The sequence below is a fragment of the Panthera pardus genome, unplaced genomic scaffold (assembly GCF_024362965.1).
Source record: "Panthera pardus isolate Hobbes unplaced genomic scaffold, ASM2436296v1 HiC_scaffold_16, whole genome shotgun sequence".
NCBI classification, from domain to species: domain Eukaryota; kingdom Metazoa; phylum Chordata; class Mammalia; order Carnivora; family Felidae; genus Panthera; species Panthera pardus.
The window spans coordinates 44557670-45662926 of NW_026526721.1; the positions used below are offsets into that span (position 1 = coordinate 44557670).

The window sequence follows — 1105257 nt, forward strand, 5'->3', positions numbered from 1 at the left end:
AAATTATTTTTACTTATATTATCATTAACTCTTTTCTGAGTGAAGAGAACTGACCACATAAAAGAAATCAACAAATGTTTCAGAATGAATATCAATATACACATTGTGTGTGTATATATATGTGTGTATATAAATATCTATGTATTTGTATGTACATATAATGTAGCACAATGGTCAAATAGTTATGGTAATTCTTTTGGAATCTCACTAGTCAAAGGTCATGATAACTGCACTTCAATTCATGTTCTTTGAGGTGAGTTTTTTTTTTTTTTTTAAGAGGTCGTTATTTTCTAGACATGCAATTGACAATATCTAAATATATGAAGCAGTTTTTATTTTAATATTGATAAAAGTCTTGTAATGTTTTTCTTAAAAATCAAAACCAGAATATAACTATCGATTATCTGACCAGAAAGTAATATGCTTCACTATGACTTATTTACACAAACAAAAATTGTGAATTGCAGATGAATTGTAGGTAGGGGTAAAGATCCAGTTTAAAAATTCAAATCTAACTTTAAAAAGGTCATGGAAGTCTATTCTTTGGCAATAAAGAGATTGTTTAAACAAAATATCAGCATAATGAATCATTAACACTTCTAAGACTATTTAGACATAACGATTTATATTATAATGCAGCCTTTTACTTTTACAGTTGGCAAATTATAAACTGAATTTGCAAATGCCCATGTGGTCAGTCAGTATCAGTAAGAGTGGTAAAATCAAATTTTACTCCTTTAAGTACCAATACATAAACTCCATACTTGGCTATCTTTTCAGCAGTGATTTGCATACGTTTAAACTGGCATGGACACCTTTAAAGAGAGGCAGTGTTTGAATTCGTAAGGAGAGTGAAAGTACAGTCACCAATCAGAAACCTTCCTTACATTCTCAAAATCACTTGCATTTTACATTTCTCTCCACGCAGCTGAATTAGACGTGGGGCCTCTTCAGCCACACTTCCCTCTGCTTCCAGTAGACTTTAGCCAATAACTGAACTTCAACTACCATATGTGATAACAAACATCGCAGGGTGGAAACACATCGAATGAGGATCCTTTCTCTCCCAGAATTCCGTAAGCGTCAAACGCCGATCCTTTGCTCCTTCATCAGCTATTTCCTCAACACTTGCCACTGTGCCATTTCCCTCTGCCCACTTTGAAAACATCGTCTACCCTTTATAAGAACACTGTTTTCTCCGCTCAGCATTCTCCATTGCCATAAATACGTTCTGAGTTTTAAGGAGGGCTTTTCAAGCTCACTCGACTGTGACAGGCTAAGTCCCTTCAAGAAAGAAGATGATGATGCTAAAGAATAACAGCAAATAAAGTATTACAGAACCCCCATGCTAGCAATATGGGTTGCTCTGCGCCACCCTATAAAAACGCATTAAGTTTAGTCTGAGAGCCTTTCCTCCTTGCTTTTTTCTTCCTCGTGTGAGCAGTCGCCTCCACCGGCGAGCAGTGGAGGCATTTTTGTTGTCGACTAACCCCCTCTAGCGCCGAACTGGCAGCATCCGAGCCGCGGCTGCCAGGCGGGCCGAACGCAGGGCTTGGCGGAGCTCAGGAGAGCTCGCGGCTCCGGCCCTGCCCTCTGCGCCCGCCGCGGCCGCGGGGCGAGGGCACGAGGGCCAAGGACGCGAGACCTCTCCCTGTTAGCACTGCGTGTTGGCCCGGCCCTGCGCTGAGAGCCGCGTGATCCTACCGAGTCGCCAGTGAGTCTGCGGCTTCCCACCGACTCGAGCGCCGGCGGGGAGTGGGTGCCGCGAGGGGGCGGCTTGCGTGGGGAGAGCAGTCCGCTCGCCGCGCACCCGGCGCCGCCGTGGATGTTGCCGCGCGCCGCTCAGCCCTCGGGCCGCTTGGAGCGCACGGTCCGACGCCGCCACGCCGGGGGCACGCCAGGAGCGCTCCGAGCCCCCAGAATCCCAGCGCCCACGACTGCGACAATGCTTGTGACCTCCACCGCGAAGTCACCGCCGCACGGCGACGCGAAGACCTCAGTGAGCCCCGGCGCCGGGCACCCGCCCGTATCCAGCCTGATGTGACTCTCCTCAGCTGCTGGCTCGCTCTTTTTTGCCTTACTAGGACCCGAAACAGCGAAGGAGGCCACAAAGTTGAGGCGCTCGCCCTAGTGGGCAAGTTTGGGCGACCCGAGCGGTTGGAGTGGTCGGCCGCCGCCAGGCTCGCCCCACACCGGGAGCGCCTGCCCACAGCACTCACCCCCTCCAGCGGCGGAAATGTGGAGAAATCAGGGAGAAACGGTGTCAGGGGCTGATTAGCCCTAACACGCTCGGCGCTGCTGCCGCGAAATGGGAAGCAAAGTGTTTGGGGGACTAAGTTCGGCCTTAGAAATGCCCGGAAAGAGGCTGCCAAGGCCGAGGCTCAGCGCGGACGCGGCGGAGTCGGAGGTGTCCTCTGTGCTAGCCGCTGCCGTTGCCACCTGGGCAAGGGGCTGAGGGCGCAGCGCGCACGTAGCTCGCTCGCTCGGACCACTCGCGGCCCCGCCGAGCCACTTCGTTTCCTTAGCTCTCGCCACACCGGCCGAAGGAGTGCCCGCGCGGTCCCCGCGCCCGTTCACAACTGCTGCGCCTCCTGCTTTTGGCTCTGCAAGTGCCCACTTCAGTCCGGAGAGGCGCTCGGGCCGCCGAACTGCCCGCCGCACCTGGTCGTCCCTCCCCCCACTTCCCCCCCGTGAGGCGCCCTCCCCCGCCCCCTCGCTCCCCTCCTCCAAACCACAGCCCGAGCTCGCTCCTGCGCGCGCGCTCTCCCGGGCCCAAGTGAATAGTCCTCGCGCGAGCGGGACACGGTGGTGGATGCAATTCCGCTCCCTTACTGCCGCCAGGAGCTCCCTGGCGCCGCAGGCAGCGTCCTCCTCCGAAGCAGCTGCGTCTGCACCTGGGCAGCCTGGACCTTCGTGCCCTGCCCCCGGGGCCTCGCGCGGGGGGCGCCCCGGGACACCTCCTGAGGGCCGGGTGGAGGAGGAAGAGGAGGAGGAAGAAGACGTGGACCGGGACCCCTACCCTACGCAGGACACCTGGTCCCGCTGCTGTCATTTCTCTTTAAGTGGGAGAAGAGAGCCGGGGAGAGCCATGGGGGGCTGCGAAGTCCGGGAATTTCTTTTGCAATTTGGTTTCTTCTTGCCTTTGCTGACAGCTTGGCCAGGCGACTGCAGTCACGTCTCCAACAACCAAGGTAAGGGACGGGGCGGAGAAGGGGGAGGGGGGGCGGGAGGAGGCGGGTACTCTGACGACCGGTGCATTGGTCGCCTCCTGCAGGTAACTTTGTCCCGGGGTAGGCTTCTTCGGGTTCGCCACATGAGGAGGTCGAGGTTGTTGTCCCCTTTACCAGAGCGCCAGGAGCGGCAACCTTCCCGAGTTGCGGTCCCTTTTGCTCCCAAATGTCTTTAAACGGATGTGTGGGCATCAGCAGCAGTTGGGTCCCACCGCTGGCGGCCGCGGGACCGCTCCCCGCAGCGCTGTCTCCCCAGAAGGTCAGGCTCCGTGGCATACGCTTAATGGACTTCTGGCTCTTCGCTGTGGCTAACGGCGCGGTTACTCGTAGGTTCTCACTTGCTTTCCTGAAAGCGGATAGCTCCCGCTGTACCCTGTGACTAAATACCAGCCTTGTGCCTGTGGTAGCTATGTTGCCCTCGCCCAGCCGCAACCCCTTTAGCCCATCCAGACCGAATGTAGACTTGCTGGAAATTATTCCTGGACCAGATGCCCAGATTTTTGTGGTTTCTTTATTGCCGTGACGAGGTGGGGGGGGGGGGGGGGTCGCGGGGAGAAAAAACGTTAAGTGTGAATTTCCAAGTTGTGAATATCCTACTCGTAAAGTGGAGTCACTGACAGATTTTTTAGGAGGAAGACTTTGGTAGATAAAGTGGTAAAGTGAAACTGTATAGTGTGTGAAAAGTGAAAGTCAGGTTTACACAATGGAAAGCACTGAGAATTCTTGAACGTTTTCTTTCCTTCTATTCAGTAGTCTTTATGAGACATACCTCACTGGATATCTGCTGTGAATATTTAAGGTTCTGTAAAAATATCACCTGCATAATCTAAATTCCTTGAACTAAGTGGCGAACAACCATAAAAGTTTTCCAGCATGTACCTGGCTGGATGTTCTCATTGGCGCCGTGATGACCATCAATATGTCACCTGTTATGTCACACGTTTCTAAAGACCTCAAATGTAAAACTTCAATTATAGTTACAATTTAACATCTAAGGCTTTGAAATAATTTGCAGATATAAAAATGGAGGTCAGATGATATGAGTGTGCACTTGCTTTGTGAGGATGAGAAGGTAGAGAGAAGGCAAGTAAAACAACACAGCCCTCTTTTGTGTCATAAACATATGACCATTTTATTTTATTTGGAAATATAATTATTCAGAATAAGAATTCTGTTCTTATTTATACAGCTGCTACTTTTGACAGGTTTTCCTAATTATTTGGTTTTTTTTTTACCTGCCAGATTGAAATCATACATGCATATGTAAATTTGGAAATCATACATAACTGTCATGTCTTTGAAGATCTGTCACAAAAGTGCCACCTATAGTACAATACTTGCCTGTGTTGGTGTATACCTTCACACACATTCCTCATTTGTTTTCAAGGGCAATTGGCATTAAATATTGAAGGAGTAGTTACTTAATATACCTCTGTAAGAATAGAAGGTTTTAAAAAATAGCATAAAATTATTTACTTGGACTTTTTTTGTGGGGAGACAACGATTTTTAATGATCAGAAACTCAGACGTTTATATCATAGTATGTGTTAATATTTAGTATGTTAGTATACATGTCTTTAGTAGCCACAGTAGACTCATTTACTAGAAATATTTAACAGTTATTTCCATGCAATCATATCCCTAAATCAACATTTAGTTTTTCATTAAGTATCTATGATATACCAGTTACCATACTGGGCCCTGGGGAAACTAACATAAATAAAACACATATCAGAATCTCCAAGTGACTAAAGTGCCATTCTACCAAAATGTGTCAAGTGTTAAAATACCACCTTTCAGATATTCATGTTAAATTTAAGGGCATTGAAGAGTTATTTGTTAACCTCTTGCAGTAATTTTTATTTTTTATGAGTTTCCCATGCTTTTTAAATACATTTTACCTAAAATATTTACCAATATATGTATTATATGTGTGTTTGTGTCAATTCGCTTAACGTTTGTGAACATTACTTAGTTTACCCATCAGTTAAGGAGGATCTTAATTTGAATTTTTATTATTATAATAGAAACGCAGGCTATGCATAAGATTACACTTGAACAATACTGTACCTAAAGGCTAAGTTGGATAAAATTTAGAGTTCTTCAACAGAAGATTATAGAGAAATATGCTCCGATTTTTTTTATCAGACACAAGGGATTGCTTATAAAATGGTTTATACAGCCTAAATTCATAGTGATTAGAAGTTAAGCCTTATGTTACTTTAGGATAATATTTGAATACTGAAATCATCACACTAATGGTTAATAAAATGTCAGACTTCAAAATGTTATTAACATTTTGGAGATTTTTTTTAATTTGTAGTTTCATGAATTAGATAACATGAATCAAAACATTCCTTAACAATTTTTTAACATTGAAAATATGGGGCATTACAGTATGTGTACAATATAAAAAGAATAATGTAAAACATAAATTAGATTTGTTATACACATGATAGTAAATATTAGTAATATGATTAATGTTTAATTTTAAGGAGGTAGTATTTATTTTCCTAGTAATTTGTCTTATAATGGAATTTATATTTTATTTTAAAAATTTGTTAGGGTAAAATTTCATTTTTATATAATTTGTCTTCTGATTAAGGATATTTACAAAGTAATTTTTTAAATGTTATTTATATATTTTTACCAAATTATATAAAATCTTCCGTGGTGAGTAGATTCACCTTTCCCTCTCCGTTTTTCTATTACTTAGCCAGGGTAAAATGATGATAATGACAAAAAAGTGAACTACTTCATTTTTAATATGATGCTTAACAAGGTACTGAGAGTAACTTGACTATAAGAAGCATCTCTTGTCCTTTAACTGGATGTGAAGCTCTGCACTATAAAGACAAAATAAATCAATTTGACGCTCTCTTCCTATTACCTAAACCTCCTTGAATCGATCAGAAAGTAGAGTTGCTTCCTAGATCACTTCATCTGATTAAGTAAGTGAAAACATGATTTGTGTTCAAATTTCTCATATTCCATTAATTTTCTCTGTATTTAAAACCACAATATTTATTAAGTAATACCAATTTTAATTTAAAAATAACATTTTATCTTCTTTATAAGCTTTATTTCTGTACTGGGCATTTAGGTGAATATAAAGCATAATCTTATTTCATATGTAAGTAACCATGTCTGTCAATTACAGTGGTTAGTAGCCACCAGGGGTCCATTTATTCGAAGATTACTCTGTTTTAGCTAATAGTACTGTATAGCCTAAAAGTGTTGATTTATTTCTCAGATCATGTTTCCAAAACTAATCAGAGACTAAAGTAATTGATTAAAGCAAAATATGGTTCGCATACAAGAGTCTAGTGAACTCATTTTACTACAAAGATTGTGTGAATTGATCTTTTTTTTTTCCAGGATACTTAGGAAAAATTAAATAAACAAGCAAAACAGTAGTCTGACTCATTACTATCACTGAATTTCTTAATTTGAATGCATTGACTGTAAAATCCCCTGAGTTGTATGTGAATACAGGTTAACATACCTGAGCAGAAAAATATCGGCTTAAGAAAAGTCATAGCCTAAAATTAGTTGAACTTCCATCAGTATTGTTCACAAACTGTAAAAGTAAATATTGTTCTTATAGAAAGGGATGAATTGAAAGTTTTTTAGAAAGTTTGAGTGAACTTTATCGAAAATATTAAAAACTTTGTTAAATAAGAGAAACTGGATGATTTACAAAGTATGTTTCTAAAATACCTTTCACCTAGATAAAATTCATTTGCAGGGGTAAGCTGTTCATGGTTGTAAAGGGGCAGGAGTTTGTAATCACATGCCTTCTTATTACCTATAAGTATAAAAACAACCTAAAGTGTCATTTTATAATACATTTACAAATCAGAAAAAATCATGTGTAATTAGTCATTATGATTAGTACTCAAAGTAGAAAGATAAAATGTCATTGATATGTATTGATCATCTAAGTATTGTTTGCTCTGGGTTTGGGATAAAAGTGTATCTAAAAACTTTTTCATGCACGAAAGTTATACAGTGTTCTTTAAGGGTCTCTTTAAAGTAGAAGTAACATGAATAAAATGGTTTTATTTCGATTTTCCTAAGAGGAAAAAATACATATCTAGGAGACAAGACAAAATTAATGTTTCCATTACATCTTTTATTTATTTATTTTTTTACATTTTCAAGCTTTTCTGTATGGAATTTGTATTACTTTCATGTTACAAAATTAAATATTAAGAAAAATATTAGAGTAGAATCCTTCTGTTTCTTCACTCATTATTGCCAGCATAAACTAGTACAAAAGGCATTATGTATTTCTTGTATTTCCTTCTCCTAAGATCTTTCCCCATCAGAGGCACCACATCTCAGTCAGTCTCTACCTTTATTCACACACCCGAGTACTTCAGGGTACATACTGCATTTGTCCCAGATGGCAAGAGAATGGATTGTACTTTATACTGTACATCAACCAGACTCCAGCAGTAATAGAAGTTAGCAGTAATAGAAGTTTCTTCTTTGTGTTTGACTCAACATTTTTTGGGAGCGTAAATTGATAGAGATCAGTACATATAGTTAAGTAATCAAAATGGGTTGACTTTGCCTAAAGTACAATATAATCCAACTAAATTTATAAAGAAGGATTAAGTTGTTTATGCATCTACCATGTTCTTTTCTAAAATAAAAAAATATGTATTTGAAGTGTGCAATATAATTTGATATACTACGTCTACAGCATTTTGATCAACTTATAATTTCATTAGACTGGGGAAGTGACATTTGAGCCAAATTCTAGGGAGAAAAAATGTAGAAGTATGGAAGGGGAAGAATTGCATTCTAGGTATAGAGAACTGCCTTGGCAGTGATCTGGAAAGGAAATGAGCTTGACACATTTGAAGAACGGAGTCCTGTGTGACTGGAGTTCACTGAAAAACAAGAGAGTAGCACAGTGGGCGGTCTGAAAGATGGCTAGGAACCAGATCCCACAGAGAAGAAAAGGAGTCATGGTAATGAGTTGTGTTTTAATAATATTCTAGGTAAAATGGGAAGCTTTTGAGAGATTTTAACCAATTTTCATTTTAAGAACATTATGGCTGATGAACAAAGAAATGATTGGAAGATGGCAAGAATAGAATTAGGGGTCTGTTGCAGTTGTTCAGGAGAGGGGTTATGGTGGCCTGGCCTAGAGTGGTGGTAGCAGAAATGGGGAAAAGAAGACGGATTTGAGATACATTTTGGAAGTAGAATTTGTGGGACCATCTTATCTTTACAAAGAAATAAGTGTAGATATTCAGCATTTATATCTTTTTTTTTTTTATTACCAAGGGGCCCAAACAAATTTTTCATTACTCCCCATAAAAATTACCTTGCCATATAATTACTGATACTTGACAGGGACAGGAGGGGTGATTATATGATATTCTTGGGGGCAGGAATGAGGGAAGGAACATACTTTCCACTAAGCAATAGTAAATTGCATGTCATTTAACAAATTTCTTTGACCAGTTAATTATCAATTGTTTGAATTCCCTTTTAATAATATTATATAGGTGCTGTTATTAAATATATAGAATCATAAAAAGTCTTAACAGTCCTATATATTTAGTCTGTATTTAGAAAATTCATACTCTGGAGAAGCTTCATTTAAACATTTCCAAATATTCTTAAATATATATTCAAACATAGTAAATCTTAAATTTTACTTTACTGCTTAAAATTTTCTGAAAAAAAGGCTACTGTTACAGTTATTTCCTTTCAGTAAACATTTTGACTTATGTAATATACAGCCTCAGTTTTCAATGATAAATATTATAACTGAAAGGAAACATCCACTCTTTAAAAGATATTTATTGAAGGCCTTCTGTTTGATAGGGTGTTTACTTGCCATCTATAATGGATAAAGGAGAAGTTTCCCTTCCAAAGAATATGACCCAATGAGGAGTTTCCAGTCTCTTTCCAGATCTGACAGGAACATTTTGTTTCCTTAAAATGAGGTACAAAAGCGATTAGAAAAACTTTGAAAACACGTTTGTTATGTGATAAGGTATAGCAGTACTGACAATAAACCCTCATAGAACATGTATATATCATTTATTTGAAAGTGATATCTAAGATTACATTTTATCTCAAAATGAGTCACTCGATAATCATTAAGCATCTTGCTTGTGTCAGGAATTATGCTAGGTTCTGAGGCTACATTGATGATTATAGTACAGTCTCTGTTCTTTAGAAGCTCAGTCTGCACTGTTGATGTTGTATATCTTTGAATCATCTTTAATTACTTGGTGATTTTTATAAGATGAAGAATTTTATAGTAAATGAGATTATGAGGGAGAGAGGGAAGGGAATAAAATACTATCAACCTTTTTACACATTTTACTTATAAAATTGCTTCACAAGAATCTTCTAATGTTTTATGATGGGTATATATTTAATTATATAAGAAAAAGCATAAATATACATCTTAAAAATATATTCATGGTATAAAAACATATTTCATATACCTAATGGCTTTCCACAGACTGACATATGGAGTGAGCTTTTGTTCAAGCTGGCATATTTTGTTTTTTTAAGGTGGACTAATTATTGAAAACTGTAATTTATGTTGAAGATGCCAGTTTCAAATAGGAGCAAGCATACCTTTTAATTGAACTTTGAGTGAGAATTAAGGTTAAAGTGTGTATTTTCAGTCCATGTCCTGAAAAATACTTCAGCTACTTTCCTAGGATACTACTGAGTCCTCTAACTGTTGGCCTGTTTGATGACCTGTACTTGCATAAAATTGAAAAGTCATCACTCTTCCTCATATTTCCTTTCATAACTTCAGGTGTAAAAGTCATACTTACTTTTTGATCATAGGAGATACAAGATAATATCTCCTTAAAAATTTGATATTCAGGGGGTGGAAATAATGTTATTTTTATCTTGTAATGTTAGATATCTTTGTGGATCTCTGGAGCTGATAAAAAGTAAGCGTATGTGTAAATATAGATGTAACTTATTTATTATGCTAATTTACAAGTAACATAAGACTAGGATAATTATATATTCTTTCAGGTTGTACTGTACTATGATACTTATATTTTGTGGTACATGAGCATCGCAATGAGAAACACGTTCTAGTACATAAAGTGTAATATGTAGAATAAAGATAAAACACTTGTCCACAATTAAAAAAATGATCAAATGGAAATTTTCCTACCTATGATAATTATTAATAGGTATATTTTAACTAAGTTAATCAATAGAAATATTTTGTGTACTTAGAAATGAAAAGTATTACATTAGTATGTATTCCAAGTAAGAATTATCAAAACTAATTGAAATTGCCCTGAAATTTGAGTTGAATTATATTTTAATATCACCTTAGTTTTTACTTTAAAAGACAGGAATTTTTTTGTTATGTTGCTGAGAGATGATACTTTAATATTGTTGAATATAATATAAATTAAATGTATAGAGAATTAAAATGAACAATGTGTGCTATTCTAAAAATCGATAGCTTAGACAATGACATTTATTTTTAAATATGATTCAGTAGTTCCATAGTTTATACAGACACCAAAATGAAAGAAAAATAGGGATAGAAGAGAGAGATGAATTATGGCTCTATTGAAAAAATAAACCTGTTGGTTAAGGAATCTTTCATTATACATCTCTCATAAAGTTCCGACTTAGATTCCTTAATCTCAGCAAGTAGAGAAGTGCCCATTGATGACAAACAGTCTTAGCTAAAACTTAAACCCAAAACTACAAATTTCCCTCCACACTACCTCTGAATTTAAAGTATGCTTAGATAATGTTTATCTTGTGAATGCAAGTGAAAATAAGTAGTAGCTGCCATTAAGTGTGACAGGAAAGAGCTGAGCAAACTAGTAGCTAGCATGGCAAAAATCATGAGAGTTTTGTCAATTTTCAAAATTAAGTAAAATTTCTATATTGGTCCACTTGTTACTAATTAGTATGTCTCAACAGCAACAAAAAGACAAGTGGGTAATAGGACAATTTTAGGATACTAGAAAATTTAATGAGGAAAGTTCACCCTTAACTTAGCTATTTGTCACACATAATTTAGTGAGGAAGCAGTCAGGAAGAGATCTCAATTTTTATCTTGAAAAGAAACCCAAAATTTCAGAAGTATATATTATTGTTAAAACATATTGCTTAGTATAGTTCAAAGTAAGTAAAAATTAACATGCTCCAATTTTATTGTTATATTTATGATACTATATTAGAGCAAAAATGTATCTGTAGTAGACGCAATAACTTACTATCTTACAGTGTTATAGTATAATGATTTCATTTTATAGGTTAAAAAAACTGTAGTTCACCAAGGTTATTAAAAGCATCAGTTTGGTTCTTTGTTTAATAAAAATTAAATGTGTAAGAATCTTTATAATACTCACTAGTTTAGGATCAGAAATCTATATATGTATGCGTTGTTTTTTAGATTTTCCAGAGCCCTATTACCTAGTAAAGCAGAATTAAAATATAAGAATTTATTTTAAAGGTTAGTATTCCAAAGTTTTAATATGCTTATTAAGGCTAAATGAAGCTTTTTTTCCCCTAAAAATGTAGTGAAGCCTTAAAATCAGATGAAATTGTTAGCCTGTTTCTATAATAAAGTCCTCAAATACTTTTTGATTGGAATATAGCTGTTGTTACCTTTGGATTTTTTATTTGTTCATTTATATTTTTATTACTTAGATATATATGGTTTATTTTTTTCTAGAATTCTCAAACTAGTTCAACAATAAGGGTACATTCATCCAATTTTTAAATGAAATATATTGATAACTCTTATTTTTGTTTTTTTTCACTGTGCTGGGCACATGAAATACAAAGGCAGGTTATTGCCAGGAACTTCTGAGAGCCTAAGATCTAGTTAGGCCATTTATATGTTATTGAATAAGTGAAGCATTAATTTATATATCAAGGTGATATGGATTAGCTGTTGCATAGATAAGTTCACATCTATGAACTATTGTATACAGAGATGAAAAGATAAAAGTACTGCCTTAAGGGTCTATGGATTGATATATGGAAACATTGAAAATAAATATTCATTCCCTATATTGGCCATGACTTTATGTGACTGCTAGAAATGAGATAAGTTAAGATCTGCCTCCTGACCTTAAGGACAATGTTATGAAATTGAAGAGAAATACCAGACAGTTAAACATTAGTGATCTATTATTGCAAATATAAAATGAAGGGAAATAACATCAAGTTTTACGAATAAATGAGTCACACATGGAAAATAAAAATGAGCTTCACATTTATCAGTTTTCATCATCATGAATATATGAAGTTATTAAGAGAATTAAAATGAGTAGCTGCTCCAGAGATCTCAATTCTTTAAAAAAAATTTAATGTTTATTTTTGAGAGAGAGAGAGAGAGCAAGCAAGTGAGCATGAGCAGGGCAAGGGGCAGAGAGAGAGGGAGACACAGAATCCGAAGCAGGCTTCAGGCTCTGAGCTGTCAGCACAGAGCCCGATGCAGGGCTTGAATCCAGGAGCATGAGATCATGACCTGAGCCGAAGTCGGACGCCCAACTGACTGAGCCAAAGTGCCCCAGAGACTTCAATTTTTAAGTTACTTTGAATAGTTATTATGCACTTAAAGATTAAGATTTATTCTACATACAAATGCAAAGTAAATATCCAAGTAATATCTTACATTGAGCATAAAACTTTTAAGTTAAGTGGTACAACTTGGCTTTTTCAATAGAGTTTTATCAGGTTCTTTAAGAAATATATTTAGTGATGGTGGCTGCTTTTATAAAACCGACAAAATCTAAATTTTAATGGATTACTATGATTTTGTCTACTGAATATTTTATCTTTAGATGAAGGCAAAATTGGAAATACCTGTATGGTTTATATTATATTTAATTTAAAGATTAAAAATCTTTTTGTAGGTTCTTTCCATCTCCTAGTATGTTAATTACTTGTTTTATTATATAATTCTTTTCCCTAACTCTATTAAATATTTGTTTTTAGCAGTGTTTCATAACTTTGAAATTGCTTTAATATCTAAAGAAATTAGGTAAATTGCTGTTTTATTGATTTCATATTTGAACAATGTGCCTGTAGAAACACATAGAAATAGAAATTGCTGCCAGAACATGGTATTTTTAAACAGAGAAAAATCAATAGCAGATTATCCATGATTAGCTGTTGACATTTAGATTTGTATATTTAGAATGTCAAAATCTCTGAAAACTGTCAATTTAGTTTCTAAATTACAACAGTATTCTCAAATATAACATTTTATTTTTTTATCTTTTTAAGTTTATTTATTTATTTTGAGAGAGAGAGAGAGTGGGGGAGGGACAGAGAGAAAGGGAGAGAGAGAATCCTAAGCGGGCTCCACGGTGTCAGCACAGAGCCCAATGTGGGGCTTGATCCCATTAACTGTGAGATCATGACCTGAGCCAAAATCAAGAGTTGTCTGCTTAACCGACTGAACCACCAAAGCACCCTTCAAATCTAACGTCTTGTGGTTCACATCTTCCCTCCAACATAAAGGTGTACTTATAAAAAAACAATTAATTGAAATAATTATAGATCTTTTGACAAACTGGACTTTAATTAATTAAAAAATTAGAGATCTGCCAATAAGCCTAATGGATTACTCATATCTTTGCATGCATCTACGTTTGTTGTTATTATTATTACAATATGCTAGTATAGGCATTATTTCTATCTTGTGAAAGTAAATGTATTTATAAGGCACATTATAATTGGATTAATATATTCTCCTTTAACCATTATACAATACCTGGAATATGGTTATTGCTATGTCATAAAAATTATTTTGATTCTATGCCAGAGTATATGTCATATATCATAAGTCTTCAAAGTATTTTCGCCCACAGGAGATGAACCTAGGCTAGGCTGACCTAGGCTGTCAGAATGTAACTTGTTGCCGGACTTTACTAGACTGATGATTTTTTTGAGGTTTAATATTTTAATTATATAAGATTATGATTTTATAAACACTATACCACACACACACACACACACACACACACACACACACACATTGCTTATACATGGATCCCATTCTCCAAATACACCAGTAGCTTAGTGGAAAGTTCTATCCCTGATGTGGCACTAGAATTTACAAAGCTTATATGGTACCTGTAAAGATAATGAAAAATCAGAGAAATTTCCTTTTTAATATGTTTGTCACTGATATATATTAATTCTCCAAGTCCAAGATTATTCTGTTAAGTGCAGTTGCTCTCAACTTCCAATTTAAAAACATGCACTTAATTCTTTCAGTGTAAAAGTAGCAACTATTCCATGTGAAGTGGCTATTTTTAATTTATTTCTTTTAGCTATTAAATTGGAATGATTATGATTTTTGCTTTTGTTACGTATAAATTCTTAATATACTACTTATATATGTCATTTTAACTCCAGGTGTTTCCTCCAAGTTTGTCTTTAAATAAATGTATTAATATTTGGATATCAAGATTGGTTTCAACCTTCAAATTTTCCCACTCACTATTCCTTTCCCTTTAAGATTGCTTCTGAAGGCTGATGTACACATTGATAAATAAGCAGTTGGGAAATAAGATGTCCATTTGCCAATGACTACAATAGTATTTTATATACCAATGATAAGCTTCCTGGCAAAAAGTCAGTTATAGAATTACAACTAATAGAAGTTATTCTGAAGTGGCGTTTCTTACCTTCCAATTTAAATCTAAATCATTCTAAGCCCATTTATGAATATCCACATGAACAAGAATGGCTGATACTTACCTAGTTGTAGATGGAAAAGAGGGGGAGCAAAAGGTATGCTCAAGTGTAGAGATGTTTACTACATGGAATGAGGCTGACACAAAAGCAGATTCATGAGGCTTTACTGCAAGTGTAACTTTATCTTGAATCCACACATACATACACAATCTTGTAATGTTTAGCTCTAAAAAACTCCTTGGATGAAAAAACCTAGAAAACAGTTGAATGGGGGTTAAGAATTTGACTAAGAGCTAAAGCTAAATCCTTAGCTAAAAGCAACAAAGTTTTCTTCCCTACTTCTCATTTCTTTTTTCTTAAAAAATTTTTTTAATGTTTTATTTATTTTTGAGAGAGAGGGTGTGAGCAGGTGAGGGGCAGAGGAAGTGGGAGACACAGAATCTGAAGCAGCCTCCAGCTATCAACGCAGGGCCCAATGTGGGACTTGAACTCACAAACCACGAGATCATGACTTGAGCTGAAATCAGAAGCTTAACCGATGGAGCCACCCAGGTGCACCCCTAGCTCTCATTTCTTAACAATTAATATTTTTGGAGAAGTTTACAATTTTATGGAATTATGTCTATTGATCTTTTTCTTGATTAATTTTCTGAGTTTTTTTTTTTTTTAAATGTGTAGAGAATCTTTGCACATCCTATTTAACTGTATTTTCTAGTATGTTATGTCTTCAGGTTAGTATATCCTGCCTCTAATGATGCTGTGACAACAAACATTTCTTTTGAAGATATAAAATGTTCCAGAAAGCAATTAAGCAGAATATTGAAATATAGTCGTATGCTTGGATCCATTAATTCTGTTTTCATGAATTTAAATTCTAGGGAAATGCATAGGAAAAGAGGCTAACATTTATATACAAGGATTTTTTCTGTCTTATTTATAAAATTGAAAAATTGGAATCAGAATACATGCTCCCAAATAGAAGAGTCCTTATAGAGACATAACTTGCTTTATTTGGAAAAATTTCTTTCTTCTTTTTTCTTTTTATTTTTTTTTTCATTTATTTTATTTTTGAGACACAGAGAGATACACAGTGTGAGCAGGGGGGCGACAGAGAGAAGGGGAGACACAGAATCCGAAGCAGGCTCCAGGCTCTGAACTGTCAGCACAGAGCCTGACATGGGGCTTGAACTCACGGAGTGTGAGATCATGACCTGAGCTGAAGTCAGACTCTTAACCGACTGAGCCACCCAGGTATCCCTGGAAAAAAATTCTTAAATGAGGGCATGTGAATCAATAGGAGCCCCAAATTCCTCTGTGTGAGACAGTGGAAAAGTCTGTTTTGCTACTAAAAAGAGAACATTGGAGAGATGGTAGGAGAACCAGGAAAGAAGCCTTGTAAGAAACAGTGTAGTGTAGTGCTCGCTTCGGCAGCACATATACTAAAATTGGAACGATACAGAGAAGATTAGCATGGCCCCTGCGCAAGGATGACAAGCAAATTCGTGAAGCGTTCCATATTTAAAAAAAAAAAAAGAAAAGAAACAGTGTAGTGTAGATTCGGGGGTCAGTTTAGCTTAGACAAGAGGAGAGTTTAAAAATGATGGTGACTGCCATTCTATTTGATATTGTTTGCATGACTGAGATGTTAACTGATCACCCCAACTTCACCTGCACAATTTTATCAAAATCTGTTACACTCCAGAAAAATGATAATAGAAAATAGGAGTAAAAATTCTCTGAGAAAATAAGAACAGTTAGATAATCAACCACCCTTCAAAATAAATTCCTGGAGATACAAGATTTAGCTATTCAGCGAAATGGGGTTTGGTTCTGCAGAAACTTTGCCCTATTCTTGTAGGTGGTTAAGAAAAGCAGCTGGGTCAGGAATTTTATTCTCATCTAGTCCTAAAACGAGTCTCTAATCCCTTCAGAGGAGGCAGCATGGATCCATCTAACATGACAGCATTCCCACAGAAAATTTATAGAGGGCAAAGAATTTAAAAAAGAAAAGAAACAAAGCTTCCTCTGTGTTTGCTATGTGTGCTATTTCTCTCATCAGGAAATACAGGTCAAATGTGTAAGAAATGGATTTTAGAGAAGTAAAAGGGAAAGTGGTAACTTTAACAGTATGTAATCTTGTTTCAGATGCTTTAAACACACTAGCTTCACTTTCATTTTTATGAATGAACAGAATAGCTTGGCCACCTGTACTTTGCTCATGGAAATGAGCCCTGAAGTCAGGGATTTGGCTATAGTTTCCAGCTGAAGTGAAAATGGGGGAATGTTTTAGCAAAAATGAAGGAATGGGGTGGGGCTCTGTTTGCCTTCATCCCCTTTTTCCTGGGTGATAAACACTATATCATTTCCCAGCACCTCTATAGCTCCATCATTCTGAGCTTTCAAACACATTTTGTGGTAGCAGCCACCAATCCTATTCTCTCTTTGCTGCCTGATATCCAGCCAAGAGCTGACTTTACATTCTCTCTGATTTTTTGCAAACAGGATTAATTTGGTCACATGCTATCACTGACAAATTAATCTCTAGGAAGGGTATATTTTGAATGGCAACATTTCCAGGTTTGGAGAAATTGTAGAAAAGAACAATGATTCGTACAAACTGGTTGGGATTACCAGGGTCAGGAAATAGATCCTGCATCATCTCATAAGGAAAGCTTCAGACTCAGATTATATTTTTGGCTGTATTTTGGAGGTTGCAAGCTATCCCAGTCCACCTTTATAATGGTTGTAAAATAGGGCACACTGCAGCATGCGGACCACTCTTAGGCGTATAAGTGTCATTTGTTTATCAGGAATACTGTTGCTTAGAGTAACAAATGTTCCTTTAAAAAAAACACATTTGATGAAGAGGTGGCATCATTGCTTTCACTTTTGGAAATTTTATGAAAGGGAAAAAATGAGCCCACGTGGTACAATAAGAAAGGAATACAATTAAATACAGTCATTTCCTTTTACTCCAGGCAGTTTTATTTCTGTCAGTTATCTGTGCTCTCAAGCACCTTGGGATGCTCCCTTTCCAATAAAAGCCTACTAGAAATAGCTGGCTTAGGAGGAGTCTGTGTTCCTCAGAAGTACTCAAAGGAAGAGAGGTGTGGTTATTTGCTTGCTGTCCTGTTCTTGGACACTACTTTAGTATTTTGGCAATTAATGTGTATTTCTTCTTAAACTAAGTATATGGCAATCCATAGAAGGATGAGAGCTATCTTCCAATCTCATGGGGAAACAGAGAGAGCATCTGCTTCCTCTCCCCTTCTTCCTTCCAGCATTCTGACTTGATGATTGATATCTTGTATTAAATGCTTATGACTGTCATATGTAGGGAATGGAATATATTTGAAATAAATATATGTTTAGCTTGAGTTACTGTATTTTGTTCAAAAGCTTAAAATAGCTCTTATAACCTGTTAGCAATTATTTCCACTCTGACTTACTATCTGTCCACACACACACACAGCCTAAAACACTATACTACTTGCTCTATAAACTTTTTTTCACTGGTGCGCAATGGTTCACATAATTCCAAGTATCCCATTTTAGTGCTATAATGAAAAGAACTATAAATTTAAAGTGTGTGTACATTTTTATCTTTTTGACTGTATTTCAAGTCATATTACATTAAGTATTTGAAATATAACCTGTGTGAGCCTGTAGTTATTAGGAAAATCAGTTCTAATTTAAGTTCAAAATAAATGGATAGCATCTTTGTGCTAAATGAGGATATTTTTCTGAAAAACTCAAACATGTTTTACTTTCAGTAGTCTCTCCCATTAATGCACGTATAAAAATGTATCTCCAGTTGATGGAGGATTTGGCATACTAGGAAAAATAAAGAAAAAGACCAAATGCTTCTCAACTATGTATATTAATTTAATTCTACCACTTTATCGTTTTTATTCCACCTCTCTAAGGTAAGTAAGCAGCATAAATTACTGCCCTTATTTTACTAATGGAATTTATATGGACATTAAGTTACTTGGCAAAGCTGATAGACCAAATTAGTAACCGCAAAGGAAAAAAGAAAGCCGATCTTAAGCCTGTGAGATCAGTGTACTTTCTAAGTGAGAAGGAGAATTTCAAGCAATGTCTGGAGTATTAAAAATGCAAAGATATTAAATTTAAATATTGTTTCTCAATATTAATGTCTTGAAAGCACTTAAAAACACTGAGCCTATATCTCTTATAAAATAATTAAAATCTGTTTTAAAAGAATAGAAAATTATTTGCAAAGAGTCTTTATAAAGAATCTCTAGATAGCATGCCTGGCTGGCTCAGTCATTGGAGCCTGTCTCTTAATCTCAGAGTTGTGAGTTCAAGCCCTACATTGGATGTGGAGCCTACAAAAAAAAAAATCCTTGGAATATACAATTTTTTGTTATTAGCAATTAATAGTATGGCTTCAAATGATACTGTTATTTTTACTCTCATTTTCTGTATATATTGTTTTTTCTTGCTTTTTCTTTATTATTACTCTTTCTGTGGCTCTTGTTTACTAATTTGTCTTGATATGTTTTAGCCATTTGTGTAACTAGCCTTGATTAACAAACAATAATAAAGACTAAGACTTTAGTACCTAATGAGAGGCTGTATAGTTTGAATCTCCAGTTCCTGATGTTCCTCTGCATGGGCTACTTTTCATTTTCCTTCAAATCAGATCTAGCATAGCAACTACCAAGTCTTAGTGTCTATAAGAATTGCTGCAGAGCTTGCTGCCACTATTAAGTGGCACATTTCTGGGCCCACTACCAATGAATTGGATTTAATGTTTGAGATAGTGTTTAGGACTATTCATTTTTAATAAGCACTCTCCAAAATTTAGATGCAGATGGCTTGAGACACTCCAACTTACAGATCCCCATCTGTATCCATTCTAGTTCTTTGTTTGCAAGCTGTAGGAATTAAAATAAGCAGAAAAGGAGCTTTAAAAATGTTGAATAATCCACAGAAGCAAAGAGAATCCTAGAGAATCAACTTTAGAAAAAGATGGAAACCAAGGCAGCACCTGGGATCTAGGCATCAGGAATTAATTATTAGCCTCATTGGGCTGAATTGATTTCAGCCCTTTTTCTTCCTATAATTTTATCATTCAGCTAAAAATCTTATTCCTGCAAAAGTGAGTCTGATTGGCTAGATTGTGTCATGAACACCAGCATCATTGAAAGAGTAGAACTCCTTGATTGACCACCTTACCATGACTGGACACTATATGGCACAAGTAATTTTTTAAAAATGCTGTCAGTAAAACAAGTGGAATGGGTAATGGGTGGCCCAAACCCAGCACATGTCCAATGATTGATCATGTAATATTATTATCCAAATAACTTTTTAAAAGAATTTTAGCCCTTACACTAAAAGCTTAATTATGAAGTGAATATAAGTTTATATAATTAGAGTCTGTAGAGTTTCCTGGTTAAGTAGCATCAATTTTGCTACTATCCTCAGTAGAGTATTATTGATTTAGGGGGCATATTTTAATAGAACCATTAAGCCAGTCTCCCAAAATGGATAGTATATATTTGCTTTTACTCAAGTATACTTTAAAATGTCCCTTGAGGGGCGCCTGGGTGGCTCAGTCGGTTAAGCGTCTGACTTCGGCCCAGGTCATGATCTCACGATTCGTGGGTTCAGGCCCCGCATCGGGCTCTGTGCTGACAGCTTGGAGCCTGGAGCCTGCTTCAGATTCTGTGTCTCCCTCTCTCTGCCCCTCCCCCACTCATGCTCTGTCTCCCTCTGTCTCAAAATTAAACATTAAAAAAAATGTCCCTTGATAAAATTCTTATTTTACAGTATAGGAAACATAGGTGACCTGAACTAAACTTTGCTTTACAAGAAATTTGATCTTTTAATGAATGACTTAGTGCTATTATGTTCAGACTTTCAGTGTATTAATATAGTGTACAATATTTTTGGTCATTACCATTTGCTTGATTAACATGAGAAAATTTGTAACACAAAGTATTGTGCCCAATATTGATCCAACTTCTATATACAACTATTGTACTTTTTTTTTAAAAGTTTATATATCTTGAGAGAGAGAGCGAGTGAGCAAGCCTGTGGTTATACGAGAGTGGGAGAGGGGGAGAGACAGAGGGAGAGAGAGAATCCCAAGTAGGCTCCACAATGTTAGCATAGAGCTTGATGTGGGACTCAGTCTCATGAACTGTGAGATCATGACCTGAGCCGAGATCAAGAGTTGAATGTTTAACTGGCTGAGCCACCCAGGCACTCCTACAACTATTGCACTTTTGAAAATAAACATATTCCTAAACTATAGAACAAAATTGATATGCATCTAAACCTTATGTTTTTAAAATATCCAATTACTGACATTTAAGGGGCTTGGATTTTCATTTTAAAATAATTACTTTTCTGTAGCCCATTTCCCCAGAAATAGCTGCTTAAATGCAGTGGTATAAACTTTGAGTTTTTGAGTGTTCACTCCTTGCTGGGAACTGTACTAAGTACTTTAATGTATTTAATTGTATAATCCTCACAACAATCCATAAAGTAACCAGTATCATTATCATCCCCATTTTATAGGTGAGGAAATTAGGACACAAACTAAGTAGGTAACTTGGCATAGTGTTGAAGTGTATTAGTTACAGAGTGTTAAGGGTTCATTTGTGTCTCCCCCCCCCCCACTCCCATCCCCCGCACCAAAATCAGTTGTTTTTAACCCCTATTGCCTCAGTATATTGTATATTACCTTCTTTGGGAAATAAGATTGTTGCAGACATAATCAGTTAAAATGAGGTTATACTGGTGTAGGGTGGGTGGGCCCTTAATCCAATATAATTTGTGTCCTAATAAAAAGAGGAAATTTGGACATAGACATGTATGTAGGGAGAAGCTACGTAAAGACGAAGGCAGATATTAGAGTTATGCATCTGCAAGGCAAGCAACACCACAGATTGCCAGCAAATTGCCATAAACTGGGAAAGGACCATGAAATAGATACTCTCTGACAGCTCTCTGAAAGAGCTAACATCTGTGTCTCAGACATCTAGCCCCCAGAACTAAGACAATACATTTCTGTTATTCTAGAGTCCCCTTTTGTGATACTTTATTATGACATCCATAGGAAACTAACAGAGTAAAGGATTTGGATTTCTGGAGTTTACATTCTTTTTTTTCCCCCCTAAATGTATCCATCCTAAGTATATAGTCAGTAAGGTTTTTTTTTCCTCTTAAGTTTATTTATTTACTTTTGAAAGAGCACAAGTAAGGGAGGGGCAGAGAGAGAGGAGACCCAGAATCTGAAGCAAGCCCCAGGCTCTGAGCTGTTAGCACAGAGCATGACTCAGGGCTCGAACGCACAGACCAGGAGATCATGACCTAAGCCGAAGTCAGAGGCTTAACCGACTGAGCCACCCAGGCACCCCAAGAAGTTTATGTTCTTAAGCAACACACTATATTGTTGTCTTTCTGAGGTTAAGAGAATGAATAAACACATCATCTCTTGGCATGTGAAAGAGATCTCAACTAGGAAAGCTAATCTAGACTAAGAAGCTGGTAGCATTTTTTTGGAGCTTAAAGTGCCTCTTTGCAAGCACTAAAGAGGAGCCTAAAGTACTACTTTCCTTTAAACTGACAACAAAAAAGAAACAAAAACTGACTAAATATTGTTGGAAAATATCTGAGAATTTAATTATAAATTATAAATTTATATGAATTAAGTCTATTTAAATATATTAAAAAGTATCCCCCTTACTAAATGTCTAGGGAAAGATAGAAAATCTTCAGGAAGATTTCTGTGGTTGCTGTTTGGCTGGTAACTGTTTACATATATCTCAGCTCATATAGAGTACGACTTTTCCATAAACCCAGGCCTGATAACTAGTGAATTTAATAGGAAAAAATGTAGAAGAAAAATATGATTCTTATTCTACAAACCGTAATGGAGAATGTGCATAGCCTTCTGCCCATAGCTTTTTCTAATTAAAACCGACAGCTGTAGAATAAAGGAAAAATCATGCATAACCTAGGTCTCTTCTGTTCAGAAATAAATGCAATGAAAGGTAAAATGAGAAAGAGTTAGAAGTAGGAAGTCCTTAGAAGGTACATTGATACCTCAATTCTGAAATAGTAGAAGCAATAATGAAAATCTCAAGATGTCAGAATGATGTGAATTGTCAAGGATAGAAAAGTAAAAGAAGGCCTAGAAAATTTGGTATTTTTTTTTCTTCCAACTTCAAGAGATTAAAGATGAGTTAAGGGGAGTTTTCTGCATGTATCCAGTAGAGGAAATAGCTTACTATTAAAGTTTGGTCAATATGATGCTTGATTTTCTATCTCCTTATGTTTCTTAAAGTTTTACTTTGTTCAGAGCTGCGTAATCAAATAAGCTTGAGACTGAATTCCAGTCCTATGTTTATTAAGAATGAGTTTCTTAGAAACTGGCTTAATACTTTGGCCTTGCTTTAAACCTCTAAAAAATAACAAAAAGAACACTTAATCAGCTTTGAGAATTTATAGATGCACCTGACCACACAATCACAATAATAGCTATTATTAATTGAGTTATTAGTATGTTTTAAGGACTTAGGTGCACCATTTCATTACATCCTCTCATCTGAATTAGGAAGTAGGTCATGTTGTTTATTCACACTCAACATCTGAAAAAACAAAGTCAGACTTTGGGGAATTTACTGAAGGTCACAATCTAGTAAATTATCTAAAGATTTTGGAACCAAACCTAGATCACTACCTTTGAAATAGCACACATAGTGTTTATTAATTATATTGCTAGTGGCCTTATATCAAGAATACAAATATGAGTAAACTTAGTTCTTTGAGAATTTACTAATGGGAAGAGAGAGTTAAATGGGTGGAGACAACTTGCTATAGATGTTGTGATGGAAATATGAGCAGGTTACCAGTAGCTTCAAAGGAAAAGATGGTCACATCTACTTTCAGGCACTAAAAAGGACTTTATATAGGCAGTGAAGCTTGAGCCGAGTGTTGAAATATTAGTTGCTATTCATTAAATGATTGGTGACTACAAATCATTCCAGACAATGGAAGTAATAAGTACAAGGTCATGGAGAACACATATGATAGCATTTTGTGGGGGACCAGTAAATAGTTAGGAATGGGTAAAGACTATGAAGAGGAGTGAGGTAGGAGATGAAGGAAGAAAAATAGGAGTCAGGACAGGAAGAGCCTTGAATGCTGTGCTATTAGTGGTTTGTTCTTAATCATGAGAACCCAGAGGTTCTTAACGCTGGCTATATATCAAAATCACACTGGGAAATTTTGAATAAGTGCCCCAAATTTAATGAATTTTGAACATCTTTCTTCCTGCTCTTGTTAACACTCATTAAGCATATAGTAGGATCTTAATAAATATTGGTTGATTGATCTTAGTAGTTAGCTTTTATTAGCTATTACAACCCTTCAGAAATATTTTTAATTATGTTACTGAGTTACATGAAAGGAATTTTTTTCATTATTAAAAAGTTTCATTTTTACAGGGGTGTTCAAGAATTAAAAAAAAAAAAAAGAGAAGTGTCTGGGTGGCTTAGTTGGTTAAGCATCCAGCCTTGGCTCAGGTCATGATCTCATGGTTCATGGGTTTGAGCCCCATATCGGGCTCTGTGCTGACAACTCAGAGTCTGGAGCCTGCTTCAGATTCTGTGTCTCCCTCTTTCTGTTTCCTTTTTCCACTCACACGCTATCTTTCTCTCTCTCAAAAATGAATAAATGTTAAAAAAATAAAGAAAAAGAATTAAAAAAAGATATTAAGTTAATTATGACCAATAGCCATCAGTGTGATATGTTGATATATTTATTGGTGATTTACTAATAAATAGCCAAAGGGTACATTTTGTGAGCAGCACATTCATGTATTCTTACCCTAGTTATACCACGTTAGCATGATATGAGGCACACTGAACTTTTCCATGATACTGAAGCTGACAATCTAGTTATTTCTCTATTTCAACTTCTAATATAGAATGAATATTTTACCTATGGGTGTTTTGTTTTGTTTTCTTTTTGTTACACACAGATTTAGTTTATCATTAGTGCTTCAAAGACAGAAATGAATTAAACTAATCTAAAAAAACTTATCTAGGAATAAAAAGAAAAGCTATTCAGTTTCACATATAATGAGATTGTAATAAGTCACTGAGTCCTAACAATAAGTGAAAAGCTTAACAGACTGAAAAACCAACTCCTCTTGGACCTGTGGGAGAGGGGTGGATACTGGGCAAGTTGTTGCCCCCAAGATTGGAAAGAGAGGCAAATATAGGGAAGTCACTTTCTCAGAGCGGAGACTCACAAATGGAAACAACCACAGGAACTATTGCTGGTACATCATGTCTGGCTTTCAAGAAAAAAAAAATTACAAAGTATATCAAAAGGCAAAAAACACAATTTGAAGAGACATAGCAAACATCAGAAGCAGACATGGTTGGAATGATCAAATCAGGATTTTTTTTTCTTTTAAGTTTTTACTTAAATTTCAATTAGTTCACATATAGTGTAATATTAGTTTCTTGAGTAGAATTTAGTAATTCATCACTTAACATACAACACCCAGTACTCATTGTAAGTGCCCTCCTTGATACCCATCACCCATGTAACCCATCCTCTTGCCCTCCTCCCTTCCAGCAACCCTCAGTTTGTTCTCTGTAGTTGAATCTATTTTATGGTTTGCCTCTCTCTTTTTCCTCCCTATGTTCATCTGTTTTTTTTCTTAACTTCAAATCAGGAATTAAAAAAAAAAAGTTTATTTTGAGAGAGGGAGTACATGTACATGAGTGGAGGAGGGGCAGAGAGAGAGAAAGAGAGAGAGAGAGAGAGTCCCAAGTGGACTCTTATGTGGGGCTTGAACCCATGAACCATGAGATTATGACCTAAGATGAGTCAGTTGCTTAACCGACGGTACCACCCAGGGGCCCCTCAAGTCAGGAATTTAAAACAACTGTGATTAATCTGCTAAAGTCTCTAATGGATTAATTATACACCATGTAAGAGCAGATGGACAATGTAAGTAGAGAGATGGAAATCCCAAGAATGAGACAAAAAGAAATGCTAGAGATTCAAAACAGAACAAAACACCTCAAACAGGAATAAAGAATGCCTTTAATGGGCTTGTTGTTAGACTGGACACAGAAGAACAAATCTCTGAACTAGAGGATATGTCAATAGAATCGTGAAAAAAAACAAAGAAAAACAAAACAAAAACAGCACAGACTATCCAAGTACTATAGAATAACTACCAAAGGTACAACATACACATAATGGGTATGCCAGAAGGAGAAGAAAGAAAGGAATGGATGGAATATTTGAAGTAATAGTGTTTAAGAACCATAGATCCAGGAAGTTCAAAGAATACCATGTAGAATAAATGCCAAAAGAATAATAATAACAATAAACACTGAGGCATATTGTTTTCAAACTACAGAAAATCAAAGAGAAAAAATCTGAAAGAAGCCAGAGGCAAAAAAACCACTCACCTATAAAAGAACAAAGATAAGAGTTGTATCTGTCATCTTCATAGAATAAGCAAGAAGAGAGTAGAATGAAATAGTTAAAGTGTTAAAACACCACTAACCTGTAATCCTGTATCTTATGAGATTATCCTTTAAAAGTGAAAGAAAAAGATATTCTCAGACAAAAGTTGAGAGAATTTCTTGGCAGTAAGCCTGTCTTGCAAGAAGTTTTAAAAGAAGTTCTTTAAAGAGAAGGAAAATATTATACGTCAGAAACTTGGATCTTCATAAAGTAAGGTAGAGTATCAAAGAAGGAATAAATAAAGGTAAAATAAAAACAGAAAACATTTTTTCAAAACAATTATAGCAACAATGTAATATATATACACCTACACAGTTATTTGTATTATATACTGTTAGTATGTAATTGTATATTCATGTATGTGTATATCTAAGTGAAATAAATGACAGCAACAGTACATGGGACAGGGGAGGAAGTAGGATTATTTTGCTGTCATAAGGTACTCTACCTACAAAGAGATATAGTTTAATTTGAAAGTAGATTTACATTAGTTGTAAATGTATATTTCAAACTCAAGGGCAACCACTGAAGAAAAGTAAAAAAAGTATATCTGATATGCTAATAAAGGAGAGAAAGTGGAATGATAAAAAAAGCTTAATTAAAGTCACAAAAGGCAGAAAGAGAGTGAAGACTAAAATAAGAACAAAGTACAAAAACAATAAACAGAAAACAATGAGTAATTTAGATATTAATCTGATTATATTAATAATCATGTTGAACATCAGTGATCTAAATGGACCAACTAAAAGCGCTTGCTGGAATGGATCAAAAATCAAGACACAATTATCTTTCCTCTACAAGAAAACCAGTTTAAATGTAAATAAACAATGCATTAAAAGTAAATAGATGGAGAAAAATATACCATTCTAACACTAACTAAAAAAAATACATTAGTAGCTACACCAATTTTGGACATAACAGACTTTGCAGCAAGGGAAGTTAGGGATAAGGAAGTGCATTACATAATGATAAAGGGACCAGTTCTTCAAGAAACCCTCTCCAAGAAATCCTTAACATGTATGTGCCTAACAACAGAGCATCAAATTTTGTAAGACAAAAATTGATGAAACTGCTGGGAAAAATGAATGAGTACACAACCATAGTTGGAGTCTTCAGTATCCCTCTATCAGAAATGGACAGGTCCAGCAGGCAGAAAATCAGTAAGGACATGGTTGAACTTGAGAAAACCATCAGTCAACTAGATATAATTGACATCAGTAGACTACTACATCCAACAGCAGCAGAATACATATTCTTCTCAGGTTCACATAGAACGTTCACCAAAATAGACCCGATTATGGATCATAAAACATACTTTAACAAATTTAAAAGAAGATAATTCACACAATTTCTGTTTAGGTAACAGGATCAAACTAGAAATTAATAACAGAGAAGTAACTGGAACCAAGTCTGAATCATGAGGGAATAGAAAATCTGAACAGAGTAGTTACTACTAAGGAAATTGAATCAGTAATAAAAAAAACCTCCCAACAAAGAAAAGTCCAGGACCAAATGACTTCACTGGTGAGTTCTACCAAATATTTAAAAAATAATAATACAAATCTTTCTCACACTCTTCTGAAAAATAGAAGAGGAGGAAACAATTCCAAACTCATTTTATGAGGCCAGCATTACCCTGATGCCAAAACCAGACAAGGGCATTACAAGCAAAGAAAATTACAAACCAATATCTCTGGTGAATATAGGTGTGAAAATCCTTAACAAAATATTAACAAAACAAATTCAGCACTGTATTAAAAGGATCATACACCATGATCAAGTGGGATTTATTCCAGGGATATACAGGTGGTTCATCATTTAGAAATCAATGAATGTGATGCACCACATTAACAAAATGAAGGTTAAAAATTATGTGATCATCTCATTAGATGCAGAAAAAGCACTTGACAAAAAGTCAACATCCATCCATGATAAAAACTCTCAGCAAATTGGGTACAGAGGGAACATACTTCAGCATAGTAAACACCATATATTATTAGCCCATAGCCAACATTATACTTAATGGTAAAAAGTTGAAATTATTTCCTATAAGATTGGAAGCAAGACAAGGATGCCCATTCTCACCATTGTATTCAACATAATAGTGGAAATCCTAGTCAGAACAATTAGTCAAGAAAAATAAATAAAAAACAAATGGAAAGGAAGAGTAAAATTATCTTTATTTGCAGATGACATGGTATTATATATAGAAAACTCTTAAGACTCCACCAAAAAGTATTAGAACTAATAAACAAATTCAGTAAAACAGCAGGATTCAAAAATCAATATACAAAAATCAGTTGCATTTTTATACAGTGATAACACACTGTCAGAGAAACTAAGAATTCAATCCCTTTTACAATTGCATCAGAAAGAATAAGATACCTAGGAAAAATTTAATCAAGGAGGTAACAAATCTATACACTGAACACTATAAGACATTGATGAATATAATTTAAGAAGACACAAATGGAATGATATTCTGTGCTTATGGATTGGAAGAATTTATATTCTTAAAATATGTGTGCTACCCGAAATAATCTACAGGTTCAATGTAATCCCTATCAAAATGTCAATGTCATTTTCATAGAAATAGAAAATCACAAAAAACCAAAAGACCCCAAATAGCCAAAGCAATCTTGAGAAAGAAGAACAAATCTGGAAGCATCATCTGTCCTGATTTCAAGCTATATTACAAAGCCTTAGTAATCCAAACAGTATGGTATTGACATAAAATATACACACATCAGTGGCACAGAATCACAAGCCCAGAAATTAACCCACATGTATGTGGTCAATTTACAATGTAGCAGTCAAGAATATACAGTGGGGGAAAGAACAGTCATTTCAATGAATGCTGGGAAAATTTGACAACCACATGCAAGAGAATTTAAGTGGACCCCTATCTTACTCAAGACAGATTTGAGACTTAGTTATAAAACCTATAAGGTAAAGCTCCTAGAAGGAAAGATAGGGGATAACCTCCTTGACATCAATCTTGGCAATGATTGTTTGCGTTTGACACACAAAGAAAAGGCAACCAAAGCAAATAAACAAGTGGGACTACATAAAACAAAAAAACCTTCCGCACAGCAATGGGAGCCATCAAAATGAAAAGACCACCTATGGAATGGGAGAAAATATATGCAAATCATACATTTGATAAAGGGTTAATATCCAAAATGTATAAGGAACTGGCATAGCTCAATAACAAAAACACAATCCAATTAAAAAATGGGCAGAGGAACTGATAAACATTTATCCAAAGAAGTATAAATGGCCAACAAGTATATGAAAAGATGCTCTAAATTACTAATCATCATGGTAATGCAAATCAAAACCACAGTGAACTATCATCTCACACCTGTGATAATGCCTATCATCAAAAAGATGAAATAACACGTGTTCACAAGGATACAGAGAAAGGGATTCCTTGTTCAATGTTTGTGGGTATGAACATAGGTGTATCAATTACAGAAGTAGTATGGAGCTTCCTCAAAAAATTGGAAGTAGGACTACCATATGATCCAGCATTCCCATTTCTGGGAATATGCCCAAAAGAAATGAAAACAGGATATCAAAGAGATATCTGCACTCCTTATCCATTGCAGCATTATTCACAACAGTCAAGATATGAAAACAACTAAGTGTCTGTCAACAGATGAATAGATATGAAGATTTGGTGTATATATACAATGTAATATTATTCAGCCATGAGAAAGAGGTAAATCTAGCCATTTGAGACAACAGGGATGAAACTTGAGGGCATTATGCTAAGTGAAGAAAGCCAGGTAGACAAAGATAAATAATACTGCATGGTATTGCTTATAAATGGCATTATTTTATTTTATTTTTATTTATTTTTTTCATGTTTTTATTTAAATTCTAGTTACATAACATGTAGTGTAAATATTGGTTTCAGGAGTAGAATTTAGTGATTCATCACTTACAACAAACACCCAGTGCTCATCACAGCAAGTGCCTCCTAAATACCCATCAACCATGTAGCCCATCTCCCTCCCAACTCCACCATCAACCCTCAGTTTGTTCTCTGTTGTTAAGAGTCTCCTTTGTTTTGTTTCCCTCTCTCCTCTTTTCCACCCCCTTCCCATATGTTAATCTTTTTTTGTTTTTTAAACTCCACATGAATGAAATAATATGGTATTTTTCTTTCTCTGATTGACTTGTTTCACTTAGCAGAATACATTCTAGCTCCATCCATGTCATTGTAAATGGCAATATATCATTTTTTATGGCTGAGTAATATTCTGTTGTATATATAAATCACATCTTCTTTATCCATTCATCAGTTGATGGACATTTGGGCTCTCTCCATAGTTTGACTATTGATAATGGGTCTATAAACAATGGAGTGCATGTACCCCTTTGAAACTGTATTTTTGTATCCTTTGGGTAAATACCTAATGGTGTTTGCTGGATCATAGGTAGTTCTATTTTTTAGTTATTTGAGAAACCTCCATGCATTTCTCTCAAGTGGCTATAACAGTTTGCATTCCCACTAACAGTGGAAGACCGTTTCCCCTCTGCATCCTTGCCAATATCTGTTGCTTCCTGACTTGTTAATTTTAGCCATTCTGACAAGTGTTAGGTGGTATCTCATTGTGGTTTTATTTGTGCTGCTCTGATGATGAGTGATGTTGAACATCTTTTCATTTGTCTGTTGGCCATCTCTATGTCTTCTTTGGAAAAGTGTCTATTCATGACTTCTGCCCATTTCTTCACTGGATTGCTATACATTAGTAGCTAATACACTAATACATTAGTAGCTATACCAATTTTGGACATAACAGACTTTATTATGATATAGTGCCCTTCTTCATCTCTTATTACAGGCTTTCTTTTAAAATCTAGCATCTCTGTTAGAAGTATGGCTACTCTTGCTTTCTTTTGATGTCCATTAGCATGATAGATGGTTCTTTATCCCCTCACTTTCCATACGCAGGCGTCTTTAGGTATAAAATGAGTAGGCAGCATATAGATGGATCTTGTTTTTCTTAATCTATTCTGATACCCTGTGTCTGTTGATTGGAGCATTTAGTCCATTTGCATTTAGAGTAATTATTGAAAGATACAAATTTAGTGCCGTTTGTTATCTGTAAAGTTGGTGTTTCTGGTGATATTCTCTGTTCCTTTCTAGTCTTTGCTGCTTTTGGTCTGTTTTCTCCACTCAAAGAGTGGAGAGTCTTGCAGGGCTGGTTTATTGGTCATGATCTCCTTTAGTTTCTGTCTGGGAACTCTTTATCTCTCCTTCTATTCTGAAGGACAGCCTTGCTGGATAAAGTTTTCTTGGCTTCTTATTTTTCCCACTCAGCATGTTGAATATATTATGCCACTCCCTTCTGGCCTGCCATGTTACTGTGGAGAGCTGCTGCAAACCTGATCTGTCTTACCTTGTAGGTTAAGGACTTTTCTTTTTCCCTTGCTGCTTTCAGGATTCTTTCCTTATCTCTCTATTTTGCAAATTTAATACAATATGTCGTGGTGTTGGACTGCTTTTGTGGATTTTGATGGGAGTTCTCAGTGCGTCCTGGATTTGAATGTTTGTTTCTTTCCCCAGATTAGGAAAATTTTAGTTATAATTTGCTCAAATAATCCATCTGCCCTTTTTTCCCTCTCTTCTTCTGGGATTCCTATGATACAAATGTTATTACGCTTTATGGAGTTCCTGAGTTCTCTAAGTCTGCATTCATGATCCGAATATAGATCACATACCTTTCTTTCTGTCTTCTTTTCAGATTCATTATTTCCCATTATTTTATCTTATATATTACTTATTTATTCCTCAGGTTCTTCCATCCTTGTGTCATTATGCCAGTTTGGTTTGTATCTCAGTTATAGCATGTTTTACTTTGGCCTGACTAGTTTTTAGGTCTTTTATCTCTGCAGGACTGCCAACTGTCTTCTATGCTTTTCTCAAGCCCAGCTAATATCCTTATGATTGTTATTTTAAATTCTGGTTCAGGGATATTACTTATATCTGTTTTTTTATTAGATCCCTGGCAATGACTTCTTGTTCTTTCTTTTGTGATGGGTTTTTCCATCTTGGCATTTTATCTAGTTCTCTGTCTTTTGTGTGTTAGGAAGACCTGTTCCTGAGAGTAATGGCTTTATTAAGAAGAAGTCATATACTGTCTGGGGCCTGATGCTTCAGGAAATGCTTATAGTATATGTTGTGTCCACTCTGCTGTTGTGTTTTGGCTGCTCTTTCCCTCAGAACAGTCCTCTGCAGAGTTTCTCCTTGTCTGCTATGGGGAGTGTTTGGACCTTGTCCACTGTGTGGTGAGTTTTAACTAGGTGTGTTTTGGTCTGCTTGTTAAAAGAATCTAGATCCTATTTCCCCTAGAGCTGAAGCTTTGTAGCACTCTCTGGTCAGTAGACTTGGCTTTTTTCTGGTTGTCTGAGGGAGGGGCCCAATGCCTCTCTAATTGTCAGGCACACTCTAATTCAGAAGTACCCGCCTATCACAGGGGTTTGGGGCTTGGTGTATGTGGCTCATGCTTCCTTATGGACACTGTGCTGGTCATTGAAGTCTGTGCTCATGGCTGGGGTGAAAAATGGTATCATCCGCTTCTCCTTTCCCATGAGAAGGGAGTTCTCACCTGCTGGGGTTCAGGAAATCCTCACAGAAGAGCACACAATCTCCCCTCATTTGTCCCAGGCTTCTGTCAGATCCTTGCCATCACCTTGTCTGTGTCCAAGTAGTTGCCCATCCAGCAGTGTGGTGCTTCTGTGTTTTACATCAGGCACTCCAGCTGAGTTCAAAACTCCAAATTTTAGGGACCTGGCACAGTATAGATCATGCTGATCTTCTGGTGGAGGGTTTTGCCAACTCTGTGGTTGGTGCCAATTTGTCCCAGAAGGGCAGTCATGCAGACTCGCAGGGGCTTGGATTTTATAGTAAAGAACAGCAAAAAAAAAAACTGGTGTCCTCAGTAGTCTCTATTCCTGTGCTAATGAACGGGGCAGCTCAATGGTGCCTGCGGGCTCTATTGTCCCCTGAGATGCAGGGCTACCTCTCCCAAATGCACTCCAAGAAGGGGAACTGTCTCTCCCAGTGTTACCAGGGGGATCTTCAGAGCACGCTCTCTGCTCCAGGCCTCTGCCCTTCTTCTCCACAAGAACACCTCTATTGCCACCAGGCTCCACCCCGGTGATGCCACAGACTTCTAAACTTCAGACCTTGAGCTCTGCTACTTGTACAAACTTAAGATTATTAGTCTTCCTTGTCTTCCCTGTCAGTGCTTTTTGGGGAAGTGTTTTCTTTGCAATGTCTGGCACCCTGCTTCCTCTCTCTGTCTCTTTCTCTCTCTCTCTCTTCTCTCTTCCCCTTACTCTCCCTTTTTCCCTCTCCCCTCTCTCCCTGGTCAGGGTTCCCTCCTTTCAACAGTACCAGTGATTCTTTTCTCCCTCTAATTACATCTTACATCTCTGTACCTCCTACCTTCCATGTGTGGCTTCTTTTCTCTCTCTGGTTGTGCAGTTTGTTTTCTCAGTCCTCAGATGAATTGCCTGGGTGTTGTGAATGATTTGATACTTATCTAGCTGTATTCAGGGACGAGGCAAGCATAAGGTCCTTCTATTTCTCTGCCATCTTAACTCCATCCATATATGGAACCTTAATAAAAAAAAAAAAAAAAAAAAAAAAAAACCTTTGGCACCTGGTTGCCAAAGGTGGGAAAGTGGGGAAATTGGGAAGAGAGGTTGGTAAAAGTATGTAAACTGTTAGCTATAAGATGAATTAGGTTTGAGGATCTAATGTGTAACATGGTGATTGTAGTGGATAACAGTGAATTTTATAATTGAAATTTGCTAAGAGAGTAGAACTTAGATAATCCCATAAAAATATATGAGGCGATGGATATATTAATTAAGTAGATGGGAGGAATCCTTTCACAATGCATATAGATATCAAATTATCACAATGTGTATCACCTTATGCATTTTTACCTATCTCACAATTTTATTTGTCAATTATACCTCAATAAAGCTGAGGAGAAAAAAAGAAAACAGAGGAAGATGATAAACTGAAAACATAGTAATTGACCAATAGTAAAAATTATGTGTTGACCTTAAATATAGATCTTGCTTTCATTCAAGTATTAATGTTTTCCTCTGTATTCTCAAATATATGGTATGTCTATATGTCATTTCTTATCTATATCATTTCTATGCCATAGAAGTGCTAAGTAGGGAAAAGTTTATATTTTTATTACAGACGTCTTCTGAGTTAAAGTATTTTTATTCAATTAAACATTTTTAATATTAATACAATAAACTATTTACTTTCAAGTGATGCTTTTAAAAAGTGGAGTTTTTTGATACTTTAATCATGGAAATATGGCTGTAACTGATGTTTTGATTTCTTAATGTAATGTTGTGCTTTCTTTTTATTATTATATTTGTATTGATTTATTTGGGCAATTGGGTGTATAAAATAGGAATTTAGAGGTATGTGGAAAGCCAGAAATCACTAGCAAGACTCTGTAATTTTGATCTGAGTGAAATGAGACTGAAAAATATTAACTGATTTGTCCATGGTCATTTAGCAGTTATTGGCAAAACGAATACAAGAACCTCTACAACACACTGAAACTTCCATATACGACATAAGTGATTTTCATTGATTTTCCAAACAAGTGTGATGATGGGATAAACCTTGCCATTTCTAAATGGAGATACACAAATTTGGAGATGAAAGTTATACAAAAAATATAGCTAAGAATTTCACAGTATCAAGGGGAAATAAGTGTCAGTAATTATTTCTCATACTGCTTGTATAAAATTTGTCTCATGTTCTATATGATGGAGATAAATTCAGTAGGAAGAAACTCAAACCATTGAGAGACTATATAGTTAAAAAGTGAACTAACTTTGTGCTATGTAAACTGTGCAACACTTGACACTGTCCTTAAGTGTGCAGCTTTGATCTCTTTTTCCATAAACAGGATAGTCATATATTCCCTCTCTCATTCTTTAAAATTATTAAATCCCTTTTCCCACTTATGGGTCTGGTGCATGAACAACTATCAGGGAAAACCATTTAGGCCATTAATATTTAATTCATATTTTGCTAATTTATTGAAATCATGAGAAAACATATGAGTAGCTTAAGGAAATAACCCTCTTGCTTAACTCCCTTAAGGAAACACCACACAGACTAATTGGCTGGCTGATATTGCTTTTTTTGTGGCTATGGGAAAATATTTCCATCTCTTTGAGCCACAGTTTTCTCCTTGGGAAGGTACTGATAATCCTTAAAATTTCATTTTACCATGTTATTGCAATAGAATGTAGTTTGTCAAAATCTTTTTAAAATTGTGAAGTGCTGCACAATTGTATTATTTCATTACTTTCATCAGCAATGTTCGAACACTTTTAAGTAGTGTTGATCAAGTCATTTAATCATCCATTCCACATTTATTGAAGAAACACTAATTGAATTCCAGAAACTGTGATTCATGTTGGCATTAAAAAGATGAACCATCCTGCCTTCCTTTTAAGTCAAGAAGAACGGTGGGAGAGGTAAGGGCAGGTGAGCCAGTTGTGTTCAGGTGTTGTCACTGTGATTGTACCTGTGCACACTTCAGCCTTGCTGCAGCACATAACAGTGTACATTGGTCTATTCTATCAGTAATTGGCTGGTCCTAGATTATCAAATTGACATATTGCCAAAAGGGGAAAGGAAGCCTGAGTAGATTATATACACTTAATTTCCTTTCAACGTTGGGAGATAGGTAGTGACACTGTGCCCTTTTTTGTAAATGAGGAATCTGAGGTACAGAGAAGATAAGTAATTTATCAAAGATTACTCATATAGGATGAGAAAATAAAAGGAAAACAGCAATGTCTGAAAGTATCTACATTGGGCAATATAAGATGAGGAGGCAGGGAATGGTGACTTTTCATATCTGCTGTTGTATAGCAAGTAGAAGTGTGGCCTGCATCCTCAAATCATATTCTAGAAATAGATGGAAATAGCTTCTCATTAAGAAATTCAGAGTGGAGAAATATTACAATGGTAATTATAATTAAATACGGTAAATATTTTCTGGTAGGAAAATTCATAGGATTTTCTGCAGGTTGAGGAAGGGTGGTGCGACTTACTCTCCATGCAGAAATCAACAAAGGCTTTTCACAGGACATATTGCTTGTGTAGTATTTGTGTGTGTGTGTGTGTGTGTGTGTGTGTGTGCGTGGTAAAACTGTATACCACAGTTCAGTGGTATTAAGTGTATTCATACTATTGTCAAGCATCACCACCATTTATTTTCACCTTGCAAAGTTGAATCTTTGTAACCCATGAAACGGTAACTCCCCATTACCCTCTTCCCAGCAGCCCCTGAAAATCATCATTCTACTCTTTTTTTTCTTTTTTCTAATCTCTCCTTTTCCCTCATAACTCAGTCTTTGTTAACTACTGTTTTACTATATTGTTGCTGTGTTCACTTTTTTTACCCTCCACATATAAGTGGAATTATGCAGTATTTGCCTTTCTCTGTCTGGCTTATTTCACTTAGCATAATGTCCTCCAAGTCCATCCATGTCATTGCAAATTTGATTTATTTTAAAGTTGATTAATATTCAATTGTATATATACCTACATATATGTGCAGTATAGTCCATCCATTGATGGACATTTAGGCTGTTACCATATCTTGGGCATTGTGAATGATGCTGCAATGAACAAGGAAGTGCTAACATTTCCTCAAGATAGTGACTTTATTTCCTTGGAGTATACACCTGGAAGTGTGATTGTTGAATCATGTGGTAGTTCTGTTTTTTAATTTTTTGAGGAAACTCCACACCATTTTCCATAATGGCTGTACCAATTTATATTCCCATCAACAATGTACAGAGGTTCCCTTTTCTCCACACCTTTTCCAACACTTATCTTTTGACTTTTTGATTATAACCATCTTAACAGATATGATTTAGAAAAATGCATTTCAGGTCCTTTGCTGAAAAGGATCTGAATAACTTGATTTTTTTTGTTGTTGTTGTGATCGAGTTCTAAGAGTTCCTTATATATTTTGAATATTAACCCTTCATAATGATTTTTAGATGTTTTCTCCCATTCTGTAGGTTGACTTTCATTTTGTTGATGGTTTCCTTTGCTGTGTAGAAACTTCTGTTTGATGTAGTCCCACTTTTTTATTTTTGCTTCTGTTACTTGTGTTTTAGATGTCATATCCAAAATAGCATTAACATAACCAATTTCAAGGGCTTTTCTTACATGTTTTCTTCTAGTTTTACAGTTTTAGATCTTATGTTTAAGACTTTAATCTTTGAGTTGATTTTTGTGTATGGTTAAGATAGGGGTCCAATTTTATTCTTTTGTATGTGGGGATCCAGTTTCCCAACACCATTTACTGAAGAGACTCTCTTTTCCCTATTATGTATTCTTAGCACCTTTGTTGAAAATCAGTTGACTGTACATGTGTGGGTTTATTTGAAGGCTTTCTATTCTGTTCCGTTGATCTATGTGTTCGTTTTTATGTGCAGAGTCTTGAATGACATTGTTTATGATGAGGGAGAATCAACATAAAATGGCTTTTCCAAAGGTTGAAGAGGCCATTCCAAGATGCAGAGAGAGCTAAGAACCTGGCATTTCTGCAGAAAATGCAACTAATTTGGTATAGTTGACTTTGGCGGGGTGCAAAAAGGGATTGGAAGTACTGGACAAATTGGAAAAATGAGGTGGTCCTGAACTATTTTTTTAGTCAGCATGCTTCAATTATATTCTACTTTTGTACCCTTTTCATTATGTTGTGATATCTTTAATACCTTTAAATAATAGCTTATTTAATAATTTTTGGTGTAATATGACAACTTTGGATACAGACATCTTATTTTGATTGCTATAAAATTATAGTAACATTAATAATTAAATTGAAATTATACAAAATAATTTATATATAATGTTATATTAGTTTCAAGTGTACAACACAATGATTTGACAATTCTGTATATTATGCGATATTTACCACAGTAAGTATAGTTAGCATCTGTCACATATAATGTAATTGCAATATTATTAACTAGATTTTACCTTTTTGCTTAATAATTAATAGTATTTAAAATTGTTATGTAAGATAAAATTACGATTTTTACATAACTCAAAAGTATATTTTAATATATCAGTTATAATGCATTTACTTGATATGCTATAAAAATCTATTAATATTTTGATATTTGGAATTTATCAAATTTTCACTAAATTCTCAGTGGTAATTTTTATAATGGTCATATTCTAGCTCTACATGATAAAATAAACAAGTGGTCAAATTGCAGTTTTACATACTTATCTGCAGAGAACACATTTTGCGTGTTGAAAGCCTCCCCCAAGTAAATAATTAAACACAGTTTTTACCACAATTATCTCTTTAATGTAACTCTACATTAGTATTCTTATTGTTCCTACTTTAATTGGTGGTCATTTATGGGTAGATATTTAATATATGTGACTGAGAATGAGCTATAGCTAGTGGAGCCTAAGAGAAAGGCTGATTGAGTGCTAGCTTTATCTCTATAAACTGTCACTTGCTTGCATCCCTTTGACTTTCATTTTAAGGGGAAAATTTTGAATAATTTTATCCATTGACTTTTTAAAAAAGCAACTGGAAAGCCAAAATTATATGTTTTAATTTGTACATTTAATATACAAGCATTTAATATAAAGCATCAGAGACCCAAGGGTTTTAGTTAGAATATGTTGTAATTGATTAGAAGCCATTAATAGATTTTTAGAAATAAGGAGTCTATAATGTAATTAATATTTTAGAATACTCTTTCTGGAAGTGATTAAATGTTTTGGAGACTAGAGCCAGTGGTATCAATTAAAAAAGTAATTTTACAATAGAATAGGAAAGAGGAAACAGTGATTTCTAAGAACCTTGTGAGCTTAAGATTTGGTATCTTGGTCCTGATTGTTGGGTTTTGGTTGGGTTGTTGATTTTGTAGGCACTTACTAGGCAGTGGTTGGCACAGCAATGAAATGATTGGCAGGTGTTAAAAAGGAAAGGGATTAAATAATCCAGTTTCTTTAAAAAAAAAAAAAAAAAAAAGATTATTCTGGTCCCTGGATGAACAGTGTTTGGATGTTTGGAGAGGGCAAGAGTTGTTAATGGGACACAAGTTAGGACACTATTGCTGTTATTCAGGGGTAAATGATGGTGATGTGGACTAGAGCAGTGGCAGTGAGTGTGGAGAGTGGATAGATTTTAGAGGATCTTAAACCAGCCAGTGAGTCGTCCAGGTCAGAAGTGCTATATGACTTAGCCAAAACTGATTGGCTAGAGCTAATAACACCTTTAGGGCCCAACCATAAAGGGATAAGAAACACAATTGTACTTTGTGCCTGGAAGTTGGAGATCTATATATACTTTGTGAACAGCAATAATGACTTTCTTAGTTTGTCCTCTGGTAACTGAATACTTGACTCATTCTGCCTCTTGTCAACAAAATACACACTTACCTTGTGGTGTTCAGGAAAACTGTTATTTCTCTACTCTTAATCTATTCAGAATTATTCCTTTTTCTTGAACTATACTGGGATGGTAGTAATAATTTATCTCCCTAACTCAGACTTGACCCATTCTTGTGGGTGAAGGTGGAATATTGGGGAGGGTAGGAAAAGTAACAATTGAAAACAAAAGAGAACTGAACCCTGATTACTGGATAGTGTTTTGGGGTTGGACAAATCAGAATTTGTTAAAGTTGAGTCATTAGAATGACTGTTTAGAGGAGAAAAAAGGAAATATACTTCTTTTGGCTTCATTGTGGCAATCAAGTAAGTCAATAATACTGGATTTTGAGAAAGAATGAACATTTATTTCCAAGTTGTAGTAGCTAATGTCAACATTCCTGGCTCTCCATTTTCCAGGCACACAGTAGCATTGGATTTCCTAGCCACCTTTGGGGTGGGTGAGACCACGTGGCTAGTACTGTCTAATGAGTTTAGATCAGAAATGATGTGTATGTTACATTAAGTGCCAGTGTAACACTCTCTAGAGGCTTATTTTCCCTCTTCCATGGCAGCGATCATGTTTATGCCTTCTTGTTCATCCTTGGATTCTAGCTACCATGAGAAGGGCCTCCATCCAAGAGCACAGTGGAGCTCATTGAACTTCTGGAGTTTTTTTTCCCTACAGCATAGCTTATTTTAGCCTATTTTAATATACCTAACAATAGTATATATTGATATACTTTTTGATCTTTATAATAGGTAAAAGTTAGCATCTCAGTTTTATTTGTATTTATGAGGAATATTTAATATCAGTTGCTGGCAGCAGTGCCACGAGAACACCGAACGTTCTGGTTTTGCCACCAGCACTGAAATTAATTCAGTTTATGCTTCCTGCTGTCCCTCACTCCAGGTTAAACATTTCATTAAGTGCTCCTAGGTCATGGTGCCTGTGATACAGCTGCCAACAAGCCAAATATCTGCCTTCCTTCAGATTCTCTCTTGAGGGGCAAACTCCCATCTCTAGCTGCAGATTTCTCCCTAAAGAAAGATAAGATTCATGTGAAGGCATTATTCTCCAGATCTGAGATCAAAGGCATGAAAATGTGATCTCAGAAAATCTTAAAGCATAAAAGAACCAGTAGTGCTACCAGTGTCATACAGGAAAATGGGGAACCTTATCCCAGGGCTCAGCATGAGTTAATGTTTACACCAGTAAGAAGTAAGATTATGTCTACTAAGCCAATAATAGGTGTTAATTGACCTTTCCTTGATGTGTTATATTCCCATAATCCATGAGGAAACATAAGAAATACAGGGGGAAAAAAAGGTGATGTAGCTGCTCTCCAGATGACTATATCTGGAAGGCTACACTTTCTGCACAGTGTTGCTCCCCTACCTCAAGTCTAATTGTTTCTTTAGCACTACATTCTAACTCTAACCTTACAAACAGGTTTAGATTATTATCTTAATTCCTTTAAAACACATTGTAAGTTTCAACTTCATGGTAACATTCTCTAAGTAATTAATCCATTACATATGGTGATGGTATTAAGACCTTTAAAGGTTTATTGCACCTTAATTGGTTTTACTTTCCCTCTTAGAAAATCTTTAATTTTATTCAAGATATACTTCATTAATATCTTACTCTTTTTCAATATAATTGGAGAGAATTCCCCAGAAAACAAAACCAGAAGCATCACTTTGTTCCGATTGGAGTGTTATGTCTAAATATCTTTATTTACTTAGCATCTTGAGTTGAGGGTGGTTTGGTTTGTGTGTGATAGCTGTTTACTCTTAATATCTATTTTTTAAATATTTCTATCAGCCAATTTTTAACTCAGTATGTTTTTTTTTTTTTTTTTTTAAGTTAATTACCTTAAGAGAGAGTGTGAGCAGAGGAGGGGCAGGGAGAGAGACAGAAGAAAGAGAATCCCAACCAGGCTCCACACTGTCAGCACAAAGCCCAATGTGGGACCCAATCTCATGTCCCGCAGGATCGTGACTTGAGCTGTAATCAAGAGTCAGACACTTAACCGACTGAGCCACCCAGGCACCCCTTAACTCAGTATCTTTAAAATTTGGTGCAATCATAAAACTTAAAGTGGTGTTCTCTATTAAAACACTAATTTTAAAAAATTAAGTAAAGGATAAAAATGCTTTCATTATAGCAGAATTCCTACTTAGTTAGCTTCTGCTAAGCATCTCCATGTAGGGATCTCCTTTGTGCAAGCCAATATGCATTGCCCATCATCTGCAGTATGTTGTCAGAGAAGATCTGTCAACATCTAAGGATTGTCGCTGATCTCATATTTTGGTTAATGAGAATATAATGTCGAGAGGTTGAATTGAACAAAATATTTTGCCTTTAATCTGAGGTTTTTGTTTTTATTATTTTTTTAATCTTGCAAGAATAAGGATTCAATGTTTAGTTTTCAGCTAGAAATGAACATTAATGAAAATATTTGGGGACTGGATAGCTGAGAGTGTATGTGAAGACCTGTGAATGTTTGTGTGATGTACGTTGTTTGAAACATGTTCATTTAATAATATTCCTAACTTATAGATTAGAGATATTTATAGAACTCTTTACTAAAGTCAAATTTAGTTTAGGTTAGTTAGGAAGAGAAGGATGTTTGTCAGTTTTATGAGGCATTTCTATCTGTCAGGTGGCAGTGAACAAGCAGAAAGGGTAGTAATGAAGTTGGGTTTTATTCTTTAGAAATCATGAACTCCTTTCTCTAGCAAGGGAAATTTGGCTATGAGTGTTCAGAATAAAGGGATTACTTACATGAGGAACAAGGGATATGTACAAGTACAATTATCACTTGGAATGACAGCCAGCCAAAATAGGCTATCTTGAGAGCATATGAATTATCACTTTCAGCATACCCTGGAGTGTCTACTGTTTATATGACACCTTGATAAAGTGTGTACTTTAGTGAAAACAGTACTTTAAGAAATTTTTCATTGTCCACTTCTTTAACTTGTAATTCTTATTATTTTTTAAAGAAATCAATATTGATCAATAGATGTGCTTTATAAAGTGAGCATATTTATATTTATATAAAATGCACAAAGCATATTGGAGTCATATTCTTTTCCACTGAATTCTTCTTTGCTTGAACATGGACCCATTTGAGCCCTACAGGTAGGGTATACTTCCCATTCAGGCTGAAAGGTAGGAGTAGCTTTGACTTAATAGAAAAATTTCAGGAATCTTTAACACTGCAGCATAGATTGCTATATTAGGTTAATATTTTATATTTGTTCTAATATCTAGGCTTCTCTGTTTTTCCTAAGGTCAAATTTTGGTCTAGTGATGGAAACTCTGTGCTTGACCCCTTACTTTTGTCTATAAGCTTTATTCCCAACTAGTGTTTGTGGTATTCCCTGTATATCTATAGTTAAACTTCCCACGAGTGACCCTGTGACTAGACACAAAAATGTATGTCACACATTATTCTTTTGACCTCCTCAGTTATTCATATTTAAATTGAGACTAGCCTCTGGATATATGTTACTCTCTCTAATTATGCTCTGACATTCAATGTTTTTACCTACTAAAGATATAGGTCTGCGTTATCTGGCTTATCATACAGAGACATCAAATATGATGAAGCATTTATGATAAATTACAAATTGAGTTTATGTAGGTATAATGAAAAATATATCTCAAAGAGGATTGGGATATTTGGAAAATAATTTAAACTTAAATGATTAAATTTAAAAAATCTGTTTCTGAGTGACCTTAAAGTATCTTTATATATGAGACGTGAGTTATTAGTATACTAAAAGTCATTTTGCTATTACTGGTTTGTTTACTTTGTTAAGAGTAAGGTAATTGAATATCTGGGTTGTGATTAGCCAGTTGAGAATTGTGGCACAATTTTTTCTCAGAATAATAAAATTGTGATGAAATGTGTGTCAAATCATCCTGTGAGGAATAAAAGTGGATAATTTCTATAAGCAAGTATGGGATACATTTGATTTTGATTCCAGTGGAACTTGGCCTGTGAAAAAGTGAGAGGCAAATGTGAAAAAGTGAGAGGCAAATATAAAATACTACAGGGAGGGATGAGGTACTGAGTGTGAGAGAGAGATCAAGATAGGTAGTAAGAATGGGGAACACCAGCTAAAATAAAATCAACCAAGATGATCCTAGCTGATCTTCAGTGCATCCAGTCTGTGTGAGACTAAATAATTAAGTGAGATATAAAGCATGGGCAAATTAAGATAAAAGAAATATATTCTACTTTCAGTGAAGGTGCATTTATTTGTTATATTCTCTACTGTGTCCCTAGCAATTAGCACAAAAACTAATGTAAAGGTGAGACAGATATTTTTGAATTAATTAGTAAAATTTTTTAAATGAGGAAAGCCTGACTTTAAGAAAGTAGCTTATATGATCAAAGAAGAAAATTAATTTCCACATCTTAATAGATTTTCCGCCTTTAGATAGCATGATTAAATGGAAGAATGTAAAAAAAAATATGTTATACTTATCCAAATATAATCAATCTGTTAGAATTCAAGGTGGGGGCATAAAGGAGATTTATTAATTTGGTGAGGAGTTGTGTTAGGATTAGTCTCATGCTGTGCCCAGTTAACTTTCATTCAGCAATGTAGTTCATGTGCTGTAATACAAAGACTTAGTATCTGGCTCAAAATGAAAATAAACTCCTCACATCTGTAATGTTGATGATACCTCTCTGCTGATGTTCATCCAAATGTCTTGGTGATTGCTCTCAGTAGATTACTAAAGATGTTTTTGTCTTACTTCCCTCTTTGTTTTGTCTGCTCTAACTTTCTGACCATCATTAGTGAATTCTCATAGTAAACTTCTAATCTTTACCCACAGTGAAAACTGATTAATTATCTTATCATTTTATAAGGTCTGACTTAATTTGAGTTAACCAGGAAAGGGAAACCTAGCACATTTCTATATATCCTTCATAGATCATAGGTTGAGGAGTTTGTTGGTGTAAAGGGTAAGGTCCTACTGGCCACACCGTATTTTGTAGTATCTCTTCGTTCTCCTGATTCAGAGCTGGCTTTACTTTTCAGTCCCAATTCCAAGACATATATTGTGAATTTAGCTAAACTTACTAGCTAATTACAAGATTAGTTAAATTTGTACTGTTATGCAAAATAGAGTATTGCTTCTCTTGAGAAGAAACATAGTCTTTTAGAATTGACCTTACATGTAAATAGATACAGGAATATGGATTATAATCCATGAGATGATGAAACATTTAATAGATGATATTCTTCAACTCTAGGATTATAGTCTTTAAGAAAATTATTATATAAGAACTTATTTTTGCTAAGTAGATTGGGGGTAAATTATATCAAAAAATGAAATATTTATATATTTTTGGATATTTTGGACCTGTGTGCTATCAAAAGCTAAAATATAATTTACCCCAAAAGATATACAATGAAGTTATTATAAGCCACTTAAAATTTGATTTGATTGGGTAATTAATATAGGGGCAAGTATAATAGAAAGAGTCGTGTTTATTCATTTAGTACATATTATTGATTGCTTATTAGTCACTATATCAAATATCAGTGTTAAGAAGATGGGAAGTTTTGTTGAGATATGTTTTATAATGCTCACAGTTTTCTTGGATGTAGCAAACAAAAATAACTTGGAGTACTATCAGCAGTACTACAACTTGGAGATGTATTAAAAAATCGTCTTTCAAGATGGTTTTATGTTTACCTGTGTATGGGCAAACATTCTTATGTATATGTATACAGTTCATTAAATTAGTCTTACAAGTCAGATTTTAATATTAGTTTTTAATATTGGTTTTTAGCTTTTTTCCCCTATTGAAATTTTACTAATGTGTATTAAAATTCTAAACAGGTGATGAGGATCATAGATTATTTTAAATTATTTTTAATATTTTTACTTTTGTAAAAATTTGTTCAAATCTAATTTTTTCTAAGAATACCCAAGAAAATATCTTAAAATAAAGATTTGTGAAAACTATCAGGTGACCACATCAAGTTTTATCTGAAAATTAAATTAACACACTTTATTATGCTATATAATAGTTAATGGTTTTAAAAAAATGTTCAAGAATTTCTTGTGATGGGATAAATTGGACAATTCATCCTTTAAAAATAAGATGTATTTTAAGCTAGACCAGACTGCATTTTTTGTTATTATTCTTAGATAATCTGAATGAATAACTTTATGTCTATGTATCTTATAAAAATCTTCAAGATTCATAATCCCATTTAGATACATACAAAATCCTGGTGTTAATATATTTTATTTGTTTAATGTTTTAAAATTTATTTTAAGAGAGCGACAGCGAGAGTGCAGGTGGGGTAGGAGTAGAGAGAGAGGAGAGAGAGAGAAATCCAAGCAGGCTCTACTTCAATAGAAATGTGAATGACTCTGGCTTAATAGTCATTCATTTCACACTATGGGAGATTGGGCAGTAAATGGGACTCCTTATAAAATCAGTTAAATTTAATATAAAGTTTCATGATATTTACTTCTAAAATTTTAGATAAATATAAATGTAATTATTTTGTTGGTTGTATGTTAGGAAAGACCCACAGAAAATAATGTAAACTTTTGCATCTTGCTGTGTTAATTTTCTGTAGCTGCTTATTCGAATCCTTAAATCAGAAAACCAGGAGTTCAGGATCCCTGTAAAATCTCTTAGATATGTTCTCCCTTTCACTCTGCTAGCACTACAGGCTGATCTATTTCCTTTTCTCTTAAACTTTCCTATTCACTTGTTCTTGATAAGATCAGAGAGGCCTTAGCGTAGTGGTTAGGTCCTTGAGCTTTAAAAAAACCCAGCAGGCATTAAATTCAAATGCTTGTGCATTGTATTAGCTTTGCTTCCTGGAGTAGGTTTGTTTCTTTACCTCTTCAAGACTTTGCTTTCTTAACTGGTAAAGTGGAGGTAGTAATAGGAACTTAAAAAAAAAAAAGGTTTGAAATAAATAGCAAATAAGGTAATGCATGTAGAACATGTTTATTTAGCTAAGTGTTTGACTTATAGGATTTAACAAATGTTAGCTAAAATTACTATATTACAGTATAGGATTTTAAAATGAGACTCATAAACTCAGGTGAAATTCCAAAGACAAGAGCAATGTATAGGTACCAATACCTACATGTATGAAAATGAAGCACTAGACGATTCCCTTTGCACCTCATGGCTAGAAGTTTTTAAGAACCTATTTTTCCAGCACTTACAGTCGACTAGTTTCAAGTATTGTAAGTGGTTGAGTTTGGGGAGATTGGAAGGACTTGCATTTTGGGGTTACAGAGGGGATGCTCTAGTGCAGGGGACATTAAAGGGACAACCTAAAGGTTAATATATGTTCTGGGGAGGGGGTAGAGGATGGTACAGGAGACAGCGACTAAGTGGCCTAAGACAGGAAAGCAGAGGCAAAGACAGGGCTGCACCAGGAGGGAGCTACATAACTGGTATGTAGAGGTAAAATGTGAGGATTTCCATGTCTAATTGTGGACCATTAGGAAAAGAACAGTTCTGAAACCTTTTGGAGAGGGTTAGGGTTAGGATTAGGCCTAGTAGTTTCTGGACAGGATGCTATCAGGTAGGAGCTGAGGAGGAAGTTGAAAATAATTAACTAGAAGAGAAAACGTTTTCTTCAGAATTGGGGTTTCCTAGCAAGAGAATTTCCATAAAATGGTCATCTAAGGTAAAGTCAGTTTTGACCATATTCCAGTCCCAGAGACCACCAAAGCCAGATAAAGACTGAACTGAAGCAGTCATGAAAAACTGTACCACTGTCTCCTTAATCGCTTGGCTTGATCCTGGTGAGTCCAGAATAGCAGCCTGTGAGTGGCAGATTATGAAGGGAATCTAAACACATTCTCTTTCTTGTACTGCAAGCTTCCAGGCCTTAAGCAAAACCAAACTGATGGAGAAGTGCAAAGTAGTGTGAATTTTAAGTTTAATTATTTTCTTGAACTGAATATTTAAAATTTTTGAAATACAACATGTTAAAAGGCTAAATAAAAAGGCATGGCAAAGTAATGTTATCTGCCCAAGATTTCAGTGGAGGATAGGGTAACACTATGTTTAAGGATAGCTGGCAGAAAATTAAAATCAAATAAAAATACACATAAAATAAATATAATGCATAATTACCTAAACTAAAATGTAAATATAAATACAATTCAGTTTTTTCAATAAAATCATCACTTACTGTAAGTTTACTCTTAGCTATATGACACAGGATACATATCTTGCTGCCCTCTGGAAGCATGAATGCTAGTTATGGGAATGTAATTTTATGGTGTAGTAGGAAAAGCAGTATACCTCAGGAAAGATAAAGATTTTTTTTAGAGAAGAAGAGTTGGCATATAAGATTATATTAGTTTCAGTTGTACAACATAATGGTCAACATTTATTATACATTGCAAGATGATCCCACCAGTAAGTGTAGTTACCATCTGTCACCATACAAATTTATTAAAATATTATTGACTGTATTCCCTATGCTGTACTTTACCTTCCTGTGAATTATTTATTTTATAACTGGAAGTTTGTACTTCCTAATCCCACTCACTTATTTCACCCATTTTTCCCACATTCCTCCCCTCTGGCAACCACGAGTTTTCTGTATTTATGACTCAGTTTCTATTTTATTTATTTATTGATTGATTGATTGATTGATTTAAGATTCCACATAAGTGAAATCATACAATGTCTTTCTCTGCGTGACTTATTTCACTAAGCTTACTATCCTCTCTAGGTCCATCCCTGTTTACACAAATGTCAAGATTTCATTCTTAGGGTTGGGTATGTTGTTTATATTACCACATCTTGTTTGTCCATTCATCTATTGATGGACACTTAAGTTACTTCCATGTATTGGCTATTGTAAATAATGCTGCAGTGAACAGCGGGTGTGTGTATCTTTTTAAATTAGAGTGGGTAAATACTTAGACATGGAATTGCTGGATATTATGGTAGATTTTTTTATTTTTTATTTTTTGAGGAACCTCCATACTGTTTTCCACAGTGGCTACATCAGTTTACATTCCCAACATAACTGTATGAGGGTTTCCTTTTCTCTACATTCTCACCAACACTTATTATTGCTTGTCTTTTTGATACTAATCATCATGACAGGTGTGAAGTGATATCTCCTTGTGGTTTTGATTTTCATTTCCCTGATGATTCGTGGTATTGAACATCTTTCCATCTGTTTGTTGGCCATCTATATGGCCTGTGTCCTGACAATTTTAGAACATTGTGTTTCTGTTTTCATCTGCTTCAGGGTATTTTTTATTTCCTCTTTTATTTCTTTTTTGACCCATTGGCTGTATAGCAGCATGCTGTTTAGCCTCCATATCTTTGTGTTTTTCCTTTCTCTAAAAATTGATTTCTAGTTGCATATTGTTGTGGTCAGAAAAGATTCTTGTGATTCCAGTCTTCTTAAATTTATTGTGAGTTGTTTTGTGGCCTAACATGTGATCTATCCTAGAGAATGTTCCATGTACACTTGAAAAGAATGTTTATTCTGCTGTTTGGGGCTGGCATGTTCTGTATATATCTATTAAGTCCACATGGACTAATGTGTCAGGACACTGGGTCCATATTGATTTTTCTGTCTGGATGATCTATCTAGTGAGTAAGTAGTGTTAAAGTCTTCTGTTATTGCATTATTGGAAGTTTCTCCTTTTATGTCTACTAATATTTGCTTGATATATGTAGGTGCCCCTACGTTGGGTACATAGGTATTTACAAAGATAATACTATTTTCTTGTTGGATTGACCCCCTTAAATTATGTAATACTCTCTTCATCTCCTGTTACAGTCTTTGTTTTAAAGATTATTTCTTCTGATATAATATTGCTATATTGCTACCCCAGCTTTCTTTTTATTTCTATTTGCATGAAACATCTTTTTCTGCCTCCACTTTCAGTCTCTTTGTGTCTTTAGGTTTGAAGTGAGACTCTTGTAGGCAGCATATGGATGGGTCTTGTTTTTTTGTTTTTGTTTTTCATCCATCCAGCCAACCTATGTCTTTTGATTGTATTACTTAGTCTATTTACATTTAAATAATTATTCATAGGTAGACATTGGCATTTTCTTAATTGTTTTCTGGCTGTTGTAGCTCTTCTCTGTTCCTTTCCTTTTCTCTCTTGTGATTTGATGACTTCTTTAGTGTTATTTTTGGCTTCCTTTCTTATTATTTTTTGTGTATATGCTATAGATCTTTGCTTTGTGGTCATATATCATGTGTGGTCATATGAGTTCATATATCACACCCTATGTATGCAGCCATCTATTTTAAGTTGATGGTCACTTAAACTCTAAAGGCACAACATTTTTACCCTTACCACCATATTTTATTTTTTACATCATTTTTTTTTGTGTATCCCTTATGTAGTTATTGTAGATATCTTTAGTTTTGTACTTTAACCTTCATACTATCTTTTTAAGTGGTTGATCCATTATTTTTTACTACATGTTTGCTTTTACTGATAAGATTTATTTTCTTTCATAGTTTTTTTTTTTTTTTTACTTACAGTTATGGCCATTTATTTATTTGAAATATAATTAACATAGTGTTATATTATTTTCAGTTGTACATTATAATGATTCAACGATTCTATACATTAATCACTGAGTACTCATCAAGATAAGTGTACTCTGAATCCCTTTTATTTCATATGTATACATGTACATACATATACACACATACCACACCTTCTTTATCCATTCGCTTATCAATGGACACTTGGGTTGCTTTGATATTTTGGCTATTATAAATAATGCTGCAATAAACATAAGGGTGCATTTGTCTTTTCAAATGATTGTTTTCATTTTTGGTGGGGAATAATGCCAAGTAGTGGAATTACTGGATCATATGGTAATTCTATTTTTAATTTTTTGAGGAACCTCTAAACTATTTTCCACAGTGGATGCACCAATTTGCATTCCCATCAACAGTGCATGAGCGTTCCTTTTACTCCACATCCTCACCAATACTTTTTATTTCTTGTGATTTTTATTTTCACCATTCTTACAGGCATAAGGTGATATATTATTGTGGTTTTGATTTGCATTCCCCTGATGAGTGATGTTGAGCATATTTTCATGTGTCTGTTGGCCATTTGTATGCCTTTTTTGGAAAAATATATATTTGGGTTCTCTGCACATTTTTAATCATGTTCTTTGTCTTTTTGTTGTTGAGTTGTATACGTGTTTTTATATGTCTTGCATATTAATCCCTTATTGGATATATCATTTACAAATATCTTCTCTATTCAGTAGGTTGCCTTTTCATTTTGTTGATGGTTTCATTCACTCTCCAAAACCTTTTGGTTTGGGTTTATTCTCAGTAGTTTATTTTTGCTTTTATTTTCTTGCCTGAGGAGACATACCTAGAAAAATTTTTCTATGACTGATGTCAAAGAGATTATTGCCTGTGTTTTCTTCTATGAATTTTATGGTTTCAGGTCTCACATTGAGGTCTTTGATCCATTTTGAGTTTATTTTTGTGTATAATACAAGAAAGTGGTTCTGTTTCAGTCTTTTCCCTGTAGCTATCCAGTTTTCCCAGCACCATTTGTTGAAGAGACTATCTTTTCCCCAATTGTGTATTCTTGCCTCCTTCATCATAGATTAATTGACCAGATAAACATGAGTTTATTTCTGGGCTCTCTATTCTGTTCCATTGATCTATGTATCTGTTTTTGGGCAAGTACCATACTGTTTTGACTACTACAGCTTTGTAGTATATCTTGAAATATGGGATTGTGATACCTCTAGCTTTGGTATTCTTTCTAAAGATGGCTTGGCTATTTGGGTCTTTTGTGGTTCCACCCAAATTTTAGTATTATTTTTTCTGGTTCTGTGAAAAATGTTATTTTGATAGGGATTGCATTAAGTTGGTGGATTGCCTTGGATGGTACGGATTTTATCAGTATTGGTTCTTCAAATCCATAAGCATGGAGTATCTTTATTTTTGTGTTATCTTCAGGTTTTTTCATCAGTGTTTATGGTTTTCAGAGTATGGGTCTTTTATCTCCTTGGTTAAATTTATTTCTAGGTATTTTATTTTTGGCCTTTTATTTTTGGTTTATAGAAGACCCTTTAACATTTCTTACAAGCTTGGTTTAGTGGTGAAGAACTCCTTTAACTTTTGTTTATCTTGCCACATGGAGTATTCCTCATTTTAGTGGGTTTTTTTGTTTTTTTTTTGTTTTTTCTTTTGGCACTTTGAATGAATTGTCCCTCTCCCTTCTGGCCTGTAAAATTGCTGCTAAAAAAGTCAGCTGGATAGTCTAATGGGAGTTCCTTTGTAAATAACTAGTTGCTTTTTTTTCTTGCTGCTTTTAATATTCTCTTTAATTTTCAGCACTTTATTTGTTATGTGTCTTGGCATCAACCTCTTTGGGTTCAATTTGTTTAGGATTCTGTTTCCTGAACCTGGATACCTGTTTTTTTCCTTAGGTTAGGTTGTTTTCAACTGTTATTTTTTCAAATAAGTTTTCTGCCTCATTTCTCTCCTTCTTCTGGAATCCCTATCATGTGAATGTTCTTACATTTGCTGTTATTCTAGATTTCCCTTACATACTTTTTTATTTTTAAAATTCTTTTTCCTTTTTGCTGGTCAGCTTGGGTGATTTTCATTACCCTGTCTTTCAGATCAGTGATTCATTCTTCTTCATCCTCTAATATGCTATTGATTTTCTCTAGTGTATTTATTGTTTCAGTTACTGTATTCTTTGACTCTGATTGTTTCTCTTTTATATTTTTTATCTCTTTGTTGACATACTGTGTTCATATGTTCTTCTCCCAAGTTTGGTGAGCATCTTTATGACAATTGTTTTGAAATGTTTATCAGGTAGATTGTTTATTTCCATTTCACTTGTTTATTTTTCTGAGGTTTTGTCTTGTTCTTTGCTTTGGAACACATTTTTCCAGTGTCTCCTTTTCTGTGATTCTGTTTCTTCAGCTCAGAAATGGATTTTAATCTGGTAGGAAACACTAACTCTCTGAGTGACCTTCAGTAAGTCTTCTCATATTTCTGGATCCTATATTCCTCATCTGTGATATGATATAATATATAAATAATATAAACTGTCATATGGTAAGTTTCGAGTGAGAAGCAAAAATTAGCCAGGCATGCTAAGTATATTTAGAGGAAGTAGAGTTTATTGTGGTCTTGATCAGTTGGGGAAATTTTTTATGCCAAGGCTACTATTATTTCTCATTTGGACTTTTACTGATAGCTTTCTGATAGGTCATTCTTCTAGGTCCTAGAAAAAGTTTGCTGAACAAGGTGACTAAGGTCCCTAAACTTACAAAACGTACTCTCTTCTTGGAAATATATGATTGAACACTTACAGTAAATAGTTACATGTTTTTCAGCTATAAAATATGCATTAGTCTAAGGAGGCCCATTAAACATGACACTTCCTCATCATTAGGTAAGAGAGATCAGGAGACATTCTAACAAGAATTTCATGGAAACTGTGACCAAGGGTGAGTGGGTAGTTACCAAGATGAGATATTAGTTTGTGAGAAGGCCCAAAGAATTTGAGGTTTTTGAGAACATTAAATAAATTTAGTAAGGCCTGGAGCACTGGGTTTGAGGGATAGAGTGCTAAGAAAAAAGGCTTGAGATGACTGTCAAGAGCCCGTTAGGGACATATGACATGTTGGTCACTTGAGAGTTCCTCAGAATTTTTGTTAAATTTAGGTAATACTCAAGAAAATATCATCTTAAAGAAGAATATAAGAAACACTTAGTGAATAAATACAGATTTGCAAATTGTATTTTGTTTTTTAAATTGACTAAATGTTTTAGCTTAGTCACATTTATGATGGTATGGTAGGAACATTTCTTTATAATGTGTGACATTTTGGAGTTGGCCTGGAGCAACTGGAATATTAATCTTCTAGAAAACTAGAAATTCCAGTTCTTATCCACATGGGTCCAATACTATGTCAAGAGGGTATTCATCAAAGTTTAATCTTTTGGACAGGATGAATTCAAAATTGTTTCCTTATCACTCAGTTTCATGAGTTTGGGTCAGTTTAGTAAATGTTCTCAGCCACCCTATTTTGAAGAATTTTATGTGCTGCAGTGGCATCTCAGTGGCACAATCAGTTAAGCATGTGACTTGTGATCTCAGTTCAGGTCTTGATCTCAGGATCATGAGCTCAAGCCCCATGTTGGGCTCCATGCAGGGTGTGAAGCCTACTTAAAAAAAAAAGAATTCTATGTGGTACTATATATTTCTTAGTTTTTGAAGTATTCATCTCACAAACCATTTTCTAATGGAAAATGGTTTACTTTACCTTGACCTATTCCCCTCCATTCCATATGTACTTGAGTCCCTCAAAAGTTCTTGGGTTTACTAAGTACTTGATAGATGATTGACAAAGGTGGTGATAAGGAGACAAATGACTGTTTATGGTGTTTCTCACATCAGTAGCTTATATATCTGGGATTAGGGCCTCAGGCAAAACTATTCATTCAAGAGGTTTCTCTTACAGTTGTTTTTATGGAATTTCTTTGAGATAAAATTGTTTCAGTATATCATCCATTTCTCTGTAAACAAGATGACTATGATATTACTGCTCTTATAATAGAGGGCATATGAGATAATTGTCACTGACTCCAGGGTCAGAGTAGCCTACCTCTTCCTGATTATAGTCAACTTGGCCCCCTTGTTTAGAAAAGAAAGGAGTCTTTCCTTAGTAATAATGTGAAATCTTGACTCTGTTGGGACTTCCATATTTCCTAATATCTACAATTTGCTCTTCTAAGACACAAAGACATGTCATCAAAATTTATAACTATGTCTTAGAGCAATATTAGGTATGGGGATTTATTAATATCCCGTTTTATTTTCTGAGGTTTTAGTATAGTATCTAATAAAAATAAATTTCCTGGAAATTTACCTGAAAACCCAACCAAATAAGGGCTCTATAAAATTGTGGTATCATTCTGGTTACTTCAAAGTGAAAGTGTCAAATCAGTAGTATTCTTATATTTCACTGCAAAGATGTTGTAGCAGCTTCCATAGCTCTTTTAAAATGTTTTTAATGTTTATTTATTTTTGAGAGAGAGAGAGTCAGAGTGAAAGCAGAGAAGGGGCAGAGAGAGAGGGAGACACAGAATCTGAAGCAGGCTTTAGGCTCTGAGCTGTCAGCACAGAGCCTGAAGTGGGGCTTGAACTCACAGACTGTGAGATCATGACCTGAGCCAAAGTCGGATAACTTAACCAACTGAGCCACCTGGGAGTTCCTCTTTTAAAATGTTTTTAATACCATCTGATGTTCCTTTCCTAGCTATTCTTCAATTCTAGTGGCCATAATACATCAACTTTTCTTAATCAAGAGCAACAACTGATTTATTTTATTCTGAGTGGATGATTCTCCTTTTTCATGGGTATTTTTTCCCCTTCTATTTGAGTGTATTGTTTTAGATTAGTTACATACATATTAATTAGAATACATATATATTACATATATATTTTTGTAATCTTAAAATGTGTTCAAGAGTACTTCAAATATATTTTATATATATAAAATCTCTCTACGTGGTTTCCATGGAAATTTCTTTTGCGTAAGTAGTTGAAGCTCCTGAATCGTTATGATTTCATTTAAGTTGTAATTTTTTTCTTTCCAATATGATCAGGATTTTGGATTTTGTGACTTTGCCAGTCCTTTAACTCTGCTCTAGTAATTTCTTTTTAACAATCTGATAGAAAAGCAGAAAGTTATTTTATTATTTATTGCTTTTGGAGCAGTGGATTTATAATCACAGGACCTTAACTGCTACCTCTTCAGTGTACTCCAGTGTACTTTGTAGCTACTGAAAGTGTACTACTTTTTTGTGTGTGTGCTCTGAGTTGTCCATATTTATTGACCTTTTGAACCATTTACTAATTGTGGCATAGTATGTATTTTGTTATTCTGAATTTCTCATTTATTTACATTCATTTTGCTAATCCATTCAGTTATTCATTTTTGTTTATATGTTTTCTTTTTTTTTAAATATTTATTTATTGAGAAAGAGAGAGAGAGAGAGAGAGAGAGAGAGAGAGAGAGAGAAACAGAGTGTGAGTGGGGGAGGGGCAGAGAGAGAGGGAGACACAGACTCTAAAGCAGGCTCCAGGCTCTGAGCTGTCAGCACAGAGCCCAACTCAGGGTTCAAACTCATGGACTGCAAGATCATGACCTGAGCCGAAGTCAGATACTTAACCAACTGAGCCACCCAAACACCCATATTTGTTTGTTTTTAACCCCTTTTCACCACTCCCACTGCCCCAACTCTTGTCCAAGCTTCATCGACTCTTGCCTAGATTATTGAAATAGCTTCCTTTTTTTTTTCATATACAGAGTTTATTTTTTATTCTCTTTAAATCCTAGTTAGGTAACATATAGTGTAATAATGGTTTCAGGAGTAGAATTTAGTGATTTATCACTTACATATAACACCCAGTTCTCTTCACAACAATTACTCATTTTTAAAATAATGAATTCAGGAAAAGTGTGGGGGGTTGAAATAGACAGTTTTAGCCTTTAAGGATTTTAGGTTATATGGAAGAATAGTTACACCAAGAAATATATACGTTGTAGTAAAATTAAGTGAGGTGAGTACTGTCTGTGAAGTATGTACAAATTTCAATGGGGCATAAGAGTAAAAGCATGTATATATTTTGGGAATAAGTTTAGGAAGGTTCTGTAAGACATCACATTTAGGCTAAGCCGTAAGTGATGACTAGGAGTCTTTTTGCAGAACCAAAACAGTGAGAGAATTCCAGTAAGAAAGGAATAGCATGAAATAGAGAGAGGGGAGAGGATGAAATGAGTTTGAGCATTACCAGTATATCAGAGTAATGTAGGGCAGGGATGGGGTACTATAGAAAATGAAGTAGGACAGATAGATGGGATCAAGCCAGGAAGTATCTTGCATGCAGTGGAAAGGATCCCTTGTAAGGCAGCAGTTACCTTACTGTGTTTTCTTGAACATTTTACCATAGAATGTTAATGTATATTCAGTGTCAAAGAGGTTCTAGTACCAAAAAGGTGAGAGAAATACTGGGTTAAAAATAATAAGGAATATCTTATTTCATGTCTTCTCCAATTCATTATTATATACTTTGCATCATTAATCTAAAAGAAATATAGACAATAGTTCCACTCTATAATCATGACTCTTTTTAGAGGCTTTCCATGAGCCTAAAATATAAATTAGATTCATAGCACTTCTTATAATATAGGTCTATATTTATTTTATTTTTTGTTTAATTTCTGTTTCTCATATTAGATTATAATAACCCTGAAAGCATGTGCTATGTTTATTTTGATTCATCTTTTTACTCAGAACCTGCTAGAATGTTCAGTGTATACATTATGAACATTTCTTTTGCACATTTCTGGCAAATACTTTGGGAGAATTCTCTAAGTGATAAGGTGAACCACTGAGGAATTTTGAAAAAAAAGAAGGGAAAATTTGGATTTATATTTTAAGCAGATCACTGAAGCTGCCTTGTGGAAGTTAAATGAGAGGAAAAGGACCAAGGGACCCTAGTCCAGTTGAGAGGTGAAATGGGTAGTGGAGAGAAAAACTGATAGATTTGAAGATGATTTAGGATGTTTAGTGTACTGGTTCCTGGTTGGTGTTGTAACAAATTACCTTCAATTGAGTGGCTTTAAAAAACCAAAAATTTATTCTTACCAGTTTGTAAGTTAAAAATGGGACATGGATCTCTTTAGGCTAAAATCAAGGTGTCAGTGGCACTGTGTTCCTTTCTGGAGGCTGTAGGGTAAAGTCCATCTCCTTACCCTTTCTGGCTTCTGGAGGCTGCCCACCATCCTTGGCTCATGGCTGCCTTCCTCCACATTCAGCCCAGCAAGGTTGTATTTCGCTGCACCTTCTTCTGTAGTCGCATCTTCTAATGACGCCCTCTTCTACTTTTAAAGACCTTTATTATTACAGTGGGCTCACTGGATAATCTAGGATAGTCTCCCTATCTTCAGGGTTAGATGATTATCTAATTCAGTCTGCAACCTTAATTTACCTTTGTCATGTAACATAGCATTTTCACAGTTTCCTTGGATTAGGAAATGAACAACTTTGGAGGGGGGGGGTCATTATTCTGCCTACAACATATACTTTGCAAAATTATAGATGAGCAGTTAAGGGTGAGTTAGGGTTGGATACAGATTCCTAATTTGTGTACTTGGGCAGATGCTGTGTGCCTGTACCTCAAATAGGGAAATCAGGAGGTAATATCTGTTCATAGGAAAATAATCGAGTCACATGTGGACTTGTTAAGTTTGAGGGATATTGAAGGAGGTAATCCAGAAGATATGGCTAACAGTTGACCTGTGAGATGGACCTGGGTGATCAGAGGCTTCTCGCCCCCTCCACTGTCCTTGGAATGTACAGTTCTGCCCATTATTCCTGCAGTGGGAGCTGTTCCAAAGACATAGCCTTGAGAGAGTAAGGTGTTGTTGAGACCATCTGGATGGTACACTTGTGAGAACCCATTTGGGGCTTCTGTAAACTTAAGATCTGGCAGGGAGATATGGAGGTCCACTCATCTTGTGGCTGCCTAAGACAAGCCTTGTTTATTAAAACCTGCCACCTACTAACCTGAAGGCTTTTTGCCTCTCTTTCTTTGGTCTTTCCCTGCCTTCCCTTTACAGAGGCCAGTTTGTGAACAGGTAAAGGGCTTGTGAATTGTGTCTGATGGGTAAGAGAGATTTGTTCAGGAGATACTGTTTTGGAGGTGGGTAGAATTGAAATAATAGTTGAAACCCTCTAACTGGTAAGTTTTTTTTTTTTTTTCTGAAAAACATGAAGACAGAGAAAACAAGAAGTAACAGATTTCTGAAGAACATACAATTGTTCATTATTCAGAATATGGCAGTTTTAGATTATATGATCAAATAACGTCATCTAGGTAGGAGAAAACTATTAAGTTTCTCAGAAATAATATTAAGTTTCTATGTATTGACAAATCAATGGTTTTAAGTTTTTAAAACTTCTCTCATTTTTGGCTGATAAAAATAAGGATTGTAGTAAAGAGCAGTCTAAGACCAAAACAATCTGTCCAACCAACTATGGACTCTATGCCTAAAAGTTTAGATTCTTACCAAATTGTGCAGCAAGGTTGCAAATGTTATTCCCTGTCCTTATTTGAAACCATATAAGAGTCAGTAATTGGAATTTATTTTACTCACATGTGAGAATCTTTCTTGGGAAAAATACATAGTACTTTGTTATTAACGAGAGTCTATAGATAGAACCATTTTTTCCCCACAAAATAAAAATTAGTACTTCCAAAATTTAGCCAATACTAGGCTATAACCATGGAGACTGTAATATGCCTTGTAAATAGTGTTTGAAATGCCAAAGTTATAGTTGGCAATATGTATGTTTGAAAAATAATTTTTTGGAAGTAATGAACTTCCTATTGTTTCTTCCACACTGTTAAAGTTAAGTGCTTTAAAATGAGTAGATAAAATTGTTTGTTCCTTACATGGAAATAGACGTAGAGGACTGTAAAAGTGAAACAGGGGTTACTCCTTTTCAGTAATTTAGTACTTTCCTAGAAATCTTTGATCTGTAATTTAGTCTCTTGAATGTGTTTACCTGCAAGGAAGGAGATTCCCTGGGGAGATAAATCATCAGTGAATAAATCGTCCTTCTCATTTATAAATTAGTCTCCTGTATGTCTGATTACCAGGAATAAGTCTCCTAAAATATAATCACTCCTCCTTGGAATGATAAAAATCGAGCTTCTCAGCCATGGCAGTTGAAGATGCAGTTTGGATCCTGATGACTTCACCAAAAGAATTTCTCAACATTTTATATTTCTTACCATAATCCATGTCTTGGGTAATCAATAAATTAAAACTGATCACTGCCTTATGAAAGCCTATATCTGCTTTCTTATGCTTAATTATGGTTGGGAAACCTGTGTTGGATAAAATATTCTCCATTTGCCTAAATGCTAAAATGCCATTATCCTCTTTATTGCATAAGATCCTGGTGATAAACACTTTCACAATAGCACTTAATGACTTGCCTTCCCTACAGGATAATGATGATAATGCCATTTTTTGTTGTTGTTTTGCTTTTTTCTTTTATTTTTTCTGCCAACACTAAAGTGTCCATCTGTCATTCTTTCCTATATACTGAAGCCATGCTGCTCTTGGCATGGGTCACATTTGTAAATGTTTCATTTATGAACCATTCCTCCTCCTGACTCGTCTGCAGTACAGAAATATGCAACAGAAGATCAGCTGTCTTTACAGTTCATGTGCCTCTAAATCTGGCATCACATTTGCTCTCTCATTTCCTCAGTAGTTTCAGTAGGAAATTGTCCTACATAATTCTCATGACATTATTTATCAAATTTTCCTAAAAAGCTGTTTTATGTATAAATGATACAACAACTGGTTGTTTTAATATTTTATTTTTCTTCACATTTTTCCTGCCCATTTCTCTCATTACAGACTTTTCTCTTCCACAAGCAATACTACTTACTAAAATTCTCAGTACAATTCAATTTAGTGATTCACGAGACAACACACATTCCTTAGGCAGTCAAGGATGGTGAAATTATGGGAAAAGGGTTAAAAATTACATTTTATTTAAATTATTCTTTTACAGCATCTCTCCCAAAATATATATTATTATATGAACAGATTATCAAGTTTTATGACATGACAATCATGTTTTATAAGCAGTTGACTGTTTAAGTGTTCATGGATGGTTTAGTTAGCTGCTTTAGAGGAGTCTTCAATTGGCAATTTGGCTGTACCTTTTTTAGAAACTAAAGCGAGTATGGATAATATTTCTGTAAGCAGCTGGAGGGAGTAGATGGGGAAATCTAAGGAAGAAAATAAAAACATTTCTCTTAGCTTTCTCTTGAAGAAGACTCTTCAAGTAATCAATAAGAGAAACTCAAAGGGCAAAGAAGAGACAATCATGACCCATGACACGAAAAGCAAACTTTTGTTTGTTACTCTTGTTTTTACATGCTAAGTCATACATGCTACCCTGGAAGAGTGGCTAAGACCAGAGTCTGTCAAGAGCCAGGTTAGAGTGGATACTAAAGCTTAGGGAATTACTTGGTTTATGGCAGAGCAATTCCCAACAGTTGGTAGAATAAGAATTATGACTTGGCTAAGTTTACACAAGCACATCATATATTCTAAACAGAGGGTAATTTATTTGAATATGGTAGAAGTTGGAGTTTTACACTTGATCTTAGCCAAAAGGCCAACAAGCAATTAGAAATTGGAGTTTTAGGAATTCTTTTGCAATATAGTTCTATGAGAAATTGCTTATGCCGTGTGATTTTAGCTATGCCATGGAAGAGTCCCAAGTTCATTGTCACCCAAAAGGTGCTGTAATCAATTCAAATTTAAGTCGGATAAATAAATAATGTAGGAATGGATAAGGGGAAATGAGTATTCATAAGCACATTTGTGTGCTATTTTACTTAAGATGTTTTCTTGATATGATGAGTGTGTTCAGTGGGGCAACAGATTAGAAGGGATAATTTGAACATTGTGCACTGTGAGAGATGAGATTAGATGCACAGAGTTTGGACTGAGAGCAAGCAGCCTAAGGGTACTCTTTGATGAAAGGGTAGGGGTAGGGATGGAGCAGGGAAAAGGACTCCAAAAGGTATGAAAATGTTTGTCTTCTGACAATCCATTATGTGCTCAAAACAAATGCCTACTTTAACTATATTTTTCCAAAGACCACTTTGTCCCTTAACCACTTCTTAGAGAGATCATATGTGAGCCTTCTCCCTTACAAAGTAAGCACAATGACTATATAAATTTTGTCCAGTGCCTGCCTTCCCACTAATCCTGCACTATTTTTTCAGTAGTTGGTTAAAAATGTTTCCTCGAAGGCATGAGTTTTTTGTGCATGCTCCTTCTACTCATCTGTTCCTTTGTTCATTCATTCATTCATTCATTCATTCATTTTATTCAACAAATACATGCGTGCGCGCACACACACACAGACCCTGCCCTTGAGGAGCTCATACTATATTGGGAGAACTAATTTTTAAATTGATACTGATAATTATGTCTTGATTTGGCCATAATTTTAATGGAAAAAATGAGAATATTGTCCTTTCACCGTTGTCTAATATGTATATTTTACAAAATTTTAACAATACAATTAAGATTTTTACTGGATAATTTTTTAAAGCTGATGACTTAAGCTTGGGTTAGTAAATGTTTACTTATAGTAGTGTGTAGTTTAATTTTTTAAATTCGTACTCTAAGTAAAACACTATCTCTTCTGAGAAATTTAGCAGATATTTCTTGTTCAGGATTGTTTTGAAGAGTATTCTTCAGGTAGAAAATTACTATTTCCCTTACTGTTGACTACTGGGATATATTTCTACAATCTATTCATTGTTTGGCACTTCTGTAGAAAGTGAGATAAGTTGTCCAATTATAGTTTATGGAGATGTTGATTTGCTATTGGATGTTTGCCCTTTTGGAACAACAATTTAATTCTACACATTCTACTAAATAGCTGCCGCCTTTTCTGCACCTTCTGAATAAGGGCATTTTAAGCCTTTTTGCTATTTACATGTTTGAATAAACTATGGCATGTGAGTTGACACAAAAATCCTAACAATGGGAGTGAAAAACATGACATCAGGTATACTCCTTGCGGCTATACATAGTATCCTATAAACTTTCTGTAGTCTGTAATAGCTAATACAGCCTCTGGAATATAACAGCCTCAATAAATGTTTGTTGAAATAATATCAAAATGTCTTAAAGTAAAATCAAGTAACATTTTTATGACTGTATGTCCTAATGAAGGAGGTTAAAAATGTTTTACATTATGTCTGTGTAAATGAAATGGAGAAAAAAACCAATATTGCAAAGGGGAAAAAACAAAAACAAAAACAAAAATTCCTTTCCATTTTCCAGGGGAAAAATAAAACTCTGTTTTACTCATATAATTTTTTCTTAGATTCTAGTAAAGGTCATTTTTTTCTTCTCCGTGCAAAGCTACTCTTGTTTCTTTTTAAAGTAAGGGTTTCAATACTTTATTTAGACTGTTCTTCCATTATGTAGAAGTGGCTTTACATTATTTTATTGTAAATAAGACTTTCAAAAAGTATTCATAATCTATTTTGACCAGAGCTAATAAAATAATATTTAAGTGCATTTCAAACCTTGAGTTTCATAATATTCTTCCAAAAAAAATAGAAAGTGTCCAAAGCCCATGGAAGACAAGTGAAAAATATAAGAAAGGAAAGCACTAGAAAGCACTAGAAAGAAGCATCTCTGATGCTGTGTAAGTGATGGGGAGAATATTTAGTGGTTTGGGCTAACTGGAGTATATATAGTAAATGTTGTGAGTTTCTGTGACAGATGAGAAGATCAACAACATTTATTAAATGTATGACTAGCAAATCTGAAACCAAAGCCAAATAGTCTTTTCTACTATTTAATCCCTATGTAATTGAAAAAAAAATGGAAATAATACAGGTCCTAAACAAAGCTACTTAGTTGATTTATAGATCAAAGTGATGAAGATGTCAAAATGGAAGAATTATATTTGCTGTTGATTAGGAATCTGTCAAATTTCTTTTCCTTTTTTTTAATTCATAGAAATAACTAAACAACTTGATGGGGAAAGCAGGACTTGTGAGGTGACTCATTGATAAGTCTTAATGACCTTGCTCAGGAGCCTAGGAGTAAACCTGTCATTTGGTGACCTTGTCATGGATCAGATCTATACTTGGGTTCTCCTTGGGTCTTTGGGGTAAACTAGCCCATCTGAATGGCAGGCATTAAAAATTATTTAAGACTAAAGCAAATAAAGCTGTGTCAAGCAGGATAACAGTATAGTTCTTTTGAGGAAAATAGGTGTGGAAGTGATAAGGATGAACACTACTAGTTATATTTTTAATCAAATACTATTGATAAAGTTTTCACTGGCAGTACTTGACTCTGAGGTATAACTTGCCTTCTATACAGCAAACTGGCTTGAATTTTTTTTTGCTCTTTTCTCTATTTAAGGTAATAATGAAGGAATAATTTCTCTGATTATTAGAGCTTATTTTTCCATCATAACTAAAAAAAACAAACAAAAAAGTGATCTGTTTTCCAGAAGGGACAGAGGCAGAGAGATTTGAACATGCTTTCTAAAAAAGATAACATTTTCTGGAAGAGTAGGAAGTTGAAGGGTATGAATTCAAAAGTTCTAGGCTTGACTTCATCCTATAAATTTGAGAAAGGTGCTTAATATCACTATGTTCATGTTATCTTTCAGATAGGATTTTCAAACTCTCACATCGGGTAGAAAAAACAATCATGAATAATACCTATATTAAAAACAGTTATAGGGGCGCCTGGGTGGCTCAGTTGGTTGAGTGTCCAACTTTGGCTCAGGTCATCATCTCACAGTTAGTGGGTTCGAGCCCCGCATCAGGCTCTGTGCCGATGTCTTGCTCAGAGCCTGGAGCCTGCTTCAGATTCAGTGTCTCCTTCTCTCTCTGCCCCTCCCCCGATCATGCTTTGTCTCACTGTTTCTCAACACTAAATAAATGTAAAAACAAACAAACAAACAAACAAACAAAACCAAACAGGCAGGTAACCACAGAATTAAGAAAGGCATGACAAAACAAAATGCTGTAAGTACACCTAATGAACAAATAATTGTTCTCAGTTTCTAGACAAAAGTAGTTTTGTTAGTTTTAAGAAGGAATGATTCTCTTTGGAAAATGTTGGCTTAAAATAATACCAATACACAAAGGGACATAGGAGTAAACTTAATAATCCTACATTTATTTAAATCAATCTGTGGTTGATTTTTAGAAATTAAATATTGATTTTGACTCTATGTGAGGGTAGATACCCATTGTATACAGATCTGGAAGTTACAGCTGTGATTTTTGTCAATCAGAAATATACGATTATGCCAAAACTGGTAGTTAATGTAGTAATCTGAATGTCAGTTTAAAGCAGGATGTAAACAGGATGACGTTCAAATAGACTAGTGCTAATATACACACAGATATATATGCATGTTTATCTATAATTCAAAGTATTCTCTGACTGTATTATATTTGGTCATGATGTCAGAAGTATTCCTTTTGTTTATTTACTAGTTTGTTTGGAGCTATGGGGGGTTGTAGGGTATGTTACAGTCAGTGGAACATGACTGGAATTTACTATGAAAAGCCTCTACTACTATGTTACTAAAAAACTTAGTAACTTATGTTACCTTTCTGGGCTCTATTTGTAAAATAAGACTCTAAATTGAAGATTATAAGAAGAAATTCCTTTTTCTTTTTCTCATAAAGTCTATTGGAGAAAATCCCAAACTTGTGTTTACTGGTATCTGAACTTTAAAAAATACTGATAAATATTTGGACTCAATTCACATGCCATTAACTTGAATTTTTACAAAAAAATTATCCTAAAAGAATAGCTTAGTGGGTTGATTGATCTCTTCTTTGCCTAATTTGTCAAAATGGCATACAAATAAAATCTCCTCCTTTTTTATTGTACAGTTGGAGTAAAGATGATCTAGCATATATGATAAACCTGTATGCTAATTGCTTTAAAACTAATATCTTAAATTCATTAAAAGGGATGTAGATAAAGACTTGATAAATTATTTAAGGCAAAACTTAGCATTGAGCTTTTTTATCTTGGATACTCATCAGTCTCATTTAATTCAGTATTATCAACTTTGCCTTTATCATTTCATATCTTCTTTTAGAACATAATGAAATTTTCTTAAAACTTCCAAAATAATGAGTAGAGGGAGTACTAAAAATTAAGAGATATTTTCAGACAGAAATACAATATGCTGGAAATTTATTTCTGAAGGTTAATAGGAAAATTGTATGTGGTATAGCAAATATATTCTATGCATTATGTTGCTTATTAAACAAAATACACATATTTTCAAAACTTTGGTACCACCAACCTAGTCCTACTTCCATTTATTTTTGACTTATCCAACTTCTCATTATGATGTGAATAAATAATTATATTTTCATATGTACTCCTTACATAAATAATAAGTATTGTGCTATATTTAAAAGCTTGCAGTTAAATTAAAAATAAAAAAAGTATTGACTTTTTACTGAGTTTATGTCGACATCGTGGTTTTTTCCCTGTTTAAGTTTACAGTATTTTTACACTCTGGTAGGAACTGGATAACTCTTGTTTAAAACCAGTAGGAGGAGCTCTCACCTTGCTGGGTTCAATGCAATTAGTGAGCCTGAAAAACCTGAATTTGTGGGGTTTTTACATATAAAACAAATAGTAAAATTTAAACATTTATCACGTTTCATGGTATTAAAAATCTCAAAACTCCTTAGTTTTATTTTAGTATCAGTTTATCATTCACTTGTCAGGAATGCAAATTTGGAATTTTACTGTTCTTATGAATTTTTAAAAGGTATGATTGCAGTTTAAAGAGGAAAACAGAGCAATAATATAAATCTTGTTTCTTAAAGCTAATCTGAAATAAAAAAATTCTAAGGATTTACACTTTTGTAGGTATACATATTTTACTTTTTTGTTTGTTTTGAAATTAGTATACTTCACAGTTTACAAATGCTAATTATCGAAACCCAAGCAGCCTAACATTTTAGAAAGTATATTTATATCAACTAATCAATTAATTAATTTTCCAGTCTGTGAAAAATAAATCTCTATTGGTAGACTTCAATATTAAGGATTTTTGAACACTCTGCTCCAGTAAACCTCTTGACTTAAATGGCATGATTTGTAGGTAGTACTAGTGAATTTTCTGTAGAAACTATTCATGAAAAACTAGGATAAAAACTTACAAAGATTTGGGTGACTGGGTGGTTCAGTTGGTTAAGCATCTGACTCTTGATCTCAGCTCAGGTTATGATCTCACTGTTCCTGAGCCTGAGCTCTGTGTTGAGCTATATTGGGCTCTGCACTGAATATGGAGCCTGCTTGGGATTCTCTCTCTCTCCCTCTCTCTCTCTCTGCTCCTCCCCTGCTCTCTCTTTCTCACTCTCTAAAAAGTAATCAATAAATTAAAAAAAAAAAAAACTTACAAAGTTTTTGGATCAGCAAAAGAAATAGTGATGTTTTTCTGCATCTACAGAAATAAAAGAGAGGGAGGCAGACAAAGAAACAGACTCTTAACTATAGGGAACAAATTGATGGTTACCAGGAGAACTGGGGATGGGGATGGGTTAAATAGGTGATGGGGATGAAGGTGTACTTGTAATGAGCACTGGAAGTGTTGAATCACTGTATTGTATACCTGAAACTAATATTATGCTATATGTTAACTAACTGAAATTTAAATAAAAACTGTAAAAAAAAGGTAAGAAAAACACTTAAAATTGAAAGACTTTAAGTGTTTTACAAAGGACATTCTAACATCACTGTCCTTGATTTGAATCCAAATCTGTCAGTTTGTGATATAAAGGAAAATTACTTAACCTTTTTGAGGCTCAGTATTCTCATTTGTAAATTGAGCATTTAGAAAAAGACACACCTTCTAGGATGATGTGGAGATTACTTGAGGAAGAAAATACATAGAAACTTCTTCCAACAGTGACGGTGAATTAGTATCATTATTTTTCTAGCCTTCAGGGAAATAATGATGTATTTAAAAAAATATAAATGTTCTAGATGAGGGGTACCTGGGTGGCTCAGTTGGTTGAGTGGCCGACTTCGGCTCAGGTCATGATCTCGCAGTCCGTGGGTCCGAGCCCCGCATCGGGCTCTGTGCTGACAGCTCAGAGCCTGGAGCCTGTTTTGGATTCTGTGTCTCCCTCTCTCTGACCCTCCCCTGTTCATGCTCTGTCTCTCCCTGTCTCAAAAATAAATAAAACGTTTAAAAAAATTTAAAAAAATGTTCTAGATGAGTAACATTAAACTTTTGTGTATCCCAAAGTGCATACTGGTAGTAAATACTTCTGAATTCTTTATAATAGTGTATATCAAAAATGAAAGTAACTTTCATTTGATAATGAGATAAACTTACAGCTTTGAATATTATTATAATGATATCTTTAGCTTCTTTCTCTAATAAATGAGATTATTTTTGTTATACTGAATGAACCCAAATGACATCAAATATCATTTTATGTATTTGTGTGTGTGTATGAGAATGAATGTATGTATATGTGTGTGTTTGTGTGAATATGTATGTATCATCCTTGTATCATCCTTAGTGTACTTTCTTTTACTTCCAGGCTTCTTAGAAATATATGTTAATATGGAGTAGATGAAACTATAAAGAAATCCTTTTAAAAAGCTTTAGCCCTTTGTGTGTCTTTTTTTTCTCTTTAGGTGATGTTTGCAGCCATTGAAAACCATTAGCTAAGTCTATTAATTCATTAGGGGTTAGAAAACGGTATAGCCTAGTTCAGCCATTCCTTCTTCATTTATTAACTGAACTACTTCAATAAGAGCAATGTTCCTTCTTTAACTGTTTTTTTATTCATAAGTAGTTTATATAGCAAAATCAAAATAAGGGTGCCTGGGTGGCTCAATTGGTTGAGTGTCCAATTCTTGGTATCAGCTCAGGTCATGGTCCCAGGATCATGGGATCAAGCCCTGTGTGGGGCTGTGTGCTGAGCATGGAGCCTGCTTAAGATTCTCTCTCCTGCTCTTTCACTCTCCCCCACTCACGTGTGTATATGCACTCTCTCTCAAATAAAAAATAAAGAAACAAAGAAAAAACAAAATAAAATGTTTTATTGTTTTCATATTAGTTACCAGTTTTTAAAATAATGGTGTCCTAGTATTCTATAAAAGTTGTCAGTAGGTATATTTTATCATTATGAATGCATGGATTTGAGCATATTTGTGAAGTCCCTATAGTCATTAACCTTGTATATGATCAGATTATCCATTTTTGGCCAGTAGAAGCCTATCCAGGTTGGTTCCCAAGTCTTTTTGACACAACTCTAGTAAAACATTGATATCTTCCTTGATTTCTGTATAAGCATTACAAAACATCACTAATGAAGTAATTTTACAAAAAAAATAAAAATAAATTGAACTTCAGTCTGATCAAGTTACTAAATATATCTACCAATTTAAAGAATATAAAGGGAATGGGGGGCATGTTCAATGATATCTTACAATTAGAAAAATCTAGAACGTAGGACAAAATAACCTTTTTTTTTCCAGTAAATTTGATTTCAAGTAATGAAAAAGATAACTGGCCAGGCATTAAGGAAATATATTAAAACAACAATGAGATACCATTATACACCTGTTGGAATGCCTTAAAAAAGACCTGGACAATACCAAGTCCTGCTGAGGATGTGAAGCAACTGGAAAACTGGTATTCTGCTAATGGGAATTTGAAACATCATAGCCATTTTGTAGTACAGTTGGACAGTGTCTTCAAAATGAGGATTCTCCATAAACCCAGGAATCCCTATTTACCATGAAGAAATGAAGGCATAGGGTCATATAAAAACCTGTACATAAAAGTTTATAGTGGCTTTATTTATAATGTCCCCAACAGGAAATAGCTCACATTTCCATCAAGTAGGGAATTCCATACAATAGAATACTTTTCAACAATAAAAAGGAACTATTGATACATGCAGCAACATAGATGAATCTCAAATGCGTTATGCTACAAGAAAGAACCAGTCTTGAAAGACCCCATGCTATACTATTTCGTTCATTTGACATTTTGGGAAAGGCAAAATCATAGGGACAGAAGTTAGATTAGTAGTTGCCAGGGACTGGGCTGTGGAAGGGATTAGCCATATTGGATAACAAAGGAAGTTTTGGGGGTGATGGAAATATTCCATAGCTTGACTGTAGCAGTGGTTACATGGATGTGGGTGTTTGTCACAATTCATAGAAATGTACATTTAGAAAGGGTAAATTTATTGTAAGTAAATCATACCTCAATAAATCTAACAAAAAAAGTTAATGGGATAAAGTGTAGATTAAAAAACAAAAGTAGATTGTCAACTCAGTGTAATGAATAGGACTTATTTAGAGCTTGATTTTTCTATTCAAGTAAGTAGAGACAATAGGGATATTAAACACTGGATATTTGATGGCATTAAGGAATTACTACTTATAGTAATGAATTAAGTTACTGTAGCTATATAAAGAGGAGTCTTTATCTTAGAAATATATACTTAAATTTTTATGGATATTACTGGAATTTGCTTCAAAGAAATCCTGCAGTGGGAGAGAGTAGATAAAAACATGTGGGTGAAGTAAGATTGGCTATAAATTGGTAATTATTGAATCTGGATGATGAGTACATGAGGGTTCATTTTACTGTTTTCTCTACATTCTAAAATATGTTTGAGAATTTTCCACAATAAAATTTAAATAATTGAAGCTTAGTTCTACAAACGTATGTTTAATGAATTGATTTAAACAGTACTGAAAGAATATTCTGCAATGACTAATGTTACTCTGTCAAGGTTGTGTCCCTGAAATAGCTCCCACTATGGGAACAGTAGGCAGAGCTCATATTCTGAGAATAGGGGAGGGGGGTGGGGGGATGAGGAGCCTACAGTTGCCTGAGTCCAGCTCGAGGGTCAAATGACAGTCACATCCTCTTGATTACCTCCTTCAACACTTGTCAGTTTTAAAAGTCAGCTATTAAAAATAACTTAATTCTGTTATTCAGTTATCTGCCTTATTTAGCATTGTTAAACACAAATTACATGTTTTGGAAATAAGTTAGGACTACTTTATGTTATTTTATTATTAATATTATTATATATTAGAATTTAGTATACATAGTTAATTTTAAAGTAAGTAATGCAACTTATTAAAGCTAATGCAATGAATAATAGTAAAGGTAGTTAACATTAATGATTTAAATAACATTTTTTTCATCAATTGAGATATTCATGTAAGTTTTTTTTTTTTTTTATTTAATTCCAGTTGTGTTGCTTGATACAACAACTGTGCTGGGAGAGCTAGGATGGAAAACATATCCATTAAATGGGGTAAGTTTAATTATGTTTTTAAAACTTTCATCCTTACTAGGTTTTAGAATTTGTTATAATAGTTAAAGGAACAGTGAATTTTGGCTCTAGTTACCATGAATTTTAGCACATAACTAAAATCTCTTAGAAAAGATTAAAATACAATTAGAATTGGTAACCAATGAGAATGATGTATAAAAATATTTGCTTTTCTTTAAATTATCATTATTCTTTAATACAGTGTTTATATAATATTAGACTGTCTCCCCTATAAATATTTTTTTCATAGAAAAAAATTCTATGTATAAGAGGTTTTTGTATATAGGTTTATTAAATTTGGTAACCTCAGTGAGTATTTGTCCATAAACAAACTTTAGATTGTTATAAAAGAAGTGGATTTTACAGATATTAACAATTTATTTTTTATTAAAACATATGAGTGTAACAAACCAGTGTATGTTTTTGAACTTGACCAAAAGAAACATTATGATTAGGTTTTGTTACCTGAGAGTAGTTGCTTTTGAAAGGCATGTGTAATTTAAAGATGTGTAATTTACAAACTAATTTTTCAAGTCCTGATATCATTTTAGCTGTGGTTATAATGGACTTTTTATGTGGTTTAATATATTTTGCACATTTTCACATTGCAATGTGTTTCTACTTCTTTTTTAATTTTCACTCTTACGTGGATCCTGACAAACTTAATAGAAGACCATGGGGTAGGGGAAGGAAAAAAAAAAGTTAGAGAGGGAGGGAGCCAAACCATAGGAGACTCTTAAAAACTGAGAATAAACTGAGGGTTGATGGGGGCGTGGGAGGAAGGGGAAAGTGGGTGATGGGCATTGAGGAGGGCACCCGTTGGGTTGAGCACTGGGTGTTGTATGAAAACCAATTTGACAATAAATTCCATATTAAAAAATTGTTTCAAGTAAAAATAAAAGGATGGTTTGTGAAGCTTTTTGTATAGATTTTGCCGAATTAAGGAAAATTTATAGTAACGGAGGTAGTCAACAGTTATTCAGGTGTACTTGGGTTAGCTTTTCTTCCTTTTTTTATAAATTATATTTTTCTCATTCATCAGATTCTTAGTTGATACTTTTATATTGTTTTTTTTTTCCATTACATCTGCAAATTTAAATTTGAAAGGAGAAGTTGACTGAAAAACGTTTTCTTTTTAGAATCATTCAAATATTGCTGTTTGAATTTGACTTTTTATATAAATAGTCATTAAATGTGTATTTTCAAGTATACATTTCTGTAAAGAGTTAACTTTTCTGTCTGTTCAGCAGGCTTTTTGTTTCCTTAGATTTGTTTGCTTTACAGACTGATTTTATTTTTTTGAAATTTTCCTTTTATTTTCATAGAGCTCTCATCAAACCATTCCTGAAAATATATCTTTGAAACTATATTTGTACATTCATCATCTTATTTTTAGTAAACATCAATATTTATTGATTGTATTAAACATGTTAAATTTATTAGTTACTTTCAAGGAATGAATGATTTTTTTTTTCTAAAATACCCCTCCAAGATATATACATATCTGTGTTCTCAGTGTACAAAGTAATTTATAAGAACGTATAAATCCTTAAAAAGTTTATAAGAATTATTTTTCCATTGTTGAAAAAAAATGACAAAAAGGTTAGTGATTATATATTATCACTCACCTCATGGAGTCATAGCCAAAGAATCCTGTGAGGAACAGCAGTTACACCCCTGCTGTCGTGATTGTATTTGTCTTGATCAGGCTGTTTCAAAACAAACTGGTAATGAGGAGACACACGGACTTAGTGAGTTACAAGTAAACTTACTGTAAAGAACTATTGTTCTTACAATGATCTTGTCATAGGTGTTATGAAAGTGAGATTTTTTTTCTACTATATCTAGTTTATTAGTTTCGAAGAGAAAGGGCAGAATTGTCTGAAAAGTAATGCTTACTCCATAGTTTTCTATTTGCAGACACTGCACTAAGAATTTTACATTTTATTTCCATAGTAGCCTTATGAGGTATATCTGAGTTCTGGTTCCCAGTTGGAGAAACCTCTTCTTAAAGAGAGTAAGGAACAAAAAATACCAACAAGTTATAGGCTAAATCGTGACTGATGGGATTTATTTCAAAATAAATTATTTCTACTAAACCCTATATCTTTATCATGGCACTGGTAACAGAGAGGAGCATTGGAAACTTCATGAAAGGCCGATTAATTATGTTGATATTTGCATAATTGATTCAGATTTCTTTTCTCCCCTTGCCAAACATAGTAGTTGACTGAGATGAACATTTTGGACACCAGCCATGGATTTGCAGGAGGAAAGAGAGAAAGGAGAGGAAGGAGACAACAGTAGAAAATATGTATGATAGAATAAGGTGGAAAAGGGAGAAATGGTTAACATTTATCAGGCATTTACCATATGCTAGGCTTTGTTCAAAGAAGTTTATTCACATGAGTCCTAGAAATCAAGAATCATTTTACCCTATTGAAACATACGGAAATTGAGACTCAGGTACATTAAATAACCTTTACAAGGTCACAGAGCTAGGAATTAGTGCAGTGAAAATTCTAAGCCAAACAGATCCTAATTTTTAACACATATATGTGCTTCTTATTTCCTTTAAGATTCTACCTTGTAAATATAAAGACCAGTGACCAATATGTATAAACTACAGAGGGAAAAGTAACACAAGGATTCAGGCATTAACACATAAATTGAATACTCAATTGCCTTGGAATGTCACTGTTGGGATGATCTATATTACTTTTAGATTATCCCTCAAATAATAATGCATATATGGAAAGTGAAAGCAGTAGGAATAATTGAAAATGAGAGTATATGGACATAGTTTATAATAGGTGCATGAATTAGAGGAAACAGGTTAATCAAGGGATACAATAAAATGGATAGATGACTTAAGTAAGTTTTAAAGAAAATATATAGCTTCAATTTCTCTTTTAATGAAGGGTGTATATTACTGACAAGAATGGAGTTTACTTAATGCTCTTGATAGGTAAAAACAAGTAAGGAAATAATCAAGAAGGATGAAGAACTTTGAAAAAGGCTACTAAAGATGGCAAGAGTGAAAATCATTTAGACATCAGTAATAGTCAAATAATTAAAAGCCTATAGAAACCGTTAATCAATTTATAACATTTAAACTACCATTTATATCTGTATATTAAAATTATATCTATTTGAAATTGTATGACTTTTTTTCAGGTTGTCACATTTATTGAGCCATGCTAATATGAATGGTCATTTTAACTAAAATTGACTTTTTTCACTAAACTTGACTACTTAAGTTGATTTTACAAATGTGCCACAGGTAGAAAAGACAGCTAGATGTTAAATTGGGTAATTTTATGATATCAAGTATAATTGGTATTTCTCTAAATGAAGTATTTTCTAGGAATAACATTTTAATTGATCATTTTTTTCTTTTTTTTAAATGTTTATATTTGAGAGAGAGAGAGAGAGAGACAAAGTGTGAGCGGGGAAAGGGGCAGAGAGAGCGAGACACAGAATCCAAAGCAGGCTCCGGGCTCTGAGCTGTCAGTATAGAGCCCAACATGGGCCTCGAACCCATGAATTGTGAGATGATGATCTGAGTTGGATGTTTAACCAACTGAGCCACCCAGGATCCCAGATAAATTTTTTTTCTATAAAGACTTGAACTAAGAGACATTTTTGAAATTATATACTATTTATATAAAATAATGTGATTTAATAAGTTATTTAATAGTTTTTTTTTCTTTTTACTTAGAATAGCCATCCCACCAGTAGTATCATGCTAATGTGGTTACAGGAATAGACATTTGCAATGTTGTAAACACAACCATTACTGGTTATTTGAGTAGTAAGTAAGCACCTCTGGTTACAGAATGTGGAAGATAGGTGACTGAATAGTCTTGAGCAAATGACCTTTAGGCTTGCAAAAATGAAAAAAAAATGTATATATTTGCTGAAATGCTTGCTTGTCAACTCACTTGTACTAACATTTAAAATATGTGGTGTCCAGGATTCAATTTAAATTTTTTTAAATGTTTATTTATTTTTGAGAGAGAGAGAGACAGAGCATGAGCAGGGGAGGGACAGAGAGAGATGGAGACACAGAATCCGCAGCAGACTCCTCGTTCTGAGCTGTCAGCCCAGAGCCCAACTTGGGGCTCGAACCCCCAAGCCGTGAGATCATGACCTGAACTGAAGTCGGATACTTAACAAGCTGAGCCACCCAGGCGCCCCCAGAATTCAATTTAACAAACTTTTCATTTTATGCTCTTTGTGCCAAGTACCCTATTAGGGTGCTTAAAAGTATGCTTACATAACTTGCGGAGTCTTCGAGTATAGAGCTAATTCTGCACAATTATAAGGCCAAAGAGTGTCTTCAGGTAGTTTTGAGTAATGGTTTCTGAAAAAATAATAAAAGGAGGGATTAATTCTGGTCAGAAAAAATGGTAGTAGGATGTGACATCAGCTCTTTCTTATAAACTGTGAAGGAATCACATATGGGCTGGATGAGAGGGTGGAAAGCATCTGTTAGGCAAAAAGAATAACTTGAGGAAAGGCACAGAATTCTCAAATGTGTGTGCATTATGTTATAGGAATGTTGAGAATAATTTGTGTGGTTGGGTGAAGGGTTTTGTGGGAAAGGAGACTGTGATGATAGGCTAACCATATTGTGGAAAACTTAGAATTTCAGCTTCTTAACTCATTTAGATAGCGTATGTCTCACCCCCAGTAAATAGAAGTAAAAGTAAAAATGTTCTGGATTCAGTTAAGCAAACAAACAAAAATTCATAAAGCTTTCTTTTGTTTTAGATAATAACATAGACCCTTGGAAATGAAAGGTAAGCACCTTAGAAAATCGTTAGGAAAGGATGTTCAAAATATAGACAATATGACATTATTGATATATTGAGAACAGAGTACAATTGAATAGTTACACTTGTATATATGCTGGAGCTTGGTTTTAGAAAAGAATGAATACATCAAAGATTTTGGTAACCAGTGGTTGTAATTCTTAACACTATGCTCTCAGTGCCTAATGTCAAAATTTTATGTCTACATAATTTAAAAATCTTAAGAACTTTATCCTGTAAGTGTCCCTTCCATCCTTAATCTGTCAGTGTATTACACTAACATAGTGAAATGATGATGATATAACAAAGTAGTTAATAGTGCTATGGTAATCAATGAAAGAATGCTGAATATAAATTTTTACATAACATATGGAAGTTATTAGTGAATAGTGGAGATTTTTTTTTCATAAATATTAAGTACAGGGCATATGCCCTTGATTTTCCTTTTGCTGTAAATCACTAATAACTAACTAGTTAATACTAAATCTTACCCAGTGCAAAAATGAAAGACCCATTTTAACTTTGAAAATCTTCTGGGAAGGAGATAGTCTTTAAGAAGTCATGTTATTGTAATGCTAATGAGAAAAAAGGAAACATGAAGGATACTGTTCATGCAATAACTTTGTACAAAAGAAGAAATTAAAAAATACATATCTCTTGAGTTCTCATAATCTGAAAAAGAGTTAAAGAAAAATCACATAAATTTTCTTGAAATACTCGTGGTTTACTCCTTTCAACTGATAGTTTTATTTATTGATAGTTTATTTATTACAGTTTGGTTTTGGCCAATATAGAACATTGTAGATGAAATAGAAAAATACAGTAAGACCTGTAGTTGACTGTGACATTCAAAATCCGTAATACTCATTACAGATCAGGTTCCATTCAATACTTCCCAGCAGTGGGTATATCACAGTGGGGCATGCTGGCTCAATATTAATTCTGACTAATAAAAAGTAACTGGTACTCACCAGAAAAGTAAAAGACTTTTCATAATATAGAAAAGAAATTTCATGATTAAAGACATACCGTTTCCTGTGAGCTTTATTAATTATATTTGATACTACTTAAAATGTAATAGCTATGTGGTTTTTAATTTTGATACTGTAATTGCAAAGATAAATGACTTGTTTGGGTAGCCACATACTGATTATTAACAGTACTTATACCTGAATAAATCCTGATAGTTGAAAGGTAACATTTCATAATAATAATTCCATAAGGTATTATTTGATTTATATTCAATATTACACATACTTAATGTTGGGGTGCCTGCATGGCTCAGTTGGTTAAGTGTCTGACTCTTGATTTCGGCCCAGGTCATGATCTGTGAGATTGAGCCCTGCATCAGGCTCTGCGTGTACAGCCTGGAGTGGGCTTGGGATTCTCTCTCTCCCTGTCTCTCTGCCTCTTGTCTGTGCTCGTTCTCTCTCTCTCTCTCTCTCTCTCTCTCTCTCTCTCTCTCTCTCTCTCCTCCCTCCCTCCCTCCCTCCCTCCCTCCCTCAAAATACGTAAACATTTAAAAAGTACTTATTGTTGATGGAAAGAACTTGATTTTTAAGTTTTTTAATGTTTATTTACTTTTTAGAGAGAGAGAGAGAGTGAATTGGGGATGGGCAGAGACAGAGGGAGAGACAGAATTGGGTGCAGGCTCTAGGCTCTGAGCTGTCTGCACAGAGCCTGATGCAGGGCTGGAACTCACAAACCACGAGATCATGACCTGAGCTGAAGAGCTGAAGTCAGGTGCTTAACTGACTGAGCCACCCAGATGCCCTGAAACAACTTGATTTTTAATCACCCCATCAACTCACCCAGAAGATTTTAACTATTTATTTTTATTCATAGTAATAATTTTAGCAAGAAAATGAAAGTTTTGATTTTCCCAGTTTTTTTCTCCCACTCTTCTGATTTGGCTACTTGTAAAACATAGTAGATCAGATCTTTGTTACAGAGTTGTAGTGGACATAGATATAGGCACACCAATACTCAAAATCAAACTTCTTTTCAACAGTGAAGTACACTGTAACAAAAAGAAGACTGAATGCTAGTAGAAAAAAATTGCTATTGGATATTAAGTTGTATTTTATATTAGTTATGACAATTAGAGGTTAGAAAACTTTGTTTCTGAGATGTCAAATATTAATTTCAAATACCATATATGTATTTTTTGCACGTTGTGACTTAGATGATCTTTAGGGTTTGAATAATCCAAGATGATACAAGATATGTGATCTTATCTGTTAAATATAGTGAATTACTATTAGGAAATTTATTCTGAAGCAATTAGGAAAATAGTGATTCAGGTCATTCATGTCTAAATAAAAGCTATAAGTGAACATAGTAATTCCATTACTATAATAATTTTTATAATGGCAAAATGATTTTTGTAATAAAAGAGTCTTCTATTACAATTAAACTGTTTGGAAAGGCACTGTATTCCATATATCAGAGCCTGTTTTAAGGCCAACCAGGAAACATAAAATCCATGGAAGGTAGAATTTCCTTGAAGAGAACACAGGAATATGAATTACCCCAGCTACAGGCCCTCTTTTAGCAACTTGTGCTTGGGTAAATGACCTCCCCTGCATGTGGGCAATGCGAGGAAACAGGTGAATAAATATGCATAGCTTATTAGAGTCCATAAATTTCCAAATATTTAATATCTGAGCCACTGTGATATTTTTTGTTTTTTTTCTAAGTTTTTATTTAAATTACAGTTCATTTACATACAGTGTAATATTAGTTTCAAGTGTAGAATTTAGCGATTCATTACTTACATACACACCCAATGCTCATCATACCAAGTACCCTCATTAATAGTCATCACCCATTTAACCCATGCCCCTGCCCACTTCCCCTCCAGCAACCCTCAGTTTGTTCTCTGTAGTTAAGTCTTTTTTCTTGTTTGCCTTTCTTTTTTCCCCGCTATGTTCATCTGTTTTGTTGCTTAAATTCCACATATAAGTGAAAACATATGGCATTTGTCTGTCCCTGACTGAGTTATGTTGCTTAGCATAATAGTCTCTGGCTCCATCCACATTACTACAAAAATGACAAGATTTCATTCTTTTTTTATGTCTGAGTAATACTCTGCTGTGTGTGTGTGTGTGTGTGTGTGTGTGTGTGTGTGTGTGTGTGTATACATACCACAACTTCTTTATCCATTCATCAGTTGTTGGACATTTGGGCTCCTTCCATAATTGGACTACCGTTCATAATGCTGAGCAACTGTGATTTGTGGCACTTTTCTGTGAACTATATCAGACTATTCCTTCCTATATAGTAGCATCCTCTCCAAAATAAGTAAATATGTGGATTACTTCCTTAGTTTTTACCAGTTGAAAGAACATGTATTGAGTAGTGATGCAACTAATTCTATGGTGAGGAAGAGAAGTAAGAGTAAAGCAGATAGTAATGATTTGGGAAATCAGATGTGAAGTATTTACTGATCTGTGAATATATAATTAGCTTCATATTCTCTGGGCAGCTGAAAATAAGTATGTATGCAATTCATTTTTCCAGTATCTCTGCGGTTTTTTATTGTATATTCTTGTCGGTGTCTTCCCATAAGCATGCATATATATATATATATATATATATATATATATATATATATATATATATATATATATGTATATATAATGGTATGGGTCACTTTAAGCCAGTTACCTTTGATTTATATAACATAATCTTTCCTTTATTCTCTTTATTTTTTACACTATTACTTAGAAAGCTTTAACTTCTAGTCTCCTAGTTCCAACAGAAGTTTACAGTTGTTCTTTTAAAATAACTCCCATATTATATAATTTAAACTCAGTTTCTGGTTTTATCAAAAAGTTCTAATTGTTTTAACCAGAATAATTCAAGCTATTTATAACTGTTTCATTTAGGAGCCCCTGGTGGCTCAGTCAGTTAAGCATCCGACTCTTGATTTCAGCTAAGGTCATGGTCTTATGGTTCGATTTGTGCTCATGTTGGACTCTGTTCTGAGCACAGAGCCTGCTTGGGATTCTTTCCCTTTCTGTCTGTCTTCCTACCTGCATGCACACACATACAAGTTATCTCTGTCTGTCTCTCTCTCTCTCTCTCTCTCTCTCTCAAAATAAATAAATAAACTTTAAAAAACCCATTTCATTTATAAACAAAAGAGTCTACATCTAAATCCAAAGCAAGCACATACAAATGCTAAATTCTCTTATGAACTCTAAGGGATTATTAGTAAAATACTTAACAACTAGATGAAATATAGTCAGCCAGATATTCTTATAATCTTGTTTGCATTTTAAGTGATTGACTCATTCTTAAGCCCCACCTCCAATCTCCAAATCCTGTTGTTCTACCTCCTTGAAGCTCTTTCAGATCATTCTCTATCATTACCGCATCAATTTGGTTCCTCATCACCTCCTCCACATCAGCATGGTTATGTTTTAAATTATCCTCTTGCTTTGGGTTTTTCTCCAGCCCCTTCCACCAACCTTTCAAACCCATCCTTTATCCTGTGGCCAGACTAATCTGAAAACTGAAGATCAAATCTTGTTCCTGTTTAATCCCTATTCCCCTTATCTACCATTTGCCCCATGACCCACAGCTGCTTCTCACTTTTCACCTTCTGATGTTCTCTGCCCTTTAGCCATGCCCATTTTCCAGCTTTTTTTTAAAAGAGACTTTTGTAGTTTCTTCTATGTAACTTTCTGTTACTTTCGTGTAAGACTATGCTATTGAGTTTATATGGAACGTTCTCTTGTCAACCCTTATCTTCTCTGGCTTTTTTCCTGTTGGTATTTTAAAGCAAAGAAGATTTTCCATCTTTTCTGTGTAGACTTATTACTGCAGAAAGTTGAATTTTAGGAAACTCCTTTTTTTTGGGATACCCAAAACTCAATACATATCATAGCATTTATTTCACAAAATTTAAATGTCTGCCTCCTACCAGATTGTGAACTCTCAAAGAAATGGATTGCATGTGTCACCTGTATCAATTAGGCAGTATAGTGACTGACCTTTGACATGTTCAGTAAAAGTTGGTTGAATAGCTACATAGATATACAAGTAGCAAATTATTGGTTAAGATATCTTAGATAAGATATTGGTATTACAACTCTCACTGGAGCTGGAACAGTTTGATATTACCTTTGGGCTGAATCAGCTATGAAGAAAAGACTAAATGCTTGTGATAATTGAACTGAGTTCTTATTTAGCATTGGTCTTGAGTATAGGCAGAATGGTTTATATATTTATTCTCATTTTTGTATTTTAGGCAATCCAATCCATTTTCTCATCATGAATTTTTTTTTACATTAAAAGTAAGTTGAAAGGTGGGTGGGAAAGATACTTACCTATGAAATAAAGACTATAAAAGAGCTTAAAAGGTATTTAAGCAACCCCAGTCAAGGCATAATACACTTTCAAAGAATTAATGACTGGTTTAGAACAGTTGATGATCTGAATCACGTCTGGGAAGTATTAACCCCAGATGGATATTAATCCTGCACTGTGTTATTAAAGAGGAAGATAAAAAATACAACATATGGATTTTTAATGGTTGATAGATGGACTGCAAATTTTAGAAAATTTATGTTAACCAGTCAAGCTTCAAAAAGCATAGGTCAGCATTAAATGTTAAATAGGTTTTTGTAATCTGTATTCCGTGCAATTAGTATTTTGAACTAATGTATCATAGTAAGCAAAATAGGTGTTTAATGTGGTTTAACTTTGTTTTATCTTAGGAAAGCAAAACCTGTTGTGCCCATAAATGTAATACTTGACTTAGTCTTCATCTCTCCCATAATTAGGAAGCAATAAATATCAAAATATTTCAACATAATTTAAAAAGTCTTTCAAATGAAAGCATGAAACTAGGATTTAAAAATATACACACACATACACACACACACACATTTTATCCTTTGATGTTAGTTCATTCTATAGACCACATTTGGAGAGGTAAAATTAAATCTGTATTGTTGATTTAGATTGCTCAATTTAATAATTTTATTCATTTAATCAAATTATATGCTTTCCTTAAATGCAGTACTTTCTGATGCACATTAAAAGGGATTTCTTCATGGTTCCTAATGAGAATTGCTCTCAGAAATACCCACATTTTAGGTCTTACAGTAAAGAAGTAGGTACAGAAAACATACAATAGTTATTTTTTATTCTTTCATTTATGAACACTGGACTAGTTGTTTGGATTAATGGTTTGCCTGGAATAGTCCTGGTTTATTTTTGTTGTCCTAGAATAATTATTAATTGTGTCCTATTCATTTTTGTTTGGTTGTTTGTTTGTTTTGTTTGGTTGGATCCTTGTTTGGTTGGTAAATTGTATTGCTAGTGTTCAGGTAATGTTAATTATATTACAGATAAACCCCAAATATATAATTCAAGCACAAAAGAATATTATTCTCCCTATGTAAGAGTCTAAAGTGAGTATTCTTTAGTTGTTGTCATGAGTTCCTCCTTCTCTTCTCCATGGAGAGGATAGTCCTTTTTAAAAGTTCAGAAGTGGCACATAGTATATTCCCTCATATTTCATTGGCTACAACCCGTTCACATTATTATACCCAACTACAGAGGAAGAGAAAGTATAAGTTAATCTGGGAAGAAGAGAAAATGGATTTTAGTTGAATGGAGTAAACTACTAGTTGTCATGTAATATCCATTCTCCTTTTTCTCTCTCATTAATAGAACCTTTTAAGGCAGCAGTGTGAGTAAGGAAACTCTGAAGTGTCTAGTGTATTTTGCAGCCAGTTGTGGCCAAAACATTATGTTTTAGCCAATGAGATGTAAATGGAGATGTTTTGTGTAGGATGGCTGCTTAAAATGAGCTCTATCAACTAGAGGTCAAATCTTTTTAATAGATACATCCCCTTTTGCTATCTAGAATGCAGATATGATATGTAGAGTTTTACAGCCATCTTGAACCTCACTCAAGCTGAACTTGAGGATGAGATCACATGCCAGGATGTTGCCTGTTATACAACCATTAAACTTGTATTTACATTGTAGACTTAAATAACATTGGAATGTTGTCTTATATAATACTGAGTGAAATAAAGAAAAAAAAATTGGTCTTTATTTTAAACTGTTAGTGCTAGAACAAAAAAAAACATGAAAGGAAATAAAAACACTAAGAATATGTTTCTCTAGGTCATGAGAATATGGGTGATTTGGTTTTTTTGTTCTTATTATATTTTTTTTGAAAATTCTCTATAATAGGTGTACCTTTCTTTTATTATTAAAAAAGAAAACATGTAATAAATATATATTTATTTATGCTTCAACTTAATTAATGTGTAATTTTATCAATAGTGTGATTTAATATTGATATTTTCCCAACAATCATAAAATGACTTCGTTACCTCTGTAATCCAGAGTTGATATATAAAATCAATATATGTTATATGTATGTAGGAAAATACCTTAATTTTGTTATATGCTTCCTGAGCTTAGAAAGAGGAAGACTAAGAATCTGGTTTTATTACATCTCTAAGAGATGTTACCTATTAATTTATATAAAAAATAAGAAAGACTGCCTTGATGCAAATGATTGACATTGTGATTCAGAGAGAAAAAAGAATTGTCAGTGTTTATTCAACAGTCATTAATTTATCTTTTTTTATCCATCTATCCGCCCATTTAGCAACTATTTATTATAAGCTATATTGTTGGCTATAAGACTAAAATAATAATGAAAATTTGGTCCTTGTTATGGAAGCAGATAGACATTAATGAAATAATCATATAATATGGTAAGTGTAAAACTCAAAATGTGATAAGTATAAGTTTTATGAAGGAGAGATGCCACTGGACTTTATAATAAGGAACTTAATCTGATCAGAAAAATCAGAAAACACTTTCCTAAGGGACAGTGGAGAGGAGACAGAGGGTAAGCATATGCTGGCAGGAGAAAAGAAGGAAAGAAAGCACTTCTCAGAAAGTGGAAACAGAATTTGCAAGGCATATGAGACTAAATTAATGAAGGTCCTTGTGGGTAGAGATCAGAAAGAGAGAAAGAGTGAGAGAAGGAGGGAGGAAAGGAAGGATACAGGTTAAGCAAAAAGAAGCAAAGAGTAAGTCAAGCAAGAAGAGAAAGAAGGTAAAAGAGGCTAGGAGCATTATTAACAAACAAGGCCTTGTCGGCCATAGCAAGGTATGTAATCTAATTATCTTATCTCAATGTAAATTTATTGGAGTGTCGGAAGCAGACTTATATTTTGAAAAGATCACTTTGTTGAATGTGGGCAGAGTAGTTAGAAAGCTTAAAATCAGGGACAGGGACTTAACAGGCTAGTTTTAGGGTCGTAATATTGTGCATATGGCTGCTAAAGCTATTGTGATCTAATGCCATTAAATATTATCATATGTATTCTGGCTATGATTTGTCTGTCTAGATATATAAAGGTTTGTATCAGTCCAGTAATGGTTTATCCCTTACATGATATTCAATGATGCTTTTCAGTAGCTTTTTAAGATTTGATATCTCTAAGCACCGAATCAATTATAATCGTTTACTAGAGAGTAGGAATAAAATATGAATGATAAAAAACATAAAGTTAACCTTCACAAATATTGTCTACCTTGTTATTAATTGATCATTAGTATCATTAATTTCTAGTACACATATTAGTTTAAGGGAACTAAATAAATTGATTTATTATTTTTGAGTGTGTATTAATATTATTACAGAAAAACATACTTCATAAAACTTCACTTACAGGGCACTTAATATGTTATTAATGTTGTGCTTTATTTTATTATGAGGTATTATCTACCCTTGGGTTTAAGGCTTTGTAAGACTATGTTTTTATCGTTTCAGTGAAAATCTAAAATGCAGATAAAACTTTCCTTGGATGAAAACTATAAATATTGTGCTTAAAGTGTCCTATTCATAATTCCTTATTTCATTAATGATCCATTTCTAGTGTTAGCTTTTGTAAAAGAAATGGGGGTAAAAATCAATGAGTATAATAATGGATACAAGGTCAATATATAAAAATTACTTTTGGGGCTCCTGGGTGGCTCAGTCAGTTGGGCCTCTGATTCCGGCTCAGGTCATCATCTTGCACTCTGTGAGTTTGAGCCCCACGTTGTCGGGCTGTGTGCTGACAGCTCAGAGCCTGGAGCCTGTTTTGGATTCTCTGTCTCCTTCTCTCTCTGCCCCTCCACCTCTCATGCCTCTCTGTCTCTGTCTCTCTCTCAAAAATAAATAAACAATAAAAAATTACTTTTATTTCTGTATACTATCATTAAAAAATAAATATTTTAAAGTATCATTTTTAATAACATCAAAAACTACAGATATTCAGAAATAAATCCAAAAAATTATATGCAGGGACACTTTGCATTTGAAACCACAAATAGTCTTTAAAGAAAATAAAGACGTACAGAAATGGAAAGTATATATGTTCATGGAGTGGACAAAACACTATTATATATTAGTGAATTCTCTCAAAATGCCTTATAGACTTAATGAATTCTATCAAAATAGATACTTCATCTAGTTTTTGTTTTTTTCCTTTAAAAAAACTGAGGTGAAATTGACATAAAATTAACCATCTTAAAGTGAATTATTCAGTGTAACCACCACAGTATTGTGGAACTATCACTTCTACCTAGCTCCAAAACATTTTCATCCTCCTAAAAGGAAGCCCCATATTCATTAAGCAGTTCCTCCCTGTGCTTCCTTTCCCTCAGCATCTGGCAATAAGCAATCTGCTTTCTATCTCTATGGATTTACCTATTTTGGATACTTCATATAAATGGAATCATACCATGTGTGACCCTTTGTGTCTAGCTGCTTTAATTTAGTGTAATGTTTCTGAGTTTCATTCATGAGCTTCATCTATGCAGCATGTACCAGTACTTCATTTCTTGTTATGGCTGAATAATATTTCTTGTATGTGTATGCTACAGTTTGTTTATTCATTGGTCCACTGATGGACATTTAAGCTGTTTCTCCCTTTTAGTTATTATTAGTTCTGCTATGCATATACATGTATATGAATACCTGTTTTCAATTATGTAGGGTGTATACTTAGCAATGGAATTTTATGTTTAACTTTTTGTGGAACTCCCAAACTGTTTTCCACACTGGATGAACCATTTTGCATTCTCATATGTGATATTAGAAGGGTTCTAGTTCCTCCGTCTCCTCATCAGCTCTTGTTATTTTCCATTTAGTTTTGTGTGTGTGTTTATGTGAAAATTGATAAGCCAATTCTAAATTTTTTTACAAAATCAAAGAATAACCAAGGAAATCTGGATAATAAAACAAAATATTGAGACATTTATAGCATAAAACATCTAAACTGATTATAATGTGTAGTAATTAATGCAGTATGATATTGGTGCAAGTATAGACAAATTGACTAATAGAACAGACTAGAAAATTTAACAATAGACACCATATATTAGGTTACCTGATTTGTAATCAGGTGACATTGCAGTAATATGTTTTCAAAAAATGTTCTGGGGTCAATTGAATAACTATATGGGAAAAATGTATCTTGACCCTTCACATAATACATAAAAAATGGATTGGAGTTCTAGATGTGAAAGATAAAATTATAAAGCTTTCCAAAGAAAATACTTATAAGTTTCAAATGGGAAAATATTTATTAAACATGACCCCAAATTTAATGAACAAACACAAAAATGTAAATTGATCTATATTAAGACCTTTTGTTATTGAAAGAAACCATCAAAAATAGGAAAGGACAACTTAGATTGGAAGAAGGTATCTGCAGTACAGCCACCAGACAAAGGATTCATCTGCAGAATATATATTAAAAAAAACTTCTTACAAACCAATGAGAAGACAGTTGACAGGAAAGAAAACTATGCAAAAGACTTGAATGAGTATTAGAGAAAGAAGATAGCCAAATAATCAATAGACCTATGAAAATGAGCTCAATTTCTTCAAAATGCATCAGAATATAAAACTTGAGATGATAGAGGGATTGATAGGTGATTTTAAAAAGGTGTAGTAGAATGCTGGGACACCTGGGTGGCTCAATTGATTAAGCATCTGATTCTTGACTTTGGCTCAGGTCATGATCTCTGGATTTGTGAGTTTGAGTCCTACATCGGGCTCTGCACTAACAGTGTGGAGCCTGCTTGGGATTCTGTCTCCCTCTCTCTTTGCCCCTCCCCTGCTTGCTGTCTATCTCTCTTTCAAAATAAATAAAAATAAACTTAAGAAAATAAAAAATAAAAAGATATAGTAGAAGGTTAAAGTATCAAAGTGGTGGATATATGGATGTTCATTGTAAAGTTCTTTGAACTTTTTTATATTTTTGCTGTTATAATAGAAATGTTGGAATAATAACATAATGAGTTTTTAATATATACATAACAGAATGGCTAAAGTTTTTTAAAAGTCAAGTTTTAGAAAGGATTTGGACTCATACACTACTGGGGAGTGTGAAAATCATTGTCAATACTCTGGAGAACTGTTTGGCAATTTCTGGTAATTGTTAACACTCCCATTTCCTACCACCTTACCTCTGGATATAAATGCAGTAGAATTGCGTAACATGTTCACCAAGAGACGTGAATGAATGAATGTCATTCAAGAATAAAATAAATAAATAGTGGTCCACACCCCAAAGGCAATATTACAAAGCACTGAAAATGAACAAACTATGTCTTCATCCAACAGGATGGATGAAGCTCATAAATATAATGTTGAGTGAAAGAAACTGGAAACCAAGGAGTATATACTGTGTGATTCCATGCATATATAGATTCAAAATAGGCAAACTATTATATTAAAATTCAGGATAGTAGTGACTGAAAGAAGGAAAAAGAATGTCTTCTGAGATGCTGCTAATATTCTGTTTTTGATATGGAGATGATGACATGGGTCTGTACATTTACCCATACGCTTGGTTCTGTTCCCTAGGAGAAACTCCCTGGTTTGTTTCGTTCTGTGACTCTGGTTCTACCCTTGATAAAGTTTTTTCTCATCCACAACCACAACTGAGATGTCTTGGGGGATGCACAGGTTTCATAGTCTACTGGTGTAGTTTTAAAGACTCACAAATGGCTTTAGAGCTGTGAAGGCTTGCTCATTGCCAGGTATATCATTTATTTGAAAACAACATTTTCTTCTAAACATTTAGGCTTAAGTCAGTTTCACATTTGAGTAACTATAGCAAATGATCTCAAATAGATGGTACATCATAGAAGGGTACCCCTATTCTGCCTGCATCATAGCTTTGGCCCAAATTTGACCTATTCCTTCTTAGAGTGCATTCACCAGAACTAGCTGCATGCCCTCAGCTAATTTCAGTGGGAGTAAGCTATGTAAGGAAGTGCATGGAGTAATTGTTGAACATTATTTCTCTATAACATCCTCTCATTCTCAGAATTTACTTTTAATTTGAAGACTCGTGGGTTTTTTTTAAAGTTATTTTTAATCCTCTTGAAGAAAATTCACAACTATGATCTCAGGTATTCTATTTTATTGTCATAGGACAAATACTAGAACCTTTCAATCCCTTCTCTCTATTTCTTAGCAGATCTTTCACAATTTTGAATGCTTTTCTTGTAGGTAAACCAGGATATGTTTCTATATATGTTCCACTATTTTAATCATTTTGTCAAGTCAAGTGGGTAGCCTGTCCCCTGATTTCATAGCAATAAATATATGTGTGAATCTGTGCATATTTATGATTCTTTTTGTAATCCTCTCTTTTTATTTCTTTTCACTCTTTTTGTCTACCCCTACGTTTATTTTTATCTTCTTATGATGGAAATTATTCCAACATTTATATCATTGACATCTTAAATATATTTATAATTTTTTTCAGACTATATTATTAACCTATTTTCTTCCTTTCTTTCTTTCTCTTTCTTTCTTTCTCTCTCTCTCTCTTTCTTTCTCTCTCTCTCTTTCTTTCTTTCTTTCTTTCTTTCTTTCTTTCTTTCTTTCTTTCTTTCTTTCTTTCTTCTCTTTCACTTTCTCTCTCTCTTTCTTTCTTTCTAGAGTCAGGGAGGGGCAGAGAGGGAGAGAGAGAATCCCAAGCAGGCTCCATACTGTCAGCGTAGAGCCTGACACACGGGAATTGTGAGATCATGACCTGAGCCTAAATCAGCAGTTGGACACTTAACTGACTGAGCCACCCAGATGCCCCTGAATCTATTTTTATCCATGTTTATTTACTTTGTCTCATTATGATTCTATTCACTAATCCCTAGCATTAGATTTCTACAGTTTGGTTCACTCCTTTGTTGCCAAGCTGGGCCTGCATATTGCTCAGCAACCATGTTTGTTTGGTTTTAGCTTCCTATCCTGAGTTGAAGTGGGCAGTGAAATAGTGTAAAAAGTCAATCTTGAACCAATAAGCCTCTTCTGCCTTCAGCCTCATGTAAATGATTTTTAGTTCTTTGCCCTCTGAGGACAAAGAGTTAAAACTACCAGGCACAAGTACTTGTTTTCACATCAAGATGTCAGCAGCCCTGTGGCATCAGGTCTCCCTAATACTTTGCATCTTTGTTCACTTTTTCTTCCAAGGACTTCTTACCTGGTTTTCACCTTGGCTATGGTAATTTTGATTATCTAGTTTTATATTTTATTTATGACTTCTCTATGTTGAATAGAAATGGATTATCAAAGCAAGGGGTTATGACATCACTTGACCAGAAATTCAACATAACAAAAGTTAACTTTCACTCACCTGTTGAATGGAGGACCTTATATATACCTGTTAGTGTTTTGTAAACTTTTCATTTATTTATTAAGGTTGAATAGGTTTTAAGTTATCTATATAAAATTTTAGAACCAGCCCTTTGTCTGAAAGGCATTCAAGATTATTTATTTTTTAAGTGTGAACAATATTTCTGTCCTTTATCTTGTTACTCATTAAAAAAAAACACTACAAAATTATAATAGCTATTTCTCTCAATAGCTCTCATAGTATTTCAGGGAAAAAAGTCATAATCAAATAACTGTTACAGTTTTATTGTAATAACAAAATAGTATGATTTTTAGAAATATATTTTGTCATTCTCCAATAGGGTCTCTACAGATACCAAAAACAAAGTTTTTTACAAACACCGGTTCCATCCAATGCCAATTACCTATTTTATGTGTTTTATATTTAGCTTCAGGTGAATTTTCTCTCTCTGTTTATTAGCATTCTTTGATGCTGAGTAGTGATTTTGCTATGTGTTTATTAGCAGACTAAATTTCTTATGGCATCTATTTACTCATTATCTAATTTGCTTTCAAGTAGATCTTGGTGGGTGCTAGAACAAGATCACACTGGATAAAGAAAGAAGACAAGCTACTCTTTGCTTCTGGTTCTTCAGGTTTATACCTAGGAAGCAGAGAGGATGTTATTCAACTAGAAGTACATCTTTCTGTAGTCTTAGTCCTGGACTGGCTCTTCTCTTCACAGACTCACTGTCTGTCTAGAAAAGCAGCCTTCAGTCAGTGTCTTCAAAATATGCTCTTTTGTAGCCTTTTCCTTCTATATGTAACTAAATGTGTCATTTATCTCTGAGTAGATGTTAACAAACATAATCATAAATTCTAATGTAGCTACATATTTGGAAAGAACAGCAAAGTAAAGGGAGAGGAATGCTAATTAAAATTAAAATGTAGTTCAGTGACTTCCTTTATGTAAGAATTTTTCCAAATGGGTTCCAAAATTCGCAAGTTTTTTTGTTAGTGACCTGACAATGTGAATAATGTAATAGAAATCTTCATGACAGGGGTGCCTGGATGGCTCAGTTGGTTAAGTGTTGGACTCTTGATTTCAGCTCAGGTCTTGATCTCAGGGTCATGAGTTCATGCCCAGTGTTGAGTTCCATGTTGGAGGTGAAGCCCACTTTAAAAAAAATACATCTTCACAACAAATTTTGGCATTTCAGTACATGTGATTTGACAATTTCTCCCTTTGCCAATGGAAAGAATAGTATGGGGCAATGAACTAGTCTTCCTTGGTGAATTAACCAGTGCTTCCACTTAGTGTTAGGCAGTTCTCAAGGCAAAATGTTTTCCCCTCAATGCATAATGTTTAACCCTAAAACCATAAGACTTCAAAACCTAAAGCAAATGAAAATAGAAATTGTTAGTTTTATAAAGTTTTACACATTACTTGGGTTTTGAGAAATCAGTGTTGGTTTATTTACCTGTTTGGAATGAAATTTTGCTAAAGAAAGAAAACATCTGTTGAAACTAATGGTACATAATTGAAATTTAACCTTTAACTAGGACAGTGCCTAGAAATGAAATGCTGACTTTCCATATGTTACTGTTTTATATTCACTATACAAACTATTTTTAATATTAAAGTAATTAAATGTGTCTATGTATTTAATATTTGTAATGTGACTTAAATATTGTTATTGGGAGCCATAGTAAGGATAAGACATAGATTTATATTGAAACTGGGAAAAGATAGCTGATAGAAGAAATCTGTCATTGCATGAACGGTAGAGAAGGATAGTTTTCCCAACCGCAGCAATACTTTCCTGCCTTCCATCTCCTAACCCTCACTTACCAACTATCTCATCTAGGGATTCAGAGTAATCACTCAAAGCTTCAAAGTATTCTTCTATTGCCAGAATTTAAGTTACTTAAATAATATGTATGACCAATGAATCTTTATTTTTACATGTAAGACATGTAAATTATTAGTCAATTTTATTACCCAGTTATGACTAGTTAAAAGTACAACCTAAATAGGAATTATTACTATATATCATAGCATATGTCATATCATGTGTTCATTTCCTAGGATTTTTGTGACAAATTTCCACCAACTGGTTGGCTTAAAACAACAGGAACTTATTTTATTTTCTCATGGTTCTAGAGACCAGAAGTCTAAAATCAAGGTGTTGGCAATATCACATTTCCTCTGAAGACTCTAGGAAAACATCCTTGCTTGTGTCTTCCAAGCTTCTGGTGTTTTCCAGCAATCCTTGGCATCCCTTGGCTTGTAGCTGCATTTCTCCACTTTCTGCCTCTGTATTCACATGGCTCTCTTCCCTCTGTGTATGTCTTCTTACAAGGACACCAGTCATTGGATTTTGGTCTGTTGTTATACATTTTGATGTTAACTTGATTACATCTTCAAAAATTATATCTCTGTTTCAAAATAAGGTCATATTTACAAGTTCTAGATGGAATTGTAAGGTGGGGGGGCACTATTCAACCCAGTCTGTGTCAGCATATTAATTTTCACAGTGGTATAAAAGGTATACTCATGATTTAAAGTAAAACAATGTGACAGATACATAGATTAATTCAATATGAAGTCAGTACAGTTGTTCAGTACCTGTTTCTTTGAGGTTAACATCTGACATTTTGAATAAACTCATTCTCACTGAGAAGTAGTTGAGATGCTAAAAATGTTTGATAGTTATGTGCTGGTAGAATAATTGCCCTGTGTCTTCTGTCTTTTAATATTTCTTTATAAGCAGAGTCCTGTTGCCATGGAGGAGCCTGTCTTTAGTGAAATCTGAAGAAGCACTGTTAAATACAATATGGACAATAGAAGAAACAAAGGGATTTGAGAAATTTGCAAATGTTTTTTTGTAATTTCAGGAAATAATCTTAATTTTCAATTTAAATATGGTCTCCAACAGCCCTTATATAGATCTTGAAAAAGTTTATGAAATTATGGGAATATATAATCATTTTCTGTTTACTTGTAATGGTTTTTCGGGTGCTTCCCATTGTCAGACTTTGGTCTGCTCTATACTATGAATCAGTGACAGTTGAAGTAAATTAATATGCAAACTGTTTTTTTTTTTTTTGAAAATGAAGTGAGCACTATCAATAATTACTCTAGAACAGTAGTTATAAACAGTGCATACAGTCCTGTTAGCTATTTACCAGCTTACTGATCTCTTTATTGGTAATTGGAATAATTGTGTCTCTCACATGCCTCAACATGGAAAAAAAATAATGATCAAACATAGTTTCTCTCAGTCATGGCTAATGTTTCATAGTCATTGAACTAAGGAGGAGAAGGGTATTAATTCAGTAAGAAGACTGTGCAAATTGGTGCTCCCTGTTTTGCATAACTCCCTAGACAGGTAAAATGACATATGTAATTGGAGGAAAACATAAAAGCTACTGTCTGTTTAATTTAAAATTTCACATGTAACATATTACATATTATTCTTGTGTACATGTCTTTTTTATCCCAGGTACTTGGATTACTACAAATGAAATTAAATGGTATTGAATATCATTAGATTGTCATTGTAAATATTCTGAAGAAGACTTAATTTTTTTAAAGCACCTTAATCTTGGTGATACCTTTTTGGCAGAGAAGGATCAGAATTTTCTTTTTAGGATCCTCGATTTTAAATAACTTCAAATTGAGTTATGTAGATTAATTTGTTGAGTCTTACTTATAATACAGATATCTGAAAAGATAGATGTTTCAGGGATATGTTTTTCAGTGTTCAGGTATAAGAAAAAGCAAAAAAAAAATCAAAACAGAGGAAGAAGGAAGAAGATAGTGAATACAGTAAACATAAGAAAACAGGAATTGGAGAAGGAAAGAGATGAGGCTTTTGAGGAATACGGAATACAGCTGTAATAACAATCATGGAAAGAGATGTTTAGTTTTTAGAGATTGTTTATTATATATAGAATGTTACTAAGAAGCTTTACATGGCATGTTTTTGCCACAGGAATAGGCTCTGGCATGTGCCACTGCGATTAAGCATCCTATTTATCTCTGTCAGTCGTGGCCCTTCAAAGACTGATTTCAGAGAATTGCCTGTTATGAGAGGGAGGACATGAGGAAACATTTGAAAGAACAAGTGATTAATGGCATCATTACTGAGTCCTGTAGCCATTATGCAAAACCTACAGTGTTTGTGTGAGCAAAATGGAAAAAACTGGAATATCCTTGGATTTCCACATTCTGAATCTTTGACCCAAAATGCATTAATATAACAGGTCACAGGTTAAAGATAAACTCAAGTGCCCGGCTAAATAGGAAGTGGTGATCAGTGTTGATTCTAACTACACATTTTCCTGGGAGTAAAAAAGAACTAATGTTATTTCTTTTGCATGAATTATGACATTTGTTGCTTAGAGGCAGCATATTAGGAGAGGCTAAAACTCATGGAAAATGAGGCGTTCAGTAAGACAGGACAGTTTTTATTAATTCATGAGACTCCCATCAGCTAAGAGATTCTGAAGTTCTCTGTCATGGACACTGTTAACCCAATTATTTTCATGAGGCTTGCAGCAGGCCTAAATATTTGAGTATGCTAATGAGGAAATAGTACATATATTGGCAGTCAAAGAAGAAAATAGATACATATCTGCAGGCTTCTGAGGATAGCCATGACACACACACACACACACACACACACACACACATGTATACACACACACACACATCACATGTATATATATATGATTAAATGAAAAAAGCTATTACAGGACTATGTCTATAACACTACCTTATTTTTAATCTTGAAAAAGTACCTACAAAAATTATTGGCACTATATATGTATGCACAGTATACATACAATCATAAATACTTGGTGAGTGATTTCCAGTTGGTTATATTGTGGCAGTCCCAGTTACCTCCCAGATTCAGAATCAGATTAAGAGGACTCTGGTAGAAGATGACATTTATTTACTCTATACCCTTTTGTAAAAAAGTAGAATTATACATGATATTCACATTAATTTTTATTTTTTATATCACATTCATTTTTATGCTTTTATATGAAACAAGGAAAATGAGTTTCTAAAAAGGGACAGTTATTAAAATTTTAGTGGTCATAACAGAATAAAAATAAAGTCACATGATTTGTAACTTAAACTCACATTGAGGGAACAAAAACAGCCTTCGTTTGTTGCCAAATGGATGAGAATGGTGTCCTGTTCCTAAAGGAAAAAAAGTAGAGGGGAGTATGTTACAAAATTCATATTGCCAAGGAGAACAGGGAGGCTAGATCATGCTTCATTTTTTGGCTCAGAGTCTACAAGTATAATTATGATTTTGAAGAGTTTCAAGTAATCATTACTCAACTTCCAACGAGTTATAGAAATGGTGGTATTATAAATTATTTTTATATACAATCATTTCCACTAATCACTCATTAATGTGTCTATTCTGCCAAACATCTATTAAATATGAAGATTAAAAAGTGCCAAAAAAAAGTTTGAACATTGTCCTGGAGGGCATATTGTTAATTTTAATTTTAATTCCAGTTAGTTAACATGCAGTGTAATATTAGTTCCGTGTGTGTGATATACCGACTCAACAATTCCATACATCACCCAGTGCTTATCACAGTAAGTGCACCCCTTAATCCCCATCACCTATTTAACCAGTCCTCCCAACCACATTCCTTGTGGTAACCATCAGTTTGTTCTCTAGAGTTAAGAGTCTGTTTCTTGGTTTGTCTCTTTCTCTCTTTTTTCCCCTTTGCCCATTTATTTTGTTCCCTAATTTCCATATATGAATGAAATTATATGGTATTTGTCTTTCTCTGACTGACTTATTTTGCTTAACATAATACTGTTTAGTTCCATCTGTGTTATTGCAAATGGAAAGCTTTCATTATTTTTTATGGCTGAATAATACTCCATTGTGTACATAATATACCACATCTTCTTTATCAGTTTATCAATCAAATGATACTTGGTCTTCTTCTATATCTTAGCTATTGAAAATAATGCTGCTGTAAACATAGGGGTGCATGTAGCCTTTGAATTCGTGTTTTTGAATTATGTAGGTAAATACCCAGTAGAATGATTGCTGGATCATAGAGTAGTTCTATTTTTAAATTTTTGAGGCCCCTCCATACAGTTTCCTACAGTGGCTACACCAGTTTGCATTCCCACCAACAGTGAACGAAGGTTCTCCTTTTTCCACATCCTCACCAAAACCTGTTGTTTCTTGTGTTGTTGATTGTAGCTGTTCTGACATGTGTGAGGTGATATCAATTTGTAGTTTTGATTTGTATTCCTCTGATGTTGAGTAATGTTGGACATCTACCTTTTCATGTGTCTGTTGGCCATTTGTGTGTCGTCTTTAGAGAAATCTCTGTTCGTCTCTTCTGCCCATTTTAAATTGAATTACTTGCATTTTTGGGTGTTGAGTTGTCTGACCTTTTATCAGACATGTCATTTGCAAAGCTCAACTTCCATTCTGAAGGTTGCCTTTTAGTTTTGTTGTTTTCTTACAGAAGCTTTTTATTTTGATGTAGTCCCAATAGTCTATTTTTGCTTTTGTTTCCCTCAGAAACCTCAGGTCTCACATTCAGGTCTTTGATCCATTTTGAGCTTGTTTGTGTATGGTGTAAGAAAGTGGTCCAGTTTTATTTTACATTTTCCTGTTCAGTTTTCCCAATACCATTTGTTGAAGAGACTGACTTTTTCCCATTGGATATTCCTTTCTGCTTTGTCAAAGATTAATTGGCCATATAGTTGTAGGTGTATTTCTGGGTTTTTTATTTTGTTCTATTGGCTATGTGTCTGTTTTTGTAACAGTACCAAAGTGGTTTGATTATTACAGTTAAAAAAAAATTTTTTTAATGCTTGTTTATTTTGGAGAGACAGAACACAAGCTGGGGAGGGGCAGAGAGAGAGGGAGACACAGAACCAAAGCAGGCTTCAGGATCTGAGCTGTCATCACAGAGCTCAATGCAGAGCCCAAACCCATGAACCACGAGAGCATGACCTGAGCTGAAGTTGGACGCTTAACTGACTAAGCCACCCAGGCACCCCTGATTACTGCAGTTTTGTAATATAACTTGAAGTCCAGAATTGTGATGCCTCCAGCTTTACTTTTCTGTTTTAAGATTGCTTTAGTTATGGGGTGCCTGGGTGGCTCAATCGGTTGAGCGACCGACTTCGGCTCAGGTCATGATCTCGTGGTTTGTGAGTTTGAGCCCTGCGTTATGCGTCAGGCTCTGTGCTGACAGCTCAGAGCCTGGAGCTTGCTTTGGATTCTGTGTCTCCCTCTCTCTCTGACCCTCCCCTATTCATGTTCTGTCTCTCTCTGTCTCAGAAATAAATAAACATTAAAAAAAAAAATAAAATGGAACTTAAAAAGTTTAAAAGAAAAAATATTGCTTTAGTTATTTGGTGTCTTTTGTGGTCCCATACAAATTTTAAGATTGTTTGTTCTAGTCCTGCGAAAACTGCTATTGGTATTTTGATAGGAATCACATTAAATGTGTAGATTTCTTCGGGTAGTGTAGACATTTTAATGATATTTGTTCTTCCAGTACATGAGCATGGAATGTCTATTTCTTTGTGTAATCTTTAATTTCTTTCATCATTGTTTTATAGTTTTCAGAGTACAAATCTTTCACCTCTTTGGTTGGGTTTATTCCTAGTATCTTATTATTTTTGGTGCAATTGTAAATAGGATTGTTTTGTTAATTTCTCTTCTGCTACTTCATTATTGGTGTATAGAAATGCAACAGATTTCTGTACATTGATTTTGTATCCTGTGACTTTACTGGGTTCCTTTGTCAGTTCCAGCACTTTTTGATGGAATCTTTTGGGTTTTCTGTATACAGTATCATGTCATCTGCAAATAGTGAAAGTTTTACTTCTTCCTTACCAATTTGGATGCCTTTTATTTCTTTTTGTTGTCTGGTTGCTGTGGCTAGGACTTCTAGTACTATGTTGAAAAGATATGTTGAGAATGGACATCCTTGTCTTGTTCCTGATCATAGGGAAAAGCCCTGTGTTTTCCCATTAAGGTCATTGATTTTAGCTGTAGGATTTTCATATATGGCCTTTATTATGTTGAACTATGTTCCTTCTAAATCTATTTTGCTGAATGTTTTTATAATGAATGGATTTTGTGCTTTGTCAAATGCTTTTTCTGCATCTGTTGAAATGATCATATGGTTATTATCCTTTCTGTTATTAATGTGATGTATCATGTTGATTGATTTGCACATACTGAACCACACTTGAAACCCAGGAATAAATCTCACTTCATCTTGGTGGGTGATTTTTTTTTTAATGTATTATTGGATCTGGTTTGCTAGCATCTTGTTGAGGATTTTTACATGTGTGTTCATCAGATATATTGTCCTATGCTTCTCTCTTTTTTTTTTTTTTAATTTTTTTTAACGTTTATTTATTTTTGAGACAGAGAGAGACAGAGCATGAATGGGGGAGAGTCAGAGAGAGAGGGAGACACAGAATCCGAAACAGGCTCCAGGCTCTGAGCAGTCAGCACAGAGCCCGACGCGGGGCTCGAACTCACATACCGCGAGATCGTGACCTGAGCCGAAGTCAGACGCTTAACCGACTGAGCCACCCAGGCGCCCCTTATGCTTCTCTTTTTTAGCGGTATCTTTATCTGGTTTTGGTGTCAGGATAATGCTGCTCTCATAGAATGAATTTGAAAGTTTTACTTCCTTTTCTATTGGACTAGTTTGAGAAGAATAGGTATTAATTTTTCTTTAAATGTTTTGTAGAATTCACCTGTGAAACCATCTGGTCCTGGGTGTTTCTTGGGAGTTATTTGATTACTGGATGTAATTTCTTAGTTGGTGATTGATCTGTTCAAATTTTCTATTTCTTCCTTTTTCAGTTTTGGTAGGTTACATGTTTCTAAAAATTTATCCATTTCATCTAGGTCAATTTGTTGGCATATAGGTTTTCATAATATTCTGTTATTGTATTTCTGTGATGTTGGTTGTTAATTTCTCCTCTCTCATTTGTGATTTTATTTTTGAGTCATTTCTCTTTTTTGTTGCTAAACCTGGCTAGAGGTGTATTAATGTTATTGATTTTTTTCAAATATTCAGCTCCTGGGGCGCCTGGGTGGCTTGGTCGGTTAAGCGTCTGACTTCGGCTCAGGTCATGATCTCACGGTCCGTGAGTTCGAGCCCCGCGTCAGGCTCTGTGCTGACGGCTCAGAGCCTGGAGCCTGCTTCTGATTCTGTGTCTCCCTCTCTCTCTGACCCTCCCCCATTCATGCTCTGTCTCTCCCTGTCTCAAAAATAAATAAACGTTTAAAAAAAAAAATATTCAGCTCCTGGTTTCATTGATCTATTCTATTGGTTTTGGTTTTTGTTTTAGTTTCCGTATCATTTATATATGCTGTAATCTTTATTGTTTCCTTCTGCTGATTTTAGGTCTTCTTTGTTGTTCTTTTTCTAGTTCCTTTAAGTGTAAAGTAGGTATCTAGAAAGTATTTTTTATTTGTTGTAGTTACAAGTAAATATGTATGAAAACTTAAAAGACATCACTGTTTCCTATGGAGAGTGGGATGATTATGCCAATATCACAAAACTTATTGCTAATTTAATATGCCAGAGTATTATATTACCAATAAGAAAGACAAAAGATGGGAAAAGACCATGGAAAGAGCTAGGGCAGTGGAAACCTCTTGGCATTGTTTAGCACCTTCTGGGATTGCTGTATTGGAAATATGGGCACACTTGCTGTTAAATTGAGCAGGTATTTGGCAGAAAGTTATTTTTAAAGCAATGGGCTAATCTTGTCTTGTAGGAACACAAAAACCTCTCTAATTAATTCCAACACAGAAATTAAAACAGGAAATGGTTTACAAACATATTTGAAGGACTAGAGGAGTAAAAGATGGAAAAACCCTAGTACTGAAGGGGCAAAAATAAGTGATTATCCAGAGTCCCATGACAGAGAGCTCCTGTGGCTGCTTCTGTTGTTCAAAGTACTGACTCTCCATTTTTCAGCAAGCCAGGAGTCACACATCTACCCACACTGGCAGAATTTTGGCAAGCACATTCCGGCCAAAGCTCTTGGCATTCATCTATGAAGTGGCTGGTGTCCACATCTCAGTTGATGCTGCTGCATTGCCTGTTGCCAGAGCCAGTGAGGCTGTCCTGCTAAGGACTGCAGGACTACCCCTCCTCTGCTGCCAGAGCCAGAAGTAGACTAGGGGAGTAACAATGCCTTTTTTCCTGCTTTCAGTCTACCATCAGTGTCTCTCACTGACAAGATCCAACTGGAAGTTAGGCAGCAATTGATTCTGGGAAACTGCCACTTCATGTGCTAATTATATTAATTTAACAAATAGATATTGAACATTTTCTGTGTGTCAGATATATTTTAAACACTTAAGACTCAAAAATTAGCAAAACAGACAAAACCTGTGCCTCCTTGGTGCTTATATTTAAGCCAAGAGAGGAAATAATTGCATGTGTAAGTTACTATGATGTAAAGTGGTGATTTGTGCTAAAAAGAAATAAAGTAATGACAGAAGAGTGAAGACTGTTAGTGAAATGGTGCTGAAGTTGGGGAAGATCTCCCTGATAATATTTGAGCAAAACTCTTTAAAAAAAAAAAAAAAGAATGGTGAGCCATGTGGACATCAGAAGGAAGACTGTTCTTGGGAGAGGTATCATCTAGTGCAAACCCTTTCAAGTTTGGATGATTGACAAATGTAAGGAAAAACATGGGAGCTGGTATAACTAGTGTGAATGGAGCAAGGGCATGAATTATAGGAGTTGAGGACAAAGATATCATTCCCTTCCTCCCTGCATTTATGACAGCTCATTTGACTCAGATATTCTATGGAACTCTCTTTGAGAGACTCTGCTTAGAACGCATGATAGAAATTTGTAGATATTTGCCAGGATTCCAGCATTGGCAATACTTCTAAATTTGATGTAGAGGATGATGTTATTCATGAAATTTCTGCCAAATACAATTAGCTCACACAATACATGAAAACGATAATATTTTACTTGTCAAATTAAAGTTGTAAACAGACAATAACACTGACAAAAAAGCATTAAAACTAGTGTTCTTGTTCAGGCTAATATCACTGTATATATTGGAAAATAGGTACATACCACAAACCATAAAATCAGTAACATTCTTACCTAGTATTACCATTTATGAGAATCTTGACTAGGGAACGCAAAAAGTACATGTGACATGGGCTTTAAGATGTTAATTGCCTAGTTATTTAACATTTCTAAGAGAACGAAGAAAAATGGCTTTAGAATTCAAAGTACATTAATATTTATGATAGTACAAATAGTTTCACTAAATCACAGATGTTTTATGGTGACTTGGGTCTATTAAGAACTCCAAGGTCTTAAGATCTTTCCTGTTCTGTGAATAATTTTATAGGAATATTTAGTTGTAAAATTATTTGAAAACTATTTTAAATAGGATATAGAAAGTTCTTCCTGTGTTTAAATTTTCAATTACAATTTTAATGTTCACAATTATTAGTCTGAGCATAGAGGCCTGAATGCATCTAATTAAGGATGAAAATACAGATTTAAAAAAATCATATGGAATATTATCATATCTTTCTACAAAGAAAATAAATTAAATTAAAAGTTATTAATGTTATCTAAACCAAATTAAGTATTTTATAGTTCTGTGAACACTGGGTTCAAGAATGGTAAATATACTTGAACCGAAATACCTGACATGCTTTGTCACTTGTAGAAAGACTTATAGCTTAGAAAAACTTGTAACATGTAGGAAATAAGACTATTAATTATTTTTATCAGGTTTTACTTACTATTATAGGAATCACCAAGAGTGACAGTCTCTACAAATGCTAGAGAAGCGAAACTGGTTTTAAGTTACCATATATGGAAGTTTTAAATATAGTAAATTGTAGTCTACAAGAGTTACTTTTATCATAGATTACTTACGGTTTATAGAATCTCATATTTAAGATGTTTTAATTAGAATAATATTGTAAATATATACCTAACCTATGTAGGAATGTGTGTGTGCATTCTCTCTCTCTCTCTCTCTCTCTCTCACACACACACACACACACACACACACACACACACACAGATTAGTAGTTCAAAACTTAAAACTACATCTTATAAAATCTGAGTATGATAGGTCTGCTGAGTACAAATCATACTGAGAAATCCCAGAGAATTGCCCCCCAATGTTATTTTTCTCCCCCTCCCCCCCTTTTTTTAATAAAAGCTAAATTGTCCAGATTCACTTACCAAGAAATTGCTAAGCAAAGCTGCAAGAGAGAGGAGTGGCAGGCAATATAACTTCCATTCCCCCTACTTTCTCTCTCTCTCTCTTTTTGTTTTTACTTTTATTTCTGCAGATCCTGCAGTCTCAGATTTCTACTCTGTTCTGACCAACACTGTATGTGAAGTGGGTCACGTGTCAGCCATCTTTGGTAAGTTTCACTGAATCCCAGGCTTTTGTCTTCCTTGGTTCTCAGTTTCTTTATTCCTGGATCCTATTCCTCATGCTCTAACATCTGCTTCACAATGCATCAAGATCCTCTTGTCTCACTTGTTTACCCACTGAGTACCTTGAACACTCTGATCACAAGGGAACTCATATCAAAGCTATTTCCATTCACACATCCTGTCATGACATGTGCCTTTGTGCCCTGTTATATCTTTCTTCCTTTCTTTCTTTCTTTCTTTTTTTTAAATATCTTTGTGTCTTTGCACCTTTGTTTACAATTTCTAGTTTGTTCTTTGTCGTAATTTTCTATGCTACTTCTTGTGGTCTCTCAGACTACAAAGCAGCAGCAAACTTTTTACAGTAGCTGGCTTAGGACAACCATTGAGTTAGGAAGTAAGGAGTTTTCAAGATATATTTTTCTCTAGAAAGTTTAGAGTACAGAAAGGTCATGCAGAATTTGGATCACTGGAAATAGAGACTGGAAATAAATAGAGACCAGGACATGGGAAGAATACTGATAAGAGAAAGGATAAGATTATTAGGTCTAGATTTGTAGGACACTGAGATTCCAGATAAATGATCCTGGATTCCTGGTAGGGGCGGTAGGCAACAAAGGAAGAAAGAATTGAGCACTGAGGAAATTAAGATACCTTGGTTGGGTTTACAAATAAGACTTATTGCTACTTATCGTACTCTTGATGAAATATCAAGGAAGGTGATAATTAAAAGATCTGTAGAAGTAAAGTAAAAATAGTAATAAAATGACAAATGACTTGCATTCCTGTGATTTCTATTATGTATCATTTATTAAAATATGTTTAGCATTTCCTTGAGACTTTTACTATAAATACCTTGAATGCCAAGATTTTAGGATTGACCACTTAAATATTTTACCTTATTTCCTTATTAACATTGTGCACCTCTTGTGTTCAAGGAACTGTTACAGGTGTTCTTTATTACATACTCTCCAGAAAAGATGTTTATTTACTTCTTTTTATTCAAGTTATCTGTTCATTATGAATATGGAATAGTTGCAAATAAGATTAATTAGCTTCTAGTATCTTGCAGCTATTTCTAGACCTTTACCTATTTTTGATAACAAGGGGAAAATATTTTGATATTTTTCTCCTGCTATTGTTTTATAATTATTACTTATTTTTTTCATTTTTTGTTTGCATTGATATATAATCTTTTATTGGCATTAATAGTTTCAATTTTTGTATCTTTTATATTCAGTAAAAGATGTCAGTTTCAAGAGAGTATACAGGGATATTTTATGTTTTTGACTTTCTGTAATTAATGATTATTTTATAATTTATTTTAAGATATCAGTAGTCCCTCCCTAAGGTCATATGTCTGGTACAGCGTAATGAAATAATTTACAGTATATCCTGAGATAATCAACTGTGAGAAAATGTCAAAGTTCGGTACCATTCAAACAAATGAGTTAACTTTGTTTAGTTTTCTTTTCTATTAGTGTGTTACATGTTTATGTATATTTTCATTCCAAAGGCCAATTTAGCCTTATTTACATAACAATTTCTATTTTATTCTACAAACACAGGAATACAATTGAATAACCACAGAATTTTTGCAAAATTTTTTCAGATATTTTGCCATATCTGATCACCAGTGATAGAGTGTGGCAAAATGAAATATTGAACTGGATAGCTTTTTTGTGTATTGGATAGCTTATTTTTAGTTCTCAACTAAGATCAATAAGTAGGGTAAAAATTGTATTTCTTCATTCCTTTTTTATTCAGATTTAGCAATTTCATTTCATATTCTGAGATAACAATAACTATTATTAACTGAGTGAGTCAGTGAAGTACAATGGAATCTAGGGGCAGCTGGGTGGGAGAGTTGGTTGGATATGAGAAGATAGTTTTATACTGAGAGAAGGAAGTATTTGAGTCTTTTTAAAATTTTACAATAAAGAAAACTTTTTTTTCTGTATTTTTATTGTTGTAAACTGTTGATGACTTTGAAAGCAAAAGCTATTTGAGTTTATTTGGAGGCATTGAGATGAAAGGATCATCTTAATCCAGTTTTAAGGGGATGGCTTTGTTGATGTTAATCTACTATGAGCCAGAAATAAAGCTTTCAGAGATTTGTAAAGTAATTGAAACACTGGGAAAGATGAAAAACAGGAGCCAGAGGTTTCTTTTGCTTTATATTGATTCAATTAGTGAGACACAGTTTTCAAGGTTTCAGCAACAGTGATAGAGAGGTGCAGGCTTTGATGGTAGATAAGATATTTTTTCATGTTCCTTTAACTGGTTGTTTTTGTTCTAAAAATAGTTTGGAGAGTTTTTTTTAGGACAGAGCTAATGTGGTATGTTAACTTCCTAAGGAATTAGTTTTTATTTTTTCTATTTTTATTTTTTTTTTAAGTTTATTTATTTTGGGGGAGAGAGAGAGAGCAGGAAGGTCAGAGAGGGAGAAAGAATCCCAAGTAGGCTCTGCACTGTCAGCGCAGAGCCTGATGCAGGGCTCAGACTCACAAACTGTGAGATCATGACCTGAGCTGAAACCAAGAGTTGGATACTTAACAGACTGAGCCACCCAGACACCACAATAATTGGTTTTTAAACTAATATACTTAGTGTAGATGAGAATTATTTGGGCACTCACTCAGATTATTAAGAAAAAAATAATTATTTTTAAACTTTTTAGGCTGGTCCACTAGATTCAAAATCTTTGAATTAATTTTTAAAAGTAAGTTCCAGTGAAACATTTTGGTGTAAAGATAAACATAATAGGAATTTTCACAAATATCTTTAAATATTTGTTTGATATTTATTCTTTTCTGCTGTCTTCCTCCCATTGACATTTCAGAATGGCTAATATCTACATGTGAGATCTTAGAAGAACTGTATAATGTGTGTATGTTTGTAATAAAAATAACAATGTATCTGTGGTTTCACTTACTAAGTTTATTTATATTTTACCTCTTTCCATAAAAGGTATGAGGCAACTTATCATAGCACTATGGAAATTAATTTATAACTTTAGAATTAAATATGGAATAACTTTTTAATATATTCTAAATATTACATCTTAAGAAGACTTGAGTCTTTTATGTTCAAGGGACTCAATATATGTTTTTTATATAAATTAATGGAATGAAGTAAAAAAAAAGTGATAAATCTTCAGTGAATTGCATAACCCAACAGTTATATGACTAGAATATCATGGCCTAAAATCCAACTTTCTTTAACAGGAAACTGTGGATGGGAGTTATGAATGTTGATTTTGTTGCAGAGTTTATGCCTGATCTGGGCATATATTTCTTCAGTCCCACAATGTGGGAATTGGTCTAAACATAATCTAAGCTTCCATCCTTACATCTGGTGTCCGTGAATAGCCCATTGGTGCTTATACCCTCCCATAAATAGTTAGCTTGTTAATTCCTCAGTATGCCCAACTCATATCTGTGTAATTCCAAATGCCAGTAAAGTTTTTCTTATACTGAGATGAAATCTGTCTTCATAAGTTTTGTGTTGTTCGTAGTGCTAAGTGTGCCCTCAGTATATTCATAAAAATTATTGATGAAAATATTATGCAGGACTGGACAGGGCATTTTGTTATGGTCACAGTTTTTAACCACAACAACAGACATTTTTAAGTCCTTTTTAATCAGTACCTTTTGAACTTGGCTATTCAGTTAGTAGTAATCAAATAATTGTCCTTTTAGTTTCACCAACATTTTTCCATCGTGCACAGTAGGACATTGCAGAAACTTGACAGATGCCTTGCAAACTGATTGATTTTGATGGCTGCATTTTCTAAGAAGGAAGGAAGTATGAAAGGTGGGAGGGAGAGAAGGAAAAGCAGAAGAGAGGAAGGAAAGAAGGAAGGAATTCATTTACATATGTAAGATTTGCTATTAGAGAATCCATAGGATTCTTTATATGCAGGAATTTTGCTTTGCATATATAATTCCCTTTACATGTTCAGTTTCTCCATGTGTGTCATGAACCAATTGCCAATAAAGAGTGAAAACAACAGATATATCCTCATGAAATTTATAGCCTAGCAAGAGATAGAGAAAAGTGAACAGGAAATTCCAATATTGTGAGATAAATGTGTTGATGTGATAAAATACAGAGTACTATGAAATAATAGAGGAAGTGCCAACCCCTGTTATACATTTATTCTTGGGAGAAGTAGCATCTATTGAAGACCTGAAGGTTGAGTAGGATTTATTTAGGCAAAAAGTGGAAAGGCAAAAGTTTTTTAGAAATAATCAGAAGTCCTTCAGAGAGAGAGCACAGTAGTGACTTAAAGAAAGGAAACATGGTTGAATATTCTAGCAGCATGGTTTTTGAGAGAGGGAAAAGCAGTGTAAGATGGAACTAAAGAATATCTAAGAGGAGTTGTAAAAATTTTTTTAATTGAAGTATAATTAACATACATTATATTAGTTACAGGTGTACAACATATTGATTCAGCAATTATATATATTACTCAATGCTCACCAGGATAAGTGTAGTCACTATCTATCACCATACAACATTACAGTATTATTTACTATATTCTCATATGCTTTACTTTTTATCTGTGTGACTTATTTATTTTATAGCTGGAAGATTTTGCCCCTTAATCCCCTTTATGTCTCCCACCCATCATCCCACCCACTTCTCCTCTGACAACCAGGAGGTTGTATTAAAGAGTATGTATTCTGTATTTAAGACTCTTCTGTATTTAAGGGTCTAGGTTTGGGGCACCTGGGTGGCTCAGTCGGTTGAGCGTCCGACTTCAGCTCAGGTCACAATCTCACGGTCCGGTCCGTGAGTTCGAGCCCCGCGTCGGGCTCTGGGCTGATGGCTCAGAGCCTGGAGCCTGCTTCCGATTCTGTGTCTCCCTCTGTCTCTGCCCCTCCCCCGTTCATGCTCTGTCTTTGTCTCAAAAATGAATAAACGTTAAAAAAAAAAATTTATAAAAAAAAAAAAGAGTCTAGGTTTTTGTTTGTTTCTCCTTTTGTTTTGTTTTTCAGATTCTGCATATAAGTGAAAAGTATTTCTCTTTTTCTGTCTGATTTATTTGCTTAGCATAATATCCTCTAAGTCCACCCATGCTGTCACAAATGGCAAGATCTTATTCTTTTTTATGGCTGAGTAATATTCCATATATGTGTGTGTCTTTTTTATCCATTCATCTGTCTATTAGTCCATCTATCATGGACACTTCTGCTGATTCTGTATCTTGGCTGTTGTAAATAATGCTGCAGTAAACACAGGTGTGCATGTATCTTTTTTGAACTAGTGTTTTCATTTTCTTTGGTAAATACCTAGTGAAGGAATTACTGGAAGTATGGTTATTTCATTCTGCAATTTTTTTATTCAAGTATAATTTACATAAAGTGTTGTGTTTTTTGTTTAATTTTTGTTTTTGTTTTATTTTTATGAAAGAGAGAGAGAGAGAGAGAGAGAGAGTGAGTATCTTAATCAGGCTCTACATTTAGCCTGAGACCCTGGGGTCATGACCTGAGCTGAATTCAACAGTCAGATATTTAACTGACTAAGCCATCCAGGTATCCCCACATACAGTATTATATTTGTTTCAGGTATACAGTATAATATATATTATGATATATATTTTAATGTATTTAATATATTTTTAATTTTCTGAGGAACCTCCATACTTTTTCCCCCAGTGGCTGTACTAACTTATATTTCGAGCAGTGGTACACAAAGGCTCCTTGTCTTTTGCATCCTCACCAACACTTACTATTTCTTGTCTTTTTGATTCTAGCCATTCTGACAAGTATAAGGTGATATCTCATTGTGGTTTCGATTTGCATTTTTCTGATGATGAGTGATGTTGAGCATCATATCATGTGTCTGTTGGCCATCTGTATGTCTTCTTTGGAAAAATGTCTATGCCCATTTTTAATCAGATTATTTGTTGGGTTTTTTTGTTTTGTTTTGTTTCTTTTTTTTTTTTTTTTCTTTTGGTGTTGAGTTATATAAGGTTTTTATTTAATTTGATATTAACTGTTATGGGAAGTATCATTTGCAGATATCTTCTCCTATTCAGTAGGTTGCCTTTTTGTTTCATTGATGGTTTCCTTCACTGTGCAAAAGCTTTTCTGGTGTGGTCCCAGTAGTTTATTTTGCTTTTGCTTTCCCTTATCTAAAGAGACATTATCTAGAAAAATGTTGCTATGGCTGATGTCAAAGAAATTACTGCCTGTTTTCTTCTAGGAATTTTATGGTTTCACATTTCACATTTAGTTCTTTAATCTGTTCTGAGTTTATTTTTGTATATGGTGTGAGAATGTGGTCATGTTTCATTCCTTTGAATGTAGCTATCCAGATTTTCTAGCAACATTTATTGAAGAGACTGTCTTTTCCCCAGTGTGTATTCTTGCCTCTTTTGTTGTAATTAACTATATAAGTATGGGTTTATTTCTGGGCTCGCTCTTGTTCCACTGATCTATATGTCTATTTTTTTTTTGCCAGTACATAGTGTTTTGATTATTACAGCTTTGTAGTACATCTTGAAACCTGGGATTGTGTTTAGAAAGGCCTTGTGTATGTCACATTAAAGAACATGGACTTAATTGTAAGGGAGTGGCTTAATCCACTTTATATTTATGGAAGATCACTGTTGGCTGCAGACCTGGCTGTATCTTACTATGTACTATTCACTTTAAAACTTTTAGTAGGGGTGGGCGCCTGGGTGGCTTGGTCGGTTAAGCGGCCGACTTCTGCTCAGGTCATGATCTCACGGTCCGTGAGTTCGAGCCCCGCGTCGGGCTCTGTGCTGACAGCTCAGAGCCTGGAGCCTGTTTCAGATTCTGTGTCTCCCTCTCCCTCTGCTCTTCCCCTGTTCATGCTCTGTCTCTCTCTGTCTCAAAAATACATAAACGTTAAAAAAAAAAAATTAAAAAAAACTTTTAGTAGGGGAGAATTTCCCAACTTTCTAAACCTGATCATATTCCCCTTGCATATGCTCTTTAACACTTTGCACATCACCTGCAGAGTGCATGTTATAATTATAATAGAATAATAATATATGAGGTTAGATGTTCAATGTTACATTCTCCTCCTGAATCATAATCTCTGAGATAATAGAGGCCAAACTGTCTGGTATATTGCTGTATCACCAGCACCTGTCTCAGTACGTTTTATGTAGTAGGTATGCAATAAGTATGTTTTGAATGAGCGATCTATAGGAATCTAAGTACCATGAATAAGAAAGCCTTTAAGATTAACTAATAACTTAGCTAAAGAGAACTAAAACTCAATGATGATTTTAATCTCTTTTTTTTTCTCATTCTTATCTCTGTAAGACAAACAGTCGTTGAGGACCTTTCTGTGCCAAGTATTGTGATAGAAAATAAGGAAGATGGGGTGCCTGCATGGCTCAGTCGGTTGAGCATTTGTCTCTTGATTTCTGCTCAGGTCATGATCTCCCTGTTCATGAGTTTTAACCCCATGTTGGGCTCTGTGCTCACAGTGCAGAGCCTGCTTGGAATTCTGTCTCTCCCTCTCTCTGCTTCTCCCCCACTATACACACATACTCTCTCTCAAAATAAATAAACAAACACTTCAAAAAAAGAAACTAAGGGAAATAAATGATAAGGTGTGTGAATAATAAATATTTAAAAAAAATAATGGCTACAATTCAAGAAAGGTGTATTGTAGAGGTACAATCAGCAATATTAAATAAACAGCTAAAAGTATAGATTTCTTCTCCTTATTACATCTTAAGAAAAAGCTTTATCTTTTATGGATCTTTCATATCCCTGAAGCTGCATATTAACTTTAAAATGTCTTTTATACCAAAATAGAAAGAATTGCCTGAGTAGAGCTTCTTTTAAAGTATAATTAGAGACTTGCTGTTAGTGATTTATCAACAAAGATAAAACACTAGTCTAAAAGATTAGGAGATATTGATGAATTGGAAATAGCTACCTTGTTGCTATTCTTAAAAATCTACTTAAGTTTTTTGATCAATGATAAGTGAGTGAGTATCTATTCAGGAAAATTTTAAATTATGTATAAATAAATAAAATCTTTCTGCTTTTAAGCCAGAAAAATCAATATTATTTTAAATACTGTTTGTAATTACATATTTCAAAAAGCCATTGTAATTACAAAAAACAGCCACAAATATACTCATAAAAGTACCTAATTCAAAAGGATCCATGTAGAATTTTGGCTTCCAAAGCAAATATTAAATTGAAAATTTTCTGGTAAAATTAATTTCAGCTCTTTAAGTTATCATTTGTGATTTAAAAAGAATAGGAATTCCAGAGACCCCAACTCAGTGAAATTTATGCAGTGTGTGAAGAAACTACTTCATAATTTTTGGCAGAGTTAAATGGCAATATGGCCATTAAGTAGAGAAATTCCTAGTAAAGGATATAGGTATTAACCAGAAAGAAAAGCAAGTTGAGAGAATCTTGTTTGCCAGGGAAATAAGATGTATGGATATTCTAGAATAAAATTCTCTATTTTGATTCCCCCCACCCACACTCTTTTCGATATTGAAATAAAACTTAAAAGAATGTTGAAGAAGATTATCTAAATTCTTTTGTGAGATTTTGAGAGAATTGTGAGGTTAAAAAAAAATCAAATTTTAGTTGACTAAAATTGCATATACAGATTGGTGAAAAACAGTGTTAAGAAGCAAAACCTTGGGGCGCCTGGGTGGCGCAGTCGGTTAAGCGTCTGACTTCAGCCAGGTCACGATTTCACGGTCCGTGAGTTCGAGCCCCGCGTCGGGCTCTGGGCTGATGGCTCGGAGCCTGGGGCCTGTTTCCGATTCTGTGTCTCCCTCTCTCTCTGTCCCTCCCCCGTTCATGCTCTGTCTCTCTCTGTCCCAAAAATAAAATAAACGTTGAAAAAAAAAAAAATTAAAAAAGAAGCAAAACCTTTAGATAGGTAAGTCAATTAAATATTTTTTGTCTCTACTATTAAATATGGGTACTGTGGATTGAATATAAAAGTTTATAAAGTTATGGGAACATTGAGGCATCAATATTTGCACTGTGAAGAAATAAGATATGTCTCCTTGAAAGGAAAGTAAGGGAAAAGGAAGTTAAAATAAGCCATAGTAGCTACCAGTTAAACTTTAATGTAAGGAAAATGTCACATGTATTAAAATATGTATTTCTTTATATTGCTTTAAAATTGAGCATTCCTTTATTCATGTGTATTATTAATTATTTACATTTTAATGTTAATAAGCTGTTTTCTGTTAGTGGTACATAAAGTAATTTAGGCTAATCCAACATATCTATACTGGAGAAAACGATTGTTCCTTAATGGAAGCCATAGAATTACTGACTTAATGCATAAGCATGGTTAAATTGTTAATGTTTGGCTAGAATGAGAAGTGATTAAGGTAATAAATTCTACCTACTATGTACCTAATGCTTCACATATATTTTGAAATTCATTCTCACAAAAACTCTTTCATTAATTGATATTCTCATTTTGTAGCTAAGGAACCTAAAGCTTATAAAGTGTAAGAAAATTTCTTACATAATACAAGCACTTATTTTTCAGGGAGTCAAGATTTAAATAAAAATGTGTCTTATTCTAATCCATGTTCTTCTCTTTATACTGCAATAGCCCTCTCACATGATGTTGATAACAGTAGCAATTGCAGCAGCATTAGTAATAATATAGTGATAGCATATACCTATTGGGCTTACTGTGTGCCAGACACTGTCCCCAGCACAGTGGGGACAGTATTAATTTAATACATTAATTCCATTTAATTCAAAAAAGAACTCTGTGAAATATATGCTGTTTTGTCATATTTTTATTGGTGAGAAGAAGAAACCAGGAAATAGGAGAAACCACGATTGTATGGGTGTATGTAGGTTTGTGTGATTCTACAGATGCAGGTAGAAATGCAGGCTTTTAATAAATTAAAATGGTATAGTACTTTGTATTTCAATGTGGTTTTAAATAAATTTCATCCTTTTAATAATTTATGATTTAAAAATGCTGATAATTGAGTCCTTGAAAAGGTTGTAAAGTATTCAAGTCCTAAAGAAAGAGAATAGACCTATCCATATTTGTGGGTGGGTAAAAGACTGATGTGGGCGTATTTGAACTTCTTGGTCCCAGGGTAGCCTAAAAGGCATAATTAAATTTGATTTTTGGTTTAGGAGTTTGAGAACAGAACTGTAGGGAACCAGTTCATTCATATGAACTGGTAAACAGTTACAGTTGCCTGTAAACAGATGTCTAACTGGAGAGAAAGAAGTGGTGATTTTGATTTCTGTAGAGGAGAAAGAAATAAAAGCATACTTGGTAATTCTCATAATGGTAAGTTCCAGGAGTAGTTGAAATCCTTTTGTAGGCTTTTCCTTATGTCATCTTTACCATTTGGTAGTAGTAGCATAGTAGTATTTTTGACATTACTTGGTAGGTTAATAAATATCCTTCTGTATTTACTGAAGTTCTGAGGGGGAAAAAATGTATGTCTTGAAGGGACCAAAGAAAAAACAATGAACTCCACTGTGGAATGGTAGAAAGTAAGTTTGGTCTAACATGGCAGAATGCTTAGAAGATGGTCCTTTTGATTAAAAGACTTATTACTACATGAGGAGACTATTATTATTATTATTATTATTATTATTATTATTATTATTAATATGAGTCTCCAGGATCAAGGGGTCAGTGAGTTCAAAATACTGGGCAATCAGAAAATATAAGAAGCTCCCCCAATCGCAAAGACTCAGTAACTTCATAAAATTTGCAAAATGAGAAATCAGTACATTTTTATTGATTAACTTGTGTAACTTCGTACTTAGTAATCTTCAAAAGTATGGAAGATTTAGTATTTGCGAATATCTACAGTGCCATTAATGTTTTCAATTTTATAATTACAGATAAAAAAAATTTTCCAGTGGAATTTCTTTGATTCTTCTATATGGTATCTTTCAAATTTTTTTGCCATTGACAGTATAATTTTTATATTGCAACCCCATATTATAGAAAGTTATGAAAATAATACTTATTGTTACTATTTTCTATTTTACTTTTTCTAGTGTTTCCCCCTCCTCCTCCTGCTTTTCCTCCTTTTCCTCCTCCTCCTTCTCCCCTCATCTCCATTTCCCCTTCCTGTTTTTCTCTCATCTTGGTAGTCGTGACCCACTATCATTACATATTTTTTAAATGTTTATTTTTTGAGAGAGAGAGAGAGAGAGAGAGAGAGAGCATGCACAAGCCAGGGAGGGGCAGGGAGAGAGAGAGAGACAGAATCCAAAGCAGGCTCTAGGCTTCTAGCTGTCAGCACAGAGACCGACATGGGGCTTGAACTCACAAACTCTGAGATCATGACCTGAGCCAAAGTCGGACACTTAACCGGCTGAGCCACCCAGGCACCTCATGACCCACTATTATTTTGATGACCCAGTCATGATCGAGATTTGCAGTGCATTGAGATTGGAGCACAAAAAAGATTATGAGTTGTAGATAATTATTATTAAATTTGCATATATGCTAGAGGTTAAAACAGGTTTGAAGGGAAAAACAACTAATGGTATACTGTTCCAACTGGGCAAAATTATGTTTTAAATTTACATATTAAATATTTATAGCCTTATGTTATTAAAATATGAAAAAGTAAAAAAAATATGAAAAAGTATCCTTTTAAACCCTTACCTTTAAGATTTCAAAAGTTGTGCTGTGATAAGCTAAGTTGCATAATAATGGATAGTCAGTATATAAAGGCATTGCCTGATGGCTAAAATTTCTTTGCCCATTCAGTGATGGAAGGCAAAATACAAGACAGCAAAGAGATATGAGTAGGAAATACATTAAAAATTATGTATGGTAAGGGTTTATAAAACATTGGGACCTTACCTTATAAGGCTTTTTGAAATTGTGTTTTAACAGTATTTTAAATAATTCATGGTTGGCTTTCATGTTTTTTAGTAAAAATAAATAGACATTTCACATTGTAAACATGGATTGAAGTGTGTATAAAAACATAAAGGAAGATATTACCCTAATTTAAAAAAAATAGATGTTAGATGCTTGGTGTCTATTTATAGACTCTAGAAATAGGATAGTCAAAACATGTTTTAGGCTTTTAAACGAATTTTGAAACAGTGTTTTGTACAAGTTCCGATTAAGAAGGTTAATATTTGGGGAGCCTGGGTGGCTCAGTCGGTTGAACCTCCGACTTTGGCTCAGGTCATGATCTCACGGTGTGTGAGTTTGAGCCCCGCGTTGGGCTCTGTGCTGACAGCTAAGAGCCTGGAGCCTTCTTCGGATTCTGTGTCTCCCTCTCTCTCTGACCCTCCCCTGCTCTCTCATGTTCTCATGTTCTGCTCTCTCGGTCTCAAAAATAAATAAACATTAAAAAAAATTTAAAAAAAAAAGGTTAATGTTTGAGTTTATAAAGCAGATGACCAGAATCCTACTATGAGTTGCCAGTTCTACCCTACTAGGAAGCAATATTTATGACTGTAAAACTTCTAAATTATTTATTATTTCTATGACTAAGATTATGACACTTTATGCAGTCTGTAATGGGGAAGGTAGAAAGCTAGTTAACTACTTTGAAACCTTAAAAAAATTGAATATTTTATAGAGTTAACCATAAGTTGTCTTGATTTTATGAAATGGTGCATTCAGAATTATTTAGCATTTTTAAAAGTAGTTTAATTCAATATATTATGCAGTCTTTATTTGAAATACATAGCAATTTAGTAATACTTCTTGTTTTTTTTAAATGTTTAGATTCTCGCTTATATATGAGGGATGACCAAAAAAAATTGAGTGATCTGAAAGCATAGTATATTACTTTTGATTCATTATTTTATTTCACATTCTTATATACTTAAGTGTCTGACTAATAAATAAATTTCTAGTGGGGAAAGGAGTTTCTGTAGTTATAATACTACATAATGAATTTAATGTGTTTTTGAACTAATTTTTTAAATAAATCAAATACATAAACAAGGAAATATTACTTTAATAAAATATGTCACAGTTTCTTAATATAAACTGGGAAATTTTATAGTGAACATAAAATGAAATCTAGGTTATTCCTTTTCATTCTACTACTTTATTCATAAATAAAATATGGGCAACAATTGAATATGGCCATTTTTTATAACTATGTATTTGAAAAAATGTCTATTCTTTACAGGGTTTAAGGATATGTTATATATATTTTGCATTAATATCAAGAGTAAATAATTAGATAATCCATTACTACTACTCTGCAAACCAGAGGAAATACGAAGTATCATGAATATCAAAGTTAGAGAATCTTTTTGGGAATGACAAAAGCTCATAAATTCAGGTTTGAGATTAAGGATTAAATTTACATGTCTATATATAAAATACATTAAAAAAAGAAGTTTTAGGAAGAATTCAATTAAAGTTTGTGGCAGGATAATAGATTCCATAGAAATTCATAAAAGTACATTAATATTATCTACAAAGGAATGTTATGTTGTCTCTTGCTTAAAAATGACTCATTTAGGCACTTCATTTAATTTGGCTTTAGGGAATTTTTTATGTTTATGTCTATTTCAGTAAGAGAAACTATCTTTTTTCAGGCTACTGAGGCAGGGATTTTAATTGACTTTAATAACTTTTAGGTATTGGATACTATTTAAAGTCTCACAGATGTAAAAGCCTATGCCTTTGGCCAAAGTAGAAATGTGTGTCCATCTCTAATAATACTTTTCTTAATATTTCTTTACTTGACAAATCACTTTGCTGCAAGCTCTTTGTGTTAATAATAAGTACACTGTGGATTTTTTTTTCTTTTTTTCCATTCTGTGTTGTGTAAGTGTTACACTACTTTATAGAAGAAGAAAAGGAGGGCATACAAATCATAGTATGTCTCTGAGTGTAAATCTGTAATTTGTAAAGCTCTCCTTTGGTAAGTACCCACTTATTTGATATAAATACTCATTAAAAGAATAAATTTTTAACCAGTTGCATATGTAAAAGCTAAAAACATAAAGCTTCCTGGAAACAAAAACAACAGGAGAATACATGACCTAAAAGTAGGCAAAGATTTCTTAAAGACTACTCAAAATCCTTACATTACAAATTAAGTTAAGGAGACAAGGGAAAGGCAACAGAAGTTGATTTTATCTTTTGCTTCTCATTATAACAAATGGTTGGTGGAAGAAAATAATAAAAATAAAATTGCCAAAATAGTTTTGTGTTATGTAAGTTTTCTTATCAGTGACATACTTTCCTGTAACAAAAGATGTTTAAACTTAAACTTTAAATTAATGCCAAATTAATTGGTGGAAAAAGGGATTAAGTGATGGAAAAGCACACAGGATTTAAGGGTGTAATTTCATCTACCTATCATAAATTAGAAAGATCCCCTTTCATTACAGTGTAAAGTACAGGACATATTAAACAAAATGAAAACATGCCTTCATTTATTCATTTATTCAATTCACAGTATATTTAGTGAACGTTTATGTAGTGCCAAAGACTTGCTCTTCAGGAGTTTTTAAGAGCTAGTGTCAAATTTCTCTTGGCCAATTAAGTTGTATTTACAATGACAAACAAACCAGCTAACATTTCCACTTAGATAAGCTATCTTTGTATTAATATATAGATGTTTCTTTTGCAATTTGATTATTTCAGAAGCCTTTGAAGAAGACTTCTTATAGGATTTTCTTTATAATTGTGTGGGTATATGTATGTCTATACTATATTATATTTTTTAGGATGTACATATATGTATGTGTATATTTGTGTCTTTCTGGGAAGACATCCCTTTATTTTATTTTATTTTTTATTGAGAGAGAGAGTGCAAGCAGGGGAGGGCAGAGGAAAAGGGAGAGAGAAAATCTTAAGCAGGCGCCACCAGTGCGGAGCCTGATGTGGGGCTCAATCTCACAATCATGAGATCATAAGCTGAAATCACAAGTTGGATGCTTAACCAACTGAACCACTCAGGTACCACAAGACCTCCATTTTTAAAAATAAAAATAAGTGCGCCTGGGTGGCTCAGTTGGTTGAGTGTCCAACTTCAGCTCAGGTCATGATCTCACAATTTGTGAGTTTGAGCCCTGCATTGGGCTCTGTGCTGACAGCTCAGAGCCTGGAGCCTGCTTCGGATTCTGTCTCCCTCTCTCTCTGACCCTCCCCTGCTTGCACTCTGTCTCTCTCTCCCTCAAAATAAATAAACATAAAATTTTTTTTTCAATAGACCCGTAAAATGACTTCAACTTAAATAGAATTTCTTGTTCTCTGTAGTGGAAACCTAAATAATTAAAACTTATGTTGTAGAATAAAAATAATTTCAGTTTTGAGTAGAATTTGAAATACTAATTTATGTAAGCTTCAAGAAAAAGAAAATTTTATATAATGCAAGATTTTATGGATTATAAAAGAGCATTAAATTTAGCCATCTTTTGTCTGGAATTCTTTAAGGCTATTATCTATATAAGAAAAAAAAAGTTAATTCTAATACATATATCCAGATTATGTTTTACTTTAAGACTGAGAATTATACATATAACTTTATCTATAAAAATAGGAAAATATGCATTGTAAAAACTCACTGGTGATAATGTTACAGGTGATTGCAAGTTTCTTCATGATTAGCATACAATGAGAACATTACTTTGTAAAAGTTATTAAAATCATCTGATAATTGAAAATTGGTAAGCACTTATTTTTCTTTTCCAGATCAAACATATATAGAGGAAAATATTAACTATATAAATCATCTTACATGTTTGCTTTTTGTATTATTATGATTTTTTCCAAGTACATATATGTTTGGTTAAATTTTTTAAACTTCAAAAATATCCAGAAAAATCAAATGTATCATTTCTAAAATCATATATTTTTATGATTGTTTTTCTCCTAATGTAAAATATTTAGGATTATAAATATTTTTGGCTAATATTGGCAATGGTGAATCTCTCAATGCTTTCATCAGTCTCCTCAATTAGAATAGCTAACAAATACTAAATAAATTAATTTCTAGAGATGATTTTGAAATTTATTGAAAAGTCATGACGCTAATGTACTGTGTATATTTGTGATAACATTGAAATCAAGTTAATGGAGCTTCTGTTGGTCAAGATTATGAAAATTTAAGCATGAAAAAGAATAATGACTGAAGTTGATTGAAACATATTAAGTATATTAAAATCCATTGGTCTACTTTGATGTGAAAGAGAGAGAAAACAGAAAAAAAAACTATTATTTGATAAATATTATACCAAATCCTGGGGTGCCTGAGTGGCTCAGTTAGTTGAGCGTCCGGCTTCAGCTCAGGTCATGGTCTCACGGTTTGTGAGTTCGAGCCCTGTGTCGGGCTCTGTGCTGACAGCTCGGAGCCTGAAGCCTGCTTCGGATTCTGTCTCCTTCTCTCTGCCCCTCCCCACTTGTGCTCTGTCTCTCTGTCTCTCAAAAGATAAATAAATGTAAAAAATTAAAAAAATATACCAAATCCTTACTCTGAAAATTTGTAATTAAAGAAAGGTATTAAACATTTATGCTTATTTTTGTAACAACTCTATTTCTGGGTAACCAAATAGTCTCAGTTCATGAGGTACAGGTTTTCATTACAGAAAAATGCCTTCTACTAAATAAAGAAGGAATGGTAGTATTAGAAAAATCACCATTTAACAAAACTTAGTGGAATAATTAATTCAGCACATACTGTCAAAGGATATTAAACTCATAGGTAAAATATTTGCGGTAGCAAATTGATTGGATTTAAAAAGTAGAATCATAATCAAATGCAAGATGTACACCTCTATTGAAAATGTCAGTAAATTTGAAAATAGACTGTGTATGTAGATAACATTAAAGAATTGGTGTTAATTTTATTGAATATGATAATAGTATGATGGTTATGAAGGAAAATATTTTTAGAAGAGTCTAGCTAAAGTATTTACAATGTTATGTATAAATTAAAAATGATAAAAAATGATATTTGGAAATAAATCTAAGTGATGTACCTCCTCCAACTTTTTATCCTCCTGAATATATTTTGGGCAATGTTTTTTTTAATATTTTAAAAACCATTATAGAGTGTAGGTTAATTATCTACCCATCTTTTTCATTTTATTACTTCATCAAAAGCCTATAAAAAGAAAACCTTTATCCTAGTATTTAACATATTTCACATTACTTAAACCACATGAATTAGAAATTCATAATGAATTTGATATAATGAAGAAAATGATGAATGTCTAATAGGATTAATCTGCTGAATTTAAAAGGAAATTAAATTGCCTTAGTATATCTCCCTCTACTAATGATATATTTAATTAATGGATTTCCAAGTTTCAAAAGTTGCCGACCTTCCTTTGTTATTTATATATTACTAAATTTCTTTAAAGTTATTTACAAAAATGTTAGTTTAAATATTTGCATACTTTCAAAATTCACACTTTGCCATAGACAGATCTTAGTAAATAGTAAATAGTATAGTTTCTTAGGATTCCACTAGCTCTACTTTGGTTTTTAAATTTCCCCAATTAAAATTAGTATGTTATAACGTAATTCACTTGCAATTCTACAGTTTCATTAGCACCTTGCATTAAGAGGGAAAACAAGAAAGATTAGGGATCAAGAAGACAGACATTTTGGGAGCACAAGTACGTTTAGGACATGGTAGTTTTTTTGGAAGAGAAGAATTTAGTATGAAATTATAGGGATACAGATTTTATGACTATTTTTTAATTTTTTTAAAGTTTATTTATTTTGAGAAAAAGAGTTTGAGTGGGGGAGGGGCACAGAAAGGAGAGACAGAGACAGAGAGACAGAGAGACAGAGAAACAGAGAGAGACAGAGAATCCTAAGCAGGCTCCATGCTGTCACCACAGAGCCCAACATGGGGCTTGATTTCATGAACTGCGAGATCATGTTCTGAACTGAAACCAAGAGTCAGACGCTTAACTGACTGAGACACCCAGTTACCCCCAGAGTTTGACTATAAATTGAAATTGGAGGAAAGTTAAATATGTAAAACAACTAATTGTGGATTGATGAGTCAGACAAGGGAGAGTGTATACATACTTGTTTCTATTTGGGGGTATTATAAACAATACTGTGATGATCATCTTGTCATACAACACGAAATGACCAGTTACCAGTTGTTATTATTTATAGGAAATGGCTTTATTACTGTAGTGTTTTGTGGCAAATTTTTTATAACAATTATGAAGTAGGCTCTGAAGTAGTAATTTAATGTGGAGAACCAACAAGTTTAAGATTTCTTACACCAAAAATCATATTAGTTGGTGTGTCTGGGTGGCTCACTCCATTAAGCGTCCAACTCTTTATTTCAGCTCATGTCATGCTCTCATGGTTTGTGGGATCGAGTCCCACATTGGGCTTTGTGCTGGCAGTGTAGAGCCTGCTTGGGATTCTCTCTTTCCCTCTCCCTGCCCCTCCTTCCCCCAAAATAAATAAACATCTAAAAAATGATATTACTTGCTAATATTTTTACAAATATCTAAATATTAAGGTGTTTTCCTTTCCCATACATCCCACTTCAACACACACACACACACACACACACATAAAACAAATTTTATCTTGTAGTTTGGTTTCCTTGAAGCAGCAGAATTTATGCAAGTGATTTTTTTCAAGGAAACAACTTTTGCAAAATAAGGGTTTAGAGCCAATACTTGAACTTCATAAGGATCAACAATAATTTAAAATGCTTTCCTCAGTAAGCCTTAAAAATACATTTTAGGTACATCCAAATGATCTGCAAATTGTAAGGCTTTTGATACCAATAAGTGCTAGAATTAAGTTGTACAAAGGCAGAGATTTTTATGTGTTTTGCTCATAACTATACCAAATGCCCAAAAATTACTTGGTGTATAATGAGCATGAAATTAATCATTATACTTCCATTAGCACCATATGAGTCTACTTTACCAAAGCTAGTAATTTTTTTTTTTTTTTTTGGTGTGAAACCTTGAAGTAAGATTTCTTGAAATAATGCTAATATGGATTTCCACATTTGAAAATGGTTCCCATATATACACTATGCTCACCCTCATCATTTTATAAACTTGTCAGTGATGCAGCCAACATTTTACTTGGTCAGTGTTTTGGAACTCAACATATATAATGTTGGGCTTTATTTTATAAACCAATTTAATAGACTAAAGATTTTGATCTATAATAATTCTTGCTAATTGGTCATTGGAATTAATCATTGGTATTTCATTTTTGTAAATCATCTGAATATAACTTTTCTTAGCTTTCAGAACTTCTCCATGGTCCTTACTTTTTTAGATGTTCTCCATGTGTGTCTTTGAACTTCAGAACTTTCATACAATTTTAATGAACATTAGCTAAATATTTCATTCTATGACAGATTCCATATCTTCATCCAACTCTGCCATATCAAGAAAAAAATTATCTCTACCCAATTCTGAAAGAAGAGTAGCATAATGCGAACGATGATATTTTAAAAGTTTATTTATAAAACGCACAAAAGAAAAAAAAACAGAAGCCACCTCATTAACATCACTTGGTCAATTATAATATTTAACTTTTTAAGAAGTACTTTAAGGTTGTAATTTCTAATTGAGTGCCCTAACTTTTAAATAACTTAATTCTGTAATATTTTCTAGAAGTTTTAATTGAAGTATAACTGACATGCAGTTTTATTTTAGTTTCGGGTATACAACATCATGATATATTTTTATACATTACCAAATGTAAGTCTAGTTACCATCCATAACCATACAAAGTTACTACAATATTATTAACTATATTCCCTATGCTGTATATTATATCCTCATGATTTATTTTATAATTGTAAGTTTGTACTTCTTCATTCTATTTACCTATTCTGCCCACTTCTCAACACATTCCCACTCTGGTACCAGTAGTTTGTTTCCTATATCTATGAGTCTGTTTCTGGTTTTTGTTGTTGTTGTTTTTGTTTTGTTTTTTAGATTCCACATATAAGTGAGCTCATATGATAGTTGTCTTTCTGTATCTGATTTATATCACTTAGCATTATGCTCTCTAGATCCATCCATGTTTTTGCAAATGGCAAGATTTCATTCCTTTTATGGCTGAGTAATATTCCATTGTACATATATATCACATCTTCTTTGTTCATTTACCATTAATGGACACTTAGTGAAGAATGCTGCAATGAACATAGGGGTGCATGTATCTCTTCAAATTAGTACTTTCGCTTTTTTTTGGATAAATACCCGGAAGTGGAATTGCTAGATCATATGGTAGTTCTATTTTTAATTTTTGGAGGAACCTCCATACTGTTTTCCATAGTGACTGCACTATGTGTGGTATATAAGAGTTCCCTTTTCTCCACATTATTGCCATCAGTTGTTATTTCTTGTCTTTTTGATGATAGTCAATTTGACAGGTATGAGGTGATATCTCACTGTGGTTTTGATTTGCATTTCTCAGATAATTAGTGATGTTGAGCATCTTTTCATGTGCCTATTGACCATCTGCATGTCTTCTTTGGAAAAATATTTAAGTCCTTTGCCCCCATTTTTTAGTCAGCTTGCTTGCTTATTTATTTATTTATTTATTTGTTTATTTATTTATTTATTTATTTTTGGTATTGAGTTTTTTAAGTTCTTTATATTTGGATTTTAACTTCTAATTGGATGTAAGATTTGCAGATATCCTCTCGCATTCTTTAGCTTGCCTTTTCATTTTGTTGATGGTTTCTTTTGGTGTGCAAAAGCTTTTTAGTTTGATATAATCCCATTTGTTTATTTTAGCTTTTGTTATCCTTGCCTGAGGAGACTGTTCCAAAAAAATATTGCTAGGGCTGATGTCAAAGAACTTACTGCCTATGTTTTCTTCAAAGACTTTTATGGTTTTATTATCTTACGTTCAAGTCCTTAATCCGTTTTGTATATTTTCCACAATTTAATGTTCTTGTTAATTCAGCAACAAACTACTATTCCAACAACTTTAGTACTTTTGTAACCATTTACAAAATGATTTATGTATTAGTTTTTAGTTTGTTTTCCTAGCAAACAACTGATGTCTATAATTAAAATCTTCCAAGATCCTAATTAAAAAAGAACCAATAGTTTTTATTTATCCTGCTTGGAATTTGCTGAGCTTCCTGAACCTGTGGGTTTCTTTATGATGGAACTTAGAAAAAATTTTGTCGTAATGTTTTTGAATGTTTCTGCCCCAATCTCTCTCTCCTCTCTGAGATCCTAAAAGGTGGATGCAGGGTATCTTCATATTAGCTCTCAGGTTATTGAGGTTGTATTCCCTTTTCTGTTTTTCAGTCTTTTCCCTCTGTATGCTTTAGTGTGGATTATTTCTATTAACCCATGTTTCACTGATTCTTTTTCTATTTTGTCCAATATGTTTTTAATTTAAACTAATGGATTTTTTTTAAATTTCTGATACCGCATTGTTCAGTTCCAGAATTTCTGCTTAGCTGCTGTCTTGTCTATTTGTTTCAATTGACAGATTTTTTTTGATACTGATTCACATTTTCTTGTTTTTCCATGTTTAGTAAGTTTTATTATATACTGAACATTGTGAATGATGTATTTTAAAGACTGGATATTGAAATTTTCTTCTGAAAACCTTTGACTAGTCTTCTAGCAGGCAATTTAAATTACTTGTAGATTACCTTGATTTTTTTTGGAGGCTTGGTTTTAGGCTTTGTTAGGGCTATTCAGTCTATTAATTGTTTTGCACTTAGTTGTAGAAACAATCCCTTAGTCTGCAGACAAGGACAGCTGGAGTATTTACAAAGTCTGAATTTGTTGAGACTTAACTGTGAATTCACCTCCCTTGGGGTACTCAACTGCTAAAATCTCTGCTAAGCTCTTTCAAGGCTTTCAGTTTTTTTCCTCTGGGCTGCTTTTAGCCTTGCTTAGAAAAAGAGCAGTTTGAGTGATGTGTATGTGCAGCTTTTGGACCCCACCTTTTTTGGCTGTCCACAGTCACACCCCCAGCCCTCATTTCCAGCTGCTCTGAAAGTCAAAAGTCCAACTTCTGATTCCTCCATAGAGATTCAGTAAAACAGCTTTCTAATTGAGCTCTTTCTATTCCCTTCCAGTCGCCCCCCTATATTAAGAGACTGTGGGCCCTCACTATGAGGGTGTCTGAAATCTGACACAGCACCAGTGTCACCAGCACTTTTCTTTCAAAAATCTCATTCATCTCCTTTAGATTCTGCCTCCCTTAAGTCTCTTCCAGTTTTTCCCCAGAGTTTATTCTTACTATTAGTAGAAGACAATTTATCAGAAGCTAGCCTACCTATATCAAAGGCTGAAGACATGCCCTTGTAATTTTTTTAATAGTCTTTCTAAATAACTAATATAGTAACATTTAAAACCGTGGACTTGTGAAATTTTATTTATCCTTTAAGATTTGTGACTCTTATGAGGCTATATTTTTGAGGTGTTCCCCTCCCCCCACTTGGCCATCCTGTCATAACTTCATGTTACTTTTACCTTCTGCCGAAAGTATATGTAGATATTCTTTTTTTTTTAATTTTTTTAATGTTTATTTTTGAGAGAGAGAGAGAGACAGAGCACGAGCGCGAGCGGGGGAGGGGCAGAGAAAGGGAGACACAGAATTCTAAGCAGGCTCCAGGCTCTGAGGTGTCAGCACAGAGCCCTACATGGGGCTCAAATCCACTAGCTGTGAAATCATGACTTGAGCTGAAGTCAGACGCTTAACCAACTGAGCCACCCAGGCACCCAATATTCTTTATTTTTAAAGTTTATTTGAGAGAGAGAGAGAGAGAGCGAGCGAGCATGCTTAACCAACTGAGCCACCCAGACATCCCTATACATAGATATTCTTATATATCTCTCTTTAATTTCTTCTTTTCTGGGAAGTTATGGGTATCTTTAATACCATTCTGTACAAGCAAACAAAACTCAATCTTAGAACATTTTTTTCCCTTTATTTTAGGCTAGAAAAGCAGTTCACCAGGAGTGCACTGGAGTTACCATTCTAGGATGGTTATATTTAGAGTAGAAAATTCCAGGGTTCCAAGGATATTGCTGCACCCTATCAGCAGTATCATAAGGGGAACAAAAGGTGGGATAGGTTAATGACCTTTCATACCCTGGACTTAAGGACTATTTTTACCTGAAAGCATGTCAAAACCAGCAAGCACTTTTATAATCTCTTATCCCTACCCATTACTAAACTCAATATGTCCATTGAGTTAGATTTGGAAATGTGCTGAGGGAATCCCAGTATTTTCAATGGCAGCTCAACAGAAAACTTTGCCATTTTTTTACCATAAGTCTCTCCCATTGCCACATATTATATTTTTCAGTGTAGGCCACTGTTATCTAAAGTCTACACTGGGGAGAAATGTCCCATGATGTATTTCATCAAAAATAGAGGCATATCGGGGCACCTGGGTGGCTCAGTCGATTAAGCATGCAACTTCAGCTCAGGTCATGATCTCAGGGTTCATGAGTTCAAGCCCTGTGTTGGGCTCTGTGATTACAGCTCAGAGCCTGAAGCCTGCTTCGGATTCTGTGTCTCCCTCTCTTTCTGCCCCACCCCTGCTTGCACTCTGTCTCTCAAAAATGAATAAGTGTTAAAAATTTCGAAAAAAAAAGGAATAGCATACCCTTCCTAAGTTAAAATAGCATTTTAAAGACTGAAATATTTTTAATTATAAAAATAAATAATCCAACACAAACATGCAGACAACACTTAAATCTGATTCTCAGGTTTCCCAAAATTTGTTTCACTGAGGAATTCTTTTTTGTTATTATAGTTCTCTCATTTCTTCCTGATGCTGTGCAAAATTATTTTGCATGTCTTCAATAAATTCAGATTGGTGTTAGTCCCTCCATGTAACCTTACCAGTTGTTTTCTATTCATTCTTTATTGCTCTCTAAGCTAATTAGATACTCACTGGGAACTTTAAAACCCTTTATTTAATAACTGAATAATTGTATTAATCTTTATTTATGCTATAATGAAGTTTATAATTAAGGATGTTCATGAGCTGCTACCATTCTTCTGCTTACTGATCTTAATACTTGAGGATCTATATACTTAGAAAATTTCACTTTCTTTCCTTTAAACTGAAGTACATACTCAATCTTTTATAAGACATTGCCTTAAATTGCCTAAAACAGTTTGATATTTAAAATTTTGCTAATAGCAACTAGTACATATGTGTGGCATGTCTATTTAATTATGTGGTGTAATAATCTTCCAGGAAGAAAAAAGAATTTGCCATTTATGAACCCTGTATTTCATTACTAAATCATGGAAAATGAAGTTTTTACTAGTTTCACCTCTATAATATGCCTGGTTTATCTGTCATAACTTTGAACATGTTTCTCTTAGACTGCTTTTGTTCAGACCAAACTTTTCCCTGGTTCAGTTTTTTTTTTCTTTTTCTTTCATAGTTCGCTCTTTTCAGTTTTGAATTCTTCTTGCTTATGCAAAGTGCCAACCTATTAGCCAGGAATTTGTGAAAATCAAACTAATTTTATTATTGTTGTATGTTTTAACTTTGGCACCTTCAAATTTAAAAGACATATTTAAATTGAATACTTAATGAACACTTGGGAACTCTGCGAACTCTTATTTTTGTAGATATCTTGGAAAGATTTTATTTGCTTATGTTATAGCTGATCTTAAAGACAACACAGCTTCTATTTTGTAGGTTTTTGTCACAGCAAGTTGCCTCTGAACATACCTTCAATTCTGCAGGTTTTCTTATTGTTCATAATCAGGTGTTCTGATTACATATGATTTTCCTTAAGTCTTTGCAATATTGTATTGGTGAACACCTTCACCTTAGAAGTTTCTGTTGTTAAATCATCGGTTCCCCATCCGGTATTTTCTGTTCATTCTGAGTAAGTTAAATAGAGCTTCTCTATCAAAATGTGAAATATATTTCCCTGTTTTAATGAGTTCTTTTCCCACAGGGAGAAATAAATTTGCAAACATTTAAGCCACAAAGACGGATGTTTATAAATCGACTCTTGTGATTTTTAACTTAAATTTAAGTCACAGGACAGTATTAATTTCTCCCAGATTTTCCTTCCTTGAATCAAGCTTTGGTCTTCATTTTTGTTTTTAGAGTTTATTCTTAAAGGTTAATTCTAATTTTATTCTGTCATTATTATTAAAGAAATTATATTAACACATTTGAGTTTTATTATCTTAATTGTAAACTATCATTTGTTTTTTAGAGTCAATTTTTTCAGCATACCTTATTATTTTTGAAATGTGTTTCGAAATAACCAAATACAGAATCCTAGAATAATCCAACAAAATATATCAATATCAAGCAGAAATAGACATTTCTACTGATTTTGTGTTTCATTAAGCAAACTACATATTGTGTAACTGTAATTTCACTATATGTATAACTATGTCACAGTCATATGGTAAGTGGATATAAGAATATTTGTAGAAATTAATTTATAGTATTCATATTAATTTACATTGTTTTCAAGTATTAGTGAATTTTAGATAAAGTTATAAATTTAGAGTACACAAGTGGGAAGGCAAATGACATTGAAATAAGTATTAACAAATTTAAGTACCATAAAACAAATAATTCAAATGTCTTTTTCCTAAAGGACCATCAATCCTAAATATGAAAACATCAGCTAGAAAATGTTTGTTTTGAGAGAGAGAGAGAGAGAGGGAGAGAGAAAATTCCAAGCAGGCTCTGCACTGTCAGCACAGAGCCTGACATAGGGCTCAGTCTCATAAACCATGAGATCGTGCTCTGAGCCAAAATCAAGAGTCCGATGTGTGACTATGCCACCCAGGTGCTCCCCACAAAAATCCTTTATTTTTATTTATTCATTATTATAAAGTTTTTTTATATATTTTGAGAAAGAGAGTGAGAGAAAGGGGGAGAGAGAGAGAGAGAGAGAGACTGTGTACAAGTGGGGGAGGGGAAGAGAGAGAGAGAATCCTAAGCAGGCTCTGTACTGTCAGTACTGAGCCCAGTGTGGGGCTCAAACCCATGAACCTCGAGATCATGACCTGAGCCAAAGTCGGAGGCTTAACCGACTAAGCCACCCAGGTGCCTCCCAAAAAATCCTTTAAATATGATCATTTTAGATATTGTATTGGTTTCTAGCATTACAAAAGTATTCTCCATTACTTCTTTTTTCTGTATACTAGCACTATAAAAAATGGTGATACTGTTTACAATTTATATCCACTTTCAATTATACTACAGAAATTCAAATTTATTGGCTCTCTAGTGTCCATCCAAGCCTTGTAAAGTTTAATCCAGTAACATTGAGTATTTAGATTAATAGTTACTGTTTTAGCAACCTCTCTTTTTTAAAAATTTATTACTATGTTCGTTTTCACTAAACCAGAAGATAATACCCACATTACCAACGTTTTTATGGATTTTAGAAAACAACTATAACTAAATCATCCAATAGTTTTACTACATGCCAGGTAGTTAATACTGGGGAAGAATCAAATCAAAATATATTTTTCATGTTGTAACTAATTATGCTGATCATTTTAACAAACTAAAGATGATATATATATTTGCCAACATATAATCTTATCTTTTTCATTCAATTCATTAGAAATGTAATTAGTGATACTTTCATTTTCGGTAAACACAAATCTATAACTATTTCATATATATGTGACATATGTATGTAAAATTATTATTACACATGGAAATAATTCTTATTTATCATCATTAAACAATGCATTTCATTTTTTCTGGACTGTATAGGGCCATATACTATTTAAATATTTTTGAAAATGTAGCTTATAAAGATAACATATCAAAAGTTTTATATTGTCCTAAAGCATCATATTTCATTTTTTATAAAGGATACCACCCTAAATACTTCAGTTTTTCTTAGAAATCATTTTTATGTGTGTGTAGTTCTAAGGATGTTTCTGATCTGACTCACACAAGCATAATTTCAAATATAGCCTGATTTGAATTAATACAATGTAATTATATTTTTCTTGAGGATATTGTTAATTTTACATGAGAGGACTCATTAGTGAAAATGAATACGTGTGTCATACCATATAACACCTTCACCATGCAAAGTTGCTAAAACAGTATGGAAAAAACCTCATAAGGAAAATTTGATATAGCTTTCCTATGCTTTTCCAGACCTATTTCCAACACTGCTAAAAGGGGGGAAAATTCGAGAAGGCACTGAAGAGACCACCTCACCAGACCCTGATGTTACTTCTCCTCTGGATGTACATGCTGCAGCTCCATAGGAGCCAGGTTGGAAAAGTTTCTAGGAAAACAACATATTCCTTAATAACATATATTTTTAAGTAGAAAGATTTTTTTTTTCCTATTTGGCAGTTTGTCTTTTTAGGCCCCAGAGTTGAGTACATGAAAAAGTCTATACTTTTAGTTTGAACTTAACATTTGTTTCTTCATTTTTTAAAAATGAAGTGGAAAACATCTGGCTTCTCAAAAATATTTTTGAAATGTAATGGTTTTAAAGTATGCAAAATTAGCTAATTAAAAAAATCATGGTTCTGTTTTATACATACTATAAAAATATAAAGCTGTTTCTAATCCATTATACTAGAGTTTAGTGTTAAATTATTATAAAAATGATATCAACTTTTTCAAGCACTTCTGTATATACTACATAAATGGCAGTAGATAATTTCTATAATGCTCTTTTTTCTAATATCTCGAGCTCAGTATATATTATCGCTCTTAATTCTAAGTGAAACTTTAAACGTAACTAAATATTCATATAATGTTGTTAATTCTCTATATCTGGGTGGACTCTGGAGATACAGGTCAGTGAGTTAGCAAAATGAACATAAAAGGGCATTTTTTTTTATAAGACTAATCTCAGAACCTAAATTTCAGATTTTGTATATTTTGAAATATAATGAATCTCTACTCAGGTTATTGAAATGCAATTGCAATAAAGAGAAATGATACATTTCACACCTGTAAAGATAATTCCTACTTTTGTGCACTTATTTCAGAATTAAACTGTCAGTGGTATAACCTATAGCTTTTCTTAGATCTTTTATTAAAAAATTAACCTCATTTATTATGTTCCCATAGTTAAATTATGTTTTTCATTCTTTATTAATATATTTTTTGATTATTGCTAGGTGATTATATCTTTAAAAAGGCTTGAATGTGGGGTGTGTGTGTGTGTGTGTGTGTGTGTATGTGTGATAGTAATTCCATGAATAGAAGTTGCATATTGTAATTGTAACTGACGTATTTTTTTAAAAACAGTCAATTGCTTCTTGGCCTTTTGGCTAAATCATGTGTAGTATTTGTTCTTATTAGCTTAGTATCTGATATGTCCTCTATTTAAAGATAATATATTAAATAGATTTTTGGAGGAGGGAGGGGGCATAGTAGCTTGCTCCATCCATTCCTGTGCGTTGATCTGTTATTGCAGTACTTCCAGGAATGGTGCACCTCTACACATACACACACACACACACACACACACACACACACACACACACCACATTCAAGCCTTTTTAAAGATATAATCACCTAGCAATAATCAAAAAATATATTAATAAAGAATAAAAAACATAATTTAACTATGGGAACATAATAAATGAGGTTAATTTTTAAATAAAAGATCTAAGAAAAGCAATAGGTTATACCACTGGCAGTTTAATTCTGAAATAAGTGCACAAAAGTAGGAATTATCTTTGCATGTGTGTAAGGTAATATTACAGTGGTATATGTCTACATGTCAACTAAATCCCAGCGTGTTACTTCTAAAGTTTGAGATATCTTTCTAATTGTTTATAATTGTCTTGCCAACTTTTTCACAGAAAAATATACAGTAACCTATACTTGGTTTAAAGCCTTCCTCTCATTTGCCTTGTATTACAATTATTATTTCAGGGGATTTTGTTTTGTTACTCTTGTTCTTCTTTCCCTAGTATTAAGTTATAAACTCCTTGATAGAAGTGATCATATGTCAATGTATCATTATGTTTCTGTCTCCTGTGAAGTGAGATAAATTGATTATAAAATATTAATTACATAGCAAGTTTGTTGATAGAACTAAATGTACAAATTCAAACGTTAAAAAAAATACTTGGCCTAAAAACATGCTTTATATATAAAATAGGCTATTGATTCCTAATACGTTGTGTTTATTAATTTCAGAATCATTTATGGGTTCACCTGCCTGGAAACTGTAAAGCAACTTTGGCATATGTGGCTACTGTCTTTTCTTAATGGTCTAACAGACTGCTATTTTGGATAGACTAGAATGGTGGTCCAAATCATATTTTTAAAAATTCTAACTTTTTCATGTTGCGTTGAATAAACATTCAGTGAAAGTGAACTGTTTAGTATCAGCCTACATAAAATAAGTAATTAATAAAAATAACCCTAAAGGAAGGAAAAACATAAACCCTAAAGTAAGGAATAACGTAGGGTTATTTTATTTTATTTATTTTATTTTATTTAAATATTTTTATTTAGTTTTGAGAGAGAAAGAGAAACAGAGCACTAGTGACGGATGGGCAGAGAGGGAGAGGAAGACAGAATCTGTAGGAGGCTCCAGGCTATGAGCTGTCAGCACAGAGCTGGATGCGGGGCTCAAACCCACAAACCATGAGATCATGACCTGAGCCAAAGTCGGATGCTTAACCGACTGAGCCTCTCAGGCGCCCTGGGTTATTTTTTATAATGAGAGCATCATTGACAAATTTAGCTGCTCTAACTTCTTTATAGTATGGATTAGCAAAACTGAAAAGAGGCAGCAATTGTTAAGAGAAAAATGGACCAAGGAACAAAATTTTCTAACAGGTTGAGATAGAGAAAAAAATAACTAATCTTATTAATCAATAAATAATTTTAATTGAAGTGCCAAACATATTTTTTCCAGTCAAGAAGAAACGGTCATAAGTAGATCATATTTAGGAGTTTATAGTGACAGGTGAAGTTTAGCAATAGCTCTCTGCATAACTGCTCTCAATGAATGAAGCAAGTCTCTGGAGAGGCTGTAAGAAAGGATTATAGTTCTTTAAAAATAGTCTGGGGACTAAGAGATAATTTAGTTTAAACCTGTCATTTTGTCTCACAGTACAGACCATATTTATATCTGTATGTGAGTATACATACAGGTGTGTGTATATATTAATATATGTACACATACATATATATGTATGCACATAATCATATTAAAAATTGTAGATGAAAGGTGAGCTAGAAATCTTTATTTTCCTGGGGAATAAACTATAAAAATTAACTATTAACATAAAGGAGATAACAAAGAAAGTGAATTTAAGATTTGGGAAATTATCATTGAAATATAAGCAAGGTGAATTATGCAATTCATGATATGTATTCTTTAATATTAGTAGTATTAATCTAATGCATCATCAATTGTAATTGTATTATATATGTGTCCATATAAATATACTGCCATATGTTCATCCCCTTCAGCTACTATACACTTCTCTAAAAAATCCTTGAACAATTATCTATATATTATCTCATTACTTCTCCATGAAAGAGCTATCTGTATTCCCCATCTTTTCTCACAAAACCATTCCAGTCTGATTTTTGTCCAACTGTTCTGCCAAAAAATCTCATCTTAAGATCACCTATAATGCTCACATTGTCAAATTTGGCAGCCTTTGTCTTACATGAGCTATCAACAGCATTAATCATATATAATAGTTACCTCTTTTTGAAACAATTGTATCAGTTGGTTTTCATAACATCACTCTATTTTGTTTCTTTTCTTATGTTTTCTATTTCCTTGGTTGATTTCTCCTCCAAGGATCAGTAACTTGACTATTATATTGCCATTTAGTCTTCATGTGGTTTTATTGAGCCTTAGGATTTTATATTAACTAAATCCTGAATTTATATTCCAGCCTAGATTTCTCCTCTGAACTCAGACTTGTGCATCCAGAATTGTACCTGCTCAGCTTGGATGTGTGTCAGGCATCTTATATAACTTATGCAAATCTGAACTCCTTATTATCACCTCTTCCTGTTCCTTCCACAGTAATCGCTGTTTCATAAAAGGGAGATCCAGCATTCGAGTAACTCTAAACAAAAACTTGGAGTTATATTTGACTTAACATTTACCTCAAACTTTACAATGGGTTCAACGGCAAATTTCTGTGGCTTTCCTTATAAATATGTACAGAAGTTTTTCTTTTAAAATAAAATTTTAATTTTATTTATTTATTTTTAAGTTTTATTTAAATTCCAGTTAGTTAACATACAATGTAATATTATTTTCATGTGTACAATATAGTGATTCAAAGCTTCCATACAATACCTAGTGCTCATCACAACAAGTACACTCCTTAATCCCCATCACCTATTTAACCCATCCTCCCACCTCACCTCCCCTCTGGTAATGATCAATTTGTTTTCCATAGTTAAGAGTCTGTTTCTTGGTTGCCTTTTAAAACCATTATTGTAACCACTCTGGTTGGTGATAGCATCACCTTTCCCTTGGATTAGTAGAAATAGCAAGCGCTAAGTAGATTTTGTGATTCCTTATTTACCATCCCCCCTAAGAGTCTATTCTACTTATAGACCTGTGTTGTCCAGTATGGAGCCCCAGAGCTGACGGGTTCCCTGAAATGAAATAATTTTCACTTGCCCTATGTTGTCTGAATTATACATGTGGACAAATTGAATGAGCAGCTAACTTGTATATGACCAAGGCTAATGAAGGTTGTGTAAGCCAGATATTGGAATTAGGATGGGTTCTCAACTTATTCTAGTAAGTAGCATATACTCCCAGACTGAAAAAATTAGAATATAGATCTGTATGACTATCAGAGCACTTAACAATTCCATATTTAGTTTTCTTATCTAAAATAACAAAAATAATGTTACCTAAACTTTGTAGATTTTTTGAGGGTTAAGTAAAAAAAAAATGTAAAAATCAGTGCAGCACAAAGCTGTACTTACAGATTTATATCTATAAATGATGAAAAATATATGAATCTATAATTACTAATAAAATCAATAGATTTAAATTGAGAACTTTAAGCATATCTTAAAGGCTGCAGAAAAGTGAAGGAGAGCAAATTTGCAATTATTAAAACCATTATGATTCTGATGCCCAGGAAATAATATCAGCCTCCAAAATGTACGTGGAGAAAAGAAAATATAGAGCAAAACTGTAATAAGTCAACATTTTCTCAATAAAATTCATGTGATTTAAAAAAAAATGAAAATCTGTACATGTTTTAGATAATTTTTCCCAACCATTTTAAAATAAGTATGAGGGCAAAAATTGGGATTTTCATTTGTACTTTGGTAAAATATAACTTGTATGTTTCTTAAAATAGACATACTCATTTAAAAATTAGGTTGTTTAAAGATCAATTGCTTTCATATGTACTTTATATGCTTGGTATGTCCTATAAGACATCAAGGACATTTTCTGTTATTGCTTGTCAACTACCACACAAAAGAAACTGAAGACATTTTTTTAATGTTTATTTATTTATTTTGAGAGAGAGAGAGAGAGAGAGAGAAGGCAGGGGAGGGGCAGAGAGAACCCCAAGTAGGCTTCAGGCTGTCTGTCAGTGCTGAGCCCAACACAGGGCTTAGTCCACAAATTAGTCAGACTCTTAACTGACTGAGCTACCCAGGCACCATGAAACTAAAATTTTTTGTGACTACTCAGTCTGTATTCTGTTATAGTTCATATTTGACTTTGGTGTAAGTTTAGGTGTTTTGGATATTTTAAAATATATTTCAAATATTAGGGATCAGTACACTCTTTAACCTATAGGAAAATGTAGCAAATCAGTAAGATTTTACTTTGATGTTACTTTGCTTCCCTGAAAGTTAAAAGAGGTTAAATATCTTAAAAATCAATTAAATTTTAAGAAAAAGTCAATAAGCATTTAACATGTAATTACATTTTAATACATATTAATTAAATGAAATAATTTCATATTACAAATTATAACATGGAAGAAAGTATGAATACGTGGTTAGTCATCTTTTCTCTATCTCCGGAAAGCCTCCTTATACCACAAATTCAAGGAATTTGTAGTATATACCAGATCCAAGATAAATGAGAACCTTGCCAAGTTACTTTTTAAACCAAATGCCTGTACCGATTGTTGAGATGGCTTACTGGGTAATAATTACCAATATTGATACTCAGAGGATTAGAGCAACGTGTAAAAGCTTCAGGGGCCCCAGCGCTGATTGGTTTTCTGAAATGAGGTTGTCTTCACACACCCTGCATTGCCTCTTTTGACTGTGTGTGCTGAATTATGAGTGAGTGGGACATTTGGAGGCCATGCTGTGCTCTTGCCTCTTGCTATGTATGGAATTTTGTTGTGTGCCCTACATACTGTCATAACACCAAACAAAGATGGTGTTACATGAAACTTTGGTGTCGGATTATTATGCCTGTTGCACTTAATTATTAATTCAAAACCAAGAACACTGCTGTTTATTCATAGGTATACACCAGGTCCAATATAAATGAGAATCTGGCAAAGTTACAGATTAACAGAGAGGAGTTGTAGGTGGTTTTTCACTTCTTTTAAATATAATTATAGAATTTAACTAAAGTGATTAAAGTGAAAATGATAACATGAAACAAAAGTAACTACTTGTAATAAATGATATAAAATATATAGAAGTAATGTAGTTAATGAGAAGGTGGGCTATCGATTGAAAACTCTGCTCCATTATTTATTGTGTCACTTTGGGGATATTACCTAACCACTCTATGCCTCAGTTTCTATATAGTAAGGTTTGGTTCATAATAATTAATGACTTCATGGGATTATTTTGAGAATTAAATGATTAAATTAAACTAAATGCTAAATAGTACTATCTATTAGTATAGCACATGACATTAAACCTCTATAATTATTGGGATTATAAGAGAATGATATAGGATTAAAATAGGTAACAATTTTAATGACTAAAAAACATTAAAAAGGAAAGAAAGAAAGAGACATGAGGAGAATTAACTCTGAAATGTTTGACTCTATGCACATACAATTTTAAATTGTATTTTTTTCTTTTCTGTCCCTACTATTTAAATATCAGTGTGTTTAGTGCTTTTTCCTCCATTTTTCCTCTACTGCTTAAACTTACTCCCTCTAGAACGTCTTGTCTGTGGCTGCCATAATCATAGAAGGCTAGATATTAATCAAAATATTTTCTGTTGCCCTGAAATTTTATCTGAGCCTCACCCATGATCCACATTGACTACTGGAAATTCAGTCTTAACATTAGATGCTTTATATTCACAAATTTAATGGTCTTAACGTTAAAATATTTGTGTCCTTCACTTCCTAAAATAATGTCCTTTTCATTCAGTGTCTTTTAACTAATGAAGTTCTATCTAGGCTGACCTCAGTTTTATTTTATTTATTTATTATTTATTTTTGAAAGAGACAGAGACAGAGCCTTAGCCCTGAGCCGGGGAGGGGCAGACAGAGAGGGAGACACAGAATCCAAAGCAGGCTCCAAGCTCAGCACTGTCAGCATAGAACCTGACGCAGGGTTTGAACTCAGCAACCACAAGATCATGACCTAAGCCAAAACTCATTCCTTTATTTACAAAGACAGAAAAACTGTGCACTGAGTACATTATAAATGCAAACTTGGTATCATAGTCCATACATTTATAGCATTTTAGAAAAAAGAGATCTCTGTGACCTGAGGTAGTCATGAAACAGCATGGTCTCTGGTGAAGATAGGAATTAAAGAGTAGAGTTCACTTACTATTTCTTAGCAACCTAGGAAACTGATTTACATGGTTTGAGCTAAAGGCAGAAAAGGGAGTAGCCCTAATCCTAGAAGCCAAGATTCTCGGAACACTTAATCCTTTTTTATTACCCAAGCTGAGTACTTGTCCCCATTCTTCCACACTATACCAGGCATAGACTGTCATCATTTAGCATCCTCTCCTACCCCCCTCCAGACAAGAAGGTGAGCTAGTTATTGTTGGAGCCTTAGTTGAATAGCCTGGTAAGCACCACTGACCACAGTGACTAGTACATAATAGATATGTTTTCTAAGCTTACTTTCTATTTAGTATCAGGGTCAGTATTTGAATTCAGGATTTTCTGGATTTTCCATAGCCTATGTTTTCCACCATACCATGTAACTTAGGTTTGCCATGCTTTGTTGTATGCCAATCAAATATTTAATTTTTTAACAAGAAATTGCATTTGGAAATTCATTTATATCATTGAAAAATAAAGTATAGGATTTACATTTCAAATTATTAAATCACTATTGAGAAGTTGTATTTGTAAATATAATATTTACATTATTGAAAATTATAAATGAATTAACAGAACTATAGTCACTTCTAATTTTAAGGCTCATTTTACCATCTCTCCTTTCACTACAGAAACAATTTTAAAATTGCTTTAAATATTATACAAATTATATGTTAATAATAAAATACTCAAATGATATCAAAGTCCATGAAGTAAAAAAATGTGAAGTTTTTAGCTCCCACTTCCTCTATTAGAGTTAACTACTATTAAAACTTAGTATTGTTGATGCAAAATAAACAAACATTTTAAAATTTCTATGGGGTGCCTGGGTTGCTCAGTTGGTTAAGTGTCCAACTTTGGCTCAGGTCATGATCTCACGGTTCATGGGTTTGAGCCCCACCTCGGGCTCTGTGCTAACAGCTCAGAGCCTGGAGCCTGCTTGGGATTCTGTGTCTCCCTCTCTCTCTGCCCCTACCCACCCCTCTCTCAAAAATAAATAAAACATTAAAAAAAAAAAAGAATTTCTAAAAAAAAAAATGGAAGAAAATTTTGTTTGAGCCCAAGTGACTGCTCTGGGAAGGGAACATTTGGTGTAGGGCCATATACGTTTTTTTAAATTAAAATTTACAAATTATTACATAAAGACCTTTTTCAGAAATTTGCAGACCTTGTTTCTACTGTGTTCAGGGATGTATGACTCTAATCTTATGGGAACCAGGGAAGTCTCTTACTTTTTATCTTTTGTATTTAGAATGCTCCTTTTGGTTATTTTCTTTAAGCACATGTACAGTTAGTGCCTGGGGCAGAAATAGAGCCCATGCTTTGAGGTTTCATGGAGTCATTTTGGCTTTGCTAAATGTTAAAGTATAGCTTCCCAGGGAGCCCAGGAACAGGGCCCACAAACAGTAAAAGTTGAAAATTCCCTTTATATGTATCTATCTTTCCAGGCCCCGTCCCCTTTTTTTAATGGTCTGGTTCTGCACAGTTTTAGGCAGATTTCTTCACTCTCCCTTGATAACATCATGGGCAACCTTCTGTATCAGCATGTGCTGATACATCTCATACTTGTCATTCCTGCTCTCTTATACCTCCCTCCATATCCAAATGATTAGCAAGTCCTATCAGGTCAGCCTTAAAAAGATATCTAGTATCCATTTACTGCTGCTATTTTAATCTAGATGCTATTTTAATCTCCTCTCACTTGAACTATTTCAATAGCATATTCACTGATACCCTCCTTCACTTGCCTTCTGCAGCCTATTATCCATATAACCAGAATGACCCACTTAAAAGGTAAGCCAGATCTCATCATTGCTCATGACAAAACCTTCCAGTCATTTGAAATCTTATTAAGAGGGAAAGTCAAAATCCTCTAATACCTGCTTGAGTCTTAGTGGTCTTTCTTCTCAGCTTTCTCTTTGAATTCATTTCTTTACCACTCCCTGCCTTGCACACTGAACTCCAGTCACACTGGCCCCTTGCTGTTTCTCAAATAAGTTGTGCTTCCTCCCAACTCATGCAATTTGATCTATTTCCTACTCCTTTCATGCTCTTCCCCCATATTTCTTCTTGTCTTGCCCCCTCAGTTAAGTTTCAGATATCACTTGGTTATCTTCTATAAAAGAAAACCTTTCTCTTTCACTCACTGCCCCCTTACCTTACTTCACTTTATTTTTCTCTATAGCAGTTTTCACCAGTGATATTTCATAATGTTTCTTCTTAATTTCCTTCAAAATAAGTTATCACCTAATAAACATTCTGTGAAAGCAGAGTTTATCTTATATTTTCACTGTTGTGTGCCCTAAATAGAACACTATCTGACACATAACAGGTTCTTAAAAAATATTTATTGAATGAATTATTGAATTATATGAATGATTAATGAGCTATATTAACATTTCTATGTATTCTAAAGTATAAATCAACCATAATTTATCCATTGACCTATTATAGATCTTTCATTTGTTTCTAATTTTTCCCTAATAGAAGTACTTCCCAGTGAACATTCTTATGATGTATTTCTATAGCATATTTCTAAAAGTAGACATATCAAAGGGTATAAAAATTTAAATTTGATATATGCTGACAAGGTATCTTTCAAAGATGGATTATATGTATCTTTATAATAATGAGTGTTTTTATCCATGGACATGTTATATCTGTTACATATATTCAGGCTCCTTGTATTTTAATGAGTTTTATTCATAAATGTGAATAGACTTGATATTCATACTGTTTATGGTTTTTCAATGTCTATGCAAAAAATATTTATTTAGTACTGTATGTTTTCCATGGAGGCAGAAGGGAAGCAGTTTTGGTATGTGAAGAATTTCCACTTAACTTGTGGAAGTTAGGATTAGTTCAATTTTATTTTTTTTTAAGTTTATTTATTTATTTTGAGAGAGAACAGGGACCACACATGCAAGCGGGGGAAGGGCAAAGAGAGAGGGAGAGGAGATTCTCAAGCAGACTCCATGATGTCAGTGTGGAGCCTGACCTGGGGCTCGATCTCACAAACCGTGAGATCGTGACCTGAGCTAAAATCAAGAGTCAGATGTTTAATCTGACTGAGCCACCCAGGCGCCCTGGATTGTTTTTTTTTTAATACTTGTATCAGTATTCCCAGTCCCTTAACTCCTTTTTGGTAAATTTCAAGATTAATGGCAAAAGGAATACATGACCTAAGAAAAAGATACTATGGTGTGAATTTATAGAAGCAGTCAGAAATTTTAAGAAATAAGGGTTGAGTGGTACTTTTTATTGAATAATCTTTATTTTAACCATCACAGACAGAGTTCAATGATTTAAAAAGGTATATAATGAACAACACTCATTTTATTATCATGTTAGTAAATCTCGTATTTCCCACCTTCTTACACATTATGCTAATGACTTTTTCAGATGAGTGCACTTTAATTAAAATATAGGAGTCACTTGAAAAGTGTTATAAGTAAGAGCAAATACAGACTGTGTTTGTGTGATATGAAAAATGTTTTGAAGAAATCAGCTGAAGAATCATTTGCTGGTAGCGCTAAGGGATAAAAATGTTTAAAACACATGCTTTTTTCATAGTTATATGAATTAGTATTCAGTAGGAAATGGGGTAAACATGCCCTCTACATTTCTGAGCAAATGTTTCAGCAGGTTAGTGTCAAAGGTTGCTAAATGGAAAAATGTTCCATGCTGTAAAAGGAACATGAAAATAAATTTTAGAACATTACTCAATACATATGCACTTCTTTACAAGTGCCTTCCTAAACCTTCTGAAGAAATAACAATTTATATACAGAGAAATGGCTTAGAGATTGGTAATTAGAAGCAAAATTTCTTTCCTTGAAGGTTATTGAGAAACTGCTAATAAGAGGTTACATAGGTGATAGTAAGTAATCCTGATGAGTGAATCACAAAGTTTAAGCATATTCTGATAGCTATAACCCATTGAACTGACTAGACTGCTTCTAACCCAACATAATTCAAATGAATACAAATAATGCACTTAACCCAAAGCTGGGAAACAGCTCTCAGGTTTTTGAGATTCTGGGAGGAAATCTGATGGACTCTGTTAGCTTTTTTTTTTTAATTCCTTCTAGTTGAACGTTATGACTTTGGAATGAAAAGAAGATATGTTAAGTAAACAGCAGGTGACAGAACTTAGAATTCCATACAGAAGCATTCCTGGAAAGCTAGAAGACACGTTTTGCAAAGACCTGAATGAATTAATTTGGCAGGAGAATTGTCCTTGTGATCAGGAGGGCATGAAAATAAAATTTTATAAAAAAGAAGAGAAAATTGTTCAGGTAATTCCACAAACCCAGTTCAAGAGAGGAAATACGAGTGTAGAAAATTTGAATCAGTGATGAGAAAAATAGAAATTGAATGAAATAAAATACTTCTGGACCTAACTGTAAGTGTATTGAACAGAGGAGGAATAATGTGCAGAGTGATTTGGAAAATAACAAAGAGTCATTAAAAGGAATTTGGATAACAGCAATGCAATGTTTTTGGTGGATCAAAACATAAGACCCAAAGGGAGAGAGTCTATGAAGCTGAAGAGTATTTGGAGACATTAAGAGAAGAAAAAGTAAGTGTTGGCAGTGTTGGATGGCTAAGGACATTGCCATGTTACACACAGAGGTTCTCAATTTAATTTTGAAAATTTGAACCAAATGAACATACAAAATGGGACCTCTAGTTTCTGGATCTTTTCATATATGCAGAAGCGTGCTTTACTTAATTTTAATGAAATTCTCCTATTTCTCAATGTAAAGAATCTGTAATGGGGAATGCATTATTGCCTTGAGTACCTTGTAACTACAAAGAATAATAGAAGTTATTAAATTTTAATCACTTGTTAAGTTCCTGTCAACATAGCACTAAATGGCATTGTGAAAATATGGAATCCTTGGCCTGAATATTATGTTTTTTGAGTTTTGTTTTTTCCAGGAATGATTACATTGCTCATGAAACCAGGAGCAAAACTCTACTTGGGGTGATTAAAGAAGCTTTAATATGTAGCCTTTGTAAGTTTCTTGAAGTATGAGTAGAATTTGGATGGATAGAGATATAGTATGGAAGAAGATGATAAGCAAGGTGGAAAAGACAAAGGAGCAAAAAAGTTAAAATAATGATTTCATTTTGGCAAGGTTTGCAGAGATCTTAAAACCCAAACATAAACAGACTCTGAGAAAATGGTTCAAGTACACGAAATGTCTTTGGGAGTTACCTTGGGGTTATCTGCCACCGGACACAAGTGACCTGCCATATTTGTAAACTAATTTTCTAGAATCCTTTGGTTGAGGATTTCTTGAAGTATGTGTTGATTCCCTAGAACCTGTGATATCCTCTCTGGTGTTATAGATATTTTTCTCAAAGGGACTTGGCCTGCTATTTAGTTGATAGGCTTGGGGTATGAGAAATACTGTAGTGCAGAATGTGGGTCTGGTATAATAACTTCACTGTCAGCACTGATATTAGCTTTGATGTGTTCTGGTCTTGAAATTCCTTGGTTTTGATATCGAACAATGCTGGCATGGTGTCTCAGCTATCTCATTTCTTAGAACATCACGATCTTTTAGCCAATGCCACAGATCCCTGCATGTGCATTTCCTCTGATTGCCATTCAAGCTTGGCTGCCCATTTTGGCACTTAGAACAATTACATCCACCTTTCATCTTACATTTAAGTGTTACCATCTGGCTGCTGCTATTCCAAACTCCCATCATTACTATTCTAGCTAGGGAACCAGTTTCATAAGCAGACCTCCAACTCTACTTTCAGATCTGGTCTATAAATCCCAACTGAGTTTCTCAAGATGAGGCTATTCTCATTAGCACATTCCTTTTGGCTATAGGGAAATGTGCCTTTAGGGCTGTCCCAGGAATATAGTCAACTGGTGGATTCTTTACTGTTATTTAATGCAGCTAGTGTTGTATGTTTATCTCTCTGAAGTTTTGATCCCTTCATCAAAACTTGTCATAGGTAGTTTTACCTTTTTTACCCTAGATTATTATCACCCTCTCCCCTAATCCCTGCTTCGAATAAGTATCCTAAACATCCTAACAGCATGTAATGACCACTCTAGGTGTCATTAAATTCCGGGTTACAGATGAAGGGTCCCATATTAAACAACTCTCTTTTATCTGGCCTTATATTATGCCCTTCCTTGTCTAATTGTCTTAAGATCTATTCCCAGGCATCATTTCACAATTCCACCTATACATATTAGCCAGGGCTTATAGTTCTTTTGATCAATAATCCCTTCCCTCCCAGTGAAGGGGGAGTACTTTTATAGTTGGGTTACACTGAGAATTGACTGTACTTGTTGGCCTAGAAGCCTTGAAGAAGGTGGAAAAAGAGATCTTGAAGAAGGCTGGCCTCATCTTACCAGATATCTACCTGAGAAAAAGCCACGGAATATTCCCCAGGCAAAAGGAGGCTGTTCTCCTTTAGCAAAGGTGAATGAGCTATTTCTGCAGGCCCACCCATTTTAGGAAAATCTGGGGATTCAGGTTCTCAAAGATTTCCATTCATCTCCTTCTCTGAGTCTTAGATCCTTCCATATATATGCCTGACTTTATTTAAGAGACACAACTAGGCTGTGAAATCATTCTTCTCTGCAGTTTTGTTTCTTGCACAACCAGGTCCTAAGCTTGCTTTGCATTCCTGACTGCCTTTACACTACAGATTAGTATCTTTATAAATACCATTTAAAAAAAAAAAAAAACCCTTTATTTCACTCTATTCTCCTGAGTTGCATGCTACTGAGTTGAGTATATCCTTTTTTTTTTTTTCTTTCAGTGCATTGATAGCATTTAACAGTAACCATTCTTCTTATAATTACCTTTGCTACTGCAGTGTCATTCAAATCCTGGAGTTACTACATAAACTAACGTAATAGCTCCACCTTATGACATCTTAGTTTACCATAGGTAAGGATGTTAGTAATTTAGATACTCTAGAATCCAGGGGTTGTCATTACCCCAATCATTGCCAGTAGTAGAATCCTTGCAACCATTTGGCCAGTGAGTAATCCATTTACCGAATCATTTTTTGTACAAACTAACTTAGTTGCAGTTCCCCTGTAAGGTAATGGTGAGAGGATAATTCAGGTAGTTTATTTGGGAGCAGGGTTGGGAAGGAAAAGTGATGCAGAAAAAGGATGACAGCAATAAAAGATATTTTATTAAGCTAGTGAATACCATGGATAACTGGAGCTTAATACCACCAGGACATTCAGGGAAACAGTATAAAACACATGTCTCAAACCCTAAATTTGATGAGTTATTTGCTGAGGGCTTTTCCCATAGGGATGTTAATTTGTCAGCACTTCTGATGTGGTGTGTACATAGAGCTTCTGTAGTTTGAGGGGGTAAAAAAAAAACAACTGTCATGCACAGAATTGATGTTAGAACATCCCAAAAGGTCAGAGGAAATGGGCAGAGCATTTTACAGAGGAAATAGGAGGAGCATTTACTTCCTCCTACAGACACAACAAATATATAGCTACATATGGACTAATTCCCTCTGTAAAGAACCTGAGAACTAGCTTAACACCTCCATAACAAAAGATAAAAGGGACCACCATACCAAGATGAATAGAGTCAGAAACATACTCTCAGCAGAAACCCCATACCTGCCCACAATGAGGAGGGATCTCAAAAAACAAAAACAAACAGATATAAATGGAGTTTCTCCCTAAGGAGAAAAAAGGTTTATGCCCCATACCAGGGACCCTAGCTTTTGAGTCCTGGACCAGAGAGATGAGCCCCTGAAATGTCTCATTTTGAAAACCAGTGAGGATTATGTTCAAGGCAAACACAGGGCTGTAGGGGAAAAGATTTTGCTTTCAAAGTGCCCACATGCAAACCTATTCACCCTGGTACACAGTGCAAAAAAACCAGCAGTTTGGAAAAAGCCTAGGCCATAGGTGAGGAGATTTACTTGCTAAACTTAAAGCACCTGCCAGATGGGCCAAAGTCTGCTGGAAGTCTCTGAGTATTCAACACTGGTAGATGCTATCTTTATAGCCTCCCTCTACCTTGCTGGCACCAGTACTGGCATGCATCATTTTTTTACCCTCCTAACTGCCTAACAGCACTTGGTGAACAGCCCCACCCCTATCACACCTCACTTGTCCTGCTCCAACTGACACACAAACCTACCCCAAACCCCTCTATACCACTTGCACATGCCTGTCAGATACAGCAGGTGAGCCATCCTGTCTCCCCTGCCCCCATCACTCTTGTAACCCTGCTAGAGCCAGTGGCCATGTTCAGACACAGAGAATGCCCCTTGAGCACCAGGCTCAGGTTGTCAGGAAGGATTGTGATTTTGGACTCCATAGGTCTGAAATAATTGGGGAGACAGCTCAGTAGACAATCAAGAACTAAAGCAAGGTTAAATAACATTTATGTCTTACATAGAACCACTCCTTAAAGACAGGGAGAGAGATCACTATTTCACATAATACACAGAAACAGAGAAAATCAAGCAAAATGAGGAAATAAAGGAACATGTTCCATATGAAGGAACAAGATAAAACTACACACACACAACCTTAATTAAGCAGAGCTAAGTAATTTATCTGATAAATCTGATAAATCATCAAAGTAATAGTCATAAAGATGCTCACTGAAGTTGGGAGAAGAATGGATGAACACACTGAACACTTCAACAGAGAGATATAAAATAAGAAGAAAGTACCAAGTAACTCATACAGTTAAAAAATGTAATAACTGAACTGAAAAATGCACTGAAGAATTTCAGCAGGAGACTAGATGATACAGACAGCAGACCCGTGACTTGGAAACAGGATAGTGAAAATCACTCAAATAGGAAAGAAAAAAAAATGAGGATAGCTCAGGGATCAGTGAAGCTACAAGTATACTAACATTTGCATATAGGAGTCCCCGAAGAAGAGAGAGATAAAGGGGCAGAAAACTTGCTAGAAGAACTAATGGCTGGAAACTTCCCTAACCTAGGAAAGGAAACAGACATCTAGGTCCAGGAACCAAAGAGAGTCCCAAACAAGATGAACCTAAAGTGAGCCCTAAACAAGATGAATCCAAAGAGATCCAACCAAGTCACATTATAATTAAAATGTCAAAAGTTATAGAGAGGATCTTGAAAGCAACAAAGGAAAACAACTGATTATATACAAGGAAAACCCCAGAAGGTTATCACCTTAGTTTTCAGCAGAAACTTTGAAGGCCAGAAGAAAGTGGTATGGTATACTGAAAGTGCTGAAAGAAAAAATAATCCAACCAGAGTACTCTACCTGGCAAGATTATCATTCAGAAATGAAGGAAGGATAAAGAGTTTCTTAGACAAGTAAAAACTAAGGGAGTTTATCACCACTGAACTGACCTTACAAGAATTATTAAAGGGACTTCTTTAAGCTAAAAATAAAAGGCCCTAAATAGAAATAAAAAATTTATGAGAGGAAAAAAATCTGACTGGAAAAGGTAAATATACAGTAAAGATAGTGGACTAACCACTTATAAACCTAGTATGAATGTTAAAAGACAAAACTAGTAAAATCAACTATAACTACAATAATATGGTAAGGGATACACAAAATAAAAAGAGATAAAATATGACATAAAAACATAAAATATGGAATGGGATGGAATAAAAATGTAGTGCTTTCAAAATGTGGTTAAACTTTAATGACTATTAAAATAGACTGCTATATATAGGTTATTATATAGGAATCTCATGGTAACCACAAACCAAACTCTAATTGATACACACAAAAAATGAGAAAGGAATCTAAGCTTAATACTAAAGAAAGTCATTAAACTACAAAGGAAGAGACAGAAGAAAGGAGCAGAGAAAAACTATAAATATAGCCAGAAAAAAATTAACAAAAAGGCAGTAAGTACATGCCTATTAATAATAATGTTAAATATAAATGGGGTAAATGCTCTAATCAAAAGACATAGTGTGGCCGAATGGATGAGACAACAAGACCAATCCATATGCTGCCTAGAGGAGACTTACTTTAGATCTTAAAGACACACACATACTGAAAGTGGAGGCGTGGAAAATGATATTCTACGCAAATGGAGCAAAAAGAATGGGGTAGCAATAATTATATCGGACAAAATAGATTTTAGAACAAAGACTATAACAAAAGACAAAAAAGAACAATACATAATGATAAAGGCACCAATTCAACAAGAGAATATAACATTTGTAAATATTTATGCACTCAACATAGAAACACCTAAATATAAAAAAGATATTAACAGACCTTGAGGGAGAAATTGACAGCAATACAATAGAATTAGGTGGCTTTAATACCCCCACTGACATCAATGGGTGAATCATCTAGAAAGAAAATCACTAAGGAAACATGAGCCTTAAACAACACATTAGACCAGATGGACTTAAGAGATGTATACAGAACATTCTGTCCAAAAGCAGCAGATTCCTTTCAAATGCACAAAGAACATTTTCTAGGATAGATCACATGTTAGGCCACAAAATAAGTCTCAATAAATTTAAGATTGAAATTAAGCATGTTTTCTGACACAGTGTTATGAAACTAGAAATCAATTACAAAGAAAAAAATTGGAAAAAAAACCCACAAACATTTGGAAACTAAACAGTATGCTGCTAAATGACCAGTGGGCCAATGAAAATATCAAAAAGGAAATCAACAAATACCTTGGAAATGTAAATGGAAATACAACATTCCAAATTCTATGGGATGCAGCAAAGGCAGTTCTAAGAGGAACATTCTTAGCAATACAGGACTACTTTAAGAAATAAGAAAAATCTCAAATTTACAATCTAGCTTTATAACTAAAGGAACTAGAAAAGGAAATGAAGCCCAAAGTTATTAGAAGGAAGGACATAATAAATATCAGAATGGAAATAAATGTAATACAGGCTTAAAAAACAATGGACAATATCAATGAAACTAAAAGCTGATTCTTTGAAAAGATAAACAAAATTGACAAAACTTTAGCCAGACTCATCAAGAAAAAGAAAAAGAAAGGGCCCAAATAAATAAGATCAGAGATGAATAAGAACTTAAAACTAATACTAAAGAAATACAAAGGGTCATAAGAGCCTACTATGAACAGTTATATGCCAACAAATTAGAAAACCTAAAAAAAAATGGATAAATATCCTAGAAACACACAGTCTTCTAAAACTGAATCATAAACAAATAGAAAATCTTAATAGACCAAATACTAGTAATGTGATTTAATCAGTAATAAAAAATCTTCCAACAAATGAAAGTCCAGGACCAGATGTCTTCACAGATGAATTCTACCAAAACTTCAGAGATCTAATACTTATCCTTCTTAAACTAGTCCAAAAGAATTAAAAATGAGGGAATATTTCCAAGCTCATTTTCAATGCTAGCATTATGCTGATAACAAAACCGAAGATACCACAAAAAAATTACAGCTAATATCTCAAATCAACATAAATGCAGAAATCCCCAATATATTTGCAAACCAAGTTCAACACTACATTAAAAGGATCATACACCATGATCAAGTGATATTTATTCCAGGGATGTAAGAATGGTTCAACATCTGCAGATCAATCAACGTGATACACCACATGAACAAATGAAGGGTAAATTATCTAAATAGATGCAGAGAAACCACTTGACAAAATTCAAAAGCCATTTATGATAAAAACTCTCAACAAAGTGGTTATGGACAGAATGTACCACAACATAATAAAGGCTGTAATATGAAAAACCCAGAGCTAATAATGTCAAGCTCAAAGATAAAAAGCTGAAAGTTTTTCTCTAAGATCAGGAACCAGAGAAAGATGCCCACTCTTACCACTTTTATTCAGCATGTTGGAAAGTCCAGCCACAACAATTAAGAAAGAGAAAGAAATAAAAGCCCCAAATTAGGAAGGAAGAAATAAAACTCACTATTTGCAGGTGATTTGATAGTATATATAGAAAACCCTGAAGACTTCCAAAATACTTAGAACTAATAAATGGATTCAGTAAAGTTGCAGGATACACAATTAATATGCACAAATCTATCATGTTTCTGTAAACTAGTAATAACTATTGGGAAGGAAATTAATAAAACAATCCTATTTACAATAACAAAAAATACCTTGGAATAAATTTAATGAAAGAGGTGAATATGTGTGTGTGTGTGTGTGTGTGTGTATGAGAGAATATATAAGAAAAGACCATCTCTTCAATAAAGGGCATGGGTAAGTGGGACAGCTTCATGAAAATGACACTAAGCTACTAGGTTATACCATATACATAAATTCCCTCAAAACAGATTAAAGATTTGAAAGTAGGACCTGTAAATTTATAAAATTTATAAAAGAAAACAAAGGCAGTAAGCTCCTTGACATTAGTCTTAGTATATTTTCTGGACCAGACTTTACAGAAAAGTGCATGAAAAGCAAAGTAAACAACTGGGACTACATTATATTGAACAATCTTTGCACAGTGAAGGGAACTATCAACAAAACTGAAAGGTAGCCAACTGAATGGGAGAAAATATTTTCAAATCATATACCTGATACGAGGCTAATATACAAAATATATAAAGAACTCATATGACTCAATAACAAAAAAAAAATCTGATTTTAAAAATGGGCACAATATTAAATAGACATTTTTCAAGAGAAGACAGATGAGCAACAGGCACATCAGAGGCTCAACATCACTAATAAGGAAATGCAAATCAAAACCATGGTGAGATATCCCTCCACACCTGTCAGAATGGCTAGTATTAAAAAAAAGAAGAAGAAGAAACAAGAAATCTGAAGCTGGTAAACATGTGGGACCCCTCATGCATTGCTGGTGGGAATGTAAATTGATGTAGCCACTATGGAAAACAGTATGGAAGTTGCTCAAAGAGTTAAAAATAAAGCTACCATATAATCCAGCAGTTTCACTTCCAAGTATTCATTTGAAGAAAATGAAAACACAAATTTGCAAAGATATATGCACTCCTATGTTTATTGTAGCATTATTTACAATAGCTAAGGTATGGAGGCAACCTAGGTGCTATATAGATGAATAAAGATGAGCAGACATGCACATGCTGTCTCTCTTTGTTTATGATGGAATATTAGTCATAAAAAAGAACAAAACATTGCCCTTTGCAGCAATATGGCTGGACCTTGAAGCCATTCTATTAAGTGAAATGAATAATACAGAGGAAGACAAATACTGTTTGATTTCATGTACATGGAGCCTCTAATAAAACAAATGAATAAGCAAAACAAAACAAAATCAGACTCACAGATACAGAGAACAGACTTCTAGTTGCTAGAGGAGATCAGGGGTAGGTTGTAGGCAGAATAAGTGAAGGGAATCAAGAGGTACAAATTTCTAGTTATAAGATAAATAAGTCATGGGGATGAAATGTATAGCATGGGTAATATGGACAATAACACTGTTAACTTAGTATGGTGACAGATGATAATTAGACTTATGGTGATCATTTTGTAATGTATATAAATGTTGAATTACTATGTTATACATCTGAAACTAATAATGTATGCCAGTTTTATCTCAATAGAAAGAAAGTTAACTGATGTCAGATCTGAAGGTCATTGAATGCCATTTAAGAAAATATTTAGGCTTGATTTTTTCTTGGGTGAAAATGTTGCACATACATAGATTGGGGAACAGAGACTTAATTGGGTAGTGCAATGCAAGGGGGATGCGACATGATAATATTCCTTCTATTTCAGTTCTGATCAAGACTTACACTCAGTTCTAATACTAAAGTCACATTAGAAGCATTCACTTGAGAGAATAGCATTCTGAGTGTATTTCAACAATACTATTTCTACATAAAACAAGATTCCATTCTAAAAAATTGGCAACTTACAATGTAGACAAATATTCCTAAGGTTCTTTCCTGTATTCCATTATGAAGATTCACAGAAAATGTTATCCTCACCTTTAAATTTAAATATATTATTTTAGCTAAAGCAAATTAGCCTCATTCCAGCATAATCAATTTCACATAGAGAGACACAACACGGTCCATACCTGCATTTTCTAGTCTACTGTATTTTTTTCAGTCACCTGTATGTGCCCTTTGAATTCCATTTAGTAATATGTCAGTCCCAGTAGTGGTTTGCCAAAGACAAGGGACAGAAATTAGATGCATAAGAAGAAACAAAAAAAGAAGGAAGCATTGAGGAGCATTTTTGGAATAATCCGAAACCCACTTAGAAACAAAAGTGTAAAGGGGTGTCTGGGTGACTCAGTCAGTTAAGCGTCCAACTTTGGTACAGGTAATGATCCCAGGGTTCCTGGATTTGAGCCCCATGTTGGGCTCTGTGCTGACAGCTCGGAGCCTGGACTCAGAGCCTGGAGCCTGTTTCCGATTCTGTGTCTCCCTCTCTCCCTGACCCTCCCCTGCTCGTTCTCTATCTCTTTCTCAAAATAAATAAACACTAAAAAATACAAAGAAAAAAGCATAAAAACTAAGAAAATGTTTTTGTATCTTAATCACTAATCTAGTAATGGTTGCATTAATTTGTTATCTCTACATAGAACACCAATAGGCATATTCAAATTAGGCAAACCCAGGTCTCTACCCACTCATAAAAACCCCTACAGATTTTGCTGTTTCTGGGACTTCTAGTCAGAAACTTCCCTCTACGACTAAGGTTGAAGATTTTCTTACTGGGTCAAATGTAGGCTGGCTTTCTGTTTCTTTCTTTTTAAATTTTTTTTTAATGTTTATTTATTTTTGACAGAGAGAGAGACAGAGCATGAGCAGGGGAGGGTCAGAGAGAGAGGGAGACACAGAATTGGAAACAGGCTTCAGGCTCTGAGCTGTCAGCACACAGCCCGATGCGGGGCTCGAACTCACAGACCGCGAGATCATGACCTGAGCAGAAGTCGAGATCATGACCTGAGCAGGAGTCGAGATCATGACCTGAGCAGAAGTCGGACACTCAGCAGGCTGAGCCACCCAGGCGCCCCCTGGCTTTCTCTTTCTTTTGGAGGAATTCTCTACTGGTTTTCACAGGTTATTTCAATAAATCTAGTAAAAAGACTTCTGTAGGATGCAGCAGATTGCCAGACATGTTTCAGTATTTATGTGTCTACAATGGAGACAGTTTAAGTTCATTTCCAGAAAACTTATCATGTGTCACACAACTGAGTTCTGATGTCTCCTCCTTGTTTAACAGAAGTGATGTGCAAAAACATCAAGTACTACAAAAAATACTACAATTTAAGCACTAATCTCGCCTACATATGTTTATATAAAGTAAAAAACAGCATCTGTGAAAATGTAAACCTTTAGCTTTGGGTAAAATAATATATCATATTACCAAGGTATTATAACCCTTGCCCAATTTGCCAAGGTTTAAAAGAATCATTCTTTTCATGCGGCTCTCACCCATGTTTCTCTCCCAGATTTCCAAATTTTTAGGATGGCTTATTCATGTATAAGAAGTGAGATCTAGTTAAATTTTTTCACTTTCTGGAAGTAAGAAGCCTCTTGAGGCTAGAAGAACCAATTATGGTTGCCTCTTAATTCTGACTGCTTAGTTCAATGATACAATATCATCATAATTCTATGTAAGTCCCCTCTTGCTTTGTTTAATCCTGTTTCCTACTCAAACTCCTTTTACATAGACATCTATTCTGTTGTATTTAAGGTGAACACCTTTAATTTGTATATGTTCTTAGACATGTAAATTGTCTTATTAATACATTTTGGTTTTCGTAAATTATATTTTATTGTAGATCTCAACTTGATCCTATTTTTTCATCAGCCCTGTGTTTTAACAGCCCTGTGTCTTTGTTACTCAAAATACATTTAGTCTTTCACTACTAACTTCTGTGAATGTATTCTGTCAGTGTTTGGTTCCACTACATTTTACTTATCTCTAGTGATTACCTCTAACTTCCAATTACCATAAATCATGCTATGATGAACATACTTATACATTTCCAGTTATGGACCTGAATATTTCAGTGCAGTTTATGTATTTGTGAATATGTATGTGCATGTACATGTCTTATGATATATGCATACTTAAGTTTCAGAAAATTGTCTATAGTAGCTTCAAGAATCTACTTCTTTATCAACGATGTATGAAGTTTCTTCCTTGTCTACCTTCTGAAAACACTTGAAAAGATAGAGCTTTTTTTATTTTTGTCAATCTTCATGAATCTAAGATGTTATTCCAGTACTGTTCCAGTTTCTTTACATTTTAGTGAGTTTGTGAATATTTTGATGTACTTGTCTTTATCCTATATCCTCAGGGATTATTTTTATTGAGGTTGCTGGATTTTTATTATTGATTTGCAAGAATCCTTTATATAGTCTGCATATTTTTCCTTTCTAAGTATTACCACTGGAAAAAACATATCCAAATCTGTCACCTACCAGTTTTGACCATGGTGTCCTTTGTTGAGTAGAAATTCTTATTTTTATATAATCAGGTTCACCAGCTTTTCACTTTATATTTTGTACTTTAGATTACTGTTAAATAAGTCTTTCTCGAGCCCTAGGTCACAAAGATATTTGTTTATATAGTATATTAACTTTGAAGTTTTATCTTTTATATTTAGATCAGTTGTCTTTGGGGATCAACATTTTTATGAAGGATAATATAGAAATCTAGTTTTATTTTTCTTTATACATTGAGTTTTTCTACTGAACAGCCATCCATTGAAGTGATTGTGTATACACTCTTTGATATTTACTTCCCATATAAACATGGTCTTTGAACTCTATATTCTGTTTCATGACCCATCTGCCTATTACTATGTTAATATAAAAAAAATTTATAACTGTGGAATTACAATATATTGTAATAGTAATAGGAAAACTCACCACTGTAGGACATTTTTTTTAAGAAATAAGTATTTTTGAAATTCTTTCCTGTGTATTTTAGAATAAGTTTACTGAGTTTCTTAAAGATAATTAGCTAGTATTTATTCTATAATTCAATTTAACTTAAAGATAAATGTGGAGAAAATGGACACCTTTAGCCTATTAAAGTATCCCATTATTATCACAGATTATAGTGTCCCATCTAAGAGCATTAGATGTGCCTCCATTTATTAAGAACTTCTTTTGAGACCCTCGCAGGAAGCCAGCTGAGCTGGCAAAGCAAAAATGTGATTACAAGGGTCAAGTTCTCATACCACAGATCACAGTACAGAAGGTTACCTCTGAAGCTGAGAGACAGTACTTAATAATGTCTCAGATAAGAATTAATTGCTCTTAAAGTTTGGTTGAATTTATTTAAGTCTATTAGACTAGGGATTTGAGGCATTTATTTCTGCCCTCAAGTTTGAACCATATTTCTGTTGTTGCTATTGCTATTACTTTTTTTAAGGAAGTAATTTGTTGATTTTTTGTAGTGATTAAGATTGTTATATTTTTATTATCAGAAGTATGTGAATTAACTAGAATTAATATGGAGAATTTAGTTTTCTGCACTTGGAAACTATTTTTTTTTAATTTTTTTAACGTTTATTCATTTTTGAGAGAGAGAGAGAGTGGGGGAAGGAGCAAACAGAGAGGGAGACACAGAATGTGAAGTAGGATCCAGGCTCTGAGCCATCAGCACAGAGCCAGATGCGAGGCTTGAAATCACTCACCACGAGATCATGACCTGAGCTGAAATCAGATGCCCAACCAACTGAGCCACCCAGGCGCCCCAGATTTATCAATTTTAATTGATTTTTTTTCCAAAGAACCAGCTTCTGGTTTCAATGGTCTGTTCTGTTGTTTTTTTCTTTTTGTTTCTTTTCATTTCTTAGTTTCTTTATCCTTTATTTCTGTTCTAATTTTTATTATTTCCTTCCTTCTGCTGATTTTAGGTTTTGATTATTGTTCTTTTTCTCATTTCTTTAAATGTAAGCTTAGGTTGTTTATTTGAGATTTTTCTTGCTTGTTGAGTTAGACCTGTATTGCTGTAAACTTCCCTCTTAGCACTGCTTTTCTTGATCCCAAAGGTTTTGGATGACTGTATTGTCATTTTTGTTTGTTTCTATGTACTTTTTATTGGTGGACCCCTTTCATTGTTTTGAAGCATGTTATTTAACCTCCATGTATTTGTGGTCTTTCCAGGTTTTTTTCTTGTGGTTGACTTCTCGTTTCATAACATGGTCAAAAAAATGCATCATATGACATCAATCTTGAATTTGTTGAGGCTTGTTTTATGGGCTAATATATGATCTGTTCTGGAGAATATTCACGTACACTTAAAAAGAATGTGTATTATGCTCTTTTAGGATGGAATGTTCTGAATATATCTGTTAAATCCATTTGTTCCAGTGTGACATTCAAGGCCATTGTTTCCTTGTTGATTTTCTGTTTAGATGATCTCTCTCTTGATGTAAGTAGGGTGTTAAAATCCCCTACTATTATTTTATTATTATCAATTATTTCCTTTTTGTTTGTTATTAACCATTTTGTGTATGTGGGTGGTTTCATGTTGGGTACATAAATATTTAAAACTGATAAATTTTCTTATTGGATTGTCCCCTTTATTATTTTATAGTGTCCTTCTTTGTCTTTTATTATAGTCTTTATTTTAGACTCCAGTTTGTCTAATATAAGTATTGCTACTCTGGCTTTCTTTTGACAGCCATTGTATGTTATATCTTTCTCCATCTCTTCACTTTCAATTTATAGGTGTCTTTAGGTCTAAAATGAGACTCTTGTAGGCAGCATGTAGATGGGTCTTTTTTTTTATCCATTTTTTTAATATCAGGTTTTTTTTTAATGTTTATTTATTTTTGAGACAGAGAGAGACAGAGCATGAACGGGGAAGGGGCAGAGAGAGAGGGAGACACAGAATCGGAAGCAGGCTCCAGGCTCTGAGCCATCAGCACAGAGCCCGACGCGGGGCTCGAACTCACGGACCGCGAGATAGTGACCTGAGCTGAAGTTGGCTGCTTAACCGACTGAGCCACCCAGGCGCCCCTCTCCATTTTTTTTTATCCGTGTGTTTTGTGGTTGTTACTGCAGATTTTCTCTGATCCTTTCTTGTCTTTTTCTCTCTCATGGTATTCTAATTTTCTTTAGTGACATATTTGGATTTCTTTGTTATTTTTTGTATATTTATTAGTGGTTTTTGATATATGGTTGCCATCAGGTGTGTATATAACCTCTTCATATAGCAGTCTATATTAAGTTGATAGTCATTTAACTTTGAACTCATTCCTCTTCTTTTTGAACCCATTTATTCCTCTTCTTCCCATGTTTTAGATATATGTTATTTTACATCCTTTTATTTTGTGAATTCCTTGACTGATTTTTATTTTTTAAAGAAATATTCATTTTTTTGTTTCCTACTTTTATACTGTCACTTTTGATCTCTCATTTCCCCCTTTATTTCTTGTAAGGCTGGTTTAGTCATGAACTCCTTTAGTTTTTGTTTGGGGAACTCTTTATTTCCCCTTTTATTCTGAATGATAGTCTTTCAGGATAAAGTTTCTTGGATACTGCTTCTTCTCATTCCACTCTTTGAATATATCATGCCACTCCCTTCTGGCTTGGAAAGTTTCTGCTAAAAAATCTCTTGCTAGCCTCATGGTTTTCTACTGTAGGTTACTGTCTTCTTTTGTCTTGCTGCTGTTAAGATTTTTTCTTTATCACTGTATTTTGTCAGTTTAATTACAATATGTCTTGGTGAGGATCTGCTTCTGTTGATTTTGATGGGAGTTCTCTGTGCCCCCTTGATTTGGATGTCTGTTTCCATCTCCAGATTAGGTAAGTTTTCAGCTATTATTTCTTCAAACAAATGTTCTGCCTCCTTTTCTCCTTTCTTCTTGTAGGACCCCTGTAATACGAATGTTGTTACATTTCCTAAATCTATTCTCGTTTTGTATATTTCTTTTTACTCTCCTGTGACCGACTTGATTACTTTCCATTCTGTCTTCTAGGTCATTAATTCATTCCTCTGCTTCTTTTAGACTGCTGTTCATCACATTAAGTGTGTTTCTCATTCCATTTATTGAGCCCTTTATCTATACTATTTTATACTATCTATACTATTTTATTCCTTATTTCTGTATTAAGGGTCTCACTGATGTCTTCTATTCTTTTCTCAAGTTGAGTGAGTATCCTTATGATCATTGCTTTAAATACTCCATCAGACATGTTATATCTGTTTCACTTGATATTTGGCTATGGCCTTTTCCTGTTCATTCATTTGGGATAATTTCTCTGTCTACTCATTTTGTCTAAGTCTCTGTGCATGTACTGTGTGTTAGGAAACTCAGCTATGTCTCCTGTTCTTGAAGGTAATGACCTTCTGAAGAACCGGTCCTGTAGTGCTCTGCTATCTAGTGTTCCCTGTTCCCCAGGGCCTGGTGCTTCTAGGGGTGTTGCCATTGTGTGCTGTGTGTTCTCTGCTGTATTGTTTTTACCACTTTATCCATTAGGCCAGTCATCTACAGAAGCTGTCTTTGCCTGTTGTGGAAGTGTTTGGTTCCTGGCCTGAATGTGACATGTTTTACTAGATGTGCTCTGGTATGTTTGTGAACTAAGATCTATCACCACCACCGCTGGAAGGGATGATCCACAATACTTTCAAGTAGGGAGGCACAGTGTGAGCATGAGTTTGGGTCTTCTGGGGGAGGAGGGCTGGCTATGAGGGACTGAAGCAAGTATGACTGGGAGGGGCAGTGCCACCAGAGTGGGGGCGGTGGGTGTCAGTGCTTGGTATAAACAAAGGTAGGTAGGAAGTGTCACTGCTGTGCTAGTTCCCTTAGGTGTCTCTGCATTTATGTTAGTGGGGGGGAAGGAGGGAAGGCAAATGGTATAGCCCCTTTCTTTGTTGCTAGAGAAGTCTCCCAGTGAACACTGTCTCTCTGGGATGCGGTCTGAAAAGGGTGAATAGCCTCTCCACTCTGCCCCAGATGCTCTTCAGATCACTCTTTCCATGCTCTATGTTCATGGGTTGTTTGCCTTCTCTTTAAGATCAACACATTGTCCTCCAGGCTACATCTCAGCTAAGCTCACTGACCTTTAAAACTCCAGGCTTTAAGCCCCACTGGTTGCCATAAGTTACAAACTTTGGTCCTTCTCACTTTCCAAGTCAGTTGTTATGGGGATTCATTTTCCCTTGTGCTTGCCTGTGTGTTAGTATCCTTCTCTGTGACTGCAGCTTCCTCCCCAGAACAGCAGCTTTCTCTCCCAAACTGTGTCTCCACACTATCTACCTTCTTTGATATGCCTTCTACTCTGCCTTTAATTTGTGGAATTTGCCTTGTCAATCTTGAAGTCAATTTCTGGGTTTTTTAGTATCATTTGATATTTATCTAGTTGCATTCATGGGAAAGGTGAGTCTATGGTCCTCCTACTCTGTTGCTGTCTTTCAGCTTAGTTAACTCATTTTATAATTCTATTTTTCCACTTAATAAATCATGGATATTTTTCTAAGCCATTAAGTGTTCTTTTCAAAATGAGTTTTAATGACTAAATGGCATTCTTTCATCTCACTATTCCACAATTATTTTTTAAACCTTATTATGATAAAATTCTAGAAGTGGAATTACTAGACCCGTGGCTTAAATACATTCTCAGAATTCTTCAATATATTGCCAAGTTTTTCATGATTGGCCATTATGCCAATATTTTTTCTAGGAAGTCCTTTTACTCTTAACTTTTTGGTGTTATGTTGATTAGTTGTTACTCTCATTAACATGCAGTTGTGTGAACAATTAGTTACTCTTTCTGGTGGGTGGGGGTGTGTGTTTTAGTTACTGGAAAATTCTTTATTTTGCCAAGCATTTTTATGGATTTTTATATTTAAGTTTTGAAACAGAGGTAACAGTGTAGGGCTAACCAATCTAATTAGTAAAAGAAATTAATCTAATGTGCTTTAAGAAAATTTGAAATAGGGACCATGGATCCACAGCCAATATTTGAGTTGTAGTTGGATTTTGTTTATTGTAAAATCCAGGAGTCTTTAAAAGTAGATATTTTTTAAAAGTAGATATTTAACAATTATTGTTTGGTAACGGACATGTATATTTTGTCTTCTGTCATGAGCTATTATATACCTTCTATGTGTATGCTAGTTTACAATTTTTTCTTTTCATTCTCCTTATGACACTCTTTTCTGGAATTATTCTATCTCCTACTTTACTATATTTCTACTTTCTCAAATGTATATGTTTGTTGATTGTTTTCTAGTAGTTTGTAAACCATTGAGTTTAGTTTAAATTATTACTCTAAATATTGACTATTTTTAGTGTATGTTAAATCCTTTTAAGTAAATGTTAGTGATGATACTAATTTTGAATGTACTTCTTAACTATGGGAACCATATCTATTTAAGTATATGTAGTACTTTGCTTAATTCTATGACCTTTTGATTTTTAGCTACTTAGGAAATGCAATATTTTGCTAATTGGGTTATGAATTATAAACTTTCATAGAAAAAAGGTAATATAAGCAAACACAAAGAGGCACATAATATTTTCATGTATTTTCAGAGAATATCCATGTAAAATAATTCATAAATATTTACTGACAATACACTCATGTTCTTCTGTTTCTTAAAAATATCAGATTAATCAGAAGTATATGTGATAATTAACATCCAATCATTTTTGTCTTGTAAAAAGCACCTCAGTACAGAAGTACCTAAGTTCATTGGGTCCATATAATATATTTCAGAGCTGAAAGATTTATGTTCCCAACATGACCTTAAAATTTTGTTATGCATCATAAGTTTTATTACTATGCTAACAGCAATTTTAGTTTATTATTCTGTAGAATATATGTAATATTCAGGGATAGTTTTTTCCTTGAAGTTTGGAAGGTGAATGGTTGTTAAGCATTGTTATTTGGTTAGCTTCAAATATTGTTTTGTTTTGTTTTGTTTTTTTCCTAAGAAAAGATTAATGGAACTTTTTAAAAGGTTGTTTAACATAAAGGGCAAGTTTATTATACTCCCTGGCTTATTGCACAGTAATGATTGTGTCAGATCCTATATAAAGCCATGCAGTTCTTTTAAATAGTTTAACACAAAGAATATGATACATCTAAACTATACTGTAGTTCATTAATAATTTGTGAGATTAAAAAGAGGGTATAGGGGAAAATTCTCAACTTGGCTCAATAGTGTAAAACTTCCCTTCTAATTACTAATAATTTGTTGTTTTAAAATAATTTTTAATAAATAGAAATCAGTCCCACAGAGTTATTCAAAAAATAGTGCCTATGCTTTTATACTTTTCCCATTATATATGCACTTATATTCTGTGTTCAAGAGTCATTGAATACAAATATGCAAAATAAGTAAGTATAATCTATTGTAGTTTTATTCAAGTCAGAAATACACATATGGCACATGTCAGTTAATGCAGAAAAATCTCAGTTTGAAGCCTTTGAACTTGCTGACGATCATTAGTTTTACCTGTAAGATTTTGATATCAAGTTTTGACCTACCAGGAACAATTCCCATTGAAATGTAGTCCTGGGTAGAGTTGTAGCTTGTTTTTGTGTTTTGTTTTTTTTTTTTTGGGGGGGGGGCAGGGAGAGAGAAAGAAAGAGAGCGTACATGGGGGAGAGGCAGAAAGAGAAGGAGACAGAGGAGCTAAAACGGGTTCTGCACTGATAGCAGAGAGCCTGATGCAGGGCTTGAACCCAGGAACTGTGAGATCATGACCGAGCTGAAGTCAGATACTTAATCAACTGAGCCACCCAGGTGCCTCTAGAGATAGTTTTAATTGAATTGTGAAGGTCTACGTATTTTGAAAAAACAAGTCAAAATAGATATTTTTGTGAAGTGTCAAACAACATATGGACCAGAACATAAACTAAGAAGATATGTACAGAATCATCTTCTTACTTTGGAATAATCTCTACAAATTTATTTTACACATTACATGTCTATAATAAGAAAGCACTTGTCTCCAGATTTCTGCTTGAAGATTATGCTTCTGCCCACACTGGCACTGCACCAGGCCTTTTCTTGTCATAGCTGCCAGAACTTCTCCATTAACAAATCCAGTAGATATTGGGCTGTCTTTATTTTACCGGACCTTCAGCAGCATTTGATGTGCCCAAACACTTTCTCCTTTGTTAATCATTTTCTTCTTTAACGTGTACAGAATATCCGGGAGGTTTCTTCTGCCACTTTGTATTAACACGTAGAGTTTGAATATTCATTTATTTCATACTTCATGTTTGCAAGAATTACCAATTCCTAATTTTAATATACTTAAATATTATACCTTTTACCTAAAGTAGAAAGTTAATCAGAATCGGGGCTATAGACTTTATCAGTAATTAGAGCAAAGGTAATTTGACTGGATCAGTAAGTAGTCCTTTTTATCTCAAAGTCCTTTTCTATTAAAGGATAGCTTCTAAGCAGCCTCGGCACTATTTCACCTGGTCATTTCACTCTCTCTTCTGGTATAGACACATTTTCTTGATAACATTTTCCTCTCCTCCTCCCTCTGTCTTGAAACACACACACATACAGACAGAGCATCTCCCAGTTCTAAACCTGAGTCTTCATCCTAACTTAAAGTCTTGTGCACTAGCATAATGCTGGCTGAGTCATCTGATGTTTGCAATTAAGTCATCTGATATTTTTATGTTCAGCTAAGTCATTATGAAAGTTCTAAAATAAGATTAGTTTAGGAGATTGCTCAAAGTGTATATATCTCTCAATAATGTGTGATATTTAGAATACTGATTTAAGAAGTAGTAAGTCTCAGAAGCATTAGCAGAAGCATTCAGGATTGGTTTAGAATTCAAGCCTTCTATTATTCATTTGTACATTCAGCAAATATAGAGAACCCACTCTGATCCTGGTGTTGTATCCCCTCGTACTAGGGATGCAGTGATGGACAAAACAAAGAGCCTTCCCTCACAGAGAATACAAGCTACTTAAATTTAGTTCAGAGACTTCATATGGGCCAATAGGACTTTTCAGATACTTGTGGTGTTGACTTTTCTGTTTTCTCTCTAAATTTAAGAAGTCAATCCCCTCGTCCATAAAACCAGGATGATATGATTTATTCTACCATACAGAAATGAAATGAAATTAAATATAGTTTGTAAATATAGTTTGTGAGATTATTTTTAAGTTTTCTATATTTTGCAAGGTATTTTATTTAAAGTATTCTATATTTGCAAGGTATTCATGTATTGTTGAACATAAGAGAATAATTAAGATGAATACTTACATCTTTTTTGTAGAAATCCTATTCAAAGATGATATTTACACTATGTTATTCATTTTTAAGGGAAAATCTCAACTTTTTATAACAATTAAGACTTTCAGACATTCAGAAGATAGACTCTAAGAAGTTTTAATCTTCATATGACAATGTTTTATGGGAAGAATTATTCCTTCTTAATGGAAATTATCCTTTTTCCTATAATATTTTGATCCTGTTAATAGGACAAATGCACCAAAAGTAATAAATTTATTTATAAAACTTAGTCTCAGCAGTTGTCTTCCAGACATGCCATTGAGTTCGTACTTTTTTTTTATTAAATATCTTTGTAGTGCTAATAAAAAAGTTTTATGTTTGCCCAAAGTGAAATAGAAATGTATCTGCACATGATACATTTTGCTTCTTGTTTTATTCTCTGAAAGTAGTTATCATTTAAATGCAGAGCCTTCACTTTTCTGCTGCAAAAACAGATTTATGTTATTAACTACATGCCTAGCAGCAGAATTCAGGGCACTAATTTTCTAAGTTTATGTCAGTATATTGACTCAAAGTGAATATTTAAGTGGTTCTGAGGAAAATATCACATTAGAATAAGAAGGCCCCTTTAACAAGCTTTTCGTTGATTGAGAATATTAGATACTTATGACTTAAAAATTAAGCCATTACAACGTTACCTAATGAGATGCCTATGTACGTTCAACTTTAGTTTATTTGGATTATGCATGGTAAGAGGTAGAATGTTTGGAACAAATCAGAGATTCACCAAATGAAGGCTTGTCTTCATTCTCAGCTCTTCTATTTTTATCAATCTTAGAATGATGTTGAAGGTTTTCTCCCCTTGTTTCCCTTTCTCATTTAAATTTGGTTCAATTTTGAGGAATAATTAGTTATAGCCACATACTACAAAACACTTGGTAAGAAGTTATACATGGAAACTGAGAATATTAGATTTATCATGGTTTTATTGTTTCTTTGTTTTACTTTGTCCTATCTTTAGATTATTTTTTACTTTTAGAAAAAATCTGAGTAATAGGCTATCTCATTTATTTATGAATTAATCAAATGGCAATGTAATGGTAGCTAATCTAAAAAGGCATTTGCTCTTTTGGATTGTATATCTTTGAAATAATCTTCTGTTATATTCTAACTTCTTTGTATATATTCTGTCTATATATTTATCAAAACTGCATTTTAAAGAAATAAATCAAGAAAAAATATTTTTCACCACATATTTATCTCCCTTTTAGCTTATGGCTGGGATGTGTTACAAATGGGGGCAGATATAAGTTTAAGACTTATCAATTTGATACTAGAGTGTTTAGTAGTATTATTACAGTAAATGATTTTTTAAAAGGCAGAGAGAAAAAGAAAGAGAAGAACAATTTCACATATATACAAAAAAGTACTTATTCATTGAGGAAGCACAGGTAAAGGTGAAACCCAAATTATTATTATTTTTTAATGTTTACTTATTTATTTTGACAGAGAGAGAGAGAGAGAGGGAGGGAGAAAACATAACCACCAGTGGGGGAGTGGCAGAGAGGCTGTTAGCCTGGAGCCCAGTGCAGGATTCAATCTCAGGAGAGATGCGTGAGATCAGGACCTGTGCAGAAATCAAGAGTCGGATGCTAAATTGACTGAGCCACACAAGTGTCCCCCCAAATTATTATTATTTTTTAATATTTTGTTCTGAGAGAGAGAGAGAGAGAGAGAGAGAGAGAGAGAGACAGCGAGAGGGGGAGGGGCAGAGAGAGAGGGAGACACAGAATCTGAAGCAGGCTCCAGGCTCTGAGCTGTCAGCACAGAGCCCAATGCGAGGCTCGAATCCACGAACCGTGAGATCATGACCCGAGCCGAAGTCGGACGCTTAACCGACTGAGCCACCCAGGTGCCCCCCAAATTTATTTTTTTATAGCTATTTCATTCTTCAATGTTATTAGAGTGCTACTTTCCCTAGTCACAACTATCAGCATATTTAACTTTGTTTCTTACTAATTTGTTTTTCTTTTTGCCAAAAAGCAGACCAGCCCTGAAGCTGGTTAGTGTCCTAAGGTATCTAGGATATGATTTTCCCTCTCCCTTTTCTGTCTGGAGATACAGTAGTGAGCATGGTAGTATGAGGGTAATTCTCTTCTTTTGCTACAAGTTTTCTTGAACTGTGGTTTTTGAGTAAGTAATCAGGACTTAATACTGCTATTTGAAATTACAATTAGGTTACAGCCCTTTCTATGCTGAGTAACAGACTATCTGCTTTTATTTTAAAAATTTAACAGTTATTTTTGAAATAAATGTTTATATTCCTGATGAATTCCAAAGATTTTTCAGAGAGAAGAAGGTATAAATTTGAAAGATTTACATTAGCAGTTTAGATGTTTGGGTCAATTTGCCAGCAAATTGTCTGAATATTCTTGCCTAGAAAGGCTATTTGATTGCTTTATTTTGTTCTCTGAAAAAAGAAAGAAATCTGATTCCACAATGACTGCTAGTTGCTTTAAGAATTAATTTTCTTGTTCTAATTTTCTATGCCCAAAAGGAATCCAGCTTTTTGGCCTAGTTTATTTAGCTTGCTATGGAAACAAAAATTCTCTGTGTGTGGGTGGGGATGGGTTTTTAGAGAACCTCAGGCATAAAAGGATTAAGTACTGTTCATAGCTGTTTGTACTTCCTGTCACTTCTAAGAAACATTCACTTTAAATGAGGCTGCCCAAGAGATCCATCAGTGAAGAAATATTCTTAGGTGCTGTAAAGCACTAAGCTGTATGCACAAACTTTTGGTAAATGTAACCCTCTACTAAGTTTTTCCAGTGTGTAAAAGTTCTTGCTCCTATTTACAACAAGCACATGCATAACATTCTCTAGTGTAAAATATTTAGATGTACATAATCTTTATACCTGTAGAAATTGCACTATGAAATAATCAAACCTATCATTAGTTCTGCAGTTGAAATTAAGTTGATTAATTCTGTCAACTATATGCTTTTACATAATAGGAACTTAACTGAAAATATTTTAACTCCTCCATCTTATGTTGTTTAGTTTTCTATATTTTCATGTAAGACTTAAAATACTAAGGTATAAAAAAATTCACTGGTAGGCCACCTGGGTGACTCAGTTGAATTATCAGTGGCTTCAGGTCATGATCTCACAGTTCCAGAGTTCGAGGCTCACATCAGGCTCTCTGCTGTCAGGGCAGAGCCTGCTTCACATCCTCTGTCTCCCTACATCTCTCTGCCCCTCCCCTGCTCGCTCTCTCTCTCTCTCTCAAAAACAAACACTAAAAAAACACAATTCACTGATAATATTATTTATAGTAGATCAAAACTCAAGTTATGTATTAAAAGATAAACTGAGGCATATTAACATTTCTAAATGTGTATTTGAATAAGCATTAATTTGAAATCAAGCAGTGTCAAACCAAAAGTGATTAAGGGTCATTCTGCTAATAGGAGCTAGGGAAAAGGCTGTTATAGAGCAGAGCAGAAGTCAAAGGAAAGCGAGGAAAAAAAAAGGAGTGAATATATGAATTATATGTAATGAATAGTAAAAGCTTTGCAACTTGAAGTTTCATCTTGCTCAGTGAAAGCTTTTGGTTAAGAATCAGTTGTCCTCTGAAGGGTTGTCAGGAAGTATGTCTCAGGATCCATGACTATTTGTTCTAAGGATGTTAATGTTGGATATGGTATGGTGAAGTCCATGTGGCCACTGGGGGAAACAAGAACTAGACTTGGAAAAACAAAGTTTATTATATTCATCGGACTCAGTAAAGGAGTAACCACATGCCACACAGGGCCACAGGGGAAGTGACAAGTTTTGGTCAAGTGGCAGAAGATGGGGTGAGGGAAAAGCCTGAGCCAGAGCCTTTATTGGGTTTTCTGTGGGAAAGGCAAGGTAGGGCAGGGTAAACAGTTTAGGATTAGCTGGTTAGTATAATTCTGTGGGCTTTAGACTATAGAAGTGCTCTCTAGTTGCCTGGCATCTATCAAGCTCTGGGATAATTTAGGGCAGGGGAAATATTAGTTTGGTACCAGAGTTAAATAAGAAAGTAGCTGGGGCTATAAACTCTAGTTTGGTTGCTTTCATATGCAAATGAACATAATTTCAAATGCAAAGGCCCAGGCCCCTTTGCTGTCTCTAAGAATTGGCTAGCCCTGGGAGGGGTAGTCTCTCCCAGGCCAGTAAGTATGCCATCAAAACAAAAATACGGAAAATAAAATTAGAAAGCTTGGTTTCTGTTATGCCCAGAATTCGTGATCCCCAAAGACCGCCAGGGAGCCGAGTCCGTGTAAAAGCAAAAGAGCCTTTATTCGAGCTAGCTCCAGCTCAATCCCCTACCTGCACGGACGCAGCGGTGAGATACCAGGGAGAGAGAGTTTCAAAAGGACAAAGGTTTTATTGGGGCCTAGGGACAGTTGGTGAGGTAATGGCTGTGGCCTCAGCCGATTGGCTGGGGAAGGGTCCGAGTCCTGTTAGGCAGGTGATGGGGGATTACTCAAGGAGAGGATGCATGGTCAAGGTGAAGGACACAGAACAAGATGGAGTCGGCTGGCTTAGGCCCGCCCTTTCAGTTTCAGTCCTTGGTCCATGCGGCACTGGGCAAGGACTAATTCCTAGGTATTGGGTTCCTTATCTGTAATATGAAAATGAAAATATTTGTTTTGCTTTACTGGATTGATGTGAAATGAATGTAAACATTTGTAAAAAATAAAATTGTAAAAAAGCTTTGATAAATATAAATTCAATATACAAATAGTTTCCCCTAGGAATTAATGAATCCAAGATACCCTCGAAGATTTTATTTTTTTTTAAATTTTTTTTTAACGTTTATTTATTTTTGAGACAGAGAGAGACACAGCATGAACGGGGGAGGGGCAGAGAGAGAGGGAGACACAGAATCGGAAGCAGGCTCCAGGCTCTGAGCCATCAGCCCAGAGCCTGACACGGGGCTTGAACTCGCGGACCGGGAGATCGTGACCTGAGCTGAAGTCGGACGCTTAACTGACTGAGCCACCCAGGCGCCCCAGCCCTTGAAGATTTTAAAAGAGAGAACCCTTTGGTTTACAACTGATTCTTGCTTAACCAAAATTCACTGAGCAGAATGAATACTCCCAAGTTAAAAAACTTTTCCACTCATCATTTTGTAAGTTATCTATCTACTCCTTGATCCAAAGAAAGGGCTTTTAAAACTAACGTGAAAAAGAAGCTTTCTGTTCTACTCGTCCAGGCCATAAGAACAGATATAATTTGCAAAATACTTTACTTTGCAGAAGCATTTATGGTTTATTTTTTGTGGTACTGAGCTCTTTTCTATATTATATATTAGTAAACTGTTTTATATATTGGTATTTCAAGTCCTATATGAAAATATTTTTACAAACAGCATGAGATTAAGGAGTCATAATATTTTGGGTTATCTATTATGTAAAAGCAAACAGCTGACAGAATTGACCAACTAAATAACAGAATTAGTAACAGGTTTGATACATATTTTCATCTTGTAATTTCTACAATTTCCAGGTATGTGTACATCTAAATATTTCACAGCTGTAGAATAAATTGTGTGTTTGTTTTAAATAGGGGCAAAAACTTCTACCCGTTGAACATATGTGGTACAGTTACAGTTGCTAATAAGTGTATGTATGTAGATTAATCTTATATATTAATTGCTCTTCATTCTTCTTCTTGCAAGAAGACTTGAAGCCATCTGAGCAAGGAATTCTGGGGTCTTCCCTACAGTGTGGTACAGAAGGAAAGTGTAGGATCTGATGAGGGAGCATAAGACCAACTGACAGGCTGCAAACACTACCCCCCCCCCCCCCCCCCCCCCCGCAAGTTGGGATATGTGTGATATTCCTAGGGCATTCCTGGCTGCCCAGGAACAAAGGGAAGGGGAAAAACAAATGGTTAACTGATAGAGATCATAGTCCTGCAGGTCGTGAGTCTCCATCGATTTACAAATATCTTAGTAAATCAGTAAATCACAAGAAAAAGGCAATCCTATCAAATAGCCTAATCTCCAGAAACCTATAGACTCCTTTTCCTGGAGCCCCAAAATCATGACCCTTCATAGTGATGTGGGAAACAAAGGCAGAAAGAAATGGCAGATAGAAGTAAATTTTCTTATAACCTGCAGCCCATTGACAAATACTTGAGGCTGGAAGAGTAAAACTTTTCTGCAGGAACTCCCTTCTTACTTAATGCTAATGCTTTGCTAGAGGGAAAACTTTAGCTTGACAATAGCTAGACCTCCAGTATCCTGGGAGTCTTCTTTAGCATATGAAAATCTCATTGGAAACTTCCCCTGGACTTTACCTCCCCCAGCTCCACAGTATATAATCATGGTCCCAGGGCAGCTGTTTTCTGCCCACAGGTCCTGTCCCCGTGCTTTAATTAAATCACCTTTTTGCACCAAAGATGTCTTCAAGAATTCTTGAAGAATTCTTCAAAAATTCATTGAATTCAACGAGTTCAATCCCAATTATCATGCAGGCAAAACTTTAAAGTTTCAGATTACCAAAGACTGAAAGCTATCTTAACAATTACCCATGAAAACTTTGCAACAGAATTAACCATCATTTAAGTTGCCTTTTTGCTAACAAATTGCAAGAGACAACACAAGCTTATTTGACTTTTCAGCAAACCTGGATAAGAATAATAAGAGTTTCATGTTTAATGCTGATAGGTCTATCTTAGACCAACAAACTTAAATTAGCTTAAACACCAAAATGTTCCACCTGCATCCATTTAAAAAACAGTCTGTTCCCTATGGTCAGTTCTTACCTGGAATCCCAGTGGGAAAATCTGAAATGGGCGGTCCAAGTGGGTGCTCTTTCCTCCTTGACACAGAGGGTGGGAGGAGGAATGAATGAGGAGGTGGAGGATGGTATAGAATCAGTTATGTAGGCCACATCCTAGGTGATGCAGAAACAGTAGGAGGCAGAAGAGGTGAGATGCCACCAGGAGGTGAGAAAGAGGGTTCCTAGTCTTACATCTCCTCAGTTCAGACAGAGGAGCAGACACCATATTTGTATTCCTTTCCACCAACAAGTGGGAAATGTGCAGTCCATGTCAGACCAGAGAAGACGGAATTTTCCCAAAACAAAGGGAGTTTCAGCAGCTGTTCTGCTTGGTAATATTCCTTAAAGTCCCTGTCCTGGGGTAGACTAACCACAGGTGGCTCCCATTAGAGCCATTAACCAGGAAATGAATGAGCGAGAAGCCCCCACATCTATTAGAGGGACAGAGAGAGAGAGTCAGATAACCATTTATTTTGCCTCTTTCCTTTGTTCTTGGGCAGCCAGGAGTGCTTGAGGAATATCACACATATCCTATCTGGGGGGAGGGGCATGTTTGCAGCCTGTCAGCTGGCCTTATGCTCCCTCATCAGGATCTAAGTTCTTTTAAAGAACTTAATGACTTCTTGTTGGGGTCCATCCTCCAGTGGGTATATTGTGCCATTGGTATGTTCAACCTGAGTTGATTGGAAGGCCAAAATTGGCAGCTTTTTGTAACAGGAGAGGGGCACAGCTTGGACTTGAGGGCTGGGATGCTGTATATATGTGCATATGTGAAGACTTTCATGGTGTGGGAAAGAGCTAGAGTCAGGGAAGGAATTAGAAGTGGGATTGGTTAAAGTTAAGGGCAGTCTCTCTATGGAGAGATACCAGTGTAGATAACATACAATGTTATATTACTTTCAAGTGTACAGTAATGATTCCATAGTTCCGTATATTTCTCAGTGCTCATCAAGATTAAGTTTACTTTTGATCTCCATCAACTATTTCATCCATCACCCTACCAATCTCCCCTCTGGTAACCATCAGTTAAGAGTTCGCTTTTTGATTTGTCTTTTTTCCCCTCCCCCCTTTTGTTCATTTGTTTTGTTAAATTCCACATATGAGTGGAATATGGTATTTTTCTTTCTCTGACGTGCCTATTTCATTTAGCATTATACCTTATACATCCATCCCTGTGTTGCCAATGCCAAGATTTCATTATTTTTTATGGCTGAATATTTCATTGTATATACCATATCTTCTTTATCCATTTAGCTATAGATGGGCATTTGGTCTGTTTCCTTAGTTTGGCTTTTGTAAATAATGCATAGGGATGCAGGGGGCATCTGGATGGCTCTGTTAAGTGTCTGACTTTAGCTCAGGTCATGATCTCACAGCTAGTGGGTTAGAGCCCCCTCATTGGGCTCTGTGCTGACAGCTCAGAGCCTGGAACGTTCTTCGGATTCTGTGTCTCCCTCTCTGTCTGCCCCTCCCCCGCTCATGCTCTGTGTGTCTCTCTCTCTCTCTCTCTCAAAAATAAACATTTTAAAAAAATAATGAATAGGGATGCATATATTCCTTCAAATTAGTGTTTTCAAATTCTTAGGGTAAATACCCAGTAGTGCAATTACTGGGTCACAGAGTAGTTTTATTTTTATTTATTATTATTATTTTTTAAATTTATTTATTTATTTTGAGAGAGAGAGGGAGAGCACTTGTGCATGCATGAATACACTCAGGTGAGGGGTAGAAAGAGAGAGAGAGAGAGAGGGAGAGAGAGAGAATCCCAAGCAGGTTCCATGCTGGCAGCACGGGACTCGACTCATGAACTGTGAGATCATGTTAAGAGTCGAATGCTTGACCGACTGAGCCACCCAGTCGTCCCTATTTTTAACTTTTTGAGGAACTTTCTTACTGTTTTCCACAGCGACTGCACCAGTTTGCATTCCCACCAGTAGTGCACAAGGGTTTCCCTTTTCTCCACTTCCTCACCAACACTTGTTTCTTGTGTTTTTGACTTTAGCCATTCTGACATGTGTGAGGTTATAGCTTATTGTAGTTTTGATTTGCATTCCCCTCATGATAAGTGATCTTGAGGACGTGTCTGTTGGCCATGTGTATGTCTTCTTTGGAGAAATGTCTGTTCATGTCTTCTGCCCATTTTTAACTGGATTGTTTGTTTGTTTGCTTTCTGATGTTGAGATGTATACTTTTTTTTTATGTATTTTGGATACTAACCCTTTACTGGATATGTCATTTGTAAATATCTTCTCCTATTCAGTAGGTTGTCTTTTAGTTTTGTTGGTTGTTTCCTTTGCTGTCCAGAAGCTTTTTATTTTGATGTAAGCCCAAAAGTTTTTTCAAAAGCCAAGTATTTTAAATTTGAACTTGGCCTTCCATCTTTTTATGAAGGTATCTTTGCAATGTAGGCAAAGAGAACATACTTAGAATTTGATATGATTTAAAGAATGATTTATCATTTTAACATATTTAGACGCATGCTATATGAGCCCTCATACTACCATTCTTACTATGGGCCCCACAATTTTAGAGGTCTTACTTAACACTTGAAAATTATAACAAAAAGATTATGTAACTACATAAATGCAAATATAATTATGTGTAAATGCAGTATTTCTGAAGGCTATATTATGATTAAATTGTCATACCATTTCTATATCTGCTAATGTTTATATTTTTTAGTAAACTTCATAATCTTTTAGGTATACCAATATTGAATTTATATTCTAGTTTTAGTTAGATTCAGATTTAAATATCTAATTTCAATTACTTTGAATGTTTTAGATAAGATAGAATTTAGCAATTGATCTGTTCTAATTATTTCGGTACTCAAATCTAATTCTGACTTTTTTTTTAATAAAAGAAAGAAAAAGCACTAATGACCATCAAATATCACAAATTTAGCCGAGAAAATGAGGTACCATTTTGTTAAGAATCTTTATGCAGTGTCTTTGAGAAGAACCACGTTTTTCATTATCCATGTATATTTTGTCATTTCCTTATCCCTTGCTTCAGCTCAGTTTTAATTCAGTGAATGTATGTTACATTCTTCTCGTTCCTGACCTTTCTTTCCATCTAAGTATTTCCCCCACACCCAACACATTTTAAATAAAGATATAAAATGATTTCAGAATTTATTTTTGTCACAAGAGGCCATTTTTGACATTTTAGTTAAATTTCATATTTTAGGAGTAGTTGTGATGACCATGATTAATACTTTTTATTAATATGAAGAGATATAGTGTGAAGGTTTTAAGATGTAATATTTAAACAGAATTCATTGAGAATATAGCCCTGTCATTCTATATGGAAAAGTTCAGGATGTGGTATAGACATGTATTTCCTGAGAAACAAAATCAGTTCTTATTAGAAATTATCTAAAATAAGAATAATCATTTGTTGAGTACCCTCAGAGGCTCTCCAATGGGTGAAATGCTTGGAGTTTTAGATACTGCTTTTGATATTTCACAAATTTTATTATTTGCATCTTGCTTCACTGCTTATATTCAAAATGGTTACTTTGCTTATTAAATAAGCTATAAGAGGGGCACCTGGATGTCTCAGTCGGTTGAGTATCTGACTTTGGCTCAGGTCATGATCTCATGGTTCATGAGTTCAAGTACCACATCAGGCTTGCTGCTGTCAGCCAGTCACCGCAGAGCCCACTTCAGATCCTCTGTCCCCTTCTTTCTACCCTCCCCCACTTGCAGACTCCAAAAATAAATAAATATTTTTTAAATATGAGCTATGATAATGCTTGTTTGCCTTAAATTCAAATGTAAGAATTACATAAGACCCATGATTGCTAGGATGAAAATCATTTAGATGAGTAATTGCATGTATCTTTATGAGATTATTGGATCACTCCTATGTTTATCAGGGGTGTTTTGCAAAATTATATCCACAGTTCCAAAGGAACTTATTGTTTTTTCTGGATAGTATCCTCTCAATTTAAAGCTAGCAACTTGTAAATGAAATTTCAGATACAGATTATTTTTAAGTTTGCTTGAGAATATAATTATTTTTTCATGGAAATGTACAGTAGATATTGAAGACATTTAAGTGTCATAACTGTCCTGTAGACTGAAGAAAGTAGTCAATCTGTTAGAAACTACTAATTGAAATTCAACGAATCTTGATTAAGTGACTCTCTACTGCCAATTAGAGTAAGAAACTGCAAACAGAATGTGTTAAATAATCATATTATAAATCACTGAAGTCTGGTATTAAGAAATAAAATACTTATTCACGATAGAAAATAGTTTATTATTTCCAGTATATATTAATAGAAATGAGAAATTATGATAACTAGCATGTTTTTCCAAAAAGGCTATAAAATTAACAGAATGGTTTGTTTTTAATCTATTGAAAGTTATCACTGTTTCTATACAAATAAAATACAATTACAACCTAAATTTATAATGTACAATTATCAATATTATATGTGTAAATGTGGACGATGCCAATTTACTTCAAGATACTTAGAGATTTTTATTAATTTTTTAAAAAAGAATCAACAAAGTTTATTTATTTTTGAGACTGAAACAGAGCATGAGTGGGGTAGGGGCAGAGAGAGAGGGAGACACAGAATCCAAAGCAGGCTCCAGGCTCTGAATTCACCAGCCACCAGTGGGGCTTGAATTCACCAGCCATGGGATCATGACCTGAGCTGAAGTTGGACGCTCAACTGACTGAGCCAACCAGGCACCCTTCAGAACCTACATTCTTAACCAGAGGTTCATGGTTAAAATCCTGCTGCATTATTGGTTTGAATAGCTTCATTTGTATCCTTTTTATTCATGTTTCTTTGCTAAAACTGAAAATATCAGAAGTAATCATATCTGCTTAACCACTGTGGTTTTATAATCACTTAATTTTTTTTTTCCTTCTTGCAGTGGGATGCCATCACTGAAATGGATGAACACAATAGGCCCATTCACACGTACCAGGTATGCAATGTAATGGAACCAAACCAAAACAACTGGCTTCGTACAAACTGGATCTCCCGCGACGCAGCTCAGAAAATTTATGTGGAAATGAAGTTTACATTAAGGGATTGTAACAGCATCCCATGGGTTTTGGGGACTTGCAAAGAAACATTTAATCTGTATTATGTGGAATCAGATGAGTCCCATGGAATTAAATTCAAGCCAAGCCAGTATACAAAGATTGACACAATTGCTGCTGATGAAAGTTTTACCCAGATGGATTTGGGTGATCGTATCCTGAAGCTAAACACGGAAATTCGTGAGGTGGGTCCTATAGAAAGGAAAGGATTTTATTTGGCTTTTCAAGATATTGGGGCATGCATCGCCTTGGTCTCTGTCCGTGTTTTCTACAAAAAATGCCCCTTCACTGTTCGTAACTTGGCTATGTTTCCTGACACCATCCCAAGGGTTGATTCTTCTTCTTTGGTTGAAGTAAGGGGCTCTTGTGTGAAGAGTGCAGAAGAGCGTGACACTCCTAAACTATATTGTGGAGCTGATGGAGATTGGCTGGTTCCTCTTGGAAGGTGTATCTGCAGTACAGGATATGAAGAAATTGAAGGTTCTTGTCACGGTAAGAAAGATGCATTCAAATAATTTATCATGCATTTAAATAATGTTTTTAAAAGGTAAATTTATTATACATTTATTTTCAAGTGATAAATTTTTAAATGCTATTACTGGTAGAATTAATTGTGCAAGAAATTATTAACTATAAGATAGTTTCTTATTACTTTTCCTCCTGGAGAGGATATATGAAAATATAAAATAAATTGTATACCATGACAAGTGTTGCTCCATATTGAATTCAGTAAACCAGTTAAACTATATGAATGGCTATATTCACCAAATTTTTATAAAGGAAAGCAACATTAATAGCAGCAACAAAAACCAAAAGGGATTCAAAATGAACATTTGCTCAACTTTCAACATTTGCTCAATGATGACCTATAGAGAATGTGGCATTTAAAGATAGTTTAAAAATAATTCTCTCACGTTTACTGATAGTAATTGTATAGTACATAGAGAAAATGAACTTATATTTAAATAAGTGATAAATTCACATATATGTTACAAAAACATATAGGATAGTTTATGCAGGTGTTGTGTTTGGTGATTGAGTAGTGACTATACTAGAGCTTAATTTATCTTTTGAAACTATTAAGTACAGTTTTCCACCATATAACAAATTACCTTTTAGTTGTAATAATAATATTTCTATAAGATCTGTCAGGAAATATTAACACACACAAGGGTAATTAAGTTAAAGCCATACCTTTCACATTGTTATGATAATAAAATACCTGTAATTTTCAAGGTAGAACATTTTTTTCTTTATATATGAATCATTTTGTAAGGGCTTATTAATCTAATAAATTTATACATTAACAATTTTTACATAAAGATAATATATATCAATTGTGTTTGGATTAAGATTTTATAATCAAAATATAAATATAGAAATAAAATTATTGTAGATAAGTATTAACATAGTGCAGATATTTCCCTCTTGATGGTAGGTGATTTATAAGTTTCTTTTCTGTAGTACCATATTAAATTTAGTGATTTCTTTTTTTGTGGTATATTCATGTTCTTTAAAAAGGATGATAATAAGAAAAAACATACTTGTATGCATGTAAGGGTCATGGGAAATATATGTGTTTTTTTTTTATTTTTTTTAACATTTCTTTATTATTGAGAGACAAATTGTTAGCAGGGGAGGGGCAGAGAGAGAAGGAGACACAGAATCTGAAGCAGGCTCCAGGCTATGAGCTGTCAGCACAGAGCCCGACACCGGGCTCAAACTCACAAACCTAGAGATCATGACCTGAGCCTAAGTCAGACGCTTAACTGACTGAGCCACCCAGGTGCCCCATGTGTGTATTTTTAAAGGTTTTATCTATTTATAAAACACTTGGGTTCTTGAATGTTCAAAAGTTCACTAACTCTGGTCAGTTCTAATGATTTTATTTGGTTGTTTAAAAATATTTGTATAGAATCTGTGGTATATTTTTTGTAAAGCATGAACCAGGTTTCTTCCACTATTTAATTATTAAAAGATGTTTCATTGAAGTTTATCAATATAGATTTAATTCCAAATTTTTATTTACCCATAACAAGGATTTACAATGGAATAGTCAGAAATGATTCTTTGAAGGAATTTTATAAACATTTCTATATGTTGGAAAATAAACTAAAGAAAGATTAATATAGATGAATAATTAGTGGGATTAAGGGGATAATAAGTGCTGAGGATACTGATACTAATCATGTAGTTTTACCACATTTTAAATTAGGTAGAAACTAGTCATTCATTGGTAAAAATAATAAAGATTTTAAAATACGTGAAGAATAATTCCCAGGATTTATGCGATTAGCTTTTATTAAATATTTGTATTTTTGTGGCATTAATCACAGAATAAAAGGTAGTGTCAATTATTGATGACTAGATTCTTTTTTGGTTAATATGTTTGCTCTGTGAATTTCATTCTTATTTATATACCTTAAACTCTTCCAGTTGTTAGATAAGGATGATTTTGGACAAATGATAATCATTATCAGCTTATGTAGAGCTACTTCTAGACTCATCTGTTTTTATAGCTTGTTATCTTTATTTTAATTTATTTGATTGTAGAAATGCAGGAGAGTGGGTATAGTACAATGTTCATCATCTTGTAGTGGATGGCAGGAATTGGAAGAATTAAGCTTGAATTATAAATCCATGGCTTATTAACTTTGAAATCACAGTTGCCTTATCCATAAATAAAGTACTGGTTGTCATCAACTCATGACAAAGTATATAGAGAAATATTAAAAAATGCACATATGCTTGTTCCAATTAAATACAATAAATTGCTATTTAAAAACACAGGGGAAGTCAGAGTGGATGCAGAGACCTCATTTTTAGGGAGAGGTATCTTGTACTACCACCAGTCTCCATTTTAGAGTATTTATATAAGTGTGTGTTTTGATGCATTGCATTGCCCTTTTATTTTCTGTGATAATAATTTTTATCAGATTCTGTTGCCATCTGTCAACAACTTATTTCACAACCTAATCTTTGAATTACATGTAAACTAAATGGTAAATTAATTGGAACTTATATGAATAAAACCATAGCTCAAGGAAGTATATGGTCACATATATAATGTATATGTGTGTGTGTACATACATACATATATACACACACAATTGATTTGAGCTATTAACATTTTTGAGTATTTATCTGTTAATCACTTTTGGTAGGTTGGTAGAGATAAATACTGATAAGCCTTATGTTTTACTTATCTATTGTTACTGAGTGATAAAACAACCCAAAATGTATTAGCTCAAAACCACACTGATTTATGTTTTCTCAGGCCTCAACAGGATAATTCTTTTGCTGTAGGTTAAGCAGAGGTCAGCAGTGCAGCTAAATTCAGCTGTTGAGGTTGACCAGAGCTGGAACGTCTAAGACAACCTCTTACCTTCCAGAGTTCCTTTCCATATGTTGTCCCATCATTTAAGAATCTAGTTTAAGATATTTTACAGTATGGTGGCTACCTTAAGAGGGAATTTTTCACATGGGCAGGTAAAGAGTGGGTATATGAGGGGGTAATAACACAAGGGGGTGAATACCTGGAAATATGTTTATAGGGAGCTGGCAATGTGACAGTATATCACAGTCCACTCTCTGGATTCTCAAGATTAGTGTCTCTCCTTCATGTACACAACCCCACATTCTCCTAAACATTTATTCCATTATGGCATCATGTTGAAGTCCAGAAGAGCACTGTTAAAACCAGCTCCAGACGTAAATGAAGCTTCATAGCTCAAGTTCCTCTTGATCTGGAGAAATAAGAACTAAAAAGATAAATTATCGTTCCTTACACAGAACACATTGGGATAGGGACAGGATTATTGTAAAAGATTTTCCCATTCCTAAAGGCTGGGAACACAGCAGTTACTGGTCCATTGTGATTCTGAGATACAGCTGGATGTTGTCAAGATCTCTTATAATAAGGGAGGGTAATGAATGTTCTTTGATTGGAGCCCAGTTCTGCTCCCTGGGATTGGTTCTCTGTGGTACTTAGTTTCGTTCTGTGGTTTCTGGCTTTGCCTTCTGAGTCATCCCATCCCTCCCTCCCTCCCTCCCTCCTTCCTTCCTTCCTTCCTTCCTTCCTTCCCTCCCTCCCCTGTCTCTGTTTATTTTCATCTTCCTTATTTATAAGAATTATTTATGTGTCTGTTTCACAGGGCTGTCAGATAAAGGAGTATTTTAAAAGCATGTGTGTAATTAAGGGTAAGAAATTTATTGCTATGAATGACCATAGCATTGAGAACCAAGCTCTGCTGATAAATGTGGACACTAGTGGTATACCTATGGAGTGCTCTGTGTCTTCTCATTTCTGTGAAATAGGAAAGTTTTATTCAAGGAGGGTTACAGTAGATCTGGTTGCTTTAGATCTGGAAAGCCCTAAAAATATCTGTATCCCTCATTTATAAATCAAAATGTTAAATTACTGAGAACAGAGTTTTATTCCCCAGGGCCACTCAGTAACTAATACCAAACTAAGAACTAAAGCCTAAATATTTTTAAGTCTGGTCTTTGTGTTTTTCCTCCCTACTTTGTTCCTTCTCCCATTCCTCAGTTTTCTCTTTCTTTCTGTTTCTCTTTGATTTCCTCATTCCAGGCATCTATACCCTTAATCTTGATTTAACTTTTCCTGCCTGTCCACCAGTGCAGAGGAGCCCTAAGTTATTATTGATCATTCATTAGGGCTTTTTTTCCTGTGTTTATATTTTGGAATCTGATATGAACACAGAACAGTATCTACATATCTGTTCTGAAATTCAGGATACTGATAATGATGGAAAAATTTATAGGCTTACCTGAACTTTGCTGTTACATACGATAAACAGGAAAAATTATAATGAGGTTTTAGGGATTCTGATAATTTACTTGAATAGATTTGAGAACTCTTGGTCTGCTATATAACAAAAACACGGTAAGCTGGTTTAAAACAGAATTAATCTGTGTTTACTCATACTGTCAATTATTTATGAATGATGTGTATTTATTTGCATTTAAATAATTCCTCATTATATTTTATCCTAAAAGTTATACTACTCAATATTTGAACATGTGATTCATTTCTCTGTAATATTGTTAAGGCATATCTAGATCCAAATGCTAGGTGCATAAAGGGGAGAGGTTCTTTTATTCTTGCTATCAATCAGGTTTAAATAGACATAAATATTATATTATGCAGATATGCTAAAATTTAAAACCAAACAGTCATTTAGGTTATTCTGTTATATATAGTAAGCAGTATTTTATTCTCGGCACAAATCTCAACTTATTTTTCATAACTATTTTAATTTTATCTCATAGGTTTATAATTAAAACTATCATACTTAGGCATAGTGGTGTTACATGTTTTATTTTTTTAATTGTCTTAATTTATTCCACAAAGAATTTGAATAAAAAATAATGTTGATTCATGAACCATTAATTTACATCAAATAGTCTTTCACTGCATATATCTAAGAATATCTTAACACTATGGAAGAAATAATTGGAAACAATTAACATGAAAAATTGAATGCAATTTTTGTTCAGTAGTGAATTTTGAAGTGATATGAATTTCTAATAAATTCCTCTTGGATATTAATTTAAAACAAATCTCATTAAGACAGTGGCACTTGTACTTAGAGATAATAGAGTTCGGGCTTTTACGCTTATGTATGTACAAACACATGGCAAGGATATATTCTTCCAGCCTTTAAGTATCACATGATGTAATTTAACAAATAACACTTGACTATGGAAATAAAAGTTCTGAAACATGGAGAATTTTTTTAAACACTCTTCCTCTTTCTACATATATGCTTTTACTTATGTATTTTTCTCTAGTGCTGCTTTAAAATTCAGGAGGAAAGGATTCTGGCAGTTCTCAGACCATTGCGTTACTGTTCACTGAATGAATGGGATATACAGGGCCTTTGGTGACATAGCTATTGATTTGATCTCCTGAAGAGTGTTGTTATTAAGGCTTCATGGCTCTGTCCTCTGCTGCAGTTCAGAAACATTTATGCTCTGTGTTATGATCTTCTGTCTAATCATGTTATCAGAGATGATTGTGGAAGCAGAGAGCATAAAGAAATTTTGAGACACCAGGATTTGCTGACATTAAATAAGGGGGTTTGAGGATATGATGGAAAGCTGAAAGTTGAGATTGGGATCAGAAAAAAAGGGCATACTTATTGGCCCAAATAGTATCTTCACTTTCTAAAGGTTTTCAAAACTAAATATAAACTCTTACAATATAACCTTCAATTCCAAATAAAGCTGCTTTTTCATGAAGCAATTCCTGACTTTCACCCAGCTTGAGAAGAATATGAAATCAAGAGGCTCCAAGGAGTCTAAAAATAGAAGGTATTCTTTCCAAGAAAGATAGAGTAAAGTTAAATAATTATATTTTGTTCTTTGTCACAATTTTAAAAATAGGTTAAAACATAAGCTGGCTTGAAATGATCATTTTTAGTATGTGATTTTAACTAAATTTTAACTTCAAATTTAGTAACTATTTTACTCTCTGCTGACTTGAATGCTAAAACTACTATTTCTATAGGGGCTATCCTTAATTTAAAAAAATCCTTTCTTAATACATATATTTAAAAAAAGATATTGGGGAACCTGGGTGGTTCAGTCAGTTGGGCGTCCTACTTTGGCTCAGGACATGTTCTCATGGTTCCTGGTTCGAGCCCTGTGTCGGGCTCTGTGCTGACATCTCAGAGCCAGGAACCTGCTTCTGATTCTGTGTCTCCCTCTCTCTGGCCCTCCCCAACTCATGCTCTGTCTCACTCTCTCTCTGAAAAATAAGTAAACATTTTAAAAAATTAAAAAAAAAAAGATAGAATTATTTAGCATCTCTATTCACTTTTCAAACAGTATACTATGCCATCTACTGAAATTGCTACCAATCTTGAAATTTAGTTCTACCTTTTAAAGAAATAAAATTAATAGGTTTATAAAGTCACCCCTTAGATACATCAAGATATATTAAGTTTTTATACTTGCTAATTTTTTCTTTATTATCTCCTGTTACCTGGGTTCATTATGCTATTTGCTGAAGTATATTTCTGATCTTTTGGCAAGGTACTATAAGTGTTTAAACTCTTCATTTAGTGTATATTTAAAAATAGCTTTATTTTAACCTCCTTTTTCAAAGATTATTTACTTGGATACAGAATACTAGGTAACTATTATATTTCCTTAACATTCTGAAAACATTATTTCCCTGTCCATGAGAATCTACTGAAATTGTAGTTGCTAATGTTCTTCTGACTAATTCTTATTACTTGGGAGATTATAGGTTCCATAGTTTTTCTCTTCTATAGATTCTTTATGGATCTTAGTCACATTAAAATTAATTTTGAAAGAAATTTGTTCTAAATTAATCTCCCAATCTCAATGTATTGGTTATATATTTAAGCATTAGTGTCTTTTTTTATTTTTTTCTTTTTTTGGAATTGTTACTTGTAGGGCTGTTTTCTATTTCTCTCTCTCTCTTTTTTTTTTTTTTAAATTTGGAGATGTTGTAGTTGGTCTAATTCTGCTCCCTGAGGCTTTATATAAAGCTATAAAGCAAACTTAAGAGCATTAATAAATTTACCAAATAATTCATATTGGAATTCTTGGTTGATAGGAGTTACACCCAATGCAGTGATTCAAGGATCTAGGCTTCTTGCATTTAGGGGACCCGCCATCTTTTAAGAGTTTTGTAGTTATCTGTGTCCAGAAATTGCAACAGGAGATCGGAAAGGTACAGGTGATTTTTAACCAACTCAGATATGAAGAGATACATCATTTTACGTACCAACAGTAAGAACTGATTATATAGTCACACCTAGCTGGAAATAGAGGTAAGATGTTGTTAAGTGATGTCCCTGACTCAGTAGTTAACTTTCCAACAATACTTCTCTATTATAGAAGAGGAGGCCCTAGTTTCTGTAGCTACTTGGTCATCTCTGCTGTAGTCTACCACTTTACCCACAAAATGTGTATGCTCATTCTCATATATCTGGTAATACAAAGTTTTCTCCACTAGGTTCACATATGTTTTGTCAACTGGTGACCCACAGATTGAATGAAAACCTACCTACTCCTAACATAAAATATACAATAGTTGAAATAAATAGAAAACCTTTCTTTCTTAAGAAAGAATAAACCCAGCCATAGCCATGATGGATAGGCATTGTAAAGAACAGATCTGGGCATGTGAGTTCACTGGGACATTATTACCCATTGTTCTCAAAGGCCATTGACTCCACTGTGAGCCTCTTTTATCATCCTGACAACTTCTGAAGTAGTTATTGGTGGCTGAACAGCTTTCATACCTGTTTTATGATAATGTTTTGAGAGCTTGATGATCATTTCATAGCTATAGGAGACCAGACCAAATTTGTTGGCAATAAAATTTCCTAAAAGTCAAATTAGACTTTTAATCTATCTGTCAATCCATGTGCCAGAAACTACACAGAAGTCTACACCCAAAGTTCTTTCTTGGACATAGTTTTCAAGTATGAATACTTAACTAATGTATCTACTTGCTTCATTATTCATATGCTTTGTTAACCTAATGGCAAGTAAGTTGAGGTCATTATAAAATAGGGGTGGGTAGATCTTGGACATAGGTCTGAGTCTTTTTGTTTAAGATGTCTTAATCTGTTTTTGGTGCTCAAGCTGCTTTTTCTTAATTTCCTCTCCATGTGATGGAGCAGAAGTGATCTTTTATAATCCTGAAAGCACTAAAGTTCTATACTCTTCTTTCCTTTTCTTTGAAACTTTCAATCCAGCCAATATTGATTGAGGTCACCTGTTCCTGGAAATAACTTGTTAGATGCGTCAAGTTTCAGTCAACACAAATAAATCAGTAGTTTACCTGTTTCCAAATTATTGCAGATAAAATTTTACAAAGAAAGTTACTATTATATAATGTGGTCTCCCATCAGTGTAGTCTCCTATTAAAATTTTACATATCACTTGTCTTCTGACTGCTAAGCTAATGCAATATGTTTTAGGTTTTGGTTTTGGGTATATCCCAATTGAAGAGGATATATATATATTTATATATATATATACATATATATATATATATACACACACACACACACACACACACACACACACACACACACATATATGAGGATATATTTGTAGATAGATATTTAAAAGCTGAGAAAACAAAATTCCAAATTCTAGAGTCTAACATACAGTTTATTTTTCACATACATTAGACCCCAAAGTGTTCCTGGTTGTTGACAGTTTTCCCTCATACAAAGAATAGAGAATTACACCATTTCCACTTGTAGCTTCATTATCACATATGCCTTATAGTCATCTGTATCTAATAAGTGGAAGAAGGAGAGCATATACAGTACATACCTTTTTCTTAAAAGTTTTGGCATAAGAGTGACTTATAAATTTTACCTACAGTAGCCACATTTGTAAAAATTACATAATCCATAGAGTAAAAACTTTTCAGTGTGAACCTTAATATTAAGCTATGTATGTCCAGTAAGTATAATCAGGATTTTTGTCTATCAACAGACAAGCAGAAGCTGTGTAACAATGTTACATCAAAGCAGATACAAACTGAACTAATTATGCTAAATTAAACAGTAAAAGAAAAGTTATTTGTATGTATCCATACCTTATTCTGTTTTCATAGAAAAAAAATAGGATTCAACTATTTTGAAGAAGGGGGTGATTATTTCTACATAGCATCCACAAGTAAACATTCAGCATAAACCTTACACTGGAATATTATGTAGTACATTGAAGACATAATGGCAACATTTTACCAGAGAAGAAAAAGATCTTACTTTTCATTTTATAGAAATATAATAAAATAATAAAGTATTGCATTTATTAAATCTGTATATAATTCAGATTAAATCATATTCTAAGCATCAAAACAGCTATAAATAGTACAATTATAATATGCATATTAAAATTTGGGAATAATTTCATGTTAAAAATTTTTCATTATATATTCATAGCTAGCTTTGGAAGTACAGAGGTATGATTGACTATTCTCTATATGAACAAAAGTGTAGTAATTTGCATTTTCAGATATTTACATATTTAAACTCTAGGGAAGTATATTTCAAAGGACAGCAAAATTGTAAGAAAAACAAGCATCAAAGGAAAAACTTGATGCAGAAAAAGGAGTGGGTGAAACAATGTAGAGATACAAGTACATTTAATATGTTTATTTGGTTTAAGAAATCTTGTGATCCTTTGTGAGAAAAGCATTCTTGATTTCATTTATAATAAGTTACTATAATTACCTAGGAGTTAGTGATAAATACACATTGTGATGACATTGGGGGACATTAATATTTTTGAGTCTTTGGAAATAACAGTATTAAAGAGATCACTTGTGTTCTCAGTTATGCACATGGCCTTTTTAAGAAGTAAGTCTTCTTTTGTACTTGAGTTTTTTTCTTTTTTACATATAATAGTATACAGTAAAAGAATTTAGTGTTAGAAATAGCTTTCTATCATGATTCTGTATGAGCAATAAACTTTGATAACCAGTTACTATTTTCAATCTGAGCTTAGGACAAACTATCTGTTTTCGGAATGAGTTCCAATAAATAAGGAATGTGGTATTTAGTCTCAGTTTTACAGGGAACTGTAGAATGGTGATAAATTTAAAGGGATGGAGATTTCCAATTGCCAGTTGCTATATACAAGGACTATCACCATATAAAGAAGCATGCAATACCAAAATTGATGGGAACTCTGGGAGCGTAAAAACAAGTGCTGCTTTATCTTCAACAATGGACAGGGAAAAGGCATGATTTATTCCTATTATTTGACAGCATCAAAAGTGACTGTTAAAAAAGTCATGAAAACCTCTTAAAAGATGCAAACCCTGTTTCTTTGGACAGAAATAAACAACCATTGTTTTGGATAGAATTCTTTAAGTAGAATCACTCCATTTTCTTTTGTCTTTTTATTAAAATGACTAATATCTGTATTTCTTTGTTTTATTTCTATTCTTGTTTTAAAGTTAACTATTATCCAGGGTGGGTTGTTTTTTACCCTATCACAGTGAAAAATCTTATATTCTTTATCTCTATGTTGACCAATTAAATATTTTTAATAAAATTAATTGTAAAAATTTTAATTGGTAAAACTTCGAAATGGCAATAAATATGGATTATGTGAGAGCTTTTTAAAAGACTTTTTAAAATTAATTTACTAATTGCATTATGACCAAGAGCATACTCTTCTTAAAGTCTAATTATATGTGACTATATTCACAAGTAATTCAGATTGCTTAATGTGAATGAATTTGCCAGGCAGATGAAATGTTATATTTAATTGTATACTTTTCAAAATTATTCTGTAAATAGCATACATTAATTAGATGATATTTTTGTTCATGATAGTTGCTGAATATTTAAAAATTTCACAGGCATCTATTTAAGGGGACTATAAAATTCCTCTATAAACCTATTGATGAGGTATGTTATAACAATATATTTCCTTAGATGACCCATCTTTGATTCATTAAATTAATTTGGTGTCAATGCATTTATTTAATGTTGAATTATACGTTTTTCTTACATTTTTAAAAAATTGGTCAGAGGGTATCCTAATGCAATGAAGTAAAAATGTGTTTTGAGTGATGTAAAGAAGAATAGAATAATTCTTAGATGAGAAAGTGTGTTTGTGGATGAGAAACTGAAACATTCAGAAGATATAAATATTAATTTAGAATCATAAATCACATTCAAAATTCTGATTTATCATTGTTTTAGCTACTTTGAACTCAGTAAAAATGATTATAAATTTTATGTGAAATAATAAATGGAATGACATGTGGATTATTTGAAAAGAACAGTAAAGGTGAGCAAGAACCCTGACAGATATTAAAATATATTTATGGGAAATTATTTAAAATACATAGTTATTAAGTCCCAAAGAAAAATATTTTGTCAGTGGTACCAAGTAGAAAGAGAAAGAAATAGACGAAACTGCATAAAGTAGTTTAATTTGTGGTAAATAGAGATTACTAATGGGGAAAATTGATGGATTATTTAATACAGTCGTTCTTAGTTAATAAGGGTTCAGATTGGCGAGGGAAGAGCAATAATGATTTGGGTGTAGGGTTATCACTATCACTTCTTACTAAGCCTAGAGGAATTACCTTAACTGTTGAGGTAATCTTTCTTTAGAATGTGTGTAATTAACCTCCACCTACCTTAGTTTAGGGAACTATGGGAACAACAGGAATGCCACAGAGAATTTCTTGTTGCCATAAAATGAAGCCTAAGGCAAAGTTACAATGAAAAGATGCTGATTTTTAAGATACATATTAGATTTTTCATGGAAATTCACTACTATAATGAAACAGTAATTTTTTTTAAGAATTAAAAAGGCAAAAGAGAAACATTACTAAAGTACTAAAGGATGAGACTTTACAGCAAAAATTGTTTTTGTTTTTCATTTGTGTTTTAAAGAAGGCATCATCTAGGTATTAAATATGGAGTTTGGTCAATCAAAGGAAAATCTTAGATTATTTTTGATATTGTGAAAGGAAAAATGATCAGACATTGTTAAAGAACTGTAAGGCAGACATTATTTAAGGGGACTACTACAAAGGAGTTTTGGAGTAGAGGAGAGGAATTGAACTCTGAATTCAACAAGGAAAAGTGGGAATTTATGGACAAAGAACAGGGTAGGGGTCAGTGGTTGGAAAATTATTAAGAGGAAACATCAGAGGTAAGGGATGATTCTGGCTGGACTGATCTAACGGGATTCTTGCTAATGGCAGATTAAGGTGATCAAATATCAGGAGATAAGGAAGTGGCCAAATATTGGGTTGAGGGATTCTCTCTAAACTTAAGACTTAGCACGATTCTTGTTAAAACATTTTTTTATAGATAATGTTTGCAAAACTCTTTCCTATAGGCAGATTAAAGCATACTGAGAAATATGAAAAAAATTATCAAACTTTTTCTTTCTGTTACTGAAACCCAAGTTCAGCTGCCCGTCATTTGTAAGGCCAGTACTCAAGAGATAAGTTTTGATTGGAAAGGAAACAGTTTTATTCAGGAGGCTGGCCACCTCAGGGGGAAGGCCAAAGGCCAACTGTGAGGTTTCTGCCTGGCCCAGTGGTTTTTAAATGAGTTTAGGGTAGTTAATCAATAAAGGGAGTACAGTGGTCTGTGATATTTCTTGATTATGTGCAGACTCCCATCAGTGCCAGCTACAGATGTTATCTCAGTGCTTGGAGGTTGTGCAGCAGGGTCTGGTTCCTGAGTGCCTGTGGGTTGTGCAGAGGTACTCTGTTCTTTCTAGAAAAGAATGCATGATCTATAGATACACAAAGAACGGTTAGTTAATCAATCACCTGGGCTAAGGGTGTTGCTAAAGCTTAAAGAATACTAGGTTGGCCAGAGGGGCTTAGGCCGTTTCATTTTGAGCCAATTATTAGGGTGTAACGTTTTTGCAATTAAACATAGAATAAAACCTCTAGTGGAACGGTTTTCCTCCAAAGTTAGCCATTTTTTTTATTCATTCATTTATTAAAGTGTCTGTGCTAAGGAATATAATTTCAAAAGCATTCAGTGGAGGATTTCATATTGATTTATTTTGGGGAAACGAGATTTTTATTAAATATCTGAGAGAACAGATCAGTTAGTAAAAAATGTAGGGATTGTGTGTGCTTTCATTAGAGGAGAATTAGTTCAGAGCTGTTTGCTTATAAGACCTTTCTCAAGGACTCTCTTTGATTCTAGCTTGTTAATTCTTATTCAGCAATATCTTGACTGGTTCCCATACTAGACACTGAAAGTGTATTTGTTAAAAATTGGCAAGTTGATTGTTTATATTCTTTGTGTAAAATAATACGCAGGAGCAAATGATAAGTAAAAATCGGTTTGTCTTAGAAATTACAGTTTTACTTAGAAATTACAAGAAAACAGACTTTATGTGAACTATAAGGTACAATTTCCAGTGGTTCCCCTTTTTGCTCCTGATTTCAGATTTTATTGAATTTTCAGCAATGGTAGATGTATGTTTATTAATGTAGGCTATAACCTTAACATTTATTGCATGCCTCTTATATCCTAGGATCTATGAATTGCTATGAATTACCGTGATCTCCGCTGCACAATACACACAGACCTTGCCATACAATGCTGTTCAAACAATTGAGCTGTTACTTTTATGAAGGCACATACACTCGCATAGCGCCCACAATTTGATATATTTTGCTTGTTATGTTATAAAATATATTTAGAATGAGTATTTTTAAAAAGATTCTCCCCAATTTTTGATAATCCTGAACAAGTATCTTTTTACACACACATTTCTAAAGTAAGCAATAAATTATACCTGTTAAAGAATAATAAAACCTTTGTTTTCAGCTAAAATAATAGTTTCAAATTATAAAGGGTGTTTTGTATGATGCTTTATGTATGTATATGAGTTTTTTTGTGATCTGTATCTTCAGTTGTTCCCCCTTGCAAATTTATTATTACTTTATTTTGTCATTTACTTATTTTTGTTTCTCTTTCTTGCTGTCTACCCCCTACCCTCTCTCTTATTTATGCCTTTAAAGAAATTAACTTACTGAATATTTTATTTGAATATTTTACTGTAGAATTGTGATTATATTTATGCTCTTCTTATCTTGTCTTTTAATATAGCTAGATATAGATAGATAGATATTCTAGTTATTCATTATAATTCATCACAATTAAGAATTTAGAAAAACCATTTGGCATTTAATCTTAAAATATATTTTCAGTATTTCACAGTGAGCATTATCATCTCCTTTTTAAGGAGTGTCGGTCTGCCTTATGTTATTTACTATTTGAATAGTCTTGCTCTTCAAATAGAAGAGTTCTTTCCTTTCTTTCTCCCTTCCCTCCTTCTCTCCCTCCTCCTTCTTTCCTCCCACCTGTCTTTCTCTCCCTACCTCCTTTGTTTTAATAATGTCTTGGAATAAATACAGAAAAACTTGATTGGAAGAAATGGAGAAATAATTGCTTAATACATCATTTTCTGTTAAGACTCTTTATTGTGTGTATAACTGGCATTCTTAAGGAGACTATGATCTTTGAACTATAGATATTAGTGATACTTATACAATTTAATGGCCTGACTGCTAAATGGAAAACATATCATACAATTCTTATACCTACTAATGAAACGCTAAAGAAAGTCTAGCACTGCATCTGAAATGTATCTTTAAATGAGTATTACTTCAAAGGCAAGATCAAAGTATAAAATAATTCCTCAAGGAGATAGCAGTGTTTTTTTGAGAGAATTTTCCTCTCCATGTGATAACAATGAACGTTTATTTACTGTCTGATAGCCATGGAGTAGTAGTATTTCATGAGAAATATCTCAATTTTGCCATGACAATTTGACGGAATTCCCACATGGCCAGCATTTCAAAGTTTGTCTTCTATATATATTCAGAAACGTGATAAAAAATGTTAATTCTAATTAAAATTATGCCTAGTTCATTAGTAGGTCTAATGAGGCCTCCAAGGATAAGTAAATCAAAATTGAAGATTATTGACAGAAGTTTTATTATTGGAGAAAAAAATAATTATCAAATCATTGACTTTGTTGGTTATCTTCACTCCTTTTCATAGAAAATTATTAAAGTTAGGAATTAAAAAGGGAGTAACATAAAACATCATTCTAAAAATATCAGTGGAACTATTTCCCCAGAAACATCACATACGTCTATATTCTTTCCCAAAATATCTGGGAGGGCTTGGATTATAGCTAATTTCATTTCTTGGGGTGCTTGGGTGGCTCAGTCGTTTAAGCGTCTGACTTTGGCTCAGGTCACAATCTCTCGGTTTATGAGTGTCAGGCTCTGTGCTGACAGGTCAAATCCTAGAGCCTGCTTTGGATTCTGTGTTTTCCTCTATCTCTCTCCCTTCCCTGATCATGCTCTCTCTCTCTCTGTCAAAAATTAATAAATATTAAAAAAAATATATAGCTAATTTAATCTCTTCATACAGAAAGACCATCAGGCTCTGTCTGGACCATCTTAATTTTTTTAAAAAAATGTTTTTATTTATTTTTGAGAGGGAAAGAGACAGAGTGTGAGCAGGGGAAGGGCAGAGAGAGTGGGAGGCACAGAATCCCAAGCAGGCTCCAGGCTCGGATCTCTCAGTACAGAGCCCGACGTGGGGCTCAAATTTGTGGACCAGGAGATCATGACGTGAGCCAAAGTCAGGCTCTTAACCAACTGAGCCATCCAGGCACACCTGGACCATCTTAAATGCCAAAATAAATATGCTTTTAGAATAAGAGTCTAAGTGTTGTAAGGACAAAAAGTCATTCTAGCTGTTCCCACCTCTAGTTGTAACAATTAAAATGTTAAAAAGAAACATATATATATCTTTCTATAATAATATAATAAGCATAAATATAAATTGTACATATATATATGTGTGTGTGTGTTTGTGAAAAGCTATGAGCTCATGATGATAATCAAAAGGGATAAGTTAAAATAACCACATGTACAATGGAAGGGGCTAGAGAGAAGTGTGGACAGTATTAGCAAGGATGGTACTGGAGAACCTGGTCCCACATCCCAAAGGTACAACTTCCCAAGTACCTTAAGTGGCTCTGGGTCACTGAGAACATTACTGGGCTTATTTGGTTCACCAAAGCAGGTGGGTTTTTTTTTTTAATTAGAAACTGAAAAATTTCACTGCTTTAGAAGATTTGTCAGAAGTGATGTTTTGGAATTAAGAGGATTTTTTTTCTTTTTTTAATTCAACCCTTTTACATTAAATTTCAGAATGGCTTCAGTTATGGCCTTTTTCTTTTTTTAAGTTTATTTGTACTACTTGAGTATCTTGTACTTTGTTCTTCCTAATGAAAAAACAACAGCTTGATTAATCTTAAAATATAAAAGGCAAATCCCAAATTGGTGAATAAACATTGGAGATTGTGTCTTACTGCAGTGGCTTTCTGTAGGGGTTGGTTTTTCTTAGAAGTTCCCTGCCTGTGATGGTCCACATAAGAAACAATGAATTGAGAAGAAATCATGTAGATCCACTAAAACTGAAGAAAAAAAGTATAATTATAATAAACTGGGATTAGATTCAATGTGTGCTGTAAATTTTATAATAGTATTATCTCATTTCTTATGTACAGAAAATCTAACTGGTGGTCTTAATTATGGCTACTGGTTGAATATTTCTGCCATTTTATTTTTAGATACATTACTGTTTATATACTTTTTATATACTTTTTATATTAAAATAGTAATTCATATAGAAATTAAATTATGCAGGCACCTTATGATTTTAAACAATGCATCTTCAGTAATAAAATGAACACTTCTGATCAAGTAAGTGAGAAAATCTAAAATTTTAGTAATTTTGGTCCAAAGCCATTTCTCTGAATATCAGTAATTTGAACAGAATCTGTACTTTAATCTTTTCCCTAAACTTTAAATATATTATTTTCCAGATTTTTTTTTGTTTTGATCAGTTGAAGTGATTATTCCCTTTTGACCTTCCATTCATTTTAGATGTATAAAAATATACCGCTGTCAAGAATTATAGTTGGCCCTTCAACAACATGAGTTTGAATTCTGTGGGTGCACTTAGAAGCAATTTTTTTTAATAAATACAGTACTGTAAATGTATTTTCTTTTTCTTATGATTTCCTTAATATTTTCTTATTATAAGAATACAGTAGATAATTCATATAACATACAAAATGTGTTATTCAACTGTTTATGTTTTTGGTAAGGCTTCCAGTCAAAGAAGACAATTAGTAGTTAAGTTTTTGGAAAGTCTAAAGTTATATACAGATTTTGACTGAACCAGACCATTGTTGTTCAAGGGTCAACTATGCTTGAGTTTTCACAGAGATAAACTCTTTATTTTAAAGAGATGATCAACTATTTAATAGAAATATCTTGATTTCGAAAAAGAAGTAAGCTAGATATAAAAATATCTAACAGCAAAGAGTTATTTGCTTTCTAAAAGATTTGTGTACTTTAAAATAAAATGTGTAGAATTCAGTTAAAAATCAAGAGATAAGGTACCTGCGTGGCTCAGTTGGTTGAGTGTCTGACTTTTTTTTTTTTTTAATGTTTATTTATTTTTGAGAGAGAGAGAGACAGAGTGAAAGCAGGGGAGGGGCTGAGAGAAAGGGAGACAGAGATTCCGAAGGTAGCTCCAGGCTCTGAGCTGTCTGCACAGAGCCTGATGCAAACCTGAGCCAAAGTCAGAGGCTCAAGTGACTGACCTTCCCCGGGTGCCACAAGTGTCTGACTCTTAATTTTGGCTCAGGTCATGATCCCAGGGTTGTGGGATTGAGCCCTACATTGGTATCCACACTGAGTGTGTAGCCTACTTAAGATTCTCAATCTCTCTCTCTCTCTCTCTCTCTCTCTCTCTCTCTCTCTAAGATTCTCAATCAATCTCTCTCTCTCTCTCTCTCTCTCTCTCTCTCTCTCTCTCTCTCTGTCTTCCTCTGACCCTGTCCCCTCCTCATACTCTGTCTCTTAAAAAAAAATCATGGGATAAATATAAAACTTCTACGTAACAACTTCATGCAGTATAATGACATACAATAAATAATACTTTAAAGTGTGCAGTTTGCTAAGTTTGGACATATGTATATGGCCAAGAAACCTTTAGCACAATTAAGATAATGAACATGTCCATCATACCCAGATATTTCCTCATCAACTTCTATAATTTCTGTCTCATCTGTCTTGCCTATAGCCAGTCACTATAGGCTCTATGCTTTGGTCCATATTTTCTAGAATTTTATATCACAGGGATTATATAGTATGCAGTCTTTTTCCTGGGTTTTTAATTCCACATAATTATTTTAAAAATTATTTATATACTTGCATGTAATACTTCATTAATTTTTTTGTTGAGTAGTACGGTTTTTGGATTAACCACAAGCTGTTAATGCATTCATTTGTTCATAGACATTTTGATTTCTGTTTTGGGCTATTATGAATAAAGTTGCTGAGAACATTTATGTACAGTTCTTTATGTGGACATATGCTTTTATTTCTCTTAGGTAAATACTATGAGTGGAATATCTAGGTCATATGATGAATGTATACTTAAATTTTAAAGAAAATGATACATTTTTGTAGAGCGGTTCCATTTTATACCCCATTGGCAGAGTATGAGAGTTTCAGTGGGTCCACATCCTTGACAACATTAGGGGTAGTCATTCTCTTTAATTTTACACATTCTGAAGTTGTGTACTGGTATCTCATTGTGGTTTTTATTTCCATTTTCCCAGTGGTTAGTGATGTTGGAAATCTTTTCATGTGCTCATTTGTTCTTTCTGGTGGAGTGTCTGTTTAAATGTTTTGCCTATTTTTAATTATGTTGTTTACATATTATTGAAATTTGAGAGTCCTTTATACATTCCCAAAACAAGTCCTTTGTCAAATATGTGATTTGAACACCATCTCCCTTATTCTGTGTCTGGCCTTTTTATTCTCTTAACAGGATTTCAAAGAACAGAAGTTTTTAAAATTTTGATTAAGTTCAATTTATTTATTTTATGTCTCCTAACTCCAAAATCACAAGACTAGTTTTCCTGTATTTTATTCTAGAAGTTTTATAACTTTAGGATTTTATTTAGGTCTCACATTTACTATAAGTCAACATTTTTTATAGGGTGAGAGGTATGAATAAAAGTTTATTTTTTGTTCATTATGGATATCCAGTTGTTCCAACACCATTGATTGGAAAGGCCTTCCTTTCACTACTGAATTGTCTTTGCATGCTTGTCTGATATAAATTTAACATATGTGTAGGTATAATTTTAGACTATTGCTATGATCCATTTGTCTATTTTTATACAATAGAACAATGTTCTTGACTAATGTAGCTGTATAGTAAGTCTTGAAATCAGGAAGAGTAAGTTTTCCAACTTTGTTCTTCTTTGAAACATTGTTTTGGTTAGGTTTTGCATTTCCATATGAATTTTTAGAATCAATTTGTAAATTACTACAAAAAAGAGAAACTACTTGGATTTTAATTGGGATTGAGTTAATTCTATGAATCAATTTGGGGAAAAATGACATTCTAGTAATAGTAATTCTTCTGATTTATAAGTACATTATATCTCTTCATATATCTTCTTAATTTCCAATAACAATATTAAAAAAAAACATTTTTAGTGTATATATCTTCCGTATCTTTTGAAAGATTTATTTCTAAGTATTTCATATTTTGATGCTCTTGTAGATATTTTGTTGATTTTGACTTCCAATTGTTGTTCACATACAGAAATGCAAATAATTTTTGCACATTGATTTTGTATCTTTCAAACATCCTAAACTCACTTATTCATTCTCAAACTATTCCAAAAAATTAAAGATACAGGAACACTCCCAAACTTATTTTATGAGGCCAGCCTTTCCTTGATACTAAAACCAGGTAATGGTATCACAAAAGAAGAAAATTATAGGCTAATATCCCTGGTGAGCACAGATACAAACTTTCTCAATAAAATATTAGTGATCTGAATTCAGAAATACATCATATACCATGATCAAGTGGGATTTATTCTGGGGATGTAAGAATGGTTCTGCAAATCAGTCAACATGATACACCACATCAACAAAATGAGGGATAAATATTGTAAGATTATCTCAGTGGAGTCAGAAAAAACATTTGACAAAATTCAACAGTGATTTATGATAAAAACACTCAACACAATAGGTATAGACAGAATGAACTTCAGTGTAATAAGGCCATGTATGGCAAGCTCACAGCTAATATCTACTCAACAGTGAGAAGCTGAAATCTTTTCTTTTAAAGAAGAAGAAAAGGATGCCCACTCTTAGTACATTTATTCAACATAGTGTTGGAAATTCTAGCTAGAGAAATTATGCATAAAAAGGAAATAAAAGGCATCTAAATTGGAAAGGAAGAAGTAAAACAGTCACTTTTGTGGAGAAAATGCTTTTATATTTAGAAAACTCAAAAGACCACCAAAACCTGTTAAACTAATAATTAAGTAAAATAAATATACAAAAATCTGTTGTGTTTTCATACCCTAACAATGAACTGTCAGAGAAATTAATAAAAGAATTCAGTATACAATTGCACCAAACAAATACCTAGGAATACATTTCTCCAAAGAGGTGAAAGATCTTTATACTGACAAGTATAAGACATGGTTGGAAGAAATTGAGAAAGACACAAATAAATGGAAAAATAGTCTATGCTCATGGAGAAGAAGTAATATTGTTTAAATGTCCATATTACCCAAAGCAATCTACAGATTTAATGCAAACTCTTTGATAATGCAATATAAAAATTCCAAAGTCATTTTTAAATGAAACTAAAGCAAAATTAAAATGTGTATGGACCCACAAAATACTTCAGAGAGCCAAAGCAACTTGAGAAAAGAGAAAAAATCTGGAGGCATTATATTCCCTGATTTCAAACTATATTAATAATCTATAATAGTCAAAACAGTGTGGTATTGGCATAAAAACAAACATGTAGATCAATGGGACAGAGTAGAGAGCCCAGAAATAAACCCATCCATATATGGTCAACTAATTTTTGACAAAGGTGGTGAAAATATATGATAGGGAAAGGACAGTCCCTTCAATAAATCGTGGGAAAACTGGACAACCCCATGGAAAAGAATGAAACTGTATTGCTATCCTACACCATACACAAAAGTTAGCTTAAAATGAATTAAAGACTTGAATGTAAGACCTGAAACCATAAAACCAGAAGCAAACCTATGCAGTAAGCTTGTTGACGTTGGTCTTAGTGATATTTATTTGGATCTTTCTCTAAAACAACAACAGCAAAAATAAACAATTAAAACTACATTAAGCTAAAAAGCTTCTGCACAGTGAAGGAAACCATCAAAAAAATGAAAAGGCAACCTACTGAATGGTAAAGATATTTGCAAATCACACATCAAGTAAGAGATTAATTCCAAAATATTTAAGGAACTCATACACTCAATAATTTTTAAAAATCCTATTTAAAAAAACGGGCAGAGGATCTGAATAGAATTTTTTTCAAAGACATGGCCAACATGCATATGAAAAGATGCTCAACACTAATCATTAGGGAAATGCAAATCAAAATTTCAATGAGATACTACCTCATGTCTGTCAGAATGGGTTTTATCGAAAGGATAAGAAATAACAAGTTTTGCTGAGAATGTGGACAAAGGGAAACTCTTCTGCACTGTTTATGGGAATGTTAATTGCTACAGCCGCTATGGACAATATTATGAAAGTTTCTCAAAAACATGAAAGTACAACTACTTATGATTCAGCAATTTTACTTGCAGGTGTTTGTCTGAAGAAAATGAAAACACTAATTTGAAATATTTACCCCTGTGTTCATTGCAGCATTACTTACAGTAACCAAGATATGGAAGAAACCTAAATGTCCATTGAAAGATGAATAAAGGGATGTGGTACATGTATACAATGGGTTACTACCCAGCCATAAAAAAAAATGAAATCAGACTGCGACAATATGAATAGACCATAAGGGTATTATGCTAAGTGAAATAAGGCAGAGAAAGGTACCATAGATTTCACTTTTATGTGGAATTTAAAAAAGAAAACAAATTAACAAGCCCAACCCAGATTCAGAGTACAGACCCATGGTTGCTAGATGGGAGAGAGGCTATTGAGGGGGATGAAATGGTTGAAGAGGATTAAGAGGCATAATCTTCAGGATAAATAAGTCACAGGGATATGATGTACAGCATGGTAACTATAGTCAATAATATTGTATTGCAAACTTGAAAGATACTAAGTAAGTCATAAATATTACCATCATAAGAAAAAATTGTATGTGATAGATGGTAATGAGACTTACTGTAGTGGTCATTTCCCATTGTATACAAGTGTTGAATCATTATGTTGTACGCCTGAAGCTAATGTTGTATGTTAGTTAAACTTCAATCAAAAATAAAAAGATTTACCATTCTAAAAAAATGATGTGAATTGCATTCCCATGATAAAATTTCTCTTTGTCATGATTTAATATCCTTTATAAATATTGTTGCATTTCATTTCCTAAAATTTTTAAAAGAGTTTTTGCATCTGTGTACATTAGGGCTGTTGACTTATAGTTGTTCTGTCTAGTTTTGGTATCATAATAATATTGAATTTATAGAATGCATTGGTTAGTATTTCCTACTTTTCAATATTTTAGAAATTTTCAGAATTTATATTATTTATTTTTTAAATACTTGGTAGAGTTCAGTTCTGAATCCATTGTGTATGGATGTTGGCTTATTTTCTTATACATATATGCTGATCATCACTCAACTGAGTACCCAAGGGGTCCCTCTGTAAATCTTAGAGTTTTGTCTTATTTCATCAATCTCCTCTCCAGTTATATGCATGTATATATTATGTATGTGTATATCGATATATACATATTTATTACATTTGCATTTTTTGAAATAAGTCTGTGTCTATCATGATTAGTTATACACTTTTTAAAAATCTGTGTAATTAGAGAAGGGTGAATACCAGTGTGATATATGAATATTGGTGTGGCAAATTGAATTATTGCCCTCAGTTCCTTTTTTTTATTTTTTATTTTTTTAATCTTTATTTATTTTTGAGAGAGAGACGAGTGTGAGCAGGGGAGGAGCAGAGAGAAAGAGGGAGACACAGAATCCGAAGCAGCCTCCAGGCCCTGAACTGTCAGCACAGGGTCCTATGTGGGGCTCGAACCCACAAACTGTGAGATCATGACCTGAGCCGAAGTTGGACACTCAACCGACTGAGCCACCCGGGTGCCCCTGCCCTCAATTCTTAATTCCTTGTATTCAAGCTCATTCCCTTGTAACAGAATAAGAGCCTAAGGTAAAGTTGCCAGTTCTGAGCCTACATCTCAAGAGGCCTAGCTTGGGTTTTGTTTGTTTCCTTGCACCTCTATCAACACCATGAAAAGTTAGTATTTGCTGGAGTAGAAAACCCAAGCTATAATGAGGAGCCAAATCCAGCCAAATCTACAGATTGAAGCAGGGTCACCCCATAAAGTCCAGGCTAGATCAGATGACCTCAGCAAATCTCCACAATAAATATTAGGAGATGAATAATATAGATAAAGCCATATCTACTGAGAATGATAATATATGAATAATGCATACAAAAAGCTAATAGATCTGGTCATTACATGAAAATGACAGGATAACACATCATATAACCCTGGCCAAGCTAGAAAAATATATCATTTTTAGGGCAATCCAGTTTACAGTAACCTGAAATGGGCTGCACATTATCTCAGTCTGTTGGACCATGGATAAAGGGTCAAGAAAATTCAAGATGGGAATACAAAGCTATAACAATCAATGCTAACAAGGATAGAAACTAAAGAATTATATTATTTCTAGACTATGATGAGAGAAATAGGTATTCTATTATCTAAGCTTCTGGAGTAAAAGCTCTATCTAGTCTATTGGAGAGGTTTCACAAGCATATGCTTAACCCTTCCCTGTTCCCATGATCTAACTCCTCCCTTGACTGCCTCTATAACTTCAACTCCTACATTTGCCACACTTGATGTGACTACATTCCTACTGATATCACTTGATTTGTAGAACTCCCCAAGCTGCTTTTTTCTTTAAGGATTTTACATTAGTTGTTTCCTCTGTCTGAAGTATCTCCCTTTCTGTATTATTCTTCTAGAGGTGCCATGATAAAATACCACAGACTAGGTGGCCTACAAAACAGGAATTTATTTTCTCATAAGTTTAGAGGCTGGAAGTCCAAAATGAGTTGTCAAAAGAATTGGTTTCTGGTAAGACATCTCTTCCTGGCTTGCAGATGGCTGTTTTCTTGCTGTGTCCTCACATAGCCTTTTCTCAGTGCATATATACTCCTAATGCCTCTTCCTCTTCTTAAAAGGACATTTGTATTCTTGTATGAGGGACCTGCCCTTATGATTTCACTTTACCTTAGTAACCTCCTTGAAGGCTCTTTTTTCCAAATACAGTAACCCTGGGGGCTAGGGTTATGAATTTTGGAGGACACAGTTCAGTCTAAAACAACTTCCCTCCTGTCCCTACCGTTTAAATCATAACATGGCTGATGACTTTTTATTCAGGTCTTATTTCCAATATCACGTCTTCAGAGTGTTCCTCTTAGACTATGGTTTATCCCCAGTGTAATCTAACAGAATGGGAACTGGGACATATCTGGCTCTGTTCACTCATCACTAAGCTCACTATAACAAGAATTTTGCTTGGCACATATGAGGCGTTGGAAAAAAAACATTTGTTGAATGAATGCATTTTTCCAATGCTCTGGTTTATGGGGCAGCATAATTATTTCTGGGTGTGCTACACACTTTAAGAATACATTTATTGTGCCTTTTCTCAGAGATAAATACACGTGAGCTGCATGATCCAGCAAGATAGAACTCAATAATGTTATCCTAAGTATACCATTTAATAGAGTGACTGGTTTATTAAGGAGTTACAATGTGCTATTTCTTAAGTAAGATATTGTTTTAATTTTTTCCAGTAATTGTCCTTAGCTATGTTATAATGGAAATTCTCCCCGTTTTTTTCCTTACGTGGGAGCTCTTCCTTGACTCTTTTTTGTACAGATACCATAACTTCTCAGACACCTGGGTTATTAGTTTATTCTATTATGTATTCATTTTAAAATGTCAATCTCCAATTCCAATCAAAGCTTTTCTACACATACCATCTGTGCTGACAGCTCTTACGTTTTGAGAGTACTGGGGTGTGGGTTGGCTTCCAGACACCCCTTTTCTCTCCCACTTCTAGATACCAGCTCCATCTGTGATGTGACAGGAACAGACAAATGTGTTTTTATAGGACTCAATGAGATTGCAGTCTTCTTTTTGTGGGTTGTTGCTACTTCTTAGACTGAAAGTCACCGTAGATATCCTCTGTGTAGCTGACCTCCCAGTGCTAGTGCTTACCCTGTATGCTTTCCTCCAAAAATTATGCTATTGATGTCCCATTTCTTGGATCACTGAAGAGGCAGATAAAGATTCAGCTTCATTTTTTTCTTTATTCTTCACTAAACCCCCCAAAGACTACTCGTTAGGTTGAATCACTATATTGTACACCTGAAACAAATATTACACTGTATGCTAACTAACTGGAATTTAAATAATAATTAAAAAAAAAAAGACTTCTTGTTAGGGTGACTTTTCCTTTTGGTAACTTACTTGAGTGGACATTAGCAGGTTAGCTTAGGTTCAGGAGCCTTATTCATATGCGTACCATGCAAGGAAAGTCCACAAAGAATAAGAGGACAAGTTACTCACTAGAGCTTCTTGTTTCAGCACCTCCCTCTCTCTATTTTGGTCATTATTTTCATGCATGGACAGCATTAAGCTATCCATGGACCCACCAACTTTTTAGAAGAGGGAATAGATCTCATTTAATAAATTTGAGGGGGATACTTTATGCTATTTAATGTATGTTTTAAGGATATTTAACCTAACATTTATGAAAAATTCTTTTGACTGTCTTACTTCACATCACCTCGAAAGACCATTCTCTCTTTTCACTCATTATTGCTGTAATGACTAGGGGCATTGAAACTGGTGAATCCTGACACTCCATTTTTTGAGATAGCTGGCCCCACATGTTGACGTTTGTGAGATAAGAGCATAGATTCCTAACAATGATTAAATTCCAGTTGGCCCTTTGTTGGAATTTCTGGCTATGGGATAATTCCCATTTAACATTATATTACAGTAGCATTTTACAGAATAACAGGCTTTACAGTATATATCTTGCCTAAATTAAGTATTTTATATGAAAAAGTTTTCTTCTTTTTCTCATTTTCTATTTTTAGTTTACTTGTGTCATTCATACTGTCAGGTTTTGTAAGATTAAGTTGTATAAAATATTTTTATACTTTTCCTTTTTAATCTGTGTATTATATATTAAATATATTATGTGTTTTAAGTTACAGTATAATTTTATTTTGCCTTTATATATATTTTTTCAAATTTGAATTTCTTTCCCATAAGGGATTCCTCATAACCAGAACCCTATTTAGATTTCAAGGACTTTATTCTTATATTATTCACTTTTGTTGTTATAATTTGCCTTTTAAAATCTATTTTTCATGTTCTGATATTATTAATATATATTAATTTGGTGAAATGTTACATATAAGCAAGCAGAACTAAAAACTATTGTCAGAGGAAATACATTTTTCAATTTTGCGTTATATAACCTTTAGAAATAAATTCTTAGGGTTTTTAAAAACTTTTTTATGGTGCTTCTTTTAAAGTTAGTTTCTACTTATGTTCATTTAGGTAAAGAATCTCAAATAGAGAAATATCTCATTTTCTGTGCTAAAGAGTTATAAAATTCAATTATTCATAAAGACAAATATCAGCCTGAGTAAAGAATCATCTGTAAGACTAGCAGAATGAATCTATTGCAACATTTACACTTTATACCCTGGAATTGATTTTTTTATGCATTTTAATGTAAGCAGTATTCTGCATTTGAGTACATTACATAGGAAAGTAAAATGTCAAAGCTTATCCCTCTCAGAGTTCACAGTCTCCTCTCTCTCTCTCTCTATCTCATAGTTAGAAGAATTCTCTTATGAGAATATTTGGTGGTCAGTTCATTTCTGATTCTTTTAGAACAGAAATTTGCATATCAAAGTCATGATACAAATAAACATATTCTATCATGGTCCCATCTGTTTCTCTCATTCTACTGAGACCTAGTGTAGAAATAAGGTAGTAGATGGGAGAAGACAGCTAATACATCACCTATATGCCAGTCTGTTTCAAATGACAAAATACACAAATGTTTTCCATATGTTTGAAGTTTTGCTTCTTTGAAACTATTAGAGACAAAATATTGATCTCAGTCATGGGTAGGGGTAGTAAGGTGTAATCAGCTATGATTTCATATAAAGAACATTATCGTTTTTACTCCTATAAACTATAAGCATTATGAGTAAATCAATTTTTAAGCTTTAGAATTAGCACATATATTCTGACATTTTATTTCTAATTGATCTGAAAGAAATTCTAAAATTCAACACCTTAAATTCTCAAACATGAAGAGCTTGAACAAAGCATGACACGAAGACAGGATTTTTTTGTGTGTTTTTCTCTTTGAAGATGTAAAACTAGGAATCTAAAACATAAGAAAATCTAGTCCAAATTTTGAAAATTCAAGTCATTGTTTGCTGGATTCGTTTAACTCCCATCTTCTGTGAACCGAGTGTTACACTGAGAGATACCACACCAAATAAGACACAGTGTCTGCCAGCAAAGTTAACATTTGCAAAGCTGCTCACTAATTGCTTCCTATCTTTTCTTCCAATTTTACTGTTAGATTATTTTCTCAGTGACTCTTGATTCTGATTTGTTTTATTTGAAAAATTACCTAAAAAAATCTAAAAACCAACCACTATTTAATGACAAGTTTTCTGGTTTCTGAAATCACTGCAAAATGGAAACATTTTTAAAGACCATTAGCCTTTGTACAAGATTGGTTATGACTTAATTGAAAATGTTGCTTCCATAGGTAAAATTTTAAGACAAGGCAGTATAGTCTGGTGATGAGGTTTGCAGGCTCTGGAGTCTGAGCAAGGTCAAAGCTCATTTCTGCTACTCACAGAGTAAAGTAAGCTGTTCAACCATTAAAGCCAGGGGAGAAAGCAGTGTGTGTCATGTGGTTCTGTGAGTATTAAAAGAGATAATGTACCCAGAAGATTTAGCATTGCCCCTCTGACATTATAAGTATTTGCTATGTTAGCTGTTATGGTTATGCAAGTTTTCAAAAAATTTTAATAAAAAATAATTCAAAATCCTACCAGGGAGGAGGGAAAGAGAGAGAGAGATTAAATGAGTGAATGAATTGGGACTAAAGAGAGAGATGATTTGGGAAAACATGACATTAGTGGTTTGAAACTGGGCAGAGAAACTTTATACAAGTGAAGGTGTTGATGCTGCTTGAATAATATTGGTCTCAGTAGAATTTTAGCTATTTTTGGTCTGTTAAGAATTGGGATGAATAAACATTAACAGGTTAATGAAACCTCTGTCTGAAAATAAGTGAATCCAGTTGCTTGTTTAATGTACCAAAACCCAACCTTCTAATGCTTTATAATGGTCTCAGTTCCTGTTAAAACTGTGAGGAAATAGCTTCTGTCCCAGAGGTATACTGCCTTTAAAGGAAAGTCTATTTTTATTAACATCCCTTTGTGGCCATAACTACTGTTATGTGGTTAGAGTAAAATATTTTGCTGATGACCCATTTCTGTTTCTAATAGTTCTTAATCAAAAATGATATGCAATACAGACACAAATCTCTTTCCTCATACTTACTCTTAAATCCCATATCCTGATCCCCAAATGGAATTGGGTCTCTAGAATTCCTGTTAAAGCTGTAAGTGGCCAAATTTTCTTTCTTACTATCTATCATTTTAAACATGTTTAGCATCATTTCAGAGTTAAGTTTTATTTTGGTATTCTAAAAATGGGAAGTAAAAAATTTAGAAAGGATACAGAGGGTAGGATTAATGATGCTTGATTGAAGGAACTGGTTTATTTTACATAGAGAAGAAAAAGTCAAGGACTAGATTTAGTGACTATAAAAGGGGCAGAGCTAAATTGCAACTTTCATTGCCTGGATGAATTTGTGGAACTTCTTTAACCACTTTAAACAACAGCTTCCTAGTTTGCAAGATGAAGATAATACTTCTCTCTCATGACTGTTGGAAGGCTTGAATGAGATAATACAGATAAAATGTTGAATGTAGTACCTGGTAATAAAAGGAGATCAGTGAAAATGTCCTTTTTTCTTTGGTCTTTCTAATAGATGATGTGATCACCATGAATATCAGAATAGGAAATCACAGTTGTGATTACCTAAACTTTCAGGATTATCTGTGCCATAATGGTTAGCTGTGGAGTTCTCTCTCTTTCTCTCTCTTATTCTCTAAAGAAAAAAAATGAAAAATTGATTTCTTTTTCTGGAATAATTACAACGCTCTTTGCAATTCAGTTACTTCCAAAGAGCTTAAAAGTGACTGTGATGATTTTCCATTTTATTAAGACTGTGTTGTTTATAAATGTTATTGATAGTATATTCCCTAGAAAGGTGCTGAACTGAAAACAATAGAAGTTAATATAATTTCTCATTTACATGAACATAACTAATAATAAAATATTTGTATTCTTATCGATCATAATTAAATACAAACTTATGTCACTTAATAATTTTAATTCTTGAACTGATAAAAGCTTTTTCCTTGTCTGAGCATTTACCTCAGATCAGCTGATATCTTTTTGTTGCCTTTAGTTGAGTGTTATAGGGTCAAACATTTAAAAATAAATAAATGAAATATTGCAGATTTACAAAGTAAAAACAAACAAAGATTAGAAAATTGATTTCATTGCCCATATGTCTCAAATGCAGCTATATTCCACTTATTGCAAAATAACAACAAAAAACCCCTCCAGTATGCATGGAGCATCGTACTTTACTTTTTGACTGGATGTATACAGAATGATTAAATAATTACTTCCTTTAAAACACTGAATTATCTAAATATAAATATGATAATATAGTTTTATAAAAATTTTTCCAAATTTTATTTTTATGGCTTCTAACAGGATTTAGTTAGTATAAGAAGGGAAGGTAGTAACATCTTATTTGCTGTTTTAAAAATACTAAATTGATATCTTTAATGAAATGTAATGGCATATACTGAAAAAGATTTGAAAGTAAATGAGAAAAAGACTCCAAGTAATTTATATAAGAGAAATCCTGATACTAAATTCTCAAAAATTATAATGCTGAGTGAAAGAAGTTGGGAAAGAGTACATGCTGAAGCACAAAGAATACATATGAATGATACGTGAATTTTTAGATTGTAAACTCTTCTATTCTGATAGAAGCAAATCAGCAGTTAACTTGGGGCTGGGAAGGATGAATTGCAAGGAAGCACAGAAATTGGTAGGGGTGATGGTAAGATTTTGTAACTCTTTTGTGGTGGTTTCATCAGAATTCATCAGATTGCACACTTTAACTGGCTATAGTTCGTTTTACAGAAATCGTATCTTATTAAAGTTATTTTTTAAAAAGAACAAGGACAGTAGTTTCACTTTGCTAGTTTTGAAGTAAATAAATATAAAAAACTATAAGGCACTATTTTTTTACCAATGGGCTATAAAAACTAAAAAATAAACCAAACAACAGCAATAATGGTGTCATTTAAATCTAGTGAGGATGTGATGATCATGGCAATTTTATTGGTCAAACTTTTGAATAAGCAATCTGGTAATACCTTTCCAGGGTCATAAAAAATGTTCCTACCCATGGACATATCAATTCTACTACCATTAAATTGTCAATGAGATAATCCAGAAAGATAAAGTGATGTACAAAAAGATTTTCTTTTCAGAGTAGGTTATTTAGTGGTTTTGAATCTTAGTCCAAATATTTAGCTATGTAATAAATATCTCTTCTTTTATTTTTCTCAAGTCAATCTAATTCTATTCTTGAGCCACTTTTCTACTGAAAAGGCAGGAATTGAACCTGAGTTGTTATTACTGACTTCACCCAGTTGTGCCAAGTTGTTGAAACCTAACTCAATACCTATGAATTAGGGATGACCCTCAAACTGCCATTGTTCTGCACTGGACTACATCCCAGGCTGTACCATTCAGGGGTCTGCTACTTTCTTGCCACTTTCTGTGCAAGGCTGTCTTTGGACAGAATGAGACACCCTGTGTCTAAAAAGCCAGTCTCTTTGGCGCCCTAAAGAGCCACCCCTTTGATGTCTTGCCATCATCCAGAGTTAGAGCCATGCAACAGGGCTTATATCCCCACTAGTTCTGCAACCCCTTCCAGTCTTTTAGCACCTTTTCATCCCCCTTCTTAGTCCTGAAAGTTCTCCTAAGCTCCCTTCCCCTTCCAGAGATTATAGTATAATCTTTTCAATGAGTTTGGCTACTTCTTAGAACTTTGGTATAGAGTTATGTGTTGTGTCTAATTACTGCCTCTTAAATTACCATGACAAATTCATTTTACTGAAAAACTATAAGGGAGTTAAATAGTCAAGGAATGAGTTAGAAAAGTATCCATTAGATGAAATATTATGGTTATGTTAAAATTTTAGGAACTTGTATAAACCATAAATGTGATTTCATAAGAATCAGGTATACTTATGATGAGAGCATTATGGGAGTTTTTCCATGTTTTAAAGTTATGAAAGTGTGTATGTGTGTGTGTGTGTGATTTATTAAGAAAATTACATGTGCATTATTCAACATAAAAAAGTATGATGTGGCCAATTTAAATACAAAGAGCTAGAAAATCCTGAATAACTATAGTTGTCCATATTGTGAAAGTTGTGCACAATAGAAGGAGGGACTGAGAAGCCTTGAAGAAAAGTTAAGGGGTTCTTAGGAATGCACCAGTTCCTCTACGAAGGAACATGGAAAATCCTAAACAAGGAGTTGTGTGAGGAGGCTGTCAGAGACTCAGTGCATATTTTCATGAAGGGTGCTATGAACTGGCTTTAGGAGATAACAATTTAATTTTTGCTATGTATACTGTTTTATTCAAGTTGCATATTTAATCACAATGATTGTTGTTAAAATGTTCTAAGTGTGCACTCATGTTATTCAAATTTTTCTAAGTTGAAGAAAACTTGTCAATAATTATATGTACAAAATTTAACCTAGGAAAAATTGCAACAGTTAATTTTAATGTTATATGTGAAAAGGTGGTCTATCTGTCACCATAAATAAACAATGAGGTAACATCTTGAATTCATCATGACATATATCATGGATTTTTCAGAAAATTCTAGAAGTTATATTCAAAACAAATTATTTAAAAATCACTAGTGAACAAACTAAAAACATTCTGATTTTAACTATAAAAAGTTAAAGTATAGTAGCTATATGATGGTGCTTGGCTGAATATAGTATGATAATGCTCAACATATTCTATAAAAAATTGATCATATTCTCATTAATAACTAAAATATAAGATGGTGAAGACTGTCAGGTCAGACCAAAATAAAGCAAAACCCTTAATTTCTAAGATGGAAGACTAGTGAAAACCCCAAGTTCATTGTTATGAAGGAGTATTGAGGTTCAGTGAAGACTACATTAGAAAAAAGCCCCAGTCAAAGCAGCATAGTTTCTGAGAACACACAAAAACTGCTATTATGCCTAATTCTCCCCCAAAATTATAATACATATTTTTGAAGTAATGAGATCTTGCTACAAAAAATATACAAGTGTTTATTGTAGTTTTATAAATCACATAACATTTTCTAAGAATTATTATGAAGTAAAACAATTTTTTTAAGCTCTGCCTTTATATTTCAGGGAGTTTACCTTAGTTGTTGTCTAATTCATTTGTAAACTACCTATTGACCACCATTCTGTCCCTTTATATCATAGGATAAAATTGTATCCTAAGGTGACAGTCTAATCCACCTACACTGGCACTTTAAAAACAAAAAAACACTTTCTTGACAACTTTTAATTTGAACATTCTTTTCCCAAATAACATAATCCAGTTGCTCCAGCTGTTTAAATGAAAATGTAATTCATTTCTGAATTATAATTTCACAATTTGTATGAAAACAAATCATCTTATTATAGTGCTGAGTTTTGTACTTCTTGACCTCCAATGAGATGTTAATGTGAACAGAGCAAACTGAACTCTGCTTCTGCTCCTTGGGGAGAGTTTTACAATCTTTGTAATGATCAGTGCCATAGCTGTAGATTATCACAACCTCAGTATTTTCTTTTTTATAGACTTAATATATAAAGTTATTTGTTGTCCATGAAAACACCATTTAGTATGATGTGAATGGTTCATCTAATTTTCTAAATAGAAGTTTCCATTCTTATTAGAATCTCTTTTAATCTTTGTGTCAGCAAATATGTTATTTTAAAGGCATTATCCCTGGTTTGAAGTCACCCTCAGTAACATTTAGAAGTCAGCTGTGTCTGAGCAGATTTTTTTTCTTTTTACTTTTCCTTTACCTAATTGCTTTAAATCTTTCAGATTTAGCTGAAAACAGACTTAGATTCATTTTAGTAGATTATTTTACACCTGTTGTTTGCAAAGTAGCATAAGCAGTCTACTAAAAATAATATGCACACACACAGAGTACTGATTTTTGGTTTCAAAACAATTTGTTCATGGAACTATAATATAAACAATCACATGCAGAGATCCTCTTCCTCACTTTGAACTTTTCTGGAACTCAGCAGCTAAGATTCCTCAAATTATAGTTTGGAAACTTCTTTGACAATTGTTGTACTGCATGTTAAAAATCCTTTTGAAAGAGGGGCTCCGTCAGTTAAGCATCCACCCTTGATTTCAGTTCAGGTCGTCATCTCATGGTTTGTGAGATATAGCCAGTGTCCCTCTCGGCCCTGACATCATGGAGCCTGCTTGGGATTCTCTCTGTCTCCCTCTCTCTCTCTGTTCCTCCCGTGCTCATGCTTTCTCTCTCTCTCTCTCTCTCTCTCTCTCTCTCTCTCTCAAAAATAAATAAATACACTTAAAAAAATAAAAAAATCCTCTTGAAAGAAATAGAATTACAGGCATATTTCCACATGTAATTACATTTTCAGAGTATAATGCCAGACTTCTAGGCAAAATGTAAGAGTAAATGTAAACTCCATTCTTTCTTTTTCACAGTCCTGTTTCTTGTTTTGCTTTCGATTAAGATTTAGAGTATCTACAAAATCCCTCTAGAAATGAGTGAAATAATTATTTATGTAGTTAATTACTATAGGTCACAAGCACCCCAGTTTGCCCCCAAAGAAGAGCACAAGCATTCTAACCATTGTTGGAATCACTGTTATTTTGGCTTATCCCTCTCAGGTTTCTACTCTCTTTTTCTGATGCTAGAGCAAGCACTTTACCTTTTCAGCAATTCAAGTCCCTCAGCGGGATGCTTTGCAGATAAAATTTCTCTTTTGTATAGAATACTCAGTGAAGAGGTAAGCTCTAGTGGTACATAACTTTTATAGCCACTAGAACTTTTTACATGATGCCCTTTTATCATCCTTCCCTTCTTAATATCTCCCCAAGTGTATTTTGAAACAGTGATATGCCTCTTCTTGTATTGCAAGTAGTACTTGTTCTTTGATATTTAATACTTGATTCATGTATCTAGAAATCTGTATAACAGCCCTTAAATTTCCCTTTTGAAAAAGGAATGGATTTATTTAAAGCAATGGATTGTACCTTAATAAAAGTCTTCTCTATTTTTAGTTCTATTGTTGCCAATTTAGCTTTCAAAATTACATGATTTTTGTAGCATAATCCATATTCCAAAATAATTTTATTTATATTTTCAACTTCTTATGTATAAGAGGGATGTTTCTTCATTTGTTGTCAGAGATTTCTCCTTTTAGAATTATATCTATTTTTCTCTTTTTCAGTTACTTGATGAGTGTCTGAATTTTTCTTCACTTGTTATGACAAAACATGATAGTGCTTTGATTTAATCCTTACCATATTTCAGTAATTAGAGTAATTTTAAAAATAAAGTGTGAAATATGTCATTAAGTTTTTATCACTGAGTTATTTTGTTCTATTTCTCTCATAAGACTTTTGTCCTAGATATAGAATAATTTTGTTATGTACAGAATTAGATACATCAATTCATTTTGCCATTGACATCGATTAATCACAGAATCTAGTCACTACACAGAATCTAATATCAGGGTGTCCTAGGTTCAAGTCCAAGTATGTAACTTCCTGGTTTATGACTTTGAGCAAAACAAAAATTCTGTAGCTTGCTTTTTCATCTATTTAGTAGGAATAACAACAGTATCTGTCCCATCAGGTTAGAAAGTATTAAATTTGAAAATACCTTCAAAGGTATCAATCAGCATGATTATAAGTAGGTAGCAAACACCAAATAGATGCTAGCTGGTATTATCCCCATTATTATTATGGTGATTTTCCTAATGCTGAGCAGAACAAAATCATTATTAAAACCCGAGTCATTAGTGTTTTTATATTTTAATGTGTGTGTGTGTGTGTGTGTGTGGCAAGTAAATCATTGTTTCTGTCCTCCAGTTTAGAGGTTCTTCACTTCTCTAAGGATTTCTTTTGCAATGTAAAGCAGATTAAATGGGTAAAGGTTTGGTTTTAGAATGAAAGTCCTAGATATGGTTCTGGGCAGTATCCTGTGCTGGAGTTTTCTCTTGAACTAATCATTTAATCTTTTACGTTTAATTTTGTCATCATAAAATAGGGATGATAATCTTCTTAGATGGATGTTAAAATGAAAAAGTATATGTAATGGCACTCTAGATACCTTATCCAAATCCCATTTACTGAGCAATTGCAACCATCCCTTAACTGCTGAGTATTGGCTGCTAATGGCTCACAGCTGCCCCTCCTCCAAGAGTTGCCCTTGGCTGAGAGCTGCCTGGCCAGGGAAGGTATATCCACTGCAAACCCCTGGAGAAACCCGTAGCCATTAATGGATTTAAAAGGGGTTTCCAAAGTCCATACTCCTTCCCTTAAAGCAAGAAAAACTCTGTAATATGATTCACATTGTATAGTTCCTTGTCGGATTCAACCAAAGCAAGACTGTGAGACCACATCGTTGCAAACCTTCCCCTGTCCTACTCTGATTCCTCCACTTTATTTGAAAACACATTCACAATATATCACATGTGTCTAAGTCTTTGTTTCTGGAGAGTAGGTTTAACCAAATATATGTGAAATGCTTTGCCATACTTTCCTGGTAAATACTTTTTAAAGGTAACACAATAGACCATCAGGAGGTTCTTAAGAATACCTCCAATACTGAGAATTCTTAAGTAGGCAAATTATTTACATTTGTTAAAAAAATTAAAAGTACAGTAGAATTTAAAATTGTATTTAAACAAAGTAAATGGTAGATTTCTTAACCAAATTTATTAAAGTACCTACAATGTGCCAGATCTGTGCTAATTACTAAGGGGAAAAAAAGATAAATAAGACAGGGTGTCTGCCTTCAAGGACCTTTTATTTCTGTGGGCAGTTATCCACAAACTAACTCTCTCTGTCTCTCTCTGTCTCTCTCTCTCTCTCTCTGTCTCTCTCTCTCTCTCTCTCTCTCTCTCTCACACACACACACACACACACACACACACACGAAAATTACAATAGCTCTTGACATTTTCTACGAAATATAAAAACAAGGAATAGAGAATAAGAGTAGAATATAGGTGTAGATAGTTTTATTTGATTTCAAATATTTCTCAGTCTTGAACACTTTATTTTTAGTTTCATATCCTGAAGAAGTAGGATGATTTTTAAATGCATGTTTATATAAAACTCACAGGTAGCAGATAGTAAAGAGTTAAGAGAAAAAGTGGCAGCTGTTTGCTACAAGTTTACAGCTTTTGATCCTGGCTGTTTTGTTGTAGCCAGGGGACATTTTGAAGTAAGCTGTTAGGCAGTAAGTCCTTGTAATATAATTGAATACTGAGCAAATTGCAGCCTCAGAGTGTGCCCTTGTAACCTTTATACTACTAAGTTCAATAAAACTGCAGAAGACAATGAAGAGGAAACATGGCTCAGAAAAGAGAAAGAGAACAGAACAACCCAATTTGATCTATGAGCCTGTTTGATACTATAGACTCCAGTGGGAAGCAATAGTAGTTAAAAAGGGAAGCAAATCTGTTAATTCTAGTGATAATAGAATATTTATTACAAATATATACATTTATCAGCACTTAATTCTTGATGTCCACTTTGAAATAATGCATCTAGGCATTCTGAACCCTTATTGCCTTTATTATTAATAATTTTCAGATACTATCCAATTGGGTCTCAAGTCTCAAATAAGTATGTGGAGATACTAATTAAAATATTCATCATATAAATGAGCTAATATTATACAATGGGAATTCTGATAAGGACTTTAAAATAATATTCTAAGTATTGATCATATTTCATAACAGAACAACTTTGTTTTGTCTGATAGTTTATATCAAAATAGGTTATTAAAGTAAGAAACAACCAAAATGATGAAAGTGTGCAAGCCATCTTCAATTTATAATGGCCTTTGCTTTTAAGGATAGAACAGCTTACTATGAATTCTTAATGTTATGGGAACTTTGGGAACTTGAATTGCTTGGAGTGTCTTCTATATTATTATTTCTACTCTCTTTCTCTGATCAATCCTAATTGATTTTAACATAGTTGTAAAGATCCAAGGATTCTTGTTCTCCCTGGAGATGATTCCTGAAATAAAATAATTTAATTCGTGGGCTATGTCATATCCTTTGGAGATAATTTATTTTATAATCAGGAACACCAGACAAGAGATGCGGTTGTTTACCATGGAGTGGAGAAATTAAATTAACCATTTGTTTTCTAAGTCTTACTTGTATCTTATGTATGACTATGGATTCAAAACCTTATATATCATTGTTAAATATATCATACTTATGGTATTTAGAATTTAATGCTGACAGTTTAGGACTATAATGCCAAAGGACGGTTTACTTAAGAATTCTAATAACCTTTATTCAGATAACTGTCTCATTTTCTTTTCCTCCTCCTCCAATTACTTCTTGTTTCTACTTTTGCTTATTCATAAAAAGTGGAGATGAATTAACATACTATCTTCAGTTTATTTTCTCTGTAGCAAGAATTCTTAGGCAACAGCATCCAAACAGATGAACCCGTCACTACTGGACTGACTCTCTCAGTGCTCGTCTGCATTCCTACAGTATTACATTCACACCTCATTTAGGGCATTTGTTCCATGTTCCTGTGTTATAATCATTACCTGATCATTAATCCTTGAAATCAGATACCCTTCCTGTTTGTGCCTATCCATGTCCCTCTGATTTAATGCATGACGGGTGTAAATGGAACTGATATTTTTGAGTCTGTTGGACATTACTCCTGGAAGCCTTGGATGTGCCCTTGTAATGACATATGTGTAATGGTGTAATGTGAATTATATCATTTGGGAGAACTATGCCCTGCTTATAACCTAGATACAAACCTTCTGGGAAAGGGTGCCTCTTCCCAAACCTTCACATATTTATCGGACTCTGTTTCAGTCCTGATGTTTGCCTTTTCATTTACCGATTGAGTTGGTATGTTACACCTCAGGGAGCACAAACTTTAATGGCCCTGGATATATAGATAGGTCAGATTCATCCAGGGTATAATATCAAAGATCTGGGTCCCTCTCCTGAGTTGGCCTGTCTCTTATCTCACCTTACCTGAAGTCCTGATATTTCACATCACCTCACTCCCACTACTGAAGAGGAGTATACCCGTTGCTAACGTTTGTTACGCATCTCCATGCCCCAGAACTGTCTGTAGGACTAGAAAATCAGTGCTATATGTTTGTCTTCCTGTAGATCCAATCGTGGGTCCAGCCATTAGAGAACTCCTCTGCTTTCAAGCAGGCAAGGTTACTCAGCAGGAGGGACTGTGAACTTTTTGAACCTCAGACTAGGCTCTGAGTAGAAAAGTGTACACTTGTCTACGTCCAAATACAAGCAGTAAGATCAGATGTACTGCCCTGTGTACAATCAGATCAAACTAAAATCTTGACAACCCCTATACTGCTCGCATTCTCAATAGCAGGCAATCTAGGGCCTGGTGTGATGACTTGGCCTAGCAGTGTAGCTTTCTGCAAGCTTGATCTCAGCAGGCAAGCCCTCAGAGCAGATAGTAGGTAACAGAAAGGTAGCTGTAATAGCAGACTGGCAAAGTAAAGCAACTCCCTGCTGCAGCCACTGACTCACATGAATACTGCTTTGATCTTGTATTTCATCCTTTTTTGTCTAATACTGTAACCTTTTTGTTTTTTTGTTTTTTGTTTTTGTTTTTGTTTTTGGTAACGCAGGCTAGACTTTTCTTTGTTTTTGAAATTCCTTAGTGTGTGGAATTAACCCAAGAGTCTTACGTTCTAGAAAATCATGAGCCAAAGGCAAGATAGCTCATGCCCAGTCCTATGTTAGAACCAGAAGGAGGACGTACTATCTCAGCAGTAGTTCCATAGACAGGCCAAGTCTCCCTTGGCAGGGGCAGCCAGTCAGCTACGTATACGCAGATCAGAGCTGCCTGCTCTCCCCTTTTAGAACTTTGTTTAGCCATGTGTCCTAGAGGGATACTCTAATCCTCTGGGCAGCAATATAATGGACATTTGTACAATAGAAGTGAGTCATTCTGTATCAAGAACCCTGGAATACCTTTCTAAGAATAGAGGTATTTTCCATGCTGGTACTCTTCAGCAGACACTAGGGTACTTAGTTTATACCAAACTACAGGAGCTACAATGAAATGCCCCTTTTCAGAGCAGTCTCTTCAGTGGGATCACTTTATTTCCACCCTCATACCCAGGGTGAGTTGGTTACTCTGGTTATGACTCTTTTCATTTATCTGATTCCTGATGTCCATTGCTTTTTCCAATGTCCCATCAAGATAAGAATCATCTAAAATTTAGCAAGTATAAAAATCCAAATCTTTATGATAAGGTCTATATAGGTATTTCCAAGCCTTTTTAATATACTGGAGCATGAAAATGTATCTGTTCAGCATACTGGGGTCAACATGCCTCTGTTGCTAGAGGTGATTGAACCCAAAGGATGCGCCCGGCCCTGCCAAAAGCCTTGATGGCTGAAAGAATCAGTATCCGCCCTGGCTGGGAATCCCTGGTTTATTAACAATACTCACTTCCTTAGCATTGCAGTCATGCTTTTTCACAGACTACTAACTTACCTCACCTCTCACTACTTCTCCAAGATACCCTGTTCTCTAGCCACATATAGTGTCCGTACATTTGTAATAGTTTTAACTTCCACACATTTGTAGATGCTGCTTTCTGTACATGGAATACCTACCCTATCTTTCTTCATCTGGCAAAGGCCTACTTAGCCTTTAGGATTCAGTCAAATATTCATAACCTATCTTTTGCTGAAAGATTTAGTCATTTCTTCTTCTGTGTTTCTTTAGCATTTTGCTCATACCCGCATCCTAAAATGATTCATATTGAATGTAATTATTTCTTTGTTACTCAGTCATTCTGAGCAAGAAAATGAAATTAACTTTCAATTAATCAACTTCTGTATGTCAAGTATGGTGCTTAGTGCTTTTGTATAGACATGATTGAGTTTAATCCTCTAAACTGTGTAAGTTTTTTTGTTTCAAAACTGTTTTTGCATAAGAAAACAGTGTTTCGAATCATTCTACAGTTTTCCTAAGGTGAAGTGTCTGGTAAGTGATGAAGAAAGGATTTCTTTGGATGTTCTGATACTTTATTGGCAATGCCCTTCTTACCGGCACAGTTCTTTACAACCCAACCTAATATGAAGATGCCAATTAAAATGCTTAATGAATAAAGGAAGGAAGGAAAGAACAAAGAGAGGAAAGGAGCAAAGAATGAAGGAAAAAAGAAGCAAAGGATCAATATGCCAATTATAGACTACCAAACAAAAACCCCAGGGCTTGTATGTAATATGCAGACTTAACCAGATTTTCAATTTCAGATAATGGTTGCATGATATTTTAGACTTTAGGGATATAGTAAATATAATGAAAAAGTGGAGTAAACTATTAAAAGTTTGGTGGCTCCACCTTTTTAAAAAAATTAAAGTGTATGTATTAAGGTAAACACCAAGAACTTCATCTAATTCAAGAAAAAGTCATTAGAAATTCTTTAAAAGAAGCTTTCTCACGTGGATAAACTTACAGAAGAATATAAACTAAAATTGGATATTATCAAATTTATCTAATTTGAACATGTTGACATTTAATATGTAGTTATGGATATATTTCAATATCTAATATTATACACTTAGTTTATTCTGTGGCTAAATTGGATGTTAACATTTTAGTAAATTATGCTATTCTTAAGATGTAATGTGATACATTCAGTAATATATAGTTAAAAAATGCAGATTCTCTGTTTTAAATGTACCATATTAAAGAAAATATCTAATACTGATATTTCATACCCTTGTAGAGTTCAGTCAAGATTATTTTCCTGGCAGATGGCAACATGCAAAACTAATTACAATATGATTAAGAAGGGTTGGAATGTCACAAAATGATAAATTACCATAAATAGGATAGAGGAAAAAAATCACATAGTCAGCATTTTTCTGATAGTCTTTTTGTAAAGGGTATGAAGCACTAGTTTATTTCATTTTTCTTTGACTTCCTTGGTTTGTCTTCTTTTCATTAAAAATATGGGTAGTCAAATATTCAAAATAATAGTATCATAAGTAACCAGAAAAAAGAGATAAATCTAGTCTGACATTATAAGGTGCCTGATTTCATTGTTTTCTGATTAAAAAGGAATATGTATATTTCTTTAGAAATTTTATGAAGAATAGGAAAAAAAACAAATTACTCATAGCCCCATTACACAAAGACAATATGTTTTTCCATATCTTTTTTAGAATAGTTGTAATGTAAAATTGTTTGTCAGCAGTTTTTGACTACTCTTTTTCTTAAAAGAAGGTGGGTATAGATGTATTTATATGTGAGTACTTGTGATGATTGAAGTTTATAGACGATTTCTTTTGATTGACTTCATTTCTACAATAAAACAAGAAGCAAGGTAACTATCTGAGAGTCATAGGAGATTTGAAAACATAAACAGTATGAAATAGACATCCAGGAATCTGTAAATGAATGGACCAGGGAGCACAATGTGATTTCTGGGAAGCGTTAAAGTCATCTAGAAAGGAAAATCCTATTTTATGTAAATTCCTCCATTGATTAAAAAAAAAGGGGGTGATTTTTCCTAACTCATAAAGCAAATACAACCTTAATACTAAATCTACACAAGGGTAGTGTAAAAAAAGATAAATCAAGCCATTTTCTTATTTGAACAAAGACATTACAGTCCTAAAGAAAACTGAAGACTGAGTACAACAATGTGTAAAAAGTAATACAGTGTGACCTAGTTGGTTTTATCTCAGGTATTCAAGGATATTTTAACATAAAATCTTTTAATGTAATTCATTGCCTTAGCAGGTTAAAGGAGAAATATGATCATCTCAGTAGATGCAGGAAAATCGTTTGGTAAGATTCAATGCCTATTCATGACAAAGACTGTTGGCGTAGGAGGAATAAAATGTAATGTTAACGTGAAAAAGGATTTTTGAATCAAAAACATGCTTTATTATGAAATTCTAGATGAGTTGAAAGACCTGACAAGATACCCACTGTCTTTATTTTGTCTTGCATTTTTCTAGATCCACTCATTCTAAGGATAGAAAACATTTAAAATTGAGAAGGAAGAAATAAAACTTGCCTTTTTTCAGTGATATTATTATCTGTATAGAAAATCCAAGATAATAGGGCAATAATCTATACAAATCAATGAGAAAACTCAGCATTATCACTGAACACAATCATTTTATAAAAACTGATAATGTTTCTACCTTCCAACAAGAAACAATTAGAAATTATAAATGAAAGGAAGTTTCCATTTATATAATCAAAAACTATAGGAATCCTGGAAAAAGATTACCAAGAAAAAGTTCTGCAAAAATTTTTAGAAAATAATTAAAAACTTTATGAAGAAAAAATAAAACTTTATTGAAGATCAAAAAATAAAATGTAAGTAGATTACTATATTCAGTGATGAGAACTCTCAATACTCAAAATATGTAAATATATATCATGAATGTTGACAAACTGATATATAATTTGTCTGAATAAGAATTTAGTTCAAATTTTTTATTTAAAATTTGTCTTTCTCAGTGTTGTTTTAAAAAATCCATATATACCTTATCATCATAGATAACTTTATATATTATATTAAATATTTTGACATATTTGATTTTCATACTAAGTTTCTGTGAACCTGGATTTGAATTTATGTATGGTATGATGATAGGATACATAAAAATTTCCTAACAAGACCCCTCAAGACAAACTATAGAAAAACTATTGAACATAATAATTTTATCAATATCTGAAGTTCTCTAAGAATATAAAAAAAATTATAAACATAAAAATATTATCCACATTCTAAATGAAGAGATTTGTAGCTCATATCACAGGCCCGAAATCTAGAGATAGGAAAACTTTGTACAGATTACCAAAAAAAAAAAAAAAAAAAAAAAAAAAAAAAAAAAAAAAAAAAAAAAAAAAAAAATCTTCAGTGCAATGTGCTCAAATCTAATATTTGTTATATTATAGGATGGGCCATTAAATAATTGGTTTGTATCACTTCAGTTGGAAGGAAAGAAGCAGTAGTCAGTGGAAATATAAATTCCCTAAAAGCGAGGATTATTAAGGTAACTTAATTTTCCTTCTAAAGGAGTTACTGGAGAAATGCTGTAGTTGATGTCAATTTCAGGATGCTTGACAGTCATTCACATTATCCTTATAGACAAATGAAGAAATTATAAAGTTTCAGGACTGTTAAATTATGGATCAATGTCTACTTTAATGGAATTCTCTAATGGATGTTACTAAGCTCTACTCATAGAAATATCATTTTTAGCTTGATCAATACAGTTGATAAAGATATAAACATGTTTTTGTTAAAATCAAAAAGAATAAAAACATGGAACATATAAATAATTCAATAAAACAAACTACTAAGATGAGGATTTACTTTGACACTCTTGGTAAAGAGTTTAAAAATTAATAGGAAAGAAGAGACAAGCAGATTTAGTTGTGCTACGACTGGATCTGTTGAAAGGAGAAAATTAATTTGGCTGGAAGAATAAAATATTAGGAATGTAATAACTGAATGTAAAGCCTTACTGGAAAGGTAGGGTTTTATAAGCAGGGACTGGAGTAAGAGCTGTTGCAGGTGGAGGAAACTGTATGTGAGTAAAGGCATAGAGGTGAGAAATTATGAGACATAGTCACAAATGGCTTGAATATGACATCTAGGGTTCCAGTTAGAAGAATCTTGAATGCCAAATTATGGAGTTGCCGCTTTATTTGTTAAACAATGTCACAATGTCAGTGAAGGTAGTTGAACATAAAGATTATTCTTACAGCAGGATGTAGGATGTGTTGGATCAGTGAGAGATCTTGTAGTAAAGAAAACAATAATTCCAGTAAAATGTAATGTCATTCTGAGCTGTAACATCAGTGGTAGATGGGATTGATGGAAGAAACACAGTAAGGGTCAATTCATCAGAACTCTAATATGTAAACATGGGGAAATCATTCATTTGATAAATGCTTATTGATTGGCAGGTACTAAAAATAAAACAGTGAACAAAATCAGGCAAAAATCTCTACTCTCAAAGAACTTATTTCTAGTGGGGAGAGACACAGGTGATAAATAAAAACCACAAAGGTAATGTATAATAAGTTAGAAAATAAATTCTATAGAGAGACACAAAGCAATGAAGAGGGAATAGGAAGTATGGTGAAGGCAGGGGAGTGAGAAATTTTATAATAAGGTGAACAGAAAAGACCTTGCTGTATAGGAGATATTTGAGTGAAGACATAAAGAGGGTAAAGGAAGAAGCCATAGGGATGTCTTGAGGACAATTTTTTCTATAGAAGGAATGTCAAAAACAGATGCCCTGAGACAGAAGTATGTTGGAAGTACATGGGGGCCAGTGGAACTAGGAGGATTGAATGAATGGGATATAAGATCCAGAAAATACTGGAGAGATGTCTCCTGGGTAAAGCCAGAGAGGGGGCTTTGGTTTTCACTCAGTGGGAGATAGGAACCATTAGAGAGCTTTGCTCAAGGAAGTGTCATGATCTGACTTATTATATGTTAACAGAATCCTGTTGACACTATTATCTTATGATTATTCTGGTTACTGTGTTGAAAATAGATTGAAGGGAACAAATTGGAAGTAGGAAGACCAGTTATGAGGTTACTTGAATAAGCACCCAGGAGCAGTGAAACACTATCCTGGCAATTTAAGTTGGAGAAGGTATGGTTGTCAGTTAGTAAATCCAACAGAGCAATTAGCAAGAATGCCAGATTTTTGATGAAGATGATAATGCTGTTGTTGGGTCAGGTTAAATTTTAAGTCGAGATAATGCTTGTAATGCTCACAAGTGAATTGATTAATCTAGATTTAGAAGTCATCTGTGCCCAGGGATTATTAGGACAGAAATTATTTGGAAAATGTGCTTTAGTAAAAAACCATTGAAATTTCAAAGGAGTTAAAAGAGGAGCATTAGGGGTAAGACTAACTATCTTTGAATCATTTGAAAACTGTCAGGTCAAATCCGGTATTTTCTTCTGGAGTCTCCCTCTCCTTGACAAGTAATCTAGGGCACTGGACTCAGCCTAGGTCAGGTATGAGAGTCAGCATTACTGAGAGGTTTGGATGAGAACCCTTCAAATAAATATTAAATACGAATGACACAAGGAAGAGAGAGACTCTGGGTGCAAAATCAAATGTTATGTCCAAGAGATCTTTTGTTTTTAAAATTTTTTTAAATGTTTATTATTTATTTTTGAGAGAGATAGAGTGCAAGCAAGGGAGGGCATAGAGAGAGGGAGACACAGAATTGGAAGCAGGCTCTGATCTGTCAGAACAGAGCCCGATGTGGGGCTCGAACCCAAGAACCGAATCATGACCTGAACTGAAGTCAGACGCTTAACCGACTGAGCCACCCAGGTGCTTCTCATGTCCAAAAGATCTTAGTTAGTGAGAAGATTTAAAGCAAAAAATGAGAAACAGTAATTCATTTATCAATTAGTAGATAGATCCAGTGACTTTAAAAATATTTTTTTAATATTTATTCATTTGGAGAGAGACAGAGAGCAAATGGGGGAGGGGCAGAGAGAGGGAGCCACAGAATCTGAAGCAGGCTCCAGGCTCTGAGCTGTCAGCACAGAGCCAGATGCAGGACTCACACCCACAAACCAGGAGTTCATGACCTGAGCTGAAGTCAGACACTTACCCAACTAAGCCACCCAGGTGACCCTGGACTCAGTGACTTTTTATGTGCTCTTGGGCTAGATGGGACTTGGGCTGGGAAGTGTGTCAGAATGTTGAAAGGCACAATCAGTAGTAAGCCTAGAGGAAAATGTAAAAATTGAAATATGTGGGTTATTAGAAAATTTCATGCGCATACCAGGAAAGACATGTTTCCGAAAATGGAGTACATTGCTTTGAGAAGCATTAGAAAATGACCATTAAGCTGAAATGGGGAGCCCCACATCAGAGAAGGTTTTCTTTTTTCAAGCCAGGGTGAGGTAATAGTGTTTTAATGATCTCTGTATTATTCTCTAATTTTAAAAATATATGATTATGATACTGATACTTAGTTGGAACACAAAGCTTGCCTGTGATAGCTGCTGCTTTTTATGATTCTTCCTTTATTTGTCTGTTTATAACTTCTCACAGCCTTAGAAAGGAATAACTGAAAGATTGCTGCTCATTTGTTGGGTACTACCCATGCAGAGAACTTTACCATGAAGGCATCAGCATTCTATATTTTAGCCTGACTTTTTAGGGATATAGTAGACTTAAAAATGTGATCCTCAGCATAACCTTGGAATTCACTCAATAAATTTATGTACTAATATAGAACTTGAATTTACTTAGCCCTGGTATAAAGAATCCTTTTGAACGCGACTTCTATTGATTGAAAATATGGATCTTGTCAGAAAGAATAAGTTTATCCAGGAAACATGTCCTGTGATACTATTTCAGACGGGCTTGTCAGTACCCTCAGAGAATTGTGGAAATTGAGAATGGCAATAGCCTACTGGAGGCAATCTGAGAGACAATTAATAAGCTATGTATCACTCATTCGTTTATCATTAAATAGCCTGAATAATTTTATTTCTGCTGACAAAATATCTTAAAAATGACCCCTGGGGATGTAGAGTTTGGAAAGTATCTCTAGAGAGCTGCCTTTTTTTTCTCTAATAAATTGAAACAAAGAAGTACTTATTAAATCTCCTCTTAAAAGAAATAGAGTATGCATGTGTATGTGTGGCCCAGGGTTTCTGGTGCTTAAGGCCTGGCCCCTGCTCTCCAGAAAATGCTATTTTGTAAAAGAGGTAAAAATGTATGTTATTACTATAGCACAAGGTATACTATAAACTGTGTGTCATATGGGTGACATATAATGTTACAGGAAGTCTGATGTGGATGTAACCTACATCAGAATAACCTATAATACTTTTTAAAAATAAAGATCCCTTGGTCCTGTCTCATATAAAGCCATAAAACCAAAATCTCTGGGGTAAGACTTAGGAGTGTATATTTTTAAACTCAGTGGATATTAGATTTGGCACCCAAACGTTATTTGACAAGTGCTATAGTAGCTCCCTGCAAGAAGATCCACTTCCAGTTTTCCTCAATTCAGTCAAGTTCCCTAATCCTGTTATGGTTCTCAATCTTGGCTTTACAATGGAGTTAGTTGGAAAGCTTTACTGATGCTTGGGTCTCACCCACAGGGATTCTGGTGATATTCCGGTTTGCAGCCTAGGCATTGGGATGATATCCAGCCAAACATAGCATAGTTGTGTTTCAGATGTTAGAGCCTGTTTGTAAGGCCATTCATGACATACATCTTACACTCATCTGCTAGCCATAGTGACTACCTGCAGACTTCTACATGATGAAGAGGACGATGATCAATATAATAGTGACAGTCAGTATAAAATGTTGTTATTATTCCCATTTTACATATGAGAAACAGAGCTAAAGTGACTTGCCTAAAGCCACAGAGTTAGTAAATGACAGAATTGGGGTTTGAACCCAAGGAGGCCAGATCTCGAGTTCTCACTATTAATACTACCGCACCTGCACATGTTTTATACGCTACCTTTCATGCCACTCTCATGTCACTGAACTACATCATATGTGTTTACACTGCCTTGAAATGCCTCCCCCCAACCTCTTATATGGTGAGTTTTCACCATTTTTAGTTCACAGTTCAAATGTCACCTCCTACAGGATGTCTTCCCTACTTCCCTACCTGGAGAACTGATATTCCCATTGTAGCTTTTGTCAGGGTCTGTTATTTATTTATCTGTTTATTCATTTATTTATTTTGTCTGTCATATGAGTGTGAGCTCCTTGAGAGAAGGGAGTGTGCTATGTTTTTGTGGTTCTCCTAATAATGTCTGGAATATAATAACTATTCAATGTATATTGAATAAGTAAATGATTACATGGAGGAATGCATCACTGAGTATATGGGAAAGCAAAAGTGTATTTTAGTCTTATAAGTAAATTAAGTTAATTGAATTGATTAAGAGCCAAAGCCAAAAATGTGTCAGAAGCTGTTATAGAGCTTCCTGAATTCCTGAATGAGGTGTTTGGTTTCATTTGAAGATAGTGGGGGATTTTAGAAGATTTTAAGTAAGGAAGTCATGTGATACATCTTATTTCCACCACAAGGACTTAAGGAAACTCAGGGGGAACAACAGGGAAATGTTGTAAGCAAGTCTAACCATTCCAAATCATCCTGGATACAATTTTATCTCTATCCAGGGAGATCTACCTCCATCTAACCAAAGTCAGACACATGATGAATTGTGGTGAGAATGGAAGTGAGGGAAATGTGAGGAATGAAGGAATGATGCTAAGCCTATATTCAAGAGGTAGGATAAGGCCATACTGTGTATAAAGTGTTGCAAGTGCAGTAGTCAGGGAGGTAGAGTACATGTTTCAGGAGAAACAAGAGTAATTCAGAGCAGAAGCCAGGAACACCATCCAGGAAAAAAGTCTGCTTTTAGCTGATGCTGGGTGAGTGGTGAGGGGGAGAACATGGAGGTTTAAGGAACCCAGAATTACTAGTAACAATGAAAGAAGTGTTTTCTGATGGTAAACCCAGCAGTAGTGTGCAAGATAGTCTAGAGCAAGGATTGGCATCTGGAGAGCTAAGAATGATTTTTTTTAAGTTTTAAATGGTTGAAAAACAATTTTAAAAAGAATATTCATGGACGCCTGAGTAGCTCAGTCAGTTGAGCCTCCAATTTCCGCTCAGGTCATGATCTCATAGTTCATGAATTTGAGCCCTGCATTGGGTTTGCTGCCGTCAGCGCATGGCCCCCTTCAGATTCTCTGTCCCCCCCTCTCTGCCCGTCTCCCACTCATGCTGTCTCTTTCTCAAAAATAAATACACATTAAAAAAATAGTGTTCATGACATGTAAAAATTAAACAAAATTCGAATTTGGCTGAACATAAATAAATACAGATGTATTGGGATACAACCATGGTCATTTACTTAAGTATTGCCTATCATTCTTTTATTACACTATGGTGGCACAGATGAGAGTTGCAGCAGAGACACATGTGGCCCAGAAAGCATCATGTATTATCTGGCCCTTTGCAGAAAGTTTGATGAGACTGGAGAAGATCAAAGCAGAGATTGATTAGGAGTCTTACCTTAAGACTATTACAATAGTCTTACATATTGTAAGGTATTATAGTAGCCTGTGAATGAAATAAAGATATTTTATCATGTAGCCTATGTATTTTTTAAGTTTATTATCTTGAGAGAGAGAGAGAGTGAGAGAGAGAGAGAGAGAGAGAGAGAGAGAGAGAGAGAGAGAGTATGCCCATGAGGGGGGTTAGGGACAGAAAGAGAGAATCAGAATCCCAAGCAGGCGCCTCCAATGCGGGGCTGGACTCAGGGCTCAAACTCAGGAACCATGAGATCATGACCTGAGCTGAAGTCCAGAATCAGATGCTTAACAGACTGAGCCACCCAGGTGCCTTTAAAGCTTTTAAAGTTGAATCTGTTGAAAGTAATGTTATCTCAGGGAATAAATTGGAAGGGTGTGGGTCCTAGGAGAAGAGTTAAGAGTTAGAGTGTTATGATAAGGGCAGGGGTTCTGTATAGAGTAGACACTTGGGTAAGTCTGGTCTGGAGAAGGACTAAGATGCTGAGTTTGAGCAGAGCTGCAGGACCAGGAAGTGCAGAATGCTTTGGAATGGGAACATGTTATAAGTGCTAAGATAGAACCAATGAGTGAACCAGCATTGGATGTAAAGGAAAGGATAAGAGCTAGTTTCTTGACCACAGTAGGCATTTAATTACTAAATTGACTAACTAGAACTGATAGAACAGCCAAGCATTGGAAAGTAAAGCACTAAGAACCAAGAAAGGCAATGCAAAAGAGAGCACATTCCAAGGAACTTAGTTTCAGGGTCTAGCAGCAGTCAGTCTTAATACTGATCTATTATTTCCCATACAACTTGGATTTGCAAGACAGTGAACTTCCACATGTTATTTTATTTAAACCTCTTACAACTAATCTGGTAATGTAGATTAGGTAGACATTTGGACTTCCATTTTACATTTATCATAATGGAAAATCTGGAGTATCTCTCCAGATGCAGATTTTTTATGTCGCTAACAAAGCTTAAGCTTTAGAGCTCCCAATTTTTATGGGTCCCTTTCCCTGTCTTGATCTTAAAGGGAATCTCAAATTATCTGATTTCAAGATTAATAAAACCTTGATCTTACCTTGTGTTTTACCTAACCTAGATGGAATTGGTTGGGGCTGAAACTTCAAATCCAGGGTTTTGGTTTTTTGTTTTGTTGTTTTGTTTTTTTGTTTTGTTTTTTTGTTTTTTTGTTTTCTGTTATACCTTGTTGCCCACTGGCTGTCTTTTGTATCTTTCATGGCTAGGAGGTAACCAATTCCTGTGGGGCTCACACTACAGATGAAATGACAAAATTCTAAGCAACCAGCAGATGGAAAAAAGCATGTAGACAGGGTAAGCAGCAGTTTCTGACATAATATTTGACAACCAAAAACAGATGAAGAAAACTGCCTGAATCCCTAAAAATAAACATTGCACCAAGGCCTGCAAATTGAATATTCCTTTAGAATGATTTGTTACATGAATGGCTAACACTAGGTTTCCAGATGCTCTCCGTTATTCACAAACACATAGTTATTTTAAAGCTATTGAACATAAATATTAGTGTAGAGAAAAGACTGTTTAGGTTAGCTTACAAAAAAGCAGCATTTCTATTCCACTTCCATTTATTTTTCCTTTAAAACAATTTAATAAGTGCATCATTACAGAATGGTATAAAATATGACAGAATAGTCACTGAATTGATTTAAGCAACTACTTATATAAGGGAAGGCATAAATGTTCACTTTAAAAGTAGTTTTTCTTTATGCACCAAAAGAGAGTAAAATGTTTGCTTTTCGTTTTGAAAAAAATTCTTGAATGTAACAGCTATCAATGATATGAAATAAATCTTCTAATTAGTGCTTCAAAAATGTATTATTCTCAGAAAATTAAACCCTCTTTTGATTTTTACCAGATAGATAACATTTTATTTATATGACACATTTAATTCTACTTTCCTTGTGATTTGTTCAAGAAGGATATTTCAGATGGCTGTCAGTTGAGTGTCCGACTAGCTCAGGTCATGATCTCATGGTTCATGAGTTCGAGCCCCATGTCAGGCTCTGTGCCGACAGCTCAGAGCCTGGACCCTGCTTCTAATTCTGTGTCTCCCTGTCTCTCTCTGCCCCTCCCCTGCTGGCACTCTGCCTCTGTCTTTCTCTCTCAAAAATAAATAAACATTAAAAAATTTTTTAAAAGAAGGGTATTTCAGTTTCCATGAGAATCTATTCACATGTGTCTGTGTGTGTGTGTCTTTTGCCCATGTGTGTTTGTGTGTGTATTAAAAGTTTCCAGCTTTCACTGTAACTGAGTAGCTATTATGGCTTCTCCTCTTCCTCCTCCTCCTCCTCCTTCTCCTTCTTTATAAACCTTTTAAGGATAATACAGCCTATACCTCCTTCTGCTATTGCCCTGTCCACCATTTTCCATTTCTGTTACCCTTTGCCCTCCCTCTTTGAGAAATAATGAGGATGATTCTGCTTAGCTGTGTTCCTGAAAAATGGAATCTAAATTGCATATATACTTACTTGATTCTAAGTAGTTGAATGGGAACTAGGCTGACATATTTACTTTCCTTTTACAAAATGTTGCAGACTAACTCTCAAAAAGCACTATATCAGAGATACACTTGAGGGCGACCTTCATCAGAATGATTTGGATTGCTTGTTAAAAATGCAAGTTCCTTTGTCTTAGCCAAAACCTTCTAAACCTGAACATCTGAGGTTCTAGAGTAGGGATAAATATTTTTAACAGACTTCTCAAGTGATTCTTACATTAAAGTTTGAAAATACAGGCTTATATATAGCCTACCTTATTTAAGTCCTAGGAGTGTTGCAAATGGATTATGATATAGTTGCTAAGAATAAAAGGATATTCTTCATCCATAGAGGGAACTTGGGAAATCTTACTTTTAAAACCTCTAGCTAATTAAGATTCATGAGTAGAAATGGTTTGTTTATAGAAAGACTTTTGCTTGGGTCATTAATTTTTAGAAAGGCTTATAATCTTTCAAGAATTAGATTCATCTGGAAATACACACGGGTTTGCAAACTGACACTAAAATGAACAGCTGAGTGCTTGAGTGTGGTAAAAGACATAAAGGAAACAGAATGAGTTGTTAGATAAAATGTAATGTTGGGGAAAAACTGTCCTCCAGGCATCTATTTCCTTATAAAACACTTGAAAATGATCTTTTCTAATAACAAATCATATATGCAGTTTTTTCCAAGACTATAATTATATTAAATAGAATTCTCATATTTTTCCTTTAGTGTTCCTTTGATTTCTCTATTTTTTAAATAAAAATAATCTATTTCCTAAGGGATGACAATAATGAAAAGTTGTAGTACTTAAAAATATAGTAAAGGTTAAGAATAGAGCACTCCAGAAAAATAAATTTTGCATTTTTAACTTGGCAAATTTGACTATGACATAAAATATGATATTTTAATTTCAAATTTAATTTCCCATGCAACATAAAATATATTCTGCACTTACCATATGATTTTCCTTGTATTATTAATATGTTCTTTTACTAAAGACATGTGATATTACTATAACCAGAATGCCACTCTTCCAGTACCTCAATCATTTAGAGAAAATTGAGATCAGTACTTTATATAAATATTTGGAAATGTTACTCATCTCATGATGACTAATATCATCACCAGAGTAGATGATCCCAAAACTATGGGTGGCATCCCCAAACTACCTTAAATCCATTGTAGCTTTTATGTATTTCAGTATGCTTGAAATAGTCAAAATTTGCACCTATTATCTCAGCCTACGTAGTAGTTCCCCCTTCACTCTCAGTTAACGTGATTTAGATAACAGATTATATGCTGATTCTAAATTTGAGATTGTTATGTGCTGGTAGGTAAAAGCCCCTCTCCCATTTAAACATTTTCACAAATTCTTTCATCACTATCCCCATGATAGGTAGCAGAAGCACTGCCCCAAGAGATGAGAGGAATAGCTCTTCTGGCTTGACCTTCTCCCTCAATTTGGAGATGTTTGTGCTCACAAGTCTCATTACTCGTTGGTTCCTGACCTCGTGTTGTATAGCATTTTCTCAGAAGTGGAAAAGTTTATTTAGACAGAAGTGTGCTATTGCTGCTTTGGTAAAAGGAGAATTTCTTGTACCTGGACCTAGTGTTCACAGATCCATGTACCAATACTACAGATAAATATAAAAAGAGTGAAAGTGTTTTAGCCCAGTGGTTGAAAACAGCCTCTGGAGTTAAATAGATCTGAATTTGCAATCCAGCATCCTCATTTACTTGCTATGTGAACTTGGACAATTCTTTTAACCTTCCCAAGCTTTAGGTTTTCTGTAAATGGGGATATTAAAGGTCTTTTCTTCCTTTTCTCATAGATCTGTTGTGAGGTATGATGGAGTTAAGATATTTATCACAGTGTATTACACATAGTACCTATTGTTTTGACTGATACTATCACCAGCACAACTATTGCTGCCAATACTATTGCTTCTTCTAGATAAAATGTACACTTCTAATAGGGAAATATGAGGAAAAACTCTAAAGATAGAATGGATATGTGTGATCACTATTTCTATTTGTTGCCTTGCTCAAAAGTTAAAAAATTGTAGGGCGTTACCTAACCCATTCATACATTCGATCAACCAATACATACTGCTGAGCTAGAAGTAGTAAAAATGAAAAGAATAGTGGTCTAAGTATTATTTTACTTTAAACACCTTTCTTTTCAACTGGATGTCCAGGATACTGCATCACAGTTATTTTCAACTACCCTCCCACCTTTTTTCTTTCCCCATATACATTAATATTTAAAATAGAAAACTTAAAGAAAATAGAAATTTTTGATAACTCTACCTTATCTCATCCTGCCTAATGGAAGCAGTATTGACAACAGTCCTTTTATCAGTTCTGTGTTGCTGGCCTCCCTTGGGCTCATTCTTGCAACTGCATATAGCAGGCCACTCACCTGGGAGCTGGGTTCAGCTGAGGTGGCTGGGATAGCTTGCTCTTTCTCTTCATGTGGTCTTTCCTCCTCATGAAGGAATTTTATGGAAACAGCAGTGTTATAGGAGGGCAATCCTCAATGTGAAAGGACATTTTAAGCTTCTGCTTAGGTCATGTTTGATGATGTCGCATTGTTCAAAGCAAATCAGATGATCAAGCCCAGAGTCATTGTGTGACAAAAATACAAAATGTAGAAGTATCAGGAGGGCTAATACATTGAGAGTCATTAATATAAGACCCTACCTCGACTATCACACAGTAGTTTTTTGACAGAATGAAAATACTCCAATATGTGTATGAGTAGGGTACTTTCAGCTACTATTATAGCTGAGCAAGATATTAATTCTCTCATCTACTTCAGGCATGAAAGAACTTCTTGTCTTATTTCTTCGAATGGAAGGGAGAATTGAGCATTCTTGTAATGCAGCCTTGATTTAGACCCTGATCCTTTATCATTGGTAGGCACTAATGTTTCTAGCTCTGTACATAAAGCAAGATGAATTATCTAGTTTTATTGTGTTCTTGTGCTTATTATATGTTGTACTCTCATTTTTTCCTAAATAATGGTATTGACTTTTCTATGGATTTCCTATTTTAATTTAAACAGTATGTGAATCACATTTTTTAGTTGCAAGAAAATTAGAATAATTTGTAGTATTAAAATGCATTGCAGCAGAAATATTGGTAATTATTTTACCTGTCATTCTAAAATTTGATACTCTACATTTTTTTCCAAAACATAGCCACGCACATCTACATGTTCAATGTATGTCATTGTTTTCAATATAGGTATTCAAATGATCAAGGAATAGTTTTTGAAATCCATAATTAAATCAATAGCTTGACTTTTTCCTTATATAAAGGACCACACAAACCACTGACCTTCTCCTTAATCATTTTTAGCTTAAAACTGGACTTTAAAAAATCATTAAAGATATGTGAATCAAGTCTACTGGTTTAAAGAATGAACTAATAGAGGTAGCTTGAGCAAGTCTTCTTAGTGATGTATCAGTAAGATTGTGTTTATTTTTTCATATTTGAAATGATTTCTCAAAAATACAAAAGGCTAAGAATAATGCTGGAGAGAAAATATCTGCTCTTAACTGAAATCTAACCTCAAGAGCTTGGGATTTTCATTCTATAGTGGGGTGGGGGGGGGGGCTTGGTGGGGAGGAGGAATTATCTCTGTCTGAACAGTGGAGTCTTTAGATCAAATACTAAGAATAGATAAAAAGATAAGCCTTAAGTAAGATAAACAAAAGTGAAGCAAGTGGGAGAATAAGAAAGCTATTGTTTTTATGACTGTAGTAGCAAAGAGAAGGAAGCCCAGAAGAGAGGCAAGAAAATAAATATCTGTAAGTGTCTGATTTTCAGAGTTGTTGAACCTGATATCTGAGAATCAAATTTTTTCTCTCAAATGGCTTTTCTTTATAATAATAGCCTGTGAAAAATAAAACTAGCTGTCTCAGAGGAAAACACACTTCTTTCTCTTGCATTCCAAATACTTTCATTTAAAAGCAAACCTCAGACACCTTAGGGCAATCCTGTCTCTTGGGGAAGATAATCATTTTAGGATTTGATACTAGTGTAACACCCATTGAAGGTTTTGTAAGATGTTTCACTAGTAGAGCGCTTTATTTTTTTCAGTCATTAAGATGCATAAATTATTCCAGATATATTCTCATCAAGAGTGTTATTATGTGTGGGTGCTGAAAGATATCATTTTTACCTATATGCATTTCTGAAAACTATAACAAATTAGGTCATCACAAATTGGCTCATATTTTCACCTTAACTATTTGATGTTGGAAGTTTTATTCCTGATCCAGAATTTAGCAGCAGATAAAAAATAATTGATAGAATATTTAGATTGTAATAAATACTCATTATTATTGAAATTCATTTCTCAAGTACCATAAAATAGACAAATATGTTGAACATATCCGTAGTAAAATAAGAGCTTATATTTATTGGACACTTCCCGTATTCAGAACATTATATAGGATACTTTTATTATATTAATGAGTCTTTTATTAGATGTTATCCTCCTATTATAGATGAGAAAACTGGAGGGGTTAAATAATAGGAATACCTAAATTAATGATATTAAGCATCGGGGGGTGCCCGGATGGCTCAGTCAGTTAAGCGTCCGACTTCAGCTCAGGTCACGATCTCACGGACCATGAGTTCGAGCCCCGCGTCGGGCTCTGGGCTGATGGCTCAGAGCCTGGAGCCTGCTTCTGGTTCTGTGTCTCCCTCTCTCTCTGTCCCTCCCCCGTTTATGCTCTGTCTCTCTCTGTCTCAAAAATAAATAAATGTTAAAAAAAATGATATTAAGCATCATATTATACTCTGTGACTTATAATTTAGGAAAACTAATGTATCACAGAGTATATATACAGAACATAAAGTACTTTCATAATTTTACCAAATAAGCATACATATTATAATAAGAACTTTTATGTAATTAACAACAGTTGAACTTGCCTTATAGAAATAAACCCTGGGATAGACACCCTGGAGTGGAGAAACAGATAATGATGGCTTGGTTGAATTCGAGATTTCAATAGAATAAAGAATTATAGAAACTTGGTAACCTACATTAGAAAATTATATGAAGAAGTAGCTAACAGTTTTCTTCTAGGACCCAAACGCCAAGAAATGAGATAACAGGAATTCAATGTGTAATGTGGATTTCAGAATAGGTAGACATAGACAGGAATTGGATGTGGAGCAAGTATTGGTCAAGAAGGGGAGCTATGTAAGTTCCCTTCTTGGCAACAGGACTAAGATCAGAATGGAGTTGTGAAAGAGATTAGAGTGGGGAAAAGGAACAAAAGTGAACTGGAGAGCCAAATGAAGGAGACACTGCCATTGTAAATGATTTTATCCAAGTATGCAATAAACAGAGCCTGTACTTTGAGCCCAGAGTCCTCGTCCTCTTGGTGTTTACCTGAAAGAAATCATGAGAAGTTCAACAAGTTGCAAGGAAAGGTCAGTCTTGTGTTTCTGGAAGCTGATAGAATTGGAAAGCATTCTCAAAGAACTATATATAATCAGTTAAAAATGGAATAAATCCACTACTCTGTTTATCGTGGGGAAAGTACAAGGAGATGAGAAGGTAAAAAGTAAGAACACTGAGCTTCGGATACTCCATCCCTAGAAGTCACTACTACCTGGGAGGGAGCCAATGTCAGACTCAGACAGGAAATAGGAAGGAAAGAAGTGATTCACTTAGCAACCTTATAAATGCTCATATTATGTACTATATACTCTGCTCTGTGCTGGAAATACAGACATAAAAAGACACACTGTCTACCTTTATAAGGTTCCTGATGTAGTTGAGGAGATAGAGAAGTATAGCAGAAATCATATGGAGACCCTTTAATAACCATGTACCAGTAGTCACAGGATGAATGGCTAAAGAAAAGAAAGACACTAATTCAGACTTAGTCCTTGGGGACTGGAGAGAAGAATGGAAGTGAGGACTCCCAGAGCATATATTCTTGGTTGTATCTTGAAAGTTGGATAGGAATCACACAGGTGTATAATGGAGAATAGTTATTCCAGGAAGATGGTGACAAATGAATCATCCTTTAGTTGTGATGTAGCCTCGTATGTTTAGTAATTGAAAATATGGCATTGATGGAGGTATTAGTCAAGGTCCGATTAGGAGACAGAAGCCACACAGTAAGTTGGACAGGAAAAGTTTAATATGAAGAATTATTAACTATAATAGGATTTGATTAAGAAGGGATTCTCTAGTAAGAACTAAGAGAACTGTAAAGATAAAAGAATAGCTGATGTAAGGAGTATCTTCTACTCCTAGAGCTGAGGAAAAGCTCCTAATAAAACCCCTCCAGCTTCCTGAACCCTGTACCCCCAGGGCTGAGACCCAGACCTTGCAAGAGAGGGCATCACTGTGGATCAATCACTGCATGGCAGAGAAGTTGCTGGAATGCTAGTTGGTGGAATTTGCTGAAAATTTGCTTTCCGAAACTTACCACAAATTGGTCCTCTAAGGTGTCAGAGAAAGTTGTTCACAGAGAGATGTCTCACTAGAGGCTGCCAAACTCTGTGTGTGGAGGGGGGCGGGGGTGGAAGCATGGGGGAAGATGATGGCTGCTGCTGGCCACTGTGTACTGTGGGGTCAAGTGCTGGAAAAGCTCTCTATACTGTAGGAAGCTGATGCTGGACAAGGAGACTTCTGGCACTGTAAGAGCCTAATGCTGGAGCAGGTGCTGGACAAGTTGTATACCTAGTAGGAGCTGTGCAGAACATATACCAGACCAGGAATGAAAATTCCTTCCTCCTCCAGTGCCTCTGTATCACCCTGTACTGATAAAGATTATTAACCTTCATCACAGCTGATAAGGAAAACTGATCTAAATGGCTCAGCTTAGTCTTCACAAAGCAAACAATGAAGAATGAATTTGGAGCTAAAGGGCAATAAATCATAACAGCACAATGGGCTAACAATGGATTGCAGAATACTTGGGGGTGTGGTGAATGGTGTTGGAGAAGGAAGCCAAGGTCAGATGGTTATGGATACATGGAAGGAGCAAGGGATTAGGGAATACTGTAGTCCATATTCTATAATGTGTGATATAATATTGGCTCTGGATACAGCACCTTATGAAAATAGGTATCCAAATGCTACATTTCTGCATAAATCTTGAGACTGTAGAGAGAAATCCAAAGAAGACTCATAGACTAAATTTGTCATGGAGTTAATTCTATTTTTTTTTTTTTTTGTCAATTCATATAGAATCCTCAATTGCTTATAACCAGGGGTGGCATAATATAAATATTAGATTTTACTATAACTTGGGCCAAATAGTGTAAATAAAATGAGCCAGGATTAAGGGTGTGCCCTTATCAAGTTTTTAGAGAAGCTTACCCCATTCAACAATCCTAAAGAGATCCCTTTCTAGCAAAATACTCCCCAAAAGTCAACTCCCCTTCCTTCTTGGCATGTATCTTAATTTGTAGTTATGTATTAATACACAGTACTTGATTAAACCTGTATAATCCTCACTAAACTGTAAGCTTCAAGAGGACAGAGATGTGTTTTGCTCTCTGAGTAGTTCGCACAGTGCTTGACATAGTAGGACATCCATAATAAATGCTTCTTGAATGGGCAGTTGAATGAATCATTTTAGATTTTGCTACGATGGTCTTGATAACCCAGAACATTTTCTGTCTATTCTTCTCAGTGCCTTTCAGATAATGATATCTTCATTAATCTCATTTAAGTCTGGAGTGCTTCTGATATACCAAAAAGTGACACTGGTCAAGGGTTTTCCAATTTAGGTTTTTAAAATTACATTATCAAGCATTTTTATTTCCCCCTGTTACTCTCAGAGTTGCCGAAATCTCTGCTCCAGCATTGCACGGCTCCCCTTCCTCCAGCCACATTTGTTACGCCATGATTGCTGCTTCAGGATTCCTCCTTTAATGGCTGTTCTCTTCCCGGAAAGCAAAATAAATGGGAAGGAGAAAAGACTTGATTAAATTCTCAGGTTGTTTTTTTTTTTTTTTTTTTTCATGGTTGTTTACTGCTATAACCTATTCAAAATACATACAGTCACAATTTAGGTAAAGTATATTTGAGTTGAAAAATTTACTGCCAATCGAAAATATATATCTGGTATGAAAATTAATACCTTGAGCTGTGACTGTCAGATTCTTTGAACTAATGGGCCTTTACAGGGAGTGCATTATTCAGAATAGTTTAAAATATGCAAACAATGCACAAGGAGATTCATAAAGCTATAAAATTATTCTAAGCCAGAACAAAATTTCCCTGATCTTTAAAGGGATTTAGCTATTAATTTTTAAATGCTGAACATAGTTGACATTTCAAATTGAATTGTTACTGAAATAATCACATTGAATCTCTTGGTTAAATGTTCAAAGTAGAGCCCATGAAATATGCATGTTACCAAATCAAGGCAAAGGGACTTTCTTCTGAATACATGATTTTTATTTAGATAAAATGCTAGATGCTTTTTATTTAGAAATAAAATAATCTCTGAAGAGTAAGATATGTTTACTGTTCCAAAAAAAAATTCTGTGTGAAACTCAAGGGGTTTATGCAGTGTTTATTCTGTAGTTAACTTCTTGTGTTTCCACTGTTTGTGAGGAAGTAAATTTAAAAAGTTAGGAAAGTCAGTTTCTGATGTCAAGATAATTAGACTCTGATGGTTAATACTGGGAAAATATACTATTTTAAGGCTTTTTTTTACATATCAGCAATATTTCCCATAACCAGATTTCTCAAAGAGTGGTATTTGTATCCTTATTGTCTCATTAAATGAGTTTATGTGGTACCTGGATGAACATTTTATAATTTCATTCTATTTTTAATTTTGTATGCCTGGTTTCTACTCTATTCAGAAAATACGATACTAGTTTATGTTGTAGTAACTATATAAAGTTTACTTTTTATATAAATGTGGGTTTGTGAAAGCAGCTTTTAAAAAATCACATATAAATAATAATATATAGAGAACACAGATGTTCGCAGCCATAAACATGGTAGGTGTTCAATAAATATTTGTTGAATATGTGAATAAATGAGTAGTGTATCCGTATTAGACCTTTACATTTCTAATAAATGAAATCAAGGCGGAAATATATCTAGTGCATTTATTTTCTAGTTAATTCTTTATAATTTATTCCTAATCAGGAATGTTTTCCACTTACCATTGTCAAAATGCCTCATTTTCCAGGAATGTCTACACAGTTTGTTTTGCCGTGGGATCTCTCTTATAGAACTTACACAGAAGAAAGAATTAAGAAAACATAACATTTACAAAGTAATTTCAAAAGTGAAAACTTGTTTAGTGAAAAATAGATGTAGGGATTGCTCAATATGTGAATTAAATGTACTTTTAAATATATATGAATATGAAAAAGTCACTTATACTGTTGACTTCAGTTATAAAACAGACTGAATATTCTAGGTTTTAGGAATCTTAGGAGACAGAAGGATTTTATAAAATATTTCCAAGTGAATTATGCTAGTGTTCCATTTGGGATGAGTTTCTGTCGATGAGACACAAGAGGAGATAGGTTTACCTTATCAGAACAAATGTCTGTGGCTACTGCCTTTTCATACATTTTGCTATAAATAAGCTGCCTCACTGGGGCCTTCCCAGCACATCAAATATCCAGTCAGCTGTGTAGGGACTATAGAGATTTTAGAGTATAGATTACTTACAAGTATGTGTTTTCATTTTTTGTTTTAATAAAGCTAATTCAAAACTCAAGTTTTTACATGTCTTGAGCTCTAAATGTTTTCTGAAGTATACCCAAGTCAGTGCAGTAGGCATACTCATTCAGGGATTAAACAGAAAAGAATCATCACCAGATAAAGCAAATTAATCTGAAAAGACAGAATATGGAGCAGAGACCTACTTTAGCAATTTAATAGGCCAGGAGGGATGTCTTTGTTTTTTGCATCAGGATATCTCAGAATGATATTTAACACTATAGAGCTCTCTAGACTGAAGACTATTTCTTCTTTATAGTACATCTTCCATTTTGGAATTCTTTCCTTTTTTTTCTCACTTTCAGTAAATAATGATAAATTTCAAAAGTGTGTATTTAATTTATGCTGACTGCTGTTGCCCATCTGATTTAGCAGAAAACCTAAATAGCAAACTCTACATCATAAATTTATATCATATAATCTCTTGAATGTTAAATTTGTTCAAATATTTATTCAATGTTTGCCATGCAGTAGGTAATATCGTGTTGTATCAGAAATACAAATATGAACAAGATGTAATTCATGATCTATGGAACTTCAAATTCAGGAGGGGAAGCTAATGTCTTCCATCTTATACATTTTAATTGCAAAATGAGACAAAGGAAAGTGCATGGTAATAATGTATTTTTTATATATAATTCTAATAACTGTGTTTCTGAGAAGTACAGCCTCCTTCTGTTTCTCCAGCATCCCTAACTCTTTCAGGCTGTGTGGCCTTGTTCTTGCTCTTTGCTCTGCCTGGAATGCTCTGCTATTGATATGGCATGAAATATCAGGAAAACCTTCCTTGACTGATCTAAAAGAGCTTTCCTCCTACCTCACTACTCACTCCATTGTATCTCTTGGTTTTCTTCAGAGCTTTTATCATTAACCAAGGCTGCCTTGGTCATATGTGCTTGTTTATTGTGTGTATCTCTCAACCACCCTATAATTCTAGGAGGGCCTGGAATATTACAGTGCATAAATACCACTTAATTAATGAATGAGAAAAAATTAAATAACATGTATTCAGTATTTTATAATTGGCAATGTGCTTAGCTAAATGTATCTGTAACATGCCGCATTTTCCTAAAACATAGGCTACTATGTCAGAAGAGGATGTGGAGTTGGGGGAGTTGGGAATGGGAAGTCATGGGGGCTGAACCAGAGGAACTAAACCTTAACCTCATGGCATCTGTGGCATCTCTGGTTGCCTCATCAGTTGTGAGGCAATATTAAAAGCAATGTAGTGTCAATAATAAATGATTGAGGTTTATGAATGATTTTCTTATAAAATATTATAGAGCTGACAATACTATCTCTGTAATATCCCTCACATATTCCTGTGTGGGAGAAGAGGAGGCATTAGGAGGAATCAGTGTAGCATCAGTGACTATTTCTCAAGATGTTAATATGATGATGATGTTGAATTACTGTTGTATTTTTACTCTAAATTTTTTTGATGTTTTAAAAACAACTTATATGTGTTTCTGGGAATGTTTTGTGCATGGTAGGAATATCTTGCATGTATGTCAAAATAAAAAATAGTTTGAGAACTACTACTCAGAGTTACCTTTGTAGGAAAACAGGTGTTCTGGGTAGGCTCAATAACTTAAGCTATAATTTTGCTGAGAGGAGAGATGATCAGTGTGTCTTTGTATCCACAGTGTCTTATAAATGTCTGATACACTGAATATGATCTCAAAATTATCTGTCAAATAATAGAATTAATCAAATAGATAACTGATGTGATTTAACTGGCATAACAAAATCCTAAATGATGTTTGCCATCAGTTGATAGAATTAAATTTGGTAGTCTAGACTTTTTAAAAGTGATTATAGTGATTATTTTTCCTGCAGTACCCCAGCATTAATTTAGGCATCTCCCACTAGAAAAATGGGATTAGATCTAGTCTTTGTTAATAATTCCAACAAGGTGGGGAAGACTTTCCTTAGTAGATATTGTGGTTTATAATAACCTAAACCATTCTTTTCAAACTTCCCCATATACAGCACTATTCCTTTTTTGACTTACTACCATTTTCTGTACTCCTACAATAAAAACAATTGAAGTAAACTATGTTATTTATAGGAGTTTCTTTCCCCTCCAGCCTTTAGGGATTGTTATGGGTTGAATTGTGTCCCACATAAAGATGGTGAAGTCCTAATCCCTGTTATGTGTGAATACGATCTAATTTGAAAGTAAGATCTTTGCAAGTGATCAAGTTAAAATGAGATCATTAGTTGGGGAGTCTGGGTGGCTCAGACTCTTGATCTCAGCCGAGGTCGTGATATCACACAGTTCATGAGATCAAGCCCTGCATCAGGACTGCCAGTGCAGAGCCTGCTTGGGATTCCCTCTCTCCCTCTTTCTCTGTCCCTTCCCTGCTCACACACATGGTCTCTGTCTTACAAAATAAATAAACATTAAAAATATTTTTAAAAGAGATAAGTCTTTTAAAAAATGAGATCATTAGGATGGACCTTAATTCCATATGACCCATGTTCTTATAAAAAAAGTACAGAGAGGGAAGACAGTGTGAAGACACAAGGAGAACACCATCGATAAGCCAAGTATCTAAGAGGGAGACATGGAACAGATTGTCCCTTACAGCTCTTGGAAGGAATCAGCACTTCAGACATCTTTATTTTTTTATTTCTAGTCTCTAGAACTGTAAGACAATATATTTCTGTTGTTTAAGCAACTCAATATTTGGTACTTTGCTACAGCAGCCCTAGGAAACTAGGGAAGGGACAGAAATTAATTGAGAATCATGGTAATAGAATCATAGGTAATAGAATAACTGATTGGAATAATTTTAAAAATATTTAGTTATTAGGGCTATAGTTAGAAAAGTATATCTTTATCAATGATTAAAGTAACTTGAAAATATCTTTTTATAAAAATTACTGTAGACAAGGAGAAAATAATTTCAGGAACTATAATTTGCCAACAAGTGGCAGATTTTTGTCTCAATGTCAACTATTATGAAACACTAATTAATCTAACCTTAGATTTTCCCATTGGGCAGGTACTAATCTGCACTTGAATTAACCATGAATTTTTTCTCGGGTTCAGGAACCTACTGTGATGTGTATTTTGCTCATAGCGTATGGGTCTTCCACTCCAGGCTTCAGATTACCTTTGACATCAAAAACCTTATAACTTCTTGCAACATAGTAAGGCAATGTACCCTCTTCTATTATCCTATCTTCCATTATCTTTTTATGAGGAGGGACTGCTTTCTTTTTTACATAGGGCGTTCGATGCCACATGTGATGTAGATTTACAGCCAAAATAAGAAGATATAGATGTATGATAATACATCTGCTGTATGAGCTTACCTTTTTTTTCCCTCAATCAGTACAGGAATCCTTGGCAGCTGAATTGTGGACCTTTCATCAAACTCATTCATTCACTCAACTCCATGTTTCTTTTTGGTAAATGCTATATGAACTGAAAAGAATTTCTAAAATGCTGTAACACCTTCCTTAATTTCTCTGTAATCTGATTTGTTTTGACTATTGCCTATTTTTATTTCTGAACATTTAAAAAGACTGTGGGGGCACCTGGGTGGGTGGCTCAGTCGGTTGAGCGTCCTACTTCAGCTCAGGTCATGATCTCATAGTTTGTGAGTTCGAGCCCCGCATTTGGCTCTGTGCTGACAGCTCAGAGCCTGGAGCCTGCTTTGGATTTTGTGTCTCCCTCTCTCTCTGCCCCTCCCCCACTCATGTTCACACTCTCTCTCTCTCTCTCTCTCTCTCTCTCTTTCCCCCCAAAATAAATAAATGTTAAAAAAAATAAGAAGACTGTTAAACAGGAGATATAAAGAATACAAAATTATTTCCTGAAATCAAGGCTAACCCAAATGTCTCTTACACTTAAATTGGAATTTCTTTGTTTTTAATGTTTACTTATTTTGAGAGAGAGAGAGAGAGAGAGAGAGAGAGAGAGAGAGAGCGTGAGCAGGGGAAGGGCAGAGAGAATCCCAAGCAGGCCCATGCTGCCAGCACAGACCCCAATGCAGGCCTTAATCTCAGGAACTGCAAGATCATGACCTGAGCCAAAACCAAGTTGGATGCTTAACCAACTGAGCCACTCAGGCACACCTTAAATTGGAATTTCTGACCTTTAGAGTGATTCCTTCACTTAAAAGCAAATACTACTTGAAAGAGACCCAAGAACAGGTAGTATCAGGAAGGAGAAAAATTAACTTATTCAGTCCTATTATTCACTGTCCTAGGATCACCACATATTTACATAAAAACTAGGAATAAATATAATGTCAACGCTATGGACTGAATGTTTGTGACTCTTCAAAATTCACATGTTGAAACTCCAATGTGATGGCATTTGGAGGTGGGGCCTTAGGAGGTAGGTAATTGGGTCATGAAGGTGGATCCCTTATGAATAGGATTGGTGCTCGTATAAAAAAAGGGAGAGATGGTCTCTTTCTACTATGTGCAGATTGAACAAGAAGGTCACTGTCTGTAAACCAGGAAGATTGCTGTCACCAACAGCCTGATCATGCTGGCACCTTGATCTTATACTTTGAGCCTCCAGAACTGTAAGAAATAAAAAGTCTGTGGTATGTTGTTATAGCAACCTGAACTAAGATAACAAGTAAACCAAGAAAGACAGCGTCCTCTTCTTATTCCTGAAAAGAAACTTCGGTGATTTTTGCCACACAAAGGATTTTGCTTTAAGAACATTTACACAACTGATATTGTTGTGTTAGAAAGATGCTATTTTACTCTGACTGCACAGGGGGAGCTATATCTAATTTTTGTCAATATGGCAATTAAACTTTTTAGAAATAAATTTTTAATATAATATCTCCTCTTTATAAAAACAAAATCCAAATAATTCAGAAGGGTATATTGTAAGATACAATATTTCTCTTTGATCTTGAATATGACCCTATATCTCTCTCATAGAGAAAAAAAATGCTGAGATTTTCTGGAATATCCTTTGGAAAATAGTCTGTGCACATGTAAGTGTATATATGAATGATTACTACTATTTATAATCCATTTATGAGTAAGTATATTTGCCTCCCCTTTGGTAAAAGTATAAATTATTGTTACTTTAAAGAAAAATGTATGCCAGATTCAGAAAAGGGAAAATCAGTATCTCACTATTGGATTAATTTACATTTATTTGAACCCTAGCAAAATTGTAGATTTTCAACATGTTTATTGGCATTTATGTTTTTCTTTTCTTCTTTTATGAGTGACCTGTTCATGTACTTTATTCATTTGTCTATTGTTGATAAAGTTTTTATCAATATGAGAAAAATATATACTATTTTATGTCATTTGAAGCATATTATAAATACATTTTAAACTTAGATCCATTTCCATAAATATATAAATATCTACAATATATACCATGTTGAATTTTACAAGGTGCCACCTTTATTTTGCCAGTCTCTCTCTGATGGGCATTTAGATTGTTTTCTTTTTTCCCCCGACAATTGCAGATATAAAAAGTCAACACACTTGCATCTGTGTACTTATTTGATGATGTGTGTAGATTATTAGTAAAATTGTGTGTAAAATTAGTAAAATTGTGAGTACTTGCATTTCAGATTTTTATAGATATTCCAGTTTTTTCTTTCAGAAATTGATAGCAACTTACACTCCTTACAGCAGTATTGGAGAGTTCTTGTTTTCCCATACCTTAAGGAGCCCTTAGACCTATGAAATATTTTATTCTTGAAGAACTTGCTAATTTAAATTGGTAATTTAATTAGTAAGGTTTTCATTTTTAATAGTAGGAGTATGATTGGGGAGCCTGGGTGGCTCAGTTGGTTAAGTGTCCAACTTCGGCCCAGGTCATGATCTCATGGTTTATGAGTTCAAGCCCCGCGTCAGGTTCTGTGCTGACGGCTTGGAGCCTGGAGCCTGCTTCAGATTCTGTGTCTCCCTGTCTGTTTCTCTGCCCCTCCCTCACTTGCACTCTATCTCTGTCTGTCTCTCAAGAATGAATAAACGTTAAAAAAAAGTGGGAGTATGATTGATCTTGAGATTTTTTTTCTGTTGCTAATTTAAATGAAACAAAGATTCTCAAACTCCTCATTTGAATAATGACTCTGTAGAGTCACAGGATTTATTTTGATTTTATGCAAAAAGAAGCAAAATCCAAAAACTTATTTCTTTCTTATAACTTCAAGGAAACAGAGATAAATATGATTTCTGGGATCAAAAAATAATGGAAACAATAAAGCAGTGTTGCAGACTTTTTAGAAATCATTCTTTACACAACTCACAGCATCATTCTCTGAATTCTATCTAAAAATGATCCTCAGTTCCAAGTTCTGTTCAATGATTGGTAACAGAACAGGATTATGCATTTCCATACACATCTCCATAATGGACTGGAGAGCACAATGGACAATTCTGGGATGTTCTCAATATACCATGTTTTTAGGACATATCATATCATGTAGAATGGTGTCTTTTCTATAGCTTTGGGGGAAAAGGGAAGCTTTTTTCCTCAATTTTCCGTTATTTATTTCTTCAACAATTAGGACAGCCTGCGGCTTCAAGGCAAAATACGAGAATTATATTAGTATAGAGAGGGTGAAATGAAATCAATTATGAGAGGCTTAAATTATACATATTCAAGAAGGGTAAAGAGAGTTTTAACATATGGATTATGAAACACGATGTTTTACATCTATTTTGCTCTTGGCTGTTTGAGTTTTTTGCTTATTTAAAAATAAAGATAATATTGATATGTATGTTAGGAAAACTGGGTTAATTACATGTTGTATGTTCCAAATATTTTTTCCAATTTTTTATTTGAACTTTGACTTTTGTGGGTCATATTTTTACTACTGCAATAATTTGAACTTTTATGGGGTCTCTAGGTTTTATGCCACACTTTAAAACTATAATATAAGTTTGGCTTTTAGAAAATCTGTAGCACTTTAATTTATAAATTTCTATTCCTGAATGAATACTGAAGATTTTCAGTTTAATATTTATCATAAAAAAACAACTTATGTAGTGAATAGCAAACTATATTTCTCCCCTTTTACTTTGGTCACAATGGATAAAATAATGTACCAGTGTGTATTATCTGCCACATTTTAAAGATAATATAGTCTTGGGGCACCTGGGTGCCTCAGTCAGTTCAGTGTCCGACTTTTGATTTTGGCTCAGGTCAAGATCATGTGGTTTATGAATTCAACCCCTGTATTGGGCTCTGTGCTGACAGCACGGAGCCTGGTTGGTAATCTGTGTCCTCCTCTCTCTGCCTCACCCCCTCTCATGCTCGCTCTCTCTCTCTCTCTCTCTCTCTCTCTCTCAAGATAAATAGATGCAGAAAAATCATTTGACAAAATACAGCATGCTTTCCTGATAAATACTCTCAAGAAAGTAGGGATAGAAGGAACATTCCTCAACATCATAAAGGCCATACATGAAAGACCCAAAGCTAACATCATCCTTAATGGGGAAAAACCGAGAGCTTTCCCCCTAAGGTCAGGAATGTGACAGGGATGTCCAGTCTCACCACTGTTGTTCAACATAGTATTGGAAGTCCTAGCCTCAGCAGTAAGACAACAAATGAAATAAAAGGTATACAAATTGACAAAGAAGAAGTCAAACTGTCACTTTTCACAGATGACATGATGCTCTACATGGGAAACCCTAAAGACTCCACCAAAAAACTACTAGAACTGATATGTGAATTCAGCAAAGTCGCAGTATATAAAATCAACGTACAGAAATCTGTTGCATTTCTATACACCAATAGTGAAGCAGCAGAAAGATAAATCAAGGAATTGATGCCACTTACATTGGCACCTAAAACCATAAGATACATAGGAATAAACCTAACCAAAGAGGTAAAAAATCTGTATGCTGAAAACTGTAGAAAGTTTATGAAAGAAATTGAAGAAACAAAGAAATGGAAAAACATTCCATGCTCATGAATTGGAAGAATATTGTTAAATGTCTCTACTACCCAAAACAATCTACATGTTCAATGCAATCCCTATCAAAATAACACCAGCATTCTTCACAGAGCTAGAAAAAAAACTCCTAAAGTGACCCCTGAATGACCTCGAAATGACCCCAAATAGTCAAAGTATTGTTGAAAAAGAAAACCAAAGTTGGAGGCATCACAATTCCAGACTTGAAGCTATCTTACAAAGCTGTAATCAAGACGATATGGTACTGGCACAAAAACAGATACGAAGATCGATGGAACAGAAATGGACCCACAAATATATGGCCAACTAATCTTTGACAAAGCGGGAAAGAGGCTCCAATGGAAAAAAGACAGTCTCTTCAGCAAATGGTGCTGGGAAAACTGGAAAGCAACATGCAGAATAATGAAAACTGTACTACTTTCTTACACCATGCACAAGAATAAATTCAAAATAGATTAATGACCTAATTGTGAGACAGGAAACCATCAAAATCCTAGAGGAGAAAACGCCAACATCCTCTTTGACTTCGGCTGTAGCAGCTTCTACTAGAGGCTAGGGAAATAAAAGCAAAAATGAACTATTGGGACTTCATCAAGATAAAAAGCTTCTGACCAGTGAAGGAAACAATCAACAGAACAAAGAGGCAACCTTTGGAATGGGAGAAGATATTTGCAAATGACATGGCAGATAAAGGGTTAGTATCCAAAAACTATAAAGAACTTATTAGTCAAACTCAACACCCAAAAAACAAATAATCCAGTGAAGAAAGGCAAACACACAAATAGACACTTGCAAAGAAGACATCCAGATGACAACAGACAGATAAAAAGATTTTCAACATCACTCATCATCAGGGCAATACAAATCCAAATCACAATGAGATACCACCTAACACCTGTCAGAATAGCTAAAATGAACAACTCAGGAAACAGCAGATGTTGACAAGGATGCAAAGAAGGGAGAACAGTTTTGTACTTTTGGTGAGAATGCAAACTTGTATAGCCATTCTGGAAAACAGTATGGAGGTTCCTCAAAAAATTAAAAGTAGAACTACCCTACAACCCAGCAGTTACATTACTAGGTATTTATCCAAAGGATACAAAAATGCTAATTTGAAGGGGCACATGCACACCAATGTTTATAGCAGTACTATCAACAATAACCAAATTATGGAAAAAGCCCAAATGTCCATCCACTGATGAATAGATAAAGAAGATGTGGTGTGTATGTATGTGTGTGTATATATATACACAATGGAATACTACTTGGTGATCAAAAACAATGAAGTCTTGCTATTTGCAACAACATGGATGGGACGAGAGTGTATTATGCTAAACGAAATAAGTCAGAGGAAGACAAATATATGATTTCACTCATATTTAAGAAACAAAACAGATGAACATAAGGGAAAGGAAAAATAAGATAAAAACAGAGAGGGTGGCAAACCGTAAGAGCCTCTTATACACAGAGAACAAACTGAGGGTTTGCTAGAGGGGGAGTGGGTGGTGGGATGGGCAAAAAGGGTGATGGGCATTAATTAAGGAGGGAACTAGTTGGGATGAGTGCTGGAAGTTATTATGTAAGTGATGAATCACTGGGTTCTACCCCAGAAACCAATGCTACACTGTATGTCAACTAACTTGTATTTAAATAAATAAATAATATAGTACAGTCTTCTATATATATCTACAATAACATTAGAATTAATGAGATAATGTTACCTTCAGAGACATGATCATAAAATGGATTGCAAAACTCTGGTACTGGAAGTGATCACTTTGTTACTGAAATTGCCACAGCTTAATCTGTATTCTTGTGCCACAGGTCGGGAGGTCAGGGGGAAGATCAATGGCAGGATAGGGAAGATATTTCATATTTGGTGTTTTCTTTATAATGAGTCATGTTTCCAAAGTAAGCTTACCTCAGAAAGTATTTTTTTCATCTAAAGCCAAAAATCTCTCTAAAATTGCCTCTCTTACTATTTTTTGCAAGCAGTGTCTAGAAGAGAATGTTCCAGTAAGGTATACAATGAACCTAAACTCAAGATTATATAAAAATGTGTAATAATAGTAGGAATAGCAATTATTAGGTCTATAGAAATACAGTTGATGACTTGACATTTAATAAATTGAACATCAAAAAATCAGCTCACACTGAGAAATGAATACTCTCCCAAACTCAATTTAAGAATATATAGTGCTTAGGGGCACCTGGGTGGCTCAGTCAGTTAAGTGTCTGACTTCAGCTTGGGTCAGATCTCATGGTTCATGGGTTTGAGCCTTGTGTCGGGTTCTGTGCTGACAGCTCAGAGCCCGGAGCCTGTTTAAGTTTCTCTGTTTCTCCCTCTCTCTCTCTCTCTGTACCCCTCCCCCACTTGTTCTCTGTCTCTCTCAAACATGAAAAAATTGTAAAATCTAGAATATGTAGTGCTTATATATAAAGTATATACATGTACATTTATTGGCTTAATTTGAACATCTGTGACAAAATACATAGACATATGCATTATATATTTTCATAGTTATATTTATAGTATAAGGTGAGAAACAGGCTTTAAAAAATAATGACCTTTTTAAAAAAAACTAGAGGCGTTTTACTGTACTTTTGTGCATACTATTTTTATTAAAAAAATAGAGGGTTTCTTTGGTGTAGTTTTGTTTTGTTTTCTTCAATAAAATGCTACTATCATATATAGAAAGCAAACATTTCTGTCAAACTGGCATTAAAAAGAAGGCCCGGGAAGCAGAATTCAGAACATTCTTGGCCTAATCAGAAATTCAACAGGTATTAATGTAGAATTAATATAGTCTACATTATTATCTCTGATTTAATTATTGGGTCTATTGAAATTAGGCACAAACATAAAGAATTTTAAAATATCTTGCAAAAATTATAAGAAAATTTAAAAATAAAGTATAACATTACAGAGGAAGAGTTAAAATTTTTAATATGTAAAGGGCTTTCTTTTATAAGCTATGTTAAAATACTACTTTCCCATTCAAAAATTTGACAAAGGACAAAAACAGGTAGTGCAAACAAGCATAAGAAAATTAAAAAAAAAAGCTAATATCTATAATAAGAGTGCTCAAACTCACTATAATCAAATATAATTTAATACCTATTGAGATAAGTATTTTTCCTTATCAATATAATGTATATGTTGTAAATGATTATACTTTCTTTTTTCTGGACAGAGTATATTGAAACTCACACACTTAAACACTTCTAATGTGAGTAGGCATTAAAACAGTGATTTCAGAACAATATAGTGCTGTGCCAGTATAGCAAGAGACCTTCAATAGTTCATATATTTTGACCATGTGATTCCACTTCTACTCTAAGGATATATTCACACATAGAGATTAGAATGTATGTTTACTATAATATTATTTTGTTTTTATTATTTTTAAGTTTATTTGAGAGAGAGAGAGCTCACATGCTTAACCAGCTGAGCCACCTAGGCATCCCATACTATAATATTATTTTAAGTTTATTTATTTATTATTTATTTATTTATTTATTGTTTGCTTTTTTATTTATTTATTTATTTATTTATTTAGAGATAGCAAGCAAAAGTGGGGGAGGGGCAGAGACAGAGAGAGAGAGAGAGAGAGAGAGAGAGAGAATCCCAAGTTATGTGGAACTCAAACCGAAGAACTGTGAGATCAAGTTGGATGCTCAACAGACTGAGCCACCTAGGTGCCTCTGATATTATTTAAAAGAAGAAAAGAAATTATCTAGGTGTCCAAAATAAGATTGCTTATCAAAATTATGATATACCATAATAACAATGAAATTTTTATGCATCTATTAAAATCATATTTTTAAGTAGTATGAGGCAATGCTGCCTACATGTTGATAAAAGAAAATTTTAGGGGGGGTACCTGGGTGGTTCAGTTCAGCATCAGACTCTTGATTTTGGCTCAGGTCATGATCTTACGTTCTGTGGGATAGAATCCTGCATCAGGCACTATGCTGACAGTTTGGTTCCTGCTTGGGATTCTCTCTTTCTCTCCCTCTCTCTCTCTCTGCCACTCTCTGCCTCCCACGCACTTGTGCACACTCTCTTTCTCAAAATAAATAAACATTCAAAAAAACTTTTAGACAAGAAAATTTATATATCAACCTAAAATAATATTTTAAAATTTGCATCAAAAATTCTGAAAAAATACAAAATATTAGCTGTTTGCCTTTATGTGTTTGGCTGTTGTGTAACTTATTACATATTTTATACATTATTTCCAGTTTTCAAAATGAGCACATATTGCTTTTAATATTTGAAAAATACAAGAAAAGCTTATAAAAACTTCATGAATTAGATATGGGATTCATACAAGTAGAAATCAGAAAATAGCCTACATTATTTCACTTGATTTTTAATATCATTTATGTATAATGACATATATGTAATTACAGTGTATATAATAATTATAATCATAATGTATATAATCATATACTTTTAAATAAATATGTAATATTAAAAGGAAATATTCACTTACTGTACATTATTTTTTATAATTTTTTATATTTAGCTATTATTTTATTTTGTTTTTTATATATTTTTTCAAGTTTTATTTAAAGTCAGGTTAGTTTACAGTTTAATATTTCAGGTGTAGAATTTAGTGATTCATCACTTATATAGAGCACCTAGTGCTCATCACAAATGCCCTACTTAATCCCCATCACCCATTTAACACATCCTCCCACCCACTTGTCCTCCAGCAACCCTCAGTTTATTCTCTGTAATTAAGAATATGTTTTCTGGTATTTTTTACTATTTTTAAACTGTTTCCAGCATCAGTTTTTCAGCTATATTCAATTTTTCCCCTGTTTTCATTTATTAGTATCATATATTGTTAGGGTGTTGGCCATGTATACAGTCCTTTTATAACTTTAAATTAGAAAACCCATATTTAGTTTCAGCACAAAGAATTTACTGCTTGTCACGTTAGTATAAAATTCTATATATGTTTATTGATTTTGTTCATGATCTGTCAGTTGTTTATAAGAATGGGTGACCATGCATGCAACACCTGTAAAATAAAAATACTCATGAAAACTTACTCTAATCTTTGGTGTGTGGCATAATCAGTAAGCATGTTTATTTTTTCTTTTACCTTTTGTCATAACTGCCACTACATACCATTAAATTTATTCAGTATTGACTGACAACTTTTTTCACATTTTTAAAAGTGTAGTAAGTGTTTAAGTTTATAGTCTTCTATAACTGTTTGTTGAGAGCAGTCTGGTAAAATTTAACAGCTCTGAATTCCTCACTTTTTTTCTCATGTTACAAATATTTGAATTAGAAAATGCTTTGGCTTTACGATTTATAACAAAATATCTCCAAATTCCTTTTTGGATTATATCAATTAAATATTTAATATTCCATTCTATAACTCAGATCTATCACGTGAGAGCACATCATTTTAAGACCACCTAATTCATGTTATAAGAATTATTTTGTGCTCAACCTCCTTTAATGTATTTCAACAAATGTCTTTTATGAAGACAGATGCTGTCTCAAATCTACTTTCCCTACAATTACCATCCTTTTTTGAAACATGTTTCTACTTTCACTTCCCTATCTCTGCCTGGTCATTCCTAATTTATATCTTCATCATGAGTCTTTTACAAAACTATTCCTTAGTGTGACTGTGATCTCATGGCTAATCTCAGTATCACCATCCTCACCACTCCTTTTTAAGAATGAAGACTGTAGGGGTGCCTGAGTGGCTCAGTCAGTTGGGTGTCCGACTTCATGCTCAGGTCATGATCTCACGGTCCGTGAGTTCGAGCCCCGCGTCGGGCTCTGTGCTGACAGCTCAGAGCCTGGAGCCTGCTTTGGATTCTGTGTCTCCCTCTCTCTCTGTCCCTCCCCTGCCCATTCTCTGTCCCTGTCTCTCTCAAAAATAAATAAACATTTTAAAAAAATTTTTAAAAAAATGAAGACTGTTAATTTTTAATAATTAAAGATCGTTAACCACTTGTTAGTTTTGATTCTTTAGAATTTGCTTCCTGGCCGTTTATCTTTTTCAAATCACAACTGATTATGTTTATCATTTATGTTACTTCTATAAAATTTAAGAACAGGATAACAGGACTTACCCTTAACTTCTTTCCTTTGTGTTTCTATCTGCCACATTTCTGTACAGTGCTTTCATTCAGCTATATTTATGTTCATAATGCTAGGTCTTCTTTCTATTCCTAAACTTGTTCCCTCAACAAAAATCTATACTTACGCTTAGAACTATGCACAAATGTTTACCACCACTTTAAATCTTTCTTTCAAATATAAATTTCCAGCCTTTCCACTTTCAGAAATTCATTCAATAATCATATTCACACAAATTTTCAGATATGTATACACAAAGATAATCACAGAATCATTTTTTGTGACAGTTAAATGAAAAAATCTAAGATTTTCTCAAAAGAAAAATAAGTAAGTTAGACTACTGTACATATATACATTGAATTCTATAAAGCCATTAAAAAGCAACAACAGCAACAACAACAACAACAAAAACAAGGTAAATCTGAGGTTGAAACTATCCATGATACGGTGCAAAGTGAAGAAATCAGCATAATAGTATAACTAATATGAATTCATTTTTGTTTAAAATAGGTATTATATGTATGTGTTATGTGTTTGTAGGTGGGTATGAATGCATAGATAGGAATGGTGCTTTTTATTAAAGTTCTTAAAAATATAGAGAGATATTTGTGTATCTATCTACATATATGTTAAAAATTATTTATATATATATATATATATATATATATATATATATATATTAATATAGATGCAGGGCCCCTATTATAGTATGGAGAGAAAAATTAAACCCTTATAGTAAGCTCTCTTTTTTATCCAGAATGTCTCTGTGGAAGAAATTTTATCCTGCTTTTCACCCATTGCAAAACATCAATTGCTAAATTTATTTGCATCATTCACAACAAAAATGGCAGAGCCAAATATCTGACTTTTTTGAGGTGATCACAGTGTATACACACACTCTCTCTCTCTCTCTCTCTTTCTCTCACTCTCACTCACATACTTCTGCTTCCCTGGAATAACTCAGACTCTTACAGCTTTTCATTGTTATACTAGAAATACTTTTTTGTGCAGTGTTCTCTGCTTTTTGCGTTCTGTGCAAGGTTCTTTCATCACTGAGTCTAATGTAACCACAGGTTTTACTTTAAATTTGTCCTGACCTCATTTATTCTGTGCAGTTACCATTCTTAAACTGTCTGAAATTACTCTCAGTTTTTGTTTGCCAGTCATTTGCTTTTCCAAACAATACTCATCCAATCAAAAAACTTAACCAACTACTTCCAGTTGGTTCCAATTACATGATTTGTGCTTTCTTTATCGTTATTTATGTGTATTTTGAGATTGTTCTATTTTATATTTAATCAGTTTTCCAGATAATCTTGTCCTGTCTTCTTTTTTTATTATAAATTCTTTAATTTAAAGCCCCATTTCTAAAAAAAAGGTTTTAATGTTTATTAATTCATTTATGAGAGAGCGAGAGCATGCGAGCGCATGCACATGAATGAGTGGGGGAGGGGCAGAGAGAGAGGGAGACAGAGAATCCCAAGCAGGCCCCAAGCTGTCAGCACAGAGCCCAACGTGGGGCTTGAACCCACAAACAGTGAGATCATGACCTGAGCTGAAGTCAGATGTTTAACCACCTGTGCCAACCAGACAGCCCCTAACGCCCTCTTTCTTAATCTATTCATGTTGCTATTTTACAGACAATGTTGATAATAGGATTTAAAAAAAAATATTTCATTAGTTCATAAGATGCTCTAGAGCATGGACTTTCTGAAATATATGACTGTAACTTCATAATGTCTGACATCATTTTATGTGCTTATGACCACAGGATAAATATGTGGTAATGATACAATAAGTGTGAAAGTAATGTATATGCCACATTTTTGGCTGTCATTATTTTTTTAATGTTTATTTATTTATTTATTTATTTAGAGAGCTTACACACTAATGGAGGAGGGGGCAGAGAGAGAGGGTGAGAGAGAATCCCAAGCAGGCTCTGTGCTGTCAGCACACAGCTCATAACTGGGCTCGATCTCACAAACCTTGAGATCATGACCTGAGCTGAAATCAAGAGTTGAAAGCTTAATGGACTGAGCCATCCAGGTGCCCCTTGGCTGTCATTATTTTAAAAAAACTTATTTATCTAAATATTACAAAACCACTTGTAAATCTAAAGATAGTTAAGAAAGCTCTTAGAATCATTAACAAAATAATACATTTCATGATTTAAGTAATTACATAGAAATCCTTTTAGTACTTCAAAGTTTTATGAATGGTACCAGTTTAACTTAAAAATATTTTAAGATCATAAGACACATGATTGCTTCAAAATATTCTACCTTGAAATGACTTCCAATAACAATTTATAACCCACTCTGGTACTTAACATGATATGACAAAATAAATCAAAATTTTATAAAGAAATGTTTCTTTCACCAGACAACAATTTGCACAAGTTGTGTGTATGGTCAGAATGTGAAAGTTTAATTTTACTTTTAAACATAATTTCACAAACTCAGTCTTAGGAAATACATGTCCTCTACTCACCAGCTCTCTTTTATTCTCAGAAAGTCTAGTTTGAGTAATGGAGTTAAAAAACTTTGACAAACTGAGTCATAAAATCTGTACAAACTTGAAGAAATAATACTATAAACATAAAGTGACACAGCACATGGCCAACGTGTTCATGCACAGTGATTCTTTGAGAAAATGGCTGCATGTGACCTTAAGCAAGTTACTTTGAGTTTACTGAAGAGTATCCAGTGTTCTGTGATACATGCTTTATATGAGTCCAATATCATAGTTGCTTGTTGATAGCCTAATAAAGTAAATTTCACAGATTTACATTTCATTTATAGACCATCTGGATGTTATCAAAACAAATTTGCTATACAAATTCAGATAAAACAGAATGATAGTATGAGTTAAATATTACGATTGGATTTGTTGTTTCTGTTACATTTATGCTTGACTGTTTATTGTAGGCCTCGGAAACACAATTGAGCTTTGATTTGATTTCTATTTTTATTTCTTAAAATACTTTCCATCTCTTTTTTAGTTAGCCAGACTGAGTATATTTCTTTCATATCAATAAAATAAATCAAGTCCTCTCTTTGAAATCGATGAGATAAAATTCCCATTTGATAGCTATTTATCGGTATGATTACATTATAAATTACAATTATTTTTAAAATTCTCTGGAAATTATTGGATTAAGGTAAAATTAATATGTAATAAATATCTTAAATATATTGAGCTATAATATTGTCTTCTTCATGCTGAAGCTTCACAGTTCCATGTGTAACAAAGATCTCACCTTTTTTAGTATTTATATTCAACTCTAATTTACTTATGTGTCAAATAAGCATTCCCCAAATTATAGTTTATCTTTATTGTAATTACCATAAAACGATTTTGAAATTCATTGGTTTTAAATAATATTGAATTTTATAGCAATACAAATATTAAACTTTATGTAGAGTTTATCAAATTTTTAATTTAGTTGTACAATACTAAATTTATTGTCCTACTCTCTTCAGTGATACACTTAAGAAATGGAAAAGGTATTAATTTACATGGGCTTACCAGGAAATATAAGAATACACACAGACAGGGGTGCCTGGGTGGCTCAGTTGGTTAAGCGTCCAACTTCAGCTCAGGTCATGATCTTGCGGTTCGTGAGTTCAAGCTCCATGTCAGGCTCTGTGCTGACAGCTCAGAGCCTGGTGCCTGCTTTGGATTCTGTGTCTCCCTCTCTCTCTGCCCCTCCCCTGCTTGCTCTGTCTCTCTCTCTCTCTCTCTCTCAAAAATAAATAAACCTTAACAACAAAAAGAATATAAACACATATACATACATATAAACATACCTACATTGGCAGTATTCTTTAACATTCATTGGTTATATTTTTTAATATTTTGAACATCCTAAAGATTTAAATATCTACCTAAATAACAATCATTCAATGTATTTATATCGCAAAGGAAAATCAAGGTTTTCTACATGAGTAATTTTTTATTCTGATGAAGAAATTTTAATGACTTATTAATTTTCATATTTAAAGAGTTACTAATCTATAATTTATAGCTATCTTAAAAGTTTCAATTTTAGTCTATCATCAGATTGTATATTTGTAATTTTAGGAGCAGTTAAATACTGTGGAATTATTAGTGGAGAAATAGAACTCATGGCTTTTGAGATCACCACAAACCATGCTGAATATAGTTCAGTAGAAGAAAGACTTATATTGTTTTCCTGTGGGCATGTCACAAAAGAGCCCTGCCTTCTATCCAGGCACTGCCCTTGCCAGAGGGCAAAAGTTTAATGGCTCTTTTTAGGAATGTCTAAACTATGGGAAGAAAAAGACCTAGATTACTTAAAAGAGCAAGAATTGTGCTGGCCCCAGATGAGGTGGATTTTTGGAAACTGGGGACAGTGCATGGATGGTGTCTCCTCCTGTCTCCATCTATACTGCAACAATCATGGTAGGAGCTTGATGGAATTATTTCTGTTGGAGGTAAATTTCTGAAGACTGAGTCTCAAATTTAGGAGATTGGAAATAACAACAGAGGCTCTACTGACTAAAATTATCATTGGAAAGTGGGCAAGATGGTCAGACCAAAGAGACATGGATAATGAAAATCTCAATTGAACTGAAAAGTCATCTCTTTTCCCAAGATTTCTGGACTGTGTAAGAAGCCAGAAACATTTATGACCTTAACAAAGGGGAAGGATCCTGTCAGCTAGGCAGGTGGGGTATTCAGAACCAGATTTGATTGATTCAGAAAGTGGAAAACTAAAAGGTTAAAGTTATTTTTCATCTGAGTACTGTGGTGTATATTTATACTCATTGCAGGAGTCTGTGTATTAAAGTAGCATGTGTTGATTGTTTCACCAGAGTGTCATCTCAGATAATAGTAATGAGTAGTCAATCACCTACGTTCATATCCTCTGGATAGAAACGGAGTTTTAACTGGCAAGATAGCAGAGACTGCTGATGAAGTTTTCTTACTATTCAATGCAATCATTATTGGCATAGCTTTTATCGGCTCAATACTGACAAGTCCAAAGTAACTTAAAAATACCTGTTTCCTTATATCCCATTAAAACATTTTTCAGTTAGGAAACATATTCAGAGATGTTAAGTCACTCCTGAAGTCGCAGAATTAGTAAGTGGAAACCCTAAGATGTGAGTTGAAGTTTATGTGACTTGTAAGTCCATACTAGATTTTCAGTCACTGTAACTTGCTGGGAAATTGATCTTAATCGGCTTTTTTGGGCAAATACTGAGCAAGGATCATCCCTGGGACTCACTCTAACTCTAAGATACCTAGAGCTGTTCAGTTGGCCCGGTCTGTCAGGTATCCGGAGAAGCATACCTGAACCCTAGTTGTATGGCTGTCATGTATTTTCATGCCTCATTTCTGTCCATCTTTTTTCTCATATTTCCCCATGTGATGGATACAGATTTATTGGAACACATTTTGTGTTGATTTTTGTTGTCTCTGCCTTTACTGTACTTTTAACTTCTCTTTCCCCCTGCTCTTCTGGGTTATTCCCCACCATAGATCTCAGTGTCTGCTTGGGAGAGCACTGGGTTTCCTCTATCCCTTTTTGCTTTGATTGTCCGTCCCTGACATCTCTTAGCAGTGTCTATGTCCTTAGATTCTGCTAAATGCTAAATGCCAGCTCATTCCATCAACATTGGTTTATTCGACATTACATATGGAAATGGTCTTAGCTAAAAGCAACATCTATCCGTGACATGCCAGACACTAAGAAAGTTTGAGGAAAGGTTTGCTGATGGTTTAGCGCAGCATCTTTCCAAGGGTGTATTCACTATGTTTTATAGCCAATAAGGCACTAAATAGATGCTGGCTTTATGACAGTAGTAGTGTCCTTGACACCTTCTACATCAGGGTTATTTGCTGGATCTTAGAGAGGTTAGAAGAAGAGAAAACAGGATAAACATCAGTGCAGCAAAATGGTAACTCAGAAAGTTTGGATACCAGGTATTTACCAATTGGTAGAGAAGTACTTCACATTTTAACAACTTACAGTGTTTTACTAGGGAGTACTGGCTTAAAAATTATTAAAAACAACAAATATCAAACCTGTTAATGAGATGCTGAGTATTATATAATCTTTTCACGGTCCACTTTTCTAGGTATTGGTGTCATACTGTAATTTTTACAATGTAATTTAGTTTCTGAGTCATTGGTCTGTGGACTTATTTTTCTGTAATAATTTTTATTGAGTGGTGTTTCTTTCTTTGTTTTAAATTTTTTAAATATTTATTTTATTTTTGAGACAGAGAGAGACAGAGCATAAGTGGGGGCAGGGGAGGTGCAGAGAGAGGGAGACATAGAATCCAAAGCAGGCTTCAGGCTCTGAGCTGTCAGCACAGAATCCCAACGCGGGGCTTGAACTGGTCAACCACAAGATCATGACCTGAGCCAAAGTCGGATGTTCAACTGACTGAGCCACCCAGGCGCCCCTATTGAGTGATGTTTCTAATGCTGGAATGTCAACAATCTGAAACTCATGCAAAATAGATTTCCCTTGACTCCCCTACTAAGTGAGAATTTTGGAGTCTCAGAAATCTATCATTTTCTACTTCTGTACATTGTTTTCCAAAGGGAGCTACCCAAACAAATGGAAATCAGAATTATTCAGACCTATTTTGTAAATGAATATCAGTAGTATCTGAGTGTCCACTTTGAAGCCTGTGATGTGGAAATGGCAATAAAATCTGTCACTATTCATAGGTTCCAAGGCAGGGCCAGCTTCCATCGTAGGAATTTCTAGAAGTAGAAAAGTGACTTTTCTAGAGCATTTGGTAAAGCCATCAAACTACGGCCACTAAGAAAGTTCATTGATTCATAAGTTTTATGACCTCTCTAGCTTCGAAAACTGATGTAAAACTGATGCAATGCTGGTTTAATTGAAAACACACAGGGAGATTATTTTCATCACTTCCTGAGTAAGGAACAGAGCAATATAAATTATATTGAAATTTTGTCTGTGTGTTTAATTGCTGAGTAGAGCACTGCAATTGATAGTTTAAGTACTAATTATTTTAATGTAATTATATTTAATTATTGTAATTGCTATTCATATCTTATGTCCTAATAGAGAGACATCAAGGGCCTTTTTCACAAAATTATTATGTTCTCCTCACGCTAGAAAGCAGAATAGGGAATTTATCTTAGTTTAGTTGAAACAAGCTATTTGCTACTTCATTTATTTCAAAATGAAATAAGTTACTTATTCTTTTGCCTTTTTGGTTAGATTATTTGATGAGGACATTTTGTAACAGATTCTGTGAAACCCTTTAAAATTAAAAAAAAAAAATAGTGTGGATTCTTTGTTTATGAATCATGACTTTGAACATTGTATACATTTACTTATAGATCACACTATAAATTCACATCTTTTTTTTTTTCCTGTTAGGCATTACAGTATAAAGAAAGGGGTGGTTACACATTGCAAATTTCTTTTTTTACTCTCAATTTATAATGTGTGGCAATATATTCAGCTCAGTAAGTGTGTAAATTACAGCATGAACAAGATTTGAAAATTCAAGAAATGGAAGGGAAAAGGCAATCTATAGTAACTAAAGAACAAATTCTAATTTATTGCCTCATATGATCTGAGTTTAATTTGTTTACATTTCACAAGGGAAACACCTATTTACCATGTTCTCTTTGATATAGTACATATAAAGCTGAAATATTGTGTTTCAGCTTGGATAATGGAGTCATTATCTCAATTGTAAACATTCTGTACCTGAAATTGGGATTCATGATGGACTCATTGGCTAAACAAAATTACCATAAGTAAAAACAATTTCTAGAAACTTTAAAGACTTGAGATTTACTTTTAAAATTGCTTTCTTAGTTACTATGGGGAATAGAACTTAGGGAAATGATAAATATTATACTTTTAGAACTAAGAAAAATATAAAATTATCTGCCATAGAGAATAAAAGAGCTAGATGTTTATAACACCTGGAAATAGCTACTAATAATTATAATAATCTCTAATGCTAATACCATACTTAGCAGGTATAGCCATTTGCCAGAAGCTTCATGTGTATTATTATATTCAGTCCTCTCCACAGCCCTGTGATTAAAACATTACTCTTTTTTTTCATTTGACTGGGACAATAGGCACAAATAACAGTGTCCTAAGAAAATTGAGCTATATGATTTCCTGTTCAGACCAATCTTCTGACAGTGGAGTTATTTGCGAAATAAATTGTCCCTTGATGTTCCTCTCAAAATATGAAAATAGTCTTGGAATTCTTTGTCATTTTCTATTCTATACATTGTTTCCAAAGGAAGCTACCCAAAATAATGGAAAACAACAACATTAAGAGATTTTTTTACTATAGGGGCACCTGAGTGGCTTAGTTGGTTAAGTGTCCAACTTTGGCTCAGGTCATGATCTCATGGTTCATGGGTTCAAGCCTGGCATCGGGCTCTGTGCTGACAGCTCAGCGTCTGGAGCCTGCTTCAGATCTGTATCTCCCTCTCTCTCTGCCCCTCCCCCACTCATGCTCTGTCTGTCTGTCTGTCTCTCTCTCAAAAATAAATAAACATTAAAAAATTAAAAAAATATTTTCTGCTATGGATCAGAATAACAGTAGTCCTAAAAACAGACAAAAATTTGTGGAAAACTATGTACACTGGATCATGTTTTTTGGATGGGGCCAGTCAGACCAGTGTTGCCCTCAGAATCTAAGCAAAATACACTATGCAAAGCAAGAGGACAGCTATTTGTGTCCTATTGCATAATGACTTTGTGGCCTTGGGAAATGTGCTCAATTTCTCTAATCTTCAGTTTTTCATTCTGTAAGATTAGCTAATATCTATGTTTAATTATTGTGAAGATTAAAGGAAAAGAATGGCCACACTCTGCTTAGTATGGATGCATTATACACTCATTGAATGTTAGCTACTTCTTATTTTAACATTTTAATGATAGGAACTATATATTGTTTCTTTCAAGATGGCTCTTATGCAAAATAGAGTTTGGTTGTCTTAGCATCACTTGTGGTACTTTTAAGAAAAAAAGAAATGTAAACCTTTAAAAAATAACTACCCAGGTGTCTTCTCTGTAGCTTCTGAGTTAGTGCTATGCTGTGCTGGGGCGGGGGGGTGGGGGGGTGAGGTCGGGGCAGGGGTGGAGGGCAAGGGAAAGGTCCAGTTCATTATGATGGGAGAACCACTGTGATAGGAAATTTGGTGTTTCAGAATAGACTCAATTAAAAGTTTTTTTTTTTCTTTTTAATGTATTATTTCGTTAGCAAGGTTTTGTGTGTTTGTTTTTTAAATTTAACATATTATCACCACCACATTTAACTAAATGAATAATAAATAAAGCTTCTTACCTGGAAAGGCAGAGCTTGGACATTACAAATCCTTGCTACATTACTCCTTTCTTTAATTTAACAATGTGTTATATAAACCCACATCTTATTCTCATGTCAAGCAATGGGAATGTCATTACTGGAATGGGAGTGATGATAGCAATTAAGGTTATAGACAAAATATTAATATTCAAATGGAGATCAGTTTCAACTCCATATACACATACATATTATTCCCTAACCTTCTAGTGCATAGCTCCTATAAATTGTCTTCGAGGAAAAGGCTTACACCTAAGCAAAAAGAGACCTGATACTTCTCCTTGAATATATATTTTGGGGTCTGTTTTACTCAGATTTTTAAAAAAAATTTTTAAGATTTATTTATTTTTGAGAGAGAGACAAAGCATGAATGGGGGAGGGGCAGAGAGAGACGGAAACCCAGAATCCAAAGCAGGCTCCAGGCTCTGAACTGTCCACACAGAGCCCTATGTGAGGCTCGAACTCACCAGCCGTGAGATCATGACCTGAGCCAAAGTTGGACGCTTAACTGACTGAGCCACCCAGGAGCCCCTACTCAATGAATTCGTAGACAAAAGTGTTTCTACAAAGTAGTCTGAATCAATCTTTTCAACATATCTGTTATTGTTACTATTGTCATCATCATCATTATTGCTTTGACGAGTTACTAATATTCTCTTCTCAAGATATAAAAGAGCTGGTTACTAATGTTACTGGTACTTTGTTCTGTTTGCAGTGTGACTCCTTCATGAAAGAAAACATGTTATAATATTGAACAGTTCTATTCAAATCTGTCTAGGAACATCAGGAGGACATGGTGTGAGAAAATAGTGAAGTTTCATTCCCCTGCCTTTAGCTGCCAGTTTTCCCAGCAGCATTTGTTGAAGAGACTGTCTTTTTCACATTAATATTCTTTCTTGCTTTGTCAAAGATTAACTGACCATATATAGGTGTGAGTTTATTTCTGGATTTTCTATTCTTTTCTATTGATCTATCTACTTCTGTGACTGTAGCATACTGTTTTTATTACTGTAGTTTTGTAATATAACTTGAAGCCCAGAATTGTGATTCCTCCAGCTTTGTTTTTCTTTATCAAGATTGCTTTGGCTGTTTGGGATCTTTTTGTGGTTCCATGCAGAGTTTAGAATTGTATGTTTTAGTTCTGTGAAAAAATGCTGTTAGTATTTTGATAGGGATTGAATTAAATGTGTAGATTGCTTTGGGTAGTATAGACATTTTAACAGTATTTGTTCTTGCAGTCCATAAGCATGGAATGTCTTTCCCTTTCTTTTTGTTGTGTTCAGTTTTTTCATCAGTGTTTTATAATTTTCAGAGTACAGGTCTTTCACCTCTTTGGTTAGGTTTATTCCAAGGTGTCTTATTTTTGGTGCAATTATAAATGGGATCGTTATGTTAATTTCTCTTTCTCTTTCTGGGTATATGGAAATGCAATGGATTTCTATATGCCAATTTTGTATTCTGTGACTTTATTGAATTTATCAGTTCTAACAGTTTTTTTGGTGGAGTCTTTTGGGTTTTCTATATATCATATCATGTCATGTGCAAATAATTAAAGTTTTACTTCTTCCTCATTGATTTAGATGCCTTTTATTTATTTCTGTTGTTTGATTGCTGTGGCTAGGACTTCCAGTACTATGTTGAATAAATTGGTGAGAGTGGACATCTCTGTCTTGTTCCTTACTGAAGAGGAAAAGCTCTCAGTTTTCATTAAGGATGTTGTTAGCTATGGGTTTTTCATGTATGATATTTATGATATTGAAGTATGTTCCCTCTAATACCTACTAGTTGAGGGTTTTTATCATAATGGATGTTGTACTTTATCAAATGCTTTTTCTGTGTCTATAAAAAGGATCATATGATTCTTATCTTTTCTCTTATTGGTTTGATGTATTACATTGATTGATTTGCAAATGCTCAACCACACTTGCAACCCAGGAATAAATTCCCCTTGATCATGGTGAATAATTTTTTACTGTATTTTTTATTTGCTTTCCTTGTATTTTGTTGAGGATTTTTGCATCTTTGTCATCGGAGTTTGGTCTGCAGTTCTCTTTTTTAGTGGTGTCTTTATCTGATTTTTGGTATCAGCATAATTCTGGTCTCATAAAATGAATTTGGAAGTTTTCCTTCCTCTTCTATTTTTTAGAATAGTTTGAGAAGACTAGGTATTAATTCTTCTTTAAATGTTTGGTAGAATTCTCCCATGAAGCCATCTAGTCCTGGAGTTTTGTTTGTTGGGAGTGTTTTGATTATTGATTCAATCTCTTTGCTCATTATTGGTCTATTCAAACTTACTGTTTCTTCCTGCTTTGGTTTGGCAGTTTGTATCTTTCTAAGGTTTTATCCATTTCCTTTAGGTTGTCCAATTTGTTGGCGTATAGTTTTTCATATTATTCTCTTACATTTGTTTGTTATTTCTTTTTTTGTTTAAAACATGTTCACTTTTTTTAAAGTTTATTTATTTTTGAGAGAGCACGCATGAATAGGGGCTGGAGAGGGAGATGCAGAATTAGAAGCAGTCTGCAGGCTCTGAGCTATCAGCACAGAGCCCAACATGGGGCTTGAACTCATGAGCTACGAGATAATGACCTGAGCCTAAGGCAGATGCTTAACCGACTGAGCCACCCAGGCATCCCTGTTTGTATTTCTGTGGTGTTGTTTGTTATTTCTCCTCTCTTGTTTGTGCTTTTATTTATTTGAGTCCTTTCTCTTTTTTTCATGACAAGTCTGGTGAAAGGTTGATCAATTATATTGATCTTTTCAAAGAACCAGTTCCTGGTTTCATTGACTGTTTTAGTTTTTTGTTTTTTTTTTTTTTTTTTTTTTTTTTTAGTTTCTATATCATTTATTTATTTTATAGTTGTTATTACTTCCTTCCTTTTGTTGGCTTAGGTTCTGTTTGTTGTTCTCTTTTAGCTCCTTTAGGTGTAAGGTTAGGTTGTTTATTTGAGATTTTTCTTGCTTCTTGAGGTAGACTGTATTGCTATAAACTTCCTTCTTAAAACCACTTTTGGTACATCCCAAAGGTTTTGAACCATTGTGTTTTCATTTTCATTTGTTTCCATGTACTTTTTTATTTCTTCTTTTATTTCCTAGCTGACCCATTCATTGTTTAGTAGTATGTTATTTAACTTCCATATGTTTCTGGTATTTTGAGATTTTTTCTTGTGGTTGGCTCCTAGTTTCATAGCATTGTGGTCAGAAAAGTTGCATGGTATGACTCTTTTTCACTCTTTTTTCAATTTATTGAGGCTTGTTTTGTGGGCTAATATGTGATCTGTTCTGGAGAATGTTCCATGTGCACTCAAAAAGAATGTGTATTCTATGCTTTTAGGATGGAATGTTCTTAACATATATTTTAAATCCATCTGTTCCAGTGTGACATTCAAAGCTACTGTTTCTTTGTTGATTTTCTGTTTAGATGATCTCTCTGTTGAGGTAAGTGGAGTGTTAAAATACCCTACTATTATTTTTATTATTACGGATTTTTTCCTTTATGTTTGTAGTCAACTGTTTTATGTATTTGGGTGCTTCCATTTTGGTTGCATAAATATTTACAACTGTTACATTTTGTTGTTGGATATTCCCCTTTATTATTCTCTAGTGTCCTTCTTTGTCTCCTGTTACAGTCTTTGCTTTAAAGTCCACATTTTCCAATATAAGTATTGCTACTCTGACTTTCTTTTGACAGCCATTTGCATGATGCATCTTTTTCCATCCCCTCACTTTCAATCTGTAGATGCCTTTAGGTCTAAAATGATTTTCTTGTAGGCAGCATATATAGGGTCTAGGGTTTTTTTGTGTTTGTTGTTGTTGTTGTTGTTGTTGTTGTTGTTTTCCCAGTGTGACACCCTGTGTCTTTTGATTGGAGCATTTAGTCCATTTATGTTCAAAGTAATTATTCATAGATATGTATATATTGCCATTTTCTTACATGTTTTGTGGTTGTCACTAAAGATTTTCTCATCCTTTCTTGTCTTTTTCAATGTTTGCTGATTTTCTTTAGGAATATATTTGGAATTCTTTCTCTTATTCTTTGTATGTTTATTAGTGGTTTTCATATATGGTTGTCATCAGGTTTGATCATAACCTATTCTGCATATGGCAGTCTGTATTCAGTTGATGGACGTTTAACTTTAAATAATCCTTTATTTCTCCCCATGTTTTAGAGATATTTTGTTACATATTTTATTTTACATCCTTTTATTTTGTGAATTCCTTGACTGTTTTTTTGTTTTTTTGTTTTTTTGTTTTTTTTACAGAAATACTCATTTTTGCTGCTTTTTGTTTCCTACTTTTATACTGTCACTTTTGGTCACTCCTTTCCACTCTTAGCGTTCTATGTAATATTTCTTGCAAAGCAGGTTTAGTGGTCATGAAGTCCTTTAGTCTTTTTCTGGGAAAATGTTTATTTCTCACTGTATTCTGATGATAGTCTTGCTGTATATAATATTCTTGGTTGTAGATATTTCCCATTTAGTACCTTGAATATGTCATGCCACTCCCTTCTGGCTTAGAAAGTTTCTGCTGAAAAATCTGCTGGTAGCTTTTCTCTTATGTGTTACTGTCTTCTTTTGTCTTGCTCCCTTTAAAATTTTTTCTTTATCACTATATTTTACCAATTTAATTATAGTATGTCTTGGTGTGGATCAGCTTTTGCTGATTTTGTTGCATGTACTATGTGCCTGCTGGATTTGGATGTCTGTTTCCTTCTCCACATTAGAGAAGTTTCCAACCATTATTTCTTCAAATAATGCTCCCTTTTCTCTCTTATATTTTTGGGATTCCTATATTAAGAATGCTATTACATTTGATGGAGTCACTGAGTCCCTGTATTTATTCTTGTTTTACATCATTTTTTTCTCTATTTTGTGCAGCTTGAATACTTTCCATTACTCTACCTTCTAGGTCATTAATTCATTCCTCTGCTTCTTCCAGTCTGATGTTCATTCTATCAAGTGTTTCTCATTTTGCTTATTGAGCCCTTTACCTCTGCTGTGTTATTCTTTACCTCTGTTAAGAGTCTCACTGATACCTTCTACTCTTTTCTCAAGTGCAGTGAGGATCCTTATGATCATTGCTTTAAATATCCCATCAAGCACATTTCTTTTGTTTTGCTTAGATCTCTGGCCATGTCCTTGTCCTGTTCATTCATTTGGGATAAATTATCTTCTCATTTTGTCTAAGTCTGTTTGTTTCTCTGTTTTCAGAAAGTCAGCTATATCTCCTGTTCTTAACAGTAATGACCTTATGAAGAAGAGGTCCTGTAGTATTCTGCTGTGTAGTATCCCCTGTTCCCCAGTGGACTCGTGCTTATGGGAGTGTCTCCAGTGTTGTGTTATGTACGCTCTGCTGTTTTGTCCTGGCTGCTTTATCCATTAAGCAGAGGCTCTTTTGCCTGTTGTGGACATGGTTAGGTCCCTGGACTGAATGTGGCACATTTTAACAAGTTGCAGTCTGGTATTCTTGTGAAATGAGACCTATTATCGCCATTGCAAGAACTGAGGCTCTGCAAAACTCCCCGTGAGGAGATGCAGTGGGAGTAGGGGTTTAGGCAGGTATTTTGAAGGATGGGACAAACTGTGCTGGCACTAAGGAAAGGGAGACTGAAAAGGGTCTCAGAGTATGGGGCGGCAAGGCTTGCTGTAAGGAATTTAGGTAGTGAGTGTAGGTGTTGTTCTGGTTCCTGCCAGTGGCCTTGTGCTTATGCTGAGGGGTTGGGAAGGGAAATGATACCTGCCAGTTTCTTTGTTGCTGGAGAGGTCTCCCTGTGAATTCTATGTCTCTGGGACACACTATGAAATAAGCAAGTAACCTCTCCACTGTGTAGCCCAGGAGCTCTTCAGAATGCTGTTTCTATGATGTATGTCTGCAGGATGTTTGCCTACCCTCTATCCAAAGGTAGTATAATGTCCTCCAGGACTTATCCCTGCCAAGCCTGTTGACCTTTAAAACTCCAGATTATATGTCTTGCTAGTTGCCAGAAGCCACGAAATTTGGCCACTCTCACTTTTCATGTCAGTTGCTATGGGCTTTTGTTTTCCCTGTGCACTCCCCTGTGTGCTTATCTGTCTCTTGCTCTTCTCCACAACCGTGGCTCCCTCCCCACCACAGCAGTCTCAACCCTTTCCCCTTCAAACCTCATCTCTGCCCTTCCTACCTTCATGGATGTGGCCTCTTCTCTGCCTTTAGTTGTGGAGTTGTTCTGCCACTCTTCAAGTCAATTTCTGGGGTATTTACGATGATTTGAAAGTTATGTAGTTGTACTCATGGGATGAGGTAAGTCTAGGGTCCTCCTGCTCTGCCACCATTTTCCAACCAGCCCAGCTTATTAAATATCTTGACCTAGAAGTGACATAGTCACCTTCATTCATTGGCAAGAATCAGTCAACATACCTACCCTCATAAAAAGAGGAGCTGATAAATAAAATCCCTAGTTGGACAGCTACTTCCTAGCTGCAATGATACATTTGGAAAGGGAATACAAAATATTGGTGCATATCCAGCCATCTTACCAAGCTAACTGTATGACTTAAAAAAAATGTATTTCCATCATTCTGTTTCCTCACAGAAAAAAAGAGAATAATACCCCTGAAAGATCAGTAAAAAGAGTAAATGAGATAATGTACCTTAAGTATTTGATGTATGGTCAGGTGTAAAATTAATTCTCAATATATGGTTCATGCTATTATTATTTTCGTCATCATGTGCTCTGTGCTTTGTATACGTAAGATGATTACTTACTCCTCCGTCTCTTTACTTTAGTGATGTAATACTTCTGTCCCATTTATTAAAGTGATTAAATCTCATAATTTTATAAAGTTACAACTATTTGTGTCCTTATTTTATGAGCATTCTTTCCTACAGGCATAGGAATAGCAAATGCTTTTCTTTCATGGCTAGGGGCTCTGTCAGGGAAATTCAGCTACTTTTCTGGGACTGAAAAATGGCCCTTTTTGGTCAATAACTATGCAGCTTCAGACAAGTCATGTAATAACCAAATGGGTGTCCTCTGGGTTTGTCTAGGTCATGGCCAGAGCACCCTCCATGTTGATTACTCTCGTTGCATTTCAAAACTTATGCCAGTTAGAACATAAGGACTGCTCTTCAGCATCAGTAAAGCTTCTTTTATTCTGTGTTCTAGAATCTATGCTGCTGTTAACACTGTGCTACATTGATTATGTTGTATGTATCTTCATATCTGTAAGCTATGTACCTTGTTTTCATATGGAAGTTTTAACATGCTGGAGCAAATCATCAGATAGTTTATTAAACTCTGGCAATAAATGTTTCTAAAACATTAGAGAAAAGAGTCAGTGACTTGAATTGAGCTGAATATTCTGATCAGAATATCAAAAATAAAGAGTAACTTTTAATCACTTTCTACTCTCATTATAGTTCCTGTCATAACAACTATTTTCTCGGTTTTTTAACGGAAGAACAAGCAAGCAACAATTTAATGTCAATTGTCCCGGTCTCTTAAAGATTGCATTGTCACATTAGTTTAACTTCAAATCAAAGTTTAGAAATATTAGTGCTAGGCAGCTATTTATCTTGAGTTATTAACATTTCTCAGTTATTAAAATCCAGTTACTTCTTTTATGTTTCAATGATTGAAATATAAACAAGAAATAGAGGGAAATGTCAAGTGTATCTCACTCTGATTAGTAGTATAATTGTAAAGTTCTTTTAGTATGGCTGCATAAACTATTATTTTAGCCTTTACATTTTAAAAGACTTCAACATTTTAATGGGCAAGATTCATGGGAAGAAAGTATTTGGAGGGACAAAAAAAGGAAAGTTGAAAGCTGAGGTATTGAAACATTGAAGATAAAGAGGGTGGCCCTCATTAAATAAATGTGATATAATGTAAAGGGTAAAGAACTTTGGGTAAAGAAAATCTGATTTCTAGGTGTGACTCTTTCTACCAGTGAGTTTGTGAGTTCCCGAGTAAGAAATTTATAATTTGAAGCTTTCAGTTTCCTTATCTTCCAAAGAGGGACAAAATTGATCCCCATTCTTTATGATTAGTATTTGATTTAAAAATTGAATAAAGAGAAAAAGGCTGTCATTAAAATGAATAAATACCAAGAAAAATAGCACTCTCTTTTTAATCAAAAACATTTTCTTTTCCTAAGAAAAGTAGAATTTTTCACTGGAAAGAAAAGGAAAACAATACATAACTTCCTACTTTCTGTAGTTGTAGTTTCCCCCTCCCCCTTTCCTTATAAAATTATGTGACACAGGCTGATAGTGTTTCCCCTTATTCCAACTGTCCTTAGACTAATGAAATCCCTGATGTTTAGCTGGGCTATTGCTCCTTAAAACAACAGCTACATTTCCTTGCCTTCATAGCTACATGTGGCCATGCAACTAAAATCTGGCTAACCAAATGTGAGAGAAACTGATGTGTGTAACTCCTTGGTTACATCCTTTGAACTTGCTTCAAACTTTATGTGTATCATCATCACTTGAAAAACTTGTTAAATAAATAAATAAATTCTCAAGCCTGGAGAGGAGCTTGAGAATTTGTATTTCTAGACCAGGGGTCTCTCCCCTTTACAGCACCTGTGATCCATTTCTCTACCAAACCGTGTGTCTGCACTTCATACCTTACTGGATGTAGTGTTTGTTCTGTCAGTCTTCAGGTCGATTTCTTGGGTATTCAGAATGATCCTATAGTTCTCTAGTTGTATTTGAGGGAGTTGAGGAGCCTAGGGTCCTGTTAGCATCCCCACTGAGAATTTGCATTTCTAATAAGTTCCTAGAACATGCTGGTGCTGCTAGTCTAAGAGCTACACTTTGGGAACCTCTGCCTTGTCCTTTCGTCCACTGTAACGCTTGGAATGTGAATGTGATGGCTAGTGCTGCATCTGGATCCGTAAACTTGAGGGTCCTGGGAATGCAGATAAGAAAGCTGGAAGCCTGATTTCAGAAAACTGCAGAGCTACTATATCAACTATGAACTGCCTACATGTATATTTTTCTGTGAGAGAGAAATAAATGTCTCAGTTGTTTGTTAACTTATATTTTCTGTCAAATTCAACCAAACCTAATTAATAGCAATGAAATGTATTAAATAAAATTGGATCACCACTCTCCCCACCCTTCCTACACTTAAGTTTCTTACAGTGGTTGATGGTGGTCTTTCACCCAAACACTTGTGCACACCAGGGAATTTTAAAACTAATATTTGTTCCAAAACTGAGGACTGAGGATCTAATATGAAATTCATTATTTAGCAATTAAGACATCTTTGAGCCGATGTAATGGGTTTTGCTTTAATTCCTGTTATTTCCAACGTTGGTCTAATAAAATGATTTTATATGTATCTGGCTATATGGAGGAAAATACTTGTAAAGTATGTGTTTGTATATTTAACCTCAGGATATACAAATACATCTTACCCTTGCGTATTAAATTTTTGTAGCAAAGCTATATTTAGAGTAGTTTAAAATTATGTTATTGTATACATATATTTTAAATCTATGAGTATTTTATAGTAGTACATAAACATGTTCAAGGATAATGACTAATAATGAGATTTACTGACTTTATAAGTTTTGAGAATGCTTGGCCTTTAACCTCATGACTTTCGATTTTCTGAACTACTGAATATAACTCAAAAGGAGACTATAACCTGTCATGGGTTATGCTGACCAAGGCATTTAAATTCTTAGTGAGACATGTAAGAATAGTATATTCAGGTATTTTTTAATGCTAAAATCATTGGTAAATTCTGGCCTTTATTTACACAACCTTAAATTTCTTAATGTTTGAATAATCAGGAGTGGTTTTAATGATAGAAATGTCCATTTTAATTGAAAAGTGAAAATCAGAAGCTAGTATTTACTTCAACATAAGGGCTATAGAGCAAGCTTTTGCTTTTATGTTCAAATTTAGACCTATATTAAGAAAAAGAAATAAGTCAAATAAAGCCTTTATCATCTCTGTTAACCAACTTTTTAAAATTATAAGTAACTCAAAGTTAAATTCCCACATCTAATGTTTTTCTTCATTGTAGTTCCCTGAGAATATGTACAGTAATAAACACTTAAATGAAAATTCAAATTCCAACAGAAAAAATCCAACTTTCAGATATTTCACTAATGCTTCTCATTAAAGCAATTATATTTTGATATTATGAGAACAAAGAAAAAAAGATAAAATATAGTTTAAGAAGCTACAAGAATTCTTTAAAATGTAAGTATTGAGTATTTATGGTTATATATGTTTTATGAAGAATTAGGTGACTTACACATAAGTAAATCAATAATAAAAGGGAAATAAAATGTATAAAAGGAAAAATACAATGAAAAGTACAAGCTTTTAAAAAATGATGTAAAGAATAATTTAAATGCCTGGACATCATTGCTATATTTTGTTTGCTGGTAGTCAAAGCAAACAAGTCATAACCAGCTACATAATTGTCATTCCTTTTTTTATGGAGGAAGGAGATATACCAGCATTAAAAATAATAATAATAAAATTAAATTTAAAAAACTTTGGATTAAAAGCTTTGAATTTGAAAACCAGAAAAAAAATTGTGGATGCTAAAATGTTACTTGTACTCGAGTGACCATGTCAATTTAGATAAAATCACATTGTTTTTTTTATAATGAAATTACCACGTGACACTTTTAATGTATTATTTTATAGTTATTTGATTAAAACCTAACATGTTAACTGCCAGAATAGAAGATCCTGAGTACTAAAGTATGTCCCATATTTTGTGACACATATGTCAGATATCAAACCTGTGTTTACAATAGGTAAATGTTTTTTAGTAACTGATGAATTGTCAAAGTTTATGCTAAGAAATACCAATATTTTAATCACATAGTAGATAAATGAGAAGAATGCATGCAGCTAACATATCTAAAATGAAAATTCAATGTATGCAGTGGTTATTAAATTACATTTGTGGATAGGAATTATATCATTAGAGATGTCACATCTCCCTTCCTGTCAAATTAAAGTTTTTTAATACCAGTGTAAAATAAATCTTGTTTAGGAATTTGAATTTGGATAACTCAAGTTATATAACTCAAGTTAACAATGCTATTTAGGACTTTTCCAAGTGTTTCATATATAGAAACTAGCATATGTCTCACAAAAACCTTTCTTTTTTTTTAAGTTTATTTATTTATTTTGAGGGAGACAGAGAAAGCATGAGTGGGGGATGGGTAGAGAGTCAGAGAGAGAGACAGAGAATCCCAGGCAGGCTCTGTGCTGTCAGTGGAGCCCAACATCACGCTCAGTCTCACGAACTGTGAGATCATGACCTGAGCTGAAATCAAGAGTGAGACACTCAAACAAATGAGCCATGCAGGTGCCCCTCACAAAAACCTTTTAAGATGGCATTGTTAATATCCTCATTTTGAGGATATGGCTACTCAAGTGCAGAAAAGTTTACACAGCTAGCACGTGGTAGAACCAAGGATTAAATCAAGTCGGACTCCAGGGTACATGCTTTAATTAGGCCTTTGTTCTAGACCTCTAAAACATCTAAATAATTCACATTATTTTTTATTTTTATTTCAAATTATTTGGATGTTATTAAATTTCTGGGACTGTTGGAAATTACAAACTTGAATTGCTGACTTAATTTTTGATTTGCAGGATTACTTAAATCTTCCTGCTTTTTATGTTACCTTTCTTAGGTATTACATCTGGGTAGACAACACAGTTTATGGGAGAAACAAAACAGTTCCAGGAAAAGTAGGGCAAGATAAATTAAAACAGGTCTGAGTAGATTTTAAATATGAATCGGTTTAAACATGAATCATCTAAGTTTTGATGTCATGTGATTATGGCATATTACGTGAAATATCTTTGCCTAACTTATGATTAAAAAGTAGTTGAGCCTCTTAAGACTGTTTCTAGGCCCCTTAAGATAAAGAAGTCAGTAAGGTGGGAAAAGATAATACTTCTGTTATAGATCTACAAAAGAAAGGGGTTATCTGGAATACCTTGAAGGCTACATCATAATTTATAATCTACTATATTTATCAAGAAAATAGAGATACCATTGTTATGCTGTTCTGTCCACCATTGATGAATGTGTTTGCTGCTGTTTGATGATTGCTAACAAATTGGTGGCTTCTGCTGTCAGCATTACTATCAGAATGCAGTTCTATTATATTCTCATTAACATAATGATAAAATTAACATTAAGAAAACAGTTTCAGTAAGAATTTATGAGATTCTGTGCAATTAAGCATGTAACAATATGGACAGAGAATTTGCAGAAGGATGTATAATAATAAAAATTAAAAAAATATATATTTGTAGTAGTCAGTGACCTGAGACTTTAGACTGTTTATTGCTGGCTTGTTGATATGTTAATGTGAAGTAATTATTCCAGTGAATTGAAGCTTAAAGTCAACATGTATATTCATTAATTTAGTTTAAGCTTCCTTATTGTTAATCACAGTTGGGGAATCTATTTTCAGAAAACTGATCCACAACTTTCCCATCATGCTTTGCCAACCATAAAATTTAAACATTCTTTCCTGTCAACTTTATAATTTCTAACTAGGAAATTTTTGATCATTTAAAATGTTAAAAACTTGTCTTTAAAATTAAGAAATTATTTTAGTCAGAAATCTGTTTAATATTGCATAGAATTTGTGTTTTGGTATTCACAAATATCTTCACATTTTTTTCCTGTAAGCATATTTATTAAAGCATTAGATATTTCTTAATAAGTATCTCTTACTAATCAGATAGTGTATTATGTCAGAAACAATACTATATGTTTATCTAATTCTCATTTTTTTCCTCTTTGTCACCCACCTGGATGAAATTTTCCAGCATTCTTTGTGCTGGGTAGACTCATGTAATTTTTCTGGCAACTGAGAAGATTAAAACAATATATAACACTTGTAGGCCTGGTCCATTAAATGGCTTCCCATATTATCTGCCAGTCTGTCTCCCATCTTTCTTCTCACATCCTAACGACAGAAATCCAGTGGAGAACTCCACGGCCACAGAGATACGGAGAAACACAAGATGAAATTAGCCTAGATCCTTGAATGTTCATATGGAACAGAGTCCCTTTACTGACTACACAGAACTGTAAAGTGACTGAGAAATAAATCTTTGGGACTACCAAAGAAAGTGGTATAAGAAATGAGTATAGAAAATTCACTAGTCTTACATCTTCAAATCTACCACCTGCCTTGTTCATTTTAGGTATTCAAAGGTTGAATGGATGAATGAATGAATTAAAGCACCCGTCACATACCATACTACTTTTCAGAATTCTGTATATATTAATACTATATTTTATTAAGTGAATATTGAAAATTACATGATAATTACATTGAGATGTATCTTATATGGTGGGGGGCAGTCATGGAATCTTCCTGAAGATCCAAGAAGTTGATAATAATTAGAAGACCTGCTTCCACATTTCATCTGGATTTCTTAAACTGGTTTTCTAGCTGGGGTCCCTGCACCCATTCCTATTTTCTTCCTTACACAAGTCATCTTAGATGACACTGTCTATGTTTGTTTTATACCACTTTCCTCATTTGACAACTTTGTTCAAGACAATATGTTGCTTACCTATTGTCCACTGAATTAAGTCTATATTCCTCAACTTTTACTGCAAGACCTTTCATAAACTAAGCCTGTTTTCTCTCCAGCTCCCATAAGGTTAGTTCTTTGTAATTGGCTGAACCTCATGTTTGTTTCCTACACAAATTATCCTAACCCTGTTTGCATACTTTTGATTATGCTGTTTCTGTTCTGGAGTGCTCATGTACAATCTTATTCAGTCTTATTTCATGCTCATGTATTCCACAAGGATTTCTTTGATTCTGACAGATTACAAAGACTGAATTTCTAGACAGTAAATAGGGCCCATCCTACATTATTTATCATTTAATGGATGTTATCTTTTGGTGTTCTTCATTGTTTTTCTCTATGTATTTCCTCAAGTAGATTGTGAGTTCTTTCAGACTAGGCATCTCATTTTACTTGTAAGCAGGTCATTCCTTTTAAAGTCAGTTATGTATTGTATATTTTAAGGTTTTTTTTTTTTTATTTTATTTTAAAGCTTATATTCTCAGGTTTTCAAATAAAACTACATGATACTTTTCAAGTGCCGGCACTGTTATTGTACATAGGAGACCTAAGTTTCCCTCGCTAAGTTTGGCCTCATTCAAAACATAGCGGGGTACCTTTTCTTATCTCTGAAACCTTTATAATTCTGGCTAGTACTTCCCATATCATGTGGTGCAAACCTAGGTAAATTGCATGCTAGGTAAAAGCTGCCGTAGTGTCACCCACAATAGGAAGTAGTAGGAAAGGAGTGTTAGTAGAAAGTCACTGGTGAGCTCAGTAGGAGATAGAACACATGAAAACAGTATGCTTGTTGTTATCAGTAGTTAAACTAGATGGCAAAGGTTCCCATTTAAAATCAATCAATGGACGCCAAAATAGCTTAGTCAGCATGAAACATTGATATTTGCAGATTTTGTTCATTCTAACTCTATTTTAGGATTGGACAGGAAACAGCGATGAAGGAGCTTCAGGAAATGGCACACCTATTGTTATATTTATAGATCCTAAATGCCCATTTCTTCAAAATATGGCTGCAGTGCCAAGAAAGAAAGGCAGTACACAGGAAAAGAACACAATGGTTGGACCAAAATACATGTGTAATACTACATTATATGACATTACAGACAGGTGTAATGCTATATTATATGACATCACAGTTCTAGGAATTAAAGGGAATCTTTTCCAATAAGTCACCCCCCCCCCCACACTCTGTATAACAAAAATCACTGCCTGAGAGGATCTGAGCACAGAATTTACTATCTTATAAGATAGCATATCCCATTTTTAAATAGTTTTCATCTACAATCTGTATTCCCCAAGCTATCCCAAGAATAGGTGGACAAGGGAAACATTAACAAACTATTGAATTTCTGGTGCTACTCTTACCCTGTTTGGGATATTTGACTTCTCCAAATACTCCTTGTTATTTCTTGAAATTTCTAAGGGTTCACATGAATGTGCTCTGAGGACTCTTTTTCATGTTAGCAATACTGCAGTCAGCATTTTCCTTTGTTGCTCTTACTTCCAATGTTGATGTTCAAGGCTCTGATGAACACCAAATGTAGGAGCCATTCCAGTGGCAATTATAACATTCCTAGGGCATAGGGCAACCACAGCAACAGATGAAAGGCCAATATTTATAACCACCTCTTTGTCCTATTTCATTTGGCACAACAGTTATAAGGAAATGTAACTATTGATTTATTGTCAGGATTTTCCTATCAGAGTATGAGATGAGTGAGAGCAAGCACTGTGATTTTTTTTAGTTCAAAAATATTTTTTGAATGAATGAACAATTCTAAGCTTCTGTACTCAGCCAAAATTAGGCAATATTCACTTTTCTTTGGGTGAGTTCTTTTTTCCATTGAAAGCTGCCTAATCAAACATATAAATGGATATCTTTCAGTCTAGCTTTTGTGGACATCCATGGCTCAAATTTAGGGTGAAGGCTGTTTAGGCTTAAGGTAAAAAGTAGATTTATGAAGTTAGTTTTGGTATAAAATAAAACCATCTCCCATGGGCCTAGTTCACTCCAGTAGAGCTAAATAGGATAAAACTTAACTCTTGCAGGGGAAGGAGAGTGCTTTAAGGTCTTAAATGAAAAGCTTCATGAACACTTTCAAGTGAAATTTTAAGAAGACTTGGAAAAATAGCTGTCAATAATGCCATTACTTGTAGTAAAAAAAAAAAAAAAAAAGAAGATGCTAGGAGCTTCCACTTTTTCAGCTTTTATACAGTACAGAGATTTTTTTTGTGCTCACAGAGAAGGACGCTAGAAACAAAGTCATATGAGAAGCAGAGACCTTGGAGATGAGGATGTCAAGAAGATGTGTAGCATTCATTTATTCATTAATTGCAGAATATTTATTGAGAAAAGGCAAGGTACTGTGACAGATACCAACAGTAGTAAACTGGATAGACAAATGCTCCTGGCCTTATGAAGCAGATGGTCTAGTGGAAGAAAGACAAAAATTATAATTATTTTAAGTCATTAATGATAGTCATAATAAGTATAGATGTGATCATATGCTAACCTGATCATTATTCAACCAAAATAATCATTGTCACTGGAAGTGCTGGTGTATATGAGACACATCATGTTGAAAAACATATTTTAGATCAATAAAAAATTAAATTTTAGGAGATATTAAGGAGCATTGAAATTTTATTCATTATATTTCTTACTTCTTGAGGAAATGAAAACTAACCATATTTTAATCTTTATATGAGATAGATACTTAACATATTTATTATATTTTAAATTAACACTCTTCAGTGAAACAGGTAGATTTACCTTCATATGTAGTGATTAGAGTGACTAAGATATTTGCTGGTGGGGGTGGATAATGGGTGCAAATTACTTAGACATGGTAATGGTACTACCTCCATGATATAATTTGCCACTTACACAACTCTCTCAGCAGAAATGTCAGATAACCGCCCACAGTTACACAGCTAAAGGGCAGCTGGAAATCATACTATTTGATTCTATTTGATTGTTGTGTCTGTTTCACTTTCTTTTAATTTTTTTCCGTGTTAAACCACATTGTTTCAGATTTCATTTGTTACTGTTGTTGTCGATTTAATTTAGAAACCCAGAAATACTAGATCACCAATGTAGATCCTTCATTTTACAGAAGAGGAAATTGGAATTCAGTGAGATAATGTGACATGCTTCAAATCTTACAAAGATTAGACCAGAGTTGTCATAATTTGTAGGAAGCACTGAAAAATATATAATTACTGAATATATTTATATTTATGTAGTTTGTATGATAGTAAGAAGGCAACATTTTTCCTGAAAATTTTATTATTGGAGATCTTTAGAAAAAGATTTAGAGAGAGCTTTGCATATAAAAATGATACCATCTAGTGTGCTTCTGTGACTGTTAGTTAAAACTCCCCCAAACTCAGCCAGGGATTAAAGGCTCTGAGTTATACACCTAGAGATTTTCATCATGTACAGACTTAGAGGTTATGTACAGCAGCAATGATAATCCATTTATAAATGTGGAATTTTCATGTGAGAAAATTTAATTTTTATTCATGAATTTCTTCTTTGCATGTTATAAAATATATCCTTTGAATTAAGTTTTTAGTATCTATTATTGTGGTGTTCATTTGTTGTGAGTGAATTTTTAAAACTTGTATTTGACATGTACCTAGTTAAGTACTTGTTTTCGGCTTTTAGCATAATAAGCAATATGTGCTATCATAGCTTCAATTTTCCTGCCAAGTAGAGAGTGACAGCTGTGTGGCAATATGTAATGCATATTTTCATCTACAGATAAATTGGAAGGAAGGAAAAACAGCTTCTGGGTGGGCAGGTCACCATCATTTAAATGAATCGTTAAAATTATATTTTTCCCCAGAAACAAAAATGTAATTGCTTTTCTGGTTAGATGCACACTGAAAGACCTTATTTATATTATTGTAACATATTTTCTTGCAATTTACAACTTTCCCAAGATCCTTTGGATTTTTTTCATTTGTGTTACTCTCTTTCATTCAAGCAATATGCACTTATTTCTCAGTAAAGCTCCATGATATTTGCTTAAATTTATCCCTGAAGGACAGAATTACTCAGTACATAGCATTGTAACTGAGACCTTGTTCTTCCACATTCATCTGATTGGCAAGCAAGGGAATTTAAGCTGTGACTGCCACTTAAGGAAGGTTCTCCTGCTCACCCGGACGGAGGAAAGATTACAGCCCTAGACTCAATATTTTAAATATGCTATATTTTAACTTCATTTCCAAGTAAAATAAGAAATATCATTTATTTATTACTTGTTTCCATTTTGTATTATAATGTCCTTGCCTGTATCCAAGAAGGCATAGAGTACCTTAACTATATTTCCACATCATGTGGTTTTAAATTTTCTCACCAGTATTTCACTTTACAATATGTGATTTGTAAAGATACGATGTTTATTTGATGACTTCCATGAATAGGAAACAATGAGAAAATTTTAATCTGTCTTTTCCTACTCTCCATTTGCTTGTTTATAAGTGATTTTTGTTGTTGTTGTTTTCATTATTTTATGTGTTGGCATGTCTTTATTGTGAAACTTCTAAAAGTTTAGCTTGGGTTAATAGCTTATGTGAAAACTATTGCTTACAAAAACAGCACACTATTCATGAGTTCTTTGGTATCCTAAGTGCATTTAATTCCACTTTGGACTTGAATGATGTCATTTGCAATGAAAAGAGTATTAGAGAAATAAGTCTGATACCTTTGATGATCATTTCTACAATATTTAGACCTGTCAGAGTAATCACATTTGGGGACACTAGTCAGATTTGGGGATGTTAGAAAGGAAGAGAAAAGCTAAGTGCTTTTTTAGGATTCAAGAATTATATTGGTTCAAAGTTGATAATAGTTTTCATTGTCCCCTACGTGCATGAAGAAGTTAACTTTATATATGAAGCTTAGTCAACATAGTCTAACTTTCTGTCTGGAACAGTATACCATGGGAGAGTTTCTTCTAGCCTAGCCTGATGCTTTACTAAACATTTGGGAAGTTTTTTTGCCTAAACAATATTTTATAGGTCTTTATTCAGAGGATTCAGGTATGGATCTGTGTCCCTTTTATACAGGATTCTTAATGCACGCTTTCAGTTTTATTGTGTTTTGTTTTGTTTTCCTTCTCTTGAAGTTTGCACCATAAAGTTAATCCCACTGTCTGCCCTTCACCATCATTACCAATAACTGACAGGACAGCCTCCATATTTCTTTAATGATTCACATAAAAATAATTGTTTTTCTATCTATTCAGTCATATTTGTGAGCCTCAAGTTCAACATCCTAACTTACTGTCCTTATACTTCTAACCTACTTGGCTTGTTTTTAGTTACTCATTCCAAAGCAACTATCAGTTGGAGTCTCCACTGTGTGTCAAGCTCTTGTCTTGCCTACTTTTGCTTCCCTCTGGCTTAGCAGTATCCTATAGATAATAATTATCCAGAATTGTAGTCTTTCTACATTATTGTACTATAAAAATTACTTGTATAACCCTTGCTTTGATTTTAGTGATCCTGTCTGAGGTCGGATTTACTGGAAACAGACTTAGAAACAACATTTGAGTTCAGGACGTTTACTAGAAGTGCTCCAAGGAACAACACCTATGAGGGAGTGAGGGAAGTGTGACTGGGTGGATGCAGATGTTGAACTGAGATGCATTTGCAAAAGTGGCTTCACCCAATCCAACAGATTGCTCTGGAGCTAAAACAGCCATTCAGAATTGCCCCTAACTGAGGCAAGAGGATCCCCTTGTTTCTACTCATCAACAAGCCATTGATATATACTGCACACCACACCTTGTATGAGAAGCTCCTCCTTTTCTCAAGGGCAGTTCCCAAGGAGGTAGTCAGCTGCATTCCATCAGCAGCCAACACGCTTTGCAGCTGATGAGGCCTCAGTCCACAAAAGGAGATCTGGGTGGCATACCATAGTACCTACAAAAAAACTGTCTTCCCTGGCTTTTCTCTTTTTTTCCATCTGGAAGTAATACTAATCAAAGTCAAACCTTTCTCTTCCCTTCCCTTCCCTTCCCTTCCCTTCCCTTCCCTTCCCTTCCCTTCCCTTCCCTTCCCTTCCCTTCTCTTCCCCCTCTCTATCTCTCTCTGTATCCCCCTCCCCTTAACCTTCATAGCATTTCATCTATTTTTATATTGTAACATTTATTACATTTTCTACTTTATTATACTTTTTCTAGTGTGTACGAGTTAAATTCATAACCACAGCATGGGCACTTTAAAGGTAGAGGCTGTTATAGTAATTCTCCCTTCCTTTCTTTCTTTCTTTCTTCCTTCCTTCCTTCCTTCCTTCCTTCCTTCCTTCCTTCCTTTTAATATAATTTATTGGCAAATTGGTTTCGATACAACACCCATTTCTCATCCCAACAAGTGTCCTCCTCAATGCCCATCACCCAGTTTCCCCTCTCCCCACCCCCCATCAACGCTTAGTTTGTTCTCAGTATCCAAGAGTCTCTTATGGTTTGCCTCCCTCCCTCTCTGTAACTTTTTCTCCCCTCCCTTCCCCCATGGTCTTCTGTTAAGTTTCTCAAGATCCACATATGAGTGAAAACATATGGTATCTGTCTTTCCCTGACTAACTTATTTCACTTAGCATAATACCCTCCAGTTCCATCCACATTGCTGCAAATGGCCAGATTTCATTCTTTCTCATTGCAAAGTAGTATTCCATTGTATATATAAACCACATCTTCTTTATCCATTCGTCAGTTGATGGACATTTGGGCTCTTTCCATAACTTGGCTATTGTTGAAAGTGCTGCTATAAACATTGTTTGTTTTTCAGGTGTGGAGTTTGGTGAGTTCTTTATAGAATTTGGATATTAGCCCTTTGTCTGATATGTCATTTGCAAATGTCTTTTCCCATTCCATTGGTTGCCTTTTAGTTTTGTTGATTGTTTCCTTTGCTGTGCAGAAGCTTTTTATCTTCATGAGGTCCCAATAGTTCATTTTTGCTTTTAATTCCCTTGCCTTTGGAGATCTGTCAAGTAAGAAATTGCTGCGGCTGAGGTCAGAGAGGTTTTTTCCTGCTTTCCCTTCAAGGGTTTTGATGGTTTCCTGTCTCATATTCAGGTCCTTCATCCATTTTGAGTTTATTTGTGTATATGGTGTAAGAAAGTGGTCTACTTTCATTATTCTGCATGTTGCTGTCCTGTCCTCCCAGCACCATTTGTTAAAGAGACTTTTTTCCATTGAATACTCTTTCCTGCTTTGTCAAAGATTAGTTAGCCATACATTTGTGGGTCCAATTCTGGGTTCTCAATTCTATTCCATTGGTGTATGTGTCTGTTTTTGTGCCAATACCATACTGTCTTGATGATTACAGCTTTGTAGTAGAGGCTAAAGTCTGGGATTGTGATGCCTCCCACTTTGGTTTTCTTCTTCAATATTATTTGGCTATTCAAAGTCTTTTGTGGTTCCATACAAATTTTAGGATTGCTTTTTCTAGCTTCAAGAAGAATGCTGGTGCAATTTTGATTGGGGTTGCATTGAATGTGTAGATTGCTTTGGGTAGTATTGACATTTTAACAATATTTATTCTTCCAATCCATGAGCATGGAATGTTTTTCCATTTCTTTGTGTCTTCTTCAATTTCCTTCATAAGATTTTTATAGTTTTCAACATACAAATCTTTTACATCTTTGTTTAGGTTTATTCCTAGGTATTTTATGGTTCTTGGTGCAATTGTGAATGGGATCAGTTTCTTTATTTCTCTTTCTGTTGCTTCATTATTGGTGTATAAAAATGAAACCAATTTCTGTACATTGATTTTGTACCCTGCGACTTTGCTGCATTCATATATAAGTTCTAGCAGAGTTTGGGGGGAGTCTGTCAGGTTTTCCATGTAGAGTATCATGTCATCTGTGAAAAGTGAAAGTTTGACTTCATCTTTGCCAATTTTGATGCCTTTTATTTTATTTCGTTGTGTGATTCCTGATGCTAGGATTCCCAACACTATGTTAAAAAACAGTGCTGAGAGTGGACATCCCTGTCATGTTCCTGATCTCAGGGGGAAAGCTCTCAGTTTTTCCCCTTGAGGATGATATTAGCTGTGGGATTTTCATAAATGGCTTTTATGATGTTTCAGTATGTTCCTTCTATCTCTATTTTGTCAAGGGTCTTTATTAAGAAAGGATGGTGTATTTTGTCAAATGTTTTTTCTGCATCTATTGACAGGATCATATGATTCTTATCTTTTCTTTTATTAAAGTGATATATCACATCAGCAAATATTTAACCAGCCCTGCAGCCCAAGAATGAATCCCATTTGATCATGGTGAATAATTCTTTTTATATGCTGTTGAATTTGATTTGCTAGTATCTTGTTGAGAATTTGTGAATCCATATTCATCAGGGATATTGGCCTATAACTCTCTTTTTTTGCTGGGTCTCTGTCTGGTTTGGGAATCAAAGTAATGCTGGCTTAATAGATGGAGTCTGGAATTTTTCCTTCCCTTTCTATTTTTTGGAACAGCTTGAGAAGGATAGGTGTTATCTCTGCTTTAAAATCTGATAGAATTCCCCAGGAAAGCCATCTTGTCCTGGACTCTTATTTGTTGGGAGATTTTTGATAACTGATTCAATTTCTTCACTAGTTATGGATTTCTTCAAATTTTCTATTTCTTCCCATTTGAGTTTTGGAAGTGTATGGGTATTTAGGAATTTGTCCATTTCTTCCAAGTTATGCAGTTTATTGGCATATAATTTTTCATAGTATTCCCTGATAATTGCTTCAGGGAATTGGTTGTAATAATTCCATTTTCATTCATGATTTTATCTATTTGGGTCCTTTCTCTTTTCTTTTTGAGAAGCCTGGCTAGAGGTTTATCAATTTTGTTTATTTTTTCAAAGAACCAACTGTTGGATTCATTGATCTGCTTTACTGTTGTTTTTTGGTTTTTGGTTTTTTGGGGTTTTTTTGGATTCTATACTGTTTATTTCTGCTCTGATCTTTATTACTTCTCTTCTTCTGCTGGGTTTGGGGTGTCTTTGCTGTTCTGCTTCTAGTTCCTTTAGGTGTTCTGTTAGATTTTGTATTTGGGATTTTTCTTTTTTCATGAGATAGGCCTGGATTGCAATGTATTTTCCTCTTAGGACTTCCTTTGCTGCATCCCAAAGCATTTGGATTGTTGTATTTTCATTTTCATTTGTTTCCATATATTTTTAAATTTCTTATGTAATTGCCTGGTTGACCCATTTATTTTTTAGTAGGATGTTCTTTAACCTCCATGTTTTTGAAGGTTTTCCAGACTTTTCCCGTGGTTGATTTCAAGTTTCATAGCATTGTGGTCTGAAAGTGTAAATGGTATGATCTCAATTCTTTTATATTTATTAAGGGCTGTTTTGTGACCCAGTATGTGATCTATCTTGGAGAATATTCCATGTGCACTCAAGAAGAAAGTATATTCTCCTGTCTTGGGATGTAGAGTTCTAAATATATCTGTCAAGCACATCTGGTCCAATGTATCATTCAGGGCCGTTGTTTGTTTACTGACTTTCTGTCTAGATGATCTTTCCATTGTTGTAAGTGTAGTATTAAAGTCCCTGCAATTACCACATTCTTATCAATAAGATTGTTTATGTTTGTGATTAATTGTTATATATTTGGGGGCTTCCTAATTCGGTGCATAGACATTTATAATTGTTAGCTCTTCCTGATGGATAGACCCTGTAATTATTATATAATGCCCTTCTTCATCTCTTGTTACAGCCTTTAAAGTCTAGTTTTTCTGATATAAGTATGGCTACTCCAGCTTTCTTTTGACTTCCAGTAGCATGATAGATAGTTTTCCGTCCTGTCACTTTCAATCTGAAGGTGTCCTCAGGTCTAAAATGAGTCTCTTGTAGACAGCAAATAGATGGGTCTTTTTTTTATATATAAATTCTGATACCCTATGTCTTTTGGTTGGAACATTTACTCCATTTACATTCAGTGTAATTATTTAAAGATATGGTTTTAGAGTCATTGTGATATCTGTAGGTTTCATGCTTGTAGTGATGTCTCTGGTACTCTGTGGTCCTTGCAACATTTCACTCACAGAGTCCCCCTTAGGATTCTTGTAGGGCTGGTTTAGTGGTGATGAATTCCTTCAGTTTTTGTTTGGGAAAATCTTTCTCTTTCTATTCCAAAAGACATGCTTGCTGGATAAAGGATTCTTGGCTGCATATTTTTCCTGTTCATCACATTGAAGATTTCCTGCCATTCCTTTCTGGCCTGCCAAGTTTCTGTAGATAGGTCTACTACTACCCTTATGTGTCTACCTTTGTATGTTAAGGCCTGTTTATGCCTAGCTGCTTTCAAAATTCTCTCTTTATCCTTGTATTTTCCCAGTTTCACTATGATATGTCATGCAGAAGATTGATTCAAGTTATGTCTGAAGGGAGTTCTCTGTGTCTCTTGGAGTTCAATCTCTGTTTCCATCCCCAGATTGGGGAAGGTCTCAGCTATGATTTGTTCAAGTACACCTTCAGCCCCTTTCTCTCTTTTCTTCTGGAATTCCTGTGATACAGATATTGTTCCATTTAATTGAATCACTTATTTCTCTAATTCTCCTCTCATGATCCTGGAGTTTTTTTATCTCTCTTTTTCTCAGCTTCCTCCTTTTCTTGCAAGCACTGCTATATTAAAAATGGGTCCTACACTGTCCAGGGCCTGGCCCTTCAGGAGGTGTTTTTTGGAGATTGTTACTTGGTCTCTGTTGTTAGTAACTTTGGTTATTTTATTTCCCTACTTGAAGTGATGTTTTGGACCCTCCACCAGGTATGCTTTGATTTGTTCCTTGAAGTAGCTCTGGAAAGGAAAACAGACAAACAGGAAACAAAAATATGTAAACACACAAACAAATAAAACAAACAAAAACAAAAACTAAAAACAATCTAAAAGCAAACATCCAGAAACACCAGCTACAGGTAAAGAACAGGTTGAAGGTGGTGCTGATGGAAGAGCACGTACAAAGAGAGAAATGACAGTGGCGGGGAAAAAGAAAAAATAAACATTGGCCAGGCAGAGAGACTAAAAGTCTTAATCTAACATAGAGAGAGAAAGGAAAATAAAGAAGGAGGTGGAGAAAAAGAAGCAAAGATAAAGTTACCCAGACAGAGAAACTATATGGCTTGATTATTCCAGAGAGAGAGAAAGGAAGGTGTAGAACATGTATCAAGAGAATGGATTAAATATGTCTATTTAAACAAACCAAATAACCAGAGTAACCAGCCTAGAGGAGGGAAGAGATAAGAAGGAGAAATGGAAGGGAGAATATATCTATATAACAAGAATTGTCCTAGAATTAATCCATGCAATGCAGCAGAGCTGGTCTGGAGGATGGAGCCATCTGGTTCCACAGCTTCTATCCTGCTCTAGTAGATACGTAGTTACCAGGCTGTAGAGGGGTGGGGTTTGGTGTAGGCTGGTCCCGCTTCCACTGTGGATCCCAGTCCCTGCCTTGGTGGTGATGGGGAGAAAAATGGCGCCGCCCCCCCCCCCCCCCGCCTCCAGTCTCTTCTCCACCAACTGGTGTCCCAAATCACTCCTTTGGAGCCATCCTCACTGTGCCAGGGCACAGATGAAGCTGTCTGTCTCACTCCACCGACTCCTTTGCCCAGGTGCTTGGCTGGAAATTAATCTCCCCAGTACTGGGGAAGCACCTCCCAATATGTGGTCCTGGCTGGTTTTGTCCTGGTCGCAGCACTTCAGGGAGGGGACTGGTTTCTCCAGCTGCAGACTGTGCCCTTGATCTACCACTGAACCCAGAGGTGGCTTCCCTCCTCCCCAAGTGCACAAACAGGGCAGCTGGCCCCAGTCTGAAGATGGGATCTGTAGTTAGAGATCCTCTAACCTGCAGCTTGAGATGGGAATCCCTCTCCATCCTCGTCCAACTTTTTATCCCTTGTCCAAATACAGTCCTATGCTTCCCCAGCTGCTCTTTCTCTTCTCTTTATCTCTCCACAAAAGGGGATCCCTCCCTGCGTGCCTAAGTGGCCTGTTTTATGTCCCTCCAGTTTGCAGTCACCCACCTATGGCCTCTCAGGTTGTCCCAGTTTCTCCCTGGTAGACTCAGTCTCTTTTCCTCCCAGACTCTTGGGATTCAAAGTACTTTGGCTTCCACCCTTCTTTGTTTGAGAAACACAGGAAGTACAGATCCCTCTACTTCTCCACCATGTCAGCTCCTCTAGCCTCTAATGGTATTTCTTACTGCAGTTTGCATAGAGTAAAATCTTTTAAAATATATCTAGTGGAAAAAATGTTCTGTAGACTTGTTCGTTATAATTTTACCTATAAATAAAATAAAACAAAGACAATATTTTATGTATATCTAGTCATGAGACATATGATGAGAAATTTAATCACTTTTTATTTCATTTATAGAAATAAATGCCTAAAGACTAACTTTAGGCATTCTCTACACTAGAATTCTGCAGAAATATCACTGGCTTTGCGTGGGGTATCTTGGGACAGATGGCCAGTTCCTGATCACCATGAGGAGGTGATTACTACTTCTAACATAACATCTGCTGCTATTATGCTATTCATTCAGAATATATAAGTGAAAAATGGATGTAACAAAAGCAGTTTTGTTACAGGAGCTCCTTGATGAACAAGCCCCCTTACCTTCCATACCTTCAATTACATTTTATAAACTTGAACCACATTTAGGAAATTTTGTCACATCAACCATTTTTTTTATAATAATTAGCTTAGTTTACATCAAAAGGAACCTAAAATTTTTGCTAAGGATCTTCAGGCAAATAACAAAAGGCCATTTGATGGTACAGACAATTCCTTACATTTAAAGATTCTAATTTCACCAGCAAATACAATTGAATTTAATATACTTAGAACTGTTGGATTAATTTCAAAATGTCTCTTCTCATTGTTACATCACAACAAAATGTTATCACATGGTAAGAGATCTGTGTAGATTATTTTCAGTGCTCTTTTATTATTTTATAATTTCAGAAGTGTTCTTTGATGATTCTAGGTTTAGTATAATTTTATTTTCACATTGTCTCTTCTCAGTAAATATAAACAAATGATGATAACTAGGATCCTATATGTTCTCACTTAAGATATATTTTTTTACAACTCTATAGCTTACCATTTTTGTCTTATTTGATTAAGATCATAAGAAGAGAAAAAAACTTTTTAAATTGTGAATCCACTTATTTATTTAAAAACCATCTTGGAAATGGTGCTATAAACATTGGGGTAAATAGCAATGCTCCCAAGAGGGTATTATGCTAAGTGAAATAAGTCAGTCAGAGAAAGACAGATGTCATATGTTTTCACTCACATGTGGAACTTGAGAAACTTAACAGAAGAGGGATAAGGGAAGGGGAAAAATAATTTCAAATTGAGAGAGAGGCAAACCATAAGAGACTCTTAAATACAAAGAACAAATCAAGGTTGATGGAAGGGGAGCAGGGGAGACGGGAAATGGGTGATGGGCATTGAGAAGGGTACTTGTTGGGGTGAGCACTCAGTGTGGTTGTATGTAAGTGATGAATCATGGGAATCTACTTACAAAGCCAAAAGCACACTGTATACCCTGTATGTTAGCCAACTTGACAATAAATTATATTAAAAAAAAAAAAAAAAAAGAACCATTTTGGAGTTGTTTTGTGTACAAAGGGGTTGAAGGATGAATGGGATGCTTTTTTCCTCAAAATTTTCACAAATGTGGTTGAAGAATCTGATATACAAGTGGCTCTAATGCAATTGGATAAATGCTCTTTGGTACTGTGAAAAATGCTACTTGGAACACTTATAATAGAACTAATTCTTGACAGATTTACTAGAAAATAAAGTGAATGAAGGAGGTTGTCTTTGAGCAGATCCTTGTCAGATAAGCCTGATTTCTGATCTGCATAGAGTATGCATGAACAGTACTTCCAGAATAGCTGGGAAATGGGCTGTATCATGAGTAGTAGAACATGACAGAGACCAAAATTAAGGTCTAATATTAAAGGGCCTTAAAATAATTTTACCTGTATTTAATAGATAGCTATTTAAGGATTTTTTTGTTTTGTTTTGTGTTGGTTTTGAGAAAGGGAATAACTTGATCATATCTTTATTTCAGAAAGGAAGTTTTAATTTTATGTGTAGGCTAGATTATCAGTGGAACCCTAAATGAGAGGCAATTTAAATAATCTAGCTATGAAATTCTTGCATTATGAATGAAGGCAGGGAAAACTATCAGATATTTATTGCCAGGCAGATGAAGAAAATGTGAGAGAAGTGGGGAATTTACTGGAGTTTCTAGCTTGAATGACTGAGTGAATGGTGATAGAGTAATTAAAGTTTGCAGGAGAAGGAACTGAAAGTGGCAGGAAATATTAATTCACCTTTGAAATGTTGTCTTCATCCATGTGTCTGTGGCACAACCAGATCTTTTTATTCTACAGAAAGCTTCAAATTTGCATCTGTAACTCAGCATCAGGAGTATGTATGCAGCCGCTGAAATCATTGAAATGAACGGGAATTCTGAGGGTTTGGAGGAGGAGGAAAGAAGGGAGAATGAGAATAGAGATTTAATTTTTTTTTTTTAATTTTATATTTGAGAGAGAAAGAGACAGAGCATAAGTGGGGGAGGGGCAAAGAGGTAGAGGGAGACACAGAATCTGAAACAGGCTCCAGGCTCTGAGCTGTCAGCACAGAACCCAATGCAGGGCTCAAACTCACGAATCATGAGAACATGATTTGAGCGTAAATTGGACGCTCAATCGACGGAGCCACCCAGGTGCCCTGAGAATAGAGATTAAAAAAGAGTGAGGACTCATATATTACATTCTTTGTGGCCGTATGTCCCTTTATGTAATTGCAGTCATTGTATGCACTCATTTAACATTATGCCCTAAGTTTATTCTCATTTTGTTATGGAATGAAAGGCCTTTAGGATGCTGGAGTTAACTGTATTATAGGGGCACTATCACTATATTTTATCTAAACATATCAAATAACTATATATAAAGGACACTTTTAGAAAGAATCCCCTTATTAATTAACTCCCTGAAAAAGAATCACAGAATCTAATGGTCTAGTTTTAAAAAATGATCAATTATATAAAAAGTTTTTGAATTTTGGCCCAAAGGCAAACAGAAGGTGAGTCAGCACTGGAACTTTTCTTCTTAATTTCCTTTTACATGTAATATTTTCTTCTGTAGTGAAAGCATATAGAGTAAAAGGGAAAAAACTAAACATCTTATTATTTGCATGCATCCAATTTAAAAATCCTAGCTGATTTTAAATATTTTAGATTAGAGGATTATCCTCTTTAAATTAAGGTTGCAAGCTTGACTGTGTTCATTTGCAATCAACTATGCATCTATATCTCACAAGATTTCCTATGCTAGAAATTAATTTGGTTACAAGGAGAAACCAAAAGTTAGACGAATAGTACAGCTTAATTATTTTAGTCTTAAAAGGATATTAAAATATATTTCCTACATTTGGTATCACTTCGTATACAAAGAACCATGTATTACTTAATATTATGTTCACCTCCTTTAGTGTTTGGCACAATGTTGGAACACAATGAATGTCTGTTGAAAAACATCCATGAAAGAAGTATTATGTATTACAAACTTCATTTTGGTCTCCAAATACTGTATCAAATAAGTAGGATGCTAAGAGTTCAAATTCATTAATTTGAATAAAATCATTAAAAGATTATACTGGATTAAGATTTGATTTTAAGTTACTGGTACAGAGCAATTTTATATACAAAGGATTATTGCAAAATCTTCTGGTTCTTTCTAAACCATTTCAGGGTCCCTGTCAACTTCTGATTCAGATGCTGTATAGGCTCAGTATGCATATTACTGACATGTACACTGGAATATCATTTATCTTCTTTTCTCATACTTAAGCTTTCTGCTTCAGTTTTGGAACTCTTTCAGTTATAAATATGCTAGAATCAGAGATTCTTTTAGTTGAAAACTACCTTAAAAACTACCTAGTCCAAATGCCTGTCTGACATGAACAGTACATTTCACAAATGTTCATTCGGCCTGCGCTAACTCTCCCAGAGACCAGTAATTCTCTACTTCTGAAATTATCTCGATACAAAGATCTTGTCTAATATAAATCTTCTCTTCCCCAGTCTTAACACGTTAGTTCCTTTTCTATTTTGATGAGGAAGTGGCTTCCAGTTTGCTCACCACATCCATTTCAGTTTGACTACCCAGATCCATATGTATGGTGTCAAACCCATATGTTTTAGAATCATATAGACATGGCTTAAAGTACTATTTCCAGACTTTAGTACCTGTGATCTTGGCAAAATTGATTAAATTCTCTAGCATTCTGTTTTCTCATCTGTAAAATGGCACTAGCAACAATATCTCCCAGAGGTCGTTGTGAGAATTAAATGTGAAAGTGTCTAAAATATTTCCATACAATACCCTAGTAGTTTAATACATTTTAATTTCCTTTTCTGACTTTTTATGGTTACTGGTAGATCAATACTATCACTTCAAGTACTCTAGATATGGCTAAGTAATACAAAGATTACATTTGCTTTTTGGCAGTCCAATTATGCTATTTACTCACAAGGAGCTGTCAAGGAAAATTTTAAATCCTTTTTGTACAGGAGCTGCTAGCTTTCATATCACCCTCGTGTATACATTTTTTTCCCCTCTTTTTTACACTATAATTGGTATAATGCTTCATGTTAGAGTCTGCTTGTGGCTCCAACTTGTTAAGCAGTCTTTTGGATCCTTGTCCAGTTAGCCCAGGTATCTATTGGCTAGGTTCCCAAATTTGATTTCTGAGAATTTGGTAATAGTTCCCCCTGAATCAGTGATAAACCACTGAACCTAGGAGGGGAGCACATGTAAGCCAGGATGACAGCAAACTATGTACTGATCCATTACTCTGCACCTGCTTATGATTCATCTTACCTTAGCATCTAACATATTTTTTAGCTGCATGTTGCCTACAAAGTTACCATGAAGAAAAATCAGCAAATGTCAAATGGATTTTGGTAAAACCATGCTGGTTCTTTGCCATTCTTCTTCTGCAGAAACTCTTAACCATCCCATTTATAGTATATAATTTCATTTAGGATCAACATAAACCCAGTTGAAGGCTGAGACTCATTTGCTCACTGCCAGTGTTGCAGTCTTAGTCCAGTCTCACTATTTCCCAAGGGCCGCTGATAAAATCGTACACTCACATGGATGTCTCCTTGTAACATTGGGATATAGTTAGTCTGTGTAAGAAAACTTGAACTATATTAGAGTAGCAAGATATCTTCTTAAAATCCCTTATTCATTTGGAGTTCAAATTCCTTGTCAGTTTATCATATATTGTTTTGGGGTTCAAAAATTACCCTTTCTCTATATAAAGCAAAATATGAATTTAGATGCTTCTTTTGCATCTCATAAAAATTAGTGCTTTGAAGAAGTAAACATGCTATTTTTTTTTAGTTTATAATTTGTATAATTTTAAAATAAACCATAACAGTCCTTGTTTTCTTAGAAATAGTAATTCTTAGAAACTGGATACAGGTGAGATTTATTAAACTTGGTGTGCAAATGTTACATATTTTTATAAAAATGTGTTTATAAAACATTGTGTGGATATTGCTTATACTGTTTAGTCACTCAGCTTTGCATGATTAGGAAAGTGCAGAAGCATGAAAATTAGTAATTGCCCAAGCAATTTAGAGAAACAGATAATGAACTGACTCAAATCTTCTAGGCAAACTGCTAATATGTGGAATGGGTTTAAAAAGAGAAATATCTTGGTTGAAAACCATGGTTGTTTTCTAAAAGGGTATTATCTAAAAAGGTTGTCATGTTTATGTTAACAAACAATTCATAGGTCATGAGTTTTGTCTCATAACTTATCCTTAAGCTGACCTAAAAACAGATGTGTTTAAAAGAATGCTATTTTCTCTATGATAAAACCATGATTCTGTGGTTTCACAGGATAAGTGTATATAATTATTAGTGTTTATTATCACTAACCAAATAGAGTTTTCAGCATTCCTGGTATATTAATTTATAAGTGTAAACATACCATAGTATATTGGCCCCAAATGATTTTATAGTATAAATTTAAAAACACTGGCTTCTAAATAATGTTTAATATGAGAAAGATAAAATTACTCTAAATTAAGATGATAAATACCTCTTCTCAAATGCTTATTAGTTTGGAATTTTACAAATGACAAAAGAGATTCAGAAATGTTATGTTCTGCAAAAGATCATGTAACTATTGAAAGAAAAGGCAGTTAAGCCAAAGTCCATATTCGTTTCAGTATAATAAGCTGCTACAAATAGAAGATGTTCCCATTTCCCTTGTTACCAATTTAAAGAGTGAGTCCTGATGATATCACCCAGTTTCACAATACCCTAAGAAAGTAGTTTCCAATTATTTTGAGATATGAGCATCTTAGCAAAACTGACAAAGAGCTGCGTGTCCTTGCTCTAGAAAAATTCACAAATGCACATTCATGATCTAGATTTATTAGTGGCCTGCTGAACAGTTACTCAAGATCCTAATCTAAAAGTAGCCCTAACATGACACTAAGAATATGTTGAGATAGAGAAGAGTTGCTTTAAGAGAGTTCTTCTTAGTTCTTCTATGTAATCCTGTACATAGCCAGAAGAATTACTTTCATAATTCTCTTGAGGAAGGAGAGACGATCTCCAAGATTTGGGCCACCTCTAGCCTATGTGGCATTTTGGTGCATACTCCCTGCCTTTAAGTAGATCCAGTTAGACATGTTGGTCAGCTTCAGGAATCTAATGACAAACTAGTTTTCCACATGTATTTGTCCTATTGGCTGGGTGCCATTGTGACCATACCATAGAGACCTTGCCCAAGGGCAGAAGTTCATACAACAGAAGGCTTTATAACTGCCTTCTCAAGAGGTTGGATTCAGTTAACAGCAACATTCAATATTTACTGAAAGGATTATACTAGGGTAGGGCTGCAATCCAGGACAGAAGACAAAGGATGATTGTTGCTGCCTGTGCTTCATTACTTTCCCTGAAGCAGAGTAATCTGTTCCAGCTCTACAATAATGCTGGGCAGATATATTGAGAATATACTGAAGGACACCAAATCATAAGCCCTCTCTAGTTTTCAAACTCTCTGGGATGTTTAGGTGTATTTGTCTGACCTGCACATTTATTAAATATTTTTTGTAAATTTTCAGGGAGTTTATAACCCCTTGATGCCTATAGATGTTGCTGTCTTTCTTCACTAATTATTTATTCAGTGAGAACATAGGTGCCAGGAACTAAACCTGTTTCCGGATATGTCTTTAATAACAAGTGAAATAACTAGCATATTTGATAATATTTGACGTAAGTTATAATCCAGAAATTATTATAAAATTCACATGAAGTCATGATGTCCCACTGAAAAGAAAAGAAAAAACAGAAACAATGAGTAGAAACTTACATTGGTCCTCTTTCATTTTGAGCTATTCTCAATTGCTTCTCTGATATTACCAAGCTCTGTGTAGGAAGAATCAGCTTGAATTTTTTGTTTCTATACTTAACAATATCATCTGTCTGACACATAATCATAAAATGAAATGCCTATGGCTTTCAATTGAATTTACACATATTTAAAAAAAAATCAGACTGTTTTAATGGATTTCAGAATTACTTGCTGTTATACATCATGTTGATTTGGCAAGCATGGAAATCTATTGATTTTATGTGTTCCAATTTTCTACTGAGTGGCTAATCCTTTTTAAAAACAAAATGTATTTCAGTGGGAAGAAAGAAAACAGTACAGATATCTTTAGGCTGACAAAATTCTTACAGAATCAAAGAAATTGAGTGATTCATTATTAGATTGTATACAGCATTTCATTGCTGGACATCTAGCAGTGATTAGAAGCTGAAAGATACTTGGTAAGAGACTGTTTCATCCATATAGAAGATAATGTGTTTCTGTCACCAATAGCCTTAAAAGCAATTTATGAACAGTGTTAATTATTATGAACAGTATGAAATTATTTATATAAAAGCTTGTAAAAATGGAAAACACATAATAAAATCATATAGTTAAAAATATATGTATAAAGAATATATATGTGATACATTGATAAAGGAAATCCTACCATTTCTAAAAATAAAAGTCATGACAATGTTATTTGATGTTGAATTTGAAAAAATATTTATAGCTATCTTATTTATATTTCTATGAATACAAACTGTTGTTCTTATGTATATGTAGTTTTTTTTTTCCAGAATATTTTTATCTGATTTAGAAATAACTATAAGGTATGCTGCTTTTAAGTTTGATATAAAAAAAGAATGCTAATGTGTGTGGTTATCACTTTATCACTTATCCAGGGGCAAATGAAATCACAAATTAGACACAAATTCCCAATATTTTTGATAGTTTAAATAGGTAAATAATAGCACATGTAGCTAATACCATTAGTTATCCTAATACTTGAATTGCAGTGTAAGATTCTTGTCTTCAAAATTCAGTAATGTATTTAAAAACGCACATGTGCTGCCATAATAAACTTCCATAGCTAATTATTAATATGTACAATGCCCTAGCTTCTCATCTTCTTTTTTCTTCTTATATAATAATATTCCAAGAAAGGAGTTCAGTCTGCCTTAAATAGCACTCAGGTTGTGGCTATGTATTGCCCAACTTTATTGCTATCAGCACCTCACGTTTCCTTAAATTTAGCAACACATGAGGAATAGGCTAATCCAATGAAATAACTCCTTGAAATATTGAAATTAGGAGCATAGTCATTGAAATTTTAACTGATGCAGAGATGGGACTGAGACAGCCATTTTCAGGCATGTGCATAATGGTAAATCAGTATAGAAAACAGTCTTCAAGGAGAATCAGAAAGACCAGACATATAAAAAAAAAAAAAAAAAAGAATAGATCATTGTGTCCTAGAGCAATAGTGTACCGAACTCACCTTATTCCATTTCACAAGAACCAGTTGCCAAACTTTAGGGTATTTTTGCAGGTAGTTTGAAATCTACCGTGGTGGTACATTTATACTATGGAACCAGGCAAGCACTCCAAATCAGAGCTTCCCTGTCCCTGAGAGCTAGTAGTTATTTATACGTTTAGCCACAAACACTGATGGAAAGAGAGCAAAGAGGAGAGTAGTTCCTTAGATAACTGACAGGTCACAGGTTCCCAGCTGTAACTCCTTGCTTTATTTCTGGGAATGATTTCACAGCCTTCTAATAGACCCACATTTATGTCATGCTCATTTTACATAGTATGTACACACACACTCACACACACACTCACATACACATACACTTTGAGCAAGATGCCTTAGAAAAGGAGCATCCCAAATAATGAACTAAATGCCACAATTCTATTCTATACAAGTGGAAGATAAGAAACCTGAGAATGGTAATTTATCATGTTCAGCTGAAATGTCTTATATATACACATGTTTAAATCTCTGTGCTTCTTTATTGATCCTATACAATTTAGAATTAACCCCACTAACATTGAATGGCAATTCTTCTGGCATTAGGGTGAGACATTTCTTCATGTCCATTTTATTGTTAATCTGATCATCATAAAGAGAAAATTTAAGGAGGGATGAATAAAGAGGATAAGTGTAGTATCTTAAAAGATATTTGAGTATTTTATTAAGGACTCTGTTTTTTTTTAATAGAGTGCTGTACCTAACATCTATGTTGGATTTGGTAGTTTGGAGAGTCAGCCTGATTTTAAAAAAAAATGGAAAAAAGAATTATGCTAACTTGGATTGCCTTTCTGGATTTTTCCAAGTCTTGCTTTCACACTACTTGCTCTAATGCCTTTTAGATTAAAGTTAATCAATATTTTGTCACAAATTACCTTAAAAAGACTCATTCTTGGACATTATTTTGAAGAGAGGCCACCACTCCCCCCTTCTCCCAGTTCTATTATTCTAGCTAAACTTCTGGGTAGAGATAAAATGTAAAATTCAGTGATACTGAGACACTATTATTGATTTTGGCAAGACATATCCAACCTTATGCGCATGATCCTAGGAGTTACTAAAGCCCAATATCTACTGCAGGTCCTGTCTTTATTGACCTCAGAAATTTTATAGTTAAGGTATCAAATGTCAGTAAGGGACATTAGCAGTTCCAGATCTATCTTTTGACTTGCTGGAAACATCTTTACTAAAAAAGTAATTGACCCACTTTTTAAAAGCTTTACAAATCTTAATTGGGAGCAGGTTGACCCCTCCAAGTGCCAAAGAATTTTACCTCATTAGAAGAAGTCCAGTTGTATTGCTTAGAAAAATGCAGGGTGTCATAACAGACTCTTGGAAAAGGACATGCCTTTGAGCTATCAGATTTAAAGACAGAAGAAACCAATGATATGCCTTGTTTTGTGTGTTTCAGTGTGTGTGTGTCTGTGTGTGCGTGCACACTCATGTTCGTGCGTGTTTAATGTCATCAGAAGAGACTAATACTTTCTTCTTTTTTGAATTTTTTAACATGTTTATTTATTTTTGAAGGAAGGAGAGACAGAGCGTGAGTAGGGGAAGGGCAGAGAGAGGACACAGAATCTGAAGCAGGTTTCAGGCTCTGAGCTGTCAGCACAGAGCCCGATCCGGGGCTTAAAATCACAAACTGAGAGGTCATGACCTGAGCTGAAGTTGGTCGCTTAACCGACTGAACCACCCAGGCACCCCACTTTTCTCTTTGACCTTAAAGTCAAATGATGTTTAGGTGTTAACCTTTAGCTGAGAAAATATTTAGTTTGGATATTTATTGAAACATGCTTCTATTGACTGTCTCTGGCAAAATACATAAAATACAGAACATGGAAGGATACCTATAGAAGAAGGTGACCCAATTCAATAAGGCTGTTTTCTTTTCAGTTATACTAGTATGGAATTGTGATGTTTTACTAATGTATAAATAAGTAGAAATGCTTCTAGAAAATTTAAGGTCACATCTGTTATTGGGTTACTTTTTTTCCACTAATGCAATATGGACAGGTATTCATTGGAAGGCAACACAGAGCAGTATAATTTGTCTTTGGTATTGTAACAATTTAAGGCAGATTACTTTTTGGTATTGTAATTATTATAAGTTTAAAATAGGTATCAGGTTATTCTTTCCTTCTTTCAAGAGAAATAGAAAAATGACTATAAAGCCCTTATAGTTATGTTGATAAATAAATGATCAAACTGAAAACTTTCAGATAATATTACTTACATACATAAGTGGTTAAGTTTTAATTATTAGCAGAATCACAGTAATTCTGGGCTGATCAGTTAGCCCAGAAAATAACCACACACACACACACACACACGCACGCACACACGCACACATGCACACGCATATATCTCTTTTATTGAATTTCAGACCCAGTTATAAATGCTTTAAGATTGTTTTACAGTATTCACTCCAGTTCTAATAAGGACATAAGCAAAGGCTATTGATGTAGTTCATCTTTGTAGAACACAGACACGGCTTCAATCACAGTCACACTTCCTACTGTGCTTTGGTTTAGTGAATGGGTTACAAAATGAGACTTATTCAAGATCAAATGGCAAGCAGGCTTGAATCCCAAGGCTGTGATTATATGACAAAAGCCAATCTTAGTGCAGGTCTGGGATTTCCTACTACTTTAGAAGACAACTTTTTTTAACCTTCACAGTATTGCTGGTCTCTTAAACTTTTGAACAGGCACCGAGGTTTCTTGTCTTGACCCACGTTTGAGATTTATGGATTTAGACCTGGTGGCCATGTCAACAAGTTATTACCACCACCTGATTCCAATAGCCAGGGGATTGCAGTTCTGTTGTCTCTGAATCCACACATAGCACTGGCAGCATGGAGCACAGTTCAGGAATGCTAACTCCAGGTGTGAGGCTTCAGCTGGCATCCCCTGAGTGCTGAAGAAAACAGTAATTTTCTTGCTTTCCTGAATAGCTGTGTCAGTCTGAGAGCAAGCAAAAAAAAAAAAAAAAAAAAAAAAAAAAAAATATATATATATATATATATATATATATATATATATATATATATATATCTCCAAGATCGCTTTATTTTTGGCATTTAGCACAAATAATGCAATTTCACAAAACTGCAAATAATTACATAAAGAAACATAATAAGAAATAATTAGAAATAATTTATTAACACCTCGCTACTAAACAACTTTGTCCTGGGAATTTAGATATTGTTAAGAAAGATATATTGTTAAGAAACATTTCTTAATAAAGAAAAAATTACGACATCTTGTTAAAGATGGTAAGACAAACTCCAAGGAGCACTATTGTGATGGGAATGCTGGGGGTTACTACAATGGGGTTTTGTAATAGGAGAGAGAAATTGGGTTCAACTCCAAATAGAACAAAGAAAAGTGGTAATTCATAGCCCAGGAGAGGGTCGGAAATTTAGTAGATGGGAAATTCTTGGGATCTGGCTAAGGTGACCTAACAGGATTCTTGTGAAGGCAGAGTCAAGATGATTATATGTTACATAGGGATGGTGGAGGATGAGGAACATTAACAGACATTGAAGATGACCAGATATTGAGGGTGAGGGGCTCTGGTTGAATTGACTTTGAAAGATTCTTGCTAAAATTAGGTAATGCACAGACGACCATGGAAGCCCAAAAGTCGGGGACTACTTGAGAAGAGAATTCAGAGAAGCCTGAGTAGAGTTTGGTGACATAGAGAAACTTTATTGATATGCCACACCAAAAAATGACAGATTACTTCCCATGACACTCAGATAATTGCTACTAGGTTTTTATAAATGTTACATCTGTTTTTGCTTTGTACTAAGGGACAGTGAAAATTCAGAGTCCTTACCTGTGTCAAACAAGATAACCAAACTAAATACATCAGAACTGAAGCTAGTATATATATTCAGTTTTTTTTTTAAGTTTATTTCTTTATTTTTAAGAGAGAGAGAGACAGAGTGCAGGAGGGGTAGGGAGAGAGAAAGAGAGGAAGAATCCCAAGCAGGCTCTGCACTGATGGCATGGGGCTCAAACCTAGGAACCGTGAGATCATGACCTGAGCTGAAACGAAGAGTCAAACGCTCAACTGACTGAGCCACCCAGGTGCCTCTATACACTCAGTTCTGATGCTTAAATGATCAATATTGGTTTATTGAAAATCAGTTCTTTAAGAGCATAAAGAAGAGGATGAGCCAAAGGAGGAGGCATAAGAAAAAGCAACAAAAAGCTTAGATGTACTTGCAAAACAAAAAATAAAACTGAAACAATAACAAACATAAAATATTAAAGAGAAAAATATCATTTTATAATAATCTTGATGAAAGGATGTGACATTATAATTTACCTCACCTCTATGCCACTCTATTAGGTTAGATTACTTCATAACTAGCTTTGTTGGATACAGAAAGTGTCTGAACTCTATAAACTGAAAAATGTCTACTTTTATTTAGATATTTTTATATTTTCCTTTCTTCTACTACCTGAATTGTTATGTTCCCATTGGAATCAATGAGCTATAATCATTCAGAGATAATTTCCTGAGTGTCTGTTGTACACAAAGGTGCAGTGGTAAATTATGTGTTAACAATGTGCAATAAAACTATCATGGAACTTCAAGGTCTATCATTTGATCAAAATGAATATTATTTGGTGTCTGTCACAGTGGGTTTTGTTAGTGAAATTATTTATTTTCCTTTAGTAGTGGTACTGGAGACTATCACTAATTTCCTCAACCAACCTTTGTTATTTTCCCTGCCAGGTTGTGTGTATCTCTTCAGTATTCTGTTTGCCCTTCCTACATTTTATTAACATCTCAAGTTTTTTTTTTCTTCATTTGCTCTCTAGTTGCCATCTGTCAAACTGAATTTACAATTCTTCTACATATGGATGGTTATGTCTAATTTGCTTTTATTGTAAATTGATTTGGCCATAATTCAGATATAATATAATTTTTATAGCATCCTATTAACTTTTTTGTTTTGTTAACATCTATGGTCTATTTGATTATATAGGTATTTCTGATTTACTCAAATTTTCTGACTCTCTCTTGAATGTTATTTTTGTCATCTTTCCATACTAGTTACAATATACCCATTACCTTAGATAGAGTTTACAACATTAATTTAAGAATTTCCATTCATATTTATCCTAATTTATCATTTTCCTTGCATATTCATGTGTCATTCCAGAATGACAAATTCCTTAGCTATTCTCATGACAATATGCACATTAATTCGTCTGACATTAGGGAAACATTAAGGAATATACACATGAACAATGCTAAGACTACATAAGGCTTCTAATAAAACTATGTCTATCCTAGGCAGTGTGTATATCCCTAGATATGCAGTTAAAAGTGGAAGTATTTCAGTTATCCTCCCTGCAATTCGCCCTGATTATAACCAAACTGTCTTTTTTTTTTTTCTACTAAGAAGGGCTAAATTTGTTTCTGAGAGGATATGTTACTGCAGAGGTTTGTTTTTACTATGATTATTTTATTACAACCATTCATATGCACTTAATTTACACAAAGTGATCTTTAATTCAGTAGTTAATTCTTCCATGATTCCATGGGAAAAAGAATCAATAGTGCAGTTTATATACACCTGTGATACCCTGATACTGCAATGGCAGATTAAAATTACCATAGCAGAAAAGAAAAAGAACTAGTATTTGGAGAAGTATTATTATGTAAATTGGTACCCAAGTGTGTGCTTTACTTCACTTTTAGACATATATGAAGTAAAATATACAGAAGCCTTTATTATATGAATGTAATAGTTGTGGATGTGGGAATTTAAAAAACACAAATGAAAGCAGTAATATATATGTAAGTTTATATAAATATGGATAAATAGAGAGTGAGAGAAGATAGATAAATAGGTAATACACACTTGTTAATGTCCCCAAAGAACTATATAAAAATAGAAATAGATCAAGCCTACTTAGAATATTTATTAGTCATAACAGTGATTAAACTGAACTTCAGCAGGGGTGCCTGGGTGGCTCAGTTGGTTAAGTGTCTGACTCTTGATTTCAGCTCAGGTCATGATCTCATGGTTTGTGGGATCAAGCCCCATGTCGGGTTCTGTGCTGACAGGGCAGGGCCTGCTTGGGATTCTCTTTTTTCCTCTCTCTGCCCCTCCCCTACTTGTACTCTTTCTCTCTCTCAAAAGATAAATAAACATTAAAAAACATTTAACTACAGCAATAAAATAATTATAATAATAAATTTTTGGTGCCAGATTCCATAATAAAATAATAAAGATGAAATAGGAAAAATCTGTGAGTTTTTATAATATTTATTTTTTTGTACAATATTATCACAGAAATATAGTTCCTTTCTTCCTCCAAGAGAGGACAGTCACGTCCATATGACCTTATTTGCAAATGGAAAGCTAAAAATGACCCAACTCGATGCCTGGTGTATTATCTAGGGCACCTGTCAGGATATTGGCAGCAAACAGCTAACAGACCAGAAAAGTTCTCATTTCAGTCAAGGTGTGTGAAGTAATGAATATTCTCTTGTTATTGTACTCTTATTTCTAAAAATAGTAAGCAAGAGAGATGCTATCTTGATCAAAGTGTGTGGCTGTCTGCTTATACATTTGTATACAGGCTGTTTTGTCAGCAAATCAGCCTCTGGAGGTAAGCAGCCTGTGGTGGTTTCAATTATAATATAAATGATATGCCATGTTTAAACTGGTATGTTTTCCGCCGAAGATTAAAATAAAATTAAACACATTTAAAGTGTATAAAAATTGTATATTACATGGTACTGGAACAATGTAATACTACCCATTTGTCAAATATCTGTGAATGCCATTATACTATTCAAAGAAGCTAGCCCTCAATTTAATAATAATGAAAGCAAAAATTATATATAAATATATATTTAATTAGTTATAGAATTAAAAACTAATCAAAGCCTTTGCTTTACAGAGCTGTCATCCATTTTCTAATCAATGTATATATTTATCAATTCACAAAATAAATAATTGATAAGAACTATCCATGTGTCAGGGACTGTTTCAGGGACTTGAAATATACATACAGTACATTCCAAGAGAGGTACTTTACAAAGTATAGGAGGTGGAAAACTGTTAAGTCATTCACTCTACCTGTTGTCTTTCTTAATTTCTTACTATACCCCTATTAATACACTCCTGTATTGGGGCACCTCAGTGGCTCAATAGTTCGATAGGTTGAACATCCGACTCTTGGTTGTGGCTCAGGTTCAAGCCCCGCAATTCACTTTCCTTCTTTCTCTCCTGGGGATTCTCTCTCTCCCTCTCTCTCTGCCCCTCCCCAGCTCATGCTCCCTCTCTCTCTCTCTCTCTCTCTCTCTCTCTCTCTCTGCCCCTCCCCAGCTCATGCTCTCTCTCTCTCTCTCTCTCTCTCTCTCTCTCTCTCTGTCTCTCTCTCTCTCTCTCTCAAAATAAATAAATAAAAATTTTAAAAAAACTGTATCTGTCAAGGTAGATAGTTCCTTTCATGATTATATTTAAGGATATACTGACATGTTTACTTGCTCAAAATGATCTTTCACCTCCTTATTTCCCTGCTTAAATGGCACAGTGAATAAATATCCTCTAAAATCACAGTACACCTTGCAGGGCTTGACACATCAATCTGTTATCAACTTTATTCTACAATCTCTAAGATGTTAGTTTATCAGATTGCTTTACTCTTAGCCAATTGAGAATCCAAAGCTGAGCGAAGGCACAATTGCACAATATGGGGCATCACCTGGAGAGTGGGTCTAAGTGGAACATTGTCATGTAGAGAAGTAGATAAATGAATACTCAAAGTAAATTTACAGGAAGTAATCAATGTATACTTTCTCCCAGGCCTAAAATTGCTACAAAATTCAATAGATATAAAACAATAAAATAAAGAAAATATTGTTTTCCCTTGAGAATATTGCACCATAGCCACTCAAGGCAAATTTTCCCTCTTGTTGTAGCACAATAATATTATAAAATGACATATACACACATACGTATACATACATATACACATACATATACATATACATATACATATACATATACACACACACAGTTTTAAAATAGAACATTATATAATTAGCCCATAAATGTTGATAGCATGGAGAAAAGATAACTGGTGTTCTTAAAGCCTTCCAGTGATTGGTAAAGGTTGAGACTTGTATTAAAAGATAATAGACGTATATTGTAGAGGCATGACACCCAGTAGTAGTGAGCAGGAAGCTTACAGTGACTGAAATAGAGATGTGGATAAAGTAGGGAAGTACTTTATGTTGGGCCTAGAATATTGGATTAAGTCATGCATATTTGGCAAAGTCAGCTTTTGACAAAATTGCTCAAATTTTCAGTGACAAATTTCTCTCAGATTTTAAAGCATTTTCAAATTGAACTTGTAAATTGGCACAAGGTAATTATGACTAAATTTTTCAAATGTTCATATTTTCTTTGTCTTCTGTTTTCTTAGAAAAAAATAATTATCATAATACTTATTAAATATTTATTAGAACAAAGCACAATTGACAAAAATGGTCAGAATGACTCTGAAGACCGTAAGTATTTACATTCAACAATTAGAAGATAGAGTTACAGTTATCAGGAAATATTCCTATACCTAATGCTAATTTGCAAACATAAAATCATAATGTATTTTGTAAAATGTCTTTGAATATACAGACTAGGTATTTGAATGGCATAATGGTGTTCACTTATTGGAATTTGTAGTAAAATTTTTAGTATTAGTAATTGAGACTTTAGCAGTATGAAAGTGATGAGAATGCCATAGGAATGCCTATACCATGTAGGAGATCAAAGAGGTCAAAAGTATCTTCTCTAATAATAAGTTTAATTTGTTTCCAAGAGGGAATTCTAAATTTTATCCTTTTAAGTGTATCAACGTAACTGAAGCTCTTAATTCTATAGCAGATTACTGATACTGAATATGATATATAAAATCCTATTAGCAGCTCAGAGTGTGATTTTAGAAAAGTAACCTCATATTTGAACTAAAGAAAATTGCTTTTGCCCTGGTTTGTTTTCATGAAATTAAACACACACACACACACACACATAAATATAACACACTGCAGAAAATTACTAGAGTCAAATATCAGTTAAAAACAAATGAAGAATGATTTGATATACATTTAGTTTAAACTTCATATGCATTATATTTAGTTATCCACATGAGGTTCTCCCACTGGATAGGTATTTTATCAACATAAGAAAATAACATCTCTTTTAATAGTATAGTATTTCAGAAGCTATATATTTAGATTGTTTCTTTGATATTTTTTTCAGGCAGAATTGTTTTTTGAAACTTCAATGAGTAAGATAGATCAGTGGCTTCTAACTCTAGATAAATGTTAGAATCATACAGGGAAATTTTAGAAAATACTGATATCTGTGTCCCACACTCAGGAGAATCTGAGGTAATTGAGGATGTGAGCATCTTGGACATTGGTATATTTGCAAATCTACTCATATGGTTGAGTAGTGCTGACCAGACTGCAAACAATGAAGAGAAATCAAGTATCATCTGTTCTGAAATATGGGCAAATATTTGCAGGATCTTAATATTGGATTTGATTTCAAAGAAACTAACCAAGTAAAATTATCTTCTATTAAAATGATTTCCCATAATAATACTTTAATGCATATTTTTAACATTAAAAACTGAAAAATCAACAAATACATTCTAAGTTAGGGGAAAATCATTACATTATAGAAAATGTATTAATATAAAGAAAAAAGGAAAATAAAATTTCGTATTTACTGATTTTTAACATATTTAACTGAATAAAAAGAAATCAAGAACTAGACTATAACTAGAATGAAGGAAAAAAAAATTGAAATAATAGTACTGAATAAATAATGACCCATTTATTTGAATTTAGAAATGTGTATCTTGAAGAGTTTTCAACATAACTGAGCACATGAATCACAATTTTAAATATTTACATTTATTTTTTATAAATTTCTAATTTTAAATGTTTAACAGATATTTAAGAAAAAATTGAATAACATGTTTATTGACTTTTCACAGTTTTCTTAGTATCGCATTTGAGATGAAAACACATCAGTCTTTATAGCTTTTAACTTATGTTACTAAAATACAAATGACTAATTCATTTTAATCTCTTATGGACTAAGTTTAGTTTGTCCAGAAATACATTTTTGTACTGTGTAAAACATAAAAAGAAATGGGAAAAAAATGAATGTTGGTTTTGTTTTCTATATTTCATAAGAATTTGAGTATAAAATAAGTACTTCTCTTATTTCCCTAAAGTTAGGAGGGAGTGCAATCAGAAAGGTAAAACCTGTATGACACTCAAAACCTTGACAAAGACACATATTTGCATTTATTTAGCCTGTGGCCAACACTCAGGAGGATATGACATGCTGACTGTAAAAAAACACCTGGATTCAGGGAGCCTGGGTGGCTCAGTTGATTGTCAAACTTCAGCTTAGGTCATGATCTCGCAGTTCATGAGCTCGAGCCCTGCATTGGGCTCTGTGCTGACATCTCAGAGCCTGGATCCTGCTTTGGATTCTATGTCTCCCTCTCTCTTTGCCCCTACCCTGATCATGCTATCTCTCTGTCTCTTTCTCCCTCTCTCTCTCTCTCTCTCTCTCTCTCTTTCTCTCTCAGAAATAAAAAAAAACATTTAAAAAAGGTTAAACAAACATACACACACACACAAAAGAAAGAAAACCTGCATTCAAAGCTTGGCTTTTTCAGTAACAAGCTGCATGAAGTTGAGAAAAATCACTTAATCTATGCAAGCTATATATTTCTGATCCAGTTGAACTTTCTAATCTTTGAGCCCAAAACTTCATTGATTGTATCTCAACATCCACCCCTGGCATTTCTCTTTGGAACCATCTCCATTTGAAAATTTGAAAAATCATTTAAAAAAATTTTGCTGACACACAAATAGAAGGTATTGAAAATAAATACTAATTACTAAGTGAAAGTTGGAAAAAATTTACCTAAACTTCGATTTCTGTTCATTCATTCTTAAGATATTTAATAAGTATAAGGGAGGGTCTGTTAGAGCCGTGTTTCTTAAACTTTAAAGTGCATTCAAGTTACTCGGGAAACTTCTTAAAATGCAGATTCTGATTCAGAATGTCTTAGGTGTGACCTGAGATTCCACATTGCTAACAAATCCCCAGATAATGCTAATGCTCTTGATGTTTTTAATCTATCTTGAGTAGCAGGATATAAAAGAACTCACACTTTGGCTATATAGATAGGTAAACACTCTGAGAGAACTTTTGTATAAAATTCAACTAGATCCAAGATCAAATGCAAAAAACATTTAAGTATTACTGCATTTCTGAGTTTGCTGGAAAGTAAAAGAAACCTACACATACACACACACACTCCTACCCATCCCAGCAAGCTGAAACTATAGTAGAAAACTGTGAGTAGTAAATACTAAATGGGGATGTACACACACACACACACACACACACACACACACACACACACACACAACCAGCAAGCTGAAATTCTAGCAGAAAGCTATGAGTGGTAAACATAAAATGGGGTTGTACTGAGGCCAAAGCAGGTATCAGTGCTGCATCACATAGATAAAAGTCTTGGATTCCTAGCAAGGTAGCAGATCTGGACCTGAAATTTTTATATTGAAGCAGGAACCCTCAAAAGGGATTAAAGTGATCTCAGTTTTTTTAATACTTAGAGACTCCCCGAAGAATCATTTCTGCATTTTCTGTTTAGGAAAGCATTCCCAATTATGCCTTTATGATTCCCACAGATGACATTCAATGAAATGTGGGCTCCTAAACTAAAAGTACTCAACATTCATAGAACCAAGCTATTATGATTCAGCAGAAACAAAACTCAAGCAAACCTAAATGGACAATGACCTAGATAGTATATAAAATATCTAAAGAACTTAAAGATGTAAAGAGGTAAAGAAACTTAAACTTAAACTTAAAGAGGTAAAGAAACCATCAAAATGAGACCATATGAAAACTTCTAAAAATAAAAAAAACAAGATGAAAATAAAAACTCAATAGATAGATTAAATGACAGACAGAATAAGAGAAGTGAATGGGGGATAGATTTGAATAAATTACTCAGAATGCAACACAGATAAGTAGGTAGAAAATATAGAGACCTACAGAGCAGAATGAGAAATTATGCTATCTAACTACATGGTATCCCAGAAGTAGAGAATATGGTAATTAAAAGTACTTAAAGGCATAATGACTAAGTATTTTCCATAATTGATTAAAGATACAAATCAACAGTTCAGGAAGCTCCATATATAATAAGCAAAATAAGTATACACATAGACACGCTGGGAAGAAATTTCACAGCAAAAAGAGATCTTAAAAGTATCCAGAAAGAGGCACCTGGATGGCTCAGTTGGTTGGGCATTTGAATTCACCTCAGGTTATGATCTCACAGTTCATGAGTTTGAGCCCCCCATCGGGCTCTGTGCTGGCAGCTCAAAGCCTGGAACCTGCTTTGGATTCTGTGTCTCCCTCTCTCTCTGCTCCTCCCCTGCTCACACTCTGTCTCTGTCTCTCTCACAAAAAAAAAACATTAAAAAAAAAAGGATCCAGAGAGGAAAAGGGCATATCACTTAATATCACTTACAAAAGGATGACTATTGACAGATAGGAGACTTCTGAAAGCTTTAATGTAAGACAGACATGCATAGGGTGGTATATTTAAAGTACTAAGAGAAAATAACCATCAGTCCAGTATTAATTATCCAACAAAATGATCTTTAAGGTAGGAGGATTAAATGACGATACTTTCATTTAAAAATACATAAATTATGATACAATATTTCTTCATTAGTGGAATTTTTGATAGTATTCCTTAAGAAGGTAATAAATCATATTCAAAAGGATACCCTAAACAATAACATAAAAATATCCAAATCTCAATCTTAGTCATAATTATATGTAATAAAATACTATCAAAAGAATTTCTATTTCACATGAAAAGAATTATATCTGGAATGTAAATATTCTTTACAACTAAAAAAATAAGTATAAAAATATCAATACATAAAGGTAATTTAAAATTTTACATTATGTAAGTCACATTTATGAATTCACTGTACAGACAGGTGGAAAAGACTTGTCACTTTTCAAATTATTTGGAGGGCTGCAATTTAAAGTGTGTTTCTTTATTTTGTATGAGTTCAGACAATTCCTGTATCCTTTCTCTTCTGGGTCTTTGATTCTCCATTTTGTACAGTCTCTCTGCCCTATGGTTGCTTATTCTACATTCTGTAGAGTTGGCTTTTACTTGCCAAAAATGTAGGCTAGTGTCAGATTGCTTGGATTCAAATCTGGATCTAACATTTGAACTTGGACAACTTACTCTCCCTCTTTTTCAGTTTATATATCTGTAAAATGGAGATAGTGATTGAACCTACAAAATTGAAGTTGTTTTGAGGGTTAAGTGAGGTGTAATAATGCTAGCACTCAGAGCAGTGCCTGAAATATGACAAATGCTCAATACTGTTTTTTTTTAAATTATCAAATATTCCAATGCCTTTAACATAGAAATTAATTTAGCAAGAATTTTTTATAAAACTATATTGGTATTTATTGCTAAAAAAGAATTAAATCGTTTGCCAAGTGCCAGTAGTAGACTAGGTCTAGAAACTTGTTTTGCTATTTTTCTTTCTTCATCTACATCTTTATGAGTAAGAAAAAACTGTCTGCATTCTTATGTTTCAGCACTTATGAATAATCAAAGATTAACTTCCTTAAAATATGGAATAGTTAGAAAATCAATTTAAAAATACTGTAGGTTACAGATTGCACCATGACCATATTCTTTTATGATGCTATACTACATGGAAAAGGTTTTCACTGTGTCTGATTCAATTCTGTTATGCCCGTTGGAAAGAGTACTGAGAATGACTGCTCATACAGCTACCTCAAAAGCCTGCTAGATATTAGGTAGCAAAGTTATTTTTTGAACAGTACTAGTTTGCCAAAAAGTAGTACGATCAAGATATATTATAATCTTATAAGCATAATGTTGTTATTCTCCGTGGTTTAGTCAGTAGTTTACTTTGTGTGTTTGGGTGAATTTCTAGTATCCCCACCAAAAATAAGTGTTAGAAAACTATCCATTTTTGTTAATAGAGTGGGTATAGGTGGTCTCATACTGCTTTAATTTAAATTTCTCTGATCAACAGTGAGTTTAAGTATCTTCTGTTTTTTTGGAGTTTTCTATGTTTTCATTTAATATACTTTATACATTTAAAATTATTTATATGCAAAAACTTTAAAATCATATAGGTACTTAGGTTTATAACAAAAATAAACCAGTCCCTATGTACCCCCACCTCATTTCCTATCCCATTACCCAGAGGAAATCATTTTTATCTTCTTTGGCATTTTTTTCTAGTTTTTTATCTGCATATATCTAAATAAAATGCATATGCCATAATCTCAATTTTAGACATTATTTATATCTATTGTAGTAGATTTACAGCACTTTAAGTTAACTTTCCCCTTCTCAAATGTTGCTAAATCCATATTCAAGATTTCTGTTGTTATAATGCTACAACTATTGTTCACTGCTGGACCATATAATGCACAAGGAAATGAAAATTTTTCCTCTACAGTTTTTTTTTTAACTGGAATTACTGATCTCTTCATATCTTTCTTAGTGTAGTTAATTGTCTTAAAACATGAAAGTAATTTACCTACATATCCTATGTGCCGTATTTTAATAAAACTTTCATACACTTAAATAGCTCATACATTTCTTCCTTTCCCCCTGTACATTTTTGTTCGGTGGATCTCATTTTGTTTTTGCTTTTGTTTTAATGTCTGAGGCACAGTTGTTGTCCTAAGACTACCTTTTGCTGATTCTTGGATTTCCTTTGCCTTGTTTCTCTGCTGAATTCCGGTTTTGAAACCATATGTAGAGCATTTTCCTGTGTTAATGCTCTCATATTTTTATAGTCTGAATTTTATCAAAGCTTCTTGAGCACTTGAGAAAAAAAATTATGAAACATAAATGTTTACTCTTGGTGGGAATGCAAACTGGTGCAGCCACTCTGGAAAACAGTGTGGAGGTCCCTCAAAAAGTTAAAAGTAAAACTGCCCTGCCACCCAGCAATTGCACTGCTAGGTATTTATCCAAAGGACACCAAAATACTGATTTGAAGGGATACATGCATGCCAATGTTCATAGCAGCGCTATCAACAATAGCCAAATTATGGAAGTAACCCAAATGTCCATTGCTTGATGAATGGATAAAGAAGATGTGGTGTATATATACAATGGAATACTACTCATCCATCAAAAGAATGAAATCTTGTCATTTGCGATGACGTGGATGGAACTAGAGTGTGTTAAGCTAAGTGAAATAAGTCAGAGTAAGACAAATACCATATGATTTCACTCATATGTGGAATTTAAGGAACAAAAGAGATGAACATAAGGAAAGGAGGGAAAAAATAAGATAAAAACAGAGATGGAGGCAAACCATAAAGAGACTCTTAACTGTAGAGACAAACTGAGGGTTGCTGGAGGGGCTTTGGGTGGGGGATGGGCCAAATGGGTGATGGGCATTAAGGAGGGCACTTGTTGGGAAGAGCACTGGGTGTTATATGTAAGTGATGGATGAATCACTAAATTCTACTCCTGAAACCAATATGCACTATATGTTAACTATTTTGAATTTAAATAAAATTTTGGAAGAAGAAAAAAAACACAAATATTTCGTTTTTGTATATCTGTATCTGAATAGGGAATAAAAAACATCATTTTAACTTAATGTTAAGTTTACTTTTTTCTTAATTTTTATTTTACCTTGAAAATGTGTTCATTGTACGTAGTAAATAAAATCAAGCAATACAGACAGATATGCAATGAAATGTAACTCTCCCCTCTGAATTTTTAATTTTTTTCTTTTAATGTTAATTTATTTTTGAGACAATGCAAGAGACAGAGTGCAAGCAGCAGAGGGGTAGACAGAGACACAGAATCTGAAGTGGGCTCCAGGCTCTGAGCTGTTAGCCCAGAACCCAACACCGGGCTGGAACTCACAAACTGTGAGATCATGACCTGAGCCGAAGTCGGACACTTAACTGACTGTGCCACTCAGGCACCCCCCACCCTCTGAATTTTTAATACATGAGGGAGCTTACTCTAATTTTTCTGCATTTGTTTTCCAAAGTTAATCATATCTTACAGGTCTTTACAACCCTCATTGTGCGTAAGATACAGCCCTCATTCTCATATGAATGAGAATGTACAATACCATCTATACCATGTAGATGGTGTCTTGGGGTATTGTCCAGAAATTCTCACTGAAAGTTAAGTTGGTCAGTACTTCCTAGATATTCTGAGCTTTTAGATTTGATTTTCTCCTGTTCTAATTGGTTTTATTTTCATTTTTTAAACAGGAATATTTTTAGTATTCAATATGTTTATTTATACCGTTGCCTGTTATCCTTGCATATAGCTTTTTCTTATGTGTTTTTATTTCTCTTGACTTTCCTAATTTTAATTTTAAGACAGCATCGATAGCTTTAGGAAATGATAACAATAAATAAAACATTTTAATGCACTATGCTAATGTCCTATTTTACAGTTATATTACCACTTGTTCTCATTTTTACAAATGGCATTTATTTTTTAAATAAATTGTAATAGGAAGAATTTGGCAATTCCTAAACAGTCACGGAACTCTACTACATAGATCCTTTATTTTGTATCAAACCACATTTATTGAAGAATTTATTTTTTTAATGTGAAGATTTTTTGTTAGCTGAAATAAAACCAGCAAAGTGATTTTTTTGTCTTTAAAAAGCAGTATTTTGAGTGCAGACTATAGCTTAAAAGAGAACAGCAAAATGCATCATATAGAGAGTTGAGTACTTTCCAACAATTCCATGAATGTATTGGTTGTAAAATTCTTGTTACCTACTTTTTAGCAAGTCGGAAGATCTCTAGTATACTTTGGTGAATTTTCTAGCATTGTGCTCTGTTTTTTATGGAAACTCTCTTTGGTTATTTGAAGCATTGTTGTGGAGTACATAATAAAACAGTGTTAAAATCTCCACGTGTGCAAATGTTACAGAGTATTAGTTTTTCCATAATTTTATTCCTTTTGCAGATGTTTGAATCAGTTTATTCTCATATATTAGCAAATTTGTCCTAAAATGTACAGTTTAAAATATAATGTTTAGTATATTCTTTGCTTGCTTATTTAAAACTAACCAGTAGAAACATCCTGTGAAAAGTTATTTTAGAATAATATACCTATATAGACTGATATATTTGTAGCTTTGGCACTGTTGACCCTTTTCTGCTTTTAGATTTCCTTTCCTTGAATGTTGAACCTCCTTCCTGGTTTCTGTGAAAAAGTTTTCTTAGTTTTACCCTATTCTTCCTTGCCATTCTTTCTTAGTATCCTTTGTTGGTTAGTCTACTTCAGCCCATGCGTTAAATGTGGGTGTTTTCTGAGAGCTCCAACAACAGCCTTCATTTCTCATTCTATATGCTGCTGGAGGGTATCATCTAGTTTTGTTATTTTCAATACCATCTATATGGTAATGCCTCCCAAACTGTATCCCAGTCTGTCTCCTTAGCTTCATTTCCAATAATCACGAGCCTATTGGGCACCTCTACATTATGTCTTCCAACTCAGGCATCTTACACCTAGTCTGTTCAAAGCTGAAATATTTTCACATCTCTCAGCCCCCTCACTCTGCCTGTATAAGAGACAAACTCACACCAGCAGGTCACCTTATCAGCTATGTAGAAATTCAAAAGCGATATTTTCTCTCCTCTTATTTTCCATATTCATTTTGTACATATCCAGCAGATTCTACCTCTTTTTAAAGACTCTTCTTCATCCCTAGTTCATAATCTCATTATTTTGTCCTGATCATATTAACATTTTTCTGATAATTTCCTGTTTCTAATTCTTTCTACCTCCAGTTTGCTCTCCATGTTGCTGACCATATAGTCTTTCTAAAATGCAAAGAAGTTTAAAAGGAAAAAAAAAGTTGCAATATGTGAAGTGATGTAAGTTGCTCTTTTAAGAAAAATAATTCAATAAATTTAAAAATGCAAATCTTATTTGTCAGGCTTTTACTTAAAATAAGTAGGGAAAATAATCCTCTCTTAACTTTTCATCTTCATTTCGATGAAATTCAAAAGACAGTATCAAAGCATGCTAGTAGCATCATAGGCTCTGGCCACACTAAAACATTTACTTCCTTACCTAAAACTTTTTTGCTCACTTCTTCCCCTGGTGAAACCCAGCTCATCTACAAAACTTACCTTGGATGTTACCTCATGACTGAACAGATATTTTTTTTTACATCTTTTTACAATAGAGTGAAATGCAGATAACATTTATAGAGGTGATGATATATATTTGAACACATCTGATAGTTTTATAGTTATAGATACCTGCCTTTATGGGTGTTACGGTCTGGGTATGTCTCTGACATTAATTCCCACCCAATCCTCCATACTTGCTGTGGTAATTTTTTGCTTATTTGATTTTTCCCTTTTCTTGACTATGTCCTCCCTGAAGAAAGAAACTGCATGTTTTATTTTTGTGTTTTCTTTGCAGGGCACAGTGCCTGACACAAAGTAGTCATTCAATAAATGCTTACTGATTTAATGAATTGATCTCATCTTGATGAAAAATCTTATTACAAAGCTATTTGACTAGTAGAAAAAATTGTAATAAGTCTTTCTGGAAGGACAACTTCCTCCTTTTTAGTAACGAAATACAATATTCATCCATTAGTTTGTCTATTCATTTAAGTGATTAGTTGTGCAACAATTATACATAGCAAAACTATACAAACATGCATCAGATTGATAGGATTAAAGAGCAACTGTGAAAGTCCATATTTGGGGCATTCTACAGACTATCTGACCAGTAATTCTTGAGATTGTCAAAGTCATGAAAGTCAAGGAAAGTCTGAGAAACTGTCACAGACCAGGAGTGAGATGACAACCTAATGCAACGGGGCAACCAAGATTGGATCCTAGAAAGAAACTGAAAAGCTAGGAGAATCTAAATAAAGTGTGATAGTTAATAGTAATGTGCAAACATCAGTTTCTTAGTTTTGACAAATGTACTAGAAGGTATTGATGCAGGAAACTAGGTGAAGGTATATGAAAACTAACTCTTCATAATGTATTTGCAACTTTGCTATAAATCTAAAATTATTCCAAAGTAAAAGTTTATTTTCAAAAATGCAATCGTAACAACAAATGGCTTAGTTGTTAACATAATACAATATACAGATTTTCTAAACAGTATGTGCACTCAAAGAACACTTGCAATAAAAACATTTCAATTTTTACAAATGTGTATCTTTTTCAAAATTTTAGTGGAAGTTGTAATTGTTTAAAAATGCAATTTTTCTTTTATTATAAGCTACTTGCTATAAGGTTGATTTTAAATTGAGGAGATATAAATGCTTTTATGATCGCACACTACATGTTAATGATCTGTTCTATATCAAAATTTGAAGACATTATTTTTCACCTGATTTTGTCAATTTTTTTTGTAAATCTCTGACCTCGAAATCAATGGAAATTCATACTGACTTTGACTACCTGAATATTACGGACCATTTTCAATTTTTATATTTTTAAAATTCCTCACAGCAAAATATGCTTGAGCAATTGGTCTTTTCATCTATTACAAACATAAAACATCCGTTTTCTGATATCAGGGGACACATTTGAGGGGTGGGCAAGCACACATTTGTTTTTCCCTTTTTATTAATGTTTTGCTGGAGGGCAAATGTCAATGTAGCCACTTTCATTTTTTTTTTTTACCCCTCTTGCTGAAAGCTCCTGTAGGGAAATTCTGCACATGGGTTTCTTTGATGGTTCTTTTCATTTTTATCTCCTGCTGTGACTTTGACAGTCAGACTGGCAGTAGGAGACAGAAATAAAAGAAGAAGCCTTAAAGAAATGTTATAGCCTCATGCTGTGAATTTAGAAGATGACAAGGGTTTTTTGGCTTGCTTCCTCTGGCCCATGACTAAAAGAAGAACTGTCACCAGGTTACAGTGCTAAGGGAAGTAATGAGAACATATTTTCTCATGCAGGCTACCTACAGAACTTTGATGCTCATGGCCCGCCCAAGTCAATATGAAACCCTGAGGCTAAAAACTGCAGAGGCTGGGTACAAAACCACATTACTAGGGAAGAGGCTTAACAATTCTCTGTGTACAGCTTCCATGCAGTAGGCATAAAATAAGCACTTATTAATGATAAGGCATGTAAATTTACCTTTCACACCACTGCACCAGCAAGAATCTATAATTGGTCAGTTTGTCTATCCCTACTGTAGCTAAGACACTCTTAAAAAAAAAAAACAGTTAAATCATATTTCTGTAGAAAGGCATTTCCAACTCCTTGTTAACCAGCAAGGGATTCCATTTCCATTAATGAGAATCCTCAGGGCTATGCAATAGCTAATAATATTTCTAATTAGGAAATTCAAGAATTTCCTGTAAAAAGATTTCAAAATGTGAAATTCTTTAAGTTTACAATAAATCTTGAGAAATAAAATTAACCTCTGATGGATATAAAGTGATCAAATTTATCATTTTCAATAAAATGATATGAAGGAATCAAATTTATCATTTTGAATATATATTTTTAGGTAAAATGTGATTAATTTGTAAAATATTTTGTCCATAAGATTGATATATATTTATCTTTAATTAGAAAGATGAATATGCTTTATTTCAACTGAGATGTAGTCAATCTTGTTAATTTTTTAGGAAAGTTTAAAAATGTATTTGTAAAACGGATTCTAGAATTTCATGAAATTATACATATATATATACATTCATATATATATTTAAATGTATATTGTAAAAAGTAAAATATAATGTTTCCTTTACATATTAAAATATGCAAATCAAAATTTTGAAATTGCAAAAATGTAAAATATGTTCTACAAAAAGATGAAATATTATCTCCTGAATATAAAATTTCTAGAGTTGGGAACTGTGCAAAGTTAGAGATAACACACTCCACACAAGACCACCCTGATTTCTGACATCATCTGTATGTTCAGAGGTTCCCCAAACCACCATTACATTAAAAAAATCAGTAAAGAGATTCATAGAATTCACTGGAAGCTGCTATACTAATGGTCATTACACCTAAAGGATACAGATTAAAATCAGACAAGAGAAGAAGGGCATAATAGAGTCCAGGAGAGTTCCAAACATGGAGATTCCACTTGTCCTGTACCTAAGGAGTCAAGGTATCTTTACCCTCCCAGTATCAGTATGTTACAGTACACACAGGTATTGCCAATACAAGATGCTAACTTGAATTTTTATGTCTAGAATTTTAACTGGGGCTCCATCACATAGGCATGATTGATTTTCAATGGGGCTGATCTCAGTCTCCACCTCCTCGGATATCAGCTAATACCAGGTGACCCAAAATCCATCCTAAATCACATTGCAACTACTTGGCTGGCCCAGGGCTCCCCTGAAAAGATACACCTGTCAAGCATGACATCATAAAGACTAAGAGATAACCTCTCAGAGGTCAGGTCAAACAGGCCAGATCTCATTTTAGGTAAGGCTAAATTCCTTGCCACAGGACTTAATAAGTGTGTGTTCATGTTGCTTCTAGTTATTTTTTTTACAGCCATTGTTATATTCACAGCTCAAAACAAAGCATATTGACTCTGATTTTTGAGTTTATATGATAATAAAATTTATTCATCTTTTTTTGCTATGTTGTTTTTTTAATTCATATATATATATACATACAAATATATATGTATCAGTATATATACTGATATATATATGTATATGTGTATACACACACACACACACACACACACACACACACACACATATGAGTTTGTCAAAGATGACAGAAACTCTCCTTAGAGGGGTTTTGAATAAACACTGAATTCTGTGAATTTAACTCCCTTCTTCAAAGCTTAGAAGTGCTCAAATCTGACTTATAATTTATTCTTATGAGAAGTCAACATTTCCCTCCTGAGTTATGATGAACTGTGATATAGAAGCAATAAAGTATTATCTTTTCTACTAGTCTTGAAAAAAAAAGCAATATAACAAGAAACGTCTCTTTCTCTAGTTAAAAATTTTGACCTGCAGACTAAATAAAAGCACAGAAACCTTCATGAGTATGGTGATTATTTGAATGCAGTTTTCACTACTACATCCTAAATTCAGGCCTTCACTATTGGGAAACAATTCTCTATGGGTCTCTCATGTTTCTGCACATCTTTTAAGCTGTCTTTGTTTTGGATTACCTTTTCAAGGACGTTTGTATAGTTAACAGCCTTGGACAAAAAAGACAGGGTCTCTCTGGAGCAAAGAGTAGCTTTGTTTACTTTCCAGTGTAATAAAGTTCATCTACCTCTGGAACAAAGTTTTGTCAGCCTACTACTTGATGTAAAAGATTTAGTTTCCTCTACTGTAATGCAGCCCACTGGGTATGCATATGCCACCTATCTCTATGGGAATTGCCACTTGATGAAACAACACAATTGCTGATATTTGATTACCTCTCTACCTGTTAGCAATAAAGTCCTTTGTCTCTGACCCAGGAATCTGTTGTCTTTTGCCAGTGTTCATGAAACTGTGGCAAATAGGTAAGCTTTCAAGTAGGAGAAATTTCAGCCCCTTCACAGTTCCTGACACTCAAATCCACAAAAAGTGTTCCTTTTAGTTTCTCGTCTTGTAATTTCTGACCTCTTTAATCCACTGATCATTGTTTCTAATGTGCACCTTTGACTCAAATCTCTTGGCTACCCATTGCTTACTGATTAAAGTACAACACTAACTCATGCATTTATCAAACATCTTAAAGCACATTTATGACTCACTTTTTAGGCTATGATGGATAGCCTAAACTTAGGATGTTATGATAAGTTAGCTATGCAACTGGCCCCCATAAGCTTGAGGACAACTGCAGTGTTTTAAGATAGAACATTCCAGTATTGGCTTTCTTGTATTACTTTATACTCTTTAAAGAACATGTGTTCCAACATCCTGGATTGAATCACAAAATAGATCCTATGACTTCCAACCCTATGCCTGTGTTCATTCCTGTACCTAAAATACTGTGATTCTGGATCTGCACTTACTAAAAACTAGTCTGTGCTCTAAGCCCGTTTTAAATAACAATTTCTTTATAAATGTTTCCCTTTTAACTTAGAAGTGATCTTTGTCTTTGTCTCCTTTTATATGACACTCATTTATATTGTAATTGTTAAATCCATTCCTTTATCTTATACCAAATGATACCTGCTTGAGGAAATATAAAATATCCTATATATCTTTTATTTCTTACATTGCTTCCTACTTAGGTGCTCAATGAAATTGGAATGAATAAGAAACTAAATACAGATATGAGAAATACCCAAAGCTTCACAAGCCAAACCCAAAACTTTCTTTAACTACCATGTTCTGCCAACCAAATGCAATTTAAACATATACTTTCTTCCTTCAGACTTGGCCATTTGAGCACCAGCAACACAAAGCATAGGTCTGCTAGTCTGAGTTTAGCATGGCTTGGGCCTTATTTGCATCATTTTTAAAAACTAAATAAAGATTATAATTAGACTTTGTTCTTTACTGAGAAGATTCAGAGCTCCTAACAAGTAATAAAATAACCTGAAACATAAATTTAGACAATCATTGCATGACAAAGTTCCATGACAAAAAGTGAAATAATTTATTTCCATTTTAATCAGTATAATAAATATAACTCTGGTGGCATCATTATTAAAATTACTATAATTCATATTGATAATATTCTATGATTAATTTATATTGTGATCAACTAACATTTTTATAATATAATATATAACACTCTCATATTATATGATTATATTTAGTATGTATTAATAATAAATAAAATTTATTACCCATTTACTGTGTTAAACATTTATATGTTCACCATAACTCCAACAGGTACATTCTGTTATTATTTCCATATGTAATGTGGGAAGAAAAATTAAATCTAGAGACATTAAGTAGCTTGCCTGGAGACATAAGTAGCCTTTGAAGATTAATGGCCATAAAGATTGAGTAACAAGGTGTCAAGAATTAAGCTTGATTTGGAGATTATACTCCTTTACAAAGTCTGTGTTTCACTAAGTATAATCCTTGACAAAAGAAGCAGAGAAGAGTTATGCTAACACACTGTTTAGGGTTGTTTCTCCCAAGGTTTTTTGAATCAAAAAAGGAAAATAATAGTTGTTGTTAGCAGAGTTTATATTGATAAAATTCACTACTGCAACAGCTCTATCTCTTTAGCATTTTTTAAAAGTTTATTTATTTATTTTGAGAAAGAGAGAGAGAGAGAGAGAGAGAGAGAGAGAGAGAGAGAGAGAGAGAGAGAGAAACAGTTGGGGAGGAAGAGAGGGGGCAGAAGCTCCGAAGTGGGTTCTGTGTTGACTGCAGAGAACCTGATGTGGGGCTAACTCATGAACTGAGAGATCATGACCTAAGCTGAAGTTGGACACTTAACCGAATGAGCCACCCAGGAGCTCCTCTTTGGCATTTTTTAAAGCTTTGACTGAAATTCAGTTAACATATAATGTAATATTAGTTTCAGGTGTACAATATAGTGATCTAGCACTTCCACACATCACCTGGTGCTTATCACAAGTGCTCTCGTTAATCCCCATCACCTATTTAACACATTCCCCCACCCACCTCCTTTTTGGTAAGCATTAGTTTGTTCTTCATAGTTAACAGTCTGCTTCTTGGTCTGCCTCTTTCTCTTTCTCTCTCTCTCTTTTTCTCTTGGCTTATTTGTTTCTTAAATTCTACATTGTCAGTGAAATCATATGGTATTTTTGTCTTTCTCTGATTGACTTATTTAGCATAATACTCTTTAGCTCTATCCATGTCGTTGCAGATGGCAAGATTTCATTCTTTTTATGGTTGGGTAATATTCCATTGTGTGTGTGTGTGTGTGTGTGTGTGTGTGTGTGTGTGTGTGTGTGTATACACATACATACATATATATACCACCTCTTCCTTTTCTATTCATCAATCAGTGGACACTTGGACTGTTTCCATAATTTGGCTATTGTTGATAATGCTGCTGTAAGCAATGGGGTGCATGTGCCCCTTCAGATCAGTATTTTTGCATCCTTTGGATAAATACCTGGTAGTACAATTGCCAGATCGTAGGGTAGTTCTATTTTTAACTTTTTGAGGAACCTCTATACTGTTTTCTGGAGTGACTGCACCAGTTTGCATTCCCAGCAACAGGGTAAGAGGTTTGGTTCTCTTTTCTCTCCATCTTTGCCAACATCTTTTCTTTTCCTGTCTTTTTGATTTTAGCCATCTTGACAGATGTGAGGTGATACCTCATTGTAGTTTTGATTTGCATTTCCCTGATGATAAGTAATGTTGAGCATCTTTTCATGTGTCGGTTAGCCATCTGTATATCTTCCTTGGAAAAAATGTCTATTCATGTTTTCTGCCGATTTCTTAACTGGATTATTTGTTTTTTGGGTATTGAGTTTGATAAGTTCATTGTAGAATTTTGAATACTAACCTTTTATCAGATAATGTCATTTGCAAATATCTTCTCTCATTCCAAAAGTTGCCATTTAGTTTTGTTGATTTTTTACTTCACTGTGCAAAATATTTTTATCTTGGTGAAGTCCCAATAGTTTATTTTTACTTTTGTTTCCCTTGCTTCCAGAGACATGTCTAGTAAGAAGTTGCTATGGCTAGTGTCAAAGAGGTTGCTGCCCGTGTTCTTCTCTAGGATTTTGTTGGTTTCCTGTCTCATGGTGTGGTGTTGGTTGCTATTCTTCTCCTCATTTGTAAGAGCAGAAATAAATTAAACAGAAACCAAAAACCAAAACAAAACAATAGAACAGATCAATGAAAACAGGAGCTGGTTCTTTGAAAAAATTAATAAAATTGATAAACTGTAGCTAGACTTAACGAAAAAGAAAAAAGAAAGGACCCCAATAAATAAAAGCACACCTTCACAAACAATCTTTAAGGTTTATTGATTTTTACTTTTGAGAGAGACAGAGTCAGCAAGAGTGGGGGAGGAGCAGAGAGAGGGCGAGAGAGAGAGAGAATCCTAAGCAGCCATCACGCTGTCAGCACACAGCCTGATGTGGGGCTCAAACCCACAAAGCCATGAGATCATGACCTGAGCCAAAACCAGGAGTTAGATGCTTAACCAACTGACGCACCCAAACAGTCTTTCTTGGGTACTGTCTAGATTAGCAGTTCAGGAGACCTAATCCTGACATCACATGGGATGAATGATGCCATAGCCATCTGAATTAGAAGTTTAGGCAATTGGATTAAAATATACATAATTCATTCATATTATTAGACCACATTTGAATATGTAAAATAGATGACCATACAAGGAAACAACCTAGTTCTATATAAGATGTATTTGAAATAGAGGTTATACTGCATTGTACTATTCTGTTTTCTCAGGAGTTTTAACACTTTGAGATTTTAATTTATGGTTAACTTTTTTAAATAGCTGAGGGGAAATTAGAAGATTATTTTTTTCCTTATCTTAAAAATAAGAATAAGTAAACACTAAATAAAGATTCCTTTAAATTGTCAAGAAAGGTAGTATTAAGAAGTAAAATTCCAACTTCTAATGTTGCTCTGCATTTACAATCCTGTTAGGTCCTCTTTTTTTGTTAGAGTGAAGACTTTGAACCCAAACCTAAAAGACCTGGGTGGGCTTTGTCCCTTGGCAGTATGTTGAACAGAATCTTTCGGAAGTCATTCAATTACTCTGAGACCCATTTTACGCATTGAATAAGCGGCCTAATAATGCCCTTCCCAAATACCTGGATGATTAGAAATAAACTTCATAATAAATATGAAAAATGCTCAATACAAAAATGCTGTAATGCTGTGTATTTGTTTTCTGTGTATTTGTATTACTTCCATAAAAAATATTCACAAATTTAGAAGCTTAAATGCAAATTTTTAATCCCATAGTCCTTTTACATCAGAAGTCCAGGTTGATGGGACTGGTTTCTTGGCTCTGTGTTGCATAAAATAGAAACCAAAGTGTTAGCTGGCCTGGGTCTTATTGAGAGACTCTAAGAAATCCAGTTCCTTATGGTTGTAGGTCTGAGGTTTCATTAACCTGCCTACAGAGGTGAGACTGCCCTTATTTCCTGTCTGACTAGAATGCTTGCATTTAGGAGCCCACATCTCAGAGCCAGCAATAGCATGTCAAATTCTTCTCATGCTTGGAAGCTCTCTGATTGCCCCTTGTGCCACCATTCTTTTATGCCTTTTCTACTCCATATCTCTTTTCCACCTAGAGAAGGTCCTCTATTTTTAAGGGCTTGTGTGATTACATTAATCCCACTCAGATGAGTGGATAATCCAGAGCAATTTCTATTTTAAGGAGTATGGACTTAATGATATCTGCAAAGTCCCTTATACCATGTTACCTTATAACATACTCATAGGTTCCAGAGATTAGGACATCAGCATTTGGGAATGCCACTTTCTGCCTGCCACATACTGTAAAACAGAAGTGAAGTTATTTTATTAGCTCTGAGAATGGAAACAGGAGAATGAACCTGGAGGATTTAAACACTATTGATCAGAGTCAAGGAAGTATTAATTTTAAGACTAGAGTGACTAAACTTTTAATCCAATAATGAGTTTAGTAAAAAATCTTATCAGAATGCAAGAAGGAAAAGGGACTTGTGGAATAAATGGTCACAGCTGAAGCAGATTCCATATAGAGACTAATTCTTAACATTTTTGATAAAAATAAATATACTTAACAAAAATTTCCCCCAAAATGTAACTTATTAAAGCAAATATTAACTAAGAAGATGAATATAAAGATATCACTTATTGCCTATGGTGATTCACTTTGATTAACAGAGCTACTGATCTAATTTAAAACAACCTTGACTAGGATGCCTCAGTGGCTCAGTTGGTTGAGCATCTGACCCTTGATTTTGGCTCAAGTCATGATCCCAGGGTCATGGGATTGAGCCCCTGTCTAGGCTGTTGCCTTAACTTCTAGTTCAGTGAAATCATTTCTGTATCTCCTAGTATGAGCATTTCTCCTTTTGGCACTAAGACTTCTAGGCTAGTAGAGTACCAGGTTGTGGGAACAGAAAACAAATGCTTTTGCTGGTAGGTCACTAAGGGTAATAATGAGTTTACCACTCCCATTTCAACTCCTTGATTTTTAAACTCATTTATTCTAGCTGTGGGAGAAACAGCACCATATTATGGATGCTGACTCAGAGCATTTGCACCCTTCTGGAGAGCATTACCCCAGTCTGCAAGGTATTACCATCTAGCTGGCACTGTAACTGAGTTTCCAAAAGGCCATTCCACTGTTCTGTTAAGCCATTCAGAGAGATCTGTGCACATATCTCTTCCCTAAATTTCCTTGTGACTAATTTTCCAATCATGTACCTTCCAAGTCCCTGACCATCCAGTCAAAACATTGGCCACCACCCATGAATCACACAGCTGGCCCTTTCTCCTTCCAAGCAAAGTGAAAGCCAGGTACACTGTCCTTCAGAGTTGTGTCCTTTACTGTTGCCCTTCAGTGATGTCCCAGAAGGGGGTCTGTAGTGCTGTAGCTGTCCACTCTTGGAGACTGCTTGCATATCATGCAGAACCATCTGAAAACCAGGCTGTATTCTTCTCTTCCTCTGTCAACTGATTGTAGGAAACTCTCCATTGGGCCATACATGCAATTTAGGACAGAGAAGGTAGTGTATCAAGAGTAGGAACCATGGGCATTTGGGCCTCTTTTCATACAACGTGTGCCTTCAGCACCTTCAGACTTGATAGCATATGTTATCACTTCTATTTGATAATAAAGCGTTGCTGTGCACATTTGACTTTATGGCTTGGTAAGTCAGATAACACCCATTTCTTGATGGTCAGCTCAGATTTCATGGTCACATGGTAGTTCATGTTTAAGCATTCAGTCTCTAATAAGGCCTAGCATCAGACCCAGAGCTGTTTCTTAAAAGAGGAGTAGTTATTCATTATTCAGAGGATGGCTGGACATTGTTCCAAAACCCTAAGGGCCTGCACTCTTTTTTTTTTCCCCTGAAGGGACCTGCCAAAGACTACAGACAGCATCCCTAACTGCCATTGACACTTGATGTACTATTGGATCTGCTAGATCATACAGCTCAAGTGACAGAACAACTCAGAGTAGTCTGGATCTGTTGCAGAGCCTTTTCTTGTCTGGGCCCCACTCAAAACAAGCTGCTTTTGAGTCACTAAGTAAATGGGGTGGAGTGACACATGCAAATGAGGAAAATGTGGGACCAGATGTAAGAACTTACTCTTCATCTTATAAGGAATATCTTAACATTCCCCACAGGACCACTAGATCCCTAGAAGTTTCACTGAGGTATAAGGCCCCTGAACTTGTCAGATTTATTTTTTACCCTTTAACATGCAAATGCCTTAGCAGTAAGTCTAGATTAGTTGCAACTTCTGGCTCCTGAGGTCCTGTCAGCATAATAGCATCAATGTAATGGCCAATGTGATATCTTGTGGAAGAGAAAAGCTATCAAAATTCCTTCAGATTAAATTGTGACTGTGTTGTTGGCCTTACCAGATGTAAGCTAACTGCTTCTATTGGAGATTACTGACAGGAATGGAGAAAAAGGCTGATCGATAGCTGCATATCAGGTTATTAGGGATGTATAATTTTGTTCAAGCATTAAAACCATATCGGGTACAGCAGCTGCAATTGGAGTCCTCACCCGGTTAAGCTTAATCTAATCCATTGTCATTCTGTAGGATCCATCCATCTTCTGCACAGGCTAACTGGGAGAATTTGAATGGGGATATCATGGGAATCACCACTCCTGTTATCTTTCAAGTGCTTTTTTTTTTTTTTCCTTTCAAGTCCTTGATTATGGCAGTAATCGCTGCAATCCCTCCAAGAATGCAGTATTGCTTTGGGTTTACTATTTTCCTGGGTAGAGGCAGTTCTAGTGGCTTCCACTTGGCCTTTGCCACCATAATAGCCCTAGCTTCACAGGTCAGAGAGCTAATGTGGGAATTCTGCCAGTTTCTAAGTATATTTATTACAATTATGCTTTTTGAAATTGAGGAAATAACCACAGGATGGGTTTGGGAGGCCCCTGGGCCCATTGTGAGATAGCTCTGAGCTAAAATCCCATTGTTCTCCTGACCTACATAAGCCCCTACTCTGATGGATGGACCACAGTGATGTTTTGATTCTCCCGGTATTAATGCCAGTTCATAGCCAGTGTCAATAGTCCCCCAGATGTCTGATAATTTCCATTCCCCAATGCACAGTTATCCTGGTAAAAGGCCACAGATCCCTTTAGGAAAGTCTGAGAGAAAAGATTAATAATATAAATTTTTGGCAGTGCACCAAAGGCTTTTCTGACTTGGCCCCCGCTTCATTCTAAGGGGTTTGTGTCCATAAACTGGCTCAAGGGTGAGAATTGATAGAGGGGCTGTGACTCTTTTTTATGGTTCAGGCTAGACTTTTGTTCATTTGACCTAGTACTTTTCTGCTTATACAGATCAATAAGAATTTAGTAGGCTTCCTGTTTCTCCTCTAGGAACACTATGATCAACTAGTCAAAAAGTCTGTGTGAGTCAAACTTTTCTAATCGCTGCTTTGACTCTGATGTCCATTAATAGTAACTACTCCTGCCTTGCCCTGGCAGTTGTGTGCTTCCAGTTGGCCCCTGCTACCACAGGATCCAATTTCCTGCATTGCATTTGTGTGTCCCATCTCAGTTATTGTAGTTCCCACTGTAAGGTTTGGCCTACAGAACAGAATCATCAGAGATCATTCCAAAGGATGGTAGGGGCTCCTTTCACAAATTTATTTCTCATAGTCATGGTGAAAGGTATGTTTTCTAAACCTTCCCACTATGGGTAAATAGATCTTAAATGACACATTCACTCTACCCATTCTAGTCTCCCTATGGCTTTGAATTCTTTCTTCTGCATTAAACCAAGTTCTGACTTGTCCAGGTTGCTCACATGGGCCACGTGTTGGTCCATGTTTCAGCCAACCAAACAAACAGAGAGAACCTTTGTAACTTCCTGAGCTGTAACATTAAATTCAGAATATTTTTAGCAAGCCTGTTGTCAGTAAAGTTAACCTGATACAACTTTATATTCCACAATTATCCCACATTTTTAACATTCATTCTTACAGGGTTCCCCAGATTTCTGTTTGTATAAATTAGAAAGCTCAAGGGGTTCTTTTGAAGTATATAGCACACCTTCTCATGGGTCACACTTTTTACCTCACCTTTAGGCTCCTACTGAGATTTGAATATAATCACAGGTCCAGAAGCAAAGAAGGGTGGTGAGGGTGAGTCCTGAGGACCCTGCATTTTCTTGTAAGGCAACTGTCTCAGGGGAGCCATTATAGTTTCCTCAGGCAGTGCAGGGTTAATTTCTTCAGATGCAGATGGGGATGATACTCCCAATGGGGGTGGGGAGGCCTCTTTCACTGGCAAAGAAGACATCAGAATTCAATGTCCCCAACTTCATTGGAATCTTTCTACACATCTCTGTTCCAACTTACAGTATCCCATTTTTCCCCCAGTCAGTGTCCTAACTTGAACAGTAGGTACTCATTAAGGCTAGGAGTTCAACTTACATTGTAATTTAGCCAGTCACAGAATACAATTCTGAATTTAGTTTTCAGTACTCTCAGCATTGCAGGTAGAGGAGAAAAGTCTCTGAGGGCTCACATGGAAGCAGGTCATCTATGCAGGGAATTCAAATTCCTGAGCTCAGCTTTTTCTCTCCCCATTTTGTATAGTGACATTAGGAGCAACTAGCCATTATATTTGTTTGCCAAAAATGTTCAAAGTATCATATACACAACAATCATATCCTTGTTTCTTATTGCTTAGGAGTATCCTAAGGAGATGTTGTACATATCTCCATTGCCAGATCTTGCCATAGACAATCACTGCTCTCTTTACTACTAGAAGTAGAGTCATTAGCATCTTTAAATCTAATCAGATCATTTTCTGTGTCTATATGTTCCCACAGAAGGCCACTTTGGACATAAATTCAGTCATTAGTGAGTGGTTCAGATAACTAGTACCTCTTGTGGATCTCATTCCAGGAACTATACATTTTGTGGTAATCTAAACTTATAATCTTATTATTTTTTTCTTTATAAATAATAAGTCCCATGATTTAGTCCAAATATCATAAGTAACATTATAGTAGATACCTATCCTATTTCTGAATTTAACATATTTCCGTTAAAATGCATTACCCCATGTATGCCTTGTTTTCGTGGCAGCTTTGACTTGACACATACATACATATCAAGTAAAATGGTTTTTTTGACCAAACATCACTGAAATCCCATTATTTTTTATATTAAATAGACTAATAAATATGCTTGTACTAAATACTTACCATTTGATGTGAATTTTGCCACTTAGAACATCAATGAGAATAACATAACTTCATATACTTCTTTTTAAATGTTGAATATGTGTCTATCAGCAATGTTTTATCTAGCATCCTTCAGGTCTGCCAGTGTCTGTGGCCTCTTAAATGGCAGAGCCTCCTTCCATATAGAATTTGAAATGCCAGGGTTTGGCTTCTCTAGATTCCCTCTCAATTGGGGCACTGCATGCTGTAGGTTCTGCAGATGAGATTTGTAGGAACTACCAGTCTTCTTTCTGCTGATAAGTCGTGGCCATGATGGCAGCTACATCTGATTTCCAGAGAAAGGAGAAACAGCAATTCTACTGGCGATATCTAGTGACCCGTGTTGGGGGTGCTGGTAGTTCACTCTGTGACATCTCATGCCTGGATCTAGTTAGAACGTTGGATGTAGCCTCTGAATCCAATTCTGCCTGCCACGTATTCTGTGGTCTGCCCAATACCTTTTTATTAAATTGCTGTTCTGCCTGTATCACCCACATTCTTCCACAGCACTGACTAAGCTCACTTTATATGCATTAATAGAAATTGTTTAAAATGACCCACATAAATATGATCGCTGACCATTATTTTGGATGATTTTATTTGTTAAGTATTTTATTCAAACTGTTAGATTTCTGTAAGTTTAACTACTTTTCTTGGGTTGCTTACTTTTTTTCTCCTGTGTTACTTTTTTGGTATTCTTATTTCCCTTAAAGTTGTAAGACAAATAACCAGTTTGGTTAAATATTATTTAAAATTGTGAATTGGAAATCCTGAGTATTTGATGTTGAGGATAGACTGTATTCAAGTGGCATATGTTGCTATTTTGGGAAACAGTGTTCTCTTCACGAGGGAGTAAGTAATTCTACTCTTTCTCTCCTCTCACGGACAATTAGTTGTCAGATACTGGCTTTGCTTTCGTGATGCCATTCATATATCTTTATTCCTATTACCACCATCCTATTTGAGGGCCCTATTAACTCTTTCTGGAACTTTTATGTAATGATTCTATTCCTTCAATCACTTCTGCCTTCAATCCACTCTGAGGCTGATTTAATCTTGCAAGAGCAGGACTCTTAGCAATATTCTTTACTTCTCACCACTGCCAGCTAACTTAAATATGAAACCCGCAGCTTAGCAGATAAAACACCTTCTCAAACATATTTGTTACTGCTCTCCTACATATACAAAGCTAGAGCAAAACCAGCCACTTTACTGTTTATTAAATTGTGGTTTTTGTGGGTTTTTTTTGGTTTTTGCATCTTTTTGCGTGTGCTGTTATCACTGGCTGTCACTTCCTTATTCCTGACCTATCATCTCTTATTTCTTCCTTGGAGATAACCATCTGTACACCAAGATCTCCTCAAATGTCTCCTGACTCCTCAACAAAATATAACCTTCTTGTTCTCTGAAATCTCACAAGAGTTTGCCTAAAATCTATTTCAGGGATTTATAATGGATTATAATTCCAGCATCGGATTACACATATTTTCAATAAAATATCCATTAGTGTATCTTTGGCAGGGTATACATACCATTAAACTTACAAGGTACTTAATAAGCATTTCTTAAATTTTATTCATTGATATAAGTGTTTGGTGAGTTGCAGGTTACATAATAATCATGGGAAATGGAAATCAGAGCAAATAAATTTACAATGTTTAGCTCTAAGGAGGAACAGAAAATGTCTGAGGCTGGTAATGAACAGAGAAGCCAGGGCGTGTGGACTGAAGTGAAAAAGGCTAGAAGTGATTGTTAGTTATTGCCTGGATCATTATGACTCTGCCAGTTAAGTTTTCTGCAGAAGGGAATGAAGCTTTCACTAGCATTGATGAGCACCATTGGGTGGAACAAATAATCTAGAAAGTAGTAGGTAAAGAGCTTCATATTGGAAGTTGAAATGGTATTATCTTTTGATGATTAATAATTTCTTTGAAAGTGTATTTTTAAGTATTCAGTAGAAATTGCAATGTGTCTTTTGTCTATACAAAGCAAGTTTGTAGTGCAGTCAGACAAATACAGACACTTTTAGTTTTCATTTAAAAGACATGATTAGATTTCTTTACACGTATGAAAATATGAAGAAATATCTATCTTTTCCTTCTAAGATTAGTCTTTCCTTCCAAGGGACCTCTATGTTTCTTTAATATTGAATTTGGGTGATTGCGATATTGCAGAAAGCAGTTAGCCTCCCAAAGGAAGTTTTAAATTTAATGGAACAAGCATTTGGTAATACCATCTGTTGTTGTTATGTGCAAATATGTAAGTGCTGCTGTGAAGGACATGAAACGTGGCTCTTAGTTCTGAATACTTACCGTAAACAATTAGTTTTACCTTAAACCTTTATAATTAAAAAAGTCTGATAATAATTAACACAATATTTGTATTTTTACCCTTTTTAGTTAAGGTAGAAAAGCTGAAAGTATGTTTTGTTTTGTTTTGTTTTTGTTTTTTTGTTTTTTTAATCAAAGCAACAAACTTGTGGATAATGGTTTCTGTGCATAGAGGAAACCCTGCCTGGGATCGTATATATCCTGAGTATATTGTTTATCACATTAGGTTGGAACGTTAAATTTGAATAGAAATTAAAAGTGTTTTCTCATGATTAAAAAATCACATCCGTGGGGTGCCTGGGTGGCTCAGTCGGTTGAGCATCCAACTTTTGGCTCAGGTCATGATCTCACAGTCCATGAGTTCGAGATCTGCATTGGGCTCTGTACTGACAGCTCAAAGCATGAAGCCTGCTTCAGATTCTGTCTCCCTCTCTCTCTGCCCCTCCCCCACTCATGTTCTCTCTCTCTCTCTCTCTCTCTCTCTCTCAAAAATAAATAAACGTTAAAAAAATCACATTTGTTCAGATATGGCAGATTTTTTAGAATCACTGGTTTTAAAGAATCTTTGGGGGCAATATTGTATTAAGAATGCAGTATAAGGGCTGCTATGCACAGTTGTTCAGGCTACAGACTGCCTAACTCCAGTGGTTCCATATACCTTAGAAGAGGCAATGTAATTTTGCAATAACAAATGGCCTCTAAATCAGAGTGGATTATCATAACAAAGTCTTCTTTGTTGCTCTTTCTGTATGACCATTGCTTACAGGCTGTTCCTCTGATGTATGTCACTTTCATGCATGTTCTAGGCTGAAGGTATGTCTTTTATTATGAATTTCTGGTCATGATGAAAGTGATGGTGGTGGTGAAAGGGTTGAGAAAGCATAGTAAAGCATGCTTAGGCTCCTAAAGCTTATACTGGGAAATAATAGAAAAACTTCTGCTTACATTTTTTTGGAGTAATTTGAGTGACAACAATTCACCAAGGCATAGAGAGGTATAATCTTCTTGCAAGATAAGGCAGAGAATATTGGAGAACAATAATAAAATCTACCAGAGGCTTTTTTATATGAATGAATAATGAGATCTTTCTGTTTTCTGTTTCACTTAGATTCTGAATTTTTTATGTTTGAATTCTCTCTATACATCCATTTTAGTTGAATTTCTTTAAAAACTTTACTATATGTTGAGGTATGGATATTCAGATTTAAATTTTTATTTAGAAACAATCTCTATCCAAATGAAATAGAGAATTGACTTAGACACATCATTAATTTTGAAATTCAAAACCCTGACTATTAATACTGAAGCTAGCCAGCTGATAATTGTGTTTTAAGTTATAAGGTGTCATCAATGATTACTTTTGTTCTTTTTTATGTTATCAGACTTTAAAATATAGTGTTCCTTGAGATACTTTTCCTGAAGAACAGCCTAATTTATCCAAGTCATATTAGTATATAATCTGTTTAAAACCAACATTATTGTTTATTAATAATTGATTCTATTGGATAATAAGTTTTGAAATATATCACATATTGAGGCCAGAAGCTCTTTAAAAAAGAGATCTCTCACAACTCTCATTACTAGTTCCACAGCATCAATTTTAATCCTATGAAGCTTTATTTACTTATTTCATTACTACATAAGTTAAGTTAAGGTTTTAGACTATCTCTCTCCTTGGTTTCAGAAATAACAGTATTTAAGTAGTAGTTGTAAGTTATAATAGAATTCCATTTGGATGAATTTAATCATGCAAATACACTCTAGGTTTCATTTTTAAGGTAAATAACATCTAATAATTCCATCTTTTTACATCATGGCATATACCCTTAAAATAATTCTGTTTCTAGTGTTGCTACAGAATTAGAAATGGCATTTAGCATAAAGTCATTAAAAATAATTATCATATTCTTTTTACTATTTCATTTCATCAAAGATTCTGACACAGGTTCTCTTCTATTTTATGTTCAATCTAGAATATACATTTCTTCAGGGCAATGGCTGGTAGAATTCCCTTCAGTGTTTAAATCTGCCTTTTTCTCTTCCCCTACCCTCTCTCCCCCTACCCTTCTTTTTCTCCCCATCTGGTTTAAATATCATTAGTATCTCGTATGTATCATGTGATTTCCTTGTACACTTTTTTTAGATGCTTATTATGGCCTCTCTTTGACATTCTTTGACACATCTTCCCATTTCATTTGCAAGTGTATAGAATCACTGTCAAATTAATGTAAGTATACAGATACATATTTAGACACTAGTACTTCATAAAATGCAATTATTTATGTATTAATTATCTGCTTATTTCCCCTCTTTCCCTCATTCAGCCTCATCCTATACCTTTCAATTAAATAAATTAATTGATTTTCCCCCACTAAAAATAAAGTTTATAGAGATTTTAACCCTCTGTGTATTTATCTCCGGTAGATTTCATATGCAATTCAGAATGTACACCTGAACAAGGAGGCTGGAAGGGAGCTGAAGTCGAAGAAAAATACACGTGTTATTTATAAGCACCTGCTAAATACCATAAGCAACTTCAAGAATTAGACAAGAGAGCCCTATATGGAATGGAGTTGGAAAGAGGGGCAGTTTTATAGCCGAAGGCAATTAGCAAGTGAAAATTGTTACCATTAATGCCAACTTCTTTGGCACTCACAGCTGAATCAAGAAATCCAAGAAAGGCCACTCTTTTTGTTGTTGTTGTTTAATGTTTTTTGTTTTATTTTTGAGAGACAGAGAGAGACAGCATGAGTGGGGGATGAGCAGAGAGAGAGGGAGACACAGAATCCAAAGTAGGCTCCAGGCTCCAAACTGTCAGCACAGAGCCCGACGTGGGGCTCGAACTCACAAACTGTGAGATCATGACCTGAGCTGAAGTGGATGCCTAATGGACTGAGCCACCCAGGCACCCCAGAGACCACTCTTATGAAACTTCTTTTAACACCTTAGGTATAACCTGCATGAATGAGCCCTTAATGAAGCTCTAATCATGGATACAGTTGCTAATATAAAGTTTGTGCTTAGAAGAGAGTAGGAGAAATAGGACCAGGTCTGAAAGCAGGTGGGAGAAATAAATTCCAAGGAGTGACACGTAGGCGCTCTGCATATTGCTGATTGTGGGGTCTTGAGAGTCCTTTTATTTTCTTGAGAATCATGCAAAAATCAGTGATAAGCTCATTATTATGTTTAGAAACTAACCAGGAAAGAATTCTGTCTTAGCTAGAGAAAAAGATTTTAGAACACAAGAGTTTAGCATGAGCTACAGATTTATAAGAGATAGAAAGCACTGATTTTACATGGTATGGAGACAAAAAGTTTCATCAGTGTTTGTTGAATAAATGAATGAATGATGTAAAAAAATAAGTACAAACATTTATTCCAAAGGTATAGAAACAAATTGCCTACCATCTAATGAATTGAAGATGAGAGAGGTAGATAAAGCTTGAATTTTGTTTCAATAATGGAAGAAATAAGTAGTACGATTAATGTGTAGGAGAGTAATTATCAGTGGGTAGAATCTGGGAGAGAAAAAGGTGGCCAAGAATGCAGTCATCTATGCTTATGAGAAGTAAGAGATAATGAAGATAGAAACAGGCATGGAGAGGAAGGCAGACATGCAAAAGATATTGCAACCACAGAGCCAGTGGATGTTTGAATTGGTTTGATATGATGTCTAGGTGAATTTGGAGGCAGAGCTAACTCCACTATTGGAGAGTTAGTGATTATTAGAATGGTAGTTCTATTACCAGAAGCATAGCAATGTAGAGGAGGAACAGATTTAACTACAGTTAGTGAAGAGAGGGAAATGGTCAGTTCAGCTCAGGACAGAATGAGTTTAAATATCCACCTAATAAGATGGCCAGAAGATAATTTGTAATAAAGCTGTGTGACCTGAGAGGTCAGAACCATGAAAATCACCAAGAATCAATTTTGGAAGAGTCCCTATAGATTAAAATTAAAGAGTGGTTACAGAAGAGCAAGAAATCTGTACCATCATACAAGTCAAAGCAGAAAATCAAGAAAGAAGCATTTCAACATTGCCCAATGCAATATTTGTGTGGAGAATTGAGAAAGGCAATCCATAACTTGTTTATGGCAACTTTTAAGACTGTGGGTTTTGTGAAATGGTAGGAGTCAAGTCCAGGTTGTAATGAGCTGAGGAGGTGGTGGGTGTTGGCATGAATGTGCGGTATATACAGACTGGTCTTTTGAACGTTTGCTGTGAATGGTTTGACAGAGTGTGTAGTGAGCTAAATAGGATATACAACAGTGTATCCAGACGTGTGAAATATGCAGAAATAGGAATTATATTTTAGCTATTGTATATCTCCTGTGGAGCTTTGCAGTTCTTGCACAGAGAAGTCTCTCAAAAAATAAGTGTTGAATTAATGAATAAGTGAGCAAGAAGGCCAGCTGGAAAGCTACTTACTTTCCTATCTAGAATCCTGAAACTTTGTCCTTGCAACTATTTCAGGAATAGATAGTTTAAGCAGAACTATCTAATTGCACTGTGATTGTTACTCATTCTAAAATACCTGACTAGTACATATACATAGAGGAAACATGAATTCATGCTTAGACACAACTTTAAGCATATAAAAATCAGTATATAATTAAACACAGTACCAAATATTTTTTTTTCAGGGCAGGGGGACTGAATTAGCTTTATTTTTAAGTGTTGTTTCTGACTCATAAATATTTATCACTGATTTGTATACATTTGCTTTTATCATAACATTCCAAAAGTGTCATGTCCTGAAATAAAGAAATTGCTCTAAAATGTAGAAATGTACTTACTGTTATACTATAGATCAATATTTCACCTGGCTTCCTTTGAATAATAGCATCATCAGTCCACTGTCCTATTGCTCAAATGACTAGGTACATAGCACAACCAAATTGTTGTATTTTCAAGGAATCAAGATTATTTACATTTTTATTGAGCAAACAGCATGCTATTCATGGTTTTGACCTTGAGTAACTGAAGATCTGGAAAGTGATTTGTAGTCAGCAACAACATAATTATTTCACATACAGATTTCCATAGAATATGAGTTGATATTTTAGTCTAACATGAAAGATTTTGTCATTTTCTATTACTTCTCATGCCATATGCTATATAAATATATTGTGTATGTTTTGAAATGTCTCAGAGGTTTTGATTAGACCTAGACTTAAATTTTGAGAGGTTAAATAAACTACTAGTAGTAATAAATGTCCATGTAAAATGTCATAAACTACTTTTAAAATGTATTAAAACATAAATGTCAAAGGTAACGAACATGGTAGCATAGTCTAGAAATAATTTTATATTAAATGTTTTAAAACATTATTTACAAGATATTTAAATAAATGTGAGCATATTTGTTTGGTCAGGCTGCCACATACTGGGTGGTTTAAATAATAGAAATTTATTTAATCACGGTTTTGGATTCTGGAAGGCTAAGATCAAGGTGTCTGCAAGTTGAGTTTCCTCTGAGACCTCTCTACTTGGCTTGAAGATGACCCTCTTCTTCCTGTGACCTCATTTGGCTTTTTCTCTCTGTGGATCCTTGATGTCGCTCTGTATGTCCTTATCTCCTGTTCTTATAAAGACATTAATCAGACTGGATTAGGGCCTGCCTTACGTCTTCATTTAACCTAATCATCTCTTTTTTTTTTTTTAAGTTTATTTATATTGAGAGAGAAAAAGAGTGTGTGTGCAGGTGAGGGGCAGAAAGAGAGAGGTAGAGAGAGAATCCCAAGCAGTTCCCTCAGAGCCCACGCAGGGCTCCATCTCACAAACTATGACATCATGAGCCAAGCTGAAATCAACAGTTGGACACTTAACTGACTGAGCCACCTAGGTGCCCCCCACTTTTGGGGGGTTTATTTATTTCATTTTGAGAGAGAGAGAGAGAGAGAGAGAGAGAGAGGGATGGAGAACCTAATCATCTCTTTAAAAGCCCAATCCCAAATATAGTTACATTCTGAGGTTCTGGGAGTTAGGGCTTCAACATATGAATTTTAGGGGAACACAGTTCAGTCCATAACAATGAGCTATTGGTAGAAATTTCTGTTCATCCAAAAAATTTCCCAAGGTTCATGCAAATGTAGAAAAGTATTATGAAATACACATCTAGTAAACCCATCGAAACAAATGTTGGCTAGAGTCTCAATTCTACAAGTATTCCCAGCAAGTCTCTTCTTATCATTGTAAAATTATTAGTCTACTACTTATTCAGGTAAATATATTCTACAATTCAAATAGGAGATGAAGATAAAAGTCATTAATCTAAATGTGTAAATTTGTAATTATCAATCCCTGCCAAAGCCACATATAATGCATTTAAATGTAAACATGTACTAAGCCTTTTACTTTTCTGTGTTTATGGACACTTTCTAGTATGCAAAATAAGTCATGTAAGTACTATGCACAATAATTACTGTTTCAAAATTCCATTTAATAAATTTGAAGTTACCTAAAATAGTCTATGCATAATCATTAGAATGTCAGTACACTGATTTTGAAGTATCAGTAGTAGACACACAATGGTTGATGACTTTTTTTAAGAAGGCAAATAGGAAGGCTAGACTTAGGGCAGGGACACCAAGTCTATTTAAGCAACCTGAAGTTTTCTCTCTTGAGTATCACCTCTATCTGGATGGTTCTGGTACACAGTGGCTACCCCAGACACCGGGGCTTTGCTTTTGAATCTGACCTCTAAACATAGTGATTTAACTATGAGCAGTCACAGCTGGACCAATTAGAACCCCTCTTCTTTGAATTAAAACTTGGAATAGGAGAAATGTAACAGCCAAGAATTGAGGAAGATGAGTCATGCCGGTGGCCATACCTCAGAGAAAAGGCCCACTGACCTCTGCTACAAAGGTCCCCAGGGGGTACGCTGGCCTCTGCCCTTCTAGAGGTCAGATAGGATGTCTCAGTTGGTTTTCAAAAAATTGAACCTTGTGTTTCTTTCTTTCATTTTGCTAGTTTGGCTTATGTTGCCTATAACTCAAATGATATTCATATGTCTTTCTAATGTATTCTCAAATGACAACAATTTAAGAGTTTCCTGAGACAAATAATTGGTTCCCACTAAAAATCCTTCAGAATGCTGACTTTTTCCTCTAAATTTATCATTATAATTCCATGTTAAAGACTTGCTTATCTAAAGTAGAACAATACTGAAAATAGATTTAAGAAATACATAGAATTATCAATTTTGCATTGACATTTTTTTATAATTAGTTGTTATCAATTGGCTGTTCAGAAGCTATACTTTTTTTCTATTGTTAGTATATTGTGATTTCTGGGACATAAGCAGCATTTGCAATTATGGAAAATTAATGAAGTCAAGATAAGTAGATCTTAATCTTGTCAGAAACATCAAGAAATTAGTCTAGTTTCCACTAGCCCTGATGATTTTGTGCAGAAGAAATTAGCTCCAGGAAGTCTATTCTGGGAGAAAGTACCATTAAGAATATTGACAATTTTCTTCATTTATATTTGCAAACAGTGTGACTTCCCACATGGCTTCATATCATAAAAGATCTATAGATCTAATTCAGTGTCTTAAATAAGGAAGTTTGAATTATGTGAGTGATAAACTTAAGACCACAACCTTTGTTTTGCTTTATAGTGGGACCCAAAGTGCCTGGGGCCCAATAGCCAGAGGAAAGAAAGACAAAAATTTATAATAGAAATGTTTATTTTTTTAAGTTTTCTTTAGTATCCCAATTACTAGTTGTATTCTTTTTTAAAAATATATATATAATAGAAATCTTTAAATACGGCAGTTTGCCCCTTTGTTTCTTATGGAGGAAGCATATATATATTTTAAATCTACTTTATCTTCTCTTCTCTTGGGGTTTACATTGTTTTTGACATGATTTACCTTATTTTTAAAGCTCAACCAAAAGTGGTAGAGTTCATCCTGCGTTAATTGTTTAGCTTAATTTCACTTATTAATGCTTTGCAGTTGAAATTCATAAAGGATTCCACGTGTTACCTGAGTAATATTTATATTATCCCCATTTTCAATTGATGTGTGATCAAGTAGAGTCAATGTAATTTTCCAAATATTATCCCACTATTTTACTTAAGTTTAAGTAAGAATTAAATACTTGGAACCTAACCTAACCTTGGAAGAATGTTGATTATCTCAAGAAATCAAAAAAATTCAAATTAAAACAATGATATGCAACTTTAAATTATAAATTATTAAGCAATAGGAAAATAGGGATAATATATGGCAGGAAAATTATTCCTTTCATATAATACTATTAGAATCAGCAATACCTTTCTGCTGGCAATTTAACAATACATTGAAAAACAATGTAATTGCTTACCATTACTCAACAATCTCATTAGGAACTTATCCTAAGAAAATAATCCTGAATGAGCATTAGCTGTTTTCCAACAAATTTTTTTATATTTTTGTTAAAGCTGTAAGAAAATAGAAACCACTTAAAGTGTAATAAAAGAAAAATGGCTAATTAAATTACTATACATCATATATTTAAAATATTATTCAATTGTCAAAATGATTTTGTAGAAATCAAGAACGCAGAAAGAGGAGGAGTTAAGATGGCAGAGTAGTAAGGGGACCCTGGGCTTGTCTCATCCCTGGAACACAGCTAGATGAACATGGAACCATTTTGAACACCTAGGAAATCAATCTGATGATTAACAGAATAATCTGCATAATTTGAGGGAGACAACACGGCACGTATGTGGTGTGGAGAGGTGAATTAGGGGAGATAAGATCCATCGTGCCACAGAAGGGAGGGAGCCATTTTTGCGGAGAGGAGAAAGATGGAGGGGAGAGAGAGCAGCCATCCGGTTTGCCCAAGAAAGCACTCCCCCTGAAAGCAGCTAGAGAGAAAGAGTGAAGAAAAGCACAGGGGTCTGCACAAGAAAACTTTCCCCGAATCATTGACAGAGGGAAAAGGAGAGGTTTCAATACCGCTATTTTTATAAATAGCGTTGCACAGAGTATGAAGTTTTAGAGGTCAGCGCCTGGTGGTGCTCCAGTGAGGAAGCAGGGTGGAACCCCAGGAGTGGGCAGTGCAGTCTAAGGATCCCCTGGGTTGATGGGGGGAAGCAGTTCCCCGGCTTGGAGTGCATTTGGGAGAGGTAATATAGCCTCTCCACGGGCAAAAGACCCTGAAGGCGCCATGAAGCTATTATGTTCACCCATATAGGAACAAAGAGGTGTGCTGAGGGCAGCAGACCCTGGCTCAGAGGGCTATGCAGCCTCTGTGCTGCCCAGTGGAAGACTATTTCCTGGGACAAGCCAGCACCAGCCACAGAGTGATGAGACCCTCCCCATGAAGATTGCTGTGGTCTGAACTGCAGTGTTCTCTGAATTGTGAAGTTTTGAAACACAGCCGACTTGTGATAAAACAGCCTGGTAGATAGATGGACAGCTTGGACACAAGGAGAAGGTGGGGAGCTGACGGAAGCGGGACACAGGAGGGGTAACTGATTTCGTGTCTGTGAGGGTGCAAACTTCCTGTTCTGTAGACCAGAGAGTGAGGTGAAGCCATTTTCACCATTAGTTCACCAACACTGATCACCCCAGTGAGCTAAACAGCGCCACCAAGTGGAGAACAGAGTGGTTATATTATGCCCCAGCCCCCTGTGCCCTCCAAGCATATCTCCACTAGGGCCAGTTAACCTGAGAATCAGAGCAGCAGCCCCCCACTGCACCCTAGAAGACAAGCAAATCCCTTCCAGGAGCTTAGTCTACTGACCATAGACTGCTGCAAAGTTTCAGCTCTAGGGGAAACTTGATCTAGCTTCATTTGGTCTTTTTGTTTGTTTATTTGTTTGTTTATTGTTGCTTCTGTTTCTGTTGTTTTTCTTTTCTTTTGTTTCTTGGTTACAGAAAGAACAAATTATGTTATTTTATTTTTATTACTTTTTTTAATTTTTAATTTTTTAATTATTTCCTCTCTTCTTTTCTCCTTTCTCTTTTTCCTATTAAGTTTCTCTTAAAAAGCAGACCAAAACACACCTAGGACCTAGCTACCTTTATTTGATTTTTTAAATTAAAACAATTTTATTTTTTTCTATTATTATTCTTACTGTTTTTTCTTCCTCCAAAATGACAATATGGAAGAATTCACCTCAAAAGAAAGAACAAGAAGAAACAATGGCCAGGGATTTAATCAGTGCAAAAATAAGTAAGATGTCTGAACCAGAATTGAAAACAACAATTATAAGGATAATAGCTGGGCTTGAAAAAAAGCATAGAAGACACCAGACAGTCCCTTTCTACAGAGATAAAAGAACTAAAATCCAGTCAGGCTGAAATTAAAAATGCTATAACCTAGATGTAAACCCAAATGGAGGCCATAAAAATGAGGATGGATGAGGCAGAGGAGCAAATTAGTAGTAGAGAAGATAAAATTATGGAAAATAATGAAGCTGAAAAGAAGAGGGAAACAAAGGTCAGGAATCATGAAGGCATTAGGGAACTCAGTAATTAAAATGTAATAACATTTGTATCATAGAAGTCTCAGAAGATGAAGAGAGAAGAGGGAGAAGAAGGGTTTAGGTGAGTAATTTATAGCTGAAAACTTCCTTAATCTGGGAGAGGGCAGACATCAAAATTCAAGAAGCATAGAGAACCCCCAGTAAAGTCAACAAAAAAATGGCTATCACCAAGACATATCATTGTCAAATTCACAAAATACACAAACAAGAAAAGAATCCTGAAAGCAGCAAGGGAAAAAAAGTCCTTAACCTACAAGGGAGAACAGATCGGGCTCTCAGCAGATCTATCCACAGAAACTTGGCAGGCCAGAAAGGAGTGGCAAGATATATTTGATGTGCTGAATGGGAAAAATATGCAGCCAAGAATACTCTATCCAGAAAGGCTGTCATTCAGAATAGAAGAAGACAAAAAGGCTTTCTCAGACAAACAAAAACTAAAGGAGTTTATGACCAGTAGACTAAAACAGCCCTACAAGAAATCTTAAGGGGGACTTTTTGAGTGGAGGGAAGAAAAAAAAAAAGCAACAAAGACTAGAAAGGACCAGAGAGCATCACCAGAAACACCAACTCTACAGGTAATGCAATGGCACTAAATTCTTATCTTTTCAGTAGTCACTCTGAATGTAATGGACTAAATGCTCCAATCAAAAGACATAGGGTATCAGAATGAGTAAAAAATGAGATCCATCTATATGCTGCCTACAAGAGACTCATTTTAGATAGTACAATTAAGAGTCTCTCAGATGTTCATTTTGAGGGAAAGTGAAGGAATACTTCGTGAGCTATTCATATTTTTTACAAATTCATGTAAAAACATGTTATTCTAGTTAGGATTTTCCTTTGTGAATATCTTTTATCTTCTTTAGTTAAATTATAAGTGAGGACCTCACTTTATAATATTAAAAATATTAGTCACTATTGGCAGTGTTGACTGAGAGTGTGTGCTGTACATGTGTGCATACACATGGATGTGAATGTTTTGCTGAACATAACTTCAGGTAAGATCCTGTCAGTCAGCATTATAAATTTCTTTAGACTCCAACCTTCCTTTTTCATTAAATTAACCAATCAATATCTGAGGCAATCAATGGATTCTGCAGCAGCTGACATGCATTCAGCAGTGGCTCAAGTAGCAGGGTGAGTTCAGTTCTATGTTATAGTTTAAAGTGAGTCAGCCGTTTTTCTTGAGATAATAAAATTAACTGATTATTTCAAAAAAAATTAAAAGTACCATTAAAAATGATATGTTATATATAGTTTTATAGATAGAATTATATGAATTATATAGATAGAATTATATATGGAATAGTAGAGATATACCTTTGCCATGGTATTTTATTTTATAGACCACTGCTCACAGTTGTTTTTGTTTTTGTTTTTTTTTTAACATCTTGAAATGACTATCATTATTATAGAAAAAAAAAGCTGTCAACGTTTATTTTAAAGCAACAGAGGGGTACCTGGGTGGCTCAGTCGGTTAAGCGTCTGACTTCAGCTCAGGTCCTGGTCTTGTAGTCTATGAGTTCGAGCCCTGCATCAGACTCTGTGCTAACAGCTCAGAGCCTGGAGCCTGCTTCAGAATCTGTGTCTCCCTCCCTCTCTGTCCCAACCCCACTCATGCTCTCTCTCTGTTTCTCAAAAATGAATAAATATTTTTTTTAAAAAAAGCAATGGAAATTAATAAAATGTGACATGTTTTCAAAAGTAGCGATTGTTTCTACTTTTTAGGTTCTACACTCTAGAAATAATTTCCCAATGTACTGTTCCCATGGCCCATGGTTTCATTGTCTGGGTTGTCCTTCCTTTCCCAAGATGTTCCTTAGCCATATATGAAAGCAGATGTTTCAAAATATGCTTTCCTCTCAGTCTGCTTCCTATTGATAGAATTTGGGACCCAATGACTGTTTTTAAGTTTTTAGCTTTTCTAATCCAGAGTGGTAGCTTTCAGTGGCTATACAGCTCACAACTGTTAAAACTTTGTTATCTTTTCATCCATTAACTCTAACCTGTTCCATGTGCTAAACTCATAAATCTTATAGAGATAATGCCCCTTTCTCTCAACTTAACTGCCAGTACCTAGACCTTGGTAGAACCATGCCTTTATTGTCTTTTCTTAGCCATTTTGTCCTAAAGGATTTATTGGGTGCCAAATTAATCAGTGAAAAAGTTTAAGTGTGTGATAGCCTAGCCCTTGCCTCTGCCACTGAAAACATTTCTCAATTGTTAGAGATGAGAAACAATCGATTCTTTCAATCCTACAAGACATGAATCTTGAGGACTTCCATTGCTCTCTGCAAGACAGCCAATTTTGTGTGTGAGCTCATCTCTTCTTGTGACATTGTCAAACACAGCCAATACATTTATCAGACTTTTCATCTAAAACTATGAGCTATTTTGGTGTGTTATCAAGTTGCCAAGAGTTTCACCATCATATAATATGGGTTGCCATCTTTCTAATTCAATAACTATTATCTAGCCTGGCCCAGATGATACCACATGTTTTAGTTTGTTTGTTTTTAATAGAAACACCATATTTTCAGGGCTAATTCATGTAATGTCTTCTACATTAACTAGATTATGTTGTGATAGCAAATGACCCAAAATCTCAATGGAGGATTAAAACAACAAGGTTTTTTTTTTCAATATATGAAATTTATTGTCAAATTGGTTTCCATACAACACCCAGTGCTCATCCCAAAAGGTGGCCTCCTCAATACCCATCACCCACCCTCCCCTCCCTCCCACCCCCCATCAACCCTCAGTAAAACAACGAGGTTTTATCTGTCGTTAACATTTTATGTTCACTGTGGGGCTTAGCCCTATGGCTCTTCTTCATTCTCTAATACAGGCTGAGGATCAGCCCTTTTCTGAGATTTCTGTTATGAGGCAGAGGGAAAGGAGAAATGGCAGAATGATGTGATGGCTCTTGAAGTTTCTCCTTAGAAATGTCATATGTCATTTGTGTCCCTATCACAAATTAACCTAATTGGGAAGACACAGGATCAACCTAATGTCAGTGAGGGGATAGGGTAGGTAGGTGCAGTACTCTTACAGTTAGGGCTGTAAGTGGTAAGAAATAATTGTGTTATCATCCATACACTCCTTAGAAATCAAGAGAATGCAAGTTAAAACAAGAATAAAATACCATTTCATACATTTCTGACTTGGAAAAAAATCCAAAATATTGATTATACCAACTATGTTTGGAGATGTAGGGAAATAGGAACTCTTATTTACTGGTGTTAAAACTATAAACTGGTTTAATCACTTTAGAGAAAAATTTGGTAGTGTCTCATAAAGCTGAAGAGTACATAAACTATGATCCAGAAATTCCATACTTTTCCAGTAAATTTTCATACATGCATAACATAATAGCATGTGTAAGTTGGTTTATCACAGCATTATTTTTAAAAGCAAATAGTCTTAAATAATGTAAACTCTCAGCAATATGAAAATGGATGAATTATGGTATTTTCATAAAATGGGATGCTGAACATCATTTGCAGTGAATAAACTACAGTTACATATTTTAACATGAGTAACTCTTATGAACATTATTGTGGGGAAAAAATTTTTCAATTGTGAAAGTTACCTGCCACCATGATATTATTACATTCTGTTTTGCTAAGGATATTGGAAACTGGCCTATAGGATATCTATAAAATCTGGACATGTGAAAATATAGCACCATCAAGGACAACTTCTATCTGTAAAAAATAAATAATATTATTTATGTTTTCAGACTTTGTGGACACTATAGTATGAGATGTGTCAACAAGTACAAGTGAAGATTATCAGTATCACAAAATGCTCTTTAAATACTTCTTTTAAATTGTTTACGAAATATACCTTGTAAAACACAAGCTTGCTCTCAGAATGTAGAATCATGCAGGTCAGGTGAGGTTTGTTGCCTAAAATAATATTGTTACTTATGTAGGGACAGAGAGCAATGAAATTAAAAACAATCCTACTGTAATTCTTTGTTGTGGTCTCCAAACAAAATTATAATGCTTTTTTTTTTTTTTTAGCCTGTATTTTATTTTATTTTATTTTATTTTATTTTATTTTATTTTATTTTATTTTTTTGGAGTTTATTTTTTTTTATTTTTTATTTTTTTAATATATGAAATTTATTGTCAAATTGGTTTCCATACAACACCCAGTGCTCATCCCAAAAAGTGCCCTCCTCAATACCCATCACCCACCCTCCCCTCCCTCCCACCCCCCATCAACCCTCAGTTTGTTCTCAGTTTTTAACAGTCTCTTATGCTTTGGCTCTCTCCCACTCTAACCTCTTTTTTTTTTTTTTTCTTCCCCTCCCCCATGGGTTTCTGTTAAGTTTCTCAGGATCCACATAAGAGTGAAACCATATGGTATCTGTCTTTCTCTGTATGGCTTATTTCACTTAGCATCACACTCTCCAGTCCCATCCACGTTGCTACAAAAGGCCATATTTCATTCTTTCTCATTGCCACGTAGTATTCCATTGTGTATATAAACCACAATTTCTTTATCCATTCATCAGTTGATGGACATTTAGGCTCTTTCCATAATTTGGCTATTGTTGAGAGTGCTGCTATAAACATTGGGGTACAAGTGCCCCTATGCATCAGCACTCCTGTATCCCTTGGGTAAATTCCTAGCAGTGCTATTGCTGGGTCATAGGGTAGGTCTATTTTTAATTTCCTGAGGGACCTCCACACTGCTTTCCAGAGTGGCTGAACCAGTTTGCATTCCCACCAACAGTGCAAGAGGGTTCCCGTTTCTCCACATCCTCTCCAGCATCTATAGTCTCCTGATTTCTTCATTTTGGCCACTCTGACTGGCGTGAGGTGATATCTGAGTGTGGTTTTGATTTGTATTTCCCTGATAAGGAGTGACGTTGAACATCTTTTCATGTGCCTGTTGGCCATCCGGATGTCTTCTTTAGAGAAGTGTCTATTCATGTTTTCTGCCCATTTCTTTACAGGGTTATTTGTTTTTCGGGTGTGGAGTTTGGTGAGCTCTTTATAGATTTTGGATACTTACCCTTTGTCCGATATGTCATTTGCAAATATCTTTTCCCATTCCGTTGGTTGCCTTTTAGTTTTGTTGGTTGTTTCCTTTGCTGTGCAGAAGCTTTTTATCTTCATAATGCTTTTTAAATGCGTAGGCATTTACATGTCACTATGGGTAAAGTAGGATAGAACTCTAATTGTGTTTCCTTAGAAAGATGAACATAGCTTTAGAAATGTCCTCTATCTCTACCTATCCCCCCAGTTTTCACCACAAAGTCCTTTTACTTTTTAAAAATTTTTCGAATTTATTAATTTTTGAGAGAGCACGGGGGAGGGGCAGAGAGAGAGGGAAACACAGAATCCGAAGCAGGCTCCAGGCTCTGAGCTGTCAACACAGAGCCCAACGCAGGTCTCCAACTCACTGTGAGATCTTGACTTGAGCAGAGGTCGGACGCTTAACCGACTGAACCACCTGGGCACCCCAGTTCTTTTACTTTTAACCTTTATATCCTTTTGACTTTGGAGATGGGAAATTATTAGTGTTTGCTTCAAGAGAAGCTTATAACTATGGGCCCACTTTTTCCATTTCAAATTTTAGTTCATTTTGTGATCTCTACTTAGTTCAGAAATTTTAACTTCTACTGAATAAACCATTTCTACTTTTACAATACAAAAATGACCAATATTTTAAAGATGCACACAGATTTTGTGAAAAAAACTCATGTGTCATTCTAAGAATTCAGAGTTTTTTAGTTTGGCAGAGCTTCCTTCCCTGTGGGTGGCAGTGTATAATATATATGTGATGAATGAAGGTCTGATTAAACCTGAATGGAAATACTGCAATCCCTCATAAATTGACGCAGGAACTAGCAATGGGCAGGATCAGTAGAGACTGCCTAGGAGAGTTTGGGTGATTCGAATGTCCTAGGGCTTACGTGAAGACATTGCAATTCTGAAAGGAACAGCACACAACAACCAAATGTACACTTGTAGCAGGTGCTGTCTTGTCTCACCCTTTTACTCTTACTGCTTCAGAATTCACTAGCCCCTTGAGGTTGGATTTTACTTTGTGGAGAATTAATGTGCCCCAGGAGCAGCCCTCAGTGAATGACGGATGAGAATTGGTATATAAATATCTCAACTTCTTCAGCTTTTTGGTGGGATAATTCTCAGCTACCTGTTCTACTCTTGGCTCTCTTAGTTTCCCAACTAGATTAAACTCCACAATCATCCACACTGGTAGCTAGCTTAAAAACATCTTTTTAATGTGCTGCCTCCCACTCATCCCCCTTCACTTTCCAGATAAACGACTCATACTGGATTTTTATTTCAAAGTCAATATCTCAAGGAACCTAGTTGCCTTCTATATTCTAACTCAGCTTCTTAAAACCATTTTAAAAGATTGTATTATATTTCAAAGAGAAATAAGGGGACTTTCTAGTTAAAAAGCATCTTTAAGGTATCCTAATGTCTGAAAACATTGCTCGAGCTGTAAGGACCTATACAGGAAAAAAAAAAAAATATGTCTGTGACTGTTACATTCCCTTGGTGATATTATCTATATCTGGCTTATTTTTTGATTCTAGATTCAGGGTAGCTGCTAGCTGTCATCTACTTGCTGTTCCAACTTCCAGCTCGTAAATTCTAGCCCAATAACTACAGAACTCCCTATCCCTGGCTCCACTTTTGCCATGTCTGCATGGGATATGACTAAATAGCACTGGATTTCTCAGCTGCATCATAAGAAGACATGAGGGTATAAGGTGGAACTAATGAGCACTTTGCTTTGGTCCTTTTAATTCCTTAGATTTTCATTTGGCTGAGGGAACCAAACCAACTTTACATAGGGATAAAAACCAAACTTAATAGAATGGAGATTTTACTGTGATTTCTTTCCTTTGTCTGATGATATTCTTGAAATAACAAAGTCACTTATAATGAAAAGTCGTCAAAGATTTAACATTGAAAGCACCCCAGTGTTTATAGCAGCACTATCAATAATAGCCAAATTATGGCAAGAGCCCACATGTCCATCGATTGATGAATAAAGAAGATTTCACACACACACACACACACACACACACACACACACACACACAATGGAATATTACTCAGTGATCAAAAAGAATGAAATCTCATCATTGGCAACAATATGGGTGGAGCTAGAATGTATTATGCTAACTGGAATAAGTCAGTTAGAGAAATACAAATATATGATTTCACTCATACGTGGAATTTAAGAAACACAACAGATGAGCATAGGAAAATGGAAGGAAAAATAAGATAAAAACAGAGAGGGAGGCAAACCCATAAGAGACTCTTGAATACAGAAAACAAACTGAGGGTTGCTGGAGAGATGTTGGGTTGGGGGGACAGGCTAAATGGGTGATGGGCATTAAGGAGGGCACTTGTTGGGATGAGCACTGGGTGTTATATATAAATGATGAATCACTGGGTTGTACTCATGAAACCGTTATTACACTATAGGTAAACTAACTTGGATTTAAATTTTAAAAAATTTAAAATAAAAAGAATAAAAAGATAATTTTCAAAAATAAAAATTGTCAGTGCCTGAAAACAGTTTGTGTAAGTGTGAACCCAAAATTAGGGAAACAAAATAGTTTTCACTGGTTTGAAAGTTCATATTTATGTGTATGTCACTTGCTCCAACTTGAATGTGACACAGAAAGGTCTGGCATTTATTCAGCCTGCTCTTGCTGCTTGTTCTCTCCCCAGTTGACCAAGCAAGACTAGTGCTCTTGCTTCCTAAAAGAGTTAGCTTAATTGCAGTTGAACAGGGTTCACTGGCCAAACAGAACACCAGAGCCTTGAAGCATTGGGGTTGTTAGTACAGGCATATATGAGACAAAGAGAAAGCTTCATTGTCTCTGATCTCAAAGAATTCATTAGCTAGCGTAGGGGGCTGGGGATGACTACAAGTTAACTTAATTGTTTTTAATGTTTGTTTATTTTTGAGAGACAGAGAGAAAGAGAGAAAGAGACCGAGCATGAGCGGGGGAGGGGCAGAGAGAGATGGAGGTAGAATCTGAAGCAGGTTCCAGGCTTTGAGCCACATGGGGGCTTGATCCCACCAGCTCTAAGACCATGACCTGAGCTGAAGTCAGACACTTAACTGACTGAACCACCCAGGGGCCCCAATTTAACTTTAATAATAGAGTTTAATTGATACAGATAAATCATGGACAACAATGGCAGCAAAAAATGCCTTTTAAATAGAAAAATCTGAATCTCATGATGAAACTGATTTTAGGTCAACTTCAAACATGGTATTCTAGTTTAAAGGACAGTATTTGCAGAGGCTCTGGAGAATGCAGAGTATATTGGGGGAACAAAAAGTATTTAGGGTGGCTACATTGATTTATACAATAGGTAAGAAGTTATGAAAGCTTGCCAGGATCAAATTGTGAAGGATTCCAGGGCGCCTGGGTGGCTCAGTAGGTTAAGTGCCTGACTTTGGCTCAGGTCATGATCTTACAGTTTGTGGGTTCAAGCCCTGCATCAGGCTCTGTGCTGACAGCTTGGAGCCTGGAGCCTACTACAGATTCTGTGTCTCCCTCTCTCTGCCCCTCCCCTGCTTGTGCTCTCCCTCTCTCTCAAAAATAAATAAACATTAAAAAAAATGTGAAGGGTCTTAAATACCAGGCTATCATTCAAATATAAGAGGAATAATAGAAATCTGATAGTGATGTCAAAAAATGTTGTTTTACATTTTGAGAAATATTTCCCAATTGCCATCTAGGCTTCTATCTGTGTCAGTGCTACAGAGTGGTTTTAATTGGCAAAACCAGGAATCAAACTCAAGTTCTGAAAGCAGAATGCATTTAAGTCTTAACCATCACACCATATTGCCTCAAGGTTCTCATGTATATTGCAGTGAGATAAATCCTTCCTATCTTATAAATTGGCTGTGATTGATTGAATGAGATGGTGAATGTTGGTGTTTCACCGCATACTTGATACATATTAAGTGCTCAGTGAATTACATGTCTCTGTCCTGTAATGCTTTCAATCTGGTGGCCTTTGTGCCTGCTTTCCCTGCAGCAATGCAAGCATGCACACTCAGCATTTTCCCTTGTACTGCTTAATTACACAGTGACTGACAGTCCCATTACCCAGATTCTTAGTGTAATTTCTCAGTCCTCTCATCCAATTTAATTCAATAGATATTTACTGAAAGTTTACTAGTGCTCAGCAGACCATTTAGCAGACCCTCTGTTGGGTGTAAGAGGATACAAAGATGAATATGGCATATTCTTTGCATTCCAGGAGTCTGCAGTTTAATGGTTGAGATAGTATATTCATAAACATCTAATACAAGGCTAGTGTGGACACAGTTTTGATTGCCTGCTGGAGGCAGAGATAGGGCAGATGTGAAAATCTGAGAGTTCCATGCAGTTTATTTTTTAATTAGGCCAAAGTATAATGGCTGGTTTAAGTTGGAATCATTTGGCAAAAAGCCTAAGGTACTGTGGTTCAGAAATTACACATGAATTATAATCAAATTGCATCTTAGGAAATAGAAGAAAACATGTCTAATTGCTCAGTTTGTGAATGTTATCTATTTTTCAATAACCAAACAAACAAAAGCTAATTTATCACTTAGGCATTTGTACTGCATTTCAACATGAATGTGTACAAGATATCAAGATATATTTTATAGAATTCAGTAAATGAGAATTTCATTTCCTCTAATAAATTATCAAGCAGTAACCCTTGTCACTTTCTCTAAAGTCTCTTAATGCAAATCACTGAAGTAGTTTACTCATGAACCACATCTATAAAAATGACAACACTGAAAAATTGTCCTGGGGAATATTTGATCAGCATTGGTTTTGTATGTTTCTTTAATCTTAAGTATTTTATAAATTATTTAAATTATTTTTCATAGTCACAGTCAATATAGGAAAATGAAAATTTACTTGAAGCCTTAAATCTATTAATAATATTTACAAAAACTTGAATTGTTAATTCAGGTATTTTTATTGTCTATACACTGTGCAGGTTTCCTGATTCACACTAGCTTACCTCTTAGTAAAAGTAAAAAATGTACAACCATTGTGGCATTATTTACTATTAAAGAAAAGTAAACATGTCCAAAAATATTATTTAATTAGGAAATATACTTGAAAACCTGCCAAAAGCGACTATTAAGTTCTTTTCAATAATTTAATAACCTTTTTTTTTCAGGTATAAGGAACAGAATGATCTTTTTCATATAACACTAAGATATTGTAATTAAACTGCTGGCATCTTTCATCATGCTGCACTGCCTCAGTGTTCTCATCTGTAAGGCAATAATACATATTGAGTAAAGCTAATTCTGGCTTCCAATCTTAATTAAGAAAGTGCTGTTATATGCAGCAACACATAGCCCTTATATTTCCCAATACCCAATACCCAGTGAAGACATAAATTCCTCACTGCCTGAATTAATACTGGCACACAGGCACATAAGGACCAGAATCTTCATCACTAGCTCATAATTTTTGATTGCTCATCGTTGGCAAGTTACTGTAACTAGGCACTCTAATGGGTACACACATAACCAAACATGCTGACTATGTTGATTTTACATCTGAGGGTTCCATGCAAGCAAAAGAAGAAGCCTCAAGGAGTTGACAGAGTAATGGGGAAAATTGCGTTTTATGAAGTAAGGAAAATTACTGAAAGGCTAGAGACATAAATGAATATTACCCCTTAGACAGAACTCTTATATATACTCTTCATGCAAGAAACTCCTTTATGATGCTCAAAATAGGCTCTCTTTCTGTGAACAAAGATCATGTTTATTGTAGACCTAAGAGAGAAACTGTTGAAATTGATCAAGAGCACTTTGAAGAAATCCGAGGTCCAAGTTCTGCTAGGGGCATCCTGAGGGTATATATTGGAGAAACAATATTAAGGAATATATCTTCTCCAGTAAATAGTGGTAGCAATTTACTGATAATTGACCTGGAAGATAGTTGAACCTATATTGACCATAAGAGTCACAGTCACTCATTCAACAAATACTTATTGAATAAACTCCTTTTGGCAACTTCTGTTCTAGGGACAAGGGATAGGTCATCAATAAGAATAATGTTTCCTGCTCTCAAGAATAGCAATAAAAACTAATAAATGAACAAAATAAATTCAACTTGTAGTTAATACTATGCAGAGCATAAGAACACATGATATGATACAGACTAGTTAGAGGATCAAATCTAAAGCACAAATATCTTTGGTGTATTTCAGAAGGAGTAAGAGGGCCAGTATGACTGGAACAAAATGAGGGTAGAGGAGAGGGATTGGAGAGGTAGGCAGGGGCCAGATCTTACAGAACTGCCCTTTAAGCAGTATAAGTAATTTAGATTTTATTCAAACTGTAATTCTAGCAATTAGAGGATTCAAGGAGTAAGGTGAAATATTTTACTCTAAAGTCTATGCCTGTAAACTCTGATGTACATTTTTAAAAATTTGTAATGCTTATTCATTTTTGAGAGACACAGAAGAGCATGAGCGGGGAAGGGGCAGAGAGAGGGAAACACAGAATCTGAAGCAGGCTGCAGGCTCTGAGCTGTCAGCACAGAGCCCAATGCAGGGCTCGAACTCACGAACTGAGAGATCATGACCTGAGCCGAAGTCAGACGCTCAACCGACTGAGCCACCCAGGCGCCCCTCTGATGTACATTTTTAAAAGATCACTCTGACTATAGTGTCAAAACTATATTTTAAGGTCGTGGGTGCAAAAGTAGAAGAATCATTGTAACCATTTAGGCAAAAGATGATGATGATGTGGACTTGGAGATAAAGAGACAGATGCAGCATCTTTTGGAGTTAGAGCCACAGGAATGAGGTGTTGATTTACCAGCTGAAGGCAAAGATAGGAAACCACATAAGACATTGGATGTTTATACAGATTGTTCATAAGAGTGGGAAAGTTGCCACAAAACTAGTCATCATACCCAATTCTGAACAAAATCATAGTGTCTCTACTTCAAAAATACTACAGGTGACTCTGATTATGATACTCCAAGGAGAAGGAAAGAGATAATAGAAAGCTAATGAAATATCTAAGGTGTAGAGACCTGATGCATGATTGTGGTATTGAGGAAATCTTTCCTCCAGGAAATCCAGGGAGTCAGAAGGCTTATGTTCTAAGTCCAGCTCTGTTACTGTCCCAAGGCGAAATTCTGAGGAATGAGCTGTATCTTTCTAACATTCTGTCTGCTTTGTAGAACAAGAGTGCTGTGGAAGAAGATTATCTCTATAGTCACTAATAGCTTAAACATTTTATAGTCCCACTTAGTCTTTTGCTTTGAAACATTATGGGTGAGAGATGCATGGTAAAAGTGTATATAATTGTGTGTTTTAAATAATTTTCTCATCAAATTATAGACCATTTTAAACCTTGGAAACAGTCTAGAACTTTGAAAAAAGTAACTATTATTCATATGAAAGCTGATGCTGTTTTATTTAAGAAATAGTGAAATCATAAAATATTTGCCTTATGTATTAATAGCTAACCATTTTCTAAATCATAATTCGTTTCTTATGTGTTAAGTTCCCAAAATATAAAGATACTTTACATGGTTAGATAAAATCATATATAAGAGAATCATTACCTAGCACTTACTGTGTGTGGGATACTGCTTTAAAAATGTTGACTCAATTAAATTATCAAGATACCCTTATAAGAGCTGTTTTTACAACTATTTCATAGATGAGAAAATGAGACACAGAGAAGTTAACTTTCCTTAGGTCACATAGTTAATAAGTGGATGGGTCAAGCTTTTAATCCAACTTATCTGGCACTAGGGTTTCTGCCCCTAAATGTTACATTATGTCTGAAATTGATAAAGGAAGGCCTGTATTCTTTTTTTTCTCCTTTCCTTTCCTTTCCTTTCCTTTCCTTTCCTTTCCTTTCCTTTCCTTTCCTTTCCTTTACTTTCCTTTCCTTTCCCTTCCCTTCCCTTCCCTCCCCTCCCCTCCCCTCCCCTCCCCTCCCCTCCCCTCCCTCCTCTGCCCTCCCTTCCCTTCCCTCCCTTCCCTTCCCTCCTTTCTTTCTTTCTTTCTTTTTTCTTTTTTCTTTTTAGAGAAAGAGTTCACCTGAAACCAGGGGAGAAGGGAAGAAGGTGGGGGGGGGGCGGAGAGAGAGAGAGAGAGAGAGAGAGAGAGAGAGAGAGAGAGAGATTGAGAGAGAGAGAGAGAGAGAGAGAGAGAGAGAGAGAGAGAGAGAGAGAGAGAGAATCTTAAGCAGGCTCCATGCCCTTCGAGGATCCTGACATAGGTTTTGATTTCAGGGCCATGAGATTGTAACCTGAGCTGAAATCAAGAGTGGGACGCTTAAGTTGGACGCTTAACAAACTGAGCCACCCAGGTGCCCCAGGAAGGCCTGTATTCTTGAGAATTTAATATAGAGAAGCAGTTCCTGAATTCCTATGATAAATTATTATCCATCATTATGAGAAAAAGAAGAAGACCCTTAAATTCCATAAAAGGAATTTTGAAGAAATTAAAAGGAGATTTTATCACCCAAAGCCTTTTTATGCACTTAGCAGAAATGATTGAATAAACTAGCACACAGTATATGTTTATTGAGTGGATTCACATTAGAATAGGTTTCAAGTGGATTCACTTACAGTAGGTAGGTTTCCCCTACTAATCTTTAAGACAACTTGATTAGAGTGGTTTAGAAGAGATCATCTTCCTAAAAAATAAGAGGAAAAGAGAAGAAATTTTTGTTGGATATTTGGTAGAGCTATCTACCAGGCTTATATTTTTCTTAAAAGTACATGTAAAATTGAGCAATATATATGTGTATAACTCTGTTGTAAATCTTAGACTTACTTCAAACAATGAATTAGGTTACCACAAAATTAAATTCACTTGTCTCAAACAAAAACTTTTATTTTTCTGAGTTGGAAAATGTAGAAAGACTTCTTTCTCCTGAATTACCTTTCTTCCACAAAACAAACCTAATCCATGTTTAAAATTTAGTTTCTTTTTATCTGATTTACTTTGAAGGAATATAAAAGTTAAAAATATTGAGTATGAATATTTGGATAAAATCAGACATTGCAAAGCTTAAACATAAGTTTGTTAAATCCTAAAGTGCTTTTTTTGATTATATAAGATAGAATATATTCATTAAGTATAGTTACAGTTGCATACTATGCATTTAAAATTCCATTTATTGGAAAATGGAAATTCATCTATGAAATACATGACTGGCATCTTTGGCCATTACATCTGTCTTCCTGACTATTTAGAATACAAGAGAGTTTCTTTCTTGGCAGTATGAATGTATATGGACTGATTGATGTTAAAACATGGATCTAGCCTTCATCCATTGCTTATAATAGCTAGGTATCAACTAAATCCATTATACACATTATATTGTGCATCATACCAACAGGTAGATCTGTTTTCATCTCCATTTTACAGATGAGTAAATTCAGACTTGCAGGGGTTAAATAATTAACCAAAATAAACCTAAGGCAATGTATTTTAACCAGTGGGATTTGAATATAATATTTCTGTGTCAAAAGCTGCAAACCCTATTCACAATCATATAGAGTTTAACATCAGTAAGTATATTAAATATATTTAATAGGTATTTTTAAACTGTACTTAATCTCTACCTTGTTTGTTTCCATATCATTTTAAAAGTTATCTTTTTCATAGTGTCACTTTTTCCTCTTTTACCACCACCTGCTTTGTTGTTGAATATTTCTTCTCAGGATCAATCCCTTTGTCTCCTACTTGGTCTCTTATCCCAGACTTCTTTAGTAGATTTGGTATGCTGTCAGCAGATTCAAGTTTGTTTGTTTGTTTGTGTATTTGTTTGTTTATTTTAAGTAGATTCCAGTTTAAACTTGTGTTCTTCAAGGTAAATATGTAATTTTTTTTTTTTTAATTTCTTTTTTCAACGTTTTTTATTTATTTTTGGGACAGAGAGAGACAGAGCATTAACGGGGGAGGGGCAGAGAGAGAGGGAGACACAGAATCGGAAACAGGCTCCAGGCTCCGAGCCATCAGCCCAGAACCTGACGCGGGGCTCGAACTCACGGACCGCGAGATCGTGACCTGGCTGAAGTCGGACGCTTAACCGACTGCGCCACCCAGGCGCCCCAGTAATTTTTTTTTTTTTTAATTAGAGAGAGCATGAGCAGGGGAGGGGGCAGAGGGAGAGAGAGAGAGAGAGACAGAGAGAGAGAGAGAGAGAATCTTAAGCAGGCTCTATGCTCAGCATGGAGCCCCATGCGGGGCTTAATCCCAGTACCCTGGGATCATGACCTGAGTATAAATCAATAGTTGGATGTTCAACCAGTTGAGCCTTCCATGCACCCCAATATGAATTTTTTAAGCTATTTTATAAGACTCCTGATCATCATCCTCCATTAACTACTTTCTATCTCCTTTTCCACTGTCAACTCTTTATTTTATCCAAGCTGGTTTCCTCTGTGATTTAGGAACTTGTGATACTTACTTTCACCTTTATGTCTTTTTTTCTCATTCTTTTTTCCCATTTTACCTTTCACGGAAAAGGACCAGTTAAAATGCCACATCTCTAGGCTGATTTTAGCTACGGCACTCCATATTAACATGTTTCTTCTTGAAACTCCAGGCATGTATTATCCCTACCATTTATGAGGTATTTAATCATGTAGTGTCTAATATTCTCATATAACTTGAGGTGTATATTCATTACCTCTTCACTGCATCTTACACAATCTCTACCCACGACTTCTCTATTATATGCTGAGTGAATAGTAACTGTAGTCAATTATGCATTTACCAAAGTTGTTCCACTTGAGAATAATCAAAGGTGATTGTACTTGAAAATGCAGTATCAGCTAAATGGTTTTTGCAATAGCACTGTTATTTTTGTATTAATTTTTGTGTTTGCAAAGGTGCAAAAAGGGAAAATTACACATGCATTCAAATTAAAATATGCAGTCAAACATGGAAGCTGAATATATTTGTCAATACAGCAATTTGAGACAAAAGTTATAAAATTGTAGGCTTCAAAATAAAAGCCTGGATAACAATTTAGGATTAGTTTTTTAAATAGTGCTTGAATATATTTCTTTGATAACAGGTATAGTAAAATTTTATGTTAATTCCAGGTATCTTTTGCAAGTGTTCCTGCCTACTTAGACAAGTTGTATCAGAATACTTATAATTTAGTAATATTTACTGTATATTTAAACATTGATTTTGTAAGCCAAGGAATATCAAAGACCACAGATTTTTTTATTCATTTAGCAAATATTTATTGAGCACCTAATATATAATAAACACTATTAGAGAATGAGAATTTCAACACAGAGTTAGTTTCTTCTCACAAGTGCTCATATACTGGTGTTGAGGTGGCCCTAGATAATCAAAGCACTGCAAAACAAATACCTGTTTTAATGGAGGCCTGTGTAATATGCACTTGGAACAGACATGAGACACAAATTGGCTTAAGTTGATAATGAAATGTTTTTGGCCTAACACCTATTTTGCCTAGGTATTTTAGAGTATGATCCAATTTGAGGAAATCTGATCTACATATGTATAAAATAGATTAATTAGAGAGTTTGGAGTTGCATAAAGAAAGATTTGCTAAGAATTACTCCACTGTGTTTAAAATATTTACACATGCCCAGATATAAAAGATTTACACAAGATTTTATAAGTACACAACTTCTGATTAGTGGGATTTATAGCTAAAATTGAAAACTGCCTCTTTTAGTTCCAAATTGTCCAATAGAAACACTTTATATGGGTTCATGAAATGCTATAACTGGTGTTTCAGGAAAGCTCCTGCTTGTTATGCAAATTGGATTTATCCAAGCACCAGGTTACAGATGATCTGCCTGGGTGTAAAATCGTCACTTGGAAATTCAGGTTCAGGTCAATGGCATTAATATATAGAATGGCTCTTCATGCTGGAACTAGATATGAACCAAATTAAGAGACCATATTCTTGTCAGAAACATCACATCTGTAAAATCTGCATATCATAGTTTCTGTTGATTATATAGCCATGTAGAGCTTTTGCAAGCAATGTATTGGAGGTTCTGAATCTTAAGTTTCTGCTGTTGCTACATGCAGTATTTCACCCTTGAATGTGCCCTCATGATCCGTGAGAATGTGTTATATCTAAACCATGCTGGATCAGTGTAAGTACTCTACTTGTACTTGAAACTGGATGCTTTTCCAGTTTCCTTCAATTCAGTATGTCAGAGAACTCCAATGAAATGTAAACCAAGGTTTTGATAGCTTATTTTAAAGTGGTAATAGAAAGTGATAAAGTAACTATTGTTCAGTTACCCCATTAGTTGTTATTCAACATGCAAACATTGTGATACTGAATACAAAGTAAAACTGTGAAAGTATAATTATGAAATTCAAGCACTAGACAGAGTTTTACTGTAGAGGGTACTTATGGTGGAACTACATTGAAAACACCCATTCACATTTCAACTAGTGGTATAAATAACCATTTCAAGCTTCTATGGAAAAACAGATATTATCTGAATATTTACTAATGAAGAAGGTGAACTCAATGAAAAAGCTTATCAATTTTAAATCCTACTGTAGTACTTTATCTTTACAGTTTTTAAGAAGAGAAGGTAGTGAATATTTTGAGTGTCTACTCTGCCAAGCTTTATTCTATAATATTCTCACATAATTTTGACTAGTAAGTATATTAAGTATGTATAAAGGTAATCTGTAAGGCTTATATTTGAGCTTTTGCTATATCTGCAGTATTGTCCCAACGCAATAGCATATATAACATAAGTTGTTATGTTATTTACAACATAGTTCTGTCACGAAATAAGAAATAACAGGTGCCAAAATGTGGAATGCAAATGATGATCATAATTGTAGGTTATTTAGGAGGAGATAAATATGTATAAGTATTGCCAGGAATATCTTCATGTATGTTCATATATCTGCCTATATACATATATAGGTGTATGTGCATATTTGTGTACATATATGAATATTCACATAATGACAAGGTATTGTCCCTAACAAAGTTTGGGCTAAAGAGTCAGAGAGGCCCAGTTTCAAATACTGGCTTGCTCATATAAGCTTGAGCAACCGTTAAAGCCTTTATCTCCTCATTTATAAGATGAAAATGTTAATACCTACATCTTTGGGTTTTTATAAGACTTAAGTAGAATGATGTTTGTAAAACACAGTGGATGATAAATTGTGATTATTATATCAATTATCAATATGATTAGTAACTCTATAAAAAGAATGTATGCTTTTCTTATTAGCAAAATTTTTAGTGTATAATTCAATAATGTTTACATTACTTTTCTATGCTATTCAGCTACAGAAATGCCACAAATACATGACAACGGGACATTCATGATTGTCAGATTGAAGAATGGATTGTTAAGTTTGTTGCTAAGCCAGAAGCAGATATGGTTGTCAAACTTCACAAACTTTAAAGTGTCAGAGTACTTGAGACAGAGCGGTGATGAGTGAGTTTGCTCAGAATGTTCAAATCATGTATGCATACAAGCCATTTTATTATGCGTCTGTTCTTTAATTCTAGCTTGAAAGATAAAATGCCTTGCTTATTTTTTCCATAAAATGAGGTTGTCACAAAAGAATTTTATGATAAAAGTTGTGAAATACATGTTTATTTCTAATGGTCTGAGAAAAAAGCTATACTTGTTTTGCTTCTTACGAAAAAAGATAGTGTGTACGAAGACATAAAACCATTAGTTAAAACTGTTATCTGTCAATTAAATCCTACAAAAGAGTGATTTTTATTACAGCAGTTATTTATAATTCAAACACCATCACTAGTTGTCCTTTAAAAGTTGTAGTTCACTCCCTCACTGCTCTAGATTACAGAATAGATATGTTCTAGATATAATGAGTAACCAATATACCCTATGATGAGAACTCAGATTACAGATTAGAAAGGACTTGGGTTTTAACTTTGATTCTCCTACCATATGACCTTAAGCAAGTCTTCCAGTTAGTGTTTCATAAGAAAACATCCCCAAAAGTTACTGCCTTAAAACAGCAACTATCATTAAGTATGAAATTTGACAAAGTTTAGCAAAGACAGCTCATCTCTGCTTTATACAGCATTTGCTGAGGTGGTTATACAAGGACCTGGAGAATCTACATTACAGGGAGCTCACTCACCTTGCTGGCAAGACAGTACTGGTTGTCAGCTGGGTGCTGAGCCAGAGCCGTTGGCCAAGGGCCTCAGTTCTCCACATGGTCCTCTCCATGGCTGCTTGGCCTTCCTCTTGTCATGGTGGCCAGTTTCTAAATGTAAGTATCCCAAAAGGAAGAAACAGCTCTCACTTTTTATGACCTAGCCTAGGAAGTCACATAGACTCCCACTAGTCACAAACACATCCAGATTCAGGAGATGGGGAACATGGACCTGAAAGAACTTTTTGTGGGAAGGGCACCCATGAGACATTGTCAGAAGAATGGGAGAGTGGGAGGAATTGTTGAGGCTGTTTCTGGAAAATACTATCTGCCTTAGAAAGTTACTTAATATCACTTAACTTCAGTTTTCTCATCAAAGTAGTAATGTGCTGGGCACCCTTCTGATCACTTTATACATATTAATTCAAATTCTCACAACAACCTCTGAGTTCAGTGCTATCATTTATCCCCATTTTCCAGACAAGGAAAATGATGCACAGAAAAATAAATTGCCTGAAGTGACAGAATTGGTAAAATACAAGAACATAACTCAAAGCCAAATAATCTAGCTCCAAAGGCCACATTCTTTATTATCCTTTGTAACTAATTTTTATAAGCATACCTAAAAAATTGTGTACAAAATGTTTTTCACAGTTATCTGGCTCATTCTTAATGCTCAGTAACTATAAATAGTTTTGCTGTAGCTATTATTACTACTGTATATTACAGTGAATCATTGGGTATGTTCTCTGTGGGGATGGCTTTTCTTATTCATAAAAGTAAATTTAGGTTGGCTTAAGGAGTATAAAAGAAAGGAATGTTGAAGAAAAAGTTAGAAACTGTCATTACAGTTAGATGTCTAGAAAAAATAGTGAAATAAGAATAAGAATCTCTGATGAGGGAAGAAAAAGTTAAATGGCATCTCATTTCAGAATATCTGGAAATATGACTGATGCAACAAACACATTTTTAAAAGTCATGCTAAATATGGAGGAAGTTGTATTAATAATGTTTAATTAATAAGGCTTAATTTTAAGACTAAAATATACCTGAGAGTAACAAATTAATTAAAAATTATATTAGAAGATGAATATTAGAACACTGAAATGGTGATCTGTATTTAAAAAAATATGGTTAGCTTTTAATATTGTGCCAGTGTTATTGCCAGATTGCTTTCAAACTGGTGATAAATGGTAATAAAAATTAAAATGGTATCCAATCACAAAAAAACAGCTAATATAAACCTTTTGGTCTCCATACCCCCACTACCTTACTCTTTAGATGTAAGTACCTTACATCTTTAGAATTTTAACTGTGCATGTCACAAGCCTCAGACTACTAATGTATTTCTGACTTGACTTTCCAAGTAGTGCCCTGTTGTTGACAATTATGCATCTCTTGAAGGAATATGCTTTTTCAAATCATCTTTAACATATAAATTATAAATCTAAGAATGAGAAAAATGGTGGAAGATAAAACAAAGATCTGATATAACCACTTTATGCTTGTTAATGGCAACTTGTGTGGATTTGCCTGTGTGTATCTTTTTATTTTATAAGTTACTATGTCATATAGTTAAAAAAATACTATTTAGTTTCTAGGTTTTTTACCTAACCAGAAGTTCAAAATCTTATTGCTAGTCTGAGACCAAAGTCACTAGTGGTCTTTTGGTTCAGTTCTCAGTCTTTGGTATGTTAAATAGAATGCCATCCCCATATGTGCAGTTTGGAAGCAAGCCCAGGAGTTCATAAACAAGCCTATGGGACTGATGTCTCAAGCTCCAGTCTCTCCACACTCTTCCCAGTACTCTCTGGTTCACTATGGCTCCTCATCAAGGTCTCTTGGCTACAAGGCTGGCTGAATCTTTATGTACTCCACTCTGGTGTGCACTTCATCAGCTGGATATGCATCCAGGGCCAAGTGAGATGATGGCAGAGAGAAAAAGGAATGCAATCAATGGGAGTTGACACTACCCTCTCTGAACTACAGTTTCAGTGAATGAAGAGGAGGTTTTCCCTTCTTAGGAATTTTGGCTCCTGTGGACTGTCATTACTGGCCACCATCACCACCACCAGCACCACCACATGATTATGTGAGGGATAGGCAGGAGAGAAGGGAAAAAAGAAAGAGAAGCAAAGGAGGAACAGATTTTCACATTCTCTCCTGAACATTAGGATTTGTGTTTCCCACTCCCAAAACCGTGATGAGCAGGCTTGTCCTGGACCTCTGTCTGTGACCTGGTGCCAACTTTTGGTGTTCAGTCCATTAAGTTTAGGCTCCAAGTGTTGGGGGAGGCAGGGGGGAGGGAAGGGAGAGAAGGAGAGAAAGATGGTGAACCCATCACCAACTCAGAAGTACTGCATATTTTGATCTTCTCCAATATACCTGCTTCAACTTACTTTTCAGAGTCCTCAAATATCTGCTGGGTATAGCGTGCTCCGATTTTGTAGATAAGCAAGAGAAAGAGGACATAGTTTGCTTATTCCATCCTTTTCAGAACCCAAAGCCCCTTCCTCTGATTCTTTAGGATAAAAGTTATGTAACCTACAATATAGTTTTGTAGGTATTTTGTTTTTTCTATTCGTTTATTCAAGAGAAAGTCCACTTTAGAAATTTCTTTGATGGAAGTTAGAAATTGGAATTAGTAACAGGGCAATTTTATATACCTCATCTTATGAGGACTTTATGGTAGTCCCCTATAAGGAAGGTTAGACTGAACATTTTGAAGCACAACCTACAAGTTTACTACTAATAGATTTGCATTTGGTCTTGAGATTTTCCTTGGATTGTTATTAATAGATTAAAGAAGCAAAATATCCATGGTTATTTACCCTTAGATTTTAGGTTTTTGTTTTCTTTTCTTTTTAGTTTTTAATTCCCCAATCTTTCCTGCCTTCTCTGCTTACATGATAGCAAAATTTAATTTTCATAACTGCAGAACAGCATCTAAGAAAGAAGTGATGATATTCCCTATCCCAGTTTCTTAAATTCATGAATTCTAATGTTTTGAGAAATGATGAAGATCACATATTTTACTGATAAGTCATTCAGGATTATCTAAACTTACAGACTATTGAACACTGATGAGAGAAAGGGAGTCAATTATATTAATAGCAGTTTCTGTCACACAAGATGCAATTCATATTTCATCAAATGGTGAGAACTGCATGATATGCCAACTAGGATTTCTTTTGGTCCTTTGTCTTAGAGTTCTCTGATAATGAAGATAAATCCCCAAAACATTGCTAGCTATGTATAGCCTCACCATTCCTTTTTTAACATAATGTATGTATAAAACAGTTCGTACATTTCTTGATTTTGTTTTAGCAGAGACATGAATGTGTGTGTGTGTGAGAGAGAGAGAGAGAGAGAGAGAAAGTACTTTCAAACTGTATTTTAGGAATAAAAGACAATGAAATTTCAAAAATTTATAAGGGAACTTGCATTGCAGGGTACATACTTCATTAATATTAGTAGTATTTCAGTAACTATACTCATATAGAATGTGCCTTTAATACATGCTTTTTGTAAAAATTATTTTTACCTTATAATATGTATGAAATCTCTTATTATTTTGAGCATTTAAAATTCCTCAGATTATCAACATATTTTTGAAGCAGAAGACTTATGTTTTAACTTAGATTATTTATTATATAATTTTATGAGAATACTTATATATTTTGTATTTTATAGATCTACCATTATCAAATTACATTGCATTTATTCTTCCAGCACTGTTGCTATCTTTATAAGTAGGCACATGGAAACATTTAAACAAATATCTCATAAATAATGGCCTGATTGTAATTTGTTTATTTTAAACTAAATATACTCTAATTACATGATTAGAAATTTACTAAAGTGTAAACTTATTTGTTAAGCATAGTTGATTGAACATATCAGTTTACTTCCATTCCCTCAGGATACTTCATTAAAATGAGTAAGGGAACATAGAAGTTACAGCAACAAGGACAAAGTAGGGGATGAAAGGAGTAGAAAATACCTCAGGTGAAAAAGGTCAACAAGTTAACAAAATTACAGAAATTAAAATCGAATGGAAGAGTGATGACTCACCTGGCAATAGATTTGGTATGCCTGTCTAATGGTATAGAAGCTACTTTCACTTTGTGCTATTCTGTTGGGTATATACCTAGGAGTAGGATTGTTATGTCAAAAGATATATCTATGTTCATCTATTGTAAATACTGCCAAACAGTTTCCCAAAGTGGTAGTACCAATTAAAACTCCTTCAACAACGTATGAGAGAGCTCATGTTGCTCCATATCCTCACCAACACTTAGTATTGTGTGTCTTTTTCACCTTAGGCAATCTGGTAGATGGTAGTTGTATTGCATTGTACTTTAAGGTAAGTTTTTCAAGTATGTCTTTGAGAAACTAGGTGAATTTAGGATAAAAACATTATAAAACAGAGAAATATGAAGACAGTTAGAAAAATAATTCAAAATGATTAAAACAGTTTGATTTTTACTTGCAGCCAAGATTTAGTAACATCTGTTGCCTGAAAGAAACCTAGAAGACACATAAGATATATGAAAAAATCATTTTAAGACAATATATCAGATTATGAAAGATTGTGATCCCTGAGAGATGGGAAATAAAAAAGATAAAAGAGGAGAGCCGTACAACTATCCCATTTAGTGTCTTGAGAGAGTTTCCAGGCCATGGTACAGGGAGGAGGGACCCTGATAGAAGCCAGTAGACTCCTTCTGTGGCTTAAGAAGACAGATCTGAGAGTCCATGTAGACCCAGACAGCTAGATTTCACAAAACAAAGTATGAAAAAGGAGAGTGTGTCCCTAAAAGAGAGCTCCAGAGAGCTGCAGACATTCCCATGAGTGTTCACCTGAGTTTGCTCATGAGCGAATAAACCAACAAAGGAGGTTAAATGAGATTGTAATAAGCATGCAGTTATTTAAAAAAAAAAAAAAAAGAAGAAGAAGAAAACGGAACAAAGAACAGATGGGACAAATGGGGAAAAAGTAGCAAGATAGACTTAAATCTAGTAATGTCAGTAACTACATTAAATGTAAATACACTAAACATCTCAATTAAAAGAAAGAAGTTGTCAGATTAGAATTTAAAAAAAAATGCATGACCCAGAAAAGTGCTACCTGCAGGACATATACTTTAAATATCAAAATCCAGGGCACCTGGCTGGCTCAGTCAGTAGAACATGTGACTCTTGATCCTTGGGGTTTTAAGTTTGGGACCCACGTTGGGTATAGAGATTACTTAATAATAAAATCTTTAAAATAAATAAAATAAATATAAAAATGCAAATAGGTGAAAATAAAGGGATGCAAGGAAACTTTTGGAGTTGAATGTATATGTTCACTATCTTGGTTGCAGTTAAATATTCATAGTTGTATACATAAGTCAAAATTCTTCCATTTGTTCCCTTTACATGTACCTGCAGGTTTTTTCATGTCAAGTACACCATAATAAAACTGCTAAAAATAATATGGTGTGTGTGGGGAGAAGAAGTCTAAAATTTATGTAACAGTGGAAGTTGAGTTTGGAAAAACAGGTGTGAGCTCAACTCTGAAGCAATTTAAATGCTAAACTGAGTTTGGACTTTATGCTAGAGACCAGGTGTTAACAAACATGTTCCGTAAAGGGCCAGGTGGTATACATTTTAGGCTTTGCAGGCCAAGAGTCAAAATCAATGTTACCATGTACCTATGTAATCATTTAAAAATCCACAAGCTATTCTTAGCTCACAAGCTTTACCAAACCAAGGGCTAGGACAGATTTGGCCAAAGGGCAATGTTTGCCAGCTCCTACTTTTTTGACAATAGACAGCAGCATGGTCATCTCTACGATTTAGTAATGTAACTGGTAGTAACTATGGCACAGATTTGAGCAAGGAGAAAGCAGAGGCAAGCAGATGAGATGAATACAGTAGTACAAGAAATACAGATTTACATAATAAGGTTATAATATTATGGAAGGAAACTAAAAAATAGAATCACGATAGAACTTCTTTATCCATTCATCTGTTGAAAAGCACTTAGGTTGTTTCTGTATCTTGGCTGTTGTGAATAATGCTGCAATAAATACGAGAGTGCAGTTATCTTTTTGATACCCTGTTTTCATTTCCTTTGGATAAATACTCAGAAGTGGGATTACTGGATTATATGGTAATTCTATTAATTTTTTGAGAAACTATACTGTTTGCCATAGTGGCTTAAATAATTTATGTTCCCATCAACAATGCAGAAGAGTTCCTTTTTCTCCACAGCCTCACTAACACTTGTTATTTTTTGTCTCTTTGATAATAGCCATTCTAGCAAATATGAAGTAATATCTCATTATGGTTTTGATTTGCGTTTTTCTGGTGGTTAATGATGTTGAGCATCTTTTCATGTGTCCGTTGGCCATTTGGATGTCTTTTGGGGGGAAATGTCTATTCAGTTCCTATAGTCATTTTTTAATCCAATTACTTTTTTGTTGTTGAGTTGCATGTATTCTTTATAAATTTTGAATATTAACATCTTATCAAATAGATGGTTTGCCTTTTCATTTTGTTGCTTGTTTCTTTTGGTGTGCAGAAGCATTTAAGTTTAATGTAGTCCTATTTGTTGATTTTTACTTTTGTTGCTTCTGCTTTTGTTGTCCTATCCAAAAAATTTTTGCTAAAACCAACATCAGGGAGCTTTTCCCTATTGTTTCTTCAAGGAGTTTTATAGTTCCAGGTCTTATATTTAATATGTCCTTAAGCTATTTCAAGTTAATTTTTGTGAGTGGTGCGAGATAGGGATCCAATTTCATTCTTCTCTTTGTGGTTTCTAGTTTTCCCAATACAATTTATTGAAAATACTATCCTTTCCCTATTGCATATTCTTGGTTCCCTTGTCAAAGATTAGTTGACCATATATGAAAGAATTTAGTTCTGGTCTCTCTATTCTGTTCCATTGGTCTGTTTGTATTCTTATGCCAGTAACTTACTGCTTTGATGACTATAGCTTTCATTATAGTTTGGAATCAGGGAGTGTGATGCCTCCAGTTTTGTTTGTTTGTTGGTTGGTTTCCAAACTGCTTTCGCTGTTGGAGGGTTTGTTGTTGTGGTTGTTGTTGTTCCATACAGATTTTTAGGAATTTTTTTTTCTGTATCTGTGGAAAATGTCATTAGAATTTTGATAGGGCTTGCATTGAACAAATAAATGACTTTGGGTAGTATGGACATTTTAACAATTAATTCTTCTGATCCATGAACATGGAATATCTTTTCATTTGTGTCTTCTTCAGTTTCTTTCATCAAAGTTTTGTAATTTTCACCATATACATATTTCACGTCTTGGTTGAATTTATTCCAACGTATTTCATTGTTCTTGATGCTATAATGAATGGGATTATTATCTTTCTTTTTATGCACAAAGTCATAAAATGGATAGAAAAATGTACATAAAAACAATAAATATAACTGTAATATTGCTAATAAACAGCTCTTACAAATTAATAGAAATATCAAACACATGCAGTACTGACATACATTGGAAAATACTCTTATCTACAGTGGTTTGTTTTTGGAAATGAATTTTACATTCCCTATAATTAGATAAATTAAAAAGTGATAGAGAAGAAGAAAACAATTTAAAAGTTCTTAAGGCTTAGGTACTCATATCTCATCTGTAACAGAAATACAAACAAAATCTAGAATCACTAACTGAATGAATATATAGAATGTTTATTACATTTAGAGTTCTAGTAATTTCATACTAGACATTAGTGAATTATTTATTCATTTACTCATTAAATTTTTCAAACCTCTGTAAAAACTAAATATATACTTGAAATATGCTAAGCATTATGGATATATGCCCATGTCTGGCTTGTGGCAGTTACAAGAAATTGAGGTGATAAACGTCACAAAGTAGTTATAATCTAATATGATTCAAGCTAAAAGAGAAGTATATGTTGTGTGCCATTACTGCGTACTACATAAAGAGAATGTGACTACCTAGAACAATGGCTTTCTAACATTTTTAACAGCATTATCCATTGTTTTTAAATGAAATATTATATGAAACCTTAATATTAAGGTGAGTAATATTTTAATAATTCAAATGTATTTTTATAAGTTCAACGTTTTAAAATTTTTAAAGGAAATTTTTATGTGTATTCAAATGAGAGATAAGTTTGAGAGTGGCAGTACCAATATACAACTTGTATTTGTATTTTTTGTGGTGATAAAATTTTCAAATTCATGTGGATAATAATTTCAAATGGAAAAGATTTGTTTTGTTTTATAGCCAGCTCATCTGGAGGTATTAGAATAATTAGTTTTGAGCTGCAGTTCAATCACTTTCTATATCTTTACTCACTTCTTCCATCTCTTATAGTAAAGCAAAAAAACAAAAAACAAAACCCTAAATTTTTGGTAAGATGAATTATACTATGATCAGAACATGCACTAAGTAGAAATGTATAATCGTCTGCAGGAATTCAGTTAACAGAGTACTCACACTCTGTTCAATTTAGTGCAAAAAAAAAAGAAAATGTATTGAACACCTACTTTATGATAATCAGTGTTACCAGTCTGTCCTTTAGAGCCTTCAGCCATTACACAAGTGCATGTCATGGTGCTGTTGAAAAGAGTAACAGAGGTGCCGCTGGATGGCTCAGTTGGTTAGGCACCTGGCTCTGGTTTTGGCTCAGGTCATGATTTCACAGTTTGTGAGTTCGAGCCCAGCATGGAGCTCTGCCCTGATAGCATTGAACCTGCTTGGGATTCTCTCTTTCCTTCTCTCTATTCCTCCCCCACTCATATGTGCCCTTCCTCATTCTCTCTCCTCTCTCTCTCTCTCAAAAGAAATAAAAAACGAAAGAGGTAACAGGATGGTTAACCCTCAAGCTGGATCCAGGGTTAATTATATATTATTTACATATATTATATTATATATTATGTTAGGGGTTAATTACATATTATTTACATAGTCTAAATTTTGACAGGCTTAGAGAAATATTTTAATGATATGGTGTTTGTATTGATTAGTGACATAGTATTAATTTATCAGCTAGTTAGAGAATAGACTGTGGTTGATATTTATTATGTATCACCACTTAGAGCTTCATTGATAGTGAATAACCAAATTTTTAATAGTAATTTTACTGTACAGAATTGATCATTTTACTTCTATTGAATTGCTAGGTGATTTATGATAAATGTTACTATAAAAGGAAACATTAACTATCCAAAATAATCCATTTACAGCAAATGTGTGTGTGTGTGCATGTACATGCACATCTTGTGGTTTATGCCCTCCTAGAGGATGAGTCACTGGTGCATAGTATACTACTGGTATAAGTTGAATTGCAGTCATTTAGATCTGTAGGAATATTCATCAAAATGTACCTAGAGAAAGACACATAGTTATTTTGGGGGGATTCATTAAATTTACCTAAAAAAAATAAGTGGCATTTTTTTCTTTCTCTCCTGAATATATAAGCGGAAACCTTATTAAGAGATTATTGTTAAGATTCTTGTGTATTTCTAAAAAGAGGATTTTGTGAAAATGAATTGGACTAAAAAAAGTTTTTAAAACATTTTTAAAAAACATAATACATTATTCTTTATTTTGTTTAGCAGTGTTTATATATAAATATTTTAATGTTTAATTTTGAAAGATCACAAGCAGGGAAGGGGCAGAGAGAGGGGTACAGAAGATCCGAAGGACTCTGTGCTGACAGCAGAGAGCCCGATGTGGGGCTTGAACTCATAAACCGCAATATCATGACCTGAGCCTAAGCTGGAGGCTCAACCGACTGAACCACCCAGGTGCCCCTAACAGTGTTAATTTAAAAACTAATCAGCCGTGGTTTGTTTGAGACCAGAAACAACTAAGACTACCCGCTCCTCCTTCAGGACCTTGGCTGCATACCTAGCATAGGATCCTTTTTTTAGAGCCTCCATTCCTGTGAACATGTACACTGTAAACGACAACATGGATTTAATAAGCAAAGAGCAAATGAGGTCCAATAAAACATTTCATCACATAGTGATTTTTTTTAATTTACTTATTTGGGGGCACCTGGGTGGCTCAGTCGGTTGAGCATCTGACTTTAGCTCAGGTCATGATCTCACAGTCCGTGAGTTCGAGCCCCACATTGGGCTCTGTGCTGATAGCTTGGCGCCTCGAGCCTGCCTCACATTCTGTGTCTCCCCGTCTCTCGGCCCCTCCCCTGCTTGTGCTCTGTCTCTCTCTGTCTCTCAATAATAAATAAATGTATAAAAAAAATTTTAATTTACTTATTTGCTTACATTTTCATGGTTCTTGCCATATGTGTATAGTACATATACTTTATTTACTTAATATTTTGTCTGCCTACTTTTGAAATTAGTTCAAAATTTTTAAATGAATGTATTTCAGTATAATAAACAGAAAAAATTTTTGCCATTAAAAAAATAAAAACAAACATGGGGCACCTGGGTGGCTCAGTCGGTTAAGCGTCCGACTTCGGCTCAGGTCATGATCTCACAGTTCGTGGGTTCGAGCCCCGCATCGGGCTCTGTGCTGACAGCTCAGAGCCTGGAGCCTGCTTCACATTCTGTGTCTCCCTCTCTTTCTGCCCCTTCCCTGCTCATGCTGTGTCTCTCTGTCTCAAAAATAAATAAACATTTAAAAAAATTTAAAAAAATAAAAACAAACATGATAAAAATAAAACAATGTTTTCAAACTATAGGTAGATCTTGCTAAACTCTGAACATAAGGCCAGCTTTCCTTTTGTTAAAAAAATAAAAAGCACCAATAGGACACGTGTTAAGATATACCAGCACCACACTAGGACTTTTTCCTTTAGTACTCAGAAGGACTGAAGAAGAAACAGAATGCAAATACATTTTAAACAGTGTGATTCAATGTTATTTAATGCTATCTCCGAGAACTACACAAAATCATTTCCCTTACTGCTAGTTTAAGCGCATCCCTATGCTCTGGTAGACAATTTATTTTGTATATGTTTGTTTCAGGTATGCTTTCTAAAATTAGCTTCCTGAGCTGAAATGTGAAGTTATCATTATATTACTAATTTTGAATAACTAATTTCATTAAATGTTACCATATATTGACTCTTCTGTATATGTGTGACCCAGAACTCTGAGATTAAAGTGTGTATAAATTAAAGTATGTTGTACACGTGCAAATGAACTCTAGAAATAATAACAAAAATTATTTTTCCTGTTTTTACAGCTTGCAGACCAGGATTCTATAAAGCATTTGCTGGGAACACAAAATGTTCTAAGTGCCCTCCACACAGTTTAACTTACATGGAAGCAACTTCCGTCTGTCAGTGTGAAAAAGGTTACTTCCGAGCTGAAAAAGACCCACCTTCCATGGCATGTACCAGTAAGTCTACACATTTTGCATTTGGAAATCCTGTTTTCAACCCTTTTGGCCCCTTCATTCTAAATTGTTTTTTAAAAAGATATACAAAATCCTGTAGCAACAGTGTTTTTTGTCTTTGATAGCAATGAAGAAGAAAGTTTCTCTTTCTTCTCAGCATAACTGCTTTTCATCTGCCTGCAAAGAAAGTGTTTATTCCTCAGAATTCACGTTGACCCATGACATGCAAATCCCAGTGCTGGTCTGAGACCCTGAAAATTTTCCCGAACCTTAGTCTGTCCTTAGGAGGTTAAAGCAGTTTAAGGCTACCCAAGAATTTATAAGCAAAACTTGTTCTTTGCTTCACCCTTATCCATTTTAAGGCACATCAATTTAGGACCATCAAGTTTACTATGTGTGTTGGGGAGCCGTGGGGCTTTCAGACAGAACTTTTAAAGTTATTATGCTATTGTTTTGCAGAAAAGTTCTAGTTTTCCTTGACATTTGTCTTTAAGGGAAGGTATTTTTTTGGTTTGTCCACATTTCACCTCTCACATTCTCTCTAGTTTTGGGGTTGAAACCAATAGAATATTAAATTTAAATGTGAAGGTTATTTTAATGCATGCACTGAGAGTTTTAAATTATTTGTACTCTTTTATTATAAAGTATTGTGAAATATAGTTTACATTTAAAAAGTAAAATGAAGCCTATTAATGCATTGCTAAGCTATGCAAAAGTAAAATGTCACCTCTTAGATAGCTATAAAAGTCTTGTTAAATACATAAATAAGATATTATAGTGAAAATTTGCCCTTCTGTTTGATGAATTGGTGCCAAACTATTGCTTATCTTATGCAATTCCATAAAGGCAAAAATAGATTGAGAATTATATAATGTTAAATATCCCTTAGAGACGATGGTGATGTCCCATTTCTTTTAACTGATGCAGTTTGTAGATTTATCTTCATTACTACAGACTTTAATATAAAATATTTGTATAGAACCCATTTAATAAAAATGTAACACATTCATTAGCAGATGTAAATTTTGCCTTCTGATTGTGAATACTGAGTGACCATTTTCTTCAGAAAATTGTAGCCTGGGAGATTACTACTTGGCATTTTTTCATTGGAATATATTTTAACTTAATAAATAGGAAGAGGAAAATTCAAAATATATTTTTCTTATCTAATTATGGAAATAATTTTTAGTAGGAAAATCTTGCTGTTACTATACACATGAAACCTCCTTGCATGGTTACTGTATATTATTATATTGTGGACAGCAGACTTCAACTTAGGTAAATGGTGGTATTTCATATGGGTACAGTACTGCTAGGCAAGTATTTCTCAAAACCTGTATTGGAAACTGGGTGGAACTTTGTAGGTGAGTGATAGAGGATAATTTTTTCTTTTTATTCTTAGGAGGCCATAAATAGACAATTGACAAATTGAAGGAATACCCTTCAGTAAGGTAGCAGGGTAGACTTGCAGTTCTTTGGAGTCAGAGTCTGGTTAAAGAAATAAATATCGGATGCAACATGGTCTATGAAGCTGATAAACAAGTCAGTCATTGAATCAGAGATGTGTACTTATCAGCTTTGTGTTTATGTTTTTAAGGGTTATTTCTTTTAAAAATATTTCCTTTTTTATCCTTGGTATATAAATTATGTTTACATGTTTTTATTTTTTTATCTTTTGTATGTTTTAATTTCATTTTAATCAGTAGATATCATTTGCCAGGGAACTGTAATTGTCTGATCTTTTGCCATCTTTATTAATGTCTTGTTCATGATGGATTTATTTTATTTTATTTCATTTCATTTCATTTTATTTTAATTCCAGTATAGTTAACATACAGTGTTACATTAGTTTTAGGGGTGCAATATAGTGATTCCACAATGCCATACATCACCCGGCGCTCATTGTGGCAATGCTAGTCACAGCTCTCCAAGCGGAAGCAGAGGAAGGTTTGATACTGGTTATTGTTGGGCAGAGTTTTAGAGAACGGCATAGAGGTTGGCATCAAAAATTGAAAGAGAAGACCCTCCTAAAAGAGGTGAAAGCTTTAGTCAGATCTCCCTAGTCAAGCCCTAGGAGGCTCCCCTCTCAAGGCTTCTCTGTGTTACTTCCTTAAGGACTTCTGTGTGATGTTATAACAAAGACTTAGCATAGTGTATTTAAGCTCACCATCTTTGAGTCAAATTATCTGTGCATGATTCTCGGTGTTGGTACTTCGTGACTGTGTAACCTTGGGCCAATTCTCTTCGCCTCAGTTATCTCATGCATAGTGATAATAACAGTACTGTTATTAATAACAGTATGTAACTCATTCTGTAGTTACAATGATTAAATAAGTTAATAGCTGAAAAGTGCTAAGAACAATACCTAGCACATAGTAGGTGCTACGTACATGTTTGTTTAGCACAGAAAGCTGTTCTTTACAGTTCATTTTGAAATAGGTTTTGATCAGCTAGTATTCAAACTATTACACAGTTTATGGTTGATACTACTATACTAGGCTCATGGATTCCATCATCTGCATTCCTACAAATTGAAAATATGTATATACTGAATTCTTGACCTTTTCACAAAATACATTAAGTCCTGTACCTCCATTGCCTATCTAATAGGCAGGTTTTCTGAAACACAGTCTGACTAGGGTGAGAGACCCTAACAGTTATTACAATATATACAGAAAAGGTAAGGAGCATAAACTCCAAAGTATCATTACTCCTAAATATCATAAACTTAGATTGTTAGGGAAGAAAAATCAGAAAATGACAGGAGATCATTGAACAATCAGACTTAAGAGGACCAGGATAAGTTCACTGAGATCTAGAACATTTGAGGCCAAGAATCAAGCAATCAGCCTTTCCTATCTTTCATTAATCACAAACAATAGCCACATTTTAATAGATACTTGCTTTCTTAACTGCTATATCATGTATCTATGAATTAGACATTCTTTATTACCTTTGTTCCAATAGTGTATTATCTAAAGTGCAGAATTTGGGTTAGTTAAGCAGTCAGTGCCATCACTTTCTGGGATTTTTGTCAGTCTTAGCATTTGAAACTGCATTCAGAGAATTTTTTAGGGATTTAAAAGGAGGCATATTTTCCCTTAGTATCAGAGGCATAGAGATTTTAAATGTATGAGTTTAAAAGAAAGTGAAGGACTGAAATGTTGGAAATGATAAACCAGGACATTTGGCTAGTAAATGGCCTGCTAGGGAAAGATTTTATATATAGGTATAGTATGTGATCATATAATTGATATGATTTTAAGGACCGTAAGAAGTCTTCCACTGCTCCTTAGTGCCATCATCAAAACTGTAACAGCAACCCTTAAAAATGTAATTTCACCATTAAGAGTTTTTATGATTTCTTTGCATTTTCAATGTAGAGATAGGTATCTTTTTATTTCATAATCTTGAGACACATCATATGTAAAATTTATTCACATAAAAAGTTGTATTAAGATTTTATTCTTTTAGAGCAGTTTGAGATTCACAACAAAACTAAGAGAAAATGTAGAAATTTCCCATAAACCTCCCTGCTCCCAGATATGCATAGCATCCCCTATTATCTGCATCTTCTACCAAAATGGTACATTTCTACAATTGATGAACCTACATTGACATATCCTAATCACGTAAAGTCTACAGTTTACATTAGAGTTCACTCTTGGTGTCATACATTCCATGGGTTTTGAAAATGTGTAAGGGCATGTATCCATCATTGAAGTATCTTACAGACTATTTTCAATGCCCTAAAACACCTCTGTGCCCCACCTATCCATATCCTCTACCCCCTAACTTCTGGATACCACTTATCTTTTTACTGTCTCCATACCTTTTGCCTTTTCCAGAATGTCATATAGTTGGAATCATACAGTATGGCTTCTTTCACTTAGTAATATGCATTTAAGATTCCTCCATGTCTTCCATGGCCAGATAGCTCATTTCTTTTTAGTGCTGAATAATATTCCATTGTCTGGATGTGACATAGTTTACTTATTTACTTCCTGCAGGACAACTTGGTTGCTTCCCAGTTTTGACAGTTATGAATAAGCTGCTGTAAATGTGCATGTGGAGGTTTTTGTGTGGACATAAGTTTTCACTTTAGGGTAGATACTAAGGAGTGAGATTGCTGGGTTATATGGTAGGAGTATGTTTAATTTTGTTAAGAAACTACCAAACTACCATTTTGTATTCCTACCAATAAAGAATGAGAGTTCCTGTTGCTCCACATCCTTGCCATCATTTGCTGATGTCAGTATTCTGGACTTTGACCATTTCTAATAGGTGTATAGTAGAATCTCATTGTTGTTTTAATTTGTAATTTTTCCCTGTTGACATGTAATGTGGAGCGCCTTTTCATATGCTTTTCGTCATCCATCTATCTTCTTTGAAGTGGTGTCCCCATAAACAAGTGGTTACAATGAAAACAAATGATGCCTTACATTCAAAGTTAATTCTTCCAATGGTGGTGGGCAGGAGAGTGACCTGATCTTCAACCTATTGGACATGGCTATTGTAGTTTCCTTCTTTGCCATTTAGTTTCCACTAACTCCTTCCTCACAACCTATAAGTATATTTGAATTTCTGTCATTAAAAGAATACTCCAAGTCTAAAATTTTTTCTCCACAAAAAATATAATCTTGTTAAAGCAGACTTTATTGGCTATGGTTACTTCTCCATTTTTTATTTGCTTTTTACTCTACTGTATTAAGATTTTTGCTCTTCACTCTAGGAGAGCAATCAGATTTTTTCCCTACCACTTCATGTAAAATATGTAAGAAAAATTCACCAATTATCTTTGCCATTTTGTTTTAGTAATGCTTTTGTCCTGCTATTCATGGTATTTAACTCTGTTGTTTGAAACTCTCTGTTTCCTTTTATTCTAGGACCTGTTCATCCTTCTAATTTTCTCACCATTGTATTTGTCACCATTGATAGTTTCTCTTCTTTTCCTTACCTGTTAAATATTAATTTTCCTCATGTTCCTTTATTTGCTTTCTTATCTTTTCAATGTGCCCATTCTCATAACTTCAAATACTACCTTTAAATGGATGGTGCCTATATTTTTATTCATATCCTAGTCTTTTCTCCTAAGTCCAAAGTTGTCTAGCGAACTAATTGTGGGATTTGACAACCTATATGTCCTATAGAAACCTGCCCAAATGTCTGACCTTACATAATACCATATTCCCTTTGGTTATTGATCCCATGGTCCAAGATTCTGAGCTTGTTCTCATCCTTGGTGCCAGCAGTTTCTTTTACTTGAAATACTCTTCCTCAAAGTCTTCTTATGGCTGTTTTCTTTTTGCCATTCAGGCTCAAATACCAGCTCTTGGGACAAGCACTTCCTGACCAACCGTTCAAAAATAGAATTCCTCCCAGTACTCTTTTTAATGTCACTTTTTTTTAAAGATTAAAAAAAAGTTTTTATTTATTTTTGGGAGAGAGAGAGAGAGATAGAAAGCATGTGGGAGGGACAGAAAGAGAGGGAGAAGGAGAATCCCAAGCAGATTCTGTACCATCAGCCCAGAGCTCGATGTGGGGCTTGAACTTATGAACCACGAGATCATGACCTGAGCCAAAATCAAGAGTCGGATGCTTAACCAACTGAGCTACCCAGGCTCCCCTGTGACTTTTTATTTTTTATGGATTATAACAGTCTTTGAAATTTCTGATTTATTTGTGCATTTCCTTCTTTGTTTATTGTTATTCTAGCCCCACTAGACTATAAGACCCATGAGATCATGGATGTTCTTTCTCTCCTATTCTCCAGCACTAATAATAGTATGTAGGCACTAGGCACTAGGTTCTAAAATTTATTTAGAATTCATTTGTTTGTTGAAGGAGTAGACTAATAATTTCAAGCTCAACTTGCAAAAGTCAGTTGACTGCTTTGTCTCTCAGCCTTCTCATCCACCCCAGCTTTATGTCCTTGTCCTGGTGAATCCTCATCTGCCCATGCATCTAAACCAGAAAGCTTGGAATCATAATTCTTGCCCAGACTTTAACATGTCCTATCAATGTTGTAGACACAAGTACTATCAGTTCTGCGTCTTAGCATTTCTTCAGTCCATTCCTTCCTGTTAGTTCCTGGCCCTATCCTTTTAGTTGAGGGCTTCAACTCACCCTTGGGCTAATTTAATAATATCCTGGCTAGTCCCCTTCCTTTAGCCTTCTATACCTCCAAATATTCCAAACTATTAGAAACAAAAATAAACCTTGATTGTATTACCACTTCCTCCTATGGTCTTTCAAAGCCCAACCTCCATTTCCCAAATTGTAAGTCAATCCAAGGACATTCAAAATCCTGGCCTGTTTTTCTCCATCTCTATTTTTTTTTTTAATGTTTATTTATTCTTGCAAGAGAGAGAGAGAGAGCACGTGAGCACAAGCGGGGGAGGGGCAGAGAGAGAGGGAGACACAGAATCTGAAGCAGCCTCCAGGCTCTGACTTGTCAGCACAGAGCCCAACGCAGGGTTCAAACTCACTAGCCGAGCCACGAGATCATGACCTGAGCTGAAGTCAGACGCTTAACAGACTGAGCCACCCAGGTGCTCCTCTCCCTCTCTAATTTTAACTATATTAGGATCTCTCAAACAGCCCTACTAACCAGTTATATCAGCAACATACTTGCAACCTTAGGCCTTCTTGATTTTTAAAAACTCCTTATGTCGTTTTTGCTTGAACTACAAATTACATAAAAGAAATTGTGAATAAGAAATTTAAAATGAAATACCAAAATGTTTTCTCTGAATTTTTAATCTACTTCATAAACCCTTAACTTTATTTCCCAGGTGACTAATTAATGTATATTCTGTACTTTGAAGGATGAACTGTGGAGGACACTTCTTCATGTCAGATCTTGGTCAATTAGGGCTGCCTTTGAGAGCAGTTGAGAGCACAGGAGACGCAGCTGCCTGCCAAGAAATCTGTTATCAAAATAACTATCTAAGGCTTTTCCAGGCCAGAAGGGAAAAGTACTCACTGAGGTTAAAGACACAAAGGAAAATAAGGAAAATAAGAATTACCAAGAAAGTACTTGTGCAGCAGGAAAGGCAGAGAGCATGAAGGGGTCAAGAGAAATGAAGTGAGGGTCTAATACATGGTTGCATGAAAAGTTAGACAAAATATAATTACAATGTCATAGCATTTTTACTTTGCTGTTTCTCTTGTGTTTAAATCAATAGGATTTTTTAAAAGCTTCCAAACAGATGCTGGAAGATTAACACATTCAGCAAACATTCGTGTTACCCACTTAGAAAGGTTCAAAACGTAAAATGTAAATTATATATATATATATATATATATATATATATATATATGGGTAATTCTAATGGACATCATTAAGGATTTCTCTGTTTTTTTCGTCTTCTAAATATGAATCAAGTATCTTAGGAGTAAACACAGTTTTTTCAAACTTCATTCTTAATATAAAGGCAAACTCCATGGTTTTGTGTCTTTATATTTGACATACAGTGATGAGGATTGACATGAACTTACAAAAGTTGAATTTACTTTTGCTATAAGGCTAATATTGTAAAATCGCTTCTTTATTGCTGGAATAATCTGCAACTTTAAAAAGTAATTATCTCTCGGTGTGCCAGGGTGGCTCAGTTGGTTAAGCATCTGACTTCGGCTCAGGTCATGATCTCGCAGTTTGTGAGTTCCAGCCCCGCATCAGGCTCTGTGCTGACAGCTCAGGTCCTGGAGCCTGCTTTAGATTCTATGTGTGTGTGTCTCTCTCTCTGCCCCTCCCCGCTCACGCTCCCTCTCTCTCGAAAATAAATAAACATTAAAAAAATTTTTTAAAGTAAGTATCTCTCATTCTTATTTTGAGTGGAACAAGTAGTGTGTTGAGATGCAACAGGTGTTATTCATTTGTGCTGCCCGACTCATGTCCCCTACTTCTGGGTGGGTACAGGATTTCGCACCCAGGGACCCCCACTGTGCTTGCTTTCTCTTTATTTTTCCCATATCTTCCAGTTTTCTTCTTCTCTCTTTCCTAAGCATGTTTTGCATGGAGAAAACGATTCTGGTTCCTTGCTTTTCCACCTCACAAGTGAAATACAAAAGTGCAACTAATTGTTCAGGTGGCTCATTGTAAGCACAATGTAGGAACCACAATCTGCAGACACTAGAATGGGAGAAGTTGCAAAGATGGATTTTCTTACTTCTAGAAGGCTATGTTATATTCTTGTCTTACTATAGAAAATAGCTCTAACTCAATGTATTGCAATGGTATATTTTTAAAATTAAAATGATCCTTACATTATGGAATAAATACCTGTATGCAATGAATCCCAGTTTCCCCAGTACTGATCACTGATGTAGGATATCTTTTGAGCTTCATAGAGTTTCCTAAATGCAGATACTTTAATCTTTATTTCTGTGGAGGTTCTTTTACCAAATCACCTGGGAGAGGTTCCTCTATAGAAAGAAATATTAAGTGGTCATTCTGCTGATGCTGGAGAATTGAGTTACCACTTGCTCTCAGGCCTCTAACAGTTGGAATCCAGAAAATATTGTACCATTCAGTATCATCTACTTGTACACAACAAACCAGTTACCAAGAAGCATCCATAATTGGAAAAGGAGCATTCATTATTATCTTCACAGTGTTATGCATTTTGAGAAAGGTTATTAATTTGCTTTAATCTATTCATGTATTGTTTTATCTTCCCTCCCAAGTTATGACTGTACTTAGTCTTTTCATATTTCTCTTTTCTATTTCTAATGAGTGTTTAATTAAAAATAATTGACTCAAACACAGAAAAGGCTACATGTAGGTGTGCATAATTTTTTTTATGGTATTAGGGAACTGGATGCTATTTTACTCAGAAGACACAAAGCCAGCCTTCTCATTATTTCATTTGTATTTTAGTGTGCTTTTATCATACATGTGTTTTTGCATTTAACTCTTGACCTGTACAGCAATAATACATTTCTGTGATTCATACAATTAGTTATTCTATGGGTTTCCTTTTTTGTTTTTCTGAATTGATAAGGGTGGCCGATAACCATTTCTTGGAATTTTTCCCAGGTAAAATTATATCTGTGCTCTATAGCATAGAAATTTGGGGCCACAAGTGTTTACTTTTCAAATTCTTAAGTGTTTTAAGGAATTTAAAAGTTCTTAACAAATTTAAAATTTGAGAAGTTGTAAGTTCCTTCCCAATGGATAGAGACATGGGTGACTGCCCTTTTTGTTTATGGGTCTTTGTTAGTTAATCTCAGTTACTGTAACATATCCTTTCCTTCCACTTCTTTATTTTCAAGTTATGTGAGTCTATCCTTCACCAATAACACCAGGATCTTGGAAAGATCATAACCTCAAACTTCCTATTCTCCAATATTTGTCAAAATTTGCACTATTTGAAAAATAATTATTGGAGGATTGCATAATGCCATGCATTCTATTTGTCCCCTTAGTAAAAGCACATGTTGCCTTTGGATCAGGCTGGACCAGGATAAACTTGTGTACAGTAATACAAATATTTCAGTGCAATATGTACCCTTGTTAAGTGTTAGTCACATCTTCTATGAATGGTGATGAATAACCATTTTGGGTTTTTTTTCATCACCAAAAGATGAACAAACTTTTGGGTTTATTATGAGATGAATGAAATCATGTGAAGTAAGAAGTACACATCTTAAAACAAAATGAGTGCTCAAGATGCTGGCTATATTTTAAAAATTCATACCTATAAAAGTATAAAACTGCTCATTTCTGCCTCAGGACCAATAGGAAAATGCCACAAGTGGGTAACACCTAAATTGGAAACTGAAGGATGAGTAGGAATCTTCCACAGAACAAAGGACATAAAGGAACAGCATGTACAAAAGCATTGACATGCAGCAAAAGGGAGCAAGAGACCTGGTTATGAAGACACGTGGTGACAAGGTTGAGAGGTTTAGCTTTTATTCTGGAAGTGAGTGGTATTTGGCCGATAAGATTTTTGTCATTTGTTTCCTTTAATTGTGAGTTTTAGAAGTAATGGAGAATCTAAAAAGAATTATCTAAGTCACCATTCACAGTACTATGAAAATGTAAATGGATAGCAAGTCTTTTTTTTCTCTCTTTTTGGTAAGTTTATTTATTTTGAGAGAGAGAGAGAGAGAGAGAGAGAGAGAGAGAGAATGTGAATGGGAGAGGGGCAGAGAGAGAAGGAGAGAGAGAGAATCCTAAGCAGACTCCACACTCAGCACAGAGCCTGATGCAGGGCTTGATCCCATGACTGACTGTGAGATCATGACCTGAACCGAAATCAAGAGTCAGCTGTTCAGCCAACTGACCTACCCAGGTGCCTCAATGGATAGCAAGTGTTAATTTTGAATGTCGATTTCATTACTGAAGTAGGTGCAAACATATTGAAGAAAATGAAAATACGTGAAATACAAAGAATTTGAAGTGTACTCGCTGCTGTATTTTGAGCAATATTTATCTTAAAATTTTAATTTTCAATTGCTCTTCTGTATATAAAATTGTTTTAAAATGGTTTAAGATCGGGGCACCTGGGTGGCTCAGTCAGTTGAGCATGTGGCTTCGGCTCAGGTCATGATCTCACAGTTTGTGGGTTCGAGCCCTGCATCAGGCTCTGTGCTGGCAGCTTAGAGCCTGGAGCCTGCTTCCAATTCTGTGTCTCCCTCTCTCTTCTCCTCCCCTGCTCATGCCCTCTCTCTCTCCTTCAAAAATAAATAAAAACATTTAAAAAATGCTATAAGATAACATTATTCAAGAACCTGCCATCAGAATGCAATATATTTCTAATTTGTATGTTTTGAAAATTTGTATTTGGCAATACTCTCTAAGCAAAGCACTATAAGATACTTTTAATATCACATGTGTTTTTTACCTATAGGATGAATACATGTAGTAGAGTTAAAAAAATATAAATATAAAAAGACCTAGGGATCATCCTACCATTAGTACACTGTATGACCTTGACATAATTATAGTACTTTCCTGGGCCTCATTGCTTTATCTGGCTAAATTGATTTATCTTCCCTCCAATGAGGTTGAAGCTCCATGTTTGTGATTACTTACCATTTATTTCCAAATATACAAACATTTTGTGAACAAAACTTAGAGCACAAAGTGGCTTAGAGTAGGAAAATACAGAATTCTGTTTACAGATACACTTATTAAATACATTTTTCAAAGATCATATAGGAAGGACATTAGATTAATAATATGGCTATAGATAAAAGTTAAAGTTAAGAGCAATAATTCAAAGAGTAAGATGGCTTTTAGAGTTTTAAATTATGTCCATATGCAAATCTGGCAACCTATATTGTAGTACATTATTAAAATACAGAAATGTACTTTTTCATATGAACTATTCCTATGTGTTTATCTTTCTTTAGTATATTTTACAGTTTACTCATTTGCAAAATTATTTACCTAGACATCTCTAGATGGTTCAATATATTTTTTAAATGTTCTTTTTGGGATAGATTAACATAGAACAATTTTTATCTCCTTTGTAAACTCATAGATATAAAGAAATTCCCATTTATTAGGTGACTGTACTATTATATGCATTTTTTTGATGTTTATTTATGTTACAGAGAGAGAGAGAGAGAGTGAGCAGGTGAGGGGCAGAGAGAGAAGGAGACATAGAATCCCAAGCAGGCTCCAAAATCTGAGCTGTCAGCACAGAGCTTAATGAGGGGCTCGAACTCATGGACCACAAGATCATGACCTGAGCTGAAGTCAGACGCTCAACCGACTGAGCCACCTAGGTGCCCCTATTTTACTTCTTATTCAAATTCTAGTTAGTTAACATACAGTGTAATATTAGTTTCAATAGTAGAATTTTGTACATGTGCAATACCCGGTGCTCATCACAGCAAGTGCCCTCCTTAATATCCATTTAACCCATCCTCCCACCCCATCCCCCAGAAACCCTCAGCTTGTTCTCTATAGTTAAGAGTCTGTTTTATGATTTTTCTGTCTCTTTTTTCCCCCAGTCATATGTTTTGTTTCCTAAATTCCACATATGAGTGAAATCATGTATTTGTCTTTCTCTGACTGACTTATTTCACTTAGCATAATATGCTCTAGCTCCATCCTAATCATTGCAAATTGCAAGATTTTATTCTTTTTGATGGCTGAGTAATATTTCATTGTGTATGTGTGAGTGTATATATATGTGATATATATATTTATTATATCTATATCTATCTATATCTATGTATATATGTATATATATGTATATATCTATGTACATATATATACGTATATATATATATACACACACACACATATATATAACAACAGTCAGTGGACATTTGGGCTCTTTCCAGAATTTGGCTAGTGTTGATACTCCTGCTATAAACATTGGGGTGCATGTGTCCCTTTGAATCAGTATTTTTGTATCCTTTGGATAAATACCTAGTAGTGCAGTTTCTGGTTTGTAGGGTAGTTCTATTTTTAACTTTTTGAGGAACCTCCATATTAAATTATAGAGTGGCTGCACCAGTTTGCATTCCCACCAATATAATGTAAGAGGGCTGGTTCCCTTTTTCCACATCCTTGCCAACACTTACTTCCTGTGTTAATTTTAGCCATTCTAACAGGTGTGAGGTGACATTTCATTGTAGTTTTGATTCGTATTTCCCTGATGATGAGTGATATTGAGCATCTTCTCATGTATCTGTTAGCCATTGAACGTCTTCTTTGGAAAAGTGTCTATTCATGTCTTCTTCCCATTTCTTCACTGGATTATTTGTTTTTTGGGTGTTGAGTTTGATGAATTCTTTATAGATTTTGGATAGTAACCCTTTATCATATATGTCATTTGGAAATATCTTCCCCCATTCCATAGGTTGCTTCTTAGTTTTGTTGATTGTTTCCTTCACTGTGTAGGAGCTTTTTATCTTGATGGAGTCCCAATAGTCCCCTTTGCTTTTGTTTCCCTTGCTTCTGGAGACATATACTACTATATTCATGATAGTCATAAAATTAACAAACACATTTAAATTATTGCCAAGGAGTAACTTAACTCATAAAATATAGTTTAGTAAAATAGCCTTCCATAACTTGATACTCTCAGTTATTTGGATCAAATTTTCATTGTTCTTAAGGTTAGAAAATGCATCTGCGAACACAACTAGCTATATCGTAGATGAATAATTAGTCTTGAGTCAATTTGAAAAAGATCCATGTTTATCTGTGAGTTACTGTATTTCTACAATTATAATCATGGTGTCTAAATCTATAGCAATTGATGTAGTAACTTAAATACGATCCTTAAGTTTGCTGTCGTTCAGTGTCAGCCTTTAAGAGTGTTCTGCAGAATGCTAGTATTCCTGTAGATGCTTCTTGGAAAATAAGGTTCTATGAATAAATGTTTAGAAATGTTGGATTCAACAAAGCAAAGCAAATTGTATTATTTTTCATTTCAGTATCAGTCTACCAGAGGAGTCTTAATTTGAGAACTAAGCTCATTTTTTGTGTGACATCTCATGGGGCTAGAAATATTGAAAGGATATATTTTGGGAAATACAGTTCTATTTTTATTTTTTTTTACATAAAATGAAATAAAACAAAAATCATAGCCCACCTGGCCTTTGCTACTGAGAGGAATATGGGGGCTGTAGACTCAGATGCTTTTCTGGGAATAGACTGTACTGCCACCAGGCTGTTTCATAAGTTGCTATTAAAATAACATTCCTTTATTCTTTAAACATGTCACAGGGGAACGCAAACTGAAGCAAAAGATTAAAAGTATACCTGCTAGATACACTAGTAGAAGTAAAATTGTAGTTTTATTGTAAGGTTTAATATACGATGGACTTGAAAAACAGCTAGTTGCAAATCAGAATAATTGTCCTTCTCTTATGAAGTCAATCTGGAGGGTGAAGTCTCTTCTATGTGAATTACTTGTTTCCTTTAAAGAAAAAAAATCAACATAAGGAAATCCCTGAGAGTTTTCTATACAGATGTCTCCAAAAGGGTTATTGCACCAGGTTTTTTTTTTTCCAATGTCACATAATCTTTGTATAATTTATAAATGATAACAAAGCAATCAGGCCACATTCATAAAAGCCCAGTGACAGATAATTTGCTTGAATCTGAGGATTAGAATTAATTGTCTCTCTTTGTTCCAAGTTTTAAATCTTAGTAAATGATTCACTGCATGTCATTACAGCTTAATATTTGCATGAAATCACAGTTTAGCTGGCATAATTTAACAGCAATTAAAAAGCTATTTAATCGTCATGCAAATTGGTATGAGGGCCCTTGAGTAAGAAGGGTGTCTGCCTTTTTTTGAAAGTATCTCCAGGCGGACAGTTATATACTTGCAGACACCCATAACATAATTGATAACATTCTTCCTATTCATGAAAATATAAGTGAATAATAATTCATGTTTTCCATTATAAATAAGAGAAAAGAGCAACAATATGAATATGTCATTCTGTAGGAAGACCTTTTTATGATAATGATAATGAATCTTTATCTCCCAGGCCTACGTCTAGGTTGGAGGCAAAAAGCAACATGTGTCCCTTTGCTGTAGTTTGTAATGCCTTCCATATTTTACTTTCTGAAGGCAGACGTTTCTGCAACTTTCTGGAACATGAAATGGCATAAAGCAAAGTATGCAGAAACCTTTTAGAAAACCTAACCACCCCATTTCTAGGTCAGACTTTAGGTGATATACAAACAGATGGCTGAGGCCCCTACCCATCAGGTTGCTTTTATCAGAATCCAACAAAAAGAAAAAGGAAAATATAAAATAACAATTCTTAATATCTCAAACCCAATACATAGTCATGCACATTTATGAGTAATGTTATGCTACTGTAACACTGTATGACAGATCTTACTAATAAGTTCCCTATGCTTATTAAAACTATTCCCTACACTGCAACCAGAATGTTTTTTTTTAAAACACATTACCTCCATATGTTAAATCTGTAAGTCTGTTTCTGTTGTACATAGAAAAATGTCCAGACTCATTCTAATGACCCTAGAAGTTTTGTGTTATCCAACCCTTTCTTCTGCCTTTAAACTCACTTCTTGGGTCTCCTGGGTGTCTCAGTCAGTTAAGCATCTGATTTTGGCTCAGATCATGATCTTATGGTTCATGAGTTCAAGCCCCATGTCAGGCTGTCTGCTGTCAGCACAGAGCCTGCTTTGGATCCTCTATCCCTTCTCCCTCTGCCCCTCCCCCACTGGTTCTCTCTCCCTCTTAAAAACATACACACACAAAAAAAACAAACAAAAAGCAAAACCAAAAGTAAACTTAAAAAAGAAAAACCCTCACTTCTTGCTTTTTCCTTTTGCATTCTAGCCACAGTGATTATCTGCCTGTTCCATGACTATTTTAAGATCTTTCTTGACTAAAGAACCTTCTACCCTTAGTATTCTCACTCCTCTGACATCTTCCTCACTAAGTCCATGAGGCTTTCTCAGAATGTTTCTCCAGATTAGTTCTCGTGATAATGTGTATTTCAGCTCCTTTCCTTTTGATTTTGCAATTGCACTTATTATAATTTGAATTTTATTATTGTTTGTGTGTTTATCTGCCATTCAACTAAAATGTAAATAACAAAATCGGAATTATGTCTATTACATTCACACTGTAAGTCCAAGATCTAGCAGAGTGTCTGGGACACATAGTAGTCACTTAAAAATATTTATTTCATGAGTAATGACTGTATCTTGAAATCCAAAAGGAGCCTATCCCAAAACTTTAATCTCTTCCTGTGGAAAGAAAGTTGTAGATAATTCCCTCCCATCATCTAAGCAAATTTTCTAGATAGCATAAATTTGAGGAATTATTTTAGATTTCCTTTAAGCTAATTTTTTTCTAAAGAATGGCAGGGATGTATTTCATTAGTTACTTATTCAATGAATTATTTTTAAAGTATTTATAAAAAGCACAGTCTCTTAGATAAAGGATTCTGTATTATTTCACATATAGTGTGGTGCCTGACACTGAACAGAGCATTGGTTAATGTTTGTACAATGAATAATACCAAACTGAGGTTTGAAGTACTCACATAAGTGTAAAAGTTTATTGACACAATTTTAAGACAAGACTGGAGTAGTTAAAGGATATGAAGTACTCTATGCAGTGAGATCCATATGGAAAAATAGAGAGAAAAGAGACTGAGGAAAGATGCTCATGCACTTGTTAGGACTGACTTGGTTTATGCAGAGTTTTGATGATAAAGAAGATTCTGTGGATCTCCTGTTAGCTTTTAAAACACACTTATTTGTGTTTAGTACAGTTAATCTAAGTAAAAGTCTAATCACCATATCTTATGTATACCCTCCTTTATCCCATCCATATAATACTTTTATTCCATGAAATTGGCAAGGCCTTAGTAAAAGCCTTTCTGCTGCTTCCAACTTCCCTTTCTCTTCCTCTTCTTCCAAACTCTCTGTCTACCTAAAACCTATAACTTTTTCTCAACCTACAAGAAATAGATCCTTAGGGATTGTCAAAGGTGATAAGTGGGAGTTTTATCTATATACCGAATATAGTATGAAGACTGAAAGACTGAAGACAGTATGTTTTGTATATGTATGTTATTATTTTTCAAACTTTGAAAATGGTGATATAATTATTAAAACGTAATTAAAATCGTCACATAATTTAAATAATGTTTGCTTATTATATATTTCAGTAAACAAATTTTCAAAGTATAATTACCATATATTTTGGAGATCTTTGGCTTTGATATTAAATACTCATATTCATATATCAAAAAGTTAAGATATAGACCATCTTCACCCCTAAGATTCCTTTCTTACTAGACTTAATCAGATGTTTTTCACCATATTTCTTTATGGTTCCCATTAGAAGAAAGAGCTCAAACTAATATAAAAGACAAATGTTTATTGATTAAGTTTTCAAGGTAGCACCCTCTCATTCATTGTCCTACACATGTACATTTGTTTTTTAATTGCTTTTCTCTAGGGCCACCTTCAGCTCCTAGGAATGTGGCTTTTAACATCAATGAAACAGCCCTTATTTTGGAATGGAGCCCACCAAGTGACACAGGAGGGAGAAAAGATCTCACATACAGTGTAATCTGTAAGAAATGTGGCTTAGATACCAGCCAGTGTGAGGACTGTGGTGGAGGACTCCGCTTCATCCCAAGACATTCTGGCCTCATCAACAATTCCGTGATAGTACTTGACTTTGTGTCTCACGTGAATTACACCTTTGAAATAGAAGCCATGAATGGAGTTTCTGAGTTGAGTTTTTCTCCCAAGCCATTCACAGCTATTACAGTGACCACGGATCAAGATGGTAAGTTCCACTGCTGTTCTCTCTAAACAAACCCATAATTCCTTTTCGATGCATAATATCCCTGGTGGAATTATATTCACTGAGGTGCGGTTGTATACTCTATATGCCAAAGCAGTGATTTTCTGGTTGTTGTTCTTGCTGCTTCCTAAGGTCCAGAAAGATATTTTTTTATTAGTAAGGTTATTTAGTAACTTATTAGTAAGGTTAATTAGATATAAGGCTTCTCTCTAATGTTTATGCATTGCTTTTGATATAATCCTATACAAATACATCTTAATGAGCAAGTCCATATTAACTTACCAACAAACATCAGATAAAAAAAATGTTGCTAAGTGAATTGAAATCTAGTTATTCCACTTATGGTGCCATTTCTTTTCCATATCAAATAAACAGTAAGAATTAATATTAATTATAATGCATATCTATGTTATACAAACATCACAGCTAACATGTTTAACTATTATCCACTCTGAAAAGAGCAAAAAAAATATCCAGAAATGAATCCGAATGCTGTTGTTAGGTACCATTTGTAAAAAGTAGTTACATTGTCTTTTTTTAAAAATCCAATTGCTTTCAGTTAAATGCCCCCATCATAACACTACAGATTTTTACTGCAACATAGTTAGGCAGGAATACCCCTATGATTTTTATAAGTGTGTATTTTCTTTAACTCCCTCATAAACATGATTTATTGCAGTACATGATACAGTAAAAGCATCAGAGATTTTAAAAACTCCCTTTGAAAAGCATTCATAAATTATGTGGACACACAAAGAATTGTCTCATAGCAGAAAGTATTGTTATATATGAGCATATATATATGAGACAATTTATAAAGAAAGATAAAACCATTCTTACACATTGTATTTGTTGGCTAGCTCTGCTTTAACAAATGCCATAGACTATGTGGCTTAAACAACAGAAATTTATTTTCTTACAGTTCTAGAGTTTAGAAGTCCAAGAATAAGGTGTCAGCAAGGTTGATTTCATTCTGAAGCCTGTCTTCATTTTACCTTCATTACTACTTTTAAGGCCCTATCTCCAAATACAGTTACGTTCTGAGGTACTGAGGTTAGAATTTCAACATATGAATTTTGGACATGGGGGTGCATTAAAGGCAGCAGATGGTGATATTTAAAATAGAAGTATATTGAAAGTGTTGAAATACTACTCAGCAACAAAAAGGAACAAATTATTGATACATATAGCTTAGATGAACTTTAAGCCAATCTCAAAAGGATGCATACTGTGTGATTCACTTATTTAACATTCTTCAAATAACATAATTATAGACATGAGGAATAGATAAGTGGTAGCCAGAACTGGGATTTGGGAGAGAGGGATATGGCTATCAAGAGCAGGAGAGAGCTTTGATGATAATACAGTTACATATCTTTTGTGGTGGTAGTTACATTAAGCTACATATATGATAAGTTCATAGAGCTACACACACACAACATGCCCAGTGGATTTTACCAATGTCATTTTTCTGCGTTTGAATTTGTACCATAGTTATGCAAATAGTTAATACTGAGGAGGCTGAGTAAAGGGTGTATGAGACTTCACTATACATATTTTTATGAAACTATAATTATTATAAAACAAAAAGTTAAAAAAAATTGCTAAACCTGTAAAATGCACAGAAAGAAAACTTTAACATTTTACTAAGAACATTGTAGATGAATGTGACTTTTATTTAAAGTATTAAACATAAATTCCCATTGTCAATAATCTTCAGAAATGCATCTAATAAATAAAGCAAAGCCAAATAGTGCCATACAATCATCATCTTTGTATTTACCATGCAACTTTCCCCTTCATTTAGCAAATAGTTACACACCATAGAATTTGCTTTATGGCTATTAAAATGGAATTCCTATTTCCTCTTTTTTTTTCCTTCTTTCCCATAGTATCAACAAAATCTTGTCAAAGTATCTTCAGGATAAAACAGATTAGGGTCTTCTGTTCCTCTCAGCATTAGCAGATTACTTCTAAGGCCTTTTGGCTGTAGCTGGGTCAAAAAAATACAACTCAGAACAATCATTCTTAACTATAGGGTATATATAATTAAGTTGAGGGATAAAGACAATGTATCACTTTAAATAAAATATATATGTAACTGTGTTTACATATTTTCATACATATTATATTCAGCAGTCTTTCATTCTAGGGTTAGAAGAGTTACTTAGTCCACTCTTCCACTTAGCAGAAAGACAGAATATAATTGTTTCTCACTTTTAAAATGATAGAATTCATTAAAACTATATTGCTTTGAGGACAGAAGGTTAATCAGGCACAAAACAAAATATAGTATCCATATGTTGAGATGATACATTCTGGAAGGATAATATTATTAAATAGTCCTCCTCAATTAATTTTTCTTTGTTGAAGAGTATTAAGAAATAATTATTGATAATTTAATTTAACTGTATTTTAGATATAAATAATAAGAAAAATAAAAATATATTTAAATTTTATTTGAAAAGTACATAAAGGACCTAAACTGAGCTAAAATACACAAAATATTTAATAAAATATTATGACCAGCAGGAACAAGATAATTCTCACCACATTTATTCAACATAGTACTAGAAGTCCTAGACAGAGAAATCAGACAATAAAAAGAAATAAAAGGAAACAAACCTCAAGAGATTCTTAATGATAGAGAACAAACTGAGGGTTGATGGAGGGAGGGGGGTGGGGGACGGGCTAGATGGGTGAGGGGTATTTAGGAGGGCACTTGTTGTGATGAGCACTGGGTGTTGTAGGTAAATAACAAATCACTGAATTCTACTCCTAAAGCCATTATTGCACTGTATGTTAACTATTTAAAAATTTAAGTTAAAGAAAGAAAACAGCTTACATGAAGAAAATTAATTATTTCATTTAAAAAAGAACAAAAGAAATTGTGATTATATATATATATTTATATATATATATATAAATATATATATATTTCAGGCATAAAAAGGGATAAAATCTTGCCTTTTGCAACAACATGGATGGACCTTGAGGGCATTATGCTAGGTGAAGTAAGTCAGAGAAAGACAAATACTACATGATCTCAAATGTGGAATATAAAAAACAACAAAACAACAAAACATGAGATCATAGATACAGAAAATAGATTGATGGTTGCCAGAGGCAGAGGGTGAAGAGTAGGAAGAATAGGTAAAGGGAGTCAAAACTTCCATTTATAAAATAAATGTCATGGAGATGTAATGTACAACATGGTGACTATAGTTAATAATATTGTGTTGCATATTGGAAAGTTGCTGAGAGTATGTCTTAAAAGTTCTCATCACAAGAAAAGAAATTCTGTAACTATATGTGATGATGATGTTACCTAGATATTGTGGTGATCATTTCATAATATATACAGTTATATAATCATTATGTTGTACTGCTGAAACTAATAAAATGTATGTCAGTTATGCCTCAATAAAAAAGTACAAAAAATAAAGACCTAAAGATTAAAAAAAGAAATAAAAAGCATCTAAATCAGTAAAGAAGTTAAGATTTTCACTATTTGCACATGACATGACACTACATATATATATATAGAAAACCCAAAAGACTCCATCAAGAAACTATTAGAATTGATAAATGAATGCAGTAAAGTCACAGGATACAAAGCAATGTACAGAAATCTGTTACATTTATACACTAATACTGAGGCAGCAGAAGGAGAAATCAAGGAATCAATCCCATTTACAATTGCACCAAAAATCATTTTATACCTAGGAATAAACCTAACCAAAGAGTGGAAAGACCTGTACTCTGAAAACTGTAAAACACAGATGAAAGAAATTAAAGGCAACAACAACAAAAAAAAAAAAAAAAAAAGGAAAGATATTCCATGGTCATGGATTAGAAGAACAAATGTTGTTAAAATATCTACACTACCCAAAGCAGTCTACACATTTAATGCAATCCTTATCAAAATATTAACAGCATTTTTCACAGATCTAGAACAACCAATCCTGTAATTCATATGCAACCACAAAAGACCCCAAATAGCCAAACCAACCTTGAAAAAGAAAAGCAAAGATGGAGGCATCATAACAAAACCGTAGTGATCAAAACAGTTTGGCACTGGCATGAAAACAGACACATAGATCAATGGAACAGAATAGAAAACCCAGAAATGGACCCACAAACATATGGCCAACTAATCTTCAACAAAGCAGAAAAGAATATCCAATGGGAAAAAGACAATCTCTTCAACAAATGGTATTGAGAAAACTGGACAACATTCAAAAGAATGAAACTGGACCACTTTCTTACACCATATAAAAAAATAAACTCAAAATGGATACAATGTAAGAACTGAAACCACAAAAATCCTAGAAGAGAACACAGGCAGTAACCTCTTTGACTTTGGCCATAGCAACTTTTTTCTAGATTTGTTTCCTGAGGTAAGGGAAACAAAAGAAAAAATAAACTATTGGAACTGCATCAAAATAAGAAGCTTCTGCACAGTAAAAGAAACAATCAACAAAACTAAAGGCAACCTAAGGAATGCAAGAAGGTATTTACAAATGATATAGCTGATAGGGCTAGTATCCAAAATATATAAAGAACTTATAAAAGTCAATACCCTAAAATAAATAATCCAATTAAAAATGGGCAGAAGACATGAATAGCCCTTTCTCCAATGAAGACATACTGATGGCCAACAGACACACGAAAAGATGCTCATTATCACTTACCATCAGGGAAATGTATATCAAAACAACAATGTGATATTACCTCACACCTGTTAGAATGGCTAAAATCAACAACACAAGAAGCAATTGGTGTTGACGGGATGTGGAGAAGAAGGAACCCTCTTGCACTGTTGGTAGGAATGCAAACTAGTGCAACCACTGTGAAAAACAGTATGGAAGTTCCTCAGAAAGCTAAAAATAGGTCTACCCGATGATCCAGCAATGGCACTACTGGCTGTTTACTCAGAATATACAAAAACACTAATTCAAAGAGATACATGCACCCCTATGTTTATAGCAGCATTATTTACAATAGCCAAACTATGGAAGCAGTTTAAATATCCATCAGTTGATGAATAGATAAAGAAGATGTGGTGAATATATATATGATGGAATGTTATTCAGCCATAGAAATGAATGAAATTGTGTCATTTGCAATGATATGAATGGAGCTAGGGAGAATAATGCTAAGAAAAATAAGCCAGAGAAAGATGAATACTATATGATTTGATTCATATGTGTATATTAAGAAACAAAAAACAAATGAGCAAAGAGAAAAAAAAGAGAGAGAGAGTGAAACCAAGAAACAGACTCTTAACTATAGAGAATGAACTGATAGTTACCAGAGGGAGGATAGTTGTGGGATGAGTTAAATAGGTGAAAGAGATTAAGGTGTGCACTTTTTGTGATGAGCACCAGGTGATGTATGGAATCGTCGAATTAGTGTATTGTACACCTGAAACTCATATAACACTGTACGTTAACTGGAATTCAAATAGAATCTTCAAAAAAATAACAAAAGTAGACATATGCAGGATGGCAGTGAGCTACTGAATATTAAAATACATTTATCTTGCACTAACAAAAAATATATTATGACCAGCTCTACAAGTAAGTATGAGTGACTGTCTCCAGGTCAATTTTGAGACATACCAAGAAGGCCTTGTCTCATTGTACCTGAACTTCAGACAGTAGAGAATCACATCTTTAAAAATGAAAATGCTTTTAAAAGAAAAAAAAAACAAAAACAAAAAGAAAAAAATAATAATAAAAAAATTAAAAAAAAATGCTTTAAGCAAGGGGAACAGTATAAAATAACTCAGTCTGTGTCTGTGCATGTATAAGTTACTCTTATCATATCATATCCGAGTGTTGGGTATAAAAAGGAGCTAATAGTAACTAGAGTTTCCTAGAACCAGACTTCAGACGTCATAATGTGTGCCAGCCTTTTTTATAATAAGATAATAGTTTTACTGTTGCAAATTGAAGAGGGTATGTTCCATCATCCCACTTGGGTCTCTTTGGAACATCTCCTTAAAGCAACTTGAAACACTTTCCAAAGTTATCTGGTAGATAATACATTACAATTTTGTTGGACTAAGGGGACCAGAGTCAAAGATTTTTCTTATTAACTGTAGGTTACATATCATTGTTTTTATACTAAAATGGAACAGTGATACATGCTGTTCATAAAACCTTTAATTTATTCGACATATAGACATTGATGAATGAGCCCTTATGAACTTTACACTCTGGTGGGGAGGCAGATAATAAAAAAATAGTTTGACAAATATATAATTAGTATGTGGTAAGTCCCACTACAGAGAAGAGCAAGGTGCTCTGAGAGCGTCTTCTCCAAGTCTGGGGAATGAAGTTTCCCTGAGGAGCTGACATTTATATTAAGTTTTGTTTTGAGAGATGAGTAGGCAAAATGAGATTGGGATGGGCAAAGAAAAGGATTCAGAGCAGAAGGAACCAAGCAAAGAAAGGGTAAGCAACGGAGGGATTAGGTAGTGATAACTAATGTACCCAAGTTATCTAAAAAGTTGATATATTGCAGAGGTACAGCAGGATTTGAGGAAGGGACTGAAGATATAACTTAAAATTTGAAGAAATGAGTGGTGAGTGTCTGTAAAATAGCCAAGACAAGTTAGGGAATCAACCATTTAGCAGAAGATGCTGTTATATTATCAGGGCTATAAACAGGGAAAAAGAAAATCAGCAAAATAATAATATTGTTTATGAGGTGACACGTGTAGGAGTAATGAAATAAAATATTAGAGACAACTGTATTATCTTTTCACTACTTTTTGTGTGTGCAGTGTGAAACATGGAGATAAAGAGAATATATTCATTGAATTGCCTTTTCTTTAATGTAGTCGACTAATATGTATATATCTTTTCTTATTTTTAAGAAATATTAAGGAAACCATATTAAATAACCCTGACTTAATTGTTTGTTCTCTGTTTATAATTAAACAAATATAAAAAAAATCCAAATCACTTAGAGACACTTAGCTGTAGTTAGGAGAAACATTCCTTGATTATTCTGATTCCAGTCGGTTAAATAAGATTATAGATTTAAAACTATGACTCCCATAATTAGGAATCTTTGCAATAAACCTTAATTAACTGACTTCTACAATCCCTCAGAGCTATTTTTGCAATCTTCTATTTTCATAGTGTATTTAAATGGTCTTTAAAAGTGTTTCATTTAGAAAGTAACACCTAGAAAACATTTTATTTTAATCTTTAGTGCATGATAGGAAAACTAAGGTGTGTAGTGCAGTAAAAGGAATTATTCAGCTCATAGACAGTAAAAGAGAATGTTAATCATGGATAGTCAACCTGAAACAAATTGTGTTTGTAGATATCCTGACATCTGCAAAAACCTTTAGGGACCATGTTCAAAGTGAAAGAAATGCTAAATTACAAACCAATTCTGCTGATATTTGCTAACGGGTCTTTAAAGCAATTCTTGTCAGAACCAGGTTGTCTAATTCCTTGGTTTCTTAAAATGTACATTTAACACTCTTCTCTCTGCCATTGGATGACTATTCTGCATAGGTCTTGCCTTAGGCTCATATTTTGGTTGGAGATTTCGTATATTTACTCAGGCAGAAATAATTAATTGAACTAGCATTGAAAATAGACTTAAATAAAACAAATTCTCATATTTATAAACTTGAAATGTCTATTTGATTTATAGTTTGCTTCATTTTGGAAATACAGTCTATCTCAAATGCCAACCTTTTATACATTGTTCGAGTAGGTAATTAAGGACACTGTAAACATTCATTCATCTTTATGTCTGTATTTTAAATTATTTTATCTCAGGATATCTCTCACAGTCCTGTCAAAATTATTGACAACAAATACTTATTTTTCTAGAATCTGTGCAAGTCTACTCAAAGTAAAAAAAAATCAGTATGTTTTAAATGCTTACTAAATATACACTGAACACAAGCTAATGGTATAAGTTTCTTCAAAAAGGCAATAATGATAATTTAAGAGAGATGCTCTATTATTTGTATTTTTCATATTTCTTAAACACAAGAAAATTACATATTACAAAACCTACAAACACCTTATATTGAAGGATAAAACTTTCATGTCCAAGAAGTGTTTCTTTTCTGAAAAGTATGCCAGATATTTTATTTATGGAAGATAATTGAAATGTCTGTCTAATTAATCAAAACTAAATAACTTTATGGTTCAGCCAAATATTAACTTATAATAGAGTGTGGATGATTATAAACTTTTCTTACTCCTGAGAACTATCAAATTACATCCAAGTCTAGTGCCTTTTTGTAGCATGCATCTTTTGAGTAATCTAGAAAAGGCTCTTAGACTTTAGAAGTTAATTTGCTGAGGTTAGTTGGTGCCTCAGTTCTCAGTCAACAAATGAAGAAATTGAACCGCTCCCAGTCAGCTATGTTCAATAGCACACATTTTTATACCTCACTGAACCATAAATATGTATTTTTTAATATTTTGCTTTTCCAGCCAACATGTGAGCCTCTTGAGAGCAAAGATGATGTGTTTTTGACTAAGAATATTCTCAACCTACATTGTCTGTATTGATTCATAAATCTCTGTTGACTTGCATTAACAGAAATAGGAGATGATTTGAGTTGTCTTGCATTCATTAACTTATCCATTAATTCATTCAAAAATATTTATTGAATATTTACTGTGTGCCAGGAACTCTTATATGAACTAGTGGTATATAGCAAATAAAGGAGAAAAACAAATAAACAACAATAACAAAAACCAGTTAAGTGTCCCTGACTTCATAGATACCATGTTTTAGTGGCAAATAGTGATATGTCCCAGTAGGAGATTTGGAAGAAAGAGAAGGGGGCATTTTACATGGGGAAAGCAAAAATACCTTTCTTGATAGCATAACACTTGAGCAGATCATGAGTTGAAGAGAAAATCTGTGAATATATAAAAGACTTGCAGGCAGTGGTAATAAAAAAGGGAAAAATCTTAAATTTAAGTAGGAATTTGTCTAGAAAGTTATTGCATATATTTTCTTTACCACATACTAAATTTCATGCTCACTAAATCCTCTGATGCTATGCTTACAGAATTTTCAACAAAAGGTTTTAATCAACACTAAACCATCCTTTAATAGCAATCGTCTTTTTTTTTTTCTTGGTGATCATACATTGCTAGAAAAATGTGTTTAATCCTAAATTTGATTTTAAGCAGTTGGTTCTTAGAGTTATCAGCTGTTTCTCTGAGGAATTCTCATTTGCACATTTTGCAGGAAAGATGACTGTTTTCTTTAGTAGAAAGTAATAAGATCTTATTGCTATTATAATGCCTTATTACTACATTAACAACGTTAACAGCATTTGTTCACACAAACTGAAAAGTGTTGGTAGAGATTGTTTAGGAAAATATTTTAAATCCTGCAAAAATAGATGTGGTTAGTAGTGAAGATAAATGCATATGATCACATTGTGCAGAATCTATATCTGCCATAGGTCATAAGGCTTTATGATTAGGAATATGCTAGCCAATTATTTGCTCATTTCCAATGCAGTTCTTTGGAGAAGGAAGCCATTTTAATTTCATCAGTAAAACTCTGACTACAAAACAAATTGACTGATTTGGATAACTGATTTGTTGGAGATTACTATTAAACACTAGGTTTTTAAAATATATATTTTCCAAAAGCCTCCTTTTTTTTAAATATTATAAAGGACCAGGGGTGCTTGGGTGGCTCAGTCAGTTGAGCATCCAAATTTGGCTCACGTCATGATGTCGTGGTTCATGAGTTTGAGCCCCACATCGGCTTGCTGTTGTCAGCCTGTCAGCACAGAGCCCACTTCCAATCCTCTGTCCCTCTCTCTCTCTTTGTTCCTCCCTTGCTTGCACTCTCTCCTACATACATACATACATATATAATAAAAGATTGAAAAAGCATTAATGTGTAATAACTAAACTAAAAGATTTTCAAGGTTGATAGATTATTCTGATCATTATTGAAAATGTGAAATGTCTTCATATTTAAATAATTTGTAAAGATTGAAAACAAACTGTTGACCTTTTAATCAGACTGAAATTCTATATAGAATTTTTAGATCAAATAGCTTTTTTTTCTTCCATGTATTTCTCAGCACTTTTCTATTTGGTTTGGTCTCTAAAACAGTCAGTTTCAGCTATATAATTTGTGATGCCCACTGAAAAATTAAACTACAAGACCCTTTGTTCAAAAAGCAGGAAAAAAGAGTCATTAAAGATACTAAAATATAAAGCCTTTTCTTTCTGCAATTTTTCTCTCAACTTGTCATGGTGATTTTTAATTGCCATTTAATGTTCTTCTAAGTAATGAAAAATACAATTGCAAATTAACATAAACTTTACCATTCATTTTTATATAGCTCAGTGACACCTTTAAATTCAAATATTAAAATGTTTAACTCATCTGTGGAATCATCAAAGTCACAGAATTATTTTTCTATAGTCCCTCCTCCCTCATCAGAGTCCCTAAAGGTTTCTCAAGCAGACCAGAACAGACAAATGTAGGCCATACTCAGAAAGGTTGGAAGGAGGAAGAGAGGTCTTGCCAGACACGGAGCCAGTTCAGTGGTCACTCCCTCTGCACAAGGATACCCTTAGGGAGAAGACACCCCTAGGTAATCAACCCACAGTACCCACAGTACACAACCCACAGTAGAAGGAAGGACCCCTACAGTCTTTAAACTGCCTTTCTAGGGGTGCCTAAGTGGCTCAGTTGTTTGAGTGTTCAACTTTGGCTCAGGTCATGATCTTACAGCTCTTGAGTTCAAGCCTTGCGTTGGGCTCTGTGCTGACAGCTTAGAGCCTGGAGCCTGCTTCAGAGTCTGTTTCCCTCTGTCTCTGCCCCTAACCACTCTCATTCTGTCTCTCTCTCTCTCAAAAATAAATAAACGTTAAAAAATATTTAAACTGCCTTTCTAGAAACTGTTTGCTACCTGCATGAGGGGGGTGGGTGAGAAGCTTGCCCCTAGTAAGACATGGCCTCTTCAGAACATAGACAGCCAACACACACACACACACACACACACACACACACACACACACACACAACTTTACACTACTCAGGGCTAACAGACCCAACCTAGATCCTGCCTACACACATGTCCAGACCCCCTCTGGAGACAGGAGACAACCTAGAAATGTGATCCTGACCCCTCAGTGGTCAACATAATCACCTAACTCAGGTGGAGGGTGGCAGCAATGATGGGGTGAGACAGGAATTGGAAGATTGCATGGCAGAGAGCAGGGGAGTCTGCCTTGGAAAATACATCTTGGAAATGTGGGAAGGTGGCTAGAGGCTGGACCTTACTTAGAGCCAGGCCTCCAAGCTCCAAGTGCATGCTCATTGTCCCATCAAACTTCACTTACAAAACTTGTATTCAAAGATAAAATTGTTACCAATTGCAAGATGGCAGTAGCTGAGCATTAACACCTTACATGGAAGGAGGGAACTGTGTAGGTGGGTAAGTTACACATTCATGAAACAAGCCCTGAAAACAATTTACAAAACAGTAATGTATTATTTTTCCCATTTACCTGTATGTGTTAGTCAGCAAACAAATGTACTCAGTGACTGTGATGTGCCAAGTACTGTGCTGTATGCCATGTAGTGAAAACAAGTTGCATGTTTGAGTGTTTGCGATGGGCTGCCTACTGTGGAGCAGCTAACAGTCAGTCTTTCATTCCCTAGATTTAAAAGGGAGAGCTTACCTAAGTAAAAAAGACTATATGATACCTGATTCTGTATACATTTTCAGGAACTGAGTGCCTGAAGTATTAGTACACAAGTCCTTAAAATATGTATAAAGTAATGAATGATTAAATAGTGATATGACAGGGAGTGAGTGTTGACATTTCACTTATCTATTTTTATGAAAGAGAACCTAGTTGTTTGACCACACATTTATTCTGTTAGGCACCAAGCAAAGCTTTCAGTTATGAAAGATTAAAAACAAGATAATTGAAAGTTAGTTCCAAAATGCGCCTAATGCTATTCTAATTATTTTGACATTCTAATAGACCAAAGGTGAGTCTTCATAACTATGATCCCTTTATGCTCTGCTATGTATTGTTATACTGAGTCATTTCCAAGGTATACCCTTAGATAGAGAAGAGGGTTTTTTTTCCTCAAAATAATTATGATGTGGCTTGAATTATGTGTATTCATCCTTTTAAATTGTAATCCACAAAAATAATATAAAAACAGGGAGGGGGACAAAACATAAGAGGCTCATAAATATGGAGAACAAACAGAGGGTTACTGGAGGGGGTGTAGGGAGGGGGATGAGCTAAATAGGTAAGGAGCACTAAGGAATCTACTCCTGAAATCATTGTTGCACTATATGCTAACTAATTTGAATGTAAATTTAAAAATAAAATTAAATTTTAAAAAAACTTAACATAAATAAGGTAAAAAAAAAATAAAAAAATAAATTGTAACCCAGCTTACATATTTAAGTACTCTTTCATTAAAGCAAGTATATGAAGATAGAAATGTACTTTTTATTCCATTTCATTTTGCCTTTAAAAAACTATATAAGTCTGATCTATGATATTTATTACCTTTTACTTTATATAAAAATATATATAACTCTTCAGCTTTAAGATATGTGAATTGATGACTTATCTTTTTTACTTCCTACTTCAAGGCTTCTTTATATAAATAGTGAATGATTGACTATTTTCTGTCTATGAGTTTAGATTATATTTCGATAAGTTTATTTGATAGTTATGTCCTATCTCCTAATTTTATATTTTTAAGTTTTTAAATTACTTTTCATGAAGATAAGGATGTTGGCCAGTTGTAGATATGAATTCCACATTAAGATTCCTAAAAGTTGGGAATAGGCTCCTCATTCTATTTTTATGAGAAGAAACATTTAATGTGCTGAATATTTAAAAGATTCAACTGCTGTTTTTATGTAGCGGTTTTACAAAATGTGAGATACTTGTATTAAGAGCAGAACAATTAAACTCTATTTCAAATGCTACTTAATTATATATTTAAATTTAAGCTATAACTGACATGCGAAATTATTTCCTAAAATAAACTATTTTCCACTATCTGAATTTTATTAACCTAACTGCTGCCATCTCATATCAGTTTTACACTTATTTTACAAGGTGACAATTTTCACATGCCTTAAAAAAAACTCAAAAGACTACAGACTTCAACAAGTCATCAGGCAGGATGCACATATGAATATCATGTAAAATAAATATAATAAATGTTATTTTATCTAATTTCAGAGATCTAGAAGAAATATTTCCAATCCTCTAATATCATTTAGCTGACTCTTTTAGCATGATTTTCCATGTATCACCTAAAATCTCTCTTTTGCCTATTAATCTATATAATAAGAAAATGAAAAAAATGAATTGTATTCCAGGAGGTGGAGGGTCACCATTCCCTCCATCAGCACTCTCTGTAGACAGACTATCCATGGAACATTCCAATTGGATCATCCCTACTTATTTTATTTGCAAGTTTATCATCCCCAATTCAATTGCTTCTACTCTTCTCTAATTCTGGTGGACTGGAGAAGTATTATGAATTTATGGTCACAAATCTTAACAGGAGCCACAGGAGAAGAGATAGTATAACAGATTAAGGACTCTTCAAGAGGTCCTCTTGGATGCATATTCAAGGTAATCTGAGAGCCTCACAGTCATTCTCTTAAATTACCATTATGGCAGTGTTAGGCTCCAGAGAAGAGAATCCTCTCCAAAAGGAGAATTAAGAGTCATGGAATCATCACAAAAACTTTTCAAAATCTGAATACCTCCACCATGTCATTCTGCCATAGTAATGGTGCCTCCAAGTAACATTTGTATAAGAAAAAAAAAAAAAGCTACTCTAAATAGTGTGTAGTTACTGATAATGAACTATCAGTGGGTTTAGTTTACTCTTAAAATCTTAAGTTTTTCAACTCTGAACCATGAAACAGGAAAGTGTTCTATAAAAATTATACGTGTTTTAAAAGTTTATTTTTGTAGAATCCACTATATGAAATTTCATGTTAAAATATTGCAGAATGTTTGAATCTTCTTTTATATGACTAAGCTGAAATTAAAATGGTCAGACCATGCTAAAAATATATAACACATTTTGACATAGTCAAGTAATTAGAACTTTAAATGTAGTATAAATTAAAATAAAGAGATTAGTTATTTCTCTATGTCAAATTTAGGCGAAATGTGGGAAAAAGGTCTTAGAGTTTTATGTTCAACAGTATGGCCTTTGGTTATTGATTTAATAAAGCTATAAGAATAGTTTCCTATTAATATCATTCCATATAATTTATTGCTAAACTATAAGAATAGTTTCCTGTTAATATTGTATATAATTTATTGCTATTTGAAGAATAAATATTAGATACAGGTAACATGAAAAATAATTATTTCTGTATTAGAAATAAAATTTTGAAAGTAAATTGTTCATATATGATTTTTATTCTAGTTTTCTCAGTAAAAAAATCCAAAATGATAAATGAAAAAAGTAACCAAATTGCATTCACCTTTTTTTTAACTTTTTAAATTTCTTTGGAAAAAAGAGAGAAAGAGCAGGAGCAGAGGTTGGGCAGAAAGAGAGAGAAAGAGCGAGCGAGAGAGACAGAGAGAGAGAGAGAGAGAGAGAGAATACCAAGCAGGCTCCACACTGTCAGCACAAAGCCAGACACGGGGCTCAAACTCACAAACTGTAAGATCATAACCTGAGCCTAAATCCAGAGTCAGACTCTGAACCACCCAGGTGCCCCGCATTAACCTTCTAATAGAACTTTTCCTATGGTACTAATGAAGAATTAGATAAAGTTTTCATGAACTTTCAAGGCAGACATTCTCATTCTTAAACTATGGTCCAGAACTACATATCTTTCTCTAAACCGTTTTCTACAAGTGTTCCAATTTTTTCATTTCTCATATTAATATTAATCTAATTTATTTCAATTTTGACTTTAATTTCATAATCTACTTCCATCAATTCTTATTTTCCTCCCTGTGATGTCTCCCAGTATCAGACGAGAGAATGAGGTCATATACCTGCCTTTATTTGACTTTTAAAACCATTATACTTTGTCAAGTTATGAGAATTATAATAAGTAGAATATGGGAAAAGCTACTAATTATTTGACATAAATTTGGCCAATAAGGACTAGATTTTAAAGGGAAAACTATAATTTTAGAGCCAAAAGATGCCTAAGTTATTGTTGCCCACTTATTTACTGTATTAATTTATTAGACAGCTAAAAAGAGTAAATTTTTGAGGTTTATAACAACCAGACAAAAACTCTGATTCCACACTGTCTAAACTTAATGTATAAACATGGCAAACAGATGGTATTGCTGTACAAGAATTTGCAAAACAAATAAACAACCTTTATTTTCAAATTCTTACTTTTCAAAAACTAGGTATTTTTCTCAAAATATCTTTACTAAAATTTTGCTTAACTTTCTGTGTAAAAGTTTTCTTTGGAAGTATGCATAACAATTCCATAATATTTTACAAAAATTTGGTGCATTCTGTTTGGATATTGACAAAGTCATCTGTTGCTAAGATAATGAAGGTGTTACATAAATGCAAAATGTTATGCTGCTCCATTTGGGTATGGCATTTCTTAAATGGAATCTCATCCAAGAATATCCCCTTAAAACATGAAAAGTATATTTAATGAAAATAACCTAATGAATAATTAGCCTGCATTTCAGGAATTAATTTGTTTTCCCAAGGAGAAGATAAAAAAAGTTTGTGATCAAAGGGAAAGAAGAGATAGCCTTGGAAAAAAGTTCTTAATTTGCAAAAAATATTTAACATAGGATAAAGAATGCATCTGAAATTAATGGGAAAATAAATATACATCATCGAATAAAATTTGTCAAAGAAAAATTATTATTTAAAACATCCAAGGGACGCCTGGGGTGGCTCATTCAGTTAAACGTCCAACTCTTGATTTCAGCTCAGGTCATGATATCACGGTTTGTAAGTTCGAGCCCTGCATCAGGCTCTGCACTGACTGTGCAAAGTCTGCGTGGGATTCTCTGTCTCCCTCTTTCTCTGCTCTTCTGCTGACAGTCTTTCTTTCAATAACTAACTAACTAAATATTTAAAAAGTAAGTAAGTAACACATTTCCAGTTAATCCTCAACGAAGAAAATACCCTTTAAAAAATTCCAAAGGATTTAGCAGATAAGTTAAATAAAAAATTTTAAGAAAAAGCAAATATAGGTAAATGTTGACTAGTGAATGGAGAAAAAAAAATTACAAAGCAGAAGACAGATGAGCTTAATTGAAATTTTATACATCAAAGTCATTATAAATAAAATGAAAATAAATGACAAGCTGGGTAAATACCTGTGATAAGTAGAACATGATAAAAATAGACAAAGGACAAGAGTTGTCAATTCTCAGATAAAATGTATTTGCCTAATATGCATTAAAAAACATTTCACTCTTGCTAAAAATCAAAGAAATGAAAGTTAAAACAATGGTAGGTAATTTTCTTCTAACTAGATTGGGTATGTTTTTTGTGTTTTGTGGAGTTTTCCTTGGTAAATGGTAATGCTTATGTCTTCTTAGGGTGTGATTTGATCGAAACTCTCATACCACTACAGGACTACAGAAGTAACCACAAAAATATATGGCAGTGTGTTTCTAGCACCTTAAAATTGTTATCTTTTTACATTTGCTATTCTGCATTAATATCTAGGGAAGATAAGACATATAGAAAAACTATTTGTGTGTGTAAACATGCATAATGTATAAGGAAATGTATATTCTAAATGACCAACAAAACATAATAAGTAAAATGCATTATCTCTGTAAGGTGGAATGTTAAGTTTTATGAAAGAGAATAATGCTAACAATATCAGTAAGTGCCACAATGGAAGCTTTCTATATATTATCAATTAATTATGTACACAATTAAGATACACATTATTCATAGAAAAATGAATAGCATTTTCAACATTTTCAAATGTTGGCACTGTTTCACTTGGTGTGGTGGGATTATGGTTGATGATTTCTCTAGAGTAATTTGTAAGGTCCTTCATGATGCTGACCTGATTGTCTTTTTATAGGTCCTTATATTTATCCTGTTACTGTACTTATCACCATTCTCTGCATTTCAATTGCATGTCAGTTTTTTCTACTGGATTGTTGATAAATATTTGTATCCCCAAGGCTTAACATAGTTCCTTTCACCTAAAATCTATGTATTAAATATCTACTAAATAAATTAGTGAATTAAGTGTGTGGGTATGTATACATATGTATACATATACACACGCATGCTCACACAAACACAAAATTTTACAATACTCAAAGTGAACCTTTTAAAGCTTTAATACCATCATAATTTTGTCCCTTAGTCTTAAAGTGTTTACTAGGGACATCAACAGTAAGTATTCTATTCATAGGTTCATTGTCCTGGAACAGATCTTCAGAAGGCATTCTGAAGGCATTCAGTTGTGTAAACCTAAGCAGGAATGCCCTGAAAATATGCAGGAGAGATTATTGTCCATTTGGTTTTATGGATCTCTAGGGTCCAAAATTTCATATCCTGTGTTACATAGTTTAGTCTGCTATTTACCATCTGCATAGTCATGAATGTATAGCTCATAATGTCATTCCTTCTTTTCTCTTGAAAATGTCCAGTAGTTTAGTCCTACAGAGAGACAGAAAACAGCTGGTTAGAATCTGATCAACTCTGAGTTCTAGTCCCTAAACTGCTACTATCCAGCTGTGTAAATTCAAGCAAGTTATTTAATCTTTCTACACTTCACATTTTTCATCTGCAAAATGAGAATATTGTATCAAATAACATGGTGAACATTCTTTGCATGGTCTTTCCGTATTTAAAACCAGTTTTCTATATAATCCCAAAGACTTGATATAATAAAATTAAAAAAAAATAGTTGATAAAGATGCAAAACTTTTTTGACACCTCCTCTAAGAGGATACCTTCTCCTAAAAATCTAATTGTAACTTTCCATGCATACAACTCCTGCTATAGGCCTTACACTGTAATTATTTTGCAGTATTCTTGAAAGTTTGACTTGGTGATTTCAAGTTATACAGTTATTTTTAGAAGGTAAAAATAGGCATCTCACTAGCATTTCCTCCATGTTCAAGCCCATATCACTTTACACTCCATGATAAGAAATAAAAGTTTTTTATGGTTACTGGAAAGTAAAAAATATATATCACATTAGAAACCTGAGAATGTAAATAGAAACAATTTTCATGGTTTAAGCATAACAGGAAGAATATCTCTTTCTCCTCTTTCCTTTTGTTTTATTTCACACTTTGTTTTCTTTCACTTTCAACCTTACTTTTTGGTTTTTGGTTTCCACTTGGTTTGATCATATGTTTATTTCCTATGATAGTACCTAAGTCACTTTTTTTCAGAGTGGCTTGTGTGTGTTCTTTATTCCACTACTTAATTCCATGATGTAATACATTCCAAATATAATTTGGTCTTTCAGCAATGGAATTTATGCTCCATGAGTACTGGACTTTTTCACTGTATTTTATTGGTTGGTTCACTTTATCCCTGGAGCTTTGAACAGTACATTTATAGTGTACTGAGCCATGAACAAACATTTATTAAGCCATAATATGTAATCAGTACTATAGTCCATCATGCAGTATAGGAAAGGAAGAAGCTATTGTGGCTTCCTCAAATCCTTACTTTAATTGGGGAGACAATGTTAGCAGACTAAAAAAGGCTAACAAGAAAAGAGAGAAAAAGATTTTTAAGCGCTTATGTGGTAAGATACAGATTGTGAATGCTTTAGTTCAGAGGAGAAAAGATTAATTGAGCTGGAATACTTCCTGGAAGAGCTTTGCCTTAAAGGAACAATTAGATTGGCCACACAAGAAGTGTTGAGCCTTGAGATTATGAAGCCATGCAGGAGGAACAGGTTTTTACAATTTGCTTCTGTCAGGGTTGTTGAAAAGCCTAATTCTTCCTGTGCAATCTGAAGACTTCACTGAATCAAGATTTATGCCACAGTCAGTCTTTGATAAGAAAATTATAGAATCATACTCATTCAATTTAGGAAACAATTTTGTGCATGGTATTAGGGATTAGGTTTTAGTAGCAATGTTATATTCTGCTTCCTCAAATATGAGCAATGCTGGATAAAAATATTTGAATATCAAAGATGAGATTTATCAGACAGGAAGCTTACTTTGGGGGTGGGGCTTTTTCTTTTAAGAAGCAGGCCTAGCAAAATAATAGTTTCCATCTGGGAACAAATTTCCATGGCACTCTTACAAGATGCAGAGTTTTGATAGTGATTTATAAACAGCCATGAGAGTGGGATACTCATCTTCCCACAGCAACATCTCTGAGCACTAAGCACTTTTTTGGTCAAGCCCCTAGGATTTAACTGCGGGGCATTCAGTTATAAAACCATTTTTCATCGATCTGAGCTGTTGAGTTCTTAACTGTAGCTTATTTTCACTTTGATTTTGAAATCCATAAATGCCAGTCACAGCATTTAGGAACTAAAATCATTGGCACAGGAATTTAAATGAAGAGTGATAAATCAAGGCTGCCAGTGGCTACTGCCTCAGCCAGATGCAAACACCACAACCACAGTTTTTAATAGCTTTGCATGCCTAATTTCAAATTAAGTGTGACAAATTAAGCAGGAAGTTAATTGCTATCTTGAAACAAATAGTCTGGTGTTGATTGGAAAGGGCATCATAAAGCTGTGTTTTACCTTAACAGAATACCCAGAGGAAATATTAGAAAATAGAGATGTACAAATAACAATTAGTTCAGGTAAGAAAGGGGGGGGGCAGTGATTATTATACATCTGGTTAGATGAGTCCAGGTATATGAAAAGGATACTTCCTCTGAGAATAGCCTTACTAGTCTAAAACAGGAAGTGAGTTCACAGATGTGTCAGAATCTTGGTACCTACATGGAAGATGAGGGAAGAGAAGGCTTAGGTATGTATATCTGTACTACTGCTGACCAGGTCATTAGAAAGTCTGTCAACTCTTCTCATGCTAAAGTGAACAAGGACACTTAAAGTGAATGTGACCCTAAATGCCTAGAGGTGTTATGAATCACAAACTTCTTAACTAGTCCCTCATTTATTTTTCTGGGCCTGTTCTCCATGGCTCTTACTGTCTTTAGCATTTATTGGACAGTTGTTTCTTCTGTAAGTGACTTCCTACTTGACAATTATTTTTAATGTTTCAGGAAATGTCTTAAGAAATAATCTATTCTTTGGAGTTCAAATGAATTTTAAGAAAAATGAAGCTTAACCTTCATTTAATGTGATTAAGTTAGAGATCACTTACTATGTCAGACACTTTCTAGCCCTTATATTCATTTATAAAATAAACCAATCGAATAAGGTATTATTTTGGGTGTTTTCCAGATAAGGAAACTGACACACACAGAGAATAAGTAAAATGTCAGTATCACCCAGTTAGGCCATGGACAAACCAGAATTGGTAACCAAAGAGTCTTGGTCCAGAATTCTGAACTCTTTTTTTTTTTTTTTTTTTTTTTAATGTATTTATTTATTTTGGGAAAGAGAGAGAGAGAGTGGGAGGGGCAGAGAGACAGGGAGAGAATCCCAAGCGGGTTCCATGCTGTCAGCACGTAGCTGAATGCGGGGCTCAATCCCACAAACAGTGAGATCATGACCTGGGCAGAAACCAAAAGTTGGATGTTTAACCGACTGAGCCACACAGGTGCCCCCAGAATTCTGCACTCCTAACCATTAGGACACACTGCCTGTTGAAACCTGGGCCTGAAGAGAGTGGTGGTAGTTATAAAACTCTATTTAATCACACCTGATTCACACCAGTCTTTTTGCTTCTCTGCCTATTGCAAATGAGAAACATGCTTATCAGAAAATAAAGATGAATAAAGATAGCTTTTTATCAGACTTTATAGAAAATGTGGCGAGGCTAGCACAGTAAACGTATAGACTCCAGGTGTCTTTGAGCTGTCCTTGGAGTACACAAACTCTGTTAGTCTCTCACTATAACATCTCGCCTAAATTGAAGGACACCATAATCAAAGGAGGCTACTGAAACTAAAAATGATCCTTCTCTACTTAAAAAGAAAGTGTTCTTAGGTCTTTCAGAATATTTTATCTTGATTCAGATATAAGTATTTTTGCTGTTTATTAATATCCATATGCTCATAATATAACATTCAATAAATTTTAGAGGGAAAAAACAATATTAAAAGATACATTTAATAAGAAAGAGTTCAAATTTAAAATGTATATATTCTCTGGTACACCTGTACTTACACATGTATTTTGTCAATTCCAATTCCATGTAGGCCCGGACTCCTGTCACGTTTATTTGCTATATTCCCAGTGAATCTGACTCATACTAGACACCCAAGACATATTTTTTGAGTGGATGAATAATTAAATAAGTGAATATTTTTTAAAAGTTTTATGATGACTTACTAACCACTTTCTAGTTAGTCTAAATATATCTGTAATTTAGAATTAATAGAAAATTATATAGCAAAACTAGCTAATATTTACAGTTCAAATATCTCCTTTATTTTGACATCGTAACTCTAGTCAGTTATTTAACTACTCTATATAATTAGCCTTTTATTTTTTAAAGGCAGTGTTAACTGCTAAGTAGAATCAATATATGTTTATTAATGACCACGGCTTATAGGTGTGTTTCTGGCAAACTATAAAACATGTCAAAATTATTTTAAAGAAATGTTTACAGGTGTTGTCACAGCCAATCTAAATGATTTCTGCTTTGTAATTAGAAATAAATTGGATTCATTACTGTATTTTCAGAACCTTGTAGACTGCCTAGCACCTAGAAGGTATTCATAAATACTTGGTGAATAAAGGAATACATGATTAAATAAAGGAATGCACTTTTAAGGTAAATTTTTATGATGCCTTACCTAAAAGCCTTCTATTTAAAGTGGTTATGTGTACCTAGCTAAATAGGTTTCAAAGCAATAGTACAGCTACTTTTCTTTACTTATAATAACTAAAATATGTAAAGATATAAAATTTATTGTGCTTAAGAAATAGTTTCAATAAGTAAGTTAACAATTTAATGTATTTATTAATATGTAGAATTATGTAGAATTAATATGTAGAATTATTAATATGTAGAAAGGATGTAGAATACAAAAATCAAGTTACAGAATTTTTCAAGATTATATCAAAACTGTTTTCTAAGTTATACCTTCTTTTGCTATAATTGTGACACACAAAATTAACAGAAGAAAAAATATAAGATGATATGTGTTGCTGAAGGAGAGACTATAATGCAGTAGATATGAAACTGAGAACTCATAGCTCCTGGACAGTTTATAATAATTATTCCAAATAAAAAATATGAGGATTCTCTATAGGTAGATTCTAGATCTGTGCATGTATCCCCCTTCCATCTAACTTTTTTTTTTTCTGTAAAGGGCCGGATAGTAAACATTTTCAGTTGTGCAGGTCATATATTCTCTGTCAGACTAGCCAACTCTGCCTTTGTAACAGGAAAGCAGCCATCGACAATACATAAATGAAAGAACATGGCTATGTGCTAATAAAACTTTATTTATAAAAAGAGGTATACATAGTCTGTAAGCCCATGCCCAAGATGATAAAGCTTTATATTCTTAGTAATGATGCTTTGATTAATATGCTCATAACTTTTTTGAAAATGAAGTTTAAAAGGACAGCTAGAAAAAAAAACTCTGTTCATTACTTAAAATCTGTAGAGAGGAAAAGGAACGATTCTCCAAAGACCTAGTATGGTTCTCTCATTTAGAAATAGATATTTTGAAGTAAATAGCTGGTAATTTTATTTTTAAAAAATTAAAGGGAAATTAAAAGGGTATTTTTATGGATTTTAGTCTTCAGAAAATAATGTGAGGCATTATTAATCTTAACTAATGACAAAATGAAATTATCAATATTTACATAATAAATGTGTGCTTATAGTTAAAGTAATGCAATTTAAAGAAATTTTAATATTACCTAAACATAATCCTTTCAGTTAGCATAGGGAATAATAAAACTTTATAATTCTTCAGGTCCTCAAATTCCAGATACAATTTAAGAATGAGCAATATGAAACTAAATTAAATTTAATGGTGCGAAGTAAAATGCTAATTTTTGAGTTAACAGGAATTATTATCACATGAATATTATTTACAGAGGTTTTATATTAAAAATGAAAAACTTCTTGGAGATTTCACTATTACTAACGAAAACAACTTATCCCAGCTGTTTAGCTTTCACTTTATTTGATTATTGCTTAAAAACTTAATAAATCTAATTCAAGTGCTATTGGCAAAAGCCTAGGTAGGTTAGTGTATTATGAGGGTGTTGTAACTTGAACTGATTTGTGCCAACAAGAAAAAAGGACTGACCTTTACCCATATAACATTTTTCTTAACCTTGGCAAACAGCACAAAACCCCTGGAAAACTAGTAATGATAAGATAAAAGTGTGTTGTAAATATAATACAAAGAATGAGTACAAATTAAAAATTTGACATTTGGATTTTCTTTTTTAAGATAGGCCTGTAAATAACTGTTTCACCAGGTATTTTCATGAGATATTTGCATATAGATAAAGTCATTTATCTATAAGGTCAGTTTACACTCCACTCTCCATTAGAAATAAACAGGAATAAGGAGGTGTTATCATGAAATAGAGACAGAGGCAGAACTATCGAAATCTGTAGCTAATGTTTTGTAACCACAGTAATTTGTTATTTTAATGTAGAAATATGAGTTTAATCTGCTTGTTAAGAGAAAATTAGCTGACTACATTTTTGTTGTGTTTGTTTACTAATTCAGATTTTGAGTATGGGCTCCTATACCTGTAAATATTCCATTGATTTTTAAAAGTAATTAAATAACAAATTATCCCACAAGTCATTTTAACAAATGTAATATATTTGCCCTCTTTTTCTCTTATTATTTTTTTTCCTATAGGCTGTATATTGGTAGGAAATAACGTAATGTTTTTTTTTCTCTGAATACAGATGATTGGTCCACTGTGGTCTGAAACACTTTTTTGAGCCCACTAAAATAGAGAAATATAATCCAATTTAGATCCACTTTCATAATGCCTGTCAGAGTCCAGCCTCTATTAGAATAAAAGCTTAAGATCAATTGAAAGGAAGGAAGGAAACAACACAAAAATATTATTCACCACATCTTTCCTGAGACACATACAGTATGTGTCAGATAATAAACCTTCAAATAAATGTTGGTTGACTGACTAAATGAGTGAATGAGCACATGAGAAAATAACTTGGGTTTATATTTACTTTTTCATTCCATATTTCAAATGTGAAGGTTACTTACTTTGGCTTATGAAATTTCATTTTTATTTCCCTCAGTTGACCCAAACAGAAGATCAAGGTATTTAAATCTAAAAATCACTTCATAGTGAAGTAAGGTTAAATGAGGGTATGCTAGGCCCAAGAAAGAGTTGTATGTGTTCCTCTTCCCTCTTTTTATTAGGACAAATATTCAACAGTTGTTTTTGTTTTTTGAGCCATAGAGAGGTTCCCCGGGAATCATATCACTGAAATTGGAGAAAACAAAGATGAGTAAGTAATTCTACCAGTTAGGAATGCATTCATTAAAAGTAACAGCAAAACTGACTTTCTTAAACAAGAGAGAGAGAGAGAGAGAGAGAGAGAGAGAGAGAGTGTGTGTGTGTGTGTGTGTGTTTTCTCATGTAACAAGAACAGAGATAGAATCTTGCTGGAGGTAGTGGAACTATTCAGTGATAATTCATGGTTTTAGGATCTTTCTTTATTTCTCTTCTATCATACAAAATGTGTTGCTTTCTTTCTTCCAATAAAGATGCTGGCTTCATATCCAGGCAGCATATCTCTTTTCAAGGCAGAAAAAAAGAAAAAAGGATGTACAACAAAATGACAATAATAGTGTTTTCTGTCCCTTTTCATTGGGAAATAAAAAGCATTTTTTTTTAATTTTTATTTATTTTGAGAGAGAGAGAGAGAGCACAAGCAGGGGAGGGGCAGAGAGAGAGGAAGACACAAGCACGGGAGAGGTAGAGCGAGAGAGAGAGAGAGAGAGAGAGAGAGAGAGAATCCCAGGCAGACTCCGTGCTGTCAGCACAGAGCTTGAAACGGGGCTCAGTCTCATGACCTATGAGATCATGACCTGAGCCAAAATCAAGAGCCATACACTTAACTGACTGAGCCATCCTGGTGCCCCGAGAAAGAAAAAGTATTTTTAACAAACCATAACCAGCAAACTTCTGTTTAGATTCTGATAGTCAGAATGTGGCCCCATAGCCATCCCTAAGTACATGGCAGCCTGGAAAATCAAGTTTGGTGCATTTCAAGCCCTACAAAGAAAAAAAAGGCACCAAAGAACACACCTGAAAATCAGCATCAAGTAAGCTAATGTATAGTGTCTGTCAAATAATGTTTAGCAAGTTCCTTAATTGAGCTACAGATTCTGAAAAAATTTCTAGGTTTCAAAAAAATAACTGGGAGGCTAGATTCTAAAACCACTAGAAGTGGGCATTTTGAGAAATGGAATGATACCTTTTTTCTTTTTACTTTTGCATTTTAAAAATCCTTTACAATAAGATATTTTGTTCAAAAATAATGAATAAATTTTCTAGAAAATGATTATAGAGAGGTTAGAAGTTCTTTATACCTTGTTTATTATACTTCATAGTTAATATTAAGCTCTACTTTATAAAATATTGGAGATTTACTAAACCACTCAGTTATTAGTGCTACCTACCATCAACTAGTTAGTATAGGTAAGAAGAGAATAAGGCATGGTAGCCTACCTCAAAGATATTATTACTCTAATAGATGAGGTCTTTTCATTTACTTAGTATGCAATACCCAGTTGAATTAAATCCATATATTGTTGGTCCTGGTGATAAGAAAACTTTTTCAAATTCACAAAAGACAAGGAATAACTATTTTAATTTGCTTTGCTTTTAGACAGATACTCAGGAATTTACTTCTCTATCACATTAGCCAACCTTACTTATTTTTATTGTACTTTAGCTGTGGCTAATCATTCCCTCTTCTAAATCATGATTTTAACTTCATAATCATGTTTTAAAATCATATTCTAAACTTTATGGGATTAAAAGATTAAAATCAGTCCCTCTATATATAGATATATACATCCATCACACTTGAACATTCACGTGAAACCATTAAGTAGTTTTGAAGAACATGTAGGCAAGTTTTATCTGATTCAAAGGTAGCAAAGTTTTAGTAATCCAAAAATCAATAAAAAAATTTCAAAAGCTAGGATCAAATGTTAACACACATATACGTATTTAAATTCTTAATATACCTAAAATAAATAAAAGGCACATTTTTGGTAATGAGCATGAAAATGGGTGATTTTTCTCTAATCTATAAATATAAACCAATCAATATGAGGACTAAAATCATTATTTTAGTAGTCCATAATTAAATAATTTTACAAAAAGAAATAAAAGTTACTTATAAGTATTAAATAATTGTTCTCAGTAAGAAAAGAAACTCAAAATTATAAATGGGAACGTTTACCTATAAAGTCAGTAGTGATTAAAAAATTAATAATATTTAATACTTGTGGGGGTGTTGCAAGATAAAAGTCTCACATACTGTTGGTAGGAGTTTAAATATGTTTAAACTACTTAAAAAGTATATTAAAAATCATGAGAAAGTAGAAACAATAAATTAAAAGCAAAAATTTAACAAAAGAAGAATGGATTAATAAATTATGAACACTTATGAAATAATTTGTTATGTGCTGTAGAAGAAGAAAATTTTTTCTTTCTTCCCCTATAAATTATTTGGCTGGTGTAATAATTAAATCGACATAACACTGATCAATAGGAAAAAAAATATTTTGTATATATGGGAGCCCCTTAAAAATGTGAAACTCAAGGGGTGCCTGGGTGGCTCAGTCGGTTAAGCGGCCGACTTTGGCTCAGGTCATGATTTCGCGGTCTGTGAGTTCGAGCCCCACGTCAGGCTCTGTGCTGACAGCTCAGAGCCTGGATCCTGTTTCAGATTCTGTGTGTCTCTCTCTCTCTCACCCTCCCCTGTTCATGCTCTGTCTCTCTCTGTCTCAACAATAAATAAACGTTAAAAAAAATTTTTTTAATAAAAAAAAATATGAAACTCAAGTGATAGAAGCAGGAAGTTTTTGTACCTTTTACTTTTAGATCAAGAAACAATGAATTTGTGAAGAAGTGGCAAGACAAAGGGGTTTGGACTTTAGGTAGTAAATTGGTAAATGAACTTTGTTCGTATATCCTTCTAGGTCCTAAACTCCCTATCTCTGGTTATAATGCCTCAGGTACCTTTAATTCAAAATAATCAATATACCAAGATGGCATATTTTGGCCTGGGAGTATTCTCCCTTTCATACCAAAATCTCAAATTTACCAAGGGGTAGAAACAATGTAATTTGTATCATTGTATCCTTCACACATCATGTTGGATGTATAAAACAAAGTATGTAAGAAAGAAATGGCATTTATTCATGTAATTCAAATAGCAGAAAACTAAATAGTGTAAATACATAAATTTAGCTATCAATTTGTTTTTATAATGTAATTTTGAACTTCTGTTATTTTTGTGATCATCTTTTATTAATTAAAATACTTGGCTATTAAAGTTTGTAGATCACTGTTCGCTATTAATTTCACAATCCAGTATTACATGGACATAAAATATACTTCATGAATCCATAGTTTAAATTTTGGTTGCCTGGGCATTGTCATAGGAATGTAATTTTCAGAAAAGACTAAAAATAATGATTGAATTAAAAAGCATCAATATTTACATTGACTTCACAATTAGAAAAAAAAAAACTATAACAAATAAATTAGAAAAATAGGGAAATATTTAGCAAACCTCTTTATTCCTATTATTTCTCCTACAAAAACTACCAGCATTATTTCTACTTCTCTAGTTCTAGAATGTTAAAGAGGGGCCCAAGAATATGTTGGTAAAGACTCCTCCAGGGGATTACTTTTATCATTTCTCCCCTGCAGGTTAAGAAATCATTTTATCCTCCTGAGTCCTCTTTCTTTGCTTAAAGCATATTAACAGTCTTGCCAAAAAATTAATGATACATGTAATCTTGGCTTGCTATAGGGTATATTGTTGCATTTGTAATTTTTCATGCTAGAAGAGAATATGCTTCCTCTTATAAAGCAAGTCAGATTTGCCTTAGACAACACAATTCTGAGCAACTCCATTTGCCTTTATGATAGATATATAGATATATAGATATAGATATAGATAGATAATTTTAATTTTAGAGAGAGAGATCATGAAAGAGGGGCAGAAGGAGAGAGAGAGAATCTTAAGCAAGTTCTATGCTCAGTGTGGAGCCTGATTGTGGAGCTCGATCCCACAACTCTGGCATCATGACCTGAGTGTAAATCAAGAGTCATATGCTCGATTCACTGAGCCACTCAGGCACCCTACAGATATACTTTCAAAGCTTCATGGCATAACTGAATTCGTCATCTTACTACATCCCAAACAAGGAAGAAATGCCTCAAGACTGTTTTGTTCAGTCTTCTAACCATTAAACTCAGTAGTGGGGTGGCCAAGTTTATAGTGGAGAACCTTCATTACACTCTCCAGTGTGGTACCTATGAAGAATGTCTTCAGTGCAGACTCAGAATATTTTTTCTTCTTCTTTTTTTTAACTTCTTCACTCATAGACAACACACAATAGTACAAACATATACAGTAAATATCATTGCACAACAGACTGCCTGTAGGCCATTCCTTAAGTTCTCAGAGTCAAAAAGTAGTCTTTGGCTTATGTTTTAATTTGCCCAAATCCTACAAGTGTCTAAGAGCAAGGGGCCATTCAAGATTCAAAAGATGTATATAGCTCTTCCACATCATATCTCGTATTTGGGAATTTAGACACTCATTTATCCTCTCAACTGTAACAATTAGATAATAGTGGCCAGATAATGGGAGATAAAGGACTAAATTGACTAATATAATTTATGTCCAAACTGAGACATTTCTGAAATGAAGGAGAAAGCTACTTATAATCATACATGTATGCTGGGCATTATCCTGAACTGTCCCAGGAAAATCTAGATATAAACAGTTTAACATACTGATGAAATGAATGAGCTCCTGGACTGACACATTTCTGAATGTGTAGCCTCATCAAATCTAAGTTAACTCCTGAATTTATTCAAATAAATAAATATTATAATTTACTAAATATTTTACTGCCTTTTTTGTGTACCTTCTGTCTTTAAATTATTTTAATGGTTTTTAAAGATACAAAAAGTTCTCCAGAGTTTCTCTTAAAAGTTTTACAGTATTTGTGTTTATACAATTTAAATTAAACCAATTAATTAATGTCACATATATATTCATAGGTTTTCATAAACAAAACCAATAGCCACTTCTTAAAGGATGTTCATTAAGCATTTTTCATTCCCTTTCTTATTTTGATTTTATCATATTTCTTTAAAGCTAATATAGTGAAAATTAAAATCAGAGTTTAGACCCAATGCCTGCTACTTTCCTTTATCCTATTAAATATTACAAATCTACTTGTAGGAAAGAACATTGCTTTGAATTTGTGACTAATAATTTTATTCTGCAACTTTAAACATAAAGATGTATCCAAGATAAAAGGTGACCCTTAATTGGTAATTTACTGTATATAAGCAGTTTTTTAATTTTTATAAAAAGAACCCCTGAAAATACGTTTTAAAGTTTATAAATTGAACAGTGCCTTATAAGTTAATAAATTGGATTTTCTGAGAGCTACATATATATTGGAATACTGAACTGGTTTTCTAAAGACATAGTTTCCTATGAGCTCGGTCAAATCCAAACAGGTGGATGAAAAATCTTTACAGGTTACCAGAAAGTGACAGGAGATAACCACCAGTGAGTCCAAAGAACTTCTCTAATGGCTGTTAATTCAGGCACCTGTACTTTACAGTGGCCTATCACTGTGGCCAAATGGATGGTCAGGCAGCCAGATCCTACTCTTGAAATGGAAGGCCTTAGTACTCATTGAGCTCCTTAGGGTATGGGTAGAGGTCTATATTCTTTTTACCATGAGAAGGTCCTCTACAGGATTTTCAGAGTATTCCTGCTTACCAGCCTATCAGCAACTAAGGGTACTTGGCCATTGTCTAAAACTGCTGAATGAAGATGGGCAGTTGAGGAAGGAAGAAAAATAACTGTTAGAATGGGCACCCATGAGAAGTCATACCATCATGGATTTCCCAAAGCCTAGCTGCCAGAGACTCCTGATAGGGGAAAATGTGGCTTAAGTCATAAAACTAGGAAAAGCAACAGAGAATCCTTAGCTTGTTTGAAGTAAAGAGTATGGTGTTTTACCAGGCATTATCAGATAACCACTAATTTGTACAGCCAGATCTAAAAAGTACTCCTCTTCTCTACTGTGGTGACCACCCAGTTTTTGGTCCCAGCAGCAAAGCATAGGAATTAGGAATTAGATATCAGGTAATCTGAGAAAGGCAAATTTGGTTCAACAATGCTTTGTTCCCAATACTAATTAGATATCCTAACAAATGGAAAATATGAGTCACTTCCAGGTTAACGTTATTTCATTCTAATCCTAGAAAAGATTACAATCACTAATTAAACAGTTTGGGTTCAGAAATATTAAATTAAGCACAAGTTGCTAGTTTGTTCTTCATTCACCATGCACATATTTTCATAAGCCATTTTTGTTTCTTGATAGGGAAATTTGATTCTAAAATAGTTGAGTTATACACTATAATAATCTATATTATACTTACGTAACTTCTCAGTGGATCTTTTTTAGACTTTTAGATTGTCTCTTAAATATTCAAGTCACAAAATGAGAACACACAAATCACAGAGTAAGAAAAAAGACCATCCACCCTAGTTTTGCTCTTACCTTCAATGTATTCTAAAAATATATGTTTGGAAAGAGAAATATATTATTTTTAATCTGTTGATATTATTTGTGATTTGTTAACAAATTTCTTACTGTGAATGTTAGAAAAAATATATTTTTAAACCTCATCTTATTAGAACTGTCTTTCCAAAGGTGTGCTATTTTATAAAAAGAAAATGTCACTCTAACAAGTGTGACTAAGGGGGAAAAAATGAGCCATCATAAGCATCTTTTGAGTGCTGTCAGATTGCTCAAGTGAGGAGAATAGGAAACCTATAAAGCAAAGCAGGTCAGAGCAGGGAAAGTACAAATTAAAATCAGGTAAGGCTTAAGCAAAATGAAAGAGCACTTTACAAGAAAGTCCAAATCTAGTTACACAATACATCATAGGCAGGAAGCCAAGCAGAGAGAATCAATGAAAACTGGTTATGATCAAGGTGGATTCAAGGATGGAAGAAGATAGCAAAGAGTAAATGTTTGACGTTGATTTTTTACTGAGGACATGAGTGACATTTTCACTCCCAAATTTTCTTTAGAAGAAAGGTCAGAGATACTAGATCAAACACTATCCAATTCATAGGTGTTGTTAATCCTATTAAAGAGTAATGAATAAATTATATGCTCCCAAGCATTTTGAAGTAAATTTAAAGATGAAATTGTGAAAGTGTTGGTCTAAATATTAGGAAAGTAGCTTAACTGCTGGATGTCCTTATCTGTAAGTTAAGGGTTGATAATAGTGTCCCCTTGAAGGATTGTTGTGAAAATTAATGCCACAACATAAAATTCTCAGAACAGTTCCTGGCATGTTGTAAGTGCTCAAGTAACTTTATTATTTTTGTTATTTAGCAAACCAAAAGAATATTAAATATACATAGGATTATCAAGAAAACAAGAGGTGAAACACAATAAATGTAAGACTCACCAATATCCAGGGGTGCCTGGGGTGGCTTTGTCAGTTAAGCACTCAACTTTGGCTCAGGTCATGGTCTCGGTTCATGAGTTCGAGCCCCACATCAGGCTCTGTGTTCACAGCTCGTAGCCTGCAGCCTGCTTCAGATTCTGTGTCTCCCTCTCTCTCTGCTCCTCCCCTGATTGTTCTCTCTCTCTCTCAAAAATAAATAAACATTAAAAAAATTAAAAGACTCACTAATATCTGGATCACAGCCTTTTCTCTGCCATCTGCATGAACTTTCTCAACGCACTTTATTTTTCTGGACTTGTACTGTTTGTTTTTAAATGAAGGGATTGAACGAGAATATCCTACGTTCCCTTCCAGTTTATAATTTTTAGGACCCTATACATCAATAATCTTAACATTTTTTATAGAGTTATATTTAGTATTTATATTTTCCTTATGTAACTTGTCATAGGATTGTGAGTTTCCTACATTGTACAAACATGAGGGCAAGTTCCAATACCAAAAAATTTCTGGGTGTCACTCTCAAATCCAGAGTCTCATTCAGTCTCTGTCGCCCTTTGAATATGTAATTATGGGCATACTAAACATGTCTCACAGGACAAGCAATTTGACTCCATTTCCTCCTTTCAGACAATAAATCTAACAGATGATATAGTCCAGATTTATAGTCCAGTTACTTCTCTAAATACTAGAGACATTTTGTAAGCTATCAGTATTTTTTATCTACATAATTCAGTTGCTTGGCAATTTCTTCACTATTTTAAAATTAAGCAAACCTTTTCATCAGAGTTGTTTGTAAAGAGACAAAATTGACTTGATTGACTTAAGCTACATAGAGATCTCATGGAAATTAAGAAAAAAAAATAAACTGCCAGTCTAGGAAAGGATAGGAAGTAAAGCAGTCTAGGATCTAGGAAAGTAGGTGTTCCTCAGAGCATTACTGATGAGACAACAAACTCCAAACACCTTTGTTCTTCGTCAGCCTTATCAGGTTTGAATAAACAAAATAAATACACAGATATTCCTAGAATGTGAATGCAGAGGCATTTGGCAGACTGTCCCAACAGTGCCACACACAGTGGTGGAAAAAAGTCTCCCGAGGAAACATGAGAGCTGGACCAAAGAAGTTAGATGTCATCAGATGATATCAGGGAGGTGTTATAAAAAAGGAAGAAGAGTTTTGTTTTAAGTTGATAAAGATAAAATCTAAACTGCAGTCATGAATTCTAAAAGTGTATGTGCGTGACTATGGGTGTATGTTTTAAGGTCACTGCTTTATTAGCATTATCCATTTAAATACAATTAATTTACATCTTCTCATGGGACAAAGAAGAGAAGGATGGATCACATTTTAATTTGTATTTTACTTTACATTAATTATATTTTATTTGCATTTCTCTTTAAGTAAAATTAGGCATTTTTCATTCTGTTAAGGGAGAACAAATTTTCAATCTCCTTAATCAAGTGTGCGTGCCTATTGATCCAATCAATCTCTCACTCTGATTTCAATCACTTTCACCCCACACTAGAGAAAATTGCATAGAATACCCAAAAAGAAGCCTGAAGAGACTCAAATTATAAGGCAAATTAAATAAACTGAGGTTGTAATAATAACATAATCAACATCATTATTACTGTGAATTAGATTTACCCAGTGCTTTCTATGGGCCAAGTACTATTCTAAAGGCTTTACATGTATGAACACATGGAATCCTTACAACCTGCCTTAGTGTAGTAATAGTATCCTAATTTTATAGCTGAACAAACTGAGGCACAAGGGAGTTCTTAGGGTCTGACAAGAACTGGTGGCACACTCAAAGGGAGTCAACTAAAGAGAATTTAATGAAGGAACAGTTTACAGTGGGGTTGAGGGGTAGGCAAATTTAAGAGAATAGATGGGGATGGTGAAGTCTGGGGCACTAGCATAGCAGGGAATGATTGCCTTGGAAGCCTGAAGGAGAAACCAGAAGGAACTCTGCTCCTGCAGGAGCTGTATGTAACACCACCGAAGTGCAACCACTTAAAGTCACTAGAGGGGTAAGAATGGAGCAAATGGGAACAAATATCCCGAAATCAATCTAACCAGTGCTTCTTAATTACTTGACCTGAATCACGTAGCTGGTGGTGTGGATGGAGGGATTAAGTTAGTGTTCTGATAAATTGTCTGTCAAGGCAGCCACTCACATCAGGACTGTTAATGACAGTTCGCTCAAAAAAGCATCCCATCAACTTCCACTTGTTCCAGGATGTGGCCAGCCACAGAAAACCCTCACTTCTAGCATAGAACAATCCTTCCTCTTTGGAGATATGCTCAAACTTGCTTTTTTATACCCTTGCAGCCAAAGACTACCACATTTCCTAAAGACAAGAGAACATTTACAAAATCTCACCTTAATAGAATGCTTGCCAGTCACAGACTGTCTCAGGATTTCCCCTGTTTGTCTAGTGCTGTTCTCTTCTAACACCTTTGAAGCCTTGCTAAAATAAAGCAAATAGGTTCACTTACCGAATGTTAATGAATAAACAGCCTTTGTTAGTTGTATATTCAACTTGGTTTTGCCTTTGACAATTCTTAACTATAATATCATACTACTTCTCAAGAATACTGCTGCTACAGAACAAATAATTAGAGCAAAGAACAGAATAAGGTATAGGTATATAATGCACTGGCCATATTGGGATAAATTTGAAAATCAAAATAAATAATATCAGTAATAGATGATCACCTATTGATTAAAATAGTTGGTAAAACTATACTGGCAATAAAAATAAACAAATAGGAAAATAAGTGAGTAAAAAAAATAAGGTGAAAAGGAAACTTCTTCTAATAGAAGATATAAAGGATTTAAAAATCACATTTCGATCATCATGGCAAAAGTATATTCAGGCATGAATTACCAATGAATAAATCTGGAGCCTACGAGTGATTTGATGAGGAACAAAATATTTATATGTTTTCAAAGAATATTCCCTCAAATTCTCAGTAATTCCCTCAAATTCTCGGGCTCTGTGCTGAGGGCTTGGAGCCTGGATCCTGCTTCAGATTCTGTCTCCCTCACTCCCTGCCCCTCGCCCACTTGTACTCCGTCTCTGTCAAAAATAGACATTAAGAAAAATTTTTTTTTAATTGAGAACATTAAACTAAAGCAACTGGGGAGGGGGGGAAGAAAAATACATAAGGAAGGAATTAATAAGGACAAAGGACAAATAATACCTTTGAAAACAGAAGAAACCCTGAAATGTATAAATCAATTCCATGACTGATTTTAAAGAAAAAAATATAAACCATAACTGGCAAGTGAGTCTTCTCAATAACAGAGGTGATTAAATTAAAACTTAAAAATAAAATTGAGGATATTAGCACGGAAAAAGAGGTATTGTAACTTATCACTAACAGAGTGAATCATCATATGTGTGTCATATTTGAAAACCTAGATGAAAATTATGATTTTCTAGAAATACCAAATATCCTTTACAGAGGAGAGAAATTAAAAATAGACAAATAAACTTGGATAAAACTGTGTCAGATTCAGATTTTTTCACATATTTTAGAAAAAGATAATGCATTTATTTATAGAGCAAAAGGAAGAAAGCAAATCTTCCAAACTACTTAAGCCAAACCAGAATTACCCAAGTACTTACAAAAATGACATTATGTAAATAAATGTCATTTAAAAATAAAATATGTATATGAATTATGCTTATGGACATAATTCCTAATATCATAAATATGTTTGCTTCATCCCAAAAATGCAAAATTATACAATGTTAGATAATCTATTAATAACTCAAAGGAGGAAAAAAAAATAACCATCTTAAAAGATGCTTCCAAATCTCCAGACAAAACTCAGTATCATCCCAGACTTTAAAAAGCATACTTAGAAAGTTTTTGGTAAATTATTGACGTTTAATATGCCAACCCTCCCCCCCCAAAAAAAACAGTATAATGTACTATAATAATAAATCAAGAAGCCAGTTAAAAGGAATAGAACTGATTTTTAACTTTATACCTTTGACTTAGTTTTGAAATTTTTAACATTTTAGATTAATTACCTTTAAAATATAACTTAGAACATATTACAAATACAGCAGAAAAACTTAGAAAATATCACCAGGTATTTTTAGAATGTGGACACATAATAAGAGCTCAGTATATGGCTGAAGAGGAATTTTAAGACAGTATATGATTCTATACTGTGAAAACCAAGGAATGTTTTTACATGTTGCAGTTCAAAAATTGAACACATTTCCCACTGAAATTTTATTTCTTATATTTGTAATATCTTTATAGGCTTGTTTCCTTATCAAGCCTTTGCAACAGTTACATTGAAAGACTGACAATTTCAGTAAAATCTCAGACATTTAATGTCAGCCATTGTATAAACAAAGGACGCTACTGAAAGGTTAATTTTTAAATTTGTTTTAAATAGTTATTTTTGAGAGAGAGGGAGAGAAAGAGTGTGAGCAGGGGAGGGGCAGAGAGAGGTGGAGACACAGAATACGAGGCAGGTTCCAGACTGAGCTGTCAGCACAGAGCCCGACATGGGGCTGGAGCCCATGAACCATGAGATCATGACCTGAGCCGAAGTCAGATGCTTAACTGACTGAGCCACCCTGACGCTCCTGAAAAATTAATTTTTTAGGAAAAATAAATTAAGACATACTACCACACTCAAAATTATTTGTTGAGCATTTTATGCATTATTCCCTATTAGTAACTTGGAATATGAATTTTCAAGATAAAAAATAACAGTATTAACAAGAGAAGAAACATATCAGTGGATGGATCTACATTATGTAAAACAATGAGAAGTCCAATTAATTTTGAAAATATTTTAATCATACTTTATAGATTAATATTTGAAAGGTAGGATATTATTTTGTGGACATTAAGACAAATAAGAACAAATATCTCACAAATTGTGACAAGTGAAAATATTCATTGAATAATGACACCAAATCTTTATCTTACATTTACTTTTTTTAACTTTGATTTGTAGTCAAAGTGGCAAAGAAAACAATAAGATATAGTTGTCTTAAATAGCCTATTATATGTTCAGTATGGTTAAGCAATCTAAACTTAAAATATTAAAAAAATAATAATTAAAATTACTAGTAAGTAATAACACCTGGGCACATTACTTGTAATAAATACAATTTTATGTAATCAGAATACAAGTAAGTTCTGAAAATGGCAGAGCATCAGGTTTTGATCCAAATATTCAAGTAGAGACAAAAACTAAAGCAAATTTAGTTGTATCTAATTTAAGGTTGTATTACAAACAATAATCTTTAAAAAAAATTTTTAATTTTTTTTGTTTATTTTTGAAGGAGAGAAAGAGAGACAGAGCATGAGTGGGGAGGAGTAGAGAGAGAGGGAGGCACAGAATTCGAAGCAGGCTCCAGGCTCTATGCTGTCAGTACAGAGCCCAACAGGGGGGCCCGAACTCACGAACCGTGAGATCATGACCTAAGCTGAAGTCAGACACTCAACCGACTGAACCACCCAGGCGCCCCTTTTTAAAATTTTTTTTTAATTTTTTTAAATTACAAACCATAATCTTTACTTAAAAATGTAATAAATTCTTGATTTCATTATACTATTCTTCTAATCTTAAAAAAAAAGTTATTTCAAGAATTCTGCTTTATACATGTCCATTACCCATTGCTTAACTCAATGCATAGCATTTAATATGCAATTAATATTAGAATAATAAACCCCTAAATAAGAAATGCATAGTCCTATATTTTTTTAAATAAATCTATTTAATATTTACTCTTTATGACATTGTACACCTACTTTGCAAAAAGTAGAGTGAGTCAATACTTCTTCCCAAATACATAGTTAATCCTTATTGTTTTACTAACTTTTAAAATCGGTGCCCTTTTGTTACTTTTGAATAAAAAGTCTCTGTAAGTTTCACTTTAAAATTGATTTCCTCCATTTTTCAGGGGGAAGCAGGCTGGTAGTTTAAGAACAATTTAAGAACCATCATTGTTCTTGTAATCTTATTCTGAGAACATCTCCACTTAAATCTTTACATTTACTTTTTGTTCTTTACCATGAGTCAGTCCTATTTTGCATTTCCTCTTTCATTTCTTTTGTTTATACATTTTAATTGTATGCTCCAGTTAGTACCTCTACTCCTCTGCTGAATTGGCTTTTCTAAAAATAACATCTTCCAAATATGTGACTGCTGATTCCATACACTACGAAGGCACTCATATCTGAAGTGCCAGTTCAGCATTCTGGAGTAGAAGTACTGAATAGCGTGACATGAAAAATAGTGGACTATCCCAGTATGCACCGTATTGTTATAATAGTGATTCATTATAGTTGCTATTAAGTTAGGAAAAACAAATCCCCAAGGGCATTCTTTCCCCAATAAATATAGATCTTTCAAATCCTTAATTTGTATACTAGTGCAATGATTAGAGTGATAGGTATACATTAATTATATAATTGGTGTCTTTTATTTTAACATTTTTATACTTTATGTGCTTATCATTTAAATGATATTAAGTGTAATAGTTTAGAGGAATTTTTTCCCTTTTAAATTTTTTTAATTGAAGTATAATTAACATATAATGTTATGTTAGTTTCAGGTGTGCAGTAGTGCAGTATTATTAACCAATTCTATACATTACTCAGTGCTCATCAAGATAAGTATACTCTTCATCACCTTTATCTAATTCATTCCTCCCTCCCCCCAACCCAACTCTCCTCTGGCAACCACCAATTTATTTTCTGTGTTTAAGAGTATGGTTTTTTGTTTGTCTTTTTATTTCTTTGTTAGTTTGCTATGTTTCTTAAATTCCACATATGAGTAGAATCATTATGGCATTGGTCTTTCTCTAAGTGACTTATTTCACTTAACATTTTAGCATTTTACCCTCTGGTCCCATCCATTATTGTTGCAAATGGCAAAATTTCATTCTTTTTTATGGCTGAGTAATATTCTATTATATATATATATATATATATATATATATATATATGTATATATGTACATGTACATATATATGTATATACACACACACTAAATATATATATATGCATATATATATTTAAATATACATGTATATATACACACTAAATTTATATATATGTAATGATATATGTGTGTGTGTGTGTGTGTGTGTGTGTGTGTGTGTGTGTATACATACACACATGTATATCACTTCTTTATCCATTCATCTACGGATGACACTTGGGTTGCTTTCATATCTTGGCTATCATAAATAATGCTGCAGAAAACATAGAGGTGCATATATCTTTTTGAATTAGTGTTTTCTTATTATTTGGGTAAATATACCAAGTTGGAATTACTAGATAATATGGTAATTCTGTTTTTAATTTTTTGAGGAACTTCCATATTGTTTTCCACAGTGGCTGCACCAGTTTGCATTCCCACTACGAGTTTATGAATATACCTTTATCTCCACATCCTCATCAACACTTATGATTTCTTGTGTTTTTTATTTTAGCCATTCTGACAGGTGTGAGGTAATTGATATCTCGTGGTTTTGATTTGCATTTCCCTGATGATTAGTTATGTTGAGCATATTTTCATGTGCCTTTTGACCATCTGTATGTCTTCTTTCTGTTTGTGACCTCTGCCCACTTTTAAATTGGGTTTTTGGGAGGGGGATTTGGTGTTGAGTTGTCGAAGTTCTTTATATATTTTGGATATTAACCTGTTATTGAATATATCATTTTCAAATATCAGTAGATTGCCTTTTCGTTTTGTTGATGGTTTCCTTCACTGTGCAAAATCTTTTTATTTTGACACAATCCCAATAGTTTAATTTTGTTTTTGTTTCCCTGGCCTGAAGAGACATATCTAGAAAAAAATATTTCTATGGTCAGTTTCAAGGAAATTACTACCTATGTTATCTTCTAGGATTTTTACAGATTCAGGTCTCACATTTAGGTCTTTAAGACATTTTGAGTTTATTTTTGTATATGGTGTAAGAATGTGGTCCTGTTTCCCTCTTTTGCATATAGCTGTCCAGTTTTCCTAGCACCATTTGTTGAAGAGACTGTCTTTTCCGGAATTTTTGACTAGGTGTCTGTCAGAAACTTGTCTGACTTATGAGATATTGCCATCCTGTAAACCACTGTTAGTAGTCATTGATTTGGCCACACAGTTGAAATGTAAAGCACAGACAATATTCATCTTCTTTTAAAGATAAACTTCAGAGTTATCAGTGATGGTTAAATATCTCAATATTGTCAAATATCATTTAATTACACAAAAGTATGACTGTAATTAAGTGAGTATAAGACATTGGGTATATGGAATATTTTGTTTAGGATGTTTAGGCTTTTTTCTTGTTTTTGTTATTACTAATAACAACAAAAAGAAATGTAACTTTTAAATTCTCATTATATATTTATAAAATATCTAACACATTTACAAGATTAGGTAGAGTAGAAAATTAAATATAGCTAGATATCTACAATCAGCATACTTCCATATAATAGTTCTAAAATATTAAATCAAATACTTAGGGATACCTTTTAAGAAGGATCTAATATGCTCAATAAATTAATATAGCATTGAGTGACAAGTTGTAACATTATTTTAAAATTATAAATCTAATTAATAAATTATAAAACTAATGAATTTATTGGGAAAAATCTGCAAGAGTATGCGATAAGCTTGTCCAAATAAAAATACCAAATTCTTTCTCCTAGGTCAACAAATTACTCACCTAAGTGGCCCTGTTTCATTAATCTGCTGAAATATTACCGTTAAACAATATATTCCAATTGTTATGCATTCTAAAAGTATTCCAAAATATTCATATACATATATGTAGAATAAAATATATTCCAAAGACATATACATATTAAAATTTTGATTAAAATGCTTGAAAAATTCATTCTTCTACCTAATATTTGTGATCATTCTCAAATCAACACCAGTATTAACAGCTACTTATTTTCTACTTAAGTTGATTTTTACTTTTGATATCAATTTGCAAGTGAGTATTTTGTCTAGCTCTAGATTTGAAAATGAAAATACTGTTTTTCTTATTGTAATTGTATAAAGTAAATGGAATTTAAAAGTTGCAGATCACGTAATACTAATGTGAAGCCAGCAAGAAAATACAGCAAATAGCAGTAGTTTGCTTTCTGTGTCCATGTGCTGAGTTGGAATACTCTAAGGTAGCTCTCTCATTAGTATACTGTATCTTGCCGTGAAAATAGCATCTTGATGTATATATACTTCAGCATTTTTGTATCCTTTTTCACATCTTAATAAATAACTTCAATGATTACTTTAAAGCAGTTTCAAAGACAACTATATTCTATTTTTTTTTCCTTTCCCAACTCCCTTGACAGATTTTGTATCCAACATGATAATACCAGGTCTGCCTTATCTGATAGTTCAGAGTTTTACCAAAGCATTTTATATCCATTCCTGTCATTGTCTCCTGAATTTGCTTTAGTAATGAGAATTTCAAACCTAGAGATGGGTTGTGATCAAGTTTTATGGCTGATTTCTATAAGGGATGACAAGGTTAGACTTCCACAAATCAATCTGAGTATGGCTAGGACTGCAGTTTTTCATAAGCACAAGCAAGTGTTAGATAACAATTATCACTATGCTGAAGAAATCATGGCATTTTGTTACACTCTTAGTTGCTTGTTTCTAGGATATAGGAAGAACTTAGTAAATAATTAACTACAGTGTGAAAGCTACTACCTCACTTGACAATTCTTTCAAAAATAAACTATACTCTTGGGTCCTTCTTTAAATAGTTTTCTTATACTCGGCACACATCTAAATTGTCTATGATGTGCTAGAGAGGCGTGATTTAATCCCAGTTACTAAATATATAAAACAGAAACAAATTTTCTGTTAATAATAGATAAAATAAAGACTATTTTCTTAGTATTTATTATTTTGTAACAAACATATAGCCATCATTTACAGTAATCCGCTCAAATATTAAAATATTTTTGGATTGCTTTGCTTCTAAAACATACTTTCCACCAAATCTCAATAAAGACAAGTGTAACCATTAAACATTTTTTTGTGAATGTTCAGAAAGAGAAAAAAAATCATGCATGTTCTCCTAATAAATAGAATCTGATTAGGAATTTGAAATTTAAATTCTGACTTTATCTCAGGCTTCCTGATTAACTTGGGAAAACACTTACTGCATTTTTTTCTACTCAGTTTTCTGATTTTGAAGTGGTTATATTCATTTATTTAATATACATTTTAAAACACAGCCAGCTGATATTATAAAATTTTTCTCAATACTTGCAGAATATAATATTTATTGAAACATGGGAACCAATAAACACATTGAGAGGAAACAAAAAAGAATATTTCTTGAAACAAAAATTTACAGATTTGGGGTTTATTATTATTATTAACACAGAAACTTACTGTATAGTCTACCAAACTTTAGTTTCTCTTAAAACCTTTGTAACTACCCTTTGACCTATGACAGCATAGTTTTCTACTGCTGATCTGTGTGTGTGTGTGTGTGTGTGTGTGTGTGTGTGCGTGCGCACGCGCGCACGCACCCGTGTGTATGCACATGTGGGTACATGTGGGCATTTTGGATCCCATAGTTTTCCTATTCAAGGAATATCTGGCCATATGAAAACATATATATCCTTTTAGTATTTAGGTAAGCTGTCTCTTTGAAAACTCATGAAGGAAAAACAACAAAACTTATTTAGGTTTCAGCCTGATGGCTCAAGGATTGAAAACCACTGCTTTGCCTAGAACCAGCACAAAAGAGAAATAAATGAGAGAAATTCTATTTTTAAGGTGAAAGGATCTTTTCATATCACAGAGCTTTGTAAGTGACCTGAAACAGCACTCTGAGAAAAGTAAATGAGTATTTTCTTGTTGTTTGTTTTTACCGGAAAGGAAGTTTTAAGAGCCCTGAATGCCTATTGGCATTAAAGACATCATAGAAAGATCAAAGGAGACCAAGCCAATGATGTAGAATAATTGTATGACTACAAAACTATGTACAGTTGACCCTAAGCAACACAGGGGTTTGAGCACTGAACCCCCACACAGTTTAAAATCCACATATAACTTTGACATCCCTCAATTTACTAACAACCTACTGTCAACTGGAAGCTTTACTTATAGTCAATTAACACATATTTTGTACACTATACATATTGTAGTTTTTGATATTTTATGTATTTTTATTATAAAATAAGCTAAAGAGAATAAAATGTTATTAATAAAACCATAATGAATAGAAAAAACTTTTACAGTGCTGTGTTTATTTAAAAAAAAAGTTTGTAAGTGAACTGTGCAGTTAAAACCCATGTTGTTCAAGGGTCAGTTGTGTGTGGTTTTTATTTTTTCTATTTAAAAGGGAAATTTATATGGGGAAATTTTTTCTCTTAATAAATTGCCAAATCACACATAGGTTCTTTGAAACCCAGAATAGCAATTATCACTGACTTTTAAGTTGTGCCTAGATTTTAGACAATCACTCTTTTATTCAACATATTTCACAAGGAACACATGGACTTAGGGAACAAGACGGTTGAACTGAACCTAGTAAATAATAGATTCCATAACCTTGGTTAATTTATTAGCCACCTGTTTCATTCTTATAGTATAATAGAAAAATTAGTATTCTATCACATAAATTCAATCCTTAGCATTTTTCTTTCTTATTCTCTTAATCATAAGAGCCTATTATTGAAAAAATACAAAATAGGGGCACCTGGGTGGCTCAGTCGGTTAAGCATCCGACTTCAGGTCAGGTCATGATCTCACTATTTGTGAGTTGGAGCCCCACATCAGGCTCTGTGCTGACAGCTTGGAGCCTTGAACCTGCTTCAGATTCTGTCTCTGTCTCTCTGCCCCTCACCTTCTCATGCTCTGTCTCCCTCTCTCTCTCTGTCTCTCTCTCAAATATAAAATAAAACTTAAATAAAAAATCTAAAGTAAATGCAGAAAAATTACACCAAGAATTCCTCAGATCATGGACTGAGTTAACACCAGTACAAAAACAGTTACTGCAGGACCTGAGATTTTATTATATCTATCTTGATTATGAAATTCAATAATAATTATAACTTGAATGAAGACAAAGTTTATGGATACCCTGGATAAAGGACAGTAACATTGTCGGACATTACTCTTAACTATCACAGAAGACAATGCTCACACCCTCCTCCAATCACTCAAAGTGTACCCATCATACAGATGATCACTTCATATATATATATATATATATATATATATATATATATATATATATATAATTTATTGTCAAACTAGTTTCCATACAATACCAGTGCTCATCCCAACAGGTGCCCTCCTCAATGCCCAACACCCACTTTACCCTCTCCCCCTACCCCCATCAACCCTCAGTTTGTTCTCAGTTTTTAAGAGTCTCTTATGCTTTGCCTCCTTCCCTCTCTGTAACTCCTCCCTTTTCCCCTCACCCATGGTCTTCTGTTAAGTTTCTCAGGATCCACATAAGAGTGAAAACATATAGTATCTGTCTTTCTCTGCCTGACTTATTTCACTTAGCATAATGCTCTCCAGTTCCATCCATGTTGCTACAAATGGCCAGGTTTTATTCTTTCTCATTGCCAAGTAGTATTCCATTATATATATAAACCACATCTTCTTTATCCATTTGTCAGTTGATGGACATTTAGGCTCTTTCCATAATTTGGCTATTGTTGAAAGTGCTGCTACAAACATTGGGGTACAAGTGCCCCTATGCATCAGCACTCCTGTACCCCTTGGGTAAATTCCTAGCAGTGCTGTTGCTGGGTCATAGGGTAGGTCTATTTTTAATTTTTTGAGGAACCTCCACACTGTTTTCCAGAGCGGCTGCACCAGTTTGCATTCCCACCAACAGTGCAAGAGGGTTCCCGTTTCTCACCATCCTCTCCAGCATCTATAGTCTTCTGATTTGTTCATTTTAGCCAATCTGACTGGTGTGAGGTGGTATCTGAGTGTAGTTTTGATTTGCATTTCCCTGATGAGGAGTGACGTTGAGCATCTTTTCATGTGCCTGTTGGCAATCTGGATGTCTTCTTTAGAAAAATGTCTATTCATATCTTCTGCCCATTTCTTCACTGGATTATTTGTTTTTTGGGTGTGGAGTTTGGTGAGCTCTTTATAGATTTTGGATACTAGCCCTTTGTCTGATATGTCATTTGCAAATATCTTTTCCCATTCCATCGGTTGCCTTTTAGTTTTGTTGCTTGTTTCCTTTGCTGTGCAGAAGCTTTTTATCTTCATGAGGTTCCAGTAGTTCATTTTTGTTTTAATTCCCTTGCCTTTGGAGATGTGTCGAGTAAGAAATTGCTGCGGCGAAGGTCAGAGAGGTTTTTTCCTGCTTTCTCCTCTAGGGTTTTGATGGTTTCCTGTCTCACATTCAGGTCCTTTATCCATTTTGAGTTTATTTTTGTGAATGGTGTGAGAAAGTGGTCTAGTTTCAACCTTCTGCATGTTGCTGTCCAGTTCTCCCAACACCATTTGTGAAAGAGACTGTCTTTTTTCCATTGAATATTCTTTCCTGCTTTGTCAAAGATTAATTAGCCATACTTTTGTGGGTCCAATTCTGGAGTCTCGATGCTATTCCATTGGTCTATATGTCTGTTTTTGTGCCAATACCATACTGTCTTGATGATTACAGCTTTGTAGTAGAAGTTAAAGTCTGGGATTGTGATGCTTCCCATTTTGGTTTTCTTCAATATTACTTTGGCTATTCAGGGTCTTTTGTGGTTCCATACAAATTTTGGGATTGTTTGTTCTAGCTTCGAGAAGAATGCTGGTGCAATTTTGATTGGGATTGCATTGAATGTGTAGATTGCTTTGGGTAGTATTGACATTTTAACAATATTTATTCTTCCAATCCATGAGCAATGAATGTTTTTCCATTTCTTTGTATCTTCTTTAATTTCCTTCATAAGCTTTCTATAGTTTTCAGCATACAGATCTTTTACATCTTTGGTTAGGTGTATTCCTAGGTATTTATGATTCTTGGTGCAATTGTGAATGGGATCAGTTCCTTTATTTCTCTTTCTGTTGCTTCACTATTGGTGTATAAAAATGAAACCAATTTCTGTACATTGATTTTGTATCCTGCAACTTTGCTGAATTCATGTATCAGTTCTAGCAGACTTTTGGTGGAGTCTGTTGGGTTTTCCATGTAGAGTATCATGCCATATGCAAAAAGGGAAAGCTTGACTTCATCTTTGCGAATTTTGATGCCTTTGATTTCCCTTTGTTGTCTGATTGCTGATGCTAGAACTTCCAACACTATGTTAAACAACAGCAGTGAGAGTGGACATCCCTGTCATGTTCCTGATCTCAGGGAGAAAGCTCTCAGTTTTTCCCCATTGAGGATGATATTAGCTGTGGGCTTTTCATAAATGGCCTTTATGATCTTTAAGTATGTTCCTTCTATCCCGACTTTCTCGAGGGTCTTTATTAAAAAAGGATGGTGTATTTTGTCAAATGCTTTTTCTGCATCAATTGACAAGATCATATGGTTCTTATCTTTTCTTTTATTAATGTGATGTATCACATTGATTGATTTGCGAATGTTGAACCAGCCCTGCATCCCAGGAATGAATCCCACTTGATCATGGTGAATAATTCTTTTTATATGCTGTTGAATTTGATTTGCTAGTATCTTGTTGAGAATTTTTGCATCCATATTCATCAGGGATATTGGCCTGTAGTTCTCTTTTTTTTACTGGGTCTCTGTCTGGTTTAGGAATCAAAGTAATGCTGGCTTTGTAAAATGAGTCTGGAAATTTTCCTTCCCTTTCTATTTTTTGGAATAGCTTGAGAAGGATAGGTATTATCTCTGCTTTAAACGTCTGGTAGAATTCCCCTGGGAAGCCATCTGGTCCTGGACTCTTACTTGTTGGGAGATTTTTGATAATTGATTCAATTTCTTCATTAGTTATGGGTCTATTCAAGCTTTTTATTTCTTCCTGTTTGAGTTTTGGAAGTGTGTGGGTGTTTAGGAATTTGTCCATTTCTTCCAGGTTGTCCAATTTGTTGGCATATAATTTTTCATAGTATTCCCTGATAATTGCTTGTATTTCTGAGTGATTGGTTGTAATAATTCCATTTTCATTCATGATTGTATCTATTTGGGTCATCTCCCTTTTCTTTTTGAGAAGCCTGGCTAGAGGTTGATCAATTTTGTTTATTTTTACAAAAAAAAAAAAAAAAAAAAAAACAACAACTCTTGGTTTCATTGATCTGCTCCACATTTTTTTTAGATTCTATATTGTTTATTTCTGCTCTGATCTTTATTATTTCTCTTCTTCTGCTGGGCTTGGGGTGTCTTTGCTGTTCTGCTTCTAGTTCCTTTAGGTGTGCTGTTAGATTTTGTATTTGGGATTTTTCTTGTTACTTGAGATAGGCCTGGATTGCAATGTATTTTCCTCTCAGGATTGCCTTTGCTGTGTCCCAAAGTGTTTGGATTGTTGTATTTTCATTTACATTTGTTTCCATATATTTCTTAATTTCTTCTCTAATTGCCTGGTTGACCCATTTATTCTTTAGTAGGGTGTTCTTTAACCTCCATGCTTTTGGAGGTTTTCCAGACTTTTTCCTGTGGTTGATTTCAAGCTTCATAGCATTGTGGTCTGAAAGTGTGCCTGGTATGATCTCAATTCTTGAATACTTATGAAGGGCTGTTTTGTGACCCAGTATGTGATCTATCTTGGAGAATGTTCCATGTGCACTCGAGAAGAAAGTATATTCTGTTGCTTTGGGATGCAGAGTTCTAAATATATCTGTCAAGTCCATCTGATCCAATGTATCATTCAGGGCCCTTGTTTCTTTATTGACCATGTGTCTAGATGATCTATCCATTGTTGTAAGTGAAGTATTAAAGTCCCCTGCAATTACCACATTCTTATCAATAAGGTTGCTTATGGTTGTGATTTTTTTTTATGTATTTGTGGGCTCCCGTATTCGGCACATAGACATTTATAATTGTTAGCTCCTCCTGATGGATTGACCCTGTATATATTATACAATGCTCTTCTTCATCTCTTTTTACAGCCTTTAATTTAAAGTCTAGTTTTTTCTGATGTAAGTATGGCTATTCCAGCTTTCTTTTGACTTCCAGTAGCATGATAAATAGTTCTCCATCCCCTCACTTTCAATCTGAAGGGGTCCTCAGGTCTAAAATGAGTCTCTTTTAGACAGCAAATAGATGGGTCTTGTTTTTTTATCCATTCTGATACACTGTGTCTTTGGTTGGAGCACTTAGTCCATTTACATTCAGTGTTATTATTGAAAGATATGGGTTTAGATTCATTGTGATGTCTGTAGGTTTCATGCTTGTAGTGATGTCTCTGGTACTTTGTCTGCCAGGATCCCCCTTAGGATCTCTTGTAGGGCTGGTTTAGTGGTGATGAATTCCTTCAGTTTTTTTGGGGGAAGTCCTTTATCTCTCCTTCTATTTTAAATGACAGACTTGCTAAATAATGGATTCTCGGCTGCATATTTTTTCTGTTCATCACATTGAAGATACCCTGCCATTCCTTTCTGGTCTGCCAAGTTTCAGTAAATAAATCCATCACTAGTCTTATTGGTCTCCCTTTATATGTTAGAGCATGTTTATCCCTAGCTGCTTTCAGAATTTTCTCTTTATCCTTGTATTCTGCCAGTTTCAGTGTGATATGTCATGCAGAAGATTGATTCAAGTTACGTCTGAAGGGAGTTCTCTGTGCCTCTTAGATTTCATGTGTTTTTCCTTCCCCAGATCAGGGAAGTTCTCAGCTATGACTTCTTCAAGTACACCTCCAGCACCTTTCCCTCTGTCTTCCTCCTCTGGAATCCCAATTATATGTATATTATTACGTTTAATTGTGTCACTTAGTTCTCTAATTCTCCCCTCACACTCCTGGATTTTTTTATCTCTCTTTTTCTCAGCTTCCTCTTTTTCCATAATTTTATCTTCTAATTCACCTATTCTCTCCTCTGCCTCTTCAATCCAGGTAAGGTCGCCTCCATTTTATTTTGCAGCTCATTTATAGCATTTTTTAGCTCCTCCTGACTGTTTCCTAGTCCCTTGATCTCTGTAGCAATAGATTCTCTGCTGTCCTCTATACTTTTTTGAAGCCCATTGATTAATTTTATGACTATTATTTTAAATTTATTTTCTGTTACATCGCTTAAATCGTTTTTGATCAGTTTGTTAGCTGTCGCTACTTCCTGGAGTTTCTTTTGAGGAGAATTCTTCAGTTTTGTCATTTTGGATAGTCCGTGGAGTGGCGCCGAACTGCAGGGCTCTTCCCCTGTGCTGTTGGGAATAACTTGCATTGGTGGGTGGGGCCACAGTCAGAGCTCATATCTGCCCCCAGCCTACCACTGGGGCCACAGTCTGACTCGTGTGGTACCTTATCTTCCCCTCTCCCAGCGGCAGGACTCACTGTGGAGTGGTGTGGCCCCTGTGTGGGCTACTTGCACACTGCCAGTCTTGTGGTTCTGCTTCAGTGGGATCTGGTGTATTAGCCGGAGTGGATCCACAAGGTGCACAGGGGCAGAAGGGGCAGACTCAGCTTGCTTTGCCTTCAGTGGTCCACTTCAGGAGAGGCCCCTCTTCCATGGGCCTCTCATCTACGCTTGGCTCCGGAGAGTCTATTCTGCTAGTCTTCTGGCAGTTTTCTGGGTTATTTAGGCAGATGTGGGTGGAATCTAAGTGGTCAGCAGGACGCAGTGAGTCCAGCGTCCTCCTACGCCACCATCTTCCAGCTCATTATCTGTCCCTTATGCATCTTAAAAGTTTGTTGTGTACTCCACACCTATATTAAAGGAGGGTCATACACTGTCCAGGGACTGGCCCTTCGGGAGGTGTTTTTTCGGAGATTGTTACTTGCTCTCCTGTTGTTGTGACTTTGGTTATTTTATTACCCTGCTCATAGTGATATTGTGGACCCTCCACCAGATGTGCTTTGATTTGTTCCTTAGAGTAGCCCTGTAAAGGAAAACAGGTAGACAAACAGGAGACGAAAACATGCAAAGACACAAATAATACAAATAAACAAAAACAAAAAAAAAACTAAAGACTAAAAACAAAAAACTCACAAACACCAACAACAAGTAAAGAAGAGGGTGGAGATGATGCTGATGGAAGAACATATACAAAGAGAGAAATGACAGGAGAGGGGTGGGGGGAGAAAAAAATAAACATTGACTAGGCAGAGAGACTAAAAGCCTTAATCCAGAGAGAGAGAGAAAGGAAAATAAAGGAGGTGGGGAAAACGAAATGAAGATAAAGTTACCCAGACAGAGAAACTATTTGGCTTGATTATTCCAGAGAGAGAGAAAGGAGTGTAAAGAAGGAAGTTTAGAACATGTATTTAGAAAATGGATTAAATATGTCTGTTTAGACAGACCAAAAACCAGAGTAACTAGCCTAGGGGAGGGAAGAGATAAAGAGGAGAAATGGGTCGCCTCCCCATTGGGGAGAGAAAATATGTATCCAGAATTGACCTAGAGTTAAGCCAGGCAATGCTGCATCACTTATCGGGAGGGGCTTTCCACAGGGTCTGTGCCACTCAGGTGGATATGAAGTTACCCAGGGCAAAGGGGCATGGTTTGGTGTAATTTGTACCCACTTCCACTATGGGCCCCAGGAGTGATCCCTGAGGCCCCGCCTTGGTGGTGGTGGTGGGGTGGGAGGGGGAGGAATGGTGATTCCCCCAGTCTCTTCTCCACAGAGCCAGACCTGGTGGTCTCTGTTTGAGTCATCCTCACTGTGCCCCAGGCGCAGACGAGGCAGTCCTTCTTGCCCCGCAAACGCCTGACCCTGCATTTGGCTAGGATACAGAGTCCCACTCCGTGTGCTCTGGCACTGGAGAAGTGACTCTCAGTGCAGCGGATATGTGGTCCCAGTTGGCTTTGTCTGTGCTGCCGCACTTCAGGGAGGACTACCTTCTCCCACTGCAGACTGAGCCGCTGCCCTGCTGCCCTGGCTGTGAGCCCCAGGGGTGGCGGATGCAGGCAGGCTTTGTCTTTTCCCACTGCACTCCAGGGAAACAGTGGCCTTTTCCTCCTGCGTACTGCGCCCTCAGCCCAACCACTGCGCCCCAGGGTGGTGGGTGCAGGCAGGTTCTGTATTATTGTGCAGCCCTCCAGTGAGGTAACCACTTTTTCCAGCTGCAGACTGACCTACCTACCACCTGACCTACCACCACACCCAGGCCCCTGGCTCCCCTCCTCCCCAGGTGCATGAACAGGAAGCTGGCTCCAGTCCAAAGAAATCCCTGCAGTAAGAGATTGGATCCCTCTCAGTCTCATTCCAACGTCTTTCTCCTATCCAGATATGGTCCTACACTTCCCTGGTCGCTCTTTCTCTTCCCTTTTTCTCTCCGCAGAAGGGGGTCCCTCCCCTCTGTGCCCACACGTTACAGGACAGTTCTCAGTTACCCACCTATGTTTTTTCCAGATTTCCCATTTTCTTCCTAGTAGATTCAGTCTCTTTTCCTCCCAGGCTCTGGTGTTCAGAGTCTGTTCGCTTCTGCACTTCTTTGTTTGAGAGACACGGGAAGTATGGATTCCCCCTACTTCTCTGCCATGTTGGCCCCTCCCCAATCCAGATGATCACTTTCATTTCTCCCCATAAAACGTGAACATACTTCCACACATGAATGTGGTGGGCAGCATATCATACTTGATAAATCATGAACATGTTTGAGTAGATATGTGAAGCAAGGAATAGGGATATGACTAGATCATTTGATACCTTATTTGGCAGTTCTGCATACCAGCAGACTTCCCAGAGTCAGAACTGTTCTATGAGGTGCACTCTAGAGTGAATTTGGATGAGCTTGGCCTATAGACGGAACAAAGTTCAGGGCAAGAAGACCATTATACAATTGGAAATGGTTTTGAATTGAGAGCTACATGACAGTAGGTTTGAAGCATGAGCTTGCACATTCACAACATGCCAACATGCAAAAAAAGAAAAAAGAGTAATGCTATCTCTGCAAGTTTACCATGGCATTTAGGATTTGCCTCTGTGAGATTCTCACCGAGATTATATCCTATGAGAGCCCTGAAATGATGTTTCCTTTTATCAAGCCCCACTGAAAACACAATGCTTCTTGCAGCATGTGACCACTAGCCGTCCACACTCAGTGTCTGTAAAGTAAGCCATTCTGCCCAGCCTTTGAGATTCTAGTTTCCAGGTTTGGTTCGTGCAAATAGGAGTCCTAAAAACAGCCTCCAGTCTTAGCAACGACCTCATATCTATCTTATCCCACCACTTTTAGATAATCCGATCTTGGCAGAGCATTTAAAAAAGAGAGAATGGCACATTCTAGGTAGGAAGCATGTTTTAATTTTAAATGTTTTCTATTCTCTCTATTCTGTAATCTAGAAAGTTCTTCCCCGCTATTTCCCTGCTGCTTGTCTTCTACAATTAGCTTAATGAATTCAACATGCTAACCAACTAGACTCAATGATTACTCACTTATTGATTGTCTAAAATTAATCAATTTATTTAATTTAACAGACACATAGCCCTCACTATGTGTCAGACAATGTGAAAATTGCTTTACAAATATAAATTCATTTATTTTTCACAGCAATATGAAATACTTATTTTTTCCCCATAAAGTAAATAAGGGAACTGAGGCAGAGAAAGAATAAATACCTTGTCCATCATGGTCAAACAGCTCATAAGGGTTGGAACCAGGTTTCAAACTCAGGCAATCTGGTTCCAGAGTCTCTTCTGTTAGCCATTTTGACCTGTAGCTCTTATCGCACTGTGTTCTGACAATTTGTTCACATTTTTCTCCCTATAAATATTGACATGACCATTCAATCTTTATTAAATAAATGAAAGCTCTGGTATGCATGGTCTTTGTTTGTATGCTTTAAAACACTGACAAAAAAAGTGTCCCAACAAATTGATTAAAGTGTAAATTTATAATTATACTATGAACCTGATATTTGTCTGGTAACACTTGTAGATCATTCACATATATATTGAGCAGCATGGCTGCTTATTTGACTTATATTTGAATCATGTCACCTAGTAGAGAATGAGTATAGAAATTATAATAAATGCTTATTGTAGAAATAAATAATAACTTGCATATGCACAGTATACTTTTACTACCAAATTTTACTTCCATTTGCCAATTAAGTTATTTTAAAAGAAGAATTGTTGACTAGTTTTCTTGCTTTCAGTTCATGTTGAATTTGATGTGTTTGGTCATCTCAACATCTGCCAGTTAATGAGCCTATTTTCTTTTTTTACAGTAGTTTTGAATAAGAGCTATGGATAATTTGGGGCCATTTTGTTAGTGACATGTGTAATTTAATGATTATCTTTGCAAAAAAAGAGAATTTAGCATGACACTTTTATTTTTGAATTTTGTATTATTCTGCAAAACCTGTCAGGAAGTAGAAAACAATGAGCACCTCTTGTCATAATACAATATTAAAAATTTTTTTAATCTAAACTGCTGTGTATTATTTTGTCTACAGAGATTTTTCTAAGCATTCATATTTTTACATAGAGATTTTCTTAAGTAATGATATTTTTAACTACAGGCAATTCTTTTTAGTCACTGTCAAAATGACAACTACCTTTAAGTGGTGTATATTGTCTTAGCATAGGAAAGCATCATATCTAATGACTTTTGACATTAATTATAGGTACCAACATTTTAAAAATAAAATGTCATAAATGGCATTACATTGCTTACCTCCACAATATTTCTGGTTGGCAGGCAGTTTGATCTTTGCCTGGAAAATTAAAGACTCAGTCAGCAAGTTCTATTACCTTATTTTTTTTTTCAGGGCATATGTTATCTTTCTCATTTAAGAAATGAAAGTATTTTCTTATAATATCTTAGAACTTTCTATATGCAATGAAAATATTGTTGACTTTAGCCTAAGCCATAATGTAGACTCAGAAAAAGCAAGCATTCATGCAGTGTATATGCCTGAATCTTTTTATTAGCTATATGCCCAATATTATATTAATCTGCTTTTCCAGGAAACAGTTACATAAGGCAAAAAAGTTATAATTTTTATGTGATAAAAATAAAGATTTCCATATAACTTAATGTTGAAGTGAATGGAATCTTCACTAAAATAATAAAAGCAAGAGATAAATAAGACAGAAAAACAAAGAGAGAAAAAGATGTATATTTGTTATTGAAATGATCTATATAACATTCAAGAAAGTTCCTTTCTAATGTTAAAAGATACACATTTTTAAAGAAGTAGAATCATTTCACACTGAAACACTTATCAAAATAATTAAACAATTTAAAAGATGAATGGATAAATAAAGTGTCATATATATACACACAATGGAATATTATTCAGCCATAAAAAAGAATGAAATCTTGCAATTTGCAATGACATGGGTGTAGCTAGAGAGTATTATGCTAAGCAAAATAGTCAGAGAAAGATAACTGCTATATGATTTCACTCATATGTGGAATTTAAGAAACAAAACAAACAAGCATAGGGAAAAAGAGAGGGAGGCAAACCAAGAAACACACTCTTTTTTTTTTTTCAATATATGAAATTTATTGTCAAATTGGTTTCCATACAACACCCAGTGCTCATCCCAAAAGGTGCCCTCCTCAATACCCATCACCCACCCTCCCCTCCCTCCCACCCCCCATCAACCCTCAGTTTGTTCTCAGTTTTTAACAGTCTCTTATGCTTTGGCTCTCTCCCACTCTAACCTCTTTTTTTTTCCCCTCCCCCATGGGTTTCTGTTAAGTTCCTCAGGATCCACATAAGAGTGAAACCATATGGTATCTGCCTTTCTCTGTATGGCTTATTTCACTTAGCATCACACTCTCCAGTTCCATCCACGTTGCTACAAAAGGCCATATTTCATTCTTTCTCATTGCCACGTAGTATTCCATTGTGTATATAAACCACAATTTCTTTATCCATTCATCAGTTGATGGACATTTAGGCTCTTTCCATAATGTAGCTATTGTTGAGCGTGCTGCTGTAAACATTGGGGTACAAGTGCCCCTATGCATCAGCACTCCTGTATCCCTTGGGTAAATTCCTAGCAGTGCTATTGCTGGGTCATAGGGTAGGTCTATTTTTAATTTTCTGAGGAACCTCCACACTGCTTTCCAGAGAGGCTGCACCAATTCGCATTCCCACCAACAGTGCAAGAGGGTTCCCGTTTCTCCACATCCTCTCCAGCATCTATAGTCTCCTGATTTGTTCATTTTGGCCACTCTGACTGGCGTGAGGTGATATCTGAGTGTGGTTTTGATTTGTATTTCCCTGATAAGGAGCGACGTTGAACATCTTTTCATGAGAAACACACTCTTAATTGTAGAGAACAACTGATAGTTTACCAGATGGGAGGTGGGGAGTGGAGGCAATGAGTAAAATACATGATGGGGATTAAGGAGTACATTTGTCATGATGAGCACCAGGTGTTGAATGGAAGTGTTGAATCACTATATTGTATACCTGAAACTAGTATTACATTGTATGTTAACTAACTGGAATTTAAATAAAAACGTTAAAAAATAAAATATTTTAGGGACACCTGAGTGTCTCAGTCAGTTAAGCATCCGACTTTGGCTCAGGTCATTATGTCATGGTTTGTGAGTTCGAGCCCAGCATTGGTCTCTCTGCTGTCAGCACAGAGCCCGCTTGGGATCCTCTATCCTCCTCTCTCTGCCCCTCCCCCACTCCTGCATGCACTCTCTCTCTCAAAAATAAATAACATTTAAAAGAAAAAAAGATTTTAATGTTGGAAAGTTAAATATTACAAAGATAAATAGTTCCAAATTAATTTAGAGTTTCAATACCATCCCAATGCAAATCCAATAGGAACATGGTTTAAAATATAGAAAATTCATTAAGAAGTTTCTCTGGAATATTACAGGTGCAAAAAAACAAAACAGAGTTTTGAAAAAAAATAAATTACTATTTCAGATATTAAGATATCACAAAATAGAGAAATTCAAGCATGATGTTAAATGATTAAAAAATATATAGATCAATGAGAACCAAATCTGTAGGCTCCATTATTATAAGGTAATTCATAACAAAACAAAAGTAGCAAAAATGACCAGAAATTTTAAAAATAGTCACAATATTTTGTAAGAATTAGCAATTCTGGAAATAATCATGTCAGATTCTCACCTCACAATTTGTGCTTAAGCAAAGTACAGCTATATTATTGGGATGGTTAATTTTGTCAACTTGGCTAGGCTGTGGTGTTGAGTTGTTTGGTCAGATATCTATCTATGTATTGCTGTGAAGGTATATTTTAGAGATAATAAACATTTTAAATAAGTAGTCTTTGAACACAACACATTACCCTCCATAAAGTGGATGAGTCTCATCCAATCATTTGAATGACTTAAGAGCAGAGACTGAAGTGTCCCAAGGAAAGACTTCTCCAGTCAACAACATCAACTCTTTCCTGGGTGTCCAGCCTACCCAGCTGACCTACTAAGTTTAGACTTGCTAGACCCAAAATCATGTGAGACAGCTCATTAAAATAAATTCCATTCTCCTATTAGAGAATGAATATGTATCCTACTGGTTCTCTTTTCTGGAGAACACTGACTAAAATTATTACATTTATATATATATTAAATTATTGAAAATAGAGTTAAACACTTGTCAAAATTTCTTGAGGTAAATGAAATTTCTATGATTCAAAAAAAAACAGAAATAGAGGTGATTAAATGAAAATTGAAGACTTCTTTATGTAAAATATTCGAGTAAAAGTATGATTATTTGGGTACTATATATATTCTGGTAGTTTTATCATACAAGCTCAAATACAAATTAAGATAATTTCTAAATAGGGGCACCTGGGCCTCGGTCTATTAAGTGTCATCTCAGGTCATGATCTCAAGGCTTGTGGGTTCGAACCCCATGTCAGGCTCTGTGCTGACACCTTGAGGCCTGTAGCCTGCTGCGGATTCTGTGTCTCCCAATCTCTCTGCCCCTCCCCCACTAGCACTCTCCTCTCTCTCTCTTTCTCTCTCTCTCAAAAATAAACATTTTTTAAAAAAGATAATCTCTAAATAAATACCCTTTTTTGTGTTGCTTTTACCACTATATATCAAAATCAGAAACTTGGGATTCACCTTTAATTCCTTATATTTATTCTTGCTACCAGCAACCTGTCAATCTCTACCTCTTCATAATTTTATAAATTGTGTTCCTCAAATCTCTCCCTGCCTTCTCCCTTGCTAAAGCTACTCATTACCTTAATTCCATTCTCATCTCTATGATTATAATAATAAACTATAATCCCTTTTTCTATTCTTGTTCCCCTCAAACCTATCCCTCCCAAAACTGCCAATGTTAAATTCTAGCCTTCAAACAATGTTTTAAAAACCTTTTGGTAGAAACCTATCACCTGTAAAAGAAAGCAGATACTCCCAAATCTATTACCTTTCCACTACATCTACTACTGTCAAATCCTTCTGCTTGATCATCCATCCTCTGCATTTTACAAAATAGTAACAGAGTAAACTTGACATTACTTCAAACACAATTCCATTGCTCTTTCACATATCTGTTCTTTTTCCACAGACTCTCTTTCACCATTGTATCCCTCTGTTAACTTCTCTGTATCTTTTAAAGCCCAGCTCAACCTTGACTTTTTGTGGTTCATTTATCCACATGGCAAATAAAATGAACATTTCCTCTATGAACTTTGTTATATTTTACACAAACCTCTGCTTCAGAACTTATTTCACTATATTGTTATTATTATTATGAGTGTATAATTCACTTATTGCAATATTAATAATTTATAAATAGCAATTATTCATTATTTGAACTCTACTGCCTGGCTCATCATGTGCACTCATTGAATGATTCTGAACTGTGAAGCACAATAGTTTGACTACTGAAGACCACCGAGTTCAGAGAGAACTTACAATGAAAAAGAAATTAGCTTTGTGATTTATTTCAAAATACGTGAGCTTTAATCAGTATGCAAAATTGCATTTCTGGTTATTTTTTAGACATTTTGCTTTTGCTATTTTGTACAGCAAAATTAAAAACAAAACAGTTTGTAATAACATATAGTCATTGAGTAGTTGATTTGTAGGTGATTTTTATTTTATTTTGCATATGCTCTTTGGACATTCAGTTCAGAAATTATAAAGTAACCTAGAGGATATTTTGATTGAACATATAAAATTTATAACAAACACACTGCTAATATTTCTAACAAAACCACAATATTGACTACTTTATGTCATATAGACACATAAAAATAATATTTAAAGATTTATTTTCAATCAACACTATCATAATTTATTGGAAAGAGTACTGGACAATATAGTAATATTCTTGTTTACTTGTTCATAAAAACTTGGGCAAAACACTATTGGTTTCCCAATCTGTCTGATAGGTATAATATTATAAAAGACACTTTTTAATGATTCGAATGTATTAATTGTCATTAAAATAGCTTAATAACTTTAAAACTAAATAAAACATATTTAGTAATAAGTATCAAGTGTTTATATCTAAATATAAGTGAAAAACTCTAATATAAAAATTGCTTATTTTACTTAGAAACTACTTTTCATAACAGAAATCAAAAATCTATTATCTATACACCAAAAATAGGTACTGAATTAATTTAGAATTGCTATTTTATTGGAAACATATTCAAGTACTTGTGTATTTAATGATCTCTTTTTATTTCTTTATTCCCAGAACTACTCCACTAATTAGATGATGCATTTTAGTATAATTTCAATAATACTTATTATAAGTTTGTAGAAAAAGGTAGAATAAGCAAACATATTTTGACAGAAAGAAATCCTTGGGGAAATGTCTTATAAAATTTATGATGAACAAACAAAATGCTTCTAGTAATCACCTTTGAAATTTAAAAACAATACAACAAAATAAAAAGATTGGCATTTTTAAAAAGTCATTGGTTTAACTGTTTACAGTAACCACCATAAATCGCTGAACTATGAAATTACTTCACATTATAATTTTGAAAACCATTATTGGGGCACCTGGGTGGCTCAATTGGTTAAACATCCAGCTTCGACTCAGATCATGAGCTCATGGATCATGGGCTCGAGCCCCAGATCAGGCTTTCTGCTGACAGCTGGAAGCCTGGAGCCTGCTTCAGATTCTGTGTCTCACTCTCTCTCTCTGCCCCTCTCCTGCTCATACTCTGTCTCTCTCTCTCTCTCAGACATAAATAAACATTAAAAAAAAACATTATTTATTTCAAAGGCTATTAATAAATCTTTAGAAAACAGATTAATCATGTAATTTTTCTGGTCAGAAGACTTTGGTGACTCTGTTTTAGGATAAGCCAAAGTTCTTAACCCCACTCCACTTTCCTCTGAGAACTCTATCTGGCCCTCCCTACATTTTCACTACTGTATCAGAAGTGTTTATATTACAAGTATCAGAAAACTCAACTCCAAGTTTACTCAGTAAAGGAGTACTTTCTCACAGTGGGTTTGCTAAGAGGCAGTTGGTGCCATGAAAGCTTTTAGTCAACATATATCAACTGAGAAAGGTTCCACTCTCTCAGTCTGGAAAAAGAAAGCCACACTTGACCACTTCATCTCAATGTAGTAGAATTTATAAGAGAACCATTGAAAAGTTGACAAAGAGGAAGCTGAGATGAAAATGAGCTTCATGAAATATAATCAAATCTCGGATAACTTGGTGGCTCCATATTATTTCTTCTTGTAGGAATTTGAGAATATCATATATATTTTGATAATCATTGTTGCCAAAAAAACCAATACTCTATTAAAAATGTGACTTTGATCACACTATCTTTGTTGTTTCTTCTGTTGGTAGCAGTATCTGAAGTCAGTATCTCAAAGGAAAGGCAGAGCATTGACATGTCTTCAAGCTTAAACATAGTAAGCCCTCAACAAATACTATTCCTCAACAGATTATTTTCTATATGTTCTCTCCAGGATAGATTACAACTTAATTTATTGTACTCTTTCTGGTACTCCAAAGTATCCGTGAAGTATTTTAAACATAGAAAACTTCCATAATTATTTGATTGTTTCTATTTGATATAGCCAAAGTAGTGACTGAGATCCATCGGTACAGTCCAATAAACATTACACAAAAGTCTATGTTCTATGCATAGCTAAACTGGATATTTTTCATGTAAAATGTCTGCTTCCTCTGTTTTCCCTCAGAGACAGTATGATCAATTTGCTAAGCAATCTAGAAGAAAAGAGCAGTGGTATCCAGTGCCATGATACCAGCTGTGCTCCCAACTCTGGTGAACTGGATGCCTTTGAAAGCTTGTATGCTCAGGTACCAAGAGTAGAAAAAATATTTCTTCTATTCTTCTTCTCCATGCTGAAACATGGAAATAATGACAACATGTTACCTCCATTTCATAAAGATGGGAAAGTTAGCAACCAAAATCACTTTTTTCCTGGGATAAAGTGGTTAAAAATGAATGAGTCTAAGCAATCTTTCAAATTTATTTTTTGAAATGCTTTCTATCACAAGTTCTGTCTCTAACCATGTGTGTCTTCCTCAAGCTCTGGTAATTGTCTCTGACTGCCCTTATTTCTCTGAAGACTTAATTAGACACAGCCCCTTGTACTTAATTATCATTTGGATGATGCTTTCACCAAATAAAATTTATATATGTTCTGAATTGACTGTTTTTGTGCGTTTTGGGTTTTTCATACAGGTATCAAGTTGCTCCAGCAAAGAGCTGAGCTTCCTTCCCCTCTTTGATTGCATTGACAACTTCCAAGAAATTTAAAAATACAAATGACTAAATTGTATTTGGACTCTGTTTCATTGGTTTGTCTTTCCTTATACCAATACTGCACTGATTTTATTGCTGTAGCTTTATTATAAGTTTTGAAGTCTGATGGAATGTTTCTATAATCTTTGTTATTTTTCAAGATTTGCTTGACTAGTCTAGGTCCTTTGTGTTTTTATATCAGTTATAAAATAAGGTTATTAACTTCTACAAAAAAATAAAAAATGGTCACTAAGAGTTTGTATGGGGATGAATTGGTTCTATAAGTCAATTTGAGGGGAATTAACACCTTAATAATATTGAGTTGTATTATTCAAGATTCTTTAGAGAAACTGAAAAGAATGGGATACATATAGGGAGAGATTAAGAGGAGACTTATTATAGGAGTTGGCTCACCTGATCTGGGACAACAAGAATTCCCACAATCTGCTCTCTACAAGCAGATAACCAGGAAAGCCAGTGGTATAATTCAGTCCCAGACCAAAGACCTGAGCATAGGGAGAAACTAGTGTAAGTCCCAGAGTCAGAAGGCCTGAGAACCAGAAGATCCAAGTCTGAGGGCAGGAAAAGATGACATCCCAGCTCAAGAAGAGTGAGAGCATTTTTTCTTCCTTCTCCTTTTTGTTCTGTTAAAGCTCCCAATGGATTAGATGATGGCCAACCACAATGCTGAGGACTGATCTCTACTTGGTCTACTAAATCAAATGCTAATCTCTTCCAGAAGCATCCTCACTGACACACCCAGAATTTATGTTTTACCCACTATGTGTACATCCTTTAGTCCAGTCAAGTTGACATATAGAATTAACCATTACCTGAGAATTGCAGTGACTGTGGTCTCTCTCCATGTATTTAGACTTGAATTTATCTTAGCAGATTCAATGTGGAGATCTTATACATCTTTCATTTAATTTATTCCTAATATGTTTTTAATCTCATTTTCCAATTATTTATTGCTATTATATACAAATACAATTGATTTTTTTGTACATGGGCCTTGTATCCCACAACTTTGCTAGATTCACTTATAATTCTAAAAATTATAATAACCTACTTTCCCCCCATGTATACAATTATATTATCTGCAAATAAAGATAGACTTACATCTTCTTTTCTCATGTCTTTTATTTCTTTTTCAAGCCATATTACATGGACTAGGATCTCAATAAAATACAGAATAGACAGTAATAGTGACATTCAGGTTATGGTCCTCGTTTGGGGGGTAAAACATCACTGTTGGGTATGATATTAGCTCTATAATTTTTACACTTACTCTTGTTAGATTGAAGAAGTTTCTTCTGATGTATAGGTTTTCTGAAAATTTGTTTTTTTTAAAAAATGGGATGGAATGTTATCACTTTATTTTCCTGCATCTATATGTGAGTTTTTTTCTCCTTTATTCTGTGACCAATATTAACTGATTTGGAAGCTTTACCTTGCATTCCTGATTTCTGGCTGCTAAACCAACCTTTCATTTCAGGGGTAAACCCCAGTTGTGATGTATTATTGTTTGTATTTACCTTGGATAATATTTGCTAAAATTTTGTTGAAGATTTTTTACATTTATACTCAGGCAGAATTTTGGTCTCTCAGTTTCTTTTCATGTAACGTCCTTGTCAGATTTTGATACTTGCTACATAGAGCCATTTAAGGAGTGTTTCATCTTTATCTGAAAGAGTTTTCTTTTTGTTGTTGTTATTTATATATGGTAGAACTCGCTAGTGGTGCAATATGGTCCTAGAGATTTCTTTATGGAAATATTTAAGTGACAATTTATTTAAATAAAAATATACATAATTAGTCAACCATTCTATATCTTCTTGTGATCACTTCAAAAGTTATGTTCCAGACGTTTATTTCCTTTCTCCTAAAATGTCAAATTATTTACAGAAAGTTGTTCAAACTATCTATTGTGGTTTTATTGACTAAAGGATCAGTAATTCAGCAATTAGTAATTTATGTGGGGTTGGATTATCCTAATATTGCCCAGGGATTAGGTTGTTGGTTTTTTTTTGCTTAAGTACTACAGTACTTTGGACTTAGTAAAAATCAATTATTTGTTTTTAATGTCATTTACATTTGTTTATATCTGTATTCTTTTCTCTTTCCTTGAGCATAATGTGCTTTTATTTTTGTTGTTGGTTCTTTCATTGAAGCTTAAAGCATTTATTTTAATACTGTCTTTTTTACTATAGATACTTATTTTTAATGTTTATTTATTTTGAGAGAGAAAGTGCATGTGCGTGTGCACACACACATGCACATGAGTGCCGGGGAGGGACAGAGAGAGAGAAGAAAGAATCCCAAGAACAGGCTCTGCACTGTTAGCAAAGAGCCCAATGTGGGGCTCAATCCCCAAAAATGCGACATCATGACCTGAGCCAAAACCAAGCACTGCTTTCACTGTGCTTGACAAATTCCAATTACTACTCAGTTTTAAATACTTTCTAATTAATATTGTGATTTGTTCTTGACAAATGTATTATTTAGAAATGGGATGCTTACTTTAAAAGTATTAGGGAATTTTTTTTAATATTTTTTTATTATTTTTTTAACATTTATTTGTTTCTGAGAGACAGAGGGAGACAGAGCTTGAGCAGGGGAGGGGCAGAGAGAGAGAGAGAGAGAGAGGCAGACACAGAATCTGAAGCAGGCTCCAAGCTCTGAGCTGTTTAGCACAGAGCTGGATGCAGAGCTCGAATCCACAAACTGTGAGACCATGACCTGAGCTGATGTTAAATACTTAACTCACTGAGCCACCCAGGCTCTCTGGGAGTTTTTAGTTATTGTACTATTGATTCTTAGTTTAATTCCATTATGGTCAGATAAAAAAAAAATTCTATATGATTTCAGTCCTTTCAGATGTATTTATATTTGCTTTGTGGTCCACTAAATGTTCCATGTACCCTGGAAAACTATGTGTATTCTGCACTTGTTTGCTACAGTGTCTTATAAATATTGATGAAGTCAAGTTTGTTGGAAAGATTCTTTATCTCTTCCATATCTTACTACTTTTTTTCTCTGCTTATTCTTCAGTCACTGAGTTCAAATCTAAATATTATGGTTGGTGTGTTTACCTTTTTAGTTCTGTCAATTTTTGCTTCACACATTTTGAATTAATATCATTAGCTATGTACATATTTATTATAACTGTCTTCCTGATGAATCAACCCTTTTATAACTTAGAAATTCCTTGCTTTATCTGTTAATAATCTTATGTTCAGTCTATTTTGCCTTATGTAAATATAGCCACACTAACTCCTTTAAATTAGTGTTTGTATGTCATTTATTTTTAATTCTTTCACTTTTAAAGCATGTCTCCCATAAGCATCATATAGTTGAGTAATAGATTTGTATCCAATATGATAATCTCTGGTTTTTAAATGGTGTATTTAGGTCATTTATTTAATATAACTAGATATCATTGGGTTTAAGCCTGCTTTCATACTGTTTTCTATTTTTTTAATCTATTCTTTGTTCCTTAGTTCCTGCTTACTTTTGGGTTAATCAGATTTCTTGTATTTAATTTTTATCTCCTTTACTGCCATTTTAATTTTTTTCCTCCTTTTTTAAATGGTTGCAGAGATAATCATATACTCCTTAACTTATTACTGCACTAGTTGAAATAATATTTTGTCATTACACAAGCAATGTCATAATCATTCAACACTATAAGTTCTGCCTATCCGTTGTATTAGTGCTACCATATATATTTTACTTATACATGTTTTATTAGCCCTGCAATGAATTTTTGTATTTTTTTTTCTTTTTATGTTTATTTTTGAGAGAGAACGCCTGTACGCAAATGTACATGGGGGAGGGTCTGGAAGGGAGGCAACAGAGGACTGGAAGCAAGCTCTGTGCTGACAGCAGACAGACCAATGCTGGGCTTAAACTCATGAACCATGAGATCATGACGTGAGCTGAAGTTGGATGCTTAACCCACTGAGTCATGCAGGCACCCCAAATTTTTTATATTTTAAATAGTATTTTATTTTATTTTATTTTATTTTATTTTATTTTATTTTATTTTATTTTATTTTATTTATTTTTCATGTTTTTATTTGTTTTTGAGAGAGAGACAGTGTGAGCAGGGGAGGGACCGCGAGAGGGAGACACAGAATCTGAAGCAGGCTCCAGGCTCTGAGCTGTCAACACAGAGCCCAACGCTGGGCTCAAACTTGTGGACCATGAGATCATGACCTGAGTCAAAGTCAGATGCTTAACCAATTGAGCCACCCAGGTGCCCCATTTTAAATAGTATTTTAACAAAAAATATTTCATAATTTTATATTTATCCATATATTTACATTTTCCAGAACCCTTGATTTCTTCCTAAAGATCTAGGTTTCCATCTCGGATTATTCTGGGATTATTTTCTTTTAACATTCCTTATAGTGCATCAGTTGCTGACAAACTCTCCTCTCAGCTTTTTTTCTTTTTTAATCTGAGAATATTTGTTTCATCTTCATTTGAAAAAGATAACCTCCTACTATGTATTCTATGTGTTTTTTTGTTTTTTTGTTTTGCTTTAAATACTTTGAAAATAGCATTCCATTGTTTTCTACATTCAGTATTTTTCTAATATGAACTTAAACAACAACTCATTGTTTCCCCTGAAGGTGATTTGTCCTTTTCCCTTTGGCTGTTTTCAGGATTGCATCTTTGATTTCCCACAGATTAAGATTATGTTCAGGTATGGGTTTCCATTGTATTTATCCTCTTTAAGGATTATGAATTTCTTGGATCTATGGGTTAAAACTTTCATAAACTGAGAAACTTTTTACTATAATTCCTGATATTTATTCTGCCTTATTCTATCTCTCTTTACTCATACTTGGCTTCAGTTATAATGATATTAAAGTAGATTATATTGTTCCACAGGTTTCAGATATGTTCCGAATATTGTCATCATTGTCTTCATCTTCATTATATGTTGCAGTTTTGATAATTTCCATGGCCTATCTTTAATTTTACAATTTTTTCTGTGTCTAATCTACTTCAGAACCAATAAGTCTTTTTTCATACATTGTATTTTTAGTTCTAAAATCTCCATTTGGTGCTCATACACTCTCTCTCTCTCTCTCATTCCATCTAAATATTTTTAACTGTGTTATCCGTTTACTTTCTATTTTTTTACATATTTCTAATAGCTCTTTTTAAACATTTGTCCGAATATTTGAGTGTCTGGAGCATATGTGGTTTGCTTATATTGATTTTTTTTTTACCTTGATTATGGGTCATGTTTTCCCCTTTTCCATATGTTCTCATTTTTTAATTATATGCAACATACTGTATTTCAAATTTATTTTTTAATTTATTTTTTTAACTTAAATTCAAGTTAGTTAATATATGGTGTAGTATGGGTTTCAGGAGTAGAATTTAGTGATTCATCACTTACATATAATACCCAGCATTCGTCCCAGAAAGTGCCCTCCTTAATACCCCTTGCCATTTAGCCCATCCCCCTCACCTTCCCCGCCCCAACAACCCTCAGTTTGTTCTCTGTCATTGAGAGTCTGTCATGGTTTGCCTGTCTCTTTTCTTGCCCTGTGTTCATCTGTTTTGTTTCTTAAATTCCACACATGAGTGAAATCATGTGATATTTGTCTTTCTCTGATTGACTTATTTCACTTAGCATAATCCACTCTAGTTCCATCTATGTTGTTGCATATGGCAAGATTTCTTATTCTTGAATTAACTGTTTCTTTTCTCCGTCTGGCAGCTAATGTGAGGGCCTTATTCATTGACCTTTAAATAATTAAACTGGATTAAGCTGGGTTGCATTTTCAGTTAATTTTAGTCCATCTATGGTTTCATAAATATTGAAGTGAGATCTAGTACTCTCTCAATAGGATTTTGGCCTCTGAGCACTGCAAGACTAGGAAATCCTTTTGTGTTTTCTATCTGTTTTCAGCTTCTTACATTGCCACTTACTCAGCAAAAAGTTCCATGAGACAAGTGACAAGCAAGAAGGTCTAGCTTGGTTTATGAGGTACTTCCAAATTCCAGTATGGTCTATGCCAGCTCATATACTGCTATTTAAATTTTACCTGTTTTCTCCCTTGGAATGCAGAAAGGTTTTCCATCATCACAAAAACTTTCTCTCTCTGTGGCAGGCTTGTTTCTCGGCCAACCATGCAAACTAGCTAAGTTCCCCTAGGGATGGAAATGGCCACTGGTTTCTATTCACCTTGGGAAGGCTTGTTTCCTTTTGGGATTTAATTTATTTGGGTGTTTCGTGCCCTACCAAATTTCAATTATTTTAAATGCATATATTAAAAATATGACTTGTTTTATTTAACTTGTATTTTCTCATTTTTAAAGTAAGAATGATGGTCTTGTATGACTTTTTATATCTAATTTGTAGTACAATATGGGTAATGTACTTTCAAAAACATGATTTGATATGGCTCAAAGTGACATTGTTTCTTTTTATTTTCAAAATGTTTTGTATTTTATATGACTGCTCCTTCTTGTTTTCCAAGTCATTAACTATATTATGATCTCAAGTTTTTTACTTCAGTACCTATAATTAACTTCTAATTTTCATTATTTAGTCATTTCAGTATTCCAGACCCTTTCAGCATTTCCATGACACTTATTACTTTCAAATGTGGAATCAAAAAAGGCACATACTACTTTATTTTTTTAAGTTTTTATTTTAATTCCAGTTAGTTACCAAACAGTGTTTTATTAGTTTCAGATTTACAATATAGTGATTCAACAATTCCATACATCACTGGTGCTCATCACAATAAGTGTACTTTTTAATCCCTATCACCTATTTAACCCATCTTCCCACTCCCCTCCCCTCTGGTAACCATCAATTTGTTCTCTATAATTAAGAGTCTGTTTCTTGATTTGTCTCTCTCTTTTTCCCCTTTGCTCATTTTTTTTTTAAGTTCCACATATGAGTTAAATCCTATGTATTTGTCTTTCTCTGGCTGACTTATTTCACACAAAATGATACTCTGTAGCTCTATCCATGTCATTGCAAATGGCAAAATATCACTCTTTTTGTGGATGAATAACATTCCATTGTTTACAATCAAAATAATTATTTATAGTTATATATATTCATTGTTTTGTGATTGTTTCTGAAGATTTGCTGTGATCTTTCCTTGTGTTTCTCTCTTTCATGGTTTACTGGTATTCTTTGGTGATATATTTGGATTTCTTTCTCATTATTTGCATATTTATTAATGCTTTTTGATTTGTAGTTACCTTTAGGTTTGTGTATAACATCTTTGCATGTAGCAGTCTATATTAAGTTGATGGGCATTTAAATTTGAACCTATTCTTTACTCCTCTTCTCCCCATGTTTTAGGTATATGGTATCATATTTTACATCCTTTTATTTTGTGAGTTTATTGACTGATTTTTTACAAGAATATTAATTTTTACTGCTTTTATGTGTCCTACCTTCATACTGTCACTTTTGGTCTTTCTTTTCCACTCAAAGTCCCCTTTAATATTTCTTGTAGGGCTAGCTTAGTGGTCATGAACTCCTTTAGTTTTGTTTGTCTGGTATATTTTCACCTCTTTTTCTATTCTGTATGATAGACTTGCTGGATAGAGTATTCTTGGGTTCAGATTTTTTCTCATTCAGCACTTTGTATAAAGGCCACTGCCTTCTGGTTTGGAAAGTTTCTGCCAAAAAATTCACTGATAGCCTTATGGGATTTCCCTTGTATGTTATAGCCTTCTTTTGTCTTGCTGCTTTTATTTTTTTTTCTTTATCACAATATTTTGCCAATTTAATTACAATATATCTTAGTGTGGATATGCTCTTGTTGACTTTGTTGGGGGGGGGGGGTTCCCTTTGCCTCCGAGATCTGAATATCTGTTTCCTTCCTCAGACTAAGGAAGTTTTCAGTTATTATTTCTTCAAATAAATTTTCTGCCCCCTGTTCTCTCTTCTTCTTCTGGGACTTCTGTAATATGAATGTTATTACATCTAATGGATCACTTAGTTCCTTAAGTTTATTCTTGTTTTGCATAATTCTTTCTTCTCTCATTTGTTCAGCTTGATTACATTACTCTGTATTCTAGGTCATTAATTCATTTCTCTGCTTCTCCCAGCTTACTGTTCATTCCATCAAGTATGTTTCTTATTTCAATTATTGAGCCTTTAATCTCTGCTATGTATTCCTTAGCTCTATATTAAGGGTCTCACTGATACCTCCCATGCTTTTCTCAAGTCCAGTGAGTATCTTTGTGGGCATTACTTTAAATTCTCTATCAGGCATGTTAATTATATTGGTTTTGCTTAGAACTGTGGATGTGGCCTCCTCCCAGTCTTTGGTTTGGGACTGATTCCTCTGTCTCCTCATTTTGTGTCTGTGCCTTCTCCTATGTGTTAGGAAAATCAGCTACATCTCCTGTTCCTGAAGAACAGGTAATGGCCGTATGAAGAAGAGGTCCTAAAGTGCCCGCACTGTGTAGTTTCCCCTGTTCCCCAGGGCCTAGCACTTTAGGCATTGCTCCAGTATGTGTTGTGTGTGTTCTGCTGTTTTGTTATGGCCACTTCATCCTTCAGGCAAGTCATCTGCAGAGGCCTTTTTTGCCTATTGTAGAAGTGTTTGGTCCCTGGCCTGAATGTGACAAGAGTTATAACTAGGTGTGCTCTGTTATGCTTGTGAAATGAGACCTGTTGCCACCACTGCTGAAACCAAGGTCCTGCAAAATTCCCAGGGCAGGAGACGTACTGTTTGTTGACAGGGGCTTGAGCCTGTCTTATGGGGTAGGGGGCCCACCACATTGAGACTCAGGCAAGCATGACTAGAAGGGGCAATTCTGCCAAAGAATTGGGGGGTGGGGTTTTGTGTAAGCAATTTAGGTAGGGAGTGTCAGCACTGCACTGATTCCTGCAGGTGGTCCTGTGCTTATGCTGAGGGAACAGGGAAGGAAATAACACCTGTCAGTTCCTTTGTTCCCAGAGGGATTTCTCCATGAATGCTTCCTCTCTGGGACACACTCCAAGATGAGCAAATAACCTCTCGACTGTGTGCCCCAGGCATTCTTCAGATGGCTGTTTTCACACTGTGTGTTTGCAGGCCATTTACCCTGCTTTCTCTCTCAAAGCAGCTCCATTGCCTTCCAGGTTCTATCCCAGCCACGCATACTAACCTTCAAAACTCTAGGCTTTAAGCCCTGCTTGTTGCAAGAACTCACAAAATTTGGCCGTCTCCCTTTCCAAGCCAATTGCTATTGGGATTCAATTTCTGCATGTGCTCTCCCATATGCTAGTCTGTCTCTTGCCCTTCTCTATGACCATGGCTCCCTCCCCACCACAGTGGACCCAATCTGTTTCTCTCCCAAACTATGTTTTTGCACTTCCTACCTTCTTTGTTCAATGTGGCCTCTTCTCTTCTCTCCCTTTAGTTGTAGTTTTTTTCTGTCAGTCCTCAGGTCTATTTCTGGGGTATTTAGGATTATTTGATAGTTGTCTAGGTGTATTCATGGGACAAAGTGAGCCTAGGGTCCTCCCACTCTGCTGCCATCTTCCAAGCCCCCTCAAATTGCTTTACTTTTTCAAAACAGTAAAATATTTTATATGTAAAGAATATAATTTTTTCCTAATATTACTTAAAGTATTTCTAGATCATAAGCTGGCCTCTAAACAAAGTACATTTTATTAGATAAAATTAATGAGATAATTGAAACTTTTAAACAGGAAATACAAAATGTGACACCACTAATTATGTCATGATTTTAGGGGTTGTTTCAATATTTGAACAAGCAGTTAATTAATTAAAACTTTTGATAACTATGGGACATCAATCCATGTTCACAAAAATCTCATTTTAAAAACTTTCAAATGAAGAGGAAGCTATCTGCTTAGTGCCCCCCTCCACACACATTCACATCATTTCCTTTTCTATTTCTTTTTCTCTACTATTATCATTTTGTTTCATAATTGGCCTAGGTTTATATTAATCTTAACTACACACTCTCAGGAAATAAAATATTATCTACTTTCAGAATGGAGGATACAGACATATTTAGTGAAGGACAATACATTTCATTAGGAAACTAAATCTCAGATTAACTAAGAATGGGACATTTTTAATGATTACTATTCTCCATTTCAATGGATGCATTTTAAATAGTAAAGAAGAGTTACACTTGTAGTTTTCTTTACTTTCTCTGTCAAACTTAACTTAATGGAAGTTACAAACTAGAAGACAAATCATGAAGAAGTATAATGTGGCCTCTGAAATATGCTAAATTGCTAATCTTCTGCTGACCAATCTATTTAGTATTCTCTAGGGAGGAGTAGAGGTTTGAATCTTTCCCTTTAGAGAGACAATGAGAAAAATTATGATGGAGAGAAACATGTTATTCTCCTTCCTCTTTCAAAAACTCAGAGAGGGAAACTCACCCAAAAGTTGTCCAAAACTGGTATTCCTTTTCAACTGCATAGCACCCACCCCCTTCAAGTATATATGTTTGTGGGAGTTTTGGAAGAGGATCCAGCACAGTCTGTGATTCTGCTGACCTATAGCTGACAATTGGGAAAGAGAGAGAGATACGACACTCCTTTTGACCCGAGAGATGCCTCTCTTTTCCTGGGCTTACAAACCTAACATAATTCTGACCTTGAAGGGGCAGCTTATTTACCACATCATTTTGTGTTCTCAGGGGGAAAAAAGTATGAATTTAATTATATCCTTGTCAAGAGGTAATTCCATCTCAAAAATTAATTTTCAGTGCTTTGGAGTTATTGCACATTAAAAAATATTGTCACACAAAAAACATGGGTGGCCTGTCACAAACATTATGAAACTATTGACCTTACATAGCTTCATCTGCACAACTATTGATTTTTTTCTGTCTTTATTTTGACATTTCATATGATTTCATCTAAGATTCATCACTGTGGAAATGTCAGGTTTAAGGGTATGCTTTTATTGTTTAGGAAGAGCAATCTTAGAAATGGTTTACTACTTATCTATTAGAGGCAGTAGGCTGGATTCATCAATGTTGAAATGATTCAGCATCAAGTTATCACACTTATTTTTTCCAGAGGCTTCAAGATGGCTCGTATTCTTCCCTCCTGAGAAGTGAATTGGGTTGTCACTTTGGGTATTAGATGTCAATAATTCCTAACTGGGCTTTGCAACACTAAACCCATGAATACTCCTTAATTTAAGGACTTCTGGTTTATGAGTGGTACACTTGTTAATACAGTTTCTGTTTGTGTTGGGAAGGTGATCGAGGCTTTAATACATTTCCAAACACCAATTACTCAGGACGTAGTCAGAAATCAGTATTTTAATGCAATTTTGTCATATCAATGTTTTGTCATGTCCAGATTTTCAAACTAGATTCTTCATGTTACTTTCTCCCACACCAGTGGGAGATAAATGAAGTTTCAAAGACCCTGAATGGAGTCTGTGACCAAAATATCTTCTGAAAATATGTGTCTCCCTTTTGCTTGGCTAGCTTTTTCAAACTGATGTTTGCAGCACATTACAAAATAAACTGAAGACTTCAAATCAACAGTGAATAATTTATGTGTAAATAGACTGACTTTTATTAGTATAAAAATTGGAAGAAGAGTCAACAAATTATTTGTGTTACTATAGACTAGTTTTAAACCAGGCAACAGCATGTAAAATCATATTTCCAGGCAGAACCAGCTACATAATTTACAAGGCTCAGTGCAAAATGAAAATGTAGAGCACTTTGTTCAAAATTACTAAGAATTTCAACAGCGTACATTAAACTAAGTGCAAGACCCTTCTAAGCATAAGACCCTGTGAGACTGCACAGGTTTTATGCCTATGAAGCCAGCCCTGTTTCCAGTTCCTATCCATGAATATTTAACTTTCTGATTCCATTTTCTAATGAAGAAGAACTTGACCTCCTTACACTACAGTTTTCCTTCCTAAAGAAAGTAACCTCAAACTAAGATAATCCATATACAGATTTGCTAAAATACCATTAACTGATTTTTTTTTCAAAAATAAATAATAATGCCAAATTATGCAAAATAATATCTTGCTTGACTGTGTTTTTTTAAGTCTCCGAATTAGAGATATGTTTTTAGTTTTGTGTGACTAGCTAAAGTAAAATCAAAATAAAAATTAAATAAAAGTAAATTCCACTTAATCTCATGCTAGCATTTCCTTTTCATGGAAGGTAATTCCAAAAGCTTCAAGTATCTCTCCATCTGTCAGCAGATTTGCAGAGAAAAGTACTGTTAATGAAAATGGCAGTATACACAAGGTGACCTTTAAAAGTTACCCACTATTCTCAAAATGACACTGCTTTCCACGGCAAATAAGAAACTATTATCTGGGTTTCGTGTTGTCAACCACTTGTTATGAAAGCGGTAATAATTGATTTAAAAGGAAAGAAAGCATTACAATATGACTATATCTCATCTATTAATGAAATATTATTCTATTGACTAGAAAAAAATTGTTACCAGGAGAAATATTATGCATAAGATAACATTGGGAAATTTATTCCTTATGATTCTTGAATTCTAAGGTTTTACAATAATTTAAAACCAAGTCACTGTACTAAAATGCAATTACATTTTTAATGGCACATGTTTTTTTTTTTTTCCTTTAATTGAATGGAAAAACTAAGATTTTTTTGAGTCGTTAATGTTTTAATTATGGTATTTGATTCAGTGAAGAACAATTCTCCTAATGAGAGCTGGCCTACTTAATGACATTGCTCAGTGTATTATTTAACTAATCAGATTTTTTCCTCAATCCCAGCATTTACTACTTTCTTTTACATATTCAGAGCAGATATGCTAGCCTGTGTATTAATGTTAATTGAAGTTATTCAGGTAGATGACAAAGAAAATTAGACCCCTCAGGGTGTCATATTCCCTTGCAGATTAAAGAGAAGCTTTCAAGAGCTGCGTATATAAATTTGAACAAAATACTCTACTCCACATGCCACTATAGATTTTCTAAGCATTTGATCATACAACTGAGAATGTCTCTGGCAAGATATGGTCTCACAAAACGACATTAAATAATAAGAATGGATTTATGAAAAGAAATTCTACATACATTCTTAAAGGTAATTTTGACTATGAAATTATAATGAAAACATTTTAATAAGCTCATAATTTTTATTGAGAAATGGTGATATTTATATCAATCAGTGCTCAGATCTATTTCTAAATCATGGGACTTAAACAAACAAAAACACTATGGCCATGAAACTTGTGAGATATTTAAAATCTTTTATATCCATGGAAAAGAAACCTCTAGAAATCTGTCCTCTAAAGCATGCATTTAATTCTATATTCAGATCCCTACCTAAAAAAATACTTTAAGAAGTCTGATAAAATTGCAAAATGCAAATGGGATCTATTGACTTTAAGCAGAATAAAAGACAGAAGATAAAGTGTTTCCCCAGTAGTACCACAGAGAGAAAGAAACATAGTTTCAAAGCACAAGAGAAATTACAGATAGCAATATTTTAGTGGGACTATAAAAAGCCCAAATAGAACTAAGAAACAGTATAGCAACTTAAAATTACTTCTCAAAATTATTAGATTGAGAAAGATTCTGATGGAAATGTAAATCTGGAGTTGCTTCTCATTTACTTAGTCTATGAACTGAAGCAGTTTTCTCCTTAGATTAAAAAAGGAAATGCAGTTTCTGTTGGTTGAGTGATCCCCCATACAAAGCAGAAAGCAGCAGAATTTTTTTATCCAGTTCCACTGTCGACCTCACCCTTGTTTTCCACGCTGTCTCCTCATAGACCTCTTCCTTTTTCCAAGAGTCTCCTGTTTTCTCAACTCTCCTTCTTAAAAACTTTATGTTGTTTTAAGTTGCAAAGGGTTTTCCATTACCATAGAATAATTGAAGAGATACAAATAATTGAAATATAAGAGATTCAAGCAGTTTGACAAAAATATGTATAAAATATCATATATTTTGCATGCATATTATACCGTATGAGAAAAGCTGTGATCTGAGCTGATAGTGAAATACTGAAGTTAGTTTACTGAAGAATCACTACATTCAGAATAATTTATCTCTCTGGAGAATTCCATATGGCACAAAAATGGAACAGAGTTAATTCATAGATATATTGTAATCTAGAAATACTTACGTGGAAATTCCTTCAGTTGTAACTGTGTCCCATGACTGAGATTTATATAATGTATAGACAGGAAAGGCAGCTGCTGCTGATAGCTCTTTGTATATTTTATACAATATTTACAGTACTCTGGCTTTGGCACTATAAATCAGCCACCCTTTTTTCCTATTTTTGGTGTATCACATTAAGGAATATAAATTTTACATTTTTTAATAAATGGTTCTGGTTAGTTTAGTAGTGATCAAAAATGAAGATAACAGAATTACTCAGGAAAATAATCTGACCAAGATGTGAAAATTACCCCCTCTGAAGAGATTTAACTGCCCACAGCCAGTTTCTGAGCAAAAGTGAATTGAGGATACTCCCTTAGAAACCACTTAGAACTTAAGAAGCTTAAACTTTTATAACTTGAGGCAGAAATATGTGCTCTTTACAGGGGTTTCAGTTTTTTAGGCTTCAGTCAAGCAAATGGTATTGGTAGAAATTGAAAGCACACATCATGAAACAGCTAAAACCTTTCCTACAGCAGAGGACAAAATAATTTTAAGCAAACTGTTGAACTGTTGTAATTGTAGAAGAAAGCACTGGAAATCTGATGAGATTTCTAAGAAATATGATTTGCCTCATTGCAGAGCCTCTGAAATTAAATGTGAGAAATGTCTTAATTTGCATTAAAATTGCCTAACTAAGCCACTGATACTCCTTAGCACAATGTTGTGTATCAAACTTTTATGAATTCAAACAAGAACTTATATCAATAATTTCCATGTTATGGAGTAGCTTCTCAGTGGCAAGTGGAGAGTTCAATGTTCCAAATAGTGTGAATAACACTCTTGGAGGCTATCAGACTTTGTTTTAGGAGGAAGTCTGAACCTATAATTCCCCTTACTGTCACTTTTAAATTCAGCTACATTTTGAATGAATGAAGAAAGTTTACTGTTAGAAGTGATAAGAAATAAATTGCTTTATAAAATATAAAAATATTTCTTCGTGCACCAAGCCTTCTCTATTTTACATATTTAGTAACTAAGTTTGTATATTGCTTTCTTTTTTTTTAAATTTTTTAAATGTTTATTTATGTACTTCTGAGAGAGAGAGAGAGAACATAAGTGGGGGAGGGACCGAAAGAGAGAGGGAGACACAGAATCTGAAGCAGGCCCCAGGCACTGAGCTGTCAGCACAGAGCCAGATTTGGGACATGAACTCACAAACCAGGAGATCATGACCTGAGCTTAAGTCAGATGCTTAACCAACTGAGCCACGCAGGCGCCCCTGTAAATTGCTTTCTTAAGTGCAATTCCTCTATATCTTCCTAGAAAAATAGTTCAGCAATGGTCAGCTTTGAAATGCATTTCCAGGTTACTTTGTACATAGTAACATAAGTAAAGATTATTCATAATAAAATATATTTTCTTCTTGTTTTGTGAACATGAAGTGAAAATGAAAATGCATGTGAATCTCTTTACAGTTGACATGCAGTATTCCTTAGTATAAACCGAGGAGTGAATAATGATTAAGAGGATTTTCAAGTTTATTTTTTTAAACATTCATTATTAGTTCTTTTAATAATAACAGCAACTCACTATATGCTATAATAAACAAAATATTTTTAAAAACATAATTATAGGGGCGCCTGGGTGGCTCAGTCGGTTGAGCGTCCGACTTCGGCTCAGGTCACGATCTCGCAGTCTGTGAGTTCGAGCCCCGCGTCAGGCTCTGGGCTGATGGCTCAGAGCCTGGAGCCTGCTTCCGATTCTGTGTCTCCCTCTCTCTCTGACCCTCCCCCATTCATGCTCTGTCTCTCTCTGTCTCAAAAATAAATAAACTTAAAAAAAAATTAAAAAAAAAAACATAATTATATTTTCCAAAACAACAACCAAAAGCATTTACTGACAAGAGTAATCATATTTTTAATTCATATTTTTATTGAAATAATTGTGTATTCACATGTAGTTATAAGAAATGATACAGAGGGGCGCCTGGGTGTCTCCATTGGTTGGGTTTCCAACTCTTGATTTCAGCTTGGGTCATGGTCTCGTGTTTAGTGGGATTGGCCCATGGCAGGCTCTACACTGATGGCATGGAGCCTGCTTGATTCTCTCTCTCCCACTCTCTGCCTCTCCCCTACTTGCACGCATGCATACACACACACTCTCTTTCTCTCTCTTAAATTAAATAAATATTTTTTAAAAAAAGAAATAATACAGAAGAGATCTTTATACTCCTTATATACTATGTTCAATTTCCTGCTCAATGGAAACATTTTGCAAAACTGTAGTATATTATCACAACTAAGATTTTGGCCTTAATATAACCCAATTTTATTCATCTCTCCTCACTTTTACTTGTCCTAATTTGGGAGTGTGTGTGCATGTAGGGGTGTGTGTGTGTGTGTGTGTGTGTGTGTGTGTGTAGTTCTATAAAATGTTACCACCTCTGTAGGCTTATATATCATGATACCAAATAATACTAACACCACAAGCATCCCTTGTGTTGCCCTTTTATAATCATACCTCTTTATCCCCCTTTCTCTGGCAAACATTAATCTCTTCCATTTCAAAAATTTTGTCATTTAAAAAATATTATATAAATGGAGTCATACAGTATGTAACCTTTTGGGACTAGCTTTTTTCACTCAGCAGGAAGCCGGAAATTCATCAAAGTTGTATCCATATTATAATATTCTTTGTTATCATTGAGTAGTATTCCATGGTATATATGTCTCAGTTTGGTTAATCATTTATCTGTTGAAGAACACCTTGGCTGATTCAGTTTTTAGATATAGACATAAATAGGCAATATAAATTTATGTACAGGTTTTTTTGTGAACATAAGTTTTCACTTCTCTGGGGTACTTGCCCAGAGTGGAATTACTGAGCCCTATGGTAATTGCATGTTTAGGGATATAAGAAACTGCCAAACTGATTTCCAGAGTGTTTATGCCATTATCCATTCCCACAAGCAAAATATGAGTGACCCAGTTTCTCTGCATCCTTACATTAGATGTTACACTATTTTTTTTTTTTTTTTGGCTTTAGCCAGTATATTAGGTGTAACTGCATCCCATTGCGGTTTTAATTTGCATTCTCCTAAAAGCTAATGATGTTGAATATCCTCTCTTGTGCCTACTTGCCATCTGTATGTCCTCTTTGGTGAAATTTCTTTTTATGTGCTTTTCCCATTTTCTGATTTGATTGTTTTTTTTCCTGTTGAATTTTGAGAGTTCTTTATATATTCTAAATGCTATTCCTTTGTCAGGTATGTAGTTTGCAAATGTTTTCTCCAGGTCTGTAGCTTGTCTTTTCATCCTCAGAACATGAGTCTTCACAGAGCAAAAGTTTTTAATGTTGGTAAACATTTTTTTTTTTTATCATTGTATCATTTTTCTTTCTCTGGATCGTGTTTTGGTATCAAGTCTGAGAATTCATGGTTAAGCTCTAGATCTTAAATATTTTTCCCTATGTTTCTGTCCTAAAAATTATGCTTTACATTTAAGTAAGCTTACATGTACGTTGGATATAATTCACTTTAAGTTAGTATTAGGTTTATGCTGAGATTCTTTTTTTTTTTTTTTTTTTTTTTTTTTGCCTGTGAATCTCCATGTGTTGCAGCGTCATTTGCTGATAAGACTATGTACTTCTTCTATTGAATTGCTTTTAAATCCTTGATTTAGCATTTTGTGTGAGTCTATTTCTTGATTCTCTATTCTGCCTCATTGATTTACATGTCTATATTTCCTCTAATACCACACTGTTTTAATTCCTATAGTAACAGAGTAAACCTTTATCAGGTAGAATATTTCCTCCCTCTTTATTGTTCTTTATCAAGACTGTTTTAGGCAGTCTAGGGTCTGTACTTTTTCCTTATTTCCATTAAGCTTGTCTATGTCTTCAAAAAGGTTTGTTGAGATTTTGATTGGAATTGCATTAATCCTATAGAGCAGTTTGGGGAGAATTGACATCATTACCATCCTGAGTCTTTCTGTTCATTAAAAGAGTATATATCTCCATTTATTTAGGCTTTCTATGATTTCTTTTTCCAACATTCTGTAATTTTCAACATATCCCGAACATGTATTGTTAAGTGTTTGTATATTTTTGCTATCTAGAGCAATTAGAAATGCCATTGAGTTTTTAATTTCAGTTTCCACATTTTCATTGTTAGTATATATCTATTGATTTTTATGTCTTTGATTTGTATACTGCAATCTTGATGAACTTACCTATTAGTTATAGGAGGGCTTGGTTAGTTTTTTTTTGTTTTGTTTTTTTTGTTTTTTTTTTTTTTTTTTGTATATTCCTTAAGATTTTTTTACATAGATAAATCATGCTATCTTCCAGATAGTTGTATTTTTCTTTCTTTCCATTCTGTATGCTTTTTGTCTCTTTTTGTTATGTTGTTGAAATGACTAGAACTTCCAGTACCATGTTGAATAAGAGTGGTGAGAGTAGACATCTTGCCTTGTTCCTGATAGTGGGGGGAAAGCATTCAGTTTCTCACCATTAAGTATAATGTTATCTATATGTTTTTATAGATTTTTTTTTTATTCAGTTGAGGTAATTCCCCTCATTTCCATTGTGCTGAGTACTTTTATCATGTGTGGATGTTGGATTTTGTCAAATACTTTTTCTGTGTTGATTGATCATACAATTTTAATTCTTTAGCTTGTTGATGTAGTAGATTATATTGATTTTCAAATGGTGAATCAGTCTTACATACAGAAAATAAATACCACTTGGTCATGATGTATAATTCTTTCTATGCATTGCTGAATTCATTTTGCTAATACTATATTGAAGATTTTTTCATTTAAGTTCATAAGAGACATTGAGTGTTTGTTTGGTGTTATGTTTGTCTCATTTGGTCTTAGGGTAATATGGGCTTTATAAAATGAGTTGAGAAGTCTTCTCACCTCTTCTGAAAGAGATTGTATAAAATTGTTGTTAGTTATTTAATTGTTGGTAGAATTCCCCAGTGAAACCATCTCAGCCAGAACAGTTATTTTAGCAAGATTTTAAATTATAAATTCAAGTCTTTAATGGTGAAAGGGTAATGGTAAAAGCCCTCTTTCTGGCTTGCAGATGGCTGCCTCTTCACTGTATCCTTCGCTGTAAACACAATTCAGTCTATAGCAGGATACTTGAATAAAGAGCATTCTGCTGCTGTTAGGTGAAAAGCTCTCTCTATATTTCTAAGTTTGTCTTTAATCATTGGTTTCTATAAAGGAAAATAGCAGAGCCAACCGACAAGTCTGTCTTACATTTTGTCCTTGTTGGACGTTAGTCCTATGTTAGACATAGGTCTAATGTGTGCCTGTATAAATTGTTTCATTCTAACAGATGTCAGACAGGCCAGTGTATTTCCTCCTTTAGAGGGTTTGTTTTTATTTCTCCTGTCTATTCTTCCTGAAGTGCTTACAAAATTTTTGTTTTTAATTTTTAGAGAGAAAGAAAAAGATCCAGGAATTATAATTCAACTGCATGTTTTACAACTCTTGTCAGAGAGACATCAGTGTCTTAGAGATCTCTTTATACATGACTTACATGGAATAATAGCTATTCATAGACAGAATTAATACCCAAAAGGTAATCATATTCCTCATTGTCACATATTCAAGAGGCAAAAATCCACATATTTAACTCAGGTCTAAGAAATAGGTTGGTGCTTTTGTGCCCCAATTATCTAGGAAGCAGCTAAATTCAACAGTTATCGTAATAGGTCACTAGGACTATAGGATGAATAGAAGTGGTAAAATAGACATATAACAAGAGTTTTCACCTTACAGTGTTCTCTTCTCATCTCATATAATACTTTAAAAATTCCAGAATATCCCAACATTTTAAAAACATTTATAAAACACAAGACACCCATATTAAAACCATGGTATGAATTTTGAATCACAGATTAATGGATTTTATTGGCATTGCAAAGGATGAAATAGGCAAATTGTAATGCTCTGCTTTTACCTGCAGGTGATAAACCTGACCTCTGACTTATTACAAAACCAATTTGCAACTTTTTTGAAATCACTGTTCATTTCAAAGGAATTTTTTCAAATAACATATTACATGTTTAAAGACCTAAGTGACCTTAAAATTCTTTTCATTAGTTCCAGACATTATATTGAGGAGTACTAAATTTTAATTGGGCTGACCCGTTTTACTAAGTCACTCTATTTCTCTCTTAATCATTCTTTTCCCCTTTCTCCCCATTTCAGTAGACTGAAAGAATAAAAATAAAGTTAATTCTACTTTTGCCATGCTAGGTTTGTCCAGGAGATATTTTCAAGAAATACAGCCCAGAGAATATATGACAAAGCAACATTTATTGCCACAACCACTTTAGTGGTTGGTATTTGTACAACATTTGTGCTATAAACTTTTTCCCACCTATGCTAGAAAGTGGTGAAGCTTACTTTGAGGAATGCCACATATTTACTACTTTGTGTTATAACTGGGAAATGAGTCTATCAGCCCAGGAAGCTGTACCAATTTCACTCTAGTAAACATGAGAAACACAATGTTCAAAAGATGCTTTATTAAAATAAAATAAAGTTGAAAGTTTTAGTTGATAAACTAGTAATCATGTTTATACTATGTTTATGCCAATAATCACATTTATATCATGAGAATTTATCAACTCACTTTTAGAGGAAGGCACGAATATACTCTGCTTGTGGTAACTTAACTAAGAGAGCTTGATGAATTCGATAAGAGGAATGGGAGCAGATTAAAAAAGGAATAACAGATGACTCCCGGACATTTGACTTGAACAACTCAGTGAATGGATAGTAGAGTCATTTCCTGAGATAAGGAAGACTGACAAGGGAATAGATTTATTTTGGCCATGCTAAACTTGAGATAACTCTCCTGTTTCCAAGTGAATATGATTATATGAATTTGGAGCTGACTGGAGAGACCAAAACTGGGGAAGTATGAGGAAAGCTCAGATAATAGTTGTTGTTTTTTCCCTCACAAACAAGTAAAACCTATTAGCTTTTGAAAGCCTATCCCCTAAGATCCTCCACTCACATAGTCCTCCCACATTATACAATTCTACTTCTTCATCTCAGACTGGATTTTATGCCAGTCAGAACCAAATCTGTGTCATAGTCATGATGTCTGATTACAGTAGGCTTGCAGTTAAAGCTTGATGGATGAAGACATGAATTGTGTCCATTCTGTTGCAAATTTGATATCTATTGTGCATAAGATAAACTGCTTGGCACAGTGACATCTCTGAAGTCCATCCTTACCCTAACCTCTCTTTGAATATCTACCCAGATCACATGACTGCATTTTTATTTATTTTGTACTGTGTATCCCTACAGCCCTTGTTTGAACACTAAACACGGTGTACTGTGGCCTTGCCCTGAGGACACTAGACTTCTGTTTCAACTCAAGTGAATCATTCTCAGAAACTAATGCTGCCAGCTACATAATAGCTGCCTCCAAGTATTGCCACAACCCAGAAACTCTGGAAGCCTTGTAGCACACATCATATCAAATGCCTGAGATTATCACTTGCTCAGTTTACAACTTTGTCATATGACTTTGGAAGCTGTGGTTTGAGGTCAGGGTGTTAGTTGTATTACTCAGCTCCTGGAATCCACTGTAGTTAGTAGCATTTTGGTTGTGAGAGAGATGCAAAAAAGAGTAGGTAAGACTTAATGGAAGGGTGCTGGGGAATTTCACATAATCAGAAAGTCTTGCTATAAGAAACAAGACTTTTCTAGAGATCTCAGGAATTGGAACCAGGGACTCAATTGCCTCTCTGATTGTCTCCCTGTCTCTGGCTCTCTCATCTTTCTCCATCTATTCTTACTACTGTATAAAGCTCTTTCCAAGAAGCTGGAAACATGATTATGGATCCAGGCTTAAATAATCTCTGCTTAATAATTTCAGTGAAAGGAGAGGGCTGACTTCTCACTGTCTTCAGTGAATAAACAATTGGTGGTTCGCCTGTCTTGGTTAACATATCTACTCCTATAGCAATTACTTAGTTAAGGGAATAGAAAATTGTGAAAAACAATCCTATCAGAATCACCAGAGTATGGAGGAAGCTAGAGGGTGCTATTGTAGGAGGAATAGAAACAGGTATACTGGGAAGATACAAACAGCAGAGACCTCTTTAACATCCTGGCATGCTTCATGGCTGGATCCCTACAAGGTCCGATACTTAGATCATCAAAGATTTCATTAGCCTAATGTTCACTTTGACCCCTTAAGCCACCATCTCTTTTCACTCTTTCTTGTCTTCTTTAAAGTCCTTTATCTTATTCTGCAGAGAAAAGAATTAGTTGTATCTGAGCAGCTCCTCTATCATGTAGTATTTCACAATGGCGATAGATTGAAGTGTTTAACAATATAGGCTTTGGGATCAGGCTGATCTGAGTTTATATCCTGACTGTGCCAATTACTCTCTTGATGACCTCAGGCAAATTACCTCATATCTCTGTAAAACAGGGATACCATTTCATACCTTAAGAAACTGTTAGAACTAAAAGATATAGGAAGAGCTTTTCACAGAGCCTAGGACAAACCCTTGTGTTGCTATGGAACAAGCTACTAAACAGAAGAAAACAACACATACAGCAGAGGCAAATAGCGGCTCACAGCTAGCTCCTGGGCATGCCATAGCTAATGACCTACCCTAAGAGAAGCAGCCCACGTCCTGAACTGAGTGACAAAGGCTGTGAGGTGTGCAGGTGGCTTTCACTGATGCCACAGAAGGACCTACAACAGGATGGATTCTGATACCTAGCTTCCACTGAGCTATTTAAGAAGCAAAAACTTTGTGTCAAGAAAAGTCACAGTTTGGGCCAGAGCCAGCTGGCTTATCACAAAGCTTGGGGTCTGTGTGAGAACAGTGATAGCCTAAATGTTTTTTTGGTTTTTTCCAAATGAAATTTTAAAATAGATAAAGAATTTATGGGATGGATATTTGTAGTATATTAAGGAAAAGTGCTACAAAAGGTAAGACTCTTATTCCAAACAATGTAGCATGAAGGATTTAAGTTACACACTAAGAAGTTTTCCAATGGTAAAAACTGTTTTTCAGGCAATTCCTGACCAAAAGCCTTTAGGTATATATAGATAGTCCCTGTGACTCCTATACTCCCACATCCACCCATGGCTGAGAGTCATCACTGTCACTATCATTGGAGCTCGGTCAGTTGGGCTATGAGCAGGTAGGAATCTAACTAAGTAACAAGCTGGGTGGGTGGGGAGAGGTGGGTTTGGTTTATGTAAAAGTTCAATGCAGTCATCAAGGACCCAACTGATATCCTCATCCTGTCAGCTTTTGCCCCCAGGCTTTTTGCTTCATGAACTCAAGATATCTGCAGACACTCCAATCACAACATTTTTGCACAGCCGTGTCCAAAACCTGGAAGGATAAAGTGGATGTTTCCCTTAAGTATTAGTCTGCTTGAGCTGCCTTAACAAAGTATCATGGACTGGGTAGCTTAAACATTTATTTTCTCACAGTTTTGGAGATCAAAATGCCAGAAAATTTGATTTCTAGTGAGAGCTCTCTTCCTAGCTTATAGATAGTCATCTTCTCACTGCCTTCTCATGTGGCATTTTCCTTGTACTTCTGTGGAGAGAGCGAGCTCTGGTGTCTCTTACTCTGATGCGGACACTGGCCCTACTGGATCAAGGCCCTACCCTTAGGAGCTCATTTGACCTTTATAACATCTTTATAGGCCCTATTCTCCAAATACAAGCACATTTGGGTCAGGGCTTCAATATATGATTTGGGGGGGACACAATTCAGTCTATAACATCTTACTACTGTTCCTTGTAAAGTGTGAGTAAAATCTTCCCCAGAAGCAAAACTGACTTCTCAATTAAGTCATTCACGGGTAAGGAGAATAAAATTACCGTGGCTGTTTACCTGACAGAGCCAGAGTTAGCCAGCCTCCCCTTAGGCACCTGAACATTCAAGGAGTGACTGAAATCTGACTTTGTTAGTAAGGCAGAAGGAGAAAATGCCAGTGTGAAGGTAACCAACGACATTGGACATAGTGGCTGGAATTTTAAAGGATTTTGTACATTTAAATTTAAAGGGAAAGAAGAGACTGAGAGAAAACAAAACCACTTAGAAGAGCTGGCTCAAGAGCTGGAGATTCTTGTCATGTTATAGTGCTGTGTGGTCAGAGAAAAATATCAGTGTTTTCTCTCTCACCGCCTGATTTTGATATATACTAAATTTAATATATATTTACTGAACACCAAAGTTTATAGACATAAATAATTATAAAATATATTTCAATTGCTTTGACTTTCCTTGATGATGTGACAATTAAAGAGTAATTTATAAAAGACATGCATTCTCTTTCCCAGAGTACCTTCCTGTGTTCCACGCTTTTATATATTTGTATTAATTGAGAAAAATCAATTTCCCCATTACTGAGGAAAATATTCAATGACAGAGGTTTCCATTTGAGAAGAACTTGAGATGGTAGGTGACTGTGAAGAATGTAGCACTATAGGACAAAGAATGTAGACATTCATAGAGGACACATGATGCTGAAGACATCAAGATGTTCCAAGAACTTTGGAAGCTAGAGAGAGGAACAGAAGAAATAAACAGAAATAAAGAAAAAAAAGCACTTCAAAGATAAATGTAGCTCTTTCAAAAACATTGCCTGTAATTAATCTTAGGCAAAGAGCAGAGAAGTCTTTTTTTAATTCCTTCTGCTTCCTAATCCAGTTAGTCCAGTGTTTGCAAAATCAGAACTCAGAGCAAATGTAATTTATATGTGGTTTTTTTTTTCAAATAAATCTTATCTCTGACCCTCTATTTTAAAATTGAGGCATAATTTACACACAGTAAATTCGTCACTTTTTATTTTACAGTTTTGTGAGCTTGACAAACGCGTGTGGTTGTGCAGCCATTACCACAGTCAAGACACAGAACACTGCGGTCAACTTTGACAAGTTCTCTCATGCCCCTTTGCCATCAGCCTCCATCCCCTAACACCAGTTTGGCCACCAGTGTTCTGATTTCTGTGTCTATGGTTTGGCCTTTTCCAGATGTTATACAGATGGAGTCATATAGTGTATAGTCTCTTAAGTCTGGCTATAGTGCCTTTGAGATTCATCTACATTGTTGCAATGTATCTGTAGTTTGTTTCTTTTCATTGCTGAGCAAGATCTACTTAAAGTATTTCCTACAATTTGTTTATTCATTCAGTTCAATTGTTAATAGGTATATGGTTCCCCCCCATATGTGTGGGTTTTTTTGAACAATATTTTTAATAATATGAAAAATAACATGAATAATAAATCACTCAAATACAGTGTTTGTACATAAGTTCTCAATCCACTTGGGTAAATACCAGAAGTGGAATTGCTAGATCATATATGGTTAAGTGTGTGTTCAAGTTTATAAGATACTGTCAAAATGTTTTACAGAGTGGCTTCATCATTTTGTACTCTCATCAGTGCTCTTTGAGAATTTGTTTCTTCATGTCATTGTCAGCACCTGATACTGTCTTTTAAGTTTTAACTATTTTAGGTATGTAGTGGAATCTACTTATGGTTTTAACTTGTAGTACCTATTGACTAATGATGTTACATGGACCATGTTATTTTACCTTGGAAAGGCTATCATGGATTCTACAGAAGAGAGAGAGACTGAGGGGGTGGGGAAGGAGAAGGAAGGGAGGGAGGAAGAAAGGGAGGGAGGAGGAAAGAAGGGAGGGAGGGGAAAGAAAAGGATTGGATTTCTATGTTGGAGCAAATTGTAAGTTTGGTAAATGCTTGAAGCCTAACCAATAATACAAATTAATTCTGCATTGTTTACTTCAGAGAAGTCAAATCGAAAAGAGAGGGAAAGTAAGAAAGAAAGCTCAATGAAGGGGGAAAAAGTTGGAATATAAATATTGTAGTAAAATATTTCACTTATATATAATATCAAAAATATGTCAAAATAATGAAGCAAATAGAGGTATGCATTAAATGTAACTAGCATAAATTTTCATATCCTGGCACTTAGAAACAGGGTCAAAGAAAACTGCTTGGAAATTGGCATCATGAGTATAGTCAGGACACAGTCAAGAAGAAATTAAAATGTAAGCTGGAGTAGGAAAGCGGCAAGAGTGACACCATGCTGATGTGAAATACTTTTCTAAGAAATCTTGTTCTTGCTTTTTTTTTTCCTCTCTTGTGTTTTGATATAAGGCCTGACACATATAAGGATTCTATAAATAAATGAATGAGAAATTGAAGACAAGGCAAGTCTTCTAGTTCGGTTGAAGTGGATCTGGAAATATGAGGGGATTGACTCCAAGGAGTCCATGGATAGTGTAGTGATTTCTAATGAGCTACACTATTGCTGACTTGGTAAAATACTGCCTAGATGGCATTTCAATATCCAAAGATTATGGGATTTGAATATATCAAAAAGTATATAAATATATCACATTAATAATTTTTAAAAGTAGATATTAGATACCTATTTTGTGTTTAGCAATAAATCCTGAGTTCCACAAAAATATTCAATACCTGGCATAGTCTTTGCCCATAAAATATTTATAATTTAATTGAAATTTTTAAAAATGTAATCCTTGTTAATCTTGATGGATCCTTCCATAGTAGTTATAGCTGCTTGGAATCTTGAGTAATCAGTCAGGTGGAAAATGAGAGTATTTTGCCTTTCAAAGTATTGGTGGATTTTATTGATGGCCCAATACCCACCGGCATTGGGACAAAAGGTCATAATCTTTCTCAAGACTGTCTTGAGAAACTCTTACATAGATTTTATTAATTAAATCCTCCCCCTTACTGCATTAATACATTCTCCCAATTCTGCTTCCTCCTCTAATTATATAAATCCATATCGCATATGGATAACTAGTGAGGCTTCTGATATATTTTTTTTTTCCTCCAAGGAGGATGAGGGTCTCCGATTCCATTCTTTTACCTTGTATAATCCACTTCATCAACCAATCAGTTGTAATCTTCTTAATGCCCCTGTGTCCTTCAAAGTCTGCAACCATATATTTAAAATTCTGAGATCCACATAATATAGCAGGCGGAGAAAAATAAAGTCCCTTTCAAGAAAGTCATTAGCATTGAAGAAGACAATTAAATACAGAAAGGCATATTCTAAAACACTGAGGTACGGAACCAAAAGAAAAAGGAAGTTTATTACACAAAAATGTTTAAAAAAAAGAAACCCAGATATAATATAGTACCTTTGAGATAGTTCATAACTCTGGGCAGTCCAGGTATGATATGATGGTTTCAGAGTGTCTAGGACCCAGACTCCTTTACTGGTCACTCTCTCATCCTCATATCTTCAATCTCTGGGTCCAAAATGAGTGCTTTAGTTCCTACCATCACATCCCCATTCCATTAGTTAGTAAGAGGAAAAAGGAAGGGAAATCCATAAGACATACTATTTTGTTTTACAAACATGACTCAACTTACATATATCAGATTCTTTTGCATTTCTTTGGCTAAAACCTAGTCACATAGCTATATATAGCTTCAAGGGAGACTGGAAAATATAATTTTTCCCTGGGATACTAAATGTCTATCTTGTATTTTTATTACTTTTGAAAAGAGGAATGGTGATTGGAAGGAAAAAGGGTGATCCTTGCACTGTACCATCGGGCTGCACAAACAAAATTCTTAAGAGTTATCTTTAACACTTCAACTTCCTTCCTTGGAGATTGATGGCATCCCAAAATCCTGTGGATTTTACCACCTAAACTTTACCTCTTTTCTTATCTCTTCCTTTTAGCACCCACTCTGGTGTAATCTACCAGTAACTCCTGCCTAGATCCAGAACATATCCTCATGATTTATTTCCCTATATTCACTTTGGTCTCTCTATCAGCGGTTCTTTAGTTTCAAGGGGAGATTATCTTTTCAAATTTGGATATGTTCATTATCCATTGATACTAATTCTTCTTAGATAAGATAAGGCTCCCCTCAGGTAGGCTAGGATAGGTGTTTGTTTTGCTCAGTATTACATCTTCAGTGACTATTATGGAATAAAATTACAAAAAATATTACATGAATTTGATTAAAAAATCATTGAATGAATATTTTGATTTTTTCTTTTGGGTGAAGAAAGAATAATGCATTCACACAATAATTCTGGGAAGGGTAATACAGTATGTAAAAGTGACTCAAAGGTGTAAGTGGAAATGAATTTAAGGCTGCCATTACTAAGTTCTCATTCCAGAAGCAAATATTTAGAGGGGAAGAGGGTCAGGTCAAGTTTATAGACTAGAGTCGTAATTCTTAGAGAAAACACAGTTGCCACACAGTGCCTTTGACAAGCGTCAGTGGTGTGGCAACTTCTTGGCTAAAACTCTGCATGGTTTTGTGAAGTATTTTATCAATTGAAACCTCTTCCTATAAACTTCAGCATCTCAGAAATGAACTCCTATTGCAAATATATTTTTCACATATAAGAACTGAATTAAAAATTGAATCTTTTTGATAACCATATATCAAGACAAGGTATTTTTTTTCCAATATATGAAGTTTATTGTCAAACTGGTTTCCATACAACACCCAGTGCTCATCCCAAAAGGTGCCCTCCTCAATACCCATCACCCACCCTCCCCACCCTCCCAGCCCCCATCAACCCTCAGTTTGTTCTCAGTTTTTAAGAGTCTCTTATATTTTGGCTCCCTCCCTCTCTAACCATTTTTTTTTCCTTCCCCTCCCCCCATGGTCTTCTGTTAAGTTTCTCAGGATCCACATAAGAGTGAAACCATATGGTATCTGTATTTCTCTGTATGGCTTATTTCACTTAGCATGACACTCTCCAGTTCCGTCCATGTTGCTACAAAGGGCCATATTTCATTCTTTCTCATTGCCACATAGTACTCCATTATGTATATAAACCACAATTTCTTTATCCATTCATCAGTTGATGGACTTTTGGGCTCTTTCCATAATAGCCAAATTATGGAAAGACAAGGTATTTTTAAAGAAGCATCAAGTTACAAATGTATAGTTAATCACCCTATTGTCATATCTGATTTTCTAAAATTATACAGTAGCAACAAAACTGCTATCTTGTGTTTAAGGAACTGATAAACATTTTAAAATTAATTTTTGAGAATTTATATTTTTATTTGTGTATAAGAGAATTATTTTATATATATTGTTTTCATACTAATATTATAAATAAAATAGTAAAAAATGACAATGTAGCTTAGGATAGTATATGACTCCTTATAAAGTATGGAATGCCATAGGCCAAATATTGTTTCTAAAATACTACATTTATTTATGAAAAATATAAATCTGATAATAAAAATTACCTTGCTATTATATTACATATTTAGTTGATTATTGCCCCAAAATAAAAATTCAGTTGAGTGAATTTGAAGATCTAATTGGCTCTATTCAATGATTCATGAATGGGGCAGCATCCCACCTAGTAAGCACTGAGGAGTTGTGCAAAATAGAAAGTTTTTATAGGAAGGAGGGTGAGGCAAGAATTACTAGCAAAAGAAGGGAAAGGATTGTTTCAGACCAGAACATGTTCTTTTGGTTTCATGGGATCAGAAAAATTTTTATCATGCAGGTTACGTCACTATTGCTGACCAGAAAATTTCAGATTGTTGAAAGGTCACAGAGTCCCAGGGTCATGGGAGCAAGTGACTCCAATTTGGATTTTTTGCTTCTTTTTTAACACTATGATATCCATGTAATGACTCTGGTCTAATTATTTGATTTTACAAATTATTTTTTTATGTCTACCTTCACAGTTTAACATCAAGTGAATGTGAATGAATATTAAAACTTGGCAAAAATAAATATCAGATCCTTCTAGATTTAATCTTATTTTCTTCAAAGTTATTTAAACACAGGCTTGATTGCACATGTGAGTAGAGTACCTTATTTTTTGTTTATGTAGTATTTTCAGGTGACTTGAGAATCATTACTATATTTGAAAAGTTAATTTATCAGTATCGTACTCAAAAAGCATTTATTAAGCAACTAATTGTACATAACTGGGCTAGGTGAGAACAAAGATAGTTTTATAATTGTAATTTAATATAGGAAAATAAGAGTTAGATAAAATATTAAATATATTAATATCAGGAACGTTTTTCACCATGTGCTGATCAAAGATATATTTATTAAGTTTATCATAAAATGGGTTATAGAGCAAGAATCTAGAAGCCTACACAATTGGGATGCATAGTTGAGTAGTCAGAGGTGTTTTTCTTTGGTGGATAAAGGAGTAGTACTTATAGAAGTGTTGGAGTGAACCTCAAGTCCTTTTAAGGTCTAGTTACAATGTAATGTAATTTCACCAAGTGGACAATTATCAGAAATAGTTAAAACACTTTAACAAATGAGTTCAACATTTTAATAGCTTTTGGGGGTACTTTCGTAGCAATCCTGTTTTTATACTGCCTATAATAATAGTTTACATATCCTAACATTTACTTAGTACTTATCTGAATATCGGAGCATATTTCCCGTCACTGCTTCAGGTAGCTTTAAAATTGATCTTGGTAAAAGTTTCCATGTGTTATTAAAATCCCCCTTCAATTTATTTTATATCAAAATTCCATTTTACTCTCATAAAAGGTTTTAATAAAAGTGAGAAATATTACTTTTAGACTTATCTTTGATCAGGATTTAGTTTTGAAAAGCATCAAACATTTATTATATGAAATGAAACAAATCAAAGTTCAGGCTCATGATAAACCTTTTGGATAAAGCTAACTTCAAATATATGAGTAATGTTTTGGCATTTATAATCACCAGATATACTTACTTTTCTCTTCAGGCTAATCTACAACCCCTCACACATGACATTGCCAACATCATCAACCAATATTTGTTGCAGAAATGTAGAGCACTATGCAAAACAATAGCAAGACAAAGTGTTATATAGTATCTTCCACAAGATATTTACAGTTTGTAGTTTCAGAGTTTTATAAAAACAAAGGAATAATCGTGGAAAAAAAGCATAAAAACTGTGGCTGTAGGAAACTGAAAAATAAATTTCCCTCTACCCTTCTAGCTTCCTGGGTGAGATCCTCCTTATAACAGAAGACAGATTAACAAGACTTAAAACAAACACAAGTTTAATAACGTGTATATATCCTGTATACATGGGAGGTACCCAGGAAAACTGAGTAACTCCCTAAAATGGGCCAAGCCATCACCTTAAATACCATCTCTAGATAAAGAAAAAAAGATACTGGGGTTGGGGAGCCAGTTATGGGAAGTTATCAGGCAAAGCACAGGAAGCAGGGGTACGGTTGTCATGCAGATTTAAGTACAAGCTTTCTCCATTGATGAGTTTAGTTGATCCTCTTCCTCTTCCTGGTATAGAAGGGAGACACCCTTACATGTGGAGATTCCCCGTAAAAGTATAAATAATCTCTTACCAGAAGGTAACTTTTACTCTGTTTTCAGAGCTTTTCCTACGTCTGCTATTTCAGCCTAACATAATCCTTATGCCAAAGGGGCATATTTTGGGGTGACAAATTCTGCTCCCTTTCATGGCAGACACAATTTCTCGTCCATCACAAAGAAATCTTTTTTTTTTTTTTTCTTACCACCATAAATGTAATTTTGTTCAGGCAGTAGTGTGCCTAGCTCTAAGGGAAGGTATTTTTGTCTAAACTAGTGCTTTCAGTGAGATTTTTGAAGCACAACATTCTGCCACCAGCATCTCGTTTACCATTCTTGGCCTCTTCAATTCAAATTCACCTTTATGTCCCAGGCACAGTAACAATTAAAAAAAAAGTGCTGTCAGGACCTTCTGGGTGGCTCAGTTGGTTAAGCATCTGACTCTTAGTTTCAGCTCAGGTCATAACCTCACAGTCATGAGTTCAGGCCCACATCAGGCCCGTGTCAGGATCTGCACTGTCAGTACAGAGCCTGCTTAGGACCCTCCCTCTTTTCTTCTTTCTCTGCCCCCAACCCTTGCTCTCTTGCTCTTTCCCTCTAAAAATAAATAAATAAACTTTTTTTTTTTAATGCTGTCAAAAACTTCCAAATACCCCTTTAAAGAGTAGTACTGCTCCTGGTTGAGAAACTGTAAACTGATTAATCATGGTAATTCTGTTCTTTGCAGTTTTTGTTCTAAGAACAGCCATATGACCTAGTTCTCACTGATGGTAGTTCAAGGTAATTCTTATGGTTGCTTCTGGGAAATGTTTTACATCATGACAAAAGACATAAGCATTGGGGAAAGAGTTTGCCTTGCCCCTTCCACCCTCCCAGGTTTGGATACTGTTGAGAGAGGATCGGCTATCTGGAAATTAGCAGCAATCTTGTTACTCTAAAGCAAAAAGCAAGAAAAAAAAAAAAAAAAAAAAACCTTGACAATAACAAGTCTTACACTGAAAATGGTGGAGCAGAAAGATAAAAATCCCTAGACTTTAAAGACATCATCAAACTGCTGAATCACACTAAAGGGATATTTAAAGGTTGTTATTGTTTAAGGGCTTAATTAGCTAAGTAATTAGTTACTGCAGAACCACTTAAAAGACTTATCCAACACATTTGTCATATTGAATCTTGTCTTACATATTTCATTTTTAGATTAGTTTATAAATATAGGGACCACAAGAATAGTATTTTAGGAAGGCCACAATGGAAAACTAAGTAAATTAAAACTGTTTTAATGCATTATGAAAATGATATTTTTGTGTGCAGCAAGTATACCTTAGAGGACACCTTGGAGGACACATTAGCATACATCAAATAATATACTAATCCCCATCTAACAAATAGCTCCCATCACTTGCTTAATTTTTTATTATAAAAGCTCCTTAAAATGATACAGCCTCAGTCAGTACACATCCATGAGTATAGAACTTAACCTCCAATGTATCTCATTTTTGGACAGCTGTCATCATTAGAAAGTGAGCCTCAGTCCATTCCAAATCAGGGTACCTATTGTTTCCCCTACATTGGTTCCATGTTTGAAGCCCTATAGAAAAAAAAAATCTAATCTCTCCTTTCTTGCTAACACGTTTTAATTAGGCAAGGTTAACAAGGAAGGCAATGATAACCTGTGGGATGAAACTGAAATATGACATGTCCGAGAATCCCAGCCTGGCATACACAGGCCTTCCTAAATGACCTTGTACATCTCCCGCTAAGCATTTTTGGTCTTCAGCTCACCATCCATTCATTGCCTTTTAGTACCATTAAACCTGCCATCCTCAAGCTCTAAAAATGAACAACATACTGCATATGTTCATAGCTATTTTAGTAGGGACCGAAAAAAGTGGCAGAAGTCCATCCTTCTGTTCATGCCAAAGTGCAATTTGTCGATTGAAAGATGTTAGTTGATAACAGTGAGAATAGGCTGGAAAAACTCATTTGGCATGCCAACAAAACTTTTATACAATGATTTTAAATTTTAAAAATAGACTGGCCAACCTTCAACTCAGAGGTGACCTGGATCAGGTTATTTAATGCTTGCTTATAAAATGGTGACTAAACATATCATCAAACAAATCCTAAATCCTGACTAATGTTCATGTGGTCTTCAGCTAAAAGGGATTCTATTATTTTTGTTTTCCTTTTATTTCTTACATTAGAAAATTATTAGCAACCCCAGAGAGATATATTGTAACTCTTGTCAATTTGAGAAAAAAGAAATTGAGGTCTTACGTTTTATCATGTTCAAATTTTTGGAAAAATGTGCATTGAAGGAAATTGTTAATAAAAACAAATCTGTTAAAACCGTTTGTTCCATCCCTGCATAGTTTTCAATGACAAATAGAGGCAACTTACTCTGATGAATTTAAAATTAAAAACAGAGGTGGATCTCTAACTTGAAGTAATTAAAGTAGCTATTTTGGGATTAGAAAGTAACTCAAAGTCATTAGAAGATGATTATATATGATACAAGTTGGCTTAGTTTTTCCTGAAGAGAATGTTAACCTGTAAGTAGTAGAAGGAAACTCTTTTATTGTTGTTGTTCATGATGTGTGACTTGAGGTTATAGGGGGTGGAAGGACAGAAAGTGGGAGTAAGTATTAACCATTAGCAATATGGTATTAATATTATATCTTATATTGGTTTATAATTCTAATTAAAAATAGATTATTACATTTGAAAGAAATATTTAGTAATATACATGATTTCCAGTATTACTGCAACTATGTAGAGCATAGATCATGGAAATAAGACTGACAAGAAAAAAAAATCACATAAACTAATATAAGGGTCTGGCATTCTATGCTAGACTTAAGACAATACTCAGGTGGAGTCTACTGTTCAGAGACTGAGAAGGTCAATTTAAGTGCTTTAAATTTCCTAACACGCTATAAGTTTGTACATATAGTGCTTGTCTTATTCAGTATTTTACACATTTACCAGAATGGTTATTTCCCCTGAAAACATTCTGTATTTATTGGATGAAGAAACAAATGAATGAATGAGTGAATCAATGAATGAATGAGAAAAAATGTACATTAGTAATGTGGATTTTAAGTTAGCGGTAAGAACTTCTCCTTTTTATAATTGCTGAGTAACTTCTAATTGACCAGTTCTGCAAATAGCACCTATAAACCATGGATAAAATATTTTGTAAAAATTTAAAACAACAACAACAAAAAATTAACAACTACCTAAAGGCTCTGGAGATCTACTAAAATGAGACTTATCCTGGGGAGGGTTGACACCTGGAGGAGGAGAACTGCACTGGACAAATTCCCATTTTTAGAGTTTTGCTTCAGATCAGTTCGTAGGCTGTGCCATGCTAAGCACCTAAACTGGGAAAGAGAACACTCAGTCCTACTAGCAGACATAAGCAGAACAACTACAATTGGAAAGTGAGGGATAAGAAATAGTAGAAAAGAGAGAGCCACAAAGGGAAACCCTAAATTCTGTGTATAAATTCCATCCTAATCTCTGGCTAATCTCCGAATTGCATGTGTGGGGGCACAGATTCCAACAGCCATACTAAGACTGACAGAACTGTTCTGAGATTTCACATGATGCACACCCCAGAGGAGAAAGTTTGTAGTTTGAATTCAGCCAGTCAGCCAAGTCACTGACCTCCAAAAAAAATTTTAAAAAGTATGTTCAGACGAGTATAACATAATACACAGCCTTACAATGTATCAATCATACTGTCTAGAATATAATTCAAAATTACTTGACATAAGAATAGCTTGAGGGGCACTTGGGTGGCTGAGTCAGGTGTGTCCGGCTCTTGATCTCGGCTCACGTCATGATCTCATGGTTCATGGGTTCGAGCCCTGTGTCAGGCTCCATGCTGACTGTGTGGAGCCTGCTTAGGATTTTCTCTTTCTCTCTCTCTGTTCCTCCCCTGGTGGTTATCTCTCTGTGTCTCTAAAAATAAATAAATAAATTTAAAAGAGAGAGAGAGAGAGAGAATAGCTTGATACAGCTTAAACTCAAGAGGATGTATATAATGGAGATTTGTCCCAGAATGACCTAGATTTTGAAATTAACATATAAGCATTTTAAAGCTATTATTCTAACTTTGCTAAAGGGTGTAAAAAGATCCCAACAGAAATTATAAGAGAGAAAAATAAAATATATGAATTTAAAAATTCACTGGTTGGGCTTAACAGTAGATTGGAAATGATAGGAGAATTACTGAATTTGAAAATAGATCAATAGATTGTATTCCAATCTAAAGAACAAAGAAAATAAAAGACTGGTGCTTAAGGTCCCATGGGTCAATATCGAAAGTATATTTGAGTCTCCAGAAGATAGGAGAAAGAAAATGGGACAGCAAATAAGTGAGAAAAATAAAGGCAAAAATTCCCCATATTTGATTTAAAAAAACCAATTTACAGATTCAAGATGATCCGCAAATACCAAACAGAATAAATACAAAGAAAGCTAAATCTTGGTACATAATAGTCAAACTATGTTTTAACAAAAAAGGAAAATGTTAGAGCCATTGGAGAAACTAATTTATATGCTGGGCTGTAAAACAAGTGTGAACACATTTAAGTAGATTGACATAATGTAGCAGATATTCTCTGACTAAAATGGGAGTAATTAGAAATCAATAGCAATAAGATACTCAGGGGAAATTATACAACACACTTTAAATAATCCAAAGGAAAAATATCAAGGGAATTACAAAATACGTCGAAGTGAGTAATTAAAACATCACCCCCAAATTTGTGAAATAGAAGTGAATCAGCTCTTACAGGGACATGTGGAGTTTTAAATGCTTATAATATAAAAGAAATATCTAAATAAATAACTTAAAGTTACAAAGCTATAAAAAGATGACCAAAGTAAAACCAGTGTAAGTATGAAGAAGGAACACTAAGACCAGAAGTCAATGGAATAGAAAACAGACACACAATACAGAAAACTAATAAAGTCAAAGCTGGTTCTTTGGAAAGGTTAACAAAATTGATATACCACTAACTAGGCAGGGAGTGAGAGAGCAAGAGTGAGAGAGAGAAGACACACAATTATCAACATCATAAATAGAAGAGATATTGTCACTTACTGATCTTATAAGCACTAAAGACTTAATAACAAACACTATTCTAAACAATGTTATGTCAACAACATTCAACAATTTAGATATTGAGCAATATATTAAAAAATTAGGGAATTAACAAGGGAATGAAAATGCAAATATTAAAGAATGGGAGCAAAACAGGTGGTCAATGACCATGAACAGAAAATTTTAAAAAGAGGGGGGAAAAATCTTTTAAGCCTAAGTGAGAACATGAGAAAAACTAAAATGTTATTAGCTATTTTCTATATGCAGGAAAATTAATGTTTAATTCTTGCTGATAGACTACAGGTGTAAACAGAAAAGACAGAGCTGTCTTGAAATGCATTCTCGTGGAAAGTAGAGTTCCTGTCACCCTCTAGTATGTGACTGTCTTTTAGTTAAATAAGAACCTTGGTTATGTGACTCTGATATGATTTGACTGAACTTCATTGAGTTAAAAATTTTAAACTATCATAAATAAAACTTCCTAAGAATAATTTTTTTTTACTATTAAAGAAGCTATATAAGTACTTTATTACATAAAACGACCAATTCTACAAAATTCTGCAATGATTTCTGTATATATGTTACTTTCTATAATTATTTTATTGGTTTTTTAGGCTAATAACAAATTACCACAGACTTAGAAGCTTAAAACAATACCTATTTATTTTCTCAGTGTTATTGCAGGTCAGGAGTCTAAGGACAGTTTAATTGGATCTTCTGCTTGGTGTCTCACAGGGTTGATGTCAAGGTGTTGTCTGGGCTGTGCTCCTTTTTGAGCTTAGGATCTTCTTCCAAACTCCAATGGCTGTTGGCCGAATTCAGTCCCTTGTGGTTGTAGGACTAAAGTGCTCACTTGGGTGAGGGGCTGCTCTCAGTTCCTCTGAAGTTCCTTGGCATTCAGCCCTTTCATAGCTGCCTTATATCGTGGCAATTTCTTTGAAACCAACGGAAGTCTCTCTTGTTTTTCAGTCAGCCAAGAAGGAGTCTTATACAACTCACTGTGATCACAGGAGTGACATTTTGTCATGTTTGCCATATTCTATTGATGAGAGGCATGTCACAGGTTCTTCCCACACATAAAGGTAGGGGGGTTATAGGAGGCTGTGAATCAATGGGGTCATTATAGGTTCTCTCTACCAGTTCTCAAAAATAAGGGATTACAATGTTTAAATAGTAAAGGTTAATACTTTTAAGGGTGAAATATACAGTTATATTTGTGTGAGATAATTGTAGGTGATTTTTCAGATCACAATAGGTCATTTTCAAAGTACTAAAGCTAGTTTTGTAAAATTTCTCATATTGACTAGTTGTCTTATATTAAACTCGTCTTTCAATTTTGGAGATTTTAAGTGGGAAGTTTTTTAAGTGAGAAAAAATTTTCTAAAATATAAGGACTCTACAAATTTGTATGAATTCTTTAGCAACTTTATTTACTCACATATTAAATAATACCCATGGAAAATATTAATAAATGTTTAAATATTTTTACAGATTTGATGAAAACAGACTTTGAACATTGGTTAAAAGAAAGGGTGAGGTCAGATGTTTTTGTTTCAAGTGGTGAATCTAAGATTCTAACCTCTCATATTGTCTGATCCAAGATTATGACCACGTGAAATTTGCTCTGCATTAACTCAAACTGCATTTGGTAAATGTACCTTGAGGAAATAAAATATATTTAAACGACAATATATGAAATTCTAAATGAGATCAGAGGAATCAGCTATGTAGGACATAATTTCAGATAGTATAATTTATAGTGTAAGGAGAAATGTAATTAAGTAAGCAATAACATTTTATTTGCTTGTCAATCTTTACTACCTCCCCTTATACATTCTCCAACTACTTAGCTGGTATCTACACTAAAATGCATCTATGTATGCTTATGTTGACCCTATTAGCTCAATGAAGCACACTGAGTGAGGTATCTCTGTAGGAGACATTACTCAATTCCCTTCCATCAATAAAATATGCCCTTTTGATTTGTTTTCCCAATACTGTAATTGTGATGCACCATACTGAGTATTCCATCCAATGGGGAGAATGGATTGCTTTGTTGTTATACATCTAGTAGGAATCTCATTTTTTGTGTGCAAACAGCACAAAAATTTTATAGGTATGCATCATTTTTGGCACAAACTAGGCAGCCTGCCTCATTAATGTGCACATCTAGAGTTGCTGTAACTATCAGTAAGAAACTGTGTTAAATAAATGGCTTTGTTTTTTTCACCTGCTAGGCTCTAATAGCATCCCCAAAGTAGTCTTGGTCTAACAGCTTGAGTCTTTCGCAAAAACGATCAAGTGATCAATTCTTTTTAACACTGAGAGGTAAACCAGTCCTGTGCAGAATGCCAGGTGCAAGAACAGTTGCCTTGAATAACAGCAGAAATTTAATGTGAGTCATGCAATTTAGCATGGGTTCCTGCTACATGATTTTTTTTAAGTTATTACACCATGTCTGAAAAAAGTAAGGCAAGGGAGCCTAAAGGAAATCAGGCAGTTGACCTAAAAATATGTTTTTATTCAATCAGAAAATATTTCTTAAACATCTAAGATGTGTAGGCTGTGCTAGGCACCGACGATAATGCAATAAATGAAGTTGATGTGGTCACTGCTGGCATAGACTGCACATTTTGGTAAAGGAGAGATATAAATACATGCAAAAATAATAATTTAATTAAAATTTGATAGGACTCTCCTGTGATACAATAGGATATTTCAGTAGGTGATGAGAGAAAATAAGTTGAAGATTTAGATGTATCTCATTTTCACAGAAACTAATGATTCTGAATAATTTATATTTGAGTTTGATAAAGACTGATGTACATAATTTTGTTATTCAGTATTTCCAGTCAAACACATCTATTTTTGAGCATGCCCACTTATATTTTTAAAAGAATTCCTTTAAACCATGTATCTATGATAAAACCATGATACATTATAACTCCAGAGTCTTTATTAAGAATAAAAACCATCACATGCAGTATTTATAATTAAAATTCAGAAAATGAGAAAGTTAAGTTTTTCAGAATATCTGATTATCATTTCACATTTATTATTTATTTACTTATATTTAAAGGAGATGTATCTGAGAATTTTAAAAATATGAGTGTTTCATGCTGTTTTATGAAAAATACAGCAACAAGAACCCTATAGGTTAATTGAAACCACAGTCAAGTATTCACACATTAATTAACTTGGAGGAAAGTCTATTGAAGTATGCAAACCACCAAGTCAGGATGTCAATTTCATTTTTTATTTTAATCAGATCGTCCAATCTGTGAAGGTGCTTATGGTCCTAGTTAGTAAAGGATGTGTAGAAGTTCATTAATATTGCTATAATGCTTCTGAAAAAGAACAAAAACTATGTTTGAAATGGAAGTAATTTAATTACATATTTATAGGATTCAAGGGGAATTCACTGTGGTTATACATTGTAGACTGCTTTTTGTGTGAGTGTAATTTCCTTAGTATAGAAATTAATTTGGAGGTGTTGATCCTGAGGTTAAGAATTCTCCAGACAACAGCAGTCCTTAAACTGGTGCCAGGTATTTTAGTAGAAGATATCAAAAGCCAAAACAAGCCACATTGCCCCTGCAATATATATAAGAAAAGTCTCAGGTGCTACAAAGCAAAAATAAATTATCTCTATAGGTCATCCAATCTTAAGTGTTTTTTTGTTCTAAAATTGTAACCAAGTTTTAAACACAAAACTAAAGTGTGAGTTTGTGGACCATTGGCCTGGGAATCAGGACACCAACGTGTGTATGTCATTATAAAATAATGGAGTAGGTAAATAATTAATTTTAAGGCTCTTTTAGCATAAAATTTTCAATCTACAGTGGGCATACAAACTTATCTTTTTTACTTCTTTTGATTTTTATACATTGTAACTTTTTTTAAGCTCTGAATTAGCTATAGAAAAAAGGATGGCAGTTTTCAAAAACCTGAAAATAGAATTACCATATGATCCAGAAATTTCGCTTCTAGATATATACCCAAAAGAATTGAAAGCAAGGACTCGAACAGATACTCACACGCCCGTCTTCACAGCAGCATTATTCACAATAGCCAAAGGGTGGAAATAACTGAAGTGTCCATCAACAGATGAATGGGAAAAACAAAATGTGGTATGTACATGCAATAGAATATTCAGCCTTAAAAAGGAAGGGCATTCCAACCCATGTTACAAAATGGACATTGAGAACATGACGCTACCTAAAATAAACCAGTCATAAAGAGAGACAAACCCTGCATGGTTTCACTTCTCTGAGGTACCTAGATGAGTCAAATTCATAGAGCCAGAAGTAGAATGGTGATTGTCAGGGACCGAGGAAGGGAAGTTATTGTCTAGTAATTGCGTACTTTCAGGCTAAGACTAAAAGGTTCAGGAGACGGATAATGGTAATGGCTGCACAGCGATGTGAATGTACTTAATGTCACTGAACTGTATGTTTAAAAATAGTTAAAACAGTAAATTTTATGTTATGTATATATTTTACCACAGTAGAAAAGTCCTGAATCTATGGGAAATTTTTGAGAAAAATTGTTAGGACAACTACAAAAGGATCTAATATCCCATATTATTCTTTGGGGGGGGGGGGTGTATTTTAATTTGGTAGATACTGTTAGTATTGCCTGAATCAATTTTTGAAATTTTAATCTCTTTTCTTTCACAATTGACCTAAAGAGTAGTTTTCTGTCTACTCTGTTATGAATATTTCAGCAAGCATCGAGAAAAGAGGGTGAATTTGAGATATGGGAAAGAATAGGATGGATGACTATTTTTCCTGTGATAAGAGTTCCTTAGAATCATGCCACAACTAGCAAAATTTCAAAGAAAGAAACCAGTCTTCATGGTTAGGATTATATTTTAAAAGAATATACCAAACAGTTATGCATAAAGACATAATTTATTTCTATGCTACTCTGGTGCTTCTGAATTTACACCAAAAACTGTCATTATTTGCCCTTAGCAAAATCAAAAGGCACTGATTCCTAAAAAGCAACAACAAAAATCCCTTTTGAATAATGTATAATTTCTTTTGTTTGGTGTTTAATTTTGAAAGTAAATGGGCCTGATTTTCTTGGAAATCACTTCAAAAGATCAATGAAGCACAAATGGAAGACTTGATTTTGGTATGTCCATCTTAAACTAAACTATCATGAGCTTTTCCATTTCAAGAAAATCCCCTTTCTCGGGTTGATGTAGGCTTTAAACAGAAGGCAAAATAAACATTTAGGTTTCAAAGGAATCCACTCAATACAGAGAAAAAAGGAAAATTATGTGTTAACAAAACAAGACATTAGCGATATCTTGAAAACTAGATCTACCTTACTAAAACCTTGACATATCAAATGTATTCATGATACTGAGTTTACTGAGAGACATTTTAAAGACATTCCTTTACTTGAAGTAAAGATACTCACAAGCGATTATTTAACAGTAGATGAAACGCAAGTTCTGTAATGTTCTATTTCCTTTCCCTTTCTTTCTTTCTTTCTTTCTTTCTTTCTTTCTTTCTTTCTTTCTTTCTTTCTTTCTTTCCCTTTCTTTCTTTCTTTCCCTTTCTTTCTTTCTTTCTTTCTTTCTTTCTTTCTTTTTCTTTCTTTCTTTCTTTCTTTTTCATTCTTTCTATTTAAATCAAAGTTAGTCAACATACTGTATTGATGGTTTCAGGAGTAGAATTTAGTGATTCATCACTTACATATAACACCCAATGCTCATCCCAACAAGTGTCCTCCTTAATGCCCCTTGCTCATTTAGCCCATCCTCCACCCAACACCTCTCCAGCAATCCTGTTTATTTTCTGTATTTAAGAGTCTCTTATGGTTTGTCTCCCTGTCTGTTCTTTATATTATTTTTGCTTCCCATCTGTTTTGTATCTTAAATTGCACATATCAGTGAAGTCTTATGATATCTGTTTTTTCTAACTGACTTATTTTGCTTAGCATAATATTACTATATATAGTTCCATCCACGTCGTTGCAAATGGCAATATTTCATTCTTTTTGATCACCAGATAATATTCATTGTATATATATACCACATCTTCTTTATCCACTCATCAGTCAGTGGACATTTGGACACTTTCCATACTTTGGCCATTGTTGATAGTGCTGCTATAAACATTGGGGTGCATGTGCCCCTCCAAAACAGCACTCGTATATCCTTTGGATAAATATCTAGAGGTGCAATTGCTGGGTTTTAGGGTAGTTCTATTTTTAATTTTTTGAGGAACCTCCTTGTTGTTTTCCAGAGTGACTGCACCAGTTTGCATTCCCACCAGCAGTGCAAAAGAGATCCTCTTTCTCCGCATCCTCACCAACATCTGTTGTTGCCTGAGTTGTTAATTTTAACCATTCTGACAGGTGTGAGGTGGAATGTCATAGTTTTGATTTGTATTTCCCTGATGATGAGTGACGTTGAGCATATCTTCATATGTCTGTTATCCATCTGGATGTCTTCCTTGGAAAAGTGTCTATTCATATCTTTTGACCATTACTTCACTGGATTATTTGTTTTTTTGGGTGTTGAGTTTGATAAGATCTTTATATATTTTGGATACTAACCCTTTATCTGATATGTCATTTGCAAATATCTTCTACCATTCCAAAGTTTGCCTTTTAGTTTTGCTGATTGTTTCCTTCACTGTGCAGAAGCTTTTTATCTTGATGAGGTCCCAATAGTTCATTTTTGCTTTTGTTTCCCTTGCCTCCAGAGACATGTCAAGTAAGTTGCTGCAGTCAAGGTCAAAGAGATTGTTGCCTGTTTTCTCTTCTAGGAATTTGATGGTTTCCTGTCTTACATTTAAGTCTTTCATCCATTTTGAGTTTATTTTTGTGTATGGTGTAAGAAAGTGGTCCAGGTTCATTCTTCCACGCGTTGCTCTACAATTTTCCCAAAAACATTTGCTGAAGAGACTTTTTCCATTGGATATTCTTTTCTGCTTTGTCAAAGGTTAGTTGGCCACACATTTATTGGTCCATTTCTGTGTTCTCTGTTCTGTTCCATTGGTCTATGTATCTGTTTTTGTGCCAGTACCATACTGTTTTGGTGATACAACATTATAATGTAGCTTGAAGTCCGTAGATTGCTTTGGATAGTGTTGACATTTTAACAATATTTGTTCTTCCAGTCCATTAGCATGGAATGTTTTTCCATTTTTTTTGTGTCTTCCTCAGTTTCTTTCATAAGCTGTCTACAGTTTTCAGTGTGTAACTTTTTCACCTCTTTGGTTATGTTTATTCCTAGGTATCTTATGGTTTTGGGTGTAATTGGTAAATGGGATCAATTCTTCGATTTCTCTTTCTGATGCTTCATTGTTGATGTATAGAAATGCAACTGATTTCTGTACATTGATTTTATATCCTGCAACTTTGCTGAATTCATGAATCAGTTCTAGCAGTTTTTTGATGGAATCTTTTGGGTTTCCACATAGAGTATCATATGGTCTGCGAATAGTGAAAGTTTGACTTCCTCCTTACCAATTTGGATGCCTTTTATTTGCTTGTGTTGTCTGATTACTGAGGCTAGGACTTCCAACACTATGTTGGATAACAGTGGTAAGAGTGGACATCCTTGTCATGTTCCTGACCTTAGGGGAAAAGCTCTCAGTTTTTCCCCATTGAGAATGATATTAGTGGTGGGTCTTCCGTATATGGCTTTTATGAATTTGAGGTATGATCCTTCTATCGCTACTTTCTTGAGGGTTATCAATAAAGGATGCTGTATTTTTTCAAAAGATTTCCTTCCATCTATTGAAAGGATCACATTCTTATTCTTTCTTTTGTTAATGTGTTGTATCCCATTGATTGATTTGTGGGTATTGAACCAGCCCTGAATCCCAGGTATAAATCCCACTTGGTCATCATGAAAAATTCTTTTTTTTTTTTAATTTTTTTTAACATTTATTTATTTTTGAGACAGATAGAGACAGAGCATGAGCAGGGGAGGGTCAGAGAGAGAGGGAGGCACAGAATCCGAAAACAGGCTCCAGGCTCTGAGCTGTCAGCCCAGAGCCCGATTTGGGGCTTGAACTCACAGACCGCAAGATCATGACCTGAGCTGAAGTTGGACGCCCAACCAACTGAGCCACCCAGGCGCCCCATGAAAAATTCTTTTAATGTATTGTTGATCTGGTTTGCTGGTATCTTGCTGAGAATTTTTGCATCCATGTTCATCAGGGAAATTGGTCTGTAGTTCTCCTTTTTAGTGGAGTCTTTGGTTTTGGAATCAAGGTAATGCTGGCCTTGTAGTATGAGTTTGGAAGTTTTCCTTCCATTTCTATTTTTTGGAACAGCTTCAAAAGAATAGGTGTTAAGCCTTCTTTAAATGTTTGATAGAATTCTCCTGGAAAGTCATCTGGCCCTGGACTCTTGTTTTTGGGGAGATTTTTTTATTACTAATTCGATTTCTTTACTGGTTATGGGCCTGTTCAAATTTTCTATGTCTTCCTGTTTCAGTTTTGGTAGTTTATATGTTTCTAGGAATTTGTTTCTTCCAGATTGCCGAATTTGTTTACATATAATTACTCATAATATTCTCTTATTATTGTTTGTAATTCCATGGTGTTGGTTGTGATTTCTCCTCTTTCATTCATGATTTTATTTATTTAGGTCCCTTCCTTTTTCTTTTTGATCAGTTGGGCTAAGGGTTCATCAATTTTATTAATTCTTTCAAAGAACCAGCTCCTGGTTTCATTGACCTGTTCTACTGTTTTTGTTTTGCTTTTTTGTTGTTTTTGTTTTGTTTTTGTTTTTGTTTTTACTTTATTTAGATATCATTGATATGTGTTCTAATCTTTATTTCCCTTCTTCTGCTAGTTTTGGGCTTTATTTGCTATTCTTTTTTTTTTTAGGTCTTTTAGGTATAAGGTTACTTGGTGTATTTGAGGCCTTTATTCCTTCTTTAGGAAGTCCTAGATTGCTAAAATCTTCCCTCTTATGACTGCCTTTGCTGCATCCCACAGGTTTTGGGCTGTCGTGTTTTCATTTTCATTGTCTTCCATGTACTTTTTAATTTCCTCTTTAATTAGTTTACCCATTCTTACTTTAGTAGGATGTTCTTTAATCTCCAAGTATTCATGGTCTTTCCAAATTTTTTCTTGTGATTTCAAGTTTCATAGCATTGTGTTCTGAAAATATACAAGGTATTATCTTGCTCTTTTTGAACATGTTGAGGGCTGATTTGTGTCCCAGTATGTGATCTACTCTGGAGAATGTTCCATGCACTTGAGAAGAATGTGTATTCTGCTGCTTTCGGTTGAAATGGACTTATCTGCTAAGTCCATCTGGTCCAATGTGTCATTCAAAGCCATTGTTTCCTTGTTGATTTTCTGCTTAGATGATCCGTCCATTGTTGTAAGTTAGGGGTGTTGAAGTCCCCTGCTATTATGTTATTATTATCAATGAGTTTCTTTATGTTTGTGATTAATTGATTTATATATTTGAGTGCTTCACGTTGGAGGCATAAGTATTTACAATTGTTAGATCTTCTTGGTGGGTTGACCCCTTAATTATGATATAATGCCCTTCCTCATCTCTTGTTACAGTCTTGATTTTAAAATCTAGTTTGCCTGATATAACTATTCCATCTTTCTTTCGACAACCATGGTAGATGATTCTCTATCCCCTTACTTTCAATCTGTATGTCTTTAGATCTTAAATGGGTCTTTTGTAAGCAGCATATAGATGGGTCTTATTTTCTTACCCATTCTGATGCCCTATGTCTTTTGATGGGAGCATTTAGTCCATTGACATTTAGAGTGAGTACCAAAAGATATGAATTTATTACCATTGTGTTGCTTTGGGAGTTGGAGTTTCTGGTGATGTTCCTTGGTCCTGTTTAGTCTTTGTTGCTTTTGGTCTTTTTATCTCTTCTCCACTCAATGAGTATCCCTTAAAATTTCTTGCAAGGCTGGTTTAGTGGTCCACAAACTCCTTTAGGTTTTGTTTGTCTGGGAAACTCTTTATCGCTCCAATTTTGAGTGGCAGCCTTGCTGGATAAAGAATTCTTTACTGCATATTTTCTCAATTCAGCATGTTGAATATATCCTGCCACTCCTTTCTGGCCTGCCAGGTTTCTGTGGCTAGATATGTTGTGAACCTGATCTGTCTTCCCTTGTAGGTTAAAGATTTTTTTCCCTTACTGCTTTCATAATTCTTTCCTTGTTTGTGTATTTTTGAATTTGACTATGTTATGTGTTGCTGATGGGTTGGTTTTTGTTGAATCTAATGGGAGTTCTCTGTGCTTCATGGATTTTGATGGTCCTCCTCCAGATTAGGAAAGCTTTCTGCTCTAATTTTCTCACATAAACCTTCTGCCCCTTTTTCTCTCTCCTCATCTTCTGGGAGTCCTATGATTCAGATGTTTTTTCTTTAAATGAGTCACTGAGTTCTCTAATTCTTATGCTCTTTTGCCTTAGTTTCCCTTCTTTTTTCTGTTTCATTATTCTCCGTAACTTTGTCTTTTATATCATTGATTCACTGTTGTCCTCCATCCATCCTTGCTGTCATGGCATCTATTCAAGATTTCATCTTGGTTATACCATTTGTAATTTAGTCCTGACTAGATTTTACTTCTTTTATCTCCATAGAAAAGGATTCTATGCTTTTTTAAATCCCAGGTAGTATTCTTATTATCGTGGTTTTAAATTCTAGTTCAGATATCTTGCTTATATCTTTGTTGCATAAGCCCCTGCCTGTCTTTTCTTCCTGTTCTATTTTTGGGGGTGAATTCCTTCATTTTATCATTTTGGAGAAAGAAAAAAATAATAAAACAAAAAATAAAAATTTAAATTTTAAAACAAAAAGATCAAATAAAGGAAAGTAGATCATAGGTGTGTTTTGGTCTGCTTATAGAAAGAAGCTTGATAGAATAGAGAAGAAAGGGAAAGAAAAGAAAGAAAAGAAAAATAAAAGGTAATAAAAAATTTAAAAATTAAAAAAATTATAATAGAATAAAATGAAATAAAGAAAATTAAATCAAATAATTAAAAAATATGAAGTATAGGAAAAAATGATATTTTTTAAATTAAAAAAATAAAAATAAAAGTTTGTCTTTCTGTATCCAAGAAAAAGAAAAGAAAAAGAAATTAAACAAGGACAGAAGCAAAAACAAAAACAAAACCAAAACAAACAAACAAACAAAAAAAACCCACAACTAATAAATGAACCACCAACAAACAGAATGAAACTCAAATGAAGTTACATCAAGATTCTCCTAGAACTCAAATTATGAAGCCATCTATAGTCTGTACACTAAGCAGGAGGTGGGGTTTGTGCTGGGCTTCTGGGGGATGTGCTTTGAGGGCACAGTTGAGCATGGCTTGGTGTGATGGCTCTGTTCTCCACTAGGCAGCGCTGCTTAGCTTACTGGGGTGGATCCGTCTGGTGCATATGCACAGGCGAGTGTGTGGGAGAGGTCCAAATGGCTTTACCCAGCTCCCTGGTCTCTTGTACAGGAACTTCGTGCTCACTGGCCTGCCATCAAGCACCTCTCTTTTGTCTCAGGCCTCTGTCCACTCCCTGCCTCTACCCTGTTCCTGTCCAAGCCATCTACCTTGGTGTTACCTTCCTTCACATTTTTATCTCAAATAGGGCTGTGTTTCAAAACCCTACACTTCAGAGACCCCTGCAGCTCAGACACACACCAACTCTCTGGGGGAGGTTCTCGCTGAGCAATGGCCTGGTGCCAGCTTGCCCCAGAAAACGTTCATGAGATCGTGCAGAGGCAGACGTGCAGAGATTGTGACAAACCACAACACACAGCCGGTGCCAGGTTTCACCACACTCTGGTGTCCTTGTCCCAATACCAGCAAATGTAGCTGCCCTCAGGGGTCCACTGAGACCTTTGCCCAAAGGGAGGCAGCGTGGCCTCTACCAAATGCTCTCCATATAGGGGAACCACTTCTCCAGTGTGACATATGGACTCCTCGGACTGCTGCCTGCTCGTGGGGATTCACCCTCTTTCCTCACTGGAGCACCACCAGGCACTAAGCTCTAGAACTTTGGACTCTGTGCTTCACTGTTTATAGAATCCTGATGGTATCGAAACTCTCTCCCTTCTCCCCTTCAGTGGCTTTGGGGAACAGATTTCTTGTTCAGTCCCTTGTGAGTGTTTCCACTCTTTCTCTTTCTTTCTAGCTACTTTCAGGGGAGTGCTTTTCCTGCACTCTCCTGATGTGCCGCTCTCTCCCCCTTTCACTGTCTTCTCTCCGCAGAAGCAGCTCCCTACCCTCCGTGGCTTTTCTCTCCCCCAGTTCACCTCCCCACACTTTGTACCTGCTGAGTGCTATGGCTCAAGTCATGCAGATTGTTGTGTTAATCCTCAGATCAATTTCCTAGGTGTGCAAAATGGTTTGGTGCTGATCTGGCTGAGTTTCAGGGATGAGACAAGCTGAGGATTTTCATGCTGCTCTGCCATCTTCCCCAAAACCTGTAATCTATTTTATTTCTTCTAAACACTACCCTCACCTCATTAGCAAAACATTTTATTTATTTTTTAAAACTTTTTTTAAGTTTATTTATTTTGAGACAGAAAGAGAGCATAAGCAGGGAGGGGCAGACACAGAGAGAGGGAGAGCTAGAATCCCAAGCAGGCTCCACTCTGTCAGTGTGGATCCCTATGTGGGGCTTGAACTCATGAATCATGAGATCGTGACCTGAGCTGAAGTCAAGAGCCAGATGTTTAACTGACCAAGCCACCCAGGTTTCCCCAAAACATTTTAAATACTATGATAGAAAAAAATTACTGAGGTATTTAAACAGATAATATTTTTCACTCTTCAAGTTCTAGGAGTAGACACAAGTTTCCATTTATATCCTGTGGTTTTCATATAAAGAGGCCATGGCTGAATTTAAATGAAAAATTGTTTTAGGTTTGCTTGAATTTGTTTCTAATATGTTTTTATTTGGTTTGATTTGGTTTGGTTTTCTCCAGTTATACCTGTTACTGTGTCAATTATGTGTAGATGAGGGATTTTATTTTGTTTTGTTTTTTACCAACTACATTTTGTAAGATAAAAAAAATCTCACTCTTTGTGGTGAGTAAAATTCATTCACTCAATGGAATAAAACTCTTATTTGCTACAATCCAGATTTAAAACCTACCATTGCACCGTCAATATTTCTCTCTCACAATAGTTATGGAAAGATACTGAAAATTCAGCCGACCATCTCTGAATAAGCCTGAGAAAATTCACTATGGTATTGTTGTTTTGGCTTACATTGAAAGGCCACATTGATTTAAGGCTAACTATAGAAATTCCACATTGTGATTTATCGATCCTCTGCATTTCCATCTAAATCTAGATATTCTTATTTTCCCGGTCTTTTTGGTACTGTAGGCAGTTTAATTTTTGAAAGTTATTATCAGCAATATGTTTGGAGGAGTAATTTTATTAATTAGTTAATTCAGCAAATCTTTATTCAGCAGCTACTATGTGCCAAGCAGTATTCACAGTGCTAACATCACTGCACTAAAGGAATCCAGTAAGCAACCGTTAAGCACTTTCCAGTATTAGACCCACTTTTAAAATTAATAATTAGATTGAATCATTTAGATAACTAAAAGAGATGGCAGTATGATCATATGTACATGCGTGGAAATTCTACTTCGGAGTCGATTGATTGTTAATGGAGTAGTCTCAGACTGGAATTAATAACATGCCACCATGGAATGTACCATTACTTTCTCACTGCCCTATGAAAACAGAAGCGTTGGGGTAAGCAATACCTTCACATGATGGCGAGTAAAGTCAACAGAAAGTGTATGTTTGGAAAAACTAAACAAAAAAACAAATAGACCATGATCATGTAATTATGTGGAATACAAAAAGAATTGTATCATAAGTCAGAATGTGAATCACATGCTACATGTCACTGTTTGAAAACTATCACCTTACATCACTTGAGTTCATTGAACTTCAGTTCTATCCCTGTGAAATGAAAATAAAAGCTGGCATTTATATGCACTTACCACATGCTAGGAACTATTTTCAGCTCTTTAAATGTATTGATTCAATGAATCCTCACAACACCCCTAGAGGAGATATTACTTATTCCCTTTTTATAGATGATGAAGCAATGGTACATAAATTAGAAAATTGTCCAAAATCACCCGGTTTATGGGCAGGGAATGAGACTTGAATCCAGGAGTTCTTATTCCAGAACTCAGTTCACACCTGTGAATGTTTTTATGAGGTTACACATGAAATAATAAAAAAGAAAGAGCTTTGTTATCTATTTTGTCACATAAAGTATATTATTATTAAAATGTGAATGATTTCCCCATTTTTTGTGTGTGAACTCAGTTTTCAAGTACATAGAAAGTAAGTTAACTGCCTAAATCAGCTACAGCCAGGTCATGTGCTCAGACTTGGCCCACTAAGAAACTGCACGGTAGAGCACAGTGAGGACAATGAGATCCCAGTATTTATTTTTCCAGCTCTTTTCCTTCAGGGTTATATCTGGCTGGATATGTCCCTGGATGGTGGGTCACTGCTCCTTTCCTGGCAGCTTCTCTCTCTGACTCGTTCCCTTGGTTTTCAGCTTCTCTCTCTGACTCGTTCCCTTGGTTTTCTGGTTAACTGCTGTCTCCCTTCTGTTAGACCCAAAGACAGTAACAGTTTTGTTTTGGTTTCAGGATGTTTTGTTTTCTGTTTGTAGCTCTGAATTATCCCTGTGCTTTCCCTACACCCTGCACACATCTTTGTAAACAACCTTTTTATAAGCCCTTCCTAAATTACCCCCAATTTGAATGTGCCATCTGCTTCCTGTTGATAACCTAACTGATAGGGTATATTTGCTCTTAGAAGACATTGGGTCGGGGGGTGGGGAGGCCATTCAGGTACTACTGGTAAGTTGATACAACTACTAACTAAAACATCTGTGTTAAAGAATAACAGCTATAAAAATATCCAGTGAAAAGTCTATCTCCACTTTAGATATAGTCTCTTCAAATAATTAGCACATTTAAAATACACAAGACCAAAACCAAAAGGCAGTATAGCATGCCCATGCAAAACCAGAGCCTGATGGTGATTTTTTTGTAACTTACTCTCTTATGTAACATAGCATTATTTTCACACTTCTTAAATAATTTATACATACTTCACAAGTTCAATGCACTGACTTCAAAACTCAAAATTTACATATTCTTTGTTTGGCAACATTACCATATGTTGGCAAACACTGAACCCATCTGGAATATTTTAAGCCTTTCTGTAATAATATTGTAAGGATTCAAATGTCAGAAACTACTTACTTTTCTGAGACAAATGTCAGTTAATCTCAACCTGAAGACATTTCAATTTCTGCCTGTTGTCTTCATTATATTTTATTTTTTGAAAAAGAAAAACAGACCATTAGACATTGATAGATTAAAATGAGAAACTATATTATTTATATATGTACTAAAATATTGTGTATGGATAATTTTGAAATGTATTTACTTCTTTATAACTGTATATACATCGATATGGCAAAAAAAAGTCAAAATACTTCATCATGTACAAACATACTAAATTTGAAAATATGAATGCCTATGCAAAGATAAGTAGCATTTTTATTTTCATGAACCATATTGTATAACTAGTGGTTTCCTTTTTTACCTTGTAAACCATATATGCTAGTCAAAGCAAAAATATATTTATTGGATTTCTATTTGCTACATTTTTATTAATTTTATTCAGCACATGATAAACAAGTAAAAAAATGAAAAAGTTTTTACTCATTGTAATCACTCCTGTAAGGGAAATAACCTGGTTGCTATGAAAGATAGGTTGACCTATTTTAGATACAGAAGTCAAAGAAAGTCTCTTTATCTCTTTAAGGAGTTGACATCTAAACTGATGTCTGAAGGATAAGAATAACTCAGCTATTTGAACAGCATTCCAGAAATAAGAAAAAGCATATGACCCTGAGCTGAGTAAAAAGTTTTCTGTATCTTGACAGAGGACAATTGTAGCTGGACTACAGTGAATGGAACAAAGTGTCATGATGTAATGATGGAATCTGGGGCTCTTTGGAGCCAGAGCATGCAGGTGAGAAGTTTGGATCATATTTTATGCTCTTTTTGGAAGATATTGAAAGTGTTTGAACAGTAGGCAACAGGAACTGAATTACCTCTTTAAAAGATGAATCTAGCTACAGAGTAAGGAAGGGATTGAATGGAGTCAAGTATGAAAAGAAAGCAGTCGGTGGAAAGCCTGTTTCATTCGTTTAGTCAAGAGATAAAGGTGTGGTGGTAATGGAAATGGAGAGAAGTGAATGGAGTCAAGATGTATCTTGAAAGTAGAGCTGCTAAGACTTGCTAAGAATGGTTTGGAAATGTGGATCAAGCCAAATGGAGGATTCACTTGTGGTTGACTCTCAAGTTTCTGGCTTTAAGAGTTGGGTATATGGTGGTTCATATACCCAATTGATATGGACAAGACTAGGGGACTGTCAGGAAACTACCAGTCTGGCATAGGTGGCTAGCATCAGCTTCTTGCCTTAAGTCTGATATGATTCTTATCTTGACTTGTGTTCCTTGCTTTATGTGATGCACTTGGACTTCCTTGTTTTATGTGATGCACAAGTCGTACTGATTGATTCAATGATACATTTCATGGCTGTATTTAATTTATCTGTCCTCTTTGTAACATTTATATGCTAATAATAAATAATGTGTCCTTCCTATATTTTGTAAGTTGTAAATAATTTCTAGAGTTATAGCTTCTCTTATTTGTCATATTTGGAATAGGTAACTTTTTTTTCAGGCTACTAATATCTGACAATTGACCAAGTAAAAAAATATTTTTTTTCAATCTTCTATTCTCTCCATAAAGCAGGAGCTTAATATAAACAATTTGGGCCCTACACTACCTAACAATAAGAAACAAATAACTCTTTGTTGCTTTGGAACTGAAAGCAAAATATTAAAGTGATCTTTTCACCTTCCCTACCCCTTACTCCTCTTCACCCGACCACCACCTTACTCCATGCCCATTTTCAGCCATGTGGCATTTGCAGCTGGTATGGTAGCAAAATCAAACCAGATTGATGTTTGGAGCTTATAATTTGCTACTCGTGATAACCACATGGTACACAAATAGAGACTTTAGTGCTTTCATTTATGAAAAAGGTGATTTGATTCAGCCAAAGGATGCTTTCCATCTCACAACTTTCAATTTTCTTGAAAATTAGCACAAGAAGAAATATTGATAATTATTTCTTCATTCATTCATTCATCTAGGATATAAGAATGCTGACTATGTGACAATTTGGGGAATATAAATATGAATAAGAGAAAGTTTTTGACCCCTAACAGTTTATTGTATGAAAGGGGGAAAGTATAGAACTGACAGATTTGCCTACTACTTTTTTCTCTGCCACTCTTGTAAGTAGCAGTTCTGTATTATGTATGTATCCAACAAGTTAGTTGTACTTTGTAACTTGTATAGCATGTAAAGCCAAAGTATACACAAAAGCGGACCTCAGGGTTCTTGTTAAGCAGTATCTGTTAAATGTATAGTATCAGTTTAAATGCTATGGAATCCAGAGGAGAGGAGGAAATACATAGTGCCTATTATATATTAAAGAGTATTTTATTTTATTTTATTTTATTTTACTTTATTTTTTTGGCTTTAACATGACAGTTTGCCTAACTCCATACAGGATGATGAATGAACATTTTCTAGTAATTAAACTATGCTAAGCATTGTGCTTTGTGTGTTAAAAACATGATTAGTGGCGCCTGGGGGGCTCAGTCGGTTAAGTGTCCGACAGGCTCAGGTCATGATCTCACGGATCACGAGTTTGAGCCCCACATCGGGCTCTGTACTGACAGCTCAGAGCCTGGAGCCTGCTTCAGATTCTGTGTGTCCCTCTCTCTCTGCCCCTCCCCAACTAGCACTCTGTCTGTCTCTCTCAAAAAATAAAATAAAAACGATAAAAAAATCAAAATTATAAAAACATGATCTGATTTACATCTTTGAAGCAGTATCGTAAAGCTGCAATTATAAGCATTTTTTGGAGGAGAAGCTGAAGTTCAGAGAGTTCGAATAAGTTGTGCAAGATCATGTAGCTCATGAGAGATGAAAGTGGGATCCAAAGCATGTCTGGGACAGGGATACAATGCCGTCACCTGACTTATTTCCTGTCTCAGGTACTAGAGAATTCTAATTCCTTCTATTTCTGGTATCATAAGTAAGGGTGAGAGAAGATCAGCCTGCTTCTGTTAATCAACTGAATTTTATGTAGCTAAATGTGCTTATTAATCCACTCAAGAAGACCCATAATTAGGAGCCATGGGTCCTAAAGTCGTTTCATTATAAATATCAAATTCAGCACAGCATTTTAGTTAATATTTTTTATGTTAAAGGAACAATAAGTTCAAACTTTATGTCAGTTTTTAAACTTGCTTTTTTAAAATGTTTATTTCTTTTGAGAGAAAGTGTGCATGAATGGGGGAGGGACAGAGAGAAAGGGAGACAGAGAATCCCAAGCAGGCTTTGTACTGTCAGTGCAGAGGCAGATGTGGGGGCTCAATCCCATGGGAACTGTGAGATAATGACCTGAGCTGAGATCAAGAGTTGGACGCTTAACCGACTGAGCCACCAAGTCACCTCTAAACTTGCTTCTTGGGAGTAAGCCTATAGACAAAGATGCAGGGAAAAGGAAACTTTCATGCATTTTGAGGGAGCATATCAATTGATATAATCACTTTGGAGAGCAAGATGATGTGAAGATGTGTATATACTTCTTACTATCTAGTGGCTTTACTTTCAGATTCAAACTTGAAACTAATTCCCCTATGTGCCCAAGGACATGTGGGCAGAGATGTTCAATGCAGCACTGGTTTCAATAGCAATATTTTTATAAATAAAAGAATAAGTAAATAACTTTTGGTATAGCCATGCCATGAAATATTATATAGTAGTTAAAGTGAATGAACCAGATATACATGCATTAACATAGATAAATTTAGAAATTTAGAAAATGAAACATTGAATTAAGGACATACTACACATAAAATAATTCATTTTAAGTAAAGTTTAAAAACACTACAAAAATGTTATATTGCCTTATACTACAGTTCATACACTATATAATGTGTAATAGGTATTATTACATCACATATAAAATATTATTCATTTTTAATATATATATGTTTATAGTAAACACATGAAAACCTTGATGGGAAAGCTATGTACCAACTTCCGGTTGGTGGTAACTTTGGGGATAGAATTTGATTAAAGAGGTCACAAAGGGAACTCTTATTTATCTCTAAAGGATTTTCTGGTCTTTTTGTCTTAATTACACAAAAACACATGGAAACCACATCCTTCAAATGTTCCCATTTGTTAAAACTAGTTAGTGATATATGGATACCCATTATAGTATTATACTTTTCAGTTTGTGTGTATGAAACTTGATGATAAACAGAAGGCTTGCACTTGAAATGTTCTTCTTAAGAACATTATATTTACATTATAATTTACATTATAATATTTACCTTATTTACATTATAAAGAGATTTGTCTGGGGTGCCTGGGTGGCTCAGTCCTTGACTCTTGGTTTCAGCTCAAGTCATGATCTCGTGGTTTGTGAGGTCGAGACCCACACTGGGCTCCATGCTCACAGTAGGGAGTCTGCTTGGGATTCTCTCTCCCTCTTACTCTGCCCCTCCCCATTCGCTCTTCCTGTTTCTCTCAAAATAAATAAATTAACTTAAAAAATTTTTAATCAAGAGTTTTGTCTTTAGTAATTTTTTGTTGGTAATTCTTGTTTATGAAATATGATTTTGGAGTGAAAAGTGTATTTCTAATACCTCTTTGAAATGCATATTTTTATATTAAATGGCTATCACAATGTTAAGGACAAATATTTTGGCTGACATATAGTTACTCAACCCTTTTGCAGTTTTAAAAATGTATCCTGACTATGATCTCATATCCCTGAAATTCAGCTTTATCATGGCAGCTTAGTCACAAAATATCAATCAAAACGATAGCCTATGAAAACAAGCTAGTGATTCTCCTCTTTTCTGATGAGTTAAGTACTTGAAAAATTTGGAAGTTCCCAACTACTCTGATCAATCCATTTCTTGTTAATAGGGAAAGTAAGTCATTTTTAATTTTTTTATGTTTATTTTTGAGAGAGAGAGTGAGAGCGGGGGAGGGGCAGAGAGAGAGGGAGACAGAATCTGAAGCAGGCTCCAGGCTCTGAGCTGTCAGCACAGAGCCCTACATGGGGCTCAAACCTATGAACCATGAGATCATGACCTGACCCAGAGTCAGCTGCTTAGCCAACTGAGCCAACCAGGCACCCCAGAAAGTAAATCATTATTAAAGATAAGGTAAAATTAGAATATTATTTCACAAGTCATTTACTTTTGAAGTCAGAAAATTGATCCATGAATGTCTTGTTATTTGAATTCATCAGACACAAAGTCAGTAACTCTTCAGCCTTTTAGGAAGTAGTACCAGTAATAAGAAATATTGCTTTTAGATATTATAACATGATTTGAAAAATAGAGATGATGATTTTTAAAAGAACATGCCATTTGATTTTGAACTTACCTTTTTTTTTTACTATCTCCTTTATATCAGTAAAACTTCATAAAATATCGTCAATTAAAAACGCCATACAGCTGTCTCATTCTATACCCTTAGGCAACACAAACTGTTTCTTCTTTACAAAAAATTCTTTTGCCTGGTTTTTTTTTTTTTAATCAGTTGTGTTTGCTGTGTAAAATAATTGAAAAATAGTTTATATGAAGCATTTGTTGGATGTATAATTCTTAAAACAAAAGAAAACATTTTAAGTTGTTTTACTATTAGATCCATAGCTTTTACTTTTAACTAGAGGTAAAACTTTTCAAAGCTTTTTCAGAGACCAAAATATATATAGTCTGATTTTCTTTTCCTAGTAGGGAATTAATAACTATTTCAGCTCCTGCTTCTCTCTACACTTCTGTATTCTAGGCTCATTTTATTTTATTTAAAAAAAATTGGGGGTCGGGGGGAGGGGGCGCCTGGGTGTCTCAGTCGGATAAGGGTCCAACTTCAGCTCAGGTCATGATCTCGCAGTACATGAGTTCGAGCCCTGTGTCAGGCCCTGTGCTGATAGCTCAGAGCCTGGAGCCTGCTTAGGATTCTGTGTCTCCTTCGCGCTGTGCACCTCCCCTGCTCATGCTCTGTCCCTCTCACTCTCAAAAATGAATAAATGTTAAAAAAAATTTTTTTTTACATTTTTTGTGTTTTGTTTTGTTTTGTTCTGTTTTGTTTTTTAATTTTTTTTTTCAACGTTTTTTATTTATTTTTGGGACAGAGAGAGACAGAGCATGAACGGGGGAGGGGCAGAGAGAGAGGGAGACACAGAATCGGAAACAGGCTCCAGGCTCCGAGCCATCAGCCCAGAGCCTGACGCGGGGCTCGAACTCACGGACCGCGAGATCGTGACCTGGCTGAAGTCGGACGCTTAACCGACTGCGCCACCCAGGCGCCCCCACTGTTTTGTTTTTTAAATAGGCTTCACACCCAGTGTGGAGCCCAATGCTTGGCTTGAATTCATAGCCCTGAGATTAAGACCTGAGCTGAGATCAAGAGTGGGATGGTTAATGAACTGAGCCACCCAAGCGCCTTCCCCTTATTTTTTAAAGGGCTAAAGTAAAAGTTTTATGGCCAAGTTCCAAACCTCATACACCTCCCCATCCCTACTTACAAATCCATTTCTGTTTTGGTTTCCTACATTCACAGGGGCTATCGTGATGCTCCAGGTCATCCAGACTCAAAACCCTTACCCTTCTACGTTTTCCTCTCTTTCATCTTTAACATTCTCACTCTCTTACCTACCAACAAAGAATCGGTTACCAAATTAACCATCTGCTTTTGGTACCGCTTATTACCAGTCTTTCCCAGGCCCCCATTGCCTCAAGCCTAGATGACTGCGATGGTCTTGCAAAGGTTCTCCTTGATGCTATTCATTCTTCATCTTGACAATCCACTCCCATCACTACGTTTTTCCCACACTTTTCACTACTGATTTAAATACACAGTCTGTTCGCTAAGGATATTTACGACTTCTTGTTTTCTGGCTTTTGAGACTTTGCATGGTCTTGGTCAGTACTTTTTAGACCTAATGAGAGGACAGATATTTATTGAGCAGCTACTTTGTGTAACCCATGTTATGTGCAAGCACTGGATACACAACAATGAAGGAGGCAAAAATGATTCTTAATGTACCACCCTCTTTAGTCTCTATTGTTGTTTCTCCACAAAGTAAAAGCATCTCTCATTCCCCAGTGAACAAAGCCTGACAATTCATGAAGTTTGGAAAATAGATACTGTGCTTTCTCCATACACTGGTCATGGTGTTACATAGGTCTTTATTTTTCTCTTTGCATACTAAAACGGAGGGTGTTAAAAAACAAACAAACAAACAAACAAAAACTGTCCTAATCATTAAACTACCCCACCGACTTCTGTTGTTTCTGATTTAAGATTAGTTTCTTTCACATCACCTAAAAAATATCAGGGAATTTCATCATTATTAATATTTTAAACTATGTATCTAAATGCTAATTTTACTACATTCTATTCCCATCAACTCCTGGGTCAGTGTGAGTGGAGAGAAGGACTGAAGTGGCAAAAGTTATTGAATAACATGTATTGGATGTACATTTTCTTCTCTTTTATTTATTTAAGCCATAAAGTAAATTAATCAGTTTTTTCTAACTTTAATTATAAAGAATTAAGGACATAATTTATGAAAAAAATTATAATCAGTGCATACTGTAGAGACTATTTCACTGCTTCATTTCCTGAGAAAATTTAAGTATCATGTTAATAAATAAAATTGTTTTTAAATATGTGAACCCTTACTACAAATATAAAATTAATGCTTGAAAAGTTAATTATGGAATACTACTCAGCAGCTAAAAGGAAGAAACTACTAATACATGTACCAACATAGCTGAATCCCAATATATCATCCTGAAATAAAGACTCCGTAGAAAAAATATTACATACAGTGTGATTCATTTATATAAAATTATAGAAAATGCAAACTCATTCTATAGTGAGAGAAAGCAGATTAGTAGTTGTCTGGGGACAGTGGTAGAGGAGAAATGGATTACAAATGGTGGAATATATCTGTTTTGCTGGTAATAAAAAACATCTGATATCTCATTTGTAGTGATGGTTTCCCAGGTGTCTACATATGTCAAAACTCGTCAAGTTGTACAATTTAAATATATACAGCTAATTATATATAAGGTATACTTTAATAAAGAGAAAAAATTGAATATTGGAGAAAGATGCCAAGATAAATATGATCCAGATTTTTTCCCTAAAGGTACTAATTTCAGTAAAACAAAGATATAGAATTACTTTAAAAAGGTAAATTGGCCTACCTTTGGAAGTATTCAAAATGAACTAAGCAGGCTTCTGTTTGAAATATCATCTGGCTAGTAGAACTGATTGATCATGTGTTCCAATTTCTCTTTAAAATGTCTATAAAGCACATATAAAAACAAATAAAAAAAGAATATTCACAGGTATGCAATCTATTAGGACTAACAGCATGTTGGCAGAATCTGAAAGGATTCTTTAAATCCCTAAGGCAGAAAGAACTGGGTTGAGTAAGTTTATCATTGGTTTACTTTTCTGAAAGTAAAGCGTTTTCAGCCTTTCCTACTGTCTTTGATCCATTCTGATGACTTCTGTCTTTTAATTGTTGCATTTAGACCCTTGTAATTCAAAAGGAATACTGGTATAGTTGAATTAATATTTACCATATTTGTTACTGTTTTCTATGTGTTGCTCTTGTTCTATGTTCCTATCTTTGTCTTCAACTCTTTTTTGTCTTTATTTTTTTTATTAAGCTTTATATATGATTACATTTTCTCTACATTTTTAGCATATTGATTATATTGCTTTCTTTACTTTTTTTTTTTTAGTGGTTGCTCTACAGTTTGCAATATGTATTTATATAGCTGATCCAATCTACTTTCAAATATCACTATACCCCTTCAAAGGTAGTGTGAGTACCTTATAATAAAAAAAATCCTAATTCCTCTCTCCTATCCTTTGTATCCTCATTGTTATTCATTTTACTTGTATATATATTTCACACACACACACACACACACACACACACAGGCATACATAATTGAATAAACTGTTAGTATGTGTTATTTTGGACAAATTGTTATCTGTTGGATCAACTAAGAATAAGAAAAATAAAAGTTTTTATTTTATTTTATTTTATTTTATTTTATTTTATTTATTTTATTATTTTAATTTTATGTATTCCTTCTTCAGTGCTCTTCATTTCTTTATGTAGATCTGAGCTTCTGACCTATAAAGAATTTCTCCCTAAACTACTTCTTTTAACATTTCCTGCAAGACAATTGTACTGGCAACAAATTTCCTCAATTTTTGTTTGTGTGACTAAGTCATTATTTCTCCTTCACTTTGAAGAGAGAATTTTGCAGGATGTAGATTTCTAGGTTTGTGATTGTTCTTTTTTCTAAACACTTAATATTTCACTCTACTCCTTTCCTGTTTTCATGGTTTCTCTGAGGAGAAATCAGATGTCATTCTTATTATTTGCTTCTCTATAGGTAAGGTGTATTTTGGTTTGTTTTTTGCTTTTGTTTTTGTTTTCATTCTGACGTCTTTCAGTATTTTTTTCTTTATCCCTGATTTTTTATAATTTGAAAATGACATGCTTAGGTGTAATTTTTTTCTTTTTTTTTTTTTTTGCATTTATCCTTCTTGTTGTTCTCTGAGATTCCTGGATCTGTGGTTTGGTGTATGACATTAATTTGGGGACGTTCTTAGTCATTATTGTTTCAAATATTGCTTCTATTCCTTTTTCCTTTTTCTGTTCCCTTTTTCATTCCCATTACACAGAAGTTACTCTTTCTAGTTTTCCCATAGTCCTTGGATATTCTTTTTTTTTCAGTTTTTTTTCTATTTGCATTTTGATCCTCAAGTTTTCTATTGACACATCCTCTAGCTTAGAGATACTTTCTTCAGCAATTTCCCATGTTCTACTAAGCCCATCAAAAGCATTCTTTATTTTTGTGACAGTGTTTTTAATCTCTAGTATTTCTTTTTAATTCATTCTTAGGATTTCCATCTCTGTGCTTTCACTGCCCGTCTGCTCATACATACTGTCTTCTTTATCCATTAAAGTTCTTAGCATATTAGTCATAGTTGCCTTAAATCCCTGGTCTGATAATTCCAACATCCCTGGAATGTCTGATTTTGATGCTTGCTCTGTTTTTTCAATTTTTTTTTTTTTTTTTTGCCTTTTGACATGCTTGTAATTTTTCTCTTATTAAAGGGACATGAAGTACTAGGTAAAAGGAACTACTGTAAATAAGCCCTTAGTAAAGTAGTGGTGAGGTTCAGAGTGAGAGGAAGCAGTCCATATTTCCACAATTAAGTGTTAGTCTTTCAGTGAGGCTATATATACTTCTGGACTGTGAACTTCACATGTGTTTCTCAGATTTTTTTTTCTCCCCCCTTACGTGTAACAGGATGCCTACAGTGAGCTGGAGTTGGGTATTTTCCTTCCCCAGGTCAATTAGATTTTGGTATACACCAGCTGGTTAGGCTGTAATTAACTAGTTTCCCCTGAGGGCAGGTTTTGTTAAGGAGGACAGAATACTCTGACACACTTCTAAGTAGTTCCTTTTCTCTTACTCTTGCCTCAAGTGTGAGGAAGTTTTTCACAAGTATTTACTTTAAGAATCTGATCCAGCTCCTGCAGGTAAAACTAACAAAGTATGGGTGCCCCCTTATGACTGGGGTCCCATGGGGCTTTTAACTTCCAGACTTGTCCATACTGATCTCCTGGCAGTTTGTCAATTACAGTTCATGTTTTCCTTCCCCAGCACTGGTTCCCTTGGCCATTTCTATTTATGAGTCTCTGTTCTGAGAAGCCTGCATTTGCCTGTCTGTCTCTCCAGTTTTGAGGCAGAGGTTTGTCCTATGATCTCACCTCTTTTGCTGATCTAAGAAGAGCTGTTGATTTTTCAATATGTTCAGATTTTTACTTGTTATTGGGATGGAATGGTGACTTCCAAGCTCCTTACATGCAGAACCAGGCCTTCTGTCTTTATTTTGGTTCAGAAATCCAAAACCTGAACCAGAACATTGGAGAGTCATTTCTACACTGCTAGGTGCACTTTTTGGGACGTTCATTGAGAGATCTGTACTTATCAGAAAGTCAGGAAGTAAGGAGAAAAATGCCAGAAATGCTTAACCATGCTGGAGGTGGGTTGGAGGAGACCAGAAGAATATAAAATAACAGTATATAATGCAGATTTCATATTATTAGGCTGCCAAAGATTCAGGTAATGAGGATAGGAAAATATTTAGTAGAATTACATTTGATAAAAATCATCTATAATCTGAAAATCCAAGCACTGCACCTGTTGTCCAGCCCTGGGACTAGGTAGATGACACCAAGCCCCCCAAGAACAAAAGTGGAATAAAGATGATTCTCTGGTACTGTGTTGCCAAAGCTCAGACTAGAGAGATTTCTTTCATTTGAAAGGCAATTAACCATAACAGCAAAAGTCATCATCGGACCAATTAAAAATGTTTCAGAAACAAGGAAGAGAACATAATATAGATAATTCAGGGGATATTTGGACCTCTGAAAATATTTTTTTACTGTAGAAGCTATTAACATAGAAAAATGTTTATGGTTTTCAAATGGGTGTACTTTGACCTCATGTGGAAAAAAGCATAAGGTGAAAAAAAAGTTGGATATGAAATGAAGGTAGAGGTACTAATTAGAGAAGTCGAAAAAAAAATATATGGTAAAGAACAATAAAAATTGATGTGAGAGGAAATAAAATGGAGAAGTGACAAACTAAATTAATAGCATGGCAGACATATGTACAAAGCTCATTCAGCATTTTAGGGGAATAGAAAAGTGATTGAAGCAGGAAGACAGAAATCCATGGGAGGATAGAATGGAACTTCAGCGCGTAGATGCCCCTTAGAAAGTATCCAGAAGATTAGAGAAGAAGCTGTAATTGAAGACAACCTGAAAGAGTCATTCCAAAATTTAATACCTGATGTGCACAATGCAAAGACCTTCTTTATTTATATTGCCCAGACATGATCTGGAAACATGTTTTGTTTATATATATTATATATTATATTATACATTATGTAGTATGTATTATACATATGTATATATACATATACACACATTTATACACATATATACACATATACACACATATATACACATTTTTTTCAACACAAGCATTTAAATATATATATATATACCTTGCAGGTTTGTGATAGATATAAAATTTATTGACATAATCAGACCTATACTCAGAATGAATCCTAGAAGGTGCTGACTACGTATGGACATCTTTATTTTCTTCAATCACTGACTGCTTTGAGAAATACACAAAAATGTGCTCACAAATTAAGGAGATTCACAGTGCCTGAAGCACACCCATGGGATTGAGAGAGACAGAGAGAGAGAGAGAGAGAGAGATTGATAATATTAAGCAGGCTCATCACTGGGCTTGATTTCATGACCATGAGATCCTGACCTGAGCTGAAATCAAGAGTCAGATGCTTAACTGACTGAGCCACCCAGGCACCCCAACAAAAAAATTTTCTAATAAAAATATACCTGAAAGAGGTAAACAAAATACATAAGGTAAAGATTTGTCTCAAAATATAGCTATTTAATATAAAGTTTTCTGAAAAGATTTGTTAGCATAATAAAAATAATACCCATGTATTTACTATTGATGCCTATTATATCCCAAGTACTGAGCTAGTCACTTTGTACAAATTATCTTCTTAAATTCCCTACAACAACCCTATTAGATAGATGCTAGTAGTGTTCTTAGCTCATAGATGAGAAAATGAGGTACAGAGAAAATAAGTGAATTGCCTAGAGTTAAACTGCTGAGTCAGAATTCAAAGTTAAGGAACTCTATCTCAAGATGTGATTTTTAAAAATTATACCTTATCCACCCCTATTAAGTAGGCCATATCACACTTATGTGTTAGTCAAGTTCAAGAGACAAACATCCTGCATTCACTCAGTCTCTGTGTCTTCTTCACGAGAACAATTGTGAATACTCAAAAATGTTTTCCGTTTTTCAGAAAGTGAGAATGCTATCAGGGTTAAAGGTTTTGCTGATGTGTATATTATATGCAAATGCAACATTTTGTTAAGACTTAGAAATGTTAGAAGTATTCTAGCACATCGAATAATCATGCCTAATAAATAAATGGAATAAATAAATGCCAAATAAATAAATAAATAAATGCCTACTAAATAAATTTTAGTAGGTTATGAGCTACGATTATATTCTTGGTTGACCAGTTTAAGATCCCTTCACCATATGGGGTCCAAGAAACTGCTCAACACTAGCTTAACCATTGGAAGCATTTATAGAGAAATTTTGTTTTCATTTAGACAAAGAGAATTAATTCACTCATTGTTTTATTTTATTTCTCTAGTAGACTCTCGGATTTATATTAAAACAAAAATGATATCTATGTACAAATACAAGAAAGAAGAATTTGATTTTATATAATATAAAAGTCTATAATATTAACTAGAAATATTTATTTTAGATGAACAACTGTATGGATAATAAGCATGTTTTAAATGAGGGTCTGATAAGCATCTTAGCAAAATATTTAAGTTACAGTAACTGATTTTGACATCCTCAGTAAATGCCAAGAAACATAGCTTTTACAGCAAGTTCATGGAAATGTTCAGATAAAATATTCATGAATTCTCTACTAAAAGAAAAGCCTCTTATGGTTTTGTTTGACAGAAGATGACCTTTGCTTCAATAAGTTCCAATCTTTGCTGTAACTTAGTGTTTAGATGCCCTGCTTAGATGAATAAAACATAGCATTTGTTCTTTGTGTTTTCTAGTATATGTGATAATTAATAGAAAGGGACACTTTGAAGTTTTAAAATGAAGTAAATGGGTTAAAAAAGGCATTAAGAAATCTTTGAAGATCAATTTTCCAGCAGGAAATTTGTCAAAGCAATTAGGATCCACCCTGACTTGGGGAAACACAGTAGTGCTCAATTGATGTGCTCTTTCAAATAACTAAAGCATTTTTTAACTTTAGTGATCTGTGCTAGTCATACAGTCAACCACCTGATGGTTCATACAAAGTTGGATCAACAACTGAGTTATGTACCAAAAAAAAAAAATTATGGGGATAAAATCTGTCAAATATACTATAGTTTTTATTAACATGAGAACAAAATAAACAAGGAAACATGAATTGGATCGTTTTCAACCACGTCCTATAGATTCAATCTAGTTTCAATTGTAGTATTTGTGCTTTTGTCTTTAGTTTTTGTATTCTTTGAAGTGACAGTTTTGTTTTGTACTAATATATTCAGAAATTAGTAGCAATTAAGTAAAAAGTCACATCCGCATGTCCTGAAGATTTAAACGTTTGCTAAAACAACCATCTACTCCACCACACCCATAGCAAATAAGGTATCATCTGATCCAAAGGAAGTTGCCACATTAATTTTGTGGTCATAGGACACCATTGATACATTATATTTTTAATGTTTATTTATTTTTGAGAGAGAGAGAGAGAGAGCAGGGGAGGGACAGAGAGAGAGGGAGACAGAGAATCTAAAGCAGGCTTCAGACTCTGAGCTATCAGCACAGAGTTCAACACGGGGCTCAAACTCACAAACCATGAGATCATGACCTGAGCCGAAGTCAGACATGTAACCGCCTGAGCCACACAGGCGCCCCAACACATTCACATTTAATAAGTATCCTTTGGAAGATGTTTGCTAAAACTCTCTCATACATGAAGAAACAAGTTGTTTCCTACATAGTGTTTTAGCATGTGGGATATGTAAAGTTTTCCTAAATCTATGATATTAACTATTGCAAAATCATTTATAGGCTTTATTAATAAAATTAATCAATTTTCTTTTCTTTTGTCTACAACAATAACACACAGTTTTCAGTTCTTGCAATGTGTCAGGAATTATTTTAAGTGCTTTAAGGGAAATAATATATGTAATCCTAACAACAACCCTCCATGGTGGATATTATTTCCAATTTTTAAAAGAAAAAAAAATGAGGAAACAGAGACATAAAGTAAATTGATCAGTCATATGACCAGTGAGTAGCAGAGCTGGGATTCAAAGCCAAGCAGGCTGGCTCCAAAGCCCATGTTTTTTAATCACAGCACTATATAATTACCTCACTTATCATGAGAGCCTGTGCTAAGACTCTCCTGATTCTCTCTCCATCCCTATTCATTTGTAGCTGTGGCTTTCCAGTGGCTACTAGGATATATCATTTAAGAGGAAACTTAGTTTTGCGTCAGAACCTTAAGACATTTTACAATCTTTGTAAATCTTTGTGACATGTGCCAGCAACAGGCCAGTAATGAATACAAATTCTTGAGCCAGAGACAACAGAATAACCTATTCAAAGGTTAGGCTAATATTATTTACAAAAATAGTATTCCAGCATTCTGATATTTTATGGACATGGTGCCACTAAAAGTTTTTCATTTTAGATAACACGAAAGAGAGAAGTATCACACTATTTTCTCTCTCTCTCTCTTTTTTTTTTTTTTTTGGATATTTACAGTAATTTATTTAATTTATTTAATCTAGCATATTCCAAATTTTTTGAAGGTAAGATACTTTCTTCACAGCACATCTGTTAACATTTTGAAGAACAATGTTAAACAACCACCCTAAGTTTGGTAAAGCTGAGTTATGACCAGTAATATGTGGTGTTTAAAACTGGCTCTCCAGAGCAAGAAGGAAGGAAAGGTAGGAAAGAAAGGGAAGGAAGGAAGGGAGAGAGAGAGTGGGGGGTGGGGGGTGGGAAGGAAGGAAGGAAGGAAGGAAGGAAGGAAGGAAGGAAGGAAGGAGAAGGAGAGAAAGAAAGAAAGAAAGAAAGAAAGAAAGAGAATTGATTGGGGCTGATTTGTAGTTTGAATGTTGAATAACAAAAAGAAAGGCAAATAGATTCTGGCAAGCTGATGAGAGCTGGTTTCAGCCACCATATATTTCTCAATCTTATCAAAATGTAGCATTATCTCTTACATCATCATAAAAATTGGCTTCTCTTGATGTGGAGGTAATTACACATAAGAACCAAGAGGGATTTTTAAGGATTATCATTAAGGGTCTTATCTGAATGACTGTATGTGGACTCAACACAGGCACTTGAAAAAGTCACCTGTGGACTAAGTCACTACTGATTTGGTTGTGAAGCCATAGGCTTTCTTCCAAAATTCCAACATTAGATGCATATCAAGATTGCCTATATCCTAATAATTCTACTATAACTATTTAAATATACTCCCATAACAAAAAGGTATTATAAAATTTTTTTTTAAGTTTTTATTTATTCTTGAGAGACAGAGCACAAGCAGGGGAGGGTGAGAGAGAGGGGGAGACACAGAATCCAAAGCAGGCTCCAGGCTCTGAACTGTCAGCACAGAGCCCGACGCGGGGCTCGAACTCAGGAACCACAAGATCATGACCTGAGCTGAAGTCGGACACTCAACTGACTGAACCACCCAGGCACCCCTCCCATAACAAAAAGGTACTATAAAAGAGTCTATACTAAGAGACATGTATGTACCTAGGTGGGAAAAACCAAAAGGGACTAATCGTAAAAAAAGAGGTGAGAAATTTGGACCCAGGTTTATTTCAAAGAACTACCGTCTATAGATCTTTGCTTCCTAAGCTGTGTGCCCTGTGGAGTTGTTCCCTCTAATTCCTTGCAAATATCCCCTTATCTAAACTTCCCTTATACATTACCATAAAAATGGCACATTGATATGTGTAATCATTTCAGTCAGGCTCTCATGTGAAACTTTTAAGCCAACAATACCATCCACAGTTATACCACTAGCTTTGAACCATGCCCGTTATGTTGAAACTCTCGGGCAGGAAAATCTTTTTCTCTACCCTCTTTTGTTTATTGTTTGGAGCCTACACATAAAATTGACAAAAGGCAGATTACAAAGAGAAAAGACAAATTTTAGTTATGCACATACATAGGAGTTCAAAGAAAAATATGTCTCAAGGAGATGGTCAGAATTTGGGACTTATAACACATCTTAACAGGAAGGGGAGGGAGATAAGTGAATTTATGGGAAAACAAATTATTTTTTAAAAAGATAAATGGGCTCGGGGCGCCTGGGTGGCTCAGTCGGTTAAGCGTCCGACTTCGGCTCAGGTCACGATCTCGCGGTCCGTGGGTTCGAGCCCCGCGTCGGGCTCTGGGCTGATGGCTCAGAGCCTGGAGCCTGCTTCCGATTCTGTGTTTCCCTCTCTCTCTGCCCCTCCCCCATTCATGCTGTGTCTCTCTCTGTCTCAAAAATAAATAAACATTAAAAAAAAAAAAAAAAAGATAAATGGGCTCTTAGAATAGATGAGAGATAGGATAGTTTGGTAACAATATCTGTTTAGGTAATTTCTTATTCTGGTGCTAATTTCTCTCTGGTGATTCTGGTGGTCTCCTAAATGTGACACCTGAAACCATAAAACTCCTAGAAGAAAACATAGGCAGTAATTTTTTTGACATCAGCTATAGCAACATTTTTCTAGACATGACTCCTCAAGGCAAGAGAAACAAAAGCAAAATTAAACCAGACACACCAAAATAAAAGGTTTTACATAGCAAAGGAAACCATCAACAAAACAAAAAGGCAACCTATGGAATGGGAGAAGATATTTACAAATGATATATCTGATAAGGGTAATTTGCAAAATATATAAAATATATAAAAATGTATAACTTATACAACTCAACACCAAAAAAAAAAAATCACAATAAAAATGGGCAAAAGATCTGAATAGACATTTTTCCAAAGAAGACATACAGATGACCAATAGACACATGAAAAGATGCTCAACACCACTAATCATCAGAAAAATGAAAATCAAAGCCACAATGAGATATAACCTCACACTTATCAGAATGGCTAAAATCAAAACCCACAAAATAACAAATGTTGGCAAGCATGTGGAGAAAAAGGAAACCTTATGCGCTGTTGATGCACTGCCTGCAATCACAGGTAGTACCAAAACCTACGTTCTCTGTCTTTTTTCCTATACATACGTACTTGTGATAAAATTTAATTTGTAAGTTATGCATAATAAGATATTAATGACTATAATAAAATAGAAGAGTTATAACAATATACTGTAACAAAAGTTTTGTGAATGTGTGCTCTCTCTCAAAATATCTTATTGTACTATATTTATCCTTCTTTATGTGATGATGTGAGATGATAAAATGGCCATGCGATGAGATGAAATGAGGAGAATGACATAGGCATTGTGATGTAGTGTTAAGTTACTATTGACCTTTTGATGACACATCAGGAGGATCATCTGTTTCTGGACCACAGTTGACCACAGTTAACTGAAACCATGGAAAGTGAAACCATGGATAAGGGAGGACTACTCTATGAAGTGTTGAGGGAAATAGAACAGCCTAATATGTGAGGAGATGTTGACTGAAGTAAGGAAAGTAATCTGAGCAAATTATTCTTAGGTTTTTCTGAAACACAGCTTCAGGCAAGGAAACATCATTGTGAATATCTAAGGAAAAATTGTCTAGCAAGCAAGGGTTGTTTCTTTGGGGATTTATGATATAGGACAATTTTTGCCTGATAGGTTACTTCTCTTTGAGCAAAGATTTGGTTTCCCTAAGAAGCACTCAAAATTATGTAGCTGAAGTCTACAAATACAAATCAAAGAGAAATATACACAAATTAATATACATAAATTAAAAAAAAAAACCTATCAGTTGAAATTGAAGTCAAAGCAGAAGATCATAAGAATTATAGTAAGTGACATATTCTAAAATTTTTATATAATAGTATATACTTTCAGGGTAACACTCAAAATACTTTAAAATATGGTATAGGAATTAACCAGATAGGAGACCATTCACTGTAAACCATTGATAACAGCCATGATAGTGAGTTCCTGCTGAATGTCAGCATTTCAGCATTGATCTTCCTATTTTGTTTCCTAACATTTTGCTGACACCTAATATAATTTAAATATTCAGAAATTATATGTTGCTGAATTTCAGTATTTAATTTTTGAAATTAATGTTACATTTTATGTATATTTCATGTATACTGTACCATTAATTATAAGTTAATGCTAAGAAAACAAATACTAGTTGGTTTCATAAACCCACCTTGGAAATGTATAGACTAAAATAAAACTTATTTTCATTGGCATACTTTTTTTCCCTACAAATAGAATTTAGGGGGAAAAAAAGCAAGATTATTTAGCATACCATATTACATTTCAAATGAAGTATAAAAATGGGCAAAGATTTACAGCATTTGTTATGAATAATAATCAATTCTTTTTAGTTTTAAAAATCTTTGCGGGGCACCTAAGTGGCTCAGTTGGTTAAACATCTGACTCAGGTCAGGATCTCACCATCATGGGATCAAGCCCCACATTGAGCTCCACACTGGCTGTGGAGCCAGCTTGAGATTCTCTCTCTCTCTCTCTCTCTCTCTCTCTCTCTCTCTGTCTCTCTCTGTCTCTCTCTCTCTGTCTCTTTCTCTCCCTGTCCTCTCAAAAAATCTAAATAAATAAATAAATAAATAAATAAATAAATAAATAAATAAATAAAATCTTTGTAATACTGTTAACTTCTGTAATACATATGGAACAATGGCATTTGGTTTGTTAACAAAGTAATCACAAAAATCAAGGGGATAAAGTATAATATGCACTGAGTGCCTTTGAAGGTACTGGGAGAAAGAACATGAAGTGGAAATTATGAGCTTAGCAGCCAGTATGAGAATACACAGGCTTTTCATCCTCATGCAGTCAGTGATTTGTAAACAACAATTACTAACTAGAGAAAATGAGAGGAAAACACAGAGCTCAGCCAGGTGTTATTTTACGTCAGTGATTTACTCTGCTATTTGATCAATGATGAGAACAAAATCACCCATATCCTCAGGAAGCCATGAATGTTTCAGAGCAGCTGTGGGAGCACCTGGCTACTTGTCCTACACAAAGACTACCTCCATCAAGGAAGAATCAAGATTTATTCCTCTCGGCTTCAACCAGAAACAATGCCAATGAATCTGCTGTTGCATCGCATTATTTCTTTAATGAGAGAACAAAAGCAGTTTTACAGTCCCATTTCGGATGACTTGGCAGGAATACACTTGTGTCCTCCTGAATCAGTTGTGACAGGATCATTCAACATTCCCTCAAGTGGCCAGCGGTATGAGTACTTTCTCCCTTTATATATCTTCTGGAAACACACACACATATGCGTGCACACACACACACAGTTGTGAATAGCTCTCACTTCCAAAAAGTAATAAAGAAAAAAATCCCCAAACACAGCTTTTTAAATATTTTACATCTAGGTTTTATAGAAAACAGAGAATCTAAGGGCTATGGCCTACAAAATCTATAGAATCCAGCAGAATTTTACTGACTGAGATGTGTTAAACTGTGGCTAGGGAAAGTGAGAGCACAGCTCATGGGGTGGAGCAGGTACAGGGATGGGGAAAAATGCCTTTAGAATTAGTGAAAAGGAACACTCTCAATCAATAATCAAATAACTCAGAGTATTTTTGGTTTTCCTATTATTCCTCAATCCAAATACTTTTTTTTTCAAATGAGACAGTTAAATAATGGAAAATATTGAAAATTCAATAAACTAATCCAAGGTGGATTTTAATATTATACATATTAAATTATAGCATATCCATTTTGATTGATACAGCATGTTCAAATTCCTATCACTTTGCCTCTTTACTTATTTTCTGGTATTAATATTATATGTTATTACGCTATATTATAGATTATTTTTTTCTTATATTAATCTACTCTCATAAAATGATGTCATATACATGGAGTATATGATTCAATTGACCATTGCTCCTATGGTACCATAGAGGATTTATAGAACAAAAACTCCATGGACAGGACAATTATCTGATAAGGTTTGAAACAAGATTTAAACAAGTTTTGAATAAAAGAGATTCACATAAAAGTTACCTGATGTGTTTGTGTGGCACTGTACTAGGTCCTATGGAAGGTTCAGATCCTGAAATGTCGCAATCACTGGGGTACAGTCCATAAGTACCAGACTTAGCCTAGAGTCCACTTCGTACCTCTCATGTAACTGCAAGTTGCTTCTGTTTGATCCTATGTCCTCATCTTTAAAATGAAAATAACTGTACCTACAAAGTTAAAATGTATATTAGATGATATATCTGAAGCACACAGGAAGTTAAAAAGTGAAGTATAATATATCATTATAGGGATGCCTCGGTGTCTCAGTCAGTTAAGCTTCCGACTTTGGCTCAGGTCAGGATCTCAACAGTCCATGAGTTCCAGCCCTGCATTGGGCTCTGTGATGACATCTCAGAGCCTGGAGCCTGTTTGGATTCTGGGTCTCCCTCTCTCTCTGCCCCTCCCCTGCTTGCACTCTGTTTCTCTCTCATAAATAAACACTTAAAATTTTTAATATATTATTATATACTCTATAAAGAGGAATATCAAGAGCTTATGATAAAGGCAGTCAATTGCTAGATGTCATGAGGAATAGATAGTAAACCTTTAGGAGTTCAGACATCAAAATCAACTGCATCCAAAGTGATTAAAGAAGTCTTAAGCTAGTTCATAGTTCTATCTGAAGGGGAAGAATGGTAATTGCTGTGATTTTATCTTATATTATGAACCATTCCTTAAATGTGAATCTTTCTTCTAAAATTCCCCAGGTCATCCATGGGTCATTTCACAGCCCCAAAATGGAACTAAAACTGTCTTGTCTGTTTATGCACTTTAGGTGACAACAGCACAGAAAAAGATTTTTTTTCCTTCTTAAGACATCCAATAAGCAAATCCATAACATTTATAAAACTGATTTTCATAAAGCTTCTTGGGTTAAAATACTTTTGAATCCAGTGTTCTACCATCTAGCTTCCTCTGCAATTTTGTATCATCATATAAATTCAAGGATGACAAAAATACAGGGAAAGATTATAATTAAATGACTCCTCCATAAGCCACATGTATTACTTTATGGTCATAGCTTATAAGTCTGTTAATATTTAGGTTTAAGGTTTTGAAATTTATTAACTCTTCAATTGTATTTTTGAAAACAATTTCAGAATGTCACGTTAGCTATGAGATGACAAAGATTAGTTAGGTTTTTAAAAATAAAATCGGGGGCGCCTGGGTGGCTCAGTCGGTTGAGCGTCCGACTTCGGCTCAGGTCACGATCTCGCGGTCCGTGAGTTCAAGCCCCACGTCGGGCTCTGGGCTGATGGCCCAGAGTCTGGAGCCTGCTTCCGATTCTGTGTCTCCCTCTCTCTCTGCCCCTCCCCCGTTCATGCTCTGTCTCTCTCTGTCTCAAAAATAAATAAATGTTAAAAAAAAAAATTTAAAATAAAATCGTATTCTTTTTAAAGTAGTTTCAAAAGGTACAGATAATACAATTTGTTAATATAATTTAAAAATCAGTAACTGGTCAATTGTTAGATTCACTTCTGTTATTCTCTTGTTACATCTAGTTTTCCTAGGCTAGCATGAGAAACCACTATTAATAGCTTGATGTGATTCCATTTTAAAATGTATATATGCATATGTACATATATTATGCATATATATGCATATATATTCATTATATTTTTAATAGATATCCCAGGGTTCAGTTTTATTCAGAGCAAAGAATAAATACTTTTGGTCTAGAAGAAACTCAGCCATAGGTTTAGAATCTGTACTCAAACTATGCATGCAATGGCAATAGTATTCTGCTAATATAATTGATTTGCTACTGCATTTGTCTACTATTTGTCTAATGATAATAGTTTAAATTTTTTAGCATTTATTCATTTTTGAGAGACTCTAGAGTGTGATGAGGGGATGGGCAGAGAGAGAGAGAGAGAGAGAGAGAATCTGAAGCAGGCTCCAGGCTCTGAGCTGTCAGCACAGAGCCCCACGTGGGGCTTGGACTCACGGACCATGAGATCATAACCTGAGTTGAAGTCCAACACTCAACTAACTGAGCCACTCAGGCATCCCAATGTTAACAGTTTTAAATAGAATAGTTCAACTAGTGTTTAGAGCAGTCCTTACAGTGTTAGCGTCAGGCACAACATTTCACTTCTCTTCATACTGCTGGCTCTGTTTGCATACATGGGCTTCCTCTTCTTTAATAAAGTCTGTTTTGGTATTGAAGTTCTTGCAGATCTCCTCGTTTTCCTCTTGATCGTATTGGCAACAGTATTGGATGTAACATCAAGAAACCTTTGATGTCTAAGTATTTTGCAGCCAGAGTAAGTTCAAAAAGTGTTCCTTGGTTAACTTTCAGGGATTCTTAGTCCCAAACAGGTATATCATCTATTTGCTTTTCTTTGTTCTCATCATCCTCAAAAGGAGGGTCATCTCTCAGTACTGAATGACCTTTTTATAAATATTGCTGAACTAATATTTAGTAGGGAAACTAGGTCATCATTTACCTCATCATCCATTCCCAAATCTTCCAATATGGTCTTGATAGTTACACAATTTGGTTATATAATAGTTATATAATTAACAATTTGGGGGTATCTAGTATTTAGAATTTTTTGCATACTTTTTTAATGTTTATTTATTTTTGAAGGAGAGAGAGACAGAGTGTGAGCAGAGGAAGGGCAGAGAGAGTCTCTGGAGACACAGAATCTGAAACAGGCTCCAGGCTCCGAGCTGTCCGCACAGAGCCTGACACGGGGCTCGAACTCCTGAACCACAAGATCATGACCTGAGCCAAAGTCGGACACTTAACAAACTGAGCCACCAGGGGCCCCTAGATCTTTTTTAAATCATAATATGAATGTTGATTTACGACTTGTTTTTTTCACGTTAAGTATGACACTTATTTTCCCATGCCTGTGTATATACATCAGTTTTAAAACAGCTTCATTAAAATCTATTGTATGGAGTTCTTTCAAGTGTCCAAACTTTGTTTTAATGTAGCAATAAAATTTGTAAAACTTTTTCCATTCACTATATTATTTTATGTTTTTAAGTTTATTTATTTATTTTGAGAGAGAGATAGAGAATGAGGGATGGGCAGAGACAGAGGGAGAGAGAAGATCCCAAACAGACTCCACGCTGTCAGTACAGTGCTGGATGTGGGGCTTGAACCCACAAACTGCGAGATCATGACCTGAGCCAAAATCAAGAGTTGGAAGCTCAACCGACTGAGCCACCCAGAAGCCCCAATTCATTATATTATTTTAAAGATTTATGTTTTTGCAAATTTTATCACTTAGGTGCCTCCTTTCCACAGTACTAGTTAAAATTATTTTAGTTGTTTATGTATAAATGACTTTCCTGCTCATTTTTTCCTTTTTTTGATGTTATTTAAATAGGCTCATCTTTTTCCCTGTATGTGGAACAAATTTTTCATGAATCAGCTGAGGCCTAGGAGTTACAACCCATATTTAAATATAATATTTTTAATCTATTTATATAATTTTCATATACAATTTTTATAATTGTACAGTTCAAATAATTGTATTTTTACCTAGAAAAATTACTAGAAACCAATATTCTTGATTTTAATAAAATGGGATGCCATGAATAAGGAAATTGTTTGAAGTTAAGCCGAGAAAGGACACATTCTTGATTTTGGCCTTCTAGAAAGGCCAACTTTCTGAGATACTGGTGAATATCATATGTTAAATGCTTAGAAAATACTGGCACAGCATAGATCTTTTTGCTAAAAATTGACAGGTAATAATAAGGTCAGCAGAATCTCAGGCGCTCTAATTTGGGAATACTTTTTTTTGTCTTTATATTTCAAAGAAACTGCATTTTATAGCATCTGTCATATAAACAATTTCTTAAATGCCTCTGGAATGATATAATAGTCAGGAGAGGTATGTGGTATAAATTACTATAAACAGCAGCCTAAAGACAAGCTTAACAGTGAACGCATTAAATCAGCCAGTCATAGACTAATAAAATAGAAATTAAAAAGGCACAGATTATGCTGAAAAGAACTTTAAAGATAATGCTTCAGGTTTTACTCTCTGTAATTAAGTGCTGACAGTGCTGTATCATTTTAACTTATTATTTAAAAAGTGATTTTTCACTGCGGCCTCCACAGGTGGTGAGAGTTTTCAGCGCAAATATTTCCACAATTTTTCACTTGTCTTGTCAAGCTACCTACCAGCATCACATTGATATGGTAGGAAGAAATAGAGTGACCAAGCTTTGTGTTACATGATGTTAGTGTTTCTTTGGGAAAGACTTGAAATTCAGAGCTAAGGGCTTTTTTAAAATACAGAACAACATTAACCTGGAGGAAAAACTGGAAAAAAAAAGTAGTCCAATATCACCAATAGCTTAAGGTGCTATAATCAGGAAGAAGAAAACCTCTCCCTTTTTTAATAAGAAAGGCAGAGAAGTGAGAAACCTGACAGACTATAGGTTAAATAAGGAAAGTCTTTAGGATGAGAGTATCCAACATTTTTCAAAATATGTTTAAAAGAAACAGATTGAATACTTTTTTAAGGTTGTAAATTATCAAATGAATTAGGTAATTAAACAAATAGATGCTTTTTATCACTGCTATAGAACTTTTTCTTTTGTTTTAATTTTTTTAGAAACTCGTTTTTTTTTTTTTAAACCTACCCACTTTCCCTACAGAACCATAAATGTATCTATCCCAAATTAAGGTCTTTAAAGATAAACCAGTTAAAGTGTTGTAATTTTCCTGTTACTACTGTAACAAATTACCACAAATTTACTGTTTCAAGAACAACACATATTTATTATCTTATAGTTCTGGACATCAGAAGTCCAACATGAGTCTTATAGGTATAAAAACAGGGGTGTCAGGAGGGCTGGTTCATTCTGGAGGCTCCAAGGAGAATTCATTCCTTCCCTCTTCTACTTTCTACAGGTTGCCTACATTCGTTGGCTCAGAGCCTTCCTTCTGTAGACAAGTCGCCTCCTGCCTCCCTCTTATGGCACTTGTGATTACATCAGGCCCACCTGGGTAATTCAGGATAATCTTTCCATCTCAAAATCCTTAGCTTAATCAAAACTGCAAAGTCTCTTTTGCCACGGAGGAACATTCACAGGTTCTGGGGATTAGATGTGAATCTATTTGTGAGCCATTATGCATCCTATCACAGCTGTCATACGGCTCAGCATACCATGTTATTCCCAGGTACAGGACAAAGCTAGACACTAGAAAGAAAATAAAGCATCAATTCTGCTGTATATTTCATGTATATTTCAAACTCAGAACCAGATTTCAACCACATGGGGAAAGTAGGTAACAATATAGATTGCTATTAAACTCTGATTATAAGAAAGACATCAAAATAAAAGCATATGAGGCAGATACTGTTAAGATATATTATGTTGTATAAAGCATAATATATTTAATAACTATTTCCAAAGCAAGATATCGATCAAAAGTAGTTTCAAAATGTCAATTAACATGATAAATATCACATTCACAAAACTTCACAAGTAGAATTGTATCGATTATAGCATGTCTCTTTCCTGAGCATCTACTGAAACACTACTCCATATTCTTGCTTGGCAACTCTACCCATTGGTTCATTGGCAAAGAAAAAGGGAAAATCATAGTCTTAAAAGTTGGTTCTTGATTTGCAATTTCTGGTGTATATTATTTATTTATTATGCCATTGTTATTTACTTATTATGTTGTTTACATTTCATTATGCCATTGATTATACCCCCCTCCACCACACACACACAGACACGCATACATCTCTCTGGAAAGAAGCACAGGGAAGAAGAGAAAGGAAAAGAATAAAGAAAAGAGAGTGAAAAGCACTAAAAAGGGAAATGAAGAAAGAAGAGAGGAAGGAAGGAAAAGGATATGAAAAAGAGAAAGAAAAAAAAAAGAAGTATGATAGATGAGCAAAAGTGAAGAGTTAATTCCATTAATGCTAAAGGTAAGAACCAGGACCTAGGTTAAAGTTACAGGAAGAAAACAATGACTCCATATGAGAATTTGTTAACAGAGATTTTCAAAAAGAAATGGACAGCCTTATGAAGTAGTGTACTCTTTAGAGCAACTGTTGAAGCGAGAAGTGGATAATCAGCTAACAAGAATATGTTGAGGAATTTTCTGCATTGCTGAAATAATATACTAAATGACTTACAAGGTCTATCCTAGTACTAAGATTCTACTATTTAACATTTATTGTGAAGATTTCCATTGTCACAAATACATGAGTGTAGAGATGTGTTCTTGCTCTCCCCCATCTCTCTCTTCTTCACCTAAACACACACACACACGTGCACACATGCACACACACACACACACACACACACACACACACACACAATTAAATCTTCATTAGGACCAAAATAATTACCTAGAATAATTTACAGTTCTTTCAGGTATTTCCATGTAAGCATCAGAAAATAACACTCATCCTAATGTGAATGAAATCTCCTTTGTTCACTAACTCCACGATGTACTTTTCTTGTTTTGCCATGTAGTTCTTGGTAAACTATTTGAGATTCAGAAAATGTAGTAATCAAAAAGGGTTGTATTAAAGCCATTTTCAAAAATGTGGTAATCTATTCAACAATCATTTATTTTGAAGGTCAAAGCTAAGATTTTGAAGGCTTAAGAAAGGATGTATATCAGAAATACAATTCTACTGAAAACTATACTGAATGCACAATTCTTTACTCAGGAAACATTGCTTGAGCCTTCAAGTCTTTCAGTTAGTCTCTGATCTGACAAACTCCAGAAGATATTATTTCCCTGACTATTTATTTCTTTCTCTGACTTTTTAGAATCAGAAGTAAGAATCAATAGTTGCCCTCTGTGTTCTAAAATTAGTTTTTCTCATGTGGAGGAATAAGTGTATTTTCCCCTTTATGTTTGTTGGTACTACAGTATTGTCACAATATGCCAAATTCAGATGTTATATAAATTCAGGTTATTAAGAAAACAAATTTGTCAAATATATTCAAAACAAATTCTTGAGGTTTCATGTATTGATGCCATATTTTAAAATAAAATTCCATATGGTGCTAGCCTTCTCACAAAATAGAAGATGCAGCATTTGGGATGTATATTGACCTGTAAATTATTTCCCACATCCTCTGCTTTAATTCATTAACTGTTTAAAATGTGTGCCTAGTGTATATTGCGCAGCTCTTTTCAAAAACAATAGGTTAATACATAGTGTGGTTCAGAACATCCAAATCATGTAAAGCACCATTCTCTGTAAAATAACAAAATAAAAAATGTGTGCATAAAGTATGAGAACTCTAACAGAACCATATAGGAAATTTCAACACTAGAGGAATTGTCTGATAAAGTAGAAACATAATTGAATATTTTTCCATGAAAGTAATAATTATGGAGACTATATGAAAATATGGAAATATGGAATGGGATTTCAAATACATGGTTATGCAACTATGTAAAATATAGACATTTACATATAAAGAGGATACGCAGAAGTGAAGAGATTTTAGAGTTTATATGGTGGTTCTTGGACACTGAAGTCCATGTATAAGTGAAGAATTTATAACTAGATTTCTTAGAAAATAGTATATTCATTAGTACTTCCCAGAGTAGTTAAAGAATAGGTTTTCTTTATTTTATAGAGGTATAGGAGAGGACTCATAAAATTTAGGTGATGTACATGTACTGTTAATTAACCAGTGGGGAATTGGAAATAGAAAAAATAATACCTGTATGTTAATCAATAGTTATTCTAATATGCTGCCATAATTGAATTTATTATCAGTTTTGCAAGAATTATATCATTTGACCTTGAGTGCTAAATAATTATGTGGCAAAATGTAGTACACTGGTAATATTATTGCCTTATGACATTGCACATTAAACTGAAAATTACCCATAAGATTGTATACATGAAAAGGACATTTTTAAAAATTATAATGAATTGTTATATAGAAGTCAACTTCTAATTTGTATGATTCATCTTAAAGTTATAATTTTTCCATAAAACTCCATTAATACACTATTATACTACAGTTCAAGAGCATTAGTGAAATTTATTAATGGTAGTTTATTAGTACTGAATATGACTCAGTTTAAATAATGAATTATCTGAGCACTTTTTCTTATTTACCATGCTATCCACTTCTGTTTTAGCTTATAGCCCACTTCTACTTTTTAGCGACTTCTGTTATTATCATCACTCATTTTTAAAAATGTATTTTAGTGCAATAATGCTTTCATTGAAAAGCTGGAAAGAGCTTTAATATAATTTTAAAGTACTTAATTCCTTGGGAGAACCAAACTTTTCATTCTCACAAATTTAAGAAATACTTTATCTTTACGATGCAAAGGGAACATTCAGAAATAAAATACCAAACCTAATACTTGAGCCTTCCTTACAAATTTAAAGTATATTTATTTTAATCATAGAGAATCAATTTTTTCAAATTCTATCCTCACCTGCAATTGACTCATTTGAATAGATTTCTGGAAATGAGTTGGAAAGACATTGTGAGTTCATAATGATAATTCCGATATGAGTTTACTATTACAGAGTTTTTATGTACCTTCATTGATCTGATATCTGTATCTCCGTTTCCTGTTGAAGAAAACAAATAAACAGACCTAGTCCTCAGTAACACCATAATAATTACTCATTTGCTTTAACCCTCAACATACGCATAAGGATTCAGACTTACAATACGAATACTACCAACAGCAATATCATTACTAAAAACAGTTTAGTAATTTTTGCAGATTTTTTTTTAATCCTTAAAACTACCTCTTTGGGATATACACTAAGTTACTATGTTTTAAGTCACTTTAAGTAGTTACTCTTGGAAACTGTGCCTCAATACACAGGTTTCATTTTTCTTTTAATTTTTTGATATTACTTTTTTAAATAATTTGCTTTCTAACCATTTAACTATTCACAGAGTTCCAAAGTAAATCTTCAAGGGAAGGCATATTGAGACTTCTATCTTCTAACCTTATCATGTCCATCCTGTTGCTTCCCACCCCTAAGGGTGACTATTGTTATTATTTTTTTATTCTTAGGCTTATCCTTACATTGTTTTTTGTACATTTTCCCTCCTTACTTTTTTTATTTAAAAATATATCCTGAAAAAACTCCATTTTTATATGGAGTATTTATAGTCATAATTCTCTGGTGGATGTAGCATAGGTTTTCAACCCGTCCCTTTTTGATGGACAGTTAAATTATTTCCAGTCTTTACAAATAAATCTCAGTGAGTAATCTTATAAATATGTCTCTCTGTGTTTATTCAGTGTGTTTTTGGGATAGATTCCAAAAAGCCCAAGTGTAAATGAACATATAATTTGCCTCAAATTGTTAAATTTCCCTTCATAAAAGTTGTACTATTTTGCATTACTACCGACAATGTACTAAAGTGCTTTTCCCTAAAGTCTAGCCAATAGAGCCTGATGTCAAATTTTTGGATTTTTGCCAATCTGATTAGTAAAAATGATACCTCAGTATATTCAATTTTTCTTTTTCTTTTTATGAGTGAAATTTAACTTCTATGCAAAAACCTGTTGTTTTAAAAATTAGAATACTTAAAAATGAGTATTTTGTTAGAGAAAATTATGATATGTAAATCCAGGGAAATCTTGGAAGTCAAATGCAAGATTACCTTAGATTAGGATTGGGTTGCTAATACAATGTTATATAGGGGAATAAAGACATACTTCTGAAAATAAACTTCAGAAGTTAAATGTGTCAATTTTATTCAAATGTCACAGAAACCATGCAAAAGAAATAATTTTCACTTTGATATGCAATAAGTTACTAAAGATAAGATGTTTGTAATATAAAGTTTTATAAAGTACTAACAGTTTACAAAGTATTAAGTCTTGAAGAGAAAGAAAAGCCTATAAATGATCTTGTAATTTCAGAGTATTTTTCTATAGTAGATTTAGATTTGATAAAATACAGGATCCAAATGTATTGTACCTCATGTCATAGACTAAAACCAAAGCCATCTTAAAGAAAAATCTCCTCTAACAAAGATGAAGATGATGAGTTCTGGCTCTTATTCTTGGACTATTTGAGTTTTTCCTATGTTCCCTAGTAGTGCTTCTAAATATATTTTAATACTTTATTTGGATTAAATAGAGTAGATCCTGAGCCTTTCTTATTAATCTGACATCAACAATTGCTATCCGCTTCAACAAGAATTATATTTTCCTTGGAAGACAAAATATTAAAGAAAAGATGATGGAGAATGATTCCTGCCAATTAATTCTTAGTTATTTTCTTTCCTTTCAGCACCTTCCCTGATAGGTGTGGTAAGGAAGGACTGGGCATCCCAAAATAGCATTGCCCTATCATGGCAAGCACCTGCTTTTTCCAATGGAGCCATTCTGGACTACGAGATCAAGTACTATGAGAAAGTAGGTCTTATTTGGAGCTTCCTAAAGAAACTATATATACATATATATGTATATATGTATATATTGAGCATGTTGTTATATTATTTTACTTTAAAACCTGTTCTGTGACATAACTTCATACCTACTATGTCTTTCAAAACTCTAGTTTACTACTGTGCTTATACTTTTCTTAATTTGTCTTGTTTTATGTCAGATGATAAAGTTAAAAGACATAAGATGTTCATCTCTGTCATGATTTACTATAGGGATTTTTCCAACATAGTAAGAGGTAATAACTCCTTCAACTTACAGTTTAGCTGACATAACATTGTTTCTAAAATTCACTTGGAAGACATAGTAAAATGGAATTGCTGGAACCTAAAGAAGGAGTTTGTATAGCCCATATTGTTTGCCAATGAGTTTACAGTTACAATTCTCTATAATTTGGAAAGGATGATTTAAGGGATAAATGGAGTTTTACATTTAGGTCAGCTGTTTTACTTTTTTAAGAAGCCACCCAGATAAATCTGGTTTATAAATCAACTTAATCTTAATTTTCATTTTTGTCATTTAAAATTGTTCTCAATTACTATATTTTCCCAAATTATATACTTCCTTACCTTTCTTGCATTCACATCCTTTAGGTGTTTTTCCCTTTATTCCTCACTATTATGATATTGTTGCTATAGATATTATAGGAGAGGACATAACAATTCTAATATGTCTCATTGTGCTAATACTGCTCTGGAATATTGATAAAGGGAACATTAAATTTTAAAAAAATAATGTAAAAATTATATATAATTTCTAGTTGTATACTAAAGTAAGAAGGAACTTCTTGCATTTCTGTAAATTACTAGAAGCAAAGCAACATCACAAATTTTGATTTCCTTTGAAAAAATATAGGTCAAGAACAGAAATAGAAGTCTATCTTTTCCTATTCTATTGATTCTGAGCAAATGTATGTTTGAAAAAGGGAGAGGTAACTCAGTAGCCTGCCTGTACCCATTTTTGACCGTCTAGTAATTTCAGCATTATGTAGTCAATGAAAACTGTCGTTATCATGAATTCACATGAGTAACTCCATAGTCTAAGAAAAGAGAAATTTACTGAGTTTTAATTGGATTACAGATTGTGCACATTGGCCAAACCAGCATGTGCTCAGAAATCCTGCTGAGCTCTCCTTTCAAACGTTACAACCTCTAGCATGCTGTCACAAAGTAAACATATTTTCTGTCTACTAGATTAAGTAGATCTTTAGATATGCAAAAATTCTCATTATTTAAAAAGCAATGGGCACAAATATATCAGCGACTTTTCAGAATGAAAATATCCCTCTATGCTTTATAAAGGCTATATTTTGTACACAGAAAATAATTCTCATTTTATAGTCATTTATGTTTCGAATGTTGTAAGATGAAGATAACTTGTAATATTTCCAATTAAGGACAAATCATATAGATTCTGTAAAAAGGGAACCATAATCATCCAATCAAAATTTTAGAAATCAATAAAATTCTGAAAGATGCTGGCATAATTTTCCCGTTTTAATGGTGGAATAAATAATGTGATGAGGGAGTCTATTTTTTAAGAAAATGGCAATGATGCAGTGCTAGTGGAGTTACTAAACTTGTAGTAAACATGGAGGTGGAAGCCATGGATTCCTAGTTCATATTCTGATTGTGATGCTCATTATGCCTATGGCCAAGAAAAGTCAATTAATCTTCCTATGTCTCACACTTCACTTTTACAAAATGGAAATGAAGAAAGATATCAAGTCTTCTAGTGGGTTGTAAGGATTAATTTTATAAACAGACCCAAAGATGAAAATCAGTATTAGAAATCATTTAATTTAATTTAATTTAAGAATTAGCAGGCGCCTGGGTGGCTCCGTTGGTTAAGCGTCTGACTTTAGCTCAGGTCATGATCTCACAGTCTGCAAGTTCGAGCCCTGTGTAGGGGCCTCTGCTGACAGCTCAGAGCCTGGATCCTGCTTCATATTCTCTCTCTCTCTCTCTCTCTCTCTCTCTCTCACACTCTCTCTCTCTCTGCCCCTCACCTGCTCACACCGTCTCTCTCTCTTCAAAAGTAAATAAAATTTTTTTAAAAATTAAAAAAAAAGAAAGAATTAGGGAAATAATTGACATGTAATATAACATAGAATCATTATACAATAGCATGGGAATTGTATACAAACTAAATAAAGATCATCATCTTTTCATATGTAGAGGCAACCAATCAAAGGTGTTAGAATATCAAACCTTTCAAAGAGGTTTGAAATGATTAATAGGATTAAAACCTTTCCCAACCATGCCTTCATATTGTAACTGTACATTTTACCTATTTGCTTCTATAAAGTGATTTCTCCTTCCAAGCAAATATTTTTTTAAAACTTATAACAAGGACAACTTATAATAGAATTCCTAGTTGGAAGTGCTAATTTCCTTCTTTATTAGGAAGCTAAATATTGCAAAATACAAAGAAGAGCAAAATACAAAGAAATATATGTACAAATGATGCTAATTTTGGAACACAAATATCCCCTCATATGTGTATATGTATGCATGGTTACATAAATATAGAGAAATATAGAATGGAATAGAGTGTACACCCTGCTGTTTCAAGTGTTGCGTGTTGAGTTGGAGTGCAATGGTGGACAGAAGTATATGAATGGAGGCAAGGAAGAGAGAGGGAAGTAGCAAGCTTAGATAAATATGGATGGATGGATTGATCCTAAATCTCATTGCCCATAAGCAAGCCCTGAGACAGGATTTTGTTAGCAAATGATTAATTAAGAAAGTTCCCAGGAAAACCGACTGAAGAATGGGGAGGCAGGACTATAAGGGAGTTCTGGAGTAAATTACATCTCAGAGTTCATCCTATGGAGATAACAGAAGCTGAGCTCCCATGCTCTGGCTCCAGTCAGTCATTGGCTACAAGTCTTAATGAGATGTACAGAAAAAAAGTCATTGGCACTTCTGGTTCTCTGTAGTGGCTTTAGTAGCCCAAGTTTAGGTCTTTAAAGAAGGTGCCACATACAAGCCTTCACAGTCAAAAAAAAACATAGGCACTTGGTTGGGGGGATTGGGAGCGGGAACACATAAAGGTGGTCCAAAGGGATCTGATGGTACACCAGCTATTAAGTAAGGTAATTCAGTGCTCAAAGAGCTGTGAAATAATTTTAATCCTGGGCTTATTGTAATATTCATATTCTCCTCAGTCTTTTAATAGGGGTGCCTCAGTCTTTAATTTGTGGCTTGTTAAACCTTCCATTTCCTTTTAATCAAAGTCAGTCTGTATTGCTAACTCATAATTAATACACAATCAATATTTACACTATTCTCTGAGGAATTCATGCTGTTTTATTAAGTTCTTCTTAAGAGCATTATTCTATAAATCAGGAAAGAAGTTTGGTGCTTAGAATGTGCAGTGTCCACAAATATCTGAGATCAAGCAACATACCCTTGTTACCAGTGACTTTTTCTCACAGAATGTGTAACATTAGAAAAAGGCACTGGCCTAGGTGGTCAAAAATTTGAGATTGGCTCAGATCTTAATTTTCTTAGTCTGGTTTTCTCATCTATAAAATAAGGGTAGAAAAATAATTTCATAGTTCTAGCTGTTTCCAGATGCTACTATGTTTTTATCCATATAGCTTATAGATACATTATCCCATAACTCAAATAACTGTAGTTTTTCATTTATGTCTACTAAAATTAAATGCACACATACACATTGTAAAAAATATCTTACCACAGGGAACAGTAGTTTTCACATTATAATTACATATAAAAACTACCATTGTCTTCTGTGTGTGATGAGAGGGGTATGGAGAAGAAAACATATTGCTTGTTGATTATAACTAATTAGATATTGTCTCATCAGTTAATTATTCCTCCCCAATTCTTAGTTACTTTTTTCATACTCAAAAAATGTTTAGTTTTTTAAACTCAAGTAAATATAGTTTGAACATGAAAAGACACTTAAAATAAGGAAGAAAGTCAAATATGTTACCAAAAAGTTATATTTCATTTACTTACTAACAATGCTTTTCTCCAAAAGCAGAGCCTACTCATAATGAGGGAACTGTTAAAAATAAAAGACAATTTAAGTGATACAAACACGCTTTATTTAACACTTTGTGAAGTGGGCAGTCTCAGAGAACCATGAAATGGGGTAGAAGGTGGGAAACTTTTATAGGATAAAGAACAAAGAGGAGAAAAATAGAAAATATCTGGCTGAGGCCACATATTTAACCTTGTTTGGGGTGAAAAGGAAGAAGGAAAGAAGTACAGAGTTGACTTGGTGCTTGGGGCGGGCCGACTGGATATGTGCATTTTTGGTCAGAGAATTTACAGGGGTACAAAAGTTGTATTTGGTTTGCTGATGTGGTACCTCAGGTGAGGGCAGCTCTGTCTTCAGCCTAGAAAGTGGTTTCAGCAAAACTAAGACATTATCACTCCCAATCTCCCAGTCTCCACCTCTCAAATTTGCAAACCTACTTGGCAGCTACAAAATACCAAAAATTCAGTTGAACATCACACATGCCCCTTCCTTATCTCTTCCCTTCTCTCTTTACCCTTTGTGTTCACATTCTTGATTTTTCCTCTCCTTTTTGTTCTCTGCCCAAGGCACTTTTCTTTCTCCTGCTTCTTTGTTCTTTTATTATATCTATTAAAGTTAGTCTTGATTAGAGTCATTCATGTGTGTATCTGACTCTCTCACTAGTTTATGAGCCCCTGAAGAAAGCAGATCATTTCTTGTCTTTGTCACTCAATGCTCAATCAGTGTCTGATGCTGAAACAATGGTCTACTTTCAGTCATATTCTAAAGAAATTACTAAATATCCTCTTTGTTTAGCACTCATTCCCAGAAAACTGAGAAAAGTCACTCAGCCACTGTGAAATTAACCCAGCAATTTAAAAAACAGAGAAAGAAAGCCTCCAGAACTCCCTATTTCTACCTGTTCATAACGAAAACCGATACACAAATGTCTATCAACTAAGAGGACGTTCTGTTACTACGTAGAATGTAAGCCCATCAGGGCAGGGATTTCCTTTGTCTACTTTCACACCCCCAGCACTCAGAAGGGTACACCACTAATAATTCATGGGCAATGGTTGTCCAGTTACATGTCAGGTACTTGTAGAAGTGTTTTTTCATGGATCGAATAATTCAATCTTAATAACAACCTTTTGAGATAAATACTATTACTCTTCCCATTTTACAGATGAGGAAATTAAGACACAAGAAATCAAAAATCACAGAGCCAGTAAGTGGTTGTTAATGCTGGCCTTGGTACTTGCATCACAATTGGATGTCTCAAAAAGTCAGTGCTTTCTGCTGATATTGATTTTCTGGGTTCCCTGAGGCCAAACACTTCATTATTCTCCAACGCCCATTTTGCATCTGTAAAATGGCAGTGATTAAACATACCTATTTCACCAGGGTGCTATACAGTTCCACTAATTACCAACTGGTAGCTCATTTTGCAAACATGAATCCCCCGTAAAGGTTCATTATTCTTACATCCAGTATTTAAAGACACTGTGACTGGTAAAGTCTTTTCCTAAAGTTCTCTTGTTAATTTTTACCACGGTCAGCAGTTTTTAGATTTTGTTCAAGAAAACTCATCAGAGAAAGGAAACATTTCTTATATCCAGATGGTCAATAATTATCTACATAAAATACTGAATTAATATATCTGCCATTGTTTCACCTAGTTTGCTAATAAAGTATCTATTAGTTTTGTATAGAATTACATAATTTCATGTCATGAGAAAAACATATTATTTTAAAAAAAGGTGAGGAGATTTGTAGGAAGCTTTCGATTATGGGAAATATTTTTATCTGTCAGGCGTGATTTAAGGCAGGCTCTTTTGAGAGAAGTTTGCATTCATGGTGTCCTTTATGAAGTCACATGTTTCTCAATACCAAACTTTATACAAGTCTCTTTGTTTCTCCCCTCCTCTCTTATTCTGCTTTCTCAAGATAGTTTTACCCCAGATAACAATTCGATAAATAGTGAATAGCTTTTTTTTCCTAACGTTAACATAATCAGTAAATCTACACTTAATTTGATTAAAAATAAAATAATCAACTACAGACATTTTTTTAAAAACTTCCCTTTTTAGAAAATGTTCAGTGTACCTTCCTAATTTTCTTTTGTTATATTTCCTTCACTTTGGTGTTTGAAGAAGTAAATTTTCTCTTCACTTCAGAATGCTACCCTTAACCTTCATCCACTCTTTAGTACGGAAGCATATCTCCTTCGTTCTTTGCAGCCTCCTTTCCCGGTGGCCATCTCTAACTTGTACATTTTGCAACCTAAATATAAACTTGTGTGTAAACCTACATGTGGTTATTATGTAGTAACTAAGAAAAGTGGGATTGAGAAAAGGGTGTAAGGATCGCCTGAATCACATGAGGATCTTGTTGAAAGGCATACTATGATTCAGTTGATTGGAAGTGGGTTGGGGGCATGGCGAGTGGGTTGAGGATTTACATCGGGAACCAGCTCCTGAGGGATGCTAGCAGTGTCACGCCAAGGACTGTGCTTTGAATTGTAAGTCTCTAGAGGCCCTGATTCTCCATTACCTCACATTGCCAAGTGTGGATGGGGGGAAATAATCATGAGCTTTTAAACATACTCAGGAACTTAAACATTGAACCATCTTTATAAATGGCTAAGAACTTTATAGGTATTATAAGATTCATACAATATTCAAACCTAATATGTTAGTTTGAAGTAAAATGCAGTGAGGACCAAGTCAGTTTCAGATACAATTGAATGCTTGCTTCTATGGAAATGAGCAAATTCCTGAGCTGTTAAAGTTTTGTGTTGTTTTTCTTTCTTTCTTTCTTTCTTTCTTTCTTTCTTTCTTTCTTTCTTTCTTTCTTTCTTTCTTTCTTTTTCATAATCCTTACTTGTTATGATGTCCACCACGGAGAAATTGGATATGAGCATTTGGTACTAATTAAAACAACATTACCTGATGGAAAATGGACAACAAGGGAATTTACTGATACAAACACTCATTAAGGAGATTTCATAGCCAATTTCCATGTTGTGCAGCAAACACCACACTGTGCAGAAGCCTGCCTGGTTTAGTGAGCCCAGGGAGTCCCACGGTGCCTGGGGCAGAGATTCTCAGGATAGCAAGCCTGGGACAGGTGCCAGTACTGAATCAAAAGCAGCATCTGTATGGGTTTCACATACCAAAATAGAAAGAAATTTAAAAGATATTTATACTGTTTCATCAAGCATAAAGTCTACACACATATGAAAATTACAAGTGTCTATTAACTATTCCAGTTTTAAGTTCTCTCCATTTTCATACAAGTTATACTATCTTTATCTTTCATTTGATTTAAAAAATGGATTCACTTAAAATTATAGAAGCTGAGCTTAGTATATCAAAGGCTTGGTACATCCAAAAAAAGGGAAAAAAATTAGTTGGGAGAAGTAAGTACTCTAAATATATTTCATTCAAAAGTTTATACCTAATTTTATAGACTGAAATGAAGTTATAAACATAATGAATGTCAAAAATTTATGTTCCTGTTTCCAAGAACAATAAAACTATACTCCCTCCATCGTGCTCAAAGGGCCTGGGATGCTTTGGGCCATATACAGTCACCCGAAGTGCCATTCTAGCCCTGATGTTCTGTGTAATACTAGGTAAGTGTAAAAGAGTATGCAAAATTAGTGTTTTACTGTTATATTTTCATTCCTCCAGAAAATTCCTTCTAGGCAATAACAAGGACACAAATTCAAACTTTCTCTAAATTTCTGATCTATTTTGGTGAAAATCAGACCAAAAAACTCACTGACAGACACCAATTTTTCTAATGTATATTTCCTTGAACTGATACTGCATTCAGCCTTCAAAGAACTACTCTTCCATTAGCGGAAAATGTAAGTCTAATGTTGCTGCTTTTGAAAGTTAAATACACAAGTCAGACATCTAACTTTCCATCCTAAAATGATGGAAGAATAAATACAATTATATAATGCCTGTAGGTAAATCTTGCCAGATTTTCTAATATAAATTTCAAGCTAAGAGCTGCAACTGTATTCTGTTATATTACCCTTAGCAAGTTTTTTCATCACTGGCCTTATTAAAATGTTGACTGAATCATATTCCCTGGGGAGAAATGTAAGCTTTGCTTACTTTAAATGTAGTTAAAAATACAACCATATTTTTGCCTATTCTTTAGACAATTACCATGTGGGGCTGGCAGTACAAACATAATTACCAATTCATAATATTATCCTTTCTCTTCTCATACTCTACTGCTACTGTCTTTCACCCCACACTTAATAAGAAAACCCACACATTGAACAAAGATACATTTATTTCTTCAGAGGATTTTGAGACCTGTAATTATATGAAAAATCATGTGAAGTTGTCTTGAGACATCTCCTATAAAAGACAGGGTGGCAGGGTGCATTGTTTGCCTCAGTTTTCCTTGAGGGATCTATTTAGGAAATGCTACTAGAGGAAATATGGACCATGAAAAGGGTAAGGCAGAAATGAGCTATTCTTGGTAGCAAATCAGGAATTTGGTGGGGTTTCCTCCCTAGAAATAGTTCACTTCCATAAATACTTTTGGGAAAAGTGTGTATGTGTTTTGAAATTGTGCCTTTTTTTTAAGTACAGCTTTTATTAGGCTCTGTAGATTTCAAAATATTGTAATATTATAAAGAAAATTCACCTTTTTAATAAAAATTTTCCATAAGAAATATGTGGGCTGCTCTGTGCCTCTACTGAATGACTTGATTTGCAGGGATGTTTGTTTGTTTGTTTGTTTGTTTGTTTGTTTGTTTGTTTTTCACTGCCAGAGGGAAGTCTAACATCCAGGATTTGTAGTGTATCCAGAATAGAGTTAGGAAACCAGCCCTTATTTACTGTAAGACCATCATTTGAGTTTTGTTGGATAAATTAGAAGAACAAAAATGAGTTGGGAGCTAAAATGTTTGCACATTTCTGATCCTTGAAACTACTTTTCCAATAGCGGATGGAGGTAGAGAACAAAGTCTTGTTAATAACTAAGTTGGATTATGAAAAAAAGTAATACTAATAACATTTACTGAGTGCACGTTAACTGTTTTAACTCACTGTAAGATGAGCTAATTAGCAGCTAGCTCATGAGAGACACCTACCTACTTCTTGACTACAACTTAGATTTTAGCCTCCAACTGACAACTTAATAAGAAACTTTAATGAAAATATATTTAGATATTGGGGAAACATTAAAAGTGACTAGGCTACTGTTTATTTCATTTTTCTTCTGTTATTTATTTAATTTTTTGTGTCTCTGTGGTCAATTCATCCTGATATTTTTGAAATAAAATATTTGACACATAAGAACAAACGTGCTCTAATTTTTTTATTTATTTTTTTTATTATTTTATACTTTATTTTTTTTAATATATGAAATTTATTGTCAAATTGGTTTCCAATCAACACCCAGTGCTCATCCCAAAAGGTGCCCTCCTCAATACCCATCACCCACCCTCCCCTCCCTCCCACCCCCCTTCAACCCTCAGTTTGTTCTCAGTTTTTAACAGTCTCCTATGCTTTGGCTCTCTCCCACTCTAACCTCTTTTTTTTTTTTTTTCTTCCCCTCCCCCATGGGTTTCTGTTAAGTTTCTCAGGGTCCACATAAGAGTGAAACCATATGGTATCTGTCTTTCTCTGTATGGCTTATTTCACTTAGCATCACACTCTCCAGTTCCATCCACGTTGCTACAAAAGGCCATATTTCATTCTTTCTCATTACCACATAGTATTCCATTGTGTATATAAACCACAATTTCTTTATCCATTCATCAGTTGATGGACATTTAGGCTCTTTCCATAATTTGGCTATTGTTGAGAGAGCTGCTATAAACATTGGGGTACAAGTGCCCCTATGCATCAGTACTCCTGTATCCCTTGGATAAATTCCTAGCAGTGCTATTGCTGGGTCATAGGGTAGGTCTATTTTTAATTTCTGAGGAACCTCCACACTGCTTTCCAGAGCGGCTGCACCAATTTGCATTCCCACCAACAGTGCAAGAGGGTTCCCGTTTCTCCACATCCTCTCCAGCATCTATAGTCTCCTGATTTGTTCATTTTGGCCACTCTGACTGGTGTGAGGTGATATCTGAGTGTGGTTTTGATTTGTATTTCCCTGATAAGGAGCGACGTTGAACATCTTTTCATGTGCCTGTTGGCCATCCGGATGTCTTCTTTAGAGAAGTGTCTGTTCATGTCCTCTGCCCATTTCTTCACTGGATTATTTGTTTTTTGGGTGTGGAGTTTGGTGAGCTCTTTACAGATTTTGGATACTAGCCCTTTGTCCGATATGTCATTTGCAAATATCTTTTCCCATTCCGTTGGTTGCCTTTTAGTTTTGTTGGTTGTTTCCTTTGCTGTGCAGAAGCTTTTTATCTTCATAAGGTCCCAGTAATTCACTTTTGCTTTTAATTCCCTTGCCTTTGGGGATGTGTCGAGTAAGAGATTGGTACGGCTGAGGTCAGAGAGGTCTTTTCCTGCTTTCTCCTCTAAGGTTTTGATGGTTTCCTGTCTCACATTCAGGTCCTTTATCCATTTTGAGTTTATTTTTGTGAATGGTGTGAGAAAGTGGTCTAGTTTCAACTTTCTGCATGTTGCTGTCCAGTTCTCCCAGCACCATTTGTTAAAGAGACTGTCTTTTTTCCATTGGATGTTCTTTCCTGCTTTGTCAAAGATGAGTTGGCCATACGTTTGTGGGTCTAGTTCTGGGGTTTCTATTCTATTCCATTGGTCTATGTGTCTGTTTTTGTGCCAATACCATGCTGTCTTGATGATGACAGCTTTGTAGTAGAGGCTAAAGTCTGGGATTGTGATGCCTCCTGCTTTGGTCTTCTTCTTCAAAATTACTTTGGCTATTTGGGGCCTTTTGTGGTTCCATATGAATTTTAGGATGGCTTGTTCTAGTTTCGAGAAGAATGCTGGTGCAATTTTGATTGGGATTGCATTGAATGTGTAGATAGCTTTGGGTAGTATTGACATTTTGACAATATTTATTCTTCCAATCCATGAGCAGGTAATGTCTTTCCATTTCTTTATATCTTCTTCAATTACCCTCATAAGCTTTCTATAGTTTTCAGCATACAGATATTTTACATCTTTGGTTAGATTTATTCCTAGGTATTTTATGCTTCTTGGTGCAATTGTGAATGGGATCAGTTTCTTTATTTGTCTTTCTGTTGCTTCATTGTTAGTGTATAAGAATGCAACTGATTTCTGTACATTGATTTTGTATCCTGCAACTTTGCTGAATTCATGTATCAGTTCTAGCAGACTTTGGTGGAGTCTATCGGATTTTCCATGTATAATATATCATGTCATGTGCAAAAAGTGAAAGCTTAACTTCATCTTTGCCAATTTTGATGCACTTGATTTCCTTTTGTTGTCTGATTGCTGATGCTAGAACTTCCAGCACTATGTTAAACAACAGTGGTGAGAGTGGGCATCCCTGTCGTGTTCCTGATCTCAGGGAAAAAGCTCTCAGTTTTTCCCCGTTGAGGATGATGTTAGCTGTGGGCTTTTCATAAATGGCTTTTATGATCTTTAAGTATGTTCCTTCTATCCCGACTTTCTCAAGGGTTTTTATTAAGAAAGGGTGCTGAATTTTGTCAAAGCCCTTTTCTGCATCGATTGACAGGATCATATGGTTCTTCTCTTTTTTTTTTGTTAATGTGATGTATCACGTTGATCGATTTGCGAATGTTGAACCAGCCCTGCATCCCAGGAATGAATCCCACTTGATCATGGTGAATAATTCTTTTTATATGCCGTTGAATTCGATTTGCTAGTATCTTATTGAGAATTTTTGCATCCATATTCATCAGGGATATTGGCCTGTAGTTCTCTTTTTTTACTGGGTCTCTGTCTGGTTTAGGAGTCAAAGTAATACTGGCTTCATAGAATAAGTCTGGAAGTTTTCCTTCCCTTTCTATTTCTTGGAATAGCTTGAAAAGGATAGGTATTATCTCTGCTTTCAACGTCTGGTAGAACTCCCCTGGGAAGCCATCTGGTCCTGGACTCTTATTTGTTGGGAGATTTTTGATAACCAATTCAATTTCTTCGCTGGTTATGAGTCTGTTCAAGCTTTCTATTTCCTCCTGATTGAGTTTTGGAAGAATGTGGGTGTTTAGGAATTTGTCCATTTCTTCCAGGTTGTCCAATTTGTTGGAGAATAATTTTTCATAGTATTCCCTGATAATTGTTTGTATCTCTGAGGGATTGGTTATAATCACTCCATTTTCATTCATGATGTTATCTATTTGGGTCATCTCCCTTTTCTTTTTGAGAAGCCTGGCTAGAGGTTTGTCAATTTTGTTTATTTTTTCAAAAAAACAACTCTTGGTTTCGTTGATCTGCTCTACAGTTTTTTTAGATTCTATATTGTTTATTTCTGCTCTGATCTTTATTATTTCTCTTCTTCTGCTGGGTTTAGGCTGCCTTTGCTGTTCTGCTTCTATTTCCTTTAGGTGTGCTGTTAGATTTTGTACTTGGGATTTTTCCTGTTTCTTGAGATAGGCCTGGATTGCAATGTATTTTCCTCTCAGGACTGCCTTCGCTGCGTCCCAAAGCGTTTGGATTGTTGTATTTTCATTTTCGTTTGTTTCCATATATTTTTTAATTTCTTCTCTAATTGCCTGGTTGACCCACTCATTCGTTAGTAGGGTGTTCTTTAACCTCCATGCTTTTGGAGGTTTTCCAGACTTTTTCCTGTGGTTGATTTCAAGCTTCATAGCATTGTGGTCTGAAAGTATGCGTGGTATAATTTCAATTCTTGTGAACTTATGAAGGGCTGTTTTGTGACCCAGTATATGATTTATCTTGGAGAATGTTCCATGTGCACTCGAGAAGAAAGTATATTCTGTTGCTTTGGGATGCAGAGTTCTAAATATATCTGTCAAGTCCATCTGATCTAATGTATCATTCAGGGCCCTTGTTTCTTTATTGACCGTGTGTCTAGATGATCTATCCATTTCTGTAAGTGGGGTGTTAAAGTCCGCTGCAATTACCACATTCTTATCAATAAGGTTGCTTATGTTTATGAGTAATTGTTTTATATATTTGGGGGCTCCGGTATTCGGCGCATAGACATTTATAATTGTTAGCTCTTCCTGATGGATAGACCCTGTAATTATTATATAATGCCCTTCTTCATTTCTTGTTATGGCCTTTAATTTAAAGTCTAGTTTGTCTGATATAAGTATGGCTACTCCAGCTTTCTTTTGGCTTCCAGTAGCATGATAAATAGTTCTCCATCCCCTCACTCTCAAACTAAAGGTGTCCTCGGATCTAAAATGAGTCTCTTGTAGACAGCAAATAGATGGGTCTTGTTTTTTTATCCATTCTGATACCCTATGTCTTTTGGTTGGTGCATTTAATCCATTTACATTCAGTGTTATTATAGAAAGATAAGGGTTTAGAGTCATTGAGATGTCTGTATGTTTTATGCTTGTAGTGATGTCTCTGGTACTTTGTCTCCCAGGATCCCCCTTAGGATCTCTTGTAGGGCTGGTTTAGTGGTGACAAATTCCTTCAGTTTTTGTTTGTTTGGGAAGACCTTTATCTCTCCTTCTATTCTAAATGACAGACTTGCTGGATAAAGGATTCTCGGCTGCATATTTTTTCTGTTTAGCACACTGAAGATATCGTGCCAAGCCTTTCTGGCCTGCCAAGTTTCAAAAGAGAGATCAGTCACGAGTCTTATAGGTCTCCCTTTATATGTGAGGGCACGTTTATCCCTTGCTGCTTTCAGAATTTTCTCTTTATCCTTGTATTTTGCCAGTTTCACTATGATATGTCGTGCAGAAGATCGATCCAAGTTACGTCTGAAGGGAGTTCTCTGTGCCTCTTGGATTTCAATGCCTTTTTCCTTCCCCAGTTCAGGGAAGTTCTCAGCTATAATTTCTTCAGGTACCCCTTCAGCACCTTTCCCTCTCTCTTCCTCCTCTGGGATACCAATTATGCGTATATTATTTCTTTTTAGTATCACTTTTTAGTATCACTTAGTTCTCTAATTTTCCCCTCATACTCCTGGATTTTTTTATCTCTCTTTCTCTCAGCTTCCTCTTTTTCCATAACTTTATCTTCTAGTTCACCTATTCTCTCCTCTGCCTCTTCAATCCGAGCTGTCGTCGTTTCCATTTTGTTTTGCATTTTGTTTAAAGCGCTTTTCAGCTCCTCGTGACTGTTCCTTAGTCCCTTGATCTCTGTGGCAAGAGATTCTCTGCTGTCCTGTATACTGTTTTCAAGCCCAGCGATTAATTTTATGACTATTATTCTAAATTCACTTTCTGTTATATTAATTAAATCCTTTTTGATCAGTTCATTAGCTGTTGTTATTTCCTGGAGATTCTTCTGAGGGGAATTCTTCCGTTTGGTCATTTTGGATAGTCCCTGGAGTGGTGAGGACCTGCAGGGCACTTCCGCTGTGCTGTGGTGTGTAACTGGAGTTGGTGGGCGGGGCCGCAGTCTGACCTGATGTCTGCCCCCAGCCCACCACTGGGGCCACAGTCAGACTGGTGTGTGCCTTCTCTTCCCCTCTCCTAGGGGCGGGATTCACTGTGGGGTGGCGTGGTCCATCTGGGCTACTTGCACACTGCCAGGCTTGTGGTGCTGGGGATCTGGCATATTAGCTGGGGTGGGTAGGCAAGGTGCACGGGGGCAGGAGGGGCAGGCTTAGCTCACTTCTCCTTAGGTGATCCACTTCAGGAGGGGCCCCTCTTCAGTGGGCCTCTCGTCTGCGCTTGGCTCCGGAGACTCCGTTCTGCTAATCCTCTGGCAGTTTTCTGGGTTATTTAGGCAGGTGTAGGTGGAATCTAAGTGATCAGCAGGACGCACGGTGAGCCCAGCGTCCTCCTACGCTGCCATCTTCCCTCTCTCTCCAAAGGTGCTATAATTTAAAATCATAAAGCAATTGAAATGAAACTGAACTGGGGAGTTCTACTATCATCTGTGCCTCTATGTAGTTGTAGACCTTGCGCAAGCCCTTAAATTTCTCAATTTCCGTCAGCCAAGTGAAAATGGCCTTATTATATTATTTTTAAACTCCCTTTCAACTCCTTGACAATCAAATGAAGTAATACTTTATCCAGTCATAATGGATTTTAACAGACTTGAATTAGAATTCAGACTTTGACAGTAATTAACTGGGTGCCTATAGCAATTATTATTTCCCTGAACTTGAATTTCCTCATCTGTTAGGAAAGAAATGATAACAAAATCAGTTGTTATGAGGAATAGATTTGAATATAAACCATGTTACTTACTCCTTGGAAAAAATAGGCATTCAATACGTATAACCTCCTAAAATTGGTATTAGTTAAAATATTGGTACCAGTTTGTGTTTTAAAAGGTTTCAGTCCCTGCATTAAGGTCCTTTTAAATTCTTGTTACCCAAACATAATGACATCTTATCCAAAGTGCACCAAAATGATTATTCTTTCTATAGATGATATGGTAATAAGCCCAACAGGTATAAAGATAGTAACTAGTACCCTATGTAGTAAACTACAGAGCAGAACTAGTTCCTACATTTAAAAAAATGCCATCTGCATTAGTGGGCCTGGGTGGCTCCGTTGGTTAAGTGAGCAACTCTCGGTTTCTGCTCAGGTCATGATCTCAGGGTTCATGAGTTCCAGCCCTATGTAGGGCTCCGCAGCTGGCAACATAGAGCCTGCTTGAGACTCTGTCTCCCTCTCTCTCTGCCTGTACCCTGCTTGCATTGTCTCTGTCTCTCTCAACATAAATAAACTTAAAAAAAACATAAAAAATGCCATCCAAATCAATATTAACCATTTGATATTATTCCATAATATTATTGTATTGTCACTGAAGAATCTTTAATATAAGCATATGATAACATTTTAATTTGGAAAGTACAAAATCAATTTCTTAACATGAATTTACATAGTTCTTGAACTGCAAAACATTTGACACTAAGAAACAGAAAGTTTTCGTTACAAATTAGATATAAATGTACAGTAGTATAGCCATTAACATGGAAAAATAGTTGTATTCTGATTGTGCTTTCCAACTTAGGCTGTATTTAGCTTTCCTATGGAATTCCTGCCCTTCTATTTAAGACAAGTTTTTTATATATGAGAATAATTCTTTAAGTATGAAGTTATACTTATTTTGGCATATTTCATTATTTCATCCCTATCTAGTTGGGGTAAATTACCCATGTCCACTCTTTCATGTCTTCCCTCATGGTGTTCGTTTCTTCTTTGTCTTTCTTCTGCTCCATAAAGACCAAGTAGATTATGCAAATGATACACCACAATGAAACATTCTCTTTCCCTCATTTCCCACCTTTGCAATAGCAATCTTCTCTCTTTAATTATTAGAAATTTATAGGGGCACCTGTGTCGCTCAGTTGGTTGAGCATCGGACATCGGCCTAGGTCATGATCTTGCCATTCTGGAGTTCAAGCTGCACGTCGGGCTATGTGCTGACAGCTCAGAGCCTAAAGCCTGTTTCATATTCTTTGTCTCCTTCCCTTTCTCTGCCTCTCCCCCACTCACGTTCTCTCTCTCTCAAAAATAAATAAACATTCAAAAATTTTTTTTAATTTATAAAAATAAGAATATGTCAAAAAGTAGGCAATTTTGTGGTAAATAAAGATTTCATTTGCAAAGAGATTTCCAAAGTGAGAGCATACAAATCCTTTTAGAATTATGGAATTTAAAAATATGAATGGCCATTAGGGCAAATTTAATCTAATCCTGACGTATTTTAGGATGCTAGACCAAGAATAATTGTGGCTTCTGTGACATTGACCAAGACCACAGCACAGGTATCCTTAATGTAAGGCCAGCTCTCTTTGAATATTCCATATTGTCTCTTCTTAGAAAGCACCACCATTTGGAAGTAATTATTTAATAGCCTACCCTTACAGGAAAAGATACTGAACACTAACCTCATCTAAAGATCAACTGTATTAGTTTTCTGTTACAGTATAACAAATTGCCCAAACACTTACCAATTTAAAATAATGAATATGTATTATCTCACAAAGTATCCAAGAATCAGAAATCCAGGAGTGGCTCAGCTGCATGGTTCTGGCATGGGGTTGTAGTTGAGCTATTTTGGGCTGCAGTCCACTGAAACTGAGACTAGGGAAACTATTTCTTAGCTCACTCATGTGAGAGGAAGATTCAGCTACTCATCCAGTGGGCCTGATCACATATAAAAGAGAATGCACTTGTAAGGCCAAAGAGGCAATATCTTTTATAATCTAATCTTAGCAATTACTATTACTTCTGTCATGTTCTGTTAGTCATACATACCAACCCTTGTATAATATGGGAGGTATTGTTTAACAGAGGGGGATCATTAGAGACGTTCTTAGCAGCTGGCTGCTATATCAGGACTCTTGGAAGAATCTGTGGTGTTTTAATTTGGCTTCAACAGAAAATTATCTGTGAGGAAATGCTATGTAACTATTCTGAAATACCTATAGCTTTTTTAAAAATTTTTTTTAATGTTTACTTATTTTTGAGAGAGAGAGAAAGAGAGAGCATGAGCAGGAGAAGGGCAGAGAAAGAGGGAGACACAGAATCAGAAGCAGGCTCCAGGCTCCCAGCTGTCAGCACAGAGCTGGACGTGGGACTCGAACTCACAACCTGTGAGATCATGACCTGAACCAAAGTCGGACGCTCAACCGACTGAGCCACCCAGGTGCCCCTGAAATACCTATACTTTTAAAACAGACTTTAAAAACAGACATATTCAATAATATGGCCATTTCATTTTTTCAAAATTTTTAGAAGATGGCACTATGTTGTCCAAAATTCAATATATAAAGCTCCACTTCATACACATAACAGATCTTTTTTTTTCCAAATAGCTAAGTCAGATAATTAAATAGCCCATGTAGTTATTTTTCTATCTCAAAAATAAAAGTAAAATAAACAACCTAACTACATCTCCAAGTAAACAACCCCAGGGATAGTCCTCATTATGAAGCTTAAGCAGAAAAACTTATACCTTTGGCCTTATATTCAGCTCTCATGACTTATACTGCTTTGACTCTTGCAAGACCTTAACAGTTTCTGATAGTTTGGGTAGATCCGATCCCATGAAAGCAAAATTCCTTTGCCTTACAAAAGGATAAAGGTACCCTTAGAAACAACAGAAGTCTTCTCTCACTGTATAATTACTCCTGATAGTAAAGATATACAGGAAAGTAGTTAATATTTTGTGAATAAATAACATTTAATTCATGAAAGAGATTTCTAAACTTGATTTTATGAACCAACACAGTGTCTTCTTAGGCTATTAAAAAAATAAAATATTTGAACTTTTCCCCAAATCAATATTAATTAAAATATCAAAAAAATATATCAAGCACTGTGCTACATAGTTCTATAAGGAGCCATGGGAAGATTACTAGATCAATTCATAGTATGGAAAAACTAGGCAAAAGAGTTGCATGAATCTGTGCGTTTGTGTGTGTGTATGTGTATATGTGTGTGTGTATGTGATGTAAATATAAAATATATGTAAATATATGTATGTAAATATAAAATTAAATCACAAAAGTCCATTTCCCAAGAAATTTGTATCTGGATTTGTATTACCTGATATATTCAAATAAATGTCTTAATAAAGGCCAGGCTAAAAACTGAGGCATTTCTCTGCTCCAACCCATCCTCTAAACTCTGATATTTGGCTCATCTTTTCTAATTGTTAATCAGTACATCTCTTTAAAAAGAAATTTTGTTTGAGAAAATGTCTTACTTTCTTAATTTAGAAAGATACTTAACATCCTCAAGATATTCGTTGGACCTTTAAAATTTAGAAAAAAAAATAATTACTACAAAAGTGCTCTGGGAGTTAAACTATTACAGCAAAACTCTTTTAGCTTTATTCCCGCATAGTAAGCGATGTGTAGGAAGCTGCTTCATTTCCCGGCTCTGCTATTATTATCCTGATTCCTCAGGGGAAGACTTAAGTGTCTTAGATTCTCAAATGAGGGGGAAAAAAACCTAAGTCTGTTATCTGCTTCAAATAAGTAGAAATAATTATGAGGCTTCTCTGACCAGATATAATTTTTTCCTTGGAGAATAAAGCAAGGCCCCTTGAAACAGCCATTATTAATGACACTGATATAATTACTATTTGAAAAAAGGAAATCTGCCCAGAAAAATCAATTATAAACCACCAAATGTTCCTTGGACTTTTCAGAGAGGTTCTATGCCTATTGTCCCTCATGACCTCTCCATTAAGAGAATGGTTGGCTATACTCCTAATGGTTGCCTTCAATTATTTACAGGGGATTTCTAAGCTTTTGTATTTCATATTAAAATGGCCTGGAAAGCATTCCGTGATTGTCTTTCTTGCAGAACAGAACAGCCACTCTGGGGAAAACAGTAATCCAGGTGGCTTTGCTCTAAAAAGGTAACTCAGAATCCTCTCCAATTAGCACTGTTTGTCATGCGAACATTGGTTGTCACAAGATGAAGCAAACAGTGTATGATGCTGTTACTGTCACTGAAAAATTACAGAGGAAAACAGTTAAAATAGTCATTAGGAGTAGTTATCTGTAATCTAAAGAAAACCTGGTTTTTGAGTGTCAGCATTTATCAACTCCTTTGTTTTTAACTTGTCACATTCTACTTCTCTGAGCATCAATTTAGAATGTCCCATCATCCAATATTAATTAGTTTCCCAATGTGACCAGTGTTTTGTAATTCTGTCTTGTCTATTCTTTTGACACATTGAAGCTCATAAAATTTTCTACAAGATAAAGCTGAAAGCACAATTTGAAATAAAGACAAACTGTATAAAATGATATAATTTATACCAAGCATGATTCATGTTGAAGTTAGGATATGACTTTGTGAAAGAGCCAAAGAAACTTGAACTTGTTCCTCTGTAATGGTCACCTAGTTGATCATATACATCTTTTGATTACAAAATCTTACCATGTTTTTTGACAAAGTCTGTAGACAGGAAGTAGATTTGTTTTGTTTTGTTTGTTTTAGATGAACTTACGAAGGAAGTGGTCTTTAGATTGACTGAGATCTGGGGCTTATAGGAAATTTATTTAAGGTGCTTATTTGTAGCAGACCACAAAAAGACATTTCAAAACACATTCACACAGTCTCTGATCTCTATCCCTTTGTTCAATTAGATGATCAGATTTGCATTTTCCTGATGAGTGATGTCGAGCATCTTTTCATATGCCTAATAGCCATCTGGATGTCTTCTTTGGAAAAGGGTCTATTCATGTCTTCTGCCCATTTTCTCAATGGATTATTTGTTTTCTAGGTGTTGAGTTTGATAAATTCTTTATAGATTTTGGATACTAACCCTTTGTCCAATATGTCATTTGCAAATATCTTCTCCAATTCTTTTGGTTGCCTTTTACATTTGTTGATTATTTCCTTTCCTATGCAGGTTTTTATCTTCATGAGGTCCCAATAGTTCATTTTTGCTTTTGTTTCCCTTACATCTGGAGACATGGCTAGTAAATAGTTGCTACAGCTGAGGTGAAAGTGGCTGCTGCCTGTTTTCTCCTCTATGATTTTGGTGGTTTCCTGTCTCTCATTTAAGGTCTTTCATCCTTTAAATTTTTTTTGTGTGTATGGTATAAGAAAGTGGTCCAGTTTCATTCTTTTGCATGTCATTGTTCAGTTTTCTCAATACTATCTGCTGAAGAGACTATCCTATCATCCAATATTAGTCTCCTGATGTGACCAGTATTTTGTAATTCTGTCTCATTCCTGTCAGAATGAGAATTCCTGCCATTCTCACACCTGTCAGAATGGCTAAAATTAATAACTCAGGAAACAACAGATGTTGGTGAGGATGTGAAGAAAGCGATGTGCCTTTGCACAGTTGGTGGGAATGCAGACTGGTGCAGCCACTCTGGAAAACAGTATGGAGGTTCCTCAAAAAATTAAAAATAGAACTATTCTTTGACCCAGCAATTCCACTACTAAGTATTTACCCAAAGGATACAAAACTACTGATTCAAAAGAGCACATGCACCCCAATGTTTATAGCAGCGCTATCAACAATAGCCAAACAATGGAGAGAGCCCAAATGTCCATTGACTGATGAATGAATAAAGAAGATGTGGTATATAAATACAGTGGAATATTACTTGGTGATCAAAAAAAATGAAATTTTCCCATTTGCAACAGCATGGATGGAACAAGAGTGTATTATGCTAAGCGAAATAAGTCAGAGAAACAAAAATATATGATTTCACTCATGTGGAATTTAAGAAACAAAAGAGATGAGCATAAGAGAAGGGAAGCAAAAATACAATAAAAGCAGAGAGGGAGACAAGCCATAAGAGACTCTTAAATATAGAGAACAAACTGAGGGTTACTAGAGGGAGGGTCACTGGAGGTTCGGCTAACTGGATGATAGGTAATAAGGAGGGCACTTGTTGGGATGAGGACTGGGTAGTACATGTAAGTGATGAGTCACTTAATTCTCCTCCTGAAACCATTATTACACTATATGTTGACTAACTTGAATTTAAATAAATAAAAAAGTAAAGGAAAAAGAAAAGAAATTACATGATCAGAAACTGTCTGTGATGTATTATATAAACCCAGATTCTGCCTTCAAAAAAACAATGGTTGAAATTACTGTCTACTGATTTATTCAGTAACCTTTGTGTGTGGTGGGGGGTGGGGGGGAGGCAGAAAGGCATGAATGGAAACACTTGTATTTTCCTAGTTGAGTAATATTTGAGGAAAAATCTAATTTTCTAACTCTAGTGTTATATGGTTTATTGTCAAAAATAACATATATTTCTTAATGTCACTTAATTGCCAGAACTTTAGAACCCAATTTTGGCTCAAGAACTGCAATCTACAGGATAGAGAAATCTAAAATATATACTCCTTTTTTATTCTTAACAATGAACACTTTACCTTCTGTTAATATTTTGTTTTAATAGAGGACAAAACAAAGAAGAAAGATAGAAATGAAAAGAAGAAACTATTTAATGCCCCTGAGCTACACGTTTTTGCTATCTGCCTGACAGCAAATCCAGAATTTCTTCTTTCACACACCCTGAACGTTAAATCGAAGACTCTTTGCAATCTACACTTACATTAGAATTTAGAGTTAAGTGAGTTTCTGTAATAAAAATCCTTTGTGGATACAACTTTAAATAATTAAAGAGATAAAACATGTTCATTTTTGGCTTAGGTGCTAGCCCAAAATGAGGAGACACTTAGTATTAATAGTTGTGGCAAAATGGGTAGACAAAAGCATTTAAGGCAAAGAGAACACTTTTGTGAGAACCCAAGACAAAAAGAAACTCAAGGAAGCTGTCAAGTTCAAGAAAAAGACAGTTCCCTAAGCTTAAATACAGCAAGGGACGAAGAAGAGCTGAGGCTGCAACAGTGCAGAAGCAAGCCGAGTCTCCCCAACCTCTTTTCCTTCCTTTCTTCCTTCCTTCCTTCCTGCACTCAACAAATACCCCTCAAACATTGACATGTGGCGCTGCTTGTCACTGCAGATTCAGGATAAGGATGATATTAAATATTTTAAGTAGTACTTTATTGTATTTGGTTAAATATGCTTACGATATAATTAACTGTCTTTAAAAATTTCATGCCTTTCATGACTGTAGACTATTTTTATATCTTTCATTAATACCATTTAAACTTTCAATTATTTTTACTCAATCTATCACTCAGGAAGCTAGTTAATTTATACCTCTTATCCACTTATTTTCCTTTTTAAATGCCCAAATCAAGATAGGTATTTATAAATGTCTTTTTTTAAAATGTTTGCAATCATGATAGTACATTTGAGTCACAAATTTTATTTCCCAACATTTTTAGTTTGGGATGAATCCAATCAAAATATTGCATTGTTTCAAAATGGAAAGCATTTCAGGAAATGTAGACCTATGATCAGATGTATATTTTAAGACAATTATAGTTCCAATATATTTTTCCTTGCAATTTTATTCTATTTTAAACATATATGTCAGTTACTAAGTAAAGAAGATTTTGTAAGGACAAAAGCGAATTGCATGTTACTGCAGGCCTTTCTGACCATGCTCGTCTCTCTGTGCTAGATTGTGAGTCATATTGGAATCATGTCTGATGCATCTTTGCGTTTCCAGCAACTAGTACTTTGCCAGACATAATGTAATAATGCAATAAAAAATTGAGAAATATGTGATTGTATGAATGAATGATCTGTTACCCCTAAACTTCCACTTTTTTGTCCTATGTTTATGGAGTGTTTTCATTGAAAAAGGTGCCATGTCACTTAGTCTTGGTAGAAAGTGGTTTATTGTTTTCTAGAATGATGCCAGACTAAGTATATGTAAAGGCTCTTCCTTGGCAAAATAAATAGGTATGTAAAAAGCATATTTTTTATTTTATTCTCACAAAAGCTAAAGGAAAATTTCAAGTACTTGTTTTTGCTTGTCCAAAATCATCATCATCATCATCATCATCATCATCATCATCATCATCTGAATAGGGAGGAGAAACACACCATCAGTTTGGTATGATGGGCTTTCTCAGACAGTAGATTTCTCAGTATTCTAAAAGCACTATTATAAAAATTAGAGTATTAGGCCACCAGTGAGGAGGGGAAATGGCTCCTGGGTTTCCTGTGTTGAGTGAGCCAAGATGCTCAAGGAAAACTGAGGTGGTACCAATTCATCGGCAGCCCCTAGCTACTCACACACATACATGTAAATTCTTTCTGGAGAAAATGAAAGACTCCACCACAGATTATGATTAAGCAATAATATCATAATCAAAGAACACCAAGTACAAGAGAAAGAAAAACATGAATAAAAACATGAATGAGTCATCAGAAACAATCAGCAACAGATTTAAAATCTCAAGGACTAAATATGTTAAAGAATCACACATAGAACAGCTATATATAAAATGTTTAAAAAATAACAAATACAATCATGAAAATGAGAAGAATAGGCAGATTAGGGGAAAAGGGAACTTATAAAATTAAAAACATGATTATTATAAGAAAAATGCAGCTAATGGATTAAACTTGCATTCATTAATATATGATAAACAATAACAGGAGACCTTTACTATACTTGAAGATGTATCTGAAAATGTTGCTCAGAACTCACCCAAGAGAGACAATTTGAAGGAAATTTTATAAAAGAAGAATACAGAAATGTGAAAAATAGAATAACAAAATCTAATATACACTAAGCTGGATTCTAAGCAAGATAAAAACAGAAGGAATGGAAAGCATCCAATACTTACATGAGTAATGACTATGAATTTTCTAGAACCAATGAATCCACAAAGTACAACATGTTTGAAATAAGAAAAATAAGAACTAGTGTCTAGAAACTTTTTAGTAGAACTGCGAATGTAAAGAAATAGACAAAGGGGACAATTTTTAAATTAGTTAGACTTACTTGTCATTCTTTTGACAAAGGAATGACAATTAGAATTAAAGTAGACCTCTTAGCACAACAGAAAGCAGAAGATTGAAGAATATTACCTTCAAATTTTTGATAGAGAACATTTGTCAACCCAGAATCATCTATGAACAAGAGTAAAATATAGGCATTTAGATATAAACAGAAAGAGTTTGTCACCAAAAGACCTACCATAAAGGAACTCCTAAAAGATGGCTTCATTAAGAAGGAAAATTATTCCAAAAGGAAAGTATAAGAAGCCAAAAATGAATAAATAGTAAGTGTACACATAAATCTGAACAAACATTATATGTATAAAATTGTATTTCAAGAAGAAAACTCAAATGCTGGCTAAAAATAGCATTTATGGGTAAAAGAAGATATCATAAAGGAAATTAAGGTACTTCTAATTGAATGATAATGAAAATATTGCATAGCAAAAAGTATGCAATGCAATGTAAGCAGTTCATAAATGGAAATGCATAACAAATTTCCATATTATAAAATAATAAATTCCCAAAAGTAATGAAGTATTCTATTTATGCATTTAGCAGAAGAGAAAAAAAAAAGACATAAACCCAGGGAAAGTAGAAGGAAGGAAATGATCACAAGAATAGAATCAAGAAAACACACACACACAAAAAAAAATATACAAAGAGAAGATCAACAAAACCAAAGGTTGAAAAAGATCAATAAGTTATATAAAACCTGAGATAGATTGATCAAAGTAAAAGAAATAAGAAACTAAAAATTAATGATAATAATAATGAGGATAGAATAACAAATATTGTAGGGTTGAAAGATAATGAATTTACCAAGATCAACTTTGTACAAATAAGTATGAAAAATTGCATAGACTAAACAAAAGTTGCATAAAAATATTTACCAAATATAACTGAAGAAGTTGATAACTTGAATAGTTATTTAACTAGTTTTTTGATAGGTATAATAGTTATTTAACGAATGATTTGAATCAATGGATACAATGGTTTTAAAATTCAGATTCTGGTTTAAATAGTTTTAGAAGTCAGTTTACCAAACTTTCAAGGAACACATCATTCCAAACATGCAAACACTTCCTAAGAACAGAAAAAAATAAGGAATTCTATGAAATGCATTCTATATGACCAGAATAACTCTAACTGAAATAGAACCAAATGTAGGAGAAATAATTACAGGCAAATCTCAGAAAGATAGCTACAAAATCCTAAACTAAATATTAGCGAACTAATCAAACAAAAAAACAAAACAAAAAATTACTAAGTTAATTTCAGGAATACATAAAGGTTTTAACAGTAAACAATTTATAAATATAATTTATGATAGGAGATTAAAGGAGGATGCTCTCAATAGATGCAGAAAAGGCATTTGATATCTAATACCTATTCCTTTTATATTATTTATTTATTTATTTGGGGGAGGGTAGAGGGGGAGACAGAGAATCTCAAGCAGGCTCCACACGCAGCGTGGAGCCCCACATGGGGCTTGATCTCACGACCACAAGATCATGACCTGAGCTGATATCAGGAGTCAGATGCTTAACCAACTAAGCCTCCCAGGTGCCCCTCCAATACGCATTCTTGAGTATAATTATTAGGAAACTAGGAACATAAGATAAGTTGTTTAAGGCAATTAAAATCAAGAAAATAATCAAATATTAAAGTAAATCTCCTAAAAACAGCAACTATAGGAAAATGCCTGTTACTATTGTTTCTACTAAATATGATAAGTTCTAGCCATTTCAATTAGATAAAAATAAATAATATAATATAATCATATGAGTTGTAAAAGGAAAACTTACATTATCTCAGATTATATGACTCTCCACATAGAAATTTTCACCAAATTTATATACAGGTTGTTTAAATAATTAGACTGTATCAGGGTGGATGGCTATAGAAATTAAATTGCCTATCTACATACCAGCAACAAACAGCAAACATAATTTTCAAGGAAATTACATTTGTAATAGCAATATAATTTGTGACGTATTTGGGAATAAATCTGAAATATATATCAATATATGCAAAACAAGTGTAACATTTTATAGCAAAACATTTAAAAACACTTAAATAAATGGAGAGTCTGCATTCATGGATAAGGGAAACTATCATAGAGAGGTCATTTTTCCTCAAATGATATAGACTCAATGCAATTCTAACAAAAATTCTCACATGTCTTTTTGTAAAAATTGACACACTGACTCTAAAATTAATATGGCAATGAAAATAAAAGAGGGACAATGAATGAGCAAGGCATTTCTGATTAAAATCAGTCAGGATTACATGTCTTGACAGATATAAAGAGTTACTCTATAGTCATTAATGCTAAGTGATGTTGCTGCAGAGTGAGACAACCTGCGGAATGTATCCTGACAGAGAACCCAGAAACAGACCTACATATGTATGGACCTTAAGCATCTGACACAGAGGTGTCACCGCAGATCATTAGGAAAATCATGGCTTATTCGTTATATGGTGCTAGGCAATCTCTATTGTAAGAAAACAGAAAGAAAGAAACTGGATTCCATTTATTCCATTTAAATTATTTATAAAAATTAAGTCCAAATATTCTAAGGACGTAAATGTGATAAGAAAAATTTTTAAATAGGGTTTTTTTGAATATTTTAGAAGAAAAATATGAAATATTATTTTTCTCACCTTGAATAAGGAAAAGGTTTCATAAATGATATGCAAGTCTTTATCATAAAATACAAATTGACAATTTTAATTTATTTTAAGAACTCTTTCTTTCAAAAGACTCTATTAAGATTATAAAAAGATAAGCCATAAAGCAGAAGATCCATGTCATGTATATAACTAGTAAGGGGATTATTAACCAAAATACACAAAGAAACCCTATAAAATAATAAGAAAAATGGGGCGCCTGGGTGGCGCAGTCGGTTAAGCGTCCGACTTCAGCCAGGTCACGATCTCGCGGTCCGTGAGTTCGAGCCCCGCGTCAGGCTCTGGGCTGATGGCTCGGAGCCTGGAGCCTGTTTCCGATTCTGTGTCTCCCTCTCTCTCTGCCCCTCCCCCGTTCATGCTCTGTCTCTCTCTGTCCCAAAAATAAAAAATGTTGAAAAAAAAAAATTAAAATAATAAGAAAAAGAACAACCTAATAAAAAATATCAACCCATAAAACATGAAACTTAAATAAATAAGTAAGTAAATAAATAAAATGGGTATTTTGAGTAAAAAAAAATGAACCTATGTAAGAAAATATGCTCATTTCATTAGTAATAAGGAAAATGTGAATTGAAACCACATTGAGATAACATTTTATACACACTAGATTGGCAATAATTAAGAAATGTGATGTTTCTTTTTTTGTTTTTGTACTTAAACATTTGTTACTTTTTTTTTTCAAATTTTTACTTAAATTCCAGTTAGTTAACATATAATGTGATATTGATTTCAGGGGTAGAATTTAGTGATTCATCACTTACATGTAACACCCAGTGCTCAACACAACAAGATATTTCTAAGAATTGAAGATGATGTAGAGCAATAGGAACTCTGATATTGTTAGAATGGATGTAAATTTATAAATCATTTGGGGAAATAATTTTTTAAAGTCCTACATTTTCATTATCCAATGACTTAGCATTTTCACTATGTATATACTGTAAAAATCTTATATGGATGAAGACAATATCCTACACTGTTTAAGGAAGGATTGTGGTTTTTGTTTTTGTTTTTGTTTTTGGTTGGTTGAGGTTTTTTTAGGTTTTTACTTAAATTCCAGTTAGTTAAAGGTCACCTGGGTGGCTCAGTTGGTTGAATATCCAATTTTGGCTCAGGTCATGATCTCACAGCTCATGAGTTTGAGCCCTGCATTGGGCCCTGCTTCAGATCCTCTGTCTCCCTCTTTCTCTGAACCTTCCCTACTCACACTCTTTCTCTCTCAAAAATGAAAAATAAGCAAAAAATTCCAATTAGTTAATATACAGTGTAATATTAGTTTCTGGTGTACATTATAATGATTCGACACTTCCATACAACACCCAGTGCTGATCACAAGTACACATCCTAATCTCCATCACTTATTTCAACCATCTCTCCACCAGCCTCTCTTCTGGTAACCACCAATTAATTCTCTATAGTGAAGAGTCCGTTTCTTGGTTTGTCTCTCTCTCCTTTTCTGTTTCCCTTTGCTCATTTGTTTTGTTTCTTAAATTCAACATATGAGTAAAATCATATGGTATTTGTCTTTCTCTGACTTTTCACTTAGTATAATATTCTATAGCCCCATACATGTCATTGCAAATGACAAGATTTCATTATTTTTTATGGTTGAGTAATATTTCGTTGTATAAATCTATCATATCCTCTTTATCCATTCATCAGTTGATGGACATTGAGCTGTTTCCATAATTTGACTATTGTAGATAATGCTGCTATAAACATTGGGGTGTATGTATCCCTTTCAATCGTATTTTTGTATTCTTTGGGTAAATACCTACTAGTGCAATGGCTGGATCATAGGATAGTTCTATTTTTAACTTTTTGAGGAACCTCCATACTGTTTTCCACAGTGGTTTCACCAGTTCTCATTCCCATCAACAGCGCAAGAAGGTTCCCCTTTCTTGTATAATAAAACATTTTTTAGCCTAATTTCATCAAGAAAATGACTAAAGTTTAGTCCACTATAGTTTGGTGGAACATGAGTAACATATTATTAGTGAAAATGAATGAATATTATGTATAATTGTACTTGAACATAATGTACTAGTCAACATTATGAACAATGTACTGTCACAGTATGATAAACTTTAAAACATAACATAGTCCTAGAAGACTACTTACAGTATAACAATATTTGGAGAAAGCTCAAAGACATATAAAACTTAACAGTGTAGTATTTATGAACTCATACAGATGTGATAATACTAACTTTTTAAACAAGTGTAGACTCAACACAAAATTACCAATAGCAAATACCTCTGTGAAAAAAGGTAAGGGGTTGGATAGGGAAGGAATGCAGAGATAGACCTAATTTAGGTGCCTTTGAGACAGAAAATAGTCCATACAATATGACTCATGGTATCTCAGAATTTATATTAATTTAGTACATCTTATACTGATGTTTCCCAAAGTATGTACTCTACAGCTAGTCTCAGTGGATGTTTTTATCACCAGGGTTGCATGGTCAAATCAATTTGAAATATGTACCATATAGTTTTCATCTCTGGAATTTAACAAATTACATGGACATATTAAATGCTCAGGGAAAGCCAGCAGTAAAGTAACCTACTTAACTTTACTTAACCTAATGTTTTCCAAATTTATTCGACCTTGGTGGAAGTCATACAAAGTATATTACTTAGATCTCCTTTCAGGAGATCTCATTCCAGTTGCTGCAGGGAGGTTCAAAAGCAGGATTCTCTCACTTTCAAAGAGAAGCTGCCAGGCTTCTGAGTGTCTCAGTCCGTTGAGCATCTGACTCTGGCTCAGCTCCTGATCTCACAGTTTGTGAGTTCAAGCCCAACAACATCGGACTCTCTGCTGTCAGCTCAGGGCCTGCTCCAGATTCTCTGTCCCCCTCTAACTGCTCCTCCCCGGCTAGTGCTCTCTCTTTCTCTCAAAAAATAAACAAATAAATAAATAAACATACATTAAAAAGAGAAAGAGAGAGAGAAAATGCTGCGCCTTTAGCTTCTACTGCAGCTTTCTTATCAAAGCCCCATTCCTCCTGGTCTCTGGTCTTAAAGCCAAGGCTTTCTTGACAAATGCAAAATTCTTCTGACAGACACTATTCTCTTGGGAGCCCTTGAATGCTTGGCCAAGACTTTCAGATTTGCACTGCCATCTGAGACATTTTCTATCCAATCCTGTTTCTTTGCCACTCTTTTTAGAGGAGTCATATTTGCATTATGCATTATGATCTAAAAGCTCTTCTTGTCTACTTAATCCCTTTCCCATTTTACCTACACTTGTATTTCTCTCCATAAATATCTTCACTTTCAAGTTCATTTTGTTCTTTACTTTTGTTTGAGCCTGATGTGGAGCTCGATCTCACAAACCTTGAGATCATGACCCAGGCAAAAATTAAGTCTGTCGCTTAATGCACTGAGCCACCCAGACACTCCACAATTTCATTTTGAAATGATGATGGAATGATTTTGTAATCTCCTCACTAGAAGATCCAAACTTATGCAATCATAGAACTTTTTAAAAAAAAATTACCTTAATGACACACATTGCTTGAAAATAATGTTCCATGGAAAACCCTTTGGGAAATTTTGTTTCAAGCCAAATTTTACCGCTTCCAAGTATAGAAATTATAAAAACAAATGTTTGTTTTAGCTCATTCATACTTTTCTGGTAGGAAAATATTATTTTAAAATGATATATGTATATTTTCTCTTCTGAATTTTTGTCTTTATTTTCAGAATGAGGGCTATGGAAAAGTAATACTCATTGCTAAAGTATATCACTTCCAGTATCTTTATTAAATAACTAGTATTCTGATGTGTAGCTTTTTTTATTTCACTGAAGCATGAATTTGAAGCAAAAGCTCTAAGAAAGAAAAATTAAAACTATGTTTTTGTCTTATTTTTACTAAATTTCAAATATTATATGGTTTTATATCTAAATCAAGTTAAATATTTTTTATAAAACTGTATTCAAACTGATGAAAAAAAACAAAGCTCATTGAGCATCACAAAATATTCTATGCCTCACTATAAACAGAAACATTTCGACAGTCCAATTTTTTAAATTTAAAGAAAATTTTAAATGATTTAATGATTGTGGCAACTATGGATGAAAATAGTTTCAGTAAAGTAGTAAAACCAAAGTCGTTCTACTATTTTTTTAAAGCTCTATAATATGGTTTAATTTTTCCAAGGCACTATCTAGAAATACGTAAAGAACTGTAAAACTTCTTATACATTTTGACTAAGAAGTTCCACTTAGAGAAAACACCTTAAAATAAACATACCAATTTTTGGAAAGGTCAGTTTGTACAAAGCTTATACCACCACAACAATTCCAATTGTTTTTTAAAAAATGGAAATAATTCAAAGACCTAATACGAATATTATGTTAGCTCATCAAGCTATGAATCCTATATGGTGAAATTCTAGAATTCAAATGTGGAAAACTATCACATCATTTAAAAAAATGTATGTAGAATAGTAAGGAAACTTCCAGAAATAGTTTAGAAGTAAAATAGTTTACAGCTGCATGAAATATGACAAATGAATCATATACCTAGAGATGACCTTATGGGAATTAAATCACAAATAATTTTTACAGAATGAGCAACTAAAGTGTCAACAATGTATAAATTATCTTAGGAAATCACTCATTCATTTATTAAAACAGACTTATTAAACTCTCAGGTGGTAGACACCTGTATTAGGTATTGTAAATTTTTGTTGGACTAAACCTCAAATCCTGGAAATTACAATAACATAATCTAACTTAGAATTCATTTTTCAATTACTTATCTGACTGGAACATATTTGGTTTCAAAATTATGATTTTATTTTTATTCAGAGTAACTAAATAATTCTTTTGGTTAGGCATATTCAAATCAAGAAGGCTAAGTTCATTACTTTAATGATATAAAGTTTAAATGAACCTCTCTTTATAAAGCATTCATACTGGATACTTTTTAAAATGCATTTGTCTTAATGGTTTCAAATGTCCTTCCTTGGTACTCTTGTAAGGGAGGCTGAGTTAACAGCCTATTATTATGTACTCCTTACTGAGCTGTTAATAGCTTTACAGTCTTTCAAAGAATACACCTGCTGCTCATAAAAACATTTATGTTGCTACAGAATTTGGCTGTGTTTTAATATCATGTATTCACAGTGACCTTGTAGAATCCATACTGATCTGATTTGATTTTTTAGAGGAACAAATAAAAATAGACATCAGTCCATTTGCTTGAGTATCTCAATGAAAAATTAGAAAATAATTTGATTATTGTAAGGATTTTAATATTTGAAATATTTTTCTTTAATGGTTTTAACTTTCTTGGTAATTTTATGTACTATTTAAGTTTTTTTAGATTTTTATTCTTGAGATTTTGTTGTCTCAATTTGTATATGTTGATAAAGACAGATTTATATCCCTATATATAGCTGTATATTTAATTAGAAACTGTTGACTTAAATAGTATTAGAAATATCAACATTTCCACATATTGAAAAAGTATGTATTATAATTAATTTAGATCCTCCTTAAACCTTAGTAATAGAAAATCATAAGTCTGTAATGAGAAAATGTAAAGTTTTAGCTGAGAAAGTATTCTGAAGTTCTTCATGGTTGAATGCAATATAAATTAATTGTTTTTGGCTAAGTTTCAGTTGGCAAAGGCAAATTGCTCCCAGAACGTGTGTTTGATCCTTCTATTTCACACAAGGACATTTAAAGAAGACAATCAGTGCAATCATTATTTCCATATGTCCCTTGATTCATGTGATTTCATGGTAAATCACAGCAGGCGGAGGGATGAAATCTTTTTGTCCTAATTTAGTTATGCCCGAATGTGTATACCTATTACAACTGCTGTAATAAACAACTTCTTGGTAATTTTCCTCCTATTTAGTGAATTATGCATCATAGCAGTTTTCATCTTAGCATGTTTAATAACTTTATATTTTAAAAAGACCAAATATAGTCCTTCTAAAGACTTAGTTTAATTTCTGATTAGCTAATTAATGAAGGTATTTTATTGCTGTCCATCAACAACATAGCAAATAAATGGAGGTAGCTGGCAGGCATATAGTCCCCCTCAGCTCCTGAAACATGTCACAATCAAAGATTGTTATAAATCACTATTTTAAATCTCAGATTGGCACCATTGTACCAGTGAAGGCAACATTAATTAGTCAACTGGTCATGTCCACAGGCTAACTGACTTGAGGCCCAAGTAACTGACTCTAAAAGAATATCTGTCATTTAAAGAAATCTATAGACATTAGTGTTCTTCTCACATATAGATCTCAACTGCACACCTAATCACCTAAGTCATCAGACTCATAGGCATTTGGTTGATTTATCCTACTAAATTTCTTGTTAAAAGATGAAAGTTTCTGTGGTTCTGAGTGATTAATTTACTAAATAACCAATGCAATTCCCATTCACTAACTCAGAATATAGTTTATTATTAAAATTATGTCTTACTGTAAGTGACAGATGTTTCCAGAAAGTACATGGACATCTATTTAATAACAGCAGCAGCAATAATAATCATTCTATGTTATATTTGGAAAGGATGTTCCAGTTTAGAAATCATTTTAATATGCATTCTTATTTGATCCAAAGAATTTGTGCACTGGATGGATCTGAGATTGTTATGTTCACTTTTTCATTTTATTATACTATAGCATGGTAATATTATGATATGCTTAAGGTCATCTGTCTTATGAGTCACAGAAAGGGGGCCTTGTTTCTTTGAAATCCGATCCAGTGCTTTAATTAGTAAGATCACTCCGTTTATCAGTAAATAGAGAAGATTCTGTTGAAACTGTTAACAGATTCTGTTGGAAATCCCCATTTAAAACCTAGAAAAGCTCTTATGTTCTGACTTGCAGTCTAGCTATCCTCCTAAATTCGCTATGATGAAGAAATTGATATGAAAGTGCAAATAAAAGAAATTAGTTTGGCTAATTCTTTCTACATTGCCTTCATAGAAAAGCTTAGATCCACAATTTAATTGTTGTGATAGAAAGATATAAAAAGAGAGGGTATGTGTCTTGAACCAACTAGTGGTAATAAATGCCATAAAATAATAACAAAATGTAATCTATCTCAACCTTTGTTAGACTAAGTACTTTGAATTTCAGAGGTACGTATACTATGCTTAGAGTTGTGGGTTATTTATGATATACTGATCTAGATTAACTGTTTTCTTTTTTTAATGTTTGTTTATTTATTTATTTATTTATTTATTTATTTATTTACTTATTTATTTATTTTGAGAAAGAGAGAAAGAGAGGTTTGTCTTTCTCTCAAACCTGTCCTGTTTGAGGGACAGAGAGAAAAGAGAGAGAGAACCCCAAGGAGGCTCTGCACTGTCAACATGGAGCCTGACACAGGGCTTGATCTCACAAACCATGAGATCATAACCTAAGCCAAAAGCAAAAGTTGGATGTGTAACAGACTGAGCCAACAAGCACCACTAGATTCACTCTTATCTCTACATTTATGTTTGTCAATATATTAATAAAAATTGAATATAATATCTATCATAGTATATAAAATTCTTAGGGAGATATGGCTGTATTGCAATACTTGGTATTGGAAGCTACATAATGCAATAACACAGAATCCAGACTAGATACCCTGGGTTCAGATCCCAGCCCTACCACTAACTTAACTGAGTGACGTTGAGCAACTTACAACCTCTCTGTACAACCTCTCTCTCATTTGTAAAACCTACTTCATAGAGTAGCTTTGAGGATTTTCTGGGTATTGGGAGCACTTACAGAGCCTGACACATAGAAGTACTACCAAAGTGTTAACATTAAGAAAAAAAATTAACTACATTATGTTCTGTTTATACTTTCAATTGATTTGTTTTGACTAATTTAACCTGTCATTTCAGGCTAAAAATTCATAAATCCTTCCAAAGAATCAGATATTTGGAATGTTTATGTTGGGTAAATTTTATGTGTTAAGATAAAATCTTCAAAATACCATCAGCCAATCTAGTGACAAAAAATGGGATCCATCAAATATAACTTTGGGGCTATGAAATACAGATTAATGTTCAATCTACTTGTTCCAGTTACCTATTACTGCATAACAAACTGCTCCCAAAATGTAGTGGTTTTAAACATAACAATTTATAAGTATTTATCTCACGAATTTATGGATCTGGAATTTTAACCAAACACAGCAGGGGGATCTCTGCTGCACAATTTCTAGAACCTTATCTGGGAGGATAGAGAATAGGCTAAGACTGGAACACCTGGGTGGCTAGCCTTGCATTATCTTCTCCTTTTCTCCTCTGCCTCATCCTCTCTCTTCCTTTTCACTCCCTCATTCTCTCCCTCCTCTCGCCTCATGACCTTTCTCTCCAAAGGTCTGCCACATGGCTTTCTTGGGGTCCATGAAGTTCCCAGCAGTCTCCAGCTAGTCATACTTCGCATACCACAACGCAGAGGTCCAAGACAAAGTTGAAAATTGCCAGTTTTCTTAGAGGTGTAACTGGCAGTTTGTCACTTCTACTTTATTGGTCAAATAAGTCACAGCCTAGATGAGATTCAAGGGGAGGGGCAGAGTCCTGACTTTCCAGTGGGAGGAGTGTGAAAGAGTTTGCAACCATCCTTAATTTGTCATACTGCTTGATTTGAGACCTGCATCCTATTACATCATGTGCTTTGCTTCTAATTTGTACTCATTTTCATTTAAAGTTTATTTTTTAGAGAGAGGGAGACAGAGTGCAAGCAGAGGAGGGGCAGAGAGAGGGGCACACACAGAATCTGAAGCAGGCTCCAGGCTCCGATCTGTCGGCACAGAGCTCAACGCAGGGCTCAAACTCACAGACGGTGAGATCATGATCTGAGCCAAAGTCGGACACTTAACTGACTGAGCCACCCTAATTTGTACTAATTTAAAAATAATTTTTTTTCAGTATTGGGCCAGAGCAAATTTATTAATTTTGAATATGTATGAAATTATGAAAATTCGAAGTCTATTTAAATAATTGTGTGAAAATGTTGCAGAGCAAAAACAAACAAAAAAATAGTTCATTCATAAAAGTTAAGGAGAAGAGAAAGCAAACTTCCACAAAGAAGTTTCCCCAGATCTTAGAATCTGGACTATGCATTGTGTTGTGCCAGTGTATTCATTATCATGAAATAGCTATACAGATCAACGTATCCTAACTTGGAAATAAGGAGATTTCTGCTTGTCCAGGGAAAAAGCATCTGTCGCTAGCAGCCCTCCCAAGTACAAATTGCATGAAGGTTTGAAATGGGCAACATCTGTGGCCAAAGAACAGTGACTGCTTTACTGTGGTGGGATTATTTTTCCTTTTACCCTAAACTTAATTTACTTCTTTATCATCGTTAGTTTCTCTCATTCTAACTTGATTTCAAAACTAGTTTATGTGTATGAATAAATAAATAATATATATCCTCTGTTTGATAATGATATAGATTAAAATAATATTACCGGGAAATGAGTTTGCTTTGCCTTGAATTCCTCTACATTTATTTAACACGGTCTGTAGTCACTGACATATTTACAAGTTCCTTTGGTTTCAAACAACCACAGTGAAACTAGAACAGTGTGTGTGAATGTTCCTATGTTCTGCAGGAAGCTGTCAATTACAACAATCTGTTTATTACTATTACGCTAACTTATTTTCTCCCAGTGATGAAATATTACTTAGTTTCCAGTCACGGTATCTAGGTAAACCTACGTTTTATTATAAATCTGAGGCATTCATTTGATGCACATTTTAATATTGCCAGTCCTCTGAGAAAATTCAAAATCAATGACTGTGTTAGATGATTAACTGAGAATACTGAGTTATTTAGAGCATAATGTGATACTTTTCAAGTCAAGATGATATCACTTATAAAGAAACTTTAAAATCTTTTGGGGAGGTGGGACTATGTACCTTGAGATTTAAATTATGCTTTGTAGCTTTGTAGATCAATCTTAACAGACATCTTTGTTTTAATTTTGAGCATAACAAATATACCTGTCATCAGATCACAGTTAAGATCCATGAACAAATATAAAAAAAAAAGTTAAAGTTCCATCTTAGTGACAAATGGAAAAGATAAAAATGCAAAATAAGTCTGCAGAAAGTGTCTCTCCTATTTCAAATGAGGTTAAGGCATTCCTATGCTTGTATATTTAAATGGCTTTCTGCTTTCTTTTCCCCACAAACAGATCATCTAACACATGTTTTGTGGCCCATTTGGACAAATGTAACACTTTACCTGACATTCACAAATGATACTGTTTTTCAGTGGAGTCTTTTGTACAAGTTTTTTTTTTCCATATTCTCACTCTAGTGAAATCCTACCCATCTTAACTTCCTTAATATTTACTTCATTCTGTTGAAAAATCTAGTGACCATGAGATAGTTTTGGAGGCCAATCACCTACATTTACTGTCTAGTTATCTCATTTTCAAAGATTTGTTTCCTGCTAGCCTTCATTTTTCTTACCTAGTATATATTTCAGTTAGCACTATTGTGAAAAAGCTGCTTTATATTTTTGCTTTTTTAAAAAAACAGATGATCATTTCTAGCTTCATTATTTTTAGAATCCACATTTCCCGGTGAGGTAGAATTAATCAAAACACCATGCATGAGTTGCCTTTCTAGTTTCATGCCACTCCATTCAGCCATATTGTTCTAATAATTTAACTTTGAAAACATTCAGTTTGACATTTGGAATACCATTTATATTTGAAGCAGTCAACATATGTGTATTAATTTTTCCAAAGATATTTAGTGTCTTTTTTTCCCTCTTGGTGGCATTTATTACTAACTTACCCTAATTTTATTCTCAAAGTTTTTTTTTTTTCTAGCTTTTATGTAGCTGATTTAGTAAGCTACTGACTCCAGTAGGAATTTGTAAATTTTTCTGAAAATGTTTAAACTAAGTATAATCCTTAAATATTCTTATGATTATGATTTTTTCCTCCTCAGTTCCTCCCCTTAGATAAAATAATTTTATCAACCTTCAATACCCTAATAAATTTTTAATGTGTTATTCTCTATTACACATATTTCCTCCTTTTTCTATCTGTATGTGTATTACTATGACCAAATTTACATTTGCTTTAAAAGCTCTTATAAAATTATCAAAAAATATTAAGAATTAATTACAAATTTAAGTTGTCTATGATATACTTTTAAGAAAATCTTTAAGGAATTTTGTGTGGGAGGCACTTTCTTTAGGAACATCTGTCAAACTTTAAACATTTAATTTTACTTGAACACCATCATAAATATTTATAGAGTAATAGAGCACAGAAGAACAGTCTATATCCCATCTGTATGAAGGTAGGTTACACAAAAACAGATGGGAAAGTTAAAACTGAATACATATTAAGAGATATTTATTTACAGATGTTTCAACACAAATCTTGGTTTTTATAAGCATATAGGTTTGTAAATATTTTTTTGGCAAGGAAATTCTTGGATGTTCTCAACAATGTTCCTGAAACAAACAAACAAACAAATAAAAAAACAAGCCAGACATACTGACATAATATTATTGCATTTTGATTGTGGAAGGACTATAAGCCAGCAAAACAATTTTTCTCATCTCTCATTTGAATTGTCATTAATTTGTGCCAACTGATTTTAAATTGTTATAACAATATATAGAACTTAAAAGCTAAACTTATAGAGCAATTAATTCATTAATTTATTCAATCATTTGGCTAATATATTATGAGAGCCTATAATATTCTAGGTACAATGCATTAAGTAGTGGGAATATAGAAGTTAAAAGGCAAACAAAACACATACAAATTTTTATAAAAAAAAACTTCTCACAGCATCTGCAGAATTACCTTAAGGCACAAGCCTATCATTGCCCTAAATTAAATGTACCACCTACCAATAATGGCTCCTAAAATAAAGAAATTATGCTATATTACACATCTGCTGGAGCCTGTAAAAGGGTTTTACACATTATTTTGCTTTATCCTTACAACAAGCTTGACCCTTTGAGATGGTATAAACTTTCTGGTTTTCATAGATGGACAGACTACAAGTAGGATTCCATTGGTATCATCCTAGGACCAGTATTTTCTAAAGATCTCACTATAATCATTTAGCCTTTTCTCCTAACAGTATTATCTACCCACTCTTTCCACCAGTTAATTATCTACATAGAAGTGATCTGTTTTCTGAAAATCAATTATGAATGTTTAACTCCAGATCACTATTCTTCTATCATCGGGCGTCCATTTGTGCCAGCTCCTACTATTGCTTAACATTTAATGTTCAAGGAATGCATTTAATTTTCATTTTAGGTGAAACACGATATATACTGGAATATAAGAAAAAAATAATGAATGCATTTCAAAGTGATTTGGGGTTACCTCCTATTTTGGATTACTGGGGATAATCAAGTGTTGATTGTCGTAAATTATAGCCATGGTATACTAAATGATACTTCTCCAAAAGTGCAGTCAGAAAGTATTTGTGTACTTAGAATATATACTTCTACATTTTTCTTACTTATGCGTAATTTGTCATTTTGTTTTAGCAGTAGACAGTTTTTACCTAAGCAAAACAATTTAGAACACCCTACCCACTAGCTGAGAATACCCTACCAACTAGCTTGTTAACCACTTCTTTTCCCAAACTATATACTCTGTCATATGCACTTCAGTAAATGTGAGAGAAGAATAATCTTTCCAGCCTGCTTATGTCTCTGGGTCAATCAGCTTTTTGGGCACCAGGCCCATCTCCCCTAGCAGGTGGGGTTAACTTAGATCTGAAAAGAAAAAAAATTTTATCTTTGAAATAACTAGTTAAAATCGTTAACATTGAAAATTGTCTCAGTCATTGAGGAACTATGTCTATAAAGATTTTCTTAAAAATTTTTTTTACATTTATTTACCTTTTGAGAGACATAGAGAGACAGAGCACAAGTTGGGGAGGGGCAGAGAGAAAAGGAGACACAGAATCCAAAGCAGGCTCCAGGCTCCTAACTGTCAGGACAGAGCCCAACACAGGGCTTGAACTCACAAGCCATGAGATCCTGACCTGGGCCGAGGTCGGATGCTTAACTGACTGAGCCACCCAGGCGCCCCTCTTTAAAATTTAAAATATTATACTATCACCTATTTAAAGGTAATAAAATTAAGTTATAAATTATTTTAAAATGAAAGACATTGAGATACGCATACATCCAAACCAATGTAAGATGACCAGCGCAGGGGGGAAAAGGTAGAAAGAAGGAACTAACAAGTACTTTAAACCTTGGATTGTGAGTAACTTGTTCTGTGAGTGTTCTGCAAGATGAGCAAACATTTCTAATAGATTTTAAATTGATAAATGAGCGATGTCTTTCAATACAAGTAGTACGTAATGCCAAATATCACATGATCACAACTGAGCCAATGGTTCTTGAAATTTGCTTTGATATACAAGTGCTTTGGATTAGAAGCATGGTTCCAGAATGACGTATCCTCACAAACCAAGGTTTTACTGTATAAAATAAAAAACAATTAATGAAATTCAGTCAATAAAAATATCTTTGATTTAAAAAAAATCAAAACCAGGTTCTTAAAAGACTGATAAACAAAGTTGGAAGATGTTACTTATGGAAGAGATTTTTAATGATGGGACATGATTGATATAATTTATAACAGTATGTATAAAATATAATGTTAATGGGTAATATCCTCTAACTTACCAAAATTGAATTAGAAGACAATCCAATCCAAATATAGGATAAAATAATTTTAAAAGATGGTCAATATTTACTCCCAGAAGGTCCATTTCAATTACGTTTTCAAGGAATAGATTATTCCATATTAAATAAATTATTTCAGAATATTAGTAAATGGAACATTTCATCGTATATTCTCTAATAATCTAATCCAAATTATCACAACCAGAGATTGATAATAAAAATGGGAAAAAATAAGAAAACTCTAAACCAAGATCACCTATAAACATAGGTATAAAAATTCTAGTTGAAATATCAAATTGAATCCAAAAATCTCAATAAAAATTATAATACTATATTGTGAACAAGAATTAGTAGAGTTTATCTAAGAATGCAAAGGTAGTTCTTCATAAGTATATACATTAAGGTGAAAAAATAATGAACTAGGCAAATACAGACATATTGTTTTAGAACATTCAGTATCCTTTTCACATTTTAAAAACAGAATAAAAATATAATCACAGTATAAGAAAAAAGAAAAACTCTCAACTGCATATCTACCAAAAACCTAAGTCAGATGTGATTATGTTTAACAGCTGCACATTAATAGCCATTCCATTAAATAACAGAGGAAAATAAAGTTCCTCCTTTTACTTCCACTGTGCAATATTCTACTAAAAATCTTAGCATTGCAATAAGAGAAGAAAAGTAAGAGATTTTCCTTTTGGTTTCTACAGTAAAATGTTATAGATTTATTCATACTTTTTGCACAATTTTTTGTCATATGCTCAAGTATTGCAAGGTTTCTGTTACTATAGTAACTGGAATATTTTAAAGTATAATGTTAAGTGGTCATTGCTAATATATAGGAAAAGTATAATATATAGGAAAAGTAAAAAGATATTCTAATGCCATCAAATCATCACTATCTGGCTCATAGCCTGTGTTATATTTAAAGTTATTTCTAGTGATTCGATAATCAATAATGTAAAATGTAAAGATGAGACCTTGACTCAAAGTCTAATCTATAAGCATATTTGCCCTGGACATATCTGCATTAGTTGGATATAGTGGAAAAACACAACTTGAATGAAAACTACTAACTAGTTAGGTGACTTGCTTTGGTAAGTTACTTATTCTATCTTGACCAATTTCAACATATGTTAAGTGAGAATAAAGATTTTATCAGTTCTTGCTTCACAAGATTATTAAGAATATCCCATAAAGACTGTGTATTATAAAGGATTGCATAAATGTGGTTCTCTTATGATTGCTGCTATATCTTTAGATCTAAATGTAGAAAAAAGTCTAAAACAATGTTTAATCAATATATAATCCAATTAATTTAAAATTAAAAAAAAAAAGTCAAAGAAGTAACATCTTACAGAAGTCTCACTAGACCCAGAAATTTTAAGAGAATGAAAACTAGCTAAATGATGACCCCTTTGTGGGTGCATTGAATCTACTTCCATTAGTGAGAGTGGTAAACCAAGAGTGAGGTAAGGAGTGGTGAGGAGTTACAGGAGAAGAGAGGGGACTTAATTGCTTACTTGGAACTTTGGTGATTATTTAATCTATATGTTAGAGTGCCCCAGAGCCTTCCTTAAGTATAGTGAGCATTCAGTGTCTCTGGAATGAATGAATTTAATGTATGAGTAAATCCAAGTCTTCAATGTGATTTACCAAGATACATAACCCAAGTAGAACAAAGACCAAGATCAAGGCAAGAAAAGTTCAACCCAAAATTCTCTACATGTTGTCTTTTGTTGATACAGGCCATTCAAAAACTGATTTTTTTAAAAAAAAATTTAATGTTTATTTATTTTTGAGAGACAGAGACAGAGTGTGAGCGGGAAAGGGGCAGAGAGAGAGGGAGACACAGAATGTGAAGCAGGCTCCAGGCTCTGAGCTGTCAGCACAGAGCCTAACACGGGGCTCAAACTCACAGACCGTGATATCATCACCTAGGCAAAGTCAGATGCTTAACTAACTGAGCCATCCAGGCGCCCTGCACACTGATTTTAGAAAGATGCAGCCCCAGGAACTGGGCACCTTAGCCTATTCCTTTTCACTAAGTTACAGTTTTTAGATTAAATGCTAACAGGATCCAGAATCTGGTAAATACATGTCTTTTAGTTACCCTGAAGAGTTGATGTCTATAGAGGTAAAGCTAGATTCAGTATTTTAGGAAAATGAAAGGTCTAAAGTGATTTCCCCAAAAAACATTGATTCTCAGCAGCTGGGAAGGAGCAGTGTCTGAGTCAAAGCTCTAGGGTCTACCCATGGGAAGAGAACCGTAAGTGAAGGTGAATATCTCTAGAGATCAGTGCAAATACATTCTTTCTGACAATGTCCAATGTTCACACTATTTGGTTCTGAACTATTTTAAAATACATATGTAGATACAAATATATAAAAAAGAAATTGTATATATATATATATATTTAGTGTTTATTTTTTGAGACAGAGAGAGAGACAAAGAGACAGAGAGAGAGACAGGCAAGCTGGGAAGGGGCAGAGAGAGGGAGACACAGAATCTGAAGCAGGCTCCAGGTTCTGAGCTGTCACCACAGAGCCCGTCGCGAGGCCTGAACCCATGAACCGAGAGATCATGACCCACGTCATGGGGCTTAACCGACTGAGCCAGCAGGCGCCCCTATATTAATTATTTTTAATGACATACATAGCAATATATTAAAGTACATCATTACTAAATGTTTTTTCTCACAGTTGGTGCTCTTATCCATGCTCATCCAAGGAGAAAGAGTACAACAAGCTGTTTTACTTTCAGCAGCAAACACTACTGCAGAAGACTGCCAGTGCACTCAGCAATGAGCATCTACTGTCCTATCCACAGCTCAGTGTGCTTTGCAACCAGTGGGGTTATGCCTTTGGAGCTTCACTTTATGCCACTTATTTATTGCCTGACAACTTGTCATGAACCATAAAAGTGTACAAGTGATAATCCTGAATCTACTACAAAGAATTTAAAAATCATCTAGCTTTGGAAATTAATAAATATTTAGCACTGGTTGATAATACACGATATGAAAACTTATGGAGTATAGATAGTGCAGTACTTAGAGCAAAACTTGTAGTTTTACATAGTCTATTTGAAAAGATATACTGACAATTAATGAGTTAAGCATGAAATGCAATAAGTTAAAAGGCTACATAACACAAAGAAGGAAGAAAGAAGAAAGAAAATCATTTATGGTCAAAGCAGATATTAAATGTAATAGAAAACAAAGATGCAATTCGATTAACAAAGCCAAAAGTTAGTTCAAACCTCTGGAAAGCTTGATCAAGAAAAGAAACTACAAAAATAAATAGCATTAAGAATGCAAAAGCTATTTAACTATGGATTTAGCAAATACAAAAAACACATTTAAGAGTTTTATGAACAGTGGGATGGTTACCTAGCAAATTGAAAACATCTATGTCATAAAACCAGCAATTCCATCATGGCACAAACTCCAGAAAAACTTGCACACGTATCCTATTCAAACATGTCCACAGTTCAGCCTGTGAGGATGAATAAAGAGGACTAGATGGTTCTGTGGCAAAGGATGGTCTCTACCCAGTGACAGCTGCTTAGAACTGGAATTGACACGTTGGCAGAAAGGCAATTAGCCAAAGTTCTGGGACACCAGTGCTCTATGCTTGTAATGGATAAGTGCTACCCTGATTTCCCAAGAGCTTGGAAATGCCAGGAGAGAGGGCTGCTGTACCCTGGAAAGAGGAACTCTCATGACTGCTGCTTTCTGAGGCCTCCTCTTTGGCAGGCTGAGACGTGGCAAGATGTTAAGACAAGGCAGCCCATCAACACACTGCTGTCATTTAGGCTGAGGAACCATGTACACACATTTCCTACCTGGGGATTTTTATTCCAGAGATGTAACTACAGATACACTTTTGTATATAACAGCAGAAATGCTAAAAGCTGTTTGCAAAAGGTGTCCTTTACTGCCTGTAACTTTACTAAGAAATTACTATTTAGCTACATTTTGATGAAGCAACAAAGACATAATGTGTAATTGGTGTGCTGCCAGTCTAAAAGTAGATTTTTGAAATCTGTATCTTCTTTCTTCAAGGATGAGACAAAATTTATTTTTTCACGGCTTTACAATTTTTTTCTCAGTCATCATTTCATATTGTGAACTACTACTCAAAATGTACCATAACACTTACATTGCAGGAAATTCTGTGAAAGGTGGAATATTCTCCTACTGTGAGATTGAAAATCCAGAAAGTTTTGCAGATTTCTACCAGAAACATTATCACTTCTTCGAATGGCACATGAGCAGGTTTTTTTTCTCTAAAATATGAGTGCTAAGCTCCCTAATTATAAAGGCCTTGATCTTAGCTCCTTCTTTTAGCCCTTAAATGATTCCTCCCATTAATTATTTTAGAGACTATATTTCTTTGCATTTTATGCTAGGTAGATATTTATTTACTTCCTAATCTTGAAATTACTTAGCGGTAAATATAAACTGCAATTTATCTTTTTGTCTTTTATAGTTAAAATGTTGCTATTGTTAACTCATTTTTTTCTTTCTATTTTGTGTTTAATAAACGGTTCTATTTAGGGTATACATGGCAAATTAAATTCCTCAGCTAGACTCAGAATAACATGTAGCATGTAATGTTCTGACAAATAGGGCCATAAAATTTTAAAATGATCTTTAAGATTAGATGTTTTTCTGAAAAGTAGCTGAAGTGAAATGATTTCCATAGTTCTAAATCTTAAAGCATCACCAGCAAATAAATGGAGTTTGACACAATCTACACATGTGTAGATTTTTATAACTTCATTTGTTAGTCTGGAAGATCTGAACAACAGAGAGTATCAGGCAAAGGCTAAATGAAATCTTGATGGGAATAATATAGATAGAATTAAGGCGTCAAATGAGTGATTCAGTTAATGATCTTGAAAGTCACTTCCATCCATGAGAATATCTTCAGATTTATGAGAAGAGTGGAGAATTAACGTAAGGACCTGGTGGGCCTAATTTGACTTATGAATTTAGAAGAGTTATTCACACAAATACAGTGTTTTCACCTATTAAAATATCAGTATAAAATTACTGAACAATAACACTGTACAAAAATAGTATTAAGTTTAATTTGTCTCCATTGCCAGCATATTGTGGACAGTCTCTTACATGCATGGATAAAATGAACTATCCTGTTCTGAGCTGGTGGGCAAGAGAGCCCCCTTAAAAGACCCTGACTGACCAGATCATTCGATCAGCTGTGGTAAACCCTTCCCATTAGTGAAGGGAGGTAGTTTGGCAATTAACTGCAGGTGACTGGGAACCAAGACTCCAGCCCTGCCTCTGATTCCACGGGTGTGGTAAGTCTTTCATACCTTCTCTGTTTTTGATGCTCCTTTTTGGGCAGACTATGTTAAAACTACGTCACAAGTTTTTACATCTTTAAAAAATAAACTGCAATATCTAGGTGGGGAAGGAGTCAGTTCTCCCTTAAGGGAAAATTTTTATAGTTTTATGTTTCAAGCTGGACTCCACTTCAGTTGTTAACTACAGGGACATCGCTGAGTTTTGGAACAAAGTAATTGATTCGGGATAAAATACTTCAAATTAAAAAAAACAATTAATTTATTTTTCCTTTCACCCACAGGTCTACCCACGGATAGCGCCGGCATTTTGGCACTACCTGCGGGTAGAAGTGAGTAGCGGGGACTTGAACCCTCCCACCCTTGCTCCTTGCACTCTGCTGGTGTGGTCTGATCTGAATGTGCCCATTTTGCTCAAGGTGCAGCTGCCATTCTGTGTAAACGTGCTCTCACGCCACCACCATTCCTTAGAGTTGGAGCAGAAATCCAAATCACCAAACCTCCAAGTGCAAGCTTATATAAGATAGTCATCCTTCTTAATAAATTTCCAAATCAAGACCATATCATGTGCATCATAGTGATAAATAAGTGCTAACTTATGGGAAACCATGCTTACACCTCTTTTTAATCAATATTTTTGATATTCAGAGCATACTTCCTCAGCTTAATTTGGGAATATCCCTGGGAAAAGGCAGAAAAACTCTGCTTCATTTCCTTTCTCCTCTTTTCTATCCCCAGGAGCATGAGCAGCTCACCTATTCCTCCACGAGGTCCAAGGCGCCCAGTGTCATCATCACAGGCCTCAAGCCAGCCACCAAGTACATATTTCATATCCGAGTGAGGACTGCAACAGGATACAGTGGCTATAGCCAGAAGTTTGAATTTGAAACAGGAGATGAGAGTAAGTTTTGCACAAACATATAAAATAAGATGTTAAGTTAGTACCATTCCAATCTGACCTGAGTTAAAAACCTAATGTTCCCAATTGTGAATAGTCTCATCAAATGGGATTCTGTTCCTGTAAATACTCATATAGTCATTTCAGTTAATGTTTTGTTGCTATCATTAAATTCCTCCATGAAATGCCCTGTTCTACCACAATTGTAACGTAGCCCAGATACATTTCTTTATGCAGAATTCATCACTCATGCTGTAACATAGAGTCTCAATGGGTGGTGTTAGCCTAATTGTTTGCCAGTCTTGGCATCATAATATGATACTAATGAAAACTTGGAAGAGAATAAAGCCATGAGCAAATTATTTTAGCAGTTAGTTCAAAATTGTGCAGCTTTGGCTTATTATCTTAGATCAATAAAAACAGTGGTCAGGAGAAAAACTCTACTGAAGTGTACATTATAAGTTTAAATATAGACACATGGGCTTAATTAGAAACTCAAATTAGTTCCATAGCCTTGAAGTGTTGAAAATCAAAATGAGAGATGAAGGTGAGGTGTTCCAATGTCATGTAATATAGGCTTTGGAATGTCTTATTCAGTCTAAATCCTGCCCTGTTATTGAATTCATTTTTTGCTTTTAGAAACCTATCTTACTGCTATCTGTGTAAAGATAATATGGGTGGCTTTTGCCATGTTCCTCTATGGAAAATGTTCAAATATCTAATCATAATAAAAATATTTTCTCATCATTGCTAAAATACCCATATTTACTTAAGAATTCAAGAATAGCAAATTTATTATAAAAATTCCTTATAAATAACAGTAATAATAGCTACCATTTATTGAGCCTCTAAAAAATGCCAGATATTATATAAAGTATTTTATATGTATTATTTCATTTAAACTTTTCAACATCCAATGAGACAGGTATTATTTTCCTGATTTTACTTATGACAAACAGAAGCCTGGAGAAATAGAGCAATTTGTCCAGCTAATGAGAGATAATGAGAAGCTAAGTTAAAATTTGAAAATGAGGGCTATTTTCTTCCAAGGCCTGTGCTCTGAACAAGTCTACCATCCTGTAAAGTTCTTTCATTTCACTTGTTGGGATGAGCACTGGTGTTGTATGTAAGTGATGAACCATGGGAATCTACCCCAAAAACCAAGAGCACACTTTTCACATTGTATGTTAGCTAATTTGACAATAAATTATATTTTTAAAAATAATAAATAAATAAATAAAGTACAAAAAATGGATTATTAAAAAGTGCTAATAGTAAGACCACTAAACAGGCCACAATTTCTCAATTTATCATCACTCTTTTAAAATGAAACTATTTGAATTTCAAATTCTGTGATGGAAGGAATGTTGTTTTTACATTGATGAATAGTATCAGTTCATAAGAACTTCTTTTTTACAACTATACCTCACTAAAAAGTAGCAAGGCACCAACATAATTAAGAAGAAACACAGCTTAGGGAGAGAAAGTAAACTAATGAATAAAAAGAACACTTATAACCTAGATGGTTAATATCAGTGATAATCATTTATAATCTTTCAGACACTATTGACTTCTCAAGCTAGAGATGAAATTATTGGGAGTAGACTGTAATTATCACAAAACATAACTCCATAATTAAAAACGATATAAAAATATTCAAAGTGTCATACCTGCTATGTCCTGTTGACTGTTTTTCCCTTGTTCACACGTCAAGACTTAGCCTAGGTGCGAGCCAAAGAATGCAATTCAAGGAAAGTTTGGTCCCAAGAAGAGTCCTGTCATTGTGTTGTTCAGACTTTGTGTATTACATCCCTGCATCTCCATTCTATTTCTTTATTTCACAGATGAGGAAATTTACCTAACTTTTCAAAATGTACAACGTCTTTGAGTATTATATCATTACGTCAAAAACATACTCTCAGACAAAATTGTAGGGCTAAATCTAGATAGGTCATTTGTGTATATCTGGTACTTCTAGAGAAAATAATCTAGTCTAATTTTTTTAAAAGTTCAGATCTAAATATGAAAATTTTAACTTGCTTTAACTCTAAATTTCAACTCCTTGTACCTTCAGGACTAGAAATCTTTCATATGTTATATAGAAGAGAAGTACTTTGAAATTCCTTATCAGAAAAGGTCCCATACTCACCAATGACTCAATGTAATATTTTTTCACCCAACAAAGACATATAGCACAATTAATATGTGCCATACTCTGTGTGAGGCACTGGGGATAAAAAAATATATAGTATTAATAAGACCAACAGCCTATGCCTTCACATAATTTATACTCTAGATTTATGGGAAGAAAATTTAAATTTAATTTAAAAATACCAGGTTACTGACATGTACTATCATAAAGATATGCAATGCAAAGGGTGTTGAGAACAGAGGGAAGAAGCCCTAATTTAGCATAAATCAGTCATGAATGGATCTGGTGGAAGGTGAGAAGCTGGGGCTCATTCTCAAAAGAGGAGTAGTAAAGAAATAGCAAAAACACTGAGACCTGAAATAGCACGGACAATTTAAAGAAGAGTAAATAATTTGGCATGGCTGCAGTGAGGAGACCTCCAGGTAAATGAAGGGGAGTAAAGACAGAGAGGGGAGTAAGGGCAGAGACAAGGGCCAGTATGAAGGTACTCTTTTGGCCATGTGAACGATATTAAGCTTCCTGGTGATACTGAGAATCCATGCGAGGGTTTTAATTAGGGAGTAACATGACCAGTCATATGTGCAAGACTCTCTACTGAGCAGTTCACACAAATTATCTTTGTAATTCTGACAAGATTATTTCTCCTTCTAAAGACATAAGTAGCTTTACCAAAATCTGATAATCAAATGAGCAAAGGTGCAGAATTAGAACCCTAGAGCCACCTGACAATGGCGGCTGCAGAAGGCAAAACACCTGTTATGAATCACTGATTTCATAAATGACATGAAAGTTACTTTTATTAGATCCTTGAAGAGACAAAATGTCTGAGAAGAATCTGAAAAATGTGTTTGTCTAAACCTGGATTTTGGGTACGTAGTGTAGCTCTCAAGTCAATTTACAGCCTAGGGGAAAATCATTTAAAGGGTCATTTTTTATCTGGTTAGTTTTAAATTACATTTTCAAAGCATGCTGTCTATATCCAGAAGAGAACTTCAGTGAATAATGTCATAGTAGGATATGAGCAGGTTTACCAGAAATTCAGGTGTATAAGGATATGAATACCAATCTATAGCATCAGTCTTTCTTCATACTCTCTTAGCTCATAGTTTTTAATTTTTATAGCCTTAGTTTCCTGAGTAGTGCCTGAACTAAGTTCTCTCTTGTGCATTCTATTTAATCAACTAACTTGGTAATACATGCCTAGAGATGGGGGTATGTTGGGGAAGAGAGATTAGATTCTCTCATTTGATGGTCTGGTTCAAATTTTTTAAGTAAGCAAAGGGAAGTAGTTTACAATTTAATTCTCTCTAGCCATATCTGTTTTACTTGGTTCAAGTTTGCCAATAAGACAATAATATAAAATATGAAAGAATTTTTTTTCAAAATCATAATATTTCTTTTTTTTTTACTGTTTTATTTATCTTTTTGAAAGAGAGAGAGAAGGGGAAGGGCACAGAGAGAATCTCAAGCAGCCTCCCCGCTGAGAGTGCAGAGCCTGACACGGGTCTTAATGTGGAGCTTGATCTCACAATCCTAAATTCATGACCTGAGCCAAAATCAAGAGTCAGCCACTTAACCGACCAAGCCAGTCAAGCACCCCAAAATCATAATATTCTTAACTCACCAGTGTTCTATGATTATAGTGGCATCTGAACAATAATCACGGTGACCCCTCTTGCTCTTACAGACAAAAAGTTGTATGTTTTTCCAGAGTTACATTATGTGGTGGAAACTGGCTAACCAAATAAATGTAAAGATTACTAATTATGACTTCTAACAGTATAAAAAGAGCTTACTTGACTTAGACCTCTTGGTTTCCTTTTGCCCCAGGTCTGTAGAATAACTTCATTACATGTATGTGCATGTATATGGAAAGATAAATAGATGACAGATGGATAGATATAGATGATTGATAGATATATAAATAAATAGGTAGATAGATAATCATTCCTATACAGTCACAAAATACTTTTCTGTTTTAGTGCTGGCATTTCATATGTCTGCTAATCTCTCTTTGGGATTCTTTCTTTCCCTCTCTCTCTGTGCCACCCGCCCATCTCTCAAAATAAATAAAGAAACTTAAGAAAAAAAAAGAGTGTACAACTACATATTGTGTCCATCAACAGCATTTATTGAGTGCCTATTGTGTAGTGGCCTTTTTATTAGGCCAATAAATTACAATACAATAGAATCAGTAGTGAGAAAGTAAGAATATATAAACATTCCATGTGGATCTTCTATTTATTTATTTATTTAATCCAAGTTAGTTAACATACAGTGTAATAATGGCTTCAGGAGTAGAATTTAGTGATTCATCAGTTACATATAACACCCAGTGCTCATCTCAACAAGTGCCCTCCTTAATCCCCTCACCCACTTAGCTCATCTCCCCACCCAACACCCCTCAAGCAGCCCTCAGCTTGTTCTCTGTATTTAAGAGTCTCTTATGGTTTGCCTCCCTCTCTGTTTTTATCTTATTTTTCCTTCCCTTCCCCTTGTTCATCTGTTTTGTTTCTTAAATTTCATATATGAGTGAAATCATGTGGTATTTATCTTTCTCTGAGAGCTATGTGAAAGATAGGTGTCAGAAGCTAATACAAGAATTTTTTTCTGAGCGCCTGGATGGCTCCCTCAGTTGAGCATCCAACTTTGTCTCAGGTCGTTATCTCACAGTTTGTGAGTTTGAGCCCAACGTCAGGCTCTGTGCTGATAGCTAGGAGGAGCCTGGAGCCTGCTTTGGATCCTGAGTCTCCCTCTCTCTCTGTCCCTCCCCTGCTCGTGCTCTGTCTCTGTCTCTCTCTCTCTCTCCCTCTCTCTCTCTCTCTCAAAAATGAATAAACATTAAAAAAATTAATACATTTTTTAATATTAAAATGAAATTTATATTAGGTCTCCACGTATCAAACACACCACATATATAAACATATTAAGTACAGACCTTTTTGGCATATATGAATAAAACAACAAGAAATCTTAACCACTTCATATTTATTATAATTTATGTCCTTATTTCCTGGAGAAAATGTACTTCTTTTCAATGGAGAAAAAAATAACAATTAAAATTGAAAATTTATCCACATACCAATCATATCCATATCCTTACAAACTTCTTTCAAAAAAGGTATTAATTCAATTTTTATTCAAATTTATTCAATTTTAATTCAAAATGTATTTTGTATTTTGGAATAATTTCCTGTGTACACTTTTAAAACTCAAATAAAATATATACTGCTATCTTGCAGCCAACTTGAACATTTTACTTAAATATAGGAAATACACTTGTGAAGCTATCAAAAGAGTGCAGAATCCATAGCTTAAAGCCAACTTTTGAAAGAAAGCTGGAAATGTACACATAATAATTAGCAGTTTGCCTCTCCCATTGCCCTAATGAGTAAGATCCTGGAGAATTAATACATTGCCAACATGTAAGCAAAGCATTCTTTTCCCTTGAAAGGATAAGTTATACCTTAAATTTTAACAACATATAAACTTAGGTTTTTACCTGTAAGCTACAGAAAGCACTTTTGTAACACAAAAGCCACATCTGTCAACATTTAAATGTATTATTTACTAAAAGTAGTAACAACAGACTAGATTTATAGCACATAAAATGATCATGCAAAAGTCTTCATGATCAACATTAACTAACCAAACAATAAATAAATTATTACTGAACCATAGTGGGTATTTCAAAATAGAATCTTATGTCATATCTTACACATGTATACAAAAAGTGTTATGTAGATACAAATGAATGAATTTAATCAATTATTTTTAACATCCATAAGAGTTAGCTATTTTTAGTATGGTTTCATGTTTAAGCAGTTTGGTTAATTTTAATAATTTATAAATGGGAAATGATCCTAGAAATTGAGGTTCAATATCGTGTCTCTAATTCTTTCTTCCCTACTTTGTTCTTTATGTCTCCAGTGGACTAATTTTTCTATACTCCGTTCTATACCTTAAAAATTCCAAAACACTGAGTATTTTCTACCATGTAAAAGGTGAATTTCTCAATAAATATTCAAGTTTCCCTCCAGTCCTAGTGCAGACTGACATCATTCCCGTCCTGTCTCCCTCTAGTTAACAAACTCTGAGAAAATGTGTGGATACTTCATACATGAAATTTTCCGAATCTTCATAATTTCTAAGCTTCTTCTGTGACTTCCAACTAGACAATTCAGAAACCTGTCACATTACAAATGATTGCCAGCTCAACTTGTACCTCTTATGAAATATTCTGTATCAGTCCAATGAAAAACCACCTTTCCTCAGACTTTCTATAATATTTTATTGTGCAAGTGCTAATTATTTGCTAAGCTGCTAGCTCTTTGAGTCAAGAACTATAGCCAGCATATCCTTGTGTCTCATAAAGTGTCTTGCTTACAGTTTCCAATACATATTTAATTTAAAAATGAATAACATGCAATTTTAAAAGGCTAAAATTGGGAGAATAGCATGTTGCCTACTAGTCTAAATAGAAAGAATCAAATATTTTTATTGGCCACAGATAAACATTATTGCTTGCTTTATTTGGGGCTTCAGGTTATATACCTGGCTTGAGTTGTGTAGAAATATGATGTGTGGACCTTTAATTACCAATTAATTGTTAATTCTAAAATTGAAAGCATTGTAGGTATAGTTAAATGATATTTTTATTTTTGTATAATGTATTTTCTTCTTTAAACTTCCTTTTTAAAAAATCTCTATTGTGTGGGATCCAGTCTGTTGATTGAATCACAATCTGCACTGCTTCAATTACTTAGGATGAAATTAGCTACATCATTATTAACAGCAGCCAGAAATTTGGGGATGGTTATTAATGGTGAAGCATGAAGCAGAAAGAGGACCAGCTGACCCTGGTGGAGTAATAAAAAAGTTAATTAATCAAGCAGGAGCCAGATCTCATATTTATGAGTCTACCCAGAGGAGGACAAATTCTAGTATGTAAGATTTTAATTTGAAATAATCTTTAGTCAATAGCACACTTTCAATGTTGGCAACCATAGCTATCTAAATGCAAACACCAGTAGGAAAGAATTTTCTAGAAGTTAGGTTGTCCAAATATAAATTGGCTTACCTTTTGAATTAATAAATGCTCTTCATGATAAGAATTTGTGCTGCAACTAGCTGGGTACTTATTCAACATATTATAAAGGGAATCCTTCCTTTGTTTGGGAGGTTGTGATATTAAGTTTAACATAACTTCTAACACTGAGATTCTATCAGATAATATTTATTGAGTTCCAATGTTCCAAGCACTATTCTGTTCTTTGTGTCTTCTAACCTTTGAAATGGATACTATTATCATGTCCATTTTATGGATCAGGAAACTGAAGCACACACAAGCTCAGTAACTTACCTCATTCCTACAGCTACTAAGTGTTAGAATGGGCACATATTATGGCTATAGCATATTATGGGTATAGTATTTTTTATACTAATTCTGAGAACTGGAACTGAGTTCCATTTCTACCCATTCAGTGTTCTTACTTTTCTTATTCAGCTTGGTCATTTCTTCTGACTTTCTACATGATTATTTTTTATTTTTGCCTCCAATTCTTCACCTTCCCTTAACCAATTATATATTCTTTCCTAAAATAGAGTATTTGAATATAAACATAGACTTTCAGAAGTCTATATAAAACACCATACATCAAATTCAGAGAGTTATGCATGTGTTAATACAGATTTCTAGACAAATGCACACATGGTAAACCAAGTATAACACTCTAAGGGAAACATAACGCACTTAGTCTGATTACCTTACATGAGCAGGGACTGGATGAAGGGGAACTACTTGCATAGAAAACGGAAGTCTCTTTTTCACAGGACTCCACTGATTAAAAAGGTATTTTGCTTCAGTTTCTCCTGGACCAAATAATGACCTTAAGTGATGGGAACCAGGCTTATGTACCGTAAGACAGGTTGAGCCGTTCCAATATGAAAAATATTAAAGATCATAGCTTTGCTAAGTGGGCTGGAAAAAATCATTAACTATTAACAGCTACTTAGAATTTATAAAATGTGTATAGTAACATGCAGGGTTACAAATTGTCTGATATTGAAAAGGGCACTAGCAAATAGCAGTGGTTCTATTTCTTAAAACAGAATATAGATTTACTTTAAGCCAATGACCTAAAGCAACATATACAAAAATGATTTCTTTGAGACATAAGCCATTATCCTTTGGAAGTTTTTTGGGTTCTTTTGTTTTGTTTGAGATCAAGAACCATCTCTTACTCATTTTTGTGCCTCTTATAATTGCCTTGCTGACACGTTGAAGGCTTTTAGTGAATATCAAGTAAGTTGATGTTATCTGGCAAATATTCAATTAATATGCATCTGTTACTTCAAACAAATTGCATGTATTTTATTATTTCATCTATATACTTTCAGTATCTTATTTGTGTTTTTGTGCATATATATTAATAACAGTGTGCTGGAGTGCGTGGGTGGCTCAATAGGTTAACTGACCGACTCTTGATTTCAACTCAGGTCATGATCTCTTGGTTCATGAGTTTGAGCCCCATGTTGGGCTTTGCGCTGATGGTGCAGAGCCTGCTTGGGATTCTCTTCCTCTCCCTCTCTCTCTGTTCCTCCCCCACTTGTGCTTTCCCTCTCTCCCTCTCAAAATAAATAAAAAAACTTAAAAAAATAACTATGTTGGGGTTTAGTTATGCAGGATGAATAAGTTCTGGAGATCTAATATATAGCAAGGTGACTATAGATAATAGTAGTGTATTGTGTATTTGAAATTTGCCAAGACAGTAGATCTTAAATGTTCTCACCACACACACACACACACACACACACACACACACACACATACACCAACTGTGTGGTGTTGGATATATTAATTAGCTTGATTGTGATGGTCATTTCATAATATGTACTTATATCCAAACATCACATTGTACACCATAAATATATATAATTTTTATTTGTCAGTTATACCTCAATAAGGCTGAGGAAGAAACATAAATATGCATGTTCTCTGTCTTCAGGAAGCTCACCACTAAGCCGCACTAAAGACTCTTCTAACAGAGTTTCCTATTTATGTCATTCTCAAAGTCTAATTTTAATTTGACTTGATTTGAGAAGAGATGGATTTTTTTCTATCAGCTATCATATAAATTGCTTGAATTTTTCTGCCAAGTTATTTGACTTTACAACCTTGAATTCTTCTAGAGAGAAAAAATGTTCCTTAGACATTTCAAATTGCTTCAAATTCAGTGAAAAATATATTCCCTATATAATACATGGAGATTTACAGCCATTCTTCAGACTACACAAATCAGCTTATTGATTTGTATCTTAAAGTGGCTTTTTAAAATATCATATTCTAGTGGTTAGGAAAGCATTAAGGGCACAGTAAGAAAACCGTAGATTGCCTATCTGGAACTGGTGGTGTGGTTCTTAATTATGGTTGACCTCTTATCCCCTCTATTGCTTGATCATGTACTCTGTCAAGACGACTAAGGAATATTGTGTTATTCAGTAGCTTCTTCTGGAATGGTATTCTAAAGCAAGAGGTGGGATCTAGCTAGCCGTGGAATGATGTCTAGTGGTGATACATAGCTGTGGTTCTTACAGGGAGAGGGCAGAAATGCCTGATGCTGCGATGAAATTGTCCTTTAGGAAATCCCAGACCATAAGGATGACACAGCACAGGGCTTGGTTCCTTTTATGGTTTTCTTTCCTATTTCCCAGTGGAATTCTATCCATATGGTAATCCATCATTTTTAGAGCTGAAAACACGTGAGAGTTGAACAAAAGGATTGTCAAAATGTCCAAGGTGAATGAAAAGTATTGTATGTAAAATACGTAAATACTAAATATTATCTGCCTACGTCAAATCATAAAGACAGAGCTTGAATTTTTCTATTTGTACAGTACCAGTATGCAAGAAAAATAAGTTTAAATTATCTAATGTAACATCTTTTAAATTTGTATTCACTCAGTGCAAGACATCTGTTTTCACTGTACCTCACTCTGAAGTCACAATACTGAGTGGACAGATGTTTATAAAATAAACCCAGCCAGCTCTACCAAACGTTATTTGAAAAATTAAGAAACAGCTAGAGTATTTGCATTACACTTTATGTTTTCAAGGGAAACAGTAGTTCAGTGAATTTAAGTCAAATAACAAGAATTCTTGGCAAAACAGCAGGATCCCTTTAAAAGATTTAGCTGTGTGTGCACAAACGCAAGCATGACATGTGTGAGCATATTATCGCACTGTAAAGATAGGCAAAGTAGCAGAATATGGCAACTTTACCACCAGATATAAAATAGCTGATTCACAGCAAACTGAATTTCATATTCTCTTATGCTTTTTGAAAACTGAGCACCCTTTAAAAAATGCTCTTGCACTATAGCTATTTTTAAAATAAATAGTTATCTTGTATTTGCTAGATACAAAACCCGAAAGCAGACCAAATGTGTTTTTTTAACAATCATTTTCAGCATTTCTGTAAACACTGAAATACTACTTACTAAATTTAGCATACATATTTATACCTATATATCCATCCTTACATATGTGTAATACATATATTCTGCATTCATGCACTCTACCTATTCTCATTCTGAGATGAAGGAATGAAATTGACAGTGACTTCAATATACTTGCTTAAGTTGTTACACTTGGAAGCAAAAGAGTTTATTTCTAAATTTGATACAAAGTTTGTTTCTAAATTTGACATAATGAGAGAGAAAGTGAAGGGCATTTGAAAGGCAGCAGCAAAAGCAAAAGCAAGCAGAATGTTTAATTGTTCGATTTATTCGTTCACTCCTCCATTTGGTCTAAAAGTATTAATGCACCAGCCAGATATAGAAGTCGGCGCTGCAGATTCAAAGATGAAAAGAATAGACTTGTTCTCTCCTTTCACAGAAGCTTGTGAGAGGTTCAGAAAATTAAACAAGATTACAATACAAGGTTGTGTGTGACGTTTGGGGGAGCACATAGAGAAGAACCCAAGCAAACGTTCGTCAAGGAAAACTTCCACAAAGAAGTGATGTGTTAAAGGAAACTTTAAAGTTAAATAAAACTTGGCTATGATAATGAGGGGGGTGGAGGGTGAGGCAGGAGGTGGGATAAAAGGATCGGGGAGCTTCTGTTCTCTCATGTGTGCAGGTGTACAGATGAAAGTGAGCGTGCAGCCTTCTAGTAACTGAAAGAATTTTAGTGTGGCTAGAACCATGGTTTTCAAAATGTAGGCCCTGCACTGGAATCAGCAGCAACACCTGAGAAAATGTTGGAAATGCAAATTTTCAGACTCCACCATATACCTGCTGAATCAGAAACTCTGGCAGTGAACCCAGAATTCTGTTTTAAAAAGCCCTCCAAGTGATTCTGATGCACACTGTAGTTAGACAACCAGCAGCTTAAACAGAGAGTACAAAGGTAGAGGTGAGGAATGTTGGGGGGTGACGATGTTGGTATAGGAAATACAAGACATGTGGCTGGAGTCATAGGTAGGACTGTACAATGCTGTCTCCTATCTTGCTACAGAGGCTAAAACCTTCCTGAGTTTTTATTTTTCTTCTAGTTATCTGTAGTTTGGAGACAGGCAAGCCAATCAGAATGAGCTTCTCATAACTGAATCCTCTGGTGCCATTGCTAACACGTCTAATTTTCTCACCTTCATTTTATCCACACTAAAAATAAAACCTTCCAAATATCTTTTTCATTGTCACTCCTATAGCTGTCATAACTTCCAAATTCCCTAGAGACTCTTTTAGCCTTAGAATTCACCTACCGAAGGTACTAGAACCTCGGGAATTATCAATTTAAATTCTAACACATGCTTGCTCTCTGCCAGCATGTAAGCCTGCATATTTCTCCTTGACAGTTCATATTTGGTCTCTGGACTTTCAGGACACAGTGAATTATGACCTGCTCATCAGAGCCTCCTGAGAAAACTGGAGCTGAGCCATCCCATGCCAAACTTTCAGTGAAAGTTGGTCAGTTGCAGATGTTCCAGGAATTATCTGCATGGATAACTTCATGGATCTAGATATCAGAGAGGTAAAAGTGATATGTTAGCAAAGCAAAGTTGGAAACCAAGACTAATATGCCACACAAGGTGGTCACGGACCTGTCTCAGGCTAGATTACTTGGGTGTATGTTCTAATAAAGGCCAAATGATACATTCAGTTAGGCAAGGTAGGAGCTGGTATCTTGGCTTATGATGATTCTCCACCCTAGACATGAATTTACCATCAATAAAATAAAGGGGATGTGTTAAATTATCTACCCTTGCTTTAAAAATAAGGACCTTCTGAGTGAAGTGGTTAAGGATTTGGGCCAGACCAACCTCTGCCACTCCCTATTTAAGCTTCGGTTTCCTCATCAAAAAACTAGAAATTTATTTATTTGTTTGTACACAGATTTATTCAACAAATATTTGTGAAAACACACTCTGTACGCTGTACAAACTGCTGGTCTACATGCTGTGGATATAGCAGACGTAGACAAAGATCCTTAGCATCCCGTCCTAGAGGTTATGTCCCAGAAAGGAGAGAGACAATAAGCAAACAATTAGTAAAATAGTTAGGGTGCTAAGTGATTCAGAGCTATGGTATGTTGCCTATACCTCCCCTTTAGGACTTTGGCACTTACTCATTCTCTTAGCCAGGATCATAGCTGAATTCTTTTCCAGACATTGCCTCTGTCCAAAAGAAGCTGCATTCCCCAGAGTCCTGCCCTCTCCCCAGGCCTGGACAGAATCCAAGACTGTGTCATTGTGCCAGTCAAAGATTTATCCCATTGCTTAATTCAGGACAACTGTGAAGGGTCATCTCGGCTGAGAGCTTCCTGAGATCTGCAGAGGTGTTTGTAGCTCATATCATAGTTCGACTGCTCCATTTCCCCATTTCTGCTCTCCTATCCTCTCAACCTGTCCCTGCTGAAGTCACTCCTCAATAAACCTGCTGCATGCAAAGCTGCCTGAAGAATCTGTGCCCCAGGAAACCCTAAGACAGGTGATGCGAGATGCTCTGGAGAAGAGCAAAGCTGAGAAGGAGGATGGGGTGTGCCTTTCTCCTAATGTGATCATTAAATGTTAACTATCACTGTAATTTGAATTACTGCTGTGAGCTAGGCAGCTGGCAAACACTTCGTGGAGGAGGGCCTTAACCTGGGCCTTGAAGAAAAGGAAGGATATAAATAAGCAGCAAGAACAAGGAAATTTTTCATGACAGCAACTGATTCATGCAATTCATTTGGCAGATGCTTCACAGATAAATAGACAGCTACAGAAAACTAGTGAATTTTAGTTAAAAGTTCAAGCTTTGGACTGAACCCTGGATTTAAATTTTGACTCTACCACTTGCTATATATCATAATTTGTATAAGTCAGCTAACCACTCTATGCCTCAATTTCCACATAAGGAAAAATAGGGATAAGAATACCATCTACTTTCTAGTGTTCTTGTGAGTATGCAGTGGTTCAGTGCATGTAAAGTACTTAGCAGAATATCTGATACCCATGTGGTTAGGGCTCAGGAAATGTTGACTATTAATACTGACATTATTGGTAATGATTTTCAGCCCTAAAATTCCATTCTAGCAGTTTCAAAATTGTATTTTAAAAATTAAACAATATTCTTGCTTACCTTCTTGCATCTGGACACTCTAGGAATCAAGTCATTTTCTGATTCTTTCCTTTGACCTTTGTTTTTCATGCCCATTAGCTTACCCTGGAGACAGCTGGCTAGTCTTGGTGTTAGTTTTTGTTTAATTTTTATAGGTGACATATAAGGAAGTCTGGAATTCCCCCAGTGACTTGACCTCCCAGGGCCTAAGCATTGGAGGGTTGGACAAGGAAGCTCCACATGTGAACTTCTGAGATAATCAGATTTTGACCCACACAGTAGGCAAGTCAGGGAATCCCCATCAGTCCTATTCCAGCAACATCACCTTGTGGACCCAGAACTGTGGTGCCTCTGCTTCTGCAGTAATCAGATTATTTATAGGATGGGCCACTTTTCTTTTAAATACTTAAATCATAAAAGATTTCAGCACTAATAGACAATATAGCATAATGGTTAGAAACTGCAACTCTGGAACGAGGCTATCTGTACTTATATTTTGGTTTTGCCACTTCTGTCTGTGTAACAATGGCCAGTTAATAAACCTTATGTGCCTCAGTTTCTCCATCTATAAGGTAGTGATAATAATAGAACTATCTTAAATGATTTTGTGAAGATTAAATAGGTGCAATACATGTGATGTATTTAGGACTGCAGATAGCAAATGTAAACACTCTGGAAGTGTTTGTTATAATAATGACTCCTTCTGAGGGAGACCCAATCGTGTATTTAGTACAATATGATTTTTTGAATGAGCCTGTGCTGTGAATCAGCTACTACTCATTTCCGTAAGGAAGAAGGAAAAAACTATAAGTCTGGAAAGAAAACTTTCTTAGGGTACTCTCTGTGGAATCTTCATCACTTTTCAAGTAAAAATGATTGATAGCCACCTATCCCACAATATATTTTTAATTAAATAAGTAACTATCTGACTTATTTCCTTGCATAAGAATAAGCAATCCAAAGTAAAATTTAGCTATATATTGAAAATTATATTTTGGCTTAGAATATGTATTAGTTATACTGTATCTTCTATAAAAATAAACTCAGAATATCTTGTTTGAGGAAGGATTTTACTTTTTCAAATTATGGAACAGGTACAGGTTTAAGAATATTTGAGCTTTTATAAAGACAAATTTTTACCTTGCATGATGACTAGAAATAAGACTGTTCCATTCTTTCCCAATTTTTTTAAAAAAAGTATTTATTTACTTTTGAGAGAGAGAGAGAGAGAGGGAAAGAGAGAGACAGAGACACTGAACAGGGGAGGGGCAGAGAGAAAGAGACAGAGGATCCCAAGCTGGCTCCACACTATCAGTGCAGAGCCCAATGCGGGGCTCGATCCCACAAACTGTGAGATCATGACCTGACCTGAAATCAAGAGTTGGACGCTTAACCGACTGAGCCACCCAGGCACCCCTCATTGTTTCCCAAATTAATCCAAGTTGCTCAGCAGACAAACAAGGGAGAACAAGGAGATTTGGGCTTATCTAATTGCCTTTAGCCCATTATTTTTTCAGTGATGTTCTGTACTGCAGCTCAAAATGCGTTTGGATCTTGCTAAATCATTTCTCAGTGTTTGTATTTATCCATCGTGGGAGCTGCACCATTTTAAAATTAGCTAGCTTTATGTCATTTTCTCCCTCTCATCCCATTTAAATGCCCACTGGGATGATAGATTTCAAATTGAGTTAAACAAAAGATACCCAGTTAATACCCATGGAGATTCTTTTTTAAGTTATGTGCTTTTACAGTTGCTGTCTGCTTGATGTCAGCAATATTTTTAAGGTTTGAAAAGTATACCATTCACGATAATTCTCTACCATTATCCTTGAGATTATTAATAGAAGCAGGAAAGATAAATTTAATGAGTTTTCATTAAAAAAAAAAGAAACCAAACTTCTGCACATGAGGCTATATCTCTGTCATTGTTCTTCTCAGTTCTCTTACTGCTTAAGATGGAGGGAGAAATACCTTACTGGAAAGGAAGGTGAAAAATGAGTAAATAAGAGATTGATGGGGTAATTCTACTTTTCATTGATCAGTGACCTGTAGAAGCCTCTAAGGCACAAGGACTTACATACCAAAGGAGAGATGGGGCACCCCAACCTGGTCCATGACTGGGAAGATAGTTGAAGCAGTCTTATAAGCACCCTTAGCTTAGACTTCCAATAGCTTAAACTGTGGAAACTGGGGCATCAGAACAGGTGAAGAATTGAGAAAAGCTCAGTTTAGAAAATAAAAACAATTAGAAAAATACTTTCTGTTAACATTCAGAAGAGAAGCAGCATAGAAAACTTAAAGCTAGGTATATGCACCTCCATTACCCCCCATACACATGCATACCAAAAAAGGAATGCAATACATGAATTAGTCAAGCTAATAAGTATGTGGAATTCAGAAATTCTTCTCATGTGTTTTAAAAGGAGATAGAAATGACCTCTATTACACTTTCTGTTAATCGTCTAAAATTATTTAATCAAGAATTTTGTTTAACAGAACATGTTCAAACATACATATAACTAATCTAAGTCATTAATACCTCTTACTAGAGATGAGACAGAATTACAAGTATAGTCAAATTTCCTGTTCTAGGAAGAAAGCTGAATGCTCTAAGCAGTAAGTAGGATGACTTTTCCCATATATATGCTAACTTATCTAAATTGCACTTAATTTTTATAGGGTTGCCTTCTCAGAAAGTCTGACTAACCTAATAGAGGAATATTGACTTATATTTGCATTTCCCTTCTCCCTAAAAAGAGTTGAGGCAGTCTAAAACACATATACAAAATATTAAAGCATTTAAAAATATTTAAAGCACCAGAATTAGAGCTAAAAGTAGAAAATTTGATCCATAAAAACAAGAGGTGATCATCACTAGTGGTGAACCACATGCACACCATCTCTGCCTCTGACATTTCTGGATGCAGCCAGAGAACAGAGAAGTCCTCAAGCTCTTATGATATGAAGCACAAATGCTCTAAGAAAGATAGATGAAGAATCTGAGGATAATGGCCTCAAGCAGAGTTTTTTCAACAAATGCAAAAGTGTGCTTTTTTAATGTGGTGTTTTATGACTACAACCTTTGATAGAAGCAGACCCAAGGTAAAGTTTCACTGATTGAAGATGATTTCCATGCTGGGAATGAGATGAGGAAGAAAGGTTACTTAGTACAATTCCATGCATACAGACTTCAAAAGAGCTAGTATAGCTGGGAAGTGAATGAAAGAGAATCACCCTTTAAATTTATTTTCTAAATATGTGTTCTTTGGTCAGATACTAAAAATTAGAATACCCCAAAGCCCTTCAACTGGAGATATCAAATATACCATGAGCTAGGTTAAGTGAAAAGAGATCTAAGAATGTCCCAGACAGGGCCACAGTGGAAATATGGGGGCGTAAATGAGGCTAAGCTTCAAAAAGAACTGAAACAAGAAACCAGAAAGGTCTTGAAATGAAAGATAACCAATCTCTTTCTTGGTCTACACAGCCACTCGCTTCTGTTTCTCTCGCCTAGGATCAGATTTACCTATGCATATGTTCATTTAGGAAAATAAATCTATCTGCCTCACGGCTTGTAGATTCATATTTCCCCATCATTTCAACCATGCACCAAGACCACCAGAATGACTATGAATCCTAATTCCAAATTCCTGGAAGAAATATCATGGTTTGGCCCAATATGAGTCAGGTCTCCATTCCTAATCCAATTCATGCAGGTAGGGACCAGAGAGAGAGGCAGTTTTCAGAGATAGAGCTTAATAGATACCCGTTCAGTATCCCACTAAGATACTTAGTATCTTAGTATTCTTACTAAGATTACTTACTAAAAATTTTGAGCTAAGTCTTTAATGAGAGCTTAGAATGTGTTTTCTCTATTTTCACACTGATACATGGTACAAATGCTTCAAAAATAAGGTGAAGAGTGGCTCAGTTGGTTAAGTGATTGACTCTTGATTTCAGCTCAGGTCATGATCTCATGGTTTGTGGGTTCAAGCCCCACACAGGGCTCTGCACTGACAGCATGCAGAGCCTGCTTGGGATTCTCTGTCTCCCTGTCTCTCTGCCCCTCTCCTGCTTTCTTCTTTCAAAATAAATAAATAAACATAAAAAAATAAGGTGAAGAAGTACAGAAATAATTCCACTATTAAAGCTGAGACAACCAACCAATATTTTTTCCCATCCTTACATTTGCACTGAAATGAGCTGGAGGCGAAGCAAAGATTGTCCTTAGGAAGCAGAGTTGAATCTGCTCCAACAATTAGGCATACTCTAGATTGAAAGCCCACAGTTCCACACCACTGGATACTGTGAAAAAAGATGATTCTGGCCTGGAAAATTTTCAAAGCAGGTGTTCAAAGTCATCAAAAAGAAACCCGAGGAGCAATGCTCCCATGGAAAAAGTTATATTGAACCACATATTTTTGCAGCAAGCTTTCTAGGATAAGTTATGGAAAAAGTATACTTGTAAAAAATGGACTAGGTTGTCTTCTTTTGTAGAGTTTTTATCAATTGCCTTTTGTGTGCCAAAGAAAATGATTTTAATTTTGATAAAGTTGATGATGTTCAATCCCTTCTAGCAGCGGTAGGATAGTAGAATTATTTGTATCCAGAAATCAATTCTAGTTATTAAAAATTAAATCCATATTATCAGCATATAGAAAGAGGCACATATTTCTGTCTAACAAGATAGCACATGCCAGTTTGTCTATAATCAATATCATATGCAGATATTAGTGTAAAAGATGAATAAATAAAACATGACACTTTTTTTATATTACATGAACTTGTGAAAGAGTATGTCAGGAATTTTTTCCCCTTTAGTTCATTTTTAAAGAGGTATTTACTCCACATTTTCAGAATAATAATACTAAGTTTCAGTTTTGAGTTAAGTTGATTCCCTGAGCAATAAAGCCAAAATTTAGTGAAAAATCTACAGGCAAAGCAAACAATCTTATTTTCTTGAAAATATAATATTAATAAGTTATGGGGTAATTCTGTGCATAAAACAAAATATTATGCAAAATTTAACTGGGAGATCTAACACATAATTTAAGGGAAATCATAACATAAATAATAAAGGGGACACTAAGAAAATTGATTGATCTATCGTTTTGTGGAACAACAAGTTTGGCTCTTTTTAAAATAGAGTAAGCTTGGGACACCTGGGTGGGTCAGTCGGTTAAGCATCTGACTTTGGCTTAGGTCATGATCTTGTGGTTTGTGGGTTCGAGCCCCACATCAGGTTCTGTGCTGACAGCTCAGAGCCTGGAGCCTGCTTCGGATTCTGTGTCTCCCTCCCTCTCTGCTCCTCCCCTGCTCGTGCTCTCTCTCTCTCTCTCTCTCTCTCTCTCTTTCTCTCTCTGTATCTGAACAGTAAATAAACATTTAAAAAATTAAAAAAATAATAATAATAAAGTAGAGTAGGCTCTCTTTGAATCTCTCCAGAAGTGATTGCAGTGATCAGTTAGAAGCTGAGGTAGTTTGGTTGTTAGAGCAGAGGCTTCAAAAGGTTTCAAGCAATGATGCAACAGCTTCCTTGAGAACTTGCTTTCAGGGGATAATCAAATGAGTTTTGGCATAGGAATAGCAGGTCCCTGTTGGTTGCCTGTGATCTAAATTATTTGGGGCACTGTGTTTGAGTCCATAAAGCTAAGACAAATTGCCCTCCACCCCCAACATTGTTGGTTTCTATGCTTCTGTAAAGATTTCTACTAAAGCCATGTAAGAGACAACTGTACCCTAAATGTGCTTTAACATTAACTGTGAAGGTTAAGTAAAGATCTTCACAGGAATTTGTTTAGCTCCAGATTTGGTGGCAATGGGTTCATAATTAGATGGCTTAAAATGGGCAGATTCCTCCATAATCTGATTTTAACATGCTGTCTCACTAAAGTTGCAAGAAATGTCTGTTCATTTGTTTTTATTTTTGGTCTGTTTGTTTTTACATCTATGCAGTTTTTATTAAATCAATACATGAGATCCATTAAGTGTAAGATAGACAGGACTGATTTCACCCTGAACCAATCAATCAATTAAAGAAAAAGAAAATGGGCTCTCTTCAAGCAGAGCATTTGGTTTTCTTTTTATAAAAATGGCTGTTTTATAAACAGAACCCTCCCCCCCCCGCCTCATTTTGCTTTATCTTTTCAATTTCATTCATCCAGTTATGGGGGCAAACAGACTCAGAAGTCTGTTCAACATAGAAAAAAAATGTAAATAGTAAATGGAGATTAAAAGCATCTAACTTAAGCAACATAATAAGCATTGAGAGGTTTTTAGTAGTTAATTTGGAAATATAAAGATCCACTTATCCTCTCTTTCCCTCGTTATAGGATATGCATATAGACAAACACAGACAAACTCTCTCCTCTTTGTTTCATTTTAGTAAGTAGGACTCTCAACTTTAAATGATGAAATCCCAACTGGTTTAGTGAAAAGTGAGACTTTATTACTTTAAGTAAAGAAAGTCAAGGTATAGTGTGAGATTCAGGCCAAATCCAGGCTCCAAACATGTCCTCATTTTATTGTCTGATAGTTTCTTCCCATATATTTGCAAGAGTTTATATCCCCAGTAAAAATTGCAATTTTGAGTAAACTCACATCTCCTTCTATTCTACTCATGAGAAAGAACTAAGCACACTGAATGAGGTCACTATATTTTCACGATCCATTCTCTCTACCTTCCTATTCTATATCCTCTTGGTTCTATTCTGCTTCAAAGTACATGTAAAATCCCTGGAAGATGCTGTGGTTTCATGTCTCCATACATGTAATGTCATTTCTTCACACTAGAATGTCCCAGTATCTACTTGTCACTTTGGTTACTTGCCAATTTCTTCTAACCCTTTCAGATTTAGCTTAAGAATCACCTCCTTTATAAACCTTCCTTCACTTCTTCCTGTCGAGATTATCACTCTCCTACTCTTCCCTCATGACCCTCACTCGTACTTCCATTTTAGCAACAGTTTCACTATATTACAGTTATCTATCACCCTCACTAAAGAGAAACTACTCTGAGGATTGGAAACCAGGCTTAAGTCTTCTTTGTCTCCCCAATCCCTACATCACCATGTTTGGCACATTCTAAATATTTTTTTAATGTTTGTTTATTTTTAAGAGAGAGAGATAGAGCACAAATGGGGGAGAGGCAGAGAGAGGAAGACACAGAATCTGAAGCAGGCTCCAAGCTCTGAGCTCTCAGCACAGAGCCGGATGCGGGGCTCAAACTCACGAAACTGTGAGATCATGACCTGAACCGAAGTGGGTCGCTTAACCGACTAAGCCACCCAGGCGGCCCATGGCACATTCTAAATGATTAGTATTTTTTGTTGTTTTTGAATGAATAATGAGTTGATAAATGAGAATTCACTCAAGAAATTTTCTAGAACTTTTTCTAAATAATAAATGTATGCTTTTTATCGGGATTTTTTTTATATATTTTCTATGAAAAATATTCTTTTTTTATAAGTTTATTTCTTTATTTTGAAAGAGAGAGAGAGCAGGGAAGGGGGAGAGAGGGAAAGAGAAAAAAAATCAAGCAGGTTCTGCATCATCAGCATGGAGCCCAACACGGGGCTCAATCCCCTGAACCATGAGATCATAACCCGAGCTGAGATCAAGAGTTGGATGCTTAATCGACTGAGCCACCCAGGTTCCCCTATGAAAACTAGATCCTAAATAAACCTTTGAGTTTAGCCTTATGAAATATGTGATCTCTAATGGCTATACATTTACTGGCAAAGCTACTTACCTCAAGCTACACTGTTATACAGAGAAGTTATAACCTCAAGTGCATAAGTATGATTATCAATATGCAAATACTATTAATAACATATGGTACATGTTGAATAGTCTTTTGAAATTGAACATCATTGGTTCCAGGGAATTTTTGAAATTTTTAAGGAAATTCTATTGTACACTGGATCTTTAAAAACTGAAATATGTATGTGTAAAGGCGTAAGTATTTCACTTACAAAATATGTTATCAAAGACCTATCTCAACTGCATGTAACAATACGAAATACAGACAATTACAAATTAAATCCCGACATTTAGAATGTTAACAATAGTTCCAGGTGTTTAAATGCCTCAGTCACTTTTCTCTGTTCTTTGATATTTGTCACATGAAGCCTACCTGTCAAGGCATCTTGACCATTTATTAATGCACACAAGAATCTTAAAAAAGAGAGAGAGAGAGAAAAAGTGTTTCATCATGCTGCACTATGCTTCTGCTTCTGCCTCTCCATCAAGTTTTACCAAACTCACATTTTCCAATTATTCCTGTGTCATTTGGCATTTTTATCTGACAAGTAAATTAAGGTCATCAAGAAGAATGAATCTTGAAATCTTCTGTGTCCCAATGTAGCCACAGTTTGACGTACTGAACTGCATTGTTTCTGGAGAATTGGCAGACCAGAGAAAGAAAGCACAGTGGTGCAATCACTTTCTAAAAATATATAATCCCTGCTAAAGTTTCCTACTTCAATAGATATGATCCATGAGGCTTTTTTTCAATTCCAACTGAGAATTTAGTAACTGGCTTACTTGAGTGGAACAGAGACTCTCTTGTCATTCTCCCTCTCTCCCTCTCTTCTCTCCCCCCGCCCCTCATCTTAGAGGTTATTTTTCCTGTTGGTAAATGGTGTCAAATATTGAATAAATGTAAAAGAAACATGCTAATACAATACCATGCCAATACCTTCCTTATTATAAATAATAAATGAAATATTTATTTCATTCAAAGCCTACGCAGGGGTATTTGAATAAAAAAGTTAATTCACAGGGGCACCTGGGTGTCTCAGTTGGTTGAGCGTCGGACTTTGCCTAAGGTGATGATCCCACAGTTAATGAGTTTGAGCTGGCATCAGGCTCACCGCTTTCAGCAGGAAGCCCACTCAGATCTTCTGACCACCTCTCTCTCTGCCCTTCCCCCGCTGGTGCTCTCTATCTCAAAAATAAATAAACACTAAAAAAATTTAACTCACACTATTTTCTTTTTTTATTATTTATTTATTTATTTATTCAATATATGAAGTTTATTGTCAAATTGGTTTCCATACAACACCCAGTGCTCATCCCAAAAGATGCCCTTCTCAATATCCATCACCCACCCTTCCCTCCCTCCCACCCGCCATCAACCCTCAGTTTGTTCTCAGTTTTTAAGAGTCTCTTATGCTTTGGCTCTCTTCCACTCTAGCCTCTTTTTTTTTTCCTTCCCCTCCCTCATGGGTTTCTGTTAAGTTTATAGCACACTATTTTCTATTCACTTATCTCTGAACATGTTATATATCAAAATACAAGTGTGGAAGGGTCATTTATGTAACTAGAACACTTTTAAGCATGAGCATTACCAAATGCATCTTATATGAAAATTCTTCTTTAGCCAGGGCATTTAATCCTTATGTCCAGAATGCATTATTTATCTCTTCTTCAGGAAAAATATATATTTATTAATTTCTGGTCTGTGTAAGGTGCTCTACTAATCCCATGTGATATAGTAAGTTTAAAGATATTATTTATGCCCTCAAGAAGCTTATCGTGTAGTTGAAATGAGCCCCAACCCCTGAAATCATCAGAAATCAAATCATTTTTGATAGTTGAAATTTTCAGACATAAGTTTGGTCTTAAAAGTATTATTTTTACTATTTATTGTTAAATATTTTGCAGAGACATACTTTTCTAATCATGCACCCACAGACTCTTGCCCTTTTAAATAAAATATCTTGGACATAACTCAGCATTTTTTTATTCACCTTGTATGATCATATTATTGTTTTGAGTTATAACATAGCAAGTCCTTCTGTGTTCCCTGAATTTTACAAGGATGTTTGATCCTAAATTCTTTGCTCCTGAATACTGTATATTTGGGAATGTTATGTCAGCTTTCCGTTTTCCCAGTTCTTCTGTCGGTCAGCCTACCAGTGTGCACGTCCATACAATTCCCTCCCTTCAGATATCTCACCCCTGGCCTCATTTACTTAATTTACTTCTACAATACTGTTTTATGAATTTGGAAATCAATAAACATGTCTGAAGTAAGAGTGTGAGGCATCAAAGCTGTTTCATGGAGTAAACTGTGTGTTCTTTAGTATGTGAACATCTGTCAGATATCTCCTCAGAAGCTCTTTTTGTCCATCTTGCTATTATTCCACTGCATTCCACATAAGTGAAGTTGCCATCTAGCTGAATTCAAATACATGTGATAAGATGAGTATAGGAATAGTTGGGGGGACAGAAGAGAATGGGGATGAATCTAAGAAATACTTAAAATGTAGTAATGATGGAGCGCCTGGGTGGGTCAGCATCTGACTTTGGCTCAGGTCATGATCTCACAGTTTGTGGGTTTGAGCCCTGTGTCCGGCTGTGTGCTGACAGCCCAGAGCCGGGAGCCTACTTTGGATTCTGTGTCTCCTCTCCCTCTTCCCCTCCCCCATTTGCTCTCTCTCTCTCTCTCTCTCTCTCTCATAAATAAACATTTAAATAATTAAAAAATGTAATAATGACAGGATTGATGATTAATGTGAAGGCAAAGGTGAAAACTGTGGGAAGTCTGAGTGCAAAGTTTCAGGCCTGGATATCTCCAGGAATGGTGAACCTCTGCAGTGGGATGACTTTACCCTCTAGGCACTAGGAGAGATTCTGAATAGTTTTAAATATTATTTTGAAGAATAATTATGTGGCCACATAATGTGAGATGGATTGGGAAGAGATACTATAGAAAGACAATTTAATAGACCAGCCTAATCCCGTGAAGCTGAACCTGAAATGAGGTTGTTCCAGTGGTAATAAACACAAGATAATATAAGACATGATAAAGATTTGACTCTGGGCATGGAGTTGTAGGTGAAGGTAGAATCAAGATGACTGTACATTTCAAGTCTGGGTAGCCCAGAGAATAACAGCATCATCTACAAAATCACAAGATTATGTTTATCTAAGAGAAATATATCCTCAGCTTTCATTCATATGTCATGCTCATATGTCTGTATAACCATATAGTGTTGAGATTTTACAGATTGTTAGTCTTCATTATATATTGCTAAATCTTTATATATGTACCTCATTTCATAGGATTAAACTAATCCTGATTATAGTATATGACCTAAGAGGATTTCCTGTATTGGTTGTCAATAAACCTTAAGATTAATTTCCTGGGTACTATCAATCCATTACATTGTTGAGATTTGTGCTGTGCTTTAAAAAAATCATTTTGTTGAAATGATGAGATAATATCATTTGAAATTTTGACATTTCATCAAGAATTGGGAGTCATAAATAAAACATGTGAATATGAAACAAATATATACCACCATTTATTTCCCTGGGCAGCATTTTGAGAAAAACTTTATTCAAAAAAATATGTAACTGCTGTCTTCAATAACTTTAAAAAGATGTTCATAACAGAAAAGAGTTAACTTTAAAAAGCTATTCCACAGAAAATGACACAGCATACAAATAACAGATTTTACTTTGAAATGTAAATATAAACTAGAATAATCTTGATTACAGAGAGACAAAATCATGTCTCTGTAGAAGAAAAATCTTTGGTTAAAAATAGAAAAATTGCTTTTCTCCAATACTTCCCTAAAGACATGAAATTTATTTTTTCCAACCTATTTTTTTAAAGTATTTGGATTCCAAGTAAAGAACTTCGCTTTTTTCTCCTCTTAAAATAGAAACAACTAAAGCAAACCTCCCTTATAGTGGCATCCTTACTTATGCCAAGCATTGGCTAGGTGCTAAGCTCTAGTTCAGTAACAATTTTGCATCTCTTTTTGCCCCTTAAGGAAGTATGCCTCTTTCCAAACTGTACGATGAAATAATAATTTCAATATACTTATATTTTTCCAAGACCTTATTCCATTAAGACCTTATTCCATTAAGCAAAAAGACATTTCCAATCAGCTAGTCACAAATAAATTTTATTCCTTACCTGGATTTCATTGTATCTTTTTAAAGACAGGTTTGCTCTCTAGGGAGTTACTTACAGGAGTAAATAATACACATCCTATCCTACCAAACTAATTAGAAATGTGGTTTTGTTTTTTTTTTTTTTTTTAGGATTGAAAAATGAACAGATGGTACAAGCAGACAAGTTTTCAATCATGGCAGGGGGATTTGTTAGCTATACTGTACTATTCTGGAATCCATTTGGTAGATGCTGTTATGGTTTGTTTTTCTAAGTGTCCATTTAAATTAATCAGGTCTTTGAGGCCTCTAACCAAGGAGCGACTCCTCTTTCTTCTCCTCTTCCTCCTCCTTCTCTTAACACATTAACAACACAACTTTGAACTGTGCAGATCCACTTACACAACAGATTTTATTTCAATGTTTTTTAAATTTTTTTTTCTGCAAAAAGTGTTATTGTTTTCACTTGGTCCAAGGCTTGGGAAAAGGTTCCAGAGTGGTTAAAAAGCTGCATAGGAGCTGCAGGGAGAGGCTCAGGAAGAAGTCCTGACACCAGGGGGATGCCCTTCAAAGGCCACTAGGCTCTGGAGGCTAATAGTTATGCTTGAGGGTGAGCCTTCCGAAGAGATACTCGCCCTGCCCAGCCTGGGAGCCAGCCAGCCTGTGGAGGTTATTCAGGTGGTTGCCATCTTCTTGATGAGTTTCACCTCCTCTTCCAGGAAGTGGTTCTACAGGAAGTCACAAAGACAAGGGTATGCAAGGCAGAACCCGGGGCATGCAGATCCCACAGGGCATGGTTCAGGTTCTTCTCTGAGACCATGGAAGCTTCCATAGCGGCTTCCAAGGTTTTATCCCATTCATCTTGGGACGGTTTCTGCAGGTCCTGGAAGAGGACCCGACCATCCCCACTGGTTTTGCATCTTCCAGAGCCCCTCAGCGTCCTCCTGCTTCTCCTAAGCCAGCTTGCTGAAGGGGCCTATGCCCTCTAGAGCCACATTGTCAAGTTGGAAATAGAAGCCCGGAGAGAGGTAGGTGTAGGAGGCCTGCAGACGCATGTTGTCCACCTCGGTGGAATAATTCTGATGAATCTGGGAGTTCATGTTTGATCAGCAATAAAGAGCTAAGCTCAAAAGATGGTGTTGGTGGTCCCAGAGGCAGATGGTGGCTGAGATTATGGTTTCAAAGGTTGTGACTGGAAAGGATTTGGAGGGTGACTGGAGGCTGGAGGAGAAGGGGTATCCTGGATCTGTTCTGTCCAAACATTGTTGAAATAGGACAGATCCACAAGACCACTCAGAGCATTACCTATTGGCAGATTTTTTACAGTACTGTAAATGTATTTTCTCCTCCTTATGATTTTCTTAATAACGCTTTCTTTTCTCTAGCTTAACTTATCATAAGAGTACAGTATATAATACATATAACATACAAAATATGTGTTAACCAACTGTTTATGTTATTGGCAAGGCTTCCAGTCAACAGTAGGCTATAACTACTTAACAGTAGTTGAGTTTTAGGGAATCAAAAGGTATAGGGTGATTTTCAACTGCAGGGATTGGCACTGTAATTCCCACATTTTCCAAGGATCAACTGTATTTCCTAACTGCCACTCTACCGATTTATTGCGAGAGGCTGCTTATTCCTTTCCAGAGCGCCCCTCATATCCCTTTTCTAACAGTTCTTTCACTTGTAGTTATTTTTTCATCGTCTGTCTTTCCCATGAACTGTAAATCCATGAGGTCAGTAACTGAATCTCCGGTGTTTATCTCAGTGTCTGCCATGTAGTAGGTTCTCAATAAACATTTGTTGAATGAGCTAATGCATTCTTTTTTTTTTCAATATATGAAATTTATTGTCAAATTGGTTTCCATACAACACCCAGTGCTCATCCCAAAAGGTGCCCTCCTCAATACCCATCACCCACCCTCCCCTCCCTCCCACCCCCCTTCAACCCTCAGTTTGTTCTCAGTTTTTAACAGTCTCCTATGCTTTGGCTCTCTCCCACTCTAACCTCTTTTTTTTTTTTTCCTTCCCCTCCCCCATGGGTTTCTGTTAAGTTTCACAGGATCCACATAAGAGTGAAACCATATGGTATCTGTCTTTCTCTGTATGGCTTATTTCACTTAGCATCACACTCTCCAGTTCCATCCACGTTGCTACAAAAGGCCATATTTCATTCTTTCTCATTGCCACGTAGTATTCCATTGTGTATATAAACCACAATTTCTTTATCCATTCATCAGTTGATGGACATTTAGGCTCTTTCCATACTTTGGCTATTGTTGAGAGTGCTGCTATAAACATTGGGGTACAAGTGCTCCTATGCATCAGCACTCCTGTATCCCTTGGGTAAATTCCTAGCAGTGCTATTGCTGGGTCATAGGGTAGGTCTATTTTTAATTTTTTGAGGGACCTCCACACTGCTTTCCAGAGCGGCTGAACCAGTTTGCATTCCCACCAACAGTGCAAGAGGGTTCCCGTTTCTCACCATCCTCTCCAGCATCTATAGTCTCCTGATTTCTTCATTTTGGCTACTCTGACTGGCGTGAGGTGATATCTGAGTGTGGTTTTGATTTGTATTTCCCTGATGAGGAGCGACGTTGAACATCTTTTCATGTGCCTGTTGGCCATCCGGATGTCTTCTTTAGAGAAGTGTCTATTCATGTTTTCTGCCCATTTCTTCACTGGGTTATTTGTTTTTTGGGTAGGGAGTTTGGTGAGCTCTTTATAGATTTTGGATACTAGCCCTTGGTCTGATATGCCATTTGCAAATATCTTTTCCCATTCCGTTGGTTGCCTTTTAGTTTTGTTGGTTGTTTCCTTTGCTGTGCAGAAGCTTTTTATCTTCATAAGGTCCCAGTAATTCACTTTTGCTTTTAATTCCCTTGCCTGTGGGGATGTGTCGAGTAAGAGATTGCTACGGCTGAGGTCAGAGAGGTCTTTTCCTGCTTTCTCCTCTAAGGTTTTGATGGTTTCCTGTCTCACATTCAGGTCCTTTATCCATTTTGAGTTTATTTTTGAGAATGGTGTGAGAAAGTGGTCTAGTTTCAACCTTCTGCATGTTGCTGTCCAGTTCTCCCAGCACCATTTGTTAAAGAGACTGTCTTTTTTCCATTGGATGTTCTTTCCTGCTTTGTCAAAGATGAGTTGGCCATACGTTTGTGGGTCTAGTTCTGGGGTTTCTATTCTATTCCATTGGTCTATGTGTCTGTTTTTGTGCCAATACCATGCTGTCTTGATGATGACAGCTTTGTAGTAGAGGCTAAAGTCTGGGATTGTGATGCCTCCTGCTTTGGTCTTCTTCTTCAAAATTACTTTGGCTATTTGGGGCCTTTTGTGGTTCCATATGAATTTTAGGATGGCTTGTTCTAGTTTCGAGAAGAATGCTGGTGCAATTTTGATTGGGATTGCATTGAATGTGTAGATTGCTTTGGGTAGTATTGACATTTTGACAATATTTATTCTTCCAATCCATGAGCATGGAATGTCTTTCCATTTCTTTATATCTTCTTCAATTACCTTCATAAGCTTTCTATAGTTTTCAGCATACAGATCTTTTACATCTTTGGTTAGGTGTATTCCTAGGTATTTTATGATTCTTGGTGCAATTGTGAATGGGATCAGTTTCTTTATTTGTCTTTCTGTTGCTTCATTGTTAGTGTATAAGAATGCAACTGATTTCTGTACATTAATTTTGTATCCTGCAACTTTGCTGAACTCATGTATCAGTTCTAGCAGACTTTTGGTGGAGTCTATCGGATTTTCCATGTATAATATCATGTCATCTGCAAAAAGCAAAAGCTTGGCTTCATCTTTGCCAATTTTGATGCCTTTGATTTCCTTTTGTTGTCTGATTGCTGATGCTAGAACTTCCAACACTATATTAAACAACAGCGGTGAGAGTGGGCATCCCTGTCGTGTTCCTGATCTCAGGGAAAAGCTCTCAGTTTTTCCCCATTGAGGATGATGTTAGCTGTGGGCTTTTCATAAATGGCTTTTATGATCTTTAAGTATGTTCCTTCTATCCCGACTTTCTCAAGGGTGCTGGATTTTGTCAAAGGCCTTTTCTGCATCGATTGACAGGATCATATGGTTCTCCTCTTTTTTTTTATTAATGTGATGTATCACATTGATTGATTTGCAAATGTTGAACCAGCCCTGCATCCCAGGAATGAATCCCATTTGATCATGGTGAATAATTCTTTTTATATGCTGTTGAATTTGATTTGCTAGTATCTTGTTGAGAATTTTTGCATCCATATTCATCAGGGATATTGGCCTGTAGTTCTCTTTTTTACTGGGTCTCTGTCTGGTTTAGGAATCAAAGTAATGCTGGCTTCATAGAATGAGTCTGGAAGTTTTCCTTCCCTTTCTATTTCTTGGAATAGCTTGAGAAGGATAGGCATTATCTCTGTTTTAAATGTCTGGTAGAACTCCCCTGGGAAGCCATCTGGTCCTGGACCCTTATTTGTTGGGAGATTTTTGATAACCGATTCAATTTCTTCACTGGTTATGGGTCTGTTCAAGCTTTCTATTTCCTCCTGATTGAGTTTTGGAAGAGTGTGGGTGTTTAGGAATTTGTCCATTTCTTCCAGGTTGTCCAATTTGTTGGCATATAATTTTTCATAGTATTCCCTGATAATTGCTTGTATCTCTGAGGGATTGGTTGTAATAATCCCATTTTCATTCATGATTTTATCTATTTGGGTCATCTCCCTTTTCTTTTTGAGAAGCCTGGCTAGAGGTTTGTCAATTTTGTTTATTTTTTCAAAAAAACAACTCTTGGTTTCGTTGATCTGCTCTACAGTTTTTTTAGATTCTATATTGTTTATTTCTACTCTGATCTTTATTATTTCTCTTCTGCTGGGTTTAGGCTGCCTTTGCTGTTCTGCTTCTAGTTCCTTTAGGTGTGCTGTTAGATTTTGTATTTGGGATTTTTCCTGTTTTTTGAGATAGGCCTGGATTGCAATGTATTTTCCTCTCAGGACTGCCTTCGCTGCGTCCCAAAGCGTTTGGATTGTTGTATTTTCATTTTCGTTTGTTTCCATATATTTTTTAATTTCTTCTCTAATTGCCTGGTTGACCCACTCATTCTTTAGTAAGGTGTTCTTTAACCTCCATGCTTTTGGAGGTTTTCCAGACTTTTTCCTGTGGTTGATTTCAAGCTTCATAGCATTGTGGTCTGAAAGTATGCGTGGTATAATTTCAATTCTTGTGAACTTATGAAGGGCTGTTTTGTGACCCAGTATATGATCTATCTTGGAGAATGTTCCATGTGCACTCGAGAAGAAAGTATATTCTGTTGCTTTGGGATGCAGAGTTCTAAATATATCTGTCAAGTCCATCTGATCCAATGTAGCATTCAGGGCCCTTGTTTCTTTATTGACCGTGTGTCTAGATGATCTATCCATTTCTGTAAGTGGGGTGTTAAAGTCCGCTGCAATTACCACATTCTTATCAATAAGGTTGCTTATGTTTATGAGTAATTGTTTTATATATTTGGGGGCTCCAGTATTCGGCGCATAGACATTTATAATTGTTTGCTCTTCCTGATGGATAGACCCTGTAATTATTATATAATGCCCTTCTTCATCTCTTGTTACAGCCTTTAATTTAAAGTCTAGTTTGTCTGATATAAGTATGGCTACTCCAGCTTTCTTTTGGCTTCCAGTAGCATGATAAATAGTTCTCCATCCCCTCACTCTCAATCTAAAGGTGTCCTCAGATCTAAAATGAGTCTCTTGTAGACAGCAAATAGATGGGTCTTGTTTTTTTATCCACTCTGATACTGTATGTCTTTTGGTTGGCACATTTAATCCATTTACATTCAGTGTTATTATAGAAAGATACGGGTTTAGAGTCATTGTGATGTCTGTATGTTTTATGCTTGTAGTGATGTCTCTGGTACTTTGTCTCCCAGGATCCCCCTTAGGATCTCTTGTAGGGCTGGTTTCGTGGTGACAAATTCCTTCAGTTTTTGTTTGTTTGGGAAGACCTTTATCTCTCCTTCTATTCTAAATGACAGACTTTCTGGATAAAGGATTCTCGGCTGCATATTTTTTCTGTTTAGCACACTGAAGATATCGTGCCAATCCTTTCTGGCCTGCCAAGTTTCAAAAGAGAGATTAGTCACGAGTCTTATAGGTCTCCCTTTATATGTGAGGGCACGTTTATCCCTTGCTGCTTTCAGAATTTTCTCTTTATCCTTGTATTTTGCCAGTTTCACTATGATATGTCGTGCAGAAGATCGATCCAAGTTATGTCTGAAGGGAGTTCTCTGTGCCTCTTGGATTTCAATGCCTTTTTCCTTCCCCAGTTCAGGGAAGTTCTCAGCAATAATTTCTTCAAGTACCCCTTCAGCACCTTTCCCTCTCTCTTCCTCCTCTGGGATACCAATTATGCGTATATTATTTCTTTTTAGTGTATCACTTTGTTCTCTAATTTTCCCCTCATACTCCTGGATTTTTTTATCTCTCTTTCTCTCAGCTTCCTCTTTTTCCATAACTTTATCTTCTAGTTCACCTATTCTCTCCTCTGCCTCTTCAATCCGAGCCGTCGTCGTTTCCATTTTGTTTTGCATTTCGTTTAAAGCGTTTTTCAACTCCTCGTGACTGTTCGTTAGTCCCTTGATCTCTGTAGCAAGAGATTCTCTGCTGTCCTCTATACTGTTTTCAAGCCCAGCGATTAATTTTATGACTATTATTCTAAATTCACTTTCTGTTATATTATTTAAATCCTTTTTGATCAGTTCATTGGCTGTTGTTATTTCCTGGAGATTCTTCTGAGGGGAATTCTTCCGTTTGGTCATTTTGGATAGTCCCTGGAGTGGTGAGGACCTGCAGGGCACTTCCCCTGTGCTGTGGTGTATAACTGGAGTTGGTGGGCAGGGCCGCAGTCCGACCTGATGTCTGCCCCCAGCCCACCGCTGGGTCCACAGTCAGACTGGTGTGTGCCTTTTCTTCCCCTCTCCTAGGGGCGGGATTCACTGTGGGGTGGCGTGGCAGTCTGGGCTACTCGCACACTGCCAGGCTTGTGGAGCTGGGGATCTGGCAAATTAGCTGGGGTGGGTAGGCAAGGTGCACGGGGGCAGGAGGGGCAGGCTTAGCTCGCTTCTCCTTAGGTGATCCACTTCAGGAGGGGCCCTGTGGCAGCGGGAGGGAGTCAGATCCGCTGCCGGAGGTTTGGCTTCACAGAAGCACAGAGTTGGGTATTGGCACGGAGCGAGCAAGTTCCCTGGCAGGAACTGGTTCCCTTTGGGATTTTGGCTGGGGGATGGGAGAGGGAGATGGCGCTGGCAAGCGCCTTTGTTCCCCGCCAAGCTGAGCTCTGTAGTCCGGGGGCTCAGCAACTCTCCCTCCCTTTGTCCTCCAGCCTTCCCGCTTTCCGAGCAGAGCTGTTAACTTATGACCTCCCAGACGCTAAGTCGCACTTGCTGTCCGAACACACTCTGTCCGGCCCCTCCGCTTTTGCCAGCCAGACTCGGGGGCTCTGCTTGGCCTGCATGCTGCCCCTCTGCCCGGCTCCCTCCCGCCAGTCCGTGGAGCACGCACCGCCTCGCCGCCCTTTCTACCCTCTTCTGTGGGCCTCTTATCTGCTCTTGGCTCCGGAGACTCCGTTCTGCTAGTCTTCTGGCAGTTTTCTGGGTTATTTAGGCAGGTGTAGGTGGAATCTAAGTGATCAGCAGGATGCATTGCGCGGTGAGCCCAGTGTCCTCCTAAGCCACCATCTTCCAACCTCCGCCTGCATTCTTAAACTTATATTCACATTTCTAAGTTTAATCAACTTAACTTGATTAAATGTAGAAGCCTGTACTTTCTAGCACCTCCTGCCTTCTGGAAAGCATTATCTTCAAGCATACAGAATAATTGAATCTTCTGATTAAAATTATGTTGGGTAGACTTACTTCACATACGTATAACTACCTTCAGGGTAAATCTTTACATATCAAGTGGAAGGTAAGGATATGGATAACCCTAGGTCAATCTGGCTTTTTTTTAACCAGAATCACCTAATGCAAATGACAATTCAATCCATTTACTCAAACAAATATTTATTGAGCTACTACTCAATAAATAGGACCTGTATCAGGTCCTATAGGTTGAATAATGTATGAGTTTCAGAGAGCTACTATAGCAGATGACACACACAACAGAAATTTATTCTCTCATAGTTATGGAGGCCAAAAGCATACTCTCCCCTAAGGCTCTAGGAGAGAATCCTTCCTTGCCTGTTCTAGGTCTGGTGGCTCCAGGTATTCCTTGGCATGTGGCTGTATAACTCTAATCTCTGCCTCTGTCTTCACATGGACTTCTCTACTTTGTGTTCTATTTTGTCTCTTATAAGGACACTTGTCATTGGATTTGGGCCCACCCAGCTAATACAGGATGAGTAGTAAGTTAAGGAACTTACTTGTACTTGCAAATACTTTTTTTTTTGTAGGGGCAGGGAGAGGGTGGAGGGGATGTCATCATTCAAATTACTACAGATTCTATAGTGAGTAAAGCCCCTCCCCTCATAGAATTCGTAGTCTAATTGAAAAGACAGGTTACAAAAAAAGTGATTTCAGTAAAGCATGATAGAAATGTATTGGTAGAAGTAGTCCAAGAGCTATGGGAACAGAAGTCTGGGGTCCTAATTAAATCTAAACAAGCATAAAAAGCTTCCCAAATGATGTGATGTTCACATAGGAGGATTAAATAGGAATTGGCCATGAAAGAAAGTTTGGCACATTTTAAGGAACTGGAATGAACTCAACATAGAGAACGATAAGAGATTAATCTGGAGATATACATTTAGAGTCATTTGTAGAGAGCCATGTGAGCAAAGTTAAAGACTATAGACTTCATCCTGAGATAGAGTCAGCTCTGTGATTGGCCAACACTGATATAATAAGGCAGAAATTATCCCTGTCAGGACCAAGAGGAGCAACACAGGTCCTGAGTGTTCCTCTTACTCCCATATGGCAAATCTTGCTCTTCCCAATATTTGTAGCTTTTATGGATAACATAGTACCATAGTAAAATAGCTTTGAAAGATTGTGGAAGAAAAACATTTAATTCAAAATTCTCATTTTACAGACATGAAGCCAAGGTCAGGCGAGGCTAATGATTTTTCTAGGACCCACAAAAGAGCTGGATCTAGCTATTTGTTCTATTAGCGAAAATGGTAGTGTAAAATACTGGCAATAGCATGGGCCTGGAGCCTGACAAATCGGGATTGGATTGCTAGCTTTCCTGTGTACAAGAAGTGTGACCTCAGCAAGTAATATAACCACCTATACTAGGAATAATAGTAGTACCTACCTATTAAGACTATTGTGCAGATAAATTTGATAATGAATTTGAAGCACTAAACATAGTGCTAGAAGATAATTTAGTATGAAATAGATAGTGACTGTTGTTGATGATGGTATTTCTAATGTTTTCATAATCATCCCAGCCCTGTAATCCATGGCACTTTACTCCCAGTATATAACGGTGCATGACATCATACACTCTTATTTCAAATAACTTATATATTTATATACAATTGAACCTTAAACAATGCAAGGGTTAGGGATACCAATAACCCCCTTGCCCCATCCAGTCCAAAGTCTACACATAACTTTCGACTCCCCAAAACTCAACTTCTAATAGCCTACTGTAGACTAGAAGCCTTACCAATAACAAAAACAATTAACACATATTTGTATGTTATATGTATTATATACTATATTTGTTACAGTAAAGTAAGCTAGAGAAAAGAAAATGTTAAGAAAATCATAATAGAAGATACACTCACAGTATTATACTGTATTTATCAAAAATATTTACGTGTAAGTGGAGCCATGCAGTTAAAACTTGAGTGTTCAAGGGTCAACTGTATGCCAATCTCCAAAGAAGAGTGTTTAGGATTTCTAGCACAGAAGTTTAAGAAACAATTATACAGGCATATGCATTTTTCAAAGTGACACAACTGCCTATTCTGATATTCTATTAAAATTTCAATTGAAGCAAAGTTCATAAATATATAATCATAAGTGTGAAAATGAAGGTATATTAGTAAAAATAGCAGTTTGCTAAGCGATTGTTTAAGGTAAACAACACAGTGTTCTATAACAAAGTAATCTGAGTCTCAGAAGGTCCAATTACATAATCTTCCCTGTCTGAACTTTGAATATATGGTCTCAGTAAATTACTTGCTACCTGGCTACTGTGAAAGTACAGTCTCCAGATTTAAAACTCTTGAACTATATTATATATTTTACAAATACAGCAGTTGCTAAGTAAATGTTTTCTTTTTAAATGCCATCTTCTGTATCTTCAAAAATTAATGTTATTTTATGTTTTCTGTAACATCTATCCCTTATAATTTGTTATTCAATAATTTTCATGTGAAATGTGACATTTTAGAGCACTCATTAATTCCTGCAGTATCAGTGTTATTTTGAAGATTAGGAAATTCAGTGAGGACCTAATAAAAAATCTTCAGCACATTATTTATTGGATAAGATGCAACCCTTTACCTTGTTTCTGCACAGATTATCAGCTGAAAGAAATAGATGCCTGAAAATATCTTTATTAAATCATAGTGAATAAAATCTAATTCCAAGGTTTAATAAATTTCTTACTGAAAACTGAACATAAATGACAATTGTTTTTATTTACATTTAGGTTTCTTAAAAAGCCTCTTAAATGTTGTGACTGGTTTCTTACTTAACAATAGCTTTTAATGCTCAAAAATTCCCTAGTAGATATGTCATTTTTATGAGGAAGCTATTACTCTGGATATAAATTTGCACATAGTGTATATTGCCTACTTGATTCCCAGAAGAAGAACTATTTCTGTGAAAGTCTTAAAGTACTCAAGTTTAATGAATTATTATGGTAGAGAATTAAATGGTTTTTTTTTTCAGTTATATTCCTTTTTTCAAGTTTATTTATGTGTTTTGAGAGAGAATGAAAACATGTGCAGGGGAGAAGCAGAGAGAAGGAGAAAGAGAGAATCCCAAGCAGGCTCTGCGCTGACAGGGCAGTAAAACTCACGAACCGTGAGATCATGACCTGAGCCAAAACCAAGAGTCAGAGTTTGGGGCGCCTTGGTGGCTAAGTTGGTCAAGCATCTGACTTCGGCTAAAGTCATGATCTCACGGTCCATGAGTTCAAGACCCATGCGGGGCTCTCTGTGCTGACACCTCAGAGCCTGGAGGATGCTTCAGATTCTGTGTCCCCACCTCTCTCCAGCCCTCCCCCACTCAAGCCCTGTCTCGCTCTGTCTCTCAAAAATAAATGTTAAAAAAAATTACAAAAAAGAAAGCGTTGGAGGCTTAACAGCTGAGCTACCCAGATGCCCCATGTTTTTCAGTTATATTATTTGATACAATTTTCTACATATAAATTATTTGATTAATAGATTTTTATAGTAATAAAAATAAAGCTTTATTCAAGTGAAAGGATATTAAAGGGACTGTTTGATTCAATATTTTAGAGTATTGCCAAATAACTGAATTATTACTTAAAGTTATAGCATAGGAAGGGGAAATGAAACATAAAACTTAACCTTGAATTCTGGCGATGGACATGTGTGAAGTCAGGCAAGTTCTTTACCTTCTGTGGGCTTCAGTTTTTTACTTCTATTATGAAGCAATTGTTCATATCCCATTCAATAAAAAGTATTTCTTATTAAAACTTCAATAATACAGGGGTGCCTGGGTGGCTCAGTTGGTTGAGCGTCCAACTCTTGATTTCAGCTCAGGTCATGATCCTAGGGTCATGGGATTGAGTCCTGCTTGGGATTCTCTCTCTCTTTCCCATGCCCTTCTCCTGCTCATGCCCTTCTCTCTCTAAAATAAAAAAAAAATTGTGCTTGCTTCGGCAGCACATATACTAAAATTTTTTAAAAAATTAAAAAATTAAAAAACTTCAGTAATACATAGAATGAGAAGTGCTAATGAATTAATTGAAGTAATGTATTTTAGAAGGTTGCCTAAGCAGTAGTAAAACATGCATCCCATGTAATTTTTATAGGTTTGTCAATGAAAGAAATATGTTGTTACCATATGTTATCTAGTTTTTTCTTCAAAAAAGGAAGCTTTCAAATGTCATTTTTAAAATTACTGCTAAACATCTAAGAACTTCCTATGTATATCCTTGTCCTATAAAGTGTAAGTTCCTAACTTTAATGTTTGAATTAATCTCTATGAAATATAAAAAAGGTCATTCTTAAAACGAATTATGCAATAGTCTTTCCACTTTGTTGAAAGAGACATCAAAACAGTGCATAAAGCCTGGTCTCTTGATTCAAGTGTTTAAGGAAATAAATTAGCAATAATATAAACAAAATCCTTTAAGTCTATTTGCTGATTTAAATTTGCAACAAATACTTAATCTTAAAATGTGGGATACTAAGAATCCATCTACTTTTATTGGTACTTTTGTAAAAACAAAAACAGAAAAGGAAAGGAAAGAAAAGAAAAGAAAAAAAGAAAAAAGAAAAGGGCTATGTTGTGGGTTATGACCTCCATCTTCAGCCCTTATTTTGGTTTGTGTGCTAAATAAAGGCAAATATGGTGGACATTTTTGGCATCCATCACCATATTTTCAAGCATATACCAACTTGTAAAATAATTTTCTCAGTGAAATGTCACCCAGGGAAATTTTAATATTGTATTTGTGTTTCAGCTTCTGACATGGCGGCTGAACAGGGACAGATTCTCGTGATAGCCACCGCAGCTGTTGGGGGATTTACTCTCCTCGTCATTCTTACTTTGTTCTTCTTAATCACTGGGAGGTAACGGAAGCATACCAGATTATTTCCAAGATTTGTGAATAACCATTCTCTTATAATACTGTGTATTCATATGCTTTCAAATGTAGCAAACTAGGAGAGAAAAAGGGATCAGGGCAGGCTGCTCTGACTGAAGTTTATATGATAACAGAACCACCATGTCCAATTCTCTGTATCAATAGGCTTCGAAATATGTAAGCAACTAAAGACGTGATAGAAACACTTTGAAAGCTATGAAAGATAAATTCTTACTCGATAAGTTTTTCCTTTACCACGTTCAAATTACACCATGAAAGAGATCTTTCCTGGAGAAAAAAAAAATCATTCAACAGAGAATTTATATAAAAGTTTTCTATAAATTTAGTGTTATAGAATGTGTTCTATTTATTCATTAAGTGTTGAATGGATCTATATTAGAATTACATTAATTGGTTTTATAAATCCGGTATTTCTCCACTTGAAGGTAATAGGGGTGGAAATTTAAAGCAACAATAAATTGAACAGAGCAAAAGACCTAGATCTGAATCCTGACTAGCTGGTCAAAGTGCTTCGGGTATCTAAATCTTATATTTGCATTTTTGCACACATTTGATATAACAATGAATTAAAACCATTTATTGATTTTTAGATATATTAGATTGTTACCATGAGCCAGGTACTGACTGACTATATACAGAGATGTGAGTAAAGGTAGTATGTATGAAATCATATAAAAGATTTTTTCTGTAACCCTTGTTATATAAGCCTTGTTATTAGGCCCAGACTTTTGTTAGAAACTGTGAATATATTCAGATCATATTTTTATTCCTACTAAGGAAAAAATAATTCTTTCTTGATTATCAATAGGGGCACAAAAGAATATCTCATGAATTTTCCTGATAATATGAAAAACACACATACTGCAAAGAAAACAATGTCATGATTTAAAAGTGCAATAAGAATACCAGCCAAAAAGTATGCATCTATGATGACACCAGCTAAAGTACACCGTCTCAACTGGAAAGTGTCGATATTTGATAATGAGCAGAAATAACAAATAGCTACTTTCAGGGGCAATAGTTTAGTGAATAAACAATAAAACACCTTTTTTTATTTATTTAAAAACTCTACTTACATACCAATATTTTATTAAAATTCACTTTTAAATTATAGAGGATATGCATGCATGGAAAATTATTATCTACAGTTTTAGAGCAGGGTAAAGGTATAGATCAATAAGTTCACAAATGTTTAGAAGTTTGGGTCCCTGCCTGACTGTAACTGCTAGCTATTGAAGGTGTCAGATCTAGGTATAACAAACCCACTTTGATAAAACTTACCAAGGAATAAAGAAACACATGAATATTTTAATATGGTTGAGTTGAAATGGTGACTTCTTTATGAAATTAATTGTAAAATGGACACATGTACCCCACATTTACTTAAAATTTTTTATGTATAAATAGACATAGTATTGCTCTTGTAATAAATAGAGAGTGTCTCAGAGTCCCCTGTTTGGGGAAGCTGATTAACTGATAGAAGAGTGATAGCTATAGTAATAAGAAAAAAAAATTTGAAAGAATGCAGGAACACTGATAAATTAATCCTAATAAAAAGTGCTAGTTTGGGCATGCCATGGTGTCACCATCATATACTATTGCCCAGCACTCTCCTGTTTCTGTCTCTCTTTATACCTCAGGCTAACCTCTGGCAGGTCCTTGCCATCATTACAGCTTTGGTACAACCATCTTTTACAGTGGGCAGAAAATAAATGTTGGAGTCTCTAAACCAACTAACCATCAGGTTGAAAACAAAATATGCAGTATGATATCCTTCAAATACCAAACGTGATCTACAAAATCCTTAATCACTAGCAGGGGAGAACTGGTTATAAAAACCAAAAAACAAGCAAAACCCTATGTATCCTAGTGGAGGTCTAAGCTTGTTTGAAAAACAAACAAAAAAATGTTAGAGTTCTTATGATCGTACCTACGACTCTCTTGCAAGAAGAAGGATTAGAATACAATTTTGGTACATATAAAGTCACAATGACAATTTAATTAGGTAAAAAAAAGAAAACATGCCAACACTTTATGTGTTGCTATGTGTTTAACAAACCTTATTAGAAAAATGTTAAGTGGAAGAAATAACTCTACTGTGTTTTCATTGCCATTTATAACCTAAGTGCTGCTCATGCATTGTGAGTTTGGGGGCATTGATACCTTGATAATATTCTATTTATCATGGAGTTGCACATAATTTAAAGGCACTCAGTTTGGGGCCCAGAAAGATTATTCAGTTGTTAAAGTATGATGGGGACCTATAAGGTGATTCTAACTCCAAAGTCACAAATTATGTCAACTAGACTGTGATAATTTATATATGATGGTTAATTTCATTCAAAAATATTATTTTTTTCTTATTTGAAAGTACTCTTGAAAAACTGTGGGGTACTTTCTCATGTATGATTTTATTTAAACAGCAGGGCCTCTTTTATCCTCAATTTTTTGAAAAAAAAAAAAGCCTCTAACTTTATAATGGAAATTGATTTAAATGATGTTTCATTTAATAGTGAGTCGATATATGGCACAATCAGATGTAACTTTTAAGTTACAGTTATGTGTATTTGTAGAATATGAGTTAAGGCTTTATTTCCTCTTTGAGTATTTCAGCAGTGATTTAAATGGCACACATACACATGTGGAAAAGCATTTCATTAAAATATCAGAAATTATTGCCTCAACACATGAATATGGGAAGCTTTAACGAAGATATTACAGGCATTGTAGGCTAAATCAATTTGGCCTAATAAACTTGAGAGATGGGCTCAAAAGTTATCTTTATTTTTGATTTCTGAAGCAGAATTATCTTTAAAAGATAATTTAATGGTAAAGAAAAATTTGTGCTAAATTATTTTCAGCTTTTACTTCCATGTTTTCCAATTTATATCACATTAGAAAGTAATATTCTACAAACTGGGGAAGACTACTTCAGTTACATAAGATTAAAAAAATTCATTTTTTAAACCAATAATATACTTTAAGCACATAATAGAGGAGTATTCATTGGAAATTATTCTATAAAAACTGTAAGACATTTCTGAATAAATACTCAACTTGCCTTAGGGTTTGAAGATAAAATCACATTGAAAGATTGGATGATATACCACAGATGTAGTCTGTTTAACCATTTGGAATTAGAAGTTTGATGAATTGTCAAATCACATGGATGCTGGAGAATTTATTCATGTTGCAGAAGTCATGCGAGATAAGCATCTTCTCTTTCTCAGAGCACAATTATCCCAAGAGAGAACAGAACATACCTTTACAAAATTCTGACATAAAAAGAAAGCATGTTCTTTAGCAATGAAACTAGAAAACAGTTGTCTAAATTTCTGAGATTCTGACTCAAAAACATTTTCTCATTTTGACTTTTAATGCTTTCTACCAGCTCCAGCTATTAGAAGTTCTATAAGGAAGCATGTGATGGTTATTGCTGATTATAGAATATTCTCTAAGATTCCTATCATTCAAACCAATCAATCCACGTGAGAGTATTTTATTTTTATCTGGGATTAATTCTGATCTATACAAAAAAAAAAAAAAGAAACTTGTGATATAAAGATATTCTTAAACATGGCCTTTGTGATAAGAACTTGGCCTACTGGTGATAGGTAATTTAGTTGGTTTTGGTTCTCATCCAGCATAATTCTAAAACTAAGATTCTGCTTACCCTTTTCAAAGGTGCCAATGGTACATCAAAGCTAAAATGAAGTCAGAAGAGAAGAGGAGAAACCACTTACAGCAGAATGGGCATTGTAAGTAGTACAGTGACCCTTCCATTATTTTACATTGCTCTAGCCCTCAAGAGTTCATTTTAAACTTGTATCCACTGAGTTGAGAAAACCTGAAAAAATGTACTTCCAACCTTTCAGCATTAAGGCTTTTCATCTGGATTCCAGGTTTGTTGGTGGAAATTGCACCTGCTTCTCATTAAATGATAGTACTTTTTTCCTAATTCTGCTTGCTGGAAAACACGAAGGCTGAATATGCTAAAAATACAAGATGACTGCTTATATCTAGTTATTTACCATTCACAATGACTCCTGAATGCAAGTTGGTTTAATTTAGTGGAGCATTAGCCATAGAAATATTAGGGAACTTTTATTCCTTCTTGTAGGGACTGTCATTTAAACATATAACAAATCAATTTACAATTCATTAACACTAAAAAAGAAAATCAGCTCTTTAACTTTTAGAATATGTATGAAATCCTTGAGCTGACTACAAGGTTATATTCATTTGTAGAATCTCTTCCCAAGCAAGTTATAATTACCACTATAGTTGGTTTGATAATTGCCACCCTCTCCTCCCCAACACCCACCTCCACCTCCACCTCCAAATGGCAAACTACTTTGTCAAGACGGTTTCTCTGTCGTGAGATGCTGAATTAACATCTCAGAAAGGGATGTTCTCTAATTAACCACAGTGTAGAAATAATGTGTGAGGCAAGCTGTTTAACTCTTTCAACTCATTTTTTTACTTCAGATTGAGCAAAAGGAGTAAGAGACTTTTCAATCTATATCACTTTCTGAAGGAGGCAGAAAGGATTTAAGTGAGGAAATTACAAACTAGAGGGACGGTTTAGGGCTATTTCTAAGGCTCACAGGATTTGTCAGTGGTCTGAGGACTATCTGTATTAGGATGTTCCATGTTCACTCGCCAGAGTTCTGACTCAGAAGGTGCATGGTAGGGCCAAGACATACGCATTTTTAGCAAGGTGTCCCTGGCTGCTCTTTTCTTACAATACGTTTGAGGCTCACTGCACTGGCAGAGAAGGGAAAGCTAAGACAGCCACTGCCAGCCATGGGATGAGCTGGAAATGCTGCGAACAGATGCAGAAACCTGGACCCAAACACCTGGATAGATGACATATGCTGAGCAACCTTAAGACTCACTGCAGGGCATTTAGTACTGAAATGCAAAGGAAAAAGATGTTCCTGAGGTATTTTATTATCTGCTTTCCAACTAGCAGTTTTTGCATAAACTAAACCAGATGGGCCCAGCAAGAAGCAATGAAAATAACCTAAGACAGCCAAGGAAGTAAAAGAAAGATAACAAACCGAGTTTTAAGGAACCATGGGTAAGTTAAATAAGTAACCAGATAGTCGACATATATTGTGTTTACAAGAAAAAAGAAGGTGATGTTAACACCACATATCCAATTAGATACAACTAATCATCTAATAGTAGCCACTGGATTTGAGTTTATAGAGTATTCATTCTGAAACCACAACTCCCATTAAGTAAAAAAGTATCTGCAATATGAACCAGAGGTAAAGATTATCTGTTCTCTTTTCCTCCAATCTAAACTTTGGAAGTCACATAAAGCATAGTATTTCAGAATCATTGTCAGGCCTAAGTATACCTAGAATGCTTTGCTGATGATATTTGGGGAAGTACTAATATTTTCATTGTTGTTCATCTGGTAGCAGAAGACAGTAGGCAAAAAGTAATGTAAGGGGGCAACAAGTGTAGAGGAACTCATGAAGCAAATTCTGCTGACAATGGACATTTCAGCACCTCCTCTAAACTCACTTCATTAGCTTTTATTTGTTTGCTTTTGAAATTTTCTTGCAAGAGCATGTTTCTAATGAATCCTAGCCAACAAATAACTCGGGGTATTATGCAGCTTTCAAAATGTAAAGCAACAAAACCAAGTATCACCTATTCACTATGCCACGAATTTGCATTGATCTTTTAATCCCTACTAATTCATATTTAATAAAGGTTTGCTGTGTGATTATTGCCTGTAAAACCATACCTAAGGTATTTGGAAAGATACAAAGATGTATAAGAAATGATCTCCTGTCCTCCGGGAGCCAGAAATCCATTGGAAAACAGAAACCTACCAGCAAAATAGAGGAATATCTACACACAGTCTGTGATTTCTTCAGATACTGAAAGAAGTGGCAAATGAAAAAATAACCACACATTCAAGTTTTCCAGCCATCCCTGTTTGTCATCTGAGTGCAAAGTGTCCAGGAGGGACACCAACAGGCTTGCTCATTTTGGCAGAAAGGGTTTTGGGAGAAAGGCTTATGCCTTTTCCCCCCATGTCCTGAGCTAGATCAAGTACAAAATGTATGGGTTGTTTGTGAATTAGTGAGCTGATTAGACATTTTACAGAAATATAATAAATATGTTTTCTGGAACCTGTCAGCTCACTCTCTATTAAACCACCAGGTCATTTTACATTAACAGGTAAATAAATTTTTGATTCCAAGTACTCAACTCTTTATTGGGGGGTGAGGAGGAGTGGGACAGAAAGAAAAGAGAATTGAAGTAACTAACAAGAATGACGACTTTAATATGTCAATCCTTGTTTTAAACATACACAAGATGTGTAATCACTAAAATACTTTTAAACTAAATCAATCTTTTTTGTTGTTGTTGGTTTGCAGTACGCTTCCCAGGAATTAAAACTTACATAGATCCAGATACATATGAAGACCCATCCCTAGCAGTTCATGAATTTGCAAAGGAGATTGATCCCTCAAGAATTCGCATTGAGAGAGTCATTGGGGCAGGTAAACATAAAATCTGTACTTTTGAAGATATGATTCCTTGATGGTTTTGTAGCTAGGTTATCAACATAATATTTTAAATCTTAGCAGTTTTAGTCTTGAAAAATTTCAAGAAAGGAGAAGTAAAATTATCTTCTATATGCTGTTACTTTTTTAAGTATGTAAGCACCTAAATTCATTTTCTAAGCAAACATCATTTTTAACTCCTGTAGTCTTCTTTCAGTATGGAGGTAACTTACAATGAAACTAGGGTCATACAGGAATTCATTTTGAAGATGTAACTTCAGGAGTTTTTCATAAGTTGTTAAAGATTTACTGAGGCCCTCAAGGTACCTGGGTGGCTCAGTTGGTTGAACATTCGACTCTTGATTTCATCTCAGGTCGTGATCCCAGGGTCATGGGATTGAGCCCTGGCTGGGCTCCTTGCTGAACGTGGAGTCTGCTTGAGATACTTTCTCTCTCTTTCTCTCTCTGCCCCTCTCCCCAGCTTGTGCATTCTCTCTTTAAAAAAAATAAATTAAAAATAAAATAAAATAAATGATTTACTCAGGCCCCAACATCTATAGATATATAGTATAATTAGTGTTCATATTGATGACTGGCTCTGCAGGATCCAGAAGTGTTCTAAAAATCATTGAGGGTAAAATTAGCTTCAGTATAGTTTTATATCATTTCAATGCTAATTAGTGATTTTCCCTATGTAGAATGTTCAAACAGAACACTATTTTATTCAGCTCTCCTATATAAATACAAAACTATTGTGAATTAGTTCCCAAGACCTTATTCTGTTCATACTTATGACAGAGGCTAAGTTGGTATAACAAAGAGGCCTCAGCATATTTATTCTTCTTTCAAGTCCTTGACCTAAGGAACAGTCCATGTTAGCAGAGGAATGATCATTCAGGAGGTCTTGAAAGGACCCAAGTTCCTTGTACTGTTTGCTCTGCCTTTCCTTAGTGTGTCATCTTCCTCTGAATGGTCAAAGCTGGGACACCAATGCATCTGCCTTCCAACCTGTGAGAAAGAAAAGGAAAGAGTTCAGTCTTTTTTTTTTTTTTTTGGCTTTGTCTGTAAGACAGTAACACGGAACTTGTAAACATGTCTATTCACATCTCAATGGTCCAGTTCAATTACCTGGGCACAAAGAGAGTTTGGAAACATATTCTCTGACTGGACAGCCATGCAAACAGCTAAGAAGGGGAAGGAGAAAGTGTAAGTAGAGAAGGGAGACTGGATCCTGAACAGGGGTATTGGTCTCCTCTCGATGCTGGATACCTGTTATGTACTGTTTTGAGCAGTACATACAAAGCATGACCATTCCAGCCAGGTATCATGTCTTTGCAGAGGCCAAAGAAAGAAGCTGACCATCCCTTGTTTCTTTCCAAAGCCCTTCTCCACAAGAGGACCAGCTGCATAATCTGCAGAGACCAATGCAGAATGAAAATGTAGAGTCTCTTGTTAAAAAGTTACTAAGAATTTCAAGATAGTGACATCAGAGCATTAAACAAGTGACAGAGCCCTTCTAAACTCAGGACTCTGTATGACTAGTCACATTGAATGGACTCTGTTTCCCAGATACACAGTAATCTAGCACTATACAGGAATTCCAGAAACATTTGGAGAGAGTCCTTCATTATATCACTTCATTCGCTATGCACAATGGGTCATCTCATCTCCTACAAGGCTAGAGCTCCCTTTGAAAGCTGACACAAGGGGCCTATACACTTAATCCTAGTGCTCACAGCTGAAGAGTCTGTCTTATCAGAAAGATTAAGAACCTGGAATGAAACCAGATTCTCTATTCTCTTCTGCTGAACATAAAACACATCAATGGGCATTGAAGGTATAATTGAAAGAGTGATTGCATTATAGTCATTTAGTTTGGGGATTCATTTACTTAACACAGCAGAGAAATAGAGAAGAGAGAAGGTTAAATAATTCCATTGCATGCTACTGTTGGCTTTCTTCCTCAAGTCCCCAAGAAAAAGTGGTATAGCCTTTTATACTGCAGTGTTCAGACCTCATGTAGATACAGTAGAAGCATTTTCCATTGCAGTCCTTTGTGCATAAATTAAATGGCAGTGTCTGAAATCATAATGTTGAGAAATAATATCAAATATCTTAAATGATAACAAATAAGTATTTTTTTTAGTTTTTTAGATTTTATTCAGCCAGAATATAAATTTTGTCCTAAAAAAAAAAAAGTATGACACATTGCCAAAGCAGTGACTGTTAAAGAGACTACTTGAATATCATTCCCCCTATTCTATCTAACATCTAATAAGTTGTATTGGGATTCTTCTCATTTGGCAAAGAAAGAATATCTAAACCAGGTAGTCAATCCTATACACCAGTATTCCTTTTTATATTTATTCACCTTTGGTTACTTCAAGTTTCATACAATATGCTGTCTTTTTATTGTTTGTCTTCAAAAAAAATCATAAAAATAAAAATGCTTTATGTTACAAAGTTGTAACATATGTTATATTGTAACATAACTTTGCACTTTGCATTCCTGGCCAGTGCTACTTTGTAATTAACCTCATTATGTCACGTTCCTAAAACTCTATTTGGATGTGGAAAAAAGTAGTAATTCTGTGGACATTTGTCACAGAAGTAGTGTGAAAAAAGCATTGTTTGGTCAAACTATGGAAGAATTGATAGAATTATGTAACATCTCTGACATAATTACACAATTGGTTACTTGCCCAACACTTTACTATAAAGCCTTTCCTTAGGTTGTCTCATATCCTTTATTTTTTCCCACCTATTTGATTGTTTCTTCTCAGACTCCTATTTTCTCATCATCTGTGTGCATTAGGTATTTCCCTTGGAGATGTAAATTAAATGACTTGAGGGGAGAGGTGTGTTGGAGTAGTGGTGATGGGAGAGAAGCAAGACATCAGGTCTTAATAATTGTCAGGGGAAAGGTATTTAGTTCTGACTGAAGCACTGAGAAAGCCATAGAGGGGATACTGAGATTCACCATTCATTGCTGAGGAGAAATCAACAAGACCTACATGTGTTTTGTTTTGTTTTTGTTTGTTTTTTTGTTTGTTTATAAAGAAATAGTTTAAAATGTTGTCCTGGGCACTTTCCAGGGTAGTGAAATGTTCCAAGTCTAGGCAGAGAAGAGCCTGCAGAGTGAAGCTATATGCAGGCAGCAGGTATATTTACTAGGCCTGGGAATTCTTGGGTTCCTTTAGATGAGTTAGATTGTAGATGAAAGAGCAAATAAAAGCTGAGGGTTGATAAAGTGTAAGCTGCCTATAAACTCATGCTTCAGATTCAGATCTGGTCTGAATAAGGTTGCGTGGTCCAGTTTGAAAAGTTCCCAAAGTTGACTCGAATTTGGAAGTTAAGTTGAAACAGGGCTGTGGAGTCAAACAAATTAGTCAAGTAGTGATTCTGCAGTTTAACAGTTGCATGATTTGGGCCAAATTCTGAGCTTCAATTCCCTCATCTATAAAATGGGCATACCTACCTGCTTTCTGAGGTTGTCGTCAGGTTTGAGATATATATGTATAAACACCTGGCCTTCAGCACAAGGAATGCAGCAAGCCATCTTAACCTGTCTCCTTTATTGTATTTTATTGTTGAAGTCTTAACATAATAGCTAACTCCCTTGTGAAATTGAATGTTAACCTTTGGTAATAATAATGCCTACCCTAGCTTTTTTTTTTTTTTTTTTTTTTTTTTTTTGCTACTTCCCTTTGGAGATTCTTCAATTCTGATAATGATGATGATTAACACATAGTTTTTATTGAGCACCTACTCAAGTTCAGACCCTGTGTTAAGTGCTTTTCATATATTTTCTTATAAAGTTGTCATAATAACCCCATGAGGAAGATATTATTATTCTCATTTATAGGTGAAGAATGAGGTTAAGAAACATTAAGTGGCCTGCTCAAGATTGTAAGATTAGGTCGTAGAAGACCTGGGGTTCACACCCAGCTATGACTGACTCCCAAGCTACATTTTTTTTTTACAATTTAACTTTATTTTTTATTTTTTTATTTTTTTATTTTTTAAAATTTACATCCAAATTAGTTAGTATATAGTAAAGCAATGATTTCAGGAGTAGATTCCTTAGTGCCCCTTACCCATTTAGACCATCCCCCCTCCCACAACCCCTCCAGCAACCCTCAGTTTGTTCTCCATATTTATGAGTCTCTTTTGTTTTGTCCCCTCCCTGTTTTTATATTATTTTTGTTTCCCTTCCCTTATGTTCATCTGTTTTGTCTCTTAAAGTCCTCATATGAGTGAAGTCACATGATTTTTGTCTTTCTCTGACTAATTTCACTTAGCATAATACCCTCCAGTTCCTTCCACATAGTTGCAAATGGCAAGGTTTCATTCTTTTTGATTGCTGAGTAATACTCCATTGTATTTATATACCACATTTTCTTTATCCATTTATCCATCCCTACCCAAGCTGCTATTCTTAACCACTGTGTTATATTGTATCTATGCTATTAGTTTACTCTTCAACTCAAAACACTGTGTCCATAAAAGGTATCAAAATGTGCTTTAAAAAGGAACCATCCCAATTTTAAAAAATCTTAAGTAGTTTAAAGATATTTAATATCTCATTGAAACAAAAATTTTAACTGAAAGACAATCAGGAAATCATTTTCATGAAAGAATATTGAATTTCTTATGCTGTATGGATATTTAGAGAATAAATGTATTTTGTGAAGAAAATAAATTACATATAAACCAAAGTCTGAAAGAACCAATTAGAGATATATACAATCTAGAAATAATTGTAATCCTTAAGATTTATTATTATTATTTTATCATTCATGAAAATGTTTGAGAATTTATAGATATGAAAGCTTATTTGTGTTCTTTTATGATTCCAAATACTACATTATTTTTGTATAAGAGCTCAAAAACTATACCCACCTGTTCTCATATAACAAAATATGAGGATAATGGATAAATATGAGAAATTTGAGAATATAAAAACTGAAAAAAATCCAGAAATTAGATAAATGTATTTCTGAGGCCAAAGAAGTTAATACTTCAAATAAATAAAGGTGTAGACCATTAAGCATTTTTCATAGGGTTGGGAAGGGACTTTTATGTGCAAGGCTGTTATTTGCTGCTGGCCAGTGAGTCCTATTAGAATTCTTTTCCTTGTGTTTTGCTCTAAAGAACAAATGTTATTTGGGGACGCTTGGGTGCCTTGAAGTGTCAGACTTCAGCTCAGGTCATGATCTCATGGTCTGTGGGTTTGAGTCCCATGTCCGGCTCCATGCTGACACCTTGGAGTGTGGAGTTTGCTTTGGATCCTGTGTCTCCCTTTCTTTCTGCTCCTTCCCCACTCATGCACTCTCTATCTCTCTCTCTCTCTCTCTCTCTCTCTCTCTCTCTCTCTCTCTCAAAAATAAATAAATGTTATTATTTTTTTTTTTAATAACAAATGTTATTCTAATGCCAGCATAATCAAATGCCATTTATTGCTTGGATTTACTTTTCTAAAATTTGCCTCCTCCTCCTTAAATAAAAGTATGTCTTTCCAGAATATTAAAAGCCCTAATTTAACTAATGATAAGATTATTCAGAATAAGTAATGCATCACTGAGCAATTGGCTTATCAATGTAATTCAAATGAGCTATCTCAGAGAAAAATTAGCAAATCTAAAGGTGCAGTAAATAGCATCTTTACTGTTTAAAAAAAAAAAAGAATGCTTTCCAGGTTTCTAATTGGGAGACATGTTACAGAGTCATTAAATACTTCTAAAATTGGTTGTTAAAAAATGAACCCCAAAATAGCTGCATTAAAATTTTAAGAAAGAAAATGAGAAATGATATTACACACAACCCAAAACATTTCTTTATATGTTCCCTCAGAAATGTTTGTTAGATGGCTAATATCTACTTATATGAGGCACTGTGCTTTTTTTTTTTTTTTTTTCATAGTAAGTCACTATGCTTATCAAAAACATATGCAGTCAGCCTGTCTTCTATAACTTTTGTCCTGGGATTTTCAACTTTGTAATTATCCAAATATTATGTGACAAATCCTTAGAAAACTTATGCAATATCTAGGCTTAATACACACACACATGCATATACATATATATACATATATACAGTATATATACATACATACTTAAAATTCCTTATCTTTCACTGTAAATTTTACTTTTTTTTAATGAGTTTTCTAGGACACTTTTTTTTTGATATATCACTATTCTATTTAATAGTGGCAGCTTATCTTTGTTCATCAATACAGGCCTGAATTTCCATGAAAATGTGCATTTCCATTTAAATGAAGTGAGCAGCTCTGTTGCATAGGAGACTATCAAGAGCATCTATCTTCTTTGACTTTTTGCATCATAAAATGAAATACTGTGGCCAGAGGACTGTAAAACAGAAATTCCCAGGCTAAAAGAACCAGGTCAGATTAGGATAGAATCATTATTTTACACATATCTTGAGAGATAATGAGAAGACTGGTAAACTGAATTTTAATCGTGGGCTGAAAAAGGTCATTGAAAGGCTTTTCCTTTTTCAGGACAGTCCTGAACCTAAACCATTAGAAGAAACACTTGGCTTGCAGAATATCTATAATTTTGAAACATTATTCCATTGAAAAATTCATCCTTGTGTCTGTAAGCCCATAGGGTACCCTCTCATATTTGACCTTCCCTCTTTCCCTAGTCTCAGTGGAAATGCATAATATCTCTCAGCCATTCATATTCTATTCCTTTATCTATACAAAACTCATTATTGCCTCCACTATCAGCCTTCTTTTCTCTTGGCTTAGTCACCATTTTTTTTTCTCTTCCTAGAATAGTCCAGGAAGTTTTAACTGTTGGTTTCTCAGCAAGCATCTGCAGGTAAAAGAAAGTCAAAAGGACAACAAAGAGGACATAAAAAGTGAATGACAAACCAGTGATTTATTCAGTCTAATATTTGGTTCTGTTATTGCCATCTCCTTTGAGGTCATAGCTGTACTTGCTAATATGCAGGGCAAAATGCTCACTTCCGGTGCCACTGCTAATTCTCCTGCAAACCTCCAACTAACCCTTCTAGAATCTATTATTTTTTTAGTTATCTTAAAGGAACTCTCTTATCCCCTATATTATTTTTGTTCCTCTTCCACAGCTATATTGTATTTTGTTTGCAACATGACAAGAGGAATGTGGGCAGTATTCCAGATGCAGTCTCACAATTCATTTTTTACAAGAAGAAACTTGTGTTTATGGCTTAGTTCCTCCATGATTGATTAGATGATCTTCTCAAATGTAAATTTTGTTCTTGTCCATCAATGTAAAGGATTTATGGTAGAGGTCAGATTAATTTTCTTTTCTATTCTTGAAACCCCTTTGCCCAACCAATTAGACTGAAAATAAGATCAACAGCAGATTCTGGCAAGACTTTTGTGCCTTTTACTCAAGAATTTCATAGCATTCTAAATCAAATGATGTAATGAAAGATGGGCTATATCCATTTTCCCTGGACATTATAGTATGAATAAAAAGGACAGACTGGAACCAGACAGACCCAGGCTTGAATCACAGTATTATTATTAATTTACTCTATGACCTTCAGCAAGTTAGTGATTTCTCAGAAATTTGGTTTGCTTACCTATAAAATGGATTCTTCATAATAATAATAATAATAATAATAGCTATTATGTAGGATTAGTGTAAAATTTAGAGATGACACATACTGAGGCTCTGTCATACAGTAAACACTCAGTAAAAGGGCAGAAACATGACTATCAGATTCAAAATAGTTTTTATATTTAGTTGAAATGGCTAAGAAGAATGGCACTCTACACGTAATTCTCAAAATACATTTGATATAAATACCTTCCCATACAGAATTTGATGATCAATGCCATAGTAACTAGAATGATATGTATGATTTTCAGAGTTAGTTGAAAATTAGTAGTTAAAAATGAAGTTTCATTTTTATCAGTACATTAAGAGCTATGTGTATATGAACAAATTATTTCCTCTTTTTATTTTTTGAAACATTTTTTTTTTATTTTAGAGGGAGAGCATGAACAGGGGAGAGAGAGAGAGAATCTTAATCAAGGTCCATGCTCAGGATGGAGCCCAACGTGGGGCTTGATCCCACGCATGACCTGAGCTGAAATCAAAACTCAAATGCTCAAACTGAGCCACCCAGGTGCCCCTGTTTTTCTTTCTTTTTTTTTAATTATTTTTTTAATTTACATTCAAATTAGTTAGCATACAGTGCAAAAATGATTTCAGGGTAGATTTCTTAATACCCCTTACCCATTTACCCCATCTCCCCTTCCACATCCCCTACAGCAACCCTCAGTTTGTTCTCTATATATGAGTCTCTTATGTTTTTTCCCCTTCCCTGTTTTTATATTATTTTTGCTTTCCTTCCCTTATGTTCATCTGTTTTGTATCTTAAATTCTTCATTTGAATGAAGTCATATGATATTTGTCTTTCTCCGACTAATTTCACTTAGCCTAATACCCTCTAGTTCCATCCATGTAATTGCAAATGGCAAGATTTCATTCTTTTTCATTGCCAAGTACTACTCCATTGTGTGTGTGTGTGTGTGTATATATATATATATATATATATATATATATATATATATATATATATATATACACACACCCAACATCTTTAACCATTCCCCATCAATGGACATTTGGGCTCTTTCCATACTTTGGCCATTGCCGATAGTGCTGCTATAAACATTGGGGTGCTTGTGCCCCTTGAAAACAGTACACCTGTATCCCTTGGATAGATACCTAGTAGTGCAATTGCTGAGTCATAGGGTAGTCCTATTTTTAATTTTTTGAGGAAACTCCATACTGTTTTCCAGAGTGGTTGCACCAGCTTGCATTCCCAATGGCAATGCAAAAGGGTTCCTTTCTCCACATCCTCGCCAACATCTATTGTTGCCTGATTTGTTAATGTTAGCTATTCTGACAGGTGTGAGAATAGTATCTCATTGTGGTTTTGATTTGTATTTCCCTGGTGATGAGTGATGTTGAGCATTTTTTTCATGCGTCAGTTGGCCATCTGGGTGTCTTCTTTATCTGATATGTCATTTACAAATATCTTCTCCCATTCTGTCGGTTGCCTTTTAGTTTTGCTGATTATTTCCTTCGCTGTGCAGAAGCTTTTTATTTTGATGAGGTCCCAATAGTTCATTTTTGCTTTTGTTTCCCTTGCCTCTGGGGATGTGTTGAGTAGGAAGTTGCTACAGCTGAGGTCAAACAGGTTTTTGTCTGCTTTGTCCTCTAGGATTTTGATGGCTTCCGGTCTTATGTTTAGGTCTTTCATCCATTTTTAGCTTATTTTTGTGTATGGTGTAAGAAAATGATCCAAGTTCATTCTTTTATGTCGCTGTCCAGCTTTCCCAGCACCATTTGCTGAAGAGACTGTCTTTATTCCATTGGATATTCTTTCCTGCTTTGTCAAAGATTGGTTGGCCATATGTTTATGGGTCCATTTCTGGGTTCTCTATTCTGTTCCATTGATCTGAGTGTCTGTTTTTGTGCCAGTACCATACTGTCTTGATGATTACAGCTTTGTAATATAGCTTGAAGTCTGGGATTATGATGCCTCCAACTTTGGTTTTCTTTTTCAAGATTGCTTTGGCTATTCAGGGTCTTTTCTGGTTCCATACAGATTTTAGGATTGTTTGTTCTAGCTCTGTGAAGAATACTGGTGTTATTTTGATAAGGATTGCATTGAATATGTAGATTGCTTTGAGTTGTATTGACATTTTAACGATATTTGTTCTTCCAATCCAGGAGCATGGAATATTTTTCCATTTTTTTGTGTCTTCTTCAATTTCTTTCATAAGCTTTCTATAGTTTTCAGTATATGGATTTTTCACCTCTTTGGTTAGATTTATTCCTAGGTATTTTATGGTTTTTGGTGCAATTGTAAATGGGATAGATTCCCTGATTTCTCTTTCTGTTGGTTCATTATTGGTGTATAGGAATGCAACCAATTTCTGTACATTGATTTTATATCCTGTGACTTTGCTGTATTCATGGATCAGTTCTAGCAGTTTTTTTGATATTATCTTTTGGGTTTTCCACATAGAGTATCATGTCATCTGCGAAGAGTGAAAGTTTGACCTCCTCCTGGCCAATTTGGATGCCTTTTATTCCTTTGTTTTGTCTGATTGCTGAGGCTAAGACTTCCAATACTATGTTGGCTAACAGTGGTGAGAGTGGACACTCTGTCACATTTCTGACCTTAGGGGAAAAGCTTTCAGTTTTTCCCCATTGAGGATGGTATTAGTGGTAGGTCTTTCATATATGGCTTTTAAGATCTTGAGGTATGATCCTTCTGTCCCTACTTTCCTGAGGGATTTTATCAAGAAATCATACTGTATTTTGTCAAATGCTTTCTCTGCAACTATTGAGAGGATCATGTGGTTCTTGTCCTTTCTTTCACTCATGTGATGTATTATATTGATTGTTTTGTGGATATCAAACCAGCCCTGCATCTCAGGTATAAATCCCACTTGGTCATGGTGAATAATTTTTTTAATGTATTGTTGGATCCATCCAACATTGGCTAATATCCTGTTGAGGATTTTTGCATCCATGTTCATCAGGGAAATTGGTCTATAGTTCTCCTTTTTAGTGGGGTCTCTGTCTGGTTTTGGAATCGAGGTAATGCTGGCTTCATAGAAAGAGTTTGGAAGTTTTCCTTCCATTTATATTTTTTGGAAGAGCTTCAAGAGAATAGGTGTTAACTCTTCCTTAAATGTTTGGTAGAATTCCCCTGGGAAACAATCTGGCCCTGGACTCTTGTTTTTTGGGATATTTTTAATTACTGATTCAATTTCTTTACTGGTTTTGAGTCTGTTCAAATTTTCTATTTCTTCCTGTTTCAGTTTTGGTAGTGTATATGTTTCTAGGAATTTGTCCATTTCTTCCCAATTGCCCATTTTATTGGCATATAATTGCTCATAATATTCTCATACTATTGTTTTTATTTCTGCTGTCTTGGTTGTGATCTCTCCTCTTTCATTCTTGATTTTATTTTTTGGGGTCCTTTCCTTTTTCTTTTGATCAAACTAGCTAGTGGTTTATCAATTTTGTTAATTCTTTCAAAGAACCAGCTTCTGGTTTCATTGATCTGTCTACTGTTTTGTTTCTTTTGTTTGTTTGGTTGGTTGGTTGGTTTCAGTAGCATTAATTTCTGCTCTAATCTTTATTATTTCCTGTCTTCTGCTTGTTTGGAGTTTTATTTGCTCTTCTTTTTCTACCTCTTTAAGCTGTAAGTTAGGTTGTGTATCTGAGACCTTTCTTCCTTCTTTAGGAAGGTCCAAATTGCTATATACTTCCCTCTTATGACCACCTTTGATGCATCCCAGAGGTTTTGAGCTGTGGTGTTATCATTTTCATTGGCTTTAATATACTTTTTAATTTCCTCTTCTTGGTTAGCTCATTCATCCTTTAGAAGGATGGTTTTTAATCTCCAAGTATTTGTTTTTTTCCACATTTTTTTCTTGTGTAGATTTTGAGTTTCATGGTGTTGTGGTCTGAAAATATGCACAGTATGATCTCTATCTTTTTGTACTTGTTCAGGGCTGATTTGCGTCCCAGTATGTGATCTAATCTTGAGAATGTTCCATGTGCACTGGGGAATGTGTATTCTGCTGCTTTAGGATGAAATGTTCTAAATGTATCTGTTAAGTACATCCAGTCCAGTGTGTCATTCAAAGCCATTGTTTCCTTTTTGATATTCTGTCTAGATGATCTGTCCATTGCTGTGAGTGGGGTGTTGAAGTCCCCTACTATTATGGTATTATTATCAATGAGTTTCTTTGTTTGTGATTAATTGATTTATATATTTGGATCCTTTCACATTTGGAGCATAAATGTTTACAATTGTTAGATCTTCTTAGTGGATAGGCCCCTTAATTATGATATAATGCCCTTCTTCATCTCTTGTTACAGTCTTTATTTTAAAGTCTAGATTGTCTGATATAAGTGTGGCTACTCCTGCTTTCTTTTGTTGACAATTCACATGATAGATGGTTCTTCATCCCCTTACTTTCAATCTGAAGGCGTCTTTGTTCTAAAGTGGGTCTCTTGTAAGCAGCATATAGATGGATCTTGTTTTCTTATCAATTCTGTTACCCTATGTCTTTTGATTGGAGCATTTAGTCCATTGACATTTAGAGTGAGTACTGAAAGATATGAATTTATTGCCATTGTGTTGCCTATAGAGTTGGAGTTTCTGGTGGTGTTCTCTGGTCCTTTCTAGTCTTTGTTGCTTTTGTTTTTCTTTGTTTGTTTGTTTGTTTTGTTTTGTTTTGTTTTTCTGTCTTTCCTCCCCTCAGAGTCCCCCTTAAAATTTCTTGCAGGGCTGGCTTAGTGGTCATGAACTCCTTTAATTTTTGTCTGTCTGGGAAAATTTTTATCTCTCCTATTTTGAATGACAGCCTTGCTGGATAAAGAATTCTTGCCTACATATTTTTCTGATTCAGCACATTGAAAATATCCTGCCACTCCTTTCTGGCCTGTCAAGTTTCTGTGGATAGGTCTGCTGCAAACCTGATCTGTCTTCCCTTATAGGTTAAGGACTTTTTTTCCCTTGCTGCTTTCATGATTCTCTCCTTGCCTGAGTATTTTGTGAGTTTGACTATGATATGCCTTGTTGATGGCCAGTTTTTATTGAATCTAATGAGAGTTCCCTGTGCTTCTCAATTTTGATGTCTGTGTCTTTCCCCAGGTTAGGAAGGTTTTCAGCTATGATTTGCTCACATAACCCCTCTACCCATTTTTCTCTCTCTTCCTCTTCTGGGACCCCTATGATTCTGATGTTGTTCCTTTTTAATGAGTCACTGATTTCTCTAATTCTTATAATCATGCTCTTTTTCCTTAGTCTCCCTCTTTTTTTCTGCTTCATTATTTTCCATAAGTTTGTCCTCTGTTTTGTTGATTCACTGTTCTCCCTCATGTATCCTTGCTGCTGTGGTAACCATTTGAGATTGCAGTTTAGTTATAACATTTTTTATTTCAACCTGACTAGCTTTTACTTCTTTTGTCTCTGCATAAAAAGATTCTAATCTATTTTCAATGCTAGGTAGCATTCTTATTGTCATGATTCTAAATTCTGGTTCAGACATCTTGCTTGTATCTGTATTGATTAAGTCCCTGGCTGTCATTTCTTCCTGTTTTTTGGGGGTAAATTCCTTCATTTTGTCATTTTGAAGGGAGAAAAGGAATTAATAAGGTAAAAATTTTAAAATTAAAAAATTAAAAACAACACAAAATAATCAAATAAACAAAGCTAGATCCTAGGTGTTCTGGTTGTTGAAAGGAGCTTGATAGATTAGAGAAAAAAGAGAAAGATAAGAAAAGGAAAAAAAAAGGAAAAAAGAAAAGGAAAACATTTGAAAATTTGAAAAAATGAATACAATAAAATAGAATAAAATGAAATGATGGAAGTAAAATATAATTTAAAAAATTTAAAAAAAGTAAAAATTATAGTAGAAAAAAATCAAAGAAAAATATTTTAATAAAAATGGAAAATAAAAATAAATTTTTTCTTTCTCTATTCAAGAAAAGAAATGAAATAAAAAAAAAAATTGAATAGATGGACCAGGGAACAGACTGAAAGACGATTGAAATTACAGTTTCCCCTAGAAGTCAAACTATGAAGCACTTTATAGTCTGTAAACTAAGCAGGCAGAGAGACTTGTGTTCTTGAAGAGCGAGGTTGGCCCAGTTGGGTGGGGCTTAGTGTGATGGCTCTGTTCTCCACTAGATGGTGCTGCTTAGCTTTTGGGGTGGATTGTTGTGGGGCCTGTATGTGTGTATGCACATGTGCACAGGGGGGTGAAAATGGCATCACCCAGCCATCCAGTCTCCAGTACCGGAAATCTGTTCTTCCCAATCAGCAATCACGCACCCGTCCTTTGTCTCCAACTTCATCTGCTCCCCGCATTTACAGTCCATGACCAAGCCGTCAGGTTGACAGATGGCACCTCTGTCCTTAGTTTTATCTCAGATGTGGCTGTGTTTCCTAACCCCTCACTTCTGAGGGACTGTGGCTTTGACCTGTTTTGACCCTTTGGAGGAGGGTCTCACCAAGCAACGGCTGGGTGCCTGCCTGCACCCAAGAACATTGGCGGGACCATGCTGCTGCCGATGCCCATAGACTGAGCCCAGGTGCCAGCCCGCCCAGAGAAAGTTCACACAATCATGTAGCGGCAGATTTTGGATATTATGGTAAGTCACAACACACATCTGGCTCCAGGTGTCACTCTTAACGTCCTTGTTCCAGCACCAGCAAATGTGGTTGTTCCCTGGGGTCTGCTGGGACCTCTGCCTGTAGGGTGGCTACACAGCCTCTACCAAATGTCCTCCCAGCAGGGGAGCCGTCTCTTCCCATGTGGCCTGAGGACCCCTCAGACCTTGCTCTCTGATCCTAGGGATTCATCCTTCCCACCAGAGCACCATCAAGTACCAAACTACTATGGAGTTTCAGACTCTGCACTCCCCCTGTTTATAGAGTCTTAATGGAATTTAAACCCTCTCCTTTCTCCCTTTTTTGTTCAGTTCCTTGCATACTCTTTCTTTTCTCTCCAGCTGCTTTTTATTGGGGGTGGGGCAGTGCTTTCCCATACTCTCCTCCCATGTCTGTCCTCTCTCTGCAAGCAAAAACAGCTTCCTGCCCTCCACAGCTTCGCTCTCCCCTAGTTCACCTCTCCGTGCTGTGTACCTGCCAAGTTCTGTGATTCAGATTGTGCAGATTGTTGTGTTAATCCTCAAATCAGTTTTGTAGGTGTGCAAGATAGTTTTGTATTGATCTGACTGCATTTCAGGGACAAGAGATGCAAAAAAAACTTCCATGTTATTCTGCCATCTTGGCCCCTCTCTCTGTGTTTCTTTTTAACTAAAGAAACTCAAAACTTAGTTTCCTCTGTATCTTGTGAGGTTATATTTATTATATATGTGTTTATGTTTACTTTAAGCTTAAGAAGTCATATGATAAAATGACTTTAACCAAAAAAAAAATTTTCACTTCAGTGTTTTAATGTAAAACTGTTATAAACTAGTCTTATCAATTTATTCCTGGCACAGCTAAGAAATTTATAAGTTGATTTTTCAAAGATAGGGCTACGTATCAAGTTTATAGACTTTAAGTTCATTTTATTTACTTCTATTTCAACATTCTACACTTTATTTGGGGGTCATTCAGTGTATATTTGCTATGTCATGTACACATTTCCCAGTCTTGCAAGTTGCCTCATCGTAGTAGTTGTTTGAGAAATACTTGTAAATAAATAAACTAGTAAATAAATGAATGACTAGAGGAATATAGGATTATTTCTAAATAATTATTTTAAATGACTATGTCCATCTGGTAATCAGGAAAAACCCTAATATGGAGGTAAGTTAAAGCACAAACAATTAATATAATATAAAATCAAATGCATAATATATATAAAGTATAAGTAGAGAACATATTTATAGAGGACAGTTGTGAGTTATAGTAGTTGCAGTACCTTATGTTAGTAATTTATTTGATAAATCAGACCAAAAGCATAGAAATTATTATATGCCTTTTCATTAGCATAATGAAATACAGAATCTTACAGAAACGATTACATTGTAACTTTACTTTCTATTGAGTTTGTGTAATAGATGAGGTAATTTTGAAGAGTTTTTTTTTTTTAATTTACAAAGAACCTAGCAATTTTCCAAACTTTGATGAATATTTTGGTAAATATTGATAACATATTTGCCCAAATGAATAAAACTTGGCATCTGTTTTCAAAAAAAAAAAAAAAAAAAGGTACTCCAAGGGGATAGGGGACCTCTGAGTATACCTTGTATAGAAAGAAAAAAATGATACATTTTCTTAAGCCATGAGAAAACCTACACACATCATCAGCAACAATTTCTGTCCCTTATCTCTTGCTACCTAACAAAAACGTTACAACTTAAAAAAGGAACATTTATTATCTTATAGTTCCTATAGGTCAGGAATTCAGGCACAGCTTAGTTCCTACAGGGTGGCTCACAAAGTTGTGTCAAGGTGTCAGCTAGGGATGTGGTCTCATCTGAAGGTCTCATCTGAAGTTCAGGTGGGCCAGGATATACTTCCAACCTCTATGACGGCTATCAGGATAAAGTTCCTTGAGGGTTGTTGCACTGAAAGCTTTAATTCCTCACTGCCTATTGGATGGAGAACACCCTCAGATTCCTGCTGTGTGGGCCTCTTCAACTTGGTAACTTATTTCACTAAAGCTGGCAAGAAAGTCTGCTAGCAAGATATCATTCCACACTGGTGAATAATGAGATGTGAATTAAGATCATAAGTCTTATTATATGATTTGCTTATGTCACACTGTAGTTCATTTAGCATGAGGTAATTAGTTCATTGTTCCCATAGTGATACTTTTGTTCTCAGTCTATGTATTTAACTAATGACTTATCATTGTAGCCTGTCCGTTATCTTTTGCTATGTAACAAACCATCCCAAAACTAAATGGTTCAAATATTAATCATTTAATTTAGTCCTAATTCTCTGGGTCAGCAGTTTTCTTTGGGCTCCACTAGAAGTGAGGATTTTGTCTTGTGGTCTCACCCAGGGTCACTCCTATGAAAGATTGCTCAACTGGACAATGTTGCAATTAGGTGGTTGATCTAGGGGGATTTAGTTGTGTGTAGCTTCTCCCTCAGCAACAGGCTAGGTGTGAAAGTCTCAAGGCAGTGTTCTAAGCAGATAAGAAAAAGTTGTAAAGCATCTTTAGGCTCTGGCTCTGAACTTCTACAACATAATTCTGACACTATGTTGGTCAAAGCAGTCACAGTGCTAGTCCAGGTAACAAGGCAGAAAAATAGATTCTCCCTGTTGATGAGAGGAACAGTGAAGTCACATTACAAAGGGCATGCATACAAGGTTGAAAAGAATTTATAGTCCTGTTTTACAATCTACCACATAGATGATTACTTTAGAAAAATGAATCATTATTTGTTAAGCCTAGCATGGATAACAGGTTATGAATTTATTTGCTACTTTAACTCTATGATCATTTTTGCTTTGCATTCCTAATGAATGATATTCATGGTTTCCTTTATTTAGTGACTAGGTAATCTGCCTTGGTTAAAGTACTATGCAGTTTACAAAAATGAATAACAAAGGAACTCAGGCACAAGAAGGACATGAAGGAAAGTATAATATGAAAGGTAGAATGGAGGGGCGCCCGGGTGGCTCAGTCAGTTAAGTGTCTGACTTCACCTCAAGTCATGATCTCACAGTTCGTGGGTTCGAGCCCCACGTCAGGCTCTGTGCTGACGGCTAGCTCAAAGCCTGGAGCCTGCTTCGTATTCTGTGTCCCCCTCTCTTTCTGTCCCTTCCTTGAGTGCTCACACTCTCTCTCTCTCTCTCTCTCTCTCTCTCTCTCTCTCAAAAATAAAAAAAAAATTAAAAATTTTTTAAAGAAAGGCAGAATGGAGAAGTAGAAAGGAGGTAGAAAGGACAAGGTAGAAAGGAGCATCATAAGTTAACAAAATATACATGTAAGTCATTATTGAAATTCCATGAGTCTAGAGATCATTCCAGACTCAACGATTAGATTGCATTAGGAAGATGGCTTTTGAAAGATAAGAAATATCAAGGTGAGGAAAAGGCAATGTATATGGGGAAGGAGAGTGGTTGAAGAAGAGATATGGAGATTGTAAAGAGGAATTTGGGACAATTTCGAGAGATTTTAGTTTGATGTCATGGGCTCTTTACAATATCTAATTTCTCTTCAAAGCCTAGGCCTCTCCTTTTTCTTGACACAAATATAACTCTAGCCCTGTTTCTTGGATGTTAATTGTAATGGACTTTTTGGTTTGGTGACATTCTATCCTTAATTACATATAAAGTTTAAAATGTTTAAAGAAAAGAGGAATTTTTGCTTTTATTGGGCAAACAGTAAAAATAAAATGCCTTTGCTATGTACATCATGACTGTTGTGAGAAGCAAATGAGATTAAGTTGATTCTAACTGACCATCCAACCTTTATTAAAACATGGCCAATGAAAATGTTCAGTGCCTCACCAGGCAACCCACTCCCTGGGGAACAGTTCTAATATATTGACAATCTATGCAAGTAAAAGTGTGCTTCCTTATAACACTGTATATAATCTTAGAATACTGCATACTGGGCCTTATTCTGCAAAATTGAACTTACACAAAGTAACCCCAATCCTACACTACTCCATGACCCTTCAAATGAAGACAACATGTGACCCTCATAAATCTTTCTTTTCCAGTCTGAGTTGTCCACACTTTTCTTTTTCATCTTTTTTTTAGCATTTATTTATTTTTGAGAGACAGAGCACAAGTGGAGTAGGGGCAGAGAAAGAGGAAGACACAGAATCTGTGCTGAGCACCTTGGTGGCTCAGTCGGTTAAGCATATGACTTTTGATGTCAGCTCAGGTCATGATCTCATGAGTTTGAGCCCTACAGCGGGCTCTGCACTGATGGTGTGGACCCTGTTTGGGATTCTGTCTCTCCTTCTCTCTGCCTCTCACCTGCTTGTTTTCTCTCTCTCTCTCTCTCTCTCTCTCTCTCTCTCTCTCTCTATATATATATATATATATATATATATATATATATATCTCCTAAAATAAGTAAATAAACTTAAAAAAAATGGTCAGTTTTCCCAAGTTTCCAGCCCTTACTTACATTTCAAATGTCTCTTTTCACAACTAGGTCCAAATAACAATTTGTTGACTTTTTGAAAGATGGAAAGACACAGCAACAAGGCAGATATATATGATATTTTATAGCTTCTTATTTATTACTTTCATGGTGGAGTAAATGAACTCACAGGATGAGATGGTATATAATGTATATTAGGATTGTTTATCATTTGAAGCACATGGGCTTTCCATGTTTTCTAATGTAATTGTTTCTTTAAAGGGAAACCTTTGGTATTCTGTTCCTGCCAGAATCTTTCCTATGGTTCTCTCCCTTACTTCATCCTATCAGGAAAGGTAGTCTGTCTTCAATATTAACAGTAGGCAAGAGTTACTAAATGTTTACATGATTGAAGCAAGCTTTACATGTATTATCATCTCTTTGAGTCCTCACAGTGCTGAGAACCACAAGAGTCACATATGTCCATTTTACAGACAGGGAGACTAAGACATTAGGGAAATTAAATTACTTGGTCACAGTGAACCAGCTACTTAATAATGCCAAATTCAACTCCAGAGTAGTCTCAGTTCAGAGCCCATGCTCTTATCAACCATAACTGGATTACAAATAACCTTTTATATTTGAATCTACACTTTTTCCATAAGGATAGCATCTTCTGTCGCTTATGAAATTGCCATTCCTTAAACCACCATTCATTAACACAATCTCCACCTCTCTTAGGTGAATTCGGCTGTGTTCTTTGCTTTCGTCCCAGCCATCTGTCAATCTGTCTATCGATAGTCACTTCTCAACTCCATGATACGAGGACTGTGTATAGTAGCACTTACTATCTGTTTCAGTTATTTGTAGTGATAGCATAAATTGTCTCTGCCACCACTAGCTAACTCTAAGTGCATTGATCCACCGAAAACCACTGCCATACCAGGACCAGTATTAATGTGGATATTAACTATTATCATGAGGTTATTCTTGGGGTGACATCACAAATTTCCTTTATTTGAAGAACAGTTCACATGTTTTTATATGCTATATCAGTCCTTAAGCTAACCCTGTCAGCTCTGCCTTCAGAATATGTCCCAGAGCCAATCATTTTACAGCTACAACCTTGCCCCAACCCACGATCATCTCTCCTGGCCTCCTTCCTCCCACCTGTGTCTCTCTGTGCTCTGTTCTGCACATATAGCACAGAATACATACATGCATTCAAATTAAATCAGATTGTGTCACTTTCTGTTCACAACTCTCCAATCATTTCTTGACTCACTCAGAGTAGAAGCCTGTTCACCTACTAGCTACCTCTTTAACTTCATCTCCCACAACATCCCCGTCACTCACTGCCCTTTGGAATCAGTGAATTCCTTGCTCATCTTCAACTGTGGCTCATGCACTCCCTTCTCAAGACCTTTGTACTTGATGCTCCATTTAACTCAAGAGCACAAGCTCCAGTGACACCATGGCTCTTTCCTCAGTTCCTCCAACTTCTGGGACAATGTTACTTTCTCAAATAGGCCTGTAGGGATGATTATAAAGTAGCACCCTTCCTCCCACACTCTTTCCCCATCACCCTGCTTTTTCTCTACAGCAATTATCACCAAGTGCCCTATTTTTGTTTTGTCTTTTCTTATCATCTGTCTTCCTCTGTCTCTCTTAATCACTGCTATACCCTTTAGCCCTTTAAACAATATTTGGCATGTTGTAGGTGCTACATTACCTTAATGAATGGATACAGAATTTATAATATACAAAAATGATGAAAGTATTTATTCATCCATTAAATGACTTTTATCCTTAAAAGGGTTATAGCCTAGTGTAGGATTGGAATGAGGGGATGAGACAGTAATTCACCTTGTGCATTCCCAGGGTTAAGTATTGTGATGGAGCTATGATAAGGATGTATCAGCCTCTCAGAGAAAAGGCATAGAAGCTAAATTGATGGATCAAGATAGGCTGACCTAAGAGATGACTTCATCCTGTAGAGACTGGAAAGCAAGTGGAGAATGTTAGACTTATACAATCAGATTTACAATTAAAATGATCACTCAGATGTCTTGAGGAGGATGAATTCAACTAGCAGTGATTGGCAGCAGAGAAACCAGTAAGGATGCAGGGATTCATGAGAGCAAGGCACACAGAACAAGTCTGACCAGAATGACTAAGATAAAGAACACAAGGATATTCAGAAGATTTGACATGTTGAAATATATGTAGAAGAATCTAGTAATCTTCAAGCCAAGAATGTCACTCTGGGCTCTTTTGATGTTGTTTTGTCTTTTGTTTGTGAATATGATCAGAATCCTCTATTTTAGAGTTTTCAGTTTTAAGTATGTACACTGTGTTCAGATGTTGTGATGGTGACTTCTACAAAAAGGTGAAAGTCACTATGCTCTTGCTATAGTAAATAACATTTTTTTACCCCCATGATCTATACCTCTTATGAAGATAGGAAATAACTGGGAAGTTATAAATAGATTAATTGCAGTGTAGAACTCTGTCCTGTGGGAAGCAAATCCTCAACATACAATGCCCATTTTTTAAATACTCATGACCATGTCACTGAGAGAGAAGTGAAAAGTGAGTTCTTCCCAAGAGTAGGCAGAATGTCTTGCTTGACAAAGTTGTAAGCAAAGTCCAGAAAGCGTTGCTCAGCTCCCTGTTGTGTCGTGGGCCCCGTTATTGCAGAAGCTAATACCTGGCTAAGGATAGAAAAATGAAGAGGTGAGGGAGGAGAATTAACTTTTATTTTTTAAATATTAAATACGAAAAAGAGGAAGTATGGTTGTTGTTTTTACATTTGATGTATTGGTCTATTACGATTCACTTGCCAATTGGTGGAACAAATGTCCATAGTACCAGGGAACAGTGACAACTTTTACTTTATTCCATGAAGTTTAACAGCACTCTAGTCATCAATTTTAATTTTTAAAACCAAGTGACTCTCACATATCTGAAAAATTAAAGAAAATAGAAGGGCTTGTAATGAAAGCACAAGCACACCACCCCTTCCCTTCACTCTCCTCTAGCTCCACATTGTATGTACCATGGCAATACTTATTAATGGATTGTTGTTAATTCTGATGGTTATGTCCATATTTATTTTGACATTAGATGTTATCTATTGACTTCTTATTATCACAGATAAAGATTTAGCTTCCTTATAACACCTACCTCTCCTCTCAGTTTGGTTGTTACCTTTGTCACTGATGTTACCTTTTCACCTTTAAATATTGTCTTTAAGTCTTTATATATTGTTCCAACCAATGTAGGTACTTAACTTTTATGCTTATAGTTTTTTTCCTATAATCAAAGTGAAAATATGAAAACAACTTAATTTCAAACTGCTATACTAATGTTATAATTGTTTTGGGCCTTTCTGCTAAGATTCCTCATGTGAGAGCTCCTGGTCATCAGATATTATTTTTTGCTAAGCTGGGAAGAGAAAAAGGTTTAGCCTTTCTTAACCTGACTGCTGGATTGTGTAGGTCCTTTTAAATGATACCACTTTCTCCAAAGTCGGTTTGTTCTTCTATATCCTGTTGGTAATGCTGCAGGAAATCCATGGGTGAGCTTCCCTAGAGCAGAACTCAGCAAACTATGGGTCACAGGCCAGCTTGCCTGTTTTACTGGGACACACTATAGCTGCTCTGGTGCTACAACCTGCAGAATTAAGTAGTTGCAAAAGAGTCAGAATTATCCACAAGCCTAAGATATTTATTATCTGGCCTTTGGCAGAAAAAGTTTGCCAACCCCTGCTCTAGATTGCTAGAGACTTGAGCGTCGTTCAGTATGTCCAGATTCTGACACATAACTAACTACATTCCTGTAAAGCCTGCTCTCCTGCTTCCATTTGGACTGATGCATGGGTCTCATTCTTTCTTCTGGTCACTTAACTAAGTTGGATCCATTATTTCCTGTATCCCATGATGTATCTCTTATCTCTTTCTTGATTTACTATCTTCACTTTGCCATTGGCTTCCTAATTAACAGTGGAGTTTGCAGAGGAATTACATTTTCTAGGTTCTTTTATATCTGAAAATGCCTTTTCAATTAAACACAGTGAATAATTAGTCTGGACAGAATTGTAAGTTAAAAATTATCTTTCCCTCTGAATTTTAAAGGTACCGCTCTACCGCCTTTTAGCTGACAACACAGCTGCTGACCAGTTCCATGCCTAGAGGCTTCTACCTTGGAATGACATATTAATGTGCCATACACATGCAGGCTTTCAGTCCAGAGAGGCTAGCTTTTGGAAAACTTTTAGTATTCTTTCTTTCCCCCTCCCCCCTTTTTTTTTTCTCGGATAAATTATGTTCCATTTCTCCTTTGAGAGGGCAGGAAAGTGTGAATTACATTTAGAAAGATTTCCATCAAAATTTCTTTTTTATTATTATAGGCAACACACAATGTTACATTAATTTCAGGTGTAAACATAGTGATTCAACAACTCTCTATATATTCATCACAAGTAACTACCATCTGTCAGTATACAGTGCTATTATAATACCATTAACTATATTCCCTATGCTTTACCTTTTATCCCCATGACTTATTCATTCCATAGCTGAACTCTATATCTCTTACCACCCTTCATGCGGTTTTTCTCATCTGAGCTCTATTAGTCTGTTAGTCATTTGTAGAACCCGTGGATTGAGTTTTTACCATTTTAAGCATTACATTCATATATTTGGTGTTTGCTTTGTCCTTTGTAGGTAGATTTGTTCTGGGTTCTAGCAGACGTCTTTAACTATATCTGCATAATTCTATCTCCCAAGATTTCTATTGGGTATTTTTTTAGCATTGAATTTCCAGATACTTCTCTAGTTTTTTATTATTTCTTTTCACGTCTAGATCTTTCTTGATAGATTAAACATATTATAACACATCATCATTGCTTCTTTTAGTTTTCTTGTTTCTGTTTTATTATTTTTTGCCTCTCTTTATACTATATACTCTTCTCACATGACCAGTAATCCTTGGCTTTCCATTCATATTCACAAATAGTTACTGATTGGTGGTTCTGTGTAAGCATGTAAATATGTCTACAGTAGGTGTCATTTTGGGTGGTTAGGGGGTTGTTTTATTGGAGATACTCAAATGCCAGTATGTGGTTTTTATTTTGCTTGGGAATATTCTTTTTTTTTTTCTAGAAAAGAACCTTTTGATATTTTATGGTAGTTAGTGGTTAACTCTTCTGTACTAAACTTTAAAGCTATACCCTTACTGTTTTTTGGGTCCCTACATCTCACTCCTGCCCTTTCCCATAATGAGTGCATCTAAGCCAGCAGTCCATCTGTGTTTCCAACATGAAATTTTCTCCTCTCAACAAAGCAAACTCTTGTCTCCCTCTCCCTTTCTATGACATACTATACCCATTAATACTCCTACTCTTCAATCACTTTCTATTTTTAAAAATTTGCTGCAACTCTTATCCACTGGAGTCTCATGTTTTATCCTTTGTCCACAAGGGTTTATACTTAGGGTTTTTCTTTTCTGTTATTAGAGAGGCCTCATAGAGGGAAAGGGGTTAAGCATATAGTACACTACTATCTTTAACCAGAGACCAAGTCTACTATATTTTCAATGGTCTACAAAATGAGATAAGCACTGAAATACCTTAAAAATAAATGTATTTATTTCTAATATATTGATTTCTGACTTTCTACCTTCTTTTTAACTCTTAAACAGTGTCATTTTCCACATGAAGTGAGACTACTAGAATTGCTTCCTATGTAGCTTCCCAAATTTAAACATTTAACATTAAAAATCAATCAATTTATATCATTCAAAATATTTTACTGGAAGAACATGCTGTGCTTCCTTATGATTAATAAAAAGCAAGTGATCGATTAAGAAATAGGCTGACCTGTTTTTATTTCAAGATAGCAGCTACTGTATGGAAATACAAGTTTTATAATATGTCAAATAAAAATTTCTTTATGTATTCAGACTAAATGCAATATATTTTTCTCTTTTGTTGTTTTTTTTCCCTGATTGTTGTTCTTTTATAATCAGAAGGAAACATAGCATCTGTGACATTTTTTTTCACTAACATGAACGTGAATACTGTCACATTCACAATTTTCTCTGCAACGAAATCCAAAGCAATCGTTTGACCTCCCATTATTTAAAAAAAGAGCAAAGAAAAATAAACAACAACAGAAATATTTGGCATATTTCTTTGTTCTGCTTGCAGTCTTATATGCCTTCACAAAATGCTTTTTAAAAGTTTCTGAAAATTCTACTGTATGAATCAACTTCAAAGAGTTTAGGATATACATTCACAGTATTACAAATGTATTTCTCTTTACTTCTATCTTCCATTTCCCTAAATGTAATGCTTTAAATAATAATTCTTCCAATACTATGTGGTTAAACTTAGAAAATACTTGAAACATGGTAATATTACAGTTGTCAGCCATTTCTTGAGCTTTTAATATAATAAATAAGACTAGATGTTGTTTATGTTTCTTTAGCAGATGCTCTTTCAGGGTTCAATTAGTAGAGTTAAACCAATTATATTTCTTCTCAGACGTGACAGGTGCCATCTAATCTTGGGTGGTTACTGACATTCATGACTAATTTGGATATATTGAAAATAAAATAGTCTGGAATTTGGACTTGCGGATACCATACCAAAAGCATTGATTTTAAATAGATTAAAAATCTAAGAATCTGGGGCACCTGGGTGGCTCAGTCATGTAAGTGTCTGCCTTCGGCTCAGGTCCTGATCTCGCTATTGCACAAGTCCAGCCCCGCATCAAGCTCTGTGCTGACAGCTCAGAGCCTGGAGCCTGCTTTGGATTCTGTGTCTTCCTCTCTCTCTTCCCCTCCCCATCTTGTACTCTGTCTCTCTCTATCTCAAAAATAAACATTTTTTAAAAAAAATTAAGGATCTGCTTAAGAAACATGTTTGAAGAATGCCAGATGGTAAAAACTTTTTAGGTCTACATTCTATGTACTATTTATATTCTTAAGGACAACAGGGTTATCATACTGGATGAGAGCAGTAACTACCCCAGCAATGAGAGTGGGCCTTGTGGACGTCATGGAGAAGAGTGTGTTTGTCTCTCACTAGGATTCCAGAATGTATGGATATCTAATTCTATTATTATCAGTGGCTCATTTAAGCAAGTTTGAAGGTCCTAGTACTTTTAAATTTTTCTTTAATTTCATAATTAGTTTTGTAATATGTAAGTTATTTTATATAAAATACTTAAAATTGTGCCTTGTACCTACTTAGCTATTATTATTTTCACCTAGTAGGAAGCAATGAGTACTTTTACTCATTTTACTATTTTATATTTTAAAATAGTGGTTTTTCCTAGTTTTAAAATGGCTAGATTGAAGATAAAGTTTTACCTATTCTAATACTATATATGCGATATTTTCATATTTTCTAAGGTGACATTCAGTAATAGAGATAACAGTTTTGGATTTTAACTTTTTAATATCTGTCAAGAATGAGATGTATACAAGCATATTCCAAACAAAGAAAGCAAAAATTTACAGTAGTAATACAATCAGAAATTGAGAAAAAAATATCTGCCAAAGGAGTAGGAGTTTTTAATACACTTCCCTTAATAATTGTTAAATCAACAAGAAAAAAAAATCAGTGAGGCTAGAGGATATAAACAATACAATTAACAAATTTGATGATGAATATAAGCTCTTTAAAAAGAGATTTGTTAATATAAGTTACATTTAATAGCATGGAAGCTACATGTATAGTTGGGCCTTGGACAGCATAGTTTGAACTGCACAAGTCTACTTAAAAACCATTTTTTTTTTTATAGTACAGTACTCAGTACAGTACTCAGTTTGACATATTTTCTTAATAACATTGTATATTCTCTAGCATGCTTCATTGTAAACACACAGTATATAATACATACAGCATAAAAAATATGTGCTAATCAATGATTTATGTTGTTGGTAAGGCTTTCCGTCAATAGTAGGCTATCAGTAGTTAAGTTGTGGGGAGTCAGAAGTAATATGCATATTTTGACTACCTGAGGTCAGCACCCCTAAGCCCCACATTAATCAAGCATCACCTGTACTATAGTAGTAAGCAAATATAAGAGTCTCAAGTGTATACAGAAAAATACTATATATTATGCCTGCAACTTTATGAAAAGAATAATTTAAACTTTACGTGTAGGAAATAGGTCAGGAGGATATGCACCAAAATGAGATTATATTCCAGTTATTTGGCCTCTGGATTTCTTCTCTTCTTTCACGTTTTTGATCAAGTAAATTTTCTCATTTTAGTATCATTGAATTTTGTTGCTTCTTGTAATTGATAGCATCCATAGCTTAATTAGCAGCAACATTTACTTTCTAGGTTGTACATATAATAATGGTACGTATTGTAGTCTAGGACTTGGTAAACTCTATCTTTTGAATAAGTAAAATAATGAAGTATAAACTTTTGGAAAAGATCAAGTTTGATGAATGTCTTCTGAAAAACAAAAGTGATTGACTAAAATGTACCTCAAATTGGGTTTACATTAGTTAAGATAGTAATTTAACACAAAGCAAACTTTCTAAATGTTTATTGTTTTATTAGAACATCTGCCTGTTATTATCCCTTGAGAGTAAATAAAATCATGTTAAAATGTCTAGAGTTCTGAATCATGGTTTAATTTACTGACTGAATTCCAAAATGTCTTATTTGTGCTAGTGCAAGAATTCACACAAACTGGGGTAAATTATATTCTCTCATGGCTGCTCTCTCAAATAAGACTCTGTTTTAACATAGAGAGTAAAGTACTGATGAAGGAGTCTATTGGAAGGATGTCTGTTGAATCACACATGCATTCGGTGAATGGTTGTTACCCACGGTGTTTGCTATGATACATACTGGAGATTGAAATGAAGACAAAACCCCTGTGAGAGTTTGAGAGAAGTGACAGTAATAGAAGAGTGTAAAAGGATGCATTGGAGAGGAATAAGAAATTATACTTAAAAGGAGGATATTGTCCAGCTTAAATACAAGCTAATATTTAAGAACTCATTCTGTGCCAAGCCTTGTGCTAAGAGCCATCCATATGTTATCACAAATAGGGGCTGAAAAAACACACACCTTATTTTTCAGTCAGAAATCCAAAATCAGTATCACTGAGTTAAAGTCAGGGTATTGTCAGTACTGACTCATTCTGGGAACTTATCTGTTTCCATGACTTCCAGCTTATAAAGGTCACCTATATTCCCTTGCTTGTGTCCCCTTTTCCATCTTCAAAACCAGCACCATAGCATCTTCAAATATCTCTCTGACACTCTTACCTCTGTTTCCTTCATCCCATCCCTTCTCTGACTGTCCCTCATGCCTCCCTCTTCTAAATACCCCTGTGATTACCTTGGCCCCACCTGGATCACTCAGAATAATCACATCCCAAGATCTCTAATTTAACACATCTTCAGAGCCCCTTTTTCTATATAAGGTAATATGTTCACAGATTCATATGTTCATGAATTAGTAAGTAGATATCTCTGGGGAGCCAGAGTTGGTTATTCAACCAACTATGGCTACTAAATGAAATAAGAGATGAAGATAGGAAAATGGGTTTTAAGCCAAGCTGTTGATTGGATTGTGTCCTCCCAAAAGTCGTATGTTGAAACCCTAACCCCTTATGTGTCTGTATTTGAAAATAGGTCTTCTAGTTTCAATTAAGGATAAATGAGGTCCTCAGGATGGAGTCCTAATTGATAGGACTGGTGGCTTTAAAGGAAGAGAAGAGAGATAGCTCTCTGTTTGGCCTTCTCAAGGAATGGCCATGTGAAGACACAAAGCAAAGATGGCTTTCTGCAAGCCAGAAAGAGAGCTGCAACCTGGAATTAAACCAGCTGGCACCATGATCTTGGACTTCCCAGTTCTCAGAATTATGAGACAATAAACTGCTGTTGTTTAAGCCACTCTGGGTATGGTACTTTTTTATAGCAGCCCAAGCAATCTAATATAGGAGATGATAAGATGGCCCCTGGGTTACACAAGTCTGAAGTTCAAGAGGGAGTCTGTGTTACAAGTTTAGATTTGGAACTTCACAGCCAAGAGGCAGTAGTTGGTGATGGTGAAAGGTATCACCCTGTGATAGATAGTATGTATACTGAAAGGAGAATACAGTTGAGTAAAGAACCATTTGTTTCTAGTAACACTGTTATCCAGTGCAGAGTGCTCAGCAACCTGATTGTGGGAGTAGGGACTGGCAAATGGTTGGGTTGGTCCTGGGTTTCATTCGCAGAGGGGAGGCGGGTGGCTGAAGGGCAAGTGGAAGTATTTGATGATAGTAGTAGGAGCTGCTAGAGGCAGTACTAGGTATCTTTACTTCCCATAACTCTGCAAGGCAGATAGTCAATGTTTTATAAGGACACCGAAACTTGAAGACATTGAGTAACTTTCTGTGGGTCACAGAGACTTCTTAATTAGATTTTATTTCTAACATCATTCTTGGAATGGCAAAATGGAGAATCGATTTTGATCATCACGCAGATTTTTGAAATGCAAATCATTTAGTCTAAAGAGAAACTCTTTCCATATCCCTTCAGGCAAGGAAGGAAGTGGTGTGAGAGACCCTTTGGTAGAGGCTAATACATTAGATTTAAAAGGTGTCCTGGGAGTAAAGGGATCAGTGAGTTTGAAAAGTCAAAATGTTGTGAATAAGAGTATTCAATATGTAAGTTATATCCTGGACTTGTGATGTCAGAAATAGAGACAATTTTAATCTCCTTGAGGACAGAGTTGCATTTGGGAGCATGTATTAGCAGAAAAGAACAAAGAGTGGGAGGTACAGGCTTCCAGTTATGGAAGGAGTAAGTCACAAGGATGAAGGGCACAGCATGGAGTGTATAGTCGGCAAATGGTATTGTAATAGTATTGTGTGGTGACAGATGGTAGGAGCTACACTTGTGGTGATCACAGCACAATGGGTAGACTTGTCAAATCACTGTTGTACACCTGAGACTGATGTCACATTGTGTGTCAGCTATATCTCAATTAATTAATTTAATTAAGTTAATAGTAAGTAATCATGTGCCTGAATCATACAGTTAAATCCTCAACCCCTCCTTGGAGGTACACACAGAAATCTCAAGCTTATGGCAGATTCATTCATTCAGCAACTTACTGAGTGCCTATTTGATGTCAGGAGTCTTGCAAGGTACTAAGATAGAAAGGTCAATGAGATTATAGTCTCTGCCTTTAGGATGTTTAAAGTTAGTAAGGAGAAATCTGAGTTAATAGTTGAAACCAAGAGGTACTAGCATTAGAATAATTGTCGGTCCAGGGTATGGAGAAGGATAAATCAAGGAGCAGTGAGCTCAGCCTTTTGAAGGTATGTTATAGAAAAAACAGCTTCAAGTTATTATTAATGAATCAATCACATAATATTTTCTTGTCAGGTTGTTGCCTGCCTCTTAACTCCCTCCCATGTGGCCTAATAGGAAAGGCAGAATTTTATTGAAAAGCAAAGGCCGCTTTTGCCTCAAGTATATAAACAAAGACAAATTTTTATCAAATACAGAGCTTTGACAGCAATAGATGTATCTGCTGTGTGCATGCATAAACATCAAATACTGTCTTAAAAGTGCGTTAAGAAGCGTTGCTGCAGGCATGCCTATGATCATAGAGTCTGGCCACTCCTGGCAACTGACTGGGACGCGAAATTGGAGGCTGATTATGAACAAAAGGGCACGTCAACTAGGAAGTTCGTGTAAAGAAACACTGTAGTGCACCAAGCATTAAAATACAATGTAGCCCTCCAAATACTGGGGGAAGGAAGAAAGGGAGGTAAATCCACTGAAATCATGAGTCAACTTTCCAGGCAACTGGAATGATTAACATGCACATTGCTATCAGACTTAACTGCCATTTCTTAATGTTCTGAATTACTGCCTTGTGTCCTCTTGCTACATTCCAATCACAAAAATTGAGAGGAATTATGTCTATAAAAAACCAAAACAAAAATAAAACAAAAAAAAAAAACTTGCCCAGAAAGAAAAAAGAGGCTAATATTTGGAATGTGGTGTGGGGGAAAAAATGGACAATATGGGATAATGTGTTACTTAATTCATTCACTGAAAAAGTCCCTGCCCATTGTTTGATGAAGTTAAAAAACTCCTTCACAGGTCTTATACAAAATGTTTCCTGACCTAGACTTTAAAAGCCTGGTCACGAAGGATACTTAGAATAGCATATTTAACATGTCTTCTGTGGTATCAGGATAATTTTAAAAGATTTACTGGTTACATGGAAACTTTTTAGGACCGAAAAAGCTTGGCAAGTATTTACACATTAATCTTTATCTCTCAAAAAGTAGCTAGGTGGTAGGTATTTAACCCCCCCTCAACCCCACCTCCCACATCAATGATACTAAAACAGAAAAAAGTAATGTGACTTCCTCTAATACCACAAAACAAATGAGTGGTGAAGGTGGAAACAGAGGACCCATTTTCTAAGAACCTGTCCTTTCTCATGTCTTAACTCTTCCTATTGACAAGTCTGGTTAAACACGAGAAATCTTGCATCATGTTGAATCTTTCTGTGACAGGGAATCAGAAGCATTCAATATCAAATATCATTTCAACTGGTGTGAAATTATAAATTTTCTTTAAAAATGTTATTCTCTTTCATGTGTAGAAGGTGTGCTATGTATTGTGGAGAAATCCAACAGAATAGTCATAAGTCCTTGAATACAATTGGGTAGGTGACCCTTCTGATAACATTAATAATAATGGAATTTATCTTAAGACCTCAAGAGACTAAGATATCCCTCTAGAACTAAATTAAAAATTGGTTATATGTTTTTCCTTTATGCCGCTTCTTTTTTAACACTTTCTCTCTATGACACTTAAAAATATTCTTCCTGTTACCTCCACATACAGGAAGGAAAGTGGATTGTGCATGATTAGGTTAAAAAAAACTGAATGCAGAAGATACTGAGGCCTCTCTTAACTGTACACAATGAGAAGAAAACAAAGGATACTATGCAATTAAAAAAATGTTATCATATTGGAAAATCCCTGTCCTCTAAGATATCCCAACTCTGGGTCTTGAGGCTTTTTCCCCTTGACTTATTCATTTCCTTCATTCAACAAATATTAAAGAGTTGTTTATTATGTACTAGGCACTGTGGATACAATAGAAAATAGAGATGTTAAGGTCCATGCCTTCATGGCTTACATTATAGTGGACATGATCAAGGAGAGATTTTTAAATGGAGAAATACCTACCAAATGTGTAAAATAGTTAAACATGAATTTCACAGAAATTTCAGATAGTCAGAAATGGTATACAATAAATATATTATGCTAATACTTTCAAAGCCAAAGATCCCAGGAACACACTGTAGTTTAAAAAGTTGGGTTTATTGTTCGTTTTAGCAAGGGAAAAACACACAACATGTGGAACTGTAGCGTGTGTCAGTAAGGGAAATTTAAATGAAACCTACTAAAGGATTTGGGCTTTCATTGGGTGATTTAGGCAATCTAAGGAAGCAGATTAGATTAGATGCTGCCAGAAAGCAGCAACGATTCTATAATTGAGTGTGTGTGTGTGTGTGTGTGTGTGTGTGTTTTGTATTAAGTATTTTTTATTCTATTTATTTTTATTGATACACATGTAGTTGACACACAATATTACATTAGTTTCAAGTGTACAACATAGTGACTCAGCAATTCTATGTGTTATGCTATATTCATCACAAGTGTAACTACCACCTGTCACCATAAAACACTATTATAATACCATGGACTATATTCCCTATGCTGCACCTTTCATCCCTGTGACTTATTCATCCCATAACTGGAAGCCTGAACTTCCCACTCCCCTTCGCCCCTTTTTGCCTATACCCCTACCCTCTCCCCTTTGGTGATCTCCAGTTTGTTCTCCATATTTATAGGTCTGTTTCTGCTTTTTTCTTTATTTGTTCATTTTGTTTTTTAGATTCCACACGTAAGTGAAATAATATGGTGTTTGACTTACTTCACTTAGCATAATGCCCTCTAGGTCCAACCATGTTGTTGCAAATGGCAAAGTCTCATTCTTTTTATTGGCTGAGTAATACTCTGTTGTATATATACATCTTCTTTATCCATTTGCCAATTGATGGACACTTAGGTTGCTTCCTTATCTTGGCTATCATAAATAATGCTGCAATGAACATGGGAGTGTAGATATATCTTCAATATCCTGTTTTCATTTTCTCTGGGTAAATACCCAGTAGTGGAATTACTGGGTCACATGGTATTTCTATTTTTTTTTTTAAATTTTTTGAGGAACGGTGCTTCACCCTGTTGATGAGGTAGGGATTCTTACCCTAGGGTCATGGGATGCCAAAAACACAACACCCTATGTTAGGCAGGTGAGGTTGGTAGATATTTATCAATTACATGTACTCACAGCCCAGGGAGGAAGAGGACACCACACACTACACAGGCCCACCTGGAGGTTGCACTTGGGAACCTACCAAACAAACAGGGAGGCTGTAAGAGACAGGCTTTGTAGTACCAACAGGATAAGGCACCCTCTGTTTCCCTTAGGAGGATGTGATTGGCTTGTTTGAATCATTCCACAGACTGACAGGAAAGTGAAACCTGCTACATGGGGATAAGGAAGAACTATATATGAGCCATTAGGTAAAGAGGGATATTTGGCTAGAGAACCATATATATGGGAGCCGAGTGGGAGGGAGAGCCTGTGGGAAGGCTGTTTGAGGCCTTCCCAGTTTCCCCCAGATATTAAAACAGCACATAATATTGGGCTTTAATTTTAGGACTTACACCACAATATCTTAATGAATCTTATCTCCACAGAGGGGAGACAAGAACAAGGATAAGGATACAATTGGTGAAGAAAGAGCCATTATTCATTCTAGCCAAGAGAGGAGGGCATATTTAGTATTTTGGCATGTGACCTTGCCTTTGTCTGTGCTTAGGCAAAGTACACAGTGACCTTGCTCTGTCTCATTTTGTCATGGTCTCAGAGTAACCTTGTCAAGGCTGGTATAGTGTGTGATAGGAGAGTTACACAGCCCAGCTGTGAGACCGAGGACAGCTTCTGATTGTTGAGCTGCTAATTTTTTCTTTTTCATTTAAAAGGGACTGATAGTAGTGGAGATTAAATTAGATGGATTTATCAGAGCAAGTTTTCTGAAGGAGGGACCTCAGACTTGGCCTTTACTGCTTATGAGAAACCATCCCCATAGAGGACTGAGGAAGATGGACAAGGGAGGAAAGAGGACACTTTGTGGAGAACATTCCTATCAGAGGGAAATAGCAAGTGTAAGGAAAGAAATACCTCATTATACCTGAGAGATATGTTCTAAAAAGCCATCAGGAGTGTGGATCTTGGCTTCATTGACTCTCAAGGGGTTGGAGGTAGGGGAAACCAGAGTCTCAGGACGTGGAAGAGAAAATTTTGGAAATCTTCCAGGAGATTGTGAGGTGGCAGTCCCCCGAATGGATGGTCCCTCACCACCTCCACCATTCTCTCACGGTTTTAATTTGGTTATGTAGACTTTATATGGAAAATCCAATACTAATTGTTATTATAATATAATAACAAAATATTAATAATAATAAACATCCCAGACAGCACTAAATGGTAGTTATAAGCACAGACCCTGGAGCCAGACTTCCTGAGTTCAAATTACAGTTTTACCACTTTCTAGTTGTGTCACGATAGGCAGGTTATTTAGCCCATGTATCTCAGCTTCTTCATCTGCAAAGTGGGGATAATAATGGTACCCACCACAAATGTTTGTTGTCAAGATCAAAATATATATTTAGTTTTTAGATCTGGTTCATGTTAAGCAATGTATAAGTGCTACCTGTGTAATAATGATGGCGACAATGATTGGAAAAGAAAAAAAAAAACTATAGTTAGCACCATATTCCTGTAGTCAGTGAGTTAATGATGCACTAACCAGTATATAAAAATGTTCACACATCATAGTGAAGAATAATTTATCTTACTGATGGTTATGTACAGGGCCTCAACTCTTGCTACAAGGATAATAATATAATGGAACAGCCTTTGGCAATATCTTAAACTATGCATTTGATTTAGATTATATTTTTACTCTCTGATATGTCTTATACATTCAGGCCTTCCACAGATAAGGGTTTTAATACATTTCCTGACTGCAGTTTTTGGGCTTTGCCTGAAGAATACACTAGGAGTCTCAGATCTTTAATTGAGGCAGCCATATTTAGTGTCACTGAAATAAGTGTGATAACAGCTTGATGGTACAAAGTTTGACATGAAGAAAACACCTACCTGGTGATAATAGGATACATAAATTTCAGAGAACAAAAAAAAAAAAAAAAAAGAAAATTACCACTCTGCCTGTCTTGATCAAATAACACCAGTGTTTTCTATTTATTTCACTACATTCAAAAGTTTATTTGGATTACTATGAAATGCTAACAGAAAATCACTTGCATTATGGGCTCAAGACAGGTGAGGAGTTTTAAAATATTGGTGAGCTTTTATTTTCACTAGAAAACTTATTAAGGCAAAAGAAAAAAAAAGAAATATCTGTTTTATTGTGGATATTTATTATAACAAACCACAGTGGTCCAAGAAGGAATTTGAAGTACCTTAGTAGGCCTGGATGTATAAGACATTAATTTAGACATAGGTACATACCTTTTCTCTCAAGGTTCAGAGCTTCAATAGTAAAATGTCAAACATCTCTACCAATGGCCATTTTTTTAATGTCTGAGAGAAAATCTTTAAAAATTTTTTTTGTAATTACAAAACTGAAAAACTACAGCCTCTTTTTCCTGTCAACATGAAACATTTAACCTCCAACAGGTTGAGAGTATCATTAAGTAAAAACAGACTTTTCTTGTTTTGATGTCAAATTAAACAAGATTTATAAAACTCTAATATCATATGCACTGAACTTGGGGACCCCACTCTAGTCTGAGTTTTCTATTTGCTTATTTGTTGGTTTAACGTAGAGTAAACTCTCTTGTTAGACTGCTTTCTATTTCTAATAGACATGTTTACACATAATTTAGAAGCAATATTTTGGCTTATTTCCTTCCTAGTGTTTTTTTTTTTTTTCACTTAAAAAATATCTTAGCATTTATAGCAAAAGGTGGTTAATATTCATGTATAGTCAATATTTAGTTGATTGTAATGAATTGGTTCTTCTTTGGACCAAATAAGGATAATTGAAATCTATGGTACTTCAAAAATTTAATTTGGTTCTCTACACTTAAATTTACATTCCATTGAACTATTAGCCAGAACTGCTAGCTAATAAACTAACTGAAGATACTTTAATTTTCATTTCTTTCACCATTCCAAAGATTCATATAAGTTAAAGTACATGAACAGCACTTTACAGTTGATAAGCACTTTTATATATATCATCACTTTTGATCTTCCCAGTATCCCGATGAGGAAGGGACATTATAGAATTATGGAAGATTTTATTATTATCTTTACTTGATAGATTAATAAATTGGTGATCAAGCATCATGCTCTTAAGCAAATGTAGGTAATTGGCCTCAGAAAAGTTAAGTCTGGAATTTCAAGTTTTATTGAATTTATTGCATTGCACTAAGAAAACTTCCAAACTTCTTTCCCACGATAACCTCACTTGCCACCCTTGGCTTCTGACCTTTGAAACATTGTCTTCATTTTTCTCGCTCCCTCTGTGCACCACTGCCTGGAACGTTACTGCTTTTCTTGAATATCCAAATCGTACCTATCGCTCAACATCAGCAAAAGTTTCACCTGCTCCAGGAAGCCTTCTAGCTGCCACTGTTCTTAGTTAACTAATACACCATTTGCAGAGATTGGTACTTATGTTCTTGAGTGTTATATTTGTTCAGCTAAACTCTTCTGCTAGACTATAAGCTCCTAAGAACAGAGACCAAGTCTTACACTTCTTTGAACTCACAGCACTGTAGCACTGGATATGTGTATATGTATACATATATATGTATACATATATGTATATGTATATGTATACATATTAAATATGTGTATTTAATATATATATTAAATATATATATTAAATTTGTGATAAATATTTGCCTACTATTCATTACTTCCCAATGAAGCCGTTGCTGAGCCATAAATTATCTTACTATATTTGTATTCCAACCATGTGACTTGTAATTTAGCCTGTATAATCACCTATTATAGTTGAGTTCAGTGTAGTCATTTCAATATGTTCATGTACCAGTTGACCCTAGCATTGATTTCTGGTGGTAGTGAAACTCAGATATATGGTCTGCAGGATCAAGTCAGCTACACATGCCTGATGGATTCCCTGAATAGAGCAGACATTTGGCCATATTTCAGTATTGAGAACAGGAACAGGAAATGTTATACAGTGATTGCTTTTCTATAGAATTACATTAGCATCACCCATTCTGCTAGTCATAATTTCTCTGCAGATCAGGGAGATCTATCAATGGCAGTTCCTGTGCCTTACCATATGAAAGTGCATTCCATTATTCATTATAAATGATGCTGATCAAGCACATCATCATTATAAGTTTAATTTTTAAGAAAGAAATCTCCATGTGGAAATGACACAGTTGACAGTCATTATGTTAAAAAAAAAAAAAAAAAAAAAAAAAACAGTACCGTATGACAACTCAGTTCTTCTGGAATGTAAGTATTCTGCTTAAACAACTACTTTTGTTCATATTTTAAGGAGAATTTGGAGAAGTCTGTAGTGGGCGATTGAAGACACCAGGGAAAAGAGAGATCCCCGTTGCCATCAAAACTTTGAAAGGTGGCCACATGGATCGACAAAGAAGAGATTTTCTAAGAGAAGCTAGTATCATGGGTCAGTTTGACCACCCAAATATCATTCGACTGGAAGGTGTTGTCACAAAAAGTAAGTACTGATTCTCTTCATTACTTCTTTTGTATATCTCTATCTTAGTTCCTTAAAATTAACAAACAAACGAAAACCTCACTAGCAATACCACAGCCATTAAGAGGATAATCTACTTCAGAGGGCGCCTGGGTGGCTCAGTCGGTTAAGTATCTGACTTCAGCTCAGACCATGATCTCACCATTCATGAGTTTGGGCCCCCTGATGGCTAAGAGCGTGGAGCCTGCTTCAGATTCTGTTTCTCCCTCTCTCTGCCCTTTCACTGTCCGCTCTCTTTCTCTCTCTCTCTCTCTCTCTCTCTCTCTCTCTCTCTCTGTCAAAAATAAATAAAAATATTAAAAATTTAAAAAAAGAAGGTAATGTAGTTCAGATATCATCTTCTGAACCCCTCAGAATCTTGATATTAGGCTATGATATTATCAGAGTTTGCACTGGTCACCAAACAGCTTTGAAATGGTATTTATTACCTGTAAATCATTTGCTAATTTAACTTGAAGTAATGAATCAAAAGTAAAGGGCTACATATTTTTCTAATCTCTATAAGCTGTTTACTTCTTCTAAAGCTGTTAAAATTTCAATATTAATAGAAGAAACAGTTAAAATATTTTAGGTCATTAAGGTAAAATACTTCTGCTTGTAAATAAATTTCATATACAAATATGGACGCTTTATCTGAAGTAGAACTTCTAAACAAACATTTTTATATGGAACCCATCTACATAAATGCCATTAGAACTAAATTACTTTAATTTATATAAAATGGAAAAAAGAATTAAAAATTCGAGGGGAAAAATCCTGTTTTTACAGAAATAGTGAGCTCAAAGCCATCCCTTTGAACTTTCTTAATATTTCTTAATATAAAATTAATCTTATACTCTAAAAAATAGATTGCTATATAAACACTTTTATTTGAATAATGACAGGACATAAACCTTAACTCATTTCTCCTTATTCACTAAAAATTATAACTTATAAAACCCAATAGCAAATGGCATTAAAAAAAAACAAAAAAAAGTAATTTAAATCTTTGAGAAGCATTTTTTCATAAAACTGATATTTCTCTTAAACCACTTATATAAAATTAAAATTTCACATCATATTTGAAAACAGGCAAGTATAAAAGCTTACTAAAAGCATACAACTGAGTATGTGTATGAAACTCCTAAGTCCCTCTCATAAGGCATTGACCAACATGCTGCCCAAGGGGAACAGAAGATAACAGTTAGCCTTGACAGTCTGGAAGACCCAAAAGTGTACTTTTGAAGATAGCTGTTGCACTGGTCTGTTACTTTACTGACCTTAACGGGGCCTTCCAGTATTTACGTCCTTGTGTTGCTCTCTCCATTGGTTCTGGACTTGTCCATGTGTCTGTGTGGAAGCATCTTACACATTTGCATTTTGGAGCTTGTCCTCTTACAACACTGCTTCCTGTAACCCAGCCTCCAACACTGAGCAAAACCAGTATCAGATCTTTGTTTTCTCCCTCTGGTAAATCACATTATATGACTTTGTTATGTCACATATTGCCATATATTTTATATGCTAGATATAGATATAGATATAGATATAGATATGGATAAAAGTAATGAAAAGGAAAAAGATTTATATAGCTCTATGAAGTAGTAAGATTTATTTATCCTAAATCAACTGAATAGGTTTAGTGAGATAGTCTGTGGCACGTGTCTGCCCATTTGAAATACTCCCCAATGCAGTGATTGTTTCATATGTCTAATAATCTTGTCTAAAAATGGGATCAGTGACCTCTACAAAGCCAGATTTGTATGCTTCCTAAGTCAGGGTCCTTGTTCCATTTCAAGAAAAAAGAAAGAAGTGGGGGGAAGGAAAGGGAGGAAAAGATAGTTGAGAAAGGACAGATTCAATATGCTTTTGAATGGCAATCATCATTACAGTTTGAACTTGTAAAAGTGAGCCCATATAAGGGTGCTGGGCTGTTGCTGAGGTGGATGGTAGAGATAGAGAAAGGGGTAATTCCCACAAAGATAAGTGGGCATATTTATACTCTTATCTTCTTGACTCAAGTGCTATGAGATTTTTAGGAGAAAGGCAATAAATAAATGAATGCCTCATTCCCATAAATACATGGTAATTGTTCCAAGATTGCCCTTAAGTAGCTAAAAGATAGCTAGCAATTAATGCTCCCTAAGGACTACCATATTGCATAAAAGATAATACTGACAAAGATAAAGATGAAGCATAAGTTTATGCAGTCATGTTAGTAGAGTATCCTGGGGTTCTCAGAAATAAACTCAGACTCTCAGTTGAAAGTAATGCAAAATTATAGATCAAAATCTTCATCAGATCCTTTTATAAATTCTTAATAGGGATACTTTTTATCTTATGTATACGTTTTATCTCCAAGAGATACATATTACAAAGTTCTTGGGAACACTTTGCTCTTTCATATTCAAAGCATATAACTACTTTTATTTTAAACTTGAAAGTTAAATGATTAAAAGCTGCATTATATAAAAAGTGTGTGTGATAAAAGTTGAACCTATTTATTTGATACACATCACAATTTCATTAACCTGTTAAGATAAAACTGATATAAACAGAGATTACTCGAGCTAAACCATATGCTTAGCACATACTTTTTGTCCAACAAGCAAATAGAAGCCATTAGTTAGAGAACAGACTTATAGCCATTAGTAGCATGCATAGTAGCAATTTGTAACTGGTAAGGTATACACCAGTGTCATTAGTTTCTTAACCAAAAGAGAAAGTACTACCCTCCTATAAAAAGATAAGAATAGTGGTTAAATGATGAAGACATACAGTGCAGTAACCACACTCCTGAAGCCTGGCCCAGCAGTTTGAATCATGATGATGGAAGGAACCAGAGAGAACTGATGAAGTGCCTATCTCCCAGCTTAGAGGCTGATAATTAAATTTAGATATACCAACTATATCTCAGGTAAATCATAGATCTAGTAAGGAGTAATAGAAACCAATGAGGATAGCAAATGAATTCCCAAAAATAACTTCATTTCATTGTAGGACTTTCCTAAAGACATTCTGTGGGGACAGAACAGGAGCTATAACAAGAAAGTGCCAGCATGCCCAAACCTCTTTAAATATGGCAGAGTACTGTGGGCTCCTTTCAGACAGTTTCAGTGGGTCTACACAGGCTCTAAGGGAGTAGATTCAAGTCAGTCAAATACATTGTACAGTAACTGCATGAGAACTGCCCCTCTGGTTCCAGAATTGCATTCTGCTTGTCAAGTAATACATTGCCCAAGATTTCTGACTATTACTGTTGCCACCAATGTGATCCTTGCCTCTCCACCTGGTGTGCGTCCAGCTACCAGTTACAGGGTCTTGACCAAGTCCTCCATGTCTTTAGGCATCAGTTGTTTGGTTTTTGTTTTAATCTACACAAAAGATTGAAAAGTGCAGATTGGACTAGAAAACAGTAAAAGTCACATTTAGCCCTAGTATTTTGTGTTCCATTCCTTTGCCAAAGGAAGAGGGTCACAGATGTTGGTGAGGAAAATTTGTGCCATTGGTAACTTATCACCTCACTTGTAATTTTTTAAATAACTTCAGGTTTGTATCAGTAATCCAAAGAGAATAGAGAGAGGTTCCAGAAGAAACAAAAAGTTTTATTTTAAAATAAAATAAAATAAAGTTTTATTTTAACAATCTGTGAGAGAATGTATAGGTAAAATTTTCCTGTAAGGCAAAATCAAGGTTTGGATATAAGGAATATACATTGTAGGGGTAAATATTCTGCAAAACTGATTCTAATAAAATAAATTAGATAGTTTCCCCCCCCCAACCCACCGGCCTCTGGAGTTCAGCCATTCTGCTAGCTAAGATAGTTTGAGAGGTTTGTTTTGCTTTGTTTTCTGAGACAGTTATTGAGCACCACCAGGTGTTAGAAATTATTTCTGATTAAAACCTAGAGCTATAGAAAAGAAGCACTCAGTGTTCGTGAGAAGCCCACTTGTTGGTGTCTGTCCACTGGGAGCAACAGACAAGCAGGCCACTATTTCCCAGTGTGATGTGTGGCATGTGTTGTTCTGGATACAGTTATTGTTAATTTATTCATCCATTTATTCAGTGAATATTTACTTACTGGGTGCCCACTCTTCTAGTCAGTGGTAATATGGTATTGAAAAAGAGCTTCTATCTACTGGAGGAAACCAAAAGAAATTAAATGCATGAATATAATTTTAGGTAAAGAGAAAAAAACCTGAATGAAGTGAAAGATCAAGCCCTGCCAAGATTTGGTAGAAGAATATTCAGGCAGAGAAAACAGAAACTCTTGTGGCTAAGAAAGAAGTTGGCATGTTTCGGGGCATCAGGGGCAAAGTAATAGCAGTAATACAGATTCGGGCATCCAAAACATCAGGGGCAAAGTAATATGTAATACAGATTACATATTCAAAGAAAAAAACCATAGGTAGGCAAAACAGTGAGGGGACTAGTGTAGTAATCCAAGTAAAAAATAATGGGAAACTAAATTAGATAAGAAGGGAATAGAGTCAAGAGATATTTCCAGAGTTAAATTGGGAGACTTCAGTGACTGATTTCAGATGTCTTACAAGTTTCTGGTTTAACACAAGAGAAGAAATTCTGGAGAAATGCAGATTTGGAGAGAAAATGATGAATTCTAACTTGATGTTGTATTTGAGGTGCCTGGGACACTTAAAGAACTCCAGGAATCCTCTGGAACCTGGGTGGACGTCTAGGCTGCAGGTGAAAATTTAAGAGTACTCATCAGATGGATGGTGAGGGGCACCTGGGTGGCTCAGTCAGTTAAGCGTCCGACTTCAGCTCAGGTCATGATCTCATGGTCCGTGAGTTCGAGCCCCGCGTCGGGCTCTGTGCTGACAGCTCAGAGCCTGGAGCCTGCTTGGGATTCTGTGTCTCTCTCTCTCTCTCTGACCCTCCCCCGTTCATGCTCTGTCTCTCTCTGTCTCAAAAATAAACAAACAAACAAACAAACAAAAAGATGGATGGTGATTGGTAGTTGAAGCTATTGGGAGGACAAGCTTACCCAGAAGGTTGAGGAGAACTATCCTTAACAGGCAAACTGAAGATGAAAAGCTTACAAAAGATACAGAAGAAACAACCTAGAAGAAAGGTTCCTAAGAATGAGGGAGAGGCCAATAGAGTAAAGGGAGCTGGGAAGCCAAGTAAGACAAGGATTGAGAATCATCTGTTGGGTGAGGCAATCAGGAGGGCACAGCCCATTACAGCTTATATGAAGATGGTCAGATTGCAGTGGACTATAAGGTATGTGCACACTGCAGTCAGACTGATAGGTTAAAATGCAAATTAGATTGTGTTGATTTCTTACTTACATTCCAGATGCTTACCATGCTATGTTATTCATTCATTCAAGTAATATTTATTATGTACCTAACTACTGTGTGCCAGGCACTTTCATAAGCATTAGGCATTTGGCAGTGAAAAAGAAAGCCAGAATACCTGTCCTCCTGGGTCAGGTCCATACATTTACGTCCTCTGGTTTCATTCTTCTCCAGTCTCTTGAATTGTAGATTACATTCCTGCTGAATGACAAAAGCATCTTAAAACTTACCCTCATTTATTCCATGTATCTCCTCCTCTTCAAAATCCCTGAGGAGTTGAATGCAAATGTACCAAGCTGACCCTAATGGGTACATAGATAACTATGATATGAAAAGGATATTGGTACCTAGAAGTCCCAGACACCTCTGGAGTTACCAGCCTCCTTTTTTTTTTTTTTTTTTCAGTCATGTAAGGGGCAAGGTCATTTGCTCAAGTGATAGGTAAAGGGCTTGGGGTATTCCTGAATGTTTGAAATAGCCCTGAGAAGAGTGAGAAAGAAAACAGACCAGGAAAACTTAGAAAGGTTGTGAGTATCACTGAGGACACAAGAGAATTTGGAGATCATGACAGAACTGCTACCCCAAAGATTGTGGTTAACAAATGTGGTTAACAAAAGGAACGATGAGAGGCAGCAATAAGAAAAGAAATCCTAATTTGTTTTAATCTTTTCTCTCTTCTCCTAATATCTACTATTTGCTGCTACTGAAAATAGTGATGAATTATAATTGTGCAATTTTTGGAGTCTCAGTGGATTCTTGGGATATTTGCTGCAAAGCATTTGCCACTTGGAATTATAATGTATACATATTGATAAATAGAAAATGAACTAGGGGTGCCTGGATGGCTCAGTCGGTTGAGCATCCGACTTTGGCTCAAGTCATAATCTCATGGCTCATGAATTCAAGCCCCGCATCGCATCAGCTCTGTGCTGACAGCTCAGAGTCTGGAGCCTGCTTCAGATTCTGTGTCTCCCTCTCTCTCTATCCCTCCCCTGCTCATGCTCTGTCTCTCTCTGTCTCAAAAAATAAATAAACATTTAAAAAATTAAAAATAAAATAAAAATAAAATGAACTAACCGTGACTATAAGAAATAGTAACAAGATGACATATTCTGGTAGCCCTGCGTACCTCACTCCATTCAAGCAGCACTGAGGCTAATTGGGAGCAGCAGCTTATACTCTGCCAGAGTGTGCTTCCCTATTTACAAGAGAGAAGGTACTTCTTCAGTGTTCAGGAGGAATTTATTCTTGTTCCTTCTGTGTTTAAGTATCTGGGTTTTCTCAAGGTCATTCAGTTTAATCACCTTTCTAGATCTGCCTCTAACTTAATGTGTCCTTCCTGTGGTTCTCCCCTTTCCCTAACCAGCCCGCTAATTATCAGGTAGACTGTAATAAGATGTAACAGTTTAAAAATTCTAGTAACAAGTTGCTCAATATGAAGATAGCACTGTAAAGTATAGAACTAGGAGAGAAAAAGGAATATAAATACAATCTTATGTATACCTAATGCTGCCCTTTAATATCTCAAAATCAAAATGAATAGAATTATCTAGAGGGTGAAATCTTACTCATTTTCAAAAATAAAAATTCCTTCTAAATCATTCATGATGAAGTTTTTGTTTTTTTTTTCTTCTGGTGAAAAGTTTGATGGTGCTGAATTTGAGAAGAGCTATAGATAACTCTATATAATAGACATAAATTTGCATCATGACATCAGGAGCATGAGAACCATTCTACCAGACTGGAAGTTCAGGCAATCAGTCATTACTGAGGAAATTTCACCAGGTTCCTGATGGTCTTATGTAGGACTGGATAAAGAACAGTAGAAGTCTTTATCACTGCAAATAATTATGGGCTCCTTGCATATGTGGCTTCTAATAAAAAACTATCCAGGAACTCCTGGGCACCTTAGTCTGTTAAGTGTCCAACCCTTGGTTCAGCTTAGGTCGTGATCTCACACAGTTCATAGGTTCGAGCCCCATGTTGGGCTCAGCACTGACAGTGCAGAGGCTATTTGGGATTCTCTCTCTCCCTCTCTCTCTGCCCCTCTCCCCCGCAAAATAAAAATTAAAAAAAAAACTACCCATAAACTTAATAAAAATGTAGCAAGCTCCTTATTTAATTTCATGATGATGCATACTTTAATGCTTATTTTGTTGTTGTTGGAATATGTTACTCTGACTTTTCTCCAATTTTCATTTTGACATAATTTCAAACTTAAAGAAAAATTTGTGAAAATAGTATAGTTCCCACATAAATTTCACTCGGTTTCCATTGATGTTAATATTTTACATTAACCATAGGATTATTATCAAAGCCAAGAAATAAATATCAGTACGGAACTATTTACCAAACTACAGAATTTTGTCCAAATTCTATCAGCCTTTTCACTACTGTCCTCATCTGTCCCAGGGTCCTGTGAGAGTTCCCACATCCCCTTAGGATCTTCTAATCTGTGGCAATTCTGCAATGTTTCCTTGTCTCATGACCTTGACACTTTTCAAGAGTACTAGTCAGTTATTTTGTAGACCATCCCTCAGTCTAGGTGTGTCTGTTGTTTTTCCATAATTTGATTTCTGGTTATGAATTTTTGGCTGGAGTATCACAGACGTTATATACCTTTGTGAACATCATGTCCATATGCCTTATTCCTGGGATGCTAACATCAATCACTTGGTTAAGGTTTTGCCTTCTAGATTACCCAGTATAAAGTTACTTTTCCCCTTTTGTAATTAATATATGTTTGGGGGGAGATAATTTAAATTATACAAATATCCTGTTTCTTTTCAAACTTTTCCCTACTAATTTCATCATCCATAGTAGATCTTGCCTACAGCAGTTATTACTGCTATTTTCTAATGGTGAGTATTCTGTTTCTTTAGCTCTTCTATGTTTATTAATCAGAATACTTCTTTAAGGAACAGTTGTATTTCAGAATGTTCTATAGATAGAATTATACAAAATGAAGCCTTTTGAGTCTGGCTGCTTTCTCTTAGAATGCGCTTGAGAGTCATTCACCTTTGTTGTTGTTATTATGGAGTAATATCTCTTTGTACAGATGTACCATAGTTTGGTGATACATTCAGTAGTTGAAGGGCATATGGTCTGCTTTCAGTTTAGATGATTGTTAGTAAAATTCTGTGAACGTTAATGCACAGGTGTTTGTGGGAACGCATATTTACATTTAACTTGGGTAAATGTTTGGGTATGGAATGACTAGATTAAAAGATAAATATGTGTTTAATTTTGTGAGAAACTGCCAAAATGTTTTCCAAACCTGATGTACCATTTCACATTTCCACCAGTAATGATGGGTTTCAGTGGTTCTGTTCTATGGACGATAGTTGGTTTTGTAACTTTTTTAAAAAAATTAGCCATTCTAGTGAACCTATATCAGTATCTTATTGTCATTTTAATTTGCATTCCCTAATGACTATTAATTTTATCATCTTTTCATATGTTTATTTGCTATCCATATATATCTTCTTGGTGAAATGTGGTTTCAGATTTTTACCAATTTTCTTGCACTGGGTTAGTTTTTTCTTAATGTTGAGTTTTTAAAGTTTGAAAAAATATTTTCTAGATACAGTTCTTTGTCAGAAATGTGATTTGTAGATTTTTTCTGGTTTTTAGCTTGTTTTTTTATCTGTTTGTTTTCATTTTTGTTTTTTTATTTTTGTGTTGTTGTTCTATGAAGTGTGTCTTTAACAGAGTAAGTTTTGTAAGATTTGGTTATATCTAATTTATATATTTTTTTCTTTTATGGATTATACTTCTTGGTGTGATATCTAAAAACTTTACCTAACCCAAAGTTACAAAGATTTGTTCTTCTTTCCTCTAGAAGTTTTATAGCTTTGCATTTTGCATGTAAGTCTATGATCCATTTTGAGTTTAGTTTTGTATGAAATGTGAGGTATGGGCCAAGGTTTTTTTGTTTTTGTTTTTGGGTTTTTTTTTTTTTGCATATTTATCATTTTATCACCATTTGTCAAATTAGTTGTTTTTTAAATAAAACTGTTTTACTCATTTTTAAGGTTCCTTCTTTGCTTCAATGGCTTTCCTTTACCTCCTTCACCCACCAGACAAACCTCATGCTGCCAAAGCTAGAAATTCAAGGCTCTATTTGATTGGCCCCACTCACAACATACCTTTAGCTTTATCTTCTGCCTTTTATACCTTTAAGTGTATATTCTATTAACAGTGAATCCTTGGTAATTACCCTGAACACACTATGCTGTTTCTTATCTCACATATTTTGGAGAAATTCTCCCTCTCCTCTGCCCCCATCACCCTTAACTCAGCCAGGAAACTCTACTTATAAGCGGATGACACAGCTTATATGAAACTTCCTTTCTAGATCTCTGCAATGGGTTAGCCATCTGCATTGCACTTAACATGTTGTACTATAACCACCATTTATATGTGTGGCCCAGAAGTCTGTTGTATTCTTAGCCCTTATACCATAGGATTAGGGCCTTAGCACCCTTTTCTGATGCCCCTGAGGTTTTGTTCTGAAACAGTCCAACCAATCTGTTAGTTGTTACCTGTTGGGGCTCCCTCTTATGTACACACTACCTGCTAACAGCTATTATGGAGGTTTCCCCAGCCCAGTCACTGCCTATCAGTAGAATAAAACAATCCTGCCATTAATGCATTTATCTGGGTTTTCAAAACCCCAGAATTTTGCGGGGTCCTCTGCTGAGTGGAGCAAGGAAATAGTCTTTCTCTATCTACTTGGTTCCTCAGTGTTTTGCTTAGATACCAAAGCTGTACTCATGTACTCTGAGAAGCTAGAATCTCTCTGAAACAGGTTTATTTGGTTTCGGATGACCCTTAGTTTCTCGATAATAAAGAACGTGTATGGCTATGTATGGCTACCTCATTTTCTCCACTTAATCTCAATATTCTATCCCAGCTCTACTTCATTCTCCCCTCCATCTCCCTCCTCCCAAATTTCTAATATATATCCCCTACTATGTATTTTAAACTTATTTCCTTTTGAATAGAATGGGAAATCCTTTGTACCGGAATGGGCATTTGGGGGGAGGTCAAGGTCTGTTGAAGACAGTTTTTATTTTATTTATTGTGGCACCTGGCATGGTGCTGAGCATGGAGTAAGCACTAAGTGCATATGGATGAAAGAAAATGGTATGAAAGGGAGAAAGGAAGGAGAAGGTAGGGGTAGAATAAAAAGAAGAGAAAGAAGAAAGAAGGAAAGAAGGAACTTAATTTTTCAGACTTCAAGGCCAGTTCTAAATCTGAACGCTGTGTAACATCAATCACATTTATATGAAATTGGCAGCTTTTGTCATAATTGTGATTCTCTGTACTTTTGTAGTTTTTCATTCCTCTGAACAACAATCATATTTTTAGCTGTTTTTGTCCTCTGAAATTTTCGCTGCCTACTACATTGTATTATAATTATTTAGGTACGTGTCTCTTTCTACTGTAGATGAGAATCAACTTGGAAGTAGGAACACAACTAATTCATCTTTACGTTCTTCTACGTTATGTAGTCTAAGTCATATCACTTAGCATTCAATCCCAACTTCAGAATGGATGAAGAAATATGGTAGTGTGTTTCCTATGCCTGAGAAAAGAAAGTAGGCACAACTTAGTCCGCTCGTGATTGAGATATAGCAACACAGTGATGTGAATTTATTGACATTTTTATTAGGTTACATCAATCACTGCAAGTGAATTTATTCATTTTCCACTCATCACAAATGCCAACCAGAGACATCAGTGAATTTTTTTCTCCTTTTCATTCAGATGCAATGACTATTTCGGGTTTCTTAGCCCTGAAAATAATGCATCGACCTTTCCCCTAAACATTAATGGCATGATTTCCTTGAAATAAGTTCAGTTTTCATTTTGGCATAGCTATATATTATATGAGACATGCTATTGTATTTGGTACAGCTATCCATAAATATAGAAAGCTATAGCACCTCTGCGACTTGATCACTATTTCATGTACCTAATCACTGAAGTATTCCATTACACTGGAATGAAAGTATACGGAAATGCCTTCCATTAGCTACAGTTTCTGTGATTTAATGATTTCTTTAATATAGATTACATATCATTGCAAGAAATCCCAGGATATTCCCTGGGGAAAACAGGTCTGGATAGGAAGCATAAGGCTGCTGGAGAAAATCAAGCAAAGAAAGGGGCCACTCCAAAGAAAGGAAGAATCAAGGGTCAGTCTACTGGGATTTCTTAGTTTGTTTCAAAAAATGTAGAAACTAGTTATTTCCCTAAAAAAGGATTTGTAATTCATATCATTATCTTACATTTTAGGTAAATAACTTTATATATTAAAAAAAAAAAAGTTTCCCTTATGTCACTGTCAGTATTCCAAGTTTTTTCTGCCTGAATCAAACAATAGTCCTGGGTCATAGCATTGATTGATAATAGATTCAGAAAATATTTCACACTACCTCCAAGTAAAACATTTGGAAGACTACATTTGCCACATGATTAAAGTTTCAATTATACAACATGTAAAGCTTAAAACTACTATTGTTTTATAAGGTGAAACAAATGAAGCCATTCCTATATGTAAAATATTGCTACTAATCATTTGGTATCTTCCCCAAGTTTTAGCTACAGGGAAATTCTCAGTTGTTCAAGTGGCCCACCCTTCAGTCTAAGTATAGATGTCTACACTTCTTACTAATTAAGAAATTGAGAACTGTCCAGGAAAGCCGATAAGAAAAAGATTGTAGGAAAGCTAGTATGAATGGAGCAAATCCCTCTCTAAATCAAATTTGAGTCCCTTCAAAAGCTTATGAAGAATCCATAAAAATTTCATGGTTGAGGGGTATATTTCTGCTTGTGTTAAAGATGTCTCGTATACAATAGGAAAAAAAAAAACCTTCTTTTAAGAAATAATGTGTTATTCAAAGACATGATGACAAAAGCTATACTATCATTTAGAATCTTGATGTCAATCATGGAAAGGCAAAGTACACCTATATCAAACATTAACTTCTCTGCGTAACACTAAAGGTGGGTATTGCAGTAAATACTAGTTTTGTAGTTTCTACATTTTGTTCAGAAACTACCTCCTTATTGATGCAGAAAACAATTATTATCTAGTTATAAATACCATATGCTAGTACCATAATAGTGTAGATCTTCCCTAAAAATGTGGTCTCAGGCAAACTTCCAGAAAGCAGGGAATATTCTTTCCTTTATATCATTTCAGCTTTCAAAAATTTTCGCAGGAAACCTCTACTTTCCCATAGTGAGGGAAACCTATATTCTGATTTTCAAAAGCTGTAACTTCTTCTTTATTATTATTTTTAAATGTTTCATGTCCTTTTTATTTGCCCAAATGGAAATTTGTCCTACAAAATATTGTCCTTATTGGTCAGGACAGTTATAGTTAAATGAACGTATTGTGGAGCCTGTTAATGTCTACGTTGTGACTCTCTCATACCTTAAATTAAAGGTATCTTTCTGAAACTAATGCAATTGCCTTGTAACTCCTCTTCTTGCTTTCACTGTTGTCCTTACCACAACCCACTTTCATATTCAGAGTGATTTAAAGAAAAATGTGCAAACTGCACTTAGGAAAAAAAATTGCCAGGTCTTTACTTTGGTCTGCAATGCCTTTAATGATCTGGACCCTGCTTTCCTCTCAGATGTTGTCTTCTACTTCTATGCCCTCCTACCACCCTGTGCTCCAGACCATCTGTGTTCCTGGAACACACCAAGCTCACTGCCGCTTCAGGGTTCCCCATGTTCTTGTTCACTGCCATGATTTTACCAAATATCCTTACCAGACTGGTGTCTGAAAATACGAATACCCTACCTCCTCTCCCCAGACACTCTTTATCCTCTATCTTGCCTTATTTTCTTCTCTTGTACATATAATTTTATAAATGGTGTAGTCTTCATTCTGATGTGCTTAGAATACTCTGCACCAACGAATGTTCTGGAATATACAGAAGTAAACACTCAGTGGAGATTTGCTTTATAAATAAATGAACCATTTTAACAATATCATTAAAACAATACCCTACTAGCATTTCTAGAATTCCCAGTTTTACTCATGCCATTATTTTGGCACATTACCAAATACAGATTGTTTAGACCAAATAGATTATTCAGTCTAAAACTTAAAATGTAGACTAAAGCACTATGAAATATTTTTATAATATATCAAATTGTATATAATAGGATTCTTACCTTTTTATAATTATTTATAAACCAGGCATATCATTAATATAAAGACTCTGGAATTGGGATTATGTAGTAAATAATGAAGTTATCAAACACTGCATATGTTGAGAATTGTATAGAGAAGTCATTCCAGTTTAGATGGATTAGCCTGTTAGCAAATTAGTTAATAAAAATGAACTCAAAGAAAAGCTTGAAGCAGAAAATTTTTAGAAAGTAAATTAACTTATGAAGCATATTTATTGGAAAGCAACATGTGTTTTTTTTTAGCTAAATAGATTCCCAAAATAGCAAACTTATTATTAACTTAATAGTTTTTTGTTCCAATAAAATTATTTTGTAAACCAAGTTAGTGTTTATTTTTGGATTACAGCTTTAGAATAATTTTGTTTTGTTTTCATTTGTTATTTTTCATATTGTCTGTACTTCCTAAAATAAACAAATATTGTGTTGGTATTTTGTTTCTAAGCTATGATGAAAAATATCTTTATATTAAATTGAACAACCTGACGAAATTGCCACTTTTATAGATGAAAAATTATTGAATGTAGGAAATTCCATATGCCTCTACCTATGAGTTAGGTTTCATTTCCAATAGAGTCAATTTGCAAAAGAGTTGGCCAGTTTATAAATAGAATGTTATCTGTATACATACTTTTTTCTATAACCAAACCCTTGAAACAATGGAGGGAAACATCTCCCCAAATAAAATAGTAAATTAATCAGCAACATAAAACCAACTCATCCTAAATTAAGAAAAAACAAAAATAATTTACTGAGCCACATACCTGAGAAGTGTAGTAATCCAAGAACAGCTATATGCAGGGGTTCAAAAAAACAGTGAAATGGATGGATGGATGGATGGATGGATGGATGGATGGTTAGATAGATGGATGGATAGTTAGATAGATACATAGATAGATAGATAGATAGATAGATAGATAGATAGATAGATAGATGATAGATTAGATAGATAGCCTCTACTTTTCTCTGCATGCTCCCTTTGGCTTCCTTTTTAGGCAGATTCTTTCTCCTTGTTGGAAAGATGACTCCCTGCAGATCTATTGACTAAATTGTCCCTAGCTGGGCCACATGCCCATCTTTGGTATAATTGTGTCCAGGTGGGTGGGACGCTCTGGCCAGACTGTGTCACATACCTCCCCCTCTGGAAGGAGAAAACCTTACAAGAATAGCTTGGAACAAATAAGGGACATTTCCCAAAAGGAAAACAACAAAGAAGTAATTAGTGTTCACTTCATGGATTTTTAAAAAAATCTCTAGAAAATTAATTTGTTTGGTCTTGATAGTTATGAGCATAACTCTATGCTTGTGTGTATAATCTATATATAACAATAGGAGACACTATCAGATTTGCAGGGTGATTCACAACAGACTGAGAAGAAAAATATTTTAGGAAACCAAATACATTGCTAACAGCAACAAACTAGTATACCTATGATTATGCTGTTTATTAACTATAATTTTTATTTTTTTAATAGCTGCTTGTAAACGGAGCTAATAAGTGGACCTTTTTGCTATTTAAATTTGTACTTAAACAAAATCAAAAATATAAAGAGTAAAAACAAATCATAACTTGCCATTTAAAAAAAACTTTGTTAAACATAATGTGATTTTTCTTCTGCCATCCAGTTCCATCTCCTAGAGTTAATCCCTGTTAATAATCCAGAGATCATCTTCCTAAATTTTCTATACATGTATATAGAAGCATCTGTGTCTGTACCTCTCTATATACAGTTTTATTCACTGGAATCATGCTATACAAATTAGTTTCAATATTTTTTTTTAAATTAGGCATTCTATTGTTGAACACTTGGTTTGGCTATGAGTAACTTAACAGCTATAATCATGGTAGTTTAAGTAATATATAAATTTCTTCCTCACATGAGTCTAGATAGACAGTACAGAGCTTTTTAGAGGGTCCATGATCATTTGAGATCAGTTTCTTTCTATCTCATTTTCCACTCCCCACTGCATAGGACTTCAATCTTCCTGTTATGGTTCTGCCCTAGTTCTACCTGTCCTGGCCATCTCTAGCCAGCAGGAAGGAGGATGCTGCTTGCTAGTCACATTAAGAACATTCTGCAAAAGTTGTGTTGAGAACAGCTGCAAGGGAGGCTGGGAAATGCAGTCCCTATCTTAGTGATATTGTTATCTGTATTAATAATGCCTTCTTATTTTCTGTATTTTCTGATATTTTGACATATGGGACTTGCTGATCCTAAAGAAACTGCCCCTCCAAGGCAATCAATTCCTAGAGAGGGTAGAGGACTCATTCACAAGTGGCCCTTTCATATGCAAACAAATCAATCCAAAACCTGTACACACACACCCCCACACCGCCACCTTCTTTATTGAACTCTCCCATCCCAAACTATTATTCCCTGGTCCTAACTATCCTAGAGCCAAGTATCAGACAACTAGGCTCAGCCCCTATACCCTGAAGCCCCAGAAAGTATTTCAACTAGTCAACTGTAAACTCGCTTGATCAGCTTACATTGCCTTGCTCATTCCTTCCTGCTAAAATCCCAGGTAAGGCTCTCATCCACATTTTCCCCTCACTCTTGTTACCTCCTGACCAACCACGGTGCTTCTCGTGTGGCCCTGTGTGGTGTGTGATGTTTCCTGTTTCTAGTAGGGATGTTTGAATATAAAAACTCATTCCTGTATGACTATCATTGTCAGTCTGTCTTACCATACCTGATCAAAACAAATCCTGGATACATTTTAAAGCATTACCAGATAGTTTTGAATGCTGCACACCACTAAAATCACAGAATCAAAACCCTTTAGAGGGATAAATTTTATGGTATGTGAATTAGCTTTCAATAAAAAATAAATTAATTTTAAAAAATGGGCTTTTCCACAGTAGAAAAATGAAATAATAGGTGTTGGGGCATGATAGCCATGCTACAATATTATGTTCCAGATTAGCACATATAAATATCCCTCTTTTTCATGTCTGCCTTAAGTTATATGGTTATATTTTATTTAACATTTCACTTAACAGTAAACATTTAGATTGCTTCCGTTTTTTTTTTATAAACTGTGCTATAATTTGGATCCGCATTATGCTTTTATTATCATAGGATAGATTCCTAGAGTTGTAATTCTTAAGTCAAGTGTGGGTGATACTATTTTAAAATAGATACTGCAAGGGCGCTTGGGTGGCTCAGTCGGTTAAGTGTCCGACTTCAGATCAGGTCATGATTTGACGGTTCGTGAGTTTGAGCCCTGCATTGGGTTCTGTGCTGATAGCTCACAGCCTGGAACCTGCTTCAGATTCTGTGTCTCCCTCTCTCTCTGCCCCTCCCCTGCTTGTGCTCTCTCTATCTCTCTCAAAAATAAATAAACATTAAAAAAAATTTTAAATAGATACTGCAAATTACTTTCCAAAATATTGTGCAAATTTAGAATCCTTTTAAAAGAATGAATGCTCATTGGTTTTTACTTAATTCTACCAATTATTCATCTTTAATAAAATTTTTACCAATCTAATTGATCATAAAACACCTCATTATTCTTTTAATTTGCATCTTCAACTATATATGTTAATTTTATGCATTATAAAAAACTATATATGCATTATTTTTACCTTTATATTATTTTGTATATTGTATATTTTATAGAATATATAATTATATATTTATATTGTATATTATGTTTTTATAATGCATAATTTCTTATGCATTATTTAAAAACTATATATGCATTATTTTTTATGTTTAGTGACCATTTTCATCTCTTTCTCTGACAATTGCCTATTCATATCACTAACTCTTTATTAACCTGGAGTATGTAACTCATTATTAATGAGAGACATTGATGTTAACTTCCTGTCTCTATCTGGAAAGGTATAAGATAGTCTCTTCATCTTACATGACTCCAAGATATATCCAGGAATATGTCTTCTTTACATACATCTTGATTGGCTCTCATGTGCTTCAAGAACTGTAAATTCACTTTTTCTCCACTTCAGGGTAGTTCTCTTCAGTTGTTTCTTTGAAAATTGCTTCTCCTCAATTTTTTCACTCCTGCTGGAACTCACAGAACATGCACACTTAATATCCTGAGTCTGTCCTCCTTCATATTTCATATCTTAAGTCAAGATCTTCCATTCTCCTGTGATCTTAAGATCTTTTAAAAATGAGTATTGAATTTTCAGTAGTGTCCTCCTTTTTTCCAATTTCTCTGGTGCATTTTCCTTCCGCTTTTTAAAATCTTACTTATTATCTCAAGAATTCTCAGTGCACATGTACAATGACTCTTCTATTTCATCAACTGTAGCTGCTGTAGATGAGCCACCTGCTCTGGTTGTTCATCTTGGTCTCCTTTGTTCAACTCCACCTACCTATTCTTTACCGATTCATGGCAGAGAAGTGGTTCCCTCAGCACAAGTACAGGGAGAGACGTAGTAGATTTGGCAATTAATAAGATATTAATCGATTTTCTCTCCCAGTGTAGAGTTTATCTACTGAAGCTTAGGAGAGGACAGAAGAAGAGAGACCACTTGAATTGTCGGAGGGTGATACAGCTGAGATGAGAGGCTTTTCCAGCTGGCTGAAGGCATCTCCAGCCTGAATGGCAGGCTGTTCTCACAGCCATAGGCAGCTAACTGCCTGTCGTTGGATAAGGGGATCCACTCAGCTAGTGTCTCCCACAGACAGTTTCAAGATTGGTAGCCTTCACCTCAGGTTCTTTAGAGAGCTGAGCCTTTTACTAGGCCACTGGCTACTTTTCATTCAATCAATGAGTAAATTGTAGACATTGCTGTTTCCCCCTCACATGTGTTTTTTTTCCTGTCTCTCCCAGTGTCATGGCTGTTTGTCTTTCGTCCTCTTTCCTGTTTTCCATTGCCTTCCGTTATTCTTCTGTCTGCTTCGTACATAGTATATATTGCCAGCATATACAGGTACAGGCAACATTAATGTATCCTAGAAAAGACAAATGGAAGTAAAATAATACTTTAAAAGGCTTTGATAAAAATATATCTAAGCCTTTAATCAGAACCATATAAAAAAGAGGGTTACAGGTGCTGGTAGACTTTTTTGTTACTGTTTCATACCATTTTGAAGTACTTGTAGTTTTAACTTTATGCTTGTCATGCTTCATAATAATAATGACAATTCTATTATATAGGTTTTATAATTATAAAATATTATATTACTTACTTAAATATCATATTAAACATTTAGATATTATATTAATTACAAAATATTATATTGTATATAAAATATTACAGTTAATTTTTTCACAGTAAAATTTAAATTGATTGCTAAAATTATACATTCTGAATGCTGAGTATATGATCCAGTATTTTTTTTCTTATGAATACTTTGTTTACTGTAAGGAAATAAAACGAACACTAAAAATAGCATATTCACAAAAATGGGCCATAAAGCCAATTTAACTAAAAGGCAAATTTTTCAGATTGTTCTCAGTACGTCCGGGCCCAGTACATTGCTGCATGGTGCATGGTTGGCATTTAAAGAAAGATTCAATAGATAAAAACTGCAAGTCCTGTTAAGTGTTAGAACCCATGATACATAAGTCATGACAAAAATTGCTATCCAACTTTTTCTTTTCCCAAAAAGAAAATAATTCATACATAATGGATCATGTAAAAGAAAAAAAAGGAAGAAGAAAATAGTAACATTTTGTTGAATTTGATCAATACATAGAATTACTATTAAATGTGCAAAGATCTCTGAAGCTAATGTCAAACCTGAAAAATCTGTCAGCAGCTGTTATACCCTTTAAGACCAATTGCTGCATAATCAGAGGTCATACAAGAATGAAAGCTTAGGCATGGTCCAGGTAAATGTCTGGCATATACAGACCTTCAAGGCAGAAAAAATATCATTCCCAATGTCAGAAAAGAGAGTAGAAAAAGGAAGATAGAGGACTCCCATCAGCATAGAGGTGATATCAGTGATATCCAATCCATATACCAAGACAGAAGTGGTTTACAGAGAGTAATAAAGACCAGAAGAGAGCCTAAGGAGTCTCCTGCTAAAATTCATTTTTTTAAAAAAGAAAATTTTGTTTCACAAGGGCCTGAAGAAATCAATTGAATAAATATCAAAAGGAATCTGAGCAGTCAGGAACAGCTCCTTGAAGTCCCCTACATTAATCAGATGCCATGATTTATAAAGTCCATTATAACTATCCAAGGAAAATTAGCTTACGGAAAAAAAAATCAAGTAATTGTGCATTTGTAGCAATATTAACAATCTTATTCTTACAGGTGATTATTATCTCTAATTACATCTTTTAAAGAGAGAGGAATATGTGTAATGGAATAACTATGTGTATGATTTATAAATTCTGAGAGAAAGTTTTTAAATTCTGCTTTCTAAATAATTCTAACTTCTTAAAATCATACTAAGTAAGCTCTGATGGTAACTAAGTATCAGAATGTAACTTGAATGTATTAGATATTAATATAGTAAAATACCAGAATTTACACATTATGAATACAAATATACATTCACACATGTTTATTAAGATTTTAAAATTTTCAAGGTCTTGCCCCTGGAAGACATCATAAAGATAGGAAGAGCCTTTATAGAATTTATCAATCCTACCAGAAGACAGTTTCAGTGCTTACTCTATGTAGCCAAACCTCCTCGATTTCAATGAGAAACCTGAAACTATAAAGAATGAATCTGCTAAAAGTCACATACTTAGTTATTACTAAAGTTAGGATTATATTGGACAATGATGACTTGAAGTCAGTTTTATATGTTGATTATTCAAATTTATTTGTAAAATCAAGGCAGCTTTTGTAAGAAGTCACAGAAATCCAAGTCATATTGTCTTTTTTTTAAACCCATAGAGGAAAAGATTTATTCATATATTTGGTTACCTTAAAATTAAGAACTTCTGTTCATTAGTAGACATGATAAACAGAATAAAAGACAAGTCATATTGTCTTAATCCAAAGAGGTTATGTTGACTCTTGTAACTAGAAATCTAGGATCTTTTAGCTGCAGGTATGGCTGGATCTAGAATTAAAAACAAAAGTTGCTTTCAATCTATTGGCTATGCTTTATTCTATAATGGCTTCACTCTCCGGGTGAACTGTCGCCATGTGACAGCCCACTGTATTTTGATGTTAATCCCCTACCTACTTCAATTCCAATGAATAGTTGCCTTTATTCCCTGTTCTCTGTAACAACATCCTGGAATGAGTGTCATTGATCTGACATGCTATAGGCTTATCTCTGGAGCTCAACTGGAATGGAGGGGTGGCTTGAAACTTCACCACTGCAGAATAGAAACTAGATGAAATTAGAGAAAGCAAAGGTTGTTTTTAAGGAAAGTCAGTGTGTTCTTCTAAGACCCAAAGAAAATGGATTGCAGGCAAGCAAAAGCAGATGTCTACTATATTCAATTGGGTTCATTTTTTATTCTGAAGATGACATCACATCTGGCACACTTAATATTATAGTGTTATGGAAAGAGCATTGGGAATAAAGGCAGAAAGGTCTAATTGTATGACCTTGAGTAGGTTGACAAGCCTTTCTGAGTTTACTTTCTTCATATGTAAGTTATTAAAAATACATTCATCACCACTAAATTCTACTCCCGAAACCAATACTACACTATATGTTAATAAACTGGAATTTAAATTTAAAAAATACATTCATCATTGCAATTCTATAAATTATTTCATAAAGAAAAAAAAACTTGGTAAAAACGGCATATGTGCTAAAAATAAATTCAGTCCTGCTCTATTACACAACTTCCAAGGACATTGTTCATGCAGCATACGATAGAAGAAATCTAGCAATGTTGTCCATTAAATGGGGCTAATAATACATTCTTTACAGAGCGGTATGAAGATTTCATTTGATAATGTGTGGCAGTGTCCAGTATAGTGATAGCCACTGTTATGGATTGAATTGTGTCCCCCAAAAAGACATGTTCATGTCCTCTCTGACTGTACTTCAGTATGTGACCTTATTTGGAAGTAGAATGGTGATAGATGTAATTAGTTAAGATGAGATCATAATGGAGTAAGGTAGGCCCTTAATCTAATATGACTGGTGTCCTTATAAGAAGAGGAGAGAAGACATACAGGGAGGAGTATGCCATGTGAAGACACAGAGACACATAGGGAGAAGACAGTCATGTGAAAACAGAAATAGAGAGTGGAGTGATGTATTTTACCAGCCAAGGAACAGTAAAGATTGACAATGGTCTCCAGCAAATAGAAGCATGGAACAAATTCTCCCTTAGAGCTCTTAGTAGGAATCAATGGGACCAGCACCCTGATTTCAGGCTTCTAGCCTCCAGAACTATGTGAGAATAAACTTCCCTTGGTGTAAACCATCCAGCTCATGCTATTCTTTGTATCATCTGTAAGAAACAGCCACATTGGAGTCAGTCAGGATTAAACTTGAACTTATTTTATTTTAATGTTTTTGAAATATAGTATTACTTACCTATTTTAAGTCTTTTGATATTTTGAAAATAATATTTAACAACCATTTTATTAGTGTTGGGCATCTCATTATATCTTTATAACACTAGCCATTTTGCCTATTCCTTCCTAGAAAGCCTGTCTTGTCCTACTCAATTCCCTTTCTCTCCCAGCTCTCCTCCTACTCCTCTGACTAGCTATTCTCTGGCTTTATCATGTCCTCCTCTTCCTCTGCCCTTAAGGTTTGTGGAGACCAATATTTGACCCCCAACCTTCTTTTTACTGTGCTCATCCTGACCATTCATGCATTACCAAATTCAGTCATAGCCAGCACCACTCCCCCGAGCTCCAAATATGCAATGGCTGGGTGCTCTTCTCCATCTGGATATCAAATACACCACTCAGAATATGTCCAAAACAGAAGTCATGATCTTTCTTGCTTCTCCTTCATCATAAATCCAGGATGCATCACAGATTGCCCCTTTCTCTTACTCTTCACATCTAATCCAGATCCACATTCTCTTGCTTCTTAAATCTATCTCCCTCAGTTCATCTTCATTACTAACTTTATTAAGTTCTCTCATCATTTCTTTTCTAAATTAACATGGGACGCCTGGGTGGCTCAGTCAGTTAAGCATCCAACTTCAGCTCAGGTCATGATCTCACAGTCCAGTCTGTGGCTTCGAGCCCCACATCGGGCTCTGTGCTGACAGCTCGGAGCCTAGAGCATGCTTCAGATTCTGTGTCTCCCTCTCTCTCTCTCTCTCTGCCCCTCCCCTGCTCATGCTCTGTCTCTCTCTCTCTCAAAAATAAATAAACATTAATTTTTTTTAAAAAAAGAGAGAATCACATAACTTTTATCTCTTGCCTCCATTTTTGCCATTCTCCAACTCATTCTACCCAGAGCTGCAGGAGTGATCTTTATAAAATGCAAAACAGATAAAATTCTCCCCTGCTTAAAAGTTTTCAAGTTTACTCACAGTTTAATATAGAAAGTTCAAGTTTTTTAGTAGAGTATTCAAGTCCTCTATTGATCTGGCACTTGCTTCCTCTCTCAGATCATTTTGATAATTGCTGTACATGTTCCAGCTCCATTCAATCACTTAAAGTGCTCAGAGAGCACCATACTCCCTAGAGCAGCTCCTTCTGCCTGGAATGTTCCTCTCTTCTTTCTTAGTATCACTTTTCCTTTTAAGGTTCAAATCAAGGCGTCCCTACTTCCTATAGAATCATGACTTCCTTTTTCCCCTACTGTGCCCTCCTCAAATATCTAACTTGGCATCTGAAATGCTGTGTTACCCTTATTATTTTACATACACTTATCTCTCTCATCAGGTTGCTTATATTTCCTGTTCTGTCACTTATTTAGGTGACTTTGAACAAGTTTATTTCTCTGCCAAAAGAAAAAAAAAAGGATGTAGTCGTTCTTTTTTCATTGGATTGTTAGGAAGATTAACTGAATATATATTTATATTATTAAGAATGTATTTGTGAATATTAAGAACATAGTAAATGTTATATACATTGATAAAAATACTTCTCATGACAAAAGATTAGAGCAAGACTTCTGTTTTAATTGGAAAGAATTCTTATTCTTGCATCAGCATATATTTAAAACACTGAACTTATTATAAACATTATTTCTGTAGCTACTGGTACTTTCCAATATGCATGTAAAAATATACCCACTTATATAAAATAACAGAGTTCCTTCTTTCCTGTTGCATGTTGAGCAAATGCTTGCTGTGATCAACCATCACCCTCTGATGGCTTTTCTCTGTACAAGGATGCAGAACCAGAGGGGCATTATGTAAGTCACCATGGCTTTTGTTGAATCAAACCCTGTTGAATTCTATATGAAAGAAACTCTTTTACTGTGAAGTATCCACTGGCACGATTACTGGGTTGCACTACTAACATGTTACCCAGCTGCCAACAGCAATTTTATGGTTGAAGTCCATGTAAGTAGAGTAAAAAAAATACATGAAAATGAAATAAAATTGTGATACAAATACAAATGTGAAGGAGTCATAGAAGTGAGTGGTCAGGAGAATATTATGGAGGAAAAAGGCCATGAATTGGGAGGATAAAGGTGCCTGGGATTCAAACAAGCAAAAAGATCATATGCCAGGGATGCTATGTCAGGGGAGCAGTATGAGCAAAGGCACAAAGACAAGAAGAGCATTTCTGTATTTCGGAGATAGGGAGCATCTCAGTCTGCCTTAAGCATTAGGTTTACACGATGAGGTATTAGGGTATAAATCCAAAAGATATGTTAAATCATATTATGGAAAGCCTTAAATACTAAACCATACTATTTTAACCCTACTGAAAATGAAATAGAAAGTTTTTAATACTAGAAAGGTTTTTTTGAATGTTAGAAAGTCTTGAAGAATAGAAAGATGACAAGTCTTCCTGAAGGGGTGGTGTACAAAATGGCTAGAATAAGCTAGAGGTTAAATTCCGGCCAGAGTGCAAGGAAATAATATCCTTCTACAAGCAACTGTAGAGTCCAGAAGCCAGAATGTGGCAACAAAGAAGTCATCTTCAGATTCTGTTAAGAACCGAGAAAGGTCAGACTGAAATAGTTCACATAGAGAGTCAGGGAAAAACAGTTTGAAACTCAAAGCCCAAATTCAGGGGTAGAGTCCCAGATGAATGGAATTGCACATGGTGGGCAGAGCCCAGGTCAGATTCTGTTGTCACATAGAAACACGTCACATGTATCACAGTAGGGAGTTGTCATCTGGGGCAGCAGTCTCAGTAGTTACAAAATACTGCTCCCAGGGTAGCCCAGGAACTTAATAAACCCAAATAGGGAAAGAGTAGAAGCAGAGGGACCAATTAGCAGCCTATTGCAATAGTCACAATTAAGGGTAGTAAGGGCCAGAGGTAAAATGGTAGAAATGGGATTATAGGGGTTGACACAAAGAAGATTCAAGAGGAAAACACTCCTTTTTTAAAAAGTTCTAGAGTTAAAATATCGTCTTTTGAAACAATCGCTTATGTCAGGTAATTTCTCCAAAACGTAAGTGCTAATTGATAGATTCTAAAGCTGAGTTGTGAGTTAAATTCTTGTACTTTTAGAGAAGTCACTCTCTCAGTGACCTGGCTACTGCATTATCATCTCAAATGCCATTTTTTCTTATTATTTCATTATGATGTAACCTTCAAAGGACAAAAATTACATGTAAGTCATAAATCTTATTTCCCTAAGACAAAAGAAAGTCTGCCTTGCAACTTGAAACTCTTTTCTCTATTTCACACTACACAACATACATTAGACCCTAATTTTTCTGTTACTTTGACTCCCCATGAACTTGCCATTAAATAGCTTTTAATTGAGATCGAACAATAAGAACCTACAAAGAAGTGAATTCTCAGTTCACCAAAGACTAATTGCCAAGCCCTGCAGTGTTTATAAGCATCAAGGTCAATGTGAAATGTAGAAGGTCAATGAAACTTGCTTATAAAAGAGCTCTGGACTCAAGACCAACACTGCAATGTGTAGCACATTAGCAGCATTTCAGTATACCTCTGCTGCCACTTTCTGTTCATATAACCATAAAGTTATTTTAATCCAGTTTTACTTTTTTCCTTTAGTCAGCATTTTATCCATATATGCAAACTATCCTTTTAATCTTGGCAGTTTATCTAAAGTAGAAGCTTTCTTGGACCAAAAAATCTATATGGTTCTGATTAATGCTTATGTGATCTTAAACACTAATCCCTTAGTTGCTCCTTTTTTCCTGATTTGTGTTTTATGTGATATTTTAACATACTTGTTGAGTTATAAGGCACTCACGGTAATATAAGACCTTAGCTAGGTAACAGAATCATAGTAAATTATACACCACATGGTTCTTGGCCTTCTGGTTCCCAGATTTTAAATCCAAGAGCAGAATGAATGTATAAGACTTTTTTTAAAAATTAATTTAGGATTCCTTTGTGTTGTTACATAGCTGGCTCATGAGTGACCAACTTAATCTGATACAATTTCTCACTTGCCTGTTGATTGCCTGCTATGTGCCAGATACCATGTTGCACATTTCTCATACATAGTTTAACAAATCCTCACAAACACTACAAAGCTAATTTTTGTTTTCTCCATTTCTCAAATAAAGAGCTTAATTCAAGGATGGTAAGTAACTTGTGCAGTATCATACAGCTTGTAGGTGTCAAAGTCAAGCTGTGATCCATGTCTGTCTGACTCTAAAGCTTATGCCCCTTCATTATGTTAGATGAAATCTTCTGCTTTCTGCCCACACCTTCATAACAAAATGCATATAGATTATATTGCACCTCTAGATGTAGGACACTGATGAATTAAGTAAAAGACAAAATAACAGCCAAATTTCTTAGTAAAGAATAATTCCAAACTCACGGCCTTTTAATAAAAACTTTGTCTATTTTGAATAACTCTGCCTCCCAGTGACGTAGTTTAGAAATTGTTGGGGACACCTGGGCGGTTCAATCAGTTAAGCATCTGACTTTAGCTCAGGTCATGGTATTGCAGTTCATGGGTTTGGGCCCTGCGTCCGACTCTGTGCTGACAGCTCAGAGCCTGAAGTCAGCTTTGGATTCTGTGTCACCTTCTCTCTCTGCCTATCCTCTGCTTGTTCTCTCTCTCTCTCTCTCTCTCTCCCTCTCCCTCTCTCTCTCTCAAAAATACATAAACATTAAAAAAAAAAAGAAATTGTTGGACTAGGGCACCTAAGTAGCTCAGTCAGTTGAGCATCCAACTCTTGATTTCGTCTCAGGTCATGATCTCAAGATTTGTGTGTTTGAGCCCCACATTGGGCTCTGTGCTGATGGTGTGGAGCCTGGTTGCCATCTTTGCTTCTCTCTCTGCCATCTTTTCTCTCTCTCTTTCTCTCTCTCAAAATTAAATAAACAGTAAAAAAGAAATAAAGAAATTTTGAAAATATGTAAAGGGTAGAAAGGGTAATAATATTCTTCTTACTCGCATACAAGGAATTCATGATGCCTGACAAGGGCCAAAACAAGCAAGAGCTTAAAAGAATAAATATAAAACAGTGTGCTTTCATATTATATTAAGTAGAGTAAGGCTTTAATGCTGGTCAACTGAAAAATGCCAGTGAATTTTTGTTGGCCACAAGTTCAATAATAGATTACAGTGTGACATGGCTATTTCCAAAAAGCTAACTACATTTTTGGTTCCATTGATATCATTGGGAAAAGGACCATTTTGAATGACTGAAGGATTCCTTTAATAGTCTATATCTGGTGTACTGTGATCAGTTCCAGATAACGTATTTTAAAGGCAATATTGACCAAGTATATTTTTTCCAACAGTAGGGTAACTAAGGTGGTGTGACTTAAAATAAGTGTCTAATAGATCAAGATATGTTTATCCTACAGTCAAAATGTAGTAAGAAAATGTAAGTGGCAATAATAGGATTCTCCAGATATGGTAAGTGTTGTTACATACAACTGTGAAAACCAACAGATGGAAGTTGCACGAAGGCAAATTTTGTATTGATTTTATATGAGTTCGGAAAGCCCAACGATGAAACAGACTGACACAGAGCATAGTTACAGAGATGCAAATAGAACAGTAAAAGAATGTCCACAATGTTCAGGCTCTTCCCAATTCTAAGATACTTTGCCTAAATGATAGCCATGATATTTTAATATTACATTATTTATCAACCTATCATATAATGTGCACCAAATAACTTTTCACCCTCTTTTATTTAAACAACTTAGAAGAAAGTATTTAATTGCTTTGAGAAGAACTGTAGGTTTCTCTCAGAGAAATCCAAATTGCATTATCAAGTAGAGAAATGGTTTTAATAATTTATCCTAAAGGCTGAATTTATAGAGTCATTCAATCAACAAACATATATTGAGCAGTTAATAGGATTCTAATACAAATAATGTTCCATCTGTACTCCCAAAGAGTATATAAGTCTAGTAGAAGTGACGAGAGATGTGGAGGATTGATACTTGAGTGCAATAATAGGTAATGGACGAGTGCATGAGGTTCAGGCTAAGCACATTAGATCCATCTAAAGAAGAATGAGAATAAAAGAAACTTTCTTAGAGGAATTAACACTTAAGCAGAGTCCTGAAGAACGAGTAAGAATTAATTTGGTTAGAAGGGTGAGGAAAGGATATATTATTAGCAGAAAGAACATGTAGGAAGAAGCTATAGAAATGTGAAACAGGTTAATAGGTTTATAAGCCTACAAGCATTTCCTTACTCTGGGAGCAAAGGGTTATTAGATTAAAGCAATTTTGGGACATGTGGCCAGAGAGATTGACAAGTTGAAAAACAATGGATAAAGAGAAAAACTGCAATATTTATTAAGCAAATGATTAGTATGGAAATTAGATGATGAGTTCCTACAAATCACTTTTAAAAGACTCCATTATATAAAATGGAGCAAATATATGAGTAGCCAATTTGCATAAAAACAAATATGATTAGTAAAAATAAGAAAACGTATTTAATCTCACTATTACCCAAGATATGCAAATTAATACCAAAAATTTAAATAGTTTTTACCTAATTAGCAAAAGATTGATAATACCACTGCTAGGGAGGGGATGAGAAAATAAGAACATACTTGTCACTCACTATTGGTAGGAGTATAAATTGACACAATTGACAGACTTCTTGTGGACTATTTGAAAGTATTTATCATATTTTAAAATTAACATATTGTTCAACTCATAAACCCTACAATGATGTAACTATTCTGAATATACACACAATAACCCAAATACCAAGAAGGAGATGGTTAGATAAATTATTGCTTATTTGTCCTAGTGAATATTATGATGCAATTAAAAAGGAGGTAGACCAATATCAAGGAGGGTCTCCAAGACATGTAATCAAGTTTAAACATAAAGAAGCATATTTACATATCTATTTTTATAAACATACATAGCATACAAAAACATCTGAGAGTGCACACATCAAAATGATAGCAGTAAAAGGCAGGGATTAAATGAATGATAAAAGGGAATTTTCACTGTTCTGAAGTGTTTAAATTTTAATAAGAATATCTTTGTGCATTACAGTGTAATTTAAATTATAAGCATTATTCTTAAATCTGTGGGGAGCTTTTAAAAGGTTTAAGCAGGGAAATCACATAAACACATTTGCATCTTGGTAATGCCTTCCTGCCAGCTGATGTAAGGGCAATTGGAGGGACGCTAACCTGAAGATAGGGAAGTCAATTAACAAATGGCTCCAGTGGTCCCGAGTAAAAGTAATGGTGGACTTAAAGAAGTTTTACAGTTGTGGTAAAGATGCAAGAAGGAGATGACTGACAACAATATTTTCTACATGGAATCCATAGAACACTGCATCTTAGGATGACAAATGTGAGAGAGGTCTAAATGATCCTCAAGTTTCCAACTTAGCAATTAGCTGAATGGTCAAGTCCATTCACTAAGTGAAAGGATACAGGGTGTGTGTGTGTGTGTGTGTGTGTGTGTGTGTGTGTGTGTGTGTGTGTGTGTTTGTGTGTGTGTGTATGTATGTTGGAGAAAGAATTATAGGAGTTATGATCCTTAGATCCTTGCTATCCTGAGGAATGGGGGAGTTTGATAGGAAGGCTATCTCAAAAGAGATTTTCTGTGAAATCTTTTTTTTCCTAGAGAAAATACCCATCCTATATAGAATGTGTCAATGACAAATGAGTTCCATCAAAATGTATTAGGTTTCTATGTTGCATACCTGAAACTAATAATGTATGTTAATTATACTTCTGTAAAAAAAATTGTTTTGTATCCTCTAGATAAATTATAAATACACATCATAAAATTGTCCAAAAAATGTATTAGATTTCTATAAAGCTTCAAGAAGTTTACACATTCCACAAAAGTTATTCAGTAAATGTTTCCCTTGAGTAATCACGGAGCAGCTACATCTACCTATGATGTTCGTAGTATCAGTGGGAGACAAACAGTGTATTGATCTCACCCCCTAGAGAGTTTTACCCTTCAAACATTCCCTCCATTCCACTCACCAACCAGCCTGACCAGCTGACATTCAGGTGGAGGCACAAAGTTTGGGGAAGTCTTCTGTCAGAATGGCTTAAGTATACCCTGACATATAAATCTTGACAAGCTTGGGTTCTTTTTGGGTCAGCAATATTTTCTGTCCTCAGGTTGATCCCAAAGTTACAGAAGTGGAAGAAGAATTCAATTGAGGCAGACTACTTGTTTTTCTAAATTCAAAGCATACCATCTTTATTTTATGTATGCACTTTATTTTATGGTTGAAAGGTAAAAATAAAAACTCATTCATGTACAAAACTATGGCATTAAAACTAGATTAGAAATGACTTGTGGGGTGCTTGCATTTATTAATCAGAATTAATTCTTGTCAAAAGTAAAAGGTTTATATCTAAAAATGGTAGAAAATATATGATAAGATTCATCTGGTCATTTATCAGTTTTTAAGTGTTAAGGATACAGTGAACAAGATCATAGGATATTGGCCTCATAGAAATTAGCTAATGGTGGAGATGTACAAGAATAGTCTAGAATAGCCAAAATGAAGAATAGTCTAGAATAGCCAAAATGATAATTATTAAGGCTGTTTCAAATTCGAAGAGATAAAGCAATCATAGGATATTGGTACAGTTAATTCAGGAACCAGGCATGTTAAAGGAGGCAAATCAAAAATCAGTTTAAGATTAGATTCTGTTGGGAGTAACAGAAAATTCCAAATAACAGTGGGTTAAAAGAATAAAAATTATTTCTTTCATACGTAAGCAACATTCAGAGCAATCTATGGCTAATAGGAGGGCTTCATGATTTTCAAAGACGCAGGCGTCATCCTTGAGTGGGCTGTCTTTAGCACACTGCCTAGGATGGATGCTTACGTCCCATGATTTCAGAAAGAGGAAACGGTAAACATGGTCTATTTCCTCCTTTTAGGGACACATACACTTACTTGATCACATACAACTTAATCAAATAACCTCATCTGGATGCATAAGAAAGCTGGAAAAAATATGGTCTTTATTCTGGCCAGCTATGTCCCAGCTAAAAGTCAAGGAATCTGAAAGTACGAAAAAGGAGGAAAGAGATATTTACGGGCCACTGTCAATCTTGGCCACCATGAGGTCAGAGCATGACTAGGGATGTAGAACTTTACTCCAACATTAAGAATAAACCAACGTTGTTCCATTTGTGAACGTCCAGCATATAAGAGGCTGATTAGGTTGTAAAAGTTCTTTCAGATGGGGTATCTTCACCTAGTGATTATTCTTATGGTTTTTTCATGATATACATTTTATAAATTAAAAAAATCTGAGGAAACTACTTTTTTGTCTCATTAAAGACTGAATATTTGAAAGTCTCACATTTGTTCATTGTATGAGATTGTGCTTAAAGTCTGGTGAATCAGTACTTTATAAACACACTCACACATACACACACAAACATGCAACTTTATCTTTATGCAACAATTTTCTTTGATCTATATATGTCATTTACCCAAAAATCTATCTCCTTTTCATTGTTTATTTCTTGACAAGCCTATTCCACTATTATTTATCTTTGCCAGCACTTCTTTTCTATAAATACAGTTTGCTAGATTATACCTACATCTGTACTTAAATATGAACTTTCTGGGACTCTTTCCAAACTAAGAGTTTGTGATTACAGTTAAGCAGTGAAATTGTCACTTGCTTTTTCCTTTCTTGGAAGTACTCCATCTTCTTAGGTCACTGCCATCTAGTACTGCGAAAATGTGATTTGAAAAGCAAGTTTAAATAGAGCTTTCTAATTAGGCTGCATTCATTTATATTTTCCCAAACCTGCACCCAGGTTACCCTAAAGTTATATGCACCCAATTAAAGAATATTCAATTTGAGATCTATATGCCTTTGAGTATGAATGGGGTAACTCTCCATGATTGAGCTTGATCCAACTGCTCATTCAGCTGAAGTGAATTAAGTCTTCTAGGGCACCAGGGTGCCATTTAGGAAATTACCTCCGCCAGCACACTAAAATTACCTCACATGGGTGAGCAGCATTCTTCCAGGGAGTAGTTTCATCACCCCACTTCTCCACTGGCCCAACCTTATTGACGCTAAAGGGTGATTCATATGACACAATATTTACCTATGGCTCAGACAATAACAACGGCCTGCTCCACTTAAGAGCACATGTGCCAGTATTTAAAGGGTAAATGAGAGAGCCATTTTGTTTGGATTTTTTTTAGAAATCAGATATAAACAAAAGTGCATCATTGTTCCCTAAACTCTGAAACTATAAAATGTGGTGATAAACTCATCACTATATAATAATTCAGCTCCTTAAAAGTATCAATAAACAAACATCTTTTTTCTCTATTAACACAACATGTACACAAAATGAGTCTATTTAAGTAGCAATAAAATTGAATGTAATACTTTGAAAGCAGTAAGTTTTTATTTTTCACTTACAAATATAAATGTCCTTTTAATTTTAACTCACTCCAGTACGTCTCTTAGATAGTACTTCTCTCTACTCCAGACATTTATTGGTTCCTCTTTTGAAAACTAACATCCAGAGCATAAAATAGTTTTTGTGGTGCCATAATTTGTTAAATAATGCTTTTGAAAGTGGCTGGGTGCCCAAAGAGTCCATGCAGAAATAAAATGCACTCAAACTGCTTCCAAATGTTTTCCTTTCCAGATATATCATGTCAGAAGCTGCCATTCCTTTCACACTGTCGCTATATCCAAGAAGCTATAATCATGCACCACCACGAGAATACCTTAGCAAACTACCCAAATTTACATCCAAGCCAATATTGAAAACATAATAAAAAAACGTGTATGCTAAGTGAACCAGTAATCTAATAATACAAGAGGCTGGAACCGCTTTGGAATTAGCTCTGAAAAATACATTGATCGGGGCATTTTCAACAGTGAACAACACCTGCTAGCTCCCTTTTTCTCGCTTTCTCTCTTTATAAAATCCATGAATCTCCTTCAGCAATTCTCACAGAATAGGATGTACCTCGACCCTCATTTTGAACTCAGTCTAATGGCTGCCATGGATGACCTAATGGTCAGCAGTAGTGAAAATGGTGGCACAGCAAGGGGCTGGGAGATTGTCAGTGGAGGTATTATTTTAGGCAATCTGGACAGGCCCAGTTCATGTGGCTTAAGAGTAATAAAATCAGACTTCTTTGAGCCTGTTTCTATTTTTCTCCCTTATTACCAGCAATGAGTGTTACCTCAGATCAGACCTGGAAGTTAATATGGTTCCTAAAGGCACCAAGCTTAAAAATGGGAATGGCCTCAATAAAAATTAAAAGATACATAAAACTGAATAAGGCCTGACTCTCTTCAAGCCCATTTCACACTTATGATCATATTTAGACATAGATCCCAACACTGTTATTAGTTTGCTTCAGGCCACAGTTGAATTTGCTGGCTCAGATCTAGGAGAATTAGGCCCACAGAAAATGAATGGTGAGTCAGTCTCTCCCTCAGAGAACATCATCCTTAGTTCTGTGCTGCACATTTCTCTTGGGCTCAAGCAGTCAAGATTGCTCTGCCCTTGAAATCTTCTCTCTCTTTGTCCCTTAAATGCATAAATGAGAGGACACGTATAGAATACTGAAAGAAATGAAGTGGAGGGTATGTATGAAGGCCCCTTGTCTGGCTGTTTGTGTCATTAAGTGTCCCCATCTGTCTGTCTGAGAATAAAGAGCATATGAGCTAGAGAGTATGGCTTTGCATGCCATAACACTTTTAATGACTCTATTTTTGACTAACCCACTAAACCAATTACATGGATTTTGTCATTCCACCCTCAGAAGCTGCTCTCAAAACCATCAGTAACATTGTCATGAGTCAGGGAGATGTGGATGTGCTTTATACTTCCTGTGTATAAAGGAACTTCTGTGTATACTCCTGTGTATACTTCACAACTGACCCTGTATGCAGCATACCATGCCCAGTTCTGTCAGAAATAAAAATACAAAAATGAGAAACTCTTCAAAGAACTTATTGTAAGCTGTGTCATGAACAGAAACAATTATACAGCAAGGAAAAATGTAAGTGAGAGAGGGAAAAGAGCCAAGAAAGGTCGGTAGAGGCCTTATGTGAGTGACTGCTTTGTATCAGATATTTTTTTAAAACACTGTCTTGTATAATTGTCCTCATAACAGACTGTTTTCTACATGTTACTGAAATGGGAATTGAGGCTCAGGGAGTTGAAGTGACTTGAATACAGTCATCCAGCAGGCTAGGGCACAGCAATGTCTTGAAACAGAGCCCCTCTGACTTCAGCACCTGTGTGCTTTCCATGGCAGCTTTACTGCCTCCTGAGGGAGCACAGAAGAGGGCATATTATTCTAGCCGTGAGAAAACAGAAAGCCTCTTAAAAGAGATGGCACTTAATCAGGGCATTTAGAATGGGTCAGGCCAAGATAGGGCATTCTTACTTTGTGTTGGAAGGAGTGAGCCACACATTTAAGTAACAATGAAAATTCTTATGTGTTTGGAGTAAAAAGTCAAGAATTTTTGAAACCATTTTTTTAACAAAAAATATCTTGGAGTCCCTGGGTTGCTCAGCAGTTGAGTGGCTGACTCTTGATTTCGGCTCAGGTCGTCATCCCAGGGTAATGCGATCAAGCCCCACATCGGGCTCCACACTGAGCATAGAGCCTGCTTGAAATTCTCTCCCCCTGACCCTCTCCCCTGCTTGCTTGCTTTCTCTATCTCTCTCTCTCTCAAAAAAAATAATGTGGTAATCAACATGTGAACATTACACTTAGGTGATAAAATTTAGGTTGCAAATATAAGATAAACATCAAACAACACCATACTTTCAGTTTAACAGAAAGTATAACATTTATGGGGCACCTGGGTGGCTCGGTCAGTTGAGCGTCTGACTTCAGCTCAGGTCATGATCTTGAGGTTTATGGGTTCGAGCCCCGTGTCAGGCTCTGTGCTGACAGCTTGGAGCCTGGAGTCTGCTTCCGAGCCTGTGTCTCCCTCTCTGCCCTCTCCCCCACTCTCACTTTGTCTCACTCTGTCTCTCAAAAATAAATAAATGTAAATTTTTTTAAAAAAAAGAAAGTATAACATTTATGACAGTCATGCTTAACACCTAGGTTAGTACAGAAATGGGCAGGGATGTCATAGAGGTATGCAAAGATTTAACAGTTCAAAAACCCTTAGCACTTCTCAGAAAATATGAATGGGAAATATGTGGCAAATATTTCTGTAATATGGTAGTTTCAGTCCATTAGTGATCAGTATGCATTTAAAGTAACTGTAGCTGTTTTTGAACATGGAAAACTAGATTCAAAGTAAGTCTTTGCTCAACAAGCTAATGATAGTATGAATCCCTTATATTTAAAAGTATAGTTTAAATTTGACAAGTTTAAAGTAAAGCATTTTTGTTTTTGTAGTAACTTTAAGATATTGACACTATGCTAATAAATAGGTACACTGCTGTGCAATTAATTCCATTACCATATTTTATATTTGTTGGTCATCATTAGCATAAATTTTATGCTTCAGAAGAAATAGATCAATCTAGCAAAATGGTGACAATTAATTTTCTTTTAAAGAGAGATTGACCAAATTTAAGGAAGAATTGATATCTCATTTCCAAATTACTGATACAAAATTACCAGAGAATATAGTTATATATTTTGACCAACATCCAATAATGTGCAAAAAAATTGCAAGATAGATGCATTTCCTGTTCAATTTCCAAAACTAAATAAAAGCTTCCTGACTGAAAGCATTTACATTTTTCACTCTCTAAAGTAAACATTAGAAAACAAAGTACAAAAAAAAAAAAATGATCTCTCAGCTTCTGAATAGCCCACTTAGTTACATAAAGTATTTTCTGTACCAACACTTTCTCAAATTCAAAAGATATTTACTTCCTAAGAATATGACAAAACAGTCTTCATTTCAAATCATTTGGTCCATTTCCATGGCAACACTGCGGGATTCCTTGGCTACTGTAAGTTGCATTAGTTGACTATGGAATTTCTCAATTTGCGTCTTGATCTTGGTCTGTTCTATACACCAAACAAACTAAATCATTTGTTATTTAATTCACAAACTCCCATCAGAATGTCTATATTTGAGAACCACACGTGTCTTGATAGGACTGACAAGGTCAGGGCCAAGAGACTAAATTCCTTCCGAGTCTGGTACTGCAGCATCTTGAGCCCATGAAGGAATAGGAAAGGAGGCAAGGCCTGGACTGGAAGCAGTGCAACCTGGCCCACCTACCTCTGAAACCATACTTATTCTTTGGGTTTGAATTCATCAGTAAGGAGAATGTGAAATTTTTTAATGAGGAATAACATGATCTGAATTGAAAGGACTCAAGGAGGTGTCCACCTAAGTGTCTACACCACGCAGGTAGGGACATGGAAGGAAATCCCACATGTTTACCTTGAGTGCAAATTGGCTGGAAAAGTGGACATGTCTTTGCCAACACCACACCTTTATGGTACTACTTCAGTCATACACTTACGGTATCAGAATTGATGTAAAGTCATTGGGGTCTTGATTAGTTTTGTTCTCTATTGGCTATTCTCAATTATTTTCAAGACTTACTGTGTTCCTTGATTATTTTCAAGACCAAATTCTCAAAATGATAACTATTAAACCAAATTATCTTGTTATCTAGTCCGTACCACATACATGTCAGATGAATACCATTCTTTTTTTTAGGGTTTTATTTAAATTCCGCTTAGTTAACATACAGTGTAATATTAGTTTCAGATATACAATACAGTGACTCGGTGCTTCCATACAATACCCAGTGCTCATCACAACAAGTGAACTCCTTAATCACCATCACCTATATCACCCCCCCACCCACACTCACACCTACACCTCACTCTGGTAGCCATTAGTTTGTTCTCTATGGTGAAGAGTCTGTTTCTTGGTTTGCCTTCTCTCCAAATCAGTACCGTTCTGACCTTAAAAAGCTAACAGGTCTTTGAAAGGAATTTCAATCACTTAGCCTTTAATGAGACATGTTTGGTATTATGTTTTAGCACATTTTTTGGTAGATAAGACGGCCAATGATGTTACCACCCATATCTGGAAGTGAAACTAAATCCATAACATTCTCTTTCATGCTTTGTACATGAGAGACAACAGTGTGATACACCTGACAGCAAGGTACATGCTAGCAACCAATGACTAATCCCGACTGAAGGCAGCCTTAGAAAATTACAAAGAGGCAGAGGCAGCCTGCCTCATGACCTCTTTATCAAGTGTACAAACTTCCCTTTAATAATGTGACAGATATACCCACAGTTTATAAATATTAAATACATAGCACACTCTGGCTGCAAAGCTAAATAGATCTAGCTCTCATATGCATGGATTAATGCTGCTTAGCAGCTCCTTAACTGACACCTTGGCACCCGAGGTAAAAAGCATTTTTATAAAAGAACATATAGGGTTTTGTTGTTGTTGCTGTTGGGTGTTATTTAAAGAACATATGAAGTCTGACCCCAGAAAGAAAAGCTGGGTAGCAGTCCGCTGACCAAGGCCCTGTGTGGTGACTCCATCAGGAAGACATGCTTTTCAAGTACAGGTCACCCCTTCACCATTTCTTAGATAAAAGAACTCTAGAATTTAAATTTTTTAATTAGAATTTTACTTGTCCCTCATTCCTAAGTGCTTCTTCATAAGCACTTCGTGGAAAGTCACAAATCTCATTGAACTTTAATAATTATACACAGTTTTGAGGATATTTATATTATTAGAGTATACATGGTTTTAAAATCTCTGATATCAAGAAAACTCAGTCTGTTATTTGTCCAAATAAAGTCAAACTGCCTTTGAACTATTCATATAAAGGTGGTTTTAATTCAACTCAATAAACATTACATCGAGCCCCCACTGTGTGCAAGCTCTGGGACTGGACATATAGAGGAGAATAAAACATGCATGACTTGTCCCTGTTCTTCAGGGATCACATCCTACTAGAAAAGACAGATATGTAAGCCAGAAGTCACCTGATGGCAGCCCACAGGCTGAACTCAGCTAAGAGGTATGTTTTTGATTTGATTTCTACAGTGTTGTTTAAAACATCTGAATTTGTTGCCCTTAGCCAGAACTTTCATTTGACCCAGTGCCTTTGTCATCAGTTATTTTTGGTCATCAATTTGATATACCTATTTATTATACCCGAAGGGCCATAAAGGCATTTGCATTTGGTATTACAAAATTGTAAACAAATAAATAATGTATCTATGATAGTGTTCTACCTCTGTTCTAGTAGCTAAGACTAAATGGAGGCACAGAGGAAAGAATATGAGTTCTCCCTGGGTATGTCGGGCATGTTTTGACAGAAACCAGAGGCCAGAAGGGCTTTTCAAGAGGAAATGTCACGGAGGCATAGAGATATGCCATGGTAGGTCAAGTTTAGGGAATTAAAGAAGATAATATTTCTCTCTCACTATTGAACGCTTACTTTTAGCCACTAACAGGCACTTCCCATGATGTGCAGTAAACCAGTATAAGTGATATGTTTATTATTAGCTCCATTTTTCAGATGAAGAAATTGAGTATCAGAGAAGCTAAATAATTTACCCTAGATGAATCAGCTGATGAATGGTAGAATCAAAATTCTGGTCTCAAGCCTAGGCATTTTCAAAAAACTGATGAATGTGTTGGCATATTGCAAATTTAGTCAGGACAGTTTTTTAATAATTAAGATTCCAAGTCCCACCACATACAAACATAGGTAAGACCACTGGACATAATCCGTATTTGGGGAAAATATAATTCAATGTAACAAATGGGATAAAAATTATGTAAACAGATTTTTAGAACTTAAAGGAAATTCGGCTAAGTGCTAGCCCAAGTTCATCATTCTACAGATAAGGAAACTCAGACATTTAAAACATTTGTTTTTAAAGAGTCAGAGAATGTCTACTTTAAATATAAATTTAAAAATACTTTAATAAATGTCTTTTTTGATCAGCTTCAGAATATCTTAATTCTCTTTGTTAATGCTAGCTTTAAAAAAATAGAACCACCATAATTTGTCATGCATATCCTAAAAGTTCAAAAATAACTCAAGGAAAGCTACAAATTTCTTTTTAAAAGCATTGCAGAAATAACTCATAAAAATCCAGCCATGAAACTACCCTTTTTGCTTCAATACTTTTATTGTGACCTATTGAACAACAACAGGATGATAAATCTATAAAATTCATATTGCAGTGACCTGAAGGATTAAAAAAAAGCCAAAAACAAACAGTAATGGTTGCATGATCTTTAATTGTATTTGGTGCTGCAGAATCTTCATGGAGATTAGCTGTGTAGCTAGCTAAAGAGGAAAACATGAATTTAGTTGTAGGCATATTTCTATTTATAATAATTTAGGAAATGAAAAGATTTTGTAATTGTAACTTTGGCTTAGCTTAGTTAGAATCATTTCCTGAAAATAACAGTGTCCTATCAAAAATTGATTTCCTCTTTTTGTACTAGAAATGTATGTTGTAGTGCAAAAATCAAACAAAAAAAAATAGGTGCTTCAAAATATTTACTGAACAAATGAATAAGTGTATGAATGAGTTATTTATGAATGTAATAGTTCCCTTTCACATGTTAGGCCTAATTGATAATTAGGTCTCATCTAGGCTGTTGGCCTAGGAAGCAGTTGAACAGGCTCAGTACTCCTTTAGATCCTCGCAAGATATTTGCCAAAGGAGCAATTTATTACTTTTCATCTAACCATTTTTTCAATCCACTTATTCCATTTGCCTTTATTGAAACCCTACTCTGTGCAACTTCTGATCAAGTTAAAGCAGACAATGTTGGGGTCCCAGCTGGCACACCTACTACACCACGATGAGGCAGGTATCTTTTCTCCACCAAACTAGGCACAGCAGCTTAGTTTTTCCTGCATGTTATTAAGTAAAGAGAATTAAAGATTTCTTTGGAGTAAAAAAAAAAAAAAAATGTATTCTTTAAATGCTTTTTTTAAAAATGGCTTCTTACTGTTTCTGGTCTTCCTTCAATGGTCATATAACTCTTAGAGTCTGAGGCTTCAACCACCATCACAAAAAATTAGGAAGCATATGTTCAAACAAACAATGAGCTTATGATTTTGTTTTGTTTTGTTTGTACTTCTCTTGGTAGAAGAGAGAATGTGTGCTCTATAAATTTTTGGAACAGAAATAGAAGAGAGGCACACAGGAGAGAAAACATGAGATACACTAGGACTGGAAGGAAACACACTTTCTGACGCAGGATGAGTGGAATGGACAGGTAGACAAACAGCAGGTAGATAGACATACGGATGGATAGGCAGGCATATGTATAGAGAACGAGTAGAGAATCTTTGAACGTTCTGAAGTGAGAATTCCTCAAGAAAAATAGCCCTTGAGATAGCCTTTGGTTTAACAGACTATGTTATCATTGAACTTTGCTCATTCACACTGTAGCTCAGAGGTACCATCATTAACCTAAACTACGCAGTCATGTAGTAGCTACCATATGCCTGTTAAAGAACTGAATACTGGATACTTAAGGCTGAAGAAAGGATCTCTACTCTGATGCATACATACTCAATTCTCAACTCTCCAAAATTGTAGTCATTCCCTTTTCAGTAAACATGTTTGAGCCAAAACTCTTTACTATGTGAATACTGCTTTGTTTATGTTATGTATTTATTCAGTTATACTTTGTTACCTTTTATATTATTATAAAATACAAAAGGAATAAAATTATTTTGACATAATATTCATTTTATATACTAACAGCATAAAATGTATCACTATAGGATCTGATGATTAAGTTCAGCTTATTTTGACACTTGATTTCAAATAATACTCATACCACACATGCACAATATACACGAGATGCTACATATTTAGGACTTTTTGTGATTTCTTTTTGCATCAGTGTAGATCATCCTTGTATCACATTATAGTTGACAAAGAGCTCTTTTTAGCAGTTGGAGACGTGGCTTTTCCGTTTTCTGTGTGTTCTGTATGTTTGCTTGGACCTTGACTACCTATTTTCTAATGTATACACAAGGTTGAGAACCACTGTATAAGGAACAACATGGCTTCTGGGATGACTGCCTGAGGCCAGGTGAAATCAAGGCCTTGCCCTAATTGTTCAAGCTCTTGAAGTAAATGTTTTCCTTCATAAATACTTCAGCATTTTTCTCACTGTTTTATTGTTTAAACAAGCATTCTCCAAAATTCTCTGAGTATACACCTCTAACAATAAAAATGTTGAGCATTATACATGGAGAGTATTATGAATATATTTTATTTACAATTTATTTAATACACATGGGTGCATATATTTCCAGTTTACAATTCTAAACTGTATTTAACTGCATCTAGGTGTTCTTTTTCTACACATAGGTCAAAATGTGTATCTGCAAAAACAAAACAAGATGGAGACAATTTGAAGTAGCCACATCTGAAAAAAATTCATTATTATAGGGATATTTCCTTTATTAAATTTTTCAGACAAAGTTAAATTACTGATGCATGATCTTCAAAGAAGGGATTTTTATCTGTTCGGTTTTCGTGTATGTGAGTGGTGGCAGGCGGTAGTTCTGCATTAGAAAATTTAATCAGCCTACCTCGGTTTCTCACCCAAAGAGATTTCCTTTTTAAAAAAGAAATTAGGACCATTTAAGGATATTGTCTTATATTTATGATTATTTAACCCTTACAAGCAGCCCCATGAGGTAGGGTCAATTGTTATTTTCACTTTATGTATAAGGAAATTAAGGCGTAGAGTTTAAAGTCATAGTCAACTTTTTACACAAATTCTTAACGATATTGAATGTCCAATGTAAAGTTATTTCAAAGAGATCACTGCAATATCAAAATGAAATTTTGTTTCATTTGGTTTAAGTGTTAAATATATTTTACTATAACTCGTTGAAAACTGGTTACTCTATAGACCACATTACTTTCAGATAATCTGGACAATCAGAATCCTCCATTAATTGATCAAACCAGATGTCAAAATTCGGGCCATGTCAACTTCTGCTTTTTTACGCTGTGGTTACTAGCAACCATTATTTTAAGGATGCTTTACTCTCAGACAATGTTTCTCAGTGGTGTTACTAGCATTTTGAGGGAAATGCTCCTTTGTGCAGGGGGTATACCAGTTATTACGATGCCTTTAGTTCACATGCGGACCCTCACTCACTAAATAATGTCTTTCCCCAGTCATAATTTGCAGTACTCCCTAAGCATCCTTGACAACCACTGAACTACTGAAGGACAGATAAATTAACTCCTGCAGCCAGTAACTTATGTTAATTTACCTTATACCAGTATTAATAGTGTCTTTTGTTAGTGTGATACTCAAAAGTGTTTGGAATTATATTTGAGTAGTGTTGCCAGAGTTAGCAAATAAAAATACAGGACACCTAATTATCTGGTAACTCTATATTAGAGATAATATAATGCTAGTGTCCTATCCTGGTGTCTCTTTAACTCACCGACTCCAGATCACTAACAAATTGGAAACTCACTTGTTTGAGATTTAGAAAAGCATGTGTGAAGTGGCACATCTTATATTTCAAATTTGTAGTGGCTAAAGGAATACTTTCATCAAATAAAAATCTAATTTATATTGACAAAGAGTCTGTTGAATGCACGTAAAAACAAAATACTGATGGACATTTATATTTATCCTGCTACAGGTGTTTGATGTTGTTCATTCTTTAACTACAATATAATTAATAAGTTCCACAACTGCTTATTTATTTTGTTGTTGTTTTGTTTGTTTTATTTTAAATCCACTATAGTTTACATAGTGTAATATTAGTTTCAGGTGTACAATACAGTGATTCAACACTTCCATACAACACCCAGTGTTCATCACAAGTGCACTCCTTAATCCCCATCACCTATTTCACCCGTCGCCCTACCCACCTCCCCTCTGATAGCCATCAGTTTTTTTCAGTATAGTTAAGAGTGTGTTTCTTGGTTGGTGTCTCTCTTTTTTCTTTGCTACAATTACGTATTAAAAAAAAATAATAAAGACAGCGAGGGCCAGCAACTTAAGCAGTAGAGCAAACCAGACTAAAATTACTTCATATCAAATCCCAGAGGTTCCTGAACTTAATTTCTTGTAGATTAAGAGATAAGGGAATTATAACAAATAAATTCAGCTTCATTATTCAATTGTGAAAACAGAGCTATAATGTTTCATGCAATCTCTATTGACATGACTGACCCTAAGGAGGAAACTGATAAGGCATTATTATCACATAATATCATATTTCAATTGAATACGTATTCATGTACACCAGCTTTTCTGTTTGTTTCATATATTAAAAAATGACAGTCCCTTAAGGAAGAAATGCCACAATAAATGAAAGACCTTTTAACTCACAGTAAAGAAACATCACAAAGCCATTATGAATGATGCAGCAGGTTTAGGAAAATGAAAGCTGCTATTAAATATGACAGGCTGTCACAACAATAGAAATAGTAATCAATGTAATCATAGCAATAAAATAATATTTGTATTTTGTTTCTTTCAAGGAGTTAAAATAATGGACATCTTTTCTAAGTTAACAATTTCACATAATATGGCAAAATAATAAAAAGAAAGGTAAAAATCTCTAAATCTGAAGCATATTAAAATTATTTAAAGTCTGCTCTACACACTTTTGTTTTTCTCAAAATTTCTTTTGAGATAATTGCATTTATATTCTTTTTTCTTTCCTGTGCATGATTATGTTCTTTTGTTTTTTTTTACAATCTAGTATTCTTTTTTCTAAGTTTGTTTGTTTGTTTGTTTGTTTGCTTTTGAGCAAGAGTGTGCACACAAGCAGGGGAGGGGCAGAGAGAGGGAGAAAGAGAGAATGGCAAGCAGGCTCTGCCCTGGACTCAAACTGAACGAACCATGAGATCATGACCTGAGCTGAAATTAACCAACGTAACCAATTGAGCCACCCAGGTGCCCCTACAATCTCATATTCTTGAACCAAACTTCTTATCACTTGGCTTCAATAAGTCCATAATCAGCTAGAATTGGAATATTTCTGTTTTTACCGCCTATAATAAAATCTGAATTTCTTATAATTATTTTCTCTGTTGTAAAATCACCACTTCTTTTGTAACTTTAAGAATACAGTATAAATATATAATTGTCTCTACCTGGTATTCAGTAATGCTCCGTGGTGATGGGTACTTTCTCAGACAGTGTTGAAACATTGCAACGTGGAAAATGCCTTGCATGGGAAACATTGTACATGAGGAAATATTTGTGCTCAATGATATATATACCCTATGTAATAGCAAAGGAGAAGTTAGATTCATTGTTCATCAAAAGTTCCCTCAGAACACTTTCTGACCTACTGCTTGGCACTTTAGCCACATCCCTTCATGTTTAAGGGACTCAAACTCTGCTGGACCTTTCCACTAAAGCCTCATAAAATCAATAGCAAAACCAGCTTAATTACAGCATTTGATTTTCTTTCCATGCTTTCTTTATTCCAACGCACAATAAATAGGCCTCACCCATTAAAATATACATTGTAACTTCGCTTTCTAAGCATTTCTAAAAATCTAAGAAATCCTGGCTTTTCTTTAGCAACAGCTCTCTCTGTAGAAGCAAGTTGTATACAATGTGTTATGCCAGGTCCCTTTAATCCTGGTCAGATTTCAAAGAGGCTATGAATTTTAACATATTTTAGGTGCGAAATTTGTGTCAAGGAACAGAATGAAGTCTCTTCAAAAATGTAAGACTTGCTAAAACTGAGCCTGAGAGGATTGATTCAAGGTCTCTTTAATTGAAAACTGCTGGGCCTGATTGGAGCTTCAGGGGCCCCAAATGATGTGCATTCCTTATAACCATCAGTGTAACTTGCTTTTAGAGTGTTACCGTGATTAAACTTAGATATACCATATCAATTACCAGTACTGCCCATGCACTGAGAGTGCATGTATATTAAATTTTCTTCTGAATGATTTTAGTGTCTTTCAGGTCATTGAGATACCAAATTATAATGCTGTTATTCCAAACTGAAGGGTTTCTGATTCATATTCAGAGAATAGCAATCTCCCAAATAGGAAATGGCTCATTATTCATTTTTAATCTACACTGGGAAGATTTTGTCCTAGGAGTGTGCCACCTAAGTGACATCACTTCCCTTTTTCATGCCTTAGTTTGCTAGTCTATAAATGAGAATTTTTTGACTGGATGACCTATGATGTCTTTTCCAGCTCTGACATTCTTTTATTCACAATTCATGATATAATCTTATGAATAAACTTCCAAGTGGTTTCCTGTTGGGTTTTTTTGCTTCACAGTAGCCTTCTTAAAAGTGAAAAAGCGTGTGGTTCTACCTTTGCAAGCTCTGTCTTCTCCCTAATAGAAAGGTGTAACAAATTAAGAATTGTGGATATGGATTTCCTTACCGCTATTTCAAAAACATATATAATTGCTGGATGGTGTAAAAGCTTTCCTCATTTTAAGCACCACTGCTGATAGACCTAAAGCAAAACACTGCTTCTTCCAGTGCAGCTTTGATCTCAGATCCCGCTGTGGCTGTCTCCTGCATGTCTGTCACTCATGTGGACAACTCTGCAAATAGACAACCTCAGTGACTTTTATTTATATCTGCTTTGTCAAATGTAGGTTTAGAAATTTTATCTTCACATTCTACTACTTGTACATCGTTTGGGATTATAACTAGTTAAGAGTACTTTCTTTTCAAAACCTAAGTTTGTTTTTTTTTTTAATTATGAATAAAAATGCATTCATTCCTTTTAATTTTATAGCTTCCTTGTAAGGTTTGATGTTTTTATTAATGATAGGATTTTTTCCCCAGTTAAATGATCAACAGCTTTTCCACAAATAGATTTTGATTAATGTCCATTTTTATCTCTTAAAAGGATCCTTCCCGGCCATTGGGGTGGAGGCGTTTTGCCCCAGCTTCCTGAGGGCAGGGTTTTTAAATAGCATCCAGGCCCCGCATCCAGTGCCAGGGGGAGGATCTCTGCCCCCCAGGATTCCTGCTGGTAGGTATTTCAGGTGAAGTTTTCTGCCACCATATACAGCACAGGACTGTGCTCACAACTGAAAGATACACAATACAGAAATAAATATTTCTAAGATATATTGTTGAAAAAAAATACAAGTGACCTTTCTTTAATGCAGGGACCACATTTATAATATCTAATGCCGTGAAAGTGGTAAAAGGAAGTGGAAGACAGATCTGTAACCTGAACACCCAGTTAGCATACTGCTGCTGCCTCCTCTAGAATAATTTTTACATAAATAAGGACTAGAGCTTCAGATCTCAAATTTTATAACTCAAGAATAAAAATAAGATAAAGTGGAGCTACTTTGCCACTTGGAATTCACTAGAAAAGAGAATTAAAAACAGCATTATTGACAGGCAATTCTGTGTTTGAGCAAGTTTATAGAGATTTAATTAAAGTTTAATTTTACTAAAGAGAAATGATAGGAAGAAAAGCCAGAAAGTAGCAAATTTGAAACTTGAAGAACTTTTTTGAAAAAGAATATTAATGCACAGTTTCCCCTTAAACATGTCAGTCTGACCAAAGCTGTATTTTATCAATGAAAGAAAGAAAATATAGGGAATTGAGCATTTTTCTTCATGTTTATTTATTTATTTTGAGACACAGAGAAACAGAGAGCAAGTGAGAGAGGAGCACAGGCTCTATGCTGACAGCACTCCAGGGCTTGATCCTACCAACCATGAGATCATGGCCTGAACCAAAATCAAGAGCTGGATGTCTAACCGACTGAGCCAGGCAGGCACCCCGAAAATCGAAAATTTTAAAATGCAATTTCAGGGGCACCTGGGTGGCTCAGTTTGGTGAAGCATCTGACTTCAGCTCAGGGCATGATCTCATGGCTCATGAGTTTGAGCCCCTTGTCAGGCTCTGTGCTGACAGCTCAGAGCCTGGAGCCTGCTTCGGATTCTGTGCCTCTTCCTCTCTCTGTCCCTTCCCCACTCACTCTCTGTGTCTCTCTCACAAAATGAATAAACATGAAAAAAATTGGTAAAAAATACTTTTAAAAAATGAAATGAAATGAAATGAAATGCAATTTCAAAGTTTAGTAAATCACTTTCTGGATTATCCATGATATTATTTCCGAAACAAATTGCTTTTTTCCCTGCCAATTTATAAAATATCAAGCTGCCTTCTTCTGTTGTATAAAAGATATAAACCCACTTTATATTTTGTATGTGTCTTAGCAAAATAGAATTAGGGTATTGATTCTTGGAGTTTTGTTTTGTTTTGTTTTGTTTTGTTTTGTTTTGTTTTGTTTTTTGAGAGAGAGAGAAGCAGAGGGTGAGGGAGAGAGAGAATCTTAAGCAGGCTCCATGCCCAGTGGGCACGTCATGGACCTCAATCTCACAACCATGAGATCATGACCTGAGCTGAAATCAAGAGTCGGACCCTTAACCAACTGAGCTACCCAAGCACCCCTTGGAGCTTTACTTATTGTAATTCTAGGGGTACCTTGGTGGCTCAGTTCCTTAAGTGTCTGACTTGATTCAGACTCAAGTCATGATCTCATAGTTCATGAGATCCAGCCCCCGTCAGCCCCCCCACTGGGGGTGGAGCCTGCTTAAGATTCTCCCTCGCCTTCTGCCCCTCTCCCTGCTGTGTCAAAAAAATTTTTTTAATTAGTGTAATTCTGCTGTTTTTTAGTCATGATTGTGCCACAAATTATGGTGATGACATCAATGTATTCAGGAGGGCTGGCCCAGCCAACCAATCCTGGGAATGTTTGAAGACACTAGGAAATCCAATAAAAACAAAATTCCAACACGCACATTTCTTGCTTTTCTTAACAATATTATACCAACAAGGCCTAACATTATTACATTTCTATTTTTCTGTTGCTCTTAAATTACCCTTGCCTTCTTAATTAAAACATACAAAATAGCAAATCGTAAATATGCTTTGATGTCGTTTGGTTTTATCATTGGACAATTACCGATATGGTTGGAGGCTTTGTGGCCAGCAATGCCACTGATACAGTAGGAACCAAAACTACATGAATTTAAAACTAGCAGTTTTAATTCTAATGAGTGCCACTTTTTTTTCCTCTTTAGAAACAAAAATGGTATCAGTTGCTCAGAAATGTTATTATTCTTACTGTTGGTGGTGATGGTGGTGTTGCAAAAGACACAAAATAAAAATCTATGTAAGCTAAGCTCTCAGAGCTGCAAATATAAAAAGGCAGTTTTCACATATATTATTAATATCTCAGTGATTAGAATTGAGGAATGGATGATTTGTAGTTTAATAGCTTAATCCTTAACTCTTAATGACAAATCTCAGTGGACTTAGGTATGTTTGGCAGAAATGACATTACACAGTTCAGAAGTAACTTGAATTATTCAGCATTACTGCTAAAAATAAATAAATAAATAACCCTTGTCATTTAGCCACTGAGAATAATAGAAGAAAGATGATGTTTCTATAGCACATACACAGAAGCAACTTTCTAGAGAGAGATCTGAAAGAACACTCTAGCACTCTGTTCTTCTAGGCTTTAAGCCAAATTTGCCTCCAGCTTTCATAGGAAAGAAAACTCAGTTCAGTTTCCATGACTTACATACAAATCAGGTGTAACAAAATTGCTTCATAAAAAATTTATAGATCTAAACTTGTTCCTGTTCCCTCAAACTGAAATTAACTCAACTCACTTTTCCTGGCTTATATCACTTTGATAAGTGATCCCTGTGCATTTCCTCTGGCACTATTCAGTAATGACTGCTACAGTTTCAAAGGTAATTTTTATCCTCTTACATTCATCTATAGGTTATTTCCCGAGAATTTCCTTTATAATTTTGTGTAAAGGAGAATGAAGTAGTAATCATGAGTTTTTATTCTTTCATATTTTTTAAAAGTATTTCTTTGCTATCTAATAAATGAACTCATCACCCGTTACGTTTAGGACATCATCAAGAAAATAGTTCCTCCCTTGACCTGTACCGTGGCACTTTGAACAGGTGGCCAATGTTTGACGGTGACTGGGCAGCAATCAATTTGCTTTATCCCAATTGATTATTTGTCACAGTACTTTGAGGGTCTCAAAAGACATTAGCTATGTGATTCAAGGAAATCACAAAGCCTGTTCTAATGATGGTGCTAATTTAGTTCCCAGTTACTTATCTTAATTGAATTTAAATGAGATACACGATGATGTTTCTTATAAAATCATTTATTTGTATTCATGTCAGACTATGCTATCAAGGAACAGTGTTTATATAGTACTTATTTTTTTTAGTCTATTTATTTAATTTGAGAGAGAGACAGAGAGCACACACACATACATGGGAGGGGTAACGAGTGAGAGAGGGAATACCAAGCAGGCTCTGCTCTGTCAGCGCAGAGCCCAATGGGGGAGTTGCACTCATGAACTGTGAGATCATGACCTGAGCCAAAACCAGGAGTGGGACTCAACCCACTGAGCCACCCAGGTGCCCCTATAGTACTTATTTTTGCACTAACTGCAATGAATCATTTAATTATGAGACCCAGAAAGCAGACAAGCCTAAAATCAGTATTTATTTAACTATTGTCAATTGTTTATACTGTCTATATGACCTTTTTTATTTCTAGAAAGGTCGTAGTAAAGAGTTATCTTTCTTAGTTTCAAATAGAGAAAAATGCCAGAAACTAATTGACTGAAAATTAAATAGCAAGTATATTCATATATTTATTTTCTTTCTTTTTTAAAATTTATTTAAATTCAAGTTAATTAACATATAGTGTAGTACTGGTTTCAGGGGTAGAATTTAGTGATTCATCACTTACATATAACACCCACTGCTTATCCCAACAAGTGCCCTCCTTAATGCCCATCACCCGTTTAGCCCAATCCCCCCCCAACCTCTCCTCCAGCAACCCTCAGTTTGTTCTCTGTAGTTAAGAGTCTCTTATGGTTTGCCTCCCTCCCTGTTTTTATCTTATTTTTCTTTCCCTTCCCCTATGTTCATCTCTTTTGTTTCTTAAATTCCACATATGAATGAAATCATATGATATTTGCCTTTGACTGACACACTTATTTCACTTACACTCTAGTTCCATCTAGATACATTGTTGCAAATGGCAAGATTTCATTCTTTTTGATCACCCAGTAATATTCTTTGATGCAGTGGCTTTCAAGCAGTAGTTAATAAAGTAAGAAAAGTCACAGGAGAGAAGAAGAGACAAGAGGAGAAAGGAAATAGAAGAGAGAAGGAAGCTGAGAGAGGAGAAGGTAGAATGGCAGAACTGATATTATATTTTTTAATGCAAAGTCTTCCCCTGCTGTATACCTCCTTATTAAAGTCAAATTTGGGGAACCTGGGTGGCTCAGTTAGTTAAGGGGCTGACTTCAGCTCAGGTCGTGATCTCAGAGTTCATGAATTCAAGCCCTGCATCTGGCTCTCTGCTGTGAACACAGAGCCTGCTTCAGATCCTCTGTCCTCCTCTCTCTCTCTGCCCCTCTCCCACTAATTCTTTCTCTCCCTCGCTCTCTCGCTCTCTCTCTGAAAAATACATAAACTATAAAAAATTAGAATCAAATTCTACCTCTCTGAAAAGAAGTAATGCCCCTTTTCTAAATGTATAATCAGGCACGTACTCTAAAATGGAAATAAATTGTCCTCTTTAATACATGTAGTTATTTCTTTTTTTTAATTTTTTAATGTTTATTTATTTTCAAGAGAGAGAGAGAGATAGAGCATGAACAGAGGAGGGGCAGAGAGAGAGAAGAACACATAGAATCCGAAGCAGGCTCCAGGCTCTGAGCTGTCAGCACAGAGCCCGACATGGAGCTAGAACTCACAGACTGTGAAATCATGACCTGAGCTGAAGTTGGATGCTTAAATAATTGAGCAAGCCAGGTGCCTCCATCAAGTTATTTCTTTGATTTAATTCTGTAGGCATACAGTATCTGAAAGTAGGATGGAACATTTTTATCTGTCACAGAGCACTGATTACAAATAGGGTCTTAGATTTGTGGCTTATCGTATGACAGACTCTGCCTCTACCCAAACCCTTTATGTTTTTGGCGATTTCATACATATAGCATATACAAATAAAACCAGCATAATAAAGTTATTGAGAAATAAAATTACACAGTTACAATGATAGGATAATATATGGACGTTTCCTGATTTATTCTTTTCTGTCACTGCACAGCAGTAACTATCTGACATTGGGTAGTATCTTAAATTTACACTAAGATCCAGACATTACAATGTGTCTTAAAAACTAGACCTACTTATAAAATATAAAAGCATACTCATTATCTAATATTTACTCAGAAAATAATAACCTAGGTTAGTATGTTTAGATCATCGAAATTCTAGGTTACATATTTTAGCAGTTTTTAGTCAGTTGTGGGAGACTGCATTTTTCTTTAATTAGGTAAATATTACATATATATTTATATGTAAATATATATAATTTACTATATATAATATTTATATGCATACACACACACACACACATATATATATATAATATTTACTTAATTATACACACACACACACACACACATGATTCAAGACCAAACTCAAACATATGCTTTAAACTAACAAGATTTATCAATTATAAACAAAGTCTATGAAAGAGAAAACAAAGGAAACAGGCAGCATGAGGGATTTAGAAATAGATAAATTCTGAAAGAAATCATCGTTCAAGATCTTCCTAATACTTCCTTTGTGGTTAATCTTGGAAGCTCTTCAGTTGTTGAGGGACTGTTCTTCTGAAACACCATCTCAGTTTGTCTGCTAGTGCTTTAAATACAATGCTATATATAAAACACCTCTTTTGACATTTTTACCTGAGCTTCTCTTCATTGCCTTCCATGTGTTAGGTTCAAAGTAAATGGCAAAGATGGAGTGAATCAATCCCATGAGACTCCTCTGCCTACACTGAAACAGATAGCAGGAGAAATACGAACATATGGGACCCAAACACCAGATTTGCAGTCACTAAATATATAACTAAAATAATGTTTACTATTATTTTTTTACCCTTTGAAAAAAGATTTGAATGAGCCTTCTACTCAGTTAGCCAGACTTTTTCATATCCTCATGAGTGTCCCCTGACTAGCAATGTTAGGAAATGAATTCACAGTCCAATTTTCTATACACTAACAACAGATCTAAGTAGACCATTTCTATAGCAAAGGACTTACAGAGCTAAGCCAATATTAAAATGTCTTCAAAATCCATTAACCATGATTATCAATATTTTCCTTTCCATATTTCATGTGAAATCCTATCTGATATGGAGTCAGGGCAAATATTACATGCACTATTATTCAGGCAAAAAATTTTATTCAGAAGGCATATAGTTTAGATGGTAGAAATAAGTTAGGAATGATAAATAAAGTTGAAGCTGCAGAGATTCTCAGAGCTAGTGCATATAATATCAGTTTTGATGCATACAGAGGACTGAAGAAAAGCAGTAACACAAATATATAAGACTAAGTGGCAGACTTTGAAAGAATATATGTAAGTTAAGGAAAATTGGCATGAACTCAGTATGCCAAGGGAAATCAACAGTAGGAAAGCATATAACTTTTAAATACAATTGAACTGCAGTTCAGAAAAATCAAAGTAAACCATCTCATTTTTTATATGTTCAGGCATTCTAAAAAAGGTCAGTAACTTTGCTTGAGATCCATAATTTGATATTTCAAAATTAATCATTTCTGACAAAATAATTTATATTGGCTATAGTTCTGAGGATGATTATTCTTTTCATATTTTTATGTAGTATAGATGACAATTGACCTTATTTTATCTTTAACAAAATATTGTTGTAATAAATATGCATAAAAGATAAGAGACAGTGGTTTACTTTTTAAGTAAGAGACTTTTAAGAGGAGAAAAGCTCTTTAATTAAAGGATGTATATTTTATACATTTCTGCAGCTGAGAATGTTGCCAATTACCTTGAGTGAGGTGTGTGTGAATCAGTATTTGCATGTGCCCACTCAAACCAAAAGCTAATTATAAAGGGTATAGGAAAAACTGGATTAAACATACAAACTAAAATCCTGAATAAATTATTCAAAACATGAACTATGGTTAAAAAACAAAAAAGAAAAACTTTCATCTGGATTCCTAACTCCTAGATTCTTTGTTCCTTGACATTTGTGTGATTCCACCTAGGACCCAATAGCCCCTACTCAGTACTTATTTTATATGGTTCTCCCCAGAGAACCCTCCTCCTCGAAAGTTTATACATCTGCAAGCTTCAGAAGGAAACGCTGCAGAACTGCAACTCTTAAAAAACTGGCATGGGAAATCTGGGGCAGGAATGGGCAGGAGAACAAGATTATTCTATCTCAGGACTGAGGAGTGGCATAGAGAAAAGAGAGTCACTGATAAAATGACAGAGACCACTCCCAGCCAAGAGAAGCACAAGGAAAGTGATATGAGTAATTGTATTTCTAGTCATGTCCCCAATAAACTACCCCTTTAAAATATCTGCACACTGTTACTGCTATGTTAGATGGTTATTTAAAAACACTTTTTGGGATATACTGATAGTTTCAAAACCTGTGCAAGAGGGGCTGGCCGGATAATGTCAATGTGTGTTTAGTCTGCTTCCTCTATTGCTTCAAGTCAGTTGGTTCCAAAGAGCACGGTTCTTTGACTTACTGAGGAAAAATACACAACAGGTTAAAAAATAATTAAAAACTTACAGAAGACAATGTGAAGATGTTTCTTATCCCACATGGGATAAGAAAACTCAGGATGGGAGCATATACAAAATTGAAGGTATAATTCAAACTTTCAAATAATATCCAGTTTATGAAACCTTTAATCAATTGCAGAATTTATGAATAAGGACTCCTATAGAGTCCTGATGTTGTAATACAGGTCATGGACTCAGATTTCTAATGGATTATACTGTTTCTTGGTCAAAAATAACAGACTCTTCACCAAGAAAATAGACATATGATCATATATGTAAATATTTGCATACAATTTCAGGAGGTCTCTGGACACCTTGAAATCCATAAATGAAGAATCCTAGGTTCTTATAAACTCAATGTTTTAGAGAGTCATGTGTAGTTGACATAAATGAACATCATTATCCTCGTGTAAGATCGACAGTGCATTTAAAAGAAAAATTTTAAAAATAGAGCCACAAGATGCATTTGATATCAAATTCTTGAACATTTATAAAGAGAATTTCAAGGGGAGGGGCCAAGATGGCAGAAAAGCATGGAAGTTTTTTTGCATCTATCCTCTCTGAAATGCAGTCAGATCAACACTATACATCTGCACACCTAGGAAACCATCTTGCACACCTAGGAAACTGATTTGAGGATTAACACAACAATCTGCACGACCTGAACCACAGAACTTGGCAGGGCTACTCCAAGGAACAAATCAAAGCACACCTGGTGGAGGGTCCAAAATGTCACTACGAGTAGGGTAATAAAATAGCCAAAGTCACAACAACAAAGAACAAGTAACAATCTCCCAAAAAAATACCTCCTGAACAGCCAGGTCCTGGACAGTGTATGACCATCATTTAATGTAGCAGTGCTTGCAGGTGCAGAGCACACAACAAGCTTTAGAACACAGAAGGGACAGAAAACTCGCCAAAATGACAAAACAGAAGAATTCTCCTCAAAAGAAATTCCAGGAAATAGCAACAGCTAATTAATTTATCAAAATCAATTTAACCAATATAATTGAACAAGAATTTAGAATAATAGTCATAAAATTAATTGCTGGGCTTGAAAAAAGCATAGAGGACAGCAGAGAATCTATTGCTACAGAGATCAAGGGACTAAAAAATAGTCATGATGAATTAAAAATGCTATAAATGAGGTGCAAAATAAAATGGAGGCGGTCACAGCATGGATTGAAGAGGCAGAAGAGAGAATAGGTGAATTAGAAGGTAAAATTATGGAAAAAAGAGGAAGCTAAGAAAAAGAGAGAGGAAAAAAAATCCAGGAGTACTAGGGGAGAATTAGAGAACTAAGTGATGCAATCAAATGGAACAATATCCATATCATAGGAAATCCAGAAGAGAGAGAAAAAAGGGCTAAAGGTGTACTTGAACAAATCATAGCTGAGAACTTCCCTGATCTGGGGAAGGAAACAGGCATTGAAATCCAAGAGGCACAGAGAACTCCCTTCAGACATAACTGGAATAGATCTGGAACAGATCTTCTGCATGACATGTCATAGTGAAACTGACAAAATACAAGGATAAAGAGAGAATTCTGAAAGCAGCTAGGGATAAACGGATCTTAACATACAAAGGTAGACATATGAGTGTAGTAGCAGACTTATCTACTGAAACTTGGCAGGCCAGAAAGGAAAGGCAGGAAATCTTCAATGTGATGAATGGAAAAAAAAATATGCAACCAAGAATCCTTTACCCAGCAAGTCTGTCATTCAGAATAGAAGGAGAGACAAAGGTTTCCCCCAACAAACAAAAACAGAAGGAATTCATCACCACTAGCCAGCCCTACAAGAGATCCTAAGGGGAACTCTGTGAGTGAAATGTTGCAAGAACCACAAAGTACCAGAGACACCAGTACAAGCATGAAACCTCTACAGATATCACAATGACTCTAAACCCATATCTTTCAGTAATAACACTGAATGTAAATGGACTAAATGCTCCAACCAAAAGACATAGGGTATCAGAATGGATAAAAAAACAAGACCCATCTATCTGCTGTCTACAAGAGACTCATTTTAGACCTGAGGACACGTTCAGATTGAAAGTGAGGGGATGGAGAACTATCTATCATGTTACTAGAAGTCAAAAAAAAAAAAGGTGGAGTAGCCATACTTTTATCAGACAAACTAGACTTTAATTTAGAGGCTGCAACAAGAGATGAAGAAGGGCATTATATAATAATTACAGGGTCTATCCATCAGGAAGAACTAACAATTATAAATGTCTATGCACCAAATGCGGCACACCCAAATATATAAAACAATTAATCACAAACATAAGCAACCTCATTGATAAGAATGTGGTAAATGCAGGGGACTTTAATACTCCACTTACAACAATGGGTAGATCATATAGACAGAGATTAATAAAGAAACAAGGGCCCTGAATGATATATTGGATCAGATGAACTTGACAGATATATTTAGAACTCTACACCCCAAAGCAACGGAAAATTGCTCATGTTCACTCTTCTCAAGTGCACATGGAACAGTCTCCAAGGTAGATCACATACTGGGTCACAAAACAGCCATTAATAAGTGTAAAATAACTGAGATCATACCATGCACACTTTCATATCACAATGCTATGAAACTTGAAATCAACCACGGAGAAAAGTCTGGAAAACCTCCAAAAGCATGGAGGTTAAAGAACATCCTACTAAAGATGAATGAGTCAACCATGCAATTAGAGAAGAAATTTAAATATATGGAAACAAATGAAAATGATAATACAATCCAAATGCTTTAGGATGCAGTAAGGCAGTCCTGAGAGGAAAATACATTGCAATCCAGGGCTATCTCAAGAAACAAGAAAAATCCCAAATACAAAATCTAACAGCACACCTAAAGGAACTAGAAGCAGAATAGCAAAGACACCCCAAACCCAGAAGAAGAAGAGAAATAATAAATAAACAATATAGAATCTAAAAAAAAGTAGAGCAGATCAACGAAACCAAGAGTTGGTTTTTTGAAAAAATAAACAAAATTGATAAACCTCTAGCCAGACTTCTCAAAAAGAAAAGAGAAAGGACCCAAATAGATAAAATCATGAATGAAAATGGAATTATTACAACAAATCCCTCAGGAATACAAGCAATTATCAGGGAATAGTATGAAAAATTATATGCCAATAAAGTGCACAACCTGGCAGAAATGAACAAATTTCTAAACACCCATGCACTTCCAAAACTCAAACGGGAAAAAATAGAAAATTTGAACAGACCCATAACTAGTGAAGAAATTGAGTTAGTTATCAAAAATCTCTGGGGAATTCTACCAGACATTTAAAGCAGGATAATACCTATCCTTCTCAAGCTGTTCCAAAAATTAGAAAGGTAAGGAAAACTTCCAGACTCATTCTATGAAGCCAGCATTGCTTTGATTCCCAAACCAGACAGAGACCCAGCAAAAAGAGAGAGCTACAGGCCAATATCCCTGATGAAGATGAATGCAAAAATTCTCAACAAGATACTAGCAAATCGAATTCAACAGCATATAAAAGAATTATTTATCATGATCAAGTGGGATTCATTCCTGGGCTGCAGGGCTGGTTCAATATTCACAAGTCAATCAACGTGATACATCACATTAATAAAAGAAAAGATAAGAACCATATGATCCTGTCAATCGATGCAGAAAAAGCATCTGACAAAATTCAGCATCTTTTCTTAATAAAGACCCTCGAGAAAGTCAGGATAGAAGGAACATACTTAAACATCATAAAAGCCATTTATGAAAAGCCCACAGCTAATACCATCCTCAGTGGGGAAAAACTGAGAGCTTTCCTCCTGAGAAAGGAACACGACAGGGATGTCCACTCTCACTGCTGTTGTTTAACATAGTGTTGGAAGTTCTAGCATCAGCAATCAGACAACAAAAGGAAATCAAAGGCATCAAAATTCACAAAGATGAAGTCAAACTTTCACTTTTTGCAGATGACATGATACTATACATGGAAAACCTGATAGACTTCACCAAAAGTCTGCTAGAACTGATACACAAATTCATCAAAGTCACAGGATACAAAATTAATGTACAGATCAGTTGCATTTTTATACACCAATAATGAAGCAACAGAAAGACAAACTGATCCCATTCATAATTGCAACAAAAATCATAAAATACCTAGGAATACACCTAACCAAAGATGTAAAAGATCTGTATGCTGAAAACTACAGAAAGATTATGAAGGAAATTGAAGAAGATACAAAGAAATGGAAAAATATTCCATGCTCATGGATTGGAAGAATAAATATTGTTAAAATGTGAATACTACCCAAAGCAATCTACACATTAAATGCAATCCCGATCAAAATTGCACCAGCATTCTTCTTGAAGCTAGAACAAGCAATCCTAAAATTTGTGTGGAACCACAAAAGGCCCCGAATAGCCAAAGTAATTTTGAAGAAGAAGACCAAAGCAGGAGACATCACAATCCCAGACTTTAGCCTCTACTACCGAGATGAATCATCAACACAGAATGGTATTGGCACAAAAACAGACACATACACCAATGGAAAAGAATAGAGACTCCAGAACTGGACCCACAAATGTATGGCCAACTAATCTTTGACGAAGCAGGAAAGACTATCCAATGGAAAAAAGACCGTCTCTTTAACAAATGGTGCTGGGAGAACTGGATAGCAACATGCAGAAGAATGAAACTAGACCACTTTCTCACACCGTTCACAAAAAGAAACTCAATGTGGATGAAGAACCTGAATGTGAGACAGGAAACCATCAAAACCCTAGAGGAGAAAGCAGGAAAAAACCTCTTTGACCTCAGCTGCAGCAATTTCTTACTTGACACATCTCCAAAGGCAAGGGAATTAAAAGCAAAAATGAACTATTGGGACCTCATGAAGACAAAAAGCTTCTGCACTGCAAAGGAAACAATCAACAAAACTAAAAGGCAACCAATGGAATGGGAAAAGATATTTGCAAATGACATATCAGACAAAGGGCTAGTCTCCAAAATCTATAAAGAACTCACCAAATTCCACACCCGAAAAACAAATAATCCAGTGAAGAAATGGGCAGAGGACATGAATAGACACTTCTCTAAAGAAGACATCCAGATGGCCAACAGGCACATGAAAAGATGTTCAACATTACTCCTCATCAGGGAAATACAAATCAAAACCACACTGAGATTCCACCTCGCACCAGTCTAAGTGGCTAAAATGAAGAAATTAGGAGACTATAGATGCTGGCGAAGATGTGGAGAAATGGGAACCCTCTTTCACTGTTGGTGGGAATGCAAACTGGTGCAGCCACTCTGGAAAACAGTGTGGAGGTTCTTCAAAAAATTAAAAATAGAAATACCCTATGACCCAGCAATAGCACTGCTAGGAATTTACCCAAGGGATACAGGAGTGCTGATGCATAGGGGCACTTGCACCCTAATATTTATAGCAGCACTTTCAGCAATAGCCAAATTACGGAAAGAACCTAAATGTCCATCAACTGACGAATGGATAAAGAAGATGTGGTTTATACGTACAATGGAATACTACTTGGCAATTAGAAAGAATGAAATCTGGCCATTTGTAGCAACATGGATGAAATGGAGAGTATTATGCTAAGTGTAATAAGTCAGTCAGAGAAAGACAGATACCATATGTTTTCACTCATATATGGATCCTGAGAAACTTAGCAGAAGACCATAGGGGAGGGGAAGGGGGAAAAAAAGTTACAGTGAGGGAAGGAGGCAAACCATAAGAGACTCTTAAATACTGAAAACAAACTGAGGGTTTACGGGGGGTGGGAGAGAGGGGAGAGTGAGTGATGTGCATTGAGGAGGGCACCTGTTGGGATGAGCATCGGGTGTTGTATGGAAACCAATTTGACAATAAATTTTATATATATATAAAATTTTATATATATATAAAATTCTCTTTTTTTCCATTTTCTATATGAGTGTGTATATATATACACACTCATATGGAAAAAAAGAGAATTTCTATTTTTTTCCCAGAAAAACATGAAAGGTATGAAGTCTTTAAGTAATCTCCACATTTTTTACTAGTTCTTTTTACTTCTACTTTACTAGTGTTTTTTTTACTATTTTCAGATTCTTTAAATACTATTAGCTTTTGACCTTAGTTATTATACATTCTTATTGGCATAAATGCTACTTTTATCTTAATATAATTTAAGAAGTTTGAATCTTAAAAATCTGGACCTTATTTATATGGCTGTTTAAATTCTCAGTTGAGAATATACGTCTACTCCCTAGAGATCTTCATGTTTTATTATTACAAATTGTGTCCTCTTTTTTGATGCTATTCAAAGAAACTATCAACACTTTCAAAAGATTCATCCCGGAATCATTTTCTTTTCGCAAAGAGAAATTCTAAAAAAAAACTTTATACAGCTTGCTAAATTAACTGGGTCTCCATGTGAATTAGTGTTTAATTTCTGTGTTGGTTGGAATTGCTGTGTCTTTGTGTTTACACCTTAATTGGAAACACGATAAGTAACTGAGCTGCTCAAATGTCTTTTCCTCTCCCAGAGGGCTGTATGCATGCTCTCATGGGCTGCTGGGCCACTTGTGAACATAAATAAGTGGGGATAGACCAACCCTGTTATAAAACTTGTCACATTGCAGCATTCTTTGTCTTGTAGGACAAAGCACAGTGGAAGGTGCCCGTGGCACAACGTAGGGTTTTCTTAGTTGTGTTCACAGAGGTCTTAAAAGAAAGTTTAATTAGCAAAACTGAACTTTCTTTTTTTTTTTTTTAAATTAAACTCCTTATAAGAATTACAGAAAAGGCTCAAAAATAAGTAGTAACTTTCCTGGAAGGGAAAAAGGAAAGTAGTTGGTAGTTTAACTTATATATGTGTTTCATTTAAGAAATACTTTCTCCGTTGTTAAAAATCTCACCATAAATAACCTATGTAGCTTGAATTAAATCTGTCCTCTCTGGACATTTGCTTTATTTTTAGATTTTGTGTTGATTTTCTTTTGATTAGCAAATGGTACAAAAGACCAAAACGCTGAATATTTGATTAGTTGTATAACCATAAGACACTTATGAAACCAGAAATAAAGGATACCATTTGAAACACTACTGGAAAATATGCTACCTTCTCTCAAAAGCTTCAAGACTCTCTTAAAATATTTCCTTGAAGGATCCTCAGCATTATTATCATCAATTGATGCTTAAGAATGGGGAAAGCAAAATCTAAAGGTTTTTTTCCAGCAAGTTTCCTTAGCCTGTATTGCCTGTTTATATAGAATATTATAGAGCTTTATGAGGCTTTAAAATCCAAGAACTTCTCAGGGTGCCTGGGTGGCTCAGTTGGATAAGTGTCTGACTCTTGGTATTGGCATATGTCATGATCTTGTGGTTTTCCTGAGTTCAAGCCCCTCATCAGGCTCCATGCTGACAGTGCAGAGCCTGGTGGGAATTCTCTGTATCCCTCTCTCTGCCCCTCTGCCCCCTGCATTGTCTCTATCTCTAAATAAATAAATAAATAAATAAATAAATAAATAAATAAATAAAACCTTAAAATCCTGCAACTTCTCAAGGACAAAACATCTTTGGGAGCAACACAGTGCCCAGTCCATAATGCGTTTCCAGAATGTGTTTCTAAGATGAGGCACAGATATTTAGGGTAATGCTTTATGTCTTCAAATTACTAGTGGAGACCCAAGTATCATTTGGGGGTATCAGAAGATGGTCAAGAACTCAGACCCTGGAGCTAGATCTCCTGCATTCAAGTCTTGGCTCTGCCAGTTGCTCACTGTGCATCCTTGGGCAAGTTGCTTAAACTCTCAGTGCATCCGTAATCTGAGCTGTTAAACTGAACTAGTATTTATCCTCGCCACAGGGGTTGGTATGAGGGTTAAATGAGGTCACACCTGTAAAACCCTTAGAATAGTGCATGACATATTGAAAAACTTATTTTTTAAAGTTAGCCATTCATTACATATGTGCTGACTTAGATGTAGTATCTATTTTTAAATTACCTACACAAAAGTGTTTCACAGAAAATAAAACAAGAACAAAGGCAGCATAAAATTATTTATTTGTCACATGGTTTAATTCAGTTTTGAACTTAGGTATTACATAGTATTTCAAGTCATGAGAATGCTCTGATACGTTTTGTTCCTTCCTACCTAGTAGTAATTAAATAATTGATTGGTGTATAATCAATCATTTCACTATAGTTGAAAGCAAAAAGTCATAAACCAGATCATTTTAAAACACGCACCTTTAATTTTATCATTGTCATAACACTTTTGTAAATATGGATGTAATAAAAAAAACAAGAGAGCCACTCTTAAAAATTCATATGTTATTAAAATTTTGCAATATGGTTAGTGTCTTAGAGTGAAAACAAAATCTAACATTAGGCATCATTGGCAGTAACTTTCATTGTCAACAAGACATGTCTAATTACAGAGAAGTCTTTTTTCCCATATGGTAATTTTCAGTAGGCAGGATAGTACTGAATATTACTGAAGTTAATTGATGCAGATGGTATGCCACTGTTCTCTGGAACTGGCAGGAAAATTACGTCTCATTTCTCAAACCTCACACCTTTTATTTACTCTGAAACAAATCTAGATTAAGAAATGCTACAGTTTTCACAAATGTAGTCCTTCCTCCTAATTTCTGCTCAGCGATTTTATCATTGGGTAAAATAATTTATTCTTCATCATTTTTCAGAGCATTTGGATGGCTTCTAAATTTAAAAAATAAAATAAAGAAATTAAGAGAAAACATGGAGCCAAATCAACAAAGTCATCATGTAGATTCAGGAATTTCAAATAGATTTAAGGTTAAAACCAATTCCAAATTAAGCAAAAAGACACATTGTTACAGGTACAAATGTGTAGAGTACAAAAGACAGCATAGCTTGTTAATGGGGATAAGAATCTATTTCCTACAGAAACTATTCCAAAGAAACTATGTATTATAGTGTGTCATTTAAAGTAATAAAATACTCATTTTGATTATTTTACTCTAGGAGAAACCATCTTGTTCTTTAAAACAACTTCAAACCTGTCAATTTCAGGTGTGTAGGATTTAAGTAGACTTCTGAGACCATCAAGAAAGCTCCTAAATATACTGACATAGCCATTTTTGGTTATGAACCTTTTTAACTCTGAAAACCACTTCTTAGTTTAGGACTTAACATCAAGACAGTAAGGTAGGATATGATATTTGCATTTATCCATTCATTCTTTAAGCTGTTATTGGGTGATTCAGTATTTAGTATAATGTACTATTCCCTGTGTTTTAAACACATTTTCTCATTTAATCTCACTTCTCACACAATAGAGGAAGTGTTATTATTATGTAATACTATGTAATATACAAATATACATGAATGAAGAGACAGGCAGTAGCATGAGTTATGAAAAGTCACTTGCCCGAAGTGGAAAAGTCTTTAATATCATATTATCTAATCCTAATCCCACAACTTCTAATTGCACTGTGCAGAGCACACAAGGTGTATGATAACCAACTATCCCAATTTGCCTGAGACATAAGAATTTCAGTGCTAAAACTGATAATTTACTGTATTATATAAAACATGTAACTAGTGGTGATTTTTACTTTGCCATAGGATATAAAAGAATTTTCATGTCCATACCAAACTACAATAAAATATGGAAATAATCCACTTTTGTAAAACTTTTTGTTACATAGTGGGCAACTATAATAAGGGGAAAGCAGATAATTGTGCACAGAAAGGAAGGAAAGTAAATGTACACCAACATTTTTAAGTGCCAACTATTGCCAGACACTGTGCTAATTATGTTGTCTCATCTAATTCTTTGAAAACCATATGTAGTATATAATATTATGCTCATTTTTCAAATGCAAAAACTGAAAGAACAAAAATAACTTGTCCAAGATCATGAAGTGAATAGGTAGCAGAGCTAAATTTTGAAGTTTTCTTTCTTCAAAACCATATATTTTACAATGAAAATAATTTAAAATGTATTGATTTGCCATCCTGTAATTTCAATAACTCTTTTCTTGGTCTAGAATCAGTCATAAAGAACGTCTTTATATGTGTTCCTTCTGGCATTGCATTTTAAAAAAATGAAATTGAGTACCTATTAGGTGCCTAATTCTGTGCTCAATAGTGAATTTACTGAGAAGAACTAAGGACACTTCCTGACCTCCAGGGCATTTTTTGGAGGGAGGCAGACACCTACACAGCAAATACCAATTCCATACCATAAGTGTATCACATACACTTGATTAAGATATAAAAGGAGGAGAAAGTAAACAATCAGTTCTTCCTAAAAGGGAAAGTGATTCATAGAATTGACAGTGGAGACAGTATTTAAGTTCTACTTTTTCTTTTTTAAGTATATGATTTTACCAAGTGGAAACAGTGAGAAGGCAGTCTTCCAAGGAAGACAGGGAGGTACAAGTAAAGCCACACTTCATGAATTATGAGTCCCCTAGATAATTTGAAAAACAGGAGTTAGGGAACTAGTGGGAGGTAAAAGATGACACTAGAACAAAGGCAGAGAAGAGATTGTGAAGGAATTTATTGCCAAGCAGTGTAGATTTTAATTCTGCAGCAAACAAGACAATAAGTAAAGCAAGTTCTTAAAGGAGGGTATGAAACATTAGCCCTTTATAGTAATTGACTGTTTACCTATTTCTGTTCTCCTTTTCACTATACACTCCATGAGAGCAAGGACCTTGCATTGATTGTGTTTTTTCAGAAACTAGAAGAGTACTTATATATAGTAGGCACTAAAAAAAAAAAAAGTTGGATCATTCTTTGAAACAGTGATTATATAAGTATTAACAAGTACAACCAGCAAATGATTATTGTAATAAGTGAAGCAAGAGAAAATAAAGGCAGAATATGGGCAGTGATAATAGATTTTATATAGAATCAGCACAACTTAATAACTCATGGACAGGGGTTTGATAAAGTGAAAAGTCCAATATTAAAATGGGATTTCAAACCTGGGTAACTAAGTAGATGGTGATGTTTTAACCCCAACAGGAATATAGGAGGGAAAGCAGGTTCAGGGGAAATGTTAAGATTTTATTTGAATCCCTTAAAGTTAAGATTCACATGGGACATGATCTGATAATCACAAGTCAACAGTATAAAGGAAAAATAATTCCCCAATTTTAGTACTTATCTGGTGAATAAAAATAATTATTTAATATATTATAACTTTGTTCAAATTTATGTCATCCATATCTTTTGAATGCCTTAGAGGGATAAGAAAAGTATTTATTATCAAATCCATTTGAGATCATTATAATTCACTATCTCTACAGCAGAAACAGGGGAGGTAGAAATAGGTTAAGTAACTGGCTCCAAAGTCCTGAATTGCAACTGGGGAGGGGATAAATACAGGCAATGTAACTGTCAATCCAAATTATCACCACAAACTTTATTATGTGGTAGATAAAATATAGACATGATATAATGTTAAATAAACTAAAATTGTTTTAAATCTACAATAGAGTTTGGGGGTCATTGTGATTTCTTTAGATTCTTGATATTACTGACATCATATTAGAAATGGCCAAGCTGATACAAAATTCTACATCCAGTACAAACTCATTGCTTATATGAAAATGTTAAATCCCTGTAATCCCCTTCTTTCACATATCTTCTTGAGGCAAACAAATAAACAAACAAACAACACTATTTCACTTGCAAAATGTTTTCCCTAGAACATTTAAAGAATTCCTTTCTTTTGTTTTCTTTAACAACAGCACAAGAAAAATATACTCTTATCACCATATGGTTTCTCAACACCACCCATATCAAAATCATCTTAAGTATTAGGAAACTGTAAATTTGAAAAAAAAATCATTAGTCAATAGTACATTAAAGTCCCAGTTAAAGGAAGTAATTTTTGTCTAAAACAGAAAAAGATGATCTGGGATTTTGTGATTCATTGTGTTCAGGATATGAATAAGTGATTTCTTACAGGGTTTTGATTCCAATGTAATTTAACATACCAATAAACATTTCTGGGCTACTTTTTGAAGGAAAATGAAAGAAATTCACTTTTTTGTGTGACTTCAAGAAGTGTTTTTGAAAATTTCTTAAAGCAACCCATTGAGACTTCTAAAAAAAAGTCTAGGGATGTTGAGACTTGACTAACATTCAAGAATCCTGGAGTTTTTCCATTGACTTCAGTACAAAGCAAATACTAAGTTAATTCTGTAACATGAGGCACTTGGGGAAGTGGCCAAAATTGGAAAACAGGTGAGAAAAGCTGAAATGTTTTGAAAATATAAAAATAGAATCACCTCCAAATATATTTTCCAAGAGCAATAATGTATTGTATAATTTTTACATATTTAAAAATATAACAGACAAAGCACTGTTGCCAATAGGATTCTCTCACCTATCCACATATTTGAATACCATCCTTTCATAATTTCCCTATACTTATCTATTTTGTTGATTATAAAATGTAATCATAGACTATAAAGTTGCTTGTAATCTTCACAGTGTAACTAACCCTCCTATAGAAAATCACTAGGAAACAAATAACAGGTTAGATGCCATCAGTATTCTAATAAAACAACTCCTTAGTTTAATAATAGCAGCTCTAAATTGGCATTACTGCATAAAATACAAAAGATGCAGGGCTCAGATGGGAAGCTTATAATTCACAAGAAACCAGGGGAGTCTTCATTTGACTCTTTATTATCTTTAATGAGAAGATGAAACTTGTCACTGATGAATTTTAAGATTGTATAAAGTGTCTCCCAAGGAGTTATAGATAGAACTAATTTCAAAGTACTTGGTATTCACATAGATTAGAATCTTGCCGAAATACTTCAGTGTTACTCTCTGAGGAATTACGAAGTCATTGAGAAAAATCAACTCGTTACTATAAAGCACCTACTCTGCTCAGCCTTACGGGAGGTAGTTTTGAGAAACCTAATGAATGGGGGGAGACATAGCATCTATGGGAAAATAAGAGAGAAAAACAACCTAATATAGAACCAGGCACATTTCATAGTGCAGACAATAGATGTGATGGGAATGCCACTAGAGGAAATATCACCATGGGGACTTTCACGGAAGAGGTGTGAGGTGAGATCAGGGAGAAGCAAATTGGGAAATAATCCTGGCAGGGGAATACCAAAAGGGAAAGGAGAGGAGGCAGGATTGAACGAGTATAGATGATAATAACAACAAATGGAGCAGGAGAGGACAGGGCTAGTTAGGAGAGATGAGGTCCAGCAAAGGAGGATAAGCCTTACGGCTTCTATCTATAAATTATGTCTGAGAGGCACCTATGGCATAAAAGTTAAGAGCTTAAACTCTGAGACAGACTACTCGACACTGCCACTTAGCTCTTTGATGGGCAAGTGCTTTAATTTTCTATCTCAATTTCCTTATCTGTGTAATAGGGCTAATAATAATTTGTATTAATACAAGCGAAGTGCTTGCAAGCTCTTTTGTATCAAAACTGACATTCTTAGGGAGAGGTATATATATGTTTCTCTGGCAGCATGGTCAAGGTAGATTGAAAGGGTTAACTCTGGGTAGGTGAACTCAGGCAGTCACTGTAGTAACCCAGCATTTCCCCTTAACATCCATGATCCATTACAATTGAAACTAGAATAACGGTCTCAGAATTTCCATATATAAGTATAAAAAATGATCTTTTATTTTCCCTACCTTGCTAACCAAGTGTTTGCATCCAGCTCCTGTTTCCAAGCTCTCTGAAACCAATGGCCAAATAAAAGATTTCATGACAAAGTGTCATATTTAAAATCTGGATCTTCTAGTTCCTTGCTACAATAGTGCTGACAGTTCATTTGACCTCAGGATTTTCTGATAAAGTTCTGTATCTGTGTTTGGGTGAAAGTAATGACTTTGAGGAGCATTATGGAAATCCACCAAAATGGAAAATTTCTTTGGATTCTAATACTATGCATGATAAATTGGGAGCTTTATTACTACATTTAACCTTTAGCACATCTTTCTTTAAAATATAGATTCAAATGTAAAATCTAGCATTTGCAGACATTGTACTAATTTGTTACAGTCACCCTTTTTAACCCACAAGGCTTTGAGTTCATAACAGAGACATGAATTACAATATGAGGTCTAATATTTCCATCATTGGTACACATAATTTCTTTCCAGATCTTCTTTGTACTTACGAGGAAAAAAATGTGCACAGTGCAGATTCAATTGCTAAAAATTTCAATGAGAAGCAAGGAATATAGAAGTAAAAAATAAGTATGTCATATATGTTTATTTCAGGTAAATATTTTCTCTTCATCTGAAATTAGTTTATCTTTTAAACTTGAGCAATTTGGCAGAACAAATAGATTCTTTTCTTTGAAACAAATCTAAGTTATTTATGTCAAATATTCTACCTAATAGAGGTATTGGGAACTGTAGCAATTGCAAATAGATATGATAAAGAAGAAATAAATGATGTTCAGTTTCTGATTTTAGCTTCTGTTACTAGACTACAAAATCAGAGCTACTTATTTTCATGCACTGTCATCAATGTTTTGTTGATCTAATCTATGTCCAATAAAGACATGATCAAGAACTATTGCAAAGCCCACCAACTTGGTAGCATTCATCAATCTACTGACATTTTTCTACTTAAAAGCCCTTAAAAGCAGACTATGACTAATGGCTTATAATTTCTTAAAGAGAATTTATGAATTTCTCCTTTCCTCTTTGCCTTAGGAATATTTCAGAAATGCCCAGTCTAATGTAATTCAGCCACAGTGACTGCACCACTGTAGGACAAGGTGTTCTGCAAGTGCCAAGGCAGCTACAGGGACTGCTTAAACCCTGCCTTCAGCTTGTTCATGATCTTTTAGGAAAAGCTCAGGACAAAAAGAACATAATATAAACAAGTGATTGCAGGGCTTCAGAAAAGGAAATGCTTAATTCCTTTTTAATTTGTATTCTTTATATGAACTCAACAGAAATGATGCCATAAAAAAAGGGGAGATGCCTATGTGTAATAGGGAGACTTTTGTAGAAGCACGTTGGCAAATGAAGTTTCTATTAATAAAATACAAGTAATTTAGCTGCCACAGCTGGAAATCTCTTACTGCAGCACAGATTTCCGTAATTGCTCTAATCCTTGTGTGTTCTTTTGCTCTTTTTGCAGGCAGACCAGTAATGATTGTGGTGGAATATATGGAGAATGGATCCCTAGACTCCTTTTTGCGGGTGAGGTGTTCTTTTCTGATGGCATTTAAATAAGATATTCTGAGTTCTAGATTTAAATCATTTATCATAAATTAATTTTTACATAATGTTATTCATGGATTTTTCCATGAAGAATAGCAACATTTTCTCTAGGGTGCATTTCTCCGATACTGTGATACATTAGTGTGTTACCAATGGGAGGAGTATATATACATATAATAATATAATTGATTTCTCCTATAAATTCACATGCCTTATTAATATATATATTTCCAAATGATGTTATAAAGAGATTAAATGAAACTCAGTTGTCTCACATAAACATTCATTTTGTTTTATCACATTTAACTATTCAGCATGATGTTTTATGCATGATCTATAATGCTGAGCCCCTTAAATTGATGTATATTTACGAATAATGACTCAAGTTCATATCAGAAAACTGGTTTTATCACTCTTAAGTTTGTTTCCCTGACTTTCAGAAAACAAAAGAAAAAAGAAAATACCCTAGCAGAGATTGTTTTCAGAACAAAAATTTTAAAGCATTCTTTTTAAAGTGACTTATCCTTGAAAGTATGGTGTATACAAAAATCATTTGTCTCACATAGTAGTAGAGAATAACAGAGCAATCTTGAAGTTATATTTCAAATGTATTTATAATGTCTTTAATATTTAAAAAGCCATCATATGCTACAAAAATACTCATTGATAGTAAAAAAAACAATGCAAAAAATAATTACTACAGTAAATATTTTTCATCCCAGCAGAGGTCACATATTTGAATGTCATTGTATTCTCAAATATTCATCTATCTGCAGAGATATGGTCATTTTTTTACTTATAACATGACTGGACTTTTGCTATTTGGAATATATTATATTATTTGTTATCTTCATTTTCATAGGATAAAAACAGTCTCAAGCATTCTTTCTTCATTTAATTTTTTTGTTCTATGTTATTTGGTTAAGTTCTGCATCTTACCTTTCTTTTTTTAAATCTCATTTTCATTTATTTTTCTTGAGTTCATGCCCTCTTTTTCTGACTTCTCTCAATATTAGCAGTAATGATATATTTACCCTGTGACTGGACTTGATGCCCAGATTCAATGCCAGAAGCTGAATTCAGCAAAATCGTCAAGTTATTACAGAGCAATACTCTTCACACAATGCAGTCTCTCAACCAAGTATGCTTTTTAAAGCAAAATGAAATTCATAGGTGTTTGGGGACATGAACTATTTGTTTTTATTTTTTCTGTAGCCATTCTCAGGATGTTATTTTATAACTTGTATTCATTTCTCCTGTAAATGTGCTAAATTATTTTAGAATAAATTATCAGGACCACCTATGGTACTTTGAAATGCATATATACTTAGGACCTTCCATTATGTTTATTCAAAAACTCATTCTTATCAGACATATACCAACATGACTTATTCTCTAATGATGCTTGGGATAAGTTATGGATTTTTTTTTTTGCATCAACTATATCCTAGAGCTGAATATAATGGCAAATAAATGCAGCACATACTCAATCTAAATTGCTCTTGAAAATGGGATCAAATGACTGCCACAGCAAATTAGGAAAGAATTCTTAGCTTCAGATATCCTTTTTATCCTGCTGAATCATGAATTAATTACAATATATTATAAAGAAAAGATAATAGCTTATCAATAAAATATTTATGTAGAAGCATCTTGATACCTGTTTATAAGTGGTATATTTCATGATTTAAAATTTAAAAACTAATATTTTTTGGCTTTTGTACATTATATAGGTAAGACACCACACAGTCAGGGAAAGAATAGATGTTCAGTTAATGGTGGCTATCATTACCACTGCTGTAAGAATCTGAATGTCAATATATGCCAGATCATCTTGGTTCTGTCCCTTCCAGCTATGTGACCTTGTGACTTGGGAAAGTTACTAACTTCTCTGTGCCTCTGCTTACTTATCTATAAAATGGGAATATTAACAGCATCTACCTCATACAAGTGTAATTGAGTTGATTATTTTAAAGCTTATAAAATAATACATAACACACTAAGTGGTAGAGTGATCATTCAAACTCAAGTCTCTGACTCAAAAAGCCATGTTCTCATACACTTTTTTAAATAAAATTACTTTTACTTCTTTTTATAAGTTCACTGCCATATCCCCATGTGAACTTGTCTCCTGTCTGCACATAGAATTTCTATTAAGATAAAAATCACATGCATGAGAAAGAAAAAAAAAAAACACGGCCAAATACTCCCTTCTTACTCTTCTTTAATATTCTTACCCTTCTTTGTAATCATATCTCTTTTATCCCAGAAGCTCAAAGTGGTATATAAACTTTATGTCAATAGCAGATGCTCAACTCCCCATGGCAAAATAAATAAATAAATAAATAAATAAATATATATATATATATATATATATACACACACATCTCCCACAAATTCTCAAAAATGAAGTCATTTTTCAAACTACTGCTTTAGAATTTGATAATCGCAGCTTCTGTGAGCACAGAAAGAGGAAGTGGCTAAGTGCATTGCATTGTAGGGAAGTCATCCATGGCTCATTAATAGCATTCTGTGCTTGCTAGAAGCAGAAAAGATTTCCCTTTGGTCTCCCACATATTTGAAAATCACTTCAATTTACTTTTATATGAAACAGTGGTAGCAAAACTAAGTACAAAATTACAATCTAGTAACAGTGGTGGTAGCTGGCTGGCGGTGATATTGCACTGGATTCATAAATCTTCTATTGTTCAGGATCCTTATGGACATTCCTCCAGATACATATTGGCAAGAGGTGGTGTGGTTAAGTGCCTGTGTTTGTGTATGTGCGCATGTGTGCATGTGCACACGCAGATGGGATATACGTAGGTATGTGACTGTGTGTGTGTTTTCAATTTAAAAAAAAATGCATTCTGACTTAGTAAGGAGAGCATCAGCCCTGTTGCTCAGAATGTATGATCTTACTGATGTGCAAATTTTCCTAACTTTTCCAAGGAAATACACTAGCGTGAATTAAATGTAATCTTGACCATCATCCCTATACAATCTCTCTTGAACTATGTATATGGATTTCATAAACGCTTTTTGTGACACTTAACCTGGCAACTGCTTTCCCCCTAAATTTTTGGACTTACATTTTTATAACAATATTAATTAGCAATCCAAATAATAATAGTTATAAAATACTTTAAAACCTTGAGATACCACATGCCAACCACAAAAATGTTGATCAAATCACAAAATTCAGTTATTCAAAAAAAATAATACCACTGGTTTCAGTTTAATATGTTATTGTGTTCTTGCTACAGCCTCTTGCTGCCACCTCAACTCGTTTGATGTTACAGATACATTATTTGCAAAGCACAGTCACATGAGCAAGCAAGAGGGAGTGTCATCCATATAACAACAGAAAAAAACCAAAAGGTTGGGGGAGAATTACTTAAAACAGAAGCTGACAGGATCAGATTGAATAGGGAAACCATATTTCAAAACGTGGTCAGGAAAGGATGCGTAGGAACAAAAAGAGCGTGTGGAAGGTAGTGCTACCAACTGATAGGAAGATACAACATAGGAACAGGATGGGCTGGTAGTTGGGAGATGATGAATTTCATTTGGGTCATATTCCATTTGAGAGGTCTATGGAGCATGCAGTGAAAATGTCCAGACAGCAATAAGAAATATAAATCTGAAGCTCAGGAGAAAAATCTTGACCAAAGTTAAAGATCTGGCAGTCATTAGCATAAAAGTGGTTATAAAACCCAAACCATGATATTTTTTAGGAAGAAGTTTAGAGAAAGGCAAGGAGTTGAACAAGGTTGGAACTCCATGATGTGTCACTCAGAGGAAGTTGCTGGGTGGAGTCTCCAAAGGTAACTAAGAATAAGTGGTCAAAAAAGAACAAGGAGGAAGATGAGGGCATGGAGTCCTACACATCAGGCAAGAGCAAATAAGCAGTTGTCGCCAGTGCAGCAGAGAAAGTCAGGAAAACAAAAACTGGAAAGCATCTATGGGATTTACTACTTAAGTCCTCAGTCATCTCAACAAGCGCATGTTTAATGGGTTGATCCCAGACAGAAGTCAGAATGTATAGGGCAAAATGAGATTGAAAGATAAATAGGAGTTGGTAATGGAGACCATTTTTTAGGTAAACAGTAGCTGAGGTAGCAAGGCAAGAGGTAAATCAAATGCTAGTAGACAAAAAGAAAAGCAAAGGGTATTTTTTAGTAGAAAGAAATTTAGAGAATTTGTACACTGGGGGATAGGGAATTAAAGAACATACATTGGCAAGGCAAAATATCTCAGGAGATGAGAACGTACAAAATCAAGAACCTTGGTAGAGGATTGGCTTTGAATAGTAGAAGCCTCCACATCTTCCAAGACTCATGGGGTTGTGTGTTGTGGACCTAGAGAGATTTATGAGAAGCATTAAATTGAAGGAAATGATACCTGATATTGTTGCATTTCTATATGAAGTAGGAGAGTTTATTTGGGAGTTTGAGAACAAACCTTAATTTAAAGTCAATGTTTAAAATAATTGCTGAAGTTAAAAGGAAAAGTGGCTGATCAGACCAAAGTTGGGGGGTGGGGGGTAGTGTCGTGTGTAGCGCAAGTACAACAGAAACACCGGTATTAAAGGAGAATTGGAGTGGTGGAAGAAGAATCTTTCAGGTAAGCAACTGGTGAATCCAGGATAGAGAAAGAAGGAAATAAAGAGACTGATAGACTAGACACGAGTAGAAATGTCATCATTATGTAAAAGAGGAAGGATAGTTGTATGGTGAGGATGAGAGAGCTGAAGGAAAAGAAAAGTGTACCAGAAACTAGGGTACTAGCAGTGGTTTGTTATACCACAGATTATACCAGCTTGCAAAAGATGATTATTAAATGGTCAGGAATTTAGAAAACTGGTTGTTAAACTATTAGTAGCTTGAAATTGGGTATGAGGGAAGTATTTACACCACACAAATGGGCAAACACCACAAATTGGGGCTTGTTTGTTTTGTTTTTCTCCTGAGGTCTGGTTTACAAACACACTAGACTGATACTTACTTAAGATTTCTGAAGCAAGGCAGTTTTAGGGGTGACAATTTCCAGGTGTGGACCTAAGAATCTGTGGCTAAAGCAAAAATGAAGATGAATATCTTTAATTAACTAATGTAGATAACATTTATGTGTGCTTTCTATGACTTGGGTATTTCTCAATTCCATGAATTCATTAACTTCCCAGGTGCTTACGACAACATTATGAGGTAAGTGTTACTATTATCCCCATTTTACTAATGAGGAAACTGAGGCAAATCACAATAGGTAACTTGCCCATTATGAAACAGCTGATAAAGCATTCATTCATTTTTTTGCACAAATATGTGTTCACAGACTGTAGAACCCCAGGTACTATTCTGGAGCCTTGAATACAGAAGTGAACAAAACAGAGATAAAAAATCTAGTGGAAGGGAAATAAAGAATTCAGCAAAATATATGGTACATCAGATGGAGAGAAAAAGCAGGAGCAGTGAAGGTGGGAGTGAGATTAGGTTTCAGTATTACATTGAGTGAACACATCAGGTCTTACTGAAAAGTGTCATATGAGGAAAGGTGGAAGAAGGTGAGGGAGCAAGCCAAATGGATACCTGGGGAGAAGTGTTGCAAAGAGAATAGGTTCCAATGCCCCCAGGTTGGAGCATTTTATACCCAAGGAGCTACAAATTGTCTTTATGCTTTATGACTATATGCCTCTTTTGCCTAAGACAGTGCTAACTCATGTCTATGGTCCCTTCAAAATTGCTAATATTGACCCTTTTACGCTGCAGTTGGGTTAATAAAATATGTAGTCACCCTGTCGTGATGGCTAGAATAGGTGGTAGAAGATAATCAGAGAGTTGATGGAGGCAGAAACAGACTCAAATGTTGAAGGGAAATGATTCTCAACCTTGGCTGTATGTTATATTCATTTGACTTAGAGAACTTTTAACAATCCCAAGTTGCAGCCTGCATCACAGGTGAATTAAATCAGAATCTCTTGGTGCAACACATGCATCAATATTTGTTCAAAGTTCTCCCAGTTGAGTTTAATATGCAACCAAGTTGTAAAAACAATGAATTGGGACATTGTTGGCCATTGTAATGACTTTGTGTTTTCTCTGAGTAAGACATGAAGCTGTTGTAGGCTTTAGGGTACAGATACAATATAATCTGTGTCTTAAAAATATCACTCCTGTTGCTATATTCAGAGACTGTAGTGAAGTACAAATGGATGGAAGGAAATTAGGAGGATTTGCAATAAATATCCAGGTAAAGGGATGAAAGTGACTTTAGATGAGGATTGTTGTATTTGAGTTGATGGAAAATACTAGATTTTGTGCTGTATTTTGAAAGTAGAGCCAATAGGATTTGCTGTTAGATTGGATAAAGTGTAGAAGCAAAAGGGAAGATTGAAGGACAAACTAACATCCATAAAATAACGTCAATAATAGGCAATAACTACTTCTTACAGTTATCGTATTATATCGTATTAAATAGTTAATAGACCTAAAACCCCTAGAATATGTGTCTAGGTACTTATTAAAGTTTCCATAATGTATCTATTATTATAATATATTTCAGGGGTTCCTGGGTGGCTCAGTCAGTTAAGCATCCATGATTTCGGCATAAATCATGATCTCATGGTTTGTGGGATTGAGCCCCATGTGGGGCTCTGTGGGGATTTGGTGTCCTCCACTCCCTTCTCTGCCCCTCACCCATGCTCATGCTCTCACTCTCCCTCTCAAAAATAAATAAACAATGTGGGCACCTGGGTGTGCAGTCGGTTAAGCTCAGGTCACAATCTCGCAAGTTTGTGAGTTCAAACCCTGCATCAGGCTCTGCACTGATAGTGCAGTCTGCCTTGGATTCTGTCTCTCCTTTTCTCTGCCCCTCCCCTACTTGTGTGTGCTCTTGCACTCTCTCTCTCTCTCTCTCTCTCTCAAAATAAACTTTAAAGAAAACAAATAAAAATTAATTTAAACATTTTAAATATATAATATATATACACATATACATATATGTATACATACATATGTACACACATACACACATATACATACACACATACACACATATACATACACACATTTCAGAAGATGTCACTAACAGTTTTAAAATTGTTTTTCTGTTACTTCCTGGTCTGTTTTTTCTAGTGGCTAAAAATAGTTTTATTTTCACCATTTAAAAAAACCTAGATATATGTCAAGAATATGAGTATTTAAATAATACATATAAGTGCATATCAGCATTTCAAAAGCAATGTGAGTCATTTGAAGAGTTCCCTTGAACAAATGCAAAGCAAATATTAATTTAAAAAATTAAAGGGATCTTTTAAATATTTATGTAGTCAAATTATAAATCTAGTAAAGATGGCATTTTACCTTATGCTAGTTATATATTAATAATGAGAGCTGTATTTTATTAGCACACTTTTCTTGTAAATTGTGTTGTGTGGAATTATATTTGTGCTGGGGTATGAGAGCAAAATTAATCTACATCACATTCATTTGATATTCAACAGTGAAAAAAATTAAGTCACACTCACCTACCAGTAGTTTTTTTGAAACCATAATAGAGTTGAATTAATCCTCTTAATTCCTTTTTTTCCAAAAAATATATGTAAACCTTCATGTAGATGAATGTTATTATTTTTCATGCCTGTGCCAGCTTAATACCAAATGCTATTCTAAAAATAATATGACAGTAAGCATCCAAATATATGAAAGCAGGGTGTACTTGGAACCAAGCATATGGGTGGCTGAGCTTTTTATTTTAAATTTAGAAATTCAATCATCAACTTCCAAAAGCCTAAATTTATCTCTTTTAGCATTATAGTACTGTAAATGTGTTGTGTCATTTGTAGTACCTGGTACCATGAAGTTGTAGTTTACAATTTTCCTCACTAATTCTTTTGCATACAGGTCTTTGTGCTGATTTTTTAAATTGGTGTAGTGTTCATAATTATAGTAATATAAAGAGCTATTCCATGCATTTTCCTGAGCTCTTCTATAGTCATTCCTACATCCTTATTTGGACCATACAGGAGATTTTAGATTTATGGAACTAAATATTAGACCTGAGTCTTGGTAGTTCCCAGCCATGCTTGCAAATCAGAATCACCATCCTAGAGAGATTTTATAAAATATATATACAGACTCAAGCAGATGTATCTTGCAAAATATTCCCTGGGTAATTTTGATGCACTCTAATGATGCTTCATCAAGGCTTTGGCACTCTGACACCTTTCCCCAGATGTCAGACAAAAGAAGTTTAAATTGTCTTGGCTTTACTTAAGTGAAGCTAGTGTAGATGGCCGTCGCATAAACCTAAGCAAAAATCTTTTTAAAAATTAAAAAAAATTAAATTCAGTAGTAAGCTTTGTAAACTAAAGCTATATTATATTCAGATTCACTTTAAGCCTTTAACATGTAATTCTGAAACCCAACTACCATGTTTCACAAATCCATATCTACTCTCTTCCTAGATTTTTTTCGGTATTTTAGAAATGACATTTTTAGTTTCCTTGTGATTGAAATTTCTGATTCTGTTATTGGTAGCCTTTCCAGCTCTGCCTAGCTTAAGTGCAAATCCATAATGACTACAAAAGAAAAAGCCTTGGAGGATTTAGTAAATATTCCACAGGAAATTATAATAAGATTTTCAACTGGGGAGGCCACAAGAACCAAGACTTCGGTAAAAAGGAGTTACTAACTCTTATTTGTTCAGTGATTATTTTAAAACAAAAAATGACTTGGTCTTTTCAAATCTATAAATAACCTTAGCCATTTCTTTTTCAAATTCAGGAGTATTTTTTAAAGTCACAGCATGGTCAACTTTCTGATTTAGGAACATATAAAAACTGAAATTTAACTTTAAACTTAAGTTATAGAAGTAACCCTCCAAGGTCTGTTTTCTGCAAAGTCACTTATAAATCAATTTTTGAAAACTCAAATGCACTTTCCCATAAATATTTCTTTCAAAGATATTGCTTAAGTCCCTAGGCAGATCCATAAAAGCCTCTTTAACACAGACCACAGCTAAAGGATGTAACTTCCAATACCGAAATGGGCCAGGAGTTTCCTTCAAAACCAAAAAAGAGTGTTTTTCTCCCTTCTACATGATTTGCCTTGGGCAAAAATTTTTTTGAGTCTATTTTTCTGTGGCATCCATCCCTTTATTCATGTCCTCTTCCTAGCTCCTCAAATATCCAACTTTTACTGTTTTAAATCCCATGTCGTGGCACACACTCCCCATCTCCTCTTATCCACAGGTTAGGTCTTTTTCCACCTCGTTGAATCACCTATAACTTGGACCCCACACACATACCCTATTCTAAGCTCTCATTCTCTCATCACCATAGATTTTAACAAGATATATGGTTAAACTAACTCATACTATTGCTTGTGATTCACAAATACTATTTTAATTCCTCCAGAGTTTGCTTCTTTTACATGGACTTGTAAACACAAATAGATTTTTTTTCTTCTGGAAATAACACTTAACAGGAGATCTACTCTCTTAACAAATTTTTAAGTGTACAAAACAGTATTGTTGACTATAGGTGCATTGCACAGCAGATCTCTCGAGCTTACTCATCTTGCTTAACTGAAACTTTATGTCTGTTGATTAGCATCCTCCCATATCCCCCAAGCTCTGGCAACACAGAAGTTGGGGGACAAGAGGTTTACAGAGTCCGCTATTTATATACCTCAGTCTTTTGTAAACCACTTAGTGAGGTACATGTTTTTCACAGCCCTTTTATAGCTCAAGTTAGCATTTTGGAAGTAATCATTTTACAAGACTTCAACTAACCCTTCTGGTTGTGTCATTCTGTTTTGAAAGGCTGGTGCCTTTCCTTATCACTTGTGGTTAGTGAATCAAAAATGTCTTTTGACATGCATATGAATCAAACTTCATTATTTCATTTTAGAGCATCAATTGTCATTATCCAATAGTGTCATTACACCAGATTTGTGAGGAATCTTTGAAGTTGATTTATTTATTGTAGGTAACCAAGACACTGCACAATGAATTGGATTCTCTGTAAATGTTTGCTAAATGATGACGTGCGATTTTTATTAATTCTACTCTATAACAGCAGCTTATCACCTACCGTATGTAACACTGCTTCTCATTCATGTTTAACATTTTCAGGACACTGAATCACTATAGTCATTAACTATATATAAAGGAGTATTGCACATTTTCAACAACAAAGTTTTAGGACAATGATTTATGTTGTGGTTCACAGACTTTTGATAGTTGGTAAGGCAATTCTTTTGATGGGTTCAACATCACTCTTCTCCAGTGAGGAACTACAAAGAAATATAGTAGAAATATATCTAACTTATTTAGCCCCCTTTTCATCACTCTTTAGTGAAAATGTAAGAATCTGATGGTCACAGTCAGAGTCAAACCCGTCTTAACCTCAGAAGTAAAGATGGGGTTGCAAGTGTAGTGAATACTTCTTCTTCACTCACGATTCTTTCAAAGAATCTCTTATAGTAAGTCCATGAAAAATATTTCATTAAAGTATCCTCCCACTGACTAATAGCCTGAAGTACTTCACTCCATTAAGAGAAAAATAAATAAATTCAGTTCAGTTCAATCCAGTGAATATCTGTTGAATATCTGCCACATGCCAGATATGGTTCTAGGTCCTGAGATTTCAAAGATGACTGAGACAGTTGCCCTAGATGAGATTATGTTCAAGCCAGTGAGAGAGACAGACATATATGCATATGGTTTTAACCAGTGTTTGTGTAGACAGGATGCTTTGAGAGCAATAAAGAAAGAAACTTGGTCCCAGTTTATTCTTCCACTTTCCTGACTGGTCCAATGTATTGTAGGTCCTGCTGGCTATGCCTTGAAAGTAGATCTCAACTGTGATTCAAGTCACCGGTTTCTCTCTCCTGTGTTACTCTAAAAGCCTCCAGCTTGATCTCTCTGCTAACGTTTTCATTTGCAAGTCAGAGTTTATCACTCCCCAATTAAAATTCTTCTCTAACTTCTCGAACCAACTTTGGCTCAGGTCATGTTTCATGAGTTCGAGCCCCACGATGAGTTCGAGCCCCACATCAGGCTCTACACCGATAGTGCAGATTGTCTTTTGCTCCCTCTCTCTGCCCCTCCCCCACTTGTTCACATTCTCAATCAATCAAAATTTTTCTCTAACTTGTCATTATTTTAGAATATATTTCAGACCATTCACCATAGCTTACATGACCCTACCTGATATTGCCTGTGCCTACCTCTCTAGTCTCCCTGTCACTCAACAAGTTCTGGCCTCATTGGCTTTTATTCATCAAGCATGCCAAACTCATTCTCAACTTAAGCCATTTGTTCCTGCTGGGAACTACTCACACCCTCCATCACATCATCTTCTTTTCACATTACTCCATTTTATTTATTTTACAGTTCTTCATTATTTAAAAGTATCTCATGTATTTCTTACCTATTTATTTTCTGTCTTTCTGCCTCTAATTAAATGTTGGTGCTACTGGAACAGGCACCTTTCTCTTTTGATTCCCACTCTGACTCTAGCAGTTAGAGCAATAACCGACCTGTAGTAGATTCTCAGTGAGAATTATTTGAAAGAATGAACTTGGGGATTCATCCAAGACCTCCTAGAAGACATGATACCTCTCCTGAAAAATTCACGTGACCAAAGACTACATGGACATTCCTGGAAGAGGGAACTGTATAAGCACAGCACACCAGACGTGAAATAACAAGTTGTATGGGTGAATTAAACACACACAGAGAAATTGAATGAGAATAAGTTAGATGACAGTAGAGATGGAAGCAAGGGTCATGTCTGTATTAAATACTGCACTTTATTCTTCACTGAAGGTCATCGGAAGGTTTTAAAGGAAAGGAGCAATGTGCTGATATTTGTGTTTTCATAGAATTTGAATTTTTTTTCCAAAAAATAGACAACGATGTGATGATTTCAAGACAGCATAGCACTCGATTCCTACATTTGTCCTCAGCACAGGCTAGGTACTTGAGCTCAGCCTAAGATGAATGGACTCCTGAGAGGCTTAAAGTGTTTATGCAGCAGAACACTTCAAGCAGGGCCTTGAGAAGCATCATCCGGAGTTTGCATTACTTGCATTGTGAAGACGGTGTGACTTGCCAATGACTGCTCAAGTCTGGTGGATGTTTTGCTTCGGGGTCTGAGAGACAGTCCGGTGGAGCTCTGCAGTGTTCAGAAGTAGCAGGCATTATTATGTATAGCTTTCAGAAATCACCTCCCCGTCAGGCTCACCCTCTCTGGCACATAGAGGTTAAGCTCCATGTTTCTCTGCAATCAGGCTGAGACAGCAGAGAAAAAGAAGAATGAAGACAAACTGAATCCTAGCTACTAAGCTCTGAGATGCAGTGTGTAAATATGCCACATTCACTCTCTTTCATTTGAATCTGCCTTCCTGGGGAAAAACCATGTGTCATAAAAAAAAATTCATAGTTTCTTTTTGATTAATCTCTAGTAGGAAGCCCAAAGATATTAAATCTCAGTACTCTCACATTTTTCTCCTCCCCTCATAAACAATTCAATTCAGTTTGAATTAATATTTATCGAGTGCTGACACAAGGCATGGCAGTATAGCGGATGCTGTGATGGAGCTGCTACATAAAAGGGAGAAAACCTGTGTCCTAGCTTAAGGAAAGAAAGCAGCTTTTTTTAAAAATATAAGACAATAGGAATAATATAGCAACCAGTGCACTACAAGATGGTACCAAAAGTTATTTAACTTGGTCACCATTTATTAACCATTTACCATGTTCAAGAAAACCAGTATGTCCTAAACCACACCTGAGGAGCCTATGTTGACAAGGACTAGAAAAGGGAATATAGATTTTGCATAAAGGAGAGAGTTGTATCATTTGTAGAGAAATAGATTTATGCCATACCTCATGTGTGAATAAATGGGACTATTCCACTCAGCAACATAGATAAGTAGGTCCTCATTTGTTGGTTTACCTAGAATGTTCTTGTTTGTTTGTTTTTGGCTTAGAGTTCTCAGAGCTCTTTTATACCTTGCTTTATTAAGCAAATTATGCTGCCCAAACTAGCCCAGACTGGGTCATTATGGTAAAGTTTGGGTCAACTCCTTTTTAGACAACTCCAATTAAAAAGAATACAGGCTCTGGAATTAGTCTGCCTAGATTCAAGCCCTGACTCTACTATTTATTAGGTTATTAAATATCTTTGTCCTTCAGTTTGACCATCTGTAATTGGAGATAGTAAATACACTTATATCACAGAATTGTTAACAAACATTGAGTAAGATCAGAATAAGAAGTTTATAACTGCGACTGGTTTGTAGTGTTTAAGGAATGTTACCATTTTCCCCCTAGAATAATGCATCAATAATAGTAGTATGAGTTCCTAAAAGAATATAAAACTATGTTTGGAACTTCTCTTTCATCAAGCCCACATTCTATAAATAGGAGAGAGAGAGAGAAAGAGAGATTGTCACAGGTTGGGCACGCTGGGAAGCAGATTCTAAAAGGAGATACACATGAAGACACTTCACTGGGGGAAACATCAAGATCATCTCCCTTATTGCTCTAAGTTCTAGAGTTTTGGTAGCTGATACTCCTTACCTGAGCCCCTCTCTGGGAAATGGCCTAGGTAGAGAAAGCTATCATATCAAAGATCATGACACTTTACAGGAGCAGCTTTCAGCCAATGGTTGAGTGATGTGAGGGTAATAAGGACCCAGACACTTTTCCTCAATTTGAACCAACTCCAAAGAGTTCTCCCAGATCCAGGATATTCCATAGGATATATCAAGGCGTTCATCGTGAATGCACTGCACTTTAAGTTCTTCTACTGCCCGGTCCTGCTCTCTTCTACCCCCCACAGGGGTTGATCCTGAGAGTGTGTAATCAGGGGCTGACATTTAATAAAATAAATAAATATTACTGCTTCATCAAATATATCTCACTCATATACAAAACTGTCTCCTTTTTGTGTGTTTGTTTAGTTCATGTGGCAGAGAAGAACGTGAGGATGGAGGATACTAGTACAGTTTGGTTTGGTGCCACAACCTTGACCCTTGATTTGTGTTACGGGTTCTGCAGTTTTACCCAGAAGAGTTTTGTTCCATTAGTACAAATATCACCATAGTGAAAAAAAACAGATATATGTCTTAGTGCTGTTGTAAAAATAGCTTCGACCTCATGGACCCCTGAAAATGTCTTGGCCATGGGAATTAGAAGTACATATTCTACGTTGTATGGTCCCATGACAGAACATGGAGTAAGTGGTTTATCTTCTTTACAAACACCAAAATCTCATTTTTAAGGAGGCCATGTATTGCTGTTGGAATTGTGATTGCTGTAATACTGAATGAAAGCAGTTAATGTAATTCTCTCCAAAGGTTGGTGGTAAAGAGTAGTTAAAATAATTTTTAAATAACTTGCATGAAATAGAAGAGAAGGGAACACTCCCAAACTTATTTGCAAGACCAGTACTACTGGAGCACCGGGTTGCTCAGTCTTTGAGCATCTGACTCTTGATTTCGGTTCAGGTCATGATCTCACAGTTGGCGGCATCAAGCCCTGCATCAGGCTCTGCACTGACGGTGCCAAGCTTGCCTGGATTCTCTCTCTCCCTCTCTTTATGCCCCTCCCCGCTCACACAAACTCTCTCTCTCTCTCTCAAAAAAAATTTAAAAACAGTAAAAAAAAAAACCTCTAACAAGACCAGTATTACCCTAATAACAAAGCCAGACAAAGACACCACAAAAAAACTACATGCAATATCACTTCACACCTGACTGAATGGCTAAAATCAATAATACAAGAAAAAACAGGTGTTGACAAGGATGTGGAGAAAAGGGAACCCTCTCACACTGTTGGTAGGAATGCAAACTGGTGCAGCCATTCTGGAAAACAGTATGGAGTTTCCTCAAAAAGTTAAAAATAGAACTATCTTACAATCCAGCAATCATACTTCTAGGTATTTACCCATAGAATACAAAAATACGAAATCAAAGGGATACATTCACCCCGATGTTTATAGCAGCATTGTCATCAACAGCCAAACTATGGGAAGAACCCACATGTCCATTGACTGGGTGAATGGATAAAGAAGATGTGGTATATAGATATAATGGAATATTACCCAACCATAAAAAAGAATGAAATCGTATCATTTGCGGCAACATGGATGGACTTGGAGGTGAAATAAGTGAAATAAGTCAGTCAGAGAAAGACCAATACCATGCGATTTCACTTGTATGTGGAATTTAAGACACAAAACAAATAAGCAAAGGGGGGCGGGGAAGAGGGAGGCAAACCAAGAAACAGACTCTTAACTATAGAGAACAAACTGATGGTTACCAGAGGGAAGGTGCGTAGGGGGATGGGTAAAATAAGTAATGGAGATTAAGAAGGGCACTTGTTGTGATGAGCATCAGGTGTTATATGGAAGTATTAAATTACTATATTGAATACTTGAAACTAATATTACACTCATGTTAACTAACTGGAATTTGAATAAAAGCTTTAAGAAAACCATCAGGAGCGAACCACAGGAGCAAGGCAGCTCAAAGGATACATGCATTCGTTCATTCATTTATTCATTTATTCTGTAGATACTTGTTGAACACCTGCTATGCACCAGGCATTCCTCAAGGCATTAGAGATGAGTAGTAGACAAAATTAACAGAAATCCCAGCCCTTGCAGATCTTACATTCTAATAAGAAATAAAAATAAATAACAAAAATAAATAAAATACAGGGAATGGCATTTTTTCAGTACTTGCTACAAAACTTTTCTTGCTTTAGTGAATAGTGGCAAGGGTGTGCTGAGATCTACCCTGTCATATAGGCTTATAGAGATTAGCATAATAACATTTTTTCTGAAAAGCAATTGGTCAGCCTACATCAAGGGTTTTCATAATGTTTATGTCTTTAATGTATAAAGTCTTCTAGAATTTATCCTCATGCAAAGATGGGTATATGTTATTCACTGAAGTTTTAATTAATAATAAAAAACTGAAAATAAGCAAAACTTTTAGGAATATGGTACATTTATACAACATAAACTATATCATCTTTGTAGACAATATTTTATAGGGTAATATCATTGCTATTTTCATAATATACTATTAACAATATGAGATTAATTTTAATAACATAAAAAATTAGACTACCAAATGGTGGCTCTTAAATATGAATGAATTTTATCTCTTTTTATAGTTTCCTAATGTATTCCAAAATTTTTTTATGTTATATGGTTTTTTAAATATAATTTATTGTAAAGTTAAACTTACAGTGTATACAGTGTGCTCTTGGCTTTGGGAGTAGATTCCCATGATTCATCACTTACATACAACACCCAGTGCTCATCCCAACAAGTGCTCTTCTCAATGCCCATCACTCATTTTCTCCTCTCCCCTGCCTCTCCCATAAGCCCACAGTTTGTTCTCCATATTTAAGAGTCTCTTATGGTTTGCCTCCCTCTCTGTTGTATTCCAAATGTTTCACAATGGGTTCATATTATTTCCATAATCAGAAAAATATGTTTCATTATTTGTTATTTTATTTGCTTTAATTTTGTTTTGCTTTGGTTTTGGTTGGCTTTAGAGCTCAGTTTGGAGCAATAGCCAATTTTGTGAGACTCCATTGGTAAGCTCAAGTTAATAATTAGAATAAAATATGCAGATAATGGATGCTTCTTCCCCTATGAAGCTGAATCTTAGGTTATAATTTGACAAATATTTGTTAACCATTCAGAAGTCATCTACCTGCATTTGAAGCCCAACTCTCTCATTTACTTATCTTGGATGAATTGTATAACTTTCCTAGGACTCAGTCTCCCCTCTGTTAAACTGGAAAAGAGGGGGCATTGACTAGATTAATGGGTCTTTGGCTTTTTTAAGTCAGAGATCTATTTGAGAATTTGGTGAAAACTATGGATCTATGGCATATAAATGTGCATCAGCATCAAAAAGAATAAAATAATTACATTTAGTAAAAAAAGTGCAAGATTTATATACTGAAAAGTACAAAATATAGTTTGACCAGTCTCTGGGCCAGTATCAGGATTAAGAAATTGGCAGCTCCCACTTCCTATGTCTTAGAACATTTATTCTTAGAACCCATTCACCATGCTGTGAGGAAGCACAGTCTATCCCACGGAGAGGTCCATGTAAAGAAGAGCCAAGGGCTCCCAGCTACAGTCTCATTTGAACTCCTGGTCAATGGCCAGCCCAAACTTGATAGACTTATGAATGAGTCATCTTGGAAACTGTTTCCAGGCCCAGATGAGCTGCCCTACTTAATGACTCCTGAACAGACATGAACCGTCAGAGCCAACCCCTAGCCAAGCTGCACATTAGTGGATTTTTAAAAATTATTTATTTATTTATTTATCTATTTATTTATTTATTTATTTATTTTGAGAGAGATCAAGCAGAGGAGGGAAAGAGAGAGGGAGAGAAAGAGAGACTCGGAAGCAAGCTCTGCAGTGTCAGTGCTCAGAGCACAATGTGGAGCTTGAACCTATGAACCATGAGATCATGACCTGAGCCACCATCAAGAGTCAGACCCTTAACTGACTGAGCCACCCAGGTGCCCCCACGCTACACATTTGTGACCCAAACAGATGACTGTCATTATTTTAAGTTACTAAGTTTTGGGGATAGTTTGTTATGCATCAAGAGCTAACTGGAATGCCTAATAAATGTTGGCTTAATTATATTGTGCTAAATAAGACTTAACCTCAAAATCTTTCAAGTAAAAGATGTCTATTGCTTTAGGCCCTTTTGGGTTTTGACAAATTTTGGACTTCCCTGAACTTGGATATGGATGATTATGTGAAAATGGTTCTTCTTTTGGCAAACAAAAGCTTCCTCTGCTGGCAAAAAATTAAATTCTTTGTGACAACTCGATAGCCTATATTGGGTCTAAATAAGAGGAATCATAAAAACAGTTTAACAAACATTTTCTACACATTTTCTTTCATTAACAATATTAATTGTATAAATATTTCAAGCAAATATATTGTGGAAAGTAACTTTTGCTATATTTAATCAATTTTGTGAATTTTTGCTGACAAAGTGAAAATGCTATTTCAAAACACAGATGGCCCTCTCACAGCATTTTATCTTCTCACAAGGAAGAAGCACAATTCTTGCCAAATGGAAGCATTGTTTCCTTGGCCTGCCTTTTCCCTTTGTGCTTTCTAGAATTCTAATTTGACTCCACAATACAATAGAAACACATAGTCTAGAAGTTAAAAAGTCACCGCATTACTCAGACTTGTGAAATATCTGGGATAAAATTCATCTTTTTCTTCCTTAAAAAAAAGCCTCTAAATTTCATCAGCAGCACTACACTCAAAATACCTACTCAGATGAGTGGAAACTCAGCCTCCTGGTGGTCATAAGCAAAAAGTATTACTTTTAAATGTTAATTAAAAATGAAAGCTACAGGGCGCCTGGGTCACTCGGTTGAGCATCTGATGTCAGCTCAGGTCATGAGCTCACAGTTCGTAAGTTCAGGCCCCGTGTCAGGCTCTGTGCTGATCTCTTGGAGCCTGGAGCCTGCTTCGGATTCTGTGTGTGTGTGTGTGTGTCTCTCTCTCTCTGCCCCTTCCCCGCATGCTCTCTGTATCTCTCTCTCTCTCTCTCTCTCTCTCTCTCTCTCTCTCTCTCTCTGTCTCTCTTTCTCTCAAAAATAAATAAACATTAAAATTTTTTTAAGAAAAGAAAACTACATGCCAATATCCCTGATGAACATAAATGCAAAAATCTTCAACAAAATATTAGCCAGCTAAATTCAACAGTGCATTAAAAGGATCATACAATGTGATCAAGTGGGAGTTATTATAGGGATGCGAGGATCGTTCAACATTCACAAATCAATCAATGTGATATACCACATCAACAAAATGAAGGATAAAAATCCTATGATCATCTCAATATATGCAGAAAAAGTATTTGACAAAATTCAGTATCAATGTCATGAAGGCCATATATGAGAAACCCATAGTGAACATCATACATAATGGTAAAAAGTGAAACCTTTTCCTCTAAGATTAGGAACATGACAAAGATGTCCATTCTTGCCACTCTTATTCAACACAGCATTGGAAGTCCTAGCTGAAGCAATTAGTCAAGAAAAAGAAATAAAAGGCATCTAAATCATTAAAGAAAAAGTCAAACTGTCTCCATTTGCAGGTAACATGATATTATATACAGAAAACCCTAAAGACACCACCAAAAACCTGTTAGTGATAAATACAGTAAAGTTGCAGGATACAAAATCAATATACAAAAATTAGTTGCATTTCTATACACTAACAAAACACTGTCAGAGAAATGAAGAAAAACATCCCATTTACAATTTTATCGAAAAGGAATAAAACAATTAGGAATAAGTTTACCCACAGAAGTGAAAGATCTGTACACTGATAACTATAAAATACTGAAAAAAGAAATTGAAGATAACACCAAAAAATGGAAAATTATTCTGTACAGAATACTCATGGAGTGGAAGAAGTAATATCTTTAAAATGTCCATACTACCCAAAACAATCTACAGACTCATACAATCCGATCAAAATTCCAACGGCATTTTTCACAAAATTACAACAAATAATCCTAAAATTTGTATGGAACCATAAAAGAGCCCCAAAAGGCAAAGCAATCTTGAGAAAAAGAACAAAGCTGGAGGCATCACATTTCCTAATTTCAAGCTATATTACAAAGGTCTAGTAATAAAAACAGTATGATGCTGGCATAAAAACAGACACATAGATCAATGGAACAGAATTGAGAGCCCAGAAATAAACCAATGCAAATATGGTCAATTAATTTATGAAAAAGAGCTAAGAAAAAACAATGGGAAATTACAAGTCTCTTCAACAAATGGTGCTAGGAAAACTGGACAGCCACGTTCAAAAGAATGAAACTGAACCCCTATATTATGCCATACACAAAGATTAACTCAAAATGGACTAAAAACTTGAACATAAGACCTGAAACCATAAAACTCCTAGAAGAAAACATAGAGGATAAGTCCCTTGACTTTGGTCTTGGCAGTGATTTTTTGGATTGACCCCAAAAGCAAAGACAACAAAAGTAAAATAGACAAATGGGACTACACCAAACTAAAAAGTTTCTGCACATCAAAAGAAACTATCAACAAAATGAAAAGGTAACCTCTGGAATGGGAGAAAGCATTTGTCAATCGTATATTCAACAAGGGGTTAATACCCAAGTATACAAGGAACTCATACAACTCAACAGTAAACAAACAAACAAATAACCCGATTTTTAAAATGGGCAAAGGACCCAAATAGACATTTTTCCAAAGAAGATATACAAATAGCCAACAGGTAGATGAAAAGATGGTTAACATCACTAATCATCAGGGAAATGCAAATCAAAACCACAATGAGATATTACTTCACATCTCTAAGGATGGCTATTATCAAGAAGATAAAAATAAAAATGCTGACAAGGATATGAAGATGGGGAACCATTGTACATTGTTGGTTGGAATGTAAATGGGTGCAGAAAATCTGGAAAACAGTATAGAGGGTCCTCAAGAAATTAGAAATAGAACTATCATATGATCCAGCATTCCACTTTTGGGAATATATCCAAAGGAAATTAAACCATTATCTCTAAGAGATATCTGCACTCCCATGTTCATTGCAACATTATTCACAACAGCCAAGATATGGAAATAATCTAAGACCTAAGTGTCTGTTGATGGATGAATGAATTAAGAAAACCTGGAAAAGATATAATGGAATATTAATCAGCCTTTAAATAAAAGGAAATCCTGCCATTTACCACAACATGGGTAAACCTGAAAGATACTGTGCTAAGTGAAATAAGTCAGACAGAGAAAGACAAATATTGCTGGCATCACTTATATGTGGAAAATAATAATAATAATAATAATAATAATAATAATAGTAATAAATAAAACTTATAGAAACAGTGGAAAAGTGGTTGCCAAGGGTGGGGGAAGTAGGGGAAATAGGGTGGTTTGTAAAAGGATGCACACATTCTGTTAGAGTAAGTCCTGAGGATCTAACATATAACAAACATAGTGACTATCATTGATAACACTGCATAGTATAATTGATGTTTGCTAAAAAGAATAGAACTTAAGTGCCTTCATCTTAAAAAAAAGGAGGGATATATATGTAACCATATATATATATATATATATATATATATATATATATATATATAATCTTGTATGATAGCCAAAAAGTGGAAATAACTCTACTGTTTATCAACCAATCAACCGATAGAGGTACTAAAAAATGAATAGACTATTATACATCAGTAAAAATAATAAAATATTGAGTGAACCTTGAAAGATTATATTAAGTGAAAGAATACAAGTCACAAAAGACCACATGCTTTATGGTTACATTTAAATGAAATACCCAGAATAGGCAAAACTATAGAGATAGAAAGTTGGTTAGTAGTTGTCTAGGGCTGGTGGGGGAAATTGGAGGAGATGGGGGATGGCTGCCAATGAGTATAAAATGTCTTTGGGGAATTATTATAAAGTTTTAAAGCTGATTATGGTGATAGTTACCCTAACTCTGTGAATACACTAAAAATGATAAATCTGCATAGTTTAAAAATATAAAATATATGGTATGTGAATCGTATTTCAATAAAGCTGTTAAAAAATAACTTGGAACAGGGGCGCCTGGTTGGCTCAGTTGGTTAAGCCTCCGACTTCAACTCAGGTCACGATCTCGTGGTCCGTGAGTTCGAGCCCCGCGTTGGGCTCTGGGCTGATGGCTCAGAGCCTGGAGCCTGCTTCTGATTCTGTGTCTCCCTCTCTCTCTGCCCCTCCCCCGTTCATGCTCTGTCTCTCTCTGTCTCAAAAATAAATAAACATTAAAAAAAATTAAAAAAAAATAACTTGGAACAAAAATATTAGCAAATCAAATCCAGCACTGTATAAAAGAATTACAGCCACAACCAAATGGGATTTACCCTGATGTGCAAGAATAGTTCAACTTTCAAAAATCAACTAATGTCATCTATCACATCAAATGACTAAAAAAGAAAAATCACATGATCACATAAATAGAAAAAGGTACTTGATAAAATCGAACACCAGTTTATGATTAAAAAAAAAAAACTTTCAGTAAACTGGAAATAGAAGGAAAGTTCTTAAATTTAATAAAAACTGTCTACAAAAAAAAACCTATAGTTATCATACTTAATGGTGAGAAACTTAAAGTTGTCCAACCAGGATCAGGAACAAGGCAAGTATGTCACTCTCACTACTCCTTTTGACTATCATACTGGAAGTAGTAGCTAACGTAAGAAGACAAGAAAAAGTGAGGAAAGTACACAGCTTAGGAAGGAAAAAATAAAACCGTCCTTATTACAAATAACATATTGTCTATGTAGAAAATCTGAAAAAACCTTGCAATCTGCAAGGTTGAAGAATACGAAGTTAATAGACAATATATAAAAGTCAATTGCTTTCCTACATATCAGCAATGAACAAGTGGAATTTGAAATTAAAAACATATACCATTTACATTAGCACCCTCAAAATGAAAAACTTAGGTATAAATCTAACAAAATATGTGCAATATCTGTATGAGGAAAACCTTAACTCTGATTAACAAAATCAAAGAAGAACTAAACATATGGAGAGATATTCCATGTTAATGATTAAGGAAACTCAGCATTATTTAAATGTCACTTCTTTCCAACTTGATATATATTTTTAATGTAACCCAATAAAAATCCCAGTAAGTTATTTTGTGGACATCAACAAAGTGATTCTGAAGTTTATATGTAGTGGTAGAAGGCCTAGAATGGATAACACAATATCAAAAAAGAACAAACTCAAAGGACTGGTACTACCTGACTTCAAGACTTATAAACAATAATCCAGACATTGTGATATGGATGAAAGAATAGACAAACAGGCCAATGGAACAGAATAGAAAGTCTATAATAAACATAGTCAACTAGTCTTTGACAAAAGAGAAAAAGCAATACCATGGAGCAAAACTTGTCTTTTCAATAAGTGGTGCTGGAACAAATGGATATCCACATGCAAAAAATAAAAACAAACAAAAAGCAAAATCAACAACAAAAGAACTAAACACAGAATCTTACACCCTTCACAAAAATTAAGGCAAAATGTATCACAGACCTAAATGTAAAACACAAAATTATAATAATGCTAGAAGAGAACATAGAAAAACCTAGATGATATTGGATATGGCAAACACTTTTTAGATACAACTACAATGACACAATCCAAGAAAAAAATAATTGATGAGCTGGACTTCATTAAAATTTAAAACTTATGCTCTGCAATAGATGATGTTAAGAGAATGAGAAGACAAGCCACAGACTGGGAGAAAACATTTGCAAAAGACACATCTGATAAAGGACTTGACTAAAATATACAAAGAACTCTTAAAATTCAACAACAAGAAAACAAGCCATTTTAAAAATGGACCAAATGCCTTAACAGTAACGGCACCAAAGATATACAGATGGCATATAAGCTTATGAAAGGATGCTTCACACTGTATGTCATCAGGAAAATGCAAACTGAAATAATGAGGTACCACTATGCACCTATTAGAATGGCCCAAACTGGTAACACTGACACTAAATGTTGGTAAGGATGTGAAGCAATGCATTCATTGCTGGTAGGAATGCAAAACGGTACAGCCATTTTGGAAGATAGCTTTGGGGTCTCCTAACAAAACTAAACATATTCTTACTGTATGATCCAGCTGTCACCCTCCCTGGCACTTAACCAAAGGAGTTTAAAGCTTACATCCACATAAAAGCCTGCAACTATAAACATGCTATGAACACAGATGTTTATAGCAGCTTTATTTATAATCGCCAAAACTTGGAAGCAATGAAGATGTCCTTCGTAAGTGAATGGATAAATGAAACTGTTACGCATCCAGACAAAGGAATTTTATTCAGCACTAAAAAGAATAGAGCCATCAAGCCATGAAAAACATGGAAGAATCTTAAATGCATATTATGAAGTGAAAGAAACCTATCTGCAAAGACTGCCTACTGTGTGATTCCACTATATGACATTCTAGAAAAAGCAAAACTATGAAGAAAGTAAAAGATCAGTGGTAGCCAAGGTTTGGAGATGGGGGAGGGAGGAGTGGTGGTGTTGGTGAATAGATGAAGCACAGAGGATTTTTAAGACAGTGGAAATACTCTGTATGAGACTATAATATGTTTATGTCTTTATAAATTTGTCCAAACCCATAGAATGTAGAATACAAAGAAAGGACCCTAAGGCAAACCATGCATTTTGGATGATCATGATGTATCAATATAGGTTCATCAATTGTATCAAATGTACCATTCTGGTGGGGAATGATTTGGGGGAAGTTATGCATATGCATGTGCAAAGGGCAGAAGATATATAGGAAATCTCTGTCTCTTCCTCTTAATTTTGCTGTGAACCTAAAAGTGCTCTAAAAAAGTAGCCTTTTTTTTTTTAAAGAAATAACTTGGTGCTTTCTGTCACTCTCAGAAAAGATAGGAAATTAAATTTCAACCTGGTATTAAATAAATTATTTCTTTTTATGATGTAAGGGTGTATGTTGCCCATTGATTTTTCAGGAAAGTAAGAGGAGAATTTCTGATATTAAATTAAATATTTATATTAAATATTAATTTATATTAAAATTATAAGAAATACATGTAATTGTAGTACTGTAAGGTTTTATGAAATAATAACTATTAAATTAAGTCAGGGGCTGTGCTATATGTTTTATATGTGATTCTCACTGCACCTCTGAGTTAGATTATTCTATTCTCATTGTAGAGATAAGAAAACTGAGGCATTCCTTAGTTTTCAGATGGTCCATTCACATTTCCTACCATGCAGAAATTCTACATTGATGAGAACTGTACCAGGCAACTTCATTTCTAATAGGTAAAAGAGCCACCTCTTTAAATGTAGTGTAATCCTTTCTAGGCTGAAAGAATTTATGCTTTGAATTCTATTCAGTGGCTTTGAGAGTCCTAATAGAGGAGAGGTAGGTAGTGTACATTATAGAAGAGGCAGATTTCATCTAATAGTGCACTGTCTAGGAAGATGGATTGGAAACATAAAGAGCTAATAACACCAAAGATTTTCTTTGCTAGGTTATCTTTTATACATTAATTATAAAGAAGGACCTGCTTAAATGGATACTCTTCCTACATAGACTGTTTCTTTTGAGAGTTCTTTTCCTTACTCTGCACTTGAGTTGGGAGATATTATCAGAGAGCTATCAGGAAGATGAGTTGATATAAAGACAAAGTTTATTTCATTTGTAGTATAAGCTTATTCATTTAAGTGACGAATGAATCCTCATTGTATAGGATACTGTGTCACTGTGATATGGTCAGATCATCCCTGTATTTAAATCCACATTATAGTTCTAAATCAGATATCCATTAAAACTTGTTTAACTTGGCAAATTTTAAGATAACTCTTATTTATGCATCTGTCTCTTACTAGATATTCATTTTAATAACATTCATAAATAAATGTCACCTAATATATAAAACCGACTTGGGAATTTTTCATGTTTCTCTATAACTCCTTTTAAGACAACTATCTCCAAATAACTTTGTAGAGCAATATGCGTTATTTTCCAAACTTAAAATATTTTTATTTTATTTTTCTCTAATTTCTAGAGTATTGTTTGTGTCTGGCCTTACTGAGGCACACATCTTACATGGATGACAATTAGATTCTTTTCCTTTTTAAAAAAGCATGTTTCAGAAGTAGATCCCTCAGTGCCCCTTACATTCCTGAAATCATTGTTGCACTATATGCTAACTAATTTGGATGTAAATTTTTTTTAAAAAGCATATGTTATTTTTAAATCAAATGAGAAGAAATAGCACAATCAAGGGATTGTCTGCTACATACCGGTGCTGTGCCTGGCTTGTTATTCATATGATTTTATTTAATCTTCCCACCTGGGCACTAAAATAGTCCTGATTTCAGTCAGTTGCCAACAACTTCCTTTCTATTTGCTCTATATAATGAAAGAATTGGAAAATCTCGTTATTTTCTGTTTGCATGTATTTTTTTTCTCTCTTTCCCATAGCTTCCCTAAACTTGTTTCTTGTTTGGGCAAACAAGTTTTCTTTTCCCTAGTAATCGTTTCTTACTCATATTTTGAGTTTATCACACAGCTTTTATGCAAACCAAGGGGTTTTGCAACCCTTCTGCCCACCCGAACTCACAACTATGGGAAGCAAATTCTATTCTCTGGGAGTCATTGCTGCTACCTAATTTGACTTCAGTCTCTCTTCTTAAAGTTTTTGAAATCTTTCTTTCTAGAAGTTAATTTGGTTGGTTCTCTTTTATCCTTTGTTCTCCTTTGTCACTTCCAGCTAGACTTTTTCCTTTCTTTTAAATGTCAAACAAATTCTTACATTTCTTGATCAGCAAATTTGATGCTTATATTATTGGATCCAGTAAAATAAATTCAAGGGTTTTACTTAATGCTACACACACATGTACGCACACATGCATGCACGCACACATGCTACATTAAAATAAATCAATGTAAACAATTGTAATTATCTTTCAGAAACATGATGGCCATTTCACAGTCATCCAGTTGGTCGGTATGCTCCGAGGCATTGCATCAGGAATGAAGTATCTTTCTGATATGGGCTATGTTCATCGTGATCTAGCAGCTAGGAATATATTGGTCAACAGCAACTTAGTATGCAAAGTTTCCGATTTTGGTCTCTCCCGGGTACTGGAAGATGATCCAGAGGCTGCTTATACAACAACTGTAAGTTTGCATGTCCTTTTCCAATATATAAGTTGTTCACCTTTATTATTTTTAATGTTATAAGAATAATCCTTTTTGGCTTTCCTGATTTTCTACTCACACCTCTCATTTTCACAATTTAACATCATTATTTAATTGAGAAATAATTGCTTTATCTGAGTGCCTGGTTTAAAAACAAAAACAAAAACACCTTCTTATATTTAACTGTTTTTTTTCTTTCATTGTACTGGACTTTAATATCATGCTTGAGTTCCATGTCATGACTGCCTTTACAACAAATCTTCCTTTTCCCAAGGCATTTTTGATGTTTAATAATTATTTCTTAAATGCAGTTCTATACAGGACAATGGTGAATCAATTAAGTCAGTGATAGTGAAGAAACAATGGTTATGAAATTACTTTTTTTTTGCCCTCATAACAAATGTTATGGATTGATCTGATCATACTTAAAGATGAACAAGATAGGTTTCTCTAGAGATACATAAGTACCCTCTAAACTTTTTTCTGACTGATGCTTGGGAATTGTGCGAGCAAGAACAATAGGCTAAAACTTTAGAACCAAACTATCACTGTAGATTATATGATCTCAACTTAATTCATTAATAGTTTAAGCATTTCTGAATGCCCCAAAACCAGTTAATTCCACCAACCTTTTTGCAATGATTTCAGGCTCAAAGTCTTTCTTCAGCTATCTTAAACCTAATAATTTGTAAAATTATACTATATGTTGTTCTTTTTTAAACAAAACCTTCACCATTGACTTGGCAGTCACCTTCAATGAAAAGTAAGTCAGTAAAATTATTCAAGTTGTTTTTATCCTCTCCTCTTTTCTCTAACCTTACACATTATTTTAAAAGAGACAAATCCATTATTTAGTTCCCTTTTATCTCATTTTCTATGAGTTTTTTTGAAACATCAGTGTATTCAATTACTCCAGAAGGGATGCAAGTTTAATATTATGAATGAAACATATTATGCCCTTACCATATTTATGGTGTAAAATGCTCTATATCACCTTATTGATGATATTTTCATTATTTTCTAAGCAAAATGAATTAATCTCTTAGAGCCTGACATATAAGGTAGCAATATCTATTTATCTTTTAATTTGACCAAAAGCCTTCATAAAAATAAAAATCTATCATGTCTCAAAATAAATTGTTCATTTCAAAAATGAAGTATTTTCTTTTTTTTTTTCAAAAAAATTTTAATGTTTATTTTATGATTGAGGGAGACAGAGTGTGACTGGGGGAGGGGCAGAGAGAGAGGGAGACACTGAAGCCAAAGCAGGCTCCAGGCTCTGAGCTGTCAGGATAGAACCACAAACTGTGAGATCATTACCTGAACTGAAGTCGGATACTTAACTGACTGAGCCAACCAGGTGCCCTAAAAGCAGTATTTTCCAACTCTATTTTCTAATTGGAAGATGTCATACATTTTTCTTTTTTTTCAAGGCTTTTCTCTTCTTTTTATTGATGTATAACTTGAAGCAACTTTTCAAGTTACAGAACAGTGTAGATAAGATTTTTCTATTATGCGTATTATTTTCAACCTTGGAGAATGGTGCTTAAAATTATTATATAAATACTATGCAATATATGAGGTGCCTGGGTGGCTCAGTCGGTTAAGCATCCGACTTCGGCTCAAGTCATGATCTCTTGGTCCATGAGTTCGAGCCCCATGTCAGGCTGTATACTGCCAGCTTGGAGCCTGGAGCTTGCTTTGGATTCTATGTCTCCCTCTCTTTCTGCCCCTCCCCCCTCATGCTCTGTGTCTCTCTCTCAAAAATAATAAACATTAAAAACATTTTTAAAAATATTGTGCAATATAATATTGCAATATTATTGCAATATTTTAAAAATATTGTGCAATATAATATTTATAAAAATTCCAACAAATGTGATCTACTAAAAGAACAATATGATACAGGAAATAAAGAATAAAATAGGAAATAACTACTAGACTCTTTGTATGCCTATATGATATATTTGAAATCCTTATTAAATAATATTTTAACTACTTTTTAAAATGGGAAGCTCATAACTAAATTTAAGGTGCTAATAAAATTGGCAGGGTCCCCCAAATTTTGAAGCATATATAGGTTTTATTGTGTCAGATTTGAAATCCAGATTCCAAGCATGTTCTTCTGTCTTACATGATTTTAGAGGCTGGAACAATGCTATTATAATTTAATCTGACTACAGAATTAAACATCAAGTTAGGTAACCAGAATATTAATTCTCCAAAAGTGCCTCTTAGAAGCTATAGATTATGTCTCAATTAAGAAATAAGTTGCTGAATTTAAGAGGTATCAGTTGAATGATAAATAATGTGATTCAGTACTTTTTATTGTTTTTAATGCCAGTTTAATGTACAGTGTTATATTAGTTTCATGTATACAATACAGTGATTCAACAATTCTGTACATTACTCAGGGCTCATCACATAAGTGTACCCTTAATCGCCTTCATCTATTTCACCCATTCCCCCAGCCACCTCCCCTTTGACAACCACCAGTTTGTTCTCTATAGTTAAGACTCTGGTTGTTGTTTTTTTTTTTCTCTTTTCCTTTGTTTGTTTGCTTTGTTTCTTAAATTCCACATATGAGTGAAATCATATGGCATTTGTCTTTCTCTGACTGATTTATTTCACTTAGCATTATACCTTCTAGATTCATCATGTTGTTGCAAATGGCAAGATCTCCTTCTTTTTATGGCTGAGTAATATTCCATTGTCTGTATATACCACACCTTCTTTATCCATTCATCTACCATTGGACACTTGGGTTGCTTCTTGGCTATTTTAATTAATGCTGCAGTAAACACAGGGGTTCATATACCTTTTCAAATTAGTGTTTTAATATTCTTTGGGTAAATACCCATTAGTGAAATTACTGGATCATATGGTATTTCTATTTTTAATTTTTTGAGGAAACTCCATACTGTTTCCCACCGTGGCTGCACCACTTGCATTCCCACCAACAGTACACAACGGTTCCTTTCTCTTCACATCCTCGCCAACACCTATTGTTGTGTATTTGTTTCTTGTGTATTTGATTTTAGTCGCTTTGATAGTTGTGAGGTGATCTTATTATGGTTTTGATTTGCATTTCCCTGATGATGAATGATGTAGAGTATGTTTTAACGTGTCTGTTGGCCATCTGTATATCTTCTTTGGAGAAATGTCTGTTCATGTCTTCTACCCATTTTTAATTGGATTATTTGGGTTTTTTTTTTTAGATGTTGAGTCCTTTAAGTTTTTTATATATTTTGGAAACTAACCCCTTATCAGACATATCATTTGAAAATATCTTCTCCCACTCAGTAGGCTGTATTTTTGTTTTGTTGATTATTCCCTTTACTGTGCAGTAGCTTTTTATTTTGATATAGTCCCAATAGTTTAATTTTGCTTTTGTTTCCGTTGCCTTGGGAGACATATCTAGAAAAATGTTGCTGTGGCCAATGCCAAAGAATTATATCTGTGCTCTCTTCTAGTATTTTTATGGTTTCAGATCTCACATTTAAGTCTTTAAGCCATTTTAAGTTTATTTTATGTATGGTGTAAGAAAATGGTCCAGTTTCACTCTTTTGCATGTAGCTGTTCAGGTTTTCCAACATCATTGTTGAAGGGATTGTGATTAAGGACTTTTTTTTTTAATCTCAGAAATACCTAACTCTTCAAAGGCTCCTGGAGTACGAAATACCATACTGATTACCTCACTTTATAATGAATATGACCATTTTCAAGTAAAACACTAGCATTCTTGCCTTCAAAGAGTTTACCCTTTTACAGGGTAGACTCATGCTTTCTTGTTATTCAGAGCATTAATTGTTGACATATAGGTCTAAAAAGAAATATGGAAGTACCAAAAAGCAGAATTCTGGAGAAGACTTTACAAAAAATTAGAATTTGAACCAAATGTTAAAAAATTTCACTAGGCAGATTGTTGGGGAATTGAGATAGAGGAAACAAAAAGAGGAAAAAGATATGGAAATTTGTGGAAGTGAATGGATGTGTTGATGGAAATGTGGACAGTTTAGAATGGAGAGGAGCAGTGGACAACTCAGGTTTCTTAGGAATAATTGTGAAGGTAGGTGGGTGGCACTTCAAAAATTTGAAGGTTTTCTATTAAAATTAAGAGAGACACTGATTTATTTAAATAGGGGAATAACAAAATACATGTATGTCTTATGAGATTATTGACAACAGTGTGAAGGAAGGAAGGATTGAAGGACAGGGAGACTGGTTATAGGAAACAAGTTAAGGCATTATTGCTGTAGACCAGAAAGGCCATATGGCTTTAATTAGGGCAGTAGCAATTGGAATAAAGAGCAGAGTAGAGAATTGAAAATTATTATGATGATGATACAATTTACAAGACTCAGTAACTAATTAGATATGAATTATAAGGAGGAAGAAGGATTTAAAAATGACACCAATAATTCTAGATTGAACAACTAGTTGAATGGCGACAACATTAATCAAGACAGAGAATATTAGAGATGGCCGTTAACGGCATTAGATTACAAAGCAAAATTATAGTAAAGGGTCACAGGCACTCTGTTTCAAAGTCGTCAGGGTAACGTGAGATTGAGCATTGGCATTCTGTTGCAATTGCATGTCAAATTTTTAGGACTTTATATAAATTACTTAGTCCCCAAATTCTTTCTGCATTTCCTATTAAAAGGAATGAGATTCTTAGAAAACTTTACTGCCTAGTGAAGATATACCTAAACTCAAGCACATCCTGTATAATAAAATACAGGAGAAGGATGGTTATTTATATGAAGTTATTCTTTGTTTTATAAAAACATTTACATGAAAATAACTTTAAAGAGCATGCTCCATTGATACATTTTTTAAAATATGATTTTATTTTTTTAAGTGTTACCTGTATATAACTTTCATAGAATATATCTTTTACCTTAAATGATTTTTATTTTTTTCTCTTATGTGTAACTATAATTGTTACTTCCTTATTATTTATAAATGTTTTTATAATCAACATCAGAAGTATTCGGAAAGGAAGGCTTGTGAAGTGTTTTAAAAACAGGGGCAGCTGGGTGGTTCAGTCGGTTAGGCTGTGCAACTTCAGCTCAGGTCATGATCTCTCAGTTTGTGAGTTTGAGCCCTGCATCCATTGGGCTCTGTGCTGACAGCTCAGAGCCTGGAGCTTGTTTCAGATTCTGTGTCTCCCTCTCTCTCTGCCCTTCCCCCATTTGCGCGTGAGCACGCACGCGCGCACTCTCTCTCTCTCTTTCTCTTTCTCTCTGAAAAAAAACATTAAAATAAATTAAAATTTAAAAAAAACAGGAAAACATCATAGATGAGTATTTTTTTGTAATCTTCAGGAAAACAATTCTTGGAATATAAGTATGCTACATGGAAACTATCCCTTCCTAATCAAAATAGGAGCAGAATAAATAGACATTTTCCATTAAGATGACTTTACCAATTTAGAGAGCCACATACCACAGCAAAGAGCAGTAAGAACTGGTAAACAGACAGGCTGGAAAGATAGAGTGACCCGTGTGATTCCAGTACTGACCATCGCACTGAACTTACTGATCAGTATGTAGCAGATGAGCAGAATGGCCATTGGAGTCAGTGTGACCAGACCAGAAAGAGATGTGACAAGAGAGATTACTTTGCCAACAACTAGTAACAATTATTCTAGTGCCTTATTTAGAAGATATATACGTGTAAAAAAAAAGAAGAAGATATATACATGTAGTATATAAGACCATATTATCTACATTATAAAACACTAAAGTAAATAAAGGAATGAGAGTTATGACAAATACAAGTAGAAATTTTAGTATGTCTTCCTATAACTTAAGAATGTTTTGATGTTCTGCTTCAGATCTAAGACCTATTCATTCAGCATGTACTCCACGGAATTTATTATAGAGTTACCACATTCAAGGTCCTATTCCTTTGGAGAGCCAATAACCAAAAATCAAGGGATTCTTGAGCATGGATAAATGATAACACAGAGAGGGGAACAAGAGTAACCAAATAGAGTAAAACATAATAAAACCAATAAGTGTGCAGACACCAAGAAGGGGCAATGCAGAACTAAAGGTGCCAGTAGCAGTAGGAGAATTTCCTGGTAAGCCCTGTGCTAAAATACATCAAGCCTTTGCAAAGGGACCTTGAGAACTGATAATTTAATGAAAACCAAGAAATGTGCATGGGGGCTAAAGCTAGGACAAAAATGCCCCAAAATGGGATCTAGACAAGGACTGAGGCCTTTTGTTTACATGCCAACCTTACAAGGCACTTAGTAAGGAGAGATTGGCGAATGATTATGAACCCCACCTGACAATACATGTACAATTATTGATACATGGCTGACTTAATCATACAATATTTACTGAGTTTGAATTGTTCTCATTTGATTACATGGTTTTCTGTCTGTTTATAATTTAGATGCTAAGAAATCTCTTTTCTGAATCTTGACACACATTCACATGGACAATGTTTTATATCCAATTCCATGGGAGGGACTCTCTCTCATTGGAATATTGCTAAGCAACCAGTCTTAAACTTACCTTGAAAATGTTAAGACTCATTGTTCTCATTTATGGAAATGATGTCCTATTTACCTGAAAAGAACATTCAAAGATATATTATGGCTCACACTTACCTGTTTCAAGAGATAAATTTTATTTAAAATACAATGGCAGTCACTGTACAGATTTTTTTCAACTATAATGATTACTTTTTTTATACTTTAAAGATCAAAACAAAATGGAAGAATTATTTTATCACCATATCTGCTAAAAATTCTAAAACTCTTTGATTCTAACTTTAAATTGTGTTCATTTTATGTTATCCACGGCAAACTTTGCTTTTTCATTTGAGAGCAGCAATTCCATATGAGTATTATTTTCTTAGTGGAAATATGGACACTCACAACTGACAGCACATAATCTGCATAATCACAATTCTGTTAACATCTTAATTCTATTTACTTTGCTTTCATAAGACCTCTTCCAAGCTCCACCTTTTAACTTCCCCTCTTCTACATAAGGTATAGGAGAAGTCAACTCTATCAATCTAAAAAGTCATGGTCTATACCCAACATGCAGCTAATTATAGCAAATAATGGAGCAGCAGGAAGGGGACTTATTTACATGCCTATGCCAAAGTTAAGGGGAAATCTACACAAGCTTCCTCCTTTACCTAATTCAACTGCATATAAATTGGCTTGACTTTCTGAAGGGAATTTTTGAATGTTGAGATATGTCCACCTTTAAGAATAAATATTTTTAGTAAAGGTGAGATAAAAATTATTTTAGATCATTCACTATTCTGTCTTTAAGTACTTTAACATGAGTAATTAAGATTCACCTGGAGATTATGCTGAACCTGCTAATAAAACATACTCAGAATTTTCATTCATTTTCTGTATACTTTAAATAAAAAAGTTACAGTAAAAAGTTTTGCAGTAAAAAAATTTTTTAATATTTTTATTTAAAATCTTATAATATCTGGGGCACCAGTCGGTTAAGCCTTCAACTTCAGCTCAGGTCATGATTTGAGACTGTTTGAGAGTTCAAGCCCCGCGTCAGGCTCTGTGCTGACAGCTCAGAGCCTGGAGCCTGCTTCAGATTCTGTGTTTCCCACACTCTCTGCGCCTCCACTGCTCTCTCTCTCTCTCTCTCAAAAATAAATAAACATTAAAAAATTTTAAATCTTATATCTGATGCACTGAATAAAAGAACTCTCACTGAGAAATGTTTCTAATTTCTTAGATTTTGAAAAATAAAACTTTATTTTTAGGTATCGTACTAGTGTTTCAAGTCACTGATGGTAGAGGTGACATTGTACTAAGATATAGCATTTGGTAAGATGCATGTTACACTAAGTCCACCTTAAATGAACCAGAAGAATAATTTTTTTTTCAATTGCTCCTTCAGATTTAGCCAAGCTAAAAATGGAGGGGGTATGACTGTTTAAAGCACAAAGGCAGATTCTTGGAGTGCCTGGGTGGCTCAGTTGGTTGGGCGTCCGACTTCGGCTCAGGTCATGATCTCACAGTTCGTGGGTTCGAGCCCCGGGTTGGGCTCTGTGCTGACAGCTCAGAGCCTGGAGCCTGCTTTGGATTCTATGTCTCCCTCTCTCTCTGCTCCTCCCCCACTCATGCCCTGTCTCTCTCTCTGTCAAAACTAAATAAACATTAAAAAAATTAAAAAAAAACAAAGGCAGACTCTTATCTTAGGTGGATGACGATGAAGCCTAGTAGTCCCCAAAAGCTACATCTAATAGCATAAATAGAATATGAGGACAGGCACCTGCACAAAATTCACTGAAAAATTAAAGTAAGGGAAATGATAGTTTCTTCTAGGCAAATGTAAATTCAGCAGCCTAGGTGAATGTAAATACTTTTCATAAAGGGAAAAAGTAAGAAAAATAGCAATGTTATCAGAATGCTGTATATGAAGATTTAAATAACTTATTTTTCAATAAAATGGTGGTGAACAAATAAATCTTGGAAGAATGAAAAACAATGAAATCCTGGTGAGAGGAACCAAATTCGTCACTAAGAAAGGAATTATACAGTTTGGGGAAAACAAAAGAATGACTCCTCACACACTATGATAGCACTCAGTCAAAATCAGTCTGATATATAGACCATTATAATGAGCTGAAGAGAAAGAAATCAATGTGTCATATTAGGTTTCCTAATTTCAAAGGAAAAATGTGCCCTTGAACCAGCAAGTATCTCATGGACTAATTCGTGAGAAGAAAATCTAATGGTTTTTATTCATCTTTGTCAATATAAACTTTCTGTAAAGGGAATTCTAATGATCTAATGTGTGGAAGCTGTATTCTCAGAAATGAACATCTCTGCACTCTGAGGCCAAATGCCAGAAAGCAAATCCACAACAGTGGGGACGAAAGGGCAACAAAGCTTTATACTAAACCAAAGAGAGCATGTGTTCAATGCAAAGCAAGAGTCCTCTTCAATAACTGTTCAAGAGGTGAACACTACACACACCAGCTTGGATCACAGACTGAGAGACCCAAACTCTTAATGGTAGTTGTCAGCACAGAACTTCTTTGAACTGTGCTACTTGAGTGAACTGATAACAGCAGATGTTGAGCATAATATGGACATGGGAATCAAAAGCAGATGAACATAAGAGAAGGGAAGCAAAATAACATAAAAACAGGGATGGAAGACAAAACATAGGAGACTCTTAAATACAGAGAACAAACTGAGGGTTGCTGGAGGGGCTGTGGGTGGGGGATGGGCTAAATGGGTAAGGGGCATTAAGGAAGACAGTTGTTGGGATGAGCACTAGATTTTACACATAGGGGATGAATCACTGGAATCTATTCCTGAAATCATTATTGCACATATGCTAACTTGAATGTAAATTAAAAATCAATCAATCAATCAAATACCAGAGAAAATTAGTATCTAAAGAGCCATTTCCTGAAAAAGCTTCATTTCTGAAGCATAGGAAACAACAGTGTGTGATCATTACAGAGTTCTTTGTAGAAAAACAAATGAAAAAGATTTGAAGATTACCATCATACACAGAAGAGAAAAGTACTGAACAAACAGCTCTATCAGAAATCTGGAAGATAGAGAGGACCATCTAGCTAAGTCATACATCCCATTAAGAAGCCAAGCCATGCTTTGGGAAAATCTCCATTTGCCATTTGTGCAAATCATCTACAAAAACAAGCCCTTTGTCTTTCTAGAATGCATTTAAATTTTTTTTGTTGTTTTGTTTATTTATTTTTGAGAGACAGAGAGATAGAGGAGGAGCAGAGGAGGAGCAGAGGAGGGGCAGAGGAGGGGCAGAGGAGGGGCAGAGAGAGAGGGAGACAGAATCTGAGGCAGGTTCCAGGCTCTGAGCTGTCAGTACAGAGTCCAACACGGGGCTTGAACTCATGGACTGCGAGATCATGACCTGAGCAGAAGTCGGAGGCTTAACCAATTAAGCCACCCAGGCGCCCCGGTCTAAAATGCATTTTAAAGAAAAGAAGCTAAGGCCTTAGACCTGGAAGGGCATTACTGAAGATGAGACCACTAAGAAACTTTCTGCTTAGTACTCAAAGTTTGGTGTGTGACTTTCAGGTAATTTGTTTTATTTGTTAAAGTAATGAATTCCTTTAGATTTGTGTAAAACCCTGGAGAACAGATTTATCATTTACATTTTTGAAAGGATTTCCAGAACTTAAGACAATATGCTATTTAATAGCTGCTTTATTAATTGCTGATAACTAAACCAATAAGAAAAGGGTAGAAAATAACTGTAACATTTTTCCATAAAATTACATTTATTTCTTCTCTAACATCACTGTTAATCACAACCCATCAAATAAATAAGCCTAAAATAATCCTTAATGCATCAGAAAGAAATGAAAAAATTGCATTACAAAGCAACAAATGTAGCACATATTGAAGCATTTACAACAATGAGTCACAGAGGGAAAAATTCTGTTTTAAAGTCTGTGAACACATACTGTCAAAAGCTTTGAGCACAAAAGTATGCCTACAGCATAGATAAGATACAAGACAAATGGTTCATAAAATCACATAATACATAAAATCTTAATCCCTGCAATCATCTGACATACATCCAGTCCTTATAACCTAACTGGTAATCAATGAGGAATAATCAAATGCTGAAAAGTATTCAGCGTACACCTGATGATTAACCAAGAACCACCGCAAATACCAAGTGCTGTTTGTTTTTGTGTTGGCAACATCCAACACTGTCTAATTCAGAGTTAGTCTCCCTGCTCCCAGTGATTTTAGAACAAACCCAAACCAAATTGATTTACTGAGAAAGATCAATCAGCAGATGTTCAGCAAGCAGAAAGTACAGTGCTCACTGGCCCATCTTGCTTGTGCAAAAGAAGATGAAATAAGACAATGAACACAAAGCTGCTGACTTCAAACCTAGAGCTTCAAAGATATCACCTGAAGAAACAGTCATTATTAATGCTTAATTGCGAGTTCCACTTCTGATGTTGAAATAATGCTTTTTGTTGTTGACAATAAAAATTGGAAAGAAGAACATTATAAATAAATGTGGGATAAATCACATCAAAGCTCTGTGGAAAAGCTTACTTATTCCCAGTATAAAAAGCTTCATGTCAATAGCAAAGAAATTGAAAAAGGTTATCAGTTATTTATACTGTCAGTAGTCAACCCTGCTAGCTACCTATTAAACATCTCTTGTCATCTCTTTCTTGCTAACAAAATCTTTAAGTTTGGATGTTTGTAATGAGCTCAGATCTAATAAAATCATGATTTATATAAGCCAGTTATATTTATACCATTGTCCTCTGACACTTAACGTTTTACACTTTTGTCACTTAGAAGTAAAGGAAAGTGAGAAGCACAACTTCTAGAAAATTTTCTGGTTGAGGTCTATCCAAAATAATATTGACTAAAGAGCTGTCTAATACTGGCCCTTACTTTCCTTTATTGCCTTGAATATATTTTGGAAAGACAGCACTTAGAGCTGTGACAGCCATCTTTCATACATGAAGCAACAAGCCGAAGGAGACAAACCCAAAGCTGAGGATGGCCAGGGAGGAAAATTCAAAAAAACCTAGTTCATGATGCAGGGATATAGTACAGTACTAGAGTATTTGACGACAGAGATCCTGGTTCTCTGATGAAATCATTGCACTTCTGTGTCAATACAATGATTTATAGTGTACAAGTGGAAACCACTTACTCCATATTTGCTTATAATTTAATTAAATGCCATATTTGCTTGAGTTCCTGAGAATTTCACATCTATAACTCTATGACTTGGAATCCAAAGACATTCTTATATAGTAATCAATAAATAGATGGGGTGCCTGACTAGCTCAGTTGGTTAAGTGACCGACTTCGGCTCAGGGCATGATCTCACTGTTTGTGAGTTCAAGCCCCACATCGGGCTCTGTGCTGACAGGTCAAAGCCTGGAGCCCACTTCCGATTCTGTGTCTCCCTCTGTCTTTGTCCCTTGTCTGCTTGCATTCTGTCTCTCCCCTTCAAAATCAATAAATACTAAAAATAAAAAAAAACAATTATGTTATGAAAAAGTAAAAAATAAATAAATAGAAAACCTCCATATTCATAGAGGATATAAGTGGAAAAATTCAAAATGAAAGTTTGAGTAAAATATCACCTTAGTCATACAAACTAACAAGACTAAGAAGACTGTAAATGTACAGTTAGTCTGAAGATGCAGTTATCATAATTTATTCATTTAACATATATTTCTTAATATTATTAAGCAACAAGTTGGATAATGGAACTAAAAGTGCTTAGAATCTGAGGAGAGAACAGACATTAAATATTCATGCTAGTGAATGTATTCTTAAAATCTGAGATTTATACAGCACATGTGTACTGAGTGCCAACTATGTGCCAGATACTGTTCTGGGCACTGGAGATATTCCAATAAACAAGCTTTTCTCGTGGAGTTTACAGTATTGAGCATGGTGGGAATAAAAATAATTGTTATATAAAAATAATAAAGTTATTTTTTAACTGAATCTCAATCTCAGATAATGATAAATACTGGATATATAATATTTTTTTATTTTTTATAATTATTTTTTAAATAAAAGGGAGTAGCTACCTTGGAAGGTATGTTCAGGAAGTACCTCTTTAATGAGATGGTATTTGAAATGAGACCTGAAAGTTATAAAGGTACACGCCAAGAAAAGATCTGAAGTCAAATGTTCTAATATAAAACAAATATAGATCCTAAGGTAAGGACAAGCTTGGCATATCTTAAGAGTAGGAATAAGTCCAGGATAGCTGACACATTGAGGGATTAGTAGGAAATGAGGACAGAGGGGCCAAATCCTGCAGAAACTCAAAGGTCATGGAAAGTAGATATTTTATTCTAATTGCAAAGGGAACTCATTGGAAGATTTTAAGCAGGTGATGACATAACAGAATTTGTGTTTTTAAGAGCTCACTCTGGCTGATATGTTGAGAATGAATTAATTGTAGAGGGTCAATGAGAGAGATAGCAAGGAGACTCATTCACCCCACCCTAGACAGGAAACAATGGCAGCTTGGTGGAAACTGGCAATAGAGAAAATAAAGAGTGGTGGGGAGATTTGGGACATCTTGTGTCAATAGCTTTGCCTAGATGTGTGTGTGTGTGTGTGTGTGTGTGTGTGTATGTGTGTGTGTGTTTTAAACAAATGAGGAAGTTGAGGCCCAAAGAAATTAAGTGGTATGCACAGCTCACATGGTTCTTCCATTGGAAATGGTGTCATTTAACTATTGCAGTAATGACAATGTTAAGGGAGTGTCCCACAAATGAATCTTCCTCCTCCTCCTCTTCCAATACTTCCCTTTGAAAATTCTCTTCTATCATTTGCAAATTCCCTTCCATCTCTCACCTCTGAGTCCCATGCAAAAGGAATAGATAGTAGTAGTTGAAAGTCTTGAAGATTGAGAAATAAAGAGATTGATCTCTTAGTCTTTGGTGATGTATATTTTGCTTACTGAACTTTTAAAATTATGCTGTGATGATAATTTACTTTTATGATAAAAGATATATATATATGTATGTATATATATGTGTGTGTATATATATATACATATATATATATACATATATATGTATATATATATATATATAATACAAATAGAGAAATAGCTCCTAGCAGAGCTCCAAGATATCCTTCTGACCAGTATATATGACGTTTCACCTTGGTATTAATCAGTGACTAAAGAACACGTTTATGTAATTGTTTTAATGCAACTTCTCCAATCAAAAAGATGGCTCAAGGTCATTTCACTGTACTACATTTATTTTTAAATGAAGGATAAGATTAAGGAAATGAACATTACCATTACTGATTTTTAAAATGGAATTCTGGGCAATAGTCCAAGAAACCTCAGATTCTTCCTCAGAATTTCAATTCAATACCTATCCCTCATTGTCACTCCATGGCCTACCATTAAGACCCACAGTCATCAACTTTTCCAAGCCCATAAACAATCATTAGGAGTGCTAGACAAAGCACTACAGACTCTTGGAGTCTGCTTTTAAAAGACATGAAATTGAATTTCAAACATTACAAAAATTTATTGGCATCCTTGTTAAGAAATAAATACTTTTTCTCGCATTTATTCATTTTGTCACCTGGCTACCCCTGCTTGGTTTATGCTAGCTTACTTACCAATCAGGGTTTCAAAGGACAAACATTTGCAGTCATGGCTCATTACAGGAAAGTAAAAGAAGGCTGCCGAAAAGGAGGCTGCAAAGAGTTTTCCCCAAACTCTCCCTTGGGCCTCTCTCTGCAAAGAATAGCTCTGAATGCATCCATGATCCATCAGTATTTTCATATATTCAGATCATGACTTGTTCGAATTAACATAAACACAGAAAGTTTCACTGTACCTAGTTTTGCCTCTTTAAACTTGCAATAAGAACAGGGTGTTATTATATGAAGCATGCACATTATTCAGTTGTTTAACCATGCTCTTAATCAGTGTATAATATGTGTCACAAATAGGCAGCTGCTAGATGAATTATACATAAAGATAATGTTTTCTAGATTACTCTTGCCTGTATATGTTGCATAATTTAGGTCTCAACAGATTCTGGTCCTTAATTCTCTTCTTTTTATAGAAACCGAATCATTACCTTTTTCTTTTTAGTGGTTCAAAGGTTTATTTTTCATATATGCTGTACAAGTAAAATCTCTTTAAGGGAAGGTAACATCTTTAATTTAAGTGTTTGTACCATTTATTTTTGCAAAAGCTGAGATTTCTTTTTTTTTTTTTTGTCTTTAGAAAAATTTTCTGACTCTTGTACTAAAGTTACAAATACATTTGCTTTTAGAAATAATTGCTACTCAAAGGAGGACACAAATTCAATAGAACTAAATTGTGCTCTAATATAAAATAGTAACTAACAAAATCAAGGGGTACGCTGTGTCCCCTCATCTTCATGCCAACCTCCATGGAGTTTCATAAGCAAGACATTTCAATACCCCAACGTGTATATGGAATCATTAAGTAATGGAGAAAACAAACATTACAGACATAATATGGTTAAAAAACAGTGGATTATAAATTTGGAGCTTGAATTTTAATCTCAGTTTGGCAATAATTCAGTGAATAAACATGGATCATTAATTTAAAACCCTTGTGCCTTGGGGAGCCTGAGCTCCTCGATTTCCACATCTTGAGTAGAATTAACAAAGCTGTCCACTCTCCACTTTACAGAAGTGTTACAACAACCAAGATAATAAATAAGCTGAAGTGTGGATCATAGCTTCTTTTGGGATTAATAGCATAAAAATCACCTAAGGCACTTCTTAAAATGCAGATTCCCAGTTTCCAGCCTCAGAGATTCATTTTCATTCAGTAGGTCTGGGGGAGGAGTAGCAAGGTATGATCTGCAAATCTGGATCCCTAATAAACACCCAGCTAATTGTGACACAAGTTATTTAAAGGTTCCATCCTGATTAGCTGCTCTAATACAATCTGGACACATATCCAGTCATTTCCTCCACCAGCCTGACTGAAGTCCCAGGCAGGTAAAATATTTGTCAGTACAGAGGGAAAGGGGATGCGAGAGGAAGGGAGGAAAGTGGTGAGGGCAATGGGAAGTTGGAATTGTTGGCATTCCAATAAGAGAACATACCACAAAACAAAAATTAATAGTTTATCTGACATTAATCTGAATATGTACTTCATTTCTCTCCAGTACTGACTGATGTAGAAATGTATGCCCCTCTCTGGGCACTTATTGAAGACCTGTAACATATTGTGAACATACTCTAAACTATGATATATAGCTTGCCCAAAAACATGAACAAATTTTTTTCAGATAGCAAAGTCATTTAGTTGCACCAGGTGCGGAATTTTATCTCAGTCTTGAAACAGTTGTGTATTTTTCAAATTATGCCATTGATTGTTTAATATATCTAAAGCTGGTGGGGTTTGAGGGTACTTGGAAATGATTAGGTTTTATTTGAACTCCAGTATACCTTATGGGAAATGGAAGAAACTGTAGGAAGTTTAGTTTCTGGATTTTGACCTAGAATATTTTTTCTGGTTCTAAAGTGAAATGCATTCTCCACACTCATCCTTAGAAACCACAGTAGTCTTAGGATTAGTTGATAAAAACTGCACATACTAAGGGGAAAAAACGACATAAAAGCATAATAAAACAAAACAAAATAAAACAAAACCTTCATGAAATCATCAAATGATGCTACCACAGGGAATCCATGCATCTGTATAGACATGCCCCCTTGTGGTGAACGAATGGGACACAGGACATTTGAAAAGTTTTGAAATGCAGAAAAAGCAACTTTGTTTTTCTTAGTTTAATATTGTCTGAAAAAGAAGGTGTATATATTTTTTATTTTTTTTAATGTTTTTATTTATTGTTGAGAAAGAGAGAGACAGAGCACGGTCAGGGGAGTGGCAGAGAAAGAGGGAGACACAGAATCTGAAACAGGTTCCGGGCTCTGAGCTGTCAGCACAGAGCCCAATGCAGGACTCAAACTCTTAAACTGTGAGATCATGACCTGAGCCAAATTCAGACTCTTAAATTACTGAGCCACCCAGGTGTCCCTAGAAGATGTATATTTTAATGAGCTCTGATCTACAAGGATTTTATTTGTGTGTTGTTTATTAAAGCTTAATAACTCTGAATCATTTACCTATAAGAACAGAGGAAAGATCAGAGAAAACTGATTGAATCCTAATATTTAACTGAGAAATTTCTCACATTTAAATTGAGACAAAAATGTAGACTTTAAAATAATTTACCATTGTTCTCACCTATAAAATTTAAGGTACGAGTGGAAACATAATCCCTGTGGGGGGGGGGGGGAAATATATATATATAAAATCAGAAAAAAGGAATTGTTAAAGTAAGCGAAAGCAGTGTATGTTTGAAATAAATCAGGTAGGGGACACCTGGGTGGCTCATTCGGTTGAGCGTCCAACTCTTGATTTTGGCTCAGGTTGTGCTCTCAGTCCTGGGATGCAGTCATGGGATAGAGCCCCCATGTTAGGCCCTGTGCTAAGCATGGAGCCTGCTTGGGATTCTCTCTCCCCCTCTTTCTCTGCCCCTCCCCCTCACTCTCTCTGTCTCTCTCAAAATAAACAAACAGTTAAAAAAGATAAAATCAGGTGAAAGACCAGAATAGAGAAAAACTTAATGAAAAAAAAAATGCAGACTCTTCATTGACACTTTTAAATACCAATGCTAAGTTTTCTTGCATTGGAGTGAAACTCCTAGTTTTGAGAATATTTAAGAGACCATGAAGAGGCCATTTAATTAAGGGCCAGAGTGCAGTACAACCATGATTTTAGCAGGGGATTTAAAGCAGTGAGAAATTCTACAGATTTGGGCTCAGTAGCTTATATCTAATGGATACATGTAAGAGAAAAATGTAAATAAAAAACCAACAAACCTGATTAAACTCTTATTAATAAAGAGAGAAACAGTCAAGAGTTAAACCTGAAAAGAGTATTAAAATATACAATACTCCAGTGGATTTTCTATTGTATTGGGGAAATTACCAGAAATAATAATAGCAATTGCAGGCACTACTTTGAAAAATAAATGTCATTTATTTTATAGATATGTTTTCCCAATCTATTTTGGATATGAGGATAGTAATATATAAGTTAATTGTCAATAAAACAATTCTAAACTATTTTTCTGGATTACTTCATATTATACATTAGATTATAAAACCACAGAATTTAGACCACATCTGTTCAAGTAAGAATTTCCCCCTCCTACCAACACTATTACCGTTTATTCAAGTATTAGAAAATAGCCCAGACAAATACAAAAGCATTTTAGCACCTAATAAGATCATAAGGAAGTGTATTTGTAAATGGCTAATTTTCTTATCCTGAAACGAGGGAATATAAGGAAGTCTCGAAAACCAAAGCAGTCCATTTTTTGTGATATTTTGAATTAAGCTTCTGGCTAAATATTTCTTTTTTTGTTTTTAATTCCTATTCTTGAAACCTTATAAAACACTGACAGAAAGAGTATATTATTAACAATCTTAAGATATAATGCCATTTATTAATACTCCCTTTGGTATTTTGCACTGTTCTCTGGAATTTTTAAAACTATCACTATATATCCATTTTTACTAGTTTTCTAACTTTGAATTTTTAATGTTAATCCAGGTCACATTTCCAGGATAGTCTCTAATAAAAGTTTTTTGAAGCTCCTCATGTCTCTCCACTGTCTAGATTGTAGCCATCCTGCCATTCACATTGGCAGGAAATGCAGTACGTGTGAATCTGAACTTTGGAATGTGAAGGGTGTTCAGACTCATTTAGGAAGTCTCTTGTCCCTCACTGCACATGGCTTGTATTTAACTTGTCTGGCACAATCCAAGGCAGAAGACAGGATGAATGAACTAGGCCACAATTTACAAGAGGCAGACACACAAGAATGAGAAAAACAAAAATGAAATATGAATGTGGCACAATGTGACAGAAATGTGCCCCATTAAAACAGGATTCTGTAAGATGTATTCCATGCCTGATTTTGTCTGCGCTGTCCCAGAATCTTAGCCGTCATGGTCAGACACGGTCTGCCGGTGAAGGTATCAATAGATGACAATATCTGGAGAGTATTCTTTAATTCCAATTTCATCGGGATGACAAAAGGATGACTTAAAATATCTTGAAACCAGGTTCTGAAAATAAAACAAAATACATTTTACCGTAGATCTATCCAGTGTATAAGAAAATGACATCCTAGGGGTGCCTGGGTGGCTCAGTCGGTTGAGCCTCTGACTTTGGCTCAGGTCATGATCTCACAGTTTGTGGGTTCGAGCCCCACGTTGGGCTCTGTGCTGACAGCTCAGCCTGGAGCCTGCTTTAGATTCTATGTCTCCCTCTCTTTGTCCTTCCCCTGCTCATGCTCTCTCTCTGTCTCAAAAATAAATAAACATTTAAAAAAATGACATCCTAATATTAAATCCCAAGTTTTTCTCAGTAAAAATATATATAAAGCAATAGTTCTATTTTGATCTAATCTGAATTCTTCCAGTTTTCAATGAGGCTTTTCTTGTTGTTTCTATCAATACATTTGCTCAAAGTTTACGTTAGGTGCATTCTCTTTCATTTTATTTCTAAGGCAAGTTACTTCCCTTAATACAGTAGAAAATGCTAGTTCCCTGCTGTCTTTGTAAATCCAAAAATAACATTTCTTTGTGTGGTAGCATAGCACCACCAGTCTCTTTCTAGTCCTCATACTAGACACTGCATTTTTCATATAAATGGAAAATATTGATAAAGAGGTCTTTTGTGGAACATTATCAAGAGAAGTTTAGGGGGGAAAGAATTGTAGTTAAGACCAGGCTCCCTAATGTTGGTCAGCTAACTTGGCGTCGGGGGTGGGGGGGAACTCAAGCCCCTACATTCATTTAAAGAAAGATATTAACATACTGTAAGAGTTCTTCCCCTGGCTTCAAACACTCAAGAAACTTTATAGAACATGGAGTTTGTGATGGATGGGGCACTATTACTGAGACAGTTTATAGTTCATAAAACTCAGGTATTCAAGTGGCAAATTCTACAATTATACTACAAGTAGTATAATCAGGTTTGCAGACATCCAGACTAAAATACCTATTAGAAATTTTCTCAACCTAACTCTCCAGTCATTTTGGGCTGCCATAACAAAACACGATAGACTGGGTGGCTTAAACAGCAGGAATTTATTTCTCATAGCTCTGGAGGTTGGAAGTTCAATATCCAGATGCCAGCTTATTCATTTCCCTGGTGAGGGCTCTTTCTTTGGCTGGCAGACAGTTGCTCTCTCACTGTGTCCTCACATGGTGGAAAAAAGAGAGAGCTCTAGCCTTTTCTTCTTATCAGGACACTAATCCCATCTTGGGGACACTAATCCTTATGACCTCATCTAAACCTAATTATCTCCTACAGGCTCCACCTCTAAATACCATCATCACATTGAGGTTAGGATTTCAACATAGGATTTTTGGAGGGACACAGTCAGTTCCTCATACTAACCAGCTCCTTAAGAGCTGAAAACTGGAAGGAGTATAAAATTCTCCCTTGGAAGGTGATCAGTTTGTGTTCTCTGTGTGGTTATTGTGTGTTAGTTGGTTATTTTTAAAAGTCAAGCCATTAAAAGGAAAATTCTCATAGTTGAGTAAAAGAATCCTGAAATCACAGTTGTAATGAGATTTGCTTTCATTTCAGGGATTCTCTTTACGCATTACTACCCCATCACATCTTTCAAAATTTCTCTTTTGGTCTGAAACTAATACACACAACTTGGGGGTGGGGGAAGGGGGTTCACAGTTGGAACTCTCATGATGTCCATGAGCTGCATGGACAAAATCAGCACTGCTCTTATACTGGTCCTCAGCACATTTGTGGAAAGTACTCTGCTCTTGGGGGTAGAAAAGTATACCTTTCCCCTTCATTTATGTCAACATGTCAGAAGCATTGTTTATGTATGATTTAGTATGCCTTCCTTTCCCACAAGCCTTCCTTTTGGGTCCTGGAGACCCTCTGGAGCTAGCTCAAATAGAAGATAGAAATATTTTTTAGTATTTCAAATCTAAGAGTGAGGGAGTATAGAGACTGGAGAGATGAGGAAGGAGGGAACAGATATCAAGCTATCAAGCCTCTTTGCCTTGGGATTGGGCAATTAGCCTGTCCCTTTTTGCAAATATCTCCTGATCCCCATTTAAATAAACAAACAAAAAAACCTTAAAAAATAAATATGAATTAAACAAGTGAGAAAAAAGACAGTAAAGGTGAAACATATGTTTTAAAGCATTAAATGAAATAGCCAAGGATTAAGCAAGCTGTAAACTGGAAAGTTAAAAAGGGATTGGAAGCACCCTGGAGAACAGAGGATTCTTCTTTGATGAGGGTACCTTCAGAGGCCCGGACACAGGCCCTGTCCCTACTTACAGCAAGGATCCCTTGCCTGCAGCATCCAGACCTAAGACATCAAGACAAACTGCTCTCTTTAAGGAGTTCTAACTCATCTCCCAGTTCACTTTGTCTCTGACAATCCAGAATAAACAGTCTCCCTCTCTTAAAGTGATTTTTCATACAGAAGAATTTTATGGGTGATTTATATTTTTTTCTTAAATTGCAAAATAAAATAAATCTTTAGGGAATGCTTGAAGGTGCCTATGTTTTATGGTATACTCTTAGCATCTTCTGTTAAAGACTGAGCAGGGGCTCCTGGCTGGCTCAGTCGGTAAAGCATGTGACTCTTGATCTCGGGTTTGTAAGTTCAAGCCCCATGTTGGGTGTAGAGACTAGTTAAAAATAAAATCTTTAAAAAAAATGGAATAAAGATCTGCATGAATTAAATGGCCACCAGAAAATAAAGTGTGGTGTACCCATGTGATGTGGCAGGTGGCCAACACTGACAGCATGCTTCTCATGTTTCTCATCTCCTTTACCATCTTTATATACACAGGCTCCCAGTATGCATTTACTGTACCAGTCAGCATCTGGGGCTTTGTCAGAAGACTGCTCTAAAGACTGCTAGCACCCACTTTGCCTGCTGGCAAAAGGAGTTGGGAAGCAACTTGGAATCCACATCCCTTCAGGGACAGCCTCTGATGGATAACTGGCAGGGGCAGTGGGTATAAAGACTTCAGCACTCTTGCCTCTGATATGGATGACTCAAGGGGGAGATACAAAAAGTAATGCATGATAAACAAGTTTAGAGTAGAAGGTACCAGTGGGGTGGGAGTCAGGGCAGAAGTGAGAACTAGAAGAGGAACCCCTGGGGCTTAAAAGGCTTAAACTGTACTAACTGAATTAGAAATGCTGTATTTTCTTCTTCTTTTTTTTTTTTTAAGAGAGAGCGAGCATGCACACAAGCGGGGGAGGGGCAGGAGGAGAGAGAGAAAGAGACAGAGAGAGAATCTTAAACAGGCCATCTTGGGACTCAATCCCATGGTCCTGGGATCATGACGTAAACCGGAATCCAGAGTCAGATGCTTAACCAACTGAGCCACCCAGGCACCCCTGAAATGCTATATTTTTTAAGCCAACCAGTGTATATGTGGATGGTCACTGTACTAATTTTTATGTGGCTTTTATAAGGTGTCTAAAACACTTTATATTTTTAAAGAATTTTTGGAAACATTGACAAGGTAGCAACTGTGTGCTTTTCATTAGAATTCAGAAATATATTGGCATCTTTAAAATGTTTAAAAACAAACAGTGCCCCACATTTGTCCTTCAAAGAGGGTACACCTACCCAAATCCAGAGTTAAAAGAATAGAAGTATTTAAAACAAAATCCTGTGCCCACCTAATCTTCCACTTCTCCCACTAACCCCACTTTACCTATGCTTGATGTAGCTCATCAATACATACCTTTACAACATTTTTTTCCCTCACTTGTTTTCCCAGCCTTGATCTCATAGTTAGCTATTTCAAGAATGCACATTAATGCCTGTCCCCTTCATCTTCAACCTCATCAAAATTCAGCCCTTTGTAACATACATTTTCCTTTTCACCTACTTCTGTTTCCAGGCTCCTGATGTTGCAATTTAAGTGACAAAACTCTACCAATGGGATTATCTACTTTAATAGTAGAACAGCTGATGGTAGGCACTTTAAGGATAGAGATTTTGTTTGGTTTTGTTGTTTTTTGTAATGTTTATTTATTTATTTTGGGGGGTGCAGTGAGCACGGATTGGGGAGAAGCAGAGAAAGAGGGAAAGAGAATCCCAAGCAGGCTAGGCACCACCAGTACAGAGCCCAACACATGGCTTGATCCCATGATCCCAGAGATTATGACCTGAGCCAAAATCAAGAGTTGGACCCTTAACCAGCTGAGCCACCCAGGTACCCCTGTTTCTTTTGCTTTGTTTTGTTTTGTTTTGTTTTCTTTGTTTTGTTTTGTTTTGTTTAAAGAGAGGGAATGAGTGGGGCAGGGGCAGAGGGAAAAGGAGAAAATCTCATGAAGGCTCCACACCCATCATAAAGCCCCATGTGGCGCTAAATCTCACCACCTTGAACTCCTGACCTGAAATGAAATCAAGAGTCAGACATGTAACCAACCAACCAAATCAAGAGCCACCAAGGTGCCCCTAGAGATTTTGTTTTCAGTGTTATTTCTACCCCTGTATGAATTAGCTAGGGCTGCATAATAAAGTAGCACAAACTGAGAGGCTTAAGAATTTATTCTCTCACAGTTCTGGAGGCTAGAAATCTGAGATCAAGGACTGTACAGGGTTAGTTCCTCCTGAAGGTTGAGAGAAAGAATCCCATTTCATGCCTCTCTCCTAGCTTCTGGTGGTTTGCTGGCAATCTTTGACATACCTTGGCTTGTAGAAACATTATCCCTATGTCTGCCTTCATGCTCACATGGCATTCTCCTTGTGTGCCTCTCGCTATGTCTACATTTCCTCTTTTTATATGGGTACTAAATTAGGGCCCCACCCAATCCCAGTGTCACCTCACCTTAACTAATTATATCTGCAACCACCCTATTTCCAATTAAGTGTATATTCTAAGGTCCTAGGTGGTAGAACTTTAACATAGGAATTTGAGGGAGATACAATTCAACCCATAAAATCTCCTATCTCTGAGATCCAAAGCATTGAGAGATTATCTTTCTTTGAACTAAGAATGGCCATCTGGAGAAGAGGCTTTAGTTTATTGCCCAAGAACTGTTCCCTGAACTCAACTGAAAAGAATTGAAGACACTGTCATTTCTCATTTGAAGTGAAAGCTTTATTTTAATGTCTTGTTGTCATGTGCAAAATTCCAGCAAGTTTGTCTTTTAAGTATTTCCTACCTCTTTCCATTAAACACTTTTCTACCCAGTGTAGCCTTAGAGCACTACCATATTAGTTTCCCTAATGGGTTATTCTCACTTACAAAATGTTGGCTTTATTTTGGCTTAGCTATGAAGTTTAATTGCATGAATTCATAATTGAGTTTCCCTTTTGGTTTATTAATCAGAAACATCATATCATATCTCAAACTGATAATTTGCTGGCAAGTTGTGGCAAACATATACAATGTTATTTATAGATATCTCCCACTTTGTCTCTGCATGTTAACATTATCTAATAAATCATATAACTGTAAAAGTAAGAGAATGCCCAGCCTAAATCTCCTACTTTTATTGAAAGTATGACATTTTAGAGAAACATTCTTAAACTTTCACAATGTCTATAGCTTAATCTCCTGCTCTATAATTTGACTCTTTAATATGTTGATATTACCTCATATACCTCGTAATATGTTGATATTAATATGTTGATATTACCTCATAGATACTGTTACCATTCAGTATGAAAGAGTGCTGGGTTACATGTTCTGAACTGATTTTATATAATATCACCTCAGAAAAGATGTTGCTATAAATATATAGGTATAACATTTCCATTTTCCCATTTACAGTTTCACTTATACTGTAGAAAACTAAATTATCATGTAACACATTTGAACATTTTAATATCTGAGTACCTATGGATAAATAAATGTGAAATTGTTAACTGATATAACATCTTTTCTAGGAAGATACACTGAAAGCATATGATTACTTTAAAATATTAAACAGAAAATTGAGGAACATACAACTAGAACTTTCTGATTAGCTTTAATTCTTTTTTTTTTAAAACCAGCAATTACTTGGGGAAGCAGGGGGCTGGGGGTTGAGACACTCAAAATAAGACGGAAAAAAAAAGTACAGTAAAACCCCTTGGTTTGCAAGCATAATTCATTCCAGAAATATGCTTGTAATCCAAATCACTTGTATACCCAAATGGATTTCCCCATAAGAAATAATGGAAACTCAAACGATTTGTTCTACAACCCAAAAATAGTCATATAAAAATGATTACAATACTGCAATATAATACAAAATAATAAATAAAATACAAAATATAAAGAAAAGTAAATAAGTTGCCCTGCACTTACCTTTGAAAACCTTCATGGCCAGTGTGAGGGAGACAAGAGAGAAGAGGGTTATTGTGTAGGATGACTTTCACTATCACTAACAGAATCACTACTATCTGTTACCTCAATGAAGTCGTTTTCTTTTTGTGCAACTTTAACAAGGAATCTATCCAATGACACTTGCTTTTGCCCCCTTTTGAGGATTTCGTGGAAATGTGACATTGCATTGTCGTTAAACAGGTTCATTCCTCACACTGCTACAGCCTTATTCAGGTGGTGCTTTCCTACAAAATTTTGCACAGTTTCCCACATTTTACACATCTCCCTGATTTCATTTGAAGTGAGGGATTCCTCTTTTTCTCCTCTTCCTTTGCAGATGAGATACAGACATTGACTTCTTATAAAATCTTGCAATTTCAGCCACTTGCATACCTTGTTCGTACTTCTTAATGATTTCCTTCCATTATGATCATCTCCTTCTTCTTACCACCTTTCTTTTCAACCTTTTTCTCCATGGGGGCCAGTGTATACACCCACACAGATTTTGACTACAGTACAGTATTAATAAACACTTGTCATGTACTGTATTTAATGTAACTGACAATAAGGCAGCAGAGGAAAGGGTCTCTATCGGAAGGCAGCCTGAACTAGAATGAAGCAAAGTATTCCTATGCTTACTCTTGTTTGGAAAAGCAATGGACTGTCCATAGGTGCTTTTGAAGTGACAAAAAATACCCTAGTTCCAGTTGTGGGCACCTTCTATTGTTCTGAAAAATCACAATTTCTGAGAAACACTGTGACCTGAGACTGAGCATCTGAGCGTGGAAGATGATCACCCCTAATCCCCGAGGGGGGGGGGGTGAGAATCTTTAGCTCACCTGTGATCATGTGATCTTCGGTGTCACATACCACTCGTATTGCAAGACATAGTTCATTTATCAAGTTAAAATTTATTAGAAATGTTTGCTCATCTTGCAGAATACTTGCAGGACAGTTACTTGCAATCCAAGGTTTTACTGTATCTCTTTTACAGAATAGCCTGGGCAAGATCTGAAATAACATGGAGATCCTAGCCCAGTAGACAGCACAGTGGACAGGTGTTTGAAAAGGCAAAATTTTATCCTTGTTTCTCATGTTTGTTTTTTGTCATTGAGTGAATGACCCAGCAGAGGCTATATGCCTTTTGACACCATTTCTACCAAGCCTCTATTGATCCTTTCATACCTTTCGGGGACCAGAAAAGCAGGACAATGAATAGAGAAAGCCCAGAAACTAGGTGGCTTTTTCAGTTCTTCTTACAAAAGAAAGATCCCCAAGAGAAGATTCACCAAATTTCTCTCCCAATTGAAGTTTTAATTTTTTACATTTGTGTGAGACCTGGTCTAAGCCAAGTGAGTTCATGGCAACTAACTCATAAAGTATTTTTAGTAGATAACTATACCAACCTAAATACTTGAGGTGCCTGAAAATGAGCAACCACCCTCATGAACTTGCTTCAAGTTAAAATTCGAGCAAGCCATAACAATTCTGCCTCATGTGTCAACCCTCAACACACAAACATTTATTAACAAACATGTACAAGACATTCATACAATTTATTCATACAATTCTCAATTCTATGAGATCAATGAGGTTCCAGCTCTCCATTCTTATAAGGGATTCTCTAAACATATTGCCTGAAAAAATATATATCAATTAAAGAAGTCTAGACAACATCCCAAGGCCAAGATTCTGTGGCCTTATAGGCCGAGCAGATTCACTGTGTGCACCATTTAGAGATTATTGAGAGATTAGAATCCATCCCTCAGATGACAGGCGAGCTATAGGCCTCTCTGCATTTCTATATCCTGAATATGCAAGAATAATAAATTATCACTAAATAATTTTAGCCAATCTACATACCTTGAATGCCACTAATTTCACCACTTCTAACATCCATTATGCTGGATGAAAATCTGCCAATTTAAACAATGAAATTTCTTTTCTGACATTCATTATACTATTTATTGAAGCTTGTGATATTGATCCAGTATAAATAGCTCAACAGTTTTATCAGTCCCCTCTGGAGTCTGGGCTTCCTCTTATAATGCTAGTGAGCCAGGAGTGAGCTGTGAGATGGCAATAACCACTCACATCTGAAGTGTAATTTACATGAACTGTAAGTAATTTATAGTAAATTAGAGACATTTTTACATTAGAGCAAATCTCTAAGACCCTAAGATCTCTTATAATACCATTATTTAATTATCTAGCCTCATTTTTTTCTTTTTCTTTATCCTCATACTCTTCTTTATGCAAATAAACATTCTCTTTTAGATTTTTCTTTCTTCATTTCATAGGTCAGTAAATCTCTGATTTCTTATCTGTGCCTTCTAGGAAATAAACTTGTCCTGTCATTACCTACATTGATAATTTCTCCAAGAAAAGTCTTTGGACTACCTGCTTCAGAATCATCTGGGGTAAATTATTAAAAATGAAGATTCCTAAGGAACACCTCTGAGGTTCATCTAAAAATCTTCCATTTTAACAGACACACTCCTCCTCATGATTCTTATACACACTGAAATTTGAAAGCACACTCTATTTTGCGTGTTCCAGTCAAGTAGTAAGATCTGTATTAAACAGAAACTGCGTGCAGGTTGGCTTTCTTTGGTATTTTTACTTGGCACATCTACTTTCCAGCACATTGTAGAACCTTCATAAATATTCAATAACTAGAAAAGCAAACTCTCAATTATTCAGGTGTGAATTAACTAACCGATGGATTATCTAGGCTCTCCGCTTCTTCTGACTTCTCCTTAATGCATTGTGGCTATTTCTCTGGGGAAGATATCACTCATCTGTTGCAACTTGTTAACAAGTTTGATGAAAAGCCCACTTTCTAAGCATATTGAAATGTTGTTGGGGGATTTTCTGTGCAATAAACATCCTGCCTAAGAGTACCATCCCTTTTCAGATAATGAGGAGCTAGCTACATTATACACCAATCACACAAAGGCAGAAAAGACAGACCTTAACCATTTCCTGGAAATAAAATACTTCATAATTAGCTTTACAAGTTATAATGCATATTGCTAAATATACACATAAAACATCATACATACAACTAGATTATTGGGTAATTAAATACAGGATAAAAAATGCTTCCCACAAGGGTCTGAAAATGCCATTGACTGGTATCCTTAGCTAAAATTGAGAGGAAGTTAGAAAAAAAGGTACAAAGGCAACCTTTCTTCTTAGACAGATCCACAAAAATATAGTAGAAAGCATGGTATTTGGTCATCTCTGGTACCTAGTACAAAAAGACTTACCTGCTTCACTTTTTACATCTCTTATGCCATCTTTCTTTCTATAGGTTTTCTCAGGTCTCCTGAGATGTTATTGCCAAGCCCAGGCTGACCTGAGAATTACAGGCATATCAAGTTTTAGAACCTTTTTTACTCAATGACAGTTTCTTGTCTATCTGCAACCCAGATCCAGGGCATGGATCACTCACTTCTAATAATTTATGGACAACTCAGGATGGGGACTCATCGTGCCTTTAAACAGGAGGAAAAAACTCTCTGATGTGAACAGTATATAATATCTTCCTGAATTTTTAGCATGTGGCACACTCACTCCATTCTAGTGTATTCACTGTCCACAGAGGTCCTTTATAAATTACCGTCACCATCACATGCACACTTCTATTTCTTTCTTCAAAACAGATATTGTGAAGAGTTTTCTAATTTTTTTCACTAGCCTACTGCTATTCATCTTCTCTGGATTCCTAGGTCTTCCACAATGAAGGTTTCACTCATTAGATCTGGGAGCTGCGAGATGGTAAAGAACCTCTAAGAACACCTAAGTTTAAAGTATCGTAGAAGATCTTCTAGAAGGTCTATTTGCCTTTAGGATCCTTAGAGGCCTGTATGTGGTGTCAACTCAATTACAAATACATTTTTAGTATATCACCCAGAGTCTCAGTTTCTCCATCTATAAAAATGTAAATGATACTACTTATGTGGTTCATTCTATACTTGCCCTGTCTATGTATCACAAATGCCTCCTCTGAACAGAAAGCTGGCTGAGACCAGAAGACATGGGGTTTAATAACTTTACAAATAGCCACTCTATTCAGTCACTGCCTTCTCTGTCTCAATTCTATTATCTCAGAAGGCTGGGGCAAGGTAGGGTTGGGGAAGAGAGAGGGAATAATGACATGGCAAGACATGTGGACTTCTCTAATATGTTCATAAGGAAGAAGTTGGTGAGATAAATTCTTATCCAGTCACTCTAATACTTTCTTAAAAACCAGCTTCAGTCTGTTTTTGCTTGATTATAGAGTAGCATATGAGAGCTATGTGTTGGAAAGTATGAGTTTATGAGCACATATCCAACTGGATTATGAAAGTGGCATAGTCTTTGATAGAAGTCAAATATAATATGCTTAATTTGCACATTGCCTTATTATTCTTTAATATCAAGTCTCCTTGCTGTAATCTTGGTATTGTTTGCATGGAAGATAGTACTTTAAAATACCCTTTACTTTGGATAGACTCAGACCAAAATGACTAAATGTTCCTTTTTTTTTAAGTGTCCTACATAAGCAGGAATTATTAAAAAAAACTGCTGCAGGAATCATAGCATAAAAGATGAAATCCTAGCATAGATTTTCAATGTTAAAAAAAAGTAGAAATAGAAGCTATGATTCAGATTGTATTCTATCTAAAATGTTTAACCTTCTTCCCTATGCACACTGCAAAGCTGTTTAGGTTCTTATTTCAGGAATACCTTTGACTGCACTGCTGTGACTGCTCAGAACTTGATTTAGGATACAGTAGGCACTATTGGATTATACAGTCCATCACTGTTGCTGAAAGGATGAGCACTTTGTGCTTTTCAGATGAAAAATGGAAAAGTTTCAAAGAATCTAGTTAAATCCCAATTAAATTTAGATCCAAAATTGTATTGTTCCTTTCCTGACCAAAGGGACTAAATAATATAATAAGTCTTTTTCAATTCCAATTTCAAGTTCTGGTTCTTACCTGTTAAATCACCCAAAGCGCTTTACAGGTCTACCAAATACTACTCCATCTTCCACCTCTGAAGAATGCTACTTTCTGCTGCAGGCCTCTTGGCTTTATAATGATAACCCCATGCTTTTCTCTCTGTATCTCCTCTCTGAACACTGTTTTGCTATGACTAGTCCCTTTTCCAAACTATTTTTATTTCTGCAACTTTGGAAGTTTGGTTGGCTTTCAAGACCAGGATTTTATTTACTGCAATTATTTTTACATGTTATTGTTGGAGGATGGGAGGTAGCTAGGGGAAGTTTAGGTAGAAAGAAAGAATTTCAACTATCAATAAAAACAACTGTGAAGGTCACATGGGGCACAAAAGCCAAATGCATGGTGGTGAGTGCGGATCTTTAGTACCACACTTCCGCCTACCGTTCTTTAGTTTTAAAAGAAAGACAGAAAGTAAGTAAGGAGAAAGAAGGAAAGAAAAAAAAAGAAAGAGAGAGAAGGAAAAAGGTAGAAGGGGAAGGAAGGTAGGAAGAAGGGAGGCCAAAAATGCATCTTGGAATATGTGGGAATAACTCCTTCTTAAATTGTGTTAAGATTGATTTTATTGTTACCATTTGCATAAGTGACCCCTCTCAGGGTCATGTGAGGGCAGAAACTTATTACTTACTCTAAAATACTAAACTATATAAATTTTTCCTTAAAACTTATTTTGCTAAAAATGATTTTTCATATTGAAACCTCAGCTTTGACACATTTGTATTCAGAAGAGAAAATGATCTGAGTAGTGAGAAGGAAATTGAAACTTCACCAGGTAACACCTCCTCATGCCTCACAGAAGTATGCAGGACTGAATCTGTAAATCTAATACCTGTATACCTGGCCATAAATAAAGGCCTCAGGGAGACTGGCTATTCACAGGGCCCTGTAGAGAATTCTCTTTTTAAATGAAGAAATCTCTTTAAAGATTAATTATGCACACACCACTTCCCCATCACTGCTTTCTGTTTCTATAAAGTCAGAGGTGCATGTATTTGTTTTCAAAAAAAATTTTTTTCTGAGCTATCATTTCAATAACTTCAATGTGAAAAAGCTTAAGGACAGAGACAGGAAGAGGAAAAAAGAGAAGAAAAAGGAAGAAGCAATTGGTGTTGCCCAGGGAGTGGCATGAATATCCCTGCAGATTCCGGACATCGGACAGGGCAAGAGAGGAGAGGAAACTGCTTCCTTAAAGGGATAGCATCCCCCATCCACTTTCACTGATGGAAAACAAACTGAATTCGCAGGTTTTGGGACATTACCTCATCTGTGATTATCTGAATTTTAGGATGTTTTGCCAACAGCCTAACCTGCCATAGTGGAAGATAGGTTAGTATCAGGTTGAGGCTGTTAGCTCCAGTCTAGGTCATATGCAAGAATAGGTTTGCTACAATTTGAGGACCTCAAAACCAGCTTTCCCAAGAAAAGGCCCCCAAATCAGGATGAACCTTGTTCCATGGGCGTCTATAGACTAGGCCCATTGGCCAAGTCCATTTTTTCAGAATCTATTTGCTCAGGACTTGATGTACTTCTGAGTACACTGAGGAGCAAAGGGCTCATGCCCCATTACAGCAAGCCAGGGCCATCTTAATCAACTTCAGCCTGAAATATATCTAACTGATCTAACAAAAACTGCCTGATGCTTCCTGGTAATAATTTTTAATTATAGTTTTGTCTGCTATTAACAAGAATATATTTTACCCTTGATTTAAATGATATAACTTACATAGTAGTAGAGTATAAAAGTTTTTCCAGAAAATACTTTTTTTAAAAACATTCCGAAAATGAACAAATAGGACAGCATCATACTAAAAAGCTTTTGCACAATGAAAGAAACCATGGTGAAACAAAATGAAAAGGCAACCTACTGAATGGCAGAAGATATTTGCAAATGACATAACCAATAAGGGATCAATATCCAAAATGTATAAAGAACTCACACAATTCAACATGAAAAAGACAAATAATCCAATTAAAAGATGGGCAGAGGAGTGGAGTAGACATTTCTCCAAAGTAGATATACAGATGGCCAACAGACACATGAAAAGATGCTCAACATCACTAATCATCAGGGAAATGCAAATAAAACCACAACGAAGTATTCCCTCATACCTGTCAGAATGGTTAGTATCAAAAAGACAAGAAATAACAAGTGTTGGCATGGATGTAGAGAAAAGGGAACCTTTGTGCATTGTTGATGGGAATGCAAAGTTGTGCAGCCACTATGGAAAACAGTATGGATGGTCTTCTGAAAATTAAAAATAGAGCTGCCATACAGTCCACCAATTCCACTTCTGGGTATTTATTCAAAAAAAACCCAAAAAACACTAATTTGAAAAGATATTTGCACCCCTGTGTTCATTGCAGCATTATTTACAGTTGCCAAGATACGGAAGCAACCTGAGCATCCAACAATACATAACTGTATAAAGAAGATGTGGCATATTTTTACAACAGAATACCACTCAGCTATAACAAAGAATGAAATCTTGCTACTAGTGACAACATGGATGGACTTAGAGGGTAGTATGCTAAGTGAAATAAGTCACAGAGAAAGGTATATGTGGTATGACCTCACTTATATGTGGAATCTAAAAAATAAAACAAACAAAACAAAACAAAACAGAAGCAGATTCATAGATACAGAGAATAATCTGGTGGTTGCCAGAGTTGTGGGGATAGGGAGATGAGTGAAATAGGGGAAGGCTTACAGTTACAAATTTCCAGTTATAAAATAACTAAGACACAGGAATGTAATGTACAGCATAGAAAATATAGTAGATAATATTGTAGCAACTTTGTGTGGTGACAGATGGTAGCAGGATTCATCATGGTGATCACTTTATAATGTATATAAATGTTGAATTACTATGTTGTACACCTGAAACTAATATAGTATTGTATGTCAACTACACTTTAATTACATATATATATATATATATATATATATATATATATATTCATATTCATTCCAATGGAAAAAGCATTTTCTAAGAAAGAGCTATACTTGAAATGATGTGTATGCAGAAAAACAGAAAGAAATCTACAGGCTAAGCACAACACTATACCAAGAAAAATAAAAACCTAGATGATTAGGTAGCGATTCATTGCCCAGGAAATACTGTCTATGTGAATGGTAATGGGAGCATATTAACAGTGCCATGCTTCTTTTCTGTGTACCAGGAACTGCATTCCAACCAAGTGCACATATTGTCTCAATTCTACTACCCACCTAAGGATTTTAATAAGGCCACATTGATCCACACTGACTGTCTTTCTAATGCTTCATAACATGCTCATGCAAGAATAGTTACAATTTTCAGCAATTCAGTTTTATCCATTTGCGCATGCAGTTTTTAAGAATATCTGGGCACTTCTGGCTATACAAAGTAATTTTCCATTTTTAGGCAATAAGATAATTTACCTAATCATTTTATTAATTAGTAGACCCATATTCTGCATCTTCAACTAAAAGACGATGAAAACAAATTTTCTTTAGATAGGACCAGCTTCTACTGATTTCTGCCAGTATTGTAGCCCTTGTGACTTAGTGGAATCAGGAAAATTCAATTACAGAGTTTGAATCAAGTCCTTGAAAAGTACAGCACAATGGCTTCTGCTTATTGCAACCACTTTAAGAAATGGTTATTTGAGTCTCTAATAACTGACTGATTCAATTAAAAGGAGACAAGAAAACCATTTGCTGAAGCAAGCCACTATATTTGTTATTCAGTGCTGTCATCTAAAGCACATCTCTGAAACCACAACCTTGAAAGCCAGTAGGTCTCCTTCTTTTCCCATCCTAGTCCATTTGAGGGCTATGGCATAGCCATTTTTTACTTCATCAGTTCTCAGCCAGGAGGCAGGGGTGTACATCAGATTTGGGGTGAACAATCATAACTTTGCAGGATTCTAATACATCAAGACACACAGCCATATGGGGATTCATGCTCCCAACCAGAGGAAAATCACATTTCTGGGGCCTGTGCTTTGCAGGAGACAAACTAAGAGATAGCAGTACATTGTGATTCATTTAATTCACAACAAGAACAGCAGAAAGCAATCAGAAACCTGCTTCGATTCTGGTTTTATGGTTAAACAAAACCTGCATAAACAAAACCTGTAGGCCTTGAATGCAAAGTTTAAAGAGCAAGAATAACCCGATAGTGACATCCCAAAGAATGTACATAGCATAACTCTTGTTTTGGACCCTAGAAGACCAAAATCTAACTTCATCAGCATAACTTTGGAATTCCTTTTATGCCACATAGGGTGATAACTTTATCTGCAACATTTGTTCTCTATAATCCCTGAGTATGTATTTATATACATTACAAAAGTGAAAAATTATTACATCAAATCTTTTTATTGAACTTCAGGAATGTGTAGATACATAGATAAATTGAATCTTACATCAAAAATCGACTATTGTTACAATGAATATCAGCCTGTAGTCTTTTAAATTAAAAGGCAAAAGAATGCCTGTTCCAAATTCTAAAATGTTTGAAGGAGTTAAAAATGAAAAGGAAGGTGATTACAAGTGAATCAATTCTAGTCATTTTTTTTTAATCCAAATTAGTTAACATATAGTGTAATAATGGTTTGGAGTAGAATTTAGTGATTCATCACTTACATACAACACCCAGTGCTCATCCCAACAAGTGCCCTCCTTAATGCCCTCACCCATTTAGTCTATACCCCCCATGGAACACCCCTCCAGGAGTCCTCAGTTTGTTCTCTATTTAACAGTCTCTTATGTTTTGCCTCCCTCTCTGTTTTTATCTTATTTCTCCTTCCCTTCCCCTATGTTCATCTGTTTTGTTCCTTAAATTCCACATATGAGTAAAATCATGGTATTTATCTTTCTCTGATGGACTTATTTTGCTTAGCATAACACATTCTAGTTCCAACCATATTGTTGCAAATGACAAGATTTCATTTTTTGATAACCAAGTAATACTCCATTGTATATATATACCACTTCTTTATCCATTCATCAGTCGATGGACATTTGGGCTCTTTCCATAATTTGGCTATTGTTGATAGTGCTGCTATAAACATTGGGGTACATGTGCCCCTTCGAATCAGCATTTTTTATCCTTTGGATAAATACCTAGGAGTGCAATTGCTGGGTCATAGGGTAGCTCTATTTTTTATTTTAGGTGTATTCTTAATATAGAGCCAACAGCATTCCTATAGCACAAATGTGAGAAAAAAATAAAGAAAGCTGTAAAGGAAAATTCCAAGGCTTTCTGAGCAACCCTAAAGGGAAGAATGCATAGAAGAGCACTTACAGAGAGAGAAAAAGTGCTTGATATATGTGAATGCATTCTGTGGTACTGGTGGGCATGATAAACAAGGTTGCAAGAAACTGTTTAAAAGTAACACTAAGTAACTCACGCCTGATTAATGTACTATATTATGGCACATGCTTAATGAAAGAATCATTAACTGGAGTATAATTAGATGTTTAATTCAGTCCCTAGTCAATCATTTGCTTTTAAATACACCTAAGAGTAAATAACCTTAGCTATTTTGGTTTTTACCTTCATCTTATCTTGAACATGAGTAGAAGGGAATCTGTAGCATGTACATAGAGGTACCAGACCCCATAATACGCCAAAGTGTCTTTCTTTGAGAAAGGCTTCCACAGGAACCCCAAAGAGGGTCTCTTTTTAAGTTATTTTAGTTCTATATATCTCTGTTGCTGATTCACCAAGGCATATTAACTTATTAAAAGCACTCAGAAGCCTCAACATTAGGGCTATTTTCTAACCCTTTGTGACCCAAAGTTATTTGACCATATAATCTTTTGCTTGTCTCATACTAGCAATTTATTTTCAATGGCACCTATTTTGGGAAATGGTGCTGCACAACTTTCTGTTGTGAAATGGTCAGAAGAGTTGCTTTCACTTCCTCATAGTTACACTAGATGACAGAGAGTCCAAAGTACTTCTTGTATCCTCGCTATCTTTTAGGGTTTTAATGAAATATCTCTTGTCATTTTGACTTTTAGTTCTCCCTTCCTCCTTCCCTGCTCAAGTCTACAAACAACTCAAATATAAACCCAGGGGTGGGAGTGGACAAAGAAATTATAGCCCCTGGCACAATATGTTTAGACTCATCTCCATTTTTTGATGTCTCAGAATTCATTTAACATGTCAGTGTCATAATGCCCACTCCCTTATCCTATATTGTGCTTTCTCCAAGAGAGTTTTCTTAAAGAAACAGACATCTGGCAGGCTGGGCCCACAAATATACCGTGGAGATACACCCAACCATGGCCCATGTTCTCTGGGATCTCTCAACAAGTGTGCACATGACTTTCTCTCTGGTTAGACTGCTAGTTCCTTCAGGGAGACATTTATTTTTATATGTCTACTGTTTACCACATAAGTACTTGAGTGTTGCTGAATGACAAATGTGAAAGTGAAAAAACCATTGGGTTCCTCAACTTCTCAGTAATTTAGTAATTTCAAATAAAGGCATTGAACCTAAAAATAAAAAAAGACATGATTTAATTATACTGTCATGGTTTGTTTACATGTCAATGTCCAAATATTTGCATAATGAAGCGGGGTTTTTTTTTCATATTGCATATTGAAGTGTTTTAAATGAAAGGAGACATAAAATTAAAAGTACTTTCTACAGGGCTCCTGGTGGCTCAGTTGGTTAAGTGTCCAACTTTTGATCTCAGGTCAGGTCATGATCTCACGGTTCCTGAGTTCGAGCCCCACATTGGGCTCTGTGCTGATGGTGCAAAGCCTGCTTGGGATTCTGTATCTCCTTCTCTTCGCCCCTCCCCCACTTGCTCTCTCCCTTTCCCTCTCTTTTCTCTCTCTCTCTCTCTCAAAATAAATACATAAAACTTTTAAAAAGTAATAAAAGTACCTTCCACAAAAATGAAAAAGTAAAAAAAAATCCTTGTATTTTTACTTTTGTAATGAAAATCTATTAAGCATTTTTTTATAACTGTTCTACCACACACGTACACAGGAAAATATACAGAATCAGCACTGGGTTAATAAAAGGCAAAAGTAAGTAGGTAAGACAAAAGTGATACAACATTTGGTTCATGGATCAAGAGAAGAAAGCAAATGCCAAATAGAAAAAATGGAAAAAGAAAGAACATTTCATCAAAGATGAAATTCAAGTGACTGTAAATATGAAAACTTGTTCAACCTCACTAGTAATCAGAAAAATGCAAACTGAAACAACAAGATTGTATCTTCAACCATAGGCAGAAATTTGAAAGATTTATAATATTCAGAGCTGGCAGTGATAAATGGAAATAGGCACTTTCATACACTATTGGTGGGAGTACCAATTGATAAATCTGTCTTGAAGAGCATTTGGCAGTATCTCAAAATTTCAATTTGCAACTCTTAGCTAACGAGGGCCCTCTTCTGCAGAAATACTTTCACGTGAAAACAAAGAATTACATACAGGGTATTGATAGCAGCATTGTTTATGACAGAGAAAAACAAAGTAAATATTATATCTTCAATACAGGAATTTTAAATTAATAATTATACATTCAGCACTTCACACAACACCCAGTGCTCACTACAAATGCTCTCCTTAATCCCCAGCACTTATTTCCCCGATCCCCCACCCACCTCCCCTCTGGTAACCATCAGTTTGTTGTCTGTGGTTAAAAGTCTGTTTCTTGGTTTCTCTCTCTCTCCTCTCTCTCTCTCTCTCTCTCTCTCTCTCTCTCTCTCTCTCTCTCTCTTTCCCCTTTGCTCATTTGGTTCATTTCTTAAATTCCACATATGAGTGAAATCATATGGTATTTGTCCTTCTCTGACTGACTTATTTCACTTAGCACAAGACTCTCTAGCTCCATCCATGTGTTGTAAGTGGCTATAATTACACATTCATATTATGAAATACTATGCAGACATTAAGAATAATGAGGCAGATATTAATGGATTGACTTGGAAAGAGCTCCAGAACATATTAAATGAAAAAATTTAAAAACATATTTGAAATTTAAATTTTGAGCATAATTCTATTTGTATAAATTTGTGTATGTTTGTCAAATGAATGAATCTGTGACTTGAAGGCTTTTTGAGCTATTCACATTGCAAAGGCTTTTTAAGCTACTCAGGTAGCTGATGCACTGATCTGTTTTGAATGAAATATGACCTTACAAATGAAGAAGCAAAATATGCTGAAACAGAGTTGGTGTGGTGCTCACCAAGCCCAACAGTTGTTAACTGATGGGGAGAAAGATGAGGAGGAGCTAACACATTTTACTGTAAACAGTTCTGTATAATTTGAATCATTTGTTACAAAATTATGTTACATATGTTGTTTAAAAATATATTTGGCCTCTATTTATCGTAAGATTTGCTACAGCCATCCCATAAGGCTTCCTCAGCTTAGTACTTCTACGCCTAGTGGTTGAACGTTGGTAATAGCCGATGGCACAGGTGTGAGCAGTCTTACAGGCTGCCTCTCAGGAGTAAAGGAGCCAAAATGTTTCTTAATAATGGTCAGCCCATCGAATTCAACGATTTAAAATAATTGTTTCTTTCCTTCTTACATAGATTACTTCTCAGATCACCCGACAGACTATGAGTCAGTAGCCAGCTCTCATATACAACTCTGATCTATCAGAGGAAGGTGAATGGTGTGATGAAAGGCCTCATAACTTTAAACAGGTCAAAGGAGTGGTGATGATGGTGAAATGTCTCAACTCGGATCCCTCAATAGATCATTTTTCGGAGCACCATTGGATGCTAAAACTAAAATGATTTAAGGAAAGTAAATAATCCCCAGGGTTTAATAAGGATATCTAGAAGTGTTAGTACTTACAACCCACCTAAAGCACGCCTTTCTTTTTTAATCGACCCTTCTACTTATTGGCATAAAGAACAATCAATATCTATCTATACTGCCATACAATTTTACAATGCTGAGCAAGTAACGTCTCAATTTCGTCTGTAGACTCTGACTCCTCACTGCTTATCTTGAAAATCCTTTTGCAGAAGTAATGACCTCCCTATTAAATTGTGGTCGAATCATTTGGGCTCAATACAGGGCGCATTTAGCTCAAGCCATGCATTTTCCAGCAGCATGAATGCGAACACGGAGGCCCACCATGTACACCACACATGTCACGTGGCTATTTCTCCAGTGAAGGACACTGAAAAACTATCTAAGAGCTCATTTTCCTCTTGATCTATCATCTGTATACTCTATGGACAGCCTGTCTGTCACTACTCAATTGTTCAAAACAAAACGCATTCTCTCATATTGGACTGTGAGAATTTATAAACATAGAGATGACCCACCTAGTTACAGCTGAAAGGTAACAAATGTCAGCAACTGCCTAGAGCCTGACTACATCTTAATAACAAACAGCAAAACCTTCCCTTCCATTTTGAGTACATTCTTTTAAGATTTATATAAACTTATTATAGCACTTTCCCAGATACCATTTTTATTGGATATATCTGCATTTTTTATTCAGTCTGAAACCTTTAGAAAAATCTGTTTTCCCTTTAAGAAAAAAAAAAAAGGTCTTAGAATATGTTTAAATTACAATTTTTAATTAAGCTAAATTCATATCAGAGAACTCAGCCTTTATTGACACTATGCTCTTATGAATATATATATAATTTTAGTTGCATTCAGGTGATATTTTAGTTCCTGACCATTGTGTAAAAAAGATACCTAGGGGCGCCTGGGTGGCGCAGTCGGTTAAGCGTCCGACTTCAGCCAGGTCACGATCTCGCGGTCGTGAGTTCGAGCCCCGCGTCAGGCTCTGGGCTGATGGCTCGGAGCCTGGAGCCTGTTTCCGATTCTGTGTCTCCCTCTCTCTCTGCCCCTCCCCCGTTCATGCTATGTCTCTCTCTGTCCCAAAAATAAAATAAAAAACGTTGAAAAAAAATTAAAAAAAAAAAAAAGATAACCTTTTCTGTAGTTGTCTGCCTTATGTCACTACGTTCTCTGATGTATGCAGTAACATTCATTCAACAAAGATAGCTCCTGGTAATAACTGTTAATTGGGAAAAATTATAGAAAATAAACAGCATAATAGCCCCCCAAACATTAGTGCAGATGTAGTAACTATAAAAAGGATAATCAAATCACCCTCTGAGGCATTCGGTTGTTTTTCATATTTGGACCAGAATTAAAGTAATGAAAAATGAAACTTCACAATTTTACAGAGAGGAGAGTAGCTGGCAAAAATAGCTTGTCACAGTTTAATTTGAAGTTTCCTAGCTTATTAAAAATTTTCTTTTTGAATTCTAAATTCCCTGAAGCATTGTCAGTCCAGGGGCATGGTAGCTCGAGGGTTGATTAATTCGGCTGCTCACCAGCCCCACAAAATGCCTTATGTACTTCTTTCCGTAGTACTGTTGTGCCCCTCTGTGTGCAGCTTAGCTCTCTTTCTGGTTGCAAGTGGCTACTGCAGTTCTAGTAAGAGGAAGAAGAATTGTTCACTAAGCATTCCCAGAAGCCCCTCAGCAGACTTCCCCTCCTGTCACGTCGGCTAATACCCACGCCTAAATCTATTGCAGACAGAGAACAGAATTACCACCAATGGTTTTGTGGACATGTTTTTGTGGAGTAAGGTGGATTACCCAACACAATTCTAGTTCAGCTCAAAAAAGAAGAAATAGTTTGGTTAATGTTTATTGGATAAAAATAAATAGTATCTGCTATTCCCTGGATTTACTGCTCATTATATACATGTCCACCTCTCCAGTATATGTTCACTGGGAATGGGTGAACATACATATTTGTATGTTCAATGTATGTTAGGTATTCAATGAATACTTTCTAATTAATGAACAGATGAATGGATGGATGAATATGAGAATAAATATTTAATCCATAAGAATAGAAAATTTTTTATGAGAAGTTAATAAAGATTAAGTTTTAGAGGTTCCTTGTAAGAACCTAAGAAGAGCTATAGAAATGTGTTCTTGTGATCATCTATTATAAAATTTGCAAAAGGAAGATATACTAACTGCAGTCGGTTAAAATTGCTGACTCTGCTCTGACTGGCTTACTTTCCATAACATTTCTCCTAGTGTTAGAGTGACCGTGAGCATTTGGGAAATTCAGTTATCAGAAAGTTGAGTTGGGGATACATTTGTTTTTAATTCAGTGGGATTTATTCATGTGTTTCTCAGTCATTTCCACATATAGTAATGTTATTGCTAGCCACCTGTGATAGGAATGGTTTCCATAAATACCCCTCCACCCACCTCATGCTGAATCACCGCAAGATGATATAAAGGTGCAGGGCCAGAAACATTATCATGATTAAACATGCCTTGCAATACCCAGCCCTCAAAGAATGTCAGTAGCAAAAAAGAAACAAGGACTGAAAGGGAGGAAGCCAGAAACTAGTCTGTTCAAAATTTTTTCAGTCACCAGATATGGAAAACTTTAAGTAGTCAGTTCTTATCAAAGTCCAACTGGAACAGAAGTTCTCTCTTGTCAAAAATATATTGGGGGGCACCTGGGTGGCTCAGCTGGTTAATCATATGACTTCAGCTCACATCATGATCTCATGGTTCGTGAGTTCAAGCCCCACATCGGGCTCTGTGCTGACAGCTCAGAGCCTGGAGCCTGCTTTGGATTCTGTCTCCCTCTCTCTCCGCCCTTCCCCCACATGTTCTCTCTCTCTCTCTCTCTCTCTCTCTCTCTCTCTCTCTCTCTCTCTCTCAAAAATAAATAATCAGTAAAAAATTTTTGGAAAAAAAAAAATATATATATATATATATCAATCAGAGGGGCACCTGGCTGTCTCAGTCGGTAGAGCATGGGACTATTGATCTCAGGGCCATGAGATTGAGTCCCACAATGGGAGTGGTGCTCGCTTATAAAATATGTATATATATATTTGATAATGTAGCACATACCATTTTTTTTTGCAGCACATACCATTTTAAAAGCACCATACCTTCCTTTTGCTTTTAATGGGTATTTTGTGAAACAGAATTTATCACAATTCCTGTGTTTGTAGGCTACAATTCTATAACAGTACAGCAAAGAACAAGTTTTCCTATAATAGCTAATAGAGAAACGATAAATTTTAGCAGCCATCACTAAAATTTAGCAGCCATCACAAAAATTTACATAGTAATCACCCATAGAAAGTTATTAAACTGAAAGAATTTTTTTCTAAACTACTAATGAAACCAAATTTTAACCAGTCGCGCTAGGTGAAAGTCTGAATTTCCTTTGTTTTCTCTTTACGGAATTATACAACTGCAGCCAAATGAAGAGGTGAGCAAAATTATGTAGCCAAAAATGCAGCTAATGTGTATGCCATTTCAATGCAGCAACAGCCTAAAATAAGAATAATATCTAATTCTTATGGAGTGCTTTCTAAAGACGTGCATGTGTTTGCTTCTTCAAATGCATATAAAATAACTCAGTGAAATTGCTGTATCATAGCAGAATGGGCTACGTTATACAGCAGTGACCTATAACCCTCCAAATATCAGCAGCTTAATGCAATGAAGGTTTATTTCTTGCTCAGTCTCTCATACTCTACAGTTAGAAATTGTGCTCTTTGGTTGTCACATGGAGACACAGTATATCAGTGCCTCCACCACCTGGAATATCTCCAGTCACTTTAACAATGAGAAAGAAAATGACAAATAACATATTGATTTTTAAAAGCTTTGACGGGGGCAGGGGGGTGATACCCATAATTTCTGCTTATGTTTTGTTGACTGAAGCAAGTCATATGGCCATGCCTAACTTCAAAGAAGTGGGCAAAAATAATCGCTCCATTTACCTAGAGGAAGAAAAGGTATTAGTAAACAGCTGATAATAACTACTGCGGGTACTATTATCACTAGTTGACATACAGGAAAACTGAAGCATGAAGAAAATTAAGTAACTAGCCAAAGTTTATACAAATAATAAAATGCAAGGTTAAGATTCACATACAGGTTGCAGAGTCCACAAGCTTTAACCACTATTGTTCTACCTCCTTTGATGTACATTCTTTGGTAAATCCTTAAGCTCTAGAATAGCAAATGGTATTACCCCAAGATTTATATTCTTGCTAAAAAATTATGACAAGTAATACAAGCAAGATCTGCACATTCTCTACTTTAATGAGCAATATAGCTTACATTCTCAATCATTACATTTATTCAACAGTTCCAAAGCACATTCAGAAGTTATAAATGAATATAGTTATTCATTTATGATGTGTCATCACATCAGCTTCATGGAGAAAGATAAGAGGAGGAAACTCTTCTAACACTGACTGGAGGAAGGAATTATCTGGATATTAAGGGTCATCTACTGGACATCTAATAGCTTGGACTCATTGCTAATGATCAATACTCTGCCTTTCCTACCTGCCCTTACTTCCTTTATTTCCTTCTTTTCTTCCTACTTTGCCCCTCTTTCCATATTATTTCCATATTCTCTTTCACAAAAAAACATATTGCATTCCTGGTATATGGCAGGTATTAGGAATTGGAGAGAGAAACAGGAATAAGATCTGTCCTTTGTCTCCAAGGAACTCGCAATCACAACCATAAATGAGATGTGCAAATGCTATATAAGATTCAATGAGACATACTGAAAGTCTTTTGAAATTCATACTCTAAACATATGCCTGATTTTATAGGGGCAGGACCAGACTATAATTTGCCAGGATATGTTTATTACAGCTCTCAGCCTGTGAATTTATTAACATCTCTCTAATGCACAAGACCTTTTGGTTTCATTCACTGATATGTTTACAGCTGACATGCACTATCTTTCCTGGCTTTTGTACCCACATTTGTTTATACTGACACATGGTGCCTATAGCTTTATACCTCAATGAGATTTCCAGTGTTTTCCCTGAAATCACTGAGAATTATAGTAAAGAGATGCATTTATAACCATCAGGGAACACTGGATCTTGGATTCTCTATTCTTTGGCATCTGTTAGTAAATATCTTCCTACCCTCCCTGGCTTTAGGGTATACATTGTTTACCTGTGGCACAGCAAAAAACATCTCCCATATTTTGTGGAGAAAATTCTGTGTCTGACTCTTATGGTTCTGAGAGTTGTTTACAGCCATCTGGCAGAAAGTCTTTCTTGTACTTCACCTTCAATGATTTGTGTGTCAGGCTTTTTGTCTCTTATGGTGCATGAAGAGGACAAATGAAAGTCCTTTCCCCTGCAGTATCTCTCCCACTCATAAAAAGTTATGTTTCTAAACTTTAATTACTGGCATGGTATCCTGTCTCCATTCTTAATGTCAGGGGTCTTATTTTATTTTCTTCTTCAATTACATCTTTTTCAAGTGCTTTATGTATTTCAGTCTGGATTAGATCCTTCCCTGTAAAGACCAAAGATAACATTTGTGCTATGTTACAACTGCCTTATCTCTATCTGTGTCTTCAGTTTTCTGTGTAAAAGTACAGGTGGTTCTATATTTGTTAAAATATTATTGGACACAGGGGCCATAATGAAGTTTTCAAAAATACTTCATTTTTTGAAAATGAACTTCATTGAAATTTTCAAAATTTCAAAAATTCTGAAGTTTTCAAAAATTTAAAAAATGAATTTTCCAGTGTGGAGGTTCCTCAAAAAATTAAAAATAGACCTACCCTATGACCCAGCAGTAGCACTGCTAGGAATTTACCCAAGGGATACAGGAGTACTGATGCATAGGGGCACTTGTACCCCAATGTTTATAGCAGCACTCTCAACAATAGCCAAAGTATGGAAAGAGCCTAAATGTCCATCAACTGATGAATGGATAAAGAAATTGTGGTTTATATACACAATGGAGTACTACATGGCAATGAGAAAGAATGAAATATGGCCCTTTGTAGCAACGTGGATGGAACTGGAGAGTGTTATGCTAAGTGAAATAAGCCATACAGAGAAAGACAGATACCATATGTTTTCATTCTTGTGTGGATCCTGAGAAACTTAACAGAAACCCATGGGGGAGGGGAAGGAAAGAAAAAAAAAGTGGGAGAGAGCCAAAGCATAAGAGACTCTTAAAAACTGAGAACAAACTGAGGGTTGATGGGGGGTGGGAGGGAGGGGAGGGTGGGTGGTGGGTATTGAGAAGGGCATCTTTTGGGATGAGCACTGGGTGTTGTATGGAAACGAATTTGACAATAAATTTCATATATTGGAAATAAATAAATAAATAAATAAATAAATAAATAAATAAATAAAAATACTACCATTTTCAAGAAGTTTAAACTGGAAGCAAGTGTTTTAAGTTGTCAGAGATTATAATATAATGCAATGTAATAAGTGTATTCCCTGTTTCAGAATGAGATTCTGAGGGCTGTTGAGGAAAGACCCTGCATTAAGTTATTTTGTACTGTATTTTCCTTTCTAGGCTTGAGGTACACCTCTCCACTTAGTTTCTTTTATAGCAGATGCTGTATAATTTTGTTGCCATCATTAACATTTCTAGTATTCTGGAAAGGTTGGGAAAACAAACAAACAAACAAAAAAGCTATTTCCATAATAATGCTGCATAATAAGCAATCCCCCCCCCCCCCCCCCGCCCCCAACAAAAAAAATCTCAGTGGCTTACAACAAGCCTTTATTTCTCACTCATGAGGCTGCAGGTCAGCTGTGATAGTTCAGCTTGAAATGTTTGTTAGGTTTAGCTTTGCTCCACCATTTCTCGTTCTGGGACCCAGGTTGAAGGAGCAGCAGCTCTCTGGGGCATCACTTCTCATGGTGTAGGCAGGAGGGCCAGAGTGAGAGCCAAACAATGCAAGCATATTAAAGAAAGCCCTGGTTGGGTGTGACCTGTCTACCTAAAGTTACATTGGCCAGGCAGGTCTTGGGCCAAGATGAAAGTCACTGGGGCAAAGAACTATGCTTCTCTCACAGTGACCAATGGTCAGCACAGCAAGGAAAGGCAGACTTGTGACCAAATAACACAGTCTACTCTAAGTATCAAGTATGATTCCCTGTCTTCCTCCGATGGCATATGGTAATTGCCAGTGCAGATTTCTAGTCATGTATTTCAATGGTCTTTTAGAAAAAACACCTTATTTTTTTGGAGTATGTTTCTTCAGTTATTGATATGTGGTTTTCTACTTCTATTTGTCTTTCATGACTTCAATTTAGGTCAAAGAACAGTATTATTTCTACCATCATTTACTTAAATTGATATAAACCACCTAATAATATGGTTCTTTTTCACATGACGTTATCACTTTTTTAAAAAAAGTAACGCCTACTTCTTTTTTGAATGAGATTACTTTTTAAAAAATCTACTTGTACTTTGGCCCACTTCTAAATATAAGAAAGAAATAATTGGGGCGCCTGGGTGGCTCAGTCAGTTAAGCGTCCAACTTCGGCTTAGGTCATGATCTCACAGTTCCTGAGCTCGAGCCCCATGTCGGGCTCTATGCTGATAGTTCACAGCCTAGATCCTGCTTCAGATTCTGTGCCTCCCTCTCTCTCTGCCCCTCCCCCACTCATGCTCTGTCTCTCAAAAATGAATAAATGTTAAAAAAATTTTTTTTAAAGAAACAATTATGTCATTAAAAGAGTAAAGCTCCTTGTTTTTGTTCCAAGATTACATTTAAGTTCTAGTTAGAATATATGGTAAATTGGTTTCAGGTGTAGAATTTAGTGATTCATCACTTACATACAACACCCGATGTTAATCACAAGTGCCTCCTTAATACCCATCACACATGCCCCACCTGCATCCCTTCCAAAATGTTCAGTTTGTTCTTTATAGCTAAGAGTCTATTTTATGTTTTACCTCTCTTTTTCTTTCCTCTATGTTCATCTGTTTTATATCTTAAATTCCACCTATGACTAAAATCATATGGTATTTGTCTCCTTTTATCCACAACAGAGCCCTACTTTCTGTCCTAAAAGAAGATGTTGATTTTTTCTGTATATTTAAATTTGTAATTATTCATTGAGTAAGCTAAATATATAGCTTATATCAAGTTTTAAATACTGTATATAGTTTTACTTTTATTTCTTCAAAGTTCTCTTCTTCTGTGAATCTTGACATGCCATATATTTGCTGTAACAGTTCATAACTTAAAATAATCAAAAGATTTAACAATTTTTGTTTAGTTTACACACATTAAACTCATTACAACAAATATCATTTGAAGTAAATGTAATTTGCCAAATAGTACCATCTGCAGATAATGTGGCCTTATGAAGTCATATGAAAGTTCACAGAATAAAATAGTAAACTTTGATGTTTATATTAGAGATTGGCCAAATCGTTTGTGTGCATTCTAACATCTGTGATGTTTGGCTTATTCACAAGTCCCAGGAAATATGGTACAGCAAACAGTTGGTCCTTCCAGTGTCATAGTAAGATGTATGTTCATTTCCATTAATATCAACGATGGGCTGAAAAGCATGTTTGATTTTAGCTAGATATACAAAAATTAATTTTCTTCTGGAAGCTAGGATTTTTTTTTGTTCTGGTTTTGGTTTTGGTTTGTTTTTGGTTTTGGTTTTGTTTTTTTGCATATCAGCTTTGTAGGAGGGACCTGTGAGGAAGGTGAATAGGTGTCTCCATAGCTCTGACTCCAGGTGAAGATGGAGCTCCATGGTTCCTCCTGGCATCCACTCTGGGCTGCAAATGAGCTGCTGGAAACTCAGAACCTCGTTCCAGGAGCTAAGTGAGCCAGTCTTTGTATTGCTGTGTTCTATTTAATAACTTTAATAATATATAATTTATATACCCAAAAGCTCACTCATTAAAATATACAAGTCAATAATTTTTCATATATTTACAGAGTTTTGTAACTATCACCATAATCTACTAATTTTAGAACATTTTCATCATCCCCAAGAGAAACCCCTGTACTCATTAGCATTCACTCCCCATCTTGTTCCCACTCCCCCACAGCCGTAAGCAGCCATTAATCTACTTTCTTTCTCTATATATTTGCCAGTTCTGGACATTTCACACTAACGAAAGAATATATTATGTGTAGCCTTTTGTTACTGACTTCCTTCACTGAGCATAATGCTTTCAAAGTCATGATGTAGCATTATCAATACTTCATTTCTTATTACTGACTAATTATATTCCATCATATGGATATACCATATTTGTAGCCAACCATCAGTGATGGACATTAGAGTTGTTTCCACTTTTTGGCTATTATGAATAATGATGCTATGAACTTTTATGTACAAGTTTACGAGTAGACATATGTTTGTCTTTCTCTTGGATATATACCTAGAAGTCAAATTGCTGGGTCATGGTAGACTTAAAGCATGGTAACTCTGTTTAGCTTTTGAAGAGCTGTCAAACTGTTTTCCAAATGGCTGTACCATTTTACAATTCCACCAACAATGAATGAGGTTTCAAATTTCAATGCATCCTCACTAACAGCATTAATGCCTTCTTGATTATAGCCATTCTAGTGGGTGTGAAGGGGCTTGCCATTATGACTTTCCCTAATTACTGATGGTGTTGACCTTCTTTTCATGTGCCTATTAACCACTCATGTATCCTATTTAGAACAATGTGTGCTCAGATCCTTTGCTCATTTTTAAAATCCAGTTGTCTTTATATAATTGAGTTGTAAGAGTTGTTTATGTATTCTAGATACAATTCCCTTAGCAGATAGATAATTTGCAAATATTATTTTACATTCCGTTAGTTGTCTTATCACTATCCTGATGGCGTTATTTGAAACACAAAAGTTTTAATTATGAAGTAAAACATATCTATTTTTCTTTGAGCACTTGTGCTTTTGGTGTCATGTTTAAGAAATCATTGGCTAACCCAAGGTCACAAAGATTTGCTCCTGTGTTTTCTTCTAAGATTTTTAGTTTTGGCTCTTACATTTAGTTCTGTGGTCCACTTTGAGTTAATTTCTGCATGTGGTGTAAGATAGGCATCTGACTTCATTCTTGGGGAATGTGGATATTCAGCTGTCCCACACGATTTGTTGAAAATTATTTTCCCCCATTGAATTGTCTTGACCCCTTTGTCTAAAATCAATTAACAAAAATATTTATTCATGATAATTTATTTTTGGTCTATCAATTCTATTCCATTGACCTATGTGTCTTATTTTTATGATAATACCGTACTGTCTTGATTATTGTAGCTTTATAATAAATTTTAAAATCTAGTAGTATGAGTCCACTTTGTTCTTTTTCAAGATTGTTTTAGCTATTGTGGGTCCTTTACAACTTAGCTTGATTTTTAGAGTCAAAATGGAAAGCTCTTTTAGCCCATTTTATTTTTTGTTGGTTTGTTTTTTTACATCTGAATTATACATAAAAAGCCTAGTAAATCATCTCATAAAACAAATGATATGGGTGTGATTAAGGGAAGGGTTGTTGACTTTTATATATATATATATATATATTCACATACTAAAATATCTCTGAGCTTTAGATAGTATCATAAAATTCTTGCTTGAGGAAAAGTTTTTATTTGAATTTCATATTCTAATAAGCCTAACACCCAACTCACATAGCAACTTATTTATCTTCTTGCACTAAAATATCCACTGAAGCAGTAGTCTTATATTAACATTGATGTGAACATGATTAGGTTTGGAAGAGCACAAACCACATGACATCCTGAGCAAAAACAACAAAAAACAAAACAAAAACAAAAAACAAAACAAAACAAAACAAAAAACAGAGAAAATTCACTTCTAGCCCTTTCTGATATACTGACTTTGAACTTTTAACTACACAAACTTGTTTTGTGAAGAAAGTGACCATTTCTTTAAACCCAGAGAAGAGCCACCATAGAAATGACTCAGAGAACTGGGGAAATGATTGCTGGTTTCATGCTCTGCCAAAAAACTATGATGTTTTCTTGGATCTGAGTTTATTTTGGTGTCAAAGGTATTATGGAGAGATTTCCACAGTCTGCATGGCCCTACTCTCTCTATTCCAGCGTTGGAGAGTTTATGTTATAAAACATTGAATCCATTGTCAGCACATTTTTGACTGTATGGGAATTTCTTTTCTATTCAGATTGTGTCCTACTGCCAAATTTATAAAAACACATTATTTTCATCTGTCTTTTCTCTTCTTGTTCTTAATAGTTATACCAAAGTTTTCTGTCTGAATACAATTAACTCCTTTATTCCGTATGTAAACCTTTTTCAATGATAGACTATTAAGAAGTACTTCTGGCGTATGTAGTAAACCTTTTGCAAATAACCAGTATTTGATCAGAAGTTTTTAATAGGATGCTTGGAGGGCATTTCAAACACAAGGCTTTGGTGCTGTTTTGGTTTCTTTAGTTTTTGTGGTTTTTTTGTTTTTCTGTTTTCTGACTCAAGCCTTTTTATGGTAGAGTTGCCAGTAATACCATAAATCTCAAAAAGGCCATTCTTGTCCTAAACCGATTGACCCTTCAGTCCTGAATCCTCAGCTAGCTCAGGCGTTCTCCTGGACCTCACTGCCATTTTCTGAATAATTTATGTGATTTACAATGCCTTGTAAAAAGCACTGAAACATCTCTGTGTGTGACTTGTTTGCTTTTGATTTATAGTGACATCTTTTCATAGTAGCCCAAAGTTGCTGAAAAACTTTTCTGAAACATTATGCTTTTCCATTCATACTCAGATTACTGTAACTCAGTTATCAGTGACCTCAATTTTCTGCCCTGTTGTTTTCCAAATTAAAAAATACATGTGGGTAGTCTCTTCACAAAATCACACATTTTACCCAATAGATTATTATCCTTTGTGCACTCCGCCATTACCAGTGGTTACCTGACCTTTAGAAATAAGAGAAGCATTATGAGCATCTATTGAGATATTAAAAACTGTAATATTATTAATGTTTCTTAGGGTCAGTTGGCATGTTTACACTGCAGCTATGATGGTGATTCAGAGGATGACATGTGTGGTTGCTAAGTGGCCCTTCTCAAGGCTCTATGATGATCTGATAATAATAAAGAAAGTAAATGAGGAAAATACTGTCTGCTTCAGTGAGATAGGCATTTGCAGAGAAGATTGAGCACATATGAAGTGCTCTGCCCTGGTAGAACATAAGGAGATACAGAGGACCTGCCAGTGTGGGTGCCTTATCATTTAAATTAGGCATCCTGGGAAGATGCTAAACAACATCAGCTAAACAAGGGGAGGCACATAAATTGTTGGCAGGGAAATTCAGAGGTCAGGATCAGCAGCACCAGTATATGTTTAAATAAAGCCTTTTTTCTAGAATACATAAAACAAGATCATGCCTCATCTTCTGGGGAACAATTGTTTCTTCTATTTAGAAAATATAACTACGAGGATTTCATGGACATAATTATCAGCAAAAGTGATTGCATCAAAGACACATGAGCCTTGTGTTTTTCACTGTTGAACAAGGATTTTGTTTCAGAAGGAAAAAATGATGTTGATAAGATTTAAGATTGTATATGCTGATTTAAGACCATTGTTTTCTGGAATCTGTGCTTCAGGGCAAGTGTTTCGACAAATTGAAAGAACAAAATAAGGTAATATTTGCAAAATGTCTATCACAGTGTCCAGTAAGCGCTCAGTAAGTGTTAGCTATCATCATCATCATCATCATCATCATCATCATCATTTTCTTCTAGTGGATGGTTATATTTGTGCTTGGTCAAGTAGACATTGTTTTGATGAAGGTCTTCATCAAAGGTAACAGAAATAAAGAACTTTGTGCTCAGCATATTAGCCCCATACTTGTACCCTATTTTAGCTATTTAAGTTGCAAATGGTCCACAGTTAACTTTGATTATCTTATATCAAGCACTGAAACAGTTATCAAAAAACCTAGTGTCTGGTCCTGCCTCTACCCCTCACTTTTGTGTGACCTAGAGTAAGTCTTACTCTCTCTAGGCCATGAAATCGATGAATCTATGAGTCCTTTTCATCTCTAATATTCTATGGGGTAGCTCAAGGGGCAAAATTGCAGGAAAGGTATTATAATATATTGCATTCACTTTTAATCTGTCCTTGGAAGTCACTTCACTTCTGCCCCAAGCAAGCTCCACATCTTGTTTAAGAGTGTCATTTCACTGAGTAGTACTCCAGGCTGTAGAAACTTCCATTGCATAGTGTCAGTGCTGTGGATATTAAATATTTACTAGGGATAAAAACCTGCTGTAACCTACTCGGAACCAAAAATTGAACTTTTAGAAACTGTTTTATAACAGAGAGATAGATACCTGTTGTCTTCAAACTATCTTTTACCATTTGTAGTGCCTTTGACCTTCATGTGGATTCTATAGCAAATGAAGTCAAACTTTTTTCAACTGTTTATCCCTGGGCAGTACCATCTGATATGAATAGTATTCCATCAAAAGGCGTTTTTTTCCTGAGGAAGTCTTGCTGTAATACATCATCAGGGTGACAGCCAGTGTATTATACATTACAATAAAACATCCCCAGAGCAAAGGTACATGTGATGATGAATTATGCTAATATGTTATTGTCATTATGTTATCAGCACTCAGAGAGTGATTTACTGAGATACATCATCAGTGAGAGATTATCTGATTCCATATTACTCAAAAAATGACACCATCATGGAAAACCACAAGCAGATTCAGTTGATTAATAGGGTTGGTGATATTCCAGTGCCAGAACTCATGTATAGTGGTATATTAAAATGTCCTTTGAAACTGAAAACAAGTTAAAGAAAGATGAGTCCATGAGGTGAGGTTGTAAAAGCACTGTCAATTTAAATACTATTACTGTAGACAGAGTGGATACTCAAGTATGAACCAGAAGTCATCCTTTGTCCTTTATTCAAACATTTGACAGAGATTTAGTTCTACTTAATTACCTTTAAGAAACCTGAGAATTCCTTATAAGAAGCTGTCTGTTGTACGACCACTGATTATCCTATATAGTGACAGTCTACAATTGACACTTTATAATGATATATGCATGATGCCCGGTCACTGAACCAACCAAACATATCATGAAACTTTTACAGAATGGCAGTTTATTCAGGACATAAGTGGATCACTTTTGTTACAGCATCTTTTTTGCACAGAACCTTGCAACATTAGGCACTCAAAAGATACTTGCTAAGCTTAATTGATGATTTTTTTTATAGCGTTCCATATAGAAAAAACACAAAATAACATCTTACACCAAATGGTTAGATTAAAAGAGCCAGACATCATGGATTGCAAATTTAAAATAAAATAAAATTTAATTTAATTTAATTTAATTTAATTTAAAATAAAACAACTTCATTTTTCCTGGCCCTGCTTGTTCTATCACAATCACAAAAGCCACTACTTCTTTCTCATGGCTCTCATGCTAAAGTCTCTAACCCATTCATAGAGTGTGTGTGAGGAGAACAGGTAAGCAGCAGGGTAGATCCCGCTTAATTGGCATGTTCTTGATCTCACACTGATGATCTGAGCTTGCTTGGTAATTAAAACAGACCTTTTTTTTCTCATAGAATACTCTCATAGCTTCCTTGGGGACCTGTCCCCAATTGTTATACATCTCTTTCCTGAAGATTTCTTATTAGTTTGTGCCTTTTAGAGCTTACAGTCATTTCATTAGTCTCTGTTTTCCAGCTATTCGCCTCTCTGTTGTCATATTATACTTTTGGACAAAGTCCCTTTAAAAATATATGTATGAAAACCAAGATGGCCCCATTCCATAAGGTCCATATCTGACGCACAGGAAACATACTCCTCTGCCTGTTCAGTGAAAGCACAGCTGGGTTCTAATGTAATAATAATTACAATAACTGACTTTTACTGAGTGCATACTATGGGCAGGCACTGCTGCATGTACTATCTTATTAAACTTTCCCAAAAAGAGAAGAGTGGTACTGTTATCCTCAGTTTACAGTTGAAGAAACTGAGTCCTAGGGAGATGGATTTACCCAATGGTACAAGGCCCGGAGATGAGAGCCAAGACTCAAGACTTGATGGTCACAGCTTTACTCTGCATGCTTTTAACAATGACATTAAATTACAGATTTAGTATTAGCACCAAATACTAAATTGAGCTTTAGAATGGCATACCAATGTTCTCTCATTAAAACAGGTACCAACCAACCAGTGTCTCACCTTTAAGCTTTTCCGGGCATGGACTCAAAGCAAGTACCCTGTACTCTCCCTAACTCCAATGGCAAACAAAAATTCTCTGTGTTCCTGTCAAAGCCCCTCATTAGATTTGACAAGAGAGTTGCCATAACATACCAACTATATTCTCCAAAAGTAATTATTTCCATACCAGCCTTTTCCACCTCAGTGATCTAGGTACTGAGCAACAAGTCCGAAAACCATTGCTTTTATTTTATTTTATTTTATTTTATTTTATTTTATTTTATTTTATTTTAATTTTGTTTTATTTTATTTTATTTTTTTGCTTCTAATCTCCATTTCAAGTGTGTAATAATGTAAGAGAGGTTTGTAATGTAGAATACTTACCACGTACTTTTTTTTTTTTTCCTCCTTGGCCTTTTTGGGCCTCAGCTAAAATTGAAACAGAAAGGGACAGAAATTATAACATTCTTTTTCAAAAATAAAGGCTATTTTCTGTCACCTAAAAGACAAGGATACGAGAGTGTATGACTTCTAGGAATGAGTGGGTATGTCCCCCTGTCAGTAGTAAAAACCTTAAAAGATGTATGTGTTCCAGACCTCAAGAAATGTTTCAGGGTCATGAAAAGAGTTTTTACTTCAGCTGATTTATATGTGCAATTTCAATAGGGTAGCCTGTTCTAGACTGCTTCCGGGGATCCACTGGTTAGGTCATGATGAAGCTGGTAACAACCTGTCAGTGTGCAATTTGGTTTGGAGGTGTGTTATCAATTTCCAAGGTATCTAATATCCCTGACTGAGCTGGCAGAATGTGGGGCACTCTGCATCCAGTGATCATTGTGCCAATCTCTCCCACATATTAGGGTGCTGCCAGCCCTCCACCCCAAACTGCTTCCATTTAAAATTTGCCAATACCAGCGACATCTGGGTGGCTCAGTTGTTTAAATGTCCAACTCTTGGTTTCAGCTCAGCTCAGGATCTCAAGGTTCATGAGTTTGAGTCCCATGTCCATCTCTGTGCTGATGGCGTAGAGCCTCCTTGGGATTCTCTCTCTCTCTCTCTCTCTCTCTCTCTCTCTCACTGTCTGCCCCTGCCCTTCTCTCACTCTCTCTCTCTCTCAAAATAAATAAACTTAAAAAAAATTTAAAAATAGAAGTATAAAACTTCCCAAGAACATCCCAAAATAGGTTGAATGAGGATTCTCCCTCTTATATACTGTGCCTGGTCTTAGTTTTATTGGCATGTTAATTGAAATAAATTATTAATGAAATTTTAAGATTAAACTATTAAAAATAGTCAGTGCATGTTTGTTTTATTTATCTATCTATTATTAAAGAAATAGTCATTGTCTTAAGAAAAAACAAATAACAACAACAACAACAATTGTGGCAAGCAAGCTATTTCACAGTCGAATTCTTGACATGAAGGCTTTTTGTGAAACTCTGTTTTGCCACCTAAAACTTCCTCTTCCTTGTGGGAAATGTACTTCCACTTAAAAGCTGAAAGAGAAAATTCTAGTGCTTAAACAAGTGAAACAGTACATTTCAAGATAATAACACTATATAATTAATACGTAAAGCTCTTTACATTTATAGAATACTTTATCCACAATACTTTATTGAATTTTGACAAAAGTAGAGCAGTATTATTATATCATAGGAAAAGCACTGATTTGAGGGCAGAGGCCTGTATCCAATTCTTAGATGTGGCACTTTCGTTGGCCATGTTGCCCTGGACAGTTTTCATGCCTTTTCTGACCTCTATTTTCTTTGTCTAAAACTGGTGGCAACTGTTTTTATTCGTAATAAGTAAGCTGAGTACAGGATCTATGCCTTATTTATCTTTGTGTCCACAGGTCCTAGCCTAGTGGCTGACAATAAGTGCTTCATGATAAGTAAATAAGTCTGTGAGGAATTATTATCTTCCATTTACAGATACGCAGAGTGAGTTAAAAAGTTTCAGTGACCTAGCATTACACAGCGAATGAGGAAAATGCCATGGTTGGTTGTCAAACAGGATCAAATTCCCAGAATTCTGACATACGTGGTGTCCAAAAAAGAAACATTAGTCACTGTGGAGGAGAACATCCATGTGTATATAGGAAAGTAGGTTCTGAGAGCCTAGACTTCAGGGTGTTCCACGGGAGAACCGTTTTATCCCCCCTCCTCCCAGTGGATTCTTACAATTAGCAACAAACACAATGATGCCATTCCTCTAGGTGGAGATAAATATAGAACAGGGGTAGCACATCGTTTCCCATTTTGAAATGACAGACATTTTTTTCCTGAGTATATTCTACGATTTTAGCACAGAGACTAAATATAAAAGAAATAATACTAATTATCACTCTTATATGAGCTAAGCACTGTTGCAAGCATTTTAGATACGTTCTCTTCTTTAATCCACAACACAGTCCCATAAGATACTAAGATTATCTCCACTTTACAGGTGAGGAAATTGAGGTATGGCGAGGTAAGGAAGTTTGCCAAAAGGCCCAGAGCTCCTAAATAGCAGAGGCAGGATTTGGATCTAAGCAGTGTGACCTAAGAGCCTTGCTCTTAACCTCTATGTTTTACTGCCCCAAGATAATAAATAGAGAATATAGGACACACAAAAAAGATCCTGATATGCACTTCCAAGTCCAACTGAGCTCAGCAAGAACACAAGGCCTAGAAGAATAAACTGTGCCTCAGAGAAAGACCAAAAAATGTCTAGAAAACATATGGAAAGTAATTTCTTTTTGCTTCTATTTCTCTTATGCAACAATTTTCTATAACATGTGTTCAGATAAGCATTTAACTAAATATATTTTTTTCTAAACTTGCATATGACTAGAATAAATACGCTGAATTTTCAAGGGTGGCAGAAATATTGATTCTGTGACAACTGTGTTAGCCCAGGTTCCCTAGAAAACAGAGCCTCAGAAAGGAATTCAAAATGATGAAGCTTTCTTTGGGATGTACAAAAGCAGGGCATCTAGACTAAGGAAAAATGGAAGAAGGTAAAGCAATATCACAACCTAGTGGTACTTGCTCCTGCTTTACATGGGCCACAAAAACACAGTAGTTGAGAGATGTGTCCAATAACCATGCAGAACTTCTCCAAATGGGCTGTATGGAGAAAACATGCTTTGAAATCATTTATGGGGAAAAAGGGAGAAAGGGGGATTTCTCTGTGCAACTCCCTCCCATCTCTGGTTTCCCAGTGGCCAGTGTTTGTGGAATTGTGAGTTAATTCCCCCTTGTTTCCAAGTTTAATGGACTGGCACCTTAATGACCACATGATATGCCAACTTTCACATTCAGCAGTGTGGTAGATCAAGTCCAGAAATGATGGAAGTGACAAATTCTGAGCCCATAGCTAATGAACCTGAATGAGTGCAGGTGAACTTGGGATTCCCAAGGCAAGTGCCCAGTCAGAGCTCAGGGATGGCAGCCTGGTCCAAGAGGCAGATGAGGCTAATGTAAACTGACACGTTCCTTAATGTTTGTGTGACTTTTAGGAAGTCAACTTTAACTCATATGAACAGAATCAAAAGTCAAGCCCACTAGGAATGAGCCATCTCCTTTTTAAGATACGACAACATCTAGGGTGTAGGGTATAGAGGAAGAAGAAATATACACATACACAACACACATTTATGATGTACACATATATAGGTACATTATTTATAAAATTTCCTTCAATATCACAAAATATTCAGTACTGAATGTTATAAGCCAACTACAACCATTGGATTTTTAGATATATAATTCTGAAAAGATGTGGGTATTCAGAGCCAGCATTCCATCAGTGGTAGACAAGAGCAGGATAGTCCTAATACAGCAGGAAGAAGAATGGAAAAGCCACTAGAAAGGAGTAGAATGTTAGGCTACATCACAGGACAAAGACCAGGAAGCAGGTGGGTTGTGTCAGAAGATGAAGAAAAGGGTTTTCCTGTTGGTGGGCGAGGCACAGTATCCAGAGCATTGGGTAGCAGATAGTGAATGGTAGTCCAAGAAGGCAAACATTCTATGCCAAAGTTTATGGATCTCACAATCAAAAATTCTAGTATCACTTTATTCTGATGAGATCTATACACTAGATAGGAGCAGGGCAAATATCTACGTGTGAGAACTGGACAGGGGTTGATCTCAAATAAGCAAGCAGGACCTAATGAACAAGGAGGACACCCACAAGGCTTATTCAGTTTTGAGTCTTACACTGTGAGGGGCTCCCTGTCTAGGAGGAGTAGCAGCCCCTGAGCATAAGAAAGAGCTTAATGTACCAGTGATAGCTAGGTATTCCTTCTTGGAGAGATTAGAGGACTGTGGGGGCAGGGAGTCAGATTAAATGGCCAGACGAGTCTTTTAATTACTAACTTTCCTGAATTAGAATACTGTGTTCTTTCAGCAAAATGTACTAAGCACTTATCTCTGATATTCAATATGTATTTCAGACTAGCAACAAATACAAACATTGTATAAATTATTGGTTTTGATAGTCTACTCTAACATATCTCCACTTGAACATATTTCTCATGATCATGGAATATATATGTATGTGTACATAGATGTACACATTTTCATTTTAATTTAATATTACTCTATAAATTTGTCCAATAATGGTTACCTACCTTCTGGACTGTTGTGCAGTATGGGTTGTACTTATTTGACACTCACATTCACCTGTAATCCCTTCCTTCTTCCTTTCCACCCCCCATCAAGTGTAATGCAATCAATTCCTTAAACCATAGATGATAGAAATAATGTATACAGGTATGTAGCCATTTCCCCAAATTTATAAATTGGGTGCCAGGTTGAAAATAATGTCAGGTATCTGCATTTCTAATTTAGTGTTCTCCAAAGTAGCCTCTGACAACTGGCAAAAGTATCCTGCTCTGACAGTCTGACCCTTACACTCCAATTAAATATAAAAACAGATCTGAATCTCTTTCACCCAGTTGTACTGTCAAGGCTAGTATAACTTGACTGTCACATAGAGCTCTTTAAATCAGCCTGCCAAGAAAATATGATTGTAGTACAGATTTTAGCATTCAGAAATGTTCACTCCCCTTTCACTTACACAGATTTTAAGGGTCAAAGCTATGCATTTTTATCAGACATTTTATTATCTTTCAACCTTTGTGAAGATCAATGTATTAGAATAGAGGAAGAACTTTTTCTCCTTTACTGCTGAAGTGATTTGGTACAAGGGAAATACTAATGAGGATTTTTTTTTTATTCCTTACTGGAAGTTCCCATTGGACAGAAGGAGAAAGTTTTATTAAAAAGATGGGTGCAATGTTTGAATTCCATAATACTTCTGGAAAGTAAACATCTGGTCAAAGTAGATGAGCATCTAGAAAAGAGATAAAAGTGTGGAGTTTTGAATTTTCTTAGAGATATGATGCTTCCAAGTTGCAGCATGTTTCAGCAAAAATTTAAACCATAAGAACCCTGACTTATAAGTATAAAAGAGAGAAACTTTTCAAAGTAGGTTTTTTTTCCATTTATTTTAAATGTAATATAGTTCTTATTATAATGGCCTAATAATTATAATTTTTAGCATTTTCTGTCCTATTATGGATACAGAAAGCTAGTCACTATTTTCCTTCTCGTTGTCGTCCCAACCATTGTGATCCCAATGGTTATACTTTTAGAAGGTGGCATGCAAGTCATTCTGGCTTCAACTCCCATGGGTTGACTGAATCACATTATTTTAGAGTGAACTTCATTTAAAAGAGCGAACTATTAAAATGTCTAGGTTTTCCTCTTCAAACAAACAAACAAAAATCCTAAATAAGTAAATCCAAGTCTAATACATTTAGGCTATTATCCCCATTGTATCATCAACAACACAGGGACTCACTGTACTAAATATGTCTCATTCTCCTTAAATTAAGAAAGTTCATCTTTCTTTGCTAAGAGATATAGGCAAGGGAGGGTGGGACCATTTGAGGGTACGTGAAACTGAAAGATTGACAGCAGTGGCTGAAGTCAGGCAGAAAGCAGACAGCCCTGGGGAAGCATTGCTGACAGCAACACTAATGCACTACAACGCTGACATGCAACTTCCTCTAGATTCCAGAAAAAAGCCATTTGGGAAGAGCCTGTCAATAATGTAAAACTGGGCCAAATGGTTCTGGTTGTGGACTGCTAGCAAATGTCTACCCAAGACTAACTGGAGATGACCAAACTCATGTTTCAAATGAAAAATATAAATATAGCCTTCCTCAAATGAAAGGAAGTTTCCTGCAAATTAGAATGCTATTCTTTAAAAAGTATATTGGGTTTAACATCTCAGGTATTTTTCTACAACTAGACCTATTTTTTTTTCTTCCTGAATTCTCTGGGCTCTGCTTTAAGTTCAGTTTTGTTTACCAGCAAGATATGAGAACAAGTTTAATGCTGTGAAAGATGTTTCACTTAGAGCAATAATATGACAAGCAGAACTGAATGCATAGCAACTTGCACATTACATAAAGCTTTCCAGCCAACACTGGCTTTAAAATCACCAGTGAACTAAAAAAAAAAAACAAAAAAACCAAAATATAAATATTAGACTCAAGGTATAGATGAAAAGCACCATGTCAAAAACAAAATTAAATAAATTATCTCCTTTTGTGCTTAAATAATGGATGAAGCTTATGGTAAGCATAACTGCTGTTTTTGATTCCTTGAATTGCTTCAGCAACTTGACCTTGGGTTGAATTCTCTGCAGTGTAATATTGAGCCCATACGAAGTCCTTTTCCCTGAGCAAATTTGTTTTCAGAGGGGGATAAACAACTAAAAATTGATCCTATAGAATTTCATAAATGACAACAGTGAAAAACAACCTTTCTGAATGAATTTTCTTTCTTCTACCCACTTCACATATATATGTGAGAAAGCAAGAAAGAAAAAAAAAGTTGAACACTTGTCCTTCTTCCCTGTTAGGTAAACTACTTAAACTATAAATTTCATAAATAAATCACACAAAAATTGTTATGGACTAAGTGGGAGAAGGTAAAAGATTAATTGTTTTTTAACATGGAATTATTAATTTTAAATATTATAAGAAATCTTTCTAACTAACAGGTCCTTAGGGGATTTGTTCTAATATATAAATGTAAAATGTATGTAAACAATGCTTCGACAGCACATGAGAGTCCTTGAGAAGAGAATTTTCCAAAATTAGTGTTTGGGACTATTCCTCCTTTAACTTTGTTTACATGATTGATTGAATTCTCCATTTAGACGTGTTAAACAGAGTAAATGTCATCGCATTCTCCTCTGGAATAAGGCAACTATCTAATCAGAGGAATTGAAATAAGTGTTTTTAATGTATTAAAATGTGCTGTCATGTGTGACTATTACAGAATTATTAAATAATGTTACTAACTCCCTAGACATGGCAAGATTTTCCTGCTTCTACTCTTCCCTGTATTTGTTCCCTAAGCCCCCATCAGCAATCCACAATGCAGCCAACGTGATCTAAAAAAGCAGCAAAACCCTTGGTTTTGTCACCCTATTGCTTGAAGCTTTTCAGTGGTTTTCCACTGCCATGAGAAAAGGTCCAAATTCTTTAAATGCATTAGGAAGCCCTTCATGATTCTGCCTGCTGCTTGCTTCTCTAGCCTCTGTCTCTCCCCACTCCCTCACCTCACACTCTATTCTCCAGTTGCAACTTCTGTCAGTACCTCTAAATCTGTTATGATTTCTCTTTTGTACCTGTTCTTTCTACCTAGACCAGTCTTTCCTACTCCATCCCTGATCTCCTTTCTCACACCTCTTTTATTGGTCTAACTCCAATCTTCCCTAAGGTCCAAGCCTAGACATCATTTCCTCTTAGAAGCATTTTCTGACCTCCCCTACCATGGCATCTATCACATTTCATAGCATCACTTACTATGTATCATTATCATCCATTAAACAATAAATACTGTCATGATCTTATGCTACGTTTCCAATATTCCTATAACTGACATTAACTGAGTACCTATTATGCTCAGACTCATTTCTAAGCTCTGATAAAACAGAAAAGAACCAAGCAAACAAAATCCCTGCCTGAGGGAACTTATATTCTATACAAACAACAAACATTTATTAGCAAGAACAGAGTGAAAGAAAACAGAACAGTAGAGAACAAAAGGAAAAGAACAAATCGAGAAGAAGGTACAAAGTGAAATAAGAAAGAGCCAGGGAACCTTCAAAGCATAGAAATACAGGTTGATCTCTTAAAAGACCCCACCCCACTATTAGATAGGCCCTCTTTCATTTAAAACTTTGCCATTGGATTGTGATATTTGAAGATGGTATAGTTTCTTTCTTCATTCTACCTGCAGCCAAATACATCCAGATTCTGTCATTCAGCATTCCAGAGATCTCCTCCAGAGCCCTCTGCTGTCCACAATGAACAAGGCTTCAGAACCCAAGTGGTATACTTAAGCCTGAGCTAAACAAGCTGGAAGCTTATTTTACAAGCATTGCTTCTCCAAAATTTATTCACTGGGAAAATCTTCTATAAAACTGTGAATATGTTATGCAAGTAAAATTAGACCTTTCAACCTGCTTGGTATGATACATGATCGCACACACTGCAGGTGATTCTGCCAGAAATAAAAGTAATTTAATTTTTTTATTAGACATTTAGTAGAAAAGGTCAAAAAAGAGATTTAGGATCCCTGTCATCCCTTTATACTTAAAAAATTAAAAGACCTTATTTACACCACTTTTTACCACATGATTCAGATCTTTCAGCCACAACAAAATTAGAGTGAAAACAAACAAAAAAAATCAATCAAACCAATTGTATATAATTTTTCATGAAGAAATAGTGACATATGCATAGCAAATTATAAAATGCTGTGCCTGTGAACTCTGTTCTCTCTGAAGAGATGTCCTGGCTTCTTTGTCTTACTAGTCAAACTCCTACTTTCCTTTTAAACTCTACCTAAAACTTACCTCTGTTATGTCACCTTTCTGCTTCTCCTCATAGCCATCCCAAACAGCTGACCCTCCTTTTTTGCTGTCAAATGAATCTAGTACAGACTTCCGTTAGAGCCCTTACCCTCTGTGCTTCCATTATTTGTTTATGTCGATGTGTCTCCTACTGTAAAATGATCTCCCTGAGGACAAGGAGAATGTCTTTGTGACTCAAGCACCTGGCATGTGAGATGTGTTTAAAACAAACAAACAAAAAATGACCAAAGAATAAGAGAATGAATGAATGAGTAAGTGAAAGCCACCAGTGACCTTCAGTGCCTTTCTGGGTGAGGCTCTCTATGAACTGAAAATTCAGATTGGGAAATTTTCCTTTCATCTTTTCCTTATCATTAACCAAGTTCATAATGATGACTAAGAAGGAACTAAAAAAGCAAAATTTGAATTCCACTTATACAGTATGGTTCTGAGACTGTACTTTTCATTTTACATCATTTGCCTAATTCATCTCATCCAGTCAACCCCTCAGCCAATAATCATTAAATTCTATTATAATCATAGCACCATGCTAAATACTCTAAAGTAGATTACAGAGAAGAATAAAAGACCCTCCAAGATTTTTATAACCTTTCTGAGAAAACATTACATCCACATTTTAAAGAGCCAGATAATAGTACATAGAAGGTATGTAACACAGACAGTGGGTGTTACAGGCAGGCATAAGAGGAGCAAAATAGGAGCTAAAGAAAAAGTTGACAAGGCAACATTTCATGTTGGAATAATGGAATGAACAAAGGGTTGACTGTGTAGATTTCCTCAACTAAAATTCTGAGGGTGTAAGAAATCTATATAAATTGTGGTAAATTGTAATCAGTCTATCGCAGAGTTAAAACTTATTCAGAATACTAGCATTTTAATAATTCTTTCAGCCAAAGTCTGCTTTCTAGATAGATTTATTTGTACAAGCATTTTTTGGTATTTCCAGCTCCAGGTACTTCCAGACTTTTCTCAAGTTCTTACCCACCTTTGAATATAAGTCCCTCAGCCCCATCCTTTCCATAAAGTAATGCTTCCTCAGTCTTTCGGAAGATTTTGCCCTCACTTGTGCAGTGTTTGGTTCCAAACAGACTGCCTCTAAAGATGTCATCATGTCATCTTGTCTCCCCGCCTTGGCTTACACTCAGAGCTAGCCTTTCTGACAATGGGTAATTTGAGGTCACAGCGCCACTCTGATCTGATGTATCACAATACTTCATGCGACAGCTGCAAGAGAAGACCTGCTTCTCATATATGTTCAGTCAGAACACTGTGGGTCTGTCAGGAAGACTCTGATTTAATGTATAAAGTGCCTGTGGGCATAATAATGATGCAGGAAGCAACGGAGCTCAGCACTAACCCTTTTTGTCTACGTTTCCTTAGACAGAAGTGGAGGTTGTTCCTTCTAACTAGAGTATCAGCGTATTAACTCTAACTAGAGTTTTAGCATATTAACAAATCATAGAATATTAAACCTTCACTGGAGCTGCAAGATCACACAGTCCAACCCCCTCAATTGACAGAGAATCTGTAACTTGTCCAAGATCACACAATGAATTAGTGGGGAAAAAAAAGAGGGATCAGAAGTCATACATTCGGCTCCACTGTCACTTTCTCTTCCTATGTTGCACATTCTGCTTCCAAAGTAAGCACCCCTTACTTATGAGGGTCACCACTGTGTATGCTCTAGAGTCCTATACACTTTCTCTGTCCTTTTTGAATAGGGTTTTCAAATAGGGTTAGCAAATAATACTAGTATAAAAATAAACATATTTCATTTTATGTAGTCTCTTTTCCTAATGACAGGATATGAATTTTTCCCCAAATAAATAGCATTGGATCATGGATGGCATAAGCACTAATTACTGCTTGTCATTAGTATTATTCTCACAGGGCAACCTGATAAGAAAGCAAAGTATACATTAATTTGAGGCCATTCAGATAAAAATGCTTTGTAGACACTTGTGTTATAAACATGAAGAATTGTATTATTTGACATATTATATTAGCATTTAATGTATAAATATCTCAATAGTAATGGTCAAAAATAATCTTTTACTCACCCTTATGATTTATGCAGTACACTTTTTAGACCTATTACTTTTGTGTTAATATCCATAGATCTTTGCCATAAAACTATATGTGAGAAGCTTAAGAAACTTTGTCAAAATACACTGGGGAGGTAGCAGAGTGGGAATTAGTCTTCTGTACAGCTTGATTAAAAGGAAAAATAAAAGGAGAGGGATGGAAAGAAAAGATATCGACTACTACTCTCCAGCAAGAGTAGGGATAGGATTTTTAACTCTGTTAGTATCCACTATCCCCTTGGGACCTTACCATACGGTATATTCCCAAAACCATAATGAACGATAGGTTGTGTTGAAAAAAATTACCTATACTGTCAATGGTATTTAAGTTATCTACACTCAGACACAATGGCAATTCTCATAATAAAGCATGTGTTTAATTCTAGCACATTACAGTAACATTGTGTCCTACTTTATCTGCCTTATAGGATGGCATAGAAAATCTAATTTAACAGATGTCCCCCATAACAGTGTTATTCACTTAATGATGTAGCACCTATGTTCTCATCGAAAGAGAGTACTGAGAAATAGGTGCCAGTGAATTATTTTCAGGAGCAATTTAGGAGGAAGCAGGTGAAAAGGATTCTAATTTCTGAGGCTTTGAATAGCACAATAAGCACTGTTTTATTACGGGAACAAAAAAATTAGCATTCACTGAGCTGTTTATGCATTTAGACAATGAATAAAAATGTAGTGTAGTTCCAGGTAGATAATGTGGGGAAAAGGAGAACGAGAACGTCTTTCTATAGTTAGGATTTTTTTTTTTTACAGAGTAGAAAACAAAGCTGGTGAGTTAGCTATTCATGTTTATTTGAAATAATTTCTCATCTGGTCCTATTCTTTATGAAAAATATGGTCTAAGTAAATTTCAAAAGTAGATCATCGTTCTTTTCATAATCAGAAGAGGGAGGTCGGGTTGAAGTTCAAGTGAGAGATGGGGAGAGCAATGCCTACAGAAGCCAGGAGGATAATGGAAATGAGGCAAGTGCATCTGAGGAAGGCTTAGTGAGATGGTGGAGTGGAATGGTCGTGCTCTGAAGTGGCAACACCCTGTCTAAAGGCATTTAGAGACAATAGGGGGAAAAAGAAAACAAAAACAAAACTTAGCCACAGAAAACCTAACTGCAAGCCCACTTCAGCTCAAGGCCAAACAGTTGGTCACCTTTAGATTCAGTAAAATCCAAGACCTTGAGACCTCAGCGAATACCCACACAAAGGCCCTTGGCACAGGGAGTGAAAGCCTGGTACAAGAAACTGTTAGGAAGTCTTTGTCTTATGTAAAGTATAAAAATAGTTGTTTCATGTTTATGGCCTAAAACAATGCTATTTACTATAAATTTCCGCAGCACTTATCATTCTATAAAAATTGGTTATTAAGAACCAGTCAGTGCCTTAATTTTTAAAATACCATGCAAAAAAAGGTCTTCTGCTTACAGCAAGAGTGTCTCAACCTGGCATGTATAAATCACATGATACTGATGCAAAATCGTGTGTATGTGTGTGTGTGTGTGATTCCATGTGTGCATTTGTGAAGACAAAAGGTTTGTATCTTAACCATTCTGTCACACCCCACAAAGAGAAGAGAAATACTCAGCAAAAGGCAAGAAATCCAGAAAGTATGATCAGGAAGATCCAGCTGTAGGCAGAAATCTGGCTGCCAACATTTAACCACAGAATTATACCCATGAAAGAATAAGATGAATGAGAGATGTCTCAGTTTTGGAAGGACACCGGTTGTGCAGTGGCAGGAAGGTAGGCATAGACAGAACTCCCTGGACCAAGATAGACAGATTTCCTCAAACTGGACAAGGCATGTCTGAATCACAAGGACTGGGTCAGAGCTTGTCTACCAACAATTTATGTGTTGCCTCTGGCTCCTAAAAGCTTTTGTTTGAGAAGCTCACCCTTGAGCCTAGCACTGCAGGCGGTGGGCTGGTGACTCCAGATGAGAGAACTGGGATGCTGACATGGCCTAACATGCAGGTCCAAAAAAAGAGATTTTTAAGTACCTAAATTAAGGAGACAAACGTGTCCCGAGTGCCTACTATATGTCGGGTGCTTCATGAGTACTATCTCATTTAATCTACTTCACAAATGTTATCTAGAAACCAAAATGTAAGTAGATCTCTCCTTTGTGACTACAGATGAATTCATTCCATTATAGCCCTCAGTCTTCAAGGAAGGGCAAATATTATCCCCATATTTCAGAAAAAGATAAAGCTCCACACAACAGCAGAGTTGCCACAGGTCAGTAAACCTCAATGAAGGAGGGAAGTATACATCACTCCGTGAGGGTGTGGGATGTAGTTTTTAGAAATTTCACAATATAATGTAGCTGTACACAATATCATTTGTTGGTTGGGGAATACAAACTAGAAAGAGATGTTCAGAGATAGAGTCACTTCTCAAGATCAGTAATTCTTAAGAGAAAGGAGAATATCCCCCAAGAGAGGATTTTCTGTAAACTAGTGTGTGAGAGATCTTTCTGCAATTTGCTATGACTTCCCAGGACACCATATTGAATTAAAGCAGAACACCCCAGAGTGCCGATTCCTCCACCATTATTCCCCAAACCAGACCACCTTTGCCACAGATAATCCCACTGACAAGACATTTTAATGTAAAATGATCTTTCAGTAAACAAATTAATGCCCCTTTCATCTGACATCAGTAAGCATTCGCATAATGAGTTTTCCAAATAACCAGTGGTTGCTCATTAAGAGTATTTTAACCCATTAAAAGTAAAAAACAAAAAGGGAAAAAAGTCAGTGTCCTATTTTCATACCTTTCTAATATGTATTTTCATACTGTTACCTTCTTAAACTAAAAGTGATTAAGTTATTTAAACTCTTCCATATGAGTAAGGATGATCACTGTGACCATTAATTATCGGCCTGGGATGTGACTCAAGAGTGTGTTTGTCTCCTGTACTGTGTGTCATCAGGCTATCTGTTTATGTGGACTAGGTACCAACTCATACGGCCTGTCTACTTACAATTTAACAGTAGCCAAGAAACTGTAGGCAAATCATTAAAACGCACTGTAATTTACGAGTTTATGATCATTAATTCAAATCCCCTCATTTTGCAGATCTGAAATATAAGACTCAGAGTTAAGACTTGCCCGAAGTCACACAATGGACTGTAGAAGAGTTTCATCTCACTTAGAATGTGCAGCCCATAAAGAGAAATACTTAAAATTGTTGTTGGAAATTTCTTAATCTGTAAGCATTGTATATATGTTTTAATTCTGACACTCATTAAAGTGTGGGTACTACAGAGATAGATTAAGAAAATTTAAAAAAAAAAACATCTGCAGGCTGGTCGTTGTCTATTCTAACCATTTGCCTTTAAGATAACCATCAAATCCAGTGAATGAGAAATGGAGAGAGTCTTAAGTATTCTTGTTTCTCAGTAGAAGTTTTCTATTTGGTTTCAGTATTAAGCCTTTGTAACCTCACTATATTTCAATTGATTGTCTCCTCCACTGAAGATTAGAGGATTGGGTTCTAAACCTCAGATGTTAAATACAGTTATAATGCAATTCCTCTCAGGAGGTATGGGGTTTACAGGTATACAAGGTTACTGGTTGCTTCTTCAGCACTTTTCCTGCTATAACCCCTCTTTAGACACTAAGCTCTGAATATGACTTTTAAAGCAGAGAAAAGGTTTGCTAACAACCCCTTCCATAGTGAACCAGATCCGGTTTGCTTACTTCTTGTTTCTCCTTTGTTCCCTAAGTGATTAAGCTTGCTGGATAAGGCAGGTACTAGGAAATAAGAAGTCTTTTGAGTTACATTCAATCATTTTGATTAGCATCACTGGTAACTTTTTTTCCCCCTCATAAACATATGGTAAAGCAATATGTAATGTTCCAATGATTGTGATTTCAAATCTAAAGTACTATTTGTTCATTCCTGAAACCTGAAACAAACATCTGGTGGTTAATGCTTTGAGAAAAAAGTAACATAGTGCATTACCTCTGTCTATGATTCAAGATCATGGGCAAAAAATAAGTAGCTGGGATTAAACCACAAATGTTTGTTGGTCCACTCAATTTAAAAAAAAAAGGTGGAGGGGGAGAACTAAGCTTCTGTGTGTCCTCTAAAGTAGGAAAGGGGATAGAGTCCATGTGCTACTCTTAAGGACCTCTTCCTTTCAGCTTTATCTTGCACTTAGAGATCAACTATATTCAGTCTGTGTCTTGCCACTAGAAAAAAAAAAAAAAGATCTGAATGCTTCCTTATCTCCATCTAATATATGCTCAGAATTACTGAAATTTGTGCATACTGTCAGGTTCATGTTACCATGTGTTTTTATTAATTAGAATTATATCTCCTACGTTAAAACTTCTGTGATGATATTTCATCTTCCAGATTTATTCTAGCTCACACTTCCCATTTCAAGATGACATTTGGAATAGAATTTGAAATAAAGATTTGCTGTCCATTTTGCAATGTTGTTTATCTTAGATAAACATTTTTGGTTTTTAATAGGGATAGTGTATTGGTCTGCTAGGGATGCCATAACAAAATACCAGGGGCTGGATGGCTCAGGCGACAAAAACTTATTTTTCACAGCTCTGGAGGCTGGACATCCAAAATCTAAGTGTTGGCAGGTGTGGCTTCTCCTGAGGTCTCTCTCCTTGACTTGTAGATGGACAAATTCTTGCTGTGTCCTCCGATGGCCTTTCCCCTGTGCCTGCACACATCTGGCGTCTCTTCATCTTCTTATAAGGACAGCAATCATACTGAAGTAGGGCCCGCCCTTACGACCTCATTGAACTTTGATTACCTCTTAACAGGCCCTATCACCAAATACAGCCACATTGGGGTTTAGGGCTTCAAAATGTGAATTTTGAGGAAACACAATTCAGTTCATAACAGATAGCAATGCTATTAATCAAGCATTCTGTAATATCTTCTCCTTGAGGAAAAAAACAAACTCTTAGGAAAGGGATAAAGTTATCATTTATATGTGATATCAGCTTATGCAAAATATAAATTTATATGCGATTCACTTACATGAGATGTCATTTAAGTTAATGCACCTAGGGGTGTCTGGGTGGCTCAGTTGGTTGGGCATTCTACTTCAGCTCAGGTCATGATCTTACAGTTTGTGGGTTTGAGCTTCACATTGGGCTCTATGCTGATGGCTCAGATCCTGGAGCCTGCTTCAGATTCTGTGTCTCCCTCTCTCTCTGACCCTCCCCAGCTCATACTCTGTCTCTTTCTGTTTCAAATATAAATAAACATTAAAAATAATAATAATAAGTGAATGCACCTAAAATAACCATTAACTACTTTTTTTATTGGCCTGTCTTAATAGAACTCACAAAGATTTAGTAGGGCCAGCAGATTTCTATGTATTTTTTTGCCAGAAAGACAAAGAAAGATCCAGAATGAGAAATTTCAAATGAGACTGCTGCTCTTGCATCTGTTCTGAAGTTAGCTCTACAGATTTGGTCTTTATTCTCTGGAAATGTGGCTTCATATTCGAAACAAGCCTGAGCCTGACTTAAGTGGCTTTGAAATTCAGAGCCATGAGACCCAGGGACTTTAGCCACAAACTTGCCATAAAACAAAGGCTGCTAGAGTGCTGGTGCACAAATACAAGTCAGAGTGTCCTTGGTCCCCTCATGAAGTACAGACCACAAGGTGTTTTTTCAGAATACTATTTTATGTGTTGGATCATTTACAGTACTTCCATTTCTGAATTTTTTTTTTAATGTTCTGTGGTAGGGTTGCACAGTTTAGTAAATAAATATATAGGATACCCAGTCCAATTTGAATTGCAGATAAACCATGATTTTTTTTTTTAGTATAAATGTCTCATGAAATACTTGGACATAGTTACACACACACACACACACACACACAATGTGGGGACATGCTTAGACTAAGAAAAGAAGAAAGAAAAAGTATTTGTTATTAACCTGATATTCAGATGTAACAGTGGGGCCTATATTTTATCTGGCAACTCTACTTTGGGTTTAGAAATGAATCCTCCTCTTAAAACTCGCTTCCTCTGCCCATCACCCTCTTCAACTACTGTCACCAACTTTGTAAATTTAATTTCCTGGCCTTCATTTGGAAAGGCCAGTAAGTGTGAACACCGAAGGTTTCAGGCTCTGGCTTCCTTCCGTTATACTACTATGATATATGCTTGCAGATGTTCAGTGTTACAATACTAAAATTAGTTTGGTCCAACTTTTTCCCCATGCTGAAGTATTTACATCTTTATATTGATACCCCGTAATACTACTATGATAACATTAGTAGACATTATGTATTTAATAATGTTGAGAGGAATCTCTAAATCTCTAAACCCTGGGCTCAGTCTGCTCACCTGTAAAATCAGGGGATTGAATTCAAGGTATTATCCCCAAGGTTCCTTCAACATTTCCTTGCTACAGGTCTTTAAAATGAGGATTCCGTTAATGCTCTCATTTGCCTTGTAAACCTAATTATTCCCCCTCTCGGATGAATCTCTTTTCGAGTAAGTGCTTAGATTACTAAAAAAAAAAAAAAAAAAAAAAAAAAAAAAAAGTAGTGTTTAGATTACTCGATTAATGGCTTCACCTTTAAAAATGTTCGACCTAACTTCCCTAAGGGCCAATGAATGCACCCACTATTGCCTCCCACCCCTACTCACCCTAACATTAGACTCTGAACGCAGTGGGGGATCAGATGATGTGATCCTGGAAATGCTGATAATGATGAAACAATTCCATCGAGGTGCGTTCTGACTTAAAAATTTATGTTGCCAGCAGAAGCAATCTCCGCGGTCTGGGCGCAGCTCGTTCTCTTCCGCCATCTAGTGGCGTCAAGGGCGCCCTCCTCCGCTCAGCTTGCTGTTCCGCGCTGCAAAGATTTCAGATTGTAACTCAAACGGATGAATTGTTTTATTCTTGTCATTACAGTAAAAAGGGATTTATAGAGTGTTTCGAGAGATAAAATGTAATAAATGTTGATAAAAAAATAAGTATAACACATTAGTCGACTTTAATACCTGAACAATATAGATTAAATTCATGCAATTTTATCTCTTTAACATGTTCAAATGTTAACTTGAACACCGAAGAACAAGAATATAAACTAGCCTAAAGTATCATAAAGAAAGATTATCCTTCTCAGGTGCTCTTGTATGATGTTAAAGGATTTCTTAATTTGAAGTAAACATAATCATAGATAAAAAGGGAAGAGAAAGTTCTGATAAACATTGAATTACAGAGAATGTCTCCGTTCTGTATTTAACTGTTTATCTTCAATTAAGTTAGAACGTATTATCATTATTATTTATACATGTAATACAGTGTTTAATGAATGCTGAACGATATTTGGTGTTAACGTTCTATAATCCAGAACTTTCTTCAAATGGCATGATAGTGAGTTTAATTGTGTGAATCTAAAGTGAAAATAAATTTTCTCTAATGAATGAAATAAAGTATTTCTGAAGTGTGACTTATTTCCCATTAAAGTTGTTTTCACTGAATAATTATTATAGGAAAGATATTTCTGACATTTAACATTATTCTGGTTCTCTTACTTTTATTTAAAATGCCAATGCTATCATGCAGTATTTAGATCTTTCTAACAAAATCTATTTAATTGGACTGCCACTTGGTTTTTTAGTATACTTGTGAGCCAGCTGAGAAATCTCCAATTTGTTTTCCAGGGTGGGAAAATTCCGATAAGGTGGACAGCCCCAGAAGCTATTGCCTATAGAAAGTTCTCCTCGGCAAGTGACGCATGGAGCTATGGCATTGTCATGTGGGAGGTCATGTCCTACGGAGAGAGACCTTATTGGGAAATGTCTAATCAAGATGTAAGTGCCCCAATAGTTAAACTTATTTTTTAAATATAAACACATTAGCCCTGAGGAGCAAATATGCTTTTGCCCTCAGATTAGCCTTTATCTTCCTGAGAGCTGTTCAGGGTCTGTGGCTGAGTTTGAGAAGCTAAGTAACCTTTCACTCTGAGCTGTCCTGGGTGTCATAGGGGCCAGCTGATGGGCTTTGTCATGTGAGTACCTGGTCCACATCTTACATCTGAGACTTCTACACTCATTGCTTTAATGCAGTATGACTGTGCTAATGCAACTGTCTTGATCTACAAGTAACAAAAAACAAAGAATAATGTTTACCTTTCCTTTCTTCCTTAAGGCAGTGCAATGCGCCACTGTAAAGAGGAAATTAATTTAAACTAGATATTTTAGAAGAAAAAGAGCAAATTCTTTCAGGCAGAGTATTATCAATATGACATTTGATATTGTTCTTTTGAGATATGTGACCCTTTATGCAATTTCTTTTGTTTCTATTTGACCTATAAAGATTACCTGGGTGATTAATAATATTATACAGCAGGAGAGTTCTCTGTGACCTCCTAAGAGATAAACACAGTAATCAGAGAATGTAAGTACCCTGACAATGCAAATAAGTGTACTGTCAGAACTGAAAATATATGTTAATTTCACACGTTTCCATCTCAGAACTTGGACTTTGTCCACTCACTTGCCAAAGTATCTAATGGTTTCTGAAACAATACTAATGGAAAATCACCTCTAATGTGATCCTGAATGTTCACAGGTTTAAAAAAAAAGAGGAAAAAAAGACCACGTAACTGTAGAAAATCTCTAAACACACTCAGTAAAACAGTTTTCACATCTCTTTTGTTTTTTCTAGTCAATTGCTTGGGCAGTCCCTCCGTACATCAGACCCCATTACTCCATCCCAAATTCAAGTTGTCCAAGTATCTAAAGGACTCACCCAGCAACAAAGAAAGTTTTAATACCAGGAATAGAGAAAACTTCGTTTTGATTAGCTCACCATGGCTATTATTTCTCCCTGCCATAGAGTGTTACTTTTGAAGCTGAGTCCTGCTCAGTCCTATGGGGGCCTACCGACTCTGAAGAATGACAGGTCTAGAACCCTACATGGCAGCAGGTTGGAGGTCATACACACTGTTCAGTCATTGTCCTCCAAAGCACATCATGAAAAGAGCCCATGTGACTAGGCCCTGCAGAACATCTTCCCTGAGGTATAGAGTGTGCCATAACAAGCAATATCTGCTCTACTCCCAAAACTTAGACTTTGGGATCCAGGCCAGGCTAGAGTCTACTATTCTTCTGGGAATTTTATTCAAAGGATGTCATTGCTCTTCTCTGCTGCTGGACCTTGTTTGGGGCAACTTGTGACCTCCTCCGCAGTTCTTCTTAAAATTGAATATCAAGGACACCTGGGTGTCTCAGTCAGTTAAGAGTCTGACTTCAGCTCAGGTCATGATCTCCCAGTTCATGAGTTTGAGCCCTATGTCAGGCTGTCTGCTGTCAGCATAGAGCCTGCTTTGGATCCTCTGTCTCCGTCTCTCTCTGCCCTTCCCCTGCTTGTTCTCTCTCTCTCTTTCAAAATAAATAAATAAACTTAAAAAAAAAATGAATCTCAGAAGCAGAAATTTGCCCCCTATGATCCCCAAAGGAAATCATTTTTTTAACCTGTTATCCAAGGTAATGGAAGCCCTGGATTCAGTCACCATAGTTCCTACTCTACTCTAAGCCCAAAATAATGCTTGCCTACTTGTCCTACTTTCTCATGACTAAAATAGGCCATTCAAACAAATCTCTAGAATAAAAAAATCCTTTCCTGATGAATTACAGTCTTCACTGAACAGAAGAGCCCTCACTTCAAGTACCCTCTTTCATTAGTACCCCATTTAACCCTTAACCAGTCCCCCTAGCATGCTTCAAACAAAAACTGCTGAACTGATAGGGCTCCAAACATTACAAATAATGTATTCTCACTGGTAAAAAGTTCTTGAGCATTCACAGCTGACATACGTGTATTTGTTTGCACATTATGTACCAGTAATATATTCATTTATTCCTTTAAAAACATTTATTGGGTGCTTTCTTTGTTCTAGGAACTAGAAATAGAACAGAGAACAAATGTTATACCTGGAAGGGACCAAAAAGATTATCTAGTCCAACCCAAGTCCAACTTGCTTATGAAACTGAGGCATCCAGAAGCAACATGATTTCCTTAGAATCCTATAGTAAGTGACTTAATGGTAATATTAGAACACATGCTCATAAACTTCTAGAATAAGTCATGGGCAAGGAAAAGAGAAGAAGAAATAACTGCTTCTTTTCTTGGTAGTTTGGTTTACAGTCCAAAGAGCTCTCCATGTAGGGCTGGTGATGTCTTGCCTCATGGAACTTACATTCCAGCAGAAGGGAGATACACTGTAAACAAAGTACATAAGTAAAAGATATAGTATCTAACATGATAACCACTGTTTCTGGGGAAAAACATGAAAAGAGGATAAAAAATTCTAGGGCACTGATTTTGAATACAACATGTATATTGCCACATACATTCATAGAAGTCATTTCTATGTGGTCATAAAAGTCATAATTAGCCATTCTTATTAAATATTTATAAATAATCTTTATTATATCAGATGAGATAAATAAACATAAAGAGAAGTTCCATTATTTTTCCTGCCCCCTGGGTTATCATCTAACGGCTGAAGTGACTGTGCCACCAATTTAGTAACCATATCTATTATGTAGACCATAATTTAACCATGAAAGTCACTTAATTTTCAAAGTGCCTCAGCTTCATGACCAATAAATATAATAAAAAGACTGGGTTAGATTTTTAATATCCCTTTCAGCAATAATAAGTTATGATTTTCATAATCTCTGAAGAAATTATCATACTTGTCTCAGCAAAAGAATGATTCCAATTGTTCTTTTCTGAGGTTTAGGACATTCCTGAAACTCTGTTGGGTGCCAAGAATGAGATAGGACTTCCACAGAACAGAGTAGATATAAATTTAAGATGCCATACCACAAAACAGACTTTTTAGGAGAGTAGCCTCTGAGGGGAAAATGTCCAAATAAGTAATTTCCAACATAGACTACCATGTAAACCGTTCTTAATTGTTGCCCAGAGAGTTCCAAACTCTGTTGTCAACCCTTCCCTTCCTGGAGCTTGCCCAATAGCTTGCCCAGCCATTCTGGCCATGTGTATTGATTACCTGTGGCCAAGATGACCATTTAGAGAATGATTCTGTCTATTAAACCTCATTTGGCCACAAAGAGTATACCTGGAACCAGGAGAAGCTGCTGCAGCCAGTAATAGACTCCTGACATTAAGGCCATTCTCCTTTGTTCACGATTGCCAGTGCCCAGAGCACAAGGCTGAACCTGAATGTTCCCTTCACCCAGAGCTTGGCTGCTTTTTGAGGACCAGATAGGAACTAAGCGGGCAATTTTCAAAGTCTTTGAGTGGCTACCAAAGAGTATTCAAGCAAGAATCTAAAAATAGGAGGAGAACAAGAAGTTGTGGGTGGGGGAAGGATTCAAACTCTTGAGGTCCTCAGATCAATACAAGACCAGGGGAAAGCGGTAAGAGCTAAAATCCTTTATGTATCTTGTGACTATTTTTTGCTGCTGCTGTAAAGATTTGAAATTCTGTTTAGCGTAACATATTGGAAGTCAGCATATCTGTGACAGATCCTATAACCAGGATTTCTGTTTGGAAGCAGAAATAGCTTAATCAAAACTTCCCCACCTGCTCCTCTCCAAATACTGGTTGGTTATTCTCTATTTGTTCTGCATTTCTCATTTGTTTGGTCAAAGTATAGTCTTATGTTTGCCAAGGTGCATTTTAAATAAAGAAAGTAATATTTTAGACAATAAAAATCCAACTATGTTCTGTTTGAATATTTTATGTTTTTACTACATTTTGGTTAGTTTAACTAAGCTATGGGCTTAGTTAAATACGGAATGTTAACATGTTTTACGATTTTAAATGAGTTTAGGAAATTTCAGATCATTTTTATAAAATAGTCCCTCTATTCTGTAGACCCTGGCAAATTTTATTACAATGAGCAATTCTGAGTTTGTAGAATCTGTTTTACTGAATAATATAATGAGTTTCCCAAAGGTCAGTGGTACTGTACATTAGGGAAAGGAACTGAGAAAAAACAGAGTATACAAGATTAGTCCATAAAAGGCCTAACAAACATTACAGCAGATGCCATCTGCTTAGCTATTCAGTAGTTACTTATTAAACATGTGCCAGTCACTGGGCCCAGGTGTGCATGTGGTATGGGGATGGAGAACTAGAAAACCCAGTTCCTGCTCTCAAGGAGGCCACTATGTAGATGAGGAAGTGAAGTTCTGACATTTGTAAATCTCAGCCCTGTCCCCAAATAGAATGTGCGTTCCTCAAGTGTAGTCATCATACTGCCTTCTTTTTTATTAGAAACAACACTGTGTGAATGGAACGGTTTTCTTTGTTTTTAATATACCAAAAAAGTATGCAAACTCTATTTTTCAGCGTTCTTTTGATTTTAAATGACAAAAACTCAACCCAAACTAACTTAAGTAAAAAAAAAAAAAATTTTTTTTTCATTCATGAGACTAAGAAGGTTTAATAGTGCTGAATCCCAAGGACCGTGTAGGATTTTTAATGCTTCCCTAGGTCAACGGACCTCATTTTCTCCTACTGCAAAGGTCCTCTTTCTCGTATTCTTTACACTCTGGGGCTCAGGACTCCTCAGCAGAATGAAACATTTTTCCTCTGTGAAAATTCATACACCAATCCCAGAGACGACTCCTGGTTGGCTCTGTCAGGGTCCTTCCCAAACCTGAGCCAAAACCATGCCAAGGAAATTGATGCTGTGATTGGCCAAGCTAGCTTTATGTACCAGCCTGTGCCTTTAGAGGTGGGTGGAGCACTGTGATTGGAAATTTCCACATAATCACACCCAGTGAGAGAGGAGGTCCCCAAAGGAAAGTAGTTGTACCTCCAGAGATAGACTGTTTTGTCCTTTTTGGTATACATAGTTTTCAAAAGCAACTTTGTTTATTGTATTATCAAAGGGCACTAAAAACATTAACATTGTGCATCATTGTATTCTAGTGAGGGAGCTGGTATATTGGCAAGATCATGAGAGCTTTGGAGCAAGGTTCTTCAACCTCAGAACTGTTGACATATTGACTGTTGGGCTGAGTAGTTCTTTGTTGTGGGGACTGCCTTGTGCATTGTAGGATGTTTTGCAGTGTCCTCAGCCTCTAATCACCAGATGTCAGTACCACCTTCCCAGACACACCTTCCCAGACATGATAACCAAAAATGTCTCCAGTCAGAGATGGGGCACACAAATCACAGCCAGTGAAGAATCACTGTTTTAGTCTGGAAAGATCTGGGTTCAAATCCCAGCTCCACAGTTCACTGGCTGTGTTATCTTAGGAAAGTGGTTTTAAGCTTTTTGAGATACTGTCTGTAACAGTATTCAGAATACTCAACTGCAGGATTCAAAAGAATTAGAGATAATGTCTGTAAAACACCAGGTACATAGAAGGTATTTAATTAATGAAATGTAATAAACATAGCTTGCATTTCTAAGAAAGTATTTTAGATTATGGCTCATTTAATCTTGAAAATAACTATCTAAAATAAATCCTATTATTATTCCCATTTCTAGGTGAGATAACTAAAGCTTTCTAGAAAGTTTAAATAACCTACCCAAGGTTACTAGCATTGGTAGAACTGAAGTTCAAGCCCCCTGCTTACTCCAAAGGGCATGGTTTTTTTTTTTTTTATGTTTATTTATTTATTTTGAGAGGGAGAGCATGTACACAAGCAAGCAGGGGAGGGGCAGAGAGAGGGAGAGAGAGAATCCCAAGCATGTTCCATGCTGTCAGCCCAGAGCCCAACACAGGGCTCAATCTCATGAACTGTGAGGTGGTGACCTGAGCTGAAATCAAGTTGGACACCCAACTGACTGAGCCACCAAGTTGCCCCCAAGCTATACTGTGCAAGTCTAATTTTCAAAGAAATCTCTATACCACAGAAGTTCTACATAACGAAATCAAAGCATCTTTAATTATGTATACCACTCTGTCATACAAGAAGTGTTTTCATTGTTTTCTGTTAGCAAAAGAATGCAGATTGACTCACTGTTGTTTGGAATTATAAATCTTTTCTGCAGTGTTCTGGGTTTTGATATTAAAAATTTATGAAATGTACCATTTTTATAACATTTCTTGAAAATATATACAGCAGTAGCTTAAAATCAAATTCTAATGATGGACAAATTTAGCCTACTAGCAGAAACGTGTCACAGGTACATTGAAGGTGCACAGCTCCTTACTGTTTTCTAGCTTTTTTTTATGATACTGCTGGATAATTTTTATGTTATTTTCATTCAAGTTCAAAATAATTGTTGTTTATTATACAGTGGAAGTACAATGTAATGCTAGGAGCTATGCAAGTTCCAAAGATGACACCAAGGGCACTGCAGTTCTCCCAACACTTACACTGTGTAATGTGCTTAACAGAAGAAAATGGAAGCAAAACATGAACAGCAGGAAACAAATAACCAAATCCCCACAGAGCTAATATGTAGGGAGGAGAACTAATGCCACAGAAATGAGAGGCGACTTGGCTCAAACTAATGATCTGAACACAAGACCAGAGTCTTGGGTCGGGTTTGGTTTTGTTTTTAGTTTTTCCCTTGACATAATGCCGTAAAAAAAAAAAAAAAAAAAAAAAAAAAGTCTCCTTGAAGCAATTTGAAACCCTAATGTCTCCTGGGTATGGTATCATTTAGGCATATGCTACTAAGCTAGTTCAGTTTCCCAGAAAGATAACCAGTATCAGGGATCATCTCATTTGAAAGCTTACAAGGAAACATAATGCTGTCTCAGTGTTTCTGTGGGGTTTTGTTCCCTTCAGTTTTCAAACGTTTTTATGTAATAATGAGTTTTGCTTTAGATTGCTTTCGGAAACTTACCTGAAGAAACAAAATTGGAGTTTATCTTCAGGGTTTTCCTTTTATAGGTGATATGGTTGAAAAGAACCTTTTGACCTTGTCTGAATTGATTCCTTTTTTTCAAAATTTATGAAGGAAGAAAATAACCTTTTACCATATTTCTTGTTTGTCCTCATAATTCTATAACCTTTTCAATTATAAATCAGTGTTTCAGCCAAGAATGGTGGATGTGTAGAATCCACTTACCTAGAAATGCAGTATGGTTTTATGAGTCGAAGAGTCCAGTCATTTCCAATTTTTGTCTCTGATTAGATTTTCCAAACTCTTCTTTATTACATAATGGTTCTTGTGTAATGATCTGTGGAAGATACAGGAAATTGCTAAAGGCCCATTCCCATTATTTCAACTTTTCCATATTACCGAGGGAATTTTTGCATTTCTTTGAATATGTACTCTACCAAGGCAATTGTCAAATGGCCTTCCTTTTCTCAATTTTTCAATAATTCCTTCTATTGGTACATAGAAAATAGCAACATTTTAATTAAATTCATACTAATTACACTAGCATAAGGCATGTCTGCTACAGAGGCAAGAGTAATAGGGGATATTATGAAAGGCAATTAATCACCATTGTAAATAATTCAAAGGTAAAGTTCTAAGTAGAGGAAACCAATAACTAATATACTACTACCTCGGTGTAATTTCCAAGGGAAACTTTTTTAACCAAACAACCACAAAGCTGAAGAATGTATACATGCCAGTAATGTTTTCATAAAAAATTAATTATACCTTCGATATATTTATATATTGAAATATATTTACAATCTTTAGCTCTTACAAATTGTGTTCCATCTTTTGCTGTCTTTGGAGCATTTACAAAGAGGACATTTTAAAATCTCCCTTTTCTTTGTACTCATAAACTATTTTTCCATAGCTTCTCAGTCTTAGTTTATCAGGACAGACTCTGGCCCTGTCCAGATTTTTGTCTCCCTGCATTTGCATTTGGAATTCTCTGGGAAACAGACCATTCAATGAAGGCCAAATCTAGACATAGAGGTTACAAAAACTCAAGATGCAGAGATGTTACCAAAGGTCCTGCAGATTAAGACTGCAATTTCAGTGACTCTAGAAACAGCTTTTTGAGCTAAAAGGTACTCTTGCAAGTACTAAATCCAGTTCTCTTCTCTTCCTTAATGAGGAGACAGAGACTTGCCCAACTACTGAGTTTGTTAGTGACAGTTTCGGACTTTGATGCAGTACAAGTGACACCTTCACTAATGCTCTTTCCATGACTTACTCACTGAAGCAGTGTTACATATAAAGTGTTAGTTATCTGTCTTAACAAGCATGACTTTCTACTGTTAGGGGTAAAAGCTTTTCCAGATGACAAGTCTTACCATCAACAACCTTTCACCTTGCAAAGTCGTACGGTTCATACCGTTCCCCATTTTGTCCACTCATTCAACAGTCCAAAAGGTGGTAACCTACTGAGGACAAACACTCTATGCATTTTATATGTCCTTGACATTCTATGGTGAGTTCCAAAAAGTGAGATTTGAGAACTGCCTTAAGTGTAGACTTTTAAGAAACTTTTCATCTTGAAGTTAAAACGAGGAAATCTTCAGTTTCCACGCCCTAATGATCTACAAATTACAAATGAGCCTCTGAAAAAAAAATTGTTTCTGCCTGTACCTTATTCATTCCCCACACTATCCCCCTTTTTTCTTACTGTACCCTGAATTTAATTTGTGTCTTGACTGCCTTTCACTGAATTTTAAATCCTAGATGTTGAAAAATATTGAATAACAAAATAAGTATAAGATTATAAATGTTATTTACTTATGACCACTTCTTCCCTTCTTTTTTTTCTCTCCCATGTAGATCCAACCTTTATATTGCATATTAGGAAAATAGATTACCAGTTTTCAGTATTATTGTATTACAAGTTCAAATATCCTAATATGTATAAGTAATCATTATCACAAAAAGTGAGTGTATACTGGGACCCTTTGCTTCACCTTCCCCCTTTTACCTGAAATTATAGGTTTTCCACAAAGCGATGATGAATATTTAGAGGGAAGATAAAAATAAAATCACTTCACATTCCATTTACTAGTATACATTTCAGTAGACTAAAATTTTGAGACAGTTTCTTTTAAAAGAGAGTATGAATAACTAAATTCAGTGTGCTTCTTTTTGGAGATACTCAGCAGTTTTATAACACAAAATGTGATTCCCTGCATAGCCCGAGCGGTCCTTGTTCAATGGTATTGTTCAGGGATGTCTCAGCATCTTCATATTGACTGTCTACTTCTTGTTTGCCTGGTTTAATAAAAGGTGCACCTTTTCCTGCTTTGATTCAGAAACTGTCAACACAATTGGAAAACTCATCAGATTCAGCAAGAACAGAACAGTCTGCTACGTGCCCCAACTGAGCCTTATGTTGATTCTAGGCTGCTAAAAATTGCAGTGTCGATGACAAGGAACCAGTACGGTCTGTTTAGAATAACCAGCCAGGTTTTAGATAATAAATTCTGACAGAATCTAATTCCTTCTACCTCTGCATGGAAATTATTACTGCAGTCATTTTCATATTTTTTCACTTTATTTTAATTTTCTTCTTGCATTTTTAAATAAGGGTTTAACCTTGTATAATTCTTCTCCACAGGATGACAGCCTACAACTATCATAAACCAAACTGTTACAAAATTCTTTCTAGTTAATCATCACCCCTTCATATCCTAAAACAACAAACCTCAATTAGTCTTTTAGACAAAGTACCCCATATGCTTCTGCTTCCTTGTCAGTCCTTAACTAAGGAATCAGAAAACACCTATAAAACAAAACTACTCACAAAAGACATGTTTATGAAGATAAAGGTTAATATAGGTTTTCTCAAGCTGCCCATAAAATACTTTTCATAGATCACATATGTGACCATTGAAACTATTTTTTGACTTGACAAGGCATTGTGCTGGATGCTGGAAACCTATGGGAAAAAGAAACAGTTGCTGCTCTTGAGGGGCTCAGCTCGTCCAGCTGAAAGAGCACAAGTGTTTTGTTGTGGCCAGAGCAAAAATCTGGACACAGCCAAATGTGGGGACTGGGAGCCAGGCTCCTGAAGAATTTCAGATATGGGAGGATGGGATCACAGCCCCACAGTCAAGAATGCTTTGCATGGGCTGTGGGAGATGATTGGAGAAGGGAATGAAAGGCAAGGAGACCAGTTAGGAGGCTGTTATCAAAATGGGGAGTAAATCATTGGGAGAATTTAAAATGGAGCAGATTTGGAATACATGAAGGTAGTAGAATCAGAACAACTTAAGTTACTTTTGAGTATCAAGGCAGAGAGAGAGATCCACATGACTCCTTGATCTCTGCCTTGAGTCATGAGAAGAACGGCGGTACCCTTTGCAAAGGACAGGAATTCCAGAGGAGGAATGGGATAGGTTTTGTACAAAATAAATCTAAGATATCTGTATGACAGCCTCATGAAGTTCTATGTCATGTAGGCGATAGATCTGAAACCCAGCAGAGATAGCCAAGCATGCGCTGTGACTGTGGCAGGCACACGCACATAGGTGAGAGTGAAGCCTGGAGGGCGCGAGAGCGTGAGAGAGACTCAGGGCCTAATTCTGGCGGAATAAGTCAGGGATGTGGCTCAAGGCTCAGCACAGATGTTCTCAACCACTATCGTGATTCAGAGGCTATCAAGATGATCTTATCAGTCCGTTTTTCAGGGGATTATTAGCTATGCAATAACAACACAATCTATTTATCAGCTTGAGCTTCGGTTTTCTTACCTATAAAATATGCATAACCATACTCACATAATAAGGTAATTTGAGACCTAAATAGAGACTAAATAAAGTGAGCTATGTTAAAACACCTAGTCCAGAGCTTGGCAGGTAATAAGCTCACAGAGGTATATATGTTACTTGAATCTGAAACCAGAAAGCTCATAGGAAATTGAGCACAGCATCACCCAGCCCCCAAATTCTTTCTTCTCCTGTGTCCTGTCTTTACCAGTTGACCAAGTTCAAAAACCTGTCCTGCCATATCTAATCTTAACCCGATCATGTGTTCTTGTCAAATCAGTCCACTTTTGTACACCACGGCCATGGCCTCTGCTAAGGCCATCCTGATCTCTAGCCTGGATCCCTACAAGCCTCCTTCCTGGCCTCCCACCCCTCCCCATCCCAGGTGCACTCTCCACACTGCAGCCAGAGCGAGCTTTCCAAAGGCAAATCTGGTGTCATTTACTTGCTAAAACCCTAAACCCTTTGCAAAAAAGTCATTTGTAGCATACAAAACCATTCATGATCCCAAGAAATATAATTTTACATAACCTTCCAGCCTCAAATCTTACCAGTCCTCTCTTTGAAGATTCTAGTCTAGATGCAGGAATCTACTTTCATTCCCTGATCAGGTCACATCTCCCTCCCTTCAGCCTGACCAGTTGACCCTGCTACCTTCTCCATTTCCTGTAAGATCCAGCTCACCTCCTCTGAGAAGCCTTCCCAAGACTGGGTTAGGCACTCCTTCCACATGCTCCCGTAACTCCCTATTCTACTGGCATTTACTGTATTCAAACTCCCCAGTCTTCTTCACCAGAATATGTGTTTCCAAAAGACAGAGGTATTTCTTACTCATTTGTTAACTCTTATATATAGTGTACATAGTATATATATATATATATATATATATATATATATATATATAGTGTGTGTGTATATATATATATATATATATATATATATATCTTTGGATGAATACATTTAAAAAGCTATTAGAAAGATGTTGCTGTCTGTTAACCATTTGTGTATCATATTGCTTAATCTTTCTTTGGCTCCCTCAAAGCCAGAATTTTTAGGTGTGCAATCTTAGGCAAGTTAAATCTCTCTATGTTTACATTCCTTATCTATAAGTTAGGGATAACGATAGTACCTACCTCATAGGGTTATTGTGAGGATTAAAAGAGTTGATACGTGTAAATCATTTAGAACTGGTACCTGGAAGTATCCAAGGGCTCTCATTAAGTGTTAGATGTTATTGTCACTGTTGTTATTCTTGTTATTACTATTATCCTATAAGGAACCTTCATGTTTGACACCTGACATGAACCAGGGCTCAACACATTTCACAAGGTCATGAGTTAAATGACTGAGGAAACTTAAAAGTCAGAGGTCAGCAAGAAGAAAAGTCATGAGTACCCCGATCCTCCCACTGTCCCCACAGAAAAGCATGCTAGGGCCAGACACAGTACTGAATTCATTACGGGTAAAAGTTCTAGATGAGGGACCACACTCTCTTGTCACTCTCTCCTTTTATAGAACAATTATGAGAGCAATTCTGTCAGAAGAGAATATGAAAGCCTGCTTGGCACCAATCATTGTGGCATTGGGTGTTAACTGTTTATGAGAGTTGTCTAGGAGAGTGACCTTGAGGTCACTGGGAGTGGCCTCCAGACAGGAGGAAGAAGCCACCAGTCTTACAGAAAGTTGAGTTTGAGTCCAGTCCTTCTCTCCTGGAGAAGAGCAAGCCCCAGTGTCACCAGTTTTTGTCCAAGCAAGCCAGAGTGAGATCATGAGATCATTTTGGAGAATGCTGCGTGACGCACCAATTTTTTAGTAATACTTCCTTCAGAGGGGACTTGAAATGCTGTCATGCTTGTACCATGAATCTATCTTGGGTAGCTTGAAACTTTGGGTTTTCTAAGAATCTGCTATTCTACCAAAACAAATCCAAAATTTTCTTCTAATAGCGTTGGTTTCGTTCAATAACATTTATTTATGTGTCAAGCACCATACTAAATGATGAGAATATAAAATCTACAGACATAATTCCTGCTTTCAGGTATGAATAGCCTTAGAGGAAAAGCAGATGAATGGTTACAATACAATGTAATAGAAGCAATAACAGAAATGTGTACAAGACTCAGAAGCATTCAGAAATGACTCTGTTCAGCCTGAGATAACATTTTGCAAACTATGAAGTAAATATGTGTTTGATTTACCCAGAATATAAAATTCAGGATCCAGATAAAAACATCAAAGTCCAATTGCCAAGTGCCATGACAAAAGGTAACATGGCAATCACTCCTAAAATTGTGTTAGTTGATATAAAATTGGAACAGAAGATGTTATCATGAGAACTGAAAAACATTTCTGAGGAATGGTCAGAGGAAAAGTTTGAAAACTAAAGGAACTAGATTTAAATGCTAACTCTGCCATCTATGCTGTGTGGATTTAGGCAATTTTCCTAACCTCTCTGAGTCTAAATTTTTTCACTTAAGAATAGGGATAATATGGGGAACCTGGCTGGCTTAGTCAGAAGAGTGTGCAACTCTTGATCTCAGGGTCCTGAGTTTGAGCCCACATTTGGGTGTAGAAATGACTTAAATAAATAAGACTTTTTTAAAATAAATAAATAAATAAATAAGAATAGAGATAATAACTACCATACTGAGTTATTTTAATCAGTCAATGAACATGCAAATCACCTAACACATGATGAATACTGAGTAAAAGCAGCTAATTTTTTTTTTTCTTCAAAGTGTGGCCTCAATTGTCATCTATTTTATTCTATGCACTTATAATTAGGTAACTGTGGTCAATCAACTAGAGAGCTCTCCTAGGGTAGGATTTTAAAGTCTTTTTATAATGGAATTCTATCCTATTATTCTTTTTTTTTTAGTATTATTATTATTTTTTTTATTCTCAAGTTAGTTAGCGTACAGTGTAGTCTTGGCTTCAGGAGTAGAATCCAGTGATGCATCTCTTACATATGACACCCAGTGCTCATCCCAAAAAGTGCCCTCCTTAATTCCTGCCACCCTTTTAACCCTTAATCCATTCATCAGTCGATGGACATTTGGTCTCTCCTTAATTTGGCTATTGTTGATAGCACTGCTATAAACATGGGAGTGTGTGTGCCCCTTCAAAGCAGCATTTTTGTATCCTTTTCTATACTATTTTTCTTAGTTACTTTTCAAAACTATCTACAGTAGTTTTGATATACTAAAAAGTGTTGTAAAATATCTTAAAATCCAAGCCTATTCAGTAGCAAAAATAATCAGAAAACAGGTAAAAAAAAATCCTGTTCAATAATGAGATAAAATGAATAAAAAAAATGCTATTGTCCTGATGGGTTAAAGTGTTCTGGTCACAAAGACACTGATGGGGTTGTGAGAAATCCCCTATTACAAAAAAGCTAAAGCTTAGCAGCTAAGAGGTTCTGGAAGGCATATTATTGCTCCTTTTTTACAAACTGCCTCTAGCATAAATTATGGATATTTCAGGGTCCTGTCAAATAGTGGCCATTAAAAAAGAAATTAAGAAAGAAAGCATGTAGATACTGCTACAGTAAAGAGAGGTCTCCTGTTAGCAATATTAGCACTTGCATTTTTGTATTTCTATTGTTGATGAGGGGCAGGGATGAGGTTGAATTGTGCCTGTCTTTAACTATCAGTCTGTTCCTCAGTTTCCCACCTCAAAAATGGGGAATGAACCCTTTTATTTGTCTTTCTCCCAGAGAGGATATAAGAATAAAGGGTCACATGAATCCTTTGAGCACTTCACACACAAAAAATAAATAAATAAATAAGCTGTATAAATTCAGAGTCAATTATATCATATTACTAGGAAATTCTCAGGTGGGCTGTATATGAAGTAGATGATAATCCTGCTTTATCTTCTGTGTGATTTCCTAAGTAAAACAAAACAAAACAAACAAAAAAACTTACTATCATCATTTGTTACTCTTAACTTTGACTTCTCGTAAGATTCCTTTCACTAGAGCCACACTGTCCTGTACAGTAGCCATTAGCCACATATGGCTATTTAAATTTAAATTTTAACTAATTAAAATGAACTAAAATACAAAATTCAGTTCCTCAGTCTTATTAGCCACATTTCAAGCACTCAACAGGTACACGTGACTACTTGCTGTCATGTTGGATAGAGAGAACATTTCTGTCTTCACAGAAAGTTCAATTGGACAGCGCTGGCCCCAAGGATACTCAGGCTGAATGACCCTAATGCTCTGTGGCCTTAAGGTAACCATTGATAGCATTTCAAGGATTGAATGACCCTAGAAGTTCTGAGAGGACTTCATAATCACATCAGTGTCAGACTAAGGGAAAGCCAGAAGTAAGCAAAGAGAAATTAAATAGGCAATAAAGAAGAAGGAATGATAGCCAGCAAAAGAATACACACTGACATTATTATAAAAGGATAAAAAATGACTCAGAAGTTCAGTGCTTCAGCAGAGGTATAATTTTACTTAAAACATTTGCCACAGGTGGTTTGCACAAAATGCATCAATCCAATGCTGACTTTCTGATGTCCTAATTGGGTTTTCAGACATTCCAGCTAAATCACACAGGAACTATTTCTTGAAATTGTGATGAAGCTTAACCTCCCTTCTGAATACCTCATGTTTAAAAACATTTTCCTCAAAGAGGTGTCAGCAGATATTAATGTAGATACTTGCAACTTGTGTATTTATCTTTGTTTGGGCTGCTTGTACTCACAAGTAATTTTCATGTTTACCAAAATTTTGGCCTCTAATTCCTATATAAAACAGAATTATAATTTAGCATATATTGTGTTATTTGTTCCAAAAAGTAAGAGACTAACCTATGTATGTTTGCATTTAGGTCATTCTGTCCATTGAAGAAGGCTATAGACTTCCGGCTCCCATGGGCTGTCCAGCATCTCTACACCAGCTGATGCTCCATTGCTGGCAGAAGGAGAGAAACCACAGACCAAAATTTACTGACATTGTCAGCTTCCTTGACAAACTGATCCGCAATCCCAGTGCCCTTCACACCCTGGTGGAGGACATCCTTGTGTAAGATGCATCGTGTCGATTTTTCCCCCTCAACAATCATTTCTTTCAGGCTATAGACAAGACTAACAGGTAGAGAGGAGAAAGTTTACTGTAATAACTGTCTAGTTGTCAACCTTTTAGAATATTTTATACAAACCATATTTTGTTTATCAGCTGAAAAAATAATTTATTAACATTGATAAATGGATTTTTTTTAAAGAAAACAGGTACTCCTTTTGTTCTCTCCATATCTAATCTTTCTGAATTACTTTATATATATATGTATATATATATATGTATATATATATGTGTATATATATATATACATATATATACATATATATATACACATATATATGTACATATATACACATAAAAATATATGTATATATATGTATGTGTATATATATATATATATATATACACACATATTTTTTTTTTTTCTTTTTTTTAACCTGTGGGCATCTTTGGTATTTGTATATCTTTTTTTTTTTATTTACCTATCCTTCCTTGCCTCTGCAAGTAGTATTGGTATATATTTGCAGCCTCTTTAATTTTCTTGTCCATTCTATGTTCTGTCCCTCTATTTGAAATGGCAAGCAAGACAGGGGCAATTTGTGAATCAGCCAGGAGTGAGGATGTTTCCTGCTGATACGATCACACCCAGCTATTGTTACTTTCCATTCCTAAAACCAGAAAAAGACAAATGACAAGACAAGAAAATGAAGGCGCTCATACACCATTTTGTAAAAGTCAGTAGAGTTGAGAAGATCTGCTCCTCTCTCTCTAAAAATCAGTTATAAGAAGGGGGGAGTGTAGAAGAAAAGAAACACTACTATCTATGTCTGAAAAGATTACATTTAAAATATTTTCAGACTGAGAATGTATGTCTTTATTTAGCCAAATAGGACTTAGAAATACCCAAAGTATTTCCTAAGCTCACTTTCCTAACTCAGGGGACAGCCAACAGGATATACAGATGTTCAACTTTAGGTCATAGGTTCCAGTCGGTGCAGGTTTTAGTAATAAGGCCAAAGGCTCTTCAAGGACTACTTAAAGCAGGCCTCAGTTCACCGCAGAGCACACAAGAGTTCACCTCTAAATCGCTAATTGGCAGCCTCAGTAAAGTGAAGCCAAGCATGAAATAGCTAGAGATTAAACTATTACTCTAGCCCATCCTCCCTAAAGCAGTCCAACAGAGGAAGCTTAAAGGGCGGCAGGAGGAGGGGAACGATTTAGGATTTTAGCATGAAAGGGCAGTTATGGAAGGATTTTAAGCAAGAGAATGGCATGATCACATTTACATTTCTGCAAGATCACTCCAGAGCTGATTTAGACTGAGTGCAAAACAAGGAACAAGACTGGAAACAGAGACAGATGCTTATAGAAACTCAAGATAGAAAAGATTAGGGCCTGACTCATGAAATGGGAAAAAGCTTGGGGTCAGGAGATAAGAGAATGGATTTATTATCAGGCAAGGAAAAAAATGTGTCTTGGTCGCCGATTGAATATGGAGGGAGGAGAGAAAAGAATCAAGAATTTTGTCAAAGTTACTTTCTTAGACAAGCTGGCTGATATAATATTACCACTAAGAGAAAGAGAAAGAAGGATAAGGTTCTAGAATAGAAATGAGACCATTTCAAGTAAGCTGAATTGAAGGTGCCTGTGGGGTGTGTGGGTGGAGATGTCCAATAGGCAGTTATATGTGTAGGTTGAACCTCAGGTGGAAAGATCTGAGCTGAAGATTTGAAGATCATCAACATAGAGACTATAGCTGAAGATTCATGAATATTAAGATGACCCATGGAGACTATAAAGTATGCAAATTAACACAGGGAAAGAGCACAACACCAAGATTTAAGAAATAAGCTGAAGGAGAGTACCCAGAGGAGACTGAGAAAGAAGAACCGGACAGGTAATAATGAAAGCAGGGAAAGAGCAGTGTCATAGGAGCTAAAAAAAAAAAAAAAAAAGAAACAAACAAAAACAATGGGGAGAGTTTTCAAGGAGTGTAATGCCCCAAGTCTTCACAAAGCTTCAGTAAGATAAAAAGTGACGTGGGCCCATTGAATTTAGCAACAGAGTAGTCAGGTATTTATGCGCAGCCTTAGCGAGAGTATTTGAATAAAGTTGTGTGAGACAGACTGCAATGGAGCAGAAGTAAATATGAGGTCAGAGAGAAGAGCAATACAAAGCACTAAGAAGCCTGTCTCTGAAGAGAAAGAGAAGTAGTTAGAGAAAATATTTCTTGGTTTTTGTTTTTATATGTCTTATTGAAGAGATGGGTATGCATTGACATGGAAGAGAAAGAGCTAACAGAAAGAGATCATGCAGTGAGTGTGCATTAATGGGAAAGAACTTTGGTTATCTATAAACTGAACTCATTTAATCTGAGCCTTTCATTGTGGTATAGGGTTAATGGACCCCACAGCCAGTGCCCATCAACAGAGCTCTCTAACTGTTCTATGGCTGTAGAAGCAGGCAGGTAAGAACCTTCTTTTTGAAGAAAAGTAGATAAAACCATTTCTTTCCTGCTTTTTCAAGATTATGAATGTTTATCATACTTGGAAAATAATGATGAAGACTCTAAGATGAGAAATATGCCAAAAAGTCAAAATGATCCTGAGGTAAAGTCAACATGAGGGCTTGTGTCTTAAGGCCAGAAATTTATGGTTTGATGTTATATGCGGTGTCCTGTGGACAGGCCAGCAAATGGCAAGTCTCTGATGGCACCACCACACATGGGCAAGAGTTGCATACTTTATATAAAGTTGGCAGTTTCATTTGATGACTGATTTGCTGTCCTTGTTTCTGATAAAGATATATGGGCTAGTGTTTTCTGCTGTTAATGTACTTTTGTTTGAGGGGCACCTGGGTGGCTCAGTTGGTTAACTGTCCGACTTCGACTCAGGTCATGATCTCACAGTTCATGGGTTTGAGCCCCATCTCGGGCTGGGAACCTGGAGCCTGCTTCAGATTCTGTGTGTCCCTCTCTCTCTCTCTGCCCCTCCCTTGTTTGTGCACTCTGTCTCTCTCTCTTTCCCTCTCAAAAATAAATAAGCCTTTTAAAAAATTAAAAAATATATTTTTTTGTTTGAGAAACAAAAGGAACCAGAGTTCTAAGGGTACTAGGCCTAACCATTATCACCATTCTTATTTTCACAGCAGCCTGAGAGGGTTACCCTTATCTACCCCTTCACCTCCAATGCCACCTACCCACCCTGTCCCTGATCCCAGAGAACTGGGACTGTTTAAGGGCAAGAGATGTGGTATGAAGGATAGCACGTTAGCTGAAGAATGTGTGGTTTGTTTTATGAACTGCCCCATCTACCCCCCAAGTCCCAAAGCCCAGTCATCTGTCTCCAAGTGATGTTGGTTTAAAGAAACATGACAGAGAATAGAATTTCAGTCTTTCCTCCCATTTATCTTTCAAACAGGTAAAGGAGTTTAAGTGTATAATCCACGGCAACTCTGATTAAACCCTCCTGTACTCTTATTAAACATCAAGTATTCCCAGACTCCCAGGTTTCTCCCACACTTCTACACTGACATAACTCTCTCATCCACTAAGGTCCCTATGGTTTTTATTCTACTCTAATTGCTTTTTTCTCAAGAATTCACCTGAGAAGCTTTTATCCTTTCTTTTGACAGAATAGTAAGAGGAGAAGAAATTAAAGGCAACAAAAGGGATGAGGAAAGCTGTGAAACCCACAGCTCAATAATTTTATACTAGCATATCAGAAATTTTATAAATCTTGTATCGGCAGTTTTTCAACAGACAGAACACCCAATAGAAAAAATGTTGGTCGAGAAAGCTTTCATTGGAGCAGCTCTTCTAAATAATGCTGATATTCTCATGCCTGGCATGCTCCCATGGGTATATGCAGAGCTCTATAATTCTGAGCATTCTTACTTTCTGTCCTACTCAAGTATGTGGATATATAAGTGAGCATAGCAATATTATAAGTATAACTTTAAATCCAATTGATTTTAAAAAAATAATTTGTAAAAAGTACCTTATAATGTAGGCATTCATCCTTTTATAAATGTGAATTTCACACTACCTTTACTTTTATTCATTCTACAATGTTGCCTTATAACCTCCTTTTGAAGAAGTATTTGTAGCTGTCACATGGTGCACAGCCCCTGGGAGAAGAGGCTCACTTTGAGGCCAAGGCTATATGGAGAATGGCATCAGGAGCAGTTCCTGGCCATGACCTTTGAAACACCTCTTGCTCCCTTTCCCCTGACCCTCATAATAAATGCTATAGCTACTCTCAACCCCAGGTCAAGCATACTCTCATGAGGCCGGGGTTACATGTGAGGTCCAGTGGTTTAATAGTATAAAGTGAACTGATGACTATATGGGTGCCCCTTCAACCAGCCCAACCTTCCCCCACCACACCCACATTATTCTACACATTCATTCTCCAACCTCTTCAGCTCTCACCGCTGATTGCTCCATTCACTCAGCATACTGAGTGCACTAGGCTGAAGTCAGCTGGCCAGTGCCTTTTTGGACAGTGCTACCATATGATGGGAGAATAACACTTTCCTCCAGTCCCTGCTCTAGATCCCCAGCACTAACAAAGAATTTTACACATTATGAGCTCTTTTGACAACATCAGGTGAAAAGGTGGCATTCAGGGATGGGCAGCTGTTGACCCAATGGGCCAGTCCATGATAGTCACCTGCCTCAGAAATCATGTTCTGCCAAGTTCAAGACACTTAGAAATATTCTCACTGCCCACTGGGCCATAGTTAGGGATCTTAGAATATTTTAGCTGTTAGAAACTAGAACCACCACTTTCCTTCCTATTGAACTTTCAAGCACTTGGCTACCTACTTGGCTTCATGATATGTGAGTCATAAAGGTAGGAAAAAGTTCAAACCAGTATCAAAATTGAGAACCTCTGCTTAGAGAACCACAAGTAAACATTACAAGGTTAAATGGTACTACCTCTTCTGTACCATTTATAAAGCACTTGGAATGTTGTCTTCTGAGGGCAATAACTTTCAACAATTTGATATAAAATTTTCCATTCATTTTGAAAAGATCTTCCTCAATGCTGTCTAGGCTTTAGCACTTGCTAAAATCAGTTATCTCTATATACCAAGTCATGGATAAACTTATTTTGTTTAATTTTTTTATAACTAGAATTTTTAGTGGTATTTTCCATGACATAAATGACTGGCTCGCCAAAACCAGTGTTGTAATTGATTGATTAGCAAATCTTTGGGGGAAGGAAGACAAAATATTAAATGTTAATCAGGAAGTGTGAACCTTCTACCTGTTAGAAAATCTAAATTTAATTCACATGAACTGTTGGAACAAGCTACTGATAATACTGATATTAATACCAATACTAACACTGATAAAAATCCCAATATATATCATCAATAATAACTATTATCACCATTTGTTGAAAGCCTAGTGTGTGCCAGTTATTGTACTAGGTACTTTTATCTATTAGGTCATTTACTCCTCACTATAATTATCCCCATCCCTCACATAAGGAAATGGAGACTCAAAGAGTATAGCAAGTAATTAGTGGATTGGATATTTTAACAAGGCCCACCAAATGCAAAGCCCTTGTTCTTTCCACCACACAGTATGCAATCATGCAAAATGTCAAGATATTTCCCAATATGGCACTGTTTCAGAAATATGAATATAGGAAAAGAGGATACATTTTTTTTTTACATTTCCAAATAGGTTTTCTCAGACTAGTTTCAATAGGACTAATCAGACTTCATAGATGGAGTATATTAAAAGCCCAAAAATAGGCGCCTGGGTGGCGCAGTCGGTTAAGCGTCCGACTTCAGCCAGGTCACGATCTCACGGTCCGTGAGTTCGAGCCCCGCGTCAGGCTCTGGGCTGATGGCTCAGAGCCTGGAGCCTGTTTCCGATTCTGTGTCTCCCTCTCTCTCTGTCCCTCCCCCGTTCATGCTCTGTCTCTCTCTGTCCCACAAATAAATAAAAAAAAAAACGTTGAAAAAAAAAAAAATAAAAAAAAATAAAAGCCCAAAAATAATTTGCAGTGGGGCACAGCCTGTTATTTTATGTTCTACTAAGCCAATACAAAGAGGTAGAGTATATGCCTTCATTCATGGTAATAAGTAGCAAGCATACGGTCCATATATCCCCTCAACATCCTCCTACAATGTTCAGCCACTTGAAGTACATTACTTGGAAAAAAAAAGAGTAGTAACTATAACAAAATAGAGAAATGAGGAAAATATGGCAGCAACATAGTTCTAGGATTATATCCTCAGGCATTTTGTAGATTGAATTTTTCCAGTGTTGGCAAATATATGCTTTCCTTCTTTTCCTTGTTATGGTAGACATTACTAACCATCGCAACACTCTTTTCCACTACACCCAAATGCTGCCATAGTATCCTTTTTAAGAACATATTTTGACAACCACTGCCAATGAACTATACTTAGCATGTGATAAGAAATCCATTTCTGTCCCTATATTATTTTATTACAAGAATAGGCTTTCCTTGAAGTTCACTGATCTATCATTCTGGCTGTAGGGACAATGTGCTAGGTGTTTAGAATTATGGGAGATTTTTAAGCAGTATTATTCCTACTCTGTATATTACTCCTAATGCTCAAATGCATCTACAATATTGAAATTTTCACTCCTTCCTACTTTCTACCAGGTATCATCCTTATGGGAATTAAACAATCATATCAATTTTTTAAAAAACTTGAAGACACTGAAAATAAAACTTTGATGACAATAATTCATCCTCCCAATAGAATACTGTGGAGAGTCAGATTGTTTGGAACCATGAGATATCACCCACAAGCATGAAATAGGCAGAAAACATATTGCATGGTTCTATGCATTTGAGATTTTATAGCATTTTGAGTAAAATCATACTTTAAAATTTTAAAAAGAATACCAAAATTCATTTACTAATTTAACTTGTGTTCAAGATTACTATTAGAGCTCATTGGAGAAAGAGCAAGGTTTTCTTTTTCTTTCTTTTTTTTATTTTTTTAATGTTTATTTACTTTTGAGAGTGAGAGAGAGCACAAGCAGGGGAGGGGCAGAGAGAGAGAAGGAGACACAGAATCTGAAGCAGGCTCCAGGCTCTGAACTATCAGCACAAAGCCCGACGCGGGGCTCCAACCCATGAACTTGAGATTATGACCTGAGCCAAAGTCTGATGCTCAACCGACTGAGCCACCCAGGCACCCCTCTTTTTCATCTGATTAAATAAATTCTTCCTTCAGAGTTTAGGTAGATATTGTATGTATTAGAAGATTATTTTATGAATTAACTAAATAGTGTGAAGTGTAATCCCTGAGTTATGAGATCAGAAACTCATGTAAAAACTGTGATATTGAGTAAGTTGAATGCAGCTGCTATGGTTCTAGGTCCCTAACCCTGTGCTACCTCACTCCACCTTTAGCTGCCTCTCCCTCCACTCTGAAACCTATAAAGGCAGAAGCAAAAATTTTCACAATACAAGGAACAAGTTAAATAAACAACATGTTCCTTAATAGGTTGACCATTATATCAATAGGCATTTACTCTTCAATTTAAGGGAACTAAATGAAAAGAGATCATTCATCATGAATCAGTCATTATGTAATGGACCAAACTTTTCTATAGAGAATATTTAAGTCTAAATCATCACTTATTTAATAAATTCCTATAATACATTCGGCATTGTGCCATGGTTGACAGCAAATAGAAAGATATGTGAGATATGGTCCCAGCCATCAGGGAATTTTAACTTAACTCTATAAAAAAAATTCTTTTGTCTTATGGATTTTTCCCAAAGAAGTAATTCAACTAAAACAAAAAGATACATGTTGTAAGACTGCATAGTCATCTGTAATAAAATAATGTTGCTAGCCATCTAGGAGTCTAACTTCAGGGAATTAAATTATTAAGCATCAACATATAAAATATTATACACTCCTTTAATGTTTGAATACTATTAAAATATGTAAGATATTAAGAAATGAAATAAAAGCCATATAAAATAGAATGGACCCTACCTGTACAGTTCTGCTAACCATATATAAATGGAGGAGCTAGGGGAAAAAAAAGTTATATTAGAGTAGTAACAAGAGAAAAGCCATTAAGCATGTGATGGCTTCATGTTAAAACAAGACCTTACCTTACAACAGTATTTCTCAAAGTATAACCTTTATTAAATCATTTTTAATCAATATATTACTATTATATTTGAGTCATAAATATAAAACATGGAAAACTTTTGAGGATAAAAATCTTCTTGCTTTTTACTGGCAGTTTTAATACCTACTGATTAGCTATATGATAACTTTCTAAATTAAAAGACTAGTACTATTGAGAACTCAAAGGGCTCATTAGAGTAAAAACTTATTGGCTCTCTCAGGGCTACTTAATTTTACATATTAGATGTATTACAAGTATGTGTGTGTGTGTATATATATATATACACACATACATATATATATATATATATATATATATATATATATATATATATATAATCGAACCTTAAACTGTGTCATTACCTATTCTACCTATATTCCAGCCCTCTCTCTAATCTAAATTGACCATCATTTATACACTTAGAATTTACTAACTTTACCCCTTCCTCATTTTTCTGAGGAAAGTTGTAGACCCTTGACCTTCTGTTCTACAATATGTAGTTTTTTCAATGTGAGCTGCAGATTTTGCTGTAAAGACATTTCTCAGGTGGGCAGCTCCCACTAATCACCAAATAGCAGAAATTTCTATGTGCTCAGCAAATAGCAGACTGAATTTATCATTGTACATGGTTGATAAGAAAGGGCATTTATTGTTTATTAGGTAATATTCCAGAGAATTCATGTGAGGGTGATGGTACCCAGCCCTCAAAGGCAGAAAATAGCAGCATTTTTCAACTTCTTTATAAGATAAGGTGAAAGAAAAGTTATTGCACAGTGGATATGAACAATGAGGGGACCCTGACCTTACTAAATCAACTGCCAATGCAGTCGTAGAAAGGCCAAAGAGTAACTAGGTTACTAAAGATGTGTGGAGAGAAAGGGAATTATGGTAGTGAGACATTCTGGGAGCAAATAGTAAATGCTTTTCAACAGAGAAATAGACCATTTAAGTCATTTAGGACACAGAACGTCCTTCCACGACCTTTCTATACTAAGGATATAAAATTAGCAAATTACATTTCCACTCACCAATTACATGAAATTGTGAAATTTCACGAGTTATTCCAGAGTTATCTCAGGAGACTGAAGTGCAAGTCATCAAACTTTGTGCATCAAGAATGGGATAGGAGCATGAAGGGAAAGTCACTGAAGTCCGTTCTTTTAATTTTGTTCAGTCTCAACAAACCTTTGACAGGTAATTAAAAGGTATGGGAGCCACACTGTTTTAAAATAGGACATTCAGTTTTCTAGTGTATGTGGGTTTGTTTATGTTAACAAGCAATAAGGGTACCCTAGTCATTTTGACATTTAAACTTAGTGAACTTCCTACAGCAGTATTTCTTAAACTACGCTTTACAGAAACTGGTGAAATAATTTAGGGAAATAATGCAGAGGCTATTCTTAATGCTCTTATATGTTCACATTGCACATTAAAATAGTGAGGACTTGGAGAAATGCTATAATTAAAAATTCTGTTTAACTTTGTTTGCAATGGATATCTTTATTATTTTGTATTTTATATGAATTTTTGCTTATTTTATAATACTTATTAATACCTTTAGGAAACAAAAAATATAGCAATAATTAAAGTATTTATTAGTAGATGCTATGATAGGTTTTCAACCTTTGGACATAACTATTCTTCATTAGGGTCAAATCATGAATCGTTCTGATACTAATTTGAATGAATCATCCCGCAATCAAAATAGCATTGCAATTTATTGTATAAAAGAAGAACATGTAGCTTTTAACAGCCTCCCAAGTTGTAAATACAGCAACAGAAGTGAGTAGTGGTAAAAAGGGTATAGTCACTGTTAAGAATAACCAGACTTAATATGGACCACTTGGTAGTCACAAGATACATGCATATAGCTTATGCAAATTCCAATTGTATATTAAAAGCAAAAGCCCTCTTTTTCCTCATTATTTCTCTTCACCTTCATCTCCACCTTCAACTAGACCCCAGTTTAGAAAAAGGGAAGTCAGTGTAGCAATCAAAGGAAAACCAAAGAAATGAACCCTAGGCCTTTAGTGGGGACTGTGTCCTGAAAAATTCCAAGGGCCACTTTCAGACTTCTCATGAGTTGTTCAGTATGCAATTTGTATGGCCATGCAGAATGTCTCTGACTTTTGTGTACCTAAAGACCCAAGGCCTGGTGATTTAAGGGTAACTTAAAGGATTTTATGGGTAATTTTGATTATTAGAGATTTTTATTTTTTAACTTATGCACTAATCTTAACTCCCATTCTCATATATTTTTAACAGAATGATACCAGGGTCATATGGCATGCATACTCCATTCTACAGTGGAGGAATTCTTATTTCATGTGGTTTCATCATATGTGTTCATACACTATCAGTTTCTAGTTAAAGCTGAAATAGTTCAAATATGAATGGCAAAAACTATTATGATGAAGTATTCCAAATATGAATGTTAAAAACTATGGATCTAGTTAAGTCTCTATGGATTCCATCATTCTTCAATTTTATAAAAAATTAAAAGTGAAGTAAATGAAAGTTGGATTATCCTTCAGTATTCTAATAAAAATAATTCAATGGCTTGCCTCTAATGGGAATATTTTTCATTACTTAGAAAATACTGATTTGACTCAAATACCAAACATAAAAAAAAAGGTTATTGCTTTACTATTTAATATAAACTCTAGACCTAATAATTTTTAAATGATATATTTATTACCCTAGAGGGCTAAAAACTCACTTATTACTATAAAAGCAATTTTACTGCCAGGTATTTTGTAAAACTATATAAAATATTTTTACAGTGTTCATGTATTTCTATAAGGAGAATAATATACTCTATTGCCAGAATCAGTTAAATACACAATTCTTAGTTAATTTTACTATAATTTGTAAGGTTACTTCCATGTTTATTCTATTTTTACCTTACATAAAACTATTATGTGTATTTACATACACATATATGTACATATATACACATACACAAATATGTATGTATGTATTTATGTATGAATACACACACACCTGCTAGCCTTTCCAAAATAATACCTCTGTATTATTTTTATATTAAGACTACAAAAATATCCCCAATTGGAATGCTCTTTGCATTAGATATTAGGAACAAAAATACAGATGTCTATATGACTTACTGTAAAATCCATCAATGCTGGATTCCTTTTGCTTGTGAACCCAACCTTGCATTGATTTTGCTTTGTTTTATACCACAGTAATATCTGTGTTTTGGTCTATCTTACCCTATGCATGGATGCATATGTAAATTTTATTCATGCAAGTGAGCTCTGTAACAGGGGAAATTACTTTTTAATAAATAATAAATATTTGTTGAATGTTTGAGAACAAATAAGTGGAGGACTGATCAGTGAATTCACTGTAAAAAGGAGATGGGACTCTCACAGCAAATGCAAAGGCAAACGGGCATGGATTCAGTGGCAGGTTAGAAAGTGTAAGAGTAAACAGCCTGTGGCTAGTTACTGTCCTTTGGGGATGGATACTGGGCTATTCCTTATGTTTGAAAACACAAATGTATGCAAGAGAAAAAAGTAAATAGCAGTTAGCAAGATGCAGGTCTTCTCACATCAAGTATAAAACCCAATAGTGGCGAAAAGCAGAAAAAGAAAAACTGACAAATGAAAGTGACCAGATAAAAGTGGCTGATTTAAATGTGATATAAAATTAGAGATTTTTTTAATGGAGTATGAGAATATTAGTCATAAGAATATTGTAAAAGGAAAAAAAAGTTGTTTTTATTTAATTTTTTCTTTATCTGACTGTTAAATGGATTTTTTTTTTTTTTTTTAGAATGCCAGAGTCTCCTGGTGAAGTTCCCGAATATCCTTTGTTTGTCACAGTTGGTGACTGGCTGGATTCTATAAAGATGGGACAATATAAGAATAACTTCATGGCAGCAGGGTTTACGACTTTTGACCTGATTTCAAGAATGAGCATTGAGTAAGTGGTCCTAGGTTTATTATTATATTCAGATGCTGCACTCGGGAGATTACAAATTCAAATGCAGTATCAGGAACACCATGATTCAACCATTTCCTAAGGGTAGTATGGCATTTCCACATCTTTCCTCACCATTTCTGATTATCATTCCAGTGGAAATTGGACACTACACTGTTAACTATTTTCTGTTGGAAGAATGTGTTTAATTCAAATAGGTATTTTCAAAAATTGTAAATGCTTTCTGAAATACATATGACTCTCATTCACATCCTAGACTTTACGTCAACATAGTTAACCTAGGCAAATTACTTATGACTCACATATACAGCCTATATTATAAATGTTGGACATTTTTCCATTGTCTCAAAAATGATTCTTTGCCTGGATGCAGTAAAAATGTTCAGCATGTGCTTAACAGATAGCCGGTTGGTTGAACTATATGAAATTGCCATTATTTTGAACTAATAATAGCAATTTCATATTGTTCAACAGAATACAATGGCATTTTATTCATATTATTGGATGACCATAGGGCTCCAATACAGTCCACATTATACATTCTACCCTATATATTATTTTCTAATGCTGTTGAAAAGTTGTGTCATTATCTAAATTGTATACCTTTTAGTTCTATGAAATCTCTGAACCTTACATTGGTACCTGAATTTGAAACATTTCTTTGTACCCTTAAATTTGAGGTTGACTTGATACATTATCTGGTGCCAGGAAGAAGAAAAATGTAACAAACTCCTGATGTTCATTTATATCTTTGTTTAAACTCTCATTTTACCAGTTACACAATTTTTGTTAAATTCATAAGGCAAATCTGACATGGTGCATATCTTCTGTCTCTAAATCTTCATTTCCTAACTTGTCTTTACCAGATCTATGAACCAGATGTTCATATTCTCTCTCCTCTTCCCTCCCCTCTCTCTATCTTTGTCTCTTATAGTGATATTAGAAGAATTGGAGTCATACTCATTGGACACCAGAGACGAATAGTCAGCAGTATCCAAACTTTACGTTTACACATGATGCACATACAAGAGAAAGGATTTCATGTATGAAAGTACTACAAGCACTTGTGTTTTGTGCCTCAGCATTTCTAAAGTGAAAGATATCCTCTCTACTACCCTCTCTTCCGATTCTCCAAACATCACTTCACAAACTGCAGTCTCCTGTTCAGACAATGGGCACACACCTTTTGTTTATGCTTCCAACCCAGATTTTAAAATCACGCCTCATAGCTCCTCTCTGAGTTACCTGCAAATGAAACCCTGGCCCACTGCAGATTACCACTACACAATGGTAAATAACTCAGCATGGATGTGCAACTTTGTACAACAGTATTTGGGAAGTGTTCACAAACTTAACCTAAAGGAATTTTCCCAGGTGTGGCTTCCTTAATGATGGATGTATTTAGAGTTTGATGATACATGAAAAAGAAATAGTTGACCTTTCTTTCATGTTTTGTGATCAGGTAGCTTCCAAACTGACATAAATATGTTTTAGATAATTATATTCAACTCTGTGGATCATATTGTTACTTTATTTTATAATAGTTTAACTGTTAATGCCTGATGTTGTCAGACTTATTTGCAGCAATGACCAATGATTTCATTTGGTGAATTCTTGCCATATGTGACTGCGCTAAGAAGGGGGTTATCAGGGAGGAAGAGGGAGAAACACTCTGCTTTTCAATCTTCTAAGGCTGAGTTTGTCTATTCTTTTAAATTGACCTTGTAGTGTCCTACATATTTCATAATAAGTGGTAGTTTAGAGGCTTTTCCCCTTTAATTTTTACTAACTACATTTCTCTCCTACATTATGAAGCTCACCCCAGAAAGATCAAGAGTGAGTCCAGTGTTCTAAAGGCTTTCATAGAGGAAGCATGAAATAAAACCATGTCTGTTCCCTTGGTTCACCTTCATAAGTTTGCAAAAGCAATTTTCAAAGCATTGATAAAATTAATTATTTTCAGGGGAATTGCTTTGAAAAACAGATCTAAGATTACCGCCTTAGATATAATGTAAAGAAGATTAATTTAAACAGAATTTTATGATAGCTGTATGAGGGCCCCAAGAATAAATACATTTGGCTGACAGTCTGATATTGGTGCATTTTGCAAGTTTAAGAACTTTTATATTTTGTTCATGAAAAATAAGTTAGTTACATGAACATGCTGAGCTGTTTTCCGAACCTTTCAAGAGACAAGTATGTCACTGCATGTTCCAAAGGTATGAACAGACCTAAAACATGAGGGTATATAAATTGTGTGTCAAACTGAGTCCATAACATAGTAACATAAAAATGTGAGCACAGCTATAGTGTATTGTCATAATCTTCTCAGAGGCTGCAAAAAAGTCAAATACATTTTTCAGTGAATTAAGCTGAGTCAATTTATCAAAATAGTGCTGCTTGATGAATAAATTCAATTGTAAAATCAGCTGTTGCCTGAGAAACTAAAAAAAAAAAAAAAAGCCTACTGTGCTAGGTGTGGAAGAGTAGGGAGAATGTGTTAAGACAGAGGAAAAGGGGCAGGTTATCTAAAGATGCTGATTTAATAAGTCGGTTTTTCTTTGATTTAAGAGATAAAGGTGCCCAAACCACATTCTCCAATTCCTACCTAAATTACATTTTTTGCTAATAGCAGCTGTCTTGCTATTAAAGGAGACTCACTCTTTCTTTTATTCTTCTTTTAAGATTTGTTGACTGTCGCATTAGACTAGACCCTTCCACATACATTTCTTTTGCTGATTTATCTCCCAATTTTTGCCTACTGCAGCTTAATTTTTTCTCATTTCAAATAAAAATTGTATAGAACTAGAAGGAAGAGTCTTTAAAGTATTCCTTAAAGTATATTAAAAAAAAAAAGAAAAAAGTGAGAAATTCATCACTTTTTAAGTAAGTGTGTCAGAAATAGCAACATTTTCTACCCATCACTTGCATGGTCATGCATCACTCATACACTATCTGCAGTTTGCTTGATACATTTACACAAATCTGGATACATTTAGAGGAAATATAAAATTTCCATATTTACTGTCTTCAAATATATATTAAATAAGAACAGATGTAAAACAGATTAAATTTATTAATCATATATATTTATTTTTATAATACAACAAAAAAGGTATTTAGAAACATAAGGAATAGAATAATTATGGTCTTCCATAGGACTCTGTCAGCAACATCTGTATACTTTGATGAAATAAATTCTATAAAGTATTTAAACTTCTTTGAGATGGGCATTCAGTACTTGAAAGATTAAAGTTCACTGTTAAGAATTTTTTTCTTAATACAGAGATCTTTTTTCTATATCTGATTTATATTTCTTTTTTTCTTCCCTAACATCTTCCTCTAGTATTATAAAACTACCTTTTCACTTTGTGTCTTACCTCAAATGCTCTTTAAAATTTCTTTAAAATTACATTTATATTCTTCAGAACTGTAAGCATGATAATCTTACGTGTAATTTTGAACCTCATCATGGTCAGAAATGTTGCGTGCACACATGATTGAAATAGGTGTGCATGATTAAACAGAAACATTAAAAAAATAAGGATATCTATTTCTTCATTGACTACCAATCACAGATCCCATGATCCCAAGGATATTATAATATCCAGGAATATTAACAGTTAAATTGCCAAATTCATTTGGAAACTTTACAGGAAATATTTTGAGATTTACTAGTGTACCTGTCTAGTAATTAAAACCATTTAATATGCATAAGTATAGAATTTAATTACATAAAGAAAATTAGTAACTTACATAAATCACAGCTTTCAGTAATGATTTTTGATAACTTCAATATGCATATACCTTCATGTACTTGCTTTATTTTAAATTTCCTATTTCACACTACTGAGAAGCTTTTGAGATTTTGAAAAATCAGAGAGTTGAAAAAAACATTTTCATTTTATTTTCTGGGTGGTCAGTTTCCAATATATAACCAACTCAGTACCTCAGAGTATAAGGCATATTTGGGGGGGGGGGGGAATGTAAAAACAATACACAATCAAGAAGAGAGGTTAGGTTTGTAAATCATTTAAAAAGCAATCAAATTACAAAGCTCTTGGCTTAACAAGAATCAAGAATTATAGCACTTTTGCACTAAGTTATCTTAGTTGTTGATAAGTAAGTTATGCATGCCATAATAAAAAGATTTGTTTTTTCACTCTGCATTACTCTTTAAAATCTATCCAGCTATCACCTGAATAAAACAGCCTTCTGGCTACAGTTCTAAGGCCTATCTCAGCCTATGAAGGGAAAACAAATCCAAATCCAATCCCTGAAAAGCAGTCTTCACAGAAGGTCTTCCGAAGAGATGGTGAAGAATGAATCTCAACCACATTTTCCTAAAAATCCATTTTTTAATATATTTCCCTACCAAATTTCTACTTTATAAATCAGTTAAATCTCTTCTCCCAAAATCTTCACCAATATTAGGTCTCTTTTTTCTATTCCTTCATTAAATTTTCTAAAACCACCTTGCTCAGCCCCTTCTGTTCTCTCTTTACTCCTCCACCCCATCTCTTTTCCTTTCTCAGCTTCTACCACTCCACCCCTGGTCCCTATCAACAAAAGAAGCACAGCAAACCTAAAAAGATCTTACCACTGTCCTCAGAAGAGGCTGAAGGTAAAGGGAAGAAGGGAATGTTACAGAAGTATTTGGGGTCTCACTACATAAGTGGGAGCATTTGCACTCACAGAGAGGGAATGAACTCTGGCTTTTTATTACCTGGAAATTAAATGCTTTGGAAAGTAATCGCAAAATGGATGATGATGATTCTTTTCTACAGCTTTAGATAAGGAAGTTTATTATTAATTTAAAAATTTGTATTCTAGGAATCAAAACCTGTTATCAATTCACAGTTGGTGTATATGTGCTTATATAACAAAGAGATTAAAAGCAGATATATCACTTCTTTTAATATTATCACCTTGACTTCTCCAAGGCTCATATTATTTCATGTCCAATCCAAAAATATTTTGATGCTTTTTATATGAAGACTCCAAAAGGTAAAGGAGTATGCTGAGTCAAATTGATGTTATTCTCTCATTGGACACCGGGCACTGAAGTCACCTAACTTTCGGTTCTTGTGATCAATATTTTCAACAACTTTCAATCTGTATAATGTTCAGTAAAGGCAGTGTCAACTATTTAGTTCATTCTAACAAATATCTATGAGGTGCCTCCTACACACGTAAGATTTTATGGCAAAGATGAGTTTGGCTAAACTGTCTTTACCTTCAAAGTAACTCTTAAGCTTAAAACTAAGAGGTTAGAGCCTATTTGCTATGTTTACTGTGATTGCCAAGTCATTAAGAGTCAGCTCTTTCCATAGAACAAAAATACATTAAATAAGTTAATAAAACCTTGTCCAGTATTAATTGGATTTGCAGTCCCTATAGAGAGAAATATTTTGGACTTCAAATTCTCATAGAACACTCCACACTTCCTCTAGCAAAGAGGAGCATGGTTGCAGTCTCTCCTTAAGAGTCACAGATTGTTATTGTCCAATGGCAAACTTTTCAATTTATGTGTAGATTCACTACCTCAAAGGTGTCTCCAGTTAGAAAACATTAACCATTTTTCAAAACAACTCTGGAGTAATCGCTTGCCCAAGCGAATTCACTAGTTTTAATAAGTGTAATAAGTATGAACCTACAATAGTTGCATAAAATCCTTTCAAACATGATACATTTAACAAGAGAAAGAGATGATTACTCATGCCTAGATCTAACATATTACTAGAAGAAATAAAGGAGAGGAGAAATCTTAAGTTGTGGAGGCATAAATACCCCTCTTAAGCTTACTGTTTCAATCTAAAACAAAATATTAGGCAGGTATTTCAAAGATTTCCAGGATAAAAATAAATTGTTTATGTTATAAGGGGATGTGACATTTCTGGGGGAAAAAGGGCAACAGATTCAGAAGATACAGGTCATCAAAATGTAACTTTAATCCTCTTTTTTTTTTCTTTACTAATAATTAGATTTGGATTTCAAATTAATGATGGATTTATATAAAACGTGTAAAAAAGGATGTTTACATATTAATTGAAAGATGTGGCTTCTTTGGTTTTAAGTCAAAGCAAAAATTGGTTGCTTGGCATTTGCTTTTTTTTAGGATTTTAGAATAGATTTGAAAGTCTACCTTTAGCTTTTCAGTGTTGATGCAAAATTACTGAACTTGATTTTTTTTAAGTTTATCTATTTATTTTGAGAGAGAGAGAGAATGAGTGTGGGGGGGGGGGGACGGGGAGAAGATAGAGAATGAGAGAGAATCCCAAGCAGACATCACACTGTCAGCGTTGAGCCCGATACGGGGTTTGAACCCACACACCGTGAGATCCTGACTTGGGCCAAAGTCAGACACCTAATGGACTGAGCTAATTTTTGAGCCACTCCAAAATTACTGAACTTTAAAAATGAAACAAAAAAGAAGAAAGCTTTTTAATTACTAAGAGTAGCAAAAAACTACTAAAAGAATAAACTGTATCTTTTAAAAGAAATCTGGCAAATACAGTTTTGTGTATGTATTAATGATACCAAGTCACCTCCCTTTTATTGTATTTTTGCACTTTCCGATTGAAAGCAGTTTCTTTCCAAACAAAACAAAGGAAGGTTCTCACTTGAATTTTCATGTTGGTTAACTACAGTACCAAATCTCTATATCATTAAGAGAACTTTTGATTTGTTTCATTTAAAAGGAAAAATCTTAAAGAATGCCACTACCCTTACACATACCTAATTCATCCTTAAGAATAACAAAGACATTAAAGAAAAATTACCTGACAGATGAGGATGAAAGATAGCTCTTAAATGTAACATAAAGAAGTGGTTTCTACTTTAGATTATAAAATGAAGTACAGATTAACAACACAATTTCCTGGGAGCTATAAATTAGAAAGGTATTAAACTCAGTGAAAAATCTTCTCTCAAGTAAAGCTCTTTCCTTACTTGTATTTCTCCATTATTTTTAACCTCTGGATGTCTTTATTTTGTTACAATAAACTCAGTTTTGGCTCAGATAATAAGTTATCAACTCACATAATAAATCAGAACAACTGATGACTTTAAAGCGTCCTATGCTCTACAACATAATGAAAGAACAACGTACCTCTGGATTCCTATTTAGTTAGCACCAGTCTCCAGCTCATTAGCCATCATTGAAGGGGAAAACTGTCTTTATTCCAAAATGATATGTTATTATAAAGAAGAATCCAAGGTAGGAGAACCTTCATTTTTCATATATCCAAGTTTTATATTTAGGCATTATTAACTTTGAAGATAGACGTCCTTGCTTTGATAACTTAAATATGAGCTTACATGCAAGCAATATTGATGGAAACATTTCTACGAGTTTCCCCACATTTATAGATCATCATCTTCAGAACAGTCTTCATTGGCCTCTGTTCTAGAAAGATCAAATATCATTTAACTTTTCAAAATCATGATAGATGGAGTGAATAGTGCTAAATCACAAAGATGAATAAACAATGTGCTTTCAAGATTTTTACCTAATTTAAGATGTCCTCTTCTATCACCTTTATAATAAATTGCCTCCCTACATTTAGTAATTTGTAGAATCAAATGTATGCATTTAGCTAGACATTGCTTTTGTTAAATTTTCATTTAAACACATCTTTACTCACTTAGAACCTGGAATATAATTCATCCCATTAGCTGATTTTTCGTGCAAAGTAGTAACTTTTGCTCTCTTTAGAATTATTTACTCAGTAATGTCATTATTTAAGTTGTAATAAAATTTTTCATTGACTGTACATGCTTTATTTATTGCCACATATTTTTATCTTTAAAATAAATCTGCCTAAAATTGTGGTCTTTAGAAGCTCTATGACAAAATCAATGACTACTATTTGCTAACAAACTTGTAACTGAATGAACTATTTTTCTGTCTATGTGACTGATGTGAGCATTGTTAAATCTAACTTATTTGAATATTCATTGGTATTTTCTCTAGAGCTATCATTTCAATATATTTAAAACTATCTTTAAAACAATAATGAGTTTCATAGACAATATGACAATAAACAATGATTGGGGATTTTTTTAATTCCTGCACTGCTTGGAAAATAAGGTTTAATGTTTATAAATGTTTGTCATTGAAGTTTTTAATTTGCTTAAAAAATATTTTTTAATGTTTACTTTTGAGAGAGAGACAGAGTGTGAGTGGGGGAGGAGCAGAGCGAGAGCAAGACACAGGATCTGAAGCAGGCTCCAGGCTCTGAGCTGTCAGCACAGAGCCTGATGGGAGGCTCGAACTCACGAACCGTGAGATCATGACCTGAGCTGAAGGTGGACGCTTACTGACTGAGCCACCCAGGCGCCCCTTAATTTGCTTCAATGTGATGTTTCTTCCATGCCATTTATATGTGTTCAAAGAAAATTGTATTAATTTATCTATACTATGCAAAAATCTCATCATCTTTTTACAAATATAGAGTTTTGAAATAATTTTGGGTTTTTTTTTTTTTAGGCCTCCAAGAGAAAAATAAATGTGAAATGGGAGGGGTTTTTTTTTGGGGGGGGGTGGGTAGGGCATAATACCTGAGCAGTCCTCAAAAATATGAGTAACATTTGATTTTTTAAAGATTACTATATGTGCTTTATTTCTGATACATTATTAATCATGTTCTTAATCAGTTTCCATCTAAGGTCGTGTCATTGAAAATTTGAATAACTACAGGATATAAATGTCTTTGGATATTTTTCATGAACTACACTTGGGTGTAATTTTGTATGCAGTACACACTTTGACACCTTAATTTTGAATTTTGAATTTTAATAGTTTCTTAACAACATTTCTTTAAATATTGGTTATGTTATACCTTCTATAATAACCTTATTTTTAAAAAATTCATGCAGAGCATGAATGCAGAGCATGGAAAACAGACCAAGTCCCATTAAAACTGATGAAAAGACAAGAAAGTAATACAAAAAATTTTTTGTCAAAAATATTAATTACCACATTAAAAAAAAAACTATTAGAATAGAATGATTAAAAATTATGTCGTATTCCTCTTCTGGTAATTGTGAAACTAAAATGCATTTTGAGGATGGGAATCTCTAACTAAATGTCTATTAATATTTGTTAAAATATATAGTGATATATAAAATAAGAAAGAAATTTTACCAAAATATCAAAAAAAAGAATTTTTTAAAAGAATTTATTAACAAACCAAATGACCACAGTTACTAACATTTCCATATTACTAGATCTCTTGATTTCTAAGACATATATAATAAAAGAATTTGTCAAAAAAATAAATTCAATAATCAACTGTCGAAGGATTTTATACATATCAATGAATCACTATCATTAATAATAGTTTTTCTTCTATTACTATTAAATGTAAAAAGTTTACATAAGATGCAGATAAAGAGAATGTAGTTGAAAGGACAGACTTTCAGAGTCAATTTATGCTTTTATGTAATTATATAAATTTTACATACTTTGAAAAGTTTAAAAAATGTGGTACATACATATTAATTTTATGTTATATGTATGATCTCCAAGTGTTTATATTCGTTCAAGAAAATTGCCTTCTCTTTTCAGTTAACTATTTTTAAAAAGAGCTACTTTACATCTTATATTTCTTTCAGTCTCATAATACTTATAACTTTATACTTCTCAAAGAAGTTAAAGCCAAATGCCAAAACACTGTGGCTACAAGTTGTTATTTTGGACATTACTGTTTTTTTAAAATCTAATATTGGTCAGATGTCTCATAAAGTCTGCTAAAGAAAGCAAACTCTACTTTCTCATGAATGGAAATACAAAAAGAAACTCCTACATTGGACTTTGTATATTCAAAATAGCATATATTTTTATAGTTATTTTTCACTGATTACTGTTTATTCAATGTTTAAAATTTCACCAGATGGAATACTTCAAACAAAAGTGAAATGCCTTTCCATTTTTTTAATTACCTGCTTATTTTCTTCAGAGTTTCCAAAAATCCCTTTGAGGAAGCAAAACATTCCCTTTTCCCACCTTACAGCTTCACTCTACTATTAAGTGAAATCGGTATCTATAGTTCAATATAAAGAATAACAACAAGCATGATTTCTCCAGGCAAAGCTCTGACACTATAGGGAACAGATATAACAAATAAAAGAAAAATAAAGGAAGTTATATATGTCTGCTGGTCCAAAGTTGTATAATTCCCAAATTTTAAAATTAGTATACACACATATATACTGACTGACTTTAAACATATTTATCTATCGTTCCATTTGTTACATTAGCTAATGTTTATTAAACACTGTCATGTACCAGTGTCCTGTTCTAAGCACTGAGAATATAGAGTGACCAAGATATAAGCAAAAGCCTTGCCTCATGGAATTGATCTACTAGTAGTGAAGGCACACAATAAAATAGTGATAAGCGTTATCTTGACAATTAAAGCAATGAAGTTATATAGCATGACTGTGGCTTTTATATTAAATGGTAAAAGAAATTTTCTCTGATGATGTGACATGTAAACTGGTATCTGAAAAGCATGAAGGAACCAGTCACGAGAAGATCTGAGGCAAGAACATTCTAGGCAGAGACCAGTTGAATGTGTGGGAGTTTGGAATGTTTGAGGGTAGAGACAACAATGTGCCTAGAACACAGTAGAACTGAACAGAGGCCAATAGGAGACATGAGTCAAAGAACATTTATCAGGCTACTGCAATAGTTTAAGCAGAAAAAAAATGTTGGCTTTTGTTGAAGTGGAAGTAGTAGAGATGGAAAGAGGTAGATGAATTTGGGGTATGTTTGAACAAAGGGCTTCCTAATGAATTGGGTATGAGGATGGAAAAATAAACATCAAAAAGATTCTATATTTGGGGAATGAGAGACTAAGTCAGTGGTGGTGGGGGAGAACCAGGTTTGGAGGGAAAAATCAAGAGTTTGGTTTTAGCTACATAATGCCTGAGATGCCCATTAGATATTCAAACAGAGGTAACAAGTAGACAGTTACATATGAGTTCCAAGCAGCAGTCAAGGCTAGACATAAAAATTTGGAAGTCATCAGTATATAAATAGTGTTTAAAATTTTGAAATCACCTGGCGAAAGGTTTTTAGAGAAATAGGCCACAGTTGAGGGTCTAGGGTATTCCAATGTTGAGAAGTTAGGCAGAGAATTGGAAGCCAACATAAGACACTAAGGAAGCCAAAGTAAGTTAGAGGAAAAAGAAATGCAACTAACTGGTCATCTGGATTAAATGCTTATAAGAAGCCAAGATGAGAACGAAGAAATGGCCATTGGACATGGCAACATAGTAGTTATTTGTGGTCTTGACAAGGACAGTCTCTATGAAGTAGTGTAGTCAAAGCCTGATTGAAGTGGATTAAGAAGCAATTGCAGGAAAGGTGGTGGAGTCAATATCTACTAAAACTCTTTCAAGAAGTTTTCCTTTAAAAGAAGAAATAAGGCAGTAGCTTCAGGGAAATATGGGGTCAAGAGAAGTTTGGTGTGTGTGTGTGTGTGTGTGTTTAGAGAAAAGATGCTAGAGTATATTTATATACTAATGAGAAAAATCTGGTAGAAAAGGGGAAACTGATTATGCAAGAGAATATAATTATAGAAAAGGTCTTGAGAGGTAGAAGGGTTAGGATTCACAGTATAAGTAGGGAGGTTAGTTTTTATAGGAGGGGACATAGAATGGCAATGCAGGGAAGGCAGAACTGCAGATAGGCTGATAGATTTGTGGTAGAAAGATAAGGATGTTACTAGGTGAATAGTTCTATTTACCAAGATGACATAAAATTCAACATATGGAGTGGGAAGGGAGTATAGGTTGGAGGAGGAGTAAGTAGTTGGAAAGGGGGAAAGTGAACTCTATAATATATACACACATACAGACCTAGCCATACACATATACATAAACACATAGTGGGTATTTGTATGTTAATACATCATAGGAAAAAGACCTAGTATATAAAATATTTTAAAGCCATTCTTACTGAATATTTTTGAGACATCTTATTAGAAGGACCTGAAACAATTCTGTGATCTTCAAGGACTCTTGTAATAGAGTTCTCTTCTCCTAATGTAGAGATTGAGGATTTCTCAATGACATAGACATTCCACATGTTTTGTTATTTTTGTCTATTATAGAGTAAAAGGCAGAAATATTTTGTTACTATTCTAATTCAAAGCCTATGAAAATTAAAATTAGTTTAATCTTGAAAGATGTGTATGTATACTCAAGCTGGAGGTTTCCTCAAATTACCATTTTGGAGGGTTTTAAGCCCCCCATTGAATTAAAAAAGAAAAAAAAGGCAAATAGGCTCTAATCATTTAGTAAAACAATACTCTTGTTTTCATATGAAAAACATCAGTACCATCTGTCATTTAGGAGAAACACATGGGCAATAAATATGGTTGTTTTGTTCATTGTGACCTCCCTATCCTATTGGAAGGATATGATCTCTTAATTGTGCTTGGATCTTTATTTCTGGATAGGCTGTATGTAATTCAATGTGTTGAATTTATAGGTGCATATGGGTTTGATGTAAAATTAGATTGTGAATAATGGAATAAGATTGCTCTCCTTTTTTTTTGCTGTTTTAGCATAGACAAAAATATAAAGATATATGTGTACATATAAATATGTATTTGGTTAAACACTTAATATTTAAATGGCCATGTCAAATATTAAATGGTAGATGTCAACAGTTGCAGTGTATTCAAAATAAAAGTTATAAAAATCTTTCTAGCACAAATCCTAAAAAGTTTATTAATTTAATACTAAATAGTACATTTATATAAAATACCAGATAACATCTGTCTAGGTTGAGACATTTAATTCCTCATAAAGCAATTATTTGACTCATGAAAAACTGCAGCTGAAGTCATTTCTCCTTCCTATAAGAGTGAATATGGTTTTTAAAATGTATCTCTCTGTAACCTATCATAAAGTTAGTTATCATTAATTATGGATTTAGCAGTGTACCCATCTACTCTTACAAAAGGAGGAAAAGATCTGTGAGAATAAGGAAGTGCAGCACTATAGTTTTTTTCTCTTTGTTATTACTGTTTCTCTTTGGTATCTATATAGAACTTCAATATATGCCTTCCACTCAGGTTCCTTACACAGACTATGTTCTCTTTTCTGGTTGTATAACAAGATAATAGAGAGATAAACACAGTAAAAGGGTGTTAACAATTGAACTGCAATCCTACCTATTATCTACTTTGCTATAGCAGTGAAGTAGGCCAGACTTACTAAAGGTGGTATTGTTGTCATCTTATAAAAATCTACTGTAATATTATGATGTTCCATGTAAATTTTCATGTGCTGGCATGCTTACAAGTTAATAGTGTTATAGAATGCTCAGCTCTCAATGAGGGATTGTTTGTGGTGAATTGCATTACATATGTCATCTATTTGCTGAAAGAATATGGTGTTTAGCAAAACTACCTGCTGAGCAACATAGTAACATTTTTGTACAAAGTACAAATTACTAATTATTGTATTTTATTTTTCTATGATTTCCTAAGAGGCATTACCAGGGTCTTACAGATGGAGTAAGCCTGTTTATTAAAATATCTATTAGCAAATAAAAGTTACAGTTCTGGTGGTTAAATTTGTGACTTTTTTGTACTGTTCTTTGATGCAGATTTAATACATTTTTAGTCTCTTAAATCTAGATGCTCTTTATATATATTATTCTGGATGCAAAATCATAGCTGTAATTTTTCAAGATAATTAATGTCATTAGGGTCAAGGGATAAATTCACATAAATCATTATAAATAGATATATATTTTTGTAGTGATTTCATATCGGCCAACTATTTTGTGAGTTTCAATAAATTAAACTGTTCATTGCAGAGGTGATACGGTACATAAAATTACCGAAAACCAAAAGATACACATAATGTCCAACTATTCAAACAGCTTTAGACTATTCATTCCAAAAACATGCAATAAATTATGATTCAGTGATTTTCTATATTCTTTTAAAAGTTGCTGGTAATAAAATACATAAAAATTACCCTTGGGTCACCTGGGTGGCACAGCCAGTTAAGCATCCAACTCTTGATTTGGGCTCAGGTCATAATCTCACGGTTTGTGAAGTTCAAGTCTTACACTATCAGTGCAGAGCCTGCTTGGGGTTTTCTGTTTCCCTCTCTCTGCCCCTCCCCTGCTCTCTTCTCTCTCTCTCTCTCTCTCTCTCTCTCTCTCTCTGTCTCAAAATAAATAAACATTTTTTTAAAAGTATCCTGAATTAATCAGAATAGTATTGTAGTTGTATCTTACACTGGACTCTTATAATTCTTCTACTACAGTTCCAAAAGCCAGTGTAAAATTAAAACTGGTTATAAAGTACTAGAAACTTTCTTCTCTTATACAGATATCTTAAGTAGTCTTCAGAAAATCACATACCATTTTTAAAGCTTCTTTCCCTCATAATAAAATGAAGATAGCCAAACTAACTTATTACATCAAGTGGAACAATTTTTATGCTGAGCCTAAATGTACTCGAAGGCAATTTCAGTTGGCAAAGTACCACAGCGCAGATTCAACCATATGAAATATTTACGTTTTTAAACTTTGACGTATTTTCAAAATTGGCATTTTCTAGATTATTAAGTACATTGTAGGTTTTATAACCACAATTTAATCTCTAATGATAGTAAATCAAGATATCAACTACACTTACCTAAGATAACTATTTTCTTAGCTATTTTTTTTTTGTAAAAGATTTATGTTTATGCCCAAATTTACTGAAAATTTGATACCCAATCTCCTGGTTACATTTCCAGTATTCACCAACTGTTTTGTACTAAGCAAAAATTGAACTCAACCTAAGGACAGAAAATATCAACTCCAAACAGGAAAAAATAAGTCTGTCCACTAATGTTTTCTGAAACATAAGATTTCTGCTTAACTCTAAGGAAAAAAAAAAAAAGTCATTCAGGCTATTCAGAAATTAGCTTCCATGTCTCATCAAAATGAATCACAACAGCGAGACACAAAGAAAAGTAATACCTCCCTGTAAATGCATTTACAGTCAGAAGTTAACGAGCCAGAACATTTAGGAATTGGGTCAAATCCTATCTATATAATAAAAATTTCAGGGTGAAGGAAGACAGGAACTTATTTACTGAACACCTACTATGTGTGAAACATACATAGTTTTTTAATCTATTCAATCCTCAAAACTGCCAAATGAGATAATAGTGTATTTTTGCAAGTGATGAAGCTGTAGCATAGAGAAGAGTTAACTGGCCTAAGGCCACACAGAAAGAATATATCCGTACTCCATTTTTTTCAAGAACATCTGTAAGTATTTTGAAATATACAACTGTTGGGTTTTTGGTTTTTGTCAGTTTTAGCCTTTCAAGTCATTTGCACAGAACCCCACTCTTTTTCATTGTAAAATAATCACATTTGCAAATTTGGAAATGTCACAAAACAAAACAAACCAACCCACCCACCCTGTAGTCATTCACATAAACACTTCCATCAATAATTTTATGTAACTCTTCCAGTCTCTTTTTTCACCCTCCTAGGCCAAAAATCAGGCAGGGTAGTAAACATAACACTAGCTGGAGGTGGGGGGAGAGGGGGCTGATGGTCCATACTCAAGGCCAAAAAGGAAACCAGAGATGAAAACTCATCTGAAGAACGTTTTAAGCCATGAAAACCATTCATCGGCCCTGGGACGGAGGTAGGTTAGGCTGACTGAAAAATCTTCAAAATTACTCCCAACTGTAGTCTGTCCTTTGGAAAGCGCGGTTATAAAAATGTGAAGAAATGCGTATATCCAGATATTTTCAACTGGACTATCACTGTAAAATCCCAGTGCAATTTAAGGTGGTTAATGTTAGCATTCAGACTATTCCTTTTCTGAACCACCTACCGCCTTGATTCTGGGGGCAGTAATCTAATCAGATTATGACTAGTGGAAATTTCTTCAGGAGATCAGAGAGCTAAGAAGCCAGAGTACAGGCATACTTTCTCTGTCGAGTAATGCTTTCGCCTTTTTACACTAGTTTCTCTCCACTCCCTAACATTTCTACTTTCCAGGACTCCAGAGCCTGAGGCCTAACACAGCCCGGAAAGCCTCGGTTCAAGGGGCAGCGGGGCAACTCCGGTGCACGCCTTGCCAGAGTGGGCACAGTTGTGTCTTTCAATCGTTGCCATCACGCTGCCGCGCGTGCCGGGTAAACACACATAGGTTTCTTAGCGCTCTGGCAGCCACAAGAAGGGCCCGCCCCAAAGGGGTGAAATTGCTGATACTCTCCCGAGAGCCTGGGAGAAATCCGGACGGAAAGAAACGCCCACAGCAAACGCCAGGCCCGGAGCATCCCAGCAGGCTGTGCGCGCTCCTACAACTCCCATCATGCTCCATCCGGGACAGCACTGCTCCTCGCAGGAAGGCGGCAGTTCACCCCGCCACCTGTCTAAACACATTCTTTAATACTCTTCGGTGTGCCTCTGGCATTTTCCGGTGCTCTTCAATCCCATAAACAAGAGCACCAAGTCTGACTTCCTAAAACTCCAAGGAGGCGTGGCTTCGGGACCGGAAGAACGTCCGGTTGCCTAGGGAACGCTACGCGCCTAGGCGCCTGCCCAGCCACTGATGCTGCGGCTGTGGCACAAGCTACCAATTCACCGAACTTGTAGAAGCGGCTTTGCTCAGGAGCAGGGATTCTTCCAATGGAAGCATAGAGAAGAAGGCTGAGAGACGCCCGATTCTTAACCCAGAGACGGATACGAGCGAGTGGCCCATTCCTGTACCTCTTCAGCTCCTGGGCCCGCAAGACCAACCTCAAAGACCAGGTATCTCCCTGCCCCCTATCTGTAGCCAGCGCTGCCACCATCGCCACCACTCCCGCCGCGTTTTAGAATTGCGTTTTAGAATTGCTTTCTACTCTTTCCTAGTTTGTTTTTGTTTTTGTTTTTGTTTTTTTTTTTACTGTGTACCTTGTTTCTAAAGTTTAAGAGGTGGAAAAGGAAAGCTGGTTTATGCGGTTAGTATAAGGGACCCCAGAAAACTCGTTGAACTGGGTTGGGCATATGTTTGTTTGGTTTTAACACCGCCCAGTTTTTTGTTTTTATTTGGTTTGTGGAAAACGTAATTGAAATTTCATCATTAAAAACTAAAAGCCTAATAAAAATGCCTGAAGTACTAAGAGTGAGCTATAATTCACTCTAGGAATACTTCTTAAAGTTTACAAAGTACCATTCGTGGTGTTTTCTCTGCCCGACCACTATCTCTGAGGCCTACCTTCCAAGCCCTTTACTGTCTGTGGATAACATCCTAATTCTTCAAGACTCTTCTGACAACAAGTAATCCTTTAGAAGGAATCTCAGATCACAATCAAGAGAATTGATTGGCTGGTGTGCAGAGAGAGGAAAACAATAAAACAGTAAGATAATAAACTGGAAAGGTAGACTGGAGCCACGCTGTGAACCTTAAAAGCTATGGGAGAAAGTTTGGGCTTTATTCTGAAAGCCAGTAGTTCTCAATAGTAACTGTACATCAGAAACACTGTGTAACTTTTCAAAATACAGATGCTCTAATCCCTTCATCAGAATTACTTCAAGTAGTTGATTCCCCTGTGCAGCAAAAGTTGGCAGGGCTTTAGACATAGTGAGCTACAGAAAACTTTAATTTTATCTCCCACTGTGCACATAGGGCATTGTAAATAAACGTTAAGTGGCTTAAATTGTTATCTTTTCTTCTCTCATGCCTGCAAAAATTAAACTTACAGAAATGAATGATTACTAAGAAATAGAAGCATGTATAAGGCTATAATTATAGCTTTTAGAACAACTGACTTCTAAATTGTATGCCCCCAAATATTTCATTAACAAGCATTAGGTTTGATAATCCATGAAAAAGGGTTGGAAAATCACAATCCAGGGTTCTATGGAAAATTGAATGAATATTCAAGTATCAAGCTTTTGACAGTCAGTGCTTTATAGTGGATGCTCAAAGGAGGAGGATGTGAGAAGTAGTCATTTTTTTAAAAAATCTGTTCAAATTGTATGAAAAATGGAAAACAAGATATTGCCCTTATATAAGCATGTTTGGTACAATAAATAACAAAGTGAGTAATAGCAAATCTACTTTCAATTAAAATGGTCTGTGTGAATTGCTTCATATCAGAAGGCTAACTTAAAGTAGATTCTACAAATGCTCCTTAAGTGGAGATTTAAAGGAATTGATGGAGTGAGAGTTGAATCTCCAGCACAAGGAGAAAAGTGGCACAAGTGGAGTACCTGAGATCAAACCCATCCCTTGGATAAAACAACTGTGGCTCTGTTTTATAGGCCCCATGCTTATGTGGGGCATTGTACCTTCTCTTTTCTGAGCATCATTGGAATTCAGTTTTGAAATTTCCGTATGATCCCCCAACAGGCCTAAGCAAAATCGATGACACAGCCTCCTTTTGGATGCACTTGTCTTGGAAACCTCATCATTTAAGTTGCTGCAAGCTCACAGCCTTCAAGGAATGGCCTTGCCTAGGATAGTGTGGGTTAAAAAGTACTGAAGGAGCTGGGGAATGACAGGCTTCTGGAACCTTAGATGGAGATGAGAATAAATCAATTAAATGAGATGACTATTTAGAGAACTCAGAAATGGTGTTTAAAATAATAGGAAATACTTTGGACACAGGCAGATTGCAGTTGCTGCTATAGCAGTCCGGGCAGCAGTTGAGAGCTGACAACAGGGATATCTCTCTTCTGCCATCACATTATAATGTTTTGGGGAGGGATGGACCCAAAGGGAGCACCTTTGGAAAGTTTCATTTGGAATGTTCATAGCAGGTTATGAACAAGCAATATGTCTAGCAATGTATATTAAGATAAATATATCTGTTAGGATTCTTTGTTCCTATTGATAGAAAATGCAACCTAAGCTGGATAGAAGCAAACAAACAAAAACAGTAAATTTAATAGTTCAGATTATTGCATAATACAACAATGGGCCTGGCTTCAGAAAAAGATTTAGCCAGTGGCACAAATAATGTAGCTAAAATCTAAGTTTTTCTCTCTCTTTTTTTTTTAATCTGCCTTCTAAGCTTCCTCATTAGGCTTAGCATGAACCCCTTTGCCCATTCATTGTTCCAGATTTCCAGAAAAGGCTGCATATATTTTCAAGATCATAAGTGGCATAGTCCACACAATACTGAGTTTAACCACATTTTCTTCTTAAATATTATAAATTACAATGAGAAAAGTACAGTTATTTCAAGGGCATTATTCTGTGTGTTACCTAGGGTTGTAAGCTGCCAATCTGCATTTCAGTTAAGGCTCCTTTGTGATAATCAGCTTAAATTCTGTTTACTAAATACAGAGCTACATTGACATGGTTTTTATCATTATGTCTTTAAATTATTAAATTTTTGATGCACATGCTCATATTTTCCTTACCTAAAGTGCCTGTGATTGATATATCATTTTTACTTTCTGACTTGCAGCTGGTTTGTAAATATTTGAATCACATTATGGGATTGCTAGACAGACTTTCAGGCTTGCTTGGCCTAAGGAAGAAGGAGGTTCATGTTTTGTGCCTTGGGCTGGATAATAGTGGCAAAACAACAATCATTAACAAACTTAAACCTTCAAATGTAAGTATCTTTTTTAGATGCTTTAAGTATTTTCTGCGAGAGAAAGTTAATATGCGGAATTATTTTGTTTGCCATCATTACTTCAGATAATCATGTTATGAAATCCTGTTAACCTTGTAGTACCTTAAAGTAATAAATGTCAGGGTGCCATAATTTGCAGTGTATTTTATGCAGGTATACATTAGTAATACTTGTCTTGATAAATATGTCTTGATAATTATTTAAATTGGAATATTTTCCAAATGTCTTTTTTTCTCTAAAGATTCTCACAGATTTGCAAAGTTTACTCTTAGGTAGCATTGCCTTCTTTTTGGCTCTTTCTTAATAAGCAGAGGGAAAGGTGAATCATTTTTATGGGTTCTATGGATAATTAGACAGTTTACCAGGAGTGTAGTATACCTATCAGTAGTAGTAAGCAGAATGACTTTAAGTCATAGAAGTAATAAGTATATGAAAATATAATTTTAATAACTGTAAAATATATAAAGCTATACATTCAACACATGGTACATAAGTTGAAGTTAGGTTCTGCTACACATAAAGAAAACCCACATAACAGTGGACTAAATAAGTAAGAGGTTTCTTTTTCTGTCACCTAAATAAGTCCTGAGGAGGTATTCCAGGGCTGCGGTCAGTTGTGAGATATCCAGGCATCTTCCATCTTTCTGTTATGCTATTCCAAGTGCCTGGTTTTCATCTTCAAGATCTCCACATGGTCACCTTGGTTAACTATTATATCTGTATTCTAAGTCACCAGGAGGAGAAAAGAATAAGCTGAAGGAATAGACCTTCTTCCTAAATAAGCCCTCTTTAAAGAGCTTACCCAGAAGCACCAACTGATGATTCCTAACTTACATTTCATTGGCTACCCCTAACTATAAATAAAGCTGGATTTTTTAAAGTTTATTGATTTATTCTGATAGAGAGAGCGAGAGAGAATGGGGGGAGAGGGAGAGAGAGTATTAGACTCCTCACTGTCAACGCAGAGCCTGTTGTGGGGCTCCATCCCCCAAACAGTGAGGTCATGCCCTGAGCCAAAATCAAGAGTCGGCCACTTAACCGACTGAGCAACCCAGGTGCCCCTAAGCTGGATTTTTTTTTTAAAGCAAGGCATACTGCTGCTTCCAGGAATAATAAGGATCCTGTAAGTATAGAAAGAAGGAGAGAATGGATATTGAATAGACAACTAACATTTACAGTTGTAAATACACTTATTTAGGTAAAAGCCATTAGTGAAAAATGTAGAGTGAAAAAATAGACTGCATACAGATGGGACAAAAAACAAGCTCGTACTTTTAATGACTAAATGGCTAGAGAATGGGAAATATTGCTCCTAAATATAGTAGTTGAAGATGAATTTTATTGTCTTCAAATAATGCTTCAGGTTGGGCAGAATAGACAGCCTTACTACTACTCCATTTTCTTTTGCAACAGCTTTAGTTTTACTTCTGTTTAGTTGGAGATTGCTTTGGAATTACAAAAACACCATTATTTCTTTTTTTCTGGTCATTATTCCCTTCTACACGGATGAGTTTGCCACAGAAAATCAACTAACTGCTGGTGTATCTTCAGGTTGGAGATAGTTTGAGGCAGCCAGGATAAGAAGTCTAAGATGGATTTGGAAGGCAATTTAGTTAATTTAAGGAGTTCGCCACTGAGTTGGGAGTCAGCTCAGGCATACATGCTGAAGTCAGGCAGAGATCAAAAATACCACCTTTGGGGTGCCTGGGTGGCTCAGTCCATTAAGTGTCCAACCTCAGCTCAGGTCATGATCTCACGGTTCATGAGTTCGAGCCCCACATCAGTCTCTGTGCTTTCAGTGAAGAGCCTGTTGGGATTCTCTCTCTCCCTCTTTCTCTGCCTTTCCCCTGCTTGCATGCACTCTCTCTCTCTCAAAATAAATAAATAAACTTAAAAAAAATACCAGCTTTATTTAAAAGGTTGATTTTGGAGGGTGAGGTTAGGTCTGTTCAGAGGAGTTGCTAACACTCTATTGTATTGAGATTGGCCTCCCAAAATTTCAAGTTTTCCTCCTCAGGGAAAAATCCTACTCTTCTAGGTTTATTGAATGGCTAAGATCAGATGAGAGTGCATGCTTGTGATAAGCATGTGGCTTGTGATAAGCATGAGGAAAGAGAGGAAGAATGAAGAATGCTCAGTTCACTTCACAAAATGGGCAAAGGAGTAATTCTTTTCCCATGGAGAGGAATAAATTGGTGGAGGGGAGATTGAGAAATAAGGAGTATCATTTAATGAAGTTTTCTCTATATGAAGACAGGAAAAAAGAGATTCTTCCCCAATAAGGCAAAGATCAGGTCAAAAAGCCCACATACGTTGGAGTCTATCTCCTGACTTTGTGATTATACGAAATTTCTTTATCAGTCCTTCAGAGGAAGATAAAGCAACCTACCCAGTTGGATGGGGTCCAGAATTGAATTTAAAGAACAGTGAGTATATGTTAAAAGTAGAGCCATACCCAACTGTGCCCGGGCCCATAATCAGTACTGTGGATCAGCTATCAGAAGATCCGTATGGGCAAATGCTTAAACTCAGTGACTGGTGACCTGCATTTCTGTGGGTAAAGCTGTCAGCAATAAGCGAACAAGATTATAAGGAAATTTTTTAAGCAAGGGCCTATTCTGTCAGAGGTGTTTACACTTTTCTCCACATCAGAGAATAGCCTCAAAGGTAAATTTTTTTGTTTTGGTAAAACTGATCTCAAATAAGTACAAAATTATTGAAACCAGAGCCACCATTAATAACCACAAAATGGACCAGTCCCCCAATGTCTACTGTACTCACATTGGGAGAAATAACATTAAAAAAACAGAATAGAAATTACAGTCTCTTTTTCCATCCTCCCCAACAGTGTAGTAATCTTATGTTCCAAAATATGGTTATTACCATAGGAAGAATCTTCCTTGGTATGGATGCAAACAGCTTTCTTACCTGAACAAGGATATTCTTTTGAAGACAATGGCTCTTAGTTTTTAAATTAGCTATGGATTTGTTTTCATAGTTTCTTTTGTCATTTCTAGGGATTTGGGTCAAAAAGGGAAGGAGACAGCATGCTCAGTCTGGATCTTAAAATAATCTTTTTTTTTTTTTTTTTTTTTTTAAAGAGAGCACATGAGCAGGGCAGGGGGCAGAGGGAGAGAGAGAGAAAGAAAAAGAGCGAGAGAGAGAATCAAGCAAGCTCCACGCTCAGCATGGAGCCTGATGCAGGGCTCAATCACACAATCCTGGGATCATGACCTGAGCTGAAATCAAGAGTCGGATGCTCAGCCATCTAAGACACCCAGACACCCCTGTGATCTTATAATACCCCCATTTCAGACTGGTTTTGTAACCTGTTAACCCTGCCTAACACACCACATTAGTCAGGAAGAGCCCTTCGGAAAACCTGGGTTCACAACCAGTAACTAAGGTTTTTTAATTAATCTTCCATTGTTTTCCAACATCCCTGTCTCTCTGTTACCTCTGGTGAACTACAAAACTAGCCTAGACTTGCTATACAGCTATTTTAAGGGGATGATCACCTACTTTCTAACACCACTTCCTGAGATTTAATCTTTAGGCAACTACCCTGTCTCCTTGAATAACTGACCTCTAGATCCTAAGAACACAGTAAGTTGCTTTGCTTTTTTTTTTTTTTTTTAATTTGGTGCTAATAGCCAAAAGACCACTTGAAAAAGGCCCCCAATCTCTGTCACACAGGTATAGATAATAACCCTTGTTTCCTCAGTGTCTCTGTACTGAAGAAATCTCTTGTGAGCTTACATCCACTATTAGAAACATTTTTAAAAGTTTATTTATTTATTTTGAGAGAGAAAGAGAGAGAGCATGCCCACACAAGTTGGGGAGGGGCAGAAAGAGAGAGGGAGATAGAGAATATCCAAGCAGGCTCTGGGCTGTCAGAGCAGAACCTGACACAGGGCTCAATCCCACAAACCACAAGAACATGAACTGAGCTGAAATCAGTAGTCAGACACTTAACCGACTGAGCCTCCCAGGTACCTCTAGAAAGATTATTTTTAATGAATTAAGTGAATTATAGAAATCTACAATGCTCTATCAAGAAACTTCTTGCAAAAGAATTTGCAAATCTTATTTTATAGTAACGTCTCTTTTTTTTGTCTGTGGATAGAAGCAGTTTCTAGGTAACTAGATACTTCCCGGCCCCAAAATGGCTTTAAGCTATCTTAATGCTTATTTATTGTCAATGTATTGAGGTTGCTGGTGTTTTCTAAACTGATGAATGGGGGTGGGGAGGCATTTTAACCTGATCACTGGAGAATCTGGTCTTAGCTGTATTTTCTTAGAGATGCACTCTATAAATATCTTTCTTTTCCAATTCCCAACCACCCCCCCTTTCCCAGCATAAATGCCATTATACTACCACATCATCCTGATTTGTATGATTTAAAACAATCTGAAATATCTTGCATGTTTGATTGGTAGCTTGTTTATTAAATGTTTCCTCATAAATTTAAATTCCTTAAGAGCATATATCTCATATTAATCAACACTAAATCCCAAATAATATTGCAAGGTATATAAGTGTATTTTGGGTGAATGGACTGATGGGTTATTTTTCTATTTTCATTTTTGGGCAGGGAATGATGATTGATGGCACCAAGGTTATCATGTTTAGTAGACCAACCAAATAGAATCCTCTCTCAGAAATCCTGTTCTATTCTTGTTAACATTAGTCTATCCTTGGGCTGTGTCAGATAGACTATTCCACTGAGGTGATAATTCCTATACTCTTTGCTTGCTTTGTACCATTCCCTGAGCAAGTTAGAGAATGACCAAATGTATTTGTTCCTAGATAGAGCAGAGGACGATTAATGTTGGAGATCATTCTCTAGAAGAAAATGAATCCTGCTTGAATCTGGAAGCACCAGCTCACATACCTTGTTTTATCCTAATTAATTTGTGGAATTTCTTCTTTCTAATTATCTTACATTGCAACTTTAGAAATGATGGGAAGAAAAGAAAGTTGATTAATTTTACCCCTGTTAATTAAAACAGCAAGTTAAAAGAGAAGATCTGGAAACAAAGAGTTTGTGCAGAAGCTGGGTGATTGTGAAGAGACTAGGCAAATGTTCTAACTACAGTTCAGTGAGGATAGGGCTATTCTTTTGAGGTGTATCTTCTGAGATTTCTTTTTAAAAAAAATTTTTTTTAATGCTTATTTATTTTTGGGAGAGAGACAGAGCACGAGCAGGGGAAGGGTGGAGAGAGAGGAGACATAGAGTCCAAAGCAGGCTCCAGGCTCTCAGCTGTCAGCACAGAGCCTGACATGGAGCTCGAACCCACAAACCATGAGATCATGACCTGAGCCGAAGTTGGACACTTAACTGACTGAGCTGCTCAGGCGCCCCTGAGATTTCTTTAAACATTTAACTTCCTTGCTTTTTTATTACTGTTATATTTTTCCTGATAATAATAGCTGATGATTTTATTATGATTGTGATCAAAATCAAAAACCAAAACAGTGGGTTATTTAGGGACAACAAAAATTAGGAAACTCTTTAATCCAAAGTTTGTTTTGCAGTGAAGAAACCCTAAGATCTGAGGCAGGACTCTGAATCGCAGGAAATGAATTCTAACATAAACAGAAAGATATTTTTGGAAGAATATAGGCAGCTCATAAGAAAGAAAAGCTGAATAAACAAACTTCAGAAAAGCAAAACCGGGCATCTCTAGGGAGGCCTTTTCACTAGCACATTGCTACTAAGGTGACTAAGCTCCAGTGACTTTTCAGCTTCTGTCTTTGCATTTGAATTTTAAATTTCCAGAAGCAGACTACCAAATTAAATGTAATGGTGTGAGGCAACAGTTTTCTTTCTACTCCTGCTGTTTTCACACAAAAGCAACATGATGAACTAAAGGGTGATCTTTTTTAAGTTACACTGTGATTGATTGCATGGAGAAAGTTGGAAAGAGACTGAAATCAGTGACTATAATTATATTTGTTGAGTATTTACTATGGGCCTGACACCGTATTGAGTATTTTGCATTCATTAACTAATTTAATTCTCATGATAACTTTACAAGTTACAGATAATAACAGATTTCACATTTGAGAAAACTAAGGTTTGGAGAAGTTAAGTAACTTGTCTAAGATAGCATATTAACAATTAAGAGTAATTACAAGTTTTTTGTAATAAAGCAAAGCAAGAAGTGAGCCTGACAGAGCCTGACATGGGGCTCAATTTCATGAATTGTGAGATCATGACTTGAACCAAAATCAGGAGTCAGATACTCAACCAACTGAGCCACCCAGGCACCCCAGTTTAAGGCACTTTAATTGCCAGTTTAAGTCACTTAATTGACTTTCTAACATGTCTCCTGCTGTACTTTTGCCCCCTTGTATCTCTTCACACAGAATTCCCCACCATGACCTTCGAGGCTCTACCTCTCTTTATTACATACAGCTCTCTGCCTTACTCAGTACATTTTAGATATACAGGTCTTATACTTTTCCTCAGTGACAAGTTCCTTCCTGCATTGGGGTCATTGCACTGGCTAATTCCTTTGACTGGAATATTCTTTGCCAAGATCTCGTCATAGCTTTTCTCCTTTTTGATATTTACTCTTGGGTCAGATGTCACCTCCTCAGAGAGGCTCTTCCATGCCCCATACCAACCTCCTCCCCCATTGCCTCCCATCCCCAAATCACCTTTCATTGTACTTATCACTGCCTGAAATCGTGTTCATTTGTAGTTTACTTGATTATTGCTGTTTACCTTCTTTAGATAATAAGCTCAGTGAGAGCAGGGGCCATGTATATTCACCATCTAGATATGAGAACAGTCCCCTATAGTATATAGAAACTCATTAAGTATGTGGTGAAAGATTACAAAGTCCTGTATGTGAACTCGGAATGACTCATCAAACCGCTTTAAGGCTGTGGTAACTTGCAGCAAGCCACAAAATATGAATTAAGACATACACATTATACAGATTCATATTAGTAAACCTTAAACTTCTGTAAAGCATTCACACACTGTGATCCCACTGTAAAAATTATAATTTTGTTTAATTCTGTCATCTCCTTAGTGAAAAATTTTAGAATTGGATATTGGATATTTTTTTTAACCTGAGGAATAATTCATCTTTGGTAATTGCAAATTTCTAAATTTATCTTTTCTCTTAAAGGCTCAATCTCAAGATATAGTTCCAACCATAGGATTCAGCATAGAGAAATTCAAATCGTCCAGGTAATTCACTTTATTATGCTTGTGACTAAGAAGTTTTGGGTGGAAAAGTGATAATATTAGATCTACCTCATCATTCCTTCTACTTTTAGAAAAATTAATTTGTTGTTTCAGAAATCCATAAGTATTAAAATATTTGTACCACTACCTGTGGATTATTTTTCAGAATTTAGAGTTCAGACAAATTCTGATAATCTCTCTAGCAAGGAAAACATTTTTTATATGTTACTCATTGAAAAATATTTATATTCAAAAATTTATCTTATGGGACTTGTACTTGAAAATTGATTCAAATTGCATATTGTATATCCAAAGGTGGCTTCTTTGAAAAAATTTAAAATTTTAAATAGAAGTGACACCTTAAGTTAGTAATTTATAAGGTAGTCATTGTTTTGTTTGGTGTTTGATTTTGTTTTGTTTTTATTGTCTTTTTCTGTAGTTTGTCTTTTACAGTGTTTGACATGTCAGGTCAAGGAAGATACAGAAATCTCTGGGAGCACTATTATAAGTAAGTATGTTTATGAATGTTAGTTAACTAGATGATTATATTTTAATAACAAATAACGATTAACAGATAAATCCAAAAGATTACATGGGCTAGGTTGCAATGTTTATTTTTCATATAATTTAAGCACATTTTCTAATTTAAAAAGATACATGATCATACTTTATATTATTTTTCAAAGGCTTCAGGCCCTTCATGACTTTGGTTCTTTGCATATGCTGTTCTCTCTGTTTTTAATGCCCTCTTTTATTTTGTTTAAAGTTAATATAGTCATGCTTTAAGGCTAACTCAAAAGTCACCTCCTCTGTGAAATTTCACCATGTTGCCCAGGTATTCTGTCCCCAGCATTCACATAGTACTTTGCCCATTCACACCTCTGTAATCATAATTCTTAGGTCTTAAAGTCCTGTACCATACCTGCCTCCATAGTGAGAGTATGAATTCCTCAAGAGCAGGGATTATTTCTTATTAAGGTTTTTTCTTCAAGGCCAAGTATGATGCTGGACATATACATCAGTACATATTTATTGAATAAATTTAGTTAAAATAATAGTCCTAACAGTTGATCCATTTTTCTATAACCAATTCTAAACAAGATATTTTTCAGCATATGCACATCAAGTGCTCACTAATCACTGCAGATTATCAAGTTACTAGGATCCAAATGTATTATATCCTCTCAAGATTTGCATGTGGTATTAAAATGAATTCATTAACTTCTATTATTGCTAGGACTCCTTCATATATAAGCAATGTAAATTACTTTTGGAGTCTGAAATTATAATCAGTATCGTTTGACTAAATGCCCTTTTGTCATTATGAACTCTTGTTTTCAATGGTTATGACATGACTGCCAGATCTGATTTTAATTTTTTTTGATTAATTCTTTCCTGCAAATGTGCAATAAAAAAATACATAGAAAATAGTACTTTAAAAAAAGGAAATGTTTCTCTTTTTTTTTTTTTTTTAAGTTTATCAATTTATTTTGAGAGACAGAGACAGTATGAGTGGGGTAGGGGCAGAGAGAGGGAGAGAGAAAATCCCAAGCAGGCTCTGCACTGTCAGCACAGAGCTTGATGTGGGGCTTGAACTCATGAACCGGGTGATCATGACCTGAGCCCAAAACCAAATGTCGGATGCTTAACTTACTGAACCCCCCAGACACTCCAAAAGGAAATGTTTCTTATTTTAATTCCTTTTTCTTCAAAATCTTTTTGGAAGAAGTTAATTATGAACACTATAGATAAATTGTAGGTTGAAAAGTGAATATGGTTACTATGGAGAAGTTTATAATAATAGTAACTTTATATCTTGTATCTCTATATTTTTCTAATTATGAAAGAACAAATTCATTTTAATCTGTTAGACTGAAAGAGGTTAAAAAGATTAAGTGTACTGTTGGCAAAACAAGTCATTCTTATGGTGGGAATGTAACATCTTTTTCAGGGAGATTTACCAGTATCTGTTAAAATGAAAAATGTTCATGCCCTCCAGCCATCATTTTGCTGCTTGAAAAGTATCCTATGACTAACACTGGTGGGCAAAGATATACACTGAAAATTGTGTGTTGAACCCTGTTTATAATGACATATCTCAATTATAAAAAGAAAAATAGTATTCTTAATAAAAATATGTGCTTAGTATATATAGAGAAGAAAAAAAATAGGTGGAATGTACACCTAACCATTAATAGCATTTGTTTTGGGAACAACAAGATTATAAGGGAAGTTTACTTTGTCATTTATATGATTCTATAATATTAATTATTATATAATTTTTGCATCTTATCCTTATAATATGAAAAAGTAATAAAATATAAAATATAAGGAGTGCACTTTTTTTAATATTTGAAAAATATAGAAGAGAATATACAAAAGTTGTTTTCCATAAATCTCACTACTAATAAATTTGCTATTGTTAATCTTTTTTGTATATTTCTTCTTTTTTAAAATATAAAATACACACTTTACATAATTGAGAAAGGAACATTATAAATTGCCATATATAGTTTTTTATCCTGCTTTTTCAGTTAACATTCATGATAAGAATAAATCAGGAAAAACATACAAAGAATATAACTAATGCATGGCTACCTGTTATTTTTTCATATGCCTATGTCTATTTTTTTGGTCATTTTTCTATTTTTGGACATAAAGGCTTTCCTCAGTTTTTGAAGATTATAAACAGCCCTTCAGTTAACACATCTTTCTGCATAAATCTTTGTCATAGTCCATGTTTCCTCAGAATAAATTTCAGAAATAAAATTACTGGTTCAAAGTGAACATTTTTAAAGCTCTTGGTAGATCTTTCCAGTCATATCAATTTCTATGGCTACTACTAATAAATGACTGGTGATAATCTGTATTCATTTTTTTTAATGGTAGAAGAAATAGAACTAGAAAGTTGTTTTATTTTTATATTCGTGTGATTACTAATGACATTGAACTTTAAGATAATAACTTACTACTAGAATAAGTGATTCACAAAAAAAGTATAAATGTCCAGTAAATATATGAAAAGATATTGAACTTCACTAGCAATTAATGAAATACAATGTAAATATGCTTTTAAAATGGCAAAAATGGAAAACTGTTAAGAAGCCATACAGGAAAGGGGTGGGAAAAGTACTGATATTAGTATAAGTATGATGTTGACAAAGCATGTCTGGAATACAATTTGTCAGTGTTTATCTAAAACTTTTAATTTTGTATATATTCCTAGACATTTTAGTCCTAAGAACAAATCTTAAAGTATCAAAAAATTTAAAAATTGTATTTAGGAGGATGTTTATTCCAAACTTTTTCATAATCATGAAAATTAAGAATAATCTCTAAGTCCAACAATAGAAGTTTGGCACAGTATTTGATGACACCATGCAATGAATGGGTCAGAGGGAATCAGTGACTTTTTTTTAAGGGCCAGTGAGATCTATAGGTGAACCCTTAAGCCAGTTCAGTAGCTGGTTATCAGTAGATGGTTATCAGTTTAAAAAAAAAATCAAATTGAATAAAATAAAAGCTATTTGTAATTATTTCCAAAAACTTATTTCAAATATAGTTATGTATACTTATGTGTCCTCTTAATGTAAAATGTATTTATCACTATGGTTAAGGTAAAAAATACTGGTATAGTGTTTCATGTTTCATACAAAGGTAGCTCAAACAAGAGGCGCCTGGGTGGCTCAGTCAGATAAGTGTCCAACTCTTGATTTTGGCTCAGGTCATGATCTCATGGTTTGTGAGTTTGAGCCCCGCATCAGACTTTGCACTGATGTGTGGAGCGTGTTTAGGATTCTCTCCCTCTCATTCTGTGCCTCCCCTGTTCATGCTCTTTCTCTCTCTCTCTCAAAATTAAAAAAGCTCAAACCATACTGCAGAAAAAGATCACGGAAATGTTTATATATCAGAAAGTCAGGATGTAAAACAGCAAGATTCCATTTAAATACAAATGTAGATATTCATATGTGAGTATACACAAAGAAAATGTCAAAAATGATTTACACCAAAGTATTAATAATGATTGTATCTGTGTAATAGGATTATGATTTTACTTGTGATTTTTTAAAATTATGAAATAACAAGTCATTAAATTTACCATATTATCAACCGAGAACAAATTACTTTACATAAAATATGACTAATGATAATATATTAATCACTCATATAAACTAATAAAGAGATAATACACAGGTTAGGAAATGCAGATGAATACTAAATATGGAAAATGTATGAGTTTATCGTTAATTTTTCTCATTTTTTATGTTACACAGAGAAGGACAAGCCATTATTTTTGTCATTGATAGTAGTGATAGATTAAGAATGGTTGTGGCCAAAGAAGAACTTGATACTCTTCTGAATCATCCAGGTATGTTTGTGTGTTTGTGGCATCTGTGCTTGAGGGTCTGTTTACATGAGATGTTTTGTTCTTTAGTGTTGGCAGAAAGTGTTACTGGTGTTATGTAATTATCTCTATTTTAAAATTTTTGAATTTTTTTTGAAATATAATCAATACAGTTTTATATTAGTTTCAGGTGTACAATACAATGATTCAACAATTCTAACAGTAATGAGTATATTACTCCCCTTTATTTTCAATTTTAAAATATAGTAATTATGCAGAACTCATATCTTTGCCTGTAGCACATTATATATGTTTTTTATTTTATTTTTTTAAATTTTCACGTGTTTTACTTTTGCATGTACTTTTTAAAATTTTTATTTAAATCCAAGTCAGTTAACATATAATGTGATAATGGTTTCAGGAGTAGAATTTCGTGTTTCATCACTTACATATAACACCCAATGCTCACCCAACAAGTGCCTTTCTTAATGCCCATCACTGTTTGGCCCATCTCCCACCCAAAGCCCCTCCAGCAACCCTCAGCTTGTTCTTTATTTAACAGTCTCTTCTGGCTTGCCTGCTTGTCTGTTTTTTATCTTATTTTTCCTTTTCCCCTATGTTCATCTGTTTTGTTCCTTAAATTCCACATATGGGTAAAATTATATGGTATTTACCTTTCTCTGACTTATTTCACTTAGCATAATACATTCTACTTACATGTCGTTGGAAATGACAAGATTTCATTCTTTTTGATTGCTGAGTAATACTCCATTGTGTGTGTATGTGTGTATATGTGTATATATATATACATATATATATATGTATATATATACACATATGTATGTATATATATGTATATATATACACATATATATGTATATATATATACATACATACATACCACATCTTCTTTATCCATTTGTCAGTCAGTGGACATTTGGGATCTTTCCATAATTGGGCTATTGTTGATAGCGCTGCTATAAACATTGGGGTGCATGTGCCAATTTGAATCAGTATTTTTGTATCCTATGGATAAATACCTAGAAGTGCAATTGCTGGGTCATAGGGTAGTTCTATTTTCAATTTTTTGAGGAATCTCCATACTGTTTTCCAGAGTGGCTGCACCAGTTTGCATTCCTACCAGCGGTGCAAAAGGGTTCCTCTTTCTCCACATCCTCACCAACATCTGTTGTTTCCTCAGTTGTTAGCTTTACCCTTTCTGATAGGTTTGAAGTTGTATCTCATTGTTGTTTTGATTTGTATTTCTCTTATGATGAGTGATGTTGAGCATCTTTTCATATGTTTGTTAGCTATCTGGATGTCTTCTTTGGGAAAGTGTCTGTTCATGTCTTTTATTCATTTCTTCACTGGATTATTTGTTTTTTGGGTGTTGAGTTTGATAAGTTCTTTGTAGATTTTGGATACTAACCCTTTATCTGATACGTCATTTGCAAATATCTTCTCCCTGGTTGCCTTCTAGTTTTGTTGATTTTTTCCTTTGCTGTGCAGAAGCTTTTTATCTTGATGTTCATGTTTGCTTTTGTTTCCCTTGCCTCCAGAGACATGTCTAGTAAGAAGCTGCTGAGATCAAGGTCAAAGAGGTTGCTGTCTGTGTTCTTCTCTAGTATTTTGATGGTTTCTTGTCTTACATTTAGGTCTTTTACCCATTTTGAGGTTATTTTTGTGTATGGTATAAGAAAGTAGTCTAGGTTCATTCTTCTGCACATCGCTGTCCAGTTTTCCCAACACCATTTGCTGCCTTTATTCCATTGGATATTCTTTCCTGCTTTGTTGAAGATGAGTTGGCCATATGTTTATGGGTCCATTTCTGGTTTCTCTGTTCTGTTCCATGAATCTATATGTCTACTTTTGTGCCAGTACCATACTGTCTTGATTACAGCTTTGTAATACAGCTTGAAGTCCAGAATTGTGATGCTTCCAGCTTTGGTTTTCTTTTTCAGAATTGCCATGGCTATTCAGGGTCTTTTCTGGTTCCATACAAATTTTAGAATTGTTTGTTCTAGCTCTGTGAAGAATGAAATTTCAAAGGTTTTGCAGTGTTTTCCAGGTTGCCCTAAAATAAAAATACCCTTTTTTTTGGTTGCATAAAAAGAATAGGTGTCAGTAGCCAAAAATATAGATTGATAAAGAAGAAAGGAGGAAGTAAAATTCCATGTATTTCACCATGTATTTAAAATTATTTTGGTTATGGGGTGCCTAGGTGGCTCAATCGGTTAATGGCCAACTCGATTTCGGGTCAGGTCATGATCTCACGGTTTGGGAGTTCAAGCCCCACGTGGAGATCTGCACTTACAGTGAGGAGCCTGCTTCGGATCTGTCTCCCTCTCTTTGTCGTTCCCCCACTTGCAAGCACATGCTCGCCCTTTCTCTCTCTCTCTCTCTCTCTCTCTCTCTCTCTCTCTCAAAAATAAACATTAAAAATAATAAAATAAACAATAAAAATTATTTTGGTTGCCATTTTTTCATACATGTATGTATACATAGGTATGTGCAATCACAGCATTTCATATATATTTTTTCTGAGAAATATTTTGAAATAGATCTTTTACGTTTTTAAACTCTAAATGCCAGCCTCTATCCCCTTTTAAGATACCAGTATTAACAATTTGGTATTTTTTTTCTCATTGTTATTTATTAAAATCAGATCATATTCTCTATACTCTTCTGATCTGTCTATTCTCAGATAACACTGAATGATGGAAATCCTTTCAAGTCAAATTGCATATATGTAATTAGTCTTTTTAACGGTGCCTAATATGCCATACTATGAGTGTACCACATTTATTCTATCATTTACCAATTGATGGATATTCTTTCTTTTTCTCCACAGTACAATTCTCCAGTAAGTATTGTGGAACTCTGCATTAATAGCTTTACTCCTGCAAAAAGATTTTAAGTGGTCTTTGTGCTATGACTTTTAGGAAGAGGTGGTGGTTTAAAAGAAGTGTAGATTTATTAGGAATAGAATGGGAAGAGTGTGGGGCTTTCTAATAATTCTTCCTGCTCAACAACAATCACTGGTATTTTTATCAGACAACCTAAGCTTATTCAAATATTTGGGGTAATAATTATCTAGCTCGTACTTTTTATGTGACTTTTTCACTTTTAAAAACTTAGCAATCTTTTATCAGGGTTGTCTGCTTTTCTCCATTGTATATTCTTGCCTCCTTTGTTGTAGATGAATTGACTATATAAGCATGGATTTATTTCTGGACTCTCTATTCTATTTCATTGATCTATGTATCTATTTTTCTTTTACCAGTATGATACTGTTTTGATTACTGTAGCTTTGTAATATAGCTTCAAATCTGGGATTGTGATACTTCCAGATTAGTTCTTCTTTCTCAAGATTGCCTTGGCTATTTGGGGCCTTTTGTGGTTCCATACAAATTTTAGGATTATTTGTTCTATTTCAGTGAATAATACTATTGGTATTTTGATGGGGATTGCATTAAATCTGTAGATTGCTTTGAGTAGAGTGGACATTTTAACAATATTAATTCTATCCATGATCATAGTATATCTTTCCATTTGTTTGTGTTGTCTTCAATTTCTTTCATCAGAGTCTTACAGATTTCAGAGTGTAAGTTTCACCTCCTTGGTTAAGGATTTTGTATATTAAAATGCAATATGTGTTACAGATTTTTGTGTATATATATAACAAATATATAGCAAAATTTTGTATATTAATTTTGCCTCCTGCAACTTTACTGAATTCATTTATTGGTTTCCAACAGTTTTTGATGGAGCTTTTGGGTTTACCATATATAGTATGTCATTTGCAAATAGTTAGTGACAGTTTAACTTTTCCCTGCCAGCTTGGATACCTTTTATTTCTTTTTGTTGTCTAATTGCTGTGGCTAGGACTCACAATACTATGCTGAATCAAAGTGGCAAGAGTAGACATCATTGTCTTGTTTTTAATTTTAAAGGAAAGATGTTCAGTTTTTCACCATTGAATATGATATTAGCTGTAGGTTTTTCATGTGACCTTAGTATGTTTAGGTGTTCTCCCTCTAAACCCACTTTGTTGAGGGTTCTTATCATAAATGGATGTTGTATTTTATCAAATGCTTTTCTCCATCTATTAAGACGATCATATGGTTTGTATCCTTCATTTTGTTAATGGGGTATATCACACTGACTTATTTGCTAATATTGAAACATCCTTATGTCCTTGGAATAAACCCAACTGGATTATGGTGTATTATCCTTTGTTGAGTTTGATTGTCTACATTTTCTTGAGGATTTTTGCCTCTGTGTTCATCAAAGATAGTGGCCTGTAATTTTTTTTTTAGAGTGTCTTTCTCTGGTTTGGGTATTAGAATAATGCTGGCCTTATAGCATGAATTTGGAAGGTTTCCTTCCTCTTCTACTATTTGGAATAGTTTGAGAAGGATAGATATTAACTCTTCTTTAAATGTTGATAGAATTCACCTGTGAAGCCCATTGGTCTCGGACTTTTGTTTATTGGTAGTCTTTTGATTTTTTTTTTTATTCAGTTTTGTTACAAGCAATCAGTCTGTTCAGATTTTCTATTTCTTCCTGATTCAGTCTGGAAAGATTATATGTTTATAGGAAATTAATCCATTTATTCCAGGTTGTCTAATTTGTTGGCATATAATTTTTCATAGCAGTCTCATAATCCTTGACATGTTTGTGGTGTCTGTTCTTCTCTAATTTCTGATTATACTTATTTGGGTCCTTTCTGTCTTTTTGTTTCTTGATGAGTTTGGCTAAAGATTTATCAGTTTTGTTTATCTTGATTTCATGATCTTTTGTGTTGGTTTTTTAGTCTCTATTTCATTTATTTCTACCCAGAACTTTATTTCCTCCTTTTAGTAACTTGGGGCTTTGTTTGTTGTTCTTTTTCTATTTCTTTTAGATAAAGGCTCAGATTGTTTGAGATTTTTTGTTTGTTTCTTGATGTAGGCCTGTATTGCTATAAACTTACCTCAGAACTCCTTTTGCTGGCTTGGGCTCCTGGGTGGCTTAGTTGGTTAAGCATCTGACTCTTGATCTCAGTTTAGGTCATGATTTCACGGTTAATGGGATTGAGCCTCGAATCAGGCTGTGTGCTGACAGTGTGGAACCTGCTTGCAATTCTCTCTTTCCCTCTCTCTCTGCCCCTTCCCTGCTCTTTCTCTCTCAAAATAGATAAACATTAAAAAAAATTGCTTTTGCTGTTTCCCTAAGATTTTGAAGCATTGTGTTTTCATTTTTGTCTGTAGGTATTTTTTATTATTTCCTTTTTTATTTCTTCATTGACCCATTCATTGGTTGTTTAGCCTCCATGTATTTGTGTTTTTTTCTGTCCTTTTTTTTTGTAGTTGATTTCTCGTTTCATACCAATGTGGTCATAAAAGATATAATATGAGTATTCTTAAATTTATTGAGACTTATTTTGTGACCTAACATGTTCTGTTTTGGAGAATATTCCAGGTCTACTTGAAAAGAATGTGTATTCTGCTGTTTGAGGATGGAATATTCTGTATATATCTGTTAAATCCATCTGTTAAATCCATCTATATATTTGTTCAGTGCCACTGAACAAAGTTCCTTATTGGCTTTCTGTCTAAATGATCTTTCCATTGATGTAAATGGGATCTTAAAGTCCCCTACTATTATTATATTACTGTCAATTTCTCCCCTTTATATTTATTAATATTTACTTTGTATATTTAGATGCTTCTGTGTTGGGTGCATAGATATTTACACTTGTTATATCCTCTTATTGGATTGATTTCCTTATCTTATTTATTGCTTTTCTATGTATTTTGTTATAATCTTTGGTTTAATGTCTATTTTATCTGGGGCCACCTGGCTGCCTCTGTGAGTAAAGTATGCGACTCTTGATCTAATGGTTATAAGTTCAGACTGTACACCCACGTTGGGTATAGAGATTACTTAAAGATAAAAAATATTTAAAAAATGAAAAATAAAAATAAATAAAATAATATTTATTTTGTCTGACATAAGCGCTGCTACCCCAGCTTTCTTTTGCTTCTATTTGCATGGGAAATCTTTTTCCATACCCTCATTTTCGGTTTGTATGTGTCTTCAGATTCTGAAGTAATCTCTTGTAGGCAGTGTATAGATGGGTCTTGTTTTTTTTTTTTATCCATTCAGTCACCCTGTATATGAACTTTTTAAAATTGATGTATAAGTTGTGTATAGTCAAATGCTTAGATCTTGATTATATAGTTCACTAATTTTGACTAATGCATACACTCATGTAACTACACTGCCTATCAAGAAACATTTTCATCACCCCAGTAAGTTCTTTCACACTCCTTCCCAGTCAATACTCCTCACCTCATACCAGAGAACTTCTAATCTGATTTCTGTCGCCAGATTAATTTTGTCTATTCTACAGTTTCATGTAAATGGGGGAGGGGGAACACATACATTTTTGTGCATAAGTTTTTTTATTTGGCATAATGTTGTGGAGAATCATCTATATTGTTTTATATATCACTTGTTTATTCCTTTTTATTGCTATGTAACATTCTGTTGTGTAAATATCCAACAGTTTGTTTATCCAGTATCCTGTTGATTGACATCTAGACTGTTTCTAGGTTAGGGCTATTATGAATAAATCCAATATGAACATTCTTATAAAAGACTTTTTTGTAGACATGCTTTCATTTCTCTTTGAAAAATTCCTAGGAATGATACTGCTGAGTCATAGGATAGACATATGGATCATATTTAAAGTAACTGCCCTTTGATTTTTCAAAGTGGTCATACTATTTTACATTCTTAACAACATATATGAGAGTTCCAGTTTCTTTACATCCTCTCCAATGATTGATGTTATAATATATTTTTTTCACTTTAGCCTTTCAACAAGGTGTGTAATAGGATCTCATTTGCTTTTAATTTCTATTTTACTGATGATTAAAAATGTTGATCACTTTTGCATATTTTATTAACCATTCTTGTACATTCTCTTGTAAAATTTCTTTTTAAAAATATTTATTTATTTTGATAGAGTGTGTGCAAGTGGGGGAGGGGCAGAGAGAGAGGGAGAGAGAATCCCAAGCAGGCTCCACACTGTCAGCACAGAGCCCAGTGTGGGGCTTGATCTTACGAACCATGAGATCATGACCTGAGCTGAAATCAAGAGCCTGATGCTTAACTGACTGAGTCACCCAGGCACCCCTCTCTTGTAAAATGATCTTTTTAAATCTTTTGCCCATGTGTTTAATTTGGTTGTTTGTCTTAGTATTGAATTTTAACATTTCTTTATAAATTCTAAATAGAATACCTTTGTCAAATATATGTGTTTTGAAGATTTCTTACCAGTCTGTGGCTCACCTGTTTATTTTTTTCACATTTTTTTTTTTTAAGTTTATCTAGAGGTGGGGGGCAGAGAGAGAGGAAGAGAGAGAGAATCCTGAGCAAGCTCTACACTGCCAGCACAGAGCCCAATGCAGGGCCAGTTTCACACTGTGAGATCAGGACCTGAGCCAAAATCAATCAAGAGTTGGGCACTCAACTAACTAAGCCACCCAGGTGTCCCATTTTCACAGTATCTTTTAATAAACATATTTATCTAATCTTGGTGAAGTCTAATTTATCAATTTTTTCAATTTTTATTTTTAATTTCAGTTTTAGTTAACATACAGTACAATATTGGTTTCAGGAGTAGAATTCAGTGATTCATCACTTATATTCAACACCCAGTGCTCATCACAAGTGCCTTCCTTAATACCCATCACCCATCTAGCCTATCTCCCACTCACCTCCCTCCATCAACCTTCATTTTTTCCTTTTAATACAAGCTTTTTATGTCCTCTCTAAGAAATCTGTGCCTACTGACTTAAGATTACTAACATGTTCTCCTATGCTTTCTTCTAGTAGCTTCATAGTTTCTGTTTTTATGTTTAGGCCTGAGACCCATCTTGAATTAATTTTTGCATTTTTTTTTACAGATATCCAATTACCCCAAAATACATTTGTTGGGGAAAAATTTTTTTCGCTGAATTACTTGTCAAAATCATTTGACTTTCATGCTTATTGAATATAATTTGTGTGTACGTGTGTGTCTGTTTCTGGACTCTGTATTCTGTTCCCCTGATCCCTTTTATGTGCTTTTGCATTGTCTTTATTACCATAGATGTATAATAAATCTTGAAGTCAGGATAAATCCTCTAATCCTGGTCTACTTCTTCAAGATGATTTTAGTAGTTTTAGGTGTTCTATATTTTTAAATGATGTTTAAAATCAGCTTATTAATTTTGTAAAACTGTGCTGGGATTTTATTTTGATCATATTTGGAGATAGTTGAGATCTTAACATTAGACTTAACATTGAATGTTCCAACTCATGGACATGGTATGTCACTTCATGTATTTATCCTTTTCTCAATTTCTCTATCTTTTATAGTTTTCTATGTAGGTCTTACACATCATTCATTCAACTTATCCATAAGTTTTTTTTTTTTTTTCAAAGCTATTGTAAATAGTTTATTTTATTTCATATTCTAATGGTTCATTGCTAGTATGTGAAAATATTGATTTATATTATGGGAGGTTGTTAAATATACTTATTCTAGTAATTTTTCTCTAGATTTCTTAGAATTTTCTATGTATGAAGTTAACAACAAAAATTCTTCTTCCTTTTTAGTCTTTATGCCTTTTATTCTTTTTCTTGTGTATTGCACTGGCTAGGACCTTCAGTAAATGTTGAATAGAAATGGTTAAGTCTTGGGGCGCCTGGGTGGCTCAGTTAGTTGAGCATCCGACTTCAGCTCAGGTCATGATCTCGTGGTTCATGAGTTCAGCCCCGCGTCAGGCTCTGTGCTGACATCTCAGAGCTGTCAGCACAGCGCTGTGCAAGATTCTGTGTCTTGCTCTCTCTCTGCTCCTCCCCTGCTCATGTTCTGTCTCTCTGTGTCTCAAAAATAAATAAAACATTAAAAAAAAAATTAAAAAAAAAATGGTTAAGTCTTACCTTTTTCCTACTTTCTTCCTGCCCTAAATCCTGGTGTTTGCCACTCTTCCTTACTAATAAATGCCCTTTGTGACTACCCCCCCCCCCCCAAATAGGGCACTTTCACCTGCATTAGAAACCTGGTCAGGTGGATATCCTTTCTCCTCAATGATTTCCTTAATGGCATCTGGAGACTGTCTGCTACCTTTTGGTTGGCAGAAGCTACTTCTCCTGTTATCTTGATACTTTTTAAGCCAAATCTCTTTCTAAAATTATCAGGCCATCTTTTACTTTAAAAAGAATTTTTAATGTTTTTATTTATTTTTGACAGAGAGAGATAGGAAGAGAGAGAGCGAGAGAGAGAGCAAGCATGAGTGGGGGAGGGGCAGAGAGAGAGGGAGACACAGAATTTGAAGCAGGCTCCAGGCTCCGAGCTGTCAGCACAGAGCCTGATGCAGGGCTTGAACTCATGGACTGCGAGATCATGACCTCAGCCGAAGTCAGACACTCAACCAACTGAGCCACCCAGGAGCCCCATCAGACTATCTTTTATTAGCACTAAATCCTCCACTTTCCTTTTGCTTTATGTTCACATAATAACTTCACTTTTTCTTGAATCATGTTAGAGTCTATAGGGATGCCTTTCTTATAGCAATCCTGCACTCACATAAAAGCTACATTTTCAATACAAGATGAAAAGGTATTTCATGAAATGTGCAAGGTTTTCATGCCTGCTGGCATAACTGCAGCAATGGCTTCATGAATTTCCTTTTCTTTTTTTTTATGTTGGTCCTTATAGTGGAATCATTTACCTTGAAATGTCAGGCATCCACAGATTCAGACCTCAATCTATGGTACATATCAAGCAATTCAACTTTTTCTTGTAACGTCATAACTTTTCTTTGCTTCTTTCATTTCCAGGATGACTGGTGGGACTTTGTATGGGTGCCATATAATTCAAGGTTTACAGTATTGCACAAACTAAGGTGAAAAAATATGTGAGAACTGTAAGAGATAACTTTTACTGTGATACACGATTTACTGGAGAGAAGAATTCACATAGAGATGATTAGGGTCAAATAGCATTTTAAACAGATACTTTCAACACTTAAGCTCACTGCAACAGGTGCAGGAGATGACTTTGAAATTATCTCAGTGGTACAGTATGTGTTGCAGTTAATTTTATGCAGTTATGAATTAATACTGCATCTTTACATTTGTTTGCATATCTCTTAACTGAATGCTGCCATGTTTGGTCTATGTACATGTAAATTTTGATGAATTTTAACTTTTTATAATAGATTTGTATATCTTTTATGATATTAAATGATAAATTCATCTTGTATCTATATGTATCTTATGCATTCATGAGATACCTAACCTTTTCTTAATTTTTCTTCTATGTTTCTGGGCTACATGATTTGTTTACAGATTTTTGCAAATTGTTGGTGAATCTCCAAAAAATTTTCAATATATTTATTGAAAAAAAAAAAGGCATGTATAAGTGGACCTGCATAGTTCAAGCTCATGTTATTCACTAACTTTGTCATTCATCCATTGATAGACACTTATGTTGTTTCTGTGTCTTACTCCCATTCTTTGCATCCAACATTTTATCATTAAGTATGCTGCTCAGTAGGGTTTGCTTATATCTTTCCTTATTAGGTCAAGGAAATTTTCTGTTATTCCTAATTTTCCAAAAGGTTCCATCCTAAACTCATGTCATAGTTTACCAAATGCTTTTTCTACATCTATTGCAATGATAGTATGATTCACATATATTAAACCAAACTTACGTTTCTGGATTAAACCTCATTTGACTATTGATTATTAACCTCTTTATATATCATTGAATTGGATTTGCTGACACTTTGCTAAAGAGTTTTGTTTTTGTGCTCATGAGGTTTTTTGGTTTATACCTTTCTTAAAATGCTCTAGTCATCAAGGTTATAGAGGCCTCATAAAATGGGTTAGAAAGTATTTACTCTTTCTCTTTTTATTTTATTTTTTGGGTTGGATAGAGTTGGTATTATTTCTTCCCTAAGTGTTAGATAGAATATACCAATGAAGTCATCTGGGTTGGGATTTTGTGTGTGTGCAAGGAGTCTCAGGGAGTAGGGAGACTATGAATTATGAGTTAAATTTCCTAAAATGATATAAGTCTGTTAAAGTTTTGTATTTCTCCTTGGGTCACTTTTGGTAATTTATGACCATATTTTTAAATTTATCTCCATTGTCAGGTTTACTGGCATAAAACTGTTTATAATATCCTCTCACTATCCTTTTAATGTCTATAAGATCTATGTATCTTCCTTCATTTCTGATATTGATAATTTATGTTTCCTCAGTTTTTTCTTGCTCAATCTTTTAAACAGTGTATTGATTATATTAACTTTTTAAGAACTCTGGCTTTGTTAATTTCCTCTGATGGTTTGTCTTTTTAAAATTTTTGTTAATTTTTGTTCTTTGTTTTATTATGAAAATTCTATACTTACATTGTATTTCAGTGTTTATTACCTTTTTCAGTTGGAAACAATTTTTTTAAGTTTATTTATTTATTTTGAAAGAAAGAGAAAGCAGGTGAGGGACAGAGAGAGAGAGAGAGAGAATCTAAAGCTGAGTCAGTTCTGCCCAGAGCCTGACTCAGGGCTCGAACCCACAAACTGTGAGATCATGACCTGAGCCAAAACCAAGAGTTGGGTGCTCAATAGACTGAGCCAGCCAGGCATCCCTACATGTCACAAATTTTGATGTTTGTTTTATTATTTAAAGTATTTTCTAATTTACCTTGTGAATTCTTTTTTGACCCTTAGATTATTATATTTAATATAATATAAATATATAAATATAAATTATATTTAATATAATATAAATATAAATATAAATTATATTTAATATATAAATATATATTAAAATATATAAATATAATAATATAATATAATATATATATTATAATAATATAATATATAATATATATATTAACATTACATGTATAATATATATATTACCATTACATATATAATAATATATGGTATATATTTATAATATATAATATAAATATAAAATATATAAATATATAAATATAAATTATATTTAATTTCCCAAATATTTGAGAATTTTCGAGGTTTCTTTTTGTTATTGATTTCTAACTTAATTCCATTTGATGGAATAACATATTCTGTATGATTTCATCCTTAGGAATATATGGCCCAACGTATATGGTCTAGCTTGGTGACTCTTCCATCTGCAATTAAGTAAAATATGTATTTTGCTGTTGTTGGGTGAAGGGTCTGTAAATGTCAGTTGATAGATAGTGTTCACATCTTATACATTCTTAGTGATCTTTTTTGTCTATTCTATCAATTTCTGAGAGAGGGGCCTTGAAGTATCCACCTATGATTGTGGATTTCTTTATATTTCCCTTTAATACTGTCAAAGTTTGCATTATATATTTGGAAGCTTATTTATTAGATACATATGCATTTAATATTGTTTTGTCCTCTTGAGTAAACGATCAACACTTATAATTTTTAAATGCCTGCATTTTTCAGAGAGAGAGGGGCAAACTAAGAAACAGACTCTTAACTATAAAGAACTGATAGTTACCAGAAGGGAGGTAGGGGGGATGGGTTAAATAAGTGATAAGGATTAAGGAGTGTACTTGTGATGAGAACCAGGTGATGTATGAAGTGTGGTATCACTGTATTGTACACTAGAAACTGATATTTCACTGTATATTAATTAACAAACTTAAACAAAAACTTAAAAAACACTGACATAAAGCAAACTGCACAGAGAACAACAATAACCAAAAAATGCGGTCTTTTTCTTTAATACCCTTCATCTTGAACACTACTTTTTCTTTTTTTTTTTTTAATCTTTTTTTTTAACATTTATTTATTTTTGAGACAGAGAGAGACAGAGCATGAACGGGGGAGGGTCAGAGAGAGGGAGACACAGAATCTGAAACAGGCTCCAGGCTCTGAGCTGTCAGCACAGAGCCCAACGTGGGGCTTGAACTCACAGACCCCGAGATCATGACCTGAGCCAAAGTCGGCCGCTTAACCGACTGAGCCACCCAGGTGCCCCGAACACTACTTTTTCTGATAGTAGGGTAGCCATGTGCGTTTTCTTACATTTACATGTGTGTATAATGTTTTTCTATCCTTTTCCTCCCAGCTTGTTTGTGTCCTTATGTTCCAAGTGTGTTTCTTGTAAACATCATATAGATATGTCTAACTTCTTTTTATCCATTCTGACATTCTCTGTTCCAGGGTAAATTCTAGCTGGACTAAATATTTAAATGTAAAAATCACAACATTACAGCAGTAGAATAAACTATGGGAGAAGTATGGGAGAAGTTTAAAATAATTACAGGGCAAAAAAAATAAATAAAATAAAATAAAATAAAATAAAATAAAATAAAATAAAATAAAATAAAATATTACAGGGCAAGAGGAGACCTTTCTAACTATAACACAGAACCCAGAATCCTAAAAGAAAAGATTGATGAATTTTACTATTTAAAAAGTTTTGACTTAGAAGAAACCATGAGAAGTCAAAGGCAAATGTCAAGCAAGGGGAAATATTTGCAGTTTATATCATAGCTAGAGGACTTTTTCTCTTACTACTTGTTGTGTTCCTACAAATCAATAAGAAAATAAAAACTTACTAGAAAAATGGGGAAAGGATAGGGTAAGATAGTTCATAAAAGACGAAATAGAAATATCCTTTGAATATATAGAAAAATTCTTGACCTTTCTCAAAACAAAGTAAACATATTCTGGTAGTACTTTTTACCTATCCCCTGTCATATAGAAAAGATCAACAAGTTTGATAACACTCTTGTGGCAAGGGCACTGGAAACATTAATTCTTATCCATTGTTTTTGAAGTATACATTGATACAATTTTTAAGGGAAAGCCTTTCAGTAATCACTGTCAAAATAGCAATTTACATATCCTTTCACCAGCAACTCTACTTCTCATATTTAACCTATAAACATGCTGGCTCATGTGCAAAATTTGCTGTGTACACTTTTATTCATTTCAGCATTGTTTATAGTTTTAAAAATTGGCAACAACACATATATCTCACTGGGAACAGATTATACAAATTATGGCACATAGTACTAACAGACAGTATTCTGCAACTGTTAAAATAGTGAAGAAACTGCTCATTATGTACTGATATGGGATGGTCTTCAAGATATGAAATTAAGTGAAAATCAAAATATATAAAACTGAATAGTCTGCTACTATCTGTATAAAGAATAATGTATAATAATTGTTTGCAAATATTTCTAAAAAGATGCCAAGAAATAGGTAATATGGGTTAAATCTTCTAGAGAGGACAAGTGGATAGCCTGGGACAGGTGGGAGGGAGATTCTTTTGCTGTATACCATGTTGTGTCTTCTGAATTTTGAACTATTTAAAGGTGTTATCTATTCAAAACTGAAAATATTTCCAAAATTGTAACAAGGTAAAAAAATATCTTGTTAAAATATCCAGCTTGTTACCTGAAAACTGTGACTAAAATCTAAAATCAAGATGTAGTTTATCTTCTACTTCATTGAAGTTTGCCTCCTTTCTACTGACAATAAAAACAAAATATTTAATCCCTTTGCAAGTGCTGCTCAGTAGCTGCTTAACGAGCCCCAACTCCCACCTCACTCATCTTTGTTTTAAAGCTCCAACCAGAGGGCAGATAGTCTTAAGAAGAAAGGTTTTTTGTTTGTTTGTTTGTTTTTAATTCTCCTATCATTCAAATACATGCCTGACAGTACATGTCTTCAAATGTTTGTGTATGTTCGATATAGAAAGAAGAGGTTGGAAAACAGTTTTAGTGAATTTTAGTTTTAAGAATTTGGGGAGAAGGACCAAAAAGCTGGAGGTGTGATGATCGTCTTATTTTCTCTTTTAGATATTAAGCACCGCCGAATACCAATCTTATTCTTTGCAAACAAAATGGATCTTAGAGATTCAGTAACATCTGTGAAAGTGTCTCAACTGCTGTGTTTAGAGAACATCAAAGATAAACCATGGCACATTTGGTAAAGTTTTATATTTACTTTTCATTTTATCATTCTGAAAAAAATCTCTGAGCTTCAATTTTTCTTTGCCAAGCTTATCGTGTAAGTGACGTAACATGATAGGATATAAGCTAGGGATTTTGTTGTATAGAATTCTGTCAGTGCAAGTGCTCATGAATATATTATTGTTAAAATATTTTCAAATCTTGGGGCACCCGGCTAACTCAGTTGGTGGAGCATGTGATTCTTCATCTTGGGGTTGTGAGTTTGAGTCCCACTTTGGGTGTAGAGATTATTTAACTAAGTAAGTCTTAGAAAAAAAAAAAAAAACTTAAAATCTTTTTAGGGATAGAAAAATATAAACCACTCTTTAAAAGAATAATTTAGCCCACTTACTCACCCCATTTCAACCACACTGATTTCCTTCTGCACATTGTATCAGCCATCTACAATCCCATAAGAACATTTGCACGTGTTACTCCTTTTATCCAAAATAATTTTCCTGACTTGCTATTATACCTCCTTCAGGAGAGAGACCCCTCCTGATAACCCTCCAGAATATTACTATATCTTACCTCTGTACCTTGTTTTTTCACACTTTGCTTTATATTTCTATTGCAATGTCTTATCTGGGTATTGCTTCTTTTATAGTCCGTCTTCTCATACTAGTGCATTAGCACCATGAGAGCTTGGATTTTATCAGTTTTATTCACTCTGTAACCCCTAGAATAATAATAGTGCCAGGCACTTAGTATGTACACAACAAAGTTTGGTTTATATGAGTATATAGAAATGGGAATAATAATTTCATTTGGACATACTAATAAAATTGAACTCTGCAATAATTAGTATCTGACATTATTATTCAGCGTTTATTTGGAAAGCGGTGTCTTATTGATACATTTAACTCCAGTGTGTCTTTCCTCCAAAATATTCCAATAAGGATTACCAGAAGTGATATATTAGTGTTTTAGAGCCGGCCTTACATTAATTTGAGCTTCCTTCTGTCCACCCACCTACCTTCTCCTGCTGCAAGATGTCCTTCTCTTTCCAGTTTCCCTTTTTTTAAAGAAGGTTTTTATGGAGAAAGGCCTAACAGAGGCAGAGAAATCTACTGCCTCTAGAAGGAGAAACAGAGTATGAACAAGGAGATAGTAGAGCTCAGAAAAGAATTTTTAGAACTAACCTTCGTTCTGAAAAAGGAATAGTATAAAAGAGAGTTTGAAAAAGCCCTTAAAATGCCTCAGTTACTCAGGGCCAACAGCATCTCTACCCAGGAGCAAAACACTGCATATCTTGAGTAAAACCTTACTTTGAAATCAGAGGGAGAGTCAATTTTACTAAATGTCTTTTGAGTTGGATTTGAGGTTCTGTGGTATTTTGTTGGTAAAGAAAGGAGGGATTTTAGGTAAAGAAATATCTTAAGCTAGAAACATTGTATTTCTTTAAATCATACCTAAATTGATAATATCTAAAGTAAAATAATTTTTAATTTTTGCATTGTATTAAGTGTTGGGACTGTTTTGATAGGAAGTACATTAAGAAATCTGTGTCTAAATTAGTAAAAGATATAGTCCTACTTTTAATTTTGGAATAGAAATTTACTTTGCAAATGGAAAAAATCTTTCTACTTAAAACAATCAGCGATTGAATTTTAATAGATTTATTTATTCAGTTGTGACACCTAAATATTTCTCACTGAGAGAAAAAGTAACATCCTGACATTGTAATGATGTGGAGTATTATATTGCCTGGTTCTATATTTTCTATATAACTTACAGAAGAAATTTATCTATAATATTGACTTCTTAATTCGAAAAATATCTCACTAAGTTCTAATTAGTGTTTCATTTGTTAAGTTTTTTTTTATTTTTTGCTATTTTCTTTAAAGCATGTAAAAAAATTGAAAATACAGTTATTTTTCTTTTCCCGTTTTACAGATAAAGGTAACACTCAATAATATGGAGATAAAATATGGTATCTCTCTTGCCTTAGGTACAAATAAATTTACTGGGCAATAAACAAGAGATTATAGAGAAACATAGCCTGGAAAATTATAGGAAAATTTCTGTGGTTTAATCATTGGTTTTCATCGTTGTACTAAACAGGTAGTCAACTCTGATTTTTCAGGGTTTGATTTTGTTAATATTCTTCTTGTGTGTTCTTTGACTAAGTCCCTGGTACAATATGTATTTGCTTATTTACTCTCTTTTGAGGGCAACAGATAATGAAACAGATAAATAAGTATATAAAATGTCAGCTGGAAGGATGAAGAAAAGTAAAGTAGGATAATAAGAGAGAGAATAATGAGAAGTGCTCTCTCTGCGAGATCTAATTGAAGTCAGGGTGCAATTCATGCGAAGGCTTGGAGGAATAGCTTTCCAGACAGAGAGACCAGCCAAGTGAAAAGTCTCTTAGGTGAGAATGTGCCTGGTGTGTTCCAGGAATAGCAAGAAGTCCAGGCTGGCTGGGACAGAAATCTAGGGGGAAATTATAGGAGATGGGGCCGTTGAGAAATAGCCAGGGACCATACCCCATTGGGCCTTGTAAGACATGGTAAAAACTTTGGCTTTTTTTCTAGTTATAGACCTGATGACGTGTTCAAAAGGAGAGGTAGAGTTCATACATTTGGGAATTATTAGGAAAAGATGCAAGGTTTTTAGTACAGTATTAACATCTCCAGTAAAGGGGGAAAGTTTTTCCATTGTATTATTTGTTTGGTTGGGACTATAGTCTTGTTTGGGACTATAGATGTGTGATAAAAATCAATACACTGATCTTTCTTGATTTAAGCATTTTAGTTACTGATGTTTTGCTACTGATACGGATAATTTATAATTTGTTTTGAATAATTATGTATCAATGCTGTTGGTTTCTTTCTATTTAAAAAATAATTCTATGATAAGTCATATTTGTAATCTAATAAGTAATGCCTTGGAAGTAATATCTGATTTTATTAGCATCTAATTATTTTAGGTAGTTAGGTACATTTTTAAATCTTGCTTCAGCACAGTTAAAAGGAACCCTAATCATTCAGGAAATCTAATTGTTTATACTAAATGCTGTCAGTCCATGTCTTTGAAAAAGGTGATCTGATACTATAAAAATCCTCTGCCTTTTATTATGTTAGTCAATTTACCATCATTTTATAGATGCTAAAACTGAGACAGAGAGTTAAGTAATCAATCCAGGTTCCTGAAGCCAGTAGGTATAAGAGTATGATTGAAATCTGAGATTTTTTTATTCTGCCACTTCACCAAAGTTATAATCATAGGTTTATACCGTACAGATACCAAATTCCATTTCAAATAAAGCCATTCCATCATGTGGCTAAATTGTAACCGAAGTCAAACATTTCTAATAAATAAATGCTCTTGAGTCACTAGGACTGGGCAAAGTAGAATAATAATTTTTTAGTGATATACTTTTTCAAATGTCTATATAAATTATGAATAATTTTATCATGTCTTCTTCCTGAGCACTTAGACTTTTATTTCCTATGTATATTCAGTTTCAGTGCTTAATCAGCTTTGCTCAGATATGTTACTAGAATATAATAATTTGCCATATAGCAAAATTATAATTATTTATTCTTATGTTCTATGATGTAGTGAAATGGATATGTTTCTTATGGATTTTATTTCAGTGCTAGTGACGCCATAAAAGGAGAAGGATTGCAAGAAGGTGTAGACTGGCTTCAAGGTACATCACAAAACACTGTGCATTTTCAGCCTTTATTTCCATTCCATTCACATTTTTTTCCTCCTTTTACATTTCATTTTTGTTATATCATAGCCTTTCTCCCTCTTGTTTCCATTTATTTCTGCTGTCAGAAAAAACAATACAGTAAGTATCCAGTACCTTGCTACATTTACTTCTATTACATTTTTCTAAAGGGTTTATTTAAATAAAGTATTTGCATCTTTACAATTCAATATATATGATAACTCTAGAAAATAATTATAATTTATGGCAACAAATTTCTATCATATCTAGTAATAGAAGCACACTTGAAATTTGGGACAAATTTTAGGCCTTACTGTCAATATTTAAAAAGTAAGTTTGCATGGCATATATCTTTTAAGAATCATGCTGAATTCTATGTATAGCTCCATTTATACATAGCATGTTTATACAACTTTTTTTTTTAATTTTTATTTATTTTTGAGGTGGGGAGGGCAGAGAGAGAGAGACAAGAGAATCCCAAGCAGGCTCTGCAGTGTCAGCGCAGAGCCTGACATGGGGCTTGAACTCACGAACCTGTGAGATCATGACCTGAGCTGAAATCAGGAGTCAGACACTTAGCCGCCCAGGCACCCTTACACAATTTTTAATACTCATTTAGTGTTATAAATACTGGTATTGTATTGATGTTTTATATATTGCAATTTTGTTATTCATCAAAATAGCTGTCATAGGTTGGTACAGGCTTACTGTATGAAGGAATAAATTAACATCTAGCATTTCCTCTAAGATTACACTGTTTACTAACCACAGGAATGGCTTAAAGAAGTGACCCACGCAGAGCAATGGGTGTGAATAAAACCAAGTTTTGTAGGTCTTTTTTATTACGGGACCCTGAGAGTCAGGCCAAAAATTGTCCATTTGTGAGTAGAGCTGAGGATCATTCCTATCAGGAATCTCCCTGCCCTGAGCAAGGGTGAATGACAAAATATTCTTAATTCTAGTTGTAGTCTTGTGGCTATAAATTTAATTTCTTCTACACTAACCCTTTAATACCAGTTATGTGTGATTTTGTTTTCTCTTGTTCATGTCCTCATGAATCTAAGAATAGGCTGCTTGCCCATACAGAAAGAGACCTTTCTCTGGTTCAGAGTACTAAATGTACATCTGATAAATATTTTTATGTGTTATTAGTAAAGTATGGTATTAAGTAGAGTGCACAGACTTTTTTTCTGTCTTGTATTTGTGTAGACATCATGACATTTACCATTAAACTACAAAGAATATTATAGTCATATTTTACAATTAAGTAAAACATAATTGAGAACCTCTCATGGTTCTCAGAATAACTGGAATTTTTCTGTGAACACACCAACTTAGTTTCTTAGATTGCGATAAAGAAGTGGTTTACACTTCTGATGATTTAATGGGACTGATTCCCACGTAAAACAGATTACAGAGCAACATTCTACAGAAGACGCCAGAAGCATGTTTTCAGCCTTGATTTCTTACTTTACAAGTGTTTATTGCTCACAGTGAAGTTATAGCACAGAGAGAAACCCTACTATTGCTCATAAAATCATAGTACTGAAAACAGGTTGATAAATTATAGTTCTCTCTTTTTTTTTTTTTTTTTTTTCCGGTTTATATTGTCTGCAATAATGACGCCACTAGGTGTCAGTAACGATCCAACATCGCAGTGCCACTTGCCAACTCTGGTCTAATTACCTAATTTTTGTGTCTTTGATTTTTCTGATTCATAATCTCTGCATCTTACCTCCCTTTTTGTACGGAGAATACACTATTGGAAATAGTATTATGTCTTTGTGTTACCGTATTATTTTATGTAACATTTATAGCAGTTTTCTGTGAGCAGTTTCCCTATTGTATGTAGGGACCATGAATAGTAATGAAAAGCATTTGGGCTTTTGAGTCTAGCAGATTTATTCTACTACTTATTAACTAATTATTAACAATCATATATTATTTTCTTGTGAATATAATTTTGTCATCTATACAATTAAAAAGTAAAAGTCAAAAATTGTATGGGTTAAATGAAACACTCTGTTAAAGTGCCTAGCATAAGAAAAAAACCAATGAATGTTAAATTTACCCTTTCACCTAACTACTCTCTATTTATGAGAGGAAGAAACTTAATACCTAGATTAAAAATTGTATGGGGCTCCTGGGTGGCTCAGTTGGTTGAACGTCCGACTTCAGCTCAGGTCGTGATCTCACAATCCATGAGTTCGAGTCCCGTGTCAGGCTCTGTGCTGACAGCTCAGAGCCTGGAGCCTGCTTCAGATTCTGTGTCTCCCTCTCTCTCTGCCCCTCCCCTGCTCATGCCCTGTCTCTCTCTGTCTCAAAATTAAATAAAAACATTAAAAAATTTAAAAAAAAATTGTAATTAGCTTGGTTATGAATAGGAGATCCTTTTTTTCATCTTTCCTGTATGATAGTAAATAGCTTATTACCTTTTGATTCTCCTACTATCTCTCTGGATTTAAAAAGAGGTAAAAACCTATTTTGCAAATTAGGTAGCAGTTAATATTGGAGACTAGTCTGTGCCTATAGCTGTTAATTTATTAGCCAAACTTATTTTTATGTAAATTTAACTGTGAAGGATAGATATTCTGCATTTATATCTCTTCATTTTGCTTCCAGAATTCTGAAATTTCCTAGCATGATAAACAAGAAAGCCTCTGGTTCATTTTAATGAACAATTTAATCTTATTATTTTAAGGTTGAAAAATTTTGAGTAAAATATTAAATGACATATTTTGTGCCATGATTCCATTCTCTTTTGGAAGGATTCTCGATAATTACATATGTATTACAGCCCAAAGACAAGAACTCCTGAGTAGACTATGAAGTATTTTTTAAAACCATCAAAGAATATATAGAAACCATTGCAGAGGTATCAGTTGTTTTCTAGCTCTGAAACTTTCAAATGAGATATTTATAAAAAGAAATTTTTCCGCATGACTAATGAAATGTACTTATTTTATCACTTTATCTGTATTGAAAAGTTAATGCTTCCAAACTTTTAATATAAGACTTTTATAAACTATGCATATGGGTATTCCCATGAAAGATGGAGGAATGAACACATATTTAGTTTCTTCCCCTTCTCAAATCTCACTAACAGAAAGGGGACTTTTGTTTAAAGACATTAACCCACAAGGGCAAAAAACTGGAAGTGACAAAGATGTCAACCAAATTTTGAAAGCCGGATGCCTGATGCATGTTGAATGACTTAACAGACCTGAGAAAGGTGAATTCTGAACTAGCACTGAGGACAGCTGGAAAGCATCCCAATTTACATTTCAGATCCCCTCAAAGGCTTATTGATGGAAAGTGGAACTAAGGATGAGGTGAGGCTGAAAAGAGAAAACAGTTATATTTTCTTGCCCCCACAAAAGACTGAAGGTTCATTCTTGCAGAGAGTCAAACAATATCTTGACTGGGGAACACCAAGCACAACTCTGTGTGGCAGAGCTGATCTGAAAATGAGGAGTGATACCAAATATTGTAATCCTCGTCTTCCTTCTCCTACTTCTCCCAGAAGACACCGGCAGTAGGCAGGATATAAAAAGTCATCTTTGAGGAGTAAGACCAGCCAGAGAAAGACCTGCAAGTATTAACATCAAAGATTTCCAAGAAAATGGCTTAGCTAGCTACACTAGAATAAAGACCACATTTGACAAGCCTCACACACATATTGAAACTTCAGTCAGCTTTATAGTGTTCACTCATACTTATGAGAAGGTGACAAAGGATCACCAGGCATTTGAGGACCTAAACATTATAAGTTATGGAACATTAACAAACAAAAAACAGATCGGTGGAAGTAGAATTTAATTTTTTTTAAAGATTTATTTGTTTTTGAGAGAAAACAAATAAGAGAGAGAGAGAGAGCAGAGCACAAGTAGGGTAAGGGCAGAGAGAGAGGGAGACACAGAATCCAAAGCAGTCTCCAGACTCTGAGCTGTGAGCACAGAGCCCTACGTCAGGCTAGAACTCACGGACTGAGAGATCATGACCTGAGCCGAAGTCAGACACCTAACCAACTGAGCCACCCAGGTGCCCCAGGAGAACATTTCAAAAAACTATTAGACTATCCTTAAAGGGATAAGAAAAGGTATTACTTTTTATTTAGGGAAAACATTTCAAAAAACGTATTAGAGTATCCTCAAAGGGATAAGGAAAGGTATTACTTTCATGACTATGACCAGGATACTACTTGAAAAGGACCAAAGGAAAAAAAAAAAACAAGTTTTTGGAAAATATTAGAAGAAATTGAAAAGTCAATAAAAAGAAGATAAAATAGAAGCGTTCTCTCAGAAAGTGGAGCAAAAAGATAAAAAATATCGGAAAGAAAAAAAAAGGCTCCATATCCAAATAATAGGAGTTTTAGAATGAACAAAGGGAGAAGAAAGAGGGAGAAAAATCATCAAATAAATCACCAAACAGTGTTTTCTAGAACTAAATGATGAGTTTTTTGTTCAAAGGCCTCTTGAGAGCCCAATGCAGTGGATGAAAATATTCCCACACCAAGGCTCATCATTACTTAATTTCGACACTGAAGACAATGGAAGATCCTACCAGCTTCCTGGGAAGAAAATAAGAAGTTTCATGTAAAGGATAAGGAAGCAGAAATAGCATCAGACTTGTAAACATCAGTATTTGGAAGCTGTGAAATATTGGGCAATGCCTGGAAAAGTCCAAGGGGAAAATAAGAGAACTATATGCTCAGGCAGTATCATTGTATTGTGATTGTAGCATTAAGACATATTCAGCCATGCACAGTCTCAAGAATGTACCTCTGTACTTCTTACTGAGGCGGCCATTGAGAGATATACTCTTAAAAAACAAGGGAATAAACCAAGATGAGAAAATAAGAGACCACAAAACAGGAATAAGAGTATGTGGGATGGATCCTCAGGATGATAATGAAAGATAATGAAATCCTAGAATGATAATGAAAGATCTCATATCAAGATAACTGGGCAAGCACAGAGAACAACTTGTCCAGATTAGAGTTTTGGAAGACTCTAAGATTTCTTCAAGAAAGTGAAATTCATAGGCTATGTAATTCAAAATAATTTCATAATACGAATGAAATTCATAGGCTATGTAATGGTGTTTCATTACTCCACACTTAAACAGTGTGGGAGTAGTGGGATTGAATTTATGTTAAGTACTTTAAAAAATTAAGCAGATAGGCAGGGTTGGAGAATGAGGAACAATTATTAAAATGGAGAAAACAAAATGTAAAAGAAAGAAAGAGTAACAGGGAAGGGGGTACAACCTGTCTCAGTTGTTAATAACGTTTACCTAGTCATACTGATGACTATATTAATATGGTAGAAAAATGGGAGTAATGGAAGTATAATGAGGGTTGCAGAGGAGCAGGGTAGAGAAGTATGTGAGAACTGAAGCCTCATATTACATTGAAGGAACTGATATTTCAAGAAGAAGAATAAAAGTATATTTAGAGATACAGAGCTAAATCTCCTAACAGGGAGTTAGAAGCAGTTACTTGTGAAGAGAGAAAGAAGAGATGAGGCAAGGGACTCCTAGTTTTCATACAAGCCTTAGAGAACTAGTTGACTCTTAACCATGTGTATGTACAATGACAAAAACAAAAACTACAGTATGTTTGTGCTTTTAAAAAAACTGGTGTATGCATACGTTTCTACAGTGTTTTTATAGATTTATTTTGGATTACTTTAGAAAATGGATCTTGCCTGTGGAGACTGATAATTTTTTATTTGGTTTTTATTATCAGATCAGATCCAGGCTGTGAAGACCTGAAAAGATAGTATTTGGAAACTTCAACAATTTTCAATTCAAGGAATGTATCTTAAGGCAAACCGAATACTTCAAATTTTTAAAAGATGTTTGTGCATCTAAGAATACTTTATAATCTTCCGCTTGCATTTATGGACTCTGAATGAGCTTTTTAAGAACATAGGACTGCAGGTATGCTATTCTGACCATTAATTATATTAAAATTGAATCTTTCCCCAGAAGGGCTCTTTCCACAGAATTACCAACTTCTTGGTAAAGGTCTACATTTGATTGTAATTAGAATGTTTAAAGTCAGAGTTATAAGCCATCTCAATATCTCATCATGATTTATAATATCTTTAATGCATTTTATTTTTTAAATTGTCTTCTAAAAATTTAGTTTACGATATGACTTTGTAGTACGATTGTGCTTGGAAGAACTTTATTTATAAGGGACCATGGGTAATTAATATATACATAACATTTTTACTATATGTCACTGTCAATAAAACATTATATGCAATATACCAACTAGTGTGCTTTGTTTATGCTGAAAAGATTAATGCTGTGTTAACTTAATATTTAGTGTTTTAATGTCAAGCATTTGTAAATTATCTGAGACCAAGTGAAGCTGAATTTATCCATCCAGTGAATATGTATTGAACCTCTCTGCACCTACTCTAGTTTGTCATTGTCCTAGGCAAAGGTGATACAAGGTAAATAAGGTATATTCTTTATCTTTAGAGAACTTAAAATTTAATGAGGGAGAATTTGAGGACCTTTTCATACATAGTATCTAACTTTATTTCATTGGCTAAATGAATATATTGCATTTTAATATTAAGAGGTATAAAAATGAATTAGTGCAATTCTTCAATAATTATTTTAGTGGACTTCTTGTTTCTTTCTTTAAAATGCCTCCAGTTGCCAGAGCACTTTGTTAAAGTAGATTGTGACTCACCAAACAATGTTTTTCCTGAGCATAAGCTGCTAAAAATGTTTAGAATTTTAGACACATGCCAGGCATCTACTCTATGCAAATTTTGTTAGTTCTCAAAACTTAAAGACCACTTATAATTGTGAACTCTAAATAGAAGCTTTCATTTTAAATTAACCTCTAGAAAATAGTATATAGAGCAATGATGTCAATCCTGAAAAATACTGCATATAAAGAAAAACTGCAGTATATAACGTGTAACATCTTAAACATCCTTAGGTGTAAAAATGATAAAAATAGGAGGCAAAAGGTAAGTAAATACAGGTGTGTTATAGTAACTATGATTGTGGTATGTTTCATAGAAATTTGAATAAAGTAATTTTAAAGCCACAGTAAACATTCTGTAATCCAGTTTCTTTTAGCCCAGAAATACTAGTGGTTTGGATTTGGAAAATTGAAAGTTATCCAAAATATTCTAATACTCCCATCATTTTAGCTTGCCAGCCTCTCATAAATTGTTTTGATGAGGATACAAAGTGAGATTCTGAGTAATGTAGAGTTGCCTGAAATGTAAAAAGAAGATGATGAAAACACCGAATGTAGTTTAACAAAATACTTACTACATGCTGTGTTTAGGAGAATAGGAGAATGGAGAAGGGGTATGTCAGAATTCAAATCCTCATTCACCATAACATAATAATAGCAATAATAATAGCTATCACTCTATGAATGCTTTATTTTAAGCTAGATATTATTACACATACTGGATCTTAAAGTATTTAATTCTCAACAATAACCTCGTATGGTAGGTTTTATCATTTGTTTTATAGACAAGGAAACTGAGACCTAAAAAAATTACTTGCTAAATGTCACTGGTAACTGATGGTGCTAGGATTTAGGACCAAACCGTCTGTTTAAGACAGATGAATTTGAGAGATAATGAGGCGCCTGGGTGGCTCAGTCAGTTAAGCATCTGACTTCGGCTCGCATCATGATCTCACAGTTCATGAGTTTGAGCCCCGCGTTGGGCTCTGTGCTGACAGTGCGGAGTCTGCTTTGAGTTCTGTGTCTCCCTCTCTGTCTGCCCCTCCCCTGCTCGCTCTCTCTCTCTCTCTGTCTCTCAAAAATAAATAAACATTAAAAAATTTTTAAAGGAGTATTACAGATATTAGAAATATAGAGGTATCTGCCATGATAGCTAAAAGGATTGAAAAGATTCTCATTGGGGTGGGAGACCAGGGTGGGGTGGGGAGGTCAGAGAATAGCGATTACTGTTATGTTTTGTTTTTTAATTTTTACAGTTTTAAGTCTGTAAACACTTCAGATTTTAAACTCTGGGCCTAAATGATTGATGAAAATAATTTTTAAAACTATGTTGATACTAATTAGTATTCCACAAACTACAGTAACTCACACCTGTGTAAATATTTAGAAGTACTGCCTTTTTCTTAACCCATGATCTCCAAATCTAGTTTATACTCTATAAACATCTATTCTACTCTACATTTTCATGTGAAGACTATGTAGAAGCACATTGGGCTGTAGTAGTTACAGGATGTCATGGAAATGTGTGGAAGCTGAGTTTATTGCATTTGTGTTCTAACATAGTGTACAATTAAATTTTATTGCATTAAAGCTCAAGCAAGTGTTTTTTTTCATGTTTAACATCACTTTGTTACAAAGCTTAATTCATTAAGCTCTACATTTCAATATAAACATTTCATAAAATGTTCAAAACTTACCCTGTTGTATGTTTTGCATTTAAATATGTGTGGCTCTTGGCGCCTGGGTGGCTCAGTCGGTTAAGTGTCCGACTTCAGCTCAGGTCATGATCTCATGGTTCGTGAGTTCGAGCCCCTCATCAGGCTCTGTGATGACAGCTCAAAGCCTGGAGCCTATGTCTCCCTCTCTCTCTGCCCCTCCCCTGCTCACACTCTGTCTCTCTCTCCCCCAGAAATAAATCAACATTAAAAAAAGGAAATAAATATATCTGGCTCTATTCAACCTGTGCCTTGTAAATCACAAGAGCTGAGTTTTATAGATTTGTTTTTCATTTATGGGTTGTCTGCTAAAAATTGTGAATTATTTCTTGATAAGTTATTTTTTTCTTTGGAATTTTTGGCATAGTACATTGTGATTTCCATAAATATATTCAATTACTCTTAACAGTACTTAAGGCAAATACTTCCTGTGTGAATGTTCTAGCATTTTAACTATGCTTATTTTCTGCTTTCTGATTATTCTCTTCTTATTTAAAAACATAGGGGCACCTGGGTGGCTCAGTCAGGTTAAGCAGCCAATTCTTGGTGTTGGATCAGGTCATGATCTCACAGTTTGTGGGTTTGAGCCCCACATCTGGCTCTGTGCTGACAGTGTGGAGTCTGCTTGGGATTTTCTCTCTTTCCCTCTCTCTGCCCCTCCTGTGTGCTCTCTCCCTCCCTCAAAATAAATATTTTTTTTTAAAAAAGCATAAATAAAACATTAAATGTTCATTTAAATGGCTTTAAAATAGGTTTGTCCATTTCTGTGTGGAGAAATACTATAATAATAGAAAATTGTTTATTATGTTTAATTGAATGTTTCATGTAACTTAGTTATTATATTTTCATAGTGAATCTTTCTCATTAAGGATGTTCCTGATGGGGCTTGCAAAGAACTGCCTCAGGACCATTACTTACTCTCCCTTCTGGTTACTCAATTTTAATGCCACTGTTGGACATTTTATTAACATGCAATGTTAAACTTTTTCTGGTGATTTAGAATAAACCAAGAAGGGCAAATTAAATCCTTCTCCAAATTTGAAATCACTAACTAATGCTATACAAGTCATAAAAAAAAATGGGTATTTTGCAAACAAAATTTGGTTAAATATATAGTACTTCCTATATATCTTAGATATATAGAACTTCCTAAACACTTTACATATATTAATTCATTTAATCCTCATGACAATGCTGTGAAGTAAATGTTATTTTCTCTGTTACATAGATCAGGTGTCAGCAAACTACCAGTCTGGTTTTGTATGGCCCTTGAGCTAATAATTTTATATTTTTAAAGGATTAATTAAGGGAAGAAAAAGGAACAACAGATACTGTAATGTGGCCCACAATGCATAAAATTATTTACTGTCTGGGGCTTTACATAAAAACTGTCAGTTCCTGTTGTAGTGCAAATAAACAGAGGACCCTAAATTTTGAGTCTAGACAATCTGGTTTCAAAATCTACATTCTTAACCTCTGTGAGATTTGTCAAAAAGCTAAATATTATTCTAAAATGGAATAAAACAATTACAAATTTTTTCCTAAATAATTATATTAAAGATGAAAAATTAGATTCAGATGCCTAAAAAGTAATGCTCTTTGAAATCTCTGCTGCCTCCCCCTCCCCCCAGTAAGATAGATGTCCTGACCTAAAGTTTTTTTCCTTCCTTTTCTTTAAATGAGTGGCAACAGCGGCACCTGGGTGGCTCAGTGATTAAGTGTCCAACTCTTGATTTCAGCTCAGGTCATGATCTCATGGTCTTGAGACCAAGCCCTACATCAGGCTCCTCTCTGGGCATGGAGTCTGCTTAAGATTCTCTCTTCCTCTCCCTCTACTCTTCCGCCATTCACTCACACACTCTCTAAACAAATAAATAAATGAGTGGCAACAGGTTGTGCAGATTCTGAAACATCAGACTTGTTAATATTTTAAAGGATAACCACACTCACAGATTATCCCCAAGAATTTGGCTTGGACTTCCAGACCTCCCAGTGACATTCATCAATATTTTGATGTAAATGATAACTAGTGTTGATAGTCTTGAAATATATATGGTAAAATGTGGAAACATTTATAATTCAATTTGTGGGTGTGCATTTTAAGTGACCACAAGTAATAATGAAAGCGAAAAATATTAATTAGTTATGCCCCCATGTTCAAAATTTTTGCCATGTGACTGGTGATATAGCATATATACATAAAGGATAAGGCCCCGAAATTAGTGTTTCTTTCTCTTCCTCTCTCATTCTCTTTTATTTTCTCTTGGAAAAGGTTATAAATTCTTTCAAGTATTTTATGAAATACCTTACTGTAGTAAACTATTTCTGAGATAGGTTTATGCTTCTTCCAATTAAATGTAATCATTAACGTTGGCAGTTAAAGCTAATTTCACATTCAAGCTCTATCTTAGGCTTAGTGTACTGTGTGTGTGTGTGTGTGCACACCATCCTAAGGTCATAGGAAGTTACGCTTCACTCACTGGTGATCATTAGCTTTTCTCCTTGGGCTTTCTTAGGCAAATTTATAGATGAATCTTGCAAACATGTTATTTTTATCATGTTTTAGGGTTTTTTTTATTTTGTTGTTTTTATAACTCTTAAATGTGATATATCAGCACTTACCATTTCTAGAAACCTTATTGTTTATTTGATAGAGATTTAATGCATTTTTAGATGTGGGTTATTAATGTCTTAAATACTGTCTACTAATTTGGTGAGTTTAATTTATCAAATCACAGAATAGAACTTATTGTCCCTTTTCATGTTTTAAAACCCCTATACTATGGTTTTATTTCATTTATGCATAGCAAAACAACATTTTTTCAGAACAAATAAATACTACACTATATGTTAACTAACTTGAATTTAAATAAAACCTTGGAAAGAACAAATAAGATTTCCAAGACCCTATATCAACATGGGCTCTTATTACTGTTAAAAATTAGTTTTCTATTATGAAATACTATATCTAATACAGAACTAGTTTTTATTTATTTTTTTATTTTTTAATGTTTTTTAATGTTTTTATTTATTTAATGTTTTTTTATTTTTTAATGTTTATTTTTCAGAAAGATAAAATGTGAGCAGGGGAGGGGCATAGAGAGAGGGAGACAGAATCCAAAGTAGTCTCCAGGCTCTGAGCTATCAGCACAGAGCCCAAAGCCGGGCTTGAACTCACAAACCACAAGATCATGACCTGAGCCAAAGTCAGACGCTTAACTGACGACTGAGCCACCCAGCCTCCCCTAGAACTACTTTTTAAATGTTAATGACATATTTTCTGATTAAAATGGGATGTTGGTCTCTATAAAGGCAAGAGGCAATATTTTTCTGCTCATTAGATCTTCACATATAACAAGCAAAGATACCCAGTACTCAACACATAACTTGTCTATATGGGAAATGAGTATAAACTTAAGAAATAGACTATGGTTCTTTCTTAAAAGAGATTAGGACAAGCCTGAAGCTTCCACTCCATACTAAGTGGGCATTTTCTTAGTCTTTCTATGAATAGGGCCCTACAGTAAAATAGCACTCAAACAACAACTATGTTTAAGAACCCTAATTATATTTACTTTTAATGTCTCAGCAGAATTACTAGCACCTCAAAGAAGACCTTGTTTAAGTTTAAAGATTATACAATACTCTGTGTTTAACTTAATTACATCCTTATTTTTATTAGATTTATTTCAGTATCAGTATAATATATTTTGCCTCCCAGAAGCAAACTGAGAAAGAGTAGCTACATCCTAAGGTCACCTTATAACAAAATGAAAAACCAGAACACTAGAATGTCTTATTCTAAGGAAACCTTGAGATTATTCAATTAATTTTTTTTATTTTTTCATCTTTTTCTTTAGACCTACCTCAAATTGTTTTTTGAAAGGCCAAAATTAATATCAGTATACTTACATTTACTGAGATAATCCTCTAATCAGCTGCAAGCAGAAAAATTTAATAGTGTAACTACAAGTATAAACTCTAATTATAAAGAAAGAACCCAAATCCTTCTCTTCCTTCTTACAGAGAATGCTATAGAGTGGGAGGGGGCAGTGGTGCCCTGGATAAAACTCTAATCCAGGCCAACTTTCAGAAAAATCATGATTTCATATTGCTTCCAAATCTGTGTAGCCATCAATGAGTAGATGGCTAATAGTACAGTTGCTTGTTTCAGTAAGCCTGGGGCACAGCCTGGAAACCAGAAAGTAAACACATTAGTGATTGATAGACTCTGCATAGTAATGTAAAGCTCTTCCCAGCCTATGTTATATTTAGAAAAACGGTTTTGTTTTCCTCAAAATTATTCTAGACTTTGGCTCTATTTATTTTAGGGAGGTGTGCATGAGCTTGGTTTGGAAGGGCAACAGATGTGTTTTGAATATTTGAGCCTTTCACTATAATCCTTTATTGAGGAAGCTGATGCATTTCATCTTTTTTGCACATCTGAGCCACTCTTATTTTGAATATCCACTCACCATCCAAGATACTGTTCTCTGCTGATTTCTATCTTCAGTGTTTTATCTATAGGTATTTCAGTTCCTAGGGTTCCCTATGGAAAGTCTTAACATATTCTATTAAATTGAAGCATATGACATTGTCATTTTGTAGGCCCAAAGCAGCTGAATGACAGTGCTTTCATGTGGTTCAGTTGAGATCATCTGGATACTTCTGAATGGCTTATTTCTTCAGTAAGGGCCAAAGAAATTCACTGGGAATAATTAGGCAGCCAGAATCTGGCCTAGCCCAAAAAGGACACGTGTTGAAAAATATGACCATATGACCACAACACTTTGTAGTTCCATGCTTCAAACTCAGCAAGTAATCTAACAAATTTCTTACCTTTTGTATTATTTCAGACGTGTTTTATAAGCCATTTCAGATTCTCTCAGGCTCACTATCTCTTGTTCCTGCCACTGCTTGTAGGCTCCAGCCATAATATGTAGGTACAACTTGACAGTGCCCCACATCCCTCATTTCCTGTTTTAGAGCTCCCTATTTTTGCTCCCATGGCCTCACCACTATCATTGCAGAACATACATAACCCAGCAGGGGAACCAATGGCCAGTGGGAGACAGGAGCCAGTGAATAAATTCTTCCCTCTTTCTATGTTTCCCATTGATCATGGACAGTCTTGGGACACTATTATATAGCTTTTGGAATGATTCCTCTGAATCTAACAATTAGTCACACTTAGTATCTAGCTCAGTAACACCTCAGATTGCTTCTCGACCTGTTTCATCATCCTTTTTCCATAACTTTATTCCCTCATAAAGTGATAGCACAGTGTTCCTCTGCCTCAGCAATGCTTTCTGAAGAACCCAGGCTGTATCCAATACTGTTCTCAAATTCTGATCAAAGTCACCTTTGGTAAAACACATGCACTGAAGTCTGAGAAGCACTCCACTAATATTTTTTTTTTCACTTTTAACATAGACTTTATTTTTAGAGAAGATTTAAGTTCACAGCAAACTGAGTAGAAAAATCAGAGATTTCTCACATATTTCTACTCTGACCTCCACATAGCCTCCCCCACTATCTACATCACAAGACCTAGGATTGTGAAGAACATAAAAGCCACCCATAAGTAATCATAGTGATAATCAGTTGATCAAAAAGTACCTTGGAAGTTCTGATTCTGGGTAAGTTGGAGAAAGCACACTCCACCCTGTCTCCCCTCTGAATATAACTGTATAGCCTGCATAGACCACCTATTTGAATGCATGGACCTTGAGGACTGAGAAATAAATAATGGCAGGAAGACTGAAGAAAACCAGAATTTAATGTGCCACCAGTCATCAGTAACTATGCCCATTTTTCCTGTGGTATCCTCACTTCCTGGGTTTAAGGCTGCATCAAACCCAGAATTGTGATTCTGTGCAGAGCTCCAGCAGAAATTCTAGCACAAAGAGTAGAAAAGAAGTTTTTAATGATCAGCAAAAGTTAAGGAAATATTGCATTCTTTTCTACACTGTGTTGTGCATCAGCCCCCAAACAATCTCAGGTATTTATTCAACAGCAGCAACAATAGCAACAGCAGCACTGGGGAACTCACAGCTAAAATTCTGAAGAAGATGAACCCTCCTCTATAGTCCTTATGGTCCCAAGAAGTTGCAGCAAATGCTCATTCCCTTTGTTCTCTTTTCCCACTGCTTGGTGCCATACAAGGGCACACTCCAAGAGTATGGCAGAGTAGGGTGCATAAAGCACCAGCTTTCTAGCTGGAGGATCAAAAAAGGGAGCCCCAGGAACTGGACAGTATACGGAAGATTGGGAGAGGGAGGAGATCGGCAAAACAACACCATAGAGTTGTTTACAGACTCTCAGCCTTAACCTCAGTGTGGGTCTGAGTATAAATAATGTGTAGACTTTAAGAACCAAACTATAGGATAGACTATGACCCAAATTCAAGATTGGCCACTGGGTGGCACACACATGGACTAGAGGTTTTTGGAAACAAATAACATTGAAACTATAATTCCTATGAAGCTAGTTGGAACTTTCGCCTTGAACTCAACCAGGTTGAACACCTGCTAAAACAAAATTATCAGCAATCTCCATAGAATTTAATTAACAGTGTCTCATAATATTCAAAATGCCCAGCATACAATGCAAAATTACTATACAAAAGCCAGGGAACATTCACAGGGGAAAAGAAAAAGCAGGTGATGCCAATGCCAATGGAACACAGATGTTGGAGATACCTAACATATTTATCTAACTTTAAACCAGATTTTGGGGCTCCTGGGTGGCTCAGTCGGTTAAGCGTCTGACTTCGGTGCTGGTCATGATCTCGTGATCTGTGAGTTTGAGCCCCACGTTGGGCTCTGTGCTGACAGCTTGGAGACTGGAGCCTGCTTCAGATTCTGTGTCTCCCTCTCTCTCTGCCCCTCCCCAATTCATGCTGTGTCTCTCTCTGTCAAAAGTAAATAAACATTAAAAAAAATTTAAAAGTTATTATAAAAATGCCCAAAGTAGAGATGAACATTCTTGAAACAAATGGGTAGTCTCAGCATAGAACTAGAAGATATAACAACAAAGAGGAATGAACATTTTAAAACTGAAGTGTGCAATAGCTGGAATAAAAACTGACTGAATAGGTCCAATTAAAGAATGAAAATGGCATTTATTTCTTTTTGTTGTCTGACAGCAGTGACTAGGGTTTCCAGTACTATGTTGAAGAGAAATGTAAGAGTGGACATCTTGTCTTGTTCGTGATCTTAGGGGAAAAGCTCTTAGTTTTTGCCCATTGAGGATGATATTAGCTGTGGGGTTTTCATATATGGCCTTTATTATGTTGAGGAATGTTCCCTCTAAACCCACTTGTTCAAGGTTTATGTCATGAATGGATGTTGTTTTTTGTCAAATGCTTTTTCTGCGTCTATTAAAATGATCATATGCTTCTTATCCTTCATCTTATTGATGTGATATATCATGTTCATTGATGTATGAACATTGAACCACCCTTGCAGCCCAGGAATAAGTCCCACTTGATCATGGTGAATTTTTGTTTAATGTATTGTTGAATTCAGTTTGCTACTATTCTGAGGATTTTTGCATCTATGTTCATCAGGGATATGGGCCTGTAGTTCTCTTTTTTAGTGGTCTCTTTATCCAGTTTTGGTATCAGGAAAATGCTAGCCTCATAGAATGAATTTGGAAGTTTTCCTTTTTCAGTTTTTTGGAATAGTTTGAAAAGAATAGGTATAAATTCTTCTTTAAATGTTTAGTAGAATTCATCAACTGGCCCTGGACTTTTGTTTGTTGAGAGTTTTTGATTGCTGATTCAATTTCTTTACTGCTTATTAGTCTGTTCAAATTTTCCATTTCTTTGTGTTTCAGTTTTGGTTTATAGGTTTCCAGGAATTTATCCATTTGTTCTAGGTTGTCCAATTTGTTAGCATATAGTTTTTCATAATACCCTCTTATAGTTGTTTGTATATCTGTGATGTTGGTTTTTATTTCTCCTCTCTCATTTGTGATTTTGAGTCCTTTCTCTTTTTTTTCTTGAGAAGTCTGGCTAGAGGTTTATCAATTTTATTGACTTTTCCAAAGAACCAGTTCCTGATTTCATTGATCTGTTCTATTGTTTTTTAGTTTTTATATCATTTACGTCTGCTCTACTCTATTATTTCCTTCCTTCTGATCATTTTAGGTTTTGTTTGTTCTTTCTCGAGCAACTTTAGGTGTAAGGTTAGGTTGTTTACTTGAGATTTTTCTTATTTCTTGAGATAGGCCTGTATTGCTATAAATTTCCCTCTTAGAACCACTTTTGCTACATCCCAGAGGTTTTGGACCATTGTGTTTTCATTTTCATTTGTTTCCATGTATTTTTTTTTATTTCTTCTTCTCTCTCTCTCTCTCTCTTGTTTTTCCCTGGTTGACCGATTTATCATTTGGCAGCATGCTGTTTAGCCTCCATGTATTTGTGGTCTTTCTAGATTTTTCTCTTGTGGTTGACTTCTAGTTTTATAGTATGTGGTCAGAAAAGGTGACTTTGATCTTCATGAATTTGTTGAGGCTGTTTTTGTGGGCTAATATGTGACCTATTTGGGAGAATGTTCCATGTGTGCACTTGAAAAGAATGTGTACTCTGCTGTTTTAGGATGGAATGATCTGAATGAATGTATCTGTTAAATCTATCTGTTTTTGTGTGTCATTCAAAGCCATTGTTTCCTTGTTGATTTTCTGTTTAGATGATCTGTGGATTGATGCAAGTAGGGTATTAAAGGTAAGGAAGGAAGTAAAGGTAAGAAAGAAGTAAAACTTCACTGTTTGCAGATGACATGATACTATATAGAGAAAACCAAAAGACTCCATCAAAACCTGCTAGAAGTGATAAATGAATTAAGTAAAGTTGTGGGATATAAAATCAGTGTATAGCTGTTGCATTTCTATACACCAATAATGGAACAGCAGAAAGAAAAAATAAGAAAACAATCCCATTTATAATTGTACCCAAAATAATAAGATATCTAGGAATAAACCTAACCAAAAAGGCAAAATACCTGTACTCTGTAAACTATAAAACACAGATGAAAGAAATGGAAGATGATACAAAGAAATGGAAAGACATTCCATGTTCATGGATTGGAAGAACAAATATTGTTGAAATGTCTGTACTACCCAAAGCAATCTACACATTTAATGCAATCTCTATTAAAATACCAACAACACTTTTCACAGAACTAAAACAAACAATTCTAAAATTTGTATGGAATCACAAAAGACCCTGAATAGCCAAAACAATCTTGAAAAAGAAAAGCAACGCTGGAGGCATCACAATTCTGGATTTCAAGTTATATTACAAAGCTTTAGTAATTAGACTAGTATGGTACTGGCACAAAAATCAAAGGCACAGAGATGAAAGGAACATAAAAGAAAACCCAGAAATAAACCCATAACTGTATGGCCAACAAATCTTCAACAAAGTAGAAAAGAATATCCAATGGAAAAAAAGACAATCTCTTCAAAAAACGGTGTTGGACAAACTGTACAGCAACATGCAAAAGAAGGAAACTGGACCACTTTCTTAGACCATACACAAAATTACATTCAACATGAATTAAAGATCTAAATGTGATACCTGAAACCATTAAAATCCTAGAACACAGGCAGTAACTTCTTTGACATCAGCCATAGCAACTTTTTTTTAGATATGACTACAGAGGCAAGGGAAACAAAAGCAAAAATAAACTATTGGGACTATATCAAAATAAAAAGCTTCTGCACAGCAAAGTAAACAATCAACAAAACTAAAAGACAACCTATGGAATAGGAGAAAATATTTGCAAATGACATGTTCAATAAAGCATTAGTATACAAAATAAAGAACTTATACAACTCAATACCCAAAAAACAAATAATCCAATTTAAAAATGTGCAGAAGGCATGAACAGACATTTCTTCAAAGAAGACATACAGATGACCAACAGATGCATGAAAGTATGCTTATCATCACTTACCATCAGGGAAATGCAAATCAAAATTACAAGATCACCTCACACCTGTCAGAATAGCTGAAATCAACAACATAGGAAACAGTAGGTGTTGGGGAGGATGTGGAGAAGAAGGAATCCGCTTGCATGGTTGGTGGGAATGAAAACTAGTGCAGCCGCTGTGGAAAACAGTATGGAGTTTCTTCAAAAAGTTAAAAATAGGGGTGCCTGGGTGGCTCAGTCAATTAAGCAACCGACTTCTGCTCAGGTCATGATCTTGCGATTCATGAGTTCAAGCCTGACATCAGGTTCTGTGCTGACAGCTCGGAGCCTGGAGCCTGCTTTGGATTCTATGTCTCCCTCTCTCTCTCTGCCCCTACCCCGCTCACACTCTGTCTCTCTCTCTCTGTCTCTTTCTCTCTCAAAAATAAATAAAGATATTTTTTTTTTAAGTTAAAAATAGAACTACCCTCCAATCCAGCAATCACACTACTGGGTATTTACCCAAAGAATACAGGAACACGAATTAAAATGGATACATACACCTCTATGTTTATAGCAGCATTGTTTACAATAGCCAAGATGTGGAAGCAGCCCAAGTGTCCATTGATAAAGAAGGTGTAGGGTGCGTGTGTAATAGAATATTATTCATCCACAAAAAGAATGAAATGTTGCCATTTGCTAAAGAGTATAATGCTAAGTGAAATAAGTTGGCCAGAGAAAGACAAATACCATATGATTTCACCCATATATGGAATTTAAGAAACAAAATAAATGAGCAAAGGGAAATAGACAAATCAAGAAACAGACTCTTAATTATGGAGAACAAACTGACAGTTACCAGAGGGGAGGAGTGTAGGGGATTGGGTTAAGAAGATGATGGAGATTAAGGAGTAGATTTGTGATGAGCACTGGTTCATGTATGGAACTGTTGTATCACTATATTATACACCTGAAACTAACACAATATGTTAACTAACTGGAATTAAAATAAAAATTAAAAACAAAACAATGAGGGTTGCCTGGGTGGCTTAGTCAGTTAAGCGTCCAACTTTGGCTCAGGTCATGATCTCACAGTTCGTCTGTGCTGACATCTCAGAGCCTGGAGCCTGCTTTGAATTCTGTGTCTCCCTCTCTCTCTGCCCTTCCCTTGTTCACACTCTGTCTCTCTCAAAATTATATAAACATTTTTTAAAAAAAGATTTAAAAAATGAATGAAAATGAGAGGAAAGACTCCATGAACATGAAGGTAGATTAATAGAAATCATCCAATTTGAATAATAGAAAGGAAGATTGAATTTAAAAAATAGAGCCTTATGGAACTGTAGGATAACATCAAAAAGTCCATTTTCATATAAGCAGTATCCCAGAAGGAGAAGAGAGTAAGGAGCATAAGAAGTATTTTAAGTAATAATGATGAAAAACTTCCCAAATTTGATTAAGGGCATAGCATACAGATTTCAGAATCAGGGCTTGAAAACATCTAGAGAAAATGACATAATTTATAGGGAAATACCAATTCAAACGACTGCTGATTTCTCATCAGAAATCATTGAGGCCATAAGGAAATGGTACGCTATTTTTTAAGTGCTTTTAAAAAAAAAAGTATAAACATGGAATAATGTCCAGCAAAAATATCCTTCAAGAATAAAGATGTAATAAAGACACTCTAAGAATTACAAAAAGCAAGAGCATTTATTGCCACCAAATCTGCTCTAGAAGAATTGCTAAAGGAAATTCTCTAAACAGAAGGGAAATGATACCAGAAGGAAACTTAACATCCTGTGTTCTTTAAAACATATTTGACAGTTAAAAATATGTTATGGGGGGTTGCGCCTGGGTGGCTCAGTCAGTCACTTAACAGTGTCTGTTTCTTGATTGAGGCTCTGGTCATCATCTCATGGTTCATGGGATCAAGCCCCATATTGGGCTTCATGCTGGCAGCGTGCTCACATGCTCTCTCTCAAAATAAATAAAATTAAAAAAAAAAATTTTAAATGTGTTATGGAGTACCCAGGTAGCTCAGTCAGTTAAGCATACTACTGTTAATTTTGGCCCAAGTCAGTCTTACAGTTTATGTTTTTGAGCCCCACATGGGATTCTGTCTCTCTGCCCCTCTCCCACTCACTCTCTCTCTCAAAATAAATAAGCATTAAAAAAATAAAAAATAAATTTTAAAAAATGTGTTATGGGGGTTTTAATTTATATAGATGTAATGTGCAATACAACTACAAAATAAAGGGGGAGAATATAGGGTCAAATATGGCTCTTTCCACATAATTCTTGAAGTGGCATTTTTTTCTAAGTAGACTGTGAAAAGTATGGTTGTTGTAATATCTTTTACAGAAATTTTTAGGTAATCTCCCAATATGGGGCTCAAACTCACCCTGAGATCAAGAGCCACACTCTATCGATTGAGCCAATTCAGGTGCTCCTGGTTGTTGTAGTATCTAAAGAAGGCACTAAAAAAAACTATACAAAGAAATATAGTCAACAGTGTAATAAATAAGTTAAAATGGAACACTGATATGTGTTCAAATTATCCAAAAGAAGGCATAAAAGAAGAAGCAGAGTAAACAAAATGTGGAGGTAACAAACAGAAAACAGAATGGGAGACCTAACCTAAATCCAAACATATCAATACTTCAATAATAACATATCAATAATTTATCAATAATAAATGTAAATGGTGCAGAGGCACCTGGGTGGCTCAGTTGGTTGAGCATCCAACTCTTGATTTCAGCTCAGGTCATGATCCCAGGGTTGTGGAATCAAGCGTCATGTCAGGCTCTGCACTGAGTGTGGAGCCTTCTTGAGATTCTCTCTCCCTCTGTCCCTCTCCACCACTCACTCTCTCTCTCTAAAATAAAAAATACATTTCACATGTAAATGGTGTAAACACACCAATTAAAAGAATGGATAAAAACATTACTGAACTATATGCTCTCTATAAGTAATTCACTGCAAGTATAGTGATATAAGTAAGTAAAAAGATAAGAAAAGACTTACTGTACAAACACTACACTATTCAAAGGAAAGCTGGAGTAGCAATATTAATATCAGACCAAGTAGATTTCAGAGAAAGGAAAATCACCAGGAATAAAGATGGCCATTACTTAGTAATAAAGGGTCAAGTCACCAAGAAGATAACAATTTTAAATGTGCACTTACCTAAACACTTCTTCAGAATACATGAAGAAAAATTGACAGAACTATAAGAAATCTATCCATGACTATAGTTGGGTACTTCCATACTTCTCTCTCAATAATGGATAGGCCCTGTAGACAGATATCATCAAGGATATAAGAACTGAAAGTATCATCAACCTGCTAGGTCTAAATGACATTCATAGGACACCCAATCCAACATATGAGTAACACTTTTTTTCAAGTGTATATGGAATATTCACCAAGTCATAAAACAAGCCATAATAGATTCAAAACAGTTGAAACCATTCAAAGTGCATTCTCTGACCATGAAAGAATTAGATTAGAAATCAATAAACATTAAAAAATCACTACTTAGAAATTACACACTTCTAAACAATCCATAGGTCAAAGAGGATGATTCAAGGGAAACTAAAAAAATATTTGTAACTAAACAAAAATTAAAATGCACCACATCAAAATTTGGAAGCTGTAGTTAACAGCATATATATTAAGGAAATATATAGAATTAAATATACAGGATTAAATTAGAAAAAACAAGGAAAGATTTGAGGTCAATATTATGTTTCTATGTTAAGAAATAGAAAAAGAGGAGCAAACCTAAAGCAAGCAGATTGAAAGAAATAATACAGATTAGAGTAGAAACCAATGATACTAAAAACACAATAGAGAAAATAAATAAAACCAAAAGCTGGCTCTTTGAAAACAAAACATAACTGCCATAGCTGTGAAATGGGTTCTAGGCCTTGGGTGGACCTTGTGTTGATCTACATATCAGGAGATGAGAGATCATCTCCTGATCTTGATCGAATTATTAGGTAATTCTCACTACTAGAATACAAGACACTCTATATTGTAAAACCAGCTTTTTTGCGGCAACCAGTCAGTATTCAGGAGGCTGGGGGTACTTTTCTAGGGCTTTGACCAGCCATGGTAAAATGAACTATTTAGAAATTATACCTAAGAAATGAAAACAGGTAGTAAACCACAATATTGTATTATTTCTTTTTTCTCCTTCTGTTTTCAACAATGTGGGTGTGTGAAGATACCTATCTAAACACACATGCATGTATATATGTTTGAATCAAGACAGATGTAGGACACTGAAAGAAAAGGTGATCTTTTACAAAATTAATTTAAAAGTAGAAATTATAAGTTAATACAAGTGATATCCTAAAGTTTCATAGAACATTCATCATCTGAAAATACCAAGATAATATATTTAAAACTGTTAATGAGGTTTCCAAAATTCTTAAAATTCTGTGCTTTTAATTTCACATTTGCATGTTTTGTAAATCTGAGATGGCTGTATTTCAACAGTACTGATAATTTCATTTCCTGCTGTTAAGTAAAGGCAAAATGGCATCATGTTGTATACAATTCTAAAATTTACAGTAGGGTATATAAAGAAAAGTGGGAGAAGTGAGTAATCACAGTATTAAGTTATATAAGCATGCCAAAATCACAAGAAGTTATCCATTATAATCAATATTCCATTCAATTTGTGAATGAATGTAGGAAGAATATCCTATATGTACTGACTTGCACTAGTTCATTTAGCCAACTAAAATAAGGTATCAGTGACTAAAACTGGGTTCATTGATAGCAAAGTAAAATAATAAAATGATAATGCAAATTACCCATTATGCCAAAAATCAGTCATCAGGGGTACCTGGGTGGGTCAGTCAGTTAAGAGTCTTATTCTTGGTCTCAGCTCAGGTCATGATCTCACAGTTCATGAGCCCAAGCCCCATCAGGCTCTGCACTGATGGCATACAGCCTGCTTGGAATTCTCTCTCCCTCTCTCTCTCTGCCCCTACTCCACTTATGCTCTCTCTCTCTCTCTCTCTCTCAAAATAAAGAAATAATCCATAACAAAACATGAAGAAGAGGTATAATTTCTCCTCTCATGTCCCTCTTGCAATCCATCAGCAAATTCTGTATTTTAAAAGTCTAGAATCTGACCTCACACCTCCTTCATTAGTATTTCTCTGGTCCAAACTACCATAAACTCCTGTCTAGACCCCTAAACTCACTCCCTAGTTAGACCCTCTGCTCCCTTCTAACCTCAACAACAATTGTTCTCCTACACAGCAAGCAGTGTCATTTTTGTTTCTAGAAAATAAAACATATCACTCTATCCTTAACCTTTCAATAGCTTTCATCACATAAACCCCAAAATATTGCCAGAGTCTACAAGGGTTCCTATCTAACATGTTCTAGCTATATCTTTAGCCTCTTTCCTAATAACTGGTTGCCCTCACTTACTGCACTCCAGCTTACTATTTATCAAATGAGCCACTCTTTCTAATCTCAACACCGTTATATTCTTTCTTCTAGCTGGAATGCCTTTCCTTAGATCCTTGCATACCTCACTGCCTCATTTCACTCAAGTCATTTCCTCAGAGTTGTCATCTCTGACTATTATATTCAAACGAGCAAATCCATCCCTTTCCCCTATTTCATTCTGCCTTATTTTTTCTTATTGCACTGTATCATGACTTGGTATTATTATATATACTTACGTATATTCATTGTTGGTCTTTCACACTAGAATATAAACCCCATGAGTGCAGAAAATTTGTTACATGCTGCATTCCAAGTGCGTAGGATACTGCACCGTACATTTTAGGCCCATATTTGTTGAATTAATTAATATGTAAGCCAATACATGTGATTTTTGCCCTGGTTCACAGATTTTGGGAGCATAATAAGGAAATAAAATTGGAATGTTAGTGAAGGTTAACGCTGTGTTAACTTAAACAAAATATTAAATTATTCTGTGATTAACTATTTTTTATATGTTAATTTCTATTCCTAACGATATTCTTAAGCTTCTAACCATGAGGTACTGGGATAGTAGTATATGATCTTTTTCATTGTTTTAAAAATAAGCTTAGACTGAATGATGATTCTGGTATAAAGAAATAGGTTGCTGATAGACCAACCTTCCTACAGAAAACTATAAATGCTGGGCAGCAACAAAAAAATCCAGCTACCTGAAGGTTCTTGAGAATGAACAGAAGCTGGCATATTTTGGAAGAGAGCTGAAACTTAGAAGGCAGCACTGCACTGGGGTGAGTTTTGAGGTGTTTTTTTGTTTTGTTTTGTTTTTGTTTTTTGTTTTTTGTTTTTAAGTAAGCTCTATGCCCACAGTGGGGCTTGATCTGACAACCCCGAGATCAAGAGTTTCATATTTTACCAAATGAGCCATCCAGGCGACTCCATTTTGAGGCTTCAATTCTGAGAACAGGTCACAGTCACAGCTAAAATTCTGGGCTGCTAAACCTATGATAGAAAATCTACTATATTTTGCCCTGAAGAAAAGAGGACAAAGATCATGGGACAACCAAAGCCACTGCAAAGTAAACGGAGGAACATTTAGTAAAGGATAGATCCAGAGAATAGGAGTCTAAAATTCTAAGTATAAACATCCCCAAGTCTCTGGCTGAGTCCCAAACCAGGAACAAACAGCGGGCAGACTCAAAGCAGCTTACAGCTACAACTAAAACAATGAAATAAGATTTGATTTGCTGTCCACAATCAGCAAGGGCAAGTTTGCAGTTTCAATTTAAACAATTTAATGTGCCTATAAAATAAAAATGACAACGCTCTCTCGAATTACATGATAGAATCCACAGTCTACAGCATAACATTCAAAATCTAAGAGACAATCCAAATTTACTCGACATAATGACTCATTTTCAAAGGAAAAGCTAATAGAGGTCAACACAGATGACTTAAATGATCAGGTAAGGACTTTAAGGCAGCTTAGTAATTTATCTCAGTGAGATAAAAGAAAAAAATTCTTATAATAAATGGAAATTTTCAACAGAAAAATAGAAAATATAAAAGAAAACTAAAAGAAATTCTAGAACTAAAAAATATATCGGACACTAAGAAACCACTGCATAGACTAACAGTAGAATGAAAATGACAGAAGAAATAATCAGCAAACTTGAAGATATAGATCAAAAGAAATTTTCCCATGTGGAGAAGACAGAGAAATATGGAAAAAACAAAACAAAACAGAATCTCAGGATTCCGTGGCATCATATGAAAAGTTATATGTGTGTATATGTGTAGTTGGGAGTCCCACAGGGAAAGGAAAGAAAGAATGGGGCAAAATAAATTTTTAAAGAAATAAGGGCTAAAAATTTCCCAAACTGAATTAAACACATAATTTATAGATTCAAAAAGCTCAGCAAATGCCCAACAGAGTTAGTACAAAACAAAACAAACAAAACCCCTAGGTACATCATAGCAAATGGTTGAAAACCAAAGAAAATTTCAGAAATATCTAGGGTCAAGTGGAGGGAATCCACCTTATATACTGAGTGATGTAAACTACTGTGGATTTCTTACCAGAAATGATCTAAGCTAGAAGACAGTAGTACAATATCTTTAAAGTGTTGAAAAAAAAAAAGTTGATCCAGAATAATAAGATTGAAAATTAAGAAAAAAAATTCACCAGCAGCTTTGCACTACCAATAAGAAAATTCTTCAGGCTAAAAGGAAATGATACTAAAGAGAAACTAATTTTCAGGAAACAATGAAAACCAATGAAATGGTAAATATTTTGGGTCAATATAAAATGTTTGGGGTTTTTTTGCTTTAATGTCGTTAAAGTACATGTGAATGTCTGAAGCAAAAAGTATACCATATTGTGGGGTTTATAATATATGTAGATGTAATACAAATGAGATATGGCAGCTGCAGTATAACTGATAAGGTGAATCATAAAGGATCTAAACAGTTGTAAAACTATGTTGTACATGAAGTGATAGAATATTAATTCTAGTAGTGAAAATTAAGGATGTATATTATAATCCTTATAGCAACTATTTAAAAAATGTAAAACGTATGTTAAAATGCCAATAAATTAAAATAGAACTCAACTGACCCAAGCAAACATCATCCATGATAGGACAAATTAAAATCATGTACTACCAGCCACAAGAAGAATATAACATTACTTTCGGTGTATTTTTGCCAAGAACTCATAGGCTGAATTTAGCCATAAGGAAACACCAGGCATACCAAATGAAGAGATGTCCCCATTACCCCCAACCAACAAAACAAAACAAAACAAACAAAAAACTGGCCCTTAATATTCAAAAGTTTCACAACCATGAAAGTCAAAAAAAGACCAAGGAACTTTTCCAGAATAAAGGAGACTATGGAGACATGACAACTAAATGTAATATGTGATTCTGGATTGGATCACTTTGCCATGAAAGACATTGATGAGACAATTGGCAAAACATGAATGGTGTCTGAGGCTAGGATGGTAGTATTAACATTAATTTCTTGATTTTGAGGGTTATATTTTGGTTACTTAGGATTTTAGGACAACGGCCATGTTAAGTATCATCAAACTATTGAGGGGTGTTAGGACATCCTTTTGACAACATACTTTCAAATGGTTCATTAAATAAAAGGATCTCTGTACTATTCATGTAATTTCTCAGTAGGTATTAAATAATTTCAAAATAAAAATTATCTGTAGATAAAAATAATTTTATATGAAATAGCAATATAGAGCAAATGGCATTCTCCATGAGAAGAACCAGAACAGAATACAGTAGATGAGTAATTTATTTTCAAAAAAGGTCTGAAGTTGCATCACTCATATAAAAATTGACTACCTGAATATGTTGATAATTGCAACTAGCTTGGTAATGTGAATATACTTCTATGAATTACAGAATTCTTGAAATTTAAAGATATAATATTAGAAAATACAGTACTACTGCCAATTTTTTAGGGGGAAAAATAACCACTAATCATAAAGATGGATCACATGACTTTCTGGATTTTACAATATTAATAACATCAATTTGACGACTTTTAGAGTGAATCCAAGGTAATAGCTATGAGAAAGATAATTGATATAAGAATGTCACACATGTCAAACTAATTCTTGCATATACTGGATTTGGGTCCTAAATTAGATAGTTGGTTAGTAGTAAGATCTTTCCTGCCTGACTTACTGGTCTAACCTGCCTTTGTTAGTAATTGGCAGCTGTAAACTCAAATTATGTAGGTCGTATTAGAATCTGTGTAGCAGTTTCTCTACCTGCATATTTCTCATACCTTATCATTGTCATTTACTTTTAATTATGTAATTATTTTATTTTTTATGAATTTTTCTTTTTGTTTTTATTCTAGAGAGAGAGAGAGAGAGTGCAAGGGGAGAGAGGGGCAGAGGGGGAGAGAGAGAGAAAGAGAGAAAGAAAGAGAGAGAGAATCTTAAGCTACATGTTCAGCATGGAGCCCAACGCAGGCCTTGATGCTATGACCCTGGTATCATGACCTGAGCTGAAATCAAGAGTTGGATGCTCAACTGACTGAGCCACCAGCCACCCCAATTATGCAATTATTTTAAAGAATGTAGCAAAGAGTTCACTTAAAGGTAGTTTCGTATTAACATACCAAAGCTTTTGAATATCCTTGTGTTACACATAGTATTTGATGATTCACAATGTAGTAGCACTCATTTACTGCAATGTTTTCTCACTAAATCAGACAGTAAATATTAATTATGTGTCCATTGTTGGGCTAGTATTGTGTACACTCCTATCGGACTTTAATATTGCTTTATATCTAATATAGATTTTATCTAATTGTAAATTTAATTGATTATAAATTTATCTAGTTTTATCTAACATAGATTTATAATATAAATATATAACAACAGGTGTATGAAACTGGTTGTAGTTGTGGGACTTTATGATCTATACTTCTGGAGCTGAGATTTGTGAAATCTATCCTTGACCCCAAGTACAGCCTGCCCAAGTGCTACAGTTAGGCACTTTCTTGTCCCTTTTCCCATGTACATGTTTCTATTATCACATTGTCTTGTAATTTGTAACTTTTGCTTAGTTCTATTTCCATCTCAGAGACTGAGCTTGTTGATGGTTGATTCCAGTCACCAAACATAGGGCCTAGAAGTATTTATTAAGAGGTTAGTGAATGGGCAGAAGACTATAAAATAACTTTGTAAATGAAATATTTTATTTTATTTTTTAAATGTATATTTCTCCTACCAACTCTCCTAAGGAAATTTGAAGCAGCTAATACTAGAGTCATGAATACTAGGTCAATAATCTTTAGATTCTATTTATGTATTTCAGAATTTTCTATTTTCTTGGTTTTGTTTTGTGTTTCTGAAATGTAGACTGATTAATAGACTTTTCAGTAAATATGTCCTTTTTTTTTTTAAGTTCTCTGATTACCTTCCTGACCAACTAAGGAGTTTTGCCAACAAATAGCTACTTGTTACATTTTCTTTAAAGATATTTTTTTTCTAAGCTAGATTGTGTTTTATTTAAGCTATCCAGACCAAATATACCTATAGAATATACTTAAGTGGTAGGAAGAACTGGAATGAATATGGCAGAATTTTAAATAAGTAAGTTAATTTCCCTTCCCTCAGGTTGCAGGTGGTTGATAATTTTATAGAGGCAAATTCTTTACTGTGGTGCGGTCAGCTACTTCATTTGATAATATACATGATAGATCATTTGAAGTGGAGTTTAATACCAACTGTGAGGTTCAAAAAACATTCATTTAAGTGTCTTCCAGACTTGGTCATTCAAAGTATGTCAGTACATTTACCTGTATGAGAAGTAAGCCAAATGATTTATAATGGAAACTGACTACATAGAAGTGCTTATTTGAAGAGCTGAAACAAAAAGTAGAAGATAGAATACAGGCATGAGTCAATTTTGAGATGGTTATTAATATGAAATTATGACAATTATTTTACTTCCATATTTGAGTCAAAATATTCCTATTGTAACTTTTTGAATTCAGTTTTACCTTTTGTCATAGGTTACTCCTTTTTCTCTTTACCAGTAAAAAGTTGACTGGAAGAGGTGAGGAAGGAATTCAATTGCGAGGATAGACTGAATGAAATATTTGATGTTGAATGCTTTTGTTAATTATTTGCAAAACCAGTTAAGTTATAGTTTGATGAGTTTATACAAATCTTTTAAAATACAAGTGGAGTTATTGAGAAATGTACTTGCTATATTAATTTTTTTTTAAGATTTTATTTTTAAGTAATCTCTGTACCCCACATAGCGCTTGAACTCAATGTGATCTAGAGTCACATGCTTCACAGGCTGAGCCAGCCAGGTACCCTCGTACTTGCTACATTTCTAAAAAATCAAAATTTTATCCACTACAGTAACACTTAGTTTTATAAGCTTCATACAGATTTTTTTGTTACTACATTAAGCAGTATTTTTAAATAATTTTTTGAAAGTTTGTCAATGATATTATTTCAGAATGGATCATGTAAGATTTTCATAGATAAGTATGTCAACTTATTATATTCAGTGGTATATTCAGTACTTCATCACTCCAGGTTATACGCAAAGTGGATACACTTCTATTCCATTCTATACAAAGAAAATTCATGAAAATGAAGTAATGCTAATCTCAATTTTGGTTAGGTAAAGTCCTGACGTGAAAACTGGTTCATCTTATATGACAGCATATATCACTTCCAGCTGCTTTCTCTCTCTAATCAAAGCATTTGCTCACAGTAACAGCTGCCTCTATGTCTTGTTTTCAAACCATTTGCAACAAGTCAAACTGGGAACAACATGTCCATAGTAAGAAAACTCTAGGACATGTATGTTGCAAATAAAAAGTGAAATCCATTTCACAAGCCGATTATCATTTTACTCTAAAGCTTTGTTTCATGAAGCCCTAATAAAATTTGCAATCAACACTAATAAGTGCAGTCCAGAAATTTGTAAATAATTATTTTTTAAAGAATAGGTTCATTTAAAATTGTATATCAGATATTCACAATATAGTACTTATATACTCAGATGAAATAATGAGGGAAAACAATATTCGGAAATGGGGTTTTCATATACAAGTAAATTCTTATTCTGAGCCATTATGTGTGCCATGCTTTTGAAGCTGCATTAATAAAAGTTAATATTCTACATATGACTTTGTATTTTAGACAGCATTTAACTCAAAAGACACATTAAACTGAGTTGATATGAATAGCTATTTTGACATACATCTCAATCTGTGTTTGCTAAAGAAATTCCTCTATTTTTATACTTTTTTAGAATATAATGGTTTAGTATTACCAAATTTGGCACTGCTTGAGAAATAAATATTGAATTGTTAATGTTATATTTTTATAAAGAATTCATTTCTCTTTGCAATTGTTATCAAGAGAAGAAAAGAGTAAATGTAATTTAGGTCAGACTAACATATCTCACTTTAAACTTGAAAGATATGTGTTTGAAAGATCTCAATCTCCACATGTTCTAGAAATAAAAACCAGACAAACAATACAATAAAACTTCATGCATCCCCTAGAAGTCTGAATAACCAATTACTTAAAAATTTCACCATCTGCTCCCATTGAAGCAGTAAGACTGAGGCATTTTCCCATGTTACAAACCATGATAATCAGAATATAACAGAATGCAAAATGCTAGCATTATTCTCCCCGCCCATCACTCCCCCCCCCCCCCCCCACACACACTTTCTTATTTGCTGTTGTGGTTCTTAATGAAAACTTGAGCTATGCAAACAAAGGAAATGGGAGGATATTCCCCCGCCCCATCTCCTAATTGAGTGCTTATATCCAGTAATAGCTTTTTGCTGCCCTGGGCAGCATGACATTGCCTCATTTGGCCATGCACAGCTATTATTCTAGGAGACAGCTAGCGAAGTGCCCCAATCCATCTGCTTGCTTTTCATGGGCTGGTGCTTTCCTTGATGTTGACAGCTGTCTTAATATTCCTGGGCCACCTGCCACATAGTAAATACTGTGCTCTAAGATATATACCGAAGCTTATCCCTCTGGTGGACTTTTCAGAACAAAAAGCTTAGCATTTCTAAACTACACTTGCATCCTTATTTAAATGCTTCAGGGATCAGCACTTTTAGTCTATTCTCATACTTTTGAGTTTAGTGCTTATGCTTTGGGAATCACCATGTGAAGAGCTTCAGGTTTTCTCCTGTATCAAATAAGCTACTGAAGTGCATTCTTTTTGTGGGAGTCATGGTGGTCGTAGGAGGTAAGAGAGCATGCTGAGAGTTATTTCCTCTATGAACCATGCTGGAAACTTATAGACTATAATGGAGGTCCATCCTATATGTATGCTCACAGAAAGATTTCCCTATTATACCCTCTTTGCTCATCTGTTTTTCCTATCAAACTTGCCTCTTGAAGGAAAGTATCTTACTCATCTTAGTATCTCTAAGAATAAGCATGCATCTGACACATAGTTTGGCACTTAGGGACAGAGGTTCTGAGGTATCTGAAGATTTTTACAACTTGATTCGTCCTTTTAAAGAAAAATGATTTAAAGTTAAGAATGAAAATTAGATATAGAAATGGATGAAAAAATAAATCATGCAAATTACCAATTTTAAAAAGTCAACTAACAATACAAAATCACAAAGTCTAGAAAACCAATATATTTTTCCATTGCTTGGCATACCTCTATAATACTTTTTTTTCTTTTATTTTTAATAGTATACCCTTTGAATTTTTTTTTAATGTTTGTTTTTGAGAGAGAGAGAGACAGAGCATGAGCAGGGGAGGAGCAGAGAGAGAGGGAGACACAGAATCCAAAACAGGCTCCAGGCTCTGAGCTGTCGGCACAGAGCCCGAGGCGGGGCTCGAACTCCCAAACCGTGAGATCACGACCTGAGCCGAAACTGGATGCTCAACCAACTGAGCCACCCAGGCACCCCAATAGTATACCCTTTGATAGTCTTTCATATGACAATGACTTTCTTTTTTAAAAAACTTTCAAAGTAATGTCTACACCCACCATGGGGCTCAAACTCATGACCCCAAAATTAAAAGTCACATGCTCTATCAACTAAGACAGATCAAGAGTCACATGCTCTACTAACATTGTTTTTCTAATATCACTTTCTATACATCTGGTCGAGTGTATTATTGATTGGAGGGGTATGTAAACGTGAACACTCTCACACACTCACTGTAGTGCTGTGACAGGTTTGTGCCCTACAAAGAAGAATTCTGATAAATTTTATGTTACATAATTTTCATTTAAAAAGTTTGATGCAGGCATCTGGGTGACTCAGTTGGTTGAGCATCCGATTCTTGATTTTGGCTCAGGTCATGATCCCAGGGTCGTGCGATCAAGCCCCACATTGGAATCTGTGCTGAGTATGGAACCTGCTTAAGGTTCTCTCTCTCTCTCTCCCTCTGCCCTTTTCCCTCACTCATGCTCTCTCCCTCAAAAAAAAGTTTGATATATTAACAGTTATAAAAATTATATACACTGCAGTATTGAACACATTACTGCTATGACAGAAATCACATCAATTGGAAGTGATTCTTCTTGTATTTTGTCTTCTGATGCCTGGAATAATTTTCCACATTCCCTTTTTCCTATTGTACATTTCAAATCTTGTTTCACCTCTACTACCCACACATTTTCAACATCAGGGACTTGATGTTTATATCTTGATAAGACCTCTGTTCCTGCATGTTGGCTATAATGCTTGGTGAGTTGCACAATGGACAAACTGGAATTTAAGCTGTAATTTAGTTAAATTTTGGACACACTGACAATCAGATATAAATATACATCACTGAATCCAAACTGAATGTATATCCAACTCAAATTCCCTAGAAGATGCCAAAATGTTCCCAATAAATCCAACATCAACTGATTTTAGGAGAAGTGTGATGATGGGGGTAGGGGTGTGGGAATCCCAAGTGGAAAGATTATGTTTCTTAATCAATTGCAGTTAAAATATTTACTTGTATAAATTTCACAAAAAAAAACACATGACCATGTGATCCCATTCCTGAGTTCACATTGGAAGAGACTGTGCCAGTGAGGAGCCTCGAGGCTTCAGCTTCATCAGCTTCACAACGAATATGCTTCTGCAGTGGGCCTTCACTAAATGGAACAACTGAATGAGTGAATGAACTGTGCTAAATTTTCATCTCTAACATCCTTGCAACTCTAAAATTCATTTGTACAGACTTCCTAATACAATGTTAGAACTTAGTACTCAGAAATTTGTTAATATGAGTCAGAATATCAGGATGTAGGATATCTAAGAACTGATAAATATTAGAAAAGTCAGTGAAAATTTAGGGTCTTTTTTTTATGGCTTTAAACTAATCTTGCATTGACAAAGCTTGCCTTAATGGAGCCAGGCACCATTTATATTTACAATTCATTCAAAGTGCTGCTTTGTTCCTCCATAGAATGTAGATTAGAGTATCATTAGATATTGTTTCCTTCATGAAGGAGTTGCTTTTGAGAAAAAAAAAAGTATCATAGATCTATATTGGCCCAAATGTTCACTTTAGGGGCCTCTAATAACATCTATAATATCTTATACATTTACAAGCTGTTCATTAATACAAGGGATTCTATTTGGATGAACATTAGCATTATTTCCACTACTTATCCTATCATCACCAACACTGTAGAAAATTTTTATGAAGGAGTTTACACATTACAATTCTGATGCCTTCTCACTTAACGAGGATAGTGGCTACTGCAGAAATAGGACTGTCACTGTATTTTCCTTGACAGCTATTTTTCAGAGAAATTCTTATTCTTGGAAAGCTATTGTTAGTTAAAACCATAATTCAGTACTAAATCTTGCTGGATCCCACCCACTTCTATCCCCAGAAAGACTTCCCAAACAATCTACCCACTGCGTGGACATTAGGGTATAGGGCCTGCTTTTCACAGTACAAGTTGGGGACACATCTGGTACTCACTTAACATTCCTTTGGGGAGATAAATCATTCTCTGGGCCTTCTAGCTGGAGGGCACAGTTTGCTTCATACTCTCTTTGTTCTCATGTCATCTGGGCTTTCTGGTAAATTGGCATTTAATGGAAATTCTCTGCTAAAATGATAAGTTAGAATTGGGAACTTTCCTTGGCCTATGTATTATTCCAGCTTTTCCCTATTTTCTCAGACTCACAGAAAAGGAGGAAATATTTCCAATGAGAAAGCACTGGTCAGTCTGAATCCAGCTGAAGGAAACTGGGCTGATTTAACTTTGGTGGGTTAAATCAAAGCTAGAACAAATTAGGGTGAGTGCTTTGGGCTCTGCTGCAGTTAGGAGGGGTTAGAGTGCTTCTAGGAGACCGCTGGGGGAAGGCAGAGAGGCTCAGAGCCACCAGCTGATGCAGAAATGACCAGGGCTTATAGATGTCCAACTTACTCATAAACAATCTTCTCTTCTTCAGCACCCCAAAGCTAGAGGAGGGATAACCCCCAAGGTACCTTCCTTCCCCTCCCCAAGCCAAAACTGCCTGGGACATTTCATTTACTGGTATATAATTTTTATACAAGTAAAGGTCTGATTCTTTGTAAATATGTCTGTAAATATTTCTACACCATCTCAGGAGCAATTTAGTTTAGAAACGAGCAAACAAAACCAAAATACCTGCGGTGAATGAGCCTCAATGTTAGCCAGTCTGCTAGCCACTAGGATATAAAAATAAAAGAATATCTATCTACTGTATTAATAAGTCAGACACATAAGAACGAATATTACAGGATAACACTTATATGATGAATCTAAAATAGCCAAATTAATAGAAGTAAAGGGGAATGGTGGTCCCCTGGGGCCGCAAGGAGGAGGAAACAGAGCTCTTCAAGGGTACAAAGTTTCAGTTATGAAAAATGAGTACTTCCTAGAGTTCTACTGTACAGCATCGTGCCTGTAGTTAACAATACTGTATTGTACACTTAAAAAAATTCCTAAGAAGTTTTTGTGTTGTGTTGTATGTTAAAGTTATCAAATAGTAAGAAGGCAAGAGGAAACTTCTGGTGGTTTATGGCATAGATTGTGATGATGGTTTCAGGAGTGCGTTTATCTCCAAACTCATCAAGATGTATGCATTAATTATGTAGGGCTTTCTGTATGTAAAACATAAAAAAAACTAATAAATTCCATACTACTGTATTTAGACTGTTTTTGTTTTTAAGCCATCTTAAAGACTGGTTTCCAGATTTCAGTGACATCTGTGTAACGACTGTAGAATATATTTCAACAACAAACACTTAGAAATTTAAGTCACGTTTTTATCAGTGTCGTTTTTGCAAGACGGTTCTCAGAGTCGTATATAACATGGAGTGTGAGAAATTTAAGGCGCATCCGGGTTAGGGTTATTCCACACATAAGGTAACTGAACAAGAAAAGAGTTGACAGACCTACACAGACACCTATGCCCCACCTTCACTTCTGGGACCCCGCCATGGGGTAATCTCTATTGCAGCCCTGGTGGAGAGTGTTTTTGAAGTAGCTGTTTGCTAGCTAAAAGCCCAAGGCTCTCTGATACCGCAGTTTACAAGGTGCTGTCACAAACTTGAGTTCAAGTTCTTTTAAAAGTCTGAGGACAGTTTTCGTTCACTGCCTGAGGGATAGAAAAGAAGTCAGTAATACAGAGTAAAAACTGAGCGCAAAGTCCAAAGGACTACAGCCTAACTGTTTTGGGCGGGAAACCCGGAGCCCAGCGTCCCAGGCTGCGCGTTCACCCCACCCAGGATCTCAGGCTCCCGCCTCCAGCTGGGACCCCGTCGGCCCCGCAGACTCCCGCCGGGCCCAGACTCGGGGCGGTGCCGCGGCTTCTGGCTCCTCCCGGGGGGCGGGCTAGTCGGGGGCGGGAGGAGGAGCCGGCGTGCAGCGCTAGCAACAGCCGCGCGGGGTGCGCATCGCGCCCGCGCCTCTCCCGCCCGGGATGGACTGAGCCGCGCCGGTTGCCCGCGCCCAGTCTGTCCTGCCTTCGCCGGTCCTGCCACGCCGGGCTCCCGGCGTAAGACACCGCCAAACCCGTTCGCCGCGGACCGCCCCGGACCGGCAGCCGCTCAGGGGATATGTCTGGAGGCCGGAGGAGGGGCGGCGCCCCCTGGCACACCTTCTCCCGGTTCTTCGCTCCCCGAAGCCCTTCCCGGGACAAGGAAGAGGACGAGGAGGAGAGGTCGGGGACGAGCCAGCCGCCCGCTCCAGGCCAGGGCGCCGCCAGGTGGGAGCCGCGGGGGACGTCTGGGGGTCCTGCGCGAACTCGCCGGACGGGGGCCCCTGGCCCGACCGGCCGCCTGCAGCCAGCTGCTCTGGGGCCAGGCTGCGCTCCGTTCGCCACTTTCTGTTCTCCTTTCTCCATTGCTAAAGTTTCCTCCTCTTCGCCCGGTCTCCTTGCCGCCTCACTCCCCTTTCCTTGGGTAAATCCGGGTGAAGTTCGTGACCCGCAGAGGAGCGCGTTCCCACCCGGCCCAGCCTGCGCGGCGCTCTTCCTTCCCACTCCCCCTCCCGGAACGTGATTCTGTTCCCGTTCCACACTGGCGTCTGCGCTCCAAGTTCTGTGGCAAAAGCGAGTCCCCCGGCGTCCTGCCGGCAGTAATGGGAAACAGTTGTGAGCGAGCCGAGCCACCAGCCGGGGCGGAGAGGGCGCCATCCGAAACCACTCGTGGGGGAAAGGTAAAGCGTTGGAGCGCCACCCTCTCGGATGGTGTTTTGCCATCCTATTTCAATTTCCTCAGAATGATTTTTTTTTTTTAAATGTGATACCGAGTTCCCAAGACTTTGTCAAAATACAAAACCTCGCTAGTTTTATTTACCATTTTGCCTGGACATTTAAATGATGCCGCCCTTTCTCATGTCTCTTTGGGAACATGTGCCTCAAGTTCCCCAACAGATTCCAGAAACCAGGACTCCGCTGTCTTGGTTTCAGCAAGGATAACGTGCCCCTTCTCTGCAGTCTTTCCTCGTTCCTCCACCTGCTGTAAAATCGATTATTTTTTTTAGACGGGTCTCCGTAAAATGCCCGTTCCTGAGCCTCTTTTTTCGGCTCAGAGGGAAGAGGGGTCAAATACATCTCGCTGTTTTAAGCTTTTGGTGAGAAGACAAGCTTACAGTCTCTCCTCTCCCAAACTGCACCGGAAGAGTGTAATCCCTTTTGATTGGAAGGACGCTCTCTAGAAAGCTGTGTTTACTTCAGATTTTAAAGACTTCGTGGAGGACTTCAGAGCAAAATGGATAGGAAGCAGAACTGTGACCGAGCTGGTTTCATTAGTATTCAGGTCTCGTGATTTGGTTCTAGTCGCTTATGTGTTCCTCGGTTTCCCTCCTTTTGAAACGTGTCCATTACGAATGTCTGTTAATGCCACATCTTTCCAAGACAGCTCCTGTAATGGGTAAATTTTCCTGGGAAGCTTCAGCTATTGTTGCCCTGTTAAGGGGGAACTTAAAATTCATAGTTACACAGTAGTTAAAAATAAGTTTTGAAGTCTGACGGGGCTCAACCAGAGTGTCAGATCTGGTGGGGGCAGACAGCCTGAGGTGCCTGCCATCACTGCAACGACACTAATAATATTGGATAATACGGAAGCAGTGTTTGAAAGAAATCCCAAGTAGTCTTAGCAAAAGTTGGAAACTTGAGTCAGTGTTAGAAGGGAACAGGCTGGCCAACTTCAGGTTCAGAACAGAATTGTGCTGCAACTTTGCCTGCCTTCCTGCCCTGTTTTGGCTTTTTAGGCACTTCTCAGATCTAATTTCCTCCCTCTGGAGCTAACCACTCTAGCAGCTGGCCTCTTGTCTGCTTAGCGCTTCTCCATTCTCATTATCTCCAGATAGGCACACACTGGCCTTTTGACACTGAGGATTTTAATAGTGCTTATGTGAACACTAATTTTGTCTTCATCTTTGTAGAACTTTCCCAATGTTAAGGGGATAGCAGATAATCCTTTCTGTGGGTGTTTTATGTTTTAAATGAGCTTAAATCTTTCTTTTCAAGAATATAAACACATACAAAGCCTTTATTGAAAGTTTAATGAAACAAATGGAAACTCTTAGTAGTACCCAGTGTCCTAGTAACACAACACCCTGATGTTTACAAGTTTGGAAACAGATTTGCAGTTTGTCACTGTGCTCTTATTTCAAAATGAAGGGGCATTTTGGCTCTTAAAGGCAGCAAAAAAATTGTAGTTTTAATGGGAGCCCAGTTTACCTTTTATACGGGTGATTTTGGGTGGCGAGGAATCCCAACAGCAGACATGTAAGTGCTTGGTGTGGTAAGGACGTAAAGATGACTGGCAAAAGGCTCCTTCTCTCAAGGAACTGTAAGAAGCTGAAAAGACCACTTGTAAACAATAATATTAGCACCTACCATGTATTTAGCATTTAACAATTTGTAAAAGTACTTAAAAAATATTACACTTGAGGTTGGACACACCTTTGCGATTAGCGTCCTCATTTTATTATAGAAAACAGAGCTAAGGAAACTTGCCCCAAGTCCATAACTACTTTTCGTTCAGTGAACAAGTATTAAGTCCAACGCTGTGCCTGCAACTCTGAGTCCCCTTAATATTACATTAAGGGTTAATATCTGCGTTCTGATTTTTCAGTGTACTCGAAATGAAATGCATTCTGTCAAACTTGAAACTTGTATAGTTTCCTTTTCTTCACTACCAGTGATGTTTATATGAATTTTATTTACATAATGTAGGCATGTACAAATATAAAGTGGGACATAAATTCCTTAAGAACAGAATGAAAATTAAACATAAGACCAATAAGAGTCAAATTTTAAGCATTATCCTGAAAACACTTTTTTGGCTCCTCACAAAATGCAGATGGTACCAACTGGGACAAACACAGGGTCCTTGGGGGTTGTTGTGATTATGCCGTGATTCAGGTTTGCTAATATTTCCTTTTTTGAACCATAGGAAAGCCTTTGCTTTTATGGTGTGCTCTAAATTATTTGGGTTTCATTTGGTGTGAACACATCATTTATTTATTGAGTTTGCTGCTGTTTTGTTCTCATTAACCTTAGGCAATTAAAGAAGGTCAGGAAACATCAACGCTGTTATATATGCAAATTCAGGTGTGGACACTTGAATTGCTTGTTAGTACTCTTCTTGGGTGACCAGATCCAGGAGGTGCTTATATTTATTTTAGATTATATAGATAGGAAAATGTAACTGAAGTTTTCATAGGAAACTTGAAAACTCTGAGCTTTGTGTATCCCAGTTATTTCAAACCACTGCTATAATATTTAAACCAATTTATGAGCACATAAGGAAAGAACTCCTTAGAAGTGATGGGCGGGGGGGAATGCCTGGGTGTCTCCGTCAGTTAAGTGGCCGACTTAGGCTCAGGTTATGATCTCACAGTTCATGAGTTCAAGCCCCACTTTGGGCTCTGTGCTGACAGCTCAGAGCCTGTAGCTTGCTTCAGATTCTGTGTCTCCCCCTCTCTCTGCCCCTCTCCCACTTGCACTTTGTCTCTCAAAAAATGAATAAACAATGAAAATAATTAAAAAGTGATAGGGGATAGCAGGGAGGGCTTAACGGTTGAGGGATTGTTACTTGGTTCTTGGAGACATTAGTAGTGTTTTAATAAGAGAACTTAGCCAGTAAGATAGAAATAGGGAACAGGTATTCTAGGTTTAGCAAGAGCCTATAGGAGGTTATGATCTGTTGGGGACTATATAATTTAATATACATTAGTGGGACAGAATGAAAGAGGCAGTAAGGATTGGAGCTAGGTCAGATTTTGGCTCTTGATTTAAAGGTTAGACTACTTATGTGAAAGCCTGTTAAACAGATACTGTGAGAATGTCAAATTTGGAGGATACCTGCCTATTAATATTCTTCATTTGGGGGGAAATGATTGCTCCCTTTCTTTGCTGTATCACACATGATGGACCTATTTAAAAGCAATGCTGTGTGACATTTTAACTCTGGAGGGGGGGCAGTAAGGTGAGAACAACATTTATCAAGGCAGACTGTACACATATTGCTGGGTTGGGTACTTTTACTTGCAGCATCTCATTTAAACCTCACCCTCAACTTTGAAGGTTAGTATACTGATCACTATTCTGACAGTTGAGAAAACTGAGGGTGGAGAGTTCTTATTAGTGAACACTGGTGGCATCTTGGGTGGAACGATTCTTTGGTGAACTGGACTCTGCTGTCCTTTGCAGGACATTTAGCATCCGTGACCCCGCCCACTAATTGCCAGTAGCATTCTCCAGTCATTGGGATAATCCAAACACCTCCACCCAGGTGCATGGGAGGAGGTAGAGTGATACCACTCCCGGTGAAGAATGATTTAGCCCAAATCATGGAAGAAATAAGTTTCAAGGTTGAGATTTGAACCTAGGTTTCTCCGACTCTAAAAGCTGTTGTTGTTTTTTTTCCCCCACACCATCTTGCCCACTCTTCTTCTAAACTATGCTCATTCAAAACATATTTGCATACGTAAGTCAATGGGAATTTTTCATACTTTGTTCCAGAATGAGCGTTAGTGTGGCCCATTTCAGATAGATTCTTTTTGGCTGTTCCTTTCAGTGTTCTAGTATATCGTTACTGATAGAAAGTAAGAGAATCACTAGAACCAAGGACAGGGGCTGTGTCTTACTCATCTTGGTGTCCCGTTTACCCAGCTTAGGTGAGGAGTGAATTGCTATTTCTGGATGGAACATTGAAGCACTTACTAGTGGTTTTCAGCTAGAGGTAGTACAGTGTTCCCGCAGCTCTGAAGTGAGCATTTAGACACATGGGGCATCTTGAAAGATTTCTATACAGTGTTTGGCTCTCTATTTAAAGTTTAGAGAATTTTTGCTCGTCACCATGGCTGAGGTTGTTAAATGGGTGGAGCAAGGATGCTAATGACTTGTACAGGAGATATTGTCATAAAAAACAAACATGTCAGTAGTGCCCCTGACGCATGAGAGCTTTTGGCTGTTAAGGAACCAGTGTTGACCACAGCATCAAGTAGGTGAGAAAAGGGAGCTTTGTTCTCTGAATTTTCATGGTGATTATATTTTCACTGATTTGCAAGCACTATAGAAAATAATTGGTAACTCGTTTAGTTGAATAAGGAGATACCTGTGTGGTCTTGAAGGACCACATCAGTAGTTCATACCCATTGTAGTAAAGATGGCAGGAAAATTCCAGAAGTCCTCAGCGGTATTTTCTAAGAATGTTGAACTCCCAAGTTGAGTGAAAGCATAGAAGGTGCTTTTGACAGAGTAGAAACACAGACTGTTAGGGTGTTGAAACTGTATCATCTTTCAAGTGAAATTTCTCTCTTTGGGGTTTAATAGGGTGTCTGCCAGATGCCTAATTTGGGGATTCTGTTTCTTGGTGAGGGCATTCCTTGTAAGCTAACTTAGTTGTACACTCTCAGTGTTAAGAGTTGCAAGTACTTCACATTGTCCAGCAATAAATTTACGTCATCAGAACTTCTAACTGTGTTGAAAACTGATAGCATTTTCATCTCAGAGGACAATATATAAAGAGATAAAAACAAATTTTGCAAAGAGGAAAATAATATTCCCTTCAAGATAAAATATTTCCTTTCCCAACTAGGGTACTAATGAAATACACTGCAGCCTAGGTATGCCAGAAATGCTAATACAGTTATGGTAGCAAGAAAACTTAGGTTGGTGTAAATTTAAATTCAGGAAAATAATCTGGGCTTTCTCCTGAAAAGAGAAGATCAGCATGGAATAAAAGTTTAAAATATCATTTATTTGGAGTCTGTTCATTCCATAAATTTGAAGGGCTGCTATGTGTGAGATAATGCTATTAAGCAGTGGGGATAAAGATGAACAAAACTACCCTCAAAGAGTGCATAAATTAACAGAGGAGATAAACACGGACATCTCTGTTCTCAAGATGAGCTCATTATAAGCTAAAAATGTTTTTGACATACGTGCATGTGACCTGTTTGGTTCAGAATACACTTGCTGTTTCATGACTGTCATATATTGTATGAGAGCTTTACTTGGGCTTTCAAGATATCTTCCCACATTAATTAACTTTTCTGAGCATGGTTTGTTTAGCATCCTTTGCCAAACAATGCTGGGGAGATGTGACAGTAACTGTACCAGCAGGATGAATGCTTTTCCCCTGTTGCTCTTGCTCTTCCTAGACTTCACAGGTTTGGTTAAGTTCCAAATGGAGGCAGAAAAGTACATCCTCTCGGGCATTAACATTTCATGTGATTGGAGATCCTTACTTAGTGTCGATAGAGAAAGAAGTTGAAGTTTTGCTGCCAGAAATAACTCATTCTTTTTTTTTTTTTATAAAGTTTTTTTTTAAGTTTATTTGAGAGAGAGAGGGTGCACAAGAGAGAACAGAGGGGGGGCAGAGAAAGTTGGAGAGAGAGAATCCCAAGCAGGCTCTGCACTGTCAGTGAGGAGCCCAATGCAGGACTCGATCTCATGTACTGTGAAAGCATGACCTGAGCCGAAATCTAGAGTCGGATGCTTGACCAACTGAGCCATGCAGGCACCCCAGAAATAACTCATTCATAATATTTAGGTGGCAGTTGTGAATGGCCAGTGGTACAACTCCATCAGGACTATCCCTCAATGTGTCATCCCTGGGGGTATTTAATTGCAGGTATCCCAAAGCAGTGAAACAACTGTTTAGTCAAGTGGGTTTTTTTTGCTCGACAGATTAGTGATGACAAAACTAAACCACCCTTTATTAAGGCCATAATCAGACCCAAGGCCTGTGCTTGGGGCTTTAAATACATACATTCATTTAATCCTTAGCAACCTTTGAGAGAGGAGGTATTTTTACTCTGTCTTACAGATCTATAATTTAAGGTTTGGAGAGGTCCAGCAGTTAATCAGAAGTCTCACAGCATCTGTGGTGGAGTCAGAGTCAAATTCTCTTCCTGAATTCAGAGCCTGCTGCATTATGTGATTGCTTCCTCTGCTTAACTTAGGAAGACCTATAAAAGAAAGCTGGCCTTAGAAAATGGTTTTGAATGGAAATAAAAGACAATGGCATGCAGCTGGACGTCTGCCCAGATGGCTTGGGTTAGTGCTCTGTACAATAAAGAGTTTATGGTCCTGACAGTTGAGAAAAGGAAAACAAATGTATATATTTATACAAATTATAAATATATATTTAAACACTTGAAAAGGGCCCATCTTCTTCAAAAGACATAGAAACTGAACGTGTAGCAGCAAGATACCGTATTCTCCCTAATAAGCAAACGAGTTGGATGTGGGGAAACTGGAAGTAGTGACTGGTGGAAGGATAAACTGGAAGGTTCTCTCAGTATTCTGGATTCACATACTGTGACCCAGCACTTCCCTGTAGGAATTCCCTTAGACATGTATAGTTTGCAAACAGACCCAATGTTGTCTTTACAAAGTTAGCCATTGCAGTGTTGCTTATAGCAAAAGGAAAAAAATAAAATTGTTACATTGGGTACAACAACGTAATAGAATATTACACAGCTGCCAAAAAGAATGACAAAGCATTTTATGTACTGATAAGGGAATATCTCCAAGATTTTAAGGAAAAAAAAAAAAAAGCTGGAAATCACTGTGTGTGGTATGCTCCCATTCCTGTATCAAAAATGGGGGAGTGTGAAATAAGTCTGTTACTGGGGTTGTGTTAACTAGGGGAGATGGAAAAGTGACTCAGGGAATGAGGAACAGGAAGGAATCTTCATTTTATATCTTTTTATACATAAAAAAGTTATGCGAATTACCTATTTCAGGGGAAGTAAGGTTAGTTTAAGACCTGGTGGATATCTGGGTATAAAAGAGGGGGAAAAAAATCAAGAAAATTTAGGATCCTGACTTGGCAGAGATTTTCCAAAAAATGCATGAACTACATTAACTTATTCAAATGAGAGAAGTTATAATTAAGGCTATAAATATATAGAAGTAATATTTATAATACAGAGAGCTTTGATATCTTGACACTTTTTATGAATGAGGTTTGTATATTATGAATCAATAATGTGAAACTGGGTGGAATTAACAGAGCCTCAAAAATACCAACTCATTTTCGTGAGATCACCTGTCATATACTTAGAGTAACAGTATGACCCTAGCATTTCATTCACACTTTCAGTCTTTTGTTAAAAATTGAGGCAGGCCCTCATCTCTAAGGTTTAGCATGTGAGGTTTAAATCTCCAGATTTAGCATATGAGCCCAAACTCCACAGAATAATAAGTGTACAAAATGAGGATGCCTGTATATTAGGACGACTTTTTGTTTTACTGGAAAGGTCATGTATGAAAATGTGTTTTCACCAGTGTTTACCAAGAATTCATTTACCCCTCATACCAGGCACTGTGCTAGGTTCTGGGAATCCAGAACTGAACATACTACAACATGGTCTTTGGTTCAGAGTACACATGCAGTTTTGTGGGGAAGGCAGACATAGCACAAATCTTTCTTCCCTTAAATTAAGTACCCAGGGCAGAGTATGGAGGGGGTGTTGCTGCTGGGTGGCTCAGTGGGTTAAGCGTTGGACTTCAGCTCAGGTCATGATCTCACGGTTAGTGAGTTCTAGCCCCACATTGGGCTCTCTGCTGTCAGAGCAGAGGCCTCTTTAGATCCTCTGTCCCCCTGTCTTTCTGCCCCTCCCCTGCTCATCCTGTCTGTCTGTCTGTCTCTCTGTCTCTCAAAAGTAACATTAAAAAAATATGTTTCTTTAAAGAAAAGAAAAAAAAAAAAAAAAAAAGATGAGCACCAAGGTGCCACTCAGGGCTATAGGAGCATTTAACAAGTGTGGGCCCTTTCTTGACACACTTTTTAGAGGAAACTTCTAATCTTGTTTAAGCTGTTTCTTTTGGTATTTTTGGACATGTGTCTGAACAATGCCTTACAGTTCTTTCTTGAGTTCTAAACTTTAGATAACTTATATTGACTTCTGGTTATGGTAGATGAGGACTTAGCTATTTTATACCTCTTCCTACTTCCTTTACTCATTCAGCCAATATAATTGTTGATTTTGGAATAAAATCAAAAGCCAATATTTAGATTTTTATGAAATACAATTTTGGTTTCATAATACAACACACTAGCTTTTATATCTTCCTTATGACAAGTAGCACAAATGGCAGTACCAGAAATTGTGAAAATGGCATTTGAGTACCCTCACAAATAGTAGTTTCATATAATTTCTAAAGATATATGTTAGAAGTTTGTGCTTTATTCTTTGTATTAAGATTTATATATAATGTAGATACTACCTTAGTGGCAGATCATATTTTTTTTTTTATAATTACCATGCTTCTTATGACAAGAAATGAAATACTCTCAATTTTCCATTCTATTAAGTGGAGACCGGTTAGGTGAGATACAGATTCTCAGACTTCCTTGTCTTGTCAGATCACCAAGGAGTGTACCCTCACTGGAGGGGTGGCATTGCGCTCTATTAGTCAAAGCTGGAAATGTGTCTTGTGATAATTTTGATTATTTCATTGTTTTAGGAAGGCAAATAAGGATCTCCTATATATTATGATACAAATAAGTTATCATTATGTAATATTTGTAGTATTAGCATTTTGTTATTTGTCTATTCTGAATTCATTTTCACTAACTTCCATTTGTTTGCTTTTCACAATCACTATAATACTTTGCATTTTTTTTCCTTTTTAATAGTAATATATACTTTTTTAAAACAGGTATGATGAATTACAAGAAAATCAAAAAGAAGAAACAACTCATAACCCTACCGACAAACATACACATACTAGCCTGTCAGATCATTTTCAATGTGCATTTACACATATATACATATTTTTACAAAAAGTGGAAGTTCTCTTCAGGATTTTGAAATTTATTTTTTTCCACTCAACCATAATGCTTTAACATTTTCTACAATAGTATATATATTTATATAAATTACAAAAATAATTTTAAATTTAGTCCTTTCAAAAATCTGAGTGTTATCATCACTTTTCAGAATTCAGTTTGAATATCTAAATGTGCCTCTCTGCCTATGTGGGGTTTGCACTGTAATGGGAGAAGACAGAAAATTAACAGATTCTGTAATGTATAATGGTCAGGGTGAGGGTATGGAACATGATGGAGGTAGTGGGTCTGGAGTGAGGTGTAGATAGGATGGTCATGAAAGTCCTCTCTCTTGGGTAACACTTAAGCAAAGGACCTCGATGCTACTTGGGAGTGGGGAACAAATCTAAGGAAAGAACTTTCCAAGCAGAGGGAACAGCCAGTTCCAGTGGCCTGGGGGTAGTATCATGTTGGCACAGATGCTAGAGTGAGCAGAGACAACAGAACGGAAGAGAGAGCAGCTGTCAATGACATGGGGAAAGGAGTCAGGGCCAGAGGAGATAGGCCAAGGTAGGGAGTTGAGATGATGTTTACTTTTAGAAAGTATCATTTTGGCATAGGTTTATATGTGTGCATGTGTTTATATATTCTCACAAAGGTTGTTGGTTTATTGATGTCTGGAAGAATTTGCAATGAGAAAGAATTTGAGTTGGAGGTGAGGTCAGGCTCTGGGAAGGCACAGTCTCGCCTGGCCTTGAACCTCCAGTGCCCCTTCCTTAGGACAGTTTGATGAATACTACATGAACGGATGCCTGTTTTAGAGGGCAGCTAGAACCCTGTTTTGAGTTCATGTCACAGCAAAAGATGGAGGGTGTTGATTCATGTGAGGTAGATCACAAATGTTCAGAATCTAAAGGATATGAGGTCAAGGACTTTGGGATAGTAGAACAGTTACTAATATAGTCACATATAGACAGCTCAGGTACACATCAAACATACCAACGTTCTCTGTAGCCTGTGATTAAACTAAAGGGTCTTGTTTCGGGGGGCATGAGCAGGGAGACCGGACGTAAAGCAGCTTCCAGGTAGTTACATAAACAATAGGAGACGGCTGACATGATAGGGAAAAGACTGTCACAAGAGTCTAAGATGGTAAAGCGACAGAGCTTCATAATCATGTCTTACCTTTCCTCCCTTTCCCGGTTTTTCTCCAAAGAGTTCCGAAATTCAAATGCCAGATGTTTGAACTAAAATACATGCTGTTCGACTGCCTTAAAATGGCAGCTTTTAGTTACCTTTTAATTTGAAGCCCAGAAATAGTGCCATAACCACCTGTTTTATATTCTGTTAATGGTCATTAAAAAAATACAAGTACTACTCTACTGCTGGCAGACACTGTTTATGAATGGATGGTTTTCCAGATGGTTGTTTGTAAATTGTCCATGTGGAGCTCTGTCTTTATCCCCATAGAAGCTAGGTTGGAAATGTTGGATGCGGCTCCAGGCCAGGGCATACAAGTTGGTTTAATCCATAATATGCCTGCGGTATAATATTGAAAAAAGAGAACTCCACGCTTCTGGTGTGAAGCTGTGTCTGTAAGAAAAAACTTCCAAGGGTTGTAGATGCTCCCAGGGCAGCAGCAGACCCTTTGAGAGTTTGTGGGAATAAAAGCCTATACTGTATTTAAGGACCCCAAGTGAGGGCTGAGAGGGTGGAGCCCAAGGGAATACAGGACAGGCCCCTAGGTGGTTTCAGTAGATTTGAAATAAGGACTGTAGAAGTTTCTGCCTTTGTTACAATGTCCTGGTATTAATTTTGTCACCGAGTTGGTTTCTTAGTTAGAGTCTGTCTCTTCCTTCACCACAGAAACTTCAAGGTTAGCCTACCTGTTTCTTTTTCCATTCTCGCTGCCAGTGGAGATTCATATGGGATTTTAGATCTGGCAGAGAGCTGGTCTGACTCTTTCATTTTATGTCTTTGAAAAATCCAGTCCAGGAAGGTACATTTTGACTGAAGTGCCTTTTGTCCCTAAAGTGCTATCCCTGAAACAGACATCTGTCCATTTTGAGTTTTTGCAAAGCATTTTGCTACCAATGACCACAGGAAAAGGGTATGGATAGGTAAAAGACCCTTTCTTGTTCTGTACTATTTTTTCATATACTTCTCCAAGGTAAAGTCATGCCCGGAAGACTGAGTATGATTTGATCACATTTCAAAGGAAGGCCAGATTCTGGCCACTTCTGGAGTTTCATCACAGTACTTATGTCAAGTGGGCTCTGAGGTGAGGAATAATAAATAACATGCCAGACAGGGAGGCCTGATGGAGCTGTGGTGGAGAGGGGGATGCTGTTTAGTGGATCAGGAGAGTTTTATGTTAGTGGAGGAGGAGAAAACAATAGATTTGCCTTGACTGTCTTTCTGTGTCCTTAACCTTGCTGGTTCCTCTACTGCAGACCATTACACCATAAGCGGAAGTGAAAATCAGAAGATAATTTCAGGCGGCATCAGGCTGAGTGGGATGGAGAGAAAGAGAAGGGAGAAAAAAAAAAAAATATCCTTCATTTCCCTAGGGATGGTGAGAAGTTCCTGTGGACAGTGGATCCAGGCGGGGGTGGGGCTGGGGAGAGGCTGTTTAGATGTATAGGGCATTCCCAAATTGGGGACTACGTTTTATTAAGTGGCTTTGTGTTTAGGGATATGCTCAGAATTACCGCCAGTGATGTCTTGAGCGAGAAATGTTACCTCCTTTCTGAAAATGGCAAGAAATCATAGACTTCTGCATCCGTAGAAAAGTGGGCAAGCCTCCAAAAGACTGTTATGGAAGTTGTATTCAGTTCTTTGACATTTCCAGGTTTTTCTGATACAGCCACAGGAATGATCTGTGAGAGAAAAGGCAGAGTAAGAGGCAATACACAGCAGCTGTGCTCTAGGAGGGGGAGGCGTGAAGAGCCTTACTCTCCCTCACTGTGCCTCCACCCAGTCCTCCGAGTCTGTGTGCTGTCCCCGCATGTCTATCCCTTGACCATCTAGGAAGTTGCATTCCTACCACATGAGGAACTGAGCCTGGAAGTGGCCCAGGAGCATCCCTTATTCTTCAGTCTGTGGTATACACCTAAAAGAAGAGTGTATTTTCTTTTCTTATTTTTTTTTTTTTTAAGTTTATTTATTTTGAGAGAGAGCATGCATGCAGAGGCGGGGGGAGAGGCAGAGAGGAGGAGAGACAGACTCCCAAGCAGGCTCTGAGACATCCCTGCAGAGCCCAGTGCGGGGCTCGAACTCACAAACTGTGAGATCATGACCTGAGCCGAGATCAAGAGTGGACGTTTAACTGACTGAGCCACCCAGCTGCCCCACGAAGGGTATATTTTCTTGTTGGTCCCACTTTGCACTTGCGATGGTCAGTGTACCCATTCGGGCAACAGCTCTTGGTTGGGGCCAGGAGGTCTGCAGGGCATGGCTGTTGGAAAATGAGTAGTGTTTTACATGACTTGAGTTTTCTAAGTAGTTGATACCTACCCTTTAACTATCAACACTGAACACATTTAAATAATATTAAGTGGAGCTCCTTCAGACTGGATCATTCTCCTCCCTGTACAACTCTCATTTGTTGGCTTCTGCTGAAGAATAGAGGCTCTCAAACCATTGTTTATCAAGAGTGTGGTCAGAGGGCCACCTGCTTCAGAACAATCCTGGGTAGGGGGAGTTGGTTATTGAAAATGTGGACTCCTGAGCCCCACTCCTAACTGGAATCATTGACAGGTAGGCCCATAAATTTGCTTTAAAAATACGATTGCCCAGGTGATGGTGGTGCATCTAGGTAGAGATTCTGAAGGAGTGAGGGCAAAGATTTCGTCTGGTGTGTTCACTGCTCAACCCCTAGCACCAACAACAGTGCCTGGCACTTAAAAGGGATTTGAAAGGAAGGGGCCAGTACTTATCTGCTGACTGAGTGAGTTGATGTGCCCAGTCTTCTTCTGCTTATTTGCTATGGGTTATGGAATCTTGTTATGATTTAATAAAAATAGAAGTATAAGATACATATTAAGTGCCAGGATAGAGACTTTCCTCTGTGTAAATTATTTGAACTCTAGAATATGCTTTGTTTTTTCTTGGCCCAGAGTTTTGTTTTAATTTGTGTCTGGAAAGTAGATGGTAAATGACTGCATGTGGGATTCCTGGTTTTCAAGTATGGTGTAAATTAGGTAGCTTCAAAAATGAGAAGCTTCTGTGTTACTTAGACCTTGATATTTACCTGGGCTGTTTTGAAAGATTAATTTCCAGAATTCCCATAGCTAATAAGTAAGATGAGGCTATTTGGAAATGCAGGGTCTTATTTGTGCCTACGTGTGATTATGATTCCTGCCCCTCACCCCCTGCCATGAGCAAAATGTGTGCTTTCTAAAAATACTGCTATTGAAATATTCCTGGGTCCCAAAGGGGGTTAAATTGTGAGAGAACAATAGAAACGGATTGTCGTCTTTCATAAGGTTTTAGATCATCTGAATTTGAACATGTTTCTCTTTTCTTCATATATTTAAGAGTCTGAGAATACTATTCCAAGCCTTTTGAGTCTTTTCTGTTCATTTTTTTTAACTAATCCGACTGGTAAGTCAATGTTTTCAGTATTTTCATCTACTCTGTTTTATTTTTGTGTGTGTTTTGCCTTTAAATCATCTCAGAATAATCTTATTTCTGTTGAGTATTTTCTCCTACCAACCCCACTCTCTTCTTTATACCTTTCAACAAAAGGTGTATATTCTTTCAAGAGACTTACATACTACTTCATTAAGAAAAAAATATGATTACATTGTTCCCATTTTTTTTGATTAAGCAGGCACAAATAAAGAACCTGTTTGGTATCTTTTTTTTTTTTTTTTTAACAATATTTGAATGGCAGATACAATGCTAGGCTCTGGGACATAGACATGAATGATACAATTCTGAATTTAATGAGTTAAAATTCTAATTAGATAGCTAAACATTATAGTATATAGTATAAATGTATGTGTGGTATCACTGGGTTCAATGACAACCCCCAAAAAAATAAAGATTAAGCTCGGACTAAATTGTAAAGGATTAAGAGCAGGGCAAAGTGTTGAGGATGTTACATACAGGAGAAGAGAGTGGTTTGCCAGCATATTCTGAGAATGTAAAGTGGTTCTATGTGATGGGCGTATCTGGGGCCACGTGAGTAACTTTCTGTATCCTAAGGACTCTTCATTTTATTCATCACCTCGTAGAGATTTGCTGAAGGAATTTTTAGACTGGAAAGTGTGATGATCAGGTTAACAGTCATTTTGACAAGAATAAAGGATTGAAACGTAGCAGTCTTGAAGAGGCCTGAGATCAATTAAGAAGGACTCTTCGTCAGTAAACTAGAAAAGAGGGGGAAAGCTTTAACTGAAACAGTGATTTTTATAGCTAAACCAGAATTCTAAAATACGTTGTTTACTTTAGAACTCAACACAGTTTTAAATTTTGGTTTAGCAGTAAGATTCATGAGTCTTAAACATACCATATAAGGTTTAGAAAGTTTGTGAAGGTATTTCTTTTTTTTTTTTTTCCAGCTTTTAATTCTTCAGTTGTTTACTCAATACAAAATACTTATATGCTGACCTACAACTATATTTTTATGGCATTGTGTGTGTGTGTGTATGTGTAGAATGTATGTAATTATAACTACTTGAAAATACTGATTTCTGTATTGCTCTCATGAACCTGGAGCTACATTTTCTACAGACCTTTTGTATTGGAAAAGAAACTTTTGCCATTTTCATAGGCAGTAAGTTTACAGAGAGTGCTGTAAACACTCTAGAGTTTCATTTTTTTTTTTTTTAACATTTATTCATTTTTGAGAGAGACAGAGCATGCATGGGGGAGGGGCAGAGAGAGAAGGAGACACAGAATCCGAAGCAGGCTCCAGGCTCTAAGCTGTCAGCACAGAGCCTGACGCAGGGCTCCAACTCAAAAACTGTGAGATCATGACCTGTGGCCAAGTCAGACGCTTAACCAACTCAGCCACCCAGACGCCCCAACACTCGAGAATTTCAGGAGTCTTAAAGGGAAGAACTAGGAGACTAAGGTACTTGTATGTTTACTTTTTAGGTGAATCATTCAAAATAGACTGTAGTTAGAGAATACACTTATAAAACCATTAAGGTCAGTATTCTTCGTGATTATATGACAAATCCTTATAATGTGCTCTTTTTACATGTATTTTGCTACTCTCTCTTTTTGCATTGAGCTATAAAATAAACCAGTATTGACATTTAATTTAAAAAGAGAATTGTTGGGGCGCCTAGGTGGCTCAGTCAGTTAAACATTTGACTCTTGATTTCAGCTCAGGTCATGATCTCACATTTATGAGATTGAGCCCTACGTTGAGCTCTGCACTGACAGCATGGAGCCTGCTTGGAATTCTCTCTCTCTCCTTCTCTCTCTCTCTTACTCGCTTTCTCTTTCTCTCTCTCTCAAAAAAAAAAAAAAAATTGTTAACAACCTTGTGACAAAAAATAAAGCTAAAGTAGAAAATAAATAGAAAATGGAGATAAGAAACCAATCACTTTTAAAGCAGCAATGTTTGAGACCTTTTGTGTGTGTTTGTGTGTATATTAAATGTTTTTGATCACAATTCTGAATTGTACAGTATTTTTCTTTCTGTCCTTGGTTTTTCATATGGAATTTTCATGTGTTAAGCACATATTTATCTCCTTTATACAGTTGCTTTTCCTGCTGGCACTTCAAAGGCTTATGAGTATGACTATTTCTTATTAGTTTGAGTATTCTGCGTAGAGTCTGAGACTCAATGAAATTTAAATCCATTGTATTTTCCACACCTTCATGATCTTTCTACCTTTCTGTCTTTTTATTGTTACCATTTGTTCCCTGTCTACATAATTGCACTGGACATTATGGATAGAAAATCTAACTAGCCTAAATCATGTCTTCTCTTTCTGTTGTGTCTAATCTGAGTTACTGAGACCACCTCCTTTTCATCCCCTCTACCACCAGTCACTATGATGCCCTGTGTTTTCCCCATTCTCCATCATCCCTCCTGCTTTATGCTTGTCCCCTGGCTAAAGGCTTCCCAGTGCTAGTAGGACAAAGATCAAGTTCTGAAACGTGTCAGACAGGTTATGCATGGTCTGGCAGCCACTACTTCTGGTATCATTCTCCTCTCTAGCAGGGTTACCTCTGCCTGACACAAGTTGTTGTGCTCCAGTCTTATATTAAAAACAAACAAACAAAACATGGTTTCCTGAAAATGCCATATTCTCTATTACCCCTCCTCTGTGCCTTCTCTGAGAGCACTTAGCAGGCAGAATTGCTGTTCTTTGCTTCTTCTGTGCTCCATAGTATTTTGTTCTTTGAGCAGTTGTAACTTCTGCCAAACTGTAGTTTTAGTTTGTTTGTATATCAGTCTCCCCTACAAGACTGAGTTTTATAAAGACCTTGACCTACTTGTTCTTACATCCTCAAGGCCAAGCATAATCCCTGGCGCATGGCAGACAGTCATGATGATCTTTAGTGGGGAGCTGTTCAATTTGTCTAGCATTATGAAAGTATGAAAATAAGATCGTGTATAAAACAAATATAAAAGTTTATATCTGAAATGTATATGTGCCTAATTGGAAGCATAGTTCATTATGACATAAGGCATCTGTGAAGGTATTCTAGACCAGACAATTGGGAGGTGACTGTCTAGAAAATCAGGTTCTTAAGGTGCCATCTGGGACACATTTGGGGCTAGATAAGCCTGCATCTATTTTTGAGTATTCCCAAAGTTCACTAGATGATCCTATATGTTTATAAAGACTTGCTGAATAGAAATATATTGTATTCCATGTAGCATTCAGTATAGGCATTAAAAAATATATATCAGGCTGTGGAAAACCCTAATATAAATAAAATTGTAGAGTGTTAATCATTTCCAAGATAGTTGTATGCTGTTCTTTGTAATGATGATTATCAACATAAGAATGTAGCGCGTGATAGATTCACAAGAATTTCTGAGGCTCAGATGAGTATATTTGAATGTGTTTTCAAGTGTAGAGATTCAAATGAACATATTCTTTTACATATTGTGTGTGAATCCTTTGAGCATTGCAAGTGAAGGACCTTTCAGTTTTTACTTTAAATAAAGAAACTGTATTTTCGTAATTCTCTTTTAATTTCAAAGAAACTGTGGTTTTTATTTTTCAGTGTTGAAAATGAGCCCATGAGCACAAGTCAGAAAAAGGAAAATGCGCTTTCATCAGAAGCAGTAAAGGTATAGTTTCAAATTAATATTATATTAAGCAAATATTTTTCTTAGTTTCTGCTCCTTTTAGATTCTGCGTCTCATTTGACATTTGAAAAAGAGCACTGTATTATTGATGTGTAAATCCAGCCCACCTCTGTTGGACATAGTATGTGGGGCAGGGTGGGGGGAGTGGGCACTGAGAGAGTCAGAGAATGGTGTGCTCATCCCAGCTCTGCCACTAACCTTCTGTGAGGCCTTCAGCTCAGGCACTTAACATCTCAGAGCCTTAGTTTTAGTTCTAAATCTGTGAAATGGATCACCTGATCTCCAGAGTTTCTTTTCCCTAGGACATTCTTTGATTTATGTTGTGTTTTCCCAAATGCTGCTGACATCTAATAGTACTTTAGGCGGGCAGTAGTTAACAACATGTTCTTGCATGCTCCTAGTATGTGATGGATATTTTTGATCAGCTCACATATGAACTGGCTTTTTTTTTTTTTTTTTTCTTCTACAGGACTAGCATGAAAAGTGTGTAAGCTACACACCTCCCTAGATAGTTACCGATAAGTGCGGTTAAAAATCCTTGAGAATCGGGGCGCCTGGGTGGCTCAGTCGGTTAAGCGTCCGACTTCGGCTCAGGTCACGATCTCGCGGTCCACGGGTTCGAGCCCCGCGTCGGGCTCTGGGCTGATGGCTCAGAGCCTGGAGCCTGCTTCCGATTCTGTGTCTCCCTCTCTCTCTGCCCCTCCCCCGTTCATGCTGTGTCTCTCTCTGTCTGAAAAATAAATAAACGTTAAAAAAAAATTAAAAAAAAAAAATCCTTGAGAATCACGAAACCTTGTGACTTTTTTTTTTTTTTTAACTCATAAGTGGTTTACTAGAAATTGTACATTTGTTTTGTCAGGTGATACGATGCCAGATAGGTGACCAAGTTTTCATAGCTGTACCACAGTCATGGAGTCTGTTCTCAGTTACTTTCTTCTTACATGATTTGTGACAGTCTATACAGGAGAATGCTTGTACTTCCCATGCATTCCAGAGTAAGTTAGCTTGGTCAGTGGGAGGACCACAAAGTCCAGTGAATTCTTCATTATTGATAGGGGGACTTTTTGTTGCTGTTTGTGTATTTGAGAGAGGGAGAGAGAGAGAATGAGAATGGGAGTGGGGGAGAAGCAGAGAGAGAAGAGAGGATCTCAAGCAGGCTCTGCGCTGTCAGCACAGAGCCTGATGCAGAGCTCGAACTCACCCTGAGATCATGACCTGAGCTGAAATCAAGAGTCAGGCGCTTAAATGACTGAGCCACCCAGGCGCTGCCTGATAGGGGGACCTTTTTTTTTTTTTTAGATATATAGATAATTTATTGTCAAATTGGTTTCCATACAACACCCAGTGCTCATCCCAACAGGTGCCCTCCTCAATGCCCATCACCCACTTTCTCCTCTCCCTCACAGGGGGACTTTTAAACATTATATAATTCAAAAGGCATTAGATATGGTTGAGATAAAGTTGTTTTCATTCTTCCCCATCATAGTCAACAATATAAATTTATTTTTTTAATTATTTTTAAAATTTTATTTTAGAAAGAATTCTCAAGTGGGGGAGAGATTTTTTTTTAAACTTTTTTTTTTTAACGTTTTATTTATTTTTGAGACAGAGAGAGACAGTATGAACGGGGGAGGGTCAGAGAGAGGGAGACACAGAATCTGAAACAGGCTCCAGGCTCTGAGCGGTCAGCACAGAGCCCGACGTGGGGCTCGAACTCATGGACCGCGAGATCATGACCTGAGCTGGAGTCGAGATCATGACCTGAGCTGAAGTCGGCCGCTTAACTGACTGAGCCACCCAGGTGCCCCTTGATTCTTTTTTTTTTTAATTTTTTGAAATATAATTTTTGAAAGAGAGAGGAACAGTGTGAGTGGGGGGACGGGAGGGGCAAAGAGAGAGGGAGACACAGAATTAAGTAGGCTTCAGGCTCTGAGCTGTCAGCACAGAGCCTGATGTGGGGCTCAAACCCATGAGCCATGAGGTCATGACCTGAGCCATGATTTCGCCACCCAGGTGCCTGGAGGTGGGGAGGAAGAGAGAGGGAGGGAGGGGGAAAGGGAGAGGGAGGGAGGAAGATATTCTTAAGCAGGTCTCATGCTCAATGCGGAGACAAAATGGGGTTTGATCCTCGGATCCTGGGATCATAACCTGAGCTGAAATCAAGAGCCAGACACTCAACCAACTGAGCTACCCAGGCCCCCCTAAATTTTTTTGAAAGAAAATATCAGGATCTGATTTTTTTTTAACTTTATTGAAAGAAAAAAATCAGGATTACTTTGCTTTCTTTATCTTTCTTCATTTCTTTGTGAGTTTGACTATTAGATCCTGCTTTAAGGTTTTGTAACATTTCTGCCTACTCCTCTCCTACCTCCTCAACCAGTTGTTAGCCAGCCTGATGGTTGACCACTGCATGGGCTTTGTAGCTTTCTTCTTCTTCTTCAGTTTTTGCATGGTCTTGAGTTTCCTTACTTCAAGATTTTTACTTCTCTTGGTGTACATGCAGCCTTGCTCTTATGTTGTTTTACAGGAAATATTTTCTTTTGAGATCTCAAACTTCAAGGTTTCTTTGGCTACCAGCTACTGTCATTCCATCTTCTAATCCCTCATTGCCTCATTGTACCTGTTCCTTAACCTTCACCAAACATTCCTGCTCTCCTTGCTGTGCCTCCCTTGTCTTGGTCTCTACTTGTTTTCCCACATGGCCTGTAACTGATACTGTACTACTTCAGCTATAATCTCACTAAAAAAAAACCTTCACTCTTCAAACTTGGTCTTCCCTATAGTCTTTCTTTCTACTTGCAGACAAAGGCACACCTTTGTAGATATGGTAAATATATATGTGGGACAAATATAGCAGCTGGACCTCTATTATTACAGTCTTTCTATCCATTCTTAATATCTTGGTTTGAATACCCAAGATAATTTCAGTTTGGGATCTGTGTTCCCAAGTAAATATGGTCCACAGTCCCAAGATTGTTTCTCTTATGATTTAAGGCTTATTGGATTACTTACACACGGGCAGTCCACTGAACTCATATTGGAAGGGCATCACGACACTCCCACTGGAGTGGCCTGAGCATTTTGGTCCTTTGGAAACTGTTAGTAAGATTTCTTCAACCTAGCCACACAGATCCAGTGGTTTAGATACCTATTTCTGCCATGCATAAAAAATATGTATTTTGATAATACCAATAGTCAACACCATTCCTTCAGGGAAAAAATGGGTCAGCAACAATATTTATGATCTTGTTATTGTAAATAGTCTCAATTTAAGTCTTTTCAGGAGCAAGTGGAATAAAACATGCATATTTGTTTTCTTTCTAATAAGTAGTTTTCTGAAACACAGCACTCTACTGTAATGTGACATTTGTTACCATGCTTCCATCTTATTAATCTGAATTTTATGATAATGCCTTCTGTGATGAGGAAAAATATGCAGCATTTTTCCTGTTGAGTCTGAAATGTAACAGATTTATGAATAATAAATGTTATCTGTTTCCTTTTGTATTTGATTTTGAGATGCCAAATCAAGATGTTGAAGATTGTTTAGTTGTAAGTTTAAGCTACAAAATTTAATTGTATTTTTCAAACAACTAAAGACTATAGAAGCTTGATACCATGTCTGGACATCATTATATTCTTAGCTGTCACTTATATGCCATATAAGTTTTGCTGTTTTGCGAACATCAGTAGCTATTTCTAACACTTGGATTTGTCTTTCCACGGATAAATTTATTTCTTTTATATGAATTAGGTTTCTATGGCTGGCAAAACTTGTAGATACTTAGTCCATATTCTACCTTTATTTTTCTATGGGGTCTACAGTCTTCGGTCTTGTAGCCTTAGACACCTGGTCTTGGTGCATTCACGCCTACTGTTATTTAAAAGAGTGGGAGACATGTTCTCATTCTCTGCTTCCAGCTACCAACTTCAGAGGAGTTTTCATCCCTTGTTGCCTTCCAAGAATAAACTTCCTTGGGCCCCTTTCTAGTGGTTTGGTCTCTTATTTCCTGCCTTCTCTTGGACCTTGCCTTGACTGTCCATCCCTCCATCTTCGCTGGCTTCTGTTTCTCTTCTTGTTTTGTTTTATTTCTTTTTGTGGGTCTGGTTTCTTTTCAGTCTATCATTTCACTTCACTCCCTGTTTCTACCCAAAAGTTTCTTATGAAAGTCTGTTTCAATCATTGTTAAATTCTTGATCCTTTCAATTTGATTCCTATCTCTTTTCTAGTTTCCTCAGACATGGGAAGCTTAGTACTGTGCCTGGTACACATGTTATAAATACTCAGTAAGTGGTTAAATGAGTAAAAGTCATCCCATGAAACCAGTGACATCTTGCTAACCACAGTCAGTAGTCTTTTCTTAATTCTTAGTTTATTTAACCTATTGAGGCACTTAATTTTCCAGGTCTTGTCTTCTTTACAGAGATTTATTTTTTTATCTTTGCTTCCATAATATCATACTTTGTTTCATTTCCTGCCTCTGGTGAATACCTTCTGTTTCCTTCTGATTTTCTGGCTAAATGACTTTTCATATAGATGTTTCTCAAAGTCCTAGGTCTTCCTCAATGTCAGTCTTCCGAAGTAATTATCTTTCAGTCTTATTATTTTATTTTTTTGGCTCTCACATCTCTATTTGACATTGCTTTTTAACTCCAGACTTGAGCATCAGTGTTCCAGACATTTCTGCATGGATGGCCTTTGATACCTCAAATTCAGTCTGGCCAAAAGTCTTGCTATCTTCAGAGATGTTCTCTATATGTATTTGGTTGGGAGGTGAAGGTGATGGGAGGTAGGGAGGATCCTTCAACTGCTTAGGAAAGGGGAAGAGCCCTGGGCTCACATATTCTGTCCGAATATTTTCAACCAAACTCTTTACTTTTTATCCTGTGTCTCACACTGTCCTAAGTGGTACCTAGTGTCTTTAAAACCTGACCTTTTTCAGGTTGTCCATGGACTAGATTGTTTCCTTCATGATCAGAGCTCCCCCTTGGGTTGGAGCAGTTGGGTAGAAGTTGGGTTGGAGCAGTTGGTTAGAAGCTTCCTGTGGTCAGTTACCCTGCCTCCAGCTGCCTTTGCCTTCTAAACATTTTTTGAAATTTCTTATCCGCTAATATCTATTCTCTTCCTCTCTTTGTATTTATAACTTAAACATTTCCTTTACTATCATTTTGTAATGTTTTGTACAAGAGAAACAGTATGTGTGCTTCATCAACAGTGCTAATTAGAATTTTTATCTTTTTATAATTGAAGAAAGTGAATCTCAAAGATTGTCACTTAACAAACCTACACTGTTAGTGCGAGGAGACGAGAATTCAGATACAGTTCTGTATAATGTTCCACATTTGTGAACTTAATTTATAAGATATATTCATAAACTAGATTTACCAAAAAGAAATCTTACTAAAAAATTAGATTCTATTTTCAGAAATGAGTCATTAGCTAAGTAAAGTGAATTGAATTTGGACCATAGGTTATAGATTCTCCAACCCAGCCCTAAATAAATTGATGGTTATTAGGCTTGTTCTCAATAGCTTGAAATCTGCTTTATATAAAATTTAACTTTTTTCCCATTTTAGAACTGCTGCTTATAACTAATCATAAAACTTTCGTGAAGTTTCTAGAGTGGTTTTTAACAGGCGGTTTATAGATACCTATGATGTACCTATGAATAATCAAGGAGTATCAGTCTAGTGCATATTACTATGATTTATAACATCTATTTTTAATCCTGTGAATAAGTCACTTAACAAAGACTCATACTTTTTTTTTTTTTAATGTTTATTTATTTATTTTGAGAGAGGGAAAGAACATAAGCTGGGGAGGGGCAGAGAGAGGGAGAGAGAGAATCCCAAGCAGGCTCTGTGCTGTCAGTGCGAAGCCTGCCATGGGGCTAGAACCCATGAACCACGAGGTCATGACCTGAGCTGAAATCAAGAGTTGACCACTTAACTGAGCCACCCAGACCCCCTCCACACACTTTTTATTTTTATTTTTTAACTATTGCCAGGTAAAGATGGGAAAATTGTAGCTCAAGAAGTTCTTATTGAAGAGAAATAGTCACTAACTGTTCCTTCTACTAATCTATTGAGTGTACAGTGTTGTTTAGTAAGATGGACATACTCAATATATACATCTGTTCATATTTTGATATGCGTAACTCTTCCTTCCTTATTGGTCTCTTTCAACTTTTTCTTGGCCGAAAGTGAAATGATAGCCAAATTTAAATATGTTAAATGTTTTCTTGGTTAGGCTAGGGGGAAGTTGCTTACTGGACTAATTTTTTAAATAAATTATGGCCTTAAATGCTTGCTATCTTTTTTCTCAGCAATACAGATAATAGCGGCAGTAAAACGTCAGTTTTATGTAGAGATTTTCAAATTTTTCTTTTTCAAATTTTTTTTTTTTTAATGTACTTACTTATTTTTGAAGGAGAGAGGGACAGAGCATGAGCAGGGAAGGGGCAGAGAGAGAGGGAGACACAGAATCCAAAGCAGGCTCCAGGCACTGAGCTGTCAGCACAGAGCCCGATGGGGGCTCAAACTCACGAATTGTGACATATGACCTGAGCTGAAGTCGGACGCTTAACCGACTGAGCTGCCCAGGCGCCCCCAAATTTTTTTTTCAAATACAAGAACTCTTTAAAAAAAAAAAAATTCAATTGTAATCACTTTTGGAACCCATTTATAAATAGATTAAAGCTTTAGTTGATAGGAATGTTGATGATGGAATGAGTTGTCTCATAGTGAGCCACTACCTATCTGCCTCTGCCAACCATGGGCCTCCTTGGAAAAGTTTTAAAATTACATGTGCAGTGATGGAAAGAACAGTCTTTGGAATCAGACAGATCTGGGCTTAAATCCCAGCTTTCCATGTGGTAGTTTTGTAATCTTGGAAAATTTACTCAACTTCTTTGAACTTTGGTTTGCTGATCTGCAGTGGGAGTGTGTGGAAGGTTGTTCAAATCCCGTTTCATAGAAGTGCTTTGGAATTAACCAAGATAACACATACAGCACTACCTGATGCTGGACACAAAATAGGTACTCAGGAAAAGAGCTGCCTTCTTGCCATATAAAGTCTAGCTGAAACTTAGAGATAACTCTTTGAGAATGATGCTGACTTTTTCTGGGTGAATAGTATAGAAGTAGTTACTAGAAACATTAACTCTATCACATTTGAATAGAAGGCACACATGGAGGTACACACATTGAAATTTAGCCAGAAGTAAAAAATTCTCAGCCCTTAATTCCTTCTATAAAGACTGAGGCTGTCAGGTGCCCGAAGTGGAGATTGCACTGTGTATCACTGTGTAGTCCAGATGACCAAAGGAACTGCCAGGGCCAGAGCCTGTCAGTGTGGCTGGTGCTGGTCTGGGGCCTTGATCCTTGACCTTGATCCGGGTGTTGAATGTAGTATAAGGTATCTGGTTTGATTTGTGGCAGCTCCATTCTGTCAGAGACCAGTAGTGGTCCTATTTTGTGGTATGATGGAGTACCTTATCAAATGGAAGCTGTCTATGAAAGGTTATCTACATACTCCAGATTTCTGTGAGTATATTTTCCTCCATGGGTGCCACATACTGATTTGAGAACATTAGAAGGGGGTTCCAGAAAGCTCTCATAGAATTAAAAACATTTATTCTTCTGGCCCAGTGTTTTCATCAGAGAAATCTTGATACCATAACAGAAAGGAGTGGCCTTTCTCCTATCTTATGTCATTTGGTTCCTCTTTCTTCTTTCGTTACACACCTGCCCTGGTTGATTGAATTTCTACCTACATCTTAACCCTTGACAAGGCTCACATCTGTCCTTCCAGCCCAATGTGTTCTCCTGAGCTTTAGGGTAAGAGAGCCAATTCTTTGCACCTTTCCTGTCAGTGTCACTGGGTATAAGATTTGACGGTCTCAAAGTTGAACTCAGTCTATTTTATCCTAATTTCCTTCTCTTCTGTATTCCCTATCTTGCTTCAAGGTGCCGCCAATTACCCTATCTTGACATCTGGAAATGACTCTGTCATTTTGTCTCTTCATTGTGCCAGGGACCATCAACAGCCCTTTCTTCCTGTCCATACCCATTGCTACTCTATAGCTGAGACTTTTCATATTTTAGACTGGCAGTTTTTTACTCTCATGTTTTTTTTTCCTCTGACACAGATGATAGATGACTGTCTTGGGTCACCTGTGGTTATGGGCACTTGTTTGGTACACTATATATAACTAAATCCCTTTGTCAGAAATTACATGGAAATGAAAAACTGAAAGTATCATCACAAATAAAACTTGATTTCATGCTAGAGCATTTAAATTTATTTATTTATTTTGAGAGAGAGCACAAGCAGGGGAGGGGGAGAAAGAGAGAGAATCGCAAGCAGGCTCTGCAGGGTCAGTGCAGAGCCTTATGTGGCCCTTGAATTCATGAAACTGTGAAATCATGACCTAAGCCTAAGTCAAGAGTCAGATGCTTAACTGACTAAACCACCCAGGCACCCCCCATTCTAGAATACTATTTGTAAGTGAAATTTCAGCTTTTTAAAAATGTAATTTTTTAGAGACAGAGTGTGAGCAGGGGAGGGGCAGAGAGGGAGACACAGAATCCAAAGCAGCTCCAGGCTCTGAGCTGTGAGCACAGAGCCCAATGTGGGGTTCAACTCACAGACCATGAGATCATGACCTGAGCCGAAATCAAACGCTTAACTGACTGAGCCACCCAAGTGCCCCAAACTTCAGCTTTTTAACTAATTTTAGTAATAAATTATTTGTGACATCTCAAAACTCATCACAGCACAGATATGTCATGACTAAAAGTTGCAGATAACTTATTATGTTAAACAATAACCAGATTAGTCAGGGTGAAATAGTTGATGTCCAACCGGCTGGCCTGTTCTAATTTTTTAGTGGAAAAATAATTCTGTGATAAAAATGTAATACTACCTTTCAAACAAAAATTCCTTTAACAATAAGGGTAAAAATAGCTCACCTTTGCACCTTACCATTAGTTGTGAAACCCATTTATTGGAAAAAAGTATTCATGTAAATATGTCTCAATAGTTTATAGTCAATTAAACAACATCCCACAAATTAAATCCATTATGATGAAAGTAAATAGTGATTTTGATTAAAAATTTTAGCACTACTTAAACTATAGCTAACTCAGGATATCAGTAAAAATCTGATAATAAATATCTCCCTCAAAACTGAAGAAATAGTAACTACTGGTGGTAGAATTTCAAAATTTGGCAAATTTGTCAGGTAATGTGTTAACAGCCAGATGTCTTAGCAAACCAACTAGAATTCTCTAGTAAGCAGCTGTTTTTTTTAGTTTATGAGTGTCAGATTTTAGTACCTGTTAATAATTTAGGTGATAGTCTTCCTTTTGGTGAAAGCATATAAAATTGTTTGCCTTTACCTTGTGGTGGCAGGGAAAACAGGATGGTAGGGATGTTTATTGGAAGAACATGTGCATAGGTGATTTTCATTCTGAAAAACCTGAGTTGCATTAGAAATTTCCCAGGCAAAGAGGACAAGGAATAAGTGGTCTCAGCAGTGGGAATAGCATTATTGCAAGGATGTTCTGTAGTAAGAAGAGAGAGGGGAGAGAGGAGATGGAGAAGGACTGAATGAGGATGGATATGATGACATTAGACATTGCAAGCATTGTGAGTAGCAAGAGATGAAATTGGAGAAAGACACAGGGGCCTCCACCCACCAGTACCTTGAGTGCCATACTTGAGAGTTTGGATTTTATCCTGACAGCAATGCATAGCCTTTAAAGGTTTTTAAGGATGATCAGATTTGAATTCTAAAAGACTGCTCTAGTTTTTATCTGGAGAGTAGACTGGGGACAGTGCAAGCAAGGAAACAGATTAAGTCACTGCTGGCAGTATTCTAGGGGAGAGGTCATGGTATCCTGATGATTTTGTCTGACTTTTTAACAAATGGGAATGTTAAGGTTTGCAGAAAAAGGAAGAGTGGAAACAAAGCATAGTCAGGTCAATTTTGGATGTGTTTAGCTAGAGGTTCCAATGAAGTATCCAGGTGGATATGGATGGTGAATTGATAGTTATAACTAATATATCAGATATACTGTCTGAGCTACAAATAAAAATCTGGGAATCCTCTGATTAATCTGTGGGAAATGAAACCTGATAAGATGATCATGAAGATAAAGCAGTCCTAGGCTGGAAATTGAAGCAGCATGTTACATAAGGGATGGCTAGAATGATGTGAACTGGAAGGAGATGGAAAAAGTTTAGAGAAGAAGGTAAATCTCAGAGTAATGTCATAGAAGCCAAAGGAAGATTGGTTATCAGGAAGGTATTAAATCTCACATTCTGCAGACACGGACGAGGCGGGGGAAAGTATCTTAGCAAGTAGGACAGTGTATTTTAGAGATTGTGGTCAGCACAACTGGGGAGGAAGCTAGATTATGCAAGCACTTAAGGAGTGATTTGGGAGGAAAGGGGAAAGAAGATGGTGAGAGTTAGGAATCCTTTTTTGAGGAGGTTGTTAGTAAAGAGTGGAGAGGGCTTTCCTTGGACATTTACTTATGAATGGTGGGCTAACAGAAGGGGCAGATGAGGAACTTTAATTCCCAAGGAGGCAACAAGGACTCAACTTGTGCCGTGGTGGAGAAATTCGCCTTGGGTGAGGAGTCCTTCCTTCATGAAGAGCATCAGTGAAGGAAGCCGCGCAGATCCTGCTAGAGTCAGAGCTGTGAGGGATCATCTGCATGAAAGAGAGGGTAGGGGGCTCTGCTGAGCAAGTCTGTGGGATAGTGAAGGGAGTAGGAGAGGTGGGAAGTAGCTGCTGTGGAAAATGAGGAAAGAGTACAGACAGATTTCCAGCAGAGGCTGTAAATTGTGAATTATTGGCTGCCTGTATCTGCATAGCGTGCATATACTTGGGGCTTTTTAAAGCAAGACTCATTCGCTTAGGCAGAAAAGATAAAACTGGAAATTTTCTGGGTGGGGATGGCCAAGGAATAAAACAAAGAGACTTTGAGGTTATTCTTCATTTGAGAGCCAGACAGAAAATACAGGAAATTTTGTGGGAACTGAAAGGGACAGTGTAAGAGAGGACAGAAGCTGTGATGAGGCAGGGGACAGTGTGGTAAGACAGCCGGAAAGATGAGAAGGTGGGGACACTGGGGAATGCTTGAGATGGAGTTTCAGAGGTGACACAGTCATGGGTAACCACTAGGGTCAGAGTTAACCAAAGAGGCAAGAAAAGTGGCAGTGGAAGTCACTGGAGTTGAGGGCGCTCAGGATCTGTGAGTCAGGGTGTCTGAAGTATTACCCTTGCTATGTGCAGTAAAGGCACAGTCTGAGGTAGAAAGGATGATGAAGTCAGATGCTTGACACAGTAAAGGAAGAGTCACCTGGCTCTTCACTGTTTTCCACTCAACAGTCTCTATGGTGACACACTGTACCCCTGACCTTTTTGACCTTATGTCCTGTGCTAATCACAATGTTGGGACAGCACCTGCCACCTGTTCCCTGCTATAGACTGCTCATAGAAGGTGATACACTCCAATACTAGTTAGACCTGCAAACAAATTCTTACATCACTAGAATGTGGGTTCCATGAAAGCAGTGCTCTTGGTGGTTTTTTGTTTTGTTGTTTTTACTGTTGCATCTAAACACCTGGAATGGTATCCTTTTGTTCATTATTTACTGAATGAGTGAATGCTTTCAAGTTTGCCTTGACCCTAACTGCTACTTGGTATACCCATTTCAGCCAATTACTACTACATTCCCCAAAAACAATCTTCCAGGTGTTCTCTATTTGGGGAACCCAAATCCCAGCTCCACCTATGTGTCCCTCCTTTGGCTTGTTATCTCTCCTCTCACTTTACTGAGGTCACAGCCACTTGTTGGACCTTGATCTTTGGCTTCTCCCCTCACAGCATTGCTCAGGTCTTAGCCACTTCCTTACCTTTTTACCTGGAAGGGGGAAATGTCTCTACTCTTCTCTAAGGATAATACTTGCCCTTTATTATTATTAGAAGTATTAGAGACTATACTGGTCTCTATCTTACATTGTGCTTTTTATTCTGGAACCTGCCATCCTTCTCTCTTGTATAGCAGTTACTCCCTTTCCAGTAGGTGCAGAGCCGATCCACAGAACAGGATCAAAAAGCCATCTAGGGGTGCCTGGGTGGCTCAGTCCGTTGGGTGTCTGACTTTGGCTCAGGTCATGATCTCACGGTTTGTGACTTTGAGCCCTACATCAGGCTCTGTGCTGACAGCTCAGCTGCCTGGAGCCTGCTTCAGATTCTGTGTCTCCCTCTGTCTCTGTTCTTCCCCCACTCGCACTCTGTCTCTCTCTCTCTCTCTCTCTCTCTCTCTCTCTCTCTCTCAAAAATAAATAAAGATTAAAGAAAAATTTTTAAAAAAATACATCTATTCTATCTTGGACCTTAAACTCTCATATTCTGTCTTTCCTTTTTTTTTTTTTTTTTTTTTTTTTTTTTAAGTAAAAAAACTTCTCAGAGTGCTCCCTTCTATTTATGGACTGTTCCTATTCCCTTGTTTAACTACTACTCCTGGCTTAACACCTCGAGTTGGAGGCTGTACTCGCAAGTTCCTGAGTTGTTGCAACTATTTCTTCTGCATTCTTCGGGCTTCTCTATAGTCCTAGTTCCTCATTTACTAACTCAACAACTATTGGAGAGCACCTCTTATTGTCAGGAACATTTCAAGTGCTAGAGACACTACACTGTATAAAATAGACAAAAATCCCTGCACTTGCAGTTTTTACTTTCTATAGGAAGAAACAGATATTAAATAATATAAGTGTATGTGTGTGTGTATTTGATATTGGCAAGTACAAAGGAGAAAAATCAGAGGATACTGGCACTTTCATAGTGGAGGAATTTACTATTTTAGCATGACTGGGGAAGGTTTCAATGAAGAGATGACTTTCCAATAAAGGTCTGAACGGGAGTGAGTCATACAGCTATGTGGGGGAAGAACATTCTAAGCAGAAAGAGTAGATGTACAATTCCTGAGGTATGAGTGTACCTAATGTTTTTGAAGAACAGTGGGAGACAATAGTCACCTTTCTTGCCCTCACATTGGCATTTGTCATTTAGTCCCCATTTGCTTTTAGAAATCCTCGTTGTCCTTTGCAACCAGTATTCTGGAGGGATGAGCTGGTCTGGTTTTTGCCTTTTCCATCGCTCAGTCATTTCTTCTCTATTTGCACCTTTTTAAAATCTTTTTTTCCTGAGGGCTCTTTTGTTGGTCCCCCCCTTTATCCTGCACACACTGTGTTTTGCCAAATTGCATTCTTAAACTATGCTTCTGAGTATTTTCCAGACATCTCAACTTGTACATCACCAGGGGACCAAAAATTCAGTGTATTTGCCATCTAAGTAATTTGTTGCCTTATCTCCTCCCAACCCCACAAAGGCCCTAATCTCACCTCTCCTATTTCCCATATCCATTTTTTGGCTTTACTCAAATAGTTGCCCAATTTAGAAAACTTAGTTGTCTCTGACTTTGTTGTCCCTCTCCCTCTGCTTCTGTGAGTCATCTTATCAACCTCATTCTCTATTCTCTTTACCCCAGTCTTCTTCAGCCTCAGCACTGCCATGACAAACATAGTTCATACTTCTGTTTTTGAACATACTATACTGTGTGTCTAGGATGCTCTTCTCAGCCTTTAGGAGCAAGCTCAGATGTTCCCTCCTCCTTGCAGTGGATTCTCCCCATCCCCAGTCAAGTTCATTGTATCCTCCATTGTGTGCATACCTCTTCTAAGCCCCACACAGTGGCACAGTGATAACCATCTTGCCTAAACTATAAGCACGTTGAGGCCAAAGCTACATTTCACTAATCAGTGTCCCTAATGCTTTCCTATGCTTCCATGTATTGGGGACATAGCAAAGAGAGTAGAGAGATGGATGAAATTGACCTAAGGGCACTGCATTGCAACAAATTGTGTATGAAGGAAAAAAAATGTCCCAGTTCCCCAGATAACATATGCCTTCGTCAGTAGCCTTTGTATGTTATGTTCAGAATACCAACATCTTTGAGAACAACTGGAATTGATGTTTTGTTTGCTTGGATCCTGACTGCTTTCATTCTACTCCTTGGAACATTGGCAGACAGTCCTGCTGGCAGGCAGCACTGGCCCTAGCTTGTGGCAGGCTGAATTTTATTGTTGTTTAGGCTGAGGGGAAAGAGCAGCTGTTTCAGATCAGACTTAAAATTTTAATTATATAAATATAGAATTTATTGTGTTACTTTGAATAGCAGTACACTTTTCTGCTAGTTTTTGTTTCTGGATTTAGATACTTTTTTTTCTTGTTATAAACAAATTTCTCGTGAGATTTAGGGAGAAATTGAAGCAATGGAGACATCTAAGGACAGAAAAAAATGCTCTTCAGTAAACTGAAGATACAGAGATTCTAGAATAGCAAAGAAGCTGAAAATTGGGGGGCATCTGGCTGACTCAGTTAAGTGTCCTACTCTTGGTTTCAGCTCAGGTCATGATCTCACAGTTCATGAGTTCGAGCCCCGGGTCTGGCTTTGCACTGATAGCACAGAGCCTGCTTGGGATTCTCTCTCTCCCCCTCTCCCTTTGCCCATCCCTGGCCTGCTCTCTCTCTTTCTCTCTGTAAAAATAAATAAACATTAAAATTAAAAATATATATATTTAAATACTGAAAATTGGGAAGGAAAAACAAACAATTGTTTTAAAAAATTATGTATAACTCTAAAAAGGTTAAGTGTAAATGCTTTCACTTAGCAAACATATCTTTTTTTTTTGTTTAGAAAGCAGTCTACAGTATTTTGAAAGGTCAAGTAAAAAATGATAGTTGAGGCAGTGAAATAGTTTTTTTTTTCCTTAGTGTGTGCACACATGTAAGCAGGGGAGAGGGGCAGGGGGGAGAGCGAGAGCACCCCAGGCAGGCTCTATGGTAAGTGCGGAGCCCAACACAGGGCTCGATCCCACGACCCTGAGATCATGACCTCAGCCGGTATCAAGAGTCAGATGCCTATATAATATTTTGGACAGAAATTATTCTTGGGATTTTATTGATGTCAAAAAATGTAATCTCCATATTCTCTTAATTTTCCTTTTTTTAAAAAAAAAATCCATTGCCCAATTTTATAAGACTCTTGTGAATCTTTAAAGCATTTTAAGAATATTTACAATATTCTAATGAATGGCCTATAGTTTACTTCCTTCAAATAGCTACCCAGGAAGAGCAGTCATTCATACTAACTATAGAAAAAAAAAATCACCGTTCTGTTCATGTTACAGTCTTAGTTCCTTTTGACAGGAAGAAATGTTGTGGCTGATAATTACAACAAATTAAATGGCATAAAGAACAAAAAAATGTATATCTTCATACACAGAAGCATTTTCAAAATGTCAGCTAGCATTTCTCTTGCCAAACTAAGAGGCTCTTTATGCTGTTTTTGGGAAGAGAGGGCACAACTGATTTATAACACAGGCTCCCATGATGAGCAGAAACTTGGAGGGATGAGGTGGCGACGTGTGGGATCAAGTTGCAGTTGAAACCAGTAAAAGGTGAGACTTTGAGTGACTCTGGAAGGTTGATGATATTCTAAATGTAGAGACTCACAAGTTTTATTAAGCTCCTGACTCATAGAAAAAGAATGCTATCTGTGTATTTCCTCAAAAATACCCTCTGACTCCCAAGGTGGGAACAAACTTAAAATACTGTTTGCTTGAAATTAATTTCCAGGGCTTATAGGTCCTAAACATTTTCTCAAGCTTGAATATGCTAAATTTTATTAGCAGTTAGTGGAACACTTCTTTAAACTGTTTTGAATTTGGATTAAAATATGGGACAAGTTAAATAACATTATAATTATGATGCTCTTGCCTGCTTGAGGATCAGCCTCTTAATAAAACTTTATCGTGTGAACGTACAGTGCCCTAAGGTGGTTTTACCTTGGTGTACCGACCTTTCTCTGACTCGCACTTGAGCTTTCCTTTTATGAGGACTAGTGAGCTTGACATCTGACAGATACTGTCAGACAGACATTCCTTTTACAAGTAGGTGAGCAGGCACAGGCTGAGTTGGCACATGGGCATAAAGCTCTTGAAGCTTCAGGAAAGAGTGTGACATGGAATGTCGATACAGCAGCTCAGTCTTTCCTCACAGAGAGTGCACATGAATATGCTTTGCTTTCCTAGTAACTTAACTATGAGCAGGTGAAACACACCTGCAGAACTGTTTAACATCTGCAGGAATTCCCAGTACTGCCCAGGCTTTGCATTAATGCACATCTCAGGGTTTTGTGTTTTACTATTAAGGATAGTGGACTTTTCCTCTGAATTGATAGACCATGTTGCTGTCTTTCCTCATCTTATTGAGGAACAGTTTTACACCATGTGGCGCCTTCGTGGGTTAGCACAGTGCCGAAATGAGGTCTATTTAGGTATTGTCTGATGGTCCAGAGTGCTTGAAAGTACTGTCCATTAGCTCAGAGTAATGAAAGCCGCATTTAAATATACATAACATATGCCATGGTCTGTCCCTTTACTTACCTCTCCATATACATCTTTCACTCTTCTCATTTTGTACCCAAACTCCGTTCATCTTTAACTCTTTAGAAACTGACACATCACTAAATAGAGTTGGGGGGAGGGGAGGAGGACGAGATGAGAGATGGGGATGGAGGGAGATGCATAAGCATCACAGAGTCACATATTAGGTCTCCTTCAAAGGGCACTTCTAGGAATCATCCTCTGAGTTAACCTCCTCTGCTGTCACTGCTACCAAACCTGGACTGCTTACTCCTGTCCTGGCTTCCCACTCATGCTGTACTTCTCTCTCTGTGTGACGTTTACTATACAGCTTTAATGTGTGCTGACCATGCCCTTCATTAGACTGTAAAGGGCCCGAGGAATCAGAAGCCATCAGTCTTACAAATGTATCCCTGGCCTCTGGCACACAGTGTGTCGTATAATAGGTTATTGGTCAATCTGTGTTATTTTTTAAATGATGATGTTTATAATTCTCTATCTTGTTTTCAAAGATTCCCCAAAGTGAGCACAAAAGGAACCATGCTGAGAAGCTAACCGCTCTTCCAATGCAGGAAGATTCCAAAAAGCCAAATGACCTCTCCCGCTCCACTTCAGATACCAAAATAGGAGAAAGTGATAGGCAGCCGAAGGAAAGCTTTTTTCAGTTTCTTGGTAACTTATTCAATATCTCAGGAAAATCATCTCTTGGTGATGCCAAGCAGTCTTCTTTCAAGGATGACCATGACAAAACTGAGAAAGATTTACAAAATCCCAGTGACCGTCCTGAGGAAGGGGTCAAAAGAGAAAGGGAGATTTTCGGTGGCTCCCTGGGAACCCAGGCACTTCCAGCCGAAGAACCGGAGTCCAACTCAGCAGAGCCCTCAGATTCCTTTTCTTTGGATACAACACAAGACAGTGAACAGGAAACCAGTGATTTACTAAAGTAAGTTTACAATTTACTTAGCCAGAAAGTTAAACTTATGGACCTAGCTCTTAAGCCTTACTTCTAACCCTGATTAATTAAGGGAATTGGAAAAAGTATTGTGTAATGTCTTCGCTACTAGGTAAACAAAACAAAAAAAAAAAAATTGTGTGATTTTGTGTACCATACATATAACCTAGGACCTTTCGTGCTATTTTAGGGGGCAGTACCAATACCTTTTAGGTGCTAACTTTGTCAGTACGATATTTATTTCTAATTTAAGACTTCCTTGAATGAGAGTGTTTTCTGTTGTCCAAATTCTTCCTGTATTAGGACAGGCAGTAAGACCAGTGTCTGCATTTTGGGAACAGAAATGGTGCTAAGGAGGGGTGCCTGGGTGGCTCAGTTGGTGCTAAGGAGGGGTGCTTGGGTGGCCCAGTTGGTCAGGTCATGTCTCACAGTTCGTGAGTTCAAGGCCCGCATCAGTCTCTGTGCTGACAGCTCAGAGCCTGGAGCCTGCATCAGATTCTGTGTCTCCCTGTCTCTGTCCCTTCCTTGCTTGTACCCTTAGCTTGGTGCTAAGGTTTGTATGCACATTCTATTCATATCTTTCCTTTGTGGAATGACAATAAAGGGGTTAAGAAAAGAAATTAAATTGACTCTACTTGTAAAACTAGCCTTGTGATGCTTTTCCACAGCTCTGAGAAACTGAAATCTTGTGTAGATATAAGGGTTATTTCATCATCCCTTTTTTTCTGTCTTTGATTAACAGGTGCCAACTTGTTTTTCTTTTGCTCAAATGAACTTGGAAGGAATATTTTTTACTTAGAAAATGTATATAACAATGTTTGGTCCATTAGTCATTTTGTGTAACTTAGTAGTATTCATTCATAACTAATAAGTATCTGTTGCATTGATTTTTATTTAAAGATGTTTTTATTTATTTTGAGAGTGAGAGAGAGCATGAACTGGGGAGGGGCAGAGAGAGAGGGAGGGAGAGAACCCCACGCAGGCTTTACACTGTCAGTGGAGAGCCCAATCAATGTAGGGCTCAAACTCAGGAACCATGAGATCATGACCTGAGCCAAAATCAAGAGTCAGATGCTTAGCCAACCCAGGTGCCCCTGTTGTATTGATTTTAGCTTCTACTTGTGAATTATTTGTATCATTTTAAGAGGTCATCTATAATAATATAGTCAGAAATAGATGATAACTTAGAGCTTTTTAGTTCTTTATAGTTTCAGAGTGTCTTCATATACGTACTTTGAGTTAATTCCTCATAGGCAAGCTCCAAAGGTAGGCATAGACCCAACTTACAGTTGTGAGAACTGAGACCCTGATAGACTTGAGTTTGCCCATCAAGATTGATGTGGTAGGGCTTGCCCTACCAAATGTCAGTGTACTGATAAAGCCACATAATTTGAAACAGTGTCATACTAATGTAATACTTACTAAACATTTAAGTGAAACAGAATAGATCATCCAGAAGTAGACCCTTATATATATGTGATTTTAACCCTTGAATGTGATGGCATTTTTACATATTCTTTTTTTTTTTTTATTGTTTTCCATATTATAGAAAGGAACACTTGGGGAAATTGGTTAACAATTTGGAGGGAACAAAAAGCTAGATACTTATCTCATTGTTACAATAAAATAATTAAAATTCAGTAACAAATGATTTTAAAAAGTACAAAACTAAACTAGCTAAATATGACTTATTCTGTTTTGATGAGAAACCACTTTCTAAGCATGATAGCAATGGAAAGTATCAGGAAAGACCAGTAAACTGCATTACTTTAAAAAAATTTTTTTAATGTTTATTTATTTTTGAGAGAGAGAGACCACAAGCAGAGGAGGGGCAGAGAGGGAGACACAGAATCCAAAGCAGACTTCAGGCTCCGAGCTGTGAGCACAGAGCCCGATGTGGGGCTCGAACCCATGAACCATGAGATCATGACCTGAGCTGAAGTCGGACGTTCAACCAACTGAGCCACCCAGGCACCCCAAGATTACTTTTTTTTTTAACGTTTATTTTGAGAGCAAGAAGAGCATGTGCACATCCCCCCGCCCCCCCTCCACACACACAAACATGGGGAGGAGGGGCTCTGAGAGAGAAGAAAAGCAAAAATCCCAAGCAGGCTCTGGGCTAGATCAAACTCATGAACTGAGAGGTCATGACCTGAGCTAAAATCAAGAGTCGGCCACTTAACTGACTGAGCCAGCCAAGTGCCCCTGGATTACTTTTAATTTTCAAACTCCCTATGTCAAACAAAATAAACAGTGATACATTGTATTGGCAAGTGAGAAAATTCGATACAAAAAGATGTCAGAGAATCCTTTAACTGATAAGCATTTTATTAAAAAAATTTTTTTTGTATATATTTATTTTTGAGAGAGAAACAGTGTGAGCAGGTCAGGGGCAGAGAGAGAGGGAGAGAGAATCTAGAAAGGCTCCAGACTCTGGGCCATCAGCACAGAGCCCACTGACGCGGAGGCTCAAACCCATGAACCTTGAGATCATGACCTGAGCCCAAGTTGGAAGCTTAACCAACTGAGCTACTCAGGCGCCCCAGAGCTGATCAGCATTTTAGACACTAACTCAATAGGGAAAAAAAAAAGTGAAACAATATAAACAAAAGAAATACAAACTGCTAATACATAAGTGGAAAAAGGTTTATTCTCACCAGCAATCAAGGAAATGCCAACTAAAATGGAATAACTTTTATAAAATTTTACTAAAATAATAAATGATATACTCTGTATTACTCAAAGTTGATAGAGCTGATGCTCCATATACAGTGATAGGAGTGGAGGCCATATTTTAGAGCAATATGTATCAAGCTTAGAAAGCTTATAGGTTATTTCTAATTATATAAGGAGGTGTTTACTGAAATATTATTTACAGGAACATATCATTGGAAATAAATGTCCAACAGCAGAAAAATGGCTAAATTGGGGTACCTCGGTAATAAAGGATTGTCTAAAGGAGTTCTGTCTAAAATGTGGTTGGACTAGCAGCATCAACATCACCTGGGAATCATTAGAAATGCAAATTATTTGATTCAGACCCACTAAATCAGAATTTCTGGGAGTGGTGCCCAGCAGTCTTCTAACAACCTCTCCAGATGACTTTTTGTACCAAAGTAACTTAAAGTGGTAAGGATTTTGAGGCTATTATGTGGAAATTATGTGGAATGGAAAGTTTGTGTTTTTTCTTTTTTTTCTTGTTAATCCCCCCTTTGGTTTTGATTAATCGAGTTTATTTCTTTGGTACTGGACAGTAGAAAATGGAAGAGGTTACCTTGCCTCTTATTTCTTGTTAGTAAAACCCTCCTTATTAATAGAATAATTGCTTAAAGCCCGGGCACCTGGGTGGCTCAGTCAGTTAAGCATCCGACTCTTGATTTTAGTTCGGGTCATGATGTTATGGTTAGTGAGATCAAGCCCCATGTCAGGCTAGGCTCCATGCTGACAGTGCAGAGCCTGCTGGTGAATCTCTCTCTCTTCCTCTCTCTCTCTCTCTCTCTCTCTCTCTCTCTCTCTCTCTGCCCCTCCCCTGCTCACATGTACATGTATTCTCTCTCTCCCAAAAATAACCTTAAAAAAAAAAAAAGAATTGCTTAAGGCAGTTACCAGAACCACCTCTGCAAAGCTTTTGTCTTGGCTGAGATACAAGCCTCCTCTGGCCCAGCTCCAGAAGTCCTACAAATTATCAGGTATAGAATTGCAGTTTAGTGACTTCCTACTGTCACATGTTAATTTAAGAATTGACAGGGGCACCTGGGTGTCTCAGTTGGTTAAGCCTCCGACTTCGGCTCGGGTCATGATCTCGCGGTCCGTGAGTTCGAGCCCCGTGTCAGGCTCTGTGCTGACAGCTCAGAGCCTGGAGCCTGTTTCGGATTCTGTGCCTCCCTCTCTCTCAGACCCTCCCCCGTTCATGCTCTGTCTCTCTCTGTCTCAAAAATAAATAAACGTTAAAAAAAATTAAAAAAAAAAAGAATTGACATACCATTTTTGTTAATAGTTTATTTTGACAATATGATTAAGGACTACTTATAACTAATTTTAGATATTTAAATAATATATATGGAAAAATTTACTAATAATTTTGAGACTGCATTATAAGTATTAAAGTTGTTTTAGTTTTGTGAAATGAATTTACTAAAAGCAAGGATATATTTAATTTTTCATTGCGATCATGAGAATATTCCAAATATAAAATGTTATTTAAAATTAAGAGTTGCTGATGCATAATTAATAAACCTTGTATATAAGAATCTCTGAAGGTAAGAAAGAGAGTGTTATTGAAACCCAAGTTAGAACAGCTGCCTGGGAAGCACACTCTTCACAGGGAAGAAAGTGCTCTGGGTGATAAACAGTTTTTACAGGGTTATATATGTTTTTACATCTTATGAAAGCTCAAAAGATTATAGACTAGCGTATAAGCAGGAATCACAAGTTTTAAGGTCAAGGAATGCAGGGAATAGGAGCATTGATCAATATTACAAGGACAGATGGTTTTCTGTTAGGCAACACATTTATAAAATCAGTATACAGTGTATGTTTGGTGAGCCATAAATCAGGCTTTTGGTTTAAACAAAGTTAGTGTACAGTCAGGCTGACTTAGACATCTAGAATGGCTCTCCTTCTAGCTCAGGCCTTTGGAGAGTGTTTTCTCTCATGAGAGTCTACACTTCTGAAATCGGTAGGAGATTTCAGTGTCACACAAAATTTCAGTTTTTATAACTTCGATTTTTTAATTAACTAAAGGTTTTGCATCATCTTTCTCATGTAAAAATGCCCCTACTTTTTTTTCTCTGTAGGTCTTTTATAATCAGAGTGTACTAAAAAGGGCTAATAGCTTAATTTACACAAGTTTATAAAATAATCTGTGCTGTATAATGCTGTCCATTACTATAATATCAAGCATACTTTTTAAGTCACTATTAATTACAGTTTTCAAAATTTAGGTAAGTTATTAACTATAATTTGAAGTGTGTTCAGAAAAAAATCCTGCTCAAAAGTTATAAATTATTTCATTTCGCTTAATTAAAAATAATAAACAGCTTTGTAATTGTTTTTATGTTGACTATGCCAATTTAATTTTTAATATCCATAAAGCCTTTCATTAAACCTGTTTGGTGACAACTTTTAGATTGTTTTCCATACATTAACTTAGGCCTTCATTGCAGTTTATTAGGAAACTACTTCACTGTTGGGTTGAAATCTTTAAAAAGTTTAAGTTCTATGATTTTTATGTTTTCAACAGATTCATATCCATCATGAAAAAATTTTCTGTCAAAGCTTTATTGTGATTTAAAAAAAAATTGCTGGATTCACAGCCTGTCTTTATACGGAAAAGTTAAAAGCCTTTCCTATTATGAGAGAAGATATTCTTAACTGTAATTTGAAAGGAAATCTATCTTAATGCTGAGAAGATAGCTTAATCATACTTTCTTAAAGTGAGTTAGATACTTTGCTCTAAGGCTGTTATTTTTAGGCTATTATTTAGGATTTCCTTTGAAGAATGACAAATGTCTTTGGTTGACCTTTGAAATATCAGGAATATCAAATATATACAGAAAAGAATATAGCTGTGTTTGGTACCTGGAGGCTTAATAAATCTTTACATGATAGGTAGGTATATCTTGGGCTAAAATGCATAAAACCTTTTCACATTTCCAATATGTACATATGTCTACTTCTTTAAATATTTGAAATGTCTAGGTATGTTACTTTGTTCTTGCTCTCCTTTTTTTTTTTTTTTTTTTTTTTTTTTTTTTTTGGTTTGGGCACAGTGTATTTTATTGGTGGTATATGACAAAGTTCGGGGGCCTGGGATGGAAACATTGACGCCAAGGTCATGACAGTCTCTGTAAGTTGGGGCTGAGCTGGGGCAAGGACTCCCTAGCAGCTGAGGGCTTCTCCTCTTGTGCTCTTAATAGAGCTTGTGGTTCAGAGGGCTCTTACTCCTTGAATTGGAGGCCATGTGGACCATAAGATCCACCATTGGTTTCTGTAGCTAAATTCATTGTTGTACCAGGAAATGAGCTTGATAAAGTAGTCATTGAGGTCAATGCCAATCCCAGCATCAAAGATGGAAGGGTGGGGATTACTGTTAAATTTGCAGGAGATAATCTTGCAGTATCTGCTTCACTGTCTTCTTGATATCCTTGTATTTGGCAGCTTTTTCCAGGTGTCAAGTCATATCCGTAACTGACCTATTAGGGATAAGGACACATAACGGCATTCCAATGAGCTTTCCACTTGGCCTCAGGGATGGCCTTGCCCACCACTTTGACAGTGCCAATAGAAGCAGGGATGATGTTCTGGGCAGCCCCTTGGCCATCACACCACAGCTTCACAAAGGGGTGTCAGTCTGCCAGCTGGCACTGATGGCATCAGCTGTGGTCACGAGTCCCTCCACTATGCCAAAGTTGCCATGGATGACATGGGCCAGAGGGGCCAAGCAGCTGGTGGGGTAGAAGGCATTGCTGACCATCTTGAGGGATTTGTCCTGCTTCTGATGGTTCACACTCCTCACAAACATGAGGGCATCAACAGAAGGGGCAGAGACAATGACCCTCTTGGCTTCATCCTTTGAGTGAACCCCAGCCTTCTCCATGGTGGTAAAGACACTAGTAGACTCCACAACATGTTCAGCACTAGCATCACTCAGTTTGCTGTTGGCAGGATCTCACTCCTGGAAGGTGGAGATGGACTTTGCTGACAAATTTCCCATTCTCAGCCTTGACTGTACCATTGAGTTTGACATGGGTGGAGTCATACCAGAATATGTAGACCATGTAATTGAGGTCAACAAATTGGTGGCAACAGTATCAACTTTGCCAGACTTAAAAAGCAGCCCTTGTGATCAGACACCAGTACAGCCAAATCCATTTACTCCAACCTTCACCATCAAGTCTCAGGGATGCAGCTGGCACTGTACAAGAAAATGTGGCTGTCTGTCAAATGGAGAGGAGCAGAGAGCCTGTCTTATTTGGTTCTTACTATTGTTAGGATCATTTAACTTTGGTTGTGTAGGATAAGCTGTAGATCCCATGGACAATTTATATAATATGTGTAATTAATACTCCATTTTCTCTGTGCAGCTTATAAAATTTTAATTTTCCATCTTCAGATTTTATTTTTAAAGTTACGTGTTTTTGATATTTCCATTTTCTATTTTATTTACCAGGCAAAAACTTAACAATTAAAGGACAGTTTTATATTCTTATACTATTCAATTATGGAGACTCAACTGCAACCTGAGAAAGAATGCTGTAGAAAATAGACTACATTGGTGACATGACTAATCTTTTAAAAAGAGGGAGTGTAGCTCATCAGTACCTGACACAACTAATTATAGTACACGAAGTTAGGCTTGAAACTTTGATGTTCAGTGCTTTAAACATGATTATATAGTTGTTTAGTATAAGCAATGTATGTTTTAGTTTCAAGCATATAACATTTCCACCAGGTGCTACGGGAGATTATCTGGTTACAAATTTAAACTAGTTCATATAAATCAGTGTAATCATTTTAGTTGAAAGTACCCAGAAAATCCTAAAAAATGGAGAAAATGATTCTCCTCACCCCTGAAAGGACTCCAAAACTACCAAAAGGCATTATTACAGTGAGTTGACATTTAATGGATTTTTTGTATGTGGTTTATAGAAGACCTTTTAGATCAAAAGGTGCATTAGGATTGATGCAGGATAAAATGTCTTGAGGTCTTTTTAGGAGGGAGTTGGTAGGAAGAGAATGTCAGTTTACTTAAATTGAATTCTGATTCCTGTATCATTTCATATTTCTTTGGAATCATGTACATTTGTGTATCCATGTCTTCAGAATTATTTTATTGATCTTTTGAAGGAAAAAATATTGCAACCTGTTGAGAGTAGATTTTAAATATAAAACATTAAAGCTTTAAAAGAAAAACTGACCAAAAATTTCTTGTCATTTATTCGGGCTTCTCGATCTTCACATGTTGCTCTGAAGGCTCTTGTGTTTTCTGATTAATTAATGTATTTTGATATCCGATTTCACCAATAACGTTACTTTACCTGTATGGTAAAGTACCATGTATTTTTCTCTTCTTGTATGTTTTCACAGGCAATTACCTTATTCGTTTTTGAGTTTGTTTCATAATAAGTCTTTGATCTGGCCTGACACTCATTCTGGAGCTAAAACTACTTTCATAAGGCAAAGCTTTTTCCCTAGTCATCTTGTTTAGCTGCTTTGTAATGGACAGTAAAAACATGCATGTAACCAATACAAGTTTTCACAATAGTGGTGGATTGGATTTCAGGGACCAGCAATTATATAGATTGAAATACATTATTTCAGCTAAAATTCAAGAAATATGTGAGGGGCACAGTTCATAAAAATTTGACCTGCCCGAAGAGGTTTACCATCTGTTTTATCACGTAAATGAGTCTAGTGTTCTTAATGTTACTGCTTTAAAGCAGGGGAGAAAAAGCATTATTTAGATATTGGAATACTGGTGGCTGGATTTCTTATTCATGTGGGTTCTACAATGTTTTGTTAATTATATGTTTAATCTGAAAAAAAAATAGAACATCAAATATTTCTGCCATACATTTTTAGTGTTAGGATCCTAAAATGAGCCTAGAGTTCAGAATTTAAAACACTTTTATATAATCGATAATAGTGAAGGCAGTCTGGAATAAATCACACACTAAGCACTTACTATCATTGCTTTATTTTAGTCATTCATTGCCCAAAGGTTGTAAATATATATCATTTGCCAAATTTTGTGGGGGGCATTTAAAAATGTAAAAATGGTTAAGACACAGTGCCTTCCTTCAAATAGCCACAAGGCAAGTGGGTAAAATGCATTAAGTGCCTAGATCTTTATAATCTGATATGGCAAATGCTGCGCTCAAGGTTCTTTGCACCCACAGATCAGAGGCTAACTGCCCATGTCAGCAGGAAAGGGGCGCTGGGATCTGTTTGTTCTGGAGATGACTTGTGAACTTAGTCTCAGAAGACATTGGAGTTTCTCTCTGGGGCTGGGATTTAAGGGAAGAGAATGGTGTGTGTCCAGGGCTGTTAAGCAGTATCAGATAGCATGAGAACTCCCAGCGAAAGATTCTTCAAAGGAAGTTGGATGCTGAGAGTCTCTGGAACTTTATGCTGGGGCTGAGAAGAAGTAGAGAACTTTTACTAGAAGTCTCTTTTGATTACATTTACCCAAGCAGTTTTATGCTACAGAAATTGAATATTTGAAGAACTTAATACGAGCATTTTTAAGGCAATTCTGTCATTGAGTTAACAAATACATGCTGAGTGCTTTATGTGAGTTAGACATCTTACCAGTTGTTTTCCTTTAAAAGTTCTCCCCCTATGTGCTTGAAGTTGCCGTTCAAATTTACATCCAAGAGTAAAGGAAGAGAAGCTTACTGTGGTGCTCTAATATGGTGGACAAATCAGTGACATATCCATGAACTTGTGCCAGTATGAGGCACATAAGGCAGTGTGGTTCCTTCCAGTCAAACACTCTTTGAGATTGTAACTAAAACCCAAGCCTTGGACTTGTCAGCCCACTTTCTGTCTGGTAACTACTGTGAGAGAGATGTAGGTAATCAGGTAAGAGGGAATGGTTTTGGAGCACCTGGCTTTCTCAGTCCGTTAAGCGTCTGACTTCGGCTCAGGTCATGACCTCACGGTTCGTGAGTTTGAGCTCTGTGCTGACAGCTCAGAGCCTGGAGCCTGCTTCCAATTCTGTGTCTCCTTCTCTCTGTGCTTTTCCCCGGCTCACACTCTGTCTCTGTCTTTCAAAAATGAATAGAAATGTTGAAAAAAAAATCTTTAAAAAGGAATGGTTGTAAGGAGCTCAGACATTCATGTGCCTTGATGTTCATGTGTTTCTTGTCAAATCTTCATTATTTTTAGTAAAGACAGGTTTACCTAAAACATTTTAGGATTTCCTTCTCCAGTTCAATACTTATTAGGAGTAGGAGTATTTGGAAGATATACTTTATCATAACTTCTAGGATTACTGTTAAGTGTTACTAACTATATTTCATGATACTATTGGGCTCTTTCTTTTTACAGACAACTGGATAGTAATCCAGAGAGGCCTTCTGTAACATATGCAACATATCGAGGCCCCAGACAAATTAGGAAATATTTGAAGCACCAGAATGCATTGGAAACTGTGAATCCCTTGGACAGAGAAAATGAAAGTTCTGACTCTAGTACAAGCATCCATATTGGCCCTGGAAGTGACATTGAGGCTAGGATGGTGTCGTCGTTGTCATCAGCTAGTACAGACATATCTGTGAAAGGACATTTGCTCGAAGGCCTGTTAGAAGACTCTGATTGTAGCAAAATAAATGTTAACACAGAAAGCCATCTGACAAACCATTTAGAATTGCCCAATACTGCTGCTTCTACGAATGTTTTAAATAAAAATGATCCTGGGGGACCTGTGAGAAGTAGGTCATCCCCTTCTTCTGTGACTAACTTCAGCTCCACTGCCAGTGAATCTGACTCACGACACCATTTAAGTTGTGCACCAGTTTCTCAGACTGACAGAAATTTGGTATGCTCAGCATTGTTTACAGGAAGTAACAGTAGCAGAGTTCCTTGCAGTCCAGATTTTCAGGGAATAACTACAGCGGAAACTACAATAAAGGAAGACAGCTCAGTGATGAGTGATGGGACATGGGTGCAAAGAGAAGCACATGTTGAGCATGAGAGCCCTGCTGTTTCTGACTGCTCTTCTAGTAAACCTGATGGGAGTGACACTACCAAACAGGGCAGTGCAGATTTGCTGAGTCCAAATAAGTCAATTATGCATGAAGGTCTGCAGTTGCCAGAGAGTAAGTGTTCTGACAAGCAAGCTGTTGATAACTCAGCCAAGCAGGCTGCCAGTCATATCAGCACCACGGCTCTTCAGAGACATGCTGTGACAGACACAGAACCTGTAAATGAAGGAAATAGACTGTCTTCCCAAGACTCACAAAAAAATTTGGCTGCTACAAAAATCAGACAAGAAACAGAAAGCACCTTGGTTAGTGAACCCCCAACTTCAAGTCACGTAAAAGCTCCAGAAGGTAGAATTGAGCCACTACCCAAAGATATTGACCAGTTGTTTGTAACGGAATCCAAAAGGTCCAGTTTTAGGCCACATGGCAAAATGCCTCATGTGGTTAGAATAAATCAAAACAACCCTGCCTCCGGAGAACACATCAGCCAATCAGCAGTTGTAGCGTGCTTAGAAAACAGAATATCCCCTAAGCTGAATTTTGAACCTAACAGAAATCACATTTCAGAATCTCATCTTGACTCTGAGAGTCTTCAACAAACCAAAGTATCACCTGATGTCAGAACATCTCTTATCCTTGACAGTACAAAGTCAGATTTCAGTATTTCATCTCCTACGTTTGTTTCCAGGGTTGGTATGCTGAGCAAGTTAGATACTCCTGTTACAAAGGATGAGTGTTCTGTGCTCACTGAAACTGGGGATGTCAGCATTGTTGGTATTTCCAGTCCGCCTGGTAAATGCCAAGAAGAAAATGTGGCAAATCGTGTTGAGGCAGTAAATGGGAAGGGTATGCCTGCTTGTCTTCATCTGGAGCATGGATCTGCAACTCTTGAATCCAAGGAAGTTCTTCCGAAAGGTGAAAAATGCCAGGTTGGAGTTGACTCGAGATTGGAGTGTGAAAGCCTCTCTGAGGACAACAGTTCCATTTCACCTCAAGGCCCTGCTAAAGCAGAATTGATGTGTTCAAACGCTAGAGCAAGTAAGAGCACTACAGAGAAGTCTGGTTCTCTTTCCTTGGAAACCAAACCTGACATTGCGAAAATTTTATCAAAGGTGGAAGTTGATGGTCAGAACGGTGTTCCTGTTGAGTTGCATTCTGTAAGAGAAGAAACTGTAGCCATCTCCAAGATCACTGTTTCCCAAACAGAGCCTAGAGATATTTCTCAGGATAAGATTTCTTCTCCATTTGAAGTTACAGATGTGCCAGGAAAGCTTATTTTATCAGAATTAACTTCCCTAGAGGCTGAACAGGACAAAAGTTTTCAATCAATGGATCGTGAGGAGATTAAAGAGAATTGTCAGACTGAGGTATCTCTTCCTGCCTCCAAATATCAAGGTTTTCCGGAAACAGAGGCAAAAGCTTTAGTTTATCCTCCTGCTTTTCCCAAAGGTAATATATCTGAGATTTTACCTCCTGTTCATGACAGGCAAATGGTCATTTGTAGTAGGAAAGCTACTAGGCAAATGGCACAGAATTGTGAGGCCAATACCTATGTGATTCATCAACCTTCACATATTTTTGGGACTAGAAAGATTTCTGGTTTCTCAGAAATGGCAAAATTCAACTCAACTAGTGCTTCCCCACAATTCCAAGAAGCTGACAGCACACAAGTAAATTCACCTTTTCTGGAATCTGATAAAAGTTTGGGGAAAAATGCTTTTGTATCTGAGAACTCACACTTTCACAATGTTCCTGTGCTGAAATCAGAAAAGAAAGCCTTATCTCACAGAAAAAAAGAGAATACTCATTCCCTAAGTGGTAGTATTGATAGTGTGTCTTCCTCTGGTAGCTCTGAAGAAGTTAGCATGGTTTTAAGTTCACATAGTCACCAAAATAATTCCAGTTCTGTAAAAGTTACCATAGATGCCACACATGAAGGTGCCTCTTTAACTAACCTGCTGTGCCCTAATAGCCCTTATTTGGAATTTGAAACATCTGTCCCAACAGGGGCAGAAGTGACCCCTTTTCAAGAACATTTTGGGACTCCTACTGGGAAGGTGTCTCTCGATTTCCCAACTGCTGCCCAATTTGACAATCCCATGGAAGCAGAGACTGGAGCAGTTGCTGGGGCTCCGACGTCAGTTAACAGCTCAAGCCAGCAGTGTTCTGAAGCCTCTGCTGAGCACACGGAAGCAAGGAGAAGAGTCCATGACCAACTTTTGGACCTCAAAAGTGGTTTAGTTAAAAAGGCTGATACATTGATTGGTGAAATTTTTGTTTCTGTCAGGGAAGAATTAAAATCCACACACATAGTTGATACCTGCCAAGAGCATATAGCCATAGATGGCATAATGAATTCAGGTACTCTGAAAGAAGATGTTCCTGAGAAAAACTCCTCAGAAGTGACACTGGCAGGGATCCAGCTAACAGAGCATTTGGAAGAGCAGGGCATGGAAAACAGGTCAGATGTCCCAGAGGAAGAAAAGGTCTGTGTTTCACTTACAGCTGGTGAGAAGAGTCTCCTTTTTGATTCTGATAGAATGAATTTATCTTGTTTGTTAGAAGATCAAGCTAGGGAATTAGTCAATGAGATTATTTATTCGGCCCAAGAAAATTTGGCAAATGATGCTTTTGAAGATACTGAAGATACCTGGGATTCTGAACTTCAGGCTAATACTTCACAAATTCTCAACAGTGATAGTGTTAAGCCGCATGATACATTAAGGGATTTCTTGGTGTCTGAACAGGCAGTAAATCAAAGCACATGTGAAATTAATGAAAATAAAATATTAGGTAGGTTCTTCTCTGTAAGTAACTTAGTTAAGGACGCAGAGTCAATTAAAGGAAGAGAAATTGTTCTCTACCAAGAATCCCCACTTTCTGGAAGTAGAGCTAGACAGGCTGATAGGATAAATTTGTGGGAATCAGATGCTGTTTTACTAGCTGAAGATACACCCCATAAAGGGTTAGATGATAAGGTAAAAACACATTTATTTTTCAAAGAGGACTCTAAAGATAAAGTGGAAATAGCGTGTATGGATAATCACAAAACAGGGACAGAGGATACAAGAACTCTTGTATTAAATTTCAAATGGCCTCCATTTGCAAATGATGACATCCATGTACCTGGGACATCCAAGAACAGTTTTTCTGATAGTCTTGTGTGTATATCTGAAAAAGGCTTGCCAGGACAGAGTAATAAAAACACACTCTTTACAATGTCAGAAGTAGGGAAAGTACACAAGAAAGATATGGAAGTAAATATAAGAAAAATGGAGCTTAGATCTCCCATGTTAGAATTGGAAAAAACAAAGAAAAAGGATGCTGAATTGAATATTACGAGATATGAGGCAGCCCCTCCTATGTTAGAAATGGGAAGAGCACATAAAAAGGATGCCAAATTAAATGTGATAAAAACTGAGCCAACAGCTGACATTTTTAAAGTGGGAGAAGTACACCAAGTGGATGCTGAGAGGTATATTGAAAAAACTGAGGGATTACCTGCCATTTTAGGAATGAAAAAAGCTTATAAAATGAGGGATATCGAAGGAAATCTTGGCAAAACTGACATGATGCCTATTATTTCAGAAGTAAAAAATACCTACCAAAAAGATGCTGAGGTAATTACTGGAAAGACTGAAGTGATGCCTGCCACATTAGAAATGGAAAATATTTACCAAAAGGATGCTGAAGGGGATATTGCGAAGACCGAGGTGATACCTGTTGCATTAGAATTACAAAATATTTACCAAAAGCATGCTGAAGGTGATGTTGGCAAGACCGGGATGACCTCAGTTATGTCAGAAATGGAAAATGTCTACCAAAAAGACTTTGAGGGGGTTACCGAAAAGGCTGAAGTGATCCCTGCCACGTTAGAAATGGAAGATATTTACCCAGAGGATGGTGAAGAGGATATCACAGAGACTGAGGTGATACCTGTTACATTAGAAATGGAAAATATTTACCTAAGTGATGCTGATCTGGACAAAACTGAGGTTATGCCCATTATGTTAGAAGTGGTAAATGTCTACGAAAAAGATGCTGAGGGCATCACTGAAAAGACTGGAAGACCTTTGTTGGAAATATCTTACCAGAAGGATGCTGGAGAGGGTATTAGGAAAACTGAAATGGTACCTTTAGTGTTAGAAGTGAAAGAAGCACACAAGAAGGCAGTCCCTGCCTTCTTAGAAGTGGAAAGGGCATGTAAGACAGAGGATACAGAGGCAGTTGGAATGAGTGTGTCTATGCCCTCTCCAAGAGAAATGGAAAGACTGTCTCCAGAAGATTCTGATGAGGCTCTCAGGAAACACAAAGTATTATCTACAGTGGTAAATGTTAAGAAAACCTATGGAACAAGTCTGGAATTGCCTATTACACAAGCAGAGGCTGTGCCTCCCATATTTGAAGCCGAAAAAACATCCCAAGAGCCTGGTGGAGAGAGTGTTGGAGAAATAGAGAAAGGACCCCCTGAGAGAAAGGAAGGCTTGATAGCGTGTGACAACAGACTTGCCTCATATTTCAGGGGATATGAATCACCTACATTAAGCAAGGATTATGAAGGCTACCCAGCTTTAGCAGTGCCGGATTTTCGACCCAAGGATACCATGGGAAAGCTAGACAAAAGAACATCTGTTACTGCAGTAGATAACCAAATAAGAGATGATAATTATAGTGATGAAAAAGAAGAGTCTAATTTAGCCTTCATGTCTCAGGATGAACAAGAAAATTCTTCCTTTACTATATTATATGACGAACCCCTTCAAGATGAGGACAGGTGTGCTACCCCAGAAGTAAGAACACACACTCTGCTGTTTCCTGATACATCTACTGACAGCATGCCTGTAGTCACATGCGAGAGGTCTGAGAGCAGAACTGACCTTGTCCATCATTTTGAAAAGGACACTAAATTAGGTGAGACATTTGATAGTGATAGTTCAGAATCATTCTTATCAGTGGAGGCCAAAAGGTACAAAATTTATCCCTTAGCTTTGTCTCCCATTTATGAGGATGACAGCTCTCAGGAGGACATTCTGTCCAGCGAGGTCTCACCTGGTCACCATGGCTCCACAAAATCAAGAGAGAATGCAAACCAGCCCTCTTCTGTTTTATCCCTTCTCCAGTCGGTATCAGAGCGTTTAAAGATGAATTTTGATGAAGACAGACAGGGGATAGAGGCAGAGGAGGAGGAGGAGGAGGAGAAGGAGGGGGAGGAACCATTACATAAAGGAAGCCTGAGACCTAGGAGGAAGGAAACCATTACTTTGAAGCTGCCAGACCCTTCCATCACGTTTTATCCTGATGATGACCAGGAAAGGACTGGAATCTCTAAGAATTCATACGTAATGTCAAATGAACCTACTACCTCTGATCTGCAAGTTGGTCTGTGGCCAGAAAAGGCTTCATTTCTACAAAAATCTGACCTTACTTCTAAACTACATTCTTCTTTAAAGAGTGCTTATCATCAGTATTTGCATACTTCCAAAACTCACTCCTCAGACAAAGGAGCCAGATTTGGTGGACTTTTTCAGGAACCAGTGTCAAAATATTTCCGTGCTCAGGACATCTCAGGCAGATTAAGCCCATTCACAGAGGTAAGTTATTTTGATTATTAACAAATGAAGTAGTGCTTTGGGTCATGAAATGACCTAAAAACTTATGAAGAAAATCAGTGATTTGAGGTTGTGTAAAGATGGTTTTAAAAATATATCAGAAGTTACTTTATTCTTTATTTGAAGTGTATCATAATCCCTGTATTTTAGCCGGACTGTTAAAGTGAGAAAATGAAAGTGCTTAGGCAGAATTTAAAAGGCATAAGAGAAGCAAGTTATTTCCCCCTTCTTTGCTAATATTTAGTTTTCAAGTGAAATTAAGTGACAGCATTCTGAATTTCTCAAGGTACTATATATGGGGAAATTGTTACATTCCATTGAGCTTATGTGTCTCAGTAAAATATTTCATAATATTCTAAAATATTTTCAGTAATCACTTGGCAGTATCCTGTCAGTACTTGCTCATATTGTTCATACAAAGCAGGGCCACAAACAGCCTAATTGAAAGAAAAAAAGCTGAAAACATTATAGCTGTTAATGGTCTTGAAATTCAGTTTTATGGGTTTTTTTGCCTTAGAAATATTTAAACATTTAATGTAGAATATTCACTTAACATGGGACTTCCTTTCTGGCATTCCCAAGATCATGGAACTTTCTCTACGATTCCCAAGACCCTTGTCTTCACCATGAATAGCCACAGTAGCAAATAGTTATATTAGAATACCAACCAGTAGCTTGCAAGGCAAAGTCTTTTTAAAAGAAAGGATAAGATTTGAAGAAATGTTTCTTTAATGATCCCCCATCACCTACCAAGTCAAGTGAAACATCTTCACTATATTACAACACACCCAAGTCCTGTTTGTCCAACCTTATCTCCACGTGCTCTGGTTATACACCCAGTGTTTCCTACCACCTTGCCTCGGAAAATATGTTCTCCATGGAATTCTTTTATCAACTCCCTGACCCCAACCTGCCACATTTTTTCCCTTATTAAAATCCTGTGTTTTCAAGGTCTTCTCCATATCACTTCCTCCAGCAAGCCTTTTGGGGGCCTCCCCGTGCCATCACCTCACCTCTATGCTGGTGTCATTCCCCTAGATGCCCATAAGTTGGCATTTTCTTTGTATTTTACCCATGAGTTTAACCTAGTCCTTCACAGAACAGTCACATGAGTGTGATCATCTGCTCCTTCCTTCCAGGTATAAGCTCCTTGAGGGCACAAACAACACATTATTTACCCTTATATTTGCCCTTGTATCTCTTGTAGTACCTAGAGGTACACTTTGCGTATAATGGTCCCTAAGTAAATATGTGATGAATTGGATTTGTGACTGCTAAGAAAGTGAGTTATAGATCTTTCTGTTGATGTTTCTTAAGGCTTACTTCTTCCACATTTACTCTTTCAGAATGTTGACAAACAAATTCTGAGGTGTAACCCGAGACCTGGGAAGGTAAGCATAAGTTTCTTATTAACTAAGGTAAAATGTGAAAAGTAAAGTTACGTTAGGGATGCCTGGCTTGCTCAGTCGGTTGGGCATGCTACTCAGGGTCATGAGTTCAAGCCTCACATTGGGCACAGAGCTTACTTTAAAAACAAAAAAAGGTTACTTTCAGATTTGGGGAGTTAAAAGTAAATACTTTTCACTGACTTTAAAGGGGATTATTTTACTCAAAGATTTAGCATCTATAGTAATCATCTTTTATATGTTTAGGATATTTTCTACATTCTAGGACATTTTGGAATTTTAAATGCATTCTTAACAATTAGTTTTTGTGCCTGCTTTCTGTATATTGCAGATGGTTATCTATGATCTCCATGGAAGTAAATACAAGCAGGAGATCTACTGTAATATTCCCGATGCTACATCATGGTCCTTTCCGAATGGGATACTGATAAAAGTTGTAAGGGGCTGGTAAGAAATCTCTTAAAATTTGGTAGCATTTTCCCCCCAACTAAGTGTGTTTTCTTACTCTTTATGCTTTTTGTATTTTTTATTAAAGTCACATTCCCTTTCCTCTGGTTTTTGACAGAATATTTTGAAACATAATTAGTGTCTTATAATTTAATAGTTCTTTTTATGTACTGTGCCAGAAAATACTGGCTGTTTTTAGTGCTTAAAGCCAATGGGCCATAAGTAGCAAGACCTAATATATATATTATATGCAATTAATACCATTCTGAAACTACATTAGTAGCAGGATGGATTTGGCAAGTTGAGTTGAAGGCATCAGCTAAATGAAGCATAGCTTTGAAAGCGAGTTCACAAGTTGTGGGATGCTAAGGAATGTGAAGGCCACATACTTAAAGTCATTTGTCTAGCTGACATGGTCAAGAAGTGAAGGATTCTTTGTGTGGTGTAAAAATGAGGGGAAACCTCATTTGTTATGGACCATTTCCCTTGCATATGCTGCAGCCAAAATTTCTTTGTCCAGTCTCAGTTACCCACTGGTCAGTACTCATGAAGTAAGTGGTATGGTATAGTGTTGTCTTCATGCAATAAAATGGGACACCTGTGCTCCCATTTTATTCAAGAATTGGAATTGTTAAGCTATTGTTTTTGATAGAAATATATAGCTTTGTTTATATACCATCTAGAAAGTATACGTGCATTTATGCATACATAAATATAGGCGTAGATTATGTTTGGGAATATTTCCAAGTTGTGTGCACTTTTATTCTTATGCCTATGTCTATACTTAAATTAGCATATGTCATTGTTTCAAAAATAGGTTTATATACCAATTGTGGAAAATAGCTCAGGTTTTGAAAGTTAAGTAGGTACAATAGTCTGTGGACTTACTAATAAGTATCATGTGTTTTATGCCTCATTTCTTAGAAAATTAATTATAACCAATCATGCTTTTATATTTGTTCAGCTGGATTTTATATGAGAAGCCACATTTCCAGGGTCAGAAATGTGTGTTGGAAGAAGGAGAAAAGGTGTTAAATCGTGACTGGATCCTTCAGAACAGAAAACATCCACCAAGAGACTTTGTATTGGGTTCTATCAAACGTGTCTTAAAGGTGACACAACCTTTTGTTTTGTTTTGTTTTTCCTGTTTTTTTATTTTCTTTTGTCAAGTAGTAAAGCTGTACGTTGGTCTAGCGATGTTTAAAAGCGGTTGCTAATATCCGTGCTAATTTTACCAGTCTTCATTATATTGATGATAATCTTTTGAATTTATGCATATAAAGTGTTACAGTGAGTGATAATTGAAAATGTTGCCTGTAATCTGGCCCATAAAATGAATTGGTGCATGATACATATATGTATGTGTGTATGTATATGTGCATACATATATATATATTTTTTTCTTTTTAATGTTTATTTTTGAGAGACAGGGAGAGAGAGAGCAAGCGAGAGAGCACGAGCTGGGGAGGGGAAGAGAGAGAGAGAGAGACACACAGAATCCAAAGCAGGTTCTAGGCTGTGAACTGTCAGTACAGAGCCCGATGCAGAGCTCAAATTCAAGAGCCATGAGATAATGACCTGAACTGAAGTTGGACGCTTAACCGACTGGGCAACCCAGGTGCCCCCATACATATATTTTTAATAGTAGTAGGAATACATCGTCCAGGCATCTTTAGCAAAAGAGCCGAAATTTCCAAATATCTTTTTTTTTTTAGTATAGATCTCTACCCTTGAGTGTAGGAGTGTGTGTGTGAGTGTGTGCATATGAGTGTTTAGGAAATCAGAGAAGGAAGGGTGGAGAAAGGAAGGTAAGGTGTGTTCCTCTTTTATTTTCTGTTTAGAAAATACTATTTAATACTCACATGAGGAAGGTCTCCCAGTATAATAAAACATTTTGTGTTGGTGTAGAGGAGAGGCGAATTAGTGGTTAGGACAGATCTCAGATAAGGACAGATTTATTTCTCCAGGGCATTCTTAAGAGTTCCTTCAGCATTAAAATAGTGCATGATTTATTGCAATCATATGACAGTCATGAATATATTTTTTTTTTTCAAGTTACGGAGATTTTGTTTATATGCTTAAAAATGTAAATTCAGGTGGATCCTATAATAGTGATTTGGGTCAATGTTATTAAACTCTTGATAGCTGCAAATAGCATACAGAGGAAGGAAACATAGCTTCCAGGAAAAAGTCTCCATGAAAGGGGTATCTGCAAAAATTTTGTGAATTAATACTTCCTGGAAAACTGCAAACAAGCCTGTATCTTCACAAATACGTGTTTTGCTTTTGGATCCGATACTGTGATGAACACGGGAAATGGAAATACAAGTGAAATATGATCTCATGCTTGAGATTGCTGGAAGTCTAGGGGTGGGACATCTGAGTCACGTAAGCATATGAATTGAGAACGCTCTGCAGGGCCCTCAGGATGCACAAAGAAGAGGTACTCCCCTGGAGGAGGTGGCACCTGATTGGAATCCTGAGAGAGTATAAGCAGTGGGCGGGTGGAGATGTGAGGAAGTTCTTGGCAGAGCCACTTGTGTTAAATAAGGATGTGAATGTTGGTACCACAAGGAGATTGACGGCTGCAGCATCGAGGGTGTTTGTTTGCATTGAAAACCTTAACTGCAAGCAGGTCAGCTCAGCAAGTGGCATCTGAGTGCTCATTTAATTAGCTAACTCACTAGAAATTGATTGAAATGAATAGTGTGTAGGTATAATCTTCTAAGATTTAAATACCTTCAGGTGTGTGTGTGTGTGTGTGTGTGTGTGTGTGAGAGAGAGAGAGAGAGAGAGAGAGAATGTCAGGCATCATGCCAAGCCTAGTGGAGAAAAAAAGGTAAGTTGTTGAAAACAGCAGCCTTCTCACCACAAAACCACAATAAAATCAAAAAACTCAGTTCTGTTGAATATGGATATATAAATGTGTATTTGCACATCCACCATTTGCTTAGATTATATTAAGAGAAAGAGTAAGTGATGCTTGCATTTCTTCCTTCTTCCAGTGCTTGGAGTGCTTGGAGCCTTTTTTTTAAATTTTATTTTTAATGTTTATTGATTTTTGAGAGAGAGAGACAGAGTGCAAGCAGAAGAGGGGCAGAGAGAGAGGGAGACACAGAATCTGAAGCAGACTCTAGGTTTCGAGCTGTCAGCACAGAGCCCGACAAGGGACGTGAACCCACGAACCTCGAGACCATGACCTGAGCCAAAGTCAGACGTTCAACTGACCAAGACACCCAGGAGCCCCTGGAGTCATGTTTTAAATTGCAGTGTTAGTGCACTCATGTCTTGAACAGACTAGCACCTTTCAATGAGGAAGGAAAATAAAACTATTGAGCATCGAATGGAAAAGGCATTAGCATTGTTCTAAATATTTTACAAAATAAGAATCAGGCATCAAACTGCTTCCTTTCTCCAACCTTGTCAAAATTTTGCCTATTGATAGCTTCATTGTCATGGTGATTGTTACCATTCCAGATTAACCTAGGCTTAAGCCTAGTACTAACTTTATCTTATTTCGTTCTCTTTTATTTGCTCTAATCTGAGTAGTCAAAACTTGTATTCTTTAAGGATAATACTTCATGATGTCTTCACTTCGCTATGAATAAATGCAAAGGACACCGTCAGTTATCAACAGGTGTAGGTTCTGCTCAAAGTCATCTTTGCTCCCAGAAATAATTAGGAGTGAGGTAGCATTGCAAATATTAGAAATTAATATTGCAAATTACTATTTACTGTGCATTTAATATTTTTTTAAAGGAATAACATTTTTCTTGGTCAGAAGTTACTTTGGTTTTGTCCTCACTAATTTACTGAGAAGAGAGAGATCGGATGTTAGGTCAGGTACTGATGGTATTTTATGTGAGGTGGAGTTAGTTAGATTTTCTTATTGTTTTTGTTAACTGTAATCCATTCCTACCCTATTTCTCTCCTATAGTTTTGTCTCCATTCCTACAGAATGATTTAATAGTCTAAGCTTGCAAATTTCATCAAAAGTATATCATGAGTAGAAAAGTTGGGGCGGGGGGGAAGCCATACAAACTTTACTAAGAGTAAACTGTTCATTGTCACTAGATTACTAGAAAGTACCCTTCAGTTGTTAGTGTTACTGCCTCCATCCATCAAGAATTATGCAAGTCTTGCAAGAGACATTATTTCTGTGAGAATAGCCCCCATAAAGAAGGTGAAACTTAACTATTGAAATCTTTTTCATTTAACTAGAGAAAAACCTGGTCCTCTGGCAAAGAGAGTTGAGAACATAAGCGTTCTTTTTGTTTATTTTCCATTTTTTAGTCATCATCACACTTTTTCCATTATGCTGTTTCCTTCTTTGTTGTGGTGGACTCAAGTGCCTTGTAGCTTTTTCCCTTTTAAAGTACACCACCCAAGCATTGTTTGTATAACACAATGCAGAGGAAACTTATTTGTGTGAGACACTTAGTTATGTATTCTGTTACTGTACCTTCTGTCCCTAGGGGAACATTAATAGGGCAGCATTTCAAATAATGTTAATAGAACTCTATTATTAATAGCAAACAAAAACTTTGAAGATTGACAGGTGACTGTTGTGGACATTTCTGGCCATTTTTTGAAATGAAATTTGAGGTGTGCCTGGGTGGCTCAGTCAGTTGAGTATCCAATTCTTGATTTCACCCCAGGTCATGATCCCAGGGCCATGGAATCAAGCCCTGCATTGGGCTCCACACTGAGTGAAGGCCTCCTCATGGCTTTGTTATGCTTCTGAGAAGGAAGGCTTATAGACTTTTGGCACTCTCCCTCTCCCCTGCTTCCCTTCTGCCCCCTTCCCCTGCTCACTCTCTCCCTCTCAAAAAAAAAAAAAAAACAAAGTAAAATGAAATTTCAAATAATACTTTTATACTTCAAAAGATATTTTAGGTTATGCTTCTTTATTGCATTTCAGAACTAGCTTTCTGAAAATAAGATGTGTTAATGTACTTGTGCATATTGATAAGAACGATTAATAATAAAACTCAGTTTGCAGAAAGGTTAAAAAATCAGAAAATTGGAGTTAAAAATTGCAAAACTAATTATAATAAAAAATAGAATTATTCAGCCTGATAAATATCACCCCTGTTACTCATTTACCTGTTTCATTAAAGCATAATCACTTGAATTTCACAATGTCCTAGGTGAGAATTTTGCTACTGAAATTTTGAATTGTATAATTAAGCACTCATGATTACTGAGTTAGTGTGTTCAGACAGTAGCACATCTTTAATTTCAGAGGAGGGAAAAATAATTGTAGTTTTCATTCCCAAAGAAAAGATGAAGTCTTTTTTGACTTACAACCTGACGATTAGATGATGTTCATAAGTAAGAATACAGAAAATTTCCTGTTTAGTTGCCTTGGGGAAAACATTTATAAAACTTAGACCATATGAAAAAGAGAGTGGGATTAGCATGGATACCAGTATGACTGAAGAGTTGTATGGAGTTCCTTTGGGTCACTGGGTTGGTGCCGTGTTGTAGGAAGGCAAATACATGTAAATTTGATGTGCTTGGGTCTTGAGCCAAGGAGTGTCACGAGGAAAGCGGTGTTCTAACAAGCCTAGCTGTATATAATGTGGTTCATACCTGACTGGTGGAATAGGCCCATAATTGATGTCTTGGCCTTGATAAAAGTCCTTGACAGTGGGAATAGATAAGAGATATACGTAAGGGAAATTTTAAAGGAAGGTTTGACAGGAGATGGTGGCAGTGAGTATGTGATGGAGTGTAGGGTCAAATTTTATAATGCCTTTCTTCTTCAAACCAACTTGTACTAAAGAAAATAAATAGAATCCCACAAGTAGGAAAACAGACTTCCTTTACCCTCACTTCTAATTCCTACTTTTGTCAATGTAAATTAGATAACACACTGAGAGAGTACTGTGCCTCTCTGTTATTTATTTTTTATATCCCCCATGAGATCAGCTTTTACTTAACTCCCTTCCTCCTCATGGCTTTGTTATGCTTCTGAGAAGGAAGGCTTAAAGACTTCTGGCACTCACATAGTTTGGTAACTAAACATTGATTGCTTAATAGAACAAGACTTTTAAAAACTACATAGGGCGTCCGACTCTTGGTTTTGGCTCTGGTCAATATCCCATGGTTCGTGAGTTCGAGCCCCACATTGGGCTTCATGCTGACAATATGGAGTCTGCTTGGGATTCTCTCTCTCCCTTTCTCCCTGCCCCTTCCTTGTTTGCTTTCTGTCTCTCTCAAAATAAGTAAATAAACTTAAAAACTATGAAAAAAAAATAAAAACCAAGCCAAAAAAAAAAGTAATATTTTCTCAATTAATTTTTATAATTTTCATGTCATTAATGTAACTTCTTAGAATAATTCATTTTTAAAACTGGTAAAATGAAACAGTATTTCCTTTGTGCTGTTTTTGAGAAGAAATTCAACTGAACAATGAGAATAATTGTAATTGCATGTCCAGGGTATTGAGAATGCTGGATTGTGTGTGTCTCCAGATGATTTCAAAGCCTTTTTTTTTTTTTTTCAGGATTGCAGCATTCCAGAGATAGAACTTTGCCCACAGTCTGACCCAGAGTATTGTCCTATCCATATACAGCGAGCCGTCCCCAATTTGGAAGAGCTGAATATCCCTAAATCTGTGTCCTTCACTGTGAAGTCAGGAGTGTATGTATCAGTTTCTTTTTATTACAGTGATTGATGGCCACCAAAGTTAACTTTTTATTTCATGTTTTAGTAGGTGACATACATTTCTGTGAAGTTTTAGTTTATGCTCCTGGATACTCAGGAAAGACTATTGTGGGGATTTGAACAGATTTTGTTTTCCTTTGGATCCAGTTAAGTCTTTGATGTAGAACTCCTAGGAACAGATGGAGATTCTCAGACATATTTCTTGATAGATTCATCCATCATCTTTTCACCCACCAAATTTTGAGATTGAGAAATAAAAACATGTCCCTGACCTAAAAATCTGGAGTTTGAACTATTTCAAGAGTGTCTCAGTGCCAGTAGTTATTGAGTGCCTCCACAGGGCTGGACCCATGGTGCTTTTTTGTTTATTACTATTCCTGCAAGGCAGGTGGAGATACTCATTTTATAAATGAGGAAATTATATTATTTGTCTCAGGCTACCAGCTGGTGGGCATGGGTCTGATGCCAAACCTTTCTGATTCTGAAGGTATCTTTCAGACTGTCGGTGCTACTTTGAGCCTGAATTTATTTATTTGTTTTTAAATTTTTTTAGTGTTTTTATTTATTTTGAGAGAGAGACAGAGTGAGAGTGGGGTAGGGGCAGAGAGAGAGGGAGACACATAATCTGAAGCAGGCTCTAGACTCTGAGGCTGTCAGCACAGAGCCTGATGTGGGGCTTGAACCCACAAACCGTGACCTGAACCGAAGTTGGATGCGTAATTGGCTGAGCCACCCAGGCACACCAAACCCTGAGTTTAGTTTCCAGATGAGTTCGAATGACAATTCTGTGATACCAATTCAACACAGGTTGCTTTTCTGTCTTTCACTCTTTTCATCTGCTCTGATGATGGTTGATGTACAAATTGGGGCTCACTGTAGGACATCTTTCTTCATCTCTCCCAACCGTAGATTAAAACTCTTGGGCAGACCCAGTAATTGAGCCTGTCCATGAGATGTCTGTACCTATCAAGTTTAGGCAGAAGGTAGTGGGTCTTTTGGGAATCTCATGTCAAATGCTGTTCCTGAGGCAGCCAAATGAACTGATTATTGATTCTAAAAATGTGGGTCAAAGATGTAAAATGCCTTAAATGAAAAAAAAAAATGTAAAATGCCTTGTAGAATCCCACCTCTGGTTGCCCCACTTTAAAAAAAGAAAACAGTAGAATGTTTTTTTTTTTTTTTTTCCAATTCTGCTTGAATCAAAGGTGTCACACCTTTTAAATATTGGAAAATTCTGAGAAAAGTAATGCTTACTGCTTGGAAAACATATAATAAATAGACTTATAAGACAGTGTTTGAATGTTGAGTACTTAATAACACATTAATTCTTGTTATATGCTCTCTAGTGAACTCATTTCGAATATGTTTTACTAGTTGTAATTTTGCCACAAAGGTTTTTTTGTTTTGGGTTTTTGCCTTTTTTTTTTTTTTTTTTGATAGGCCTTTTTACTTTTAATTCTTACAAGACAATAGTATCCCTATTATACTTTAACCATTCATTTCTTATTTAGTTGGCTTGCCTACCCAGATATTAATTTTAAGGGACAAGCTACAGTTTTGGAGGAAGACCATGGACTCTTTGAGATTTCTGCAACAGAAATTAAATCATTGCATCCACTTCAGATGGTAAGCAAATTAAAAAGAAGCATTTTTCCAAAATGCCCATGAGCCCAAAGTTAAATAGCTATGGTGATTGCTCATGCATCTCTATCTTGAGAAATGAGTATGTATACTACTGAATCAACAACCTATATGTTATTTTTCTGTTTCTTTATATTATAGAGAATATCTGTGTGAAAACATTTTAATGCTTTCTAGAAGACAAATGTCTGAATTTACTTTGTGTTAAGTTTATTACAGTGCATGCCATTTCCTTATAAGTACCATTGTACAAAAATTTTGAATAAAGTTCTGAATTTTTTTTGATGCTTATTAGAAAACCACTTACAGTAAATTATGCTTTTCCATTGCAGTAATGAATGATGAGCACAGCATTAATAATAAATAGATCTGTCAGTGGTTGCTCTCTTAAAGATAATAAGTGCATGCAGTATTTATTTTTGTTGCAAACATTTTTATTTGAGGGCAGACTCTTCAATTAAATGTGAGGTGAGTGATAAACCATTCTTGGTTGCTCTGTACTTTTTAAAAAATAAAAACCAAGAAAACCTACAAAATTTTAAGAAATACCACAATGTGGAGTAGCATTAAAAACAGGAAATTCTAGAATTAGTTTTTGTGAAGGGGTTAACCTTTTATGCTCTGCAACCTTGATGTCACAAAGACTGTAAGTATGATAAAAAGTGTTTATAGAACTTGGAAGGGGAAGCACTCTAATTTAGAAAGCCCGAGCAGTTGTCATGAGGAAATGTAGTGTCAGTGGTTTGGAAATCTATTCTGCCAAAGGAGATTTTTTTAAATCTATCAATTCCACTCTATTTCTTGGTACTCTCTGCAGTGGGATTAAATCTTTAATCAGTTGCATGTGCTTAAGGACTAAAAAGCTCAGTTTCCTTCCTTATACTGGTTGTAATCTGGAATGTATATTTTGAAGATTTCTTGTCCCGTCTACATCGATGAGCAGTCTGAGTCTGTTTTGACTGCTATAGAGTTCTGTACTTAAATTTTAAAATTTACCACAACTTAAAGCTGACTGGTATGTAATCTTCACTAATCAGATGTTTATATAACCTACATATGTCACTTAGTTACTTCCAGATATTCTAAGTCTTTAATATTAAAATTTCTTATCTTAAGGGTGGACTAAAAGTGGAAATGCCTATGAACCTAAAGGTGAGTCTTAAAACAGACTTTTATAGTTTCAGTATTAATCTTCACATATTTTGAACTATTAAAGTAAAAAAAATGATGACTGGTATATTCTAATAATACTTGGTGGATGTTGGGAGTGGTGGGAAATGACTGCACAGAACAGTCACTGAGGACCCATGCTGTGATGGAGCGTGAGGTCAGTATGCAAGGATGGAGGTCTTGCTGACAACCTAGTCAGACCCAATGAGCAGCTACTACAGGGTGGAAAGGTGATAGGTTTGATTTTTGATTTGGTGGGGAGGGGCTAGGGACGTGGCAGCGTGACATTCAAGCAGAGATATTGAGCAGTCTTTTGGGAGTGATGCTCAGAAAGGAGATCAGGGGTGATCAGAAGAAGCAGTAGGTAGCTCCTGTCAGATATCAGTTGGTAAGAATAAATAAGTACCTGAAGGGAACAGTAGAGACACCAGCATTAAGCCCATTTGGGGAAAGGAAATGAAATTATAAAATGTGTGTGAAAGGAGAGCGGGGAAAAAAACCAGTGCAGTGATCAAAGATTCAGCCAGACCTCTGCTTAACTAGCGAATAGCACTTCCACAGGCAGGCATGGAAACAAAGATTCATCTATCTATCTCCTGCCCTGCAAAACAAGACACAGCTCCTCCAACCCTCCCATTTCTCACCTTTCTAACTTATGGAATTGACCACCATTCTCTTAATCACATAGGTGGAATCTTTTAAAAGTTAGTATCTGAGCATAGTATACCTTAGCTCTGTGTTGGAGTCATGCATATCCAAGTTTAAAAAAAAAATACTTATGATTGTATTCCACTCACAGAATATCGTTTTCGTCTGGGGTGTAGTCAGAAGTTTTCAAATTCTACAGGTGACTGTGATAACATGCAGCTGAGGTTTCGAACCAGTGACCTGAAAGATACAAAATTAGCTGTGACAGTTGAGTGACTCCTGTCTCAGTTTCTTCAGGTGTGACAGGCTGGACATTTGCAGTTTGACAGGTTGTAGAGGCATATGAATTAAATAGCTATCACACATGGTCACATTTTCAAGGTGTTATGTGTTAGTTGACGGCTTGCTCATCAAAGAATTACTGCTTCTTAGTTTGAATGTGTTCAGATGTAGAAAGTATTAAACCAAATAAAACTTCATCTCTTCAAATACATCACCCTGTGAAAATTAAATATGTGGAACACAGGAGCTGTACTACATGTTTTTTTTTCAGTTTGTATAATCTTATAAATTTTTGAAAACAAGTTAGATAGAACTTGGTCAGTATGTTTTAGCATGGGGCCTTATTTTGCCAGTTGTATGCAACGTATGCCATTAGCCACAAGTAGGACCTGGTGATAGAACGTAGATAGATTAGTGCCATTATCACCATTATCATTTCCACATACTAAAGGCAGACAGGTCATACTTGGGAAGTAAAGAGCACCAAAATGGTGGAAGAGACCTACTTGGACCAATCCAAATTTAAAATAAATGAAATGCTAGAAATGGGTTTTCTACTATACTTACCTCCCCACCCATATGAATCAAATATAAAAAAAAAAAAAAACCAACAAAAAGAAAACACCATAATTTTTTCAATCATTTCTTCTTATTAGGAAGTTTCATATTTAAATTCAGGAATTTGCATATCTCTTTCTTACTAGTGACTGGCAGCCACCATGTTAATAAGAAGCAGCTGTTGTTTCTCAATTCAGTAGATAATTTATTATTATGTCCTAGAAGCTCAAGAGTGTTTTTATTTATGTCTAATAGGGGAAAGTCAATAAATACAAGGTGGGCCTGTGTTAAATTCCAGGCAGAGAGCTAAAATTAGGTAATTTAAGAGTCAATTATAAGACAATTTACCCTGTCAGATGGTCCTAGGATTGGGGTAACCAGAACAGCGTAATCATGACAGAAACATATTATTAAGGTATCTTCATGGTAATAACCCACATAAATCCTTGTCAATATCAGTCAGTGTGCTACGTTGTAAATAAGTATTAGTGCAAAAATGGATGGTGTCCCTGTTCATGTTGGGATTTTTAGTGTCACTTAAGTAAATGAGTTTTGTACCTATTCTAAAATATGAGCATGTTAAGTAATTTTCTTTCATATCTTCCAGGTTATTATTTATGAAAAACCTCACTTCTGTGGACAGGCCAGAGAGTTTAGTGAACACATAGATTCTGTCCCTAAGTTCTTAAAAAATAACGGGGATTTTCATGGAATTGGATCAATTCGTGTCATCGGTGGAGTGTGAGTGTTATGTTTTCAATATTGCAATTAATAGTCTGTTCTTTGAAGATCACAGAAAATGTGCTAAGCAGAGCAAAAAGAATGTGCCTTAATCTAAAAATATGCATCTTTTCTGTAAGGTACTATAAAATAAAAAAATAGTTACTAATGGCTTTCCTGTGAACTCTTGATTGTATTAGAGATTTTGAGATAGATTGAATATAGAAAATAGTTTCTAAAACTTAAACACTTGGTATTGCTAAACACAATATAGAAGATAAAAGTTGCAAAATAAAATTATTTTGGGTTGGGGGGGATGCCTCAGGGGCTCAATCTGTTCCAGTGTCTGATTCTTGATTTGGACTCATCATGAACCCAGGGTTGTGGGATTGAGCCCCACATTTTGGGATTCTATGTCTCTCTTCGCCACATTTGCGCACTTGCTTGTGCGCTCGCTCTCTCTCTCAGATAAAAGAAATTGATATATTTTGTTTTACAAATTTTGAATATGAATGGAAGCCCCAATTTTGATTCTCTATTCTGTGGATCTTAGTTAACTTTCTGTGCTGAGGATCTTGCCAGTGAGTCCTTCATTAAAGAAGTAGCCTGTGTTGTAGGTTTCCCAAGTCAAGTATTTTTTACATTGGTTACCCTCTGACATTATACTGTTTTTGAGGAAGCCCCCCCAAGAACCTCTAAGTATAAATCTAAGTGTAACCTAATCTCAGTCATCGGTTTATGGGGCAGGGACCCCAGAAAATCCATGACTGAACTGGTGGGATATGGGTTTGTATTTGTATCCTGGCAGATAAAATCAGAGCTTATTTGCCATTGTCAACTTAGTACTAGAATTCCTCCATGAACATTGTTGGTCTCTCTGTTGATATGATAGTTTATTTGGAATGTTGGTTCATTTTAAGTATCCATGTCTCATTATTTGCAGTAACATCATAAAACTTCTTCATGCTATTCTAGCAAAAGATTCTACTAAAATATTTATTCATTGAAGTTAAATGATGGGTCTTAGATCTCTCAAGGGTCTACATTTAGAGACTTAGACTTTGCAGTTTCTGGCTGTAAATCAAGTGATGGCCACACTAGCCAAAATGGAAACATAAGAGACTATGCCATATATTAGATATGTAGGACATATCCATAATTAGTCTGACATTGGTAATCATTTAATTCTTTATCCTTCAATTAAAAAATTATTAGGCCCTTGAAAAACAAACATGTTTTGGATAAACAAATTTTTATTGTGTCATATTTATTTGCAGTCTTCGCTAATCTGTGAACACATATGCTTCTTGTTAACCCTGCTAAATATTATTGCCTTTTCTTCCCTTTGGAATCTGAATGTTTTTCCCATTAACTAGATTGTGATTTGCATTGTTTCCTGAGTTTTTTTTGTAATTGTTCTATAAAAACTCTCAAGAAAACATTATGGCTTGTGATACAATATACACAAGTTTCATTTTTCATATGACAACTGTAGGAGTAAAATGTCATATCCCCATTTAAAAGTGAACAGTTGATTTCACTGTTTTTCAGTGTTACTACCACTTTTCACTTTTGTTAACTGTTTATCTGCAGGTAGTAAGAACTCATCTCTGTCCCATCTTGAGGAATCTAGAGAAAGTGAGGTTGATGTTTTTTCATTTTTCTCAGATAACATCTGTTTTTAAATATCCCAGATGGATATATAAATTGAATCTTAGACAAAACTTTATTGTAAAAAAGCTGAGAAGATTTTTGAACTGTCATCATGTAATAATTTATTAATCTGTCTTTAATATTTAGGTCTTCTATATCTTTTATTCTTTTTCCCATTCAGGTTTATTAAAAGCATGTTTTGAGTAGCCACATTTATATAAATGAAAGCCACATTTAGAATTTGAAAGTTTTGGGGACTCCTGGGTGGCTCAGTAGGTTAAGTGTCTGACTCTTGATTTTGCCTCAGGTCATGATCTCACGGTTCATTAGATCGACCCCTGCATCAAGCTTTGTGCTGACAGTGCAGACTCCCTGGGATTCTCTCCCTCTTTCTGTCCGTCCCCAACCCCACGTGCACACACCTCAGCTCACTCACTCACTCTCTGTGTCTCAAAAATAAACTCAAAAAAAATTTTGAAAGCTTTCTTGTGCAGTTTATCTTCGCATAATAGTTTAAGAATAAAATAATGTTCTTGTACATATTACAAATTCACTAAGATATATAAAATATGTTTATCCCCATTCATGTGGACCCCTTCTTCCCTTGCCATACACACACCTACATGCAGAAAATGAGGAGGTGTACATGATTGCTGAGCGACTGCTATTATTTTATGCCCTTTGGAAACAATTTTTTGGAGTAGTTTTTTAATTTTTTGAAAACAATAGTAGTCAGCCGTACCCAGCTTCATTTGTCAAGCCCCAGAATGCAGAAGTTCCCAACCCACGAGCCCAAAATAGTCATTCTGGAATCTTCTCCATTGGAGGGGCTCCCATTGTAACACCACAGTGCCCCTCAAGGCAGATTTAAGCAGGCCATTGTGTGTTATGAATCATCCATGCCCACATTACATTCGTTAGCTACTGTGAATTATTCCATAAAAAGGTAAGTTTTGTGGAGGAGCTTAATGACCAATGGTGTTTATCAGTGTTCTTTACTGACAGTTTTAGATGAGAAGTCAAGAAACCTGTGTCCCTGGAGCATACTGTGTCACCGTCCTTCCTGTTCCCATTATCACCACTGATTAAATGGTGGGAACAAAATTGCCCACCCCTAAATTTTTACAGAAGCCTTCATATATGTGTGGGCCATCAGCGCTAATGCCAGCCCAGTTGCATTTCCTCTTTGTTAAAACCACCGGTAATGTGTTTTAGATCTGAAGCCTACTGAGAGGTTCTTTTGATTTAAACCCTAGAAAAATGTTTAATATAGTAATCATTCTCTGTGATTACAGAAGGGCTTTGTCAATAAAATAAGAATGGCTCTTTGAATCTCAGCATAGGTTTGTAACTTTTGTCATTGGCTATTTGTACTTTCCATTAATTGGCTGTTCCCCCCGCACCACCACCATATTGAGATACAGTATCATGTCATGCCACAATTAGCAAGCTTTGCCCTGTTGTAATTCTACAATAGTTAACCTTTGTTGGGAAAAGCCGGCAAACTATAAAAGCTATTGATCCATGAAGCATACAGCATTTATCTGTCTTTATAAATGGTAACAAAACAATGTGTTGTTTTTTTAAAATATGGTGATAATACAACTAAGTGCTTTATCGGGATATTTTCTTTTTTTTTTTCTTTTTTCTTTTTTTTATTCATGGCTTAATTGGATATCCTTTGTATTTCTAGGTGGGTTGCCTATGAAAAAGAACATTTTAAAGGCCAGCAATTCTTGCTTGAAGAAGGAAATTTTGAAGACAGTAATGCCTGTGGAGCATTAAGTGGCCCCATCTTGTCTTTCCGCTTCTTACAAGCTGTGAGTTAGCTTTGTTATTTGTAATTTTCTGTTTTCTATCCATGAAAATCAGTCATAAGTTGTGATAAAACATGAGGTTATAAAATGTTTCTAATACCTGAGAGCATTACACTGAACCACTAATGTGGCTTGCCTGCTTTTCTTAACTTTATGATTATTATAGAATACTTATGTTTACTTTTCATCCATCAATCCCATAAGTACTTTTTGAGCACCTGTTTTGTGAGCTGTATTGTATCAGATACTGGAGATACAGTGGCCACTCAGTCCTTGCTTTCGCAGAGCAGGCAGTCTACTAGAGAAAATAGCATTTATATAAGTGTTTGATATTATTTGGCTATGATTGGATTAAGCACAAAGTACTCAGGGTACCCAGAAAAAGGTCAGTTACTCCCACTTGGAAATAGAGAGGAAAAGATAACAGTTGAGTAAGATGTCTGATTCAAGAGTTAGCCAAGTGGAGAGGTTCCAGGACAGAGTGAATCAGAAAGGTAGGTGCTATTTTAGCAAGAGATTAACATTAAAAGGCAAGGATGCGAGCCACTGGTTCTCAGCTGGAGGTGATTTTACCCCTAGGGAGCATTTGACAGTGTCCGGAGACATTTTGGATTGTTGTGATTTGTGGAGGCCTAGATGGGGGCTGATACTGATAGCTACTCCATGGATGCCGGGGATACTGCCAAACCTCCATAAGTCACAGGACAGCCCTCTCAAAACAAAGAGTCATCTGGTCTAAAATGTTAATAGTGCAGAGGTTGAGAAGTCCTCTTATAAGTGAAGCTGGGGTGTTTGGGAAATACAATTAAGTCAGGATATTAGGCAGAACTTTGGGAGAAATGAGGGCAAAAGCCAGATAATGAAGGGCCTTATACACATGTTGAGTCCAGATTATTATTTTTTTCTTTATTTGACCTTGAGCCTCTGATGGATCTTATGCCCAGTGAACAAGATTAGATTAGAAATTTAGAAAGATCTTTGTGGTGACTCTATCCAGAAATGGCTTGGGATGGAGGAGATAAGTCTGGACATTATAGAACTCCAGGTAGAAGTCAAGGTCACAGAGAAGAGGAGATACATGTTAGAGAGTTCTGTAGGGATCAGGGTTTATCAAATGTTGCTTATTTTTCTGACCAGCTCTGGAGATTTTTAAGTATGTTCAGAGGAGCATGCTTTCTTGCAATTCAGGAGTTCTGCAGTCTCTTCCCAAAGTAATCTTTACCCATATAAATACTAACTGTCTGCAATGACCTCTAAAGCCCTCTTTGAAGGAATTGATAATGAAGTGAAGGGTGTCCACATGAACTTTGAATGGGCACAAAGAGTTGCATGCTCTGGCCTTTTAGGTTTTTGTCTGTCTGGGCTATTCATCTGGTCAGGCAGGAGGAGCCAAGAATGGGGAAAGCTGCACAGGAGCAAGGGAGCTTTTTTTGTGTTTCTCCATGAATGATCCTTGTTAGTAAGACCACGAGTTGGAAAACAGTTCTACCTAAAAGACCTATAAGACAGGCCACTGAAGATAATTGGGCACTGAGTTTCCTTGAGCAGTGGATAGATAACTATGAGGTACTTAGTCCACAATTCTATTATGCAAGGTCCATGCATTTTCTCTACTTAGCTATTCCTTTCTTGACCTCTAAAAAGGCAAGCAAGATGAAACAAGATAGAACCTTCATCCTTTTATTTTAGTTCTTCACAACCATATGCATTCAGGGAACTATGAGTCATGAGTCCAAGAATCTTCCGCTCTAATGTTGAATAATTTTTAATATTTTTCCTCCTTATTTAAAAAGATAGCTGAATGGAAGCCTTGCTGTTCCTAGAAATGTTCAACAATGAATGTGGCATCTTCTCATGATGACTATGACTAAAACAAGCAAACAGAATAAAACCCCAAATCACTCATTGAAATCTCCCAATAATAGAAAATGTGAAAAGATATAAATACTATATATAGCCAAATAATAGGTATTTGGTATAGAAAGTATGATAATATACATTGGAAAAAACTGGTAGGAATTGGCATGTTGATTACTGCTGTATACAAAAGTTTGGGGTGTTTACAAAAATAACGACAGCTTTTATGTAAATAAATTCCCTTGACATAAAATCTTCTGTTAAGATTTTTTTTAACAATTAAAAGACTACTTGTTAGCTTATAAAGATATTATTATAATCTTGACATTTGTCAAGTGCTTATTAATGGCCTTACATGCATACTTGTACTGAATCTTCACAAAGACCACAAGATAGACACTGTTACCATTTTCATCTTATAGGAATAGAAACTAAGGGTCTCAGGTAAGAGTCATACCAAGTGTAGAATTGTTATTTGAGACCAAGTCTGTGTTACTGTAGAGCCCATGTCATATTTTCCTTTTTTTTTTTTTTAATTTTTGTTACAGAGTGATTACCCTAAAAAAGTACCTTAACTTTGGAAAACTGGATTTCATTCAACCAAAAGCTTATTAGCATTTCATTTGTAGCTAGAAATGTATGCTAACATTGCAGACCAGTACACATGTATAATAAATATTTACATGACTTTCAGACAGTTCATTTATAATTTAAATTTATGTTCACTAAAATATTTTCAGATGAAATATTTTGCATTCTTCAGACATAGCAGAGAGTTGGAAGAGTTTTGGGTTTTTTTACTACTTTATTGAGACACTGTTGACATATAAAGAGCTGTACATATTTAACATCTACAACTCGATGAGTTTGCAGACATGTGTACACTGGGGAAACCATTACCACCATCAAGACCAGACATACCCGTCTTCTCCCAAAGTTTCTTCCTGCTCCTTTATTATTATTATTTTTTTTTTCTTGTGATAAGACATAAGATCTACTCTCTCTGAAAAATTTTAAATTTAAGACACAGTATTGTTAGATGTAAGATTTAAAGCTCTCATGGTTGTCATAACCTATATAGGTTAGCAGGTAGATTTGACATGAGACATCTTTTTCCCCATATAGATTTTCAGGTGTCCCTAACCTGGGAAAGAATGATGCACTACATGTAAGATCTAAATTAAAGTAATATAAAACAAAATAAAGAAGAAGATAGATAGAAAAGTTGCATAATGCAATACAGTTTTCTAATGTCCTGGCTTCAGAATGTAGAACACTGTGAATCTACTAAGGTCAAATTCTGGACATGTTCCTTAGGGATAATGTGATCTGTGTCTTGGAGTGCTTGGAGAAGACAACAGGAAATATGTTTCTAATTCCAAATGAGGCAGTCAGATATACTGACTTTGAGTTAATTTCTTTTTTTTTTTTCTTTTTTTTTAAAGGAGAGGTCCAGAAGAATATAGGAGTATTTAGACTCCAGAGATTAAACAATGAATTTTTATTCTTTGGCTTCCTCGGTATTTTCCCCTCAGTTTTATACTAGCTTAACTTTTGGATTTGCTTTTGTTAGGATTTTCAGACCTGGGGCCTCTTTTCAGGTCTCTGAAACCAGGTGGTATGCAATGGGGAGACCATTATTTCTCCTAAATAAATGTATATACCAATTCTCCACTGGTGTCTCATAACACTTTGCCCACCAGGGGTTTTAGCACAAGAGCTCCAGGGCAGATCAGCTATGGGATTGTATGGAATTTAAAAACACCCAATTTACTAATCCTTAAAGACTTATCTTTGGTCCCAAAGCATCTGCTCATTTTTTCTGACAATGGGGAGCTCTGGACCAGAGATAGCTTACCAGAGTAACTATCCAGATTTTCCCTTGGATATAAGTGCTTTAAAAATATAAAATGGAATACAAATTTTAGATCATTCCATCATTATTCATTCTTCTCAAGCAATAGAGCTCCACTTTAATCTGTGTGACTTTCAAAATTATATAATTTTTGCACCTGGCAAAGCAGGGATGCTAGTAACATAGAAATCTCATGATGCTTACTCTGGACATGACTCTTAAGTGCTTATTGCAATCTCCTCTTGAACAAGACAGAAGTTGTGGGTTTGGGTTTTTGTAGTTTTTTGTGTGTTTTATATCACACTTCATACATGTATCCCCAGGAGATTTAGCCCAGGTGATTGGATTTGGGCTAGTTCGAGCTCTGCCCAGTAGGGACACCATATTGATGGTAACTGTCAACTAGATCAGATAATGTATATTTGGTAGATTTGAGTGAAGAATGCAGAGAGTGAAAAAAGGAAAGTGGCTCAGAAAGGTACTTAGAAAAAGATAGAAGGCAAAAGCTGTAAGGCAAGAAAAGCCTTGAGTAAACAAAAGCAGAAGATGGAAAGAGGAGAGTGATGCCACTTAAGAGGCTCCTGTGGCCCTTGGCCGGGTCTCTCAGAATAGCAGACAGAGTAGGAAGGACACAAACTCAATCCATATGAGGAAATTTGTTTGTGAATCCACAAGCATATGGCAGCAGTCAGCTCTTATACTTGACACTGGGTCCTGTGACAGTGGGTCCCTCCTCTGCTCAGCTTCCAGGCTGCATTGTTGTTGCCTGCTTCCCAGTTCACTCTTGCACAGCCCACACAGTAGGATTTGTGCAAATCATTGCTCAAGTAAAGTACATAACATCATAACATAGTTATTTCTTAATGAAAGGTCACAAACACAGCACATGTACACATATCTGTATTTGTCTTTTTATGTCTTTGTCTCATTTTACTCCAATATAATGTGAACCATGGCGTTTCAGCTTATCCTTGTTCCCCTATTCCTGCAACCCTATCAGGGAGTAGAGAACAGTTGTAGGGGCAGAAGAAGTAAAAGCAGAGATGGAGCATTCCAGAGTTACCAGAGTAAGGGAGGAGAGGGCCATGTAATTAAGAACTGCTACAGACTCTCCTGGAGCTCTTGGGCCTGCTTGGTTAGTTACTGTTAGTACCAGTTCCTTGACCAGGACCCAGATGGGGCTCCTTTCAGCTAATCCTCACATTGTATCCTCACAGCCACTTTGAGCTTGTTTTATACTTACAGGTTACAAGAAACAGGCATGTTCAGCTTCTTCGGGTGATGAAAATTTGTGTTGTCAGTATAACCAGGATTGCTGGTGTGCCACCAGTTGTGCATATTTCAGTTGAAAGGCTTGTCCTGGGGACTTTACGGCAAATCACTTATGGAACATTTAAAGGCTTGATTTTATATATTTATGTATGTGTGTGTGTGTGTATATATATATATATATATATATATATATATATATATATATATTTTAATATATTTTTATACTTTTATATTTGTATCTGGAAAATGGTGGATCTTTCTCAAGATAGACATGTGTACGCATGTATATGCATGTATATTACATGTATATATATAAAATTAGGATTTAGGGGAGCTCAATGATAACAAGTACAGGTATTTTAAGGATAAAGTGTTATATTAATAAAAGAAGGGATGGTGGGGAGCCTGGGTGACTCAGTCGGTTAAGTTCTGACTTCAGCTCAGGTCATGATCTCACAGTTCATGGGTTTGAGCCCCACATCAGGCTCTGTGCTGACAGCTCAGAGCCTGGAGCCTGCTTTGGATTCTGTGTCTCCCTCTCTCTCTCTGTCCCTCCCCTGCTCGCGCTCTGTCTCTCTCTCAAAATAAATAAACATGAAAAAAGAAAAATTTTAAAAAGAAGGGATGGTGACAGTGATGTGAAATAAATTCACCCAACTCTCATTTTTATTTAAGAACCTTGTGAAGGTAATGAAAGTAACACATATTGTCAGGTTCCAAAGGTTTACTGTCAAGGAGGAATTAAAAACACAATTATGGGTTATGAATTATAATAAACATTTCAGGTAAAAAGCCTTTCTCTTTTATCCTGAAGTCTCAAATGAAATTTGATCCATTGATATGAAGTTTTTAATTCCTTGGAAGTTGAGAAGTAAGTAGTAAATGAGAGGTTTTTTAAATGTATTTTCTTCTGATAGATGCTTTGGTTGTTTTTGACACTGTTTTGCTTGTTCATGTAAGGTGAATGTTTATCCTCGAAATCTATTCTTAGATTAGATTTATAACATATTAAAAGCAGGAGAAAATGGATATTGTTTAGACTTACAGAAGTTGCTAACATTTTCCATAGGTCTAAGACTAATCTACAAACAACAAAATAGTAGGGACAGAGGAAGAGAGTTTGGTTCTCTAGCAGTAATGTCGCACACAGAGAGTCGTGATACTGAGACTTCTCTTTCCAGGAAGCAACTTTATTCCTGCCGGCACCCCTCAGTTGGGCTCGTCCTCAAAGAACTGAGCCCCAAATGCCACGTGGCATAGTTTTTAATGTATTTTTTACTTGTTTGTCTCCCATATATGGTAACACACAAACATGTAGTCTGATTAAGTGGTCTCATGTTACAAGGTCGCGAGGGATGTTGTCAAGTGCACTAATAGCAAGATTTCCTTGAGGTTTTTTTTTTTTTTTTTTATCCTTAGGGAGGGGACCCTACCACATTACCCCCTCTGATGCTCAGACCCCTCTATTTAGGGTCAAAGAGCATCATCTTGGTTTAGAGGTTTAAATTTTTATAACATCATTACATGAGTGGCTTTTTTTTTTTTTTTTTTTTTTTTTAAATTATGGCCTCAATGAGATTGGAGGCAGACTACATCCAGGGGAGCTAAGCAAGGTTAGATTAAGCAGCCTCCTAAAATTAGGAGGATAATTCCCATGAGGATTTTGAATCCCCTGAGAGTTGAAAATCATCCTGCAAATAACTCCCCAGGGTTTCAGTCGTTCTAGGTCTGGACTGGGACACGAGAAACCTTTTTCATTTGATCCGTGATCTCTTCTTGGACTTTCCTCTCATTACCTATCTGTAGGCAGCAGTTGCTCAAGTTAAATTTTCCATAAACACCTCCCTCAGAAGCAAGCATGTAATCTAAGGCCAAGCAATTTTGATAGATGGCATTGCACATTTTGGTTTGTTGCTTGGCTAGTAAGTTAAGAGCTCTGGCAGTTTCATTGTTACAATTTTTACAACTGCTTGCAGTCTAATTATGCGGTTTAGCATGTAAATGGGAGTGTAGTAGCCGCAATACCCATCCTCTGCCCAGATGGCAGTGCCATGATATTGGATTATATGCTCCAGAGGCCATTTATTATCTTTTTGAGTATTAATTTGTAAGGCACACTGCTTTCTTTGAGTCTCCCTGTCCCCATATACTTGGAATCCCAAATACTTCTCTCTAGCAAGTGGGAGCAGGAAGAAAGATGGATGAGTAGTTTCCAGCACATATGACCCTGACCAGATTGAGGGAAGTAGTATATAGGCTGTCTTTGCACATATCTAGCATAGTCCACCTGGGACTCGCCTTTGATGCCTGTGTTGACATTGTCTCAGGCCTCTCAGAGATGGGAGAAGTTAGACAAGGGGTGGGGATCTGGCTCAAGGTGACCTGAGGTCCCTCACCATTGGGTTTTTCGGACAGTTGAGTTATAAAATCTTTGGCATAGGCGTGCTAAATTTTTAACAGATGACAATGAACTTTTCTCCACTAGGCAAGACAGTTTTTTTTCCAGTAACTGAGCTTTTAAGAAGCCAAACCCCAATAGTAGGACTGGGGTATTTTGTTTTACTATAAGGTTTGTGGGGACCTAATTTTTAGTCTCTTAAGGCCATTGTTTCCCCATGTAGGTACCAGCGAAGTATTCTATTCCCAAAAGGAAGGTGAGTGTTAACAAAAACCTCTCATCACATTTTTAGCCAGCCGAGGCAGCCTCTGCCAACCTATGGAAAAGAGTAGAGCAGGAACCACAATGGTAGTGGGAAACAAGGCGTGATAGTGTATCACAGTAAGGAAACATAGAAAATAAGGACAGTCTTTTGGACTTAAGGACATCGATTCCTCAAGCTTCTGCCATGCATGGATTAGTCAGCTTCTGGAGTGACTAAAACAGGGCTGCAGTTTCTTGGAGCCTCTGGAGTTGCATATTGCTTCTTCCATATGGTCAGCTTGCACAGCATTGATAGATCAGGAACGCATTCCCAGTTTCAAGATGCCAGCTTCGCTCTGCTGTGATGAATCCAGGTACCCACTTCGGCTACCTTTACTGTAGTAGGGGTGGACAAAATGACAGTGAATGGTCCCCTCCAGAGGGGCTTTAGGGGTTGGACATTTTACTACTTTATCCATATTGCATTTCCTGGTTTAAAGGGGTGAGCATCTGTAGGCAGATTCACAGGTAATCGTTCCCTGACCCAGTGGTGAAAGGTGGTAAGGGTAAAGCCAAGGGTCCGTATCTGTTGTTTTAGGATTAGATTGTCTATCTCATTTAGATCCCCTGCTTGTGTCCTTGATAATGGGGACAGGGTGCCCATAAAGGATTTTATAAGGGGAGAACCCCATCTGCTTTTTTAGCCTCCCACTTGCAGCTGCAGTCTTTCCCTGAAGGTCCCTTATCTCTCCCTGCCTAATGTTAACCCTTTCCCTATTTATTTCTCCCCTGGCATAGGGCCTGTAACTACTGTTAGGGAACAGGGACGATGACCATTCTGGCTTCTTCAAGCTAAGGGACGGCATAGGGGTACAGCAGTTAGTCTACCTAAGGGTTGGTCGAATGGCCCACAGTATGGTTTTACAGGAAGGCTGGCAGGTATGAGGTGGCATAAACGTTAGTAGACATAAAGAGAAAAACACAAAGTAAAGATTATATTGACCAATAAGATGGCATCTTAAGATAATGTCTATAGTTTCCAAACCTGTCAAATAATCTAGGAGAGACCCTGACTTTGTAAACAACATATGTCAGGGAATCTCTCATAACCCAAGTGATGGAGAAGCAGGAGCAGTAAGTAATCAATGGTGGCTCTATTTTTAAGAGTTTGGCATGTAATCCTTGTGAGGTGTTAGAGTTTTGCTGAGTATAAGCAGACAGTCTGCTTTATTTTGATGTGTAAAACTTTTTTAAGAGCCAGGAGTTCTATTAGAGAAAGAGTCAAGGCAGCCATTTACCATTATTAATTTGTAAATATTTAGATAAGCCAAACCTGGGTATTATTTTATGAAGTAGAATTTTTATTACTTTTTGTGCCTTTTTTGTCTTGTAGGAGAAGGCCTCTACCCAATTAAAAGTATTAACCCATTCAAACAGACGGTGGATTTTTTTTTTTTTTTTGACCTTGGCATCTGAGTGAGACCTAATTGTTAATCTTTCCTGGATAGTCTCCAGTTCCTTGACTGTCTGGGAAAGCAAGTTTGTGGTTGAAAGGATTGTTTCTAAGACGCACTTCACAGCCTGATACTACTTGGAGAACTGTCCTTGACAAATTTTTTCTAGTAAACATCTTTGGGCCATTTGATAAGTTTTGTCCCTCCCTAAATAGAAGTCCTGATGCTGTGTTTTAATCATCTTTTAGCTCTGTGAGCTTGGTAATAGTAATTGCCCTGCTTGTTTGTAACCATTCCAAGGGCTAGAGACAGTGTGTAGGAGTCAGACCCCAGTTTATTTATTTATTTTTTGTAGAGAGTAGGTGTGATTGAGTCTCCTTTAATAATTGATTTAGCAGCAAACTATTTTCCTGAACCCTTTAATATCCAGTAATTTCCAAAACACATATAATATCCAGTAATTTCCAAAAACACATAATTGTTTATCTGTCCTGGAGTTAGTAGCACCATAGTGTCTAATTTAGTTACAATATTCCTTTCTAGCAAAGGAATAAGGCTCTCTGGCATTAGCCGTAAAGAATGAGAAAAAAGTAGGTTTCCTCATATACATCCCAGGGTCTGAGAGAAAAATTTAGTTTTTCAAAGATGCCTCTCGTGCTGTGTTTGGATAGTTGGCCTGGAGTGGAAAGGAGGACAGAAAGGGTAGCTCTGGTGTTAAGCAGAAAATCAGTTTTTCTTCCATATTTAGAGTTACCTGAGGTTCTGGGTTTCTGATAAACAGTTGGTTTAGGGGAGCCACCGTGAAGAGCCCCAGGCCCCGGTTAGTCCCTTCCAGGGACGTTGGTTATCTGAACCCTCACAGATAGAGGTCCCTGAGGGGTGTTCAGATCTCCAGTGATTGTCTCCACATAGGGCATGGCTAATGGGGTGTTCATTTTGGTTGTCCCCTCTGAGGACGTTCTCCTTTTCGTGCTCTGAATGGCCACTTGGTGCCAGGACCTCAGGAAGTCTGGTCTGACATAGTACGCAAGGCCACAATTAAGGCCTCAGATTTTTTTTTTTTAAGCTTCCTTTTCTGTTTTGTTAGTAATACCCAATTGGCAGCTTATAAGAGCTCCTCCAGAGTCCCTTCAAGGCCAACAGCCAATTTTTGCATTTTTCTCTGAATATCTAGGGCTGACTGAGTGACAAATTTGTTCTTTAAAATTATCTCAGCCTTAGGGGTGTCAGGGGAGATAGCCGTATATTTAATGAGAGCCTCCCTCAACCTCTCCAGGAAGGCCGTTGAGCTCTCATTTTGTGTTTGTAAGATAGTGGCTAATTTAGCTTAATTTAAGGGTTAAATCTTATATTTCCTTAATTTTTTTTTAAACATCTGTCTCATTAAGAGTCTGACTTAACAAAATTATTATATCTTAATTTTTTTAAGGCCCAAAAACAATGAACATAGGGGTATTCTCCCCATTTCCTTCACATTTGCAAAACACCTCCTTTTGTAGGGTAGTATTGTTATTGATATGTTCCTCTGGGGGCCAGGTTCCCTCTTCCAATTTGTATGGGAGCCAAGCCTTTATGCAAAGAAATGAATCATAATGCATTCCAATGGAGTAATGGCCTTGGATGGGGAATTACCCATTTATAGGAAAAAGGAAGAAAGTTGTCCCTTATCTCAATTTCCTATAGCCTGCCTGGAGAAACCTCACCTCCTGGCCCCTTGTTTCGGCTGGCTATGCGATTGGCAGCCAAAAGCCCTGTCAGTCTCTGAGTTGCTGGGAGTAGTCATTCTTAACCAGGCTTGACTCTACCTCTGAGAGCTGGCCTGGTCTTTCCTGTTTTTTGTTTTGTTTTGTTTTGTTGTTTTGACCCCTCCATTTCCTGCCTGTAGTACCTTGGGGGTATGTTGGAGGTATGGACTGTGACCAAGCAATATTTTCTTGGTTGTTGTAGGATGCACTAATTTTATTTTGGCCCAGCAGTAACTTACATATCAATCATTGGCCATTGAGGGAGGGGGTTAAAGAGCCAAAGTCAAGGTCTATTTCCCTGCCTTTCTCAACAATGCCCACATAAATGTTTCAGCCATGTGGATATCCATTTTTGGCATACAACGGGCTAAGTTTAGTAAAATGGCTCCCATGTATCTTAGTAAAAGCCCTTCATTTATCATCCATCCCTCACATGGCAAAGGCGTCCATTCCTCTGCTGAACAGGAATAACACAAATGTGGAGGATTTGGAGGCTGGTACCAGAGTATTGCCATCATTTTCCCAGCCTTTGGATCAAACGAGGAGGAATTTTAATCTTAACCCCGTGTACTTTTAAAATCCAATTATTTTAACCTTGGTCCTTCCTGACCACACATTAAATGTCTTTTTAAAGATTTTTCTTCACAAACCTTCTACAACTTTTCTTTGCATTTAGATTTTGTCCCAAGCCATTTCTCTCCAAATAACCAGTCTCGTTTAGGACAAAATTACTTTCTTTTACCTTCAAAAAAATATATATTTCCATTGCTTATATATTTTTTTATATTTCCTACTTATCTAGATACAGAGTTGCTTTTCTAATTTTTATCAGTTTTAACTACATGTAGCAGAATTTTAACTCTTAGAAACCTTAGTCTCCAGTGAAAACTAAGTAGTAACCAATTACGAACTCTGTTACATCAGAATTTTTTTTAGATGGCAAACTTATGAATACATTAAGCACAAAGCATGTTTTTTTTTTTAACAATTCCAAAAACCCTTAGTTTTTTGCAACAAGTGAGAAGCACAAACCTACATCTAATAAATAGGGCTTTAATCTCTTGTTAGATATCTAATGAATTAAATCTCAATTTATCATGCGAGCAAAACTTTAAATTTTAGGTTACCAAAGACTTTGAAAGCTATCTTAAGGATTACCCATGAAAACTTTGAGACAGACAAAATTAACCATCACTTTAAGTCATCCTTTTGTTAGCAAATTAGAACAGAGATAACATGAACCTATTTGACCTTCAGCAAATCTAGGTTGAATAAAAGTTTGCTTCTGTGTGTGTGTGTGTGTGTGTGCGCGTTTAATGTTGATAAACACTGTCTTAAACTAACAAACTTAAATTAGCTTAAACACTGAATACGTTTTACTTGGGTTCGTGAAACGCAATTTGTTCCCTTCCCCATGGTTAATCTTTACCTGGAACATTGGTGGGGAAATCTGACATGGAATTCTTTGATCCTGGACATTTGGGTGGGAGGAGGAGCTGATGGTGCCAAAGGCATTGAGGAGCCAGTTATGCAGGCCACCCCCCAAGTAGTGTAGAAACAGGAAGGGGGGGGGTGGAGGAAACGCAGAAGAGACAAGGTGCCAGCGGAAGGCAGAGAAAGAGAATTCGCAGTTTTAAATCTTGTCAGCTTGGACAAAGGAGCAGGCACCAGTTTCTTTTGTTTTGTTTTCCACCAGTGGACTTAGGCAGTAAATGTCAGTCCAGAGAAGGCAAGGAATTTCCCTGAAACAAAAGGAGTTTTGGCAGCTGCTTGGGAATATTCCTTAAAGTCCCTGTTCTGATATAGAATAACCAGAGACACTTGGCTCTAATTATCATAGTCATTGATCCAGGAAATAGAGAAAAGTCCCCAAACACAGTCACATGGCGACTCCAACCTGCCACCCAGCGCCCAGTGCCTTAGAGTTGCAGCTTTGTTCCTTGTCCCTTGTGGAATTACTAGTGCGACTCTGGGAGGTGATCAGGTTCCCCTTCTGCCTCTTGCAAGTCTACCAAAACGAACCCGGGTTTTTACCAGTCTGACGGGTGCTCCCTTAGCTGGTTCCTGAGCCTCATGGGTTCCATTAGCGCACACAGGGTCCTCTCCCCAGCACGCCAGGAGGGCTAGTCTCCTTCCTCTGCTGGCGCCAGCCTCTCCTGGTGCCCCGATGGTTCGCATTCCCAGTGGCAAAGGAGGTGGCAACTCACTGACTCTGAATCCTGGACGAGCCCCCAAGTGATGTAGCAGGATTCTTGCACAGAGAGTCATGAAACTGAGGCTTTTCTTTTCAGGAAGCAACTTTATTCCTGCTGGCACTGCTCAGTTGGGTTTGTACCCAAAGAACTGAGCCCCAAATGCCATATGGCACAGGTTCTTATATATTTTTTATTTCTTTGTCTCCCATATATGGTAACACACAAACTTACTCTGATTAAGTGGTCTTATGTTACAGGGTGGGGATGGAGGTTGTCAAGTATACAAATAACAAGGTTCCCTTGAGGTGTTTTTTTTTTTCTTCTTTCTTTGGAAGGGGACCCTACCACAGTTCTTTTTAAAAATAACGTATTCTGGGGTTCTTGGGTGGCTCAGTCAGTTAAGCGTCTGACTTCGGCTCAGGTCATGATCTCATGGTTTGTGAGTTCGAGCCCTGTGTCAGGCTCTGTACTGACAGCTCAGAGCCTGGAGCCTGCTTCAGATTCTGTGTCTTCCTCTCTCTCTGCACTTCCCTGCGCACACTGTCTCCCTCTTTCCCAAAAATAATAAACATTAAAAAAATTAAAAAATAATGTATTCTGTATTTTCCAATTAAAAAGTATATCTGTTACAAAGTTTTGTAAAAAAGGTAGGTTAAAATTATCCAATTTCTCTGGACCCAACCACTCTTGAGTTTTTTTCCTACTAGTGTTCTTTTATGAAAAGTTGGGGGAGGGGGGAGGTTTGCATGCTTATCGTCTTACCAGTTTTATAAGGGAGAGGTTTTGTCGTATTCTTTCATCCTGACAGTGATTAAGGTAAGTAGATAAATAGATTTTGACTTAAATTCAGTCTGCCCCTCAGTAGCTGTGTTACTTCAAGCAAATTACTCCCCTTCCTTAGCTGGAAAATGAGAATGATGGTAATATAATCTCATGTGGTAGCTCTTTTGGAAATAAAACACATAAAGCTCTTGGCCAGTAGTAAGTATATTCCATCAGGTGGTAGGTAGATATATAAAGATTTATGCTTATGCGTCGTTTGGGTATTTGCACTATTTACAACTTTTTGGTATTACAAAAAAAATTCATCTTTGAATATAAATTCCCATCATTTAGTTTTAAGAAACTTTTTCTAGCTAAAAAAAAGAATTTTACCAAAAATATGAGAGAGTTAAACAATATCACCCTTTAAAATGTATTTGTAAATTATTTTCAACTTCCGGTCACGCCATCATTACATCGTGGTTTACTTCACCAAGGTTTTTAGGGTCTCGGCCAACATGGCAGAGAAGTAGGAGGATCCGTACTTCCCGTGACTTGCCAACAAAGAAGTGCAGAAGCTAAAAGACTATGAACACCAGAGCCTGGGAGGAAAAGAGACTGACTCTAGTAGGAAGAAAATGGGGAAGCTTGAAAGAAGATAGGGCTACTCCAAGGAACAAATCAAAGCACACCTAGTGGAGGATCGAAAATATCACTACGAGTAGGGTAATAAAATAACCAAACACAACAACAGAGAGCAAGTAACAATCTCCGAAAAAACAACTCCTGAAGGGACAGGCCCTGGACAGTGTATGACCCTCTTTTAATATAGCAGTGCTCGCAGGTGCAAAGACCACAACAAGCTTTTAAAATGCATAAGGGACAGAAAACTAGCCAAAATGATGAAACGCAAGGATTCTCCTCAAAACAAATCCCAAGAAGTAGCAACAGCTAACGAATTGATCAAAACCTATTTAACCAATATAACTGAACAAGAATTTAAATAGTCATAAAATTAATTGCTGTGTTGAAAAAAGCATACAGACAGCAGAGAATCTATTGCTACAGAGATCAAGGGACTAAAAAATAGTCATGATGAATTAAAAAATGTTATAAATGAGATGGAAAATAAAATGGAAGCGGCCACAGCATGGATTGAAGAGGCAGAGGGGAGAATAGGTGAAGTAAAAGATAAAATTATGGAAAAAGAGGAAGCTGAGAAAAAGATTAAAAAATCCAGGAGTATGAGGGGAGAATTAGAATTCGAGAGAACTAAGTGATGCAATCAAATGGAACAATATCCGTATCATAGGAATTCCAGAAGTAGAAAGAGAGAAGGGGGCTGAAGGTATACTTGAACAAATCATAGCTGAGAACTTCACTGATCTGGGAAAGGAAACAGGCATTGAAATCCAAGAGGTACAAAGAACTCCCTTCAGACGTAACTTGAATCGATCTTCTGCACGATATATCATAGTGAAACTGGCAAAATGCAAGGATAAAGAGAGAATTCTGAAAGCAGCTAGGGATAAAAGGGCCTTAACATACAAAGGTAGACACATGACGGTAGTCATGAATCCTTTACCCAGCAAGTCTGTCATTCAGAATAGAAGGACAGAATAGAAGGACAGATAAAGGTTTTCCCAAACAAACAAAAACTGAAGGAATTCATCACCACTAGACTAGCCCTACAAGAGATCCTAAGGGAGATTCTGTGAGTGAAATGTTGCAAGGACCACAAAGTACCAGAGACACCACTACAAGCATGAAACCTAATCACAATGACTCTAAACCCATATCTTTCAATAATAGCACTGAATGTAAATGGACTAAATGCTCCAACCAAAAGACATAGGGTATCAGAATGTATAAAAAACAAGACCCATCTATTTTCTGTCTACAAGAGACTCATTTTAGACCTGAGGACACCTTCAGATTGAAAGTGAGGGGGTGGAGAACTATCTATCATGCTACTAGAAGTTAAAAGAAAGCTGGAGTAACCATACTTATATCAGACAAACTAGACATTAATTTAAAGGCTGTAACAAGGGATGAAGAAGGGCATTATATAAAAATTATGGGGTCTATCCATCAGGAAAAGCTAACAGTTATAAATGTCTATGCACCGAATTCGGTACCACCAAATATATAAAACAATCACAAACATAAGCAACCTTATTGATAAGAATGTGGCAATTGCAGGGGACTTTAATACTCCACTTACAGCAATGGATAGATCATCTAGACAGAGAATCAATAAAGAAACAAGGGCCCCAAATGATACATTGGATCAGATGGACTTGAATGAAAATACAAAAGTCCAAATGCTTTGGGATGCAGAGAAGGCAGTTCTGAGAGGAAAATACACTGCAATCCAGGCCTATCTCAAGAAACAAGAAAAATCCCGAATACAAAATCTAACAGCACACCTAAAGGAACTAGAAGCGGAACAGCAAAGACACCCCAAACCCACCAGAAGAAGAGAAATAATAAAGATCACAGCAGAAATAATATAGAATCTAAAAAAACAGAGCAGATAAGTGAAATCAACGGTTGGATTCTTGAAAAAATAAAATTGATAAACCTCTAGCCAGGCTTCTCAAAAGGGAGAGGACCCAAGTAGATAAAATCATGAATGAAAATGGAATTATTACAACCAATCCATCAGAAATACAAGCAATTATCAGGGAATACTATGAAAAATTATATGCCAACAGACTGGACAACCTGAAAGAGATGGACAAATTCCTAAACACCCACACACTTCCAAAACTCAAACGGGAAGAAATAGAAAACTTGAACATACCCATAACCAGCAAGAAATTGAATCAGTTATCAAAAATCTCCTAACAAATAAGAGTCCAGGACTAGATGGCTTCCCTGGGGAATACTACCAGACATTTAAAGCAGAGATAATGCCTATCCTTCTCAAGCTGTTCCAAAACATAGAAAGGGAAGGAAAACTTCCAGACTCATTCTATGAAGCTAGCATTACTTTGATTCCCAAACTAGACAGAGACCCAGCAATAAAAGAGCACTACAGGCCAATATCCCTGATGAATGTGGATGCAAAAATTTTCAATAAGATACTAGCATATTGAATTCAATAGGATATAAAAAGAATTATTTACCATGATCAAGTGGGATTCATTCCTGGGCTGCAGGGCTGGTTCAACATTGGCAAATCAATCAATGTGATACATCACATTAATAAAAGATAAGAACCATATGATCCTGTCAATTGATGCAGAAAGCATTTGACAAAATACAGCATCCTTTCTTAATAAAGACCCTCGAGAGAGTCAAGATAGAAGGAACATACTGAAACATCATAAAAGCCATTTATGAAAAGCCCACAGCTAATATCATCCTCAGTGGGCAAAAACTGAGAGCTTTCCCCCTGAGGTCAGGAACATGACAGGGATGTCCACTCTCATCGCTGTTGTTTAACATAGTGTTGGAAGTTCTGACTTCAGCAATCAGACAACAAAAAGAAATCAAAGGCATCAAAATTGGCAAAGATGAAGTCAAGCTTTCCCTTTTTGCAGATGACATGATACTATACATGGAAAACCCGACAGACTCCCCCAAAAGTCTGCTAGAGCTGATACATGAATTCAATAAAATCGCAGGATACAAAATTAATGTACAGAAATCAGTTGCATTCTTATAAACTAATAATGAAGCAACAGAAAGACAAATAAAGGAACTGATCCCATTCACAATTGCACCAAGGATCATAAAAGATCTCGGAATAAACCTAATCAAAGATGTAAAAGATCTGTATGCTAAAAACTATAGAAAGCTTATGAAGGAAATTGAAAAAGATACAAAGAAATGGAAAAACATTCCGTGCTCATGGATTGGAAGGATAAGTATTGTTAAAATGTTAATACTTCCCAAAGCAATCTACACATTTAATGCAATCCCAATCAAAATTGCACCAGCTTTCTTCTCGAAGCTAGAACAAGCAATCCTAAAATTTATATGGAACCACAAAAGACCCCGAATAGCCAAAGTAATATTGAAGAAGAAGACCAAAGCGGGAGGCATCACAACCCCACACTTTAGCTTCTACTAGAAAGCTGTAATAATCAAGACAGCATGGTATTGGCACAAAAACAAACACATAGACCAATGGAATAGAATAGAAACCCCAGAACTAGACCCACAAACGTATGGCCAACTAATCTTTGACAAAGCAGGAAAGAATATCCAATGGAAAAAAGACAGTCTCTTCAACAAATGTTGCTGGGAGAACTGGACAGCAACATGCAAAAGGTTGAATCTAGACCACTTTCTCACACCATTCGCAAAAATAAACTCAAAATGGATAAAGGACCTGAATGTGAGACAGGAAACCATCAAAACCCTACAGGAGAAAGCAAGAAAAAACCTCTCTGACCTCAGCTGCAGCGATTTCTTACTCGACACATCTCCAAAGGCAAGGGAATTAAAAGCAAAGATGCACTCTTGGGACCTCATCAAGATAAAAAGTTTCTGCACAGCAAAGGAAACAATCAACAAAACTAAAAGGCAACCAACAGAATGGGAAAAGATATTTGCAAATGACATATCGGACAAAGGGCTAGTATCCAAAATCTATAAAGAGCTTACCAAACTCCACACCCAAAAAACAAATAATCCAGTAAAGAGATGGGCAGAAAACATGAATAGACACTTCTCTAAAGAAGACATCCAGATGGCCAACAGGCACATTGAAAAGAAGCCCAACATCACTCCTCATGAGGGAAATATAAATCAAAACCACACTCAGATACCACCTCACGCCAGTCAGAGTGGCTAAAATGAACAAATCAGGAGACTATAGATGCTGGTGAGGACATGGAGAAATGGGAACCCTCTTGCACTGTTGGTGGGAATGTAAACTGGTGCAGCTACTCTGGAAAACGGTGTGGAGGTTCCTCAAAAAATTAAAAATAGAAATACCCTATGACCCAGCAATAGCACTGCTAGGAATTTACCCAAGGGATACAGGAGTGCTGATGCATAGGGGCACTTGCACCCCAATGTTTATAGCAGCACTTTCAACAATAGCCAAATTATGGAAAGAGCCTAAATGTCCATCAACTGATGAATGGATAAAGAAGACGTGGTTTATATATACAATGGAATACTACTTGGCAATGAGAAAGAATGAAATCTGGCTTTTTGTAGCAATGTGGATGGAAGTGGAGAGTATTATGCTAAGTGAAATAAGTCAGGCAGAGAAAGACAAATACCATTTGTTTCACTCTTATGTAGATCCTGAGAAACTTAATAGAGGGCGGGGGGGAAGGGAAGAGGGGGAAAAAAAAGAAGTTACAGAGGGAAGGAGGCAAATGATAAGAGACACTTGAATACTGAGAGCAAACTGAGGGTTGACGGGGGGGGGGGGTGGGGGGGGGGAGACGGGAAAGTGGGTGATGGGCATTGAGTAGGGCACCTGTTGGGATGAGCACTGGGTGTTGTATTGAAACCAATTTGACAATAAATTATATACATAAATTAATAAAAATATTACAGAAAATAGTTTTAGTATTAAGTGCCAGAGGCTCCATAAATAAATAAATAAATAAATAAATAAATAAATAAATAAATTAAATATTTTCTAAAATTGCTATCCAATTTATATGTATATATATTTTTTACATTTATTTATTTTTTGAGAAACAGAGAGCACAAGCAGGTAAGGGGCAGAGAGAGGGAGACACAGAATCAGAAGCAGGCTCCAGGCTCTGAGTTGTCAGCACAGAGCCCAACGTGGGGCTTGACCTCAAGAACAAGATTATGACCAGGGCCAAAGTCAGATGTGTAACCAAGTGAGCCACCCAGGTGCCCCCATCCAATTTATTTTTTTACCAGGAATGTTTCTAGATAAAACTGGATTTTTACAACCTCCTTATTTTAAAAAATGAAAATTGTATCTAAGGATTTTAATTTTAATTTCTTATTTTTTACTGGTGAAATTGGACTTTTGCATATTTGTTTTTAATGCCAATCTTTTTTGTGAATTGTCTGTGTCCTTCGTGGATTTATCAACTTGGATCTTAAAATTTTTCTGATATTTTTGTTGTAAATATATTATCTATAAAAACTTCAAAATTTTCCTCTCATTTTAACTTTTTTAATCTTTGGTCAAGGAAATTTCATTTTTTCTTTTACATTTAAGCTTATAAAATCCTCTCCCACAAAATGCACACTGTACATTTTGTATTTACTCTTGGCTCCATGTTGTGGCTTCACTTTTGAGGCACAAGTGAAACTTTCGTTTCCTTTATAAGTGGTGTAACATATAATAGCCTGTAAGTCCCAGCCATTTACCAACTCTTGATTAATTTCCACTTCTATAACAATGTTGATTTCCTGATTAAAGTAAATTGGTATTTATTTTTTTCTTTAAGCTTTAAAAGTAATAACTATCAAAATTGTTTCCAGTCACGTTTAAAATTCCTCCTGGAGTTATGTGTGTGAAATCCCAGGTATGAAAATTGTGCAAAGGTACAATAATTTATAGAACAAAATCCTTATGCTCTCTTTAACTTTCTTCTTCCTCTTTTTAGAATTTTATAGAATCCTCTATCACGCTATTTGAATCTGACCTAGAAAGTGGGAAGTTTATTGACATTACAAATCAGGAAATTTCTGACTTGGAAGAAATCGGCTTTGGCAGTGAAACCAGATCCATTCACGTTAAAAGTGGCGTGTAAGTTTTCTCCCATTCTGAGAACTTTGAGAGGTTCTTTGGTTTTAAAATTGTTGGTTTGTTTGCTCGATTCTGTATCATCTCTGTTCTTTTTCTTTTTTTTCCTGCTAGATGGGTTGCCTACCAGCAGAAGTTCTTTTGTGGAGAACAGTACATTTTAGAGAAAGGAAAATACAAATGCTTTTTTGACTGGGGAGGATCAAATAATATAATCATGTCCATACGACCTATCCAACTGGTGAGTCAGCTATGACCATAACCAATTCTAGAGCATGTAACAGTGTACAGCTGAACATGTAGAACAGGCTTTTTAAACGTGAAACTGCTGGATTATGTTATGTGAATATACAGAGAAAACGAAATAGCATATTAATTGCTTTAGATTCTTTAGGGAGCTGATAGTAGGTGGTATCAACACATCAACGAGATGCCTGTAATTTGATCACTTCATTCATTTAACAGTATTTATTTGGTGCTTCATATGCCAGATACTACTGATCACTGGAGATAAAAGATGAATAGGATCGCCCTGATGGCTCTCAGTCTCATTGAGGAGATTGATATATAGATGACTGATTATAGTGTGATGAGTGAGGAGGTGAGGTGTGTAGGCAGTGCGGGGGAACCTGTGAAGGAGCACTCAGAGCCTGGGAGTTGGGCAGCAGGCCTCTTCTCAAGAAGAGGTTGTGTTGAGTGATATCTTTAGGGTTAAAAGCAGTTTAGTCACACGATGACGTGGGGCAGAAAAAGCAGTCCTCAAAGAGGGAATAATCTCATGTACAAAATCATGAAGTTAGGAAAGAGTGTGGTTAGGAAAGAGTGTTCTGTGTGTAACAACACAGAACAAGAAGGGTGCCCATGAAATAGTGGTGGGAAAGGTAATGACAGGAAGCTCAGACTCTGTTTGATGGACATTGAGGCACATATTTTTTCCCAGCTACATTACTCAAAAGGAATTAGTAATGAGTACTAAAATCAAGATAATTCAGTTATTTGAAGGTCATAACTAGTTCAAGAAATCTAGTAAATTACTTTTTTTTTCATTTTTCAAATGGTATTTTCAAACTTTCGAAAAGATAAGATTATACGATTACAATTTTTAAAATGTTTTAATATATGTTTCAGGAACCACTTGGAATAAATGAGCCTCCCCATTTGGTATGTTTGAAAATTTTTTTATTTACTAAAAACATTTGTGCCCTTTGTCTCAATATCTCAATTCTTTGTTTCCCTCAGATAAATTTCTTATGTCTATATGACAGGAAAGTTTATATCGTACTTGGTACCCACAGGCAGAAGAGTGTCCCTCTTCGTTACTGGTTGCATTGGCCTGGACTTACCATATTTCCTTTTGGTTTCTCCTCATAGAGCTTTAACTCTGACCTCTTTGGGGTCATTTTGAATCTCTGCCACTCTTTTCCTATTGCCCGTTCATTTTTCAATGTCATATATTTTTTTCTTTAAGTTTATATATTTATTTTGAGAGAGTGTGCATGTACACATGGTCAAATGAGGGAAGGGCAGAGATTGAGGGAGAGAGAAATCCCAAGCAGGCCCTGGCACTGCAAGCACAGGGCCTGACACAGGGTTGAATCTCACAAACCATGAGATCATGACCTGAACCGAAATCTAGAGTCTGATGCTTTAACCAACTGAACCTCCTAGGTGCCCCCATTCAGTGTCACATTCTTATTCAGCACAGTATGTTATCCTGTGTTGGGAGGAGCAAACTTAATGTGGAAAAATGGCTGTCTTGGCATGCTTATTATTTAAATGTATTTCTAATACCTAAATCACATATTTCCTAAAAGTGCTAGCAAAGTTGCAGCCCTGCTTGTTTATTTCTAGTGTGTTCATGGATTGAAGGATTTAACAATACTCTGGAGCCTAACGTTTGTTTATGATCCATTGAAGGTTACAAATTATGCTTAATTTGTGCTTGTGATAACTCTGTAAGGTCAAAATTAATCCCAGTTATTGATGAGAAAGCCAAGATTTGGAATTTAAGTGTCATTTCACACAGCTAGAAATAACAAAATAGGCATTTTTTAGTATCTGACTCCACTTAAACCACATTTTCAGGATTTTACATCAGAGTAAGACCTGTGGTATAATCAGTACATCCATAGAAGGGAGAGGGGATAAGAGACATTGCTTCCTTCCTCTGTCTCACTTTAAATAACAGATTTGGGAAAAGAAGCCAATTGAGTGATTAAGCTTAAATACTGGACATTTGCTGGCTTTAGATGAAGCTAAATCTTTTTCTCTGAGTGTGTATGTTTTTCATGTTCTTGCCAGTGTTTATGTATTTCAAGTCAACTTCGTTGTAACCGTGTTTCTGTTAACAGTATGTTTTCAGGTTTTCTTATTTTCTGATTAGTTCAAGTCCTATTGGGAACATTTCCTTTTTGAATATAATTGAGTTGTTGATTCAGAGACACTTCCTGCCAGATTTGTATTTTGAATCTTTGAAAACTCCAACAGCAGACTTTTAAAGCACTTGTACAGGAATCAACCTGAGTAGTTAAAGAGTTAAACAGAGATAATTCCAAACTGCACATTTTCTAAGTTTTTAAGTGCAGATAAAAGTCACATTCTTTTAAGTGCTGTTTTTCCCTCCTACATTCCTGTTCTTTTTTATGGACTTCCTTGTTTGGAGCAGATTGCTCCGAGGATTTTCTTTATAGTATTTCCAGTCCAACTTGAAGAGAAAGGAAGCAGCAGAAAACGCCCAGTGAAATGAGCCCCACTTCATATTTCTGGATATGGCTCAGCCATAGACTTGTGAAATAAGTGTTTCTGACAGGTATATGATAGCTGAGTATTTAGTAACGTGAAGAAGACAAAGCCTCCTTAGTTTACCCAGTATCAAAGCTCTTATTATTTCTATTGGACCACATTTTCAGAATGTTTTGCTTGTTTTTACTTAGGGGAAAGGATCTTGGCTGACACTCTGGTTCCATTCAGTAACTAGAAAGTATTTTCTCCTTCACAAATAGCTGTGATAGTCATATTGACTATTTCAGATGTTATTTTCGCTGAGGAATAAGGAAATGACATCTCAGAGTTGAAGTCGAAGAATTTTTTTTTTCTTTGTTTGTGCTGGTGATTTTAAAGGGAACCTCAAGCAACCTAAGAAGGGAAAAGCCAGAATATGTATGTATACAGAGATAAATACACATCATGAATGTTCCTCTAATAAATATATTAGTTCTGATGTGTTACCATATTATTATGAGATCTGTTTTATTTGAGACCCAGAACACCTCCTTTAATGCAGAAGATTATTATTTTACCTATGGCTGAAGATCAATCACTAAGTCTAATTGCCAACTCAAAATATACAGCATCATTATATAGTTCTTCTTAATACCAGCTGGCATTTAATTTTTTCATTTTTTTCCCCAAATAAAAACAGAATATGAATTATGTTCATAATTTCATCACCTCTTTATCTTAGCAGAACATCAGACATCTCACTAGATTAAATCTTATAAAAGTGAGTTTAGCTTTCAAAGAGGTATAGTCAGGCACCATTCTCTAGAAATTATAAACAGTTATTCCCTTTGATACAACTGAGGACCTTTTTTTCTTCCTAGAATCTTTTTCAAGTGCATTTGCAAATATTAGTAGAAGTTTTGATTTCTTTAAATTTTGAGCCTCTGTTCCATTTTATATATGATTCTATCTGAGAAAAAGCAACTCTAGATATTTTCTTGTATTGGATAGTTTGGCCACATTGAATTTTAGAGTGATCACAGCATCTTTAACAGTTGGGGTTACTGTTATCCTGTATGGGGGACAGGAAAGTAACAGCTTTAGGCTAGTAAGATTCAAGGGTACCAGAGGAAAACACTTCTTCATGGTGCTACAACCAGATCATTTTTACAGAATCCAAAGACCAGAAATACTCAGGAAGAGCTAATTATCTAAGTAAAGAAAACCCTTTACGAGTAATCAGGGAAATAAAATTGTGTAGTAAACATTTGATGTGAGGAGTACAAAACAGGACAGTAGGAGACAGTGTGATGTAATAGTAGAATAGAAACAAATAGAAACAAGACTGTTCTTTGTTTAATAATGAGCATGTTTGTGTAAAGGAGGTCCAAAAGGCTGCACAAGGTCTTATTTAGGTAGGATAGAAAGTTTCTCATAAAAATTGTTTTAGCATTGGAATAAATGAAGTTACAATGAAAAAATTATTCTGATAGTGTGAAATAAATTGAGCACAACTTATGTGTTTGGTCAATAATTAAAATTTTGAGTTCTTAGTTTGTCATATTAAAGACCTATTACGTTTATTCACATATATCACAAATGAAAAGTACATAATAAAAAATATTTCTGCAAAAAGTTCATCATAAAGTAGTGATAGTTTCTGTCTGATAGAGTAGTTCTAAAGAGGTATAATAATGTGTGTGAAAAGGCAGTTTGCACTGCAAAACTGTGGTATGCGGTCTTTTTTTTTTTTTTTTTTTTTTTTTGCATCCATACAGTTCCATTTGGGAGGCTGGTAGGGATTGAGCCATACCTAAATGGCATAGGTTTAGTTTGAAATAAACTCATCTCTTGTTTATATTTTTGCCTTGATTCTAAGCATCCTATCTGAGTTACTTTGTACATTCTCCATTTATCTGGAAAGGAAACCAAAATAGTGATTTATCCACCTGGCTTTTCCCAGGACTTAATTTTACCAAGGTCCTGTTATTTAATTTCACTAAGAGTAGAAACCACAATTTAATTATAATTAATAATCACAGAATTGGTTTCTGTATGGACCAATCTCAGAACATTATCATGAGAATGTTCTGTTGAGACATTCATAAGGTCATCAGAGTGAGGCATTACTTTTCTGGGGCTGGACAAATTTTGGGTGAACCATATGACATCTTATTTTGAGAGTAAAAATAAAATAAGCTCAGATTGGCATTAAGCCTGCTTTTTGTTTGTTTGGGCAAAGAACATTCTAACCCATCGAATCAAAAAGGTACTTGATGGCAAGTGTGTGTGTCTATGTGTATTTTAATTAATGCTTCTGCTTATGAAGACAGATTAAACACTAGAGTTGGCTACAACATAGACCATCTGAAATATGTTTAGCTTGCACTGTCACTTGTCTGGGATTTCATGGCTTCATGGTGATAAACTGAAGTATAAATCTTAAGCTCAGCAGTATAAAAACCGGGTATTTGCACAGTGAACAAGACAGCCGTGACCTCTGTTTGCATGTGGCTTTTCCAACTCTTATCATGAATTAAGATAATACTTGCATATAGAAAAAATTACTATACATTTTTGGAAGTTAAATTGTGGTATACTTCTCAATCTAATGTTTTTATAAGCCTTTAAGTTAAAACATGTAGTGTATAAACTAACCAAAATGTGTGTTCTTATCAAGGAAATTACCGGCAGTTTCCCCGGACACATAAAATTGTGCTTACATGAGAAATTGTTGCACAGGTCTGTCTCGTTCTGGACTTCATTTTTCTTACTACCCTCTGTATCCACTAGAAGGATCATGATAGAAACTTCCTTAAGGCAGGGAGTAGCTGGTGTTTTAATGCTCCAAATGCAGACTGGTTTCATGATAGGAAGTTATGTTGTGCAAGCCACGGATGGTCCAGGGGAATCCGTTCCCCCACCTCCCTGGTTTTCGCTAGTCTTTGATGTCAGAGCAGAAGAAGACAGTCAAGACACAGTTGCACAGAACTCAGAGGCCATCAGCCTCTAAGAGGGCTCTTGGGAAGATGAAGGAGGCAAACATCAACTGCTCAAAGAAGCCTTGTTCTTGATACAGCGTGAGCAGGAAAAAGGACAATGCTGCCCAGCCCTCATTATGATGCCTTTTTAGCTACAATGCGGGCCTGTCAGTGCAGGGTGAACCTGTGGGCTGTGTTATTTCAAGGCTCCCATGTATTTTGAAATATTTATAGGGCTCATTAACTTTTTCTTTCCTATTATATAGATTCAAGGCCACTAGAGTTGCAGATTATTGTATTTCTGGACTGAAGGGAATAACTTTGAGATTTCATGGATTTTTCTTGACAAAAAGGACTGAAGTAGAAATGTGTTTATATATTAAACAGTAAGCTGTACATTTAAAATATTCTTAACAGTAAGCAGAAGTCTCTTAGCTAAAATGGATGTCTTTCTTTGTTCACCATAAATCTTCCAGAAATCTTGTTGTCATTATTTTCTCTGCCATCTGCTCCTGTGTTCTCAGGCCAACGTAGGGGCATGCCTTCATGCTTCAACCTTTTATTAACTGGATCAGCAAGACTTGGGAAGAGAAAAGACTTAATACTAACCACCCCTCATACTAGCTGAAACTGCCTTCGTATTTAACACTACATCGCTTCTTATTTTATGCATGTCGTCTCACCACAAGGGATAATGATTGTTTGACACAATAGATAGGGACCACATTTTAGTGGAGGAAGGATTCTGATTTAATCTTACAGGTAGAATTTTTTTCTGGGACCCTGTGCCCAGAATCTGATGCAAAAGATGGATGAAAATAGTAAATAAATGGTGACATTGCTGGAAATGGGTAAGGAAACAAACAATGGGAGTTTAAAGAGCAGATCACCCTTAACCTCGATTCATTGGTAATAGAGAAAATTCTGTCTCATATTTTGCTGAATTTTTTAAATAGATATAGGAAAAGGTTTTCATTTGCTTTTGTGATAATGTCAAACAGTTGTTTCCTATTAAATTGTTGTGTTATTGTTCTCCTAGCTCAAAGCATTCAGTAAACCAGGGTTCCAGGGTGAATGTGTAGATTTTACAGAAGAAATCTCTGATTTGACTTCATTCAGGCCATGTTCTTTTAAAGTTCTTCGGGGTTGGTAAGTATGCTTGTTGAGTGCTTTCTACTGTTGTTCAATAACTAAATTTGCTTTAAATTCACAGGGATTTGACTTGTTTATTTTGTATTCACAGTGAATTAAAAACATTCTTTTAGTCATTGGTCAACTGCTAATTAGCCTATAGTAATTTTTACTAGCTTATATTATGAACCATTGTGTAATACAGAGAAACGAAATGCTAGTGAGCCAATTTTTGGGAGCATTGTGGTCATTTTATTTTCTCACTGATAACTTAGACTATTTCCTAAATATTTTGAATGTTTGTATGTTTATTGGATAGTATAATAGAACACTATTTAAAAAACTTCTGTTTCTGTCCAGATTAGATATAGTACTCCTAAATTTAAAAAATATATATATTTTGTTGAAATTCTTTATCAAATCAACCTTGTTTCACAGATGAGTACTCCTGATTTCAGAGTTAGTGTTCCAAAGATCCCACACCTAATATTAGACCCAGGATTGCTTTAGTCTTTTCTTTTGTTTTTTCTTTTTCTTTCTTTCTTTCTTTTTTTTTCTTTTTGAGAGAGAGAGAGAGCGCAAGTGAGCAGGGGAGGGGCAGAAAGAGAGGAAGAGAGAGAATCCCAATCAGGCCCTGCACAGTCAGCACAGAGCCCCATGTAGGGTTCAAACTCACAAACCCAACCATGAGATCATGACCTGAGCCAAAGTCAACAGTTGGATGCTTAACCACCTGAGTTACACATGTACCCTCTCCTCCCTTTTTTAAAATTTATTTTGAGAGAGAGAGAGAGAGCAAGTGAGCAGGGAGTGGCAGAGAGTCAATTCTTTTTGATTTTTTAAATTAACTCAATTTTAATAAATTTAAATTAAATCTAGGGGCACTTGGGTGGTTCAGTCAGTTAAGCATCTGACTCTTGATTTTGGCTTAGGTCCTATTCTCACAGTTCATGAGTTCAAGCCCCACATCAGGCTCCCCACTGACAGTGAGGAGCCTGCTTGGGACTCTCTCTCTGCCCCTCTCCCACTCTCTCAAATAAAGAAACTTTAAAAAATAATAATAAAACTTGTGTTCTTTGAGCTACAGCAATATACTAGATTTTTGTCAGATATAAATGAACTATATGTGATTCTCAAGACTAAAACATAATTCCTCCATTTTTTAATTATAAAATATTCATAAAATACACATTACCTCTGTAGCCATTTTAAAGTGTGCAGTTCAGTGGTAGATCTGTTTCAAGTATTTACCTAATAACTCCTCAGAATCTCTTTGTTCATTCTTTAAGATATCTTGGATTCATCAATTCTCCTTTTCCCTTGAGCCAGTTCTTCCATTTGAAGGAATTCTGTCTCCTAAGTAGCACCATTCCAGTAACATCTTACTTTTCCATTGTTGACCAGAAACCAGTTATAGCCCAATTGTATGTCCCCAAATCCAGTTTCATATTTTTACTACTTTTCCTTAAATCCCACAGTCATCCCTCTAATACTAGTCAGGCCAAGTTCAAATGCCTCCTTTATATATATATATTTTTTTCTTTAATATGAAATTTATTGTCCAATTGGTTTCCATACAACCCCCAGTGCTCCTCCCAACAGGAGCTTTCCACAATGACCATCACCCACCCTCCCCTCCCTCTCACTCCCCATCAACCCTCAGTTTGTTCTCAGTATTCAAGACTCTCTTATGGTTTGGTGCTCTCCCTCTCTAACTTTTTTTTTCCTTCCCCTCCCCCATGGTCTTCTGTTAAGTTTCTCAGGATCCACATATGAGTGAAAACATATGGTATCTGTCTTTCTCTGTATGACTTATTTCACTTAGCATAACACTCTCCAGTTCCATCCATGTTGCTACAAATGTCCAGATTACATTCTTTCTCACTGCCAAGTAGTATTCCATTGTATATATAAACCACATCTTCTTTATCCATTCATCAGTTGATGGAGATTTAGTCTCTTTCCATAATTCAGCTGTTGTTGAAAGTGCTGCTATAAACATTGGGGTGGAAGTGCTCCTATGCATCAGCACTCCTGTATCCCCTTGGGCAAATTCCTAGCAGTGCTATTGCTGGGTCATAGGGTATTTCTATTTTTAATTTTTTGAGGAACCTCCACACTGTTTTCCAGAGTGGTTGCACCAGTTTACATTCCCACCAACAATGCAAGAAGGTTCCCGTTTCTCCACATCCTCTCCAGCATCTATAGTCTCCTGATTTGTTCATTTTAGCCACTCTGACTGGTGTGAGGTGGTATCTGAGTGTGGTTTTGACTTGTATTTCCCTCATGAGGAGTGATATTGGGCATCTTTTCATGTGTCTGTTGGCCATCTGGATGTCTTCCTTAGAGACCTGTCTATTCATGTCTTCTGCCTATTTCTTCACTGGATTATTTGCTTTTTGGATGTGGAGTTTGGTGAGCTCTTTATAGATTTTGGATACTAGCCCTTTGTCCAATATGTCATTTGCAAATATCTTTTCCCATTCTGTAGGTTGCCTTTTAGTTTTGTTGATTGTTTCCTTTGCAGTGCAGAGGCTTTTTATCTTCACGAGAACCCAATGGTTCATTTTTGCTTTTAATTCCCTTGCCTTTGGAGATGTGTCGAGTAAGAAATCGCTGTGGCTGAGGTCAGAGAGGTTTTTTTCTACTTTCTTCTTTAGGGTTTTGATGGTTTCCTGTCTCACATTCAGGTCCTTCATCCATTTTGAGTTTACTTTTGTGTATGGTGTAAGAAGGTGGTCTAGTTTCATTCTTCTGCATGTTGCTGTCCAGTTTTCCCAGCACCATTTGTTAAAGAGACTGTCCTTTTTCCATTGGATATTCTTTCCTGCTTTGTCAAAGATTAGTTGGCCATCATTCTCCAAGATAGATCACATACTGGGTCACAAAACAGCCCTTCATAAGTATACAAGAATTGAGATCATACCATGCACACCTTCAGACCACAACTTGAAATCAACCACAGGAAAAAGTCTGGAAAATCTCCAAAAGCATGGAGGTTAAAACACCCTACTAAAGAATGAATGGGTCAACCAGGCAATTAGAGAAGAAATTAAAAATATATGGAAACAAATGAAAATGAAAATACAACAATCCAAATGCTTTGGGATGCAGAAAAGGCAGTCCTGAGAGGAAAATACATTGCAATCCAGGCCTATCTCAAGAAACAAGAAAAATCCCAAATACAAAATCTAACAGCACACCTAAAGGAACTAGAAGCAGGGCAGCAAAGACACCCCAAACCCAGCAGAAGAAGAGAAATAATAAAGATCAGAGCAGAAATAAATAATATAGAATCTAAAAAAACTGTAGAGCTGAACAATGAAACCAAGAGTTGGTTTTTTGTTTGTTTGTTTGTTTTTGAGCATCTGAAATCCTTTATTGGTAGATCATTGCTGTTTACCATATTAGAAGACTCGAGAGCAGATGAACAGTGAAAACAGAGCCCATAGTGACTGGAGCAGGCCTCTGGGCTGGCGACCCTCCCCACACCCCACGGACCAGCCTAGCGACCTCCACCCCTCCCTGGACCCTCAGGCCTTTGGCATAATGCTCTGATGGGTGGCCTGCAGGCAGTGAAGCCCCTTGACTCAAAGCAGAGACTTGGATGAGCACTGAGGTGGGGGCAGTGGGATGGGGGCAGCTCTCTCCCTGACCCGGGCTGGGCGGGAGCAGCGAAAGTGGAGGAAGCCAGGAGCTGGGGAGAGGTATCTATTTTTGTTTTCTGAAAAGGGGCACACGGGGGCCTGCGGGCAGGCAGGCGGCAGCCGGAGCGAGTCACTTGCTGACATCCTTCTTGTCACCTGGCTTGGGGCCGGCTTCCAGCAAGGGGTCCCCAGGGCCTGTCTCCTCCCCATCCTTGGCCTCGCTGGACTTGGGGTTGGGGACTCAGAGGCCAGAGTCGATGCAGCGCTGCATGTGGTACTTAGCATCGGTGTGGTCCATCTTGCTGATGGCGTCTTGAAGCATCTGCACATCTTTCACTCAAAGCATTTCTGTAGTTCCTCAGAGAGAGACTCGTAGACCTCCACGGGGTTCAAACCGCCGGGGCCTAGCCGCTTCCGGCACTGCTCCTCCTCGTATTTCTTCATGGCCTTCTCCATGCGCAGCTTGGCGCGGCCCCGCATGCGCTCCTTGAAGGCCTCCAGTTCGTCGTTGAAGCCCTGCATGTACTGGCGGTCAGCTGTCTTGATCTTGGTGAAGAACTGCCGGAAGCAGGCGCGGGGATCCACCTTCAGGCTCTTAGCCAGCTCCAGGATGAACTGCATGACGATGGTCTGGTGGGCCACCTGCTCCTTCTCCTCCACCTCTAGGTCAATGCATCAGATGACAAGGTAGTTGGCGGTCTCCTCGCACACCAGATGGACATTGTCCGACAGGTACTTCTGGCTGTCGTCCCAGCGACGGAGCATGCCAGAGTGCTTGATCTGTTTCTCGTACTTCTCCACGAACGTTTTGTGTTTCTGCTCCCTCACTTCCTCCGACGACTCCTCTGTCTGCTTTGGCTTGGTATTGACCATGCTCTTGCTGAAGCCGTCCTTGCTGAGTGTGTCCACGTTCCAGGGCATGCTCTTCTCCTTCTTGCGCATCTCCTCCAGCTTCTGCTCCCAGCTGGGCTCCTCCTTGCGCAGCTGCTGAGCCTTAGCCTGCAGCCGCTCTCGCTCCGCCTTGCTGCTCTCGCCCTCCGCCGCCTCCAGCTTCTTCAGCCTCTGCTGGCACTCGGCCACCTTGCGCCTGCACTGGCGGCAGCCCCTCTCCAGCTCCTCCTTCTCCTTGTGGAACTGCTCCATGCACTCCACCCGGGCCTGGTGCCGCCAGTGGAAGAGACTGGCCGTGTCGATTTTGGGGTGCGTCTTGTCCTCATCGTCAGACACCTCGATGTGGTCCCACACACTATAGTCCACCATCTTGCCTCAGCAGCTCAGCCTGCACGGGCTCCAGCTCTGACTCTGGCGGCGGCAGTGCTGGAGACCCAAGAGTTGGTTTTTTTGAAAAAATTAGTAAAATTGATAAACCTGTAGCCAGGCTTCTCAAAAAGAAAAGGGAGATGACTCAAATGGATAAAATCATGAATGAAAATGGAATTATTACAACCAATCCATCAGAAATACAAACATTTGTCAGGGAATACTATGAAAAATTATATGCCAACAGACTGGACAACCTGAAAGAAATGGACAAATTCCTAAACACCCACACACTTCCAAAACTCAAACAGGAAGAAATAGAAAACTTGAACACATCCATAACCAGCGAGAAATTGAATCAGTTATCAAAAATCTCCCAACAAATAAGAGTCCAGGACTAGATGGCTTCCCTGGGGAATACTACCAGATATTTAAAGCAGAGATAATACCTAGCCTTCTCAAGCTTTTCCAAAAAATAGAAAGGGAAGGAAAACTTTCAGACTCATTCTATGAAGCCAGCATTACTTTGATTCCTAAACCAGACAGAGACCCAACAAAAAAAGAGCACTACAGGCCAATATCCCTGATGAATATGGATGCAAAAATGCTCAATAAGAGACTAGCAAATCGAATTCAACAGCATATAGAAAGAATTATTTACCATGATCAAGTGGGATTCATTCCTGGGCTGCAGGGCTGGTTCAACATTGGCAAATCAATCAACGTGATGCATCACATTAATAAAAGAAAAGATAAGAACCATATGATCCTGTCAATTGATGCAGAAAAAGCATTTGACAAAATACAGCATCCTTTCTTAATAAAGACCCTGGAGAGAGTCGAGATAGAAGGATCATACGGAAACATCATAAAAGCCATTTATGAAAAGCCCACAGCTAATATCATCCTCAGTGGGCAAAAACTGAGAGCTTTCCCCCTGAGGTCAGGAACACGATAGGGATGTCCAATCACACCTCTGTTGTTTAACATAGTGTTGGAAGTTCTAGCATCAGCAATCAGACAACAAAAAGAAATCAAAGGCATCAAAATTGGCAAAGATGAAGTCAAGCTTTCTCTTTTTGCACATGATGTGATATTATACATGGAAAACCTGACAGACCCCACCAAAGAGTCTACAACTGATACATGAATTCTCCTAGAATTCTACTAGAACTGATAAATGAATTCAGCAAAGTCGCGGGATACAAAATCAATGTACAGAAATCAGTTGCATTCTTGTACACTAATAATGAAGCAACAAAAAGACAAAGAAACTGATCACATTCACAATTGCACCAAGAAGCGTAAAATACTTAGGAATAAACCTAACCAAAGATGTCAAAGATCTATATGCTGAAAACTATAGAAAGCTTATGAAGGAAACTGAATAAGACATAAAGAAATGGAAAAACATTCTGTGCTCATGTATTGGAAGAATCAATATTGTTAAAATGTCAATACTACCCAAAGCTATCTACACATTCAATGCAATCCCAATCAAAATTGCACCAGCATTCTTCTCGAAGCTAGAACAAGCAATCCTAAAATTTGTATGGAACCACAAAAGACCCTGAATAGCCAAAGTAATATTGAAGAAGAAGGCCAAAGCGGGAGGCATCACAATCCCAGACTTTAGCCTCGACTACAAAGCTATAATCACGAAGACAGCATGGTATTGGCACAAAAACAGACACATAGACCAATGGAATAGAATAGAGACTCCAGAATTGAACCCACAAATGTATGGTTAAATGCCTCCTTTTCCAGGGCTTACCATCAGTCAGTCTCATTTTTCCCATCCATTCCCATTCTATCCTTACACTGTCTCCCTGTCTTCCCCTCTTCCAACATTTACTCAGTTGAGTATTTTTTTTTTTCCTTACTGATACCAGGGGTCAGTTAGCAAACCTTTTCTATAAGGGTCAAGTAGTAAGTATTTTTAGCTTTGTGAGCCACACAGGCTGTGTCCCAGCTACTCAGCACTGCCATTGTAAGCACTAAATCAGCCACAGAAGATAGATAAATGGGCATGACTGTGTTTCAATAAAATGCTAGTCAGTGAAATTTGAATTGTACAGTATATTTACGTATCACAAGCTATTCTTTTAATTTTTTAAAACCACTGAAGCATGAGTGGCTCAGTTGGTTAAGCATCCAGCTTCAGCTCAGATCATGATCTCATGGTTTGTGGTTTCAAGCCCCACATCAGGCTCTGCGCTGACAGCTCAGAGCCTGGAACATGTTTTGCATTCTGTGTCTCCCTCTCTCTCTGCCCCTCCTCTGCTTGTCTGTGTGTGTGTGTGCGTTCTCTCTCTCTCTCTCTCTCTCAAAAATAAATAAACATAAAAAAAAAAAACTGAAGCATGTGAAAAGCAGTCTTAGCTTGTGGTTTGTATTAAAGCTGGCAGTGGGACAGATTTTACAACCACAGGCTATAGTTGGCTAATCCCTGCTCTATAGGAAACGCTGTAGGTTTCAGGTAAAGCTAACTAGCCAGCAATGTTATTTGTTTGGCCTACACAGTATGTTAAAAATGTATCAGTATTTTGGTTTAGGGTGTTTTTCACCTTCTCTTTAAAAAATCAAAAGATTTGATAACCTTAAGAAGCATTCATCTTTGGCAATTATTAGCTAGTGTTAAGTAAATGGGATATGTGGTCCCAGTGTACCATAGGATATATTTCCAGCTTTTTTTTTTTTTAACCTGGTATGCTACTCATGTATATTACCTGCTTGGCCTCCTATTGGTATATATGTTTGTAGCCTCCATTTGATATTAAACTGAGTATATCTTTAAGGATCAGTCCACCCAGTCCATACTGATTCTGTCAACCTTCTTGATTAACCCTAACTCCACCAGTCTTTCCCTCTCAGATTTTCTATAGCTCTAACTAGTTTGAACTTCTCTGTGTATGTTATTATTTTTATACTTACAAAAAAGGATACGAGGGTTTTACAATCTTAAAACACATAAAATAGGGTACTATAAGTTAAGTAGATTATCTGCAACTCTTATTGTCTAAAATAATTTTGTTACTAGTATTTGGCTCTGAGTTTCTTCTCCACTAAGATAAAAAATTACTTAGTGACATATATTTTCATTATCTAATAAAGGGAAGTATTGAAGGTTTTCTGGAGGAAAGTGTTTTTCCTGACACTGAAATCTGGAACAAATTAGTCCTGTGTTTGCTTTATGTAAGGAATATTCTCTCTCTCTCTCTCTCTCTCTCTCTCTCTGTCTCTCTCTCTCTCTCTCTCTCTCTCTGTGTGTGTGTGTGTGTGTGTGTGTGTGTGTGTGTAATTTAAAATTGTGTTGTGTGTAGTTTATTAAACCGCAGTCTTGTAAAAGAATACAGGAACCCTGGCGGTTGCTTGAGTACCTGGGAGACCTGGATTAAAGACCAGTTCCACCACTTCCTAGATATATAACCTTCAACAAATTGGATCATCTGCCTGAATCATTTTTCTTGTCTGTAAAGGAGGGATAATAACAGTACCTACCTCAAAGGATTCTTATAAGGGCCAAATAAATGATGCACAGGAAGGGCTAACTCCATGCCTAACACGTTGAAAACCTTTGATAAAATGCCCAATTACATAGAAGATATGAGACTAATTACAGTGTTACAGAGCATATCTGTGGTTATCCTAAGTTAACCTGGTCTAGCGAGAGTACAGTTCTTTTGGTCTTAAAGTATAAGGTTAAAACTCAAACACACCAGAAGTGAAGTAGTAACAGCCAGTTCATTTCTCCCTTGGGCTCCTTCTTTTCAAAAGGGCATAGGTCTTAACCAAGTTTTTGATGAATGGTGTATTGAAGATAATTGACTGCCAAAGATTCTTAATGGGCTTACTTCTTTTTAAAAATCTCCATTAGCGGGGCGCCTGGGTGGCTCAGTCGGTTAAGCGTCCAACTTCAGCTCAGGTCACGGTCTCGCTGTCCATGAGTTCGAGCCCCGCGTCGGGCTCTGGGCTGATGGCTCAGAGCCTGGAGCCTGCTTCTGATTCTGTGTCTCCCTCTCTCTCTGCCCCTCCCCTGTTCATGCTCTGTCTCTCTCTGTCTCAAAAATAAATAAACGTTAAAAAAAAAAAAATCTCCATTAGCTATCAGATATACAGGTGATAGATTTTATTTACTGTCATGTGATGTTAGGAGTCTGGTTTCTTTACTCCCCTACACTGACATCAGGCTCATCATTAAATAAGGATACAAATTAATTGTTTTTCCTAAAAGAAACACAAGCAGTATTTTTCTAATCTGTTCAAGTACTTAATAATCACCATAATCTGATCCCAAGGTTGTGTACTTGGAGGTACCAAATGAAGCTAATGTCTTTAACGTAAAGCAGATGTCTTGTTTCAAATTGCAACGCTGTCATTTAACAGTTGAGGAGACCTTGCGCAAATTACCTAACCTTTCTAATACTTAGTTTTGTTGCCTATAAAAATAAGGATGTGTTTCTACTTCATAGAATTGAGGACACAGTGTGATAATATAGGTAAAGTACCTAGCACATTTCTAGCACATGGTAAGCAGTCAGTAAATGATAGTGGTAGTTGTTTCTTTAAACTGAAGCTGGGTCTTTGCTGCTGGTCAGCACCATGACTTTGATGTCCTACTCCTTCCCTGGTTCCCCACAGCATGATGATGAGCCTGAGATGTCAACTGATGTAATTTGTCCGAATGTCTTATTGCTTGTTTTTAAGCTGGCTCCTATATTACCAAGAGGACATTTCTAATAATCAGTGTGTATTAGAAGAAGGCCTCTATGCTGACCTTACTTCCTGTGGCTGCCCAACATCTAGAGTTAAATCCCTCAAGCCCATTGACTATGTAAGTACTTTGCTTGGGTGCATAATTATAAGACTTTTTTCTTGTCCTGTTTAATTACCATAAATGATGTGATGTTGGAAGAAGTGATACACGGGTAAATATAACAGTATGAATATTTATTCATGGACTGTAAAATTGAGATTCACCAATGAAATCCAAAACGTAAGACCGATATATGTATCATATATATATATTTTATATTTTACACATATGATATACATATATATGATACATATAAAATATATATATATCATACATATATATATGCATCATATATATTTTTTAAAGCAAGGGTTCAAAACTCAGGACCTATAGTAATATGTATAGACCTAGGCTTAAATCTCAGTTTGATATTTCAACCATTTTGGATGACATTAGTAAAGTTACGCAGTTTCCTTGTCTATGAAAAATAATAGTACTTTATAAGTCTCCTGGGATATTGAGTGAAATGATGCTTATAAAATGCCCAGCACATGGTGAACAGTCATTAAACATTAGCTGTTAATTAGCTATAACTGTTAGTTGTAATTGTTGCAGCTGCTTAATAAAGATAATAACCTGATAATTTTATTATCCTACTTGATAAGTCACACAATGTTACTTTAAGGCCTGGGTCCTGATATGGCCACTGGTACTGATTTCACACCTTTGTTTGAGGGAACTAGGGATTTCCTGCCTGCTGTGTGCAGAATTACCTGGGTCACCTTGGAGACCCACATCTGTAGAGTAAGTGGTTTTTCCTTTCTGTCCTGTTTACTCAGAATTTTGTTGTGAGCAAAACAGGATCACTACTCTGCAGCATCAGTTCTGTGCTCCATGTTTGTAGGTCTGGGCAGAGGAAGTAATGAGGATCTGGGATATTTTCAAGATGTCTGGTTGTGATCATTCCCTTGGAGCATTTGGTCAAAGCTGAGGTTTACACAGAGATGAGATAATTTGAAGCCCTGCATAATGGTATGAATGACTGAGACCTTTCAACCAGAGCTGACTCCAGAAATGATGATCATACTCAGAAACTTTGATTCCAGCCTAAGCAATGTAGCCTTATTTCAAGACCTTCCTGGATAGAGTATTCTTGGTATCAGGCTAAGAATAGAGTCTTGGTTGAGGAACAAAAATAGAAACAGTCCTCGGTCTCTCTCAGTTGCATCTTAGACACCAACTGGTAAAGACTTAAGTGGCTATTGATTGATACTTCCTGTCTGTTGGACAAAAAACAGAAAGGGGGAAAAAAGAATGTGGTCTGTTCAGTCTCTCCCAAGTATTGATAAGGTTGAAAAAGACATTGGAAAGTAGTCCACATTTACTGGGAAAGGAATTTTCTTAGCAATTTTTAGTGGTCAAGCCAGCAGACAGATACTTATTTTGTATATGTAGTTCTAAATATGAAAGTATCATCTTGAAAGGATTTTGCAGGACTTCTATTTCAGTGAGCTAAACCAACTAAATTTTTAGGGAGGGAGTTTTAGAATCAATCAAAATTAATGAGTATTACTGTTTTTCTTTGAAGAGTTTACACTCATGAAGTCAAAAGTGAATAATTAAAATAAGGAATGAAAATAGAAGAAATGTTTTTAAGTTTTACCGTGCACTTGTGTGTCACTATTTTGGTTCTGTGAAAGCCAAGCAGTATAGATGAAGGTGCATCTTAGGAAGGACCTGGGAGCTATAGCCTTTTCTCTCTAAGAACTGATTAAAGAATATATCCAGTTTATGTAAGGACAACACATTCATTGTCTTAATGCTTTTACACGGTATGTTTTTAAATCTTTGAAAAGTCTTTGTTGAAGATATATTTAGGCAGTAGGTTTGGTTGTGAAATGGAAGGAATGTGAGGTAAGGTTGGGCATCCCAAGAAAGACCCCCCAGATGACCATGAAGAGGCTTTAACAGGTAACATTTCTTTGGTGAATTCCACCGTGCTTCACGCTGGTGGCCCTGACACTCTGAGTTGATCCAACCTAGGAGATTGATAAATGAACCAGGTCAATACAGTAATCTGTAGAAGGTGGATTCTCATGGCTAGAATGCTTGAGAATTCTGTCCTGAGCATTTTTTTCCCCTCTCTAGAACATAGAAAACTGAAATAGTCCTCAGAAGGTTATTTGTTGAGCATAAGACCTAGGTAAAATGAAGTAGGTATCTTGAGATTAGTTTACTCAGCTAACCTTCCCCACAGAAGAGACTCCTGAGGGTCCCAGGTGTTTACATTCTCCAAATCCTGGAAAATGCTAGACACCCTCTACCTATCCTGCTTCTCTGCTTCAGTCTGCATCCCCACTGCCCCCACGTTTTCCTCCAGATTTATTAATGTCACTGTGTAAGCCACAGTCCAGTGGGATTCTGGAAAATGTTTCTGTCCAGTTGAGTTGACATGAATATGGACTAACTTCTTGATTTTGCTTTAATTAGTTACAACTGCAGAATTCTGAGGGTGTTGCCTGTAGTTAGCATTCCCAGACATGCTGTGAATTACTGTTAAAGTGTCATAATGGAATAATGTTGAGGAGTTTTAAGACTTTCTCTTCGTACAAGATGAGTATGTTTTGCAGATGACAGTTTGCTGATTTCTGTTTGTCTAGACATTTGTTACATTCTAGAAGCCCATGGATAATTTGCAGTCATTTTATAGTGAAAGGACCTTAGGAGTATATTTTATAGTTCTCCTTTCACTAAGGTGATATTGGGAAAATCACTTAATTTATTTGTACCTCACTTAACTCATATGTAAAGAAACTGTTAGGTATTTTCAAATCTTTGTCAGCCTTTAGTTCTGTTGCAAATAAGCATCTTGGGTATATTTCTAATTGGGCATGCAAAACAATATATCCAGCATTAGGACTCATGCAGTGTGAGGGAATAACATAGTAGATTAGCTTCCAATAAAGTTATGCCATATAACAGTCCCCAGAACAGTTGGTTAGGAGCTGAAGGTGAGTGGGGAACCTATATAAATGCTTTAAGCATTGGCCCAGTAGTGTGTGAGGTAACCTTTTATTGCGTTTCCATGGGAGCAGCATTCTGCTCATTACTTCTTTAGTGTCTCCATGGTGGCCTGGCATGGAAGTTGGCCTCCTTTGAAGTAATAATCCAATCCTGGCAGCTATAAACAGGCAAAGCAAAAGAAACATTGTAACAAGAGGCTGTAGAAAAACTTCAAATGAAATTATAACTGTGATGACATAATGATATTAAGAGGTAGAGTAAGAATTGGCAAGGCAGTGATTGATGCTGTGCAAGCATGCTAAATAAGGAACACAGCCATAAATAGTCGAAGACTGTAAATCCAGCCACAGAATGAAAGGAAGCAATGAGTTTATAAAGTGTCTGAGAGTTTGGTTACTATTAAACTTTTCAGCTGAATCCATATTTAGTTAATAGTTTAAACTATTGCATACAATTTTAAAATGAAGGCCAGCAAAACCCTGCAGACTAAACATCACACTTCCTAGTAAGACATTTGAAGCATTTCCCCTTAAAGTTAGGCAGAAGACAAAGGTATCTACTATCACCATTTCTATTCGTGATTCTGGATCCCCAAACACTTGAATAAGATAAAATCCAAAAAATGTTTAAAGAAAGAAAGTTGTCAAATTATTAGAGTTAATATGAAGTTTTAAGAAGTTTCTGGATACAAGGTAAATGCCAATGAAACTATAGGATACTTAAGAATAAGTCAAACCACAAGGCAAGTAATTCATTTATGGAGAAAATAATAAAAACTTTATCGAAGGGCATAAAAGATGAAGAGATAATAATCTTTTATAGATTGAAATGACTCGATATTGTGAAGTTGTGGTCCTCTCCAAATTATTACAACTTCAGGCAAGATGCTTACAGAATCTTTTGACTTTCTAGGATAGTGCCTTTTTAGGGTGAGATGGTAAAACATGACAAGCTTATCCTAAATTTGGAAAAGATAGGGATCCAAAATAGCCAAGATAATTTTCTTACTAAGAACAACAGACAGGGTCACTTGTCCTGCCAAATATATATTGCGTTATACAGCAATAGTAATAAAGACAGTGGGTATTGGTGCAAGGGAAGAACACAGAACTGGGGAATAGGATAGCATAGAAACTGACCTACATAAATAATGGAATTGGAAGGTGACTGAAATAGGTTACAATGGGGCTATTATGAACTATTAAATAAATTGGTGTTGGGACAATTGGCTCTTTACATGGAAAAAGAGTTAGAATCTTGCTTTACTCCAAACGCAGAAATAAGTTCCAGATGGATTGTGGCAACCTAAATGTGAAAAACAAACTTCAAAACTTACAAGAAAATATGGAAACTAGCCTAATAGTATTGGAGTAGAATGGATTTAAAACAAAATGTACATGTCAGTAAGAGAAAGGGAAAAGGCAAGTGTATTCATTTCCTATTGCTGCTATAACAAATTACCACAAACTTAGTGACTTAAAACAACAAACCATATTACAGTTCTAGAGGTCAGAAGGTCTAAAATGGTCTTAGCCTGATAAAAATATGGTGCTGGCAAGACTGCATTCCTTCTGGAAGATGCTAAGGGGAGAATCGGTTTCCTTACCTTTTCCAGCTTCTCAACCTCCTCAGCATTCCTTGACTCATGGCCGTTGTCTGTCTTCAAAGTGCATCACCCCAACTTCTCTCTGTCCTGTATCTCTGACCCTCCTGCCTCCCTCTGATAAGGACCCTTGTGACTATATTAGGCCTCTGTTGATAATCCAGACTAATATCCCCGCCTCAAGTTTTTTAACTGTTAGTCACATCTACAAAGTCCCGTTTACCATGTCAGGTAACATATTCACAGGTTTTAGGGATTAGGATGGGGACATTTTGGGGGTTGGGTGGGGGTGAGAGGTGTGGAGGTGGGGGAACATTATTCAGCCTACCGCAACAAGCCACAGACTTAGGAGGGTATATTTGCAGCCCTTATAAAACCTGCAAAGGTTTAGTGTACAGAATATAAAAAGAACTCTCAAATCAATTGAGAAAAAAAGAAAAACGTATTTCAAAACTTAGCAGGAGGATGTGAATAGTTCATAGAAGAGAGAAAAATGGCTAAAGGATATGCAAAAAATATTAAACTTCACTAGTGATCAAGTAAATGCAAAATAAAGTAATAATTAGGTAATATTGCCTTACTTTAAATAGAAACATTTGAATGGTTTGGTGGCAGAGAAGTGGGATTATTCATACACAGTTTTTGGAAACAGTGTCAGTTACATGAGGTGGTGCTGTAGGCAGGGCAGTGGAATAAGGATGTTTGTTGCAGTTTATTGATGGATGAAAAGGAGCCACAGCACATCCATGTGAGGAAATGTAAGACAGTGGCTACAATAAATGAAAGTGAGTTCCATGTATTACTAAAGGGTATTATGGTAAGATACTGTAAGTGAAATTTAAAAACAAAAGATGCAGGGGTACCTGGGTGGCTCAATAAGTTGAATGTCCGACTCTTGGTTTCTGCTCAAGTTGTGATCTCCAGGTCCGTGAGTTCAAGCCCAACATTGGGCTCTGCACTGTCAAGATTGGGATTCTCGCTCTCCCTCTCTCTCTCTGCCCCTCCCCCACTTGTGTGCACACACTCTGCCTTTCTCTCTCTCAAAATAAATAAACATTAAAAAAATAAAAAATAAAAACAAAGGATGCATAACCGTTAGTAAAGTATAAAAATATGAGCTGGAAGGACTCACATCTTCAGCATAGTGATTACCTTTAGAGAGAAGAGGTTCAAATTCAGCTGTACCTGTTAATGTATTTATAAAATTCAGTACAAATATAAAAAAAATTATTACTTTTGGATGATGGGTACATAACCCATCTATATATTATTTTTTAATGTTTAGCTTCTTTTAAATAGGGGCAGATAATTTTCTTAAAAAGTGGAAAGGGGAAACCAATTAGAAAGGTAGATCTAGAATGAAACATTTTCTAAACCAAATGAAAGCAGTTTTCTGAGGAGGATTATAGTCCACTGGTGAAGTCTGGGAGCCCGACAGACCTGAGTGGCCCTGGACATGTTTCTGACTACCCTAAGCCTCAACTTTCTCATCTAATAAAGTGTGAGGTTTAAACAAGCTACTGCATGTACAGCCCTTAGCTCATAAGCACTCACTAATTGAGCTCATAGACCATAATTAATATTCACTAAGCAACATGAAGACTACCATTAGCGTGGTAGGTTGAAGGTATTTATATATTTTTGTTTTTAATATGCCAAACTTAAAAGATTCCAGATTAGAGTCATATTAGACATTTATGAGCCTTATTTAAATTTGTATCATTTTACATAACTTTTTGCCAACACACTGGTATTGCTCTGGAATGGAATGGTTTTAGAGGTATGCATTATGGTTACTTTCCTTTAATTCATCTTACTTGTATTTCCTGTTTTAGCTAGGCATTGTTCATTTGGCAAAGATTGAGATGAATTGATGTTGTCAGGCTATATGGATATGGCTGTTCTCATGGCTGATTGCTGAATATTTTGAAAAGTATACGTTAAATTTAGAGTCTAACCAATTAATATAACCCTGAGGTATTGTCAACACCTCTTCCATATACATGGTGATTTGAAACTCAAAGAACTCTACAGTTGCTAAAGTAAAGGTCTGTAGTTTTTTTTCTAAGTCAAAAATTACTTAGATTTAAAAATTTTATCCATTATATTGAAGATATGTTTATATAAATGTAGTCCTTCTAGCAGAATACTCTCACTAGGATCTCAGAACTTCAAATTCAGGTGGCAGACAACACTTTTGAAGCCAGAGAGAGAGGTAAGAATAGGAATCTTATACGTTGCCCAACTGACCAAGTTGGGCGTCAAGTGCTCCAGACATTAGCACACATGCCAGTAGAAGTATTCGCCATTAAAACTACTGGCATTTAGAATATGTTAGAGCCACAGTGTAGGGGTTAAGAACATAGCCTCTGGGGTCATACTTTGTAGACTCAAATGCCAGCTCTTACACTTACTGCGTGTGACCTGTGCCTTGATTCTTCATCTGTAAAGTGGGGTTAAAAATAGCCCCCACATCAAAGGGAACTTGTGTGGGTTAAATAAGTAAATAAATTCACAATCCACTAATCTGAATATATTTTGGGATTTGGGATATTTTCCCCATTTTAAACAGTGATATGGTTCATACATAGCACTTAAGGAAACACTGCAAAAGCGTTCTAAGTAGCACCCCATAACTAAACACATTCCTATTACTGTAGCAAATATATTTATGGCTACACACACATTGGAGAAATACTATAAGTAGCCCTCTATTCAGGTCAGATTTTGCTGCCAATTGAGTTAAGAAAAAAAAGGGGGGGGTGGGGGACTTAGACTAAGGTTTTTGTGTGCTGAACGATGGATAAGGAGTTGTGGATGGATATATTTACATATAATGTCTGGTGCATATGAAAGTGCTGTATATATTAATTATTACTAGTCTTGTCACTTAAAATGTGGTTTAGTTGATGGGATGAGGTGGAGGGTTTTTTTCTTCTTAAAAGTTCTTTCACACAATTTGTTCAAGTATTCTTTTTCTTTCTTAACTATGTTCTCCTTTTAGAAACTGTCTGATTTTTGCCTTAGACTTAACCCAGCAGGAATGTCCCATTACTATTGACCCCTAAGAAGAGCCTTTGGCCCAAAATGGTTGGCTGTCTTCTAAGTTAACATGGACTGAGGCCAAGACATTTGTAGAGCTCAAATTGTAGTTAAATTCTGGTGTTTTCTGTTGTCCTTGGAAAGTTCAGATTATTCTGTCATCTGCAGTTTTGAAGACTATTAGTTATATTCCTATTTTCATGTCTGGAAAATGTATCAGAAAAATAGGATTTTAAAGTAGTTCTTCATTCTTTTTTCTGAATGATTACCTATCTACCAGCTTCCACTGTTCTTTCCATTAGCACTTATGTTGATGTTCCTAACCTTTAAGTACATGTATAAATCAAATGCATCTATAAATTTAAATACATTTAAAAATTAAAACCATTTAAATTTAAACAACTTAGAGAAAAATCAAGTTTAAATATAGATCAGACCTCTAGAGGGTGGATAACTGTAAGTGTAGAGATAATAGATGTTCTCAAATGAGAAGTCTAGTCAATGGGACCACTTGGTGATAGCCCATTACTGTTAGTGGAGCAGCAGGTTGTTTTTACTGATTTATGTAAACTCATAAAACATACTGTCTCGGTGCCTGAGTGGCTCAGTCAATTGGGCGGCTGACTTTGGCTCAGGTCATGATCTCACAGCTCATGAGTTCAAGCCCCACGTCGGGCTTTGTGTGACAGCTCAGAGCCTGGAGCCTGGTTCAGATTCTGTGTCTCCCTCGCTCTCTGCCCTTCCCCTGCTCACACTCTGTTTCTCCCTCTCTCAAAAATAAACAAACATTAAAAAAAAAAAATACTGTCTCTATCATTCTTTACAATTTTGTTCTCTGTCTTCCTGCATCATCATTTTAAAACCATCTTTTGTGATCCCCTGCACGGCATTTTACATTGTTTCCCAAAGACAAATTTCTAGATTCAGAATTGCTATTCGGGAGTGAATTTGATTCAGTTTGAGGGATAATGGCCATCTTTTTAAAAATGTCTTTGCGTTTTGCAAAAGAGGAAGAAAAATGTACACAGGTCCTATTTTTCTTAGAATAATGCTTAGCATTTAAATTGCATTCTCCTAGTAAGCTTTTAATTTTTTTCCCTCTTGGGTTTAAAACAGTTACATTATGTCAGCCTTAAATGCCTTTAATAGAGGCATCTGCCATTCTACCCCAGCAGGCTCTTAACTGGGGAGAATGTTGCTAACAATTGACTGTGAGCCCTGTCTGGGCTCCTTGCCTGGCTGCCCTTCCTTACTAGTTAGTAACTCAACCAGAAGATGTATGAAGAGGTAAGCTAAAATGCTTTTTTAAAAGCTTAAGGGTGAAGATGTTGGAGAAAGTCCAACAGTAAAGGCAGGGGCTTATCTGTGGATTTTGATTATCCATCTTCAGTCACCAGTTTTAGTGGGTAATTTAGAATCTGCTGTTTTTACCTGCTGCTCTGGACTCCTGTAAGGACATTTCTTCCATAAGCTGTTGGGATGCTTCCAGTTTTTATTTTGCAGATAGCAGAAGAGGTGCCGAATCTTACCTGTGGTCACTCAGTGACTAGAGATGAAGCCCTATTCCTGACCCAGTTTGTGGTGTTTACTGAAGGAAAATCAGTGCTCCTGGACAGCCCTTTAAGGCTTACCTTACTGTCTCACTGCACACAGTGATTGTGACATTCTTTTACAGTATCCTCTAATCCCTAAATCTGTACTCTCCATTACCATACACTAGCCACGTCATTATTTCTTATTTATTCACATTAGATTTATAACATCATATTTATATTTAATACTTACTTAATTAAAATAAAACTAATTCAGTCCCTTGGTTACACAAGCCGAATTTCAAGTGATCAGTGACCACATGTGGCTGATAAGTACAGATAAGCAGCATTTCTATCACTGCAGAAAGTGCTGTTGGATAGTACTTCATACCTTCTTCCTTCGTCAGGTAACCTTTGCCACATAATGTAAAGAGAAACTAACTCACACATTTACCTGGAAATTTCTTTGGCATTCTTTTTCTATCTTTCCTTGTATTTCCGAGGAAGTATAGTTCATCTTTTCAAAGTGATATTTCCCTTCATGGACTGATTCCTAGTCAGAGGTTCTGTACTGATGGGAAACAATGGACTGGACATCCCGCTTCTTCCTTAGAACCATCCCTCTCATCTTACATTGTTGAGCTTTTTCTATCCTACGCCACTGTGCCCACAAACATTCTTATGGGCCACCAGCCCATTTCCCTCCTTCTCTTCACCAACATTCTCTAAAATGTGCAATCCCATGCACCCTGTCTACAATTTCTCACCACTCATTCCTCAGTCCCTATGACCTAGATTCCACCCCTCGTGTCTTGCACACCGCTCAGAGTTCTCTTACAGGTTTCTAGCTGCCTCCTGATCGCCCAGACCCCAGCAGCATTGCCACAGCCACCCTCTTCCTCCACATTGCAAACGTATTTGGTACTATGGATGACTCTTCCTTCGCCTTTCCTTTCCCCTTTATTTCCTTGGTGTTTTCTTTTTTAGCTGTGCTTTCATAGTACATTTACTCCACCGCCTCCACAGCCTCCTTTGCGTGTCTGCCCAGTTCTGCCCTCTTTTCCCTTTCCTCACCCCTACCCATCTCTGGTTGTCACCCAGATCCTGGGAGCTCCCACGCTCTTCATGCCTGCATGAGATTTGTTTCCCTGAAGCACAGATCCAAAAGTCCAGTCTTCGGTGGACATTTCTGTTAAGATTACCCTGTCTGTCCTGTCTGTCTGAACATTAAAAACACCCAGTTCTAAATAGAAGTTCTTAGCTTCATTTATTAGAAGTTCTTAGCTTACATTTCCCTCCAAATTTCCTTGTATGATAAGTTATACCATGGTGCCCCCAGCCACATCTTTGCATGTTGTCTTCTGTATTTACTTATTCCATTTGTTAGCCCTATGTCTGTTTTAGCACTGTGATAGATTTTCTGGCCATCCCTTGTTGACCAGTCCTAACCTTCCACCATCACCCCCCCCCCCCCCCGGCCCTGCTTCGCCCCCAACACACACACACACACACACACACACACACACTTTAGGGTCTGGCTCTTTCTTGGGACTGGAGTATTTTTCCCATCTACTTTCCATTTCTGTTTTCTTCACTCATGTTGTCTGATATATTTCCCAAAGTCCATTTAAAGAAAAACACAGGGCTACCTGGGTGTCTCAGTTAAGCATCTCAGTTTTGGCTCAAGTCATGATCTCATGGTTTGTGACTTTGAGCCCCACATCAGGCTCTGAGCTGATAGTGCAGAGCCTCCTTGGGATTCTCTCTGTCTGCCTCTCCCCCTCTCTCTGCCCCTCCCCTGCTTGTGTGCCCTGCCTCAAATAAGTTTAAAAAAAGAAAAAAAAAATACACATATATACAAAATGTGCATAATAATCACCGATTTAAATTTTTGAGGGGCACCTGGGTGTCTCGGTTAAGTGTCTGACTTCAGCTCAGGTTGTGATCTTATGGTTCACGAGTTCAAGCCCTGCATTGGGCTCTGTGCTGACGGCTCAGACCCTAGAGCCTGATTCAGATTCTGTGTCTGTCTGTCTGTCTGTCTCTCTCTCTCTCTCTCTCTCTCTCTCTCCCCCCCCCTTCCCCAGTCACACTCTGTCTCTCTCAAAAATAAATAAACATTTTAAAAAGTTAAATTTTTGAATAAATAATACATTTCTAAGCTTCAAAAATCAAAAAGTACGAAAGGCATGTAGTCAAAACCTCAGCTCCCACTTTCATCTTTCAGATCCTATTCTGATAGATAGTCATGGAGTAGTTTCGTTTCTTTTCTTTTCTTTTTTCTTTTCTTTTCTTTTCTTTCTTTTTCTTTCTTTCTTTCAAGAAAATTGTTCATGTGTACACGTGCACATTATTTGTGGGCATGTGCATAAGTTTTCCCTTTAATGCACAAGTGGAAGCAGAAGAAATATGCTATTCCACACTACTGTTCACTGTATTTACCTCTAAGGAATATATCTTAGAGATCTTTCATAAAGATCTCCTTATTCTTTTTTACAGCTGTATTTCTCTATGAATGTACCATAACTTATTTAGCCAGTCTCCTTTTGATGGATATTTAAGTCATCTGTATCCTTTGTTATTCCAAACACTGCTGCAAAGAATAATGCTTTCATAATTCATCTTGCTCTTACGCAAAGTCAGTTGTTTATTTACTGTTCTTTGAACATCCACATTCCCTGCTGCTAGTGCTCTGTTTCTCATGTACCAATTACAGATACTTTCCTAGGCCCCTGTCCAGAAGCCTTCAAGGACTCCCCATTGGCAGTAAATCTGTCTCTCTGCCCTGTTAGTGACAAGGAGAAGCAGACGATTCAATACCCCCTAGCAAACAGTGGGGATACTTGACACTGTTTCCTTTTGGACTCTATTCTATTATGTGGATCTATTTGCTATTCCCTTAACATGTTCCATGCATTTCTGTCTCCCTTCCTTCGTATAGAGTGCCTTCCCTCCATTCTCTCTGGGCCTGTCCAAATCATGGCATCCTTGAAGACTGAGCTCACATACCATGACATCCACCTTTGTGAAGCTTCCTTGATCCTTGCTCCTTTCTGCTAAAAAAAAGCATCAAGTCTTCTATATTCTGAGAACTTTCACAGAGCATATCCTTTTCTACCCTGGATTACATTTCAATACCTGTGCAATTCTCCAATTTTAGTTACTAGTTAGTAATGACCCAGACACAAGGATGGTGCCTTGCTTTGTCTTCTCATCCCTGAAAAGTCTTCTAGCATGGTGTCTTGCATACACCAATGAGTGAAAAAGAGCAAAGTTGGTTCTGTTCTTCTCTGACACAAGGAGTTGGGGAATACTTACTTTGAATGTAGAAATCACTCCTGCCCCTGTGCATTTTGGCTTTTGGTTGTTGTTAAATTAAAAATGCCTTTTTCTGGGGTGCCTGGGTGGCCCAGTTGCTTGAGCATCTGACTCTTGATTTTAGGTCAGGTCATGATCTTACAGTCATGGGACTGAGAGCCCCATGTTGGGCTCCATGCTAAGCATGGAACCTGCTTGAGATTCTCTCTCCCTCTGCCCCTCTCCTCCTTCTCTTTCTCTCTCAAAAAAAGAAAAAGAATGCCTTTTTCTTCCTCCTAGGAATGAGTTTAAGAGCCTGGAGCCATCATGTGTTGGATTCTCAGTGACTGCTCCTGTGGCTTTCTGGGGAAGTGGTGCCGTTCCATTCCATGTTCATCCTGTTACCAGCTGAAAGTGCTGGCAAGACCAAAATGTCCGTATTATAGCACAGCCAGACCTTAATTGGAACCAAGTGTCCATTTCCATTATGAGACTGAGATTGCTGTTCTAAACCTCCGAACAAAAATTATGAGTAGAATTTAGTCTCACCTGTGCAGTTTTGACTATAACATCATTAGAGGGTAGAGCAGTAAACTGTATGCGTTCAAGAATACGGTGGATCCTGGGTACCCTGTGTTGTGACTGGGAGGTCACTGGAGAATGGCCACCCTGTATGGTGATGCTTTCTCTTTTTTGCTGTTAGGTTTTTGAAGAACCCTCCATTAGCCTTTTTGCTCTGGAACACTGTGAGGGAAGAGAGTTACATCTAGAAGAGGCTGTGAACTCTGTTCTGAACAAGGACCTGCACTTTTACACCCAGTCTGTATGGGTAAAAAGTGGACTGTAAGTATGGGACAAAGGTATGGCCTGGTTCATTTACTGTTTTAGGAGAGAGCTGCACAGTTGCTTTTTTTTTTTTTTTTTCCATTTATTTTGAGAGCGAGCAAGTGCCAGCAGGGGACAGACGGGGGCGGGGTGGGGGGGGGGGGCGGAACGGGGAGGGGAAGGAGAATTCCAAGCAGGTTTCATACTGTCAGTGCAGAGCCTGATGTGGGGCTTGAACTCACGACTGTGAGATCCTGACCTGAGCTGAAATCAAGGAGAGTCAGATGCTCAACCAGCTGAGCCATGCGGCCACCCAAGCACAGTTGCTTTTTATCTCTCCACTGCTATTGTTGTCTGGTCTGGAGATGCTATTATTCCTTTTCTTTCTCAACGTAACAAGAGTAGTATCTGTTTACATAAGATTAGGCCGTGGATTAGGTCCAATATATAGTAACATGCGGCAGTCTGGGAGAAGAGCCCTTTGGGAGAGATGGGCTGCCCTGTGTTGATAGCATGTGTCTTAGAGTAGGTGGACCAGGTGACCTTGACTGGTTGAGACCACTGCCTGCCTAAGATAACCGACTATTTCTCACACTGGAAGTGTGTTGTTGTATTTTGATTTGACGTCCTGTTTGTTCTAGAGCCTTTTGCTCCAGGGTACTTCTTTTCATGCTGAGGGTTCAGGTGAATCTAGCCCACCCACCAGTGTTGCTGTCCATTCAGGTTGTCAGGGTGGATCCAGGTTGTGTGGGGCCTGCACTTATACAATCCGGGAGACTGCTTTAAGAAAAGGAATGAAAAATGACATACATAAATTAGGTATGAACTTGCATATTTATTTAGAACAAAAATGGTAAGAGTCCTGGCAGTGAGAGTTCCAGAGGTTGAGGCCCTAAGACTTCCTGGGAGATCTGTTTCTCAGGACCTATCTGGAGAGTGGCACAAGAGCCTGCCCTGCCTCCTGCACTGTTGCTGTTTTGGTATCAAAAGTGAACTAAAAGACCGCACATAGCTCTTGATGATTAATATAAAGATGATTGTTTTTATTTCTTATGACTTTTAAATTGTGTGATAATCAACTCTGCTTATTTAAGTGTCTGGGGATAACAGAAGAGAAAGCCAAGAATATAAATTGATTTGAAAATTAAGTCAACTATTATAATAAATGAAGTTTGAATAGTCACCTGTATAGCAATTTAATTTTTCTTCTTCAGAGCATTTGACATTGGTGTTTCTTAACCATAAATTGACTTACTCTCTCTAAGCATAATAATTCCCATACTAGATACTAGTATATTATTTACCACTTAACTAAGTCTTTTGAATTCTACATCCTGGTGATAATATGACTTTCACAGCATTTTTACACTTTACTTTCCTAAGTGGAACTGATAATTATTGACTCACCTGTTGTAATTTCTTACCATTTCTTATTTCACTCTTTTGTAGAAAACTGGTACTATTTTACCTTGACATTATTTCTTCTCTTTAGCTTATTATCCACCTACTCTGCCTGTTCTGGATTCTCTAAGAGAAAATCAGTATACAGAATAAGGAATAGAGAATGCTGTCTGAAGGTTTTCCTAGGCTGCAGATGGCTCAGAATAGGACTTAATGCATAGCCAGCTGCCCTTTTGACACATTGTGTTTTGTTTAATCCCCGTATTATCCCATATCTCCAATTTGTCAAGCTTTAACGCTTTTTAGCTGTGGAATCCATTAAGATTAATGTATGGTGCAGTGTAGTTTATTAAAGTCTTGCCTTATAACTGAAACTTCCCTGCCTATTTAAAAAGTCTGCACAGCTGGAGAGGTAGATGAGCCTCTCCATAGTTTAGATTCGTGTATGTAAGAAGGGGCAGAGGGAAGGCCAAATATCCTATTCATCTCTCCATGAAAAATCAGGCCAAGCCTGATCTTGATTGTGGGAAGCAAGCAGAGTGCTTTGGTCTGAACCAGGCAAGGTAGCCACCTCATCTTCCACACATACTTTCTGAAAGCACTGTTTGTGGTGACGTTGAGTCCTGAGAATTTCAGATCTTCTTGGCACTCCAAGTTTATTATAAACCTTAGCTGTTGAGCTAAATCAGGGCTCAGCAAACTTTTTCCGTAAAGGACCAGATGATGATTTCAGTTTGTTGGCCATTCTATCTCAGTCACAACTATTCACATGCCAGTCAGTAAAAGAATGAATGTGGCCACTTAAGTCTTGAGACTCCCCTCAAGGCCCTGAACGCTTCTACATGCTTTAACTTGGCCCCAGTTGGAGGCCTCAAGGGCAGTGAGCAGGCTTTGCAACAGAGCTGGGCCTTAAAGCAAGAGAGTGGATTTCTGTAGATAATTTTCAGTTGTCCTTGGTGACCTTGGAGAAGTTATAGAAGGAGGTGTGCCTGGGAGTTCCCTGGAACCACCTAGAGAGACTCTGAAGGACACCCGGCGATGAGCCTACGATGGGAGAGTAAACCTAGTATTTTGTAACTGGTAACAGGGAAAGGCTGTGGTCTGTCTTTGAATGTTAAACTGTTACCAAAAAAAAAAAAAAAAAAAGACAGCATTATCAAAGAAACACAGAATTTTAGACCCGGAGGGAACCTTGTTTTAGAAGTAAGGAAACCAGAATCCTAACTGAAATGCAAATCTTCTGAGCCCCAGTGCAGTGGGCTTTCTCCCGGTCCCTCCTATCCTTTCTGTTAAAAAACAGTTATACATTTTTTATTTGAAAATCTACAAACCCAGAAGTCTTAAAGAATGAACCTTGTATACAAGAAGGTGTTTTTGATAAGAGATTGCTTTTTGTTTTTAAGTATTCTGTTTTTTTCCTGCTTTTATATAGGTGGATAGCTTATGAAGGATCCAATTTCTTAGGAAGACAAATCCTCCTCGAGCCTAATGAGATCCCAAATTGGACAGCATTCAGTGGATGGAAAACAATTGGTTCCCTCCGTCCTATGAAGCAGGTAAGGAGGAGAGAAAAAACCCATAAGATCCAAAATAGCTTGATTTTTCTAGTACAAATGTCATGAACCACAGCATCTGAAATATTGACCATTTAGTTTGACATTTATGTTACAAGGGGATCACATTAGGATGAGAAATCTTGTAGATGTTAACCAATTCATTAAATTGTATCTAAGGTCAATGTTGGGTTTTAGGTTTGAGTCCACAATCTTACTGACCTTGTTGACCTTTCATGGAAAAAATAAATATCATGAGGTCTGTGGAAAGCAAACGAAACAATGAAGTCAGAGACTGCCCTAGTTTTACTTTCTAAGAACTTGGATGTTTTCCCCTACTTAATAAAACTCAGGATGGATCTTACACACCTACTGCTTGTCGATCTTCCGTTCAAAAGCTTCTGGGTCACAGAAAGGAAATATCAGCATGTGTGGAGCCATGGGAGGTTTCACAGAAGGTGGGAAAGCCAAGCCAGGCGATCAGGTGTGATCGTCAGTGGATATGCCATTTGACTTCTAATTTGAAGGACTTCTCACTTGATTCCAACAACAGCCCTTTAAGGTAGGAGTTGTTATTCCCATTTTCCAGATGGGAAAATAAAGGTCAGAGAGGTAAAGCAAATTAGCAAAAGTCCTCCAACTGTCAGAACCAGGATTTGAACACAGATTTATTTTCTAAAATTTGTGTTGAGCAGCCATATGCTTAACTTCGTCCAAAATAAGATCAGCATTTACAGAGTGGCACCATACATTCCAGGCACTGAGCTGAGGGTGGCATAGTGGATAGAAGTGCTGAGGCTCTGATGTTCAGATTGGACATATGGCAGCCAGTAAGTGGTCTTGCTGCCCCCGCCTCCTGCCACACACACATCCACACTGTGCCCATTCCTACCACTCTCTGGTTCTGTTGGTTCAAATCCTGGCTCTGCCACTTGTAAGCAGTGTGACTTTGGGTGAGTCACTTCACTTCCTGGCACCTCAGATTCCTCTCATGAAACAGCGATCCCCTTGCTCACCTCTCAGTATTGTTGTGAAGATTAAATAAGAACATGTATGTAAAGAGCCTGACACGACATCTGGCTTACATTACTGTGGGAACACATTTATTTTGAAAGTTCCTTCATCAGTGTCCCTTGAGAGAATCAGAGATGCTCTTCTGAGTGACACTAAACGTGAGCAGGCTTTTCCTGGCAAAGAGTTGGTGGTACAGGATTTCGTGACCTTCACATCTCGCTTATTCCTCACTCCGGTCACATGAGATGGTGGGTAATCCTACTGAAAACCATAGGAAAAAGCAAGGCAGAAGTGGGAATTCAGTTTAGCTTTTCCCAACTATATAATAATGCTTAATCCTATGTTGTTAGGAACTTTAGAGGCCAACCTAGACGCTAAGACTATCCTCTCACTTGTGAAACGTAGCCCCTTACTGGAGAAGGTCTCTGTGATTGTTCAGGGTCCCGAGATCAAGGATAGCTAGAACAACAGCCTCTAATTTCACATAAAAGTTTTTTGACAGTTAACACTGTGTTGTTATTGTGTTGTGCTTTAGGACCTGATTCCCATTCTGGTTTAATAATCAATTTTAAGAATATTTTTATAGATTATTTTGTCTTTGTTTATTTAGGCCACAGCTTTAGAACCCAGCAAAGGAATTCTGGGTTTCTAAAACAGTACTTTATGGGTCATTTCCGTTTTGGTAAGGCTCTCGGTACTGCTGTAATTCATCTTCTTGTATGGAAATTCAGGAATAATTAAAATGTGATCCTCTTTGAGTTTGGGAATTAGGAAGTCACTAAGGCACTTATAATGCACATCACTATTTTAAAGTGTAATTACAGAAGAGTCAGACTACAAGTGTGTAATAAGGGTAATTAGTACTTTGAGTTAATTGATTAAAACTGTAATGTTTGGTCCTAACATAATTGGAATTGTGTCCTCTGTGAAGGTCACCCCTCACGCCTGTTTTTTCTGTGTGCAAAGTAAAGAAACTAATAAAGCTGTACTGAAGCCTCAAGAATTAAAAATTGGCAGTGGGAGACTTACGGAATTATATCCCTCCTATAAACTTATTATCAATCACAGATATTTAAGCACATTCATTACTGTGTCAGTATGAATGTGGAAGTGGTGCTCTGAAGCATTGAAAACATTTTGCTAGTAGAGGTCTTTTTTACCGGCTTTAAATGGCCAGATACAAATGTGTCCTTCTATTTGCCTAAGTACACAGAATGTTTATTTCCTTAGAAAGGCCGAACGTGGCAGCAATAGACCAAAATTCAGCTGGCTTTCAGTTGATCTGAGTTTCAAAAGAGTAGAATATGGCGGGCTTACCATGATACATTATTGCATTTACCTAGCAGTTGGGTTTCTCAGAGTGGAAGTACTTCCTTATTAAATAGATGGTTTGTTATTATCTAGCAGAATTCTGATTAGGGTGCCAGCATATGACCCAAGGTGGGGATGTGGAGTGTCTTGTATTTTATTTCATTAAGACAGGAGGCCTATGGCTAAAAAAATGGTTTCTGGGGAGTTTCCATCCTATGCTGTGTCCCTTCCTTCTCTGACTTAATTCACACCACCACCTTCTCTTGTTCTCTGTGTCTGAGGGTAATTAGTACACATAAGCAAACCTTAGAGCATCATGGTTAAGAGGGACAGTTTTGGTGAAGGCCAACCTGGCTTCTGCACATCTGTGTTAACTTTGTAAATTTGGCTCATAATTGTACTTTCTTAAAGGGTTCTTCTGGTTATTGACTTGGACAGATAATACAATAGCCCAGAAAGCATTTATTTTAGCACACTGGTTGACATATACTAAGCTCTCAATAAATGTTAACTATTATCCTTAGAGGCAAGTCCTAGATTTAATATTGTATTTGAAAACTTTGTATATGTATTCCAGGCCCAGGGGATGAAGTTCTTGAATACCCACATAGTGATTAAACATACATAGTCTCTTCTCTTGAAGTGTGAAGGTCCACAACGTATAAATTAAACACACTACCACAGCTGCTCAGGCCCTCAGCTACCTGGGTTTTTCAAGACTTTCACAGCAGGCGTTTGGCACTTAACAGTAGCTCAAACAGTGGGTCTCATTATTGCAGTGTTCGCTAAGTTGTTGTTAGAGCCTTGTAGGTGGCCAGTATCTCGCCCTCCTCCTCTTCCCCTTGCTCTCCCAGCACAGATGGGACATCCTGGTTCCTGAATGAAACTGAGCAAGTCCGGCATGCTTCACCGCCCCTTGCCATGTGGCATTTTAATGAATGAAACTATTACCTTTCACTTTTCCAAAAGGGCCCTGTTGAGAAAAGTGTTCAGTGACCTGAGGTCTCTCAGTAGAAAAATAGTAACTTAAACATACTGACTCAAGGGAGGAAGGGCGCAAGTGCATAGCAAGCCGAATTCCGTCACCGCCTGCCTTCTAAGCTGCTGTCCTGTGGAAGGCTTGATTGCCAGGTTCATAATGTTTTTTCCTAATTGGCGGTCTCTCCCCTGTGCTAGCCTGCAGTGTACATCAGAATAAGGAACCGGGCCCAGGACGAGTACCTGACCGTCACCGGCAATGTCGCTGACACAAGGGCAACATCTGTGTGCGTTTCTCCCTATAGCGGCAAGACCACTCAGGTTTGGCACTACTGCCGAGGACTCTTCAAGTCCAAGGTAACCACCCACTGATACCTCGCCCTGCCTTTTGGCTTTTTCTTTTGGAAACCAGAATCTTGCCCGATCAGATGGGAGTATAAAATAATGCAAAGGTCGGGGCACCTGGGTGTCTCAGTCGGTTGAGCGACTGTGGCTCAGGTCAGGATCTCGCGGTCCGTGGGTTCGAGCCCCGCGTCGGGCTCTGTGCTGACAGCTCGGAGCCTGGAGCCTGCTTCGGATTCTTTGTCTCCCTTTCTCTCTGCCCCTGCCCTGCTCTCGCACTCGGTCTCTCAAAAAGTGTATAAACATTTAAAAAAATATTTAAAATAATGCACCTTCCTAGAAACAGTTGCATGATTATTCAGATACTGTGATGTATATTACTAAGGCTTTTCAGTGAAATCGATTTAGAAACTGAATTTTCTAGATGGGAAAATTCTCTATTTGAAGTGAAAAACTAAGGTTATCACACACTGGATATGCCTAAATGATTTTTAAAACCAGTGACAACTCACTGGATTCAACTGGACATTGTGCTTTTGTGACACATTCCTTACTGTGGCCCAGGTAAAATCAGGTGTCTGTGATTTAAACATGTTGAACCTTTCACTTTGAAAATACACAAGGAAGCAGTAGTACAAGAAGTTGTTACTGGAGAAAGCTTAGAAAAACCAAGTTTACATTTGTGATGCTCCATTACATTTGATGCTCTGGGGAACAGAACACCAGTTTTATTATGTCACCAATGGATTGCCTACCTTTTTCTCATCAACAAAAATGAAAAGCACTTAAGAGTAATTATCATATGGCTATCTAGCACATCACGGATGCTTTTATAGGAAAACCAAGCTCCAGTGATCCGATACGTTTATGCTAATAAACATTTAATTGTAATGCAGCAAACCTTCATTGACCATCTGTTGTCAGATGCAGGTATCCTTTTAAAAAATGAGCACCTCTATTTCAGTAGATCTATTTCTGTACCATCTCCTTCTCTCAGCCATAAAGAAGACTTAAAAAGTTAGTGGAATTGTAACTATGCTATACAGTCTTCTTTTTTAGATGAGAGTTGTGTAAAGAAAAGGGACCCCGTTCACTTGATTCGAGATAACACAGTGCTGCCAATTTTCTTCCTAATCCTTTTAGGCCAGTGATACATGCCTGGATGTGATTGGTGGCCGGGACACACCTGGAGCCAAAGTGGCTCTATGGACCGAACACGGACAGTTCCGGCAGAAGTGGAGGCTGAACAGAAATGGAACCATCAGCTCCTATCTCAGTGATCAGCTTGTCCTTGATGTTAAAGGTGGGCCTTTGGACAAACCCACAGGACAAACGTTGTGTGTCCCTGGATGTAATTTAAATTCCAAACCTCCTTCTCTTCCTGGGTAAAAGAAATACTAAGTTATTTCTAATTATTCTTGAAAAGAGATACCGCTGTTTTAATGAACAAAACAATTAGCTACTTGGATCAAGTAGGAAAAGCCTAAGGACAAACCTTAGAAGGTTTTTGTACATTAGTACAGTTGTAAAATTCTCATTTGCTACGTGATCTTTGAGAACATTTGTAAATGTGAAGCTTTATCAACTATAAGATGTCCTGTTTCTTAGAAAGAAACCGCTTTTTGCTGTGAACTGCTGTACTCCTTAAAAACCCTCAGTTAAAACTGACGGTGGGTATTGTTCAAGCTTGTTTATTAGCAAGGTCCGGGCTGTTCCTTTAACTGGCTTAGTCATAGCCACTGTCCGTGTGGAAGCAAAATCACAGCCCCTGACATTCAGCCAGAGCTGCCTCCGACCCAGCGCTTTGACTGCAAAAGCGGTGTGCCCCAACAAAGCGATTCTGAACAACAATTTACACCCCTTAGTTTTTCAGTTTGAGCCATGATAAGGTCCGGTTTGAGGTTAATAACAGCTAAGCTTATTTAAACTCAGTTTTCCATCTCAGGCTGCTCTGTAAATCAAATATTAGTCTACCACTCAATGGGCTGAACAAAAGCTTGTGAACATGCTTAAGCACCTGTGTGAACAAATAATCTTTTCTTTTGGAATTTCTATTGTAGGAGGAAATTATTATGACAAGACTCATGTAATTGTAAATCAACCCCTGGAGGGAGAAGAAACACAGAAATGGGACATTGAAATATTGTAAGAGAATTGGCAACATCTCGAGAAAGAGCAAAGGAAGAAGGAACTTCACATCCCATAGAGACGAAGCTCCTTGTCCTCAGACTTCTCCATCACTGAGCAGAAGGTTTTCTCCCAGGTTCCAAACCATTGTTAACCGTGGAAAAGCTCAAAGTGTTCTTGCCAGCTATTCAGTGTTCCTATGAAGAACACATGTTCTGATTTCTGTGAAAGGTTCTATTCCTGCTTGATCTCCATCAAGTGTGTGTTTTCTCTCCTAAGATCCTCCTAGTAGATGGGTGTGAGTGCTAAGCAGAGGAAAACAGATTCCTTTAGGTCAAGTTGTACTTTTCCTAGAAGATAACTTTTTTAGCAATACCTGAAAACATATTTAATAAGCCTTCCTATTAAGTTGCTGTATTTAGGTAAGCCTTAAAGGTTCTTCTCTATTGAAGCTTTTATAACAGAAGCACCTTAAGTATTCATACTTGTAACTGACCCCAGGGAGGACCTCAGCTTTGTTAGGAAAAAGGCTCAAGTACTGGCATATTTTCTGTGGCCAAACTAAAAAAAAAAAAAAAAAAAAAAGGCACAAATAACCTGTGGCCATCCTTTTCCTCTGTAGTAATAACAGGCACCCTTCAGGGTGGCAAGACTGTAACCAGTGGTCACCTGTCCTGGTGCTGAGGCCTCGTCCTAGAATCTGCCTGATCTGCCCTCAAGGAGTGTTTAGTCACAGTTTTCTTTGCTGAAGTAAATTTCAGATGTTCAAATGAAAACCCAAATAGTATTTGAGCCTTGACTCTACCATTTTATTTAATAAAATGACTGAAAACTCAGCTTTCCATTTATAAGCAAAATCAGGTTGGATATCAAGTAATGGTTACCACCTTTAAAAATTAGTTCTTAGTATTTTTTCCTCCTGAGTTGGTTTTAAACAAATTGAGACAGCTGTTCCCCCTCATCCCCAACTTTTACCAGAAAGCAAAAAACCACCTATTTTTATATAGATTCAATCTGCTAGCAATATTTTTAAATATCCCCCTATAAGCACTTTAGAATATAAAATAACAGTGAATTGTTTAAACACAAAGACCCGCTATTTTGAGCATTTTTTTTTTTTTTTTATAGAGACTTGGTCTTTCCATGTAAATAATTGAGTTTTTTTTCCTTCACTCTCAGGCTTTTTGTCATCTTTGAAGCAGCGTTGTAAAACTCCCTTAAGCCCATAGATGTGAGTGCCTCTCATTAGTTTGGCAGTATTTAATGAAACTTATAGGGGTAACTTTATTTTAATGGGGGGGGGGGGTGGGGTTATGTATACACAAAGGTATGTATATTTTCATTGTGAAAAACCAATTTAAAATTTAATTGTTGAAAAGATTTTTATAGAGCCAGTGAGGCTCTTTAAAGAAGTTGTTTCCTCCAAAGAACAAAGCCAGGTAAATGACATTCAAATTTCAATGATACATTTATTGGAGTTGTACCTTTTCTACCACACTGGATTAAAGAAGTTTGTCAAAAGTATGGTTTTGTTACTTTCTGAGACATCTACTTCATCTGCCATTCTGTCCTCCATGTGCCTCTGTAATACACATGGCCAACCAACTTCCTGAAACAGGGAGGTCTCACATCGTTAGGTAAGGACAGTTGTAAAGACAGCTGCTGTAGAACCATTCCCAGGCTGCTGACTGAAAGCAACAGAAGCTGCCTAGCACATAAATGTTTGCTCCTCCTCTTCTCATACGTATGTAACAGATGGTCCATTCTCAATTCTGGAAAGGCACTAGACTACCTGGATCAAGCATTCTGTCCAGAGGGATAACACCAGATTTTCCTTTTCCTCATCTGTAGGAAGTCTCAGGTTCTTGACAGAAACAGCTGGATGGCCCCAAATTTGCTTCAGTGCATCCATATGTGATAAAGGAAAGCGAAGTCCATGAGACTGAAAAAGGACAAACCATTTAGGTAAAAAATGTACTTTCATAAAAAAAACTTCTATAGTTATCAGTATATCATTTTTGATAACCTTAAAAGTAGGTAACCTACAGAACTGGCCGATTCCCATATAAAAATTTAGACTTTATGAAAGGCGTCCTAGTTTATATAATAGTCTTTTGCACTGCTTCATATTTATTACATTACACATTTCCTTCAAGGCTGCAAGTCCCAGCTAGTATCTTTTAAAGCTGGTATATGTACATCACAGAACTGTCTGGCTTCATCATCCCCATGCAAGGGCTTTGTCAATTGTGTGAAACGTTAAGTCCATGCTGCGATCATAAAAAAGCACATCACCCATAAATCAAAGGTAACACGTTCTTCCCAGCCACCACCAAATCACAGGAAAGACATTTTAGGTTGGAACGGACCTCTGTTTCCTCATTTCCCATCATGTGTGTCTCTCTCCTGTTCTTTAAGGAATGATAGATGTAAATCATCTTTTCCTGAGTTTCGTCCTTTAAAAGAAAAAAGGGGAGGGGTGGGTTAAGTTGTCAACAATAAAATAGGAGGTGACTACTCGGAGTGTTTTCCAATAATGAAATTCAACACCCAGAATACTGTAAAGAATCTTTTTGACACAAAATGATTATATACAAGGTATATATTATGATCAGATTACTATTTGTATATAACAAATAGGCACTTTTTAAAGAGTGTAGCTGGTAGAACATCATCAGAAATGGGGTTTAATTAAAAAACAAATGTTTACATATCAACTTATCAATGAAACACGTTTGTTCCTTTGATCCTAACAGCAGTTTTATGTCAGAATTTGACATTCCCAGTTATAGATAAGCTGACAATTTATGAACACCATGGAGCAAATATTACCAGCCACAGGAGCTATAAAAACTTCCAATTACAGTAGCCTCCCAAATAGTCCCAACTTCCCTTCCTATCCATCCTACACGGGGGTTTATCATCCTAATCAGAACCCTCACTCATTCCTGGTCACCTCTTACATCAGGGACAAAGACCTTGGCCTGATACAGAATGTCTCAAACTGATTATCAGAATAACTAGGATTTTTTTTTTTTTTAAATAGGAATACAAGAGTGTATACTTCTGAGGTTTTTTTTCCTGTGTGTTTTATAAATCAGTCCTCTCCAGGTCTGGCCATGATGGCTGTGACAGTCTGGTTATAGACACACCTAGCTGCCCCACACTCTCATCCCCCTCCAATCATTTATGGAGTACCTATCAAGATAGCGAATTAAAAGGAAGAGGGGGAAGTCATAGGGCAGGGGATGGTGTCCAGGGAGCTTTACTAATAAATAATGAAGCTCCAACCCAGAGCAGATGAAGCCCAGGAATTTAAAACTTCTAAAACTTTTCCAGTTGGGGCACCTGGGTGGCTCAGGCATTTGTGCCTCCGACTCTTGATTTCAGCTCAGCTCATGATCTCACAACAGTGAGATCAAGCCCTGAATCAGCATGCCCAGCATGGAGCCTGCTTAAGATTCTCCTCCTCTCTCTTTGCCCCTCCCCCTCCAAAAAAAAAAAAAATTCCAATAGAGTCAAGGATCAGTTAGCCGGTTTTGGCAACCATAGGATTAGGTGACAAGGTTACGGAATGTCAACTTTCTTCTCCATGATCTACAAGATAGAGATTTTTTGAGAAGAAACCTTCACAAAGCCATATGTAATGATAGATTTGGACAACATTCAGGAGGGGAGACGGACTGAGGGAGGTGCATGAACAAGGGTCTGCAGTTATCTGAGCAAGAGCAGTATGGCCTGAGACCAGGCAATAATCCCCACATGAGGGGAATAAAGGAGAATCTGTGGGGATGAGGGCAAGCCCCAAACGTCCAACAGGCAGGCCTCTCTGGCCCAGTGAGATGTAAGCACCATCTGATTGATGTAAAGCCAGGGCACAAAGTTATGAGGACAGATGCATGAGGGGTAAAGGCAGGGGCCGTTTGTTAATTTGATAACCTGAGGCCCGTGACAGAAATGTTCTGAGAAAACAGGAAACCTCCTCCCCTCTGTATACTCACAGACTGATCCTGATGCAGCCCTACTGTGAGGATGGTGTGGTCTTTAAACTGCAGTCTCACTGTGCTGTCCAACCTTGGTAACTGTCCACCTAGAAGACCCACAGGGAGAAAGACAACCTTCACAAGAGGAAACCCAGGCTGAATCTTGTCTGTGGGTAAAATCTAAGTGTGGGGTACCCTCCAACTCAAGTATTGGCTTACCCTATATCTATAATGATACTGAAATATAGTTTACATCCTTATGGAGCTCATTCTTCCAGTGCAGATGTTTAACAGATCAGTAACGATAGATGGTTAAGCATATTAAATAGATGTATACAATACCATGGAAGCATGACAACTGTCACAATAGGGCCACCGTGCCTTCTGCACACAACACTCCCTTCCCCAGTTTCTGTCCTCTGCCTCTTGCTCTACACGTGGACCCTGAAAGGACTGCGTTCAAACCGCACCATCTCACCAACTAGTTGTATAATCATAGCAAATTATTCTATCCATGTAGGTCAAGCATAAGATCATAAAAGCCAGCTAATAAAATTCACAGAAATAAAAAAATAGTCCTTTCCCAAGTTAGATTTAACTTAGTGAAAAAGTAGCCACTAAAAACAGACTAATCTTACAGGGTCATCTGGTTAAAGAGTCTCGAAAGAACAGAGCCTTATGGACGATAATGGCTAAGACAAGGAAAACCTTAGAGAAGATATTCCGTGCCATAAGCTGATACTCAGAAAATGGTTCTATAAAGATGAAATACATGCTGAAAAAAATCTGTTTTGAATAGGACCAAACTAATTCTAAACTTCACCTAAAGACTGTACTAAAAATATAAATTGAATCAATGTTAGAGGCAACCTCATAGACTATTTCAGTGGTTCTCAACTATGATAAATAAGGTTTTAATAAAAATTAGTAAAAATGAGACTCTTACTCCATGGAGAAAGCACCAAGCAGCCCGAGATTGGGCCTGGAGCTCACAGCCACGTGTCGGTGCTCTGCTGAACACAGTCCCCCTGAACACCAACAGTAAGCAAGGCCCCTACTCTGTGAGAGAGCCAGACTAAAACAGGACCGCTCCACAATCATGTCAGAACTCAGGCAAAAGCAAGAACTTTGTCCAAACCTCCAAAAGGACCACAGTTCCCCATCCTGCTAATCTGGGAAGCAGATCCCATTTTACTAATTCCAACTTCAGCTTCCTTTCACTCCTCCTTCCTATAGAAGACCCAATTAGACTCCCTATTTTCTGACAGCATCCAACTCAGAGCAAAGCCCCACTCTCTTAACCCTCCTAAAAAATCACCTAACCAGAGCCCAAATCCTATAAAGCCTTCCAACAGTCTTTTACTGAGATGCCCCACAACCCTCAACAGTGTGTGGTCTTCCCAGTTGCAACCTAAACCCATTTGTCCCCCTGCAGGAGTGCCATACTGATGATACGCTATCACCATCTATCCACAAGTGTTAGGTCATTTGCAGCCTAAACCTGTCCCAAAGTAGTCACATGGGACTTAGGGAAAGTTGGTGACCACCTTGGGCATTCTTAAATTTCACCTGCTGGTGGCAACATTTTACCCATCCCTGAGTTCATCTTGTTGGAATTAGTTCAGTGTTCAAGTTATTAAAACTTCCTGAAGATGATGAGTACCAGAGGACCCATAAATACACCTATTTTTCACCCACAATCACAGGGCTCTTTCTCCCCAACATGCTCGGAGGCAGGATGCCTAAAGGTACAGCATGTCCTATCCAAACATAACACGCCAAAGACAGATCCAGATCCACCTTACCAGCTTCTTGGGGCACCTGGGTGGCTCATTGGTTAAGTGATGGACTTTCGATTTTGGCTCAGGTCATGATCTCACGCTTTGTGAGATGGAGCCCAACATTGGGCTCTGCACTGACAGCATGGAGCCTGCCTGGGATTTTCTCTCTCCCTCTCTCTCAAATAAACTTTAAGATGCTTCTTACTTTCCATCTTCCCAAAGAGGAGCCCACCCAGGAAAGCCTCAAAATATCCCACATCAGCCCAACCACCTAGAAGAAAAGCAAAAGCTCCACCTGGCGTTGAAAACTCTGATCCGTCTCCCATATGGTAAGGGGGGAGTCTGTTCATAACAAAATCCTTCTTCATGTCTGCTGAAAGCAGCTCTTTGGTGCCCTCCAGGCGGTCTGCAAGGGTCCTCAGAAAGCCACTTAATCTTGTTGCAACCGCTGTGGCTTCCACCTGCTGGAAAGAGAAGTGAGTGCTGGCCCAAACTCCAAGACTTACTGCCCACGTCCTGGTCTCCAAAGTAGTACACTGAGCATAATCACCCAGTACAGACGAAGATCCATGACGCTTCTGGGGGTATGGGGCAGGGGACAACCAGTGTGTTTAAGAATACCCCATTATTTCCTTGTAACCACTATTCATCATAAGCTGCCTTTTGTTAGCCAAAACAAGATCAATTGTCAGGATTTTGCCTAGAAAGAGGGATCCCTAGAAATATGGTGCAGTCTCAGCTCTGCCTTTAGGAAAGCCAACTCATCATCCTGAGGTGACTGCTTCAGACAGTGAAAGTAACCTTTGCTCAACTTAGCACTAATTCAGTCACCTGAAAACTAGCCTAACAGTGCTGCTGTTTCAAACATAAAACAAGGATGCAGAGGAAAGCCAGGAATACCCAAGTACCCCAAGGATCTCCTGTGGGTCTCTCCTAACTAATCATGTGCAATCAATCTATGGCTCTCCTAGCCACATGTCTTACTTATTCAACCACTTATTCAGCCAGAGTCCTCACAGCGCCTGCTACTGCCACCGTGACATATGGAAAGAGGGCTGTCTGCACAACACCCTAGGCTCTTTGGGTCCCACGTCCCGTGCGGCACGACCCTCCTCTGCAAACCTCCCAGCTCTGCCGTCAGCCCAGGAGACAAGCTTGACTCCTGTGGGAGGAAGGATCCTGGGGTCCCTCCGAGGGGGACGACGGCTTCCGCCGGCCTGGGCTGCCACTCCCCCCCACCCGCCTTCACTCCTCACCAGGAGCAGCTGCCGGGGTATGCCAGCCCGGAACTCCAGATCTTCCTTTGCGGTGTCAAACACAAGCCCCGACATGGTGTCCAAAAGGAAATCTCCCCATGAACTGCAACATGCACCAAAAAAGAAAACAGACCACACACGGAATTTACAAAAAACACTGATTTCGAGAGTAAATCCCAAAGCTACAAAGGGCATTCCAACTTCCTTCCCTTCCCCAGGCATCGTGAGTTTAATTAATTTGACATTACTCAGCACAAAAAACTTTAAAAGACCTTCATCAATCACACATCTTCTCTCCCCCGCCTTTCCCAGACACTCACGTGGAAAGTTAAAAGTGGGAAGCTAGACTTTATTCACAATTTTTCCTAAAGATACCACACAATCATATACAGTCTAAGTGGGAAGTTCAAGGGACCAATATTTTATAATGTCTTCAACTATAACACAAGTGTCTATGAGAGGAGCTTTGTAGGAGATTTTAACAATTATAGGACATAAAAAATGTTTATGTTCAAAAACTACAAAAGAAATACATTTAGGGTAACCGTAAGATCCCTAGACTGTGTAATCATCTGAACTGTTAGACGCTACATTTTCCTTTTTCCCTTGTAACAGAGGGGCACTCTTCCCCAGTAAAATATCCAACATCAACAATTTTAAAATAGTCAACTTGCAACTTGTTGAAACTCTAGCAGTGGTTTACTGGGATAGAAGGGTAGAATCCAATGGCCAAAAATAACATTTAGGGATGAGCATCGGTGTTCAATTACCTGTGCTTTCTCTGGGGCATTTACCACTGGCTCACTCCCAAATGTGTGCTACTGTAAGAAATGCTCTGTGGGGTTGCTCTCTTTAAACATTTCTTAGCTGTTTAAAATTTTCCTCAGTGTCACCAGATTTCAAATTGCTGGCTACGCGCAAAATGGAAATTCACAGTATGACTTTTGCTTCTCACCCACTAAGCAAAATTAACACTTTTATGCTTCCCTTCCGGAAAAGTGGCAAACGAAGACAAAAGCCACATCAGAGACACCTTCCCTAAGATGTCCACCCTTTGGCATCTTCACCACTTTATAACTTCACGTTACACCCAACCTCACAGATCTGACTGCGTGAACCTCCTCCTGGAGATTTTTCACCAGCACAAAAATAAGCTCCTTTTGCAAGGCCATAGGTGAAATCATGTGGCAGTAGCTCATGAAGAGATTAACTGCAGCTAACCAGAGCTCTGTGCTCTTTTCAGAGTCAGAATGGATGTTGGGCCTTTCCAGAATTTGAGGTTAATAACTCTTGAGGGGTTCACTTTGGTAAAATAGCCAAACCAACCTGCTGCTGTCCCACAGAGGTCCCAAAAATTCCCAAAAAAGCTACCCTTAAGAGGTGTTAGGAAAAGGCCCCGAAATCCTCACCCTGCCACAGTGCCTTCAAGAGTACTAGGACCAAAGCACAGGGACATCTCTGGGGAGCAATGGTTCTTGAGTTAAATTTGTCCCATTCTAGCCCCAGCACCACCGATAAAGGCTCAGGTCAGAGTCTGACCTACACACGTCAGTCATGGTGTCCATCCACATCCCCAGCTGACCAAAGACATGGGTGGGACCCAGGGAAGAGCCCACTAGCTCTTCACTCTTGGAACTAGGAAACAGTTTAGCAAAAGTAAAAGCTATTAAGTCCACTGAGATACAGGGAGGTCAGACAAGAAACCTAATAATGGCTTATGGTGAGTCAATGTTATGAGTGAACAGAAGATGAGGAAAGACAACAAAGTACGTGAAAAACCAATTACTAGGAAACCAGTCGGGGCCAGTAAGTGAAATGCAAAAGACAGAGAATCACAGAAAGGGGGATGAGCTGAGTAACATTAATGGCGGGACACCAGAAGCTACATGGACATTCATGGTGCCAAACTGGCTGTCAAGGCCCAGAGGTACTTTGTACCCACACTGAACTTCAGGTTCTGGCCTCCCTGTGGCTGGCTCTTTCCACTTCCTACAATCTCACTCCCTCAATTGTCCCCGCTCTTCTTAAGCTGGCCTTGGTGACTTTCTGTTCCCGGCCATGCCCAAGAATCTGCCTAGCCACAGTGACAAAGGCATTTTTCATAAGCTTTGGCCTTCTATTTGTGGGCAAGGACTGCACTAACTTTAGGCCAGGCTCCAGCAAGTTCCTCTGAGCAGCCTCTCAAACGCAGGGGTTAATTTCACCCAGAAAACCCAGATGAGGAAGTAGAAGTACCTTACTAACTTGTTTTGCAAGTTATGGCTTTGAAGGTAGGAGGGGACTTGGCTGTCCGTCAGGACTAGAATGCCTCTCCTACTTTGACCTTCTGACCCACCTCTACTTACTCATCCTTTGAGACTCACTCAGCTTGGGTGTCAAGTCATTTCTGAAGCCTTCCTAGATGCCCCAGCTTGGCAAAATGCATTCCTCTACACTGCAAGAGTTCCCCCTGCAGACCCATGATGGAATCTGCCCCGACTTCCAGACTGCAAATTCTCTCAAAGATCCTTCAGTAACAGGCCTGCATTCCCAGCAACTAGCACAGCGGCTGGTGCCTGCAGGCTGCGATACAGTAATGACTTTCAAGGAGGTCTGGACTACTAGCAAGGTTGCTGCTGTTCAGAAATCACTCACAGGGAGGGCGCTTCTGCCCGGGTCCTGTGAGGAGGCACTCACCGAAATGGAACACAGTTTTAATTAGAACTGTTTTCAGCACATGTGAGTTTAGGTCTTACTGTTCCAGACTTCCTCTCCTACATAACTTCATGAACTTTTATAAAAGACAGAAACCTTAAAAGAGATCCAGAGGTTTCAGTGGACACGAGGGTTTCTGTTTGGGGTGATGAAATGTTTTGGAAACAGATAGTGGTGATGCTTACACAACAGTGTGAATGTAATTACTGTCACCAAATTGTACACTTAAAAATGGTTACAGTGGCATATACTACGTTGTAAATATTTTACTGCAATAAAAGATTTTTAAAAAGAGACAGACTACCAGTCCAGCCTGGCATCTTTAACACTGCCACACCCACAACTATGGTTCTTTCATCCTAAATTTTCAAGTCTTCGTTGGGTAAATCCCAATGTTCATGGCGTTCCCAGAAGGAATCCCCGACGGGGCGATGGCAGGGAGAAGACTCTAAAGGAGTATGGAGTTAGCAAGGAAGCCTGAATGAAACCCCTGAGATTGGATAAGGAGGACAGTAGTGGCCAACTCCCTCATTCCCTTCTGTGTGTGGTTGCCCCGGGCCACAACTTGAGCTGCCCTGGGACACGAGGCTGAGAAGAGGGTCATACTTGTTCTGGTAGGTGCTGATGGTCACGTGAGTAGAGTGGGCCAGACCTGGAGGAGTGTCCGCTTGATGAATAGTCCCTCTGGGGAAGTACAGGAAATCACCCGGCTAAAGGAAGAAAAAGAAAAGGGAGGAGGGAGTTAATAAGGAGGAGGTCTTCTCAATCCTCTGTCTTGAAGAAACAAAAATAGGCTCTGAGTTTCAGTTCTCCCTTCTAGAAACCTTCTACTTACTGATTCATGGGGTGGTCTGTATGCTGGGCTCCTGGGGTCCCATTAGTCTAGCTTCACTGTGCCTGTGAGTCTGTCACTGTGAACCCCAGTCCTGAGAGGCTTTCAGTACCCGAAGTCCCCTTCTTTATTCACAGCCAAGACCAGTTACACTTGAAACTGCCCCATCCCAATCCAGGGATCAAGCAGGTGACCTCCTGTGTCTGGGAAGCCTGCACCCTTCCTCTCCACCCTCTGAAGGGTCCAGCAGTCAAGAGTAGAAGCGTTAGAGTCATACAGACGTTGCCATTTACTGGCGAGGAACCTCAGAAAATTATTTAACCCACCAAAGTCTCAGTTCCTTCACCTGTAAAATGGAGGCAATGGCCCAAAATTCACAGACTTATTTTCAGGATTAAAGGAGATGCCATATCCAGAGCTCTTGGAACAGTGATAGGCAGATGGTTGTACCGTAAGTACTATTTTACCTGCCACTCCCCCATCAACCATCAGGAAGTTTGTGAGCTCTTCCAGGGAGGGTCGAGGTCCATCGTGTGTCCTCCAAAACCTGAACTCCCAAAGCATCAGTCGTATAATAGAGGCTCAATGAATGTTTGGATGACTAGATGAAAAACCATGTAACCCTTCCCTTGAACCTAAAAACTAGATGGAACTGAAGATCAGTCCCCCTCTTGGGCAGGTGAGCCGCCTCCATCCTGTCCTAGGACTCGCCCAAGCCAGGGGATAGAAATACCCTTCCTAAATCACTCCTGAAGCTACTTCCTCCCCAATCCCACCCAGACGAGAAACATTCCATATAGCAGTTGCCTAAGGAGGAGAGGCAATCCTGATAGCCGCTTGCCTCCCATCGGCAACACGGGAAGCAGTCTGACTCTGGTTAAGAGCCCAGGAGGTGTGGTTCAAGAGACAGCAGATAAAAAGACAAACAAACCAAAAACCCTTTCCTTAACGCTAAGATTTTCCTTTGAAAGAAACAGTATACAGTTAAATATATTCATAAGGGCTCTCTTAGGGGCTCATTTACCCTGAACAACACCAAACTGACAGGGAAATTACCACTTGAAGCAAATGCTTGACTCACAATTACAGCTATCATTTGCTCAGTGTCTCTGCACCACCCTCCAAACGAGACCTTCATTCATTCATTCATTCATTCATTTATTTATTCATCCCACAAACATTTGGTTAACCCCTCTCCATCCTCCTCCCACGCCAGGCAAGATGCGAGGCACCGGGGTTAGAGCATTAAACAAAGACCTGCCCCTTTGTAGTTCATTTGAGATGAGAGCAAACATTTAAGAAGACAGAAGAGACAATGAATACAAGAAAAACACTCGAGTGGGGCGAGGCAGAAAATAAAGCAGTAAATAATGTCAAGCAGTGGTAAGTGCAATGAAGACAAAGAAGCAGAAGACAGACATGAATGATGCATATGGAGGTGGTGGGCAGGGTGTGCCTGGGGTAAGAGATGCCACTGTTATCCAGGATGGGCGCTAAAACCTCACTCTGCTAGACTGACATTTCAGTTGAGACTTTAGAGAATGAGCAAGCTAGCCAAGTGACTACCTGGGCCAAAAGGATTCCAGGCAGGGGGAAGAGCAAGGGCAAAGGTCCTGAGGTTAAAAATGTGCTTGGGTCCATGTGGCAGGAGAGCAGTGAGGGTGGAAATGATGGGAAGTGAAGTGAGAAGGCAGCAGAGGGGCTGGATTACAGGACCTTCTGGCCTGTTTTAAAGACTTTGGCTTTTATTCTGGATTTAATAGAAAGCTACTGTAGATCTGGGCAAAGGGTACAATGGATCTCAAAAGATCATTATGGTCATGTCAGAAAAGCCTGCAAAGGGGATACCAGATACGAGGCTTTTGTATAAATCCACATCTAAGGGTTTTATCCTGAACAAGCAGGAAAATGTGTCACATTTACAGGAAAGAAGGCTGGGGACAGCAGGAAATGGGAGTTTGCTTTGCAGAATACTAAGTTTGTGGCACCTTTTATCTTTCCAGTAGAGACATTAAGTAGGCAGTTGGATAGGAGTTTAGAGATGTGGGCTAAAGACAGGACATAGCATTGCAAATACATCAGTCTAAACGGAATTTATTTTTAAAATTTTTTTTAATGTTTATTTGTGAGAGAGAGAGAGAGAGAGAGACAGTGTGAGTGGGGGAGGGGCAGAGAGACAGGGAGACACAGAATCTGAAGCAGGCTCCAGGCTCTGAGCTGTCAGAGCAGAGCCCGATGCGGGGCTCGAACTCACGAACTGTGAGATCATGACCTGAGCCGAAGTCGGACGCTTACCGAGTGAGCCACCCAGGGGCCCCAATTTATTTATTTTTAAATGTTTTATTTTTGAGAGAGAGCAAGTGGGGAGTTGCAGAGAGGGAGGGGACAGAGGATCCAAAGCAGGCTCCTCACTGACAGCAGAGAGCCAGATGCGGGGTTTGAACCCACAAACCGTGAGGTCATGACCTGAGCTGAAGTCTCAGCCCCTCTAGAGGGAATTTAAAACCATGGGAGTGGGTATGGATTGAGGAAAGAGGTCCAGGAAATAAACCCTGGCACCCTAACTTTCAGAGGTGCAAAGACTGAAGATAAAACAGCCAAAGAGAATAAAGAGGAACAGCCAGTAAGCAGGAAAGAGAAGCAAAAGAGGCTGGCATCCTAGAACCCCAGTGAGGAAGGTGGGAGTGAACCACTGTGTCCAATGAGGCTGACAGGAGGCTGTTAAGATGGGGACTCAGAGGGGGGCACCTGGGTGGTTCAGTCGGTTAAGCGTCCAACTTCGGCTCAGGTCACGATCTCATGGTTTGTGGGTTCGAGCCCCATCAGGCTCTACACTAACAATGCGAAGCCTCCTTGGGATTCTCTCCCTCTCCTTCTCTCTCTGCCCCTCCCCTGATCATGCTCTCTATCTCTAGCTCAGAATAAATACAACTTTAAAAAAAGGAATGATGGGAACTCGGAGGCAAGCACTGTACTTGACAACGTGGTGGCCCCTGGTAACCTTGGGGAGACTGGTCCTGGAGCAAGTCTGGGGGCGGGGGCGGGAGCCTCCTGGGAGGTGTTCCCAGGAGCAGGAGAGAAGACTGGGCAGGGTCCCTGAAGATGTCTGTGGCCTAATCCCCGGCATCTATGAATATAGATGATATGAACAGGCTGTGAATGGAATTAAAGTTGCTGAGAGGGAAATTATTCTGGATTATCCGGGCAGGTACGACGTAATCACAAGGATCCCTAAAAGTAGAAGATGGTACAGGAGGAGAGAACCAAAGAGATGTCAGCATGAGAAAGACTGGGCTCTATGTTCCTGGCTTTGCAGATGGAGGAAGGGCTGTGAGCCAAGGAATGCAGGAGGTCTCTAAAAGCTAGAAAAAGCATGGAAATGGATTCTCCCCTAGAGTCTCTGGAAGGAACAGTCTTGCCAATACCTGATTTCAGCCAAGGAAAACCAAATCCCTTCTGGACTGATGAACCGCAGAACTAAATGTGTGTTGTTTTAAGCCACTGAATTTGTGGGAATTTGTGGTAATTTGATAAGCAGTAATAAATGTACTGACATACAGCCGTCTCTTCCAAGGAGTTTCATTGTAAAGGAGGCATCAAAACCTATCCTTCCAGGGCACCTGGATGGCTCAGTTGGTTAAGTATCCGACTTTGGCTCAGGTCATGTTCTCACAGTTCTTGAGTTTAACCCCCACATCAGGCTCTGCGCTGACAGCTCAGAGACTGGAGCCTGCTTCAGATTCTGTGTCTCCCTTTCTCTCTGCCCCTCCCCGCTCACACTCTGTCTCTCTCAAAAATAAAAAAATATTAAAAAAAACAAAAAACAAAAAACTTCAGTTCTTACAACCTACAAAGGTAAATATTATGCTCTCATTTTCAATAAAGGAGAAACTGAGACTGACATAAACAACTTGCCCAAGAACACATAGCTCTTAAGCGACCACAGCTACATTCAAAACCAGGTGTGTCAGGCCCCAAAACCACAGAGTGGTGCTTCCATCACAGGGGTGGTCTTCATCCCAAGACCCCAGGTGTGATGACCTTCGTCGTGGCCTTCATGCCCACCCCACCCAGAATGACTCAGCTTTTCTGTTTCATATACTAAGCATTTACGCCAAGATTTCATTTGAGGATCTTCGGTGGTTTAAAATTCACATGTATATAAATGTGCAATTGAGAAAAAACCTTACGGTACCTGATGCTTGCCTTTCTCCTCCTAGGAGACTCAGGGCTGCTCTTAATGAATGGAGATCCTCATGAGTGTGACCAATGGGCATCCCTCCATGACATCCCGGCCTCCCAGCACCGCCTCACAGAACCCACATCACCTATACCTGAAGACCACTATAAAGACTAACTTTCTTGGGCAGGACCAGTTGGCTGTCATCAAGCTAAGGAACTCAGCCTGGGCCTCAGAGACCATGGATAGCTTAATCTTTCCCTAAAAATAATCAACCAAGAGCCTATTAAACATGCTTCATGGAGAGCAAGGGTTGGTGAACTCTTTTTGTAAAGGGCTCCATGGTAAACATTGGTTCATGGGCCATGTGGTCTCTGTGGCAACCAGCCAACTCTATGGGTGCAATGTGAATGGAGTCCTAGACAATAAATAAGGAATACATATGGTTGTGTGCTGGTAAACTTTATAAAAACAGGCAGCAGGCCATTATTTCTGGCCCATGTGCCATGGTCTGCTGACTGCTGACCAAGAACTTAAAAAAATGATACCTTTATTGTGTCTATTCAAATCTCCTGTAATATAAGCACACATCAAAAAAGGAGATTGCTTCTCCTAGGTACAGGCAGGCAGGAAAACTTTTTAAAATCAAGAAAGGTCCATAAGGCATTGAGTAATTATAACTAGTGATAAATTCAAGACACAAGAAATGCAAAAACAGTAACTATATACATCAAGTTGGTAGAATCTCTGGAATGGTTTGAGTTAACTATGGTATCTTAATTCAATATGTAAAGTTGAATTAAGGACCTATTCTCATCCCTCCAAGATTTTTTTCTCAGCAATCTCACCTGCTAGGGATTGGCTACGAGTCCACCCAGGCTAACTGCTCAAAGACAGACTCTTTCTGTAGCAAGATGCCGGCGAGCCTGCCGCCATGATCAAGGCACCTGGCTTCCTGGAGTAAGATTCCTTAAGACCTTTCATTATTACTATTCTTCTGGTGGCTACACATGCAGGGGGAGGGAGGGGGAGTGCAGAGAGGGTCTACTGTACAATCAGGAGGAGAGTGGGTCATGCTAGCATTCTACCAACAAAAAAACTAAGAAGCCCCTGGCTGTGCTCTGCCTGAGCAAGCTACAGCCCAGTCCTGACTGCTCTCTTAGATTTGGTGAAGCTGCCCCAGGCCAAACCTTCCACTTCTAAGTCAGTAGTCACCGAGCTCATAATCCATTCCTGTGGAACTTGGATTATATTTGAAGACAGGTTGTTTGGAAAATGAATGTAACATTTCCTCAGCTCAGTTCTACACACGCAAACACCAAGTCTCCTTTACAAGCTGCACGTGCTCGAGTGAGAGCCACCCTCCCCCCTCCCACGTTCTTGCGCGTATTCTGAGGACCATCACACAAACACTAAACCCCACACCTGAACTTGTCTCACGAGCAGCTACCGTGATAGAGGTCCCGTACCTTCAACGTGAACTCATGTGTCGGCCTCCCAATCCTGTCCTCGGCCTCCACGCTGTACTCTCGTGCCAGGGGCACAGTGGGGTGGTAAAGACACCAGTGTTTCTCTCCCTCCAGCTGCAGGATGAAAACCTACAGAGAGCCACAGGATCTGGGAATGTCAGCTTCCGGACAACTCATGAGGCAAAGCGGTTCTAGGGTATTAGCCCCGCCAAGGGCTTCGATGAATTACACATTCCAGATGGAAAATAAAAATGAGAGATTAGTGTTGTATTTCACTCTACACTTGAATAAAAGTTGCCACTACTGCTTTTCACTTTTAAAAAAACAGGTCATCATGAACCTTGATACTGGAAGGATATTCATTCTTTTCAGTGTAATAAAGCCTCACTGGGCTCTTTATATCCCACTATCTCCTTCCTTTAAGTCTTCTATCAGACAACAAAGCCCATAATCTCTGAGGGAAAAGCCAAGTTTTAGAAATTACTCATGGTGCTTAAAATCCTGAATATCATCCTTGGCAGATAGGAAAACATCAAGTTTTTTATTCTTCATTCAGCCAAAGATATCTTAAAGCTCTGTTTAAAATATTAAAAACAAAATCAAAAACTTTTGGCAAATGTATTGCTATCAAATTGCCTTCAGAGGGGGGAAAAAGGAGACTTTTTACTAATAACTGTATTAGTATAAAAATAAAAGTACAAAATGCCCAAGCCAAAGAGTTACCTTTTTTGGCAGCCACATGAGAGTGAAGCAACACTTGTCAAGGTGCCAGTGTTTAAGTGAGACCATGACCTTCATTCAAGCTGCCCCAAGATTTTCACAAATGGAAAAAATTATCCATTTTTGGCAGCTCCAGAAAAAGGACAAAATGAAAGCAGATGTAAAGATTACTTGTGACCTCACTTTATTAAAACCCTTATGCTGTGAAATTACAGAAAAAGCCACTCATGCTTTTCTGTGGACAGATTCAGTACATACCTGTTTTGTAGGGATATGTAGCTCTTTATATTAGTAAGGCTGGAAACCATCTCTCCTGTTTGAGAATGAGCAGGAAGCCAGTTTGGTGGGATTAATTTGGCCCAACATCTAGGTGAGGTCAGGATCTCTAAGACCACACAGCAAGAAGGGCAGAGAGCTGAACTGAACCCTGACAGCTAACCCAGGCCCCAAGAGAACAATTTTCTTCCTCTTACCTCGACATCATCATAATGGGGTGGGAGGCCCTGGGATCCTGCAGGGGTTATGTATACATTCGAGCCAACCAAGGAGCCAAAATAGCATTCTAGCTTCTCCTGGATCCTCCAAAGCTCATCCTGAAAAAGAAAGGAGGATAGGAGAAGAGGTGAAAAGTATATTAGAAATAAGAGGAAAGACACATTCTTACTCACTTAGCAAGTCTTTATGCTGCAGCTATTATGTTCCACATACCCAAGAATTCAGCAGTGAAAGAGCCAACGCCTGTGCCCTGGAGAATCTTCCATCCTGGTGCAGACCAGCACAGACAAACGAGAAACTGGCAAAGCAGGCAATCAAGAGTCATGCAGGATTTTAAGCAGGACAATGACATGATCTAATTTATGTTAAAAAAAATTTTTTTTTAATCTTTATTCACTTTTGAGAGACAGAGCCTGAGTGGAGGAAGGGCACAGAGAGAGGGGAGACACAGAATCTCAAGCAGGCTCCAGGCTCTGAGCTGTCAGCACAGAGCCCGACGTGGGGCTTGAACCCACGAACCATGAAATCATGACCTGAGCCGAAGTCGGACGCTTACCAACTGAGCCACTCAGGTGCCCCCTACTTTACATTTTTTTTTTTTTTTTAATTTTTTTTTAACGTTTATTTATTTTTGAGACAGAGAGAGAGCATGAACGAGGGGAGGGTCAGAGAGAGAGGGAGACACAGAATCTGAAACAGGCTCCAGGCTCTGAGCGGTCAGCACAGAGCCTGACGCGGGGCTTGAACTCACAGACCGCGAGATCATGACCTGAGCCGAAGTCGGACGCTTAACCGACTGAGCCACCCAGGCGCCCCTACTTTACATTTTTAAAAGCTCACTCTGGCTGGTATGTGGAGAATGGCCTGGAGAAAAGCAAGAGAGATCGGTCTGGAAGCTACTAAGGCAGTCGCCCAGGCCAGAGATGACCAGGGTGGTGGGGGAGAAGCAGAGAGGGGCAGATGCACCCTGGAAGCAGCACTGGCAGGGCCTGGGAGGCACCAAGTACAGTGGGCTGGTAGAAGGGGAAGACTATTCAAACCCTCCTGGCTTTGGATGGGCAATTAGTGCCTGGTTCCACTTATTGAAATAATAAAGACTTATTAGAGAACAAGTTTTTTTGCAGGGGTGAAAGGGGAGATGTGTGCAGGCAGAGTTATACATTGGTTCCAGAGAGAGACAGACAGAGAGAGAGAAAGAGAGAATATGAATCCTGATTTTCCCAAGCAGATGAGAAGGGAAGCCACATGGTTATTAGCACTTTCTCTATTCCAAGCCCTGTTTCTAAGGGCTTTTACATATACTGGTTATATATGTCCCCAGCAACCCTGTCTCTCTCATAAGGTGAGCACTATCATCCTTCCTGGTTTACAGATGAGGAAACTGAAGCATGAGAACACACAGCTACTAGATGACGTGGCCAGGATTTAAATCCAGGCAGCCTGGCTTGAGCACTTTAACCATAGCTCCATATTGCCTCTTTTGGAATTATCTTAAGGAAAACACAGGTCACCTACAAGGACTCTAATGGACATTCAAGACCCCAAGTCTCAAGTGTATAAACGTACAGTGCCCGACACACAACAGACACTAAAATGTCTTTTTTTTTTTTTAATTTATTTATTTGCCTATTTTTGAGAGAAAGAATGCATGAGCATGAGTGTGCCCACAATCAGGGGAGGGGCAGAGGGACAATCCCAAGCTGGCTCCACTCTGGCAGCGGCAGCCCCATGTGGGACTTGAACTCACAAACCATGAGATCATGACCTAAGCTGAAACCAAGAGTTGGACACTTAGCCAACTGAGCCACTCTGGTGCCCCGCTAAAATGCATTTTTAAAAATTTGGTGAATAAACCAATAACCACAGCTTAGGAATCAATCCTACCATTTGACTGAAAAAGGACCTACAGTATTAAAAGTTTCAAGTGGAAAAGAATTAGGTCAGTATAAAAAAAGCTTTGGGAGACATCTTTATAAAGACTACTGGGCTACTCTATTTATAGATCTCAAGGGTTCTACTTAACACAGGAAGAATAATTTAATGGCTTCTGAATAGCTCCAAAGAGTTAAGAGAGCTCCCAAGAAGCCTAATTTATACCAGGGAGGGGCCAGCAGGACCTGGTTCTGTAATTACATTTATACGGTGACTGAAACCATTAGAAAACCAAAGCTTCTCTTTCTAATGGCTTGAGAGGTATCTCAGGACCATGTAGGTGACTTTATGGTTCCCAGCCCAAGCATCTGGGTCTATAATTGATACGTATATGTCTCCTTTCTTGTTAAAGGTTACAAAAATCCTAGCAATTGCACAATTTTCCTATTTCTCCTGAACCTTTAGCTTCTGAATCTGCCAAGTATAGCCTAGTAGAAAGAGATCAGGACAAAGCACCTCAATCCAAGATGCAGTTACAAACTAAATGAGTTTCGCTTCTTTATTTGTAAAACGAGGACTCCACCTCCTTCCCCCAAGGTTGTTGGGGAACAGCATAAAACAACTTACCTGCAAACTTATTTACATTGCCTCACCAACACTGACTCAGGCACAAACAAGGCTCTTTTGAAACCAGTCTTCTTTAATTCAGGACTCGCAACTATGCCTGGAGCTGCCCAGGAGGGCCCCAGAGCAGCGAAAAGGGAAGGTGGCAGCCTCTCCCCTTGCTGGGGACAACCTCCTCTCTCCACTGACCTACTCACAAAATCGAAACTGAATGCAATTGCTAAGACCAGAGAAGCTCACGGGTACACCTAGAGAAAAGCAAAAACACACACACCAAAGCCCTACTACATTTCAAATAACATCTTTAAAAGTATGGTATGAAACTGCCTCAAATTTGGAGTCGGAAGTGCTTACATGGCAGTTACGAAAAAGTCACATCTCTGAACCTGTTTTTTTTTCACATGTAAGATGCAGACCACAATGAATGCTCTATTTTAAATGTCTGTTAGAAGGTTCAAGTGAACACGTGTATTTGGTAAACTCACCCAGACCTTTGACATATGGATTACCCAAAGCAGGAGTGGAAACAACTTATGGCTTTCTGATTCCTCCTTATTCACCTCCAGACCAACTAGAATAATAAGTTGTGCACATACTGAGACCCCAAAAAACAAGGCACTAACTGTCCACTAAACAGTCTCCCAACCTAGCTACTGACAAACCATCTCTAGACTTTTTCAATCCTGATATTAACATGCACATTCCTAAATATATAACACTAGTCCTTCTCAGAAAATATTTAGAACCCAGATTCTACTATAAGAGGATGAGCTCCCACAGCTCCTATAGGTCTCTCTACTGGTGGAAAGAGAAAAGGCAGGGTGCAACCCAGTCTATCCTGGGAGCTGAGTTTAGACTGAGAAAGCTCATCCTTCCCACTTTCATAAACCTGGCCAAAGAACAGAGTCAACAGGGCAAAGCAAGTACAAGTGTTTGGCCCACCTGGAATCAGAGAGGAGAAATGTACAGGACTTAAGAGATGAGCAGAGAAAAGCCAAAGATAATTCTAATGTACAGATATGACAGCCACTAAGGACACCATACATATGCCAAATAATAACTTTGTACTGGTTTGTGACCCAATCACATACAATCAACTTCACTGACCTTTTATGTTCATAGTTATTAGATGTCTAAAACACACATTTTTTTAAAGTTTTTATTTTTTTTCAATATATGAAATTTATTGTCAAATTGGTTTCCATACAACACCCAGTGCTCATCTCAAAAGGTGCCCTCCTCCACCTTTTGGGATGAGCACTGAGTGTTTTATGGAAACCAACTTGACAATAAACTTCATATATTGAAAAAAAAAAAAAAAAGGTGCCCTCCTCAATACCCATCACCCACCCTCCTCGCCCTCCCACCCCCATCAACCCTCAGTTTGTTCTCAGGTTTTAAGAGTCTCTTATGCTTTGGCTCTCTCCCACTCTAACCTCTTTTTTTTTTTTCCTTCCCCTCCCCCATGGGTTTCTATTAAGTTTCTCAGGATCCACATAAGAGTGAAAACATATGGTATCTGTCTTTCTCAGTATGGCTTATTTCACTTAGCATCACACTCTCCAGTTCCATCCACGTTGCTACAAAGGGCCATATTTCATTCTTTCTCATTGCCACGTAGTATTCCATTGTGTATATAAACCACAATTTCTTTATCCATTCATCAGTTGATGGACATTTAGGCTCTTTCCATAATTTGGCTATTGTTGGGGCGCCTGGGTGGCTCAGTAGGTTAAGCGGCCGACTTCGGCTCAGGTCACCATCTCGCAGTCCGTGAGTTCAAGCCCCGCGTCGGGCTCTGTGCTGACAGCTCAGAGCCTGGAGCCTGTTTCAGATTCTGTGTCTCCCTCTCTCTCTGCCCCTCCCCCACTCATGCTCTGTCTCTCTCTGTCTCAAAAATAAATAAACGTTAAAAAAAATTAAAAAAAAAATAATTTGGCTATTGTTGAGAGTGCTGCTATAAACATTGGGATACAAGTGCCCCTATGCATCAGTACTCCTGTATCCCTTGGGTAAATTCCTAGCAGTGCTACTGCTGGGTCATAGAGTACGTCTATTTTTAATTTTTTGAGGAACCTCCACACTGTTCTCCAGAGTGGCTGCACCAGTTTGCATTCCCACCAACAGTGCAAGAGGGTTCCCATTTCTCCACATCCTGTCCAGCATCTATAGTCTCCTGATTTGTTCATTTTGGCCACTCTGACTGGCGTGAGGTGATATCTGAGTGTGGTAAAACACACATTTTAAGAAGTGTTGCTTCTAACCAAGAGAAGAGTCAAGGACTAGCTAAGAGAGAAGCACTGTGGTGTCCACATTTCCTGAACACAAAACATGACTTGGTCTGGCAAGTGATTTATAAGTTCTTTTTGGGTGTTTGGGCCAAAAGGTTGGCAACCTAGGGACATTTCAACTTCTTATGATTGCATGAGATGGAATATCTGAAATTAGGACTTGTACTGAAACATCTAAGAGTACTTACCCTTTCTCCAGAGCAGAAACAGGTTCAAGATCCTTTATGTAGACAGCAAAATACATTCACTAGATTTGGCCAATGGGCTCTAACAAAGCAACTGAGTTCAATCATAGAAAACATTACTGGTAACTGATGACAAAGTCCCAGGAGCCATCACACAGCCAGAATCCTCAACATGGAGCCTTAGGAACCACTCTCCTTCTCCTCCCATGCTGCCATTTTGGTTCAGCCATGGATCACAAAAGGGAATTTCTGAACTCAGAATACTCCCTCAATCCTTCTGGGCCACCTGTCATGTAAAGATTTCAAACCTCTACAGAAGCAGATAAGCTATGACTGCATTTTATAAAGCAGAAACTGAGCAGAAAGGAGGCCAAGTATTTCTCAAATGTTAACCACTGATACAGAATAAAAAGTTAGCCAGTCTCCCAGACTTGCAAATCACAGCTACCCTCCATCTATGACTGTCTCCCCAGGAACAGTTCTAAGACCCAGCTCCTCAATGCCACCTAAGCAGCTGTTAATAAGGGTGAAGTCTCTTTCTTGAACATGCATCCGGTCCTTGATCCGGTCACAGCTGTAAAGCTTCTACTTAGCTGGAATGTCAGCAGTAAAGGCAAGTACCTTCAAGAAGAAAATGATCACCTCGACACTATCACGCCTTATATTATAATGACATTTAATTACAATTTAATTTATAATGACCAAATAGAAAGGTCTACCATATACCAAAACATAAAACAGCCCACAGAACACGCTCCTGAAGGGGTAATAATTTATAAACTTGCAATAGAGTTTTTGCAGTGTGATGACATCTAATCATGTCCACCTGAGTTGTTGGGAGATTCCAATGGTTTAGCCAAAAGATAACACAGGGTCTCCTAATTTGGAATGCATTTAAAGAGCAAACAGGAGGTATCTCTTCTCAGACTGGCAGGTTCATCACAGGTTTACCCCTGAGCTGACCTGTGGCCAAATGTTAGCACTTTAATACATTTAACGATTCCATAATAGGGAGAACCTGTTACCTTAAATCTCTGAGGTTGGTGAAACTGAATTGTTGCCCTTTTCTGATCAAAATCTTTTCTCAGTTGAAGAAAGTGCACTTTGCCATCTTTATTTAAAACCTTCTTCTTCCCATTGACACACCGGCAGACATTTATGTCTCTTCCATAGTACATACCCCGGCTGCATAGACTCTTCAGATCTGACAGCCTGAACAGGGACCGGTAATATGTAGCCACTGCAGGGTCATCTCTCTGAATGAGAAGGGGCTTCTTCTCCCAGAATTCCCTGAAAAAAGTCTCTGTCTTGATGGGCGAGATTAAACTTTCAAACAGATCACTGGGGCTTTCAAAATTTAAAATAGAGGAGGGTCCACCAGCTGCCTCTATCTTCACCTGCTTGCAGGGAACAGACCCCTCTTCCTTCCCATTCCCTGTGGGCTTTGCTTTCTTCGGCATCGTTCTGTCTTCAAGACAAAGCAGTGACGAGGTGCACCTACCAGAGAACAAAGCACACATGGTTAGGTTCACCAGGAGTTCTAGCATTAGCAGATGGTGCACACACAACTCGTGTGACCATGCCACCTTCATGAGCACTTGTAAGTCAAAGCCCTTTCCTCCAGGATGGGATACAGCCTTAATCCAACACCACATCATCCAAGAGAGGATTCAGCCTCAAACACCACTCAGATTACATATTCATCTAAAGGAAAGCATTTTTTTTTTCTCGGGCATAGGCACTAAATCGTTAAAGTCACCATTTGTTTGTTAGGAGCTATAATGATCCCAAATTAAATGGTTCAGCCACCTAAGCAGTTCCTAGTCACAGTTTTAGCCTGTGGCCGTTGACACAGCAGTCTAAAATCTTGACTTTGGCTTCAATCAGCACCAGGTCCCAAATCTAATTAGACGCACTCTTGAGTTACAGGCACTCGCCTCGAGAACTACCAACAGGGGCTCACCGCCAGGTGCTCCTTACCACAGCACCACCCCCAACTGTTAGGAAGGCAGCCCAGGTGCCCTGGGCCAGTGTCACCTGGTGGCTGGAACAAGAACCTGCTGCTCCCAAGTCTTCCTCACCACATGAACCTCCGCACTTTTGATTCCCAGCTTTTTCCTGAAAACTGCTACTTTATGAGAAAACCCGCCCCCATTAAAAAAACCAAACGAGTTCGAGACTACAAAGTAAAGGCTGAAGACAGTTATGCCCCATTTTTAAAAAGCTTTAACTTTTAAACTAAGACACAATACCAACATCACCTAGACATTGCCTTCTAGAACTGCCTTCTGCATTTCTAACAAGCTCCCGGGTAACAATGCTTTTGCTGGTCCATGGGACACATCTGAGGAGTGACAATCCCAAGCCCTGCCAAGCCTCTCTCAGAACTGTCCCCAAACCACAACTACTGTCACACTTATAATAATGCAGGTGTTCTTCACCTGGGGTTCAAGAATGGTATTTCAAATTACATGAATTTTCAGAAACTGTAAGATCCTATTTCAAACTGTGTGTCTACATCTCTCTATATAAATATATATTTGGGTGCGGGCACATTGTGCTCACCTGATTCTTAAAGAAGGGCTAAGAACCACTGCACTTATAAAGAACGATTTTTCCCAGAGACCAATAACCTATTTATAGATATCACAGTTTTCTATTTTGTACTGCTAGCAAAATTTTAAGAACACTGTTTTCTGCCCTTTTGTTATTATAACTAAGCTGTATTTCAGCTACACTGTGGACTAAGTGGAATTAGTGGTCTGGCCTGGCAAGTAAGCACCTGGAACACTGTTACACATTGCAACAATTTACAAATGAACCTTTGGAATGCAACCCAAATATAAACTGAACAATTCAGGAAGTGGAAACATCAAAATATACAACTCTAGTGCCCTCATTTTAGCTGCTAAACTTTTGTACAGCTCAGATCAAGTGCCTTTGGTAGGTCACATAGGACAGAAGTGGAAAACAAGTACAAATGGATGGAGAGAGGTGGAAAACAAGTACAAACTGATGGACAGAGGTGGAAAACAAGTACAAACTGATGGACGGAGGTGGAAAACAAGTACAAACTGATGGACGGAGGTGGAAAACAAGTACAAACTGACCCTAAAAGCTTGCACTGGAGGACTGAAGGCTTAAGCTAAGAAAAAAACAAACTTTGGTGTTGGCTATGTCACCAATGAGACATTTTCTGAAAATGTTCTGCACACCTTTTAAGCTTCCCAGCCAGTGTGATTTTTCAATTAAAGAATCAAGCCTTCCATGAACAAAAGTATTGCTAATACTTGGAACACAGATGTGATGCAGAAATGCAAGGAGACATGAAGACACAGTAAAAAGCACAGCTCGGAGACATGAAGACACAGTAAAAAGCACAGCTCGTGCAGAAGACTTACCAGCCATCCTTTGAAAGGCCCAACTATAGCTAAGGTCTGAGAACTCAGATTTCAGGAGCATTCCACCACCTTTAACTGATAAGAGTGACTCACTCTGCCTTAATTGTTTGCACAATGTGGTTTATAATGAACACCTGTTTTCCTTCTCAGAGTCTGGAATTTTGGTAGGTGCCAGCCAGAGGGTGCCTATGTGGTCAGTCCCCAATAAAAACCCTGAGTTCTGAGTGTCTGATGAGCTTCTCTGGCTGGCAACATTTCACACGAGTTGTCACAACTAGTTGCTGGGCCAATTAAGCACCTGGTCTTTTGCTATAATAAATCAGCAAGTCCTAGATCACTGAACCGAGGGATGGTCTTAGAGATCCCCCCAACACATTGCTCACTATTTTTAAAGTGTTAAATTGGGGGCACCTGGGTGGCTCAGTTGGTTAAGCATCTGACTTCAGCTCAGGTCATGATCTGCTAATGAGTTCGAACCCAGCATCCAGCTCTGTGCTGTCAGCATGGAGCCCGCTTAGGATCCTCTTTCCCCCCACTCTGCCCCTCCCCTGCTTGCACTCACTCTCTCTCTCTCAAAAATAAGTAAACATTAAAAAAAAAAAAAAGTGTTAAATTGGTTCAGAAGGTTTGTTACCATTAAGGTACTCTATAATGAAAACATAATTTCATATTCAGCCACACATCTCTTATCTCTCACAATTGGTCAGTTTAAAATTTATTTAAGGGATGTGGACAGCAGGAAGATGCCGCTGAAAGGCCTTTCTTTAAGCCTACCTAAGCCAAAAAAAATCACTTAAAGCATTTTTCCTATCTACGATCACTAACATAATAAACCCAGCACTGCATAACAAATGTTTTTGTTAGAATCTATATTTCACTATTTATACTGCCAAAAGTTGCATCATTTCTTGTCTGCCTTCATATTGAAATGATTTAAGGTTCAGTTAATTGGAACCTGGCTTAGAGATTACTGGGCAAATAAACTATTTCTCTGATTCTCACACTACCCATATTGTAAGACAACCATTCTTTTTAATAGCTTTGGGGAGTGGAGAACAGATGACATACCCTATCACATTAAACATGTAAAAATCTTAGTATGCATCACAATTTCAGAAAAAGTAAAAAAGCATATCTTAGAATCTAAGAAATTTAGGGACACCCGGGTGGCTCAGCAGTTGAGTATCTGACTTCAGCTCAGGTCATGATCTCACACAGCTCGTAACTTCAAGCCCCACGTAGAGCTCTGTGCTGATAGCTCAGAGCCTGGAGGCTGCTTCAGATCCTGTGTCTCCCTCTCTCTCTGACCCTCTCCCGTTCGCTTGCTCACTCTCTCACACACACAAATATAAATAAACATTAAAAAAATTGTTTTCTAAAGTATCTAAGAAATATAGTAATGAGACAAGGAAAAGCTTTGTCTAGAAAAGTAAAGCCAATACCGTCCAGCCCAGAAACCTCACAGACCACCCAAACAGAAGTTTAGAGTAAATATTTTTATAAAGCTACAGGAAAAAAAGCAGCCTTTAAAAAAGCAATTAGTGGCTTTTAAAAAAAGCAACTGGCCTGGGTAGTTCAGTGTTCCACTTCAGCTCAGGTATGATCTCACTTGCGTGAGTTCGAGCCCTATGTCGGGTTCTGTGCTGACAGCTCAGAGCCTGGAGCCTGCTTCTGATTCTGTCTCTCTCTCTCTCTCTCTGCCCCTCACCCACTCACACTCTGTCTCTCTCTTTCAAAAATAAACAAACATTAACTTTAAAAAAAAAGCAATTGGTATCATTTAACAATTTATACAAATATCAAATCATGGTATACACCTGAAACTGTTATATATCTATTATTCCAATTTTTAAAAAAACAAATGTTTCCAATCTGAGTTGACTATAAGCATTAGTGTAAAAAGAGTCACGGTTCATATTTTACTAGCTGCCCACAGATTAAAAAAAAAACACCAACTGATCTGAACTTTGAAGGATTAAAACTCTACAATAAAATCCACTGATATCCATTCTACAGCCAATAAATATAAACCGAGCCTTTATATCCTTAAGTGTCCTAACCTTCTTTTCTGTAGTAATATTCACCGACAAAAAGTCAACACAGCTTCGTCTGGGGAACAGCCATCTGCACCGTCCCAGAGCCTAGCACAGAACCGGACACATAGGTCCCCAAGAAATGTTTGCTGAATGAATTATCCTCCTTTTTCATCGTCTATATATATTAGAGAAAAATCCTCAAAAGCCTTACACAAAACAGAGTTGGGAGGAAAAGTTTATTCAAAGGGGATAATTCTGATGGCAGCTGTAGCTTGGGTATTCAACCGCACTGTCAGAGCTGAAAGGCAAATTAGCCTGCAGTGGTTATTACCAACCAGAGGGAGGTATGTCTCTACAGTCTTCAGAGCAGTGCTTTTTACTGTGTAGTCACCAGAAATACTTGTTCACCTGCACATTTCTAGGCTCCCTATCAAGCCTACTAGATTAAGCACTTCTTGTGCTGGGTCCTAAAAATCTACATTAACACAGGAAATATTCCATTGGAATTTTAGATCCATTAACATTAGTCAAACTCTGCTCAATTAAACACACACACCTGACAGAAATATTACCTGTAAGGAGGTTGCCTCGGCTGACCTAAAATATTTTTTTTAGGTTTATTTGTTTATTGAGGGAGAGAGGGAGAGAGAGAATCGCAAGCAGGCTCCACACTGTCAGCATGGAGCCAAATGGGGGGCTTGAACCCACTAACCCTGGGATCATAAACTGGGCCAAAACCAAGAGTCAGATGCTTAACCCACTGAGCAAACCAGCCCACCCTGACCTAAAATATTCCTTTTCTGCCTAACAGAAATGTTCATCCGGAGGGAAAACTCGTTCTCCTGTTAACCTAATGCTGTGATTGGCAGTTACCCTTTTAGTCCTATTTTAAAAAGAAAATAGATTACAACACCTCCGTGTCTTGTGGTAAGCACGATGTTACGAAGGATGAGGCCAGAGAGGCAAAAACTATCCAAGCGATGGTGGCAGAGGCTGGATAAGTCAGGCTCCTCCATTTAAACGTGAGTCCAGGGAAATGAATGGCCTGGCGCCGAATTTACAGCTCATCAGTGGACTCCCAGGCCCCTGCTTCCTGAACACGCAGTGAGCAAGCCGGCCTCACGAACCTGTTGGACAACCCACTGTCGGGCTGCCGAACTAGTAACACTTGCTGAGTGAACTGGCAGAGGGGTCTGTAATTTTAAAGTCAGGCTGGGACCAGACAGCCGCGACGCCCCCGCCCCGTAGCCCGGGCTGCAGGGCTCCCAGCAGTAAAGCCTGTCTCTTAGGCCCGACCTGACGCCAGAGGCACAACCCACGTGGAGGCCGCGCTCCCGGCGGGCGTCACCCTCCCGGCGGAGCCTCCAAACTTTCCGCGCGCTCGTCCCAGTCTCCAGACCACCGGCGGCCCACGTGGGCCACTCAGGGTGCTCAAGCCATTCGTGACCCTACTCCCGCATCCGGGCAGCAGCAGACCCGGCGTGTCCTCCCTGCCCCGGTCCCCGGGATCATGGACCGCGTCGGCGCGCGTCCCCAGTCCCAAAAGCACCAGCGCCCCCAGGCCGCCCCGGCCGCTCTGAGGGTCCCGGGGACTGGGCTCTCAGGCCACCCGCCAGGCCCTACCCGCACCAGCGCTCGGAGGCCCAACAGGACGTGCACGACCCCACCCCCGGCGGCGCGGGGTAACCGGCGAACACCGCTCCACTCACCCTGCTCGGCCTGTTGCGCGCGGCCGCGAGCGGGCGGGGCAGCGGCTGGGGGCGGGGTGGGGCGGGGCAGCGTGCGCACGCTGGGGGGCGGCCCGCTCCGGCTCCTGCCTGCGCTCCCGCTCCCGCTCCGGCTCCACCCCGCGCCAGGCCGCGGGTAGTAGGTGCTTCTGGAGCTCAGTACCCGCAGGTGTTGGGTCTTCGCGCCATCACGTTTTTCCCTTTGATGTTAAAGGAAATGCATGGTTCTTGGTTGTTGTTTTTTTTTTTTGAGTTAGGGGCGGGATGAGTCTCTGGATTTGGGGCAACTGTTCTATAGTACAATCCTATTCTTTTTATGAATGGAGAAACCCAGATGCAGAGAGGAGACGAGAGTTTTCCAAGTTTAGGGAGTCGGAGGTCCAGATTCTCCCATCGCTTTCTTTTGGGCTCTCCATGCTAAGCTGTGCTGCTTTGTACTGTCAACTGTAATTTATATCCCGTTGCTCCCAGAGTCAGAATTAATCCTGGCTTAAAAGGATACTGGAAATTCTTTGTGACGGTAGCTATAGAAGAGAAGAACAAAAGCAATTATTTAATTTTGGCCCAAGGCTCTGTCCTTTAGACAGACAAACTGATTGGAAACGTTTGGGTGGGGAGGCTGGACCAACTGAGCACGGGGATCAATGGCACAGCTCTGCTTTGGCCTGTGTCCTTCTTTGCTCTGTAGACAGCCAAAGAGGACTTAAAGGAAATTATTTCATTCTGTCAGGATGATTGAGACCAATGACTAGCTTCTGATATCGATGTGGACACGTGAGCAAATGGGAACAAAGTACAGCCTTGTCTAACACTCGTCCGAAACTAACAATAATAGCAACACCTGAATTGAGTTCTTGCTGTAAGGCACCATGCTAATTGTTTCGGGGACTCCTCACTCCATCCTCACCACAATCTTGTGCTTACCTCCATTTTACAGTTGAGAAGACTGGGTCTGGAGAAGTTAACTTGCACAAAGTCACATTTAGATTTGGAAGAGCTAAGTCTTTCGGGAAAGACTTTCTCAGATCTGTCTTTCGGCAGAGACTATAAAAAAAAATCTAGTCCACTTGACATTATATTGGTAATGTACTTTGCTCTTTATTTTGACTACAAAACATCTATCAAGATAATGTAGAACAGTATTGATGTTACAAGGATTCAGAAAACGGTAAATTCTTACCCATGTCCATTATATGGAAAAGCACCACTTTGTGTTTGTATAAAGAAAAGTTTCAATGTCAACACAAATAAAACCATCTCCTAGACAGAGAATCGTCACTAGGGTGCCTGACAGAACAAAAGTACATATTGAAGTCAGCTCTGCTAGGGAAAATCATACATCTTGTATAGGAGTTCCCCTGATGCAAAATTAGTCTTTCAATGTGTTCTCTCTGATACTGTCATTATAATTCAGATTTGTTAGCATAGCAAGCAAAAAAAAAGAAAAGAAAAGAAAAAAAAAAGGTTATGCTCATTCAGTCTTCAGACCTAAACACAATGGCTGGCGTGTCTACAAAGAAAAGGAGGAGGGAGAGAAGTGAGGAAAAGGGGTGGGGGGGGGGAGGGATGTGAGAGAAGAGCTTCCAGAATCTATGGCATTCCTAACATACTGTTTGAGTACTTTGTTTTTTCATCTTTTGCTTTTAGTCCATTGAGTTTAAAGTTGTTCCAGAGGACAAGAAGCAGGCCACTATGCAGTCTCCAACTTATCTATTCCAGACTCATTAAAAAGTCAGTTATTTTCTTTCTGTAATCTATTTTCTCATAAAAACAATGTCATAGATAGCTGAGTCATAGATGGCTCAGTGACCCAGACCTACCCAGAAGGGCCTGAAGAAGCCCCCAGATATCTGAATCAATAGACTAGTGATCCTCCCGTGGAGCCTGGGAACAAGATGCCGAGATGATAGGAAAGAGCAGAGAATTCCATCCTTATACAGAAACCCTGAAATAAACTTGTCTGCGATTCTCACAAAAATAACTTGCACTTCTGCAAGAGTGTTTTATGTTTATACACTTTGTGTTGCTTTGTGTTGCTTCATTTCAAACCCAAGTTTGTCATCCTCTCCTGTGATTTCCTAGGCTGTTCTTCCTATAGAACTTTAGGTTTTGGCCGCTTCACTGGAGCTCCCCACTGGGCCTGCCCTGCCTGGGTGTCAGGCTGCACAAACCCATCTCTGTCCTTTCTCCACTGCCAATCAGAATGATCCTGGGCTTAAAGAATCTTAGAATTATGCTGTGTGAGTGTACTTTTTAAGGTTACTCAGGGGGAAGAGATGCAAAGTACATGAACTTAACTTTCTCTTTTTGCTAATGCTCAGTTTCCTCACTTATTAGGTGAGATTGAACCAGATAATTCTTATTATCCCTACTGGCTCTCACATTCTATAATCCTAAAGGTCTGTGCACCAATTTCCACAGGGTATTAGAAGAAAAATCAGGAATCATGCATACTGCCCCCTAGGTATTTGTATTGTGTTTGTATTCACTTTGGTCCAGAAAAGATATAAGTGATTTATTTCTTTTATATGATTTTATTTAATACCTGTACCATTATTATTACCATCCTAACTTTTGCAAACAATATATATAATATAAGGAAACCAAGACATAGTGAGGTTAAATAACTTGCTCAAAATTATACAGCCATTGGATAGCACAACTGGGACTTAAATCCCATGGTGCCTATCGACTAATCTTTTTGAACCTCATTTTCTGCACCTGTAGAAATGGTTAATTTTGCTTTGTTTGTCTAACTCATAAAGCTGCTGTGAGTCTCAGGTGAGCCGGAGTAAGCAGAAGAGTGTTAAAACTGTAGAATGCTATTCACCTGAGAGGCATTATTGTTAAATCCATTACAACATCTTGAACATGATCCACAGAATGAATTAAATGCAACCGAGGCTTTTACATGTATATGTTTCACTTCCTTGACTAAACTCATCCAACAGGGCACCTTCTCACTGACATAGCCATATCACCATGAATAATCTTGGTCAGACTTAGTGAACTTCTGAAAGAGCCACATTTTTTTAATGACCCAGGCTGAGGTCTTCCAAAATTATAGTTATGATACATCTCATTGAAATCAATATTTCTATAGCTATGTTTTAAACTCTTTGGAGCCAGGAAATTGCTTTCATCTATTCTGAGAACTAGAACAGAGCTTTGCATGGTGTAGTTACTCAATGTTTACAGAATTGGATTGGGTTAGTATTCCCATTTTCTTGTCTGACTTACAGTCTGATTTCTTGTATAGCCTATGCCTGTAGGAAAGTCAGTGACAGGCTGTATAACTTTTTTAATTAAATGATGCTACACACCTCTCTTCTTCAATAGCCAACCACTTGCAAATGAAAATACACCTCGGGTTTTGGCCAGTGACTCTTTCCCTCAGAGAGAGAAGTTGTTTAATATGTTACCCATAAAACCTGAAATAAATTTGTCCATGATTCTTATAAAAATAAGATGTAATCCTACACAGGTGTTTTCTGTTCATACTGCTTGGATTGCCTTTGTTAAAAAGGAAACAGGCTCCAACTGAAAAATGTTTCCTGGGAGACTAGCACAACATATATGGATGGATGAGAGAGACTCACGTGGTGATTGTACATTCATTTACTTATCTTTCTTTAAAATTTTTTGTCATAATGACCTAATAATGACCCATTGATTGATCTCAAAGGTGTAGTAGTTGGGAACTGACAGGTCTGCTAATGAATCTTTTTAAACTTTCAAGGAAGAGAAAAATATGCCTTACATAAACTGCTTCTAAATATAGAAAAGGAAAATAACCCTTTTAAGAAAGAAAATTATAGACTGTTATTTGTAAAAATAGATGCATGAACTTTGGCATGGACAGGAAAGGAGCATGAAGTCACACGAGGTCAGAGATCTAAGGGTTAACTTTAATGAACCACAGCATGTAGACCTCCAAAGAACATTCACCAGTAGCCCTTGAAAGCTTCAACATTTGAACACCTGCCACCAGGGATGGCTACATTATTGGTGGGACCAAGTGCAAAATGAGTATGTGAAGCTCCTTGTTCCAAAAGAAGACGGAAGTGCCGTTAAAGGTACTAAAATATAGAACGATTCTTTTGCAGTCTCTCTCTTCGCTATAATGGTGGGTGCTTTTTATTTGCTATTCAATGTCATGCTCTAGAAAACACAGGAATACTTGAAAGGTGAGTGCATACATTCACAGGCATGGGAGGACCCTGCGGTGCCGCTCAGCATCCACACATGCACAGAAGCACATGGCCCACAGGCTACTCAGTACCCCCTCCTGCTAACCATTGGACCAGCACTGCTGTGCTCAGGCCAGGGGTGGAGAAGTCAATCTTCCTGATTCTCTGGTCAGGGTCCCAACCCAAAGCAGACTGGCCAACCTCAGGAGATTATAACCTCCCAGGACTCACACCTTACCTGGATAGGGGGTGGGTAAGAGGCGTGCTCCAGTCTAAACACTCTTCAAACCCACCAGGGCACTGCCAGCCCAGGGCAGGGAAATGCTGTGGTATGTGTGGACCTATGTACAAGCCCCTGCCAGGGGAAGAGAGCAGTGGTGGGCCTCAGGTGGGACCAGAAGAAGGAGGCAGGAAAGTGACGTCCAGAACCTGTCCCACAGGAAGCGGAACTGCACGTGCCAAACCTGGGTACACGCGTTGTTGTTCCAACAGACTTTACTTACAAAATAAATTTAAAGATTACATGATTAAGAATTTCAAGATGGCAACTGTAGAGCACTAACCCCCAAGGGTGGGGCCTTGTGTGAGGATACTGGTTTCATGCTCAGGAAACCAGGTGTACCTGCCCCCTAGAGGACATCAACCAAGCAAAGAACTAAAATACATTATACCATTTAAGTAAAAAGACTTTTGCCAATCCCCAATCTTACCCATCCATTCCTTGCCCTTGAACCTGGTAGAATGGAAAAGGGTAGGAGA

The 1105257-nt window shown here is 35.6% G+C and overlaps 4 protein-coding genes, 2 non-coding genes and 3 pseudogenes across 18 annotated transcripts; 5 read left to right on the plus strand and 4 right to left on the minus strand.

The window, feature by feature from the left end:
• Positions 1 to 2671: 2671 nt before the first annotated feature.
• EPHA6 (EPH receptor A6) lies at positions 2672 to 861591 on the plus strand. 7 transcript variants are annotated; one of them, XM_019448111.2, is made up of 22 exons: positions 3142 to 3191; positions 70863 to 70927; positions 128973 to 129092; positions 173401 to 173454; positions 173927 to 174064; positions 369750 to 369905; positions 386837 to 387172; positions 530669 to 530793; positions 577202 to 577249; positions 577656 to 577818; positions 616135 to 616243; positions 619963 to 620036; positions 622683 to 622808; positions 660126 to 660311; positions 706153 to 706278; positions 729075 to 729136; positions 755745 to 755954; positions 828591 to 828740; positions 844359 to 844552; positions 846945 to 847016; positions 856497 to 856646; positions 857599 to 861591. In XM_019448111.2, the coding sequence occupies exons 6-22, from the start codon at positions 369827 to 369829 to the stop codon at positions 857711 to 857713; spliced, it is 2325 nt and encodes a 774-aa protein (XP_019303656.1). In that variant the 5' UTR covers positions 3142 to 3191; positions 70863 to 70927; positions 128973 to 129092; positions 173401 to 173454; positions 173927 to 174064; positions 369750 to 369826; the 3' UTR covers positions 857714 to 861591. The 7 variants fall into 7 exon arrangements, with proteins under 7 accessions (XP_019303650.1, XP_019303652.1, XP_019303651.1 ...); XM_019448109.2 differs by having other exon boundaries at positions 173401 to 174064; XM_019448105.2 differs by lacking the exon at positions 128973 to 129092 and having other exon boundaries at positions 2672 to 3191; positions 173401 to 174064.
• On the plus strand, positions 16334 to 16440 carry LOC128777566 (U6 spliceosomal RNA). Its single transcript, XR_008422784.1, has one exon. It is a non-coding gene; the product is annotated as a U6 spliceosomal RNA (small nuclear RNA).
• LOC128777537 (U2 spliceosomal RNA) lies at positions 130089 to 130279 on the plus strand. Its single transcript, XR_008422781.1, has one exon. It is a non-coding gene; the product is annotated as a U2 spliceosomal RNA (small nuclear RNA).
• LOC128777246 (ferritin light chain-like) lies at positions 604074 to 604575 on the minus strand (annotated as a pseudogene).
• Positions 696200 to 696456, minus strand: LOC109266200 (signal recognition particle 9 kDa protein-like; annotated as a pseudogene).
• An 11449-nt stretch (positions 861592 to 873040) lies between the features above and the next one.
• Positions 873041 to 912825, plus strand: ARL6 (ADP ribosylation factor like GTPase 6). Its single transcript, XM_019448116.2, has 8 exons — positions 873041 to 873462; positions 876111 to 876260; positions 883428 to 883489; positions 883926 to 883994; positions 887761 to 887855; positions 902713 to 902842; positions 906468 to 906523; positions 912297 to 912825. The coding sequence occupies exons 2-8, from the start codon at positions 876138 to 876140 to the stop codon at positions 912320 to 912322; spliced, it is 561 nt and encodes a 186-aa protein (XP_019303661.1). The 5' UTR covers positions 873041 to 873462; positions 876111 to 876137; the 3' UTR covers positions 912323 to 912825.
• Positions 912826 to 942768: 29943 nt separating this feature from the next.
• Positions 942769 to 1072286, plus strand: CRYBG3 (crystallin beta-gamma domain containing 3). Of its 2 annotated transcripts, XM_019448119.2 has the most exons (23): positions 942770 to 943125; positions 960860 to 960926; positions 977962 to 978392; positions 988455 to 990559; positions 992699 to 994701; positions 996066 to 996110; positions 996457 to 996572; positions 997537 to 997684; positions 1003084 to 1003220; positions 1004756 to 1004870; positions 1006002 to 1006037; positions 1008151 to 1008284; positions 1011610 to 1011736; positions 1032078 to 1032220; positions 1032332 to 1032458; positions 1033346 to 1033378; positions 1038959 to 1039068; positions 1048665 to 1048791; positions 1061915 to 1062054; positions 1064870 to 1064993; positions 1068492 to 1068650; positions 1069779 to 1069938; positions 1070696 to 1072286. In XM_019448119.2, the coding sequence occupies exons 1-23, from the start codon at positions 942977 to 942979 to the stop codon at positions 1070782 to 1070784; spliced, it is 6825 nt and encodes a 2274-aa protein (XP_019303664.2). In that variant the 5' UTR covers positions 942770 to 942976; the 3' UTR covers positions 1070785 to 1072286. The 2 variants fall into 2 exon arrangements, with proteins under 2 accessions (XP_019303662.2, XP_019303664.2); XM_019448117.2 differs by having other exon boundaries at positions 942769 to 943125; positions 988455 to 994701.
• Positions 1042610 to 1044016, minus strand: LOC109266293 (hsp90 co-chaperone Cdc37-like; annotated as a pseudogene).
• Positions 1072207 to 1100337, minus strand: RIOX2 (ribosomal oxygenase 2). 6 transcript variants are annotated; one of them, XM_019448123.2, is made up of 10 exons: positions 1100291 to 1100337; positions 1094170 to 1094641; positions 1088151 to 1088270; positions 1086958 to 1087086; positions 1081083 to 1081186; positions 1077783 to 1077885; positions 1076822 to 1076990; positions 1074764 to 1074852; positions 1073132 to 1073218; positions 1072207 to 1072704 (listed from the first exon to the last, which is right to left on the minus strand). In XM_019448123.2, the coding sequence occupies exons 2-10, from the start codon at positions 1094602 to 1094604 to the stop codon at positions 1072546 to 1072548; spliced, it is 1395 nt and encodes a 464-aa protein (XP_019303668.1). In that variant the 5' UTR covers positions 1094605 to 1094641; positions 1100291 to 1100337; the 3' UTR covers positions 1072207 to 1072545. The 6 variants fall into 6 exon arrangements, with proteins under 6 accessions (XP_019303668.1, XP_019303666.1, XP_019303665.1 ...); XM_019448121.2 differs by lacking the exon at positions 1100291 to 1100337 and adding an exon at positions 1100211 to 1100290; XM_019448120.2 differs by lacking the exon at positions 1100291 to 1100337 and adding an exon at positions 1100205 to 1100284.
• Positions 1100338 to 1105257: the final 4920 nt, after the last annotated feature.

Bases quoted from the DNA above. Each gene is read 5' to 3' on its own strand.
- EPHA6 (XM_019448105.2), top strand. From the start codon at position 2,813: ATGCAATTCCGCTCCCTTACTGCCGCCAGGAGCTCCCTGGCGCCGCAG. The intron at 3,192-70,862 runs GTAAGGGACGGG...ATTTAATTCCAG, and splicing joins TCACGTCTCCAACAACCAAG to TTGTGTTGCTTGATACAACA. The intron at 577,250-577,655 runs GTGAGTAGCGGG...TTCTATCCCCAG, and splicing joins GGCACTACCTGCGGGTAGAA to GAGCATGAGCAGCTCACCTA.
- ARL6 (XM_019448116.2), top strand. From the start codon at position 876,138: ATGGGATTGCTAGACAGACTTTCAGGCTTGCTTGGCCTAAGGAAGAAG. The intron at 883,490-883,925 runs GTAATTCACTTT...CTTTTTCTGTAG, and splicing joins GAGAAATTCAAATCGTCCAG to TTTGTCTTTTACAGTGTTTG. The intron at 887,856-902,712 runs GTATGTTTGTGT...TTTCTCTTTTAG, and splicing joins TACTCTTCTGAATCATCCAG to ATATTAAGCACCGCCGAATA.
- CRYBG3 (XM_019448117.2), top strand. From the start codon at position 942,977: ATGTCTGGAGGCCGGAGGAGGGGCGGCGCCCCCTGGCACACCTTCTCC. The intron at 978,393-988,454 runs GTAAGTTTACAA...TTCTTTTTACAG, and splicing joins GAAACCAGTGATTTACTAAA to ACAACTGGATAGTAATCCAG. The intron at 996,573-997,536 runs GTAAGAAATCTC...ATATTTGTTCAG, and splicing joins ATAAAAGTTGTAAGGGGCTG to CTGGATTTTATATGAGAAGC.
- RIOX2 (XM_019448123.2), bottom strand. From the start codon at position 1,094,604: ATGCCGAAGAAAGCAAAGCCCACAGGGAATGGGAAGGAAGAGGGGTCT. The intron at 1,081,187-1,086,957 runs GTACGGGACCTC...TTCTTCCTTTAG, and splicing joins CACATGAGTTCACGTTGAAG to CCGGGTGATTTCCTGTACTT. The intron at 1,074,853-1,076,821 runs GTGGAGCTTTTG...TGGGTCTTCTAG, and splicing joins ATCAGAGTTTTCAACGCCAG to GTGGACAGTTACCAAGGTTG.